Source organism: Neovison vison, chromosome 1 (assembly GCF_020171115.1).
Source record: "Neovison vison isolate M4711 chromosome 1, ASM_NN_V1, whole genome shotgun sequence".
NCBI classification, from domain to species: Eukaryota; Metazoa; Chordata; class Mammalia; order Carnivora; family Mustelidae; genus Neogale; species Neogale vison.
The window spans coordinates 241,207,547-242,360,979 of record NC_058091.1 but is presented as its reverse complement, the minus strand read 5'-3'; the positions used below and the strand labels follow the sequence as shown (position 1 = coordinate 242,360,979).

General features: G+C 44.1%; 3 protein-coding genes, 1 non-coding gene and 1 pseudogene across 7 annotated transcripts; all 5 read right to left on the bottom strand.

Annotated features, from left to right (window-relative positions):
* Nucleotides 1–58,885: 58,885 nt before the first annotated feature.
* Nucleotides 58,886–58,987, bottom strand: LOC122896823 (annotated as a pseudogene).
* Nucleotides 58,988–382,030: 323,043 nt separating this feature from the next.
* Nucleotides 382,031–879,171, bottom strand: SPOCK1 (SPARC (osteonectin), cwcv and kazal like domains proteoglycan 1). Its single transcript, XM_044227016.1, has 11 exons — nt 879,041–879,171; nt 878,220–878,405; nt 648,526–648,571; nt 531,113–531,227; nt 509,260–509,386; nt 463,405–463,519; nt 401,662–401,778; nt 397,997–398,218; nt 392,642–392,704; nt 386,219–386,356; nt 382,031–385,570 (listed from the first exon to the last, which is right to left on the bottom strand). Exons 2-11 carry the CDS (start codon nt 878,403–878,405, stop codon nt 385,380–385,382), a joined length of 1,320 nt encoding a protein of 439 aa, XP_044082951.1. The 5' UTR covers nt 879,041–879,171; the 3' UTR covers nt 382,031–385,379.
* Nucleotides 879,172–989,737: 110,566 nt separating this feature from the next.
* On the bottom strand, nt 989,738–989,879 carry LOC122897256. Its single transcript, XR_006382505.1, has one exon. It is a non-coding gene; the product is annotated as a U4 spliceosomal RNA (small nuclear RNA).
* Nucleotides 989,880–999,146: 9,267 nt separating this feature from the next.
* KLHL3 (kelch like family member 3) lies at nt 999,147–1,153,183 on the bottom strand. Of its 4 annotated transcripts, none has more exons than XM_044226963.1 (15): nt 1,153,076–1,153,183; nt 1,098,120–1,098,239; nt 1,083,660–1,083,766; nt 1,074,378–1,074,499; nt 1,064,908–1,065,070; nt 1,051,366–1,051,475; nt 1,037,251–1,037,367; nt 1,032,974–1,033,123; nt 1,019,345–1,019,462; nt 1,018,734–1,018,931; nt 1,016,938–1,017,039; nt 1,013,780–1,013,908; nt 1,010,095–1,010,235; nt 1,007,949–1,008,092; nt 999,147–1,003,843 (listed from the first exon to the last, which is right to left on the bottom strand). In XM_044226963.1, exons 2-15 carry the CDS (start codon nt 1,098,155–1,098,157, stop codon nt 1,003,815–1,003,817), a joined length of 1,668 nt encoding a protein of 555 aa, XP_044082898.1. In that variant the 5' UTR covers nt 1,098,158–1,098,239; nt 1,153,076–1,153,183; the 3' UTR covers nt 999,147–1,003,814. The 4 variants fall into 4 exon arrangements, with proteins under 4 accessions (XP_044082898.1, XP_044082871.1, XP_044082881.1 ...); XM_044226936.1 differs by lacking the exon at nt 1,153,076–1,153,183 and adding an exon at nt 1,112,821–1,113,247; XM_044226946.1 differs by lacking the exons at nt 1,013,780–1,013,908; nt 1,153,076–1,153,183 and adding an exon at nt 1,112,821–1,113,247.
* HNRNPA0 (heterogeneous nuclear ribonucleoprotein A0) lies at nt 1,136,369–1,139,219 on the bottom strand. The gene has a single exon (XM_044226993.1). The coding sequence runs from the start codon at nt 1,138,894–1,138,896 to the stop codon at nt 1,137,970–1,137,972; it is 927 nt and encodes a 308-aa protein (XP_044082928.1). The 5' UTR covers nt 1,138,897–1,139,219; the 3' UTR covers nt 1,136,369–1,137,969.
* Nucleotides 1,153,184–1,153,433: the final 250 nt, after the last annotated feature.

The window sequence follows — 1,153,433 nt, the reverse complement described above, 5'->3', positions numbered from 1 at the left end:
ATAAATCTTTGAGCCTGCGTACTTGTACTGTGCCATCCAGCCAACCCTCTGACCTTCTGCGGGGCTCTGCTGTCAATCCAGCTGGCGTTGCAGGTATTTCCCTTCATCCCAAAGCTGCTCCCCAGGTTTAAGTGAGCCGAAGCTGTGAAGGAGATACAGGGCTTCCTTCCCCTGGAACTGAATGCGTGCCTGACCTCTGCCACAGCCCCGCGGGGTCCGATCCAGTCACCCTCAACAGGGCCTGTAGGAGAAGCCGCTGGGAGGATGAGGCAGAGGCATTAACAGGGACCAGAACAGAAAAATTACCTTTCATCCAAGTTAACAGATTCAAAGGGAAATGCTCCCGTGAGAGTTATAGGGCTTTTAGGCATACAGCAGAGTTGCAGTGTAAAACCTACAGAATCAGAGACACAGCAGAGAGGGTCCGTCTTCCCCCACCATCTCCAGCCCTGGGGGTAGGTGGACACTGCCAGGAACCCCTCAGGATTCCCAGCTGGAAACAGTGGGGGCCCCAAAATGCCATTCTGAGTGCGGATGGCCTTTGCTGGCTTTTCCCTCCTCTCCTCATCTATTCCTGAAAGCACTGCAGTTTCTCCTGGGGGAATTACCTTACCACACAGTGTGCAGTCATGATGTGGTGTTAAACCCAGGGTAAGTGCTCTCCCATTTTTGTGGTTGAACACGCCCAGCCCAGCCCATCAGCCTTCACTTTGTTATCTCAGGCCACCCCTTAGCCTTTCAGGAAATTCTCTTTCAGCTGAAGTATTCCAGAGTACGTTTCTGTGGCTTTTTTTTTTTTTTCCCCATGGCTTTTTATAAAGAAAAAAGACTTTTAACCTTGGCCTTGCTACAAACACCACTTCCATTCCTTTTTGTCCTCCTCTCCCAGAAAGCTTCTGAGTATAAGGGAGAACTCCCCAGAAGTAGAAAGAAACCAAAAAACTCCCATGAACAAATGAGCCAGGGAGCCAGCTGCGGAAGCAAGTCCAGGCCTGCTCGAGCAGAAAGCCTTTCCTAACATTTACTGATACGTTTGAAATTTTCGCATCAAGGTATAATGCAATAGGTGGAAGGTGTACCCTCACCCACCATTTCTTGGCACACGTGGGGATTTGGAGCTTGTACTAATTCCTCTGCTACCCAGTGCCTATGCGATTTTTAGTATTCTCCCCACTCTCCAGCCCCTGCCCCCTCAGTTTTGGAGAATCACCTCTCATTTCTTTTCTTTTTTAAGATTTGTATTTATTTATTTGACAGAGATCACAAATAGGCAGAGAGACTAGCAGAGAGAGGAGGAAGCAGGCTCCCCACAGAGCAGAGAGCCCGACTTGGGGCTTGATCCCAGAACCCTGGGATCATGACCTGAGCTGAAGGCAGAGGCTTAACCCACTGAGCCGCCCAGGCGCCCCTCATCTCTCATTTCTAACCACAAAATGGGTGTCCGCACACTGGATTCATCCTCTCATCTTCTGTTGGCTTAGAAACCAGAAAATCAAGTTGATTAAAAGTAAGTGTCAAGCAAAAGGGAAGAGGGCTTTGGCTGTGAGCCAAGTCACACGTCTCTGGGAGGAGGAGGGGCAGCCTCAAAATGATGACGCTGATCCGTTATTTCTTCAGCTGCTGTTGTGTGCTTTCTGTAGTGTTTCATCTTACTCAGATGCCAAAGGGATCAGAGGGCAGGGTCTTTGAAAATCCACTGAGTTTTATCCCATATGGCACTTAGCAGCATATTGTCATTGGTGCTGCTTCTGAAGTTTTGCATTTTTATTATATGAGGCATTCTTACTTGCAGTCTCTTTCCTCATACACAGTGCTGTGGGAGAGCCAGGGCCTCTGAGGGACAGAGACTGAAGTTCAAAGGCTACTTAAGGTCATAAATCTGGGCCAGTCAGAGGTGAAGCTAAAAGCCTTCATGATGACTCCTTCCACCTATTTATTGTATTGCTGGCTTTTACATGTATATAATAGTTTATTGATTTTTTCCCTGAATATAAAATGGATGCTTATAACCAAAACTTATAACCAAAAGTCTAAACAAGAAAATAAAAATGATTTAAGGTCCCTCTACCCAGAAATGACCACTTTGTCCTTCTGCCATCACTTGGCTCTATTTTCTTTGTCTTTAATCTTGCTGGAATCATATATGTATATACGTTTTTGTCCTTGGTTTCTGGTCGTTTGGTTTATTTTGCTTAAACTTAGATCAGAAGATCATTTTTTCCATGCTGTTTTAAAATCTTTGGAAATAACAGTAAGATGCTGCAGTCACGTGCATATTCCATAAATTATTTAATCGATGCCCTGTTATTTGACATATGAATAATTGCTGATTTTACAATAGTAAATAGCAATGGGGTTTCAAAAGTTTATGTATAAATCTTCTCTTACATTTATGAGATTTTCCTTAGGACGTATTCCTATGGGGCTGCAGGGTCAAAGCCGTCACAATTGTTAAGGCACTTGACATTTCTTAAATATTAAATCTCTCCATTAAATTCGAGTGAAATTAAACTGTAAGAGAACAGCTCAGTACTAAGCAACAAGGTTCTTTCTATTGGAAATTCTCTTTTAGGAGAGACTGGAACACATTCAGTGGACAGTGACTTTGTCTTACCAGTTAGACCCTCCAGAGAGCTTGGTAGTAATTTCCTTAATGGGCTTTGCCATCTTCTGCTCTCTGTGTCTCTGTCCTCAGATTACACTGTCAATTCTACAAAATTCACCATGATGAGAGTGCAAAGGGGAGTGAGAAGAAACACCAAAGGGTGGAAAGCTGATGTACTTACCCAGCACCTCCCTTTCTTCTGCCTGACGTGGTCAGCACAGCCTTTGTTTCGATTCTCCAGGTTTCCCTTCAAATATCAGTTCAGTCTTGGCTTTCTCTGGGAAAAGGACTCTGTTCTCCTTCCCCCCAACCCTCGCTGTTATCGTGACTTTGGATTAGCTCTTGCTTAGTGGTGGTATTTATCACATTTGCACTTTATTCGACTTGGTTAGTGTGTGCCTCATCGACTGGATTGTGAAGCTCAGTCACGTCTGAGTTTTGCACATTGTTATATCTTCAGTGCTTGGCATATAGAGATTCAAGACATATCTGTTGAGTTATTAAATGAATGAGGGAAGGGATGGATGAAGACAGCACAGTGTAAGTACCAATGTGGATGAAGTCAGGGGTCAGGGAAACGTGGCAGGGACGCAGTGAGAGTGACTTTAAAAGAGCAGTGTGAAGGGTCCTTACGGGAATGGAAACATTCCCTAGCCGGACTGTATCCATGGTGATATCCTGTTTTGGCAAGATGTGGGTAGAGCGGGTAAACTGTGCACAGAACCCCCATGTACTATTTCTGAGAACTCATGTTAATCTACTATTAACTCAAAAATGAAGTTTAACTTAGAAAATGCAAGTAAAAATTTTTCAAATTTAAAAATTAAAAAAAGAAATAGTTCTTTTTTTCTGTTGGTGGGAATGCAAGTTGGTGCAGCCTCTTTGGAGAACAGTGTGGAGATTCCTCAAGAAATTAAAAATAGAGCTTCCCTACGACCCTGCAATTGCACTCCTGGGTATTTACCCCAAAGATACAGATGTCGTGAAAAGAAGGGCCATCTGTACCCCAATGTTTATAGCAGCAATGGCCACAGTCGCCAAACTATGGAAAGAAGCAAGATGCCCTTCAATGGATGAATGGATAAGGAAGATGTGGTCCATATACACTATGGAGTATTATGCCTCCATCAGAAAGGACGAATATCCAACTTTTGTAGCAACATGGACGGGACTGGAAGAGATTATGCTGAGTGAAATCAGTCAAGCAGAGAGAGTCAATTATCATATGGTTTCACTCATTTGTGGAGCATAACCAATAGCATGGAGGACAAGGGGCGTTAGAGAGTAGTAGGGAATTTGGGTAAATTGGAAGGGGAGGTGAACCATGAGAGACTATGGACTCTGAAAAACAGTCTGAGGGGTTTGAAGTGGCGGGGGGGTGGGAGGTTGGGGTACCAGGTGGTGGGTATTATAGAGGGCACAGCTTGCATGGAGCACTGGGTGTGGTGAAAAAATAATGAATACTGTTTTTCTGAAAATAAATAAATTGGGAGAAAAAAAAAAAAGAAATAGTTCAATCCAGTCACGTTGGCTTAAAACCTTGTTTGGTTCACAGACTCAAAGGATAAGGCAAAATGCAAACTAGTTTTTATGGCTGCTGGCAGCATTCTCTACTCCACGAGGAATTTAAGAAAAGTGAAATAGCTATGCATGTCTGCTTCTCCTCTAAATGCTGGACTGGAGAAAACCCACATGTGTGGTTTCTGAGACACATAGAGGGTATCAGATTTGAATGGAAGGTTTAAGTGCTGTATTTTGTGGAGAGTAATGGAGGGTTCTTGGAAGATGTGATGTCCTCTGTCATCGTGGTCTGCCTTTGCTGGCATTGTAAGATGGGAGCACACCATTCAGACCTACTTATAACTGTCCTGGAGGAAAATACCTTCTCGTGTTTTTTGCTTTTTTGGTGGTTTTTTTTTTCTCCCCCCAGCAGAAACTTACAAATTTATGATGGAAGTGACTATTAACTAGCCTCAGGTCAGAATGTTGTCTGGGACCTACAAAAGCCAGGGTATTTCTTAATGGTTTGTAAAGCTGAGAGAAAAGAACTTTCGAGACATCAGTGGTAGTTAGGTTCTCTTTCCTAGGGAGGGAAATAATTACTGCAAAAAATCCCTTATTTAGTAAGAAAGCTATTTGGAGATGAGGCTTTGTCAGTATTAGGGTCATTGCTAGAGATTGTCTTATGATCTTTCTTTAAAAGCATTGTATATTTTTTCTATTTATTTTAATATATTTAGTTTTTTACCTTTCTTTAACAACATAATGGGCTTTTCTTTCTCCTTGGGTTCTGATATATTAGTTGTAGGAGAATTCCTTTAAAATTTGGTCAGTGTCTAGTTAGTATAAATTGTGCATGTATTTTTCTTGAAGGACAAAGAAAATTTTGTTTTCAGTTCTTATAAACTACACTTTCGGGGAAAATTGGTTTGTGTGTTTCTTATATAGTTCTTTGAGTACTTTTTGATTTTTCTCCCAACTCATACCCTGCCTCCTCCTTTCTTTTATTTTCTCTGATTACTGTCCTCCCATAGAATTTGCAGAACAAAATAACTCTGCAATTATATGTTGTAACTGCTCAATAATTGCAAGCACAGTGCTGAGTGCTTCACACAATGGGATGGTAACAGAAACAGGACCCCTTCGGATCATCTCTGCTGAAGATATTTATTATCAGGCAGATGTGAATATAGTCATCTGGAAACTTTTTATAAATTAATTCAAAGGATGTTGGGTGAGAGTGGCCTATGTCGCATGGTCCATAAATCTGCTAGCAAATGAGAATAATAAAATACAAAACACACAGAAGCAGCGTTTGATTGATGCTGAAATGAAAGAAGGTTTGGGGGAAGGAGGCTAAAGTGCACAGCGTAAGGCCAACTCTTGTTTGGCAATCTGATTACTAAGAACTAAGAGGGAGTAAACAGCCTACTGAATTAAGGACTGGTGGGAACGAATCAGCTGCTCTCTGAGTACATTTGCTAAGACAGTCATAAAATGATCGGGATGTGCAGAGAGATGGACATGGATCTTTCTAGCAGGACAAACAACAAAGAAATAAAGACGAGAGTATCTTCCTGCAAACTTGTAGAAACTCTCTTCTTTGCAGCAAATGGACACTGTGTTAGTCTTGATAAAGCTGATGTCTAGGTAAATGTTGTTTTCCTTATACAGTGAGATGCCTTAAAAGATGTGGTGGAAGGGGCACCTGGGTGGCTCAGTGGGTTAAGCCTCTGCCTTCAGCTCAGGTCAGGATCTCTGGGTTCTGGGATCGAGCCCCACATCGGACTTTCTGCTCAGCGGGAAGGCTGCTTCCCTCCATCTCTCTGCCTGCTGCTCTGCCTACTTGTGATCGCTCTCTGTCATAAATAAATAAAATCTTTAAAAAGAAAAAAAAAAAAAGATGTGGCTGAAAAACAAAATGTCACCAAGAAAAGAACTTGAAAAACTTGAGGTGGGGAAGATTTCAGAGCTAAGTCATCTATGGTTTTTGAAAATCTGAATTAAGTAGTAATTATGATGAGGCCACAATATTGAATATTTACAATGATTGTAGGTCAACTAAATTATTCATTTCGGAGGAACAGAAAGAAAAAGGAATGAAGGAAAATAAACAAAGCCTGAGGAGAACTGTGGCAGAATCTATAAAAGAAAACACCATACCACCACAGGCTGTCTCCAAGAGCTACACTTCAGATTCATAAGTACAAATAGGTTGAAAGAAAAAGGATGGAAAAAAGATGTACCTTGAAGATTATAATAGAACTGGAATGGCTATACTAATATAAGGAAAAAATACATTGTCATTCAAAAATTCCTAGTAGAGACAAAGGAGGACACTTTACAATGACAAAAGAATCAATGCATCAAGAAGATGTAATCGTTATGAGCATATATGCACATGACAGCAGATCCCCATGAAGCAAAAGTGGACAGAATTGAAGGGAGAAATAGACAATTCTCCAATCATATTTGAAGACTTCAGTAGTTCACTTTCAAAAATAGAATAACTAGAAAGAAAGTCAACAAGGAAATGGACAACTTGAACAATGCTATAAACCAAGGTGACCTCACAGTTACCTGTAGAATGCTCTACCCAATGATAGCAGAAAGCACAATTGGATTGAGTGCCCCTGGTACCTTCTCGAGACTGGCCACATGTTAGGCCATAAAATAAGCCTTAACAAATTTAAAACAATTGAAATCACACAGCTTTTGTGCCAGTACCACAAAGGAAGTAAACCAGAAATCAATAAAGTAAGGAAATTTGGAGAAATCATAAACATTTGTAAATGAAGCTGCATAATCCTAAATAACCACTGGGTCAAAGAAGAAATGAAATTAGAAAAACTCTGAGATGAATGCAAAGGAAAACACAGCTCACAGTTAACATGACACAGTCATGATAACTAGAAGCAAAAAACTTACAGGATGCAGCTAAAGCAGTGTTTAGGGGGGAATTTGTAGCTGTCAATGTCTATGTTAAATAAATTTTTAAAAAAGAATAAAGATGTCAAATCGGTAACCTAACCTTTCATCTTGAGAAACTAGAAAACGAAGAGCAAATGACCCAAAGCAACAAGTATGACAGTAATGAAGATTGGGACTGATTAAATGGAAAATAGAAAAACATTAGAGGGAGTCACTCAGTATATATAGTGAAGTATCCCTATGTGCCAATCACTGTACTGGTTATAGCTTACAGCATGTCTGTCTCTTCTCCTTGACCCTGGGCTCCTTGTGGGAAGGAGTTTGGGTGAATCGCCTTTGTGGCCTCTATAGTGCTTTTAAGTATTACCCAGTGACATTTGTTGAACGTGGCCCTTGGAACTGAATGGTTAGTACTCTTTGCACACCATACTTCTATCAATAACATTCAGAGGTGCCTATGCTCAGTTATGGCAGTTTGGGTAGTATGACTTTCTAAGTGTCAGGTTCTACCAGATCACTGATGTCCCAAGTAATTCTGAAAAAAGTGGGACGCCTGGGTGGCGCAGTTAGTTGAACGACTGCCTCCGGCTCAGGGCGTGATCCTGGAGTCCCGGGATCGAGTCCCACATCAGGCTCCCAGCTCCATGGGGAGTCTGCTTCGCTCTCTGACCTTCTCCTCGCTCATTCTCTCTCTCACTGTCTCTCTCTCTCAAATAAATAAAATAAAAAATCTTTAAAAAAAAAAGTATGAGTTATCAGCCCTTTTTGTAAATGAGGAAAACGAATACTGAGATGTAGGGCACACACAGTAATATACATTACAGATGAGTTTTGCCTGCATTACTACTCCCACCACACCATGCATTAAAGTAAAGCCTCACTTGCTCTTGCAGAGAAGATTGTGTGAAAACAAGGTACTAAGGAATCCATGTCCTAATGTGCTCAACTAAACGACCTCTGAAAACAGCTGCCCAGGTAGGCACAGCTGTCAAAGAGGGTTGCCTGGGAACGTCCTTTTACAACAGCTGTTACCTTTCATGGACAGCGAGCTTTCAGATCTCAATGCCAAGAGCCATGTAAGGCCTTCCAAAATTGATTTTTGCCTCCTAGGATGACTCTTGTACCCTTAGAAACCCAGGCTTATTTTTTTGATTGAACTAGCCCCTAGTAATTTCCAGACTAAATGGATTTCCGAAGATCTGAAAGGCTGAATTATTTGAAAAATACGCAGCCTACATGTGGCCACTCAGGGAATCTTCCTCTTAAGCCAGCTGCACTCCAAATATTGAAATGTCATTTTCACAGCTAATACAGTTTTTCCAGATGGATTATTTTTCAGAATTGGTTGACATTAGCAGAAATATAAGTTCTTGTTATTACAAAGATTCATTGCTTTGGGTTTGAAATGAACAAGTTTTAGAAAGAATATTCTGTGAGTGGAGATGTGAATTAAGATGTCTCTGAGGTCGCTTCTCCCCAGTGCACTTTTCCCCAGGGATGTTTTCAGCAATGCACTAGGATTCTGTTGAGTAAGGAAAGGAGAAACCTTAAAATGCTTAGCATCTCCCCAGGGTTTCTTCCATAAGGGACAGTCAGTACATGGTGTTTAGCCATGGTGTATGATAGTCATCTGAAGTAAGCTCCCTTTCCACCTAGAAGACAAATTTGCAAGCTAAATTCTGGATCTTATCTTGGCAACCCATCATTTTGCGGTGGTATATCAAATTGTCAAGTGTCTATGTTGCAAAGTTCTGCTTTTAGCTTCTTTATAGAGGCATAGCATGCATGTAGTTAGATATATAAATCTTCAGTGGGTAACTCAATAAATACCTATATATGAATACATCTGTGCAGTCACCATTCACATCAATATGTAGATTTCCAGCACCCCAAAAACTTCCTTGTGCCCATTTTTAGCCACTAACCTCCTCCTCAGAGGTCACCATATTCTAACTTCTGTCACTAGATACTTGTTTTGCATGTACTTGAACTTTGTAACCACAGAATCAGGCAGTGCATACTCTTTTAAAAAAGTTTCTGGTTTCTTTTGCTCCACATTTATTTCTATGAGATTCATCCTTGTTGCATGAAGTAGTTCATTCTTTTCTGTTCTGTGTACTATTCTATCCAACCATGTTTCCTTTTAAGAATCATAACTAGGGGTGTCTGGGTGGCTCGGTTGGTTAAGTGTCTGACTCTTGATTTTGGCTCAGCTCGTGATCCTAGGGCATGGACTTGGTGTGGAGCCTGCTTAAGGTTCTCTCTCTCCTTAGCCCTCTGCCCCTCCCCCACTCTCTCCTTCTCTTAAAAAAAAATTACAAACAAGATGACAACCATAAATTCACTTAATGTGGCATGCAAAGAACTTATCTATCACTGCCAGAGGAAGATTAAGATTAAAGGACAAATATCCTATGATCTAATCTCTTCCCTGCATAGAGGAAGAGAGAAAGGCAGGCCAATGGCTGTCCAGAAAATGTTCATCTCACGAAAGCAGACATTCAGCCCTTTGTTGGGTTCAGGCAGTTTCACTCACAAACAGCTGCCTCTGCCGTGGTTTGCAACCTTCAGGTGATCCTAACAAGAGGTGGCATTGTTGATGAACATGGAAGAAAATACTACCTGTTTGATTCAAAATCAGTAAGTCCTGTTTAGTCATTTAAACATTGCTGACAGTTTGAAGAGGAGGCAGGTTCTAGGGGCAGTACACTTGGGACAAGCCTTGGTGGGGCGGAAGCCTGGGTCACGGTGACACTCAGCACAGAGAGCTACATGGAGTGCATACGGACTGGGAAGAGGGGGCCTCTAGCAGGTAGTGCTCACTGCAGACATGAAAGAATGGAACGAAGTGAGATGGGCCAGGAGATGAAGTGGACTAAAACCTGAGACTAAGGGTGATGCTACGTAAAAATACAGAAGCTAACTATGCGGCTAACACACATCACAGGGTGGGGATGAATAGAGAAACGGGAGCGTAGATCACCTCCTAGCATTCGAGGCTGCTTCATGATCTTGCAGGGGCTGCTGCCACATTCTGGGGCCAGTGCCGCATAAAGTGAATGGAAGTCCAGACCTCAGTGCATTGTCTTGGTTTGAGCCAACCATCTAAATAGTCATGATAACTAGAAGCCGAAGGGCATTTGATGTAACGGTAAAAAAGGAGAACATTAAAGGGTTGATATATCATGAAAGGAAGAGCTTAAGGAGATAGTGTGATTTTTAAACCATTTCAAGTCTTCCACTCCTATTTTATCAAGAAGATAAATGTTTAGTGTGTCTACATTTCATTCATTCATTCATTCATTCATTCATTCAGCTAACTTTTGTTGCACTCCTACCATGTGCCAGGTAGCATTGCCCACTGTCAGTAGCAACACCTGAATCAGCATCTGGCTATTTTCCAAGGACATTTTCTCAAGGACATTCACAGCTGTTCGGCTACCTATACGTTCAAGTCTGTGACTATATTTATAGTTTTCTTTTTGCCTTTGACATTTGCACTTCTTGACTCGATGCTTCGGTAACTCTCTGTGCCCTTTACATATTCCACAGCTAATAACTATGCTGCTTGCTTAAGAAAAAAAAGTGAATCTAGAATTGAGAACTCTTTGAGAACTTTGAATTGAAAGCTCCTATATCTTGACTGCATTTTCTGAGCATGGTTTATAAAGGAGCAGCAGAGGGGTCTGCTTAAGTACCTCAGGGAAGAGAAAAGAAAGCACCTGCCAAAACTTTGGGGGCTCTTTCATGAAGCCCCTTCACTACCAGAAACACCGTATTACAAGAGGGGAATTTGGTTTTCTTTGTTCTTTACCTCCAGACAGCCTAAGAAACTTTTACCTCTTCTATGGGATGTCTGGTGCCCATTAAGAGGCCTAATTCTGGGGCTGAATTAGGTTCGTGATGCTTAAGGAAGAATGTCTGAGGAAGAGAGGAATGGAGAAAATAGACCAAGTGAGCACATCTGGAAGGAGAGTATTGACCGGAGTTGGGGTTACAGTATTACGTCGGGGCTCCTGTTTGTGGAGCACTCATATCAGACCTGTGCTCCTCAGAAGCATGCACTGGGTTAAGCTCCCTGACCCGCCCACAGGGCAGATACTGTTACTTTGTCATGTTCAAGAAGAGGGGACTGCAGATCAGATATTCTCCAGATCATGGAGCCGGTAAGCAGCAGGTCTGGAATTTGAACTCTGACCGCAGGGACCCTAGTAGCCATGGTTTCAACCTAGTGGCATGGCTGTCCCCCACCTCTGTCTCCGGGCGGAGACAAGGGATAAGGTAAAAGAGTGATTTTCATGGAGAGGTCAAGATGGTGAGAGGCAGAAATATGTCCAGAGATGGAGAAATACAGGCAACGTTCTTCAGCTTGTATAAAGACCAGGTTCTCCGCAAACCTCAGAATGCTCCAGTGCATGGAGTAGCTCTGAACTTGGGGCATATGGCTGCCAAGCAGACCCGGGTATGTCCTTCCAGGGAACCCTGATTTTCTTGTGTTTATTTGCCAACCACTCTGAAGCTAAACAAGGACCTCCACAAGAAGAGCTCGTGAACCTTCCAAGAGCTCTTTCTGGAGATGTCTGGTCTGCGTCTCATCATACTGCTGTGAAGTATGGAGTGGACATAACTACTCCCTTTTCACAGACAAGGAGCCTGAGCCACAGGACACTACATGGAGTCTGCACTGGCTGCCTCCCTGGTCCTTCCCTTCCCTCCAGGCTGGTCCAGCTGTTTGTGCTTCAGTTTGTTTAACCCTAGACCAAAGACCAGGGCCAATTCTTGTCTGAATTTAAATCAGATTCCAAAGGGTTCACAGGATTTCTTTGTTCTTTCCTATTCTTGGTTTCTTTCTCTCCTTCCCTGCCTCCTCCTCCTCCTTTCTTGTAAGGACAAAAGTGTGGATATTCAGTCATCAGAGTCCTTCCTAGAGCCAGCTCCATAGATGTTTCTGGGAAATGAGTGAGCAGCAGCTCACCCATTCCTGCCAAAGCCTCTGGGTGGGCACAGCAGTGAAGAGCCCCCTTAGTGATTCTAGAACCATTAAGAAGAACTGCACAGCCTTCACGACTGGCTCTACCTAGGCACATTGGGCCATGACCATGCCCTGCCTCCTCAAAAGCACCAAGTCATTATTAAGCAGGCATGATGCTGTGTACCAGGGATTTCTAGTGAAAGTCTGCTCTTACCTTCAAGGAGATCACAGCTTAGGTGAGTGAGGTGTGTGTGAGGGAGAAACATGTTAACGAGCCCCTCTCCACCGCAATTAAGCATAAAACCAACTGCAGGAATAAGGTGCTGCAGGATTAATGAGGAAGCTAGACTCAGTTGTGCTTTGGGTAAGGAGAAAGAGCGAGGAGGCTGTCTGAGGTGGGCTTTGGGACCTGAGGAGAGTTTTCTAGCAGGCAAACTAAGCAAAAGTGAGAAAACATAGGGATAGTTTGAAAGCAATAACTCCAAAGAGGGTTCTGTGATTTTAATTACTTCTTGAAAGCCTTACTCATTTACTTGTGGGCTGGGTTGATAGCTGGGCCAGATCCTGGCTGGGCTCTGAGGGTGCAGCAGGGAGCAGCACCGGCCGTCTTCCTGCGCTGTGGAAGAGGAAATTCTCACGGAGGGAGACAAAAGCCAGCCAGTTACTGACACAGTGATTTATTTGGTAAAAATCATGATAAACAGAAGTAAGAGGGGGCCTCAAAAGGGGCCTGAACTTGTCTCTGGAGAGCAAGAGCCAGTTAGGATGGGCTGTTTTCAGGAAGTGATATTTCAGCTGGGTTGCAGAAGATGACTAAGATTTAGTTAAGTGAATGGGAAAAACAGCCCTGATACAGAGAGTTGTTATGGACTGAACTGTGTACCCGTCAGATTCAGATTGAGGCCCTAAACCCCCAGGACCTCAGAGTGACTGGGTTTGGACATAGGGCCTTTATAGGAGTGATTAGGTTAAAATGAGGTGGTTAGAGTGAGCGCTGATTTCTTCCAACTGGCATCGTTATTTATTAAGAGAGGAAATTAGGATGCACAGAAAGATAGCAGGCAGGCAGGTGCGCAGAGGAAAGGCCATGTGGGAGCATGGCTGGAAGACGGCTGCCTATGAGCCAAGGAGAGAGGCCTAAAAGGAAATCACTTCTTCTGACACCTTGATCTTTGACTTCTAGCCTCCAGAACTGTGAGACCACCCACTCCTGTGGCTACCCAGCTTGTGGCAGATCTAGAAACTGATATAGGGGTGGAGTGTACTGAGACCCTCGGGTGTGCAAGACTGAGACATACACGGTCTGTTGAGTTCTGTGTGTATCTTACATTCCATCTGCAAACTGGGGGCCACAGCATCACATCCCATATGGAAACCTCTGATTTCCAAATGTCTAGCAGTGGAGTATATTTCATTATGGCTAGCCCCAAGGAATAGTGGGGCTCCTTCTCTGATCCTGTTCTTTCAAAATTGTCAGTTGGGGTCTCTTGAGATAAATTTAGAAAGGGCCTTGGGCCCAGAGTCAGAGCTCTGTGTCTACAGGGCATAGTGGGAGCTGAGGGAAGGCTTCACGGGGCAGGGTGCATCCTGATCCAGCCCTTGAGAATGATTCAGAGTTCAGTGTGCAGGGCACCCATGGGAAAGGTAGACCTGGGGGCTAAGACCCTCCAGGTGGGGGTAAAGGAGTGGGAAAGCACAGTCTGGGGAACAACTTCCAGGGGGAATGTATGTGGGTGTTCGGGAGGACTAGGGAGCAGTCAGCTCTAGGAAAGGAGACCAGGAGATGCAGCCTGGAGAGAGGGATGGGACTGGGCTGTGGGAGGCTGGATGCAAATGATGCCGACATATGGGACTAGAGCTAAACACACAGGAAACTGTAATTCTTATAGTATTAGAATTAGTAAGAACTGCCTGGGGAAATGATGCAGATGATGGCCTTGAAACTAAATTTAGGGCTGCAATTTTCAGCAAGAAATGTGTCCCAAGGCTTGGTGCAGCAGCAGAACAGTACACATGAAACCATGCTCTCCAGGAAAAGAATGAGTTCCCGGGATAGAGGCAGCCAGGTTTTGTTGTCGAACCTGCTGAGAATAAGGAGGAGAGAGGTAGTGAGTGGGCAGAATAAGAAGATACTCGTTCCTTAAAGAGAGACCTGTGGAAGCAGAGAAAATCTGCTTCCTCCTGGCAGTGTCCCCAGGAAAGAAAGGCCGAGGTGGGTGCTGGGAGAGGGGGTCCGGGGAGAGGTGGAGGTGCAAGTGCCGAGCTCAGTTCCTTGATGGCTGCGTGCCCTGTCCGGGCTCAGAGGCAAAGCCAGCTTGCACTTCTGCTCTGTGTCTTCAGCTCAATGAATTCCTTCCCTTTTCCCTAAAGCGCTTCTCACTGAACCACTGTTGGAAATGATGGGCTGTGCTCTCTTCCCTCCTGATCTGAGAGCTGCCAGGCAGCCTATGGGCAATGCTTTGACACCCTTCCCACAAGAGGGCAAGGAACCCCAGACAATGGGAAAGAGACCTAATTACTGGAAAATAGAGCAAAAAAAGCACTCCAGATGTGATCCCTTTTTGCCCACAAGTGTTTTGAAGGAGGAAATAGGAAAGAAATCTTGCAGAATTGTCTTCTTTGGGAAAGTCAGTTTCATCCCTCCAGGACAGCAAGAGAAACCTGCAGAGTAGGGCTCACGCTGACAGATTGCAAACCTACGCTGGAGAATTGTTTGTCCCAATGCAACCAGATGTAGACTGTCTGTTGCGCAGTCAGTTTCAGGTCTTAGAAATCAAGGCACATTCCTTGACGGGATTATTTTTTTCTCTCTGCCATTTTTACTGTTCACGTTCCTATTAACAGCTCTTTGCATGTGACATGGGTATGAATTTAGAAAAGGTGTTCTTCAGGGAGTAGATGGAGCCCTCGGTTACCCTTGCAGGCTGAGAGAAATTTCCCCTTAGGCTAGCACATAATTAGCTTTCTCAGGCTGGGTGTATAAGGGCAGTGTGATGTAAATTTCCATGGACAAAGGTCTAAGGGCACAATTAGGGATCAGAGACTTCCTTTGCTACTGTGGCTGAACAGTCAGCCTCAGCAAGGCCCGCACAAGGTGGTCAGTGAGGTAAGTCAGGGGCGTGAGGCCACCCTTTGAGTAGGCAATCACTCATGGGTGTCACCGACGTGCAAGGTCAACCTTGAGAGCCTCCCTTAAATTCTTACTCCCCAAGTGCTAACTCCCCAAGTCTAATCCCTGCCCCTGCCTTAACGTTCTATTCACAAACACTCAGTGTTCCATTCGCAAACACTCAGATACTTTCTGCCTTGACATTTTATGCAACTGGGTCAACATCTATCCAGTAGATATTTTTGTAAATACTATTCACAAATATTGACAAGCTTCATCTGTTTCTTAGGATCTTCCACTGTACATGACCCCAACCACGTTAACCCCCTATTTTCCTTGTTGCTTCACACAGAAAAACTAGAAACACTACAGGAAGTTGACATTAAATGAATCGATAAAAGAAAAATAATCTTGGGGTGTTAACGATCACCTCTCAAACTTACCTGTTTCATAAGTTTGTTTTCTTGCTTTGGTTTTCAGCAAGTTGAGACCACCTGTGGTAAATTTGGATTCCTCTAATTCACTGTCACACAGACCAACACAAGAAACTAAATAAAGTTAAGAGTGACTGTCACTTGTCTTTATTGCCTACCCATTCTGCATACACTCTAGGTCAAGGCTATATACTGTGTTACAGTGTGTCATAATACCCAACCGATCCTGGATTCTTAGGGTTGAATTAATTGGGGACCTATTAACTACCTGGAGAAATGGATTCTTTCATTCTCTAGTTCTTGAGCTAGCACCTTGCCAAACCAGGGCATCTCCATCAATCTGGGTGATAAGATTCAAATCCTTTGGTTTTAACCTTTTGGTGTAAATCAGGAGCTCGATCTTGGCCATTTCAAGGATTAGTCTAAGTTCTAAGACTATAGCCAAGAGAGGACATCTTCAGGTCACTTCCTTCTGAGTATCAGAAAAGTTCTGCTCTCTTTGTGAGTCCTTGCTGATTGCTGTGGTGATTAGATAACTGGATATCTAGGAGGGACCTTACATTTCACATGGGTAGCTCCATCTTACTTTCCTTTGTGACTGTTTCCAGTGTTTTTATGTTTAAAAGGTCCTTCCCCGTTTACTCTTAAAGAGCAAAACTCATCTGAGTAATTTTATATATTTTATTGGCTTTATTCGGTGATTCATGTATCAGGCGGCATCTGATACAGCAGATACAAGGGCGCTCCAAAGAACTGTACAAAATGGAAAACTTTTAGAGGCAGAAAGGAGCAGGAACGAGGCAGTTATGCTAGGCGGGAAGGCAGGGTGGCTATTGTGAGGTTACTTTACTTTAGGGGAAGGCAGGTACCTAGCAGGCGTTTCCTGAACAATTCTGTTTCCGGGAGAGCCAAAATTGTGATAAAGTTAAGTCTCAGTTTGGTGAGGTGAGGCTTAGCATGAGCAACTCCACCTGGGGCCCATTGTCATGTTTTTAAGAACTCCCTGTTTTTGACTAGACTCTCAGCCTAACTAAGAGATGTGATTAAAAAATAATAATAATAACAATAAATAAGGCAGTAGCTTGCCAACTCCTCCCAGTTACTGCTCTGGAGTTCTCACACTTTCTGCTGAATCTCTCTGAGCTATTCATAGGTCATAGTGTTGGGTTCACCTTCTGGAAGTCAGTTCTTCTTCTTCATTTTCTGTCTTGGGGAGATCATTTGCTTGGCAGTTCCTGTATTGTAATTTAGAACTATTTATCTTTGGAATGTTTTTCTTTCCCTCTGGGTACATAGTTTCATTTAGCTCAGGGAAGAAGGCCTAAGGTTAGGCTTTGAATATCTACTTCCAATTTGTGCAATTTCTGGACACAGAGCTACCTAAAAAAGAAAAAAAAAATCTTTTCAGATATCTTGCCAGCTTTCAGTCAGGACAAACAGTAAATATTCTTGGCAGCATAGAACAAACCCTTAGACACAAGAGGTGTCCCCAAAGAGGGTGCAAAAGATGCTACCCTCGAAGATTCAGTGCCATTCCCGGAAATAGCCCAAAGAAAGGAAGACTTAGCTTATCTGAGAACAGGCAACAGTTGGTAGGATCCTCACTGCAGATGGAATACAGCCCATGTTTCTGTCCAGCCTTATTTTGGGGCCGCCACCCTGATGACTGAGCCATCTGCATACACTCAAACTGGCAACCTGCATGACCCAGCCAGGCAGAAGGCCAGGCCAGGCTCTCGGAACACAAAATGAGGCAAACAAGGACATAATTGTCTCTGAGAGAGAAAGGATCAGCAACGATCAGGTACCCCCAAAACGAAATTCATCAGAGTCTGGATTTGCAACAGAAGGGGGCAACCTGAAATTTTACCTCTACTGGACAGTACAGAGATCCAGGAGAGCCAACTCTGGTAAGAATTCTCACCTTTTGCTGGCTCCTACCACTTTCCCCAGAAGCCCTTCTGCAGGCTCTGGAGTGAGTGAGGTTTAAAATACGGTGTAGAGTCCTGGTATCTACCAGAATTTAGCAAGGTTTACCATTAATTTTAGTTTTAGTTTCTTCTTGGCTGTGTGAGGGAATAACTCATAGCTGTTTACTGGAGCATTCCTCAAAGTCCTCTCAGCCATGGGACAGGTGGTACAGGGACTACTAACTTGGTGGACTGACGTTTATGGTCTTAGAGCCTCTTGAGGAGGACACACAATTCAGACAGAGGAATAGTAGACTGACTACTCAGGTGAAGGAGGGTGGAGGGGAGCAGTGGAAGTCCCATCAGCCTCATAGTCTTGCTCTAGGTTCCTCTTGTATCATTAATGAAAATTAATGACTTTTGGAATCTTGAAGCCTCTCGGAGTCCCCTGCATTCCAATTAAAATAGGTATCCTATTCTATTCAAGTTCATTTGACTTGGGAGCCCTTGCTTTCAAGCACATTCCTTACATGAACAATCTTACCTAGTGGGAATGTTCTCCATAATGATCGTTATAATTCTAGGTTGTCCTTGTAAGATTCTGCCACTTTTCTTGTAGATATGTACAGTTTCCAAGACCATGATTCCTATATAAATATAAGTGGGTGTGCTGGGAGACAGCACATTCATTTCTTTGAAACTTCTAAGCCTGGGATCTCTCAGAGCCAAACTAATACTTAAGAGATATCAAATCCAAGCAGATAGGGACAAAAAAGTGACCACAGGATCTCCATAGTATTGACATTTTTTGTGGCAGAAGAGTGGAACCACAGGGTGACATTTAGAGCTGAGACTAGGAGAACCCCCCATAGTCAATAGGTATTCACTGGAAAGCACAACAGCAGCAGAAATGAGGAGGGGGTCCTTCTCTCCGATACTGGATGAGTGTAAGGAGGCCACACTAAAAAGTTTTGAGGGATAGAAGAGGTTATGGCCTATGTTCTCCTCTAGGATTCTGATGGATTCCTGTCTCACGTTGAGGTCTTTTATCCATTTTGTGTTTATCTTTGTGTACGGTGTAAGAGAATGGTAAGTTTCATTCTTCTACATATAGCTGTCCAGTTTTCCCAGCACCATTTATTGAAGAGACTGTCTTTTTTCCACTGTGTATTTTTTCCTGTTTTATTTGCCCATAGAGTTGAGGGTCCATATCTGGGCTCTCTACTCTGTTCCACTGGTCTATGTGTCTGTTTTTATGCCAATACCATGCTGTCTTGGTGATCACGGCTTTGTAGTAAAGCTTGAAATCAGGTAACGTGATGCCCCAATTTTATTTTTGTTTTTCAACATTTCCTTAGCGATTCGGGGTCTCTTCTGATTCCATACAAATTTTTGGATTATTTGCTCCAGCTCTTTGAAAAATACTGGTGGAATTTTGATCGGAATGACATTAAAAGTATAGATTGCTCTAGGCAGTATAGACATTTTAACAATGTTTATTCTTCCGATCCAAGAGCATGGAATGGTCTTCCATCTTTTTGTGTCTTCTTCAATTTCTTTCATGAGTGTTCTGTAGTTCCTTGAGTACAGATCCTTTACCTCTTTGAAGGGGCGGGGGTGGGAGGTTGGGGGAACCAGCTGGTGGGTATTAGAGAGGGCATGGATTGCATGGAGCACTGGGTGTGGTGCAAAAACAATGAATACTGTTACGCTGAAAATAAATTAAAAAAAAAAAAGTTTTGAGGTATCACCAATAGTCCAGCCCCTGTGAATTCTCTACGCAGACCAGATGAGCTCCGGGCAGGGCAGGGGCCAGCTCTGAGGCCTAACTGCTGGGAGAAGCAAACTGAGCAGAACAGAGACAGAGGGACAAAGACAAAAGGGGGAGGGGAAGAGCCAGGAAAGCCGGGAGCAGGCGGCTCTATTATTGAACATTGTAAAACAACAGTAAGAGGAGCTTTGAGGAGTTATAAAAACTATCTTGAACCATGCCTCCTTTGAAAAGTTCAGGAAACCAGTTTTACACAAAAATCAGCCACAGGGAAGTATGCAAGTCAGATCCATACCAAGTTACTGTCAGCAAAAGAGAACAAGGAGCAGAAGAGCATCCCTGCAGACAATGAAAGCGTGCCAGAAAGATATGCTCTCAAAATAGATTAAAACTGTAACCTATTTCAAAAAAAAAAAAAAACACAACCCAAACAAACCAAAAACTTGAAGAGATTAAGAAAAGGAGATAAGACCTTAAAGGATGTTAAAAAATCAGAATGAGAAAAAAGTGAGAAATAAGGTAGCAACACTTGAAAAAGGATGTAAGAATCTGTGGTGCTCAGAGATTTTTGTTTTGTTTTGTTTTGTTTCCCACCCAATGACTAGAGTGACATAGATGTAGGAGGACCCACAAGTATTAGCTATATAGGTCCTCCTAAAACTCAAACTCAGTGAGAGCTAAGGATACGTTGTAGTTTATCATCACTTGATATCATGGCAGCATAGATACAGGAGAACTGCAGTAAATGGAGGGGGATGGGCAGAGCATGTGCCTAAACAATTTTCACATTGTCAGCAATCATACTGTCACCACTATCACTCCTAATATCAGTGTGGTTACTATGATACTGTCATGGATATAATACATGAATAACCAAATGAGTAATTATGGAATATTCTTAGTCTGTCACTCCTGCCATCCTTGAGAGCCAAGATTCTCCATGTGAAAGAAAGGGGGCACATATATAATAGAGAAAAGTTTAAGTAAACATCCTTCAGGCTTAAATTTGAATTATAAGAACAAAATGAACTCATGAGGTCCTCTTGTGCACGCGCGCGTGTGTGTGTGGGTGGGTGTGTATTTCTTAGCTCTGAGTACCACTGAAAATGCCTAGAGATAATGAACAGCATAGTAGCAATGAGTTAGTACCCAGATTGTGGTCTTGAAATAAACTTTGTCATGGAGAGAAACCTGGGCGTCTTAAGAAATAGCTTATTTCAGGTCTGGGGCAGAAAAGCCACAATAAGCATGAATCATCTTGTCTCACACCTAGAGAGGATTGCTGGGAGACTACCAGATCCTACTTGGGTCAAGACAGAAGGACTCCAGAGGCGACTTAAAGAGTCTCCCAGTAGCAGAAGTTGGGACAATTGCATTTTAATAATGTTAATAATTATGATAGGTTGAAACTGATCAACTATGTTTAAATCCATGAGTTTATAGCATTAAAAAATTAATCACCTTCAGAAAAATGATGGGAAATTACTTTATTGCTTTAAAAACAGTGAGTAAATGAAAAGGGCCAAGAAGTTTCCTATGAACTGTACCACAGGTAATCCAAGAGTGGAAGCGGACAAGTGTCTCTTTATCAACTATTCCAACAGATAAACTCATAAAATGTCTCACTCCATGTTCTGATCTTTGACTGCCGCAAGCATTTAAGCTGCATTCTCCCTCTTTTTGCCTTTTGGCCCATATCAGGGCAACCCAGGAGAGCCTGGTGCTCTCTCCCTTGGCACCTGGAAGTGGTTCAGACCATCCCAGCTCTATCTGTGCCCGGAAACCTCAGCCCCACTGTCTACTTGCCATAAAAACCATATGCCAGTCTCCTTTCCCTGCTTTCTCAACTCATTTTTGGACCCCCTGAGAAAGCTAGCCATGCTCTTCCAAAAGCCCCCATCATATAAATAATAAACCCTTTCATTCCCTCTTCATGTGTGTATGGTATTTGTCAGTCTTGTCATCCAAACCGATTTTGGATGAGATCCATCCTGTCTTTCAGAATGATCTCACCATAAACAAAAATGAAAAGATAGGCATAGAATACAGCCATTTATAACCCCCAATTTAAAAAGTGTATCTAGGCATTGAACATAAAAGACTGCTAACATCATAAAATGAGAGATACTTCAGGCATTGTGTAACTCTGTATGTGTGTGTGGGGGTTCAGAATAAGTGAAGGCAGGACAGATCTGGTACTCAGGCACTGCTAATGGAAATACGGTACAAAAATAGTCCATGTCAGTACTGTTTCCCTGGAAGGAGATTTGGCAATAAAGTCTTAAGAAGCTTAAAAGCTGTAGAGTTCTTTGTCATATATCTTGTAGATATCAGATCTAAGAAATAATTAGTGACATGATAGAAGATTATATACAAAGATTTATAGCGTGGTAACATAGTATCATAGGAAGTAGTTAGAAAAGGAGGGCATATAATTGCGAAACATAAAGGAAGAAGCGGAACAGTATGCTATAAATTCAAAGATGCCTTTGGAAAAAAATGTAATAAGCATCAATGCTTGAAATATAAGCAGAGTTGGTTTTTGTTCGTTTGTTTTTTGTTTGTTTGCTTTGTTTTTTAAAGCAAGAAACAATTTAGTGTTCAAAATGGGAAGAGCGAGACCCTGGGGAGCAAGTACTGCAGTACAAACTGGTACAAATCAGTACAAACCAGTGTCGAAGCGCAGTTCTCCCATCAGCCTGTGAGAAGGGCAGCCCTGAGGCCAAGTCAGCAGGCGGCACTCAGCACCCTGAGGTTTTGAGTTCACTCTGGACAGTGTCTATAAAACTCAGTCCTTGGTCCACTTACTCCAGCAAGAATCTGAACACTCCTTAAAAGGAGCGATCATGGGGAATGCCCCTACTTTTTCAAATAAAAAATGCAAATCTTTGTTGCCATCATCATCATCATCATCTTTGGCATCACGGTTTCTGTGCTTGTCAGGAATGCCCCGGGGTCCCTCAAGGCCACTTTCCACATCAAACTGTAGCATGCTCATGAGAATATCAGCCTTCCTGGTAAGACTGTGAGTTCCAAGGAACCACCGAGTATGTGTCTGCCCTGTTCCCTGCCGGAACCCTGGCTCCCAGCCCGGAGCCTGGCTTGGAGAGAATACCTGATTAATATTTGTCAAACGAAAGAACAAATGTTCCTGTGACAGATGTGCTCCTGGGGAACCAATTCTCCAGTGTTTAAGCCTTCTTTCTCTAATGGGAGTTGGACTGAAATTATTTATGGGAAAGAATGCTGCATGGCCTACAGCAATATAATGGATTGCTATTAAATGGGGGAGTCATATACTTTGGTGTTACCCCTATCTACCTTTTATTGTGTCCTAGAAAGTATAGACATTGTGCTGAGGGGTTCATATTCATTATATCTAATACCTAACCCACCTTATCTCTCTGAAATTAGGACTCAGATAGCTGGTGTGGCAAGGCCAAGACCAAAGACTGGGAGATGCCAAACCAAAGCGACTGTTTCAGTAGCTCATATGCGGTATTAAGGATCAAATCAAGAAATGAAAGAAAATGGGAGGTAACTCTAGATGTCTCCAGAGAAGGGAAAAAAAGAGGAATGTCATCAGTAGGCAGTGAGCCTAAGTTGCTGGGAAACTCAGAAAGCTCTCAGATATTTCATCTGGTTTTCTCAGCTTTATCTGAAAAGGAAATAAGGAAGAACAGGGTTCTTCAGCTAGATACTTTAATCCTTCAGGGAAGGCAAAACATGGTGTTAAAGATGAGAGCAGCTTTCTTTTTTCTTTCTTTCTTTCTTTTTTTTAACCCTGTGAAAAACTCTTGAAAAGTTGAAACAAAAAGGTTGCTGAGGGAAATGAGGGCTTGAATCAGGTAGAAAGTTTTTTTCAAGTTTTTGATAAAACTTTCACTGTATGGAGATTCACTGTTGAAAGGTGAAGACGAGTGAGCAATTAAAGTACTAATGGGACAAAGGTTTGCAGAAACGAAACAAATATCTAACTGATGATCAATTTGACAGTTTCATCTAGGAATATATACCCATGGAACTTTAATTTGACACTTGACACTAAAAATGGAAATTCAAGGGTGATTTCTGACCTTAACATTTATCACTTAGGAGGAACGGTTAATAATGGAGAATTGAAAGGCTTTCATAAACGGGATTTAAAACTAACAGTGAAAGGAAAACATTAAGATTTTTAAAAACAATGAAAAACTGGTTGCTACCTAGTATTCAACCAGTGACTGATGATTAAAAAAAAAAAAACTCAAGGATTTCTTCATGCTGACATTTTTAGAAGAATTTTCAAGTCCTTAGTTTAGTAAGAAAATGCATTTTACTACCCTGAGACAGAAAATGTCCTAGGTAACTTAGGTCACATTAAATAAGATACAAACTGATAAGATTCTTACTGTCTTTTGCAGACCATTGTTTCTCAATACTTCCTACATATTAGAATCCCCTGGACAGCTGAAAAAAAAAATCATTCTGGGTCTCTACTCCAGACTAATTAAACCAGAACCTCTGGGAATGAAAATCGGTAATTTTAAAAAGCTTCCCTGGTAATTGTATTTTGCTGCCAGATTGAGGATCCCTAATTTAGTGAAGAGTAAGATTATAAACAGAATGAGAGTAAGAACCATGCAAGATTTTTTTTGAAACATTGCCTGAAACATGGTAGATAGCCAATAGAGACTTACTGAATGAATTGAGTAATTTAGTGATCCTATAATCTATAATTAGGAGAGCCTTCCAGTGCTTCCCATCACATTTTAAAATTTCGTGTGCTGAATGATTACTTACTTTCAGTTCTCCTTGAGCATGTGTTCAACTAATAGTATTTTCTAGTTCCCAGGGTCCTGGGATGGAGCACCACATCGGGTTCCCTGCTCTGTGGGGAGCCTGCTTCTCCCTCTCTTTCTGCCTGCCGCTCCCCCACTCGTGCTCGCTCGCTCTCTCTGTCAAATAAATAAATAAAATCTTAAACAAACAAAAACAAAACAAAAAAACCAGAGTCCTTGAATGGCTCCATATTTCACCATGGGAGAAAACAGCAGCTCCTCAGCCTGTCCTGCAAATTCCTGCCTGGTCTGGACCCTGCTTACATGACCTCAAGATTCTGCCCCCACTCAGTACCTGCCACCTACACTGTCTTCAACTGGAACATACTTCCACTGCTGCAGGGCCTTTGCAAATGCTGTCCTCTCTGCTTACAGTGCTCCACTTGCCCCCTCTTCACACGTTAGAGCACAGCTCAAGTATTTATGGTACCGCTGGGCATCTTCATAACTCTTCAAATTGCAATCAATGATTAATTATATAATTAACTTATTAATATTACCTGCATATACATTCCCCATTAGAAGAGAAATTCCCTGAGGACAGGTACTGTGTCTACTACATTGACAGTTCTATTTCTACTGTTCGCATTCAAGAAATGATCACTGACAAAGTGAATGAATGAGTTCTCCTCTATCAGCACCAGGAACTTGGGTTATAAATCTCTAAGCACAGCCAGTCTTTGAACTGAAACTTAGGAGTCACTGGGCTCCATGAGTGCTAGCTGACCCATACTTACATAGCATCTGTGTTGTGTTTTGTGTGTGGCTGGAAGGATAGCAGTTGATCTCTGTTCTCACCCTTTGTTCTCTCTCCTGGGATTGCATTGGTGTTCTTAAGTTCCCTGCTATGTGGCCCTTTGTCTCTTCACTTCCACCATCTGGGCCTATTACCAGTTATTTCTCCTTTACTCAATTCCTTCCCAAGTGCCAGGAACTTCCCAAGATTTGGCAGCTTCCTTGGCCTTCATCATACCTTGCTCCCAGGCTCCTGATTTGATGGCTGTCTTACTTCCAAAGTCTGCCTGCTTCTCTGCCAAGATACTTAGGAATTGTTACTCCCAGAAAAATATTGAGAAGATAGATTTTCCCCTCTCTCTTTGAGTTCATGCGGTTACTTGGCTTTAGGGCCATGAACTTCAAGGTAAAGATGATTAGTTTTTTTTTAACCCTGGGATGAGCCGCAAAGGCCCACAGCTCATTTCCTAATGAATATGTCATGGATCTCCTTAGCAGTCGCTTGAAAAACAAAAATGACATAGCTAGTTCTTCAAGAGGGTAAAAACTGTCTGACTAGGACTTCAGAAATGAAAGCTGTTTAGGAAAAAAATTGAAAATTACATGTAATATTATTGGGCCTGGAAACTGTTATACTCGGTATTTATTCATTCATGAGTTCATCAATGTAATGAGCATTTACTGAATGTCTGGTACGAACCAGGCCCTGTGTTTATATGTAGTTGGTGATACAATGGTGTACAGGGCAGACGGGAGTTCTGCCTGTGTGAGCCCTACACTCAGGTCACAAGAAACACAGAGTAAACAATCAAACATACATGTTACGGCAAGTGTAACCAATCAGGATATCCGGAGTGAGTTAGAAGCACTGAAAATCTCCATTTGCTTTCATAGCGAGAATGGCAGTGCTGTTATGCCTCGGCCGTGCTATGCACTGCCATTACTACAGCGCTTCTCAAGGCGCGACTGCAGGTCCCCTAGCTGGTCCTGAAATTCAACTTTTGAACATTTTTAATTAATAAAATAGAGCAGGAAATATCAGGGGTTATCTCACATAGTAAAAGTAGGTATTGATTATTGTTTTAGGTTTAAATGTGTGGATACATTGGTTCTGATGTCTCACTGTAGGACCCTCATCAAAAATGCGTAAAAGCATGACATTTGAAAAAAAAATAGTTACTTATTTGACAGAGCTGTCAAAGCAGGCTCCCCACTGAGCAGAGAGCCCGATGTGGGGCTCCATCCCAGGACCCAAGATCATGACTCCAGCAGAAGGCGGATGCTTCACTGACGGAGCCACCCAGACGCTCCATTTGAGGGTTTTGGACAGTGTTCAGCGGGGTGCCAGTGGGGAGAGGTTGGGGGAAGACTTCGTATGAGCGCACCTGTCTCTGGTCGATTCTGGGGGCACGCGTTGCAGCAGGCTCATGGGCAGTTGTCTGGAGCCTCTCATTCTAATTCTAGCTGATGTGGTTCCGCTAGACAGAAGTGCTGTAGTTCTGTTCCTGAATCAGCTTTCAGCATATCCCTGAGTCTGTCCAATTTACTGTGCAGAGAAGTTCCCCAAGCTTAAACCATTTCTCATTAGAGAATGATTTAAAAAGAAAAAGTCTTTGCCTACCTATTACTACTGAAGAAAACGTTCTGGGGAGAGAGAGACGTCCCTTAATCTGGGACCTGTAACTCATGCACTCTGATAATGATTTGCAATAAATCCGCCTAAATCCCCATCGTGTCACCCTTTTAATCCTCGGCTCCTTCTCTACATATCAAGCTTGGGAGAGCGCAAATCCCCTTATTTATGAAGAAAAACCCGTAGCACCATAACCTGAGAACGTAGTTCCATCTGCACAGGACTGCGGCCAAATGCATCTTTGTGAAATTTTGATGAAAATGGAATTTTGCTTGCCAGATGAGGAAAGTGAGAACCAGAGGCCCTGGGACTCCAAGGAGCTCTGTCTAGACAGCTAAGATGCATTTTTCCAGGTTTTCTTATACTGCTTTTAAGATTAGACCAGATTCAACCTGACAATAAATGATCATTTCTAAAAAACCTATTCTTGAAAAAATTCAGATATGAAAAATCTGAATCTAGATTGGAGCATTTGCGTTTAGTCACCATATCCAATGCTGAGGGAAAATTGAGAATATTCTTTTAAATATTTAGTAAGGGTTGTGTGCCAGGCAGTGTACTGAAGCCTTAGAAACACTGTCTCATTTTACCCTCATAACTATTCTCTGAAGTAGATGCTGTTAACATCCCCATTTTGCAGGTGAGGAAAATGAAGCTAAAAAAAATGCTTTCCCCCAGGCACCTGGGTGACTCAGTGGGTTGAGCATCTGACTCTTGATTTCGGCTGAGGTCATGATCTCATGGTCGTGGGATCGAGCCCGTCATCAGGTCTGCTTGTGCAGTCTACTTGAGATTCTCTCTCTCCTTTTACCCTTCCCCCAGTGCATGCTCTCTCTCTTTCTCTCTCTCTCTCTCTCAAATAAATAAATCTTAAAAAAAAATAAGAAAGTTCATTCACTGCCTGAGACTGTGATGGAGCTAGGTTCTGAACCCTGTCTATACAACTCAAGCATGTACTCTTTTTAATGCCAATACAACACAATAAGATTAATTCCCTAAAACATAGAAGCCCCAGGGCAGGGTTTGTCAGGTTCCCAGTATTGTCCAGTACTGTGAAGTTAATAGCTCAGGCTGGCATCTAGGAAAGATGCTGACTTAAGGTTTAGAAATCGAACTCTTCCCTCTCTTTCCATAATTTGACCAAAAAGACCAAAAGAATCCAAAAATGGAGAGAAGAAAACCTGCCTCAGTACAGGAAGGCATAATGGCATCATGCCCATGTCAGAAACTTACAGGAATTTCCACTGGTGGTATAGAGAATGGAATGGGTTTAAGGGAACTAAATCCTTGGAAGCAAGGGGTAGGGCAAGCTGCAGGACAGAGGGGTTTCCCTCTGGGTTCCTCCTACACTGGGGATCATTCAACAGCAGAGTCAGCCAGCAGGCAGACGTTCCATCAGAGGAAAAGCCCTGGGGAGGTGGACTGCATATCGAGAGGCAATTCAAGAACAGCTGGATAGATTTATTTTTTCTGTTTCTCTATAAATGCCAAGAAGGTAACAAAACATTACCAGCAGCAAACATTTAAATCAGAACATACAATTCATCCAAAATACAAACTGTTCCTAAGTAAGAGCCTGTTGCAAGGAATGGAGTATATGTTTGTTTCTTAGCCTCAGGATGACACAAGGAAGAGTCTGTTGGACTATGTGGTACAGAGAGAAAGATGGTGCACTATTTGCTGGTGGAAATTTTGCTCTTACGATTTCCTCTTTTTGTACGTCTGAGCCCCACCTCCTGCCCATCATATAAGACCCAGCACAAAAACCCACTCTTTCATAAAGCCAATCCTGAACCCCTCTGATTCTCATCCCCCCGAGGCAGTGGTAATTGCTACATCTTTTTCTGGGTGTTTGCTGATCATTGTTTACTCTAATTTTATTAATTTTTTAAAAAGATTTTATTTATTTGACAGAGAGAGAGAAATCACAAGTAGGTAGAGAGGCAGGCAAAGAGAGAGAGAGAGAGAGAAAGAAAGAGGGAGGAGGAAGCAGGCTCCCCACAGAGCAGAGAGCCCGATGTGGGACTCAATCCCAGCACCCTGGGACCATGACCCAAGCCAAAGGCAGAGGCTTTAACCCACTGAGCCACCCAGGCGCCCCTGTTTACTCTAATTTTAAAAAATATAGTACTCCCTAAGTATTTTGGGAGGCGTACAGTGAAATACATTTCCCCATGACCCAAGCCTCAGTTTTCCTCTTTTTAGCTTCTTGAATGTCTCCAAAGACAGTTGTCTATACCAGCAAATAGAAGTTCCTCTGCACATTGTTTTTCCCCCTTCCTCCTTTATCTTGGCATATATATTTTTCAAAAAGTTTTATTTATTTGAGAGATCAAGAGGTGGTGGAAGGGCAGAGGGAGAGAGAGAATCTCAAGGAGACTCCCCACAGAGTGCAGAGCCTGACATGGAGCTCAATGCCAGGACCTCAAGATCATTACCTGAGCCAAAACCAAGTCAGATACTTAACTGACCAAGCCACCCAGACGCTCTTCATCTTAGCATCTATCTTTGGAGATTATTCTACAACAGACGTACAGATCCCCTCACTTATTTTCATGGGTAGCTAGCATTACCCTTAGGTCTCCCTCTTTTGAATCTCAGTGGGGTTCCTGCATTGCCACTGTTAAGCTTGAATCTCTTGTGTTCGAGATCTAGTGTCCACATGCAAGCTCTCTTCTCTGCTGGATTTTAACTCATTGATAGCAAAAATTATCCATCATTTTTTGTCACATTCCCTTTGGGCTTATTAATAACTAAAGGTAGAAGTATGATATAATTTAACTGTAAAGCTCTATCAAGCTATTCTCTGACCATTTTGTCATAGAACAGCGATTTTTTAAATTGAGATATAATTTTTAAACAATTATATGTACTGATTGTAAGTGTTTGGTTTGATAAGTTTTGAGAGTCGTAATGGCCAGTCAGATCATATTGTGGCATATTTCCATCATTCTGGAAAACTGTCTCATGCAGCCTTCCAGTTTTTACCCCGCACCCCTGCCCCACCATACACACATCAGAGGCAACGATTTTCTGATTTCTGTGACCATATATCAATCTTCTATATTCTTTTTTTAAAAGATTTTATTTATTTATTTAAGAGAGAGTGAGAGAGCATAAGCACGGGGAGGCGAAGAGGAAGAGGGAAAAGCAGACTCCCCGTTGAACAGGGAACCCGATGCCGGACCAAGTCCCTGGACTCTGAGATCATGTGAACTGAAGGCAGACACTTAACGGACCAGGCCACCCAAGCACCCCTCAACCTTCTATATTCTTTTACATAATTAAATGGAATAACACTGTACTTATGCCATGAATAGTCCTTTTCATTGCTGAGTATTATTTTATTCTATGAAATGTGTTCATTTGTTCTCTGGCTAATGGATTTTCATCCCCTCTCCAGTTTTACCTATTCTGAATAAGGTTGCTATGATCAACCTGGTACTAGTCCTTTTGTGGGCCCGTATGTTCACTTCTCTTGGGTACATACCTAGGAGTGCAAACCCTGGGTCATGAGGCATGTAAGTGTTTGACTTTAACAGAAACTGCTAAATGCTTCTCTGGGATTATTGTATCATGTTAAACTCCACCAGCAATGTAGGAAGGTCTCCACGCTCATTTTTGCCCACTTCTGATATTGCTGTCTTTATTTTGGCAATTCGTGTGTATGTGTGAAATGGCATCTCAGAGTGGTTTTCATTTGCATTTCATGATGACCAGTGACGTTAAGAAGCTTACTGACCGTGTGTTTATCTTCTTACGTGAAGAATCACTTGCAGTCTTTTGTCCTTTCTTCTTCTTCTTTTTTTTTTTTTATAAAGTTGCTTTTTACTTCTGGATATGAATCATGTATCAAATATATGTTTAAGAAATATTCTCTCCTAGTCTCTGGCTTGCCTACTTAGGTACTGAATGAGGTCTTTTGATGAACAGAAAATTTAAATTTGATAAAGTCACATTTACCTTTTGTTTCCCCCTTTGTCACGACTGTTTTTTGCATTCTGTGTAAGAAAACTTCTGCCTTCAAGTCATGAAGATACTCTTTCCTGTGTTTATTTCAAGAAGCTTTATTCCCCCTAAGCTTTCTGTTTAGATATATGATCTAACTTGAATCAGTTTTTGTAAGAAACGAAGTTTTTATTCCACATGAACCTCCAGTTATTCCAGCTCCATTTGTTAAATCACGTTCCTACCTGCATTGTCTTTGTGCCTTGAAATTCAGTTGTCCATGGATGTGTGGGCCTGTATCTGGATTCCCCGTTCTTTCCCACTGACCCACTGATCTATCCTCTACCCATACCAGCCTGTCTTGATCACTATAACTTGATTTTGAAATCAGAGAATATAAGTTCTCCAATTTAGTTTTTTGTTCCGGATTGTTTTTCTTATTATAGACCCTTGGAATTTCCATATAGGAAAATTAGTCTGCCATTTCCTTCCACAGTCCTGCTGGGATTTTGCTTAGGACTATATTAAATCCACAGATCATTTTGGGGACCTTCACAGTTTTGAGGCTTCTGATCCATGACAATTATATACCTCTTCATTTATTTAGATTTTATTTAATTTCTTGGAAGATATCTTGTAATTTTCAGTACAGAAGGCTTGCATATATTCCATTAGGTTTATTCTAATATGCTTAATATTTCAGCTACTACTATAAGTTTAATTATACTTTCCAACTGTTTATTATCAAAATTGTACAAATACAGTTGATCTATGCCATGTATTATAATGCTTGTGTTTTGTCCATGACTTACCCTTTTTATCATTATGAAATGTCCTTATTTTCCCTCTGGTAGTTTTCCATGTTCTGAAGTCTAGTTCATCTGACAGAATATGGCTTCCTTATGCTCTGTGTATGCTTGGTATACCTTTTCCAGTTATTTTACCTTCAACCTGCCTGTGTCTTTATGTTTAAAGTATGTTTCTTATTAACAGTCTTGCATTTTCATCTTTTCTGACAGTGCCTGCATTTTACATGTAGCACCAAGTATTTATATGGTTGGGTTTTTTTTTTAAGATTTTATTTATTTACTTGACAGAGAGGTCAGAAGTAGGCAGAGAGAGAGAGGGGAAGGGAAGCAGGCTCCCCACTGAGCAGAGAGCCCGATGTGTGGCTCAATCCTGGGGCCCTAGGATCATGACCTGAGCTGAAGGCAGAGGCTTTAACCCACTGAGCCACCCAGGTGCCCTGATACAGTTGGATTTTATGTTTGGCTTCTTAACATTTGTTTTTTTTTTTATGTCTAATATTAGTTTACTGGGCCTGCCATAACAAAATACCAGAAGCTGGATAAAGAACAGAAGTCCATTTTTTCATAGCTCTGTAGGCTGGACATCTGAGATTAAGGGGTCAGAGGATTGGTCCATTCTGAGAATGGGAAGGGAGGGAGGAAGTTGTCCTGGGCCTTTCTTCTTGGCTTGAAGATGGCCATCTTCTCTGTGTGTCTTTACAACCACTGTCCCCTTTTGCTTGTCTGTGTCCAAATTTCCTCTTCCTATAAGGACCCAGCCATAATGGCTTAGGGCCTACCCTCAATGACCTCATTTTATTTATTTATTTATTTTTTAAAAAAATTTTATTTATTTTCAGCATAACAGTATTCATTGTTTTTGCACCACACCCAGTGCTCCATGCAATCCATGCCCTCTCTAATACCCACCACCTGATTCCCCCAACCTCCCACCCCTCGCCGCTTCAAACCCCTCAGATTGTTTTTCAGAGTCCATTTTAACCTAATTACCTCTTTAAAGACTCTCTCTCCCCATACACTCAAGTTCTGAGATCATTTGGGCTTCAAAGTTCGATATAGGAATTTTGAAGGACGCTTCAGCCAATAACAATGTCCTGTCACTTCTGAGTTCCTTTGTTCCTCCTTCCCTGCTTTCTTTTAGATAAATCAGGTATATTTCTGGGACTCCATTTTTTTAAAAAAATATTTTATTGATTTATTTAACAGAGAGAGACAGAGAGATCACAAGTAGACAGAGAGGAAGGCAGGCGGGGGTGGGCAGGAAACGGGCTCCCCGCTGAGCCCCCTATGTGGGGCTCGATCCCAGGACCCTGAGATCATGATCTGAGCTGAAGGCAGAGGTTTAACCCACTGAGCCACCCAGGTGCCCCGGGACTCCATTTTTTTACTTTCGCATTGACTTTTGAGCTATACCTCTTTGTGTTGCTTTTTAGTTGGTTGCTCTAGAGATCACGATCTGCAACTTCAGCTTCTTACAACCAACTTCAGGGTTGTGACATGGCCCTTCTGTTGAGCTCCCCCTGACCTTTGTGCTCTTATTCTTTTATACTTACTTTCACATCTGTTATGAACCCCACAATATGTTGTCCTTAATTTTACCATGAACATAAACATATCTTTGAAAGAAAGGTGCAAATGAGAAAAAGTTACTAGTCCTTCAGCAGTTATGTAGATAGAAAGTAATGAAAAGTTGTATGCTACTCTAAAGAAATATAAAAATACATAAACATATTTACATACAGTATTATTAATTATCATTAATTAATAAGGATGTATGTGACCTTTTGTTTTCATGCAGCAGGTTAAACATGCTATTCTGTTGGCTCTGGCCTCCATGAAAACAGCAGTTTCTTTGCTGTCCTAGCCAGAGAGATGAATGCTAGGCACAAAGGCAAAGTCCTGAAGAAGGAACAGACTGTCTTCCGTGTAGCACTCCCACCCAGATGTAGGAGTGCAGACCCAGGAATGCTGCAGTCAGAGCATCCTTCTCTTCCATAGCCCCAGGAAGCTCTTTGTCAAGGCCCAGCAGGGCTTCAGCACATGAACAGAGCTATACTGCCTGAACTATAGCACCATTGAGTCTGTATGAGAAATCACTGATGGACTCTTTGTACCCCATCAGTTACCCTTTGCAAAGATGATGGGGAAGAACAGAGGCAAAGAGAGAAGAGGTACCTTCTTAAGGTAGGAGTGATGTGGTTTCTGGGAGTGACTCTCTTCTGGTGACAGTACTGGGACTTGGAGAGGTTGAGAAGGTTTTGATGTGTAGTTGTGGAGCTACCAGTGAGGATGGAGTGGTTGCCATGGTCCTCTCCATCCTCCAACCAGCCCTTCATTCTTTGCATCACATAGCCTTAGGGCCTTAATGGCAGAGATGAGAATCATAATGGATTGTGCCAAGCCAGGGTGCTGCTATGTGAGCACGTCCCCTCTCCTTGCTTCCCATACCCCTGGCTGTCACCCTGGCAGTAGCTACTCACATTCCAAACTGAGATTCTCATTTGAAGAGACCCTAAAGGCTCTAATATCAGGCAGGGCCCAACTGCTGGAATGAAAAGCAAGTCACTAAATTCAAAAGGAGACTGAGGTGGTAAGTGCTTCACCTAAATTATTTCATGTACGTAGTGTTTTAAAATTCATAACAGGTAAATGTTCTATCAACCCGTGATATTCCATATGTAATTATCTTAACTGATGAACTTGAATTTTGAATATAAAACCTCATTAGAATATGCCATTATGCAGTAATCGTTATGATCTGATAGAGTTGACAGATAGTCATATATCATATTTCCAAATATAGGCAACTGCAAATATCCATAGTGAATTCTGCTTTGAAAATGTTGCTAGGTATTTGTTTTGCACCGACAGTTAATACTTGGAGTGAACATTCTCATACAGTAAATTGAACCAAATTAAATAATCTCAGAGCCTGCTTGTCTGTCATTACTTGTTAGGCCTATCTTGTTTGTGAAAGAGAAAAAAGAACTCAACTGAAATTAGGCAGAAAATGGGAATGGGGAGGGTAGTTCTTGGCTCACAGATCTGAAAACTTAGAAATAATTCTGCGTTCAGGCATCGCTTGATCCAGTAACGCCTGTGTTGTAACCAGAGCCTGGTTTTCTGTTTTGCTCTGCCCTGAAGGGTCAGCTTCATCTTCAGACTTCACACATTACACCTGTCCACGTTCTGAGCTCTTTGTTCTTTTTCACAAATGGCTGCTGCTAACTGCAAGCTCATGGATGTCCTTGAACTATCTTGTCAAAATTAAATATTGTATGTTTCATTTTGAGACATACACTTAGGTCTTTTATTCCTGGGTACTCCAGCAAGGGAGTGTGTATCTGCACTGCAGAATTGCATGAATTACCATTATCATCATCGTCATCATCATCATGATGTTCATGCCAGAATATCGTACTAGGAACACTGCATTCTGCTCTTTTCCATTCCTGGAAGTCATTCCTAGTTAAATTCCATACACATTTCAAGACCTGGCTTTAGGTCTTCCTCATCCAGGGGGCCTTCTGCAGTCCCTCTCAGGAATATCTGCCTTGGATGGTATTTTTTGTTTACATTCTTTGTCCTACTCTGGTTTGATCAGTCTTCCTAGCTGGGTGGTTAGCTGCTCCAAGGCAGGGGCCTTGGCTTCTCCTTTCTGTATCCTTAGTCTAATGAAGTCATCTGGAACATCAGGAGTTCAGTAAATATTGATTATCACTGGAGTCTGTGAAGCTCTTACTCCTTAGAGGACATCAGGAGACCTTCGTGCCACGTGGGAAAGCTGTTTATTTAGGCCACATCCCAGGACATCTTCTTTGTCTGAGTGCTTACAGTTTTATTCTGCAAAATTACATTACTCTGAAAACTTCTCACCCTAAGAAGACTGAAGAGTTAGGATCAGAAGTGTTTCCCTTATTGGTTCTGTTTTCAGCCTCCTTGCTGGTAATGGCCCTGGGATAAGCATTTGTAGTGTCTGACCTTGGGAGTGTTAGATCAGTTGGCATGAAGCGGAAAGATCACAGACCTTGGAGCCACCTATATGTGGGTTTAAATTCTAGGTCTGCTGCTTAGTATCTCTATTACCTGCTGTTTCCCCTGTAAAACTGCAAATATAATTTCTACCTCCAAAATTTGGATGCTTTCTTGCCTCTGACCCAGCAGGATCCACTATGCTACACTTGAATTCTGCCATTAACCAGCACTATACTCCACAAGTTTGAGTGTGTGGTCTGTAACAAGTCTGCCCTTCGGACATGAGCCATTGTGTGTCCCTGTGCCCCTAACACAAGAGACCACAGGCTACCAACCCATAAAGTTGCTATGATGTCCCTCAGGTTTGATAATTGTCTAGAACTCTTCATGGAACTCAGAAAAACAGTGCTTATGATCACAGTTTTAATATTAAGCATGCCCATAGGACAAGGTCTGGGGAGAAACACAGAGCTCCTCTGCCTTCTGCCTGGGGAGTCAGGGGTGTCACCCTCCCAGCATATCAATGTGTTTACTGGCAACCAGATTGCACTGAGCTTTGGTGTCCAGAGATTTTACCGAAGTTCCATTATGTAGCCGTGTTCATGACATGAATGGCCTTGTGCTGGAACTCAGTCTCCAGCTTCCTCCTGTCCCAGAGGTTGGGCTGGTCCATGTCACCCCTCTCTAACTGCATGGTAGATCTTTCTTGTGACCAGCCCAGCTGGCACAATGGAAGCTATCTACGGTTTCCACCATGAGTCCCCTTAATAGCATAACAGACACCCCATCGCTCAGGGAATTTCAGGGGTTTTAGAAACTGTATTAGGAACTAGAAACAAAGACCAGACAAATTCCTTATTATACTAAAGGGAGTGATAACACACCTTTATTTTGAGAAAAAGTCTACATGGAACTAATTAAAGCACTGAGTTTAAAGACTGAGTTTTATGGTTATACTGTTAGCACTATTGTCCCTCCCTCCCTTTTACTGTGCTCTCCAGAACTCTTCGAAGATTCCAGCCCATGTAGTGGGTGGTGTCATCATGGCATAACTCAGCATGAAATGGGATCATCTGTAATCCATCTTTCAATGTAATTAATGAAGTCTAGGACAACTTCTGAAAAAAGAAACTATTTTGGCTGTTCTTCATAAATGTTTCCCTTACAAGAAGAACAGAGAGAAAGCTGGGTGACCTCCCAGCTATATAATATTAGGAAGGAGGAGTGACAATGGCAGCAAAGTCAGATCTTGTCAAGTTACAGATATAATGAGCACAACCTGCCAAATACTTAGATGGGCCAGAGTAAGAGCTGTGGTCTTTACATTCTGCCGTACTATTTTGGAGCTGCATCCCTGGACGAACTCTCTTTGAGCTTCCACTAGGTCTTCATGTCACCAGTGGCCTTGAAAGCAGGCAAAAAAAATCCTCTGAGAAAGCATTTGAGTGGGATTACTACAGTGAACCATTGTCAGCCACCCATCACTTCCCAATCACGGCATGTTATATGTAGACTGGTATTCATAGGATTATGCTCAGTGAAAAAACACAAGTTACAAAATTAAGCATGAATATGACCCGAGTTCTGTCCTTATACGAATATACAGGTGGGCCTTAAAAATACTAGGGGAACATATCAAAATATTAATACTTTAAAATTGCGACTCATGGCATTTTTATTTATTTATTTATCTGTTTTTATTTAAATTCAGTTAGCCAACATATAGTACCATTTATTTTTCATTCTCTTCTTTATTCTCTTCAAAATGCTTACATTGTTTATGCGTTAGTTTTATCATAATAAAAATGCTTTAAGACAGGTTGTATACAGTGCCTGCCTGTGTGTGCCCTGCCCTGTAATTATTACTTTCATTTTATTCCCTGTGTGCCTGAATGATACTTGTTTCTCACCAGGTGGAATTAAGCTTGGGGTGTACAGGCACAAAGCCTCCAATTTTGTGTGCATGGTTACCTTTATCTTAGTTCTCACTGTTGATCAGTTTCTGAGTGGACACGTTTGCTGCCCAGACTTGCTTTCTTTGAGCTGCTGGAGGAAATAAAATTCTAGAGGCCAAAACTTGGGATTAATATGGAAAGGTGCTCAAAATATTAGTAGCCTAAATTCATCTTAAAACTGAACAGTCTTCTCTAACTCCCTTTCTGAGTGAAGCCCGTGCAAGATTTTAGAAGGCTGGGGATGCCTGGGTGGCTCAGTAGGTTAAGCCTCTGCCTTCAGCTCAGGTCATGATTCCGGGGTCCTGGAGTCTGGCCTTGCATTGGGCTTCCTGCTCAGTGATTTGTCTGTTCTCCCCAACCTGCTGCTCCCCCCCTCAAATAAATAAATAAAATCTTAAAAAAAAATAAGATTTTAGAAGGCCATCCTTTCCTAAGAGTCCCCTGCTAACTCTGTACACAGAACATTACTTCCCTTAAAGTAAGGCTGAGGATTCCCAAGATGCCCTTCAACGGATGAATGGATAAGGAAGATGTGGTCCATACACACTATGGAGTATTATGCCTCCATCAGAAAGGATGAATACCCAACTTTTGTAGCAACATGGATGGGACTGAAGGATATGATGCTGAGTGAAATAAGTCAAGCAGAGAGTCAATTATCATATGGTTTCACTTATTTGTGGAGCATAACAAATAGCATGGAGGACAAGGGGAGATGGAGAGAAGGGAGTTGAGGGAAATTGGATGGGGAGGTGAACCATGAGAGACTATGGGCTCTGAAAAACAATCTGAGGGGTTTGAAGAGGCGGGGGGTGGGAGGTTGGGGGAACCAGGTGGTGGGTGCCCAGGTGGAGGACACGGATTGCATGGAGCACTAGGTGTGGTGCAAAAACAATGAATACTGTTACGCTGAAAAGAAATTTAAAAAAAAAAAAGTAAGGCTGAGGATTCAAACAAGAGGCCTGAGAAATATAGGATTGGTAGGAAATATTAAAGAATGAGCACTATTTTATCCTAGAATATGACCAAGGAAAACTATTCATTGATTAAAAAAAAAAAAAACCTATCCTATAAGAGCTTGTAGAATACTATGGTGAGCAGAACAGCTACTTTGCATGGGTCTAACCCCTATGATGTAGCTGGAAGTCCTCTCAGCGAATCTGTAACTCAGTTTCGTGATGCCCCAGTGTCAGCAGGTGCTGGCTAGAGAAATAGCCACCTTTGAGCTCGAAGGCACCTCCCTTTCTATCTTGCTGCCTCATTTCACTCACTCGTTCACTTACTCATACAAAGAGAATTCAAAAATTAAACATGGGCACCTTTGGTGATAAGGCTTTGCTAGGCCTTGTGGGAGTATACGGGGTACAATATTTGGTTTGATTTCTTTCTAAAGAATATCATCACCCAATAAACCTTATGCTTCTGCTCAGTGATGTATATTATCTGGGTTTCAGAGTTTTCTACCCTTTAGAGCCCTCAACTTAAGATGACTAAATCCGTTTTTCCCCTTTCCCCCTGCAGTCTGTTAAGTATAAATTTGGACATAATTTAGAACACATGCATCTTCAGTATACCAAATTTTACACTGTAGGACTCTTTCCCATCTCCAGATTATCTGAGAAAAATGAAACAAGACTCCTCTCTGTCTATTAAACTTTCAACTAAAGTAACGAAGACCCCATTTTTGACCCATTGGGACTGGCTGTGGTGGCCCTCACTGGCCTTCTTAGGTAGTGCCCCTGCCAGCATCATGATTAAGTCTTGGCAATAGAAATTTCACCAGACAGAATGAATTAAAGAATTCAAAAAAGTTAAGAGATTTTAAGAGGGCCAAAGGGGAAATGCACACATTATTAGGTGAAGAAATAAGTTTCCTGGAGGAATGGTTTAGAAATATGCTTTTGAGGGGGAGCTCTAGAAGCTTTCTCTCCCTTTGTGGTACTAAAAAAGAAACTGGATTCTGTCAGAAGGTCTTACATCATTTTTCCTACCAAGATGAATTTTAAGTTGGGCATTTTCTAGTAAATGTCCTTGTTTGCAAGAATTGCTTCCCTGATACTATGATACACTGCTGTTCCCTTTCATCTAAGTCATGTGTGTTTCCCTATCTGACCATTCAAGCTATTGCAACCAGAGACACAAAAAAGAAATTACTTTGGCTGGTTTCCTGAGATGTTGGGATAGGTGCTGTTGTTTATAGCCACTGGTTAGGCAAAATCTTATGAAGGGGCAAGGGAATCCATCTGTGAAACTTTATTTGTTTCACTGCAGCGTGATGGAATATGAACACCATTCCATTCATGTTTCCATCCACTGACTGAATAGGTCTTTACTCCGGAGTGGTAATGACAGTGCAAATAATCAATGACTTACTAACAAGAGGAATAGGGATTTACAATCAGTCATCTTATATCAAGACCCAAATGCAGTTTGAAACTGGGGGGAAAAAAAAAAAATCTCAAGCGAAATTGAAATTCCCCATGCTACTCCTGGGCCCATCACTCAGAGCTTTCTGTCTCATTAATAAGTAGCTCTTTTTTTCTGTACAAGACAAGCAGCTGGCTCATATCCCAAGGCCCTGACTTCATGGAGTTTGTGCCTTACCCCAGGCATGGCCTCAGGAATTTTCCTTTCTTGCCAGGCATAATTTGTCTAGGAACTAATTCAGTGTTTCAATAGATTTACTCTGTTGGTAGGTGTGTGCTAAACAACTAAGTGATTTGCCTTAAAAGTCATATACCAGGTCAGTTTAGCAAAGAGATCTCTTAGGGCTGATGTCTGGTCAGCATTTATTTAAATTTTACATGATCAAAGAGGGATACTTCATTCATTTCTAAATATTTATCAAGGGCTTAGTTTACACTAGGTGATGTTCTAGGCCCTGGAATTTTGGCAGGAAAAAAGACAGATAAACTTTCTTCTGTCACAATGTGTATGAGTATGTTGGAGAAGAACCTCAATAAGTGAATTAGCAAAAAGAAAGAGGGAAGGGGGTAGAGAGAGAGAGAGAGGGCAAAGGCAACAAAGAGAGGAAGGAAGAAAAAAGAGCACGGAAGGTGAGAGGGAGGGAGGGAGTTAGGGAGGGAAGGAGGGAAGGAAGGAAGGAAGGAAGGAGGGAGGGAAGAAAAGAAGGAAGGAGGGAAGGGGCAGTAAGAACTCTGAAGGAAACATGGGATAGAATATATGTATATAAACCATGGCGTTTGTATGCTCACAGCTCTCGTTCAGAGGAACATATAAATTAGAGCCATGTGATTTTAAAGGTCAGAGACCTTGATAACCGAGCAGGTCAGGGAGATTTCACTGCTGGATCATGGCCTTGTTGCTCTCTGCAGTGTTCCTAAAAGACTGTGTGACATGGAGACAACTCTCTACTCCTCACTCCCACAATAGAAAGAGCATCAAGTTTCAATTATACTCCCCTTTGTGGAGAGTCATACTTGATATTACCATATGAAAGTTTCTGGAAAGTCCTACAATACCTGTTTTACTAATAATTTACCAAACTTATTTTGGTATGGAATTCTACCCCCTCCTCCTCCTTAGGAACCTGGCACCTTACTTGTGTTCCAGTGGTTATCACATGGGTAGGATAGCCAGTGGAAGGGGATCATTAAACAGATAGCATTATCAGTGAAACACTCAGCCTTACTAGAGAGTGGCCAAAAGACAGTCAAAAAGCAACATCCATAATCTAGGAACTCACAATATGAATATGAGTCAGTTCAGTTTACTTGCACCCATTCTGTAACAGTCCGGGCAGGGAGAGATGAGTAAGCCGCAGGAAGATACATATAATGGGGAAAGTATTTATATGTAAATTAAAATTTATAATTCAGTATTATCAGTATTATTTGATGTAGTGGGGGGGGGAGCACAGAATACCAGGGAAGCACAGGGCTCACTTGGTTAAGGATGATGGAGATATAAGGGCTATCATGGAGGACTTCTAAGAGGAAGTGATAGGAATGGTTCATATGACATTACAGGGGATTGATCCAAAACAGTAAAGGAATTACATGTGTAAATCACCTGGAGAATAATTCATGATAGTACATAATCAAGAAGTGGATCATGTAGTTCAGATGTTATATCCTCTATGAATTCAGGAACTGGAAGAAAGGTCACAGACACTTGGTGGGATATGGATTTTCATTAAAATAGTAGAACATGAGTGGGATCTTGAGAGAAGAAGGATCAATAATTATTTATAATTATCTATAATTAATAATATTTTTAGCTATCATTAATTGATTCTAGGGACCTGCTCTGTATCATACAACTTTTGCAGAGACTACCCACAACACTTATCCACTTCACCCAGTAGCCCCTTGAGGAAGGTGGCCCTATTGTATTCTTCTAAGGATAGGAAAGGACCTTCAGAATTCAAAGGACTTTTTGAAGGTTACCTAAAGGTCAGGGCAAGGGTTGTGATTCCAGCCATCCCTAATCCCAACATCTGTGATCTTCACCTTGATGTTGATTACATTATCTGAACCCAGTGCACAGTGGCAGGGTGGCTGATGTTTAAGAGCATATTTTGAGTTATAAGAAAGAGAGGTTAAGAAATAATCGAGACAGGATGCCTGGGTGTCTCAGTCGTTTAAGCCTTTGGCTCAGGTTATAATCCCAGGGTCCTGGGATAGATTCCCACATTGGGCTCCCTGCTCAGTGGGGAGCCTGCATTTCCCTCTGCCTGCCTCTCCCCCTGCTTGTGCATGCTCTCTTTTTCTCTCTCTGACAAATAAATGAAATCTTAAAAAAAGAAGAAGAAGAAGAAATACTGAGAATAGTTTTGGATGTAACACATTTACTAGACCATGTTTTCTCCAGATTCCCGATACACAGGGGCTTGATGATAAACATTTACAAAATATTTATGACCTATGTGTGAATTATAAAGTCTGTTTAGGTCTGTGTGACATAATGATATCAAGGAAGTTTTATGCTCTGCCGATATTTATATCACACTTGTAAAAGTGTGTACTTTTACACTTGCAAAAGCTCCCCTTCTCAATGCTGCTTTGTTTCTGAAAAATGAACATTAAATACAGAGCTCAGGATTGTGTCCCCTTAAAGAAGAGGACATATGAGAACAAAAGGAAAGTGGCATCTCAGCTTTAAAAGAAAGTCTTTAGTTACAATCAAAGTGGTTGCATTATTGGCCTTACAGATATTTGTAAGTCTCCCTGCTATTAGAGAAACAGAATTTAAAGGTAGACTCTCAGTGTCTTGGTCCTTGGGAATTTTCTCCTTCTGTCACCAAGTTTGCTTGGTAAAGAAGAGGTCTGCTGGGGCGCCTGGGTGGCTCAGTGGGTTAAGCCGCTGCCTTCGGCTCAGGTCATGATCTCAGGGTCCTGGGATTGAGTCCCGCATCAGGCTCTCTGCTCAGCAGGGAGCCTGCTTCCTCCTCTCTCTCTCTGCCTGCCTCTCTGCCTACTTGTAATCTCTCTCTGTCAAATAAATAAATAAAATCTTTAAAAAAAAAAAAAAAAAGAAGAGGTCTGCTTCATCTCGTGTTCCTACTTGAAAGAAAAACCTGGTGGGGGGTCTACTTTGTTTTCATGTTGCTAAGAAATCATATTTTTATTTAGACGTTCTATATTTCACTGTTACTGCAAAAATATGTTTTAAACAAAGTTTATACTTATCACAGAGATTCAAGAATGTCAAATATATTTCCCCCAAAATCCAAATTTCTTATGAGATTATTTTTTGCATTTAGTGCTGCATGTGCTTAATGCTGGTTTGTCTTTTGACTAGAAGATACGGGACATGCATGGTTGTGATATTCTGTACACATACAGGGTAATGTGGCATGTGCTTTGCCTCTGGATGCTCTGTATAGAGATAGTAAATGAACAGTATTTGAAAGAAAATCCTACAGGAATGGGTTTTAACCCTTATGTCTAGAGCCTCAATTTTCTCATCTGTAACAGTGGGTAAAGTAAGTAGAGAAAGTGGATAAACAAAACCTTTCCCCCTTTTTAAACTCCCTTTTCTCAGGACCTGGTTTTCCAGCAGCTGTGTGGAGAGCTCATTAGTTCTCTCTCTCTCTACCCAGCACTTCAGGGTCAGCCGGTGGAGTGTGTGACCCTTCTTGCTTCCCACTGTCTCTTCTGAGCCATTTCCTCCCATCCAACTAGCAAAGGGGCATCAGACAAAAACCGTCTTTTCTTCTTAGGCCCGGTGCCCTCCAGACTCCCTCCTTCTTGCTTGTCAGATGCCTTCCTGTCACTGTCACCCTCTCTCAGGTATCAGAAGGAGGGTTCCCCATCTTACCATCTTTCTCTCTGCTCCCAACTCAGCTATTGTGTTGGAGGATTTTAGTGGCAACGTGGACAACCCGTCCAGCCACCTGGCCTCTCAGCTCCCTGACCTCCTTATCTTTCCTGCCATGGCCACTCTACCCAAGACTCCCAGTCTGATCCTTATCATCAATGGAAATAGCCAGTTTTTAAGAATTATAAGTTCAGGCATCCCTGTCCGTGGCTCCATGGCATCCCTGCCATCTTCTCTGTCCCTCAGCTGCCACCCTGTGTCTTCTTCAGCCACCCTGAAACATCCTTTTCTTCCTTGACATTTCTCTCCGCCCAGCTAACATTCCAACAATTCCCTTCATGCTTTCTCAAACACCTCTGTGCCTCTTCTCAAAATAGCCATCTAGGAGGACCCTTGATTTGGAAGGTACTACAGTATGTCTTTTCTCCTTGCCTGCACTGGGTAATTGCGTAGGGTCAGGCAAAGTCACCTGGTAGGACAGGGTGTTGCACTAAAAACGAGGAATCCTAAAATGAGGTAGACTTTCAAGATTCTCACAGACCTGCTATGCGTAGTTGCCGACTAACAGCTCCGTTATTTCAGACCTCCTCTCAGCCTTCTCCATCATCGGACCTCCGCCATCCCATCTTTGTTCCCTCGCTCTCTCAGTAGCTGATCCCAGCTCTTGCTTCATAAGGAAAACTGAAGCCATTGTATAGGAAATGCTTTCATCTTCCCAGCTGGAACTCTAGACCTAATTCCACCTGGTCTCACCCTCTCTTCTTATTTCCACTCTGCTCTTCTCAGGGACTTATAAGGACTACAGAGTCTTTCTCTTTCCCCTTCTTTCCCCTTCTTCTTGAAACCAGGTCCTTCCCATCAGCATCTACACATGCTCAAGTCCCTCTATAATAAAAACAAATAAACAAAACCAATCCTGCCTGAGAAAAACTTCCTGATACCATACCCCCCCTTCACTTACTTTCCCTTTATACCCTACTGTTCTGTGAGAATTGCCTTTACTCCGTCTTTAGTTCCTTACCTCTTAACTCTCAACCCACTTCCAAATGACTTCTGATCACATCGAGTCAGCAGTATAGTGCTTGCTAAGATAAGCAGCAGCCACATTTCTAAGTCCAATGACCATTGTCCAGCTCTCCATTATTTAACCTCTTTGTAGCATTTCTTGGTGATAACTGACTTCTCCGTCCCCATCCCTCCTTGAACCACACTCTTATTTTGGCTTCTGTGACATGACATCTGCTTGATGTACCCCTAGCATCTCCATTCAATCTGTCTTTAGGTCATTTTTCTATTAGAACCAGTCAAGTCTTAATCATAGCCCCCCTGTACATTTCGCTCTGTACTTTTGACTCTATACTTTCTGCCTAGGTTGTCCCACTGATGTTCACGGATTCAGTTGTCACTGCTGTACAATGACCCATTAATTTAAATATTTAGCCTAGTTTCCAACACATACATCTGACTGACTATGTGACATCTATACTTGGATGCTTCTAAGTACCTTGATCTCAGCATATCCAGAATATTGAGTTTAGTTCCTCTCTAATGAACTGTCTCAGTGAATAGATCTGAATCCATCCAGTATCATAAGCCAGACTTGTAGGAGCCAAACTTGACCTCCTTCTCCCTCATCTCTGCACATCTAATCTATCAACAAGCTCTCTCAACTTCTACAGATTCAGAAGCATGTCTCTTGCCACTGCCAGGGTCTTAGTCAAAGTGGTCATTTTTCATTCATCTTCACTATGCGGTTAGCCAACTATTTTCAGAATGCACACTGACCAGGCCTCGTGCTTACTCTTAGCTTGACGATCATAATATTTAACATGGTCTTCAAGGCTCTTCTTTTTTTATTCACGTGTGGCTTGATTCATTCTTTTAAGAAATACAGCATACCTTGAAGATACTGTGGGTTCCATTCCAGATCACCACAAGAAAGTAAGTATTGCCCAGAAAAGCAAGTTAAAAAAATATTGGTTGCCCAGTGCATGTAAAAATTGTTCACACTATACTGTAGTCTATTAAGTATGCAATAACATTTTGTCTTTAAAAAAAACACAGTGTATGCATTTTAATTTAAAAATGGTTTATTGCTAAAAATATGTTAAGCATCATCTGAGGTTTCAGCAAGTTACCAGCTTTTTGCTGGTGGAGACTCTTGCCTTAAAGTTGATGGCTCCTGACTGATTAAGGTGATGGTTGCTAAGCCTGGGGAGGAGACTGTGGCACTTTCTTAAAACCAGACAACAGTGAACTTTGCAGCAGCAACTGATCAATCTTCACCACGTCTTCACCAGGAGTAGATTCAATCTTAAGAAACCACTTTTTTTGTTCATCCAGAAGCAGCAGCTCCTTACCCATTGAAGTGTTGTCAGGAGATCGCAGCTCAGCCCCACCTTCAGGCTCCACCTCTGATCCTACTTCCCTTGCTGTTTCCATCACAGCTGTAGCGGCTTCCTCCCCTGAAGTCTTAAACCCCTCACAGTCACCCAGGAGGGTCAGAATCAGCTTCTCCTGAACTCCCATGCATGTTGATGGTTTGACTTCTCCCTGTGAATCACCAGTGTTCTTAATGGCATGTGGAATAGGGAATCCTTTCTAGAAAGTTTTCTATTTACGTCACCCAGACCCATCAGAGGTCTCACTCTCCACAGCGGCTATAGCCTTATGAAGTGTATTTCTTAAAGAATAAGACTCAAGAGTAGAAATGACTCCTTCATCCATGCACTGCAGAATGGATGTTGTGTTAGCAGGCATGAGAATGACATTAATCTCGTTGTACTTCTCCCTTGGAGCTCTTGGGTGCCTGGGTGCATTGTCAATCAACAGTAATGCTTTGAAAGGAATCTTTTTTTTTTTTTTTTTTTTTTTTTTTGAGCAGTAGGTCTCAACAGGGGGTTTACAATATTCATTGAACCCTGATGGAGACAGAGATGCTGTCATCCAGGCTTTGTTGTCCCATTTACAGAGCACGGGCAGAGTGTATTTAGCATCACTCTTAAGGGCCCTGGGGTTTTCTAAATGGCAAATGAACACTTACTTCCATTTAAAATCACTGGCTGCATTAGCCCCCCAAAGAGAGTCAGCCTGTCCTTTGAGGCTTTGAAGACAAACATTGAATTCTCCTCTGTAGCTATGAAAGTCCAGGATGGCATCTTCTCTGACAGAAACCTGTCTGTCTGCACTGAGGATCTCTTGTTCAGTGTAACCACCTTCATGGATTATTGTAGTGAGATCCCCTGGGTGATTTGTTGTGGTTTCTCTGTCAGCATGTGCTGCCTCACTTGCACTTTTATATTAGAGATATGGCTTTTGTCCTTAAACTTCATGAACAGCCTCTCCTACTTTCAGTCTTTCTTCTGCACCTTCTACACCTCCCTCAGCCTCCACAGAACTGAAGAGAGTGAGGGCCTTTCCCTGGAGTAGGCTTTGGCTTAGGGAATGTTGGGGATGGTTTGTTCTTCCATTCAGACCACTCAAACTCTCTCCATATCAGCAAGAAGACCGACTTTCTTATCATTCATGTATTCACTGAAGTAGCACTTGGCTTTCCTTCAAGGACTCTTTCTTTGCATTCACTGGCTAACTGGCACAGAAGCCCAGCTTTCTGCCTCTCTGAGCTCTTACCTTGCCTTCCTGAGCTTAATCATTTCTAGCTTTTGATTTAAAGTGAGAGATGTGTGACCCTTCTTTCACTTGAACACTTTGAAACCGTGCTAGGGTTATTAATTGGCCTAATTTAAGCACTGTCGTGTCTTACGAAATAGGTAGGAGGAGAGGTAGAAAGAGGGAAGGGGGCTGGTCAGTAGAGCAGTCAGAACACACTTGACATTTGTTTTGTTTACCATCTCATATGGGTACCGTTCCAGGTGCCCTGAAACAGGTACAGAAGTGACATTGAAGATCACGGATCACAGATCATCATAACAAATATGATAATGAAGAAAAAAAATTTTCAAATCTGATAACTGCAAGAATTACCAAAACTTGACAGGGAGACCCCAAGTAAGAAAAGGCTGTTGGAAAATGGCACCCATGTACTTGCTGAAGGCAGGGTTACCACAAATCTTGATTTTGTAAAGACACAGCATCTGTGAAGTTCAGTAAAGCAAAGTACAAGAAAACCTGGTATGTCTATATATTTTGAATGCACACTCTGTTCAGAGCACCATGGAAACAGTAGTCAACAAAACAAATAATTCCTGCCCTTGTTGAGCTGTGGAAGAAATATACTCTTGGGGGAGATCAACAATTTAAAAGTATAAAAAATAGAAATATCTTTTTAGGGGATGATTAGTACTATGAAGAAACACTTAGTATAAGAATTTAGGGAGTAACCAGCTAGGAGTAATTTTAGAAAGGAGGTGGAAGAAGCCTCTGTAAAGAGCAGAACATGAAAGAAGGTGAGGGCATACTTGGGGCTCTCACTGCCTGCTCTCCCTTGGTCTCCCGCTCTACACTAGCCAATTGTAGTTTTGTTTTTGTTCTGTTTTGTTTTGTTTCTTGTTTTTTGCTTTTTAAATTTCCTAATGTCTAAGGCTGCCTCAGGGCCTTTACACATGCCCCCAGTTCTTCTTCCTTTTCCTCCTCCTCCTCCTCTTTTTTCCCGTTTCTTCTTCTTTGCATTCTTCTCCTCATTTAATACTTGGAATGTTCTTCTCCTTTCCCTTTACTGGACCTACTTGTTTATTAATCTTCAGCTCTAGGCTAACTTCACTTCCTTAAGGAAAACCTTTCTGTCCCTCTAGACCAAATAAAACTCTGTTATTACGTATTCTTATTGACTGTGTTCTTGTCTTCATGCTGTCTATTTTTGTGTTGTATGTGTGTGGACTTTACACATTCAAGGAAATGTTTACAATTTACTTATTTTTAATTAATACTAAATGACTACAATTGAAATTTTTTGAAAACTAGGTTTCCTTAAGCTTTAATCTGAATGGTGAATTGTGTTTTTTTAATTTATGACTCTAGTTAATTTCTGTATAAAACAAATGTTTAATTTAATATTTGATTAATGTCACTTGATTAATAGGGATGTTAATTATAAATTTAACAGATTAAGTTTTCTATAAAGTTTAATTGGTCTTACTTAATTAAGCAAAGCTCCCTAGATGCTTTAGATTGCAATCACAAATATTATAGATCTGATCCTTCCAGAGCACATCTGTAGGCAGACCTACAAGTCAAACACAACTTTCTTAGGCACTCAAACATTGTTTTTGAAATTAATAAATCTCAACTTTTAGATGTAATGGATCAGATTATCAAAAAATATCATTTACAAATATAATCAGTCAAATTATTATAAACATCAAAATAAAATTGCAAGTCTATTACCCATTAACCATTTAAAATCAAAACAGCAAGTCCAGTGGGTTTGTGAACTTTTTCATTTCATATAACTTAAACCGGCATTTATCCATCAGACTGCCCAGTGTGGCTCAATAATCAATGCCCTCAATCCATGGGCAGGCAGGTGAGACTTGAGGTGGCCAGAGTCCATGGTCAGACTGCATCCTGTCCAGAGCAGCCTCATAGAGAATTCCAAATCCCATCAGTTAGCAATCCCTGTATTCCTTTGAAATATTGTTTATGACATGGTAAAGGTTGGGAAGCACTTCCATAAGTAACAAATAAACACACACAAGTTATTATAAACCCTTCAAAGACAATACAAATGTTTTAATTCTATGGGTGTGTTTTGCCTGTTTCATCCACTGTAGGCTTATTTCCAGACTTCCCAGGGTGGAAAGACACTTCCCCAAATAAGGAGAGCAGATGTGCCATCTCTGGCCAGCTGAGGTCACTGGCTTAAGATGTGGGATACTGATGGATTTGGCTGCACGTGTAGAATAAATCTACCAGAGCCTCAGGTTGAGAAATTGAGCCTTATTTTATAGTCAGGCCCTGCTTCCCCTCCGAGTTCTCAGAAAACTGTAACCTTGTTCACAATTACACTGCCTGATTTGAGGGTTTGTTTTTTTTTAAAGATTTTATTTATTTATTTGACAGACAGAGATCACAAGGAGGCAGAGAGACAGGCAGAGAAAGAGGAGGAAGCAGGCTCCCTGCTGAGCAGAGAGCCCGATGCGGGGCTTGATCCCAGGACCCTGGGATCATGACCTGAGCCGAAGGCAGAGGCTTTAACCCACTGAGCCACCCTGATTTGAGGGGTTTTCACTTGTTCTGCCTAAACTGAAACTCACCCCTTTCAATAACATGGCAGCTTTCTACCCTCCTTGTATCTTTGCTTCTCCTCTCTTCCTTGCCATCTTTATTCCAGTCTCTTATTTATAGATGATGTTAGCATGGTTGTAGTCTCACAGTGAGGTCCTTGACCACGTGATTATCGTCTGTCTCTCTCACTGTGAACCCCTTTAGGGACACAACTCTGTCTTTTTTGCTCAACACCTTATCTCTATGGGACAGGACACCCAGATAGTAAACTTACCAAGCAAGTGGAGAAACAATGAATAATTGTCCAGAGAAGGCTACTACATGTCACTGGTCCTCAAATCTGGGAGAATCTTTCCTACCATATTCAAAACTTATCATATAGGTAATACATAGGTATTACACCAAGGGATATTTTCCCTGGATGAAAATTTGGTCATAACAAATACTTAACTGCTCTCTGAGAAATGAGGAAAGCACCAAAATATAATAATTCAAGGTATATAGACACAAAGTCAAAGATAGAACGCACTCCAGGCCAGCAATATTTGTTTGATTTTTCAATGAGAGGCTGCTAGTCAGTATGATATTCACCAAGGGAGACCCTGACATTAGACTTCTCAGCAATGTCCAGAGAAGAGGTGCCCCAGGACACCTAGTATGGACTTTGAGAAAATAATACCAACTTCAAACATCACTGCAGAGAAAAAGGTGTATAGCTTATGAGCCACAAGAACTAAGAACCACAGGATATACTTTCCTACTTTCCCGTCCCTCCCACCCCTCCCCAGCCCCTCCTCATTTGCTGCCTGTCATCATCATTCTTTAGGTGTTAGGTTCAGGAGCATCACCTCCAAGCTTTCCCAACCATGCTCCATGCCGATCAATCCCTCATTCTGGGATCGATGCCTCTGCCTGAGGTCCCCAGAGTGTCATACACCTCCCATGCCTCATTATACATGTTCCACATCATTTCAGGGTTACTTAGGCACCTGTGTGTATCCTTTAGTAAGTTGTCAATTACATGCTGGCAAGAGTGAGGTACTATCTGTTTCATGATGCCTAGTACCTCTCACAGAGCCCCCCTCAGAGCTGCTGTTTAAGAAACGGTTGTTGTATAAGTTCATTGTTGTGATCCCTTGTTTATTAGGTGACCACTTTCTGATGATCATTGGCCTTCATGTGAAGAGAATGGGCCCAGGGAGAAGGCTGTGGGTTGAAAGTGCGATCCCCTCGGAATTTCCCATTTTCCCTGGAAAGTAGTCCATTGGTATTCTGACCTATATACATCAGTCTCTGGGCACTTAGTTAATGTGAGTCCATTTCTGAGAGAGAGGTGTGTTTGGCCAGGTTCTACCCAGTGGCATCAGCAGCCTGCCCCATGCAAACACCTTCTCCATCTGCGTCTTGTTCTGACCCCACACTTTGCATTAGAAACGTTCTTACAGGGAGGAAAAGCGATTCAAGACTCAACCTGAAGCCAGTTCTACCTTGAAAGAAATAAGCAAGCAAATGATAAAAAGCAGCCTGCACAAAGACTGTATTCATCAGAGGTGCTACGATGTTAGATTTTTATTCATTTTAGTTAGCTGTATAGCTATTTAGCTCTTGAATGTTATGATCTAAATTTATTCTACATTGAATCTGCGAAGTATTTAATCTATAATGGAAAAACAGCTTTTTGTACTAGTTTCATCCCAGGAAACCATTTTCCCCTAAGGTGAAATATTATACAGGGCTCTCTTTTTTTCCTCCTTTTCCCAAAAACTTGGGGTTTCATGACAGTGACACTTGAAGCAGAGGAGAGGAAGAGCGGAGGGGCTCTGGCTGCAGTCCAGAGAGGCCATGCCCCAGTGTGGGGCGGCAGAGTTTCCCCTCGGGGCCAAGCTTGTCTCTGCATTATTCTGTGCTCTGCTCAGCTTCTGTGATGGACAACAAGAAAGGAATAAATGTGCCGGGTCATTGAAGGCCGTTTGCAACACTTCATCCTGCTTTTACTGCAAGAGTGAACCTTGGCTATAGTTGCTTTCATTTGTAATTATAAGTTGGATATTACCATTATTGCAAGCTGTCAGTAGTTCTGACCTTTTGCTATAAATCCTTGCCAGGCATTTATCCCATTTAATCCTTCCAGTGACCCTCTAAGTCCCACAACCATGCTGTCACTTTCTAAGGCTTGGAGAAGTTAAATGACTCGTTCATAGTCACAGGAAAGAGATTGCCAGTGCTGAGACTTCTACCCATTTCTGTCTGGTGGAGAAGACTCCCTTTTAACCCCCGTGATAGTTTCCACAAAAAGCAGATTAAATAAGATTTAGGAAACACCAGCAGTTCTGATGCAGGTGGCTGCTACCACCAGCCTGTCCCAGACCGTAGTCCGCTGTGCTTTCTGTGGCTCTTTGGGGCCACAACCTGCAGACTTGCCAGGGCTCATCCATCACGATGGCAGTGCCTTCAGGACAGTGCGGACTGAAGGGAAGAACTATGTTTCAAGAATGCTTGCCAGGTACATCGGAGACATGAACCAAAGGAGAAACACGGTCTTTGGTTTAAGCACTTTAAAGGGATATAGAGATACGTGTGAGAAAGTGTGTCAGGTTCAGTGTGAAATAGAGTAGTGAATCCTCAGATGAGGCCAATCATGTGTTCATGCAGCTAAAACGGCATTTGGTAAAGAGAAACTTGGTCACATCACATCAGTATGTGCAATTTTGGCATTTAGTCAAGAAATCTTTACTGAGTATTTAGTTTACTCTGTGGAAGGCTCTGTGCCAGATGCTGGAGATTCTTTCCCCCTCTATTTAAGCTTCTCTCATGGTTCTCAGATCATAATGTAATTAAGGACAACAAGTGTTGACCAAAAGATGACATGGGATCTAAATCTGCTTTCCCTGGAGCCAGGTACAAACCTTCCTCTTCACAGTAGGGGTCCTGTGGGGGCACTGATACTATGAACCAGCGACGCTCTTCTTCACGAATGTGTACGTACAGAGGAGCCCCTTCTGTGGCAGGTAAGGGGTGTTGCTAAATCATTGCCAGGACACAATTCTACCCTCTGAATAAGGATTTGGGAAAAGGAAAAATAATGGTTATTGAAATAGCACTCGGCTTTTTATTGAGCATTATCCCAGGATGCTTTTCATCTTTTCCTGTGTCTCGAAGAAAGCACCTTGGATCCAAGGAGAGATCATACTCTGAATATGCATTTTTGGGGGGTTCTTCTAAAACTGTACTTTATAGATAAGTTCAGTTGAGGTTCAGTGTTTCTTTCTCTCAGGTCTGAGTGTCTTTAAGATTTACAAATCCTCTCTCCACACCAGCAGACTTTGTGGCCCGTTCCTTCCTTCCCAACTTCCTAAAGGATTTATCCACCATAAAATATGTGACATAATGATATGCCTGGATGGCTTAGTCTGTTAAGCATCTGCCTTTAGCTCAGATCATGATCCTAGGGTCCTGGGATCGAGTCCCACATCCAGCTCCCTACTCAGTGAGGGGCCTGCTTCTCCCTCTCCCTCTGTCCCCCTGCTTGTGCACTTTCTCACTTACTTGCTCTCTTTTTTTTTTTTGAAAGATTTTATTTATTTATTTGACAGAGAAAGAGATCACAAGTAGGCAGAAAGGCAGGCAGAGAGAGAGAGAGAGAGAGAGAGAAGCAGGCACCCGGCTGAGCAGAGAACCTGATGTGGGGCTCGATTCCAGGACCCTGAGATCATGACCTGAGCCGAAGGCAGCGGCTTTAACCCACTGAGCCACCCAGGCGCCCCTGCTCTCTCTATCTAAAATAATAATTAACATCTTAAAAAAAATAAAATTTCTTCTCCCATTCTGCAGGTTGCCTTTTATTTTTATTTTTTTAACTTTTTAAAAAAGATTTTATTTATTTGACACAGAGAGAGAGATCACAATTAGGCAGAGAGGCAGGCAGAGAGAGAGGGGGAAGCAGGCTCCCCCATGAGCAGAGAGCCCAATGCGGGGCTCGATCCTAGGACCCTAAGATCATGACCTGAGCCAAAGGCAGAGGCTTAACCCACTGAGCCACCCAGGTGCCCCTGTGGGTTGCCTTTTAGTTTTGTGAAATAAGTCAATGAGAGAAAGACGATTATCATATTGTCTCACTTATATATGGAATATAAGAAATAGCACAAAGGATCATAGGGGAAGGGAGGGAAAACTGAATGGAAAGAAATCAGAGAGGGAGCCAAACTATGAAAGACTCTTGACTCCAGGGAAAAAAACTGAGGCTTGTGAAGAGGGAGGTGGGTGGGAGATGGGGTGACTGGGTGACGGGCATTAAGGAGGGCATGTGTAGTGATGAGCACTGGGTGTTGTATCCAGCTGATGAGTTGTTGAACAAACACTACCCCAAAAACTAGTGATGTACTTACTATATGTTGGCTGATGGAATTTAAATAAAAAAAATTTAAAAAAAGAAAGATGTCAGTTGGGAAAAAATAAAATAATAAGAAATAAAATATATGACATAATAGTTAACATAATAGTTGCTGAGGACTTACTATATGCCAAACTCTGTACCGAGCAGTATTACAAAAGCCATGTCAGACCAGTTTTCTTCTTATGCCCATTGGATAGATGAGGGAAGCTGAGGGTTAGCGGGTTTAGGTAATTTGCCGAAGTAAGCTGCAGAGCTGGGGTCAGATACACATTTCAGTAGCCCTGACCTTCAGCGAATCAGTACACTCACCATTCAGCCAGCAGTTACCGAGAGCCTGCTGTGAGCCAGGTGCTCTGGACCCTGGGGATATGGAGGAGGAACACAAAGTTCCCGCCTGTAGAGACTTCTTTTGGGACCAGGGGAACAATAAACAATTAAATAAACATGAACTATAGTATCAGGGAATGAGACTTGAGTGGGCCATGTGATCTAGACCCCTAACTACTATGGATAAGTGCTTGTTACCAATGTGCCGAGGAAGAAAACTAGAAAGACGGGTATACCCACAAGGGTGGTTATCTTTGGTCCTCAGATTTTTATTTTCTCCTTTACGTTTTTTTAAAATTGTTCAAATACTTTGCAGTGGCAGAATATTTCTGATCTAATCAGATGAAACCCGTAAATATTATTAAAAACAGAATTTAATCTTAGAAAATCCTGATAATCGGCCGGTGGTTTAGGCTCTGTCCTCTTCCCTCTTGTGTTTCAGTTCTTTATATTATCAAAGAAGCCTGCTTTGGTTTTTATTTTCCTTCTGCGCCAATGTCTGAAACATTTATTACTCCCCCAGGAATGGTGCCGGCTCCCTGTGCCCCAGGCTTTTCTGAGTTTGTGCATATCAGGCCCATCCTCAGCTGCCTCGTTCCTGTTACGCTCTGTTTCATCGGCTCTGGGATAGCCGGGGAGGGATAGCCGGGGAGCAGGACGGGGAGGGAATGGGCCTGAGCAGGTGGCCAGAACCAGGCAGAAGCAGGGCCAATCCCGCACCCTCCAGCACCTGGCTGCAGCTCTCACTGCCCCCTCCTGACCTACTTACCCAGGGCCTGAAGCATGATGGCCTCAGGCCTGGAGGACAGCAGAAATTATTAACAAAGCCAAATACTGTGCAGATGGGGAGCAGAGGACACACTCCAGCCACACTAGAATTCTCACCGTTCCGGAACACAGCACTCCCTGTCACAGCTTTGGGCCTTAGGCCTGTGCTGCCCTCTCAGACTGAAATGTCCCCTGATGCCAACTCTCTCATCCCCTGAGGAGCCGAGTTCCGCTTTTCCTTAGAGGCTAAGATTTGTGTGAGTTCCTCCCTGACCCTCTGCTCCCCAGGTAGGACCACTTTCTCCACCTGCAGGAATTTGTTTCCATCATTAAGACAGCCTGGAGAGGCATCTGCCTCCCTAACCAGCTGGGGAGGCCCTCGAGGGCAGAGTTCATCCTCATTCATCACAGTGTCCTCATGCCCCACACAACTGACTGTCAAGTCGAAGGACTTAGGCCTTGAAGTTGGACAGAACCCACACAGCCTTTGGCTACTTACCTCCACAGCTTAGAAATACAGAATCCCAGGTCCTACCCTAGGCCAGAATCTGCAGCTAGTAAGATTCTTCAAGTGATTCCAATGCACACTAAAGTCTGAGAAACATCATTAGTTTCATTCCTTAATATCTTCAGCTGTGAAATGGACAGAGGGCTGATTTAAGGGGCTGTTGGGAGGCGTGAATAAGGAAACATAAGGCGTCTCCGGCAGGATGAAGCCATTGTTATTTGCTTTTTTCTCTTATAAAATTTTCATTTACTTATTTTATTTTCAGTGTTCCAGAATTCATTGTTTATGCACCACACCCAGTGGTCCATGCAATACATGCCCTCCATAATACCCACCACCAGGCTCACCCAACCTCCCACTCCTGTCCCCTCAAAAACCCCCAGTTTCTTTCTTAAAGTCCACAGTCTCCCATGGTTTGTTTCCCCCTCCAGTTTCCCCCAACTCCCTTCTCCTCTCCATCTCCCCATGTCCTCCATGTTATTCTTTATGCTTCACAAGCAAGTAAAACCATATGATAACTGACTCTCTCTGCTTAACTTATTTCACTCAGCATAATCTCTTCCAGCCCCATCCATGTTGATACAAAAGTTGGGTATTCATCCTGTCTGATGGAGGCATAATGCTCCAAAGTATATATGGACCATATCTTCTTTATCCATTCATCTGTTGAAGGACATCTTGGTTCTTTCCACAGTTTGGTGACCCTGGACATTGCTGCTATGAACGTTGAGGTACAGATGGCCTGTCTTTTCACTACATCTGTATCTTTAGGGTAAATACCCAGCAGTGTAATTGCAGGGTCATAGGGTAGCTCTATATTTAATTTCTTAAGGAATTTCCACACTGTTTTCCAAAGTGGCTGCACCAACTTGCATTCCCACCCACAGTGTAAGAGGTTTCCCCTTTCTCCACATCCTCTCCAACACATGTTGTTTACTATTTTATTAATTTGGCCATTATAACTGGCGTAAGGTGGTATCTCAATGTGGTTTTGATTTGAATCTCCCTGATGGCTAATGATGATGAACATTTTTTCATGTCTGTTAGCCATTTGTATGTCTTCCTTGGAGAAGTGTCTGTTCATGTCTTCTACCCATTTTTTATATGATTATCTGTTTTGTGTGTGTTGAGTTTGAGGAGTTCTTTATAGATATTGGATATCAGCCCTTTGTACTGTCATTTGTGAATATCTTCTCCCATTCCGTGGGTTGCCTCTTTGTTTTGTTGACAGTTTCCTTTGCTGTGCAGAAGCTTTTGATTTTGATGAAGTCCCAAAAGTTCACTTTTACTTTTGTTTCCTTTGCCTTTGGAAACATATCTTGAAAGAAGTGGCTGTGGCTGATGTCAAAAGAGGTTACTGCCTATGTTCTTCTCTAGGATTCTGATGGATTCCTGCCTCATGCTGAGGTCTTTTGTCCATTTCGAGTTTATCTTTGTGTATGGTGTAAGAGAATGGTCAAGTTTCATTCTTCTACACATAGCTGTCCAATTTTCCCAGCACCGTTTATTGAAGAGACTATCTTTTTTCCCCACTGTATGTTTTTTCCTGCTTTGTTGAAGATTATTTGACCATAAAGTTGAGGGTCCATATCTGGGCTCTCTACTCTGTTCCACTGGTCTATGTGTCTTTTTTTGTTCCAGTACCATGCTGTCTTGGTGATCACAGCTTTGTAGTAAAGTTTGAAATCAGGCAATATGATGCCCCCAGTTTTGTGTTTCTTTTTTAACATTTCCTTAGCATTTGGGGTCTCTCCTGGTTCCATACAAATTTTAGGATTATTTGCTCCAGATCTTTGAAAAATGCCAGTGGAATTTTGATTGGAATGGTATTGAAAGTATAGATTACTCTAGGCAGTATAGACATTTTTTTATTAAATTGATTTATTTATTTTCAGAAAAACAGTATTCATTATTTTTTTCACCACACCCAGTGCTCCATGCAATCCATGCCCTCTATAATACCCACCACCTGGTACCCCAACCTCCCACCCCCCCGCCACTTCAAACCCCTCAGATTGTTTTTCAGAGTCCATAGTCTCTCATGATTCACCTCCCCTTCCAATTTACCCCCCTTACACCAGTTAGAATGGCCAAAATTAACAAAACAGGAAACAACATGTGTTGGAGAGAATGTGGAGAAAGGGGAACCTTCTTACAGTGTTGGTGGGAATGCAAGTTGGTGCACCCTCTTTGGAGAACAGTGTGGAGATTCCTCAAGAAATTAAAAATAGAACTTCCCTATGACCCTGCAATTGCACTCCTGGGTATTTAACCCAAAGATACAGATGTCATGAAAAGAAGGGCCATCGGTACCCCAATGTTTATAGCAGTATAGGCATTTTAACAATGTTTATTCTTCTGATCAATGAGCATGCAATGGTCTTCCATAGTTTTATGTCTTCTTCAGTTTCTTTCATGAGTGTTCTGTAGTTCCTCAAGTACAGATCCTTTACTTATTTGGTTAGGTTGATTCCCAGGTATCTTATGGCTCTTGGTGTTATAGTAAATGGAATTGATTCTCTAATTTCCCTTTCTATATTTTCATTGTTAGTGTATAAGAAAGCAACTGATTTCTGTACATTGATTTTGTATCCTGCCACATTCCTGAATTGCTGTATGAGTTCTAGTAGTTTCGGGGTGGAATCTTTTGGATTTTCCATATAAAGTATCATGTCATCTTTGAAGAGAGAGTTTGACTTCTTCATTGCCAGTTTGCATACCTTTTATTTCTCTTTGTTGTCTGATTGCTGTTGCTAGGACTTCTAATACTATGTTGAATAAGAATGGTGAGAGTGGGAATTCTTTTTTTTTTTTAAGATTTTTATTTATTTATTTGACAGACAGAGATCACTAGTAGGCAGAGAGGCAGGCAGAGAGAGAGAGGGGGAAGCAGGCTCCCTGCTGAGCAGAGAGCCTGATGTGGGGCTTGATCCCAGGACTTGAGCTGAAGGCAGAGACTTAACCCACTGAACCACCTAGGTGCCCCGAGAGTGGGAATTCTTGTGTTCTTGATCTCAAAGGGAAGGCTGTCAGCTTTTCCCCATTGAGGATGATATTTGCTATGGGTTTTTCATAGACAGATTTTATGAAGCTGAGGAATGTTCCCTCTATCCCTATACTTTGAATAGTTTTAATCAGGAACGGATGCTATATCTTGTCAAATGCTTTTTCTGCATCATTTGAGAGGACCATGTGGTTCTTCTCTCTTCTCTTACTGATTTGCTCTATCTCATTGATTGATTTGCTAGTGTTGAGCCACCCTTGCATCCCATGGATAAATCCTACCTGGTCATGGTGGATCATCTTTTTAATGTACTGTTGGATCCTATTAGCTAGGATCTTGTTGAGAATCTTAGCATTCATTAAACTGCTAAGAATAGATACTACACTTGATCTTAGCCAAAAGGCCAAGAAGCAATAAAACTTAGCATTTATATTCATCAGGGATATTGGTCTGAAATTCTCCCTTTTTGGTGGGGTCTTTGCCTGGTTTGGGGATCAGGGTAATGCTGGCTTCATAAAAAGAGTCTGGAAGTTTTCCTTCTGGAACTCACCCACAAGAAAAAGTTTGGAAGGAATTCAGACACCTGGAAGCTAAAGACCACCTTGCTTAAGAATGCTTGGATCAACCAGGAAATCAAAGAAGAGCTTAAACAATTCATGGAAACCAATGAGAATGAAGACACTTCCATCCAAAACCTATGGGATAGAGCAAGGGCGGTCCTAAGGGGGAAATACATAGCCATCCAAGCTTCCTTCAAAAAAGCTGAAAAATCCAGAATATACTAGCTCTCTTTATACCTTAAAGAACTGGAGAATGAACAACAAATTAAGCCAACCTCACACACAAGAAGGGAAATAATCAAGATTAGAGCAGAGATCAATGAGATAGAAACTAGAGATACAGTAGAATGCATCAACAAAACTAGAAGCTGTTTTTTTGAAAGAATCAATAAGATTGATAAACCATTGCCCAAACTAATCCAAAAGAAGAGAGAGGACCCAAATTAATAAAATTATGAATGACTATAGCAGCAATGTCCACAATAGCCAAACTATGGAAAGAACCTAGATGTCCATCAACAGATGAATGGATCAAGAAGATGTGGTATATATACACAATGGAATACTATGCAGCCATCAAAAGAAACGAAATCTTGCCATTTGCGACAACATGGATGGAACTAGAGCGTATCATGCTTAGCGAAATAAGTCAAGCGGAGAAAGACAACTATCATATGATCTCCCTGATATGAGGAAGTGGTGATGCAACATGGGGGCTTAAGTGGGTAGGAGAAGAATCCATGAAACAAGATGGGATAGGGAGGGAGACAAACCATAAGTGACTCTTAATCTCACGAAACAAACTGTGGGTTGCTAGGGGGAGGGGGGTTGGGAGAAGGGGGGTAGGGTTATGGACATTGGGGAGGGTATGTGCTTTTGGGTAAATTGGAAGGGGAGGTGAACCATGAGAGACTATGGACTCTGAAAAACAATCTGAGGGGTTTGCAGTGGCGGGGGGGTGGGAGGTTGGGGTACCAGGTGGTGGGTATTATAGAGGGCACAGCTTTCATGGAGCACTGGGTGTGGTGAAAAAATAATGAATACTGTTTTTCTGAAAATAAATTGAAAAAAAAATAAAATTATGAATGAAAAGGGAGAGATTACAACTAACACCAAGGAAATAGAAACAATCATCAGAAATTATTATCAACAGTTATATGCCAATAAGTTAAGCAACCTAGATAAAATTGATGCCTTCCTGGAAAACTATAAACTTCCAAAACTGAATCAGGAAGAAATTGATAACCTGAATAGACCAATATCTAGTAACGAGTGGAAGCAGTGATCAAAAACCTCCCAAAAAACAAGAGCCCAGGACCTGGATTTCCTGGGGGAATTCTACCAAACTTTCAAAGAAGAAATAATACCTGTTCTCCTGAAGCTGTTTCAAAAAATCGAAGCAGAAGGAAAACTTCCAGACTCTTTTTATGTTATTCGCTTCTGCTCTGAGAGATGACAGGCATCTACAGTAGCCCAAGGTAAGGGGTCTGGATTCTACCCCAGTGAGTTCTGGAGGGAGCTGGAGTGGGCTTAGCAGCCCTCCAGTGAGGAGAGGGCGAACAGGGAAGGCAGTGTGTTACCATGGCCTGGGTTTGAGTAGGGCCTGCCATCTCTGCTCTCCTTCTACTACTACTACTACTACTTCTTCTTCTTCTTCTTCTTCTTCTTCTTCTTCAAAGATTTTATTTATTTATTTGACACACAGAGATCACAAGTAGGCAGAGAGGCAGGCAAGGAGAGAGGGGGAAGCAGGGTCCCTGCTGAAAAGAGAGCTCCATGTGGCAGGCTTGATCCCAAGACCCTGGGATCATGACCTTAGCCAAAGGCAGAGGCTTTAGCCCACTGAGCCACCCAGGTGCCCCTCTGCTCTGCTTCTTAAGGGACCTTCATTCCTGCCAAGAGCCAGAGTGTGTTGATTCATAGTGTTGGGCTCTTCTGAGTCAGGCTCCCAGGAAGCCCACCCAGATCTCTCTTACTTGGTCAAGTCCCTTATCCAGACTGGGTGAAATTGTCTTTAGGATCTCAGAGAGATCTGAGAGCACCAACACCTCATCCATTAGCAGGCTGCAGAACGGGAAGCTGTGGCTGTTTGGATTGGGTATTTTTAAAAATTAATTAGACCTTCATATGGATTCATAATTCCATCCAACATGGGGACGGCACCACATCATTTCACATTTTTTGCATCTACCATTCTATTTTATATGGATTTATTTAATATTGAGAATATTGATGAAACCCATACAGAGATCAGTTTTGGGGGAAAATTATTAGTGTTTCAAAAGATATCTGGGGCAATGCTGTTCTCACATAGTATATTGTCCCCTTGGAATTCCCTGACTTGGTTGCTGCTGGAGAGAGAGCTCCCATATCTGCTGGGCCCACAGGCAGCCTTTCTCTGGGGCAGCGACAGCACTGAGACATTTCTCTGCTTATCTATGCTCTGCTCTCATCAGATCCTGCCGGCCCATCAGGGCAGATAACAGAGGGGAATGATTGATTCAGTGACAACAGCTTCAATTTTTAACCTTTAGACCTTCCCCCAGGGACAACAGGGACAAATTAGATCAAGGTTTACTCTCAACCTGTTCTCCGTGACATGGTGGAAAAGCCTTACCCAGAGAGCTAACAGAAGCTGCTAGAGAGATGCAAATACATCCTGGCAAGAGAGAGTGTGTCCTTCAGTGACATGGCCTGAGGTGGGCTCTGGCCAGGAGTGAAAATTTGAGACTCTGGGCAGCTGGCAGGTACTTTTTGGTAGGGCTAGAACCAGTTGCCAAATGGGGCCAACGTGGTTTCTAATTACAACAGCATAGACTTGGGACATACTTAATTCACATTGAAGTGGCCAGTGAGGTGGCAAACCAGGGAGCAGAAAGTCAGCAGGCGTAAGCCCAGGGGCATCTAAGAACCTCCCAAGACCCTATAATCTAACAGGAGACCTTAGACTCCCAGCTACAAAGAGTTCAGGTAAATGCAGTTGTTGCCGGACTGAGTCAGCAGGTGTTCAGCCTGCAGTCTCATATCAGAGCTCAGAGTAGTAGAGAGTGACTGGAACCAGAAGGCGAATTGCTGAGCTCATTTCTCCCCAGCATCGACAGGCAATGGGTGCATGATAAACTGCACATGGTTTAAATGTGCAGTTGATATGTTTTATCATCTGTGTATACCTGTGCAATCAACACTACAAACAAGATAATGATCATGTCCATCACCGCCAGAAGTTTCCTTGCTCCCCTCTGTAAATTCTCCCTTCCATCCCTCCCTGCTAGCTCTGTCCCCAGGCAACCACTGGTCAGCTTTCTGACACTGTTGTGTATTAGTTTACATTTCCTACAATATTACCTATTGGAATCAAACAGTATAAGCTCTTGTCAGACTTCTTTCATTTAGCCTAATTATTTTGAGATTCATTCATGTTGCATGAACCAGCAGCTCATTCCTTTTTTTTCCTTTTTTAAAAAAATTTTTATTAACATGTAATGTATTATTTTCCCCAGGGGTTTCAGGTTTGGAAATCGTCAGGCTTATACACTTCATAGCACTCCCCATAGCACATACCCTCCCCAACGTCCATAACCCAACCACCCTTAGCCCCCATATCCCAGAAACCCTCAGTTTGTTTTGTGAGATTAAGAATCTCTTACGGTTTGTCTCCCCTCCGATCCCATCTTGTTTCATATTTTCCCTCCCTACCCCCTAAGCTGCCCACTCTGCCTCTCAAATTCCTCATATCAGAGAGATCATATGATAATTGTCTTTCTCCGACTGACTTATTTCACTTAGCATAATAACCTCTAGTTCCATCCACGTCATTGCAAATGGCAAGGTTTCATTTCTTTTGATGGCTGCAATATGCATAGTATATTCCATTGTGTGTGTGTGTGTGTGTGTGTGTGTGTGTACCACCTCTTCTTTATCCATTCATCTGTTGATGGACATCTAGGTTCTTTCCATAGTTTGGCTATTGTGGACATTGCTGCTAGAAACATTCAGGTGCTTGTGCCCCTTCAGATCACTACATTTGTAATTTTGGGGTAAATACCCAGTAGTGTGATTGTTAGGTCATAGGGTAGCTCTATTTTCAACTTTATGAGGAACCTCCATGCTGTTTTCCGGAGTGGTTGTACCAGCTTGCATTCCCACCAACAGTATAAGAGGGTTCCCCTTTCTCTGCATCCTCTCCAACATCTGTCATTTCCCGACTGGTTAATTTCAGCCATTCTGACTGGTGTGAGGTGGTATTTAATTGTGGTTTTGATTTGTATTTCCCTGATGCTGAGTGATGTTGAGCACTTTTTCATGTGTCTGTTGGCCATCTGGATGTCTTCTTTGCAGCTCATTCCTTTTTTTGATGAGTAATAGTCCATTGTATACTGTAGTCTGTTTATTCATTCACCTGATGATGGACATTTGAGTTGGTTTGTGGTTTTGGCAATTAAAAATAAAGCTGCTCTAAACATTTGTATATATGTCTTTATATAGACATATCTTTCATTTATCTTGGTAAATACATAGGAATAAGGAATGCATCATTCACTGCATCTATTTAAACTTTGTAAGGAACTGCCAGACTGTTTTCCAAAGTGATTCTATGCATACAATATATGGAACATACTTATACTAAAAAAAAAATTGTTTATCTGATGTTTAAATTTTACTTGATGCCCTTTATTTTATCTGACAACACTATCGCCAGAAAGAGCCCAAGATCAGACCATTCTCTCCCACCTTGGTTGTTGGCAAACTTTCTCTGTAAAGGCCCAGATAGTAATTTTTCTAGGCTTTTTGGGCCATAGTTGGCAATTACTCAACTATTCATTATATTGTGATGACAACTATAGAGAATATATAAATAAATGAGCATGGCTGTGTTCTAATAAAATTTTATTTACAAAAACAGGAGGCAAGCTAGAGCTAGCCCACAGGTCAAAGAGTTGCTGACTCCTGTCTTACATCAGATTTTCAAGGTACAATTCCAAGATCCACAGTGTATGACTTGGGAAGTTGGTAGAAAAGCAAATTTTTAGGCTCTACCCCAGAATTGCTGAACCAAAAGCTCTAGGGAGGGGACTCAGCCACTTCGTCCCCAGGGAATTCTGATGTGCACTATAGTTCGAAAGATTCTGATTCAAGATTCCCATTCCCCAACACCTATGACCAGGAGAATCACCTGGGGCTCAGACACAGACCCCAGAGCCGAGCAGATCTTCTGACCAAAAATGCAGTGTGCAAGTTGGGAGTGAGCATGGGAAAGCTGAATGTGTATGTTTTAGAAGGTTTTACAGTTTCAAACATTTCTAATGAGTGGTCACTGATTATTAGGTGCAGGACCTGCTTATATTTGAAGATTTCAAAACATGGACATAAAAACTGTTAATCTCCCCACATTAATGGACCTTTCATATCCTGAGTTATCCTATAATAAAGATATGCACAAAGGTGGAATTAGGTTCAGATTAGGAAGATAAAAACAATAATGTCCTTTATTCAGACTTTTTTTTTTTTGCCCAGAAACTAAAAATGCATTTAATAAATCCCATTAACTACATTCCCATGATGCCATCCCCCTAGGCAGTGTTGGTTAGATTAATGCTCACCCCTCCTTCTTTCTCACTGGGTAGGAAAACTAACATAACTTACACAGGCTAATATACTGCAGTTCTTTTCCTGCACAGGCTATCATTCTGCCTAAAGAGAAGTAATTAAGTGAGCCAGCCTTGTTTCCTTTTGGCTAATTCCTCCTCCCTAACCTCCCAAATACCTTCCCCTGGCAAACTACAAATATGTCAAAATGTTATTAAGCATAGGAAAGGAAAACATGAAAATTCATTCAATGTCTCTTTTCTCACAAAACAGCCTCAATTAATGTCTTAGACGCTGCTATCTCGAACTTACAGTTATTGACTTGTTTTATATCATTAAGAACAAGTGATCAAAATGCTTTGGCCAGAGGCCTTTGGTCTTCCTCAGAAAGAGGATTATTAATTAGTTGGCAAAGTGAGAAGTCCTTTCATAGTAGGAGATAGCTAATTAGGGTTTCAGGAAGAAGTTTTTGGGTGTGCAGCAAAAGAAGGAAAAAGCAAATAAGGTTCTTGGACTGTGGGGAAAATAGCACCTTCCCTCGTTTTCTTCTTAAATTTTACTTTGGACACTCCATAAATTTGAACAAGCAACTTAAAAAAACAGTCATTTGTCTCTCTCTCTCTCTCAAATAAATCAATAAATCTTTACAAAAAAAGGGGATGTGGGGGCACCTAGGTGGCATAGTTGATTAAGCATCTGACTCTTGATTTTGGCTCAGATCATGATCTCAGGGCTGTGAGATGGAGCCCCGAGCTGGGCTCTGCCCTCAGTGTGTAGTTTGCTTGAGATTCTCTCTCTCCCTCTGCTCATCCCCCTGCTGTCTCTCTTTCCACACCCCCCTTAAAATAAATAAATAGATAAATCTTAAAACAAAAACAAAAAACAGTCATTTGGGCCCACGTTAATTAAGCAGCTATGAATAGGAGCTCTCTGTCTGGGAAGAACAAGACCAAAAAATTGGAAAATCAGCTTGGCAATATCTTAGCAAGGGTAAAGTGCTTTATGAATTTGAGATCAAAAAGAGAAAAGGATGAGGAATTCCTCCAAACAGCTGCAAATCTGTTCTCCAAGTATCCTTTTGAAAATATCTTGTAAGGATTTTTTTTTCTCTTGAATATTCAGTGAGTAAGAAGGGATGGGAAATTTGAAATATGTGTGTATGAAGAAAATTAATAAATAGCAATAGATATAAATATTTAGAAAACTGAATAGATAAATATGAGAAGGAAAATAAATGTAGCCATCCATGGAGAGATGGTGCTCACTTTTGCAGTGCCGGTGGTATCTGTAAATCTCTCCCAGCAGAGTATTTCTGAGAACTCTTTCCTCTGGTGGAGATGTTCCCAGTCTGTAATAGTTACCAGTTGACAGGCCGGATTTAGTGCAGCTGTCTGTGAACGGCTGATCTACTGAAGAGGAAACCTGGCAGGGGGCGAAGTCCCCATACATTGGATGCAGTAAATATTTGTGAATAAATAATCAAAATGTTGACCACAGTTTCATTCCTGGAGTCTACCGTATGTCATGTATACTTGCTGCGGAGAGTTTTACATACTTTAAATGACTCCTTTCCCGCAAGACCCCTTTGAGGGAGATAAGATTTTCTTTGGTTAACAGAAAAGCAAATTTAAGAATAGAAAAATAGGTCATTTGCCTTAAGGTGACACCACTGACTAGTAAAATAGGAGAGATTTGAACTCAGGTTCATTTAGGTTTTTGTTGTTGTTGTTTTTAAGATTTTATTTATTTATTTGAGAGCGAGTGCGAGAGAGAGCATGAGCAGGATGTAGGCAGAGAGAGAGGAAGAAGAAGGCTCCCTGCCAAGCAGGCAGTCCGATGTGGGGCTCATTCCCAGGACCCTAGGATCATGACCTGAGCTGAAGGCGGATGCTTAACGACTGAGCCACCCAGGCTCCCCACGGTTGATTCAGTTTTAAATTCTTGTCCACCACACCTAGTTTCCTCTGTTCCATTTCTGTGCACCTAGGCAGATAACAACTGAGTAGCTGTTAATAAGAATACACAATAAAACTAATAATTTTTAATTAAAACCTTATTAGCTTTTGTTTGTCCCAGTTCATTTTCTTTGTAACTCCACAAAATCCAATCATTGTGTACAACCTCTAAAATGTGAAATAGGCATACAATTTAACAAAACCAAAAGAATCAACAGTAAGGCCATGTGTACTTGAGTGCCAGTATTTCTTTTTATGTTATTATTTTACTGGGGAAATGCAAAATTTCTTCTACCCCAGTATCTTGGAGTCTAGAAACTGAATAGTGGTCAAGAGCATGGATTCTCAGATGAGACAAATCCAGGCTCAGCCACTTGCAAAGTACATAATTTGGGGGATATTCTCAATCTCCCCTTTTGTCAAGTGGGAATAGCAATGGTGTCTATTATGGGGTTGTTGGAGGAATAATAACATGAAAACCATTGGCTTATTCCTGGCACATAATAGGCGTTTATCAAATTTTATTTTCCCTTTCTACTCTTCTTCTGATCTTGTTTGTTAAACATGGCAGGAAAATACATTCTGTTTGCAGATAAAGTGGAAGCACTGTCCCGCTAGTCATACATATGCATGTGTGTATAAATAAAAATTTTTCTTAGAATTGTGGCATTTTAAAAAAATGTTATCTAAATCCTTTCTGTGATTTCTCTTTGTGAGCAGATATCTCTCTCCAAAATTTCCTTTTCTTTTCTTTCAGTCAGCGAGACAAATAGACTAAGCAGACACAGGAAAAAAAAACAACAACAAAACAAAATAACAAAACAAAACCACCAGGGAAAATGGTTCCCATCAGTCACAAATAGAAGGAAGGAACTTGCCCATCTGAGAACCCCTAAGATCTCTTTGAAGAGTCTTTCAGAAGAGGGGAAAAAAAGCAAACTTTTAAAAAATTTTTTATTTTTTAAAATTATTTTTATTAACATATAATGAATTATTTGCCCCAGGGGTACAGGTCTGTGAATCATTAGAAAAGTACCTTTTTAATCAAGAATTCAAGAGCACCTCCTGTGTCCCTATCAGCGTCTCAGCCACCTGCGGAACCAGCCCATACCCCACAGGCATCGTGAAGAGAACAGAGGGAGCAGAAAGGACCCAGTGAGCCAGGTGGGAAGGTTCTCATGCTTTGGGATGCTCTCTGCCAGCTCCCTGGCTCCACTGCCCGCTGGAACCTGGCAGATCACAGAAACATGGAGGAGCTCAGCTTCTCTTAGGAGCAGCTTCAAGGTCCAATCAGGCATGTTGAAAGACCTGGCCTGTGTTCAGGGCTTCTCCAGGGCTTTCCCCATTAGAGTGACATCACTATCCTCTGCGGAGAGTGTCCCCAGGTGTTCCAGGTGTCCCTGCCCCCCCCCTTTTTTTTTAAAGATTTTATTTATTTATTTGAGAGAGAGAGACAGTGAGAGAGAGCACGAGCGAGGAGAAGGTCAGAGAGCGAAGCAGACTCCCCATGGAGCTGGGAGCCTGATGCGGGACTCGATCCCGGGACTCCAGGATCACGCCCTGAGCCGAAGGCAGTCGTCCAACCAACTGAGCCACCCAGGCGTCCCCCTTTTTTTTAATAGTAGAAAGCCAAAAAGAGAATTTGAAATTGCAGTAATAGGATTTTTTTTTTTTTTTGGAGTTAGGGTGAGATGACAGCAATGAATAGCCTTCTCCTTGAGTCATTAATCTTCCTATCTTCACCTATGACTGCTACTGTGTATTGGTCATTGACAGATGGGACTTTTTCTACATGGTCAGATTAGACCTTGATAGCAACCCTACAAGTTAGCTATTATTTTCATGTCCATCCTGCAGATGAATAAACAGAGCCTGAGAGGGGTTAGGTTACTTTTCCTCAGGACATAGACTCAGCAATCCATGGTGCAGCCTGGGTTTCCTCCCAGGCCTTGGCTTGCTTGCTTGTTTTCAAAGGATAGACACTAAGTCTTGAAGGGGGAAGCATCTGTGGCTACTCAGGGGTCCTCTGTGCATGTGACTCATGGTGTGTTCATAAAGTCTTCCTGGCTTGACACTTCAGAGAAGAGTCTTCATGTAGGCTGATTTGGGCACTGGGATGGCAGAGAAGATGGTGCCATGCCACCCTCATTTCTGAGTATAACGTGCGTTGTGCGGACCCATGTGACAACTGTCATAAACCCTCATGTGGGTGCCACGTGGGGTGCACACAGAAGCTTTGATCCCGTTGAGAAATGCCTACTGGCACGTGCAGGTCCACTTAATCAATCATAAAGGCCAAACATTTGGATGAAAGTGAAAATGGGGTGGTGGGGCTTCTTCCCTGAGACTGTAAGAGAGAGAGTAAAAGCAAATCCAAAGGGAAAAGGGGCCTCTACCAGGGAGGGGTTACTTTTGAGGAAATCTCTCTCATTTCTGGTCATTGTGGAACCACCTCAACATGAAATTTTTCATCCAGGAAAAAAACAGAAATGAAAGTTAGGGAAAGGGCAGCATCTCCAAGAATAGGGAGTGTTGAGACAGGCAAAGCAACCAGAGGAAAGGGTTTTGCCATCATCCTCATATGAGGCTCAGGACCCCTCAAGAGGCTGCAGGTACCTGTTGAGCAGGTTGGTCAAGCCTCCCCCAAATTATGTGTCCCTGGCAAAGGTGGCCTCTGGCAGCAGGGAGCATGGACCAGGAGAGGTGCCTGGCAGATATCCCTTAATGTTCAATGAAAAACCAAAACAAGTGCATGTTTTTCTTTGATATCTGAGAACCATTTGACACTGTTCAGAGAGTCTCCACAGGTGATTCTGGGATCCAGTTATACACCCAGTGTAATGGTGCCAGAAGAACAGGTCTGATTCCCTGCCTCTTTCCTAAATTCTGCACCTCCCACACCTTCCACGCTCCATCAGTAGGTTAGGAGACCCTCAGTGTGATAGCACTGTCTTGTAGCTTGCCATCCCCACTGCCTAGCACGGGGGCTCCCTGCATGTTGGTTGTTGAACTGAATTGAATCAATCAAGCCCATTGGGCCTTTCTTGTTATGGGACTCCCCATCTAGCCCAGTTTTCCAGAACTAATAAATCATTAACATCAAGAAGCCCTCCTCACTATGCTTGTTCACTACTGATTTCTCAGGTTTATATGGTAGGGATAGGGGGATCTGCTCCTTGCACCCTGCCTGTATAGCCTTGAGCCTTGAGCCTGTACAGCCATGACCATTCCCTTCCCAGCCTCTTCTGAAGTTCCCTTGACGCAGTCCCTCTGCGCTTGGATTCTATCAACTGTTAGGTGTCTGTGGTCCCCTGCTGATGTCCCATACTAGGGCAGAGAGGTCTGGCTGAGGGAGGAGGGGCAGTTAACATTAACCAAACATGGGATTCTACTCTAGCTTGTGACATGGTTCCTCAGTGGGCTCTCTGAAAACCTGGAGCTACAAGATATTTCTTGACAACAGTTGTTCAGATGAGCACATGTCCCTGGAGAGTAGAGGTGCTGACATGGTGGCAGACCCCAGACCCCTCCAGTCACTGACCGTCCTCCCCAGGTGTCCACCTGTGTGTGTGGCTTCTTTGGAAGAGGCTGGCAGGGAATGGGAAGGTATCCTTATTAGTGGGGCCACACGGAAGCTTTGCCTGTTACCCATGCCCTCCTGAGTTTGGGAACCTAAAATGGAGAAGCTCAGTATGCACTCCTTCCTCTTTCAGCCTTTGCCATGGCCATTTACCGCTTTGGAGCTATGTGACCATGGAGACCTCAGCTCCCCCAAAGGCACAGAAGAAGGTGGAAGATGACAAACAGCACAAAAGGACACTGAGTTTGGAAGTCATAAATAGATATTTGTTTGAAAACATCGCGTTAAGCTGTTTACTGCCATAGCACGTAGGTGCTGAGGATGTTGGTCATCGAAGACTGCAGGCGCATGTGCAGAACATGCTTGTGACGTCGTCATCCTCTGATGCATTCATCAGATGCGCCATCCTCACTGTGCACCTGCCACGTCCAAGCTCGGGAGCTGACAGGTAAGTATGGATTCAGAGTCACTGATGTGTGTGTCGAGTAAGTGGAAAGAGCAGAGTCACCGCCAAGAGTCTCTGGTGTGGGAAGTGAGACTAGATTTGCGGCTTGAAGGATGGAAGCTCAGAGCATGTAAAGAAGTGCAGGATGGGACAGGCAGGGGTACAGGCACTGGGCATCAGGAGGACAGGCTGAAATGAGGTAAGGGCTGTGCACTGACCTGCCTCTCCAGTGGGCCCTGGTCTCAGCCCCCTGGGTACTGTCTTGGTTCCTTCTCTAGAATCCCAGAAATTGATCTTGAAGGGGCCAGATTATAGTACCATCCCTCCACCCTGGGAACAGAGGCTGAGTTTACAGGACTTGAGATCTCAGTCTCCATGTTGGCTCCTGCCCAGCCACCTATAGGGTCTGGAAGTGAGCATTCACTTGCTCTTGATGGGCCTCCTTTCCTTTCTGTAAAAGGAGGGGAATTATTGACTCTGCCTCAGAGTATAATTGTGAGCAACCCGTAAGGTGACCCATGGAAGGTATTCCATGCTGTGCTTGACAGTGGCTTAATAAGTTGTTATTCTAACTATTTCTCTTAACTTGCTGATAGGGCAATGGATGCTTTAAGAAGTTAAATAATTTATCAGGGTTACAAAAAATAGAGGCTGTATTAGGACTAGAAACCTCAACTCCTGACAGCCAGCCAGATGCTTCACCTTTGGGGAGAAATGGAATTTTTGGTAAGGAAGAGGAGTTGTATAATGTCTCCGAGGCAGGCTTTGGCTACCCCTCAGGAACGCCAAGACATTCCTTGGACAAGAGCTCCGAATCTCTCCGGCCCTAGGTGCAGCATTTGTGTGAAAAACAGGTCTTGAGTGTTACTACTTGACAGAAGGTTGCTTTATAGCATAATTGGGGACAGAGCCCACAGAAGTGTCAAACCTAAATGAGCTGATTGGGTTTCCCCCTGGGGAGAGCCAAGTAAACACCTCTGCCTAAGATAGCAGAGCATTCCTGAAGAAGGACTCTGAATGCTGCCACTCAGCCCCACCAGACAGAGCTTACCTGTACACCAGAGCCGTTGAGATTTGCACAGCAAAGCAGGAACCCCTGCTCCATGCTGCCCTGGGCATCTGCGGTGAAACTCCATCCCCTCCTACCTTTTCTTTTTTGCTCATACTGAGGAAGAAGCCCAGTCAGTTCAACAGCATTTACTGAGCACATTCCGGGTGCTACACTTAACTGCTACATCCCTGCACCCCCAGCTGAAGGCAGGAGCCATAGCCTCCTCAGGGTCACCAGCCTAGATCATGAGGGTTTTTTTTTTTAATTTAAATTCTATTAATTAGATACAGAGCACTTAACCTCTATAACCTTCTGCTCACGACACAAGGGAGACTTTTAGAAATGGCTTTTTCTTGCCATTCCTATCAAAATTTAAGGAAATGTAGTTTTTTTCTGTATAAATTAGACAATAGTCCTCCAACCTAGTTTACATCGTGCTGACCAGAGACCGATGCCAGTTTATGTCCAAAGACCTCATGCATTTTTACTAGGAGCAGCTACATTGATAATTGACTGTCAGTATTAATGGTAAGAATACCCACATACGAGAGAGTTTTCATCTCATGGCCCTTGAAAATCACAAAATTAAGCAACACTGCCCAGGCCAGTACTTCTTTTAGTGGAGCTCCTGCTTAGGACCACTGACTGAGCGAGTGTTCAGACAGGCTTCAGGGATCAAAGGGTAGCTGTCTGGTATGGGAACAATCGAGGTCACTTGCTTCCACACACATACCATTTCACTATCGAACAGATTCTCCCATAACAGGGAGCAAGCAGGGGGTGAAGGAGGGCACAAACTTTAACTTGATCAACATTGTTAGTTGTTGGGAGTTCTGCCTGATGATTTTAATAGAAAAACAAAACCACTGAGGCTTAGAAATTTGTTATGTAAAAAGTAACACTTGTACACTTTGTGACTTCTCAGCAGAAGTTACACAATCCTGTTCAGAGTAATGGCAGACATTCTCATTTTTCATAAGGTAAATATTAGATTATTAGGTTGAAATTACTATTTAAGGGGAACCTGGGTGGCTCAGTGGGTTAAAGCCTCTGCCTTTGGCTCAGGTCATGATCCCAGGGTCTTGGGATCCAGCCCTGCATCCGGCTCTCTGCTCGGCAGGGAGCCCGCTTCCCCCTCTCTCTCAACATATGTAGAAAGGAAGGAAAGGAAGGAATTTTAATCCCTTTGGAATTAGTTTTTAGTATCATATTTACTATGAAAGTTAACTTTTTAATTTTAGGATCTTCCCAAATAATACAACAACTGCCCATTTTTCTTTTGGTTTCATACATGATTTTTACAAAATAACAAGTATGGCTCTGATATAATCCAGTAGAAATGGCTTAATCTCCAAGATCTGTGTAAGGCAGAATGGCACTCCTACCCTCAATTTATAGAAACCAAGAAATCCTCAAGTCCCCCGTTCTTCATTATGTAAAATATAGCGCTATTCTTGACAACCACTGTGGCATTATCCTCAAAGTCCATGCCATAGGACTCTGTCATAGGAGCTGAAATGTATTCTAATCAGATCTAGGTGTGGTGATAAATCCCTCCCCTTGCAAGTGTAGCAGGATTCTGCTCAGTTACGCTGACTAGGGCAGGTCCACCGTGTGTGTTCATCTACTGATGACCGACCACCTACCACATTCTAGGCCAGAAAGGAAAGCATCCTCGAGGAAGGCTTTAACTAGTTTAAAGGTGACTGACACACCTAGATCTAGGGCAGAAGTTAGAGGACACAGTAAGCATCAGTGAAGACAGCCTAAAAAAAAAAAAAAAATCATGGGGCACCTGGGTGGCTCAGTGGGTTAAAGCCTCTGCCTTCGGCTTGGGTCGTGATCTCAGGGTCTTGGGATTGAGCCCCCGCACTGGGCTCTGCTCGGCAGGGAGCCTGCTTCCCCCTCTCTCTCTTCCTGCCTCTCTGCCTACTTGTGAACTGTCTGTCAAATAAATAAATATAATTAAAAAAATACTATTTAACACCAATTATGTATCAGTTCAAAGGAAAGTCAGATCTCCCTCATTTTATAAACTATGGGGAGCAGTGTGTTTTAAAGATACAAAAGTGTGATCACCACTCTGCAGTAAACATACCTTTGTTTTTTCCTTATTTGAGAATATATTCAAGTTGTACAGAATTTATTAAAAATGGAGCAAGGGGCACCTGGGTGGCTCAGTGGGTTAAAGCCTCTGCCTTTGGTTCAGGTCACGATCCCAGGGTCCTGGGATCGAGCCCCACATAGGGCTCTCTGCTCAGCGGGGTGCCTCCCCCACCCCCGTCTACTTGTGATCTCTGTCTGTCAAATAAATAAATAAAATATTTTTTAAAAATGAAAAAAAATTATTAATTAGTGTATACGATATTATTAGTTTCAGAGATAGAGTTTAGTGACTCATCAGTCTCATATAATACATCACATGCCCTCCTTAGTACCCATCACCTGTTACCCCATCCCCTCCTCCTCTCCTCTCCAGCAACCCTCCTTTGTTTCCTATGGATCACAAGGGCTTATGAACTAATTTATTAATAATAACTACTTAATAAGTATGTAAAGTGTCCCAGGCAACAAGCTAAAGTACTTGACTTAAAAATGTTATTTCAATTAATCATCCCAGCAATCTAGTGAAGTAGGACCTATTACTGTGTATGATGCTCAAAGATGTCAAGGGCTTAAAGGCCACAGTTAGGAGGTGGTAGAATTGAGTGCCAGTTCAGGCTCTAGAGTCCACATGATTTACCAGGTCAGAAAGGTGAGGTAAGCCAGGTAACCATGTGAGAGTCAGGAGTGGTCTTTATCTGTCCCTTGGTCAGAATCTGGGCTGAGGTATCAGTGCTTCCTGTCTTTGTTGAATGGGGTCATGACCCACCACAGAAGACAGAGGAATCTAGGAATGACAGCTTTTGTCCTGAAAAGTCCCTTCAGGCCTCCAATCTCTTTCAGGCTCTAGCTGAGCCACCTCCCCTGCATGGCTCTACCCAAACCAGGGGTTTGGGAATTAGACAAACCTCTATCCTGCAGCTTCCTGGCCCAGTGACCTTGAATAGGTTCCTTAGCTTCTCTGAGCCTCGGTTTGGTTGTCTGTGGAAGGAGACGATGCTACCTGATCCATGAAGTGCAGCGTGGAAGATAAAATGAGTAAACGTGGTGTGAAACTGGGTCTGCCACATAGTGCTGGCTCCGTGAGAACCTACTAGACCATCCCCTCTTAATTCAAAGGACCTGGCTGAGACAGAACTTACTGTAATCTTTCACTTTTGCCCCTCTCCTGGGATTGGACAAAAACCTGATACATTCATTTAATATAATAATGCAGGCTCTGGTACCAGAATGCCCGAGTTCAAATCCTGTCTCCATCACTTACAGCCAATGTGATCTTGGATGAGTTACTTGAATTCTCTGAGCCTTGATCTCCTTCCTTATTTGTACAAAGGGAACAATAATGCTACCTACACTCCAGGGTTATTCTGAAAACTAAATGAGATAATTCATGACAAACATGTAAAAGACACTCAATGATGTTAAGCATAAAAAGAAAAAAAAAGTATAAATTAATGTTTATGTAGCATCTTCTGTGTGTCGAGCTAGCCCTAGCTGCTGGGGATACTGTTGTAAATGAAACCGATCTGGTCCCAGACCACATGGAGACTGCAGAGTACAGTGAAGAGGACCCACAAGCCAGGAAACCAAGAAATAAATCTAACATCACAAATTGTAATACAGTCTGGGGACTAAATGAACGTGGTTTAGTGGTAGTAACACGTGAGACCTACTTTGAGAAGGTCAAGGAAGGTTGTGAAGTGTAGCGAATTCTGCATACTCTAGTTCCCCTCTTGGAAATTCATCATGTTCATTAACATATTAAAGACTGAGAAATCTTCAGTAAAGAAGGAAAGAAGTCCATTCAATTTTGTTTATCCTAGGTTTTGCCAGATCATTTTGACTGCATACCATTTTTCTCTGCAGAAGAACTTTTAATCATCTTTTTAAAATTAGTGTTCTACCAAACACATTTCAGAGACCTGAACTAAGCTAATATTTCTGTGTAATTAGCTCTTTTTGGCAGCCCGAGGCGGGAATCTTTCATGGGGTTATTCTTTAGACTATAATGACAATACCGCTGGTGAAAAATGTCTTACCAGGTGTCACATTCATCCTGTTTTTCTTCAGCGCTATTGATTTCTTCTCTCTCTTTGGACTTCTTTCTTGGTACATTTGTTCACGTCTCTTTGTTAGCAAACTAGTCTTCACTCTGTTCTTTTTGCAGTGGGGTGAAAAAGATGCTTTTCAAGGGGCCGTGAACTCAGGTGAGTTATGTAGCAAGCAACACAGCGTGGAGCCCTGACAGCATTTTCCTAGAGCCAGCCTGAGGCATCTGGACCTGTGTGGGAAGAGCAGACGTCCTGTTTAGAATTTAGAAGTGACAGTGAGGCCAGGCCAGCTGGCAAAGAGGACTGGGCATTCCCTGATCAGCACCAGCAGGCAAGAAGAGTGAGAAAAGCAGCGCAGTGTGCAAACCTCAGTGTCCAAGATAAATGGGCTCATCCATTGCCACTAACTACCCAGCAGAGCATGGACCAGGAAAAGGATGACCTTAGGGCACACGAATATGATCTTGTGCACAGAATGTTTCACACCTCAAGCTTAAGGGGAAGCCATAAACTCTACCATTTTGTCTACCCCTGGAAGTGCTTAATAAAATGCAAATTTTTGCTGAAATGAAATTGAAAATATTTCATGAACTTAGGAATCAAATGGACTTGGATTTGTAGACTGACTGTGGCACCACACTAGCTCTGTGACCTTATTTACTCTTTTCAAGCCTCAGTTTCCTTATCCATAAAGTGGGGATATTGCCAGAAACTTCCTGTGAGGATTACGGGGGAAGGTAGTAATAGTACAGATGTAGGAACTTAGGGGAGTATTTTAAAATGCCATTTTGCCTCCCCTGCTCTTGTGGGCCACAGTCTATTAACACCATAGGATGAGTAACTCACTAGATTAGTCCTGTTAGATTAGGAATGGGGACAATGGTGGGGAATAGAAAAAAAGGATTGGAAATTTGCTGGAATATTCAGAAATATGTAGAGCGTGGGGGTCGCAGGCTCACGGCACGACACTGGCTGTAAGTAACCAAGTGTGGAGCCCCAAGTCATGTGAGAAAATAAAGAAGTGCAGAGAAGAGTATGGAAATACTCCAGAGAAAACTTCAGCTTCCTGATACTATGGCTCAGAGCAAGATGTGGACATGGGCCTGCCAGGCACAGTAAGCCCCAGTGGCCAGTTGTGTGACTGGCAGTGATGATCTGTTCTGTGCCCCTGGTGCCCACGTGGTTGGCAGGAATTCTCCATCTTTTTCCTCCGCATGATGCCAGAGATATTGGCAGAGAGAAATGTATGGGACAGGGCTTAGAAAGATCATCTCATTCTCTGACCACGTTCCCCCCAGGAGGGAAACTGAGATACTGGAGAAAGACTGGCTTCCTCAGTGGGTTTACATGGTCTAAGAAACCACATTCTTTTTTTTTTTAAAAGATTTTATTTATTTATTTGACAGAGAGAGATCACAAGTAGGCAGAGAGGCAGGCAGAGAAGGGTTGGGGGAAGCAGGCTCCCCGTTGAGCAGAGAGCCCAATGCGGGGCTCGATCCCAGGACCCTGGGATCATGACCTGAGCCGAAGGCAGAGGCTTTAACTTACTGAGCCACCCAGGCACCCCAAGAAACCGTATTCTTAACTCTGTGTTTCTGTTCTTCACTGGACTTAATTACACATGCCAGGAGAAATGTCTTGAATGAGGAAACTTCCTTAGTAAGCTTTTGCTTTGGGGACTAGTAGCATCCCCCGACCTGGCGTAACGCCAGGTGATATGTGATATATTTGAATGTGATATGTGATATGTGGTATATTTGAATCCAAATATTAAGAAGACATCTAAGAGACATCTATTTTTCTTCCCCTTTGCCCCTTCCTCTTTTTGTCTTTTCTTAATGCAGTGATGGTGTAGCAACCATTTTGCAACCATGAGGATACCCCGAGGATGGGGCCAAGCCCCAAGGAGACGGGACAGAAAAGTGGAAGGATGCTGGACCATCAGAGGCATCAAAGAGCCATCAAAGCTATCTGGACTATCAACTCTGGGCCGCTTTGACCTGAGAAAAAGTCTCCGTTTTACAGTTTGTGTGGGTGTTCACATGTGTTCATATGTGTTCATACACGAGACAAGCTTGGCTTCAAATCCCAGCGCTATATGAGTTTCAACAACTTAATTCATTTTTCTTTGAACATTCTGTTTCTTTGTAGTCACATAAGTAATAATTGCCATTAACTACTCTGTGCCAGCAGTTGTGCCCTGTACTTTATATACATCATAGACTAGATGTCCTTTCCATTATACAGACATGAAAACCAAGGCTGATGTTAGCAAGTAGGAGTTCAGACCGAGGGTGATCTGACTTTGGACACCTGTTTCTTGAAATGTGGGTTTCCACACAAGATGGATGAAATTCTATCTACCTCATCGATTTGTGAGGGTTATGTAACATCGGTTACCATGACATCTGGGAGGCACTTATTAAATGGTAGCTACTATGATGTTGCCTAGATTAAGTGCTGTTTCTTAGTTTTCACTTTATATTTTGTTTTTGTTTGTATGATTTATGAGACCTAGGGGGGGAAATCTGTGGACAAAAGGAGAGCAATCCCAAGAAGTAAAGAAAAACCGTGAGAATGGGAGGGCATTTTTCCCCCCTCCTAGCAGTGGTCAATTATTTATAGATAATTGGAAGCTAGTATTTTCTACTGTATCTTGAGGCCATTCACAATGGGCCCTGGACTTCAAAGAGCTGGAAATGTTTTCTAGTCCAGATTTTAGTAACTCATAGCATGATCCAAGGTGAATCCCTTCCATTTTCTGGATCCTAGGACTCAGCTCTATAAAAGGAAATGATCGGATTTGGTTCTGTCAAGGGACCCATGGTGGTGGTTCACTGATAATTTCAAGCTCACACAGAATGACCACCCCACCTCACCGCAAAAGAATCTTATTCCAATGAAGCCTTCACTCAGTCTTTTCTAGAAACTACATATTTATATTCAATACATATATTAATTTTAAGACTGCTACTCATGACCTATATTAATTTTAGCATCACCAAACCATTTTCCTGTAAGACATGTACTACAGTTACTACTAAAACTTCCTTGGAAGACATGAGAAGTAAGAAAAACTTAGAGATGAAATCCAAGTACCAAAAATCCTGAAATCTTTCTTTCCAAATTATATTTTGTTCAGGTTGCTATTGAAAATGAGTCCATATTTCCTGTGTGACAGCAACAAAAGGTGCTTACAGGATTTCAGGATTAAGAGAAAACAGCCCAAATTTTATATGCATTCTTTGACATGGTGTGAATTACTTTAGCGACCCTGGCAGCTGTTCTAATAAAGGCTGCATTCTACGCTCACTCTGGGCCATTTTACACCATGAGACTCCATGGCTTGTAAGCTGTCAGCTTTGGAAATAACTGAGATTCGGAGACAGCCTGCAGGAAGGCACCCGTCCAGGAGCTTGCAGGGAATTGGCGCTCTCTTCTCAGCACCCAGCCCTAAGTGCCCATCCATACCCAGAGGGGACAGCAGGAGCCCTTAGCGAAGAACTTCCTAATGATGAGCCATATACAGGCTGTGACCTTCTTGTCCTTGTTAGAAGGCAAGTTGAGGTCAGGTGACCTCTTAGTCATGATGTAGAGGGGATCAACCCAGGTGAGGGGTTCACCTTGATGAAGGGCATCCTCCCTTTTTCAAGACTCCTGATTGGCAGTGCCAGCTTTGATTGCATTACTGTCCAGTAAATTCTAGACTATTTGAATTTCATTAGTTTTTCCATTAATATCCTCTCTCTGTTACAGGATCGAATCCAGGGAACCACATCCTCCTGAGTCTCCTGAGGTCTGTAGTCGTTTCTTAGTCTTTCCTTTCTTGTGACCTTGATAGTCTTGACATGACACTCAAAGTCTGTGTAATAAGGCAAAAAATACCTAAATGTGGGAGGACTGGAGAGGAAGAATTAAAATATCATTTTTCACCACAGATGTAATTTTATGCATAGAAATATCAGGTTAATCCATAGAAAGTTCACTACAAATTGTAAGTGAAATAGTAAAGTCGGGTATTCTGTAGAAGTCCCCAGACTGAGTTTTTCTCACATGTTTTGCCTTATTAGACTGAGGTTCTGGGGTTTTTGAAGGAATACAGAGAGGCAAAGTGTCATCACGTCATGGGACACATGACATCTACATGACAATACTGGTGACATTAGGCTTCATCACTTGGTTGCAGTGGTATTTGCCAGGGCTCTCTAATGTTTTCCCTGTTTCTATCCTCTATTCTTTAGATATGAGTCACTAAGTTAGCCCACCTTCAGGGATGGCTGAGGCAGAAATTAAGAAATTAAGCTCCATAAATGCTATCTTTTAAAACTGTATGTTTGAGCTGTTTTTGCTGGTATTTAAAAATACAGTTGATTTTTGTCAAAAGTGAATTTACATCTAATGTACTATTTCACTTTTTTTTTTCAGGATTTTATTTGAGAAAGCAGGTGAGTGAGAGAGCACGCGCAGGGGATCAGCATGCAGAGGGAGAAGCAGGCTCCCCGCTGAGCAGGGAACCCATGTGGGACTCGATCCCAGGACCCCAGGATCATAACCTGAGCCAAAGGCAGATGCTTAATGAACTGAGCCACCCAGGTGCCCTGAGACCTTACTATTTTACTTATTAATCATAGTAAACTTATATGGATTATTTTGAAATTTATATGCACAAAATCATATCTATTGTGAAAAATGACATGTTAATTCTTCCTCTCTAGTCCTTACACATTTATGTATTATTCTGCCTTACTCCACAGACTTTCACTGTAATATGAAGTAGATGTTGCTACAGTCCATACCATTTTCTCATTTTAATCTTAGAGAAAAAGTTTTCAACAATTTACCACTAAGTATATAAATACTCTGTGTGATATTTATAAAGTTCCCTTCTATCTCTATTTTTAAGAGTTTCTGTTATGAGTAGATGTTGGATTTTAGTATATCTTCTACCTCATCCCTAAAAATGATGATATGGTTTTTATCTCATTTTGTGAAGGTCGTAAAATATACTGATCAATTCCAGGGTTAAATCACCCTTGCCTTCCTGGAGTAAGTGTAATCAGGATGTATTTTCCTTTTTGTGTATTGCTTATATTTGAGCTCCCACTATTTTGTTTAGAACTTTTACAGCTGTATTCATTAATCAAGGTGGGAAGGGTTTTCTTTTTTTTTTTTTTTAATCATCAAGATGAAAATTGTTTTCTTCTCTCTTTAAATGTTTCGTAGAATTTACCTCAGGAGCTACCTGAGTCTACATTTTGGTGGCAGGGTGAGGTGGGGGCAAGTTTTTAATTAAGAATTACGTTTCATTAATAGTTACAGGAGCATTTATATTTCTGTTTCTACTGTCAGTTTTGAAATTGTTTTTATACAAATTTGACTATTTCATCTAAACTTTCAAATGTATTTGCATGTATTTGTTTATACTGTCCTTATCTTGTGGTATTCCTTTTTTCATTCCTGATGTTTGCTACTTGTGTTAGCTTTCTTATTTTTTAAAGATTAATCAATTAATTAATAATTAATTTGAGAGGGAGCATGAGAGAGTGCACATGTGAGTTGGGCAGAGGGAGAGGGGGAGAACCTTCAAGCAGATTCTCCACTGAGCATGGAGAGCCTGACTTGGGGCTTGATCTCATGACCCTGAGGTCAGGACCCAAGCCGAAACCAAGAGTCAGATTGCAACTTACTGAGCCACCCAGGCAGCCATCTCCTATTTTTTTTTTTTAACCTGATCTGTCTTGTCATGGTTTATCTAATTTATTAGTCTTTTTCTAAAACCATCTCTTTCTCTTTCATTGATTTCTGATCATATTTTTATTGTTTGTTTCCTTTTACTAATGGATTCAATTTACTTTTTTTTTTCCTTTTTTAAGGATTTTATTTTTTTTTCTAGTTTTTTTGAGAATGCCTTTTTTAAATTCTTAAGTCACTGATTTTATACCTTTTTTTAAAAAAATGTGTATTTCATATCATAAATGTCTCTCCAAGCACATCTTTAGCTTCATGTTACAAGTCCAATGTTCACCTTTTTATTATTTGTTTCAAATATTTTCAGATTTCTATTGTCTGTATAAAGCTGTGTCTCTTAATTTTGAAACATGATATTCTAGGATACTAGAAGAATATGTATGTGCATACACACACATACACACACACATTTTCTGGTTGTTCTCAGTGATGCTTTGTCTAAAATATTTAATCCCCCATTATCAGAAGCAGACCTTCTCTTCCTCTTTATTTTTGAATATCAAATAAAGACTTACTTCTCCCTAAAACTTTCCCTCATTATCCCATTCGATTCCCATCCCTCAGCATATCCTCTCTGTTGCCACATAGCTCAGTTGGCTCCTGCATTTTTAACAATAGGAGTTATGCCCCTGCTTCTTTCCTGTTTGCTCCCTCCCTCCTCTGCTGCACCAAGGGATGTAATTCATCTGTTCCTCACCTCAACACCTCTCCTGGAGGGGGAAGTGCCAGAGATATGTTCCAGCACCGCTGACAGGTTAGCCTGCTGCTGGTCACATCTCTTGAGTAAGCACCAACCACTGTCGGCTGGTACCGATGATGGACAGTGACTGACTTTAATAACTAGTTACCCCACCAAACACACAGTCGGTCACTCTCATAAGAACAGGGATGCTTGTTTTGCCACCTGGCCACTCTCCGTGTCTATCAATCCAGTGCTCTGGCTCTGTCGTCTGAGGTCAGGAGTAGTAACTACTGCAGGATCAAGATGGGTCTGAATCAAGTCTGGGTCCTTCTGGAGCTCAGATGAGGCGCCCTGTGGAGACTCTTTCAGCTCAGACTCTTATCACGATTGTTTGGAGGAAAAAAATGAGGGTATTTGGAAGTGATTTAATTATATGGATTGCAATGACTTGCTCTGTTATTGATTTTATATATTCAAGGAGTCTTTAAAGTGCTTATTCTTGGAATGGGCAAACACCACCACATTGATTTCTGTGAAGTTGATGGTATCTGGAGAGGAGCCAATCCCACTGGGAGGAATGCATTTGGGAGTGAAGTGACAGCCCATTTCTAATGAGGTTCTGAGAGGAGAACATTGAATATGGAGGAGCGAGCAGATTGCTTTAAACACAGCCAGCATTGTCCACTTGGGCTCTCCTCTTTCCTTCATGTGCCAGTCCAGTCCTGGCCTTGGGACTGGTCATTCAGTTTCCCTGCATCTGCCCTAATCCTGGGGATTCTGGAGGCTGAGAGAGAGGGGCACCAGAACATTTTAATACAAAAAGTAATCATTTAGGGACACCAGGGTGGTGTAGTGAGTTAAGCGTTGAACTCTTGATTTTGGCTGAGGTCCTGATCTCAGGGTCCTGAGATCAAGCCCCACCTTGGGCTCCGCACCAGATGGGGAGTTTGCTTGAGATTCTCTCTCCATCTCCCTCTGTCCCTCTCCCAGCTCGCATGTGCTCATGCTTTTTCTCAAATAAGTCTTAAAAAAGCTAAATAAAAGATGATCACTTAGGCATAGTACCATTTATATTTTAATTTATATTTACATATGAAAAGAAATATGTGTATGCATAAAAAAAGCAAACACAGCCAGGGGTGATTATTTTCTGGTAGAGAAGAGCATGGATCATTATATTTTTCCACCATTACTTTTATATTCTGAAATATATTTGTATGACCAAAAGTAGATTTCAAAAAAGGACTATAGCCTCTGACTTAGTGTTCCACTTCTAGCAATATATACTAGGTTCATAATTTAAAACATATAAAATATATTTCTGTATAAGCGATGATATATAACAAACTAATAACTTGTAAACAAACTATACTTTTTTAAATAGTGTAAATGTGCGGTAAATAAGGATATGTAGGAGTAAATGTTGATACACTTGTAGTATAGAATACAGTGTAAAATATAACATTTTTTAAAAGGTTTTAAGCTTTTATATTTTTAGGTTGAAGTATAATTAATGTATGGTGTTACATTAGTTTCATGTATACAACGTGTTGATGCAATAATTCTATACATCATTGTGTCACCATGATATGTATGGTCAGTGTCCATCACCATACAACATTATTACAGTATTATTGACTATATTCCCTATGCTGCACTTTTCATCTCTGTGACTTACTTATCTTAACTGGAAGCTTGTACCTCCTAGTCTTCTTCATCTGTTTTACCTGTTCCCCCATCCACCTTCTCTCTGGCAACCACCAGTTTGTTCTCTGTATTTGAGAGTCCGTTTGTTTTTTTTTTTTTAATTTTGTTTTGCTTATTTAGTTTTTTAGATTCTACATGTGAGTGAAGTAATTCTTTCTCTGACTGACTTATTTCATTTAGCATAATACCTTCCAGCTCCATCCATGTTGTCGCAAATGGCAAGACCTTGTTCTTTTTTATGGCTGAGTAGTATTCCATGGATATTAAAAATGATTTTTAATGATTTTGAGGAAAGCACAGTAAAATAAAATGAAAATTACAAATTTTATTTATATTATAATACTTTTGAATATAATTTGAATTCTGTAAAATATACAGAACAATCTTTAGTAGGTAGTTTTGGGTGGTAGAATCCCAAGGGATTCTGGGACTTTTCTTTCCCATGTTTTTTCTTTCCTATTTTGTGTAACTTTTCATTAGTGAACATGGATTATATACACACACATACTTACTGAGAAAGTAATTAACAGAAAGAACTTTAAACCCTTAGAGTTAGAGTTTTGCTTGCTTAAATAGGAGAATAATTGAGGCTTAAGTGAATGTATGTTTTTTTAAGATTTTTAAGATTTTATTCATTTATTTGACAGAGAGAGCCAACAAGAGAGGGAACACAAGCAGGGAGAGTGGGAGGAGAAGCAGGATTCCTGCTGAGCAGAGAACCTGATGTGGGGCTCGATCCCAGGACCCAGGATCATGACCTGAGTTGAAGGCAGATACCTAATGACTGAGCCACCCAAACACCCTGAATGTAAGTTTTTATATTCATTTGGTTTTTCTCCTAAATTCAAGCTTGAACTTTTATGCTATTATTGAACCAAAACCCATAATAATTTTACCAGTTATTTGGAAATCATGTTAATTATGAGTGCAGGGCACACGACTGAAACGAACTATTTTCAGAAGATATTCCAAGTATGTGCATTCATCAGCCCCTGTCTTCTTCTAAAGAAATGCTTACTCTACTCAGAGACCATGTCCTAATTTGATCTATTTATATTTGAGGCTGTTAGCATTTACAATTCACTATGGGTTTTGGATTGCTGCTACATTTCTCACATTGCTGCTAAACTGTATCACTGTGAGAAGCAGCGTTCTGTGCACAGCCCAACCTGGAGTCCTCAGTGCAAGACATCTCAGGGAATCGTTCTGCAGAAAGCATATTTTATGTAGCGTTCTGGTGGGCAGTGCTCCCTGGAGTAGAGGGGCCCTGAGTTTTACCCAAATTCCTGTTGTGCTTGCCTCCTCACTTCTCTCCTCCTATCAAACTTCATTATTTAGTTGGGTTCAGTTGTTAATATTAGCTAGAATGTGAGCATGAACTAACAGGAGGAAGAAAAGGTGGTCAAAAACATAGGGAAGTTGGGACAAACTTTGTGAAATCAGATTCTGTAATCTTTAAAATAAACATTTTAAACCTTATGTGGAGTCTACAATTATGGAAAATGGTGATCAAATCAATACTGTCTATTACTAATATTATACTGTGATGTGCCAAGTCTGAATGGGAACAGGAGGTTTAAAGCAAGGTCATTAGCCTGATTGGCAGAATTGTTTAGGTGGTTGCCCATTATGATGATGGTATGTATGAAGACTTAAACAAAACTAAGCCTCCTGCAAAAAGAAACAAAGGATAAAAGTGGTCTAGTTTTGTTTTAAGTATAAATGATGACTCCTCTAATCCATGTTGCATTAAAATAGATATCCCAAGTCTTAGGCTTACAACAACCAAGTTTTGTCCCCCTCTTACATCTGATGTGCATCGGGGATGTTCCTGAGTGACTCTTCTCCAGGCAGTGACTCAGGGGCCCAGGCATCTTCTGTCCTGCCATTCTATCATCCTGGAATCTTTTGTTTCTGACTCTTTGGAGAGATGGTGGAGAGAGGAACCAAAGAGAAGGTATTCCCATTCTTAATGACCCAGAGGGCTAGAAGCAACAAACAGATCCAATAGATTCAAGAATTACTCAGATAACCCACTAAAAGGTGCTTAGTTACTGAATGTTTGGAGAGGACTGACACCTGTGCCACAAACAGGAAGTGAACTGTTGTATTCTAGTTTAAAGAGTTTATTCCCATGAGAGAGCTCATGCACTTCCTGTGGCAGCTTGGTGCCTGGGGTCACCCATGTGAGTGCTGCAAGGGGAATGGGTCTGTCTACAGTGCCAATGAGTTCCTGACATCAAACTCAACTAGCTTTTTTTTTTTCTTTTCAGTTTTTTCTTCTTTTATTTGCTTAGTTTTTTGAATATTTACCACTAAGTCAACCACAAATTGTCAGTTGTCAAAATATCCTTTCAAAATTTTGTTCACATCAGAAACTCAGCTACTCTTTCAACCACAGCCTCCTTTGGCCACATTTTCTTTGAACTAACACATGCATTCATACATTATTCCAAAACATGTGTGTATTATGATTCTGCTGCTTGCTTGGGAATTGAGCCATCTACTTCTGGACTTTCAGTCACCTGTACCTTTCTCCTATAATCACTCCTCTCTCTTAACTCCAAACCCCACTCGAAAGTCTTCGTTTCTTCAGACACATTGTGAATGAATATGAGTGTGAAGGCAGATTGCTCTGCTTCCATTATGAAGCCATCTTTGAGCCTGCCAGCTACATAGTCATTGGTTTAGCCAGTATTTAAGGAGCATCTCTCAAGTGACAAGCAGTGTCTTAGTCCCTGAAGAGGTAAATAGATAAATCCCCTCATCTCGTGGAGTTTAGCTTCCAGTTGAAGGAGATGGTAGTAAAGACAAAAGTGTTTTTAATCACCAAATCTGATAATGGCTACGAGGACAATAAAGCAGAACATTGTAACATAGGAAGGTGGTCTGCTTCCATTTGGGCAAGGCCTTTTTGAGGTGCATGTGGGCTGACACCTGATCTCTTGAACCTGTGCTCTTTCCTCCTGGGGCGAACTGCACGGTGTTTCTACGATTTATAAAATCGTTCTTATAACTACATGGTATTTATTTTGCCTCCATTCCCTATGCTAATCTGTGAGATTATGAGATTTTTGAGGGCAAGAACTATGTTTTATTTATCCCTCATTTTGGGATAACTTTACGTTTTAACTTTCATTTAATTAAGTAGTTCATGCCTGACATGATGCCCACACTTAGTAGGTGCTCAGTGAATGGAAACTCTCAGCTTAGTGATCACGCACACACAGTCTAAGTGTCTTCAGACATGACTGATGGATTTGAAGAGAATTGTACTGACTCGACACCATCAGAAGTAACTCCACAGTGTTAAAGCTGGTTTATTCGTGTCTAGCTGGACAGTGAGTCACTTTCCCTGCGGCATCTCTCAAGTCACACAGCATACTGATAGTCATATCTGCTTCTTCCATATGTCACTCTGAACACATAGCTAACTGAAACGGTTTTCTTAGCATCCAAGCACATTTTCTCATGTAATTTACTGGCTAGGGGCCATGCTTAGAAAAATAGGATGAAGTATATTCTCCTACAGACCCTGACATCTGTCTTGTCAATGACAGAATTGGGAGCAGGCTAGATGGCTCTAGCTATTAATCAGTACAAGTCCTGGCCTGTTTCTGGGGCACTGAGTGGAGAGGCCATGTTGGATTGAATGCCCTTGCTATTACAAAGCAAATTGTATAATGCTGTTGTTGTTGTTTTGTGCCTGAACAAAGACCTTGACATGTTATTTTGTGCCTACACAAGGCCCTCTTATTTCATGTAATCCTCCCCCAACCTTTGAGATTGATTCTGTTACTGCCTTCATTTTCCATACAGAAAACTGAAGCTTCTCGAAGTTAAGAAATCTATCAAGGTTCCTGAGCTGGGAAGGGACAGAGCCGTATTCAGAAGGAGACGTCTGGCTCCAGAGCTCACATGTGACATCACGACTCTAAGATAGATGTTTTTCTCTTCACTTACCACTGCTTCTCCTGTCTAAGGTCAGGAACATTTCCCAGGTCTCCTTTCCCCTTATGGCTCTGGTTAGAGCCAGAGGAGGACCTGGTGTGAGATCTGGGAAGTGGAGGTGAAGCTCAGGCATCCTCACATTGGCTGAGCAGGTGAGATGATGAGGGTGACAAGGTGCATGGAGGGCCTCGGCCAGCCTTTGCACTCTTCCTGTTGCTTGTGCACTTGTTCTTCTTCTGGCAACCAACAGCAGCCTTGGGCTCCCCACCACATGCTTAGCTGCAGACTGCAGGTGGTGAATTTCAAAGGGGTGACTGGTTGGTTCTACAGAGACCAGAGTTCCCTAGTCCTCTCGGAGAACCCCCACCTTTGTGGTCCTATGTTAACAGCCAGGAGCACACAGCTTCTCCTCTTTCCTTGTGAGCTCTGGCTCCTCCCCCCACCCCCATCAGAACATCAGAACATCAGAACAACACCCACCCTAAGATGTTCACTTTCCCATTCACCATTGATACAAACAAGTCTTCTGTTAAATCCTGTTTTCTCATAGTACTCATAGAGGCTCTGTTGGCCTAACAGACACACATATGAAATGGAAATGATACACAATTAATGATAGCAAGACCACCACTCCCTGCTTCTTATGTTCCAGCCTCATGCTGAGGGATCTAGATGCACTATGTGGTGATGATGCAGATTGACTCTTACCTGAAGCCCTTTCAGCACAGAAGAGGGCTAGTTTTGTCAAAAGTAATATATGACGGAAAGCACCAGCAAGGTAGCTTTGCCAAACACATAGTACTTTGGTGCTGGTATCCCTGCCTATGTAATTTACCTCCCTAGGACTTCAGTCCCTTGAAGGATTCTTTTCATGAGCCCTTAGTGACTTAACTTCTTAACATGGTGACACATACCCCTTATTTGCTGGCACTGAAAGGTGTTCATCAGAACCTTTATGAGATGACTCCCCAGATGTATTCTTTTTTTTTTTTTAAGATTTTATTTATTTATTTGACAGAGATCACAAGTAGGCAGAGAGGCAGGCAGAGAGAGAGAGGGGGGTAAGCAGGCACTCAGCTGAGCAGAGAGCCCGATGCAGGGCTCGATCCCAGGATCCTGAGATCATGATCTGAGCCGAAAGCAGAGGCATTAACCCACTGATCCACCCAGGTGCCCCCCAAGGTGTATTCAAGGTTTGCTGCTTCATCTGACCACATGTGAAAATGAATGGAAAGGTCAAATTTCCCTTCCCATCTTTACAAATCTCTCTTCCCTTCAATAATAACTATAGCTCCAGTTCCACAAATTGTGTGATGAGTGTTTTCATGCAAAAAAAAAAAAAAAGTTTTGTAGAGGACAAACATTGTCCTTGTTACTTGAAGATGTCCACAAACGTTTCATTCAAGGATGATGAAATTATTGATGTCTTCATTATCAGTTAGTTGGGACTGACTTATTGGCTATGTTAGGCCATGTCCTTCTCACACCAACACCCTCCATCCATCTATCTCAAGAACTCTCTGTGTATGGGGCTGTACATCACCACACATCCAGAGGCAGGAAACTCTATGCGACTCTTGTTTATTTGACCATTCCGATTAGTCACATTGTGTGAACCCACAGGCCTTCAAAACCTGGGCTGCCAAAAAACTGTCGATTTCCAGTATTTGGATACCATACCCACCTATGCCTTCTGTTTGAGAAATTAAAAAGTCCACCTTTCAAGAACAACTAATCCTCACTTGACCTCGTAGAATGGAGGGATGTGGGATCCAGACCCCAGATATTCAGAAGGAGCTGCGTGTGGTTATGGGCAGAAGAGGGAGCAATGATTTTGAAAGTGGGCACCCCATAAACCCCTCATAAGGCAGTAGCATAATGAAGTGTCCCCTGCTCCACCAAATGAACCCTTGACACTATTCCTTGATCCTTGTAAGGCCATAGGTCCAATAACTAGGTCTTTACCTCCCATAAGGAAAAAAAAAAAATATATATATATATATATATATATATATATAGTAAGTAAGTAAGTGGTAGATGAATGAATGGCAGATAAAAAAACTTTTGTGAGATTTCACGTGTAAGAGGACCAAGTGTTTTCTCAAAAAGAAGTATAATAGATCACTGTGTAGAAATAGGCAGAGTTTCAGGGGGTTTGGATGCCTATGGAATTGTGTCCTCCAGGGTAACCTTTTTATTACCCATTTCTACCTAGTGGAAATACGTCATTTCAGACTTCCTTCATCTAGAGATAGAGACAGATGGGTAGCTAGAGTGCCCAACTCAGTCATTCATCTGACTTGCCAATACGGTCCACACAGTACTTGCAAGAGAGACATGTTTTGAGGCGCAGGGATAAAAATTTGACAGGCAGACGATGAATTTACCCAGACCTTCGTCTGACTGGAGGTATGTGTTTCTGAAATACCTCCCTGAGGCTGGACTGCAGTACGTGGTGATCAGATCCACTAGTCCACTTGGGAAGAAGCAGGCTCTTGCCTCACTGTCCCAATCTTGTAGCCAAGAAAGTTCCTATAGGACACCATTCCCTTTACTCAGTAAGAACATTTTGTTCCAGTGCCAAGTGACAGTGGCAGCTGTGATGATCATGTTGATGATGGTGAGCACTTAAGAGTTGCTTCCTATGGCCGAGGACCCCCTTTTTAAATGTAATTGCCATGCAGTAACAGTTGTTATTCTCACTTTATAGATTTAAAAAACCCTGGGTCTTAGAGAGATGAAACATCTTGCTAAGGTTAATTAGAGCCTAATGTGCTTACTTGTTTGATTCTTTGCATTCTGAGGAGAGCACCCTTATTTTCTTCTATTCTGACTAATTAAAAATCAATTCCTTCTATCAAAGTCTTGCGAAATACTTATTTTGGATCTATCTCCTTCAACATCCATAAGAAACATACATCGATTGTCAAATTCCTTCCCAGTTTTTCTCAGTATGATTTTAGATTGCTTCCCTGGGCCATACTGATCAATAGCATAATGGAGTAAAGATGTTTTTAAAGCCACAAAGGTTCGCACGTCATTACTTATAAAACTAGCCATAGAAATATACATATCTTAGGGTGTTTAAAGCACTCATCATATTTCTAAAATCTCAGTTACCCAAAAAGCATCATTAAGGAGGAAAATGAAATGCATAAAATCAAAGTGAGCTTTGGAATGAATGCCACATATGGATTTTGTGACAAGCTGTGGGCTATGTCAGGAAAGGGTCATTTCTGGATCTTTTATAAATGGTGCTATTTGGGAATTCTTCCCAGGGTTGTTGCAGGGCACCAGTTCTTAGTGAGCTTCTCTCTGCCAACCCTGTGATCAGCTGGTTCCATGTGCTCCCAGTAGAAAATGGATTTGGGCAGGAGCTTGAAAATTCTGTTCTGTCATCTCATATGCTTTTCATCTTTGGCTGATCAGGATGGCGACAAAAATGCCAGACCTTAGAGGCATGAGGTAGTAGTATAAAATGACAACGTAAAGAAAGGGGTGAGTGGCTCATGGCAATACAAAGCCAAAGGGGTTTTCCAAGGTGGGGGTTCCCCAGAGAATTTGGCCAGCAATTTGATTCGCAGCCCAGCTCCCACCTCCACGCCCTCATCTGACCCAGACTCTGGGATGTACAGGGAAGTAGGAGGATTCAGGGCCTTCGTGGCTCTGGACTGGCTGTTCTGGTACAAGTACAACATAACTCAGCCTCGGGAGAGAGAGCAATTTAGGGGCAGATGCTGGAGGATAGGAAGACCACTTCTCATGTTATTGCAGATGAGGTCCTGGGGCAGGACTGAATTTTGTGAATGCCAAAGCGCCAGCCTTAAGAATGATGAGCATTCCAGTCTCTCCTTCTGGCCTTGAGAAGCTATTTCTAGGTCTGGTGTGTTCACTACTTCCTCCTGGTGTTGTGCATTGGCTTTGGAGGCAGCCCTCCCAGATTCCTGTTTGCCCCTACCTGGTTAAATAACATCCTGCCACAAGCGAAGCTTCTGGCCCCAGGGGACCCCCCACCAGATTACTGGACAATATGGCTCTTCTCAGTTTCTCTGTTTGTCCTGAGTCATCTCAAAGATATTTACTCTCAGATTTATTTCACTGTGCCATCTTTATTTCAGCCGGATTTTGTGAGTTAAGCTTTGTATTTAGGAAGCAAATGGTTTTCATGCTAATTTCTCCCCTAAGGCTCTTTAGGCAACGTGTAAACCAATATTTGCTTTGCTCTGAGGTACAAGAATAATGATATTTATGCAAAACACATTAGCTTCATTGGGCCTTTTCCTATTTCCAAGATGTATGTTCTTATAAACATACCTAAAGAATTTGGGGCAAACATATTCCTTTTCTTCTTGGTTCACTAGGTATCTATCAGATTATCTATAATAAAGTACTCAGTTGACTTTCAGTCAGCCAGAAGAAGAAATAGAGGAAGCTGGTATGCTTTGGGTCCATGATGGAATTGAAAGACTTCTGAGGCCATTGCCCTGAAGATTCCTGGCGCAGTGACAGAGGGCCTGCAGGTGGGCGGCTGTGTTACAGGCATTATGTCTAAAGGTATAGAGCCACACAGAGCTGGTTTTCAATTCCTGATCTTGTGTTGACTGGCTCCATGACCTGGGCAGGCCTCCTAATGTCTCCCAAGCTTGGGGTTTTCAACATTAAAGGGATTGATTTTACCTAGATCCTAGGGTTAGTGAAAGGATTATATGAATTTATACCAGAAGTTACTTAGCCCTGAGCTCAGCGCATATTAAGTATTCATGACAAGGTTGCTTTTATTAATACAAAGGACTTTAGTGAGGGGGCTGGCCAGTCTCATAGACTTTTATTGACTGAGACCCTAACATCAAGATTTGGGTGAACCCGTATTTGGATTGACATTTGCAAGAAATTAAATATCAGCTTTCTATAAGGCACTGGCTGAATCACTGAGGTCACAGCACAATTGGTTATTTTCACACAGAAACTGTGCCCACAAGGTAATATTTTTTTTGTTATATCTTTCCTTACCCAATTCTTTTTTTAAAAAAAAAGATCTTATTTATTTATTTGACAGAGATCACAAGTAGGCAGAGAGGCAGGCAGAGAGAGAGGAGGAAGCAGGCTCCCCGCTGAGCAGAGAGCCTGATGCGGGTTTGATCTCAGGACCCTGAGATCATGACCTGAGCCAAAAGCAGAGGCATTAACCCACTGAGCCACCCAGCCGCCCCTTAAAACATTTATGTGTGTACTTGATTGCTATTATGTTCTTACAAAAACTAGTAGATGTTGAAATGTGGGGTCCTAGATGATGCATGCTTTTTTGGAGCTTTTGTTGCATCTTGCTAGATTTGCCATCAGAAATTCTAAAGCAATGTATATTCTGCCAGGTGAATTCCAGTTCCCCTCACCATTGCCAGCTAGGGTGCAGTCGTTTAAAAACGCTCGCCAGCTCGAAAAATGACATTGGTATTTCAATCCTATTTTGCTTTATGTGTCTTTGAACATTTCCACACATGTATTGGCTTTTGCTTTTTAGTGACCTGCTTTTTCTAAACTTTCCTTCTATTAAAGAATCGATGAGCTGTGGAATGAAGATGGGAATATCATTCCTTTTAAAATATGTTGATGGCTTTCAGCACCGAGAAGAAAACAAAATGTGACAGAAGTGGGAGACAGTTCACAGCAGAAGCTGTGTCTCATAGAACCCTGCAGGCCCTGGAGATACCAGCTGTGTTGTGGACAGTGGATAAGGCTGAGGACGAAGCCTCCCGGTAATAACAAGTGGTAGAAATTAAGCATGTGGGCTCTAAGTAGCCCTCATGAGACAATGAATGAAAACCCTTCCATCCTAAAATACAAAGATTTATGATAGCCCACCAAGGAATGCTACCTGTACCAGTTTTCAGAATGTTCCTGAGAATCTGGAAAACACTCTGTAAGTCAGACTTACAGAGCCTTAAGTTAATAGTCATATAATGAAACTTGCAAGTTGACAGGTATCTAAAAATGTCATATATATTATATGCATAATATTTGAGGGGTATGTGTATATATATATGTGTGTGTGTGTGTGTGTGTATGTATACGTATATGAGAAGGCCAATCTTACATCATTTCTGTGTCAGTTTTACAGGTGTAGTCAACAAAATCTGTTGCATGAACGGTGGCCACGGTGACTTCCATGCCTACCTTGACCCGAGACTTCGCATCAAAAATGGAAACCTCAGAAGGAAGCCTCTGCCAAAGGTGATCAGACAGAGCTCACCCACGTCCACATCTCATCAGACCCTATTCATTCACCCCTCCTGGACCCAAGTGGTTTAAGTGACAGATCTGCTGTGTGAGTCTGTGTGAATGTGTTCGAGTGTTTATACGGGCAAGTCCATGGTGACAAGGTGACTGCCCCATAACTTTAGGAAGCGAGGGTCAAGGGTTGCAAACCTGGGTGCCTTAAAGGAGAAGAGTGGGCCACAGAATTTGAAAAATGCAGCTGCATTTGAATTTGCTTTCTCTCTAATATCCAGTGCCAAGTGAGACACTTGTGTGCTTCACCCAAGTGACACACGCCCAGTGCTCTTACACAAACACACTAACATACACTCACATGAATACATCCCCTTCTGAAAGCTCTGTCTTTCACAGCCAACTGTCATGCGCGCTTTGCTGGGAGGTACAGAGAACATTGATATTGTACCTTTCCTGGCTCTGCCCTTTAGCCACACATCATGATGCTTATACCCCTTTGCTCCAGACTTAAGGGCAACACAGTAAAGAAGAGGGCAGCTTGTACTTCAGGACCTAACAGATAAGGACACACTCTGGCTTCTGCTCCTTCTTAGCCCTGTGACCTTTAAAAGTAACTTTTAAAAACGTTAAAAAATATTTAAGAGTTTCCTTTTCAGTGAAAAGAGCATTAAAAATAGCATCACCTTCCCAAGGTAGTCATGTGGATTAAATGTGATAAAATGTGCAAAGAATTTAGCAAGGAGGCCCAGATGCTATAATTTAAGTTCTCATTATGATCGTTCCCGGGAAACTCTTCCAAAAGGCTCTGCGGTTGAGAGGAATACTGGTCCCAAGCCCTGCACAGAAAGGAGGGTGACAGGAAGGGTGGGCATTTGTACTAACAGTAACACGAAATTGCTAGACAGCTGTATAGATTCTTTCCTGCAGCTTCTTTCCGTTGCCCCAGCTGCTTCTTAATGCAAACATAAACACCTGCTTAAATTTCTACTTAAAAAGAACGCAAAGCCACTTTCCTATTTCATTTGAAGAACTGAAGGAAGGAGAGACATTTGCGGAGGTAACGATGGGGCTCCCAGGCTCAGAGGAGCCGGGCCTTCATGCTCTTGCACATGTGTGCTCTGCTGGACGTCTGTCCATCTGCAGAGTCCTGGCACCAGGCACCAGGCAGCACACCTCGGAACCAGTGTCTTCCTCATTGATGCCAACATCCAGACCAAGGTACTTGTCAGTGCCTTCATCTAGACTATGAAAGGGAAGAAAAAATAGAATTGAATATTTTTCCTTTTTAAATATTTTCTCTATCTTAATTACAAAATAACTTTTATATAAAAAAGGTTGGAAAATGCCCCCAAAATAGAACAAAAAAAGTTAATTTGCAGTAATCACACCACTCCTAGATTATTAAGATATTGGTATATATCTTTCCAGACTTTTACATATATATATATATTTTTTTTAAAGATATTATTTATTTATTTGACAGAGATCACAAGTAGGCAGAGAGGAAGGCAGAGAGAGAGGAGGAAGCATGCCCCTGCTCAGCACAGACCCCGACGCGGGGCTCATTCCCAGGACCCGGGGACCATGACCCAAGCTGAAGGTAGAGGCTTTAACCCACTGAACCACCCAGGCGCCCCTGCATATATTTTTAAAAGATGATATATTTTAAGCCTTATTTCTCCACTCAATAGAACATGAATATATGTGCATAGAAATCGTTGTATATAAAACATAATTTTGTTGGTTCCATAGTATTCTCCCTTAGAACCATAGCCTTATTTAACTAACCTCTTATTTTTGCACACATGGCCTATTTCTGATTTTTCAATTCGTATAAAGAAATAAGTGAACAGCCTTTTATGAACCCATCCAATAGTATTTCTTTAGGAAGAACTAGAATTGTGGGTTAATGGGTCTATGGAGTTCAAAAACTTCTGATCTGTTTTACCTAGGAAGTTTTCATCAACTTACACTCCACTGGCAGCATATATGGCTTAATCCACACAGAGTGTAAATGTTAGCCAGTCTACGCCAGCGGCGGTAACTCAGTATCCCTTCCCAGTGACTCAGTTGGTCATGGGTACATGACCTGATTCTGACCATTTGAACCTGCAGGGACTCCTTGAAGGCTCCTAGGAAGTGGATCACTCTTTGATTCTAAAAAACACAGAGGGAAACACAGTCCATTCTTCCAGTTCTTACAGTGGAAAGAGAGTTCTTGGAATGATAGGTGCTGTATCCAGAACATGACCACAGGGGGACACCTGGAGGATGAGAGGAAGTGCGCAGACGATGACAGAACTGGAGAAAGTTTGTCCCAGACAGCATGGTGAGTCACTAAGTTAATAAGCAGGGACCAACTTGAGACCAGCTTCTTCTGTGTGAGATAATAACATGCTGGGTTTCTGAGCCGCCTTTTCGTCAGGTTTTGTGTAATTACAATGAAAAACATCCCACCTGGGTAATAAGCAAAACTGATATATAATGGTTTTAGTTTTCATTTTCTTGATTACAGTGAACTTGAACTCTTTTTTTTTTTTTTTTTAAACTTGGTCACTTACTCTTTTTCTTTTCTGGATTGCCTCTATGTCTGTTTTCATTTTTCTGTGGGGGGTATTGCCTTCATGGTGATTTATAAAAAATATCTTTTTATTTAAAATATTCACCCTATGTTGTAAATGCTACAGATATTTTTCCTATTTACAAACTTTTCAACATGTTGAAGCTTAAAACTTTTCTCTATTTAACATAGGAATATTTTTTCTGATTTTATTTGCTTTTATGCTTAGTATGTATTCTGAAACACAGAGAACATATATTCATCTGTATTTTGCTCTAGCTTTTTCATGGTCTTGGTTTTTACCATAATTGTTTAATACACATTCTGGTGAATAATATGAAATCAAGATCCAGTTTTTTTAAAAGGGTAGGCAAATTCTAACACTATTTTGAAAGGACAAAACATCCCCCGTTGGTTTGTAGGATTCTTACAAATCCTGTGGAATTTTCTCTTCTTGTTCGTGGATACCTATCTGTTCTCTTATACAGTGTCATCCTGCTTTAGTGACTAACTCTTCATATAGTTAATTTTTAGACAATATAAACCCAGCTGCAATTTTGTAAATTCTTTTTGGTTTGTCTCACTGACTTCTTATGTGTATGTGTGTTTAAGTGTCCCCCAAAATTCTACAAACCTTTTTAATTACATTAAAATAATAATGTGAAGAGAAGTAACATGTTTATAATAGAGTGACTTATTCTTCACGACCACATTTCGTTTGCCAAATCTTTTCAGTCTTACTTTTTTTCGCCAGTGTTTCATTTTAATTTCCAGCATGTAGTTCCTATACATCACTTTTTTCCCCCCTAAATGATCAGATGTTTTCAAAAGTGTTACATTTGGCTCCATGGTTATCAGAGAAAAAAAAATCATTGTTTTTTAAAAATTGTATGATACAGATGTCAGTAGCAACTCCTCAGTACTAAATATAGCCAATTAATTTGTAGTTTTCAATCTTTCAGAAAATATTAATGCATATTAGACAGAAGCAGTATCAAAGTAGACACTTAGCTATCATTGGTGTCCTCACTGGTATGAACTTTCTGCTAATGCCAAGGTGGTAAACGATCTTCTTTGAGAAGGAAAGAAAGATGCTGTCATCCAATAAACCTGAACTCTCTCAGGGGTTAGAAAGGTTATGATGATCACACCAATTACAAGCTTTTTGCAGCATCTCCCTTTAACATACTGAACCTCAAATCAATACATTGTGAATACTACCATTTTTACTATGTTGCTTTAAAATATTATGGCAAGTGTAAGTCAATCTACTTGGCATTATTTACATAAAAATAAGACTTTTTCAGACCACAAGACAAAAGACTAGTATTTGAAGGAAATTTGAAAATACTATGCCCTTTAGAATCCTGATTTCTTTTCTTTTTTTTTTAAGATTTTATTTATTTATTTGACAGACAGAGACCACAAGCAAGCAGAGAGGCAGGCAGAGAGATTGGAGGAGGCAGGCTCCCTTGCTCAGCAGAGAGTCTGATGTGGGGCTCGATCCCAGGACCCTGGGACCATGACCCGAGCCGAAGGCAGAGGCTTTAACGCACTGAGCCAACCAGGCGCCCCTAGAATCCTGATTTCTTACAAGAAACTCAGACACATTCAGAAGAGACCCTTCCTCCTCTCTAAACAAATTCCTTAAAACTTTAAGTGATTTCTTACCACTTTTCAACTTTTCAGGTCTTTCCACTCCCACATTAAAAATTAAAAATGTTGGGGCACCTGGGTGGCTCAGTTGGTTGAGCAACTGCCTTCTGCTCAGGTCATGATCCCGGACTTCCAGGATCGAGTCCCGCATTGGGCTCCCAGCTCCTTGGGGAGTCTGCTTCTCCCTCTGACCATCTCCTCTCTCATGCTCTCTCTCACTCATTCTCCCTCAAATAAATAAATAAAATCTTAAAAAAAATAATAAAAATGTCATTTTGATTCCTTTAATGTTCTTTTCCTTGCATTTTTAAGTTATCTTTTTAGCGGCTGCTCTAGGATTTACCATCTGCACTTAGAGGAGAGTCTGTTTTAAACATGCATTAGCTTAATTACAGTGTTATATAGAAATGTCATTCCTGGGGTGCCTGGGTGGCTCCATTGGTTGAGCATCTGACTCTGGGTTTTCGGCTCAGATCATGATCTCATGGGTTGTGGGATCAAGCCCTGCATCAGGCTTGCAGTCAACGTGGAGTCTGGGGGAGATTCTCTTCCTCTGCCCCTCCCACTACTTGCAGGCTCTCTCTCTCTTTCTCTCTCGTAAAGAAATAAATCTTGAAAGAAAGAAAGAGAAAGAAAGAAAGAAGTTATTCCTATAAAACTGTATTCCCTTTACCTCTTTTTTTGTGGTATAGTGTTATATACAGTGTATCTACTAATGTTACAAACCAAAGAAATACTGTATTATGGTTGTTGCTTTACCATCTGTAGTAATTTCCTTAGCCCAATGCAGTTTTGCTTTCATCTACCTCCCTTGCGCTATTTATTGGCAAGTGTATTGCACATATATTACATTTTGGTATAAGTCCAACATCACATTATGTACATAGCATTTTATACAGTTGCTTTTTAAATCAGTTATCAGAAGGAGAAAAATATGCAGATATATACTGTTTTTTATAATTATCTTTACCAGTGCTTTTTAGCGTTTGGATTATCTTTACCAGTGCGTTTGGATTCAGATTACTGGCTGAGCTTATTTCCTTTCACCTTGAGGAATGTTCTTCAGTACTTCTTATAAGGCAAGCCTGTTAGCAATAATTACTTTCAGTTTTGTTATTTTGGAAAGTCTTTATTTCATCTCCATTTTTTTTTTTTACCAAGTTTGACTTAATAGACATATATACAAAACAATACGGGGCACTGAGTGGCTTAGTTGGTTAAGCATCCAACTCCTGATCTCATCTCAGATCATGATCTTGTGGTTATGAGTTCAAGCCTTAGGTTGGGTTCTGCGCTGAGCCTTGAGCCTGCATAGAGCCTGCTTAAAATTCCTCTGCCTTCCTCTCTTCTCTCTCTTCCTCAGCTCCTCTCCCCTCTCCTCACGAGCTCTCTCTCTTAAAAAAAAAAATTTACATCCAATGTCATCTAAAATACAAACTTTTAAAATTCCATTATAACAACATACAGTATTATATTAGTTTCAGATGTACAATGTAATGATTCAACAATTCTATTCATTACTCAGTACTCATTGCTTCCACTTTTGAAATGGAACTTGGCTGGGTATAGGGTTCTTGGTTGATGGTTTTTTAATTGAGAGTTTTGGATGCTATCCCACAGTCTTGGCCTCCATTGGTTCTACAGGTAAGTCATCCATTTCTCTTATTGGGACTCCTTTATAAGTGATACCATTTATTTCTTGCTGTTTTCAGGATTTTCTCCTTGTCTTAGATTTTTAGAATTTTTACTGAAATATGTCTATTTGTGGATCTCTTCATTTTAATCACACCTGGAGTTGATGGAGCATCCTAGATGTGTAGGTTGTTTTTCAATAAATTTGGTAAGTTTTCTGCCATTAATTTTTGGAATATTTCATCTACTCCTCTCTCTCCTTTTCTCTGGTACTCTCTTTCCATGTAATTGATGCCTTTAATGGTGTCCCACATTTCTCTGAGTCTCTGTCCACTTTTCTTCTTACTTTTCACAGAGTTCTTTGTCTTTCATAAGCTCTACTGATGTGTCTTCGAGCTCTCCAATTCTTTCTTCTGCCAGTTAAGATTTCCTGTTGCACCCTCTAATGATTTTTTATATTTCAGTTCTTGTACTTTTCAGCTCCAGAATTTTCACTTGGTTCTCTTTTTTTTAAAATTCCTGACTCTTTGTTGATATTCTTTATTTGATGTGACTCTGATATAACATCTTCCTTTACTTCAATTATCCTCTAGTTCCATGAACACATTCAGAATAGCTATCATCAAGTCTTTTTCTGCTACATCTGATGTCTTATCTTTCACAGGTGGTTTGTGTTGCCTGTTTTTCTCTTTTACTCAGTGTAGGGACTCTGGACACTAGTCTCCTCCTCTGGAGACTGTTGTTACTGGCTTGTTTATATTTTAGTGACTGGCCAGGATAATTGTACTAGAATTTATCCCCCCCCACACACACACAAATAGTGTTAGTTAAGCTTCTGCTGTTGCTCCTCAGGAAGGCACAGCTTTGGTGTGTCCATGGTCGCCTGGGGGTGACAGTGATATTGGGGGGCTGCCTATTTCTCTTTTCCTGATCACTTCCAGGTGTACATTCCATTGAATGCTCTATTGGTTTAAACAATGCCCTGGACATAAATTGCTTTACAAACCAAACCTGTCAAATCGTGGGGAGGTTTCTGAGGTTGGTACCATAGTCCACCCACCCCTTACCCACAGGAAATACATTCCAAGACCCCCAGTGGACATGTGAATCTGCATCGTACCCAACCCCATATATACTATGTTTTTTTCCTATATACATACCTATGAAAAAGTTTAACTTATAAATTGGGCACAGTAACAGGTTAGCAACAATAACTAATACTAAAAGAGAAAAATTAACAATATACTGTAATAAACATTATGTGAATCTGGTTTCTCTCAATAACTTACATAGTGTTCACCCTTCTTCTTTTGATGATGTGAGACGATAGAGACCTGCCTTTGTGTGTGATGAGATAAAGGAGGCGAATGTAGCAGACATTGTGACATAGCAGTAGGCTAGTCTGATCTTCTGTGGATACCTCAGAAGGAGGGTCACTGCTCCCTGACTGCGGTTGGCCGCAGGTAACGGAAGCTGTGGATAAGGGGAGACGCCTGTGTTTGATCCTTGTTCTGGCTCTGGGAAGTCTCCTCCCAGCTATTTTATTCCATGGGTCTCTACCACAAACCAGCCAGCCTGAAGTACCAGCTGTATCTTCACTGAATCCACCCATGTCTTCTTCTTTTTTTTTTTTTTTTCGTTTTTTTTCCAATTTATTTATTTTCAGAAAAACATTATTCATTATTTTTTCACCACACCCAGTGCTCCATGCAAGCCCTCTATAATACCCACCACCTGGTACCCCAACCTCCCACCCCCCCACCACTTCAAACCCCTCAGATTGTCTTCTAATCACCTCTTACTACAACCTACTCTGTTCTTCGGAGCACCTCTGAACTTCTCAGCTCTCCGTTGCAAATGAAGTCAGTTCCTTTGCAAAGTGATTATGAGCTCTCTGTTTTATGGTCTCCTTCCCACTTCAGGCAAAAATCTCTCAGCCAGGGCTCCAGAGCTGGTGGGGGGTGGGGCGGAGATGATGGTAAGCTGCTCTCTAAGTGACACTCTTGCTCTGGGAGCTGAGTACTCACTGTGGAGGCGGTGGTAAGGGCTGTTAGCAGGCAGTGGTCTTCTTAGCTTGCCTGTGGCATGGAAGCACTGCCTCACAGGCAGATTAAGAGTGATGAGGGGATCAGTATTCTTTATGTTCAAGGTGGAGCCTCCTTTCCACAAGTGGGGCTTGGGTGGAAGAAAGGAGCTCCCTTTCCTTACCTGCATTCAGCTGGGACATAGCCTTTGCAACAGGTACCTGCAGCCTTGACTTAATAGACATATATACAAAACAATACGGGGCACTGAGTGGCTTAGTTGGTTAAGCATCCAACTCCTGATCTCATCTCAGATCATGATCTGAGCAACCCCCTGACTGGTTGCTGGGGGAGAGAGAGCCCTGTGTTCTTGAGGGTAGCAGTCAGAAGTGGATTCTCTGCTTTGGTGAGATGGGAGATGGGAGGGAAGGAAGGAATGTTTCTGGTTCAAATAATTCATGCAGACTCTAGAATTTGGGCTCAGCATATATGCAGTAAAAAGAACAATTCAGACAGATAGGGAGGGAAGGGCATATTATATGTGCCAAGCTTTTTTGTATATATAACGGTCACAAATAAGATGCATTTCAAAATCCTATTTTGAAATCCCATTTTCTAGCTTTACTACTTTGTTTTGTCTCGTCCTCCCTGCATTTAAATGCAGGTAATAGTTCTATTCCTATCAGATCATTAATTCAGCCATAAGACCCCATGTCTCTGGCTTCTCATATACTTCCTGTGAGAATACTTGGACTCCTCATCTGTGTGCCCTAATTTTTGCCCTCATGCACTTGGGCCTGTTAGAGTTCTTTACCCTCCGGGAATGCAGCTCTTCCCAGCACCTGACCTTCCTCCGTGCATGAGGTGGGCAGCTGTAGGCACTCTTGTGGGCTGCACTTCTGCTTTGAAACTAGACAGAAATAGAGCACAAAGGGTTTAAGCAAGTTGCCAAAGGTCACACAGCTGGTAAGTAGTCAAACCAGGATTTGATGTTAAGAAGTCTAGTTAGCATCAGTGCTCTTAGCTACTACCTTGCTCGTGCCTCTCCTAGTAAGTGTTCACCCAGCATCAGTTCCCCTTTTTTCCCATTATACAATGAACTCTGTCTGCCCTGGCAGTGAGGACTTGATTTATGTTTGGGGTCATGAAGTACTGGACTAGTTCAGGCCATTTCTCTCAATGGATTGGGATTCTCAAACTTGGCTTCCCATGGCAATCACTCTGGGAGCTGTAAAAAATAGTAATATCTGGGTCTTTTCCCAAAGATTCTGAGGGTATTGTTATGGGCATTCGGGTTCCTGCAAGCTCCTCGGGTAATTCTAATGAGAACCCCTGCTTTGATAAGCCTGAGCACCAGCATCAGCTGATTCGACTGGCAAGGACAGTTTCCCTCCATCCAACCTGATTTGCAGGTGTTGATGACACAAGCCAACACACACGAAATGTATCGGCTTAGACACACAACTGAAGGGGAGGGTCAAGTGCATACCGGTTCCCTAGCACAGCATCACACATGTGCCAGGAGTTGTTGGATCCCTATTTTTGTACATCCTTTAGCACTAGGCCCTGGAAGGGCTTGTGTTTGGGTTTAATAGTGTGGGGCTGTGTCTCAGACTATTTATACTAATCCTACAGCTGTTGAAGCTGTCACTTTGTAAATGCCATTGTAATATGACGGGCTTTTCCAAAAATAGTGTTTTTATCTTCTGAACTCTGTGCCAACTAGAACTGTGGAATACACACCGCCCCGGTGCAACTGTAGTAAAGATTTTTTTTTTTTAAATGCTTACTTATCTCTGTTTTACACCTGCTGGTGCTCCTGGGAAGCCGTTCCCACCTAACAGGGCCAGGAAAGCGTTTGGCACATGTGGTTTTCACACTGGCAGGTGAAATCTCAGTAGGTCAGTGAGCATAAGGGCTTGTGAGAAGTCTCAGCCACACCCAGGAAAGTGACCATCTGCACCCTCCAGGGAGGCTAACCCCCTTTCCAGAAAAGAGTCTGAAATGCAGGTGGGTTCCAGTAAGCCATGTGTCCGGGGCTGCCGCAGCTGGAGAGGGGGCCATGGAAAGCCAGACTTAGGATTCCCTTACCCAGCTGGTCTGCTAACATGTTCACTCTATTGAGCACCTGCCTCAGCCTCTACAAGGCCCTGGGACCAGCAGTGAACAAGGCAGGCATGGCCTCTGCCTCTTCTGGGGTCCACAGGCTAATGAAGATGGACATTTAGTGATTGAAATCAAATAAATATAGAACTACAAATTGTGATAAATGCTGGGAAAGGGGAGGAAAGGTGTTATGAGAGAGAATAATGGAGGGTGTGTTGTTGAGATTGGGTGGTGGGTGAGGCAGCTACTGCAGGCCAGGGCGTGAGTGGAACATGGCGGGGGAAGTAGGAGAAGAATAGTCCAGAAAGGGGGCATTATGGGGGAATTGTTAGTGTTTTCCTGGAGGAATGCACATGACTAGAGGCAGTGAGCAAGGACAAGAAGGATACTAAGAGAAATAGAAGAGTGAGGTCAAGGCCAGATCACTCAGGGCCTTGCAAAACAGGAGGGAGTATTTGGAATTTTATCCTGAGACCCACTGGAAACATCCAAGCAGTCCTAGTGAGGCTCTGATGCTGGGGGTGGGGGGGCAGGACAAGTTGCATGAGCATCGTCTGTCTGCTAGGAGGAGGAGGGATTGAAGAAGTGCATACAGGTGTGAGGTCACCAGAGGGATGGTGCCTGGATCCCAGGGGTGAGGGAGCTGTAAGTATGCCCGCTGCATATCAGCGCTTGTGTTTTCCATGCCAGGAGGTGTGAGGCGGCTAGGGTAGAGGCTGCCTGTGCCTCTGCATTGCCCATTGTCATCCCTGCTGGCTTCTGGGACACAGCAGAGGGGCAGGTCTGTCTTTCCATGCTGACCTGCAGGACTCTTGTCCTTGAGAACACGCCGCCTGTCTGTGCCCTTCAGAGGTGAACAAACACCGCGGTATGTTCACCCTCCTCGTCTCTCCTGTCTGTCTCCTTTTTCAAGCCTCTGCTGACATCTCAGTCCAGGCCCTGACCTCCCCTGACCTGGTTTGCTGCAGGAGATTTTTAACCACCTTGGCACAGGCTTTCAAACCTCCCTGACCTCCTGCTAATCAGGCCTCCCTTGAAATCTGACGTTATCTTCCCAAAGCATGGCCTTCGGGACACCACTTCGCTGATTTTTAGTGGCTCATCATCGCAGAACGACGAACTGAAGTTCTTAACCTTTGCATTCAAGTTTCCAGAGTGCCTCTGCCTTTTCATCTCCTCCCCACCCCCACCTCCCATGACTGACCACATAGGACCGCTCTCTGTTCTGGAACCACAGCCTTTGCTGTCCTGTCGCCTGTCCTTGGAACTGACCCTGCCTGTCAGAACTGAGTGATGTTTCCCACCCGTGAAGGACAAGGGCACATTTCCCCTGGTGTTTATGCCCAGCCTCAAAATTGATCTTTGCCACCCACACTATCTTGCGTGTTCCACGAGGGACGTACCAGAGCTCATCCCTCCCTGCTGCTGCCTGTCTTAGTCCTGTGGTCAGGAAATGCGGAGCACATTCGGCCACGTGCACTTGCCATTTTCTCCCCCTTTGGCCCCTTCCTCCTGGAGCGCTGCCTGTTCAGCAGCGGGGTGGCACCGAGAGACGCCCCCATTCTGTACAGCTAGATGCCTGCTTCCTTTTTCATCCTGCTTTGTCTCTTGAAGCACCAGTCACGCCAGCCAGTGTTTTCTTTTAACAGAATGTAAGGCTCCGGGGACTCTTTCTTCTGCCAGTGTATTTGCAATGTCCCCTCCACACTGTCAGCTGCTCAGCTCCCACCGTCGCTTCCTCAGGGATGAGAAGGCAGAGAAGGACCTATTCCATTTTCACCTGTTTTATTGTTAATGGCCACACATGGGTAGCGCGAGCTGGATTTTTGTTGATTCAGTCCCACTGAAGGGAGCGAAGAGGCTATGTACGTGAACCCTGAAGGTTCACAGGCTCCCAAGTATGCGGACCAGTGTTCAGTGGACACATCAGGAGGCCCTAGCACAGCGTTAGTTCAAGAAGAATGTGCCCCTAACAGCGTCAGAAGGCATATTTGGGGCGTCTGACTGGCCTGGCTTCCAACCCTGCAGCTCTGGTCACGGGTTTCTCCAGGAGCTTTGCCAGGTTCAGGACAGCACGATTCTCAAATGTCAAAGGAAAGGAGGTCAGTGTCACCCTGGACTGAACCCAGAAAATGTCTGATGACAATGGACAAGCTCAGGGCAGTGTTCCACAAAACCACCACGTGCTCCCCGGAGTCCTGCCTTCCTGCATACGTACCTTGACAGTTTCCAAACTTAGCGCCAGGCCAAATTATGAAAAGAGTGACCATACCAAACATCCATGAGGATTCGGAGCAACAGGGGTGCTTGTACATTATCAGTGGAAACCTAACATTGTACAATCACCACTTAAAAAAAAAAAAGAGGTTTTCTGTTTCCTGTCTCCTACCCTATGATCTTGGGTCTTTATGCAAAAGAAATGAGAATATGTCTGTAGAAAGACTTCTGCTTAAAGGTACACAGCAGCCTAAGTGTCCTCGAGCAGAAGTATGCGTGAATAGACTGAATATTCATATAAGCTGTAACCATATGGGGGAATACGACTGTGTGGCAGTAGAAGGAACACACAGCCAGCACATGGATGAACCCAGAAAACAGGCTGAGTGAACGAGGGTATATGATCTGATTGCATGAGATTCCTATGAAAATTCGAGGCCAAACTGACTTGCTATAGAAGACATCTGAAGGGTGGTTTCCTCTAAGGGAGCTGAGGGCAGGCATCGCCTGGGAAAGGTAGAGACAGAACTTTCTGGAACAAGGGTGATGTTCTATAGCTTGATAGGTGCTTTGGTGACTCAGGTGAATGCATCTGTCAAAACCTGGAATGTCCACTTAAAATGTGTGCATACAATTGTCTGCAAGTTCTCACCAAAGGGGGAAAGAAAACTATGCAGATATTAGACTCGATGATTTTCATGCTGACATATTTAGAAGGAAGCACACTGTTGTTTGCAATTTACTTTGAAACATAAAATGTAAGATGAATCAGTGGAAAGAGGGAGAATCTGTGATAAAACAAACAGAGCGTGAGTGCTAGAATTTCGTGAGGGTTGTACAGGTGTTCACTCTAAAATTTTTCCAGCTTTGTTGTGTGGTATAAAGCTCAGAAGTCAAGCTCGTTGTTAGGTGCTGCTCGACATCTAATTGAATGAAGAGGGCCTGCGATGGCCTTTGGCAGCTTCCCTCCTCTCCCACATAATACGGTCCCCTGGCCAACTAAGCCTCCTTCTACTGGACCAGACACAGTCCCTGCTTTCCCTGAGTAGAGGGTTTGAGTTCTTTGCCGTCCACAGAATCATTCAACCAATTCCATCACATCCTTCCGTGAGGCCAAGGGGTACCCCATCTTGATGCCACAGAGCCTGCTCCCACAGAGCCCCTGCTTGTCACCTGAGTGCAGCCCCCATGTGACCCTGCGTGTCCTGTTGTGCCCTCCTCCCCAGGTGGTATGTGTGACTAGGAAATCTTAGTCTGTCCAGGGTCAGGTGTTCTGGAATGGGCCATCCCTATAACCCTAAGGCAGGAATCCCTCCCTCGCTGATGGAATGAATAGGAGGCAATTAAAATATGCTGTGTGTTTGCAATTTTCATAAAATATTGGAAAAAAAAACAAAACAAAACCTTTCATGCCCAGCAGTGAATGACATGACCAAAGAGAAAACATTGTTGCCAACTTTACTGAACTTACAGCTTGTTTAGGGAAATTTGAAATAGTAATAAGTCATGCATTGGTCACTTAAATGTACCCCACACTGTTATCTGTTCTCTGTCATCTAATCCTGACTTACCCGGGCTCTCGTGAGTGGAAGGAACACCGTGAGAACCCACACATCAGATGCCGGGCCCTGATGCCCTTCAGGGTAGAAAGCCCTCACAACTTACTACCTGTCTTACCTTCAGTCAAATCATTTCCCCTCTCTGGTCCTCTGTGCTTTGTTTATAAAAATGAGCAGTCCCACAATTCGCCCTTCCAGCCCTCTCAGTCTAAAATCAGTAATTTTCCAATTAACATAAATTCCTGCACCTACAATTACCTATGACAGGAAAAAGGAAAGGGGCATCTTCTCTCTGTGTCCCTGATCCTTGCGCTGTGGCTGTTACGAGAAATAATTTATTCTAATCCAACATGCCTCTAGTATCCACCTAAACATGAGCCAGCAAAGAGCAGGAATTTAACTGGCTGCCTGACTTAATTGCCTGGTTTTGAGACTTTGCGATTTAGCTGGGGTAAACAGAATTCATTGTTGACGTTGTTACATACATACTTCCCATTGTGAATCCCACAGTCAAATAATTCAACCCAGCGTCCTTCTGGACAACCTTTCAGAGGTGAGCCACGGTTTTCTCTAACTCACAGAGAGGTTAGTAGGAGCATTTCCTACCAGAGCAGGCCACATCTGTGCGCTGAAGCTGAGTGTGTGACTAAGCAATCTGAAGGTGTGGATAAAATTGTCACACAAGGCCAGGACAGATTCGCTGCAGGCCTGCGGAGATAACAGCTTTTTCCTTTTATTCTTCTCAGGCTTCAGCTCTCTGAAGATTAGTGGAAGATGATGGCTGATCTGGGGCCTCAGTATTCACTGAGGACAAAACGAGACAGATTATGCTTTGGAGACTTCTTCCTGGAGGTACATTAAAATCTCTCTGCGAGCTTGTGGGGGGAGGACAGTTAATTCTTCATTCTGTGAGACTGTCCTGAGCATTGTAGAGTGTTTAGCACCATCCCTGGTCCCTTACCAGTGGGTGACAGTAGCAGCAATCTAGTCGTGGATCAGACATGCCTCCAGACATGGGCAGTCTCTGCATTTGAAGAGCCCTGCTCTAGAGATGGCCGGTGAGAAACGGTGTGGGTAGGGTGAGGGAAGGAGCTGATGGCCCACCCCACTGACCTCAGATGACACTGAAAAAAGCTTTGTTTCTAAACGCTGCCCTCAAATTGGCACACTTTTTTTTTTAATTGTGCTAAAATACTCAAAACATAGAATTTACCATTTTTAAGTTGACAGTTCAGTATTGTTAGATCTATTCACATTGTTGTACAGCCAGCTCCCAGAACTCTTTCCTCTTCCTAGACTGAAACTGTACACCCTCCCCAGATCCCCCTCCACCCAGCCCCTGGCCACCATCATTCTACATTCTATCCTTAGAAACTTGACTGCTCTAGGTACCTCAATAGTTACAATCGTACCATGTTTGTCTCTTTGTGACTTATTTCACTGAGCATAGTTCCCTCAAGGTTTATCCATAACGTAGTCTGTACCATAATTTCCTTCCTTCTTCTTCCTCCTCCTTAAGGCTGAGTAATATTCCACTCTGTGTGTATGTGCGTGTATATGTATCACATTTTGTTTATATATTTATTCATCAATGGACACTTGGGTTGCTTCCTCCTTTTGGTGATTTGAATAGTGCTGCTATGAACATGGGTGTACAGATACATCTTCAGTTCCCTGCTTTCAATTCTTTGGGGGTATATACCCAGGAGTGGGAATGCTGGATCCTATGGTAATTCTGTTTTTAATTTGCTAAGCAAGTGTTATACCGCTTTCCATAGTGACTGTACCCATTTACACTCACAACAACAGTGCCTGAGAATTCCAGTGTCTTCCATGTCCTCACCAACATTTGCTATCTTGTTTTGTTTTTGTTTATAGTATCCATCGTAATAGGGGTCTGGTGAGATCTCATTTGGTTTCGATCTCCATTTCCCAGATTATCAGTAATGTTGAGCATCTTTGCATATGCCGGTTGGCCTGTGTTTCTTTTCTCTAACTCACAGTGAGGTTAGTAGGAGCATTTGAATTTTTGAATCCTATTTGAATCCTTTGCCCTTTTAAAAACTGAGTCATTTTTTTGTTGCTGCTAAGCTGTAGGAATTCTTTATATAGTCTAGATTCTAGCCCCTTATTATTAGCTATATGATTTGCAAACATTTTCTTTCATTCCATAGGTTGCCTTTTCACTCCATTAACTGTATTTTTTTAATTTTTCAAATTTATTTTCAGCATAACAGTATTCATTATTTTTTTCACCACACCCAGTGCTCCATGCAAGCCGTGCCCTCTATAATACCCACAACCTGGTACCCCAACCTCCCACCCCCCCGCCACTTCAAACCCCTCAGATTGTTTTTCAGAGTCCATAGTCTCTCATGGTTCACCTCCCCTTCCAATTTCCCCCAACTCCCTTCTCCTCTCTAACTCCCCATGTCCTCCATGCTATTTGTTATGCTCGACAAATAAGTGAAACCATATGATAATTGACTCTCTCTGCTTGACTTATTTCACTCAACATAATCTCTTTCAGTCCTGTCCATGTTGCTACAGAAGTTGGGTATTCATCCTTTCTGATGGAGGCATAATACTCCATAGTGTATATGGACCACATCTTCCTTATCCATTCATCCGTTGAAGGGCATCTTGCTTCTTTCCATAGTTTGGCGACTGTGGCCATTGCTGCTATAAACATTGGGGTATAGATAGCCCTTCTTTTCATGACATCTGTATCCTTGGGGTAAATACCCAGGAGTGCAATTGCAGGGTCATAGGGAAGTTCTATTTTTAATTTCTTGAGGAATCTCCACACTGTTCTCCTAAGAGGCTGCACCAACTTGCATTCCCACCAACAGTGGAAGAGGGTTCCCCTTTCTCCACATCCCCTCCAACACATGTTTTTTCCTGTCTTGCTAATTTTGGCCATTCTAACTGGTGTAAGGTGATATCTCAATGTGGTTTTAATTTGAATCTCCCTGAGGGCTAGTGATGATGAACATTTTTTCATGTGTCTGATAGCCATTTGTATGTCTTCATTGGAGAAGTATCTGTTAATATCTTCTACCCATTTTTTGATATGATTGTCTGTTTTGTGTGTGTTGAGTTTGAGGAGTTTTTTATAGATCCTGGATATCAACCTTTTGTCTGTACTGTCATTTGCAAATATCTTCTCCCATTCCGTGGGTTGCCTCTTTGTTTTTTTGACTGTTTCCTTTGCTGTGCAGCAGCTTTTGATTTTGATGAAGTCCCAAAAGTTTATTTTTGCTTTTGTTTCCTTTGCCTTTGGAGACATATCTTGAAAGAAGTTGCTGTGGCTGATATCGAAGAGATTACTGCCTATGTTCTCCTCTAGGATTCTGATGGATGCATAGAAGTTTTAAATTTTGATCTAGTCCTTCTCACTTTTATTTTTATTGCCTATGCTTTTGGCTTCATATCCAAGAAATCATTGCCAAATCCAATGCCTTGACATTTTCTTTTCTGCTTTCTCTTAAGAATTTTATAGTTTCATATCTTACATTTAGGTCTTCGATATATTTTGTGGCACCCACTTTTATAATTACTACTGTTCTGTGCTGTGGCCTGAAGTCTGAGAGGCAGGCCTCACCTGATTGCCCATGTCTGGAATTATGGTTACGGTAAAAAGCTAACTTTCACAGGTTCTTCCTTCCTTTGCTGCACCTTTCTGTAAAGTCCCTGCACTATTTCCGGATGTACCAGGGGGCCTCACATTTACATTCAGGCAAGTTCACTCAGTCACTGTAGTTAACTCACACGAACCGTCATCAGTTTTGACAGGGTGCCAACAGACCAGGGAATGCTACTGCCTTGTTCGAACTTCTCCGCCATCTCCTGCCAGGTTTGCCTCTACATTTCCATGAAACACTGCTATTTCCCATAATCTGCAGCTCTCACTTCCACTTACTTGCATGGGTCCATCAGCACCAGCCTCAAGAGGTGCCAGAGCTATGTGGTGGTCTGGGTTGAGGGGAGGAACACGTCTTCACTGCTTTATGGTGGCCCACTGTCTTAAAGGGGTTACCCACTTTGGGTTTTGTTTTGCTTTATTTTAGCAATATAATGCTTTCATTATTTGCTGACAGTGTCCTCTCTCCTTAAAACCCAGGCATGAGTGCATGGGGGCAAGGCTAAGCTCAGGACATCAGGGGGCCGGGCAGCACGCCACTCTATTAACTGAGCTTGGTATCTTGGTGAAGCTCATGGGGCCTAGCTCTGCTTTCCCTCTCGGTGAGTGTTTTCCTATGAGGATCTTCAATTTCTCATGCAAATGGACTTTTACCCTCCTGCCTCTCAGTACCCCAGCTTAGTGTTCCACTAAGACTGCACCCAAATTACGTCAGAGCAATGTGAACTTTAGGAGAGCAGCCTCATGGCCATGTGAGGATTTGCTATGAGTTAGTCATGACACCCCGTAAAGCTCCAGTGGGGGTGTTCCCCAGTGGGCATGTAAATCCCATCTATTTGGCACTTATGAAGAATCTTCATTTACAAATGATATTTATCATGTACCTTCCAATATTTATGAGTTAATCTAAATCCCATGATGAAACAAAATGCAACACCTAACCGGAAACACCAGTAATCCTTCTGTGATATATCACTATTGACATACTTGTTAATTTCCCTCTCATTGCAATCCTACCTACCCCTGAAACATTGGCATCTGTGTGGCAGTAATTCAAAGTACCCCAGCTTGAGGGGGACAGGAAAATAGCACCAAATAAGCTGGCAGTAGAGCCAGGAAAAAAGAAAAAAGGAACTAGAAATTGCAGCATCTGGTTGCCAGCATCTGGCTAGGCAAGCTGAAGGGCCAAGTGGCACCAACAGCCTCTAGAACGTTCCCCTGGTTGGACAGGAAAAATGATTTTCCTTTGTGCCTAAAGCTCTCATCAAACTTGTGGATAGGTTTCCTAAAGTTATTTATGTAATAACAACTGTACTAATAGTTGGAGAAGTGTACTGAGGATTAGTGAGATGGGGCAAGGAAAATAGGCAGCACAGTCCCCGGTATTGAGCTCAGAAAACAGTGGTTTTAAAAAAAAAAACTTTCTATTTCATTTTACAGTGTAGGTGAGGGCACAGTGCACTTTGGGAGAAAGAAAACAGGCTTTGGAGTCCTATGGTTGTGACCTGGTGGCACTATCTAATAGTTATTCTTTGGCTACCTGGGGAGCCTTGTCTGCCTCATCTGTAAAATAGAGACACCACCACCTTCAAAGAGCTGTTGTGAAGATTGAATGACCTAGTACCTAGCAGAGTACCTCGTTTATCACCATTATCATGTGGTGGTAATGCCACTTGGTGTTTATGGATCACCAACTGTATACCCGACACTTGGCTTAACAGTCTAAGGAGAGACTTTTATTTTATCTGTTTGACGGATGAGGAGCTGAAATTCTGGCAGGCTAAGTGACTCACCTAAAATCACATAATTCATAAACACTCATTTTTGAATTAAAGCTGTCATCAGTTTGATGCTCAGGATCATGAATTAACCAGTCTGCCATATCAACCCATCCCTTTGTTTTGGGACTTTGTCCAGTGATCCAGTGACCTTCAGTGGCTTGGGACTAGAGAATTCTGCAGGGAGGCTGATGAGGGCAGGGAGTGGTGCAGCAGAAAGATGGGAGAGGCAGAAGCTTATAGGCCCGAGTTGCTCTGTGATGTGACTGTCTATGGAATGCTTATGGACGAGGTTGGGGATGCATGTGGGGGACAGGCAGGAAGCGGTGTTAGAAGACAAACATGGAGCCAAACAACAGTAATGGATTGAGGAAACTGAGTCAAATAATTAGAAGTTAAGGGAAAGTCCCTAGCCATCTATCCAGGAGGTGTCTTCTGCAGGAAACTGTGGATCCACTGGTTCCTAAAGGCTCTTTTCTTTTTTTTTTTTAAAGATTTTATTTATTTATTGACTGAGAGACAGCGAGAGAGGGAACACAAGCAATGGGAGAGGGAGAAGCAGGCTCCCCGCTAATCAGGGAGCCAGATGTGGGGCTCCATCCCAGGACCCTGGGATCATGACCTGAGCCAAAGGCAGACACTTCACAACTGAGCCACCCCGGTGCCCCCCCAAAGGCTCTTAAGAGAGAAGTAGAAGCACACCTTGTGTTGTGATGACCGGATTCAAGCAGTCTGATACTTGTGGGAATGAACCCACACCAGGAGGTAGAAAGCCACGTAATCTAGCATCACTCACACTAAAGAAACACTTCTCGAAAACGTTCATGATTGGAAAAAAAAAAAAAGGCGTGGTTGAGAATCTTAAAACCATTGTAAAAACAGTTAAGAGGACCAAGGTCACAGAAAACTCTGTGAACACCTTATAAAACTTTCACATTTGTCAATGCAAAATTAATCCAACCCAACCCAAGAGAAAGAATACCAACTGTATTTAATATACTTTAAATTAACAGTAATCAGTATGATACAATTCATTTAAGTGTCAGGGGAAAAAAAGTTTCATATGATCCTTCCTTGGAGCTTCAGAAGAATGTGTAGAAATTCATAATGCTTTGTCACACCTTTCATATCATTTTTTTCCTACTTGATCATTAATCCAAGTATTTGATTCCTGGAAGAGATGACTCAGACTTGTTGAGTCCTGACTTCCTGGTCTTGTTGTAGTGCCAGGGATTGAGCCTGAAGCACAGCATACATCAGTATGCTCTCAGGGATTTGTTCTCGGCCCTGTCTCCCCAGCAGACATTGGTGCATGGGTCTGTGCTGCGGTTGGCTTCCTTCAAGTTTTCTTCCTTCCTCCCAAGACTTCTCCAAACATCTCCATTCTACTTCTCTCCTTTCTGTCCCCAAACCTAATCTCTCTTTTCCATGATAACAGCTAATAGGAGTGGCTTAAATGCTATAGTCAAAGTTCTTATGGATGTATAGAAGTTGACACAAACAGAGCTCTGTGCGCTAGTATTTTACGCATGGGGTGTGCTTGTAGTTTACAAAGGATCATAATCTGGAGTTTTAAAGTCAGAGTCAGAACTGTTTTCATATTTTTCCTTGGTAAAAATTTTCTCTCCAAATACAGCTTTATTTTTTTAATTTATTTTTTATATTAGTCACCATACAGTACATAATTAGTTTTTGATGTAGTGTTCCATGATTCATTGTTTGCATATAACACCCAGTACTCCCTGGAATAAATGCCCTCCTTAATACCCATCACCAGGATTACCCATCCCCCCACTCCCATGACCTCCAAAACCCTCAGTTTATTTCCCAGAGTCCATAGTCTCTCATGGTTCATGCTCTCCTCTGATTTCCCCCCTTTCATTTCTCCTAATGTTCTCTATGTTACTCCTTATGCTCCACAAATAAGTGAAACCATGTGATAATTGAATTTCTCTGCTTGACTTGTTTCACTTAGCATAATCCAAATACAGCTTTAGGGATGTCCCTCAGATAAAGCTGTGAAGGTCAGCTCCATCTGGCTGTCTCACTGTGGAGCCTCCCAGAGACTACCGCCCCTTCATTAGAACTGTATATGGCATTGATTACCATGATCCTATTAATACAGAACATGGAAAGAAGAGTCAGAATGTCATCTGGTGCCAATAGAAACAAGGAGAATGAGTGGTTGCCTACAAATTAATTAAAAGTATTTCCCAATGACCAGTTTTGATGACAGTGTCTTTTTTTTTTTTTTTTTTTTTTAACAGAGAGAGATCACAAGTAGTCAGAGAGGCAGGCAGAGAGAGAGGGGGAAGCAGGCTCCCCGGTGAGCAGAGAGCCCAATACAGGGCTTGATCCCAGGACCCTGAGATCATGACCTGAGCTGAAGGCAGAGTCTTAATGCACTGAGCCACCCAGGTGCCCCAACTGACGAGAATGTCTTAACACATGCACTGATAATCCGCCAGTGAAGTTGTAAGTTGGTACCACCCTCCTGGAAGGAGACTGGGCAAGATGTTTCAAGAGCAAAATCATTTTGTATATATAAACAGCTTGATTTTGTATATACAAATAACTTCTAACTTAAATTTGGATTCTTCTGTTCCTCTGTGGGTGGGGGTAAGCGCTGGCACAGCATAAGGAGAGTGATACTTTTTATTGGAAATTTAACTGTTGACCCTATGAGTGTTCTTCAGGGTGAAAGAGCTGAAATGATAGGAGTGTGTTGCCAAGAGGCAGTTCTCCTGCTTAAAATCAGGATTTTGAACTTGTAAGACTGTAGGCCAGCCCCTGGACTGTGGTTTACTCTGAGGAAAGTGAGTGTGCTGTGGGCAAGCCTCTTGACAGCAACGCACTTGACAATCCTGTGTTAAGACCTTGACCAACTGCTCCCAGTTCATTCAAACTGCAACAGAAAGCATAGATGCAGTTTACTCTTTGAGAAGAACTAGGAGAATGGTGTGTTTCCATGCTAGAATGGGAAGAGAGGCCCAAGAGGGCCAAACAGAAGTAAGAGCAAAAGTGAAAGGCAGCAGTGGGTTTTACATCCATTTTGATGTAATTGAGGCCTACCTAAGATGTTTTAGGGCCTAGATAAGAACTTAGTGCATAGATGATGGTAAAAGTGACTCAAGGGTCCTAAGGTAGTCAAACTGTTGGAACAGAGGTGATTTTAGGAAAACAAGTATAACTGAGCTTGGGACTGTGCTAAGATTGGGAAGGTTCTACCGTGGCTTTCTATTTATCTGCAATGCCATTTTCATAAGCAAGAGTGTATTCGTATCTTACTCAAGTAGTTGAGAAAGCAAACATTTGAAGCAAATCTCAATATGTGAGAAGTTAATATAACACGGACAATGGCCTTTTTCTTCTTTTTGCTTTTCTGCATCTTTGAAATTCTCAAGATACATGTTCTGTTCCTCTTTTCTATTCTGCTACAATAATTCTTATATCATTTATTGAGTGTTACTTATGTCTTGGAGATTCTACTAGCACATGCATCATTTCATTTAATTCTAATAATAATCCTGTTTGGTACAGACTGCTTTCGTCTGTTTTCAGATAAAGAAACTGAGGTTTGGAGGATTTATGTACTTGCCCGTAGTCATTCATTAAAAAATGCCTAAGCTGAGATTCAAGTTTCTGTCTGTACCTCCAGAACCTACAGCTGTAATCACTGTGCTGTAGAACGTCCACCTCTTATGAAATACAAATCTCTCTTTCTGGAGTCTATGTTAGGAAAATAGAAATCCAGGAAAAGATTCATGCTCGTGTATACGCATTACAATATTTATTTATAATAAGTAAAGTTTGGAGTGCCTTCTTAGCGCGGTAGGCAGCGCGTCAGTCTCATAATAAGTAAAGTTTGGGGCTATGGTTTAATAAATACATGCTTAGGGCAAATCCTTATGCAGCTCTGAAAAATGTTTTCAGATTAAGAATATTTAATATCATATAGGATAAAGATTTACCAAGATATTAATCATAAAAAGCAGAGTATAAAAGTGCATGTAGGGAAGAAGCCAACTTTATGATCCTATAGGATATAAATGAGGAACTAGAAAGAAAACAGGCTTGCCTGAGTTTTCTAGCTTTGCCTCATGTAGAAAGAAGGATTACTTCCCTGCTTCTTTACATGGATGCTTTTGGAATCATTTCTTGTCAGTTACTGAGGCGGGGTCAGGGAGTACAAAAGAAGATAAGAATAGATGTTACTGAAAAAGTAAGAAACCTCAAGGAGACCTAAGGTAGAGCCTCTTGGCTGTCAGGAGGTATAAACCTAGAATTGGATGCTGTTGAGAAAGGGATTTCTGACCCTGACATTTCAAAGAGGAAACTGATACTACCTTTGCAGGCTAGCTTAGCGAGTCAGGGGCCTGGATTTCGCAGTCCTCGAGGAATCTGATCCAAGTCTTAAAGGCTCAAGGGTGATTACTGGGAAAGTGATAATTTGCTTTCATGCCCCCTTCACATCACCTCCATGGCCAGCCTAGTCTTCAGCTCCCCATTTCTGTCCCACATCATCTGGAAGCACAGTAACTGTGCAGAATTTAGCTACTTGCATTTTACAGAAACAATTCAAGGGAAATCCATCCTTAGATTCCTGGTGAATTGCTTAACTCTCTCATACAAGCCAGTCTTACGTTTAGGCTCGTTACAGAAACAATAATGAAGCCTCCTTTCTGCAGATTTTTAATAAAACAGTTAAAAATGGAGTTGCTAGGTTTTTTTTTTCCAATTTATTTATTTTCAGAAAAACATTATTCATTATTTTTTCACCACACCCAGTGCTCCATGCAAGCCGTGCCCTCTATAATACCCACCACCTGGTACCCCAACCTCCCACCCCCCCCCCGCCACTTCAAACCCCTCAGACTGTTTTTCAGAGTCTATAGTCTCTCATGGTTCACCTCCCCTTCCAATTTACCCAAATTCCCTACTCCTCTCTAACGCCCCTTGTCCTCCATGCTATTGGTTATGCTCCACAAATAAGTGAAACCATATGATAATTGACTCTCTCTGCTTGACTTATTTCACTCAGCATAATCTCCTCCAGTCCCGTCCATGTTGCTACAAAAGTTGGGTATTCATCCTTTCTGATGGAGGCATAATACTCCATAGTGTATATGGACCACATCTTCCTTATCCATTCATCCGTTGAAGGGCATCTTGGTTCTTTCCATAGTTTGGCGACTGTGGCCATTGCTGCTATAAACATTGGGGTACAGATGGCCCTTCTTTTCACGACATCTGTGTCTTTGGGGTAAATACCCAGGAGTGCAATTGCAGGGTCATAGGAAGCTCTATTTCTAATTTCTTGAGGAATCTCCACACTGTTCTCCAAAGAGGCTGCACCAACTTGCATTCCCACCAACAGTGTAAGAGGGTTCTTCTTTCTCCACATCCTCTCCAACACATGTTGTTTCCTGTTTTGTTAATTTTGGCCATTCTAACTGGTGTAAGGTGATATCTCAATGTGGTTTTAATTTGAATCTCCCTGAGGGCTAATGATGATGAGCATTTTTTCATGTGTCTGATAGCCATTTGTATGTCTTGATTGGAGAGGTGTCTGTTCATATCTTCTGCCCATTTTTTGATATGTTTGCCTATTTCGTGTGTGTTGAGTTTGAGGAGTTCATTATAGATCCTGGATATCAACCTTTTGTCTGTACTGTCATTTGCAAATATCTTCTCCCATTCCGTGGGTTGCCTCTTTGTTTTTTTTACTGTTTCCTTTGCTGTGCAGAAGCTTTTGATTTTGATGAAGTCCCAGAAGTTTATTTTCACTTTTGTTTCCTTTGCCTTTGGAGACGATTCATGGAAACCAATGAGAATGAAGACACTTTGGTCCAAAACCTATGGGATACAGCAAAGGCTGTCCTAAGGGGAAAATATATAGCCATCCAAGCCTCGCTCAAAAAAATTGAAAAATCCAGAACACACCAGCTGTCTCTATACCTTAAAGAATTGGAGGATCAACAACAAATCAAACCAACTCCACACATAAGAAGGGAAATAATCAAGATTAGAGCTGAGATCAATGAGGGAGAAACCAGAGATACAGTAGAACGTATCAATGAAACTAGAAGCTGGTTTTTTGAAAGAATCAATAAGATCGATAAGCCACTGGCTACACTAATCCAAAAGAAAAGAGAGAAAGCCCAAATTCATAAAATTATGAATGAAAAGGGAGAGATCACAACTAACACCAAGGAAGTAGAAACAATCATCAGAAGTTATTACGAACAGTTATATGCCAATAAGCTTAGCAACGTAGATGAAATGGATGCATTCCTGGAAAAATATAAACTACCAAAATTGAACCAGGAAGAAATCGACAACCTGAATAGACCGATATCTAATAACGAGATTGAATCAGTGATCAAAAACCTCCCAAAAAACAAGAGCCCAGGACCTGAAGGATTCCCCGGGGAATTCTACCAAACCTTCAAAGAAGAAATAACACCTATTCTCCTGAAGCTGTTTCAAAAAATTGAAGCAGAAGGAAAACTTCCAGACTCTTTCTATGAAGCCAGCATTACCCTGATCCCCAAACCAGGCAAGGACCCTACCAAAAAGGAGAATTTCAGACCAATATCACTGATGAATATGGATGCTAAGATTCTCAAGTTGCTAGGTTTTTTTGTTTGTTTGTTTTCAGAAAGCAAATAAGTAGTTTCCATTCAAGTAGGTGGTTTTTTTTTCCAATTTATTTATTTTCAGAAAAACAGTATTCATTATTTTTTCACCACACCCAGTGCTCCATGCAAGCTGTGCCCTCTATAATACCCACCACCTGGTACCCCAACCTCCCACCCCCCCGCCACTTCAAACCCCTCAGATTGTACCATTCAAGTAGGTTTTAAAGTGCGTAGCCGTTTAGGGGCTAACCTGAGCCTGGGTGGCTCAGCCGGTGAAACGTCATAGTCTTGATCTCAGCCCAGGTCTTGATCTCAGGGTGGTGAATGAAAGCCCCACATTGGACTGAAGCCTGGGCATGGAGCCTACTTTAAAAAAAAATGTGTAGCCGTTTAATTAACTACTAAGAACTATGAAAGATTAACAACTGGCATTTTACGGGGCACCTGGATGGCTCAGTCACCTAAGTGTCTGCCTTTGGCTCCAGATCATGATCTCAGTGGCCTAGGATCCAACCCTCCCCGCTGAGCAGGCAGCCTGCTTCGTTCTCTCCCTCTGTCCACTACCCCCACACCACTCATGCTTGCTCACTCTCTCTCTCTATCTCAAATAAATAACTACAATCTTGAAAAAAGAAACCTGACAACTGGCATATTACTTATTCAGAGATGAAAAGGATGGCATGTGCAACAAACTGTGAACACTACACCAAGTAGTATCGAGTTGGAGAAAAATGCATGTACTTTCAATGCCACGAGGTATAAAAGCACCTTATCAGCACAAATGGTATAGCAGTGAAATAAATGTATTATGTGAATATTGTAAAATTCCTGAATGATACAGTTTGACAAAAACAGGCTGACAAGAACCTTGATCCATTGAATCTAAACCACACACTATATTGGTTAAGGTAGTTTTGAATGCAAGAAATATTAACTCCAACTGACTTTTAAAGTAAGGAAAATACTTATCTTGCATAACAATGCCAGGAGGTAAGGCAGGATTCAGTGTTGTTGAAGTTGGAGTTCAACCATTTTGTAGTGGAGCCATGTTTTTTCATCCATCCAAGTCATCCTAAGGCTGGTCTGTCTCATGGTTTTGTGATAGTTGCCAGCTATAACTGGAGAAACAAGCTTCCATGTTCATATCCACTGAATTATGGAATCCTAGTCCTTTTCCTTCTCTTCAATGGATGAAGTCCACTCATGTGCCTCCATCCTGAACTTCCTGAGCTATAACACTTGCCAAGGATATGCCATCTACTTCTTCCTTGACTAATCATCATTTACCCCCCAGTTCATAAGATGGAGTGAGTTAATTAACTGAGCGCTATGGGGCAAGGGTGGATAACTGAACAAAACTGGGCTTGTGTTAGGAAGGAAAGGGGAGGAAATGGCTGCTGAGTGAAAAGGCAGTAGTGTTCACCACAATCATCATTGTGGTTCCCAATATATAAACCTTACCTGTCTTCCCAAGGATGTACTTCAGCAAGCCAGACTCATGCAGGAAAAACTCACTCACGTGCCTCAGTCTCATCCAGCTGATCAGTCCAGAGCCAGCTCCAGGATTTCTGGATCACAGGCAGCCTTTCCCTTCCAATCTGAATGATCTGGTGAGAGAAGATTAGGGAGAGATTTGGGTTTTGTGGGCTGAGCTTTTGCTATTTGGGAGTCCTTATTTAAGGAAAATACTGAATTATAAATATAAAACTAGGCACACAAATGCACTGTTTGCTTAGAAAAAGAAAACAAATCACAAGAAACTATAAAATTTACAAGGTTGCCATATACCCCAAATATTAAAAAAAAACCTAGAAAAAGTAATATCCTATTGTATAATGAACATATTTGCTAATTAACTGCCTGACTCATTATGTTCCGACATTTTGTCTCTTTCTTTCATTACCTCTTCATAGGACAACGATTTCATGATTCAAATGATTACAGAAGTAATGGAAAGATAATGCCACCTGTAATTTTTTTTATTTGAAAGTTCAGAAAATTTATTTCACGCTTACAACTTCTTTTCTTTGTTGTAATATGACAGTTGGAGCACTCTTCACTTTTCCTTGTTCAGGTAGATCTTTCTGCTTGGAGGTGAACTGCAGGAGAATTCCAGCCCTTGGTCTCACAGGACACAGGTCACGTGGCAGCTTCCATGGCTGCCGATTCTGCCTGGTCCTTGGCATCTCCAGTCCTCCCAGCCCCACCACACTCAGCTGAGGCAAAGGGGATGGCCAGGTAATGAGGAATCTTGGGTTGTATTGGTGTCCATGCAAGGAGCAGAGTAGCCTCTTGATGGGATATTTCTTTTTTTTTTTAATTTTTTCAATTTATTTATGTTCATAAAAACAGTATTCATTATTTTTTCACCACACCCAGTGCTCCATGCAATCCGTGCCCTCTATAATACCCACCACCTGGTACCCCAACCTCCCACACCACCGCCACTTCAAACCCCTCAGATTGTTTTTCAGAGTCCACAGTCTCTCATGATTCACCTCCCCTTCCAGTTTCCCCCAACTCCCTCTCCTCTCTAACACCCCTTGTCCTCCATGATATTTGTTATGCTCCACAAATAAGTGAAACCATATGATAATTGACTCTCTCTGCTTGACTTATTTCACTCAGCATAATCTCTTCCAGTCCCGTCCATGTTGCTACAAAAGTTGGGTATTCATCTTTTCTGATGGAGGCATAATACTCCATAGTGTATATGGACCACATCTTCCTTATCCATTCATCCGTTGAAGGGCATCTTGGTTCTTTCCATAGTTTGGCGACCGTGGCCATTGTTGCTATAAACATTGGGGTACAGATGGCCCTTCTTTTCATGACATCTGTATCTTTGGGGGTAAATACCCAGGAGTGCATTGCAGGGTCATAGGGAAGTTCTATTTTTAATTTCTGGAGGAATCTCCACACTGTTCTCCTAAGAAGCTGCACCAACTTGCATTCCCACCAACAGTGTAAGAGGGTTCTTCTTTCTCCACATCCTCTCCAACACATGTTGTTTCCTGTTTTGTTAATTTTGGCCATTCTAACTGGTGTAAGGTGATATCTCAATGTGGTTTTAATTTGAATCTCCCTGAGGGCTAATGATGATGAGCATTTTTTCATGTGTCTGATAGCCATGTGTATGTCTTGATTGGAGAGGTGTCTGTTCATATCTTCTGCCCATTTTTTGATATGTTTGCCTATTTCGTGTGTGTTGAGTTTGAGGAGTTCATTATAAATCCTGGATATCAACCTTTTGTCTGTACTGTCATTTGCAAATATCTTCTCCCATTCCGTGGGTTGCCCCTTTGTTTTTTTGACTGTTTCCTTTGCTGTGCAGAAGCTTTTGATTTTGATGAAGTCCCAAAAGTTTATTTTCTCTTTTGTTTCCTTTGCCTTTGGAGACATATCTTGAAAGAAGTTGCTGTGGCTAATATCAAAGAGATTACTGCCTATGTTCTCCTCTAGGATTCTGATGGATTCCTGTCTCACATTGAGGTCTTTTATCCATTTTGAGTTTATCTTTGTGTACGGTGTAAGAGAATGGTCGAGTTTCATTCTTCTACTTATAGCTGTCCAGTTTTCCCAGCACCATTTATTGAAGAGACTGTCTTTTTTTCCACTGTATATTTTTTCCTGTTTTGTCAAAGATTATTTGACCATAGAGTTGAGGGTCCATATCTGAGCTCTCTACTCTGTTCCACTGGTCTGTGCGTCTGTTTTTATGCCAGTACCATGCTGTCTTGGTGATCACAGCTTTATAATAAAGCTTGAAATCAGGTAACGTGATGCCCCCAGCTTTATTTTTGTTTTTCAACATTTCCTTAGCAATTTGGGGTCTCTTCTGATTCCATACAAATTTTAGGATTATTTGCTCCAGCTCTTTGAAGAATACCAGTGGAATTTTGATCGGAATGGCATTAAAAGTATATATTGCTCTAGGCAGTGTAGACATTTTAACAATGTTTATTCTTCCGATCCAAGAACATGGAATGGTCTTCCATCTTTTTGTGTCTTCTTCAATTTCATGAGTGTTCTGTAGTTCCTCAAGTACAGATCCTTTACCTCTTTGGTTAGGTTTATTCCCAGGTATCTTATGGTTCTTGGTGCTATAGTAAATGGAATCGATTCTCTAATTTCCCTTTCTGTATTTTCATTGTTAGTGTATAAGAAAGCCACTGATTTCTGCACATTGACTTTGTATCCTGCCACGTTGCTGAATTGCTGTATGAGTTCTAGTAGTTTGGGGGTGGAGTCTTTTGGGTTTTCCATATAAAGAATCATGTCATCTGTAAAGAGAGAGAGATTGACTTCTTCATTACCTATTTGGATACCTTTTATTTCTCTTTGTTGTCTGATTGCTGTTGCTAGGACTTCTTCTTTTTTTTTTTTCAATTTATTTATTTTCAGAAAAACATTATTCATTATGGAGCACCACACCCAGTGCTCCATGCAAGCCGTGCCCTCTATAATACCCCCACCTGGTACCCCAACCTCCCACACCCCCCCGCCACTTCAAACCCCTCAGATTGTTTTTCAGAGTCCATAATCTCTCATGGTTCACCTCCCCTTCCAATTTACCCAAATTCCCTACTCCTCTCTAACACCCCTTGTCCTCCATGCTATTTGTTATGCTCCACAAATAAGTGAAACCATATGATAATTGACTCTCTCTGCTTGACTTATCAAGAGTGGTGAAAGTGGGAATCCTTGTCTTGTTCCTGATCTCAACGGGAAGGCTGCAAGCTTTTTCCCATTGAGGATGATATTTGCTGTGGGTCTTTCATAGATAGATTTGATGAGGTTCAAGAATGTTCCCTCTATCCCTGTACTTTGAAGCGTTTTAATCAGGAACGGATGCTGGATTTTGTCAAATGCTTTTTCTGCATCAATTGAGAGGACCATGTGGTTCTTCTCTCTTCTCATATTAATTTGTTGTATCACATTGATTGATTTGCAAATGTTGAACCATCCTTGTAGCCCAGGGATGAATCCCACCTGATCATGGTGGATAATCTTTTTGATATGCTGTTGGATCCTGTTGGCTAGGATCTTGTTGAGAATCTTAGCATCCATATTCATCAGTGACATTGGTCTGAAATTCTCCTTTTGGTAGGGTCTTTGCCTGGTTTGGGGATCAGGGTAATGCTGGCTTCATAGCAGGAGTCTGGAAGTTTTCCTTCTGCTTCAATTTTTTGAAACAGCTTCAGGAGAATAGGTGTTATTTCTTCTTTGAAGGTTTGGTAGAATTCCCCAGGGAATCCTTCAGGTCCTGGGCTCTTGTTTTTTGGGAGGTTTTTGATCACTGCTTCAATCTTGTTATTAGATATCGGTCTATTCAGGTTGTCGATTTCTTCCTGGTTCAATTTTGGTAGTTTATATTTTTTCAGGAATGCATCCATTTCTTCTAGGTTGCTAAGCTTATTAGCATATAACTGTTGATAATAACTTCTGATGATTGTTTCTACTTCCTTGGTGTTAGTTGTGATCTCTCCCTTTTCATTCATAATTTTATGAATTTGGGCTTTCTCTCTTTTCTTTTGGATTAGTGTGGCCAATGGTTTATCGATCTTATTGATTCTTTCAAAAAACCAGCTTCTAGTTTCATTGATATGTTTTACTGTATCTCTGGTTTCTCCCTCATTGATCTCAGCTCTAATCTTGATTATTTCCCTTCTTATGTGTGGAGTTGGTTTGATTTGTTGTTGATTCTGCAATTCTTTAAGGTGTAGAGACAGCTGGTGTATTCTGGATTTTTCAATTTTTTTGAGGGAGGCTTGGATGGCTATGTATTTCCCCCTTAGGACAGCCTTTGCTGTATCCCATAGGTTTTGGACCGTAGTGTCTTCATTCTCATTGGTTTCCATGAATTGTTTCAGTTCTTCTTTGATCTCCTGGTTGATCCAAGCATTCTTAAGCAAGGTGGTCTTTAGCTTCCAGGTGTTTGAGTTCCTTCTGAACTTTTCCTTGTGATTGAGCTCCAGTTTCAAAGCATTGTGATCTGAGAATATGCAGGGAATAATCTCAGTCTTTTGGTATTGGTTGAATCCTGATTTGTGACCCAGTATGTGGTCTATTCTGGAGAAGGTTCCATGTGCACTTGAGAAGAATGAATATTCTGTTGTTTTAGGGTGGAATGTTCTGTATATATCTATGAGGTCCATCTGGTCCAATGTGTCATTCAATGCTCTTGTTTCTTTATTGATTTTCTGCTTCGATGATCTGTCTATTTCTGAGAGGCATGTTAAGATCTCCTACGATTAGTGTATTCATATCAATATGACTCTTGATCTTGATTAACAGTTTTCTTAAGTAATTGGCTGCTCCCATTTTGGGAGCATAGATATTTACAATTGTTAGATCATCTTGGTGGATAGTCCCTTTAAGGATTATGTAGTGTCCTTCTGTATCTCTGACTACAGTCTTTAGTTTGAAGTCTAATTTATCTGATATGAGAATCGCTACCCCAGCCTTCTTTTGAGGCCCATTGGCATGAAAGATGCTTCTCCATCCCTTCACTTTCAGTCTGGGTGTATCTTTAGGTTCAAAATGGGTCTCTTGTAGACAACATATGGATGGGTCCTGTCGTTTTATCCAACCTGCAACCCTGTGCCATTTTATGGGTGCATTTAGGCCATTCACATTGAGAGTGATTATTGATAGATACGTTTTTATTGACATCGAGTTACCTTTTAAGTCTTTCTTTCTGTAGACTGTCTCTATATTTCTGTTCAATGCTATTCTTGGGATTTTTCCTCTTTTATAGAACCCCCCTTAATATTTCCTGCAGTGTCGGCTTGGTGGTTGCATAGTCTTTTAAACCTTGCCGGTCTTGGAAACTCTTTATCTCTCCATCCATTTTGAATGTCAGTCTTGCTGGATAAAGTATTCTTGGCTGCATGTTCTTCTCATTTAGTGCCCTGAATATATCGTGCCAGCCTCTTCTGGCTTGCCAGGTCTCTGTGGACAGGTCTGACATTATTCTGATGGGCTTCCCTCTGTAAGTAAGTAGCCTCTTTGCCCTGGTGGCTTTCAAGAGATTATACCTGCAATTATAATTCCTCAATTTGACTATCAGGTGTCGTGATTTTTTTTTTGGAATGTATAATCTTGGGTGAAGACTGTTCAGCCTCTAGTACATGAACGCTGGTTCCAGTCGCGAGATTGGGAAAATTTTAATGAAGGACTTGTTCCACTATATCTTCTAGACTTCTTTCTTTCTCCTCCTCTTCAGGGATTCCAATAATTCTGACGTTGGAACGCTTCATGGCATCATTTATTTCCCTGATTCTGTTTTTGTGGTTTCTAAGCTGTTTGTTCCAGGCTTCCTCCTGATCCTTTCTCTCTCTGTTTGTCTTCCAGATCACTAATTCTATCTTCTATCTCAGTTACCCTAACTTTGAGAGAGTTTAGATTAGATTGGAACTCATTGAGAGCATTGTGAACCTCCTCCCTGGTAGCTTTAAGCTCCGCCCTAACATTGTGAACATCCTGTGTGGTCGCTTTCAGTTCGGCCCTAATCAATTCTGTTTGGTCATCCATGGCTTTCTCCAACCTAGCTATTGCCTGGATAATCGTTAGCCTGAATTCTCTTTCCGACATATTGTCTATGTTGATAGCCGTTAGCTCTGTTGCAGAAGGTCCATCCTCTGTAATTTTCTTCTGTTGGGCATTCCTCCTACTACTCATTTTGGGGGGAGATGACTGAACAGATGTAGCTGGATGTATCAACTGTGGTGCAGTCAAGGTGCACCCTGGAACACTTCTGAGCAATCAGGATTCCCCACCCAAATGAGAGACCAAAGAAAAGAAAAAGAAAAAAAAGAAGAAGAAGAAAAAAAGAGAGAGAGAGAGAGAGACAGGAAAGAAAGGGAATATGAAAAAGAAGATTCAGCCCAGATGGGCCCCAAGGTAAGATTTATGAAGTAGACAAACAAAAAGAGATAAAAAGACTGATACAAGTATATGACAAGAGAAAAAAAAATATATATGCAAATAAAGAAAGAACCTCGTCAAAAAGAACCCCAAGTGTAAAATTTATATGCTATCAGGACAAACACAAAAAACACAGAAACACTGGTGGAAGAAGATGGAAGAGTTCTTATAAATTCTCAGTGTGTGCGAGGAAGGTTGTTTTGATTCTTCCTGGTTGTATCTTGATATCTTTGTTAAAGTCACAACTTTCCTAAGATAAAGGGGATTAAAAATTGGTTTACCTATAGGGGTAGTATTGACTGGGGAAAGGGGATTACTTTGATGTTTAACTCTATATGAATATTAGAGGGTAAAAATAAAAAGGAATAAACTAGACTAAACTAAACTAAAATTTTAAAAAAAGGAATTAAAAAAATAAAAATGCAAAAGAAAAACATAGGTGTATGTATCAAAAAGTTCAGGTTAGAAAGATATTATGGAATTTGATGTATTGTACAGCTCGCTGTGATGGTAAATAGGTTAAAAAAATTACCTATGTGTAAAAAAAAAAAAATGGAATAGTGGGAACGAGTGAACAATACAAGTTTTTCTATGAAGTAGTGGTTGTTCTCTTGTAGTCCTTTTTTTTTTTTTCTCTTTTTTTTTTTTTTTCTTTCTTGGTTTGTTTTCTGGGGGAGGGGCCTGCCACGTGGGTTGTCAGTCAATGATGTTTCCTGAGTTAAGTCTTCCCGCCCCCCTCAAGGGGGTGGGCTCTGAGGAAACTGGTTTTTTTCAGGCTTTTGTTCTCTGGCGGGTTTTTTTTTTTTTTTCCCAATTTATTTATTTTCAGAAAAACAGTATTCATTATTTTTTCACCACACCCAGTGCTCCATGCAAGCTGTGCCCTCTATAATACCCACCACCTGGTACCCCAACCTCCCACACCCCCCGCCACTTCAAACCCCTCAGACTGTTTTTCAGAGTCCATAGTCTCTCATGGTTCACCTCCCCTTCCAATTTACCCAAATTCCCTACTCCTCTCTAACGCCCCTTGTCCTCCATGCTATTGGTTATGCTCCACAAATGAGTGAAACCATATGATAATTGACTCTCTCTGCTTGACTGATTTCACTCAGCATAATCTCTTCCAGTCCCGTCCATGTTGCTACAAAAGTTGGATATTCGTCCTTTCTGATGGAGGCATAATACTCCATAGTGTATATGGACCACATCTTCCTTATCCATTCATCCGTTGAAGGGCATCTTGGTTCTTTCCATAGTTTGGCGACTGTGGCCATTGCTGCTATAAACATTGGGGTACAGATGGCCCTTCTTTTCACGACATCTGTATCTTTGGGGTAAATACCCAGGAGTGCAATTGCAGGGTCGTAGGGAAGCTCTATTTTTAATTTCTTGAGGAATCTCCACACTGTTCTCCATAGAGGCTGCACCAACTTGCATTCCCACCAACAGTGGAAGAGGGTTCCCCTTTCTCCACATCCTCTCCAACACATGTTGTTTCCTGTTTTGTTAATTTTGGCCATTCTAACTGGTGTAAGGTAATATCTCAATGTGGTTTTAATTTGAATCTCCCTGAGGGCTAATGATGATGAGCATTTTTTCATGTGTCTGATAGCCATTTGTATTTCTTGATTTGTATGGAATCAGAAGAGACCCCGAATCGCTAAGGAAATGTTGAAAAACAAAAATAAAGCTGGCGGCATCACCTTACCTGATTTCAAGCTTTATTACAAAGCTGTGATCACCAAGACAGCATGGTACTGGCATAAAAACAGACACATAGACCAGTGGAACAGAGTAGAGAGCCCTGATATGGCCCCTCAACTCTATGGTCAATTAATCTTCGACAAAACAGGAAAAAATATACAGTGGAAAAAAGACAGTCTCTTCAATAAATGGTGCTGGGAAAACTGGACAGCTATATGTAGAAGAATGAAACTCGACCATTCTCTTACACCGTACACAAAGATCAACTCAAAATGGATAAAAGACCTCAACGTGAGACAGGAATCTATCAGACTTTTAGAGGAGAACATAGGCAGTAATCTCTTTGATATCAGCCACAGCAACTTCTTTCAAGATATGTCTCCAAAGGCAAAGGAAACAAAAGCGAAAATAAACTTCTGGGACTTCATCAAAATCAAAAGCTTCTGCACAGCAAAGGAAACAGTCAAAAAAACAAAGAGGCAACCCACGGAATGGGAGAAGATATTTGCAAATGACAGTACAGACAAAAGGTTGATATCCAGGATCTATAATGAACTCCTCAAACTCAACCCACACGAAACAGACAAACACATCAAAAAATGGGCAGAAGATATGAACAGACACTTCTCTGGCGGTTTTTATGCTTGTTCACTTTTTTTTCTCTCACCTTGACCGCCTTTGATGGTTTTTGTAGTTTTAGAGGAAAACAAACCGCACCCTGATCTCCCCCTCAGAGAGAAGCCTCAGTCTGGGTGCAGAGCCTAAATAAGTTCCCCCTTGGCCACTGGCAGAGCAGGTTTTAAGTTGCAGACCCTGGGGGCGCAGGATCTTTTGCTCGTCCCCAAAGCCAAGGCAGTGGCGGCTGTCTGGGAGCTCCCGACCGCCAGAGAGGTTCCAAGCAGCGATCGCACACTGAGATTTTGCCGCCGGCCCGGGCTGGGAGTGCCCGGCTTGCGCGCACCTCTTTCAGAGGCGGCTATGGGTCGGGCGCGCGTCTGGGGCACTGAGAACGGGGCGCTGGTCCGTAAGCCCCAGGCTGGGCTTTTGTGCACCTCTGTCAGGGGAGAGTTTGGGGCGCTCCACTTAGGCTTTGAAACAATGGCGCGGGTCAAAGAGCGCCGGCCGTGCCTTTGTAACTCCAGGGAGCATGAGGGACGTGCGCGCGTATCTGGAGCTTTGTGGTAGGGCTAGCGCGCTTTCTGCAGACCGGCGGGGCCCATCCCCTCACAGGAGTCGGAACCCACGCATTCTCGGGCGGGCTGGCGGCTTAGGGACCAAGAGCTGGTTTCTCCGCTGCACTCTCTCTGCCTCAGTGCCGGGGAGGCTGTCCTGGGACTGGGGACTTAAGCCCCTGTTCCTAGCCTCCCCGATTCCCACCATTTCCCCCCGCGATCCTTTGCTCTTTTGGAGTGCTTTCAACCAGTCTCCAAGTTAATGCTGGTCCCCAGACGCAGGGCACTCTCGCTCGTATTGGGGTATTACTTTCTAACTGGTTGCCTCTGGTGGCTCCCTCCCCCTTTTGTTTATCTTCCGATATCAGTCTCTGTTCCCACTCCACTTTACCCGCCCATGGCATCTTCTGCCCCTGTAGAGATCCAGATGTGTATAATTCTGATCTCAGGCTGATTTCATGGGTGATCGGAGTTCTTTGGTAGGTAATCAGCTCACTTTGGGGTACCGGCTGAAAAGGCGCCTCCTCCTACTCCCCCACCATCTTGTTCCCCCTGCCTTGATGGGATATTTCTGCTTTGTATTAAAGATAACCTCTTGTCTTATCCAATTCTCTATAGAGAAACAGAAACTATAGCATGTGTGTATATACATGAAGGGAGGGAAGTTTGTTTTAAGTGAGTTGTCCTCCACAATGGTAGAGGCTGGCATGTCCCAAATCAGCAGGGCAGGCGGGCCAGCTAGAGACCCAGAGAAGAGTTGATGTTGGAGTGTGGAGTCTGAGGAAGTCTGGAGGAATTCCTTTTTCCTTGGGGGACCGCCATCTTTTTTCTCTTAAGACTTTCAAATGATGCGGTGAGGCTCACTCACGATGTGCAGAATAATTTGCTTTACTCCAAGTCTACTGATTTAAATAGTGATCTCACCAAAAAATACCTTCAGAGCAACATTTAGACTGATGTTTGACCAATATCTGGGTACTGTGGCTTCACCAAGTCGCCACATAAAATTAACCAGCATAGCTTCAGATGCTAAAAAGTGTTCCAGAGTTGAAGAGCTTTTCCTGGCAGCTGGGCACATACAGAAGCAGAGCTGATAGCCCACTGACCCTGCTGCGTCCTCTCTCTCCCACGACACCAAGAACAGTCTTGGAAGTGAGGGTAGCTGGCACCAAAACTCCATTACCTTCACAGGAAGTATCTGTGCCTATGGCGGACAGTTATTTTTAGAATTTCCAAACCAACCACTATTCAGTAGTGAATAAAGAATGGGCTAGTAATCAATCCTAACACTTTCTATTTAGAAAGGAAAGAAAGGAAACAATACACAGTGGCTGTTAATCCTAGTCTATCCTGGTGCTGGGCAGACATGGTAAGAACCTTCTGCCCAGGCAATGGAATGAATCTTTGGCCAGCCAATTGGGCATTTATTGATTCTCCTGTCTGGGAAAATGTCCTCTTCCAGTTTCCTCCATGGTCACCCCTGACAGGTGCACTGGGGGTTGGTCGGTGTTCCTTTTGGGAATGCACTGCTTTTGTAGTCTGTTTCCTGAAGTAATGAATTCCAAGGTCAAGGGATTGCTTAGGAGGTAGGCATGAAAGTTATTGTCAGCCAGCCCAGGGCTTTCTTTGACAACAGAGGTCCCTTGTAAACTTAGTAGTTTCATCTCTTTGCTTCTAGGAAATTCAGTGGCCACTCAGATTCTCAGAGCTCGGTGTCTTCTCTGCCACTGTGCCATGTTCTTCCCGTGGCATCAAGTTTAACCTTACCTTGAATCATTTCAAACTGATGGCTTCATTTGCAAAAGCAGCAACAATAATCCTCTCTTTGACCCCAAGCTTCCTTCTAGAAATAACTTCCCAGTTAGTGCATAGGGAATACTCACAAGAAGGTGGTGCAAAGAAGCCTGTCACAATAGGCTTATCTTTTCCCCCACTGATATCTCTTTGTACATCTTCGGCATCTTCCTTGGCTAACTTTAGCTTGGGGTGGAGAATCCAGCTTTTCTGACCTTGACCGTCTCCAAATTATTGGTTCTCCATTCTGCTTGGATTTTAGGACATGAGCAAAAAAGACCTCCTTTTAATAAAGCTGCATTTTCTTCTCTCTCTGCTTTTAGGGTTCTAAAGTTATCTCTTGTGTGACCTTGCTGAGGGCTGAAAGAAATAGCTAAAAACATTCCAGCATCCTGCAGTTTCCTGCCTCTTTCCTTCCTGAACTAGCATCTTCTGGCACATCATCTCTGCCCTCCAGTACAGTAAGCAACACTGTAGCATAGCATTTCCCTGCTGCAGCACTGGGGTAACCTGTTTGCTGAACAGGAGTAACAGATCCTCCAAACTGGTGGATACAGGACTGGGCCCTGCTGGGAGTGACTTTGGTCTAATAGACGAATCTGTGCTGGGTACTTCTATCTGTTAGGTTGACCTTGACTGTGAGTAACTACAACAAGAACAATGAACAGAGCAAGGAGGCTTAAATCTAGAAGGACGTTTGGTTTTTTAACAACAGATCCAAGTCTGGAGACAACTGATCCCAGGGTGGATTCTGAAGATGAGCAATGACAGGGCTATGTGTCTACACATGGCAACGCTCTTGGTCTTTCTCTAGGAGTGACAAGATGATTATGGAAACTGTAAGCAACACATTCTTTTTTTTTTAATATTTTATTTATTTATTTGACAGAGATCACAAGTAGGCAGAAAGGCAGGCAGAGAGGAGGAAGCAGGCTCCCCACCAAGCAGAGAGCCCAATGTGGGACTCCATCCCAGGACCCCAAGATCACAACCCAAGCTGAAGGCAGAGGCTTAACCCGCTGAGCCACCCAGGCACCCTAAGCAACACATTCTTAAGTGGTCCCATCCTTGGCAGACAATAAGGTCTACATAGAAGGTGGCAAAGGGGTCATTACTCCTGCAATATTCTTTCTTTCATTATGAAAGAGAAGATCCCTCAGCAGATGTCCCCTTAGTCTCATTGGCCACACTGGGTTGCATACCCATGTCCAGCAGAATCACCAGTGGAGATGACTAGGGTCACCAGACCAGCTTGAATCCTTCCCCTCAGGATGTGAAAATACCAGTCTTCTCTGTGCCTGATGCTGCTCAGCTGCGGCCCAACACAATACAGCTCTGTTGGCAAGGAAGATGGAGAGGCAGCCAAGGCGAGGGCGTCTGCTGCAGAGATCCAGAAGGAGAAATACCTGAAGAGTGGAGAAGGTGGTGCCTGGCAAAAGTCAGATCTCTGTGCAATCCTTTTGGAGGCATACGAAGTAAGGCTTGAAAATCTCTATCAAATTTCTGATCCACTGGTTGAGGGGTCTTATGGTGAGGTATAGGTAGCAGAAGAGAAAAACATCTCTGCGAAAGGAGGGGAAAGTGGAGAACAAAGGAATGGGACATTAAGGAATCAAAATAGAAAAAGGAAAGGGGAAATCAGAGCAAATTGGGAGGACGGAGTGAGATTTTTTTTTTTTATGACTGTTATATTTATAGGGACAGAGTTATGGAGAGGCTCAGCAATGTCTTTTGGGGAAGGGGCGGGGGCTTTGGGAGTGAGGGAACCTGAAGGAAGACAGTCTGTGGCCAGGGGACGGTCTATCCAGGTCTTCGGGAATCTGAACCTTGTCTAGTCTGAAGGTAATTCTGTAAGAAAAAGGGGGGGGAAAGGTGCAAAATGCATAAAATTGGGTTTGAAAGTAAATACTTATTTAGAAGGCAGAAAGAAATCCATATAAGTTACAAACTTTAGGAAAATGACAAAAATTCAGAACAAGACATTGTTTTTATTAACTGGCTGGCACACATCCTGAATCATTCTTCCTTCAGTTTTTGCCTATATACTCAATCCCTCTTCATATTAATTACAATGTACTGATTTTCATAGGGAGCATAGAGGATAATTCAGTCATTGAGCAGAGTTGGTTCACAAAGGTTATATTTTTGTACCAAAGGATATTATTTTTTATGTTTCTTTATTTTTTTAATTAACATATACTGTATATTTGTTTCAATACTGTATTATTTGTTTCAGGGGTACAAGGATATTCTTGATTATTATTGGAATGCATGAAACATTTCACAATCACACATCCTCTCTGCTTGTTGTTTTATTTCAGAGTTGAGTCTACAAACACGGGCATTCTGTTGCGTTCCATTTCACACAATTCCAGTCAGCAAAGGAAGAAACATGCATGGCATAATTATAATTCCACTTGGGGTCTATTTCTGACAGGAGGCAACTCCCATTTTTGACAAGGCGTCACTGAGAATGAAGTCCTCCACTTAGAATCTTACACACCCAATGAAGAAGTTTTCCCGGATTGGCTTCTGGCTCTACCTCTTAAACCTTGCTTCCCCTCCATGGGTCACATACTTCCAAAGCCAGGCTCCTCTGCCTCTGCTGCCGTGAGACCAGGTAAGTTGGCCAGGCACAGCCGTGGTAAGCCTGGATACTGTTCAGACACCAGATGGCTAGCAATACGATGCACAGAGAGGATGGCACAGTCTGTAAACATATCCCACTAGACCCAGACTGTGTTCAGAAATCAACTTCTCCTGAGCCAGATCCAAAAAATGTTCTCACAGCTACTCTAACAGTGCCCAATACAAGAGGAAAAGGGAGCAGAGGGAAGTTGCCGAAGAAAGAGACCATGGTCTCAACCCTTTGTAGTTCACCTATATGACTTTTGTTTTTTTCAAATTTCACTCAAACATCTGACAATGTGAAGACATTGCTAGGCCCTTTAGACCTAAATCATAAGCTTCCTTTGCTTCTGGTTAAACTTTTTCTGGCAGGAACAGAGGGAATGGATGGGATGATGAGGATGATTAATAATTTCCTCTTTTTCATGTTTATTCCATGGCCCAGTCCCAACTCAACTGCCTCTGGGGGACCAAGGCAAGACACCAAGCTATTGACCTTTGCTATCACCTCAGCCTAAACTGTGTTTCTTCCTTGTGCATGTCATGGACTGACCCTTCAGTGTTCTGTGAGTCCATCTCCTTGAAGTGTTCTCTGATTCCCAGAGCTCAGCTGACTTCCTTCTCCTTCCTTTGATTCTTCAGCATACCCCTTCCAGCCCTCCTAAAGCCTCTGGAAACACTCCCTTAGACTCTCAAATCACTGGAGGAGGGACAAAAGCTGAAACCTGTTTTTCTCCCTGCACGTACCCCATCACCTCAGATGAGAGGAGAAGAACATGGTATAGAGAGAGGAGAGAAGGAATTTGTTACAGGTCTGGGTCAGGAGTGAACTCTCCACTCTCCATCCAGTGGAGTTTGATCTGTGACCAGCTAACCTCCCTTCTGGGTGTTTGCTCTTTTTCTTAGGATGTAAAACCCTTTAGGAGATAATCTCAGTGAGTTCAAATGATTTAGACAAGCTATCTTGAGTCACCATGATTGAGAAGTGAGTTTCTTCTGTAAAGATCTACATTCCACATTTCCTCTAATGATCTTTCTATCTTAGAATTTGTCTAAATATACATTATTCCTAGTAGATATAACTATATAAATATAGCACATTATAATTAGAATCCTTGTTCTTCTTTTCTCTTCCAAAGAAAATAATCTATTTTATCAAGTTGATGGTCATTCAGATTCAGCCAGTCACATTAGATTCATCAGTGGTAGAGACTAATGTATCATGAGTGTTGAAAACTGAAGTTGGAAGGCAGAGTATGATGCTCAGAATACTGATTTACATCAGAAAAACGTAAAATTCATTTGGGCCAGAATGGAATGAAAAACACCTAACCAGAGGTGTAATAAATGCCTCACTGAAGCCGCAAGTTGTCTGTCAGTAGAAATGAGCCGGCAGTGACTGGACTGGTCTCTCGCGCCCTGGTGACAGCCTGTGACTCCCTGAGACCTCTAAGCCTGGCCTCCTTCAAGTTCCCTGAGTAACTCCCTGAGGCCCTGCTCGGGCCCTGCTCACAGACCATCCCGTGAACCCTCGGCTTCCCTCACAGTTCTCATCTTTGTTCTCAGGCTCCGGCAATTTATCTTTTATTATCACCAAGCTCTTATCTCACAGTTTTCTTGGTCTTTGGTCTTCTCAACCCAAGACCATTTCAATTCCTTCATCTACCTTCCATCACATCCAAAAGGGCCAATTGAGAGATGACTTACATTCCAAGAAGGGAGGTTAGCAATCACGATAACTAGATGAAAGGCTCCTAGATGGGGAGTAGACACGTGGGTCCTTGACCTAGGCCTACAGTGAATTCCTTTGGTAACCATGACCAAGTCTCCTTGCTTTTCCCTTAAAATTACCAAGATAAACATTCTTTCGGAGTCTTCAGAACTCAGCACATTAGCAAACAGAGAGCCAGTTAAGTGTGTCTTTAGAAATCCACACTCTTGGGGTGCCTGGGTAGCTCAGTGAGTTAAGCATCAGCCTTCAGCTTAAGTCATGATCTTGGGGTCCTGGGATTGATCCCAGCATTGGTCTTCCTGTCCAGCAGGGAGCTTGCTTCTCCCGTTCCTCTGCTCCTGCCTCAACTTGTGCTTTCTCTCACCCTCTGTCAAATGGATAAACAAAATCTTTTAAAGAAAGAAAGAAATCCACACTCTTTATGTGAAGTCCACATGTTGCTTCTAGATCAAAATGTCCCTCCAGCTTCAGCTTTGTGCTTCCCACTTTTGAGTCCTATCTAGTCCTTTCTTCTGCCAAATCCTAATACTTCCAACCCATCTTCTCTAAACCTTGACTCTTCCTGGTTCCTGTCCCTGGGTACTCATCTCTTACTTCTGCCTAATAATAGTGTTGAATTCAATGGGTCCTTTAGTTCACTCTGTTGTAGCCCACTTTTGGAGGTCCTGAAAATCCAAAGCATGAGACTCTGAGACTGGTCTTGGCCATAAAGCAGGTGTGAACAAGTGTTGGGTGAGCTGAACTGAATGAGTGGTAGGATTTATGCTATCTTTCAAGTCAGACTTTGGTCACTACACCATTCTGTTGCAGATGGAAAAATAAGATCATGGACAAGAAGCAGAGGGGACTAAGACAACACCTTAGGAAGGCAGCAAGCCCCTCCCTCGATCTGATGTCTAGAATATGTGGAAGAGCCAACATACTAAGCACCTCCTGCTTTCCATATTTAGGCTGACTGCACTCAGCTTTCTAAAACAACAGCCCAGCCTTCCCCAGTGATACTGCAGGCACACAGGTATAAGATGCGACTTTGACCTTGTCCGTAGTCTTGGATATTTCACAACTTCATCTACTTCTCTCCCTCCTCCCTGTGCCACCAGAGTTTATTTATCCATTCACCTAATGAAGGACATTTTGGTTGTTTCCAGTTTTTGATGGTTATGAATAAAGCTTCCATAAAGATTCATATGCAGGTTTTTGTGTGAAGGTAAGTCTTGAACCCAATTGAGTAAATAACTTGGAGTAAGATTGCTGGATATTTGTTTAGCTTTGTAAGACGTTGCCAAACTGTCCTCCAAAGTGCCTGGACCATCTGTGTTCCCATCAGCAATGAAGGCATTCTTGTTGCTCCTGGATAGTATTTGGTATCATCAGTTTTTTTATGTTTGCCATGCCAGTAGAGGTCTAATAGTACCTCATTTTTTTCATCTACAATTCCCTGGCAACATAAAATGTTGAACATTTTTCCCATGCCTATTTGCATCTTCTTTGGGAAGGTGTCTTTTCAGAACTTTTGCCCATTTTTAAAATGGGTTGTTTATGTTCTTACCATTTTAAGAGTTCTTTGTATTTTTTGGATAAATCCTTTGTCAGATAGGTTTTGCAAATATTTTCTACCAGCCTTTGGCTTTTCTGTATGATTCTCATGTGATTTTAACTACATGCTTCCCGGAGAAGTCAAAACTATAGAAATGGTGAACAGATCAGTGGTTGCCAAGGTTTGTGATAGGAGAGAAGGATGAGGAATTTATGCACAGGAGATTTTTATGGTGGTGAAATTATTCTATATGATACTTAATGTTGATTAATTTTCTATGTCAAATTTACTAGGCCATGGAACACCAGATATTTTGTCAAACATTATTCTGAATATGTCTGTGAGAATGTTGTGAATGGGATTAACATTTGGATCGGGTAGACTGAATAAAGCGATTGTCCTCCATAACATGGGTGGGCCTCGTCTGATCACTTGAAGGTCGGAATACAACAAAAAGGCCAACTCCTTCCTGAGTAAGAAAGGATTTCCTCCTACCTGACTGTCTTGAGTTGGGACACCAGTATTTTTCTGCCTTTGGACTTAAACTGAAACATGCGCTCTTTCTGGGTCTTAAACCTGCAGACCTTTGGACTCGGACTCAAACTATCCCATCAGTTGTTTTGGGTGTCAAGTTTGCTGACTGAGGATATTGAGACATGTCAGCCTCTATAATTTCATTAATTAATTCTTTACTGGTTCTGTTGAACCTTATCTATATATGTTCAGTATGTGTATGTGTGTATATATCTGTTGAACCTTTATGTCTATATTTCCTATTGGTTCTGTTAACCTTAACCAATATATTTCTAATGGTGGATCCATGACTTTATACATTTGTCAAAATCCATAGAACTATACAACACAAAGAGCAAATGAAGATACAAACTGGTTCACAATTAATGTGTCCATATTCATCATTAATTGTGACAAATGTAGCACACGAAGCTAAGATGATAATAGGGGAAAGCATGTGTGGGAAGAGGGGGGATATGGGAACTCTCTACTATCTGCTCGACTTTTTTGTGAATCTAAATCTGTTGTAAAAAGGCAAGTCTGTTAACTGAAAAGAAATGTGGAGTATACAGATCTTGGTGTGTTGATGGCATTTGAGGGAAAAAGGCTACTGTGCATTGGGTGAATGATTGCTGCTATGAGGTGCCAGAAGCAAATTTAGGATTAATTCAAAGAAAGTTAAGTAGTGGTGGCCAGGCACAACACAGTGCTTCCCTGGGATTGTCACATGATTTGGTGGTGATGATGATGGCTGTAAGGTAGTTGTGAGTTTCATAGTATACTAGGGTTGGAATCGGAACCATCTTTAAGTATATTAAGAGATCAGGTGACTTAAAAGGTGTGTGACCCCTCCATTCTGTCTTCATGTCCTGAAATGGCTGGCAGGCAGCCCTTCCCCCAGAAGAGGGTAGAGGAAACACAAGGAATTCAGATGGTGGTACAGACTATTTCTTAACTTCTCCCCTGAGGCACTTACAGTATAAACCAAGTCTGCTTTGGAGGGATGCCCAGGAGACTCCTCCTCCTCCTCATGTTCCCCACTCACTGTGAGCTTCAGTCTTTCTTTTCCATCCCCCCAACCAATGTGAGTCTTATCCTCCCAGTCCTCGGGCAAAGGGGTTCCTCAGGTGCTCTGTGCCCATTTTGCATCTCCTCCTAGCTGCCCTCAGTGGGTCTAGAGACTGCGGGGTGGGAGCCCACCATCTCTTTACACTGTCTTAAGTGTAGATACCCTCTTCCCCAAGGAAAAGTGGGAAGGGAAGAAGACCTGTGGAATGAAAGGAAGCACTGCCTTGCCATGCTAGCTGTTATTATTGTCACTGTTATTGTTACTGCTGGCATCCAGAACGATCTGCTGCTTGACTGCTTTTCTGTTGCTTCTCCAGGCCCTGCGTATCCCAACAAGAAACACGTTTCCCCTTTGAAGTAACCAGATGAGCCTCTTGCCAGAACACCAGCTGATGTCCAACCCCCACCCCCACCCCCGGCCCCAATCTCCTTCCCTCAGTGGGGGAAGGGACAGCTTATGCTGCAGGAGGAGAGGAAGCACCATCCAGGCACAGCTGTTTCCACAGGAGGCAGAGAAATGCAGAGTTTGACCCCTGCCATCTCTGATGACTTCTATATTAATGACAAATGCATGAGGAAGAAGGCAGCTTTGATGGGTGTCTGCTGGGAAGGAGCCAGCTGAAAAGCATGCGGTCAAGTTCTTGGGAACACACACAGAACTGAGTCAGCAGCTCTCCCCTTGCCATATCTCCAAGGCCAGCTCCCCCTGCTCCTAGCCTTTCTGCTCCATCCCAGGGCTGAAGGTAAGCCCTCCTGACTGGAGCCAGCCTGCCCTTCCAGCAGCCCATTTAGACACACCAACCTTGCACATCAAAGGAGGGTGAGCAACTTCCCTTTGTGCCCTGAAGGCCAAAATAAACAGACATCATAACGCTAGCCTTTAGGGAAAAGAGGGGTGCAGAATCAGAGCCCTTTTATCCAGTTCCTCCATATTAGCATTTCAAATCTAGAGGGCCAGATGCCTTTGTTCATAAAAGGTCACAAGAAGAGCACGTTGAATCCAATAAGCATTCTTAAACAGTCTCATGGGTCAGGCCATTCCAGAAGGATTGGCCTTTGCAGAGCCACACCACAGAATGACAAGGAACACAGAAGGGGCAAAGAGTTGGCACAGTTCAAAATTCTTTGTCTAATTACCCAGAGTCCACTGTTCACCAGACTGAGTTTCGAGCTGTGGTCTTGTTTCTGCCACTCACCTGGCAGGTGACTCCCCTGGTGGGGCCTTAGCTTCCTCCTGCTGCAGAGTGAGAGGCCGGGCTCGCTGGAGCAGTTCCTCCAACCCCAGCTCCACTTGGGTATTACCTGGCAAGCTTTTCATTTTTAACTTAATGAATGCAGATTTCTGGACCCCATGCCGGCCTTGGTAAGTTGGGGTCACTCGGGCTGTGGCCTGGGTCTGTGCCTATATTTAGTGGGCTTCACTGGAGATACTGAAGTACCCAGCTGGGCTCTTATCAAAACCCCCTTTAGGAGCCACTGAACCAAATGACCTTTGAGGACCCTTTCTCATAGAACTCTTTTTAAAATACTTAATTGTGTTGCGACACCATAAAATATAGACCTTATTTTATTTTGTTTATTCATCAGAGAGACAGCACAAGCAGGGGGAGCATCAGGCAGAGGGAGAAGCAGGCTCTCCACTGAGCAGGGAGCCCAATGCGGGGCTCAGTCCCAGGACCCTGGGATCATGACCTGAGCCAAAGGCAGATGCTTAACCGACTGAGCCACCCAGGTGCCCCAAAATATAGGTATTTTTAAGAAAAATAAGAAAAGTGGACATAATAGAAATTTTCTATGATAATTACTCTACCAGCCAGAGAGATCTCTATGCTGTCATTCGTCTTTACATATAGGTTTCTAGGATTTTTGCTTTTGTTTGCATAATTATATCCACATTATAAATATAAATGTATATCTTGGTCCTTCCCTTAACATTATCTTCTGAAGATGTTCCCGTGTTTTATCTGATATTTTCAAAAGTAAATGACATAATCTGAGGGCACGGTTCCTGGTTAACGTGTCATTCCCTTTTATCAGGTGTAATATTTAGCTGCAAGAAATGAACACCTGATTTGTTGCCGAGGGAGGTGAGAGCAGAGGGGGGGCTGTCTACCCATGTTTCCTGCCTCATGTGCAACCTTCACAACTCGTATGTGCCCACAGACTGCACTACTTCAGCATCTGTTCCTGGTGAGGACTGATTCACTGAGGGAGACACTGGTGTGTGATGAAGGCAGCCCTGCCTCCTCTCCATTGCTCCCTGGCTCCTCTCCCCAAAACCTTAAATTATCACTGCTGATGGAGCAGATTAACTGAGAGACTGACAGTTGTGACCTAGAAAACTCCTGATCATTCCCCAATAGTTTTCATTTGCTGTGGCTGGTTTGGCCCTTTAAAGGCTGAGATGAGCTTCGGTATTAATTGGTGAAATCTCAGGTCTGGGAAGCTCCTTCATCAACCCAATCACGAGCTCTCTCAGTCTAAACAACAAGCAGAAAGATTAGGATTGGGTTTGAGGCAGAGAAGTTGCTCAGGGTCCCGTGGATCCGGGCAGTACTGCTCTCTCTAAACTTCTCATTGATTGCAGAAGCCAGAGAGTCCAGCTTAACCACACATTTTTAAATAAATAAGTAAATAAATAATCCAACCAACCAACCATGCATTTTTCAAGGAGGAAGCTGATGCTTTCCTCAGAGGAAAGGACTCATCTAGCATCTTGCAGTGAGTGTGTGGCAGAGCCTGTTGGCTAGGACTAGCCGCCTGCCTGATTTTAGCCTGAAATGTTGATTCAGGCTGTCTGTAACTGCTCCTTCTTCAGGATGTTCCAAGAGTTTGGGATAGCCTATCACTCCTCCATATTCCCCACTCAACTTCTTTGCCTCAAAGACCACATCATTCCAATGTCCTTTCCTTTCTCCTTTCTTCTTTCCTCCCTTTCTCCCTCCTTCTTTCCCTCCCTCCCTCCCTCCCCCGGCTTCCACAAAATTTTCTGAATATTAAGCCAGTGGCAGGTAGGTTACTAGAGATTCACAGCTTCACCTCCTGGTGGCAGTGACAGGCCAGTCCCCAAGTTGTTTCTCCCCCAGTGTGGTAAAGATGTGATGGCTGAGGGAACCAGGGGTGGGCAGCAGTCGCAGAGTTGCAGAGTAGAGGGGCTTCCTCAAGCAGGTGGCCTCTAAATCAAATCCTGAGGACCAAGGAGGAAATAACCAGGTGAAGCCTGAGGAGGAGGAGGAGAGCCTTCTGTCTTGGCAGAGAGAACAGTTTGTGCAAAGGACTGTGGGTAAGAAAGCACATGGCGCACCTGAGGGACTGCAGGCCGTTCTGTATGTGGGATCCAGAGAGTACATGAGGGCGTGCTTGAGTGTGAGAGTGACAATCACGGCAAGACCAGAAGTAGACAAAATGGAAAGGCTACAGGTTCTAAATGGCATTAACCAAGCCTAGCAATCAACTTTAGCCTGAGAGAGGCAGGGAGGGGGCACAATTAAGGTATACCCTGGATGTGTTTGCAGCCACAGAGGAAAGCATGGAATGGCAGACGGAATTTAAGTGAGAAATGGTGGCCAGAGCTAGGGCTGGGCTGTGGGGAAGGTATGGCATCCAGAAAGTTCTCTGGTAGAGCCTGCAGAGTTCTAGGTGAGTGGCACTCACTGCTTCTAGACTGCACTCAAAGTCCCCAAAGCAGACAGTGAAACTACACAGCTCAAATGACTAAGCCTTAGCCCTCTCCTGCCATCAGCCAGAGCCCTCGATTCCCCTTCTGTGTTACAGATGCTCTAGGTCTTCCAGCTGGCAGAACCTGCCGCTGGTCTGCTCAGCCCCTGAGGTGCAGGTCGCTGACCACTGCTGGGATGGAACGTACACACCTTTGATGGGGGTTAATTGAATTTTTGTGTCTCTAAACTCATTATTAAAGACTGCCCCAAAAGGGAAGAATATCTGTATTTTAATTCTCTTTGTTATCTAAATATAACAGATGTTTGTAAAATACGAGTTTTAGAGGATAATGCCCAATTATTCTTGCACCTAAAAACCCACTGGTACAGAATGGTTTTGTACCAAGTCCTACTTAAAAACTGCTTTTAACTGGTAATTATTTGTAGTCCTCTGACCTGGAGATGCCATCTTGTCTCCTAGGGGTGAATGAAGAACAGCGGCCCTTTGGAAAATGCATATGCTAAGGTCACATCTCGGGTGAGGGCTGGAGTCATGGAACTTGTCCTTGTGGAGGAGTGGCATGTCCCGGACCCCTGACAGACCTATGGCAGCAATAGTCTCCGCTCTAGCAGAGAGCAATGACCTGGTGTGTTCCGGGAAGTGTGGAACTCTGCTTTGGATAGAGAAGGAAATCTACTTCAGTTGAGTAACGCTTGAAGACCCCCGTAAAGCATAGATATAACCGGGAAAGAGCTATCATATTTAGCCATTCTCACTGACTGATGTCTCTGTTGTTCCTGTACCTAATTAGGCAGGTGCCCAGATGGCTATCAAAGGGATAGAACACAGGACTGTTAAGTTTTGTGGGGAAGAATCAGACAATGTCTGGAGAAGGAGTTGCCTAGGTGGGACAGCACTATCATGGCCCCCAGGCTGTAGGGCTGGGAGTCAGCACCATAATGCCAGCAGCAAGGAGTGACTGAGAAGGAGAGCAATAGAGGACTGACTTGGCCTGATCCCATGTTGGCTGGATCCTGAAAGCCAGTAGCATCCTTGTTTCTGCACTCAGAGCTTCTAGTATATTAATACCCAGTGCCATGGGTTTTCTTTTTTGAGCATCTAATTTATTAAAACTCGAGTGCCATGAACAAGTGTTTTTTGTTTAATCAAGATAAACAATGGTCTAAGTAATGTAATTGGAGAGCTCAGACTTCAGTCTTTATGAAATTAGCATAACTTGGGTCCTGGGCTAATCCTGGGTGATCTCAGCTATTACTGCCTTCCAACCGATCGCTGGACATTATCGGTTTTTTGTTTTGTTTTTTTAGATCTGCATTCATTACTAAGGATGTCAGAGTCGTTTGCTGGGCATCCAGTCCAGCTAGTGTCTGATCCCTAGATACAGTGATGAGGCAGCTGGCCAGAAATAATAGGAAGACACCTGTGGCCACTGAGTGACTCTTTCACATTTTTTCTTTCATCTTCACCAAGAGTCTGGGAGGTAGGTTTATTTTTCCCTGTTTTTCTTCCAAGAAAACTGACCTTGCAAAGGAGTAATGTAGCCCGAGAAGGCAGGTGGGCAGAACTCCAAGGTGACTGCCCATGATCCTTGTTCTTACATAAGTCCTTTGCTTTGAGTGTGGGCAGAACCAGTGAGGTGATGAAACAGTGCTCTCATAATTAGGTTTTGTTACATGGAGAAAGGGTCGTGCAGATGGTATGAAGGTCATGATCATTTGACTCTGTGTTAATCGAAAGGGAAACTATCCAGGTGACCCGGCTAATCATATGACTCCTTAAATCTAGACAGAGAAGGCAGAGACAGAAGTAGTAAGGATGTCAGAGGAATGAGGTCAACTGGACATGAGGGAGACCCTCCCTTGCTGGCTTTGAAGTTGGAGAAGGCCACATGGAAGCATTCCCAGCCACAAGCCAGCCACAGAAGGGGACCACCATCTTACAACCTTAAGGAACTCAGTTCTGCCAGCAGTCACATGTGTTTGAAAGCCCCAGAAAGGAACTCAACCTGGCCAGTACCTGTGATGCAGTCTTGGGAAACTCTGAGCGTGGAACCCTAATCAGATGTTCCTGGGCTTCCAGCCTGCAGGCGCCAGGAGCTGGCCAGCAGGTGTGCTGTAAGGGCTTCATTGTTGTTAACTGGTTACCCAGCAATACGTGATGAATCCCAAAGGCGGAGAACAGGAATTTAAACTGGAGGCTGTTTAGACCTAAGGCTGTGCTTCCCCCACCCCGCAGCAGCGGCCTGTACTCAGGGGTGAAGGGGAAAAGTGAGAAGGGCTCCCCGGACCCCTACCTTCTACAAGTGTTTGTTGAGAGACTTGATGTACAAAGCCCTGGATTAGGCAGTCGGTTTACAAGATGATTAAGACTCAACAGCATCCCTTGAGGGCTCAGCATCTAGCAGGCAAGACAAACAAGAGGCAGGTGGTGGAAAGCGTGCACAAGAGTCTGTGGCAGACATGCAGTCTGTACGTGGCTGGGGTCGAGAAGGCTCCAAAGGGAAGGAGACTGAGCTTGGACGTGAAGACCAAGTAGGAGGCCACAGCAGACGAAGTGGGAAGTGCCTGTGTGAAAGGTGCCAAAACCTGACTGCACACCGAGTAAAGCGAAGCAGAAGGAGTTTATTTTGAGGGTTTCCACCTATATGTTGGGAAACTCAAGGCTGAGGGAAGAAGCAGTTCTGTGCTGCTCACAGACCACAGGATTTTATGGGGTAAGTGCGGGAGTGTTTGACTATTTCAGCTGGTTGGTTACCTAGTCGTCGTCTTTGATGTTTGGATCGGGGAGCCGAGTCAGGAACGAGCAAGCGCAGGGGCAGCATGAGCAGACTTGGTGTCTGGGGATTGGCTGGCATCCTTTGCTGATCCCAGAGGAGAGCTGTAACATTCTGCCACTTAGGTAAGGTGGTTTTGTTTTCTTTAATGCGCTTGCATGGGCCGACTCTGGTTTGTTCCTAACATATGTGACTCCATTTTAGTTTGGTTCTCCAAAGGACAACAACATGGGCAAAAGCAGCAGCAGAACACACAAAATGTAGAGTTCTATGAAGCTGTCTGGGGAGATTGGGATGATTAGTTACATAGAGCGCAGTGGGAGAAGGGGAGCAGATGCGGATTAGACCGGGCAGAGAGGGGCTTTTCACGCTGTGACAAAACAGGCCAGTTCTCTAGGCAGTGAGAATAATTTCTCTGTTCTGCTGGCCCTGCCCCCCAACCCTACCCAGAGATCTCAAAAAAAATCGAAAGGCTTCACTAGACAACATTCTAGGCTGGCTTCACAAATTACAACTCAAGCTCTGTGACTTCAAATGGCTGCCAGGTTTTTGGTCAAATCTTTTCACCTCATTCCACAAACCCCTTCTGCACAGCAGCTCTTGCTGGACAGTGTTTGGGGCCCAGGCGCCCAGCAGGGAGCCACGGGAGACTGGTCCCCTCAGGGAGCTGACAGGGTTTGGAGGCTGCATTGATCCTTCCTGGAATGGGGGTTGGGAGAGGAGTGACAAGGAATAGGAAACCATTCCTAGAGGGAGGAAAAGGGAATTTGGCTCCTGGGAAATGAGGAAGACACCAGAGAGGATATCTCTTTTCCAAAACATTCTGGAATCCTCTCTGCTCAGAGAACCTGCTGCCTCTGGGGAGTAACTGTGAAGTTTCCGCAGGAGATTTTATGCAGGTTACCAGAACCAGTTGAGATCTGGCGACTGTGCCAAACTTAATTGGATACTTGGGGCTGAATTACCATGAATTCTTTGCCTTAATTGCATAATGGCTTCCTTTCTTCATTAAAACTTGGCATGATGACATCATAGGCGACAAAACATGTCAAGAGGCATTTGGGGAAGGATTGTGTATTTTCCTATAGCAGACGTCTGTTTGCGAGTTTCAAGGTTAGAGGTTTTCAGTCTCTTATAAAAAGGAGTTAAAAAGAAAATGAGTGGTGGAGTTGTTCTGTATCTTGACTATTTTCATGGGTGTATGGGTCCTCTCAGGCTCCTGTAACAAACTGCCATAGACCCGGGAGCTTACACACCAGAAGTTCCTGTCTCACAGTGCTGGAGGCTGGAAGTCCAAGATAGAGGTGCTAGCAAATTCGAGTTCTTATGAGAGCCCTCTGCTTGGGTTAGATACCGCCACCTTCGCACTGTGTGCTCACAAGGCAGTAGAGGGAGGGAGGCACTGAGAGAGAAAGAGAAAGACAGAAGCAGGGGAGGACCGAAGGGCACACGGTAAAGGAGCAAGGGAGCTCAGGTGTCTCTTCCTCTTCTTAGAAGAACTCTAATCTATCTTACTGGGACCCCACCCTGTGACATTACCTAACCCGGATTCTGTCCTTGGCTCTTCGTCCAAGTGCAATCACACTGGCAGGTTAGAGCTTCAACATAGAAATTTTGGTGCACACCATTCAGTCTGTAACAATGGGTGTACAGATCTATCTGTTGGAGCTCACCAGCCCCGGCAGAGAGCTGTACAGCGGACGAAGGAGCTCAGGTGCCAACTTGATCACCCTGTGCCACCCCTGACTACAACCGCATGCCATGCCCTCCCCCCCACAGGCTGTTCCCTTCCCAAGGGGCTTCACAGTTCAGTGTTTCCTACGCCGTTCTGTGTCTGTTCGTGACATGTGATCTCTGCCTTTGGCTCCGCAGACTCAGTATTCAGATCAGGGAGACAGTAATGGCTTACATGATGCAGGGTTACTTCTGCAGGTTAACGAAACATTCCAGAGACGATGTCTGAGTCCCAAGGAACCTTGATGCTTTCAATCTAACCCTCTCTGAACTCTAGCCTGTGTGCTTCAACCATGCCAGGGGAATTTTCCTAAAACCCAGAATGGGTCATATTGCTTGGTTGGTTATAGTCCTCTCTTACCTGTTCCTATATGCATTCAGAAATTATACATCCAGTTTCTGCTGCTCAGGAATGAATGAGACAGAGTTCCTACCCTGTGGAAAACCATTGTGTAACAGAAGCAGATAGACTTTTAAGTAGATAAATGTCACAAAGGGCTCTAGGTGTTTTAATGAAAGTGATTATGGAATTTAACAGAGCCCAAAGGAAGGAGATGGCATTTTTTCCCAGGGAAGAAGAGGATGTCAAGGAACGATTCAAAGAAAAACAGACCCTGAGCAAGGTTTTGAAATAAGAGTCAAGGCTTTACTAGAAGAGGAAGCAACACTGAGCAAAGACATGAAGCCGTTTAGACGTGCTTATCCCATTTTACTTATGAGAAAGATGAGGCGTGACCATCCTGCCCACATTGCTGGAAAGAAGGGCTCTTGATGAGATTTTCTGGTAGGAGCCGGGAGTACAGCAGGAAACACGGAAGTGCACGGGCCTCTCCACTCTTCGACGCTGCAACTGATCTTTCCAAATTAAGTACTCAATCAAACGTACCTACTGTGCACGAGATGTGGGGGAATACACAAGTGCATTATATAATGCCCTCAAGATGCATTTGTTACCTGGGAAAGGAGACAGTGCACAGGCACAAAGAGTTAAGCCATCCCTTCACCTTCGTATTGCTGGCTTGAAAAAGAAAATGGTCATTGTTTTGTGTCGTTCTGTTTTATTTTTGTGATGACAAAGTGCAAACATTATAACAAAACCAGTCTTATTGGCTTGGTACTTAGCACTTGATGAAGGTTTTGATTTGTATGTTCTTTTCAACAGTATGAAATGAGCTCTGACCCAAAGGCAGTGGGTGGTGTTCTATTTGTACTCACACTTCACCGGTACTACAAGAGTTGTCATTCTGAGAAAGGTCAGTCTTTGCAGTTAAGCGATGGGGTCTATCATGTAGATTCCTTATTTTGTTTCTGAAGGGGGATCCCTGTAACCATAAATGAGAATCAATAAATCTACTTTTATGCCAAGAAGTTTTTCCCATAGATGCCTGAACATCTGTCTCCGGCCGTCAGAGGGAAAAAGCAATCACTGGATCCAGACAGATAATGTCGACATCCCCCACATGACACTTGTGGGTTAAGCGAAGGTGAATCAAGTCATCTCATCTCAAATCCTTACATTTCCCTAGGCCCTCCTGAGCTGGCCCCATGGCATTCAGGATCGATGGTATTCTGGACCGTAGGACGAGGAACTGGAGCATCATCACGTCTCGTGGATGGGAGGGAGGGCAAGAGCCCAGAAACAATCCTTGCTCACCGATGTCTACCCAGAGGTCCGGTCTCCAGCCCGCTCCCCAAGTAATCAACAAGACCTCTGGAAGCTTTACTCGGCCCTACAAGGGAAAATTTTAAGTCCCAGGTTCCAAAAATATCTGCATATAAAATTTGGGGGATCAAGAGTAGATTTTATTGGATTTTTTGGGTGCCAAGGGATCCAGGAACACCACCTGCTGATAATACATCACTCTCATATAAATCTCCATGAGAAATAATGTACAGGACAAAGATAAACCATTCATCTTAGTGTTAGCCTGGCCTTTGGCCCTAAACTACAATACAGAAAAAGCCAGTACACTGGACCGGGCAATAGATAGCACTCTTGTCGTCCACATTAGTAGAACACACTCTCCAATCCTGGGCAAGGGACAGACGTCACTAGTCCACCGCAGTACTCTACTGTTGATCTCAGATCTAAACTTGTGTACAGAATGTTGAGTATAGAATGTAAAGAAGCAGCTCCTAATTCATAACATTAGTCCATAAATTAAGCCTGTCTGCCATCTTTGGCCTAGAGGATGAGTGAAACTTGCATTGTACTCTCCTTGTCTCACTGCTTCTCCTGGGATTTTCCTGCTCTTCTAAGCTGGACTGGGTACCCATGGGTTTCATGCTATGAAGGAAGATGTCCTATACTTGGACTTGGGTTACTGGAGCTCTGCCAAGTATCCCCTTCAAGGGAAGAGTGAGCATTGCATTCTCTTGGTCTTCCGTTTGTGTTATCCCTCCCCCTGATTTGAGTTATGTCCTTCTGCTTGGGTTATCTTTTGTTTATTCCCCCCCTGATCAGCTCATATTTGCTAATGGTTTTCATAAAAATCAAATCTCCAAAAGGTTACGCAGAGAATAATTTAAACCTCCTCTCTCACTAATAATAACCCGCAGAGGCTTATGTGCCGGACACACTCCTACCTCTGATTCTGGAGTCTCTTAATTTATAACTGAAAATGCTCTCAGCCACTGTTGCAGGGACACTTTATGTCCCACTATCTCATGACGTCTCTGAGGCACTTGTTAAATAATATTCCTTTCCATGGAGCCCCAAACCTCTTTGCCTTCTGTAGAAAACTTGGTTTTTGCTTGACCACATCTCCCCTTGGGTTTCCAGGTTAGGCCTGAATCTCCATTTATTGCCCTTTGGAAGGAAGTCAGAGGAAGATGCCAGTGACTGGGTTCTGAGAAATGGACTCATTTCTGCTTCCTTTAGAAGATGGAATTCAAATCAGGATTTCCCTCTGACTCCATTGATTGCCCTCAGAGGGGGGTATTAATCTGATGGGTCAGCTTTCAGGGACTTCCTTTCCAGTAGGTGACAAGCCTGAAGACTATCAAGAAGTGCCGGTGGACAGGCAGGGTCTCTCTTTGCTTCTATCCACCCTGCAGCTGATAGACATCTTTCTTACATAATAAGAAGAAGATTCAAGATTTGGGCGCTAGGGAAGTAGACGGTAGGGAATTGGCAGACTGCTGTGTGTCATCTTTTGTCTAAAATTACTTAGGCTCCTCTAAGTAGTTGCAAATGTTCTGGGACAACGGGTGTCCTGAATGTCCCTTACCAGGACTTTTTTTTTCTTTTTTTTCTTTTTTAAGATTTTATTTATTTATTTGACAGAGAGAGATCACAAGTAGGCACAGAGGCAGGCAGAGAGAGAGGGGAAGCAGGCTCCCCGCTGAGCAGAGAGCCCAATGCAGGGCTTGATCCCAGAACCCTGAGATCATGACCTGTGCCGAGGTCAGAGGCTTAACCTACTGAGCCACCCAGGTGCCCTCCTTATCAGGACCCTTACATTAATTCTTCACAAGCCTCTATTTCTCCAGCCTTGCCTACTTCTGATCCATCTTGTACCCTGAGACCATAGTGATTTTAAGAAATGCACATGTGCTCCTATTTCTGCTTTGGAAAGCGAAACACATAGAGAGCTGTGAGAAAGAGAGGGCTCAGAGAAGTGGTTCTACTTAAGGGACAGTGACCCTTGCGTACCCATAATCCGTGACTTATTGGAGAATTCACATTCTGGTAAAGAGTCCCATGTACTTCAGCCTTCCCAGCAGGGAGGTGATAGATGGCTGGGGGGAGGGGAAGTAGGATGGTGAGAAAAAAAATTTAAAAAAGGAACTAGAACAGTTTTTTAAAGTAAAAATGTGGAGGTTTGGCAAAATCAGTCAACCCTTATAAGAGGACATATTCTGTATTGTTTAGTAAGTGCATATGTGGTTGCCTTCTGAACAGAGAAGTCTAGGTCCGCTTGTGGACGGGATCATGGGGCTTTGTGCCCCAGCAGGGAAGACTGGTTTGTTCTCCTTTGTGGGGGAATCCAAGAGCATGGCTTGGAGGGTACAGGCTGTTCAGTGTCCCATTCCAGGAGTCTGGGGGTGATGAAGAAGCAGCTCAGAGCTAGCCATGTGGGAAGGAGCTTCTTTCCCTTAGCAGTTCAGCTAGGGAACTGCTAAGCTGCTGCCAGCACCTAAGCAGGAGAGGCCCAGGGCCAGGGAATGGAAGGCAGGTGCAGGCGAGGCAGGGTGGGACCTAATGTCAGGCGTGGGAGTGTGAAATGAGGCCAGTCTGGGGCAGGGAGGGTGGAGGGGTCTGGAGGCTGAGGCTAGGTCAGCTCCAAAAGAGACATCTAATCTGAGCACTGTGAGAAAATTGGAATTTGGGGTCAGATTCAAGGGCAAACAGTGCTTGTTGGGAAGTCAGGGCCAGCTTTCAGGATAGATCCTTTGCCAGCTAGGAGAACAATCACTTCTAGGGGATGGAAGGCTAGAGGCCAAAGCCATCTTCTATCTCCCTCTTCTGATAATTTCCTCTGCTCTTAAAGTCACAGACATCTAAAACTAGTGTCTGCTGGAGGCTGAGGTGTTGGCTCCATTCAGCATTGTGTAGGCAACCCGGGAGGGTCCTATATCTGAGAGGAGGGAATAGCACATTCGTGGTGGGACAGGGTCACACTGAGCTTCACTGCCCTTCTTTAGGTTGAAAGGATATGCAGTAGCAAGGGCCGTTTACTTCACGGAGATTTTAAATGGTCTGTCATGAATTTGGAAGGAGTCGTTTATCCTGAGGCATCGTCAGACTAAATTTGAAAACCACAGGCATGACCAGTGTTCAGGTAGCTTCGGAGAGAAAAAGAAGGTGCCGTGTGCCGCCTTTTGCCTTCCTCCTGTCTTCTACCCGTATCTCCTGAGCACCTCTCTGCGCCCGCCTGATTTTCCCCCGTGGAGCAGACAGTCTCAGGCTTCCCAAACACTCTAGCATGCTCCCACCAGTCTCCCACTCTCTAAAGCCCGGTAGGGTTGACTGACCTTTTTTTTTTTTTTTTTTTTTTTAACTCATTTTGAAGTTGAGGGGGAAAAAAACCCATAAAATGAGATTTTCAAGGGTCAAAATAGCCAGCAAAAAGGCAAGATACCTCATCACAAAGGAATGCCAGATAAACATGTTTATGTTATGCTTTTTTTCTCTCTTCATGACATCTCTTTGCTCCTAGAGAAGAACTTCCATACAATTCTCCTGTATTAAGTGATAAGTGTTTGGACAGGAAAGAGAGATGGCCAGTCTCCCATACCCCTGAGGCCATCTGATCCATTCTCTTCATTTTAATGGCCCCAGTTTGCAATGCCTGTATTAGACCTTGAACATCAGTGAAGGGATTCTCTGATCAGTGGGTGCTTGCAGCCTAATCTGGGAACCATTGGACAGCTAAAAGGAATCCTCCATCTCTGATGCTGGAACTAGCTAGAGTATTTGTTAAGGAGTAACTCTCTCTTCAGGTTGCACAAGCATTTCCTCTCCCTGAAATATCAGTTCCTAGCCCCGGGCCATTGTCAGCTGCAAGGAGCACCGTGGGGGTGAGGCCCCGGGTGACACCCAGCCTCACTCTCCTCTACAATGTCCTTGCAGGGCCCTCTTATATCCAGGACAGCTGGTATACTGGGAGGAACATGGTCTTTGGCAATAGAATCACATTCTTCTACCAGCATGTGGGCTTTAGGCACAAGACCCTGATCACTGAACCCACTGCTTTGTTGGAAAGATGAAGTGAGGTGATGAAAAGAGAATGCCTCTATTGTAAAACTGAATTTGAAGACCATAAGTGTGCATAAGAGTAGCTTTGAGGATAAAATTAATCAGATGGGGTCATGTGCGCCCTCTTTTCTTTCTCCTGTTCTCCATAAGCTTCCCGAGCACCTCTCTGGGCCAAAAGCAGAGCTAAATCCTAGAAGCGCAGCAATCAATAAGGAAAACATGCTCCTTACCCCACAGAGCTCAGACTTGGAGCCAGCTTCTCAGAGTACACTGTGCCCTGCACATGGTAGGTGGGCCAACATGGGCGGTTATTGTTGATTTAATTATTCAATGCCCTGAAGACCTATTGCGTTCTTTCACCTTTGTGTAAATTCACACTTTTCAATACATTTCACTTAACCCTCGTTTGGACGTCTACAGCCAAGGAGAGCGTAAGAACCACTGTGCTTTCCCCTATAATAAGTACAGCATGCCCAGGAGAAGTTCAATAAAGAACAGTTATTGAACTACTCCTGGCAAAACTCAGTTTCCAGGTGAGATTTCTCCAAACAGTATCCAGTGGCAAGAGTAGTGTATTGAAAATTGTCTTTTAAACTTGGAGCTCTGGGTACAGAGAGAAAAGAGAAAAAGAGAAAAATTAAAGTCCTTGCCCTTCTACTGACAGCTGGGTCGGAAGCGAGGGAGAAGTCCAGCAGGACGATCCAGACAAAGTCCCAGGGTCACTGCCAGCAGCGAAGGAACATAGCAGCGTAGATGCAAAGAGAAATGTCGCTCTGCGGTCTCTCACTGACACCTTCTGTTTACCCTTCCCGTTTGTCTACTGTGAGAAACAACCAGAGGCGGGAATGTAGGGGAAAGAAGCCAATGAGCCCACAAAATGCATGGGTTACTTGGTGTGGTAGAATGGAGGTGATTTTAACAGCAGGTAGAAATAAGCTCTCCTACAGTAAATGAATTTCATTGTAGTGACAACGCCTTGTGAAGTCAGGCTGCCAATGGCCAGCCCTCAGTTCCTGGCAACGGTGCTGAAACCCAACTTGATGTAATTAAAATAGGAGAAACTCCTTCCTGGGAGAATGTGCCAGGAAAACCAAATAAAATAGCAGGTTCTCAAAATGGATTTTCTTTTCCTTCCTAGTGCTAGACAACACCGATCAAATGAGCAGGACCCACTAATTGTGTTTCTAAAATATGAAAGTAGTGTGTCTAATGGTAAGGTGAGGCCCTAGACTCCTCCTGTTGAATGGAAGCTCTTCTATCTTTCAGGTCACAGGATCCAACCAAGCCCCTCCTCACCTTAAATAAGGGCAGCCAACCTATGCCAACTTCGTAGCTGTGTTCCCTCAGAAATGTGATTACTACGAAAAATCTGGAAACGTAGGAAAAACCCCAGGTGGTTTCTAGCTTGGCTTCATCTTTGTTGTTTATAAACCTCACCCTCACGGGTAGGCACATCACACAACCTAATTCAATTGTGTCGTAAGTGATCGATGACCCAGGTGGCAGATGTCTCCATGGCTCAGGGCTGGAGGTGAGGCCTTTCCTCAGGGGTGGCACGCCTCCAACACCTGGTCCTCACTGGCCTTCCTAGCCTCATCCTGCTTGTTTTGAATTGATCTGGTTCAGCTTTCTCCTAGCCCCATGCTCTGTTCCAGCTCTTCTCTCCACTAGAACGTCTTTTCTTTCTTCTTCTCCTTGGTGCAGGGGAGCAGTCCGCACACTTCCCCCAGATCTAGCTGCCCAGATGGTCTTCCCCTTCCAGGCAGCTGGCCTGACCAGGCTCCCTCCACAGCGCCACCCTCCCCACGCCCAGCTTGGCTTTCCTTCTGCAGGCGCTGCCTTAGTTCGAGGGTTTGTTTTTAGTTTGTTTAGCCGCCCAGCACTACTTTTGAACTTGGAGCTGCTCCAGGGTAGGGCTATGTTATCATTCGTTGGATTCTCCCACACCCAGAAGTTGTCTGCACTGCTGTAAGGCCACAACTGCCAGTGGGAGGGAAAGAGCAGAGATGGAGGGAGCACCTGGCTTGCCTGGAGCCGTTACCTGAGAAGACTTGGGGTGCAGGAGGAAGGGCGCCATCTTGTACATTGTAGGTACCGCTGCTGCTGTTAAGAGGCCAGCACGGACATGTGTGGAGAATGGAGAGGAAGTGGTGAAGCAACACAGGGAAGAAGGGGATCCTGAGATCAGGCAGATAGGTGGTTCCAAAGGGCCTTGCGTAGGTCTTCGCTCTGGAGGAACTTGGACCCCCATGCACAGAAGCCATGTATAAAAAGGCCCAGCTTTGTGTATTAGTCAGGGCTCTAGAAAGAAACAGAACCAGTAGGATGCATGTATGTATGGAGAGAGTTTAGTTAGAAGGAATTGCCCTCACAACTGTGGAGGCTGCCAAGACCCAAGACCTGGTAGTGTGGGCTGGCAGGCCAGAGACCCAGGAGACCCCCGTGCTGTGGGTCCAGCCCAAAGATGAACAGGTTTGAGACTGAGGGACAGGAGATATTTCAGTCCGAGTCTGAGGGCAGCAAAAAGCAGATGTCCCCATTCAAAGGCAATCAGGGAAGGGGAATTCTCTCTTATTTAAGGGAGAGTAAGTCTGCCTAGTTGTTTTCCTCAGGCTTTCAACTGATCAGATGAGGCCCACCTCGTTGGGGAGGCCATTTGCCTTCATTCTACTGGTTTTCATGTTCCTTTCATCCCCAAACACCCACATTAGCATTCAGAATAATGCTTGATCCAATACCTGGGCACCAATATCTGGGCACCCCATGGCCAAGTCAACTTGACATATAAAATTAACCATTACAGTTTATAATTACAAAAAATTTCAGAATAACTTAAATAACTTTCAAAAGGGAGATGATCAATAAATTGTGGTATATTCATACACTGGGATACATGCATGAACCCGAGCTAAATATATCAACACAGGTAGACCTAGAAAACATAATGTCCAGTGCGAAAAGAAAGTTGCAAAAGATGAAACTATATTTATGAATTTTTAAAGGACAAAACAAGGTCATGCATGGATATATAGCAGTGTAGTCATAAAAACAAGGATAAAATAATAAACATCCATTTCAGATTTGCCTTTAAAAAAGACAAATTAGAAGTCAACATGACAAGAGGCTGACTTGAAAATTAAATACCGGATGGTGGGTACTTTGTGTGCAAACTGATTTTGTGAGATGTTTCTGCAAGGGAAGGAAACAATGGCTTGTGCTGGTTTGAAGGCTCAATACATGTCCAGATGACTAGTTGGACTCTGCAAAGCAGATTCTCTTGAGAATACACAGCTGCTGTTAGGTTTGGGGGAATTTTCTCTGTGTACTTGGGCGTGTAGAAAACTACCCATATGTTTCTTTAGGCAGCAAGAGGATCTGGGGCCCCTCAGGGAGGGTTCTATCTCAGGGGACCCTGATGGTCAGAGTGGAAGAAAGTCACTCTTTAGGAAACCCTCTCTGTATAGAACCTGAACCCCGGGAATAATGGGAATGGGCGCATAAATAGGACCTATAAATGGTGTCTTCAAAGACAGAGAGGAGTCATCCTCCTAAGTATAGCCAGACAAACCAGGTTCTGGTCTGGCTTCTCCATGTGCAAGTTTCGTGATCTGGGACAAGTTTGTAACCCTAGGTTGCCGTTTCCTCGTCTCTGCTGTAGAACCTCGGGAAAATGAGGTTAATACAGCCCGGCAGAGCTGCCTGGCCCCACTAAGGCAGCAAATGTCTCTTTTTTGGCGTCCTTCCCGCCTCGGAAGGGCAAATTCCAATAGAACATCCCAGTACTTGCTTCTATGGCCGTGGAATTTTTGCTGCACAAATGATTGTTATCGAAGGATCCAGAAAGAGGGAGGACACATTCCAAGGCTTTCTTTGAAAATGGATGACTTTGTGCAAATCTTTATTCCAGACATGGACATGGAGGTAGAGTCAGGAGAACTACCACAAGTTCCACGTGTGACCCTGGGAACCTTGCGCCACATCTCCGGGCCTCCGTTTCTCCATGGCTAGAAGGAAGCATGCCTAAAGTCTTTATACCATAAGATAATATGATTTTAAGAACATAACAATGTAGGGGCACCTGGGTGGCTCAGTGGGTTAAAGCCTCTGCCTTCAGCTCAGGTCATGATCTCAGGGTCCTGGGATCGAGCCCGGCATTGGGCTCTCTGCTCAGTGGGGAGCCTGCTTCCTCCTCTCTCTCTGCCTGCCTCTCTGCCTACTTGTGATCTCTGTCAAATAAATAAATAAAATCTTTAAAAAAAAAAAAAGAACAGAGTAATGTACAATAAACAGGGAGAAGCCATGATAACAATAAGAGAAAGCTTTTATCATTACTCAATATATACTGTCATAAAATGGATATATGACCTAAAACTTCCTGACGTCCTCATGAAGTAAAAGTGTGGGGAGCAAAGTGAGCATGGTGCTTGTTTGATGAGTCTAGTCCAAAGACAAGGCACGAAGTGAACCCTGTTATTTTTGCCGTGTTCTGACAGACCTATCGGGGCCTCCTCCCGAAGTGTGGGTGGCAAAGTGGCAGAGGTGAAAGTGTACTCACTTCCCAGGTTCCCTTCGCTGGTGGCAGGAACACTGCGTCTGGTACATTCAGTAAGCAGTTTGTACTGTGATTTGAATTCTGAAATTGAAAGACTGTTAAGGGGAGAAAGTACCTGACAACAGGTTCTCAGAATTTATTCAGGTCACCATGATTGAGCTTCAGGTTATTGGAAATTGTCGTTCCCTTCCCCACTTGGGAATAATAATTGTCCTTTTGAACAGTGTTAAGGCAAGGTCGTGTGCCTGCTTTTTGAAATGCTGCTTATTAAGGCCAGAAAGCCAGCTGGTATGGGTTAGGAGAATATTCAGCCCCATAGGTTGATGTAAAAAGCCTATCTGGCTGAAAGAGAGTTAACCAGAAAATTCAGTTCAGAAAATACTCTGTCTACCCATATTGCTGCTGACTTGACATTTTGTTATCTTTTGCATTAAAATGAGAGACGAATCATTCACTGTTTGATGGAATGCTGCCTGGTGGAATAGTGTGGGCTGGAAACAGAGCAACCTGGCTTTGTTTACGACCTACCGCGAACTAGTGTGGTGTTTCCGGAAAACCGCTTAACCTCTCTGAAGCTCAGAATACTGGATGTGGAAATTAGAGACCATCTGGAACCCTGCAGTTCTGGATGCTTCCCATGTACAGAATCACCTGCCAGGTACGGCACCTGTAGCGGAAGAGAGAAGCCTTGAGTTACCTGCAAGGAGCTTAACGGGATCATCTCAATCCCCAGCCCAGAACTGTCAGCGTTTCCCAGGGCCTACTGAAGAAAGTTCTGGAAATAACCTTGAAAGCTTCCCATCTGTCCAGATAAAGGAAAAGAAGACGGAAAGGGACTCTCTCTGCCCCCAGGATCTGCAGATAAGAAAGTCACTTTCACCCTTGAACTTATCTAACATAGCAATTGCTGCTGAGCTAGCAGGTCGACTTAGTGAAATGAGGTTTCCAACAGACACGACCTCAAGTCCTCTTCTAGGGACCTCAACAGTGAGTGTCCGTGAAGACTGATTGGACTCTGGGATTCTGAGTTCTAAGAGCTGTGGCAGGGACTTGGTAGTGACTTAACAAGACCATTTCTTCTATTAGGAACACGGGTGTGGGGGGACTATATCCCAGTCCCTCTTACAGGTCACTGTGACTCTGTCACTGAATTCTGTCCAATGGAATATGGGTGGAAGATACCATTTCCAGCCAGACCCATGGAAACCTCTCACCCAGATCCCTCTCCAGCAGCCAACAATTGAATACCAGTGTCCAGGGCAATTTGGAAGAAGTCTCACATTTAAGACAGCAGAGAATCTCTAGCCTAAGTGTCTGAATGAATGTCTCCATCACGGACCGGATTTTGCAAGAGTAAGAAATAAACATGTGCATTCACTTGCGGAAATTGACTATTTATTATAGCAGCTAGCTAGAAAATACCTGCCTTCATACAAAAAAAAAAAAATTTTTTTTCATTATCAATTACTCCATGACATATAGTCAGTTTTAGGATAGCTTTTAAGACTTCACTTAATTATATCAATAAACCATCCACTGGGCTTCTAATGCCAGATTCTGGGGTCTTAATGAGTGAATGCATACCAAATAAATCACTGGATAACAGTAGGTAAATAAATTAGTCATTGGATAAAGAAATAAATAAAATACAGCCCTGTCAGGAGTGGATAAAATGGCAAAAATGTCTCCTTCCCTGTGCCTTCCTCGCTGTGTCTGGAATAGCTTAGAGCAAGCCCTGGTTTACTTGGCTGGAGTGAGACCTAAATTATCATGCAGGCCTAGGACCCTGTGAGGCAGTTAACAAGAAGCTCTGGAAGAGACTGACCACAGTGGCTGCCCAGCTCCTGAGGAGGGAGGAAGGCAATGGAAGAGGATGGGGAAGTGCCATTCAGTCCGAAGCCAGGGTGACGACACTTCCTGGAACCTGGTGGGGGAAAAAAGAGGCTGTTTCCACCCCATTCTCCATCCTATGAGGTCATGGGTGTCCAGTCATAATTTTCAAACAATTAAAAGCATGACTCTAATATAGAATGAATATCTGTCAAAGATTTTTAATTAAATAATGAGGGAATCAGCACAATGATAAAGGTAGTTCAAGGAGCATTTTGGAAAACAGGGATGATCTCATCTATTAGACATAGCCTTCTGAAATAAATTTGCTGAGCTAGACATAAAACTGGAATATCCTATAGAGCAGGGAAGCCTAACGTGTAGGGTGATCTTTTTTATATTAGACAAATCTACATGGCCCATGTGACTTCACTGCATCTAATGCCATAATAGCAGAGCCCAATACAGGTCTGTTTCCCTGGATAATTAATTAAGTAATCCTCAAGCTTGGGAAACCATTCTCCTGTGTAACGTTGAAGAGACATGGTGCCCTCTCTGCTTTTTTCCCAAGTTTTAGAAGGTTTGCCTGAACCATCCTCCTGGTTTGATCAGAAATAATATCCAGAGACTATTCTTGACCACCAAGAAGGCTGGTCTCCTTACGTTTTAGCTTGGTTCTTTACAAAGGGGAAGTAAGATACTAAAGCCATACTAAGGCCAGAGAATTAGCTTCTGTCTAGAAATTTTATTAAAGAATCTCAGACTGGGCTTTTTAAAAGGCTTGGTTATTTTTGTCTAAATTTAAGGCTAGAAACCAAGGCCCAAGAAACTCCACTAGATCTCACATGTAGTACTAATAGATTTTGCTGAATTTCTTTTCAAGATCATATATATTTTATGAAGACACCAGCATGCCAGGAAGTGACTCCCATCCCTTCTATGAGCCTGCAAGCCTGAGAGCCACAGGACACATCTCAGGCTGGGTTTCCTGGGACGGCTTTGTAAACATTGGTGCCACAGGTTAAATACACGTTTGTAAAGGGGAGCGAGGTTAATTTTCAACATGACACTCCAGATATGGCCTTAGGTGCACAGCTGATTTGTCAAATTATATCTTAGTGAAAAGGAGACCAAATCCTCACTGAACCTACGCAAATAACTATATTGCTGTTCAAAGTAAAGAAACTCAATAAATGCATCAGTTTCTGAGTTCAGAGGTGTTAGTAAGAATCAGATTATCATTAAAAGTGTTCTATTTCAGTTTGCTAAAGCACAGTGTACTAGTGAGGTAGATTAAACAGGAAGAAAAAAAGATTTCCTCTTACACATATCAGAATAGGATATTTAAAAAAGAACAGTATTCCAAAGTAAATTACTATAATTTAAGTCTGTTTTTCTCTCATCAGTTAATTTAGTCCTATGAAACTAAATTTATTCCCCCTGGATGTCGGGCCAGCAGCTCCTTTCATAAAATTGTGGACTTCTGAACTAAAAGGAATTCTGGACGTTCTCTCCAGTTCCCTGATACGGTCTGTTGGTTGTCTAGATAATGTCAGCTTTATACTTTGGAACATGTACCCATAAGTCTTGTCTTTGTATGTTAATAGGTATTGGTATCCAGTATCGTTCTTTCCTCAAGACTGAGTTTTTCTTTGTTGAAGATACAGATTCTAGATTGCAGGCCTTCAGGTAGATGTCAGAGGAAACTGAAAACCACCTGTAGAAGTGTCTATGTATCTGTGGTTCATTTTGTGCAGGAAATAATATCAAAATGGAAGGGGATTAAATTATCTCTACGCCCTGAACACATAACTGTTCTCCTGAGAGTTCAGTTAATGTTCCCTCTTGGGCAGGAACATGTAATGGACAATGAGAGCCCTAATAGATCCCTGGAACCTACCATTCTGTTCTATAACATGGACACTTGGTAAAACATTCATCTCATTTTACCTATACAAAACTCTACTTTGATTTGAAAGATCATTTGTTCTTGTTTAGCTTTTACAGTGGTGTTGAGCTAATTAAGAGACCTGCAAAACAATCCTTATTATTTCTAGCATCCTTTTTAAAATAAGATTGTAGAATAAATTTTTGTGAGTTCCCATGCGACTTTGGGACCTCACAAAGATGTTTTGCTGTAAAAATAATATATATCCATCTTTTCCTTAAGTTATAGTCCCAGTTTGGGGATGGCAACATCAAGACTTATAATTTGGCAGTTTGATTAAATTAGAAACAATAGCTTGATTCTCTATCAATCAAAGCAGCAATGGAGTATTTTAAGTAAATATAGAAGAAGGAGACACAGTTTCTTGAAACCTTAGATCCTTAAGAATCCAAGGAATGATAAAGTAAGCACACAGCACAGAAAATTATGCTGGTGGGAATCAGAAGTCTTGCTATCGAGACAGAGAACACAGAAGGTAGTGAATAACTTTGTCCTTTCACTTGTAAAAGCAGGCTGCAAGCTCTAAGATCAATTTATCATTTTAACAGAGAAAATCAAATTCTAGTTTTAAATTAATATAAGATCTGACAGGAAGGATTCTGCATCTCCCCCACACTCCTTTTGTTACACTTAAGAATAAGTGTAACAGCTTGGAGCAAACTTTTTCAAAATTTTAGCACACTCCTTTGACTATTTCAGACTCATTATTTGTAGGTGTTCTAAGCCAAGGTGAAGAAAATCTAACTCATATAAGCCTTCTACCACTTCCTATATTCAAGTTTTGTCTTTCATTATTTTTGTCCACGTCCAGTAACATCCAGACCATTTCGAGTCAAACCTACCCCTTCTTTCCCTTAAGAGACACACCCTGTTGCCTTCCATGCAGCAGCTGTCAGTACTCCCGGCATACAGTCTTAATTGTTTATGTTGATTAAGACCTCTAACCAAAGCAACTAAATTTTATCGTAGAGAAATGAGAGCTAGATAGGTAATTGAGACCTACCCAATATAATCAAACACTTACACTGACCAGAACGCATGTAGTGTGAGCCCCTAGACTACCCCCATCGATCTTAAATCTTCTCAAAGTGAACAAAGGAACACATCCATTAACAGGACCCAAAGATATCACTACTCTATACCATGAAAATAGAAGCAAAAATAGATATATATTAAGACTCTACTAAGTAACCAAGACTTCTGTATTCTATTTTATTTAGAAATTACCTAGATATCCAAAAAATTCATTAATTTACTCAATTTAATATTAGTCTATGATTTCAAATTTAACTAAGGGTGTTGGAAATTATACTCACACTGACACACTATCATCATGGTTGCTGTTGATATCAAAGATTTCTTAGAATTACCATTCAGTATAGTTAGAATTTTTTACATTTTCACAACTCTCAATTTTATGTAGGAGTAATATTAGCTTATCTAATGAGTCAATTAGTTTAAAAAGTTTAGGAAATTTAGATTAGCTAGTTTCTTCATGAAAAACATACTGAAACCTTGATTTTGAAGATGCTTATACCTCATTACTGATAAAACCAGAGAAAGTATGTTTAACATTTTTTAAACCAAAATGATTAAATCAATATAATTAAAGATTCACCTTGATTGCTTGAATTTTGATTCTTAGAAAAATGCCTCTTAGCTAGTACTTTCTTTAAGAAAGGATTTTTGTAAGCCAGCCCATTTACAGAATTGGAAGTTCATTTTCTTTATTTTGGGGGTGATTCTGGGAATATATGTAACTTATATAAGTGCTAAAAATCTCTACAAAGCAATTAATTTCATTTATGAGATATTATAATCTAACTAATACCCTTCAGGAAAAGGAACATATTCACACTCAAAGAAAAGTAAAGACTTTTCTTAATTGCACACAAACTTCAGAGAGCTTGTAGCTTCATTTCTAGAAATGCCATTACTGGTCATGAATAGACAGAAATATAAAAACTCAGTGGTCTAGACCTCAAAGAGCTGTTCCTCATTCCAGGAAGAACAAAATATTTTCTTAATTGATTTGAGATCACAAATGGCCAAATAGACAAACTGAAGAGACTAAGAAACTTGTTTCTCACCCGACAGAGAATAGATACCATCGTTCCAGTAAAAATCACCAAACGATCAGCCCATAAAACCAGGGCTCTGGTCATCGTAGCTATCGATGGCAAATGAGATACTGACCATGCACAGATCAGAACCAGAACTAAAATTGGTCAAGGACCCAGAAATTAAAAGAAAAACACAGACTTAGATCAAAGAGAGAGAGTCAGGGATGATAAAGTTTTATTATCACTTGTGCTCCATCTCAGGGGCCAATGTAGCATGTTTGGCTGACCAGCCCGTGAAATCCACTTCCTGTGTATCACAGTTGAGTGGGCACTGACAGGTGAGTCCACTTAGTAGTCTGAATGAAGCCTCTAGAACAAGCATAATTCCTACAGTTTTCCAAAAGTTTAAAACATACAAATATAGAATAAACATGTTAAAGATTTACTGACTCATCAATAAGGGAACCAGTAAGATTGGTGAAGGTAGTTAAAATTGCCTTTTGAGGAACAGTATCACATAGTTTACCAAAAAAGGGGGGGTGTTCTGAAATAATGGTAGTCATTATAATGTTGTAGGCTAAACATGGTTCCCCAGAGATGTTAACACTTTGATCCTCACAACATGTATTCATGTGATTTTATCTGGCAAAAGAGATTTTGAAGATGTGATTTAAGTTAAGGATCTTGAGATGGGGAGATAATCCCAGATTACCTGGACAGTCAGAATTTAACTCCAAGTCTTAAAAAATGAAAGTGGAAGGCAGAAATGTAGGTCAGAATGGAGGAGGACCTGCTCTTGTTGACTTTGTAGATGGAGGGAGAGGGCCATGTGCCAAGAAACAGAGGTGTCTGCCAGCTGTGAATGGCCCTTGATTTACAGTTAGCAAGAGCACAGGGACCTCTGCTTTCTAACTCTAAGGGACTGAATTTTTTCAAGAGCCAGAAGGAACAGGAAAAACATTCTCCCGTTGAGCCTCTAGAAGGGAAGGCAGTCCATGTCCATCTTGATTTTTGGCCGGTGAGACCTTCTTTGAACTTTAGATCTTCAAATATGTAAAATAATAAATTTGTGTTGTCCTAAGCCACCGAGTTGGTGGTAATTTGCTATGGCAACAACAGAAAACAAACACAGAGGCAGATACAATCTGTTAACAAGCTATCGGCCAGTAAGACTATAACCTTTGAGTTCCAGTTTCTACCTGATGGATGCCTACATAGTGCATCTGGCTTTGTAAGAGAGATTTCATAACTACTGGCAAATAGCAAAAAAAAAAAAAAAAAAGTCAAAGTTAGAGACAGGCAGGACTCTAGACACTTAAATCATCTTCACGTCAGTCTGCTCTACAATGCCCAGTCGATATAGAAAGAACATGCTACTCACCTTTTGCCTTCTTTCCAAGTTTAACTTTTTTAACAGGTGAGCTAAGGAAGTATCACTTCATTTTTTAGACAGTAAGCTCCAGGAGGGAATCACCTTAATTGTATGGATTTATGTTCTCTTAGCATAATGCCTGACCCACAGCAGATGCTAAATGAACGTTTGCTCAGCAGATGAATAAACCTCCCCGACCTCATCTCTGAATGTTTCCTGCTGGGAAATCTAGGATTCAGCCACACTGAATTCCTTCTCTTCTTTAAAGATAAGGAAGCCACTCTCTCTCCCTCTCTCGCCATAAGACTTTTCCATCTACTTTCCCCTGGCCTGGAGTCCACGTGTCCATCCAGATGGTTTAGCAAGCAGCCCTACTTCGACCTGAGTTTCGACATCATCTCCTCTGGAAGTAATGTCTGGTCACCTCACTTCTCATAGGTGATTTCCTCTGTTCTTACCTCTGGCCTTAATGTCACAGCACTTAACACATTACATTCCCCTTGAAGGTCTAATGCAGCAAACCGTCATAGTTTAAGCATCAAGTCTAGAGTCAGACTGCCTGGGTTCAAATCCTGACTCTGCAGCTGACTAGCTGTGTTCTTTTAAGCAAGTTAACTGATCTTTCTGTGACTGTTTTCTCATCAGTAAAAAGGGATAAGGTGAATGCATCTACTACTTATCCCTGTGGTAAAGGTCAAATATCAAGGGCTTAGGACAGAGCTTGGGATATGGTTAGCAGGTGGGAGGCTATTATTTTGTAAATTCCTTGAAATGAGAGCTTCCATCTTGATCACCGCTGTCCTTGGTGTCTGATAAATAATGCCTTTCCTAGAGTAAGTGTTCAGTATCATCTGGTGACTTGAACAGAACTTGAGCCAATGAGGACCATCCCTTTAGTGGGACCAGAAGTAGAGATAAAAGAGCAAGGTCTTGATAGTGAGATAAGCTACCCAGAGAGGCTTACCTTCCAGAGGCCTTCCTCCAAAACATCTAGAAATCAAAGAACTAAGCAACCCTGCTTCTCCCAGGAAGGGGTTGATGAATTCTGGGACAGACGTCTCAAGCAACCAATTCCAAAAGGCATATGGATTCTAGCAATGGCAGGCCCTTCTATCCCTACCTTCCTAGGGTGTGACTGTGCATACACACACACACACACACACACCACCACCACCACCACACATCTCCCTCTATTTCACCCTTATGCTTCCTAGATCAGCAAATTCTCCAGCAGCCTCAAGACCCATTACATTGAACTTAGGTTCTGCCTTTGAATTCCTCAGGTTTCCCATAGATCCAGGGTGTCCCTGGAGGAATCCTAAAGTATTGGTCTGGCTAAGGAAGGGAGTGCCAGTCTTTCCTTTTGTCACGGGCGGCTGCTCCCTGAGCCATCACACCCTTTTTGAGGCCGACTGAGAACTAGCCACCTTGAGCCCTTCTGCCCCCGTGGGATCAGGAAGCACCGCCAGCCCGGCCACGAAGAGCATAGAGCACCTCCCTGCCTCACACAGAGCCTGCAATGCCTTCATCAGACTCACACTCCTGCAGGCATCTCCATTCAGCCCCCACAGAGTGAAAAGAGGACATAAATTATGGGAAAGGCATAGTCATTTTGTAGAAATTACCCTGAGCCAGCATGGAATCTGTACATGGACAGCAACTGAGATTTAGTATGAATTTTTAAAGGCCTGGTCTTATTACAGGCTGAACTGGTGCGGGCTGCCTCCAAATGAGCAATGAGGAAGCCTTGCCCCAGGATGGTCTACAGCCTCCCAGTTGCCATTTGTTACTGAATGAGGTTTTAGAATCATTACCTTTGCAATTCTCATTTTAATGCTCTTATTCCCCTAACAGGAGGAGCTCGAAAATACTACATAAACACAAGCTTTAAAAATTGAAATAAAACTAAGTGGCACCCACTTGAATTATTATTACCTTGCCTTTGAGGAAAAAAAAAAAATGAGCCAAGAAAGTTACATGGAATGTCATGGGTCATACATCATTACAGCCACAGAGACCAGACCCCTGGGTTCCAGATTTCTAGAAACACTGCCTCATCCAGTCCTCATTCTGTGAGTTTGGTGCTACTGTTCCACCATTACACAGCTAAGGAAGCACTCCCTGGAGTGGGGTGAGACTGAATACAGTATCTAATAGAGTAGATATTTGATGGAAAAAATACAGTTGCATTTTGCACACCTGGGTGACTAAGAACATTCTTACTGTGAATAAGGGCACTCACAAAGCTTAACAGTATTGGTTAAGGTGTTCCACATACCATGCCCAGACTGACTTTCTTCCTCCCTTCCCCCTAAGGAGAGTAGCTTATTGACATTTGAAGAGTCATTGTCCCAAAAGGCAGCCTGCTCAAGCCCACAACACTGCCAGAAATCACAAGACTGAGCTAAAAAGACAAAAAGGCACTCCGTCTCTGGACCCAGCCATCTCTGGCTTGAATAAAAGATAGCATTTTAGTGTCACTACACTGCGATTTCAAAAAATAGGCTGGCATCATCCCTTTGAGAACATCACCCTGTGTCCATCTTAGAAAAGGACAGAAGGTAGACTTTCGTCAAGCCTCATCCCCTCCTGTTACTTCCATCCTCTGCAGCTCTCCCAGGCAAATGGCTAGATGGGTAATCACTGATGTTGCAAGTGGGTCGAGGCCCTGCCTTGGTAAATGAGAAAAACATACAGTTGATCCTCGAACAACATGGGTTTGAGTTGCATGGGTCCACTTAGATGCAGATTTTTTACAGTACAGTACTGGAAGTGTGTTTTTTCTTATGAGCTTAACATTTTCTTTTCTCCACCTCTCTTTATCACAAGAATACAGCATATAATACATATAACATAGGAATATATGTTGATCGATTGTTTATGTTATCATCAGGTTTCTGGTCAGCAGTAGGCTATCGGTAGTTATGTTTGGGGGTGTCAGAAATTGCATGGGGATTTTCAACTGTGTGGGGTTGGCACCCCAACCTTCCACATTGTTCAAGGGTCCTCTGTAATTTGCCAGAGGCCTCCTTTCCCAGGCTCTAGCATGAAGTTTTTCCCCTTTCATTTCTGCCAGACCGAGACCCTGTCTGTTAGACCTCTGCCATCTTTGCTGCCTCCCTCCCAACCTTCAGTCCTGGAACACCCCCTCTGGCTTCTGAACCCGCAGAACCTTGAAGCAGCTTGCAGGTGAGTTTGTGGGCGCCTCTCCCTACAACTGCCAGTACCTGGTGTTGGTCAGTGTCTTCTTCCTACCAGGTAAGAGAGTCCCCTTTTAATGGACTTCTTGAGACAACATTCTTTGTCTTTAAAAAAAAAAAAAAACTAAGTACATTTACCACTTTGGTTAAGAGAGAAATTCTAGAAAAGAAGAAAATCATGGGGGTTCTTAGGATAATATACATTCATTTTCCCTTCTGTAGATCAAATGATTGCATTTCTAAAACCATTCCTGTTGAATCGTCGTTTTTCAGTTTTTATTCTTTCATGGGACTGAGTCTCCCTGCGTATTCCTTGAGAAAGGATCTAACTAAAATGCTTCCTTCCCAACAGGAGCCTCAAATACATATGGTCTGTTACATGCTTGCACATTCTCAATTTTTAAAATCTCCTTTTGACATCTTTCTTGGTATTTACAACTAATGTCTAATTTATTTATTATTATTGTTTCTTAGATCATGAAATCCCTACTTATTTTTAACTGAGGTGTAATTGATATACAACATGATATTAGTTTCAGGGGGGCAACATAATTATTCTTCTGTTGTGAAGTGATCTCCACAGTAAGTTTAGTTAGCATCTGTCATCTATGTGTGTGTGTGTGTGTGTGTGTGTGTGTGAGATGAGAACTTTTAGAATCCACTGTCTTAGCAACTTTCAGCAACTTTCAAATGGACAGAACATTATTATTAACTGCAATGACCGTGCCATACATTCCGTCCCCATGACACACTTATTTAATAACTGGAAGTTTATGCCTATTGGCCACATTCACCTATTTGGCCCCCTTCCACCCTCACCAATCTGTTCTCTGGATCTATGACCTATGGCTTTGCTTTCTGTTTTTAGTTGCTTAGATTCTCTATATAAGTGAAATCATATGGTATTTGTCTTTCTCTGTCCAACTTGTCTCACTTAGCATAATGCACTCTAGGTCCATCCATTTTGCTTCAAATGGCAATGTTTCATTCCTTTTTAGGGCTGAGTGATGTGTGTGTGTGTGTGTGTGTGTGTGTGTGTCTACATCACATCTTTTTCATCCATTTATCCATTGGTGAATACCTAGGTTGGTCGTTTCCATGTTATGGCTATTATAAATAATGCCACAGTGAACACAGGGTTACATATGTCTTTTTATGCTAGTGTTTTTATTTTCTGCAGATAATTATCCAGATGTAGAATTGCTGGGTCATAGGGTAGTTCGGTTTTTAATATTTTGAGGAACCTCCATACTGTTTTCCGTAGTCACTGCATCAATGTACATTCCCACCAACAGAACACAAGGAGAAATTCCATTTCTCCACACCCTCACCAACACTTGTTATTTCTTAACTTTTTGACAATAACCATTCTGGCAGGTGCAATGTGGTACCTCACTGTGGCTTTGATTTCCATTTCCCTGATGGTGAGAGATGTTGAGATCTTTTCATGTGTGTGTTGCTCATCTGGATGTCTTCTTTGGGAAAATGTCTACTCAGATTCTCTTCCCATCATTTCCTTGAATTATTGTTTTGTTATTGAGTTGTATGAGTTCTTTATATATTTTAGATATTAACCCATTATGAAGTACATGATCTGCAGATACTTTCTCCTAATCCACAGGTTGCCTTTTCATTTTCTTGATGGTTACCTTTGCTGTGCAGGAGCTTTTTTATTTATTTATTTATTTATTTATTTTCAATGTATTTATTTTCAGAAAAACAGTATTCATTATTTTTTCACCACACCCAGTGCTCCATGCAAGCCATGCAAACCCCTCAGATTGTTTTTCAGAGTCCATAGTCTCTCATGGTTCACCTCCCCTTCCAATTTACCCAAAAGCACATACCCTCCCCAATGTCCATAACCCTACCCCCCTTCTCCCAACCCCCCTCCCCCCAGCAACCCACAGTTTGTTTCGTGAGATTAAGAGTCACTTATGGTTTGTCTCCCTCCCTATCCCATCTTGTTTCATGGATTCTTCTCCTACCCACTTAAGCCCCCATGTTGCATCACCACTTCCTCATATCAGGGAGATCATATGATAGTTGTCTTTCTCCGCTTGACTTATTTCGCTAAGCATGAGACGCTCTAGTTCCATCCATGTTGTCGCAAATGGCAAGATTTCGTTTCTTTTGATGGCTGCATAGTATTCCATTGTGTATATATACCACATCTTCTTGATCCATTCATCTGTTGATGGACATCTAGGTTCCTTCCATAGTTTGGCTATTGTGGACATTGCTGCTATAAACATTCGGGTGCACGTGCCCCTTTGGATCACTACGTTTGTATCTTTAGGGTAAATACCCAGTAGTGCAATTGCTGGGTCATAGGGCAATTCTATTTTCAACATTCTGAGGAACCTCCATGCTGTTTTCCAGAGTGGTTGCACCAGCTTGCATTCCCACCAACAGTGTAGGAGGGTTCCCCTTTCTCCGCATCCTCGCCAGCATCTGTCATTTCCTGACTTGTTGATTTTAGCCATTCTGACTGGTGTGAGGTGATATCTCATTGTGGTTTTGATTTGTATTTCCCTGATGCCGAGTGATATGGAGCACTTTTTCATGTGTCTGTTGGCCATCTGGATGTCTTCTTTGCAGAAACATCGGTTCATGTCCTCTGCCCATTTCTTGATTGGATTATTTGTTCTTTGGGTGTTGAGTTTGTTAAGTTCTTTATAGATTTTGGACACTAGTCCTTTATCTGATATGTCGTTTGCAAATATCTTCTCCCATTCTGTCAGTTGTCTTTTGATTTTGTTAACTGTTTCCTTTGCTGTGCAAAAGCTTTTGATCTTGATGAAATCCCAAAAGTTCATTTTTGCCTTTGCTTCCCTTGCCTTTGGCGATGTTCCTAGGAAGATGTTGCTGCGGCTGAGGTTGAAGAGGTTGCTGCCTGTGTTCTCCTCAAGGATTTTGATGGATTCCTTTCTCACATAGAGGTCCTTAATCCATTTTGAATCTATTTTTGTGTGTGGTGTAAGGAAATGGTCCAATTTCATTTTTCTGCACGTGGCTGTCCAATTTTCCCAACACCATTTATTAAAGAGGCTGTCTTTTTTCCATTGGACATTCTTTCCTGCTTTGTCAAAGATTAGTTGACCATAGAGTTGAGGGTCTATTTCTGGGCTCTCTATTCTGTTCCATTGATCTATGTGTCTGTTTTTGTGCCAGTACCATGCTGTCTTGATGATGACAGCTTTGTAATAGAGCTTGAAGTCTGGAATTGTGATGCCACCAACTTTGGCTTTCTTTTTCAATATCCCTTTGGCTATTCGAGGTCTTTTCTAGTTCCATATAAATTTTAAAATTATTTGTTCCATTTCTTTGAAAAAGATGGATGGTACTTTGATAGGAATTGCATTAAATGTGTAGATTGCTTTAGGTAGCATAGACATTTTCACAATATTTATTCTTCCAATCCAGGAGCATGGAACATTTTTCCATTTCTTTGTGTCTTCCTCAGTTTCTTTCATGAGTACTTTATAGTTTTCTGAGTATAGATTCTGTGCCTCTTTGGTTAGGTTTATTCCTAGGTATCTTATGGTTTGGGGTGCAATTGTAAATGGGATTGACTCCTTAATTTCTCTTTCTTCTGTCTTGTTGTTGGTGTAGAGAAATGCAACTGATTTCTGTGCATTGATCTTATATCCTGACACTTTACTGAATTCCTGTACAAGTTCTAGCAGTTTTGGAGTGGAGTCTTTTGGGTTTTCCACATAGAGTATCATATCATCTGCGAAGAGTGATAATTTGACTTCTTCTTTGCCGATTTGGATGCCTTTAATTTCCTTTTGTTGTCTGATTGCTGAGGCTAGGACTTCTAGTACTATGTTGAATAGCAGTGGTGATAATGGACATCCCAGCCGTGTTCCTGACCTTAGTGGAAAAGCTTTCAGTTTTTCTCCATTGAGAATGATATTTGCGGTGGGTTTTTCATAGATGGCTTTGATGATATTGAGGTATGTGCCCTCTATCCCTACACTTTGAAGAGTTTTGATCAGGAAGGGATGCTGTACTTTGTCAAATGCTTTTTCAGCATCTATTGAGAGTATCATATGGTTCTTGTTCTTTCTTTTATTGATGTGTTGTATCACATTGACTGATTTGCGGATGTTGAGTCAACCTTGTGCAGGAGCTTTTTAGTGTGATGGAGTCCCACTTGTTTACTTTTGATGGTTGTTGTCTTTGCTTTTGGTGCCAACTCCAAAAAGTCCCCACAAAAACTGCTATCAAGGAGCTTATCATCCATGCTTTCTTTTAGGAGTTTTGTGGTCTTAGGTCTTCCATTTAAATCTTTAATTCATTTTAGAGTTCAGTTTTGTGTGTGGTATAAAGTAGTGGCCCAGTTTCATTCTTTGGCACATGGCTATCCAGCTTTCCCAGCACCACTTATTGAAAAGGCTGTCCTTTCCCCATTGTATGTTCTTTGTTCCTTTGCCACAGATATATTTGCCGTATATGTGTGAGTTTACTTTTGGACTCTCTGTTCTATTCCACCGATCAATGTGTCTGTTGTTACGTTAGTACCAAACTGTCTTTGTCTATAGCTTTGTAACAGAGTCTGAAGTCAGAGAGTGTGATACTTTCAGCTTTGCTCCTCTTGCTCAGGGCTGCTGTGGCTATCCAGAGTCTTTTGTGGTTCCATACAAATTTTATGATGTTTTTTCTCCTCCTATGAAAAATGCCATTGGAATTGTTAAAAAGGGTTTTATTTATTTACTTGAGAGAGAGAAAGAGAGAGAGAACACGAGCATGGTGGGGGGAGGGTGGAAGGAGAGGGAGAGGCAGACTCCCCGAAGAGTAGGGAACCTGACACAGGACTTGATCCCCAGACCCAGAGATCATGACCTGAGCCGAAGGCAGACACTTAATCAACTGAACCACCCAGGCGTCCCAGCCTTGGAATTTTGATAGGGGTTGTCCTGAATCTCTAGATTGCTTTGGGTGGTATGGACATTTCAACAATATTAATTCTTCCAATCCAAGAGCATGGATTGTACCTTTCCATTTTATCTTTCCCCCATTTGTGTCCTCTTCAGTTTCTTTCATCAGTGTCTTAGAACTTGCAGTATACTGGTCTTTCATCTCCTTGGTTAAACATATTCCTATGTATTTAATTCTTTTTGATCCATTTTAAATGGGATTGTTTTCTTAATTCCTCTATCTGATAGTTCATTCTTGATGTATGGGAACACGACAGATTTCTGTTTATTGACGCTGCATCCTACAACTTCACTGAATTCATTTATCATTTCTCAGAGTTTTTTGATAGTCTTTGGAGACGTTCAGTCATTGATGACCCAGGGAACTACAGTAGGGGCTTCACTTCTCAACCACGTGACTGTCCAGCTGGGGGTGGCATCCTGCCTGCCTTGCAAATGAGATTCCAGAAGGATGGGCGGCCATCAGGGTAAATTTGGGACTCATTCCCAGAGGATGTCATAAGCTGAGCTCTGGAGTGCTGTCTAGGTCTCATACTGTTCTCGCAAACACCAGGTTTGGGTGGGACTCTTGGCTGGGTGTTTGCATCTGGCCATGAACACGACAGTGCCACCTAGGTTGTGAGGGAGCGGTCGGGTGGATGAGCCTCGTGTGGTAGGAGATCTGCTGAAGGAGAGATGCTCCCACTCACACCTGTGCAAGTGTGAAGAGGAGCCCCTTGGCCCCCAGCGCTGACAGCTGCTATGGCCTGCACCAGACAGACAAGGTGTAACACTCATCTAAGTGACACTCGTTCATTCCATGGACACCTATAGGCCAATGAGGAGGCGAGGCTGGTAAGGCAGAGCCTTTCATCTCGAGTGCCTGTTTTGGGAGCATCATTCCACACATTTTACTAAAGAGGAAACACACTCCCTACAGGCTTATTAATTGCTCAGTGTGGCAGGGTAGGTGCGTGGCAGATGCAGGACTGGAAGCCTGGAGCGTCTGACTGTGACACCTGTGTCTTTCCATGATGCGACAGATGCTGCAATAACTCTGAAATGGTTCACCAAGTGAATTTCAGATTATTCTCCTCTGTCTGTAAGCCTGTCTGTAAGAGTGAAGACATGCTTTGATACAAGGCCTGTGGCTTGTTCATGAGCTCAATCAGGTCAGTTGGCTGAGAAGTCTTCAAAGAGCCACGCTGCTACAGAAACTTCCTGAGAGCCAGTTCACACAACTGAAGGAGGGACTATGGGTCCTGGCTGAGCAGCCTGTGCTTAGATACTGGTAGACCTGGAGATTCACCGGCCAGAAACTTCAAGGGAGGACTTGCAGTCCAGCATCTGTGTCTCCTGCTCTCAGCTCAGCTGCAGAGTGCATCTCATCTGGGGCTACACCCTTCCCAGACAGCCCAGATGCAGTGGTGCCAGGCCTGGCCATATAGGCCCCATATGGAGTGGGTGATGATTCTGGTCCCCAGACTCCCTACCAGGTTGGCCAAGGCTTTGTGGGGCTTACATCCTAATGAACTTCTCCCACTGTTCACTGCTGCTTCCTCCCTTTCCTTGACTGGTGTTGACCCCAGCAAGTATCTAGCACTCCTGTCTGTCTCAGCATCTGCTCTCAGAGACACCAATGTGCAATAGTACCGAACGCCTTCAGGGATACACCTGTATGAGCAGTGGGCCGGCAGAGAGAGACACAAAGGAACAGCACCACCTTTGCCATGAAGATGCTCATGGTCATGCACAAGGGGAGAAGTGTGGGTGGCTCGGCTCCAACTCCCACCTGCAGAAGATGAGCTCAGAGTAGAAACTTCTTCCCTCCGCCAAGACCCAGCTTGGTGGGGCTGTCGTTGGTGCTCAGGCTGCTGATGGTGAATTGCACAGGATTCAAACCACACTAGGAGAACTTCTGGCCCTGGACACTAGCCTCTTCCCAGCTGATCTGCCAGTAACTTGGCTTGTAGCCTTCTCTTCTCTGATACCATCCTGGTCCAAGCCACTGTCATCTTTGTGGCCTTTCCCACCAGTTCCATCTCTGACTCCTATTTCCAGTCATTCTCCATACCACATCCACAGTAAATGCAAACTTCACAGCAGATCACTGCATCCACTCTTGAATTTCCAGTGGCTTCTTACTGCTTTTAGAATAAAATCCATACCATTAACATGGTCTAGGGTGTTCTCCGTGGTCTGGCCCCGCCTATGTGTCGGACTTCAGCAAATCATTTTTCGAATGGCTGCCACACACCAAGCAATGTGTTATATGCTGGAGATAGAGCAGTGAAGAAAACAAAGTTCTTTCCTCCAATGAACCTCCATCGTAGTGGGGAGAGACAGAGGACAAGCAAGCAAATAACAAATGTGTCAGATCAGATCGTGGTAAGGGTCATGGAGGAAAAAAAGGGAGATTCCAGGGCTGGATTGGGGGGTAGCAGGGAAAAGGAGGAGACAGAGTGTCTACAATAAATTGACATTTCAGCAGAGACATAAAGGGCTTTAAGAGAGGGTGCCATGTGGATATCTGGTGTGGGGAGTGGGGGCAGAAAGTCCTCTAGCGGAGGAAGGAGTAAGCGCAAAGGCCCTGAGGTGGGAGTGCACTCGGCTTGTTTTAGGAAAGCAAGGTGGCTGCGGGAGCATAGTGGGTGAGAAGGAATGGAGGAAGAGTGAGAAAAACAGAGGGTCTCATGGGGAATTACACCCCTGTGTAATGCACAGGTGTTACCTACATTACAGTCTGAATGAGATGGGAGCTCTGAGAAGGTTTGTGCAATCAGGTGCCATATCTGTTTTTGGGGTGGGGGTGGAAGGGGAAGCCCAAGACCTGGTAGGTATTCTCCTATGGGGCTAGGCTGGGGTGGCCGCAGTGGAGGTGGGAACATGTGGCCCGAGCCTAGTCCCCTGGAGCTGCCTGGACTTGCTGGTAGTTTTGGCTCTAGGGTGTGGGAGAGACTCAGCAGTCACCCCGAGATTTGGGACTGGGGCAGCGTAAGAGTAGCTTTTCTCCTTACTGAGATGAGGAAGGCAGTGTGACTGGCAGGTTTGGTAGGGGAATCCAGAGCTCCTCTTGGACCCGCCGGGCTCACTGCTGCATTTCTTACCGTTACCCCCCAGTCACTGTGCTCCCCCCCCTCCAGTTGTCCCTCAGTTTCTAGCAAATCACTTTATCAGAGGGCCCTGTGCTTGTGGTGCCGTGTGCCACCTTCCCCAATGGTGTGCGTGGATGGTGGCAGCAGCCAGCTGACAGAAAGACAGGGCTCTGACCCTCAGGCACTTTCTTCCTTCAGGGGCTCCCTGGGACTGTCACTTCCTGTCCCTGTGCTGAAAGTAGTTCCCATGCCCTTACATTCACATAAGCTGTACTCTCACTGGGTACTGTTTATCACTCTCTGTCACCTTTTTATTTGTTTGTTTGCTGTTTATTTGCTAGCCTGTTGGCAGTGCTAGAGTCAGGACCACGGCTCTCCTGCCTCCTGAGCACTTAGCTCAGTGCCGGGCACGTGATGCTTGATCAATAAACATTTGTCAAATGAATTTAATAAGAAGGAACGATGACCCTATACTGCAGGGGCTCGCAGCCTGGGAGAGGAGGTGTCCCCGGATAGTCATCACATGTGACAAAGAGCGAGCGCAGCCGGGGCCAAAGGAGCACAGGCAGGCAGAGGGGCAGAGATAGGGTGTGGTGGCGTGGGCAGAGGGGGTGGGGTTCGCAGGACTGGCTGGAGTGGGAGCCTGGGAGCTAGAGGAGGCACGGCACCCCCAGACGGCAGGAGGAATGAGTCCTGGAAGGCCAGGTGCAAGTGCAGCTGGGCCAAGCTCCCCTGGAGGAGGCAGAGGCGGGCAGGACAGGCTGGCTGGCCTTTCCCCCCCACCCAGCATGCAGAGGAAGGGTGCGCAGCACTCCACCAGGACAGGGAGCACCAAGAACGGAACTACCAGCATCGGCTGCCAGAAAGCCATTCCAAAAGCTCCTACCCCAGGAGGCAGAGGGAGGCACAGCAGTCATAAATCAGCATTAACTGCGGCTGTCAGGCAAAGGGTGGTTCCCCAGCCCATCCTTTCTGACACTGAGGGAAAGAAACCCCACTGGGCTGAGCCACCGGGGCCAGCCAGTCCACTGTGTGGTCTCACCCCACCCCCTGCTGGACCCTGCAACTGCACTCAGAGTTTCTCTGCTGGTACGTTCTGACCTTGGAAACCCTTGCCTTGAGCACGGTGGGAAAGTAGCTCTCCCGCCAAGGTCAAGGCCTTAAGCCGAAGCAGCTACTGGAGGATGTGGAAACACTCTCTGTGTTTCAATCCCAGCCACACAGTGTATGCCCAGCAACCCCCACCCCATAGGCAGAGGTCTCTCTGAGGTGGGGCCTCATCTCTAGCTGAAGGACTCTGTCGGTGTCCGCTGGGAGCAAGGAGCGGGCATCTGTAGTAGTACAGGACAGCCACACCGGCAATGCAACCAGGGATAAAGGCAGTCTGGCACATTTCCCAGGAACTCTTGGCACTGGTTGCCTCTAACAGCGGCTTTCAGAGCAAGCTTGGTGGAGCCCATGGAGTCCTATGCTCCCGGGTGTTTTTCTTGGCTTTCTGAAGGTTTAGGCAGTACGGTCTCTCCTCTCAATGACTCTGGCTGGGTTCTGTGCCAGGGTTAAGCCGGCTGCGCTGAAGGACAGGACCCTACTGTATCAGCACTGTGTCTGGAACCAAGGGGTCATGCTCGATTGGAAGAAACGCCATTCCCCACACCTGATTTCTGGGCACCCCGGAATCACCCTCCAGGTACCTCAAGGGTGATGTGGCATAGGTACAAGTGTGGGGAAATTGGAAGGGCCTGGCTGTGGGCCATTCTTCTCCCCCGTTTAGCGCTCCTCCAGACCTTGTGGGAGAACCTGTCCGAGGGTCGTCCTGCCTAGCTGTGCTGTGAGAGGTTGCTGCTACCTGGATTCCCACCTAGGTTACCTTCCAGAGGCCACAGTTACGGTCACAATTTGGTCCTCCACTGCCCCCCAGTGGTTTTCTTGGCTCACTGCACCCTGACCGCTGAGCATGCTATTTATTTATTTTCCTTAATTCCCTCAAACATGATAGAAATCCCATTCCTTCCATATGCCTAACCCTCTCCCTAGGGCTGTAAGGGACGTAGCACCTTCCCTAAAAAGATTATATTCTCTCCAGGAGGTGAAGGCATACCAGCATGGGAACAGTGATGCCAAATAGAGTAGCATCTATTTTCAGGGAAAGTGATGCTATGATTTGTAAGACATATAGATTTGGTCTTGGTCCACTGTTCCTGGCATAGAGCTCCTACAGCCCTTGGAATTTCCTGAGTAAGGAGCGTGATCATGGTGTCTTTTGCTAGGTTAATGAGGTGACTTTTGGAATGCCCCTGTGATTAGGAGCTGCTTGCCAGGGGAACCAACCTGTGACTGGAGATTCGGAACTCTCAACCCCACCCCCAGATCTCTGGGAAAAAGAGAAGGACTGGAGGTGGAAGTAGTCACTAGTGGTGACTGACTTAATCAATCAGGCCTGTGTAATGAAACTGCCATAAAAACCAGAAAAAGAGGACAGGGATCGGAGGGCTTTGGGATGGTGAATCCATGGAGATTTGGGGAGGGTGGTGCATTCAGAGAGAGCATGGGAGCTCCCTGCTTTCCCCACAACTTGCCCTGTGCCTTCCCTTCTTGTAGCTATTCCTGAGTTACTCCCTTTTAAAACAAACCAGTGTTCTAGTAAGTCAAGTGTTTCTATGAGTTCTATGGGCCGCTGTAGCAAATTAATCAAACCCAAGGAGACAGTCAGTGGAACCATCTGTGGCCAGGTCACCTTGGGCCTGGGGCTGGCATCTGAAGTCTCCTAGGACTGAGCCCTTAGTCTGTGGGATCGATGCCATCTCAGGGTGGATATGTGAACGCGTTGTTGAGTTGTAGAATGCCCAGCTGGTGTCCAAGGACTGCTTGATGGTAGGGTGGAGTCCTGACCCCCACTCTCCTCACACACTGGAATTAGATCTTAGGTCTAAGATCTACTTGGGTCGCATGTGATTTGCTAGAACAGCCCTGGGTCATAGAAACGTGAATGGAGGGTGCTGGAGAACCTGTGATTTCTCGGTGTCCACGTGGTCCCCTGTGCTCCAGAGCATGAGCTGTGCTGTACTCGGTTACTGGAGGTCAAAGTTATCTGTGGAATAGAGAAGGACCCAGCTCCAGAAGAGGTGAACTACTAGAGGTATAAGGAAACTCAGAATAACAGGAAACAAGCTAAACATACAGTCCTCTGGTGACTGCTCTCTGTTCTAGCTAAAGCAAAAGTCAGAGGAAACACTGGGCTGGGCCTTGATGCTACACCAAGCTCACATCTGGGCCCATGTGAGTTTTGGCCACTAGCTGCCAAACTGTCTAGAAAAGGGGAAAGTAGGCAGGAGCAACAGAAAATGCCTCTGAGACCCCTGGTCACCACAAAAGTTGTCACTGTAGCAGGGGAAAACCAAGACACTAATGAAAGCAGGGGTACAGTGTGAGGGAACAGTCTCATTCTGTGGGTCTGTGTCATTCACTGCCAGAGGAACCTTGGCTGAAGTGGGCTGTGAGTCTCACTGAGTGCAGTGTCCTGGGTTTTGAAGGCTGCTATGGGGAAGAGCTGGTTTGGGTTGATCCAGGACCCACAGCTCACGAGGAAACCACCACGGATGCCTGCCTGTGACCCAGACCCAGCATGGGCTCCTCTTGAGGGAACACTGTGTGGCTTGAAGAGGTCAGGTGTAAGGTCACAGCTGGTAAATGACCAAGTAACACTTCTATTCCCCTGAGATTCCTCAGTGGGCTGTCCCTGCCTCTGTGCTCACGGTCTGCCTGGTGCTCTCTCCCCTTACTTATTTAATCCTCATGCAAACCCCACAGAGCTGGAGGTATTCTTTCTATTTTATGGAGAAGAAAAGAAAATCTCAAGGAAATCATGTGCCTTCATTGCTCAGACGTTGTCTGGTGGGTAGCTGGGCTCAGATTCAAAATTCACACACAGCTGTGCTGGTCACCCAGGGCCCTCCATGACATCACAAGGTTCTAGCTTGTCCCCACTTGCCACTGAAGTCTGGGGACTGAGGTTTTCCTGGAAAAGCTGTTCTGCCACCTCCTAGCGCAAGCTTGGTGTCGCCTAAGATCTGTCCCCAACCCTAAGCCTCTGTCCTCTCATGGGAAGTCTACGGCACATGCCCTCCAAGCAGAGTCCCCCCTGCATCAGCATGCATGGCCAGTACTACTGTGGGTTTTGTTACTGCTCCCTTGGGCATTTCACCCCCTGGGTTCTGGGCTGGGGTTCCGTTCAGAACCAGTGTCCCTGTGACCACAGGCAGAGCCCCAGGTATATCTTATCGGAAATGTCCCCTGATGTTTCCCCTGAGAACCCTTCCCTTGGAGCTAAAAACCAGAGGGCATTCTTCTCTCCATTTAGAGGGCTTGCCCATGAGAAATATCTTGAAGCAACAGGAACAGCGTGCCGGGCTAAGACGTGCATCCAGAGACAGGGCTGCAGTGATGGCCATCCCGAGTGTGGTTTTCAGGGTGACTACAGGACAGGAACCCAAGAGGCAGCACAAAGCCACCATTCAAGTGATACGGGATCAAAGCCAGGGCTCATGCTTATCGGAATTTTACCTGCTAAGCACTGGACATCCTTACTCCATCTAAACCTCAGAACAAGTCAGTGAGGGTAGAATTTCCATATTCCCGCTGTATAGGTGAGAAGAGAGAAGTTCGGGAAGCTTAGGGCATTTGTGAAGGGTCCATAAGCCAGTCAGTTTGGTTCCCTCCTCTTTCTTCCGACCCGTAGGGAAATAGTGCCCCGAAGCAGAGGCTGTCAGAATCCGCAGTCCACAGAGTTCTCCGATTTGACAGGTCTGGGTGGGGCCTGAGAATATGCGTTTTTAGCAGGTTCCCAGGTGACCTGGAAACTTTGAGAACCACTGCTTTAGGGGTGGGATGGCTAATGAATAGTTTGCTCAAAACCAAATCCAGGGATGCCTGGGTGGCTCAGTGGGTTAAAGCCTCTGCTTTCAGCTCAGGTCATGATCCCAGGGTCCTGGGATGGAGCCCCGCGTCGGGCTCTCTGCTCAGCAGGGAACCTGATTCCTCCCTTCTCTCTCTCTGCCTGCCTCTCTGCCTACTTGTGATCTGTCTGTCAAATAAATTAATAAAATCTTAAAAAAAAAATCCAAGGACATGGTGAAAGAGATTTTTTTCCTTTAATGTGTATCATCTTGCATCTGGGGTGACGTGGGCTGGTGGTGCCAATGGGCTTCTTGAGCTGTAGCAGTAGCTGTCAGTGAACCTGATCCTGGCCCTCAGGGCTGGTTCCCGTGGAGAAGGCAGAGAGGGGGTGCTCTACACTACTGAGCCTTAAAAGAGCCCAAACAGGGGATTCCAGTGGGTTGATCCCTCAGGTGTGAACAAGGCCAGAGTGATAGGCTTCATGGGCCTTAATACACGGGGAGGGCCAGAGACCAAGCCAGGGGGACATGGCCAGCCATGATCTTGACCAAGGGCAAACAAATGCTATGCCTCATTTTGTCCAAACCACAAAAATCTGAACTGTGCATCCCTGGAGACTTGGTCTCACTTGTCAGGATCAAGCAGTGGGCACAGGTGCCCTGTCTAGTGGCCAGAGGGCGTGTGGCCACCTCTGCCCCCGAGGCTGCACACAGCCAGACAAGAGAGGATGACACTCGGCAAGAGCGAGAAAAGGAAGGAGGAGGAGGCAGCAGCCAGGGGTGGTCCATGTGGGAGCTGAGAAGACCTCACCCCTTCTCATCCTAGGCACTGCGCCTGTCTGTTGAGGACTGGCTAAGGTCAAGTTGGAGGTGGTGGCAAGAGGTTTAAATTCACTGTAACCGCTGTTTCATGTGCGGCCGCTTCTCTTTGTTCTGCTTCAGGCCAGCCTGATCCTAGGCTCGTCACGTGGACAGACAATCCCAAAGCACATGTACTGTGTGTGCAAGCAAGGCAGGCAAATGTGCTTTCTAACAATTCCACACTTTAGACCTTCATTAACAGAGCAGTGCAGAATCACAGGGCAGGGAGTTTGTGGGAGCTCTGTCTAAAGGCCTGTGTGGACCATTAATGGATCTCTAGCTGCCACAGGTTAGTTCCGGACTTGCCCAGATGTCCAGTGTAAGCACGGCCACTGGAGCCATGGTGGGTCACATGGCGGCATCCAACCACAAGGCATACGTGGTTTTCCAAAAGCGGTTTTAGGGGTGCCTGAGTAGCTCAGTCATTTAAACATCTTGACTCTTGATGTCAGTTCAGGTCATGATCTTGGGGTCATGGGATCGGGCCCCCTGTTGGGCTCTGCACTCAGCAGGGAGTCTGCTTGGGATTCTCTCTCCCCCTCCTTCTGTCCCTCCCACTTACACTCTCTCTCTTTCAGTAAATGAATATATTAATTAATTACCTAACAAACAAAATCTTAAAAAAGAAAAAAGAAAAAAAGAAAGCTTTTAGTATACAAAACATGCCCTTACACAAAGCCAGTTATATAGGTTGGGAAGCAAAAGCCACCGTTCTATTTGTTGTTTTTCTTTTTTTTTTTTTTTTTTTGTCTGAGGCTCACAAAGTTGTTAAATCAAGGGATACACAAAGCAAAACAAAACGAAGCAGAAGGAAAAGCAGAAGGAGGAGGAAATCTACATGTACAATGGTGGAGTTGCTCCCCCAGCTGCTCAGATCATGCAGAATGTTTGATATCCCAGATGAAGGGGAAACACCGGTGAACAAAGACAAAGACCCAGTTTTAAATCTCAGAAAGTAAAAGTGCGGTCAGGGCCCAGCAGAGAGAGACATCGCCATTCACAGCAAGTCTTCCTGTCTGGCCCTGCCTGGGCCTAGGGAAGGGTCCAGATTTCAGCTTTCCAGGTCTCTGAAGAGGCTGCAGAAGGGCAAGAAGATGCTATGAGGGCACCGCCCTAATTAGCTTCTTACATCAGTGCCTCTGGGTCTTGGCTGAGGATCAGAATTCTCTGGGGCTCACTTACAAGTCTTAACCGCAGACCAATTAAATTTAGGTTGCGGAGAACCGTGCATCAAAAATGTTTGAAAACTCCGTAAGTGAATCAGTGGGCAGCCAAGGGTGGGAATCCCTGAATCCCTGGTCTAGAATACTCTTAATGGCAATTTCCTAGATTCTTGGCGGAATTTCATAATCTGCTTTATGGCCACCACCCATGGAGTCAGTGAAGACCTGTCCCCAAATCCTCCGAACGGCCTGCTTCTTTTGCTCCATATTTTATTTCATTGAATTGATTTCTCAAAATGAGCATCAACTGGAGTCAAGTAATTAATTTACACTTGAAACATGAATAAGTAGAATTGCACAAGTATTTCCCACTTCTCCCAGTGCATAACGTCTTCTAAAAACCCAGTAATGTCGTCTCCAACTTCTTTAACCACAGGTGCCTTTGCAAAATAAACTTCAACCCTACAATACACCCAGCAAGCCAAATGTTTCTTCTGCTATTTTCAATCAGTTTCTTGATTTTTATCTCTGGTCTCAAAAAAGAAAGAAAAAAAGGAAAAGAAACCTTTTTGGAAGAACTGCCACCTCTTCAAATAACGTTGTTTTTTTTTTTTCTTCTTCTTTCTCTTGGTACGTGTGATAATGTGGCAATTCTTATTTTTTTCCTAAGAGAAAAATTATACCAGACAGACAGGTCTTAGATAATTTTTCCCACTTCACCACCAATCTCTTGTCCTATTTCTTTTTTAAGTTCTTTTAGAAGTGCCTCTTCCAATCAAAGGAAGGCCATTTATTTCACCATCTATAAATAGCTGTGGGTCTTTAAGATTCTACCAGCACATTGTACTCTCTGCTCTCTGCTGTGTTCATTTTCTTCCCAGCTTCCCTATTCCTACACAGCCTAAAAAATATTTCCCTGTGGGGAAAGCGGGGACAAATGCACTAGAATAAAAAGGACCAGCCAGGTGCCCAGATAGTGCTTGATTCCCTAAAGAATGAGTGGGAAATAGCCCGGTGTCTTCCCAGTCCTGGTATAGCTTTCAGTGCTGTGAATTGCCACACGTTCCCAGAAAATATACATGTCACAGTTTTGGAAAAATACCTGGAGAAAACACTGCTATTAGAAACTTTGCCAGTGGCCATGGCCGTAAGCCAAAAGACAGACAATCTAGTCTCTGCCTTCATCTCTGCTCTGAATCTCTAATGCATCTTGGGGAAAACCTGATTCGGAACCTAAGGAAAAGGACTGAGATTATTTGGTGACTTAGTGAGTTTGTTTATTGCCAGTGGACAGAGTTAAACTGTTTTTTTTTTTAATCTCAGTTGATTCATTTTATTTTTAGTATTAGGATTTTAATCGTGATGCTACCTTTTAAATTGTGTGTGCTTCTGTATGACATGTGTAGCCATGCTTTCAAGCTGTCAGCCACCTAAACTTTAGGAGTGGTATTGACTGGGCAAAATGTTTTGCTTTTAGGGTTGAAATAGAAGAGTAATTTAGTAATATGTCTAAAAAAAATTATCCTCCAGGAATCATTCTCAGATCTCTAGCTGGCCCATCTTTTCTTCCCAAGTCTAGGGTTCAATGGTCCCATAAGAAAGCTCTAGATTGGGGAGGAAGACTTGTGTTTTGGTCTATTCCGTGCTCTTCTTAATGGTGTATTACATTTCAAGGAAGAGTAAAAGTTCATTGCTGGGATATTTTGTTCTCATTTTGGGCAATAGGGTGGGACATGTTATTTATCTCATCATATTCATTGTTAAACTGCCCCATGATGACCAGCCAGTCTTAACAATAGAGAGAACTCAGATATCAAAAATCTCAGCCAGACTGTTCAACACACCAGCCCACTTTGAACCCTGTGTCTCTCCACTGGAATTCCTTCACTTCATTTCTCAGGGAATTTGCAGTTTTCTGAATCCCTATTGCTGAGAAAAAAAAATGGATGCAGAAGTCAGGAAAACGGGAAACAAGTATTACAAATCTCTTTTGAGATTTAAAACTTAAAAAATCATAGAGATATTACTGGTTGGAAGGAATCATCTGCTGACTTCAAGTTTAAAGCAAGACCAGAAACTGACAAGGAGAAAGGTTAAGGAGGACATTTCTGGGAACCTGGATGATTACAACCTACTCTATTCCTCTCGTCACTGTTGCCACGGTTGTTAAGTGGTGTCCCTGGCTTTGTCTGCTGCTAATGGTGAGTCATCCCTGAAAATAAAATGAATGTTAATAGGCTTATACCCATATAATGTTTTATACGAAACCAGTGAGGGGTATTCCAAGAAATAACGAGTTTTGCAAACAAATTAAGTTCTTCAATTGGCAATTTTGACATGTGATTCTGTGTAGTGGCTTTCTTTAATCTTGCTAAGAGATCTGATTATTACGTTATTGGGATACTATCCTAAAACATTTGCTGGCATTTTTCCAGTGTGTGAATGTTGCTATAAGCTACAGTTCTTTGTGAAGACATTAAAGTGAAAATTTCTTATTCTTATCTATTCTTACATACCAAACAGATTTTTCAGAAAATTATAATAGGGATTAAGAAATATAAACAATGTTAGAGGTATTTTAAGAAAAACCTGTGATTTCAAAACAAAAAAAAAAAAAAAGGAAAATCCATGATTTCAGAAATTCCAGAGAATTCCCATGATTCTGATTTCTTCTTTTCAAATCTTAAAGATCTTCAGGAATTTGGAAATACTGCTCTCAGTTTTGTCTCCTAAATTTCTCTGAGAAGCTGGTGCTGCATGTCTGCCCCTGACCTGAGCTGCCCGCCAGCCTCTTGGCGGGTTCCTGCAGCCTGAGAGACCTTAACAGATACACGGGTCTGTTCATTTCATCCCCTCACATAAGGCATTTTAGTGGATTCCCATGTGAAGGGGTGTTCAACCTCATTAGCAGCCTGGGGAAAACCACAATCAGAGATCAGTACACACTCCTCAGATTGTCACAAAGTATAAAGTCCCAGCCCACAGAGGCAGGGATTGGCAAAACCATATCTGGTTTTGCTTCCCATTTCCTTTATAAGCTTAGCACAATGCCAGACAATTAGTAGGTGCTCAGTGCCCATTTGCAGAAGGATAAAAGAGTGAACAAATGCATGGGAATGAGATACCCAAGAGCCTCCATGCTATTAACTACATGCAGTGTCACATACCTGGCAAAATAGAGGGGCCTTTGGGCGTTGTCCTGAGTGGTTTTTCTTCCCTGAGGATGGCAGTCAAGATCCCCTCTCCACTTTTCTATTTTTTCAACAAATGCCTTTGCTCCTACTAAAGCAGTGAAATTAATGCTCACGAGCCCAATATTTCCATCTTGCACATGGTGGGGCACTACAGCAGGCCTGGCCTCTCCTTCCTTCCTACTTTTTAAAAAGATTTTATTTATTTATTTTAGAGAGAGAATGTGAGAGAGAGAGAGAGAGAGAATGCATGGAGGGGGGAGGGTCAGAGGGAGAAGCAGACTCCCCACTGAGCAGGGAGCCCCCATACAAGACTCTATCCTAGGAATCCAGGATCATGACCTGAGCTGAAGGCAGTTGCCAGGTGCCCTTTTCCTTCCTTCTAAAAAATTATCAAACTCTATCAAATTATATAAATATCTATTCAAACATAGCCTAGCATTAGCAGTATCATTTCCTCCTGTTTTGCAGAATTGCAGTGAGAAACAAGATAATACACATTAATGGTGCTTCAGAAAGCATGAAGCATCATGCGACATGAGTGTGTAGCATTATTACATTGGTATGCCTCTACGGTACACACACATTCCCTGTCCACCTAAGTTTATATTGCAGGATCTCAGCTCAGCCTCAGCCAACCTGAAGAGATCCTCTTCCTATCTGGGGACCCCTTCCTTCCTGGGTCTCTCTGCCCAGATTTGGGTACCCCATTATTCTGGTACCTATTAGGTAATCAAGGCTCTTGTTATATTTGGACAAAAATGTATTTTATGGGGTGCCTAGGTAGCTCAGTCATTAAGCATCTGCCTTCAGCTCAGGTCATGATCCCAGGGTCCTAGGATCAAGCCCTGCATCGGACTCCCTGCTCAGCAGGAAGCCTGCTTCTCCCTCTCCCACTCCACCAGCTTGTGTCCCTCTCTTTCACTGTGTCTCTCTCTGTCAAATAAATAAATAAATAAAATCTTTAAAAAGTGTATTTTAGAATAAGACCCACCATGAATTTTGGTTTTGCAGCTTACGATTTCCTTGGCCCCTTGACCAGTTTCTTAACACTTCTGTACCTCAGTTTCTGCAGCTGTAAAATTGGAATGAAAATCCTCCCCTTACAGGGGTGTTTTTGAGAGCTGAATATAGCCGTAGGCTCAAAGTAGCATTCTTACTATCTAGTTCATACTGATTATACGATATACAATAGTTCCCCTTCCCTCTGTGTGATCTCAACTAATTAACAAGCTCATCTTCACTAATAGAAGAGGGCAAAAAGCAGATTAACTTGGGCAAGATGGAAGGTGGGAATATGAGGTTGGATGAAATAGTTATTGGTCCTTTAAAAAATCAAAGGGTTAGACGTGTGTCACAGAAGCCCATCAGCCTCTCCCAATGACCTCTGAACCTTTTAGGCAATGGAAGGACTGGGATACCCCCCAAAAAGGAGATGACCAATGGAGCAGACACTCTCATCTGAAAGTATTTTCTAGGAGCAGGATGGTCTTCCAAGTCTTAGAATCATGCTCAACTAGAACGTGCCCATCCCAGCTCTGGGTGGACCACCTCAGCACATTCTGGGAAGCATGCCAACAATAATTGGGTACCACTTGGTCACCCCCAAATTACTTATTTCTTTCAACCTGGGCTTTGAATCATCATTTTGGACCAAGACTTACAATAATAGGGCAATGTTGTGAGACCACCCCTCCCTGGGCCCCCATGTGCCCTTCTATACACTGAGCGGCTTGGGCCTGCACAGTTAAAGGCCCACCCTTCTCTTACTTCCTGTTGATCGATAACATAATCAGGCTCGGCCCATGGCAGCTTATATCTCAGAATCACAGAATATTTACCTTGGTTTTAAATCAACATCATTCTTGCTGTCTTTAAAGTCTGTCCCTGTACTTCCTGATTTTTAACTGAGAAGGAAAGCTTTTCACTCTTCCCAGTGTCCAGATACATCCTCCTTCTGGTTTTTTATTTCTTGCTGCTCGCTCACACTGAGGTTCCCAATCTCGACTCTGTGGCTCCCCAACAGATGTAGGGGATCCCCTGGGTGCTTTTATTCTGTGCCCTGTCTCCATCACTTTCACACAGACAAGTATGAGGTGCACAATATGCCAGTTTGCTTTTTTCCACTCTGATTCAGTGAATAAGTGGAACTAGAAGGGGCCCATCACCAGACACAAGAGGCTCTTAGCTATGACATCCTCAGGTTGGCGATTTCCCAAAAGAGTCCTGATTTCAAATAAGACATTTTGTCTCCTAGTCAGGAATTCTGAATGTCCATCATGAAAATAGTCATGTATAGTAGTGATGGTGGAGAGCAAGAAAATAGCTGCATAATTAACCCATGTCAGAGATAAAAGTGCTAAGAAAAATCCATGCCTGGTGCTCATGTATATATATATATACATATTTTATGAGTGTGGTTTTCCTGCCCTCTAGTGTCTCAGAGTGTTAAGAACTTGTCAAACCTAAAAATGCCTTCTCACTCACAACTGGCCATAGATTTTATAGGGTCCCAGAACACAAAATATTAGAACTCAATGGAAAAACCACTAGAAATAATCTAGTGAACATCATCACCCTTTGGGATGGGCGAGAAACTGAAGACCAGAGAGGAAAGAACGTGCTCGGCCTGCCAAAATTAGAGACAGCACAGGGAGGATTAATCATTCATTCAGTGATTGCCTATGTTCATCTTATTGTATAATATGGGTAAAAATTTTGCCCCTTAAATTAGGTCATTTTCTCTGAGGTCTCCAAGGCCATAAGGTTACATCTTTCTGAGTCCAGAGCCAGAGTTCTTAATTTAAACTTGGCCCCCAAGCTCCTTTATATCCCTTGGGAGAGAGGAAAGACCAGGTCCTTGTCACCCACTACACCATTCCAAGCACTTTGCGGAGTTTGGCCCATATTGGGTATTAAATCAGTATTTATTGAATTAACAAATGAATGAGTGGCAGAATAGTTTGTTGAAATACTAATTGTGTCTTTTGTTGTTGTTCTCACTGCTATAGGTATATGAGCATTTTATTGAAAGAGCAGACTTTAACAGGATATGATCATAAAAAAGCTTTCTCCCAATAACTGCCTTTTCAAACCTGCTTGGTGGGTCGCTGTTTGTCCCCCTACACATTGGTTAAATCTAGGGTAGGTTTCATGACTTCCATGGTTACTTTCAGATACACAGATGACCTGTGATCACTTTTAAACACAGTGATTAAATTTTCCAGTCATCTGAAGGTGGACTCTGCTGTTCTAGTGGTAATCTTGGACATGGGATAGGATCGTGATGGGGTATTACTTAACCTGTCAATTTGGGAAAGAGAAAGCATAGAGTAGTGAATTTCTGCATCTGGAAATATCGAAGTATGTTATTTGAGATAGATCCTTTTCCCACAGTTAGAAAGACTGGAAAAAGAAAATACTTGAAGAATAATGTTTCTGAAGGTGTTAGAGAGTTGGAGAAAGAATTGAAACTCGCAGATGCAAGATTTCTTAGAGATGGGTAGCCCAGAGAGGGGAGCCAGGCATTTGCAAAACTCCCCAGCCCAACTTGAAGCAATTGGAGGTTGGAAATCTGTGGCAGAGACAGAAAGATGAGCAGAAAGCAACAAATGAGAAGGTTCTTATCTGAGCTGAGATATTTTTCTGTCTTATGCAATGGAGGGAAAACTGGACTACAGATCTTGCCAGGGGTTTGGGAGGCGGCTGGTAAGTATCCCAGAGTTGCAGTTATAACCCCCTTCCACCAAGGTTTCACACGGCATTAGGCATCCCTTCATAAAGGAGGAAGTTCAATCCATGGTGCATTATGGTAGGCTTGCTACCTATCAGAAGCAACACAGGATCTTCTGTGGGGGAGGGTAACATCTTCTAGAGCCTTGAATGATCTTTACAGTTGTTGAAATACCAGCCTCATACTCAAAATTAACCACACGTAAAAGAATGTAAAATATGACCCCCTCCACTACCCCCGCAAAAAAAAATCAACCAGACAATAGGAACAAACCAGTGGGAGATCCAAATATGGGAGTTAATCAGATGAGGACTTGCAAGGGCCATGATTCAGCATTCAAAAATAAACACAGAGGGGCGCCTGGGTGGCTCAGTGGGTTAAGCCTCTACCTTCCGCTCAGGTCATGATCTCAGGGTCCTGGGATTGAGCCCTGCATCGGGCTCTCTGCTCAGCAGGGAACCTGCTTCCCCCTCTCTCTCTCTCTCTCTGCCTGCCTCTCTGCCTACTTGTGATCTCTCTCTGTCAAATAAATAAATAAAATCTTTAAAAAATAATAAAATAAACACAGAGACTTGGACTAAATAACTATAAAACATAAAAAGGAGATGTTAGAAATCCTGGAATTGAAAAATAACTGAAATAAGGATTTGATAAAGTTAGAGAGTTAATAAACCATAATATAGATGAAAAGAACATATTAAGACTGAAGCAGAGACAGACAGTAATAGAAAACAGGACAGGAAACAGCCATATAATTTGAGTCCTGGAAATGGAAATGGGAAAGAATGGATCAGAGGCAGTACTGGAAAAGTCAATAGCTGAGAATTATCCAAAACTGATGGAAGACACCAGACTATATATCCCACCCAGAACCGCTACAAACAGAATAGGATAAATACAAAGAAAATCACAACTAAGTACATCATCATGAAATTCATTTAAAAAATCTGAGGCAATAGCTCTGGGGACAGAGTAAAAAAAAAAAGGCATGGACAGGGGCGCCTGGGTGGCTCAGTGGGTTAGGCCGCTGCCTTCAGCTCAGGTCATGGTCCCAGGGTCCTGGGATCGAGTCCCGCATCGGGCTCTCTGCTCAGCGGAGAGCCTGTTTCCTTCTCTCTCTCTGCGTGCCTCTCTGCCTACTTGTGGTCTCTCTCTCTCAAATAAATAAATAAATAAGGCATGGACAAATAAATTGTGATATGTTCACACAATGGAATATTACAGCAGTGAGGATAAACAATTTAGAATTACTTGGAAGAACATTTTTTAATCTCTATGCATAATGTGACTTTTTGAGTAAAAGAAGCCAGGCGCCAAAATGCCAAAAAGAAAGCATATGTTTTAAGTCCATAAAAATCATGAAGTAAATGAAATGAAATAGTTTAGATTTATAGTGAACGAAATCAGAGTATGCTTAACTGTAGGGAAGATAATAGTCACTGGAAAATGAAAGATAATGTAGTAAATCTAAAAAAGTTTGTATTAAACAATAATAATTCTGTTTTGTGAGACATAAATATATCTGAGCATGCACACACATATATCTATATATTATTAAGATAAAATATTTTTATATATATTATAGGAAAACATAAAATTATAACATATATATTTAAGTAATCAGTAACAATATCCAGTAGACAGGACAGAGTTAAAATGTTGCAGTTAAAATGTCCTAATACGGGACGCCTGGGTGGCTCAGTTGGTTGGACGACTGCCTTCGGCTCAGGGCGTGATCCTGGAGTCCCGGGATCGAGTCCCACATCAGGCTCCCAGCTCCATGGGGAGTCTGCTTCGCTCTCTGACCTTCTCCTCGCTCATGCTCTCTCTCACTGTCTCTCTCTCTCAAATAAATAAATAAAATCTTTAAAAAAAATGTCCTAATACTTGGTAGTGTCCAAGAAAAATAAAAAATTATACTTTATATTAGGAAATACTATACTATATTTGTATATTATCAGTAAAAGATCAGTAAAAGAATAGCTAAAGAATCTGTAACTAACAAAAAATATAGGAGAAAAGTAAGAAAAATAAGTATCTCAGAAAGAAGTTAAGATTAAAAACGAAGATTACAGAATGCATGGGATAAATAGAAACTCATAGAAAGATAGTGGATTTAAACCCGATTGTATCAGCAGTCACATTAAACATGAGTAAACTTAATACCCCAGTGAAACGACAAAGATTGTCAGACCAGGTGAAAAATTTCTCAAAAACTATTTACCGCCCACAAAAGATATACTTTAATATTTAAGGATAAAGAGAGATTCAAAGTAAAATGATGAGAAAAGATAGACTGTGTAAAATGACTGCTCTGATCTGAAGGTTGGTGTCCCCGCGAAATTGATCTATGAAAACTCTAACACCCAGAGATGATGGGATTAGGCCGTGGGACGACTGGGAGGTGACAGGTGCAGCCCTCGTGAATGCGATGAGCGCCCTTATGAATAAGGCTCCAGAGAGCGTCTCCCATGTGAGGACACAGCAAGACGTCTGTGACCTGGGAAGAGGGCCCTTGCCCAGCCACCCTGACTGCTCAGCGGTCTGGCTCAGACTCGCAGCCTCAGCCCCGTGAACACTAACATTCTGCTGTCTGTAAGGTGCACGCTGTATGGAAACAGCACAAATGGTCACGTAACTTGCTCAAAGGCTCACACTGACTTATGATCAGGGTCACGTCCAGACACATACTTCTTCCAACACCAAACTCACTTTCTCTTCCCTTTGGCTCATCTCCTCTTTTCAACATCTTAATAATGCAGTATGGTCTATTCTGTATCAATAAAGGAAGGTTTTGTGGACGGAGAGGCTGGACTTGATGAGCCCAGGGAAGGTTGGAGGGGGCACCTGTCCTACAGCAAACTGCCCTGTCTGGCCTGCCTGCCCCACTGGTGCCCTGTAGCTCTCTCTGCAAAGTGCATATCTGATGCCTTCAGGGCACTATCACTCTCCAAGCAACAGATCTTCATGCTCCTAATTGTCACCCATTATCTCGCTGTCACTTTCTCTGTGCAACTCAGATCCTTTTCCTGGAAGGGCAAAGAAAGTTCAGCTGCCTGACAGCGTATCCCCAACTTCTTAACTGGGTTAGTTGGCTCTTTAAAATTTGCAGCCGGGGCTCCAAACTGATGTTCATTATCAGGTGTGTGGGGGAGGATGTCAGAGTACACAGTAACCTCTGCTTTTGATGTTTAAATTTTATTTTTTTCCTTAATGCCTAAAAAAATTGTATTTTATTATATTATTTTTCTTTTTAAAATTTTTTACGGTTTTATTAGTTTATTTGACACAGAGAAAGAGAGAGAGCACAAGCAAGGGGAGTGGCAGGCAGAAGGAGAGGGAGAAGCAGACTCCCTGCTGAGTGGATGCTGTGCTCAATTCACGACCTTGAGGATCATGGCCTGAGCTGAAGGTAGAGGCTTAACCAACTGAGCCACCCAGGTGCCCCTTTATTCTTTAAATGTGTTTTCATTTTTAAATGAAACTGCTGAACAGTACATCTTTAAGGGCAGGACAATAGCTTTCTAGCCTCTGTGTGCCTGGCACAGTACCTGACACATTGCAGGAGTCATTAACTACTTAGCCAATAAAACTGACCTATCTGAACCATTCCCTTTTCCAAGCCCTTTTGAACCTTCTGCTTCTAAATCTAGGAGGTGTCCCTCAAGCTCCTTGGAATTGGAGTAAAACGTATTTAGAATGACAGAAGTAGAAATTTGATGTCCCATTTTACAGGCCAGGAGCCTGAGATACTGAAATGCGGAAACCAGGAGCTATGCAGCTGAGACAAAGCTCGTGAGCGATGAGCAAACACCTTCCCTCTGCGAACTCCTGCCCGGACCCCTTCCTGGACCTTTTGGGTTGGTTCACTCCTCTTTTTCCTCTGATCTCAGCATCGTGGAAGTTCCACCTGTCCGAAGCCTGTCCTGAGGTTCCTGGCAGCCCTGAGCTCAGAGCCCTTCTTCATCGGAGCCAGTGCAGGGACCCAAGTCAAGCATTGTGAATTCCCTCTCATCTGAGTTCCGAAGTAGCATCTGAGACCCGTGGGTCAAAGAGACTGGCTAGTATGTTTGTTTCTTGGCCTGTTTATCACCTCCCACACTGAAGGCTGAAGGCTCCCAGAAAGACAGTGAGCCATCCCAGAGAGAGTTCAGACCCCGAAGTCACAACCCACCTCTGGGTCTTGGGCTATGCTCTCTCATTCAGCAAACATTTGGGGTCCTTGTGGTAATAAGACAAGCATGGTTGCTGCCCTCATGAAGCCTTCAAAGTTCCATCTAGAAGAGAGGCATTTGATGAATGAATAAAAAGCAGAGCTAATGTTTACAAGTGCTCACCATGTTCTGGTAAGCGCTGTGCTAAATGCTCTTCCTGCCTTTATTTGAAGACCAGCCAGTAGGTGGCAGAGCCAGAAATTCAAACCGCATCCGCATTAGTCTCACTCTGAAGCCCCAAGGCATGAAAACAAGAAAAGACAGAAAATACCAAACAACACGTCTGGCTCTTAGTTGGCAGGACAGTCAAGTGCAACGAATCTGGATTTGAGTCCGAAACAGGCTGGAGTCCTGCCTCTTCTCCCTCTGTGATGCTCACACAGGGGTGAGGGCACACTGAGCTCGGTGGGGCAGGGTCAAGTCAGGCAGCTTCACTGCTTTCCCTATAGCGTCTGGCAGGAAAAAGATGCCAGAATTCAATTACATGGACTTGACGTTCAGCACCCTGGGATGCTCCAGCATGGACGAACCTTGAAGATACAATACTCAAACACAACGGGACAACTCTTGTGTTACCCCATTTATATGAGGGATCTGGGGGGGTTCAGATGTAGAAAAAGGAAGTAGAAGAGAGATGGCTGGGGGCTGGGGGAGGGGAAAATGAGGGCTATCCTTTCACTGCTAGAGTTCCTGTGCCGGCAGATGAAAACATTCTGGAAATCGATCATGGTGATGGTTGCACTGCGTTGTGAATGGACTTAATGGCCCCAAGTCCTTTCCTTCAAAAATGGTTTAAAGTGGTAAATTTTATGTATATTTACCATAAAAAATAACTTTATTAATTAAAAAACATCCTTGGAAGCCGAGCTCTGTTACAGAAGCTTAGAACGTGGTCTAAGGGGACCTAAGTCCAAGAATCAAATGAGGAAGTCATTTTGCGATGACATGCTGTGGCTGATTAATTATTGACACTGCTCTCACCACGAATAGTAACATCTTCCCGGGTACTGAGGCACTGCTGTGTGTGCTTTGCTCCCACGAGGATGGAAGCCGTCATGTCCATTTTACACGGAAGAGAGTTTTGGTGCTTTTCTCTCGGGTCTACAACCAGTGGGTGGGAGGGGCTGCACTTGAATTTAGGTCCCGGATGTGACCATCTCAGCAGGTCATGCTTCCAGAGTCTCCTCCTTGGGGAAGCACCCTCAATCTGGGCAGATCGTGACTTGCTCAGTCTGGAAGGATGCCCAGTTAAGATAACAGGAAAGTTCTGGTCGAATCCAAGTGCCTTGGGGGCCAACTGGGTCTTCTGCTAAAGGGGAACTCTATGTAAATGATGGTGCCCACGAAATGGGCATCCTCAGGCAGAAGAAGAATAGTTTCCATCAAATGGTCTTATCTCCAGTGGTCTCTGCCCCTGTCCCTGAGGGGCAGGTGGCTGCAGGAAGCTAGGCTCTGTCTTGGGTGGCCGCCATTCCTTCTAAGGCCCCTAGTACTCCAAGGAGAGTGAGCAGCCACATCTGTGTGTTGCCCTCACACGGGGCTTCTCCAGAAACTGCCATTTGCTCCCTGAGGGGGCATGCCGATGCTCACATCGCCCCTGGTTGAGAACCAGTGCCCTAAGGGAAGACCTCTGCAGGAAGAGGTTCGTGAGGTCAGGTACTTAGCATCCCTCTGTGGTTACTCTTTCTCCTTCTCTGCCAGCCTGGGGTGCTGCTGATGCTGGAACGTGGTTAGGAATGACCCACACTGGATTGAAGAAGGGAGCGATTCCTACCCGAGACTCACCCTATTTCTTGTCTTACAACATGTGGAAGGCCCCGCGGGCCCTCCAGACATTTTCAGTGCATTACTCAGTGACACAGACGAATGAAAAAATGAGGTACCAGTGGGTGGTGAGTGCTCTGGCCCCGGCCAGGCAGGTAAAGGGGATTCTTGTGGCTGCAGTGCTAGGAAAATCTACCAGTGGTGTCCTGAGGACTGCCTCTGTGCCGCGTGTCTGCCTTGGCCACAGGAGATGGCATCCAAGGACTCCCACACCAGGGACGCTGCTGTGTGTCTCTGTGGGGCGGGGTGCATGAGAGTCAGCTCATGAGTCAGGAAGCTCCCTGCCTCCCTGAGAGAGAAAACAGTGGCGCTGTTCGCCGTGGGTCACAGGAAGGTCACACGCAGCAGGGAAGAGAGAGTGCTTAGCCTGTCACAAGCATTCAGTAAATGCGAGTCTTGATTTTTCTTTTGGATGTTGTCAAGGAGGCAGGGTGTTCTCTGCCAGATAAGAAAGGACCTCTTCCCTGTTAGTCATCGTTTCATCAACAAAGATCCCCAAATTCTGAATCAGTTCCATTTTAGAGTAACCTTTATTTGTTTACCGGTTTTGTTCATCAAGTCCTTTTACTTATAAAATGAGTTATGAAGGCAACGTTTGTTATAGAGAAAGTATCTACCGAGAAGGGTAACAGCTCAGAAAATAGCTCACAAATAATCCTACCACCAGAGAAGGTGCCGTAAGTAATTCCACCATTTTCATCATAATTCTGCCCAGGTTTTTCCTCTTCTGGAACGTTTATTTATTTTTAATGTTATAAGCAACATACCGTATTGCGATCCTGGCAAAAAGAAAAAAAAAAAAAAGCAAATGATACACTGAGTAAGTTGAAGAGAATTTTGTAAAGTTACTGTTTGTAAGGGAGTGGGCAGGCTGTAGGACACCCGAAGCTGGGGGCAGGGGTGTGTGTCCAGGACCAAGGGGCTGCCATTCCCATCCACTACCTAAAGGGGAGAGGGGAGAAGGGAATAAAACAATGAACGGTCAGACCCAAGACAATGAGCTGGAGAACCGCCTGGGGAAGACCCCATGGGACCCCGTGGGAAAAGAATACATACCTTGTTTGGATATTTGCCCTCCCTGCCAGTGGCCCCCTGGAAACCAGGGAGTATGGTCGCCCATCAGTGCAGTCGGCCTTGCCAAACATGGGACAGGTGGACAAGGATAGAGGGACAATATGGAGGGGTGAACAGAAGACTGCCAGCCCCAATAGGAGCACGTTCCTGAGGTCTAATATTCAAACGTGACAGATAAAGCTACCCCTCCCTGAAGAGGTGACCATTTGTTTAAGTTTGGTACAGATCCTTCCAGACCTTTTTCTATGTAGTCACCTGTATAATACATGCCCTCATAAAACGTGCAATTTCCTTCTGCCCATATGGGTGTGGGTGTTTTATAAATAGGATGATACAGCGTGCATTTTTAAGCAGCTTGCTTTTGTACTCAGCCCTATGTCTTAGACGCTTTGTATGTCTGTTCGTGTAACCCAGCACAAGGTTTTAACCCCTGCAAGGTATTCCACAGCATGGTCTGTGGGAGGGTCGTTTCCCTATATTAGTTGTGCTATTTCCTGGGGATGTGCCAGCATTGTAGTTCCCCACTCATTGTAGTTCCACACTCAGGTGTGCCCATGTAATTTCCTTTGAGCAAGGACATTTAAACCAAATTCACACATGTCACTTCCAAGCAAAAATTTTAAGAGCCAAGGAGAGCTTCACCATCTCTCTTCCTTGGCCAGGGGGACTAGGGATATTTTAGACCAGCTCTGTCCAATAAAAATATAGTAAAATCTGGTCTGTAATTTTAAATGTTCCAGAAGCCACTTTTTTTTTAATTTAAAAAACAAGTAAAATTAACTTGATCATAAATTTTACTTACCCAGTATGTCCACACTGTTCTCATTTCAACCTGCAATCAAGATGGTAATTAACTGAGATATTTTACATTTTTAATACTAAGCCTTTTGCAATCCTATGTGTAACATACACTTAACAGTGCGTATCCGTTCCAAATAGCCACATTACCAGCCCTCAGGAGCCACATATGGTGGCTACCACATGATTTACCTGGATCCCAAGATGCCACAGAGCTGAATCCATGGCACGCGGTGTGAGTGAGAAAGAAGCCTTGTTGAGATTCTTAAGGCATCAAGATTTGAATGTTGTTTGCTGGTCTGTCCAGACAGACACATGTATCATAATTCTCTTGATCATTTCCCCATGGATGGGCATGCAAATAATTTTCAGTTTTTCACTGTTATAAAAAACGTGTTGATATGGGCACATGGGTTGCTCAGTTGTTAAGTGTCTGCCTTCGGTTCAGGTCATGATCCCAGGCTCCTGGGATCAAACCCCGCGTGAGGCTCCCTGCTCAGCGGGGAGTCTGTGTCTCCTTCCTCTGCCCCCATCCTTGACTCCTATGCTTTCTCTGTCTCTCTCTTTCTCAAATAAATGCATAAATATTTTAAAAAACATGTTAATAAATATCCTAATGTGCATGTCTTATGTTCAGATGCAAGTTTTTTGTGTGGGGTAATCACTCCAGAATAAAATTGTGTGTATACTTTTTACATAACAAATATATCTAATGACTGTCCGGATTGACTTTACAAATTTTCATTTCTATCAGCAGTATATGAAAGGACCTATTTTCTCCATCTTTGTACTAATACTTGATATAGTCAAATATTTTCATTTCAAACATTTTTCTATTTTTCACACTTACATCTCTGATTTTATATTTAACATGATATGTAACCTATTCTTTATAACATCATAAATATTTTAATTTAATGAAAGGGGTTATTTTTTAAGATTTTATTTGTTTATTTCACAGAGAGACACAGCAAGAGAGGGAACACAAGCTGGGGGATTGAGAGAGGGAGAAGAAAGCTCCCCGCTGAGCAGAGAGCCCAATGCGGGGCTTGATCCTAGAACCCTGAGATCATGACCTGAGCCGAAGGCAGATGCTTAATGACTGAGTCACCCAGCTCCCCCTAATGAAAGTTGTTTTGTTTTGTTTTGTTTTTAAGCCTTGATTTTCAGTGGTAGCATGAACACATGGTAAGGATATACTGAGTTAATGAAACCATTTCCTTAGTTTTCTGGACATTTGGATTTCTGACTTGAATTATATGTAACACCATAATGAACATCTTTGTATGTTGAGCTTTTTCCACACTTCAATTATTTTTCCTTGGGATAAATTCTAAAAATGTAATTTTTGGGTCAAGATTTGTAAAGGTCCTTGATATTTGCCAGCAGATTCTTTTTTTTCCCCCAGACAAATTGTATCAATGATACTCCTTCAGGGAAGTTTCAGATTTTAGTATGACATATTTGGGGCAGTTACCATCTGCAGATCCCTTCAGATGCATCGAGTGCTCACAGGGGTCCTGTGAGTTGAACAAAGGGGAAATGACTTGTCCAGAGTCACATGGTACATAGGGAGCAGTGCTGACACTTGAATGCAGCTTTGGGCCACAAATGTCAGCATTTTCTTTGTTTTGTCTGACACTTCGCCTGTCTCTTTCACTCTACCCACAGAAGAGTGGCCTTCACCTTCATCCCTATCTCAGCCACAACTCTTGGCCCTAAATAGTTTATTCATTTAGGTCTATCAGTGGAATTAGTGTTAACGATGGCTTCCTACTATGGCAAAGAGATTTCCTTAGTGCCCCCAAGGGAATATCACGCTATAAACCCATGATGCCAGGAGAGGGCACTGTTGGCCCATAGTCTGCTTCAGAAACGAACAGAAAAGCTCTGGAGAGGAGGCTGACAGTTTTGAAATGGTTTCCCTAGGAGAGTGAGAGACCTTTTACTGAAGGAATATTAAGCTGGTGTTTGGCATACAGAGCAGTTTCCCAATGAGCCTCATTGGGGTTCTCTCTTGAGGTGATTTATGCACACAAACGAATTACCTTGTTTCGAAATGAAAGTGGAGCCCATGATGAGACATTGAACTGTTTTAAGTGGAAACCTTCGTGTGGATTTCTTAGCATAGTTCTTACAATGGCAGACAACAGTGAAATGCAAATGGGGAAATAAGGCCACATGCGAAATTTCCTTTTAATGTTTAATAGTGTTGAGTATGTCAGAAACGATCAGAAACCATCTCTCCACATTGCCACGTGTTGTTCCTGGGACCTTGTTGATGTCCTGTAAATGTTAGCTGAGAGCAGAAGGTTTGTTTCTGCTCCCTGAGGAGGCACACAGCTCTCCCCTGCTGGGATCTGAGTTCCGTTCATGCCTGGACCGCGGCCATAGTTTCCTGATTGTTTTTTCTCCCTTCTCCCCCAGACCCTCGTTGCCACATCTCCATGCCCCTATCCCCTCCTCTGCTTCCCCACCCCTACTCCTTAGCCTGACTGAACTCTCTGTAAGATTCAGTCTCATCACTACCCTCCTGAAAGCCCCTAGTAGTTCCCCACCACGTGTAAGGTAAAAGGCTTCTCATGTCGTACTCTACAATCAAAACCCGGCCTCCCCCGGCTTTCCCAGCCTCTTTTTATGCCTCTTCCCACACGCTCTCCTGCTTCCGTGTTCCAGCCACACCGAGCTCACGTCCCCCAGACATGCTTTGCTCTTTGACCTTGCCATAGCCTTGCACCTGCTCTTCCCTCTGCCTGGCAAGTTCTCCATCATTTTATTCAACCTGCCCTTCACATTTTGCCCATTCTTCAGAACATAGGCAACAAGTCACCTCTCCCTGCCATCTTCTCTAAATATAAAGATAGTCACTCTTCTGTTGGTACTCCTGTGGGTGATCGCACGTTGGTGCCATGTTATTTCTTGTTCTGGTTGATCATCAGTACTTCTGGACAGAGTGTTTCTACAGGAATGAGACCATATATCATTCTTCATTTTATTTCCAAATCCAAGTTTATGCCTGGCATGTAATAGACTCTCAGTAAACTACTGTTATTATTATCATTATTAATTACCTTTCGGATAGAGAGGCACTGTATGAACTTCAGCAATCTGGCAACATGCCCTAAATACCATTCTAAAACTGTTTGAAGTTCTAAGCTGTCATTATTTATAATTTCACAATTTACACTTAAGATGATGATGTTTGTGTATGCTTACTTTCATTCCTTTCTTCTTCTTGATGATTTTATTTGGAAAGAGGATACCTGACACCAAATTTGAACCAAGGCCAGTGTAAGTTTCTTAAAAGAGATGGACTTTCCATGAAAGGAGAGATTTTCTAATGGGTAAGAAGAGAAACAGGCTCCAAGCATTTGGCAGAAGAATGCAGCAAGGTAGTGTGGAGAAAGAAACAATGATCCTTGAGAGCAGATGTGCCAAACTGTAGGCCAGGAGAGCCGGGGGAGGACAGGAGCGAATTAGGCAGGAGAGAAAGGCATGGATTTGAGCATTTACTCTTCCTCCTTCAGCTTCCATTGCTGCTCTTCATGGCAGGACTTCATGTTGTGAAAGACAATGGCCAACTTTCTACAACTCCCCATTTTCTTCCAGAGGAGTTCTGAATGATCATCGCATCTCAGAATGTAGAAAGTCACTAAAGGAAAACTTCTCCCCTCAGAGATCTATAGAGCTTGTCCCTTCACCAACAGGTGGTCCTGTTTTCTCACAGAGAGTCATGATCAGCAGCCTCTACAACCACAAGGGAACACACAAATGCACATGCACAAATGTGCATCCACCATCACGCATCCACCATCCCATGTGGGGGATGGCTCCATTTTCCTGCTGATGGATGGACCTCTTGGGTTGACAGGAACCATCTGTCTCCCAACTAGCATTTCTAGAGCTTCAATCACATCTCCAATAATCACTTCCCCTAAACACATTAGTGGGAAATGATGTAAAAAATAATTAAGCGTAACTATCCACTGCATTAGGAATTGATGACATCTATGTTTTGTAAATTAGAGACATGTAGGAGAAAATGATTACTCTCACAACTCATTGCTATGGGACGATCTCTCCATTGTTGCATAGAATTCATCCTAGTTAGAGAAATCTGGGAGAATTTGGTGTTTCAAAGGAAAGAATCACAGAACACGATAGACTCCAGTGGAAACCAGGTGTCCCAACCATGTGTCTAATGAGCTCAGCCCCTATCCCCAGGAAGAGATTCTGTGGAATATTTTTGTAGGAGGGGACTTGTCAAGCAGAGCACTTGGAGCCTGACAGAATTGGCTTTCAAATATGAATCAATGACTTAAAAGCTAGATAATTTTAGGTAAGTCAATTAACCTTTCTGAATCTATATCCTAATAGAAGTGTTCCAAGACTTTAATTAGATGACACATAAGGAGTGCCTGACACATTGCCTGGCGTGTGGACCCTGATTATAGCTATTGATTCTCTTCAACCTTCACAGAGTCTTCAACATCCACCCCGATGATCTGTTGGACACCCTGACCTCATGATCCGAAATGGGGCACTCTCTGTGCTCTGTTGTCAGACTTAAGAAATGCCTTTCTTCTGTGCCGTGTCGCATTCCACATGCCCTCTTGTAGTCCCCTTTCTAAAAGAGCACTGAATGCTACGGTTCCTCTAAGCAAGGGTTCTACATAGCCTGCTGCTTATTTGCAAATTTACCTCTGATCCACCCTAATGTCTTTGCCTCTCAGAGGGTCACTGGTAGCTCCCATGGGGACCTCAAGGAAGGCTGGCTGAACTGCATATGGAAATAACTCCCGTATCTCCTGGCATCCATATGGACATTCCTGCTTTACTCAGTCTCTTGGACTAAGTTGTACAAGGCCCAGTACTGACATCTTTGTTCAACACATTGGACAAGCCTTATAGGAAAGGAGGAAGGTTGGGTTGGGGCCATATCAGGCACTCTACCCATCTTCTCACTTACTGGCAAGACCATTATGGTCTCAACAATCTTCTGCCCACCCTGCCCTTCCTTCTGCAACATTCTTACAACCCTTTCCTTTGTAGTTCCTCAGATTGTAACCATCCCTTAGACTTTACTTGTAGTCCGGCCTCCTCTGGAAGTATCTGTCACTGTCCCCCACCCCAGCACAAAGTAAATTTACTGCCCTTACTCTATTGTGTTTGAGAATTAAGCCTCTGGAATCAGACAGAATGAATCTGGATCTTGGCTCCTCCTCTCATTAGCTGTGTGATCTTTGGAAAGTGGCTAATCCTTTCTAAGAAAGAGTTTCCTCTTTTGTAAAAGGGACACCGTTAATACATATCTCGTAGGAGTGCTATGAAGTTGAAATAAGATAATCTATAAAGAACGCAGGAAAGTGCCTTAAACAAAGTTAAGTGTTTAATAAACATTGTCTAAGTCATTTACATTTTTCATTGTACATTCCTGTGGGACCAGATTGATCATGTAGTCATCTGTTCTTCCCTCCATGCCAACACTTGGGATCCAGAGATAAACAAGACCCTGTCTGTGCCCTCAAGGACCTGGCAGTCTTAGCAGGGAAGCAGAAATGCATACAAGGTCATTAGGATGTGATGGGTCCGAAAGGCTTATGGCATGCCAACTTGGAACCTGTCACTCTTCCCTGTTGATGTGAGAGTTAGGACAGCACTTTCTCATTTGGCAGCAACACGCTGTCCCTTCATTGCTCCGGGCTGCTCATCAAAGCCTCTTGGTCCCAGAGAGAGAGAGAACTCAGGCTGTGGCTGCAAAGAGATCGGGAGGGACCTGTGCTATATTCTGATTTCAATGCCACCATAACCTCCTCTTCCGCTGCATGGGAAATGGAAGAACAATTTTTAGCTCAGACTGCTAGAGCTTCTCAGAAATTTTCCAGGATTTTAATCCATCCAAACCAATTATTCCGAGCCGACGGTCAGTGAACCACCTCAGGATTTGAGCCAGACAGCAAAGGTTACAGATCACATGAAGACCTCTCAACCCCTTCCACCTAACAGCTCTGTCTTAACCATCCCAGACAAGGAATAAAAGAAGTCCTGTCCATTGGGGAGGGTATGTGCTTTGGTGAGTGCTGTGAAGTGTGTAAACCTGGCGATTCACAGACCTGTACCCCTGGGGATAAAAATATATGTTTATAAAAAATTAAAAAAAAAAAAGAAGTCCTGTCTTTGGAAGATTTTCAGGGGAATCAGTTCCACTGGTGGGGAGAGTGACTTGTGATATAAGATTAATCGTAAAACCTCTGAATCATCATACAAAGCTGTGGGAGCACAGGAAGAGAGGACTAGTATCCAATTAGCTCGGGGGATTACAATAGCCTGCAAGCACGGCCTTAGCCGGGGCTGGTTGTTATATAAGCCAGCTGGTCTCTGAGGCTTGCAGACCTGATGCCGATTGGACAACATGTGGTCTTCGGGCCCCAGCAGAGAGCGTGGGCGGCTCTGCACGGCCTCTGCGACCAACAATCAAAGGCTACATCCTGAATTATCTCTGTGCCTTTGTAGATAATGTGCTATCCAACTGGCACCTTTGCCCACCTGACAGACCTGCTCTTCTGGAGAAACTGTACTTGTATGTCCTGTCTTTTGTGAAGTTTTGCCTAATACGCCATCAGTCACTTGATGCTTCCAGTTCCATTCAATAAACATTTATGAGGCTCTCTTTTTACTTTTGTGTGCGGATGCCACTGCATTTTATGATTTGTGTACATGTCTCTATTAGACTTGAGCTTCCCAAAGGCAAGGACGTGTCTGCTTCCCTATTCAGATGCCAGCCCAAAGTTGGAGTTATAAGAAATGACTCAATGGGAACAGGGGGATACATGTGAGACCATAATTTCAGGCACACTAGTGGGGAAGTCATAGCTAGGAGGGGTGGAGGAGCTTCTCCTGATGTCCCTGGTGAGTGGAGGCACAATGGACTCCTCCTGAGCTGACGTAAAAGATCCCAGCCCAAGCCCTTCTTGGCTGTTGGCCCCGCAGAGCTTCATAACGCTTTGGTCTCCTGGCCATCTGGAAAAAGGCCATTGCCTTTTTCCTAATTGTTTTGCTACACTTTACTCTTCTCTAAGGTTTCAAGGTTATTTACATCTACTGTGTCTACAAGGTGAAAATACTATACATCATCCCTATACAACAGATGTAAAAAACCTTAAAAGCATAGCTAATAAAACACAGCCAAGTAAGCAGAATGTGCTAAGTTTTGAGTACATATTACCTTTGCTTTTAATATAATTTATTTAATCATATATGTGTGTGTGTGTATATATACATATATATATGTATATATATATGAATGATTTAATTTTTAATGTGGCTCTGTTTAACAACCAGCTTGGAAAACTCCTCGAACGGGAACAATCAGTGCTTATAAGCCCGCGTGGGCCAGATCCAGCTACAGCACTGTTAGGGTGACAGACCCTGATCACTGCCCCGGGACCATGGCTGGAGGACTCGCCCACCACAGAGCATCCACACGCCAGGATGGCAGGCTTGGGCCTCAAACTTGCTCCGGTTCCGGTGTCCACGAAAATGGAGGGAGTCTGGCCCGCCGGAGGATCTTCCTCTCTCCCATCAGACTGGAGGCTGCGGAGGCTCCCGGACAGGTTTGTCCCTGTCCTTTCCCTGTTTGTGGTTAAGTTGCGTTTGCCCCCACGTGTGTGGGTGGGTGGGACGGCGCTGGGCACAGGGAGGTTCCAAAATAGAGATCTGTGTTTATTAGGGAGGATCCCTGAGAGGAGCTTCTGGAATTTCTCTTTCCCGGTGATTGGATATGAGCTATCCCTGGAGAGAAGCTGCAACACTGGACTTGCAGCCACCTCCACACAAGGCGGTGCTTAGGGAGATGCCCTCAAACAGTCTGTCCGTGTGGCAGCAGGGCTGGGACGCAGGGTCCTGGGTTCTGCAGGAGGCCTGACTTTGCAGAGAGCAGTCCCGAACCAGGTCAGCTAGGAGCCTTGTAGATATGCACATTTTTTAGGCCGTAGCACAGACCTACCACATTAGACACTCATTCTGTTGTAACATGCTCCCCAGGTGACTGGGATATGGGCTGGAGTCTGAGAATCCCTGTCCCCAGCCACAGGTCTCAAACCCTGATTTTGGAAAACTTGCCTAGAACCCCACCGAGCTTCTGTTTATGTGGGTAATATCTACCTGTATTTACCCACATTAGACATCAAAGCTAAGAGATTTTAAATTTGGTCTGTCAGTGGATATGAAATAACAAAAAGAAGCCCATAGTTTTCATGGAAAATACCTAGCTTTTCAAAATTAGAAAAAAGTTAGGAAAGTGGTATTGTTTCATTGTTTTGCAAAATAGCAAACCTCTTCAGTGTTTGGTTTTATGAGAAGATAGCTGGATTTGCACTGGGATTTTTATATTCAGTATGTCTTGACATCACATGTCCTAAAGCTTCTGGAAAACTCCACTGTACATACCTAAGAGAATGAGAAAGAAAAAGGCAAATAGCATCTTAGCGTCATTATAGAAATAGTTTTGACCTCATGTCCCTGGAAGGGTCCCAAGGACCTTCATTTTGAGAAGTGCACCTCACCATCTGACCTAGAGGAGGAGGTATGGTCCTCAAGGTCAGGTAATGGTAGTTTTTTCACATACAGAGTAGTTTTGAACTGTGTCTTGGGCCTTGTGAATGTCAGTTTAGGAGACTCAGGTTTATGTTATCTTCTAAGAAGAGAGTTTTGTTGTTTTGATTTCCCAGCAGACCGTGTATCTGCTTGGGCTCAAACAGCAAGTTCTGTCTCTTGGGCAAAAGCCTAAAGCATTTCTGGAGTCTGTTGTGTATGTGCAGGGCTCAGGGGGAGAGAGACTAGGATAGAGTTTACTCACAGAACGTGGGGCTCGCCCCCTCCCACCCTTTCCTTTCTGAGATCTCCCTGAACCCTGCAGCTGAGGTTGCCCCAAACTCAGTCCTCTGGTTTTTCGTACCAGGAAGATTACTTGGTTTCTTCTGACATTTTCGCTTCCCCACAGATTGCAGTTTTCAGTCTGTCCTTGGGCCCAAACCCCCTAAAAATCTCACCCTCACATGATACCATCATGTCGTTGAGTGTCCACCTGATCTTGTGTACTCCCTCGCCTCAGATGCCTGTGTACATTTTTGGGTTTTTTTTTTGTTGTTTGTTTGTTTGTTTTGTTTTTTTTGGTGTTGTGTTCTGTCTAGTTCTTACCTGCAGGAGGGTTAGATGGTTCTAGAGCAGAGGATAGGCACGGGACTTAGGGCAGAGGGATCTTCTCAAGCCCGCATGTTCCCTCCTCCTCAGTCCCCTCTCGGGTCCTACCAAGAAGGAAGAATACTAATGTAGAGTCTATGAATTAAATTGTTGGTACATGGGTGCCCTTCTCTTTTTAGCTTCTTCCCTTCCTATGGCAGGAGGGGTGAGCAGACCCAGGCCAGCTCCTTTAGCTGACTTGGGCAATATCTGTTTCTTTCCAATTGCTCTTCGGTTTCTGGCTGGGCATCTGGCATGGGATGTCTGCCCCCATTGAGGCCCAGGATTGCTCAGCACTAAGTACTGGGACCCCAAACCCTTTCTTGTGCTACCCCTTCTCTCTGGTTACATTCCTCTTGGTGGGGGGTTTGTACTGGATCAACTTTTGCCCCCCCCCACCCCCTTGAGGCCTTATTAGCTGAGGGAAAAGGCTATCAGCTTCTTGGAGTTCTCTGTTTTGGAGTTGGAGGACAAAACAACAGCTCATAGTTTTACTGTGATGCCATAGTATCTATCAGTAGCCCAGTGTCACCATCAATGTCAAGTGGAGTCCCCGGTGAAACTTGGCAGGGGTGGGCCTTCTCACGGGCCATGCCCCAAAACCACAGGACCTGAATGGCTGAGGCACAGAGTACAGAGTCTCTTCCCAGGCCGTCCATGCATATCTCTCCACATATGGGAGAGAAGGTCCCAGGTTGAGAAGGGGCCACATGCCTTTCAGGCACCTTCTGGGTGATGGGCGTAGCATAAAGCTGGCCTTACTGGGCTGCTCAGGCTTCCTGTCACACCTGTCTCCTCTGCTGGGCTGGTGGGCCCTCAGCTTCTAGGAGCTCTTTTTCTGAGCATAAAGCTCACTAGAGTCTTGGTGCCTAGTGTCCTTTTTACTTTTTTTTTTTTTAATATTTTATTTATTTGGCAGAGAGAGATCACAAGTAGGCAGAAAGGCAATGAGAGAGAGAGAGAGAGGAGGAAGCAGGCTCCCCGCCAAGCAGAGAGCCCGATGTGGGACTCGATCCCAGGACCCTGAGATCGTGATCCGAGCTGAAGGCAGAGGCTTAACCCACTGAGCCACCCAGGTGCCCCGGTGCCTAGTGTCCTATTTCCTTTCTCAGACTTAACATGCTCAGAAGAAAGTCAGAAAGGTTAGTTCTGCTTCAGATCCTTGCACATCACCTGAAAAGGGTTTGCAACAACTTTCAGCATGACCCCAGTTCTGGTCTAAATGACCCCCTCCCCATAGGACCTCTCCCCACATTCTCTACCAGACACCTTGGCCCCCTCTCTCAGGGATGATCACATGCCTGCTTCATTGATGACCTGACCTCATCTCCATCTAAAACTTGCTGTGTTCACTGTACCAGTCAGGGGTCCCCCACAGGGGACCATGGCATACACAGCCTGGACCATTTAAGGAAAATTTGATAAAGGAACTTTTAGAAAGGGTTGGTTTAGGGTTTAAAGACGAATCGACAGAGAACTGTGACTGGGAACAGAAGTGAATATTAACTGGAATCTGGAGTGGGAACTCAATGGAGGCAGCCACTTGGTCAGAACTCTGGCCTGTGGTCTGGGGGCGCAGCCAACACGTGGGCCACCAGCAGAGAGAAAGGCAGGGAAAGACTCTCCACCAACACTCTCCCCATGTCTTCTGACCTCCTGCAGTCAACTGCCACTGGCTTACCTCAACAGAAGCCAACAGGCAAAGCCACTCATTGAAGCAATACACAGAGGCCAAACTTCTGGCCACAGGGTGGGGTGATGAAGGGAGATGGGTACAGGTATGGAGGAGCAAAGAAAATGTTGTCCAAGGCATTCTCCATCTTGTCCTACCTTCTTTCTTTACTGACTCAGGGAAGAGGAACAGGGTGACTGTTTTGTTCCAAGGGAAGCAGCATAGTATAACGAACACACATTTATGGTTTTATATTACTTACCTGCTGGGTGATCCTAAGCGAACAATGTAATCTATATGCATGTCAGTTTTCACATCTGCAAAGTAGTGTATATTTTATAGGGCTTTTATGAGGCTGTTGTGGTGGGTATAAAGCCCATAGGGTGAGGCCTATCTCATGGGAAACCTCAATAAATGGCTCATATCCTTAAGAGGCCCATCTTTCCCTGTGTGCTCGTCATTGTATCTGTATTTTCTCTTGCTTTTGCAGCTTCCCTCTCTCTGAGGGAAACATGTGCAGTCACTCCTCTTCCTAATTCCACTTTTGTTCCATTCACAAAAGTAAGTCAGGTGATGGACATTTTCCTAGAGCTGACATTCCTAGAGGACCCGAGGTCAGTGTGGTGTGTAGCCTTGGACCAGCAGCAGGTCCTTCCCCCTGAACTCCCCCAAGGGGCTACAACCAGCACCTTGCCTCAACTGTCTGGTTGGCTCAGGCTGCAGGAGCCTAGTTGAAGGATGATGTTAATCGGCAAAGGCATCACCAAGATTGAGTGGCCATTCCAAATAGGTCTGGTACTGTTGAGTTTTCCCTTAGAGGAGGGTAAAAGACAGATCTGGAAAATACTGTCTGTCTCTGGGTGTAATTAATTATGAAGCATGCGTGTGTATGGTTTATTGGCCTTTTCCAGTTCTGTCCTAGGTGGAAATGACGGTCAGGCCCTAGGAGCCAGAAGAGGTCTCTTACTGGTGATGTAGTAAGAAAGTCACAGCTCATAGGTGGACTTCTGACCACCACCAGGGGTGGCAGCAGGCAGATACTACTAAGTGTCAACCCCCAGGTGCCCTTTGTAGTAGTTACCTAGGGCTACCATGACACTATGCAACAGACTGGGGGGCTCAAACAGCAGAAATAGTTTGTCTTATACATCTGGAACTTGAAGTCCAAAATCAGTTGTTAGCAGGGTTGGTTCTGAGGACTGTGAGGGAGGGACTTGGTCCAGGCCTCTCTTGTTGATTTGTAGATGGCCATTTCCTCCCCCGATCTCTTCACATTGTCTTTCCTAGATGCATGTCTTTGTGTCCAAATTTCCCCTTTTTTTATGAGAACATCACTCATCCTGGATTGGAGCTTACCCTAATGACCTCATTTACCTCTTTCAAGATCCTATCTCCAGATAAAGTCACATTCTCGGGTACTAGGGGTTGGGCCTTCAACATATATGAATCTGGGTGGCAGAGGGTAACTGTTCAACTGTAATAAGCTATCATGGTTCTTGAGTCAATGGAGGCTCATAAAAATAATTTTATCTAGAAGATTCTCAAGTTGGCCACATCTCCATAGTTAATATTCTAAACCATTTTCTTGTCAAGGGCAAACTCCTTTTCCATGCTCCCTTGTGATTTTTTTTTTTTTCTTGCTAGTGTCTCTAGATGCCAAATGGATTAAAGAATTTACATGCCATACAGGGATGTTGGCCACGCTGGTCTCTTCCCTTTGCACCAGTCAGAGCAAGTCCTTGGGCATCTTCAAATGAACTCACTGTTAGAGAACTCAGGGTTTCAGCCTGGACCTGTCTGCTTCTGAATCTGCTTCTGTCACATCCTTGGGTAATACTGTCTGAGAGCCCTTATTTGTCTTGTCAACACAGACCAGGGAAAGAACGTTAAACTTCAGCTCTCTCAACCCTGTCTTTTCCATCTCTTGTCCTATACCTCATGTCCAGAATCTCAGGGTATGGCTGGTACCTACCCCAGGGTGACATGAAGAAAATACTTTTTCTTTTCAGCACTTCAACATGTTCGGATTGATTCTCTAGTCCCAGGCTATTGAATCCACAGCTGTTCTGTGGCAGAAAGCTAATATTTGTCCAGGGCTCAGAGGTGAGAGGGCCTCAAAAGCAGTAGGGAGAGGATGGGCATTCAGCTCCCACAACCAGCCTCTGGAGAGAACTGTGTGCTAGAAGCTGAGCAAGGCGCTTGAGAGAGAGGAGCTCTCTGCCCTCAAGGGACCCATAGTTGTTGTGAGAGACTTTTGTTGACCAGGGGGAGATTCAAGCTGAGAGGCCTGGAAAGGCACTGAGCTGGATGTATGGGCCTGCCTGGACTAAACCGTTTGTTTCTTGTCTAAGAGACAGATCTCATGGATTCTTGAGACTAAATAACCCAGACTCTGGAATGTATTGATGCTGGTCTCTTGTATGATTTTCTATTTATTAGGCCCTTACGGTCAGACTGGTGATGGAGTTCCTCCTGAAGAGATTGAAAACACATACCACCCATCATCCAGGGCAAGACATGATTTAGAAGGTAGGCTGTAGACTGGGGGGAAGGCAAAGCTTTCCTTCCTTACAGCATCCACTGGACCCTGGCTCAGAGCCGTGGAGGGATCCTGACTTAGATGTGGATGGGGCAGTGGGGACCTCAACCAGCCAAAAGGAACCTGCTCAGTTACGAGTAAAAGAGGCAACGGGATGAGAGACCCAAGGATGGGGGTGACTGTACCGTGATTGACTTCTGTTCCTCTATATTACACTTTCCTCTCATTGCTCCTGATACTTCGGTAAAATCTCAAAGTCGTAGTTTGGCTCCTGTACTATTGCAGGTAGTAAGAGGAAGGGTGGGTCCCCCATCATGGAGAAATCAACAGATGAGGGAAGAGGGTTGTCTGAAGCCAAGGAGTGATGCAAGCAGGGGTTAGAGGCACCAGAGGCTCTGTGTGCTCGGATACCAGCCTGTGATGGGGCCCCTGAGCCATCAGCCAGGGGCAGATGGAAGGGGCTATTTCCTGACGGAAGAGCTGGTAGAACACTTTTCACTGTGGTTCCAGTTCCACACGTGAGCCATCAGTTCAGCCTGAGACACCCATGCAACAGGTCCACACAGATGTGAGGACAATGCAGATGCATTGGGGATGGTGGTTCAGAGCCTAGGAGTTTGACCACCAAGAGTGCCTCAGAGCTTTGGGTGTGGAATCAAACAGCTTGCCTAGAGGGCCACTGGCACTATTTGCTGGCTGTGAGATCATGGGTAAGTTAATTTTGCTAAGGCTTGTTTTCTTTATATAACATAGCGATGGTGATAGTACCTTGTAGGATTCTTGGGGCACCTAGGTGGCTCAGTCGGTTGGGGGCCCAACTCTTAGTTTCAGCTCAGGACATGATCTCAGGGTCGTGGGATTGAGCCCTTTGTTGGACTCCATCTTCAGACAGGAGTCTGCTAAGAATTCTGTCTCTCCCTCTGCCCTTCCTCCTGCCACTTTCTCTCTCTCTCAAACAAACAAACAAATAAATAAATAAAATCTTAAAAAAAGAAAAGAAAAAGAAAAACCACGCTCCCTTCCCCACCACTGCTGAGTTTCTATCCATGTAGTGTTTAGAGTATAGTAAGCCCTCAAATGAGATCACAATATGATCTCTCTTACATGTGAAATTTAAAATATATATACATACAGGGATGCCTGGGTGGCTCAGTCGGTTAAGCGGCTGCCTTCAGCTCGGGTCATGATCCCCGTGTCCTGGGATTGAGTCCCACATCGGGCTCCCTGCATGGCAGGGAGCCTGCTTCTCTCTCTGCCTCTCTGCCTGCCTGTGTGCTCTCTCTCTGACAAATAAATAAAAATAAAATCTTTAAAAAAATAAATAAAGGGGTGCCTGGGTGGGTTAGAGCCTCTGCCTTCGGCTCAGGTCATGATCCCAGGGTCCTGGGATTGAGCCCCACATCAGGCTCTCTGCTCAGCAGGGAGCCTGCTTCCTCCTCTCTCTCTGCCTGCCTCTCTGCCTACTTGTGATCTCTGTCAAATAAGTAAATAAAATATTTAAATAAATAAATAAATAAAAATATATACATACATACCTGAGCTCATAGATACAGAAAACCCATTGATGGTTGCCAGAGGCAGGGCTTGCAAGCAATGAGCAGAAGGTGCAAGAAGTGGGTAAGCTGTGTTGTTGTTGTTGTTTTTTTTTAGTTCAAATAAATAGAATAAAAATAAATAGATAAATATGAGTAAACCAAGCTAATATGCTACTAAATAAGATACCTATTTTCTTACCTTCCAAGTATACTTTCATAGAAAAAGAAAGAGTCTTACAAATGTCTTTATATCCCATACTAGGGTATACATTGTTTAGCAATACATTGAAATACTATTTGTTAACTATGTTGTAGTATTAAAAATTTCACTTTAGCATCCTGTGATTTTTAAAAATTCTTAGTCATCAGAAAACAATAGGAAAAATCTAAGATCAAAGTAAATTGGGAAAATAGGAAGGCAGGGGAGGGGCACTGATAACCGTTTAAATATTATTGGCTTGTTCCTAACCAGACACAGGTAAAGATAGTGAATGGCTGTGGGACAGACTGTAGAAAATGGGTATTTCCGTGAAAAACAAAACCCAACCAGAAGTCTGCTATCAGAGAAGCAAAGTGGTTCTGAATAAAATGGTAAAGGAGAAGGAAATTTTGCAAGTCGGGCAAATAAGATCAAAGCGTCCAATTTTCTGATAGTTACGGAGAAATATATTCAATTATTCAACAATCTGAAGGTATCCCTTGTGAGTAAAATGCTAACGGAATAAACATTTGTTCCTTACAGTTTTGATTCTGCACCACAGGGAAAAGATGGGGCTATTGGAGGGTGTTTGAGTGGTGTGTCCAGCTGTGAACCAGGACCAGACCCTAGAGATGCCAATTGTACAGGCTGATCACCCACTCAGTTTTTTTTCACGCTCTTCCACTCACTGCTTGTCTTTCCTTCTCCTTTGTTAGCAAAAGGGGCGACAAATGGCTTTGGAAATGAAATTGGTCGATTTTGTGTAAAATGCTAACCTGAATTTTACGTATATATAGTTGGGGATTAAGAAAATCTCTTAATTTAAATAGAGATTGGGTATTCCTTGAAGGTTTCACTTATTCATGTATTTTACGCCTGAACAAACTACTTTCCATCTGTTTGTGTATTTATCCCTTGCAATAAGATGTTGGCAAATAGTACCAGAAATACACTGGAAAAAAACATTTTCTTTTCAGGAAACATGAGAGTATGCGATGACGAGCAAATGATTTTAATGATACTTTACACATTAAATTCTTGATTATTTCTATCGCTAGATGATAAACTCAGGTATTCCTGATTCAAAGCAGCAAATTGTGGCCTGATAATAGACATGGGTTTGTTTTGTTTTCCTCAAAGATATTTATTTTGTGTAATTCATGCCAGAGCTGCCTCATTTTCCTTCTCTGTATTTCACTATGGACTGGTTAGTACTATCTGAACAGGGATTAAAATGTTCTCCCTGACTGGCTTCATAATTTTCCAGTTTATGGTGTGGGTAAAATTTTGTTTTATTAAAATATATTTATATTGATGATAAGAGTTTGATAGTCTTCCCAGCAATAAAAGATAACTTTGAAGGGCGCCTGGGTGACTTAGTCAGTTAAGCGCCCAACTCTTGATCTTGGCTCAGGTCCTGATCTCATGGTCATGAGTTCAAGCCCCATGTTGGACTCCATGCTGGCTGTGGAGTGGAGCCTACTTTAAAAAAAAAAAAAAAGTTTGAAAGTAATGGGGACAAAAGAGATAACAAGGCTTATTATTCCTTGGGTGGCATTTGGGGAGGAAAGCAAAGGGCAAATGAGGGCATGTATGAGAAGACAGGGAAGGGCATCTGTGTGGGGTCTTCAGTACAGGCATACTTGGAGGGGACATAAGGCACACACATTGGGATTCGAATGGCCATCAGTGGTCTCTTCATGATTCTCTGGCAACTTGGCCGACTTCCCCTGAGGTGGAGAGCATCTCACCTACTTTGTCACCCAGACATGCCACTTTGGAGCCAGGAGATGTTGTCACTTACCTGAGTGTCCTTTTAGACAAGCCCCCACCAGCCATCTGGATGAGCTGGAGTGGATTCTGCATTGGAAAAATCTTGCCTTGCTTTTCAAATTCCAGTAGCACAACCTTGCCATTATTCTACAGGTCAGAATGGGAAGAGCAATTAGGGAGTGAGAGAATGAGGCAGGGCTGTAGCCTGAGAGAGCAGAGAAATTAGCAATTCATTATTGGATGGAAACTGTGACAAGGAGATTTTGAGAGTGGCAGTACCCTCAGCGAGACAGCCAGGCTCTAGAAGATTCTGGCAAGGCTTTAATGAGCCATTTCCTAATTCAGCCCAACTAAAGGCTCCTACTGCCTTAGGAAATGGTCTGGTGCTCTTTCCCTGTCATCTCAGAGCCCCTGCCATCCGGAGCCCGCCGGTGTGGATGTGATGTTTGCAAGGCCCCATCTGCAGAGACTCTCTGTTTGCTTCCCGCGTAATCAGTTCCCCCGAGTGCCCTCAGCCAAGCGGCGCTGGGGGTCTGTGAGTGGGTCCTCCATGACGTCTACTCTGCAGGAGCACTGAACGGGCTCCTCACACCTGCCTGGATCACAGGAGAGCCTGGCAGAAAAGCCTGTCGTGGGATGCCTGCATTGGCCCAGTCACATTCTGGGAGCCCATGCAGAAGTGATCATTATGGAAAAAGAATTTAAAAAAAAAAGAATAGCTAACATTAATTGTGGAGTGGCAACTGCTGACCTGACTGGACTTCCTGCTACAGCTGAGGGACTCTTCTAGGCATTCTACATGTTAGTACGTTACTTAGTCTTCATGGAATTTCTGCATGATAGGTAGACCTATTAATTCCATTTTGCAGATGAGGAAACTGAGGCCAGGGGAGGGTCTTTTTAAATTATTAGTTAATTTATTTGTCAGAATGAGAGAGAGAACATAAGCAGAGGGAGCAGCCTGCAGAGGGAGAAGCAGGCTCTCGGATGAGCAGCGAGCCTGATGCAGGACTTAATCCCAAGATACTGGGATCGTGACCTGAGTTGAGGGCAGACGCTTAATTGACTGAGCCACCCAGGTGTCCCCAGACCATGGGAGTTTAAGTAACTTGCCTGATGTCACTCAGCTGATAGAGGGGTAGAGCCAGGGTTTGAACTCAGGCAGAACATCTCAGGGTCCTTGCTCCTTGCTACTACATTGAACTTCATCTAGTTTTCCCTTGGGTGAGTACAACAGGTAACTGTCTGGTTCCACTAGAACCAGACAGTTCTGGTTGCTTTAGTCTAAGTTCTGTACAGAATCTGACTCCGACTCGATTTTAGGGGGCTTCAATGGAAAGCTGTGTCTTTCTCTGTGAAGCCTGATTCCTTACCCTGATATGCAATTCAATTACCCACTCCTTAAAATATAATTGGAATGGTCTGGAGATCACTCACACTCACTGTTCAGTTGTTTAAACCAAATTAACTTTTTATCTGGAGTCTGCATAGATTTTTAAGGAATCAATGCAACCACTTGAGGAATCTGGGTGGGAATATTGTCCAAGAGACCATGATCCCTTTCCCTCTGGCTATGGTGATTTTATCTTCTTTATTTTACCCATAGGTGAATAGTGATGACTAATATTGTTGTAACTGTTGAACTAGGCAGCACTGCCTTGTTATAGAAAAATTATAAAGCTCTGTTTCTTAGTTATATTATTCTCCATATTCTTCTGAAATTTAGACATTGAAAAATTATATATATATATATATATATATATATATATATATATAAAACACACACAGGTTCTATTAGAGCATTACGTTGATATGGACAGAGGTAGGGGCTACATATATCCCAAAGTTGAAGATCTGAGAAGATAGTAGGATGATGAAAGAAATTATATGAACCCCTCAGACAGTTCCAGAAAACAGATTATGGGAAAAGGACAAGTTCTCACAAATTCCGTGTATCACTTCTGAAAGGATGGTTGGATGGACGGATAGATGGATGGATGGCCAGGCAAGCAGATAGACAAACTAGGACAAGAATAAGTTAGCAAATAGGGAAGGGAGTGCATTTCAGGTATGTATCAATAAGATAATGCTCTTCTTTGTGACTCTGTGAAGTTATGGTCACCCTCACAAGTTCTTGGATAGGGACAGATTTAAGTCCAATGTCCCCACAGTCCCTTTGCCTTGGACAAGGTCCAGAGGTCTACATAAACTGCCATGACATCTTGGCTTCAGTCTGGTAAGGTAGCTCTTTTCGTTCTCTTTCTGAGGCAAGGAATGGGAGATGATTTCTATCAAACCAGGAGAAGTTTATCTTCCAGTGCTCCAGACAGCCGAAGGATGCTGAGCCCTTGGGGACAAGGCAGTCACTTGAGGTGCAGACACAGCATATTCCTCTTAGAGAACCAGCACTGTTTCTTTCTCAGAGATTAAGAGCCAAAACAAAGATACACAGTGTCCCCAGATGACAAGAGCCAGTGTTGTAAAGATGTCAACACTCCCTAATTTTTCTAAAAGTTCAGTGAATTCCAAGTCAAAAACCCCACAGGATATTTCATAGAAGACATCACACTGACTACAGAGTTTATATGGAAGAGAAACTGTTTTTAAAAAAGAAAGAATTATTCAAAAAGAACAGAAGTACACTTGACTTAACATGTATCAAAATATACAACAAATATAGAGTAATTAAAAGAGAAGAAATTAATGAATGGGTTATTGGGATAAAACAGAGGAAACAAATGTATGTGCAAGAGTTTAGCTTATGGGAAAGATGGAATTTCACATAGATAGTCAAAGGATGGCTATGTTCCCCTCAAATGGGGAGCTAGTTGTCCCAACACCATTGATTTAATACAGTTAGACCTGCCCCAGCTCCCCATCCCAGCACCCAAATATTACTGAGAGGTACTAGAGGGCAGTTAAGATAATGATGGTCTTTGATGAAAATGACTGAAAATATTTCTTCAAGATTTTATTTATTTATTTATTTATTTAAGAGAGAGAGCGAGTATGTGAGCAGGAGGAGGGGCAGAGAGAAAGAGAAAATCTCAAGCAGACTCTGGGCTGAGCGTGAGCCCAATACAGGACTAAGTCCCACAACCCTGAGATCGTAACCGGAGCCAAAATCGAGATTCCGGTGCTTAACTAACTGAGCCACCCAGGTGCCCCATGACTGAAAATATTTTGACAAACCTTAGAGTAAGTTAGGTCTTCTAGGTAGGAAATCAGGGCCAAAAGTTAAAAAACAAACAAACAAACAAACAAACAAAACTATTAATGCATGTGTAAAATGAATTTAAACTCTGGATGCAAAAGGCATTTGAAGGGAAGTTTAAAAAATAAGCAACATGCTTTCAACTTGCTGAATGTTGAACATTTTCAGAATAAAATTTGGAAACAATAAACAACAGACCAGAAGAAAACGAGGTAACTTATAGGCAGGATTAATACTCAGAATATATAAAAAGCACCTGTAAATGTCAAACATTGAAAAACTCACAAAGAATAAGGAGAAGCAGTTAAAAAGAAAGGCCAACAGAGTATAAACATATGAAAAGTTGTTCCATTTGACTAGTAATCAGGGAAATGAAAATTAAATCAACAATTAGCTAACATTTCTTAGCCATTAGATTGGAAATAATTAAACATATTGATCATATTCTGTTTTGTTAAGGAAACAGATCCTGTCACTCACTCTTCTGTGCAGGGTTCATTAGGAAGCCTCTGGGAGGGCAGTTTGACAGTACCACGAACATCTTAAATGTACACACTCATTAATCCAGAAATTTTGTGTCTCTGTTGTATTCCAAAGAAAGACATGTTTTCTTCAAGATTCTTGTCAAGACAGTGGGAAAAACGCCCATCTTTATAGGAATAAATAAACTGTTGATATATACAAACTGTGGTCATTAATAAGAATGTGGAGAGATATATGTACCGACCCAGTGTTTCCAAGGCATTTTTATCTGTCTGTAAGAAAGGAGAGTCAGAGAACCACTCTTAGAACACGATTCCCATTTTATGAAGGGAAAACAAAAATACTTGCTTTGCATAGAAACATGATTGGAAGGATGGCCATCAGAGCATCTCATTTCTCTCTGTCTCTTCCCCTCCCCTTCCCCCAAACCTAGTAGTTCAGCCACCTCTCCCTGACCCCTTTACACACGCACACCCAATGCACTCACACACACACACACACACGCACGCACGCATGCCACTTACAGAATTATGTCCTAATTCCATCCTAAACTCTCTTCCCGACTCTGCCTGCTCATAGCACCCTGTGCCTCATCTCCATCCCAGCTGTACATTCAGACCATTTTCCTACACTGGTCTACAGAAGACAGGGACAATGTGTTAACATGCTGTGCTCTGTATATGGGACTGGCCCCAAAGCCCAGCACTGTGCTCAGCACACAACAGGCACTCAATCAATGTGCATTGAATGACAACTCCCATGTAAAAGGCAACATTGAAATACATTAGTACACATTAGTACGTTGCTAGTTAATACATAAACATATTAACATCCATGTATCAAATGACTAACTGGAGGAAAATAAGAAACTTGCACATGACCAAGTGGTGGGCTGTTTCCTGGGCAGCCCTCCTCCGAGAAAGTGTGTGCATTGTTGTGCTTTCTTCAGTGTGCCATGAGGAGAAGTCAGCTGCTTGCCCTTGCTTCACGTGGACACGACTTTGGTCTTCAGCTACTGGGCTTTGCGCGCCTCTGATAAGTGGAATCACAAATGGGAACAGACGGGGCTGGAGGGAGAAGTTCTCTTTTATGGTTTATCGAGCTGAATACTGGCACCTCCATTTTTATTTTAAAAAAGAAAAAAAAATGCAAGCAAAGATAATGTGGAGTTTGGGTTCCAAAACACAGATAAACGGTGGAAGTTGTGCAGCTATCCTGTAAACACAGATAATGTGGTGTGACCAGAGAAACCCTGAATCTCAGGGGTGGAATGAATCCAAGAGGTTATCCATTCCAGTGAAATTACATTTGTTATAACGTAGAAGGCACGTGATCACTTATCAGTGTGGGTGAGTTTTCAGAGAGGGATAAAGCGACGTGTGGGTACTGGGAGCAAGTTGGGACTGGTAGAACTTGGGGGATGAACTCTGGAAAACGAGCCGCCTTGGCTTGGTCTTGATCTTCACACCTGCCTTTTGTCATGTCTGCATGTGTTTCCAGCAGGTGTTTTGCCAGCCCTGAGAGCGTCCCCACTGCCCCCTGGCAGGAATGAGGCCAGGCCACCACACATGGTCACTGCTTGTGCTGGGACTGCCCGAATCCGGCTTGTCGCCCCGATCCCTGGAAATCTGTGAGTTGCCTCGTTCTCCCATGCAAGGCCAGGCCGGGATGTAGTAAACAATCAGAGAAAGTATATTGAATTGATAATATTAGATGGGTTTTTTTTTTTTAAGATTTTATTTATTTATTTGACAGACAGAGATCACGAGTAGGCAGAGAAGCCAGCAGAGAGAGGGGAGGAGGAAGCAGGCTCCCTGCTGAGCAGAGAGCCTGATGCAGGGCTCGATCCCAGGACCCTGGGATCATGACCTGAGCCGAAGGCAGAGGCTTTAAGCCGCTGAGCCACCCAGGCGCCCCTGGATGCTTTTTTAAAACCTCACTTAGAAATAAGAAGATGGTTCTTTATTTGAAAATGGTAAGAGGGTTTGGAAGATGGGGAGAAAGACAGAAAGTGTGAATATCTCTTTTAGCTCTGAATTACTCTTCAGGATTTGGTGTATGATTTTTTACCCTGCTTGGTAAATAAGACTGGAGACCTAGGGGCTCCATGGAAAGCGAGTCTTAAGTTCACTGTTACTCTACTCTTAGGGGATTATTGTATGTCAGTAGCTTCCCTCTGGGAGGGAATGGGTAGACCAGAAGGCAGGGAAGCAAAAAAGTGACTCCATGTTTTTCTGTTATGCATCCTGTATTTTTGCTCGATAAACTTTCTTCAGTTTTGTGGTTCTTCCCCACAATCTTATTCTCTGGGACTTCCCTCCATCCATGAAGAGCCCGTTGAAAGGGCAGGACTGGCCAGTGAGTAGTGACAGCCAGGCTATTGGGAGAGGAGCTGGACAGGAGTCCCTGGAGGTGAAGAACAAGGAGGAAAGAGCCCAAAAATTCAAACACAGACCGCATGGTTGTATGCAGTGACTTGCCAAGGGCCACCTGTGAAATCGCCTCCCTGTGATGAATGCCATTGAAGGGGTCCTCATTTCATTGGACGTCTTTTCTTCACTATCCGTCATCTCTGACTAGGACAGTTTTTGTCTCATGAAAGTCGGCCGTTTTGGAGTGGGGTGTGTGCGCGCGCACTCCCATCTTCTGCCCCCGGAAGTTCAGCGGCCGATCTGTTCAGGCTTCTGTGGGTTCTCTTCCAGAAAAGACACATGCCCCTGACTAGATTGGATCATTTTTGGTGTTCTATAAAAGCAAGGCTCCCCAGGGATATGTGAAGCAGAGCTTGTGGAGGCCCACATTTTGAGGGATGTTCTATCTAAAACAAGGTCACTTAGAATACAAATCCTATTCTTATCTGTCCTCTTCTGGCCAGGTGTATTTAGCCTTTTCCCAGTAGCATATTTATACTCTAAGGGACTTCGACTGTTCGGTCCAGTCCTCTCCTTGATCCAGGAAGAAACCAAGGCCCAAGAAGGTCAAGCGATGTACTTTCCCAGGGCTTCAGAGGGATCTAGGACACAGGTAGAGTGGACCTCAGCTGTCCAGAAGTGTGAAGCCCCACAACACCCCACCTTCCTCAGGCAGTCTCCATATCTTGCTAACACTCAGTCATCCCCAGGCTGCGACAGGCCCCACTTGCCCAACTGAATCTAAATGAGACCTACTTGCTTTCATTGCCAGTGAAGTTTTTCCATATGGTCCTTTATATAATTGGTCCTCGGCTAGAAGAGAAAATGTATGCTGGTGTCAGGGGGTAAACCCTCTGACTGTTCCAAAGTTAGCTTTCTGCCCACTGCATTTTCCAGCTGCAGAGCCAAGTAAATCTAGGACAAATGCTCTCATGAATCACTGATGGGGTTTGTAAAGAAGGATGTTTCCAGGACCTCAGAGGCCTGGCTTAAGAAATGCAAGTCGTTTTAGAAAAAGAGAAAGACTGCTGCTTTTCAAACCAATGCTTTGTCCACCCTCTGAGTCGCTGACCCACAAGCACAATATTAGCTCGAACAAACACGATCCACTCAGCTTCACCTAGCTTGCCATCGCAAATCCCTGACCAGCGGCGTGTCATATTTGAGGAGCAAAACTGTCTGGAGGCAGAAGGCCAGACGACAAAAGAATAGGAATAATAAGCTGAAGAGAAGCCAGCAAGGCAGGGGAGAGAGACAGACGCTCTGTAATGGCCAGGAGTGCTGGAGCCACGAGCAAGAAGTTCAAATACATCACTAAATCCCATCTCCCTGCCATGTTCCTCCCCACAGCGCAGGTGTGTGTTGCTGTGAGAGTGTGGGCTGAAAAGGCCAAAAGGAAGGAACTGAATTCCCTGAACTCAGCTTGTAAATCCCTGGGATGAAGAAAGCAAGGCTTTGGAAATGGAAGATAATCAGCCATGCAAGAAACATGGGAACTGCGTTGAATCCTGTGCTTGGAGCCTCTGCTGCGTCCTTCTGAAGGAAGCAGGTACTACCTGTGGTGGTGGGGGCCAGGGGTCGTCCTAAACCCTCCCAGTTCTGCGGCACGCTGCTCTGTACAGGTAGTGACGACATTGTGGGCTCAGTGCCTTGCCTGGTGTTGGACTGGGTGCTCTTTCTATGCGTGAGGCATTCATTGGTTCTTCTCCAGAAGCCTCGGAGGAAGGTTATTATCCCTGTCTTCTAAATGAAGATGTGGAATAGTACAGAGTTAAAAATCATTCCCAGTGCACACGTGTATAAAGTAGAGAAGCCTAGATTCAAACTAAGGTCTCTCTGGCCCTGGAACCCACAGTCTAAATCATTGGTCTGCTTATCTCTTCATTATGTTTGCTCTATAAGAACTTGCCAACCCTTTTGGCAGTCTTGCTTGGGTGCTGCCCGAGGAATTGAGAGGGCCCAGGCCTTCTGGCCACCTTGACAGGCAGGTATGATGCTCTGGGGTGAGCTATTTCTTCTTTCCTTCCTTTCTCATCTCTCCTTCCCTTTGTCTTCTTTACTTTCTTCTTTCCATTCCTTATTTTTCTGTCCTCTACACCTGTTGACCCTCCCCCTTGACCCAAGCAGTAATATTGAAAGGAGTATTTTCTTCCTTGTGTCAAGAGGTTTCCTATTTTGGGACAAAGATCGTACTCTCTCTTCCTGTAATTTGACACTCTTTGCTTATCAGAACTTTCTTTTGAGGATCTAATGTTTACAGGGAAGTGTAAATGGTTGATGAGTCTCATAATGGGGGTTCCAAGAATTACCAATAACCTGGATGGCTCAGTTGGTTAAACATCTACCTTTGGCTCAGGTCATAGTCCCAGGGTCCTGGAATCAAGTCCTAAATCAGACTCTCTGCTCAATGGAGAGCCTGCTTCTCCCTCTGCCCCTGCCTACTTGTGTACTCACTCTCTCTCTGTCAAAGGAATAAATCAAATATTAAAAAATTATATCCCCCAAAGGCCAAGACCACAGAAGAAATCAGATCATAGCAGAGGTTAAATCACGAAGGAAAGGAGCCAGTCACCAAGAAGAACTGAGGTGTCATTGCAGTGGGGAAGGGTGTGTGGGGAGAAGAGGTGAGTGGTAGACTGAGTACAGGAGACTCTGCAGTTGACTTTGAAACCACCAGCTAGCAATAATCTTCCTTCTCCCAAGGCGGTCTGCGGCAGCCCAGCCCGGGAAATGGCCACATTGTCTTCTTTCTGTGCCCTTCCTGCCATCTTTAGCTGATCTGGATTCCTGCTTCGTGTCCTGCCTCACCTGCCATGACTGATTTATCCAGACCCTGGATGAGGAGTTCTGTGGACACATACCTCTCTCCTCCTCCTTCATCACCACGAGAAAGTGTACAGGGGAATCACACCTAGAAAAGGACACTCCCAGAGGTAGTCTCCGAATGTGTAGCTTCTTGTTCCCAGGGTGAGCAGAGAGGCTCAGGAAACAGCCATCACAACCCATATGCAATTACAAAACAGGCAGAGCCACTGAGGACCGCCTTCCCCATGCCTGTGTTTCTTTAGCTCAGCTCCAAATGCCTTAACTAGAACAGACAAAGGCTCATTAAAATATCATGTTGGATGGGATGTAACTCTCAGAATAACGTTAACATCAAACAAGCAATGGGGAGGCAGTGTTGCTCTGGTCTTGCAAGTGAGGAGGTATTTTGCAAGGTAAGCACTCTTCTTACCAATGGGGTTTGGATGCCCGCTGGAGAGAAATGATTATGGATGAAGAGGCCATTTCTGTGAGGATCAGAGCTCCGTGTTGACTCAATCCAGGCTTCTCTAGACATCCCTATTCTCAGAGTTTCTGGCTTCTCAAAGCCTTTTTCCTTTTTAAACCTAAATCTGCTAAACGCATCTTCTCTAAATTGACCATTCAACCATTCTTCCAAATAAACAACCAATCACTTTTAAGAGAAGCTGCCAAATTAGCTTTAGAGTCTGACAGAGTCCTCTTCCCCAGAGAGAGGACCTGTCGGTGGTGAAGAAATGGGAGAAACATCACGAAGGCAGGGAATTCCAGAGACAGCTCATTCGGTGTGGTATAAAGAACATGGCCTCACGTTAGAGCTAACTCTAGGTCCTAGCTCAGTGACCCTACTGGGTTAAACAGTGCACCCCCCAAAATTTGTGTCTGCATAGAACCTCAAAGTGGACTTTATTTGGAAATACGGTTTTTGCAGATAGAGTTGGAATGAGGTCATACTGGATGTGGGTGGGCCATAGTGAGGACTTAGAAGAAGAGGAGAGGCCCACAGAGACACAGAGAAGGAAGAAGGGCCTTGTGAAGAAAGAGGCAGAGACTGAGATGAAACACTTCAAACAAGGCAGGCTGAGGATTGCCAGGAGCCACCAGAAGACAGCAAGAGGCAAGGAAGTCTTCTTCCTTTGAGCCTTCAGAGTCAGCATGGCCCTACCCACACTCGGTTTTGGATTTAGCATCAAGTACCATGAGAGAACAAACCTCTGTTGTGTTAAGCCGCTAAGTTGGTGGTAATTTGTTGTGGCAGCCCGAGACCCCTGACAGAGTCACTCTTCAGCTGAGGAAATGTGAATTCGTTCTTTAGCCTCTCTAGGCCTCGGTTTCTTTATCTAGGCCAGAGTTTAGGCCTATCTATTTGCTAAGATTTATAGTTCACTCTATTTCCTCATATTTAAATGGGAATAATATAAATTACTTTTTTGAAGAGAGAATTAGCATCTGCATGTGTGGAACCCTTAGTACATCACAAGCTTTTACAAGCATCTCTCTAAATATTTGATACCTATTTTCATATCTTGCCTTGATCTGAAAAGAAATTGAGAGGGCATAACAAATTCTTGCCATAAAGCATGACAGCCTTGCACAGAACTTGAGGCTAAGCTTCCTGTTATCCAATGCAAAAAGGGAAACATGACATTTTTGTGTACCTAACAGAACCACAAGGCAAATAATCCCACTTTTACCCTGGCAAACTTGGGGAAGGTATTACCAGGCCAGCTTATACACTCCCATAGGCTCAGAGTTTCCCTTTATGTGGTCCCAGATTTGACTTAGCCTTGTATGTTATTAAATATCTTGTGCTGCATACAAGGCTGACCATAGCAGAGATAAGAAAAGACCCCATTTCTGCCCAGGAAGAACGTCTAGCACGTTAGTAGGATAGTGAATGGAGGGCATTCATAAAAGCCTATAAGAAACTGACATAAAGCAGAATAGGATTGTGTCCTCAGCCCTTTGAAGGTTAAAAGGATGATGGATAAATCAGTAACATTCCGAAACAACATAAGCCCATGTCTTAACTTGCAGCCAGGGGACACATTTCTCACCAAGCAGTGGCTACTCCAGTCGTCTTACCTCCTGCCCTAACACAGTGTCATTCGAAGGATAAGGGGCTTCACTTTTCTGAAAAATCTACTGTGAGAGTTACCATTTCCAAGATGATCAAAGTCTGGGAATTGAAGCAGGAAACAGTCTGATGAGTGGTCAGAACACTGGTGGATAAAAACAGACAAGATCCTTGCTCTGATGGAAGTTATACTGTAACAAGAGACAGACACCAGTGGTTCATCAACAAATGGAAGGGTGAACATGGTCTGTACTATGAAAGCAAATAATACAGAGAACTTTTCAATTGGGAGGTCCAGGGAGGTTGCCATGAAGAAGTGATGATTGAGCAGAGATCCAAAGAGTGAATGAAATTTATCCAGGAAAGTAGGGGAGAAAAGAACGTTCCAGATAGAGTGTACAGCATGTACAAAAGCCCTGAAATGGGCAGAGCTTGACTAGTAGGAGGGCCTGACTAGAACCCAATGCCAGTGCTTTGGAATGACCAAGACAAGTCTTGGAGCGAGGATGAGGCTGCTGAGTTAGAGGCCAACAAAACCATGAAGACCTTCTCAACCATGTGAAGGTTTGCATGTATCCCCACAGCAACAAGAAGCCATGAGTGGGCTCAGAAGTTTACTACACAGCGATATGGTCTACAGACCAGCAGCATGGGCATCCCTAAGGAACATGTTAGAAAAAAAAAATCTCAGGTCCACGCCCCCATCCCTGAAACAAAATCTGTTTCCCGGGTGATTGGTATGCATATTAAAGTTTGAGAAGCACTGGCTTAGAACATTTTCAGGTAGGGTAGGAATTGTCAAGTGTGGAACATCAGCTCAAAACACTTACGTTATCGAGTATGTGTGCATGTGTGCGAGTATCAGGGAGGGATGATAGTAAATCCCATCCGCGAAATCCGGTTAATGGCAGCACATGTCATTATGTCATTCTGTGAACACTTTCCTTGAGAGCAATCACTGCATTTTTTACTACATTGGGACTCCTGCATGCCCCTGAGACAGTGCTCAGTATTTTTGGTCCACTCCGTAGTCAGTGCATGGCTTAACGAAGTCTCTTTCCTTGGGGGCACGTCTGAAACACTCAGACACAGTGCCTGGGTGGGGCCAGCTCCTGCTTGTGCAGGATGTCTCTGATTAGTCAGGCTCCTTTCTACACTGAGTTGAGACGTGGCCTGAGACTCCCCACACAGTCCTCCAGTGTATACCAATTGATCTGATTAGACACACAGCATTAAATCAACTTGCCACCCCTCATTTCTTTGAGCAAGGCATAAAGACAATTTCAGTAACAATCAATATTTCTTTTTTTTTTAAGTTTTTATTTATTTATTTGACACAAACACAGAGAGAGAGAGAGAGTATAAGCAGGGGGAGATGGAGAAGCAGAAAGCCTGCTGTGGGCTCTATCCTAGGACCTGGGATTGTGATCTGAGCTGAAGGCAGACACTTAACTGACTGAGCCACCCAGGGGCCACAACAATCAACATTTCTGAAGGTTCAGATGTATTTGCCCAGGATTGCCAGCCTGACTGCTGAGAATACTTTTCCAGGAGCAGAGAGAATCACACCCCCATGGAATTTGGCCACAAGAGGCAGTGATGGTCACACAGCAGGCTCCCCAATCAAAAGAGGGAAAATAGAGACCAGCTCGGAAGGCTTGCTTTTCACCGAAGCGCCAGGGGCCCGGGGAAGGAACAGCAGAGACTTCTCTGAGAAATTATTTGTTCCGTTGAATCCTCAGAGCTGCCTCCGGGTCTGCAGAGAAGGATGACTGGAAGCGGTTCAGAAAGACAATTTTAGCAGCTGGACAAGTTCAGCTACCACTGGCTTGGACAGAGATGGATAAGCCGTCAAACACCACGGAATTAATCCTGACTGTCTGAGCCAAGCAAGGTTCCCAGGCTCACGAGTAGCCAGTTTCGGTTTTCCTTCAGTTGTTTCTAAAAGAGCGGATGAGTCTTTCCCTTCTCCAACACGTGTATAGAGGTGAATGACAAAACTGTGCTTGCCACCGTCTGTGCCAGATCCTATACCTGGTCATTCCTTTCAAGAGCAAGCATTTTCTCTGGAATCTCAGATACTTGACTATAATCAAATGAAATTGCTTACATGTTTGAATGAATCAGCCTCATTATCTTAGAATTATAGAGACTTGTCCTAAGTTAGCATTAGATGTACCCAATTGGTAGATTCAAAAAGACCACTGGACACTTTTGTATTTGAGTTTCCTTTAAGAGAGAGGGACAAGCAAGAAACTCAGTCCTACACACAGCTCCAGTCCTAAACACGCTTGCCACATAATGAAGGGACATTTTATTTCTCCATATGACATCAGCAGATGCATATCCATGGAAGACTCTTAATACACAGAGATAGGGAATGACATCCAACAGCCAAACAAAAGGGTTTGGGATGGGAGGAAGAACAAACAAGACATAGTGAACAATCCAGAACATAACCAAGTTTAGCAGTAAGTGCAATATTGCTTACGGAGGCTGCAGGCTCACAGGAAGAGGGAGATTTGAGATGAATGCTTAGAATGGAAAAGAAAAAAAAATAAGTTGAACAGTTGAGCAAGTCATCCAGTAGATACCTATGTAGCGTCATTGCATGTGTATGGAGAGTCTTAGCTAACACTGTGCACCCTGCATCTAGATCAGTCTTTTCAAGGAGACAGTTGAAAGTGGGTTGGATTGACACATCTTGAAAGAAACACTTCTTCTTCCCAAACACTAGAATTCGCAAGTAACTTCTTTTTCCGCCATGTTCAGGTAAACACTTCTTCTTCCCAAACACTAGAATTCGCAAGTAACTTCTTTCTCTGCCATGTTCAGAAAGGTTTACTCTGGTACCAGGTGGTGGGTACTCTGGAACACGAAAAGGTAGCAACTCATTCCAGGTTTCATATCTGAGCACTATAACTTCTGTATTCCCCTGGGAGTTATTTTACTGTAGTGTTATTTTATTACTTGGTTCAATTTTATGCATGACATGAAAACCTAACTTTGAGCCACCAAATTCCATGATGCTGATTTGGTGTATTTTATACATCAGTTAACTCCTCTGGGGAAAGTACTATTGAGATATATTTCCGTGGGAGAGAGCTGTGATTTTGTTAATATACACAAAGCCCACTGCTGAATAAAATTCATGTATCTGATTATGTTTATTATATATCCTTGGCATGAGAGTAAGTCTCTTTACCCAATGAGGAACATGTGAATCTATTTGTTTGCTTGTTTCTTTGTTTACTGAAATAGTGACTTCCTTATGGTATTTCTATTTTTAGTTTTTTAAGGAATCTTCATACTGTTTTCCATAGTAGCTGTACCAATTTGCATTCCCACCAACAGTACACAAGGGTTCCTTTTTCTCTACATCCTCTCCAAAGCTTGTTATTTCTTAATCATTTTAATTCTAGTCATTCTGACAGGTGTAAGGTGATACCTCATGATTTGTATTTACATTTCCTGATGACTGGTGTTGTTGAACATCTTTTCATGTGTCTTTTGGCCCTGTGTATTTTTTCTTTGTGAAAATATCTATTTAGGTCCTCTGCCCATTCTTAAATTTGATTGTTTGTTATTTTGGTGTTGAGGTGTGTAAGTCATTTATATATTTTGTGTATTAACTGCTTATCAGATCTATCCTTTGCAAATATCTTCTCCCATTCACTAGGTTGCCTTTTCATTTGGTTGACTGTTTCCTTTCCTATGCAAAAGCTTTCTTTTTTTTTTTTTTAAAGATTTTTTATTTTATTTATTTGAGAGAGAGAGACAGTGAGAGAGAGAATGAGCGAGGAGAGGTCAGAGAGCGAAGCAGACTCCCCATGGAGCTGGGAGCCTGATGTGGGACTCGATCCCGGGACTCCAGGATCACGCCCTGAGCCGGAGGCAGTCGTTCAACCAACTGCGCCACCCAGGCGTCCCTGTGCAAAAGCTTTCTATTTTGATGTAGTCCCAATCATTTATTTTTGCTTTTGTTTCCTTTGCCAGAGGAGACATATCTAGAAAAATGTTGCTGTGGCCAATATCAGGGAAATTGCTGCCTGGGCTCTATTCTAGGATCCTTATGGTTTCAGGTCTCACCTTCAGGTCTTTAATGCATTTTGAATTTGTCTTTCTGTATGATGTGAGAAAGTAGTCCAGTTTCATTCTTTTGCATGTAGCTAGACAGTTTTCCCAGCACCATTTATTGCAGAGACTGTCTTTTCCCCCCATACAATCCTAGGTATGTACCCAAAGAATATGAAAACTAACTCAAGGGGCGCCTGGGTGGCTCAGTGGTTTGGGCCGCTGACTTCGGCTCAGGTCATGATCTCAGGGTCCTCGGATCGAGTCCCGCATTGGGCTCTCTGCTCAGCAGGGAGCCTGCTTCCTCCTCTCTCTCTCTCTCTCTGCCTGCCTCTATGCCTACTTGTGATCTCTCTCTGTCAAATAAATAAGTAAAATCTTTTAAAAAAATTCTCTGAAAACTAACTCAAAAAGATATGTGCACCCCTATGGTTATTGCAACTTTGTTTATAATAGCCAAGATATGGAAGCAACCTAAGTGTCCACTGATAGATGGAATGGATAAGAAAGATGTAAGATACACATTTGCACACGTGCACGCACACACACCAGAATATTATGCAGCCTTGAAAAGGATGAGATCTTGCCATTTGTAAGAGCATGGATAGACCTACGGGGTATTATGCTAGGTGAAATAAGTCAGACTGAGAAAGACAAATACTGTATGATTTCATTCATATGTGGAATCTAAAAAACAAAGGAATAAACACACAAAAAGCAGAATCAGACTTTACATACAGAGAACAGATTCACGGTTGCTAGAGGAAAGAAGAAGGGGCCAAATGAGTAAAGGAGAGTGGGAGGTACAGGCTTCCAGGTATGGAATGATTCAGTCACAAGAATAAAGGCACAGCATAGGGAATATAGTCAATGATACTATAATAGCATCGTTTGGTGATAGATGATAGCTGTGTTTATAACTAGCATAGCATGATGTATGGATAAGTTGCATCACTACATTGTACACCTAAAAATAATGTAATGTTGTCTGGCAATTAAACAACAAGAAAAGAAAAATTAGCAACTTTCCATTTTTTCTAGATTTATTAAGATATTATTGACATATAACATTGTGTGACTTTAAGGTGTACAATGTGTCGATTTGATAGACTAATGTATTGTGAAGTGATTATCACAGTAGGGCTAGATAATCTCCATCACCTTATATAATTACCAGTTGGTTTTTGTATTGGGCAAGAGAACAGGGGGCCTTTGGCTGTGTCTTGCACGGGTGGGGAAGTAGGGTGCTCACTCACGTGATCTCTTTTTCTCCCACAAGGGAAATCATAGTCTGAGAAAATCTCTCTTGACCCTGAGCTGTGCTGCTCTGGGGAAGGAGTGATGTGGGAAAAGTCTCTAATGTGTCCAAAGTCATATATATATTTTTTTGCTCCAGTGGAGTTTTGAACTTCTCCACTAGAAACATGGACTTTTCTAGTGGCTTTCTTCTCTGTGAGTGATTGCCTAAGACAGTGTTTTCCAGGGGCTCCTGGACCATGCCCGAGCAGGGCTGGGGCTAGTTCATGAGCCATTGGGGGGTTCACTCTCAGACTGAGGTTCATGTGTATATTACCTGATGCCTCGGTGGACAAGTGTGTCCTCCTGGGACACTTGATGTATGGTTGATACCACACCTCTCACAATGACACTTTTGTCTGTGGATGGATTCCAGTTTGTTGTTGTTGAGTGAGGGCTATGGCAAGAGATGTCTTATTCAGTCATGCAGACATAACCTGTCAGCTTATTTAGAAAATTGGTCAAACAAGTTGTAATTTCCAACAGTGGCATCTGGATGAGGTATGGAATTTAAATGAATTGTGTGAAATTTATCAATGCAATGGTTTTAATGAGGGAGAGGATGTATAAAGGAGCCTTCATTTTATTCAGGTCACTCTCTTGAAATGGAGATCTAAAACCAGAGTGACATGTTGTATATTTTAAGCAGTGGATATAATCCATGAAGTAATATTCTGCTCAATTCTGATCAGAATAGAATAGAAAAAATGCATTTAGATCTGGTATCCTCTTCTTAACAAAAGTAAATATTCATGGGAAAGTGACCAGGGTGGCAAAATATTTGGAAACTGCATCATGTGAAGAAAAACAAAGGGTCATTAGCCTAATTTTAACCCTGGGAGAAAGACTTCACAATAGTGTCTTTGAAGGACTAGAAAATTATTTTGTGGAAGCAAATTCATTCTATGGTGTTTTAGGAGGGCAGAAGCCATAAAGAAGTAAGCACAATGGTAGGATTTTCCAGTTATTAAGACTGCCCAGTGTTTGAATTAAGAGTGGCAGAAGGAGAACAAGATGAGACATCTTGTTCAGCAAGACAGTAGCAAGAACCATCTGAGACAAAAAAGAAAAAAGGGAACTGGGTCAAAGAGAGAGATACTGAGTTCTTTCTCAAGTTTCAAAATCTCTAGGTCGAAGGAATCAGAACCTGGAAATCTTACTTTTAAAATAATAATAATAATAGACTTTATTTTTAAGAATATGTTTAATTGAACCCAAGAGTTGAAAAGATGGTACAGGGTTCCCATATACCCCATACCCAGTTTCCCCTATTATACTGTACAATATTATAGGTAATATATATTGTTATGATAATATATGTTGTTAAAAAATAATATGTGTTGTTAATAACATAATTTATATATGACATAAAAATATATACTATATAAAAATACATATATTTTAATATGAAATATATTTTATATATTACATATATAAAAATATATACATACATGATATTATTGTAGCTTACATGGTATTTTGGTTGCAATTAATGAACCAATATTGGTATGACATTATTAACTAATTGGAAGTCCATACTTTTTCAGAATTCCTTAGCTTTACTTAATGCCTTTCCAGGATCCCATCTAGGAAACCACACTACTTTATGTAGCTCCTCTTGGCTGTGGAAGTTTCTCATGTTTTCCTTGTTTCAGATGACCTTGACTATTTTGAACAATAGTGGTCAAGTATTTTGTAGAATTCCCCTCAAATAAGATTTATCTGATGTTTTTATTATACTTAGACTAAGATTATCAGTTTGAGAGAGATAAAGTTCCACTTTCTTTTTTTAAGGTTTTATTTATTCACTTGAGAGAGAGAGAGAGAGCATGAGTGGAAGGGGAAAACAGGGAGAGGGAGAAACAGGTGCCCCATCGAAGAGAAAGTCCAACATAGGACTCAGTCCCAAGACCCTGAGATCATGACCCGAGCCACAGGGAGATGCTTAGCCATCTGAGTCACCCAGGCACCCCTAAAGTTCCACTTTCAATGCACCCTATCATTGAACACTGCATCAAAAACTGATGATACTGTCTTTTTCCACTGTATATTTTTTCCTGTTTTGTCGAAGATTATTTGCCCATAGAGTTGAGGGTCCATCTCTGGGCTCTCTACTCTGTTCCACTGGTCTATGTGTCTGTTTTTATGCCAGTACCATGCTGTCTTGGTGATCACAGCTTTGTATTAAAGCTTGAAATCAGGTAATGTGATGCCCCCAGTTTTATTTTTGTTTTTCAACATTTCCTTAGCAATTTGGGGTCTCTTCTGATTCCATGCAAATTTTTTGGATTATTTGCTCCAGCTCTTTGAAAAATACTGGTGGAATTTTGATCGGAATGGCATTAAAAGTATAGATTGCTCTAGGCAGTATAGACATTTTAACAATGTTTATTCTTTTGATCCAAGAGCATGGAATGGTCTTCCATCTATTTGTGTCTTCTTCAGTTTCTTTCATGAGTGTTCTGTAGTTCCTCAAGTACAGTTCCCTTACCTCTTTGGTTAGATTTATTCCCAGGTATCTTATGGTTCTTGGTGCTATAGTAAATGGAATCGATTCTCTAATTTCCCTTTCTGTATTTTCATTGTTAGTGTGTAAGAAAGCCACTAATTTCAGTACATTGACTTTGTATCCTGCCACGTTGCTGAATTACTGTATGAGTTCTAGTAGTTTGGGGGTGGAGTCTTGGGTTTTCCATATAAAGAATCGTGTCATCTGCGAAGAGAGAGTTTGACTTCTTCATTGCCAATTTGAATACATTTTATTTCTCTTTGCTGTCTGATTGCTATTGCTAGGACTTCTAATACTATGTTGAACAAGAATGGTGAGAGTGGGCATCCTTGTCATGTTCCTGATCTCAACGGGAAGACTGCAAGCCTTTCCCCATTGAGGATGATATTTTCTGTGGGTCTTCCATAGATAGATTTTATGAAGTTCAGGAAGGTTCCCTCTATCCCTATACTTTGAAGCGTTTTAATCAGGAATGGATGCTGGATTTTGTCAAATGCTTTTTCTGCATCAATTGAGAGAACCATGTGGTTCTTCTCTCTTCTCTTATTAATTTGTTCTATCACATTGATTGATTTGCGAATGTTGAACCATCCTTGTAGACCAGGGATGAATCCCACCTGGTCATGGTGGATAATCTTTTTAATGTGCTGTTGGATCCTGTTTGCTAGGATCTTGTTGAGAATCTTATATTCATCAGTGACATTGGTCTGAAATTCTCCCTTTTGGAGGGTTCTTTGCCTGGTTTGGGGATCAGGGTAATGCTGGCTTCATAGAAAGAGTCTGGAAGTTTTCCTTCTGCTTCAATTTTTTGAAACAGCTTCAGGAGAATAGGTGTTATTTCTTCTTTGAAAGTTTGGTAGAATTCCCCAGGGAATCCATCAGGTCCTAGGCTCTTGTTTTTTGATCACTGCTTCAATCTTGTTACCAGATATTGGTCTATTCAGGTTGTCAATTTCTTCCTGGTTCAATTTTGGGAGTTTATAGTTTTCCAGGAATGCATCCATTTCATCTAGGTTGCTTAGCTTATGGGCATATAATTGTTGATAATAACTTCTGATGATTGTTTCTACGTCCTTGGTATTCGTTGTGATCTCTCCCTTTTCATTCATAATTTTATGAATTTGGGCTTTCTCTCTTTTCTTTTGGATTAGTGTGGCCAATAGTTTATCGATATCATTGATTCTTTCAAAAAACCAGCTTCTGGTTTCATTGATATTTTCTACTGTATCTCTGGTTTCTGCCTCATTGATCTCTGCTCTGATCTTGATTATTTCCCTCCTTATGTGTGGAGTTGGTTTGATTTGTCATTGATTCTCCAGTTCTTTAAGGTGTCGAGACAGCTGGTGTATTCTGGATTTTTCAATTTTTTTGAGGGAGGCTTTGATGGCTATGTATTTCCCCCTTAGGACTGCCTTTGCTGTATCCCATAGGTTTTGGACTGAAGTGTCTTCATTCTCATTGGTTTCCATGAATTGTTTCAGTTCTTCTTTGATCTCCTGGTTGATCCAAGCATTCTTAAGCAAGGTGGTCTTTAGCTTCCAGGTGTTTGAGTTCCTTCCAAACTTTTCCTTGTGATTGAGCTCCAGTTTCATAGCATTGTGATCTGAGAATATGCAGGGAATAATCTCAGTCTTTTGGTATCAGTTGAGTTTTGATTTGTTGCCCAGTATGTGGTCTATTCTTGAGAAGGTTCAAGACAGGAAACAACATGTGTTGGAGAGGATGTGGAGAAAGGGAAAACCTCTTACACTGTTGGTGGAAATGCAAGTTGGTGGACCCTGCCATTGCACTACTGGGTATTTACCCCAAAGATACAGATGTAGTGAAAAGAAGGGCCATCTGTACCCCAATGTTTATAGCAGCAATGGCCATGGCCACCATACTGTGGAAAGAACCAAGGTGCCATTCAAGGGATGGATGGATAAGGAAGAGGTGGTCCATATACACTATGGAGTATTATGCCTCCATCAGAAAGGACGAATACCCAACTTTTGTAGCAATATGGACGGGACTGGAAGAGATTATGCTGAGTGAAATAAGTTAAGCAGAGAGAGTCAATTATCATATGGTTTCACTTATTTGTGGAGCTAACAAATAGCATGGAGGACAAGGGGAGATGGAGAGGAGAAAGGAGTTGAGGGAAATTGGAAGGGGAGGTGAACCATGAGAGACTATGGACTCTGAAAAACAGTCTGAGGGTTTTGAAGGGGCAGGGGGTGGGAGGTTGGGGGAACCAGGTGGTGGGTATTAGGGAGGGCACAGATTGCATGGAGCACTGAGTGTGGTGCAAAAACAATGAATACTGTTACTCTGAAAAGAAATAAAAAATTAAAAAAAAGACTAATGATACACTGTTTGTTGGCTAACTGAACAAATTTTTTAAAAAATGGGTATATATAATCAACATAGTTTATCAATTGTAGATGTTTATCTCAATCACTTGACTGAAATACTGTTTGTCAGGTTTTCCTCTGTAAAGTTACTCTCTTCTCCCTTTTCCTTGACATACACTTTGGGGGGAACGTCACTATATGAAGCCCACACTTAAGGAGTGGGAATTTATGTTCTCCCCTCTTGAGAGCAGAGTGTCTACATCAAGCAAGGGAAATTTGCTCCTTTCCATCAATTATTTATTTACTCAGTCATTTATTTATATTAACAGGTATTTATGGGTATTTATTTATGGATATAAACTTTGGATTATAATCCTGTACTATTCTATTTATTTTGTTGCTCAAATTGTTCTGTTTTGGACCACCAGGAGCTCTTTAAGTTGGTTCCTGTGTTCTTCTGACAATACCCCCATCATTGTAATGTTTTGTTCTGTTTGGTTTTTAATTTTTTAAAAAAGATTTTATTTATTTATTTGACAGAGAGAGAGATTACAAGTAGTCAGAGATGCAGGCAGAGAGAGAGGAGGAAGCAGGCTCCCCGCTAAGCAGAGAGCCTGATGCGGGGATCGATCCCAGGACCCTGAGATCATGACCTGAGCCAAAAGCAGAGCCACTCAAGTACCCCTGTTTTTTAAGTTTTTGACCACTTTCTTATTTTCATAGCAAGATACTCCAGGGACACCTTGTGAATTTACTTCCCAAATAGTAGAATCAGCCATTTCTCCAAAGAGTCTGATCTCTTTTCATGGAGAATGGTATTGCAGACCAAAATCTGGGTGTTGTCACTTCTTGGCCATCTCAGCCAACAGAGCAAGGAAATATATGGGGGTGTACTAAACCATGTGTATACATTTATCTATAAATATTTATATAGCCATCTGGATGTGTATTAATACTCCGTACATTCTGATGTCTTCTGTTCTGATGACCATAAGGATGAGTCCAGCCTCCCTGCCCATTGCTTATTTGTAATCATCATTGAACAGTGTGAAACCTGGTAACCACTGTCCACCATCCATTTAGTTAACTTTTCATTTCTAGTACTTGAATTGTTCTTAGGCACCCCATAAGAGCCATTTTCTCTGCTGGTGTGTGGTGTTTATGTGTATTCCATTTGCCCTCAGTCTTACAGATTCTGGTTACAGACTCCAAAGTTACATACTTTTCCCTCTCTCCCCCTTCAAGGAAGTAGTTTCATATTCTTTTGATCCAGTTAGATTCTCTTGTTGCAATCTGAATTTTTTTTAAAGGTTTTATTTATTTATTTGACAGAGAGAAATCACAAGTAGATGGAGAGGCAGGCAGAGAGAGAGAAGGAAGCAGGCTCCCTGCTGAGCAGAGAGCCCGATGCGGGACTTGATCCCACAATCTGAATTTTTTTCCTGGGATCCCTTGCCTTCTTAATTCAAAAATATGCCTATGTGAAGATTTATCCTTTATACTGTAAAGTTCTTTGGGCTTTGAAACTAAAGTCAGATACCCACTATTACAGTATCTTCAAGAATACTTCCCCTGCCTTGAAGACTTGCTGTGTTTCACCTGTTTGACCCTCTATCCCTCCCACCAAAACTCGGCCACCATATTTATAGTTTGTCTTTTTTTTTAAGATATATTTATTTATTTTAGAAATGAAACAGAGAGAGAAGAGTGCAAGCAAGTATGAGTGAGGGGAGGGCTAGAGAGAGAGACTGATTCAGTAGATTGCCACCAAGTGGGGTGTCCCATGCAGAGCTTGATCCCAAGACCCTGAGATCATGACCTGGGTGGAAATCAAGAATCAGGCAGACTCTACCAACTCAGCCACCCAGACACCCTTGGTTATTGTTTGTCTCATATAGATTGTCTATGATTCGAGCCATATAGCATGTAGCTTTTTCAGGCTGGCTTCTTTGACCTAGTGGTATCCATTTAAAGATCATCCATATCTCTTTGTGGCTCGATAGTTCCTCTCTTTTTCTCAGTGAATAATATTCCACTGTGGACACAACATACTTCTCTATCCATTCATCTATTGAATGACATCTAGGTGGCTTCCAACTTGTGTCGATCATGAGTAAACCTTCGATAAACATTGACTTGAAGGTTCTGTAGACTAAGTTTTCCAGTAAATCAAGTAGATACCTAGGAACATGATTCCTGGATTGTACACTAAGAGTATGTCTAGTTTGGGGTGCCTGGGTGGCTCAGTTGGTTAAGCATTCAACTCTTGATTTTGGCTCAAGTCTTGATCTCAGGGTCCTGGGAGCAAGCCCAGTGTAGAGTCCACTTGAGAGTCTCTCTCTCCCTCTGCCCCTCCCCCAACTTGCATAATAGATAAATGAATGAATGAATGAATGAATGAATGAATGAATAAAATATTTTTTAAAAGAATATGTTTAGCTTTTTTTTAAACCTGCCAAACTGTTTTCCAAAGTGACAGTACTACTTTTCATTTCTACCTGCATGAATTAAAGTTCTTTCTCCTTTGCTTCTTTGCCAACATTTACTATTATCGTGTTTGTTTTGTTTTGTTTTCAGCCATTTTAAAAAAGATTTTATTTATTTATTTGACAGAGATCACAATTAGGCAGAGAGGCAGGCAGAGAGAAAGGGAGGAGGAAGCAGGCTCCCTGCTGAGCAGAGAGCCCTATGCGGGGCTTGATCCCAGGACCCATGATCCCAGGATCATGACCTGAGCCAAAGGCAGAAGCTTTAATCCACTGAGCCACCCAGGTGCCCCATGTTTTCAGCTATTTTAGTTAGGATTTGGTAGTATCTCATTACTGTTTTAATTTGACATTCCTTAATGACAGTGTTGAGAGTCTTGTCATGTGGTCATTTTCCATCTGTTTATCTTTTTTGATGAGGTGTATGTTTACATCTTCTGCCTGTTTTTTAATTGCATTCTTTATTTTTCTGTTGTTGAGCTTTAAAAAATATTTGCCTTTTAGATACAAGCTTTTTATCAGATACATGTTTTGCAAATGTCTCCCAGTGCATGGCTATCTTTTTATTTTAATAGTGTTTTTCACAGAACAGTATGCTTTAATTTTAATGTTCAGTTTATCAATTTTTCTTTCATGAATCATGATTTTTGTGTTGCATTTAAAAACTCATCAGCAAATCCAAAGTCACTTAGATTTTCTACTATATATCTTCTAGAATTTTTATAGTTTCCCATTTTACAATAAAACCTACAATCCATTTTGAGTTAATTTTTGTAAATAGTACAAGGTTGTTCCAGAATCTTTCTCTTTGTCCTCATTTGGACACCCAGTTGTCCAGCCTCATGTACTGGAAAGACTATCTTTTCTCCATTAAATTGCCTTTGATCCATAGATCAGTTGACTACCTTTGAGTGAATCTGTTTCTGTGCTCTATTCTGTTTGTTGACCTATGTGATTTTTATTTTTTTCACCAATACCATACCATCATGATTATGGTAGCTTTAAATATGTGTACTTTTAAATACTTTTTGTAGTAATCAACTGTCAGTCCTCTAAGTTTGTTCTTCTTCAGCATTATATGGGCTGTCCTGGGACTTTCCCCTTTCCATGTAAGCTTTAGAATAAGCTTGTCAATATCTGTCAAATAGTTTGCTTGGCTTTTTATTGATATTTCACTGACTCTTCAGAAGAGATCTTGGGAAGAACTGACATTTAAAAATATTGAGTCTTTCCCAGAAAAATATGGCTAAGGTCAATGTAAAGGACTTACTCTTTAAAAATAAAAAAAAAAGAGTTTCATGGCTTCATGTCTCACATTTAGATCTTTAGTACATTTCAAGTTTACTGTTCTATTTAGTGTAAAAAAGTGGTCATTTTTACACCATCTTTCATTTTTCTTGCATATAGCTGTCCAGTTTTCCTAACACCATTTATTGAACAAACTATCTTTTCCCCATTGTCTATTCCTGTCTCCTTTTTTATAGATTAATTGGCCATTTGCATGTGGGTTTATTTCTGAGCTTTCTATTCTGTTCCATTAAACGATATGTGTAGTTTTGTGCCAGTACCACACTGTTTTGATTACTATAGCTTTGTAGTGTATTTTGGAATATCACTAATCATCAGAGAAGTCCCAATAAAAAATGAAGTGAAAGGATGGGAGGCATAAAGTACTTCCAGTAAAAAGAGAACATAACCACTGAGTTTTACAATTAAACAGAATAAGAATATTAGGTATGAAGGCATGTCCAGTGAAGTGAGACATTTCTTTTTTGTCTTTAAAATGGGACATATTGGACTCTGTTTCCATACTGATGAGAAAAACCTAGACCAATTTATTTTTTGCAGTAGGACCCTGCAACAGTAATTCATGAGACATACATTTTCATAGCATCCCCTGTTCCTCTGGGTATTCACATGGAAAAAAATTATCTAAAAATGAAAACTATATGAAGGAACTTTGCTTTGAAATGATTTCATTACTAGGGGAGATAAATATATTTGTGGATTAGTTTTTCTGTAGAGTGCATTGTCTCTACCATGTTGTTGCATTTGTACAATGAAGTCAGGGTGGTTTATTCATGCTTTTGATTGCATTCTTTCAAACAAGGAATCAGAAGAGGGGTTTCTATTTGTTTTACCAACTCTGTTGTTTGCATTGTGTTCTAGTGTGTATGTATTGACATATATGTGGGGAATTGTGTTATTAGTAGTATGGGCTAAGATCTGTCACTCAGTATATGGTATTCTCTATATTGCTTTTTTAATATTATCCATCCTGAAATATTGAGCTGTCACTAATATTTTTTACTTGGCAGTCCTTGCAATAAACAAAAATGAAATATATGATATTTTGTACATTGAGTACTAATAAATCACCTCTATATGTAAAACAAAAACAAAAACAAAAACAAAACCCAAAACAAACAAACAAAAAAACCGCAGTGAGGTATTACCTCACACTAGTCAGAATGGCTAAATCAAAAAGACAAGAAATAAGATACGGATAAAAGGGAGCCCTCATGCCCTGTTAGTGGAAATATAAATTGGTTCATCCACTGTTGAAATCAGTATGGGGTTTCCTCAAAAAAATTTAAAATGGAAATACCATATACTTAAGTAATTGCACTCACTCAAGAAAACAAAACACTAATTAAAAAAGATATATTCATGCCTAAAAAGAAATACTGAGTCTTTCAATCTGTGAATACAGAATGTTTCTCCATTTATTTTGATCTTATTTTTTTCTTTTTCCAGTGTTTTGTAGTTTTCTGCATATAGATCTTGTACATATTTTGTTAAATTTACAACTGGATATTTCATTCTTGTACTATTGTAAATGGTATTGTGCTTTTAAATGTTAAAATTCCAATTCTTCATAGAAATTGAAGATTGCATTGGTGTGTGTGTGAGAAAGAGTGAAAGAGAGAAAGAGAGAGAGGGAGAGAGGGAGAGAGGGAAAGAGGGAGAGAGGGAGAAGTGAGACTTTAAGGAATTGGCTCACAGAACTGAGGGGCTGGCAAATCCAAAGTCTGTAAGGCAAGCTGGTAGGCTAGAAATTCAGGTAAGAGTTAACATTGCAATCTTGAGTCCAACATTTTCAAAGCAAAGCAGGCAAGCTGGAAACTTGGGCAGAATGTCTGTGTTGCAGTCTCAAGGCTAAAGTCCTTCTTTGGGAAATCTAGCATGTGCTCTTTTGGCCTTCACCTGATTGCATAAACTCCACCCACATTATGGAGGGTAATCTGCTTTACTTGAAGTCTCCTGATGTTAATGTTAATCATATTTAAAATACATAACCTTCATAGCAACATCATATCTAGTGTTTAACCAAATAAGAGGCCATTGTAGCCTACCTCAGGTGACACATACCACTAACCATCACTTTGGTGTGCCTTTTGATTCTGTTTTCTGGAAGAGATTGTAGAGAATTGATATCACCTCACTCTTAAATGTTTGATAAAATTTGCCAGTGGAATCATATGGACCTGGTGCTTTTATTTTTATGACATTATTTGTTATTGATTGGATTTTACTAATAGACACAGGCCTTTTCAGATTATCTCCTTCTCCATGAGGAGAAATAGTTTAATAGTTTGTGTCTGTCAAGGAGTTGGTCCATTTCATGTAAGTTCTCATATTTGTAGGCATAGGGATGTTCATAGTATTCTTATATTTTTCTTTTTGTCTTTGAGATCCATAATGATGACCTGTCTTTCATGTCTGATATTAGTAATTTGTTTATTTATTTTCGCTTGGTTAGCCAAGTTATCCATTTTTTTCCCTTTGCACAATTTCATTGACTTGTGCTCTAATTTGTATTATTTCTTTTCTTCTTCTTGCTTTATTTCTTATATTTTCTCTGTTTTCTTAGAGTGGACCTTGAGATAGATTATTGATTTTGCATCTTTTTGCTTTTTTAGTATGTACATTTTGGTACTATACCTTATCCTCCAAACACTGCTTTTGCTGTATCTCATGAATTTTGATGTTGATTTTAATTTCAAGTTAGTTTAAAATATTTTTAAATTTCTCTTGAGACTTCACTTTGACCCATTTATTAGTTAGAAATGTGTTGTTTAATCTCCAGATATTTGATGATTATCCAGCTATCATTTTATTATTGCTTTCTAGTTTAATCTCATTGTGGTCTGAAAATATACTTTGTATGATTTTAGGACTTTAAAATTTGTTAAGTTTCATGACCCAGAATGTGGGCTGTCTTGGTGAAGGTTTCATGTGAACTTGGTAAGAATATGTATTCGGCTCGTGTTGGATGAAGTATTCTATAAATATCATTTCCTAGTTGATTGATGGTGCTGTTTATTCCAACTCTATTCCTGCTTATTTTTGCTTAGTAGATCAGTAGATTACTGATAGAGGGTTATTGAATTTCTGATTAAGATAGATTTATTTCTCCTTGTAATTGTATTATTTTTTGCCTTATGTATTTTGATCCTCTGTTCTCAGATGTGTATATATTAGAGGTTATGACTTTTTAGAGAATTGAGCCCTTTATTATTATATAATAACCTTCTTTATCTCTGTAATTTTCCTTCTTCTAAAGTAGGCTTTGTCTGAAATTAATATAGCTAATTTACATTCTTTTAAATATTAGAATTAGTATGATACAGCTTTCTCCAGTCCCTTACTTTTTTTTTATTATGTTCAGTTAGCCAACATACAGTATATCATTGGTTTTTAATGTAGTGTCCAGCAATTCATTAGTTGCATATAACACCCAGTGCTCATCCCATCATGTGCCCTCCTTAATACCCATTACCTGGTTACCCCATCCCTCCACTACCTTCCCTTCTGTAACCAGCAGTTTGTTTCCAGGAGTCCAGAGTCTCTCATGATTTGTCTCCCTCTCTGATTTCTTCCACTCCCTTACTTTTAACCTGACTATATTTTTATGCTTGAAATGTGTTTCTTGTAGATAACATGCAATTTGGTGTTGGATTTTAATCTGCTATGACAATTTTTGCCTTTTAATTGGTGTAATTAGACTATTCATGTTTAAGGTAACTTGATCTACTTGGATAATAATTACTATGGTGTTAAACTGTTTTCATTACGTTTCTCTGTTTCTTTTCTTATCTTCCTTTTTTCTTGTCTTTTCTGGTTTAAAATGACCACCTTATATACTTCCATATCCCTGTCATTTCTTACCATATTAATTATATTTCTTTTTCGAACAATTTTGGTGGTTCCCCTAGAGTCATAGTCCACTTTCAAATAAAACTGTACTGCCTCTCAGATGGTACAAATATGTGATAACACAGTATTCCCAGTTCTGCCTTCTTATCCTTATAAAAGTGCTATCATTTGTTTTACTTATCCTCATGATATAATCATGCAATATGTGGTTATTATCATTTTGGACAGTTACCTATGAAATCAATTTAGAATAAGAAAAATTTTATTTTCCTTCATTTATTCATTTTCTAATGTTTTGCCTTCTTTATGTAGGTCCTACTATCTGAGCTATATCATTTTACTCATCCCTTGAAGAACTTAAACTTTTAACAGTTCTCACAGGGCTGGTTTGCTGCTGATGAATTACCTTAGGTATTATTTGTTTGAGAGTTTTATTTTCCTCACTTTTGAAGGTAGATTTTACTGAATATAGAATTCTAGGGCAGCAAATTTTTTTCTTGCAACATTTAAAATATTTCATTCTACTCTCTTCCTTATATGGTTTCTTATGAGAAATCCAAAGTTGTGTTTTGTTTTTTGTTTTGTTTTTCCTTTTCCCTCTAAAAATAAGTTGTTTTTTGCTCTGGCTTCTTTTAACATTTTTGCTTCGATTTTGGTTTTCTGAAATTTGAGTGTGATATACCCTGGTGTAGAATTTTTCTATTAATTTTGTTTCATGTTCTCTCAGCTTTCTGGATCTATGGTTTTGTGTCTGTCATTAACTTTACAAAGTTCTCAGCCATTACTACTTCTGTATTTATTCTGTGTTGTTTAGTCTTCTGCTCCTTCTGGTATTCTAATTAAGTGTATGTTAAACCTTTAAAAATAATCCCAGTTATCAGATATTATTTATTTATTTATTTATTATTTACATTCTTTTTTCTTGTATTTCAGTATAGAAAGCTAATAATGGCTTATCTTTAGATTCACTGATGTTTTCCTCTGCTGTGTAATCCACTAGACACTACAGCATTAGTCAAGGGCATTTTATTTCTGTTACCATGGTTTTTATTTACAGCATTTCTTTTTGATTCTTTCTTAAAGTTCCCATTTCTCCACTTCCATTACCCATCTGTTCTTGCATGTTGCCTACCTTCACCATTAGAGTATTTAACAGATTAATCAGTTATTTTGTATATCTAGTCTGATAATTCCAAAATCTGTGTCATATTTGAGTCTGATTCTGATGCTTATTTTTTCTCTTCAGACTTTGTTTTTTCTTGCCTCTAAGCATGACTTGTAGTTTTGTTTTTTTTTTGAAAGCCAAACATGATATATTACATAATAAAAACAGGTAAATAGGCCTTAAATTTGAGGTTTTATATTAACCTGACTAGAGTTGGAGTATGTTTAAAATACAGTGTAACAGTGGGTGTCAGGAGCTTCAAATTACTCTAGTATCTTTGCTTCCCCCCACCCCATCCTCCTATGTTTTCAGGTTTTCCTAAAAATTCCTGAAATAGAGTCATACGTTACAACTAGAGCACTGTTGTTGTGGTGGTAAGGAGGAGGGGAGAGAAGATGACCTATAATTTCATAATTAGCTCTCTGCTTTTTAGTGGGTCCCTGGGCTGTGACCCTCACAAGTGTATCTTAGCTCCACCCCCCCACATCTTTAAGTGAGTCAGAAAGGCAAAAGGTGTCTGGAGTTGGGTATTTGCCCTTCTACTTTCTGCCTCAGTGAGATAAGTTACTGATAAAGTCTTTCTCACTAGCCAGTAGGTTGTTGTTATAGAGAAGGCTTCAAGTGCATTTCAAAGTGTATACTTTTCCCATCCTAAAAGACCCAGGAGCTGATTTCTTTTTTTCTCTTCATGATGAGAACTTTGTGGGTACCTGAAGTTAAAACCCACAGAAGTATAACCTGCCCAAGAATGCAGCCCCCAGGGTCTTCTCACTCTCAAAGAATCCCACATTCAGCTTCATCATCAAAGTAACTGTTGAGACTGTCTTTTTTCCACTGTATATTTTTTCCTGTTTTGTCGAAGATTATTTGCCCATAGAGTTGAGGGTCCATATCTGGGCCCTCTACACTGTTCCACTCTTTTCCACTGTTTTTATGCCAGTACCATGCTGTCTTGGTGATCACAGCTTTGTAGTAAAGCTTGAAATCAGGTAACATGATGCCCCCAGTTTTATTTTTGTTTTTCAATATTTCCTTAGCGATTCGGGGTCTCTCCTGATTCCATATAAATTTTTGGATTATTTGCTCCAGCTCTTTGAAAAATACCAGTGGAATTTTGATCAGAATGGCATTAAAAGTATAGATTGCTCTAGGCAGTATAGACATTTTAACAATGTTTATTCTTTTGATCCAAGAGCATGGAATGGTCTTCCATCTTTTTGTGTCTTCTTCAATTTCTTTTATGAGTGTTCTGTAGTTCCTCAAGTACAGATCCTTTACCTCTTTGGTTAGGTTTATTCCCAGGTATCTTATGGTTCTTGGTGCTATAGTAAATGGAATCGATTCTCTAATTTCCCTTTCTGTATTTTCATTGTTAGTGTATAAGAAAGCCACTGATTTCTGTACATTTACTTTGTATCCTGCCACATTACTGAATTGCTGTATGAGTTCTAGTAGTTTGGGGGTGGATTCTTTTGGGTTTTCTATATAAAGAATTATGTCATCTGCGAAGAGAGAGAGTTTGACTTCTTCATTGCCAATTTGGATACATTTTATTTTTCTTTGTTGTCTGATTGATGTTGCTAGGACTTCTAATACTATGTTGAACAAGAGTGGTGAGAGTGGCCATCCTTGTTGTGTTCCTGATCTCAACGGGAAGACTGCAAGCTTTTCCCCATTGAGGATGATATTTTCTGTGGGTCTTCCATAGATAGATTTTATGAAGTTCAGAATGTTCCCTCTATCCCTATACTTTGAAGCATTTTAATCAGGAATGGATGCTGGATTTTGACAAATGCTTTTTCTGCATCAATTGAGAGGACCATGTGGTTCTTCTCTCTTCTCTTATTAATTTGTTCTATCACATTGATTGATTTGCGAATGTTGAACCATCCTTGTACAGCAAAGGAAACAGTCAACAAAACAAAGAGGCAACCCACGGAATGGGAGAAAATATTTGCAAATGACAGTACAGACAAAAGGTTGATATCCAGGATCTCTAAAGAACTCCTCAAACTCAACACTCAAAAAACAGATAATCATATCAAAAAATGGGCAGACGATATGAACAGATACTTCTCCAATGAAGACATACAAATGGCTATCAGACACATGAAAAAATGTTCATCATCACTAGCCATCAGGTAGATTCAAATTAAAACCACACGGAGACACCACCTTACGCCAGTTAGAATGGCCAAAATCAGCAGGACAGGAAACAACATGTGTTGGAGAGGATATGGAGAAAGGGGAACCCTCTTACACTGTTGGTGGGAATGCAAGTTGGTGCAGCCACTTTGGAGAACAGTGTGGAGATTCCTCAAGAAATTGAAAATATAACTTCCCTATGACCCTGCCATTGCACTACTGGGTATTTACCCCAAAGATACAGATGTAGTGAAAAGAAGGGCCATCTGTACCCTAATGTTTATAGCAGCAATGGCCATGGTCGCCAAACTGTGGAAAGAACCAAGATGTCCTTCAACGGATGAATGGATAAGGAAGATGTGGTCCATATACACTATGGAGTATTATGTCTCCATCAGAAAGGATGAATACCCAACTTTTGTAACAACATGGACGGGACTGGAAGAGATTATGCTGAGTGAAATAAGTTAAGCAGAGAGAGTCAATTATCATATGGTTTCACTTATTTGTGGAACATAACAAATAGCATGGAGGACAAGGGGAGATGGAGAGGAGAAAGGAGTTGAGGGAAATTGGAAGGGGAGGTGAACCATGAGAGACTATGGACTCTGAAAAACAATCTGAGGGTTTTGAAGGGGCAGGGCGTGGGAGGCTGGGGGAACCAGGTGATGGGTATTAGGGAGGGCATGGATTTCATGGAGCACTGGGTGTGGTGCAAAAAACAATGAATACTGTTACGCTGAAAATAAAATTTAAAAAAATTTTAAAAATTATTGTTGAAATATTCCTACCACATTATGGCTCCAGAGATTTCAGTGCTTGGGAAGTAGAATGCCCTGGATTCCTGCACAATCCTAGCTGTGTTTGCCTGTATTGGGGGATGATGATTTGCCTTGCAACTTTAGTTCTCTGATGAGTCCGAGAAAAGTCATTGATTTTCAGTTTGTTCAGCTTTTGAGGTTGTTGTAAGGATGAGAGTGATGACTTCAAAGTATGTACATGTTGGCACTGAAACCGGAAGGCCTTGGGGGAACGAGACAAGGAAGTGAGTCACAAGGGGGATGCAGATTCTCAATTTTGATTGTTAGCCTCAGAAAGAATTTTCAGCTGTGTCCCACTTTTCTCCGATTGAATGAAGTAGGCTATGAACATAAGATGTTGATGCTTAGTCGCAGAGATAGATGTTGAGACATCTTTTCACCCAGTTTGAGGCCACTAAACATCAGAGAAGGCAGATTTTGTAGGCTTTCCTTGGATGTGGCATAGAGGGAGAGAGCGGACTGCTCGTAATATCTGTGTCCTATTACATGCTCTAGCAGATGGCACAGAGCTGGAAAACAGACTGTTGTCATTTGCAAGCATTGTTTTTTCTTTTATTGAGCCAAAGTAATTTTATTTATTACTTGTTAATGTTTGCATCATTTTTTTATCTTTATATATAAACAGGTGCTTTTTTTCTGAACCATTTGAGTGTTAGTTGCAGATATCTTATTGCTACTCTATATATTGCCTGAAAATAGGAATTTTCCTGATTAACTATAATATAGTAATTGCACTCAGAAGATTTAATTTAGAATTAATATGATTATGTAGTATTCAGTTCATTTCAAATCCCCCCGCTTATCCCACGAAGGCCATTTACTGTAATGTTTTGATCCATTATTCAATCACAGAGAGTGACTTTCATCTAGGTACTTTTCTAGTTTACTAAACTTTTCATCTAGTTTCATGTCTTTAATTTTCTTCAATCTAGAATAGCTGTCCCAACTTTTTAGAGATTTTTTAAATGATATTAATATTTTCCAAGAGTCCAGGATATTTTTCTATTCAGAGTGTCCCTAAGTTTGGGTTTCTGTGATTGTTTTCTGATTATTCAGTTAAGGTTAAGCATCTCAAGCAGAAATACTGTATTAGTTATGTTGTGTCATTTTAAGGAATTACTTCAGGGGACACAGGATGTCTGTTTTTCCCTCCATTGGTGACATTTAATCACCTTGTTTAAGGTGGTATATACCAATGTTTTTTGATAAATAAATATTTTTTTCTATAATCATATTTTTATTTTTCTATTTTTTAAATTTTTATTTTTTAAAATGTTAAATGTTGGCTGAATATCCAATAGCTTGATTACTAGATCATAGGGTAGTTCTGTTTTTAACTTTTTGAGAATCTTCCATACTGTCTTCCACAGTGGCTGTACAAGTTTACATTACCACCAACAGTGGAAGAAGGTTCCTTTTTCTCCACATTCTCGCCAGCACTTATTGTTTCTTGTGTTTTTTATTTTAGCCATTCCAAGAGGTGCGAGGTGATACCTCATTGTGGTTTTGATTTGCATTTCCCTGATGATAAGTGATGTTAAACATCTTTCTGTGTATCTGTTGGCCATCTGATGTCTTCCTTGGAGAAATATCTGTTAACATCTTTTACCTATTTCTTAATTGGGTTCATTGTTTTTTGGGTGTTGTATCGGTTCATTATGTATTTTGGATACTAACCTTTTATTAGATAGACCATTTGTAAATATCTGTCCTCATTCGGGAGGCTGCCTTCTAGTTTTCTAGATTATTTCCTTCACTGTGCAGAAGCTTCTTATTTTGATGTAGTCCTGTTACCTCATTTTTGCTTTTGTTTCCCTTGCCTCAGGACACATATCTAAAAAAATATTGCTAAGGCCAATGTCAGAGACATTACTGCCTGTTTTCTCTTCTAGACTTTTTATTTTTATTTTTTTTAAAGATTTTATTTATTTATTTGAGAGAGAGAGACAGTGAGAGAGAGCACGAGCGAGGAGAAGGTCAGAGAGCGAAGCAGACTCCACATGGAGCTGGGAGCCTGATGCGGGACTCGATCCCGGGACTCCAGGATCACGCCCTGAGCCGAAGGCAGTCGTCCAACCAACTGAGCCACCCAGGCGTCCCACTTCTAGACTTTTTAATGTCTTCAGGTATCACATTTAAGTCTTTAATCCACCTGAGTTTACTTTTGTGTAATGTGTAAGAAAGTGGCCCAGTTTCATTCTTTTGCACGTTGCTGACCAGTTTTCCCAACACTATTTGTTGAGAAATAACATAATTTCCCCAAAACATAATCCTTCTTCCTTTGTCAGAGATTAATTGATTATATAATCATGGGTTTACTTCTGGGTTTTCTGTTCTGTTCTATCTATCCATGTGTCTATTTTTGTGCCAGTACCGTACTGTTTTTTTTTTAAAGATCTTATTTATTTATTTGACAGAGATCACAAGTAGGCAGAGAGGCAGGCAAAGAGAGAGAGAGGGGAGAAAGCAGGCTCCCTGTGGAGCAGAGAGCCCAATGTGGGGCTCGATCCCAGGACTCTGGAATCATGACTGAACTGAAGGGCAGAGGCTTTAACCCACTGAGCCACCCAGACGGCCCCCCCATACTGTTTTGATTATTATAGCTTTGTAATATAATTTGAAGTCTGGAATTGTGATTTCCCAAGTTTTGTTATTCTTTTCCAGTTTGATTTGGTTATTCTGGGTCTTTTGTGGTTCCATATAAATTTTTTTAATTGAATTTAATCTTTGTGTGTGTGTTCCAAAATTCATTGTTTATGCACCACACCCAGTGCTCCATACAATATGTGCCCTTCTTAATCACCACCAGGCTCACCTAACCCTCCACCCCCCTCTCCTCCAAAACCCTCCGTTTATTTCTTAGAGTCTATAGTCTCTCATGGTTTGTCTCCTCCTTCAATTTCCCCCAACTCCCTTCTCCTCTCCATCTCTCAATGTCCTCCATGTTATTCTTTATGCTCCACAAGTAAGTGAAACGATATGATAATTGACTCTCTCTGCTTGGCTTATTTCACTCAACATAATCTCCTCCAGTCCCATCCTACAAAAGTTGTGTATTCATCCTTTCTGATAGAGGCATAATACTCCTATTATATATGTGGACCATATCTTCTTTATCCATTCATCTGTTGAAGGACATCTTGGTTCTTTCCAGTTTGGCGACTGTGGACATTGCTTCTGTGAACACTGGGGTACAGGTGGCCTTTCTTTTCACTACATCTGTATCTTTGGGGTAAATACTCAGTAATGCAATTGCAGGGTCACAGGGAAGCTCAATTTTTAATTTCTTAAGGAATCTCCACACTGTTTTCCAAAGTGGCTGCACCAACTTGCATTCCCACCAACAGTGTAAGAGGGTTCCCCTTTCTCCACATCCCGTCCAAAACTAGTTTACTGTCTTGTTGATTTTGGCCATTCTAACTGGTGTTAGGTGGTATCTCAGTGTAGTTTTGATTTGATTCTCCCTGATGGCTAATGATGATGAACATTTTTTCAAGGACCCTTTGTATGTCTTCATTGGAGAAGTGTCTGTTCATGTCTTCTGCCCATTTTTTGATGTGATTATCTGTTTTGTGTGTGTTGAGTTTGAGGAGTTTCTTATAGATCTTGGATATCAGCCCTTTATATTGTCATCTACGAATATCTTTTCCAGTTCTGTGGGTTGTCACTTTGTTTTGTTGACTGTTCCTTTGCTGTGCAGAAGCTTTTAATTTTAATGAAGTCCCCAAAGTTCATTTTTACTTTTGTTTCCTTTGCCTTTGGGGACATGTCTTGAAAGAAGTTGCTGTGGCTGATGTTGAAGAGGTTACTGCCTATGTTCTTCTGTATGGTTTTTATAGATTCCTGCCTCACCTTGAGGTCTTTTATCTATTTTGAGTTTATCTTTGTGTGTGATGTAAGAGAATGGTCGAGTTTCATTCTTGTATACATCGCTGTCCAATTTTCCCAGCACCATTTATTGAAGAGACTATCTTTTTTCCACTGTATATTCTTTCCTGCTTTGTCAAAGATTGTTTGACCATAGAGCTGAGGGTCCACATCTGGGCTCTCTGTTCTGTTCCTCTCGTCTATGTGTCTGTTTTTGTGCCAGTTCCGTGCTGTCTTGTTGATCACAGCTTTGTAGTAAAGCTTGAAATAAGGCAACATGATGACCCCAGTTTTGTTTTTCTTTTTCAACATTTCCTTAACAATTTGGGGTCTCTCCTGGTTCTATATAAATTTTAGAATTGTTTGTTTCAGCTCTTTGAAAAATACTGGTAGAATTGGGATGCCATTGAAAATATAGATTTCTCTAGGCAGTATAGACATTTTAACAATGTTTATTCTTCCAATCCATGAGCATGGAATGGTCTTCCATCTTTTTGTATCTTCTTCAGTTTCTTTCATGAGTGTTCTGTAGTTCCTTGAGTACAGATCCTTTACCTCTTTCGTTAGATTTATTGCCAGGTATCTTACGGTTCTTGGTGCTTTAGTAAATGGAATCGATCCTCTAATTTCCCTTTCTATATTTTCATTGTTAGCATATAAGAAAGTAACTGATTTCTGTACATTGATTTTGTATCTGGCCACATTACTTAATTGCTGTATGAATTCTAGTAGTTTCTGGGTGGTTGTCCTTTCATTCTTTTGGCTGGCTTTCTGGGAGAGGGGCCTGCCACGTTGTTTTCCAGTCAGTCTTGCTTGTGTTGAGTCCTCCTGCTCCCTATCAAGGGGCTAGACTCTGTGGAAACTGGTTTTTTGGGCTTTTGTTCTCTGGAGGTGTTTGTTCTTTGGCAGCTTTTTGCAGCTTTTAGGAGGTTTAGTGGAAAGCAAACTGCACCCAGACCTCCATCTCAGAGAGAAGCCTCAGTCTGCTCCCCTCTGAGTGGTCCAGAACACACAGACTCACCCTCTGCAAACTCCACTGAGCCATGCAACCTCCCACAGGCAGTGCATGTCCCTAGCCACTCTCTCATGGGTCGCCTGAAGGACCCGCTTGTCTCTGCACCCCCGTACCACAAAAACCACGAACGATATTGGTCCAGCGAGTCTGCTTCCAGTGGCTGCCTTTGCCAGGACTGCTATCTGGGTTCCAGACCTCAGGGTTTCAAAGGTTGCTGCCTGCCTGAGAGATCCCAACCAGAGATAACACACTGAGATTTTCAAGCCCCAGCTGCGACTGTTCAGACTCTTGGCTGGTGCTAGAGACCCTTGGCTAGTGCCCATAGAGACCAGACCTCTCGCAGGCAAGGGTGGGGAGTGTGGTTCAGATCCCAGTCATGCAGTGTGTGTGCAGATCGCAAAGGCTGTCGTTCTAGAGAGCACCCACCAGGCTCCCTCATGCAGGGGTGGGAGTGTGCCCTGGCAGGAGTGGTGATGCAAGGCTTGCAACCCAGGGGGCTCCAAGACCAGAACTGGAGGCTCTGCCACTGCACTCTCTGGTGTGGGTGGTCGCCCATGGTGGCCGTCCTGGGTCCATGGGTGTAGGCCCATGCCATGACCTCCCAATTCCACCCTTTGCTCCTTAAGACCTTTTGCTCTTTCTGAGTGCTTTTAACCAGACTCCAAGTTAATACTAGTCCCCAGTCACAGGGTACTTTTCATTGGGTATTACTTTCCAGTGGGTAGGTTCTGGTGGCTCCCTCCCCCTTCTATTATCCTCTGATATCTGTCCAATCATTCCCACTTGGCTTTACCTCTCCATTGGTATCTTCTGTCCCTGTAGAGATCCAGCAGTGTATAATCCTTCATCTCAGGCTGGTTTCATGGGTGTTCAGAGTGTTCTGGTAGATAATTAGCTCATTATAGGGGACAGGTTGAAACAGGGTCTTCTACTTCTCCACCATCTTGCCCCTCTTCTCCCTTCCATATAAATTTTAAGATTGTTTTTTCTAGCCCTATGAAAAATGCTTTTGCTAATTTGATAGGGATTGCATTAAATCTGTGTATTACTTTGGGTAGTATAGACATTTTAACAATATTTGTTCTTCCAGTCCTTGAACATGGAAGCATGGAATGTCTTTCTAGTTCTATGTGTCATCTTCTTTTTTTTTTTTCCCCCATCAGTGTTTTATAGTTTTCAGAGTACAGGACTTGCCCCTCTTTTGGTTAATTTATTCCTAGGTATTTTATTATTTTGGGTGCAGTTATACATGGGGTTGTTTTCTTAATTACTCTTCCTGCTATTTCATTTTTAGTCTACAGAAATACAACTGATTTCTTTACATTGATTTCGTATCCTCTGACTTTATTGAATTGATTCATCAGTTCTAGTAGTTCGTTGGTGACATCCTTAGTGTTTTCTGCATACAGCACTGTGTCATCTGCATGTAGTGAAAGTTCTTCCTTAACAATCTGGATGCCTTTTATTTCTTTTTGTTGTCTGATTGCTGTGGCTAGGACTTCTACTACTATGTTAAATAAAAGTGGTGAGGATGAATATCCTTGTCTTGTTCCTGGCTTTAAAGGAAAAGCTCTTGGGTTATCTGCATTGAGTATGATGTTCACTGTGGATTTTTCACAGATGGCCTTATTATGTTGAGGTACCTTCTCTCTAAACCTACTTTGTTGAGGGTTTTTATCATGAATCGGTGTTGTACTTTGTCAAATGCTTTTTCTATAACTATTGACTTAATCTTATGATCTTATCCTTCCTCTTATTGATGTGATGTATCACATTGATTTGCAAATATTAAATGAACTTGCATCCCAGGAATAAATCTCACTTGATTGTGGTGAATGATTTTTTTAATATATTATTGAATTCAGCCTGCTAGTATTTTGTTTAAGATCTTTGCATCTATGTTTATTGGACATATTAGCCCATAGTTTTCTTTTTTTGTGGTGTCTTTATTTGGTTTTGGTATCAGGATAATGCTGGCCTCCTAGAATGAATTTGAAAGCTTTCCTCCCTCTTCCATTTTTTGGAATAGTTTGAGAAAAATAGATATTAACTGTTCTTTAAATATTTCTTGGAAATCTGCCTGTGAGGCCATCTGGTCCTGGACTTTTTATTTTGGGAGTTTTTTGATAACTAATTTGATTTCATTTCTGGTAATCAGTCTGTTCAAATTTTCTATTTCTTCCTGCTTCAGTTGTGGTAGGTTACATGTTTCTAGGAATTTACACATTTCTTCTAGGTGTCAAATTTTTTGGTAGATAATTTTTCATAATACTCTCTTACAATTGTTTGTATTTCTGTGGTGTTGGTTGTTATTTTTTTTTATTAGTTTTTCATTGTTGTTTGTTTGTTTGTTTTAGTTCTTTCGCTCTATGATGAGTCTGGCTAGGGGTTTTCAATTTTGTTGATCTTTTCAAAGAACTAGCTCCTGGTTTTATTGATGTGTTCTGTTGTTGATGTTGTTGTTGTTGTTTTAGTTTCTCTATCATTTATTTCTGCTGTAAACTTTATTATTTCCCTCTTTCTGCTGGTTTGGGGCTTTGTTTGTTCTTCCTTTTCTAGTTCCTTTAAATGTAAGGTAATGCTGTTTATTTGAGATTTTTCTTGCTTCTTGAGATAGGTTTGTATTGCTATAAACTTCCCTCTTAGAACTGGTTTTGCTGCATTCCAAAGAACTTGGACTGTTATATTTTCTTTTCTTATCTTTTAAAAAATATTTTATTTATTTATTTGACAGAGAGAGAGAGATCACAAGTAGGTAGAGAGGCAGGCAGAAAGAGAGGGGGAAGCAGGCTCCCTGCTGAGCAGAAAGCCCAATGCAGGGCTCAATCCCAGGACCCTGAGACCATGACTGGAACCGAAGGCAGAGGCCCAAACCATTGAGCCACCCAGGTGCCACTGGACTGCTGTATTTTTATTTTTGTTTGTTTCCATGTAATTTTTTATTCTTTCTTTGATTTCTTAGTTGACCCATTCATTGTACAGTAACATGTTATTTAACCACCATGTATTTGCACTCTTTCCAGATTTTTTTCTCATAGTTGATTTCTAGTTTCATAGTGTTGTATCAGAAAAGATCCAGATATGGACTCCCAATGCTATGGTCAATTAATCTTCGAAAAACAGGAAAAAATATACAGTGGAAAAAAGACAGTGTCTTCAATAAATGGTGCTGGGAAAACTGGACAACTATATGTAGAAGAATGAAACTCGAACATTCTCTTACACCGTACAAAAAGATAAACTCAAAATGGATAAAAGACCTCAACGTGAGACAGGAATCCATCAGAATCCTAGAGGAGAACATAGGCAGTAATCTCTTCGATATCAGCCACAGCAACTTCTTTCAAGATACGTCTCCAAAGGCAAAGGAAACAAAAGCGAAAATAAACTGGGACTTCATCAAAGTCAAAAGCTTCTGCACAGCAAAGGAAACAGTCAAAAAAACGAAGAGGCAACCCACGGAATGGGAGAAGATATTTGCAAATGACAGTACAGACAAAAGGTTGATATCCAGGATCTATAATGAACTCCTCAAACTCAACCCACATGAAACAGACAAACACATCAAAAAATGGGCAGAAGATATGAACAGACACTTCTCCAATCAAGAAATACAAATGGCTATCAGACACATGAAAAAATGCTCATCATCATTAGCCCTCAGGGAGATTCAAATTAAAACCACATTGAGATATCACCTTACACCAGTTAGAATGGCCAAAATTAACAAAACAGGAAACAACATGTGTTGGAGAGGATGTGGAGAAAGGGGAACCCTCTTACACTGTTGGTGGGAATGCAAGTTGGTGCAGCCTCTTTGGAGAACAGTGTGGAGATTCCTCAAGAAATTAAAAATAGAGCTTCCCTATGACCCTGCAATTGCACTCCTGGGTATTTACCCCAAAGACACAGATGTCATGAAAAGAAGGGCCATCTGTACCCCAATGTTTATAGCAGCAATGGCCACGGTCGCCAAACTATGGAAAGAACCAAGATGCCCTTCAACGGATGAATGGATAAGGAAGATGTGGTCCATATACGCTATGGAGTATTATGCCTCCATCAGGAAGGATGAATACCCAACTTTTGTAGCAACATGGACAGGACTGGAAGAGATTATGCTGAGTGAAATAAGTCAAGCAAAGAGAGTCAATTATCATATGGTTTCACTTATTTGTGGAGCATAACAAATAGCATGGAGGACAAGGGGTGTTAGAGAGGAGTAGGGAATTTGGGTAAATTGGAAGGGGAGGTGAACCATGAGAGACTATGGACTCTGAAAAACAATCTGAGGGGTTTGAAGTGGCGGGGGGGTGGGTGGTTGGGGTACCAGGTGGTGGGTATTATAGAGGGCACGGCTTGCATGGAGCACTGGGTGTGGTGAAAAAAAAATGAATACTGTTATGCTGAAAATAAATAAATTGAAAAAAAAAAAACAAAAACCACATGGAGATATCACCTTACACCAGTTAGAATGGCCAAAATTAACAAGACAGGAAACAACATGTGTTGGAGGGGATGTGGAGAAAGGGGAACCCTCTTACACTGTTGGTGGGAATGCAAGTTGGTGCAGCCACTTTGGAGAACAGTGTGGAGATTCCTCAAGAAATTAAAAATATAACTTCCCTATGACCCTGCCATTGCACTACTGGGTATTTACCCCAAAGATACAGATGTAGTGAAAAGAAGGGCCATCTGTACCCTAATGTTTATAGCAGCAATGGCCATGGTCGCCAAACTGTGGAAAGAACCAAGATGTCCTTCAATGGACAAATGGATAAGGAAGATGTGGTCCATATACACTATGGAGTATTATGCCTCTATCAGAAAGGATGAATACCTGACTTTTGTAGCAACATGGATGGGACTCAAAGAGATTATGCTGAGTGAAATAAGTTAAGCAGAGAGAGTCAATTATCATATGGTTTCACTTATTTGCAGCGCATAACAAATAGCATGGAGGACATGGGGAGTTAGAGAGGAGAAGGGAGTTGGGGGAAATTGGAAGGAGTGGTGAACCATGAGAGACTATGGACTCTGAAAAACAATCTGAGGGGTTTGAAGTGGCGGGGGGGGCGGGTGGTTGGGGTACCAGGTAGTGGGTTTTATAGAGGGCACAGATTGCATGGAGCACTGGGTGTGGTGAAAAAATAATGAATACTGTTATGCTGAAAATAAATAAAAAATAAATTTTAAAAAAAAGATCCATGGTATAACTTGGATTGTTTTGAATTTGTTAAGACTTGTTTTATGTCTTAATATGTAACCCATTTTGGAGAATGTTATATATATACTTGAGAAGAGTGTGTATTCTGCTGTTTTAGGATGGAATGTTCTGAATATATCTGTTAAATCCATCTCATCCATTGTGTTATTAAAAATCACTGTTTTCTTGTTGGATTTTCTGTTTGGATGATCTTTCCATTAATGTAAGTGGATTGTCAAAGTCCCCCTACTATTACTGTATTACTATTGTTTAATTCCTTTATGTTTGTTATTAACTGTTTCATGTAGTTGGGTGGTCCCATGTTGGGTACATAAATAATTACAATGGTTAAATCTTCTTGTTGGATTGTCCCCTTTATGATTATATAATGTTCTTCTTTTTCTCTTGTTACTGTCTTTGTTTTAAAATCTAGTTGGTCCAGTGTTAAGTATTGCTATCTTGGCTTTCTTTTGACATCGAGCCCTCACTTTCAATTGGCAAGTGTCTTTAGGTCTAAAATGAGTCTTTTGTAGACAGCATATAGATGGGTCTTATCTTTTATCTACTCAATCACCCTATGTCTTTTGATTGGAGCATTTAGTCCATTTGCATTCAAAGTAATTATTGATAGATTTGTATTTATTTCCATTCTGTTACTTGTTTTGTGGTTGTTTTATAGTTTTTCTCTGATCCTTTCTTTTCTTGCTCTTTTTCATAGTTTGTTGCTTTTCTTTATATTTGAATTCCTTTCTTTAATTCTTTACATATCTATTTCTGGGTTTTGATTTGTGGTTATCATTAGGTTTATAACATCTTCCACGTATGGTCCTCTATATTAAGTTGATGGTTGCTTAAGTTTGAGCCTATTCTTTACTCCTCTCCCCACCATGTTTTAGATTTGTGGCATCATATTTTACGTCCTTTTATTTTGTGAATTACTTGACTGATATACTTATTTTTACTGCTTTTGTGATTCCTACTTTTCATATTTTCACTTACGGTCTTTCCTTTTCACTCAAAGAATACACTTACTATTTCTTGTAGGACTGCTTTAGTGTCCATGAATTCCTTTATTATTTTAATTTTATTATTGTTATTATTATTATTTTTATTTATTTATTTTTTGTCTGAGAAACTCTATCTCTCCTATTAAGAGTGATAGCCTTGCTGGATAGAGTATTCTTGGCCGCAGATTTTTCCCTTTCATTACCTTGAATATATCATGCCATTCTCTTCTAGCCTGGGAAGTTTCTGCTAAAAAATCCACTGATAGGGCGCCTGGATGGCTCAGTGAGTTAAAGCCTCTGCCTTTGGCTCAGGTCATGATCCCAGGGTCCTGGGATCGGGCTCTCTGCTCAACAGGGAGCCTGCTTCCCCCTCTCTCTCTGCCTGCCTCTCTGCCTACTTGTGATCTCTGTCTGTCAAATAAATAAATAAAATCTTTTTAAAAAATCTACTGATAGCTTAATGGGGTTTCCCTTGTATTTAACTCTTCTTTTCTCTTGCTGCTTTAAAAATCGTTACTTTCACTATTTTTGCTATTTTAATTACTATAGGTCTTGGTGTGAACCTCTTTTATTTGATTTGTTGGAGGATCTCTGTGCTTCCTGGATCTGGATCTCTGTTTCTTTCTCCATATTAGGGAATTTTGCAGCAATTATTTTTTTCAAATAAATTTCAGCCCTTTTTCTTTCTTTTTTTCTTCTGGGATCCCTAGAGTGCAAATATTACACTTGATGCAGTCACTGAGTCCCCTAAGACTGTTCTAATTTGCATATATTTTCTCTCACTTTATCAGCTTGATTACTCTTCATTACTCTGTCTTCCAGGTCATTAATTAGTTTCTCTGCTTCCTCCAGGCTTCTATTTATTCCACCAAGTGTATTTTTAATTTCATTTGTTGTGTTCTTCATCTTTGATCTGTTCTTTTTTTATGTCTTTGATAGGGTCTCAGTGATGTCCTCCACTCTTTTCTCAAGTCCAGTGAGTATCTTTATGATCATTACTTTCAGTTATCCATCAGGCAATGTACTTATCTCCATTTCATTTAGGTCTCTTGCTGTGGTTTTGTCCTGTTCTCTCATTTGAGGCATACTCCTCTGTCTTCTCATTTTGTCTACCTCTCTGTACCTGCTTCTGTGTGTAACAAAAGACATCTCTTTCTCCTGCTCTTGAAGGATGGCCTTGTGAAGAAGAGGCTTATAATGACACACAGTGTAATGTCCCTGGTTCCCTAGGACCTGGCACTTCAAGGAATATCTCTTTTGTGCATTGCATGTGCCCTGCTGTTGAGTCCTGGCTGCTTTTTCCTTCAGTCCTGTTATCTGCAGAGGCTCTCTTTGCCTCTTGTGGGGAGTGCCTAGTCCCCTGCTGGGGGGGCATTTTTTTAACAAGGTGTGCCCTGGTCTTCTTACAAAATGAGACCTGCTGGTGCTGCTATGGGAACAGAGGCCCCGCCACATGCATAGGTCAGAGACATGGAGTTGGTAGGGTTTCCTCGGGTCTCCTGGGGGGAGGGGGCCTACAACAGAGGAACTGAGAAAAGCATGACTGGGAAGGGCAGAGCCTCTGAATTATAGTGGGGCAGAGCTTGGTGCAAACCAGTTAGGTAGTGAGTGTCGGCACTACACTGGTTCCTGAAGGTGGCTGTAGGTTTATATCAGGGTGTCGGGGGACCGGTGGGGAGGTGGGAGAGGGAAATGGTATCTGCCAGCTCCTTTGCTGCTGGAGGGCTGTCCCTGTGATCCTATGTCTCTGGCACATTCTCTGAGATGAGTAAAGTAAATAACTCTCCCTCCATATGCCCCTGGGTGTTTTTTAAACTGCTGCCTCCATGCTGTATCTCTGTGGGCTGTTTGTCTTACTTTCTTGTTACCAGCAGGGACTTACCTTCCTAACACCTTCCAGGCTCTCCCATAGCCAAGCCCTCTGATTTTTAAAATCTCAAGCTTTAAGTCCTACCAGTTGTAAAGACTCACAAAATTTGGCCCCTCTTGCCTTCAAAGCCAGATGTTACAGGGATTTGTCTTCTCTGTGTGGGCTCCCTGGTGTGACAATCTGTTTCTTGTCTTGCTCCATGCCACCAGCTCTCTTCTGACAGCAGACAGCCAGGATCTCATCTCCGTTACACTCCCAAACTGCATCTCTGCCCTTCCAACCTTCTTTGCGATATGGCCTCTTCTGTTCCTTTAGGTATCAATTTTGTTCTGCTAGCCTTCAGGTCATTTTCTGAATTGTTTATGCTGATATCAGTGTTATCTGGTTGGATGCATGGATTGAAGTGAGCTTAAAGTCCTCCTGCTTCACCATCTTTCCAGCCTGCCCTCCTCATTTATATATTTTAATATAAATAAATATGCATGTGTGTGTGTGTGTGTGCATGTGTGTGTGTGTATGTGTGTGTGTGTATACACACTTTACATTAGAGAATTTTGAAGCTGCTGGCGCCTGCAGCTACAGACATTATCAGCATGGGTTCATGGACCTCTTTTTATTAAATTACCAAAATCCATTCTTATGATTTTTTATTTTTATACTCAAATATACTCTAGTTTCACCAGTGAGTACCCCTGAAATCTGGTTGTGGAATCCTTCCGACATGCTGCTTTTAATCTTTGAACACACTCTTGTTTTCCATCACAACAGGATGTTCTGCATTTTCTTTGTCCTTTCTATGTAGAAGACCTAGTGTCAGCCATTTCTCAAAGAGTCCGGGTTCCTTTTAGTGGGAAATGGTATTTAGAAATCAAGATCTGGGTACTCCATGTGTTCATTGCTACTGGAGTGTCATTGCTCCTAGCTCCTTTCTGTGGACAAAGTTAAAACATATTTTGAATTATGAGTTCACACTAATGTCCCTGTTAGTCCAACACTGCAGAATTCTTCCTCTTTGTCCTACACCCCGCATATGTATTTCTCCGCATTTGTATTTCTCTTCCCCCCTGGTGAGGACCAGTACTGTATGAATAGGGGCCTGTATGTATGAGTGAGGGCCAGTACTGTATGAATAGGCACAGTGAGAACTCCGGTTCCCAGCATCAATATAGTTACTCATTTGCCCAGATCTATAATACACATAGTAGGAATTTCAGAGTTGCTACACCAATACCAATACCAACAACAAATCTCCTAAACAAAGTTTAAGATATCTTTGTTCTTCTTTTTGCCTTTAGAATAAATCTCAATGAGGGTATTTAGAGCAAAGAATTCAAATTTGAACAAATCAAATCACTTTTTTCTTTTGTGTGATGTCAATATCTATTTGATATTTAGATCAGTTGTCTGCGTTTAATGTTTTTTTCATCTTTGCTAATTTATTTGGATTGTTTGATCATGTAAATATTAACATAGAATCAAAGCCAAAACTATATAAAAAGATATAGTCAGAGCTGTCCCAATAGACAGCTGCACCTCGATCCTGCACCCTATTCCTACCCTTCACCTCTGGGTTATTAATTAACTAATTTCATTCACTTCTGATTTCTTTTATCTTTCTCATATTTCTTTTTGCAAAAGTAATAGATGCACACATTTTCTAATTTCATGTTTTTTATTTTTACGTAAAAGCTAAAAATAATCTTTTGTACTTTGCTTCTTTTCATGTACTGACACATATCCTGACAATCATTCTGCATCAGATCACAGGTATCTTCATCTGTTTTTACAGATGCCCATTATTTCACTGTGTGGATGCATTCATAACACGTATTCCAAATTCTAAGGTAGACATATTAGCTTATTTTCAAGTATTTTGCTGTAATAAATAATGCCTCAGTGAATTATGTTGCTCACTTAGGTGTTTGGTTTTGATGTTGGTGGGGATAAATATTCATGGTAAATTCCTAGATGAGATTGCTGGGTCTAAAGGCTTTCCAGGTTGGGGCGCCTGGGTGGCTCAATGGGTTAAGCATCTGCCTTCAGCTCAGGTCATGATCCCAGAGTCCTGGGATTGAGCTCCCACATCAGGCTCTCTGCTCAGACAGCCTGCTCCCCCCGCCCCCTGCCTACTTGTGATCTCTGTCAAATAAATAAATAAATAAAATCTTTAAAGGCTTTCCAGGTTTTATTGTGTTGTCGTTGTTGTTATTTTTTCACTTGACGTGAACTCTTAGGTTCAGTTTTGAAGGCAGTTTTTTTTTCCTTCTTTTTTTTTCTTTCCTTTTTTTGGGTAGAGGCTTGTAGAGGGATGGGGAGGAAGATGTAAATATTTTGGTTTTGCGAAATTGTCAAAGCTGGGGCAAACTCTTAAATGAAATAATATATAAGTTTAACTTCTCTGGTGTAGAACTTTCAGTCAGGATGCAGGCCTAAACCTGGGAGTAATGAGAAAACTAGCTTTATCCTCCCTCCAGACCTCAAAGAGCTGGGGATGACCCAGTAGGGTGGCCATACTGGGGACTCCAAGGGAGCTATTCATACGGAATAAAATTTTAAATAGTGGCCCTCAGGAGTTAAAGTATATGGCATGCCTGGGAACTTGGACTCCAGAGAGGGAGAGAGCTATTCAGATGATTGACATCTGTAGACAAAAGGGAAGGTTGGTACTAAGATTTGAAGAAACAAGGAACCTCCAGATGGTATCACCAACAAAAGTCTGTGTGGGAGTGATGGGATAGATGCAGTGCCATTCAACTCACCTACATTTGGCACACCCTGAAGACAAAGTTCTGTGTGACAGAGGGAAAGCAAACAGTGAGTACCTACTGTATACCATAGACTGTAATGTTCATTTTATTGTTTCAGCTACCATTAGCAAGTGTGTAGTGAGGTGATATTAGTATCCCCATTGTATACACAGGGAAGCTGAGACTCAGGGGGTTTCATGCATATCGAATCAACATGCTTTCAGATTGTGATCTCAGTTCCTTACTGCAGTATAATCTTGGGTAAGTCAAGTAACCTGAGACACAGTCTTCTCATCCATCAAAAGGGGAGGCTGATGGGATAATTGGCAATTTAATCTACCGCAGCCTTGTACCACCAGCAGCAGCTGTGTCATCTGGGAACTTCTTAGAAACTAGCTTTCTCTGTCTCATCTCAGAACTAGAACCACAGAGAGGGGTGGTTTAGTAATTTGTGTTTAATGACCCTCCCAGGTGATTCTGAAGCATTCTGGAGGTGGAGAGCCAGTGGTGGAGAGGTTTAAGCACATGGATTCTGGAGCATGACTGTGTTTGAATCCTGGTAAGACTCTTCTTTTTAGCTGTATGATCTCGCTTACCTAATCTCAGCTCAATCTGAGTTCACTCAGTTGTAAAATGCGGATTTTAAAAACAGTACCTACCTCATTGAGATTGTCGTGAGGATGTAATGTACATAAGATACCACCATGAGTATTTTATAGCTATTTCTTAAACAGGATGCCTAAAAATCAGGATTGCTGGAAGAAGGGGAGGATTTAGATAATGTGTGTAAAGTGTGCTTGGTGCATATATATATATATATATATATATGTATATATATATATATATATATATACAGTGCTCAATGAACAGTAACAGTCATAACAGTCAGTAGCAATAATGTCATAATAGTTTGTTCTAAACTCCCAGAGCCAGCAAGGGACATCACTAGGACTGGAGTGAGCTCTGTTTGTTTCTAATGTTCATACTCTCACTGTACATTACACTGTACCCCTTGTGAACACAGTCTCTGCTTTCAAAAGAAGATAAATCTAAAACAGCCACTCAAAGAGGTGGGCATCCTGGGGGAGAAAAACATAGGACCTGTGAAAAGCTGCAAAAAACGAAGAAATCCTATGTTGGCCTCAGAGGAAGGAGGCCACCAACACCGGGGAAGTGGCGGAGGAAAGAAGTTGATGACCCGCTGTGTCAGAATTGAAAGGGACATATCATTTCAGCTGGAAACACTCAAAACATCATTATTTCGAAATTGCCAGGCAAATTCAATGGTTGGCATTGCTGTGCTAATGTGTTAATAATAATTCTGCAGTTAGAGACAAGCCTGGGCTGTTAGCATTCAAGGCCACTTAAATTTTAAAGAGTCATTTTATGGAAAGTTTTAATTAGCTCTGGATTGTAACTAACATTCTCTTTAAAAGTGTTGTGGGCGTTTGATTAGGTCTGGGCTCCTGTGGATTGGAAATTAGAGCTGGATTGTAGGCATTGCTTTGCCTGTGGGTCTAAGGCTGTTCATCTTTCTGGGCCTTGGCTTGAGCTCTGCATAGCCAGGTACGGTCCGTGACAGCAGATTCTGGCTGGGGCATCTTGGTGTGTTCTGTGCGAAAGGAGAAGGGTGAAGGGTGAAAGGTGAAGGTTGGTGTGATCCCCGCCTGCAGCCCCTGCCTCTCTCCTCCTGGGGAAAGCTGCACATTCCAGCTTCACACTGCCCTTCACCCCTTCTGGAACCCCATCTAGATGTGCAGTGTCAACTTTGTCCATGGCACTTTTCTTGTAGCATGGTACAGTGGCTCAATGTGAACATGGTCCCAGTGGGCCCAGGCTTGAAAAATGGCTTTTCTGCATATAAACTGTTTCCTGAGGTTTATTCATCTCTCAGACTCTGTTTTCTCCTCTATAAAACGGGGATAAAATGCCAAACACTATTACTGTGGGAACTGAACTAATCCAGTTGGCACATAGTAGATACTCAAGAAATAATCATTATTATCATTCCCCAGTCACTTCCAACCATGCAAACATTTCGTTCTGTTCGGCCTGTGCCCATCTCAAACTGTTTTATGCTCTCTTCCTTTCCACCCCTGAGGCCAAGGACCTGGCTGACTCCTTTGGACTTCCACTTACTGCTCCCTCTACCCAGTTTCCTCCATGATAATCAAATTTTCATGTTGACAGGAAGATCCACGACACAGGGGCACCGGTGGAATTAAGATTATCGCAAGTTCCCCCAGACTAATGACTGAGGAATACAAAATGGCTCCAGTGGTGTAGCACTTGAGCAGAAAGAAAAATGAGCAGGTTTGAGGTCTGGAGCTTTAGGAACCAGGTGGCCTCTGTTGGTGTTGGAAGTCCAGGCACGAGGGCTGATGGGTACCGATCTGCAGCTGTTACTGGAGGCTGTGAGCAGCTTGCAGGAAGTCAAGAGATTCAGAAGGGTGAAGGGAATCTCAGGCACCCTTGTGCCTGGGCAGCAGGGTACAGAGAGCCAAACAAAGGCATAAGAACGTGGATATCACCCATCAAGGAATGATGTGGCTTCTGGCTGATGTCCTGAGTGATCCTGTGGCTTTGGCTGGCCAAATAGTAGGAAAACCAAATGGGACCAGAGGGCAGGCAATGAGCATCCATTGGTCTCTTCCCGATGGTGGACCATCCCATACCTCGTGACCATCTCTCTGCCTCTTTCTGCCCATGTGTCTGTCTGTTCTAAATGTTGTTGTGGATTCATTAAGACCCAGAGCTCTGAGTTTTGAGATGAGGAAACCTGAGTCCTTACCTGTGCCTGACCACAGTAGGGAGGCCTAGTGGAAATAGGGGGAAAATATGGCCTTTGGAATCATCTGGACCTGAGTTTAAATTCAGCCCCAACATCTACCAACCTCGTTATGCTGGACAATTCACTTCATGTCTTTGCCTCAACTTCTCATCTATAAAGTGAGCAAAGTAAAGCTTATCCTTCTACTGTGAGGTTTCTCTGTTAAGGCACACACAGCACATTGCCTGTTTCAACGAATGATAGCTATTTGGTGTTCAGTCACATTGGTGGCCCTGATAAGGTCGTGGTCTAGAAGGTTTGGTGAATTGTTCAAAGGATGACAAACAAATCCCCAATGATTAAGGCTCTCCTTTTTTTCTTCAGTTAATTTAGTCCAACCGTCTTTAGCTAATTCAATCATATCTCATTCACCAGTGGATAAATTGTCCTCATCAGAAGCTTAACCATGCAGCTAATATGTTTTTAAGATAGATTGATTAACAAAGTCCTAATTGAGGCTCAATAAATGAGATAAATCCAGAAGCCTGTAAGATCAACCAGTAGGTCAGAAAGGACCATTGGCAATATTCAGTTACCCAATTCATTTAGCAGTATTTCAGCAAATATTATGTATCTACTTCATGTATGCCAGAGCTAGGACTATGTTCTATGTCCAAGTTGGGTATTAAAGGAATGTCAACTCAGCCATGATCAGTCTGAGTAGAATACAGTTAGGACAGATGAGCCCTGTGGGGAGCTAGAGCAGAAATTTTAAAGCTAGTCTGAAGTTGAAGACAAGGTGACAAGGGACCAGAAGACAATGCCAAGAAGCCATAGGGAGCTCACCCAAAGGTCCAGAGGTAGTCATCATCTGCCAGAAGTAGGGGACAGAAATGGGAGAAACAGAGAGCCCAGAGTGATCTTGCCCATACCGACCTCTGTGCAACTGGTGGGTAGGTCACGGTGGGACTGGAAAGGTAGAAGAGTGAGCACACAGACTTCTACAGCCTGGCTGGGGAAATGCATATTTGCATATGTGTGGGTGAGTAATGTGATTGATAGGACCAACCAGACTGCAGAATCAGTGTGAACTCTGGCCTTCTTGAGGCAAAAATAAACTGTGGCTTTCGAGCTGTGGGCCTGTATATCCTTCCCACTGAGAGTAAGTAACTGCACCAATGAGCAAGTGTATGTTGATTTTCTTTGATTCTCATTTTGATCTTAGCCCTGAGCCCATCTTCCAAATGTACTGCACACCGCATTTTCTGGCCAGGGACATCACATGTTTGCTCAGCTTCTCAAAGTTGGAGTCACTGGTGCTGGGTATATGTCTTGGCGCAAAACCACGATAGAGGCTATTGAAAGTCTTCAGTCAGTGTCCACTTTATTTGTCTAATACAAGCTTCTAACCTTTTCCTAATACAATTATTGATCAGTCTTCATCCAAATCCTGGTTACCACTATGCCCTCTGGCAGCCGTGGCTAATAATAGAATGGAGCAAGTGTCTGCTGAACTTCCTCAGAAGGTTTTAAACAGATCCTTGAATACCTGTTTACCAGACACAGCTCAGGCAATGCTTGTTTGAACCTCCATGTGTTTTTTCTTTCTTGTGGAATCAGTTGGCACTTTCCTGTTTCAGCCCTTGGGTGGATTTGCTCCAAGCATTAGCTGACAGAGCCTCTTTCATCAACCTGGAACTTTGTTTCCTAGGTTCTTTGTTCTGCTTCAGAGGGCACTCTGCTTTTTAAAGGAAGTAGTCTATTGTGTGACACCAAATTGCTCTCTGCCTATATTTGTGGACATGAGGATTCCAGAAAAGCTGTCAGTTTAGGGAACTTCCAGTAAGTTTCAGGGGAAACTAGAGGTGTTCTCCAGCAATACGTTCCTGATCTAGTTGACTCTTTAAAATGGCCTAAATTTCTTCTGATGTCTGAGTTGTTAATAGCTGGTTTTGAATGTGGTGGATCAGGGATTCTATCCCACTGTGAAAATGCTGACTGCACTCAGGAAGCTGGTGGAACCCTAGAGAAGATTTAGATGACTGGGGCCCTCTACTCCTTTGTCCTCTTTTAGAGCTCGTCATTCATATATGTAAAAGAGAGATGGCCTTCTTTCTTTTTTTTTTTTTTTAAGATTTTATTTATTCATTTAACAGAGAGAGAAATCACAAGTAGGCAGAGAGGCAGAGAGAGAGAGAAGGGGGGAAGCAGGCTCCCCACTGAGCAGAGAGCCCGATGTGGGACTCAATCCCAGGACCCTGAGATCACGACCGGAGCCGAAGGCAGAGGCTTAACCCACTGAGCCACCCAGGCACCCCTTGAGATGGCCTTATTTCTTGAGTCCCATTTGAGAAAAACAGCCTATATAAGAAAGCTGATCAGTCTTCCAACTAATCATGTTTCCATCCGAACCAAAGTGAAGATCAGTGTCAAAAGAGAGATCATTGATCTGAAGGAAAATCAATGTCTCCTCATCTAGCTTCTACTGCAAGAGTTACACAAACCTGGGAGAAGCTTCCATTCAGGAATATCTGTATGCTCCTGTCGCAGATCTTAGAGGTCAGTCCTGGAGCCATGAATGCCACCTGTTTCGTGTCTCTAAATGAGAAGGAACTTGCTTTTCCACGTCATCTGTCACGGAGAGCTCAAGCAATAGAAGAACTTGCCTTAAGATGTTTTTCTTGCGGTTCTGACTAGTAGGTGGCATTTGGAATTCTTTGGCACGCTCCTTAACCTCTCTGCTTTGAGTCAGGCAGTCATTCCTTGAACAAAGCATTTGTTGATTTCTTTTGTTAGCTAATTATTTAAGTTGGCCCTATGACTGTTGGCTCTCAAAGGCCAAAAACCACTCTAAAAATCCCGTTTCTCAGCTCATCTACTTCTAATCTAAATTCTTAGAATGTATTTTTAGAACAAGTATGCTTAGAAGTAGGTTTTTGACATTTTCAGTTATTGAAATTTGGAGCATTTTTTTCTGTATCAAATGCACAATGGCACAATGTAGCCTTAATTTCAAGAAGAGTCATTAAAAACTTCCATCTTGATACATAATTAAGCAGAGTCAAAGTGGTCATGATTAGTCAAGCCTCACAATTAAAATCCTCTGTTTGATGAACTTTTGAAATAAAATGCCATTATCATCTAAAACCTCAATCATCTATGATAATGATGCTCTCAATTAATTCTTTTGTTCTTCACAAAAAGATTAATAATGCTAGTTCATATTTTTTTTTAAGTATCAACATCTGCAAGAGGCATACCATAGAAACCATATGTAACTAATCTCTTCCAAAGGGAGCAAGAAACAGATTTAGGCATATGTTTTATGGACAGCTAATATTTCCCTATAATAATTGTTCGTGCTAATTACCTTTCTTGAATTGATTATGTTTGCAGTAAATTATTATCTTTATGATTATTGCTAGTTTCAGGAAAATGTTTGAGAAATAAATGGTGGTTAGTCTAAATGACCTTGCACAGAGTTAGTGTTTCAGATTAATGCCACATTAAGTGGATAATTGCTCTGATCTGATCTTCACCCTTAATAGCTCCTTCTGGTCCAGCTGCTGTTTGAAAAATCTTGAATGCCAAAGCTGCGTCCCACCAGTGTTAGGACTACATCAGAACCTACTGGATAAATCCTTAAGTTAATGTGGAATATTGTCCTGCACATGATTACAACTTAAGTGTCTACTTGTCACCATAGCGATGGTCTTTCCTTGTTCTAAGATAATGATTCATCATGGGAGCCAAGGACAGATTGGTACTTCCTTTGCCTATAGGACCCATGGCTAAAAATGTGTTAGCTTAAGGCAATGTTTGATCCTCTCTCTCTCTACAAATTATAATATTCACAGTCCTCACAATCAAGATCTTCCTTTATAATTTAAATGTATTTTTCAACATCTTTATTCTTAGTTGCAAAAATGACTAAGAACTAGGTGCTCAAACTCTATGAAGCACTGGTGGACCACTGAGAGAAAGTAACAATTTACAGAGAAGTAAGTTTCACATAACTAACTATGTATGTATCACATAAAGTGTAAGTTTCACATAACTAACTATGTATGTATCACATAACTAACTATGTATGTATTGATGGCCTATTGCATCAATAGTAAGTTTCACATAACTAACTATGTATGTATCACATAACTAACTATGTATGTATTGATGGCCTATTGCATGCAGGTGCCTGTAGGAGGCTCTTCTTACGTTCTTGTTGAGGAAACAGGTCATGAGGTCAGAATGCACAAACTGGGTATATGCTAAACGTCTACCGTCAGCACATCGAGCATAGGATCCAAATATTGCTCAGATCTTACTTTTTGTCCTAATGTACCACCACCAAGACATCATTCAAGAAATATGTGAGCCATTAGTTATGCCATTAGTTATGCTAAACCCTGCAGGACACAGTTCTGAATAAGACATCTGTTTCCCCTGAGCAGACTTCTGAGGGAAATCAAATAGATAATGACAAAAAAAAAAAAAAGAAAGAAAAAGTAATGACAACACAGGGTTATGGTACCAGAGGTCAATGGCACTGCAGAATCACAGAGAAGTGCTGCTAGCCTAGCAGCAGGGAGAGAAGACTGCCTGGAAGAAGTGACATCAGATCACATTTGAAACAATATGCAGGCATTATGAGAATTGGGCTTGAGCTGGGTAAGGGTTGGGAAGTCACATGCAGAATCTTGTTAAAAACACAAAGTTCAACTGAGTAAATCTGAAGATCAAATTGGCTTTATTAATGCATAAATTATACAGCACCCCATCTAGCAAGTAGCAGGAGCTTTGCAGAGCCAAACAAAAGAAGTTTTTTAAAGGCAATGGCCATGGGGTGGGGGCATTTAAAAAAAAAACAAAAACAAACAACTAAGACAGGAACCTATTAGCAAGAAGTACATTATTTAGGCCAGGTCACCCTCCTGATGAGAGCGGGAGGGGTCTATTAGTAAATTTCTTAGCATTACCCAGGAAATTCTGTGTTCTGGTTAGTTACATTCCTGAATGATTGAAACTGCAGCTAGATTAGATACTAAGTCTTGGTTTGTGGGCTTGGCCTAAGTGGCACCATCTGGGGACTGTGGTTTTCTTTTTAACAACTGTTCTAGGTTCTAGACAGCGGGAGCACATTATATATAATAGTTCTGAAGGCCAGGAAGATCACAGAATAACTTTAGAACAGCCATGGAAATTAATTTACTCTGGCTGAGACATAAAGTGCACATTATAGCTGAGTCCACAGAGATAGATGTTTACCTTTCACACTGAAGATGATGGAGAACCAATACAGAGTGTTGGGAGGGGAGTGACATGATCAGATATGCGTCTAAGAAAACATGCTCTGATAGGGCTACAATTGAAGGAGGGCAGGGGACCCATATAGAGGCTGGAAATGCGATCTGGGACTGAGAATGGAACCCACTCCAAACAGTCTGCATTTCCACATCCCCTACAAGTAAAAGCCACTTTGGGAACCAAGTCAACAAGTCAAGGCTGTTTTCACTTTTTCTGGAGCAATACTGTAATCTGCTTCATAAGAGAAAAATGCTATTTGCCATTGCTGAAAAATGCTCAATTGGTAGTTCTCTGGGAGAAACTATTCAGTTTGCTAAAATTTAAATACCCACAGCGTAAAAACAAAGGCAGCTAATAAGAAATGTGTCATTGAAATTGAACAGAAGCTAGAGAAGTCCCATTTCTTGTTCCTTTTATCTTTTCAAAAGCATGGCTCCCCAGCAATTTACCCGTGTTATCATTCATCCCTTGTATCATTAGCATTTGGGAAAATGCCTGAAACTGTCACCATGAGACAAGCCACATGTAGAAACTAAAAATGCAGTTTGGGGAAATGAGAAAATAAAACTCTGAAGGAGGAGGATTGAACGTTTCATTAAACATAAAGATGTTTCTAAAAATAAAATCCTTCCTAATTCAGGAGTTGTTGGCTACTGAAATGTCATCATCAATTAGTCCTCTTTTTTGCATGCTCTGTGGTGCAAAACCAATTACTCTCTGACAGTCCCTGTCCTCTGGACACAGAGACCACAGATGTGGAAGACAAAACAAGGGCCAGTTTTGAGCCAAACATATATTAAAGCAGGAAACAGTTTTAAAAACAAAGTCATTGGCAATCATTCATTCATTTGCTCATTCAAGCCAGTCCACACCATTCACAAGGCAGGGGAGCATGGGGGAAGCGCCAGGAGAACTGGATGTGGGCCACGTCCATCGTAGGCTTGTTAGGATCTAGGGCAAGTGTTAAGTCATCGCCTTCAATGGCAAAAACAAAGGAAAGTAGTGTCAGTAGAGACTGGGCTTTCAGTAAAAGTGGGAGAGGATCAGGTGGGGGGTAGTGACTAAAAGGAGGAAGAAAAGAATAGAGCAGGCACTGCATTTTGTGTATATCTATATTTCTTATCTTAAAAATAGTTCTCATGTGGTAGGAACCATAATTACTTTTAACATGCGGGGACTAAGACCTAGAATAATTTAATGGTTCGCTGGCCCTGGGATCTTGGTTACTGTTGGTACCTGTTGGACTTCAGGGTACACCATTTTATTTCTAGTCTACCCTAGAGTTGATGTCTCAGAGGTAAAAAGAAATTATAAGTTTGACTTTGGGATTTTGCAAACTTCACTAGGTTAAGGAACCACATATAGTCTCCAAATAGCAAGACAGTACAAGAAGCACGGACAGGGCTAAGGAGTTACGGGGTCTCTTTTGGTGTGGCGTCAGGATAATCAGTCGAAGTAATGGGGCTCTGGGAGTCCACGATTTCAACACACCAAGGAAGGCTTCCAGGAAGAGGTAGGAGCACAGCTGGACCTTTGAGAGTAGGACCTGAGCAAAAGGGAGAACCAGGGAATCCTCAGAAGTGAAGAGCACTGAGGAAATAAGAACAATTCTACATTTCCCAGGAGGGTGATGTCCATTTCGGTTCAGATAACTGAGCAGAGATTTCTTTATATCAGCGCCTAACTCAAGGGGAGGAGACCAAGAAGTAACCCCACGAAGGTTGTGTACCAGAGATGATCTGGGCTGTGGGGGTTGGAGGAGATGTATTTTAGAGAAGCAGTCAATGGTAGACAAGGAAAGGCTGAGCGGCTCCCTTCATCCCCACTTGCCTCTCTGCAGTTTTGGATATGCACCATGGACATTTTCTTAGCTTTGACAAATGCAGTTATAACCTTTCCCCTTGCCCCACCTGACTTCCAATCACACTGCTTTTCTGAGCCTCTCTTAGAGCCAATACTATAGAGAAGGGTAAGTTAGGAGAAAAGGGTTGGAGATACTAGAGTATATCACTGATTCTCTGACTGTCACTGTCTCCTCCTATGTTTTAGATATATCTCCTAGTTTGTAGGTGTCCTTCTGTCCCTGACTGAACATACTAACAGACACTTTCAGAGTTGAAGAGCTCTTTCTGTCCAAACGGGGTGTCCTCCAGTGAAGGTTAGGGCAGTGGGAGAGACGGTCAACTGTTGCAGGTTAAAATGCAGAATGTAGAGACTCTGGATGCATTCTGGACACTGAGTTCAATCATAGCTTAGAAATAGGAACAAGTTAATTTTTATGAGAAGGGGGGCATGGAATTACTCTGGCTCTTCATCTTATTTACAAGAAAGCCAGTTGAAGGCAGGGCTGTGACAGATGTCCTACACAAATCAGAGGTGTGTGAACAGAAGGGAGAGGGAACCATTGGTATCTCTCAATAGCCTTCTGCTCCTCCACTGGAAGTTTAGCTCTGTTATACATGGCTTAGATGTCATGAGCAGGTAGATGACTGATAAACAGACAGAATTCTAAGGAGCTCAGCTCTGTCTGGAACAGTAGTAACTTAGTTGAAATGGCCCTGTTGTTTGTCGGTGGAGTAAACTATTGAGATGGAATACCATGGACACATTACATGAAAGGGAATCCATGCAATAGAAGCAGACACAAAGTCCCCAAGGTGCCTTTTGAAAGACCTTGGGGCAGCAGGACATTTCTTGAGTCCATCACTTTGATTCTAGCATGGTGAGGAGAGTGAATTTCTCTTAGGAAGGTAGGAATCTATGCTTTCTGGCACTATGACCTTTTGACATCTTAGATGTCTTCTTGGTCAGTAAAGTATCTTTCTGAGTTACTCTTCGTCTCTTAGACATCTTTGTTCCAGCCTTGCTGTCATTCATTCCACCACGTTCCCACGCAAGAGCAGTCGGACTCCATTTGGGATAACAGGAGGTACTGTCTGGATAAATCTTCCTTAAGAAGGATCTCAGATGAGCCTGTGCACAGTATATAGCAAGTGTGAAATAATTCTCGTTTGGCTCAACAGAATATTGCCCCAAGTGGCAATGACAAAAAAGCAAGATCTCTACTATCAAATACTTGGTGGGAGGCAGGGAGCCATGCTTTCCTTTCCAAAAATTATAAAATATGTACATCGTGTGAAATAACCCAGTGGCACAGCTCTGTTCTCGAGGAGTTAATCATCTCTACAAAAGTTCACAGTAGGCTATATTTTGAGGTGTTAGGGGGAAAAAAATCAACCCTATTAGTGAAAATGGCCAAGCGAGCTTTGCTGTTTTAGCTTTTATGTTATTCTTTCTTTAGTTTCCTTGATCAAGTCAGTGGAGGCTTCAGACAGAGGTAGAGATGTAAAGGTTATTAGAAGAGAAGAGAAGGAAAATGAAGAGCTACATGTAGGGGTTCAGTGGAAATTACTAACTAGATTTGTAGGAAAGATTAATTAGTGCTATCCTATTTAATGTGATTACTCCTCCATACCACTGTGAACTAAGAAATCAAATAAAATGTAAGTGAATAAAATGTAATCAAATATGTTTCCTTGAAATGTACTTTAGATAGGATTAGCACAAATTCTTAAACCATCTCAAAGTGGAAAAGGATCCACATATTCAGTAATTGCCTTGATACAACTGGATAACTGTTATATTTTTCTAAGTTAATTCTCTCCTTTATATTATCTTATTAAAATAATTTCCAGAAGAGCTGAAAGCACTTAAAGAAAACATAATTAGCATATTATAAACTGAGGAGAGAAGTGGCCTTTCCAAATGTGATTCTGAAGAATGAACTCACCACAGAAATGGGGAGGGAGGGGACAGGACTGACTCCAATAAATTAGTACTAAATCTTCTCCACACAAAAGGTACTGTAAATAAAACTAAAAGGAAAATTGTAAAAGCTGGAAAAACATTTGTGATCTATGACAAAAGACAAATACGGCAGAAATAAGTTTTTTAAAAAATTCAAATAAATGCGCACAAAGTGTTCACCTCCCCTGGTGGTAATGCCAAAGATGTAGCATAACAGAAAAGAGTTAAAGAGGAACAATGCTAAGAGAAATAGACTCTTAAAGTCACTGGTGCTGGGAAACAGTCTTTGTGGATAATAATTTAGAAGCACATTTCAAATTTGGGTGGAGCTTTTGACCTAGAATTCCTATACTTAGGAATTTATCATATGTGGGGTGCCTGGGTGGCTCAGTCAGTTAAGCGTCTGCCTTCGGCTTGGGTCATGATCCTGGCGTCCTGGGATTAATCCCTGCATCTTACCCTCTGCTAGCGGAGAGCCTGACTCTCACCCTGCTCATGCTCACTCTCTACCTCTCTTTCTCTCAAATAAATAAATAAAATCCTTTAAAAAAGAAGTGGGGGGGGGATTTATTGTATGGAATAATAAAAAAATTAGGTTACAGGTAATGCCTACTGCATATTTACTGTGTTTGTGACCCTGTTCCATGCAATTTACCTACTTTATCCCATTTAATCTTCCCAACAACCCTGAGACTAGGGCTATGTCCTATGCTTTGTTTGAGGAAAGAAGAATCATCCAACTAGTAGATAGTTAACAAATGAAATACTTGCTTCCCATTAGTATTACTGTAAGTATGAAAAAAATGGAAACAGCTAGAATTCTAAGAGAGAGATTATGTTAAATGATGTAATGATCGTGTAATGAATTCAGCCATGTTGACCCAGAAAATGGTGGTGTGGAGTATTTTTGACGTTAGAGATGACTAATAAGTATTAAGTGTGAGAAATAGATTATAAGATAGTATATACAATATGATCTCATTTTTTTGATTAAAAATAGATGTCTGCATATTTTCCTGTATATACAAACACATTTTTATAATTCTCAAAATATTAATAGAATTTATGTCCAGAGGGTGGGACTGTGTATGGAATTTGTTTTCTTGTTGTTGTTGATCACTTTTTCTTTTTTTTTGCACATTAAACACGTTTTTTACTTGTTTAATGTGTAATGTTGTTCCCCACCCTAAAGTCTTGAAAAAAAAATTAAAAACAGAATTAAGTGACTTAATAGTTGTTAATTTTTATCTCAAGTGGAAAATTGAAGACTCAAGAGCAATGTACTCAGGAGACAATAAAACAAAATAGACCCAAGAGAAATAGGTTTCAGTTTGACTTTCTAAAGATTTTCTTGACTAGCAGTGAGTAAAAATTGAATTACACAGCAGAGGTAGATTGTAGAGCTACGTGGCTTCATAAAGAGCAAAAAAGAAGGCTCTCTGAAGCTGAATTGCTCATTTACTCAAGTGCTTCCATCTAGAACAGAGATTCTAAACTTAGGGCACAGCAGGTCCCTGAATGCAATTAAAGGAGACCATGAACTTGAGCAGAAGGAAACTGCATCTTAATTTTCATTAATGTCTAACTACAAATTAGAATTTCTTCCGTTGTAAATGTAGGCGACAAATCACCTATGACTTTAGCAGCACCTATGACTTTGGCCCCAAGAGAAAGCCCATATATTTTCATGTCATATTACAGATGTTTGTATTATTATTCATGTTCTTATTACTTGGAAGTTATGACAATTACCAGATTTGTTCCTTAGTCCTATTAGTGAATGCAGTAATAAAGAAGCTTATATACAGCCATATCATATGTTGCTTTTTTAAAAATACTTTGCTAACCATGGTTCAATATCATGGTTTCCTTGGGAATCCTGTGTTACCCTAATTTTATGTGTTTAACAACATGATTCCGAAAAGGGCTCAATAGATTTCACCAAAATGCCAAAAGAACCCATGGCACGGGTTAAGTTAAATGCCCCTGATGCAAAAGCTGTGGATCAGACAGACAGATCCAGTCAGGCAGAAGACCCTGCTGGTGCTCTCAGATGCTCCCTGAGGCGTCTTGCCTAGAGCCGGAAAGATGGGTCACAGAGCTTCCGGTTGCAAGAGGGAAAGCACAGTGACTGTGTGCAGTAGATGATTTAATAGAGGTCTCTTAACTTCTTGATTCCCTTTCCCTCTCTTCCTCCTTGAGAAGTCAGTGACTATCCCACTTGTAAGACCGTTAAATTAGTCATAATTGGCTAATTTTTTTAATGGCCACCTAACTGTACTCGCTAAGCCTTTTTTCAGTTGACATAGGTCTACACAGATTATCCATTCAAACACCCACTAACCATGCACCAATACCAGACCCACAGTGTGCTCTTTGGAGGCACTAACTGTTGACCCCTGTCCTCAAAGAGACCCTGCCTGCCAGGCAAGATGGCTGCATGCAAACCATTTTCACAGAAGCAGACAGTGGGCAGAGCATTTGAACTTGATTTAGCGCTTTATACACTTACTTCTGGATCTCTGTGCTTACCTACTTTTTTCTTTATGCAAGTGTTCTTGGGGAGGAAGCGACATCAACAAAAACTGCCTAACCACCCCTTCTCTTCTCCTGTTGGAGCTGTTTTTTTCTGCTCCTCTCACTGATAACGTTCTCATGCTTGCCCCTGAGCAGCAGAGAACAGGGGAGTACCTGCTGTTTGCGGAAGGAAGAAGGTAGGATGCTTTCTGCTTTACAAAGTGCTTTTGCATCCATTGATTTATACTGGTGTTTCTCAGAGAGTCATCCAAGAAACAGAGATTGTTAAGAGTAAATCCCTGGGGCTGGCCCCAGTCCACTGAATCAGAAAACTTGAGATTGGGTCCCAGAAACCTGAGTTTTAAACAAGCACTCTCTCTTCCCTCTTTGGTCTACTTCCCCAGTGATTCTTATGGACATGAAAACTGGAGAATGACTACCTTACGTGATCTTCACAAAATCCTGTAAAGCAGGTGGGTCAAACACCACCCTGCCTTTTTAGAATTTGGGACACCAGACATAGAAGAGGTTGTATCTGAAGATGCATTTGTACCGTGGCAGCTGGTTAGGATATTATTCATTGAGGTGGAACTGGTAGGGAGAGGGAAATGTAAAGAGAATTCCTGTTGCCCAGAAGCATCAGGCACACAAGACGGAAAGCATAGTGTGGGCATAGCACCATAGAGGTCCAGACAGAAACATCTCAGTAGTGCTAGTGCAGGTCATCAGATAAGAGGAACCAAGGGCCTCAGCAAAGGCAAAGTTATGGGGTTTGAGAAGGGCAAAATAATTCTCATCATTGGCAGATTCCATGTTTACAAGTTCACCTGCTTCACCTGCTTGCTAAAGTGTATTTATGGGGTACCTAGGTGCCTGGGTAGCTCAGTCAGTTAAGCGTCTGCCTTTGGCTCGGGTCATGATCCCAGGGTCCTGGGATCGAGCCCCACATCCAGCTCCTTGCCCAGGGGGAAGCCTGTTTTTTCCTCTCCCTCTGCTGTTGCCCCTGCTTGTTCTCTCTCACTTCCTCTCTCTCTGTCAAATAAATAAATAAAATCTTTAAAAAAAAAAAAAAGAGGCATTTTCTAAGCCCCAAATCAATACTGAAGGTGCACTTGCTGGGGAGTTCTGCTGATTTTCAGAGCTGTGCGCAGAGCAGTGACAAATTTTGGTCCACCTTACCTCCCCCCGAACTCCCCTATATTCCCCCCGCCCCTGCACTCCCAGCTGAGGTAGAGCAAGGCGGTGCCCAGTCTTACTGTTTCAGCTCTAGGATGGAAGCGCAGGTCCTTTGTGCAGATTACTTAGTAGTGCTACATTTTTGTGAACTTTTTTTCCTTTTCTTGGTGATTTTGCAACTTAAGATGGCCCCCAAGTGTAGCACCGAAGTGCTTTCTGGTGTTCATAAGTGCAAGAAGGGTGTGGCATGCCTAATGGGAAAAAAGTGTTCAAATAAGCTCGGTTCAGGCATGAGTCATGGTGCTATTGGTTGGGAATTCAATGTTAATGAATCAACAGTGATTCCTAAATAAGGTGTTTTATGGTAGAAGCAGACATAACACAAGGTTATATATTGATCAGTTGATGAGAATGTGATTAAGGGCTCATAGGAACCTAATCCTGTATTTCCCAGGGAGCAATGGCTCAGTGTCTATGAATTCATTGTTCTTGGGGTCTTCGTGGAATGTCAATACCAGGAAGAACAAGAATCAGCTGTGACTACTATAGGAAGAGCTGGGGGTGACTCCTGTGGCCTAGGGTCTCTGTGCTTTGGCGTGAGTGCTTTAACCCTTGTAGTACCTGCAGTGTGTTTGCCATCATCCACATGGCAAGGATTCAGAGACAAGCTCAGAATGGAGTTGATCTGTGATCACTTAGTGAGGAAATGACAAATGTTACTTTGCCACAGACATTTCAGAGTCACAACCCAACAGGGTTTTACTTACCATCTGGGTGGGTGGGCATACCACTTCCCGACCAGGAAAGTGGTGGTATTGCCAGAAAGAACAGGCTAGCATTTTCGGTGGAAATGCGGGACTTGATTTTGGGTGTGGCTTTAGAAGTCGTCCACAAAGATGCATTTTTTTTAAGGTTTATTTATTTATTTGAGAGAGACAGAGTGGGGGCAGTGAGGGGCAGAGGGAGAGGGAGAGAATCTCAAGCAGACTCTGTGCTGAGCGCGGAACCTGATGTGAGATGCGATCCCACGACCCTGATATCACCACCGGAGTCGAAATCAAGATTCAGATGTTTAACCGACTGAACCACACAAGTACTCTCACCCCACCACCCTGACAAAGATGCATTTATATGGGAGAGAGTGAGACACAACCCCCAACACCCAGAAGAAAGAGAATCTGAAGAACTTTTCTATATATAGGAATAAGGGGAAGAAAGAGGAGCAAAGAAGCCCAGAGGATAAAAACAACAACCAGAAGTAGAAACAGAATAGGAGACATGAAGTACAAATGATTTTCCAAAAAGGCAGACAGGAGATGGCCCGTGGTGTGAGACACTCAGAAAGGTCAAGCAGGATGAAGACTGAGAAAAGGTCACTGCGCTTGCTGATAGAATGTCACTGGTGACCTTTGGGAGAGCAGCCGACGGTGGGGACAGAAGACAAGGAGGTGGTGAGGAGGTCTGAGACCGCCTAGGCAGCCGAGCTGCTCAGCTCTCTCCGGTGTGCACATTTCCAGAGGAGATGCAGTGAGAACTTTGAGAGGAGACAGGAACAACCTTGGAGACAAGGAAACGGAGTCCAGGAGCCACAGCTAGGCGAGGCAAAGTGTCATTTTGAAAACACAGAAGGGGATCGAAAGGGGAAGTAAGCAGGCTTGTCTTTTCTGAGGCAGCAAGCAGCTTGCACCTGCTGGGGCCCGTGGAGACGGAAATCGCAAGTTTTCAGGCTCACATCTCCAGAAATGAATAAATGGCGAGACAGATTGGGGCACCTGCTGCGGTCGGGTTTCCGGTCTCAGGGATGCTATGTGGAGACATCGTCAGTTCTGATTGGAGACCGTCTAGTCATTTCAGGAGGCACCATTGCTGGAGACAGAGAGACAATACTTTAAAGCAGCTATAGTTACTTGGCTACTTCTAAAAAGTGATGACCTAGAAATCTTGCTGAATCTGCTTTTGCCATTAATAACCACCTTTGGGCGTTGGCATTTCCAGACAGACACCTTGTGTCAGTTCTTTGCAAGTGAAACAAAAACTCACTTAAATCCCTCAAGTAGCTGAAACGTTTCCCGTTCTCTCTTGTGTGTTTTCCTTATTCATCAAGAAACCCGGCAAATCTTTTAAGTTACAGATGTTGCAGTGGCAGACTTCAGTGAGGGTTATGTTAAACTGTCGCAAAACCCCAAATTAATAAGATCTGACTCCCTAATGCCCTTCATCGGCTGGACCTGAATGCCCTTAATTGCCCTGCTCGGAGGACTAGGAAAGCAGGTGAGGCAGTTTTCCCACATCTTGGTGAAGTCCTCTCAATGATAAAATGCTTCCAGACATAGAATGTTCCAAGCCACCCGTTCGCTGGGAAATGCAGTGTAGAAGCTGATGGATAATAGCAGCTTGCTCAGCCGAACCCAGCCATGAGAATTGAGATATTAAAGTTTGATATGCTGATATGCTGGGGAAGCACTTTTACCCCTGGGTCTAGCTGACAGCCGCCACCTTCCCTACCCTGCTCCTGGGCACAGAAAGAAATTGCTCGCTTGTCACCTGATCAGCCCTGTCCAGCAGCCTGTGGCCTGACGTCTTCCCTCCAGCTCACCTTTGCTCCAGGGCTTCTGTGATAAGCCAGAGTTGGAAGCAAAAAACAGCGGTCTGCCTTCCCCTTGCAATAGTACGACTTAGCATTTCTGAGCCTGCAGAACAGGAGCACGGGGTCATTGTGAGATGCCCATGAGCGTCTGAAACACTTAGCAGTGGCTGCTAAGAGTCCGCATTTGCTGTGACCATGAAGGACTCTATGTCATCCCAGATGCCAAGTAGTTTGCTATTTTTTACCCTTTTTATTGCTCTTTCCATCTCAGATTCTGCTAATGTGTGCTCATCATGACAAGTCACACAATACAGCTGTAGAGGCCAAGAAAAACAAGGCTGGGGGCGCCTGGGTGGCTCAGTGGGTTAAAGCCTCTGCCTTCGGCTCAGGTCATGATCCCAGGGTCCTGGGATCGAGCCCCGCGTCGGGCTCTCTGCTCCGCAGGGAACCTGCTTTCTCCTCTCTCTCTGCCTGCCTCTCTGCCTACTTGTGATTTCTCTCTGTCAAATAAATAAAATCTTTAAAAAAAAAAAAAAAAAAGAAAAAGCAAGGCTGTACCCACCTCGAGTCTAGCCCTAACGTTGCCCTCCCCTCCATAAAACTGAAGGAGACTGAGGCGAGGTGGAAGAAAATGGAAACAAAGTTAAACCTAAATCTCACTAACAAGAACACTTGATAGGAGAAATGTGACATTGCACCAGGAAACTCCCAATTGTCATCATGTTAGTGCCTCAGCAGAGGGAGAAACGGCCTTGATTTGATAATAACCAGGCCTCCAATATCCTGACAGTCTTTTTTACCCTGATAGCCCTTCTAAACATCCCCTTGGTCCTCACCTACTGCTGAGCCAGCAGTCATGGCCCCATTATCTACCGCCAAGTCCACCCCCACTCTGCCTTTAAAAACTCTGACTATAATCCAAATTGGGGTCCAAGTCCCTACTCCGCTGTGTTGGGTATACTTGGGCCCAAGCTTAAGCTTGTCAAATAAACCCTCGTGTGATTGCATTGGTGTTGGCTCCTTGGTCGTCTCTCAGACACAAAAACTTGGGCATAACACAGCATTGTGCAAAGGCAACCTTACTATTTCCCCCTCCTTCCCTTCTTCCAGCACCTCATCCTCCCTTCCAGAAGTAACCGTTGCTAAGTTTTGCGGATGATCTCTCACCTTCCTCTCTGCTCTAAACACATACATAAATGTCAGGGACTTTATTTCTCCCTGAGTATATGTGTGTGAGTGTTGTTTTTGATACTGCTTTACAAAAATGGCAACATACATACTCTTTCTGCTTTCATAACTGTCTCTTTAGGCCCATATTACCCACAAACTTTTTCTTTTGAAGAGCCACGTGCTATCTTAAACAGCCTGTTCATAATGTAATCAGTGCAGAATATAATGCCACTATAATTGTTTCAACCAGCTTCCTACTGATGGAGAGTCAGGCTATGTATAGTTTTGTCTCTCCAGGATAAATAATGTCATTATCGCTATTGTTCCGTTATAGGCGTAAAACTGGTCGCAATTTGAATGGGAAAACCGGATTCCATAAATATGGCACACCGTCTACATTGTTTCGTCTTCTCTTTGACCCCTATTCACCTTCTCTTCTCCTCTCTTCCTTCTTCCCCCTTCAGCCCTTTCCATGTCTTCTCCCTCCTGCAAACCACCCTCATGCCTCTAGGCCCTGATACACCCAGAAACAGGGGGACACTGAAGGTTTGTTGCCATTCCTGCATTTTGTTGGATCTGGCCTACAGGGAGCCTGTTGTCATTTCATGAAAGGAGTTTGCCGTCCAAAGCAAAGGTTGCATGTAGGCTAATTCCCAGGCTGTGCTCTACCTGCTTGGCTGGCACCCTGATAGGGTCCTTTTGTTCCACTGGGCTCAGGAAAATCAGAAATTGGAGATTCCCTTAAGCAGAGGAGAGCTCTTACTGCGTTCCAGAGTATCCATGGTAGTGGATCCTTTTTTCTTTTCTTTCTTTTTTCTTTCTTTTTTTTTTAAAGATTTTATTCATTTACTTGACAGAGAGAGAGTCCAGAAGTAGGCAGAGAAAGAGGGGAAGCAGGCTCTCTGCTGAGCAGAGAACCCTATGCAGGGCCCAATCCCAGGACCCTGAGATCATGACCCCGGCCGAAGGCAGAGGCCTAACGCACTGAGCCACCCGGGCGCCCTTTTGGTAGGGATTTTCAACAAATTCTGTTACCAGCAGTGTTTTGGGATCTGAAGGTTTTGGTGCATCAACTCCTTCTCAGAATTTAGCTCATTCACTTTTTCCCATACCTTCTGCCTCTGTCACCTGTAGACACGGAGCTGATCTTGAAGAAGAGACCCAAAGTCTTGGCCCGTCTTGCTATAATGGTGGGGCCCGCTGGTGACCAACACTGGACACACACAGGACAAGGCTGACAGAGAGGGAGGGACTGGTCTCCAGTGGGGGACAAATCCTCACCCCTGGGCTAGGAAAGGACTGGCTCAGACAAGCTCTCATACTTCTGTGTGGCCAAGAGTAAATGAAATTTTGCCTGATGCCCTACAAGCAACCTGTAGCATCTTAGTCAGGCGTAAAAATCTTGTCCAGGCATTGAGTTACAGTTACATTTTGCCATTATTTAGGTACCATTCCCAATTCACAGCTCCCCCCACCCCCAGGTGTTAACACACCCACCTTCAGGCACACATGTATGCTTATTGATCCCAAGTTTCTTGACATCTCACACCAAACAGAGCAGAAAGGCAGAGGGGGAGTCTTGTTGTGGATGTCCCTCTGGGGACTCCTTCCCCACTTTTCTAGAACTGGAGACGTGGAAGGTGCCAGGAGTCTTTGTGGTTTTGTTGTTGTTATTGTCTTATTTGACAGAGTGACAGCGAGAGAAGGAACACAAGCAGGGGAAGTGGGAGAGGGAGAAGCAGGCTTCCCGCTAAGCAGGAAGCCCGATGTGGGGCTTGATCCCAGGACCCTGGATCATGACCTAAGCCAAGGCAGATGGTTAGCGACTGAGCCACCCAGGTGCCTTTGTTATACTCTCTGTCTTGGCCTTTGCCCTCCTGAGCATCCTTGGTGCTTCCTGGCACACTGACCCGTGTTCCGGTTACCTGCCTGCTTGCTGCAGGCCCACAGGAATCGGTTACACTAGCTCTGGCTTGCAGGAGGCTGGGGACAAGCTTTGCCATATTTCTCACCTGTGCCACCTGGCCACCCCTGCTGCTTTGCTCCTTCCCCCACAGAACTGTTGCTTACGAAGTACCTGTTGAAAAGCAGGAACCAGACCCCTGTTCACAGTCACCCCCTGGACTATTATGAACATTCTTTGCGGGTCATCCAGAGAGGTAAAAACATTCAGGAGATGCAATTCTCCTGCCTGCTTGACTTTCCCCCAAAGTGCCTCTTCTCTTTTTCCCCATCCTTTTTTACCATCTGTCTTGGTGGCAAAACCCACAAAACCAGTCGTGCTTCGTTTTCTGCTCAGTGCCGATTGGGAGTCTGGTCACAGAAAGCACATCTCCATGTGTGTAGAAGACGAAGGGTTTAACCTCTCTGGTTATCAGCTGTGAGCTTGCGTGTCCATAACTGGGCACTGGGGGGAGGACCACACTGACTAGTGGATAACCAGACAGAGTTAGCAGGGAAGGCATCTTTTGGTGATAATTCGTATCACCTGGTCCCAGAATTCCACAACTGACTGTGTGATCAGTCGCTTTATAGTCTGCTGTCTGTCCGGGTAGGTGGTATGTTCACAGCATATGCTGCTCGCTGTTAGATCCCTGACACTCTGCACCAGACCTGCCGTGTCACTGGTGCTCAGTTCCTATCTGCTGAGTGAATCACCCACCTGGTGCCCAAAGTCACAGCCTGCCTGTCCACAGTGGTGAGTTTTGCCAGCCGCTGCAGGGCTGACCGGTGCTCCTTCATGTTTTTACTCGAGGGCTGGAATTGGGGACCAGAAGCCAGGGCAGCCCAGATGACCAGTTGGGAGAAGAGGGGTATAGTATGGATTTGGGGAAGGAGTTACCTGCTAAGTAGGAGTCTCCTGGTCTGAGATGTCACATGCAGAGGCCAAGATTCTGTACCTGCCAGCGCAAGTTCCAACTGTCTTCAACAGCCATTGCCTACACCTTGACTTGGGGTACAATGTGTTAGGGGAAGGGGAGACAGGAATCAGCCTCCCCCCCCCATTTCGCTCTTTCACTTGGAAGGGCTTTGTCTGTGCCTGGGCATGAGTGACTAATGTTCTCCAGCTTGGTGCTTCCTCTTCCTTACTGTAGCATGTATCATTCTCGACTTGATGTGGGAGGCGGCACGACACAGTGTTTAAATGAATTCGGAATCCAAATTCTGCTACTCATTAGCTGTATGACCTGTTACTAAACTCTCTTAGCCACAATTTTCTTATTGGCAAAACAAAGGAATGTGATGAATATTGAATATATGTTAGCATCTGTAATGGGAAAAGAAAATACCTTTCGCCCATTTACTTCCAGTTGCCAGTTAGTTTCATAAACATTATGCCAAACAAATTTCATGCACATCTTTATAAACTCATTCCTTCGAAAGATCTTTCTTGTGCCAACTGCAGGGTAGCTGCTAAGACCTCAAACTTTGGAGTTCCGGGGTCTAGGTTTAAACCCTTTACTGGCTGGGTCACCTTGAGCAAGTTGCTTAGTTTCTCTATTCCCCAAACTCTCATTTGCAAAGTGAGTGTATCGATTGCATTTATTTCATAGGTGATTGTGAGCCTTAATCAAGTTAATGCATTAAGAAGGTGGAAAATACCCAGTAGATGTGAGCCCAGCGTACCCAGTATGAGCCACTATTACACTTATGAGGCAGACACTGGGCTAGAGCCTAGGATATGGCCACGAGTAAAAACAGATGTAATCGCACAACTAACAGACACTGGAATCCAGCGTGAAAGAGGGCTTGCCAACAAATACACAACAATTCTTATAGCTGTCAGTAAGGATGAAGGAGGTGACATGAAGGCTGTGGGCCAGTGGGGCAGAGACTTCATCTGGAATGTGTGGAGAAAGGGTGTGTGGAAAACCTCCAAGCAAAGGGACCGTCAGGCCTACTCCTGAGGACCGGGGACATTCAGCCAGGCAAAAGTCATAATTCTACGTAATGAGAAAAATCAGGGAGAAAAGCAAGTTAGAAAAAAAAAAGAGGGCACCGGTGTTGTGGCTAGGAGACAGCGTGATTGGCTGGGCATCGGGTTGGCAGTCTTTGGAGTCAAAACTAAGGGTTTTAGGCTTGATCCCAAGAGCGTCAAACATGAGGGATTTTAAGCAGGCAGCGATGTGACAACTCTCCCCCAGGCTTGTTCTATCTGTGGTGCTGTAAGGGGTGATTAGGACAGGGCCTTTTGGCCTCTGGGTCATCCAAATGCTCTCCTTCAGCCCATGGCTGTTAGCTAATCAGTCCCAGCAGTCTCAGTACCAGGGACAAATGTGAGAAAACTCATGGGGCTCAACATTCAAATCCTCAAGCATTGCTGTCTGGCATCTGCCACAAGGGGACACACTTCAGGACTATAACAGTGACACATACTTTTTCTTCTCTAGTCACATCCCCAGAGCCCAACACGGTGTATGGAAGGCGTGTTATAACTGGACCCGTGGATAAATGGCGGATGTTGGGAACCAGCACTGTGCTGACGTCACCAGGAGTTCACCCCTCCACACCCAGCCCGGCTTTTCACCCTGTTCTTTATGCCTGGGGCAGAGGGCTTGCCCGGCGGGCTTCTTTCCCCAAAGCCCTGGCACAGCATGAGTCAAAGTTATTTCTGACGTCGGGAAACTGTGAGGTTCACAGAGACAAAATGCTGTGACACTGCTTAGTTTTATTTCTATATTTTGCTTTCAGCAGCCATTTGTTCCTTCCTCTTGTACCTCTTTGAAAAGCTCTTGATTCCTGGAGAAGGACTGAACCATTTGCATTACAATACGTTGTGTTCCCAGCCAAGGTGTCTGGGCTGGTGAAACCTTCCCTTGATCACCACCTCAGCTACCGTGTAGCGTTTGGAACACTGTGACACTTTCTTTGCTGTGCCCGAGGAGTGTATTTCAAGAAGAAAACATTGCATTCTCTGCGTAATAAATCATACCTGTCAGGTAGGCTGCCCATCTCTGGGAGCATTAAGCAAGGGGCCAAACTCTGCCATCTTCCCTGGACTGTGCTGATTTCTCAAGCGCTGATTAAACGGCGAATGCATGGTCTGTACAGGCAAATATAGGTCATCCTCCCCTTTGATGGCTGAATTGCTATCGGGCAGCCAGAGATCCTGCATGTCAGATCCCTAACGGGTTTTGTTTTACATTCCAAACACAACAGGCTCATGGAACCTTCTGCCACCCACGTAGGCTCCCACTTGTCAGCGCCTCCTGCACAAACGAGCCCCTCCCCTCCTTCCACAATCCAGGGACTTGAACCAAATGAAATAGCGGTACAATTCAATTCAGATTCAGTTTAGGGAATATTTTGATTTTCTGGTTGAATAATTCTAGAAAAGATACAGGCTTAGTCCCAGGTCCAACTGGCTTATTGGATTTATGTATTTAAAAACAACTTCGATTTGCTTCATAGCTCACTTTCAAATAACCTGGGCTCAATCTGATTCTGGCAATGAGTGTGACCTAGCCCCATTTTTTGCTCGGTGCTCACTTCAGGACCCTGCACCCAGCACATGAAGCTAAATGAAGCTCAGTTCTGAAAAGCAAAGATATCACTGTCCTCGTCCAATTGTGCTTGGGATCCAAGAAGAGTCAAAATGGCCCAAGAAACCCATTTTAACCAAAGAGTTGGCCTGCAGATGGATTTAACAGAAGCATATTTACTTTGCTGCAGTGACCATACGACCAGCCTTCCACAGTGCAAGAGAAGCTCGTGGGTAGAGCAGCTGCCCTGGAAAATTAACAGCTGATCTAAGTTCTTCCATGAACTAGACAACCGACTGTGGCCCAGTTCAGATTGTAATGGGCCAAATGCTTCTCTCTGATCTCCTGGTGCGGGTCTCACCTGTTCTTGATCCCCCACAGTCCTGAAGTTCAGTATTGCTCATGCTGTCCCCCAAACCACGCACATGGCCTATTAGGTAATCAGTGTTTGCTGTGTGAGAGTTGAATTAAAATTCAGACTTATCCTGTAGAAGTTAGGAGTAGATTTGACTGCAAGGAACAGAAATGCCTTAACAGGTGACTTAACAAGATTGAGGTTGGTTTCTTTGTAGCCTACAAGGAGTTCAGCGGTGAGCTCTCCAGGGCTGACGTCACATCTCCAGGATGCTGAGGGGCCCCATTTTTTAACCATCATCCGTGCTACATAGTCCTCCTCCTGCAACACACACCCACACCCTTCAACACGTTATCATGAAACAAACAAACACATAATCAATATCCAGCTCAAGAAATAGAACATTGCCAGCACCTCAGAAGCTTTCTTTTAGTTTCCCACTTAGTTTAAATACCACCTCTTTCCTCCCCCCAAAAAACTACCAGCCTGGCTTTCATAGTTGTCAGTTCATTACTTTCCTTAGAGTTTTATAAATTAAGTTTATCCTAATATACTATAGTTCAGTATTGTCTGTCCTAAAGTTTTTCTTTTAATATTTTGTTTATTTATTTGACAGAGATCACAAGTAGGCAGAGAGGCAGGCAGAGAGAGAGGGGGAAGCAGGCTCCCTGCTGAGCAGAGAGCCTGATGTGTGGCTCGATCCCAGGACCATGGGATCATGACTGGAGCTGAAGGCAGAGGCTTTAACGCACTGAGCCACCCAGGTGCCCCTGTCCTAAAGTTTTTTTTTTTTTAATTAATGGATTTGTACAGTATGTGTCGTTATACATCTCATTTCTTCTCTCAACATTACATGTTTGACATCAACCCGTTTTGTTGTACAGAGAAATTGTTTTCATTGTTGTATAGCATTCTGGTGAGTGAACAGTGGTACCTCGTTGTGCTAGTAATTGGCATTTTCCCCAGTTGTTAATATAGTTAAACACCTTTTCATATGGATTTTAGCTACTAGGGTAACATCTTTTGTGAATTACCTGCTCAAACCTTTCATTTTTAAATTTGTACAATCTGTTTTACTTATTTGCAAGAAGTCTTTGTGTCTTCTGAGTGCAGTTTTTCAGTTGCTACTGTATTACAACTACCTCCTCAGACTCCATGGCAATGCCATTTCATTCCTGTCCAAGTGTCTTATGATGGTAGACATTCTTATTTTTAATTTAGTCACAACTACCAATCTTTTTCATTATGGTTCGTCTTTTTGCTGTCTGGTTGAGAAGTCTTTCTGGACCTTGAGGTCCTAAAAAACTTCTCCTACTTTATTTTCTAGAAGCTCTGTCATGTTGCCTTTCTTGTGTAGATCTCTGATCTTCCTAGGATTCATTTTTATGTGTGTGATGTAAGCTCAAGTGTTCCCCACCCTCTGCCACTGGATATCCTGTAGTTGCAGTACCTGTAACTAACAAGCCCATCATTTCCCTCAATGCTCTGCAGTGCTCCCCACACCATTAATCCACTGTCGGTGTACAGCTGGATTTGTTTTTGAGCTCTCCATTTCATTCCACTGGTGTGCCTCTTTTTGATTGTGTGTCTGTAGCTTTATAGTCCATTTTGATATGAAGCAGAGCCTTGGTTCTTCAAGTGCGTCTTGGCTTTTCTTGGCCCCTTTTATCTCTATACAAATTTCATAATGAATTTATCGAATTACACATGCAAGAATTTTATTAAATTTATAGATCAAATTTGAGGGAAACTGACATCTATCTATACAATACTGAGTTTTCCAATCTGTGAACATGGCACATTCTACCTTCTAGCTAGGTCTGCTTTAATTTATCTCAATAATATTTTATAGATTTTTGTTGAAGCTCTTAAATCCTAGATATTCCAATATATCTGGTAACTTGAACGTTATTGTTTTTTTTTTTTTTCCATTTTAATCAATTTTTTTTCCAATTTATTTATTTTCAGAAAAACAGTATTCATTATTTTTTTCACCACACCCAGTGCTCCATGCAAGCTGTGCCCTCTATAATACCCACCACCTGGTACCCCAACCTCCCACCCCCCCACCACTTCAAACCCCTCAGATTGTTTTTCAGAGTCCATAGTCTCTCATGGTTCATCTCCTCTTCCAATTTACCCCAAAGCACATACCCTCCCCAATGTCCATAACCCTACCCCCCTTCTCCCAACCTCCCTCCCCCCAGCAACCCACAGTTTGTTTCGTGAGATTAAGAGTCACTTATGGTTTGTCTCCCTCCCTATCCCATCTTGTTTCATGGATTCTTCTCCTACCCACTTAAGCCCCCATGTTGCATCACCACTCCCTCATATTAGGGAGATCATATGATAGTTGTCTTTCTCCGCTTGACTTATTTCGCTAAGCATGATACGCTCTAGTTCCATCCATGTTGTCGCAAATGGCAAGATTTCGTTTCTTTTGATGGCTGCATAGTATTCCATTGTGTATATATACCACATCTTCTTGATCCATTCATCTGTTGATGGACATCTAGGTTCTTTCCATAGTTTGGCTATTGTGGACATTGCTGCTATAAACATTCGGGTGCACGTGCCCCTTTGGATCACTACGTTTGTATCTTTAGGGTAAATTCCCAGTAGTGCAATTGCTGGGTCATAGGGCAGTTCTATTTTCAACATTTTGAGGAACCTCCATGCTGTTTTCCAGAGGGGTTGCACCAGCTTGCATTCCCACCAACAGTGTAGGAGGGTTCCCCTTTCTCCGCATCCTCGCCAGCATCTGTCATTTCCTGACTTGTTGATTTTAGCCATTCTGACTGGTGTGAGGTGATATCTCATTGTGGTTTTGATTTGTATTTCCCTGATGCCGAGTGATATGGAGCACTTTTTCATGTGTCTGTTGGCCATCTGGATGTCTTCTTTGCAGAAATGTCTGTTCATGTCCTCTGCCCATTTCTTGATTGGATTATTTGTTCTTTGTGTGTTGAGTTTGTTAAGTTCTTTATAGATTTTGGACACTAGTCCTTTATCTGATATGTCATTTGCAAATATCTTCTCCCATTCTGTCAGTTGTCTTTTGGTTTTGTTAACTGTTTCCTTTGCTGTGCAAAAGCTTTTGATTTTGATTTGAACGTTATTGTAATTGTGCCTTTTAAAATTCCACTTACTAACTGGTATATAGAAATGCAATTAATGTTTATATTCTGATCTTGTAAGCAATGATTTTTCTAAACTCAATTATTCCAATTTTCATTTCTTTGCGGATTAAGCCATATATATATATATATATATAATCATTATCTATGAATTTCCTTAGGTACTATAGGTCTAAATTTCCTATTTCTTCTTGAGTATATAAAGACAATTACTCTTATCTTTATCTCAGTCTGCTTACTTTATGTTTAATTTGTTCTTTTTGTAGTTTCTTAAAAGTTTAAAGAAACTTTTTTAATTAAAAAATTTTGAATTAAAAAATATGCAAGTTTATTTTTTTTAGTTGTATTTATTTGAGAGAGAGAGAGAGAGAATGAGCAGGAGGGGCAGAGGGAGAGAGAATCTCAAGCAGACTCTGCGTTGAGTGTGGAGTTGGCCACGGGGCCTGATCCCTCCGCTCTATGAGACCATGACCTGAGCTGAAATCAAGAGTCTGATGCTCAAACAAGTGAACCACCCAGGCACCCCCAACATGTAAATATAGATCATCAATTTGAGTCCTTTCTTTACTAATATAGCCTTTTAAACTTATAACATCCCTGTAGGCATTGCTTTACTACAGCCTAAGAGTTTCGATATATTCGTATTTTTGTTACCCAGTTTAAATATATTTTGACTTCTCATGTAATTTCTTTTTTGAACAAAGGATTATTTCAATTGTGTTATTTAATTTATGAATACTGGAGATTTTCTTGGTTACTTAATCATTATTGGTTACTTCACATTTTTTTTGAACTTGACTCTCCCTTATTCTATGTCAACAGATGTTTGTATGGTTACTATTTGATATCATCTAACATATTCATAAGGTTCTGATCGTGTCTTTTTCAATCTTCCCTTTCTTCTTCATCTTGTACAGCCTCTATTAATCTGTCTTCAGGTTCACTTATTCTTTCCTCTGTCATGTCCACTGGCCTATTTAAGTCCATCCCATGACTTTTTCGTTTAATTTTAGAAATATATTATGGAGGACACTTGGGTGGCTCAGTTGATTAAGCGACTCCCTCAGCTCAAGTCATGATCCTGGAGTTCCAGAATCAAATCCTGCACCAAGCTTCCTGTTCAGTGGGGAGTCTACTTCTCCCTCTGACCCTGCCCCATCTCATGCTCTCTCTCTCTCTCATTTTCTCTCCCTCAAATTAAAAAGAAAAAGAAAGAAAGAAAGAAAGAAAGAAAGAAAAATAAATGATATATTTTGGTTTGGAATTTTTCCATTTCTTTCTTTTTTACTCTTTCTGTTTTTTTGGTGAGAAGTTCTTTTGTGGAAATGTGTTTTGTTTAATATAAACAGAATAGTTATGACAGTGCTTTAAGATCCTTCTATGCTAGTTTCAACATTTAGTTCATTGTATGGTTGGACTCAGTTGGCTGTTTTCTCTTGAGAATATGCTCCATTTTCTCAGTTCTTTGAAAGTCAGGTAATTTCAGATTATATCCTGAACATTATGCATGTTAAATTAGGAGAGTTTTGGAATTTGTTATTTTTACGCAGTTGTTGTTGCTTAGTTTGTTCCAGCGGGTAATTTCCTTGGCTGGGCTTGAGTTGAAAATTTTATTTTTGGAGAGCGGCATTGGTCTTAATGCAGATCTTTTGTCTTTATCTTAGCGTTTCTAAATCTGGTCCATGCTTGAGTCACTCAGGGATTTTAGAGAGATCTGAGTAAGCAAGAGTTTGAAGATGCTCTATCTGGCTCTCTTCCCTTTTGAGAGTCCTTTATTCTCTTCAGCGCCCATGATTGCTTGGTTTCACTTGTCTGGTTCCCAGGGCCAGAAAAAGTACAAGGTTTTTCTCATGCCACCTTGCCTACCTCTGCGCAGGCAGCTTAGCCCCAGGCTAAAAGCCTTGGATGTGTACATTTATCATTAGAGCCCTCTGGCTCCCTCTTGCAAGCTAGCAACCAGCCGGTCTGTTTCTGTGTACTTTGCGGTGTGGTCAGGCAGTTGGGTTTCCTACTATGTCAAGGATTAGTATTTGTTTTCCGCAGGGGAATGGGGCTGTCTTAGCCTATAATAACCAGAAGTGGAAGAGTCTTTCTCAGAATACCATTAGGAGAGGAGAAATTCAGTGGCAGTGAGTCAGGCTTCAACCTTGCCTACTGCACCACAAATACTTCAGCAGTAGATTTCCTTGTTTCTGATGCTAGAATATGGGCCACAGAATCAGACTACTTCTCCTCCTATCCAAAATGCTCAGATACCTCAACCTCTGAGCATGCAGTCTCAAAGTAGACCCAAGACACTCATCCACACCGATGAACTGTCCAAATACATCCACACTGTATTTGGACAGTTCTTGGGCTTCAGACATAATCAGTAGAACATGAGTTAAGTCCAGTGAGGACCACTTCCTGACCTTTGTTGCCAGTGTTCCCCAGTAAGCAAATGGTATCCTAGAAATCAGAGACAGAAGAATTAATCAGTAGAGGCTGGAAGTTGGAGGAAGAAAGGAAAGGCCCACCATGAAATTCACACTGGGAAATAGAAACACAGAAGGCACTAGGGTTTATTTAGTATTGTCTTACTGAGCCATCTGGGAAATAAAGTCAGGAGCGAATTACAGGCAGGCAAGGGGCTACTCAGTGGGTCTATTTGGGGCTTGCACTCCACAGGGAGATGATAACTAGATATTGAATCCCCACCATGCTGTGGAGCTGCTCTGGCCCCCTTACTGTCCCTCTTTGACAGAAAAGAAATTGAACCTCGGACCATTATTATCACCTGCCCGATATTTCACAGCCAAGGAGTGGCAGAGTCCCAGTAAGAATCATAACCTGCTGGGCCTCAGAACAGGCAGGACATCAAGGCTGGGGAGACAAGTGGAACAATTCTCTGCATCAGAGGTTCTCTGTCTTTACTATGGTGTAAATAAGGCAGATAGTGTATCTTTTATCATTTAATCAAGAAAGCAAATTGAAAGGCAAATGAGCAAGACTGCCATTGTTAAAAATTAGCCTTGAATCTCAATTTGTTTAAGAACAGAAAGAAAAAGCGACTTGATCATTATTCGTAACAGGTTAGTTGGGCTACCAGGTAGCATAGCCCCACACTTCAAGGGGCAAGTACTCAAAAAGTGTTAATCCGTGGGAAAAGGGCCCCTATTTGGACACAGGGACTCAGCAGGAAGGAAGCTGAATCAGTTTCCTGTGCCCTGGGAGCAGAGCAGCAAGAGACTGGCTTCTCCCAGCCGCTCCCAGCCCCTCTCCATGCCTGGGCCCACCCCTGCCTGCAATCAATCTGGCCTCTTAGAGCTATTGACCCGTCGGCCTGAAAATCATTGCCTGGATTCCATCTCCTCTAAAATCCATTTTCCCCGCCTCACAGAGAGCCAATTGGATTTCTCAATTATCAAATTGTACAGTCGTGAGCCTGTATACTTCTAAGAGGTAATATGGTGTAAGTTTCTTTTCCGTGGAAATGTCATATTGGCTCCTCCAGGGAGTGAATGGAATATTTAAAATACTCTTCCAGTCTCCATGGCCCGTTAAGAGGGATGCGGGGGTGAAATGGAACTTGGCTGAGGCTGGAATAAAGACAGGCGTTCTCTGAGAAGCTCAGAGGCAGTTTGCTCCGCTGATGCATCACTGCCTAGACTTTTATCTGTGTCTCTTTCTACTTTTCTACATGGATTACAAAGTCCATAAATGGGTGAATGAAATTTCTCTGCTGACACGCGTCTTTGACACACATAAACTAATTTTTTGGCAATATATTTTGAAACTTTAGGGCTAATCAAATCAGCAATGGTTGTTTACTTTTTGAAATGAAAAATGCGGCTACATTCGTTGGGAGTATACTTCGTGGCGTGCAATACTTAGGCACTTTACAAATACTATATAATTTTTAAATTAGTTTTTGGCTGTAAAAAGTATAGATAAACACAGTCCTCTTATAAGAATTCAAACAAGTAACACTGGAGTCCAGTTTGATCTCCATCCTTGTCCTCACCTGGGAGTTTGCTATCCTAACAAAAAGTAACTGCTTTTTCACATTTTTGTGTCCTTCCAGAGTTGTCTACCTACTTGCATATGTTGCTATAGAAGGGATATGTATGGAGTTTGTTTTATAAATAGAATCATCACTATTTTTCATGCTGCAGTTTGCCTTTCTCATTCACAAGTACATCTAGGTTATCCTTATGTTGACAGGAGAGTTCTGACTCCCTTTTTTAAAATTCTTGTTTCATTATCCAAACAAGATAACACCAAACTTTGTTTAGCTGTTCCCTGTTAAAACAGAATTGGATTGTCCCCACCCCCCAACTTTTTTCCTCTTGCTATTACACACAAGGGTAAATTTCTATAATCTTTAGTGTTTTTTTAGCATCCTTGTTACCAGCAAGAGGGTGCTGGTATTCAGACTGAGCCTAGTGTACATGGCAAATAGATTTTAAAAGCTCAGTTCTAGTACTAGATTATAGACAGGGTGATCTGCATTTTATTTCAAATATGGTGAGGGAAGGGAGGAAAGGAGGGAAAAAAGCTGAAAATGCAAAGCATAGCTATTGGGCTGTCACCTCTGGGATCAATTATATATTCATCAGACGAATGAAAAGGATAACCGATCCATAGGAAACATGTAATTGTTGTTTTCGTTTTGGTTTTGTGTGTTTTTGGTTAGAAACCATCAGAAAGCTCCAGTGGTGATGAGAACAAATTCTTACTTAAGAAGAGCATGGGGAACCCTCTTCCACTGTTGGTGGGAATGCAAGTTGGTGCAGCCTCTTTGGAGAACAGTGTGGAGATTCCTCAAGAAATTAAAAATAGAGCTTCCCTACGACCCTGCAATTGCACTCCTGGGTATTTACCCCAAAGATACAGATGTCGTGAAAAGAAGGGCCATCTGTACCCCAATGTTTATAGCAGCAATGGCCACAGTCGCCAAACTATGGAAAGAACCAAGATGCCCTTCAACGGATGAATGGATAAGGAAGATGCGGTCCATATACACTATGGAGTATTATGCCTCCATCAGAAAGGACGAATATCCAACTTTTGTAGCAACATGGACGGGACTGGAAGAGATTATGCTGAGTGAAATCAGTCAAGCAGAGAGAGTCAATTATCATATGGTTTCACTCATTTGTGGAGCATAACCAATAGCATGGAGGACAAGGGGCGTTAGAGAGGAGTAGGGAATTTGTGTAAATTGGAAGGGGAGGTGAACCATGAGAGACTATGGACTCTGAAAAACAGTCTGAGGGGTTTGAAGTGGCGGGGGGCGGTGGGAGGTTGGGGTACCAGGTGGTGGGTATTATAGAGGGCACAGCTTGCATGGAGCACTGGGTGTGGTGAAAAAATAATGAATACTGTTTTTCTGAAAATAAATAAATTGGGAAAAACAAAAACAAAAAAAACAAAACAAAACAAAAAAAAAAAAAAAAGAAGAGCATGCTAGGTATGTGGATGCCCTGTTTCTTTGCAGACATTCCAGGTCCAGGCTGCTTCCCATAGCCCCACCACCCACCCTGCCCCTCCCCTGCCCCTGCCCTCCCCCACAGTGCCTGTGGAAGGCTGTGACCAGTGCTGTCCTTTCAAGTGGCTTTCCTTTCGTCCTGCAGGCTCCAGGAGGACAAAGCACAAACATTTGCATTTATTTGTCTTTTCAAATTAGTCATATTTAGGAGGTCTTATATAAATCTGACTTGTTCTCATATGAGATATTCAAGCAGTATGGGGTTGTTTAAAGGAAGTAAGAAAACATCTCCCCCACTTTCTCTATCCCAATATTAACATTCGGTAAACATCTTCCAAACAGAGCAACTTCTCTCTCTTTCTCTAAGAAAAATAATTTTCTATAAATGGGATTAGAGCAGCCATGCAATTTTTGAAATTTATTTTAGAGAGGGGGAGAGGACAAGTGGGGAGGGGCAGAGGGAGAGAGAGAATCTCAAGCAGACTCCCTGCTGAGCATGCAGGCTAGCGTGGGGCTCTATCTCTTGATCTAAGAGATCATGACCTGAGCCAAAGTCAGCAGTCAGGTCCTTAAAACACTGAACTACCCAGTCCTGCCTAGCCAGCCGTGCATTTTCAGAGCTAACTTTTTTTCACTTGGCAACGGGTTTTGTCTCTTTCTTTAGCAATGTTAATAGGTATAACCTGCACTTGATATTGAGTAAATTGTTATCAGTCACTCTATTCCGTCATCCATCTAACTCCAAAATCTTCATTTGTCACGTGTCCTGCTAAGCACTGGGTGCACAGTGTGGAGCAAGAAAGGCATAGTCTGAAGCCCTTAGGAATTGGGGACTAGTAGGGAAAGCACATGAGCAGTAGCCACCTGTGCTATATCTTGCAGGACCTAGTTCAGGAGGTATGGGAGGCAGAGTGGGAGTCAGCAGAGGGGGACAGCATCATGTGCAAAGACCCAGAAATGAGAGAGAGAGAGAGAGAGTGACAGATAGATAGATAGATAGATAGATCGATCGATCGATCCTGGCCGTTCTGTGGAAATGAATACTTTCCATCTAGCTGGGGCACATATTCTGGGGATCTAGAAAGAGCAGATACACTAACATTTGGGCAGTTACATTAGCCTTGCTCAGTGGCCCTCTACAATCAGCAGTTAGTTTTCCCAGCATAAATGTATTCCGTAAATCACCTGGTTAAGCTCAGACCTGGGTGTGACTCAGATAGGTTGGAGGAGCAAGTATGTTTCACTTGCTCTTTGGACACATTGGTGGAAAATGGCTAATATGGACCAGAGGCATCCATAATAGTGTTCAGAATGAGTGAGAGAACATGGATTGGCTCTTTTTCCAAGGCAGGGGACTATTGAGTGAGACTGTCAAAAAAATTGAGTACGCATGGGACTAGTGGCCCAGATGCCTATGTGTCTGTTGTCCAGATCTACCTGTGTTTATGAATGGGTGGGTTGCACATAAAGTAAACCCTATGAAGAATATTCAAGTATTAATATTATAGACACACTTGACAGCCTTTCAGCAATCATGGACACAGCGAGGCGAAGAAGCAGGAGCCACCGGGCCATGCTGGCTAGAGCAGGGTGAGACCAGGAGGTCCCTGGTAACCCACAGGTGGATCCCTTCTGCTTCAGAGGCATGTTCATGTCTGGAATAAAGTGAGTCTGGTGAGTGATCAACAGGGAAGACCAGGGATGTGTGAACCTGCATGAAGGAGAGAAGACACTACCTGAGAAAAGAGAACATGGAAGCCCAGCAGCCAGGTGTAGAGCATGTCCCCCCAGGAAGCCCCCAGGAGGAACCCCCCAGGAGGCAGGCCAAGCACTGGAAGTGGGCTGAACAGATCAGTGCATCAGTAGGAGGCAGAGAAGGGCCGGAAATGGGCTTTTGGTTCTAGCCTCCCTGCGTAGGTCTAACTACAGGGTTATTAGAGGTCTACTGCTCAAGCTCATGTCCTTTGAGTCCTTAGCCTGCAGTCAAGAGTCAAAAAACACCAGTCCTACAGCAGGCAAGCCAGGCTTCTAACCTTGGCTGGGTCCCCTGCCTGTGCTGTGTCCTTGGGTACCTAGCCATTCTAAGGCTGTTTCTTCCTCTTTGAAATGGGCTATTGACAGCACTCAGCTGAATTCAGTGATCTGTACGGCTGTGGTGGTAGAAACCTACCCCAACATTTCTCTCTGGCGTTGGTATTTGGCTGGAAAGGGGAGGTGTAAGTAGAATCAAGGGTGCTTTGCCAGAGCACAAGGCTCCTTGCCGGTCAACTTGCCTTCAGCAGGGAGAAGATAAGAAGCCCCAGAGAAGGGGCTTTTGCTAGACCCCCACCGCTCTTCTTGAGCAGAGCTCCAGTGGACTCCCATCAGGTCCCCTAGGGATGAGATTGAACCTGCTAGGGAGCTAGGAGCCTACTGAACATGCCACAGTGTCAGAGTCACTGGCTTTGAAAGACTAAGGGCCAATTAATAAGATTCTGACCTCAATGATGGGGATAGTGGGACTAACACAGGGAATCTGGAACTAAACAATAATTTGTAATGTGGGCATGTGAAAGGAGCCTAAGTTCTCAAGTGTGGCTTTAAATGGACACTTTTCTGTCCCTGCTTCCCCCATCCCCTGCCCCACCAAGGGAAGTTCTGGTAAATGAAGGTAGAGCCAGGGTTCTCCTTTCTTTCTAAATTCTATGATTCCCTGAGCTTTCTGGTGAAAATATCCATTTTTTCCTCTATGTAGAATAAAAATTGAGTGCCTACCAGGACCCTGGTAAGTCAGACACTGTCCAAATATCAAAGGAAAAACTATCTTTGATCACATCTGGACCCCAGTAGTTAGGTTGGAAGCACATCATTCCAGGACAGTGAGAAAGGATTTGCAAATGAATGAAGTCTCAGTGACTGATACTACAGGTAGCTGGCACATCAGAGGGAAATGTTTATTGGTTATATATTACACTGAGAAATAGAACAGATAAATATTTACGCTTCCACTGAGACACATTTGAAATTCCCAAATACCCATTGTATAATCTGCTAAGCAATTTGCCTAACTGTTTTGCATTCTTTCCTAAACAGGTGATTATAATATTTATTCTAGTCCGTGTGGATGTGTTATTGGTGGTTATTGGTAGTTGTTATTTATCTGTTGTTGCATTTTTTTTTTCTTTTTGAAGGGGTGGTAACAACCTCAGAGAAACTGTTTACAAGGTTATTATAGTAAGTCTCTTGATTTTTAAAATCAGAATCAATTTGGTTTCTCCATTAACAAAAGCTACAAATCCATAATCTTGAAAATTATTTGTGCGGGACAAAAATTTTTATTAGGCAGTTAGTATAAACTCTGCTTGCAGAGTCAAAGAACTAGCTTTCCTCATTCATCAAATACACTGGTTAATAAAGAATGAGCACACATAGAACCAGAGCACAATAAAGTATATATTTCCAGATGAAGATCACACAGATATTTATCTTTGATGTTAAGGAAGCACCTCAGGACCTTAGAATGCCTCAAGGGGTTTCCATTCATCATTTCTGACTACGTAGAATACCCACAGAAATAAAACACAGTGGAAATTGTAACACACACAGGAGATTCCACAGTGATGCTAGGTTTTCCTGTGTGTGTTACAATCTCATTGGCCACCTGTGCGTGGCCAGGCCCAACCGCATGGCCTTTGCCCTTAAAAGGTAGCCTGTGAAACAGAGGAGGGTTGCCCTCTCTTGTAAGAGGTGCGGCCCCGAACATTCGGTTAGATTCTTGATTCTTGGCGCGAAATAAAGCTTTGGTTGACCTTCAAAACAAAACAAAACAAAACAAAACCACAGTGGAGAGCTCTGATTTCTAAATGCTGAATAGCACAGCTCACTGTGCATTTTGCTCATCTCCTGTTTCCCTATTCAGAGACTGTTTGTTCAGAAGTCTACATGAATGAAATGCAGGAATATTTGCCTTGCAAGCGTACATACAATAGACAGGATTCATAAGAAATGGGAGTGGGAAAGAACTGGTGAGTTGGAAGGGTCCAGAATGCATGCAGGCAGGAAGTGAAGAGGATCTTGACAAGGATGAGGACAGTAGAGCTTTTAAGAGGAAAGGAAGATAGTTGGCCAAGAAAGGAGCTGGAGAGTAGAGGAAAGGAACCAAAGGTGTTCCAGTGTTAAGGCAGCAGCAATATTTGGGTTTGTGAAATAAATTTGCTTTATTACTTGAGGGTTTAGTTGATTGTAGAACTTTCCCTCTATATTGTAACTGCCTTGCACTTTTCTCTTTCCCCAAACCATCAGCTCTTTGGTGGCAGGATCTTTGTCTTTCATCCTCACCTTCCCAAAGCACTCAGCACCATTCCCAGGCTCATGATAAATACTTGCTGAATGTTTGGAGAAGGAAGGGTGTGGTGAAGAAATCAAAGGAAGCGAGAGATTATGTGGGAAAGGGCATTTGTCTTAAAATTTCGGAACCAAGAGGAGCAAATTCTAGAGCAACATCCTTATGTTTACAGAATGTTAAACTGAGACTCACAGAAGCAACTTGTCCAACCAAGGTCAAGCAGTTATGGAGGCATAGGTAGAGTCAGAAACTAGATTTGGGCTGTGTGCCCATCTCATGAAGTCTCCTGCCTCCCCCAAGAACACAGTGTCTGCCCAAGTTCTGTCAGGGAACAAAGTTGGGAACACAAAGAAGCAACTACACGAAAAATGTCTTTTTGTAAACAGAGAGTGGGCCATGATGACTCTAAACAGGGGTAGGTTCAAGCCCACAAGACTGACCACAGAACACATGGCTAGATTCTAGAATATTGAACTTCACAGATTATTACGTGATTTTTTTGCTATTTTTAAATTTTTAAAAATTTTTTTATAAACATATAATGTATTATTAGCCTCAGGGGTACAGGTCTGTGAATCACCAGGTTTACACATTTCACAGCACTTACCATAGCACATACCCTCCCAAATGTCCATGACCCAACCAGCCTCTCCCTAACCTGTCCCCACGCTGGCATCCCTCAGTTTGTTTTGTGATATTAAGGGTATCTTGTGGTTTGTCTTCCTCCCGATCCCATCTTGTTTCATTTATTCTTTTCCTACCCTCCAAGCCCCTCACATTGCATCTCTACTTCCTCATATCAGGGAGATCATATGATAGTTGTCTTTCTCCAATTGACTTATTTTGCTAAGCATGATACTCTCGGTTCCATCCACGTCGTCACAAATGGCAAGATACCATTTCTTTTCATGGCTGCATAGTATTCCATTGTATATATATACCACCTCTTCTTTATCCATCCATCTGTTGATGGACATCTAGGTTCTTTCCATAGTTTGGCTATTGTGGACATTGTTGCTATAAACATTCGGGTGCACATGCCCCTTCGGATCACTACGTTTGTATCTTTAGGGTAAATACCCAGTAGTGCAATTGCTGGGTCATAGGATAGTTCTATTTTCAACTTTTTGAGGAATCTCAAAAAGTTTCCCAGAGTGGTTGCACCAGCTTGCATTCCCACCAATAGTGTAGGAGGGTTCTCCTTTCTCCACATCCTCGCCAGCATCTGTCATTTCTTGACTTGTTAATTTTAGCCATTCTGACTGGTGTGAGGTGGTATCTCATTGTGGTTTTGATTTGTATTTCTCTGAAGCCGAGTGATGTGGAGCACTTTTTCATGAGTCTGTTGGCCATCTGGATATCTTCTTTGTAGAAATGTCTGTTCATGTCCTTTGCCCATTTCTTGATTGGATTATTTGTTCTTTGGGTGTTGAGTTTGATAAGCTCTTCATAGATTTTTGGATACTAGCTCTTTATCTGATATGTCATTTTCAAATACCTTCTCCCATTCTGTCAGTTGTCTTTTGGTTTTGTTGACTGTTACCTTTGCTGTGCAAAAGCTTTTGATCTTAATGAAGTCCCAATAGTTCATTTATGCCCTTGCTTCCCTTGCCTTTGGCTATGTTCCTAGGAAGAAGTTGCTGCAGCTGAGGTCAAAGAGGTTGCTGCCTTTATTCTCCTCAAGGATTTTGATGGATTCTTTTCTCACATTGAGGTCCTTCATCCATTTTGAGTCTATTTTCGTGTGTGGTATAAGGAAATGGTCCAGTTTTATTTTTCTGCATGTGGCTGTCCAATTTTCCCAACCCCATTTGTTGAAGAGGCTGTCTTTTTTCCATTGGACATTCTTTACTGCTTTGTTGAAGATTAGTTGTCCATAGAGTTGAGGGTCTATTTCTGGGCTCTCTATTCTGTTCCATTGATCTATGTGTCTGTTTTTGTGCCAGTACCATACTGTCTTGATGATGACAGCTTTGTAATAGAGCTTGAAGTCTGGAATTGTGATGTCAGGAAGTTTGGCTTTCTTTTTCAATATTCCTTTGACTATTCGAGGTCTTTTCTGGTTACATACAAATTTTAGGATTATTTGTTCCATTTCTTTGAAAAAAAAATGGATGGGATTGTGATAGGGATTGCATTAAATGTACGTGATTATTTCTTGATTTGAAACCTTAAAAGAATAAAGAGGTATAAACAAATATAAGTAGTGGAAGTCTCTGCCCTGCCCTGTACCCCAACAGGCCAGTTACTACCTACCATGTAGGTACATGCATTTTTAGTTTCTTATGTGTCTTCTGGAGTCTCTTTGTGGCTATTCTATGTGAATAAATATTCTTGTGTACCTCCCATTTATTACACAAAATGTAGCATACTACAGATACTGAGCAACGCCTTTTTTTTAAAATGCAAAATATATCTTGGAGAATTCTGGTATCAATATAGAAAGAGCTACTTTTCCTCTTAGCTACAAGGTATTCTATTGGATGGCTGCAACACAGTTTAATTAAATGGTCCCTTACTGATGGACTTTTGGGCTATTTCTAATCTTTTGATGTTAGGGGGAAAATCCTTTAATGGCTAGCATGGTACATACACAAAGGGTTTGTGTATTTGTAATTTTGACATATTGCCAATTACCTTCCTAGCGGCTGTGCCGACTGATATTCGCGGCAGCCGTCAGAGAGCACGTGGTTCCTCACAGCTCCCACAGCAGAGCGTGTTCTCAGGCTTCCTTCCATGAGCCAATCTTGGGGGGAGAAGTGCCGCATCAGGGTAGTTTGATTTGCATTTTTCTGTGGAGTGAGGTTGAGCGTATTTAAGATGGAAGGCCATGGAAGTACACAGAGAGACTACAACAGGATCTCCTCCTCTTGCCAAGATCAGTAACCAGCACCCTGGGGCAGAGGCCTCTGCCTCCCCTGAGGGGCACTTAGGGTACAGCATCCCTCAGTGGATGGTCTTGCTCACATTCACAAACCCTCCAAGGGTGGGCACTGTGATCTCCGGCGTAGAGATGAGGGGACTGGAAAGAGGGTCACCTGCCCACGATCTGGGAAGTGGCACCGCAGGGCCTGAGACTCAGGCGTGGAGTGTCCCAGGACCCCGGTCCACTGCCACCCTGCACTGTTGAGGATGCTGTCTTTATGAGAGTTTGAATTAGGTCATTTGTATGCTGTTCTGCTCCCAGTGGATTTATACCCTTCTCCCTGGCCTTGCCGTCCCCCAGCCCCACGCCTGCTTTGGAAGGACATATTTTCTCTTGAATGTCGCTACAGTTCATCGCTTTTCCCTGTAGGATTTTGAGATGCAGAAAGTTTGCTCCTGGGAGGTCTCTCCCTCTGCACTTTCCCCTTTTCTGCTGGCGTCTTGATAAAAGCCACCGTGTTCATAGCAAATTATAAATATTGATCTGTTTTCTCTCTCACCTTTACATAAAGACAGGAGTTGGGGCACTGGGCTGTGTAACCATAATAAATGAAGCAAGTGGAGAAAATTTAGTATTTTCTTAACTCTATATGAGGGATGAACTCAGTGGAATCATGGGACAACAAAAAGTAACATAAGGCCCGTTGACTTCTAAGCTCACCACAGTTGGACTTCACCCAGATTACCTGGGGAAGACGATTTCTCCCGTGATAGAACAATTGCTTGGAAAGGGCTGGAAAATTAAAAGTAGTCAGCGTGAACTACTAGCCTTCTACTAAAGTGGTCCTCACCTGTGAGGCCTAGACAGGAAGCCCTGTTAGCTGAGATTCTGTCTAGGAAGGCTCTCCACTGTGCTATCGAGTAACGAGGGAGTGCTGGCCTCTCTCTGCCCCGGGTCTGCTTGCAGACGCTTCCTGCTTCCTCTAACTTCATCCTTGCATCCAGGCATCTGCCCCTGGTCCCACTAGCCATACTTGGAAGTCTCTGTGGCCACCCAGGGCAGCACTTCTAGAAACTGCTTCTGCCTTCCCAGTCTGGCCCTCTTGGTTCTTCCTTTCCTAAGGCCTCAGCCTGCCTGCTGAAGGAGGACAAGATGGTGAAAGCCAGGCACCATCCCCATGAAACCTGCCTCACCACCACCCAAGGCTCACTCTTGGCTCGTACATATTCCAGAAACCAAGGAGGAGGTTGAGGCTATTTCTAATCCCAGTCACCTAGGCAAATCATATCACTTGGAAATTGCCATGAATGTACACTTTTCAGATGTCTGACATACAGTTCAGTTGAGGGTTGAAGGAATTTAAAGAAGTGCTATCCCATGTACAGCCCCTGACCTCATCCCAGGGCTTCCCTCAAGGCTGTTGCTTTCTGTCCTCAGTTGTCAGGAAGAAGGGCTTGGCAGGAAGACAGTGAAGAAAGACCAAGACCCACATCCTTCTATTTTTCTTCCCTCCGTTTGCACTGTGAACAACCACCTTCTACTTGAAATGGTGTGTCTCTCGCTTGGTTGCACATTGGAATTACCTGGAGAGGTTTTAAAGGTGCTGATAGCTAGGTTCCATTACCAGAGATTTGGATTTGGATAGTGTAGATGTGACCTGGACCTTGCATTGTGGTGAAACTCCCTGGTGGTGCATCCAAGGTCATGGCAGACTGGAAGCACCACAGGGGTCTAGCCAGGGTCCAGCCAGGGTCCAGACTGGATGAACAAATGAGGCACATCCAGACAAAGGAATGGTGTTTATCCTAAAAAATGAAGGACATTTTGACCCATGAGACAACAGGAGTGAACCTTGAGGACATTATGCTATGAGAAATAAGTCAGATATGAAAAGTCAGACATTGTATGATGCCACTTTTATGAGCAGTCATGGACTTTTATCCTCCCTCATGAGCATCTGTGGTACCCACATGCCAGTCTCCAGATAAGCTCAATGAGAGCCTCCCAGGTTCTCTAGTTTCCTTCCTAAAATTACAGAACCAGAATGTCAATAGTCAGAGCCTGGGGTTAAGAGTTTAAATGATTTCCTAAGTAATTCTGATGGACTGCAAGAGTCCTAAAACCCAGACTCCTTGATCTTACCTGAGGGTCTTGGGCAGTCTGGCTCCTGGAGGCCTTTTCAGCTTTACTTACTGCCTTTCTTGTGTGGCCCAGATGGGGCTAGTTAGCCTCATAACACCTTGTGTGTACATGATACCTCGATACCTAGTTAGGGGTTAGCTTCCTGCCTGAAATGCCTTTACTCGTTTGCCTCTTATAGTCCTCCTCAACCTTTAAGGTTTGGACTGATTTTTCCAACTCTTCCATAGACCTTTCTGGATTCCTTTCTCATTCTCATTCCCTTTCCTTCCCTCCTTCTGACCACTGGGTCCAATTTAGTTTCAAGCTTTAGGGCCCCTTCTATGGTAACCATGTATCTCTCACTCAATGTCTCCAGAATATGGTCTCGTGTTTGAGACTGATTCTCCCTGGAAGACAATGTCTTAGCAGATATGGGGTTGGTGTTCCTACAATGGGAGTAAGTGTTCAAGTATTTATTACACTCAATCCAATTTAACATTCCAGACCCAAACTTCCTTCTAAGCTCCAGATAGATACATCCGGTGACCCATATGGTGGCTTAGTCATTTCAGTTAAAACACAGTCAAAACAAGGTCTTGATTTAACCCAGCAGATTTCCCCTTCCTGCAGTCTTCTTCTGTCTCAGCAGTGGCATCTCTGGGCGCTCACTTGACTGCTCAGCTCAGAATGCTGAACCTCATCAGAGGCTGTGTCTCCACATCACTCACTCACTTCCTACATCCTGGCTGACATGAGGACCTGACAGTTCTGTCTCTAAGATGAATCTCAAACCTTCCCTTTTCTCTTCATTGATTCCGTCAGCTACCAGGTACCTGGTCTCTCTCTACAGGGAAGCTCCAGCTGGTCTCAGACACCCACCTTGCCTCTTCCACTTGGTTTTTTTTCCTGTGATCCAACTGAAGGGGACAGTGTGTCTGACTGTATCCTTTCACAAGCTCCAAGCTTGTCACTGGCTATTCAGTGCTCCTGCTTGCCACAGTTTTTAATATCTGGAAGGTTCTGCCTATGCCTTCTGCCACTCCCCTTGTTTTTACTTCCCACTCTAGCAACATCAGCCCCATCTCTGCTCTCTGTACTTTGACCTATGTCTTTTCTTCCTCAGAGAATTTGTCTATAATGTTCTTTCTGCCTAGAATGCTGTGACTGTAGGTGACAGTAATATTGGCCACATGCTACTCTTATTTTAGCTTTACTCTCAATGTCACTGCCTTGGGGGCAACCATCCTCAGCCCCAGTATAATAGGTCCCTACTTTCCTTCCCAGAGCACCCTTGATTTTTCCATCATAGAATATAACCGAGGGTATTTATATTAAAAAAAAATGGATATTCCTACTCCATTGGGTTTCTTCTCAAATTGTATCCCTGATTTCAAGTATCTATAATTGCTCTGTAAATATTTATTGCATGAATCAGCTCCAGACAACCCACCTGTCTGTACAGACCATCCTCATTCTCTTGGCCCTCCTCTTTTCCACCCCAGAATAGAGAAAATTGTCATTATGTCGGTCATAGAATTGCTCCTCTGTTGAGCTGGCCCAAGTGAATCACTAATGCACAAAACCAGGAGGGTTGGCTTAGGAGGGAAAAATAACCTACCACAACCAAATGGTTTTATTCCCAGATTCCTCCCCTTCTAACTAGCAAGCCCTCCCTCCCATCTCCTCTGTGTTCCCGTGGTGTCTGGGAACACACTTCTGCAGCCTCTGGTCCCCCACCTGCTAGACTCCCTACTAGGGTAGGAGGCTGGGAGGGAGGAAGACTCCATCCCTCTCTGTGCACAATACTGAAAAAGGAGGCAGAAGAAGGAATAGTTTTTCCTGATGAATGCTGCATTTAAAAAAAAAAGTTCCTTCAGCATTTAAATGACCCTATTTATTCTACATGCAATAATAGTTTCATTATATGTACTGTAAATTTTTCTAAATGTCAAATGTAACATGGGTCTGAGAAATTTATATTTGGAATGAACAAGCTATAGCCTCATGATAGTGAAAACTTACTGAGCCCAGTTTTCTCTCTGCTTTAACTTGTTTTGGGGAGAAAGCACTTTCTTATAGTTGTCAAGATTACAGCCTTACACTTTCTTATAGCTGTTAAGAATACAGACTTCGGAAAAACCTGGGTTCAAATTCTAGCTTTACAAACTGGGCAGCTTGAAGACAATTATTTATGGTTAGTGAGCCTACTTTATAGGATTTTTGAAAAGATCACATAAGAGAACACATATCAAATGATGAGCATAGTGTGCTTTTATAGTATATAGCATATCATTATAACACATAGTATACAGCCAACATTCAGTAAATGGTAATTATTAATAATTATTAGTATTATAAATTTCTTATCATCTAGTTCAGCAATAAAGCTTACCTGGGGTAAAATTGAAATGTGCCTAATATCTATCTTTCATTGAGTAAGTATTTCTAGAATCGCTAAGATGCTTCAGGCAGTGTTCTAGGTACTAGATTACATTGTGGTGAATGAAACAGGCTTGGTTTTGTCCACATAGAGGTTACAATTCAGTGGGATATGGAAAAACAAATAAGCAAAACAATTAATATTTAGCTATAAAAGAGAATAAGCATCTTAGGGAAATAAGCCAAATGCTTTGGGGAGAAATGATGGAGAGAGGTCTCCATGGATAGAGTAGGCAGAGAGGTCTCCATGGATAGAGTAGGCAGAGAGGTCTCCATGGATAGAGTAGGCAGAGAGGTGGCAAATGGACAGGAGCTAACTGGCTAAGTCCATTGGCTTATTCCTGTTCCCAGCCCCACAACATGGTATCAGAAGAGGCTTGGCCAAACACCTTGTTAATCTGTTCTGGTCCTTACCAAATTTCCTGATACATTTTTATAAAATTAGCTGAAGTCAGATCCTCTAAACTGACCAAGAATAGTGAACGTAGATCACACAGCCAACCTACAGGTCAGTAGATATAAATTTAAAAAAATAAAATCTTAGATGAAATGCTAGCAAATGAAATCCAGCAGCATTGGAATAGGATAACCTACCACAACCAAATGGTTTTATTCCCAGATTCCAGAGGTGGCTTGGCCCAAAGAAGTCAGCTAAAATAATTTATTCTATCAGCTGGTCAAAGGAGAAAGACTATATCTGCATCATCTATAAGTAGAAAAATCCTACCTTTGTGTTTAACATTCAGAATAAGGCTTTTCTTTATTATTCCTGGCTGTGGTTGGTTTGCTGGAAGTTATAAGGCTTTTGGTATGAAGATTAAAATAAGCAAACCTTAAAGGTTACTAAAAAAAAGGGGGGGTATGTGTGTGTGTAGAGGGAAATGTAAACTGGCTATCTCCCCCAGGCTAGTTTTAGACTGTATCACTTTCCATAAGACTTGCAACCGACATAGGCACCCTTTCTGCCCAATCCCTTGCCCAACAGCTTTGACAGAAATAAGAGAAATAACACCCCCAAGGCTGTGGCTGCTCACTAGTGACATGGTTTATGCCAGCATGTAACTGACTGACAGCCTCCATTTCTGAAATTAATTACTTTTCTTTTGGAGTTAAATTTGCTGATGATGCTTCTCACAAAAATATGAGGCTGTTACATAGCAAATGCTCTAATTAAATAAGAATAAAGGCAGAAAACTTCCAGACCTAAATGAGATACATTTATTCCATGCATGTGTTTGAATCTTTAATAATTGGAAATGTAACAGTCTCTTCCCTCCTGGGATAGTGATAATATCTTGTGCTTTCCTGTATTTGAATCCATCTCCCCTCTAATGTTTATTTATGACTGTGGTGAAGAGGAGAGATGCATTCACTTCTGTCCTTCCCTACCACCCCATGCCCAGTCTCCCGGTCCCCAGCGCTGTGGTTTGAATGGTGTCCCCACAAAATTCTTATGTTTAAGCCCTAACCCCTCAGTGTGACTGTATTTGGAGGTTACAGCTCTTTTAAGGACATTAAGGTTAAAGGAGAGCCATAGGCATGACATCTTAATCCAATAGCACTGGAGGCCTTCTAAGAGGAGGAAGAGATCCTTGTCTGTCTCTTGATCCTTCAATGTACACACCCTGAGGAAAGGGCCTGTGAAGAGGTCACAGTGAGAAGGTGGCCATCTACCAGCCAGGAAGAGGACCCTCTCCAGAATCCGACCATGCTGGTAAGATGACTTGTAAGTTCCAGTCTCCAGAACTGTGAGGAAATATAATTCTATTGTTTAAGCCACCCAGGCCACGGTATTTTGATATGATAGCCTGAGTAGACTAAGACACTCAGTGAGGAGAGAAAAGGATAGCTTAGATTATGAGGAAAAAAAAAAATCTAGGGGCACCAGGGTGACTCCTTCGGCTAAACCTCTGACTCTTCGTTTCACCCAGGTCATGACCTCAGGGTCATGAAATAGAGCCCAGCATTGGGCTCCATGTTCAGTGCAGAGTCTGCTTGTTCCTGCCCATCCCCACAGCACACTCATTTGTGCTTTCCCTCTCTCTCTCAAATAAATAAATAAAATCTTTTAAAAAATATTCCAGTTTTGCCTCCTGTCCCCCGTCTAAACAGTCTTTTCTGCTTTCGACACATAGCCCACTCAGGGAAGAAGGCTGTGTCCCTTGAACTCACTTCTAGGGACCCAAGGGCATAGGGACATCAGTGTTCTTGGAGAACCAACATCTCTTTTCTTCATCCCTCCTTCTCTCCTTCACTCTCGTCATGTGAAGGTGCGCAGAAGGGTCAGTGAGGATGTCCGTGTGCTACGTACTGAGTCCTACCACAGCCTGAGATCTGCCCCTTCGGTCCTCATATCCACGATAGTGGCAGAAGCACAGCAAAGGAGCCCTATGCCATATCTCCCTGAAGTAGCAGAATTTAGTGTGTGTGGCTTTAAAGCTAGTGTTCTTAGCACAGTTCTCTGCCTGTATCATGCTTCTCTCAAGAGCCACTTATCACAGGTGCTTCTGTTGGCCAAGAACGGGTATAATAATTCAGGGACCAAGTTGATGTCCCAGTCGTCAGGATACTACCAAATATTATTCTCCCCTTCCTCCCCGCTCCTCTCACCCCAGACTGGATCCATTAGATAAAAGAAATAGAGAAATTCCAGGTGCTCCAAGCCCTCAGCTCTCCCAAAAGTTGCTCTTTGGTGTATTGGATAGGGGGAAGCAAAAGAAAAAGATATTAAGTAAGAATCTTTGAGTCACCAGGTACCTTGGGTAGGGGAGAGGAAGGATTTAATGAATGAAGACTGGTATGTTACAGAAATCAAGGGCAGAAAAGTGGCTGGGCCTTGGGAAGAGAGCTGGCAGAACTGGGAACTTGAAGCTGGTCTGGATGCCTCCCATTCTCTTGTTTGGAAGGGAACACTCTCTTAATGGCTTAATGGCTTCATCCTCCTCTCTTTCTATATATACTTGCTTTGTCTGTCTAGTCTACAGGCTGGAATATGGGGGCCCCACAGAGTTTAAGTTACTTGTTCATGTCTCAGCTGTCCAGAGACTTTTCTGGGCTATTTTTAATTCCATTTGTCCATCCCTAGGACATAGGACCTGTTTGGCCCAGCACGGGTGAGCCTTCCACTCTTGGTCTAGGCTGCTGTGATCCAGATAGGCAGGACCAGAGTAAATAAGGGGTGGGCTGGAAACAAAAAGACCTCCCCTCAAAAAAGTATATACCACAGAAAAAAAGAGACGAAGAAAGACAGAGGAGGAAGGCATCTGGTTGACTTTCGTTGAGTTCCTACTAGGTGTGTGTTTCTGTGATCTAGATGCTCTGATGAACATAGGGAATAAAGTGTGATCCTCTAAGGGGATATCTGGATTGACCAGACAGACCTAGAAGAGACAATTTCTGAGCATTACAAAACAATGTTTATGCAAGGCCTAAATTATGTGGCCCATGTGCAGTCTCCAGAAGTTCAGAGGATGATTAGGGCCTGTGGCAGTGAGAAGGAAAATGAAGTTTACTGTGGCAAGCATCATCTAGATGTGTTCACATATTCTGATTCCAGCCTCTCCATAGCCCTGTAAGATAAATGCTACCCAAGAAAACTTCCTGGAGGGAAAGGACATTCTGGTGGCTCTAACAATATGAACAAAGGCTTGGCAGTGGGAAAGACCATGGCTTGTGCAGGGGACATTCAAGTGATTGGTCTAAATGAGGCAGAAACACTTTGGGAGTAGAGGATTTTGTAGGAAAGAAGTGTAGTAGGAACACACACTAATAAAATCATCACTATCCTTCTATTCCATTTATATCTTGACCCCTATGATGATATGCCAACCTTCAGAACGTGGCATTGGGGGCAAAGAGATGAATGAGGTGTAGCTCAGACTGTGAGAAGCCCACAGTCTAGCGGACGGAAGAACAGATGGTGGGTGCAACAGGCATAATCTTCACTTTTTTCGGAGGTTAAAACGTCTCCTGTGGCTTCTGGTTTCTCGGTCTCTGAGCCATGTTTCACCATGGCAGTAGGGAGGGCAGAGGATGAAGCCCAGGACATCACAATTGTAGGTCTCAATGTGTCTTTATTATTTTCAAGGACATCTAAAGAGATTTTAAAAAGAGACCCAGTAATCTAATGGCGCAGACTTTGGGGGGCTTGGGTGATCCAGCACCCAAAACAAGACACTCATAGGAAGTACCAACTATGCATTATACCCCCCAAAAAGTGGCTGCCATACCATTGGGCAACTACTTTGCAATGCTGTTCATACAGAATAAATCTCATTTTTAATAAAAATGTATCTTTAAGATATACACAACGATTACCCTAGAAATAGATTGAACTCTCTATTATATTGATATATACACAATCTCAGAAATTTGTCTCTAGTGCCTAGTTTACTATACACCAACAGAATTTAGAGCTCCATAAAAATATTTTATAGCATTCAGGCAGCAATGTTCCTATTTCTTATGCGGATACATTGGAAATGTGGTTAGGGCTGTCATTCATCCCTGGCACTTAAATGTTTTTCACAAATAGTTGCTGCCTTAAGAAAGCATCACCAAATAAAATGATTTTATTTGGTTCTTTGATGATATGTCAATAGACATTAAAATAAAAACGCCCTTGTACTCAGGGGCCATAGCCCCTTTCAGAATATTTGCACAGGAAGCTGGAGGGTCTCTGAAGACTCTTCAGTGGGAAGGAGGAGGTGGAGTTGGGGGGAGGGTGTTATTACCTCTTCAAAGGATGGCTTAGGTTGTTGGCCAATTCACCTTTACTGGGAAGGTAGGAGCATAATAGAATTTTATTGAGATATACCCTTACCTGTCCAGATAAGGATTGTCATATCCCTGTGTCTCCTCTCTCCGCCAGTGTTGAGAGGGAGTACCTTTAGGGCACAGGTGTCTCTACTCTCCAGACACCAACAGTATGTAGGTGTCCCTATCTTTAAGCAAACTCAGTCCATAACTATATCTTTGCCCGCTGGATGGGGTTAAGAAGGAGGATGATATAAAGACTTTACAAAATGATTCATGTATCATCTATTTAAAGAAGGAGGCCTGGGGCACCTGGGTGCTGCCTTTGGCTCAGATCATGATCTCAGGGTCCTGGGATGGAGCCCCACATTAGGCTCTGCTCAGCAGGGAGCCTGCTTCCCCTTCTCTCTCTGCCTGCCTCTGCCTACTTGTGATCTCTCTCTCTCTGTCAAATAAATAAATAAAATCTTAAAAAAAAAAAAAGAAGGAGGCCTGATAGGACATTGAAAAGAGACTTTTGCATCCATAAATTAGATTGGCCTTCCCAATTATATTGCTTGGAACAGTTCACAAAAATATAATAATAATAATAATAAATAATAGTCCCTTAAGTCCCCTTCCTTGCTTTCTTTTCTTCCCTAACACTTACCACGGTATTCATTTTTTTTTTTTTACTTGTTTACTGTTCATTTTCCTCCACTAGAATGGAAGCCTTATGCAGACAAAGGATTTTGTCTTTTATTCCTTTCTTCCACTCCACTCTACCTATATCCTCAGTGGAATATGTCCAACTCAAGTCATGGGCTCATTGAATATTTTTGAACACATGGAAATGCTAACCTTTAATAAGTCTTGGTTGTTTCTTTTACCTCATTAGTACAATACTATGAGTAATACAATGTATTCTTCCCACATTTTTAACTTCAGAAAATAAATGAATCTATTTTGCATATGAAGAGTTTCAATAGCAGTGGAGCCCAGATTATGATTTTAAACACCATTTGCTGGTAAAACAAACAAAGGCTTCCTAGAGAAGTGGCTGATGCCAGATCTGGAGTGGGAGGATAAGACTGGAGTGTTTTATTAAACAGAAAGCAATGAAGCAATCAAAGACTAATTGAGTTGTATCCAGAGGTTTAAAAGGTCACCTTGAAGGGATGCCCACTGGCCAAAGATGGAGCCTTTTATGTGCAAAAAGATTAACTAAAATTGGTTGAAAGCCTTTAAGTCTTAAAATCCATCCATTCATAAGAGTAGTTTTTAAAATATTTGTATTGGTCACCTGAAAGTGGCAACTAAGAGAAAAGAATCAAGACTTCCTGTTCAGCTCAGAGATGGAAAGCTGGAAAAAGAGCAGCATTGTTCCCCCACAGCAGGAAAAACAAGAGAGGGAGAATAAAGCTAGGTGGAGAAACTAGAGATAAATGCGTTTGCTTGAATTTTCCGAATGAGGTCACAGGGTATATCGCCAAGCTGAAATCCGGTGTCAGAGACACAATGCAGCAGACAATTAAGGAGATAATTTTATTCAGACTATAGCAAGAGGGACGTCACCCCAGATTCAAAGATCAGCGTGTCTATTTCAGCAGGATGTCTTTGCCTTAGACTTTATAGGGAGTAGAAGGCAGGTTACAAGTGGGAGATATATAGGTGGGAATGTTTTGTAATCTTAAGTCACAGGAGCTGTATTAGAAACAGCTATTTCTGCCTCTAGCTGATTTGGGGGAGGGGCGGGATAAACAATTCTAACTTTAGCTATTCACTCATAATACAGAAAAACAGGCAATTGACTGGACTGAAAGTGGAAAGGTCTATGACTGGCCTTGTCGGCAGGTTCAGGGGGCAAGGGGAAAGGTGTGTGTTTGGCCCCCTCACAAGTAAACGCAGTCATTTAGAGTTTTATGCTAGTCATGACAGAGAGTAGACAGAAATGTTTATCTGAGTCAGAGGGGGAAGGGGGGTTCTTTGTGCTAAATCACTTTCTGGAACACAAAATGGTGGGGGGATTTATCAAGTGTTGCCGTGTGAAGGAAACACAGGACCAGGTAAAATGCAGCCTCTCCCTGTCTCCCTGGAGAGACAGGCGTCTACAAGTATCTAACAGTCTGCAGCTGGTCACCTAGGGCAGACCACCAGGTGCCACAGAAGTCCATAGATACAGGCAGAAAGAAGCTTTTAAGGAATTCCTAAAGGTTGGTGTGGGCTACATGATGTGTGAATCCCAGACACAGGAGAGGCTTGCAAACTCTTAGGCTGTTTCTCTCAGGAACCCACCCACCCAGGTGCTCAGCTCAGTGCTGGCTTGTGGAGGCCGATGGAAGACCCTGTTGAAACTCCACTGAGCTTTATCTCCCCTGTGAAGCAAAAGCCTTTTTCTTTCTGAGGAAGAGCAACAAAAATGGTAACAGTGGTGGGTTGGAGACAATCCATTGCAGCTGTGTAAGGGGGAAGGGCAAAGGGAAGGGCAGGCATAGGGCATGTCCCAGCACTAGGATTGGCGCAGGACCAAGACCATTGGTGAAGCCACAACCCCGCTCAGGTGCACGGTGAACGGGCACGCCCGAGGCTCAGACCTCTCCCTCCCAGCGTCTCCCACAGCCACACTGCCCAGTGCGAAAAGAACATCACACGGGATAGCACAAGAGAGATTTTCTCTGAGAAGCTGGGTGAAGAGGAGACCTAATGCCAAGCAGGGAGCAGACACCTAGTGAAACCCTCCACAGCAAGGTAGGCCTACTCATAATGGAGATAAGCTTGGTGGGTTCCTGGCTGGTGTCTTTAACGGTATAAAAGTGTTTCTATTTTGTCTTTTTGCCTTTTGTTCTCCTTCATCGCGCGTTAGTAATTAACTTTCCTGTTATGACTTGCCACATATTTTTATCCCATTATTTTCAACCTTCCCGTATCAGTTTGTGTCAGATGCGCTGCTTATGCAAGCTGGTGACGGTGACTGTGTTGGTATTTGCCCCGCTGATATTTTACAAATGGCCTCTCTGAATCCCTCTGAAAATGGATCCTTTGAGGGTTGAGGTAGGAGCATAACCTTGGTAAAGCAGCGTGTTGGGCATAATCCTCTGTTAGAGCATTTCCTTTAGCTTTTATATTTTCTCTTAACATGGGCGAGACCTTCGTAATAGCTATCTCTCTACATGAAACGGCTTCTTGTAGTTAGGAGTGCTCCGGGAAGCCGACTGTTGACGAACCTCCTCCAGATGAGAGTCAGCAGGTTCTTGTCTGGGCTTTCTGAGCAGAGAGGCTCTCACCGAGGATTTAGCCAATTCGTAAAGAGGTGCTGTAATCACAGAAAAGTATAGCACTCATTGCAATATCCAGTTAAAATCAGAGTCCTCTCCGTTGTCATTTGTGAGGAGTCTAAGATATGTTTCCATAGCCTTTGGTCTATCAGGAAAGAGTACTTTTCCTTCTTTAAGTAGGTCATCCCCTAAATAACAAATTATTGAACAGACTTGAAATACAGCTTTTAAAACTTGAGGCCTGTTTTCTCCTAAGTCTGAGAGCAAGTAAATGGCATCCTGTTCCATAGATTTCCTGGTCCTCTGCACAAAGTAGTAAGTCATCTACATGTTGAGTCAGAACTGAATCACAAGGGGGAATTGGGGTCTTTGAGTCTCTATTGAGGACCTGGAACATGAAGGAAGGGGTTCAGTGAACCCCGAGTGCATAACTGTCTAGATACCATATTGCCCTCCCCAGGGGAAGGCAAAAGGGCATTGAACATCTCGGTCTAGAGGCACCCTGGGGAGACGACAGAGCTAAGATCTGCTTCAGTGAAGCAAGTGGCTTCAGGAAGAATTGATGACAGCATGCTATTTGGGTTGGGTACTTCTAGGAGATGAGGGATGATAATTTCCTTGGTGGTCCCGAGTTGTTGACAAATGGATATCCCCATTCATTGGTTTCTTTCCTGGAAGGATGGAAATGTTACAAGGAGTAGGGTAGGCTATGAGAAAACCACCTTTGGATATAAGCCTTCCAAACAGATTTGATCCTTCTTTGCTTCTGGATTTAAGGAATATTGCAGAAGGTTAGGTAATGGTGGTGTGGTAGGGTCTGTCTGAACTTTTATATTTTCTCTTCCAGTCATTTTGTCTTTTATATGTAAAATGTTTAGCCCATAGAATGTCAGGCCCAGTCACAAGATCCCTATTTGGCATGTGTATTAAACATAATGGAGGAGCACCGGGGTGGCTTAGTGGGTGAAACACTTGACTCTGGGTTTTGGCTCAGGTCATGGTCTCAGGGTAGTGAGATCGAGTCCCACATGGGGCTCTGCAATCACTGGGGGTCTGCTTGAAATTCTTTACCTCTGTTCCTCCCTCTGCATGCACACATGCACTTTCTCTCTCTCTCTCTCTCTCTCAAATAAATAAATAAATCTTTAGGAAAAAAAAAATAATGGGGGAAGCAAAGGTGTATCTAGAGCAGACACAATTTGATTATGGATCAAAAAGTGCCCTAGATCCTGAAACAGTAAGTCCCTCTGGTGTGTGATTTTACAATTCAGTTTGCTAAGTAAGTCTCCTATTAAATTTTCACAGATAGTATCTCAGAGCAGGAAGAAAAGTTTTTCAGTCAAGGACCCAAGACTTAGGTAGAGGGCATGGAGATAGGGAAGACCTGTTACTGGATAGTTACTTGAAATACGCACCGCCTGTATGTCATCTTTACTTGGAGGGAGAGGTTGAATGAGGGTGGCAGGCTTTAATGCGCAAAGAGCAGCACCGTATTGCTTTTAATGTGATTAACACTAAGAGTTGATGAGGATGACTCCCTATTGATAGTTAATCCTCTTTGTTTAAGGGTGTGTGTTGCGAGTTTAGCTACACTGCTCCAGAGTGTAGCTGCCCTGGCATCTATTTTGTGTGGCCAGTTGGCCTTGTACAGAAACTGATGTTTAGTTTTCTGCAATTCCAACTTCTAGAAAGCAGCCTAGTTTCCTTGGCTTAGTAACCTCCTCCAGAGCTTTAAAGTGTTACTTGAAACTGACTCACATAGGCAGAGGGCAGGGTGAGACTAAGGAAAGGGACAGGTCCTCCTGCTTGTTAGGTGGCTGTTGTAGTAAACAAAGGGAACCTGTCTATAAGGTTTGTCCTGGGTGGCATCAAGCACTCTTGTGCCTGCCCACCAAATCTTAGGAATTCATGGAGAGGCCTTAACTGGGTTCAGTCATGTATCCCATGGAGGTGTTCTCAGCATCACTTCCTTATCTCGAGGCTCTGTCTTTGGAGCAGCCTTTAAAAGGGGGAAAGGCAAGAAGAACCCAAATTCTAAGGACAGAGTCGGGGTGAGGAGCCTCCAGTCTCATGAGTCCAACTCATAGGTCAGCTGGCAGTTGTGTCCTCTCAGTGCTCCTTACCAGTGGGCTTCCTAGGACGGGTAGTGGAGACGATGGTGTAGATAGTGTTGGTAATCACTAACTGGGCTGGTCACTGCAGGCTGTGGGTTAGAGTTCTGTTTTTACGTGTAGTCTGGTTGTGTGTATGCTCAGTCTTTCATGTCATTCTGATGTTATCCCATGTGTAGGTATTCAAAGTTGCCTATCAGATTTTAGGACCTGACATGTGTTCTTTATCTTGCTAGACACTCAGTGGTCTATTTCAAACTCAGGACTCATCAGTATCCATCTTCATTTCTTGACTCTTTATTTCTTGGTGTATTGCTCTCTCTCCATTATCAATCCCCACCCTCTACAGAACCTCCATTAGAAGCTTACTGGTTTCTGGATCTATCTTTCCTATTTTCTGACTTTATTCCTTTTCCTCTTATTATCCTTCTGGCTGCAGCTGAAAAAGTGCCTTAACTCAGTCTTCCAGGTTACTCTTTCTTTCTCTTAATGCATTTATTTGGCTTTTTTAGTTTATCTGTTGAGAATTTTACCTCCGTTAATTATATTTTTCACTCTAAGAAGTTAATGATTGATGTGTTTTGTGTAAAAGGTTCTCTCTCAATGCGTTATCTTTTTTTTTTTTTTTAAAGCCTTCTGAGTGCTGTATGAACTCTTTGTCCTCAGATAAAAATTTTGCCATTGGTCATGTTTGTTGTTCTTTCGATATTGGATGATTTTCCTGAATTTCCTCCAATATTGGATGATTTTTGATTGCATGTTTATCTCAGCAATTGAAATTTACTGTTAAATTATCCTTGGTCTCTAGCTTTGGGACCTTAGCAGGTGTTACTATTTTGAATGAAATGTGTATGGTGAGAATTGCCGAGGGTGGATGAATGGTTGGGTGAACACCTGGCATTCTGTGCATGAGCACCCATTTGTCTTGGCACTGGACATGCTGTCTAGCCTCTTTGATCTTAGCTTCCATCTGCAAACAGATACCCCTTACTGCTGCCTCCCTGGTCCCAGAGGAAGAGCAGGAATGAGGCACAAGATTTTATTTGCCTGGAGTGCCTCAACTTAGCTAGCACTCGATTCATTGCTTCTGGGTTACATTCAGCTTTTGACTTTTCATTATCTCAATGCAAGGGGCAGTTGTAATGCCATTTCCAATTTTTTATACTAGAATATTCCTTCACAGAGTCTTCTATATCCTGCCATGCACACACACCTAGTTTTTTAAGCACAGCCATAAAAATGTAAAATGAAATGAAAAGTTATTTCAAATAGTTGGGAAAACAGAAGGTTGCTCTATGTGTTTATTTGGAAAACATGAAACTGGAAAATTTTAGCCTAGTTGTGATTTTTTAAATTTGACTTTTTATTGCAATATTTGCTTTATTGTGATGGTCTGAAACCAAATCTATAATATCTTCAAGGAATGTATTATATTACAAAAGCTTTTAAAATACATGTTGATGAGGGTATATCCCAATATAATTGATTTCGCTCAAAATCTTACACATTTTACTTCAGGCAGTTACACATGTTTTTTTTCTGAAAGGGCACTACGTGAATGCCAAAGGGCCCATCACACAAATGTTGATGGACTTGGTGAGCCATAATCCTGAACCTTGGCTCACTTGGGTCTTTCTAGAATGGGACTTTTTATACTAGAGAGGACTCCTGGACCCTTATCTCCACCTGAAATGGGGCAGTACTCTTCTGTTCCCATGACATCCTATCTCATCCCTACTTCTTCACCTAAAACAAAATCTTCAACCTTGTCTTTCATGTCAGGAGAAGAGACCACCTTGTTTGTTCACCTTGTTTATCTTAAATGTTATAGGCGAGGTATTTTCATGGTAGTTACAAATCCACTTTATTTGTCTTAAATGTTATAGTTTAGATATTTCCATGAAAATTACAAATTGGCCATTGAAAGTGACCAAACTTCAAAGGAGAAATAAGCATGGTGCTACCAGTGGTGACTTCAAGAAGATTTAAGTTCCCTGGTCAGTTTCCTATAAAACACTGACCATGAGAGTCCTCAGTAGCAACCCATTCAAGACCATGTAGTCTAATTGCTCTTAAAGTATGGTCCAAGAATCCCTGGGGTTCCATGAGACCTTTTCAAGGATTCACAGAGTCTTTCCTTTTTCAACTTTGTATTTGTGCAAAGTAGATTCTCTTCATATACTTCAACCAAAACAACATATTGCAACAGATTGAATGCTAAGCCGATGTGATAATTCAGCTGTTTTCTATTAAATCAGATATTAAAGAGGTTTGCATAAATATTGAGCAGTGCTGTTCTTCTCATTAATTTGTTCTTGTTTCATAATATATATATATTAGTTTTCAAGGTCATTTTTATTTATTTATTTTTTTTCATTTATTTGTTTTCAGCATAACAGTATCATTATTTTTTCACTACACCCAGTGTTCCATGCAATTCGTGCCCTCTATAATACCCACCACCTGGTACCCCGACTTCCCACCCCCCCACTTCAAATCCCTCAGATTGTTTTTCAGAGTCCATAGTCTCTCATGATTCACCTCCCCTTCCAATTTACCCCAACCCCCTTCTCTCTAACTCCCCATGTCCTCCATGCTTTTTGTTATGCTCCACAAATAAGTGAAACCATATGATAATTGACTCTCTCTGCTTAACTTATTTCACTCAGCATAATCTCTTCCAGTCCTGTCCATGTTGCTACAAAAGTTGGGTATTTGTCCTTTCTGATGGAGGCATAATACTCCATAGTGTATATGGACCACATCTTCCTTATCCATTCGTCCGTTGAAGGGCATCTTGGCTCTTTCCATAGTTTGGCGACCGTGGCCATTGCTGCTATAAACATTGGGGCACAGATGGCCCTTCTTTTCACGACATCTGTATCTTTGGGGTAAATACCCAGGAGTACAATGGCAGGGTCATAGAGAAGTTCTATTTTTAATTTCTTGAGGAATCTCCACACTGTTCTCCAAAGAGGCTGCACCAACTTGCGTTCCCACCAACAGTGTAAGAGGGTTCCCCTTTCTCCACATTCCCTCCAACACATGTTGTTTCCTGTCTTGCTAATTTTGGCCATTCTAACTGGTGTAAGGTGATATCTCAATGTAGTTTTAATTTGAATCTCCCTGATGGCTAATGATGATGAACATTTTTTCATGTGTCTGATAGCCATTTGTATGTCTTTATTGGAGAAGTTCTGTCCATATCTTCTGCCCATTTTTTGATATGATTGTCTGTTTGTGTGTGTTGAGTTTGAGGAGTTCTTTAGAGATCCTGGATATCAACCTTTTGTCTTTACTGTCATTTGCAAATATCTTCTCCCATTCCATGGGCCCCATCATCTTTCTCAATCGCACAAGGACGTTTTTAACTAGTGACTCTGCTTTATCCTTACCCAGTTCCCGCTGCTTCCAAGGAGTTGATTCTCAATGAAAATCTGATCATGCCACTGCCCTACTTAATTTTTAAAGTTTCCCCTCACTTTCAAGACCCAATATAAACTACTGAACTTGGCAAACAAGCTACTTTGTAATTGATTCTTTTGTGCTTCTTTGTCCCCTTGCATTCCTCACTTCTCAAATTATAATTTTTTTCCTAAGCCCTTCCACGCTTCTCAAGCTTCAGCCTGTTTTCTTGACGGCTCCTTTACCTGAGATGCCTAAGGAACTCAGCTCAATTATTCTCTGGGAACCCTTCTCAGTTTCTCCCAGCAGAACCAGGTATTCCTCTTCTCCTTTGGCACCCTATGTACCTCCAATATAGTGCCTTGTGTCATATCCAATTCTCTCACAAGGAGAGCAATAGATGGAACCCTCTTCCGCTGTTGGTGGGAATGCAAGCTGGTGCAGCCATCATGGAGAACAGTATGGAGATTCCTCAAGTAGTTAAAAATAGAGCTTCCCCATGCCCCAGCAACTAAACTACAAGGTATTTATCAAAAGCATATGAAAATGGTGATTTGAAGAGGCACCTGCACCCCAATGTTTAGAGCAGCAATGTCCACAATAGCCAGAATGTGTAAAGAGCCCAGGTGTCCATAGATAGATGAATGGACAAAGAAGATGTGATATATATAATGGAATATTAGTCATAAAAAGGAATGAAATCTTGCCATTTGCAAAACGTGGATGGAACTAGATGGCATTATGCTAAGTGAAATAAGGCAGTCAAAGAAAGCCAAATAGCACATGATTTCACTCAAATGTGTAATTTAAGAAGTAAAATAAAAAGATGATGCTAGGAGAGGGAAGGAAAAATTGAAAAAGATAAAAACAGGGAGGCAAACCATAAGAGACTCTCAAGTGCAGGGAACAAACTGAAGGTTACTGGAAGGGAGGTGGGTGGGATGATGGGGTAATGGTACGATGGGCATTAGGAGCATGCTTGATGTAACGAGTACTGGGTGTTACATGCAAATGACGAATCACTAAATTCTACCCCTGAAACTAATAATTTTAAAAAAGCAAGAGATGGAGCAAAATGGCAGACAAAGGAGCTCCAAGGCTTCATTCCCCCACACAGATATATTTAAAAACACCCAAAACTAAGATAAAGTTGTAATGTCTCTATAAAAAGTTAGAAGTCTGCGGCAACCAAGTGAACATCCAATCAACAAAAAGCCACATTCAAAATGGTAGGACATTTCATGGTGTTTTTGCTTGTCCAAGACCACTATCTTCCCAGTGCAGCATTGTCTTTTTTTTTTCCCAATTTATTTATTTTCAGAAAAACAGTATTCATTATTTTTTCACCACACCCAGTGCTCCATGCAAGCCGTGCCCTCTATAATACCCACCACCTGGTACCCCAACCTCCCACCCCCCCGCCACTTCAAACCCCTCAGACTGTTTTTCAGAGTCCATAGTCTCTCATGGTTCACCTCCCCTTCCAATTTACCCAAATTCCCTACTCCTCTCTAACGCCCCTTGTCCTCCATGCTATTGGTTATGCTCCACAAATGAGTGAAACCATATGATAATTGACTCTCTCTGCTTGACTGATTTCACTCAGCATAATCTCTTCCAGTCCCGTCCATGTTGCTACAAAAGTTGGGTATTCATCCTTTCTGATGGAGGCATAATACTCCATAGTGTATATGGACCACATCTTCCTTATCCATTCATCCGTTGAAGGGCATCTTGGTTCTTTCCATAGTTTGGTGACTGTGGCCATTGCTGCTATAAACATTGGGGTACAGATGGCCCTTCTTTTCACGACATCTGTATCTTTGGGGTAAATACCCAGGAGTGCAATTGCAGGGTCGTAGGGAAGCTCTATTTTTAATTTCTTGAGGAATCTCCACACTGTTCTCCAAAGAGGCTGCACCAACTTGCATTCCCACCAACAGTGTAAGAGGGTTCCCCTTTCTCCACATCCTCTCCAACACATGTTGTTTCCTGTTTTGTTAATTTTGGCCATTCTAACTGGTGTAAGGTGATATCTCAATGTGGTTTTAATTTGAATCTCCCTGAGGGCTAATGATGATGAGCATTTTTTCATGTGTCTGATAGCCATTTGTATTTCTTGATTGGAGAAGTGTCTGTTCATATCTTCTGCCCATTTTTTGATGTGTTTGTCTGTTTCATGTGGGTTGAGTTTGAGGAGTTCATTATAGATCCTGGATATCAACCTTTTGTCTGTACTGTCATTTGCAAGTATCTTCTCCCATTCCGTGGGTTGCCTCTTTGTTTTTTTGACTATTTCCTTTGCTGTGCAGAAGCTTTTGATTTTGATGAAGTCCCAGAAGTTTATTTTCGCTTTTGTTTCCTTTGCCTTTGGAGACGTATCTTGAAAGAAGTTGCTGTGGCTGATATCGAAGAGATTACTGCCTATGTTCTCCTCTAAGATTCTGATAGATTCCTGTCTCACGTTGAGGTCTTTTATCCATTTTGAGTTGATCTTTGTGTACGGTGTAAGAGAATGGTCGAGTTTCATTCTTCTACATATAGCTGTCCAGTTTTCCCAGCACCATTTATTGAAGAGACTGTCTTTTTTCCACTGTATATTTTTTCCTGTTTTGTCGAAGATTAATTGACCATAGAGTTGAGGGGCCATATCAGGGCTCTCTACTCTGTTCCACTGGTCTATGTGTCTGTTTTTATGCCAGTACCATGCTGTCTTGGTGATCACAGCTTTGTAATAAAGCTTGAAATCAGGTAAGGTGATGCCGCCAGCTTTATTTTTGTTTTTCAACATTTCCTTAGAGATTCGGGGTCTCTTCTGATTCCATACAAATTTTAGGATTATTTGCTCCAGCTCTTTGAAGAATGCCGGTGGAATTTTGATCGGAATGGCATTAAAAGTATAGATTGCTCTAGGCAGTATAGACATTTTAACAATGTTTATTCTTCCGATCCAAGAGCATGGAATGGTCTTCCATCTTTTTGTGTCTTCTTCAATTTCTTTCATGAGTGTTCTATAGTTCCTCAAGGATAGATCCTTTACCTCTTTAGTTAGGTTTATTCCCAGGTATCTTATGGTTCTTGGTGCTATAGTAAATGGAATCGATTCTCTAATTTCCCTTTCTGTATTTTCATTGTTAGTGTATAAGAAAGCCACTGATTTCTGCACATTGACATTGTATCCTGCCACGCTGCTGAATTGCTGTATGAGTTCTAGTAGTTTGGGGGTAGAGTCTTTTGGGTTTTCCATATAAAGAATCATGTCATCTGCGAAGAGAGAGAGTTTGACTTCTTCATTACCAATTTGGATACCTTTTATTTCTCTCTGTTGTCTGATTGCTGTTGCTAGGACTTCTAATACTATGTTGAATAAGAGTGGTGAAAGTGGGCATCCTTGTCTTGTTCCTGATCTCAATGGGAAGGCTGCAAGCTTTTTCCCATTGAGGATGATATTTGCTGTGGGTCTTTCATAGATAGATTTGATGAGGTTCAGGAATGTTCCCTCTATCCCTATACTCTGAAGCGTTTTAATCAGGAACGGATGTTGGATTTTGTCAAATGCTTTTTCTGCATCAATTGAGAGGACCATGTGGTTCTTCTCTCTTCTCATATTAATTTGTTGTATCACATTGATTGATTTACGAATGTTGAACCATCCTTGTAGCCCAGGGATGAATCCCACCTGATCATGGTGGATAATCTTTTTAATGTGCTGTTGGATCCTGTTGGCTAGGATCTTGTTGAGAATCTTAGCATCCATATTCATCAGTGATATTGTTCTGAAATTCTCCTTTTTGTTATGGTCCTTGCCTGGTTTGGGGATCAGGGTAATGCTGGCTTCATAGAAAGAGTCTGGAAGTTTTCCTTCTGCTTCAATTTTTTGAAACAGCTTCAGGAGAATAGGTGTTATTTCTTCTTGGAAGGTTTGGTAGAATTCCCCAGGGAATCCGTCAGGTCCTGGGCTCTTGTTTTTTGGGAGATTTTTGATCACTGCTTCAATCTCGTTATTAGATATCGGTCTATTCAGGTTGTCGATTTCTTCCTGGTTCAATTTTGGTAGTTTATATTTTTCCAGGAATGCATCCATTTCATCTAGGTTGCTAAGCTTATTGGCATATAACTGTTCGTAATAACTTCTGATGATTGTTTCTACTTCCTTGGCGTTAGTTGTGATCTCTCCCTTTTCATTCATAATTTTATGAATTTGGGATTTCTCTCTTTTCTTTCAGATTAGTGTAGCCAGTGGCTTATCGATCTTATTGATTCTTTCAAAAAACCAGCTTCTAGTTTCATTGATACGTTCTACTGTATCTCTGGTTTCTCCCTCATTGATCTCAGCTCTAATCTTGATGATTTCCCTTCTTATGTGTGGAGTTGGTTTGATTTGTTGTTGATCCTCCAGTTCTTTAAGGTGTAGAGACAGCTGGTATGTTCTGGATTTTTCAATTTTTTTGAGCAAGGCTTGGATGGCTATATATTTTCCCCTTAGGACCGCCTTTGCTGTATCCCATAGGTTTTGGACCGAAGTGTCTTCATTCTCATTGGTTTCCATGAATTGTTTCAGTTCTTCTTTGATCTCCTGGTTGATCCAAGCATTCTTAAGCAAGGTGGTCTTTAGCTTCCAGGTGTTTGAGTTCCTTCGGAACTTTTCCTTGTGATTGAGCTCCAGTTTCAAAGCATTGTGATCTGAGAATATGCAGGGAATAATCTCAGTCTTTTGGTATCGGCTGAGTCCTGATTTGTGACCCAGTATGTGGTCTATTCTGGAGAAGGTTCCGTGTGCACTTGAGAAGAATGAGTATTCTGCTGTTTTAGGGTGGAATGTTCTGTATATATCTATGAGGTCCATCTGGTCCAATGTGTCATTCAATGCTCTTGTTTCTTTATTGATTTTCTGCTTCGATGATCTGTCTAATTCTGAAAGAGGCGTGTTAAGATCACCTACGATTAGTGTATTCATATCAATATGACTCTTTATCTTGATTAACAGTTTTCTTAAGTAATTGGCTGCTCCCATATGGGAGCATAGATATTTACAATTGTTAGATCATCTTGGTGGATAGTCCCTTTAAGGATTATGTAGTGTCCTTCTGTATCTCTGACTACAGTCTTTAGTTTGAAGTCTAATTTATCTGATATGAGATCGCTACCCCAGCCTTCTTTTGAGTCCCATTGGCATGAAAGGTGCTTCTCCACTCCTTCACTTTTAGTCTGCGTGTATCTTTAGGTTCAAAATGGGTCTCTTGTAGACAGCATATGGATGGGTCCTGTCGTTTTATCCAATCTGCAACCCTGTGCCGTTTTATGGGTGCATTTAGGCCATTCACATTGAGAGTGATTATTGATAGATACGTTTTTATTGACATCGAGTTACCTTTGAAGTCTTTCTTTCTGTAGACTGTCTCTATATTTCTGTTCAATGCTATTCTTTGGATTTTTCCTCTTTTATAGCACCCCCCCTTAATATTTCCTGCAGTATCGGCTTGGTGGTTGCATAGTCTTTTAAGCCTTGCCGGTCTTGGAAACTCTTTATCTCTCCATCCATTTTGAATGTCAGTCTTGCTGGATAAAGTATTCTTGGCTGCATGTTTTTCTCATTTAGTGCCCTGAATATATCTTGCCAGCCTCTTCTGGCTTGCCAGGTCTCTGTGGACAGGTCTGACGTTATTCTGATGGGCTTCCCTCTGTAAGTAAGGAGCCTCTTTGCCCTGGCAGCTTTCAAGAGATTATACCTACAATTATAATTTCTCAATTTGACTATCAGGTGTCGCGATGTTTTTTTGGAGTGTATAATCTTGGGTGGAGACCGTTCAGCCTCTAGTACATGAACGCTGGTTTCATTCGTGAGATTCGGAAAGTTTTCATGAAGGACTTGTTCCACGACATCTTCTAGACTTCTCTCTTTCTCCTCCCCTTCAGGAATTCCAATAATTCTGACGTTGGAACGCTTCATGGCATCACTTATTTCCCTAATTCTGCTTTCGTGGGATCTAAACTGTTTGTTCCAGGCTTCCTCCTGATTCTTTCTCTCTATCTGTTTGTCTTCCAGGTCACTAATTCTATCTTCTGTCTCAGTTACCCTAGCTTTGAGAGAGTTTAGATTGGATTGGAACTCATTGAGAGCATTGTGGACCTCCTCCCTGGTAGCTTTAAGCTCCGCCCTAACATTGTGAACATCCTGTCTGGTCGCTTTCAGTTCGGCCCTAATCAATTCTGTTTGGTCATCCATGGCTTTCTCCAACCTAGCTATTGCCTGGATAATTGTTAGCCTGAATTCTCTTTCCGACATATTGTCTATGTTGATAGCCGTTAGCTCTATTGCAGAAGGTCCATCCTCTGTATTTTTCTTCTGTTGGGCATTCCTCCTCCTAGTCATTTTGGTGGGAGAAGACTGAACAGATGTAGCTGGATGTATCAACTCTGGTGCAGTCAAGGTGCACCCTGGAACGCTTCCTGATCTCCGTCTCAGAGAGAAGCCTCAGTCTGGGTGCAGAAGCTGAATAAATTCCCCCTTGGACGCTGGCAGTGCAGGTTCCAAGTTAAAGACCCTGGGGGCGCAGGATCTTTTGCTCGTCCCCAAAGCCAAGGCAGTGGCGGCTGTCTGGGAGCTCCTGACCGCCAGAGAGGTTCCAAGCAGCGATCGCACACTGAGATTTTGCCACCGGCCGGGGCTGGGAGTGCCCGGCTTGCGTGCACCTCTTTTCAGAGGCGGCTATGGGTCGGGCGCGCGTCTGGGGCACTGAGAACGGGGCGCTGGTCCGTAAGCCGCAGGCTGGGCTTTTGCGCGCCTCTGTCCGGGGAAGAGTTTCGCGGGTACGCGGCTTAGACTTTGAAACAATGGCCCGGGTCAAGAAGCGCCCCCGGGCCTTAGAAACCCAGCAGAGCTGGAGGGACGTGCACGCGCATCTCAAGATTTGTGGTAGGGCTAGTGCGCGTTCTGCAGACCGGCGCAGCTCCCATCCCCTCACAGGAGCTGGAACCCCCGCTCTCTTGGGCGTGCTGGTGGCTTAGGGACCAGGAGCAGGTTTCTCCGCCGCACTCTCTCTGCCTCCGTGCTGGGGAGGCCGTCTGGGACCGGGGACTTAAGCCCCTGTCCCTAGCCGCCCCGATTCCCACAATTTGCCCCCGCGATCCTTTGCTCTTTTGGAGTGCTTTCAACCAGTCTCCAAGTTAATGCTGGTCCCCAGACGCAGGGCACTCTCGCTCCTATCGGGGTATTACTTTTGCACCGGTCGCCTCTGGTGGCTCCCTCCCCCTTTTGTTTATCTTCCGATATCAGTCCGCTGTTCCCATTCCGCTTTACCTGCTCACTGGCGTCTTCTGCCCCTGTAGAGATCCAGACGTGTATAATTCTGATCTCAGGCTGATTTCATGGGTGATCGGAGTTCTTTGGTAGGTAATCAGCTCACTTTGGGGTACCAGCTGAAAAGACGCCTCTTCCTAGTACCCCGCCATCTTGTCCCAGCATTGTCTTAATTTAGAGCAGATGGCAGCACAATTTCCAATTCCATAAAGCACAAAGGAAGAAAAAACTTTTTTTTTTTTTTTTCAATATTCTACCTGTCTGGAGACAGCCCAAAGGCCTGGTCTCTGGCTTACCTAACTCAAATTCCATACAGAGATAAAGGACAGGCATAACTCATGAAAAATGCAGAGGGATTACAGACTCGCAGATGCCTAGGACAAGAGATCATGGGTAAAGGCAGACAATAAACCATCTAAGACTCTGAAGAAAAGCTGAAAGGAGACTCTTTGGGAAATTAAGACAGTCAAAACCAGTTATGTACGTGGGAGAGGGGGAGTCACACACAGGCCCAGTAAAGATGTAGTGAGGCCAAGATGCAGGAGGAAACCACATTTCCACCTTGGGCTGATCTCAAACCTCAGACTAGCCCAGTTAATTAGTGAAGGACTGCACTGGCACAGAACTAGTCTACAAAGACTGAGAGATATGGTTGTTTTTCTCAAATGCCCTAATGAAAAACAAAAACAAAAAATCACAATGTACATAAGCCATCAAGACCCATTCAAAGGAAAAAAACAAAGTGGCAGAAATTGTTCCAGGAGAGGCAAAGCCAATGGACTTAGAGGACAGAGGATTTAAAGGAACTTCATAAATACGTTTGGATAGCTAAAAGAAAACATGAACAAAAGACTATGAAAATCAGGCAAATGATCAATGAAAAAGGAGAAGATATTAAAAAAAACCCAATTAGAAACAATGGAGCTGAAAAATACAGGAACTAAATATAAAAATATCACTGGAAGAATTTTAATAGCAGATCTGGGCAGGCAAGAAAAAAAAATCATTGAACTTGAAGATAAGACTTGTGAAATTATCAAGTCTGATGAAAAGAAAGAAGAAAAATGAAGAAAAGCCAACAGAGCCCAAGGGATTTCTGAAACTCCATGAAGTTGACAATATACATATTACAGTAATGGCAGAAGGAGAAGAGAGAAAAATGTAGAGAGATTATTTGAAGAAATAATGGCTGAAAATGTCTGAATTTGAGGAAAGCATGGATTTATATATCCAAGAAGCTCAGTGAATGAGAAGTGTAATAAATTTAAAAAGAGAAACGCAGCAAGATACATCATAATCAAAGTTTTGAAGTCAAAGCGAAAGAGTATTTTAAAGCAACAAGAGAAAAGGGACTCATCACATACAAGGGATCCTTTATAAGACTATCAGCAAATTTTCTAGGAGGAACTTTGGATACCAGAAAGCAGTGTCATAAAATTATATATTAAAAGAAAGAAAATAAAATCTTATCACCCAAGAATTCCTTAACTGGTAAAAATGTCCTTTAGAAATGAGGAAGAAATTAAGATACTCTCAGATGAAAACTAAGGGGGTTCATTACCACTAGACATGTCCTACAGGAAATGTTGAAAGGAGTCCCTCAGGTTGACATGAAAGAATGCTAGACAGTACCCCAAAACAATATGAAGATACAGGATTCTCTGGCAAAGGTAAATACCTGGGCAATTATTTTTTAAAAGTATTATTGTAATTCTGGTTTGTAACATTTTTTATTTTCTAAAGGAGTTAAAAAACAAATGCACAATGGAATACTATGCAGCCATCAAAAGAAATGAAATCTTGCCATTTGCGACAACATGGATGGAACTAGAGTGTATCATGCTTAGCAGAATAAGTCAAGCAGAGAAAGACAACTATCATATGATCTCCTTGATATGAGGAAGTGGTGATGCAACATGGGGGCTTAAGTGGGTAGGAGAAGAATAAATGAAACAAGATGGGATAGGGAGGGAGACAAACCATAAGTGACTCTTAATCTCAGAAAACAAACTGAGGGTTGCTGGGGGGAGGGGGGTTGGGAGAAGGGGGGTGGGGTTATGGACATTGGGGAGGGTATGTGCTTTGGTGAGTGCTGTGAAGTGTGTAAACCTGGTGATTCACAGACCTGTACCCCTGGGGATAAAAATATATGTTTATAAAAAAAAATTAAAAAATATATATATCTTAAATGATTTTCATGTTAATAAATATAGATTTATTTCATAAAAAATGCAGAAGAAGTCATTATAAAGCTATGATAATGGGTATATAATATATAAAGATATAATTTGTGACATTAATAACATAAAACATAGATTACTAGCAGAATGGATTAAGAAACAGTAATGACAAAACATGATCCAACTATTTGATAGCTACAAAAGACTGACTGGAGATATGGAAAAAATAGTTTGAAATTGAAAAAATGGAAAAAGATAATCCATAAAAGTGGTAACTAAAAGAGAACAATGTGGCTACACAGATATAAGAGAAAAAGAATATCATCAGAGAATGATGAATTCGGGTTAATTCGCCAAAACATCCAACAATTATAGACCTACAGATACCAAAAATCACAGCACCAACATAAATGAAAAATACTGGCATAGTTTAAAGGAGAAATAAATAACTCTATAATAAATGGAGACTTCAGTAGCTCACTTTGAATAGTGAATAAAATCAGACAGAGTATGGGTTAGAAAGAACTTGTACAACACCATCAGCCAATGGACCTAAAAGACACATACAGAACACTTTACACAACAGCAGCAAAATATACATTTTCCTTACATGTAAAATATTCAGGATAGACCACATGTGAAGATGCAAAACAAGTTTTATTGTCTTAAGATTTTAAATTGGATAAATTTTAAAAGATTGAAATCATACTAAGTATCTTTTCTGATCACATACACTGAAAACAGAAATCAGTAACAAAAAGAAAACCAGAAAATTTAAAAATATGTGAAATTAAAGAACACACTCCAAAACAATCAATGAATCAAATAAAAAACTACAAAGGAAATTAGAAAATATCTTGACACAAAAGGCAATGAAAATGAAAACATACCAAAATTTACAGGATGCAGTGACAGCAGGGGTAAGAGTACAAATTATGGCTCCAATTGCTTATGTTATTTACCCAAAGATCTTGACTCAACAACCTAACTTTACACCTTCAGAAACTAGAAGAAAAAGTAAACCCAGAGCTAGCAGTTGATAGGAAATAGATTAGATTAGAGCACATAAATAAAATAAAGAATAAAAAATACAGACTATCAACAAAAACAAAAGCTCTTCAAAAAGATTAACACAACTATGAAAATTTAGTTAAACTGGCTAGGAAAAAAGAGAAAAGATTCAAATTACTAAAATTAGAAATTGAAGTGGGGAAAATTGCTACTGATTTTATAGAAATAAGAAGTATTATAAGAGAGTTGTGAACAATTGCATGCCAACAAATGAATAGCTTAGCTGAAATGGACAATTCCTAGAAACACAGAACCTCCCAAGACCGAATTATCAAGAAACATAAAATCTGAATATACTTTTAATAAGTAAGGGTACTGAATCAGAAATCGAAAATCTCCCAAAAGAGAAAAACTCTGGATCACACTGGTGCACTGGTGAATGTCACCAAACATTTAAGGAAAAGTTACTATCAGTCCTCAAATTCTTTCCAAAACACTGAAGAGGAGGCAACACTTCTTAACTTTGTCTAAGAGGCAAACATTACTGTGATACCAAAGCCAGACAAAGACACTAAAGAAAACTATAGACCAAAATGCCTTATAGCTATTCATGTAAAAATCCTCAAAAGAATATTAGCAAACCAAATTCAGAAACTTATTAAAGATTTATAAGCCATGACCAAACTATTTATCCCTTAAATCCAAGATGTTTCACCATATAAAAATCAATCAACATAATGTATCACATTAACAGAATGAAGGAAAACAATCACATGATCATTTCAAATGATGCAGGAAATATTTTTATGAAATTTAACACTTTTTTTTAGATAAACAGTCTATAAACTAAGAACAGAAGGAAACTACCTCAACATAATCATATCCACAGATGAAAATCCCACAGCTAACATCAGACTCAATGACGAAAGACAAAGCTTTTAGCTTATGATCACAAGACAGACAAGGATGTCCACTTTTACCACTCCTATTCAACACAGTATTGGAAGTACTAACCACAGCAATTAAGCAAGGAAAATTAACTAAAGACAACTAACTAGGAAATAAAGAAGCAAATTTCTGTTTGCTGATGACATGATCTTAAACGCAGAAAACCTTAAAATATCCACAGGAAGAATTTAGGATAAAATATTTGAAGGAAACGGTAGAATACAAAATCAACCCACAAAAATCAGCTGTGTTTTTGTACACTAACAATGAACAATTTGAAAAGAAAATTAATAATTTCCTCTACAATAGCATCAAAAATAATAAAATACTTAGAGGAGTAAACTTATCCAAAGAACAAAAACTTGCACACTGAAAGCTACAAAACGTTGCCAAAAGGCAATAAAGAAGACACAAGAAAAGGGGAAAATATTTAGTGTTATTGGTTAGAAGGCTTAATAAAATTAAGATGTCACTATTACCAAAAGTGACCTAGAGATTTCAAAACAATCCATGCCAACATCCCAAAGATGGTGGGGATGTATTTTCTTTTTCAGAAACAGAGAAATCTATCCAAAAATTTACACAGACTCTCAGAAGACTCTGAATTGCCTCAACAATTGAAAAAGAAACAAGCTGAATTTACACTTCCCCATTTAAAAATGTATTACAATGTCATGGTAATCAAAATAATGTGACATACATATATATATATATATGGAATTGGATAAAAAGCCCAGAAATAAACCCTTGCATATATGACTAAATGATATTCTCTGAGGACACCAATAATATTCACTGGATAAAGAAAAATACTGAATGGATGAGGAACAGTCTTTTAAACAAATGTTGATGGGAAAATTGGATATCCACTTGCAAAAGAATAAAGTTGGGTCTTTTCCTTATACCATATACAAATATTGTCTCAGAACAGATCAAAACCTAAATATAAGAGCTAAACCCATGAAACTCTTAAGAGAAAACAGAAGAGGAAAGTTTCTTGGCGTTAGATTTGGCAATGATTTCTTAGATATGCCAAAAGGCACAGAAAACAAGAGAAAAAAAAGATAAAAGGAACTTCATCAAAGCTCAACACTTGTGTGTACCAAGTGATACTATCAATGCAGTGAAAAGGCAACTCGTGGAATGGGAAAAATATTCACAATCATATAACTGATAAGGGATTAATATCCAAAAGATATGAAGAACACCTACAGTTCAACAACAAAATAACAAAGAACCCAAGCATAAAATGGGCAAAGGACTTGAACAGGCATCTTCCCAAAAAATATATACAAATGACCCATAAGCATGTGCAAACAGGTTCAACATCATGAATCATTAGGGATATACAAGTCAAAGCCACAATGATATATCACTTCAAACCATTAAGGATGGCCATTATTAATATAATAATACATGTTGGCCAAAAATTGAAGAAACTGGAAGGTGGGGATGTAAAATGTTGCAGGCACTGTGGAAGACGGTGTAATAGTTCCCCAAAACAGTGAACCATAGCATTACCACACACTCCGGCAATTTTACCTCTAGGTATATGCCCCCAAAATGGCAACCAGAGATCTGAACAGATCATTGTACAACAACACTCACAGGGGCATTAGTCACAAAATGAATGAACTCATCCAATGGATGAATGGATAAAGAAAACGTGAACATTCTGATACATGCCCCAATTTGGATGGAGCTTGAAAATGTTATGCTACATGAAATAAACCAAACACAAAAGCACAAATATTATATGATTCGACTTATATCAGGTATGTACCTGGAATAGTCAAATTCATAGAGAAAGTAGACTAGAGGTTACCAGGGACTGGGGCAGTGGATGTAAAGTGAGTACAAAATGGAGGTAGATTTTGTGCTTTGGATGATAAAAAATTTCAGGAGATGGAGGGTACTGATGGTTGCAAAACAATGTCAATATACTTAATTCCACTGAACTGTACACTTAAAATGGTCACAACACTGAACTTTATGTTCTGTATATTTTTTACTACAGTAATAAAATAAAGCAGGAGATGTCCTATCCTCTCATTCTTCAGTGCCCAACACAGAGTTACCACTTACTGTCTGTTAGATGAATACTGAATACAAGCAAATGGTAATGGGAACCAAAAAAAGACTGATGAGTTAATTCTGCCTGGAAAGGTTTTAAATAAAAAAAATGAAAAACAGAAAAGATCTCATATAAAGGATGACATTTGATCAATACCTTCATGCAGGTTGAATTTCCCCATCAATTCATAGTTTGATTTTTTAACAGCTTTATTGAGGTATAATTTACTTAGCATAAAATTTATCCATTTTAAGTGTGTCTTTCATGAAATTTATAGAGCTGTCAACCCCATCATAGCTAATTTCAGGAGATTAACAGGAAAGTACATGCCCAGCCATAGTCCCTTCTCCTTTCCCATCCTGAGCCCATGCAATCACCACTCTGCTCTCTGTCTCTACAAATCTACTTGTCTCTTCTGAACATTTCATATGAATGGAATCCTGTAACATGTGGGTTTGTATAGGACCACTGATCCCCAATCCATCATGTCACTGGGTTCTACGGCTCACGGATTTGAGGACTAGAAATTCAGATGGCAAATTCAATACCAAATAATGATTTGCTAATTTTCTCAACCAAGGGTCTGGAGACTCTCAATAGCCATTAACCGATGCTCTCCCAAATCAGAAGACTATCCTCTTTTCCTGACGTTGCTGTTGGTTTTACTATTCTATTCACCCCTTCCTTGCTTTTTAAAAAAGACTTAGGTACCCCCACGATTATATAAAAGTGTTTTCTGCCTGCTGTTTTTCACAAATTTGAACGCCAGTCATATAAAACTAAGCTTCATTTTTAAAACCTCTAGCACTAATCACATTCTGGCAAAAGAAACAATGAACCTAATTAAAACCTAAGACAGTTCTTCCGGAAGTTCTGGTCGTTTCTTAGAATAGAGACCTGACCAACACTGTTTCTGTGGCTTTTGGAGAGGGGCTTTCTGCAGCTTTTCCTTAGCCCCTGGCCATCTGGGCTTGTTTTCAAAACCCAACTTAATAGGCTATCAACCCAAGTCTCCTCTGTGGTTCAGGTTCTTTTCCCATGGAGACAAACCCCAACTGGAATCATCCTGATGCGTGAGGACGAGCCGTACTGCTCCAACCAGAGCTGGGCATATGCTGTGTCTCCGACGGTTCCAGATAGACCTCTGCATGTTTCAGCTCGTCCCAGGGTGACTGGTCCAGGAGCTGCTTACCTACCTCTACCTTGTCTCAGACAAGCCTCACAACAGTCCTGCAGGGAGATACGATGAGTATTCCTATTGCACAGAGAGGTTAAGCAGCTTGTCTCAGGCGACACAGCCAGCAAATGACAGAGCGAAGATCTGCACTCGGGATGGGGTCTCTCCAAAGCTCAAGTTCACAACCCTTGTGCTGTTGGACAGTGTGCTCACAGAAATGAAATGAAGATAGGTAAATAAAGCAAAAGGGCACCACACACCCACACACAAAACGGACGCTCCGGACCCTGGGAGAAGTTCTGACAATACACCAGTTGGCAACATGTGACAGCCAGCAGAGACAAAGCACTGTCTGATGATGAAATCACACCCTGTTCCCCAAGTCATGGTTTCCATGTAAGAACAGCAGACAGACAGAGGGAGGCGCAGCCCTGGTGCAGCATGGAGGGAACAGGCCAGGCTCATCTGAGTGCAGGCCATTATCAACGGAGACTTTTACTGGCTCTCCGTGATTTCTTAGGCGAGTCTCTTCGTTTCTGGGCCTCAGCTTTTGCACCTGGGGAACGAATGGGCTGGGCGGACAGGTCTCTGCGGCCACGTGATTCTGTCAACACTGGCAGCTTCTGGGGTACACCATTTCCACACATCAAATCCTCACCCTGGGGGTTTCTGATTTCTGTGGCTTTGAGGACCACAGAGCCTCACCTGTTCTTTAAACGCCCAGTTGTACTGTGTGGCACAGCTTTCTCTTTTAAATTGGGTACATGAAGATGAATTCTGCTTGGGATTGCTTCACACTTTAATCACACACTGCCCTCCCCTCGCTCACTTGATCTTAGCCTCCCTGTGGTTTCTTCGAGCCCAGATCTCAACCTCACAGCACGCGGGGACTCATTCGCCACAACTGCCATATTTCACTTGTGGCTGAGTGGAGAATTCATTTCATTTCACTGTTCAGTCTCAATAGCGCAAATATATATTCAGGGCTGACATATTTTCATTATGGAAAAGCCAGGCGCTCAAACAGAGACCCTGCCCATAGGGATTAATGAGGGGAATGGTTATTTATTCTGCCTCTTGACATTTTGTGCAGAATAATTCCCGAGTTGTTTTCTACTCTAACAAATAGTTCCCCAACAAAGGATCTTAGCACTTTGGATGAGCACCAAGCCAGGATTTAGGATCTGACTAATGTTAACCAACAGCAATGAGGCCACTTCCCAGAATCACATTTAGTGTAATGATAATACACAATATCACAGCCAGCTGGCCAAGGGAGACAGCCAGCGACTGCTGACACAAGACAGTCCCTCCTCACATCAACCAACTGAACCAACTGTACCAGTCAACTCTGAGGAGAATGCTAAGGACAACCGGAAATCCTCCTACCCCAAAATAAAATATCTGGCCTGCCTATGGGTTCAGTCAACCACCTCTGTTAAAAAGAAAATATTCTGGACCATTTTTGGTCAAAAGCTTGTGGTTCCCATTTGCTACATAAATAATACTCAACCTTCCCAACTTCCCTTCAAGTTCCCAGCACCATCAGCCCTGATCTGCTTTTCCATACTCATTCTTTTGCCCTTAACCTACTGTACTTTTTCGCTAGAGTAGTTTTTTCTATTTCTGGAATTCTCTCACTTCTTCCCAACTCTACATTTGAATATTCTTTGCATCTTTCAGGTGACAGTCTACCCATCTCTTATGGTTCCTTTAGATCATCAGAAGGGGTCATTTCTCCACTGTCTCCCAAAAGCACAGCCCTGAGCCTTTTGGCTGGAGCATGCTTGGAAAATGAGCTAAATACACTTCGAAGAGCAAGAACCAAGTCTATTTTTATGCAACTTACCCAGCACATAGTACCGGAAAGATGCCCAATAAAAACTCACCTTGAAAGAACCATAAAGCAGAGTAATAAGATGGGGCCAGTCATGGACTGGAACCTCCCCTTAAGGTCCTAAAGTTCAAGGAAATCATTGTGAACTCATGCATTTAAAAAAACATTTTTGAAAGTCCCATGCTACATGAAAAAAAATTAAATAGATAAAAATAAAAATTAAAAAAACATAAGCATTTTGTACTTATTAGTTGGGTTCTCCCCTGCTGCCAAGCAGAGGGAATTTCCAAACTACAGGACCACCTCTGTGGGTATTAAAATTTCTAGTTCTAGACCCAATAATTGTTGCCCCCACTCCACCATTTCTGACCTGCAGCCTATCTTGTGTGTGGTTCTGTGACACATTTGGGCCTGCCCCTTCTGGGCTGAGATAGAAGGGACAATGTGGGGGCATGGACCCCAGAAGCCCACATCCTACAATTTGGCTACCAGGTTATCTTAGGCTAGGATCCTCTGGGGAAACCAGGGTTAGGACTGGGCTCTTTTGAACAAAACTCCTACAGGTTACCCAAGGCATCTGAACCTGCCTATCACCCCACCTCATTAAGCCGATGAGCAAATGAATTCTCCAAACTATCCACTGAGTACTGAGACCAGCAAGGTCACTAAATATACCATACTCAATGAGGAACATGGATCGTGATAAGAGGAACTAGAAAAAGCAATTCAAGTGATCTTAATGTTTGGAGAAAGGGCCAACAAGGCACCCAGAGAAAACACTCTTAGTATAGTATTTCCCAAAGTACTGAGTAAAATTAATTTACTTTCCTGACAACTCAGCCATCAAGCCATCACTGATTAATTCCTTAATTGGCAGAAAAGAAAAAAAAAAAAGCAAAAACTCACAGGTTAAGCGCATACTAGAGCTAGATTTTGCCAGTCTTTTGATGGTCTCTAGCTGTGTTTTAACAGTCTTTAATTTTTTTTATGTAATTTTTTTTCAGTGTTCCAAGATGCATTGTTATCAGCAACAGTCTTTTAACAGGAGATAAAAAACAAAGACTAGGCCTCACCAAGATGAAATTAAGCTCACCAACCCCAGGAAAGCCAAGACCCTCCAAAGGCAATCACCTCAGGGGATGAGTTTGTTAAACACACACACACACACACACACACACACACGGGAAATTGGGGGGTGTAGGATACACATACAAGTGTTGGCCTTGCTTCATTATGAAGCAGAATGACAAAGGAGGAGGACAGCGAGGAGCAGGGTGAATGTGGGTGGTGGGGGAGAGAGTAGAAAGATGAAACACTCCCACGAGAATTTCTAACACAAACTGAATTCATATGGGTTTGAGGGCAGAGTTCATGTTACCTATGTGATCCAAAAATCCAAGATGTAAATCCCACTTAATGCGCCTCTATCAGAAACAAATACCTATGATCTTTGGGAAGCACCTGAAGAAATGACCTCAGATACAATGAAGATAACAAAGGTATGTAAGATGGAAAACAGTTAAAACATGGGGCATAAAGTAGAAGATACAACAGAAGTCTAATTAAAGTTCCAGAAGAACATATGAGAGGAAAAAGAGAATAAGCTGTATTTATTTATTTTATTTTCTTTCTTTTTAGTGTTCCAGCATTCATTGTTTATGCACCACACCCAGTGATCCATGCAATATGTGCCTTCCACAATACCCACCACCAGGTTGTATTTAAAGAGATAATGGGTTATAATTTTGCAAGACTAATGGAACTACAAACTCTTAAATTCAGAATGCCCAGAAAATCTTAATCAAAATAGATAAAAATAAATTGATTCCTGGACTCATCATAATCTACAGGATACCAAAGGTAAAGAAGAAAAACCTTCAAAATAACCATAAATATAAGATGGACACCTTAACCCATCAAAAGAGTAACAATTAGATCAATGGCTCTCAAAATTTATTATGCATCAGAATCATGTGTGGGACTTTTCAGGACACCTATTCCTGAGATACAGCTGCAGAGTTTGGACTCAGTAGGTCTGGAATAAGGTTGAAGAAATACATTTCTGCTAATCTCCGAAGTGTTATAGATGCTGTTGATCTAGGGGCCACCCTTTGAAAACCACTGAATTAGACTGACAGTTGCATTATAAAGAGCGACAGTTTAAGAGAAAAGAAAATTGAATGATATCTATAAAGCACCAAGAGAAAAATAATAGTCAACCTGGAATTGAAACCCAGGAAAACTATCATTCAAGAACAAATGCACAATACAGATATTGTTGGATGAACAAAAACGGAGAGTCTGTTACTCAAAGAGTTCCACTGAAATAACTTCTAAAATATGTGCTTCAGCAAGAAAAAAAATTAACCCATAAGGAAGGTCTGAGATGGTAAAAGAAAAGTGCAAGCAAAAAAAATGGTAAACATGGATAACCTTAGCTCAACATTAATTGTGCAAAAGGAAAACATTACTCTCTTATCTGCAGGACTATAGAAGTTAGTTTAGAATTAATATTCTAGAATGCAAAAGAATACAGGTCAAGATTGGAATGATCAGATTTAAAACACTCTAAGTTTCTTGTTTTATATGGTAAGAAGAATACATATTTATTAAATTTACACTTATTAAGTAAATATTTAAAATTCCTGCACATTCACTATGTGAACAGAACCAGAGTATGTAACAACCAAATTAGTTGAAGAGAAAGTATGGAATGAGACTAAAAAGAAAAAAATACAATCCAAAAAAATTTAGAAAAAGAAAAAAATAAGGTGGCAGAAAAGAATCCAAATATATCAGTAATCATTGTTAGTACACATGAACTAAACTCTGTAGTTAAAATACCACTTGACAGATGTTAAAAATTATGATTCAGGCACCTGATATATAAGATATATCTAAAACAGAAGGGTTTAGAAAAAAGGGTTAAAAAATTCTATCAAGCAAATACAGAACAGGATGTTATAGCTATGTTATTTTTAGCCCAAATACACTTTTATAGAATCACTAAATTTATTGATCAAAAATTCAATTTATTCATACAAGTATTTTTTTACAGTCTATGTGCTAGCCCCTACTTTAGACACTACAGATACAGCAGTGAACACAAAAAATTTCAAGAGGTAAATTTAATACTTTTGAGTTTATGTATACCTAATATCATACTTCAGACCCTAAAGAGCAAAAAAATGAATTGAACTACACGATGAAATTGACAAATCCACCACAATAATAGGAGATTTTTAAAAACACACCCCTCTGGTAAATCAAATGGGGATTTAAAAAAAATTTAAAAAAAGTAAGGCTTATGTCCAAATGGCAGTGTAGGAAGATCTTAAACTCCCATGGACACATGGACTCTGCGCCTACATATACAGCAGTTTCTCCTAACAAACACTTAGGGCTAATTGAACAGCTTGTGTCAAACAACATGACATACCATATTATCAAAAAAATGACAAAAATCATATGATCATGTCAATAATTCAGAAAATTAATTAAGAAAATAATTCAGAACATGAATTCAATGAAATTCAACATCCATTTATTAAAAAACAAAAAACAAAGCCTCTCGACAAAGTAGGTAAAGAAGAAATGTACCTCAACATAATATAGGCCATATATGATAAGTCAGCTAATACCATACTCAATGCTGAAAAGCTGTTAAGTTTTTTCTCTAATATCAGGAACAAGACAAAGATGCCCACTCTCACTTCTGGAAGACCTAGACATGTCAACCAGCAAAGAAAAAGGAATAAAAGACCTCCAAGTTGGAAAGGAAGAAACTTGACTGTCATCGTTTGAGATGACATGATGTTATATATAGGAAATCCTAAAGACACCACCAAAAACTATTAGAATTAACAAACCAGTAACGTTACAAAACATAAGAATATGTCAGTTGCATTTTAGTACACTAATAAGGAGTTACAAGAAAGAGAAATTAAGCTAGCAGTCCCATTTATAATTGCATTAAGAGAAATAAAATATGTAGAGGTAAGTTTAACCAAAAAGGTAAAAGACCTATACTCTGAAAACTAAGACATTAATGAAGAATTTGAAGATGACACAAATAAATGGAAACATATACCATGCTCATGGATTAGATGAATTAATATGGCAAAAATGTCCACACTACACAAAGCTATCTACCGATGCAGTATAATTCTCACCAAAATACCAATGCCGCTTTTCACAGAACTAGAATAAAGAATCCTGAAATTTTTACCACACCACGACAGACCTTAAAGAGTCAAAGAAATCTTGAGGAAAAAAAAGAACAAAGTTGGAAGCATCATGCTCCCTGATTTCAACCTCTATTACAAAGCTGTAGTAATCCAAACACTAAGGTTTTCACTTGAAACTGTTTTCAAGTCATGTAGAGCAAGTGAATAAAATAAGAAACATAGAAGTAAACCTATGCATATATGATCAGTTAATGATAAAGGAGACAAGAATACACAGTGGAGGAAAAAACAGAGTTTCTCCAATAAATAGTGTTGAGAAATCTGGATAGTTACATGCAAAGGAATGAAACTGGGTTTAACTCTCTTACATCATATACAAAAATAAACTCAAAATGGATTAAACACTTGAATATAAGACCAGAAACCATAAAAATCCTAGAAGGAAAACCAACATAGTAAACTCTGCGACATCACTCTCAGCTATATTTTTTGGACCAGTCTCCTAAGACAAGGCAATAAAAGCTAAAATAAACAAATGGGATTACATCAAACTAAAAAGCTATAGCACAGTGAGGAAAGCAAACAAAAGAAAAAGATGATGTGATAATTTGGAAAATATATTTCTTTTTTTTTTCTCCCAATTTATTTATTTTCAGAAAAACAGTATTCATTATTTTTTCACCACACCCAGTGCTCCATGCAAGCCGTGCCCTCTATAATACCCACCACCTGGTACCCCAACCTCCCACCCCCCCGCCACTTCAAACCCCTCAGACTGTTTTTCAGAGTCCATAGTCTCTCATGGTTCACCTCCCCTTCCAATTTACCCAAATTCCCTACTCCTCTCTAACGCCCCTTGTCCTCCATGCTATTGGTTATGCTCCACAAATGAGTGAAACCATATGATAATTGACTCTCTCTGCTTGACTGATTTCACTCAGCATAATCTCTTCCAGTCCCGTCCATGTTGCTACAAAAGTTGGGTATTCATCCTTTCTGATGGAGGCATAATACTCCATAGTGTATATGGACCACATCTTCCTTATCCATTCATCCGTTGAAGGGCATCTTGGTTCTTTCCATAGTTTGGTGACTGTGGCCATTGCTGCTATAAACATTGGGGTACAGATGGCCCTTCTTTTCACGACATCTGTATCTTTGGGGTAAATACCCAGGAGTGCAATTGCAGGGTCGTAGGGAAGCTCTATTTTTAATTTCTTGAGGAATCTCCACACTGTTCTCCAAAGAGGCTGCACCAACTTGCATTCCCACCAACAGTGTAAGAGGGTTCCCCTTTCTCCACATCCTCTCCAACACATGTTGTTTCCTGTTTTGTTAATTTTGGCCATTCTAACTGGTGTAAGGTGATATCTCAATGTGGTTTTAATTTGAATCTCCCTGAGGGCTAATGATGATGAGCATTTTTTCATGTGTCTGATAGCCATTTGTATTTCTTGATTGGAGAAGTGTCTGTTCATATCTTCTGCCCATTTTTTGATGTGTTTGTCTGTTTCATGTGGGTTGAGTTTGAGGAGTTCATTATAGATCCTGGATATCAACCTTTTGTCTGTACTGTCATTTGCAAGTATCTTCTCCCATTCCGTGGGTTGCCTCTTTGTTTTTTTGACTATTTCCTTTGCTGTGCAGAAGCTTTTGATTTTGATGAAGTCCCAGAAGTTTATTTTCGCTTTTGTTTCCTTTGCCTTTGGAGACGTATCTTGAAAGAAGTTGCTGTGGCTGATATCGAAGAGATTACTGCCTATGTTCTCCTCTAAGATTCTGATAGATTCCTGTCTCACGTTGAGGTCTTTTATCCATTTTGAGTTGATCTTTGTGTACGGTGTAAGAGAATGGTCGAGTTTCATTCTTCTACATATAGCTGTCCAGTTTTCCCAGCACCATTTATTGAAGAGACTGTCTTTTTTCCACTGTATATTTTTTCCTGTTTTGTCGAAGATTAATTGACCATAGAGTTGAGGGGCCATATCAGGGCTCTCTACTCTGTTCCACTGGTCTATGTGTCTGTTTTTATGCCAGTACCATGCTGTCTTGGTGATCACAGCTTTGTAATAAAGCTTGAAATCAGGTAAGGTGATGCCGCCAGCTTTATTTTTGTTTTTCAACATTTCCTTAGAGATTCGGGGTCTCTTCTGATTCCATACAAATTTTAGGATTATTTGCTCCAGCTCTTTGAAGAATGCCGGTGGAATTTTGATCGGAATGGCATTAAAAGTATAGATTGCTCTAGGCAGTATAGACATTTTAACAATGTTTATTCTTCCGATCCAAGAGCATGGAATGGTCTTCCATCTTTTTGTGTCTTCTTCAATTTCTTTCATGAGTGTTCTATAGTTCCTCAAGGATAGATCCTTTACCTCTTTAGTTAGGTTTATTCCCAGGTATCTTATGGTTCTTGGTGCTATAGTAAATGGAATCGATTCTCTAATTTCCCTTTCTGTATTTTCATTGTTAGTGTATAAGAAAGCCACTGATTTCTGCACATTGACATTGTATCCTGCCACGCTGCTGAATTGCTGTATGAGTTCTAGTAGTTTGGGGGTAGAGTCTTTTGGGTTTTCCATATAAAGAATCATGTCATCTGCGAAGAGAGAGAGTTTGACTTCTTCATTACCAATTTGGATACCTTTTATTTCTCTCTGTTGTCTGATTGCTGTTGCTAGGACTTCTAATACTATGTTGAATAAGAGTGGTGAAAGTGGGCATCCTTGTCTTGTTCCTGATCTCAATGGGAAGGCTGCAAGCTTTTTCCCATTGAGGATGATATTTGCTGTGGGTCTTTCATAGATAGATTTGATGAGGTTCAGGAATGTTCCCTCTATCCCTATACTCTGAAGCGTTTTAATCAGGAACGGATGTTGGATTTTGTCAAATGCTTTTTCTGCATCAATTGAGAGGACCATGTGGTTCTTCTCTCTTCTCATATTAATTTGTTGTATCACATTGATTGATTTACGAATGTTGAACCATCCTTGTAGCCCAGGGATGAATCCCACCTGATCATGGTGGATAATCTTTTTAATGTGCTGTTGGATCCTGTTGGCTAGGATCTTGTTGAGAATCTTAGCATCCATATTCATCAGTGATATTGTTCTGAAATTCTCCTTTTTGTTATGGTCCTTGCCTGGTTTGGGGATCAGGGTAATGCTGGCTTCATAGAAAGAGTCTGGAAGTTTTCCTTCTGCTTCAATTTTTTGAAACAGCTTCAGGAGAATAGGTGTTATTTCTTCTTGGAAGGTTTGGTAGAATTCCCCAGGGAATCCGTCAGGTCCTGGGCTCTTGTTTTTTGGGAGATTTTTGATCACTGCTTCAATCTCGTTATTAGATATCGGTCTATTCAGGTTGTCGATTTCTTCCTGGTTCAATTTTGGTAGTTTATATTTTTCCAGGAATGCATCCATTTCATCTAGGTTGCTAAGCTTATTGGCATATAACTGTTCGTAATAACTTCTGATGATTGTTTCTACTTCCTTGGCGTTAGTTGTGATCTCTCCCTTTTCATTCATAATTTTATGAATTTGGGATTTCTCTCTTTTCTTTCAGATTAGTGTAGCCAGTGGCTTATCGATCTTATTGATTCTTTCAAAAAACCAGCTTCTAGTTTCATTGATACGTTCTACTGTATCTCTGGTTTCTCCCTCATTGATCTCAGCTCTAATCTTGATGATTTCCCTTCTTATGTGTGGAGTTGGTTTGATTTGTTGTTGATCCTCCAGTTCTTTAAGGTGTAGAGACAGCTGGTATGTTCTGGATTTTTCAATTTTTTTGAGCAAGGCTTGGATGGCTATATATTTTCCCCTTAGGACCGCCTTTGCTGTATCCCATAGGTTTTGGACCGAAGTGTCTTCATTCTCATTGGTTTCCATGAATTGTTTCAGTTCTTCTTTGATCTCCTGGTTGATCCAAGCATTCTTAAGCAAGGTGGTCTTTAGCTTCCAGGTGTTTGAGTTCCTTCGGAACTTTTCCTTGTGATTGAGCTCCAGTTTCAAAGCATTGTGATCTGAGAATATGCAGGGAATAATCTCAGTCTTTTGGTATCGGCTGAGTCCTGATTTGTGACCCAGTATGTGGTCTATTCTGGAGAAGGTTCCGTGTGCACTTGAGAAGAATGAGTATTCTGCTGTTTTAGGGTGGAATGTTCTGTATATATCTATGAGGTCCATCTGGTCCAATGTGTCATTCAATGCTCTTGTTTCTTTATTGATTTTCTGCTTCGATGATCTGTCTAATTCTGAAAGAGGCGTGTTAAGATCACCTACGATTAGTGTATTCATATCAATATGACTCTTTATCTTGATTAACAGTTTTCTTAAGTAATTGGCTGCTCCCATATGGGAGCATAGATATTTACAATTGTTAGATCATCTTGGTGGATAGTCCCTTTAAGGATTATGTAGTGTCCTTCTGTATCTCTGACTACAGTCTTTAGTTTGAAGTCTAATTTATCTGATATGAGATCGCTACCCCAGCCTTCTTTTGAGTCCCATTGGCATGAAAGGTGCTTCTCCACTCCTTCACTTTTAGTCTGCGTGTATCTTTAGGTTCAAAATGGGTCTCTTGTAGACAGCATATGGATGGGTCCTGTCGTTTTATCCAATCTGCAACCCTGTGCCGTTTTATGGGTGCATTTAGGCCATTCACATTGAGAGTGATTATTGATAGATACGTTTTTATTGACATCGAGTTACCTTTGAAGTCTTTCTTTCTGTAGACTGTCTCTATATTTCTGTTCAATGCTATTCTTTGGATTTTTCCTCTTTTATAGCACCCCCCCTTAATATTTCCTGCAGTATCGGCTTGGTGGTTGCATAGTCTTTTAAGCCTTGCCGGTCTTGGAAACTCTTTATCTCTCCATCCATTTTGAATGTCAGTCTTGCTGGATAAAGTATTCTTGGCTGCATGTTTTTCTCATTTAGTGCCCTGAATATATCTTGCCAGCCTCTTCTGGCTTGCCAGGTCTCTGTGGACAGGTCTGACGTTATTCTGATGGGCTTCCCTCTGTAAGTAAGGAGCCTCTTTGCCCTGGCAGCTTTCAAGAGATTATACCTACAATTATAATTTCTCAATTTGACTATCAGGTGTCGCGATGTTTTTTTGGAGTGTATAATCTTGGGTGGAGACCGTTCAGCCTCTAGTACATGAACGCTGGTTTCATTCGTGAGATTCGGAAAGTTTTCATGAAGGACTTGTTCCACGACATCTTCTAGACTTCTCTCTTTCTCCTCCCCTTCAGGAATTCCAATAATTCTGACGTTGGAACGCTTCATGGCATCACTTATTTCCCTAATTCTGCTTTCGTGGGATCTAAACTGTTTGTTCCAGGCTTCCTCCTGATTCTTTCTCTCTATCTGTTTGTCTTCCAGGTCACTAATTCTATCTTCTGTCTCAGTTACCCTAGCTTTGAGAGAGTTTAGATTGGATTGGAACTCATTGAGAGCATTGTGGACCTCCTCCCTGGTAGCTTTAAGCTCCGCCCTAACATTGTGAACATCCTGTCTGGTCGCTTTCAGTTCGGCCCTAATCAATTCTGTTTGGTCATCCATGGCTTTCTCCAACCTAGCTATTGCCTGGATAATTGTTAGCCTGAATTCTCTTTCCGACATATTGTCTATGTTGATAGCCGTTAGCTCTATTGCAGAAGGTCCATCCTCTGTATTTTTCTTCTGTTGGGCATTCCTCCTCCTAGTCATTTTGGTGGGAGAAGACTGAACAGATGTAGCTGGATGTATCAACTCTGGTGCAGTCAAGGTGCACCCTGGAACGCTTCCTGATCTCCGTCTCAGAGAGAAGCCTCAGTCTGGGTGCAGAAGCTGAATAAATTCCCCCTTGGACGCTGGCAGTGCAGGTTCCAAGTTAAAGACCCTGGGGGCGCAGGATCTTTTGCTCGTCCCCAAAGCCAAGGCAGTGGCGGCTGTCTGGGAGCTCCTGACCGCCAGAGAGGTTCCAAGCAGCGATCGCACACTGAGATTTTGCCACCGGCCGGGGCTGGGAGTGCCCGGCTTGCGTGCACCTCTTTTCAGAGGCGGCTATGGGTCGGGCGCGCGTCTGGGGCACTGAGAACGGGGCGCTGGTCCGTAAGCCGCAGGCTGGGCTTTTGCGCGCCTCTGTCCGGGGAAGAGTTTCGCGGGTACGCGGCTTAGACTTTGAAACAATGGCCCGGGTCAAGAAGCGCCCCCGGGCCTTAGAAACCCAGCAGAGCTGGAGGGACGTGCACGCGCATCTCAAGATTTGTGGTAGGGCTAGTGCGCGTTCTGCAGACCGGCGCAGCTCCCATCCCCTCACAGGAGCTGGAACCCCCGCTCTCTTGGGCGTGCTGGTGGCTTAGGGACCAGGAGCAGGTTTCTCCGCCGCACTCTCTCTGCCTCCGTGCTGGGGAGGCCGTCTGGGACCGGGGACTTAAGCCCCTGTCCCTAGCCGCCCCGATTCCCACAATTTGCCCCCGCGATCCTTTGCTCTTTTGGAGTGCTTTCAACCAGTCTCCAAGTTAATGCTGGTCCCCAGACGCAGGGCACTCTCGCTCCTATCGGGGTATTACTTTTGCACCGGTCGCCTCTGGTGGCTCCCTCCCCCTTTTGTTTATCTTCCGATATCAGTCCGCTGTTCCCATTCCGCTTTACCTGCTCACTGGCGTCTTCTGCCCCTGTAGAGATCCAGACGTGTATAATTCTGATCTCAGGCTGATTTCATGGGTGATCGGAGTTCTTTGGTAGGTAATCAGCTCACTTTGGGGTACCAGCTGAAAAGACGCCTCTTCCTAGTACCCCGCCATCTTGTCCCAGCATTGTCTTAATTTAGAGCAGATGGCAGCACAATTTCCAATTCCATAAAGCACAAAGGAAGAAAAAACTTTTTTTTTTTTTTTTCAATATTCTACCTGTCTGGAGACAGCCCAAAGGCCTGGTCTCTGGCTTACCTAACTCAAATTCCATACAGAGATAAAGGACAGGCATAACTCATGAAAAATGCAGAGGGATTACAGACTCGCAGATGCCTAGGACAAGAGATCATGGGTAAAGGCAGACAATAAACCATCTAAGACTCTGAAGAAAAGCTGAAAGGAGACTCTTTGGGAAATTAAGACAGTCAAAACCAGTTATGTACGTGGGAGAGGGGGAGTCACACACAGGCCCAGTAAAGATGTAGTGAGGCCAAGATGCAGGAGGAAACCACATTTCCACCTTGGGCTGATCTCAAACCTCAGACTAGCCCAGTTAATTAGTGAAGGACTGCACTGGCACAGAACTAGTCTACAAAGACTGAGAGATATGGTTGTTTTTCTCAAATGCCCTAATGAAAAACAAAAACAAAAAATCACAATGTACATAAGCCATCAAGACCCATTCAAAGGAAAAAAACAAAGTGGCAGAAATTGTTCCAGGAGAGGCAAAGCCAATGGACTTAGAGGACAGAGGATTTAAAGGAACTTCATAAATACGTTTGGATAGCTAAAAGAAAACATGAACAAAAGACTATGAAAATCAGGCAAATGATCAATGAAAAAGGAGAAGATATTAAAAAAAACCCAATTAGAAACAATGGAGCTGAAAAATACAGGAACTAAATATAAAAATATCACTGGAAGAATTTTAATAGCAGATCTGGGCAGGCAAGAAAAAAAAATCATTGAACTTGAAGATAAGACTTGTGAAATTATCAAGTCTGATGAAAAGAAAGAAGAAAAATGAAGAAAAGCCAACAGAGCCCAAGGGATTTCTGAAACTCCATGAAGTTGACAATATACATATTACAGTAATGGCAGAAGGAGAAGAGAGAAAAATGTAGAGAGATTATTTGAAGAAATAATGGCTGAAAATGTCTGAATTTGAGGAAAGCATGGATTTATATATCCAAGAAGCTCAGTGAATGAGAAGTGTAATAAATTTAAAAAGAGAAACGCAGCAAGATACATCATAATCAAAGTTTTGAAGTCAAAGCGAAAGAGTATTTTAAAGCAACAAGAGAAAAGGGACTCATCACATACAAGGGATCCTTTATAAGACTATCAGCAAATTTTCTAGGAGGAACTTTGGATACCAGAAAGCAGTGTCATAAAATTATATATTAAAAGAAAGAAAATAAAATCTTATCACCCAAGAATTCCTTAACTGGTAAAAATGTCCTTTAGAAATGAGGAAGAAATTAAGATACTCTCAGATGAAAACTAAGGGGGTTCATTACCACTAGACATGTCCTACAGGAAATGTTGAAAGGAGTCCCTCAGGTTGACATGAAAGAATGCTAGACAGTACCCCAAAACAATATGAAGATACAGGATTCTCTGGCAAAGGTAAATACCTGGGCAATTATTTTTTAAAAGTATTATTGTAATTCTGGTTTGTAACATTTTTTATTTTCTAAAGGAGTTAAAAAACAAATGCACAATGGAATACTATGCAGCCATCAAAAGAAATGAAATCTTGCCATTTGCGACAACATGGATGGAACTAGAGTGTATCATGCTTAGCAGAATAAGTCAAGCAGAGAAAGACAACTATCATATGATCTCCTTGATATGAGGAAGTGGTGATGCAACATGGGGGCTTAAGTGGGTAGGAGAAGAATAAATGAAACAAGATGGGATAGGGAGGGAGACAAACCATAAGTGACTCTTAATCTCAGAAAACAAACTGAGGGTTGCTGGGGGGAGGGGGGTTGGGAGAAGGGGGGTGGGGTTATGGACATTGGGGAGGGTATGTGCTTTGGTGAGTGCTGTGAAGTGTGTAAACCTGGTGATTCACAGACCTGTACCCCTGGGGATAAAAATATATGTTTATAAAAAAAAATTAAAAAATATATATATCTTAAATGATTTTCATGTTAATAAATATAGATTTATTTCATAAAAAATGCAGAAGAAGTCATTATAAAGCTATGATAATGGGTATATAATATATAAAGATATAATTTGTGACATTAATAACATAAAACATAGATTACTAGCAGAATGGATTAAGAAACAGTAATGACAAAACATGATCCAACTATTTGATAGCTACAAAAGACTGACTGGAGATATGGAAAAAATAGTTTGAAATTGAAAAAATGGAAAAAGATAATCCATAAAAGTGGTAACTAAAAGAGAACAATGTGGCTACACAGATATAAGAGAAAAAGAATATCATCAGAGAATGATGAATTCGGGTTAATTCGCCAAAACATCCAACAATTATAGACCTACAGATACCAAAAATCACAGCACCAACATAAATGAAAAATACTGGCATAGTTTAAAGGAGAAATAAATAACTCTATAATAAATGGAGACTTCAGTAGCTCACTTTGAATAGTGAATAAAATCAGACAGAGTATGGGTTAGAAAGAACTTGTACAACACCATCAGCCAATGGACCTAAAAGACACATACAGAACACTTTACACAACAGCAGCAAAATATACATTTTCCTTACATGTAAAATATTCAGGATAGACCACATGTGAAGATGCAAAACAAGTTTTATTGTCTTAAGATTTTAAATTGGATAAATTTTAAAAGATTGAAATCATACTAAGTATCTTTTCTGATCACATACACTGAAAACAGAAATCAGTAACAAAAAGAAAACCAGAAAATTTAAAAATATGTGAAATTAAAGAACACACTCCAAAACAATCAATGAATCAAATAAAAAACTACAAAGGAAATTAGAAAATATCTTGACACAAAAGGCAATGAAAATGAAAACATACCAAAATTTACAGGATGCAGTGACAGCAGGGGTAAGAGTACAAATTATGGCTCCAATTGCTTATGTTATTTACCCAAAGATCTTGACTCAACAACCTAACTTTACACCTTCAGAAACTAGAAGAAAAAGTAAACCCAGAGCTAGCAGTTGATAGGAAATAGATTAGATTAGAGCACATAAATAAAATAAAGAATAAAAAATACAGACTATCAACAAAAACAAAAGCTCTTCAAAAAGATTAACACAACTATGAAAATTTAGTTAAACTGGCTAGGAAAAAAGAGAAAAGATTCAAATTACTAAAATTAGAAATTGAAGTGGGGAAAATTGCTACTGATTTTATAGAAATAAGAAGTATTATAAGAGAGTTGTGAACAATTGCATGCCAACAAATGAATAGCTTAGCTGAAATGGACAATTCCTAGAAACACAGAACCTCCCAAGACCGAATTATCAAGAAACATAAAATCTGAATATACTTTTAATAAGTAAGGGTACTGAATCAGAAATCGAAAATCTCCCAAAAGAGAAAAACTCTGGATCACACTGGTGCACTGGTGAATGTCACCAAACATTTAAGGAAAAGTTACTATCAGTCCTCAAATTCTTTCCAAAACACTGAAGAGGAGGCAACACTTCTTAACTTTGTCTAAGAGGCAAACATTACTGTGATACCAAAGCCAGACAAAGACACTAAAGAAAACTATAGACCAAAATGCCTTATAGCTATTCATGTAAAAATCCTCAAAAGAATATTAGCAAACCAAATTCAGAAACTTATTAAAGATTTATAAGCCATGACCAAACTATTTATCCCTTAAATCCAAGATGTTTCACCATATAAAAATCAATCAACATAATGTATCACATTAACAGAATGAAGGAAAACAATCACATGATCATTTCAAATGATGCAGGAAATATTTTTATGAAATTTAACACTTTTTTTTAGATAAACAGTCTATAAACTAAGAACAGAAGGAAACTACCTCAACATAATCATATCCACAGATGAAAATCCCACAGCTAACATCAGACTCAATGACGAAAGACAAAGCTTTTAGCTTATGATCACAAGACAGACAAGGATGTCCACTTTTACCACTCCTATTCAACACAGTATTGGAAGTACTAACCACAGCAATTAAGCAAGGAAAATTAACTAAAGACAACTAACTAGGAAATAAAGAAGCAAATTTCTGTTTGCTGATGACATGATCTTAAACGCAGAAAACCTTAAAATATCCACAGGAAGAATTTAGGATAAAATATTTGAAGGAAACGGTAGAATACAAAATCAACCCACAAAAATCAGCTGTGTTTTTGTACACTAACAATGAACAATTTGAAAAGAAAATTAATAATTTCCTCTACAATAGCATCAAAAATAATAAAATACTTAGAGGAGTAAACTTATCCAAAGAACAAAAACTTGCACACTGAAAGCTACAAAACGTTGCCAAAAGGCAATAAAGAAGACACAAGAAAAGGGGAAAATATTTAGTGTTATTGGTTAGAAGGCTTAATAAAATTAAGATGTCACTATTACCAAAAGTGACCTAGAGATTTCAAAACAATCCATGCCAACATCCCAAAGATGGTGGGGATGTATTTTCTTTTTCAGAAACAGAGAAATCTATCCAAAAATTTACACAGACTCTCAGAAGACTCTGAATTGCCTCAACAATTGAAAAAGAAACAAGCTGAATTTACACTTCCCCATTTAAAAATGTATTACAATGTCATGGTAATCAAAATAATGTGACATACATATATATATATATATGGAATTGGATAAAAAGCCCAGAAATAAACCCTTGCATATATGACTAAATGATATTCTCTGAGGACACCAATAATATTCACTGGATAAAGAAAAATACTGAATGGATGAGGAACAGTCTTTTAAACAAATGTTGATGGGAAAATTGGATATCCACTTGCAAAAGAATAAAGTTGGGTCTTTTCCTTATACCATATACAAATATTGTCTCAGAACAGATCAAAACCTAAATATAAGAGCTAAACCCATGAAACTCTTAAGAGAAAACAGAAGAGGAAAGTTTCTTGGCGTTAGATTTGGCAATGATTTCTTAGATATGCCAAAAGGCACAGAAAACAAGAGAAAAAAAAGATAAAAGGAACTTCATCAAAGCTCAACACTTGTGTGTACCAAGTGATACTATCAATGCAGTGAAAAGGCAACTCGTGGAATGGGAAAAATATTCACAATCATATAACTGATAAGGGATTAATATCCAAAAGATATGAAGAACACCTACAGTTCAACAACAAAATAACAAAGAACCCAAGCATAAAATGGGCAAAGGACTTGAACAGGCATCTTCCCAAAAAATATATACAAATGACCCATAAGCATGTGCAAACAGGTTCAACATCATGAATCATTAGGGATATACAAGTCAAAGCCACAATGATATATCACTTCAAACCATTAAGGATGGCCATTATTAATATAATAATACATGTTGGCCAAAAATTGAAGAAACTGGAAGGTGGGGATGTAAAATGTTGCAGGCACTGTGGAAGACGGTGTAATAGTTCCCCAAAACAGTGAACCATAGCATTACCACACACTCCGGCAATTTTACCTCTAGGTATATGCCCCCAAAATGGCAACCAGAGATCTGAACAGATCATTGTACAACAACACTCACAGGGGCATTAGTCACAAAATGAATGAACTCATCCAATGGATGAATGGATAAAGAAAACGTGAACATTCTGATACATGCCCCAATTTGGATGGAGCTTGAAAATGTTATGCTACATGAAATAAACCAAACACAAAAGCACAAATATTATATGATTCGACTTATATCAGGTATGTACCTGGAATAGTCAAATTCATAGAGAAAGTAGACTAGAGGTTACCAGGGACTGGGGCAGTGGATGTAAAGTGAGTACAAAATGGAGGTAGATTTTGTGCTTTGGATGATAAAAAATTTCAGGAGATGGAGGGTACTGATGGTTGCAAAACAATGTCAATATACTTAATTCCACTGAACTGTACACTTAAAATGGTCACAACACTGAACTTTATGTTCTGTATATTTTTTACTACAGTAATAAAATAAAGCAGGAGATGTCCTATCCTCTCATTCTTCAGTGCCCAACACAGAGTTACCACTTACTGTCTGTTAGATGAATACTGAATACAAGCAAATGGTAATGGGAACCAAAAAAAGACTGATGAGTTAATTCTGCCTGGAAAGGTTTTAAATAAAAAAAATGAAAAACAGAAAAGATCTCATATAAAGGATGACATTTGATCAATACCTTCATGCAGGTTGAATTTCCCCATCAATTCATAGTTTGATTTTTTAACAGCTTTATTGAGGTATAATTTACTTAGCATAAAATTTATCCATTTTAAGTGTGTCTTTCATGAAATTTATAGAGCTGTCAACCCCATCATAGCTAATTTCAGGAGATTAACAGGAAAGTACATGCCCAGCCATAGTCCCTTCTCCTTTCCCATCCTGAGCCCATGCAATCACCACTCTGCTCTCTGTCTCTACAAATCTACTTGTCTCTTCTGAACATTTCATATGAATGGAATCCTGTAACATGTGGGTTTGTATAGGACCACTGATCCCCAATCCATCATGTCACTGGGTTCTACGGCTCACGGATTTGAGGACTAGAAATTCAGATGGCAAATTCAATACCAAATAATGATTTGCTAATTTTCTCAACCAAGGGTCTGGAGACTCTCAATAGCCATTAACCGATGCTCTCCCAAATCAGAAGACTATCCTCTTTTCCTGACGTTGCTGTTGGTTTTACTATTCTATTCACCCCTTCCTTGCTTTTTAAAAAAGACTTAGGTACCCCCACGATTATATAAAAGTGTTTTCTGCCTGCTGTTTTTCACAAATTTGAACGCCAGTCATATAAAACTAAGCTTCATTTTTAAAACCTCTAGCACTAATCACATTCTGGCAAAAGAAACAATGAACCTAATTAAAACCTAAGACAGTTCTTCCGGAAGTTCTGGTCGTTTCTTAGAATAGAGACCTGACCAACACTGTTTCTGTGGCTTTTGGAGAGGGGCTTTCTGCAGCTTTTCCTTAGCCCCTGGCCATCTGGGCTTGTTTTCAAAACCCAACTTAATAGGCTATCAACCCAAGTCTCCTCTGTGGTTCAGGTTCTTTTCCCATGGAGACAAACCCCAACTGGAATCATCCTGATGCGTGAGGACGAGCCGTACTGCTCCAACCAGAGCTGGGCATATGCTGTGTCTCCGACGGTTCCAGATAGACCTCTGCATGTTTCAGCTCGTCCCAGGGTGACTGGTCCAGGAGCTGCTTACCTACCTCTACCTTGTCTCAGACAAGCCTCACAACAGTCCTGCAGGGAGATACGATGAGTATTCCTATTGCACAGAGAGGTTAAGCAGCTTGTCTCAGGCGACACAGCCAGCAAATGACAGAGCGAAGATCTGCACTCGGGATGGGGTCTCTCCAAAGCTCAAGTTCACAACCCTTGTGCTGTTGGACAGTGTGCTCACAGAAATGAAATGAAGATAGGTAAATAAAGCAAAAGGGCACCACACACCCACACACAAAACGGACGCTCCGGACCCTGGGAGAAGTTCTGACAATACACCAGTTGGCAACATGTGACAGCCAGCAGAGACAAAGCACTGTCTGATGATGAAATCACACCCTGTTCCCCAAGTCATGGTTTCCATGTAAGAACAGCAGACAGACAGAGGGAGGCGCAGCCCTGGTGCAGCATGGAGGGAACAGGCCAGGCTCATCTGAGTGCAGGCCATTATCAACGGAGACTTTTACTGGCTCTCCGTGATTTCTTAGGCGAGTCTCTTCGTTTCTGGGCCTCAGCTTTTGCACCTGGGGAACGAATGGGCTGGGCGGACAGGTCTCTGCGGCCACGTGATTCTGTCAACACTGGCAGCTTCTGGGGTACACCATTTCCACACATCAAATCCTCACCCTGGGGGTTTCTGATTTCTGTGGCTTTGAGGACCACAGAGCCTCACCTGTTCTTTAAACGCCCAGTTGTACTGTGTGGCACAGCTTTCTCTTTTAAATTGGGTACATGAAGATGAATTCTGCTTGGGATTGCTTCACACTTTAATCACACACTGCCCTCCCCTCGCTCACTTGATCTTAGCCTCCCTGTGGTTTCTTCGAGCCCAGATCTCAACCTCACAGCACGCGGGGACTCATTCGCCACAACTGCCATATTTCACTTGTGGCTGAGTGGAGAATTCATTTCATTTCACTGTTCAGTCTCAATAGCGCAAATATATATTCAGGGCTGACATATTTTCATTATGGAAAAGCCAGGCGCTCAAACAGAGACCCTGCCCATAGGGATTAATGAGGGGAATGGTTATTTATTCTGCCTCTTGACATTTTGTGCAGAATAATTCCCGAGTTGTTTTCTACTCTAACAAATAGTTCCCCAACAAAGGATCTTAGCACTTTGGATGAGCACCAAGCCAGGATTTAGGATCTGACTAATGTTAACCAACAGCAATGAGGCCACTTCCCAGAATCACATTTAGTGTAATGATAATACACAATATCACAGCCAGCTGGCCAAGGGAGACAGCCAGCGACTGCTGACACAAGACAGTCCCTCCTCACATCAACCAACTGAACCAACTGTACCAGTCAACTCTGAGGAGAATGCTAAGGACAACCGGAAATCCTCCTACCCCAAAATAAAATATCTGGCCTGCCTATGGGTTCAGTCAACCACCTCTGTTAAAAAGAAAATATTCTGGACCATTTTTGGTCAAAAGCTTGTGGTTCCCATTTGCTACATAAATAATACTCAACCTTCCCAACTTCCCTTCAAGTTCCCAGCACCATCAGCCCTGATCTGCTTTTCCATACTCATTCTTTTGCCCTTAACCTACTGTACTTTTTCGCTAGAGTAGTTTTTTCTATTTCTGGAATTCTCTCACTTCTTCCCAACTCTACATTTGAATATTCTTTGCATCTTTCAGGTGACAGTCTACCCATCTCTTATGGTTCCTTTAGATCATCAGAAGGGGTCATTTCTCCACTGTCTCCCAAAAGCACAGCCCTGAGCCTTTTGGCTGGAGCATGCTTGGAAAATGAGCTAAATACACTTCGAAGAGCAAGAACCAAGTCTATTTTTATGCAACTTACCCAGCACATAGTACCGGAAAGATGCCCAATAAAAACTCACCTTGAAAGAACCATAAAGCAGAGTAATAAGATGGGGCCAGTCATGGACTGGAACCTCCCCTTAAGGTCCTAAAGTTCAAGGAAATCATTGTGAACTCATGCATTTAAAAAAACATTTTTGAAAGTCCCATGCTACATGAAAAAAAATTAAATAGATAAAAATAAAAATTAAAAAAACATAAGCATTTTGTACTTATTAGTTGGGTTCTCCCCTGCTGCCAAGCAGAGGGAATTTCCAAACTACAGGACCACCTCTGTGGGTATTAAAATTTCTAGTTCTAGACCCAATAATTGTTGCCCCCACTCCACCATTTCTGACCTGCAGCCTATCTTGTGTGTGGTTCTGTGACACATTTGGGCCTGCCCCTTCTGGGCTGAGATAGAAGGGACAATGTGGGGGCATGGACCCCAGAAGCCCACATCCTACAATTTGGCTACCAGGTTATCTTAGGCTAGGATCCTCTGGGGAAACCAGGGTTAGGACTGGGCTCTTTTGAACAAAACTCCTACAGGTTACCCAAGGCATCTGAACCTGCCTATCACCCCACCTCATTAAGCCGATGAGCAAATGAATTCTCCAAACTATCCACTGAGTACTGAGACCAGCAAGGTCACTAAATATACCATACTCAATGAGGAACATGGATCGTGATAAGAGGAACTAGAAAAAGCAATTCAAGTGATCTTAATGTTTGGAGAAAGGGCCAACAAGGCACCCAGAGAAAACACTCTTAGTATAGTATTTCCCAAAGTACTGAGTAAAATTAATTTACTTTCCTGACAACTCAGCCATCAAGCCATCACTGATTAATTCCTTAATTGGCAGAAAAGAAAAAAAAAAAAGCAAAAACTCACAGGTTAAGCGCATACTAGAGCTAGATTTTGCCAGTCTTTTGATGGTCTCTAGCTGTGTTTTAACAGTCTTTAATTTTTTTTATGTAATTTTTTTTCAGTGTTCCAAGATGCATTGTTATCAGCAACAGTCTTTTAACAGGAGATAAAAAACAAAGACTAGGCCTCACCAAGATGAAATTAAGCTCACCAACCCCAGGAAAGCCAAGACCCTCCAAAGGCAATCACCTCAGGGGATGAGTTTGTTAAACACACACACACACACACACACACACACACGGGAAATTGGGGGGTGTAGGATACACATACAAGTGTTGGCCTTGCTTCATTATGAAGCAGAATGACAAAGGAGGAGGACAGCGAGGAGCAGGGTGAATGTGGGTGGTGGGGGAGAGAGTAGAAAGATGAAACACTCCCACGAGAATTTCTAACACAAACTGAATTCATATGGGTTTGAGGGCAGAGTTCATGTTACCTATGTGATCCAAAAATCCAAGATGTAAATCCCACTTAATGCGCCTCTATCAGAAACAAATACCTATGATCTTTGGGAAGCACCTGAAGAAATGACCTCAGATACAATGAAGATAACAAAGGTATGTAAGATGGAAAACAGTTAAAACATGGGGCATAAAGTAGAAGATACAACAGAAGTCTAATTAAAGTTCCAGAAGAACATATGAGAGGAAAAAGAGAATAAGCTGTATTTATTTATTTTATTTTCTTTCTTTTTAGTGTTCCAGCATTCATTGTTTATGCACCACACCCAGTGATCCATGCAATATGTGCCTTCCACAATACCCACCACCAGGTTGTATTTAAAGAGATAATGGGTTATAATTTTGCAAGACTAATGGAACTACAAACTCTTAAATTCAGAATGCCCAGAAAATCTTAATCAAAATAGATAAAAATAAATTGATTCCTGGACTCATCATAATCTACAGGATACCAAAGGTAAAGAAGAAAAACCTTCAAAATAACCATAAATATAAGATGGACACCTTAACCCATCAAAAGAGTAACAATTAGATCAATGGCTCTCAAAATTTATTATGCATCAGAATCATGTGTGGGACTTTTCAGGACACCTATTCCTGAGATACAGCTGCAGAGTTTGGACTCAGTAGGTCTGGAATAAGGTTGAAGAAATACATTTCTGCTAATCTCCGAAGTGTTATAGATGCTGTTGATCTAGGGGCCACCCTTTGAAAACCACTGAATTAGACTGACAGTTGCATTATAAAGAGCGACAGTTTAAGAGAAAAGAAAATTGAATGATATCTATAAAGCACCAAGAGAAAAATAATAGTCAACCTGGAATTGAAACCCAGGAAAACTATCATTCAAGAACAAATGCACAATACAGATATTGTTGGATGAACAAAAACGGAGAGTCTGTTACTCAAAGAGTTCCACTGAAATAACTTCTAAAATATGTGCTTCAGCAAGAAAAAAAATTAACCCATAAGGAAGGTCTGAGATGGTAAAAGAAAAGTGCAAGCAAAAAAAATGGTAAACATGGATAACCTTAGCTCAACATTAATTGTGCAAAAGGAAAACATTACTCTCTTATCTGCAGGACTATAGAAGTTAGTTTAGAATTAATATTCTAGAATGCAAAAGAATACAGGTCAAGATTGGAATGATCAGATTTAAAACACTCTAAGTTTCTTGTTTTATATGGTAAGAAGAATACATATTTATTAAATTTACACTTATTAAGTAAATATTTAAAATTCCTGCACATTCACTATGTGAACAGAACCAGAGTATGTAACAACCAAATTAGTTGAAGAGAAAGTATGGAATGAGACTAAAAAGAAAAAAATACAATCCAAAAAAATTTAGAAAAAGAAAAAAATAAGGTGGCAGAAAAGAATCCAAATATATCAGTAATCATTGTTAGTACACATGAACTAAACTCTGTAGTTAAAATACCACTTGACAGATGTTAAAAATTATGATTCAGGCACCTGATATATAAGATATATCTAAAACAGAAGGGTTTAGAAAAAAGGGTTAAAAAATTCTATCAAGCAAATACAGAACAGGATGTTATAGCTATGTTATTTTTAGCCCAAATACACTTTTATAGAATCACTAAATTTATTGATCAAAAATTCAATTTATTCATACAAGTATTTTTTTACAGTCTATGTGCTAGCCCCTACTTTAGACACTACAGATACAGCAGTGAACACAAAAAATTTCAAGAGGTAAATTTAATACTTTTGAGTTTATGTATACCTAATATCATACTTCAGACCCTAAAGAGCAAAAAAATGAATTGAACTACACGATGAAATTGACAAATCCACCACAATAATAGGAGATTTTTAAAAACACACCCCTCTGGTAAATCAAATGGGGATTTAAAAAAAATTTAAAAAAAGTAAGGCTTATGTCCAAATGGCAGTGTAGGAAGATCTTAAACTCCCATGGACACATGGACTCTGCGCCTACATATACAGCAGTTTCTCCTAACAAACACTTAGGGCTAATTGAACAGCTTGTGTCAAACAACATGACATACCATATTATCAAAAAAATGACAAAAATCATATGATCATGTCAATAATTCAGAAAATTAATTAAGAAAATAATTCAGAACATGAATTCAATGAAATTCAACATCCATTTATTAAAAAACAAAAAACAAAGCCTCTCGACAAAGTAGGTAAAGAAGAAATGTACCTCAACATAATATAGGCCATATATGATAAGTCAGCTAATACCATACTCAATGCTGAAAAGCTGTTAAGTTTTTTCTCTAATATCAGGAACAAGACAAAGATGCCCACTCTCACTTCTGGAAGACCTAGACATGTCAACCAGCAAAGAAAAAGGAATAAAAGACCTCCAAGTTGGAAAGGAAGAAACTTGACTGTCATCGTTTGAGATGACATGATGTTATATATAGGAAATCCTAAAGACACCACCAAAAACTATTAGAATTAACAAACCAGTAACGTTACAAAACATAAGAATATGTCAGTTGCATTTTAGTACACTAATAAGGAGTTACAAGAAAGAGAAATTAAGCTAGCAGTCCCATTTATAATTGCATTAAGAGAAATAAAATATGTAGAGGTAAGTTTAACCAAAAAGGTAAAAGACCTATACTCTGAAAACTAAGACATTAATGAAGAATTTGAAGATGACACAAATAAATGGAAACATATACCATGCTCATGGATTAGATGAATTAATATGGCAAAAATGTCCACACTACACAAAGCTATCTACCGATGCAGTATAATTCTCACCAAAATACCAATGCCGCTTTTCACAGAACTAGAATAAAGAATCCTGAAATTTTTACCACACCACGACAGACCTTAAAGAGTCAAAGAAATCTTGAGGAAAAAAAAGAACAAAGTTGGAAGCATCATGCTCCCTGATTTCAACCTCTATTACAAAGCTGTAGTAATCCAAACACTAAGGTTTTCACTTGAAACTGTTTTCAAGTCATGTAGAGCAAGTGAATAAAATAAGAAACATAGAAGTAAACCTATGCATATATGATCAGTTAATGATAAAGGAGACAAGAATACACAGTGGAGGAAAAAACAGAGTTTCTCCAATAAATAGTGTTGAGAAATCTGGATAGTTACATGCAAAGGAATGAAACTGGGTTTAACTCTCTTACATCATATACAAAAATAAACTCAAAATGGATTAAACACTTGAATATAAGACCAGAAACCATAAAAATCCTAGAAGGAAAACCAACATAGTAAACTCTGCGACATCACTCTCAGCTATATTTTTTGGACCAGTCTCCTAAGACAAGGCAATAAAAGCTAAAATAAACAAATGGGATTACATCAAACTAAAAAGCTATAGCACAGTGAGGAAAGCAAACAAAAGAAAAAGATGATGTGATAATTTGGAAAATATATTTCTTTTTTTTTTCTCCCAATTTATTTATTTTCAGAAAAACAGTATTCATTATTTTTTCACCACACCCAGTGCTCCATGCAAGCCGTGCCCTCTATAATACCCACCACCTGGTACCCCAACCTCCCACCCCCCCGCCACTTCAAACCCCTCAGACTGTTTTTCAGAGTCCATAGTCTCTCATGGTTCACCTCCCCTTCCAATTTACCCAAATTCCCTACTCCTCTCTAACGCCCCTTGTCCTCCATGCTATTGGTTATGCTCCACAAATGAGTGAAACCATATGATAATTGACTCTCTCTGCTTGACTGATTTCACTCAGCATAATCTCTTCCAGTCCCGTCCATGTTGCTACAAAAGTTGGGTATTCATCCTTTCTGATGGAGGCATAATACTCCATAGTGTATATGGACCACATCTTCCTTATCCATTCATCCGTTGAAGGGCATCTTGGTTCTTTCCATAGTTTGGTGACTGTGGCCATTGCTGCTATAAACATTGGGGTACAGATGGCCCTTCTTTTCACGACATCTGTATCTTTGGGGTAAATACCCAGGAGTGCAATTGCAGGGTCGTAGGGAAGCTCTATTTTTAATTTCTTGAGGAATCTCCACACTGTTCTCCAAAGAGGCTGCACCAACTTGCATTCCCACCAACAGTGTAAGAGGGTTCCCCTTTCTCCACATCCTCTCCAACACATGTTGTTTCCTGTTTTGTTAATTTTGGCCATTCTAACTGGTGTAAGGTGATATCTCAATGTGGTTTTAATTTGAATCTCCCTGAGGGCTAATGATGATGAGCATTTTTTCATGTGTCTGATAGCCATTTGTATTTCTTGATTGGAGAAGTGTCTGTTCATATCTTCTGCCCATTTTTTGATGTGTTTGTCTGTTTCATGTGGGTTGAGTTTGAGGAGTTCATTATAGATCCTGGATATCAACCTTTTGTCTGTACTGTCATTTGCAAGTATCTTCTCCCATTCCGTGGGTTGCCTCTTTGTTTTTTTGACTATTTCCTTTGCTGTGCAGAAGCTTTTGATTTTGATGAAGTCCCAGAAGTTTATTTTCGCTTTTGTTTCCTTTGCCTTTGGAGACGTATCTTGAAAGAAGTTGCTGTGGCTGATATCGAAGAGATTACTGCCTATGTTCTCCTCTAAGATTCTGATAGATTCCTGTCTCACGTTGAGGTCTTTTATCCATTTTGAGTTGATCTTTGTGTACGGTGTAAGAGAATGGTCGAGTTTCATTCTTCTACATATAGCTGTCCAGTTTTCCCAGCACCATTTATTGAAGAGACTGTCTTTTTTCCACTGTATATTTTTTCCTGTTTTGTCGAAGATTAATTGACCATAGAGTTGAGGGGCCATATCAGGGCTCTCTACTCTGTTCCACTGGTCTATGTGTCTGTTTTTATGCCAGTACCATGCTGTCTTGGTGATCACAGCTTTGTAATAAAGCTTGAAATCAGGTAAGGTGATGCCGCCAGCTTTATTTTTGTTTTTCAACATTTCCTTAGAGATTCGGGGTCTCTTCTGATTCCATACAAATTTTAGGATTATTTGCTCCAGCTCTTTGAAGAATGCCGGTGGAATTTTGATCGGAATGGCATTAAAAGTATAGATTGCTCTAGGCAGTATAGACATTTTAACAATGTTTATTCTTCCGATCCAAGAGCATGGAATGGTCTTCCATCTTTTTGTGTCTTCTTCAATTTCTTTCATGAGTGTTCTATAGTTCCTCAAGGATAGATCCTTTACCTCTTTAGTTAGGTTTATTCCCAGGTATCTTATGGTTCTTGGTGCTATAGTAAATGGAATCGATTCTCTAATTTCCCTTTCTGTATTTTCATTGTTAGTGTATAAGAAAGCCACTGATTTCTGCACATTGACATTGTATCCTGCCACGCTGCTGAATTGCTGTATGAGTTCTAGTAGTTTGGGGGTAGAGTCTTTTGGGTTTTCCATATAAAGAATCATGTCATCTGCGAAGAGAGAGAGTTTGACTTCTTCATTACCAATTTGGATACCTTTTATTTCTCTCTGTTGTCTGATTGCTGTTGCTAGGACTTCTAATACTATGTTGAATAAGAGTGGTGAAAGTGGGCATCCTTGTCTTGTTCCTGATCTCAATGGGAAGGCTGCAAGCTTTTTCCCATTGAGGATGATATTTGCTGTGGGTCTTTCATAGATAGATTTGATGAGGTTCAGGAATGTTCCCTCTATCCCTATACTCTGAAGCGTTTTAATCAGGAACGGATGTTGGATTTTGTCAAATGCTTTTTCTGCATCAATTGAGAGGACCATGTGGTTCTTCTCTCTTCTCATATTAATTTGTTGTATCACATTGATTGATTTACGAATGTTGAACCATCCTTGTAGCCCAGGGATGAATCCCACCTGATCATGGTGGATAATCTTTTTAATGTGCTGTTGGATCCTGTTGGCTAGGATCTTGTTGAGAATCTTAGCATCCATATTCATCAGTGATATTGTTCTGAAATTCTCCTTTTTGTTATGGTCCTTGCCTGGTTTGGGGATCAGGGTAATGCTGGCTTCATAGAAAGAGTCTGGAAGTTTTCCTTCTGCTTCAATTTTTTGAAACAGCTTCAGGAGAATAGGTGTTATTTCTTCTTGGAAGGTTTGGTAGAATTCCCCAGGGAATCCGTCAGGTCCTGGGCTCTTGTTTTTTGGGAGATTTTTGATCACTGCTTCAATCTCGTTATTAGATATCGGTCTATTCAGGTTGTCGATTTCTTCCTGGTTCAATTTTGGTAGTTTATATTTTTCCAGGAATGCATCCATTTCATCTAGGTTGCTAAGCTTATTGGCATATAACTGTTCGTAATAACTTCTGATGATTGTTTCTACTTCCTTGGCGTTAGTTGTGATCTCTCCCTTTTCATTCATAATTTTATGAATTTGGGATTTCTCTCTTTTCTTTCAGATTAGTGTAGCCAGTGGCTTATCGATCTTATTGATTCTTTCAAAAAACCAGCTTCTAGTTTCATTGATACGTTCTACTGTATCTCTGGTTTCTCCCTCATTGATCTCAGCTCTAATCTTGATGATTTCCCTTCTTATGTGTGGAGTTGGTTTGATTTGTTGTTGATCCTCCAGTTCTTTAAGGTGTAGAGACAGCTGGTATGTTCTGGATTTTTCAATTTTTTTGAGCAAGGCTTGGATGGCTATATATTTTCCCCTTAGGACCGCCTTTGCTGTATCCCATAGGTTTTGGACCGAAGTGTCTTCATTCTCATTGGTTTCCATGAATTGTTTCAGTTCTTCTTTGATCTCCTGGTTGATCCAAGCATTCTTAAGCAAGGTGGTCTTTAGCTTCCAGGTGTTTGAGTTCCTTCGGAACTTTTCCTTGTGATTGAGCTCCAGTTTCAAAGCATTGTGATCTGAGAATATGCAGGGAATAATCTCAGTCTTTTGGTATCGGCTGAGTCCTGATTTGTGACCCAGTATGTGGTCTATTCTGGAGAAGGTTCCGTGTGCACTTGAGAAGAATGAGTATTCTGCTGTTTTAGGGTGGAATGTTCTGTATATATCTATGAGGTCCATCTGGTCCAATGTGTCATTCAATGCTCTTGTTTCTTTATTGATTTTCTGCTTCGATGATCTGTCTAATTCTGAAAGAGGCGTGTTAAGATCACCTACGATTAGTGTATTCATATCAATATGACTCTTTATCTTGATTAACAGTTTTCTTAAGTAATTGGCTGCTCCCATATGGGAGCATAGATATTTACAATTGTTAGATCATCTTGGTGGATAGTCCCTTTAAGGATTATGTAGTGTCCTTCTGTATCTCTGACTACAGTCTTTAGTTTGAAGTCTAATTTATCTGATATGAGATCGCTACCCCAGCCTTCTTTTGAGTCCCATTGGCATGAAAGGTGCTTCTCCACTCCTTCACTTTTAGTCTGCGTGTATCTTTAGGTTCAAAATGGGTCTCTTGTAGACAGCATATGGATGGGTCCTGTCGTTTTATCCAATCTGCAACCCTGTGCCGTTTTATGGGTGCATTTAGGCCATTCACATTGAGAGTGATTATTGATAGATACGTTTTTATTGACATCGAGTTACCTTTGAAGTCTTTCTTTCTGTAGACTGTCTCTATATTTCTGTTCAATGCTATTCTTTGGATTTTTCCTCTTTTATAGCACCCCCCCTTAATATTTCCTGCAGTATCGGCTTGGTGGTTGCATAGTCTTTTAAGCCTTGCCGGTCTTGGAAACTCTTTATCTCTCCATCCATTTTGAATGTCAGTCTTGCTGGATAAAGTATTCTTGGCTGCATGTTTTTCTCATTTAGTGCCCTGAATATATCTTGCCAGCCTCTTCTGGCTTGCCAGGTCTCTGTGGACAGGTCTGACGTTATTCTGATGGGCTTCCCTCTGTAAGTAAGGAGCCTCTTTGCCCTGGCAGCTTTCAAGAGATTATACCTACAATTATAATTTCTCAATTTGACTATCAGGTGTCGCGATGTTTTTTTGGAGTGTATAATCTTGGGTGGAGACCGTTCAGCCTCTAGTACATGAACGCTGGTTTCATTCGTGAGATTCGGAAAGTTTTCATGAAGGACTTGTTCCACGACATCTTCTAGACTTCTCTCTTTCTCCTCCCCTTCAGGAATTCCAATAATTCTGACGTTGGAACGCTTCATGGCATCACTTATTTCCCTAATTCTGCTTTCGTGGGATCTAAACTGTTTGTTCCAGGCTTCCTCCTGATTCTTTCTCTCTATCTGTTTGTCTTCCAGGTCACTAATTCTATCTTCTGTCTCAGTTACCCTAGCTTTGAGAGAGTTTAGATTGGATTGGAACTCATTGAGAGCATTGTGGACCTCCTCCCTGGTAGCTTTAAGCTCCGCCCTAACATTGTGAACATCCTGTCTGGTCGCTTTCAGTTCGGCCCTAATCAATTCTGTTTGGTCATCCATGGCTTTCTCCAACCTAGCTATTGCCTGGATAATTGTTAGCCTGAATTCTCTTTCCGACATATTGTCTATGTTGATAGCCGTTAGCTCTATTGCAGAAGGTCCATCCTCTGTATTTTTCTTCTGTTGGGCATTCCTCCTCCTAGTCATTTTGGTGGGAGAAGACTGAACAGATGTAGCTGGATGTATCAACTCTGGTGCAGTCAAGGTGCACCCTGGAACGCTTCCTGATCTCCGTCTCAGAGAGAAGCCTCAGTCTGGGTGCAGAAGCTGAATAAATTCCCCCTTGGACGCTGGCAGTGCAGGTTCCAAGTTAAAGACCCTGGGGGCGCAGGATCTTTTGCTCGTCCCCAAAGCCAAGGCAGTGGCGGCTGTCTGGGAGCTCCTGACCGCCAGAGAGGTTCCAAGCAGCGATCGCACACTGAGATTTTGCCACCGGCCGGGGCTGGGAGTGCCCGGCTTGCGTGCACCTCTTTTCAGAGGCGGCTATGGGTCGGGCGCGCGTCTGGGGCACTGAGAACGGGGCGCTGGTCCGTAAGCCGCAGGCTGGGCTTTTGCGCGCCTCTGTCCGGGGAAGAGTTTCGCGGGTACGCGGCTTAGACTTTGAAACAATGGCCCGGGTCAAGAAGCGCCCCCGGGCCTTAGAAACCCAGCAGAGCTGGAGGGACGTGCACGCGCATCTCAAGATTTGTGGTAGGGCTAGTGCGCGTTCTGCAGACCGGCGCAGCTCCCATCCCCTCACAGGAGCTGGAACCCCCGCTCTCTTGGGCGTGCTGGTGGCTTAGGGACCAGGAGCAGGTTTCTCCGCCGCACTCTCTCTGCCTCCGTGCTGGGGAGGCCGTCTGGGACCGGGGACTTAAGCCCCTGTCCCTAGCCGCCCCGATTCCCACAATTTGCCCCCGCGATCCTTTGCTCTTTTGGAGTGCTTTCAACCAGTCTCCAAGTTAATGCTGGTCCCCAGACGCAGGGCACTCTCGCTCCTATCGGGGTATTACTTTTGCACCGGTCGCCTCTGGTGGCTCCCTCCCCCTTTTGTTTATCTTCCGATATCAGTCCGCTGTTCCCATTCCGCTTTACCTGCTCACTGGCGTCTTCTGCCCCTGTAGAGATCCAGACGTGTATAATTCTGATCTCAGGCTGATTTCATGGGTGATCGGAGTTCTTTGGTAGGTAATCAGCTCACTTTGGGGTACCAGCTGAAAAGACGCCTCTTCCTAGTACCCCGCCATCTTGTCCCCCCCGGTAAATATATTTCCAAATCCTACATCTGATAAGGAATTTATATCCAAAATATACAAAAAATGTATATAAAAAAACACTGATGGAAAAAATAGGCAAAAGAGGGACACCTGGGAGGCTCAGTCAGTTAAGAAACTGACTCTTGGTTTTGGATCAGATCATGATTTCAGGGTCCTGGGATCAAGCCCCAGGTCAGTGTCCACACTCAACAAGGAACTGGCTGGAGGATTCTCTCTCCTTCCCTCTCCCACTGCCCCTCCCACCATGAGTGTTCTCTCTCTCTCTCTCTCTCTCAAATAAATAAATAAAACTTTAAATAGGCAAGGGGCACCTGGGTGGCTCAACTGGTTGGGTATTTGACTCTTGATTTTGGCTCAAGTCATGATCTCAGGGTCCTGGGTCTAGTCCCATGTTGGACTTGGGCTCAGTGGAGGCTATGCTAGTCTCCTTCTCCTTCTGCCCCTCCCCCGCTCATGCTCTCTCTTTCAAGTAAATCTTTAAAAAAATAAAAAATTAAAATTAAAAAATGGGCAAAAGACTTCAATACATATTTTTCAGAGAAGACATACCAATAAACAATAGGCACATGAAAAGATTCTCATCACTCATCATCAGGAAAATGTAAATCACAACTACAATGATGTATCACCTCATACCTGTAAAAGTGAATATTATCCAAAATATTAAAAAAAAAAGAAGTCTTAGTGGGGATGTCCAGAAAAGGGAACCCTCATACACTGTTTATGGGAATGTAAATTGGTACAGTCATTGTATAAAATAATACAGAGGGTCCTCAAAAAATAAAAAAACAAACTACCATAAGATCCAACAATTCTACTTCTGGTATTTATCTGAAGAAATGGAAACAACTCAAACATATGTACTCCTATATTCGTTGTGCCATTATTTACATAGCCTAAATATGGAAACAACTGAAATGTCCATCCATGGATGTATGGATGAAGATGTGGTATGTTTATACAATGGAACATTACTCAGCCATCAAGAAGAATGAAATCTTGCTATTTGGAACCTTATGGATGGACCTAGAATGTATTATGTGAAGTGAAATAAATCAGACAGAGAAAAATACTGAGCATATAATTTCACTTACAGGTGGAATCTAAAAAATGAAACAATCAAACAAAACAAAACAGAATAGAATCACAGGTAAAGGAGACAAACTACTGGTTCCTAGACTAAGAAAGGCCTGGGGAACGAGGGAAAGAGGAAAATGGATTAATAGGTACAACTTCCAGTTATAAAGGAGTCATGTAGATGCAGTGAACAACACAGGGAATAGAGTCAATAATATCTGAATAACTTTGTATGGTGACAGATGGCAGCTACACTTATCATGGAGATCATTTCATAATGTATAAAAATATCAAATCATATGATATACACCTGAAAGTAACAAGATATTGAATGTCAATTATACTTCAATAAAACAGACTAAGGCTTAGAAGAACGGAAGCCATCATTAACAGCTGATTTAATAGACAGGTATAGAACTAATGCTACATAAGAAAACAAATGAATATATTAGGCCATATAAAAGAGAGCTCAATAAATTTCAAGCAATATATATCACATAGACCTTTCTAAGTTCGATGTTAGAAATCAATAACTAAAAAAGTAAATAGAAAAACATCCATATGTTTGGAATTTAGGAATAACTAATAGAAAAAAGATACAGCAAGAAAAGCAAAACTCAATCAAGTTCAATTAATATTGATTATTTTATTTTTTTAAAAGATTTTATGTATTTATTTGACAGATCACAATTAGGCAGAGAGGCAGGCAGAGAGAGGGGAGGAAGCAGGCTCCCTGCTGAGCAGAGACCCTGATGAAGGGCTTGATCCCAGGACCCTGAGATCATGACCTGAGCGGAAGCAGAGGCTTAACCCACTGAGCCACCCAGGTGCCCCAATACTGATTATTTTAAAAGATGTAAAATTCACAAATTATCCAGCAAGAACAAAGAAAGAAGAAAAACAAATATATAATATTAGAAATGAAAATGGGACATAAACACAAATGGATCAGAGATTTAAAAGCAGTAAGAATAATTGTGAACTTTAACCCAGTGAATTTCAGAACATAAATGGAAGACTTCCTGAAAAAAAATATGAACTGTGACAGTTGACTCAAAAAATTAAAACTATTAAAAATAAAATAACTAATTTTATTTATTTATTTTTTTAGTTTTTTAATTTTTTTTCCAATTTATTTATTTTCAGAAAAACATTATTCATTGTTTTTAATTTTAAAACAACTTTCACTCAAGCACGCCTGGGCTCAGATGATTTTAGAGAAGCATTCTACAAAACAATGAACAAACTGAGTATAATGTTACACAAACTTTTTCAAGAACAGAAAACAAATAATTCTTTCAAAATCTTTTTATGAAGTTAACATAGCCAAAGCCAGAAAAGGATATTATATGAAATTAAAAAATTATAGACTAATCTTACTCATGACCATAGATATGAAAATCATTTTTTTTAAAAAAAGGCTACCAAACCAGATAGTTCAACATAAGAGAATAATGTAACACCAAATATTAAAGGTCAGGTTTTCCCCAAGTAAACCAAGGCGGGACCATGTCAAGTTTACACCAGGAATGTGAAATCAGTTTAATATTAAAAACCATTAATCCATCTCACCAAACTAATTAATTGGATATGGAAAAATCCGTATGATCTTATCAGTAGATACAGATAAAATATCACAAATAATTTAATACCCTGTTATTTTTTATTAGCAAATAAGTAAAAAGAAACTTTTTTAAAATGAGAAAATCTCCCTTCATAAAAAACACATGTACATGTGTACACACACACATAAGAGAAATATTACAAGTCTTACTTTAAAATCTGTAGCAAGAATACCACTATCACCGATGTCACTAATTCTATCCACTGTTTCATGAAGGGAAATAACCTGAGCAACTGGACAAAAACAAACAAACAAACAAAAACCAAGAAATTAAACTGTACTATATTCATATGATATGATTGACCTGCACAAAATGACCACCCCAATTTCTATCATGATTATCAGCATTATTAAGAACTCATCCATTCATTCAAATACTATTTACCAAACACCTAACATAAACTGAACACTATTCTCAACACTAAAGATATAGTAAGAAAGAGACAAAATTCCCACCCTCATGTAACTGACATTCTAGTGAAGGAAAACATGCAAAAACCAAAATAAGTAAGAAAGTTACATGGTATGTTGGAAAGTGCTAAGTACAGAGAGAGACGAATTAAGAAAAAGGATAAGGACCGGGGCCAATGTAGAAAGACAGTAGTTGAGCAACATAACTGCACTTACATATACTAGCAAATTCTTAGAAAATATAATAAAGACATCACTTAAAATAGTAACCAAATGTATGTCACCTATACTAAAGCAACTATAGATGTGAAAGACTTTTGGACTACTATATTAGCAAACTCTACTGAACAACATTTCTAGAAGATCTAATAAAAGAAATGATACAATATTCATGGGCTGTAAGCCTATAATTATGTATTTCTCTTTATATAGTTTTTTTTAAAGATTTTATTTATTTATTTGACAGACAGAGATTACAAGTAGACAGAGAGGCAGGCAGAGAGAGAGGAAGGGAAGCAGGCTCCCTGCTGAGCAGAAAGCCTGATGCGGGGCTCGATCCCAGGACCCCGGGATCATGACCTGAGCCAAAGGCAGAGGCTTTCACCCACTGAGCCACCCAGGGGTCCCCCTCTTTATATAGTTTTAATTCAATTCCAATCATTTGAAACTTTTATGAAATTTGAGAAGACATGTCAAAATTTTTACATAGATTAGGCCAAGAATAGACAGACACTCCAGGGAAAGAAAAACCAGGCTGGAATGAGAGTAGACTGACTCACTGAGACATGCAGATTCGTTATACAGTTGGAATAATGGAGGCACTGGATGATTAGCATGTTGACAGATAACAGAACAAAGAAAAAAAAAAAAAACAGAACAAAGAGCCCTGAAAGGGAGCCTCGCTTAAATGGACACTTGACATGTGACAAAACAGACACTGCAAATCATTGGGAACAGAATATGGAATGCAATAAGGCATTCGAGAAAAAATGGGTATCCATTTGGAGTGACTACGGTTTCCCTGTTCACATCATGCTTTAGAATAAATTCCAAGTGAATTAAGTAGAGAAGATAAGCCCACAAAAATTCTGGATTACAAGAGAAGAGACTTCTGAACATTAACCATAAAAGAAAGCATCAATACATTCAACTTTTTATTCCTAAAAAGATTTCATAGAGGCAAGAAAAAAAACAACTACAAATAGGAGATGTTTACAATGTTTATATCTGACAAAATTATAATAATCTGGCTGTGGAATCACAAGGCAGAGGACGAGCAACCCAAAGGAAACATGGACAAGAGAGTTGGGCAAGACATAGCTGAAAAAGAAAACTAAGTGGTGATTATTTATATGATAAATGTTTATTTAGGAAAGTGGGAATTAATCCCATGAGACATCATTCTAGACTTCCCCCCAATGGAGGAAATGAGAATGTCAAACATTACCAGGGAGTAAACAGAGCTCTTATGTACTGAGCAACACACTGTTGTATGCATAAATGACTTGCATTTTGAGATAAAGTTAAAGATGTGTAGACTCTACAGCCCAGCAAATCTACTCCTGGGGGTACACATAGGAGGTACTCTTGAGTGTCTACACCAAAAGGACATATAAAAATGTTCACAAATGTGAATGGAAAATGGAAAAAAAAGTTTAGCAGTTTCCTACACAACTAAATGTGTGCTTACCATGCAACCTGGCCATCTCACTCTTGGGCATTTATCCCAGAGAATTAAAAACGCATCTATACAAAAACCTGCAAAAAATGTTCACAGCAGCTTCATGAACTATGCCCAGACTGGCAGCAACCCAAATGTCCTTCACAGGTGAATAAATTGGGCACAGTTATTCCATGGAATACTACTCAACAAAAAAAGAACCAACTATTGGTGCATGCCATAACTTGGATAGATCTCAAGGGAATAATGATGAGTGGGGAAAAGCCATCTCAAAAGGCTACACAGTATGTGATTCCACTTATAGAGGAGGTTTGAAATGACAAAATTATAGGGATGGAGAAGAGAGCACCAAGGGTCAGAGAAGGAGAAAGGGGGAAGGTGGCTGTCATATAAAAAAATCACATAAGGGATTACTGTGATGGACATTTTCTGTACCTTGACTGTGTGATAAACTAAACACACACACACACACACACACACATACACACACACAAGTGCCTGAATACTGGTGATATCTGAATAAGGTAAGCGGATTTTATCAAGTCAGTTTCCTGGCTGTAATACTGCTTTGCTTAGGCAAGATGTTGCCACTGAGACATACTGGGAGAAGAGCATAGAGATCTACTTGTATTAGTTATTACAACAGCCTGTGGACATGCAATCATCTCCAAATAAAAAGTTTAACAGAGAAAAACTGTTTTTATGTAAGATCTGGATGTTCTTTTGATAGGAAACAGGACCAGTAAACTATGATCTATTTATGCACTTGAAGACTATGCAGGAGGAAAATGAAAAATGTATACTTCACATACCAAAATAAGTTAATCTTGAGAAGAAGAAAGAGGTAGAGGAGGAGGAGGAGGAGAAAAAAGAGTGGGAAAAAGAAATTTGCATAGGCCACACATAACAGTTCTATATACAGTCATTTACATGTAAGACATAAGGAAATATTTTGGTTAGGAAGTCTACATATGTGGCAAAATTATAAAGAGAGCAAGAAAATGATAAGTACTATATTCGGGAAAGTAGTTATCTCAGGATGGTAGGAGTGGACATGGGGGGAGAGAATAGACTTAGAGCACTGATACTTTCTGATGTTTGTATATCTATCACCCAGTTTTCTTTTGTATGCATTCAGCCCTTAATTTAAAAAAAAAAACATAGAACAACTTATTAGGATAAAAAGGTTCTGGGGAAAAACAGAGGGGATGTGAAAGACTATGGAGTCTAGGAACTTAAGAAATTAATCCAATTCCAAAGCCAATGATTGGAATTTAACTCCAAAGTCCAAAGTCTCATATAAGAAAGGCATTAATAACATAGCAATCATTTATTTTTAATAATTTTTGTTATGTTAATCAACATACAGTACCTCATTTGTTTTTAATATAATGTTCCATGATTCAGTTTTTTACCTGTAACACCCAGTGCTCCATGCAATCTGTGCCTTCCTTAATACCCCTCACTGGGCTCACCCATCACCTACCTTCTTCCCCTCTAAAAGCCTCAGTTTGATTCCCAGAGTCCATAGTCTCTCATGGTTCCTCTCCTCTTCTTATTTCCCTCCCTTCATTTTCCCCTTCCTTCTCCTGATCTCTTCCATGGTATTCCCTATGTTCCACAAATAACTGAAACCATATGATAATCGTCTTTCTCTGCTTGACTTATTTCACTCAGCATAATCTCCTCCAGTCCCATCCACGTTGATTCAAAAGTTGGGTATTCATCCTTTCTGATGGCTAATACTCCAATGCATATATGGATCACATCTTCTTTATCCATTCATCTGTTGAAGGGCATATCAGCTCCTTCCACAGTTTGGCTATTGTGGACATTGCTGCTATGAACATTGGGGTACAGATGGCCCTTTTCACTACATCTGTATCTTTGGGGGAAATACCCAGTAGTGCAATTGCCGGGTCATAGGGTAGCTCTATTTTTAACTTTTTGAGGAATCTCCACACTGTTTTCCAGAGGGGCTGTACAAACCTGCATTCCTACCAACAGTGTAAGAGGTACCCTTTTCTCCACAACCTCTCCAACATTTGTTATTTCTTGCTTTGTCACTTTTTGCCATTCTAACTGGTGTAAAGTGGTATCTCAATGTGGTTTTGATTTTATTTTCCCTGATGGCTAATGATGTTGAACATTTTTTTCACATGTCTGTTAGCCATTTGTATGTCTTCTTTGGAGAAATGTCTGTTCATGTCTTCTGCCCATTTTTTGACTTGACTTCTATTCCTTATAAGGGAGATAGAGAAATGTTTGTTGTGCATGAACACCCCATATATACATGCCATATTCCAGTATGATTACTACTTTGAGTTTCTCTGTAATACAGTTAGTAATAGAAAAAATACAGATGCAGATAAAAGATAGATGGCTACAATACAGAAAAATAATATGCATAGTGTTTTTGTACGTGGACTCTGCAGTCAAACAACATGGGTGTGCCTCTCACTGCCCCCATTCCCTAGCTCAAACCCTTGGGTGAGTCTCCCATGTAAAATGGGACTAACACTGCAGTTCTCAAACATTCTGGTTTTAAGATCCCTTTAACTCTTAAAAATTATTAAGGACCTTGGGCGCCTGGGTGGCTCAGTGGGTTAAGCCGCTGCCTTCGGCTCAGGTCATGATCTCAGGGTCCTGGGATCGAGTCCCGCATCGGGCTCTCTGCTCAGCGGGGAGCCTGCTTCCTCCTCTCTCTCTCTCTCTCTCTGCCTGCCTCTCTGCCTACTTGTGATCTCTCTCTGTCAAATAAATAAATAAAATCTTAAAAAAAATTATTAAGGACCTCAAAGAGCAACAGTTTATGGGGTTCATTATATCAGTCTATATTGATGTTTATTAATTCAAATAATGAAAAGAAGCCTATTTCACATTAATATAAATATGTCTTATGAAAAATATATGATTCCATTTACTATAGCACCAAGAACCATAAGATACCTGGGAATAAACCTAACCAAAGAGGTAAAGGATCTGTACTCAAGGAACTACAGAACACTCATGAAAGAAATTGAAGAAGACACAAAAAGATGGAAGATCATTCCATGCTCTTGGATCGGAAGAATAAATATTGTTAAAATATCTACACTGCCTAGAGCAATCTATACTTTTAATGCTATTACGATAAAAATTCCACCGGTATTCTTCAAAGAGCTGGAGCAAATAATACTAAAATTTGTATGGAATCAGAAGAGACCGCGAATTGCTAAGGAAATGTTGAAAAACAAAAATAAAACTGGGGGCATCACGTTACCTGATTTCAAGCTTTACTACAAAGCTATGATCACCAAGACAGCATGGTACTGGCATAAAAACAGACACATGGAACAGTGGAAAGAGTAGAGAGCCCAGATATGGACCCTCAACTCTATGGTCAAATAATCTTCGACAAAACAGGAAAAAATATACAGTGGAAAAAAAGACAGTCTCTTCAATAAATGGTGCTGGGAAAACTGGGCAGCTATATGTAGAAGAATGAAACTCGACCATTCTCTTACACCGCACACAAAGATAAACTCAAAATGGATAAAAGACCTCAACGTGAGACAGGAATCCATCAGAATCCTAGAGGAGAACATAGGCAGTAATCTCTTCGATATCAGCCACAGCAACTTCTTTCAAGATATGTCTCCGAAGGCAAAGGAAACAAAAGCGAAGATGAACTTTTGGGACTTCATCAAAATCAAAAGCTTCTGCACAGCAAAGGAAACAGTCAAGAAAACAAAGAGGCAACTGTCAGAATCATGACAGTGGCGGTGACAGAGAGAAGAAAAGATATTTAGAAGGATGAACAGACAGAATCTAAGGACATAATACAGGTTGGGGCAGAAGGTCAGAGGTGATGATGCCATTCCTGAAATCATGAGGGAGCCATTGCAAAGAGGAAGCTGATGAATTATTTTTAAATTACTAAGCTTTGAAATGACCTAAAACCTTCTAGTGTATTGGTTGTGTTTTGTTTTTTTTTTTTTTTAAATCATGAAACGTGGCAATGAGGCTGATGTCCCTCTTGGCTATAGACACAATCCCAGTCCTGCTCTTAGAAGTCACCCCTGCTACCAACTTAGTGGGTGTCCATTCAGGCCTTGTACTGTTCTCCATACTTTCGATATTTCCTTCTATATGTTACATACCCCCAAACTTTTTTCTTTGCACAACTGATATTGTAGAAGTTTTGCTAACTCTGTGCGTATGGAGTTACACCACTCTTTTTTGACTGTTGCATAATATTCCAGAGTAGAATTCCTTATGGATAGATGTTGAGTTTCGTTGCAGTTTGCCTGTTCTATCAGTGATGTTATAGTGGATATACATTCCCATGTCCTTTGTAAATCATGCACTGTTCCCCTGTCTAGTAGTATTTACCGAGAAGTGGAATTATGGAGTCCTACGGCTCATATTCTTATATCAATGGCTGTTGCCAAACTGCCCTCCCTGCGGGTTTTCTGACTATACAGGGTGCAGGTGTTCTTTATGCCACATTCTCGTCAACACTCAACATTTTTTTGAGTGAAAAATGATAGATCCTTGTTTTAATTTGTGTTTGTGTGATCATCAGTGAGGTTAGGAATGGTTTCCTTGCCATTTGTCCTTCTGCTGTGAGTTGCTTGTTTTTATCTTTTCCCATTAGTCTGTTGGGCTCTCTCTTATGAATTTAGGAGCTTAAAAAAATTATGTACTAATCCTTCATCTGTTTTATGTCACCAGTATCTTCTTGGGTATCTTGTTTATCTTTTCAGTTTGTTTATGATGTTATTAATTTTGATGGGAGGAAATGATTAGTCCTTGCCATTATGGTTCGTGTTTTTTAGAACAGCCCTGCTGACTCATGCTGCCTTAGGCACATTCATGCTGGGTTTCATTTTATCATTTTCATTGTTTAAGGTTTGGAATTGAGATATCATTGGGAAATTCGGGTAAAATTATGTAAATGGCAGGTGATGTTTCTGGATGGAGTGAGAGTCAAAATGCACACTCAAGCTATAGACTGGGGGCTTCTCAGAGGAGGGAGGATGGTTGAAACCAGTGGCATACATAGTACTGTCCAGAGAAATCAGGTAAAGTCAAAGAGCAGTGGGCCAGAGAAGTTCTCAAGGAGGTAACTTGACAGAGCAGCAACCACATTTTATTTACACCAGTGCTCCTAGAACTCAGTGTGGGGCCTGCCCACAGCGGCATGCGTCACTCCAACACATATTCACTTATAAATCTATAAAGGCTTGCAGAGTGAATACATTTTAAAATCTTCCTCTTTCCTTGAATCAATTTGCCCACATAAATCATACAAATGAGTGAGCCTTGTAAGAGAAGGGGCAATGACCTTCTTGCTTACCATGAATTACCAAAGCTGGAGCTCTGGCTCAGCTCTCCTTCATTTGGGCTTGACCTTTAAACGAACCCCCGTGGAATCTGTGAAGTCACAGCTGGAGGAGAAGTGTGATAGCTGACCTGCACAACGGTGCTGATTTGAGATGGATTTGGAGAGTATCCGCAAATGTCAACTTTCCCTTAATGGGTCCTGAAACTACCCTGGAGGGTTCATATTGGTCATTGTTCTGCTCACATTAGTTATTCTGTGGACCTGTGAAGCGCCTTTCCCTGAATTGTCAATCCACAGATTGTAAAATCTACTCCACGGGGTAAAGGAACAGAATTATTCATAAGACAGTGTCTACCTTAGCTTTTGGCAAAATTACTCACTAAGGGTATAATTAAGTCATAGGCACACTGGCCCGAATGTGAATAAAGCTAGAAAGGAAATAATTCCTGTTCCAATTTGGGTGCTTTCTGATGTTTGACAAGCCTCTGGTATGTTAATCCATGAACTGAAGAAAACTCAGAATCCCCTGTAAAGAAGAATTTCTTTCTTTCTCTTTTCTTTTCTTTTTCTTTTCTTTAGGAGAATTGGAGAATAACTAATGGGAGGGAAAGAATAGGCAGAACTGGAAAAGTTTAAGGTTGTTAACAGGATGACAACACTGAAATCTGATAGGTAAAAATGAAGTAACAAAGTGGAAAAGCTGCAAACATGGGTTAGGAGGTGTGGTTCGGGACTGTGTGGGCACAGGATGCACTGAGAGGGGCCAGGGCAGGGTGGACTGCCAACTGGTCTACCTCCCCCGTCTGCCTGTGCTGTTTGTCCTCCAGAGACTGAGCATGGCCACGGCTCGGTGAGAAGACATGCAAGCTGAGAAAATACACACACTCAGTTGTTGCAGACAAATCAAAATTTATTGAGACAGACAGAAATGCACCTACTCAGGACTACAGTTAAGCATTTACTATTAACCAAAGAGTCGTGTTCACATTCCAGAGAAGTCTACGTGGAAAAGCATTCAGAATTTACTAGATTTTTTCTACATCACTATTTCATCTACAATAGGGACAACAAAATGACACTCAGGATTTGGTGGGCTCTCATTACAATGCTACACATTGAACAGGGACAAACATCGGTGACTTTGAGAAAAAGGTATAAAAAGACCAAAACCACCCACTGTAGAAAGGGCTCTTAGATGTTAGATGTTACTGTACAATGTGGTCAAGGTGGAAAAAAAAAAAGTGTGAATGGCATTCTGGGAAAAGTAGAGGGGCAGACCTGGACAGACACTTAGTCATTCACTGCTGGGCATGGGGAAATGGGTATAAAGAAGGGAAAACTGGTAACAAAATCTCAGGTTGAGTACTAAGGTATTCCCATGCCTAGAATATCTGTGGAATTAAAAAGACATCAATATGGCAGACAATTAACCATGGTGGAAGAAAATTCTGGGATTTAGGGTCGATGCTGAGGCAACAGTATTAAGTAAAAGAACCACGTGTGGAATAAGAATAAAGCTGTTTAGTAGAGTGCACGCAGAAATGAGTAAGTGAGGATTCAGTTCAATACCTGTCTCAAAGAAAGGGACTGGATTATCACGGTATTATTTCTGTTTAATCAAGATTTTTATGTATACTTAGTCACTAGCAAAAGGACTCCTGCCCAAAAAGAGGAAATCACAAATTCTACCTCTAAGGATAAGGTAACTAGAAAATCGAATGTTTAGTTCTTGTGAAAAGCAGCAAAGCCCTTTAAAAATCTGTCACGCCAAAGTGAGGCATGCAAAGTGGTGTTAATGTTGCTCCATTGATTTGGGGTCCCAGTCTTAGGAGGGCTTTTTATTTACTATTTTAATGAATCAAAACATCTTCTTGGAATATCTTTGAAAACAAGCATCTCGTTACCTTACTGGGAACTGACTGCTGAGCCCACTCTTCTCCATCGTTAAGTTAATGCTAAGAATCTTTAAGTGTCATCTTAATTTGACACTTGTCATAAGATAATTAGGCAAATTAGAATCAGTGGTTCTCTGTTCCTGGAAGTTTTTCTAAGTGAAAGCAATTTGTCGCTTTTAATTTGTTCTCTTGTGCGTTTTTCCAAGCTCAGAGGAGACAGTAACGATGGTTTTCTTTAATGGCCTAAACTGAATTTTTTTAATATGTCTTGATTCTTGTATACAGGCTATTAGAATCTAGCTGCAATTAAGCACCTGTTTTCTGAATTACCACCTCAGTGTTTTGTTCAAGTGAGGGAAAACAATTGAAAGAGAGGTGATGGAGTTGCCATCCCAATACAGAGCTCGTCTCTGTTCTCGCTCTACGGAGGGTCCTGGTGGTACCCGTGTCTCCCAGGCCAAAGAGGTTGGTTGTATCACGTATGTTCATTTCCCTTCTGAGACTAAGTCTAGGAATGATGCCACTGTGGCCAATGCTAGGGTTAGAAAATGCTGGTTTGAAGGCAGCTTGGTAAAGTACAAAGAAATGGTCCATTTGAGGTGGGGGCGGGGGGTTGGTCAGCTACCGCCATGACCATGGTTCGGCTGAGTGTATTTTTTTGCCTGAGTTTACGTGGTTGTCTTGTGGATGGGCTGGAGCTCAGGAGGAAAGGAAGATAAACCAATGTGGGCTACAGAGCCTTGGCGGGGAAGTGTTGATGAGGGTCACCAGGTACTTGGAAACCAGGTGGGCAGGAGCTTAAGGGTCTGAGGTACTGAACTAAATGGGGCCACTTTGAAGACTAGTCTTTGGTACTTAGATCTGAGCCAGCTTGATAGGGGCAGAAATCCTTGAAACGATAGAGAGGCTGACCCTACCAAATTTGGAGACAGACTGTAATCATGAGCTGACTTAGGGAAAAGAAACGCTGGTGGACAGCTTGCTTCATCAGCCTCTTGACACTGGTGCAGGTGTGGGGATGGGGGAAGGAGTAGCTCTTAAAGATCCAACCCTAGCTTCCAGGTGCTATGATGAAGTTCTTTGTGGCCTCCCTTTGGGATTTCTTTTCAGTAACGATGAGTGGTATAAAATTTGTACAGCTTGTGTACCCTTGCTATGATCTGTGGATAGAAATGGGGCAAAAGCAAAAGATGAGGTTAAGAATCCTGAATTTTCTTCTGCTAAGGAACACTGTGGTATTGTCTTCTTGGGGAGCAGGGGACATGTATCCGTGCCTTGGGAAAAGCCCTTGCGTCGGTAGGGAAGGTAGGAACCCGTGGCAGACAGGATTGCTGCAGCCCCGGGGAGGAGGGGAAGGGAAGCTTTGAGCCGAAATGAAAAAGATGGCTTGTGAAGTTGCCCATGTGGGAGTCTCATGGCTTCTGCAAGGAAAGTGATTTAGGCGGACAGAGGCTTATCCAAATCAAAGGGCTTCCAGTAACTCTCCTAATGCATAGGGAAAGGAACCTCCTCAGCCTGCAGGCTACAAGTGCTAACTCTTAGTGCAAAAAAAGAACTTCTGATCTATATTTCTTATTCCAGAAATTGTGATCCAGGTCTGGACAAGCTGACAAATTTATAATTGTGTTTCAAATGAGTTTCAAGAAGATACTGAAGCGCTTTTTCTGAGTGGTGTGTGTGTGTGTGTGTGTCTTGTACACACAGTCTACTCTGTACATACAGACATCCTTAGGCATGTACAGAGAAGCATCCAGACACCCTTGTTCATAAGGAAAATCGATTCCCCAAAGGAACTCTTGACTGAATTAAGGCTGTTGTTTGTAGGAAGCCAGATAGAGTGATATGAAAAACGAATTTTTAATTATTACCACGAGGGGTGGTGGATAGGGCAGAAGAAAGTACAGTGTGGTGTGTTTTCCACGACATCTACAGGACACAAGAAAAGCACTTAGACACCGTAAGGCTGGGAACCATGCTGGAATGACCACTGGTGTGGGTAATCGAAAAGCATCTTGGACGTTTACAAGGTGGGGGCTCCCTGCACGGTCAGAATCCCACAACCTTCACATGCGTGTTGCACAACTCTCACGGGAGGGAAGGAGGCTCCAGCTCAGCCAGCCGCTCCCCTGTCTAAATAAAAACAGAACACAACACCCTTCTTCCCACACAACTGTATGCAAGACCAGAATGTTCGGGGGACAAGGAGCGGTCTTCCAAACCTCAGGTCGGGTACAGAGAGCAACAATGGAGAAGAGGCCTTGGTGCTGTGGGGTCTTAGATACAAATGCCGGAGTAGGAAGTGACTTGCCGGTCGGTGCAAACCTCGTGTCCTCTTCCTCGTGGGGACTACCAGATGTAGCCCACCTCGTCCTCTTTGTCGTCGTCCTCATCCTCGTCATCCTCTGTCACTGCCCGGGTGTGCACCCTCAGCTTCCCGGATCTGTCCTTTGGTCCCAGCTCCCGCTCGTCCTCCAGGTCATCCAGCAGGACCACAGCGCCGCCACTGCCAAAATCCCCCGAGGTCTCCTGCTCCTCTTCTGAAATGAGAAGATGAAAGGAGAGATGGGAGGTTAGTTGCTGTGGGTCCTTTTCATGCAACTTGAGCATAGGGAGAAACCGTGCAGTTTACTCTCTGAATATTGGATCATCTCTGTGTGGATGTGGTTAGTTGACATGGCATGGGCCACAAGCTTTGTGAGCCCCAGAGGTCCGGAGATGTTTCTGCCTTCTTGGGGAGAACCCTGGGGGTTTAGTGAAGTTGTGCGCTGTCAAAAAATGTGATCCAGTCCCCTGGTCACGGTGAGTCCCTGCCCCTCAGAAAGCTAGCTATGCCTAACCTCATGTGATTTCAGGGTTCTTGTGTCTGCACTGTAAAGTTGTTCCCTGTAGGGGTGCCTGGGTGGCTCAGTCATTAAGCCTCTGCCTTCAGCTCAGGTCATGATCCTGGGGTCCTGGGATCGAGCCCTGCATGAGGCTCCCTGCTCATCAAGGAGCCTACTTCTCCCTTTCCCACTCCCATTGCATCTCTCTCTTTCAAATAAATAAATAAAATCTTAAAACAAGACACAACTGTTCACTCTAGACCACAGATAGGTCTCGAGACTCCTCTGCCCAGATCTTCATACAGTCAAGACCTGCCAGTCAACAGAGGTCACTGTGGGGCTGACGCAGAAGGCCCTACTCACCACAGCTCACAGCGCCCTGTTTCCTGGAGCCTGCCAGCTCGTTGCCGTATTTATCCACACACCAGCACTGGCCCGTGCTGCCGTGGCACTGTGTGGCTTTGTAATAGCCCTCCTCGTTACACCGAGGGATGAACACTCCTGAGGGAAGACAAAGTCCAAACTGAATACACGTGCTCAGAAACTCAGGGTTAATGGCCCCCAAGAGAGAAAAGAGGGCTGAACACATCAGATGGGATTTCCAGCAGAGATGGTAGGGGGAATGGAGCGACTGGTTATTGTTTTGTCAAGATTTACAGGGTCCTGGATGGGCTCAAGGTGAGACAGGATCCCTTCATGGTTGAGTTTTTATTTTTTCCTTTAAAATGCTGGTAATTTTTTTTTTAAGTTTTCAGCATAACAATATTCATTGTTTTTGCACCACACCCAGTGCTCCATGCAATCTGTGCCCTCTCTAATACCCACCACCTTGTTCCCCCAACCTCTCTTTCTTAAGAGTTTCCCAGTCTTATGGAGACAGGATTGAGATGGAGCACTGTGGAGTGTCCAGTGTACAGCAACATTTGACTTACGTACTCTGTGAGGTGATTATTGCAGTCAAGGTAATTAACATCCATCCTTCCTGTATGATGAGAACTCTTAGGATTTGCTACTGACAACTTTAATATGTACCACAGCAGTGGTGACTATAGTCCTCACACCATACATTAAATTCCTAGTCCTAACTTGTAACTGGAGGTGTGTACCTTTTGACCACCTTCCTCCAATTCTCCCTACCTATGGTAACCACCAGTTTGGCATCCTTTCCTATGAGTTGTTTTAGGTTCCACATACAGGTGAGATCGTACGCTATTCGTCTGACTTACTTCACTTAGCATCTTGTCCTCCATCTCATTCCATGTTGTCACAACTGGCAGGACTTCCTTCTTTCTAGGTGTATAATATTCTATTGTGTACACATACACACACAATAGTTATTCAGTGATCCGTCAGTAGACCCCTAAGTTGTTGCCATTTCTTGGCTATTGTAAATAATGCTGCCATGAACATGGGAGTGCAGATATCTCTTTGATATGATGTTATTTCCTTGGGATATATTCTGAGTAGTGGAATTGCTCGGTTATAGGGTAGTTCTATTTTAAATGTTTTGATGACCCTCCATACTCCTTTCCACAGTGGCTGTAGCAGTTTGCATTTGCATCAACAGCACACTAGGCTTCCCTTTTCTCTGTGACCTCACCAATATTTGTTGTCTGTTGTTGCTTTGATGATAGCCACTGTGACAGTGAGGTTGTTATCTCATTGTGTTTTTGGTTTACATTTCCCCAGTAATTAATGACATAGAGCATCTTTTGTTGTACCTGTTGGCCATCTGCATGTTATCCATTCTGGGTGCTTGGGTGGTGGCTCAGTTGGTTGTCTGATTCTTGTTTTCCGCTCAGGTCATGATCTCATGGGTGGTGAAATCAAGTCCAAATCAGGCTCTGTGCTAAGTAGAGAGTCTGCTTAAAGGTTCTCTCCCTCTACCCCTCCTCCTACTCTCTTTCTCTCAAGTAAAATGAATCTTTAAAAAAATGTCTTTTCATCTTTAAATCAGATTTTTCTTTGCTCTTGAATTGTGTGAGTTCTTTAAGCCTTTGTCAGATACATGGTTTGCAAATATTCTTTTCTCATTCTGTAGGTTTTAATTTTAGTGATAATTCTGCGTTCAGAAGTTTCTGTAATTTTTTATTGTTTGTGCTTTTGGTGACCCATCCGAAAAATCATTGCCGAGGCCCATGTCCAGGAGCTTTTCCCCTGTTTACTTTTCAGAGTTTTATGGTTTCCATTCTTACATTTAAGTCTTTAGTCCATTTGGAGTTTATCTTCTACCACTCATAAAAATTGAGATATAGTTTCAATCTTTTATATACATTCAATTTTCCTAGCACCATTTATTTAAGAGATTGTCTTTTCTCCAGTGAATATTCTTGGCTCCTTTACTAAGTCTAAGTTGACCTTATATACGTGAATTTATTTGGGGACTCTTGATTTTGTTTCCTTGATCTTTCTGTTTTGATGCCACCATGGCATTTTGATAACTATACCTTGATAATTTGCTTGAAATCAGGAAATGTGATGTCTCCTACTTTGTTCTCCTTTCTCAGGACTGCTTTCCCTATTTGAGGTCTTTTGTGGTTCTGTATGGATTTTAGGATTGTTATTTCTACTTCTACAAAAAATTCCATTGGACTTTTGGTAGGTATAGCAATGAATTTGTAGACATCTTTGGGTAATACGGATATTTTAACAGTATTAACTCTTCCAATCCATGAACATGGGATTCCTTTTAGTTTATTTGTGTTTTCTTTGATTTATTTCATCAGTATCAGATAGTTTTCAGTGTATAGATCTTTCACTTCGTTGGTTAAAACACAGCAGCTACAAACAAAGAAAATCTTACTTTTTACTTTCTAACTTGGATGCCATTTGTTTCTTCTTCTTGCCTGACTGTACTGGCTAGGACTTGCAGTACTATGCTGAATAGGAGTGTTAAGAGTGGGTAGTATTGTCTTAGTCTTGATCTTAGAGGAAAAGCTTTTACCCCTTCACCATGGGTATGATGTTGGTTGTTGTATGTGGTGTTTACTATGTTGAGGTTTGTTCTTTTTATATGTAATTTGTGTTCAAAGTCAAAAATGGATGTTGAATTTTGTCAAATATATTTTCTGTGTCTGTTACGATACCTGATTCTATTACTATGATGTATTTTGAACCATCCTTGCATCTCAGGGTTAAATCCCATTTGATCATGGAAATTATCCTTTTAATGTACTTCTGAGTTTGGTTTACACCTGGAAACATCTTAGAAAAAAGCAAGTATGTGAGCCCCACCCCAGGTCTGCTGAATCAGATACTTTGAGAAAAGGACCTAGAAATAATATTATAATAATGTGTGTGCGTATACACACACACACACATATATATACATATATATAATATAAACAAAATACAATACATATTTGTATATATAAAAATATAATAAGCCCTCCAAGTGTTCTAATACATGCTGAAATTTGAAAGCCACAAGTTTTTAACAGCATCTTGTATCTGAAGTCACATTCTTATAAATTCAAAACAGTATTTGAGCCTTTCCAATTGCCAAAGAGTTGTCTATTTCATGGTTTTCTACATTAGTCTTGATTGTTTCACTTCATAATATTCCTATAAAGCTTTTCTAATTAGAACTTTTACTATTTTTTTTTAAATGCATTTGAAGGTAAGTTTCACTTTAGTTGCTTCCCTCTGATTTGGGTACACAAAATTTTCATTTTCTTTTACTTCTAATTGTTTTATTGTACTTTTTAAAAATTATATGCTCCCCCTGCCCCCTTCACGTGTGGGGTTTGGGGGATTGTTTAGTTTTCTTTGGTGGCGTAATCCAAAGCAAATACTCCATTGTGTTTGAAAAGACAATACATTTCATGATTATGTACAGGAATACATATATATGTATTCTAATGCTATATACGAATGCAAATTAATCAGGTTATTCATTTCTTCTGTCTACTTGAGCTAAGTTTCAAGAGGTATATGTCTGGTAACAATTGTAGGTATGATGATTCCTTCTTGTAATTCTCTTTTGTTTTAAAATTGCAAGCATACCATAATATGGTGAAAGAAAAAGGAACATTTCAGCACCTCTTTGTTTATAGAATTGTTTATTGAATTCAAGACAAAGCATTTGCTAGATCAGATTTTTATGAAAAGGAGTCTTTAGTATCTTTTAGTTTCAACTTTTAGTGTGATGGTTTTACCTTTACCTCTAAAAGTAAAAATTGGTCTCATAATGAGTTTTGGTCTATTTACATTTCTTGTGATTACAGATACACATGTTCTTCTTTTTCCCCATTTTGTTGAAATGATCAGGATTTTAAGTCCCATCTTTTTCTTCTATAGATTTAACAACTCTATAGTCTATTTCCAGTATTGTTATGCCTCTCTTTCTCTGTGGGAAACTCAACAGTAAGAGTTCAAGTTAATCTAGGTTTTCTTTTTTTCCAGAATAAACTAGAAGCTTACCACCTTTTATCCTCACTGCCCCCCAACAGTCTGAAATTTTCATTCTTGCTCTAGAACATTTCTATAGGTCAATAGCAGCACGTCTTATTTATTCTCCACAACTGGATCTAAATAATTCCTTCTGGAATTGTTTCATTTCTATAGAGTAAATCCTTTGGTGGTATTTCAGTAAGCCTGGGGTTAGTAAACTTAACTTACGGTTTGAGAATACCTCTGTCCTCACACTTGAATGCCCTTTTCTCAGTTTTGGTTTTTCTTAGAATGTATGTTTCATAATTGCATACTTCTCTTCTATGGGGAAAATACTCCTGAATGTGACCAGAGTAATAACACTGGTATGAAAGCAAAGTGTTTGCTTACCTCTCTGGCTTTCTGCTCCTTAATTTATTTCAAGTAATAGACTCCAGAAGGAAGTGTAGCATGGGAAGCAATGGGTTTACTATTTTGAACTGGATTTAACCTCAGATCCTGCTGATTGTGGCAACAACTCTTCAACGCCATGTCACCAGGCTATTCTAAGATGACCAGGCTCTCAGAGATCAAAAAGATAACCACAGAGAACCATCCTAAAGGATAAGTAAGTGTGCTGGTGCCCACACACTCAATCTCCGCCAGCGCACAGCAGGAGGACAGAAAAGGAAAAATAAAAACAACAGATGATTCCCATGACCAGAAGGCAGAGAGATTTGTGAACAGATTCTCAATCAAGGTCTGCAAAGGAGAAGACCTACTAGAAAGCTGGAGAAATGCTGACCCCTCTCCTTAGTGCTGCCGCTGGAAAACAATAGCACTTGATAGACAAAAAAGAAAACCGGATCCTGGGCTTAGGCTCCAGGCTGGTAAGAAGCAGGTGTTGCTCTAAATCAATGAGGTAATAGAATTACCATTCTTCCTAAGGAAGCAGTAACTATAACTGACAGGAGGTTGTTTTTTAAATTCAAATGCGCCTGAAAACACATGTATTATATTAGGAGATTTTCCTATGAAAAAAAATAAGGTACAAGAAGGTCAATGATATTTTTTAGGAGTCAGCCAGAATAATCTCTGTATGTGGGGAGATGTGATAAAGTAAGCTTAAGAACTAGGTGGGATTCATGATAGGACAAACATAGGCACTTTGTAGGGAAGACAGAAGATGAGACATTTTATCTCGGACTCTGTAACTTATAAATGTCTCATTATTAAATAACAAAGCACTCAGAGGATATCCATAGCTCATGAAAATAAAATTTTAAAAATAGATTTATATTATTCTATACCTGTGCACCTCAGGTACAAAACTCAAATCCCAAATACTCGCCAGCATGGAGATATCACGTAGGTGAGCACAAGGCCTTGTGCTGGAAATACCTACGGAAGGAGGGAGCCAGCCATTGGCCTTCACCCCAGAAAGATGCCTTTGTCTTTTTAGAGCCTGGGTCCACCCAGGTCAGAATTACAACTTCGGGGTGCTTTCCGAGTTGAACAGCAGGGATTATCAGAAGCGGGACATCTGAGGCAAGCCAGTGAATACCTTTCAAAAGAATGAAGGGGCAGCTAGGTATTCTGAGGTGACCCAAGAAGCAGTGGAGGAGAAGCTGCCAGAGTTCACAGGTGGCCTACTTCTGACAAGCTGCAGCAAACTTGCCCGTTTCCTTCCAGTAAATAGGTACACGTCAGAAACGGCAAGCTGCTTAGGCAAGGCACCTGCTTCTTACGGCCTAACAAGAATAATTCTGAATTCCTGTACTGCAGCTGTCAGTTCTCTTTTTAAAAAGCAAGTAAAGCAACACAGACTCCTTTTTCGGCCAACAAATGAGCCTTACCACTCTCTGCCAGGAGGCCCCTTGAGTGCTGGAGAAGGAGCACATGTGGCTGCAAGGGACACCTCGACAAGCTGGCCTATGTTACCTTTACCTCAGCCCCAGCTTGGCAGGTCCAGGAAAAAAACACGGTTAACATTCAGATAGGGAAATGTACACTGTCTGAACAGCCTTATGCTTTCCTCTACGGATTATTATGCGGGCGAAACCAAGAAATGCAAAGTCTTTGAACCAGAAGAGGGCCCAGCGCATCTTCCTCCTTGCACAGACAACTTAATCTGGGGAATAATTCCGGAATTTCCAGACCACGTCAGGGAGGAGTTGGAGGTAGCAATGGTGCTGGGGCTCCGCCCACTAGTCCCCTGCTAAGGGAGGAGGCCGCGTTTCTCAACCAGCTCCCTCGCCTCAACTTACCTCTGGCCAGCTGTCTGGGGATGAAGGGACGCGTTTCTTTCAGGAAACGCAGGTACCTAATTGAATAACCATTGCTGTGGCTCAATATTACAAGAGACATGGATGGTTTAATTAGTTGTTTAAACGAGTGACACAAAATTGTACTCACCCAGCAGGCTTTTCCCCTTGCTCAGCTTCTGAATCCTGTTCATTTCATTCTGGCAAGGGAGACCTAAAAAATAATTTATGAAAGTCAGTTTCCAGATGGTGTGGGACATAATCTCCAATGATTGGCTCCACTCTTGATGTGAAATGTACACAATGACACACCTGGGACTGGAATTACTCCATATGCTGTTATTATACAGCAAAACAAATTCAGGCCATTAGTGTTACTAATTAAAAAAGAAAAAAATCTTACACTGCAAGGTATTTAAATAGTATTTGGGGGCTACCTGCACTGTATACTAATTTTTCTGCCCACCTTCAACTGAAGCAAATGCCATGTGCCAACTAGGTGATCTGGCAATAGACATTTTAGTCAGCTGAGAACTAGGATCAAAGCTTCCTAGTGGTTAAATGTTCTGAACGCAACACAGGAGCCGCGGACCAGAGGGAAGGTGACAAATACTTGATGTACCCCAGGACTTGCTGAAGGATAGAAAGAGGATTAGAATGGCTACTTTAGATTTTCTGACTCAGTACCCCAGGATAGGACAACACAGGCCACAAGGGCCAACTCTGAAGCTATCTGAGATACGTAGAGAGGCAGCGAATAGAGAAAAGGGAGACCTTAATTCTCAACTCTGCCAACCTCACAGTGGAATGCTTTGGGTAAATCTCTCTCAGCCTCCAAGTCCTCAATTATGAAACACCTGTTGTGGTGAAGGACTGATACAGTGGGAACCACATGGCTAAGTAGAGCATATGGGAGTGCGCGGTTCTCCAGTCTGGAGAACTGACTCTGCTCTGAGCTTAAAGGAATACGGTTGCACCCATACTGAGTGACTTGGCCATGCACACCCTGTGGCTTGGCAAGGTTCTGCTCTGTGCTCAAGGACCCTACACTACTTCTGTCCAAGCAACTTTGGGACCTGTAGTAAGTACCAGAGTACCTCTTTACATCTATTAGCCTGTGCACTGCACACCACACCATCTTGCTGCTTGTTCCTTGAGAAAAGCTAATAAAATCTGGTTACTTCTGGGGTTAAGGTGCTTTCTGAGTATTGGAGAAAGATGCCAACTGAAAACAAGGAAAAGGGAAATAAATTCCATCTTTGAAGATGAAAGGTAGCATTTACTAGGACACGGGTACCAGAAAATGTTCTAGAATTTTGTCTTAATCTTTACAACAATCCCACAAAGTAGGTACCATTATTATTCCTATTTTGCCACTGGAAAGGGTCATCTCTGTGTGAAACCACAGGCATTTGGAAGACTATTCCGAGACAATACAAGTCACCTTCATTCACATAACACTGGGTCAGTTCCTCAAACTGTCCCACAGTAATTGTAAAAATTCTGCTTCTTTTTTAGCAAGGAAACATGAATCAGGCTGAGACATACAAGAAACTGCTGTGAGAAAAACAGTGAAGAGTTAGACCAAATTCCAGATAAAGAATTCTAACAGAAAAAATGTTGGCTGCTGAGCAGATGACAAGTTACCAAAGACTCCTCCAAGTAGGCAAGGATGCTTGTGAAAAAGACACTGTGAGACCAGAGCTCAATGCAGATACAAAGTCTCAAGGACAAAATTATACACGGAAAGGAATGAAGGTTGTATCTGAAGCAGCAGAACTCAGGCTCAAGATCCAGGTTACTGATGCTTCTTCAAGAAGACTAACCAAGGGCGCCTGGGTGGCTCAGTGGGTTAAGCCGCTGCCTTTGGCTCAGGTCATGATCTCAGGGTCCTGGGATCGAGTCCCACATCGGGCTCTCTGCTCAGCGGGGAGCCTGCTTCCTCCTCTCTCTCTCTGCCTGCCTCTCTGCCTACTTGTGATTTCTCTATGTCAAATAAATAAATAAAATCTTAAAAAAAAAAAAAAGAAGAAGACTAACCAAGGGGCACCTGGGTGGCTCAGTGGGTTAAAGCCTCAGCCTTCGGCTCAGGTCATGATCTCAGGGTGCTGGGATTGAACTCCGCATCGGGCTCTCCGCTCTGCAGGGAGCCTGCTTCCTCCTCTCTCTGCCTGCCTCTCTGACTACGTGTGACCTCTCTCTCTCTCTGTCAAATAAATAAAGAATATCTTTTTTTTAAAAAAAAAAAAGAGAGACTAATCAAATGGAACCAAAGTTTTAATCCCACAGCATAAAAATGCATGACATGTCCCCAGGAAAAGGGCTACATATAGACTGAGCCAAACTAAGACATGTCCTAGGAAATGGTTTCCATTATTGTACAGCTAAACCCAGTACTGGGAGAATCATGTTTAAAGATAGCAGTATAACAAACTCTTGCTCCAGGAAGTTCTATTTCGCACCTTTCTTTCTGTACTAAAAAAAAAAAAAAATTGTTTTTTTTTTTTTTTTTTTACAAATATTCAACTGTTATTTTAAGGGATATAATTCCAGTAAGAATTTTTGAAAAAAATTTCTAAAACCCAAACAGAACACTAAAAAACATCAAAGCCAGACAACAAATAATACTACCACATGGAGAATTATAAAGTATGCTCCCAAACTTTCTGGGGCCTGAGAGGGACTCAGAGCCTTAACTGTAGATTATCTACACATTTATCCTAACAAAAATACCACGTATGGAATACCTACAGTCTACAGCTAAAAGAGTGCCTTGGAGAGAATTTCAGCCTTGAATACATACATTAATCAATAGGAAATAATGAAGAAATGTGAGTTCTGGGTCAAGGAGGGAGGCAGTGGGAACCCAAACAAAAAAGAGAGGGAAATGCCACAATGAGAAACAAAAAAGGAACTACAATGAACAGACTTCAATTGTCCTTGATTCAGCTTCTCCTGTGTGCCCTGTGAAGGGGTTCTGGCCTCCTTCAGCCATTGCTCAAAGGCCGGCCCAGCCAGGGACATCCACCTGGCATGGTAACCACATCTGTCCCATGTTAAGGACAGCAACCATCCTCTCAAGATCCTGGCACTCATAGCTCTAAGGGAGATGCTAGTATGAGGCTTAGCTTACTTATTCTGGTTAAACCTGAACTCTGGCTACAGTCACATGAGGTTTTATGAACTCAAGCCCAAAGCCATCTTCGTACCAAGTACTGGATGACCCCAGGTATTTGTTAGGATAACAACATGGTTGTTAGTCAACACTGATTTGGAAGTTGCATCTTCCAGGAGGAGAAAAGAGAAAGGAGATAGAAAAAGAAAAAAAATGATCACTTTGCAGAGGATACGATGGCACACCTGAAAAAAATCAAAGGAAACCAACCAGAATAATTATTACCAACAAAAGGAAAATTTAGTAAGGTGGCTGTGAAGAAAATTAATCCTGAAACAACCCCCAGCAAGGAACTACAATAGAAAAAAAAAATCAATTTCGTTTACAAGGAAGATAAATACGAGGGAAGTATAGTATCTGGGAGAACAAAACTTAAAAATGTACCTCTGTTGGTTGGCAGATGCTGTCCTAGAGTCAAAGGATTCAATATTACCTAGCTAACAATTCTCCCTAGATTACTAAGACCCGTAACAATAAGCATAAGAATATCCAGGAAACCCTGAAGGATGAGTGGCAGGAGAGGGTAGCCCCACTAGATGTAGGAATAGATAATTATACATGAAGAAGTTTTATATACAATAGATGAAGCATTCAATTAGAGGAGGAAGATGGCTTAGTCACAAAATGACAGAAAGGTAACTGAACAACCCTCTCCAGGAGTCAGCCCCTACCTAACCACACACAGAAGAAATCTAAAGCAATACAGGATTTCAACAGACCAATCAACCAACCAAAAGGTACTGATGAAAACACAAACATAAGAGAAATGCTTTAGTATTTCATGGCACAAAATACCTTTCTAAGCCTATGGTAAGCCTCATGGCTTCTAGGAAACCATAAAGGATGGAAAAACGTAACATTATTAAATTGACAAATTTCTTCCTAGCAAAAAGGCACCAAGTCAAAGTTGGGGGATAAAAGTATTTCAAGACATGTGGCCAGAACAGTACTAATGTCCTCCATTCAGGGAGAATCCCTAAAAACACACCAAAAAGGACACACAGAGACCTAGGTATTTCTTTGTAAGAGTAATAATTAATATAACCATTTGGGGAGGGAAATGGGAAGTAATACTTAAGTTAAAAATGCTTGGGGCACCTGGGTGGCTCAGTGGGTTAAAGCCTCTGCCTTAGGCTCAGGACATGATCCCAGGGTCCTGGAATGGAGCCCCGCATTGGGCTCTCTGCTCAGTGGGGAGCCTGCTTCCTCCTCTCTCTCTCTCTCTGCCTGCCTCTCTGCCTACTTGTGATCTGTCTGTCAAATTTAAAAAAAAAAATCTTTAAAAAAATGCATAAGCCCTATGACCAATAATTCTGCTTTGAGGAAAGTATCTTGTAGTCCTATCAACAGATACATGTACTTGACACTGAGTGCCCTTTGCAATGATTCACATTTTCTGCTCTGTGTGTACAGTGACTCTGAATGCAGACAGGCATAGACATGCATAAAATTTTAAAATTATAATATTTATAGCCCTCTTCCGTTCCTGCGGGTGGGTTCCCACAGCCATGCTCAGAGTAGATTATCCATGATCCCTGACTCAAGCTGAGCCAGCTTGGGGACATAGGACTGGGATTCAGATATAAGCCACTCTCTGCTAGTCCAGCTAGCTGTGGATCACCACACCTGGGTGCACAAGCCCAGGAAGCTAAGCCAGACCATGCGGCACCTCCCAGAGACTCTGAGCTCCTGCCTCTGCATTCTTGATAGGCTGCAGGGGAACTCAGTCCTCTGACTTGCATGATGTGAGATACTCCTGCGTTCTTTCGCCATACTCCTCAAAGGTGGTCTCTTTTGTAAGTGAGTTGGAGTGTATAACCAAGAAATCCTTGTCTATGAGATTCAGGAGTAAGCTGTATTTACCCTAGAGAGGCTGACAAGAGCCTCTTCTCTGACAAGAGGAGACTTCGTGTGACCAAGGGCATTACAGTACTCTGCTATTTGTATAGTATTCCTCACAGAAAGGATCGCACAGGGACCTTGGGAATGATGTAGCAAAGGTTTCTATACCCCCTTTACAGAGGTAAACGCTGAGGTAAGAAATGGTTAAGAGATTTCCTCCAAGGAGATTTCGCTCCAGTGGGGAGTGAGGTAATAGGCCCTTTCATTATGCTCTTGGGTTTTCTAATATACAATGACAAAAATAAAATAAGTGAGAAGAAAAGAGCCTTTGGGTCTGGCATTCTGTCAGCTGACTGCTTACTCTCTAGCCATGTCCTTTGGCTTGACTACTTCCACCTGCCTCCCTAGTATGTGATACACAGGGCTTCGGTGCCAAGTGTGGCTGCCCTGAGCATCAGGAACTACTCCCACCCCCTTCCTCTGCCTCACCTCCAGGCTTCTGGAAGCAGTAGCACCACTCATTGTTGGAGAGCTTGCCATCCTTGAAGGAGTCACAGGAGTTGAAGAGAGGCTTGATGCAGGGCTCATATTTATCCAGGTAGATGGCATTGATCTCTGAGTGGTCAAGCAGGAGATCATAGTTCATGTCCAACTTGTTGAACATCCAGCCCAGGGAGTCCTTGCAGATGGGCAAGATGCTGGTGTCAAATCCTGCAGAGAGAAGGGTGCATCTCAGCGGCCATTAAGCCTGGTCTGGGCTGACACGAGGCGGCCCAGGACCGCCCCCACCCCCTCCTGAGGCACTTCCCCTCCAAGGGTGAATCTCAGGGGCACCCTACCAAAAGATACTAATGTTGGAGTAGGGGTTTAAATATTTTAAAATGCTCTTAAACAGAAGTCAGCATTTGAGGAAATTATGTCCCAAAGGGAACAAGTCCCCCACACTAATTTATCTGGGATGTAAATATGAGTTTTCATTTACCAGACTTGCTTAAAACAGGGTATGCCCAAAAGGAAAAATACAAACCTGGTGAGTAAAAGGAAAAACTTGTAATTCTGCAAACTACACTTTTATATTTAGGGGAAAATACCTGAATCACCAAAACAAAAGAAACTATTGTTAAAAAAAAAAAAAAGATGGCAGTGAAATGAAACTATATAGCACAATCCAGAAGCACTGATTATGTCCCAAAGGACTGTTAAATCCAAGCTGTCTGAACATTAATGGGAAAACTAGCCAGGTATCTGCCTCTGTTCCCCATTCTTCTTTTCTACCGTTCCCTCAAGAGATACATGATATGGAATCCAAATTGACTCAGACAATAATTTCTTTCTTATTTCCCTGGGGGAGGAGGGGTAGTTTTCTTAAAGAATTATTTGTTTCCAAAATGGGAACTGTACGCACTAGAATAATAACACTTTGCTTAACACTCAGGATATTGAGTCTACTGTAGACAACCCCCAGAGAAGGCATGCCCCAAATCTAAAATTGGTCTTGCTTTCAGAATCAAAAGCACTATGCACTTTCAAGTTGTTCCATAAGTTGGATTGGTAGAAATAGTTTTATTTTCCCAGGAAAATTACTATAAAAGTTCATTTTTCTGTTATTTAAGGTAGTCCTCTAAGCCCCTTATTTTTAATCATCTCACTGAATCCTTCCAAGAAGCCTCTAAAATACTGTATTCCTTCTACTTTACAGATGGGGGGGGGAAGCTCAAGGCTTAAGTGACTTGCTCAAGATCCTCTAATTGTGGAGCTGGGCTTCCCAGGCAGGAGGCCCAGGCCTGAGTCTACATTCTCAGTCCCTTTTCTCCTGGGGCTGCCTGTGCCTCCCATGATCCTCCTACCCTGAGGACATCCAGCTGGCATGGGGGCCATGCCTGAGGATGGGCAGTGCAGGGCGGGGTAGATACAGCAGCCATAGCTGAGGTCCTGATGGGCTTGACTGCCCACTCCCTGCTCAGCAGGTTTCTGTGTACACTGCCAACTGTTGAAAGCCTTGGTTTCCTAAAAAAGGGTCTTCACTGTCCAGAAACCAGTGAAATAAGTGTAGCACCTCCACCTCTGAGCTCTTCCAGAACCCTCTGCTTCCCCTTCCTTGTCAGTTCATGTTCCTCAGATGCTAAGCTCCTTGAGGGCAAACACCACATTGAGTAGCCTAGGCCCATGCAGCCATGTAGTAAGGACTTAGTAAAAGCATGAGTTGAAAGAAGTTCTCTAACTATTGCAGAGTTTGGCCCTTTAAACATAAAAATCAGTTTTTAAATTTATTCCCACTGACACCTTATAACATGTCCTAGAAAATTCCTTTCTCAAGGGAGACTACGGGACATCATGTGGCCTCTTCTTTGAAGTTCGTGATTGAACCATCTCTATGATGGGGATGTCCTTAGGGGCTGCTGAGCAAAGCAAGATCATTTACTCTGACACTAAAAGGCTCCACTATTTTAGATGGAATATTTTACGTAATATGCATCAATTTTATAGGACATTAACATTTTAATACATGACCAAGAGAAGCTCACTGCTCACTGACCAGCCAAGAGACGTGCCATGCTGGTCAGGCAGTAGTCTGAAGGTCAAGCCCCACCTCCCCAATACCCATTTGGAAAATTCTAAGGAAAAGGCACCTGCATCTGGTATCTAGAAGTGGAGGGCGGAACAGAACAGCCCTTCTAATTGCCCCCAAGCACGTGGGATTTCTAATGCCCCATGCTTTCCTCTTCACAACTCCTGAACTGATAAAAACATCTCTCCCTCCTATGGCCTTATGGGCTAACCAAGCCTTGCTCCTTTTTATTCCTTTCACTGCAGTTGCTTCAGGACATCAAACCTAAAAGCCTCTTTGGGGACTCAATTTGCTTCTGGCCAAGGGCAGGTCTTTTGCTAGCTCCCCAACTGTCTGCAGAAGGAGTCTCATGGGGCTGGAGGGTATAAGGAGCCACTCTCTGCACAGTCATCTGCTCTTCCTGGAAAGGTTGTTCAGAAAGCCCAAGGGCCTGGCTGCCCCAGGAGGATACCAGGAAAAGTTCCTCTAGACCATCTGTGAATTAATTGTCCACAAACTTCCAAGCCTTGGCAGGAATGGTAGGAGGAAGGCAAGAATGGAAGAAGAAACTATCTTCCTCCTCCTTTCCCATAGACTCAACCACCTGAAACCAACTCTGTGGATACTTAGATCCTGAGAAGCGGACACTATCTTTCCCTTAAACTGTAACATTCAGACTAGCAAAAGAATTGTCCCCTAGATCAGTATTCTCTCCCAGTATCTACAGCTACCAGCCACAAAGAATAACCTGTAATTAAGGTGATCATTCAGACTCTGGCCAAAGACCAGAGAGTGGTTGAGCTCTGGATCCCAACAGTTGCGAAAGTCCAGATATTTGAACAACTGTGTCATTGGGTAAGTCATTCTGAGCGACAGGGCCACAGCATGGAGAAGGTTACTGCTCATCGTTTTTGAGTTCAAGACAACAAGAGAGTCCCTCAAGGTACAAACATGCTGGCCCACTCTGAGATTTCTCTTTTAGGTTATGAAGAGGCTCTGAATACGGGCTCTGCCAATGCACTGATGGAGGAGGGGAGACATTATCGAAGATGTTCTGTACAGAGTTGCTTATAAGAGCTGAACATTAGGAACGACTTCAGTGCTCCAAAATCGAGGTCTAATTACATACATTCTGTCTGTAATTGAAATTCTCGGTGGCTATGACAAAGAGCAACACTACTCAACACAGGAGGCCAGAGTGTGCTGCTGAGTGACTGACAATAGTCAGACAGATGATGCGGTGAGTGCTGTATGCATGTACAAAGACACAGATTTTTTTCTCCTGTGTGGCAAGGAGAAAACTTCACGTATATGCCACAACATGCTTATGGTGGTTAAAGTGGTGAATTCTTAGATAGCTTTTTGTATTTTCCGAAGTCTCTATTCTAAACACATTAGAGTTTTGTGGCCAGACTTTTAAAAATTAAGTTGTTACATGGAGGAGGGGGAAATGCTTGGGAATCAAGAAAATATTTTAACTGGTGTGCATCTGACACAGTGTTTATTTGATTACACCAAAAGGCTACTGTTAAATCAACACTGTCTAGTAACTAAGGAAATGTGGTGCATAAAATGGAATAAATTAGTGAGAGCAGAGTGGTCTTACTGCCTTGGGCTGCATCAGAGCTGGTGGGCTTGATGACCCTGTTGGCGTCCTCATGAAGGGCTCCAAACCAGTCTTTCAGGCGGGATGCGAGGTTCCTCAACTCCTTATCTGTGCAGGCTGCAGAAAAGCAAAAGGAAGAAACAGTGAGTCCACCAACTTTCTTCTGTTGTTAGCTCTCAACATGCAATGCCGTCCGCAGAGCCGTGCTCAACACTAACCCCCCTCTCCAAGCACAGTGCAGCACTTTCCCCACGCTTGGAAAACCACCCAGAGATGCTGCAGTCACAGGGAAGGAGCACGACAGAAAGCCGGGACTCCACAGGGTAAGCAGCATTGCTCAGAACTGAATCTGGACTGTCTCCGAGCTGGTAAAACCAACGCTAACAGTCTCCTGGTTGTGCAACTGGCCTCCAAAGACCGTAACAGATCTCTCTTGCTAACCCAACAGAACTTGCTAGTACAGTTTGCTGGAGATCATATTTTTCCACTAAACTCATGCCAAGAGATCAACACTCAGGAAGAGCGGATGTCCTCAGCGAGAGGCTGCCTGGCACACCAAGAGTTCCCAGTAACAACAATCGATTTAGCGTTAGCCCAAGGTTGGGATTTGTGTGCGTGGCTTATGCTGCTGGCCTTATGGTAGGCTGACTTGACTTTCCCCTAGAGATAGATGCATGCCACCTTCATGCAAAAGTCCTTTCTATTGGCACACAGCCCATCTCTAACTATGAGGCTCACCTTTTAAGGTAGATGATAGGAACTGCAGCCAAGGAATACTGCTTCTGAGAACAAGAAGAAACCCCAATGGCATGTTTGGGTAGAGGGGTGCATACTCTGTGAAGGTCTCTGAGGGTGCGGAAGTGAGGCTTGAGGGGAAAAATCCCCAAAGGAGGAACAGTGGTGTTGGAAATGGGGCTAATAAATCCTCATTCCACATATTACCCTAATTCTGGGTATAAAGAATCCCGATGAGGGTCCAGACAGTGACCCACCTCTAAGAGGCAGACAAACCAGCCTTTAGCATCTGGAGGGTAAGAAATTAGAAACCCAAGGGACCAAAATCCCAATAAGAAGGGACAAAGACACAAACCCAGAACAGTTGCTTTTCCCAAATTCTGAATCCACAGGAGACAGCACAGAAACCAAGCAAAACACCATTATAAAGCAGAACCAAGTCCTGAATATCTTACAGAGCTGATGGGATGTAGATTAAGGCTGGACTCTACCGGTCTAGAGAGACTGCCAGCATCAGGCTCTCTACTGAAAGGCATGGGGGCAATGATGAATGAGTAGAGAGTCTTGCCAAAAGTCCAGTCCAACCTTCAGTCAATGCATACTCTCACTGAATTGAAGGCATCAGCCCCTGTATGTCTCCCAAAGAAAAGAATAGTATCATACAGATCTTCCCCTCATTTTAACATTTTGCATTTTTGCTTTTAAGAAAGCCCACCTTTAGCTAGCCTGGTGTTTGGAACTTGACCAACAACAGAGCCAAACTTCCCAGACCTCGGGTGTAAAGGTCTTCCTGACTCTCCATTGTGGGGGCTGGGGTTGGTAAGCAGACCCAGGCTGGATCTGTGGAGTGTTAATGCTCCCCTAACCACTCTCCCAACCACTCTCTCCTCATTCCAGTCAGGACCCAGATCTACACCCTGCCAGGCATGGAATGTATGCATTCTTTATATGCACACTATTAAGGACCTCAAGATACTTAGCCTTGCTTTTGACAACTGGGCCATGATTCATCTTAAGATACCAGCCAGGAAATGGTACCCAGAACTGTCTTCACTGGCCGCAGAGCATAAGAGCTACGGGCTCACAGCGCCTGGAATGACTCCCAGCTTTACCACTGCCTGGCGGGGTCACCCCACAAGTCTCAACTTCTCAGCACCTTGGTGTCCTCCTCCATAAACCCAGGATACCACTATGTGGCCATGAGTTAGACCAAGTATGTGAAGGACTTACAAAGCACATGGCACATAACAATTGTTCGGTGTGTGCCAGCTACAATTTAATGGAAGATTTGCAGGTAAGCTCAGAGCACTCATCACAGCACTCAGAAAACCAAGAAGGCAAATGCACGTCCACGAAACTGGCTTTGTCCGCATAAGAGATTGGGGAAAATGGATACTTGTACGATCTAGTCCAGTTGCCATTAGCCAGATGTGCCTATTTATATGAACAATAATTTAAGTAAGTAAAATAGTTAAAATGAGGTGTTCTGATCTCACCCACCCCCATCATGTGCCAAACAGTCACCTGTGGGTGGGGACACCATGGGGGACAGCACAGCTACAGAGGGTTTCCCAAGTGCCAGAAAATAGTGGATGACATCAGCTATCCCTTTGGGAACTCCAACTTTATGGAGGCTCATCATGATATCCTAATATCTGATACCTCTACTCCTTCCCTTTGGTGTTTTTCAATTGTGTTTGTGTGTTTTAGAGAGAGAGCGTGCGGGCACATATGTGCACGGGGGAGGGGGAGAGAGATCAAGATCTTATGACCCTGAGATCATGTGACCTGAGGTGGAACCAAGAGGCAGATGCTCAACTGCTCAACGGAATGCCTCCTCCAGCCCTCCCATCCCAACACCTTTGGTGTGTAAAGAGGGGCTGAGGAAGAACCCATGCCTGCTCAAGCCGGGAACCAGAATCTCCTGCTAAGCCATGCACACAGCCAGGAAGGGGTCAGGACTCATGGGCTCACCCAGGAGCAGATCCACACGGACACACTGACTGACAGCCCCAACTCAGAAGCTTGGGATAGAGCCCTCACTTTCATGACTCTTCAGATGCCAAGCAGCTCAAATCAAGAAAGGATGTGGTCTGTTTTCCTGATGGGAGTGGGATGTGGGCTCTAGAGTCAATCTCACATTTGAAAATGGAAAATTAATAGCATCTATTTCTTCTCAATTGCCATGCACACCATCTATTCTAAATGTTCTCTGAGCAGAGAAAATTGCCAAGTCAACTTGCAAAGGAAATGAATCCCCGTCTCACACTGCAGGATAAATTAGTCAGTCATGTTTAACTAAACCCTGACAGATGTGCAGGTAATCTATATCTTTAGAAGACTGCTGAATTTCCCACAGGCTTTCCAAAGTACACAGGCTCTGGATGGCTGATGGAATCAGGCACTGGAATCTCAAAAGAGCCAATGTGTCACTCAGGGAAAAGTGCACCAGCGAGACACCCCTGGCTTGGGTGGAGAGAGATCAGAAAGCCTGGACAGAGATAGGAGGCACTCAATTAGCGGGCCCTATTCACTTGCTGTGTCCTCCACTGAATGGTCCTCATGGGGACAAAGTCTGGCCCAGCTGGCCTGGAGCTAGACACATCCCAGAGAAAAAAATAAAGATGACAGCCTGCAGAGCACTGTTTGTTCAGATTGGGGATTCTAGCCACAAAAGACATGCTGGCAGTGAATGGGGGGGGGGGTTGGGGAGGGGGGAGGATGCCTGCCTTGTAAGGGGCCTATCAGAGCCCCTGATAAAGGGATGAACAGAGGATTGATGTTTTCAGAAATGGGGGACTCAAAGAGTACCTCCCACACACTCAATTCCTTCCTGGGGAAAAATAACTTTTGGGGAAAAAGAAAATCTTTATAAAACCAAATCCGCCATTTTCATTTGGTGTCCTAAGGTGGAGTCATCCTTGTGATTTCTCAAGGGAATCTGAGCTCTCCTCTCCTCCTGGTGACAGAAGCTGGTACTCGGGCCACCGGCCTCAGCATCCTCAGAAAAAGAGAGTGTTGTCCTGGGAGAGGACTCAGTTCACACAGGCTAGGACCTGATCCCCTGGGCCACGGGGTTACCTTCCAGAGTGAATGAAGCCAGCCTGTCCTCTTGCTCCCTACCTCTCCTTCTCTCCCCTCCTGCCCTCCACCCAGTGTCGCTGTCAGCCTCCTGTTCATCACGGACTGTGTGTTGTCTGTCTGTTCCCACAGGTTACTTTTTCACAGGATCTCAGTCTGTTCCAGCATGGCTGGAGTGTAGGCTGCATCCCCGCCTCCCCTGTGGTCGGCAAATGGCACTACTGGGCCCTCCTGTCTGTAGGGTATATACCAGGGAAGTGTCCCAGATCCCTACAGAAGGTTCCCCACTTTCTTGCTGGCTCCACTGTCTCCACTCCCATCATCCCCACCAGAACCTCCCACCAAGAAAACTGGATCGGGGTCCTAATTGATCTCCTGTCTTTTCCCCACTTCCGTCTTCTCAGAGGCTCCTCAACCCTCTGCCAGCAAATCCATACCCTTCATGTGGCCTGTGTATTGATCACGGTGCCCTGGGCCACCTCTGGTCTCCCTCCTCTCTTTCCTGGGCTCTGGACCGCATCCTCACCGTCCTTTCCAGATGCTGCTCCATCCTGAGCCCCCTACTCTCCTTGTCTCGTTAATGCCAATTTCCCCATCAGATCTTACGGGAGGATTTTCCCCTCTTAGGGACTTTCAGCGTCTCGGTCCTTGGGTGGCATTCATCATACCCGTACTTTCTCCTTCACGGCCCCTCTTCCTCTCTAGAGAGTAGCAGCATAAAACAGCCCTGAGTCAGGCTCAGCTCCTAAGGCCCGTCATCCTGGGCAGCCGGTACCCAGCTTGAGGAATGCTCTCGACGCATACTTACTAACTCTACATAACATGACCCTCTTGTTGCCTTTTGCAAACTTCAATTTATCCGTCTGCAAAATGGCATAAAAAGCTCAGCTCCTAGCACTGTCGCATGGAATATGGTTATATCCGCAAAAGAAAGCTCACAGCTCCTGGCGTATAGCAGGGACTTAACAAATTTATGTTCCTCTTCCCATATCCGAACTGTCTGCACAACGCGTTACCATTTTATCCTCGCGCACTTCTTTTCAAGCCTCAGGAGATGCTTGTGATACGGAAAATAATATCTCTCCTTTACTTATTTTGTAGGTGGGTCAGTACAAGTCCACAGGATTCAGCTTGTAACAGATGTCTGCCTTCTCCTGAAGAGAAAAGCTTCATGATGATTCCCTTTGCCTGTATTCTCAGCACTTACCAAGGGTGGATATATAGGTTTTCAAAATGTAGGTATTAAAAGGAAATGGGAATGCACAAACAGCCTGGTTCCAAGCTCCCTAAGTCACACAGTCATCTAGGGACAGTGACAGGATCTGGATCCAGGCTGTTACTTGCCGGGCCGCCCCTGGGTGCTAGACTGGCTCCCTGCATTGACTGGGCTGGTGGGGAACCAGTACTAACTGAGGCAACTAATTGACTGGGTCCATTTTCTGGGTTGGAAAAAATCAAAACATCAGGCCCTCCCATGTAAAGGGAGCTCTGCCAATGATGCACGTGAGGCAGCTGGCTGTGCATTACGGGGATGAATTCAGGCTCTGCCTTCATTAGCTTTGGCGGGAGAACAGCGGTCCTGTGGAAGGAGTGCGCAGCCTTCCTGTTATGCTCCCAGAAGTGTGGATCACATGTGCAGCCGCTGGGGCTTCATTAGAGAAAAGTAGAGTGCCACTGCACATTACTCCAAAATGTACAAAAAGACAGCTTTCTCCCCCAGGAAAGCACAGCACTTGGGCAGAGAAGGGCCCAGGTAATTTGGTGCTCTCCCAGTGGACTTCTCCTGTCTGTTTGGAAAATATGAATAAAATGCAATCAGCAAGTGTAAATAAGGCACACATGGCCTCTGTGGAAGGGAGATAGCCCAGGGAAGAAAACAGGATCGCTTTTCCACCAGGGCACCATCTCTCCACTCCACCCGAGGCCTGGAGCTTTAAGGCGCTTGGGGCTAGACTGGCTGGGAATGCAGACAGTGTTCAAACAAAACAGGAGGACAGAATGAGTGACCCAAGTGATGGGCTTGAAAAGGAGGCACTGGTGCCAATACAAGAGGGCCGAGAAGCTGTCCCAGGGTTTCTGCAACCCGGGTGAGGTCCTGAGGAAGGAAGAAAGGATGCTCTCATCTATTAGTATCTGCTTGTGGGGCAGTGAGCCTGGCCAGTAGGTCCTGCGGGAGAGGGAAGGCTGCTTCTCAAGCACCAGTGAGGAGTCAGCCTGCCCCGGCCACCATGGCGCCATCTTCCCTGTCTCCTTCAGACAAAGCCAAGGGCCAGCAAAAAGCTGGTGAGGAAGTTTCAAATGGGTAATAGTTCTAGAAGGGGGCAGGCAGGAGCCAGGAAATCCAAGCTTCTTTGAAAAGTGCTCCCAAAGGTGGGAACTGGTCTTTCAGGCTGCTCTTGGCTTACGAGGACTCGGAGGGATGAGAACTGTCTATAAAGGCCCCTGGAGGATTAGACAAAAAGCCAAAGGCAAGGAGACAACCAGAAGGATAAAACATACTTGGATGATAGAGAGTGCAGGTACGGACAGAAATTCTGTATTCACAGCTAGAGTGTTGGTATCTAGTAGAGTGAGCGTGTGTGTGTGTGTGTGTGTGTGTGTATGTTAAAATCCTACCTGGAGCCCCATTTGAACACCCAATTGGGGCTGTTTGGAAATGGCAAATCCAACAGGCAAGCATTGTAGGCCACCTGTAAACCTCTGCCAGGGCACCAATTATTGGCAGACGCTTGGCACTCATGAAATCCTTCAGCTAAAGAGCCAAACAAGGAAACACGCCACCTGTCACACGGACCCACTGCCTTCTGCCACCCAGGCCTCACCCAATGCTTAGCTCAGGGCCCCGGAAGCAGTTAATAGGAAAACAGCTAGAATTTAATTTAAACTTTAGTGCCTCTGAAAGTAATTAAGGAGTTGGGCCAGACCAGGGGGTCCCTCCGGAGCAGGCCGGGAGGCCTTCTCAGAAATGGAGACCTTTGAAAGTAATCTCCTTCAGCCCTCCTAGGTGCTGTCGTGCTTAATTACTTACTCAGAGCAACACTGCATCAGTGCGCTGTGAGTGTGCGCAGTTAGCACCTCCTGTAGGAAGTCCAGCTGAGCCCTCTGCAGGGCAGAGATTAGAGGTGAGCAGATCCAGGATGGCAGCGACCACAAGGACACCATGTCATCCTCAGGGACATGCAGGCTCCTCCTCCCGAGTGGGCCTGGGGTGGCACGCTGAGCACACAGCAAGTGGCTCAGGGCTGGAGATGTGTGTCGAAATGATAAGCAGCGGTGCTGCCCTTCTTTGGGAGCTTGAACGAGTGGGAAAGGGAGCAAGGCTCCATCCCCCGGGAACATACGCTCTAGTAAACTGGAACTCACAGAGGAGAGAGTTGATTCTAGCTAGGTGTGCTCAGCCGTGCCAGCTGCGAGCGGCCGAGTGACTGTTCCCATTTGCAGCTTCCTCATGGGCAGATGTAGCACGGGGAGCTCAGAGCATCATGGGAAGACTGCACTGGAAGAAGACACTTAGCACTCCGGAGCTCCTGGTTCTCATACGGTCGGTGTTTGCAGACACGGGGCAGCCCCGTGACCCACCAGAGGGCAAAGTACGGAAATCAAGATCACACGTGTGGCATTTTCTAATCAGATGTCTCCCTGAAGCTAGCCAGGAAGGTGTGATTTTTCCTCTGTTTTTTTTTTTTTTCTAGAGGTCGAGTGACACCTCCCAGGTCCTACAGATGGCAAATAGCAAATTGGAGATTCAAATCCAGGTCCCTGAATCTGAAGGTCACTTGATGGGCTCTCATTCCACAACCCCAGCTGCCTGCACCTGCTTGTGCTCCCATTCCCCGGCAGGCCTGGAGCCTCTTCCACCAGATAAAGATCATGAGGTGTGTGCCTGAGCCGGAGAAGACCGGCACTCCTTCCCGGGCATGCAGACAGGCTGGTGGTCCTGTGGCTTGAGGGTCTGACAGCCCTGGGTTGGAATCCCAGCTCTTAGTGCCTGAGCTGTTGTTCTCCACCTAAGTCTCTGCTCTTCTCCAGGCCTCTTATTTTATTTTATTATTTTTTTTTAAATAGGTAAGAGAGGGAGAGAGGGATCCTAAGACTATCAACCTCACCTAGTTGCGGTGAGGATTTGCTGGGAAGATTAAGCTTTCAGAAATCCAGCAGGCAGCCATGCCCACCTTCCCTTCTGAGGAACTCAGAGAGACTGAATGGGTAATCAACTCCCAGCCTAAGCTGATTTGGTGACCAGAAAGACAACTGAGGTTTCCCCAGGGGATTTCTACAGCTTACATGAGGTGAATCCCCATTTCTAACTGGAGATCATCTAACAGAGATCTGAGCCAGCTTACACCTGCTCAAATTAAATTGTGTTATTACATGTAAATCCAGTTTTTACTTTTCAGGGCCTAAAACACCAGCCTATGTACATGTTCTCTTGTCCTGGGAGAAATACCATTTTATGCAAAAACGGGGATGAGCAAAGGAATTAGGGCCTCCTAATTCAGAGGCTTGCTAATAAAGTCCTTCTTAAAAAGCAGTCTTTGCAAGAGCTTAAAATACTGACATGAAACTTGGAGGAAAATGAGTTAAACTAATTAATGGTAGAACCTACAAGCAAAGATGGATAAATTTCCCCATTAACCCCATTACAACTATCCTTAGTAACCTGATTTGAGGAGACTTTAATGTTTCCCCTGATTCAAATGATAATCCTTCATCTGGAAAAAGAAATACATTTAGAACTTACACAACATTTGTAAATGTGCATTAGCAGAGTAACACTTATTTTTCTCACTGAATAATCTAGAGCAGGGAGGTTAGCTGGATGAAATAAACTTTTAAAGCTTCAGATAAAATCCATAGCCCTTTCTATACTGCAGGGTATTAAAAAAAAAAAGGTGGAAGTGCAAACCATTGGTTGGAAATGCCAACCCTGCTTTTCACCCTGCATATATAAACCTAAATCTTCAAGAGGTTTTAGAGACAGAAACAACCCCCCTCTTTTTTTTGAGAGAGCAAAAGCAAGAGCAGGAACAAGGGGGAGGGGCAGAGAGAGGGGAGAATCTGAAGCAGGCTCCATGCCCAGTGCCAACCCCGACATGGGGCTTGATCTCATGATGCTCAGATTACGACCAGAGCTGAAATAAAGTGTCAGACGCTTAACCAACTAAGCAGAAAATGTTGTTTTAGGGCACAAAGAAGATGCATCTCCACACCTACTTCGTACTTTGTGTCCAGTTTAACCCACTCAAATTCAGCATTCAATATTGGGCATTATTGAATGTAATTTAAGTTTTAATGTTTTTCACCTCCTAAGGCATCAGTACGCACATGTATGTTTTTACTCTTAAACATGAAATACACTAATATTGTTATTTAATGGGCCAGGAAGCCACAAAAGATTTGTGGAGGACATGAACGCCAAGCTTGGGACTAGAGATCTGATCCTAATGGTCTAGGACGTGTGTGGAACCTGGGGCTGCCAGTGTACCTTTGTTCACAATTAGGTAGGGGACCAGGTAGATGGCCAAATACAGAGACACATGAGCTCTTCTTAGTTTATTTCCTCTCACCACTGCCCCCTCTTCTCAACCAGAGGGGATGGTGACATGGGTATATGGACTGATGGGATGTCACCCTTCTTGTGACAAAGGTCCAGTAGAGCCTCCAGGGCTGCCAGAGTCTCAAGTAAAAGGGTAGAGTTTGGAGCTGGGATTGAAAACTCCCATGTGGGACTGAGGCCAGAACAGAATGGTCCTAAGGATGCCTAGAGAAGACATGGCCTGGCATCTTCATTTTCATCCTTCTGGTAGACAAACTGACAGACAATCCAGAGAGATACAGCAGAATCTGAGGAGGAACTGCCTCCAGAAACCATAAAGGGTGTCTTAAGCTATCCTAAATCCTGCCAGGTTCAGTGTTTGACTCACTGGTCTTCTCACCCTTCACACTGTGTAACACACTCTAGCTTTACCTCCACTCTGGAAGCCTGAGGGCATGAACAGGTAGAGAGACTCAGCGAGAAAAGAACATGGTACCCCAGCCCCACAGGACATCCTGTGGGTTCCAAGAGGACCTTGTGCCGGGCACAGAGATGAAACAGTAGCCGCTATTATTTTTAGAGCTAGAAAGCCTGTCTTTGATCAAAATTGCCTGTTTAGAGACCTAGTATCTAACAAGGCAGCATGACAAAGCTAGCAATATCCCTCTTCCCCTCCTGAATATCATATAATCAACAATATAGACAGAATATAACCATCAACTACACTTTTACTGAAACTACAATTGAGACATAGAATCCCAAACTTCCAACAATATAGAAGAAGTCACCCAGACAGAAGTAAAATGTCCAGGGCCAATAAAACAAAAACAAAAACAAAACAAAACAAAGATGTGTTTCTGACAGGCAAAGGGCTCCTCCTAAAGTCACAGACCAATATTTCCTGCCCAGTAAGGACTAAGGGATCTAAAGGAAAGGATGGGGTACAGATCAAGCAGAAGCTGCACAGGAAGAAAAATCAATAAAAAGGCAGAAAAAGAACGAAGTGGCCTAGGGCAGCTGGTCTCAGAAAATGCCCACAAAATTGTTCTTTCTATAGGCAAGAGGCTAACTTCAAAGTTCAGCTTCAGTTTTAGCAAAAGAACTGGAGAAAGGATGGACAGAGCTGTTTCATAGAAAAAGATTAAAAAAAAAAAAAAAGGCACCAAAACCGCACAGAGCAGCCATTTTATCAGGAAGCCCTCTTTCACAGGTGACTCTGTGAAGCAGATGCTTTTGTACCTGGAATCTACAAAGACAGATTTGTTCCTCCTTTCCATCTATTGCACTCACTTTGAAACCTGTAGGCCGGCCAAGTCTAACTTATTCCAATAATAGTTTTTTGTTTTTTGTTTTTTTAAAGATGCTGACATGTTTATTTATATAATACATGAAGAAACTGGAAAAGAGCACCAAAACTTGGCACGGAACACTCAGCAGGGAAGTTGGAAAAGGTGAAAATGTGGACCAAGTATGATACCATGAATTAAAGTGAAACAATCATCTTTATGAAGAAAGAAGATTAAACAATATACAGGAACTCACAGAGGAGGAGGCACTAGAGGAAATACCATTTATCTGAGAGAGAGAATGAGCATGGATGATTAGGGGGAGGAGGAGAAGAGGGAGAGGGACAAGCAGACTCCGTACTGAGTATGGAGCTGGACGGAGGGCTTCATCTCACAACCCTGAGATCATGTTCTGAGCCAAAACCAAGAGTCAGACACTTAACCCACTGAGCCACCCAGGCACCCCCCAGTTGCTAGATAAGTTTTGACTCCAAAATACCCCTGTGGGACTTTACTCTGCAAGTATGCATAAATGTGCATTTGAAGTAACCTATATATGGCTATCCATTACATTACTTGAAATAGCAAAAGGCTGAAAATAACTGACATGTCTATGGTTAAATCAATTATAGTACATCCGCTCGATGAGAAACTCTTAACAGCTACATGTATGAGACCCAAGGATTTCTAAGATAACTTAAGTTAAAAAACTGAAGTGTATCATATGCTACTATCTGTGCTAAAAGGGAGAAACTGAGAAGCTAAACTTGTTACTTCAAGATACGTCAAGAACCCTTCAAGGATATACAATAAACTAGTAAGGATGGCCTGTTTTATGGAAAGGGGCAGCTGGACAGGCTGTAGCCAGAACGTGAGGGAGAATTCCTGTATTCCTTGAAATGCTCTTCCGTTGTGATGTCAGTCTGTACCTCCCTGGAAAATTAAAGTCTGCTCCTTGTCTGTCTCCCCCACAAAGCCCTCTGTCTCCTCAGCGCTGAGCTCAAGGCCCAAAACCACAGGTGTCCAGGTGAGTTTTGCTGACCGGGAGAACAAGTGAACAAAGCAAGGAATAGATGCAGGGGGAGGGCCCTGAGGTAGGAAAAGGCCTCAGTGCTGTGACCGCGGGAGTCCTGGGAGCCGTGCAATCAGGAGAGCGTGTGCCACCCCATCAGTTCCAACGCCACGTGCTAACGTTTCCTTTTTAACCCGAAGGGGAAAAGCAATCCTTAAACTCTGGATTTTTTAAATCAACACAAATCTATGTGCTAGTCTCTATCCTGCCCTGTGATCAATTCCAGCACTCCCTGAGTCAGACACTCCGGGGGATGCAGAGGTGATGAAGACACTGCCCCTGCCTGGTGCACAGCCTTCTCTCTCCTTATTTGTAAAAGGAGAGCGTGTTCCCTCTACTGAGTTGGTAGAATTTTAATGATGAAGACCCAAGCTGCTTTTTTTCCCCAAACGCTCTTTCCTGGAGAACCAAGGTTCAGTTCAATTATGTGTTCATCTGTAGCATCGTCCCAACACCCTCCAGGAGGACCTGACTGCCCCACTCTGGGGCATCCCCAGGGCCTCCAGCTTCCGGTGCCACTTTTCCATGCTACGCCACAACCTGTTTTGTTCCTTCTGGACCTTGAGAGCCGACGTGGCAAGGATTCTGCAGTCGTCCCGAGTGTCATTATCCCCAGTTCCTGGCAGAGTGTCTGGTTACCAGTAGGCAAGGACATATGTTTGCTGAGGCACCATGAAAATAACAGGAGTACCCGGAGCTCTGTGACCACAGTGCCCCCACCACCCTACAAACACCAAGAATAAGCACGATGAACAGGTCAAGTAACAAGGTGGCTGGTCGTGTGCCACTGAGGATGGGTGCAGGGGAGAGCCCTAACTACCACCGAGACAAGTAACTCCCAGCCAAAAGAAGACTGGACTGCGTTGGGGGAAGAGGCGGGAGACATGCACATGAGCCTGACTCAATTACATTGAGTGTATGTGGAGACACATACTGTGTCCATGAAGCCTCAGGATGCCTGGGAAGGTGATCCTATTCTCCACCTCACATTGGAGAATACCAAGACAGTCATGTGGGAGACCTCGCCCATTCTCAGCTCCAGTGCCCCCAACACACACACACACACACACACACACACACACACACACAAAGGCCAAGGCTGGCCTTTGAACCCTGGACCGAAAGACTCAAGCCAGGTTCTTCCTTCTACCCATGCTTACTTGCTTATGGGAAAGGATGGCCTGATTCTCCCGGCACAAATACCATGCATACTCCCTTGTCCCAAGCAAAGGAATTATAAGGAAGCCTGGCAGCTCTGAGTTCAAGGGTCCATAGTCTGAAATGAGGCCCATGGGCTTCCAGACTGGCACCAACTGGCACTAACCCAACTACAAACACAGCGGCCTACAGCCAGGCTGGCAGCAGCCAGCGGTCCCTGGCATCCCATTTTCCTGTTTCTTTGTATGTTGTGACTGAGGGATGCTCGAACGAGCCCACACACCTGGCTGGTTTCACCACTGGCTTCTCACTCCTGTCTGCATAGTTACCACTAAGTAATTTCGTTTATCTGTGTCTCCGCGAGCTTATTTGGAAACCATGGAACGCTGCTTACAGAAAATTAAGCTTCATTTTCTTTAAGCACCAGCCACTAGTGCAGGCAGGAGATGGTGATTTGGAGGTAACTGGCTTATGCATATGCAAACATGATGCATTTAGCAAATTATGTAGACTTCACACTTCAGAGCACTGAAGAAAACAAAAGTACCTCCGAAAGAAATTCTAGCACGACAGAGTCATTCTGAAAAGAATAGAGAGACATTGGTTTGTGAAAACTGTTGGGACTCAGATACGGATGGAAATAATGGTTTTTGATGTGCAGCATGTGGTGGCCACAAGCCCACTGTGAACAGGTCTCATTTTAAGCGGAGTTAAGGCATCTCGAAGGACTTCCAAGAATTATAGCCCGCGGCATGCCTTGAGATTGAATTCATGGTGTGATGAGGCTGCACATTTCCAACTCAATTCCACTGTGACTCTTCTGCCTCACACAATTTCCCAGCATACGTTTTTCTTCTTGGGCCTAGAGAGAGAATTCTAGGATGACCTCGAGCTCAAACAGCATCGCAAGCATTGAACCTGCCGTCCGGGCCACACCTATCCCATTCGGCTTCGGTCTCTTCCAAGATGTCACTGGCAACACATGGTGCTGGTGAGGTGATCACGAGTCTCCCTCCACTGAGGGTCACCTTACAAGCCAGCGTGGTGAACTTGAGGGCTGCTGGGTGGGATGGCAGAGAGTCCTGGGCCCGAGGGCTTCCAGTCTACACACCGTCTGTCTGCAGGCGTTGCCTCTCTAACTGATCTGTGGTGCTCTGCTGGCCAGCTGTCACCTGTGTGGAAAGGTGGCACCCGTGCAGCTCGGCTTGAGTCCCATTCATCCGCAGTAACAGCTGGAGTAATCATTTGTCCCAAGAACTGCCACGTATTAAACACCTGCTAGTGCTAACAACCACTTTGCCTCCACTGTTTTCATTTAATTCTGGGGATAACTTGTCAGAGTCATTATTATTTCTCTTACTGAGGTGGAAACTGAAGCAGAGAGAGGTTCAGTGACTTTTTTCTAGCTGTCACTGAGTGCTTATTCTATGACAGGTGCTATGAAGACAAGGAGGCTCTCACTGAATCATTATACCCATGAGGTAGAGAGGCAGAGACTTTCATTAATATCCACTGTCCAGCCTGTGAACCAGAAGAAGTTCTAGAGCTGGGAGTCACATTCAAGTCACAGCCACAGCCACATCTGTCCTGGTCTGGCCATGTCCCACATTATCACTGTTTGAAAGGAGCTCCCCATTGCCAGCAAATGAAGACAAGCCAGGGAAGGAGGCACTTGGGCATGTGGGAGTCATGTTGGTCTTTGGGACCCAATGCTTTCCTTTCTCTCTGGAACTTCCTTCCCATCAGAGGCGGGCATGCACACACGATTCCAAGTGGTAGGACATAATACCTTCCAGCTCTGAGGAGCCCACACTGGGAAGTGTTTGCCTGCAGCTCATTATTTATTTCTCTCTCCAATCTATGCGTAGTCCAAATGCCATCCTCTGTCTCCTAGGAATTTGCTTCTCTGACACCTGTGACACTAATGAAGTTTTTCCTCTCAGCAACTCCTGTAAATATTTTCAGAATTGAAGTAAAAGCAGAATAAACATTCTTCCTCCTTTTACACGGGGGACACCTGGAGCTGTGGACATCATTGCTGGTCAGCATCCTTGGTGATACACAGAACAGCATGTTTCTTCAGGGCTGTTGCTGCCAACACAAGTGTTATCACTGAGCAGTGTACTTTTTTTGAGAACTTGCTTGGCACCCTATCAGCAAGCCTGGATCCTTCTCAGAGAAGGTCAGCAGGTGGCTGAGACTGGTGGCTAATATGCCGGAACAGCAGGGAGTGGGGCAGTACGGATGGCTCTGGGGATATGTGTTCCTTGTTGAACCCAGTTTTACTGGGCTATGTGTTCCCCAGGGGTTGTGTAGCCTCCAGACATTCAAGTTTACACATATGTCCTTGCTAGTCCAGTGGTCTCAGAACATCAAGATTTGGGGTGTTTTTGGAAACAGGGTCCTGGACATCATTTATAAGCCACTTAATTAAGCCTGCAGTGTCCAGATTCTAAGCGTCTAGGACAGAAGGAGAGGAGAGAAACCCTCTTAGGTCCCTAAGCTCCATCTGGAAAGGGGACTTGCTGTGTCAATATGCCTGAGCTTATCACTCATAATGGAATATGTGCACAGCTAAAACTCATTAATCCAATGTTCTACATCAAGGGATATAAAAATCCTGACAGGAACAGATTCCCAAGAGGGTCACAACACAGCCTCTGAATTTAGTTTGATTTTCGTTTTTAATTCTGTGTAATGACGTGAAAGCCCCCACCAACTCCAGGAGAAACCACCCATTTTTCTGACAGGTGTATTCTGTGTACAGCAATGGTCTTGCCGGGAAAGCCTGCCACAGCAGACAGACAGCGGCCAAATTGGTCTGGAAGTGATTTCTCCAGGATGTATGAGTCCCTGTGAAAGTGGGTGGGGACGGATTTCAAAAGTGTCTTCAGACAACAGTGAATTCAGAAAGACTCATTTTTCCACATTTACCAAGAGAAGGGTTAAGTGGCTGTGGAGAAGGGTTTGTACTGTGGTTACCACATTCATCTTGGGAAAGAGAACTCCGCCTGCCTTTTCAAGGGCCGAGCAAGGATCCAGACGCTGGTGTTGGTGACACTCACGTTGCCATTCAGGGCACATTGTGACCCGAGAGTCTCCTCTCCACACAGAGGGCTGAAGGAGCTGGAAGCCCTGCTGGGAAGAACAGTCAGGGCTCGACAAGGTCCTGCTTCTGACACTGTAGCTCCCTTGTTGGATCTCCACAGGGAAGGTCAATAGGCCCCAATCACTGGATGTACACATATGCGAAGGTCATCAACTGCAGAGGGACAGGCCCTTATACTGCACTGGGACCGATGGACTCTGGGCTGTGTCTGTGCACCCCTGGAGGCGTGTGGGGAAAGGAAGACACATTATAGGACTGTTTCTTAATGTCATCAAGTCCGGATTGGGAGGACATGACACTGAGCCTGACAACACGTGGCTTTGAAAGGAATCCAGTCCGATAGGAGGGGAATGGAGGGAAGGAGGAGACAAAGCTTCCACGTCTTATATCTAAGACCTCGAGTGTTAAGGACTTTCTTATTGAAATGACGCGAGTTAGGCAGGCCGATGTTGCTGCTGTACGTAGGAGAAAACCCAAGGAAGATAGGGTTATGGAATTGTGACGCAGGTGCCTTTCTGGAACAAGGCCACCACATGCTGCAAAACCAGACCCTCGTGGGTTCATCCTGGGACCTTCACAAACATGACCTTCACTCACCACCTGTCGCGCTCTCCTTGGGAGCTGAGCGGGCGGTCCCGTGGAGACCCACCTCTCACTGCCATGAAGATACAGTGATGGGCGTGCAGTGCCTGAAACATGAGCACAGTACCCGGTGGGGGGGTGAGCAGGTGGGGTTTTTCTAGAATACTCACACTCTGCCTTGCTTACTTAAGACTCTTCACGAGTGAGGAGCCGAATCGTCAATGCATGTGCAAGTTCAAGCCCAAATGGTATTTCTAAAACAAGCAGACTTATAAATCTGTGGGAAACAGATTCATCTCAAGAAGCAGAAGCCAGAGTCTAAGGACGTGGAGAGATCAGACTGGTCAGCTTGCCACTAGCTACGGTCTACCAGCATCACAGGAAGGGGTTTCTTGGCTCTCCCATGGGCTTCTTTGCTTGCTTGTTTTTTTAAGACTTCATTTATTTGAGAGAGAGAGAAAGAGAGAGAATGCATGAGAGAGAGAGTGAACACACACATGGGTGGGGGAGTGGGGGCTCTAGGGGGGCAGGGGGTGAAGCCGACTCCCGCTGAGCAGGGAGCCCAACACAGGTGGTAGGAGACCAGAGGCCCGAGGAGAGGAGGAGCGTCTCATCCCTGACTCTGCCTGAGTCAGCTGCGAGCGCCGCTCTCAGGGCTGCGTGGGGCTCACGTGACTCAAGGCGGGGCCCTCAGCTCCCCGAGAATGGGGAGTGAAACAGAGTCACTATGGACCAGAGGAAGCAGAACATGTGGGTTTTGGTTTTCGGTCTGTCTTACTACCAGAGAACAAGACCTCAGCAGTCACACGCAGCACTGGGCTCCCATCTCTCTGACGGAGGTACGCGGGTGACGCAAGACTCAACACGGTAGGAGCTTAATACGCAGCTGCTACTGGTCGCCAACGAAGACGGACTGAGGCTGCCGCTGTGGCTGCTTCTCTGGGTCCGATTCCAAGGGGAATGTGGCAGTGGTCAAAAAAGTCACAAAAGAAAAAGAGGGTCAGGATTCTATTATTAGTCCCCCGACCTAGCTATGTGTGTGTGCCTACAAACCAGTATTACATAAAGAGCTTCTGCACTCTAATAATTTTTTTAAATGCATGATAATATTGCAGGAGTCACTCAATGGGACCAACAAACAGTATGTAGCCCTAGAGAAGAACTTAGCGTCTTAAGGAACATCACAATGAAACTATTCCACCAATGGCATCATTACATTTGCAGTTTTAAAAGAAAAGAAACAGCAGAAAGTTAAAGCCTCACCTGACGATGTACATCAATGAAAATCTCACGTGGATTAAAGGCTTAAGGTAAAAACAATTAACAGTACGAATTATTAGAAGATGAGTAAAGGAGGACTCTGCACAGATCCAAGCAACAAAAGAAACAACAAACTATTAGAACAAAAATGAAAGGTGAGTATTCATTAAAAGACTCATCAGAGCCCCACAGTGTAGAGGACAGACCCGCAGACAGCCAGCCACCGTCCCATCAAACTGCCAACAGAGCAAGTTGAGCCTGAAAGCTCTGTAAATTACAATTCAGCTTCAAGGCCCCGAAGCTCCAAAGGGAAGCCCCGGGTTCCCCTGCCCTGTGTCAGCTTTCACCTAGAACAGGGATTTGCAAAGTGAGGCCAGTTTGGCACCTGCCCCACCCCCCACTCCAGGGGACAGGTGGTATAGTCTGGAGACACTTTAGACTGTCATAGCAGCAATAGTATCACTAGTGGGAACGCTGAAGACCACCTCCAGTGCGGGGGACAGGTCCTGGAACAAAAAATGACCTGACCCAAAATATTCACAGAGCCAACATGAGGAAACTTGCCCTGGAGAAGAAACAGATACAGCTCCCTACCATGGGATGACCGGCAGGTCCATCCCACCAGGACCCTCAATTAAAGCTTTGTCTTGCGTAATCGGAGCTTGCCGCCACCTTTACTTTGTTGGCGCCCCTCGGCGCAGCTCACAGTGACTGTGAGTACCACACTCGTGGAAAGGTGTGCAGACAGCCTACTAATATACATACAGAATGGATGCATCTGTACATCCAGAGAGGGGCGACGGAGGAGACAAGTCACCCCAGGCTCCCATCAGCTAGAAGCTCTGAAGGAATACTTGGCCTCTTCTCCCTTTTTTTTTTTTTTTCTGCTACTTCTTTTAGAGGTCTATTTACTTTTCCTCTCCTTGGTATCCAAATGTATATTCAAATATTTTTTTAATGTGTATTTTACCTTTATTTGCAATTAAGCCTCTCCCCTTTTTCTCCCACAAGGTGTTTGTGAATTATTATTTTTTTTAAAGATTTTATTTATTCACTTGACAGACAGAGATCACAAGTAGGCAGAGAGGCAGGCAGAGAGAGAGAGAGAGGAGGAAGCAGGCCGCCCGCTGAGCAGAGAGCCCAATGTGGGACTCGATCCCAGGACCCTGAGATCATGACCTGAGCCGAAGGCAGCGGCTTAACCCACTGAGCCACCCAGGCGCCCGGTGAATTATTTTTAAAATGAAACGTGAGAAGCACCGGGGTGACTCAGACGGTTAAGCCTCTGCCTTTGGCTCAGGTCATGATCTTGGAGTCCTGGGATTGAGCCCCGTATCAGGCTCCCTGCTCAATGGTGTCTTCTTCTCCCTCACCCTCTGCCTCTTCCCTTGCTCATGCTTGCTCTCTCAAGTAAAGAGCATCTTTAATAAATAAATAAATAAATAAAATGAAATATTAAAAACAACCCAAGTTACTATAAACAATATTTAAAAAACAAGTTGGAAAACACTGTGAAAAAAGGCAGGCTCAATATTCTTAATATATAAAGAGTGCTTTCAAATCAACAGGGAAATCACGAGGAATGTAACTGAAAAACTGACAAAGGGTATGAACAAATGCTTTGGGGAAAGAAGACACAAATGGTCAATACACACACACACACACACACACACACGAAGCATTTCACTTCAATACTAATGAAAAAATGGAAATGGAAATAACAAATACTAGTGCATACTTATAAAATTGGCAAACATTAAAAATGTAACTGCTGCTCATAACACTGCTGGTGTGGAATGTAAGTGTGAATTATCCAACCTTCTTGAACATTATTTTGATTGTGAGTAATTTTAAAAATAAATAACTGGTTTCTAATTATAAATGCTGGGCTTGCTTTTGCAAAAAGTTTATAAAATACTGAAAAGCATAAAAATGAAAACCAGAATAGGCTAGCATGACAGCAACTGGGAAACAAATAATGTTAATTTTCTGCATATATTTTCCTGTCTTTTCTGAGGGTGTCCTTGTTGGTGGTCCACACTGTACATACAGTCTGCTATATTGCTTTTTCTCAGGATTGTGTGAGAGCATGATCTTGTGCCATCTTGTTATCTTTAAAAACATAATTTACGATTGTATCATAGGTCAGATGGATGCACTCGTCTGATAAGCCCCTCCCCTTCTACCAGACATGTAGGGTTTTTACTCTTTTGTTTCTGTATGTCATCAACAAGGCTATGCACACATCCCTGTGACTCAATATTTTCTGTGTCTTCAATAATTGCTTTTTACTGAGGTTATTCTTAGAATAAGAGGACAACAAATACATTGTGAGTCAGACAAAACCTGAGAGATTTTGCCACCCACAGACCCTCATGACAGCAATTTCCCAGGGATATACTTTAGACAGAAAGAAAGTGACTGGGGGCGCCTGGGTGGCTCAGTTGGTTAAGCATCTGCCTTCGGCTCAGGTCATGATCCCAGGGTCCTGAGACCGAGTCCTGCATTGGGCTCCTGGCTCAGTGGAGAGACTGCATCTCCTTCTGCCCCTCCAGCTGTTCATGCTCTCTCTCTCTCAAATAAATAAATAAAAATTTTTTTTTTAAAAAGTGACACCCCGACACAACTTATTAGGTACAGAAGGGATGATGGGCAGAGAGAGAGGCAAATATGTGAGTGACACTAACACTAAACAATGTTAACTGTATCAAACAAGAGGAAGAGCTTGGAAGTTACAAGAGTGTAGAACTCAAACACACCCAACAACAGCAGGTAGTTAGAGCGAAGGTGTTGTAAGGTTCGTCCCTGTACTGTGTGGAGGAGGGCACAGGTACTGGATAAGTAGATGTGCCCAAATTTCTGGATTTGTTGCTAATAAAATGGAAAAAGGAGTGACTATTTCAAAAGTGATGGATACACAAAGAAAGCTTAAGTTAGGAAAAAAAATCCAAAGAAAGAGAAAAAGGGAGAGAGGCAACATAGTAAGGCAAAACAAAAAGTAGAATGTATGAGTAAGACCGTGGCATTACCATAAATGTTTGGGCTGAATGCTTTAAAGATTGATTATAACCCAAAATGAAACACAAAAACAAGCTATTGCTGTTAAGAGACAACAAAGACTAAAGGACTGGGGGGCGGGGGAAGGTTGAAAGTATATTAGGTCCATACCAAGCAAGAGAGCTGAGGTGGCTGTATTATTGGAAGTATGGGAATTTTACTCTCAGGATTCTTAATTATCAAAATTTAAAGAAAATTAAAATTTAAATTATCAAAATTAAAGAATAAGGACTACTGAAAACAAAGGGTCAAAATACAACGACAAGAGGTTTCTATCACCAGGAAAAAAGTCTTCCTAAACATGTATGCACTTAGTAAGACAAAAGTCAATCAAAGAAGGGCCACATGGATCCCAATGTGCATAACAGCAATGTCCACAATAGCCAAACTGTGGAAGAAGCCGAGATGTCCTTCAACAGATGAATGAGTAAAGAAGTATAGTATAGTTCATATATACAATGCAATATTACTCAGCCATCAGAAAGCATGAATACCTACCATTTACATCGACATGGATGGAACTGAGGGGGATTACACTGAGTGAAGCAAGCCAATCAGAGAAAGACAATTATCATATGGTTTCACTCATATGTGGGATACAAGGAATAGCAGGATCATAGGGACAAGGACAGAAAACTCAATGGGAAGAAATCAGAGAGGGAGACAAACCATAAGAGACTGTGGACTGCAGGGAGAAAACTGAGGGTTGGGGGGGGGGTGGGTGAGCCCCGTGATGGGTATTAAGGAGGGCACAGATTGCATGGAACACTGGGTGTTCCATGCAAACAATGAATCATGGAACACTACATCAAAAACTAATAATGCACTGTATGGTGACTAACATAACAAAACTTATTTAAAAAGAAAACCTAATGGGGCACCTGGGTGGCTCAGTAGGTTAAGCCTCTGCCTTTGCCTCAGGTCATGATCCTGGGATCCTGGGATCGAGCCCCACATTGGGCTCCCTGCTCCAGGGGGAGCCTGCTTCTCCCTTTCCCACTCCCCCTGCTTGTGTTCCCTCTCTCCCTGTCTCTGTCTCTGTCAAATAAATCAATAAATAAAATCTTTTTAAAAAAGAAAACCTAGTACCCCAGGTGGTGGGTATTATAGAGGGCACGGCTTGCATGGAGCACTGGGTGTGGTGAAAAAATAATGAATACTGTTTTTCTGAAAATAAATAAATTGGGAAAAAAAAAAGAAAACCTAATGATGTGTTATACATTGACCAATTCAATTTAAATTAAAAAAAATCAATCTAGGCATACTGGGTATTTAAATACCAATGAAGACAGTATAAGTATTCAGAAGCAACTGTAATAGAATATACTTATGACCTCAAGGCAGGGAAGGAATTTTTAAGTAAGACCCCAAACTGCTGACAACACAGGAAGTTTGAAAAACTGGACAGTACTGAATGAATAACTTCTACAGATTAAAAGATACCACAAAGAGAGTAAAAAGCAGCAACCCACAAACTGGAAAGGATATTTGGAGCACATAACTGAAAAAAATTTAGTATCCAGAAGAGAAGAATAAGACTCCTATAAATAAGTAAGAAAAAGACACCTCAATACAAAACTGACAAAAGACTTGAACAGGAACTCAACAAATGAGACAGCCAGGATGACCAACACATTTAAGGAAAGGCGTTCCGAAACGCTGAAGAAGACCACAATAAGACACCATTTCATATGCACTGCGTTGGCGAAAGTTCTTTAGAAGCACACAGAAAAGAAGTGCTAGCAGGCAGGAATGTGAAGTAACCAGAATGTCTTTATACTGAGGGTAGAAAAAGAAACAGAACAATCACTGTGAAACACGACATGGCATTTCTAATAAAGTTGAAAGCAAGCATTTGTTATGTGTCAGCAATTTCATTCCTAGGTATATGCCCTGGGAAAACGTTTGTACATGTATTCCTGGAGACATATATAAGAATGTTAATATCAGCATTGTTTATGATGGGGAAAATGCAGAAAATAAATGTGCAAACAGTGGAATATGTTATTGTTTACAATGCTGAATACTATATTATAGAGAGTATGATTGAAATCCCGCTATCTGCAGGAGCATAGATAAATCTCAGGAATATAGCACTGAGTGAACAGACAGAGTATGGTGCCAATGACAAAGACATTCTAAAGCGAGCAAAACTCAACAAAATACCATCTAGGGATGCAAATAGATGCCAAACTATAAAGAAAATTAATGTAGCAGTAAACACAGAAGTCATAATAACAGTTACCTCAAAGTGGGGAGGGAAGGGGAGGACACAAGGGGACTTCAAAGTTAAGGCAATGATCTATTACCTAGTGTTGCCAATGGATACCCTGTGCTCTCTATATTGTTAGAATACTCGGTATTAGATTTGTATTGTTTATAGCTTTCATGTGTTCATTGATAAAAATGACTGGTCTACATTAATATAAATAATTCTAAAAATTAAAAAAATAGTAAGTATGCTAGTGAAGAATCTGCATTCGTAAGTGTAGCTCTCACCCAACCCTAGTCGCAGCATCATGGTAACCATGAGGGAGCATCGCTCTGTGAACTAGAAAATGCCAACAGGACACGTGGTTATATCACAAATGATTCTGGTTGTATTTCCCATCCCTGGGGTGAGTCTAAATTATTTATGTTTTGCTTGGGCTTGAAGTAGAAAATATTTTCAGTTGATTCATACTGCTTGAGACGTATACTGATTTTTTGGATACCCCAAATGTTTCTCCAAGAAAAGACCTGGTAACCATAAGGAGTTTAAAGAAAAGTATCTATGCCGACAGAAATTGTTGCTTGATGAAGAAGTCTGACTTGTAGAAGAAGGACAGAATATATTTTAGAAAAAGCTGTGTGGCAGCTGGTATTTTCCAAACAGGTCTACCACATATTCTTCCTTTCTAATGGGACCTGGACACAACTCACATAGGGAACTGGAGTCTCTCTTCCCTCTCCTTGAACTTGAAGCTTTCTGTCAAACAGAAGAGTATGGAAGGAGCGATGCTTTGGGACTTCTCAGTGTGGCTCATAAAATGTGATTGAGTTTCTCTCTTTCTGGACATTTGCTCTTGGCACCCAGCTGCTAAGCTTTGCAGAAGGCCAAGAGAGACCTCATGGGTGTTCCATCCAACAGCCCAGCTGAGGTACTAGCAGATAGCCAGTATCAGTGGCAACACATAAGAATGTGCTCAATATGACTCCAGTCCCAGTCACCATCCGACTTGAGCCACAGGAGAGACTCCGAGTGCTAACTAGCCAGCTGAGTCCAGGCAACCCCAGGAACCATGACAGATCATAAAAGTAAGTGATTTACTATTATTGCATGTCACCCAGATTGGGGTGGTTTGTTACAAAGCAATGGGTAACTGCAAGAAACTATGATGTTAAGCTCCATTCAAATGAAGGAAAGATGATCCAGAATATTAAAGGGATTCCAGAAACCCACAATGTAAGAGGCAACTTTGCCACTAACTAGCTGTATTAACTTCTATGAGCCTCAGTTTCCCTAGGTGAAAAACTGGGGATTCATATCAACTTATACCTCCCAAAGCTTTTCAAACAAGGAATCCAATATCACCATAGCATATACTGTGGAATCAATAAACGCCAGCTGATGATGTTACTGTGGTTGGGTCTGGCATCTGGCTGGCTCCCATTTTCTTCCAGACCTCCTCCATCCTTATGAGCCATGGAGTGAATTCTCCCCTGCTTATGGGCTGGGAAGGCATTGACTGTGTCTGTAACTCTCACATGAGGGACTATTTGGTCCAACTCTTGATCTCAACTCTGCTCTCCTAACTCCTGAACACTGGTCATGTCTCCTCAACAGTCAAGCCTAACAAGTAGGAGAGGCAGCATAGTGTAGTGCTAAGGGCCCAGACTCTGGAGTCTGGCTGCCTGAATTAAAATCCTAGCTCTAGCTCTCACTAGCTTTGTGACCTCGTATGTTCTCTGTGCCTCAATTTTTTTTTTCATCAGAAGAATGGAATTGATAATCTTAACTAGTGCAGAGCATTATTATGAGGATTAAGTAAGTTAACATGTATAGTGCTTAGAATCTTGACTGGCACCTAGCAAGTTCTTTTTTTTTTTTTAAGATTTTATTTATTTATTTGACAGACAGAGATCACAAGTAGGCAGAAAGGCAGGCAGAGAGAGAGGGAGAAGCAGGTTCTGTGCTGTGCAGAGGGCCCAATGTGGGCCTCGATCCCAGGATCCCGGGATCATGATCTGAGCCCAAGACAGAGGCTTTAACCCACTGAGCCACCCAGACACCCCACAGCAAGTTCTTCATAAGCATTGAGAGCACTCAGTCACTACCTTGGAGAAAAGTGACTTATTTTGGTGACTCAAAGAGTAGAACTCAATGGAAATAGAAGGACTGGCTTTCCTCTCAACCAGCCACCAGTGGAGACCAGGGACTGAGCTCTGGCCAGGGGCTTGTGGGCTTTGCAGTGCCATCTTGAAGATAAATGCCAGGAGCCATTGCTCGAAAGCTGCTAAAGACAGAGCTGAGGGCAAGATGGGATTCACTAAGAGTTGGCTACCTTAAAAGTCTGCAAGAGAAAACTTGTGCCCCGAAATAATTGACATGAAAAGTGTGACTCACATACCAGACAGTGTCTAGGAAAATAGTTTAGAAAATGAGAATCAAATTGGTCCACCGATGGCGAGAAGGCACCCTTTCATCTGCAGCGAGGTGCCCAGACGTGTTCAATACCCTAATTGTCACACACGAGGAAAAAACGCCGATCCTTTGTCAGCGTAAGTGAAGCTCAGACAGCATCCCTTCCCCTGTTCTGCTCTCAGAGAAATGACAAGAGAGCAGGGCTGATTTTGCTCCTCTAAAAGATGGCTTCCCCCCAACACACGGAGTATCGTTAGCAGGAAATGCTTCCATAGCACAATGCAAATAGAGGCAGTAAAACTCACATAACCATAGCAGGCTACATGTTGAAATTGGATCTAATTAGCAGTGTCAATATAGCACTCCTTGCTAACTTGAACACTTGCATCCTTGGCTATTTCAAGAAGTCCGCGGACGATTTCGTTAGACACGCAACCTAACAGCTTGTACTTCCTATTAAGTCGCTTTATATTAATAAGGTAGCTTCTCTCTGAAATTCAAGTGTCATGCGGAAAGTCAACTTTGGCTTTTGAACAGCAGAATCCAGCAGGGGAGGTACCGCTCCCGTGATAAGTTTACCCAGAAGGAGGAAGTGTGGCCGAGGGTGACAGCTGTAATTAAAATTATGTTCGGCTGCTGATCTGCCAGACGATAAATTCCATAAGCACTAAACTGCATCAGGTTACTGAAAAAAGTTACAATTGACTGCTCATTTCTTGTGCAATACAACACTGGGATCCTGGAACTTCACTGTCATTAATGAAATCTCACGAGGTCCTTGGAATAAAAGGTGCACCCATCTCGGATCCATAGAAAGGTACAAGGTAGTCACGCAGATCATGGGAGAAAATGTCCTGCTTCCTGCCATCTGCACCATCATCGCTCTATAATTTGGACACATCCATGATGAAAACTGATCTCTCACAAGAGTACCACGCAATTCCCAGGAAGGTGGCCACCCAGCATGTAAGAACAGTAGCAGAAACAGAGAGCTAGGGGGTTGGGAAGAAAAAGATTGAAGAGCCCCTGATACCACGATCTATTGATCTCTACTCTGCAGGTGCAGTAAAGTTGGGAGGCAGCACAGGTGAGACAGGCCTGGAAAGAAGACCTTACCACTAAGCCGGATGGGCAGCAGGAAAGAGACCTACACCCACAGGGTTTGCTGCACACCGATGCTCCTGCCTCTACCAACCTCTTTCGACTCGTTCATTCCACGTTGATTCCACAGACACTTCCTCAGCATCTATTATATCCTAAGGACTTTGTTCTATAGACAGGATGGTAAATAAAACATAGTTCTTGTCCTCCGAGACAACAAGGACAAAGAGATCCAGAGGGAATGCCAAAACTGAATAAAAAGGACTGGAGAGGTGGCCATCAAACAACTATCATCCCATTTTACAGATGAGGCGAATGAGGGCTGGAGGTCAGAGCTGACAGGTGGTGGGACCCAGGCTGCTACCCAAATATGTTGCAAGCGTCTACAAGAGGAACAAGCTAGTGAAGGCAAGACGGGGAGATGACCCCGCCCCACACTCAGGCTGATGTAGCCAAGGACAAGTGGGCTCAAGGAGTAACCTACAAAAATCGTGTGAAGAAGGAGACTTGATGAGTTTAAGTCATCACTAAGAAGAAGGAAGAAATGCAGAGAAACACATCTGCAGGAGATGCATTTCCCTATGCCTGAGTCGTGTAGCCTCCTCCCGGGACAGGAGAGGGAGCAGGACTGGTTGGGGAAAACCATGTAGTGGGAGGGCAACCGGGTGGCTCAGTTGGTTGAGTCTCCATCTCTAGACTGCAGCTCTGGTCATGTTCTCAGGATCATAAGATTGAGCCCCATGTCCGGATCCATGCTGAGCACAAAGCCCGCTTCAGATTCTCTCTCTCCACTCCCTCTACCCTTCTCCCAGCTCGAACACACCCTCCCTCTCTCTCAAAAAAACAAAAACAAAAACAAAAACACCAAAAAACCAAAAAACCAAAACCCAAACAAACCACATAGGGGAGGACATCCATGCTCACGGAGTAGGACAGGATCAGCATCCCAGTTCCAGTACACAGGTATACAACAAGACTCCCATAATGGTTAATCTTATGTGTCAACTTGACTTGGCCATGGCACCCAGGTGTTTGGTCAAACATGATTCTAGACATTTCTATGAAGGTGAAGGTAATTTTTTATTTTTTTTAGCTAAATTAACATTTAAATCAGTAGACTCGGAATAGAGCAGATTATGCTCTATAAGGTGGGTGAGCCACAGCCTATGAGTTGAAGACCTGACAAGATAAAAGACTGACTTCCCCCACCACACAAAAGAAAAGGAATTCTGCCAGTGAACTGTCTTTGGATTCAAAATGCAGCATCAGCTTTCCTTGGCCTTCTGTCCACCAGCTTATCTTACAGATTTTGGGGCACAAGCTAATTTCTTAAAATCAATCAATCTCTATCTATAATATATACATGTGCATATAGATAGATATCACACACATGCTTCCTATTGGTTCTCCTTATCTGGACACTTATCTAATACAACTACACTAAAGCACGGAACTAGGAGACCAGCTTATGTGGTCCTGGGAACCCTAGGACACCTAGAATGGGGTGAATCCAAAGATTGCTCCCACCCGGGGGTGTAAGTAGCTAGACCTACCACCTCCATGAGATTCGTGCAAGCAAAGCCAACAGACCGAATGGCTTAGTCAACTTTTTTTTTTTTTTGAAGGAGTAATTTATCCATTCAGTTGATAGACATGTACTGAATGCCTACTATGTCCCATGCCTTGTGTTCAGTACTGGAGAATCTGGCTGGGCTCTGCCTGGTACTTGAGGTGTGAATAAAATCTTCCACCAAAAAAATCTAAACTCACTTATTTTTAGGGTCATTGCATTTTTGGAAGAATTCCAAGTCAGGTGACTGTGTCTGAAAGTCAGGTTACCTGGAGGGCAAGGATCCATGCAGACTAGGGTACCAGCGGCGGGAATGCCTGATGAGAGACATGGGGTTCTGGGACCCCGCTCTACAAGCTAGAGATTTTCTCCTTAAGTTCTTTCTATCTTTTGAACTGGATTCTTCTATTAGTGGGAATGTGTGTGTGCCACAGAGCGTCTTCAGAGACAAACAGGCCCCAACTGACACAAATAATGGAGTCATCAAAAGCTTTAGGCCAGCTGTATATAAAATCAACACTTATAAAAATGTTCTAGTGTGAAAAGAACCCTAAGTTGAATTCTTTTTGTAGAGCCTATGAGTACTGCTTGGGATGGTGCCAACAGAACTTTCTGTGATCACAAAAATATCACAGTACCCAATATGGTAGCCACTAGCCAAGGGTGGCTATAGATCACTGGTAATGTGGCTATGATGACTGAGGATCTGAACTTTGGGTTTTAGTTAATTTCAGTTCATTTTAATAGCCATATGTGGCTAGCAGCTATATCGGAGAGCCCAGCTTCAGACTAACTGAATGGTGTAGGTAGAAGGGTATTTTAACAGACTCGGTCTGTCCAGCATGGGGTCCCTTCTTCCATCAACCCTATTACAGCCAGGTTGGTCCCCTGGGGTCTCTCCTCCTGTCCCTGTGTGCACTGCCCCTCTGTGTCGCTCCTTCTCCTTTGCACATGAGCAGGCAGGGAGCTAAACCTCAAGGAGACTTGTGACTGTCCTACTGAAAAGCCCACTGGCCAAGAAACCTATGAGGATAATGTGATGGACGATGGGGTGGATGACAAGCAGAGCTGGTGTCTATGAATTCCTATGACTGGAATAAACGTACTACCCTCCAGCTCCTGTCTCCTTCACACTGTAGGAGGCTAACTCTCCCTTCCTACCCCCACCACCCCGAAATGCTATAGCTGAGGGGGGGATTTTCTGCCTTAGGGTGCCTACACCTCCTTTACTCCTGTCTTCAAGTCAGGGTGAGTGTGCCACATTAGAAATTCCAGCCATCACAGGAGACGTGTCCCCAGGTCAGAGCTGTGAATCTCCTCGGTAAAAGGCAAGCTACGTTCCCAGGAACAGAGGTGACGGGCCGTTAGGAGTGCCAGAATGCATATTCTCCAGCTCTGTGAAAAAGAATAGAAAATATTTAACCATATTTTCACTGGGCAAAATGCTGTGTCCCAGATGAATCATAATTCATAGCACCATCATTTGCTGACTCTCAATGACAGAATACAAGACCTAGCAGAGAATGTTCGTAAATCCAGAATGGAAACATGGTGCTGGTGGCTTACGGTGTGTTCACCAACATGTTCGGTGATCCCTTTGAGCACCAGCGGGTTCCAGAGGGTTCCCACTGATCCCTGGAGACACTAAGAGATAACATGTATGTTGGAGAGGAGGTCATCCCTGGAGACACGTTTCATATCCCATACGTGTACGGAAGGTAGGAAGTCACAGATAGTCATGGGAGAGGGAGGAAAGTGAGGTATGTACTAGTCACCTACCCAACTCCTCAAAGGCTTGAGGACGTTTCATTTAGTTGTCTACCAACTGAATTTAACCTGCTGGGTGCTAAAATTAGCCTAGTAGAGGAAGCATTAAAAATATATATATATATATATACAATGACAACAATGCACACGCCCACTAAAACTGAAGTGAGCAAAGAAGTTCCTGATAGTTCATGAAATCATGTTCACCTTCCATGAGTCAAACGAATCCTCTTAAAGATGGACTTGTGTTGTGAAGGAATTCCTTTAAGGAATTACTGCATTCATTTACAGTGAATTGCATTGTTACAGTGTATTGTAAGTTTTCCTTTAGAGTGAAGTTCTTGGGAACAGGAACCAAAGCCTAATACACAGCCCAGTGCACTTAAAAGCCATATTGGGCAGAGTGATGGATGAATGGATGAACAGAGGAAGTGATGTCCTGCCACTCTTGGGGACAACAGCCATTAGCTCTTGACCCACAGCCACCCAAGTATGGTATTATGGTTCATTTAGCATTTATTCAGCAAACATTTATTGCTGGACAAGTGACTCATTTAAAGGTCTGATCCAAGATGACTCAACGCAGCCTAATGAACCACTCATGATGATGCTTCAGCAAATCGACCCGAGAGCCAAGATGTTCACTGTAGTCTTGAGATACAAAGGACAGAAACAGCAATTCACAGAAGAGCTAGATATAGTCAAACAAAAAAGGTGCTCTAGCTACTAGTCATCAAAATAACACAAACAAACCTAAACATTGACTGAGGGAGGAGAGGTTTAGCAACTGGGCAACATTAAAATAAGATTTCTTGGTGTCTTTTGAAACAAGACTCAATACTGGGAAGGATGCTGGCAAATGATGGGTAGGACAGAGTGTAGGTTGACACATGCTATTTCGGAAGGTCAGATGGCAGTATGGGTGAAAAGACCTGAAATTATCTCTATCTTTGACTTATTCATTTCATTATAACCATTCATCCTACCAAAGATGTGTTTAAAAACTTATGTACAAGGTTGTTCTTGAAAGAGGTATTTATAAGAGCGAAAAGAAAAAAAAAAAAAAACAACAACACAACAAACCCAAAGTAACAACTTAAACCAAGAGACTAGTAAAATGTATCATGTAACAGAACCTTATGCAGCTGTCAAACATTAATTTCTAAAAAAAAAAAAAAACAAAAAAATTATTCAGGAGAAGTCTGTACTATATTGCAAAGTCAAAAACAAAACAAAATAACAACAAGACAAAACCAAAATTTTGAAGCACTGCCCAGAAAACGACATTGTTTGCCACAGTCCACACATTCTGTATTTTGTGTGTATATTCTTTTCCTATGTTGAGGAATTCCCACACATTATTCTATCATTCTGTTAAGAAAATCGTGTCTCACAAACATAACTGACAATAACCCCCGACGCTCCCGTGGGATTTCAGACCATAGCCTCGCCCTCTCTCTCTCCACCCCGCAGTCCTGGTGGGACTGGAGGTGAAAGGGCGTGTCTGCAGCTTCCTCCTGGCTCAACTCCAGAGGCAGGGCTCACACCCAGTTCCCTGGCTTCACGAGAATTCTTTGCGTTACACCAAGGCTGGGTTTGCCACATGCACGAACCAGTGCCAATTTCCAAAATTCATCAGACCTCTCGGTGAACTTCTCAGAGTTCCTATTAACCCAACTGCCTTGCAAAGTGGCAAATACAATGATGCTATTTGTGTAGATGTAAATACTCTCCACGAACAGAACTGGGCACTACCATGTTTTTAATTCTAATTCTTCCCCGGGAAATTTTTTTTTTTTTTTATAATCTGTATAGTAATGAAGAGTTTTGTTTTGTAAGCGTTTTTTTCCCCAGAATCATGAAAGCATGTTCTTCCCGGTAAATTATACACAGTATAATTACAAGAACATGGGCCGTGCTTTGGGTTTCACTGCATGGTGATTTCATTTTAAAGCATTCTCTTTAATAAACTCAGAACACTCACAGCCTCCACTGCGGGGCTACAAGGAAGTTCTGTGAACAAAACCCACGTCCACATTAGTGAATTCTAATTTTAATGGGTAGGTCTTATCTGGGGGATCAATATCATATTCTCAAGGGCTAGCTTCATTCCAGAAAAATCTCTTCATGACCATTGTAAGATCAGGAATTAATGGGGTCATGAAAATGACAGTGTTAAGAACAACGTGCAACTGTCCTTAGTACGGGCCTAGCTTGTGGGGGAATCCTTCAGAAGGAGCTCAGAGTGTATCCGTGTGACTCGTTGCCCCAGGGAGGAAATCATTTCTCAAGCATCCTCTAGGTCTGTCCATGTCCTAAGACACACTAGACATTTCTGGAGGGCCTGATCTGTGGGAAGAGCCTGATAAATGTTCGCTGGGGAGCTCTGAACAGCAGTGAGAGAGACTCTCTCTCTTAGTCCCCAGGGCGGTTTTGTGAGCTGACACAGGGAGAGAATATTCTGAGGCTTGGGGCCCCCATATGCCAGAGTCAAAACAAGTCAGAATGAGGTGAGGGGAAAGTGAATTTATGAAGCTGATCATACCAAAAGAGACATACAGCTGTTCACCAAGTAATGGTTTTAGCAAGATTCACCTGGAGGTGAGGTTCGGGGGATGGAAAGGAGGAAAAAAGTAGCAGGAGACCCTGGAAGCAGGCTCTGTAGGGCAGCAGGTGGCGGTGACAAGGACTAGGATGTCAGTGGAAGAAGGGGAGGACAGGTCAGAAATGAATGAGCTGCGGGCTAGTCCCAGAGGGAAAGCGATGGTCCAGATGGGTGGGGGAAGCCAGGAAGGGAAGTCAGCACAGGTAGGTGGCAAAGCCCAGCGTTCTGCAGAGGCTAAGGGAGAAGCATTTTCAAAAGGAAGGTGGTGATCAACATCCCCAAATTCCAAAGAGAATTTGTGGAGGAAGAAGCCTCAACATACCCCAGGATTTGGGGCTCAGGACTGTGGCGGTGGGCCTGAAGACCAAAGGTCAGCATTCACAAGCGTGAACTGACAAGAAGGGGTGCTCTAAGTGTCTTCCACACAATGAGCCAAGAAGCTTGAGGCGTACAAGATGTCAAGACAGGGGCTAGGACCTCGCTGCGTACAAAGGACAGAGAAATAAGCAGAGAGGGAGGGGCAACAGGGAAGAAGAGGGAGAGTCCTCAGGAAGAAGGAACTCTCCTTGTTCCTGACAAGGAGGGATAAAGGAGCACCCAAGGGCGGTGAGTCCAACAGCCGAGCCCTATGACATCAGCGCAATCATGGCAGGAGGAAGGGCAGCGGCCAAATGGAGGGTGTCAGGCCTAGAGGCGGGACTCAGGCTGGGGTTGGCAGGAAAACAAAGGCCCTTCCCTCACCACTCCTCCTACACGTCCGTCTGTCAGTCCATTCTTCCTTCACTCCTGAGGACGCACCCCACAAGCTTAGAGCCTTCCAAACGCATTAAGGTGGCTCCCCAGGGAACCTTTTCCCCTTGGCCTCATTAATACCTACGCATCCTTCCAACTGCAGATCAGATGCTACTTCCTAATGGAAATACCACACCCAGCAAGGCTAGGTGCTGCCCCCTGTCTCTGTCCCAGCGCCTCGTACTTGTCCTCACTACTTCTCTCTCACGCTTTTCTCACTCCCAATCCTGTGATGTGCTTCAGAGCTGTGTCACGAGTGTCCTCTCACACTGGACCATAAGCTCCAAGAGGGCAAAGACTTTTGCTTTTTTACTGTGATACCTGGGCTCCCAGTACAGTGCCTGGCTCCCACAGCAGCACGGCCGGCTCTGTGGGGGAGACTGCCTCAGCCCCGCATGGTCCCTCGGGCCTGGCGCACAGTAGGTCCTCGCTGAGTACCTGCTGGCTGACGCGCTGCCTGGATGTGGTAGTTACCCTTGCTGGGGCCTCAGGTCCCAGTCTGCTAACAGGAGAGCCAGAGATCTTGAGCTCTCAGACCTTCGTGGCTAGAGGGACCTGTGAGAATGGAGTTCTTCGCCGGCTGAGTGCCTACTCCTGCATACCAGGCCCCAGCGTGGGACAGGGAGGTAGCGGAAACCAGACAGGTTCTGCCCTCCAGGAGGAAGACAGACAGAAACCAGGCTTTCCAGTACAGCGTGAAGAACACAGTGAGACTGTCTGGCACAGAGGGGAGCCTGCACCACTCACAGAGAACTTTCAGATTGATGGAAGTGCTTCTCCAAGATGGCCTCCTGTCATTCCTCGCAAGCCCGCTAGGTGAACCAGGGGGTTGTAAATCTGCACAGGCAGCCGCTGGAAACAATCCTGGGGGCAGGTGGCACGATAAGCGTTTACCAGGTTCCAGGCCATATGTGAACCTCACCTCAGGGTTTGGTCAGACCCCTGTGGGCTGCCCATTATCTTTCTACCCCAGCTAGGAGATGTGAGGTTGGCTCAGGGAGGTGAAGGAGACTCGCTCAGGCACTAAGCTTGGGCGTAACAGAACTAAGAAGGAAACCCAGGTCGGAAGGACCCAGAGCTAACTAGGAGACGATAGTGATGTCAACACACAGTCCTTAGGGGAACGCACGGTGATGATGGATTGATGGTCAAGAAAGGTCCCTGCGTGGTCTGGCGAGCCTGGCATGGACGAGGGGCATGCATGGTGGGCAGCTGTGTTCTCCATCTGACAAGGCTTGCGGAAAATCAGACAGCACCGAAGGGTAGAGCAGACGGTCCACAGGGTCTAGGGGCAGGCTGGCACAGACTGGGGTGGGGGGTGGGAAAGGGCAGCTTCTGCTGCTCAGGACTCACCATCAACTCAATCCTTTGGCAGACGGGCCTCCCTCCCTCTAAGGGAGACCGGAAGGAGCGTACAGACCCTGGGCCCCGCATGCAGAGGACTACACAAGGGAGCACCTCTATGGAAATCAGCCCAGACGAGCACGATGGGTCTTCTCACCTCCAGTGAGAAGCACAGGATAGTACTTCCAAGCAGATCCCTGTTTAGAAGGCACAGTGGCAGCTACCACCTTCTCCAGAAGGACGGGGAAGATGCGAAGAAGGAGGGCAAACCCGGAACAGGACGAATGTAAGTGGCTGGTGAGCCCCGACCAGGGAGACAGCTCACCTGGGCTTCAGCTCTTAGGAGCCTCTGGCTGCTCCCCTGCACAGCTGGCCTGACTTGTTCGCCACGCCCCTCCAGCCTCTGTCATTGCATGGGAGGAGAGCAGGGTCCTGAGGTCACCGTAGCCCATGCCCTCCCTTGTCTCATTCCTGAATCTTAGTCAAGCCTTGCTGGGACCATTATGAAGCCAAGCTGGGGCCGTGGGGAGGGGGGTCTGGGGGGCAGGCAATGTGTCTGCTGACCACTTGTCAGCCACGTGCCCAGGTGACCACCCCGCTCGCCTTCTCTCCTGGTGAAGCCCAACAGGGGTGGTGAGGAATATGGGACCAGAAAGACCAATCAGCAGGGTGGGAACAGTGTCGCATTTTCTCTCTCTTTGCAAGCCCTCAATGTGTCACGTTGGGGCTCCATGCTGAGTTCATCAGGGATCAAGACAGATGTGCAGCTGGGCCCCGGATGTTCCCTGTGAGGAGGAGAGCAAGGAGCAAGGCAAAAAGGCAGCTACAGTGAGAAAGCATGGGGGTGAGATGGGTGGGAGAGAAAGCTGGGTTCATAGCAGAAATCACCTGGTGCCCCTAGCCACAGAAAGGCTGAGGAGTTGTACACCTGTTTTCTGGAAGGGAAGGGACCTAATAACCCCCCAGGCACGAGCAGTGGCCTACATCGTTGCATTTTCTAGAAACTCTTTTTCAGTAGGTAACCCTGAACAGGGACTGATCAGCCGCTCCCAGGCATTTCTGCCCTGCCATGCCCCGACTGATGTGTTTAGCCACCATCAGGAGTTCTGGAGAAATAGTAAAGAGTCGCCAAAGGAAAGAAATGCAAAGACTCTCCCTTCACATATGGAAAGCCCTCTTGGACTCCCCTATCTCCGTGTATCTTCTGCCCCCAGGCTCTGTCTCTATGATCCCTCAGCACCGTCTGTCATCCCCATCGTGTGACACATCACACACTCTCATGACCTGCTCATCCATCTCCTGCCCAGCAGGGATGATGCCCAGCATGCAACATAGCTGCCAGGAAACTATTCCGAACTGACCACTGCCCTTCCTTGTTACCCTCCAAGCACGCCAATTCAAGCTGCCAGCTCCGAGGGATGAGGCGCCTCCTGAGAACAGACAAGAATGGGCTGGGAGTGGGAGCTTTTCCTGCTCCAGGCAGTTTGCCTGCCCCGAGTGCTGCCCTGGGCTGAGCCCTAGGGAAGCTGCTTCATAAACACTTACTTAGCAAGACATTTAAAATACTATTGATTTCTCTCCTCAAAAGGAGAGGGGAGACAGTGATAGACATGGTGAGCCATTAGCAACAATGAGCCCCTGCCACCCGTAACCAGAGAATTTATTTCCCTTTCAGATTACCAGGCTGGCAGCCCTGGGAGAGAGGAACATGCTAATGGAGGAAGCTGCTAGAACCAGCAGGTGCCCTGGCTCCAAGAACAGCAATTAGAAGCTTAAGCTCCCTTTTCTACGAGACAATGAGAAAAATAAACCCGATTTCAGACAGCGGACCTGTTTGCAAGGCATCTTTCTCTCCTATTTAGGAGGTCACATCTCTCCTAGAGCCAAGAGCCTCCGGTCAACGTCAAGGCACCATGCACAACAGTTTCAAGCACCTGCTAGACCCTGGGCAGGGGCATACATGCGGATGGACAGCAGGGGCATGACAGTGTGTAAAAATAGAGCCTGTGTCCTCTCGGGGGCAACATGCGCACTGGCAGGCTGAATGCGTCCCTGCGTTATGAGCTCCACGACAGCCAACTGGTCCTGCTAGTTTTTTGCTGTTGGGGTCTCTATAGGACTGACTGTGTGTGCCCACCCCACCCCCATTCACATGCCGAAGCCCTTCCCCCCAGTGGGATGGTATTAAGAAAAGGGGCTTCTGGAATGTCATTAGGGCAGAGCTTCTATAATGGAATTAGTGCCCTTACGAGAAGAGGAAGAGACCAGAGCCCAATCTTTCTGTACCTGCGACTTGAGGTTAGGGCAAAAAGGCCCGCACCAGTAGCAGAAACTGTTGGCCCATTTATCTTGGACTTCCCAGCCTAGAGAACTGTGAGAAGTACATATCTGTTGCTTAAGCCCTCAGTCTAGCATTGTTAAAGCAGCCCGAGTGAAGGCAGGGTCCTAGCACTTAGCACAATGCCTGTCTTATAACAGATGTTCAATCACCATTCTTTCAATTAATTTCTGTACTTGGACAGGGACATGGCAGTTACTGTAACAGACAATCCGTAGGACCTAAGTGGTTTCGTATACAGGAGCAGATGACCATTGACTGTCCCCTCCAACTAAGACAAGGGGCTTGCAAGATCATCACACATGTGTCTTAGCGTCATTTACAGATTTCTTTGAGGTGGGGTTTTCTCCTTAAACTCACAGGTCCCAACCACCCCCCCCACAAAAAAAACTCTTCTGATGTATAAATGTGCACTGGAAATAGTAAAACATACAAATGAAGTTTCAGAAACTCCAGTCCCCTAGATCATGGCACAGTTGATCAGGCAGAGGTGACCCTGAGAGACTAGTCTCACATTGGGGAAGTGCTGCCAATGGCTCCATTTATATATATTTTTTCTTTTTTTTTTAAGATTTTATTTATTTTTATTTGAGACAGAGAGAGAGAGAGATGAGAAGGTCCGAGGGAGAAGCAGACTCCCCATGGAGCTAGAAGCCCAATGTGGGACTCAATCCCGGGACTCTGGGATCATGACCTGAGCCGAAGGCAGTTGCTTAATGAACTGAGCCACCCAGGCAGCCATATATATATTTCTTTTTAAGATTTTATTTATTTATTTGACAGACTTAGATCACAAGCAGGCAGAGAGGCAGGCAGAGAGAGAGAGAGAAGGAAGCAGGCTCCCTGTAGAGCAGAGAGCCTGACTCGGGGCTTGATCCCAGGACCCTGGGATCATGACCCGAGCCAAAGACAGAGGCTTTAACCCACTGAGCCACCCAGCCGCCCCTATTTTTAAAAGATTTTATGGGGTGCCTGGGTGGCTCAGTGGGTTAAGCCTCTCTGCTCAGTGGGGAGCCTGCTTCCCTTCCTCTCTCTCTGCCTACTTGTGATCTCTGTCAAATAAATAAATAAAATCTTTAAAAACAAAGATTTTATTTATTTATTTGAGAGAGAGAGCATAAGCAGGGGGAGGGACAGAGGCAGAGGGAGAAGCAGGCTCCTCAGGAGCAGGGAGCCCAATGCCGGACTTGATCCTGAGACCCTGGGATCATGACCTGAGCTGATGGCAGATACTTAACCGAATGAGCCACACAGGCACCCCTTGATTTACATATTTTAATGATCACATGAATGGGATATGTGGCAGAGGCCAATTCAGGTTTCTGGCTGAACAGAAACATGCTTTTGGGAAAGTAGACATCAGGGACCAGCAGACATTTCTGCCAACCTGCAAGCTGAATCTGAGAGGTGGGCTCTTGCCTGGGCAGGGAGCCATCCCTCCTATGGGTGTGATTATTACAGCAAACACTAGGGGGAGCCCTCAGGACTGGGCTGAAGGAACAACAGCTACTGAATTAATTCTCTCCCCTTCTGAACAGAAGGCGAGACACTGAAGCAGCTACTCTAGAATCATTCTTCAGGTCACCTAACTCCATGCACACTTACTGGATGCCCGACTGCTCTGTCTCAGGGGAAATCTGCACTTCTGAGACCCTATGGAAACTCCGTGGATACAGAACGCAGGCATCCCAGCAGGGGAGAACCACATAGAGGACAGAGGGAGCTCACAGTAGATGTCATCAGCCCCTTGCCTTCTGCTCTTGCAGAAATCCGCTGCTGAGTGCCAAGGTTTTAAGGGACTGGAGGGTTTGAGAGTGAAGGAAGGACGAGTGGAAAAAGGGGAGATTCAAGAAGCAGAGAAGGAAGAAGGCAGGAGAGGAGAAAGGGAGTATCTACTTTATGCCACAACAAAAGAATAGTGAAGAGATTTGCCGAGGCTCTGATTTGGTTCCATCTCTCCTCTCTGGCTCTCCCCTGCCTTTCATGGAAATGCTATCTTTGTGACACAGATCAACGGTGATGGGAACCAAGGAAAGACCCTGTAGGTGAGGGTTGTTTGTAAACAGATAAATACCATTATTTTGGCTTTGCCAGCAATCAATAACCATATATGGCGTTGCTTATTTTTATCATTATTATTGACATCTAATAAATTTATGAGTTTTCACCCCTAGAAGGTATGAGTTTTATAAGAGCGGCAACTCTGTGTGTATAATCTATATTCTTGCCGACATCTGGAATCAAGGAGGGTTTTACGATTTAATGATTTAATGCAACACCCTTATGATAGAGAATGGGAAGGATATTTTTCCAGAAACTCTATCGTCAGTAACGCTGAAGATGATGATGATGATGATGACGACGACGACAACAGTGGTGGGAATGATGGTGTGTATTAGAGGTTATTATGGGGCACCTGGCTGGTTTAGTTGGTAGAGCATGTGGCTCTTGATCTCAGAGTCATGAGTTCAAGCCCCACCCACATTAAGAGTAGGATTTACTTACAGTTTTTTTTTTTTTTTTAGTATGAGGTTATTATACACCAGGCCCCATTCCAAGAACTTCCCAGTGATTATTTCCACTTAAACCTTAAAACAATCCATGAGGAGGTATCATTATTAGGATCCCATTCCTCCAAGGAAGACATGAATTCAAAGTGGTCCAAGTGTTTGCTGAAAGTCAACCGATGGAGTAGGTTTTGGAATTGAACACAGATCTGTCTGAAGATGGAAACCAGATATTCTAGTACTCTGCTTCTCTGCCTACCATGCCAAGTCTCCTGTAATAGGGACTCCGTGCTCCACCAGGAGCCCTGGCAGGACTGAGGTGTATATAGACAAAGAAATTATGAACCTTGCACCTCGAGGACCTCAGTGCCCACCCACGCTGATGATGACCGGTGGGGTGCTTGCATTTCACTGACAACTCTGTGTGTCACTCCACCTCACGCACTGACTTTGCCAAAGACCCAAGTTGGAAGATGGGAAATCAGATGGCAACTCCCATCCCCCATCCTTCTGGCTCCCCTCCAATCCTAGAGCAGGCCTGTACTGGGTGCCCTTGGCCCCACCAACAGGCCTCACACCTTGGGCAGGCGGGGCTTTGTCAACCACAGCCCTGAGGGAGATAGGGTCCCCGCCTCAGGGACCTGGGGATGATTGAGGCTATGTACCCTTTCCCACCTCTCCTGCAGGCCTGCCACTCTGGGCAGGCCTGCAGGAGAAGAAGAACAGCACATTCTGAGAGAGTCTGGGCTCCTGCCCCCAGCGCACCCAGGGCAACGCTATGCAGGTGGCAGGAGCATCACCAAAGCCACAGCCTACCTCCCATGCCAGCCTTCCTCTGGCTAGGGGAGGAGGACCAAAGGTCCCTGCGTGGAACCCACTCATTGCCTCGATGCCTTGAAGAGGAATCAACCCAGCTGCTAGCTTGGGTCTGCCAGGGCTGGCTTCTCTGAGAGCTTCTCTGAAGGTTAAATTGTCGCTGTCGTGCACAGCTAGATTTTCCCCTGGGTTTCTCTCGTTCCTCCTGCACTGGACTCCCGGCTCTGTCTCTGTGCAGCAGCAGCCCAAGGCCCGCCGGGCAGTGGTTTCAGCAGACCGGGCTCGGAGCCTGGAGCAAAAGGGCCGTCAGTACTGGCTGGCTTCCAGTGGAGGTGGGCCCGCCCAAGCATCCAAAGAGGCAGGAAGGGTGGTGTTAACAGCAGGCTAGCACTACATGAGGGCTTGGACAACTGTTCTAATGCATCCTGATGAGCTCCATCTGCTGCCAATCCACACTGGGCATATGTCTCCTCGCCCCGGCACCGCATTTTGGCTGGAAAATTCATCACTGAGCACGTAGATGCCTTGCAGAGAGGAGGCAAATGCTAGAGACGGCCTCCTATCTGCGAACAATGGAAGGCAAGTGGGAAAGAACGTTCTGCAACCGTGGACCCACAGAATGCCTAAGGGTTGGGCCCTTCCTGAGACAATCACCAAGTCCCAAATCAGTACCAGAGCATACATGTGACCCGTCTAAGTCTTCACACTGGCTGGAGCCTTAGCCGAACCGGTTTCCAGACGTGCCTTTCTGGCTTCTCCGGGCGGTGCTCAGTGTTCTCATTCTCACTCAATTCTGAGCTCCATTTTAGCTCAGATCTCGACTTTTTGGTGAAGTGCCATTGATTTCACAGACCGCTTCCTCTCTCTTCACGTGAAAGATCTCCACAAAGCATGAGTTTTCTTCTGGGAACCGCAAGTAAGAAATGCTGAAACACAAGTAGCCCCCCACCCCCAGAGGTGGCCATGCCTGACCATCTCCTGGCCTCCTGCACTGGCCTGGTTCCAGGAAATCAACAAGGGACAAATGAGGGTCCACCACGTGCTTGCCAATGCCGGACAACCCAGGCGAAGTATGAGTTCTGCGCCTGAAGTCTGGGGACCAAACCTATTTTGTTTTTAAAACATATTCTCTATTACAAAAATTTTAGTGAGTATTATAATCCTGAAGAAGAAAAACAAAGTAGGAGAGCTCCAACCACCACATTTCAAGATGGACTCTAAGGCTACGATCATTAAGACATTGTGGTGGTGGCAAGAAAGTCAACAAATACATCAATGAGCAGAAGAGAAGACTGAGATGCAGACCCATGCAAATGTAGTCAGCTGACTTTGCAATTCGGTTCAACGGAGGAAGGATAGTTTTTTCAGTGATTGTTGCTGGAGCAATGAGATGTCCCAATGCCAAAGAATGAGCCTATTCAGAGACGTTATACCTTAACACATTTAATTAAAGTGGATGATAAGCCAAAAAGTAAATTGCAAAACCATAAAACTTCCAGAAGAGAGGAGAAAATCTATGTGACCTTCAGTTTGGCAGTAAACTTTTAGAAATAATGCCAAAAGCCTGACCCATGAAAACAAAGAGGAGTTGGACTTTAACGTTAAAACTCCTGCTCTGTGAATGACAGTGTCACAAGAACCAAAACATAAGCCTGGGAGAAAATATTTGCAAACGTGTATCTGACAAAGAATGTGTATCCAAAAGGAAATACTCTTAAAACTCAACAAGAGGAAAACAAAGAGCCCAATTAAAAAAATACACAAAAGATCTTAAGAGCTACCTCACTGAGTAAGATGTAAAATAACCATATGAAAAGATTCTCAACATCAGCTCTCATTAGGGAAATGCAAATTAAAACAATGGCACACCACCACGGAACCTATTAGAATGTCTAAAAGTTAAACACACACACACACACACACACACATAAAAACTCTGACAATACCAACTGCTGGCAAAGATGCAAAGCAATACTCTCATTGCTGCTGGCAGGAATAAAATATAGCATCCCCATCTAGGAAAACAGTTTGGTCATTTCTTTTAAATCTAAACATCTTGGGGTGCCTGGGTGACTCAGTAGGTTGAGCGTCTGACTCTTGATTTCGACTCCAGTCATGATCTCAGGGTCCTGAGATCCAGCCCTGCACTGGGCTCAATGGGGAGTCTGATTGTCCTTCTCCCCCTGCTCCTCCCACTGCCCGTCCCCTGTTCACTCTCACTCTCTAAAATAAATAAGGAAAGAAAATTAAAAAAAAAAATCTAAACATCTTACCATGTGACCCCATGATAGCACTCCTAGGTATTTACCCACTTAATTTGAAATTTGATGGCAACAGCTCAAAAAAGCTGCACTCGACTATTTGTATCACCTCTCTACTCATCATTGCACAAACTGGAAACAGCGACGATGTCTTTCTTAGGTGAATAGATAAAGATATGAAATTTCACATAATGGAATACTCTTCAGTGATAAAAAAAGGAATGGTTATCAAGCCACTAAAATCCTTGAATCTTACATGAATACTGCTAAGGGAAAAACGCTCATAAAAAAGGCTATATAATGTATGGGTCCATTTATAGGACATTTGACAAAAGGCAAAACCATAGAGATACTAAACAGATCAGTGTTTCCCAGGGATGTGTGGTAGGAAGGTGGGAACAGCCGAAAAGTGAAGCACAAGGGATTTTTCAGAGTGGTGACCCCATTCTTTATTACACCATAAGGGCGGGTATACGACACTATAAATTTGTCATGACCCACAGAACATGGCAGCATAGAGAACCTTAATGTATGCAAATGTTTGAACATCATTTACAAGCCGGGAAACCCTGGTATGAGATGCAGAATGTGAAAAATCAATCTAACTGGATGACAGAGGTGCTGACCTGAGTAGCTTTGGAAATGAGTGGAGACTATAAGACTAAAAGCAAAAGAAGTAGGCATAAGCACTGTGCTCTAAATGATAAAGTCATTTCCTACAGAGGTAGGGGTTAGCAATTCTGATACCACTCTACAAGCATACTGGAAGAATTAAGGAAAGGGATGGCAGATGCTGGGAGCCAAGTTTCCCACTGTTGGAGTGGAAAGTTAAAGACAGACAAGGGAGGAGGCTAGAAGGAGCCAGTATTAATGGATTAGAATTGAAGATAAGAGTAAGAACTCCAGTAGAGCTTAATATAGATAAGGATGGATTTGAATAGAATTTACAGGTGTATGTGTGAGTTCATTAGTATACACACATCTATTTCCTTGCTCTACCAGATGAAAGGGCAGAGAAGCAACATACCAGTAGTAACAAGCACACCTAGTACCCAAATACCTGAATCTTGGCTTCTCATACCATTCTCTAGTAAAAGGAACCACAGCAACTTGGAGAAATGGCTGGGATTCCATGGCAGAGATAAAGAATATACAAGATGAGACCAAGGCACCAGGTAGGGCCAGAAAATAAAGAAGTACTTGAAAGTAAGTAAATGAAATAAACCCCAGTAAGATTATATCAAAGGGACATGGGAGTTAACAGAAAGAGCTTTCAATGTCCAAAGGAAAAATAATTTACATGACAAAATCTTAGGGTTGGACTAATTCAATAGTTAGTACTGAATTATAACCTCCAGTACAAAATAAACACTTATGAGGCCAGAGATAAATGACTGAATGAATGAGTCAGGAAGATGAAGCAAATCTCTGGTGCAGAAGAATTCCCAATGATTTATGAAGACACTCCATCCTCAAGGGGATGGAGCATTAACTCCCACTGTTTAAGTGTGGGCTGTACCAAGTGGCTTCCACCCCAAGAGGACAGTATGAAAAGGGAGGAAAAGAGTAGCACTGCAGTGGAGAAACCTGACAACAACTACCTCAGCCAGGTCATCAAGGTTCCCATAAAGAGCGTTAAGTCACGTTGATAACATGACCCTTGATATGATGGCATGCTGGCACTCTCTACCTCTATGGTCTTCCTCTCCAAAAACCCGTAACCCCAGTCTAATTATATGAGAAAAACATCCAACAAACCCCACCTGAGGACATTCCAGACAACTGACCAATAAACCAGCAAAATGCCAAGGTCATCAAAAACAAGAAAAGTCTAAGAAAATGGCACAACTAGGAGGAACCTCAGGAGATATAATGACTAATATATTGTAGTATCATGGGTGAAAGTATGGAACAGACAAAGGAAATTAGGAAAAACTAAGGGAATCTGAATATGGACTTCAATGGATTATAATGTATCAATATTGGTCCATTAATTATGACCAAAGTACCATACTAAAAAAAAAAAAAGTCAGTAAGAAGAAAATGGATTCTGGGTGTATGGGAACTCCATTATCTCTGCAATATTTCTGTGAACCTAAAACTTCCCTAAAATAAACAGTTTATGTAATGAAACAAGAGTATTAAAGTAATGACTTTGGAAAATAGAATTTTGTTGGATACCAACTGCTGATAATAAGAGGTACATAATGAGCTTTCCTATCTTAGCTATTATGAATAATGTCACAGTAAACATAGGAAGGCATTTATCTTTTTAAATTAGTGTCTTAATTTCTTTGGGTAAATACCCAGGAGTGGAATTAGTGGATAATATGGTATTTCTATTTTTAATTTTTTGAGGAACCTCCATATTGTCTTCCATCGTGGCTACACCAGTTTGCATTCCCACCGAAAGTATCCAAGGGTTCTGCAACCTGAGTGTCCACTGATGAACGAGTAAGGAAGATGTGGTAGATATATACATACACACAAGCACTCACATGCACATCCATGTACGTGTGCACACACACAGAGTAGAATATTAAAGAGCCATAAAAAGGGTGAAACCTTGCCATTTTGGACAGCATGGATGGACTTGGAGGGTATTATGCTAAGTGAAATCAGTGAGGCAGAGAAAGACAAATACCATATAATTTCACTCATATGTGGAATCTAATAGAGTCAAATAAACGAACAAAAAGCAGAACGAGACCAATGAATAAATGGAATGAACTGACGGGGAGCATGGGGTGGGAGTGGGACAGGCAAAATGGGTGAAGGGGAGTGGAAGATAGAAGCTACTGGTTACAGAATGAGTAAGTCATGGGAATAAAAGACACGGCAAAAGGAATATTCTCAGTGACATTTGAACAGTGTTGTATTGTGACAAATAGTAGCCACACTGGTGATGAGCCGAGCATGATGTATAAGCTTGTGAAATCACTACCATTGTACAAGAGAAAGGAAGAAAACACTGTGTGCCAACTCTACTCAAAATATTTTTTTAAAATTGTTAGGAGAGGTGAACCATGAGAGACTATGGACTCTGAAAAACAATCTGAGGGTTTTGAAGGGGCGGGAGGTGGGAGGTTGGGGGAACCAGGTGGTGGGTATTAGAGAGGGCACGGATTGCATGGAGCACTGAGTGTGGTGCAAAAACAATGAATACTGTTACACTGAAAAGAAATAAAGAAAAAAAAAACTAAAAAAAAAAAAGTGCATAATGACCAAATCCTGAAGAATGGCCAAAAATTAATGCACCCAAGGAACTGAGGAGAGGCCATTCCACAAGTGATGCATGAGGAATTCCCCAAACCAATCCTAGAGGGTCAAATGGGGCCAAAGGTCTTCACAACCCCTGATTCACCTTTGTGCATCAAAAAAATATGAAGTCACCATACTATGGGTTTCTTGGTAAAGGAATATAATTTATTCCATTCTGGTAGTTCCAGCCAAAGGAGTAAGTCACAAATAAAGTTAAGTTCAACACATTCTTTTACCCTACCACCCAACCCTGGGCTTTCAGAACGGCTAAATGGAAACATACGTATGATACACGGTGTCTAGCAAGAGTGAGTCATCAATAAATGGCAGCTCTTCTTAACATTTACATTGGGGAGAAGAAGATAAAATGTCCATTCTCTGTAGATGAGATCATCTTCTGTAGAAGATCCAAGATGATAAAATGAGGAACTATCAGAATCAAGACCTCCTATTTGAAAGAAATAATCATTTTGACAAAAACAGAAAACAGATTTCATTCACAAAAAGCAATCCCAAACATCAACATTTCCAGCTACAGATGTAATGAGAAATACAGGAGCCACTATCAGAGGAAACTGCAGACATTTCCCAAAGAAATTTGGATTGAGAGATGAGTGCCGTGCTTCCAGATGGAACAACTTAACTGTAAAGTTATCAGTTTGTCTCAAATTACTTTGAAATTCAATCTAAATCTCATCTCCTCAAAGTTTTCAAAATGATCTCTAATATTATCTAGGAGAATAGACAAGAAGAGCCATAAAAATTTTGGAAAAAAAAAAAAGGAGTGACTTGTTACACGAAAAGATGAATGACAGAGCAAAAATCATTACAAAAACTAGCTATTTAGAAAAAAAAAAAAAAAAAAAAAGAACCCATAGCTCGATTTCTCGTCATGTACCTCAGAATAAGCTTTAGATGGATTAAAACAGTATTTTTTCAACTCCCAGTCACAATCCATGAGTGGGTTACGAATATAGTTTTCTGAAATATGAAGGATAATGACAGAGAAGAGGAAATAGTGCCCATTACGCAGAGTCAGAGTGAGCTTCCATCAGACTGCTCACAGTACCAACTATTTCTTCCTGTTCCAATGCCACTGACCGAATGCTTCAAACATGAAAAATTCAAGCCATGAAAGAACAAAATGAAAACATAGGTGAACTTTTTATCTGGCCTCCAAGTTGGGGAGAGATTTCTAAACATACATCAAAGACAGAAACTCCAAAAGAAAAAGCATGATAGACCTGACTGGGTGAAAACATCAAAATCTGAGTCTATCACAAAGCACCATTAAAGGCAAATGACAAATCAGGGGAGAATGTGAAATACGTAGGATGGATTCCTATCCTTAATATGTAAAACAATCACATTGCAAATTATTGAGAAGAAGACTCATACCCTGAAAAGGAAAAAGCATAGGGTATAGCAGGCAATCCATAAAGAAGAATTACAAGTAGCCTCTATTTTTTTGGTTATATATATACAAAAAAATAAAAGTTAAATCTGGACTGTAGTCAGAGAAGTAAAAAAAAAAAAAAAAAATCAAACTCTGACAGAGTCAGGTAATTACCTCCCAGGACCCATTCTTCTGCTTTTCTTTGGTAACAAGAACTTTGATTTTAGGGGGCTTGTTGCCTTTGAGGCGAGAAGTCTACATTCTTCAGCATCTCAGTAGGGTCACATGACTAAACAGCTCAAGTGCAGACTGAGTTGGCCACAGAGAGGGAAGCAAGATTACATGTGGGTTCAGAGAGGTTTGCTAAACGTAAAGCAGCATGTTCTTTGCATTTCCCTTTTTCCTTTTGGCTGGATTACAGACAAGATGGCTGGAGCTCTAGCAGGCATGCTGGCCCTTGAGGTTATATGCCAATGTAGCCAAGGCAACAAGATACAAGGGTCTTTGACAGTTTAGATGCTCCACACCAGCCCTGACATCCTACTACTTGATTTATTTTATAGGAAAATCAGATAAACCCCCTTTTGCTTAAACTACTGTTATTTGACCACTGGAGTATTAATTATATACTGCTCAAATTCTAACTAAAGGAAGTTCCTTTTTTTCTTTATCCACACATAAAAAATTATTTTAAAAATCATAGTCTCTAAAGTTGGTAAGTGTCCTCTGAATAGGTATTCTCATACACTGCTCATGGTCTATGTTTTCTGGGAGAAATGTTGCTAGTATACAACCGAAGAGTTACAAATGGCATATCCCTGTACCCAGAAATTCTACTGCTTGGAATGTATCCTTTGAAAAAAAATGAGGATATGTGCAAAATTAATATACAATGATGTTCACAGAAGCAGTGTTTGTAATAATGAAAAATTAGAGAGAAGCTAAATGTTAATAATAGAGGACGAGTTATAAAAATTACAGTACATTTATAGAATCAGATACCACACAGTCATTAAAAATCAAGTTTTAAAAGAATAATTGATGATATGGGGACACTATTAAGTATTAAGCTAATAATGAATATTTTAAAGTAATATGTGATTCTACTCCGTTCAGGAGAATTTTAACACTTAGTTCGTGTATTTTTCAGAATTTCTCAAACAAAAACATGCATAACTCCTCTCAATTTTTTTAGTGTTACTAAATAATTTGCATGTGTCTACTGCCTTTGGCCACAGAGTTATCTGCTCCATCTGGGGGTTCCTTCTGCTCACCTCCATGGACAGTGTGTTCTGGTCCAACTTGCCTCACTGGTCTGCACCTTGGAACATGCTTTCTGTTCCCCTATGAGTAGTCTTCACAAGGGATAAGGAACATCTGATATGTGACCACAGTTCACTTACACATCAGATGTTCCCACTACAAACCAACCCAATCCCCTGCACCTAGTTCTGGGATCTACATGCTTTCGAGACCCTCGGAGTATCTCGTTGCACTCAGTGATACTCCTGAAGCCATCTCAGGTCTCCCTAGTCCCAGATACCAGGACGGCCCCTTCCCTGACTTCTTGGGAGCTCCTGGCTTCACATCAATACTGCCCGTCTTGAAGGAAATGGTCTTTAAAAGGAATGTGTTCTATGTTGATTAGAAAGTATGTTTAGCTGCAAGAACAGAAAGCTTGACTAACAGTGGCATACATTCATAGAGTTTTACTAGGTGACATAAGGAGTTGGCAGATAGTAGTGATGTCCTTGGTTCAGCAGAGATCCACACTCTTCCTGTTTTTGCTCAGTCATCCTCAATAGGGACACTTTCATCCATAGGCTTTTGGCCTTGTGGTTACAAAATGGTTGTTCGAGCTCCACACGCACACCTCTGCAGGGAGGAAGGACAGCGTCCATTGTGCATGAAAGCAAAAACTTTCTCAGAAAGCTCCAGAAGATTTGCCTGTGTTTTTGTTTTACTGGGTAGTACTGAGTCAAAGGGCCATTTCCTCAGCTGAAGAGAGACTGGAAAATTAGGATGTAGCTGGACATGTGTCCTTAAACAAAACCAGAACTGAGTATGGGAGAGACAGCGACATGTTGACAAGACTGACTATAGAACCCCGAGGTCTTTGGGAAGGCAGAGGTTGTCAAACTGCACAAAGAACAGATCAAGTTATTCATGTACTTTGCGTGTGTGTGAGTGCATGTGCATGCATTACCTAATGAAAGACGGAAAACTCATCTCCACTGAGCACCTATTAGAATCAGCTTCTTTTGTAATTATCTCCAAGAATTCACTTCACTCTCCCAACAACCTCCCCGAAGAACCCTTCTTCTCTGTGCTTTTGTAGATGAGGAAACAGAGAGTCCAAGAAACTGAGTTGTTTGCCCAAATCCACACAGCTCTGAAGTCCTGGGGTTGGGCTCCAGGCTCCCATCTGCCTGACTCCACAGCCCACACTTTCTCTCACACACAGGAACTATACACACCTTGTCTTTCAGCAAGTTCTAGCATAGGTACCTCTTCGGCAAATAATGCAGCACAGCAAGTCTGAGGAAGTTTGCATCCAAACATGAAGATACGTCATTCCAGATTCCCAGGAGGACTGACAGAGAGCAACCTTCTATGGGAAACAGAGGGCAGTTAGGTGTGCTAGCCACGATGACTGGGATCACTCCCGTAAGGGCCGCTCATGGACAAGGAGGCAGCACACTAGGACTCCAAAGGGCCAACTATTTGCCGAGGGTTATCACAGGAAAAGACCGGGGAAAACAACGCAGAGACTTCCAAAGCCAACCTCAATCAGAACTGGCAGAGTAAACCAAGAAGGAGGTCTATCTCTACCACAGGCAGAATGAACAGGAACACAGACAGGACATAGAAAGCCACCCGTTTTAACCTGGATATTTATTTCTTTAAATACTGCTCTAATTAAATGTGCAATAGATATGTTATAGACTTACAGTTACACTTAGTTGTGCTCGTTCATTGAACAGACCCTAGGCTGGGGATATAATGATAAATACATTAATCATAATCCCTACTTTCAAGGAGGTCACCATCTATAATGCCAATGTATCAAATGTTCCAAAATATAACAGTGTGCCCATATTTTTAAGTCCGTTTCCTTGTCTTAACTATGTGAGATGAAGTCTTGCCTCTCTGACCCCTGAGACTATGCTAGCAGTAGGTTAAAAGTCTAACAAAGTACTCAGAAGGCAATAAAAAAAGCCCTTGGAGCACTAGACTTACAAACCCAAATCCATAAAGAGATAGAAAACATCCTAGCTCTAGACAATTGTCACCTTGGGACATAAGTGATCTCCACATGAAGACACATGGACAACATGTTATTGATGTATCTGATGTTAAGAGTTCTTATCATCCCACTTAGGGGAGAGACAGAACAGGACCTGGGCACAGAATAGGCATTTAATAAATGCTGGATGGGTCACTCATGGATGGATGGAGAGATGAACGGACACACAGGTGGCTAGACAGATGGATGGAAAGACAGATGAACAGATGGTTGGATGATGGATGTAGACACATTATCACTACCTCCAAATTCAATAACCACCCTTGATTTTAGAAAACAAAACACACTAGATATCAGAGCAGCACCTTAAGCTTTAAATTTTATTTTAAAAATTTCTTAAAGATTTATTTATTTGAGAGAGACAGAGACAGAGAGCAAGCATGAGCAGGGGGATGGGCAGAGGGAGAGGGCGATACACAGACTCCCTGCAAAGCAGGGCACCCAACGGGGACTCCATCCCAGGACCCCAAGATCATGACTTGAGACAAAAGCAAGATGCTTAACCAGATGCTTAACCAACTGAGCTACTCAGGCATATGTAAATTTTCATTTCAAATAGGGCTTAGAGGACTCTACAGGCAAGGTACATGAAGTCACAGGTCAGCCTTATTTCAGTTCACTACGCCTTTCCCGAACCCGAACAGGCACTTCCTACTAGACACGGAGATGATCAGTATTTAATCCAACTATTTCACAACACAGAGATGTGTATGATTCTTGTACTAGACGCTCCCAATCCAAATGAGAACAAACTTTTGCTAGCTCTGGATATGCCCTCCTTTGCTTAGAAATGTTTTCTATGTTCTCAAGAGAGCCTGAGTCAACTCGGAACAGAACGTTCTGTTCCAAAGGACACTACACTTCTGTTGTCAAGGCAAATACACTGGCTTCCAGAGACACCTTGAGCCTTTTTCCTAAGCCAGGGAGGCAGGACACGGGAGAGAGAAGATCTGCCTGGGGCCGGTGTGGACGACGCCATCTGTTCCCGTTCCTGAGGACCCGGAAACACACACAGCAGTCAGGCTCTAGCCTGAGGCTACTGACCCAAGAAGGCCACAGACTGGCAGCTGGGACTCACTGAGTCTGCGTCTTCAAGCTGAGGACCTAATTCATGCATGATAGCCAACCTTTTCAAGTATGGAAAGGTGGTTTGAAAAATATACTAGTCTATATATTGTATCAATTAACTCATTCCACGATGACTGAAGATGGCCTCATTTGTGCCTTGTACCTGCCCATGCACTGTGCTGCGTGCAGGGCACACAGGAGTGAACAGTCTACAGGGAAAGCTGGGGCGGAAGTCCCAAGTGGAGAGGACACACTGTCAGATGCAGAGTCACAGACAGGAGCCTGCCAGGTGAAGGCACGCCACAGCGGCGACCCTTTAAGAGTTGGGGTGGGGGGTGGGTTGGGGCAGGGGGGGAAGGTTTGGGAGAACGGCAGATGCCAGGTCCTGGTGCTGGGGAGAGCCAGCAGTATCCCCACCCTGGAGGAAGTCAGTCAAGGGCGGGAATCCTGACACCAATCAGGCCAATGCGGCAGGGGGACCTGAAGCTGTGCCCCCCTCCAAAACCACCATCCTGGCACTCTGAACAATCCCTGGGTATTATCTTGCTTTAGGACAAAGTCTCCTAAATCCTAAAATCTGGAGAGATGTGGGGACAAGGGTCCAGACCTCTTCAGCCTCAGTCATGCCTCTCAGGGAACCAGTTCCGAAGGATTAACACCCTCATGAAAAGAAGGGCCTTTTTTTTTTTTTTTAACTTGGATCAAAGTAATTTTTTGCAAGTCATTTTTGGGGAATATTTCTTGTCCCTGTGCACATGATCGGAATTCTGATCAAATCCCCTGCCTGCACTAATTCTCTGGTCTTTGACATCCAACTTCTAAATCGGGTTCCACAACATCAGTATCCCCTGCCTAGAGGATTTGTGATGTCGGGGCTGTGCTCACATCTCTTGCTGGGGTGGGACCTTTAAAGACTCACTCAATTGCCAACCTTGCCTCACCTCCAGATGCGACCTGCTGGAAAGAGCCTTTTAAGAGACTCAAGCATAGAGAGAGCACAGCCAGGCCAAGGAGACCAAAATAAACTGAGGGTCCCGAAGCTGGCGTGGGAACACCAGGCCCACGTATAACTGCCTTCCTGGGATACCCATGCACATAGGGAAGAGGAGGGCCGAGCTGGGTTTTTATACCGATCCTTCTACACAACGGAAGTTAGTCAGCACAAGGGACATGCCCCCGCTACTGCACCTCTGGGAAACTGGAAAGCCAGAGTTCTCTCCACTATGATCCCCTGGTCATCCTCGCCACTGCTTCCGCCCCAGGATCATGGCGCCTGTATTTCCCAGAACTTCTCTTCCATGGTTCTGAGGTTCTCTCTCCCTGGAGCACGTCTGAGGTCTTGAAATAATGAGATTCCTCAGCAGAACCCCTGCTGTGTCAGTAGGTCTGCCTCCTCTGGCAGCAATGCTCCCTCTTGTCAAGTAGGAGGGGCCCTTGGGGCTAAGTCTTCTGGGGTTGGGAGAGGAAGACACGCTTTCAGCCGCCATGACACCATCATGATTTCCATCTGTCTCCTCCCTCGGTCTCCTCAGACTGAAGAGTGCTGCTTGGTTGTCTTGTGTCTGTTTTGGCTGCACTCCCGACCAATGGGAATGTCTAGGACCACACACGCAGCCAACTGCTTGTTCCGTGCTTTATCTGCCGTCGTTACTCATTCCTCACGTTAACTCATGAGAGCGACATTCCTGCTTCCTTCGTATCTAATTGCCACTTTCAGTTTTTAAACAGAGAATCAGCATCATCCTCACTAAGGTAATAATGATGATAATGACAAAACAGCTGTAGGTTCTGAACTCGATGTTTACACTTGGAACTGAGCTGCTCCGTTCTCACCACACCTGTGAGCGCGGGGTCCCACCTTCCCCGGCTGCCCACGTGGCGGCCAAGGCTCCCACGGAGTCTCTCGGATCTCGGAAGGGAGAGACCCTCCACCCTGTCACGAAGCAGCTGGCTCTGCGGGGTGGCAGTCCCTTGCTTTCTTCTGATTATAATTTTGATTTTTTTTTTTATTGTAATGTGGTCTTTTCTTTCCGACAGATAGCAGGGCCATGGAAGAAAAGTCGACTTCAGGACAGATTACAAATGAATTTTTATCTTCAAGGAGCTGGGTGGGAAACGTGGGGCTATCAAGGAAAGCCCGGGATGGGGGTGAGTCATGAGCCCGTGCCAGCGCTGAGATAAACCTCAGAGAGCGCAGTGTGCTTACAGAGAGGGACGGAGGAAAAGGAGCAAGGACGCTCGTTCCCTCCCCTTGCACAAAACCTGCCAGAGAGTGCTGGGCTCTCAGGGAAGGAGGGCAGGCTCCGAGAGTGGAAAGCACGCACTGCCCGCGCTGCCCAGTAAGGGGCACTTGAAACTGTGTGGCTGTACAGCCGTGGGTTTTTCTTTTTCCAAAGGAAAATGGACGTTCGATTTAGGTTAGCAACACAGTCTGATGTGAGCGTAGGAGAGGCAAGTTCCAGAAAGCCTTCAGATCCCTGCTCTGTTATTTATCAGCCGTGCGACCTCGGGCGAGGTACCCCACGCTCTGGATCTCGAATGTTCCCACCAGCAACAGAGAGGACATTCTCTGGTTCGAGGAAATATATGTACCCGTCACTTGCTTAGCCGGTACGCACAGTAAGCACCTTGTACTCTTGATCTCTTGTCCTGATTGTTTTGTTGCCATTCTAAACACTGTACACTATGGTACATCTACATAAAGGACAACTCTTATAATGAGGTAGTGTCCTTCAAGGCTTGACAAAGACTTGTTGAGAATCAGGACAAAACACCCTCCTACAACTTCCATTCGGGGTGGGCGAGATGAGACAGTGCAGATAAGAGGTCAATGCGGTGTACAAGAAGGGGATGTGTGGGACTGAGGAAGACAAAGGAGGGAAGGGGGATAGCAATTGCCTGGAGGGGCGGCGGTGCTCCCGAGAAGGTGACCTTTGTGTAGAGATTTGAAGAGGGGCTGACAGAGCACGCTATGTGGGTGTCTGGGAAGCTAGTCTGGCAGTGTGAACCCCAAGGCAGGAGCATGAAGGGCTCCCCTGAGGGCACCCACGGAAGCCCGTCTGACCAGAGCCGAGCAAGCAAAGCGTGCAGCTGCGGAAGATAGGTACAGGCAGGCAGCAGCCCATCCAATCCCACTGGGCCTGGCAGGTCACTGAAGGGATGTCAGCTCCTCCCCTTAACCAAGGTGAGAAGTCACTTGGAGGGTCTCAAACAGAGGATGGCACCCTTTGACTTACGTTGTACAGAACTGGTTTAATGTCTACATTCAAAAGAGAATGGATGGCCCCAGAGTTCAAGTAGGAAGCTACTAGAATAAAAGAGGAGGATCTCTTGGACCACTAGGGGAATGGCAAGGGAAGTGGATGGATTTGGAAATCTCTTTGGAGGCAGAGTCAACGTGATCGTGGCGTGTGAGTCAAAGAGGATTTCCTTTTCACTTCAGCAAATCAAAATACAGAGGTGCCATTTATCAAGACAGTGAGTACTGCAGGATGAGGAACAGTCTGGGGGCAAAGATCAGGGGTCTGATTTGGGAAATGAAGCCCGAGATGCTTCCGGGCATCAAATGGAAATGCTGAGCGGTCATTACATAAGTCTGGAGCTCAGGAGAGTGGTGTGGGCAGGCTGGCTAGAGGAAAGGATGAAGGGGGACAGACAGACCCCCTCAAACACATATCTGTGTGCCTAGATGAAAACACATCTATGACATACAGAAGTGGCAGGTACTAAAGATTACACAGAATATAATCCTGATTTAGGATAAGTAGAGTTTATAAACTATGTTAGTATATGTGTATTGAAAACACACACAGCGAAAAGCGAACAGAACTGAAATCTGAGAAAATTTTGCCAAGTCATTTAGATGTCAAAGAAGATGTATTAATTTATAAATTCTTAAAAAGTCAGGCCAAGGGAAGAGTGCCATTTAGGTGAACTTTCAAAGCCATTAATTGCTAGCACAGACCCTTCTCTCTGGTCTGGACTGTGGCCACCCTCTGCCCCAGTTTACCCTTCTCTCCCTTCGTATCTTTAACTCTCTCCCATCAGTTGCTGCCCCATGGGCTTCCACATGACCAGGAGAACCTCTACTTTGGCAGAGCTGAACTCACAGAAGAGGAAGAATCTGAGTTTAAAGCCAAAGTCAGCAGTTATTCTAAGCACCTGACTAGTTTTTTGCAGTTGCCAATTTAAGGTTCCCCCCCGCCCCAAGGTCATGACATTTAGAGTAACAAGGTGCTAAAAATTAAACGTTCCTTTACATGTTTACTTTCTGGCTGTGGTGTAGGACCAAGTAAGAAGCGAAGGAAGCTGAACGGATATGGGAAGGTTAAGACAAACCGCTTTTAAATTGCAAGTTTGCAAGCCTGAGGCCTTCTCTCTGTTACACAACAGGCATTAAAGAAAAATGTTCTTTCCTGGATACAAAGATAAACCTCCATTTTGCTAGAAGCTTCTGCAGCAGGATTCTGGTAGGATTTTTCCACTGAGACATTACAGCTAGGAAGAACTCCTGAGCCCGTCTCTTTGGCACCACCTCCTGTTCTCGGTTAAACACTTTTCCCCAACTCCACTTGTGATAAGTAATGGAATTAGACAACCGTCTGTCAACCCAGAACTTTTTTCCCCCAGAATCTAGCCCTCGGGTTGAAATCACCATTTGAGAAAAGAAAATCACTGTAAACTATTTTTCTACTGTTTCAAATAGCTCAGAGGCAGGGAAGCTGTTACTTACTCCTTCTTAGCACACCCCGCTGCACAGACCTGTCACCCCTTTTCCTCCCTGGCCTGAACCAGGTGTGCCCCCACCTTGCCCCTACCTCCCAGCCCCTGTCCAGCTGGGAGGGGATGACATCGTCCCAGCCTTCTCCAGCATTCCAGGTTGCCTGCTGACCCCTAGCACCTTCCATAACAGAAGCAAACAAGGAGCTGTAGTTGTTTGAGTAATGTTGTCTCCATTTCCTCCTACAAAGACAGAGGACGAGGGAAGGCAGAGAGGTTCTGTGGAACGCCTTCAAAACACGGCTGCTTGTAGAGAACACCAGGACATTCTCTGTTTGATGGCTGACACTCCAAGATTTGGACAAGTGAGGTCACCCCCAGAGGGTGTACGGGCAGTTGGACAAAGGCACTAGCCTGGGGGTCCAGAGGCTCTCCACTATGAGACCTCCGTCCCCACCCACTGTCTGACCTCAGGGAAGGTTTTCTCTCTCTCATTGGGCCGTTGAGCTCCTCTGCTGGTAAATGGGGCCAGTGCAAAGGTCCCTGGTGGTCAGTATAACCTGGTAAAGCATAAAACAGCATCACTCAAGGGGAAGACTGAGGTCCCACTCCCTGGTCCTCATGGGAAACAGGCATCTTCAGGAACACAAGGGTCCCCTCCACACAGTATGGAAAAAACAGAAGTGATGCTTTCCCTGATGTTATATCATACAACTGCAAAATTCTCATCTCTACAATGGGGGAGCCTCAACCCCACCTCAGGATGGAATAAGGCTGCCAAGCCCAGGTCAGGGATGGAGGGGGTTGTTTCTGTGAGAGAAGGGAGGACAGGCAGGAAGCAGCCCGGCTCAGGCTGGAAAGGAGGGAAATACTGGCTAGTTTAAAAATGCATCCTGACAACTCTAATGGGAAGAAAATTCTACTTTTCTCTTAGATTCTCAACCACTGTGAAGAAATCAAGAAACAAGTGCCTCACACTCCTCATATCCTTCACAGAGGATTGAAGAAAAAGCAGCGGAAATAAGCCCCGAGCTGAAGAGTTCATCAGATATAAGAACTGACTTTCTAACTGGGCTGGCTACTGAGGACTGGAAAATACCAAGAGAAATTCGTGGCAAATCTTTCCTGGAAAACTCTTAGAAAGAGCACAGAAATTCAGGCTTAACACAGGATTTCAGTCTCACTTCCCTCTTCCTAATACACACACACACACACACACACACACACACACACATATTTTTTTTTTAAGATTTTATTTATTTATTTGACAGAGAGATCACAGGTAGGGAGAGAGGCAGGCAGAGACAGAGCGAAAGAGAGGGAAGCAGGCTCCCTGCTGAGCAGAGAGCCCGATGTGGGGCTCCATCCCAGGACCCTGAGATCATGACCTGAGCCGAAGGCAGCAGCTTAACCCATTGAGCCACCCAGGTGCCCCCACACACACATTTTGAAACAATTGCTTTTCTACTTTCCAGAGCCTGGCATCACAGAGATGAGAGATTTTTAAAAAACTATTACATAACCCATCCGAGGTCATGAAGTCATTGAGAGGTGTGAGAGGAAATATTCCTAGATATTCAAGGATGACCCCACCCTCTATGAGGTCTTCAGGGACATCAAAGGAGATATGCCAGAGAAAAAATAAAAATCAAGAGAACAAATAATCAACCACTTGGCTTGGACTTCTTAGAAAAGCTCTTAAAACTTGAAGCTGAGGCAAGAGAGTTCTGATTTGCAAGAACTGGAGATGTAATGCAAAGACCAAAGGCTAGAAGAAGCAGAACGCTCTGAGACTCACAAGACCAGCTGTCAGACCGTGCCTCACATGCCTGCGACACTCACACCCAGCCCTGAGCCGGGCTGAGGCTACAGGAAGTACCCGTTCGGGAAGGAGGAGAACAGATGAAGGCAGGTGAGGCCCTGGGAAAGCTTCTGCTCATCCCTGTTCTCCAGCCCAACTCTGTTCTCCAGTCCCAGGCAGGGATGAGATGCTTGTGAAACCACAGGCAGCTGAACGGCTCTAGCAACAAAGAAGCCCTGGGCTCACCTACCATGTGGAAATCTAACTGGGGGCAAGCTTTGTGGAACTACCATCTGCATGAAATAGAAACGGCTGCCCAGCAGATCCAAGGACAGAGGGCTTGAGAGATCACCCTCACCAGTCTTTCTTGACACTAAAACATTATAGAATGACATGCCCAAGTCTTCTGTGGCCCTGAGGGGGGCCAGCAGGGTCTGTGTGAGGATGAGTAAACCCAGAAGAACAGGACCTAGAAGAGCGGGCACCGGGTCTGACCCAATGGTGGCAGTAAGCACAGCTCACGACGGGAGTCAGATGTCCTCCATCGGACACAGGGAGCGTGCACACGGCAGGCCAGCTCACTGGAGGCGGCGACAGCTCTCTGCAGATGGATAACAGGGACAGACAATGGCAGGAGCCACTGCCCTTCAGTTCCACAGTGCATAAGCCACCGCTGACTTCCGAGCATTTCGATACACCCTGGGATTAACAGAATCTTTCTAGAAGAGACTCCATGACTATTGTTACCACCACATGGAACCAAAGCTCGAAAGAGAAATCAGACTGAAAAGAAAATGTCATCAACGACAACTGTGACTGCTCCACTGTGTGACTTCTGTGTGACTTCACTGTGTGACTTCTGGCACACCTGCATTTGCCAGACCACGAAATGTCATTTCTGCAGCAGGCCCAGAAGCAGGACTGCCTCTGACAAAGCCCGGAGCCCCCCGACGTGTCTCAGGAAGGTGGAGGTCTCCGCTCCCACTGCCTGCAGCTTCTGTGATGTCACGGCCCCTCGTTTCACCTCTGACCTCTACTTCGCACCCTCTCCCTCCCCTTCATCCCCACTGCTTGTGACAGCCTCAGGGGAAGAACTGTCAAATCAAAGGAAAAGGCCGGCCTTCCCTCCACTCTGCCCAGGTAAAATGTTATTAAGCTCAATACTGCATTTCATCTAATGACCCCAGGGACTTATTGCTGCCTTCACAGCCCGTAGTGCATTCTTATCCCCCAAGTGAACATTGATCAAATCTGTATTAAATAGTTAAGCATTATACCCTGATAGGATGTTGTTGCCTATGTAATTGCATGTGTAATTAGTTAACGACAGCCATGCAGCCTTCTCGGCAGGTAATTTCTGCTTCCCCCACACACTGTATAAAAACTCTGCAGTAAGTCACAGCTCAGAAAGTGGGTCTTCAACCAACGAGGACAATCTCAGAGCCTCAGGCAAAGAACTGTACCAAGTTTGATCGATACTTCCAGTAACAGACTCATTGCAAGCTTCCAAGGTGATATTTCTCAGACAAGCGTCAGATGATGTGAGACACAATGTGGAGATAGAGAGCTCCTTTCCGGGCAAAGGCAGAGGACTTCACAAAAGCAAATCACTGGTCCGAGAGCCAGTGGAACAAAAAATAATTAGGTACGACTAAAAGAACTAATGAAGGACATGTAATTTTGATTATTTGTTTTGGAATACTGTTAGTATTCCTTTTTTATTGTTTTCATTCCTGAGAGGTATATGAAGTCTCTTCTCATTCTTCCTGATTTATCTCTTACAATTAACTTAGTAGTTCACCCTTTTTCAAGCATTTTCAAATGAAACACTTTTAAATAGCATTCTTGTTCTCACTGACCTTTCCGGATTCTCGAACACGCTCTTTTCTAAGTCTCTTTGCTATTAAAGGCAATGCAGTAACTTGCAAATGTTCAGCAAGAATTTGTTCTAATTTTTACCAGAACATAATTAAATAAATGCATGGTATAGGCAAGGCTGTACCTGGAGTGTCGTATTTGAGAGTTAATCTCATTTAATCATGTGTGACAAGCCCACCATTAAGAAATAGGCACTGGGGTGCCTTGCTGGCTCAGTCAAGAGAGCATGTAAGTCTTTATCCCTGAGTTGGGTGTTCAGGCCCCATGTTGGGACAGAGTTTACTTAAAAAAGAAAGGAAGAAACAGGCACTATACTTCATTTGAAGGCTTCCCAGAAGACCAGTCTGTTATCTCACCATGGCAAATCAGGAAGCCTGAGCAGATTTGGGGCCCCTGAGGAGAGGTGAAGCCACCACCTCATGGAGATACCACAGGCAAAATGGTGGAGGTGACTTTGCTGATTTGGTTTCTTCACCTCAGGTTAGAGGATTAAATAAGACCAGTAAACAATACACCTGGAATAACAGAGACTACTGAAACATCCTACAGTTATTAAGAAATCCTCAGACAGAAGTGAGTTTTCTGGGTTTTGCAGTTTCTTCACACCATAGGGCTTTAGGTTTTCAGACCCTATGCCAAAAGGGCACAAGTATACAAATGAACACTTCTTACTGCAGTTGTATAAATGAATCAGATCCAAACACAGGGAGATCAGCTTTTTGCTCATCAAGAGGAATTTCTGGAGATTAGTTATGACCCTAGAGCTTCCACATTCTGAGCAAAATCTTCCAAAGAGTATCTTAGCACAATATTCCTGTGATGGCACATTCCAGCATCTTCACATATGTGCCCTGGAAAAGTCAATGGGACCACGAACCAGGGAAGGCATAAACACACTCACCCAGATCACCCTCCCTCATTACCTACAGAAGATGCCTTAGAAGAGACATGCATGCCTATGCACACACATTTATTCACACTCAGAAATGTGCAACATTTTCCATGGACCAGCAGCGACGACGAAGAAAGCCCAGCTCCACAGAAGGAAGAGGCAAACTTCCAGCTTGGGTGTCATTAAGGAAGGCTCAGAAACAGGCCAAGTCCAGAGCGACAGCCTTCCTTTCTCCATCACTGAAACATCCAAATATGGCCAACCTTCCCTGCCCCCTCAGCCATGACAGAGAAACCACTGTCGCTAGAGAGTTTTTCTGCTTTCGTGTGTCACCTGGCTTTGTGCTACATTCTGAGCAGAATATACAAACGAAGAAATGCCTTTGGTGGCGTCACTGTTGTGACCTCTCTGTAGTGTCTGTTTTGAAACGTGTCCTTGAGAAGTTCAAAGGACTTAGAGATTCAAGGTCAAGGAAGGCCAAGACGTACCCCAGGGCAGGCTGTGGTCTGAGAGGTGAACAAACCCACGCTTCTCAGGTCACAGCCGACATGAGAGCCTCTGAAAGAACCTAGTGCATATCCTGGTCTCATGGAATTATTCTGCAAGACTCAGTTCTTCCTTTTCTTTTTAACGGTAGCTGAAGGCAGTTCAGATTCAAGTCCCTACACAAGCTGGGGTACTTGCCAAGCCCCTCTATTTCCCCCGTGTGGGCTCAAACAGCTCTGTTAACCTCCAACTTCCAGGCACAGGGGTTGTGGCGGGGAGGCAGAGCTTGGCCACATCGACCTCCCTCCAAGTGTCTCCTGTGATCCGCACTCACCATTCTTTTGTGTCTTGAGTTTTGGTGGCTCGGGCTCCGGAAGACATGGACAGGGCCCATCACAGAGGACGGTGAAGCTTTTGCCAGTAGAACAAGCATGGAACTCCAACTTGCACTGCAAAAGAGAGGCAGACGAGGCGTTAAGAAGGCAGCCAAGCAGACACCCCACGTGGTGTCCCCAGGAAGCAGCTAGTCTCTCTCCAACCAGGTGGGATCACAGGAGCAAAGACAGAGAAGGAAGGAGTACATCTCAGGTCAAGGTCCACATGGCAGAGTGCTGAAAAAGAAATGGCCTTTCATGTCTTTCCGAAGGCACGGGGTAACCTCTGAGACCACTGGAGAGCACTGCGGTGCTTACTTCACTCGGTGATAAATGCAGCTGTAACTGTTACAGAAGTACTCATTTGAAATGACATCTCAGAGTCCCAGGGGTCCATCAAGGCCAACCCCTTCCACAGAAGGCCGCCTCCCTCCGTTTCCTTACTCCTCACCTAGGGTGCCTCTGCCCCAGTACAGGGATCCTAGACTCTCTCAGCTGCTCATATATTCTCCCTGGGCACAGGGGCAGGGTAACTGGGTGATGTGTGTGAGGCCCAGCCCTGACCCACCCAGGACATGCAAAGAGTGACTGCTTTTGCTTTAACCATCCCAAACCTGAGTGCTATACAGTCCTTCCCCCTAGAGGATACCCATGGGTGTCTCTAGCACGGGACTGGGTGCAAGCACCCATCTAATTCTAAGATTCAGTGGTGAAGCCCAAAAGTCACCATCTCTTCATGTCAACCCTCGCCAGCCACACTGGTAGTGTTCTGGTCACTTCCTGCCCTTTTCACTACTTCAGCCACTTTTATCGTCAAGTCTCAACCGGTTCAGAACACAGGCTGGAAAGAATGTTGTTTACAGGTGCAAAAGAGCATAACAGTTAACAGAATTTTTAGGATCCTGACATCTAAGGGATAGGACACGGACTCAGAGCAGTTAAATAACCCACGAAATATCGTGATGCTCTTTTGGGGTAGATTCCAAGCCATGTCTGAGTGTGGGGCTCAGACCCTGGTCCCACAACGTTGCTCTTTCCACGTGGAGAGCACATATCCCATATGGTACCCCAGGTTGCTACTGGTCTCCATCTCAGTTGTCCGACAGTTTATTCTTTTTCCACTTGTACAGTTCTCAGGATCTAGGTCTGCATGTAACCAACCTTCTGCTAAGGCCCACAGGCTGAGAAACACATGTGTACCTGGTGGAGGTTCCAAAGAAGAGGAGGCAGGCAAAATTTACTGAGCACCCACTTTGTTATTCTTATCAGAGGCCATGGGGAATCTTTTACAAGGGAAAAAAGAAAAAGGGAAGTTACAGTCCTTGCCCTTGGAAAACACAAATGTGTACTTCTTCTTTTTTTTTTTTTTTTAAGATTTATTTTATTTATTTATTTGACAGACAGAGATCAGAAGTTGGCGAGAGGCAGGCAGAGAGAGAGGAGGAAGCAGGCTTCCCACAGAGCAGAGAGCCCGATGCGGGGCTCGATCCCAGAACCCCAGGATCATGACCCGAGCTGAAGGCAGCGGCTTAATCCACTGAGCCACCCAGGCGCCCCACAAATGTGTACTTCTGAAAAGCCCATAAGCATTTGCAAACCAGCACACCAGAGGACAGCTGAATACCGAGAAGGCCCGGCTATTCCATTCCCATCCCGATTACAAACCCAGGGCAAGAGTGCTTCAAACCTGGCTCTGAACCTATGGGAGTCACTCTGAGTAACTCCAAGTGTCACTCACACAGTGGCCAGCCTCACGAGAGAGAGCGCGACAGACAAGCCCCCGGGGTGATGACTTGCCCTTGAGGCAAATGCCTTTTGTACAGACTTGTTAGGCATCTAGTATGTGCGCAGTGCGGCTGGAGGGGTGGTGGGGACTGGATGAAAGGCAGCCATGGCTCAGCCTCCAAACTCAACAACTCCATGAAGAGGCAAAAAAGACCGACCTTCAAAAGACGTCCTTCTAAAGCCGTGCGGCCATGACTATGAGGCGGTCAGAAGTGGTGTGTATGGAGGGATGGGAACAAAGAAGCCCCATAGGAATGGGATGGCCTGCCACCAGCCAGAGGGACAGAACGTAGCCAAGAGGAAGACTGGAAGGGGGCAGGGGGGGTGTCCTTGTAAAAAGCTTCTTCTCAAATCCCACAGCCGGTGTGCGTGTGCCCAGGGCTGGAGAGAAGACCACCGTGGCCAGCCCCACCTCCTCCCTCCGCCCCCCTGCTCTGAAACAATCCTGCTTCAGTTCTCAAACTATTTGCTCAAGAGACTTTCCAAAGCTAATTTAGGGGCAACAGTATACTTGTGTATGAAAAATTATTTTGTGAAGTCAAAACTCAATATATTTATTTACTAAAAATCCTACTGTGACTAAATTGCTGGTTTGTATCCTTGATAGACTGTAAGACTCTTCCCAGACATTCCCTGGCCTTCCCGGAAAGCGGAATCTTGGCTTTGTTCACAGCCCACCTGGGAAAATGGGATCCCCTCCCCTCGGACCTCTGTCCTGGCCCCAAGACTCGCTCTCCCTGGGGACTGCGAGTAGGTGTGACCCGCCAGGGTTGAGCAGCTGTTTTAAGAACCACTGCTTACTCGTATCTCCTCTCTTGCTCTTCCCTCTACCATGAAAATGACACGAACCACACTAGGGCCGCTCCTGTGGCCTGGGGCACAGAGGGCGAGGGCAAGCACCAGAGCTGCAGTGAGACGGCAGCCAACATGAAACAGGAACAAGAAGTTACTGTCTGCTGGCTGCCACAAGCCACGGATGTTTGGGGATCCTTCCTGAGCACAGCATAACGTAGCCAAGGGTGGCAGCACTGACTTCCTACTAGCCCATGAGGTACTCGTCAGCTGGAAAGTCACGTCTTCTCCCAGGCACACAGTAGGTGTTCAGTAAACAGTTGCTAAAGGATATGGGTGGTGCTCCCCAGGCTCCTCGGGGCCTCCGCTCCGGTCCCCAGCTGCAACCACCTCACCTGCACAAGGAACACAGGTGCTGGAGCTCAGCCTTCGGGATGTTCCCGGCAAAGCATCCTTGACCCACACCTGCTGCCTGAGGCCTCTCCTCGAGCTCCCGTCCAGCATTCGGCCTTCTAGCCTCCCTGCTCACCCTCATCCATTCATGGACTCAGAATCTCGTCCATTTGCTTCCCAGATGCTCGGGAACACCCATTTCCCTGGGGGCCTGCCCTCGCCTGAGAGCCCCTGCAGACTGTGATTCTGGTAACTCCGTTTCCTCGGCTGGCCCCAGAACCCCCTCTCGTGGACAGCCGCTGTCACAATCTGCGGAGGCAGCTGGGCCTCCTCCCGGACCCTGGGGAGGTGCTACCAGAGAAAACAAGATTTATCTGCAACAGTGGAAACCCATGTTTCAAGGGCACAGGCCTGCTTTTTTATCTTCCAGATAGTATGTGTCATTTAAATGAAGCTCAAAGGACTAGAATTCCATTTAATATAAAGCTCAGCACGTGCTATTTAGAGATACCTACATATGTGTGAATATATATTGGGGGGGGGGCGGGTAGAGTGACAAATACCAAGACAGGGGCGGCCTCTGGGGCAGAGGCAGGACGACGGCCCCAGACAGGAGCCCAGAAAAACACCGTGAAGCCTGAGAATGGTTTATTCCCCAAAGCTCAATGATAGATTCTAAGGCTTTGGTCATTGGGCTTAGCAACTTACAGAAATAAGACATCTACATTTGTGTATCAAATATTTCATGAGGAAATATAAAACAAAGTTGACATGCCTCCATCAAAGTGATGGCCGAGCTAAGGGGAGTAAATGAGGGCACACGTGGGTACCCGTGGGTAAGGGGAGAGGGCACCTGGTTCTGAGCCTGGCCGGGACTGTCGCTGGGCAGGGGGCCTCCTCGGGGCACCTCACGCATGTCCCTGTCCCATAGCACTTCACTAAGGCCCAACCCCTCTGCCCCAGGCTCTCGCTAGGGAAGAACAATCACACAGGCCAAAAGGTGGTCACTGCACCAGCTTTCCTCACAGGGGCCAGGCCACTTCCAAAGTACAGTGCTTCCCGCTAGAGTGGGCTTCCCTGACGGAGGCCGTCACACCAAGCAAAGGGCTCCAACACCCTCTCCCAACCTGTAAGCCACAGATGCTCGAGAACGTCCTGTCCACTCACCTTCAGTCCCAAGTAGAGAAAATGCACAGAGCCTCTGGGCTCTGCAGAAGTGTGCCCTGTGCTGTGGGTAGAACAATTCTGAAAACTCTAGGCAGGTATGCTAGCCCTCACGTAGAGGGTTGCCAAGAGAATGGGGCCAAAAGAAAAAGAGGCAGCTCATGGTACTTTTTCCAGGCAGCCATCCCATGACTAGGCTCTGGACTTAGCAGACACTGGGCTCTGACCTATCAGGACAGGAGCAGCCTCCTTTGGAAAAGATGGAGTCAGAATGCAAATTCTCCCACAGAGATGTGACGAGGGAGACCCAGGTGTCTCCTGACACCATAGGGATGGCACTGGCTCCTTTCACACATGACAAGCCTCCAGAATGGCCATACCTTCTCTCCCATAGTGTGCTCAGAGCTGCAGGTACAAGGTGGCAAAATCATGGATGGCGATTTGTTGGCAGGAAGGACGTGCTCCGGTGGCACTTACTGGCTCCCTCCACACCAGCCCTGGAGGTACTAGGGATGCATGCCGTCTACCAGCACCTGCTGGCCTTTGTTGACCTGCATCAAAGCAGGGTCTGCAGGCTCCAACTTAAAGAGGGCAGACTGGGAGCCTACCCCTTAGAGTCTGGGCTTGGAGGTGGAAAAGCAAAAAAATGAAACAAAACAATCAAAAAGAAGTACAAAATGACACTCTTGGGAACAGATAAAGGAGCACCCATAATTTTTTTTTTTAAATAAAGAATTGTGGGGAGAGAAGAGGAGGAAAGAGGTATAAATGCATTTTGGGGATTTAGAGTGGAGAGCCAGTCATTTACTCAAAGCTCCCATAGGGCCAAGGCTAGAGGCAGGCCCAGGAGCTCCTTCCCTGGGGAAGGAGACACACTGAACAAACAGAGAGACCCCTCAAGGTGGTCACTGCCACCTTCAGGGGCCCTTCCAGCCCTGCACCCATATCAGAAGTGGGTCTAAGCAGAGAGCAGTCACCACTGCCTTGACCCCACTTCTTTCTAGAAGAGACAACTTTGCACATTGTGTTAGGTATTGAATTATATCCCTCCAACAAGACATTTGGAAGCCCTAACCCCCAGTATCTTCGAGGGTCTTTGTAGAGATCATCAACTTAAAATGAGCTCAACAGCGCCGGTCCTAATCCAAATATGGCTGCCACGCTTACAGGAAGGGGAGAGCTGGACACAGAGACAGACCCGCGTAGAGGGAAGATGGAGGAGTGAAGTGACACAGGGAGAAGACAGCCACCTGCAAAGAATGCCCGTGGCTGCGAGAAGCTAAGGAAAGGCAGGAGAGAGATTCTCAGTCACGGCCTCCGAAGGAATCAACCCTGCCCACACCTTGGCTTCTACTTCTATCTCCAGGGCTGTGAGACAGTAAATTCCTATTGTCCGAGGTACCCAGTGTGTGGTACTGTTGTTAGTGCAGCCCTAGCAGACTAGCACACCTTCCGCCCAGATGTTTAAAAACAGACAAGTCTCTATGGGATGGAAATGCTGCATATTATGTTCATAAAACATAGACCTTTGTGCCCAGATGACTCAGTTCTCCTGGAAAGCATGTTAAAAAAAAACAAAACAAAACAAAAAAACACCTGGAACAGCAGCCTTAGGATGTTGGGCAGGTAGACATACAGAACTTGGCCAAATACTATCAACCGTGACTCATGGGCAGAAATACGAAACATTCAAGATTTTATAATGATTTTATGATCAAGGAATGAAACAAATAATAAGCCCTAAGTATTTAAAAGATGAGAGCCTAGAAAGTGGAAAAGTAACAACTTTCAAATGACTTTTAAACTTCGTACTGGAACCCATATTCACAGAAACACAAAGAGAAACACAGACATAACATCCTGGAAGCTTCTATATCCCTTGACCTGCTGGGAGAGAAATGTCTTCCCCAGTCCTCACAGAAACGCAGAAGATGGAGGGAGCCAAAGACTTTGCAAATGGGCAGATATATTAAAAACGTTGACCTACTTAAAAATAAATGTGCTAGCAGATTTCCCAACCAATCTTTCCTTCCATTTTGCATAACACACCAACATGTCGGAATGAGGGAATGTTCCTGCAAATGGCCAGTAAATCTTTCTCTTCTGTGATTTGTAAAGCAAAACTAATAACCTCTCTCTGGTTCACTGCTCACACAGATCTCCACTGAGTACGTTTCTCTATTGCCCTGCATTCTTTGCTTTTGCCTTGCATGCTTTGGGTATTATTTTTAACATTTTATTTAAATTGTTTTCTCCACTCTATTTCATCAACCAATCATCTATTTTTAAACCAGACTGTTGACAGTTCACAGTTGACAATTTTGTTCACAGTTGATGAATTTTGATTTGTTTTTATTCCCCCAAAATCCTGTCAAAGAAGGGGAGGTGGGTAATCTTGTGGCTCTGCTGGCTTTAATGAGTGGGCAGGAACTGAGTGTGACTGCTGGCCCCCCATGTTATTCCTGACAGATGGAAGAACAGCTGTCTGTCTCTCTGGGGCTTGACTGTCCCTGGGGTCATGGGAAAGGAGGAGTGAAGAGAAACAACAGAAGGGTCTTTGGGCTCAATCAGAGGTTTACCAAACAGGCACTCATGTGTGTGTTCCTTCTCACATCGAACAAGTATTTACTGAGCACCTACTATGGGCCAGCACTGTACCAAGCTCCAAACAGACAAGACAAAAACACTGTTCCCATGAAGTTTATAGAGCAGGTGCTGATGAGGACCATAAAACAGCACAAAGGAGAATAAGAGACAGAGAATAACGGGGAGGGGAACGTATATGACATGGGGTGCTCTCAGGCAATGTGGCATGACATCTAGGTAAAGAATAAAGTGGTCCAGGCAGCCCTCTGGGGTCAGGGGATTCCAGGCAAAGGCCTAGTGGTGGAAGATGCCGACTGCACGTGAAAGTCATCAAGGAAGCCAGTGTACCTACAGAGAAGAGCGGAAGGGACCTTCTCAGCTGAGTGTGCAGTCCTGTGTGTGACACAGGGGTCAGGTTTGGGCTCACTCCCTGCCCTCCCCCCAAGCACACGCATGCACTCACACTGTTAAAGATTCCAAAGAAGGCAGAAACTTACCCCTTAAAACCAAGTTGCTAAAAATGTGAAAAAGGAAAAGCTCGTCTTTACAGAAGAATGCCAGCTAACTACGTTGAGAAGGAAGGCTGGAATTAGGAAATCACTTGGCAACTCCCCATGTAGTAACTGAGTTAGGAAACGATCATTTGATGGTTATTAGAAATCATGGGTAAAAGGAATTGGGGAATAGGGCATTCACAGGATCTCTAAGGGCTTCCCGCAGAACACACACCTCATTATTACACAAGGAAAATGTACATGACAGTCACACCTTAAAGCAGGGACCCTGGGGCCAATGTAGCACCTGCAGCAGGGGCCCCGCCTTCCTTCTGCACAAGGAAGTATTACACAACAGTGCCTCTGAGGGGCAGGGCCAAAAGCTCCTCACCTCAATCTAGTCATTAGAGAATGAGTCTAAAATTGAACATGTTTTATAAGATAAATGCCTGGACTTTCAAAAAATAAACCACCATGAAAACAAAACAAAAAAGCAAAAACAAACAAACAAACAAACAAAAAAACACGAACAAAAATAAAACCAAAAAACCAACCCTGGTGTGAGTGGGTCCCTCTTCTAGAGCAGAAGAAATTAAAAAGCCAGAACAAACGCAGGGGGTGAGGCTTGACTGGCTCTTAGAAAATCACAATTATACAAAGCTGTAAAAGACATTCTGGGAAAAAGTGCTGTGGTTTTAACAAGGACTGCGCATTATCTGACATAACTAGGTTATTGTTCTCATAGGTGTAAGAACACCTGTGAAAGTGGTCATAGAGGAGAATGCCTGTTTCCTTACCAGGGAAGTGTCTCTAATTTGCTTCTGAATGGTTCAAGGGGGAAAGCATGTAGGTTAAAGAGAGGGGAGGGCGTGACTCTCACAAAACGTTAGCAACTGCCAAAACTCAGTGATGGGTATGGAAGTACCCCTCACTCAGATTTTTAAATTCTTCCATACATTTAATAATTATTAAACCAATTTCTCCACATCCTCACCAACAATTATTATTTCTTTTCTTTTTGATTCTAGCTATTCCAGTGGGTGTGTGGTGAAAGATGACAGTGGTTTTGATTTGCATTTCCATCACAATGAGCGAAGCTGAGCACCTTCTCCTGTGTCTGTTGTCCATCTTCTTTGGAGAACTGTCTATTCAGGTCCTCTGTCCATTTTTTTAATCAGATTGGTTTTGGTGTTGAACTGTATGAGTTCTTTATATATTTTGGATATTAACCCCTAACTGGATATATCACTTGCCAATATCTTCTCCCATTTAGTAGACTGACATGTTGTTTTGTTGATGGTTTCCCTTGCTGTGCAAAAGCATTCTATTTTAGTGTAGTCCCAATAGTTTAATTTTGCTTTCATTTTCCTTGCCCGAGGAGACCTATTCAGATGATGGTGGGAATGCAGATTAGTGTAGCCACTGTGGGAAACGGTGTGGAGTTTTCTCAAAAAAATTTAATGATAGAGTTACCATGGGATGCTGTATATCCACTATTGGGAATTCACCCAAAGAAAGGGAAAACACTAATTTGAAAAGATATATGCATCTCTATGTTTTTTGCAGTGTTATTTACAATAACCAAAATAAGGAACTAACCCAAATGTCCATCGATAGATGAATGGGTAAAGAAGATGAGCGCGCACGTGCACACACACACACACACACACACACACTGGAATATTATTCAGCCACAAAAAGAATGAGATCCTGCCATTTTCAACATGGGTAGACATAGAGGGTCTAATGCTAAGTGAAATAAGTCGGCAGAGAAAGGGAAATACCATATAATTTCACTCATATATAGAATCTAAAAACCAAAATGAACAAATGATGAAAAAAAGAGACAAAAGACAAAAACCCCTTAAATATAGAGAACAAACTGGTGGTTACCAGGGGGAGGTCCTCAGGGGCTAGGTGAAATAGGTGAAGGGGATTAAGAGTACACTTACCATGATAAGCCCTGAGTAACGTATGGAATTACTGAATCATATTATATACTTGAAACCTAATATAACACTATGTTAGCTATACTTCAATTAAAAAAATTATTAAAGCAAAAGCTGGATAAAAATAAGCATAACCTGCTTTGCCCAGTGGTGCTGGGATAATGTTTCCAGAAACCATGCCAACCATGCCTATGTGCTCCCCTGAACACTTCCCCATATGGAGCGAGGGCACACTGCAACGATATGTCCTGCTGTGTTTCCCCACCAGGGGGCAAGCTCTTGGAGGGCAATGAGGACCCTGTAGACCGCAGTCTGCAGGAGGAGAGGGCCTTTCGTGAGAACTTGCTCCACCAATGACTGAGATTTTTCTGGAGCACAGATTCTCTTACACAACAGAAGCAAGCAAGGCCACGATGCGAAGGGTAAACGCAGGTGCAGTGAACGGCAGCATTTTGGTTCTTGCAAAGACCCTCTCTGGTGCGCATACAGCAGACGTATCACCATGAGGTCATTCTCCTAAGAAACTCCCATACCTTCTTCTGACCTTCTTCAGTTTGTCAACCATCTAGCAAACCTCTCTTCAGCAAATGAGGACACAAATTTCAGCCCAGTTTGGGTGCAAGTTGTCACACATTTGCGTTTGGAAGCAAAGCTACAACCATTTTCCTCTAACTTGTCCAATAAGACCCATGCAAAAACTCCTGCTCATGAAACTGCCAAAGGAAAGGGCAAGGCCCCATGTGAGGGAGCCTAAGGAAAAGTCGAGAGCTCCCCAGGGGCAGGAGCTCAAGGGACATGTTACAACTCAGAACCAGCCCGCCCCTGTAGCCTCTGATTGGCAGCACCCTTTGTGCCTTGCGTCCAGCAGTGACCCCACTCTGGTGAGCACAGCCAAACCATGGGGTGGCTGCCTGAGCCCGCAGGGTCCCCAGGCTCATCGCCACTACTCCCCTGTCCCTGGTCCATGTTCTATGTGCCCCAACCTCACCTGCCTTGGGCTCCCACACATCACCTCCACTGCTTCTCCCTTCTGGGATTTTGCCTGGTATCTGCTGTGCCTGGGATCCTCAGAAGGCTGGATCATGTCCTGAAATTTCCCAATTCTGTGGGATTTTTCTGTCTATCTAGGATTTGGGGGAGATGGCACAGATGCAGAAGGACACACAATTCCCAGGCCCTGCTTCCTATCAGCTTGTTGGGGAGACCATAGCGCCCATGGAGAGAGAACGGCCAGATCTGCATCAGGAAACATGGGACCCCACACAGCCTGTCCACACGTGGCCAGGAAGTAGACAGCCCCACATCCAAAGCAGCCCTGGACACAGGGACAGATCATTGTCCCTCCCCAGGAACCCCCTCGTATAATTCAGACCTTTGCTCAGATGTCACCTTCTCGACAAAGCCTTCTCTCGGCACCCTTGTGTGATCATAATAGGCACTCCTGACTCTCCCACACTGTTCTCCTGTGTACACACACACACACACACACACACACACATCATGTTCTAATACACTATGAATTTCTTGTTTTAGTTACTGTTTTCTGTCTCTCCCCCTTGCTGGAATATAAGATCCACGAGGACAGGGATCTTTGTTCTGTTCACTGTTGTTATGTGAGGTGCCCAGTCCAGCACCTGGTCCATAGTAGTTGCTCAGCAGAAATATGTGGGGTAAAGGAATGAATGAACAAAAACCATGGCCCATGTGCACAGGTGAGTGACTAAGTAAGAATTCCAACAAGCGACAGGACCCCAGGACAGAGGCAAATCTCATTAAATGAGTTCCAGTTTCCTTCCAGGCCTCTAGGAAAAGGGCTCCAAGTAGAAATGAAACAGATTCCCTTAGAATTTGAAGAGGCATGCAAACACTCGAATGTGACAACAGATTCAGACTTTCCCCTCTTCCTGGCCTAGCTCTGTTTCCCCTCCAGACAGGCCTCCAGGGGGGGCCTCTGTGCCCCAGAGCCGTTCTTGCTCACTGCGTTCCTATACTGCACATACTAATCTGTCTACATAGCTGCCTTTGAAGAAAACATGCATCTTTTCTTCTTTAAAGATTTTATTTATTTATTTGACACACAGAGAGACAGAGACAGTGAGAGAGAGAACACAAGCAGGGGGAGTGGGAGAGGGAGAAACAGGCTCTCCACTGAGCAGACAGCCCAATGAGGGACTCGATCCAGGACCCAAGATCATGATCCGAGCCGAAGGCAGATGCTCAACTGACTGAGCCCTCCAGGTGCCCCGAAAACATGCATCTTTGTCTGGACCCTAGCACACAGCAAGTGCTTCACATGCTGGCTTACTTACGAAATATACTTTGTATAACACTACATGAGAGCAGATGTGGGTGGCTTCATTTTGCAGATGAAGAAAGTAAAACCTCAGGAAAGTAAATGACTGTCAAGGTCACAAAGTCAGTAATCCAGATCATTCTACTTCTCCCTAGTCCACTGCTGTGTGCATTGCCTAAGAATCTTCTGGACACCGAGGGGTCTGGCAAAGTCTTTCTAGGTATCCCAGGATGGCTGAATGAAGAAGGAGAGGATATTGAGGGGAAGGAATGACTGCAGGGCAGGACAACTGGAGAAAGGGAGGGACGCCGCCACGAGGCTGAGCTACTGAAAGGGAAGGAAGGCAGCCGACCGCTCCCCACTAACTCAGGCCAAATGAAACCCTTATTCGTCAACTGCACTGGTGCTGGTAATGTTATCCAAAGTCACTTTAAACAGCTCCAATCAGCTAAGATCACTTGCAGAACTCAAGCAGATTAGCCCACAGAACTGAGTAAGGCAGGCGCCTTCCCTTTGTGGTCAGGAAGCTGATGGCGCCCGGCTTACCTGCTCAGGAGGCACGAGGGCCTGCAGCAATTCTGGGCTAACAGAGTAACCACCAAACATTATACTGGGGTGCTCCTAGGCACTGTGCTTTCTGGAGGTTGCAGTCCAGAGTGGCCCAGCTGGGGAGGGCTCCAAGATCAGGCCTCTGAACCTGACTCCCACCAGGTGGAAAGGGGGCGGAAAGGGCTTGCTGAAATTCATCGTCTCACCCACAACTCTAGGAGCTTAGGGAGTACCAAACCGTTCTGCAGAGGAGGGTGGGCGGGGGGGGGGAGGGGGATGAAAGGAGAAGAGAGGAAGAAAAGCAAGCAGCAGAGGAAGCAAGGCAGAAGGAGAGAGCAGAGGGGATCCTGCAAGCAGAGGCAGAAGCCGCAGCCCTCCAGGAGAGACTCCAGGCGGTGCAGGAGGAGCAGAGCACGCAGGGGCTCGTTTACAGTCTCTCGCCCAGCCTGGCTGTGTGGGCTCAGGCAGCTCCAGGAGAAAAGAAGAGAATGTTCCTAGCTGGCACCTGCTTAAAATATAGATCTTTACTGCTATAAATGCCCCCAGGATGCCTGTTTCTCAGGCTGTCCAGGCTTCTTCCTCGGAGGGACCCCGTCCACGTGAAGCCACCTCTCCGGGCCACCTGTCCCCCTCCCCGGACACCGCCAGGACTGACTGCCCTTCACAGGCAGGATTCACAGGAGGTGGCACCCTGCGAGAGGGGCACCTACTTTCCATCAGGACTCTCACCTCTCTAGCTGTGATGATGGGGGAGGAGAGGCTTTCTGCCCAGGTTCTGCCTGCCTCTGTCCCCACAGGCCTGAAAGAGGAGGTGATACTCAGAGAGGCAGACATCCACTGCCTTCTGGAGAGGAGAGTCTAACTAATTCACACAACCTGCCCAAGCCTTCCTTTCCTTAGCACTAGATAAAGCCACCCCTCCCCCCGCAGCTGACAGGACAGAATGGGTGATGGGGGATCCCCAGGGTTGGGCAAACCCTGACACATGACAGACAATAAATCTCAGTTCATGCCTCCAGTCCTGCCAACCCTGCCTTTGTTCTGCCATTCCTCCAGTAGCTCTTCTGCACGTGGAGGATCTCTCCAGTGCCAGTGCCTGTGCTTCTCTGTCCCAGTTCATGCCCATGCCTCGCCCCTGTCATCCTCAGAGGAACGTGAAGATGTGAGCCCAGAAGAGGACCCCCATGATCCAAGCCCAGGTATCCCTCGAACCTTGTCCCTTTGCGTCTCTTTCCAACACATGTTCGCTCTGCTGTGACACACGCGCTCTGCTGTGACATGCTGCCGCCTAAACGGACCCTCCACACTCCCCCTGGACACCGTCCACTTTGATGCCTGGCTTTGTCCCAGGGCAAATTTCCCCGAGGGTGCCCACCTTCCCAGCACACCGTCCTGCATTGCAGTGACTGCTTTCTTGCCTGTCTCCCTTAGGAGTTCCACAAAGATGATATTGTAGTTCACTGGTTTAGCCTCAGTGCCTCAGAAAAGATTTGAAAAAGAACAGGTAGTTAAAAAACAAAAACAAAAACAAAACCCACTGACGGACGAATAGACACTTGGGCACATGACCAGATGTCTCACTACCTCCTAAGCAGACACACACGGCTTGGGGGCCACAAGCTGCAGTGGAGTTGCCCAAATGGCGGCCGTGATCTCTCACCAAGAACTCAAGGTTTTGACGCTCCTTGGCCCTGTGGATGGCACCCAGGTTCTCACAGCCCACCAGATGCAAAACCTGCCCGGTCCCTCCTCCCTAGTGTGATCCTCTCTGCTTACTGGGGAGTCAGGCCACAGATCCCCAAAGGCAGACATCTCCACATGCCCAGACTGAATTCAAGTTCTTGTTGCTGAGGCACATTCCCTCTGGTCCTGACCCTGGCGCTCCAACAACCCTGCTCTAGTCCTCCCACAGCGGCCCCCAGCTCCCCTCCCAGGCCTTGCTCCACTCTGATGCCCCTCTCACATGGCAGCCTCTCCTCCTACCCAAAGACTCCCCATCTGGCCAATGTTCCTCCCAGATGCCCTTGGCCCCAGGCACATTTCCAACCCATGCCACTGCCCCTCCACAGCCCATGCCCGCTCCTCATAGCTCCTAGCATTTCTTCCCCATTTATGACTGAGCTGCTGGGCTGTCCAGCTTCTGTGAGTACACGTGCCTATCCCTTGGAGTCAAGCTACAAACATGAAGTCCATCTCGAGCCTCTGTGGTGCCGGTAGAAATTCCTCCAAAGTCATCATAATGTACATAAAGGTTCACTGCAATTAGTCATGGAAAAGGTATTGTGCTAAAGCCTTTCCCAACACCTTTCTCCCTTTATTTTCTCTTTTTTTTTTTTTTAGATTTTATTTATTTATTTGAGAGAGAGAGACAGTGAGAGAGAGCATGAGCGAGGAGAAGGTCAGAGAGCAAAGCAGACTCCCCATGGAGCTGGGAGCCTGATGTGGGACTCGATCCCGGGACTCCAGGATCACGCCCTGAGCCGGAGGCAGTCTCCCTTTATTTTCACTCCAGCTTTTGTACAACAAGAACTCCACTAGCAGCCAACTTACCTGTGAAGAAATTGGGGCTCAGAAACTTTTCCGCAGTGAAGGTCAGTTCTAAGCTGCAGAGGTAGAATTCAAACCCAGGCCGTCCGACCCTACAGCTTGTCCTCTGAAGGGGTTAATTACACAGTCCCTTGTCAAGACGTTTAGCAAGCTAAGGGCTGCACTGACAGTGGCCCTCCGGTCAGCCTACGTGCCTGCAGGAGCTCCTCTCTTGCCGGGAAAGCTCAGTCTCATGTGTGTGTGGAGTTCTCCCTGGACTGGTTACTGAGGTAGCATGCACTGAGTTCACCGCTCTGCACGCAGAAGAGCAGGGAGGAGGTGCCTCTCCCATGTGTCTCTGGAGGGCTCTTGTCATGGTCTCCCTGGAACATGGACCTCACAGGAGCGGGGAGCTTGGTCTTGGCATTCACAGCTGCATCTCAGGCACCTCCAACAGTGCCCAGAATACAGCAGGTGCCCATAGGCGCTCAAGGAAAGAAAGAACGAATGAGATAGGAAACAATCTCCCGGAGGTCGACCAGAACTACCAGCAAATTAAAAATTAGTTTCTTGGAGAAATGAAAGAACAACCACAGATGTTCTGTTCTGTTCTTTTCCTTTCTTCCTCCCTCACTCCCTCCCTTTCTTTCCTTCCTTCCTTCCTTTCTCTCTCTCTCTCTCTCTTTTTTTTCTTAAGGAGATTCCACACCCATCACAATGTGGGGCTTGAACTCACAACGCTGAGATCAAAATCTGAGGTGAGATCAAGAGTTGGATACTTAACTGATGGAGCTACCCAGGCGCCCCAACCTCGACATTCTAAATGGCTCTATGGGACAGAGCACTTCACAGCCGCCCAAAGGTACGGGTGGGATGACCATGTCACTCATGGAAAAGCAGCTCAGAGTGAAAAGAGGTCCGCATCAAATCCATAACCTCCATAAAGCCACACAAGCAAGGCCTCTTCTGTGGCGTCAAGCCAATCTTGTCCTGGTTCTCAACTCCTCAGAATGCAGGCTCCAAGTAATACATCTGTGGAGCAGAGACAATGAACACCTCTCTGCTCTGATCCTCCTCCAGAGGCCTTGCTGCCTCCTATCCCAAAGCACCCCCATGGATCTGCCTTCTGAGGGGCGGTTCCGGGCCACCTTCCCCATGTTGTCCACCGTCTCCGTCATCACCACCACAGAGTACAGGCAGACTCTGGTGACTCGTGGTTTCTCGAGTGAGGACCCCTCTTAGAGCCTCTGCATCAAATCCGTCTCTCCTCACCGATAAGGAAAAAGAAACGGAGACAGAGAAAGAGCCGCAGATTTCCAGTGTGATGAAGGGTCCGTGTCGTACCCCCAGCAGCCCCTGACATTCAGCAGGATGAGAAAACAGCTGCCAGCTAAGCAAATCCACCAATTCTTTCCAAAGCTAACACTGCCCAATGTCAGAGAAAGCCATTAACATCCCCTGCAGCCTGACAGGAGATAAACATCACCAGCCAGGCAACCTTGCTTTGTGTCTGCTCTAGACAATCTCTTCCTCTCTCCGCCTTTACTTGCTCTGGAAGAATCGACCCCAGATACCTTTCTGAAGAAAGCCTGCATTTGCTCCTAAGAGCCAACAGAAATGAAGCCATGGGTAAAGGTGACCAAAAATGCCAAAGCAGACTTGGGACCAGATGCAACAAGATGAAGGTGGTATTTTTTCAATGAAACAGTAACTTAAACTTTGAATTACTGCCTCATTTTACTGCTTCGAGAAGAAAGACACTGTAGCGCTGAATGGAAAGGTAATATAACTCAAAGCGGATTTTCTTTGCTTGGCATCGCCTCTGTGAAAAATACATTTAAGTAATAAAATGCCCTTGTGAGAGTTCATTCTGTGATGACAGAGCTGAGTTGTGGAACTGGCAAGGACTGGACAGTCATTTTTCCTCTTTGGATTACAGGGATTCCCCCCTAAACAGATCTCATCTCATTTCTCCTAGAACGTGATGGAAGGTGAGCCAGATGGACCAGTTGTCCCAGGAAGATGACCCTCGTGGCCATTCTGCCCCCAGGAGGTGAGTGTGAGCTGCAGATTCCTACTGCTCATCCCATGGCCAGAAATGTCTAAGTCCCATCATTCACGGGGAGCCCCTTCTCCTTTTGTGCTTTCTACTGAGGCCCATAGTGTAGTCCCAATGACCCTGAGGTTGTCGTGGCTTGATACTGAGATGATCAGGCTGATGACATACAGACATCTGAGGCTGGAAGGCAGGTACCTGATTAATTTCTGGGGATGTATGAGAAGATCTAAATCTGAACCCAGGAGGTCAGCCATGGGGAGAGAGGGGGCAGAGACAAGTCCAGTACATACAAAAAGTCAACTCTTGTGCTGAGATGCCATGACCCCAACCAGGTGGGTGGGGATGTTTAGGTAAGCAACTGGCAAGGGTCCACACAGGAGGGCAGGAAGAGAGACCCAGCTACAAAGAGACAAGCATTTGGGGACAAGGCACTTGAAGTCCCTGTGAAGACTTCAAGGGTAGGTTTAGATGACAATGCATGACACCCATCCAGGTACCAAGGGAATGAGAACCAAGAGAAGCTGGTGCATCTTCGAAGGGTTAATCAGCCTTAGTTTTTCACCTTGACCATGTGTCCTAGGGTTGGGAATGGGGCCAGGAAGACCACAGAGTGTGGGCTGAGCAAAGCAACATCGCTTCCAAGATCCAGGAGCCCACCAGGCACAGTCCCTAGCCACAGGCTTCACACAGGCCTTCCCTTTCCTGTGATTTCAACGTCAGCAAGTTCAAACAGGTCTCCTCCCACCACTACCAAGTTGCTACTTGCCTATTTTGATGTCAATCCAGAACCTGTGTTAATCAGGCCAAAATTCAGTAAGGAAGGCCAACTGTGTTCTCCAGGAAGCTAGCTGCTCTCCATTGAACATAATTTGTGTTTCATACAGCCGAGTGATTTTTCAAACACTCTAACACCAAGCTCGGGGAGAGGGAACCCCTACGGACGAAATGGAAGAGCTCCTGTCTCGCAGTGTCTGTCGCAATGTGCATGCTCCCTCCCATGTGGGGGGTTCCTGCTCCACGAAATAATAACAAGCACTCACATCGTGTCACCCTCATCATGTCGCTGCCACAGATAATTAAGCTCATCAATTATCTCCTTCCCTCTACTGCTTGGGGAGGATGCCACTTGTGAAGTTCACAGGAAAGCCAGTACATCAGTCACTTACACCCTCTACAAGTGGACTGTTGACTTCCCAGGAGCGCACTGGCTAGAGCGGAGGCTCTGGAAGGAGCTACCCTGAGTTCCAATCCTCTCTGGCTCTAGACTTCTGAGCTATGGAAAAGTAAGCTAACCCTCCTGCTCCTGACTTTCCTGATTTCTAAAAGGGAGGAATTCACACTGCCAGTCTCAGTGGCCTGCTACAGTCCATATGTTCAAGCGACATTTTTGTTGAGCACCTACTATGTGCCAGGCAATGTTGTAGTTGCAAGGGACACAGCAGTATACACAACAAGCAAGTCTGAGGTCCTTGAATGGGTTGCATTCTAAAAAAAAGGAAGCCAGATACTAGGAAAAAATCAACACGAAATGAAATGATGTGAATAAACTGGTCGGCACGAGGCCAGACACAGAGCACAGGCTTGGAGAGAGACGGAAAACATGGGAAACACTTATACTATCTGTCACTCCTACCATGCCTGTCCACGGAAGGAACGGACGTTCCTTCAGCCTTTCCCTTGGGCAACATCATAAGAATTCTGCAGGAGTCCCAAGTGAGGCATTTGGAGACAGAGAGACCCAGGATCAAATATCAACGCTCACTTGCTCACTCGTTGACCCAGAGCAAGTCACTTAACTCCATGATGTTCCGTTTCCATGTACGTAGAACGGGGACAATTACGGCACCCACCTGCCAAAAATGGGAGCATCAGCCAGGATGATGGTTAGGGCTCAGCTGGGCACTTGACACAGGGGAGTGCTCGTTCCCCTCTGCCAAACACACCCTCACCCCCACAAAGGCTCAGTGGCTGCAGCTGCTGTGTGCCTCCATTCTACTTTGGAGATGGTGCCCAGAATGCCTGAATCATTTTACTTGTCATCCAGGGAGATGTCGTGAATCCCCTCCCGACAAAGAGGCTTCACCACTTCTGCTTGACCATGGTAGCGCTGGCCAGCAGGACACATTCCAGAAGCTGCGCCCCAGTCCAGGGACTGCCCAAGACTTCATGTCACTTTGGAGCCACAGTGAGGCAACCAATGTCTCTCCCATCCAGACTGTAAGATCCTGGCAGACACAGGCTCACCTCCCCTCCTCTGAGTCTTCCTCTCAGTACATTTGGTATGTTTCTGGGACACAGAATAACATGAGAGGGACAAAATGAGTTGAAGCAACCAGTCCAGGGGGATACTAAGAAGCCACTGAGAGAGAGGAACTCGTCACTTTGATCCCCCAACACAAAGGCCCCTGTAAGAGGTATTAGTGAAAAGTGAACATTCTGCTGAAGACACTGTAAGACCACAGGGGAGGTTCTATCAAAAACGAAACCTCAGATTGTTCAATCTCTTCCAAAAATTCTCTTCAGCTGTCCACTGACCCAGTGCCTCCCTCAGGCACCAGCCCTACCTTCCCCAGCTCTGAATGTTTTCCTTTTGGATCTACAAGCTCATCCTTCCAGGGAAGTAAAGGGCCCTTATCAGGGGTCCATCATCGGCAGAAGGCAAGGGATTCATGCACAGCCCATGACGTTCCACAATTAGACAAATATTCTGCATTTATTGCAGTTTTCATCAGAAAAAATCAATGAAACTTTAAAAAAAAATCATCAAGTGTCTACGTTTCTAGAAGACAACAAAACATGCAATCCTAACAGAAGGGAATCTCAGCCTCCAATGTGACAAACCATAAAAGAAGGTCACAGATCTGAGGGTTCCCTGAGCAGCACCTGAGATCATCCAGAACTGCCCCTACCTGAGCCTACCGCATCCACACACACACACACACACATACACAGAGCAGGTAACCAAGGACAGCAATGTGGGACATGGACCGAATGGGGGAGCTGTCAGAAAGGACCCGCACAAGTGACTAGAAAGGAAAAACCAAGGTTTAAATTTAGGGCCATGACAAACCACAGCTCAGAGGCACTTGAGAGGCAAGAGCAGGAAAGTGACATTTCCCCAAACAGCTCAGCTCCAGGGAAGTGAACCCACTCGCCATCTGTACCGGGTGTAAAGCTGTTGGCCGGCCTCCCTGCTGGCTTTCTGACACCAGGAGGAGCGTGGGGCTACCAACAGAGAGAGCTGGGAGGAGATGGTTTACAGAAAGAGACCTGCATCCTGGCCACCACTAAGAACACTTTCACTCTGGGCACCAGAGAGGAAGGACCTTGTCTTTCCTAAGGGAGTGAAGAAAATGACAGCTGGGTGCATGCCCACGTCAAAGAAAATGGCCAAGCCCACTCCCGGTTCCATCTCTACAGATGTGGATGACAATGACAGAAATGACAGGGCCAATACCTACTTAAAGTAGAGTTGGGTTCTGATTGGCTTTGATCCTCATTTGCACAGCTGCTGGCAATGGGATGGAAAACGGCATCAGACCACACTGTTGCACCAGCACAAAAACCCTCCCCCACCCTGCTCCCACAGGGCGGCGCTGTTCAGGGCTGGGGTCCATGTGCTTCCCAGGCTGATGGACCTCAGCTTGATCCCAGTGTCACCACATACTAACTGAGTCTGCTTCACCCATCTGGAGACTGAAAATAACAACAACACTCCCTTAGAGCATGGTTATATTTAAGCAAGTGAAATGAAAAATGCTCTGGAAGTGTTGAGCTCCGGGACTCCCCATCTGGTCCTCCTTCCTTTTCCTACAAGGGCTCCGCATCTTCCTGTCCCACTCCCTGGGTTAACCTGCTGCCTGACAGCTGAGGACACCTGAGCTCCACGAAGGATGGAATGAACTGTTTCCTGAACTCTGACTCCTTCTTTCTGCTCCTTTCCATCGTCTCTCCCCATGACTCCCACTGGGCCCCAGCCAGAAGCTTTCTTGGTCGGGGGCACCATGAGCCACCCCAAAGGTTATAAGATGTCAGGGCTCACCATCCCCAGCCAGCCACTACCTCGGTGTGGAAACTGAGCGAGGACAGCCACGTTGCCTCTGTCATCATTAGCTTTGCATGATGGATGAAGAAAGGGAGATGAAGAGAAATCATACAATTTGTCCAAGGTTACCAGGACAACACAGAGGAAAGCTGAAACTTGACTAATGTCTTCTGAGTCCTGATCAAATGCTCCTATTAGGTAACAAACTGTCATTCCCCCAGAGGCTGGGGAAGTCCTTGTAGATATTTGTGGAAATGAATTAAATCAATACAATAAGGCTACATCAGGCAAACTTCCCAAGGAGGAGGGTGATGGGAACAGCACACAGCCTTGCTTTCCTTCCCTTCCAACAGAGTCAATGCAGCAGGACCAGAGGACAAAAAGAGTCAGAGTGACCTCCCTTCTCCCCTAGAGGTGACAGCCACATCCGCAGGCTGCACCTGAAGGGAGTGCTGGCTGGAGGTCTCCACCCCTCAGACCCCTGTTCTTCCCAAGAGGCCCTGACAAGGTCTGGGTCCTGATGCATGGATCAGACAAGTCACCTCAGCTCTCTGAGCTTCTCACATCTTCCTTTGGAAAACAGCAGCACTGACATTTGGGGCTATGTTCTAAGTCAGAGAACAGAGGTAACACTTGTGCCATGGTGTGCCATCGATCGAGATGAGCTCTTTGCTCTTTATCGTTACGCTAATATTACTGCTATTGACATTGTTGTTCACATCACCAGCTTTGCCTAAAAGAGGTAGTTCCCCAAGAACTCTCGCCCTCAAAACTCCTACACCCTTGGGGCTCTGCCCAGCAGGGAGGGTGCAAGATTTCGCTTCTTTCTGAAGCAGTGGCTGGAAACATCTGTCCTGGGAAACAGCGCAGCATGGCTGGCAGGGCAGGGGACCCGGGGAGCCCTGGGACATGACACGCAGGCAGGATGAGAGTCAGAAGCACAGCACCAGCTGGGTCTTTCAGGGGCCCAGACATGGCTCCCTCACCTCAAGGGAGATAGAACAGAAAAGACCTCAGAGAGTGGTCAGGTAGTAGGCAGTAAAAAGACGGGGGTGGGGAAAAGAACCAACATAAGCATGTGAACCAGGGAAAAAGCATGGGGAGCTCCATTTAACTGGAACTTTCCATCCAGCATTTCTACACACGTGGCTGCTGACACTATGTGTTTTCTCTGAGCTTCCTGGTGCTGACAGGCATCTGTCACCCTCTGAGGAAAAGCTCCTGAGTGGAAGTCAGGAGGCTCAGGTTCTGCTCTCTGTTTAGACAATAAGCTGACTTCCCCCAGTCTTAGTCTTCACATCTGTTAATACGGGTGGAAGTCAGGGAGTGAGGACCAGGGGAGGCTGGACTAGTTAGGCTCCAAGCTTTCCTCCAACTCAAACACACTGTGCCTTCATTTACCAAAAGAATATTCCACCTCAAAATGGATGTGGTCTCCTGTCCAGGGAGGGCTTATGTCTTCTCTTCGCACAAAGCCACCCACAGATGTGACTAAAGTCTCAGAGCCACGTCACGAATGTGAAGTCACATGCTCGCCTCCTGCGTACTCATTAGGTAAATTTAACTTCCTACCACCACTGGTTTTAATCTACATGAGCTGGCTGTGCATTCCTTGTTTGCTCAGCGATCTCGCACAGAGGTGAAAGACAAGCAGTTTCCATCTCCCAAATGGGCTTGCTTCTACTTCTGGGTACAAATCACCTGACCGGCTTGCTCCAAGGCATTTACAAAGAAAGATAAAAAGAGCGATATCAGGATGTCAAGTGCATCAACCTTGTAGGGCAAGTTTGCTAATCCTCCCTTCCGCTCATCTTATCCAACCTTCCCCTCAACCCCCAGCGATGTCCTTAGCTTTTCGTGCCTTTGTCCTGGCAGAAACTGTACGTTGAGAGAGTCCCAATGGAGGAGCAAGGACATCAAAGAGTTTTCAAGTAGACTAACAAACAGGTCCACTAGTATGTGCTACCAGATTGGCCACAATGACATGGCAGAGCATGGCCAGTGACCCCAGCACCGGGGGAACTGAAGGATGGCAAGCCCACATGGGGCATGTCTTCTTGGTGGCCAAGGAACTTGGTGCAAGGTTCTGAAGACATGGAAAGAGCAAGGCATGGGGAAGACCAGGAGCAAAGACGGAGATCAGGAAAGAGGCTTAGAACGCAAGCTAAAGCCCATTTTTGTCACAAGGAGCCAAGAGAAGCCACAGGCTCAACCAGAAGAGAAACGCAGGCTATGCACCTGGAAAGGATAACAGGAAAAACACCCTGACCTTGGCCAGCAGCTGCACCACCAAACCACGTGGGACAGAAATGAGGAGCTAGCACAAAAACGCAGGAACAGAGAGATGATGAGTGTGTCTGCTCCTGAAAGAGCCAGCCCATCACCACCCCTCCGTGTCTCCCATCTCCCTGTTCGTCCCTGCTCATGAGCATCAAAGCCTTGACACTCGCTCTCAATCAAACTGGAAGAACATAAAACCAAAAACCTTCAAAGTCGCTCTACCTCAACAGCTGCTTCTAATTTTGTTAGCTCTGCTGGGGAAGGCAAGTAGAAATGCCTTTAGGCTTCCAGAGTCAAAACTGTAGTGACAGCCCATGCTTCCTACTGGATACACTAACCCTAGTGGTCAACAGCTTAATTCCCAGGATGTGACCAACATCCTCATTCTCCCACACCTGCTACAATGTGATAGCAGACAGACCTTGGTGTCAGTGACCTGTGGGCAGTGTGCCACCACCAAGGTCTCCTTCATACCCAGGGCCTGGAGATCTAGGCTACTGCTTCTCAGGGCTTCCTAAGTGACCTCGTTGGCCCACCTGCTTGTGACTGCATTCAACAAGATCCCCAGGGGCTGACCTCTAGAAACCATGAAGCAGAGGAGGCTTTTATCAAGAGACATTCTCCACTGAACTCGGATGTCCACTCAACTCCAAAGTCCCATAAGATGCATCATCTCACCCTGAGACAAAAATATCCAAACCTACACTAATTTTTAGAGGGAAAATAGGTTCAGAAATTGAGAATAAGCTTTTAAAAACTCATTTCTGAAGACACTTGGTCAAGTCCTGGGCTAGAGAGCTCAGTAGCCACAAAAGATTGCTCTACGGTTTGAGCTGCAATAAGGAAAAGAAGGACATCTTCTGAAATACACTCAGGTGGTGACAAAGGAATGTGACAGAGGCTAGGAGCAGGCTAGGAGCATTCTACTCCCCAGATAACGGGCTGGGAGCTAAGCCCTGTGTCTAACACTGGGTGCTAGCCATTGTTCACTCACTGACTTGGTTGGGAATCCATGGAGAAATGGAATCAACTTGGAAATGGTCCCTCACTTAGAACAACAGAAATGGAAGTGATACTTTCTCTAACAAAATGTGCAAATCCCACGTGAGACAAGCTGCCAGTTTTAAGATTCTATTTCAATGAAAAAGGGTTGAGCTTGCCTCAAGAACACAACAGTTTTTTTTGGTTTTTTTTTGTTTTTTTTTTTTCAGAACAGCAATTTGAAGTTCATCCTTTTGTCAACAAAATTGCTGTGTAATTTCCAAACTTCTCCCAGAGAAGCAATTAGCCAACAAACACATCCATGGAGCCACGACACAACGTCCCAGCTCTCTTCTCCACCTCAGAGCACCTCTGCTGTCCTGGTCTGCAAGAAAGAATCTGAACCACTGGCCCCTGACTCTGGCCATTTCCAGGCCTTCCTCCCTGTGTGTATGGCAGGCTTCTAGCATACATATAGACTGCTTGGGGATATGTGGTCTAAGTAAGTGGCAGCTGAAAGTGCCAACTCCTAGAGGGCAGGCACCATGTCCACCCTGTCTCCACACTCTCCAAGGCACAGCCAGGCACAGGGATCAAAGAACACAGCACATATTTTTGCTGCTGAAAGTTAATGGAAGAGCGGAATCAGTGAAGCTCAGATGCTATGCAGAGTTTCATCTTGAAAGCATGAAACACCTCTCAAATGCTCTCATAGTCCCCAAGTTGGAAGAGGAAAAAGGGTCATGGCACAAACAGAATAGGCGGATTTTGTAAAAGGAAAATCCCTTTGTTCCCCTGGGCTTTCAAGCAAGGGGCTTTGACAAGAAGCGACTTGATTCTCCGGAGACGTTCAGGCACCTGTCACCATGAAGCGGTTACTCGTTCTTGCGGTACTCTCGGGCTCAGTTTCAGATCCCTGTCTACCTCTCCCTTCAGCGCCTTACATACATGCTTATGCAGCCATGGAACCGAGCCAAGTCACGGGGAAAAGGCAACACAAGAACAATGGAAATGGGGCCACACATTCCCTTCCCACCCTTCTGTGGTCTGGGGCCAAGAGGCAAAAAGTAGCAGGGACACAGGGACAGGGATGGTAGAGTTGCCATACAGGGTGCACGGAGGAATCCTCATCATGTTCGAGGACTCCACCTGTGAACTGGGGAGACGGTAAGTCATTTCCTCTCTCTCTTTAAGGATGGTGGCTTCTCAACTCCACCCCCTCTTGCCACCACCATTTACTGAGCACCTACTAGCTGTAGGCACTGCAGAAGGTGCTAGGAACATGAAGTAAGGGAGCTAGCAAAACAGCGCCAAGCCAGCACAAGACGATACTCCCAAGGGTTCTACTAAATGGAAATAAAAAAACCCTCGCTGTAGGTGAGACTCAGAAACATTTCCTTCATAAAAAGCATCAATACCAGGCAGCCACATGCCCTAGGCTGTACTTGGAAAGGGCCTGTTCGCATCTCCACTGAGACATGGGCCCACTGGCATCCGCTAGGTTTATGTCTTGGTTTCCAGGTAGGAGCAAATAAAAATATCAGTTCTTTGGACGGCCACGTTTACACTCATTTCTGGGTCCCGCTGGCTCCTGGGCCTTCTGAGCCTTCCTCTGTATCTGCAGCTCTCTGCTGGAGCATCCCAGATGGACCCTGCCCTCCAAATGCAGATCCCCACCAGGGAGGGGCCCTGAACTGTTCATCTCTGTCATTCCCAGGGCTGGACACGAAGGCTGGCGTGAAGGCACAGGTATAGTAAATGGTGAACTGAAGTCTTTCCTCCAGGACGGAGAGTTCCAGAAACAGGAGTTCTTTTGTCCTTGGAGATTTTTTTACATTCGATGGCATTTGCTCACAAAGCCATTCCATCCAGGATGACAAAAAAAAGAGTCCCCAGAGTACTCAATCATATCCGTCCTTAGAGAACAATGAACTCGCATTTCCATTATTCTCCTGTCAAGTCCATCAGGAGGCCATGTGGACACCTTCACAATGTGCCCTGCTCATCTCTCTGGGCTCCTCTTTCCCGCTTCCCCACCCACCTATGTTCACTACACGAGTGTCTACTGAGTCACTCCCCCGTATAAGGCATCGTGTAAGCTGCTGGGATGAACCAGTGAGCCAAAAATAAGCGCAGTGCCCAATCCAAGTTACTCATAGTTTACTGGGAGACAGAGTTATTAATGAAGGAAACTTACAAATACAAAATTAGACCTTAACTGCGGTGACTGCCAAGCATAAAATGCAACTGGTCCTGCTGAGATGTTTGACAAGAGACCTGACCATGTAGAGGGCATCGGAGAAGGCATTCATGAGGGCGTGACCTAAAGCTGGGATCTGGAGGGTGAGGAGGAGTTTGCTGGGTTATGTGAAAGGAGGGGGGCCCTTGAAGGGCTCACTCCAACCTCTGACAACATCCCTCACATTTCTCATTTGCAGTTCAGCTCTCACATGCTCAGGAGACCCTCCCTCACTTTCTGGGTGAGGTATAAAGCCCTCCTGTGTGCCCACCTGTTGCTCTGCACAGGCCCATCTTTATGAAACCACTGAACAACACAGGACTTCAACACATCTCCCCTTCTGAGATGGCAAGTCTATGAGGGCAGGGACTTCGCCTAATGTATTTTTCCATCGGCAGTGCCCAGAGAGGAACAAGCACCCAGTTCATTCCTGATGAATGGGAGGAGAGACAGAGGAACAGATGGATGGATGCAGTATTGGTCACTTGCATCCAGCTCTCCTATCTCTTTCAAACATGCACATCTGTCACTGCACTGACATCTGACATGCACACATGTCAGTGTCTGGGCAGTCAATGGCATTTCTGTGTTTAGCATCATGATTCTGTGCTCTACCTGTCTCCCCAGGCTCCCAGAGGTCCATTTGGAGAAGCTGTCATCTTCATCAATGGGCAGAAGGGCAGAATCATCCCCCAGCCCCAAGAGCTTCTGGACTGGAAGAAGCGTGGGGCTGCACTCTGAAGCCACTCCAGCACATTTTAAGAACTCTATACTCAATCTATCATCAAATTTTTCATTCACAGGTATTTACTAAGCCCCTCCCATACGTTACACATTATTCTAGAAACCGGGCAGGAAACAAGACAGACATGGACCCTGCCTTCACAGAGCATACAGCTTGAAGGAACAAGTGAAATAAGATGATCACAGACACAGGTAATTGGTCTGAAGAAAGAAGAGCAATGGATTAGAAAGTAAGTGATGGTGAAGCTGGCTCTGTGGTGTGGGAGTCAGAGAGGGCTTCTCAGAGGAGGGGACCTTCCAGCTAAGATCTGAGTGATGAGAGAATAGCAGTCATGTGATGTACTGGGGGAAGAGCATTCAGGTAGAGGGAACGGCATGTACAAAATCCCTGATGTGGGACAAGTTTGGCATGCCAGGGGGAGAAATGCACATCAAGGTGGCCAGACAGAGATGGAGAGAGAGACAAGGTAAAATGTGGTTTGACAGAGGCCAGATTATGGCAGACCTGGGGGGCAGGGTAAGGATTTTAGACATCATTCTACAGGTGATGGGAAGCACACAGGTGTTTCAAATGTTTTCTCAGCTGCTCTGTGAGGAACCAACCCACCCCAGGGAATAGTACCGTAAACAGAGACACCAGTGAGAAGGCTGAGCAGTGGCCCAGGTACAAGACAACGGGGTCAAGAGTGTCATGGGAGTATCATTGATGATCATGCAACAGTCTGCAGATGAAGAGGACAAGGCTTGCTAACAGAGTGGCTGAAGAGGATGGGAGAAAATGACAAGCCCAAGAGGACTCTGAGGTTTGCGGTGTGAGTCCCCGGGTGGAGATTGGAGTCACAGCAGCTTGAGAGAGACCGTGGGCAATGAAGACAATCATCTGTTTGGGCCACACTGAATGGGACACACCAATCACATACCTGGGGGAACATCCTAGCAAGCCATTCTGTCAACACACCACACTGTTCATGTTCATGGCCATTAAACCAGCATATCTGAATACTTCACAGACTTTGAGGAGTGAAAAACCCTAGAACTGTAGGGGTTCTGCTCCATCTAGGTTCAGATCCAACTCCGATACTGATGGCTGTAGGGTCTTAGGTAAGGAAACAACCCATTTGGGATGCTTAGTTCTTCTGAGACCAAAACTGACTGACCCCGGGGTGGCAAGGCCCCGAGAGGACGGGGAGCAGCAAGCGCCCAGGGCAGCAGCAGGAGCATGGCCAACGCTAGGCTCGGGCTGGCTGGCGCCATTCCTGACAGCCAGGCCTGCCCACCGGCGAGAGCTGCGGTTCCCCCATTCTTATCATTAGCTATTATTCTCCCCAGGTTGATGAAAACTTCATGAAGGAAAAGAGCCCGAGAAATTCCGACGCATTACAGTCATACTGTTTTGAGTGACTGAAATAGCAGGTCAAGAAAAAATGACAGCTACAGGGATAAAAATGTGGATCTACAAAACATGCAATCAAGAAAACCTGTGAGCTGTGAAAACCAAGTAACCTCAGGAACCCTTACTCCCTCCCCCACAGTACCAGCTCCTGGCACTACCCAAGGACCTGGCAGGGTGAGGGGTCGTTGGGAGGGAGGAGGCACATTCTCACTGAGAAGAGGAGAACCCCTCCCCTCAGAGATTGGGACTGGGGAGGCTGTTAGCACTGAGGTATGTGACAGAAGCTCTTTGTTTATGTGGCACAATAATGGGGAAGTGTGGAGAGGGTGGGCCCAGGGGTACCCCCACAACCCACCTCATCCTCAGCCTCTATTTGCGGCAGCCCCCGAAACTGGGCAGTCGCAAGCTATGCTCCTTTTCTCTGGGTGGGCACTCCACTCTTCCCACGTGCCTATAATAAAATAACAGCCCATCGCCAAGACCAAACAAAAACATGTTTCCATGACGACCACTTCAGAGAGGGGCGAGAACATCACACAGAGGCAGTGTCAGTGGGGTCACCTGTCATCCATGGAGACCGAGCTCTCCGCGGCAGGCCACCAACACCCACACACCCTGGTCAGGTCTCCAAGCTGGGACTGGGTCATCCAATCACAGTCCAGGAATGAAAGGGTCTGCAGAAGTGGGGGAGGGCGGGGTATGAATGCAGACGCCACTGTGAGAGAACAGTTCAATTCCTCAGGAAAAGGGGCCACTCAGGACACTTGGAAACCAAATCATTGATGGCAGCACAGTTGGGCTGAAGAAATCCATGCTGGCCCAGGCCATTATTTACATTTAACTGCCAACACAGGATTCACGGATCCTCGGACTAGAGCCATAGTATTTTCTCCAAGTTACGAAAAAAGAAACTTCTTTAATTAAGATCTGGTTTTGGGAGGACTAATTGAATTCTGCCCCAGATTACTCTGAGCCAGTCAGTTCTATTTGACTAACTCCAGTGGTGTTGCCATTAGGACCGTCTGGACTTCCTAAGTCATCGCAATGACTCTCTGGTGAAGCCTGGCTTCTCCGCTTCGGAGCTGAGGGACCACAGCAGGGTAAACAGCTGAGACTCTCTCCCTTCCTTTTTCCAAGCAGGGGTTGAGTTACTAGTGTCCACCTGAGAGGGCCGGTGTGAGAACGAAGTGTGATCTCGTCACTTCAGGGGGCGTGTAGCCTGGCGAGCGGCACATGGTTGACACACGGTGTGGGATGGGCATGGCTACTGGTGTAAGTCACGTGTAAAAGGTCAGCTGTGCCAAGGGGGGCCTGGAATATAACGCTCAGGTCAGGAGACATAAAGGTGGTCCCAGGAGAGGGACTCTGGAGCAGGCCATGTGTCTCTGGCCATGTGACTGGAGAGGTTGCTTTTGCTGAGATCCTTAGAGTGAGGAGCCTTCCAGGAAGGAGCAGACTGTTGAATGCTCCCCTCGCCTATGTGGCAGGTGGGGCTAGGGTCACATTTCCGTCCACTCCCTCCATCCCAGGAATGGTCAGGCCATGGCCAAAGCTGCCGTCACTCAGTCCTCCAACAGCATCCTGCCTCAGAGATATAGGAACCTTGGTTTACCAAACCTGGCAGAGCTACTCCCAAACCCTAGAAAGGGCAGCCAGCTCTGTCCACCTGCATTGGCAATCTGCACACATACGGAGTGTCTCAGAGGGGCTCAGCAAGCCTTTGATGAATGAACCAACAGTGGCGAGGGGATGAGATGATGAAAGGGTGAGTGGAGCGCAGCAGGGAGCATGCAGAGAACATTCCCACCTGCAAGGCTGCAGGGTCTTTGCCCACTTGCCACCACCTCCTCACCATCCCGCCGGCTCAGTAAGATGGTCTCAGCTCAGGCCCACCATGAACGGGCTGCAGCTTGGTGTTCACTGCCCATCAGTGGGATGAGGGAGAATGGACCCAAGAGCCATTTCATGCCAATAGGCCAAGCATCTACCATGCTGGGCGCTGCCAAGAGATCAACAGTGAGCAGGAAAATCCTTGCACCAGCTGCTGCTTGATACAGAGGATGCCCTCCCCTAAAGAAGCCTGCTACTGTTCTCACCATGACTGCCTCCATCAGAACGTGGAGCCATCCCTCCTGCTCAAGACCACAGGAAGATGGCGTCAAGTATGATGTAAAAGCTAGAGGTCTTTTCTACTGGGGTGCAGAAGATCATGGTCAGATGGAGGACAGGTTTTCTAGAAAAAGTCCCCCAACTTCCTTTGGGAAGAGGCACATAATATTTATAGACAGCTTTTCTACGTGTCAGATACCATTCTAAGAATTTACTAAGCAATCACTGACTGAACCTTTGCAAAAACTCTTTGAAGTAGGTGTCCTCGTTTCCATTTTGTGCCCAGGGCACCAAGAGGCTCCAGAATTTGTTCAAGGTCGCAGCTTACAAGCTAACCTGGGATTTGAGCTTATGCTGTCCAGCCCCACCAGACGAGCGCTTAACCGAGACACTGATGCATGAATCTTCCCTCCATCCTCAGACATGGCACCTCGCCCTGCCCTTGCCCCCTCACACTCCTCCCTTGGCTGACCTAGGAAACCCTCACTGTTTACCATCTATCTTCCCCCAAATCAGGAAAGAGCCTGGGGACAGCACCCACATATGGTGGGGTTCTGGTACACAGCGGTATGTCCGACAAGTGGAGGAGCCCCCCCCAGAAGAGGGTCCAAGGCTGTCCCAGAAAACTCTGTGGGCTCTCCACCTCTGCACACTTGGGGGTCTGAGATAGGAATCGGTGAATGGAGCTGAACAGTTGCAGAGACAGAAGACTGAGGGTGCCCCTCTCCTAAGCACACAGCCCCCAGAGGCACCACCTCCCTTGTTTCCCTGTCACCTACTGGACTGATGGCAGTGTTGTATCAGTCATGGCGGCCAGGTCACCTGTCATCTTTCCCCTCACCTGCACTGACCGCTAGTTCTCCTCTCTTAGGCATTTATGCACTTGGCGTGGTTTCTTTTGGCCACACAGTGAACCCTAATCATCCCTCTGACCCAAGCAGACTTTCCCTAAAAGGCCACTCAGTCTGCAGGCTCCAGGGGCCACCCCAGGACACCTGCCTTCCACCATCCCAGCCGCTCCCAGAGTTGCGCTTCTGGCTACTGCTCAGAGTTTCCCGAGACCTCTGCATCTCGATTAGGGGCAGAAAGGCAATGCAGCAAATGAGCCCCGGGCTCTATATCCCAGGGATGTGACCGTCCAGGGCACACTTCAAGTACAGAGAATTCTCTAGGAAAGGAGAATCCAAAGTGACAGAGTGTTAGAGTAACTCGTGTCTTTTTATCTTTCAATGCTTCACTGGCAAACCTCTGGACAGAGCCAACTCTCTTTTCTGACATTATCACTCAGCCTAGATGAGGCTACCAAGTGCGGGGTGGGGGGGTGGGGGAGGACCAGCACCAGTCAAGACAAACACGCAGACCCCCTGTGGCAAAGAGGATGAATGTGCGAGACCGCAGACTTACTCCACACGTCCGGTCGTCTTCTTAAGAACTTTCTTGATGGAGCACGTGAGAGGCTCAGCGGGTTAAGCCTCTGCCTTTGGCTTGGGTCATGATCCCAGAGTCCTGGGATCGAGCCCCACATTGGGCTTTCTGCTCAGCAGGGAGCCTCCTTCCTCCTCTCTCTCTCTGCCTGCCTCTCTGCCTACTTGTGATCTCTGTCAAATAAATAAATAAAATCTTTAAAAAAAAAAAAGAACTTTCTGGACAACTGTTGTTCAGGCCCAGCTGGCACACAGTCAACCATACATATTTAAGGTATCCAATCTGATGAGTTTTGATAAATATAAATGCATACGCACACAGAAAACCTTCACTGGAATCAGGATCATCAACATATCCATCCATCATCCCCAGAAGGTTCTTCTGCCCCTCTGTAATTCTGCCTCCCGCCAACAGAAAGATCTGCTTTCTGTCAATACAAATTAGCTTACATTTTCGGAGGTTCCTATTAATGTCCTCAAATAGTAAGCACTGTTTTGGGACTGGCTTTCACTTGGCCCAATTATTTTATTATTTATTCATGTTGTTCCATGTATCAGGAGTTTACTCCTTTTTGTCTCTGCCTAGTATGCAATTGTATCCATGCACCCCATTTGCTCACGTAGACCCCCGACAGGTGTTGGGGTTATTTGTGGTTTCTGGCTGTTAAAAATAAAGGTTTTATGAGCATGTGTGAACAACTACTTCTGGGCACACACACTTGCCCTCTCTGGGGTGGAGACCTACAATTAAAACAGCCAGATCATCCCTATGATACTTAAAGAAACTTCCCACAGGTTTTCCAGACCAACGTGCAGATGGTTTTCCACACCATCATGCATTCCCACCAGCAACACAGGAGAGTACCGGTTCCTCCACTTCTGTGCCGGCACATGAACTGATCAATCTTTTTAATTTCAGACCCTCCAGGGTTGTGGTAGCTCGCTGTGGTTGTAATTTGCATTTCCTCGATGACAACAGTGTTGAACATCTTTTATGGGCTTGTGTACCATCTACCTATCTTCTCTGATGAAATGCCTGCTCAGACCTTCTCCCCATTTTTATTAGGTGCTTTGATTACTTATTATTGAATTTAGCTCTTTATATATGCTGGACGCAAGTCCTACCCCAGACACACGATGTGCGAGTGTTTAGTACTAGGCTGTGGTTGCATTTTTTTCATTCCCTTAACAGTGTCTTTTGAAGGCAGAAATGAAAAATATTTATCCTTTTTATATTTTAGGCAACACTCCTCTGGTGTTGTATGTGAGAAATATTTTCCTAATCCAAGGCCATAAAGATTCTTCTATTGTTTCCTAGAAAAAAAAACTAGAAGTTTTATAGTTTTAAGGTTTGTATTTAAGTCTAGGGAGGTATGTATTTTTATAGTTTTGCAAATTTATCACTTCGGTTTTTCCTAACACTGTTCTGCACCCTTAGCTTCCTTCCTCTTGCTAATATTATGTGTTCAGCATTGGCGATAAGATTAACAGGAGATCATTTCTCCCCTCAAAGATTGCATTTTTTTAACTTAAGAAAAATTTTCAATATAGGCCAAAGTAGGGAAATTAGCGCAATGGGTCTCCATAATCTCAGCTAAATAGTTTTTAAGACTTGGCAACACTGCCTTAATCTTATCTCTTCTTTTCTTCCTCCTTACCCCCTTTCTCGCTAAATTATCTTATGGCAAACCCTCCAGGTTCCTCAGAGTCTATCTCTTTTAAAACTGGGTTTTGGGGGCGCCTGGGTGGCTCAGTGGGTTAAAGCCTCTGCCTTCGTTCAGGTCATGATCCCAGGATCCTGGGATCGAGTTCTCCATTGGCTCCTTGCTCAGCAGGGAGCCTGCTTCTCTCTCTTCCTCTCCCTGCCACTCTGCCTGCTTGTGTACTCTCTCTCTCTCTGATTGATAAATCAAATCTTAAAAAACAAACAAACTGTGGGTTTTTCTCACTCAACAGCAATGCTACTATCCTATCCCATTCCCCCTTCCTAATCCGTTTTCCTAAGAGTCCCCCAAACACCCTTCCCCTTTACTATTTTGCTGGCCTGTTTCTCTTTGGGTTCAACCAGCGTGGACGAACATTTGGCAACTATGTGTCCCACTCCTCCTTTTTCTCAGGAACTAAGCGAATCCATTTTCTGGCTCCCCGAACACCTCAGGTTCTGAATACATCTGACTGACTCTGCAGGGCCTCCTTTTACTCATTCCTTCATCTAGCACATCCTGTAAACAGAGGGTAGCCCTGGAGACTTCACTAGACGTAAGATTAACTTCTTTCGGCAAAAATACTCCATAGACCTGGGAGGCCCCCATCCAACCAGAAGATGTCACAAGACAAACAAAGCCAGTTGCCAGTTTCGGGGATTCTGTGATCCCTCTGAAGGTTCAGGAGTTAATAGCCTGAAGTTCATTACCTACTGGTTGTTCAATGGTGTCACCCACACCTGATCATCACCAACATCAGCTGTGCCACTGGAGGCTGAAAAATGGTGATTTTCTAGTTCTGTAATTCCTCCTGCTTTTACTACCTGCACATCTTCTGTAAAGAATTTTCCCCTATTGAGCAAAGCTTTAGGCTTACTCTGAAATATGATTTCTACAGAAATAGTATCTCTCCAATTGCTTGTTTTTAATCGCAAAATTTAGAATAAGGAGCCGAAGCCTTGGTTTCTTTCCCATGGTAAAGGGGTTTTCATGTGTTTCCTTCATTAAAATATATTTTTAATCATTCTGTTTCTCCCTTTTGGAGTGGATATTTTCTGGTAGCAGAGAATTCAGTGCTTATGTTTTAAACTGTCCTATTTTTATTTGAACATTCTGAACATGTGTATTGATTTTACATGCAAATCCACCTCTCAAGTTCCTGGGGGTCGAATTCTACAGTTTACTGTCTGAGCGACCCCTTGTTCCTGGTGGCTTACTTCACTCTAGGTTTAAAGAATTATGAGTCCTGTCTGGCAGGATTTTGAGGGACTCCTGTGAAGCCAGAGCTGATGGCCCAGCCCCCCAGAGACCATTTACTCCTGCAGGAACCTCAGTGAATTCCCACACAAGACTGCTTTAAGTCAATTAACTAGCTTTGGGTTGTCGATCCCATACCAGGTATGTAAATGGCAAGCCCCTCCTCAGGTCACCATCTACCCAGTACACCACAGGACTTGGACTGATGTATGTCTGTGTCTTAGATTTGTCATGAAATGTTTGGTGTGCCAGCATTCTTTCTTTCAAGGGTTCTTTCTTTCAAGGTTTTACGGGAGATCTTTTCTTTCTGAAACAGGAATCTGGGCTGAAATTGACATGTGTTCTTGCTATTTGAATTTATCAATAGGTAGATTTTTTTTTTCTTTTTAAATCAAGCCCACCCTTCAATTCAGGGTAAGCTTTTAGATTTATGTGTGTGGGGGGGGTCTCACCTCCAATTTCCCACCTTGTAAGAACTTATGGCACTGTTTCCCGTCTGCAGGTAAGCTGTGACCCCTAAAAACTCTTGATGCAACCAGCTACCATCCAATGCCCCAGAGGTCCCAAGGCAGTGGTCAGGATCCACTGAGGACATCCTAGGGATCTCTCTTACATCTTATAAATTCAGCTGTTTAAAAGGATATTCTATCAAGGGGCTCTGTGTCAGTTTTCAGGCTTTCCAGCTCATCAAGGGGCTAGACATACACTTACCTATGAATGATGCCAAGACAGTATAACAAATATGCCCGCAGGAGTGTAGACCCAGTGCTGCTGGAGCACAGAAGAAAGAAATGGCTGGACATAGCATGAAAGGCTCACAGAAGCTTCACTGAGGAGATGTTTAGGCTGAGCCTCACAGCTAAACTCTCAAGAATATGGTTATTCCCTTCCTGGCGGGGGTAGAGGTGGGTAGAAGGGGGCCGAATCCCTTCTATCTTCTCATGTACGTTAAAAAGCAAAAAAGAAAAACAAAAACAAAAACACAACACAACACAAACCAAGCAACCAAACCAGCAAACAAAAACAAAGGAGGCATCCTCTCTATTCCACCTCTATCTTGCTTGTTAGGTGCCAGGGAATTGGGTGGGATGTTGGTATGCTCACCAGAGGGTTTAGGCAGCTGGTCTAGAGAGCTGCCAGCAGGAAATATGGATCATAACATGACAGATGCAGGAGACCTGGCTCGGTACCAACTTTGGGGCATCCCACCATGCTGATGCACAGTAGTATCTTCTGATCTCCCTACTAGGAGAGGAGAAAGCAAATAAACCCTTATCATGTGCTCCATCTGACCTATCTGGTCCAGGTCTCCAGGTTCCTGCAGCCCCTAGTCTCTCTTCTGGACACAGCCAGCCTTTGCAGAGAAGTGGGTCTCAAAGCAGTCCTCAGTAGCTTTGGATAAGAACTTAGGAAAGTTGCTCTTTTGGACATAGGATTTTCCCTGATGTTGAAGTCTGGTGTTCTGAGCACAGTACTGGACAAAAGCCAGCATCTCAAGAAAGATCTTTGACAAGAGGATGAGGCATTTCTGTTCCATACAATTGTATGTAAACGTGGAGAACTGCTCCATTTGGTTCAGAAAGGGGAAAACCCCAACAACTTGCTTTGGTGAAAGCAAGAGCATCACTAAAGCCATTTCCCTTGACATGCGGCTATGCCATCGCTTCATGCTAAACTCTAACCTACCTCACTCCCTCACGTGACATACCAGCTAGCCTGAGATGGTACTAGCCTAAGACTCAGACAATGAGAGCAGTTTCTAGGAGACTTACCTCTGGCTCCACTGTTCTCTTGGAACATGTGGTATAGAAGCCCGACTGACAGCACACCAACAGGGAATATTTTGTTTGTTTCTTTTAAGGAAGGAGAAAAGCAGTATGATTGTGAAGTTAATTAAAGTTGTTTTGTAATGATTTAATTAGATTTATAGCACTGTGCAGATTCACACTGGCCAGGGACCTCCCTGTCTTCTAAGGGAAGGGTTGGCAGAGACCTCATGAGCTTTGCAATTTTACCTAATCCTTAATTTCATCTCCTGATGGGGTGAGGATGAACATAATTGTGTTCAGGTAATTGCTTTATCAAATGGTTTAATTGTGCATTCAAGAGAACCGACAACAAGAAGGTTATTCTTCCTAATGTGTTTTTAACAAAAGCGTTAACTAATTACATGGCATCCTGTTCAGGGCATTTGAGAAGCAGAAATGAATACCTATTCTTCCCATCTTGGTTAAATGCATGTTTGCATATAGAACATAGAAATAAGTAGTAAAATAATTAGCTGAATTGCTTCCTTCTGCTGTAACTTCATAACTAATCTGCATGTGGAAGTAGTCTGTGTAAATTCTGTGGATGCGTTTTCACCACGGATGGTGTTTGAACATCTGTGCTTCCTGAAAATGTCACAATAACCATTTTGCCTGAAAGTTTATCCTCCAGAGCCAAAAAGCCTGTGTTATCTTGGCATGTTCCAAGAAGAAATAAATGCTTAATATAACTGAGGACAGATGTGCCACAGGATCAGAAGGAAAGATTACAACATTAGGCCAAATGGTTGAAAAGAATCCGGAGTTATAATCATGCTGAATCGACTCTATTTTGTATGAACTTTCTCTTTAACTGGATAACTAACATGTCTGGTATGGACTTGACTTAGACACCCATCTACGCCTGTCATTCATAGAAACCTAGAATGCCTTAATAAATTCTTACGGGCTCAAGCTATGTCATTTAGCCAAAGCCTTTAATGAGGTTCTATTTGACATTTTAGGAGATGATTATGTAGTACACTGCTTTTTAAATTTCCCTTGATCCAGGAAATAATCTTGCCCTCCCTCTCCTCTGGAAAAAAAAATACTACACTTGATCCTAGTGAACGGGAGGGAGGAAGACTGTCACGTGACCCGGCATTTGATTAAAGGATGGACATAGGACTCGTAAAGAGCCAAGGTGGAATCCTTCCCTGGGGTTGAAGCAGAGACACTGGCAAATGCCTTTCGAGTTTCGAGGCGGAGAGGAAATGAATCCGGGGCTGTCAAAATTCCCCTATATTCTGCCAAGGGGAGAAAGCCTCTTTGCGAATGAAGCCAAGCAGAGATAGACAAAGAGAGACAGAAGGAAATGCAATGTTGTCAACACCGAATTTCCTCTTCTTTCTCTGAGGTCTGCCTACCCCAGTATGCTTCCAGCCTTATATGGCAGCAAATTTTCATCTGGGGATTAGGCAGAGTGTGAGTTATGTTTCTGTCACTCGAAATCAAAAGGGTCCTGATGATACAGCTGCTACTTTACATTACTTTTCAGACGGCTTCCCACTCATCGAAGTAAAGACTGCCTCAAGAGTTAGACCCGTGTTCAAGGATCTGCCTGCTGCTTAAGAGCTATGCCACCCTTGGAAAAGTTTTCCAGCTTTAATGATTGGATCTTTAATTTGGGATTAATAAAAGTACGACCTCATAGGTCTGTTGTGGAAACCAGGTGGAGTAACAGAAGAAGTACAATACTATGGCTCTTAGTACAAGGTCATGGTACCTGATACCTATTTAGTAATTCAGTGCTATTGTCTTGTTGTTCTTGTCATGATTAGGATTATTCAAAATATCACCAGGATAGAGACTGATCGGTAACCCACTACCCACGCTATCCTTCCTTTGATTATTTAATGTTCAAATTTTAGCTAGGCATAGAGCTGCTTGGAATAAAAACTACATTCCCCAGACCTCTTTGCACCCTCATGGAACCTCGCGATGAAGTTGCATCCAACAGCACACTGGTGACTTCTGAATTGTGCCCCCATTCTTTCCTCCTCCTTTTGGGATGGGGCACAGCAGCCACCTTGGACCCAGATGCAGACCCTCAACAATTCCATTTGCTGAGAAAGAGCAACAAGCTGAAAGGATCCTGGTCGGCGACCCGCCCAGGGCTGCTCAGCTTTGGAATGTTTGTGCCTGAGAGAAATAAGACTTCATCCTGTTTAAGTCTCTGTTTCATGAGGGTTTTGTTGCAGCAGTCAGACCCTATCTCCTAACTAGACACAATCATTAGTTTACGTATTATTCGTACTTGCTTCTTCCAAAACCCTGTGAAGGACAAGAGGGGAAGATAACAAAACTAAAGCAAGAATTCTACCGAAACTGAGAGTTGAGGGGTTTTGTACCCTGAATTCCAGCTCTCATTCTAAATGATACTTCACTGCTCCTGCCCGAGGAAAGGAGGGTGAGAATGAATGAGGCCTGAGTGGAAAAGGCAAAATTGGGGGCACCTGCCCTGGGAGACGTGTCCCCGAATCTTAAACTGTTTAACATGTAAAACACAACCCCTGAGAGTTGGTTAGACCCATGGACTCTTTGTCCAAAGTCATAAAATCTGTTTTTCTGGCTTTCTCTGAGCAACAGAAAATCAAAACAACAGAAAACCTACCACCAAAATCCCTCCGCAGACCTCTGGCATCCACGTAGTCCACGGACACACCACTGCGTTCTCCCCCTGCTGCTACCTGACAGCACATGGGGATGGGACTGGGATTTTTAACCATTCTTATCCCTCCACAGGGCCACCAATTGGGCACATCCAATGGCTCCCCTAATTGATACTGTCCTCTTTTCTTTGGGCCAATACTACCGTCACTGTGTTCCAGTTCCTCAAGGCACAGAATAGGTAAAAACAAGCCCGCCATCTTTCGTTGCCCCTCATCTGACTCTCTGCTCAGCCAGAACCAAGGCCCTCACCAACAAGCTATTAGCAAGGGAAGACAGTCCTCATCCAGCAGGTTCTGTGGAGGCAGGGCTATCAAAAACACCCCCGAAATACTCACACTCTCCACTCTGCTGCAAAGCAAAGAAGAGTCGTTGTACCTAAAAAGGTCCCATGCCTGTCCTGGTTACAGGGCCCCAGGAGCCTACGCTCAACACTATCATTCAGAGTCTTACAGTGCACATTCTGGAATGCTCTAACCCTCCAAACAGCCTGTGCACGGGAAATGCCGGCCAACAGAGACTCCATTTGCCAAGAACTTCAAACATGACCTTTACTTGGTAGCAATTGTTGGAAACTATTAAGATGACTCTGAAAATAATATAATCTGCAGCGACAATATGTTGAAAGAAATGGCAAGCCTGTAAAGCAAGCTCCCTCCCTCATATGTGCACACTCAGAACAGAGGAGAAACATTTTTCTCCACAGCGGTTCTTAACTCTGCCTCTCTCTTCTGCGGCTAGACATAAATGAGCCATTTGCTAATTGTTTAACAGTGATTAAGGAAGTAAACGTTCTGGGGTGGGGTGGGGGGAGACAGCAGAAGGATGTCTGCTTCTTTTCCAATTACCAACAGCCAGGCTGAGGTGGAAGGATGGAGCTGGCACTCAGGGGCTCCCAGTTCCATTTGGGGAGGCCTCTCCTCGAGGTCAGCTTCTCCCTGGGAAGTGAGCAGTCCCAGCCCTGACATCTGAGCTTTGGCCAATTGAGTCCAGACGGAGAGGGGACTCAATCAAGTCCTGCTAAAAGAGGCCTTTCTTCCACAAACTGGATATGGAGCATCTGGGCCCTTCTCCCTTCCTAGCTGCCAGGGACCCCAGGGCCACCCCAGTTTCCAAAACAGCTCTCCCATCCAAAGGGAAGAAAGCTAAGCTTGTCCACTTGAAGTCCAGGCTGCTGGACTGGGTCGGCCATGCCTGTGCAACCCCTCTGCACACAGACAGGATGAAGAGCTGGCAGCCAGGACCCCAATAAGCTTCAATCCTCCTATGTGGATGGCGAGGAGAGGAAGCACAGGGGTTCCCAGCGGGCCCAGGCTGAGGCCATGAAGGTGTTGGCAGGAGGGTTTGCAAGTCCCACCAGGACTAGGATGGCAAAGAAGACCTTTTGCAGAGTTGAGAGCTGAAATGACTTTCTGCGTTCAAAATCCACACCATCCCCAAGACAAGCTGGGACTAGGGAGTCTAGGACTAGAATGTCTCTATAGATGGTTTTCTGCCCATTTCTGCAATGATGACACACATCCAAGCCTCACACCCATCAGCAGGCCCCTCACAGCCACCATGCTTCCAGTCCTAGCCCTAAGCATTCCCACCCTTCAGCCAGCATAAGCGAATCTGAAACCAGAAACCCTCAACAGGATCCCCAGGGCCAACAGGGAAAACTCCAGCCCCCTCACATGGCCTTCAAGGCCCTGAAGAAATGGCCGCTGATTACTTTCCAGCCTCATTTCTGTAGCTAAGCCCCTGTCCCTGGTCCACTTGTGATCAGTCATACTGACACTGTCACCAGCTCCCCAAAGGGCCATGCTGTCCTTCATCTCTCTCTTCCACCCCTACTCCCGTCCCATGGATGAGCTGTCCCCCACTCCACTCTTATTCTAGCTGAATACTTCCAGCCTTAAGCTCTCAGTGGGACCATCACTTCCACTATGAAGACCCATTCACACCTTCAAACTAGCGGAGGTGGCCCCACTCTGTGGCCTGACGCAGGCAGGATGTCCCTCAGCTGACCATCTCTGCTAACACAAGGAGACTGCTTTCCCATTCGCCTACCTTCAAGTTCCATGAAAACTTTGTCTGCTTTGTCCTTTGCCATAACACGGCAAGTAGGACAATGCTTGACACGGCATGAAAGAAAATAAATGGTGACTGAGTTTCCACAATACTTCAGTTTTCCTGGCAGGGAGAATGTGACATCAAGGGCTGTGAAATGACTAGGGTGATATGGTCTCAAACCCATGTCAAGGGACACGGTCTGTATCAGATGCTCAGATGAGCTGCAGGGCTGGCCTTCAATGTGTCTGTCCTCCCTAGTGGTTTTCTGTTCCTTCTCTTTTAGGGGTACAGAGTCTGAATAAACATTTATTGCCAGAAACATCTCATATCCCTTCATCTAGGCTTTGTGCATTCTTTTTCACTTTATCTTTGATACCGGAGGGCAGCATCAATCTCTGAGTGGTGTCCCCAACGCTGGGACACAGGAAGCTCTGCCACAGATGGGGGCTGCTCCTAAGTTCTATGCCTCTCTGACCGTTATGGGTATAGGAGCAGAAGGAAAGCTCACGCGACGTCACCTGAAGACAGACACCCAGCAGCCATAGCAGAGCTGACGTGCGGGCTCCTCCTTCCTCCTGACAGTGCGTCCCATAGTCTTCAGATCCATGCAGGAGAGAGCAAACACTCCCCATGGAGTACTGTGATCATTTACTAGGGGGTGTGGGTTTCCCTAATGATGATGGGGACCAAAGCAGCAATATATTTTGCCAACATTAATTTCTGTGAATTTGACCTAAGATATCAAATCCCTCCTGTTAAACATGTTTCATGGTCTCATCTGTCCTTTGTTTCCTGACCCCAGTGACCTCAGAAAAGGCCATAATTCTAGGGGATGGAGTTCATTAATGCACATTCACTCTTATTAAATGACCATCTACTCATGGTCCTCCAACAGCTTTGTCTATAAGACTGAAATGTCCTCCTAAATCTCCGTTAAAAGGTGGCCATACATTGGGAGCGATAATTCAAATACTTTGAGTAGTAAACCAGACCAGACTGGAACATGCCCCTTGGAAGGAAGCCTTGCTGAATGCCACTGGAGTTTAGAACCATTGTCCGGGTCAGAGATCTTAAAGCAGTCAACACGCGGCTATTGACGGAGTACTGTTCAATTTGTTTCTTCAGGACAAGGAAAATGCCAATGCTACTGAAGTTCAAATAAGGTAGAAAACTATTGGTCTAATGCCAAAGACCAATTCCCACACCACTTTCCACCGCAGTGCTACCCCTCCCTGACTCCTTCCCTTTGTTTTAACTTCAGATAGAGGCAGCTGATTACAGACATGGAGGCAGGAAACCTTGGGTTTCGAACTCCGCTGCTGTCCATGGCTTTGCAGGCCTCAGTATACCCCATACAGAGAATGGGGAGAATGAAACTACAGCTCCTAGTAAGAATGCTTTAGGTCTCTTCATTTGCTTCCGGAAAAAACAGCTGAGCAGCTCTGAGAAACTGAGGACTCTCTTTCAGCTGGTGCTGGAATTTAAGGACATCAGTGCCACAGCGGGCTGAGGCCAATGAAGGCTTTGAGGGCCCAGCAGTATCTGGAAGTCACACTTCTTCTGAGGAATCTTCCAAACCCCGATCCTGCCTTGCAGACAAGCTATTTATCAGTACCTGTGAGGAAGCAACCTTCTCTATCAAAAAGCCAACTCTCCGGCCCAGACTGCAGGGGGCTGTGACCAGCGAGCATTTCCAGAGACATTCCCTGAGCTACTGACAGCACTTCAAGCCACAGCTGACAGGTTAACTACCGCTCCTTGTAGCTTGGGGGTCACAGGGGGCCGGCACTTGAAGCTCCTTTCGCGAATGAGAGACAGAGGTGAGCGGGCAGGTTTTGGCTGGTTTTGATGTGCAGCACGCCCCTTGTCCCAACAGCCCCGGTCACCCACTGACAGTTCAGGGCCTGCCTCCAATCTCGGGCTCGAGGATCAGACCGTTTGCTCCAGAGCTGGAGGGAATAATCTGGAACAGTGCAAACTGGATCTTCAAAAAGAGAGAAGCACTCAAGGAGCCTGTGACGCTCTGCTGGAGCCCTGGGCTGGCTGTTGAGCTACGCGACTTGGCCTAGGGAGGGGACAGCTTATTCTTCTCCATCACTAAGCTCTCGGCAATCCATTCACTCCCGAGCCCAGATGGGTTACACAGACCGGGTTGTCGCCATTCTGTCTCAGCCCGAGTCCTTGGAGGCTCCCCTCTCGTCCATGATACTCACTGAGCACCCACCATGCACAGCGTCCTGTGTCTGGTGGAGGTGGGGACAGGCACTGTTTCTGTCTCTGCAGCCTCACATTCTTGAGTCAGACACAGAGAAGGCAGCCGCTACAGTAACAAGTGTCCCCCAAGCCAGGCACTGCCGGATGGCACCATCACTTTCCAGCCTCGGCTACAGATCTCCTCTTAGACTGTTCTCTCGCCTTCCCTCTCCCCCGGTCCCCCAGTGTGACAGCCAGGCAGGCATTCTCTTCCTTCTTCACACACATCATCCTGCCTTAGAGCCTTGGCCCAGGCTATTTTCTGTCTAGATCATTCTACCCTTCACTCTTAATTAAAGGACACCTCCTGAGAAAGGCCTTCCTTCACCATCCCCTACAAAGCATCCCCCCCCCTCATTCAGCCCCATTGTAACACTTGCCAAATTTCAAAGAACAGATTTATCTGTTTGGTTACTTACTTATTTCTGTCTGCCCAACCAGACTGCAACCTGCAAGTGGGCAGGGACGGTGCCTGCCCTGTGCTCCACTGCCATGTTCTGCACAGGGCCTAGAATAGCTAGAAGCATTCACAAGCTACGTGCTGAACCAGTGAAGGAAGGAGATTTCTGTAAGGAGCGATAACGGAGTAGGAAGGCAGCTAACTCTGGAAGGCTCTGTTAGTAATGACAACAGCTCTGGGCTTAGTTTCAGCAGGAAGAGGAAAGATACCCAAGCATTTTAAGGGGGGAGACACACAGACAGACCTGTATTACAGAATCCTCCCCACCTCTTCCATCATGCAGAAAGAGCCTTTGGAGGCAGGGGAAGGGCAGATGGGAGGTAATGAGATCTATCAGGAGGGGTCTCTAAAAACCAAAGTCCTCACTGCCTAGTGTGGTCCAACCACCGGCAGCATGAACACCACCTGGGAACTTGTGAGAAATGCAGAAACTCAGTCCCCACACAAGACCGGCTATATCACAAGGGGCATTTCAGCAGAATCTCCAGGTGACCGTTCACATCCCGGGAAGCTGGGCTTTAGGTGGAAGACAATGCTGGCTTCATCTGCCTTTGTGGAATAGGGGACAGAACAAAGTCATGACCCCCTCCCCCAAACCCACAATTCCAGACGTATGCAGGGTACCAGCAGCAAGCCCTCCTACTACAAATATCTCAAACAGATTTCATCAGGGGAAGGGAAATAAAGGGAAGGGGCAAGGGTGGGTATACAGAGCCGACCTGGGCTCTTTCACCAGGATTTACTGACTATGACCCTGGGCAGAGAAGCTCTAATTCCCAGAGCAGGTCTGAGTTGGAGATGCAGGAATTCCTGACTCTGGCTATGAAGATGAGTGAACTTTTTAAATATCCACTCTAAGTTTCCGCAGTACCTGGAACAGAGTTTGGCACATAAGAACGTGGGCTCAGGGGATATGTGTTGAAAGAAGAAACGAACACTCAAAGAGTGATTATAATATTGAGGTCCTAAAAGCAGATTACAGGGGCCTGAGTACAAGCTAGACATACCTTCTGGCTTCCTGTTTTGTTAAACATATCCCTTTTAGTTAGAAAAATGTGAAAATCTGAGAGGATACAATTCTGCTTTCAGTGAGCAAAAATATATCATCTGTGTAACAGAGAATCAGCAGGAAAGCATGGCACAGCATTGAAATAACCCAAAGAAGCCTCTGAGGACAGCAAGCAGTAAGCCGCCCTCCCCCGCAGCCCTGGGGGATCTCCATGGTATAAAAGTTAGGACGGTGAGGGGCTCATAGGAACAGATGCTGTCACCTGTGTGTGCAGAGGGTGAAGGACCAAGATGGGACCCACCCCAACAACCACATGGTAGTGTGGCCACAGGCGGCTAGGGTGCTGCTAATGGCCACTGTCTTCAGCCCCAGAATCTATGCGCAAGTGAGCCTCATGGAGACAACAGGAGGAGAGAGAGAAGCACTGCAGCTTGTGCTGTGGGAAACGGGTGGCCACGTCTTACAGCAAACTCCAAAGACACCCATTGGCTCAGCTATAGGACTCAAACCTTTGGGACCGCTTCCTACCTCACCTTCTCCAGGAAGCCTGCCAGGATTGACTTCAGGATCACATGCCACCCTCAGAACCCTCCCTTCCCCACAGCCCTGGATCACTGCAGTTCCACAGGGCGTAACATTTGTCTCTTTGACTAGAGAACTTCCCCATGCAGCAGCCTCTCGAGGCAAGGCCCAAAGCTCACCGAGAGTCACGGGCCCTCATGCTGGCACAGAGACTAAGGAGAACACACAGCCCCAGGATACTCTTGATGACAAGAAAAAAGAACTGGGATGACTGACCTTGGAAGTGTAGGTGTGGCCATCGGAGCCGCAGACCATGGCTGACTGTGCAGCGGGGCACGGCTTGCACTTCACCAGATTCGAGGGTCCGACCCAGTGTTTGTGAGCCACGCTCCCCTTCTTTTGCCTAAAAAGGAGAAGAGAGGAAGTGAGTTCACCGAAGCTCTGGTCCCCACGAGTCTCACCTGCAAGTTGGCTGGAGAAAAACCCTCCACCAACAACAGGGCTGGTCAAACAGCCAGGCGCATTCCGGAGGCCTTCGCAAGTGTTCCTGTTTGTGCCTAGGGGCTGACAGGGACAAGAGGGTCTGCTCCAAAAGCCCCAGATCTACCCACCAGACGCACCAAGGACAACCACGCGACCATGAGAAAAAACGGGAAACATGACTCGGTGACACGGAAAGACATTTACAGCGCACTCAAAGAAACACCGAGGAAGCGGCCACCCTAGCACCCCAGAGCCACCACTCTCCACCCTGGTCCAGGGTGCGGCACGTCTGGGCACCCAGGCACAGCACCCCGGAGCTGACAGGCAGCCTCCTTCCCAGCGGGCTGACATACACACAACCCAGACAGCGGTTTAGACAGAAGCTCATCTCCCCAAACAACCAAACGACTTTATCACAGCTGTAGCAAACGATCCCTGGATACATTTGGAAGCAATTTTGGTCCAGCTTCCAATTTGCCATTCTATAGAGGCTCTGATGTGATGTCACTTTCAACTGCTAAAATAATCAGAATTCTACTCTTCCATTCCAGCTCCAGTTTCCCCCAACCTAACCTGTGTCATAATGACAAATGGTGCTATTAGGGTGGCTTATGTCCACAGAAGGCACCCCACCCCTGAATCGTGAGCCACTGAAATAAAGGCCTGCAGTGACTACGCCCTTCTTCTTGTCGCCCAGCTGCTTCCCCCACGAAGTGCAGGGAGTGACTCTCACGGCTGTGGCGTGAGCTCCAGCGGAAGGAGGAGCGTGTCTAGACAGTCCATCCAACAGGTGATTGTGGTGACCTGCCAGTGTTTCTCCCTTGGCAGTGCTGCCTGGTGGTTAACCTTTGGGCTCTGGAGTCACAAAGCATCAAGTACAAATCTCAGCTCTGCCACTTACTCACTGTGTGATCTTGGCAGGGTATGTCACCCTGGACTTATAAGTGAGCCTCAGTTTCCTCATCTGTAAAATGGGGTGAAGCAGAATCTACTTCAAGCCAGTGGCATGAGGAGTAAATGAGCTGATACATGAAGTCAGTAAAATGCCTAGATACCAGAAGGCCACAAAAATATGAGTTGTCTAGGCATTATACTGAATACATGCATCAGCTCATTTTTTTTTAAGATTTTTTTAAATTTATTTATTTGACACACAGAGATCACAAGTAGGCAGAAAGGCAGGCAGAGAGAGAGAGGAGGAATCAGGCTCCCTGCAAAGCAGAGAGTCCAAAGCAGGGCTCAATCCCAGGACCCTGGGATCATGACCTGAGCCGAAGGCAAAGGCTTTAACCCACTGAGCCACCCAGGCGCCCCAGCATCAGCTCATTTAATGTAATTGGTGTTTGCCCCAATAACAGATGGGGGTATAGAGGATGAAACTACCACTACCAGAGAAAGGTGACTTCATTTCAAGGCCCAAGACTTGGAATGGCATTTAAGTCTCTGGAAGAATTCATGGGGCCACAGAAGGAAAGCTTTTCTACTAGCTGAAGAACAAGTTTCCAGCTCCATATGGATCTGGATTTGGAGTCTGAGGTAACCCCCCCTCTTCCAAATGAAAGAAAAGCGATCTAGGAAGAGTATCGCCCCCCCCCCCAACCTGGTTTTTACCCTACCTCCAACCTTCCCTAGACACTCTGGAGGAGGCAGTCCAAGGAGGAAGGTCTGTTTGGGAAACTACCTTTGAGGTTGACTATGAATCCACACCATAACCTTTGGGGCCATGAGGGGGATCCCAGGCTGGCAAGGCCAGAGGGCTGGGCCTGTCTGGCCAAGGAACTGAAAAAGGAGGTCCCACAAGGACACCATGAGATCACCTCCCTAGTTCAGCTTGCTCAGTCTACGAATGGTGAGAAGTGAAGCCCAAGTTGGGTAAGAGCCTTGGCCAAAGTCATGAAGACAACTGGTGGCCAGGCCTATGATTATCATGATACTGACGCAGCTGCACAGGGACCAAGGATGGATCTCTCTTCTGTGGCCCCTGTCAGCCCCACCTAGATTACTAACTTGAAACTTCCTAGGGGGCACCCATGTGTTCGTTGGGGGTGGCCCTCTCTCTAATGCTTCTCTGCTTCCGTAGGAGCTGCCTACCTTGTCCTGGTCTGTCTGGAATAAAAACGTCTGCATTCTTAAATCACCTGGACATGAGGTCTCCTAGGATCCTTTTCCAAACATACTTGACTGCTTCAAGGTCTGTTCCGGACTAGAGAAGACGGGAGCATGGGTGATGGGACTCCACGCAGCGGCAGAGCGGGCTGTTGGCATGGGGTGAATCCGAGAGTCCAGGATTCCCTCAGCAGAACACTGCACATTCATCATCATTCACGCGGCAGACTGTCTGACATTGATAATGAATCCACAAATACAGGGAGCACCTCTGGCATCTGGCGACCCCTCTCCTGGGTCAGTCCCCAGTACACATGGCCAGTGCTGAAGCAATTCTTGTTATGAGTTCCCAGAAAGAGGCTATCAAGCCCAAAGAGTGGGAAGCTTTGTGCAGACATAACCATGTACAAGGATGCCCCAGAGGAAAAGAGGAGCTGAACCAAAGAGAGAGGAGGGAGAAGTGAACACCAAGCCAATGGCTTTGAGGAAGAAATGGAATCACCTATTAACGACTGGTTAATGACACGGCCATCCCTACTCCTGGACCTGAACTTCACTATTAAACTAAGTTCAGGGGCTCCTGGGTGGCTCAGTGGGTTCAAGCCTCTGCCTTCAGTTCAGGTCATGATCCCAGGGTCCTGGGATTGAGCCCCGCATCGGGCTCTCTGCTCAGCAGGGATCCTACTTCCTCCTTTCCCTCTGCCTGCCTCTCTGCCTATTTGTGATCTCTGTCTGTCAAATAAATAAAATCTTTAAAAAAAAAAAAAACTGAGTTCATCACAGGGACACAAAGAGATGAGGCTGGCTGGTGCTTGCTAGTGGGCCGGGTGCACCATGGAGATTCCCTAGACCACTGTGGGGTGAGTGGGTGGGTCTCTATGGACTGACCACTGCAGCAGTCGCTCAGAAGTTCATCATAAAACCACAGACAGTCAGAATAAGAAAATGCCTTAAAACAAATCTAGTCCAACAACTCTATTTTTATAAATGCGGAATGAGGCACAGACGGGAAGTGACTTGGCCAGTGTCACACAGAAATACAGCAAAGCTACCTCATATGCATTTGTCAGAATGAAGTTATCCTGGAAATGGTGACATGGCTTGGGGACCATTTTAATTCCTATTTTGGCATTTGTATTTTCATCACCAGGGCTCAATTTTTTAAGTAAGTCTCCTCTGAAACACTGCCTTTGGCTCCACACCTACAAAGGAACAAGGTGAGCATACCCAACGTTGGGTGGTTGTGGAGCCACCATGTCTGACCTCTCTCTTGGAGGGTGCCTGGGGAACTAGAGGTAAGAAGGCTAACCCAATCTAAACGTTCATGTTTTCAATGAAACAAGACAACCTGTCTTATCAGAGAAAACTCAGATGCCCCTTACCTTAATAGGACTCTACTGGGCACAGCCCCCAAAACTACAGTCTTCGTCCGGGTACAAATTATATAAAGTTATGGACAAGTTTGTGCGACCTCAAGGAGGCAGAACTTCCCTGGCTACTGTGTGTATATTTTAATCCCTACAATCCAGTCCAAACCCTTAAACTTAACCAACCCAGTCAAGTAAGGGCCTAAGTGTTTGGACTATAAGGTATTTCACTTCTTAAGTCAAAGAATGAAATCCTATGAAGGTGTCTTGATGGAAATTCTATACCCAACGTCACAGGCATTCATCACCTGGCATGACACGAGCAATTTAATTGGGAAGCAGGTCCTGCCAACCTTTCAGCTAGCCACTAAGCCCTAATTCCACCCTGACCTGCCCGGTGTTAGGGACAACCATACCTGCCACCCTACTGACAAACCCCGCAAAGAAAACCCTAGCCCACAAGGACCCCAGCAAGGAGAGCACACAGACAACTGGCAGGTCACAGGCATTTCTTTATCTCTTATTCTTAATCTTTTTTTTTTTTTAAGATTACCAAAATTCCCAGCATTAATGTTTCCAAAGCAGAGTGATGATTCTTAAGTATAGATCTGATGACATGACTCCCATAATTAAAACCTCCCTCCTTCTTTTTCCCCGCCTTCCTGGGGCACAGGCCGAACTCCTAGTTTTGGTATTACATTGACTGAGCCTACCTTTACAGGGTGTCTGCTTCCCACCCCCACCCCCACCCCCTACACACATACACCACACACATGCACATGGACCACCACCACCGTTTTTGCTCCAGCCACCACCTGTGGCTCCCCAGAGCACACCAGCTATCTCTGTGCTCCTGTACCACCGTGTGATTTTCCTTCTATCTGACACATCTTCTTTCCTACCCACACTCCCCCCCTCCATCTCTCTCTGCCTCCCAAGGCAAAATTCTACAAGCTCCAGTTCAATATGCCCCTCCCCCCAGGAAGTTTCCTGAGGCCCCTCCACAGGTAGTCTAGCCACAGGCCTATGCCCCACCCCCAGGGTCCTGCCATCACTTCCGGTCAGGCTGCCAACTGGTTCCCCAGTGAGAACCTTGCTTTGACCTGACCAAAAGTTAAGTGACTATGATTACTCTGATAGGATGTGGGGGCAGACTCAAGACTAAAAGCCTGAGAACCCATCCTGGACGCCTCCAGTTTCTGCCCTCACCACTTTCTCTCACCCCTCAGTCCTACTGACCCAACCCCAGCCAGCCCTATGAGCCTCCTCCATATTCCTCATATGAGCCATGCCAACACCAAGCCTACATGACTGCACACTTTCTGCCTGCCTGGAAGATGTCCGACCCTCATTCCAGCTTCAAGTCAACTGCCTTTCATGATGTCTCTCCTGAACCTGTGAGCCTGACCTTAAGGAGAAGTCATGGTGACATCATTTGTTCCAGTAATGTTCCATTACTACCCCTGGTTCCAACGCAGCTGTGACATCCACTCAGTGTAAAGCAGTCCTTTTTGAGTCTACCATCCTCAGTGCACTGTGCACAGCTCAAGGGTAGTCCCTGGGTCTTACCATTTTCGTGCTCCTAGGGCTTAGAAACACGGTCAACCCTTAACACGTGAGTTTGTTCACTGAAAAAGGTAAATTTATTCATCTGAACCTCTAGAACTTCTTCCTTTTATTTCTGGAAATTATCAGCACTAACAAGAAGACAAACCTATCGTGTGGTTTTAAGCACCAAGAATTCAACAGACTCAGAAATCCTAAGTCAAATTTGATTAAAAAAAAAAAAAAAAAGATTAGCAAAGCATAAGGAATAACATGGAGGACATTGGGTGAAGGAGAGGAGGAGTGAGTTGGGGGAAATCAGAGAAGGAGATGAACCATAAGAGAATGTGGACTCTGAGAAACAAACTGAGGATTTTGGAGGGGTGGGGGTGGAGGGTTGGGAGGGCTTGGTGGTGGGTATTAAGTAGGGCATGGATTGCATGGAGCACTGGGTGTGGTGCATAAACAATGAATCTTGGAACACTGAAAAAATAAAATAAATTTTTAAAAAAAGATGTAGACCGCATTCTCTCTTAAAAAAAATTTTTTTTTTTTTTTCCCTAAAGACAACTGAGAAGTGGGTGGAGGGAACTCTTGCTCTGCTCCTCAGGGCTGAAAGTTCCTCCTAGTCCAGAGGTCAGACTGCCTCCCAAGCTGGATAAGGACCTCAGATGTGGTGGTTCCAAATTCCCAGCAGATATCAATTTTTAGGATTTAGGAATAAGAAATCAGAATTCTCAGAATCCTCAAGAATTGCTAAAATAGTAAGGTTTTCTACATTCTTCACAGCACTCACATGCTTTTTTTAAATACAGGAAATATTAAGTTTAGTATTAATTACAAAGAAATATACCCTGAAGTGAAAATTCAAACAACGGAAATTATCAGCAAACACAATTGGGTCGTACTCAAATGATAGGACCTTTGGATCTTCTGGCAAGGGAACAGCACAGCACAGAATTGCACGTCGACAGTCTCAATTTCAAGATTTACTTTGTTCTGAAATGATTCTTTGGAACACCATTCAGAGGATTTCTCCTCAGCATAGTATGTAAAGAAACATATCCTAGGTGTATTATTTACAAGAGCAACTTACACTCTTCCAAGAGGGCAGCAGTGACAACCAAGACTGACCAGACTGTGACCACTCTTTGCAACACATTTCAGTCCTAGTTCCCAGGCTGTCAACCTTACCCTTCAAGTCCACACACCAGGAATGACTCGCTCCTGCTACCCATGGGGCCCTGCCACTCCTCACTCAGTTATCCCGACCCTCACCCCTCAGGACAAGTCCTCTCTCCTGCCAGTTCCCCACGGTTGACACCAACGAGGTCATTGATGACATCAGTTGTGGTCCAGCATTTCACTTGGCCATGGCCAAAGAAGGACCAGAGCCAAGCCCTAAGGCAAAACTGGTGCAGGACAGACACTTACGGAAGAATATTTTTTGGTGAGAGATGGGCAGGTATACATTTCCTGACATCCACCCACACGATGAAATTCAACAATGTTCAAAAACTTTTTAAGTGTCCAAAAACAATTTAAGGCTATACTGGAGGCGGGGGCTGCTAAGGGCCTATGTAGCCTTGTGAACTATTTTTCTTTTTGTTATTGAAGAAAGGCCCTTCACTGTCTAAAGCCCTGGTATTCTACCAGGCATGCATAACTTAAGACAAAACTGCTCTACTCTGTGTGAACTGTGTGTCAAAGAGTAAAGCAAGTCCAGAGAGTAAGTGACAGTAGCCAGCAAGCCTCAGTGGTTTTATGGGACAGCCACCTGCCTGTCTAAGGGCCCTGAACACATCTCCCTGACTCCTCCTCCCCCACGACCCTCTGACAGTGGTTACTGTCATTACCCCATTTTACAGAAGGGAGAGACTGAGACTTATGGAAAAGCCGGTCACCATCCCAGGACCTTTTCTTCCGTCCTGTGTCTATTTCTCTCATCAGCTTTCTAAAGGAGACCTGTGAGCTCAGAGCCATGAAGGACCCACCCAAGAAGGGCCACTTTCCAGCAATCCTGGTGTTTGGCTGCTGGCAGCCAGCATCACAAGCCTTGTACTCCCTTGTTAACATCAAACTGCCCATCCAAAAACAACACTGAATTTGTTGGCAAAATCCGAACTAATTGCTTCTAAAACAAGGATGGAAGATACTCAGAGAGCTAACGTGGTGGCTATTTTGAACCAGGGACAAAATAATGAATGTTAATTGAAATGAAAAACATGTTAACCACTGAAATAATCTGTCATGTAAAATGGTGCTATAATTCCTCCGTTGTTAGGGTTATTCAAGTCATTATACAAAGTCATAAAATTACACAGGGAGAGCATAATGGCCTGTGTCATTTACAAAAGCTGCTTTGATGACAGAGACAAGCTCTCATGTCAGACACTCTCCATCGTGGTATCTGTGGGCTCAATAGTCTCCATCCTCGTCCAAAGGGAGAAGATTACAGATGGAAGATCCTGTCCCAAGAGCGCCCCGTCTTCCTAATGAACAGATGTCCATTAGAGGAAAAGAGGAAGAGGTCTCAGTAGGCCCGGAGTCACCAGGGTGTGCCTAGGGGTGTCCTGAGTGCTACTGGGCACTCACGTGATACAAAGACGTGCTGTGTACAGATGTTTGAAATTTAAAAGGGCAAACGCACAGTAACAGGAGCCAGGCATTTAGGGAGGACTTACTCTTATCCTGATGCTATTATTATTACTACCACCAAGAGGAACTAACATGTTTTAACTCTCTAGTTCCATGCATTGTCTTCAGCCCTTTACACAGTAATGTGTCTCATTTACTCCTCCCAACATCCCCGAGAGGGAGAAGAGGCATGGTGGAACATGGCTGTGTTGGGGAGTGAGGTGGGGAGACTTTAGGACCAGAATAGACCTGTGAAGATGGGAAGGACCACGCTCCCAGGATGGGTCCCATTTGCCCCCTGATTCACTGATTCAAGCTGGCCTGTGCACCCCAGGAAAGCTAGCACCTCTCTGTGGCTTCCGCCCATCGGAGTTGACCCAAGTAAGGTCAGTGAAGCTCGGGACATATTCCAAGTCACAGCGCAAACACCTCAGAAGAGATACGCAACCCACAGAAATAAGGAGAGAGCCATTAGTTCACAGGCATGATTCCAGGGCATCATTGACAGGGCTTGTAAAGCGCTTTCAATCCCACGGGAAAAGTGTGATATTTTTTTTACAGTTTTAGAGTAGAATCAGGGCCACCAAAAAATTATGTGACTGGTACACAAGCAATTCCAAAAGCAAGAACATCTTTCTAAGGTGTGAGTGAAGGTTACCCTGAAGCTCCATGACCTGCCTGTCCCCTGAGCTGTGTTCTAGTCGAGGGGGGTGGGGATGCCTCTACTCCTCCTAGTTGAGCAGGGTCAAAAGCCAGGTGAGAGTTTCCAAAAACACTCCGTGACCATGTAAATCAACTCAAGGTCATAAAGAAGGCAAGGGAGGCCTGAGGGTCTGAGAAAGGGAACCTCTGCCTGGTGACTCTACATGGCTATTGCCTAACTCTCTGACAACCCTGTGCTTCCGGTCTCGTTTGTTCCAACTCTTAAAAAAAAAAAAAAAAAAGGAATGATTTTCACAATTTTTTAAAGAACTACAGGTTGCTAAATCCACACCTGACTGCCAGTCCCCCATGCCTCCAGCCAGGTTTTAAGAAGCTGGGGTGGTTTAAGGGTGCCTGGGGCGCTCAGTCAAACATCTACCTTCGGCTCAGCTCATGATCCTAGGGTCCTGGGATCGAGTCCCACATTCGGCTCCCTGCTCAGCAGGGAGCCTACATCCCCCTCTGCCTGCCAGAGCCCGCTGCTTGTGCTCTTCTGTCTCTCTCTGCTGGGGAAAAAAGGGACTTAGTTCACCTAGATAAACGTGACCAGGACTCAAAGGTTTCAGGGGAGCCTCAGGGGTCAGATCACGGTATCCAAACAAAATTTTCAAGTTATATTGAGCATTCGTTTAAGGAAAGCTATCAAAACTGAAGGTATAAATCTTCTAAACGCAGCTACGATTCTAAACACAATCTGTACTTTTTCAATAAACAGTAAGTACCTGCTACGTGCCAGAAATTGGGCAAAGAACTCAAAGATGATGCTAGCATCATAACTGACAGACTTCTCTAATACATATCACATGTCACCCCTCTTACTAAAGGGTAAGGATCACATTTAATCACTCTGAACATCGACACAGATGTGAGGTAGTGTTACCTTAACTCTTGAGACGTTGAAGATTCTCACAGACTGCTACCTTATCCAAGAACATCCCTACCAGAAGCAACGTGCTGTCCACTTCAGAACCGCCCCCCCCACACCCAGCTGTTCCTGGTTTCCAAGCGTCAGAAGCCATGTGTGTGGCCGAAAGCGCACAAAAAGCAGGAAGACAAAGAACCTGCCAGATGACACAGATCTCTCGTCTATCTCACATTTCTAGACATTACTTGATATCAACATTTCCTTGTACTTGAAAGCGAATATCTATGTCCAGGATCCTCATCAAACCTACTTTTAGCAAGACCCCGTTCTCTCTTGGTGTTTCAGGATCAGATCAGGGAGATTAGCAGGCTGATGTGATTATGTAAATTCCATGGAGGGGCTGGAGACTCCAATATGTAACTCCCATTAAGTGACAGAGCTGGGCCAGAGGCGCCAAGGGGCTCCGAGAGGCAGAGGCAGAGTTCAGCTCTGTGCAGGAACCTGGCCGTGGGGACTTACACACGTCCACCGTCCGCATGCGTGGACGACACATGTACCCACACAGGGCCCAACTAAGATTCTGCTTATTGAAGGAAAACGCCAAGCCAGCAGTGTCATGGCAAGCTATTAGGGAAATACAAGTGAGCAGCTGAGCTTTCTTTACTCCCGCAGGACAGTGGAGAGCGGAGTACTCAGTTTTAAAAATCTTTTTCTTCCTAAAAGGGGGCAGCAAAGAAATTGTGACTATTACCCACTGACCTTCGGCATTCCTGTCTGGCTTTACTACTCTTCTTTATGAGCTGGCCCAGTAAAGACAGGTCCCTTTCCAGCTCTGAGATCTTAATGGAAATCGTTAGCAATGGAAACGCTAATTGGGGGAAAAAAAACCAAATGATAAGCAAGCAAGCCCAAGGCCGAGAATTTTATATGGCTTCCCACCTTGAGCATTCATGATCTTGACTGTTTGCAGGAGGGGCCCTAACAATGAAAGGCTCTGCTAACAGGGCTTCCAGCTTACTGTCTGTAAGCTCAGGTGTGCAGGCCAGGGTGCAGGCAAGACCACCATCGGTTCTACTCTCATCTTAGAGAACACAAGCTGGCATTCCTGGGAGGACAACTCATGACTGTGGGTGTGTGTATGAGAGAAAGGATGCCCACTCTTGTTTCCTAGTCACCAGCAACAAAACACCATGTCTTGAGGTAGCCGGTATGATCGACCTTGGGAAGAACAAGCAAGCGAAATGAAGCAGAAGTGGGGAGAGAGTATGAGGTCGGGGACACTGCGGTTTGGAGGACAGGGCCGGAGACAGGAAGCTGACAGGCACCCGGCACTGGAGGAGCTGAGCATCATCATCCACACGCCGTCCACAGCCAGCCATGCCCCAAAAGCGCTGCAGGAGGCAGAAAGAGCCCCATCAGCACCATCACTTTGCCCCTGATCTGGAAGCTTTCTTCACAGTGTCACGGGAAAGAAGCTAGAACCTTGCCAAAACTCTGTAGCCTTCACTGGTAGGGAATGTTCTAGATACGTGGCATGGGTCTTCTCGAACACTTATCTTCCGCTGCCATGATTCCCCCCCACCCCGTCCTTGTGCAAGCAGCCACTCACATGCCACCTCCCCCTGAGGCTACCTCAGACACCGCGTCCCCTTCTTCTGAGCACATCTGTCCCCTGTTCCAAGTCCCTTGGATGTGCCCTGCAGCTCTTCACAACCAGTCACTCTGAGCTATCCTCAGTCAGGTTCTCAGCCCTTTCTATGGACAGATGGGATGCTCCAGAATGCACTCGCACAGCGAACAATAAATCCATGGGTCCCAGTGCTATTCCATAGCAGAACCTGGACCAACACACAGACGTTACCAACGGGAAAGCCATTCAAGTCACTGTAAGGAAGACACCTCACACAGTGAGACAGGGTATCTGCCTGAGAGGGCTGGGAAAGGAGGCGCCCAATACCACAAGAGTTCAGGCAGAGGTACCCTAGAGGAAGGGGATTTTCCAGAAAGCATACGTAGGCTCTATAAGGGGAAAAGGGATACACCCTGCCCTCCTATGAACAGCCCTGACGTGACCTGGAGCACCACTTTGTGACTCACTCACTGACCTCTCAGAACTTCTAATTAAAGACACCAGCCTGACTATGCACCTCCAGCCTCTTTCTAGACTTAAGTGACGCATTCATTCGTTCAATACGTCCCGAACATGTACCCAGACCAGAGCCTATGCCCCAGAGGGAGTGTGGGTGGTGCAGGTAGGAGAACGAGCTAATGAGGAGCAAGTGCGCTCTGTCAGTAAGGAACTCACCAATCATGACAACTGATACCATTCGGAACGTTACAAATAATAGGGCCTTTGCATGTGTGACCTCGCATAGGCCCGAGTGACTCTGCAAGGTCTGCAAGGTTTATTGTTCCACTTAGATGTTCACTGAGGAACTAGAGACTCAGATGGGAGACTCACCTTTGTTGAGCACCTACTATGTGCCAGCACTACGCCTACTGCTATCTTATCACGATGCCCCAGGCTAGGGTGCAATCAGCACTTAATAAGGAAATGGAGATTTTGTGTAGGCAAGTGTCTTGAGGGCAGAGTGGCTCTTGGATAGTAGATGGGCTTCGGGGCCACCTTGCCCTGCCCCCCTGCCCTCCCATCACTGCTATTCAAGTCCCAATGTGCGTGAGACACACTGCGCTCATGTGCTCTTATACCACTAGAGATACTAGGGAACGCTGCCCCTTCTCTACCTCCCACCCTTGTCCCAATATAACTGCAGCTAGAAATGGTTGCCCGCATCTTGGACATTCCATGTTTTGTTTTGTTTTTTAATTTTCTAGCTTTCATTATATACAATCTTTGTCTCCCGTCTCCTCACCTAGGCCACAAGCTTCAATGAGATGTGCAGGAGCATCACGTGAACACACTCCGAACACTTGTCCCTACTCTTTGCCCAGCTGGCACCTTTCACCTTTCACCTCCCCAGCATGCCCGCGTTCAACCAACTAAAGGGATTCTGTTAGGACACCCTGCCCATACCCTACCTAGTGCTTATGACAGTTTATTAGATACTTAATTTCCTTTTTATCTCCTTTTTCCTATAGACTTTGTTCTCCATAAGGCGAGATCATGCCCCTTCATCACAGAATTCCAAACACGCAGTGGGGTCTGGCAAATAGAAGGCACCATGAATATTTGCTAAATCAAGAAATTATCACAGACTCCAACTTAGTGGGTTCTGAATTAAGGACCTTTCACCCACCATCACCGGTGTACGTGAGCTGTTTCCCGAGGCTCGTCCTGCCAAAATGATGACAGGAGAGATTCGAGTCCTCAAGACCTTTATCAGCATCACTGTATTCCTGGATGGTCTTCCCTGGCATCTGCAGACAAAGGCTCAAATTCCAGGCTGGACCTGAGCCCTGCTATCTTGCCCTCTACCTGGGAATTACTGATTGCCAGGGGAGGTTGGAGGCGGGGCTTCCTCTTTCCCACTATGTGATGGAAAGCAACACTCCCAGTTCAGTGGAAAGCAGGACACACCAGCACGTCCAGCTGTGGCGAGATCACGGACAGGCAGGCAGGCTGGAAGGAGGGCCTTTCCCAGCTCTGTTACAGACCTGCATCCATTTCAGTGTGAGCCCATTAAAAACAACATTTAAGAATGCCTTGGAAAGGAGGCAAAGTCCCCCAACTAATTAACTTTCATCTCTCCTGTCCCTCTGTGCATGGAGGGCCTCGCCCTCTGCCTACCCTCTCCATGAGGAACATTAAAGATAGGACATTAGCCTGAGAACATTGTATTTAAAACAAAAGTACTTCTAAAGATAGCCTCGGATACCCATCTAAATCATCCTGAGTCCATTTCCTGGACCCATAACCTGCACGATCAGTGCCCCCAGATGGGCCCTACTGGGGTGCCTGATACCCATTAAGAATGTCTTTCATGGTTCATGGGTTGAATTAATTTGATATAAAATGTCTAAACTGAAAACCTACAAGTTGGGATCATGAGTTTTGGCAGAAAAGCAAGCAGGCCACAGCAGATTTATTTATAACAGAGGCAAAGGAAATTAAAGCAGAAAATTAAAGCAGAAGTTAGTCTAAGTGGGAAAATTCAGTCTGACCCCTTCTGTAAAAGAAGATGATGTGTTCTGTGAGGGGTCACAGAGGCTTTGCCCCCCAACCCTCTCCCCACCCTGGGATACCTGGATACTCCTCTTTCTAGATACCATAAAGGGCCCCCAGAATGCGTGGGCAATGGAACATCTCCAGTGAGTCGCGGGGTTGAGGGGGCTGGAGCTTGTCTGTTTCCTAGTATTTAGGGATGAACGTGCCAATGTAATGCTTCACACCTGTGTGCTTCCCAACACGCCCTGAGCCCCTGTGGAAATCACATCTAGTGATTACCTCTTCAAAACCCGCACACCCACCTCAACCTCCGCTTTCTAAATCCACTTAAATCTGATGCATGAAACATGCCTCTCTGTCCATTTCTTAACAGGCAAGAACAGCAATCAACACAGCAACCGCAGCCCGTCATCCCGGGGAGGACCGCAGAGTAGCCTAGTGCACGCGGGATCTCTGAGAGACACAGAGGAAGGAGTCGAGAGGGCGGCGTGAATGTCCGTGCCTGGCCCAGCTCCACACACGCTTCGTTTCCTAGCTTTCCAGCAACTTTGTATCTGGGCACATGCACGTTTTGGGAATTCAACGATAAAACCTTTCCAATCTCCTATAGAGAAAATATGGCTCAAAAAAGAGAGAAAGAGAGAGAGAGAGAGACAACAATCCAATGTATTGGGGTCAATGGGAAACACAAACTAGCCTCTTTGGAAGATCTTGAGCAGTACAACTTGGGAGGGAGAAATGAGCATGTGGCCGTGGGTGGCAGGGGCCAGAAAGGGCTCAGGTAGAGCAGAGGCTCCTGTCCTTAAAAGTCACACTCAGAAACAACTGTCCAGCCGGCAAGATGCCATCAGACTCTGCTGGGAGCACTCACTCAGTAATTGCCCTCATTTGCCCTCCGTCTTTGAGTATAACCTGTGGGGCACTGGCAATAAAGTTAAAAAAAAAAAAAGTTGGGTGGGGGGAACAAGGCAGGGGCAAATTTGGGTTTGGGAAAATGTACTGACAGTCATAATTTTAATGTGTTCCTAAAACTCACCGAGTGAATCCACCTCAAAAAGTAATTTCTGCCTCTCACTCTGTCCCCTTTGTTCCAAGGGACTAAAAATTCTACGCAATTACTCATATCTCCATTATGAATTGCTTTTTACTCTCTGCTGCTCTTGTCAAGCTCGTGTAATCAATACTCTCAATTTCAGAGAGAAAAACAAAGGAACAGAGAAGATAACTGGCTTGCTTGAGTTATGAAATCTTGCTCACTGAAGTCCCCAGGAGCAGCTAGGTTTTTCCAGGCAGAGGCATACAATACTTCCATTGGTGGTGGGGGAGAAGGAAAAGGAAAAAAAGGCTGCAGTTCAAAGTAAATAAGTATCTCTTATGTTTTAGTGACGTGGTTTCAATGACGACCTTCAGTGAGGGGAAAAATGAACCCAGGATGACCATTGTGGGCATAGAAAAGGCAGAAATGGGTGTCTGCCATGTCCCCACTGATGGCTCTGTTGGTGACACAAGTTAGGTCAGAAGGGCACCAGCTCAAGCATAGGACCCCTAGGGCCTGGAGTAGGTCAGCAGGTTGGCTGGGTGACAGGTGGGCTTCAGCTCTGATGGAAAAGGCAAACTAGAGAGCGAGAGCTCATACCTGTGACTCATGCAGCAGAGGAGGCCCTGTGGTATTCCTCCATTCTGGTTCAAAACCATCCCTTGCAGGCCCTTGGCCAGGAAAGGAGTTACTGACAGGATGTCAATAATCCCATCCATACAACAGGGATCATAATGCAGACCTATCCGACTACCGTGAGAAGTCAGTAAGATCTGTTCCGCCAAGTGTGCCTATCATGGTAGGTGGTCGAGAAATGGCATCTCTTGAATCAACCACTCTCCCTTCGTTTGCCTCAGTGACCACAAGTCAAGAGATCCCAGTGACGGTTTTTCTGTTTAATAAGTTGGCTGATTAGAAGTGGGCTCAAACCCAAAACTCAGCTCCATAATTTCCACCAACAGCCTATAAACAGTGCCAAGCTCTCATCAGCACTCTACCTGGGCCCAGAGCAGGGAAAGGTAAGATCCCATGAGGTTAAAACAGAACACAAGGCAACGCTTGGGCCCCTGGGAGAAGAAACGTGAGCGTTATCAAGATGGAAACGTAAGCAAGGAATGCAAACACGATCACACTTCAGTCACGGGCAAGGCCTGGAGTTGGAGAAAGTACGAGATCGCCATGCAGACGCCGAGGAATCACCCACTTTTACGTGGCCGTGTGTCTTCCAAACCGAGCCAAAGATGTGTATGTATAATCAACCCGTTCAAAGCCCCTGTAGCAGGAGGCAGTGCTTTGTTGTAAAACAAAACTGAGATGAAATAACCATCATCCTTTCAAATATCCTCTGAGAGTTTGGTATTTGAGGCACATTCTGTCATGTACTTCTCTCTGACCTCAAACACTTTGATTCTTTTTTTCCAAGTTCACATAAAAGACAGAAAGCTCTCAGATTGGTCTACAGCACCACGAGCCTGGACTCAATCTGAATTCTTCGCCGGTGCAGAGAATTCGTTGTTATGCCAGATAATTAGGAAGCGGAGATAAAGGGCCATTACGTTAGAAAGGCCTAGCCCCACTGGGAAGACTGGCCGCCGGCTCCTTATTTAAAAACAGATTAGTTCCCACTGCTCCCAGAAGGCTTCCAAGGGTACGCTCAGATGTTCTAAGTCCCATCCTGACACCCTTTCCTCCCGCTCACAATGCACTTGCAGAATTTGAGAATGTTGCTTGTCTGCAAGGCTTAAAACAAATGCTTCAATTTTCCATTCTCCAAATGAAAATCAATGGCAACAGAGAGGTAAAATCAATGTTCATTGCTCTGTAGGGAGAATCCCACCCTTAGCTCCCGCCCACCCAGAGCAATAAATCAGAACCAGCCATTTTGATGGGCTGAGAATCCTTATGAGCAGAACCCTCTGTGGGTTGTATGGCTTTCTGTCCACCCCTGTTTCCTGAGAGGGCATTTTCTTTAAGAAAGCCTAAAACAGTATTTCCAAAATCTAAGTCAGGGAGAATGATACATTGTTGCCTTAAAAACTCTTCTTCCCCCAAAGAGTTCTTTTGCCGGTGGCATTTTTGGCATTGAAACCCAGAGTGTGACTATTTCCCGACAGATCCATTCTGCATTATCTACCTTTAAAGACTGCTCGGACACCCCACCGACCCGTTCTCCCAGACAACAAATGCTCTGCATTCTGCTACCACAGATTAGCCTGCGTTCTCTAGGATTTCAGGTAAATAGAACTCAGAGCATATATACTCTTTTCTGGACGATGTCCTTTCACTCAGCAGAGTTATTAGCAAACTTATCCATGCTACTGAATGCATCAATACCCTATCTCTTTTTATTGCTGAGTAGTAATCCATTGTATGGATGTACCACAATTTGTTTAACCCTTCACCTGCTGTTGGACATTTGAGGTTGCTTCTAGCTCTTGGCTATTACGAGTAAAACTGCTATGAATATTCGTGAGTGAGTGTCTGTAGGGACAGATGTTTTCATTGCATAATCCAGATACAAACCTTTTTTCAGACCTGTGTTTCATAAATATCTTCCCTTAGTATGGCTTATCCTTTTCTTACTATATGTTCTGAAGATCAGTTTTAATGAAATCCAATTTGTTTTTATTTTTTATTATTATTATCTCTTCCTTTTATAGTTCATGATGTTTCTGTGCCCTAATTAAGAAATCTCTGTCAAACCCAAGGTTACTACTCCTGCTTTCTATCAGAAGTTTTATATTCTTAACTCATATTTAGGTCTATGATCCATTTCAAGTTAATCTTCTGTATACTACATTATGACAGTCTATAAAATTTGTATCTACAAAGAGTTACAGTATCACAAAGATACTTATTTATAAAAATTATATGAAGAGAACCCAATACAAATCTTTATTTATAAGATAGGCATCACTCGATGATCAAGTTTTACCAGAAACAAACTAATGGATAAAACCCATTGACTAGAAAAAAGAATGGGAGGAATGTGTAATTACTGTTTTTCGCTTGTGCAACCACTGCCTATTTCCCATTACTTTTTACTTTTCTGTATCTTTAGTGTTTGCTGTAATAAGCATCAAAGATTGCTATACCAAAAATCAATTAAGATGTTTTTAAAAAGTCATCTCAGAGAAGGCTTTCCAGCTCTGGGCAGCCTTCACAGGGCTCTGAAATGCATAAATGGCCCCTTTGTAGAACCTAAAAGGTGAACACGCTACCAAGAATTCACCTTCTCCCTAGACTGCTCATGTGGCTCAACAGCAGGAAGAGACAAAACAAAGATTTTCCAAGGAGAATTCTCCAAAGAGAACATGGGAGTAGCTGAAGCCTCTGGATGAGACCAGATGCAAATCTGAATCCAAACACCACTCTAAAGAGGCGAACTCCAGCCAAGGGAGGCCGGTTGGGTCACTTGGCCGCCCCACCAAAATGGCGGCCTGTCCTCCGAGACACTTGGTGCTCACAGACGTGAATGTCAAACAGCTTCTCCATTCACTCCCTCTCCACGGGCAAGGAAAGCTAATGAAATTTTCTCGCTGACGTGCTCACTGTCCTCTGCCTCAATACACTTGACAAGACTGCTGAAGTCTGGAGCCTCACTCGTAATCAGCCCATGGCTGGCCCAGCCGCCTCTCCATGTGTGTGTGCTGCTGCCGATCTGGCACTCAGGGTTTGCCTCTTGAGCTGCTGCAGAGGCCAGACTGGCTGATGGGATTGTCTACAGATGTTTCACGGAGGGAAAGATTACTTCCCTGATGGACGAATAAATAGAGTTGTCAACACTGTCTCCCTGGTCAGAGGGGACCCCTGAAGTAGAATGTGGCAGGACAGATGTTTCATCTGGGAAGGTGTCCAAGACCCGAGGGAAAGGTGTGTGCTCGGCTGATATGGCGGGCCGAGCAATTCAGCCTCCGAGAGGGAGCGGGGGAGGACGGGTCCACAGCCGGAGCCAACACCACTGCCAACCTTCCCCGGCTCAGACCACCTCCCAAATCCTGCTAAGGGAGTAGGCATGCTGTCTCAATCACAGCCTCCTCTTGGGGCTGTTTTTCCAATGAACAAAAGGTCCCTATCATGAGAAATGCAGTCATCTTCTTAGTCCTTACCTGCTGTGAATCACAAAGAGGGCAGCAGAAATGACACTGTCATCCTCAGGCTGAACCTCACAGCTTCCTCCAAAAGGAAGGAGAAGCAGGCACAGTCAGGCTGGGAAGGAGGGAGGGGGCTACCTTCTTCTCAGGAGCATGCTACTGTGGGCTTTCCTGGCTGACCTTCCAGAATGAACGAGACACTAGCAATAACGATGATCATAATTGTTTAAGCAACTGGAAGATGAGCCGTCACGATGTGAGTCTACACTGTGTTCCTGATGCACGTGCATCCCACTGAACTCTCACACAAGGACGTGCGTGCACAAAATACCCCGTGCAGGGACTAGCGACACTTATTACCTGGAAACTCTCTCTTGAAGAGTCCCTAGAGGATGTATCCCAAGGAAAAGGAAAGAGGGGTGGGTGAGTGCTTTCATTAAATCCACTTTGCAGATGAAAATGCACAAATTCAGAAAGGTACAGTGACTTGCCAAGGTCACAGAGCAAGAAAGCAGCCAGCTTGGGAACAGAGCCCAGATTGGGTTCATTCCCAAAGCCTTGCTCTTTGTCACTGTAACTCTGTGGCCATCAGGAGAGGTGGGAGATGAGGGTTACACTTGGAACCCAAGCAAACAAGTGGTGGTGTTTCCCACGCAGGCACAAACCACTCACCCCTAGACATGCCCGGTTTCTGCCTCCCCCTTGCACAGACTGGAGCATAATGCTGACAATTACGTGGCACTCCCAGAGGGGCTACATTCCAGGAGGAAACAGGCAAGAGACTATTCCTGTTGTACGTCCATACACACACATATACAACCCGACGGCTTAAATCTGGAGCACTATCCCAAAAAGGGCATGTGGGTATTTGTGGCAAAAGAGTCTTCATCTTACCACTGGCAGAGAAGGAAGAAATCACGCGCAGCTGGAGAATCTAGTCTAGTTTTCTCAGAGTTTGTATGCTTTAAGAACATTTTCTAGTAATAACAACAATCAACTTTTTGTACATCCCACTCCACAGTGAACTTGATTTTCCTCAAGGGTAGCATAGCGCGTAGCTTCAGTGGGTAATGCGAGCCTGGCACATGGTAGGTACTCGATACCTTTTGCTTAAATGACAGAAAATGAACAAATAGACGAGGACAGGAAAAACGGAGAGGCCAACGTATTGCAGTCATGGAAACATCAGCTTTGGGGTTGGATGGTCCTGGGTTTGAATCATGACTGCCACTTTCTGGGTACCTAAGCCAATTGCTACTGCCTCGCCCTGTCTCACTTCTCTGTCTTCAGAGCGGAGACAACAAATACCAACTTGACAAAATCGCTAGAAGAACTCAAAGCGTGGCACAGGATAGGAGTCTGGGGATGAGATCTGCCTGTACTTCCAGGGAGAATGCTCCAGTCTGCCGGGAAGAGCAGAACCCATTATACCTCGCATCACAATCTTACAGAGACAAAGGATGACTGTTTTTAGGTGATCATGGAGGCGGAGTCAGGAGCTGCGGGGATGAGCTCTGCAGAGACAGAAAGGGTGAAGGCTCAGCTCCTGGCGGTCTCTGTGCTGGACCGTGATGGAGCTTCCTGGGCAGTTCAGAGAAAGCCACTTAGAGAACTGAAGGAAGGAAATTAGAACATGTCCCAAGAGGAGCAGCCAAAGGGACCAGCATTGCTTAGACATCAAGAAGTGCAGGAAGGGACAGGACAGCCTACATGGTCCCAGGGGAAAAGTGGAATTAACGAGCAAAAGCCACAAGAGGTGCATTTCAGTGGGAATCAAGTCCCAGGAAGGCTGTGTTCTCCACCTGAGGTCATGGCAGAGCACACAGTCATATCCAAAACCGGTGGGAAGACTCCGAGGCCCACGGCTATACTTCTCCACCGTACAGCAGTATAGGAAGAAGGGAGATGAGGCACTGAAATCACCTTTCTCCCACCTCCACCCACCCAACCCCACTGGGAAAGGAAGCCTTTCATGCGTGTGTGTGTGTGTGTGTGTGTATGTATGTGTGCGCACATGCATGTGCTGGTTCTTGCTTCAAATATTTCTGTAGAACTGAATGCACAAGTAGGCCACATTCAAAGGTTCTCTCTGTCATCTACAAAAGCCTAAGCCCACTAGACGGACGGATGGGAGATGGACAAAGCTGGGAGAAGGCAAGAGGCAAAGGCTTTAAGGATCCTAAAGGAGAGTGAGGAGACCTACCTCCCCAAGGCTGGGGAAGAAGGGAGACCGGGTGCGACAGACTGAGAAAATAGTAAGACGTGTTCTCAGGAGGAATGGTGGTGCAGTGGGCCTGAGGAGGAAAGACCCCAAACCCCAGCCTGACAAAGACGCCCACAACCTATGTGGGCGTGAAAGCCAACAGCCCGCAGACCTCAAGAAACCTCAAAGGGTTACCACAGTAAGCAGGTCAGTGGTAACCAAAAGATAAAAGGCTCAGACCCTGTTCCCTTGGCTATAAGTTTCTGGATCTCTGGGGTCATTCTGGAAGGAGGAATGGTTCTCACAATGACCAAGAAGGGATTTTCTGTTCATCTGCTCAGATGTGGGCTCAGAGACATATAAAGTTGATTTAAAGCAACTACAGATATTGAAATTCTTTGCAAATCTGTGTTTGAGAATTGAGATTCATACCCAGCAGGACGGCAGGCACCATGCACCATATCAAAGGATGACAAGGGGGGTAGCTGGGTGGCTCAGTGGGTTAAGCCTCTGCCTTCAGCTCGGGTCGTGATCTCAAGGTCCTGGGATCGAGCCCTCTGCTCAGTGGGGAGCCTGCTTCCTTCTTTCTCTCTCTCTCTGCCTGCCTCTCTGCCTACTTGTGATCTATCTCTCTCTGTCAAATAAATAAATAAAATCTTCAAAAAAAAAATCAAAGGATCACAAGGGACACCCATGTGGCTCAGTTGGCTAAGTGTCTGCCTTCGGCTCAGGTCATGATCCTGGGGTCCTGGGATCAAGCCCGGCCTCGGGCTCCCTGCTCCCTTGGAAATCTGCTTCTCCCTCTCCCTCTGCCCCCAACTTGTGCTCTCTCTCTCTCTCATAAATAAACAAAATCTTTTTAAAAACAGAAACATGCTCTCTCCCGCCCCCCACTGTCTCCCAGTCAGACAGTGGGTACCCCCAGATCTGTCAGCTGGAGTGGGCCTCCCAGCCCCCTGCCTTACCTGGGGAACAGGTGCTTGCGGCTGACACACAGGGCCGTCTGGTAGTCCTGGGTCACGCATACTTTGTGAGGGCTGCATTTCACCTTCAGGCAGGGGTCTTTGGATGGATCCAGGGCTAAGGCAAAAAGAATAAGAAGAGGCGGGGGTTAGGACCTCCAGGGAAGTTTAATTTCTCTTTCTACTCAAATAAACAAGTGGGAAATAAACAGACCATGTGTTTGCACTCCATGCCATTTTCTTCGGCTGATGGAGATTGGAATGAACCCCTAAACCAGGGGGACTTCTGTATCTGTGCACGTGCACTTCTTCAACATCAGGATAGTGATTCCTTTGTGCTTTGGGGAGTTTCAGCATCTCCATCTTAGGCAGGAATTACTTTAAAAATCCTAGAAGCTTACATGCTCCAAGGACCAAGAGCTACTTTTCCCTCTCTCGTTATTTGTCTGCAATTGCTTTTTAAGACTTCACCCACGCCTACCTTTACTTATTCCCTGCAACTACAAAAGTCCTTGAGGACAGAGTTTTTTGGCCCCGGTTCCATGGACTGTGTGCATTCATGAGCTTATTTTAAATTTGGGGAGAACTTGAGGATGTGCAAGACCGTTCTGTGCCACACAGAGTTCCGGTATAATAAGGAGGGGGACAAGCCGACACATAAATATTTATCGTGCAAGGCGGGAGGAGATAAGGGCCCTGCCGGGCATATAAAATGATAACAGAACTCGAGAGAAAAATAGAGATCAATTTCTGGGACACGGATTAATGAAGCATTAATATGTGAACTGGATATTGATGGAGGAGCAGAGTGGGGCGGCAGTCGAGGCATGAAGACTCGCCGGCACAGGGAGGCACATGTGGGCCACCGGCAAGGCACTCCCCCCTCCCCCGAAGAGCAAGTGTGGCCTGCACGTGGGGATGACAAGGGGAAGGGAGGGGATGTCGATTCAACCCAGGCAGTGGAGAGAGGGAGGGAGGGTCTCCCACAGCAGCAGTTCCTCGACCGCAATGTCTCCCAGAACCGGCTGAGCAGCCGGCCCCAGGCTCATCCGTGCTCAGCAAGCTGAGGAACCCACGTTCCTCAGATGCTCAGAGCAGAGAAGAGGCCGTAGGGAATTCTCCGCAAAACAAAAGCAATCGTACCATCTCCCAGCTCCAGGCCGAAAGCCTATTTAGGCAGTAAATCTTTCATAACTTCTCTCCGCAGACAGAGGAGGGGACGTTGCCCCATGTCCTCCCCACAGAGATAGGCAGTTACACCAATGGACATCCCAAGCAGGGACAGAACACCTGCCCGGAGAAATGCCATTGTCCCCGCCACAGGCTGGGTCCCTCGGTGACCATGAAACCCTTGCGCTTAGAGAAGTCCTGTTTCCTCTCAGCCCACACGGACCCCAAGTCTCAAGAGCACCTCCCTCCAAAGGCCGCGACTGCGGGGTATGTCTCAGGGGATGGGAACCCACAAGACTCAGAGGACTTTGTGCTGCGTGAACAGCTCGGGAGGCTCGCTCCGCTGCAGCAGCCTCGGCTGCCGTCCACACCAGCAGGGTACATTGGTTTGGCCAGTCAAGTCAGCAACTAGACCCAGGTGCTGGTCCCCAGGGAGTCATCGGCACAGCCTACTCCCCAAGGGACTGTCTGTCTGCCTGAAGCTTAGCAGAGGGAAATGAGCTGCAGGACGAAAAAAGAGGCTAATTCAAGCCCCAGGGACAGAGTGTTCACTTTGAACTCTTCAGCTAAGGGCTGCATCCGGCAGGCAAACGACGGGGCAGGGGCGGGTGGGGGAAGCCCGTGTCCGCTCACAGAGTCCCCCGAAGCTGGGCCTTCTGGAAGCTCACAGCAATGTCTTCCCAGTCCTAGGTGGAATGCTCCTCGTCCTCAGGATGTCCACCAGAGAAGCCAGGAGCCTGCCGCGGCCTCAGGCCACAGGCCTCCTCCTTGGGCAATGTCTCCCACTCCTACCCCTAGAGTGGCCGCCCCACCAACTCTGACCTGCTTTCCAAGACTCATGCAAAATTAAGCCTACCTGCAGAATGACTGCAGGACAAGCACTGATGACCACCGTGCCAATCCTTTGCGGGGCCCTCCTCACCGCAGGAGAAAGTCAGACATTAGGGAGCTCCAGGAACTCAGGGACTGGACCACAGGCAGCCCCCGCCAAGGTACCAGCTTCAGCATTTCCCTGACAGGGGCTCAGTGCTTCAGAACCCCGGGGACTTTCACTGGAGTGTGAGGCCAAGGTGGAAACTGACAGGGCGATGCATAGCAAAACCTGGTGTACTGTAGGACCCGCTTCAGGGCCAAACCTGGGGTTCTCTTTCTCTCTGCAGGCAACTCCACAAACATCCACATCCACAGTGAGGCCCAGATGACCTCCATGGACGGTGCCATCTCAGAGCGACTGGGTGAGCTGCTGGGTGACAAAGTATGGAAGAGCAGGCTCCAGGCCCAGTATTTCCGAGTCTGAATGCCAGCTCTGCGGCTCCCCCATGCCTCAGTTTCTCCTTCTACGTGGGGTGTACAATGCCATCTGCTGTTGTTTGGGTTGTCAGGAGGAGTCCATGAGTTCATATTTGCGAGTACGTAACAGACCTCGTCTAGGTTACACCATTTGTAGGTGTTTGCTCCTTTTTTGAGCACTGTGTCCCCAGAATGAATAAGACGACTTCGTACTAACAAGGATAGCTTGACACTTACCCATGGCTTCAGACATGCGGGTCATGAACCAAGCCCTCTAACTGGATTACCATATATAGTTCTCAAAACCACCCAAAGAGGCAGCTGCTGGTAATGTGCCCATTTTACAAACGAAAGTCTTAAAGAGGAGTCACTGATGAGCAGTGCAGAGGGAATGTCACACCCGACCACCTGACTCCAGAACACAAACTTCGCACCTTCAGAGGCCAGCAGGGTGAGAATCACCTAGGATCTCCGGTGAGGACTTAACCGTGGGGCCACACCTCACACCAAGTAGAGAGCCCAAGGGCACCAGGTTCTTGGGAGGCCCTCGGGGCAGAAAGAGGCTCAGGGTCTAACTCAGGACAGCTAGGGAATCTGGTGGGCCCAGGCCGGAACCATGGCCTGACAGCCCCAGGGCTTCCCGGGAAGGTGAGGAGTCCGGCCCTGGGCAACCAAACCCTCTGTCTGCCGCCTCTGAAGGCGGCAACCGTCCAGCTAACAACACAGACCACTGATTTGGTCAGTTTTCTTTCTGCAGCCGTGGCACATGGTGAACAACTATTAATCACCACTGCTCTAATTCACGAAGCCAGCATTTCTTCGAAACAAACAAACACCCCAAAATCCAACCATAAAGACTACTAAATGAAAACCAGTCCCTTAACTCCATACACATACTTAACAATTTGCATACAGAAATAAAGTCTGCTAAAAATTAATTACCAGGGTCTGAATACTTCAAACATGTATGCGAATTATTTTGAGTAAATGAACTTTGCAGAACAACAAAACAGTAATAAATCAAGCTGTCGGTGTTCATTTTAATCACCACGGTGCATTTTGTGTCTGAAAAACAGCAACGCTGAGATTAAGAGGGGATGAGGATGATGAAGGGAGTGTGTCATCTGCCTTTAAATGCGGCCTCCCAGCTGTGCTTTTCTGAGGAACCCCAGCGCCCACGGTGACACCGGAGAGCAGCCGACAGCCGCAGTGGACAGGGCTATGTGGCTCCACTTTGTAAAGGGAATGATAACAGATCAGAATAGTAAGTGGCATTTGAGAGGCCCTTTAATAAGGGGCAGGGAAATTGCTCAGGGAAAGAAGTAGGGAGAGAGAGCTGAGTGTTAGTGATAACTGGGAGCAGGCCTAGAAGCTTCCTTGTCAAGGGACTAATGATTTCAGGAGCCTGTGTTCCAAGTTTCTCCCTCTCCCACCACAGGCTTGACAACGGGACGTAGCACTGCCCACGGGATGGCAGAGTCCTGGATCGCCTGCCCCGGTGCCGCTCCCCTCAGGACTTCTGAGGCCCACAGGACTTCTGTGGACTACACGAGGCCAGAGTCCCTGACCCAGAGCGCTCCCCCACGAGTGCTCCATGTCCTCTCTCCTGCCCATTCCCCAACACCAATCAAAGGTCAGCTGGCACAGAACACATGCCCAATTAATTTGTTTCATAATTTTTAAAGAAATTGTTTTCCAAGAAGAAAAGAGGAACAAATTAATTTCAAGAGAGATGTAGTAAGCTGGAAAACACTGAATTTGAAAGCAAGTTCATTATAGGCTTCGTGTCTTTTTTTTTTTTTTTAATTCATTTTCATTTTTAAGCTCAGGGCTTGGTCTCAATTAAGGTTGTGATATTTTAATTATCTTAATTGTTTCTAAACTTGTTTTCCAGTTCGAGTTACTTTTTAATTAGCTACATTGATTTGAAAATCCAGAACCAAGCCTTTTTGCTGTCTGAGAGTATATCCCGTAAGCTCACGGACAGAGGCCCAAAACCCCCGTGAGAGTGGAGCGGGAGACCCCCTCAGAGCTTCTGAGAGGAGAGCATGTTCCATTTTGTTCATTGGCCACAGAATCCCTGAGAGGTACCTGGGGCACTGACACACATGTGGATCTATTCTATTAACACCCGCAGAGTCTCTGCTCTGTGCGGGCTGGAGGCTGGCACCTCCAGAGGGAGCAGGACCACGTTCCTGCCCCCAGGGCTTCGCAGCTCTCAAGGAGGCCAGGCAACAGGAGGCGAAGTTCAGTGTGGTAGAGGAGAGGTGCAGGACCTCGCCTGGATCTTCGGCGAGTGAGACTTCCTTGACAGACAGCCATCTATGGAAAATGGGTTCAAGCCCGGTGACAGGATGAAAAAACATTCTAGGGACGCCTGGGTGGCTCAGTTGGCTGGGCAGCTGCCTTCGGCTCGGGTTGTGATCCCGGCGCCCTGGGATCGAGTCCCACATCGGGCTCGTTGCTCGGCGGGGAGCCTGCTTCTCCCTCTGCCTCTGCCTGCCTCTCTACCTGCCTCTCTGTCTGCCTGTGCTCGCTTTCTCTCCCTCTCTCTCTGACAAATAAATAAATAAAATCTTTAAAAAAAAAAAAAAAACATTCTAGGTAGGAGGCGCCTTTCTTCGCCAGAGAGATCAAGGCGAGTCTGGGGAATGGAAATGTTTCATTTGGCTCCTGATGGGCTGGAGTAGGGCTGGTAGATGACACAACAGGAGAGGGCGGCAGCGTCACCATGAAGGGCCTTGAGAGCACATGGAGGACTCCAGAGGACCGCGGCCCTGCAAGTGCTGCAGGGAGATGCACACAGCAGAACCCAGCCTCCCACACTGACGTGAGTGGAGAGGGCATTCACCCGTTTCAGCCCAAGTAGCACTTTGTCAAGAAGAGACAAGCTGCATACTTTGGGCCTCCAAAGAAGAAGGGGTTTCAGGGTAGAGGTCTCTGTGGCCGTCTCTCAGAGCCCTCTTTCCTCCTATGAGGAACCTCCGGGGACTTGAAGCCACACAGGATCCTGGGAGGCAACAAGCCTACCCGCTGAGTCAAACGAGCCAAGACATCATCTCAAACAGCCACATGAACTTGTGGTCCATGCCAGTAACTCCTGGAAACTTCCACAGACAAGAGGCCACTCGATTTACAAAAAGTTGACAAATTAATGAATGTTTGTTGTCTCCTCATTGCTTTTAAGGCTGCTCTCTGCCTGAATCACGCTCAACCGCGGTTCATCTGAAGAGCAGACGCTCCCAGTGATTCATTAGGAGTGACTTAATGGATGGATGACAAAGAAATGACTCCAAACTGCGAAAATCTCGTCAAGCTAAGATGCCAAACATTTATTACAGCTTGTCTGTCCCCATGGTAACCTGTGCCTGCGTCTCGCTTCCCCTCTCCTCTACGGAGGGGCTTGTTCACGGGCTGACGGCAGAGCCTCACAGAATACAAAAGAGAAGATTCTGTCCACAGAACTGTGCCGGAACCAGACAAGAATGGCCATAGGGAAGACCTCTGTCACCGGTTTCAGTTTTCCCTGCAAGGTACCGGCCATGTTCATCAGAGGCCGAACCAAGGGGCCCACGGGCTATGCGGCTAAGTCAGCCAGGCAGCTGAGTGGTAGAGACGGGTGACCCTGTGTGCCCAAGATGGCCGAATGGCAGTGGGTGGGGACAGGGACAGATTAGGACAAAGGGGTAGAAGATAAAAAGCTGCATCTGACCAAAAGCACCCCTCCTGAGAAGAGAGATTTTCTTTCCCTGCCAAACCGAGAAGCCGAGAACACTCTTCTTTGTGTTAAAACTAAAAACATCCTCTCTCTTACACTGTGTGTGTGTGTGTGTGTGTGTGTGTGTGTGTGTCTGGTGGGTGCTAGGGGCTAGGGTGGTATAAGCTGGTAACAGCCTTTTTTGGAGGGATTGGCAATTAATCTGCCACGTCCCTAAATGCTAACAATTATTATATACAGGTGGATGGGCATATAGGAGTTCAGGATATTACCCCCTCAACCTTTTAGTGCATATGAAAATTCTAGAATTTAAAGGAAAGGAGAGAGAAAAAGAAATATCCTATGAGCCAGCAAGTCAGCACGTTAGGCAAACATGTACATCTTAATGGTCTACGGTAAGGGAAAGTCATCAACAACTTGAATGTCCATCTCCTTTACCCGGGTTGGGTGCCTTAACAAAATAACACAGCCTGGGTGACTTGGACAACAGACTTTGATTTCTCACAGTTCTGGGGGCAGGGGAATCTAAGATCAAGCTGCCATCAGGGCCAGGCTCTTGTGAGAGCTTTCTTCCTGTCTTGCGGATAGATGGGCACCTTCTCATTCTGTCTTGATGGCCTTTTCTCAGGGCACACAAAGAGCAAGTCAAAGACACCTATGCTAGAGGACTTGGGCCCTACCCTGATGATATTACTTAATCTTCATTAGGTCTTTAGAGGATCCTCCCCTCCAAATATAGCCGCAGGAGGGTTAAGGCTTCAACATACAAAACATTCAGTCCATATCACCATGTATAGGGAAACAGCTACCTCAATTACAAGACATGCCTTCATGAAATCTTGCCCAGCTATTATAAAAGAGGAAGTAGATCAGTACATACTAACACAGGTAGATGTTCATAACAAATTAAGTGAAAAAGCATGTTAAAATATTTGAAATGGCAGAGTAATTTCCCAACACTGTATGGCTAATAAATAGCAAAGCCAGTACTCAAAAACCAGGTCTGTATGCTTCTAAGGGAGGTCTCTTTCCCTCTGCTCTCCTGCCTAAGAAGTCTCTCTGACCACAAAGTCCTAGCCTCCACCCACTCACAGAACAGGACTCTCCATTTCTCCACTGGCCTCCCCCTCCTAGGGCTATCCCTGTAATAATCTGCAAATGAATTCAGACTCCCTATGCCCCGGGGCCAACACCACTGCTATAGCCTGTCACTGATGGGTTTATAAACACCACCTGCAAAAAAAGCAGTCTCCTGCTTCTCGGAGAATTGTGCTGGCAGCGAAGCAACAATGAAGTCAGGACCATCGCTGGGAGCAAGAACAAGTGTCCAGTCCTATGAGAATTTGCAATTTGCCTCCCAGGTGTAAAAGTTAAGTATTCCCCACGCTGGCTAGAAAGGGCTTTCTCCACCTTTGAGGTCATGTGCAAGACGAGACATTAAAAGCAACCACTGATAAGTGCGACAGGGCTGTTTTACAAGTTCTGATCACGAGAAAAGAATGCATTAAGGAAAGTCTACTAGAGCAGCAGTGGAAATAGGCTCCAGAGATCACAAGCCACAGAATTCTAGGAGCCTGGCCAGCCAATCCCCCCTTCTCAAAGCTATCATCCTATACCTTCCTCTGCTCCCCAGCTGCTCTGGGATGGTAAAGACAAGGACCCTCACTCTGTTTCTGCCAAAAAACTGACCTCCCTATGAAAGTGGGATAGGGAAAAGGAGGATAAAGGGGAGAAGATGGGAGAACTAAGTGGAAAGAAAGGGAAAGAGAGAGCATTTTATGACATAATGCAGCATCCATTTAGGGGACTGACAATGGTGACAGCGACATCTACCAACTTGTAGAATAATGTACTATTATTCTACATAACCAATGAAGACGTGGAGGCAGAGATTAGTTCATATCTCTTTACCAACGAGGAAACTGACAACAGATGGTAAGTAACCTGTCTCTGGTCACACAGCTGGTTACATCTGGGCTTGAAACTACAGGAGTCTCACACCAAGGCCAATGTCCAGAGCCACTAGGCCACTCATGTGACAGGGATAAAGGTGACAACTATAGTACCAAGCAGCAGTATATTGAATCCCTCTGTCCCCCTCGCCCAAAAATCATTTGTCCCTGGGATCTCCCACTACGAATTTCTTACTATGAAGAAAACACTGTACTATCAGAAGGCAAAGCCAGACAGTTGGACATTTGAGTAAGCTGACAGCACTTTGACAATGAATATGAGAGTCAAAGTTTCTTTTCAAGGTGATGCTCATGCCCAGAGAACTTAACAGTCTTTCTGGCTTAAAAAACAATACGGACCAGGTGAGCCTTGTGCTTCCTTCTGTGAGGTATGCTTTGAAGCCAATCTATGGCCCACATCACTGATGAGGAGATGCACGACCCCTTGAGCAACATGGTTTCGGATGACCAGCTCAAGCAACAGGACCTGCACACGACCTCAGGTCTCTGTGGAGGGACAAGACACCATCTACAGAGAAGGCTTAACCTTCCCATCCATCAGAATGGCCAGAATGCATTAACATGTTGTAACGGTAAAGGTCCTCGGGTATTACTTCATGGTAATCGGCAGAAATTGTTCAGAGAACATTTATGAAGAAAGGAGAGAGAATTATTGAAAACATCCAAGACCAGTTCTATAACCTAGGAAAACAAGAAGACAGAAAAAGCACAATAAAAGGTATTACCAAGAAAAGGGTATACTTAAAAGAGTCTTGTAGCTCATTAAGTCTATGTTTTTTTTTTAAGATTTTATTTATTTATTTGACAGAGATCACAAGTAGGCAGAGAGGCAGGCAAAGAGAGAGGAGGAAGCAGGCTCCCTGATGAGCAGAGAGCCCGATGTGGGGCTTGATCCCAGGACCCTGGGATCATGACCTGAGCTGAAGGTAGAGGCTTTAACCCACTGAGCCACCCAGGTGCCTCTACTTTTTAATACCATTAAAATTCCTATAATACATGAAGGTTTTCACAAAGAATGAACTCCTTTGTGCTGGTAACGTGGCTCTGTCATGATTCAGCAGTCCTAACAGTTGACCATGTAAGAATAGGGAAATTCAGAAACTCCACAAATTAAAAAAAAAAAAAAAAAATATATATATATATATATTTTTTTTTTGGATCAAAGAGGTGAGGGGTTTAAGAGGAGAGGCACAACTATGCCACTTCCTGCCTATGTGGTCCAAATGGGTCACTCTTTAGGATTCAAATGCAGATGAAGCGATCTACTTCACTTGGGTATTGTGAGGATCTGATGCCTGAAGGTTGCCCAGCACAAGGCCCACCACATAGCGCGTGTTCAGTTACCCTCACCACTCTTTCAGCTCGCTCTTCAAATACAGAAAGTGGATATACATGGAGAGCAAGGAACCCTACACACTTCAGAGACACAAGATACCAGGGCAGTCAAAAAATGGGCAGAAGACATAAAGAGATATTTCTCCAAAGAAGACATCCAGATGGCCAACAGACACATGAAAAATGCTCAACATCACTCGGCATCAGGGAAATGCAAATCAAAACCACAGTGAGATACCAACTCACACCTGTGAGATGGCTAAAATAAAAAACACAAGAGAAAAATGCTGGTGAGGATGTGGAGAAAAATGAACCTTCTTGCACTGTCGGTGGGAATGCAAGCTGGTACAGCAACTCTGGAAAACAGTATGGAGATTCCTCAAAAAATTAAAAATAGAACTACCCTATCATTCAGTAAGCGCACTATTAGATATTTATCCCCAAAATACAAAAACACTAATTCAAAGGTATACATCCAGCCCTGTGTTTATTGCAGCATTATTTACAATAGCCAAACCACGGAAGCGGCCCAAGTGTCCACTGAGAGATGAATGGATAAAGATGTGGTAGGCACATACAATGAAATATTATTCAGCCATAGGAAATAATAAAGAGTTGCCATTTGCAGAAACATGGATGGAGCTGGAGAAGAGACAGTAGAGGTCAGAGAAAGACAAATACCATACGATCTCATCCACACGTGGAATTCAAGAGACAAAACAAAGAAACAAAGAAAAAATAAAAGAGAGTGAAACTAAGAAATAAGAGTCTTAACTATAGAGAACAGATGGATGTTTACCAGAGGGGAAGTGGGAGGCAGGATGGGTAAAATGGGTGATGAGGATTAAAGAGTACACTTATCGTGATGAAAAATAAATTAAGCTAAATTTAATTAAATTTAATTTAATTTTAAAAAGATCCTGGAGCTACAGTTCTTTTCAGTCCTTCCAATTTCAAATGGAAGACCTCCGTGTACAAAGAGAAACTTCAACATTTCTCACTGATCATCAGGCTCAGGGTCTCCTTTATCCAGAAAACGTGTGCTGAGGAACCAGACCCATACCACTGCTAGACCCACCATATGACAATGAAGGAGTTCATGCATCTCTAGCAGAGCTGTGCTCTGCCGTGTCTCATCTCAGAGATGATTAGGTCTGGGAGTGAAGAATGAAAACCTTTTTTTTTTTTTTTTGCTCAAAATTACATGAACTAAGTACAAACAAAGCCTTGTCAACAAACCTACATGGTCACAGTCTTTGTTCTGTTTGTTTTGAGAGAAGGGATTTTGGGCTTTGAAAAGTCTCGATTGGAAAGTCATGGAGTTTGAGTCTTAAGGTATTCTGAGGCCTACATTCAGGCACCACCAATTAAATGTTGGCAGGGGGCACAACAACTAAGGATAAAGAATCTGGCAAACACTGTTGATCCAAGCAGACAAGGACATGAGTGTAGAGAACATAAGGTGTGCTGGGTACAAATGGGCAGCAGGGTTTAGCAGGGAAGGCTTTGTGCCCAAGTTTTGTGCCTTCCGATCCTTAGCCAGAGGCTATCCATCTGACTGCTTCTGCCCTGTCTTATAAAGCTTGTCATGGACAGATGTTAACTGAAACCAGAACAATAAAGTCTGCAGGGAAATACTGCCCCAAATTAGACACGGGGACGTTCAAAGGACCTCTAAGAGCCTGAGATGAGGCAGTCACTTCTGTAATGTGGCATCGTGAGAAGCAGAACCTCAGCCCAGAGCTCTAGTGAGGTAGTGTGATGCTCGCTCACCAGCCACCTCCCTTCCAAGTCCAAAAATCAGTACGAGAAGGCAAAACAGTCCCGCACCCTATGTGTCTACTACAGCCCTGTCTCCTTTTCCTGTTTTCCAAAATCTAACCTAGTTCTTGCTTCTCAGATTGGAGCAAGCCAAGGAGAATGAAAATCTATAGTGAATATCCCTGTAGCATCTATTTTCCTAGGGGGGTAAGCAATTTAAAACTTTTTTTTTTTTTTAGATTTTTATTTATTTATTTGACACACAGAGAGAGCAGGCAGAGAGAGAGGAGGAAGAAGGCTCCCCGCTGAGCAGAGAGCCTGATGTGGGGCTCAATCCCAGGACCCTGAGATCATGACCTGAGCCAAATGCAGAGGCTGAACCCACTGAGCCACCCAGGTGCCCCTAAAACTTTTTTTAAAGTATTAAGGCAATCACCAGTCTACTAGAGAACACAATACAAACTTCATTTAAATTTGTATAAAGAGACTCCAGAATTGTATGTGCTCTCAGTAGGTTCTGTCCCCTGAACCTCATGATAGATGCTTGTTCTAGCCTGTCCTCAGAGGCTCTCTGGTAGAAAAGTTTCAGAAGTGTTGAAAGTGTTCACCAAGTTTAAAAGGTCCTAAGAATGAAGCGGAGATCTCTCCAGGGTACTGATACCTACTTTGGAAAAATCAATAGCAAGAAAAGTACATTCAAAGAATTTCATAAGTAAATTCTTCATTCTTGCAGGACCAGCTGAAGCTAGTGAATCAAAACTGTATCCCACCCTGGAACAGACTCCCCAGGCATCTGTTCCCAGGGATCTCAGTCCCACCAGTGAAAGGCCCCAGAATTTTTCAGAGAACCGATCCTGCATAATCCAAAGCTTTTCTGAGAGCCTTCAATGTGCCAAGCACTGGGTGAGGTTTACAAAAGAGTTACAAAGCATTTGTGGCTCCCTAGGTATGAATATCAAAATTAAAGCTTTTACGACTTTCATCCCTCCCACTGTTAATTTTTTAGAAACACTTGGCTCGGGCTTTATAAATGGGTAATCAGAGACTACACATTTCCAAGTCCTTTCTTTCTTCAATTAGGGCAGATTCATTTCTGCTTCCGTGGGATGGTTCCCAAGGCTATTAAATTCCATTCCTTAACTGATAACATTGAAGCAGTCATGACAAAGTTAGTGCTGATTGGAACAGGGATTTCTTTGGGCACCTTCCAAGCTATTAGAGAGCACTTCAAACTGAGAAGAATGGCTGTATCTCCCAATGCAGGATTCAGTAAATCTGTATCATTTAAGTCTTGCGTATTCTTGTTCCTTTGTTTTTGTGTCCCACCTTATTCAGTCATTGCTAAAATACTTTCCATGCGCATCCAAATCAGCTAAGCAAGTTAGTTTCAACCTGGCCTATAACCAGCTCTCTTGTCTGCCTTTCTCTTTACCAGTGTGTCCCTCAATGGCCAATTACCTCCCTTCCATTACTCTAAGATAAAGACTATACTGTTAATATAAAACATAAATCAGGTCTTAACTGCACATGGAAGACGGATTCAACAATAAATAATGAAAAAGCACCTATGAGGTTTCCTAAGACAAACATGGAATAAACACAAGGAGTAAAATCTTTCATTTTCATTCTTTAGCAATAAATGCTGAGTACCCAGCAGGTAAAACAGAGCAGAGAGATAATCATCTTTGGATACTAGAATGGCTGCAACGTTTCTTTCACTAAAGGAGTGAGAATAATGTCCTCGTTTTCATGAAATTTATGGGTTGTAAATTTCATATATATTTTTAAGAAGAGTTTTATCTCCCATTCAGTAGGCTGCCTGAATGGGAGATGAGACCGTTAAAGGAAACCTACTGATTGGGGGAAGATAGTTGCAAATGATACATCCAATAAGGGGTTGATATCCTAAATACATGAAGAACTCATAAAACTCAATAACAACAACAACAACAAGAAAACTCAAACAACTCAATTAAAAAACAAAAACAGGCAGAGGACATGAAAAGACATTTTTCTGAAGATGACATACAGATGGCCAACAGGTACATGCAAAGAGGTTCAGGGAAATACGACGCAAAACCACAATGAGGTATAACCTTACACTTGTCATAATGGCTATTATCAAAGCAAACAAAGAGAAACAAGTGTTGGCAAGTATGTGAAGAAAAGGAAACCCCATGTACTGTTGGTGGGAATGCAAACTGGTGCATCCGCTGTGGAAAACAGTATGGAGGCTCCCCCCTAAAAATTAAAAACAGAACTATTATATGAATCAGCAATTCCATGCCTGGATAATTAGCTAAAGAAAATAAAAAAGTAATTTTAAAGACATATGCAACCTCATGTTCACTGCAGCATTATCTCCAAGAGCCAAAATATGGAAACAGTTTAAGTGGTCATCTATGGATGAATGGATAAAGATGGTGTACACACACAGACACACACACACAGACACACAGACACACACACACACACACACAGAGGAATATTACCCAACCATATAAAGGAAGTAAATCTTGCCAGTTGTATCAACACAGACCCAGACAGTATACTCTAAGTGAATTAAGTCAGAGAAAGAAAACTACCATGTGAATTTACTTACATGTGAAATATAAAAAGCAAAACAAATTTAAAAAAAAACAAAAACAAAAACAGAAAAAGACTCATAAATATAGAGGACAGACTGGTGGTTGCCAGAGGGGAGGTAGGTGAGGGGACAGGACAAACAGGTAAAGAGGATTAAGAGTACAAACCTCCACTTATTAAATAAGTCATGAGGATGAAAATTACAGCACAGGGAATATAGTCAATAATGTATAACTTTGTGTAGTGATAAATGTTAACTAGATCTATGAGGTATTTCATAATGTATAAAAATATTGAATTATATTATATACCTGAAACTAACATAATATTGCATGTCAGTTATAACTCAATTTAAAAAAGAGCTTCATGACTCAGTCTTCCATAGTTGGGCCTTAGCCTTCCTTTCCAGAATTTGGCTCATATTCTGTCTGTCTCCTCCTCATCCTCCAAGTTTACCCTACCTTCAGTTACACTGGATGACTCACAAACTCTCAAAGTCTTCATTTGCTTTCATGCCTCTAGAGCCTAGACTGCTGTGTCCAATACAATGAACCATCCCATTCTTTTATTTTTTTTTTTAAGATTTTATGTATTTGAGAGAGAGCAATCACAAGAAGGGGGAAGGGGCAGAAGGAGAGGGAGAAGCAGACTCCCCGCTGAGCAGGGAGCCTGACTCTGGGCTGGATCACAGTCGAGGTCATGACCTGAGTCAAAGGCAGACACTTAATTGACTGAGCCACCCAGGTGCCCCATGAACCACCCCATTCTTACAAATGCCTTATGAGACCAATAATCTCCACTTGAGAGATAAGAAAAAAATTTAGAACTAGCCAAAGATCAGGTAACTAATATGTGACAAAGATGTGTTGTGACTTTAAGTCTGTTGTAATCCAATTATAAATTTCAGGGGTCTGTCCTCACTACTGCAAGCCCATCACCTAAGCAGCCTCTAGACTATTACAAGGCTCAGGAAAAGACGTTGAATTAGTGCCTGCATGAATGGCCCCCAGCTAACGGACCTACTCACTATATCTTCTCTTGCTCTGTGAAGGTAGGAATCAAGTCTGGCTCATCATTTCTGAACCCCAAGTTCCCTGGCTAAACTCTCTATGCAAATACTATCTCCAGATGAATCTTATAAGCTGGGAATTTTTAGGTCACAAAGATTCAGAACTAGAAGAGTCCCTGAAGCACTTGCCTCCAGACCAACAAGTTCATGTTTAATAAAGGGAAGACTTTAACCCAACAGCTGAGCAATCGTTTATGAAACTACATTTATGTGCCAAGCTGGGCATTCAGAGACAGGTAAGACACAAGTCCTTAAAGGAACTGACATTCTGGTAGAGGGATAACAAGAAGGGAAGGGGAGGGGAAGGGAGGGGAGGGGAAAGGAAGGGCAAGAAAAGGGAAGGGAAGGGAAGGGGAAGGAAGGGAAGGGGAAGGAAGGGAAGGGGAGGGAAAGGGGGAGGGGAAGGAAGGGCAAGAGGAAATGAAGAAGGAAGGGAGGTGAGGAGGAAGTGATAGATAATAATAAGAGCTAAGCAGGTAATTTAAAAAAAGTGTTGGGGCGCCTGGGTGGCTCGGTGGGTCAAAGCTTCTGCCTCTGGCTCAGGTCATGATCCCAGGGTCCTGGGATCAAGCCCCACATCTGACTCTCTGCTCAGCAGGGAGCCTGCTTCCTCCTCTGTCTGACTGCCTCTCTGCCTACTTGTAATCTCTGTCTGTCAAATAAATAAATAAATCTTAAAGGAAAAAAAAAAAAAAGAGCGATGGAGTAGAGAGCTCCTGAGTAGCCACTCCGGATGAAGTAGTCAGGCAAGAAACACCGCAGAAGAAGGCCTGCCAAGGCCCCAAGGTAGGAAGAGATCCTGGAGAGTTGGATAAAGAGACAGGTCTTGAGAGGTCACATGGGCTTTTCAAGGACACACGGCTAGGACGGGACCAGTACGTGACTTAAGAAAGGCCAAGTCTTAGCTGTGTGTCCTTAGAGAAGTCCCGAGACACCAGAGACCTGTGGAGATCTAACGGAGCAGCAGGGGAAGCAGCCACTGGCCTGGTGAGACCCACCAGTCCAAACCGAACCTCTCTTCTTCTGCAGAGTTCTCTGCCAGGTCAGCTCTATGCCAAAATGCGGCCTGGAGACCGCCTTGCTGCTAATGCCTATTTCCCTGGAGACCCCGGTGAGCCCCCTCCATTGCCAGCTTGGCCCTGCGCTCTGCTGTAGGCCCTCCAGGGAGTTGGCTGGCAGCTCCCCTGCCCAGGATGCTCTCCTCATCCCCATCCCCTTCTGTGAGGTTGAGTTGCAAACTAATATACCCAGTGCCCTGGAAATGCACACCACAGGGTAGAAGGAGGAGAAAACAATGAACTAAAGTAAGGTCCCTCTTCTGCCAATACTCCTTCCCGATGCAAATGTGTAACTTAGATTCTTGGTCCCAGATCACCCCACGGGCTGGGATGGGAGAGGCTATCAGGCCTTCTGTGATCCTGAAATAGCTAATGAGGGGATGTGTTTCCATGTAATCCAAAGAGTATCCATTTCCTGCCCAATCGTTTTTTAAAAGGGCAACAAATCTCCCTGGTGTGTTCCTTCCTCTGATAAACAGAAACTGTCTGGTCTCCTTGTGGGACTGTCCAATCAACAAGGAAGAGAGGCCTCTGAGGCTAAGAGCCACAAACCACCAGCATGAAGGCAGACCCGTGGGGCATCTCCCTCCCTCCTGAACACTTCCTGCACTGGATGCCATGCCCAAACCCAGGACTGTGAGTACAGACTGATGAAGCAGCCCCCTGATTTTTAACTTGTTTCTAAATTGGAAGTTACCAACATTTCAGATGAAGTTCACTATGGCTTCTGGCAATGGCCTGAATGGACAGTGACAAAGTTTCAAAGAGAGGGTAGAAATTCCCAGGACTCTACAAAGTAGGGGACATCAGGAGAGCATTCAGGAGTGCGGCAGAAGTACCCCTGTGTCAAACAAACTGAGGGTTGCTGGGGGAGAGGAGGTTTGGGAGAGGGGGGTGGAGTTATGGACATTGGGGAGGGTATGTGCTATGGTGAGTGCTGTGAAGTGTGTAAACCTGGTGGTTCACAGACCACATAATACATTATATGTTTATAAAAAATTAAAAAATAATAATAATAAAAAAAATCAAGAGTTGGACTAAATGACTGAGCTACCCAGATGCTCCTCCTCCCTTCTAATATATGCACTGAGTGCTATAAATTTTGCTATCCATTGATTTAGCTGTGTTCCACAAATTTTAATATGTTGTATTTTCATTTTCCTTCAGTTCAATGCATTGAGATTTTTTCTTTTATCTTGGATAATCTAGAATGTTACTTTCTAAGTATTTGGACATTTGTTATTTTTCTCCTTTTGATATCCTATTTGAGTTTTAAATTTTTTTTTAATTTTTAAAATTTTAATTCCAATAATTGATATATAGCATTGTAAAAAAAAAAAGAAGTACCCCTGTGTCTGTCCTGATATGTGGGGAGGGGCCATGGCAGAACAATGGCCAAGTGTGGCTACAAAAATGAAACGACGGTTGGCTGTGGTCCGAGGTGCATAGACGGCATCTGTTACTCTGCACTTCCAAGGCCGTGAATACTATCTCAGCCCACCCCCATCCCCGACAAGAGTGGCCCAGTCATCTCCTAGGGCACAAGTCCTTAAGAGAACACACCTCCTTTGCAACCAACCCCCTCCCCTGTGGATTTCAAAATGGAATCAATAGGTTATGGAGATGAAAAGGGATAAGTCACAGAGATCAAAGTCCAGCACAGGGAAGATAATAATAATTCAGTGACACTGCACAGTGACAGAGGGTGACTACACTTGCATGGTGAGCACTGAGTAACATAAAGAATTGTTGATTCACTCTGTTGTACACCTGAAACTAATATAACATTGCATGTCAACTATTCCTCAATAATAATAATAAAAGGAATCAATAGGAGAATAGGGTTGACTCTACAGCAGTCAAAGATTCAGTAATTCATTTATTCATGAAGCACAGACCCTCATTGAGTCCTACTCAGTGGCAGGCATCATTCTGGGTGCTAACTCAAATAGGCCAACCCCTATGCTTGTGGCAGTGACGGACCCTTGAGAGTCAGAAAGTAACTGCCCCATCTGATCTCATGGAATCCAGAAACAACCCTACATGACTGGTGTTTCCATCATGTTCCTTTTATGGTCAGGATAACCTGATGACCCTACAGGTGGGCTCTGACCAGTCCATATGGTTGCAACTTGCTAGCAGCAAAAAATGAGAAAATATTACATAAAATCCAGTATACATTCCTGGATTATTTTTAAATGGAAGATTGGCCACACAGGCTTGTATTCACACCTGACTGGCTGCCTGCTTTTACCCCAGCCATCTCCCATGTCCCCATCCCCCCTCCTCCCCTTGCCCCCTCCCCCTGCACTGTGTTTTGCCTCCCTCTCTCCCTCTCTCTTTCTCTTCTGTGTTCACTGCCTGTGGGGCCTGAAGGCACTGGCATTCTTACCACCCACAGAGTTCCTAAGAATTTATCTTTTTCACAAAATAAACAGCTGCACCATTCACATTCCATATTTCTTTCACTTAGCAAAGACTCCCAAGACAATTGGGATAGGATGTTCCAGAAGGGTTAGTTTTCTGGAGTGTAAAAGCAGTTCCCAAGTCCACAGTATTTCAGTGTTTGGCAAACAACATGATAACTTTTTTTTTTTTTTTTTTTTAGCTTTAACAGCCTGTCTAATTATTCTTCCTTTGAATTTTCACATCTGCATAATTAATTTAGCAATCCTCTGCCCTGGAGAATTTCCCCCTCTTAACAGGCTTTATTCTGCCTTTTTTTTTTTTTTTTTAAAGAGTCTTGACTGCGCTGAACATCAGTCTTAGTGTGGTCAGATCTCAGAGGTGACTCTGGTAGGGGCAGATGGAGGGACAACAAGGGGACCTCTTTCCCTAGTAGTCCCCAGGGCTGCACTGTCCCCTTCATGTATGCCAAAGTGGCAGAGAAAGATGTCTCCTACATGGTTTCCTGATCTTCAGAGGTTTCTGCTAATCACTTGATCTGCAACTAACATCTTCTCAACATCCCAGCCCATAGATATTCCATTCCCTGGGCACTCATATTAGAAATGATAGGAATGAACAAATTCCTTTGGATGAAAGGTTGTTAACCAGGGGTCTGTGGAGATGCTTCAGAAGGTCTAAAACCTGAATCCAAATTTTTATGTGCGTTTTTGTGATGTCAAGGACCCAGAATGAGTGTTTACCTTGAATCCTTCAGTCCCCCTTCCTAGCAGCATCCCATTTCCCTATAAAGAATCTGTGCAAAGGCTAGGCAGGCCAGTGGTTCAGAATGTCCCTTCCCACTAAAAAGACATGGGAGTTGGGTACCCAGTGATCCTTCCTCTTCCTGCCCTTGTTAGTCAGAGGGCATTGTTAGTCTGTGTGTGCTGTTGCCTAGCTGCCTGGTGCTCCCTTCATCCCAGCTCCAAACCAGGTCTTCTACTCCAGCTTCCAAAGCTTCTATGAGCCTAGAATACCCTGCCCATGGTATGTGAGAGTCAGGCTCTATTGCCAGAGAACTCTTGAGCAAGGTCACAGCATCTAGAAAATGTCACTGTAGTCTGTGGCTGGAAACCACACTTTCAAAGCAGTGAACAGTCCCGAATTAAGCCAGTGAACACTGAGCCGTCAGTGCTCTGAAGGCTCAGAGTAACGGGGGCCAATCGACTCTCCTCAACCTCACAGCCTGTACGTAGAAAGCTGCTCCCTCGACATAACACTGTGCCTACCCTGGAATGTGGTACTGAGATTTACATAGAACACTGCTGTGAAGGTCAGTGGAGAGGGGACATCGGCTGTGCCACAGGGCAGGAGTCTTGAGGGCACTGTGACAAGGGAGGGCCAATGGAAAAAGGACATGAGAAGACCCCCAGGCAAACTTCATCCTTCTCAGGATGGCTGTGTGTGGGATAATCTGGTCCAGGGATTGGACCAGATCACCACCTTATCATGGTGATGGGGGCTTGCTGGGGGCAAGATGGCTATATCATCTCCCAGATTAACAGGCGCAGTTCCAGGCACATGAAGAGTCTGGTGTGCCTCTTGGTCCTAGGATCAAATTCTCCTCCCAGAATCAGATCTGACTAGAATCAGGTGTCCACCTGGACCCAATCAACTATGGCCTGAGGTAAAGTTTCCAGTCTCAGAAAGCAAGTGTGGCCACCAGGAGCCTACCCATGGGACTTTCTTCTCCTTTTTTTTTTTTTGGATGGAAATAAATATTTCTAGAGAATGGATACTTCTGAGTTGGGAAGATACCTCCAAAAATATCGACCTCAGGAATTACATGTGGAGGGAGAAAAAAAAAAAAAAAAGCCTTCAAACATGGGATCACCTCTGTTTTGAAGAGCTCAAGCCACTGGAATAAATACCATAGAAGCGACACTTGATGTCAAGAGTATGCTACTCACCAAATTCTAAATACAGCAAATCAGAATCCTAAACGACTTCCAGGTGCCTCAGACAAAACACATCAGAGTATCCCATGTTCCTCCAGAGCTTCAAAACCCTCTCCCCAAGGACAGCTGACTTCCTGTCCTGTTACTCTGAGCTCACACTTCTAGTTCTTTGGGTTCCGACTGCCAATCACTTCTTAGGCTGTAAAAGCATTACTGCTTTCATCCACAAATTTAGTCATGATTTATCTTTCTACCGATTGTTCCTTGTCGCCCACCAGACTGTGAGCCGTGTCTTACAAATATTTTCTACCTCCCTCGGAGCATCCAGTATCCTACTTCTGTTGACAAAACATTACCAACAAGTTTATAATAAACACATTGTTTATAACATCCTGGCACCACTGAGATTTTTTTCCCCCTCCAAACTGCTTTCATATTCAAAAATCCCTAGGATTTTTCTCATCTAAGAGGAGAACAAGGTGGAAGATTTTAAAAACTATCTTTTTTTCATCAAGTATCCACAGCCACCTCTACCCATTTTCCATGATGTCAGGAAAAGACCCAACAGCCCTCACAGTCTGAGTAAGATCAAAGCATTGTCATTGCCTATTTGCATCTTCGGGGGTACCAGATACATGGAATTATCGCAGCGTGACTCCAGGACCCCTGCACACTATTTGGGCTAGTTTTGTGTCTTTAGTTTCAAGCTGATAAGGTAGTGGTTTTCCTTTTCTTTACCCCATCCCTAGGGAAAAAGAAGCTTTTGATCGATATACTATTCCCATTTGCTTTAGTCTCCCAAGAAAACTTTCTGTCTCTTTACAAAGTCATCTGAAGTAATGCTACAGAACAATTTGTGTTTAGATTGGAGATTATCTGCACATACATACACGTACACACACACCTTTTCAGGAGACACGTGGCAATGTCTGGAGGCAACGTGCTTGTTACAACTGGTGGGGGGCGGCAGGCAACAATACCATTGGCATTTAGTAGGCAGGGGTCAGATGCAGTGCTAAACATTTTACAGTCCACAGGACTGCCCCTCACAACAATCAATTATCTTGCCCCCAAATGTCAATAGTTCCAAGGTGCAGATGCCCAAGCTTAGGTGTACAAGGTGTGCTAGTAACAGCTACTGTTTAAAACAGTCTTCAGGGCCACGTTCATTTATACAAGAGGGATAAAAAGTAAGTGAGCCTACATGGAAATAGGGGCCGAAGATAAAGAGAGGGCAGGGGTTTTGTCCCTAGAGAACCTCCAGAGAACACATCTATCCCATGTCAGCATTGGAAGGGCCTCCAGAAACCACATAAACCAATGTCCTCATGATACTACAGAGGAACTGAAGTCCCTACTTATCCAAGACTCCCAGGCAAGCTAGCTGCAGAGCTGACATGAGAACCTGGGTCTTGTGCCTCCAGCCCAGAGTTCTATCTGCTCCATCATACGAATCCCCAGGAGAGGAGAAAAGTGGAGACATCTCGAAAACCACCATCAGCCTTTAAATTCATTAAGAGAGATCAGAAGTAAGAAGAGACCCTTCTAGGGGCACCTGGATGGCTCAGTCATTAAGCATCTGCCTTTGGCTCGGGTCATGATCCTGGCGTCCTGGGATGGAGATCTGTATCGCGTCCTGGCGTCCTGGGATGGAGATCTGCATCGGTTCCCTGCTCAGCAGGGAGCCAGATTCTCCCTTTCCCTTGCCCCTGCTCTCTTTCACTCTCTCTCTTAATCTCTCTCAAATAAATAAAATCTTAAAAAAAAAAGGGGGGGGAAGTGGGGGAGAGAGACTTTCCTGATCCAGGATGGAATCAATTGTACATTCTAGAGACTAGAAGGCAAGGGATTTATTTGGCAACAGATAAGCATTTAGGACCTACTATATGCCAGGCACTGGTTTAGATGACAGGAATACAAAAGTGAATGGGAGAGACATAGTGCCTACTGTCATGTGACTTCACCTCTGGTAATACTTGGCAAGAGCGGCCGTCATGGCCACTAGGGAAAGGGAGAAAAGCTAAGACCAACACTAGACCCAAATGTAATAAGCCTAGTACCCTAATATCCCCTCCAGGGCTCCAAGAGCTACAAAAAGGCCAACTCCCTAAGTACCTCTAAAAAGGATGATGCAACACTTTGCTTCAGGCTCTAAACCTTTCATAGATCACTGCGCATCACATTACCTCATTACCTAGTAATGCATTCCTAGGTAATACCACAGTAGTGCTAATCATCACAGCCAATATTTCCCCGACACGGGTCTGTATGTTGGCTACCACAGCATGCACTCACACAAACCATCTCATTAAATCCTCCTAACAACCCTGGGATGTCAGTATCATTACCCCAATTTACAGATGCAGAAACTAGGGTTCAATGATGCAAAATAATTAGTCCAAGGTCACGGAACTAGAGCAACTCACACACAGGTCTGTATGCCACCAAGATGTAAGCTCTTAACAACTAGGCTGGAGGGCATTGAGACTCCCTAAGCTTTTCGCACTTAGACCTGCCAGTCAGCATGGCCGATGTGGGACTCTCAACTTCCTGTTCCTCTTCCACAGCCATAATGGCAGGCCCATAGTCTGCCCATAAGGTCACAGAGCAAACACACAACTACTTTCATTAACACATATTGTATTTCTTTCCATTGAATGTGACTTCTCAGAAAATTCCGACTGTCATCAGAGCATCTATTTCAAATTCATGTAGCTCACACAGACCATAAAAAGCCAGCGTGGCCTGAGGACCACCCTGTCTGAAATAGAAATGTTCGTACGCTATTTAACTCTGAAAAGCAGGGAGGTTATATGAAGTCTTCATGTGCACTTTTCAACACCATCAGGCAAAACAGATTGGTTGCTGCTCCATAAATTTTCGCCACTAGATTAAATTTTGTTAATGGGACTAAGAACATCCAAAATAACCCATTTTTCTATGTGAATATTAGATCCAAGTCATTACTTCTCTACCAGATTAAGTTTTTTAAAAATCTTATCAAGAACGTCATCTTGATGCGATGGCTCATCCGACGGCTCTAGGCCCAGCCACTTAACCACTGTGGTCAGGAGGTCCATATACACAGCAGCAAAGTCAGGGCAACATGGGACTTAAGACCATAAGCAGACCAAGTCTGCCGGGCCTGTGAACACTTCATGGATAAATGCACAAGAATCTCATTCAGCCACCATTTAGGCAACACCCACTGTATATCTAAAAGCATGGGAGCTGTCACCCAAGTTATCTTATTTAAACCTCGCCAGACGTCTAGGAAATAAGAGTCATTTCTCCCATCTCACTAAGCCCAAAAAAGTAAGTCTCCAAAAGGTTCAGCCGCCACCCCAGGACATGCAGTTAGGACATGGGCAGGCCAAGATGCAAACCTATTACTCCAAATCCAAGTTCTTTATCTTTCTCTCCTTTGGCTGGTGTCCCCATTATACTGATCACATAAGAGAGGCAGCCACAAAGGCAATACAGTCCTTTCCAGTTGAGAGGCACTCATACAACTCCAGAAGTTCCCATTTCCAGAATACTTATCACATGCCAGGCACTGGACTAAACTCTCTGCAAACATCAGCCAACAGCAACCAAGTAAAGGAGGTGCTTCTGTGGACTGGTTTGTGTTCCCCTCCAAAGTCACACGGGCTGAAGCCCTAATGTGCACACAGTATGACTGTGTTTGGAGATCAGCCCTTGGGGAGGTAGCGTTACAGGAGGCTTTGAGAGTGGGGTGGGGAACTCATGATGAGATTCATGCCCTTTAAGAAAGGGTACTTGCTTGCTTGTTCTCTGTGTGCAAGGAGGCAAGACCAGGTGAGTGCAGAGGTATAAGCAGGTGCCTGCAAGGCATGAAGACAGCCAACCATGCTGGTCTGGTCTCTGATTTTTGGACTCCAGAACTGTGACGAAAGCAGATTCTGTCATCCAAGCCTCCCAGGGCAGGGCAGTTTATTAGGAAGTGGGCAGACTACCACGGGCGCTCCTACCATTAGCATTGGAAGCTATGACATCTGAAGTTCAGAGAGCCTGTGATGGTCCCCTAAGTGCACAGAGAAGGCAGCTGTGATTGGGGCCCTCTTGCAGGTGGCCCCAAAGCCCAGACTACTCCCCGCAGCCTCTCCCACCCCCACGTGTGCAGAGAACCAGCACACGTGCTCTGCTTCTCCCCTGGACTGTCCCATCTCTGAATTCACTCTGGTCTCTGCGCAGCACCCCCGGGGGCTCACACTCAATCCCACGAGCCTGGCAAGTCACATGGCCACTTACTAACCATTCTGGTTTGTCCTTCTCCTTGACCGTGAGCTCCTCCAGGGCAGAGAATGACTCTTACCTGTCTTTGTGCCCCCCTTGGCTGCCACTGTACCTGCTCCAGAAATGCTTTGCTGAACTGAACTGGGAGGAAAGTTTCTTGCGACCACACAGAAGGTGAGCCACACGGTAGTGCTGCGAGACGGGAAGGGGCAGACTCTGGCCTTCGAAGGGTGCTCTGCAAACATGGGCTGAATAAAGGACACTGTCCTCATTGGTTCTAAGCCATGGACGGAGACCTGGGTTCCCATTAAGACAGCGTCGACTTACTCTTGGCTCCAAATGGCCATCATAAAAACTTAAAAATGACACAAGGAAAGCAAACGAAGACAAGAGAGGGAAATCCCAGGCTGGCACACAGGAGGCATTCATGACCGCTCCCTGACCCACAAAACTCATTGGGGACCAATTCCTATGAAGAGACACTCGTGCTAGGGTTTGGGGTGCCATTCATGTGTGAGAGGACACCATGACCAGCACCGTACCTTTCTAGTAAAAATATGTTATCTCTTTGCCTCCAATTAGAAAGGTTATCGTGGCTTAAAACTCCATTAGGAGGAGCAGGGGAGCTGTTCTGGGGCCCTGCATGTGTCTCATTTATTAACCCACCACAGACAATCTGGCTCCCTGGCCAGCAAGTGGTCTGAGCATCTGGCCTTCGAACTGCAAGATCTCTATTTTACTTCTCAAAACAAACAAAACAAAACAGAAAAAGGGCTTTCCCAAGGAATTCAGTGGTGAAGGCACTCAAACCCTTTCCACCGCAGGGTGCAGCCCCAGCCTTCAACAGGAACCCGCAGCGTTCCTCAGTTTTTCAGATGGGTAAGAAAAACAGAACAATCCACCAATTTCTAAAAAGATGGTCAGACTGGCCCTCCAGCATAGCCCAGAGAGAGTGACCAATCCTGCAAAGCTGATTTATGTGACTTGCACCGTTACTCCGCGGCGCCCTCCATTCGTTGTGAGGCCTCGTGATGGCAGGATAATGAGGATTTGGAAAACAAGACTCCATTAATAGATAGGGCGTGATACGGCGAGGGGAATGGTAACAGTACTGCCAAGCAATTCAAGTTGCTGGGTAGAAAAACCAATTATCCAGAGGCCCTTCTCCCCTGCAGGAGGACAAGCCCTCTGTGCATCAATATTTCATGCACTGTCATCTGTGCATTATTTAATAAAGCAATTGAGGGATGAGTTTATTTTATTTTTCAACCTCTCCACCAGAGACCCAGGCTCCAGTACACAAGGCTGGAACTCAGCTGGCAAACAGAGAGATGTATTTGCCGATTTTTTTTTTTTTTTTGAGGCCAGGGGGCTGTTTCTAGTCTTGACTGCATACTCCTGGTGTCTAATACACGCTCCCTACCCCAGGGACACCCAATCACTGTCTGTTCCTGCTGATGGAGGGGAACACACCTCAGAATCCAATCAACAGTGATGCAGTCAGTCACCAGATCACCAGACGTTTAGTGAGTGTCACGCTGGGGAATACAAAGCTTAGGAATCTGGATCCCTGTCCTCGTGGAACCTCAAGGGTTTTCGTAGAGACAATGGGAAATATAGGACAGGTAAACAATGGAGCCTGCAAACCAGCTGAGCACATGACTATCCCACTGGTGGCCCACAGAGTCCGGCATGCCAAAGGCACGGTGCAGATCTGCGTCCTTCTTCCAATGCCATCTTTAACTTCCCTCCCTCTGGCACCAGACTTCCCTCTGTGTGTAGTGCTCATGGGAATGAAGTTACCATTGACTCCTGCCTTTCACCCTGTGGGGGCAGGGGACAGAAATGTGTTCTTCCTGAGACCTGGCACAGAGGGGCATCAGGTACATGGTCTAAGCCCAGCCCCAGACGTCCTTAGGGGTCTTTAAGGAGTGACTCGGGGGAAATCCAAAAACCCAGCTCACCACAGTGCAGGTGAACCCACTTGGATCTGACCATTTTCAACATCTGGACTTCAGTAGGGCCCTCCATTTCTACCCAGAGTCCGAGCCCCTGACTCCCAGTGGGTCTTTGAGCTCCTGCCATCCTTCTAGTCAATCCCCTGCTTCTTAGGCTTTCTCAAACCAAGAGAGCTAGCTTCTGCTTTTTGCAACCAAGAAGCTGCCTCTTCAAAAACTGTTTCTTGGGTGGCGGGGGAGACAGCAGGAAATGAAGAGGGAGAGAAGGGAAGGTGGAGAAGGGGAGGGGGGAGATGGGTATTCATCCTTTGTGATGGCTGAATAATACTCCGTGGTATACATGGACCACATCTTCTTTATCCATTCGTCTGTTGAAGGGCATCTTGGCTCTTCCACAGTTTGGCTATTGTAGACATTGCTGCTATGATCATTGTGGTGCATGTGCCTCTTCTTTAAAAAAAAAAAGAAAAAGACTGATATTTCAAAAGCAAGAGCTTAAATACCACCAAGCTGTGGACTAGAATCATGGGAGACAGAATTGTATGCGTCTGCCTTGCCTGTATTTTGGAGTGTAGCATTGTTTATATTTTGAATTGCCTGTGGGGGTCAGAGCTCAGGAATCTGAAAAATTCTAGCCTGTCTCTCTGCTCAGTGAACACTTATCTCTGCATTTATCTCGTCTCCTTAACCAGGGTACTGACTCCTATAGTGTAAAGGCAGGACATTTCTGGTCCTAAATGTCTAAAGACCATGTATGCAGCACCCTCTGTGTGTTAGGTAGTTACTAAATCCCATACACGTCTGGTACCACTTAATCCCAACAACAATGCCACAAAGTGTACCATACCCTTAAGAGCATTTCATGGTGAAAAACATAGAGGCCAGAGAAGCCAGGGAACTGGCCCTGATTTACCTATCTTGGTAAAAGGTGGAGCCGACACCAAAACCTACTCTAAGGGGATTCAAGAGCTTCTGGATCTAACCTAATAACCAAGTCATGCCCCTTAATGATTACTCTCAGGCACATATTCTGGTATCTTCCACAGCAAAATCCAATGACCAAGTCCTGGGGGCTAAAAGAAACTTGAGCTTCCCTAAGCCAGCCTCCAGTTTCTGCCTAAGCTTTCCCTCTGGAAAGGGGACACCTTCTCCTCCTCTGATGGGAGCACTCTGTGGCAGCTTGTGCTGGCCAGTAACAGTCCCACAGTTAGCAAAAACCCTTCCTCTTCAAGTTCAAACATACATCTCTCCTCTCCACGGGGAGGAGACAAGCTGACCTAACTCGGTGGCATAATTGGCTTTCATATGCTTCAAGACAATTACGAGGTCTCCCTGCAGGCTTCTTTTCCTGAGGCTACAATTCCTAATTATTTTTCATACATGCCCTCATTTCTAACTCCACAATCAAATCTGTTGCTCTCCTTTGAACCATGTCCTAGCTGTCCTCTGCAGTTAGCAGTCCTGACATGTGGGCATCAAGGCGCTGCTTCCCAGTCTCATCTGTCCGCTTAGGCTTGACTCAGGTTCCTCCATTACAGAGGGAGAGGTAAAAAGGCCCATTCCAGAAGGTGGCTGATGGCCCCCACTCTAAAAGAGAACTTTTGCCTTGATTCTGCTCCCCAGCTGGTTCCTTGGCAGGTCCAAGCACCCAGAAGTTGCCAGAAGAAAGGGAAGAAAGACCATCCTGACTTGGCATCAGGAACTTCCTGGCCCATCACCAGCCCTGGCTATCCTCTAAGGAATGACAGAGAAAGCCAGAAAAGAGGGGTTTAAGCACATATCCACAGAAAGGAGTGAAGGGAAAGGGATATGACGTGCCCCAAGGAGAAAGCATCACCTAAGGAATGGTGCACCACCAGGGAAAAGGCAGCCACCACCTTTTATCGTACTGTGTGGGTGTGTACACACACACACACACACACACACACACAGCCATGCAGATCTAATTCCTATTCCTTCTACAGATACCTATGACTCATTTAGTCCTTGCCATCTAAGACCTTACAAGATTATTAAAAAAAAAAAAAGGCAACAGGTGTCATGAGGCAAAAATGACAAATTACTATGGGAATGAATGTGATGAAGAGAGAAAAATCACTACCTGTGGGCATGAAGGGGGCTTATAGAAATAGGCACAAAGGACATGGGGACGATGGGAGTGGGCACTGGACAGTCGGTGCTAGTACAAGACACAGGGAAACCATGGGTAGGGAAACCATATGACCAGGGGTGACAGTAAAAGCCCCAGTGGTTTGGCTGGGTAGGGGGAAACTGAGGCCTTTGAGTAAAATCCTGATATGACCGGAGCTGTACATGATTGACAAGTAAACTGAAAATACCATCTTTACAAGCAAACATGCAAACGTTCAATCTCTCTAAGGCCCACTGAAGCTGGTCGGTGGCAGAGTACAGCTGGGCCAGGAAATGTAGAGGAAGAGATTGGGTTGGGAACAGGTGGATTGTTCCCTCAAGTGTTACTGTCAGTCAACAGAGCACAGTTCCAGGAGCTCCAGGTTCTAATCACAGGCTTACCACTGACTAGCTGTATCATCTTGGAGAAGTTGCTGAACTTTCCTTTACCTCAATTTCTTGCTTTTGAAAAGGAAAAAAACAGCTATACCTATGTCATAGGGCTGTCAAATAATAAAGTAGTCAATTCTTATAAAGTGCTTGGCAGAGTACCTGGCATACAGAATGTGTTCCCCAGAGCTCCTAAACCATCCCTTCCAGTCATCCCAGTACCTACCCCCATGACATCCATGGAGATGAGCATGATTTAGATCTGTGTACATGGATATACTTCAACACACACGTGTGCATACACACTTGTTTATGATAAACACTAAGCAATGACTCTTTCGGGGAAAAATGTGTAATTGGTCAAAGCTCACAATTAAATTAAAATGCATCTACAGGGTGCCTGGGTGGCTCAGTGGGTTAAAGCCTCTGCCTTTGGCTCAGGTATGATCCCAAAGTCCTGGGATCGAGCCCCACATAGGGCTCTCTGCTCAGCAGGGAGCCTGCTTCCTTCTCTCTCTCTGCCTGCCTCTCTGCCTACTTGTGATCTCTGTCTGTCCAATAAATAAAATACTTTAAAAATAAATAAATAAAATGCATCTACAACAAAAGTTAAAGGGGATGGGGTGGCCTGGGTGACTCAGTCGGTTGAGCATCCAACTCTTTTTTTTTTTTTAAGATTTTATTTATTTGTTTGACAGAGAGAGAGACAGTGAGAGAGGGAACACAAGCAGGGAGAGTGGGAGAGGGAGAAGCAGACTCTCTGCTGAGCAGGGGGTCAATCCCAGGACTCTGGGATCATGACCTGAGCTGAAGGCAGTTGCTTAACCAACTGAGCCACCCAGGTGTCCATGGGCATCCAGTTCTTGATCTCAGCTTGGGTCTCGAGCTCAGATCATGAGCTCAAGCCCCATGTGGAGCCTACTTAAAAAAGAAAAAAGAAAAAGAGAGAGAAAAAAAGTCAAGGCAGGAGGCTGACATTGCCCAGGTCTATTTTCTGTGTCCATTGATGCTAACTTTAATGCTACAGAAAGAGGCTTCTAGACCAGGCTATCAACCCCAGAGGAATGCCAATAGCACTAAATTTTTACCCAATCTTCCTAATGACTGAATTAATCTTAGGCAACAACCATTAAAACCACCAGCCCATCTTGCTTTATAAGCTCCTAAAATGAGAAGCACCGCGCAAATCCCTAAACAATGTTCTACTTATCTTCAAGGGAGGAAGATCCTGTCCCTTAATCACATAAATGGCCAAGATGCCTTCGATTCTCTTCCATGTTTGCCATCAAGGTCATCTTGAACTGGCTCAGGGGAAGGGCTCTCCCGAGGCCCTAAACTACTTCCTAGAGGAAAGAACCCACTTCTTCCTTGGCAGTGGGCACAGCAACAAGCCGGGCACTGACCTGATCTCGCACATGCCCTAGAAGCTGGAAGATCCTTCAGTGTCACCGGGGACATTCAGATGTGGGTAAAGTGAACTTCAAATGCTGTCATTGAAAGGTTCAAAATCCCAAGGTTTCCCAGCGATGACAAACATCTCCCTCACCACAATGCACTGTGTTTGCGTACGTGTGTGTGTGCATGCATGTATAAATACTCGTTTCATCAATAATTAAACTTGACTCTAAAAACCCATTAGGGGAGCCTGGGTGGCTCAGTCGTTAAGTGTCTGCCTCCAGCTCAGGTCATGATCTCAGGGTCCTGGCATCCAGCCCCACGCCAGACTCCCTGCCTGGCAAGAAGCCTGCTTCTCCCTCTTCACTTCCCCTGCTTGTGGTTCCTCTCTTGCTGTCTCCCTGTCAAATAAATAAATAAAATCTTAAAAAAAAAAAAAAAAAGAACTCATCACCTGTTAAGTCCTCAGGAAGATGATTACTCCATCAGAAAAGGCAATAACCCAAAATGATGTTCTCATCAATACAAATCAGCCATAGGAGCAGGGCAGGCTAAAGGCTGGTGAGGACAGAAAAGAAACATGATGCTAATAACCTGCACATGGAGCTAATAAACAGAGTATGGTTCACCAGCTGCAACGACAGCTGATGCAATGCCAACAAAATCCTAAGGACCCTGTGTCCCCTTCTCGAGACACTCTCCGAACAGGCATTCCCAGTGGTGGAGTCGGTGGGGGGGTGATCAGGCATGCCAACCTAATGGCCTAACCCCAATTCCCTTTGCTTTCCTTTTCTGCACATTCAGATCATGTCCTCTGCCAGATATTATTCAGTAGCACCTAAAACCTGGAAGGACAACTTTCAGAAAGGAGTAAAACACCAGAGACAAGAAGAATTAATCTATTACCATTACTGTAAGGCTAGATACAGTGTGCTCGGAGAAAGGAGGTGAATGAAAGGCCTCGCAGAGCAGCATCTATCCCCTGACAACTGAATGTGGGGTGTGCATTATTTCTGGTATCTGCAGAAATTCCTCCCAGAGAAAACCCACCATATGGAGTTAAAGACAACATTTGCTTTCTTTGAAATCAGGGCAACTTCAGCCAGTAGGCGAAGCAGGTGTCCTATGGCACAGGTGTGCCACGGGCCATCCACATTATCAAAGGCATCTTCAAAGGAATCCCAGGGCAGGATAAATAATGCACAGAGAGAGTCCAGAGGCTGCTTCGCTGGGAAACAGCCCCCGGCAGCAGCTGGGTTAAAGAGCTCAGGGCACCCAGCGTGGGGAGAAAATAAAGTGAAGAGAGAACCAGGGAGGAATGCACAAGGGTAAGAGTTGGGAGTCCAGAGGGAGTGACAAAGAAGAGAGGGGAGAAACAGATAAGGGAAAAGCAGACAAAGGTACTCCAGGAAAAGAGGCTTAAGGAGGTCAGGCAGGGGAGAGATGTAGGGGCTCAGGAAGGAGGGGAATGAAAATGGAGAGCTTGTAAGATAACAAAGTTTAAAACTCCCTGTCACATTAACGCACATAAAAAAAAAAATAACTTCCACAAAAATGCTGTCGGACTCAAAGATAAGAGGAAGGGGAGCCCCAAGCATTCACTTTGAAGAGTCTTTTTAAGAACTGTCTTTGGTGTCAGCCAGTTGAGAGAAATGAGGAGTGGGAGGGAATGGAGTTCTCTGACTTCACGTGTGAGGGAGGAACGGGGTGATGGTGGAGAGGAGTCAGCCCAAAGCCTTCAAAACGAGGGTTGAAAGAAGAAAAACAGGTGAGCCCCCTGGACTCCTCTCCAACCTGGAGTCAGTAGTGAGGGAAGTGGCCTTCCCTCACTACTGACTGGGAAATGGAAGGACCTCAAAGACCCCCAGAAGAGAGGGCAACACACCTCGGGCTCTCCCTTCGGGAAATCACCTCCACACCCCAGGCAGGTGAGCAGAGAGGGCGGCAGCTCTGGAGAGGTGAATCTCTGAGTCCACCTCATCCCCAGCCCCTGAAACAGCCCATCTCACTGCCCAAGAAGTCTCAGACCGTCCAACTGTTTCACACAGAACTGTCCAGAAATCAACTTATCCGTGTTTATTTACCACAGATTCCCCTCCTGGAACATGAGTTTCACAGAAGAGGGACTTGTCCATTTACGTCTCAATCCCCCGTGCTTAGCACACTGGTAAGCACAGCACTTAGTGGAATGGGCGAGAAAATCTCTTCAATCTTCCTGTGAGTCCTAGGAGTACTGCCGTGGGCACTGCCATCTTGGAGAGTGGCGGGGTGTGGGGCGCATGGTGGCTGCCCAAGGCACCTGGCACCTGCTCACGAGTCAGCCCTTCAGAACATCCTCAAGGAACGCATCGCTGTGCATGTGTGACTTTTAAGGAGACCAAGGCTCAGGGAGGTCAAGGGACTGGACTGTCTGCATAATTGAATAGCAGAGTGGGCATCAAATTCAGAAACCCAATGTCCCTTCTCTGCAGAGATTGGGGAATAACAGAGTCTAGTAGTGCAGCAGCCCAACCAGCTCACTTCCCCTGAGAGCGCAAAGCTAGAGCCACCCCACTATGGGCCCCTGACCTCAAGGTGACAAGAGGGAAGAAATAAGTAGCGTAATGTGTTCAGACCCAGACTAGCAGTGACGCACTCTGGGCTGGCCTGACACTGACCCACGTCTCTGCCTCTGGATTCCCACCCCCGGTGGAGGCAGGGATCAGTTCTGAGAAGACAGCAAGTGTCACAGGACAAGCCTGTAAAAGGGGCAGCATTTTAGAGCTAGCTTGGTTAGAGGAAGGAAAGAAGGCGCCCTGAGTTTCTTGAGTGACCTGGGCTCCTTCACGGAAGTAGCACCCGATATCCACATCTGTAGGCCTCACCTCCGCTCAGTCTCCCCCAACCCCTGGTGACTGCCGACGCGACCTCGCTTGTCCAGCAGGAAGCTCACACATTACGTTCCAAAACAACGCTCTTTATTCTAGAACACCTGTTGTTCCTCCCATCTTTTCCATCTCAGGGAATGATATACCACCCTTTAGGCCCTGAAGCTGAAGACACATTGATCACTCTCTCCCTGTCACCACCTACCACCCATGGGTCTCTCTGGTCCTCTTCACCTGGTCGCTTCTCTCCAACCTCCCTGCCTCACCAGCGTCCTCTAGCAGCCTCCCAGCTGGACTCCCGTTCCTCCTCCTGGGCCCTCCCATCTCCCCACTGTGGACAGCCAGAGTCATCGATTAGAAATGGGAAGCCAGAAAGGATGCTGTATTTTGTCAAATGCTTTTTCTGCTTCAGTTGAGAGGACCATGTGGTTCTTCTCTCTTCTTATTTATGTATTCTATCACACTGATTGATTTGCAAATGTTGAACCACCCTTGCATTCCAGGGATAATCCCACCTGGTGGAGGGAGATAATCTTTTTATTTATTTATTTATTTGACACAGAGAGAGAGAGATCACAAGTAGGCAGAGAGGCAGGCCCGGGGGTGGGAGAGGGGAAGCAGGCTCCCTGCCGAGCAGAGAGCATAATGCAGGGCTCAATCCCAGGACCCTGAGATCATGACCTGAGCCAAAGGTAGAGGCTTAACCCACTGAGCCACCCAGGCACTCCGGCAGATAATCCATTTAATGCACTGTTGGATCCTATTAGCTAGGATCTCGTTAACAATTTTGGCATCAGTATTCATCAGGGATGTTGGTCTGAAATTCTCCTTTTTGATGGGGTCTTTGCCTGGTTTGGGGATCAAGGTAATGCTGCCCTCATAAAAAGAGTCTGGAAGTTTTCTTTCTGTTTCTATTTTTTGAAACAGCTTCAGGAGAATAAGTATTATTTCTTCTTTGAATGTTTGGTAGAATTCCCCAGGGAATCCGTCAGGTCCCAGACTTCTCTAAAGAAGACATACAAATGGCTATCAGACACATAAAAAATACGTTCATCATCGTAAGCCATCAGGGAAATCCAAATCAAAACCACATTGAGATACCACCTTACACCAGTTAGAACAGCAAAAATTAACAAGTCAGGAAACAACAAGTGTTGGAGAGGCTGTGGAGAAAGGGGAACCCTCTTACACTGTCGGTGGGAATGCAAGCAGGTACAGCCACTCTGGAAAGCAGTGTGGAGGTTCCTCAAAAAATTAAAAATAGAGCTACCCTAAGAGTCAACAATTGTACTACTGGGTATTTACCCCAAAGATACAGATGTAGTGAAAAGAAGGGTCATATGCACCCCAAAGTTCATAGCAGCAATGTCCACAGTAACCAACTGTGGAAAGAGCTGAGATGCCCTTCAGCAGACGAATGGATAAAGAAGATGTGGTCCACATACACAACAGAATATTACTCAGCCAACAGAAAGGATGAATACCCAACTTTCGCATTAACATGGACCGGACTGGAGGAGATTATGCTGAGTGAAATAAGTCAAGCAGAGAAAGTCAATCATCATGTGGTTTCACTTACCTGTGGAACATAAGGAAGAGCATGGAAGACATCAGGAGAAGGAAGGAAAAAAATTAAGAGGGGGAATCGAGTGGGAGACGAACCATGAGAGACTATGGACTCTGGGAAACAAACAGAGGGTTTTAGAGGGGAGGGGGGTAGAGGACAGGTGAGCCTGATGATGGGTAGTGAGGAGGGCATGGATTACATGGAGCCCTGGGTGTTATACGCAAACAATGAATCATGGAACACTACCTCAAAAACTAATCACGTACTGCATGGTGACTAACATAATTTTAAAAAATAAATAAAAACGTGAATCCTTTCTGGCTTGAAATCTCTCCAGTTACTTGCAAAGCTTCTCCCATGGCCCACAAAACCCTGCACAATTTGCACCCTGCCCTCATCTCTGGCCCTCCCCTCACCCTCTGGTGTAGCCACCATAAGCCTGCCTGCCTTCTGACCCTTTGCAAGAAAGCTGGTTCTAGCTGGAGAGCCTTTGCTGCACCTAGAATTCTCCTCCTGAGACCTCCGCAAGGCCCCTTGTCACTCACATTCAGCCTGCCTCTGAAGGGCCCTCCTAGGCCACCCTTTCTAAAGCTGCCTCCCTTGTATCATCCTGGCTTTTCTCGGTCACATTTTAGCACGACTTCAAGTTTTCCAGCAGTTCTCCCGCAGGAAAGAGCGGTGATCTTCTATGTTGTGTGAACCACTGTAGCCCCTGGGCCGAGGAAAGAGCCTGGAACATGGCAAGAGCTCGGCACAAACTCAGCAAAGAGCTCAGTGCCCCTTAGCGTCCCCAGGGACTGGCACAGCAGCTACTCCGAAAGAGAAGGTACACTGGAAACTCACGACATGATGGGTCGTGACCAATGGCTTCTACTCCGCGCTGGCTTGTGGAGCACTTCTAAGGTCACTCAGGCTATTTAAACTCTGGTATTATTTTTTCTCTGACACGGAAAGCAGGTTTTGATGACATAAACAGGACTTTGCAGGAAAGGCAGAATCCATCCCCATTCCACTCAGAACCACACCCACATGGGTTAGGGGGGAAAAAAAAAGAAAGAAAGAAAGAAAATTAAAGGGACCAGTTTTCTAGCCATGCCCAGTGAAAAAATAAGCTCTCTGTCCTTCTTTTTCCCCATTTGATCTAAAAATAAAGGCCCAGCTCTGAGTTCCTGTGAGAGGAACTCAGAGGAACATCTGATCTAAGATCTGCTTCTGTCTCAGAAAAGGCACAGCCATTTGCTTCCCCTTAATAGGACACGATGCCACCAATTAGTTAACTTACAGGTTGAAGTTGTCACACGGGTTAGATTACAGCCTCCCAGGGCTGGCAGACCAACAGGGCTCGTGCTGTTCCCTCTGTGCCTTCCTGGGGGATCCTGGAGGCCTCGGAAGCATTCCTGTCTTTAAGAGAAGGACTCCTTCTCGGGACACCTATTTTTCTAACCAGTTCTATAGCCAAACATTCCTCCGACAGTGGTCTAAGCACTGCAGAGCACTAACACATTGTCTGCCCTGTTCTGTTCTTTCCACAGCAGAGACGGAATGAGGTTCTCTCCTCAAGCCGGGCAGAAAGGGGGCAAGGCACCAGACCCACTCCAAGCCCCAGCTCAGCCTTCTGCCAGCAGTGAGATTTAGGGAATGCCGCTGGTTTTGTTGAGAGGGACAGATGTACCGGACAGCTCCGTCTACTTCAGTGACCTTCTATGAGGACGGAAGCTAAAAGAAGCCATCCCTCCCCGCCTTGGGCCATGCACGTCTTGAGGCCTAAGGCCCAGCTTCCCTCCTACAGGGTCCCTCACTGACATCCACTGTGTCTTCACTAGATGCCGGGCACCAGAGCTTGACAAGAGCTCACAACAATCCTCCTCAGAATGCCACTGAATGAAAACCTGAGTCATGATTTTAAAGGAAGAAATCGAGCAACAGAAAGGTTGTATCACTTGCCCAAGATCACATTGCAACCGAGCTTTACCGCCTGTCCCCCTGCCCCACAGTGGGCCCAGAAACCCGTCACCCATGAGCACTGACCGGGTCACCGATCACCTACTTTGTCAAGCTAGCAAGCACGACTTGACGATAAGCTATTAATTGACATTAGCTTTTGTAATGATAATGTTTGTAAGCCTGGCCTGAGCCAGTTTTAAATAAGGAGGTGAAGTGGGAAAGGAGAAGGGAGAGCTGACTCTCGGAAGCACCGGGCGTCTTACCTAAATTATCATATCTTATTCCTCAAACACACTGGGCTAGATGTTATGATCATTTTATAGAAAAGAAAATCAAACTCAAAGAAACCTCTAGCTTCCGAAGCCTGAAGCTAGTGGGTTTTCTTTCCCAGAGACCCTGCTGTAAGACTCTCAGGGGTGAGTCGCCGCTCTGAGGATTGGCCCGAGTCCCGGGCACCACTCCCTCGGCCACTCAATGGACACCCCAACTGTGGTCAAGACACCCCCCCACACTGATTCCCTTGCGCTGAAAGAAACCCAGGAGAGCCAGGGGTTCCAGAATATTCAAGTCAGGGCTGTAAGGGCTCATTTCCCCACTCCAGCTTGCCTCCTTCCCACACACTGATGAGCACAGACTCAGAACAGAAAGCCCTTGAGTTCAGACATTGGGAGAATGGAAAAACACAAAAGGCATGACTAAGCTACTCACTACCCTTGTTCTCAAAAACAAAACAAAACAAAACAAAAAACGGAAATACTATGTGTTCAAGTAGATGGTTTGGAATAGAATCCAGAATCCAAGCCTATACGCATTTGAGATCTTGGGCTGAGCCCTGGAGGAAGAGATGAAGAATAAAGGTCATCTCCAGATCCCATGCTCAAGGATCTTCCACCTTAGAGTGCCCAAGATTCAAGCCAAGTCCAGAAATGTTGAATAGAACACAGAGACAACCACTGAGCACCAATGGAAAGGCTCTGTGGAGCAAATAGTATTATGTTGGGCAAAGAAGAATACATACCGTTTCCAGCAGGTGGAAATGAGGTATTCTGGGTAGAAGCAGCCCAGAGAGCAAACACAGAAAGAAGAAATTGAAGACGTGATGCAGAAAGCTCTAGTCTGCATGTATGTGAGAGCACAAGCTCTGGTTCAAATGTTATTCCATAGTCAGTGAAAGCCGCTCTCAGTTTCTGGGGAGGGGACTGACACACAGGGATCTGCTTTAGGATCCTTCGTTCCCTTAGCCATGAGGGCTGGAGTGGACTAGAAGCACCGGTCAACCAGGGACTATGGCTCTGCTCACAAAATGGTGCTCTCTCAAATTTCAGCCTTAGAAATGAAAACTCCAGGCTGGATTCATAGAATGAGAGGGATGGTCAAAAGGCAAACCTTGGAGGGACCTGGCTGCTGGCTTCCCAATTCTAGAAGCTTGCCATCAGCTTTGTACCTCTCTTTTGCTGCATTTGAATCAAACATAAAACAGAGCTCGAACTGTGGTCCCCGTTGAGGCTGCAAACTTTGAAGCATTAGCTCTCAAACAGGCTTGCTGCTGTGCAAACTCCCAGGGCCAATGCCAAGTGGGAGCTAATCTTGCCACCATCACCCGTGCTTTGGGCTAAGGACAATGGATGATCACCTAAATCAGGCTGGGCAGATGTCTGCCTAGGAAATCAGATTAGGATTTGCTTGACGATCACTTGTCATCCTCCGGGACCATGCAGGACATGGCAGACCAGACCCAGTCAGGAAGCTGACATGCTCCCAGTGCTCCAATACCTATGGCACTCATCTGCCGACCTTCCACTGTTGGCTAAAAGGGACATGAGGACAATCTCGTGCCAAGAATGTTTTAGCGGTGGGTCATGGGAAGAGACTCACAGATTTAAAGCGTTCAGAGTCTTTCTCTGTATAAAGACCATATGGAGGGGTGCCTGGGTGGCTCAGTTGGTTAAAGCCTCTGTCTTCTGCTCAGGTCACGATCTCAGGGTCCTGGGATGGAGCCCCACATCGGACTCTCTGCTCAGCAGGGAGCCTGCTTCCTCCTCTCTCTCTGCCTGCCTCTCTGCCTACTTGTGATCTCTGTCTGTCGAATAAATAAATAAAATCTTAAAAAAAAAAAAAAAGACCATATGGAAAGCAGCAGCTCGATTGTGCCACTTGTGGGCTTACCATCTTCTGATAGTTACCATCAATTCTGAAACAATGTTTAAAATGCTCCGGAAGGCACACCTCTCCAGCCTTCACCCTCCATGGCTCCCTACCACCTAAAAGCTCATGTCTCGGTAATAATAATGAGCTGTCAGAAACTTCCCTCATATACCACATACCCCTCCACACCTTTGCATACAGTTTTCTCCCCCCAAGTCCCCCTTTTCCACTGGCTAAATCCTACTTTTGTTCCAAACACCACTCAAATATCAATGGGAAGCTTTTCTTGAACAGTGTCTTGGCCCTCAATTATGTGACAAATACTTGACAGTGTTTACTATATGCATAGGACAGCACTATTATGACCCCTACTTAGCAAGGAGGGATTCCAGAGAGGTTAAGATGCCAGAGGGCACAGAGACACAGCCCAGATTCACCCCACACTCCAGCCCTGGTTTCAGAGCCCTTGTCTGAATGACCTCCCTGTTCATACTGAAACTCTAGGTCAGCGTTTCTCTGGATCCGTCTTTCCTACCAGACCACCTAGTCCCTGAGGGCAGAGACGGTGCAAACCCTTCCCTTGGGTATCCTGAGTGGGGATACTGGCCTGCTCCAAGGGCTGTCGAGAGTTCCAGAGGTGAAGGTCTCAGCCACAGGCCTGTGCAGCTCATGTCTTCAACATGCATGGAGACGTAGTGAAGGAATGAGAATATCTTAGCAGAGAGCCACTCCCACGACTGGGCAACAGCTTCTCGTGCATTTGGGAGGTACAAGCCCATGTGTTCTTGGTATGAATGACCTGGGAACCCCAGTGCATGCACCCCTGCCAGTCTCTACCAGGCACGAACAGGGAGCCCTCTATGTAAACACATGCATTGACACATTTTGTGTCAATACATCCTTTCAAATGTCCCTTAATGCCAACGATCTCTATGGAGGACTAGCTATGGCATAGGGACTGTGGATCAACATGAGAAAGACGCAGTATCTGCCCTCGTGAGCACCTGGCCAAGGGGGTGAACACGCATCAAAGTCTACACAGGGTGAAACGACAACCTTCATGGGGTTACCAAAGGAGGAAGCCAGTTCTCCAAAGATCGAAGTCAGGAAAAGGGCCCCGGAAGACATCTCGGCCTGCAAACCCTTATTCGCAGTGTAAGGTCCATGTTCTCAAACTCCACAGCACAGCAAAATACAGATTCTTCTATCTCACTTCCTGAAACCAGAATCTGGGTAGCAAGGCCCAAAGTGCCGTGCTTTTAAGCGGACTCTTCTGCCTTCTGTTTGGCCCTGGTCTAGGCTCGACATGTGGTAGCAACAGCTCTCAGACTGGAAGAGAACACCAAGGAGCACGAGGGAAGGCCGGAAGAGCCCCAGAGTGAGCCAAAAGACTCGCACTGAAGTCCAGTCTCCTGTTCTTGCTGGCTGTGTAGACAAGGACAAGTCACTGAGCTTCTTACACCTTTTCATTTCCAGCGGCCATGAGGCACAACGGCTGAGGTCAGACTGCCCAGATAAAAATCCCAGCTCTGCTACTAAGCTGGGTGACTCTGAGCAAATCGCCCATCCCATCTCTGCACATGACCTTTCCTTCCTTCTACCACGGAGCTGTGAGTACCATCTACCTCGGAGGAGACAATCCATCTAGCACCCTTAGCACAGCAGCCGACACCTGACACTCCCTGGACGCTGACCAACGATCATGATCATCATCGTCACCATGGGAGGGCAGTGTGGCCTTAAGATGGAGTCCAGGGGCCACCAATCAATCCCCAGGATTGGAACCAACCTTATTCAAGGTTTAAAACAGAGCTTTGCTTTCTTGAATGACTATGTAAAGTACCTATTCTCCAGTAAGCACTGGGGGTTTTGCTTTCTCCCAAGGGTACATAGCTGTGTTTAGGAGACCAGCAAAGTAAGCTCATGAATAGATTTAATTCAGAGATCTGGAGTCAAAGAAAGCCATGGAAGCAGGCACAAGCTGGGTGCAAAACATTCAAGCCACTCTCCTCGACCGGCTCTAGCACCCAGCCACAGGAAGCCCTTCTCGTTCCCACCCTAGACATGTGACTTCTGCCCTCTTCCCTGCCCCAGGATGCCCATTAGGTCCCGGCACCTGCCGCCCAACATGGCTCACACCCCTGTCAAGTCTGGGAGAAGGTCAAGAACTCCCTGCCTAAGCTTCTGGTTGCAGCTCTGCCAGGCTTCAAACAAAATCAACAATCCCATCCAGAAGCTGAAAAAAATCAAATAGGAGGCCATTGCCCAGGGGAGGGAGTGTTTGGGCAGCAACACCAAAACCCAGCTCCCAGCTTGAGAGAGGAGTACAGAGAGCAAACAACACTGAGACAAGGGACTCCCCTCCGGAGAATCTTCATCTCTCATCTCCTCCCCTGCCCCTCTCCTCCCTCCTTGCCTTCACCCTCCCTGCCTTGGAGTTCTGAGAGGATCTCCAGATCTGTGCTGCTCAGAGGACTTGGCCCCACTGCATCCTCTTACAGCTCAGTCCCTGGAAACTGCCCCACGTTGGCCTCTGCCTCACTCTCCAGGCCTCTTCTGAAATATGTCCAGCTCAGAGAGCCCACCCCTGACCACCTTTCCCTTCGCTTCTCTGTCACTGGAACCTGTGCACCTCCTTCACGGAACCAAAGCCGTGGTGCAGATCCCCTCTGTTCTCTCGTCTGCCGTGCCGACCGCTGGATGCCCGGCGTCCACAGAGCAGGCGGCGCAGAGGGCAGGGCGGGGAAGGACAAACAAAGGGAAGGGGCAGGGGTGAAGCCGAGGCACAGAGAAGAGGAAACAGACGGGTTCAGTTGGGAGAGGGAGAGGAGACAGAGAGAGGCTGGAACAAAACCGGACAGAACAGAAGAGAGACTTTCTTCTACCCTGGGTGGTCAGGGATATTTTTATCTCTTGTTCTTGATGCCTCGGAGGCCACAAAGGCACTACACAGCTTCCACGGCTCGAATGGACCTGCTCCAGGGCTGAGGCCACCTTCCCTGAAGCTGTTACCCCAAGACGTCGGCCCCCATCCCACAGCGCCTGGGCCGTGGCAGGACCCCGGAATCACTCCAGGCCATGGCACTGGCTCTGGCACTGGGGGTGTCTTGGCAACTATTTTAATTTGTTGACTTTTTTCACCGGCAGCATCCTAGAAGGACTCAGTTCCACACCAGGAAAACACCTCCAAAGCCTTGCACTGGGCTTCACACTGGCGACAACAAGAAAGGGACAGAACCTGGGGCAGGTGTTGAGGGGGTGGGTGGAGGTAGACGGGATTAGGACACAACAGTTACTGCAAGTTCACGGAGTCTCACTGTTCGTGTCAGGCTTAAACAAGGGCACGTCTGACACAGGCAGGGCCCACAATATCCCCAGTCGTGATCCACATGTCTCCACACAGCTGTCCATCTCCAAGTCCTTAGCATTGGCTGGGGAAGGGACAAGGTCACCTCCGATGTGGCTGCATCCTCCATCATTTGGCTCCACAGAAACTGTCCTGACCAAGAGGTCCACAACCTCCAGGTCACTCCAAAGGCCACATCCCAGTCCTCCCCTGGCTTGGCTCTCAGCTTCCCTGGCCCTGCCTGACCACGGCCTTCTTCCTTCACCATGTGTCTCATGCCTCACCCCAGTCAACTTCTGGCCTCTCTGGAAACTTCTCGACCTGTGAACGCTCTTCCCCCTCTTTATCTCTTCCCTGCCACTGCTCCTTGGGGTACCCTCCTAACTCTCTCTCAGTCTGCTCTCCCAGAAAGGGCACAGCCACCCTCCGCCCCGCTCCATGGCTTCAAACAGCTTTCACAGGGACGGCTCCCAGACATTTCTGCGGCCCACCTGTCCAGACGCCTGTTGCTCCTCGTCCGGAGGATAATCCGCAGGCAGTAGGACAGCCCCCAGGGCCCTAGCTGACCTCAGCCTTCCTCTCCCCAAGCCACCTCTTCCTTCTGGCCTCCTGTCAAGGCATCCTAACGAGGAAGATAGTCACCTGTAAGATAGTCACCTGTAACCCCTTCCCTTCGCCAGCCTCACACCCTTCACTCCAGCCTCCCGTTAGTACCCCAGGCCCTCCCCACCAGCCTGTCACCATTTCCCATCCGATCTACAGATGTCCTTATCAAGATCTCCCCATAATCTACCTTCCACCCGGCATCCTTATCTGGCTAGAGCCCGTGTATGCACCGAGCACCCACAGTGCACTGGGCAATATGGACAAAAAGCACCTCTCACTCTGGGCATGTTCCCAGTGGCTCTGAATTCCAAACAAGACATAAGCAAGCTGTTCAGATTCAGTGTGTTAAAAATGAAGATCTGTAAGGATTTCCACAGGAGCCTGAGAGAGATGGAGAAAGCCATTCAAGTCACTTAGCAACAACCTCAGGGTCTCCTCCCTAGGGGATGCCATCAACACAGCCACCGGTGGTGCTACCATGATACCCAGGAGGGTGTGATCCCTTAGGAGGGATCCCAAGTAATTAGGAAGTGTAAAGCAGTGAAAGGAGTAATGGCCCAAGAACATTTGTTTTCAGATCATTACCTTGCCATACATTAGAGCAGACACCAGGCCATGGGGTAGTAATAGCCCTCTCACTTCTTTGCAGCCTGAAGGGTATGAGTCACTACCCTACACCGTGAGCACGGGTCCAGGAGAGTCTACAAGACATCCTGGGTCAGCGAGTCACCACAGAACAGAGGGTGGAAGCTACTGGCCTTTCAGACACTCTCATTATAGCGGCTAAGGCTCTTTTAATACAGTTTACTGCATCTCATACCTGTCTCCAGTGTGCACCTTGCTTGAGCCACACCTGACCACCACTTTCTGATTATACTCCCGAGACCTGGGGATCTTTCTCAAGCTGTCATCCCCAGCCTGGAATGCTTTTTCCACACTATGTACCATCCTTCAAGCCACATGTTACAGTCCAGGAAAGCTCGGCCAACCTCTTCCCTTCTCCGAACTTTCATGCTGTGATGTGTGTGTGGTCTTCTCCCCCAGCTCCTCCACAAGATCCAGGACAGGGCTGGGCAGGGCGGCTGTCTGATCCTGCCCTCTCTACCAAAGCTTATTTCAGCCCCTGGCAATGCACACAGCTCCATATCCATTCCCTGAGCCAATCAAGAACGCACTGTAGGGTCCACATCCTGCAGAGCCTTGAAAAACAAGCCTTCCCAGGACAAGAGGAGGGAGCTTTGAATGAGCTTCCTATCTCTCTTCTACCCTTTTCATCTGAGGATAGAATGTTCTAGGCTGGGGTTTTTTTCCCCTCCTCTCTCTTGGTTCTTCTGTCTTCTCTTTCCACACAGAGTCTGCAGGGGGCCAGGAGCTAACAGACACAGAAGAAAAACTCCAACTCTTCCTGCCTACGTGAGCTTGAGCCGGTTACTGAAGCTTTCGGGCTTTCTGAGGGTTTCTGCTTCTTTAAATCAGAAACACAAAACATCCCACATGTGGGTTTTATGAAAAATAATTTAACACGGGATTTACAGAGGACACAGTAAGTCCTCAGTTAACGTCCTATTCCCTTCCCTCCACCCCTCACTGTGGCAAGTCTCACTAAGCAGAGCACCTCACACCCGTCTGTGTCCGAAGGAGGCCTGCTCTGTGCTGGGAGCCTGCTAGTGGACTCCACAGCTTCGCATGTATTCGGGGGCTAAGCTGGGAAGTTCAAAGTCCTCAGGTTTCGAACAGAGAAGCCTTTGTTTAAAATAAGCGAGGTTTCATCAAATGGTTCAAAACCTTTGCATCAATCACAATTTTCCTTTTTGAGGACTGTAGAACCTGACCTGTAGTATGAATATGTCACTCATACCCTTCCAGTAACCACAGAGTGGGCTCTCGGACAGAGTTGCTTTGAGCTGCTTCTTTCTCATGGAAAATGAGTTTGCCCAGAGCCAGCCACTCCACTGACGGGGTCTCCCTGCCTTTAGACAAGGTCAGTGGAGACACTGAGGGGTGGATACATTCGCAGGGGCGTCGGTCCCTAAAGTCCATGGGTCTTAAAGGGGAAGTGCTTATCTCCAGAATGTTCCCAGTATCTGCATTATAACTAACTTACCATCTGCCCTTATGGAAGAGATACGGAAAGGGAGTGATGGAAAAGAGAGTGATATGCAAAACCAGCTCAGAGAGACTCCTTCCCAGGACTGAGAGGGAAGGAGTCCTGCAGCAGAGCCCAGCGTACGTGACAACCTGGCAATGGTGCATAAAACCACCTCTACAGGCGTGAAGCCCACAGCAACGGAGCCCAAGGTTACTTGTTAGTGATCCAGCAGCCACTTGAGTTGGAATAAAGACAACCGTAGGACTAGTCTAAGTGGGACTAGTGGGAGAAATCCTCACTCCTTAGGCTACTGCCCTCCTGGTGTCTGCCAGTGTTGGGCTGGGCAGTCACCAGCAGGGGCACAGCCAAACGAGGCCATACGGACTGGGACCGTCTCCCCTATACGCGCTGAAGCGCTATAAGCAAGGGAGAAACACAATCTGAGCTACACTTTAAAAAGTTGACTGAGTTATCCATCAATACAAGGATGGACAGAGGAATCATGCACGCAAAAGACCACCAGCCATTTAAGTAAATGAGCTGGAACTACATCAGCCAAGATGAGTAAACCTTCAAGATACTTGAGATTTAAAGAAACAACAACAAAAACAACCCATCTGTATGAGGGTTAGAACATGTAAAACCTAGCACACGTTCTTTACTTAGATACACACAGAGTGAAAACACTCAGGACTCGAGTACCTCTGGGGAGGGAAGAAGGGAATGAGATCCAGGCAGGACACACTGGGGTCCTCATTGACCGATCTATGTTGTTTTGTTTCTTGAAGTCAATGATCCATAGCCAAGAAGGCTATGTTAAAACTGGTGGGCAGCTACAGAGGTGTATTTAGACATATATCACTTATGAAGAAGGACGCATCACTGGGGTGGCTGTGGGGCAAGTGGATGGGAGGGGGCCCAATGGGAGGCCGGTGGACTGATGGTGGAGGTGACAGTGATAGTTCAGTTAAGAGACAGGAGGAGAGAGAGGATGGCACTAGAGATAATGAGATGAGGACAGAGTCCTCGTGTGTCTTGGAGAAGACCCAGCAGGCCTGAGGTACTGATGGGATGTTCAGGGCAGGTGGGAGTAGATGGATGGAGAGGAGGCACTTTGATGGCCTGTCTCCTGGTCACAGTGACTTGGGGGGGGGGCAGGGGAAGCACCAAAGTAGGCTGAAGGCAGTGGACGAGAGCCAACGGGTCAACCCAGAGACACCCAGAAGCCACCCCCCTCGGCACCACTCTCTAGCGAATGAAGTGGGACACAGACATCTCCCCAGACCCATCATGGGCTGTCACCACAGATTATCAGGATTCCCTTTATGGGTCACACCTGGTGCCTGCCTTTGATAAAATAACCCAATTAAGAAAGGGAAGGAAAGGACAGAGCTGAAGGCCCGGAGTAGGAAGGCAGCCCACACTTAATTCTGCCCGCAAACCTTTGGGTACAACCAGCAGAGAAAAATGGGCGGTCGAGATGGTGCCCATGAATAGTTGATGGCTCGATATGGCTTTGGGGACCCAGACGACCGTGAAATGTGAGCAGCACCTGGCAGCCCCTGAGAAGCCACATCAGCGGTAATAATGGTGGGCTGCAGGTACAGAGTGCTGCTGATTTATTTCCCCTTCAAGGATACGCTGAGAAAGGCAGATTGAATAGCGTGGAAATGAGGCTGGGGGAGACAGAACAGCACCACCGTGCAGCTAACGAGTCAGGCTCTCCCGGCCCCCAAACGGCCCTGGGCCTGCACTCCATCCTCTCCCAGACCCAGCGTGGAGGCTGCTTCTCCCACACAAGTGCCGAGACACGCAGGTTGGGGCGAGTGCACAACTGCTTCTCTCATTCACGGGCTGCCCGGGGTCTTGGTTTTCAGGCTACCTGGTAATGGCAATGTGCCTGTTCCAGACAGAACACTCCCAGAAGGCAGGGGCAGTCTGGGCCCGCCACGCCACACAGTATCACTGACAGATGTGCAAAGAGATGGATGCTACAGAACTTCCTTTCCTTCACGCTTTCGAATCGATAACCCCTTTTCATCACCAAAGGGAGAGAAGCTGCAGGGGGACTCGTCATTCACATTCACTAACGAGGTGTTAAGTATTGACCATGACAGGCAGAAGCCTGGCTCTTGATGTGCCCACCATACAGAAGACAGACAGACAAGTGGACAGACACGAGAACTGTGGGAGAAGCTCTGCGGCTCTGGGGGGTGGGGAAGACAGGTGATGTCTAGGGTAGACCACTTCACAGCTGGCAATTCTTCCCAGGGCAAGGTGAGACCTGAAGGGCGAGAGGGCATTAGCCAGGCTTGGGTGTGGAAGGGTGTGTCAGGCAGAGGGAACAGGAGGTGCAAAGACACAGGGGTAAGAGACCACATGGGCTGGCCCTGCATCCACAGCAATTCAGGTCTGCTGAAGCACAGAGTGGCAGATGGACTTTGCAGAGCTGAGGGCAGAAGGATCAACAAGGGCACCTGGGTCTCTTTCTCAGGACTCAGTCCTATGCCACCCCACCCTGGAAGATGGAGAGATGTGGATAGCCCTGCCATCTAGGAGCTCACAGACAGAGCCAAGTTCTTCCCACTTCATCCTCCACAGCCCCTACTTCCCTGACAGGCCCGCTCCTGATGCCAGACCCTGCTGGATTTCCCTCCAGGAAGGCAGCTCCTGCTGCTTTCTGAGAGCCCTTGCTGACAATGATCCTTCAGGGTCCGGAGGAAGGTCCTACCTGGTCCGTCCACAGAAGACTCCCCATTTCTGGTCAGAGCTTCCTGAAGATGCATACCGACAGAGCGTATGGCAGCACAAGAAACCCCAGCCCATGTGCACAGGGTCAACAAGCTTCACCAGAAGGACAACGAAATACCAAGAGCAGCCCCTCTCTCCCTAATGCAGTTCAGTCCCCATCCACGGTCAACACGTGAGCCAGAGAGACAGAAGGGCCCGGCCGCAGTCCATGATTAAACCCACCACACAGCAAAGGGCTCATCCATCACTGCTTGCCTTTTCTTTGCCCTCTAACAATGTAAAATGACCCTCTTAAAATCCCAAGTAAATAAGGTGATCTGGCCTCTCCCTTTAACTCCCCTCCGCAGTGAGTGGACCCACTGCCCATGCAAGGGTTCCAACACCCCTTCCTCTAGTTGTAACCATCAATCTTTCCAACTTTAATGATTCTCTGCCCGACTAAGTCCTTTGGATTCCAGGGAAAGCTCCATCATACAGGTACTACCCTGCTGGCTTGCCTGGACAGAAGTGAGCAGTGAGTGACCTGAATCTCACAGACATTTTAAAAGGTCAAGATCCCGTGCTCTGGTTTTGCCTAATGTGAACTTTTTATGGCAAAGACCTCTTAACAAACCAAATGGGTGGCCATGACCTTAGCTGGGATCCAGCCCAAACATCAGTATCCTCCCTACTAGGCAGGAGGCAGAAGATACAGGAGCCGGTACAGTGGTTGAAGGACAGGGCTGAGGAGGATGACTATAGCAGGTCAGCTTTGAGCTTGAACAGCTCCCAGTAGCATGGCATGATGTGGGGAGGGGCAGGGGTGACCCACAGTTCCAGATGTGTGAACTTTAGGTCAGTCCTCACCTGGACTGTCACCAAGTTCACTGCCCCCCAGAGTTGGAAATGAGAAGACAGTTATGACGGCATGCTCATCACACTGAACCGCCAGGGTGGACCTCCCTCCAGAGTCAGTTGGTATAGACTCCTTCCCCCATGGCAGGAACACAGATGTTAGCACTTTAGGTGGCAGTAAGGATGCCAAATAATGGGGACCCCTTTGAGATACTGTGACTTATAGTAGGAAATACCTATTTGGTCTTCAACCCTGTTCCTGACACAGAACACCTAAAACCCCTGAAATTTCCTAAGTGATGAGTGTGACAAAGGTGGCTTTTGTTACATTAATGAGAAAAGTTCCTTTGGGAAAGCACTTAAGGATGGGGCTGGTCCCCTTGAGAACCAACCACGTGAACAGACAGTTGGAACTTGCAGTCCCACACCCCGACCTCCAGGGAAGGGAGGACTAAAGAATGAGTTCAATCACCAATGGCCAACAATTGAATCAATTGTGCCTATGGAATGGAGCCTCCATAAAAATCCTAAAGGACTGGGTTTGGAGGGCTTCCCAGTTGGTGAACACACGGAGATTCAGAGAGAGTGGTGTGGTGGGAGAGAACATGGAAGCTTCGCACTTTCCCCACACCTTGCCCTGTGCATATCCTTGATCTCGCTCTTTCTGAGTTACACGTTGTTGTTTTTTTTTTTTTTAAGATTTTATTTATTTGACAGACAGAGATGACAAGTAGGCAGAGAGGCAGGCAGAGAGAGAAAGGGGGAAGCAGGCTCCCTGCTGAGCAGAGACTGCCCCCACCCCCATGCAGGGTTCGATCCCAGGAACTGAGATCATTACCTGAGCCAAAGGCAGAGGCTTAACCCAATGAGCCACCCAGGGACACCCGACAGTTTTTATAGAAGACCAGTAATTTCATCAGCACGATGTTTCTCTGAGTTGTCAGTCACTATAGCAAACTCATCATACCCAAGGGTAGGGGTTGTTGGAACCCCCTATCTAGAGACAGTCAATTGGCATCTGAAGTGGTGGGGGAAGGAGACTAAGGTAACAGATGCTTCACCCTGGGTACAAGAGGCTGGAAAAAGTTACTGAGGAAAGCGGTTACTCTTCTCGGCCACTCAAATGCCCCTTAGTCCATCAGATGAACATTTACTGTGTGCTCCGAACATAGCTAATGCCCTAAGAAATAGGAGCCTTGGAAACTCTCCTTTGATGCTCAGTATCTCATCAATCATCATCTCAGTTCCTCCTGTTCCCTCCCCCACACTGAGTCCATCTACCTGCTGACATCCCCAGCAGTATCTTCCAGTCCCACCCATGATGCATCTACAGCAACAGTATCTTCACTGCAGACCCCAAACCCAGCCCTCCCAATGCAGCCCATCCATCACGCAGCACCCAGTGGGAGCTTTTCAAAATGCAAATGTGTCATCGGAGCTTGCACACCCACCTGAGCCTTTCAGTGGTCTCCCACTGTTGCTGAGATGACGAGAATATTCCTTCAAGCGCTCTGCTCAGCCCGATGGTCTGGCCTCAGCCGATTCCTCTGCATTCTGGCCTTCTTTCAATCCCTCTTAATTACCCCCACTACTTTCCAGAAGAGGGCATTTCCACTTGTTACTCCCTCTGGCTGCAATGCTCTTCCTTCTCTGTATCCACTATTCAATTCCCTCCAATCTCAGCTGGAATTTCCCCCGGAAAGCCTTCCCAAATCATCTCTATGTCAAGTCTTCCTTTTATAACCATCTGGAACGCTGTGTGCCTACTCAGCACTTTATCACTGTCTAGAAGCTGTTTCTTTATGTAATCATTTGACTAATAGGTCTCCCCCCTAAACCTGTGAGCTCTAGGACAACAAGAGCTGGGCTGCTTTCTGTTGTCACGTGTGATCAACACTCCACAGGGTGCCCAGCACACACGTTGAACTCAGTGTATATTTGCTGAGTCAAGAATCTTGACCTCCAGGGGATTGCAAGAGATAGTCTAGTTCATGATGGTTCACATCTAGACATCCAGAAAGGGAAATAAAAGAGCTCCCCAAGGCAGCTAGAAGAATCCCTGGGTGATGAGGAGGACTCCACCTGCCCTGTGACCTAAGAGAATCTCCACAGCAGGATACCTGTTAGAAGATACCCACCACCTTCATCTTGACGGCACAGTTGGGATCCTGAGCCCTGTGGGCAACTGTGGGAAGCTCACGGAGTCCATAAAGCCTCGAGAATGCACTTAGACATGAGTCTACCCCCACTGCACAACCCACCCCCTACTTGGTACCCTGCCCATGCAGGAGCTCTGGGAGTGCGGGGCATCCAAAATGAGAGACTATCCTGAGCAAGCTGCTGGTGCCTGTTTGATGTTGCTCCACTAAAGCAGAGATGTCACTCCAGAAACTCCCAGAAAGATCATGATTCTCCAAGAAAAGAGGTAGAAGAGAACCTGCTTAGAATGAAAGCACAGTTCCTTCCGATCTCAGCTCTACTGGACACTAGGCTAGGTGACCACCACTAAGTCACTCTGCCACAGGTCCGTTTTGTCACGTCTCAAGTCAGGATAAGAATCATAGTCCCTACCTTCTGAAGTGGTTGCAAAGATAAGAGAAACAATATGGATCGCGCGCCTAGCACAGAGGCCGCTAATTCTGCTTTCCATTTTAAGAGAAAAATCCCAATTCTGCTTTTCTACAAAAATAGATAAGCTTAAAAATCAAATTGGGGGACACATTGTACTTCTTTTAAAAAAAATTAAGATTCTTCTTTCCTGATTATCACAGTAATACATTTTCACTGAGAGACAAGAGGGGGTAGGAGATAAGGACCCACTGAATGGATTCAAATCTGTACCACTTCCTAAGCTGCAGAGCCCAGGGGGAGCTAGTTCAGCCCGCAGCCTCCAGGGTCTGCATCCATAGAATGAAGATGCTAGCATTTCCCAGTTTATAGCCTCGCTGCAGAAATTAAATGAGATAATTCATGTCAGGTTCTTGATACAGCACACAACACCTTGCGAGGATTTGGTAAACATTATTTCAGTTGTCACCCTTCTCACTGTCACTCCCGGTGACATATTTTAAAGCCAGAAACATAGAAAATGAAATTCACAATGCTGCCACCAAAAAAAAAATTCCAGGATTTTTTTTTTCTAATAATCAATCAATACGTTTACAAAATTGAGGTCCTACACTGTAAACTTAGTCGTACCCTAGTATTTTCACTTTTTATGCCATCATTATTAAGAACATAATGTCAGACTTCCATAACGCTCCATTATATGGTTGTATTAAAATTAACTCAATATAATAATTTTTATCAGATGTTGACCTTATAAATAATGCTGCAATGAATGTATTTCTGCATATATCTTGGTCCTCACTTCTAATTATTTCTTTAAGACAAGACTTCTAAACAATGAACTACTGTATAACAGAGCACATGGATTTTCTTTTTCTTTCTTTTTTTTTTTATTCTTAACATATAACCAAGTGCTTTCCTCAATTTGTATGGTGCTCACCACAGTACTTGACATGCTGACGGAATCGATGAAGGATTGTCATAGGGAGAAAATAGAGTAAGCCCTGTCTTTAAAAAAAAACAAAATAAAACAAAACAGGCTTACTGAATAGAAGAAAGATTTTATCTTTTATATTTTTTTGAATGCCCATGGAGTTGAACATTTTTTCACGTTCATTATATTTATGTTCATTATTTTTTCATGTTAATTATTCTTTCATGCAATTTTGTACTCAAATTTCAGTAAAATTGCCTTTAGTAAAATTTCAGTACTTTTATTAATTTATAAATGCTTTTTATATATTAAAGCTATCACCTCCTTCACTTCCTTGTGACAGTACTTAATTTACTTTGTTTTACTTTTGACACAAATTATATTTTAATTTTAATAAAGTCAAATGGTCTGATTTTAGTTAAAAGATCTCCTATTCTCAGGGTTGGATGAAAATTCAACCATGACCTCATCTAACTTTTTTGTGTTCTCATTTTTCATACATAATTCTTCCTAAATAAATGTGTCTCACTGGTTGGCGGGAGACACCTACGTACCTTAAAGTATTTTGCAGAATTTCCCAGCACCATGTGAATAGAATAATTCTTTTGGTGCTGCTATAACCATGAGCCAAAGACCTACCACTGACTACCAGGATTTGTTTTTGACTCATGGATTCTAGCCCACTGTTACATCTGCTGAATTTTACATCAGCTCTTCGGGGAAAAACTCATCTTCCTCAGAGCGTGAGTCAGTGGATCCTGTCATACTGTGACCCCAAGGACATCAGTACTGGTGTCTTCCCTCAGATGACAGCCACCTGTGACAGCATCAGCCTGTGCCTTAACACCAAGACGCCACTGCAGGAGAAGAACACGGTGTCAGTGCAACATATGACTTTGGTGTTCTTCATACCATTCAGACCCAGAACCCTCACCTTATGAGTTCTCGTCCAAGCCATGGTTTCTGGCTGTTCCCTGTGTATATTGTCTGAAGTCTAGCCTGGTCAGAAAAGAGCCTGTAGGGATGCCTCAGTCACCACACAGCTAATTTTTTGAGCAAGAAGTTCAAGTGTCAAGGATAGTTCTCAGGTATCTGTGATTATTCCCTAAATCTCACTGACTCTCAGTCCTTACTTGACTTGCTCCTTCAGCCTCAAGTAAGCCCGCTGATGTCTCCATCCCCCTCCATACTTTCTTAACCTGGATCCAGGACAACACACTGTCCTGGATCTCCACCTTGCTTCTGGAAATTCCCTCCTAGCCTTTCAGTACTTCCTGCTCATTGCCCCAGCTTCTGCATGCTGGAGGTCTGAGGCATTAGTCCTAATTCTCAGACCTCTGTGCCCTTCTGCTTCTACTCCCTCCCACTGTGATCTCATCCAGTCTCAGGATTTTAAACACCAAGAACAGGCTGATACAGGTTGGTGTATCCAACAATCAAGAGCCAGACTTCAAACGTGTCCCAAAGTGAACTGACCTTCCCCAGCAAACCAGCTCCTCCCGTGGTCTTCCCCGTCAGAGCCCTTCAGCAATACCCCAAAATAGAGTTAGAATCTGACTCCATCTTTCTGCCCACACTATGACCATGCTGGAACAAGCCGTCACCCACCGTCTCCCAGTCTCCCTGGCTCCGCCCTGAGACCCTCTGCAGAGTCAAGTCAAAGTCCTCACTACGTCACTTCTCTGCTCTTATTTCCCGGCACTCTGTCCCCGTTCATGTTCCTCCTGATGCCCTTGAGAGTCCCCAGACAAGATGAGAACACCCCTCTCCTGGGCCTTCATACCTGCTGCCCACCCCCTTCTCCCCAGTGGTCATGGCGCGGGACCCCCGCTCCATCGCCTCTTTCCTCATCGTCACCTTCTCCAGGAGGCCCTCCCTGGTCCTAACGGGATGCCAATTCTCCCGAAATAAAACAACAACTCTCCACTTCATGCTCCCTTTTCCTGCCTTACTTGTTTCTTTCTGGCACTGACACTGAACAGACTCTACATTTTACTTACTTAGCTTGACTCTTGCCTTCTCCCCCCTCACCAGAAACTAAGCCGCACAGAGACAAGCATTTCTGTCTGTTCACTGCTATACCTACGGAACCAGAACAGTGTTTGGCACACAGTGGGGTCTTAGTTCCTCTGTGCACCCATGGACAAATACTTGGATGGATCAAGAAATCCCTCTTTGACGAGCAAGGAAGCAGAGTAGTCAGAAAGCCTCCCCGGCTTCGACCCAGAACTGACCGTGTCAGGGGGTCTCTGTTTACAACACTGGGAACAGGAAGTGAGGGGTTAAGTTGGTACGCTATGGATCAAAACGAGATCTATTTGCGAAGCCCGGCTCTGCTTTACAATGCAGCAGGCCCCCTTGTCTACTGGCATCCTTCGAATGTAGTTTTTCTGGGGGGAAAAAAAAAATTAAAGGGAGGACAATGTGAATCTCAAGGCAATTGTCTTCTTGAGTTGGCCCAGGAAGGGAAAAAGGCATCAGCAAGACAAAGCCCGGCACAGAGTGAGAAAGCCAGTGAGGGATCTGACTGACAGAGAGAAGAGGTATTAATTCATCAGAACAAAAGAGACCAGGAAGTCTGGGCCAGCAGAGAAACGGGGTGCTCTCGTAGGGGCCCCACGGACGAAACGGTGATTACAAAACAAAAGAGTCCTAATAAGATTACAGCCGATAATGAATCGGCTACAAAACTCTGGAACGATGTTAGGATTTTAATAAGCATCCCCCAAAGAGCACTCCGTCAATTTCACAAATGCCCATTCTCATCACTTAACTCTAAGGGGGGCGGAAAGCAGCCCCACCTAGCTGTTTCTAAATTAATAATGTGCTTCATTTCTGTTATGCCTCAGAAACAAAGCCACTGTAACATTTCAAGCTGTTTTGGGAGAATTTTAATATTCTCCCTGCTGATATAAACAGAACCTTATTAACTAAGTCCCAGAGATGCCACAGTTGGGATATAATCCAGGCCCTGGTGCCAAGCGCAATGTTAACATTTGAAAATACCTCCTGTGCACACTTCATTTGGACAAGTACAGCAACATTAGCTTTTCCTAGAAAAAGGGGAAAGGGAGAAAAAAGGTAGTTCTGTACTCCCTTGAGAAAGGCTGCTTAATCCCAGTTTGGATAAAGACTATGGTGGTAAATAGTACATACTATCTCATTCTCTCTCTCTTTCTTCTTCTCTCTCCTTTTTCTCATCTTTTTCTCTCAGCTCTAAAGGAGCTGTATTATAAATAAAGCCGAGCCCATTCCACAGATGGGAAAGCAGAGAAAACCTATGAGACTCTCATACAGATTGAAACTGTATCACAGGAGGGGCGCCTGGGTGGCTCAGTGGGTTAAGCATCTGACTCCTGATTTCAGCTCAGGTCATGATCTCAGGGTCATGAGATGGAGTCCTGGGGTCGGGCTCGGTGCTGGGCGTGGAGTTGGTATGAGATTCTCTCTCCCTCTGCCCCTCCCCCCTTCCTCTCTACCTAAAAAGAAAAAAAAAAAAAAAGTCACACTGCATCACTGGATGCAGACTTAACACAACTGAGGCCTCGGCCCATGGGTCCCAGACCTCAGCCCCACACCCGAGCTTCTTCATCACTGCCTGAACACCTCATCATCCCAGGGCGCTCAAGGCTTCCAGGCACAATATGCCATCAGTCACGTGAGCAGAACAAGGCTCATCAGATGCAAGCATTTCCAAATAATCCTGATCCCGTTCTTAGGACTCAGCCTCTAATGACAGCCCGGACCCTCAGGGCAGCAGCCAACCTGCAGGACTCCCCATCACAGCACAGGAAAAGCGAGTCACAGAAGAGTGAAGAGGACAAAGAGAAGTGAAGAAAGGAGCAGGGAAGGAAGATAGGGCTGTCCACTTGTGCGTTGACTGGACAAAGGAGCTATCAGGGAAGCAGACTGCTAACAGACGCCTCTGTTTCACTGCTGTCCTGGTGCTGGGAATCCCAGAGAAAACGAGAAGGCAGCACGCGGTGTGACAATGTGAGACAAACCGGAGAAGCCAGACTCAAATTCAGGACGAGCTGGCACTCGGCTCCACTCAAGACCTGATTTTATGCCTCCGGATACCGAGGCCGACAAGAGCATACACACACAAATGCACACGACGTATCAATCTCCTGGCGTGCCCGGCATATACGAATGTCTCCAGGAGAAGCCCTGAGTAACAACTGTGTTGAACAATGCTCAGAGGCTTGACCGGAGCTCAAAAAGATTCTCCTGCATTTGTAAATAAGTTAGACGCTCACAGGCTGAGACGTCGCCTTCGCGCGAGGAGCTCGGCCCCAGCCGAGGGAAAGAACAACAGAGCATTCTTTTCCCTGAATTAAAAAATCAGGTCACAGTAAACTCAAAAATAACTTTGTAAAGGCTAAGGAACAGAACGGTTGTTCTATAAATAATCACAAGCATCCATATTCATGGCGAGCCTTTGAAACTCGCTGGACACGTAGTTTCGGAAAAGCGAAGTCTGATCCTGCTTAAAGAACGTCATCCATATTCACGTCCTGAATGCGCCCTAATCAACAAATCAAAGTGCTCCACTAATTAAATGCTGATTGCTTGTTGCACAAGGGTGAAAGTCAACCATCTTAGCCAAGGTTTGAGTTATTCTAAGAAATGATGATAGTTAAGCTTTTCCGAGCCGTTTTATGCCTCATGAGTATATTACCCTTAATGAAACTCCACTGAGGCTAATGATTACCTTGGTTGAACCAATAACTAACGGATGACATCCTGGTATTTATTCCCCCAAGTTTGTAACGGACACTGTGGACACAACGGATAAACTCGGAACACTTTTCCGGTCTTGACCGCTGAGTGTCCAGGAATGACCCGGCAACCCCCCAGGTCACTGCTCAGCCTCGTGTAGGCTAATCTGGTGTGGGAAATGACAGCTTCACTATGCCTCCCCTGCGTCGGAGGGGAACACTTCCCAAAATCAAGGTGGCGAGGCAGGAGACTTACTCTTGAAGTAAAAAGAACGATGAGAGGATCCCGGGCCTGAGCATCTTCTGGTTCCCTCCCCGGGGAAGTCCCCAGGAGCTGCTTCTAATTACTGATGTTCAGCGTATGATTTCCTTATCATTACTGCTATTTACCCTTTTTTCCTTAGGATGGCATTACCATGTTTACCTGAAGGGTAATGCATGCTTTAGCTAAATGAGAAAATCATTCTCTCTGCTCTAATCCTTCAGAATTTTGCATACGATGCTGCTTAAATGAATTTAAAATATCTCACCAAGTCGTCAACAAAAATTACTTACTCTACCTGGCTCACAACTTTTTGATTTACAGGGTGCTTTCTAACGTTGCATGTGTAAACAAGAAACTATGCCTTTCTTTCTTGCTCATTCTTGCTCAACTGTCTTTCCTTCAGAAATTAATCAGGCTGACTGGAGGGACGTTATGGAAAATCTCCCCTAAGTAATGTGGATTACTGATGTGCCGCCCCTTCCCACGAGAGGGGAGATGTCGAATTCTTCCAAAACCTCAAACTCAGGCAACATGGGAAATAAGTCTGCCTATCAGGTAAGAGCCTAGGCTCTGGACCCTGACAAATCTGGATTGCAGTCCTGTAATACATGTTTTCTTGGTGGCCTCAGCTGCTTAATGAGCCAACTCAAGCCTTGGTTTGCTCCTCTCTGTAAAATGGGAATAATTACCCTCATCTCTTGGCTTCTGATGAGGCACCAATTAATGTGCCTACCAAGTCTATAGCACTGGCTTGATAAATGTTAGATGCTAATATTATTTTTTATTTTATCTGTAATACTATTAGTAATGTTATGTTAGTAATGTCCATAGGATGCTATGCCAGTAGCACAGCAGTCTTGAAAAGAGCAGAGATTTTTGTAAACCTGATCCAATAAGACCTACAGACCTTCATGCATCCCTACACTGTGTCTGGGAGAAATCCCTACCCTGCTTTTTCTCCCAGAGAAGCAAGGCAGCAGACTGACAAAACATACTGATGGGCTTCCAAGAGTCATCAATAAATGGCACCATCCCCCAAGTCACCGTCAAGGCAGAAATCTAGGAGCCACCCTTGATTTCACCGCTTTTCTCTCATCTCAGCCCATCGTGCTGTACCATGGATTTTATCTTTCAAACATATCCCACATTCTACCCCCTCTCCTCCTGCACACCCAGGGCTCCGCCCCAGGCCATCATCTGTCTCCGCACCAGCAAAACCAGTAGTGAACCCTGTAGCTGGCCTCCCACACCTCACCTTCTATCTCTACCCAGTCTCCCCAAAGCCAGTCTCCATCCTATAGCCAGAGGCGGCTTAACACCCTCTCACAGCTCCTCAGAAGAGAGAATCCAACACTCAGCAGAAGACAATCTCTTCCTCTCACAGCACCCCCACTTGTTTGGTGGTGGTGGTTTTTTTTACCACAGTTCTCCATTTTAACGCCGCTGTGGCTTTTTTTCCCCTGGGTCTCTTGCTCTGCTGCAGGCTTCCCAAGAACGACTGGGGTGTCCTCCTTCCTTCGCCACCAGTCTGCCTATACATAGCACCATACGCCGTACAAGCACTTACTGGCCGGATCTGAACTCTTCCAGGCTTGTGATGGGCTAGGGTGAGCTCTGGGCTTGATTCTGCATGGTGGCAGGGACAAAGGCAAACCCATGTGAGCCTGGGGGGCAGCCTATTCATCTCAGGGAGGGGAAGGTACCCTTGTCTCAGAGAGCTGCCTGCCTTGTGAGTGGTAAGGTCCCCAGCTCTGAAAGCATTCAAAAGCAGGGACTAGTCAACAGTTCACAGGAAACAAGTGACTAGGCTGCCCAAGCTGGCAGGGACTTTCATGTCTAGGACTCCATGACACAAAGGAGCTTAGCCCTTGGCCACGATGAACCCTCAGGGGCAGGACGGGGGAGGGAGGGGAGGAATGGGAGAAGGGCAGCTGGACATGCCCCCGGCGTCATGACCTCAGTTTTGGAGAAGACGCTTGTTCAGTCAGAGCCACCGCTGAAGGCCAACCATTATGCCTCACAGGCTTGCCAGACACACAGTGAGTACCATCTCTGTGCCCCGTTAGCCCAGCTTGTCTCTGGAAAGACACACAGTGAAGTCAGAGGAAGCAGGGCACCCATACGTAAGCTCTGCGGCGTGCTCATGTGTGTCCGGTGTGGGTCTTGCTCATCCGGGCCTCCCCAGCAGCCCCAGGACACCGGCACCATCAGAGCCATCACCAGGTGGCTTGCACAGCACCCAAGGTCAAATATTGTACAAGTGAAGGCGGGATGAGGCCCCAGGCAGGCAGTCAGAAAACACACACCCAACCCTACCACTATCTGCAGCACAGCAACGGGACAGAAAATTCAGTATGTACCATCTTTCTCAGTTCCTCTAGGGGAAACTACAGGCGGTGTTCAAAAACCCACTGGACATCCTTGTTAAGGATGCCAGATGCCAACATATTCCAAGGAGCGAATTAATAACCCTAAGTCAGAGCAGTGAGGGTGAGGTTCAAGGAGGGGGTTCCTGAGAAGGCAAACACAAAGTCCCAGAAGACTCTGAGAAACCTGGTCCAGCCCCCAGAGCTTCTCGCACAGGGGCTCTACCAGCTCGCCCCAGAAGGCCCACAGTGTATCCCCACAAGGCCTTCAAACTGCACAGGCCTGTCAAACACAGCAAAGCGCTTCCAAGAGTTCCTGCTACCTGGAAAAGCCCAACAGGGGGACATTATTTTAGGGATGCACACAGAGTCATCGGCAAAACCCAAGGAGCACTCGGTTGGATTCTGGGGCCCTACAGTTTCCCAGCCGGGACACATGAGGCAAGTGACTTGCCCTTCTGGGTCTCTGCTTACCTGTCTAACACAGCGACATCCTGAGCCATGGTGATATGTAAGTTAATAGACACGATCAGGAACTGCTGATATAATCCAGTAAATTATAATTGCTTTTACTACGTTACAAACAGTATAATTAATATAAGTAGGAGAAACTTCACATAAATACCATCCTAGCTGACATTTATTAAGCATTAACTATATGCCAGGCAACGTCTTATGAAATATACTTGGGTTGTTGTACTTCATTCTCCAATTCCCCCTTCAAGATAGGGCAACTAACCTCATTTCACAATCGAGGAAACTGAGAACAAGGAATTAAAGAACTTGGCCAAGGGACACAATGCCCAGTAAGTGTCAGAGCCCAGGTAGGAACCCAGCGAGGGGACAGCAGAGGCCACAGGCTGAGCCGTACCTTACCAGCCTGTCAGGAACAGGAGAATAGGGCACGGTGTCCCTCGACGTATGTATTTTCACAAGCAGAGTCCTTCGTCCTAAGTGACACGGATCTCCTCTAATTCAGTTTCCTCTCATCCAGGTTCTATGGTATCCAGCTTGGGAACGCGGAGGGGCCTCCTGGAGAGCCCCATCCATGCCTGTCACAGGCCAGCATGGTTGTCCTTCTGCCCAGGCTGCTGTCTTCCTACACTCCCCAGGAACGGCCCCTGCAGGCCGGGGGGCAGGCCTATGAGCACAGAACTCTTCTAATGGGGGCTATTCTGAAGTGGAACCCCAATACCAGCTCCAGCGTTCTCTTGATTTACAAGTATAAGGGATGGTAAGTAAATGATTTACAGGCACGCCTCGATTTCCTTCATAGTCTTTTCCATGGAATTTTTTTAACTGTCAGGGAAGAGGTCTAGGCTTTGGCTGCAGCACTCTGTTGCAGGCTGGCCCTGGGTTCTCCCGCACATCCCAACCAGTCACCTGAGTTCCTACTGGCCCCATATAAGACAGTCAGAGGAGGCCTCACCTGCGGGCTGGGTGACGGGCAGCCCACAGCAGGGTCAGGGAAGGGGAGGCAGCTGCTAACCTGGCTGTGACCCTGGGCAGGCAAAGGAACGGAGGGGGGGTGCGGGGGGCAGCCATCAATATCTACTGAGCACAAGAGCAGGGCTGGGCCCTGTGCTAGAGGCTTCCTGGGGCTGCCGGGAGATCCAACGAGATGACACCTGAAGGGCTCAGCCCCGGGCCTGCCCAGCACAGGCTCCAGAAACACTGACTTTGTGGTTGCTGTGATTTACTCCTGCAATTATTATTGTTAGCTGTTACCATACTCGATGAATCTGAAATCCTGCATGGTTCAAAATCGGAGCACGGCTCACTCATTTAACCTTAAGAAAGAAATTGCATCCTCAAATATCTCCAAAAGGCATTCGCAAGGATCTAAATATACAGTCCCTGCAACTTTGATCAAAACCCCTTCCTGTCCTACTGATTCCTGTTCCCAAAGACTGCCAGCCTCATTAGGTGCATGCCTTCCAAATCCCTCATTCACTCTCCATCTGAATGTCTCTATTTCTTTGCCCCTAATTGCTTTGAAGGGCTTAGCATCTCCTCCCACCAGGAAAACATCTCCTCCCTATTTACAAAGAAGGGGGCGTGGAGAAGAAATGGGGTCAGCAATTACAGTGTTCTCTCTGGTAGCTGGGAGAGCACGGAGCTCTACGGACATGGCCCTATTAATAATTTTGTCTTATCCTAGTGTCATTAATATGGACAACCACGTCATTTGGGGAGACTGTCCCCATTTTCACAAGATACAGACAGGAAGCTCAAGAGGGGTATAGACAACTTCCAGGACACACGCAAAAGTGGAAGAGACTCCGTTCAGCTTCCCAAACAGAACTATGCCATCCAGAATGCCTTTTCTCTATGTGAAATAAAGCCATGCAGAATTCCACTGGTGGAGGTAGTTCTGGCCCCGGCGAGAGGCCCAGCCTCCCTGACCCTCCCACCTCCACTCCCTCATTCATAATCCGGGGATGATAATATTGATTTCATAAGGTTGTTGTGAGAATCCAAAGAGTACAGCATTTCCTCCCTTTGCCCTGATGAGCCAATTTAAAAAAAAAAAAAAAATCTATATGTTGTCTCCCGAATGTGGAAGTAACAACTTTTTCTCCCATTCACTATCAAATCCCACACCATGGAAAGAATTACTCGAAAAGAGCGCTTACTAGTTCCTATTTCCAAAATATATTTTCCATTAGGTAATTCAAAGCTATTAAGGCTGCCGAGGCCCTAAATAACCAGACCACATCACAGCCGGCATTGCATGACCCACACACTCTAAATGAATTGCTTCTAAAAGTAAGTAGATGTGGAGGTACTTTGATTTTGCTCCCCTATGACTCAAACTGATAGAAACATTGTAAATATCCTCCCCAAAGTTGGAAGCAGACAACATTGCTGTCGGCGGCAAATGTGAAACCATTTTTATAATCATCTGGGGAGCCCAGAACTGCGGGAGTGGCTTGCGTGACCGCTGAGAAAGCACCCGGCTTGATTGAATCAGACAAACCACAGATTGCTGGACTGTGCTTTGCTTCCATGATGGGCCCCCTGAGAGTTCAAGCCAGTGTCGGTCATGAGAGATACAACAAGAAGTCAACCTTCCAGTCTGAGAATGTCCAGGGAAGTCCTATCAGAAGGTGAAAATTTGATCCGTGTGGCCAATGAGCACGCAATCAGTGGGACTGCATGTGGTACGCTTTGTACACAAATATGGAACTGCAAGCAATGCAGGGAGAGCTGAACTCTTCCAAATGCTAAATGCCATAAATCCATATTTTATGTTCTTGGGCATTAAGACCCAAGCATTTTTAGTGATTTCAAATGTTCCACTGTAGCCTTTTCAAACCTGTGTATTTGCCAACCCAACTAGATTTGATATTGATTTTTTGTTACAAAGCCAGAGACTGAAAAGAGCTGGGAACCCAATCTATGATCCGGGGGGGAGCCAGGTTTCCTCCACGTGTTTCCGATTCCATAGAATTGTCGGGTGACATTCCACCTTGTTATACATAGGACAATTAAGCAGAGTGATGGGAGATGCCAGGTGTATAATATCAGTTAAGTGAGTTCCAATTTCATTCCATGTTGTGTATAATTCCCCTCTTCTTTCACACACACACACACACACAGAGGCAAAAGCAACTGAGCCAAGTTTTCTGTGACTCCAACTCAAAGAAACACTGCAAATGGGATGAGCTAAACCAACAGTCCCCAGCTTTCCCATTACTTTCAAGGCTGAAGACATGAATTCACCGGAAGGACTGGAGCACTGGAGGACTGGAGGCTATCCCATCTTAATTTTTGCAGAATTGACACTGAGCCCTTTGTACTTCTTTCCGAAACACCTTCAAATGATCGGTTTTAAGAGTTGTGTCATTCTCTTCTTCGGAGCCTCCCAGCAGCCCTATTTAGTAACTCAGGGAGGTGGAAGAGAGAAGAACGGATCTAAGAGCACCCAGTCTGGGAGGAGGGGGCATCTGAGGAGGTAAAGCCAGAATTTAGCTGGCAAGTCCTCACTGGAAGTCCCAGAGCTTTGCTCTTTTTTTTTTTTTTTTTTAAAGAATTTATTTTTTTATTTGACAATTTATTTTTTTATTTGACAGATGGGGATCAGGAGCAGGCAGAGAAGCAGGCAGAGAGCGAGGAGGAAGCAGACTCCCTGCTGAGCAGAGAGCCCAATGCAGGGCTCAATCCCAGGACCCTGAGATCATGACCTGAGCCGAAGGCAGAGGCTTTAACCTACTGAGCCACCCAGGCGCCCTGAGCTTTGCTCTTCCGGATGAGTCAACCACCGGGTAAGGTGTGCAGAAGCAGCTGGGGGAGGAGGTGAGGGAGGGGTGCCAGGACTCGTGTTAGCGCTCTCATAGCCCTGTGGCCTTGTCTGTACTCCCCCAGTCCCATTTCAGCACTTAAGAAACAGAGATATCCAGATCCAGAAAGCCGATAAGCTTGGCACGCGTGGTTTGCCTGGAGAGGTGGGCTCATTCTACTTTCTATTTCCCTGAGGACTCTGTTCCCAAGCCCACTTGCTAGGATCCTCACCAGCGAGCCAAAGCTACATGGAGCGCAGCTGTCTCCCCACCAGAGAGCCTCAGCAGCAGCGATGTGAGCTCAGCCCTGTCCTGGACATCACAGAAGCCCAGAGGGAGAGCAGACCCAGGATGACAGCTCTGGAAGGGACCTCCTGAGCCCCAGCTCTCCACTACTTCTCCAAAGATGAGGGAAGCGAGGCCTAGAGACATAAGGGACTATCATCCCACACGTGAGCAAGGTCTTCCAAGTTAAATATATCTCTAATTTCCAGCTCAGGTACCCCTGAGCTGCGTGACCTCAGACAAGTCTCTCAGCACCTGAGACCGCGTCCCCCAAGTGTGGGTGAGGGGACGAATGTGGGGGTGCACTCTCCTCAGCAGGGGTATTGCTACAAAGCCATGAGAGCTCACAGGAAGTGTTCGGCACGGTACGCAGCAAGGAATGAGAATGCAGCAAACCGCAGCAAACATAGTGATGATGTCATTTCCTCGCAACCCACCAAACAGCAACGCTTTCAGAATTCATTTCCTTCCACACAACAACGATATGCTGAACAGACACTCAGGGCCGGGCCCTGGGCAGATTCAGCAAGGAGGCGACAGGACTGTGTGGTCAACCCTGGCCTGAATGGCTAGGCTGGCCCCTAGTGAACCATCGCCTCGTGCTCAGGCAAAGGTCCATGTGGTCACCTGTTTGGTCCATGACTGACACAGAAGCCCTGAGCCAGGGACAAGGAGTCTTAGCCCTTTAGGACTACACTGCTCCCAACCCCCCAACTCGTAATACATGTGTTGCTGGATTTTCTCTGCACAGCTGAGCTTCCCTGAGGTGGGCAAGGTCAGAGGCCCGGCATCTTGCACGTGGGTAATAGCTCCATGTGGTGGCTGGCCCAAGGACACGACACTGTCTACTGAAGGAGGAAAGCTCAGGGAGGATGGAGACCTCCACAGCCCCAGGCTCTGCCTTTGACCTTCCAGACTTTAGCTGTTGCCATCTGGGAGGCGTGCGCAGACCCTCCCCAGAATCAGGGGGAGGTCAGGCAATGAATCCTAGTTTCAAGGCCCCGCCGCGGCCTCCGCACCTCACGGAGGGTCTTGTCAGGGTCAGGCAGGAGCCAGCTAACGCAACAGTCAGAGAACATAAAAGGTGCTAGTCTGAGGCACACAGTCACGGGGTTCATTTCTGATGAGGGGAGAGAGGCGAAGTCCCAAATCATAAGGTGTCGCTGTCAGAGTCTTAACTAAGCTCCACGAGCACCTGCTACTTGGGACCATGTGCATTCACGATGACTGTCCCCATTTTCCTCAGGAGGACACGGAGGCTTAGCCAGGATGGGTAGCTAACCGGCGGGCACATAACAAGTTGCAGACACAGGCTTTACACTCAGGCGGCCCCCGACAGTCTCCGGACAACAGCCGTGACAACCATACTACCCACGGCTCCGTTGCAGAGTCTATGAGCCGAGCTCTGCACATCTCCATCACATTCTCTCGTTTCCTCCCCACCAAACCTGTCACGTGGGTCCTTATCTCTTATGCTACGGAACAGGAAACGGGCGCCCAAGTCATGCCATGCAGGTGCGTAGCAAGGCTAGCGTCTGCTTCTGAGTTCCCAGGGGCTGTGCTCAGGAGAGGACTCAATTAGGGACAGAGGAAACCCTGCTCCAGTCCCACCATCACCTCTCATTGACCTCACGCTATGTCGGTAACCTTGGTGGGGCCCCGGTTCCCCATGTGTGCAATAGGGCAACAGTGCCTGCTTCAGGGAGCAAGACCAAGTCTCATGGGGAAGGAGAAACACACCTGGTGGGGAGTGGTTTTTACTGTAATGATGATGACCTCTTTCGCATCTGGGATTATTTCTGGATGCAGCAAGGTCAGACCAAACCTCGTCCTGATGCCATCATTTTAACTCATCCTCATCTCAAAGCAGTAACAATGTCAACAGAACATTCTGGGGGAAGAAAGCCGTATGTGTAACATACATCTATGCATTCACATCAGCATCTGGTTTATACCAGCACCAGGCAACTCAGACCAAGAAAACTACTACCAAGCTCTTTCCTAAGAGCAAAAACCTTTGCCACCATAAGCACATACTCCCCAATACTTAGCAAATCACTCAGCGCAGAGCCTACCATATGTACTGGGAACACAAGTATTTCAAAATGATAGTAAATAGTTAACAAATTACTAGAATTCACTGCCATGAACCATGCACTGTGTTATCCTCATCTCTTCCAACTATGAAGAAAAGACCACGTTCATTCCTATTTTACAAGTGAAAAAAATGCAAGCTCAGTGAGGAGACGTTGGTCAAGGTCACAGAGCTGCTAAGTGTTGGAGCCAGGATTCCAACCTAGGCCCACGTGAAGGTCACCCAAGGCCCCTCCACAACACCAACACCCAAGTACAGTCAGAACTGCTCTGACACCAGAAACTTCTCTCACTTCCAGGGGTGGGAGTGTCCCCTCACAGGGGCATTGGTTTCGTCCTTCTTTCAGAAAGAAGAGATAATGTTTACCTGTAACACCATGATTCCCCTAGAGTCTGGCACACTTTCTGCACAATGGGCATGCAACAATAACAAGAAGTTCCACGACTGGGGCGCCTGAGTGGCTCAGTGGGTTAAAGCCTCTGCCTTCTGCTCAGGTCCTGAGATCGAGCCCTGCATCGAGCTCTCCACTCAGCGGAGAGCCTGCTTCCTCCTCTCTCCCTGCCTGCCTCTCTCTGACTACTTGTAATCTGTCTATCAAATAAATAAAATCTTAAAAAAAAAAAAAGAAGTTCCACGACTGATTGAGTAAGCATTTATTGATAGCTGGGATCTACGCCCTCACACTAATTAGGAGAGATAGTAATAAAAAGGCATAAAAAAGATCAATAAAAACAATATCTCACACACCAAGTGCCAGTTTCAGGATACCAATGATGAGGTCTAACTGGCATGGAAGGAGAGATTAGTGGGGCTTGAGGATGTCAGGAGACTGAACTCGAGCTGAATTTTTAAGGTAGTCAGGATCTGATTAAAAGATGATGGGAAGCAAAATTTACAGCACATTAAATCATGATCATTTTGTTTTAGAAATATTCCATTCCTATGCAAATATATATTTTAATTAGCAAGTCCTACTCCCCATTTAAAAAAGGAAACTCAATGTATCCATTTCAAAGGAAAAATAAATATTTACTCCACAATTAGATGCAGACCAAAAGCATACCATGTACTAAACATCAATAATCACTGACTCTCACAAATGAAAGACAAACCCTTGCCCAGAGAAAGTACTGGATAATTATGGGCTGGGAAGGATGGGTGGCAAGGTCTATAGTTTCAATGGGACAAAACATCTTTGACCATTGACTATGTGCCAAGAACCAAGCTTTTCATAGGCTTTCTCATCTAGGACCCATGAAGAACCTGTTTTTACCTCCACAGAGAACGAGTAAAATCTCTTTCAGCTTAATGGCAAGAGTCTGCCTTCCCTTGGATAAAGTCGCCAACTGTCTTCTCTAAGCAACCTCATCCTCCTCATCCTCCAGCAAGGTCTGTTCTCCTGGCCACTAGGAGGAACACCGTGCTCTGAAGATCCCCTGAGATCCAACTTCCCCCAATGACCTGCAGAGGACTCGCATCGACCAAGCACTCAGAGACGAGAGAGAAAGCTGGGGCACCTCCAGAGCTAGTGTGCAATGGAAACTAGAGCATTCCATCCTGGAGTGTGGATTGTAGTGGGTGGTCATTTCATGTATTTTTATACCAAGATACACACTGACAGATTAAAAAAAAGAATTCAAAATGTGTATGAATTTTTAAAGATGGAACATAAGACTTCAAAGGGATTTAAGGTTCGTGGAAGACTGCTTCAGGCCACACCCCCACACTGCCCAGCCATATGGTTCCTGTTTCTCCACCGTGGGGCGGTGTGGTAGGAAGTTCTCTAAGGCTCCAGTTAGTAAAACTTTGCAGATATGGAAGCTACAGAGAATCTCTGGGATGAGTGCACATTTCTTTTTTTTTTTTTTTTTTAAGATTTTGTTTTTATTTATTGAACAGAGAGAGAGATCATAAGCAGGCAGAGAGGCAGGCAGAGAGAGAGAAGGAAGCAGGCTCTCTGCCAAGCAGAGAGCCCGATGCAGGGCTCGATCCCAGCACCCCGGGATTACGACCCAAGCCGAAGGCAGAGGCTTAACCCGCTGAGCCACCCAGGCACCCCTGAGTGCACATTTCTGATCTGGCACATGAGAGTTCATTTGTAAATGAATTCCCAGACACTAGGCCAGTTACAAGTTCTTGGAAGCAAAAAACTGTTCTAGTGATTAAAAAAAAAGAAGAAGAAAGAAAGAAAATTGAGATTTAGAGTTCAGCATCTGGCCCAAGGTCAAAAAGTGGCAGAGCAGGGACGCCTGGGTGGCTCAGTTGGTTAAGCGGCTGCCTTCGGCTCAGGTCATGATCCCAGCGTCCTGGGATCGAGTCCCACATGGGGCTCCTTGCTCGGCAGGAAGCCTGCTTCTCCCTCTGCCTCTGCCTGCCATTCTGTCTGCCTGTGCTCGCTCTCTCTCCCTCTCTCTCTCTGACAAATAAATAAAATCTTAAAAAAAAAAAAAAGTGGCAGAGCAGAGGCCCAATCCAGGTTCAAATTCAAAATGCAGTCCTTCTGTTACAGGAGCAGAAGATCCAGGTGGCACATGGGAATGAATAATGAGACGATGTCTTGTCGCCAGACGCTCCTTAGTAAATGAGCTGTGGAGTAAGCGGTGATTGCGTGCGATCCTGGGCATGGCGGGGGATGGAGTACTGAGATGGTTAGATCCTCAAGGACAGATAGGACCCAGATAGGTGAGGACAACAGGTGGTGCCTCTGCGGAGCAAAGACCACCTTGAGCAAAGACTGGTTACCACTTGTGACTTTCATTCACCACAGCCTAAGAGGCAGGGGATGGGAAATCTCATACCCCATATTCAAATTCTGGCCCTATCAATGACTAGCCAGGCCTTGTGGACAACTTACCCTCTCTGGCCTCCATGTTCTCAGCTCTCAGGTGCAGACCCTAACTGACGTGATCTCACGAGTACCCCCAGAGAATCAGGTGTCGATGGCTGGCCCAGCACTCGCCATTATGGCTCCCTGCGGCATTCAGACATGGATTCAGTACCTGCTTCAGGAAGGTGCTACCCTACCGACAGGGAATACAGAGTTGCATAGTACAGCATTATCTCCTTCAGGGAGTGTGCAATACGCCAGTAAAAGAAACAAGGAAGGACAAGAGCAAGGAGTCCAAGAGACTAAAGCCTAGCCCAGTTCTGCCTGGAGGGGTCAAGGGTCAAGGGTCAAGGATGGGGAGGTCATGAAGCCCTCTCTGGGGAAGCCTTCAGAAGGACAACACGGGGACTGTATTTCCAGATAAACGGGACACCACAAGGAAAGGAAAAGGAAGGAAAGCTGCTCCAAGGGGAGAGGGGGCACGGGCCAAAGCTTGGGGAGTGCAGCTCAGGAGGGGCTGTATCGGGGCCTGTTGCAGGGGACTGAGGAGGCCGTGTGGGCCAAATTTTAATCAGAGGCATGCTGTGGTCAGAGGCATGTTTTGAGAACAGGGCATGAGGCAGGAGTCTGGAGGCTTGAGGGCAGGGAAAGGGAGTCCAGAGGGAGGGAGGCGAGATTCTGAGGGCCTCATTCTGCAGAAGTGGAGCAGAGATGAGGCTGGGAAGGGAAAAATGACAGGAAGCCTGTGGGAAGCCACAGGGAATCAAGATAAACCGACAAAGAAAATAAAACTCAGTTGACTGAAGCATTGCTTTCCGATACTAAAGGCTCTTCTCAAACATAATGAATAAATAAATATGCTTCCAGTGACTACAAAGCAGCACTTGGCTTCCCTTCAAATCGCTCCCCAGAGCCAGTCACTGTGAGCCTCGAGGGAGCACCCATCCCACTGGGCAGCCTCTCCTCTCCTGGTAGGAGCCCCCGAGCTGGGCAGCCATGAGCCCAGGGGAGAGAGACAGAGGTCAAGGACATGCTAGAGTTTTAGGACAGAACTCACCTAGCCCTCACCTCATTCGGTGACCTTAGACAACACCATTCCCTACCCAGGCCTAAGGTTTATAGATGTTCCCATCTGCAAAAACATGGCTTCTAGCTCACATGGTCCATGACTCTAAAAAAGGGATTTCCTTTCAGGCTTGGGCCATAACCTACCTCTGCATGGCTCCCAAGTCCTCATTCACAATCCTGAAGTGGGCAAATCTTCTGTGGGGCAGAAACAAGGGCTGTCTGGAGGTCAGCCACTACAACTGGAGAAAGTCTTGGCCGTAGTTCTTATATCAGTAAAAACAGCTCAACCACATTTTTATTTTATTATATTTTTTACATTTTTAAAAAAGATTTTATTTATTTATTTGACAGAGACACAGCGAGAGAGAGAACACAAGCAGGGGTAGTGGGAAAGGGAGAAGCAGGCTTCCTGCCAAGCAGGGAGCCCAATGTGGGGCCCAATCCCAGGACCCTGGGATCATGACCTGAGCTGAAGGCAGTTGCTTAAAAACTGAGCCACCCAGGGGCCCCAAACCAACCACATTTTTATTGATCACCTGCTATGCAAAGTCCTTTAAAACGCCTGACCCAATCCTCGTAACATTCCACTTAGGAAGGGACTATAGCATTTCTCTCTTGCTGATGAGGGAAGAACAGCTAAGAGAGGTTAAGTAAGTTGTCTAAGGTGTCAGAGCTTATCAGTGGTGGAGCTGGAACAGGGTCCAACCCCACTCCTGCTGTCTGTGTGGTCACATCGCACAGGTACTCTACCACGGCTTCCATGCCACTATACACGGGGAGAACATCACAGATGAAAGGGGCTCTGAGAGTGCCTTCCTGAGGGATGCCACCACTCACCCCTTCCTTACCTGTGCCAGAAATCACTCATCGATCACAGAATCCTTCCCCACTAACTTATGACCCCAGGTCCATTTCTAACTAGTCAGAGTTCAAGATGAAACCTGATCCCTTGCCTTCACCCTCATCTTTGCATGCAAAAACTGATACCTGTCAGAGGGATGTGATTGGTTTAAGGTAACACAGCTTGTTCATGAGAATGGGAACACAATTCTTGATCTCTCGACCAAGCAGGTGGCGTGATCTCTCTGCCAGTCAAGCAGCAGCAGCAAGCAGGAGGGGACATCTCCCTGCACAAAGGACAGGGCCCTTTCTAAAGGAACAGACATCAGCAGAAGAGGGAGATACAGAAGATGACCATGCCCTTAAGTTCCAGAAGGAGGAGGTCCCACGTGCAGCCCTAACACGTAGTTCTCTGATATTACAAGTCCGCCAGCTAATGGCCCACTCCACAACAGCATTTCTGCTTTGTTCTCACTTCAATGAGTAATTGGTAAAGCTGAGAAATTAGTGGGGTTATTTTTTTTCCAAGCTAACAAATATTTGAACTGGGAATCCCAGAAAATTCATGAATTAAACAAAAGAACAATAATACCACTCATTTAATTCCTTCTGGAGGGAATTTTCTTCAAGTCTTGCAGGGAAAACTGACAAGCTGTGTGACTCAGGCTGTGAGTCTCAATCCCAGGACAGAGCAGAAGTAAGCTCCCAGCAAGAAGTCCTGCAGAGGACAGCCAGACTCTTTCTCTACCTGTGACACACACAGGAGAGGTGGCCCCCGACAGGCCCAGGAAGTGCTCCTCATCTGACACTGGGTCAGAAGGAGGGATGGGGGAGCCCAGACAGCGCTGCCCAAAGTCAGGAAGAAGAGGGTAGAGGCAGGCATGGAAAGAGCAAAGATCATCATCAGTAAGAAAAAAAGTAGTGCCCAGGCCTCTTCCAAGCGGGTCACAAGTGGGGGGGGGGGTCAGAAAATGTAGGGTTGTCTCCAATGCACCCTGCTTTGCAATCCCTGGGTGGGGAGAATCTTAAAGAGGCACGCAAAAAGAAACCTGCTTGACTCTTCCCTCCTCTCTTCCCTCTCCTCCCTCCAAGCTCACCTGGGAACTCTTCAGATAGAGGACTACCAGCAAATTTGCACCCAAGAAATGCTATCATTGCCCCATCAATTTGTCCAGTGGTCTGTTTACATAAATACACTGTGTTCTTTGTGCAAACAAGAATAATGATGCTAAGATTATAAAAATCACTCATCCAAAATCATTTGCAGAGTGGTAAGCAAGCAGGATTCTGGCAGTGCAAGTCTCAAAGGTCCTTTCATTAAATATTAACTCTTCCTTGTGAGTGGCAGAGCTGACTGGGGGCAGAAGGACTGGAAAATGTGAGAGGATCCCCACATTTGACAGGGCCAGCCCCAGGGAGAGTCATACAGCTCCAGAGCTAGGCCAGGCCTAATGAGCCAGGAATTGGCATTTCTGCAAATATGTTTCTTTCTAAAAGGAGAACTCATTATTCTAGAAATTGCATTTCTGAATTCATGAAGGTAAAATTACACCAATTAAGAATCATGTCTTTTCTTCTCCAAATGAATAGAAGCTCAAAATACTGCCAAACAAAATCCCAGGTCAAATTCCATGAAAAAATATACCTTATGACCAGAAATGCACACAGATGTGGAAAAACACTAACTGGCACAGTGTCTTTACTTAACGTTCTACACCTCATTGTGATCTAACCATACATTCATTCACTCATCAAATGTTGGTCAAGCACAGGGCTCTGTATTGTTCACTTCGGAAGCCAGGGTCCCAACCCTGGATGAGCTCCCTGTCTGGTCACTGCAGATAACCTCATGTGTCATGGTTTAGGCAGAGAGAGGAAAAGGGGTACGAAGACAAGAGCAGCATCAGATGACTTCAGAATCATGCCCTTCATATCCCATGCCAACCAGTCCACATTCCCCAAAAGCACTATTTTGTCAAGTTCTGCAGAACAAGAAAATGCCCTTCCCGTCTCTTTCCTCTGGGCACACATGGAACTCTTTCCCTCAAGGTGCCCTGCCTGGTGGCATGTCCCCAGATACACTGTGAGTCATTCTCTGCGGCACATGATCCGGTAAATCCAGCATTTACTGGATGGATCATCTTTTTCTGGGAAGGACCAGATGCCAGGCACCATGCTCTGCATGGATTAGCATCACTTAATCCTCAAGGAACCCTAGGAAGTTGGTACTATTTTTAATCCTACTTTACAGGTAAACACACTGAGCCGCAAAGGACATATGTAAGTCATTTGGCCACGGTCATGCGGGGCTGATACCTAAATCTAGTCTCCTACCACCGTGATCCACTGCCTCCTGCTGTCATTAATACACTTAGTCACAGTCTCCACTTTCAACTGGGAGGACACTGAAAGCCAGGACTGAGTCAGGCTCTCTCCACCTCCCAAGCACCTTACAGAGGGACCGGCATACAGCAGGGACTCAGCAAATGGTTACTAAGAGGATAAGGGAGCAGGTAATGGAGTGAGCCAGTAAGTCAATGTTGCTGGTTCCCACGCTGAATCCTCAGCTATGTCACAAAGTAGAAAACAGTCATGTGCAAATGAAATTCATGTAAAAAGTCTCCCAATTTTAATAGATGTTCAATTTATCAGCCATGCTTCCAAAGCATTTTCTCAATTGTTCTTTTAAAATGACTCACTTAAATTAAAACCTTGTTACAGTGTAAACAGCCATAGGAACATGGACAACAAAATCACATCTGCTTAGATGGGTATCTCTTCCTTTAAGAAAAACCATGATATAGGGGGGCACCTGGGTGGCTCAGCTGGTTAAGCATCCAACTCTTGATTTCAGCTTGGTTCACAGTCTCAGGGTCATGAGATCCAGCCCCATGTCGGGCTCTGTGCTCAACATGGAGTCTACTTGGGATTCTCTCCCTCTCGCTCTCCCTCTCCCTTTGCCCTTCCCCTCGTTTGGAAGCTCACTCCCTTACTCTAGTAAATAAATAAATAAAATCTTTAAAAAAGAAAGAAAGAAAGAAAGAAAGGGAATAAAAATCCCACATATCTGTGTAGAATTATATACAGGGAGAGGCACTCAATTATAAAAAGGATTCACCATACATTTCCTACAAATAGCCTGTTGCCTTGGAAATTTTGGTTTTAAACGTCTAATTTTGACAGCTTCAAAAAACCCCATCTTTTTAACTTCTATCCATCAAAGGAAGAATGACCCCTCGGTCACAGTTACCAGGAAGCATACATGGCCTCAGGTTTTAAAAGTCCGGGCCAAGAGCAGACACTTACAGGTACATCTGGCAGTAGTAACCAAACTCCAGCAGATGGAACATCACTAACCCCACTAAAATGAGAATCGTTACAAGGCAGCCTTCTACAACACACTTAGGTCTAATTTCAGGGAATCAGAACAAAAAATTCAAAGGCTTTCTACTTTTAGTCAATGATGGAGACAAGAATAGATCCCAATTTGAGGAACTTAACTTGATTATTATTGCTATGAGGGTCAGACTATCAGAACCATTCATTATATTTTCTTAGACTATAATTAAATTCATTTTATTGACATGAATATTCATATTTCTGCATAATTGTTGGTATAAAAGCAAGCACGAATGTCAATCTTCTCTCCCAAGGAAATTAGCATCTGAAATATTTCTATGGAGAAACAAAGCTACCTAAAATGATGAATGAATGCTTCCCTTTCTGGGAATGCACACCACCGGTATTTCTCCTGAGGCACTGCAAGGAAAGCAACATCCACCCCTGCACGAGGCTTCGGGCACCGGGTCCGTGCGTGTCTGCTGGGAAAGTCACAGACTCTCGTCCATGAGGGTCTTCTTTTTCCCTGGCATCTTAAAGGACACACAACAATTGTCTGGCTTCCATTACTATTCCAATCACACAGGAGAGCATGAAGCCTCCAGTTTTCTTGTTTTATTTAATGCAGTAGAAACTGCTGGGTTTTATCATGCCCTAGGCATAGGCTATCAGGAAGGACGTGGGAGAGGTGGCAGATATTGAGTGATCTGAGAACACACAAGGGGCCTGGGTAAACCCAGGGCATACTGAGCAGATTAGCCAAACTGCCTCTGGTTGGCTCCCACCTCTGCTTCAGGAGTACTTGTGGAACACCTTACCTGGTGGTAAGGCCACCACCAGGATCCCAGGACCCCATGAAAGAATTCCAGGTGCTCTGTCACTAAACTGGTCGGTTTCAGTACCACAGTTTAAGTGGGAACAGAGCTCATGCCAGGAGCCAGTGAGAGCATTTAGGAAATGTGTGCACTGGCTTTTGGTTTATGCACATCATGATCATCAAGGAGAATCGTCTACGGGTTTAAATAAGACTGTCCATTAAAGTATTCCCTCCTTGAATGATTGCAGCCTCATAAAAGAAGAATGAAAACTCAATATAATTGTAGGAAGGACTTCCCTCCCATACCTATCAAGGGCCTAGGCAACATTTGTACTGCAACAACAACAAAAACAAAGAAACAAACGAAAACGAAAACGAAAAAAAGAGAGAAGGGTGAAATTTTAGGAAGAGATACTTGGAAACTGTTACTAAGCACCAGGTCTGCCCCAGGCACTCCTGTTGGCTTCGAGCTCGAGTGTGCATTCTTTTTTTTTTTTTTTTTCAATTTATTTATTTTCAGAAAAACAGTATTCATTATTTTTTCACCACACCCAGTGCTCCATGCAAGCTGTGCCCTCTATAATACCCACCACCTGGTACCCCAACCTCCCACCCCCCCGCCACATCAAACCCCTCAGATTGTTTTTCAGAGTCCATAGTCTCTCATGGTTCATCTCCCCTTCCAATTTACCCAAAAGCACATACCCTCCCCAATGTCCATAACCCTACCCTCCTTTTCCCAACCCCCCTCCCCCCAGCAACCCACAGTTTGTTTCGTGAGATTAAGAGTCACTTATGGTTTGTCTCCCTCCCTATCCCATCTTGTTTCATGGATTCTTCTCCTACCCACTTAAGCCCCCATGTTGTATCACCACTTCCTCATATCAGGGAGATCAAACGTAGTGATCCAAAGGGGCACGTGCACCCGAATGTTTATAGCAGCAATGTCCACAATAGCCAAACTATGGAAAGAACCTAGATGTCCATCAACAGATGAATGGATCAAGAAGATGTGGTATATATACACAATGGAATACTATGCAGCCATCAAAAGAATCGAGTGTGCATTCTTGAAAGGGGGAAGGGTTCTCTTCAAGAGATGAGACTGATTTCTGAGATACATGGTGTATTTGTGGTATCCAATAGGAAGAGGCAATATGGAGCAAAGAGTGCACTTAATCTCTCTAGGAGAGTGATAATAGGGGGAAAATGGTTAGAGACACTAGTACAGACTAAGGCACAGACAAAAAATTCTTAGCTTCATGGAGCTAATATTCTACTTGCAGCAGCAAGGTGGCAAATAATATGTATAATGGATAGTTAATTAAGCCTAAGTGTTATGGGAAGAAATGAAGCAGGGAGAGGAAATCAAGTCTGGCCAGGAAGGGACAGAGGATGGAAACCAGGGGAAATGACCATCTCCACTGATTAACTTCTCAATTTTCTTCCCAATCATGACTGCTAATGAGATTTATGACTTCAGCATGAGAAAAAAATGACATTCTGATGACCAAATAAAAGGGCAGCCTCCATAACCAAAGGCAGCTCACTAAGTACTACATAATGTGCTATACCATGGAAAGGAAAAATGAAAAGCATGATGGTCAAACAACAGATTTCCATGTTGTAGGGATGGCGGGAGGACTTATTCCTGAAGAATGAAAAGCAACATGAAATTCTTAATGACATCATTTTTAAACACCATGTTTGATGACATATTTGCAGAGGCTCATACATGCCCTTTAATTTCCTTTTCCCTCACAACTGAATACCCACTTGACTGTCTTAATTCCAATGTCTGCCCGTTTGAGACAAATGATTTGCCATTTGGGGCATGCTTCATAATTCCTGGTGGTACCTCCACAATCCTGACATCTAAACTTCAATATCATTATTCTCATTTTATCACATGTGTTTATGAAATAACAAGTGGTGAAAAAACGCACTACAACCTCAAAGAATTGCTCTAACACTCAAGTTGTAAAAGCAAAGGTGATGATCTAAAAACATGAATTCTAAACTAGCCAGCCCTCCCTGCCAGAGTTCAGAATGTCAGTCTGCCAGGGGACATCTGAACAGTGATCTAAAACCCATGAACGTAAGGACATCCATGGTCATCAATTCAAAATGTACTGACTCAGTTTATGCAAAAGTTGGATCTCAAAAGTCTGAACTACCTTCCTGTACTCATCTACTGGATAGTACGTCGCAAGAGTCACTTCCAGGAGTTTACCTCAAAGGTGTTCTCCCCCTAATAATGCTACAAAGTTTCCAACTTCCTGTAACACTCCAGCATCTTTCCAGATGCTAAACAAAGTTATTCTCCAAGGGAGCAACTCATGATTTGAAAGGAAGAACAGTACAGCTCAGCAATGTTTGTAGGCTAAGTTCAGCCTCCCTATAGCTTTGCCACATCTTTTCTATGGGGAAATTAACAAGAAAAGCTCTCGGCTTAATATATTATTGGAACTTGGCTACAAGCTAATTGGGGAAGAGAAATCACAGGGAAATGTAGCCCACTGCCGGATGCCTCCAATACAAATCTGGAAAATGGTGAGACACTTCGTGGACAGAGGACCATGTACAATATAGGCAGGATATATGAGTATATGTGACTTACCATGTACTTAGCTACATTTTTTTCTTGGAATAAGTGACACGCTTTCAAAGTGCAGACTGCAAAATTTTGGTCATAAGGAGGAAATAGCCAAATAGAAATCTTTAAGGAATTCAAGCTGGGAAAAGAAGCTGGTATAAAAACCACGGGGCCAGTTCATATCTGAGTCCCAAGGTACCCATCTACCCACCGATTTGAGAGCCAGCAAAAACTTGAAAAGGCATCACCAATCACCCTGGAAGCAGCAAGCTGAGGTTCGGAAATTGTCTCTGCTAAGCCTAATAGAACAGTTATCTCACACATATGCCTTCATGGAGTCTTCTAAATCTCAGCCCAGGTTTTCTTCTTTTTTTTCTGCTACCCTTAAATATAATAAAATCGTTACTGCTGCCTATTTAAAATGAGAGGAAAGCCCACAGAGAAATGTGCAGGCAGCATGAGACCCCTGTCCTCTCCCACAGTGCTGCACCAGCCCGGGAAGACAATTAACCAGCTCACCCCCTGCAGGTTTTAATGGCCCCAATCATGGGAGACCAGGAGCGCAGACCCAGCCCAATTTAACAGGCACTCGCTCACACATGGTGCATTTCAAGTGTAAAACAGTTCACTTCATTTCCTTGGTTCCTGTTTGTGCTTCTAAAGGTATTCTTGGAGAGATTAAGCACAATTCTCTTCCAAGAGCATGAAAGCCCTTCATGCTCAAACCCTCCACAGGACTCTATACGGAAACAGCTCAGCCAAGCCAGCTCAAGAGCCATACACAGGAAAAGACAGGGGTTGCTAAATGTGGCCAGCCTCCCCACACTGCCCTGAAATGCTGGCATGCCAAGAGTGGGAGGAGGTGCAGACAGAAGCCATCAAGAACACAGACTTCGGACACGGCAGAGACCTGGGCTCGGGGATTCCCTCTGAGCTACTTTCTAGCTGGGTGACCTTGACCGAGTTACTATAATAAGGGGATAGGAAAAGTACCTGATGGAGGAAACCGTGGGAATGAGGTCACATGCACAGGGCTGGGCAGAAGGACCGTGCACCGCATCTGCTCAACCACTGTTAGCTCTCACCATCAACATCACGAGTAGGTACAGCAGATACTGAAGAACCTTCAGGATTCACTCAGCCCTTACCCCAGGCCCCGCTGTGCTTACTTCCCCGCATAGAACCTTCTCTGAATGGTTCAGATGTGTGCACCCAGGCTCACACACAAACTTAGTTCTCCCACATGCTAAGGCATGGGGTACACAAGCACACAGCACATACATGAGCTGAAGCAGAGCTTTCTGGCTTGGGTGTGCAGCAGAGTCACCTGGAAGGCTGGTTAAGCGGGTTTCTGAGCCTCATCCTCAGAGCTGTGCATGCAGGATGTCGGAGCTGAGACACGAGAATTTGCAGGTCTGGTGCACTAGCCCACGGACCACATTTTGAGAAGCACTATGCTGCAGGAACAAGATATGAGCTAAGCTCAAGAATGGAAAGAGGGGTAGAGGGAAACAAAACCAGTTTTGGAAAGGTCAGAACCAAAGGAAGTTGAGCCCTTGACAAATCTAGGGGCTGGCTCCCAGGGGAGCAACAAAAATGTCTGCCGGCCGGCTTCCTCCTACCGTGCAAGCAGCCACCCAGAGCTGACCCAAGGCCACAGCCCGACGGGGACATCCAGACTGCAGCCGGGCCCCAAGGACGGGTGGGTGTCTGGAAAAGAGACTACCCATGGGCCATCCACCATCCTGCTCACTCCTTCCCTCCTCCCCATGTTAACACAACGTTGGAGCCTCAAGTTTGCTCCCAGGGAGACTGATGGGCACACTTCATTCTAATCCTTCTGGAGTTGGGAAGCTTTTATTTTCCTCATGTCAAGAGGAAAATGATGGCAGACATTTCCAGTAGAAATGCCGCTGCATTCTTTATAATGTCATTCAGCTGCTGCCAGAATTAAACTATTGACCAAATTAATCTGTTTACCACACCAAATGTGGCTTGATCTTCTTGCCCTGAGGGCTGGAGTGCCAGGCTGCCGAGGCATCTGCATTTATTCTAGGTGATGCCAGACCGTGAAGCACCACGTATACAGGAGGGGGCTTTAATGAAATGGAAGGAAGCAGCACTGAGGGTCGGCTCCTCCTCAGGTGTGCCTTCCCTTCTGCGGGATTCCCCACCTCCTCGGGGTTATATCCCAATCCTCATGCTAGATGTATGAACCCTATACGGCCAGACTCGTTACGTCCACATCTTCAGACTCATTATGTCCACAGTCCTCAGCTCTCATTTCCTGAGCACTAGGCACCTGTACCCAAGGGTGTAAGACTCTGCCATCTCTGGGCTTTTGGATGGGCTGTTCCCTCTGCCTAGAAGACTGTCCTCTCCCACCTCCTTTGTATGTTCAACTCCTATTCATCTTTCTACTCTCAGATTAAGCATCAACACTGTGTACCCTAATAGGACCTGCTGTGGATTGAAATGTGTCCCCATCCTGGGACACACACACACATACCAACCTCCTAAGCTGAAGTTCTAACTTCCAATATGGGGACATTTGGAGGTGGGGCCCTTGGGTATTAATTAGGCTCAGATAAGGGTGCCCCCCCAAAGGGATCAGTGCCCTTTTAAAAAGGGGAAGAGCCACCAGAACTTTCTCTATCTCTGCCATGTGAGGACACAGCAAGAAGGGGGCCACCTGCCAGCCAGAAAGAGAGCTCTCACCAGGAATCCAGTCTGTGGACTCCCTGAGCTCAAACATCCAGCTTCTGTAACTGTGAAAAAGAAGTGTCGGCCGTTTAAGTCACTCAGTCTCCAGTGTCCTGTTAGAGCAGCCTGAGCTGGCCAGTGCAGAGCCCCTGTAGTATTTGGGGCTCTGAGAGTTGTATGGATCCGGGCTGTAAGCCCTGGGAGGCCAAGAGACACTTACCGACCAGGGTATCTCCACAACATAGTCAAGCTTTAAAATAGGTATAAGGGTTCAGCAACTATTTATAAATGGGTCATAAATGAATGAATGAATGAATGAATGAACAGCTAATGGAGAGCAACCCTCTGCCTCTGTCAGGGCGCCCCATCTGCAAAATGAGGCATCTTGACTGAGGACTTGTAGCAAGATCTGCCGTCAGGGAACATAGCAGCGACATCAGAACAGCTGCAAAAAATGAAGCTCAGGGACGCCTGGGTGGCTCAGTTGGTTGGACGACTGCCTTCGGCTCAGGGCGTGATCCTGGAGTCCCGGGATCGAGTCCCGCATCGGGCTCCCAGCTCCGTGGGGAGTCTGCTTCGCTCTCTGACCTTCTCCTCCCTCGTGCTCTCTCTCACTGTCTCTCTCTCTCAAATAAATTAAAAAAAAAAAAAAATGAAGCTCAGAGCACGTGAGGAATCCGAAGATCCTGTTCCAGGCCACTTCTGGACTCTGGGAGCTACTGAGCTTTGCAGGCAGTGCAGTAGGACTCTTAAAGCAGCAGCCTCAAAGCAGAGAGCCCACATCCCTGGGCCTCCAAGAAGGAGCTTCAGGATCTCTTGTGGAAGACAAGGGCTAGGGTATCCTTAGAAATTCTGCCCTCGGGGCGCCTGGGTGGCTCAGTGGGTTAAGCCTCTGCCTTCGGCTCAGGTCATGATCCCAGGGTCCTAGGATCAAGTCCTGCATTGGGCTCTCTGCTCGGCAGGGAGTCTGCTTCCCCCTCTCTCTCTGCCTGCCTCTCTGCCTACTTGTGATCTCTCTCGGTCAAAGAAATAAATAAATTCTTAAAAAAAAAAAGAAAGAAAGAAAGAAAGAAATTCCACCCTCATCAGTTGTATGTACTAGGTTCTAAGTGAAATTTCATTTGCCAGAGAAACAGATTGCACTGCTTGCCAAAAAGAGAAAATGAAATCTTAAAGTCGTGGTTGCTTTCTAAAGATTCAGCCCCATTCAGTCCCACTGGCCTTGGAGAAGAACTTCCTAAGGATAGCAAGTGGAATTATTTGCTATATGATGCTTTACGTCAGATCATTTCATAGGGTCCTGAAAGCCTAGTGACCCTCTGGTTTTGGTATGATCAGAATAAAATAAGAGGCTTTGGGAACTTGTCATCTGTTGCCCAACTTGGTGCCAGGTGCTGGGACATGCACAGGAGGCGGAGGGCCTGCCACTGTGGTTGAAGGAACAAACCAACCTGCATGGCAGTGTCTTTAGGGTGAGAGAACATAGGCCATGACCCTAACCCAGTGACTCTCTTAGAAAAGAAAAGGTCCATGTCCATAGGGCAGACCTGTGGACTTTGCCAACAGACATAAGAGCAAGCTGCCATATGGCTCATAGGGACAAAGCTACAGCCATTATGACCACGAACTCCAGACTACAGACCACTACAGCAGATTCGTGATGAAGGATCACACATCTCAGACCCTGCCATCCTCTGGGTCTTTGCTGTCCTCCTCCCCGGGAGCTTCCATGATGAACATCGGCCGCTGGGTGGCGGATACACCTCTGAACAGAAACCACACAGCCCTGCCATCTGGGCCTCTCCCTACCTACATGTAACACAGACCAAGAATAAATCCCATTCCCTTAATAAGGCTGATGAAACCCGACTGCAAGGAAGAACAAAGCTGGCCTGGCTTCATCTTCTCTCTCTCCCTCCTCAGTTACCCGCAGAGAGGAATGGCACCATTGCCCTCGAGGACCCGGGAAGCCATGAAGGAAAAAGCGTGGGGACTCCCGAGGGGCACATGGCTGGTTCGAGCACTGAGAGGGCTCTGGTCAATATCCGTGACCAAGAGGCGGCAGCAGCAGCGCCCTTTCTGGAGACACAGTTCCCAAAAGATCCCACAACACCTCTGAGCAGACACCCCACAGGACCTCCAGGCAAGACCCCACCCAATCCATGACAGAAACCCCAGTCACCTTCCCAAAAGCACTTGCATGTTGCTCAAGTGGAAATGTGGTACAAAAGTGCAAAGACTAGAGGTAAAAGCTCACCTCTAGCAGCATTTTAAGTATGTTTTGCCAGGGGGCAGAAAGCATATACAAATATCATATTTTCAGTTTAATTACTACACAGCGCTTCTTGCCCAGATAATGGATTTACCTCGGAGCAATGTCAGGATTCAGGAACAATCTAAATATACCTCTGTGATCGCCCAGAGGTCTTGATGCGTGAATTCTCTAAGGCTTAGCCTGGGTGACGACATCCATCTCTCCAACAACAAGATGAGCTCACACGCTGCGAACAGAGGCCACGCTGCACCAGACTTTGTGCATTCTGGTTGTGGGGGAATTCTTGATGCGGCTGGAGCTGTTCCTAGAGAAGAACCTGATCCTCCCTAGACACAAAGGGGATCTTGAACTGATCTGGTCTAGGACACAGCGAGATACTGGAAAAAAAAAAAAAAAGAAAAAAAAAAAAAGAAAACAAACAAACAAAAAAACAAAAAAAGAAGGATGCACTTATTTCAGCCTCTCCTTCTGCGGTTAAGAACAGTAAGCTACAGGAGAGAATAAAGGAAGAAAATCAAGGCTATCAATCTTAGGCAGAGTGTGAATCAGGATGCCCAAATGCACATGAAGGAAACCCGACAAGCCTAGGAACACGTCTTACTAGCTCATGTAAACAAAGATCTCCAAGGGTGCCTAGTGTTGGGGAGGACGGGTCTCAGGAGCTGGTCATGAAAGCTCCCAGGCCCCCAATGCCACCAGACTGAAGAAACACAGGGCCCAGGAAGAGGACCTTCTTTCTCACCTGAATCACAAGGTTACAGAAGAAAAGAAGCACAACTCCTAGAAAGGTGGATGGCTATTGTTTGGGCAGACAAAATAAGAGACCCAGCAGAGAGAGCTCAGATAGAGACAAAGCAAGCCAAGAACAGAACCGTCACTGCTGTAGGGCGGCAGACAACAAAGACCGCCTCTGGCGGAAAGCAGTCTGGCACTCCCTAGGGCTCCACTCCGGCAGAAGCACAGGCAAGGACAGGACTGGATACTCTGGACCCTGAGCTCTCCCCATCTTTCTTTATATGCAAATATCTATTGACATCCTTCCAGTTATCACCCAACAGCAGCTCCAAGCAGCTGAAGGCACACAGGAAGCGAGTCTGGTTATGTCTCATGAGCAGCTAGCTAGCTTCTGAAATACACAAGAGCCTTCTCTCAAACCACCAGCATCTGGGAAGGAAGGCCCAGGCAGAGAAAGACCTTCACACCCAAAGATGTGGGGGTTCTCCTTGGAAAGAAAAGGTGGTCCCAACCGCCAGCTGCAAAATGAACCACAGGAGGAAACAGTGAGAGAAAAAGCAAAAACAAAACAAAAACAAAAAACAAAACATGGAGCACTGGGTGTGGTGAAAAAATAATGACACTGTTAAGCTGAAAATAAATAAATGAAAAAAAAACCAAAACAACAACAACAAAACCCATTGCAATCTTAACCATCTACAGAAATGCAAACACACAGGTAATGGTTATTTTATTCTCTGGGCTTATTTGGAAATTCCAACTATGACGAACCTTCAGCACTTTCCAAGGAGAAAAATAAAAGATGCTTCACTTTTTAAATTATTTTTATAATATCATTATCTAATCATTAGATCAGAACAAAATGCATATGTATATATTGATGTCTAGTAAGCTCTCCACTTTGGGACAGGACTTTCAGATGGTCTATTGCACCGTCCTTTTCGGCGTACTTCTCTGAATGTTTCACGGTAGGGCCTGTTTAATCATTTTTCATACTTTCAAAATACATTAAACCTGATTCCATATTACGTACCTCTTCACATGGAAGTTTCTATGGAAATCATTGTAGATTTACACACAGTAGTAAGAAATAGTCCACAGTGATCCCACATACCCTTATCCAACCTCCCCTAATGCTAACATCTTGCAAAACTGCAATACAATATCACAACCAGATCTTCACTCATCCCATCTGGATTTCACTAATGGCACTTGTGTGTGTGTGTGTTAGTTCTATATATTTTCATCACGTGTAGCTTTGCGCTCTACCAAATACACAGCCAAAATACAAAAGAGTTCCATCGCCACGAGGACCCCCGATATCAACAATTGATAATCACACCTCCTCCCTCCTGACCCTCCTCAGTCCCCTACCACAGCTAACCACTGGCAAAAAAAACTCCTCTTTCACTTATTTCTAACACTTTGACATTTTTAAAATGTTCTATAAGTGGAACTGTAGACAGCATGTGATCTTTGAGGACCGGCTTTTTCACGCGACAAAGCCCTGGAGACTTCATCCTGATCCTTCCATCAGTGGGGCATTCCTATTTTATTCCACAGTATGGATATGCCACACTTTAACCAGATCTAACCCCTGAAGGGATTCTGGCCCAATTCCAATTTTTAGCTCTGACAAATAGAGCTGTTATCAACGTTCGCACGCACACCTTAAATTTGCACAGTGTGTTACGTGTCAATTCTATCTCAATAAACCTGGGAGAAAAAGAAAAAAGAATACAAGAAAGGTTTGACAGAACTCATGTGGCCCTTTGGAAATGGATTTTTTTCTGTGAGCTGTACAGTATATTTGATTATGCTCATCAGGTCAGTGGTTACAAAGTTCATTTAACTTGATTATCGCCTATGCATTTCAGTCTTGGTCATTCACATAAAACGATCTCCTGTATTAAGAAGTTTGTGTATAGGTTTCTCATATGAACGTCCATTTCCGTTTTTCTGAGATAAATGCCCAGGAAGGCGTTTGCTGGGCTGCACAGTCCCTGCATCCCAGAGGACCTAGACCATTTCACACTGCCACAAGTGACTCTTCCTTCCACAAGGGACTTGCTTTCTCCATATGCTCCCCAGCTCCTTTTCGATTCTGCCATTCAGACAGGTGTGACAGGTGTGTCATAATACCCCACTGTCCCTTTAATTTGCATTTTCTCGATAGCTAAAGATGGCCACCCTCATTTTATGTGGGTATTTACCATCTGTGTGTCTTCCTTGGTGAAACGACTCTCCATGCCTTTTGCGCACTATATCATAGCCTTGCTTTCTTACTCTTGAGCTCTGAGAGATCCTCTTATATTCCAGACACTGGTCTGGTGTCAGAAACGTGGTCTGTAAGTATTTCTAGTCTAGAGCCTCTTTGTCCATCTTCTTAGCATGGTTGCTCACAGACTGCAGGTTTCCAACATTTTGATGAAGTCCAATTTACCCATTTTGCTCCTATGGATCATGCTTTTGTTGACAAGTCCATGAATTCTTTATCTAACCCTGGATCCTGAAGATTTTGTTTTTTTCCTACAAGTTTTACAGTTTTAGATTGAAGCCCATATTCCTTTTTGAGGGAACTTTTATATAAGGTATGAGGTTTAAGGCAATGTCTTTTTTTTTTCCCCTCCCCCGTGGACATCCAACTGCTCCAGCATCGTTTCTTGAAAAGGCTAGCTTTCTTCCGTGGAGATGCTTTTGCACCTTTGTCAAAAATCAGTTGAGCTTATTTCTCTGGTTCTATTTCTAGGCTCTCTATTCTGTACCATTGATCCATGTGTCTGTCCCTCTGCCAATATCACACTGTCTTGATTACTGGAGCCATCCAGTAAGCCTTAATACAAGGTAGACTTATTCCTGCTGTTTTATCTTTGTCAAGATTCTTTTAGCTATTTGAGGGCCTGTGCCTTTCGACATAAATTTCAGAATAACGTTATTTATGCCTATAAAAAACCTTTCTGGAATTTTGATAGGAATTGCTTTCAAACTGTGTTATCAATCTGGGATATCTTTACACCATGTTGAGTCTTCCAGTCAATGAGTAAGATATATCTTTCTATTCATTTAGGTCTTTTTTTATTTCTTTCATCAGTTTTGTAATATTCAAAAAAGCAGATCCTATATAGGATTTAAGTTACACCTAAGTGTTTTATTTTCTTTGCAGTGATTATAAATGATGCCTTTAATTTCAGATTTCACATGTTCATTGTAGTATACAGAAGTATGGTTGATTTCTCTGTGTTTATCTTGCAAATTGTGTCCTTACTGAACTAACTTACTGATTCGAAGAGACTTTTTCCCTTCTTTTTTAATTCCTAGGGGGTTTCTACATAGACAACTATGTCATCTACCAATGGGTACAGTGAAATGTGGCATTCCTTGCCAATGACTTATCTTTTCTCACCTTACTGCAGCGACTAGAACTTCGGTCGACCACCAGTGGTGAGTGAAGACTTCTTTGCCACATTCCTCAAGACAAGAGCCTTCCTCACTTCAGGCCAACTGGTGTCTGCTGGTTGAGAAGGAAGTCAGATGCATGGCATTGAAGAGATGTCCCTGAGTGTCAGATGGGCCTTTCCCAGCTGCCAGGGGTCTCTGGGTGGGTGAGGGGAGTCTCAGGCTCCCAGGGACAAAGAAGTCTCCCAGGCTGGACCCTTTACTGTGGATGGGCCTCTTTTGGGGGTGACCCCGGGCCCTAGCCACCCTGGTATCTCAGACATCTCGGGCCAGCAGGGAATAGAAACATGTGCCTTGGCTGCCGCCCTCAGTGAAGTTGAGGTGCTGGGGTCAGTGGTGTTATTGAGAATTCCTAGTGAATCAAGGGAGGGATGAGCCCAGGCTGCTTTCTGAGGCTAAGGTGTAAGTCAAAGAACACCATGCCTAGGCCACCCTCAGTCAGGTTTGTGGGGAGGAACTCAGATGCCTGGCCACTGTACGGTTCTTCCACTGCTGGGACGCCAAAAGGAATCACTTTTTGCTTCCCACCTTCCAGAGTTTTCCTGTGGTCACCTCTTGCGCTACTTCCAGTGTTTACTGTTACACGTAGCCAGGAGGGGCAGGGCAAAGCAACTCTATGCCATCTCGTCCAGACAGGAAGTTGTACCAGGCCCCTTTTCATCTGTCTAAAGGTGAGAGTGCGTGAAATCTTTCTTTCAGTAGAATTCCAAGTAATTCCGGGGCTACTGCTCCCTCCAGGAGGTGGAGATTAATGCCTGGCTTTCCCCCTAAAGGTGGGCTAGATGCAGCAACTTGCATTCAAAAAAGCGAGCAGGGGAAAGGTAAATTAGCACCCTTACGGAGGACAGGAGTGGAAAAGACTACTTCCGTCAAGCGATGCAAGTCTAGACTTTCTTAACAGTGGTTTATCGATGCCAGGCTCGGTTCTGACAAATGGACGATAGTGAGGCAAGATCCTACAAATGGGTCCAGCCGGATGACAGCCACGCAGAGCCCTCTGCATGTGTGTCTGTGCAGCTGTGCCATAAATCTGAGAGGGTTCCAAAATAAACACTCATTTTTTAAAAATTCATTGAAAAATAAACCTACTACTAAATATGAAACCTATCTGCCACAAAAACTTCTGCTCACAAACACAGCTTATACTTTAGGGTGGACAAGGCACCGGCACTGAAGGGCTTTAGCGCGAGGCGCCTGGGTGCCTCAGTGGATTAAAGCCCCTGCCTTTGGCTCAGGTCATGATCCCAGGGTGCTGGGATCAAGCCCTGCATTGGACTCTGTGCTCAGTAGGGAGCCTGTTTCCCTTCCTCTCTCTCTGCCTGCCTCTCTGCCTACTTGTGATCTGTCAAATAAATAAATAAAAATCTTAAAAAAAATTAAATAAAGGGCTTTAGGGCAAACACAGCTCACCTGGGAATCTTCCACAAAGCACCTAGCATTCCATTCCTTAATGTAAAGAGTGAGTTACTGCACCTGCCTTCAAGGGGGCAGTCATCTGGAGACTGGACATATCGGGCTGAATCACTGGCTAAGTGGGAGGTGAAGCCCTTGGAAAGATCCCGGGGCACTCAGTCCTCCCTGTATCAAGGGAGATAGGCTATGGAATGCTACTCGGAATCCTGAAATGTCCAGACAAGGCAGCCATGGCTAAGCAACATGCCCCTGCTGGACGACATGTGTCAGCCTTCAGCGGGACCATGTCACCCGTGCAACACCGTGGAGACCGCGGCGTTTGGGTCCAGACTACCTCACAGACATCAGTAACTCCCACGTGAGCAGCTGTCACTATCCACTAATGAGCCAAAGGTGGACCTGCAATGACATCAGGGCATCTGGAACCCTAAGGCCTCACTGAAGTGGCTGATGTCACCGAGCCCTGAGGACGACAGTGGTGACAACACCTGGTCAGAGGGACATCCCAGGTGAACAAAGCATGGCTGCGTGGTACAGGCACACAGACAGAAGATGCCTCGGTTTGGAGGCACGTGGACACACCAGAAATAGCTGGGTGTGTCCACGTGTGTAAGACTGCTAGATACTCATGTCTGTGATGAGACACTAGTGTGTGTAAAACTTTAGGATGAGGGTATGGGTGCCGCAGAATGGCAGGCAGGTGACAACATCTGTGAGTTTCTACCTAAGAGTAGTGCAATGTGTCACCATGAGCATGAGTGTGCAGGGGTGGGGGGGGCATGCAAGCACCCTATGAACTCTCACGGGTGGTCAGTGCATGATCATCAGGAAGGCTAATGGCTGTGGGCTTAGGTACCTGAGTACAGAAACGTATGCCAAAGGCTTCTCCTTTGACTAAGGTGCTGGGAAAATGTCAGTCTACTGATAGTTCACAAGGCCAGTACCATCCTAGTACCACCCATCGAGGGGTTCCTTACCCTTGCCCTAGTGGCGTGGGGCTTCTGTGGGGCTGAGGAGACACGCCTATCCACAGCCCATGCTTCCCCTTTCTACACCGTGTCCTGGGTCCGTAAAACCAACGTTTCCTGCCCAATGGGCTTCGGCCAACTTCCAGGCCTGTCTGAGCCTTTTCTCCACATCCGTCCTTTCAAGGTGGCCTGAGCTTCCAGTGAGGGCCCCCCTGTGCCTAAGGAGAGGCTCTAGGACAGCAGTCAGCAGGGAGGAGATGGTTTTAGGATCAGGATCCAGACAAGGAGGCTGATATCTGCAGGCAGGCATGCAAGGCCCCTCACAGAGCAGGATGAAGTGAGTAGGAAGAAAAGGGGTGCTCCCGCCGCATCTGCCACATCCCAAGTCTTGACAGAGGTTCACTTGTCAAGGCAGGGGGATAGACCACACGTGACCATCCACAGCATGTTCATGTGGTTCTGCTGCAACTCAATACGCACTTAGCCTATCAATTCTAACCTACCACACACACACACACACACACACAAACACACCACACGCACACACACGCACACACGCACACCAGGAAAGCGGCTACTAACTACAGGAATATGTCAGTCTGGAAACCCCTAGACCTGGGCAAGGTACACGAATATAATTCGGAGCTAGTCTCAGCAAACTACACCAGGTCACTGGTAAACCCCCAGCATCCTCGCAGCCCCCCACCGATGCCGCTCAGGTCTAATTACTCTGGGGGTGACAACCGGTGCAAGGACATGAGGCACATTATCGAAAACCACTTTAGCACTGCTCCAGCTCACAGCCACGCTGCCCTCAATAATGACTTTACCCAATTAGCTTGCAAGCGCTCTGCCTTTTGTAAATCAGTGATGCCAGGGAAATGAATTCTGCGCCTGGAAGGGAACGGCCAGCAACTGGCAACTGCATGGAAATCGTTAATTGGCTTGAGCCTTTTTAGGTTAAGTGAATTATCATTATTTCCTCGGTTTGGTGGCATTGTGCGACGGTGAGGTCAAGTGGGCTGCCCACCATGGCTATCACCTCCCTCCTGGCATTCGTTCATTCCAGGAAATGGCACGGAGCCCTGGGGTGCCTGTCTGGGAGGCAGAGCAGAGTTTGCGTGGTCCCTGCTCTTTCCGCACCCCCTTCTAGTGAGTCCTGGGAAGGCGCACCACGCATGGAGGGCCTCCGGAGAAAACAGGCAAATCTGTGAGCCAATCACACTTGGAAGCTAAGTCTAATTCGTTTGCTTAAGGCCTTTGCCTGGGCTGAGAGGGCATTTCATGACCATGCTTAATCGTCCCAAGTTCACAGGGAGCTGGACTCAGCAAATATGCACTTTTGTGAACAGGCTGTAAGGTGTGAAACAAAGGATTAGCCCTTATTTCTGCAGATAAATGGAGAAAGTAAAGACTATCTACCCTTACTCATATTTGACAAGTTAACAACTCCTAATATGCAGACTGCGAGGGAAAAACAGTCTGTCCTTCTAGGGTGGTGGTTCTAGAACTTTAGCATATGTACATCAGGATCCCCTGCAGGCCTTATTAAATAAAACAGAGCTACACCTCATCCCTGGAGCCTCTGCTTCAAGAGTTCTGGCAGAGGCTTGAGACTCTCCATTTCTAACAGGGGAGACACATGCTGCTGTTCTGGGGACCACACTGGGAGGCTACTGCTTAAGGAAACCCTGGCCTTACTTCTAATTACCTATAACAACTCAAATTTGTTTAAAAAAATAATATAGGGACCCCTAGGTAGCTCAGTGGATTAAAGCCTCTGCCTTTGGCTTCAGTCATGGTGTCAGGGTCCTGGGATCGAGCCCCACATCAGGCTCTCTGCTCAGCGGGGAGCCTGTTTCCCCCTCTCTCTCTGCCGGCCTCTCTTCCTACTTGTGATCTCTGTCAAATAAATAAACAAAACCTTAAAAAAATACATATATAGAGAGAGATAGATAGATAGGTAGATAGATATAGAGAGAGATAGATAGCATGGGTGAGATTATGGATGGCGGGGTCAAAGAGATCAAGGTTTCCAGGGTGATTTCACCCCTGCCTAGCTGCGGGACCCTGGCGGGGTCAAGTTCACTTCTTCAAAGTCAGTTTTCCCTTCTGTACCTTAAAAGCAACTCCTCCCAGGGCCATACGAGGAACGAAATGAACTGCAAATGTAAATCCAACCTACTGCATATTCAGCTAGCTAACTAATCTAGTTAACAATTGATTATTCTTGTTCGTTCTTATTAATACTAACAAAATATTTGTAAATTATTTCCCAAACTATCTCCCCAAAGAGACCTTAAGAGTTTAAATTTGCACCCACAGACATGAATACACTCCTAAGCAGTTCTTGAAACTACATATTCCTTTAAGCTAGACATGCTTCCTAAAACTGAGTTCGCAATATGAAATTATTTTAAAATACCCCCTTCACATACAGAATCTTGTCATCAAAGTGCAAAACCTCATAACAATTACACATCAGAGAAAGCTCAAGACTACTCTCATTCATGAATATCATGCAAAAAATAGCACAAAGAATCGAGAAGCACAATAAAAGGTTATTACACCACAACCAAATGGAATTTATACACATATTGCAAAGATTGTTCAATATTAGTAAATCCATCATACCAGTTTATCTTAAAGAACTCAAGAGAAAAATCATGTAACTACCCCCAGAGACATTGAAAAAATACTGGATAAAATTCAACAACCATTCGGGATGCCTGGGTGGCTCAGTCAGTTAAGCAGCTGCCTTCAGCTCAGGTTATGATCCCAGGGTCCTGGGATCGAGTCCCGTATCAGGCTTCTTGCTCAGCGGGAATTCTGCTTCTCCCTCTGCCTGCCTCTTCCCCTGCTTGTGCTTTCTGTCTCTGCCAAATAAATACATAAAATCCTTTGAAAAAATTCAACAACCATTCTTAATAGCAACAACAAAAATCACTGAAACAGAAATAAACATATATTTCTTTGACATGATAAAAGACATTTATCTCAATCCCGATGTGGCATCGTACTTAATGACGCAACACTAGAACACAAGCCAACAAGAATCAGGATGAAAACAAGGGTGCTGACTATCATCCTGATTATTTTACATCACATGAGTGGGAACCAGGGAAAGCCTGAAGAACTGTAAAAACTGGAAAGGAGTCACATAAAACTAGGAATATTTAAAGACAAGTTGATCACATTCTAGGAAAGACAAAATTTTTTTTAAAAGTCAACTAAAACTATAAAAGGACAATTCCAAAAGCTAATAAGGTACAAAATTAACATGTAGGTATCCACAGCCTCCTTGTATACAAACCTCCACTGATCAGAAGATGTACTTCAAAAAAACTGCATTATATAAAATATAAAATGCTGTAATATAATAAAATACCACAATAAATTAAATAGAATACTGAGGAATTAACTGAATAATAAATATGCAAACCTTTAAGAAGAAAACTTTAAAACGCTTTTAAAGGATATCAAAGAAGACTTGCGTAATTAGAAAGACATACAACGTTCCTAGATAGTAAAACAAACTCACAAATACATCCATTTTTTCTTATGATAATTTATAAATGTAATGCTCTCCTAAATAAAATATCATTTTTAGTTTAGGAATTACACAAGTTTATTCTTCGGCATATTAAGAAAAATATATATGACTATCAAGAAAAGAGAAAAAAAAAACCTCTGAAAAAGAGAAGTAACAAAAAGGGCAGCCCTATCAGAGAGTCTAACGTATTACAAAGGCTTAATATTAAAATAGCATTGCTGACACTGGATTTGACTATGAACACAGACAAATGGATCAAAACACAAAGTCCAAAAATCAATCCAAATTCAGTACACAGTTAGAGGTGAGCATCTCTACCAGTGGGGAGAAAAATGGATTTTCAACTAACAATGTAAACACAAATGAATAGCATCTAAAGAAAAATATTGCTTCTCTATCTTACAACACACACCAAAATAAACTCTCAATGTTTAAATATGGTGGGAGGAGGGAAAAAAGGGGGAAAATTATTTATTAACCTTGAAGCAGAAAAGGCCTTTTGAGTCATGCCTAAAAAATCCACCAATTTTCAATCCAAGAAGCCATGAAAGTCAACACCAATAAATATAAACACATAAAAATAAAACGTTTACTGAGCAATATATCATAAGCAAAGTTAAAAAGTAAACACCACCACTGGAAATCTTCTATTTGTTTTCAAACTATAGGCAAAGGTATAATCTCTCTAATATATAAAGAGCTTCTAGAAATTAACAAGTGAAACACTTGGGACATACTAGAAAATGGGCAAAGGATTAGAACAGATATATTTTAGGCAAAGCTGTTTGGAAACAGTTATTCTCAAATGCCTACCATTATCGAGGGGCAAGGAATAATTTGACAGTAGTCCTCAGAATTATAAATGCACGTTATCTTCCAATCCAGTAATTGCTCTTCTGAAAGTTTACCATCCGAAGGAAGTACACATGATATGTGAAATGCCACATGCAGAGGGCTATTTGTTGTTGCACTGCTTACAGCAGTAAAACACTGGAAACTTAAATGTCCATCAATAGAAACGGATTAAATAAGTCATCTGTACCCTGCAGTACGACACAGCTCTACAAGAAGAAAAAAGAGGGAACAATGATCGCACCGATATGGAAGGAGCTCCAAAATATACTGACAGTTGCAAAAAGCAGAGTACAGAACATTGCCTATAATAAGCTATCTGTTATGTTTTAACAAAAGAAGAAGAATACACATACAAACGCTAAGTAATAAATGCTTAAAGATATTTCTGGAAGGATACACAGGAGACTAATAACAGTGGTTACTGGGTGAGAAAATTGGGCACACGGAGACTTTTTACTGTATTCCTTGCTATTTATTTTCATTTCTGAACCATGTGAATGTATCCCACTACTTAAAAACTACATTTAGAAAACAAAGAAAATAAGAAGAAATGGGATCTCCTGGGAGAAGATTTTTTTAGAAATTTTTCTCCAGACATGCCTGGCAGCTTCGTCACCCCACTTAGATCTGAACCCCTTGAAGCTCCCCTGGGTCTTCTCTTTTCCCCAACAGCCAGCATCTGGGGGAAAGTATGTGGAGGTCGCAGTCTCCCTTGCCATTGGGAGCTATTTTAGAGGTCTCCAAATTACAGTGAAACCTACCAGAAAGTCAAAGGCAGGCTAGGGTTGTGTACTTTAAATTCAGCACCTGAGCCTCTGATTTCTTCTGTTTTCAGTCTCATTTTCCTGGGACCAAAGACATCATTAAGAAGGTGATTTTGCACAATCGATAGAAAAAGAGGTCCGTATCCAACCACAGACTGCCACATGCGTACATGGGGACCAGTCAGCAACAAGTTGGTTTGAAGGGTCTGAGATACTGGAAAACGCCACAGCTTCCTGGCTTATCAAAAGACCCCTCCCCCTTAAAGAACCTGCCTAAGATAATGGTTCTGTTCAAATCCATGATGACATTTTTACAGGAATTCTGCAGGTAATGCATTGATGGGGCTGTTGATTCAATTTTCTGTTTGCATAAATATCTGCTAAATCCCTTATTATGAATGAGTGGGGCTGGCCTCAGGGACAAGACCTCTGGTCCTAATCACTGCAGCCACCAGAACTAATGACCCTAATGACTCGAAACTGATAAACCAGCCGCTGGCAGGCCTCCCCTACCACCCTGAGCTGTGGGCTTGCATTAGCAGCACCGGCAAGGGGAGACAGCCTCCCCGGCTACCAACAAGGATTAAAGGATTATCTCCGGAGATGAAAGCGATGAGGATGAAGCCATTTCTAATAGGGTGGCAACAGTACTCTTTCCAAGGAGTGGCAACAACCTCAGTAAATATTCTGGGGAAGGCTGTTGCAGCTTATGCTATTATTGATGAAAGATAGAACTCTAATAAAAATTCAGGGAGTATAAAAAGTGTCAGAGATGGTTTCATTTCATGTGTAATAAAGTAAGGCACATAAAAATAACATGTTGGCTATAAAGACACAATATTGCCTTCGAGACAGGTATGAAAGCCAGGCACTTAGAGAGGCTGCTGGTGGCACAGGGATCCGCAGAAAATGAACCCCCGAAGTTCAAGAGGCACAAAATTCAGATTTAGGCTGCGGCGAGGAGAGACGGCGCCACTGAACACGTGTCCTTCGGGTAATTACCAGCCTGTTGCTTCCTCTACAGGATTTACAAAAGGAAAGACATTAACAAGAAAGACACGCTGAAGAATTTGGAAGAAGAAAAAAGAACCAGGTATTGAAAATGTATCAGCGTGAATTGGAGCCCATTTCTAGGCTTCTTCCCAACACCATGGCAGCAAAATGGGAAAACTGCTTCCTGACATCTGAAAAATGGGGTGGGCAATCTCAAGTTTAAAATCACAAGAACAGGGGCACCTGGGTGGTTCAGTCAATTAAGGGACTGCCTTTGGCTCAGGTCATGATCTCAGGGTCCTGGGATAGAGTTGTCCTGCATTGGGCTCCCTGCTTAGCAGGGAGTCTGCTTCTCCCACTGCCTGCTGTTCCCCATGTTTGTGCTCACGCTCTCTTTCTCTCAAATAAATAAATAAAATTTAAATAAATGAGATAAAAATAAGATAAAATCACAAGAACATCAAGTCTCTGGGTCTCCATGTAGGAGTGTCCTGCCAGAAGACTGAATCCCAAGTGACAGTGGTCGACAGGATTTTGTTCCAATCTCAACCGAGAGTGCACACACGTGAAGAAAGAAATCCAGACTGGTGGACCTCTATTTACGAGGGCAAATGAGTCCACTGGGCAAGGCTCCGGGTGAGCACGGGCAATCCAGGCCGGCCTGGCCTCACCAGATGCTCCACCCACCTGTCACCTTGGCCCACTGTCTTCCCACAGGGGAACTGAAGTCAAACCCCAAAGGGGCAGGGAAGTCAGATTCTTTCAGACCAATATGATTTGACAAATTGTGTCTTAAAGGCTAATTTTACAACCGAGCAATATCCAGGACGAAGTTTATCTTCATCTAATACAAGAAAACAGCTCCCCAAAATGAGTAAAAGTGAGCAAGACAAAAGAATCCTCCAAGAATTTCAATGAAAATGATCATCGTTCTCTCTCCCCCACCCCGGCAAAAGTTGAGGAGGTATTCGTGAACGTGACCACCTGTCCCACTCAAACCCGAAAATTAACACTCTGGGCATTAAGCAGCCAGGTGAGAGCTACCATAATTAATTGTAAACACATCATGTTTCATTAGGATTCTCCTTGATGCTAGTATAAAAAAAAAATCAATGATCTTTTCAACTTAATAGCCAATCTGAAAAGCAATTTTAGAAAAATAATTGGTTTCAGAAATGGAAAAAAACACGTGGACGCAAGTATACCTTGCCATTACTTTCTGGAGCTTTACAAGGCCATTCCCAGGACTCATATAACATTTATAAGAAATAATTATACTCCAAATGATTATTATACCAACTGTTGGTTCTAATCAATAGTTAAGGACATAAGCAGAGGAGGGAATTAATTACACATTCAATACCGCTCCTAAAAAATAAAAGCAAAATTGAAAGCAATATAAGCATCCAGAAGTGGCGGGAGTGAAAAAGTTCCAGTTCTGCGTGCAGTTTCCCAGGCACCAGGGGCTCTTGCTTTTTGCAAAGGCACCCAGGAGGCTAGGACTCGAAATTATGGGGACACAAACCACCTTGCAGGGGAACTGTGGTCACATGGCCCAATCACAAATTCTCTGAAGCACGAATTCTCGCACAGCTTCCTTGGTTAAAAAATGTCTTCTAAGGAGCTTGAATAACCTGAGATAGTCTTCAAGAATGGGATCTATGATAAGGAAAGAAAAAAAAGATTCTAAATAAGAAGACTAACAAGGAAGGGCAGTTGGAAAAATGAAGAGGCATGAGCCAGGTCAATGAAGAAACCGTGGAGGGAAGCGGGGACCGAAGCAGGCGGTGGCTGAGCACAGCCCAGGCTAAGAACAAGGCCAGGAGAGGAGGCTGGGTGGCACAGTGGAAAGGGTGGGGCAGGGAGCAGTGAGGGCAAGAGAGATGGTGGGGGAGGGAGGGCGTGGCCCAAGACCTGGCATGTAGCCAGCTCGGTTTCCACACTGAGGCCAGGAGCAGCCTTGGATACCCCATATCCCCTGCATAGCCTACTGGCAACCTCACCTGCGCTAGACTTGCCCTGGGTCCAGGTGCCATCGGCCAGATAGACATTTTGGGTTCTGCCCTGGCGAGGACCCACAGCATCCTAGGTTGTAGAATGAATGGAAATATCTTATTTCTGCAGCAATCTTCCTTCTGCTTGCTTCTCAGTAACGATCCAGAGCACAGAAAACCTTACCGATACATCTCTTCTGGACCCCAGCTACGCAATTACGCATTACCATGTAAGTTTACAAGGAACTTTAAAAAAAGAAAGGATGCTTCTTTCTTGGGGGAAAAAAAAAAAAAGGCCGTGTGTTAACTCTTTTCTATCTTCCCACACATTATTTGGAGGCCAAGAATTGGCTACAAAGCTAAGTTGAAATATAAGAAAATTTACTCTTTGGGTTTCATTTCTAAGAAAGGAAACACAGACAAGTATACGTTTTCTCAGCCCTTGTCCCCTTTTAAATCCTATAGCATCTTTAGCTATATATACTGATACTTAGCCCCTAATAACAACAAAATGAAGCCTTTAATTGTTCTCTAAGTATTTTCCCTCTAATTGTATACTTTATTCATTCATTCACTCAACATCTTCCAAGCACCCTCTGTGCCATGGTCACAGGTCTGTGTGACATACCATGCTGTCCTTGGAACTCACAGTCTAGAATAAAAGCCTGTTTCCATCATCATCTGTGAAGCAGAAAGCAGAAGCAATACCTGCCTCTATGGGCTCACAGATACCCACGGACACCCATCTCTATCACAAAGTAGAGGATACTTACAAAAGCTTAAGACAACTAATATGAATAAACAGTATGATTGGCGGCCATGAATGGAGTTTTGGAGTCAAAGCTGGGTTCAAAGTCTGGCTGTAGCCCTAACTTGCTCTGTGACTCTGGGCCTCTGCAAACCTGTTTCCAGCCTTCTTATGTGATGGTAAACATTTGAGGAGAGAGTTCCTATGAATGGCTTAGTACAGAAGCTGGAAAAGAGTCAGTACTCAGAACCACCAGGTGTCAAATGATGTCTGTCAGCTATTAACGATCATGCCTTAGGCTTTGAGAAAAATTCACAGAGACTGATGATAGTTTTCACCTACCACTGTTGTCTCCCAGTCAGAGAATCCTGGCTAGGCAGGCCCACAGCACATTTCTTGGGTTCTTCAAGAAAAGGAAACTATTCTTTACATCAAAGTCAAAGATCATGTTGAGATCCAGAGCCCAAAACCCCTCTGTCACCATTCTCTACATACTAATTCTCTACCAACTACTACAGATGAAACACGATCTATTTCCTCACCAAACAAAACACAATGGATGAGTGCAAACGTTACAGGAGTCAATTTCCGCCCCACCCCCACCCCTGTAGACACTGTTGGCTCAGGCATATAACCTGTTAATATGCTACAGAAATATTTATAAAAGCATGACAGATTTACTTGCAGCAATAGTCAATGAACCCAATGTGGTAATAATTAGAAAAAAAAAAAAAACTGGAAATAACGCAAACCCCAAGAATGGGAGCATGGTTAAACACAGAGCAGTGCTTTAGGAGTACGTACACAGAATTCTATGCATCCACTGAAAATGGATGAAATGACAAAGGAGAGCTAAGAGCTGCTGAGAACATGGAAGGATGCAGACCGAAGTCAACGTGCACACACACACACACACACACACACACACCAGTCTAGTCCTGGGGACAATTTCAAGAAATGTGGACAGAGAAGCTATTCGGAGTGGTTACCTATGGGAAGAATAATTACGGAATAAAAGGAAACAAGGGAGTTAAAGCCCTTTACTTTTTATTTTATATACTTTTTTTGAAGATTTTAAAATTTTATTTATTTGGGGCACCTGGGTGGCTCAGTGGGTTAAAGCCTCTGCCTTCGGCTCAGGTCATGATCCCAGGGTCCTGGGATCGAGCCCCATGTCGGGCTCTCTGCTCAGCAGGGAGCCTGCTTCCCCCTCCTCTCTCTCTGCCTGCCTCTCTGCCTACTTGTGATCTCTGTCTGTCAAATAAAATAAATAAAATCTTAAAAAAAAAAAATTAAAAATAAATAAATAAATAAATAAATAAAATTTTATTTATTTGACAGAGATCACAAGTAGGCAGAGAGCCAGGCAGAAGCGGGGATGGGAGGGAAGCAGGCTCCCCACTGAGCAGACAGCCTCATGTGAGGCTCAATCCCAGGACCCTGAGATCACTACACAAGCTGAAGGCAGAGGCTTAACCCACTGAGCCACCCAGGCGCCCCTATTTTATATACTTTTGAAGTGAAATTTTTACACCATGTGTCTGTTTGTTTCACTTAAAAAAGAGACTTTACATTTTCAAGCTGTCAGCTCAAAAGCCAAAATGCCTCCCCAAATTATAATTAACAGTGAGCTACAAAGACACAAGTTCAGAGGAAATTAAAATTAGACCTTCCTTGAAAAACTTGACAAACTTCATAATTAAGGCAAATAGTACTTTTAGCACAGCTTTTTTTTAAAGTTTTTCATTTTTTTGACAAAAAAAACAGGTCAACAGCTACCTCTCCTTACCCATGGTATAATGCAGATTAAAATCTGGTTGTAGAGACACATCAGGGTTCGGACCTGGACTTGAACTAGATATGAACTTTAGGAGACTCTAAACCAAGAACAAAAACCTATGGCCCAGGGGCCATATCCGGGGCCAAATCTGGCCTGCCACCACTTTTCTTGTGGCCCACAAGTTAAGAATAACTTGCCCATATTTGAACGGTAGAAAAATTAAAAGATTTTATGACATGTGACATTTTTATGACATTCAATGGTCAGTGTCCATAAATAAAGTTTTACTGGAACACAATCAGGTCCACTCATTTGCATACTATCTACAGATGATTACACACTACAGGCAAAATTGAGTTGTAGCAAAAGAGATCATACAGGGCCCCAATCCTAGAGTATTTACTATCTGTCCCTTTATGGAAAAGGGCTGCTGGCCTCTGCCCGATACAACTAACTTAACTCAGTTTCCTTCACTATACACAATAATACCAGTAATAGCCCCAATTTCACAGGGCAGTTGTGAAGACTGAGTGTAGTCATGTGGGGAAAATATTCATGTGAAAACAATATAATCATGTGGGGAAAAAACTTTTTTTAAATGTTGTTTTTCACATTTCAATATTAAAATCACACTTCTCTTTTTTTTTTTTTTTTAAATAACCAATGGCGTTATCATTTTTTTTTGTGGTACCCAAACAAACATATCTTTGCACTGATGGCATCAGAGATCAGGTGAAAGAGGGCAGAGACTATCACAGGCATGTTACCACTTTGGGCTATAAATGTGAGGACCATTACCTTCAGGGGTACGTGTCCACACTCCCTGGTCCTACACCTGCCCCTTATCATCATGATTCTCGTTCCCAGAACCAGTGTTCCTGGGTCTTTCGCAGGGGCCGTTCACAGAGCCTAGATCAGTGCTACAGCGCAGCCAGGCCCCTCCCTGAGCCAGACCGTCCCCATTTTCCCTGAAGCTGCCTGGGCTTCTGAGCACAGCTTTGGGCAGCTGAATCTCAGGGAGCTGGTCAGGAAGACACATGGAATGTCCTCAACACATAGGAATAGGCTGTATTACTCTACAGCCCAAGAAGAACAAGAGCAGGCTCCAAGGCACATCATGAGAAACAGGGACAGTGTCTACCAGTCCAAGAGAATGGGAGCAAATGCCCCAAGCTTGATTATCTGGGTAACGCTGTGCAAATCACACTCTCCTGCCTCTCTGTGGATCCTTCCAACACCTCTGCAGGTTGGGTAGCACCATCCCCATTCTACAGTGAAACTGAGGCCCACTGAGGTCACATGATAGAGCTAAGGTCCCTACTCATGGAATGGAGACCCCAGAAAGAGTAGTCTGTCTTCTATCCTTTCCCACAGCGGCTCTCAAATGAGCACATCAGAATCCCCCTGATTGCTGGGTCCCAAACTTCAAAGCCTCCCACATTCCACATTCCTCCATTCTGAGGCAAGGCTGGATAATTTGTATTTCTAACAAGTTCTCAAGTGAGACCAGCCTGCTGGTCTGAGGGCCACACTTTGCGAACCAGTACTGAGTCACTGTAACAGTAAGACCCTCACTCCCTCATCAGCCTTCCCACCTCCTGCTCCTGGAACCAAATCCTACCCAACTGCACCTACATACGGAGAATACATCCTTGTCTGTTTGCCTCTCTGCCTTTAAGAAAATCACTCTTTTCTTCCCATTGCTGTCTTAGGGCTGACTACAAGACCACCAGTCCTGACTGGCCAGTCATTAGTTCTTAGCAAATGATTTCCCTTCTCTGGGCTCAGTTTCCCCCCTGTGAAGGGCAAAAGGCAATGGATGATTCTCAAGAGCCCTCCCAGCAGAGCAACAAACTGGAGGCCCTGATTGGGCAGAGCAGCCTCCCTCCCCTCCCCTCTGTGCTCACTGTAAATCCAGGCAGCGTGAACCCCGGCCCCCCAAAGGGTCCCCCCAGTGCTGAATGATCTGCTAGGGACAGACAGAAACAGAATCACACAGGCACTAGAAGGATGCCCCCAGTCAGCTTCCAATGCCTGCATGACACTTGGTTTCAGGTAGTAAATAAACTTGTGTATCAACCGGGGAGATGATGGGGAAAATCCAGACATCCTCACCCATCCTAAAAGAATGCTTATTTCTCTCTCAGTTTGCAGTAAGACACTAGGATGCTCCTTCCCAGTCTTATATCTCCTCAGAACCTTTCTTTGACTAAAGGCCTCATCTCTGCCTCTAAAAAGCTTTAAACCCTAGAAGACTCTAAACCAGGAACAGAAACCTGTGGCCCAGGGGCCAAATCCAGGGCAGAACTGGCCTGGCACCAGTTTTTGTGTTAAATCATCTAAAATGATTTAATGTTTGCTATTTCCACTGGGCACTGAAAGGATGTGATGTCAGAGCAGGCTCTGTGCCCAGGGCTTAGGCTAAAGCCAGGCATGCCACAGACATGGGGCTGATGGTCCAGTGGGGCTGACTGGGGCGCTGACGCACCAGGGCCTACTCAGAGCCAGCTGCTACTGGAGAGCAGAGTGGCCCGGCCTTGACACTCCTGACATGTTAGGCTGGGGCACCATGGGAGGCCTCCAGCCCAGTCAGTGGGATGTTAGCACCCTTCCCTGCCCCCAGCTGAAAAAAACAAAACCGTGTACAGAAATTGCCAAATACCCCCAGCATGGAAGGGGCGGGAGGTACTTCCCAGTCAAAACTACTGCTGTAGACACACAATGGGTGTCAGGAAGAAAACCCAGGCTTCAGAGCCAGAAGCCAGGCTGGGGTTCAAAGCCCCCATCAGCCACCACACCACCTTGGAGACCTTGGGGAAGTGCTTTTCTTTCCTATGCTTTTTATTTATAAAGAGGGACTCACAGTAACCTCTTAAATGAAAGTATGTGAAATATTATCAAGTAAGAACTAAAATTCCTCTTGTTCCTTCCCGCCCATTCCTCAGAGATCAAAGGTTACAGTTTGGTGTTCAGGTATCTGACCTGCAAACACAAGCCCCCTTAGTTACAGACATACACCAACATTCCATTTTAGTGACTCAAGTCTTATTAGATACACTGCTGTGCTTTTTTATAAGGCTATCACCAATATCAGGGATGTTTTTCCAGGCGATGGTGTATACCTTGTTCCTGAACCTTGTTTAAAAGAAGCTGCTTGAGTATTTCACTCTCAGGATATAAACCTGTTTTTAAAAGTTCCCCAGTTTTAAAATGGGAGCAACCATGTTTTCCTTATCCAGGTATCAGTGGAAAGAAGACAGTGCATGTGTACACGCTTTTTTCTTCAAGAAGAGAAGACAGTATTTGCATACTCTCGATAAATGGGAATTACTCTTCTTCTGGACAACTACTAAACTAGGCAGTTACTTTGTGCCTAGTCCTGCACTGGGCCCCAGGAGATATGCAAATACATAAGACACAGTCAGGGGATCAAATAGTAAATAATTCTAGAAAAATTATTAAATCACAACTATGTAATGATATAAGGTATAGGCTATTAGGAGAGAGTGAGCCAACTGCATCTAGGGCCAATGAGAGTAGATTTCCAGGGTGCCTGGGTGGCTCAGTCATTAAGCCTCTGCCTTCGGCTCAGGTCATGATCTCAGGGTCCTGGGATCGAGCCCCGCATTGGGCTCCCTGCTCAACGGGAAGCCTGCTTCTCCCTCAGCTGCTCCCCCTGCTTGTGTTCCCTCTTTCACTGTGTCTCTGTCAAATAAATAAATAAATAAATAAGAAAGAGCTGGACACATCACGTAGTGTGGGTGAGGGCAGGAATATTCTAAGCATGGAGAATGGGAATGTGTGCAGGCTCCAGCGCAAGGTATTTGCTAATTACTGCAGTAGTACAGTGAATTCTTAAAGAAGCAGTCACCCAACTCAATGATGAAATAATTGCAATTCACTCTCAATTACAATTCTAACTCCCTCTGTGCTATCTGAAAATTCTACCACCCAGATCAACTTCCATTGTGCACACTGAAACAATCAAAGAGACCAGAAATCAAGGTTCTAAGAAAAGTGAAAACATCCAGAGCGAAGAAGAAAAATGTGAATAATGGTCACAAAGACAGGCTACTCTACAGAAAATCTCCTGCCGCACAGTTTGCCCAATGGCCTCACAGGATCACCTCGAAGGAAGACCCCACACCTCCTTGCTCTGACGCTTCAGCCTAAATGTCCCTGGAGATAGAGACAGCCCCTCCCCTTTCTCTTTCAGGGCAGACCCCCTCGAGGACCCGATGTAAACACAAGGCACAAACTTCCCAACTACATAATAATCCCTCTTTATCTGAGTTTCATGATCTCGTCTTTGCTGTCGAGGATAGCGGGAGGTTCTAAACACGGAGGGAGGCATAGTTGATATGCTAACATAACCTCACTGAATCCTGCTTGTGCTTCAGATCTCTCCAACAACACAAGCTGTCGGACAGGAATTCGTGCAAGCGTGCCCTCTGGAGGCTGGGCAGGGGAATCTGTCCATGTGGCTTTGGCTTTCGAAAATAGACAAGACACACTGAGGACCAGGCTTTCCCTGCTGGTGGAGACCAGCCTCATCTACACCTTCCAGCCCTCGGGGACTTTTCTATAAAGACGATGACTTCCCAGTTCCTTCATGCACTGCCCTTACCCTTGAGCATCTGAACGGAGAACAAACCCCTTTCTTTCTCCATGGAGGACAGTCTTACACTGAGCAACTTCCATGCATTTGGAAATTTATGACGGTGTCTGCAGATCTAGCAAGATAAAACATGGCACCAAGGCTGGAGATTCCCCTGCCATTCTTGCAAAAAACTCCAGAATCCATTCATGGAAGTAGGATTGTTTCCAAAGGATGGAAGTGAAGATCTAAACTGGACTGGATAGATCACTTTCCTTTATAAGGAACACCAAATAATCCTGCTATTTTTCTCATGCAAGTCCCTTGTATTTGACGCTTCAATTGTATACAACCGAACCCATTTACTTTTCAAGTGTTCTTTTAAAGCTGCATAGACCGCACTTGGTTAAAATGATTCTACCTCGAGGTACCAGTTAAGCAAACTGTTTGAAGAAATCCTGCAGGGAGTAACTGCTATTATAAAATAAATTATCAACTCTCAACAGACCTGCCTTATCATAGAACGATGTAAATTAAAAGTCAAAAGGAAGGTCCATGGTAAGTACCCCATCCTCCAACAGCAAACCAGCAGAGTGGCTGCCCAGTCTTAGGTACGAACATTCCAGCAATGGTGACTCATCCCTCCCAGCAGATACCCTTTCCCTTTATAGCTTGAGCTATGAAAAGCCTGTACTTAGAGTGAGATGAGGGGTGCCTGGATGGCTCAGTGGGTTAAAGCCTCTGCCTTCAGCTCAGGTCATGATCCCAGGGTCCTGAGATTGAGCCCCATGTCAGGCTCTCTGCTCTGCAAGAGCCTGCTTCCTCCTCTCTCTCTCTCTCTGCCTACTTGTGATCTCTGTCAAATAAATAAATAAAATCTAAAAAAAAAAATTGTTTAGGGGTGCTTGGGTGGCTCAGTGGGTTAAACCACTGCCTTCGACTCAGGTCAGGATCTCAGGGTCCTGGGAATGAGTCCCGCATCGAGCTCTCTGCTCAGCGGGGAGCCTGCTTCCCTCTCTCTCTCTCTCTCTCTCTCTCTGCCTGCCTCTCTGCCTACTTGTGATATCTCTCTGTCAAATAAATAAATAAAATCTTTTTAAAAAATTGTTTAGAGTGAGATGAAATCTATCACTAACTCCCATTCACTTTTTCTGGAACTATCCTTGGGTGCCAAACAATCTTCTGCTTCTTCTCTACAAGAACCCAACCAACATCTGAGTATAGCTTTTATATCCAAAGGAGTTCAAAATTCCACCCACTAAGCTGGCTTATATGGAGGCTTGTCCCCGCCCAAGGGCTTAGACCACCTCACCCCCTACTTTTAAAACTACATATGAAGCCCTTGAAACCATTTCCGAATGAATAAATCTGTCCCTTGGTTAGAGTGTTCACCCCTACACCGACAGCGTAACTTCTCCTCCTGCCTAACCACTGACGGAAAAGACAACTCAGGATCAAGCTGTAAACTTGTGTAAACTGCATCCTTCGTTCTCCTCCCCCCCAAAAAATTAGCCATCATGCTCAGAATTCTGTGGGCAGCTCAGAATTTGCTACAACATGTAACATGAATTTGGCAATATCTTCAGATAAAATGTGCATTTCATTAAACATATCAGCATCTGGACACATCTGAGAAGCCGGGATGAATGTGTACATGTGTGCACATGGGAAGTGTTTCCACCCATGTGAAGCTCCCATGTGATACCTTTGCAACCCCTGGGCTTGCAGTGGGGTGCAGGAAAGAAAGCTGACATTCATCATCACCCACTTGCCTGTGGGTTTGAATTGATCTACAGTCTCAGCGTAGAGGACGGTGACTATATTCAGGCATCAAAATTCCAGCTTGGATTCTCAATTTCTGACCAAGGACACTGGCTCTACCTGCCACCTGGCTGATAAGAAGAGATCCATTTGCTTCTGCTAATTGGCACCAAGATCTTCTGAACTTCTTGTCCCTGCCAGGAAAAGCCCAGAACTCTCACTTCCAATGCTAATCAGTTACCAGAAACAACATAATCAGAGTATTCCCTGATGGAGACACAGGGCATCCATTCTTCCTGATGTTGTCAATTTTATCCGTGTTTCAAGCCAGGCCTTACGAAGTCTGTGTACTCTGTATTATTCTGGCTTATCATTGAATTAACTTACAGAATTGCACTTTGGCTGTCAGCCATCGTGTAACGAAGAAACAGAGGAGGAAGCAGTTATAACTAGTGGGTGTGGTATTTACTGTCAGCCACAATGAAGAGCACAGCCCTGGACAGCCCCATTAGAGAACTCAGGTGGAGGAAGGCAACTCTAGCCTCAGTACCAGGAACCCCTCAAATCTCTCTGGTCTTACTTTCACTGCAAGGGCATATATGATGGTGTGTTTCCTTCCTTCCTTTGGTTGTTAGGAAGCTCTAGGGCCAGCTCTAGAAGTGCAAGGAAATGGACATGTTTTGAGTAGTTCCCCTTGCTGCAGCTTTAATTTACTTCTGTTTCCTTATATCCAAATAGTGTCCATCTATTCATCTTTTACCTGATACTTATATATTCCCAAATGTTCCATTTTCAAGAATGGTAGAGAGAAAATTATTAAAAAAAAAAAAAAGTCAGGCTGTCATACATTTGGTTACAGATCTGAGGGTCACTAAGTGACATTTCAAGACAATTTCTGCAAAGAAAGTGACCATTCGTGGACCTGAAATGAACGTAGTGGGAAAAGAGGTGTTTTTCTCTCCCGATCTTGACATTAGCAGGTGAAGAAGAGGCTGGAGTAAATGTGAGTTAGGGTTCGCTGGATGGCACTGGCCCGGGGCCAAACCAGACAGGGCTGGAATGTCACACTGGCTCCCATGGGCTCAGAAGAACCATCTGTCCCCTTACTGGGGTCTTCTCCCCTTGGCAGTGAACGCCTCTCATGATGTCTACTTTCTCTATCCCTTTCTGTCATTCTTCTTGGCCAAAAAAAGAGCAGGAACAACGCAGGGCCAGATGCTGAAAGTGACACCCATCCCCTGCCGACCGCTCCTCCAGGCCAGGCTGTGGTGCCCCCGGCATGGCCCAAACACCCCCCACCCCAGAGCAAGGAGACTCAGCACCTGACTAAATGCCTCCTGATTCACGTGCCTTCACTGGGGCTCTTCAGGGTGTGGCTTGTGCTTCCGAATCCCCGAGGCACCTATGTCGTGAACTGTGTGAGCTTGAGTGTGCTTGCGTGCGGGCAGGGGTGTGTGTCCCTCTTCTCAAGATTAAAACAATCCATCTCAAGGTGGTGTGGGAGGCCACAGAGACACAGCAGTAATAACCCAGCACTCTGCCTGGGGCTCGGGTTTCCATCAGGCTCCCTGCTCCTGACATTTCGCGTCGGGCCTCACAGTGTCCGAGGGCAGTCTATGCACAGATGACTTGCACTCAAGCAGTGTGTCCCCAGCTTTGCTAGACACTGCCTCTAGGTCCGGAGAGGGGGAACCCCAAGGACTCACCAGCCTCCAGAGCATACACACCGCAAGCCAAAGACAAGGTCTGACAACGAGGTCTCTGGCTTCCTCTCTGAGAGAAGCCACAGACTAGAAGTCCAAAGACACACCTACCCATTCACAGGCTTGTTGTTGTTGTTGTTTTTAACAACTAACTCACAAACACTGAAGAAACTGGGTTCCACACACATGTCAAAACTTCTTCATCTCCTGCTCCCTTTGAAGAATGAGAAATTCTGTCACCCCTGGGTCCCAGACCCACACGACCAGCCTCAGCTGGGGCTGTGTCATGGTCACTCTCTGGAGACAGAGTTGGTGCTGTCTTGTCCCGAACACCATCCTCCCCCTGTTGCTGCACAGGGGACCTCACTATTCACCGTCTCTGCTCTGGGGGTATTTCCAGGCGCCCACCAGAGAGACCTTGAGAGACAAATGGAGAAAGAGTGAAACAGCCTGAGAAAGCAATGGCTTACACTTTCCTCATCTCTCTTAATAAATGTGTTTTTCAAAAGAAGCAATCCTATCAAACTCCGCTTGGGAGCAACTGAAGGCTCAGCTCTCAGGAAACATTACTTCCCATCCACTGCTGCCCACCTCCCCCTGGCTTATCTCCAGATAGCTACTCAGCCTTGAGAGGCCCCCATGACACCTCCTGGAATCCCTTTTCCGAGCCTCACCCAGCAGCTGCTGACCGGCCTGGAGCGTCCAGAGTGCCTCAAACACACCCTCGGGCAGATCCCATTGCCCACAGGTCCCGCTTTTCACGACACAGGTGCCGAATGCGCTGAGGAAGGCCTCCGAGACATTCCTCCTCACACATGGAACCACCGAGCCCCTACCAGGTCATCAGTCAAGCACGTGATTCGACAATTCCCTGATCAGTTAGCTCGTGCGCTGGATCAGGTAAGCGGGCATGGTGAAAACTTCAAAGAGCCTTCCAACTCTGGGAATCCAGAACAAAACACTGTCCCTTCATCTTTTACCAAAGCTTTGTCGCCTTTATTGTGATCCTTTTTGTTAAGACTGGGTCAGGCCTTACATCAGCAGTTTGACAGGTTGTAGGTGCAAGCAATGTACATTTCTATTTTTGTAGAGGAGGAGGAAACAGGCTCAGAGAAGCTATGCACTTCTCTCAGTACACACAGCTTCCTGAAGGCCAGAGCTGGGGATCGAACCCCAGCACTGAGCCTGAGAACCGAGGACCTTTCTGATATACCACACTGCCTCTCATCCTGTGTGGCATTTACGGCCGAATGGACATCAGACAGGCCTCCAGCAGTGAACTCAGCCATGTAACACAACTGAGGGCCTCTACAAAAAGCAAAGTCTCCATCTCGGGCATAGGACCTGTGGGGACACAGGTGATGCTGGTGGCCTCCCTCCCAGCAGCCGCCTCCCGGCTGTGAAAATGCTCTAATCCACTCTACAGTCTCCGATGAGGAAAATTTAAACAGCATTATTGATTGATTTTAAAATTCAGCTGACATTTTTTCCCTGTTGAGAATTTCCCCAAACCAGGGCTGTTTCATTAAGGGCTCCACAAATACCATATAATTAATTCAGAGGCTGTTATTCTAGCAGGCGGAATACAGCAGAATGGATTCACCTCCCCCCCCCTTTTTATAAAACTAACACTACATTTTATGAGTTTGGGAAAAGGTAATAAACACGTCTTTAAAATGGATTTGTCCGTGCTGAAGGAACCTCTTAAACACAGTAAGAAAAGCCACAGAGCCTCATAATTGCAAGGGGGATTTTACTACCCCTCATGATTCTCTATCATTCCGCCCAAAGGGTAGAACGCAACCCAGAACAGCTTGGTTCTGGAGGCACAGGGGAGTGGGAGCTCCTAGCGAAGCCTGGGGGAGGCCGGTGCACAACACTGACAGAGCCATTGGCACCCCCACGAGGAAGCGGGGCCCACAGTCATAGCTGAGGGTACTTGGCTGGCAACAAAGTGAGGTTAAGTGGGCACGAGCCATACACTGACTCGTGGCCCTCTGCAGCGCGACGTCATTGAGTCTCCACGAATGCCCCACGAGACAGGGGTCGCTAGCCGCAGAGGAGAACGCAGAGCAAGTTACTCCGCAGGGTGCAGCAAGCTAATGGCGGACTAAGACGGCAGCCGGAGCCCTTGAGACCCTGCTCTCCCTCCGCCCCCAGCGGGGCCCGCAGGTCCGTGAGAAGACCAAGTACCTCCTACTTTGGCCTTTCCTGCTTTTTATTCTGAGCCTCCCTTCCCACCCCTGATGGTTTAAAGGCCCGTTTAATTCCACTGGTTTTACTGCAGCTATATTCATACCTCATTGGCTAAACTGTAACCTTTGAAACTCGAGCATCGGGCTCAGATTCTTCATTTTTCCTTCCTTTACGAGGAAAACATACAGATTCTGTGCTGTCTGAAACCACGAGAGCTTAACTATCGTGGATGGAAAGGACCTCGGGAAGCCCCTTTTTACTTCAGAAATAGGCTAAGTGAAGTCCAGAAAGGCCATGTGATTTGCCTGAATTTACCACATTGAAATAGTGGCAGAGTCAAGACCCACCTCAGTCCCTTCCTGGGATACCAGGCTCTCCAGGCCAAGTGACTTCAGGTCAGAATCAGCTGGAGTGGGTTAGAGATGCTAAGGAAAAGCAGTCTGGATAACAGAACAGCATCAGCATAACTGTCTGCCAATGGGGGAATAGTGGCTAAATGGTAGCACATTAATATAATGCAACAGAACACTAGAAAGGCATTAACTAGATCTACAACCACCACACCAAAGACCCTCGGAAACAATTTTTCAATGAAATGAACAGGTTAGAGAAGGAAACATTTATTTCTAGGGGTCAACATGTAATGTAACATCTTGCTTGCAGACATGGCCCTATGACCTAAAAGTATAAGAACATGGAGGGAAAAGTGCTTTAATGAGGTGGCCCTTTAGGGAAAAGGAGCAAGAAGGGGCACCCGTCGGATTTCAATCTTTCATGTGATTTTTCTTTCTTTAAAATAAGCAAACAGGCCAAGGCAGCCAGAGATGAAAGTTGTGACTTTGAACTCGCTCTAACTTCAAAGCAGATAGGCTGTGTAAAAAACGGGAGCAGACCAAGATGTGAATTACCAGTGTTCTGTTTCTTCCCTGGCAGAATTGACTTCGAAAAGTTAAAAATCAATACTTGAAAAATTAAAAAAAAAAACAAAGCAGTAACTATTTTACTGCCATAATCAGGAAAGAGAAGAAGGGACAACAAAAGGAGAGAAGCTAATGGGGCTGGGGTGGAACGGGAAGGTATGGGATGGGAAACGGGTTCACGGGAGGTGAGAGGGGCGGTCACTTAGGGGAAAGAGTCACGGTGACGTCACGTGAAAGGCAAATAGGGAGAAACCAAGCTGACCAGACATGAAAGGACCAGGGGGAAATTATTAAGATGCTTTCCACAAACCAGACCGGATGCCTCTGAAAAGCAGCAGCTCCAGCGATCCGATAAGGTGAACAGATACTTAAACACTGAGAAATGTTCAAGGCAGTATGAATGCAAATCAGAGGCTCTTTTTGGGGGTGAGGTTAAATTCCACATCAAGAGGAAAGCTGTGAGGACTGAAGGTTTCTTTTAAGCCGAACATGTAAAATTTCAGATTAATCTAGAGGAGGGAAAAAAAATCCTCTTCTGAACAATCATTTTACAAATAAGTAATCTTGCCCCCTGGGTTCCCCTTTAGAACTGGGACAAAACATGGATGCCGCCCTAATCCACGGGGCTCTGGTTCCAGAAACACAGCTGGAACGTGGAAAGGACTCTCTCCTTTTGAGTCTTAGAATTTCTGCTTCAAAACAGTTCAAGGCTTTGGTCAGAATTTGAGCTTGTTGGGATCTTGGGAAAATAGATGGAAAGTCAAAGGGCAAGGGTTTTCTTCTTTTCCTCAATTCAAGTGAACAGCGTGAGTGAAAAGGACCCCTGACTTTCTGAGCTTTATTTTATCTGGAGATCAATTCCTACAAGTTCATATTCTGCTCTGAACATCACCAGCATCATTGGAGATTCAGTCACAGCCTGGCCGCTCGGGAAGAACGATTAGTATTCACTACAGAAGAAAAAACATTATCCTTAAAACCAACAGCTATACACTCCATCTAAAACATTCATTTATTCCACATTAAAGGAACTCACTTGTTTCAAAAAGTTCCCTGATAAATCTCCCTTCAGCCATTTGTCCTCAAAAGGCTTGTCTCATCGAGTGGAACTTCATACCCACACAAATCGGCAGGCTCTTTCCTGAGTGAACCATGGCTACAGGAGAGAATCTCAATTAATTAATGTCCCATCACTTGAGGACTCCTTCAAGTAATCAGAATTCCATTCTAAAAATAAGGTCTTCGTTACACACATAAATGACCTTCCCAACCTCCCAATACAAACAAAAACAAAAACAAAAACAAACAAAAACAACCTTTGATTCAGCAAAAACTTTGGTGATGAAAGCTTCAATTTTTTTTTTTTTTCAAAAAAGACTGGCCAAGAAACTTTGAAATGACTTTTTAGAACTCACTTTGTTTCTCGTTCATTCTCTATTCTATGACAGAAAGCAACACCTTTTATTCTTTTAACACAACACCGTGGTCTGGTAAATCGTCTCTGCCTTTCTGCTCCAAGCCCCACTTCCTCAGCCACCCCACTCTAAGGAAAAAGAGAACCTTTGGGACAGCACCCTTATTACCACACTGAAGGTGGCTGTTACTAGGGAAGGTTGGTAGTTACAGCACAGGCAGCCTGATCCACAGGCACAGGCTGAGTGAGGCCAAGTTGTAACAGAAAATGCCCCCTCAACTCACACTGACCTATGTCAGTCATATTAACACTTGACATCTTGCAGATTTCTCAGTTTCTGAGACCAACATTCCTCGCCCGACCCACCCCCGCCAGCCCCAGCTCTTGCTGCCAGCCCCCAGCAGCCCCCTTCCCAGTATATATGCGCTCTCTGAGCTTAAGACCTTAGATGGATGGCTTCTGACTGACTGATAATTGGGAACATCCCACAGAGAGCCCTTTCTTACTGGGGTCCCTATTATCCAGCACAGCACGGTGAAATGTGGAGCATTTGACAACCGTTTATGGGTAGATGCGAGGAAGGAAGAAAGGAGCATATTAAGAACCTGAACCTCTTCAGCCCCCAACATGAAGATCTGGGGTGCACCACTGTGGTGACCCATCCGCCCGGTGTGAAAGAGGCCAGCTCCGCCTGACCCCGGGAGCTCCAGAGCATCACAACTCTTAAGGCCCCCCAGAAGGGAAGAAAGGAAGATGCCTTCGAATGTGGTAAAGGAAGGAAGCAACAGGGGGAGATAAAGGTTAACAGGAGGAAGAGGGAATGAAAAAGATTAATTGCTGAAGGAGCACTCATGGAGCACTTACTGTATGCCAGACATTAACTCATTTCATCCTCCAATGCTTTTCCTGGAGCTGTTACCACATTCGAAAGCATCAATGCAGAGAAGTGAAGCAATTTGCCAGAATCACTCAGCTAAGAGCTGGTGGGGTCAAGTTCCAAACGTGGAGAGTCTGAATGCAAACCCCAAGTCCCCCCCACCAACACCACACTTACCAAAGCGCATCCCACAGAACACGCTACTTTCTCTGGGTACCTGATAGGCGTGGAGCGAAAAAATAAAAATGAAAGCATGCGGTCAAAGGCAGATTGAGAAAAATGGGAAGTTAAATGGGATTTTTTACCAAAAGACTTCTCTGAGCTTTTCAATCACGAATGAGGTGAATCTCCAGGAGAAGCACAGAGTTTATGTGCGTCCCGAACTTACTGCACCAAGGACTGTTTTCTTAGAGAAGCACTTTGTTGGACCAGACACCACTTCCGGAAACAGAAACCTCATACCTGCTCCTCACCCACTATGTGTGCCAAGATTTGCTAGGAGCCAGGTGATGGAATATGCTCAAAGGGTAGAGCAAGAGAGGCCACCCAAGTCTCTGGGAACGTGTCCGAACTCTAGAGCCTCAACCCCCTGCAAAGGTCCACCCTGGGACCTCCACTCCTGCCCACACAAGACAAGAATCACGCACAACAGCCCGTGGTGCCCTCTCCAACCCAGCAGCCTGCCCTGCTCTCCCCGCAGGGCGACTGGCATTGTGGACTTCACAAAGGCAATGTCTCATCTGAGTGTTCCCCTCAGTTCTGAACTCCTCTCTGTCCCTTCTGTGAGGAGACCTGGCATTAAATCATTATCATACCCAAAAGGGTGTATACTACTTATCCAAATCTCACAAAGAATTCTCCGAAAGGCCTGAAGTTGATGGCTCCTATATTCCACAGACAGAAACATTCAGGATTCACTTTAGGATAACAAGTTAAAGACGTTTTCAGCCTCTTGGAAGGAGACCACCAAGTGATTTCCTTCTGAGTCAATTACATTGTAAGGGCCCTCTACAAAGTCCTGTTGTTCCAAGGTCAGTAAATATCCTGAAGCAGAGAGTACAGTTACAAGTAACTGCTTCATCAACACTACGAGTGTCCTAACCACTCGCACCAACACCTACGAGAAGCCGGAGCTCTGGGGGCATTTCAGAGATCAGGCTCCAGGGTTGGATGCTGTGTCTGACCACCTGCGACAGCCAGAGCCCAAAGCTCCAAGGCGATGCAAGGGGCAAGGGACAAGTCACGCAGGAGTCCGTGGGAGGGACGTCATCTAGCAGCTGCGCCTTGGGCTCCTCATCACAGCTGCTGAGTCACCAAACTCAGTCCTCTAAAATACTGCCTTCACCGCGTCATTCCTCTGCTGAAAACCTTTCTCTGGTTCCCCACTGCCAAGAAAACAAAGGGCAAACTTCACAGATTGGTAGCAAGGATCCGTCAAAACCTGCCTCAGACCCACCGTTCTGGCTCTTCTCCACCACGATCCCTCATGACCCACTCCCCTCTTCTCCCCTGCATTTTCAGCTCACCTTGCCCCCAAGGCCATCGGGAAGCCATGCCCACTGCCATGGCCTTGCGTAATTTTCACGTGAAACCCTGCGATGTCTTTCAACGAGTGCCCTTGCTACCAGCTCCAAGTTTTCCCCAACCCCAAAACCACTCCAAACATGTTTGATTTCTTTTCAGCTTAGGCAGGGAAATGACTTCTCGCTGCAGCTGACAACTTTCACTGGAGTTCAGCAATTCTCCTATTATCTGGAAGATGAAATGCTCTACATCTTCCATGCCTACGGTTTATATTTCACCAAGTGGTGTCAACACTGATATAGTAACCTCCCATTTTTATTGAGCAGCACACAATGTAATTGATGACATCTGCTGGGGCTGATATTTTAAGTGAAGGCTATTCTCAGCTCTGCCTGCTCTCCCCATGGCTCTGTATATAAATAGCCAACAGCAGCTACACCTGAGCTACAAAGTGGGGCTTCTCGGCTAAGGTCCTCAATTATACCCCATAAAGTCATGAGGTTTTATTGAAGGAAGATTTATCTAAGCAGATCCAGTTTTCATGCCTGCAGAGCTAGAAAAAGAGGGAGCAGGGGTGGGAATCTGCTGGATATGCCTGCCATCATTCCTAGGAGACAAAAATCCTTCTTTGGACTTTTCGGTTCAGCAGATTTAAGTCTCATGCTCTTTTTGATGTTCAAAGTTTTTGTGCTAACCCCCCAATCAAGGCAAGTGATCATATACATCCCCAAGTGGCAAATGAAACCCACCTTCAAGTATTTATCTTTTCCAGTGTATACTAGTGAAAATGAAAATGTCTTCCCCTGGTGAAGTTTAAGTATTTGTGTGCAAGTCTTGGGGCAGAGTCAATCTGGTAATTAGACAACACTTGATCCTCAAAGGACAAGAACCCATTTCTGCTTCAGGGCTGGAAACAATCAGTCCGCTGCCACTCTCCGTCCAGAGGCCTCTGAAAGCAAAATCCTAGAGGGCATGTTTACGGGAGGGCGCATCTGTAAGGCCCAGAGAGAGAGAGAGTGTGTTGTATATCAGAGCTGTTCCAAAATGAAGGTACATCCTTTCAAAAGTAATGTTGAGAAATTTCAACCATTTTCAATGGGAAATTTATAAATTGCATTAGAAATATCTTCGTATGCTTTAATGTGGCTTATTGTGACAACTCAGTCATTGGTAAATTTACAAAGGAGAGAGGTTCGTGGAGGCTGCTAAGATACTGGAAGTCCGGACTGATCTCTAAAGGAAAGCCTTTCCCGGGACCTGCTCCCCAAGAAGCGTGCAACAAACAGTAGAGTACCCACCTATAGCTTCACCACTTGCCCTGCCCATACCTACCTTAAGGGCCTTGAACACATCCCACGGAAACTGCTGACCGGGTTACCTCCCCACACCCTGCTCTCAGCATCCCCCAGCATGGGCACCACAGCTTTTGTTTTGTTCCCAGAACCAGGCTTGGTGCTTGTGTACACAGTGGGTATTCAACTTTGAGAATGAATGAATGAATGTATGTATGAATGAATGAATGAGTGAATGAATACAATGTTGCCCAACTTGGAGGCATGAACTAAAATGCACATGAAGAAATCCTAACACCAACTTTGTTTAAAAAACAAAAAATAACAAAACAAACAAACAAAAAACAGAGTCCAGGGACAGAGGGACCCATTAGAATGACAAAGGAGAGAGAAGGGGGTGCCTTCTAACACACTCATTACTTGGCAATTCCCTCCTCGATTTCTTTTTTGTCGATGATGCGACCATCAGGATCACATCAAACAGTCAAGCCACAGAACTAAACTTCATCCTCAGAAGTGTGAACCTTTGATGCGTGGGCAGTAATCTTTTTCCTCCAGGTTTCGGTATTACCTGCATATACATACTTCAAGTACAACCTAGCATCATTTTTAGCCGCCGGTTCTGTGGCTACCGCAGCCACACATGGAACAACAGGAACAGGGAAGTGATTCACAGCAGGTCGTCAGTCTGTCTTAAGTAACTCACAGGAGCACCATGGGAGTGACTTACAATGGCCATCGGTAGACGGGCTTCATGCTTGCTGGCATGAGTGCCAAGTGCCCTCTGAGGACCAAGGTTACACCTAAGTGGTCAGTGAGCAGACTCAGAAACAAGCTTCTATTTAGAAGTCATGAAGAAGTTATTTAACAAATAAAATATTAGTGCCCTTGAAAGCCTCCTGAGATGAACCCGTTTCTACAAAGGAAGGTTCATTTTTATAGCTCATGTCAATTGCACATTCCCAGGCCAGCCATTCCACAGAAGAAATCACTGGATTCTACCCAACTCACCAGGTTACTTTGATAAGCATTTTACTCTTAGTAGTGGTGGTGTTTAAATAAATAAATAAATAAACCTCCAATGATTGTAGTCAATTCAATACATGTTGAAGAATATGTCTCAGGTGATCTCAGACAAATAACAAAACGGACAAGATAGTTTCTATCACCATACTCACTTCAGACCCCCAAGTCAGTCAAGTAAGACAGCTCTCTGGCATTCTTAGGAACAGTAACTCAGCATGTAAAAAAGGAAAAATGAGACTGCATTTCCCATGGAATATACAACAAGAAATAATGCATCCTTTACCTTGGTCAAAGGGCTTGTTGGGATTCCAGTTTCTGAAATAATCATCCTATATAAGGAAAAAAAAATAGAAAATGAAGGTCAGATTTCAGAAAGCTTCTCACATCACTGCATAAAAACCAGCCTTTCTCCCCACCTCCCAAAACACAAAGGAAAACACACACAGCTTAGAAACCTTTCCCCAAACAGACATGCATGTAAAATAAAAAATATCAAGTTACTTTTCAAATTCTTGTTTTTTCAAACTGTATGGATTAAACACGAGGAATAGTAAAAACATTTCAGGCTAATATGGCAACAATGCTGCTTCTCTTGGCTTGACAGATAAACCACAACACCTTCCAAGTGCAAGGTGTATTTGCTATCAATTATCCCACAGGTGATGCCTTGCTGCCCTCACTTATGATTAAGCCTCTGTGTTTGTAACAGCTGATAATTTCAACTGTCAACATTCCTTTCATGTGGAGACATGGAATTCGTGGTGTGCAGTTCCAGTTTTCCAACATTCACTAAGGTTAAAAACAGACCGGCCCCTCCAATGTTAGAATGAGCCATGGGCATGCACTGAGCTTCCCCACCATTCCTTCTAGGTGTGTAACAATAAAGTAACAGAGGCTGGCCAAGCTGACCAATTCAAAACCATGTCCTTCTTGCCTGCTGCTTGTATCAATTTATGCTCTAAGGCTAGACACTTCATTACTTTGAAATTCCCAGGGTCTAGGCCACTCATTTATTCACAGTTACAGGAACTACTTCACTTTTAATAACCTCTCCTTGTTAAAGGCTGCCTGTTCTCTTTATCTTCTGCCCCCCACACCAGCTGAGCATTCAGCCACCGGCATTAGCACACCCACTGTCCCCGCAATCAGACTGCCAGGTGAAGAGGCTTCTTCACCTGTGTTTATCATCCCCGTATCATTTTAAGGGCTGTGCACTTGTTCAGTTAATTTCCTCCTCCATGTAGCTGATAACATTTGCTGCATGTGTTTCAGGCAAGTACTCTACATGCCGCAGTTTCAGAGAGCTGCCTACAATGAGGCCTCAATTTCTCTTCTTGAGAAGTTAATTTACATCAAAGTGCACAATTAGTTTAAATTATTGTCCACACTGCCTCCTGCTGCAGTTTATCTCCGACATGATCTCCCGTGAATTTTATCGGCCTCTGTGTTGTTCAATTACCTGGCCTTATTATATCCTTGTTGAGTTCACCTAAGCCCTTAAACAGATTTTAGGAAACTGGATTTGGAGTAAAATCATAACATATTGCTTCTTGGGCAGTGATTCCATTTTCCAGAGCATGAATAAACATGAACCGTTTCCTCTGGATCCTGGGGATTCAGCATTAAATTATTTTTAACTCCATGGAATTGGCCCACTTTGCTCTGGCTTTAATGCTATGGCATAAATGACCTCCTCACGCATCTGGTTAGGAAATCTCCAAGGGCCACACCATGAAATGTCATGGAGAACGTTACAAACAAGCCCTCTGCCATATCTCTGTCCCCCTATGATTTTAAATACAATCCTAATCTTTCGAACTGCGTGGCCTGAGACTCAACAGCTAATATTAAATAAGTTAAGGACTGGACAGTAGGTGGGAAAAATTTAGCACCCAATTTCTTAGTTGGATGGCCGATGGGCTCTCAGCCCTAGACACAACTGTGTTATTCACACATTCTGATCACGAGGACATGGGAAGAATTAATCCAGGAAGAACCCATCCTCACCAATGGAGAAAAAAACAACATCAACATCAACCTTCCAGCTATGGTCCGTCAATATCCCCTCCGCATACAGAGGCCAGCTTCCTATCCAATGGCAATGTGGAATCTTGTGAATATTTTCTACTTGAACATGCTGTTCTGAAACATGGAAGTCCTCAGAAGCTTAAGATGTGTGTCTGTCAGGGAAGGACTGGAACCAAAGACAAGTCCTTTTACTTTAATTTCCCATGCCACATTTCCTTTGATGTCAAGGAAAGGTTTGAGCAAGTCTCAAGAGGTGAATATTCACTAATGATTTCCACCAAGTTTGGAACTGGCTGGCATGTGAAGCACGCTTCTGGGCCCCCAGTCACTTTTCCAGGTTAACTACAACGGCCAATTTTACAAATTTCTTGGGGGAAAAAAAAAAACCAATTTCAAACACAAAGCCTTTCAGTCATAAAAGCAGATATCTGCATTAGAATATTTTAAGCTGATTGCAAAGGTAATAATACCACCTAATTGCTGCCAAGATGTGAAAGTGCACCTTGAGTGAATGCTCATTATGCAAAGTGAGTCCTTCAAGCAGCCCCTGGCCCAGCAAGGCCAAGTCCGCGAGGAGAACAATTCCTTGCATCTGACTGCTTTTTGCTCAGCTTTAGCAAAGTGGATGGCCTAAGCAAAAACCAATGAGCCAGGAGCAGGTAAAACCTTGAGTGACACTCTTTGGCTAGAGCTAAGGGAAACCCTTACCAGAGGCCAAGATCATGAACATGTGGGAAGCATGCTAGAACCAGAGCCCACCTAGGGGATGGTCAGGGAGCCCTGGGGAGGGGGCAGAGCTGCAGCCAAGTGGAGGCTGAGATGTCCAGGCACAAAGAGCACCCTGTGACACTGTACCCACTGGGTCTGACTAGCCTGCACACAGGGCAACTCCAAGCAGGTAGGGGCTGGCTCCCTCCATCACCTCCATGTATGCGGGAATGCCCAGGGAAGCAGCATCTCCACTCAAGTGGAAAAAGCCACAGATAGAAGACTGCCACTTCTAGACCTGCATTTCCTGACCATGGGCTCATATCAGAAGTCCCCATATTCGGATGCTCAGGGCACATTAGGACAACTGTCTGGGGGTACTGAACCAACACTCCATCAATATCAGGGCTGATCATTTCTCCAGGTCCCAAGACTGGAGGTGGGGACAAGGAGGAGAGCTACCTCCCCAACTCATTTCTTATTTTCTATCTAAATCGATAGAGCTACATTCTCAATATATTGTCCTAAAACAGACCCAGGCCTCCTGTGCTGTGGACAGCGGTGCCAGTTTCCTTGAGCTACAACTCCCACGCTGGCAAGTACTGTCCTTATCCCCACACCACCCCAATTCTGCACTGCACCCAAGTGTGCTCCTGCTGCACGGACCCCAGAATCCCTTCCGGATACTCTCATAATGCAGGACTTGAAGGCCCCTGACCTCTCATCTTCCTTCTGGCCCAAAAATGTGGTGACCTGCTGGCATTCAGCCTGTGGGGGAAGAAACACCAGATAAGTCCCACAAACATGCCAGGAGATGTGTATGCAATGGAGATGGCCTCTTCACAGGTCCTTTTATCATCTAGTGATGAGGCTTTTAAAAATGACTTACAAGGACCACAGCAAGGGTTAATTTTTAAAACATAAACCTCAGTAGAAAGACACCTATCTAAATATAGTCGTTTATTAAATTCAGTAACTCAGTGCATTATACAGGCTAAAGAATGAAAGATGGCAGTGTTACTATGGGTGTATATTTCATGGAGCCCACTGCGTAAAAGAATGTCAGGCCTCTACCGGATAGGCCTGAGAACAGTCTTCCTCCAAAGCTGAACACCAGAGGAAAGGCTGATTCCATTTTACTACCCCACTTCATACATGAAAATTACCCAACTCCTCAGGGACTGTGAAAATCTGTAAGAACCTAGAAACTGAAGCAGTCTCAAACTTGAGCCCATTGACTTATGTCCAAAATCATGAAATATTTCAAGGCAGGATAAAGCCTTTGTAAGAAAGCATGAAAAGTCCGCATAAAAAATTATAGTAAGAAAGTGACACATCATGACCCATGTAGAATGAGAAAGAGGAGGTGTGGTCCTGGTGGTAGAGACAGAGTCAGAGCCTGGGAAAGATTATAGCCCCAATTATTTAATCCTCTGCAGCTGATCAAGACAGAAAATGACATATTTCTCCATTGATTTCACTAGTTAAATATCCTACTAACCCCCCAAAAAGAAAAAGTCTTTTAAAGTACTCTCAGCCAGTGACTAGTGCTGAGAAATTTAACTCTGGGTTTTTGGGCCAGAAGGAAGATGAAAGGTCAGGAAGATGAGAGGTCACTCCAGAGTGGTCTGTTTTGATAAACAGTCATGGGAAAGGAAGTCCATTCAAAATACATATATAGATGACTCTTAATCTCACAAAACAAACTGTGGGTTGCTGGGGGGAGGGGGGTTGGGAGAAGGGGGATGGGGTTATGGACATTGGGGAGGGTAATGTGCTTTGGTGAGTGCTGTGAAGTGTGTAAACCTGGCGATTCACAGACCTGTACCCCTGGGGATAAAAATATATGTTTTTTTTTTTCAATTAAAAAAAATACATATATAGAACACTATCGTATATTATTACACAATTAGTATACAATTATTCTCTTCTGTAATTCATCTTCCAATAAAGTCTTTAAGCCTCCCTAACATGAAATGATGGAGATAGATATAGATATATATTTCTGATATAATTTGAGTGATGATGTCTGTTCATCATGGACGATCATAACCAATTGGAACAACCTCTGGTTTCATCCCATTTAAATGGGCACCTGAATTTTTCTCACATTGCCCCAGAGCCCCAAAATGGCAGATGCAATTTAGTTCAAATATTCCCCAGGGATTTGCTTTTCCAGAGGTGCTAATTTCAGCCCCACAGAACGTCAAAACAGACTCTGAGGAGGCGACAGGAAGGCAGAACAAAATGGAGACTGATTTTGAAACCTAACTGCCTTACTTTCACCTCCCAACATGATGATATCATTCATTAGCTACCTTACGGCTCCAGATATTATAGATCAAAGACCCTTAGCTCTCACGGAACAGATCACTTCTGCTTCATACATATTTCAGGGAAGCTGAATGTGAAGCTGCAGTTCCATCTGGAGATTACCTGAGACTCCCAGCCTGGAAAATAAATGGGAGCCTCACTTGTCTCAAGAAGGAGTGGGCCACAGGGATACCCACAGAAGGAAGGAAGGTGAGGCAAAGGCAGACAGCCCCCACTGGGTCATCTGTGGCCTTCACCAGGTGAATGCCAAGCCCTTCATGGTCAGGTAGTCAAGTCCAGTTTGCAGATCCTGGGTAGGGGGCATCCCCCTTTACAGAACCCAAAATCTTTACAAAGCGATCCATTAAGGGACTGTAAGCAAACCACTCTCAGAAGGATTCAGTGCAAAGTAGTTGGGTTAATTTTCACACTACTTGACTGGGGAGAATAGAAAGAAGGGCTGGTTGGCAGGTGGAAAGAGCGTCTCTAAAATGTAACAGAAGTCACAGGAAAAGTGAGGTTTCCAAGATGACGTTATTTAAGTGCATCGGCTGTGTAATTCAACATTTGACTGGAATTTTAACTGGTGTGCCATGGAAATGTGTACTAATCCTGCCACTGGGAGGTACCAAACATTCTGTTTACTTACTGGGAAAGGAGCTGGCTTCCTGCTCAAGAACCTTATCACTGAGCTGTTTCTGGTTCTATCTTCGGACCGGCACTGCGCTCCCGGTCTCCTCTCCACCCATCCCAGGCGAAAACCCCCACCCAGTGGGAATCCAGTCCTTCTGAAGGAAGCAGCTCACACAAGTGGCCCAGCTTGGGCAGTGACTCAAGGTCCTACCAGGCCTCCCTCCACAGACCCCACTCTTGAGAACTGTGTACACCATGGACTGGGAGCTGTGTGCATGAATCCAATTCCATGTTAATACATCACTCCCACACACCTGAGCCTCGGCTACCTCTGAGCAGGGAAGGAAGATCTTACTCACCTGCATATTCCCCAAGGCATCACTCAGAAGCACCCAATAAATCCTACCCAAATTGTATAAAATAGAAGTAAGGTGTTTCAGCTTTAACATCTTTGTATTCCTGCAAAATTCCCCCAACTGTTACCAGTAAGCGTGTAAATACAGGTGGGTCTATGTGTATAGAGACACTCTAAATCACTTTCTTCCTGAATAGAGCGAGTCTTTGATAAATTGGTCTGACATTTGGTGTAAAGTCCTGCAGGCCCTAGACAAAATGATTTAGAAAATAACCATGTCAGTTGCTCTGCTCCTTCAATAAATAACACACCAGTAAAACACAGATAATAACTGACAATCATACTTGTACTATAACTAATGAGAAAAGATAAAGCAGCAAATGGACTGTTTATATGCGTTTGATGAATTGCATCTCCTGGATAAACCAATGAGAAATAAATGTGTGCTGTGCCGGTTCACTGAAGTAAAACAAATATTTACCACTGAGATTTAGGATTAAGAGTGAAATTTACATTTTATTTGGCAACTATGGGGAGGCTATGTCTACACACAGTTGAAAAGTCAGAAACCTACCTCAACTTCCTGAGTACGAAAGCATTATAAATGAGAAAAAAAATAAAAGAATCACATCAAACAATCAGAAGGAATGTAAACATTTTCGATAATTACATCAAATTTTCATATCATCATAACATTAGAAAGGTCATAGGCACGTATCTTCTGTCAAGTCACAGACCATCATACCCTTGAAAAAGTTCCATTGTTCATTAAATTCATGGGAAAAAAAACATGAGGTTATCGAATAGAATAACACAAGCGGGGAGGGATCTGACTGTGCACTAGTGACTCATGTCCTTATGGTAGAACAGCTAGCAAAATCATGATTAGAGCTCAACACCCCATCGTGATGACTATCTATGAGAATTTTAAGTGAATAATTTCCTGTGACATCGGACACATTCCTGTGCAAAGGATGAAACTCAGTAAAATTTCAGAGAGGATATCAGAGACCACGAGTATCAGACCTTCTACGTTTCTGCAAAGAAACTGTTTTGCCTTGTAGCTCCAAAATAGCTTGAAGGGGTCTAAAACCTGAGAAAGACTTGAATGTGGGTCTTAGAAATAAGTAAAATGAGTAAGAGCATCATGGCGTCTTCCGCCAATCAAAGGATTACCACCACCGCAGAGTTCTTCAAGACTTTGCATGTCTCCTTATCCGTCCATCCAAGCTGAGGTCAGGGCAAGTGCCCTGCTGACTTGTTCTTTTCTCAGAGAGATTCCTCCCCAAAAATATGATCTACACATGGTTATTGTTCTGGGAATAGGAATGGGTGTGTGAGGCCCCAAGTGTACTCTGACCAAGACCAGGGGTGTCTCCCCTCATTTAAAGCCATCCATCTCCCTGACCTTATTAGCCTTATTACCAAAATGCCTCTGCTAACCAAGAGCCTCGATCCCTTGATCCAAATAGCCCGGAGAAGAGATACAGCAGGGACTATGGAGGGCAAAGGCCTGGGAGACATGATAGGCAGGATTCTTCAGGCCCCAAAGCAGATAGAGGTTTAAATTCGGCCTCCAGCACTCACTGGCCTTGTACCAGCCCCTCAGCTTCCCTTATCTTCCTCTTATCTCGCTACAGAACAAGACACCGCACCCACCTCAAAGGACAGGTCATGGGCAGGTGTTAACGTGGCCAAGTGCCTGCGATATTGTCAGACACAGACAATTACTCAATAAATAAAAGATGTACACTTTGGTGTCCACCGCCAGCGATCTGGAGTACTGAGACGTCCCAGGAACATGGAGAAAAATGGATTTTTGTGGAAATACAGTCAACCCTTGAACAACTCTGGGGGTGAGGGGAGCCAAACCCCGATGCAGTTGAAAATCCAACTCCTCAAAATATAATTGCTAATAGCCTACTATTGATCAGAAGCCTTACTGAATTCATGAACAGTTAACACATATTCTGTATGTTACCATGTATGAGAAACAATGTTCTTACAATGAAGTAAGCTCGAGAAAAAAAATGGGAAGATTATCTTGAGAAGATATATTTATAGGAGCGTACTTTATAAAAAAAAAAATCCACGCACAAGTGGACTCACACAGTTCAAGCCCATGTTGTTCAAGAATTAACTGTAATATGCGTAAGGTTTCCATAATGTGACTTCTTATGCATTTGAATCTTACCAATGAGTGCGGGGAGATGAAGCATACCCAGGAACAATAATTATGAAATATTTTAAATGCATGTGATTTTATTACTGTCACATATGAACAGTGGCTGAGAAAAAGACAAATTTAGTGAAATGTGAAAACCTGACTTCCAGGCACGTCTCTGTTTAAAGGTCAGGCTTAGATTCTCTAAGATCCAGTGACCCTGTCTTTAAAAAAAAAAAAAAACAAGAAACGATACACCAGAAAGCTGTTTTGTGTATCCAGTGAGTTTTGAACCATTGTTAAGTATTACATATAACATGTAAATTAAAGTTCCAATCATGAATAACTATATCCTGAGAGAGGAATTGGACATGCTGTGAACAGGCAAAATTTTGGTGGCATAACTACATGGAGAAAACGGATGCAGACACCCAGAAAGTATCTGTCTCATTGACACACCAACCAAGGCCCCTATAACCTTGTAGCATGTGAACCTTTACTTCAAAAAACATCCCAGTTACACTGGTATGAGGCCCAGCCTTGCCCGAGTGGCACAGATTCCAAGTTAAATAGATTTTGCCCTGTTTCTGCAAAGGCCACTCCTGCCACACCCCAGGCCGGCAATCTCCATCAATATCCAGACACTACCTTTTAGAGTGTAATATGCAGCTCTTAACTACCATGGGCTCCTTCCTCCCCATCCAACCTGCATGGGCAGTGCTCTCAGAGGGACCTGGGCAAAGCAGAGGTTGTCACCCTCGGCTGATTGCTGGGGTCACCGGAGGGCTTTCCAAACACGAATGCCTCAGGCAGGACAAGCTCCTTCCTTCACTGGTCTGGGCTGTGGCCTCCACAGTGTTCTGGGTTTTTTGTTTGTTTCTTTTATTGCTTGTTTTTTTTTTAAGTTCCCCAGATGATCCTAATATTTAGCCCTCATTGGCTAAAGGAAGTCACAGATCAACTCAATCGCAGGAAATGAAGGGTGACCCAGGAATGGCCAGACCCATCAAGGGTAGCAAACCAGGGGCACCCTACCAAAAGCTTCCAGAGCTTTCCAGAGCTGTCTCTTCCATTCTCAGGCTAGCCCCTCACGGCTTCCCCAGTTCCACTCACAGCCCTTCTGTCTGCCAATTGCCCAAGCAAGAACCCAGGCTTCAGGATGGACTCCTCCCCTCTCCCCTCCTTTAGCAGTGATTTCAAGGGCAAGGGGACAAGGAGGGGAAGGGCATGGAAATGGAAACCTGGGTCTAGTGGGGTGATGCAAAAAGGTCTTAGAAGGGTTGACCAAGCTATACAGGAGACCTGCAGGTGAAGCTCTGTCCAGCACCCTCACCCCACATCTACTCATGACTGAGTCACCCCAAGGAACCACTAGCCTTCATGACTCAGCTCACCACAGCTGTGCCGGAAGTCAGGCCCCACAGCAAATTAAAGTTCACATGAGATGGTGGAAATCAAACCCAAGAAATCCAAGTCTTAATAATAATCATGCACTAAAAATAGTAGGTACCATGTGTGAATGGCCACAATGTCCCAGGGACCGTGCTAAGCCCTTTGTTTTACTCCGACGAACCCAACAGCCCACTGAGACAGGCACCATCAGGACCGCTGAGATATAGCTGGGGAGATGGAAGCTCAGAAAGGGCAAATGACTACATAAGATCATGCAGCTAGTAAGAAGCAGAAGAGGACTAGAACACTTTTGCCTGACTCTGAAAATCATGCTCTAACCATCACTTGATGCCACCTCAATGGCCCCATATGAAGGGGCCTATGCAGGTTGGAGACCCTGGAGAGAGGAAATGGGGCTGGGAAGACGCCATCAAGAGAAACCAACAGACGGGAGAGGAGCACGTAGACCACTGGCCTCCTAAAAGGTTTCTCTATTGCTGCCATGACCCATGTGTGTCTGAAGCCTCAGCTCTCCCATCTGTGAAATGGGGGAGTGTAAAGACCTGCCTCACAGGGTCTTTGTGAGATCAGAGTTCAAGTCCACCTGTCATGCACCTGGATCCAAGAAAGCAGGGAAGACGCCCTCAGTCCCTGATCCATCCCTACCCAAGATGGCAGCCAGGGTTTCAGAACCATGGCCATCAGCCCTGACAAAGCAGCCTCAGAAGTCCTGTCTTTGTGTGCTCTGGATGGAGCACTCACACCTGCCTGCCGCCAGCACTCCCTGGGGCCCAGTTCAAAGGGAAGTATCCATCACAACATCAAGGCACAGCATGGCGGAAGTGGTGGCTTTGGCACCAGCCATCTCTCTGGGAAGCTATGGGTACAGACTTTGCATGAAATTTTCATTAGCTGCACAGTTAGGCCTGCTACAGTTCCTCCCAGCCCTGCCATTCAGCCTCTTCTCTTCAAGGGAACATCTGGGAGGTGTAGCAATAAACACTCCGTTCACAGTGTCCCCAAGTGTCCCAGCAGCGGCCCTGCCCACCCTCTTCTGCGTCCCAGGGCTCTGGCCCTTGGACCACTTACACAACCACCCCCAGCAAAAAAAAAAAAAAAAAGCCCTAGAAATATACTGGTCAATGTTTTTTGTCCACTTCAAGCCAATGCTGTCAGCATTGGGATCTGTGAGCGCTCGTGTGATAGTCACAACTTCTGAAGTGACATCCCCCCATGGTAAGTGGTAATCAGAGCAGTCAAGCCTGCCAAAACCTGATCCACGCTCCTGAGCAACAGTTTACCTCACCGATGGCCAACAAGGCTTCCCATGGAGAAGGGGGAGTGGGGGGCCTTGCTGAGGTTACAGCCATTGCTAAAACCAGAACAACCCTCTGAAAGCGAGGACTCCCACAGCACCCATGCTGCTGCTGGGCTCAATGAACACCGTTATGGAGAAGGTACCTTTCTTCTCACTCAACCAGCACTTCCGCAGCTCTATGGTGGGTGGAACACGGGCTCTCCCCACCACCGCCCCACCCCGCACTACCAAAAAGATGCCTGGTAGAGCGGGAGACTCAGAGGACCACACCAAGCACCGCAGCCAGGCTCCCCTCTTGGGAAGCTGCTCACTGGACCTCTGGGTCCCAGAGATGATGTACTGATGGCAGGGGACAGGATGGAGGACCCAGAGCAGCCACAAGACAGCTGTCCTCGTACCAAGGGCAACATGCACTGAGTCCCCTAACAGGGGTCCAGCCCCCTCTTTTGTGGGACCCACGTGGAGTCCTATTCCTTGAATATGGGTTGGTCCCGTTCCTCTCCAGGGAAACTGCTACCATCTGGCCACGCTCTAGCTTAGTGCCTGGAGCACCCACAGAGACAGACTGAAGCAGAAGCTGCAAAAGAAGTTGGGGCCAGAGGCTGAAGGGCCTCAAGGCCTGAGGAGAGAGGCCGAATTCAAGGCATTGAGGAACCACTAGACGGTGCTCTTAGAGTGAGGAACCCCATCAAACTGGTGTTTGATGAGGCAAGCTGACATCACTGGGGGGTGGGGGTGGGGGAACAAATGAGAGGGAGTCCACGTGAAACCAAGGACACCAGTGAAGAAGTCTATTCTGCATGTTCACTGTCATCATTCACACAACGTTTACTACCTACCTGCCCTTGTGCTTAGAAAACAAGGAGGAGCAACAGCCAGCCCTTGCCCTCAGGACGCCCACAGCCCGACCAGGGGAGAGAGATGCAGCAACACAAGCAGATGAAGCCAAGTATTACCTGGTAGTGTGGTGATTTTGATAATAATTATTATAATCATGAAAGCTGCAGGAATACAGAAGAGGAAGCCACTCATTATTCCCGAAAACCTGAACAGACTCTCCTGAGGCAGTGCGTCTCAAGCTGGGTTTGGACAGGCGAGTCAGGTTCTAGGCAAAGAACACACCCCGGGATGGAAGGGGCACTGCAGCCAAGGGAACCACCAGGTGCGGCGCCAAGGAGCACGAGTCTTCGCGGCAACAGCCATCGGCTCAGGCAAAAGGCAGTAACCATGAACCCACGTAAAGCCACAGAGACAAGACACCAGAGACATAAGCCGGCTTGGCTCAGGATCTCCCCAGACTGCCATCACCGCACTGCTCTGCTCGTCCCTTCGTCTGGGACTAGGAAGCTCTGCAGCTACTGTGGCTGGCCACCGGCACCACGGCAGCCTGTCTACTCTAGCTGGAAGGCTGAGCAATGACACCAGGTCTAGGGGAGCCATGCTGGCCTGTGGGCATGCCACCCCAGGGCCAAGAGCCAGCTCACACCCAGGCTCTCTCAACCTCATCAACCGAGAGCCACCAGCCACCTGCCAAGGACATGGCAGTCATCACAGACCCCAACGGAAACCAGCTGGTCTGCCTGCTTGCCCTTCTCTCCAACCTACAGAGACTTACTGCCAGCTCACATCTTTTACCTTTGGAGGTGAGCTTCCTGAGAACACAGGCCATGCCGCGTGACTGTGCTCTGGGAACTGGATGCCCCCTCCTAACCCTCAGTCAGTGATATGAGTTAAGGCTCTCCCTCAACTTTCAAAATGTTTCACTCTAGTTTGCAGGGGACAGGGATAGGGAGAGAGGTGAACCATCAGTTCTTCTACCTATTCTTTAAAGTCAGAACCCTCCAGATCAAAATTATCAAGTGGGATCAGTTAGGAGCGCCTGGGTGGCTCAATCAGTTAAGTATCTGCCTTCGGCTCAGGTCATGATCCCAGGGGCCTGGGATGGAGTCCTGTGTTGGGCTCCTGGCTCAGTGGGGAGCCTGCTTCTCCCTCTCCTTCTGCCCCTCCCCCCACCACTCGAGTTTTCTCTTTCTCTCTCTTTCAAATAAATTGATTAAAAACATCTTTTTAAAAAGTGAGCTCACTTACATGGTAACAAACAACACATTCAACACACTTTATTTCTGGTGGAGGAACACTTAGCTGGCAGAAACCATCTTAGCACCTTAATTTTTACACTCTTTTCTACATTTATTATTTGGGGGAATAACAAGAATGATGATAATAATGCAAGTCTCCTCCAGCCACAAAATTTAGTGATTCTACATATGCCCAATAATCAGTTCTGCCTGAAAGCTCTATATGAATAAGGTGGCAGCAATTTCCACAGAGTAGCAAGGACTACAGTGTACTAGAGGTATCCAAGAGGGAGCAAAGGAGTAAGCTGCTTTTCCTGCTTTTGCGGTGATTTTTATTCTTGCTTCCAAATGGAAGGACCTAATACGAACACAAACAGTAATTATGTCCTAGGTCTTTAAAAATCTTTCTACAAAATAACTAACAAGCATTCAAGAAAGAGTCCAGTTGGATTTTTCTTTTCTACATGATGCCCAGAGGTACTGAGATGGCATCTCTGGGGAAAAAATTTCCAAGATCCAATTCTCTGGCTCAGTTACCTTCTTGTGAGAGGGGGCGAGATGCCCAGACGAAATCACATACGATGGCTTGGGGAGAATACAGAAAACCAAGAAGCAGTCAAGAAGGCCAAAGAAGCAAGGGTAGTTACTTCATCCACATTATAAGTATGCCATCTTGGGGCCCAGAGCCCTCCTCCTCAGAGGCCTAGGCAAGAAGAAGGGGCAGCCATGGCACCGACAAGCCAGTGACAGGACAATGGCTACATCGGAGCGGTGCTGGATCCTGTTCATTATATTTGTTTTCTCATCCAGTCAGCTGCATGGCCGCATTTTCTAGTATCCCAACATCCTCAACTAGTGTCCACAACCCAGAGTAAGCAGGAAAAAAACCAAAAAACAAAAACACAGAAAAGGATTATAGAAAAATCAGAATGGTTATCAGTGGTTCGGGGAATTCAAAGCTGTTTCTAATTTATTATTTTCCCATTGAAAAAATATGACAGGAAGGACTTCATGTGTTTGTGTGTTGTCTACTCACTGGTCTGTTCACACATTCATTCATTCTGAGTTCTATGGGATGGGGAAAACGGGGCCAGCATCGCTGTAACATTACGGATGGAGAAACTCTAGGGTACAGAGGTACAATCATCTGGACATGAATTCACATAGCATTGAAATCTGCAGCATGGAGACCATGCGTTTAGGCTGAAAAATGGACCCATGTCCCAGACAGAGGAAGGACCAATGAAGAGCTTCCTGGGCTGCCATGACCAAGGACAATGACTTGGAGCACTGCCAGGCAGCTGAATGGAGCCACAAACCCTTATAATGAGCCTGTTTGTAGGCTGGCACATAGGGTCGCCATCCCCTTGTTCCTTTGTCCTGGAATTGGGGCTGCCCTATTAGGGAATGAAAGACCTAGGATTAACAGGGGGTGACCCTCAGCTCACTCACCAGTGCATGGCCCACAGCCCTGGTGCAGAAACATGCTGAAGGGCCCAGGGCTCACAGCAGAAATCACACATTTACTCACGAGGCGGTGACAGCTCCAGCAACTCACCCAAATTGCATCTCGATTTCATAAAGCATCCGAGGTTCAGACCCCTCATCTGACTGACCAGCAGGACACACAAACTCCCGCTAGAATCAGAAGACCCTTGTCAGGGCCGCCCACTGGAATTATTTGGGAACAATACCGCATATGGGTTATTTTGGGGTTGCCCATCAAAGCCTCATGGCTCCTTTCCCACATCTCTCTTTTCACGGAATTCAGCTCTTAGCCCAGCTTGGAGCTGAGATCAATGGCTCTGCTTCCCGATCAGAAACATACAAGAGCACAAAAGCCTATGGCACGCTCTTCAGTGGTAACTTCTCTTGATATTTCCGCTGCCACTGCCTAAGCGATTCTGGGCAAGTGATTCAACCTCTGCAAACTGGGTTCCTCACCTGTACAATGAGGGCCAGGGTGCCTCCTCCATTGGGATGACTGCAAGGGTTACCTGAGACACCTATGCAAAATGCCTGGCACGTGGCACACACCCGAACCTGGTAAACTCTATTTTTTAATTGACCTCTGTGCATCCTGAGCTCTGAGCCAGTGATAAGAGTTTTAAAATCAAACTGCCAGCGCCCTCTGGATCCATCTATTTCTGATCCTGCCATCCTGACTCTGAGGAGGTGTTTTAAGAAATGAAATCTGGGTATGGTGGCTTTGGAAAAGCAGCAGCCGCCACTCTGCGCAGAAGTGTAAATAAAATGCCACTTAAGTAATCACATTACTCACAGCTTAATGCACGTGATCCAGAGCACCAAGCCAGCCCACGTGTGTGACGGATTTCTTGTTATCTGTCGGCTGCCGCTGCAGTCCGTCCAACCGTCCGCAGGCATCCTGCCTGGGAACGTCTGCATTACCTCCTGATGGGACCCGCACTCCCGCTATCAGTAGGACCAGACTTGGCAGGGAGGAGGCAATGCCTTCCTAATGAGGTGATAATACACACAGACCTGTTTGCTTGGGGGAGAGCCGTCAGGGTCTAAGTCAGCTGCTAAAGGTGCCATCCTCAGCTCACAGGGGCTCCCAACATAGTTTGGGCCACAAGAAATCTCTAGCTCAATCCTCCCGGTCAGCCGGCATAAGGTAGGGATGGAGCCTCCTTGGGGGCCATGATGTAGTCCACTTTCCACTTAGCAGTGTCAAGGGCCAGACCAAGCACTGAAGGAGGGATCCAGGCAATGCTGTGCTAAATCTCCCTCCTGTATGATGAGGGTCTCTGAAATTCCAGAGTTTTCCATGTGACTAGACCTGCCCTGAAAACCGCCAGGAAGTGACTGGGAAGTGTTAAGTCCTTATATCATTTGTGCTCTGGATACATGCAGAGCCTCCAGAAAAGCTATTTCGGAATCCACCTGAAACATGAAAGCTAGGTTCACCATGGAACCAGCCACCTCTCCTCTGGGATGGAGTTCCCTAAACATGGGTGGCTTTGATCGAAGCAAGGCTTCTCCTCAGAACCTCTGCCCTTCCCACTTCCACCTCCTACCAGGGCTTCTGTGCCCTGGTGGTCTTCTTCCCTGTGCTCATTCATCAAAACTTACTCCTGGGGGCACCTGGGTGGCTCAGTGAGCTAAGCCACTGCCTTCGGCTCAGGTCGTGATCCAAGGGTCCTGGGATCGAGTCCCACATCGGGCTCTCTGCTCAGTGAGGAGCCTGCTTCCTCCTCTCTCTCTCTGCCTGCCTCTCTGCCTACTTGTGATCTCTCTCTGTCAAATAAATAAATAAATTCTTAAACAAAAACAAAAACAAAAACAAAAAAACTTAGTCCTGGACCCGCCTTCACAGCCAGGTCAAGAGGACCATGACAGCTCGCAGGCCATTCAGAGTCAATGACGGATCCAAGCCTAAGGTGGCAATACTCTGCCAAAGCAGCTGCCAAAACAAAGGAGAGGGATATTCGGGCAGAGGGCCTTGGCTGCCCCCTGAATTTATGGTGTATCTGGTCAGCCTGGTCCAAGGAAGGATGAGGAGGATGGGGAATGAGCCGGGAGAGGGGAAGAGAATGAAAGAATCTGCGAAGAGTCATGAAGGGAAAAGATACAGTGACCAGAAGAGTGACCCCAGCAATGTGAGAATATTTTCCGCTATAGATCCACGGGGTGGTAGAACAAGGACCCAGGGCCTAGTGAGGTGCTGGTGTCCTGCCATTTTCTAAGGGGTTGTGTGTGGGGGGGGGGCAGTTTCAAGAAAACAGCAACTCATGCCTGTGTTCTCACACGGACTTTGCAAGGATAGAGAGGTCACTACCTTTCCCAGTTAAGGCTCAAAGGTTAACTTGTTTGAGGTCACACAGCAGGGTTCCAAATCCAGCTCTGTCCGACCACAGAGCCTGCACTCTTTCTAAACACCATGAACAGCCAGCGCCCAGGACGGTGGGGTGTCTCCCTGAGTCCTGGCCCATCGGATCCCCAAGGGTAGACTCTGCTGGCCCCAGCTCAAACCTCAGCAACTATCTGGGACTCTGGTTCAATGAGAGCTGCGATGGGAAAAACGATGGCTTCTTCTGGTTCTTTGGCAAGCAAAGGCCTACCCTTAGCCAAGCCCAGGGAAGCTGAGCCTCTAGGGCTAGGATCTGGATGAGGCCAGAGGGTGAGAAAAGGGAGAACTGAAATCTGGGGAGACACCTTGGACTGGGGTGGGCGGGGGGTGGAGACATGCTATTACACTGAACCGCTTCGTGGTTGCTGGGTGCAGCTGGAGGACAGAAGAACAAGCAGGAGTCTGGTCGACGAGACGCACAGCCTGGACCAGGTGCAGGCAGGGGCCGTTCACGTTAGGAGGGAGACCACTTGGCTCAGTGTAGGAGTCTTCAGTGTGATCCACAAACCATCCCCGACCACTGAGCCCCTTTCCCTGCCCCCCGGCTACAGCGTAACCTTGGACCTGACCCACAGGCCAGCAGGCCCCAGGGGGCCCCCAAGCAATCACTGTGTGAACACACACACACACACACACACACACACACCTGAACCAACGGAGGTGGGGGGCCACCTTACTAAAAACCAGATGCAGATTTGGTAGGGGTCCTTGCTTGCCTTCGGGCTCATCCTTGCATTCTTCCGCACAACAATTATGCCCGAATGGTAGAACCGGAGAAAATCTCTAATAAATTATGACCGCATACTCAACCACAGCAACCCAGACCTTTTGGGCTTATTAACACTGTCTCTGTGCTCTTTAGAGAACCCCATTATTCTTAAGTCTTTTGCAACTTAAAGGTACCTGGGAACATAAATCTCCCCATTCCCCCGCCCCCGGTAACGTGAACGAGTCCCATAACAACAGCGGCAGTTCATTACCATGCCATTCTGGGTTCTATTTCTCCAAGAAAATAAATAACCAGTTTAAAAACTGTCAGAAAAATGTTTCACTAATCCTCAGCTTAAACGTGATTATTTATTAGGAAGTGCTGAAAGCAACACACACCTGTGGTAACCCTAAGCACATGTGGTCCTCAGCAAGTTTTTATTTAAAGGTGGGGAAAATACCTACCACATAAAACGGCTACACATTTCCATGCTGAACAGATCTTTATTTTAGGCCAGCTCTGGCCTCTGGGGCTGATCTTGGTGATGGAAGACCACTGCACCAAATGCCTAGGCAGGGGAGAACCTGGGGAGAGACCATGCAAGAGATGGGGGAGAGGAAAACAGGAGGTGTAGGGCTGCTACCTCGTGCCCGGCAGGGCCCACCCTCCCAGCAAGGGTCCTGCAAACCTGTTCTTTAAAGAGCCAGAAGGCAAATACTGTTTGCTTTTGTGGGCTCTGTCACAAAAGGTTAAAAACGAGGTATTTTAAAGGAAGATTTACACAAATTCTACCCGGTTCAACAGACATCTGTGGACTCTCTTGGTGATTACGATCTCAGGGTGTAATAGAGGAAGCCAGGAGCAGCTGGAGAATTTCCCTACCATCTTGAGGTTTATACGGTCTAGGTTCCATCCTTAACAAAAACAGGCTCTCTAACCTGAAAGCAAAATGGAGGAGACTCTTTCTGATGACTTTTCAGGTGCTCCTGTGAGCTCCTCGGCCACGGTTCTCCTGACCGCTCCCCCGCCCATAGATAAGGCAGACCTACAAAGGCCCCAGACAGCTGTCCTGCCATCCACGGTTTCTGCCCGGAGTTCCTTGCAAAAGACAGCCGGGGCCCAGCCCTCAGACCACCCGTGTGAGCAGAGCCACACACTCTACTTCCCGGGCTCAGACTTTTTGGTCCATACTTGTCTCAAGCGGAGATAAATCCGGCCCCACAGAGGCCTGCTCCTGACTGAGCACTTGGGAGACACTTCCATGAAGGGATAGCACTGGGGAAGGGTCCTTAAGGACCCACAAGACTTCTTTTCTCCCAGATCCTACGCAACTGGGAAAGGCGCGCGCACGCGCACACACACTCATGACTGTCCTCTTGAGACCTCTCTGGGCGAAAAACCTAGATAAATTGTCAGGAATGAGTTAACCAGGGAAACAAACTGCATTGCCTTTTCCCTTTTTTGTCTCCAACTCCAAGGACAAGATTTCTCAGATGCCCCTAAAAGTTTCTGCAATTGTCTCTAGACAGACACTAGTGAGGAGAGAAAGCAAATTGCTCTCCGCAATTACTAAGCTTTGAAGTCCCTAAACAGCCAATCTTCATGCTGCCATTGTAGTTGTGTCTACGGACGGCTGGTTCAGACGAGGGCAATCATTCCCAGAGCCCTCCGCTACGGCTAAATGTTCGAAAGGCACTATGGAAAATTACCCAGAAAACAGCTGCTTATGCTTTAGGCAGTTCCTACGTGGGGAGAGAAGCAATGGGTGGGGGGGGGGGGTAGGCAGAAGCCATAAAATTGAGAAAATACTATTTTCAAGCTAAATGTGAAGAGAAGTCCCTTTGCAAGAGGTAATCAATAGTCAGGTGGAAGCACAAAAAGACAAGACCCTCTGGTTACAGAGAGAAGGCAAGCAGCAAGAGTCACCCCCAAATGAAGTCAGTGAGCTACAACAGTCCCAGAGAGAGTGAAGGCACCCCTGTTATGGTCCCCAGGGCGTTCAAGGTGCCTCACCCAGCAAAGGGAGCCAGGCCCGCCCCAAGCTTCTCTCTGATTTTCTCCCTCCATGCACAAAACTCTACAACACAGAGTTAGCTTCTCAATCAAAAGAGTAAATTGTCAAGGCAGAGCTACTGACATTTTAAAAGGCCAGGTAATGGCAGCTGTTCTACCCCTCCAGCCATAAGCCAAGAATCTTAGAGACTTGGGAACCCTTGGATACACCCAACACTGACTTTCCACCAAGTCTCGCCAATAAGCTGCCCACAACCTAGAGGGCCCAGCACAATATCCGCACTCCTACTCATTGCTTCCCTTTGAAGGGTCCTCTCCCCCCAACCAGGGCCAATTCCCACCATCATAGTTGTGAGGACTTGACCAGGAGGCTGGAAACTCAGGTTCCAGCAGTGACTAGAGCGAGGATCTGGAAACAGCCAGAGATTGTCAACACCGGTTTCTTCCAGGTTTCTGAGACCAGGCCATCATTAGACGTTGTGCTTGGATAGCAGGTTACATTTAAAAGGGAAATCTAGACTCACAATGACTTTCACATCCACGATTCTAGACCAGGTTGTTGCTAAGTATTGACGCCGGGCAAATTTTATCCCAAACTTTAAGGTCCTCCTGATCACACGAGGAGAATAAGACGCGGCGCCTTCCAGAATGAGGAGGAAGAGAAGAGCTTGAAAAGGCCCGGAGGAGACAATCAGCTTCAGTGATTTATTTCTTAGAGAAAGAACTGGGGAAGGAGAAGCTGCCCAATTTTTTACATCAGGACTGAACTATTCCTAGAAGGAGGCCTGGAAGGTGGTTCTGCTGGCTTGATCCAAATTGCCAAGAGCAAGGCTGCCTATTCACCCCCAGGACAGCAGGGAAGACGACGGAGCTCTGGAGCCCAGCAGAGCCCACTCTGAACCTGCCTCCAGCATGTACTAACTGTGTGCCTTTGGAAAGGTACTGAACCCTCGCTATTCCAGGCTAGAAAGTGAGGTTATTAATGAGGCCAACTTCTTAGACTTTACCGAGTCCAAATGAGGGAGTCCATGTAGCGTGCTTGCGCAGAGGATGGATGAATGATCAGAAACAGTAGCCACTGTAAGTAGAATTGTTGTTTAATAGATGATCCCCCATTTACATGCATCTTAACCCTGGAGTCCTTTCCTTTTCAAAGACTTCCCCTTGTTACCTCTTTAGGAAAAAACAATTTTAAGGGAATGCTTGATTGGCCTGTCGCTTTTTCTTTTAACACATCACATTCTCTGACTTCATCATCTGAAAACAGGTGCAAAGAGTCAGTGACTTAGAGTCTTTAAAAAAGAAGGAGAAAGCAAAAACCCTCCCTAACATGTAAGCCAGAGGCAAAGGTGAGGAAAGGTGGATCTGCTTTAAAATAGAGAAAAAGCAGTTCTTGTGGAGGACAGACCACAAGTCTCCCAGCTGGAGGTGTGTCGGTTGCAGCTAGAACAAAACTGCAGAGAGCGGCCCACTATTCCCAACAAGAGGAGAAATGCACATTTTCCTGTAGACGCGGCTTCAAAATATACAAGGGAGCGGCACCTGGGTGGCTCCGTCAGTGAAGCATCTGCCTTTGGCTCAGGACATGATCTCAGGGTCTTGGCATAGAGCCCTGTGTCAGGCTCCCTGCTTCTGCCCAACCCCCAACTTGTGCTCCCTCTCAAATAAAATATTTAATTAATAAATAATTAGTATAATATATAAGGGAAATGGCACACAAAGAAGAAAACTCATAAAGCATCTTCTTCATCAAGAAACACCAGGAGAATGAATGAAACAGGCCAGAGTGGGAGAAGATAGTTAGTTGCATCATTTGAAACCAACAAATGGCTTGCCTCCAAAACATAAAGACTACACAAATCCACAAGAAATAGAAAGATGACCTTATTGAAAAAATACCCTCAAGAGATTTGCACAGGTACTCACAATACGGGCTACTCCTAGGCCAAAATCTAGCAGACAGGCTAAAACATTTGACTACGACCACACACAGAAAAAGACATCGGACAACCAGAACGCTCATGCTTGCCAGCAGGAGTGTGGTCCTGACATGCTGTCAGAAAACCGTTGGATGGGACGAACTGAAGATGGTCACAGGTCCCCGCTCTGATCCAGAGACTACATTCCAAGGAAGATATGCAACAGAAATGAGCACAGATATACAAAAAGGCTGATAAAAGAGTGTTCATCAGCAGCAACACTCCCAGTAGGCTCAATGGAACAACTCAAATATCCACCAATAGCCAATGGATACGCCGTGGTGTGTTCGCACACAGGAAAACCAGGCAGCAGCGCCAACAAGTGAACTTATGTGTTGCAGCACGGATGGCCCTACAGGCATTGTACCCACTGGGAAAAGACCAGACACGGAAGAATGTGAACTACACAACTTCATCCACATCAGGTTCAAAAGGGCAAAACTAAGGGATGATGGAAAGTCAGAAGAGCAGTACCCTCTGGGAAGAAGTGAGGGGGAAGAAGTCAGGAGGGGGTAAGGATAGAGAGGACAAGTCAGACATACAGGTGCACATCTCTTCCCCTAGGTGCGGGTTCCATTGGTCCCTTGGTGGGAAGTCTATTCCTTTTGGCACTTGGTACACAAATGTGTTAGAGTCTAATTAAAAAGGTATCCTGAGTGACTAAAGGAAAGAAAGAGTCTTTTCCACTGTAGGTATGTGATCTAGGCGGGTCTCTGCTTGGTTGGAAATCAAGGCATATTAGGAATCAAAAAAGAAATTTCTGGGAAACATTCACATGTCAGAATGGGTGTAGGGTTTTTTTTTTTAATTTTTATTTTTTTAATTTCTTTTCAGTGTTCCAGAATTCATTGTTTATGCACACACAATGCTCCATGCAATGTGTGCCCTCCATAATACCTACCACCAGGCTCACCCAACCTCCCACCCCTCGCCCCTGCAAAACCCTCTGATTGTTTTTCAGAGTCCACAGTCTCTCATGGTTCATCTCCCCCTCCAGTTTCCCCCAACTCCCTTCTCCTCTCCATCTCCCCATGTCCTCCATGCTATTCCTTATGCTCCACAAATAAGTGGAACCGTATGATAATCAACTCTTTCTGCTTGACTTCACTCAGCATAATCTCTTCCAGTCCCGTCCGTCCATGTTGATACAAAAGTTGGGTATTGGGACGCCTGGGTGGCTCAGTTGGTTGGACGACTGCCTTCGGCTCAGGGCGTGATCCTGGAGTCCCGGGATCGAGTCCCACATCAGGCTCCCAGCTCCATGGGGAGTCTGCTTCGCTCTCTGACCTTCTCCTCGCTCATGCTCTCTCTCACTGTCTCTCTCTCTCAAATAAATAAATAAAATCTTTAAAAAAAAAAGTTAGGTATTCATCCTTTCTGATAGAGGCATCATACTCCATAGTATACACGGACCATATCTTCTTTATCCATTCATTCATTGAAGGGCATCTTGGCTATTTCCACAGTTTGGTGACCGTGGCCATTGCTGCTATGAACACTGGGGTACAGATGGGCCTTCTTTTCACTACATTTCTATCTTTGGGTAAATACCCAGTAGTGCAATTGCAGTGTCATAGGGAAGCTCTATTTTTAATTTCTTAAGGAATCTCCACACCATTTTCCAAAGTGGCTGCACCAACTTGCATTCCCACCAACAGTGTAAGAAGGTTCCCCTTTCTCCACATCCTCTCCAACACATGTTGTTTATGGTCTTGTTAATTTTGGCCATTCTAACTAGTGTAAGGTGGTATCTCAACGTGGTTTTGATTTGAATCTCCCTGATGGCTAATGATAATGAACATTTTTTCATGTGTCTTCCTTGGAGAAGTGTCTGTTCATGTCTTCTACCCATTTTTTGCCATGATTATCTGTTTTGTGTATGAATTGCTGGACAGGCACACCCCCAGAGACAGGGGGCCACCATCCTCGTCTAGGAACCCAGAAAAGCACAAGGGAGACCTAGGACCAGCACAACTAATAATCAATGCATTAATTGTTCCCTAAGCACCAGAATTGTTTTAAACACTTAAAATGGATTAACTCATGTAGTTGTCAATTCCTCCCTTTCAAATAAGCACAGAGGAATTAAGTGGCTGACACAAGGTCACACAATTAGCAAGGGACAGAGCATGGATTCATTCATTTCGGGTGGTCTTGCTCCAGAATTCACATGCTTAGGGCTGTGCTGTGTCAATACCTGAAACCACCTCTTCATCTAAGGTTACAGAGCACCTACCCCGTGCCAGGCAATGGGGTAAGGACTGTCCCCAAACCAAATTTGGTTTTCACAAGAGCATTATCAAGCAGCTACTATAAGCATCCCCACTGGAGAGAAACAGTGAGGCTGGAAAAATGTAGTAAGTTCCCACAGCCAGTGAAGGGCACAGGCAGGACGTGAACGCCCAACTCCCCTAACTTGAAAGGTCAGTGAAGTCTACAAGCCAGGATAGGCCCTGGCATCACTGTGTTTCCATGGCAACTCCAGGGAAGCCACCATCACTGAAGTGGGGTTTCGGAGGGAGAGTTCATACCTCCAGTTGCTTTCTAGAATGGAGCCCTCCTGCTTTGGTTGGGGGAGGGGGGCTGACATGTAAGGATCCCTGCACAACCAACAGCTGGAGTGAGACACAAAGATGTCCCATCTGGAGTGGTGGAGTGGACATCTGTACCACAGGGTCCCCCTCTTCTTACAGGAGAACCTCTACCTATGATTCTGGCCTGGATTGGCATACCCACCAGCTACACTCAGGGCCCCATGACTCAGAGTTGGCCAAGTTTGCCCTCCTGGCCATACCACAGTGATTCACCCAGGAATCAGTACATGACCCTACAGATCACTCAGAGTCCTCCCTGAGTTTGCATAGGGATGCCAGAGAGAGACGGTTCTCTCCACATGCTTCTATTAGGAAGAGTTGGCTTGGAACTTCTCCAGAACATATTTCCAGTCACAAGTGAAAAGCATGCCTAAGAATAAAGCTAGTGTGTCAAAGGAGATGCACTAGAGAAACAAAGACAAAGTTAGGTCAAGCTCTGGATACAGCTGGGCCTGAAGTCCAACACTGGACTTCCAAATTATGTGGAATATAACCCTTAAGCTAGGCTAACCTGGGTTTCAGTGCCATGCAACCATAAGAGATCTAACACGGCACAGGTATGATTTAGGGACATTTTTCAAAATAAGTCATGGCAGCTTGAATAGGGAAAATGGAGCAGTCTGAATGACTCTAAGGAAGGTTCTATAAGGAAACTTTCTTTTTTTTTTTCCAATTTATTTATTTTCAGAAAAACATTATTCATTATTTTTTCACCATGCCCAGTGCTCCATGCAAGCTGTGCCCTCTATAATACCCACCACCTGGTACCCCAACCTCCCACCCCCCCACCACTTCAAACCCCTCAGACTGTTTTTCAGAGTCCATAGTCTCTCTTAAACTGAACCCCTAAAACCTTTGCTCAGTTTCATAGGAAAGGATTCATGAGAAAACTCTGGTGTCTCCACTCACTCGTGTAGTTGGGATTGGAAGGGAGTGGATAAAAGAAAGCAAAACAAACCAGGAAGGGAAAAAAAAAAGTAGAGGGGAGACAGATCAAAATGCTGGGGCAGCTACCTGGGTGAGTCACCCATCATCTTTCTGAGCAGACGGCTATCAGAAAGAAGCCCCCCTCCACAGCAGAACCCAACACAGCCAGGCTTGGCTCCTACAAAGGACTCTGTACGGGGTAATGAATCGACCCATCTTTAACAAGATTCTCCTGCAATTTTAATTCTATACAAGAGCCAGGTGGCAAGAAAAAACAAAATGGTATTTTACTACCTGTAGATACACACCTTAACTTCTAAATTCCTACCTTCAGATAGGAAGGGGGTCAGCAGTAAGGGGAAATTAAATCCATAAATCCACTGATTTATCTCTGCACACACACAGAACTGGCACCACGACCATGAACTCTCTTCATGGGTTGTATTTCCCCCAGAGTCGTTGCTGCAAACACAGTGGAAAATCCTGATTTGGAAGGAGAAATAATTCCATTTTCATCTTGTTTATCTTCTTGGTCTAGTAATCCCCTGTGGCCACCGCCCATCTGGCACGTTCCTGTAAGACAACTGTGGCCACTGTTGCTTAATTCAATTCTGTGGTTGGTTGGTGGAATGCAGTTTTCAATGTATACTGTATGGGCCATTGGGTATTGGGCTTATTTTTCTTAAATAAATCTAATAAACCAACACCGAGCACCATTTATTTCAGGAATATGTTGAAAGTACAAATAACATGTAGGCAGCTTTTATGAGAGCACATGAAATTCTATCTGCAGGGGAGTTAACAGAGCCCAACAAATTAGTCTAATCTCAAGTGGACGAGGAGGAAGCCAACAGACGCACCAAAGCAAAATGCAATTAGTAACAATATTCTGCAACTCTGTCGCCCGCAGGAGCATCTGAGGCTATGCAACATGCCTTAATTAATTCTGACCATGCCCTCTGGAGCCCCAGACTGCACACTTTAGCTTACACCACAGTCATGGAGGAAATGGTTAAGAGACATCTGTCTTGCCCTCAGAAATTCGCAATCCGGTAATCTATTGTGGGTCTTAGAAATCCTACCCCAGCTGTTCCCCAAAGAGAACAAGATCATGGAGGTCCAGAAACAAGAGTTATGAAATGCCACAACAGTATTATCACTCACTGCACACATGAACAAGAGGTCAGGACAAGTAGGGGTTTGCCACATGCTGGAGAGTGGCAACATCCAAGAGAACTTCCAGTGATGGTGGGAACATTCTGTGCTCTGCACTACCCAATCCAGCAGCCATGTGGGTGATGAGCTCTTGAAACAGAACTAGTAGGACTGAGGCATGGAATGCTACGTTTTACTTCATTTCACTTTAACTTAAATAGGCACAGTGTCTATTGGCTTATTTATGGAATTATGTAGCTCTAGATGGAAGAGCAGTATTTAGGAATAGGAAATTAACTGGATGAGAACATACATAGCCTTTTCCATCTTTGACAAATTTTCAGCAATTTCTTTGTCTTATCCACATACATAAACAAAATGGCATGGTCAAAAACTCCAACAGGTACATATTATAGATAAGGAAACTTAGGCCCAGAGAGGCTACAGATGTGGTCACAGGGCTGGGATATGACAGAGTCCAAGCGTCCTGAACACAAATCCTGCGATTCCAACATCATGCTGTTTCCACTATGACATGCTGCCTCCGCACACGTGAGCTCAACTCAAAATGCAAAGAGGTCATGGAATTGTCACCTTTCTTATCCTCAGCTCCTGACATTTTTCATTGTTTCCCATGTATCAGTTAGTATTCTTACGTAGGGCTCTCTAAGTAAACACAGTATCACACAGAAAAAGGAGAAGCTCCCAGGGGCCAACCACATACTGCAGAATTTGGCCCTCAGTGCCCACCCCCCAACCTTCCTCTCTGCCCTCTGCTTACTCTGCTCCACTTAAAATGGCCTTCTGCTGGAGCAACAGAACAGGCACACTCCTGCCTCAGGACCTTTGCACCAGCTTACTTCTCACCTAAAATGCTCCTTCTTCAGATACCCACATGACATACTCTTTCTTGAGATCCCTGCTCCTTTGTCCTTTCCTTTTTTTTTAAATATTTTATTTATTTGAGAGACAGAAGGAGAGAACACAGAGAGAGCAGGAGAAGCAGGCTCCCTGCCAAGCAGGGAGCCAGATGTAGGGCTCAATCCCAGGACCCCGGGATCATGACCTGAACCGGGGGCAGATGCTTAACTGAGCCACACAGGCACCCCTCAATTGTCCTTTATACATGAGTTCTGTCCCTATTACTGAAGTCCCCTTTCTACTCCAGAAGCCAGTGCTCCTGGCACTGACTCCCGTATTCTTCCCATAGTGGTGCCCACTTGGTTATTATTGGTCTTTTCTGCTCTCACTGGGAACTAAGGTGCATGAGAACAGGAATTCTGTCTTGTTCTCTGATGTCTCCCAGCACCTGTCCCCTAAAAGGCACTCAGTTACTACTCTGAATAAGGACATAGATATACAATGAGAGTTGACCTGCATGGTTATTTTTTCTCCACACTTTTTTAGGTTTCCCCAATATTCTACAATAAACATCCATGTCCCTGCAGTCATTAAATCAATAAATGTTCATCACATAATCCTACTAGGTTGTCACTGTGTGGCCCTAAAGTCACCACCTCCATCAAGTCTTATACCTGCCCCTACTCTCCAGCCTTTCTGCTCTGAGCTCTACTAGTAGAGGGGAAGAGGCAATGTCCCCAGAGATGGTCAAGTCTGTATTTCATCAAACCTGCTAGATACAAGAATTTCAACTACAAAGGTGTGCCAGTGAGTCCTACTTATGTCCTTTTGCTTAAAAACTTTTAAATGTTTAAAAAGATTTCCAACAAGTCCACCATTGTATATTGGGCTAAGAATTCAAGGTCCCAGTACCTGCTGAAGTAGCTATGCATTTTCCCCCAAATAAAGGCCAAGTGTAAACACTGTTGACAACGCTGGTATCATGCAGCTGGGATATGCTCAACTTCACTGACCAGGCATGCTTAAATAATGCTTTTTTTATGGGGTACTGTTGGATGTGGGTTCTGATTTATACCATCAACTATCAGTGAACTTAAATCATATATAAAATAATAAATTCATATGGTAATCACTTCATTTTACAAAGGTCTTTCATGAATCATCTTATCGAATCTTGTAAGCAACTCAGTAAGCTAGCTTTTATTATGATTCCTGGTAAGAAGCAGAGGAAACTGAAGCACAGAGAGGAAAGAGAGCTTCTCAAATGTCACAAGCCATGTCAATAAACAGAGGTGAATCCGTAATTCAAATTCAGAGCCTGTGCTTAGTTAAAGGACATAATCTCTATTTATGAAAGTCGGGAGTCAAGCAGTAAGATGTCCAGACAACAGAGAAGTTGTGATGGGCAGGCACAAAACGTGGCATGGGTGGGTGAATATGAACTAAGGGAGCACTGAGGCTGTGAAATTGTGCTCCTGGCTTTGCGCATGAACATTATTGTTTGACAAGTGCTGCCCAGTGAATTGGTAGATGGAAAGGCTTTTCCACTGGCCTGAAACTAATGCAGCCCTCATAAGTAAACAGCATTCATCTGTGACAAGCAGAGACAAATCCCAGTTTAGGGCTTTCCTCTGCAAGGTCTTGTGGAGGTATCCTAATGCCCCACTACTATAATTCATCACCCCAGACAGAGGGTTAGAAGGTGCACTCAGCACCGGGCAAAACCTTGACACAGGCTCAGGCAGCAGAGCCCAGGAACCAGGGATTTGAGGAAGCACACAGAGTGACGAGGACAGACCTCCGTGGCAGGATGCCTGACATGAGGCCACCTGAGGCCTCCAGCACATGGGTGAATGGCAATAGCTAACCCCAATGAATCTTAATAATTTGCTTAAAGAAGTTCAGCTTGAGTGAACCTCAAGAAAAGGCAAAAAAAATTAAGAGACAAGAATGTGTGCGAGTATGTATACATATATATAATTCAATTATATATTATCTGTACGACATATCTATGTTCATATACATATGTACATATTTATGTGTGACATACATATAATACACATGTATACATACATGTGTGCATATATACATAGAAATCTGTGTTCGATTATATCTAAGAAGGTCAGGAGGTGACTTCAACTGAGGATACTGAAGAAAGATTCCTATGCACACTTCATTTTAATAAAAATGGAAAAAGCATATAATTTGGAAAAAACATAGCTATAACCTGTAAGGACAGACAACAGACAAACTTTCATCAGGGAAGACCCTAGTTTCAAAATCTCATCAGGGAAGGAAATGCAACATACATATATGATTAAGAGACCATACTGTAATGCAGTCCACAGAAGGATGGCTGGGGCCAGACTGACCTGAGCCCAACCCCATTTCTCCTACTCACAAGCTAGGAAACTTGGGGAAAGTCGATTAAGTGTTGGCTCTCCAACAAAGAGAGCTGTTTTGGTGGTGTACAAAAGACTCAGTGTATATAAGATACCCTTTCACAGTGTTGTGTGTATCATGAGACTTGGTCAATGTCACTGCCTTCTCCTCTCACTGTGGTGGGCTAATCACAGCCCATTCTCAGTGAAGGCCGCCTTTCTGCTTCAGACATGAGAATGGGGCTCCCCCTGAGCTCCTGTGCAGACTGCAGACATAGCATGATTCAATACACATTTACTTGGACTTTTCTTGCTAATTCAATTCCCAGTGTGATCAAAGACTTCAGTCCTCTGAAATTTAACTCTTACGTTATGATACATGATGGTCTTTCTTGGCAAACATTCCATGTGCACTTGAAAAATAAGAATATTCCTCTGCTGGGTATAGTGTTCTATAAAAACCAGCTCGGTCAAGATGGCCATGTTCTCATTTCTTATTTGACTGTTCTGTCAATGACAGAGAGCAGTGGGGAGATTTCCAGCTACAATGAAGAATCTGTCCATTTCTCCCTTCAGTTGTCTGTTTTTGTTCAACTATGTTGAAGCTATGTTATGAGGCACACACACATTCATGACTGTTAGATCTTCTGAGTAAACGGATCCTTTTTTTTTTTAAATTATGAGATGTCCCTCTTTATCTCACATAATGCTCCTTTTACTGGAGGTCCACTCTTTCTGATATTCATACTGTCACTCTGGTTTTCTTATGCTTATTTTTTGCATGGTACCTGTTTCTTCATGCTTTCACTTTCAACCTATCTGTCCCTCAGTACTTCAAGTACGGCTCTCACACATAGGACTTAGTTGCCTTCCTTTCTACCTGACAGTCTCTGCTTCTTTCTAGAAATGTTTAATTGATTTAGATTTAATGTTACCACTGATATAGGTGGGATTCAGGTCTGGCATGGTCTTATTTGTGTTCTATTCTACCTGTTCTTTAGTATTCTCATTCTCCTTTCCTTCTCTCTTTGGAGTTAAATCAAATTTTTAGTGTACCATTTTAATTCTTCTGGCTATTTTGGCTTTATCTTTTGCTTTATTTTTATTAGTGACTGATACCGTGGTTACAATATGTACCCTTAATTTATAACAGTCTATTTCATACTATATAATTAATATAAGAAACAAAATAATTCAGGGTGCCTGGGTGACTTAATCGATTAAGCAACTGCGTTTGGCTCAGGCCATGATCTCGGGGTCCTGGGAGGGAGCCCTACATTGGGCTTCTTGATCAGCAGGGAGTCTGCTTCTCTCTCTCTCCCTCTGAGCCTCTCCACCGCTCATTCTCCCTCACTCTCTCTCAAATAAATACATTTTAAAAATTAAAAATTTTACACATTTAAGAAAAGAAACAAGATAATTCCATTTACTCCCTCCCCTCATTCTGTTCCTATGGGCCTTTGTTGAAGTTCATATACATGAAAATATGGATACACTATACTGAATATAGTATACATGTAAATATGTTCTATATATTATAGTCTACACACATTATAAATCAAATACAGTAGTTTACCTTTTGTTTCAAATAGCCATATGCCTTTTAAATAAATCAAGAGAAAAAACATATATAAACAGTCCTATAAAATATACCATTCACTGCTATAGATCTGTGTTGTCATCTGCCCTCAGGATAAAGAACTTTCTTTAGCACATCCTGTTCATCAGTACTGCTGATGACAAGTTTTCTGCTTTTACTCAACCGAAAACACATATTTTACTTTCCATGGCATACTTTTGCTGGATATAGATTTAAGAGATGATAGATCTTTCTAAAGTTTGTGTGTGTGTGTGTGTGTGTATGTGTGTGTTTAGTATTTTAGATGTTGCTCCATTGTCAACTGGTCTCCATTATTTCCAGTTTTTTAGTTTCATTTTTAGGATCATTATTCTCACTCTATGTAATGTCTCTTTTCCTCTACCCCAGCTGCTTTCAAGATTTCTCTTTGGTTTTTAATACTTTGACTGTAATGTGCCTAAGGGCAGCTTTCTTTGTATTTATCCTGCTTTGTGTTTGAGAAGTTGGCTATACCCCTAAGTTGATTTTTTTCACCAATTTTAGGAAATGTTAGACCATTATTTCCTCAAATATTTTTTCTGCCCATTTCTCCCTCTCCTCTCTCCTTCTGCAATTCTAATTACATATCTATTAAACCACTTTATAGTATCCTACTGGTCTCTGATGCTCTGTTAATTTTTTTAAGTGAGTTACTTTATTTTATTTATTTATTTATTTATTTATTTTTAAAGATTTTATTTATTTGTCAGAGAGAGAGAGAGAGAGAGCACAGGCAGACAGAGAGGCAGTAGAGGCAGAGGGAGAAGCAGGCTCCCTGCGGAGCAAGGAGCCCGATGTGGGACTCGATCCCAGGACACTGGGATCATGACCTGAGCCGAAGGCAGCTGCTCAACCAACTGAGCCACCCAGGCGTCCCTTATTTTATTGATCCAACTTCAGATTCATCGGACATTTCCTCTGCCATTTCAAATCTGCTGCTAACACAATCAAATCAACTTTTCAATTCAGATATATTTCAACGTTAGAATCTGGACTTTTAAAAGAGCTTCACTTCTCTGCCTAGGTTCTTTGATCTGTTTATGCATTAAGATCACCTTGTCCTTTAAGTCTTGGAATTACTTACACACACACGCGCGCGCGCGCGCGCACACTTGCTTTAAATTAACTGTCCTAATTCCAATATCTGAATCATCTCAGATCAGTTTTGTTTAATTGCTTTGTCTCCTAACCATGGCTCACATATTCCTGTTTCTTATATTAATTTTTATTGTATTGATATTATATAGGATAAAATATAGACGATTTCATTTCTTCTATTTTTTTTGGAAAATATTTTATGTTCTAGCAGGCAATTAATTTGGGTACACTCAAACTCCCCTCCAAAGGCTAGCAGCTAAAACATGTCAATTCCTTTAGCCTTTCATCAGTTGCTTTTTGCCAGGAACCTTGGAGTCTCTCCCATTCATGTAAGCTCAGAAGTCAACCAATGGTTCGGACAAAATTAAAAATAATCTTCATAGTCCCCATTCTGTGCTTCCCGCCTTTCTGAAATTTCCTCCCTCCCTTTTCCAGTGTTCTGGCCCCCAACTTCCCAACTCATTATTAGCACAGTCTTTTACTTGATTTCTAACCACCCCAAGTTCCAATAACTAAAGAGTACCTCAAGTAAAAAGCCATATAAATACAACTTTTATCAAGTGCAATTCTCTTCTTTCAAGAACCAATTTCCTTGTCATTTCTTCTGATAAACCTAAACCAATGGGTTTGTTCCTCAGAGAGAAGAGACTTCTTTGATAGTTTAAGACTAGAAGGTCTTGATAAAGGAAAATGCTCATTATTAGCAGAACAGGAAGAAAGAGACCCACCCTTAAGAAATTTCCAGTCCCTTAACTGACCTCTTGTTCTCGTAACCACACCATCTCTGGCCTCTTGGCCTTGGAACCCCCACCTCTGGGATGTCCAGAGCCTTCCCAAGGGAATTAATCTCCCTCTGCAACACAGTATGATAGCTCCTCTCTGCTCATGCTCTCAGGCTCTGCCCCTGGATGCTTAATGAAAGAACAGCTCTCTAAAGCTGCTCATGGCGGCCCATGACCCATTAGGGACTGTTGTCGCTCAAAGCAATTTATCAACCAAGAGGCATCCATGACAATCTTACACCAGTGGTAAATTGCTTCAGAGACAGAAGTGACTCCAGGTGAATGTCCCTTCTACCTCCACCATCAGCCCCCCAGTCTATTCTGGAACAACAGTAAATACTAAAAGCAATAGCTCATGTCCTTTTTCTTGGGTCTGAGCTCCTGTTGAGGCCATTAGGAACTCTATCAGCAAACACACTCATTAAGCAACTCATCATTATCGGCCTCAGTTGGTTCTCATTTGGGCAAGCACTACTCAGGCCACAAAAGGAAGAAGACTCACCCAGTTTCGTGAACTTCATTTGGCAAGATAATTCTTTGCCTTACATGGTGTCCTGTAAGAAGAGACCATCTAGAGAATAAAAGACATGAGTCTCCCTGGCCTATGTTTTGATAAGTCCACATTCATGAAGTTTCCCCAAACAGCACAGTTCCAGACCTACAAGTGAATAATGTAAATGCTAAGATGCAAAGGACTCTAAACATGCCAACTGACATCCAGGAGCACACTGTAGGTGGCCCACAATGCTGAGGGTCAGGGCATTTCTAGAATGATATGCTTCCAACCATTATAAAATATAACTGGCTCTTGAGGAATCTTATAAATGGCCTAAACTTACTGGTGCATAGTATTGCAGGACCCATAAACAGACTACCAGAAATTCAGGCTGGCCCTGCTTCATGAGGAAATGGGACTTGCTAGAATCAGAATGTCAATGCAGAGAAGAAAAATCAAGTTTGATTTCAGTAGTTCTGAACCAGTAAATTATGGGAGGGAGGGCGCACATCATAGAAGACCCCCTTCATCCTACAAAGGGAGTTAACCTTGAGACTCCTTGAAATCCATTTTAGATCCCACTGAGATTCTAAGTGAACTCTATGTTCTCTCCTAAGGGAAAAAAAGCACATATCCACACACATGCATTACAAATGAGAAACTTCCTCTAAAGTGTCCAAGAGCTCTCACATTCATCAGAAGTTCATGACTCAAGGTTAACGAACTCCATAATGCATCTCTGGTTTCCCACCCTATCACCCCAACCTGGTGCATAACAATGGGGGACTCATAAGGCTAGGATTGTTCCAGCCACTTTCACCACTCTGTTTTTGGAATCATTAACAGGTACAGAGCTGAGACAAGCTAGGTGCTCAATAAAGACAAGTGGTTGAAAATAGTATTATCATATCAGAAAACAGAAATTTCAAACAAGGAGAGCAAAACTTAAAACACTAGAAGTCTTTACCTACTAATAAGAGCAAAGATAGCATTGCTGATAAAAAAAAAAATTACTGAAGTATTTTTATCCATGGGAAACTAGGTTTTGGTGATCAAAAGCTTGAATCCACACCCAACACTGAAGGTAGGAAAGACCTATGTTCTGTTTGTCTCTCTACCTCCCCCAGGCCCTGGCACACAGCAGGTTTGCCTGTAAACCCTTGTTAGCAATAGTGCACAAGGCCTGGTCCAGGCCTCTCAGCACTCCAGCTTCCACAGCCTTCCAGGAGCTCTCAAAGGGAAGACACACACTCTGCCCAGTCTAACAGTCCTACGTACCCCCAGGGAGATGTAAGTCTAGTTGTGCAGGGCTGGGGCACAGGACCTGTGGAAGGTGCCAGACAGGCAGAAAGAGAATTTCTGGAGTGGCAGAAAATCAGGTACGTTATGTATGCGTGCCACTAGGAACCAGCAGGCTGAGCCTCGGGTGGGTGAGCAGGCACCGGGTCCGGGTCCTCTGAGGAGTGGGTCCCCACACTGCTGCCAGCTAGTGATTTATTCACGGCGTCCTTACCACCAAGATCACCTCCTTCCTGAGAAGAGATGGGGTAAGGCTGACCAGGCCCTGCTGTGGCTGGATGTGCAACTTCAACAACTTGAATTTTCTGGGCCTCCTCTCCCCATCTGCCCGTGGGGGCCAGGATTTCATTTACCTCACACGGTTGTCGGGGGCCTGTTAGCTTCCCAGGGCTGCTGTCACACACTACCACAAATCAGGCAGCTTCAAACCAGAGGAACTTACTGTCTCACAGATTCAGAGGCTAGATGTCCAAGACCATGGCGCTGTCAGGGTGGTGTTCCCCCTGAAACATGTCGAGAATCCTTCTCTGCCTCTCCTGGTAGTTGCCAGAAACACGTGGTATGCTTTGGCTCACAGCCGTAGTCTTTCCATCTGTATTTCCATCAGCATTCTCCCTCAGGTGCCCACGTCTTTGTGTCTCTTATAAGGACCTAAGTCCACTCTAACGACCTCATGTTACTTGGAGTCCACGTGCAGAAACACGATTTCTGAATCAGGCCACGCTCACACATAGCAGGGGTTCTGACTTCAACACAGCTTCTGGAAGCCCCAGTTCAACACCTAACAGTTCAGTGAGATAAAGCTGGCTGTCTTTCACACAGTACCTGGTCACAGGACGTGCTCCTGGAATTAGCAGTTCTGTGGACTTCTATCAGCAACACGGACAGGTTTCGGAATGACCGCCCCCATCATCAACAGGACTCCAGAGTCCCTTGGACTCAAGGCAGGCATTCGATGAGGGTTGTAAACCTCAAGGCCCCTCCTCACACATGTTCCTCCCACAGGCCTAGGATGGGCCTGGCAATATGCTGGCTAAGAAGATTCTCAAGTGAAGTAAGCCTTGCCAAGAGATCATTCAAAAGAATGTGGGGAGGATACTGAAAATCACAGCCTATGCACATCTCCTGCCTCAATTCTAAACCCCATGGCCTTCTTTCTTTCAACTGCCACTTCCTGAGTGCACCTCTACCCTCTCCTGGAACATTCCTTCTACTTTGGACTGGAAGAGGGATAAGAGAACATCCGTTAGCTAAATAGCCAATCGTGTATTAGTTGACTTAACTCTGTTGGCACCAATCATCCTTCCCACAAAGCGGGACCTGTGACCTTGTGGTTTGGGCCTTTAAAATCTTGCCCTTCCTGCTTGCAATCTGGAGTATGCTTAGCAGATTTTGGTGGACTGTCTCCTGCACTGCAAGCCCTAAGATGCAAAAAAGCCACCCAGAGGATGCTCTGCACCCTCTTCTTGGTCGATATGATTCATAGGATCCCCATCAGCATCCAAGGTGCAAAAGGAAGATCTTTTACCCACACTCAGTTATGAGCTCCATCCCTTCCATGCTCCGTCCCCCTGTCCCATTCCGCCTTGTTCCAGCTACCCATGGAGGCCAGGTAAGAGGAACCAGGTGGAAACACACGGAGGCAGGAGGACGATGGCGTATGTGGGTCCAGCCTATGGGCAGGGAAATTATTGCTGGCTCTCGCAGTCTGGGAATGGCTTTCATGACTATTCCCATTCACCTGCTATCATAGTAACACAGAGCAGGGCAGGAGTCAAGTCAAGATAGGAAGAGGTTTTACAGTACCCAGCACCAGAGGCATTCAAGTAAAGAGGAACCAAGGTCTGAAACCTCCAGAGACAGATTCTGGGCTGTGGAACCACCCTCCAGCAAGCAGACATGTAAAACACTGCTTTTCCTTTCCTAATCAAAAGTTCTCTCCCAGGGCACCTAATCAAAAGTTCTCTCTCTCAACCCACTGAGCCACTGCCTTCGGCTTGGGTCATGATCTCAGGGTCCTGGGATCGAGTCCCACGTCGGGCTCTCTGCTCAGCGGGGAGCCTCAGCAGGGAGCCTGCTTCCCTCTCACTCTCTCTGCCTGCCTCTCTGCCTACTTGTGATCTCTGTCAAATAAATAAAATCTTTAAAAAAAAAAAGTTCTCTCCCAATAGGAGAACACTGGATAATGCAGCATACACAATTATAAATGCCCAAGCTTCACCCCTTTATTTCATGGGTGGAGTCACATGATGCAGAATTAACTAGAATCCCCATGCTCAAGGGGTACATCACAGTGAGGACATCTGTGTGAGAAGTACTATGCTGTGTGCCTGCCATCATCAAAAATTAAAAAAACAGGTTTCATCAGCCATGCTAGAGGAAAGACTGACTTATCTTTCTAATCTCTCTGTAGAAAATATTACAAAACTAACGTCATAGAAAGAGATGGTGAAAAAGCAGGTAACAAAAAACAAACAAGGGAAAATTTATTATAGGAGTGTGTCAGGCAGTTAATTTACAATCTGTTGTTTCCTGGACTGGGGCATGGCTGTAAGAGGCGTCAGGTCTGTGCAACGTGTAATTTTTTGATGGTTTATTTTTTTCAGCCTGAACTACAGATAATTTTACTGCTAATTTGGCCTAGGTCATTTTGTGGTGTTTGCCATTAAGGAGAAGCCCCTACACTGTGTAAGCTTCTGGCCCCACAAAACCTGGATCCACCTACGCTGGTGCTAAGATAAGTCTCTGAGCTGACAGTCTCTGGAAAACTGAGTAGTCTTAGAACAGACTGTGCACATACACAGTATCCCCAGGCAAGACCCCTCAGGCACCAAGACAGATCCCCTATGTATCTAACTCCCTTGGTTTAACTCTTCGAGCCTCAATTTTCTGGGCTGTAAAATGGGGAGAGTTTATATGGCAGTAGACCTTTAGTCCCAAGTAAATCGCTTTTCCAAGTTTCCAAGTACTGTGCTAGGAACCAGAGATATGTTCATGAGCAAACACAGACATAAGGGCCTTATTGTCATGAGGCAAAGAGACGGAGGGGAACTGGGCCTTTGTTAATGGGAGGGGCCTCTCCACTTAACCACTGCCTCTGAAATCTTTTCCTCACAACCCAAACCAGACATTCCCACAAGCCACTACGGTAGTTTCAATACGCACCTTCTCCTCTCCAGTTGCTGCTTGTGTTCCCAGCCAGGGAGAACCCACATACTGTGGAGCTGACCCTGTCTGCCGGAGGAGGGGAGGGGCTCTCCCACACAGTCTTAGGCCGACTGAACCCTGCACCATGCGTTTACTCTGGGGCCTCCTCCTCCAAAGCGTGTGTTTTGGTCAATGGTTTTTTTTCCTTAGGGTGGTTAATACCCGTCATGGTTGCCGAAAAGGGTGAGGCAAAGCAAGAATCGGGCCTAGGAAGAGAAAATCTGCGTTTCACATATAAAAACTTCCAGGACACAGAGAACACAGGCAAGCAGACCCTGCAGGATTCATGACCACTTGGAAGACTTCGGGAGGACACTGTGATGACGACCACAGTCTGGATGGACGGGCCTGCAGCCAAGGGGAACAGGAGTGCAGGAAGCCTAGAGGCCTGGGGGAGCTCCCGGGCTTGCCCTGAGGGGGACACACCCCCTCTGAAGCCTACCCCAGCGCAGGAGGGGCTCAGGGAGCGCCACCTTGCAGAGGGCTGATTCAGGAAGTCCTTTCGTCTCCAGGAACACATCCTGGCACTGAACGAGGAGGGTGCATTTATAAAAGGACACAATGAGACAAGTGTTCAGAAGAAACGGAATGCGGTACGGTAAGCCCTGAGGCATAAATGACAATCCACAGAAGTGCTGAGCCCCCATGCCTGTGGTTAGTAAACGCTCAACGAGCAGCGGCTCTTAGCTTTCTTCTTCTTTTTTTTTTTTTTCCCAAGTGCCCTTTTTATTTTTTTTTCCAATTTATTTATTTTCAGAAAAACAGTATTCATTATTTTTTCACCACACCCAGTGCTCCATGCAAGCCGTGCCCTCTATAATACCCACCACCTGGTACCCCAACCTTTCTTCTTATCCCCACAGCCCAACGGGACGGCAGAGCGGGGGCAACGGCCTCTGGCTCTCTGCACCACTAGTGGTCCTGGTACCAGCGCAGGGCATCCTACCATGCAGGAGAGACAGCACCTGATTAATTCTACCCAGCCTTGCCCAAAACACGGAAAGAGTACTACTTGGGGGGCGCCTGGGGGTCTCAGTCTGTGAAGCGTCTGCCTTCAGCTCAGGTCATGATCCCGAGGTCCAGGGATTGAGCCCTGTGTCGGGCTCCCTGCTCGGTGGAGAGCCTGCTTTTCCCTCTCCCTCTGCCACTCCTGCCACACACTCTTTCTCACTTGCTCACTTGCTCTCTCAAAGAAAAGAATAAAATCTTAAAAAAACAACTTGGGATGAAGGTGCCCAATTCCCATCTTGCCAGACACTTCCCGTTTGATGTCAGAGCAATTCCTTGCTCTTCCTCTGCTCTGTACCAGAGGGAAAGATGTTTCTTGACTTCTTCGACCTCTGGCTGCAAGCAAGGTCATCCTGTCCAATAGAAGGCACAGGTAGAGTGATGAAGAGCAGGGTGTTCCACGCCACTTCCCAAGCCTCCAGGGACATCTCGGCAGTAACCGTGTCTCTTTCGTGGCCCAGCTCCTGTGGAGATTCATGCTTGGGCAACACAGCCCTCGCCATGGTCTAGGCTCCTGCCAGAGGGTCCCGGCTCCTGACCCCTGCACTCCCCCTCCTCCCATGTGACCCTGCAGCTTGAGTGAAAGTTTTCTCTTTGTCTCAGCTCTTCCCTCCCCTGTGCAAACAATGCTCCCTATTCACTCTTCTCCGGTGAAAACACCTAAAGTGGTTTCTGTTTTCCTAACTGAACCTTGACCGATATATATGTAAAAAAGAATTTTTACACCACCACTCAATGGGGCACTCAGTAGCCATTAGGAATGATGATACGTACTTCAGTGTACTGACAGAGAGAGGAGACTGAGGGCTGGGGTAAGACAGTATGAGGACTGTGGAACAGCATTATCCTCAGAAAAAAGACATTAAAAGATACATTCATATATGCACTTACAAAATGACTATAGAAATATACACACAATTTTGATTTGGGTTCTCTCCAGGTGGTGAGATTATGGAATTTTTTTAAAATTCTCTGTGCTTTTAAAAGTGTGATTCTTTTGTCTTTGGTAGAAATTATTCTTCTATTACAATGCTAAAAATGCTAATTCCATTTTGCGGGAAAGCACAGGAAAAATAAAGGAGAGAGATCTTCAGAAAGAAGGGAAGGGTCACATATTTAATTGGCATCACTCTGTGACCTCTGCACAGCTCAGGGACTCCTGATGGAGGAGGCCTTCCAAACCCACCCCTGGCAAGGTGACAGCGGTGGCAGGGATGACCCAGGAAGACAGCAAGGGTGAGGACAAGGAAGGACACCAGAGTTGCAAGAATCCCTGCTTGGGTAACCAGCACCGGTACTCGCTCTGAGTGGCCCTCCTGGTCACTCCAGACTGGTCCTGAGGACTCTGTCCGTAGCCACAGCTTCTCCACCGTTCCTCCAGCTCCCTGGTGGGAACACAATCAAACCCCTCCTCCAGAAGCCTTCTTGCTCTTCTCAGCCAGCTTCTCCTTTACCCAAGGTGCCTGCTCCTTTACTTTTTCTTCTCAGCACAAGTAGACAGTATCTAAGCGTCTGCTAAGTACGCTGATCCCTGCCCTGGGTGGAGTGTGCTATGGTGTGATTCCCACTGACTGCCATCATTTGTTTATGAAAAGCTCCAAAGGAGTCCAAATCCTGGTTTTGCCATTTAAAGTCTCCAAGTCCTCCAGCAGATGACTTCTCTTCACTGAGCTCTGAGTAAAGGTCATGGACACTATCACACAGGATTAAAACTCTGGTGAACTATGTAGCATGCCAAGTAGTGGGGTCTCAGAGAGTGGGACCCCCCCCCCCACCGTTCACAGGTCCAGCCTCCACTCGAGGGGCTCGCACAGCAAAGGCATTCCGGGAAGAGCTGTTGTTCAAGGACACTTTTTTACACACAGATGTCACTCTTTCAGTCATCAGAGAACACTCCTGCGAAAATGCCTACTCCTTTGCACAAGAACCCCAGACACGCAGAAACTTAGAAGCCGCCTGGACTCTGGAGCCAGTGTCCTGTGTTTTGAAATCAGGTTGTACCCTCAGGAGCTGTGTGCCTCAGGCAAGTTACTGAACCTCTCTGAGCCATTCCTGTACAACGGAGATGATACCGCCTTCCTTAAAAGGATTGTTCTAAGGATTAAGAGAGAAAAATGCATATGAAGTACTTAACCCAGATCTCAGTGGAGCGGACTCTGAGGATTCACCTCTGTGGCTCCCACGGACACAAACGCTACCAAGTCTTTCCTCGGCTCATGAAAAAAGCAAGGAAACCTCGCTGCAGGTCTAAGCAGCACAGCATAATGGCACCCAGGTGGGACCACACGAGTGTCACCATCATTTAGGAATTTTATATCGTGGGCTGGCTTATTAACCATCTGAAGCAATTCCCGGGGGGTGGGGGTGTGGAGAGTAGAGTTGAAATAATTGTTTTGAAGAAAACAGGGTAGGTCAACACACTAGAATCAGTAATCATCAAAACCGTAATCCGCAGGGGATAAGCGGGCCTCCACAGAGCTCGCCTTCGGTGACGAAAGGAGAATTTGCCCACGAGTTGACAGCTGTGTCGTGCAACAATTCGTCGGCCTTTCCCCCGTCTCTGGCCTGCCTCCCTCCACAGCAGTGGGAATGTGTGCCTCCCTCATGAGTCCCCGTAGAGCCGCCCGAGTTTAATGGGCTTATTAGCAAATTAAAAATTTAGAGAACATTTACTGGTTAGTTTCTACTGAGTGATGTCCGTGAAGTACTGCAAAAGCAACCCAGCAAATGAGAGGCAGGGAGGCTAGACGGGAGGAGAGGCTGCCTCCCCCGATGCAGGTAAGGCAGATGCTTTAAAATCAATTTGGCATATATTAGAAGGTAACAGGATTGCTCTGTTCCCAAACACAGACACTCCTCAAAAGAGGACAGGCCTCGGGGAACCCTCCGCTTATTGAAGAGTCAGCTTCCCACAGGCTGGTCTAGAAATCTATGCCGTTTTCATCTTTAAAAGCACACACCTCAAAGTGCGTACTAATCTCTCAGGCCACAAGACAGAGCCTCGGGTGTTGGTTTAATAAACAGAACTAACCCAAGAGGGACAAATTCAAAGTCACTTCTTTCTTCCATTAGCTTCAGAACGTCATGGTTTTCTCTTGAGCAGAGGGAAAAGATTGCAGAGAAAAATGGCAGAAAATTCTCTAAGCACTTACTATGGGTTAAGCACCGCCCTGGATTCTTAATTCTTCTTTGTTGGGGGGAGGGGAGTTGAGGCGAGAAGGGTGACTCCAAATTGAGGTCTATTCCTGCCAATGGCTGGTTTTCAGAACTGACTGTACATGAAAGCCACCTGGAGAGTATTAAAAATACGAATGCCTTCGATTCCTTACAAAGGATGTCTTCCTTTGACAATTACAACAAGCTGGAAGAACAGACAGGGCCCCTCCCGCTCCGCAGCATCTCGGTTTCGTCATCATCTGTAAGCACAGATCATTCGTCCAACATACTTTGAGATAAGTTCAAAGCATCCATTCCTTTCTTGAGTCTCATCTTTATACACACACACTTTAAATGCCCCTTCCCCCATTATCTGAGCAACATCACAGGTACACAAAAGACAACAAAATACAAAAAAAAAAAAAAAAAAAGAAACACAGTAATCCTGGGTACAGCGACCTCCAGGAAGAGCCACTCTACCATTTCGACGTCCGCCTCATCAGTCTTTTCCTTGACGTATTTTACATTACCACAAAATGGGATAACTCTGTACCCAGTCTTTTGTAACCTGCTTTTTACACTTCATCAAGTATGACCCTACCCCCATGTCCTTAAATATTCTACAGAATCATTTCAGCATGGCAGCATATGCCTGTGCCCCAATTTATTTAGCTCGTCTGAATTAGATGCTGCTATCTGACAGAAGTTATCTTTTGATACCCAAACCAGAAAGAGCAGGCACTCAGGTATTTGAAAATGTGAGTGGCAAGTACCTGGCATTAATATGCCAATTCTTTAGGGTACTTCTTCTTCAAAGGGATCCTAGACACTTCTTATTTCAAAAAAAAAAAAAAAAATGCCTGGAAAGATCCTAGGATATGGCTCAATATCCTGACTCAGCTCCCTTAAATCCCCAGCAGCAGCACTGGGCTGAGAGTTCCCGGCGCCCGGCTCAGGGCAGCTTCGAGCACAGGATGGGAGTGGGCTCAGAGGGTGCCTTGCACACTGCAAAGACCAGGCTCTGGCCCAGACTCATGCCCTCAGAGAGTCACATGTCCAATGAGGAAGGAGCGAGATGTTTTGTTTTCTTTCTCATACTCCAAAGGACACTACATTATAAAATCAAAATCCACAATACCACCCCAGATGGATCCTGCGCTGCCCACCCCCCAGGCTCCGGGCAAAAAGCAGACCTCCAGCCTGTCTCTCAGAGAGGGGTCTGGCCCCTGGATCACCTCAATTCATTCTGGCCTCAGGCTCTGAGCCTGACCTCTCAAGGCTTCCCTGCCCTGCGGCTTGATTATTTCCATCCTAGTTCTGCTATTCTCCCACAAACCCTGCCAAAAGGAAGCCTCTAAGGGCCCCTCTGGTGCCCAAAGCCTCTACAGACAAGTAAGTGGTCACCACCTCATTTCCCTCTGCTTGGCTGGAATCATTGCACAAGGTTCTCAAGCCTGTCACTGCTTCCCGGCAAATAAGAGCAAGGAAACGGAGCTCCCACACAGGATAATGGGATAATCCCCACTCCCCTGATACAGTTCAGAGAACTCAAAAACCCAGCCTACCAACACACCCACCTTTGCATGACAGTCCCCAGGTTCTCTTGGCTTGATTTAGAATGAACGCAAGGTCCCAGAGAAAGAAGACAGGACGTCAGAACTTGGCACGGGGGGAAAAGTGTGTTCAAATCTCTGCTCTGCTCTTCACCAGCTTTCTGAGCCCCATTTTCCCCATGTGAACAACAGAGATAACATTTTTAAAAAATGCTTGGGGGAGGGGCACCTGGGTGGCTCAGTGGGTTAAGGCCTCTGCCTTCAGCCTGGGCCATGATTCCAGGGTCCTAGGATCAAGCCCTGTTTCAGGCTCTCTGCTCAGCAGGGAGCCTGCTTCCTCCTCCCTCTCTCTCTTTCTCTCTCTCTCTTCCTGCCTCTCTGTCTACTTGTGATCTGTATCTGTCAAATAAATAAATAAAATCTTTAAAAGAATGCTTGGGGATTAAACAAAATAATTAGAAATGCCATATATGAATTACTGAGCACAATGCCTTGTTCTCCTTGAAAGGGAGTACTAGCATCTGTCACCTGTCTGTTGTTTCTCTCCAGCTAGAATTTTATATATAGTCTGGCTCTATTTCAAAGGTATATGTTGGGGGGCACCTGGGTGGCTCAGTCAGTTAAGTGTCTGCCTTCAGCTCAGGTCATGATCTCCGGGTTCTGGGATCAAGCCCTGCACTGGGCTCCCTGCTCAGCAGGAAGCCTGCTTCTCTGTCCCTCTTTCTCCCTCTGCTCCTCCCCACCACTCATTCTCTGTCTCTCTCAAATAAATAAGGAAAATCTTTTAAAAAAGAAAAACATATGCGACCCTGCCGTATTTAATGTTCTTAGAGTGCATGGACCATGTTTTTCCTCCTGACTCCCCTAAGCCCATCTTCTCCTGAGCTGGCCAAGAGCTGTCTGTCCATCCATATGCACTGGCTGGGTCTCAACACCCAGAAAAAAGAGGCATCTTTTGGGAATGTGTGGGAAATCTGTGGGACGCGCCAAACCTTGCTTCCTGAGAAATTCTGCCGCATCTCAAAAAGCAGAGCCTTCATCTGTGTGCTTACTCCTGTCAGTCCTCTCAGGTCCCCCGTATCCTCTGTGGGAGTTTATCAATGACCACAGGCAGCTCTGAGCGGGCCAAACTCTCACATCAGCTAGAGCCAGGACTATGCCAAGAAGCGCCACAGCATCTTTGCTGTAAATCCATCTCTCTCCATTAGGAAGCCTTCCAGGATTCACCCTGGACAGAATGTGATGCTCATCACCAGGGCCACTGTCCAATTCATGTTCCAGTGGGTTAAATTCCGTTCATCCTGTCGTCCCCCTGAGGCTGTGAGCTGTGAGCGGTCTTCAGTGTCATGCAAGGACAGTCTGGGGTAGAGACGCTCTGCAAATGTCGAGTGAATTATTTTAGCCCTGTGAAGTAGACATGGCTCTGCGCCCCTCATTTTCTACCTGAGAAAACAGAAGCCGAGAGAGGCTGAGCACTCCCACGTGGGACTCCTCTCTTAAAACTCTCATGAACACGTCTATGAGATCAGTTTCTCTCATTTTACGATTATTTGCTACCCTTTCTTCTAGTCGGTGAAGTCCCTCAGGCCAGAGTCTGACCCCTCTCACTGGGTCCAGCACTAACCTGGCAGCTAAGGTGTATCCCCGTAAAGATTCAGGGCAAGAATGGGGAGAGCTCACCTGTCCCCACAGCACCTCTCAGAGGTCACTGTGCCTCCCAGTTCCCAGCGCATCTGGTAAAAACCAGACTTTGATTCAGGAAGCCTGGGGTGGACAGTGAGAGTCAGTATCTCTAGGAAGCCGCCAGGTGATGTCAAGGCTGCTGGAAAGAAGGCCGCATTTTGAGCAGTAAGGCAAGGGGTTGGAGTCTCCGCCAGCTGGAGCCAATCCTCTTTTCAAAATGAACAACTTTTGGTTTTCCTTCCCGGATGCCCGGCGTTGTCCTTTCTCTCAGCTGTGACAGAAGACCTCCCTTCCTGGCGCTTGGTCTCCTGATTCTCAAAATTCAGAGCAGAGCTTCTATCCTGCAAAGCGAAGGGCTGGACAGTCCTGCAGCTCTGATCCCCCGAGTGCCGGCTCCCAGGCCAACAACCAGGCCCAGGGCTCAGTTCCTCACTAACAACTAACAACTATAACAACTATAAGCACAGACTCAGGAGCAGATGCCTCTCCCTTTAAATCCTTAGAATTCAGAACAGCATCTGCCAAACCGCATTCTAACTACGATTTTTTTTTTCCTGCAGGTTTCATCCCCAGCTCCTCTGCCCTCTGAGTATTTCACTCACGCCCAGGACAGACTCTTAAATTGCAGGACACTCAAATTCTGCAGATCAATTAGCCTAATGAATAACATGCTCTTTTGCTTGTTTAACAGTGAGAATGACATGGTTTCTGTGTTCATCACGAGCCTGCTGTGCGCACCTGGAGAACATATCTACCTGTCTTTAGAGGAGATCTGTTGAAGAGCCAGAGCCCCCACGGTGCTGTGTCATCTAAAAGGGGTGACGCTTTGATCCTTCTAAGGTTTATCCATTTTTCCAAGTTGGGAAGGCCTTTGAATGGTCACTGGGCCAGGAAGAACAAACAGCCCACCTTCTTCAGAGGGCTCTAGGTATAACCCAAGTGTTTCCTCACTGGACTGCCTGGCTGAGTCAGAGGGTCATCTCTGTTGGTGGCGTGCAGAGCTGATGTCCCACGGACAGAGTCCCTGGTCACCAACGGTCCTCCTCCCCAGATTCCGCTACGGCTACATAAACATAGAGGGCTGGAGGAGGGGGGACATGTTAAAGTGGGAAACAGAAAAGTTCTTTGTTCCTAGTCCCTACCGTGCAGCTGCTGGAACCCCTTACCTCCTCACCCCTCCTAGCTCATAGCCACGGAATGAGAGCAGAGAGAATCCATCGTCTTTAACCTTCGGGGCCTCCACAAATTTGTCTCTTACCTAAACTGCTGCTGCTCTGGTGCCGTGCGGGGTACTGGAGAGAATGAGGGCTCCAATGTATCAGGAAGAGATGAATTTCAAAAAATGGATGAAAGGTGTTCTCATGAAAGTCAGGTGCGGCTGTTAAAGACTGTTTCCTAACCAGGTGAGTCTGCAGAGTCAAACTGTCTTTGTGGGGAAAGAGCATCTCCGAAACATTCCATTTCCGCAAGTAGAAAGCTCAGCTCGGCCGGTATTTTTCCTCACCAGGTCTAGCAAAGTAACCCTGTAAGTCATCAGGTTGGAGAAAAGTCTGACCCCCACAGAAATACATGTTATTGCAAATTTTTCCACCAGAGTGTGATACATTTATAAGAAAAGAGGTAATTCACCAGAATGTTATACATTTATAAGAAAAGAGGTAATTCACCAGAGTGTGATACATTTATAAAAAAGGACATAATTCACCAACCACCTACACAGGAAACCAAGTTGCAATAGATCCGTTTTCCTTCCACCCCTCAAATGAACCTAGCTTCCAAGATCTACATAGTTCTTTTTTTTTTTTTTAAGATTTTACTTATTTATTTGACAGACAGAGATCACAAGTAGGCAGAGTGGCAGGCAGAGAGTGGGAGTTGGTGGGGAAGCAGGCTCCCTGCTGAGTAGAGAGACTGACACAGGGCTCAATCCCAGGACCCTGGGATCATGACCTGAGCTGAAGGCAGATGCTTAACCCACTGAGCCACCCAGTGTCCCTAAAGATCAACATAGTTCTAATTCCCATCACTACCCCCAGGTATATTTGTCTTTTTCTTGGCAGACTTTTTTTTTTAATACTAAGTTTTGTTTTGATGGCTCACCAGAACCTAGGGTAACGAGTCCTTTTAATTTGGTTATTTTAAATGTCTCATTAATTTTTCAAGCCACACAACACACAGAGGCACAGACGTCTTCACCAGACATTCGCAACCAGTGAAGGTGAATAGTCATTTAATGTAACTGCATATGGTACAAGCAATCTTCCTGTCCCACTGCATTTTCAAAGACCACATAAATATGTAATCTCTTCCTCTCTTTTTCTATCATAACATTCCACTGGGGTGATTCTGATGAGCCGTCCCCCTCCTTGCCTCCGCGGTAAAGTGCTGCGTGATGCCTGATGGAAAGATATTGGGTTTGAGGGAGGAGGGTTTCTGCAGCCATCCATAAACTGAGCTCATTTAAATTACTAGCTGTCCACTACCTACGAGAGAAAAGGCTGTCTTTAAATAATAAAAAAAAGTATGGCTCTATCACTTAGAATGTCAAGCAGAATTCCTATTTCCAGGCAGCAACAGTGAGAGACCCCACCTGCTTCTTGTGAACCAACTGCTTTCAGTACCTTGTGAAGACGTTGGAGTACTCAAGGCAATTCTCTCTGTAACGAAGTTTCTGGTGAGTACTGAAACCCATCACTGCTTAGCTGGACAAGTGGATCTTAAGTGGGTACACGAAGAGATAGAGGACGCTACTAAGAAAACCAGCCCCTCGTAAAAAGGGAATTCTTGTTGAATTTGTCCTCAGTTACATGTAAGGGGCTGAGGGCAAGAGCTGGGACTCTAAGAACCACAGCACGCAAAGGAAAGCATACAGTCGGCCCCCTTTTGGACGTTTCACCTGGTAGAAAGAAAATTTTTCCTAACCCTGAGATACACTGCTGAGGGCAGAGAGGTTCAATATTGTGGATTTGCTGACTGATTCATCTGCTTTACTGAAGGAAATAAAACATCATTCGTTTATAGACTTGTTGGATCACAGAGGAGGCTGTGTGGATACCACTCTGCTCAGGACTTACAATTCACATCTGAGCCCCTAACATTTGCCAACCAACGCTGCTGTAAGCTAACAAGCAGAAGAAGTCACCTTCCCCACCTCAGCAGTTCAAGTCTGTCCAATCTCTGCCTCAGAGAAAAGAGAAGGTGCACGCAAATTCCAAGGCCATACATCACAACGATTATGGAGCCTGTTTGAGACGTCATGAAAACTACCCAGCTGAATTTTAAGCTGCCTCTACCCCCAGAGAATTGAGGATTCATGGATTCCCAGGCAAAGTGCATCTGGAGGAAGAAATCTCTGTGTAAGTAAAAACCCACAGTGAGTTCAACGGCTGACCTTTCCTTTGGCCTTTAATTGATTTGCAAGCAAGAGTCTGTGGCTAGTATTGGATGAAATACTTATTAATTGAAAGCAATTCATTATCCCTTTCTTTCATCCAGTACATTTTCCCAATATGTTTATTGCTCATTATAAGTAATAGATTGACATCCCTTGAAGAGAATGTCTTAATACTTACGAAATGGTTTATTGAAAGGCATCAATTATCAAACTAGCTATTGTTACCACCACAGTAATACTGGGTTCCAGTATTAGGAAGTGCTATAAAACTATACTTTGTATCCAAAGGAGTCCGCAAGATGGTCAAAACAGGAAGCCCTGGATTTCATTTCCCCACAGAAACACTAACAATAGCCCACATTCCAAAAATCCTTTGTAGGAACTCCAGAAATCAATTAAGAAGTCATAGTACTCCAGGCAAGTTCACGGCCATGAGTAACTGCACTGAAACAAGTAACAAAACCCATTTCCTATCAACCATGTCCAACGTTCCCTCAACCTGGCACTGCTAACAATTGGAAAGAAAGGCCCAACTTGTGGCTTCAACCTTGGGAGGGAAAGAACGAAATATACATCAATGCTGTGGCTTTTCAAGGGGCTGCCCAAGGCAGCGGTTTCTATCTCATGTGACTCGGAGCACTGATGAAGAAATAGCATACCTCGGATGCCTGGGGGCTGCAAAGAGCAAAACAGAGCTCAGCAGCTTGTGACAGCACCAGAGACCTTGTAATACTGCAAAAGGAAACTGACACAGCTCACTGCAATTGGGAACAAGGGCCCAGCTTGTGGCTTCTCCCTTATTAGAAAAGAGAATGGTGAAACATGCATCACACAATCCGGCTTTTCAGAAGGCTGCCTGGGGGAATGGCTTCTGTCTCACAGGACTCAGAATGCTGATGGAACTGGCATTTATTAGATACCTGGAGGCCAGAGAGAATAAGAGAGAGCTCAGTGGCTCTCTTAGAACCTCGAGTACCCCAGACACCAGAGGGATTAAGAGACAACAATCTCCTGGAAAACAAACAAACAGAAAAATGTAATCTAACTGGGAAATTACATACATTTGTCCAGAGATTACACATCCCCAGAAAGATCTGAGGGGCCTCCAGAATTTTAGCCTGGCTGATGGGTGAAGTTTTGCCATTCGATCCAAACCTATAAGCACTGCGAGAAATGGCTGTTTTGTTGTTGTTGTTGTTGTTTTCAAATGGCATATTCCAACATGAAGATTACAAACCAAAGAAACCAAAGAAACATGGCCCAATCAAATGCACAAAATAGATCTCCAGGTAAATGACTCACCTGACAAAGAATTCACTATAACCATCAAGAAGATACTCAACAAACTTGGGAAAATGATGCATGAGCAAAATGTGAGTATCAACTTAGAGACAGAATATTTTAAGAACCCCTTACTGCACTGAAATTTTCAGCAGAAGGGCTCAACAACGGACTTGATCAAACAGAGGAAAGAATCCAAGAACTCAAAGACAAGTCATTTGAAATTATCCAGGCAGAAGAGCAAGAATAAAAAGGAATGACAGAGTAAAGAGAGCCTAGAGGACTTAGAGAAGTTCATTAATAAGACCTAAATTCATTAATAATACACACTATAGGATTCCTAGGAAAAAGAAGAGAGAAAAGAGCACGAAAGCTTTCTTAAGGAAATAATGTGTGAAAACTTCCTACATCTAGGACAGGAAATGAACATCCAGATTTAATAAGCCAAACAGAGTACAGCTAAGATGAATCAAAAAAAAAAAAAATCAAGACACATTATAATCTAATTCCCAAAAGTCAGACAAAGAATTTTGAAAGCAAGAAGAAAAGCAATTCATCACAAACAAAAGAAAACCCCAGGAAACTATGAGTGGGTTTACCAGTAGAAAGCTTACAGTCTAGAAAGCAGTGGGATGATACATTCAAATACACCAAGGGGAAAAAAAAATACCAACCAAGAATGCTATATCCACCAAAACTGTCCTTCAAAAATGAAAGAAAATTAAGACCTTCCCAGACCAACAAAAAACAAAAGGAGTTTAAAAACCATGAGACCTGCCCTACAAGAACTGCTTAAGGGAATACTTCTAGTTGAAATGACAGGATCCTAGACAGCAGCACGAAAGCATCTCTAAGTATAAAACCCAATGGTAAAAATACATGCACAAATACCATAATGGTAGTATGTAAATAACTTTTAGTTATCATATAGGACTTAGAAGACAAAATTATAAAAAAAAACTTAAAAATAAGTAAATTGATACACAGTGGGGGAAAAAAGGTTTTGTTTGTAGCATCAATAATAATCAAAACAAAGTTTATGGGGAGAAGTGAAAAAGTAGAGTGTGATTGAAGCCAAGTTATTAGGTTAGAATGTTGTACTTAAGTCCCATAGTAATCACAAAGGAAATATCTAGAGAAGATCCACAAAATTAAAATTAAGAATCAAAGCAGGCCTCAAGGAAGGAAGGAAAAAAGGGGGGGAAAGCACAATAAGAACAAAATAATCCCATTCGCAATATCATCCAAAAGAATAAAGTACTTAGCAGTAACCTGAGGAGCTTAAAGACTTCTACACAAAAGACTACAAAGTGTGTTCAAAGAAATTAAAGGACACAAATAAGAAACATTTGCACTCCCTTGTTCATTGCAGCATTATTCCCAACAGGCCAGAGGTAGAACAATGTAAGTGTCCATCTATGGATGAGGAAGATGAGAAGTGTGTGTATATACACACAGTGGATTATGATTCAGCCTTTAAAAGGAAGGCAATCCTGGGGTACCTGGGTGGCTCCGTGGGTTAAGCCTCTACCTTCGGCTCAGGTCATGAGCTCAGGATCCTGGATCGAGCCCCACATCAGGCTCTCTGCTCAACAGGGAACCTGCTTCCTCCTCTCTCTCTGCCTGCCTCTCTGCCTACTTGTGATTTCTCTGTCAAATAAATAAATAAAATCTTAAAAAAAAAAAAAAGGAAGGCAATCCTGTCATATGCCAAACATGGATAAACTTTAAGGACACTGCACTAAATGAAATAAGGCAGTCACAGAAGGACAACTACAGCATGGTTCCACTTATATGAGGTATCTAAAATAATCAAAGCTCAGAGGCATGAAGAACAGTGGTCACCGAGGGAGAGGATGGGGCAAGAGTGGGGGAGACGGTGGGAAACAAGGAGTTGCGGTTCAATGGATATGCCATGTCCACTGTGCAAGGTGAAAAAGTTTGAGAGATCTTCTGTGACAACAAAGTGCAGATAGTTAATACCACACTGTACACTTAAAAATTTAAGAAGTTAGGTTTCATATTGTATATATTAGCAGAGAGAAAAACCAAAAACTGTACTTGTCTAGGTTGGAAGTATCAGAAGAATCTGGATGCAAACCATTTCAAAAGCAGTTTCCCCCCACCCCAAAATTTCACTTTCAAAGAAAAAGAGAGCAAAGCACCGCTATCACGGACCCTGTAGATAAGGTTCATGGCTCAACCCTGAAAACAACCTGAGAAGTCGGTGCTCATCGAGGAAGATGAACGCTCTTCAGCCCACCTGCAGCCCTTGAGTGAGCAGTCTGTGTGTGGGAACCCTCCCAAGTGCATCTGTAAATACATACGGCAAACTGTTAACAGAACTGATATTCTTGTGGGGCAGAGAAAGAACACTGGGGGAGGTGGGTAAGAGGTGGTCAGGACACTTTAGCCTTAGGAGTCATATTGGAATCTCTTAAAAGAAGTTGATTTAATTGTGAAATTTAAAATTATGAAAATAAAATTTCTTGGTTAAAAAAATGACAGGTGACCCTTGAACATCACAGGTTTCAACTGCATAGGTCCACTTCTATGTGAATTTTGTATAAATACCATACATTATTATAAATGTATTTTCTGTCCCTTATCATTTTCTTAACATTTATTTTCTCTAGCTTACTTTATTATAAGAATATAATATATAATACATCTAACATACAAAATTGAATGAATTCACTGCTCATGGTTTCAGTAAGGCTTCTCCACAACAGCAGGTTGTAAAGAGTGAAGTTTTGGGGAGACAAAATTTATATATGCATTGTTGACTGCACAGGGTTTGGGGCCCCTGACCTCCCATGTTGCTCAAGGGTTAATTCTATCTACCTGTTAGCTAAGGTATTATCAATACGTGTCATTGATATATAAAATGACACAAGCCCTCCCTTGCATGGTATTCCTCAAGTCAGGGATATTTTACCCTTCTGTCCCCGACCAGGCATTCAGTTTCTGGCCATTCAGCTCACTGTCCTTTGTTCTTTGAGACCAGCACAAATGAGCCCAGACTCTTGTCATCAAGGGAGCCAGATCTCACGTACTTTTTATTTTTTTTAAAGCACCTATACCTTTGCTCAAACCCGTAGCATGTGTGTGGTTCCTGGGAGCTAATAGCCCAACTCTATGAAGTATTTATCCAAGAGCTTAAAGCCAAGAGCTTAAAGGCAGTAAGTTGTCATTAGAGTATTCAACAATCATGAGTAAGTACCCACGCTGCCAGACAGTACTGCTCTCAGTGCTAGGCATACGGCACGGAACAAAGACCCTGCCTTCTTAGAAATCAAGCGTTAGAGAGACAGACATACAAACTCATGCGTGGTAAGTAAAAATGTCAGGGAGTGTTAAAAGCTAGGGAAAAAAAAGAAAGCAGGGTAAATAATACATAGATCGAAGAGTAGAGCTAGTTTACATGGAATGGTTAGCTACAACCTCTCTGATAAAGTCACATTTGAGCCAAGGGATGAAATACAGAGTGAGCCAGCCATGCAAACAAGTCTGTGTAAAGCATTCCAGGAAGTGGAAACAGCAAGTGCAAAGGCCCTGAGGTCTTTTATCTTGATAGATATCAACAAGTTGACCTCTGTAAGAGCTGTACCAATTCATATTCATCAGCAGCACCTGAGAATGCCTACTGCCCTACCATTTTCACTAGCACTTCATTTATACATATCTACTTTATTTTCTCCAAAAGGTTTGGATCGATAGACTTAAAGAATGGATGATGGGAGTAGAGGAAATGAAAGAAGGTGGCATCCATTCTGTGCTTCCTATAACATGTACAATGCTCCTTACTTTATAGATGTTTCCATTCATATGCACAACTTTTTGAGAGACATTAATTACCCTCTTCTGCTTACAAAAAACAAAAACAAAAACAAAACCTGAAGCCTACAGACTTCAAGAATTTTTTAAATTTAATTTTATTTTTTCAGTGTTCCAAGATTCATTGTTTATGCACCACACCCAGTGAACATAGGTATGCAATCCTTAAGCTATCACTAGAATTGACTTCCAGTGGGCCTCACTCCAGAGCCTGGACTCCGTGGTGATGGGTTAATTCCCAGTGCAGGGGCACAGAACAGTTCCCTTTCTGCAGCCCCATTCAAGCCATGTGGAGACCTACTCACTCCAAGCTCCTGCTTGAGTGGTTGGCCTGGGTAATCTCTTGCATATGCATTTAATTTTCCTTTCACTGTATTTTTTCAACAGTAGAAGCCAATATTTCCCAATGCACCAGGAATTTATCTAGAGCTGAAGTAAGTTACTGTCGGGAAGATGTGGATATGAATAATTAAGCCCCTATTAAACTTGCACACATCTTGTAATAAATCTCAAATTAGAATGTGCCAAGATCTTGTTAAACCTGCCAACACAAATTCTTAAATAAGGTGGGAATATAATTTGGAGCTTATCCGGAGATCCAACCTTTCCCAAAAGATGCTCTTTGACTGTTCAGAATTTTAATCTGAAGATTACCTGAATTCATCTCATCTATCATTCCACTGTGTTTATGCCCACTGTAAAAATCAACCACATAGTTTCTCTCAGGATATTCTCAAATGGGGTGCGTTTTAACACATACCGCATTAAACCTCATTATTTTGGATGAAATATGGGCCCAAAGAGCCTCAATCTGAGTACACTTCACCAAAATTCTGAAAAATCATCATTTGCAGTCATCATTGACTTTAATGGAACTTTTCATCACACTTGGTGTTAAACGCAACTGATGAATTACTGAGCTCTACATCCGAAACTAATAATGGACTGTATGTTGGCGAACTGAATTTAAATTAAAACAAATTTCATGGAAATTTTCAAAAAACCCAAATGCAATGCTTTCTGTTGTGGAAAAGGATGGAGAACTTTGGTTACCAGCGCAAAATCCTGCATCGGAATCATTTCCTGCCCCGGCTCCAGCTTCTTCCCTACTGCACAATGGGAAACAAAAATGTTCACCACATTGTGGAGGGGAGGGCGCTAAAGATTCCGTGAGTTAATCACCTATGAAGCCACCTGCCTGCCCCACCGTAAGTGTGGCGTGTCAGCCGTAATCCATATTCTTTGGTGTATCCCAATAATGCAAACGGATATTAGCAAAAACATGCTACTAAAAAATTTTAAAACCCCTCATTTTTCTCAAGTCTTAGTGATATGGTTTTATTTTCCTAATCTTATTAACAACCCACAAGAATAAATAGAAAATAAATCTTAAATACCCCTGTGACACTGACAAAAGCCCACACGGTGATCCCCATTTGCCGAAAGCAAAACGAGGACACCAGTGGTTGAGAAAACTGTTATCCCAGAAAAGACGAATGGAACACAGAGGAACATGCTCAGCTTGCCACAGCTCTACAAATGGTGTCTGGGAGGGGGGCGCTTTCTGTCCCAAAAAGCCAGTCCGTTATTTAAATATAAGCCTTGATTCTGCACATAAGCTGTGAAACCTTAGGCAAAGCAAATAACTAGTCTGTGCATCATCTTTCTCAAGTGTAAGGTAAGGAACACAAAAAATACACCTGCTCCTGGGGTTACCCAAATACAATGCCTAGTATGTCAGGTAAATCTTGCCCCCCCCACACACACGCACAGCATTTGCCAACACGAGCTGCTGGGGTGTACATCCACCTGCCTTTTCCAGAGTAGGCTGAATAATTCAGGAAGGAGTCCAGATTCTCAAGCTGAACGCACAGAAGGAAAATGTCTTGGCAAGAAAAAACAACATGAATATATCATTCCCACAGAGACCCCTCAGATTTAAGACCTTGGAATTAACCACCCATTGCCCATGCCTACCTGTAATGCTGTTTAAAATGTAAACAACAGGAGCTCATCACAGAGCTTTCTGCTGCCTGATATCCAACTGACAGCTGAGCTCCTCCTTGCTGGTCACTGGAGAACTACCTGTGGACCACGATTGACCTGACCAACGAGCACATACCAGGAGCACACCTGAAAGGCAACCTGGCAATTTGACATAATGTATAAACTAAACCCAGTTGGATGGCAAAATATGCTCAAGGTCCCTAGACCATGTCACCATCAGGGCCTGGCTGCCGTCCTCTAGTCCCCCATCCTCCAGTGCCTTCTGGGGACAGTCACAAGATTCTGAGGATGGGCCTGGGAAAGGGGGCAGTTGGCCAAGACCATCCCAAGGATGACCTATCTCCTCCAAAGAACTAAGTGTCCTTGCATTTAAATGACAGAAGAAAAATTCCAGAAAAGAAAACAATCCATGTGGTGGGCAGGGGAGGGAACAGACTGAGTAGTGAGACCTGACCCTACTTCCGGGGTGGGCGGTCCACCAGGGAGTCTCCGTAGAGAAAGCCTCTAACTCGGTTCTGGGCACGCCACATCCCCATCATGCACAGTGACTCTAGGCATTCCCTTCCCGCTCAGAGCAGACCACTGCTAGGACAACAGTACCTATGTTCTGCCACAGTCCAAGGAGCTATTCTAAGCACTTTACCTGTATTATTTTATTTTCTCCTCATAACAACACTAAGAACCAGGTGCTGTTGTCATGGGCACTTTCCAGCTGAGAAAACTGAAGTTTAGACGAGGAGACCTGCCAGGATCACACAGCCAGTACACGGCAAAGCTGTAACACCCACCGGAGCCTTTCACATCACTAGCTCCCAACTCTACCACCTCCATGGACCAGGGATTTTTTTTTTTTAAGTCTTTTGGGGACTGGAAATGATACATGAAGACATAAATGGCCCCTCAGCTGTCAGATTTCCCCCATACCAGCTTCGGGATATGGTGATGGTTATGATACTGGTCAACTGGACTGGACCGTGAAGTGCCCAGACCTACCGCCAAACAGTATCCTGAGTGTGTCAGGGGTGGGGGGGGTATTTCTGGATGAAATTAACACTGAAAGGTAGACTCAGTAAAGCAGACTGCCCTCCCCAAGGTGGGGGGAGGGGCTCCTCCAATCAACTGACAGTCTAAGTAAAACAAAAACCTTAATAGGAAAGAATTCCTTCTGCTTAAGTAATAGGGCTGGGTCATCGGCCTTTTTCACTTTTGTACTTTAGTGGAAAAAAATCAGCTCTTCTTGGACCTCAAGCCTGCTGGATTTTGGACCAGAACTTCCAACATTAGTTCTCAGGCCTTCAGACTCAGACTGGAATCACACCTCGAGCTCTCTTGGGGGCCCAGCTTGCCAACAGCAGATACTGGGACATCTCAGCCTCTCCAACTGCCTGAGTCAATGCCTTATTTTATGTACGTTTATCTTTGTCCTATTGGTCCTGTTTCTCTGGAGAACCTGGCCTAATACAGACGCCAAGCATCACACAAGTCCGACTAAATTTAGTTGGACTTTGTTAACAACGGAGCTTTTTTATGGGTTGTTGACACATTAAGCATCCAATGGCCCATTTTTACAACTAAATTTTAGATAAATGTCTGACCCAAAGAAATGTTGCTTGGAAAATAAAATGGGTAGGGATCTGAAGTAGGGGATTGAGGGGGAAAGGAAGGGAGGAAGGAGGTGGGCTCCTCTGGCGCTGCTGTGCCTTTGCACACCACTGCTGTTCTGGGGCTCCTCTAACACAGGACATCCCTCTGAGCACAAATGCTATCCCATACACAAGCTTGAGAATCCCTCCCTCCCTCCCTAAGGCTCACCCCACTGATCGCTCACGTGTCTTCAAGCTTCCCGGATTCGACAGCCGTATCTGGAAATATCTGAGCCTATGGTGGAAGAGCAAGTCATTTTCAGGTCAGAACCTTCTTTGCAGTCCCTGCCTCTTCCTTCTCTTCACAAGGCACAATCCCCTGGCCCTCATACCAGGCTCCATGGGGATCAGTCCATCACTGAGCCAGAGCCAGACCAGCAATTATCACATGCAGCTTGGAGAACAGAGCTGAGACCTCACCTCTGCCCTGCCCGGCCTCCCTGCGGGCCCGCTGCTCCTCAAAATTAGCTTTCATCATGACGAGCTGCCCAAACTACTGGAGCTAAGAGATGACCTGTGGGCGCGATTCATGATATGTATGTTCCTGCCACTTCCCTGCCTTCTATCTCCACTCGGTACCTTTGGCTGGCTGCATCCGAGATCGCCAGACATTGCAGGGATGGAAATTATAACTGCAACTCCCAATTATGGGTGACTTTTAGGGTGAGGGTTGCACATCTGCCAGGCTCTTCCGTTTCCCAGCTCCCTCCATCAGCTTCACCCAAAATGCCAGCTGACGCTGCCTCTGTAGTCAGATTAGGAAAAAGCCAGCTGAACTCATTCCTTGAACACATCAGCACTTATTTTAAAGCCACCTATCTCTCAAGACATGAACTTGCTCCAAATCTATCATCGGATACACTGTGAAAATTCACATGGAAAGCTAGAAAAAAAAAAAAAAAGAGTGTCAATGCAGGGCTGATACTCGGTTATGGAACTTGTGAGTTCTTGAGAGTAAAATTATGCATCCACGTAACATTTCAACAAATACATGCAGAGGAGTCAGTGTGTGCCAGGCACGGGCCAGGGGGACACAGAGATGGGGCCTAGAAGAGCTCGCTCTCCACCAAAGCATGCCACCGGAGCCCGTTCAGGTGCCAAAAAAGGGTTCAGGTTGACTCTGCAGAGCCCCGCCCAGCCCCATATTCGCCATGGCAATCACGGCTTTCACCTACGGGAGCCAGGGGCCAGGCGATACTCAGCCGCACGCACTGTCATCTGTTCATTTCTTGAGCACCTGCTACTTCCGGCCCCATGACACGTATGGGGCCTGTGATACCATTTAGTCCACCCGATGTCTCAGCAAGCTCAGTGTGAGGACTATGACCTTACACCTGAGAGCCGAAGAGATGACACGACTGGCCCCAAGTTCTCTCACCAGCAAACGGTGGTGGAGCCCTCATCTGTGCAGTGGCAAAGCTCTGATGGCCCCCTAGGTGTGCACACAGGGATGCCCCAGGGGTTCCAAAGAGGCCTGCTCCTTGCTCGGCGATCACAGTATCCTCGTCCCTGGCATCTGAGGCCCCGGGACTGTTTATTCCTGAGAAAAAAAGGACTAGCCACGTGAGCAGCAGGGCTGTAGCTGCGGTGCCCAGGCAGGCTGCCTTCCCTCTCTGGAGCCTATCTTGTCATCTAGGGAATGTGCAAGGTCAATAAAGTGACCCCCCGGGTGTCTTCCACCCTCAGGGTCTTCTAAATCCCTGCCATTGGAGGAGCTTGCAGAACGCAGACAAGAGGTCCTGGCTCGGCGCGCCCGGGCAGCTCAGTCGGTTAAGCGTCCCCCTTCAGCTCAGGTCATGATCCCAGACACCCGGATCAAGTCTCACATTGAGCTCCCTGCTGAGCGGGGAGCCTGCTTCTCCCTCTACCCCTCACCCTGCTTATGCTCTCCCTTTCCCCATCTCTCTTAAATAAATAAAAACTTTTAAAAGATTAAAAAAAAAAAAAAAAGGTTCTAGCTCATTCCCAGGACAGGGAGTATCACAGCAAGGCCTTAACAAGCAGCTGCACAGGGGCATCTGGGTGGTTCAGTGGGTTAAAGCTTCTGCCTTCAGCGCAGGTCGTAATCCTGGGGTCCTGGGATCGAGCCCCGCATCCGGCTCTCGGCTCAGCAGTGAGCCTGCTTCCCCTCCCCGCCTCTGCCTGTCTCTCTGCCTGCTTGTGATCTCTGTCAAATAAATAAAATTAAAAAAAAAAAAAATAACAAGTAGCTCCATAGAGATGAGTGGGTTCCAGCCTAGGGGCTTCAGCTAGGGTGCCGTCAGACAGAATCCCTGCACCAAACACCTCACGGCTCCTCACACTCCTCTCCCAGTCGCATCTCCTTTGCTGAGTCAACACGGTGCCTTATGTAGTCAAGTTTTATACAACTCCGAGCACATCACCCCCATCTCTGCCCTACCCCCTGCATCAAAGTTCACCCCCCACCCCACCCCGTTGCTGGTTATGACAACCCCTCAGGGCAGCCTATGCTCCCTCTCTGGCCTCACCCAGGCCTGGCTCACTCTCCACTCCGACCTCAGTCTTCCCCTCCTCAGCCCTTGTCCTTCCCTGTGTGCAGCCCTTTCCCCTCCAACCCCGTCACAGGACCATCACCCTGCCCTTCAGACCTGGCCCCCAGGTCTTCACTTCTGAGAGAAGCCTTCCCACTGCGCAGTCATGATTCTGGCCCGTCTGGTCCCTTGGAGCAGATATCATCATTGGTCATCCTTCTGCTTCAGTTCCTGGCTCATCTCCCCACCCTGAGGCTCGGCTTCCGCCACCATCTGCACCCAGGAGGGTGCCCAGCCCAAAAGCAGTCCTCAGTGAGGACTCGCCAAACATGGTAAAGAACAGCACCACCTATTTCGATAAGCCACGTCCTGGGTCTGCCCCAGCCAGTGCAGGCTGGACAGGTAAGGGACTGACAGGATCCTGTGGCCCTTGCAGAAAGCAAGGTCTCTGCTCTGTAGCAGCCTGGGGACATGTGCAAAAGCATTTCCAAACTCAAAAGGGCCATGCAAATATAAGGTCGTTTTTGTAGAGGCATATATAGCTGGTGTGAAAATACATCTATGACACATTCAAGTCATGGTCCAAGGCAGAAAGTGCTAAGCGCAAAATCCATGTAACAGAGAAGAAGCAGGACCAAAACAAGGGAGAATGAGTGCAGGGCGGGGAGCAGGCAAGCCGTCCCAGGGAAGCCAGCCCCTACAAACAGCACAGACTTGGAGATGCCCACAGCCGGAGAAGTTCAGGGGTGGCCCCTCCCCACCAACATCAATGACCCCCCCAGATGCCAGCTAAAAGCACAGATCCCTGGGCCTCACCCGACCCACTTGCTGGAGCTCTGGGAGACTAGACAATTCATCACATCCCCTGTCATCACCCAGCGAAACAGAAGTACACCAGGTCAAAGGGCCTGACAGCTCCCCATTGTGCCTTATAGGCTAGTCATGCAGGAGACCCTAAAATAAAGGGAATAAAAAGTCAGAAATACAGGTCAGGGATGGACAGAGAAAGACTCTGTGTGTCAGGTTCAAGAGCTGGGTCCAGAGTCCCTAGGTACAAGACTTTGGAGAAAAGGAGTGACCGGGTAAATCCATTATTCCAGAAAGCGAGGCAAAGAGGTCAGGAGGGAGGAAGAAAACAACTAAGTGAGAGCAGAGGGAGACTCAGGAAGGCACAGAAGACTCCAGCAGACACCAGGCCAGCAGAGCCCTCCCCATTCTCCCAGTGGCCGCTGCTAGGACCGTGCACAGACATCAAGAAGAAGACACCACCGCCTCCTTCACAGGCACCTGCTCTGGCCATCCTGGAAAACCCAGGCCTGAGGATGCTCTGACAAAAGGAAACACCCAGGGGGGCACCTGCGCGGCTCAGTGGGTTAAGCCTCTGCCTTTGGCTCAGGTCATGATCTCAGGGTCCTGGGATCGAACCCCACATCGGGCTCTCTGCTCAGCAGGGAGCCTGCTTCCCAACCCCCACCTCTCTGCCTGCCTCTCTGCCTACTTGTGATCTCTCTCTCTCTGTCAAATAAATAAATAAAATCTTAAAAAAAAAAAAAGGGAAACACCCAGGATCTCAAGGCACGAGTGAGAAAACCTTATTTGTGGGCCAAGAGAGTAAGCAATCCTTCAGAATTCAAGTGCTCCAACACTGGCATTGCCAGAGATGTGCAGTGTGCCAGGCGCCCAATTCCTGGAAACAAATAAATAGTAACTGTAATCCGGTCAAAGCCGAGAACCTGCTTTTGGGGGGAAAGCTGGCACACGCACGTTGCATCCATAAATACACAGAGATTTCTGTGAATGCTGAGTGTAAGTGTGATATTTTCTAAACAAGTCGTGTCTGCTGGTTGCAAGATGAATCTCAATGGCCTCTATGATTCAAGAAACAAAGAAAGAAACCAGGAGTGGGAGGATATATAAACATCACAGGCAAACCATCACTATTAAAAATGCAGGGGGCAGGTTCTCTCCTGATTGGGGAGATGAAAAGCGGCCCTCCATGGGAGCCCAGCAGAATGCCGGCCTCCAGGGATGTCTGGCAAGGGAGCGATCCTGCCTCCTCCCCGTCCCCACGTCTATGTGGGTCTCCTATTTTGAGTTATGCCAAATTCACAGCCTTCACACGGGGACACAGACTCTGTGAGACAGACTTGTCTCAGAACAACGCAGTTGCACAACTTGGACCCCAAATGATCAAGTATGTGAGCACCCCAACAACTTCCTTTTCTGCTGAGATAAATAGAATAGCAGTGACTTTTAAAAAGCTTTGCTCTTTGAAATGCAATAAGCAGGCCCCAGCCAAAAAAAAACTACATCATCTCTCCTAGTCTGGAGGTAGACAGGCTGGAAATATTCCAGAAAGATTTGGGGGGTGTCCTTGAACCTCCCCGTAAGAAAAGAAATGGTTTGAGAAAGGTCTCTCCAGTGAGCAGACTGCAAAGAGAGAGCGAAACATGTTTGAATTCCAAGCTCAGGGGAGAACTCTGTCACGGAACCAGGTCCCCGTGCTTCTGGCCCTGTCGCCCCACATTGTCTCCAAAGCAGACAATGCTTTCCTGGCCCTTCTGGTTTCAAAGATAACCTTCATGGTGAAAATCAATAGCAATAACTCAGTCCTTGGTTCAGAATAAAGCAGGAGCCCTGGCCCTAAGATGAGGTCCCCTGTTGAGGTCAACGGGACACTGACACAGAAACCTCATTTTCTCCTCACAATCATGTTAACATTTGTAATCGCTGCCCTCTCCGCACTTAGGCAGGAATCCAACCCAGTGCTGAAGACAGATATGGGTGCAGTCCTGTCTTTCTCTGGAGAGCAGGGTGCCCCCACTCCGAGAGGAGACAGGCACTCCAGTGTTGTCTCCGACAAAGCCCCCTCAGCGGCGGGGCCACCACCATGATCCTGGGGCAAAGAAGTCCAATGAGGAAGAGCACATGTGGTAGGACTGTGTTTCTGAGCCCTGTTTCTAAAAGGCACACTTACAGAGACAGATTTCAGGGGTAGAAGTGGGGACTCAGAGACCTGGGAGGGAGAGACAGCAACGTTCTCAAACTGGACGGAGGCAATGGTCACACAATTCCAAAATTGTACTCCAATATATACTGAACTGCACACTTAAAATGGGCTGATGTTATGATATGAGACCTCGGGAAGACTATAAAAAGCACGTGCATTCATTAACGATAGGAGAAACAAGTTAAAAAAAGAGAATATCAGATATGAAATAATAGGCTCCTAATTTACTTTACATATACTTGCTAGCCATAAGAGCAGTAAAAGAAACATACCAGACAATTTATAGTCATTATTTTCTATATAATGAAATTATGGGTGATATTGTCACTTCATACTTTCTATGTGTTCCAAATTTTGATCACCAACATGCATCGCTTTTGTGACTAAGAAATGAAACCGCTGGGGCACCTGGGTGGCCCAGTCAACTGGACCACCAACCCTAAGTTTTGGCGCAGGTCATGGTCTTGGGGTCACGGGATGGAGCCCTGCGACGGGCTCCGTGCCCAGGGTGGAGTCTGCCTGAGAGTCTCCCCCTCTCCCCCAGCCCGCGCTCATGCGTGCACTCTCTCTAAAGTAAAATAAGCAAAGCTGTTACCCAGGAATCTGCCTGTGAAGTAATTACACATAATGGCACAAGTTCATAGCCGTGTTTGAGAAGACTCCACTCTCAGCCATAGACACAGAGCTGATTCCTAACTCCCGGCTGTTGCTGAAATTTAAGGACCTGAAAGTGTTAAGGCCTCTCTTGTCAACTGAGCACATCCTCTCCTCAGTGGGTCTTCTGTGGGTGTTCCCAGAAGGGGGTCAGCACAGGGGAAAGCAAACATTAATTGTCACGCATTGCACATGCATTCACGAGCTCCCTGTTAACACACTGGAACAAATTTCAACGTGTTCAATTCAATTAAATATGGACGAGAGTAGCTGGAACGACATTAGCAAGCAGAAGCCCCGAGGTGCCCATCACCAACCCAGAACAGAGCCTATTTGTACGAACGCCTTTTTTCCCCCCACAAGAAGGGCTCTTTATTTTCTTGGAATATACAGTATTACTGGAACAGAGGATTTACTAGCCTCAACTAATGATTTCCTATCCTTCAGAATTAATATCACACACTGGATCTCCAGGTACTTTGCTGATACAGAATTTTCTAAAAACAATAAATACTTGGTACCATGCTAACACAGGCGTTTCTCCACCGCAGGTGGTAAGCTTGAGGGCAAGGTCAGCTGAGGCCATTCCTACAGTATGCCAGTCTGAATTATCCTGAACTGAGGCTAACGGTATGTTTCCTTGACACGGCCCAATAGGAAATCTGGATGGTGGAATCCTCAACCTGCCAGCATTTTTCCAAGAACCACTCCTCTGCCTGTCATAGGGATGAGCCCCGCAGCTTCGTCTGCACTACAGAACCCACTTCCCCCTCTCAGATCCCAGCTTCTGGGGCTATAGGCAGACCTCTGATCCAAGGCAGACCTCTGATCCAAGTATCCTCTCTCCTGACATGAGAACTGCGATTAGCCATACAATTGCTCTCTCCTGGTCCCTGGAAATATGGATCTATGTGTTCTGGGGCTCTGGGGCAGCCTTTTCCCACCCATGCACCTGGCGATGCTGGCAAGCCAGGTTGGGAGAGAGCAGGGTGGAAGAGAGCACAGAGACAACAGATGGAAGAGACTGACAGTGGAATTCTGGATCCCCAACTGTCCACCAATCCCTGTGAGGGCAGCTCTCGGGATATGTACACCACCTTGTGCCTGTCCTGATGACTCCTACTTTTGGCTTGAACTGAGCTTGAGTTTTCGTGAGTCACATCCAAGGGAACCTTAGCAGAGCTACAAAATATGTGCCTCTCTGAGAATAGCAAACACTTCTCAGGACTCTCCATTCAGAGGCATTAGCAAAGGTATGGCCAGAGGAACACAATGCTTTCCTTCCCCGGAAAGAGGTCCAGAGACTTCAAGTCCAAGTTCCTAAGGAAAGGGCTCCCGTGGCAGGTGTCTAGGCTGGAAGCCCAGTGGAGCCTCCAGAGGGATCGAGTTACTCAGTGGATCAAAAAAAAAAAAAAAAAAAAAAAAAAACAACTCCCCATGAGTAGGGACCATGGACAGTACCTGCCTTGCTCTCCACTCTATCCCACACACCTAGTACATGTCTCGTGCTTAGCAGGGGCTCAACTTGTCCCCACTGAATTAACTAGTGGATGCCTCAATACTTACCATCAACTTTTTGCTAAAGTCCTTTTCAAGCACAGGTTTAATAAGTTCCATATACCAATATGGAAGTAGGAAAGTACAGGGTCTGTTCAAGGACAGGGGAAAGCCCCATTTGGTGCCAACACCAAGCATACTTGCAGAGCCACAGATTGTAACAACAAGAGAGAGAGCCTTGAGTATCAAGCTAAAGAAAGAGGCTTACAGAAGTCCTGTCTTCAGGTCAGCCCAGACCACAGTTAACATTGTTACGGACCAAACCACATTCCCTGTGTGCTTCCTGAATCCCCCACTTGTACTCTGTCATGTCACTTTACCTTCTCAATGTTCCTACTTACCCCTAAGACTTGGTAGCACCCTCCTTCCATACCAGTATCATGAATATCCCCAATCTGTAACCCTGCATTCTCAGACTCCCTAGCCTCCTCCACCTCTGGACAGGCTGGCCACAGGCACCATCTGACCGATCAAGAGACACCAAAGCAGCTTCAACAAACACCCCACTGAAGGCCAAGTATCAATTCACATGAAGACCAACCACTCAATTCTTTCCATTTTCCCAACAGTTCATAGATACCCAAATGTATACACATGTACATATGTGCTCATGCATGCACACCCAAACTCAGTCGAAAAGTGCACTGAATTCTGGCCCTCTTGAAATGCAGACACTTCTGCTGCTTTGGTCTAGCAAGAAACATTCCTAAACGTCCAGTTATCTTTCAGATAAGTAGGTCTATAGGCGAGAATATGAGATTTGTTGACAGGAGGAGTTGCCAGTAGACCAAAATAATTCCTCACCATTGCATCCCCCCGCCCAACACCTAAAGTAACCATGTGACCCTGCAGGGCACTCCATCTCCCAGAGTCTGTTTCTCCATCGTAAACTGGGACTAACAATACTCTCTTCAAGTGTAATTTCAAAGACTAATTCAGAGAACACTCATCGAAGTGTTTAGCAGTGGCTACCCAACAGTAAGACCTCAACAAATGGAAGTCGCGATCCCTTCTTCTGGTGTTATGAAGTGAACGTTGTTAGGTCAGTGCAAGCACATGACCAGGCCACAAGTACATACCTACTTCTGGAATCTGATCAGAAATGGAGCCCCTTCCTCTAGCAATGCCAGAGCCTAGTCAGCAACCCGGGGGCCAAGGAGAGCTAACAGAACAGGAAGCGAATAGGGTTCACATCATGCCGCAAGCATTCATCTCCCCTTTTATGTGTGCCTTTGGGGAATGGGCTCTCCCCCACATTTAGTTCTTAGCTTTGAATCAAACTCCACCCCAGCTCCAGGAGATGGAGCATTTGATCCAGACCCAAGCGCATCAATGTACTCCATTTTCCTGGCCACGGTGACTGGTTCATGGATGGACGCCATGTTGAAATCAGAGCCAATGCAATGCAATGAGGCATTTGCCAGGATGGCTGGAAGACATTTTCTACTCAATGTACATGTGTGAGGCTGGAAGCTGGAAGCTGCTGCCACCACACGCCCCCACTCCCTCCACAGGGATACCCCCCGCCTGAGAAAAGAGCGGGTACACAGACAATATGTCAGAGATGGGAAGTGGGAATCCAGGGTGTAATGACCTCTACAAGCCCCTACATCCAGCTCAATCTCAAGTCAGAAATACCTCTGGAATTCTTGGTTGTGTCTTAGAGATCTTTTCTTCCCCTCCTACCAATCTGAAATCAGAACGGTGTCTCGAGCCACTGGGACAGTCCTAAGTAATACACGTAGTCAGAGTGTTTGGGACTGATTAGAGGTAGCAATTGGGCACAGGAGTCCGGATTATGCTTGCTAAGCTCAGATTCACTCTGGACTGTGGAAAAGATGTCCTCAAGAAATGGGCACACTGGGAAAACGGCAAATCCAAAAGCCACGGGATGCATGCTGCTTGGCTGAAAGGGCACGCCAGCCTGAGCACCTGAGGTCTGCCCGTGGGGTCAGCCCAGGCCCAGCAGAGCCTCTGACCTCCCGTCTGCCCCATCCCTCCATGTGGCAGGAACTATGGCATGGACAAGGGTCATGCTCCCTGGAGCACACAGTGTCAAAGCCCCTCATAAATTCTACTTTACTAAGGCAACAAAACAAAACGACTCTTGGTTAAGACACACATAAGAGAAGCTGAACAGCCAAGGGAATCTCAATCTCCAGCTCTCTTCCCTGAATGAGATCCTGATCCTGGACTGTCGCAAGGACTTTGGGGACACTTGGGATGGCAGGTGTGCCTCCACCACACGCTGGTCACAGGTCTATTCAGACATCACAGCCACTTGAATTCTTGATGATCTCTGCCAGCCAGCACCCACAGTCACCCCAGATCCTTATTGAAGCCTGGGGAAGGATCCTCACCGAGAGGCAATGCAGGGAACGGTCAGTGCCACACCATGGAGGCAAACCAGCACCGCACCCCTGACTTGGCTATCTCCTAATGAGGACCTACCACAAGTCACTCCAGCTCTTTGAGCCTTGACAGTGGTAGCTGTAAATGGAGGCTAATAATCTGACTCTCTCACCAGGCAGTCCTGAGGCTGGAACGAGGAGGAACTCAGTGGCTGCGTGGGTAGGAGGTCTTCACTCAGTTCTGTGTGTAAGACAGAGGCCGGAGCGGCTGAGTGACTTGTGCCAGGTCCCAGAGACCCTAACTGTGGGGTGTGTGGCTTACATCCAGGTCTGACCTCAGAGCCCTGGTCACCCTTCTCTGTACCTGCAAGGCTGGCCCTGTGACTGATAGTCAGTGCGCTGGAGCACGTGTGTGTCAACCCCTTTTCCGAACGTCCCTGCTGACTCAGGTGCCCTGTCAGTAAGCCTGTGTTCCCCTCGAGCGGGGCAACTTCAAGTATTACGTTCTGCACAGACTTTGCAGAAACTTAATGCTCTGGGAGGTAGGATCTCAGAGATGAGAAGCAAGTCCTGTCTTTCTCTAATGTGTGTGTCTGCTTGGGGTGCCTGGCAGGCCCCTTATAAATGGAGCTGTGTTTTCAGGTCAGCTCAGAATAAACAAACCTGTTCCCACAGCCTTTTCTCAAGATGCCCCAGTAATCAAATAGGTGTGTCACCAGACAAAGGACATTAGGATGCTGCCAGGAAGGTGGCTTAGGCATGAGGGATGCGATCATCATGTCTCAGGGTGGCGAAAACAAAACAAAACAAACAAACAAAGAAACCATTGCAAAAGAGAAAAATGAAACACAGCCCTCTCTGGATTTCGAGGTTGTATCTACGAGCACAGAAGACATTCCTGCAAACCACTTGAGGTTCACAGGACTATCCGATTGTTAAAACAAACCTTCTTGGGGCACCTGGGTGGCTCAGTGGGTTAAAGCCTCTGCCTTCGGCTCAGGTCATGATCTCAGGGTCCTGGGATCAAGCCCACATCGGGCTCTCTGTTCAGCGGTGAGCCTGCTTCCCTCTCTCTCTGTCTGCCTCTCAGCCTACTTGAGATCTCTGTCAAATGAACAAATGAAATCTTAAAAAAAAAAAAAAAAAGATTTAGTCATTGGTTCCATACATTTTCATTGAGCTGCTGTGTGCCAGGCCCAGTGGCAGACCATCCCAATCTCAGCCCCCAAAGAGCCAGGCTTGGGGCCTCGAGCTGGCAGTGCAACCGGTGCCTCTCAGGGGCCTGGATCCCCTGCCCAGGGTACAACAAAGGTTTGCCAACACTTCATTCTTACAGTGATGTAGTAACAACTCGTCCCGGGAGAAAATCATTTCAGGGAGCCACATCTCTAAGAACGTGTTCCTTCTAATAAGGTGTCAAGGGAAGAAAACAAAAAGCGTTTGGGGCCCAATTAGTGGAGAATGCCTGTTTCTAAAACTGGACCCCAGCTTCTCCAGTACAGGCTTTCTCCCATCCTTCACCTTGCAAAGGTGCTTAGCCAGACACTCCAGGAGAGCCAAGGCCACAGCATGAGGGCACATGGAGCTGGTCCAACCCCAGGAGGTGAGTGCAAGTTTGTCAGAATGTGTGCGATCAGCTCTTTCCTGTAGAAGATTCTGGGGGACCCGTGTCCCACTGAAAGCTCTTCAGAGACACTATAATCAAGGACGGCAGGAAAATCCAGCATGACCATGTCCTTTCCTCACCTCATATCCCATGTTCCCAACAGGCCCGTAATTGACTCCTATGTTTCTCTCAGAACAAGCATTTCTTTCCACAGAATAAAATACAATTTAGAATCTGAAAGCCACTGTGTTCCTTCCATCGCTAAGAACTGTCGTGTCCTGGGCACTTCTTTCAGCTGGCCCCACAGAGCTGACCCCCGTGAATAAATTAAAGTGTAAGTCAGAAATTCAGGGAGTGGTCCAGCCAATCTCTACTACGGCATCTGCTGAGGGCGGTCCTAACCGTCCCCTCAAGAGGCCTTTTCAGGACCTCCTTCCCACCCATCCAGGATCAGATAAAGTGAACTTTCGGTGAAGCCGGGCTGGCAGAAGGGTTGACGCCCAGTGTTGGAGGACAGAGAGGTAGGGTCTCAGGGCAGGAAGCAGAACCTCACCGATTACGGGCAGCAATGAAAAATGCTTGGTTCAGACCAGCAAGAGCAGGAGGAAATGGAAGTCACTGGGTTATGCACAGACAAGGATATGTGGCCGAGGAAGCCGCCAGAGGACCTGCCCCCTTGGCAACACCGGGCAGTAGAAGTCTTTTTTATCAGCTCTTGTCTCCAAGTTGTATGCTGTTTTCATTCTTCCTGGGTTTCTGTTCCATTCTTTGCTCTTACCGGCCCTCTGGGGAGGGCAGTATCTATATTCCCCTTTCCCAGCAAACTCTCATCTCTGAAAATGAGCTGAAATTCATTCACACCAAAACATAATGACTAGCACTAGATGAATGATTTCATGCTGGATCAAGCACTGAAGCAAAAGAACAGCATTCCTGAAACAGGCTTTTAGCCATCTTGGAGCTGGTGGGGGAGTCTCTGAACGGAAGGCCTTTGGTTAAAGTCCAAGACCATCCAACCTGTCTCCCCAACATCCCCCCGCCCCCGAAGATGCGAAGATGCGGCAGGAGCACAGGCACCGAGGTGGGAGGTGGGCTGGGGGCGGGGGAGGGGGGAGGGCTGGCCACACCTCCTCCAGGTCAAACTTCAGTGTGCAGGCTGATGCGGAGATTGGCCGTATCCACAGTCCTTCAGGAGGGGGGATGATGAGTTGACACAGGGAAGCAGAATGAGATCAGAAAGTCCACGGCATTTCCTTCTCCCTCCCCCCACCCCTGCTCAGGACCCTCTTGTCCAGGCTAGAGGTGCAGAAGCCATGTCCCTTCTCTGCACAAGAGTCACACAACGTAGCAGCTTTAAGTGCCTTGGAGAAGTCCAAGCTCAGCACTCCCATTCAACAGTGGAAAAAACGAGGCCCAGAGGGCAGGGGCTTCCCTAGGGTCCCTCAGAGGACTGGTGGGAGAGCCTTAAAGAAATAGCTTGTTGCTTCCAACCCAGTCGCCTGCCTCTATACAAATCCCTTATCACAACCTGGGAGGCTTGTGGCTCTCAAGGCCTGGTGGGTGACACAGTACACAGACTCACACAGACCCTCTTTAGGGCCAATCCCATCCCAACCCTCTGTTTTTAGAGAAGAGTAAGTCAAGGCCTTCTGCAATATTCATGCATTCATCCTGTCACAGGTTCTCTGGTGTCTTGCTGACTAGACCCTCCGTCCCAGTGTGAAGAGACCAGTAGCCTTGCCTATCAGTGCTATCAGGACAAGGGAGGTGCTCTCCCCAGTTAACTCATTCTCACTGGAGGTGTTAAGTCCAAGTGTTCCCCTCCAGACTTCCCAGGTGCCCACCCGAGATAAATTCAGCTCTATCCCACAGAACAAGCAACATCCATTTAACCAAAATGTGCCCCACACGGATGCCCATTGCATTCTCTTCCCCATTCCCAGTCTTGTTTGTCCTACTTTTGAAAGAGGTGTTTACTATACAGAATTCGATTTCACACAATAAACATCCCTTTTACCCAACTGGAAAAGCTGACAGAACCTAGTTACTTTAAAGAATCTCGAAGAAATGATGCTTGCCCCATCCCCGTCTCTGGGGCTCCTATGCACCAGCAGAATGAAGTGGACACGGTATGTGGGGGGCCTCCATGGGGGCAATCAGATGCCCCAGTTCAAGTGCTGGGAGTCCCGAACGGCACCCATACTTCACGATTCTCCCCTAGGACTATGTAAAAATCAAAACCCAGGTCATAGGGCTAGCTGTATTTTCTACCACCAGTCAGAAGTCACTGCACGTTTGCATTAGTGACCTCACATCATGACAGCTGACACATCTTAGCTTTTAGTGACCCTGCGCTCTGTGCTGTCACTGAAATGGGCTGGATGTTCACGACACACTTCAGATCAGTGGTGCTTAAGTGGGGGCAATTCTGCCCACCAGGGGACACTGGCAGTGTCTGGGGACAATTTGGACTGTCACCAATGGAAGGGGAGGCGCTACTGACATTTAGTGGGTAGAGGCCAAGGATGCAGCTAAACATCTGCCCCTGCACAGGAGAGCTCCTCACACATGGTATCTCCCCACAGGGACCAAACAGTCTATCGTGCCGAGGTTCAGAAACCCTGACGCAGACCAGTTGGCAAATGACACTGGGCATAAGGTTTACACGAAGGATTTACTATAAATACAGGTTTCTGTATCCCAATCCCAGAGACTCTATTTCAGCTGAAGTGGGAGTTTGATTTTCTACCACCCCCTACACAAAGACCTCTCTGCCTACCCAACAGCTGGTTTCCGTATTATTTCCTCAAAACCACAGCCCTGCAATTCCAGGATCTGCCACCAGGGAGCACTGCTGTTAGCTTGGGTAACATACCTACCAAATTCCCAGGCAGTTTCCCGCAACCACCGCAGCTCTATTTCCCCACAAAAACATAACCACGGTGAAGTGCCAACACAGACTGAATTCAGAAACAGAATAAATCCACATAATATAGTGCAACATTTTAAAGAAATGCAAATACCATACATTGGGGACACCCTGCTAACATATAATCACCTCTGCCTAATTTAACTTCCACTCAATCTTCTAGAACCCAGTGACTTCAGAGCTGGTAAGACCAAAGGCATCCAGTACTCGAGTCCCGGTTTAACTAACCAGGCCACAGAGCTGGTTTCTAGAGTTCGTTACCTGCCAGATGGTGCCCAGTGGCACGTCAGGGAACAGAACTCCTTCCCACTTATGGTCTTTACTTGTCTGCCTCTAAATATGCCCACAAAGGTGGGCATTACCTGGATCCCAGAGCCCAGAGCCCAGGCTTATGCACCCTTGGCTTTGTCCTAAGAATCACATGGGGCTTGGTGGGAACATAGATCCTATCCCTGAAGAACCCTTGTGGTAGGTCTGGAGCAGGACTGAGAATCTACTTGAGCGAACACTAGGCTAGGTGGTTCTTCAGCTGTGGGTCCCTTCCAAACTCTTCCAAAATGTGGTCCCTGTGAGACTCAAATGGGCACCATTCTAGATCGGACCATTCTAGATGCCCACTGCAGTGGGAATGTGCATTTTAACAACCTCCTGAACCATTCTTTTGCATATTAACGTTGAGAACCCTTGCACCTGAGATCACTCCCTGTCTTATGGAAGCATCGTCTTCCTCTCTAACAAGGATGAGGGGTTGCTGGATAAATACAAAGCTATTAGCATTGTTGCAAGCACTCCACCAGACGCTGGGGGCATCTGGCTTGTTAGCATTCATCTCGGCCTCATCTAGTTCTCACAAACCTGTGTGAAAGGGATTGTCACCGCCATTTTATCACTTTTTTTTTTTTTTTTTTTAAAGGAAACAGACCTGGAGAAGCTAAGTAGCTACCCAAGGCCTTGGGGCTAGAGTGTGACAGAGTCAGGATTCAAACTTAAGTCTGTTCCATGAAAAGTCCCTTTCTTCATTTAGACAGGCAAGGAGCAATATTAGTAAGGCCTGGATTTTCCATCTTCCACCAAATTCTTTCAGGCTTCCTCTTCTAGGAGCATAGCAGAATAGACCCCCAAGAGTAAGAAGCACAGGAAGGCTGGGAGCCTGCATTCCCCCCATGGTCTCTTTTAGCCCAGGGATCCAGGGACCTGTAAGCCTGAGCCGAAGAGTGAGCAGAAACCCTCTCCCCTCCTCACTCAGCCTCTCCCTCCACAGTCCTTCTCCCAAATGGCTAATTTGAATGGACAAGATTTATCTGACTTAACTGCATTGTTTGACCCCAACCTGCTTCCAGCTTCAACTCCCAAGTCAAAAGGCAGGAAGCCGGACCAGGGAGAAGGAAAGACTGAGATAATCAGCCCTTGATTAACGCTGAGCTGCGAACACACCACCCCTGCCAAAGCCACACGGAGGGCTGTGGGGAGGAATGCAGATGAGACAGTGTCTGTGAACACTCCGCGGCCCGGTGAAGCACCATACAGACAGGACTTATCACTCACATCACAGACACATAAACAGGGAAACACAGCTTTTCCCAGCCAGTTCTCTTCTGAGAGTCACGTTCTGCCGCTGAAGAGGGGCAAGCTCTCGCACGAACTGGGTCCCAGCTCGGCAAGAGGACCCCAGGTAGCCCTGAGTGCCGGGCTCTGTGCAGGAACTATAATGAAAACAAAACAAAACAAAAGTACAAGGCAGGGCCCCGTGCTCAAAAGGCTGATGATCTGGGAGAGAGGGGAAAAGAGAAATACCCCAGCCCCGAGTGCATGTGCCTAGTGGGACAGTCTACAGGAGGGGAGAGTGAGAAGCGGCACCCAGACCTTCCACTGGGCCCCCAGCATGCGGCACCTGCTGCAACTGCTCTCCTGACTCTTCCCTCCCCACATTCCAGTTCCACCCTCCATTCTGTCTCAAAGGCTTCCACTCTTGCCCTCCCACTGCCCCACCCCAGTGCCAGCACCCTCAGTGGCTGCATGGGGGTGCTCAGCCCTGCCCCAGGGTCGTAGTTAAAGAGATTTTACAACTACCCAGCCTGTTTTTAAATCCAATCCTATTTAAATACCTCAAGGGCTCCTTGTAACTCTCTGGGGAAAGGTCAAAGTCCTTGTTTGTGGGCCTGGAGCCCTCCTTTGGCTCACAGCTGATCTCTGGCCCTCCTGTAGTGCTCTGAGCTCCCACCACAAAGCTGGTCAGTCCTCCGACAGGCCCTAATCCCTCCCTGCAGGGGTTTAGCACAGGTGGCTCTCTGGGGCCTGAAAACACCAGCACTCCCCCCGTGCTGTGCTCTTTTAGGATTTCTGCTGAAACCAGCTCTTCCTTCCCCAGGCACCACCTCCTGACATTCTAGCAGGGGCACAACCTGCTCCACCCCCCAAGAATGCGCTCCAGGTGAGCATTATGACCACCTGCTCCACAGGTATTTCACAGAAATCAGCATCACCCAGTGATCTGGTGAAAACTGACTCAGTCTGGAGTGGGGAGCTTGATGCCATCCCTCTAACCAGCTCCCAACCGGGACCAATGCTTCCCAGCTGCAGACCTGGGCGGGTGTACCCTGGGCCAGGCAGGGCCAGGCTCATCGCGGTCACCAACCACCCCTGCCACCAAGCCCAAACCTAGCACATATGAGCATTCAATAAACTTCTACAGAATGAATACAGGAGGAGGGCAGAGGGGAAGAATGGAGACACTCAGGAAACTCACAGTTCAGATAACAGTTCCATTAGGGCCTCAGGAGATAAGAACACTGACCAGGTCCACAAAATTCAGTGTCCCCTACAGATCAGACCTCCCAGATGAACATGTAAGTATCTGTTTATAAAGCTGGCAATTTGTGTGAATTCAATCCAGAAAGCAAGTGCAAGACCAACACAGAACATCTGAACTTGGGTGACTGTGTGCCCTTTACCAAAGCTACACAAATTGCTCCTTGCCACAGTCTCAGACAGGGGGCACCGGGCCTGGGTCTAACTGTGAATTATTAATGTGAAAGATTTGCATGTGCTTTTTATGATTAGGGCCGACTTTGATGTCTCTGTGCCCTGCTTAGGGCTTCTACACACAACCGTAATTTCTTTACCAAGGGGAGGAGAAAAAAAAGAAAGAAACAATTTGCATAGGCCAAGTATAGGAAATGTGTTGAAGTACTTTCAGTATAAAATGAAATTGCAACAATTACATTGCTCCTCGGTTGCCAAGGATAATGTGGATGCTTGGAAAGGACAGAGCACGGGGACTTGTTTAAATCACCGTCGCGAGTAAAGGAGCACAACATCTCTTTGGAAGCTTGACTCTTAATTCTGCAGACCAGTGATTTCAATATCACTGAATGGGGAAAAAACGGAGGCAAAGCATTTGGAGGAACGTCAATAACCCGCTGCAAATCAATGCCACACTCTAACACAGCCCTCCCCGTCCTGAGCCTTCCAAAGCAGCGGGTCCGACTTGCAAGATTCCTTACAAAGATCACACTGTGCGACTCAACACACGGATGCGAATTGGACACAATGAAGAAAAGCTGGCTGAAAAGAGAACTTTTAGGTAAGCCTCCCAAGTCAAAAATCGATATTTCTCTGAAGAATAGGGCGGCAGGCAGGCATGCTGCTTAGATCTTATTTACATACACGTGGCTCTCAGTCCAGGCCTGCCCCTTGGCTGAAAGAAGGCATCAATAGCTTCTCTTGGGAAACCTGCAGTACACAGGGACTGGCTGGAGATAAAAGATATTTGGGGTTTGTAGCTCTAATTCCAGTTCTGCATATCTTCAGGGTAATCTCTACTATTGCCAGTATTTGAGGGCATCTCTTTAAAGAGTCTATGGTACTGAGTACCTGGATCCAGCCAGCCCAGTTTTGGAGACCAAGAAGTCAGGTTTCTGGCTTGGACAAGTGGAGAGATGGGGGGGCCATTCACGGAGACCAAGACTCTCCGTGGGAGGAAGAATAAGAATCATCGGTGAGAATGGTAAGGGAGAGTGTTGGGGTCCTCCGGCTGCTGCAAACACGACCACAAGCCCAGGCGGCTGAAACAACAGAAATGGATCTCCTCACAGTTCCAGAGCTAGAAATCTGAATGAAGGCATGGCAGTGTTGGTCCCTTCCCAGGGCTGTGAGGGGAAAATCCGTCCTGGGCCTCTCTCCTAGAGTCCCATGGTTTTAACAGCAATCTTGGCATTCCTTGGCTTGAAGAGTGACAGCCCCAATCCTGACCTTCACCTTCACATGACCCTGTGTGTCTTCATATCGTCTCCCATCTGTGCATATATACTTCTCTGGCCCAGTTTACTCTTTTCCTAAGGACACCAGTCATATTAGTTTAGCCTCCCACTACCAATGATCTCACTTTAACTTGATTACCTCTAGAAAGACCCTATTTGCAAATAAGCACCCATTCTTCAGTAGGAGGTGTTAGGACTTCAATGCATCTTTTGGGAGGGACGTGTTGCATCCTTGAACAAAGAAGCCCAACTCTCAGCTTGATGAGGGTGAGCTAGCTGTGCATGCATGGACCCTGAGATCAGAAGGCAAATTTGTACTTGGGACAGAGAGTTGAGAGATGTTAAGTTTATACCTTTGTAACCCATTTATCTGCTCAAACAGGAATAGGTATTGAAAGGTCGGGCACTGAGTGAGAATGGCATGGCTGAAGCCACAGATAGGGGAGTGCCCCCAAGAGAAGTTCTAGTGCTTTGTAAAGAAGGGCTGCTAAGAAGAGAACCTCGAAACATCAGGGCCGCAGAGGCAGACGAGAGAAGAGGGGCTCACGGAAGAGTCTGAGAAGGCTGCCAACAAGGGGGAAAGACCCAGAAGGGCAACATCGCTGACACAAGGGAAATGGTCAGGAGGCAGGTCACCGCTTCCGTGAAGGGCTCCAAGGTGTCTGTCACTCTACCACAAACTACCCAAAACTTAGCGGCTTAAAACACCTGCCATTGGTCCTCTCTCACGGTTCCGTGGGTCAGGAATGCAGGTGGGGTTTTGCTGAGCAACGCTTCTGCACCACAAGGTGTCAACCCCCCACATTTGCTGGTATTCATGTCAGGGAGGGATGGTCTGGAGGGATTCCAATACTGCTTCCTTCACAGGTCTGGAATCCCAGGGGCAGGAGGGAGGAGATGGCTGGATTCAGCTGCCACTGTGAGGCAGGGCACCCACTCGGGCCACTCAGACACAAGATCTCAGGGGCAGAGTGGAGGGGCAGGCTCTTCCCGGTCCATACTCTTCTACCCTCCCGGTCTCAGCAGAAGAAATCTTCAGCTGCAAAATAGACAGTGTAGAACTTCTTCTAGAAAAAGCTTTAAAAAGTGTCATCGAATGTAGAAAAGGAAGTGTTCTTACCATAATAATAATAAAAAAAAGAAAATTTAATGAAATAATCCAAGGAAAACACTCAGCCCAGAGTCTGGCAAGTGCTAATCATCCATTATATGGGCGCTATGACTTAATCAGTTCTACAAGGCTTGTTATGAAAAGCAATATACACATTCATCTCCCTCTCCCTGGAGGCATGGCGGCAGCTATTTTTATAAACTAGCATTATCTTACGTCAGGGATGGGTTGTGCATAAAGAGATTAAGTCTGATCAAATTCAAAAATGAAAAAGCTTTGAAAGTGGTTAAGACTAGATAGATAGATGGATAGATAGGACGCTAACCCTTAAAGAAAATCTGCAATTCAAAGTTAATGAGAAGATGCAACACTCTCCCTGAAAAGGGTTTTACTGAGAAATTACTGTGCTACTGGGTGCACTGGAGGTAAGACATGAAGTTACTTAGGCATGCCTGGTATTCGCAGCATCCCTATCACTCAAACATGTATTAAACGTATTGGTTTAAAATGTTATTCAAGGGGCGCCTGGGTGGCTCAGTCAGTTAAGTGTCTGCCTTCAGCTCAGGTCATAATCCTGGGATCCTGGGATCAAGCCCTGCATCGGGCTCCCTGCTCAGTGAGGAACCTGCTTCTCCCTCTCCCACTACCCTGCTTCTGTTTCCTCTTGCTGTGTCCCTCTCAGTCAAATAAATAAAATCTTTCAAAAAATAAAATAAAATGTTACTCAACTCAGTTGCATGTTTTACGTTTAAATATAGTTGACCCTACTTTACATGGCTAAAGGTCAAATATTTTCAAAAATCAGGAGAAATGATATATAGAACGTGGCATCCAATGGGCATGAGAGTACCACTGCCCTAAGAGCATTCAGTGGGATCAGCTGGCAGGCCATCTGGCTGGGACATGTGTCAAGAGGCACACTCCCTAATGACTTGCCCACGAAGAACTGGTTTCATTGTAGGTCAGGACAAGCCAGTTCCATCAGGATCCAGTTAAGTGCAGGCGGTCACATTCTCCAACCAGGACTCAGTAGCAGGGTCAGCAGGTGAACGTTAGGTGTCCCAGGAAACAGGCTGAAGCACAACCCTGACCCATCAAGGTCCACAACACTTGAGAGGACCCCAGAGTGGAAAGTGTCTGGAAGAAGACGAGAGTATCCGAGAAGCAGGATGCTGGGACATAGCAGGATGGCCAGGAAAGGGAGGAAATCTGGGATGGAGTCCCACCTGCCAGCAGAGCAGACAGGCTGCAGAAAGAGCTGAGTCTGCTCACCGACACTGTCGCTCATGGGCCCGGGGCTGCGGCAAGTCGCTCAGCCTCTTAGTCTCCTCACTGATCAAATGCACTCCCCACGCATCCGTCTCATGAGATTGCACCAGCAGGCTGGTCTCTGGGCGCCACCCTCTGTGGGAGGGATTCTCATGGTCACGGGCTTTGTGTTTGATTCCAGTGGTCCTCCTTAAAACCTGACAGGAGAATCCCAAACTGGGATTGGGACTGAACCAGACTGGGCCAGAACCCAGCTTGAGAAGGATCATGTCCTCCATTCCCGGAAAGGAAGAAACGCCTGCATCTTGCCCTCCATACCTTCTCAGTCCTGCATCACTACCACTAGCCCCTTGCAAAAAGGCCAGACACCCAGGGCTGTGAATGCAGAGCCCATTTCAAGTGCAGATCCCAGTGGATGGCAGGAAATTCACATATACTGCCACAATCCTATGGAGATAAAATGTGTCACCAGCATGTGTTGGCTCCCTTTTTTTTTTTTTTCCCCCTTAAGATTTATTTTGAGAGAGAGAGTAAGAGCATGAGAAGGGAGAGTGGCAGAGAGGGGGGAGAGACAAAATCTCAAGCAGACTCCACACTGAGCACAGAGCCCAACACAAGGCTGATCTCGGGACCCTGAGGTCATGACCTGAGCTGAAACTAAGAGCCAGACACTTATCGAACTGAGCCACCGGGATGCCCCGTCACGTACCCTTTAAAAGCAACACATATGAAACACTAAAAAGGACACACGATTTTATCATGTGGGGCAGAATAGCCACACACACTGATCTAAGTGGGGCCCAGTGAAACCAAAATTATATGACAGCTATGGAACAACATTAATCTTAACGCAGCCTCTCAACAGCCTTAACTTTCGAAGGCATAGCTGAGAACCTGAGTGAGAATCTTGTTTGAGGCTCTAAGAGCTGGAGACCAGATAATAGCAAGGCCAGGCAGGGAGACAGGACGGGCTCAGGCTCTGGAATCAGAAGGACTTACTGGCTGCATGACCTCCAATGAATCTCTCAACTTCTCTGTGCCTTCTCTTTTCCTCATGAGTCAAATCCAGACTTGCCAGGTTGTTGAAAAGGTTTGAGAGAAAGTGGGAGAAATAATCAGGAAGACGAGCTGACGGAATGAAGAGCCCCAATGAATGTCAACTACTGTTACTGTTATCATGGTACCAGTAAGTATTTTAATAGACTTCAAGGCACAGAACCCAATTCCATCTAAAAAGACATCTGTTAATCACTCATTAAATCTGCAATGAGCCTCAGATGTAGTCAAACACTGGGGGAGAAAGACAACTCAGAGGTGTGCCATCTTACCTCAAGGTCGCTATGACATCAGGCATGACTGCTACACGTGCTCCATTCTTGGACCCGTGAGGTGGAAAGAATTTTCTAGGTGTTTCACCAACCTGTAAATCATCTTTTTATGTCCGTGACTGGCTTCCCTACAGGGAAAGCCCCTGGAAGGACTGGACCATGTCTGTACAGGGCTAGGTGAGTGCCCAGGACAGTACACACAGAAGGTCAGCAAGCAGTGGGGCAGGGAAGAGACAGGGATGGGTGAGGGGGGAGACAAGCAAGTCAGAGATCCCCTGGAGAAGCAGCCATGTCCCGTGCTGAGAGACACTGACAGGCTGGAGCCAAGAACAACTCCTCGGCGTTTGAAAAGGCAAATAAAATAACTTTCCTAGTTCAACATGAGGACAGAGAAAGGCAGAATGGGGGATTTTCCACTTGTGGGTGTCATGGGGCAGCATCCCCACAGCTTCGCCACTCTTCACACCCACACACACACCTGCGACTCTGTATTTGTGAATCCCCTACAAAAGCCCTCTGGGAGGCTGTTTTCCAGCACGTATGCGGCCAACAGCATTGCAGTTCTGAAGCTATCAAACACCACTGCCGTTGTGGTCAAGTCACAGAAGACAGGCTGATGGAGGACAAACAGGAAATACAGAGCATTCTTCCAGAAGTGACACGGGATGAGAAGCGGATGCATCAGCTTCTGCCCAGCAAACCAGGGGGCAGCCCAATCACCAGGGGTTTCGCTGGCCTCACCACCGCCATCCAACAATGCAGCAGATGGCCTCTCTTTACACCTGAAAAACCAGTGTCTCTAATCAGATATGGCGGCCCTTTGACAGACACCAATTATTCAACCCAGTAGAATCCTGCATGCACGGATCAGTCCTTCCAGGGAGGTACCTGATGATCCGAGCAACAGAGACTGGAGCAAGGCACAAATCAAAGGTCCCCAGAACACAGCACACTCAGCAAGCTCAAGTTCATGCCCTAAAACTCTCTCCCACAGGGGAAGCCCAGCAGGGGGCAGCAGAGGCATCCCCCTCCTCAGTGGTCTGTCCCCGGGCACTCTCCCTGGCAGCTCACCTTCTTCCCGGTGGCTGACCGCTGCTGGCCTCTCGGGCACCAAGTGGCAAAGCTGAATGCCACGGCTCCCTGCCAACCCGTATGGCCTGCTTGACTTCTCGGCATCTGTTACAGGTGCCTTGGGGAGTCCACTCTGAGGATCCCCCAAATCACGTACACACTTTAAAAAGCCTCAATGATGCTACCTCCAAGAAGCTTCTGTTTCAACCCTCATCTGCACGCCACCGTCTTCGCCCAAGTTCGGACCTAGAATAAGAGCACTAAAATCGTATCTCCCTGACTCCAGCATCCTCTGCCTCCTAACGGCTCCCCAGGTTCAGGCTGAGGTGGGCTTCTGAAGCACTGTGGCGGGAAATCCAGGGCTTGGTTCCCCACTCGTCATCCCACTAAGCACAGATCCCTGGTCCTGGTCAGCACCTGTCTGGTCCCACACTTTCCTACCTACCCCCTCCACTCCAGCCAAAACCCCCATGCCCCTGCCAGGGCCCGCCCTCACCAGAGCTCCCCCTGATCCGCAAGAGCTAGCTGGAGGAGAGCTTCCCTTGTGCTGCCCAGCTGTGTGCTCTGCTTCCCTCCCTTGCCACCCCCAAATCTGAGCTCCCCAGAAGGAGGGCTAACTCTTCCTCACCCCCAAGGATGCCTCTCATGGTGCACTTGTACACACCATACACTTTTGGTCAGGATTTGAACATACTGTCTAATCAATCAATAGAACATAATGCTTACAAGGAGGGCCTGGGCAGCAACCACAAATAGCAGGTACCTTGGCTGTTGACGGCTTTATTTCATACCTCCCCAAGCAGTCCCTAACCTTCGGAGAACAGAGGCCTCTCTGCCTGGTCCCTGGTGGACCCCAGCATGCAGGACAGGACCTGGCCCCTACAAGGTCCCTGGGAATATTTTGTGAATTGAATGATCTGCTTTCAACTCTCAGCTCTGCCACTTAACTGTGTTACTGTGAGTAAATGACTCACTCTACATCCTCATCCTCACCATTGTAAAATGGGAGAACAGGACAGGGTCATCTCAGAGCGCTGTCATAGGGCGTCAGTGAAGCAGTTCCGGACAAGGGCTTATCGTGCAGTTGGACAAGGTGGATGTCCACAATGACCATGCAGGAGATGGGCTGGCATCACCCATGTCCCCACCACACCTCTTCCACCTTCCAGTTTGCTTTAAAAATCTGGTCCATTCAGTGTACCTTTCAGTGCTTGGAACTGTGTCCCAAGCGGCCTCTGCACCCCTCCCTGGAAGCATCCCTGGTCCGTCCCCCTGTTTCCACTCCTTCCCTCAGTTCTGGACACACTCCACCCCCAGATGGGGTTCCATACACCTCCCTCGTGGAGGATCCACAACACCATGGGCTCCAAGGACCCCAGGCCAGGTTCTGGGACCTCGCGCTCCTTGAGTACATCCTGCCAGGGCATCTCCCCTCTGGGAAAGCTGAGAGCCTGGAGGGAAGTTCTGTTCCCCCACCGTGACTCCTTCCACCGCTCTTCCTGGGAGGGAAGTTGCGGCAAGACCACGACTGGGGAGCCTGGGCCCATGTGGCCTCAGGTCAGCCAAGTCAAAGAGCCCCAGGCTCTGGAACCTCCTTCCACCTGCTCTACCTCCCCGGTGCATGGGGGCAAGGCCACCCACCCTGTTCCTAACACAGCCCCCATTTAACTTCTCAAGCCCACCACCACAAAGCCCCCATTTAACTTCTCAAGCCCACCACCTCAAGCCCATCACCACCACAAAGTCCACGGATTAACCGAGGTAAGCTGCCAACTAAGATCCATTTATAATTTAAATCTGCACTGCATAATGCATAAGCTATCTTGTTATAAATTATTCACCCACAAATTGCCATCTGGACATTTAGGGAACTTGGGGGCACATTTAAAAGAGAAACGGGCATTTGCCCAGCGTCATGTCAGAATGCAGAGTGCTGGCTGGGTTGTTGTTGCTGCTGTTTTATTTGCCAGGAACCTGAGCAGATGCACTCCGTTCCCCCTCTTACTAAGACCGCTGGAGAGCATGCCTGGGGCTGGGGGTGGCGTGACTCAGCCCAACCCCTCCCTGCCCAACCCCACCCCCACCATGTTGCACTGTCACAACAGCTGGAGGGCACGGTTATCACATCAGTGGGTTTTGTCTCCCGAGATCACAAAGGGAAACCTCACCTAACTCCTGACCTGGGAATTAGCAGCATCTTTCCTCTCCGCAAGTTGATACAAAGAACTGACTTTCTGCTCACCCACAGCTCTACCTTCCTGATACAGATGCTCCCAGAAAAGGGAATAGGTGCTTACACTGCAAACCATTCATCGATAGTGACATCCAACACTGATACACACACCCTTCTCTGAGGCCACCGAACTGAAGCCATCCATTGGACTCATCATCATTGAACGTCTATGGCTGTATCCAAGTACTGCACTATTTGCTGAGGAGACGGAGATGAAAAGACAACACTCTCTGCTATTAGGAAGTTCACAGACCAGAGGGAAGGTACTCGTGCCCGCAAAGCACTACGTAACAAATTAGCCCTGACGCCCACTTTGTGACGCCCACTTGACACCCACTCTAAGCACAGGCTGAGGGGATGTGAACTGTATGTAACAATTCCAGGTTCAAGGTCAGTGGGGACGTCCAAGTGTCTGTGATCAGTTCTGCTTGTGGAAGAAGAGGGTCAAGGAAAGCTGCCCAGAGAAAGACGCCTGAGCTGGGTCTGGAGGGAGGAGTGGGGGTTTGCTAGGCATGCAAGGAGAAAGGGCATTTTCAGAAGAAGGACCAATATGGGCAAAAGCTCCCAGTCACGTAAGTGCAGGCACATATGGGGGGGACCGCAAACGGATCAGCATATAGGAATGCTGGAAGGGGCACAGAGCACCCCTGCTGCTGCTTGACAGGCTAGCTATGCCCTATTCTGCCTCATCTGGGACTAATGATTCTTACAGAATCTTTGTGAAGCTGGAAGGAAATGGGATTTGTTCCATTCTTTCCTAACAGAATAATACAAACCCTTGCAACCCCCTGTCCTCATCCTCTGTTAATAATTCACTGCCCAGCAGAGTCAACTATTATGCCCATAAGATACCATTCTGTTTAAAAGATTCTTCCTGGGAGCCAAGAAATCACTGCCAGACCCACCTCATCCTGATACACAAATGAAAAACAAAAACAAACAAACACAAAAAAACAACAGAAACCTCATCTTCAGCCAAGGGCTTCTGGAGCCCTGTTCCCTTCCTGGGAACTGTACCAGTCGCTGCAAACCCTGAAGGTTTTTCTATGCACATGTCAGACAGCAGCAAGTAAGCAAATGAGGTCAGCTCAGTGGAAAAGGGTAGGGTACAGGGGTGTGGCTGTGGCTGTGTGTCCCTAAGAGACAACATGGAGCAAAGACTAAGACCCGTCACGTTCCCAAGGCAAGCATTTCTTTACCTACCTTCATACCTACCACATGCACTGGCACAGGCAGCTGCGTCCAGGCAAAATTGAGCCAAGACCACCGCCCACATGACAGAAGGGACACAGTGCTCCCCTAGGGCATGATTCTTCTGCCCTCCATCTATATAACACATTTAGCTCTGCTCACTTCCACATAATAAATTAGACAGACAGATACATAGACAGGGAGACAGGTAGGAGGTAGGTGGGTGGATATACTGCTTCCTCTACCAATAATATCTCCCCAGACAGCCCTAATGTTCCACCAGCCACGATAAAAAAAAAAAAAAAAAAAAAAAGGCAATCTGTCCAGCAGTTCTGCAGCGGTTTCCTCCAAAACTTAAATGCTCCAGGTGGTTGTGTACTTAAGAGAAACTTTCTGTTGGTTTTTGATAAACTGTTTATAGAAGAGTTTGATATTCTTGGGCTAAACCCTTTCTGAAATCGTGTTCAAACAGATTAAACACTCCAAACTGTGAAGGGTTTTTCTATGCCTCCTGGACAAAATTTCAAGACTTAACACGATCAAATCAAGGACCTAGATATCCTGGACTCCAATTTAATAGGTGCTTTCGGATGGTACCAGAAGAATGAGCTCACCGCAAGGCCCACAGGATGGGAGAACGGAAGAGAGCGTGTCAAGGCATCATTCCTGGGATGAAGGCTAAAAATTGTCTACCACAGCCTGTTAGCCTCCCAAGAAGCCTCAGCAAACGAAGCCCACTCAAGAGCCAGAGGTCTGAGACCTACATTAGAAGCGACCTTTTAAGTCTCCCACCCTTAGGAAATACAAATTCTCCCTCTAAGTGGGAACCCAAGGCCCTCTTGAGACTCCAGGTTTCTTTAATGGGAATATTACTGTATCTTAGAAAGCAATCTGGGGATTGCACTGGAAATTTACATTTGGATAATACGCTCATTTAATTATAAAATACTTCTCTGACATTTCATCATCAGGACAAAAGCCGCCCCCAGGAAGGTGAACAACGCACAGGCATGCATTTCCGCAGACAACTCTGTCTCTGATTAAAGACCAAGGTAAGTGATCCCGAGCATGCAAAATGGGTTAAGAGAGTGACTATACGGAATTTTGAACTCTGAATTATATCAATAGAAATTACAAATTCCATGTATTGAGTACCTACTGTGCACCAGGCAACAGGTCAAAGACTTGCTCTCGCTAATGCAATCCTAACAGCAAACCCTATAGGGTAGCGGCGCAACTCCCACATTGTAAGGACGAAGGTGAGGAAATGCAAATTTTGTTACTTTCAGTCTTGCTTGCAGGCCTTCATTAATGAAAACTCTTTTTTTTTTTTTTCTTTAATAAAACAATGCCTTCCACACTAAGGAGCAAATATGGTCAGCATTTTTGTATGGTTGCCCAACATAGATAAAAAGCCAAAAGGAAACACAGAGATGCAGTTCCTGAGTTGGACTTTTTTCCCCTCTGTGCTGGGCATCCCGGAGCACCAAGCTCTCCCCACACCATGCACACATCTCTGTGGCCACCCTGTCCCCTACTGGGAGGCACCTGCAACCCACAGGATCAGCCCGCGACCACAGCAGAGAACCTTGTGGGGACAAACCCAAAGCTGCGCACCCATAAGGCTGTCCCTGAGCATCCGAGGAATAAGGAGGGCCACGTCCATTTCACTCACTCTGAGACCAGGGAAGAAAAACAGCCTCAGGGCCACACACCCCCTCCCGTTGCTGCACGTGCCCGGCTCTCAGGCCCAGCTCAGCTGCCAAACAGAAATGTGCCAGACTCAAACTGCAATCAGTTTGTCACAACAGCCATCTCTCCCACTGTCGCTCCTCGGGGGAAACATGTAAAAACAAACACACTCACACTGCAAGCAAGACAAAAGGCAAAGGTGGGCACGAAGGGCAGAAGCTGACCATTTCTGAGCTCAGAACCTGTGGAAAGGCCTGGGTCTGAGCTTTGCCCTTGCGAATGGTGTGCCCGGTCACCTCTGAGCAGGCGTGCAGCCTTGCTGCTAGTCCTGCAACGGCCACTGGGACCCACGTGGGTCTTGATCATCTTCCAAGTCACCAGGAAGCAGAGTGGAGCCGTGATTTCTTAGCAGTGCTGGTAAACCTTGAAAACCAAGAGCATCGCCCGGGACCACCCATCCCAGGATATTGTCCTTCAGTCTTGGGAAGCAATTCTATGTGGACCACTGCCTCCGACTTCAGAAATGAGTGCAATGTTTCCGAATAAGCCTGCCGGCTTTTATCCCTACAGTACCTCCCGTGATTTCGGAAGGGCCCCATGCTAAGAAAACAGTCTTTTTTTTTTTTTTTTAAAGACAGTCTTGGTAATACCATAGCACAACAATATTTGCTGTATATATCACTCATTGTAACACTAATTTCCTTTCCTTCCATCTCATTCACGTGCACATTTCTCAGAAGAATGTCTACTTTTCCAAAAGAACTTGGAGGTCAGGATTCCCAGAGTTTCCTCCAAAAAGTTGACCAAAGAAACCGGGATTAGTTTCCTTTGAAAAGACTTCTGACACCATTTCAGGGACGGGACCCATCGCTGTATGTTCCTACATATCCCTTTCCCACATTAAAGCATTATCATATGATGTTTGTCATGGATTGAACATGTGTATTGCCTCAGACTTCCTACATTGAAGCCCTAAACCCCCATGCGGTGGTGTTAGGAGAGAGGACCTCTGGGAAGTCAACTGGTTTAGAAGAAGTCATGAGGGTGGAGTGCAGCCAATGACATTAGTGCCTTTTTTTTTTAAAAAAGATTCCTTGATTTATTTATTTGAAAAAGAGTGCAACCTGGGGGAGTGGGGAGCAGAGGGGGCAGGGAGAAGGACCAGGAGAGCATGGAGCCCAAGGTAGGGCTCCATCTCAGCACCCTGAGATCATGACCTGAGCGGAAACCAAGAGTCAGACACTTTATTGACTGAGCCACAAGGGCTGCCTGAGTTGAGCTCCGTTGAAGAAGAGGAAGAGACACAAGACCTCCTTCACTCCGCTGTGTGAGGATCAAGAGGGAAAGCGACCGCACACAAATCAGGAAGAGAACCCTCACCAGAACTCGACCATGCTGCGCCCTGATCTCAGACGTCCAGCCTCCAGAGCTGTGAGAAACAAACAGCTATGATTTAAGCCCCCCAGGCTACAGGGGCTTATTGCCACAGCCTAAAGGAAGACGATGTGATGATGACTTTTTCTCCTCCTCCTCTCTCGTAAACCAGGAGCTCTGATTGGGGAAGGAGAGAATCTACTGGTGCTCACTCTGGCACCTAGCACACAGGAAAGACATGTTAGGTGGAGGGCTGCATCCCCGCACACATGGTGGTGGGGGATGGGTGAGGGAATGCACGTATGTGTGCAGAGAGGAAAATCATGGTTTTGAAAAACATTCATTGCTGGAGGAAATGGTTATGACATAATAAGTAAAAATGCAGGAAATAAAATTATATAAACAATGTGATTTCAATTATGTAAACATTTACACATGATTAGGAATCTGGAAGGAAATATGCTAAAAATGCTAATAATGATTATCTCTGGGTGGTAAGATTAGGATTGATTGTTGGAGTTTTCATTCCCCATGTTTCCATAAATTGCATGTATTACATTTATGATCCAAAATAAGATTACGTTTTTAAAAAGGAAATTACCAAGAAGGAAAAAAAAAAAAACAACACAACAAACAACCTCTGTGTTTTAGGGGATTTTCTCCTCTAAAAGCAAGGCAGAGAGACTCAGGGTGGCCAAGTCAAGACATGGGTGAATTCACAGCCCAGAGTTCAGGAGTTTACAAGTCTCTGGGTTTCCCAGGAGCACAGAGGATCCTCAGTCCCCCCTTTTGCTCAGATGCCTTTTCAGCAGGCATTCCCTGGCCTCAGCCATTTCGAAGCAAGGGCTACGCAGAGGTGCAGGTGGTCTGGGGACAAACCAAAAACTACAAGGGGTCCTCAGACCAGGAGAAAAAGGCAAGGAACGAAACTTGACCCAGATCTTGAGAGCCATAAAGACCAAAACCAAGGGAATCCCAAAGGCATCTGCAAAGCAACTGAAGAGTTTCTCCCCCAGCTCCAAGTACAGAAGAAGGTTCTAGCTCAACAGGTACTTGCTTAAGAAGGAGAAGGGCCCACATTATAGGTAATGACACCAATTGTAACAACAGCAGCAACCATCTGTTGGGGGCCTGAGACGGGGTGGGTGAACTTTGACGACACAGGCCAGGTGACAACTACCGTCAGCTTTGCAGGCCTTGTCGTCCCTGTCCCTCAGTCCAGCCACTGCAGTGCAAACGCAGCCACAAACAATACAGACAAAAATGAACACAGCTGTGTTCGATTAAAACTCTACCTAAGGAAGAGCAGCCAGGTGTGGCAGGAGCCTGTGTTTGCAGACAACTGACCTAACACAGCAGGCACTGCTGAATCACTAACTTAACTCCTACAGTCCTCAGATGGGGAAACGGAGGCCCACAGAGATTACATCACTTCCCCAGGCTGTGCTTTCAAAAAGTGGCATGACTTGTCTCAACCCCACATCCAGCTGACTCCAAAGAACCTACTCTTTACCATCCTTGTGGCCAGCAGCTGATGGCGGGGACCACGGATGAACAAGGTCCAGACCTCTCACCATCCCAACCAAGTTCCTGAGGATGGACATCTGCTCCCAACGTACCTACCCAGCACCCCCTCCCAGCAGAAAAGAGGTGTCCAGAACTCTCCCATCCACAGCAGAGACATACTACAGGTTGACTGAATTCCTTTACAAAAGGGTTTCACCCCCCACACAAGGACACTGCTAGAAAATGAGCTCAATGGGGCTTTAGATTATTGGTTTACACATCTCTGAGTCCTGAGTGCAGAGGCCAACAGGAAAGATGCAGCATGAGGAACCGCTACCTGAGAGTTACTGTACTGGGTCCCAGTTCAGCTTCCTGGTTAAGACTCTGCCCCCTGAGAGGCGCCTCGGGGGCTCAGTCGGTTAAGCATCTGACTTCGGCTCAGGTCATGATCTCAGCGTGCTGGGACAGAGCCCCACGTGGGGCTCTCTGTTCAGCAGGAAATCTGCTTCTCTCTCTCCCTCTGCCACTCCCCCTGCTCAAACCCATTCTCTCACTCTCTCAAATAAATAAATAAATTTTTTTTAAAAAGAAAGAAAGAGTATATGACCCAAGGTTAGATGGACCAGGATGGCAATCCCAGCTCTGTGTGATCTAAATGCAAATGACCTAAGACTCCAGCTAGCTCCCCTATAAATGGAAGTTTGGAATCCCTCAGTGTCTTGGGGCTGCTAGGAATCAACATGAGGGGCAGAGGCTGCGTGTGTTTTGTTCAGTGTCCTACCTGCAGTAGCGGGCACACACAGTAGGTTCAAAATCAAGGGCAGAAAAATAAATTATCTCTGAAAACTTGCATTGTAAGTCAGCAGGAAAATAAGACTTACGTTGTGAACAGCTTCCCGATAAAGAAGTGTAGCCGCGGAAGCACAGCCAGCTCTCCTAGAACTCGAGCCTCAGACACCAGCAACCACCCCTGAGCTGCACAAACCTACCCTCCCTCAGAGCCGGAGGCCGGGAACGGCAGCTCAAGTGAGCAGGGAGGGAACGGCAAAACTTCCAAGGACACCCTGCTCCCACCTCCAGCCTGGTGGCTCCTGCCTTTCCCTAAGCTGCCACCTTCTGCTTCAGACCCTAGAATGAACTCTGACCTTATTAACTTCCAGCAAACAGGAGAGGAAACACACCCCTTCCACAGGCCTCTCTGGGGGGCAGCCTAATTGGAGGAGGATAAGGGTTAAACATGAATTTGCAATCTTCCCTAATGCAGAACCACCACCTGCACACCTGTGGCTCCTTCATCAGCTGCAAGGCTAGAGACTTGTGGGGGAGGAGGGAGTAGTAATATTTTTTGCACCTGCAGCGTTCCATGGGCCCCAGAGCTACACAGTCAAATGATGCCATTTTATCCCTACGGCAACCCTGAGAGGTGGGTGTTTTCCTTCACATTTTTAAAGAGGGAGCCGCAGCTCAGAGAGGTTATAGCAAAAGTCCAACCTCACATAGCTAGTAGGGGACAAATCAGGTCCAAGGACTAGATATGAGTTCAAGGGCTCACCACTTTCACCCAACAGCCAAGGCACCGGGCGGTCCTGCTCCGCCTCACCGAGACCATCTGGTCCATGTCCCCATTGCCCACTACACGCCAGCCACGGTGGCCTCCTTTCTGTTCCAGGAACCTGGTGTTCCCCTTCCCTGGAATGTTCTCACCCCTTCTCTTTATCTGACTATCCAGCCTGTGGCTCTCAGCTCAGTAGCTTTAACTTCCTAAACAAGATCCCCACCGCCCACCCCTCCCCGCTGCCCACCACCCAGGACAAGAGCCTAGGTTAACCCTCTACCCTCATCACTGTCTCCTTTACTGTGGCCCCCGGGGTCTTTCCCTCCTAGCACTGTAATCCAATGGTAAGGCGGACAAGACTGCTTTACGGCTTGTTTCCCAGCCAGGATAGTGGGTTCTAGGAAAGGCAGTAACAATGTCTGTCCTTTACTAAACCCAAGCACTTCCCACAGTGGACGACACAGGTATTCAACTGTATCTGATGAAGGAATGAATGAATGAATGAACGAGCTAACAAATGAACAAAGGACCACCCACACACACACCCCAGACATTCTGGGAGGCCCTAACATCATCATCTTCCTTGAGTTTAGCGTAAGCATTAATGACTCACCCACATGCATACACAATTTACCACCCATGCTAACTTCTGGAAAACCAAGATTACAAACCACCCGCCACTCCAGATGATAACAGAGCCCTACCCTGCAATTTCCATGCTGAACCTTGCTCATGTCATTTCTAGACACTACTCTGCCACTTTGGCTTTTTCGCCATTGCCATTCAAGTGGCCTGATGAAAGAAGGCACACACAACTGGGCAAAATGGACTAATTTTTTTTTTTTTTTAAATAAAGCACTGGGTGAGAGGCTGATACACACCAGGCTGCAGAATTTAACTAGCTATCATACAAAGGTCCCACAGCTCTGACAATGCCTGACAGACAAGGGGGTAAATTCACCCTCTTACTCAGGGACGATACATAATCAGGGCAAAACGTTGGACCGTCCTTACACAGGGCCTATACTATTAGGAGTGTGCGCATCACTTTTATACCTCTAGGATCAGGCAGGATTTGAGGGCCAAGGCTTGAAGGTGGAGTTAGGCAAAGCTGGGCTGAACACATGGCTCCATCACCTGCCACCATCTGTGTGGGCTTATGTCTCCTCCTCTGTAAGACAGGACTAGTCCTAATGCCCCCTTCCAAGAGGTGCTGTTGGGCTGATATGAACACAGGCCATCTGCTCGTTTGAGCTTGCTGCATGGCGATGGTCACCCCCAACCTCTGCCCCTGATGAAATGGGAGCTCCCCGTGGGCAGGAATCACGAGAGGTTCCACTTAATGTCTAAGTAGCTGGCACAGATCCTGGCACACAGGAGGGCCTCAGGTCATGCTTTCAATGAGGACGCTTACTCAAGCTTGTAGGCGGCATCTGCACAATACCCAGTCCGCCCCGGCCATTGTCCGGCTCTGTCGCCATCTCTCCTCTGGCTACAATTCTCAGCCCAGGGATCTTGCTGCGACCCTCCTGAGGACAGTGCTGAGGCTGCTGAGAAAATTTAAGAAAGCCTCCACCTTGTCCTTCACAAGAGTCACCACACGAGAATCTCTGGCCAACTGCAAGTAATCTTGGATTCCTCCTAGTCTTCTGCACAAAGCCTGGATTTAAAGGCTCACCCTTCAAGACTGAGCTCTGACCTTCTCAAACCTCACTTAGAGTCAAGTTTGGAAGAAATTCTAGAATCTATTCAGGAATGGACAGAAGTAATTCCTCTACCCCAAAAGCAAGTTTTCCCTCTTTAAGGGACTCTCGGACATCTCCTTCAGAGGGAACACCAATATTCGGGCAAACCTTGTTTTTTGAGGGTCTTCCACCGTAGGCTAAAATCTTCCTTTAAAAATGCCAATTGCTAAAGCAATCTGCCTCCTAACCCATTCATAACTCAGCCATTCAAGTCTCAGAATAATTTTCCCATAATTCATGTTAATCACTCTACTCTCATAACATGAATCATCTGTTTAATGGAAACTTTCACCAAGATGGGCAAGAGCCACTGGATCTTGCTTTAAAAATTTCTCCAGAGCTCAGAAGGTTTTCTATTATTGACAGAAAAGTTACTGTATTTTTAGCAAGCACTTTAAATATTACTCATGCAATCAAAGCTGTTTCCCCAATTCAACTTCTACAGTTTTCAAACATGTAATGTAGTTGACCTTATTAAATATTCCGTAATACCGCTTACACATAACAACATGTAAAAGTACAGTCCTAAAGCTTCTGGCAGCACTAGGAAAAAGGGAATCTGCATGAAATGTCCCAGAAGGAGCAGCAAAGGCACAGCCAGCCAACCGATACCATGGGAGGCAAACACAAGGTTGGGCCCTCAGAAGAGCTCTTTGCACAGAAGTTCAGTAGGTGGGCAAACAGACTGAGATCTGGGTTCTCTGCACTTTAACCTAGAACTCCATTGAATCCTCTAAGAATCCTCTCCAAGTGCTCCAAGGATGAGATAGCATCTTTCAATCCTACTAAAAGTCAGGATGTCACATGGGTAATAGGACAATTATGATGTTTCAAAATAGAGAACTTGAAATTGTCTCATCGCCATCTATAAGCTAGATAATAAGGCCACAAATAGTTCCTGTATACCGAACGCTCACTAGCAGGTATTGTGCTAAATGCCATAGAGATTTAAAATCTTCAATCCTCCAGACAATCCTACGAGATAAGCACTATCACCTTCATTTCTCAGATAAGAAAAGAAAGACAGATGTTAACAGACTTGCCTACGGCCACTCCACCAAAAAAAAGTGGCAGAGCCAGGCTGGGAGCTGGGACCTTTTGGATACCAACACACAGGCCCTAACTACTTATACCAACCTGGCCTAGACGGTCAAGGCTCAAGACCCTCCCACCTCCGCCTTAGTGTGCAACATTTACTACCGTCAACTGTCAGAGTAGTTCTGCTCTTCAAATAGACGGATTGCTGAGTTATGCAGAGACATCAATGATTAAGCAGGAATGTAATTAGAAGCAGCAGAAGCAGGGGAGTTCATCATTGCTTTCACAGGGAAAATCCAGAGACCTTCCATCATCGCTTCTGCGGGGAAAGAGCATGGATCTAAGAAAATGTTGGGGGTTGGAGGTTGGGGGAGGGGAGAATGGGAGACAGATGCTCCAGCTAAGTAAGGTCCAACTGTGTGCAAAACAAGAAATCAGACCAAGTATGGGGGTGTTGCTGGCTCAGGCTATAGAGCATGGCACTCTTAATCTCAGGGTTCAAGCCCCATGTTGGGTGTGGAGCCTACTTAAAATAAATAAATAAATAAAAATAAATCATCCCAAGTAAATGAGACTGGGGGTGCAGTTTTTTTAAACACCAGACCTTAGACTGCTACCATTCCTGAGCCAGAGACAGAAGAGAGACAGAGACAGAGTGCAAACGTAGTGACACGCAACGGTCTGCCAGGCTTCCTTGCGGGGAGCGCTCTCGGTTGGTTTTGTTTGTTCATCTGTCCCTATCTTTTCAAGTAGATGAAGCGAGATAACCTGGGTTACACTGACTTTGTATCATCCCTGCTCTATCATCCCTGGAGGGGGCTTGGCTTGCACAAGTGGTTTGCTTCCGTTAGACCTTCCCTGCTCTAGTTAATGCCCTTCCCCTGTGTTCCAGAGCGAACCACACCCATCCCACATGAAAACCACTGCTAGGAAATTATGGTGTGCAGGGGGGAGCCCTAGCCTCTCCTGCGTCCTGTCAAGCCCTCCACATCCCTTTAGTCAACCGTCAGTAAGAAACAGCACTGCCACGGAGCACTGGGAGGGGGGAGCACCGTAAGGTAGAGGGTTTGGGTTTTTTTTTAAGTTTTTCTTTAAATTCCAGTTAGTTGGCATACAGTGTGATATTAGTTTCAGAAGTACAATATAGTGATTCAACACTTCCATACATTACCCCATGCTCATCACAACTGTACTCCTTCATCCCCATCATCTATCCAACTCTTCCCCCCAGCCACCTCCCCTGTGGTAACCATCAGTTTGTTCTCTATCACTAAGAGTCTCTTTCTTAGTTTGTCTCTCACTACCCCCGTCCCCCGCTTTATTCATGTTGTTTTGTTTCTTTAATCCCACATGTAAGTGAAATCATACGGTGTCTTTCTCGGACTCTGCTTGGCATTATACTCTCTAGCTCCACCCATGTCATTGCAAATGGCAACATCTCGTTCTTCTTTATGGCCAAGTAATATTCCACTGTACACAAATACCGCATCTTCCTTACAGCAGAAGTTTAAACCAAAGCAAGTCTCCGGGTATGGCTAGGGCAGCCCCGTGAGATCATGGCCCAGATTTGGCACGTGGAAGACACTTGGGCTTAAGAAGAACTTCATGGAAGAAATATAAGTAACTCCAGTAGACAGAGGTCTGCAAGCATTAAAAGAGACAAGAGGCACACAGCAAGGGGAACGCAGGAAGGGACGGGATCCAACAGCACCATTACCATCCCATGCTCAGCTCCGTCAGCCTCCCCTTCTTTTTTTCTGCCCACAGTCTTTCATGCTGACCTGTATAAACCAGACAGCCCAACAAAGTTTCTCAGCACACAAAGTCTAGAAATCTCCTACACACACTGTTGAGACCTACACCTATTAGGTACCTGCTAGTAACTGTGCCAAGGTCTCGGGTCGCTCAGAGAGACAGCACAGCTCTGCCCTCAATGTCCAGGGCAGGAGACAGAGATTCTATTGCTATGTCTGCAGAAGACGTACGGTGACTAAGATGCCTGCCACCCCAGGCTCCCCCGCACTGCCTAGCCTATCCAGCCAGCCCCAATAGGCAGCGTCACCATCTCATGACTCTCTCCTCAGAATGCCATTTGAACTGGAGTGCAACCCTGATCCTAGAAGACACACTCAGGAGCTCGAACTCATTGGGTGAAATTTTCCCTCAAATGCCTTTCGGCACCTCATAGTCACCAGACCGGGGGCAGCTAACGACAGGCTTCTGACCCAGAAGGTGCTGTGGAGCTCAGGCTGGGAGAACAGTTTTCAAGCACAAACATACTAATCAACAAGCAGACAAATTCAGTTTCTGCAAATTACTACCCTAGTGAAGTAGGAGAACAAACCAGGCAAGCAAAGCAGGGTGAGGAAGGGAGACGACATGACACTTGAAGCTAAAATTACATGAGAGACGATGGACTCCAGGAAACAAATGGAGGGTTTCAGAGGGGAAGGGGGTGGAAGGGATGGGCTGACCCGGTGATGGGTATGAAGGAGGGCGCATATTGCATGGAGCACTGGGTAAAGTTTGTTAAACGCAAACAATGAATCCTGGGACAGTACATCAAAAACTGATGATGGACTGTATGGTGACATAATAAAAAAAATTTTTTTAAAGATGTCATTCCATTAAAAAATAATAAAAATAAAATAAAATTACAATTGGAGAAAGTACCATAAGGAGGGGAACTTGGGGCCCCAAGGGTGGAGCATGGCCCCTGTGAGCCAGCCTGGGGGTCTGGGAAGGCTTCCACAGGAAAGGAGACCCGAAGGAGGAGGGGAAGCTGCCCAGGCAGAGACGTGAGAGGATGATCCAGGCTGGGAGAACACCACATGCAAAGGCCCCATGCAACCCCAGCAGAGCCGGCCAGGCCTGGGAGCACTCCACACAGCTCCAGGGAGGCCCTACACCACCACAAACCCAGGCTGGACCCAGGTATGGGACTGCTGCAGTAAGCAAAACATCCCCCATAGATGCTCTGTGGGCTGATGCCCCCGGTGCCTCCCTCTCCTGCCCCCCAAAACCCTGTCGCTATGGCTTCAGCTTCTCCCCTTGGGCACCCCCCAACAACTGTGCACAGAATAGCATGTTCTGTAGAAGCATGAAGCATGCGGTCTGTTTCCTTATTAATCTTGTTGTATCTTATTTAAATGGCCTGGTGCCTGCCTGGTGTTCCACACAGAGCAGCGGGGTTTATGCAGCAATCGGCAGCTAGGCGAGCTGTATTTCATTTCTTTTGTGTTGGAGAAATGACCTAGATGCTGCTCTGTACAACAGATTCCCACTTGCAGGCTTTAACCCCCTCTTTTCCATCCAGCCCGGTGTGCAGGTAGAGAACGGAGGTAGGGGCAGACAGGGTGCACTCTGCTGAGCTGACAAGTGGGGAGAATGCCTGGGGACTGTTCCAGATGGCCAGGACAGTGGTGCCCCTCCTTATGGGAGAGTATCTCTGAGGAGGCCAGCTGCAGCAGAGACTTCTCTGGGGACCTGTGTTCATGGAGACTCGGATGTAAGTCATGAGTGAAGGGAGAAGATGAATGACGTGCTCCCTCCAGCCACCTCTTTCCTTAGGGGTCTCATCTCACACCTTTGCCACGATCACTCCTCCCATGCATTTATTCCCGCCTCTACCCACCAGTTCTTCCGCACAGGCTCTGTGACAGACCCAGAGATAAAGGACAGCCTGGAAGAGATCCGCCCTGGGAGAATACAAAGGCATAAACCCCCACAGGTGCTACCCCCACAGAGCCAGAGAGGAGTCCGGGAGACTGGGCTGCAGGTCGAGGTCCCAGACTCCCCTGTGAGCGGCTGACTGGGGAACTCAGCCAAACATCTTACATCGGTAAAACAGCACGAAGATCCACGAGGACCACGGTCTTGGTCAGCTCAGACTGCCACAACTAACCCCCACAGATGGGGCAGCTGAGGCAACAGGAATGGGTTTCTGACAGTCCTGGAGGCTGGAAGCCCAAGGACTAGGGCCAGCTCATTCGTTTTCCTGGGGAGGACCTTCTTCCTGGCTTCTGGCTGGCCAGCTTCTCACCAGGTCCTCACACATCAGAGAGGGAGATGCAACAAGCTCCCTGCTGTTTCTTCTTAGAGATCACCAATCCCACTGGGAGGGCCTCCCCCTGATGACTTCATCTCAACCTGATTACTTCCCAAAGGCCCCCCCCCTCAATACCATCATGTGGCAGGGCTTCCACGCAGAAATTCTGAAGAGACACAGTTCATTCTGTAGCAACTACCAACCACAGAGGACCAGCACGGCGACTGAGATCCAACAGGCAGACAAGACAGCCCAGGGACTAGCCCTTGCCAACGCCCTGTGAGAATGGGTCTGCTATGACAGCAGGCCACTGCTACCTTGCATCCGCCTGCTGCGACTGACACAGGGAAGGTGCCTTGTGCAAATGGCAGGTGGAATCTGTCATCCAGGCCCCAGCCTTCCTTGCATGGCACTCAGGATTCTGCACCCCTCCTTCTGGCGCCGACCTCCCCCTGCCAAGCCAGAGCGTGACTTGGAATTGAACTTTTTCCCTCCAGGGGTATGAAAGGAAACTGAAAACACAAGAGATGTGATTAAATGCTGAGCTGGTCATCCTGCCACAGGCTGACAGTCGCACGCGGACCCAGTCCGGTGATTTTCCACCTCTTAATCAGGTCCCTGCCGGATAGAAAATGCTACGAACATCAATGAGAACAAATGCTAATAAGGTTCTAACAGGCACTAGATGTCAAGAGGTGAGGACTAAGCCTTGCATATTTTGACTGAAAGGGGGTCAAAGAGGAAATAATCGGGATACTAAATAGAAATCTTTTATTCAAGAGGAACGGCTTCCCTGAAAGGCAGCTGCTCCAATCACTGACACTCATTCATTAAAGAATGTGCTGCTCAGTGTCCCGCGGCAACAGAAACGCCCAGCTCCGTCACACGTATCCTTCCTGGCATTTAGCTAACGTGGTAAAATCACCAGCAAATTTACATCAGGCCTAAGTGAAAGATAAGGTCCTTTCCTGACACAGGCAGTCATTAGAGTTCTAGCTGTCGTGAAATTTCTCCCAGAAAACACTGTGGCCTTGGAAACATTCTATCGAATGCCTTCTTGAAGCAGCCCTGCCAAAGTTAATGTATTTGTCAAGTGTCTGGGGCGGCATTTTTCTCTACCTCTCCAGGGGCTTGGTGAAGAAAACCCTTCTGGTGAATGGACTTTGGGTCCACAGAAGAACCGTATGAAACCTTGCTCACTGAGATGAAGGGACGGCCTGGGCCAAGGGCCATAGTGCCCTCCTGGCTCACCCAACCACCTGACCCCAGCACATGGCCAGCCAACCTGCACTTGACTCTGCTTCCACAATCAGCCTTGGTCAGAGGATTCTCAATGAGTTCCTGGGCTTTCTGTGCCTTGAGACAGATGGTCTCTCTGATTTCTCAGACACCTGGTAGTACCCAGTCCGCTGGTGCCCTGGGTTTCCTGTTGAAGAGAAACTTGCTTTGAGTGCTAATGAGATGGAATAAATCGTGTCATTTCAGCATCAGAAAGACATGGATTCAAGGCCCAGCTCCCTCATGTGATGTAAAACTTGGGGTTCTCCCTTAGGGCAAATTCTGGCTTTACTCCACTGTAAATGGGGCACGTCAATACCGTGAAAAGCACTTAGCATAGAGCTAGGCATATGGGAAGCACTTTGCAAAGGTTAGCTATTATATAAGAGGTTTCATTAAAAAATGGATTTTCCACACCAATACAACAGTCAAAGTAGCTGGGTAAATAAAGAAGCCGCAGGGGATTCTACGATTGGGTTGCAATGAGCAGTCATCCCTTTAGGTAAGAGGCTTACCATGAATTGTACAAACAACCTTCCATTATAAACACAAATGGGCAGTCAAGAGGAGTGGGAATCTCAGGAACACTTGTGAACCCTAAATCATACATAACCTCTTAGAAGGAAGGAGATGAGTTTACCTGGAACTCTCTGGAACTCAGACATCTCCAATTACGAATGCTCTCCTCCTAGCTTAGATATCCAACCTGATGATGACATGATGCAGACAGTGAGAGCCCCTTCGATGCCGTGAGCACTTACCACGTGCCAAGTATCAAACTAACACCCCATCCATTTGCCTGTCCTCACGACACCACTTCAGTCCCACTGTCCCAGTGCTGTCCCAGAGAAATGTCACGTGGGGCAAAATTGTGAATCAATCATGTATGTCGCTTTCATTTTCTAGCAGACACATTAAAAAGTGAAAAAAAAACAGGCGAAATTAATTTTCTATTTCATTTAATCCAACATATCCAAAATATTATCACATAGCCGTATCATCAGTATCTTAAAATGTTAATGATCTATTTTACTTCTTTTCTTTCACCACTAAGGCTTTGACATCCAGTGTGTGTCTCATATGCAGAGCATACCTCAATTCAGACCAGCCTTATTTTAAGTACTCAGCAGGCACATGGAGTTGGTGGTCACTACCCTGGACTGTGGAGGTCTCAAGAACGAGCAAAAGTCTTGAGAAACCTTGGACAGGGTCCCTCAAGGGCAGTTGGTCCAGAGCCAACGTCGTAGCTGCTACACTGTCCTGCCTCTCACCTGCTAAGGCCATTAAGTCCCACATTCTGCAGCCCACCACTTGCCCCCAACAAATAGTAGCTTCATGCTAAGGAGCAGAAGCCAATCCCTTCGTGAATGCTGAGGGAAAACGCAAGAGACATCCACAAACGTGTGTTTAAAGATAAGATCCTGATAAGGCACCATCCCTGAAACCTGCTAAAAATGACCCCAGACTGAGAAACAGCTAAAGAGGAGACAAGCACTCTTTTAAAAACAGCACCCAGCTGACGTCCAAAGTTGGTTCAAAGCTGTTCCAAAAAAAAAAAAAAAAAAGTCCAACTCTATGTCAGAAATTCCCAGGAAGGGAAGGGAAGAGAGAATGAGTGTTGCGGAGATTAGCTATGATTTGGTAAGGATTCCAAAGTAAAATGCCAGAAAACGACAATGCTAAAAATTGGGGGGGGGGATGTAGTAACAGAGGAGGTAGCATATACTTGAACAGGAAATAGACAAATGCACATTTCACCTGAGACAGAGCAGGGCATGGCCACACAGCAGGGGAAGGGACCTACAGGTCAGCAGCCCCACTCCTGCCCATGTCTCAGCTCAGGGTCCTGTTGTTGCCTGAAAGACGCAGAAATTATTCGAGACAGAAGCTCTTTGCAGCTATAATTTGTAGTGTAATGGCATAATGGTAATGACTTGCTGCCAACTGTACTGTGACAAAAAGTGCATCCAAAAACCAAGATGGCTTGGAAGGCCTCCATGAGGTCTCTATCCCACTCCAAACCTGAAACTCTCTCCCTCTGGGAAGGGTCTCCAACTCCTGTCCAGGGAGACGGTCACCAGCAGGCGCTTGGCCTCAAACAGTCCTGACTCTGCCTCTTAGCAGCGTGACTCTGGCTGAGTTAATGGCTCTAGGCCTCAATTTCTTCTTCTGTAAGAATAAATAAATCCATTTATTTAACAAGTATCTCTTAAGCCCGTGCTATTCTAGCTTCTGGGGATACAACAGTGAAGAAAAGGAGAAAAAAAAATCTCTCCCCACGACCCTTAATTCTAGTTAGAGGAGGTGGCGCCCAGTGGGCAGATGAGCGGGTACAAACACACAGACTAATGGTACCTACACTTCACAGGGGTGTTGTGGGAACTCAATTCAACAGCACATCTAATGCAGACTCTACGCCCTAAATAAATGTCAGCTGTCGTTATTAGGAAGAGTAGTAATAGTTACATCTAATCCTTCTAGCTCCACCTGGGCCTCAGTCTGGCTCCAAAACTCCAATTTGGCCAGAAGCCAGGGAAGGATAAAAGCCAAAAAGGCACTCCATTCTTCCCATCCTAATGTCTTTCTGGATTTGGGCCACAAGGACGTCCCGCCATAAGGATGGAGTACCACACGGTCTTCGTTGAGCAGATTTAACTGTCCCATGAAGCCCAGGTGTACAGCAAAGTTGGGTGCGAGAAAGAGGGCTCTGGGGGGCACCGTTCTACCGACCAGTGGAGCACAGTTTTCTACCAGCTGTGGTAGCTTCTTCTACCACAGTGCAGGGAACATGCTTTCTACCAGCTTCTTCTACCAGAAGTGACATGCCCTTCTCCAAAATGATTGCAAACTGGTAGGGAGAAGTGCCTCGGAGATGCGCTAGCACACTGTGGACCAACACACTGTGGGTTATCACATCCTCCCAGGGCTGAAGGGATAGTAAGGGCTGCGATCCTGCCACTGGCATGCATCTGTGACTTTGCAGTGGTGCCCCAGGGAGTACCAGGGCTCTGCAAGATGGGAATGACGATGCCCGGAAAGACAGTAGGGTTCCCCACACCACTCATGAAGCCCATGCTAAGTGTCCATGCTGTGTGTGGTGCTTGCCTTGCATGGTCTTACGTACTGTGGCCAATAACCCTATGACAGCAGTGTTCATTTTTTTAATGTCCACGTTGTAGATATTGAAACTGAGGTTAAGTAATTTGTCCAAAGATGCATGAGCAAGTGGAAAGCAGGGAGACAGTCCAACTCCAGCAGATAAGCCAATAAGCTAATGGGACTCCCCAGGGGCCAGAGGAAGCAAAGCGGCTGAGGACTCAAAGCCATCAGCCCCCAGTGAAGGTGCACCATTTCATATTCTGTCTATTTCTTACCAAGAGAATCCAGATGACATTTGATTTGGGGGGGGGGAGCATCACTGCTAATTTTTTTTTTAATCCCTGGCATAAATGATGGCCAATATCAAAAGATGGCTTATCCATCCAACTTTAAAAAACATCACAACCAAATGCCCATCGACAGAACAGATAAATAGCATTTACACATTTGTATAATGGAATACAGCAGAGAGATGGGGAACTACTTACAGATACGACACAATAATCTCACAGACATGAGAAGTGAAAGACGACAGGTGAGGAAAAATATATACTGGATGAATCCATTTTATATCAAGATCAAAAACGGGCAAAACTAATCAATGGTGATAAAAGTCAGAAAAGCAGGTACCTTTGCTAAGGCAGCAGTGGCTGGGAAGGGCATAAGGGAGCATGTGGGGTTCTGGAAAGGTTCTTGGATCTTAATTAGATAAGATTACAGAAGAGTACTGAGGGTAAACCTTACTGACCTGTGCACTTACGATCTGGATGTTTTCCCATATTATATCTCAATAAAAATATTTTTAAAAAATAAATAAAAATAGAATACCTTTCATCAAAAAACAAAAGATGACAAGTATTGTGGAGAAAAGGGAACCCTTGCACATGTTAGTGATGTAAACTGTTATAGCCATAATGCAAAACAATATGGAGATTCCTCAAAAAGTAGAAAATAGAACTACCCTACGATCCAGCAATACCGCCTTTAGATATGTATCAAAAGGAATTAGGATCTGAGAGAGAAGGCTGCACTCCAATGTTCACTGTAGTATTGTTTACAACAGCAAAGACATGGAAATAACCCAAATGTTCATCAGTGGATGAGTGGATAAAGAAAATGTGATATATACATACAGTGGAATACTGTTCAGCCTTAAAAAAGAGAAAGACATCCTCCCATTTGCAACAATGTGGATGGACCTGGAGGACATTATGTTTTGTGAGATAAGCCAGACACAAAAGGACAAATATTATATGACACCACTTATATGAGGACCCTAAAACAGTCAAACTCAGAGGAGCAGAGAATAAAATGGCAACGTCAGAGCCTGGGTGGGGAGAGGAAAACACAGACGTATTAGGTACAAAGCTCTAGTGACATGAGGTAAGTTCTAGAGCTTTACTGTACAGCATAGCACTTGGGGTTAACAATACTGTGTTGTAGTCTTAAAAATTTGCAAGAGAGTAGATCATGTGCTGTGTTCTTATCTCACACAATAAATAAATAGTAATAATAATTACAGTGGGAGAAAATTTTTAGAGGTGATGCATATGTTTATGGCATAGACTGTAGTGATGGTTTCATGGATATATACTTACCTACGCATTCATTCAGTGTATACATGAAATACATACAGCTTTTCATGTCAATCATACCTCCATAAAGTGATTTTTTAAAAATTCAGAAATATCTCCATAAATTATTCAATCCACCATCCTGACTTTAGGTAAAAATGAACCCAGACTCCTTTAAGAAAGAAGGCAATGGCTTCTCCTGCTTGTTGAAACAATAACTAAAATAAGGTTGTTGTTTAAAAAAAAAAAAAAAAAATTCCGTCCCAACACCAAAGCTCGTGAGCAGTGGAAATGAGCGAGCAGAAGCCCCAGGCTCCAGGTCCACTCAGGTGATAGTGACCTCCAGCTGCCCCCAGCCCTGTCCGCTGGGGAGATCCACAGTTGGAATCTCCAAAGACATGTCTGTAGAGAACAAAGCCCATGCCGCCCAGCCACTTCAAAGGATCTTAGAAGAATATGCCTTTTCTCTGCGCCCAGGAGCATCAGGCCTTTTCAGAAGGCACCACCAGAAACTCAAAAGCAATCTCAAAAGCACTGAATGCAATAAAACTCTTGCTGGTCATCTCAGCAGCCGGGTAGGTGAAGTAAAATGGGCACGCCCAACAAAAGGGAAGCAGCAGCCGCCAGCCATTCACACAGAGAAGCCCACTCCAGGCACACCTGCCTCTAATTATTTCCAGGTCTGGGAACAAACAGAGCTTAGAATAAATACCAGGGACCCCACCCAGTTACAGCCCCAGAAAACAACCCAGGCCCCAGGTATTCTGGTCACAGGAAGAGAGCAGCACAGGCTCTGTGGGCCACCAGTAGGCACTTCTCCCACCCACGCTCCCCCCACTTATTAAAAGTGAAGCCAGGGGCATCTGAGTGGCTCAGTCGTTAAGCCTCTGCCTTTGGCTCAGGTCATGATCTCAGGGTCCTGGGATCAAGCCCCACATCATGCTCCCCGCTCATGGGAAGCCTGCTTCTCCATTTCCCACTCCCCCCGCTTGTGTTCCCTCTCTCGCTGTTTTTCTCTCTGTGTATGTCAAATAAATATATAAAATATTTTTTAAAAAATTTTTACAAAAATAAAATAAAAGTGAAGCTGGCCTGCCTGTTATCAGGAGCCCAGAACGCTGGCTTTGCTGCTGTCCATGAGAGTGGTTTTGATGCAGGAAGCAAAGGAATAATGAAAGTCACTGGGTTGGACCACAATCACACTCGCATTTGAATTGCACTTTAGCAATTACAAGGTCCTTGGCCAGCAGAGCTCCCCCTGGGATCTAGCAGGAGGTGGGCTTTTCATAAGGAAATGAGATGCATCCTACCAACAGGTTTCCCTCCCAAAGCTGCCAGGTGATGAAGAGTGCTCCCCACCGCTACCTCCCCACCACACCAGCATGGGGCATTGGAGGGAAGCCAGTGTGCCTTTTGGAAAAGTAGCTCCTAGATTCCTTTGATTGCCATGCCCTGGTTTCCCTTCCCGATCTCTGTCTATTCTTTCAGTACTGCCCTACCTCAGCTCTCCATGCCCTGCCTTCCCAGGACACCTCCTTACATGCGCCCCGCCCCCCACCCGGGAGAGAGAAGACTGGAAGGTCAGCAACAAGATGTTAGCAGCGTCAAGCGTGGCTAACAGAAACAGGGGCAGCTTACGCTTTCTTCTTTTCACGCCCACGTACATCCAAACAGTACATTATTCAGAAGTTTATTGCTGTCTTTTTGCTCCTGTTTGTTTTGCTGCGGCAGCTCACAGACAGGGGCCCGGCTTCGCTGACACACGAAGGAGATGACCAGCCTGACAGTTCTCCAGGGCTGGGTTCTCCCTGCTCCACAGGAGAGTAAATATTATTTCTGCGCTTTCGATCTCCTGACCCGTCTCCACCAGGCAAGCGATGCAGGCCCGAGCTTCAAGCTGGAAACCAGAGAACGGCCTCGCACAGGGTATGGGATGGGGCAGGGAGGAGCACACAAAGGCCTCCACGGCCAGGAGCCTGACTGCTGGTGTGGGGCAGGCCACGGGGGTCCCCATGAGACCTCATGAGACACGGGGGTCTCTTCTGTAGGGCGTCCCCCGCCTCCGGCCTTCCCAAGGGAAGGAGCCCTGAGGCAAGCGTGACACCATGCCCCTTGTCTATCTCTGGCAAGTTGTGCTGAAAGTTGATGAACTGTAATGTGTGCTGTCTTGCTCTCCAAGTATCAAGGAACAATTTGTTCCTGTTCCTGTTTCTTTCTTTCTTTCTTTTTTTTTTTTAAATTTTGTACAAGGAACATGTATTACTTGTGGAATAATAAATTAAGTTTTTGGCACAGGCAAGACACAAGCAATTAAATAAGCTGCCAGCTACATCGTGAGAGGAGGGCTACTTCTTTTGCGTCCGCGTGACCACCAGCTGCAGCGGCACTCAGCCTTCTCTTCCAGTGGGTTGAGAGCAAACTCTGGTGTTTTCTCCAAGGGACACATTCCAGTCAGCAAATTAATCAAATCGGTCCTAAAAGTAAGTCCTTGTCCTGAAGAGCCATCAGACCAGTCCGAAAGAAATCCAGCAAGACCGTATGAGAATCAAGAGACAAAGTTGGCAGAAATGCAACACGATCACCTCGCCCCTTCCTCGTCTCAGCTTCGCTCTGCACAGGAATTGCTGCCTGAGGGACAGTCAGGGCAGTGGCTGGGTTAGCACAGCTCTGCAGTTGCGGGAGGAAGCGAGAGGGTAAGGGTGGCAGAGGTGAGAGGGGCAGTGGTATGGGAGTCCAGGTGGAACTGGCCCAACCCCTGCAGCTCCGTAAGATGAGGATAAGCCAGTTGACCAACAGAACCAAAGCCGAAGGCTGAGCTAATGAGCTGCCCTATGTCTCAGGCATGGGCGGCTACAGGTTCTGAGCTGGAAACACAAGTGGCCAAGGGCTCTTCGTGCAAATGAGATCACAGTCCCCACCTGAGCCAGCGAGGAGATGGAAGATGCTACCAACGGCTACATGCTGATGGCCCCCTTTCCAGGAAAAGTGTCCAGATGGGGTTTCAAGACCACAGGCGAGTGTGTTTTCTATCAGGCAGCCTTTCTCCCTCACCTCAGGTGGCCAGACCAGAGCCCAGTGGCCAGCCTCAGGGCTGTCCTCCACAGTCTAGCCAGCAGCCCCGGATCACCACTACTAACTCAGTTCCCTCCTGGGGAGCGAGGACATGAGACCTGAGGGAAGTCAGCAACTGGGAAGAGAGAAGCAGCAGAGGCATGGAAAGGCACCAGGAGGGCAGTCTGTTACACTCCGAGGTGTCCAAGAACTCAGACCCATGAGATCGATGGTTCCTGCACCCCAGACACCTCACAGTTCTCCACAGACTTATCTTTCCCAAGACTGGGACTTCCTGGGCCTCCTCCCCTACCCCCTGCTCTGGCCATGCAGTATACCCTGCTTTCCCACAGGAAGCAGAGAAAGCCTAAAAGGGACCAGAACATCCTCTGGTCTAACCTCAACGGCAGGCGGCCGGGTCTGGGGGTGCTGGGTGCACACAGCGGTAGGCCAGGACTGTCAGCCCACCACCCACTTCCCAGGACCATAAAAGTCAGGATCATGTTTTCAAGCCACTAGAATGAAAACTCATTCTGGCTTTCTATCACAACAAAGAGAGATTAGCCATCTGAAAAGAGTTTCATCATAATGAATTTGTTTTAATTTCCTTCAGACTTGAGAGATCAAACATACACAGATTTATCTTTACTGCAAAGAAAAAAAAAATTCTGGGTAATACGCGAGTGTGTTTCTGTGCCATCCTGTGGCTTGAAGTAACAAAAAAGGAGAGTTTCATGTTCAAAAAAACACTGTTCAAATGACAAGGTCTCTTAATACTTTTTCTGTTTCCCAAGCAAGCTGCAAATTCTCCCGAGTGGCATCTCTCGCCCACTGGACGGTATTGATGTCACTCAAACCTCACACAAGATAAGCCAATGACTTTAAAGTCCTTGCTCCTTTCTTTGGCTTAATAGCCATATATCATACATTAAGTCAGCATCTGATTTGAATGTGAAATTTTCCTTCAAGAAGCCAAGACATGTCTGGCGGTACCATCAGCCAAGTCACCAGCCAGGACTCGACAAGACAGCAGAAGCTGTGGGATGAGCGAGGCTGAAGCCTGTCTTCTCTTTCCCGAGTCCAAATAAACTCACCTCTCGGGTAATTCAGACCTCAGTGGTGGATCAGTTCATAAGCCCCAATGCTGAGCGCACTAAAACCAATTCCCCTGCACAGACTGAGTCATCAGACTAAATATTGCCACTTTAACACTTAGTGAGTAAGAATTAGAATGTCAGGGAAGAGCTTTCCAAGCATTCATCATTCTCCTTTGCTTCTTCTAAGATATTCATATAACAACTCCCTGAGACCCACACCGAATAGACTCAGCAGACCGACAGCTTGGTGGGTAAATGCCGTGCGCATGAATCACAGCTCATCTGGGCTCTAATACATCCACCGTCCACTCTAAGGAACTCAGTAAAGGCAGAGAGGTGGGAATGGGGGGTCTGGGGGGAGAGTTGGGGAAGGGGGAGTGTGAGGGAGGTAATGGGGCAGGTTAGGTATACCCGAAGCTAGAAATGGCTGTAACCACAGAAAATTCATTAATGGATTTGCTTTACTGGTGAAATCATGACAATAGCTTCTGGGTACGTTTCCCTAAGCAGGTCATGGAACAGCTCCTGTATATCCAGTATGTGAGCATGAGCTCCTTAAAGACACCGTGTATGAGGAACAGGAAGCCAGGGAGGTGGGGGAAAAGACAGGGCAGCACGGCCCAGATGAACCAAGCAGCCTATCCACACTCACCTTAAAATAAAGGCACGTGACGTGGCACTCCGAAGTCTGATCAGGTGCTGGGTCGGGACTAGTTCAAACTGTGAAGCACAACCCCAAGAGGGTCCCCTGGTTTTCTATCCCTCTTCCACAGTCCCCACATAGAGCGCCCCCCCATACTGAGCAGCCCACCTCGCATTCCCCTCCCTGAGAGCACCTCCTGCTCCAGAAGCAGCTGTTAAGAACATGACCTGGAGGTCAGAAAGACCCTGGGTTCAAATGTCAGCATGAGCACTTTCTGTGACTCCTTGGCTCAGTCACCTTAAGGCCTCAGACCTCTTTTTCCCATCTGTAAAATGAGGCTATGAGAACATCACAAAGAGCTGCTGTGATTGTTAACAACATAAAAAACGAGCAAACACAAGAACAAAACGTCTTAGCGCACCCCCTAGCACGTGGTGGGCTCCAACCGTGTCTCTTCTATGGCTGATCTGAGAAACTGATTTTTCGGGCAGTACAAGCAGCTACTTGGTGGGCTGATCTTTAACTACTTGCCTTCCCCCAAGAAGAGGGGCTGGAAAGGGAGACGGGGGGGCAGGGAGCTGGCAGCAGCTCCCCCGAATGAATGCAGCCTTTCCCATAGGGTGATCTCGTCAGGGTGACTTCACGCCCTCCCCTCTGCTTGCTGAAGAACGCAACCTCAGACAGAAGAGGGCCACCAGCCCTTCTCACAAGCAGATGCCCTGAAGCTGCATCAGCACTGACTGGAGGGAAAGGACTCAATGTAACTGAGGGACTCAGGGCCAAACCTAACACCTGAAGGCCTGGTGGCCAGGCACCGGCTTCACTCTGCCCCACTCTGCCCCAGGAAGCCCCTACACCCTATTTCCAAGCTGGGCCCCCTCCACAGGTACCAGGGGGTACTGTGGGATTTAAGCACCGGAACTTATCTTTTGCGGGGACACAATTCACGCCTGCAGTGCCCATCATGTGCGGTTCTTCAGATTAAAAGAAACAATGCCTGGAGCATGCTCTGAATGGTACCAGTCCCATGGTACACAGGAACATTCCATGCTACTACGCTGACCGCTGCCATCTTTATCTTCTCTGGGACGTCTCCTTGACTGCCTGGTACCCTTCTCCAGAAAGCATCTGAGATGACTCAGGCTTCCCCTCTGGACTACAAACCCCTTAAGATCAGGGGTCAGGCTTGTGGGCACCCGCTCACTAAGCACTGCATGAGCCGAGGGGAAGGGTCTCAGCCATGAGATCATGGCCTCCGCTGTCAGACAGAGCCAGGCTTGGAATGCGGCTCTGGTATTCTCGTGACATGATGTTGGACATGCAAAGTCATGTCTGGGCCTCACATTATCATCTGAGGAGCAGGAACGTTGCAGCCGTGCAGAGAGGTTATGAGGAATACGTCAGACAACACGTACGCAGCGCCAGGGGGCCAACAAGTTGTATGTGCACCGTGACCCTGTCACCTCCCTGGTGCTTGCCAACTGTCTGGCTTGATAAATACCTGATAAATCAGTGAATGGGTAGCGTCAGCCACTCCTCTTCCAAGAGAGGCACCAGGTCACACTTAGCTATGACACCTCTGGGGAGGCTTCTGGGCCTCAGTCCAGAGACTGAGTCCACAACCTCTCCTCCTCCACAGCCCCTCGGAATGGACACCCCACTGCAGAATGACGAACCACTCCGTTCATCCATCTCTCAGGTATTCACCACGTGCCCAGCACCTCCTGGTGCTCCTGAAGAGGGGTCAGCCAACATTCTTCTATAAAGGGCCAGACAGTAAACAACTTGGGTCGGGGGAGGCTCTCTGGGCCCTTTGGATCCTGTCACAACCGCTCAACTCGGTGTTACAGCATGAGTGCTGCCACAAACAACCTGTCCACCAGTGAGCGTGGCCGTGTTCCAACACCACTTGCTTTACAAAAACAGGTGCTGGGCGATAGTTTGGGGCCCCACCTTCTGAGGACATATGAATGAGGGAGACTCAGGAGCCACACAGTGATGGACAAAACTCCTACAGAGAAGAAGGGACAAGCCGAGAACAGAACATTCTCATTCCCACCTCGGGCTGAATGAGGTCCTACCTTGTCCACCAAGGATCAATTAAAATTGCACTTAAAGCCAAGGAGAAACAGGAGAAGTGGAGCCAAAACTCACAGCATAGAGGAGATATTTCTAATATGAAGTCCAATCAGCAAACAGGAAGAGTCTGTTCATAACATAGTCAATGAGAATTTATTTGGCGCCTGCTGTGTGCCAGGGCTCTGCTGGGTGGTAGAGATGTGAGCACAGCCGACCCAGTCCCTCACAGGGCCCACATCGAACAGAGAAGGGTTCCACTCCCTGGATGAAAGCGTGGAGCTAGTGCTAACTGAAAGAACCACAGACCATCCAAACCCACAGAATACAAAGAAACCCATGAAACACATTGGCATCCCTTCCAAACGTTGAGACAGGTTCTATCTATGTCCTTTGATGTGATCTCTGTGGGTACAGGGCACAGAGGGAACTGTGGGTGATCTCACTAGAAACTACAGAGCAAAAGCAAAGTCACCCAATTATATTCTTAGAAAATGACTTTTTCTTGACAGGTAGCCAACTGTCCAGGGTTGGAAAGTCCATGAGAACTCGGGCCATCTTGTGCCCTTGAAGCCCATGCGGTGTCCTGGCATTTAAGGCTCCAACCTCAAGGGTTCCTCTCCAGGTCTGCTCGAAGGTACGTTGGCCACTCACCCCTTCCAGCTCTGCATGGACATGGACCCAGTTTCCCTCTCTGAAGGGAGGCACTCACACAGCATTCCAAGTCAGACACCTTTGGCTCTGCCCAGGCTGCCGATTCTGCTCTGCAAAACCCTCTGAGTGCTCAGCTACTTCTTCAAAACAGTCAAAATTAATTTTAGACAAACATTGAAGAGGAAAGGAAAATCTATCTGGAGGACTTGCCAATGCTCACAGCTGTGACAGTGACAAGAAAAGGGCGGCAGAAGACAGAATTCGCTGCAGACCATTCACTTGTCATCACGTACCATCCTCTGCACAAATTGGCATAATTTAGGCAAGAAAATAGGGCAGCTACAGCAAAATACCTAAGGCTCATTCCAAAGACCAATCAAGACAGGATGTGAGAAGGACAAATAAAGCACATTGCCACATACTTCCTGGGAGATGGGTTTTATCACAGGCTTAAAATGATAATCCAAGGATCTCAGCCCTCTTTAAAATAGTAAAGAAGCACCTCCAGCTCCTCCCATGCTCTACGGTCACCCAGGATGAGCCAAGAGCTTTCTAGAGTGCCAAGAACACTTTGCCCAGGTCCTGCCTGCCCCCGACCCTGGAAGCTTACTGGCTTCTCTGCTAGGCATTGCCTGCCTCTGTGGGTCCCACATGTTTTCATCCCTGTGTCCTAACACTGCTTTCACTTCTCTGTGCTATAGCCCATGTTTTATGTCCTGATGGCACCGTGAATGACTGGAGCAGCGTTCATCAGGGTTCGAGGTGTCACTGCTGAGAAAAAACAGAAGCAGGAAGAACCCTGGCTTGGTGGATGTCACAGGCATGGCCCCAACTCCGGACCAGCCAGCCCAAGGCTGGGGGCGCTGGGAAGAGGCACTACGGAGGACCACTGCTGTGAGCCCAGCACGCACAGAGGGCCACACGGCAGCATCCCCACTTCTCAGATGGGGACCCCCAAAGCTGCAAGAGGCAGGGCTGGCACTTGGATCCAGGTCTCTTAGACGGTGCAAGTGCTGCTAAGGAATGGACTAGACACAAGTCCGACGGGGCTGGGGTGCAGAAGAGAAACTACCACACCACCCCAGGTGGGCCGCTTTGCCCAGGTTCCACACAGCTTAGCTGTGCTACGCAAATGACCAAGAGAAGATAAACTCTCCTTAAGGTTCAGATGGGGACACGCAAGTTCCAGGCATGAATGATGCATTTCATGGGAGATACTCGAAGCTCTAAGTGGTACCAACAAATTCGGGGATGTGAGAATGTCAAGGGACCACATCCTCCTCCGTGGCCCCATCCCCCTCCGTGCTCTGGCATCCCGCCCACCCCGACGCATGCACATGGGCCGGCGCGCGTGCCCACACCCCCTCGGCTCCACGCTGGACTCTACTTTCTTCCTTGCTCTTGCATAAAATCCCATGTCTTTGTCTCATGTTCCCTATTAGCCAGAGGAGAACCTTTCTCCTGTTCTCTCTACAAGGGACTCTGCAATCCAGGGGTACTTAGGGATTTTTCTATTTAATAAAAAGGGCAAAATATAAGACAAGTTGGCAGACAGAAATCCCCCGTGGTCTGAAACAAGGTCACGGAGAAGTCAATGTGAGGAAATGATGCTTGCCTGGAAGCTCTATGTATCTCTAAGCAAATAAAGGACATTTGTTCCCGTGACTGCTAACGCGATGACCCTGGGGACCCAAATAGCCTCCCGGCCTGACTCGGTATATATTTTTAATGAAAAATTGCAAATTAGATTAGCTTAATTTGACCACATCTGCCTTTTTAAACAAAGGAAATTACCATTTTAATGGAATGCCAGCTATTTGTCTAAAGGAAAGAGGTCCTTGTGAGGTCTGCTTTGCCTGTTCTATTTCCATTTTTAAAAAGAAAAGAGAAAAAGAGGACTGCAGGGCAGAGGGCGGCTGGTCAGGCTTGAAAAACACACAGGAGTTGTGGCGAGCCTCACAAAGGGCCTTAAAAGCACCAGGGAAAACCCTACCTGCAAAGAGGTTCTCAGCCACCAGAAACAGCACGGACTCCTCGTGTGTCAACGCCGCCCATGTCCGTTTCCTTCAGGAAGGTTCTGCTGAGCCCCTGTTGTGTGCCAGCCATGGTGTTGGATGCTAGGGATTCAGCAGAGATCAAGGCGCTTTCCAGAGAAGAGATGCAGGGAAGCAGCCAGAGGTCAACCATCTGAACGGAGGCCCGGAGTTAGAAGGGAGCAGGTATAGGTACAGGGAGTCAAGCACTCCAGGCAAAAGGAACAGAGGGGCTGGAAGTGTAGGGGGGTGGGGCTGGATGGGGCTCAAAAGCTGGCAGGAACCCCGTCACAAAAGGCGACCAGCATGGAAGCCACCTTAAGGAGAGCAGGCTTTATGCTGAGGCAAAAGCGAATGTCAATGGTATTCTTTTCAAAAGTTCCTCTAGCTGCTGTGCAGTAAGTGGGGGACTGTGAGAAAAATGAAGCCAAGGGAAAATGCAGCAATAAAGATTCCATCCTACCTCTGGACACCCTTTCCTCCTAGTCACACCTAACCTCACCTGTGCTCACTGCCTTCTGGATGGTTCTACTCAGCCCTCCCTACCTCCTCCCTGCCTGTCCCTGAACCCTACCTGTCATGCACCCTCCTGCGTGGGCTCTTTGATGGGCCCTCCTCTCTCAGACAACCCCAGTCATCCCCGACTGTCACCTCTTGACCCACGCTCAGACAACCCATGCCCCCACATCCTCAGTGGCCCTGGCCTTGGCTTCCAGGCACCCTAAGCACAGGCTTGAAAGCTGACCCTCAGTCCTGTCCTCCTCACTCGTTCAGTTCAGGCGGCAATGCGACCTGCCTTCTGCTTCCACAGCTTCTCCAAAACCGTTCTGCCAGGCAGTGCCCCCGACCTCCCTACTGCCAAATCCTCAGCTCTCCTCCTCCTGGTGGCATTTTCCACCCCTGACCGTAGGCCATCCATCCGCTGTAAAACTCCCCTCCTTCAGTCTGGATGGAAAACTCAATTTAGGCAGTTTCCACCCACCTTTCAGCTCACTCCTTCGCTGGCTCTCCTTTCTCTTCCTAATTCTGGGACGAAAACCCGCCCCAAAGCTCTACTCTCAGCGTCCTCTGCTCTTCCTAGTTTCCTTCCGCCGGGCGATGCCACAGGTCCAGCCGTGAGCACTGCTTCCACACACTGTCCAGAGATGGGCCACGCCCTCTCAACTCCAGCAACTCCCAAACCCCAACCCCAGGACACAGACGGACTCACACGCCGCCTTTCTGCTCGGCCAAAAGCACCACTCCTGCAGCTAGAAAGCTCATGTCCACAGCCTCCACCTTTTCCTCTTTTCTTCCATAAACCATTACCAAGTCTCATCACAGGTCTCTCGACAGGATCCTCTACCCGCAAGAGCGACCCCGGAAGGGAAAGCGGGAGGTACAGCCTCTAGAGACACACTGCACACGTTCACAACTCGGGGCTGCCACGAAGCAGCTGTGGCACCGTGCCTGGCCGCTTCATTGTTGTGTCTCAGTTTCCCCGTCTATAAAGGGGCGATGATATTGAGTACTTGGTTCACAGGACAGGCGTGAGGATTACAGATAACAGCGCAAAGCATCTGGCACAGTACCTGTTGACACACAGTAAGAATTCAATTAATGAAAGTCGAAATGATTATTTCCACGGTCTTGGTTCAGCTCCTCCCACTTCCGTCTACCTCTTAGCCCACCCTTGGATTATTCAATAAATACCGACTTGTCCCAGCCAAGACCATTCTAGATCAGCCGACAGCGAGAGGACCCACAGACATGCCAGCAAGACCAGCCAAGAAAAGTCTACCCCCCCATCCCCAGACATGAAGATTTACTGTTGTACGTCAGTGATGCTCTGTGGTTGTCTAACAGGCAACAGTAACCGACGCATGCACTGACCAACATGGAGAAAAGCTTATAGTGCATGATGGGGTAACTGACCCAAAGCAAAGCAGTAACACAGAACATACACTGTTCCAGGTGAGAGTGAGTGTATGGGTGCATACGTGTGTGTGTGCATGCTTACGTTCATAGAAAGTGGCAAATGCAAATATTTATTTATGTAACTGTCTTCCAGCCTGAAGGAATATGTCCTTAAGGAACCACACCTGCTTTGTTTACCATTTTAAACTTAAGTGCCTAACGGAAAGCCAGGAATGCTTGTAGACATTGAATAAATACTGTTAGATGAATAAATAAGTGGATTTCCCTGGTGTGCATGCATCCAAAGGTCTAGAGATTTTATAACAAATTATCAGAAGCAGTCATTCCCAGCTGCTTCGATGACCAATGACATAGGTTTTAGTTTTTTTTTTTTTAATAAACAGTATTTTCTATTTTTCCACAATTAACATGATGAGTTATATAATAAAGCAATAAATTCTTCAAGGTGAAGTTCCCTGGATTCAGGGCACAGGCTTTCCCCATCAGGAGAACCTGGAGTAATACCTTCTTTCTCTATACTTTCAGTGTGTACTCCCAACCCTTCTTACACTTGTGTTTGCTTATTTGTTGGCAGAGATCTTTTTACCATGAGTAGATGGCTAAACTCTTAAAAATGAATACAGAAGGGGCTCCTGGGTGGCTCAGTCCATTAAGCATCTGCCTTTGGCTCAGGTCATGATCTCAGGGTCTTGGGATTGAGCCCCACATTGGGCTGCCTGCTCAGTGGGGAGTCTGCTTCTCCTTCTCCCTCTGTCCTTCTCCCTGCTTGTGCTCTCCCCCCCTCTTTCTCTCGCAAATAAATAAAATCTTTAAACAGATGAACACGGGGGCGCCTGGATGGCTCAGTGGGTTGAGGCCTCTGCCTTCATCTCAGGTCATGATCCTAGGGTCCTGGGATCGAGTCCTGCATCTGGCTCTCTGCTCAGCGGGGAGCCTGCTTCCTCCTCTCTCCCTCTCTGCCTGCCTTTCTGCCTACTTGTGATCTCTCTCTGTCAAATAAATAAAATCTTTAAAAAAAAATAAATGAACAGATGAACACAGGAGTACATCTACTCCTCTCAATTCTGAAAAATAATTCAGAAAAGCAGAATGTCCTAGGATGGGGAGGTACAAACCTCCAGCTGTGAAATAAGTCAGTCACGGGGAGGTAACATGCAGCACAGAGTCCACAGTTAAAAACACTGTATGGCAAATATGAAAAGTGCTAAGGAAGTCAATCTTAAAAGCTTCCAAAAAAATTTTTTCTAACTCTGTACGAAGACAGATGGTAACCAGACTTCTTAGGGAGATCGTTTCGTTGTGTGTAGAGATGTCAGATCACGGAAACATAATGTTTCATGTCACCATGCGAGAATAAAAAAACCAAGTCCTAGAGTCCTTGACCTTACTCTACATATGAAGAAACTAAGGTACAGGGGACTGTCTGGGATGACAAAAGGCAGAATGAGAACTCACCACTAGGCGAGAATCAGACTGAAATTCAGCCTCCTCCTCTGGTGCTGGTGCCAGCGCCGTCCCTGGCCATCACCGGCAAGGACACCTTGCCCTTGTGAATGGCCGCCCTTCAGAGACGGTCTATGTGCCTCACTCATCTTTGTACCCACTCATCTGGCCCGCTTGTCTCCCATCCAAAACGGGCTCAATTCATGTCCACTGCACTGAACCAGGTGACAGAGCCTGTCTCACTGATGAGCTTCAAGAGAGGCTCCGAGTGTGGGCATTGTGTGAAAAATGCTTTCTGGCTGTGTTCCTGTTTTCTAAGGAGAGGGCAACGCTTGTATCAGATATTCGAGTAGAGTCAATAACCCAGCTAAGCTGAGCTCCAGCAAGATGACATGACTTCTACCCAGTGGCAAATGGTGGTCAGCGGGCAGACCTGGGGCCAGAGCTCAGACCTCCTCATTTCTAGCCTGAGTCTTCTCTTCTTATAGACTGTCCACCTTGCTGCATACTACTGTCCATGACAAGGTCCCAGAATGCTGCATTTCTGCAGCTCAGAAAGATGGCCAGACAGCTTTATAGCTTTATTGAATTTTGTTTTCCGCAGACCACAATTTTTTATAATGGTCAAATATTTTTGACGTGCCTGGGATTCATTCCTTTAATTCATAAGCAATCCATACAAATGTCAGGCATGCCAAAGTAATTTTCTTTGAAATGATTTATCAGCCGTATGAACACAAGTCATCCCATCTGATCTCTGGAATTAAAACCACATTTCTCTCTTCACAAGAGAAGGAGAGCGCAGTCACGACAAACAGGACGCATTTTCATTGGTCTGGGATGAGCGAGTCGCAATCAGTAAGCAAAGTGGTAAACAGGAGGATACCCGGTCCAGACCTGCGCATCTCTCTCCTCCCTCCAACATGAGATCTGCGCCCGGCAACTCCTTCCCAACCGACGGCATTTAATACCTACGATAATCACCCATCTACAGCCAAATTACAGGCAGCTGCTACACTGTGTGTGCACAGTGAAAACAGGCTGTGATGAGAGGAGGTGGTTGACGGAGCAGAAATCACATTCCTGCAGTGCAGCTTGGAAGAGGCTCAAGTTCAGCCCCTGCAAGGCCTTCAGACCGCACTGCTTAGAGGTTAATAGAGGATATCAGGATGCCGATCCCAAGGATGCTGCTAGCCAGGGCGCAATTCTTTTTTTTTTTTTAAGATTTTACTTATTTATTTGACAGAGACAGCAAGAGAGGGAGCACAAGCAGGGGGAGTGGGAGAGGGAGAAGCAGGCTTCCCATTGAGCAGGGAACTCCATGTGGGGTTTGATACCAGGACTCTGGGATCAAGACCTGAGCCAAAGGCAGACGCTTAATGACTCAGCCACCCAGGCACCCCGCCAGGGTGCAATTCTATCCTGGGTGTGCACTGCCCGCAAAGAGCCTGAGTCAGAATGCCAAGCTAAGGTTACTCCCTTAGTTTGCTCCCAGAAAGATCCAGGCCCCCCAGCACCAGCCTGAAGCCTGTGATTTCATGCCAGTGGCACCCAATCAGAGCTTTGAAAGTCTCTCAACCCACGTTACATTTCTGCGCAGTCTATAATACTCTGCTTTTGTCGAGGACCACCTTGCCTCAAACCTCTGGATCTCGCTATCTGCAGAGATGGGCTTTCAAACCTCAGGACCCAAATAACACCAAACTGGATCTCAATTCAGCCAGTTTGATTCCTCACACTGCACTCAGATAAAAATGTGCCCAGCAATCAAGCCCGTTCTACACCTCAGAGTTCCTCACATAAAAATGTTCCCTTCACCAAACCACCTCCAGAATGCCTCCAGTATTTCTCGAGAAATATCAGAGAAAACACTTGCAGCAAGCATGAAGGGATCTCAGAAACATCTGATGAGCACATCGTTTCTCAAAGTGTGGTATGTACACCACAGGGGATTTGGGAAGCACACAAAATTTTTTCATTAAGTCATTTATGTTCTGTGTATCAAACCTGTCATTTCAGATTCATCATTATTTAAGACGAAATTGGAGAGAAAGGGAAAATGATTTAAAGAAAAAAAATTTTAATAAATTCAGGGGTTGAAGAAGGTGGCTGAAACCAGGAAGAGAGGCACCCACAAGTCTGGGAGACATGGGACGTGGCAGCGGCACCAGCAGCTACCTGTGAGCATAAGCACAACTACGTTGGATGGCAGGGGGTCGGGGCGGGAGGTGGGGGTGGGGGATGGTGGGTCACGGGCTGGGGGAGGAGCGCTTCTGACATTCTCCAGGCACCAAGGCTGCTTCCAGAGCCTTTCATGCGTCATCACATTTTCCATAGTGATCCTGCAAAGGACAGCTTGGTCTCCTTACTTTATCGACAAGAGAGAGACAGGTTCAACACTCCTCCAACATAACACACTTATCCATCCCAGGCATATGAAGTGTCTCATCTGGCCTCATAATGCAGCTGCATGGATTCACCCAAGACAAGGCATCTCAGTGGTGAGTTACCTCCCTTTTACCCAGCAGAACGAGAAAATAGAACAGTAAGAACATACTCCTCAAAGAACATGAACTTTTATACTTTAAAATTCCAAAATGCTTTCACAACCATCAACATCTCCTTACCTTGAGGTATTGCTTTCATTTGACCCATAAAGAGACAGGCCCACAACTGTTGAGCAAGGGGCCCAAGGTCACCCAGTAAGTGAGCAATAGAGGCAGGATGAGAATGGAGGTTTTTAGTCTGTTGATCCAGAAGCTCAAAATCCTGCTCCATGCTCTTTCCAGGATGCCAGGTCAAAGAACTCCCTCAGAGAGAGGGTGAAGGAAACTCCATGGATGTCTTGTGATCTCTAGAATTACAGTGGCATCCCACCCAGCAATTGTTGGTCCAAGAGTCCATGAGAGCAATGCCCATTGATGCCAGTGGTTAAGGGTGGCTCACACCGTTATCCCCAGGAGATCAACATCTGGCTGTACATGTGGCCATGGTTACTATTACTATCAACTAGAGTTTTCTCGGCCTTTACTAGTTGAATCATTTACTCCTTCAGGAAGGGGATCAAGACACTCTTTCTCCACACCCCAACTTCCTTCCCTTCACAAAACCAGCCCTGAAGGAGGTGAGATGTATTCAACACCCTCTCAGTCTTCACTAATGCCTTCTTCTTTCCTTTGTTAATGATGGGTCAGATGGTGGGTTCTGCCTGCCTGTCTACTGCTGAGTTCCAGTGACTCAGAGTGGGGGCTCTGGAGAGACTTCCTAAATTCACAAACCAGTTCTTGATCTTGGGCAAATTACTTACCCTCTCTGAGGGTCAGCTCTTCCTCCATCAAAGAGGAATGCCATTAATGTCCACTACTCGGGGTCTGAGGGGCCCAACTGAGTTAATCTGTGTGAATCCCTTCCCTTGGCTCCCTTATCCATTCTTCAAGACTCAGTTTAGAAACAATCTCCTCCACGAAGCCTTCCTGGACACGCCTACCCTCCCATGCATGGTGGCTAGTTCCACATCCACCACATAGCAAATGTTCAATAAATATTTATCAAGTGAATGTTTAAAGGGCATTTCCTAAACAAAGGAGAATCATCAGAGCCCAGAAGAAGAAAGATTAATTATTGGGATGCCAATGGTAGGGCTCCTCTCCAGTGGCCTAGGGAGACTGCGTAGGACACCAGAGTCCCCCCCCCCCACCAGTGCACACTATATTGATGACTGCCTCTATCACCCACATACAGGATTGTTCTGCAAGCTGACAAGACTTACAATGAGGCTGGCCTGCCTGCCAGCCCTTTCCAGGTACATGCATACCTCAGTGAGGCAGCCTTGTTAGCTGATGGGTTGGGACAAAGTAGCAGGATGACAATAATTTGTGCCTTTGAAATAACTGGTGCCCAGAGACTATGCTCAGTCCAAGAGAAAGTGTCAAGAGGCAGGTCCCCATCACCCCGGGACCAGGCCAGAGAAACCTGAACTGCCATCAGTCCGTGCCTCCCCGCCCCCACCCAAGGAAAAGCAGAACATAGCCCGGCTGTGCCTGCCATTAAGCAATGTATCTGGCCTTGGATCATTAACTTGTACGGCTGACAAAAATACAGTAACAAATCTGAAATATCTGCTGAATTTATCTCTCTGCCCCTAGCCCTTCTAGCAGCTTCTGATAGGATATGCAGAACACATTCTTCTCTCAGGAAGACAGAAACAAATCTTTGGGGAAATTATGAGAGTAAATAAAGCAGGAGTCACCAGGAAACCACAGCTAAACAAATACTCAACAAATCTAATTGATTCGCTAATTTGGGAATTTGGCAGATTAACAGGGTTTTACTGCAATTTTATGGATAATATTTCCATAATTTCTTCCTAGTTAAGTGATCGATAAAATCTAACACTATAGCACCTGTTTATTCCTGAAAATGAATAAGCAGCGAGAAAAAAACTGTGACCGTACCACCAGCCTGCCGTACCTGGCGTCCCTAGACAGGGCAGAGAGACCTACCCAGGAGTTATACTGTGGACAAAGCCATTTGATTTCCCAACAGTCCGACACAGCAGATATCTGGAAGACCCCAAGATAGCCAGGGGTCTTAGCCAAAGGAATTGGGTAGAGTAGGGCCATCTGTGTATCAATGACATGATCCTGAAGAACGCACAATGGAAGGCAAGACTATGTATTTCCCTTCGGAGATGGGTACTTACCATTTATATTTAAGTAAGCTTCTTATTTTTCCTGAAAGTTCTCTTTTTCTAAGTCACAGAAGCCCACACAGGATGGTGACAATAATGCCAGAAAATGTTTGAAATGTGCCACGAGTCAGGACATCACGGAAAGACTCTATAGTGTAACCATGATAGCTAATACTTACTGAGAGCTGGGCAATATGTGAAGCAAATTTTCACAAGCAAGAGCTCATTTAATTCCAGCAGACCTACCAGGGAGAATTCAGAGCCGCAGTTCTTCACTGCGGGGTTACGGAAAAAAAAAAAAAATCTGTGGCTGTTTCCATTATTAAAAAATACTTCCCGCCTGCAGAGGTCCACACCACAACAGCTCACAGCCAAACGGGGTCTTGGGGGCAGACCAGACAGACCATCTGCACCGAGTCCTCACCAACTGTAGACAGAAGGTTCACACAGGGACGAGTCAGCCTTTATATATTTAATTTATATATTTATATACTTAAAATTTCTATATATATATATTTATAAAATATATTTCATAAATTAATGAATTTTATGTTTATTTTCAAGAGCAAGATTTTTTCTCCATAAAGAATAAGAAACCACAAGGCTTGCACACTCCAGGAGAGTTTAACTTCTTTGCTGGACTCGCCCTCTCAGAGGTCAACAGTCCCTGAAAATAACATAATTAGTCTTCAGGCTCTCACAACTGTCCTGAAGCAAGTTTCATCCACTCAGCTTGCATAAGGCAACTCATCGTCAAAGGCCTGGGTTCTACTCAGAGACTTTAAGATGACTGAAATTTTCTTGCCCTCACCGTGGCATTCCAAAGCTGCGACCAGGGACCCTGAAGCCACTGGACAGTGGGATAATCACCAGGTCATAGGGAAGAAGACAACAGTGTGCTAAGTGCAGCTCCAGTAAGGAACCATTCTTACTGCCTGTCCCCACAGCCAGAGGCTGCACCTAGCCGCCACCATAACGCCCACCAGCCCCTGCAAACCCGGTGACATGTGTGAATGACTCCAGGAGAGACTCTCATTACTCCTGGAGCCTCCAGTGGGAAGAGGGTCAAGCCAGCTTGGGACAGGAAGATTCACAAACGGACAAGGAGACCAGTGAGTCCTACAAGGAAGCTAGGCAGAGTCCTGACCACCCACCAGTGCCCAAGAGATGCCTGTTCTCTGCTCGTCCACACTCTCTATCTACCCAGAAGAGCAAATCTGCAACATACACTGCATTTTCTAGAAAGGGGGGCCTTGGAATTAGAATATCTTACTCCTATTTGGAGGGATCAAGAGGAAGAGGTTTTAACGTAACTCGTCTTTGGGGTCACACAGAGAGTATGGCAGGGTGACACCATGGTGGTCATCCAGAGGCTCCTTACCAGGCCCTTGGCACAGCCCTTGGGACTTAAGATGGCTCTCGAGAAGGCAAGCACTGCTCCCAGCCAAGGAGCTGGGTGCTACATGGGCACACACCCAAACACGAATGGTGCCAAGAACAGCTGGCAAGGAGGAAAGAAAAGGGCGGATCAAAGAGAAGAAAGTCCACTGCCCAACGGAACGTTCTTCCACTGCCACTCATACACTTACCAGCAGAGCACCCACTGGAAATCCCTCCCCAGCCCACCCATGAACGACCTACTTAGCTGGAACCAGAGTCAATAGATAGGTATTGGGGCAGAGCAAAGAGAGAGCCTGTCTCCAACTGAGGCTGCCAGGCATCCTTGCACCAAACCCAACATAGAATGAGAGGCCAAGAACCAGGGGCCATCCCTGAGGGTTCCAGCGAACTAGAACATCAGGGGAGGTGTGTACCAAGTCCCACTCAGAGAAACACTGTAACCAGAGGAAAAGCAATCATGCATCAGTGCCTCTTTGCACTGTTCCAACAAGCATAAGGAACAGATGCATGCTGGGGGATTGGGGAAACTTGGCAAAATGATAGCTAATTTAAAAAATGATAGCCAATAAAGGCTAAGATTTATTACGTGCTAGCCATGTGCTGGCTTTACCTACATCGCCAGACTGAGTCCTAACACTGATGCTTTGCAGGAGGCACTACTCGCATTCTCATCAGAAGCTGGGAAATGGAGGCTTCCAGAGGCGATGTAACTTACCCCAGCTGACACAGCGAACTCCAAGAAAAGCCTGCTTGCCATAGCCCCTGTGTGTATAGGTGTGCACACTCTCCATGCCCCTCTCCCCACACAGTGCATGCACAGTCCCCTGCCACCCTGTGAATCCCAGGATCTCAGCACCTCCTTCTTATTTTTTTTTTTACAATTTTATTTATTTATTTGACAGAGAGAGAGAGAGAGAGATCATAAGTAGGCAGAAAGGCAGGGGGAGAAAGAGGAGGAAGCCGGCTCCCTGCTGAGCAGAGAGCCCTACATGGGCTCGATCCCAAGACCCTGGGATCATGACCTGAGCCAAAGTGGGCTCGATCCCAAGATCCTGGGATCATGACCTGAGCCTTAACCCACTGATCCACCCAGGTGCCCTCCAGCACCTCTTTCTTTTAGAAGAAAGCTAAAGGAGTCTTTAGTCCAGAAAGGCTTGCATTCCATCTGAGATCGCAAGACTCGGGCCTCAGGTTTCTCTGGGGAAAAGGGGGTCCTTTATTACTGCTCTCTTAGAGGAATTTCTCTGTCCCTCCCAAGGAGCTGCAAAGAGTCCCACCTGTTCCTGAAGATTCCACCTTGAAGTCAACACCAGAAAGCCAGGGAAAAGGGGTTACAAGTCCAACACTGTATATCTGGGAGAAGACAGGCCTGTTTATTCTACTTCCCCCCACTCAGAGGTGGGTCTTCATTTGTTTCAGTAGAAGCTGTTAGGTTTCTCTCTAAAAAGCTTTTAGGAAAATGTACGACTATTGCAGATAATCTAGTTCTTGTGAGATTAATATGCTTATAGACATAATAACAAAAGATTTGTGCATCTCCCCTAAAATGAACTATAGAAGGAAGCATTTCATAGATTTGAATTTAGTCAGCGTTTTTAAATGTCACTTTTTATTGACAACCATCTGGAGTGAAGATAAGGTGTATTTCATGCCACTTGGCCGAGGTGATGTTTGGCCTGTGTTACTTCCTATTTCACTATAATTAATCATCTCTTACTGAGTAGGAAGGGAGATGAAAATGTGATCGACAACATTAGACACCACAGTGCAGATATGGGGGCTCCCCAAAAGCAGCCCCAGGAAGTCAGAATTTCAGTTGGTTCTCCCAGCAACATGAAATCTGGGGCTGCATAAGGGGGGACTCCAAAAGCATGCTGTTCTTCACTGAGTGAAGGGGGGAAAGGAGCCCAAAAAGTGATTTCTAATATATAAAATAATAAGAAAAATACGAAAAATAAGAGAAGTCTATTTTTTTTATAGCTGCAGTCCTGATTTTGGAAATAGTTCTGAGCCTTATAGTACAAGTTGAGAGGCACAAGCAAGTTCGCTGAGATGTTCCCCTAAACGTGGACTCCCGTGGTGCGGCTTGAGCCCTCCTTAGAAGTATCAGTCCGCAGCATGGACAAGCGGTGCCCGCCCTCAGGGCAGATCAGAAACAACGGGCTCACTCTGTACGTGCTCACGTGGAAGGTCAGCGCCGCACCTGGGGTCACACAGCAAGGTCACTTCAGAACAACAGCCACTACACGTGCTCCTTCTTCTTCTTACCTCTTCCCCATTTCTTCTCGGCTCCATGTGACATAAAACAGGCTGCCACTATATCCTCAGTGACAGAGGAAAAGAGAAAGGAGCAAGAGGGCCACGCAGGGATCAAGCTCCAGGGAAAGTTCTGGAACCTCGGCCCTCACATGGCAGGCTAGACAGCATCCACACTGCCGGTTCCTCTGGGGAGCTTACCTTCTGGGCAGTGTAGACAGGGGTATGAAAACTGCTCCCCATTTCCATCCTCTTTAAGTTCAATCACCTTGACGTTTAAAAAAAAAAAAAAAAAACCACTCTGTGATTTCCCAACTATATCCAACAGCAGACATTTACGGATGTCTATGAAGTGCCAGCCACTGTTCTAGATGCCTGGGATAAAATGGTGAACAAAACAAAGATCTCTGTCACTGTCAAATTCACATTCCAGCAGAGAGAAGAGGCAAACAATGCATGTGATAAAGAGAGCACTGAAGGTGTTGGAAGGGAATAAGTACTACACAAAAATGAAAACGTAGAGCCAGGTGGGTGGGGATGAAAAACACACGAAGTGTGGTGGAAATGGGTTAGAGTAATAAATCAGATGGTGTGGGGAGGCCTCACTGTTATGGTGGGACTTGACCCAAGACCTGCAGGAAGTGAGGGAGTGAGCCGAGCAGTTATCAAGGGGCAGAGCTCCCAGGGAGACTGGGCAAAGGCCCTGAGGTCCAGTGTGTTCAGGGAACAGCAAGGAGGCCAGTGTGGCTGGAGCAGAGCGAGCAAGGGAGAGAGGAGGAGATCACTCAGAGAAGCTGCAGGAAGCCGGATCATGATGAGAGTGCAGGACATAGAGTGCTCTGGATTTTCCTCCAAGACACATGGGGAACCTTAGCCAGGATTTGAGCAGAGGAGTGAAACGTTCTGGTGTGTTGTACAAGGACACGACTGCAGAGCAGGGAGGTTGCCACTGGAGACGCAGGCAGAGCAGGTGGAAGGCATGTGTGCTCTTCAGAAGAGAGATGTTAACGATGGCCAGGATGGGTGCCGCGGAGGTGAGAAGTCAGTCAGCGAGCAGACCAGTGCTCACGCCCCTGCTCCTGCAGCCACACACTCAAATGCCAGCTGGAGTCAAACTGATGAACTGAATCGACAAGGTCGACCAGGTTCACGTGGAGGCCAACTAGATAGTGCATGAGTGCCCAGTGAGAAGGGGTGGCCGCTGACCAGCCACCTGTCTCCACAGGGCACTGGGAGCCAAATGGCTATGTCTGAGGATTTTCCACAATAGGAGAACCAAATCTGTGGGGTTTGGGGGGACATCTCATATATTTTTTCTTTTTGTTGAAAGGATTTTATTTTTTTTATTTGAGAGAGAGAGACAGCACAAACAGAGGGGAGAGGGAGAAGCAGGCTTCCTGATGAGCAGGGAGTCCGACCCAGGGTTCCATCCCAAGACCCTGGGATCATGACCTGAGCCGAAGGTAAAATCCACCTTGTGGATTTGACAAACACCTGGGTTTGTCACAGCTGATGCACGCGCACTGATAGTTTAATCTTTGAAAAGCGAGCCAACACACATATGATGAGCTATACTACGTCAGGATCCACAAAGTTTGTTTCCTAGAGGCTTACGGTTTTTTTTTATCCTTAAGAACATACCGCTGCTCACTCCGAACCCGTCTCTGAATGCAGCAAGCCTTTACAACAGGAGCTGGCAGGATGAACTCCTTCCAGGTGAACGCTCTTAATAATTAATAATTAGGAAAATAAAGATGACACAAGCTCGTCAAAGATGCGGGGAGCCTTTGTCACTCATGGTGCAGGAAAACTCCATCGTCAGAAACCCCACACAAGACAGAGCTTGTTACAAAGTAATGGAGGCAGAGCAGAAGCTATCCCAAGCTGAAAGAAGCTAATGTCTAAATTCATCACTGTTTAGGTCAAGAATGCAAAATCCACCTGAAATGATTTTGCAAGCATCCAAGGGAAGGAACAGGGAAATCTCCTCATCAATTCACATAATTACTGACACCTCGCATAATGAGCTTATCTTAGCCTCATAAATCAGCTGAACCACAAGTTATTAAGTGTCTGAAAGGGGAGAGAAGCTGGAGGTGTGCTTTGTGGGAGAAGGGCCTGGGCAGGAGGCAGAAGGCACAAATGGCAACTGCTGCCCCATGGCCTCTCCTCCAGGCAGAAACCAAGGTCCTCTCCAAGCCACAGAGGGACAAGTTCCACCAGACACCCCACTCGCCATGAACAAGCCTACAGGCTGTCCTGACCCATTGGGTCAAAAGGGGGTGCTGCTGCTTCTCTGAGGCTCCACACTGCCCCCCAACTCCTGCCGGCTACCCAACCAGAAGGACCAAGGGGGACCAGTCTGCTGTAAGACGCAGACTGCAGAGCCCAAAGAAAAGGGCAGGTTTGGCTAATTCCTTTCCCAGTCACGCCGAATGCATTTTAAGTCCTAATTTGATAGGACCTGTCTCTTCTGAGGCTTAGAAAACCAAGCAAAAACCAAACCTGAGCAGAGAGAAGACACAGAAGCCTTCAGGACCAGGCAAGCCTGACTCCATCATCCTCAACTCAGCATTCCGGGTGGGCCGCTGTTCTCGGGCGCCCATCCTGGTCCCACTGACAGGAGAAGGTCCATAGTTCCAGGGAGGTAAAATAAGAGGTCGTGGGCTCCTCGCTGAAGGAGCCCAGCATCCTACAGAGGGGACTCGATGCTGACAAAACCCCATAGCCCAGGAGCCAGGCATCTACAAAGGCAGAGGCTTGCTAGACAGTCGCACACAAAAGCAGCATCAATCCCCGGCACTCCATGCGGACGCCAGCCCCCGTGGGTATTAAAAGACATCTGGAAGAAGGTATTAATTCTGAGGATGAGGTGTGAGTCGGTGAGAGAGGACTCCCCCAAGAGCAGGAAGGCCAGGCAGGTGTGGACACCTGCCCACAATCCTGAAGGCAGCCCATGTGACCGAGGGGCATGGCAGAACACAGTTTCCTGACAACTCGACCTTGTCAACGCCTACCCGCTCAGCCTGCAATCCATCTTGAGCACTGGGTGCCAAGGGGCTGTCACCATGAGCAGAAAGCCCATTTGGATTCAAAGCTTCTATCTTTCTACTTAGAAGGCCTCCAAGAGGACAACTCTTCAGAATTACAGGCAGACAGATGGGAAGGGCACCAACTACGCGTCTGGCACTATGATAAGGACAACACATGCATTTTCCGCTGAAGTCTCTAGGGGGAGCCACAAGGAGCTTGCCTAGGTGCTCAGAGCACAGACTCTGGCTCTCTATCCCAGCTCTTCTACTTTCCAGCAGAGTGACTGTGGGCCAACAACTGAACTGTACCTCAATGTTTGCCTCTGCAAAATGGAAATAAAGCAGTCACTGTCAATAGTAATCCCCAAGTAGGGCTCTTAAGAGGATTAAATGAATTACTTAAGTCAGTGCTTCAGAAGCCTAAGTGTGCATATTAGGTACTATTAATTCAGTTATCCTATCAATTTTATATTGAGAACAAGGAAGTGTGTGGGAAAAAGTAATTTGCCGAAGGCCAAAGAGCTAGGAAGTAGCAGAGCTGGGTCTCGGACTACAGTCTCACCCTTCCACACTGTGAGACATGAAGAGCATCCTGGGATCCTGCCTAAAATGGTTAAAACAAACTCAGAGAGAATTAACAGCTTAATTATATCCATGAGATATGTACTGGAACAGGACATAATTTCATGGTCTGGAAAAAAGAGATATAAGATCTATACTTCAAGTCCATAGCTGTCACTGTAGACCAACTCCTGTCCGAGGAGAATGGGCAATTTTAAAGGAACTGATCTTTTTTTTTCCCCTCTGGGGAAAGGTGACAACACTATGCTTTACTTTAAGCCATACTTCACAACTGCAGAGACACTTGAGAAGAGACAGGAGACAGGGAAAGGGCAGCACTGACAGGCTGAACCCAAGGGCAGGATGTCACCTGGGACACCTGGGACCTAGGACCCCCAGGTTCTTGTAGTCATTAACTGGCTGGGTGTACCCGAAAGGGGAAGTGGTGATTATATTAGGGAAGTATTCAGTGAGCCCATTAGATGGTGACCCTGTGGTGCTTTTCTTCTTCTTCTTCTTCTTCTTATTATTATTATTATTATTATTATTATTATTTTGGAAAGAGTGAGTAAGCAGGAGAAAGAGCAGAGAAAGAGAGACAAGCAGACTGTGTTGCTTTTGGAGCCTGACACGGGGCTCAATCTCACGAGTCTGAGTTCATGACCTGAGCCAAAACCATGGGTCAGGCGTTCAACTGACTGAGCCACCCAGGTGCCCCAGACCCAGGGGTGCTTCAATCCTGCCTGGGCCCATCTTCCTCTCTTCCTCAAGATCCTTGAGGAGATGACCAGAAAAGCACAGAGCACTACTTCTGTGAATCAAGACCCTAATATAAAAAAACACTGATTCTGGCTAGACCACACATAGAATTCCTATCACCAGGCTAACACAAAGATCTTCATTCTCCTAACACAAAACCGGATCCCAAGTCCTTCTGCTCTGAGAAAAAACAGTCCATTGTACACCCACCAGCTTTGAGTAAAATGGAGCAAGGAATGTAAGAATATTTGGAAACATACATCAGGTTGCATCACTCCCTAAGTTAAAACCCATTCGTGTTTTCCCCCATGCAGAGAATGGCATCCAAAAGGCCATTGCCAAGCCACAAGGTTCTGTAGGGTCTGTGCCTGCTTGGCCCTTCTCCCCCTTGTCTCTCACTCATTTTGTTCCTTGCTGCTCCCCTCCAGAGGCCCAACTCTCACCATCTTGGAGCCTTTGCAAATACTGTTTCATCTCCCTGAAAGGTTGTTTCACTGTATCCTGATTTATTGCCTTCCTAGCACTTACTATCATCTGAAAACACATGATTTATTTATTTATTTGACCTCTTAGATGGTAGGTCCCATAAGGACCAAAGCCTGTCTCTGTCATTCACTGCCATGTTCCCAGCACTCAGCAAAGGGTCCAGGCCTCCCCAAGTCCACTGTGATAGAATGGTCTGACCAACCAGATGGAAGAGAGTGGAGATGAGGAACGAAGAGGGGGACACAGTCCCAGACTCAGGGATGACTCTCTGGTCTTGTTCTCAAAAGACCCCACCACGATCCTCACCCCACTGATGTCAAAGACAAAAAAGACAAGAAAAACCACACGACTTTGCTGTGACATTAACATTTTGTGAGCTCCACCTCTGGAATATGTTACCTCCTAAGGATTCCTGACTGTGAAGCCCATCAGTCCTTGCCCACCTTCTCGAGGATAAAGAACTGGTCTTTAATTCCAATCTGTCCTTGAGGAAAAGTATAGGAAAGCGAGAGAAACATCTTAAGCCACCAGATGTGGCCACCACATAGAGAAGACATCGTCTCTGGACTCCCATTAACGTTCTTTTTTAAGACTGCAGGACTTCTAAGGTCATTTGCAGTGCAGTGAGTCTCCAGTTTTATGTTGTGGAAGAGGACACAAGCCTCCCCCAAGGACTGATTCCCTGGGAAAGTGAAATGGTATATCAAGGAAAGAACATGTATTCCAGTAGGAAACAGACTGGGGGACGACCCAGCTCTACTACTTACTGTGCAGTTTTGACAGTGGTTCTTAGCCTCTCTGAGGCTCAGCTTCCTTGACTGTAAAATGGGAGGGTAACTCCACCTATCTCCCTGGGTGGGTGGGAGGACAGGCCCCGTGCTGTGTCTGATGCTGATGCCCAGGGGGCACTGTGTCAAGGTCAGTCCCATCTGCTTCTCAACCCCTTCCCCAGATATAGAACTGTGAATACAGCCCTCTAGGCCCTGAGTGGGAACTTCTAAGTCTGAGGGAACCCCAGGTCATCACACTTTCTCCTGATCATGTCCTGATCGCCCACTGTCAACAGCATCCAAGAACTGCCAGATGTGGTCCCCAAATTCCCCCATCCTCCAAGATGATTTTTCCTTTCTTCATTCACAGCCTGGAAGGACACTGTAATGCTGATGCAACAAATGGGTATGTTTGAGCCCTGTTATGCCCTTCACAGGTGGCACACGGGCCCTGAAATCCAAAAGAGAACTGAACAGAATCCATGAGTTCAGGGAAACCCTAAATCCAGGAACAGAGCACAGGTGGAGAGGGAGGGTGCACCCAGACACTGGCATGGGGCTCCCAAACCAATATGGGACTGGGCGGCAGGCCAGAGGAAAAGGCAGTGTAGCCAAGGGATTCTGCGCAGGGCCCAGGTCAAATCTCAGATCCGCTCATGTCCTATGTGTACAAGACTCTGCCTCCCCTTCTATAAAATGGCTTAATCACAGTACTCCGCTCCTCAAGTTCTTACGAGGGTTGAGAGGAGGCACAGACACACTCAGCACAGTAAGTATTACATGGGTAAGAGATATACAGCAGGTGCTCATGGACTAGCTGTTGTAGCAGCAGTTACTGGGTTGGCAAAGTCAGTTCTGTCTTGCTTTTTGAGGTTCTTCTGTTAGATTGGAAGACTACACATTCAAACACTGCAATGACTCAGTCCTTCAGCATCTACTAAATACTAGATGTCTGGCCCTCGGGGAGCCTGTGGGCCAGTGAACATTCAGTTTGGCTCAGTTCAGCACTGGGCAGGCACCCCATGCGTTTTGGGCCCCAGGCTAAGCACTGGGGGAGGAGGAAGGATGCTAAAGTGAAGCCAGCGTGGACAGCAGGGCAGCGGACAGCAGGGCAACGGACAACTGGAAGCAGCCCACTCGGGCCATCACATGACCAGCTTTCCCCCACCCTGAGAATGTCTTCCATTGGCTTTACCACATCTTCCATCTCTACACCAAGACCTTATTACCTCTCCACGCTTCCCATTTTATACCCTTATTATCATGCTCCTGATACTGTGTGTTCACAGACACTTAATCAAGGTGTTCGCCTGGTTTATTACAACACCTTCCAGCAGATCTATTTCCCCTTATCTGGCAGCTCCACCATGGCACCCGCTGGTGTTTGAGAAGATCTTCCCGGGGTATCATTTCACTTGTTCGTGATGATAATTAATTTTAAGCACTGATCAAGATGTTCAGGGGAACCAGACTTTGGGAATTGATGGCCAGGGAGGTTTATCGGGACAACCGGGCCTTTGTAAGATGTTACAAGCAGGCTGGCTGCAGGAAGCAGGGAAAAGTCTGCATTTTGATAACCATCTCAGTGGCTGCACGGATCACTGCTGTCAAAATCTGTTATTAGTTTCATTATTCCCAACAAGTTCCGTTTCGTGCCCATTGGATAATTGGCCAAGGAAACATCACCGCATTTTAACAGAGCCAGCAAGTATTACATAGAGACGAAGGCCCACGCAATCTGGGGCACGATGCAAAGAACAGGCGAGCGGGAGGGGTGCTGACTCTGGTGTTCACAGCCCTGAGCAGAGCTCGAGGCAGGAGGGGAGTGTGCCACTCCAAGCTCCCGAGCGGGCACCAGCCAGGTATCAGTCAGAGCTATCCCACGCACACGGGACAGTGGCATTCTCTTCTTATAGGTCTGTGTGGAGTGGGAGGCTGCAATGAGCTGAAGGACTAGAGGTGGGAAGGACAGGTGCACATAGCGGGAAAGGCAGAAATGCTACCTTGAGAAGAACAAGCTTCACCGAGGAGCATACCAAGTCTGGGGACCACAGGAAAGGATGTTTCCTAGCATCTGGCTTTCGATAAAACCCAGGGTCAAGCCACAAATTCCCATGCTTGCCAATACCAGTGGCAGCATGGATTCCAGCAGGAAGGACTTTACCCAGCATGCTCCAATGGACCAGGCACAGTTCTGGGCCCTACTTGAGGACCCCGTGTGTTCCATGTCCTCAAAGTCCAGTGGGGGACACAAGCCACAAGAGACAGGTGGCATGTGAGCAGCTGGAAGAGCTAGTTAACCCAGACAGGGATTTTAGCTAAGACTTCCCATGGGGGCCTGTGGGCTGGGGCCTGCAGGGTCAGTCACGAGGACCACGTACCAGGTTCTGCGGGCCTGACACAGGCATGGCACGGATCTAGTCATGTAAATGAGGACACCCCAAACTGCAACAGATAGTGACAATTCCCCAGAACACCAAAGTCTCACTTCATCCCACGGCTTTAATCCTCTCCGGGGGGGGGGGGGGGGGAAGCGCTATTTAGATCTTTAAAAAAAAAAAAGAAAGAAAGAAAAGAAAACAAGTATTGAATATGAATTTCCCCTGTTGTCTCCAGTCCTCACCCCCACAGTAAAGAAGTTGAGTGCCTGACATAGCCACCACGGAGAAAGAGGAATGTGGATGAGAGGCACCCCGGGACTCTGAGGCAGAGCCCTCAGACTCCAGATGACCCCCAAGATAAACAATCCTCCCCAGCAACAAAAGGTTGAGGGAAGTAAACCACATGTCATGAAGACAGAGTGCGGGAGCCCAATGCAACAGTGACCCCATTGTCCAGGACCGCAGCCCCACTCAGCTCAGAAGATACTACTAATTCGTCAGAGCGCAGGGGTGCACCTGAAGGCCATGAAGCCTCGGGACCTCACAACAAGTGTCTGGGCTCCAGATGGTGCTGTCATCCGGTCTCTGCCCACTGGTTGCCGGGCTCCAAACTGAACGTCCAGTGGCCACAGAGAAGTTGGGCCAGAGTGAAAAATGAGCTGGGGTTCCAGCCTGTAGCCGACAGGCCTGATAAAAGGTGACTCGGGGCCTATAGGTATGTGTGGGGAGAGCTTTTGGAATGAAAATGTGCCACTTTTGACATTAAGAGATGAACCAGCTGCATGGCTGTCCACTTTGTTTTAACCAGGAGCACGGGAGAAAGCTCAGGTCTCTGCCTGGAGAAGAAAAGTCGCAGGCCCACAGGAGGAAACCCTGCTAGCTCAGTGAGAGCCTCTGAGCACAGAAAGAGGACAGAATGACTCCAAATCCTCAGGGGAAGCCTGGGAACATTGGTGGAGTGTCCATCAGGGTCTGTGACCCAAGGCAGGGAGAGCGTGCGGTCTTCTGACAGGCCTCAAGTAAGAGATGGAGAGGTCCTCCTAGGGAAGAGCGTGGTGAGTAGGTTGACATACATATACAAGAATGTCCTCCAGGGTCCTGTAGGTGTGGGGGGAATAGGTGGGCAGGGCAACTCGATTTCATTCAACAGAAAATTTGGAAAAGAGAGTCCAAGTAAACTCTGATCAAGTGTCTGGGTCTGCATGTTCTAACACACAAAGCTGTCCAAAATGTAATGGCAAGTGGTAAGGAGTTACTTTTGAATACAATGTGTATCGTGGGATTCTATTTTTATGAAATCTTAAGAGTTCACTTTGGTGGGGGGGAGTTGCTGTACCAAGAAATTACAGTCGTCATCTCACTGAACCCTTTGATGGACAGATGACTACTATTATGTCATCTCATAATTGAGGACATTAACTGAAAGCTCTTCCCAGGCAATCCTGCTGAATACAGACTACAATGCTTCCCAGGGGCCAGCATAAAGCACTCCTACTGTATCCTCAGTTTTTCCCCAGGATTCCACTTCATCTGATCATGAACTGTCAAAAAAAATAAAATAAAAATGCACAGGAAAACAGTAATTCTCTTTCATTTGTGACAAGTGGGGGAAAAAAATCACAAGCAAAAACCAAACATACACTATAATCCCTAACTTCTATTTCAAAAGGGACTTTGATACTGAACATCTTAAGAAGTTGATAAATAATGGGTGAGTGGATAGATGGAGGGGATTGAAATTCACTTACCTGGGTAGCTCCAGCTGCCTTCCTAATCCCCAGCTCCAGGAATGAGCTCCAATCCCAGCTCCAGGAATGAGCTCCAATCCCCCCCAGCACAAATCACAGACCCTCACCCCCACCAAGACCTGAGCTACAGCTGTGGCTTCTCTGTAACTACCACCTTTGGCGGGAGCTGTACCACACCCAGATCTTACAGTCTATATGGAAATCTTCTGCCTCTCAACAGACTTCAGTCCCAAATACGTGAATAAACATTTACCCTTGACAAACCTGAAACACCAAACAACTCACACTGAGCCCCTACCTGTTCCACCAACCACCAGCTTCCTGGTCACCAGGGTCCATCAGTGTATTGTCATCCATACAATACACTGTATTCAATCAACACAGCACTCGTCTTTTGTTGAGAGCACCCCTGCTCCACTCCCATCTTCTCCTGCCTCCAATCTGCCTTAAACCAAAATGAGAGCACTTGTATAGGTCAATAGCCCATCCCCAACTAATGGACAGTTCAAGAAAAGATCATCATACACAAATTATGAGAAATGATTCCAAATGGAGAGAAAATCTTTTCTCCAACTCATAATGATATAAACACATTTAGTATAGAAGAGGGGAAAATCCATTCTAAGGGGTCAGGCAGATGTGACTTCTTTCCTATCCCCTGTCTGCCCTTCCCAACAGTGTCTGCAACATTGGAACCTCCTGCTCCCAGCAAGCCCACTGGCTGGGTGAGAGGGGCATGCAGGCCAGTGTCTCTGAGAGGTATGAGACAGTGACCAAACATGCCTGTCCTCTGTCACTAACCACCTTTCTCGTTTCCCCTTCTGCCAAGCCATCTGTAGGAAAATGTCAACATGTGCTGCAGGGAGAAAATGTATTTGCTAATTTATGTGCTGGGTAAATTCCCTTATTCAGTAGAATAATAAAAATGTGACTGCTCACCACCCTTTCCTTCGAGAGTAAAGACATCTTTATTAATGATTTTAAAACCCAAAGAAACGGCAATGCTTTGCTCTCTTTACATTTCCCTATATTAAATGCAAGACATTCTCTTGCTGGTGGCAAAACACTGAAAATACCCTTCTGGTCATGATTTATTGCTGGAGGAATTTTATTAAATTGGGATGTGACCATGTGTCTAGCTATCAATTACATCACTGGGAAAAGAAAACAACAGAGATTTACATTTTCAGTAATTCCTGAAATAAGCACTCTGTGTTCCTGGAGGTGTTAGAAAATATTTCCAAGACTTCATATTTTAACCCCCTAAGGCCCAGAATGTCAAATGCTGCATATTCTGTTGTTAAATAGAGTCATAGATGATCCTAGTCTTTCTCCCCCTTGCACTAACTGGAGGATTTTACAACCTATCCCCCATGTGCTGTAGTTTTGCTGATCAAAGCCTGTTCTACCACAGACCTACTTGATTCTGAATTTGGCCTGAATCCACAAATGAACATTCAATTAGGACCAGAAAAAGCATTCAGATTTGGACTAGCACAGTTATAAGTAAACCAGAAGAAGAGATAGAGGATGACATTTTTAAGCCCTAATTAGAGGATCTGAGCCATTGTGGGGAGGGGGGGTTAGGTCAAATTTCAAGTAGGTAAAGAAAAAAGGTATTTCAGGATAAGTATGTAAATAGAGATTTATGAATAATTCTTGGACTAGGAAAGAAGGTGACATAGATAGAGAAGGTCCCCAGTGTTTGAGATTCCTATGATAAAGGGCAGTCCCTTCCTATAACAAACACATAGGCAGTTCCGAGTTGAATCAGTGCTACCAATAACTCCCTGGGATGGCTTTTAAAATGGATTTCTGAAAGAGCATGAGGTTTCCACCCCATGTGTTTACATGGCTACTGAATGTTACTAGCAGAAGGAAAAACTATTAAGTTCACAGATTCAGGGGGAATGACATGCACCAAAGGTAGAAGAAAGGTCCCCTTAGGATGCAATCAGGTGGCAGCTAGGTCCTACCTTCTCCCTCCATTGTAAAGAAAAGTGGACATTGTATGGATTCCCCTATGGGGTAAAGAGGAATTCTCTGGTCCAGACAAGCCATTCATCACATCCCAGAAGCTCTACTCAATAAGCACTGAGCCAGAAAGTCACAATTGGGAAATCCTTAACTGGCTAACTGGTCAAGTGCCCAAATGAATCAAAATTAAAGGCCCTTATTTTCATAACCCAGAGTCTGGAAGCAAATTCACTTATTTCCAGAAAAAAAGAAAAACTTCTGCTAAGCCACATCCACTAATTCAAATGAATGAAAAACTCATTAGCTAGCCCACTTCAGTGTTACCTTGGTAACCCTGATAAATCACATACTTCCAAACACTATAAAATCTCAGGTCACCTTGTTCACTCTTAAAAACCTATGCAGATAAGAACTGTAAAACCACAGATCCAAGAACCTGCATCAACTTCAAGCACAAGTAACAGGAAGAAAACAAAAAACACGTCATAATCAATTGCACAAAACCAATGGTAAATAGAAGATCTCAAAAGTAGCCATAGGAAAAGAGGATGTCTTCTGCTATAGAAGAACAAGGGAAAAGCAAAAAATAAATTTCTTCAGGGAAACAACACAAACAAAAAGATAAAGGAGCAACATCTTTAAAGTAATGAAAGAAAAAAAAACTATCAACCTAGACTTCTATACCTGACAAAAATGACTTTCAGAAATGAAGCTGAAATAAAGAATTTTTCAGACAAACAAAAGCTATAAGAATTCCTCACCAGCAGCCGTGGAGTACAAGAAATGTTAAAAGCAATATTTCAGGCAGAAGGAAGGCTACACCAAATGGAAAGATAGACCTATACAAAGACACACACAAAAAGCTCTGGAAATAGTAACTACATGGGCTGTCAGAATCCACCCTGTTTAATATATATATTTTTTTAATTAATTGCTTTCCTTATAGTAATTATCTTGTTGAAAATATGTTTTAACTTTTTAGCTCATGCCTGTATGGTATTGCCTTCTCTGATATTGTTGTGAGTTAAGCAGAAGAGCAAAATAGCAGCTTTGTATAACACTGTTCAAAGATAACAAAACTCAGGACTCCAGAAAATCTATTATTCTCCCTCAAGAACTATGAAACTGGTGTAAATAAAATATACAGTGGAAGAAGCAACCTATAACTCACTGAAAAAAATTAAAAGGTTATCAAAAATAACATGAGTAAGAAACTGCCAAATATTTTCCCAAAGTCATTATACCATTTTACACCACTGACAGCACTCCATCAGTGTTTTGGTATTTCATACCTTCACCAACACCAGGCACTGTCAGTCTTTTAAATGTTATCCCATGTAATGAACATGAAACAGTGTATTATTATGCCTTTATTGTACATTTCCATGATGTCTAATGGTTTTGATCTTTTCATATGCTCACTGCCTATCTGTTGGCCTCCTTTTATGAAATTTTGTTCAAATATTTTGTCCACTTCCTAACTGGGTTTTCTTCTCATTATAAATTTATTATTATTATTTTATTTTTTTAAAGATTTTATTTATTTGACAGAGATCACAAGTAGGCAGAGAGGCAGGCAGAGCAGGAGGTGGGGGAGAGGCAGGCTTCCTGCCCAGCAGAGAGACTGATGTGGGGCTTGATCCCAGGACCCTGGGATCATGACCTGAGACAAAGGCAGAGGCTTTAACCCACTGAGCCACCCAAGTGCCCCTAAATTTATTATATTTAAAGTTATATTTCTTTATATATTCCATATCCAAGTCTTCTGTCATAAACATATATATGTATGCACACACACACACATATATGCACATACATAGATATGAATATAGATATAAATGATATAGTTATAGCTATAGATATATAGATAGAAATATATTCTCCCAGCCTCTGACTTGTTTCTTCATTTGCCTCATAAGCTGTTTCAAAGAGCCTAAGTCCCAAGCTGGGAACAAACCAAATGTCCATCAACAGGTGAATGGATGAACAAATAATGTTATACACACACAATGGAATACTAATACTAATTGTCAATAAAAAATAATGAATTATTATATGCAAAATAATGTGATCAAATCTTAAAAAGATGATACTAGGAAGCCAGACATCAAAGATTATGTACTGTATGATTTCATTTATATGGTGAAACTCATGCACAGTGACAAAGTAGATCAGATCTCCTTGGGCTAGGGAACTGATTGCAAAGGGACCAGAAGAAACTTAAAGTAATAGAAATGTTCTAAATCTTAATTGTGGTGGTATTTACATAGGTGTATACATTTGTTAAAAGTGAAACTGTACATTTAAAATTGGTGAATCATACTGCATGAAAATTATTACTCAATAAAATTGATTTTTAAAAGGCAGTCTTCCCTGTTATCAGTATGGACTTACTATTCTAAAAGTCTACCAAAGGGTCTGTTTACATTCATAAGTATGAAAGATCACACTTACAGATATAAAGATGCTGGCTGCCCCTTATTTCTATTGACTATTTCTAGAATGCTTTCACAAGGCTAATATTTTAAACCAACACTTAAGATTGGGCTTAGCACAATGGATGGCCTTACCAAGTGAAGACACATTTATTACTAATGTACTTATTGATCTGCCTTGGTTGTTTATTTTCCAGAGTCCCATAAAGCCATTGGTATGGCAAAAGACTATGATGCCAAAGACACAGAAGAAACACTCAACACAAATATATCCCACTGCATAAAATTTCCTGGTCCCATGTGTATCTTCCCATCTGTGTCACTGTGCAAACAACCTTTCCAACCTGCTCTGCAAAAGAGAATGACCTGGTATTCTGCTGCCAAATTCATCTCCAAAACCAGAAATATGGTTTGCATTTCTGGAAGCAAACAGCAGTTCTCATAATGTTGATGAATCACAGTACAATACGGCCCTGAGCGGTACCAAGGCTTGCCCAGGCAGCCATGTTCACATCCCAGTTCTTGAAGGCTGATAACACATTTGTAACTTCTATATTACCCAACCAAGTGTTGAAGCTTCTCAAGCCCTAGCAGTGTCCTGCATCTTACCAAGGAGCACGGCAAGCCATGAAATAACATAGTGTACATTTTCTGGAGCATCAATTGATTCTACATGGAAATACAACATGGATAAAATGCTTCTATGGTAAAAAATAGTCATGTGATATTATAGAAGAGAAAGCAATATTCATATGCCTGGTTAAGATTTTGGAAAGACACTTTCAAGACATTTCCTACTAGCTATAGCTGCTTCAGATTAAACTCCAAAAATCCTCAAACCCCTTTTAGGGTACATATTCCGTTTTCTATATTGTTGAGGGTACACTCTAGAATGACAACAAAAAGGCTGCCAAAAGAACCAGAATATGCTCAAAAATCATTAAACTGATGAGGATCAGAAAACTCCACTCCTGTCATTTTCCTAGATTCCCACCAACTCATTCTAACCCAGGGGTTCTGCAGAAGTCACATGTTAGACCCAGCAGCCACATCTTTAACCCTGACTTAGCCACATCTTTGATACCACTTCAGAACTGCCCAAGTTTTCACATCCATAAAACAGAGATGACAACAATAGCTAGTTTATAAAGTACTGTGCACTTAAATTACCTGGCCAGTATGAGTACTCAGTGAATGCTAGCTGCCTATCATCATTGCTGTTGTTTTATTATTGTTTTTAATCTCTATATACCATAGCATAACCTTTTTATTTACCAACTGCGATCCATTCAGTAATAGATTATTGACTATTCACTCTCAAATGCAGAGGAGGTAATGAGAATTCTGGACACGGGGCCTGCCATGCACAGCCTTTCAGGAATCCTTACTGAGACATGGTATTCTCCCTGGGTATCAACTCACAGTTACAAAAGAAATAACAGCTTTTTCTGGCTGAGCTTCAAAAAGTGACCCAAAGCAAACTCTGGTCTTCAGTTATGCCATGCAGATGAGCTTAAGTAGTAACTCAATGCTTCTGAACAAACATAAGACCAATTGAGAACTTCAAGTGTCCAGCTATGTATTTATATACAACAGGAATAGCCATGATCAAGAGTCTGCCATCCACACAAGGAGGTCTCTTCTCCCTGAGAAGGAACTCCCAGAAGACCACTACCAATCAGAAGTTTGCCTTGCAAGTACGGAATGACAGCCAAGACAGAGGCATGTTTTCAAGGAATGTTTCTAACAGTGACAACCCTCCTATAGTCTAAGGATATTTCTACTCAAATAACTTAAATAATTGTTCACCTTTCTTACATAAGAAGTTTTGTTAAGCAGCTGCCAAGACTGTGGACTTCATTCTCCAGCCCGCTTTGCATCTAGGTAGGACCACATTACTAATCCTAACTAATGAAGTAGAAGTAATATACATCCTTTCCAGATTGAATGGCTAAAAGAAGTGGGTATGTGGTCTCCATGCTGTCTCTTTCCCTATTTGTCAGCAGACACAGGTTAAAACTAGTAAATCTGCTGATAGCCGGGGTCCCTGGATGACTCTGGGTAGCAGAGACTGGGTAATTTGTCTCTAACAGTAGCTACAATCACCATAATCACCACGGTGTGTTCACTGCTGAAGTATGGAAGGCCCTGGGATTCTGCAGCCCCAAAGCAGTGTGGACTGTGCTCACAAGTCTTGCCAAGGCCCCCAGGAAAACAGGTTGTTTCTTTGGTTTACTCTAAGATAAGAAATAAGGAGTGCCAGTGTTAGGAACAAACCAAAGATACAGGTAAGAGCCACGCTCTCCTTTTCTCCCTTGTTTTCTCACGAAGGTCTGGCCAGAGTTTGATGGTCATGGACCCCCAATGAAGTAAGATGCCCACCAGAACAAGGCTACTCTAAACTGTGGTCTCACTGCCACCTCCAACCACCTCAGAACCCAGAAAAACTTAAACCACCATAAAAGGCAATCCCTGGACTATTGAGCAAGTCACATCACCCTGGACACATTCCAGGTTCCAGGCTCTAAATGATGGCTGTGCCAGGAGCAACCTCCCTAGCTTGTGTCCAAACTGAGGAGCACAGAAGTTTTCCATTTCTGTCAAAGGGATGGACATGCCCAGTCATGATCTGCCACCACCTGCTCCCTGCGACCACGACCACACATACTGAGCCCTTTCCTATCTTGGGCAGATTCGCCTTACAAATGGGTTTGCATCCGCAGCTGAAAGAGAAAGTGGAGAGGCAGTGACAGAAGTGACGAGTGAGATGGGAGGCTTCATCCTTGAGATAACAGAGAGTCTTCAGAGGGGTGAGGCAAGAGGAATCTAAGACACAATCACATCTGTGACTCAGGAGCAAAGTGAGGTGGGGAAAATATAAAGGCAGGGAGCCTGTCACAGCCAGCCATGAACAATGGCCTCATGATCTCCTGTCCCCACACCATCCTTCCTTGCAACTGCCTCAACTCCTCCAGCACGTACCTCTGGTTTGCGGGGATGCATGGGATCTAGGATCACTTTGCTCTGGCTGTATCATCTGTTCTCATTCTGTATTCTTCCTTGAAAAATGTGGAGGCTCTGTCCACTTACTAAATGGGAGTTCTGTGCCTTTGTTTGTTCAAATGCACTTTAAGAGAGGATTAATCCAGTGTGGAGATTCCTTAAAAAATTAAAAATAGAGCTACCCTATGACCCTGCAATTGCACTACTGGGTATTTACTCTAAAGACACAGTCGTAGTAAAAAGAAGGGTTGTCTGTACCCCAATGTTCATAGCAGCAATGGCCACAGTCACCAAACTTCGGAAAGAGCCAAGATGCCCTTCAACAGATGAATGGATAAAGAAGATATGGTCCATATCTACAATGGAGTATTATGCCTCCATCAGAAAGGATGAATACCCAACTTTTGTATCAACATGGATGGGACTGGAGGCGATTATGCTGAGTGAAAGACATTATCATATGGTTTTGCTTACTTGTGGAGCATAAGGAACAACACGGAAGACATTGGGAGATGGAGAGAAGTGAGTTAGGGGAAATCAGAGGGGGAGATGAACCATGAGAGACTGTGGACTCTGAGAAACAAACTGAGGATTTTAGAGGGGAATGGGATAGGGGGTGGGTGAACCTGGTAGTGGTGGGGGGTGAACCTGGTGGTGGGTATAAAGGAGGGCACATATTGCATGGAGCACTGGGTGTGGTGCATAAACAATGAATCTTGGAACTTTGAAAAAATAAAACTAAATTTTAAAAAAAGAGAAAGAGAGAGGAGTAATCCCCTCCTGTTCAATAGGGTCATCCCCTCAGTGTCCTGCTTCCAGCCTTCTGATTCTCCTTCTGACTTTCATCACTGGTCCCTAACCTACCACCACCCATCCCCAATCAGTGACCAATCAGAACTGTAGGAGCCATCCACAACTTTTCTCCCCGATTCCCCCACCTTGGGCTAAAACATCAAATCCTATAGATTCTACTTCCTGAGTATGTCTCAAGGCCTTCAACTCCCATCCTTCTACAACAATGCCACATAATCCAAGCCAGCGGCAACCTTCTCAGAAGGACTACACAAATCCCCTCCCATCCTGGAGGTACCAATCTATTCCTGTTCCCTCCAATCTACTTTCCACACTGCACCAAAAAGGACCATTAGATGTGATCATGGCTCTCTCTCCTTAAAACCTGGAGTGATTTGCTTTTATTCTTAAGATAAATACAAATCTACATGGGATATTCACAATACAATAATGATCTCTGGTCCCTGCCTACATTTCCGGGGGTCTTTTTGCTTTTCTCCTTCTATTTCCAGATTCTATCTCCTCCTTTCATTCCCTGAAATGTCACAGGATTCTATCTCTCTCAGGGCATTCTGTCTCTGGGAGCCCATTGGTGAGCATGTCACCACATTTCCTGTCCTTGCTCCTATGTATCCTTCATCTCTGCTTAAGGCACAGTTTGCTCAGTGAAGCCCTTCGAGCCCCCCCCAGCCCCATGCCATTACACTGGATCTCTCATTACATACCATACACATTATATTGTGCTTTGGATCCGAAATAATGACTGTAACTAGATTATATAATGTAAATAACTAGATGAATGTGAAATGCCTATAATCCCATTATATTGTACTTTTCCTAAGCAGCACTCACATGACTATAATTAAATATGTATTTGGGTAACTGTTTCATAGCTGTCTCCTCCCCTGGACCATAAACTCCAGAAAGGCAGGAATGTGCTCTGCTGTTCAGTGCCACATACTCAGGGCCCACGACACCCCTGGTGCCCAGCCAGCCCTTGTGAAGTCTCAGATGACACCATAAATTCAGTCTTCCTGTGTAAGAGATGAAGAGACAGAGGCCCAGAGATGGGAAGGGGCCTTCCCAAAGTCCTGCAATCTTTGTCAGAGCCACGGTTTAAACCCTAGACTTCTAATCTTCAGTTGAATCCCTGGCCCACACCGACGCCTACATTATTCCAGCCCCAAGAGATCAATCCACTCAGTTATCCAAAGGACAGCATAAAACCCAAAGATCTGTGTTCAACTCCTGGATCTGCCACTTAAAGCTCACAGGGCAGTGGCAGAAATTAGACTAGGCAATGTCCTGCTGTGGTGGGCACAGGCTCTGGCACATACGAGCTCTCCAGGGATGGAGCTCTTCGGAGAACAGCTTGTGAAGGCTGTCCACTTCCTGTGTGTCAGCCCTCAGCAGGCCAGAATGGTCCTGTCCTTAGAAGGTAGGAAAGCATTCTGTGATGAGCAGTTACTGTGGGCTCCCGCCTCCCACCATGCAGCAACAAACAGGGATCAATGATGATTAACACATGACACTGCTCTTACCACACCATCACGGCTGTTCAACATTGGGCACATAGAGCCACGTGACAGGTGATCCAGCTTAACAACATTGCAGTGCTGGCTTCCAGTATCCTGCCAGCGCTGGCTTCCGGTTTTCTGGCTTCCGGTTTTCATAGCCAGGTGTTTATGAGGAATTTAAATTTTCATTTCAATGTACTGAAAGCATTATTATTGAATATACCAACGGCTCTATTCTGACATGGGTGAAAGAGCCAAACCCGCAGCCTAGCTCATACTCGGTCCATGTCTGGACAGCCTCAGCCTCATGCAGGAAAGCTGTGTCCTGGAAGCTTGCTACCACTGGCATATTACAGTGATGGTACAGCCAATCCTGTAATCACCTACTTTCCCCCCCTCAACCCTCAGCCCTGTGTGAGGTGCTGGGGACTCAGCAATGATGAGACACAGCCTCTACTCTGGGAAGCTCACAGTCCCGTGAACTATACTTGTAAAGCACTTTACAATCTACTAAGTGATTTCAATGAAACCTTTAGCCCATTGTTCCCGGCACTTTTATTAGCATTGTATATGCCTTTCTTGGTCTGAGAAGAATTTAACAAAATTTGTTACCAGTTAAAATTAGGCTGAATTGCATAATTACCTACATTTTAGCTTTAGGATTCTAAGTGGGTGGAACAAATCCTGAATTTCTCTAGCAAAGAGTGTGGCAGACTGCTTAGCAGCTGCCCAAGAGCCATTGCAAAGCCCCCTTTTCCATACGGCCTCTCACAAAGTCACTTGCCAGCCTCCCTTCTAGTGAGGGGTCATCATCCAACCTAGTTCCAGCCCTATCATGTCTCTAAGAATCTGGGACAGCTTTTGCTCTGATTTCAAGGAAAGATGCTTCCAGCTGCCTTGGCCCTTGTTCCTTCCCACCATCTTCACATCACAGAGTTGTAATGTTTGGAGCTGTAGCAGCAATCTTGCCAACAGGAGGCAATGAGGAAGTCCAAAGGGAAAGAACCAGAGGCACTCTCATTTCTAGTGCAGAGCCACTGAGAACAGAGCCAATGAGAACAGCTATATCCCTTCAAGGCCATTCATTAACTAGGAAAGACCAAGGCCTGGGTGTTGACAACACTGTAGGAGAGCCTGTTACCTGCAGCCACACAGGCCTAGAATGCATAGCTTGGGGCATGACTTAGCACATGCCTTTGAATGAGGCACACTTGGGCTTAGGTACCAGTGCAGTCCCTTCCTCACTACACAAGTCTGGACAAGTTACTTAATTCCTCAGTGTTCAGTTTTTTTCCATCTTCTTCTTTTTTTGTAAGACTTTATTTATTTATTTGACAGAGAGAGAGATCACAAGTAGGCAGAGGGGCAGATGGTGGGGGGAGGAAGCAGGCTCCCTGCTGAGAAGAGAGCCCATTGCGGTGCTTGATCCCAGGACCCTGTGATCATGACCTGAACCAAAGGCAGAGGCTTAACTCACTGAGCCACCCAGGTACCCCCAGTATTTTCCATCTTTTTAAAAAAGATTTTATTTATTTATTTGAGAGAGAGAGAGATCACAAGTAGGCAGAGAGGCAGAGAGAGAGAGGGAAGTAGGCTCCCCACTGAGCAGAGAGCCCGATGTGGCACTCGATCCCAGGACCCTGAGATCATGACCCAAGCTGAAGGCAGAGGCTTAACCCACTCAGCCACCCAGATGCCCCCAGTTTTTTCCATCTTCTATAAAATGAGAACTTTACAACTGCTGGTGAGAATGTAGAAGGGTATAGCACTATGGAAAACAATGGGGCAGCTCCTCAAAAAATGAGGTACAAGGTTACCTTATGATGCAGCAATCACTTCTGGGTACGTAACCAAAAGAAATGAAAGCAGGGACTTGAAAGGGTACTTGCCCACCCATGCTGATGGCAGCATTATTCACAAGAGCCAGATATAGAAGCAACCCAAGTGTCCATCAACAGATAACTGGATAAGCATAATGTGATGTGTGTACAATGGAATATGATTCAGCCTTAAAAAGGAAAGAAATACTGACGCCTGCTACAGTATGGATCAAACCTGAAGACATTATACTCAGTGCAATGAGCCCATCACAAAAGGACAAACACTACATGATTCTTTCTATATAAGGTACATTGTCAAATTCATTGAGACAGAAAGTAGAATGATAACTGTCGGGGGCAGGGAGGAGAGAGAAACAGTATCTCCATTTTACGAGATGAACAAAAAGCTCTAGAGATGGATGGTGGGATGGCTTCTCTTAATGTGGGTATAGTTAACATCACTGAACTACATACTTACAAACAGTTAAAATGGTAATTTTATGTTGTGTATATTTTACCACAATTTTTAAAAAACAATTTTAACTAATAAAAGATCATTTTTTTAATTATTTAGAAATTAAATAGAATGAAAAGAGGTGTTAGTGAATTAATCGCTTGTCAGACTACACCACCCCCATAGCCTGTCAGGCTGACCACCATCCCTGTAGTCCTTGCCCCCATGTGGATTTGTCCCAGATCAATATATCCACAGAATACTTCATCTGTGGAACCAACACGCACAATCACTTGTCTCTCTAGGAAACCAAACATGAGTCCATTGGTTTCCTGCCCTGAGGAAGGCAAAAAGATTTCAAGCAAGAGCCACAACCCAGGGTAGAATGTAACACTTGTTCCAGAGAGTGAGAGAAAAAAATGCAGCATCTTCAGAGATCAGAGCCGCTGCTCATGGCTTTGGAATCTGAGAAATGTTTCAAATGAGAGATGGCATGGGAGCTGGACTTGAGGAATGAGCCCATGTATTATAGAAACAAGGGGTTTTAAAACCATTTCCAGCTAGCAATAACAGTAACATAAGCCAAGATGGCAGACCATCCCATGCAGTTGGAGAGAACTGGGCACTAGGATGAGCAGGGAAGATGAAAGCCAGATGAAGAAGCCCCAAATGCCAGGCAAGAAAGTCATACCTCTGCTTCACAGAGGAGGGCAGGAGATTAAGTTGTGTGTCTGTAGTCACAGCACTGAAGACTATTCTAAGCATACCCCAAGTTCTCAATAATTGCTAACTCACTCAGTGACCAGCAGCATCTGCAGGGATCCTCCAAACGACTAGCAAAGGTTTCCTGAGGTCCCACTCAGCTGCCACAACCCCCTTCTGTATTGCCTGATCTACTTCTACTGCCTGGTCTACTTCTAAAGAGAATGAGGAGCCACAACAAACACTCGAAAAGGACTTCAGTTACTGATGGACACCAAAGGCCAGTGCTGGCCCCCAGAAACCCTTATTATGCATGCTCCCAGATGAGATCCCACCAGACAGAACAGGTTACCACCCTGAAGGAACACCAGCCCCACCTTCCTCCCAGCCCAACTCCAAATCTGGTCATCCGGCTTCTTGAGAGCATCTGCCCGTGTCCTTCTCTACATTCAAAGCAAGTAAGCGAGCCCAAATAATTGAGGAATAAAAGCAGAAAAATGGATAAGGAGATCCAATGCAAAAAAAATTATTCAATTGGGTCCAATTTTAAGAAGTTATTTCAAAGTTCTGATCGCTATAAGTGATGAAACAATTCATGACAGAAATTGCAATTACCAAAAAAATGATCTGTTCTGCAACAGGAATTTTAGTGACATTTATAACACACAAGAAATCATGAAGCTTAATTATCTGAATTTACTGGGGCTACAGATGCCGTGTTGAAATCTAATTAAATAGATCCACCGAAACTGGCCAGCTAAAGAAATGGCAAAGTTGCTGAACCATGCACTGGTTTTTAAAAGCAGTTCGTGAACAGCCTCCAAATAGGCAGTGAGTAATGATCTATCTTTCTCCCTCAACTGTCACTTGAAAAAAAAAAAAGAGAGAGACATTTCTATATTGATCTTCAGTCCTTCACAATAGAATTTACTTCGACTCCTAAAACACATCCCCCATTCCAATGATCTTCAATAGCTCTCCAGGATAAACGGAAACTCCCCCACCATTTACCTTTCATGTCTTACATCCAAACTCAATCAGGACTCAAGGAAACAGGTAGAAATCCTCAAATGACAGAAAGAGAAGTCCTTCCTCCATTTTTTAAGAATGTTAACAATCAAATATTAACAGCATTGAGAAGTTCTACAAGTCTTGAAATACCAACGAACTGCCTGTTTAAATACTAAGTGTTCCTTGTGGACAAGCTTGTGATTATTAAAAAACTAAGAACTGCTCAAAGAAAAAAGAGAGAACACCCAAAGGTACCAAAAAAAATTAAAGCTGCCAACAATCTCGCCAACCACATATAAAACTTTGGCCCCTTTCTTTCCGAAGTATTTTCCAAGCACATCTATTTTTTATCACAACATGACCATGTTGTATTTATAATCTTTACATCTCGTTCTATTGTTATTCTCTCAAGCACTTTTAACATGATTTCTTTAAATAATCTGTTCTTTCTGGATTTCCAGCTTCTTCCCACATTTAGGCTTTTATCAATAAACAGACTTACATCCACATGTGTAAACCTGTATATACATCTTTTATTCCTGAGGAGGGATTCTCATAAACTCACTTCTAGAACCCTGTACACTCACTTTTCAAGGTTCCTGATAAGACCAGCCAAATTGTTTTAACTAAAAGTTATATATCAATCCACATTTCTACCAACAGAGTTGATGAATAGCTTTTTTCTTTCCAAATGCATTATTTGACTTTCAGTGCATGCCTGACCAGTTTTCTTTCATACATTTCTCCTTGTTTTACTATTTCTGCTATTTTGTCCCATTTCCATTAACATTACAATTAACATTAGGGTCTTTAAAGTTTCTTTTAAAACATGATTCTCTTATTGAACACACAAAGACCATTATATCTAATGTTTTTTTTTTCAGATTTAAGTGCACACACACGCGCGCGTGCACACACACACACACACACACACAAACACACACAAGTTTTGCAGGGGACAGAGGGAGAAGCAGACTCCCAGCTGAGCAGGGAGCTGACATGGGGCTCGATCCCAGGACCTGGGGATCATGACCTAAGCTGAAGGCAACTGCCACCTAGGTGCCTTTCAAATGTATTTCTTTAAAGGGAGAGGTGTTGAACAGCTGACAAGTATTTCAGGTTTACTAGCTGTTGGCGCTTCCTTTTCTGTTAACTGCCAGTTTATACCCTTTATCAATTTTCCCAGGAGGGCTTTAGTATTATTCTTATGCATTTGTACATTGACAAAATCCTCTGGAAAAAATATTTTTCCAGGATATTTTATCAGCATTTTTTTTCCCTTGGGCAAGCTTTTTAACTTCTAGAAATGTTCATTTTATGTATAGTCATCAGTCATTTTCCTCCTTTGAAATCTCACTTCTGTTGACTGGTATTAAGAGACTCACAATTTTTCCTAGCTTTATTTTTATGATGGCAACTTTTGTATTTAACCCTTTAAGAGAACTAAAATTTGTTTTGGGTTTTGTGTGAGGAAAGGCTGGATTCTATTTTCTTTCCAAGTGGTTACTTTAGAATTCATCAAATAATTCATCTCTCACCTTCATCACGCGCTAAAACCCTCTTTGGTTAACAGGCTCCGTGTCTAGACTCTTCTGTTCCATCCAACACTAGATTCCTACACTAATAACCACATGGTCTTCATGAGCGTAGTTTGGGTACATTCTAAATCTGGAAATGCAAATCTTCTCCGATTATACATCGTTTTCTAAACTTTCTGGCAATTCCAGCCAGCTTCTTCTTTAAGAATTTGAGAATAATTTGACACATTCCCAAAAAAAGAAAGAAAGAAGTCCCCAGCTGAGACAGTGATTGGAATGGGGTGAAATGACACATTATTTTGGAAAGAACTGACATCTTTATCACACTGAAAGAAACTGGCAGCACATACTTTCATTTATTCGAGTCTTTTTTTCTGTCAGTCAATAAATTTTTGTGATTTTCTTCATATGGATTCTGCAGCATTTCTTGTCATGTTATTCCTATGTGTCTTATGTATTTTTACTCCTAAGTAAACCGCACCGAGCAAGGGAAGTCTGAAATGACATGCCGAAATTTCAACACAGCCTGTGAAAGATCTGCTTGTCTCTCCAGGGCCTGACAGAGAGGCTCAACAGTTCAGGAATAAATGAAGAGAATGAAGAAATGAATGAATGAGCGAATGAATGGATGGTAACAAATGGCTCCAGAGGCCCTGGTGGTAGAGAAGACCTGGGTGAGCGAGGCCCGTAGCAGACTCCCGATGCTTCTCTCATGCTCAGTGCCCACTTGAGATTCTCAAAGAATAAGAAATTGTCTTCAAATATTGATCTACCTAGCTCTGGTAGTAGTTCTGTCCCTTAAACTACATTCTCCCACACTCCTGCTCTTGCTGGCATCCCCGGGGGTGGGCACAACCATGCCAAGGTCTTTCTTGTGAACTTCAGCTTTGAACAGAATGGCACTGGCCTTTGGAACGGAGTCAGGCTGTTGTCAGCCCTGAGGGATATTACAAAGGTGATGTGAGGTAAGAGAGAGAACAGTTTTACTGTGATACCAGCCACAGGCCAGAAAGGTGATCCATTTCAAGGGCACAATGCTATGGTGTGTAGAACCAAGAGGTTTGCAACCATCACCATCCCCCCGCCAACCAAAAACAAAAATAAAACAAACAAACAAACAAAAAAACCCTGTAGTCATTCAAAGCTGTTTGAAAACTATGGTAAAATACATCTAACATAAAATTTATCATCTTAACTATTTTTAGGTGTACTGTATATAGTGTTACTTAGATTCACACTGCTTGGCAACCAACACCTGGAACCTTTTCATCTGGCAGAACTGAAACTCTGTACCCATTAAATAACACTGCCCTATTCTCCTCCCCTCTGAGCCCCTGGCAACCACCATTCTACTTTCCATTTCTGTGACTTTGACTGCTCTGGATACCTCATCGCAGTGGAATCACGTAGCATTTGAATCTTGGGGGCTGGCTTATTTCACTTAGCAAAATGTCCTCAAGGTTTATCCATGTTGTAGCATGTGTCAGGATTTCCTGCCTTTATAAGGCTGAAAACATTATAAGTTGTTTTTTTTTTTTTTTTTAAGAGCAAAAGGAGAGAAGGAGAGGTTAGGAGAGAAACAGACAAGAAGGACAGAGACCAGCAGCTGGGAGGCTCCTGCACTGGTCCCAGCAGGAGACAATGATGGCCTGCCCTAGAGCAGCGATAGGGAAAAGAGTAGACAAATTCAAGACACACTCTGAATTAATAAAATACACTAAATTCATGTTATTAAGGTCCTCCCGAGACAGGGGATCAGAGTCTAAAGTAAGAAGGATTCACTGAAGTTCTAATCAAGAAACAATCAGATAAAAGCTTTTGCACAGCAAAGGAAACAGTCAACAAAACAAAGAGGCAACCCATGGAATGGAAAAAGATATTCACAAATGACAATACAGACACCACCCTGAACGCGCCCGATCTCGTCTGATATCCAGGATCTATAAAGAACTCCTCAAACTCAACACACACAAAACAGATAATCATGTCAAAAAGTGGGCAGAAGACATGAACAGACACTTCTCCAAGGAAGACATACAAATGGCTAACAGACACATGAAAAAATGTTCATCATCACTAGCCATCAGGGAGATTCAAATCCAAACCACATAGAGATACCACCTTACACCAGTTAAAATGGCCAAAATTAATAAGACAGTAAACAACGTGTGTTGGAGAGGATGTGGAGAAAGGGGGACCCTCGTACACTGCTGGTGGGAATACAAGTTGGTGCAGCCACTTTGGAGAACAATGTGGAGATTCCTTAAGAAATTAAAAATAGAGCTTCCCTATGACCCTGCAATTGCACTCCTGGGTATTTACCCCAAAGATAGAGATGTAGTGAAAAGAAGGGGCACATGCACCCCAAAGTTCATAGCAGGAATGTCCATAATAGCCTAACTGTGGAAAGGGCTGAGATGCCCTTCAACAGATGAATGGATAAAGAAGATGTAGTCCATACATATAATGGAATATTACTCAGCCATCCGAAAGGATGAATATCCAACTTTTGCATCAACATGGAATGGACTGGTGGAGATTATGTTGAGTAAAATAAGTCAAGCAGAGAAAGTCAATTATCATATGGTTTCACTTACTTGTGGAACATAAGGAATAGCATGGAGGACATGCTTCCTTAGAAGAAGGAAGGGGTAAATGAAGGGGGGATATTGGAGTAGGAGACAAACCACAAGAGACTATGTATTCCAGGAATCAAACTGAGGATTTTAGAGGGGAGGGGGTAGGGGGATGGGTGACCCCTGTGATGGGTATTAAGGAGGGCATGCATTTCAGGGAGCACTGGGTGTTATATGCAAACAATGAATCATGGAACACTACATCAAAAACTAATGATGTACTGTACAGTGACTAATATAACATTAAAAAAAAAAAAAGCAATCAGGCCCCCAAATGCTATCTGCCACTCTACAGAGCTAAGCTCTGTGCCTTCTCTCCCCAGGCAAAACACAGGAGATTTATTCATAGGACAGGGGATAAGAGAAGATCTCTTCATCAAAGGACCCCAGGCACAGGTCAAAGGCTAGTGTGCCTCACATAAAATAAGGGAGATAAGCAAACAAAGGGGGATACTGAGATAACCCCCCAACACACACCCAGCCCTCTCATCTCCACTGGCTTCAAGAAGCACTGGCAGTCCCATCTTCACCTTCTAGGCAGGAAAGGCTATGAGTCTTCTCTGGACAGCACAAGGAACCCAAGAGGGAAGACCTGAAGATACGAATATTAATTCTTTTTTCTTTTTTTTTTTAAGATTTTATTTCCTTTTTTTGACAGAGAAAGAGAGACAGCAAGAGAAGGAATACAAGCAGGGGGAGTGGGAGAGGGAGAAGCAGACTTCACACCAAGCAGGGAGGCCGATGTGGGGCTCGATCCCAGGACCCTTGGACCTTGACCTGAGTCAAAGGCAGACGCTTAATGACTAAGCCACCCAGGTGCCCACCAATATTAATTCTTAATCAAACAGCTCGGCAGATCACCCTACAGAAAGACTCAATGTCAACGAGCCACACCCACACACCACGGGCTCCAGCTTTGTAGTCCCTCTTATAGGCGAACCAACTACTGAGTGAAACACTGGAGGAAAACCTTGAACACCAAAGACAAAGACCATAATGGCAGGGGGAGAAAGTGATGAACTTGGAAGAAAATTGACTCCACAAGGAGGGGAAAACAACTTGAAAATAATTACCATTAATATCCTCAGAAAGATAGGTAAGGAAACTCTCACCCTGAAATGAACAGCATGGTACAACAAAAGACTACCTGGAAAATAAAAAATAAAAAAATAAAAAATAAAAAATAAAAATAATAAAAAAAAGGTCTTAGAAAGTTAAGTTCAGGGGCACCTGGATGGCTCAGTCAGTTAAGCCTCTGCCTTCAGTTCAGGTCATGATCTCAGGGTCCTGGGATCGAGCCCCATATTGGGCTCCCTGCTCAGTGGGGAGCCTGATTCCCCCTCTCCGCTGCCCCTGCTCATGCTTTCTTTGGCTGTCTCTCACTCTATCAAATAAATAAATAAAAACTTAAAAAAAAGAAAGAAAGTTAAGTTTATGTGTATTCATTCGCAAAAAAAAAAAAAAAAAAAAGTCAACAGATAATTGGACAATGAACTTGAGAAAATGTCCTGGAAACCAGAGCAAAAAGACAGAAAATAGAAGATAGAAGGTGACTTAATTAGAAATATAAGTTTGAATATTAAGAATTGCATAATAAAGGGAAAATGAAAATCATTCAAAACAATTTTAGAAAAGAATTCAAAATATTTCCCAGAGTAGAAAAACAGGAATTTCCAGATTTAAAGGGCCCTCTACCCAGATAAAAAACAAAAATCAGCACAGATTAATGCACAGCAAAATGAAATTTTAACATACTTAGGGGTGGGGCACCTGGGTGGCTCACTGGTGAAAGCCCCTGCCTTTGGCTCCGGTCATGATCCCAGGTTCTAGGATCCAGTTCTGCATGGGGCTCTCTGCTCAGTGGGGAGCCTGCTTCCCACCCCCCTCTACCCACCTCTCTGCCTACTTGTGATCTCTGGCTGTCAAATAAAAAGATAAAATCTTAATAAATAAATAAATTAAATACTTAGGGGTAAGTTAAGTCCAACAAATATAGAAAGAGGGAAAAGGAAATGAGCACCATACAAAGTAGCAGGAATCAGGCCTTGACTTCTCAGGAGCAACCAAAGACAGTCGAGACTTGTCTTCAAAATTGTGGAAGTATTTCCAACTTAGAACTGTGTATCTAGCCACGCTACCACGAATGCATGAGGGGACATCTGTCCTCCTTCAAGACCTCACTGCCTTTCTCAGGCAACTACTGGAAGGTGTTCTCACTGGCCAGGGAGGTCAATGCAAACAATGCCAGGACCTAACGCAGGAACTAAGAAGACAGGAATGGGAGACAAATGCAGTGAATCCCCAGGCAACGGCACCCAAGGTCAGGAAGAAAGGTCTGCGCCAGGACCCAGAGAAGAGCCGTCCGGAGTGACCACGGACCCCGGGCCCCAGGAGAGAGCGGCCAGAAAAAGGGAACTGACGGAAATCCAGATGCCCCTGAATATCTTCAGAGGAGATCTGCCCCTTGGAATGGTCCAGAGGTTAAATCAGTGATAAATATATATAAAAGCAATTACAAAAGGAAATACAATCCTTAGGACCAGAGAAAATAGTTATGAAGGAAAGAAAAGTAAACATGGTTTGCTACATGGTTCGATTATAGTATATTCCTAAGATGGGACACTAGGCAACCATAAAAAAGAATGATGATATTCTCCACGTGTTGATATGGAAATCTAAGATACATTGAGAAGTTAAAAAAAAGAAAGAAAGAAAGAAAAGAAAAGAAAAGAAAAGAAAGCTAGACAAAATAGTATAACAACCTATCTTTTTTTTTTTTTAAAGATAAGATATAAACAAATTTTTGCTTTTCCTTCTTTAGCTTGGGAACCCTTGAAGGATGGGTACCCACACAGGTATGCACAAACTAATAAAAATAGGGACCTGGGAAGCCAAGAGAGGAACTGGACAGATGGGGGAGAGGGAGAAAAGAAAATTCTTCACATAGACCTTGTTGAATAATGTGAATGTATTATCCACTTTTTAATGGTGCCAAATTACCACGTGACCCCTCCCCGCATGTGAATGAGCTCCGTCCTGGCTTACACAGATTTTCCTGAGCCACCTGGCAAGCTGGCCACGCCCTCCAACATTAGTTCCAGGACAGATGCTGTCAAGGCTGCCTAACCAACCACCTATAAGCAAACAAAGGAAACTAATACACATTAAGTTCAAGCTGCTGCCATGAAATAAGATGGAAAGGAGGAAAAAGAAACAGAGGGAGGACAAAGGATTAGTCAGCTCAGGCTGCCACGAAGAAGGACAATAGCCTGGGGACATGTGGATGCTCAGTTGGGAGAGCCTGAAACTCCTGATCTCAGAGTTGTGAGTCTGAACCCCACACTGGGGGAAACCATTTTTCAAACTGGGAGGTTGGGGGAGTCTGGTGGTGGGTACTGCGGAGGGCATGTATTCCATGGAGCACAGGGTGTGGTACAGAAACAATGAATTCTGTTACACTGAAATTAAATAAAAAAAAAAAAAACTGGGGGACATTTGGGTGGCTCAGTTGGTTGAGTGTCTGACTCCTTTTTTTTTTTTTTTTAAAGATTTTATTTATTTATTTGACAGAGAGAAATCACAAGTAGGCAGAGAGGCAGGCAGAGAGAGAGAGGGGGAAGCAGGCTCCCTGCTGAGCAGAGAGCCTGATGCGGGACTCGATCCCAGGACCCTGAGATCATGACCTGAGCCGAAGGCAGCAGCTTAACCCACTGAGCCACCCAGGCGCCCGAGTGTCTGACTCTTGATCTCAGCTCAGGTCTTGATGTCAGGGTCATGGGTTTGAGCCGCACCTTGAGCTCCAGGCTGGGTTTGAAGCCTCCTTAAAAAATCTCTTTGAATATTTTAAAAATTAAGTATATTTTAAAGATCTTATTTCTTTATTTGATGAGAGAGAGAGAGTGAGAGCACAAGCAAGGGGAGGAGCAGAGGAAGCGGGAAAAGCAGGCTCCCCGCTGAGCAGGGAGCCCCATGCAGGACTCGATCCCAGACCCTGGGATCATGACCTGAGCCAAAGGCAGATGCTTAACTGACTGAGCCACCCAGGCACCCCAAAATTAAATATTTTTTTAAAAGACCTTTAAATAGCCTGAGTGCCTTTAGCAATAGAAATTTATTTGCTCATGGTTCTGGAGGCCCGGAAGTCGAATCTGAGGGTGCCAGCAGGGGTGGGTTTTGGTGAGACCATTTTCCTGGGTTGCAAATGGCTGCCTTCTCACTCTGTGCTCATGTGGCAGAAAGAAACAGAGAGATTTCTCTTCCTCTTTTTCTAAGGTAACCAGTGCTACTGAATTAGTATCCCACCCTTACGGCCTCATATAACTGCAATCACTTTCTAAAGCCCTATCTCCAAATATAGTCACACTGGAAGGTAGGGCTTCAACATCAAAATTTGGGGTGGGGGGAGACAATTCAGTTCATACAGAAAGAGTGAGTTTACATGGCTTGAGGATGTAACGATATGGAAGAATATGTACACCTAGCTTTGGAATAGTATTCATCAAAAAGCCAAATCCAGATCATTAGGAAGGGTCGGGTAACGGGGCTCAGATACATGGAATTGTCTGATTATGTTAGATGTTAACCTCTACCACTGGCTGTTCACCATCTTTCTCAAATGCCCGCTCCAGCCTCCCTGAGTACCATCCAGAAGGCCTAACTGTACCTTTCCTTATGAGCAATCATCTTACAAGACTCAGAATTCAATTCTGAATCTAAACCTCATCACAGTGAAGTGCTGATATAAATGGAAATCGTACATGCTTCGGTTTCCTGGAAGTTACATTTTACATTTCATACCTAAATTTGATTCCAGCTTTATTCTTACAATCTGCCGGTTTTACTTTTTCCCAAATGCCCATTGCCCCAAAAGCAAATTCCAGGAAAAAAAAAAAAAAAAAAAAAATATATATATATATATATATATATATATATATGCATGCCTGTCTAATGTGGAAAAAGAAAGATAAATGACTTATGAAAATGATGTCTATTGACCCAGATCCCACTGAGCGAGCAAGCGAATCCTTGGGTGCAAATGAGGCACTTATTACTGCTCTCCGAGCCTTGGGAGGCTTCATTTATTACATGCCTGTCGGGGGGCACTAATAGTTCTTTAATAACCTGAAGAGCAAGGGAGTTTTCTAACATGACAACTGATCTTCGTGCACAGGGCCGCAAGTGGGGGAGCCCTCATCAAAACTATCCCTGCAAATCTGGAAAGAAGTAGGGGAGAAAATCAAATGTTCAACATCAGCATCTGAGAAGGAGCCCACCCAATGTCCACTGAAGACTCAGGAGGTTTCACCACTCTCTTCCTAATCTCCTTTTCCAATTTCATCGGGCAACAGGACCAGCCTTAGAAATGTATGTCAATGAGATATTTGAAGGGCCCAGCCCCAAAACTAGGGGTATGTGGTAAAGGGCTGTCTTGGCTCTTGGTCTCAAGACATTGCCACAGAAATTACCTCCTTTCTCTAGCCTTTGTGTTTTCGCTGCAAGTTAAAGGGATTGGACCAAGGTTCTTTTCGGCTCCCAAAGTCTGTGATCCCAACTTTGATCAAATCACACTACTTAGGAAGATAAATCCAATCAGCAGTCTTAGCTGCCTGCCAGGCTTAAACCACTGCTCACCACAGGCCAGTGAGCAAAGGCCTATTTGCAGGACTACCCGCGTACAGGAAGGAAATGGGAAAATGGCTAATGGTATAGCTTTGTAATCACCTCGGAGGCTCTGACCTCGGTTCCGGTCACACAGGGCGGGCAGCTGTGTCTTACACTGCAGAGATGGCAAACACCAATCCACTGTGCATGGGTCATTGACTCCTGGATAATTCATTAGCAAGAGAGCACAGAACTGCCCCGGTGACAACAGAAAATCCATAAGCAAGAGGCCTCAAACAAAGAAAATGTCTCCAGGGGTTAAGACGTTGGCTTTTAGTAGGACACTCTCTCCAGGTCTCTGGGGATGAGCAGTTACCTATTCATAACTAGGCAGGTGCAGAGCTCCCAGCAGGGCCAGAAAGCAGACCCCTCCCTCAACCCAGAACTGCTCCTACAGGCCACGGGGTACTTAAATGGCATCATAATTCCCTGAGTCTCAGAAATAAGCTCGCTCCTCCTCTAAAGAAGCAAACCAACAAAGCCCCGATATGGCGCGCTTGCCCACAGATGATGTTCTTGCAGAGTGTGACCAGCTACTCCTCAGCTATGGCTACTCCTGCCAGTGTGACCTGCTACTCCTTGGCTGTAGCTACTCCCACCAGTGTGACTCACTTCTCCTCAGCTGTGGCTACTCCCACCAGTCTTCTCCTCAGCTGTGGCTACTCCCACCAGTGTGACCCACTACTCCTCAGCTGCAGCTACTCCTGCCAGAGTCAGGCCTCTGCACAGACTGCTGTAATTCTTTTGGGCCATTCAATCAGTTACTTCTGCAACAGCCGTGCTAGTGCTCTGGGGTCCTCAAGGAGCATCATAGTTTACCGTCAAAAAAAGCCAAGGAGGCTCTGACTGACGGAGATGCCAGCCCACAACAAATGAGACAAGAGGTACAGAGTAACTGGGAAAGGTCAGCACGAACTGGGTTCAAATCCCCAGTCTGCCACTTCCTAGCCATGGGATCCTGGACAACCTGTTCTCTCCCTCAGGACCACTTTTCCACCAGAACAACAAAGATGGTAATATGACCTAATGCACAGGGTTGTGCTAAGAGGTAAATAAAAAGACATGCACGACACTCAAGTCCATTACCTTGCAGGCCATAGGTGCTCACTGAATGTCAGACATGGCCGTGCACCCACACACATGCAAACTGAGGACCAGCACAAACAATTTATAAAAACAGGAGACAATTCTAACACCAGGACCTTAGATAAAAGCTGATCCATCATGTACACTCAAGGAAGAAAAAATAAATAAAGAGGCACTTGCCAACAAGGAAAAAAAAAAAAACAGAACTAATTATAGTAGGTCCTCTGTGTCTTGTGCCCAACAGAAAATGAGTTTGTTGCTAGGCTCCTCTTCTGGCCACAATTCATGATGCAATTAAATCACTGGCATTGTTTCCCCTGTTCCATTTTCAACAGCCTCCTTGCCCAGGTCTCCTTGTTGGGGCCTGCAGAGTGGGGTCAGGGGAGGAAGGAGGCAGTGGCCCCCTGCAGACGTGCACCTGCAACAGTCAAGTTCCCTGCACCCATCTGACATCTGCCCAAGTCACTAAGGTCACCTGAAGGAGGAGGGTTTTCTGGACTCTGGTGTCTCCATCCCTGCCACAACCACGAGTTCATTTCCAGGGTGGAAAAGAACCCTGGCTTTGAAAACAGACAAGTCTGCCAAGAGGTCTGTTGGTGCAGGTGTAGAGAGTGAGATACAAGAAGATTTCAGCGTGGTGCCTCGATCATACGAGACCCCAATTAAAGTAACGGCTCCTCTGGCCAAGCCCTTGGATTTCCTCCTACCTCTGCTGCTAGTCCTTCTTAGTGCTCTTTGTAGACTCAGGGTCCCCCCCGCCATCCTTCTCCTTAAAGGTGTCATCTTTGACTTCCTTTCCTTCTTCAACACTCTCTCTTCCAGGACAATCACCCACAGCCTAATGACTCTCACATGGCTGCCTGTAGCCCAGTCCTCTCTTCCAGACCCCAGCCCGTTTTTTCCAGCTCCTCACTCAACTTCTTCTCTGGCTTCCCCAGGGCTCTCAAACCACCTGTCCAAAAACACCCCGCTAAGCCTGCTCTTACTCAGTGACCTTTAAGAGTCCCCTCAATAGACAGCCACAGGTTCATCTAATGCCACAGTCTGTACATTCTGACGGCTTCTGCCCTGAGTGCTCTCCTGGGCAACTCCATTACCACTGCCTTCTGCAGGCCTTCACCACCGCTCTGGCCCTGCCAACCTCTCCACCACCTCCTGAATCATCCACCTGACTTGAAATCTCACCCTGTCTCTCTGAAGTTGAAAATCCTACAGTGGGTCCCAACAACTATGAGTAAGATAAATGTATCAACACATCAACTTATTATCAACCCTGGCCCACTGCTCATAATCGTATGGTTTAAGAGGAATGAACTGGGACCATTCCAGGAAATTGAGGGCGGTCACCCTTGGCCAGGCCTAAAAGGCTCTTCGTGATCCATGATCCATGTCCTGCCTATGCTAACAACCTTGCCTCCCGTGGCCTCTCAAACACCACTACTCTGACTTTATGGACATTCCCAACCTCTTCCCAAGGGCCATCATCTGTCTGATCTGGTGTGCCCTATTACCTCTGTCCCCAGTGTCTGTGACACAAGTTCCTGCACTGCCCCTCCCATGACATTTCCTCTATGATATGCTCCCTGCTCCCCCTCACCAATACACTAAGGCCTTCCCACCCTCTCTCCCCTCCAAGGCCTGACACACAGCTCTTGCAGAGCCCTTGTCACATGGGCTCCACCTGTGTGCTCCTGCTGGATTCCAGCCGCATCTGACAGTGATGTCTGGTACAGAAACATGCAGATTCACCCAACAAGTATGTAAGCATCCAAACCATGAGCCCCTATCTTGGTGCTGAGTCCAGATGAGATGCGGGCACTGAGTCACAGCAGAGGTGACAAGTTGACCCAGGCACATTGGGACCAACCACTGAGCAGGTCTCCAAGGAGCTCAAACCCAGACCTCCCCAACAACCTTGTGAGATGGAACCAGAACTCTAGCTCTTCTCCCTCTATTCCTTAACACCTTTTTAGGTCCAAATAACCGAGCCAGCCTCAGTTGAGCTCAGAGGTGAGCTCGGGAGAAAAGGAGTGTCTACAATGTAAGCACAGGAACGATGCAGGCACACAAGGCTGCAGCCAGGCCTGAGGACAGGGCTGGGTCTCAGCGAGTGGAAAGTCACCCTACTCATTCTCACAGATTTTCTCTCCCTCTGCTAATGATCCTCCTCTGCCTTCTCTGACATCCAGACAGGTAACAGCCTTCCAGCTGCCATGACACAGATCCAGTGATGCAAATTCCCTTCCCAGCTCCCAGTCCACAGCCCAGGATAGTGACTCCGAGTGGCCCAGCCTGGGTTCAAGGCCCATCTCCAGCTCAGTTCACGACAGATACCATGGAGCAGGCTTCACAACAGAGTAGCCCCTGAGGGTCTCACTTGTATAAATGGTGGGAAGTGAGGGAGAAATGACAGAGCTCACTCTGAGTTCCGGAAATATTCCACAAAGAAAGTCTGCTTCCTACCTCCACCCTGGCCAGTTTGCTTTTCCCTTTCCTCTCTCCGTATTCCCTTCCCCCTAAGTAAGCTGTTTTTTCCTCTGCTAGAGTCGTCTTCCTCAATTTTCTGCCCGTTTTTCAGAACTAAGACCAAATCTCACCTCCTCCAGGAAGCCCTACAGGGTTCAATTTCTCTAGTTACAAAACACTATTCACATCACTTAAGGTGGCTGTGTTTTATCTGTAGTCACACCTTTTCCTCAACTCTGCCAACCATCTACTTGAATTCTGTACGACCAGACTTAAAGGGCCCCTCCTGCACGCTGGGCCTGGGCTAGAGGCTTCCTCTGAGTCTCAGGAAGTGTTATCAACTCTTAAGAAGAAACTCACGAGGTCTGCGAAGAACGTTCTGTGTGTCAGAGTAAGTAAAGGTAAGAGGGAGTCAAGGGTGAATGCAAACATTATTTCTTGAGAAAGGTTAATTCGAGGGTGAATTTTTTCATGTTCTGCAAGTTTTCCATTTTCAAAACGATTTAATTCAGCCATCCTCTAAGAGCTGGCCCTTTGGAAGCATTAAGTTCAAATGCTGACTTTCGCACACAGCATCAGAAGCACCTCTCTTGGGAAGAAGGAAGGCGTCCCACACAGGACTTGAAGCACGGTAATGACCACTTCTCGCCACTGACAGACTCAGCACACAATCACTTCGAGCTAATAGAAATATGCTCTGAAATGAATGGCCTTCAGACACCTGGCACTAAATAGAGTTTTTTAAATTCCAAGAGGGTGCCTCAAGGAAGAGAAGGAGCTGACAAGACAATCTGGGACCGAGACCTAGTTCTGGCTCCACCATTACCACTTCCCTAATAAGGACCCCAAATTCCTCCTTTATCAAATGAGAAAGCTGCAATACAAAGTCTCAGAGATCCCAGCCAGCACTAAAATTCTATGTTCTGCATTAAATTATGTAGACACAGTCTCCACAATATCCCTATGGACTTAAATATCACACGAAAAACCAGTGCCAGGCATTTATTAGCAGTTTAAAAAAAAAAAAACTCAAATGATGCAGGGGAAAAAAAAAAAACATTCTATCTGTTGGGGACAAGGAAGTACCAAAGACTTTCTTCCTGATATACTTTTTATAAATTTGTTAACAGCAGAGCAACTGCAATTAAACCAAAACAATGACATAACTCATCAGTGCAGCTGCAGAAAACAACACACTATTTGGCTCTCCAGAGGACAGCTGGACCAGGAAGAAACAGATCACAGATACCCAGAGATGAAGAGCAGCAACCACCACAGGAGGGACCCCAAAGGGAAGGCAGCATCCCCTTTGGTCTCTGTAGGGTGCCACGGTTAGCGATCCCAAAGTCAGTCTAATCTGGATTCTGAGGAACTCCTACAGGAGGAAGGTATGTGAGATGCACAGGTAAGAGAAAATTGGGAACGTGTCAACACGGGGGCCAAGAAGAAAGGCCCACATAAGTCAACATGGCTTAGAGACACAAAAGGTGATGGTATTTTTTAAAATTGTGGTTAAGAAAAAAAAAAACCAAAAAAGCAAAACAAAAATCATGGAACATAAAATCTGCCATCTTAACCCTTTTTTTTTTTTAAGATTTTTTATTTATTTGTCAGTGAGAGAGCAAGAGTGAGCGAGCACAAGCAGAGGGAGAAGCAGGCTCCCGCTGAGCAGGGAGCCTGATGCAGGACTCCAGCCCAGGACTCCAGGATCATAATTTGGGCTGAAGGCAGACACTTAGCCGAGAGAGCCACCCAGACAGTCCCATCTTAACCATTCTTAAGTGTAAGGTTCAGTACTATGAAGTCTACTCACACTGTTTGGGTAACAATCTCTGGAACCTTTTCATTGCAAAGCTGAAACCCTATACCCATTCAACAACTAGTCCCCGTGTGCCCTGCCCCCAGTTCCTGAGAACCGCCACTCTACTACCTGTCTCTACGAATGCGTCTCCTCTGGGTACTTCACTTGAGCAGAATCATACAGCACTTGTCTTTTTTGTGACTGGGATTTTTTTTTTTTTTTGCTTAGAAAATGTCCTCACGGTGCTGTGAAGTGTGTAAACCTGACCTGTACCCCTGGGGATAAAAATATATGTTTATAAAAAATTAAAAATTAAAAAAAAAAAAAAGAAAGAAAGAAAGAAAATGTCCTCACAGTCCCTCCAGGTTGCAGCCTGGGCCAGAATTTCCTTCCTTTTTAAGGTTGATTAATATTCCATTATATGGATATGCCACATTTTTTAATCTATTCATCGATCGGTAAACACCAGGGTGACTCCACCTCCTGGTTACTGTGAATAATGCTGCCATGAACACGGGTGTGTAAAGTGTGGCCATGATTCCTCTAAGCAGAATCTCATCAACTGTTCCAAACTAAAAGGTCAATTGAAAAATTCACTTACTATTTTCTCATATGAACTACCATTCCTTCTTATCTACCATGGAGAAAAGGAGGGCAACAACTGAGAAAGATCTTCCATCAGCTAGAAGACTATCTGCACGCTGGGGAGGTCACAGTGATACCAGAAACATGCCGTCCACCGGCCAGCCCATGACCTAGTGGCAGGGACCATAGCCTTTCCCTCAACCAGCAGTCCCCCACCTGGTGTCTGTTTGTATAAGGAGACTCCTTCCAACAAGGACAACAACAAAAAATCTAAAAAAAAAAAAAGTAGGGTGACAAGCCACTAGTAATTCAGAGTTGTTTAAAATAAATTGGTATTTCATTACGTCAGATGCATCTTCTAATATAGAGAGATAATATAAGCAAAGCTTGGCAAGCACATGCAGTTACAGAAATCACCCCCCAGAGGACACATACCCCTCCACCCCAGCTATATGCAGGATCCAAGATCCAGGGGCGGGACCGGCTCACTATGCGAACCCTACTTGTCCATTCAGGCCGACGGCCCACACCTGAGTGGCATGACAAGCACTGGAAGAAATGACGAGAATTCAATCTATGCCTGCAAGAAAAGTCCTAAATAAACTCCACACACCTCTGTAAGGCCAGCCAGCAACATTAATAACTCCAAGGGATAGAATATAATCTGGCTAGGCTCAAGAGCCCAGTAGCCTGATGCCTGGTTTTCCCAAATGTTCACATTCAGTCTTTAATATCAAGTAAACCTTAAGCACAGGTATTAAAAAAATAAGCCCAAGTTTACGAGCACCTGAAAAAGAACTACCCCTGACCTCACACTAGTGCCAGACAGAGGTGGTCACCCTTGAGAGCAGGCAGCATCCAGCCCCTTCTCTCTAAAATTATCTGATTAGAAACCTGGCAGTTGAAGCAGATCCCCCAAGGGGAGGTAATTAGGACGGAAGAAATCCACTACAACGTGTAAACCGTGAGATTCCCCAGCACTGACAGAGACCAGCTGAGCCACAGTGTGCCTGGGCTCAGGAGCACAGGGATGAGAAGTCCCCTTCCCACCAGGCATAGCCACCAAGCATGGTTGGAATACAGCTGAGTTCACGTGTGAGTGGAAAAAAAAAAAAAAAGACCTGTTTTGAAATTTGACAACTAAGAGTTCCTTGAACTTTCAGTTTTTAAACAGCAATATCCTTATGGGCGTGTTTTTCCTGTCAGTCAGTTTGAACCACTAATTTAGAATTAATTCAGTGATGGATTTCGGATTCCAAAACAAGCAGGTTCTCTGTTGTTGTGACATCGTGAGCTTAGCAGACCTTGTACAAACACAGCCTGCACTCCTCAGCTGTTTGACTTTCCAGCCCCTCCTTGCGCTCCTCCTCCAGATCAAAGAGAGCCTCTTTTCAGAAAAGCCATGGCCTTGTGGGGTGGGGGGGTGGGGGGTAGGGGGAGGAGGAAGTTTGACCTGACGTGCAGCTGGAATGTGGACTGAGACTATTTCCACCGACTTGCCAGCTGGGTGCCAGGGGAGAGGAGACAGCCCTTTCCACTCAGGGGCCCACACTCCTTCCAGAACCTCCCCATCACCTCCCTCCCTCAGGCCCTGCATTGGAACGGCTAAGAAGCCAGGAAGAAGAGGCTTGGCTTTGGTCCCCAGGACATCTGGATGACCTATTGCCGCTCCCCATCCCATCAACTGGCTCATCATGAACACACAGAAGAAAACGATTTCTCCTCAACCAACCCAAAGGCTCAAAATTTGTGCCTAGTCAGACAAAAAAAAGAACCCGTGTCCTCCAGCAGAACACTGCCCCTCCCCCACAACTGGGCCGCCTGACTGTGTTTCCAACTCCACGAAGTTCTCAGCTTCTCCTCTTGGCCCTGCAACCAAAAACCAGCCAGTTCCCTCAGAAGATGCTTTTCACATGAGTTTCGGCACAACTTTTATTTTTTTAACGACTTTATTTATTTGTTAGAGAGAGAGAGAGCACAAGCAGAGGGAGATGGAGAAGCAGACTGCCCACTGAGAGGGAGCCCAATGCAGGACTTGATCCCAGGACCTGAGCCGAAGGCAGACGTGTATCTGACTGAGCCACCCAGGCATTTCCTGCCACAACTTTTAAACAAATCTTGAGCAGCCTGTGTTTTTTTCATGATTAACAAAAAAGGACAGCACCACAGGGAGAGAAGGGCTCTGCCGGCCACTAGCTATCGGGTTTTAGTAGATTGCCTCTCTATACCTCAGTTTTCCTGACTGTAGAATAGGGTAATATGCTCATATCAAAGGATTCAATAAGGCAGTATTCATGAATAGGCTCTAGAAGGAAGGAGTGGGTCTAATAGAAGCATAGTAGGCATTAAAAAACAAAAACAAAACCAACGTTAGTATCTGCTTCCCAGGAGGCCTCAAGCCATCCACCTGGGGAGTGCAAGATTCATGGAGAGAGCAAAGACGCTGGGCGCCTTCTAAAAAGCCTCCACTTCTAGAGTTTTCATTTAAATTTCAACTGAGGCAAATATGGTAGGATCGTGGACTCCTAACCTATTCTGAGGAATTGATCACATTGGATAATGAGCCTATCACCAACAAGTGGGACAGAAAGGGTTCAGTTCCACTCCTAGACTGCTGTGGTTCTCGCCCCTCGGCCGCGGTCCTGACCCTGAGGCACCCTGCAGCACTGCAGGCAAGTCCGCCCTGGTCCTTTGCTCAAGCTTTCCCAGGCACTGGGGCAGGTACTCAGGAAGGGTGTGGGGAGCACAGGCACTCTGGCACCCCCAATTCAACCAAGGCTGCCCTCATGGCTAGTGACCAGTGCATTCATACAGGGTCCCAGGCTTGGAAGAAACATACTCTGCTGCCACCATTTTTAAATTCTTCTTAATTCTTGAAGAGGCTGCAAGTTTCAATGTTTCACCAGCCACTGCAAATCACATACACAGTCCTGAGCTCCCTGTTTCACGACTTTCAGCTTTTCTCCCAAACCAGCTCTTCCTATTCCTGATAATGGCCCTGCTATCTTCCCCATGACCTGGGTCTGGAATCGGACACCCTCTTGCTCATGAGCCATCACACGGAAACCTGCCAGGCACTTTTAGTTCTATTTTATCGTGTGTCCGTATCCCCCTCTCCATCCCCACTGTGGCTGCCCCACCTCTCTCTCCCACACCTAGCCTCACAAAATACCCCTCCCTGAAAGCTAGTCTCCCCTCCTCTATGCCCTTCTATCACTCATCTACTCTGCCTGCCTGTGGCAGATTAATGCCACCAAAGCAAGTATAATCAGAGCGCCCTCCTGCTCAAAGCCCCTCCAAGAACCTCACTCTCTCCCAAGGCAGCAGCTCTGTTGTTCTGAAGCTGCTGATAAGCCTCACCCTGGACCCGTCTAGGAAGAGACTCACCCTGCCCAGGATTGTTAAATCTTTTAGGAAAGCCACACACCAGAAGCCAGGTCCCCTCTCTCTCCTTGATTCTTCTTCTACAACAGAATGCTGCCCTCTTCCTGATTTACATACCATCCTTATGATACTGCCTGCTCCCTGCAGTCAGAATCCATGCCTGATCCATTCCAGCTCTGCCTACCCCCAGCACTCCAGTACAAGGAAGAATTTCTTTTTTTAAGTGATTTCTCACAACGCACATTTGCAGTGTTGCCCCAAGCTCCTGTTAGAGCCTTTGCAGGGTGAACTCCCTGCCATCATGATACTTTTTACAACGTACTCAATTTTGCAGGACATCTGTCACCTCCTTTTCTCCTTCTTTTTTTAGTGACAATAAACACAGAGGAATTTCATTAGGCATAAACAGACTCTTGAAATCTACCTCAGTGTAATATGAAAAATCTTTACTAATCCAGCTAATGTGCTTTCCCTCCAACACCCACTGAGATCTGGTTCTCATTTGAATATTTAACAAGCATCATCTTGGTAAACCTCTCTCCCTTGATATGTAGAAATAAAAAAGTGAATTTAGCTCATTCAGACTGTGTCTGGCCTTGCACATACATTTTATGACTCCATTTAAAGTCTTAATCCTATCACAGAACATTAATTCTGGTTTGTACAAAATGGTACCAGCAGAATCCAGTTTCTTGCTTCATCCATTTATATGAGTTTCCTTCAGTGAGCCCTGTAATGGTTTAGCTCAGTAAATATGCATGTATGTTTTCTACTTCTACAGATTAGGGTAATTTCAAATATAATAATAATTGCCCATTTTTGTCCATGAACCAACAGAGAATCTTAAAAATGTGTTTTGTAAAATAAACCGAAATCTAATGATCGACATTTTTAGTATGTGTTACCACCATGTGCTGTGTGTTTTTTCACAATAGTATTGTGATTAGAAGAGCTTTTTGCCAAGAAAATATATTTTTGTACCAATTCTGAGGGCTTACTGTTGCAAAGAGGAAAATAAATAAAAATAGTGTGCTTTGCCAAGTTATTATGAAACCGTCAGTTTGAAAGGGTGGGACTCATTGAATCCCAAATGATTTAGTTATGCTTCCTCCCATTTGAGTTGGATATTGTGTACCGCCATTTGGAAAACAGTAAAAGTAGATTTGAGTTGAGGTTTGTAACACAGTAACTTTGGAAGAACTCCCCTTTTTAATTTGGATGTATCTAGCAGACATCCTAATAATCGAGACTGTAATGTGCATGGCTAACATGCCCCATTCAATACACATATAGTAGTTCTTTGTGGAAAAATAGCAACAACAAATTCCCTGGGCATACTTCTGACAGTGGTATTTGTATTGTTATGACTAGTATTTCAGATGAAAACACAAAGTTTCATTATCTGGTTATATGGCCATTATTTATCCTATGTCTGTTTTCTCTACTGCACTGTTAGCTCTATGAAGGTCCAGATATAAGATATAGATAGATAGATAGATTATAGATATAGATATAGATGATTATTATATAATAGGTATATACTCAGTTATATGTGTGTATATATATACTCAACTATATGTTCCACTTTCGATCATGGTACTGCTATCAAAGTACTACAGGAATGTGTGAGGAAAAGAAACTTTCCCTTGTTTCCTGACAATCTTCTAGGACACTAGTAGCCTATGAATCCAGGATACCTTCAAGCCTATGAATCTGAGTTTAAGGAAAAGAGAAGATGGATATTATTTGACTTTTTAAATCCCTTCCCACCTTACTGTGTTCTTCACCTTCTTTCAAACCAAAGACAAATATCAGCAGGCTTCTGTTTGCCTCAAATGTCATAAGTAGTTGTTTTGCTAAGCAAAATAAGGCATGCTTCTGAAATAAAACTCAAAACCAGAGCATATTTGGTCCTGCCAGAAAGTGATTATGGAATTCACTGTCAATGCAAACAGCCCCAGAAACACATCCCCAACCCCCCCGATTCCACTAAAAAGCAGTGCAGGGAATTCAGAATGAGAAACTGCTTCACATACACCTCTCATTAAAAATAATTGTCAATTCCCTGTGTGCTCTCTGTGATCCTCTGGGGTAGCTACAAGAAAGAAAAAATGAAAACATGAGCTGTATCTACCAAAAACAGCCCACAAGTGAGGAACTCTCCTAATACCTAAGAATAAGAGGCCCAAAATATCAATGTACTGTAAGCTAAAACCATTATTTTGACTCAAACCAGTACAATAACTATCTTGGATTCTCTACTTGTTTCAGTATGACAAAACCTAGCCATGAGGGGTGCCTGGGTGGCTCGGTTGGTTAAGCAACTGCCTTCAGCTCAGGTCATGATCCCAGAGTCCTGGGATCAAGTCCCATATCAATCTCCCAGTTCCATGGGGAGGCTCCTTCTCCCTCTAACTTTCTCCCCTCTCACGCTCTCTCTCACTCTCTCTCTTTCAAATGAATAAATAAAATCTTAAACAAACAAACCTAGCCATGAGAATCTAAAGCTTTATGCTCTAGAAGCAAAAGGTTTCATTTCATCTGAAGCTATGTTCTTGCTCATTGGTTTACAGTAAGTTTATCAGCACCGTGGACAGTTCCAAGAAGACACACAGTCAGGAATCTCTATATCACACCAATGATGTAATTAAGGAGAGACAAGGAATGGAGATGTCATTGTGTGTTTCATTTTTCCCTGTCTTGTTGGGAGACAACATGGGGTAAGGGGTGGGGAGACAACATAAAGTGAAAAAAAAAAGAAAGAAAGAAATATATCAAGATCTTTGATGTATTGTGACTGCGGTGGCATCCTCTTACCCTCAGGGTTTCACTTCTCTAAACTAAATTTAGCTGTGTGTGCATGAATTAACACAAACATATACCATGCTACCCAACAGTAAATATTATGATGCATGAAGATGTCACAAGCAAGCAGAGAAGAGCATTAACCAAGATCAGGGGGAAAAAAATGTAAGAAACACAAAACCTCTGAGGCCATCCACTATAGTCAAGGAAAGAGTAGGTGAGAAGAGTGAAGATAAATCCTCACAGAACGAAAATAACATCATTTTGTCTCTATCAATGTGGCCCAGTCTGCACAACTTGAGACCAGCTTATCTGACAAGCAAAACCTTGGCCTGGATGAGTGTTTGGTAACCGACAGAAAGCCAGGTCTAAGAGGGCAGCTGTTTCTATCCCAGCTCTGGCACCAGCAGGGTAGACTCTGAGTTGACTACAAAGACCCTCCAAAATACCCAGGAGAGTGGAAAACACATTCAGAGGATCAGGCAGCTGTTGCTTAGATGTGGTTCAGTAACAATCACATGAAAGGGCACTGAAAATCTCTTTTATATGACCAAGGCACCTGGATGGCTCAGTCAGTAGAGCATATGACTCTTAATCTCAAGATCATGAGTTCAAGCCCCACATTGGGCATGGAGCCTAGTTAAGAAATTTTTTTTTAATATCTTTTAAATTACCAATAGACTCTGAAGAAAATGTCACAACTCCATAAATCCACACAAGCATCTCAACAGCCTGCTGATGGGGGGTAGTGGGGAGGAGATTTAACTTTCTGGGGTAATGAAGGGAGTCCACTAAAGAAATTCAAAATGATTTCACTCAGCAATGTTTGAGAGGGGTTCACAGTGATTAGTACTTTCAATGAAAAGTAGATATTGATTCCTCCATGGAAGCATTAATAAACATGAAAGTTACATGATTTGCATGATGAGAATGTTGTTTTCCCTTAATTTTGTTTTGGCAAAGTACAATGAAGGCCCTTGAACAATTAATCACAACTGCTGAATTACAGCAATAAATGACAAATCTTCTCAATTCCAGGCCAAGGATGCTGTCAAATCATATATATGCAAAGAGTGGTTTTTTTTTTTTTTTGCCTTTAGATACCAGCTTTTTGAAAAGCTGTCACATGTAATTTGGAACACTTGAAGATAAAGCAGAAATCTATCTGTTCCTCTTTTTTAACCCAGAGAAAATAATATATAAGAAAATGTACTCTTTTTTCCAAATTAAATGTAACACCAACCAGACATACATGGTCTTAAAAGGGCTTCTTCAGATGCATGTTCAGTTCCCAAATCCTTGTACAGTAAGTTCATTCAACTAGGAACTAAGAAGAAATGAAGGCAAGTTGTGAAGAATTAACAACAGACTTTGTGCCTTACACAAGGGAACGTACCCATTTTTCATCACCATAACACTGCTTCACTATCATCTTCCAGAGCATCTTTGCTTGAGAGATCTGGGTCTACTGACAGATTTCACTTTATTTTAAGGACAATAAAGAAGTTATTTTCTTCAAATGAGAGGGCTATGATACTAGAAGAGGTGAAGGGACTTGTCCCACAGTAACTCAACAAGAAAGAAGGATCCTGCTTTACAGATGGTTTTGTTTCCAGGGCAGCACTACAGACACCAAATATTCCTGAATCAAACCAAGTTAGCTGCTCTCAGAATATCCAACATGTCTCCTAGGACACAGGGGCCATGCTGGCCTAACAGGGTATATGGGAAGAAGAGCTGCTTTATGGAGTCTAAATATAGATAATACTGGAGAAATGGCAGCCAATGTCATAGTCCTGAGAAGTTCTGAATGGTAGAAACCATTTGTTCATGGATGTGTGTGTCCATGTGGTCCACAATAGGTTGCTCCTCATCTTTAAGACCTGCAGACCCAAAGTCTGAGAAGCTTCAGGATCTGTACTTAAAACAGCACCACTCCTGGGGTGCCTAGGTAGCTCAGTCGGCTAAGCCTCCAACTTGGGATTTAGGCTCAGGGTCATGAAATCAAGCCCCATATCAGGCTCCACATTGGGTGTGGATTCTCTCCACACCTCATGCTTAGGATTCTCTCTCCCCTCTTCCTCTTCTCTGTGGTGCTTCTCTCTCCAATCCTGCTGCTTAGGATTCTCTGTCCCCTCTTCCTCTGCCCCATCCTGCGTACCCCCTCTAAAATGAATGAATGAATTAATTACTAAATAAAATGGGATCACTTTTTTCTGCCAACCACCAACTATGTTCACAGCTTGGAATTCAGGTATTAATTTATTTTCCCAGTCTAATTTAATATACCATATCAGTCACATGGGCTGAGCATGAGAAACCCTGGTAACTATGCATGGTCCTTTATCATGACTGCTCCCTGGTGCTTAGCTCCTTCCCCTAATCTTCAGATACTCCTTACCACTTATCAGGAGACAAGACTGACATCAGGTAAGACTGCCCAATGCAATGTTCTTAGCTCTCGTTTTGACAAGAGGGAAAAATATGTTATAGTACTATAAAACTAACATAACCAATAATTCATGCATCACAATTTATGTAGCCACTTGTATATCTTTTAATATTTGCTGATAGAATGAGTTCTTCCCCCCTTCTGGTAAACTGAGATGCAATGCACCCCTTATACCTTCCTTCTGAGTCTCCAGCTGTATGAATGCAAAAAGAGGGGTGCCTGGGTGGCTCAGTGGGTTAAGCCTCTGCCTTCAGCTCAGGTCATGATCCCAGGGTCCTGGGATAGAGCCCCACATGGGGCTCTCTGTCAGTGGTGAGCCTGCTTCCCTTCCTCTCTCTCTGCCTGCCTCTTGCCTACTTGTGACCTCTGTCTGTGAAATAAATAAATAAAATCTTAAAAAAAAAAGTATCTCAGTAACACCTCAACCCAAATACTATCTTCATATCCAATCACTCATCTTCTGACCAGCTTAAGACTTTTGCTGAATTTATTCAATCAACAAACTTTCAATGAGCAGAAATTATGTTCTGGCATAATTATCATCCCTGGGAATGATATGAAAAGAGACTTCTCTTGTCCTCAAGGAGCTAATAATGAATGATGGTGGCAAAAATTCATAACCAGTAAAATGATGATCTATAGGAACTAAAACAGAAGTCTGTAAAGGATACCATGGAGTGTAAAATATAACTGGCCACTTACATACAGTGGGAAATTTGTACAAATTTTATCTGAGACTATAATAATGATACCAGTATGTTACTTCAATATAATATAGCTTAACATCTATGGAAGAAATTCATTGTTAACACACACCACCAGCTACTGCACATCTGCTAGTGGGTATATTAACCTTTGTTTCAAGAGACTATTCAATAAATATGAAACAAGGCTGCAAGTAGTTCGGTCACAGTGTCTTCCAGTGCTCATCCCACTTAATGGTCTAGGGCTTCTCAGTTTAGTTTGATATCCAGGAGAGAGGAAATTGAAATTGGAGAGCAACTCACTGACGGGGAAATCACTAGGTAAGATGAGGCTTCACTATCAAGGAAGAGTTTCACATATGGTTGATTCTGAGCAAAACCCCACACATGACCAGATACCTGCAGAGGTCCCCATGAATTTTTCAGAGGAAGATCAAAGAGAAAATAGACATGAATGGGTTGGAGCAGAATGATATGAAGTGGAAACTGTGCTGGCATGGATTGGAATTTAGATAAAGTCTAACCATGCAGGATGAGCTTGAGCAGAATACAATGTTCCTAGGCTCAGGAGACAAATGTTTCATGTCAGTGTTGGGACAGCGGGAGAGTATGAGCAGTTCCTGGTGTTCAACTCAATACCACTCGGAGACTATTAAAACCATACCAAGAATCAAAAAGCTACTCAAACCTCATACCCTGGAATGACTATTCCCTCTAGACAAAGTTGCTGAAGTCATCATGCAGTGATGAAAGCCCTGTATCAAGGAAATTAACCAATAAGTTTTGTGTGAGCACTTAATTCAGCAAATCTAATTAGCCAAGTCTTGGGTGTGAGTACCTACTATGTGCTAAAAAGTGTGGAAGACATTAGAGATGCACAGATTAAAAAGGACACACTCAGTACTACCATATCCCTGTCATTTCAACAGAAATATGCTGGCTTTTCTAATGATCTCAGAGAAACCAAAAGAGGAATTTGTTCCTCAAACAACATAAATCTCCTTCAGTTCTAAACCAAGTGGGAGCTGCATGTGGGGGATAAACCAAAGGACACAAGATGAGATAACCCACAGGAACAACTCATTCCTGTTCAGTGGTTACTGAAAATGAAGAAGAATACAGTGGTAATCTGTACACTGCCAAAAATATAGGCAGGTACTCAGAGAAATGCTGACCTGGGTTCTAAGGAGACATGGTTTCTTTGGGAACTAAGCATCATCATTCCAGTGATGCCTCATTCTAGACTGGGCTCAACCCTCACTGACAGCTCAGGGCAGTACATTTCAGAAAGAACAGGCTATGGGTGAACTGGTACCTGGCAAAGCATCTATGTCAATGGACACACTTTACTGGAGATTTGAGACATATGCACTGGGCCAGCAAAACATTCCACAAGAAGCCACAAGGTCATCATTTCCAAAAATGGCTTCCAGATCACAGTCTCCTCATCAGCATGGAAGAGACTCAGGGGATTAAAAGGCCAAAAAAAAAAAAAAAAGGAGTTGGGTATGCTTCCTAGATTTCCCACAGCAAATATATATTACTTTGTAACAAGAGAAAACATTAAAAAAAAAAAAACACAGAAAAAATTAAGTATTGCTTGGGGCAAAATCTTTGGGCCCTGGATGCCTTAACTTTGCAAAATAAGCCATTCTGGAAAAAGTCCGTGAACCTGGCCTTCCATCAAGTTTCCATGATAGGAGTTTATGCCATGAAATTGAGGAAATATTTCTGTTCTTCAAATATCTGATTTTCTTCCACCGAAATTTCTCCTGGGGTAAGAGCTCACTTTCTTGATTCTCAGCTTTTCCCAGTAAAAATGGGAAAGCATCTAGCATTCTTTTTTTTAAACGATTTTATTTATTTATTTGACAGAGAGAGACCGCAAGTAAGCAGAGCAGTAAGCAGAGGGAGAGAGAGAAGCAGGCTCTCCACCGAGCAGGAAGCCCGATGCAGGGCTCGATCCCAGGACCCGGAATCAAGACCCGAGCCGAAGGCAGCCACTTAACCAACTGAACGACCCAGGTGCCCCAGCATCTAGCATTCTTGAGTACATCATATTGTCCCTTGGAGGAAACTCATGTGACCTGTGGACAGAAGGGAAGCACTTGACCATCAAACAAAAATACACCAATCAGTCCCCCTGCTACAGGAACACGTTCCAAAATGAGGAGGAGAGGAAGCTGATTTGGACAGCTTTACCACCTTCTGAATCCCTAAGTGTAGACCACCAGCTTGGTCATGCTTATTTGAAATGATGTCAACCCACAGGGAAAGAGAAAACACACAAAGTGGCAAGAGTGTGTATCCCTCATGGTTTTCTTGGGGGAGCCTGACACACAGTTAGGAGTGAGTGAGCAGCTCGGAGAAGGCAGCCCCGGGTTAAAAGCCCTGGGTTGAATGAGCAGGCTGGGGACCACCTGCTGAACAAGCAGGGCCCTCCTCCAACTCAAGGCAAGCGGGTGTGGATGTTTAAGTCATGTGGCTTCCTAGGAACTAACACAAGACTCATTACCAAATTCAAGGGCAGGGGAAGCTCTTTGAAGTCTGAGACAACAACATTTTTCAAATAAATGCCGGAAGCAACAAGACTGTCCCTGGGACCAGGCCCCACCAACCCTAGACCTGATTGACTTTCCTTCTCAGATGAAAATGGGCGCCTCCAACTCCAAAGCCCAGGGGGGTGGGGGGTGGGGTTCCTCATTGGTGAAGAGGTGGTCCCAAGAACAAGATGTCCTTGTACTCTACACAGAGACAGAAGCTAATTCAAAGCTATAGGGAAAATAAAACATCATTCCTCACAGCCAGAGTTCTGAGGAGACATGTCAGCAAGGGATTCCTTTTGCAAACTCTTTACAGAGCTAACCAAGTCTGCCTGCAAATTTAAATGATGCTGCCCCCTCTTTGGGGACTGTTTCATCTGGAACATACTTCCACCCAGACCTGAAGATGTGTGTGGTTTCCAGCTCATTCACAGATTCTTATCATCCCTGAGGTTTTTATCAACATCAACACTAAGGCCCCTGCTCCCTTCAGGAGCTGATGGTATACTGGGAGAAACACAGAGGAAAAATAACCACCTGGTGAGTTATTGCAGGGGAAAACTGTAAGCACTTGCACCACTCATAGGTATACAAAATATCTTTGAGAATTAAAGCAAATATAAAGCAAAATATCTTTGAGAACAGCTTCCTGGAAGAGTAGGTTTGGAAGTGGAAGTTCATAGTCCACCTGGGGTGTTAGGACAAGGGAAAGATATGCTGCAAGGGGGGCTTGGCAAGCAGGAGTGCAGGAGGACAGAAAGCACAAGCAGTATTTAGAGACTGCACATAAATCTGGTAGAGGAGAGAATCTGCAGGAGCATGAGAAGGATGAATCAGTAGGATTAGATTATAAAGGGTCTTGAAGGTCAGGCTAAGAAGTGTGGATTTAATTCATCAGGGGTGGGCAGTCTTTGAAAGCACCTGAGCAGGTACATTTAAAGACAATATAGAAGATAAATATGGAGCAGCCTGGCAGATGGTGTGGAGTAGGGGAAGCCTATACTGGAGAATGGGTGAAGTTTCCAGAAGTCCAAGATGCCTGACTCCTGTATAGACAGGACTGAGAAGGTTATGGACTATGATTCTTCTGAACCTCCTGCCCTGTCTGCTTATCCATGCTCCTGGAAGAGTCATCAGCCTCTTGGAGGCAAGTGCCTAAAGAGACTCTTCCAGGTCAAGGACAAGTCAAGAATCTACCTGTCTAGTGGACTCACAAGGGACAGACAGGAACAAAAGAATAGAGCTCAGCAGCTACTCCCTACCCCTCCCCATGTGCCCCATTCAATTTGTTCATTCAGCCACTGGACTAAGGGTCTAGGCAGATCCTGCAGACACAGGGAGGACAATAATGACTGCGTCCCACACAGAGGCTCGTAACACAGGGTCATAAAGACTGTCCAGGCAAGTTTACTCTGTGGGTTTCTACCTGTTGCACTTGAACTTGAGGAGAAAGTCATCTTTAATTTCAAATAAAATTCAATTCCTTATACCAGCCAAGGGGTTCTGCATGATCTGCAAAGCCTTGCCTGGCAATCTCACCACACATCTGCCCACTTGATATACTCCAAATATTCTTCTTTTCATTCCTCAACTGTGCCACATCCATTCCCACCTCTGGGCCACCACACTCACTACTCCTCCACCTAAGCATGTCTTTCCCCACATCTTAACTCAGCTGCCTCCGCTCAGCTTTCCTCCCTTTTTATAAGAGCTTCCTGATCACTCCAAGCTTTCCGCCCACACAAGAGGTACATCTCACCTGCCCACCAACCACATCACCTCACCACACCATTTTTTAAAAATTGCTATTACTGAAGTAGAGTTTCCAATGTTCTGTTAGTCTCAGGGCCACAACACACAGTGACTTGACATTAATATACATCATGAAATGCTCACCATGGGAAGCAGAGTTGCCCTCTGTCACCCATATGCCGTTATTCCAGTATTATTGACGACATCCCCTATGCTGTACTTCTCCTCCCCATAACTCACTTTCCCTTGCACCTCCTCGATCCCTTCACCTCTTTCATTTCCCTGCCACCCTCCATGGCCCCATCTTCTTATTTGCACTTAGATCTATCAGAAATCTAACTGAGCTAAGTGTTTTCTTTGTAGTCCATTCCTATTACAAGGCAAAATCTGGAGGAGCAGGGACCTTCTTCCATCTCGTTCACTTCTGTCTCTCCCGTGTCTATAAAGGTGCCTGGCCTGTTGGTGGTCCAAAAATATCTGTCAAATAAGTGAAATAATTAAGGAACCAATCCATGCCTTGAAGATCCACGAAATCCCATCCCTCTGAGTAGAAAATCTGTTAAAGGCTGTGAGGCACATCTTCAAGAGACTAGAGCCTTAGAGCTTCTAGTTTGTGTGTGTGTGTGTGTGTTTTTAACCATCTGCATCTAAAATGTTGGCAGCTGGGCATTGTGTGTGTTCACATCAAATGGGGGAAAGCAGTAGGGAACTTGTTCAATATACCGTCACTGAGAAAAGAAACTTCCAGAAATGCCTTCATTAACGAAGTGGCTTTTAGGGGAGAGTCCCTTGAAACATCATATCCCTGGCAATAAAACTCCCCTCACTGTGGAATGAAAGACAGGCAAGAGAGGGGTAAGATCTCAGGCATCCACCTGCGACAGAAGTGAGAGAGCCTGGAAGACCCAGGCTGAAGTCACGCAAGTTACGGCAACGAGCTCTCTGGTGGCGTCTTTGTTCTGTCCCCATGTCTGGGCTCTAATGAGGCTTTAGGAAAAGCAGAGCTGCCTTTTAAGAAAATTTCATCCTAACCTAGCAAGAGCGAAACAGAGCCAAGCCTCACTTAGTGGGACTAACAAGGCGGAAAGACAATAAATGAAACCTTCAGATAATTCAGACACCTCTTCCGGCAAACCTGTCTGTGATCTAATAATAACAACTATGACCATGTCTGTGGCATTTGATCACACACAAAGCACCCTCATATCTCACTGTCTCCCAGAATCCTCAAACTCCCTGCGAGGCCAGGGCTGGCATCATCAGCATTTTGCAGATGAAGGAACAGAGGCTCAGAGAGATGGGGGCAGAATGGGAAGCAAGACCCTTGGCCCACTGAGGCAAGGAACCCTCACCAGGGGATGCTCTTCGGCCTTTGAGGCAGATGTGAAAGGTGTGGGAAGGTCCTACAGGGCCCCATGCTCTGCCCCCTGCACTCACGTCTGTGCTAGCCCTGGGCACTCACTTTAGTTTCTCTTATTTTGTGCTGATGGAATTTGTTGTTTTAAAACTTCTTCTGGGGCAGAGGTGCCTGGGTGGCTCAGTCGGTTACACATCTGCTTTCAGCTCAGGTCATGATCTCGGGTCCTGGGATGGAGCCCTGCAACCGGATCCCTGCTCAGCAGAGAAGTCTGCTTCTCTCTCTTTCTCTGACCCTCCCTGCTTGTGCTCTCTGTCTCAAATAAATAAATAAAATCTTTAAGACAAAAAAACAAAAAACTTCCCTCTTTGGGTGGTTACTCCCTCCACTGGCTCGTTTCTCCTCAGCCACAAGGATGCAGAAAGGCCCAGAAGACAGCAGCCATGCCCGCTGGGCCTCTTCTTGCTCTGGTGGCATCCAGAGGCTGGCACCTCCAGCCAGTGAAGTTGTTGGGGCCTCTGCAGCTGGACAAAGACAAGGCTGCTGGTCACACACTTAGGTGACAGAGGGCCCCTCAGGTTGGAAGCTCTCCCGTAAGCCAAGGCACTGGGACCCTGGAGGATTCAAAGGGCAGATTTGCAGTCCAAATGCCTGGCTCAGAACCCCAGCTCAGCAGCTTCCCAGCTGTAATGACCCAGGGCAAGTGACTTAGGTTGAGACTCAGTTTCCTCATCTGAAAAGTAAGGATTGCAGGGATGTCGACCCCGTGAGACTCCTGTTTTAAACGTGCGAACACCTGGAGAGGACTTAGAATAACGTCTACCATCGTACATGCTGGCTGCGGCCCTTAATTGCTCTCATTTCAGATACGGTATTCTTGAAAGTTTAAGAGAGTTTGCAAAGGAGCAGGGATGGGAAGGAGCATGCCTACCTCTAAGTCACAATGCAATGTGCTTCATAAAATTTCGGAGAGATGAACCAAGAAGATTAATAGCCAAATAGGAAACCAAAAACTCACCGAAGAAAGGCAAATCTGTTTCAGCTTCAAGGACTTTGCATTTGCTGTTCCTTTGGCTTGGCAAGGTCTATGCCCGCATCCCCCCATGGCTGGCTCCAATGTCCTTTTCTCAAAGGGCTTCCCTGACCACCCCCGCCCATCAAATAAGACTTCCCCCATCAGTAGTCATCACCCTCAGAAATGATCTGCTGTGTTCAATTGCTTACTGCTTACTCCTTCATCAGAATAGTAGCTATACGTAGCCAAGAACGTGAACTGTTTCGTTCACTATTGCTTCCCTGGGGCCTCCAACAGGGCCTAACACCAATTAGATGAACAACATTGGCAGAATCTATTACTGGACACTGAAATGATCCACGAAGAATGGATGGGAGTTTTCCAGGTTGAGAAAAGATTTTCCCATGAGGGCAAAAGTGTCTCTGGCCTGAAGTTTGATAATTTCCCATGATAAGAGCCTTCACAGTGTGGTAAAACCCTACTTACACTCTGAACCTCCACTCGATCTTTCCAGAGGTTAGCACTCCAACAGTTCAGTCAGGTAACTAACAACTCTCTTACCCTACACTCCCATCAAAGCAGTTCAAAGCAGGAGACAGGGGCTCTCTCCGGCACCCAATAGAAAAATGCCACGTGACATGGAAAAACCTTTATGGGGGAAAATTCACTGATAATTGAAGGGATGACATCAAAACATTGCAGTGGAAAAAAAACTGTTTGAAAATTAAAAATCCAATCAGCAGATATTTTTGTTATTATATAAGTTTAAATTACATTAACAATTATATATTAACAGTAATAGCTAACACTTATGAAGCTCCTGCTTAATAGAGCTAGCCTCTTGTTGATTTTTACATCAATGAAGAGCTGAATTTATAACATAAAAATATATGCAAATGGAATCATTCATTCATTTACACAGCAAACACTCATTAGGTGCTTAACTTATGTTAGGCACTGCAATGTAGCAATGAACAAGTTCCAGATCGTTTCCTCAAGGTGCTCACAGTCTAGGTGTGACATAGGAAGGAGTGGTCAACTGTGCTTCGGTGGTAGGTCAAAAATAACAAAAAATTTACAGCGATCACATAATAATGATGACGATGATATCAGCAAGGAACATTTACTGAGCAATTACTATGTCCCATGCTGTTCTAACATACACTTCACTCCCTTAATCTTCACAACATACATATGAGATAGACATATTATTACTTGCATTTTACAGATGAAAAATCGAGACACAGAGAACTTAAGTCGCTTATCCAAGGTCGCGGAGCTGGTCAAAGTCTTAAGAGGTTGACTGTGCTTGACCTGGGACAAAGTAAAAAGTTCACCAAGTGGCTTGGTCATATTTCTCCATGTCAATACTCTTGACATTTTGGGCCAGTTAATTCATCATTGTGGGGCTGCCCTATGCTTTGTAGGAAGTTGAGCAGCATCCCTGCCCTCCACCCACTAGATGCTGGTAGCAACTGCCTCCTGTTGTGATAACCAAAAATGTCTTCAGACACTGACAAATGTCTCCTGGGGGGAAGATGCTGAAAACTACTAGCTAAAAGGAAGAGCATGGTCAAGGCACCCTGGCAAGAAATGGCACATCAGGTCTGGGAAACTATGAGTAAACTGATGTGGGGTCTGATTCGGGAATCACAAAAGACGACATTACAGGGGTGAGCAAGAACCAAATCACAGAGAAGCCTTGTGGCCAACAGGAAGAATCTGGGCTTGATCTTGAGGACAACGGGGAGCCACTGAGGCATTTTAAGCAGGGACGGGACAGGACCAGATTTAGGTTTCAGAAATACGGAGCTGGAAGCCAGAGAGAAGGTGGCTCGAAAATGATGTAGAAAGAAATTAGGGAGTGGGGGGCTGAATTATGACACTGACAGGAAGCCAGGGAAGAAAAGATGCCTTTAGAGCACTGGAGGTACGAGGGGCAGGCTCAGGTATGGGGTGGGAAAGAATACAACCAGGAATAATAGAACCAGCCCACAGACTTGAGTGGCTGGATAAACAGCAATACCACTTACGACAAGAAGAAGAAGAAGAAAAGAAACCCCACTTTACACAGACTTGAGTGTGAACTGTATCAGAGAGAGGCCCTCCAAGTAGAGACATCACTGCACCACTGGATCAGCCATGTCTTGAACCTCCATCCTGAGGCTGGAGACAGATACTCGGAGTGTGAGGTATATGTGGTTGTGAAGACTTCCCTGCTGAATGAAATTATGCAGGGGAGACTGACAAAGAAAGAACCAGCCTGAGGACAGAATGCTGAGGCATCACCAATATGAAAGTCTGGGAGGAAGCGCAGGGCCTAGACAAAAAGAGTCAGAGAGAACCAGGGAGGCCATGTCAAAAAACCATGAGAGAACAGTGTTCTGGAAGCCCATGGAAAAAAGGGACATAGCAGGTAATACCAAAACCTAGGATTCATGTCTGAAAGAGAAGGTATAAGTAATAAGCACCCAGGCCATCAATTGGATTACATTCATAAAATACTTCCATGAGGAAAATGTAAGCTACTAATATAAGTAAACATAATTCTCCAAATTTAGAGAGTTGAAGAGACTACCCAATTAAACATACTTACTTAATTCACTTGTGATCTCATTGAGAATGGAAAGTAATCCCAACATCAAAAGGCTGCCAAATTCATGACAGCTGAAGAGAGATTCAAATCATGACAGCTGAACATTGTGGGCAATGTAGAGCTTGGAATATAACATCCCAGTTCCATCCAAATTCCTTTTCATAACAACATGAAGACCAATGTACAAGCTTATACTTTTGATAAATTGTAAAATGATCTTTTCATAAGAGCCCCAGCTTGATTCTTGTTTATCTGGAAAAGTTCTGTTGAACTGTCAGAGGATTTTACTAAAAGAGACATGGTATGTTTCCAGAATATAAGGTCTTATCTGAAGCAACACTTCATATAGTAACATGCCTAGTATACGTTTTATAACCAACAATTATTTGCAGTCTGTACATGCTTGGTTATTTGTCCATCACTCGAAGCGAATCTCTTTTAATTAGCAATTATGATGCAATTCCACAGTACTCAAGAAGTTGGCAAAAATCAATCCTGAGGCAGGAGATACACAGGCACACCAGAGGACCAAAAACAAACAAACAAACAAACAAACCTGGTCTTCAAATATCTTGGGAAGAACACGAACTCCAGAATTCAGGGCTTAGAAACATTCTGCACCAAAAATTAGTTCCCAGGAAAAGGTCCTGGAACTTCAGAATCTAAATCCATGGTGATCTTACACAACACTAACCTTTTCTCTTAGACATCTTGCATTCTGTTCTGTTGCATTTTTAGATCTATAGATAAATACAATAGAACATAAGCTTAAAAGACTTTATTACTGGTTAAAATATTCACAATGCCACTATCTGCCACAGACAGAGTCATGTGGTTATACGGGCAAACAATTACTCAATTTAATTTCATCTTGCATAAGTTGAAAAACAAGCTGTAATCACGGTGGTCGCTGTTCATTTTATTCCAAAAGCCACCATCTTTTCTGTTCCTGATTGGATTTTATTCTTAGATACAAGAGAAGTGGGCTTCCACATTAAGCACGCTAATTCACAGAGCATTAAGAGGGCATGTGTAAATAAAATGACAGCTGGATCTCTCCTAAAAAGGCTTGAATCCAGTTCCTTAAAGAGACAGAGTCCAAGATGAGCCACCGCCCAAGTCCTCATACTGAACAGTCTCACACCCCACTGCACTGAGTCCCAGAAACCCACACAGCCAGGACTCCTAGTCTTTAGGTGAGGAAGGAGCCCAAAGTCACTACAGGTTATATTCTACCTGTGGCAAAGGTTCCAGGATTACACAGACTACCAGCACTCTCCCAAGACCTTGAACAAGTTACTCAGTATCTCTTAGCCTCACTTGTCTCATCTGGTAACAGGAGATAATAGTAGAACCTCCAGCACAGAGTTAATGTGAGGAGCAGATAAAAGTGTACATACTAAGTGTTTATTTAGCACAAGACCTGACGTGTATTAAGTTCCCATTATTATCATGAATATTAGCTAATAAACTAATAGAAATTCATGCAATCATTAGCGATGGCTGTATAACAAATCACCCCAAGACTCAGTGTCTTAAAAAACAAGCATGTAGATCTCACAGCTTCTGTGAGTCAGGAACCCAAGTGCTCTTGGGTTCAGTGCCTCTGCCTCCAGATTTCTCCAAGGCTGCAGTCAGGCTATTGGCTGACATCTCATCTGAAGGCTCAAATGAGGGAGGATCCCCTCTCCAGTTCACTCACATGGTAGTTGTCAGGATCCAGTTCCTCAAGGGCAAATGGACTGAGGGACTTAGTTTTTTCCTAGGTGGCAATGAGAGGCCTCCCTCAGTTCCTCACCACATGGCCTAGGCCTCCCACTGGGCAGCTTACAACAGGGCTTCCACCAGAGCAAGCAATCAGGGTAAGAGAGAGCACACAAGACAGAAGCTACATTCTCTTTGTAACCAAATTTCAGAAGTGGCATCCTATACCTTTGCAATATTCCATTTGTCAGAAATTAGTCTCTAGGTCCAGCCTACACTCGGGGGGGGGGGGTGGATTACACAAGGGCATGAATACCAGGAGGTGGGGATTATTAAAGGTCATCTTCAGGCTCTAGTTCAAGGTGAAAAAGACAAAATCTTCACAATGAGTTTGTAACTCTTTTTTTCCTTCCTTCAACAAATATTTGAATATTTATTCCATATCAAGTACCCTGACACTATAATATAGAACAGAGACATGCCTTTGCTCTCACGAAGCTGATACTCTGGTGGGGGAAACAGACATTAAAGAAATAAACTATGATTGAATTAAAGTTGACAAGGTCCATGAGGAGGAAGATATTGTTTAAAACTCTAGGAAGAATGGGATCCGCTCAGAACTCATGAGGGCTTCCCTGAGGAAGAGAGCCAAGCTGAGACATAAAGGATAAGATAGATTTCACCAGGCAAAAGGCAGGGCCAGGCAAGAGAAGAGACATCCAAACACAAAGGAATGGACCACAGGAAGGCTGTGAGGCCAGACATACCCTGCACATGCTGGGCTCAATAAACAGAGTGGTGGAGGCAGAATGGTGTCCAAGCAGGACTAAACAGGGAAGTTTCTGACTGACTCCTATTCTCAGCTACATTAAATCAGAAAACACGATTCAGATATGTTGGTTCTTCACGGTTTGAGTTAGATCTACAAACCACCACATAAACAGTGAATAAAACCCATGATGGTCTCAATCTTCCAGACCTTCAAACCTGCAGTGTCTTGGGGGCTTAGGGTTGTTTTAATGGTTTGTCCATGAAGACAGGCATCCAAACTAAGACACACTACCCTTAACCAAAATCAGATCTCATTCCAAAAGATTACTGCTAACCGAAAAGCACTCAGAACGATGAAGACGCTTCCTCATTCCATTTCATTAAATTCAATCAATTTTTCCATAAATAATGCTGCTAAATGACTCCTGGAGTTAAAGAGAACACAGAAATGCTGATCCATGGAGGAGGTAGACCGAAACACTCAAAAATAAAGATGCCTTTCTGTTGATTCCCAAGGTTAGAAAACAGACCCAGAAACAGCTGCAGCCCAGTGGGGAGTTAAATAAAGAACTTTCCTCCAGGGCATTCAAATTCTGTTCAATGCCCTCTCTTGCTTACTAGCAAGCTGCAAGTTCAAGTGTCAAACAGCCACAGAAAGACACATTTCAATAAGTCCAAAATCCAATACATTTGTATCAGAGAAGAAATTAGTAGATCTTCATTATTTTCATGCTAACCCGAGCTGAGCTACTTATGATAAAGAACCGACATTGTAATCCTATTGACAAAAGGCCATCTTTCCCTATCGATGCTATGAAAACCCATATTACACTGTCATAGTCAATCCATACATAAGAATATAATTAAGCTTTGGGAGTAGGTGACACATGTTTATTGCACTCAAAAGTTGAACGCCAACTGTTAGCTAGCCCTGGTAACAGCATGCTTCCAGCTGCACTCCCCATAGACTTAACATCAGGATAGAATTGCCAAAGTAAAGCTTACAGGCAGAACAAAGCAGAGGGAATCCAAATTGCATGTTCTTCTGGAGCAATGAGGTATAGTGGGATAAAACTGAGAGAGAAGGGACACACACACACACATACACACACACACAAAATCTCCAGCTGGTCGTCTGGTCAACCACGTGATCATCACAGCTTCCTCCATGATAATGTGGAGAAAGGGAGTCAAGAAGGATAGACCAGGAGAAAATAGCATAATGAAAGAGTTGAGTAAGCTTTAAGGTAGCTATGGGAAACAGCAGGAGACTGGAGACCCTACATTAGAGTTTTTTGGCTAGCAAAATGAGCCTCTGGCTAGAAGTTAAAAGTACTGGATTCCAGCCTCAAGTAATTAACTCTTTGGCATTTAGCAAACATCTTCAATCAAGTAATTAGCAAGTAATTATTGAGTAGCTACTATGTGGTCAGTGCTCAACAAGCTGTGGGGTTGACCCAAAGGAGGTTAAGGCTCCAATGCTGCCCTCAAGGAACTTCACATTTTAACTTGAGACTAGAAACAAATATATACTAAAACTTCAGCTTTCTAGCACCTGCCAGGACTGACTCCTTGTTACCAAGGCCTTGCAGAGCTGGGAGCTAAAATTTTAAGCAGAAGAGCTTTTCACATCTAAGTGCTTTTAAGATGGAAATATTTCAGAAATATATGATCTTAGCATTTCCAAAGATTTTCAAAGAAAACCCCGCAGAAATGGTTCTGCTGGATATTAATAAGAATTATGCCCAAAAAGAAAAATGTTAGAAGGTCTCATGGTCAATAAGTTTGCGAAATAATGGGTTGAAAAATTAAATAGGCTTCTTTACTATAGGACTTCTTACAGCCTTAAAAAACTAATGTGAATTGTGAGCATCTAAAAGGAGGATATGATTTACTTCTCTAGGGAATCATTTCTCTCATTGATTAAGGTTCTGTGCCATGTACTTTGGAAAGACTATGCTATACAGTTCCCTTTCTCCTTAAGTAAATGCTCTTGCTGGCTCAGGATTGTCTTATCAGGAGGCTGAGTCACGGCCATGGGCCGAAGATGAGGGAGAAGTGGACAGAAAACGCTTTCCCTCCACCGGCCACCCTTGGCACAATGAGCTGTGTCATGGCGGCAGTACTGCCCACCAACCAATCACACTGCACAACCACCTGTGTCATGGGAGGGATGGGGGAGAAAGGCCTTCAGAGCAGCACAATCTGGACACTCTACCTGGAGCCCAGATGTTAGCCATGAAGCCACAGAATGTTCCACCCCCATATGCTGCTCCACTGCAACTTATCCCACACGCTTGAAAGTCTCACTTCCTTTAAGAAGATTCCAGACCACATTGACCCTTTCCTGCCCCACTCAAAAGCACAAATGGCCTGCAAGATGTTCTTGGCACCCACCTGGGCACTGTCATATGACCCTTCCCGTGGTTCCTTTTGGGACTCCTGTCCCATATGACCATTTCTTTGTGGAAGGATTTGTGGGCATACCTTCAGCTAAACAATGCATTCCACAAGGGCAGAGATACCCTCTCTCCCTGGGACAGCAAGGACATAGGCTTTCAATTTTTTGCTGATGGACTGAGGAAAATTTAGAGAAAAATGCAGGGGGGTACTATGATCACAAGAAGTCAACCAAGCTGGGCCAGCCAGCCCCACACTGGCCCATCTGAGAGAAGTGCAACGCCGTTTGATTCACGGGAACGGTGTGGGTGGCACAGTTGTCCCCCTGCTGTGACGGTGCCCTGGGGAAGAAGGCCAAACTTTTCGAAGCATGGCTGCTGAGAGTGGTGCCCCCGAGGCTCCAGCAGGCCCTGACAGGAGTCTGGTAGCTCTTTCCACCCATGGCGTCAGCACCATTTGGGGGTGGCCCCAGTTAAGAGACTCACCAGAGGCGGAAAAGAAATCGGCCTCGGGCACCTGGGTGGCTCAGTTGGCTAAGCCTCTGCCTTTGGCTCAGGTCATGATCCCGGGGTCCTGGGATCGAGCCCCACATGGGGCTCTCTGCTCAGCAGGGAGCCTGCTTCCCTTCCTCTCTCTCTGCCTGCCTCTCCACCTACTTGTGTCCTCCCTCTGTCAAATAAATAAATTAAAATCTTTAAAAAAAAAAAAAAAAAGAAATCGCCTTATAAAAGCCGCTGGTCCAGTCCATCACCAACATGAATGGCCACAGATCGTGGCTTCCCTCCCTTTAATACCTGAAGAGAGGATGTGCCTGGAGGAAGCTACCTTGAGGCCTGGTGGCATGTCTCCAGTGATGCAGCAGGACAGTGAAGAGCACATGTGTCTGGAAAGGGACAACCCAGGTCTCAATCACCACACTGCAGGGGAACTGCTGTCTGTCCTTGCGCAGCTCAGTTAATATTCTGAGCCTCAGTCTCCTCACATTTGTAAATTGGTGTGAAATCGTTCCTTCTCCATTAGAATGCTGTGGGCATGCGTGAGATAAGCACACACAGGGCTCTGCCCAACACTGGACACAGAATAAATGCTCAGTGCACACTGGCCGTGGTTACCAACCACTGCTTCCCCTAACCACACTGGACTTCGTGCCAGGCTCAGCTCTGCCCAAATCTCCAGCCCAGGCTGAGGTCTCCACAAGCCCACAGGGCGATCTTACACCAACCTCTTCACATAATATATGCTCAAGAAATCCAAAATATTTTTCACATAGTTACAATTGGAGATTTTGCTTGTTCCCCACCAAATCAGAATATTTCCCAAAGTCAAATTATGTGTGTTCTTTCTTGCTTCTTCACCTAATAGCTGTGAGGGCTTGGGCAGCCTCCTCGTCTCTAAAAAGGCAAATGTTCATAGCACCTACTTGGTTCAGTCACTGAAAAGCTAAAGATCAGCAGATCAGACAACAGGACAGAGGGGGAGGGGGTGAGGCAGAGTTGGCAGCAGTAAGGGAAGGGGCTTCTCCTCAGAAAGGGAGGGAGTTCAGCACTCCTTCCACCTCTGAAGAGACACAGGGCCAGCTGGGCACAAGGGGCTCCGGGAAACTCTGCTGCTTGGCCATCAGCACAGAGGGAATCACCTGTCTGCATGCCCTGAGGGTATGGAAAACAATGGGGCCAAGTGACTTAGCCCAGATAGGTTGTGCTGGAGAAGGGGAGCCTGAAGCTGACTAGGATGAGCAGAGAGGAGTGATCAAAACATCCCCCCACTTGCCAGGGGCAGTCCTAGAGTCAGGCTCTCTCTCCACCAAGGAATTCTGCTGGAGAGCAGCAGACCAAGGACTCAGGTTCATGAATTCATGGGAGGACATGACATCAGGGCGCTGACCTCAAGCACTGCTAACAGACCATATGCGTGTTTGGAGGGGACCTTAGGAAGGGGGATACTTCCGGAATGGCTCTCTCTGGGGTTGCAATTTCCCAGAGGCAGAATTCCTGGTTGAGCAGGTGATGGTAACCCAGTCATGCAATCTTTCCTTTCAACATCCTTATTACCATCTGCCAGGAAAAAACAAAACAAAACAAAAATAACAACGGGGTCGGGGGGGGGTTAAAAGAATGCTGTACCATAATGTAGACAAAGAAAAACAAGTATCTCAAGTATAAGAGAAACGCTCAGTGCAAATTAACACTTCACTGAGATTTCATGTTTCCCTATCAGGACAAAAATTAGAAAGGCACCAACCCAGAAGGCTCACCAGCTGGGAGGAAAGAGGCACTCACATATGCTGCTGCTGGGGGTGTTAAGTAGGGCCACCCATTACAAGGGCACAAAATTTGGCAATACCTATTCACCTCCCTAGCACATAAACCCTTTGACCAAGCCAATCTACTTCTGAGATTGAACATGCAGACGGAGCTGCATGTGAGTAAAGCATTCCTAACATCATTCATTGCAGCACTGTCATTAACAGCAAAACATAAAAACAACTCCAGTTTCCACCAACCAGGAGGCTAGGTAAATAAAGTATATGCAGAGAGTGAAATACTATGCAACTTAAAAAATAATGAGGACCCAAGAGAAAAATGGGCAAAATTCATAAGAAGTCCACAAAAAGAGACACACAAAATATACAGAAAGATGCCCAACTTCACCTGCTGTAAGAAAAATGCAAATTAAAACGACACCATAATACCATTTCTTACCTGGCATGGTTGTAAAAATTCAAAAGCTTCATCCCATAGTCTGTCAGCCAGGCTGACATGTCACTGGTTGGAATGCAAAATGCTTTAAGCCCATGGAGGGGGGATTTAATAATACCTAATACAAATGCAAACGCTTTCACTCTTACCCAGCAATCCCACTTCTAGGAATCTACCCCAGTGATGTAACCCCACCAGCATGAAACTACGGACACAAAAAGTTATTCGCTTGCATCGTGCATATGCAAAAAAAATGTTGAAACAATCTAAGTGCCCCTCCCCAGGAAGCTGGCTGAAAAAACTGCTATAAAACCATACAATGGGACAAACTCTGCACCCTTATTAAAGAATAAGAAAGATCCTTATGAACCACTGCGGACTCCTTCCAACATATATTATTAAATGCCAAAAGCAAAGTGAAAAAGTACATATGATACACACACACACACAAGAAAAAAGAAGATATACAAACATACACTTATTTCTCTAATGAAAAAGGTTACCTATAGAACGTACATGCGACAGAGAGGAAAGTATGGCAATAGGAAGTAAGATTACTAAGTAGATATTCTTATATAGTCTTGATTTTAAACATGTAAATATTTTATATTTTCAATAAATAAATTTTAAAATGACACAAGATGGAAGACTAAAGTTCAGTATGAACAGTAATAAACCTAAATGCATGTTAAAACGGTAACAAAATGTGGTGCGTGGGTGGCTCAGTGGGTAAAGTGTCTGCTTTTGGCTCAGGTCATGATCTCAGGGTCCTGGGATCCAGCCCCACAACAGGACCCCTGCTCAGGAGGGAGTGTGCTTCTCCCTCTTCCTCCCCGCCCTCCCTACCAGTGTTCTCTTGCTCTCTCTGTCAAATAAACAAATAAAGTCTTTAAAAAAATAAAAATAAAATGGTACCAAAATCAATTAGAAAATAAAAATCCGTTCAAGTAATTTTGCATACATGACTCTGACTATAAACTCTTGGAGGGACATGGTCTAAGGTTTACAAAAGAAAAACTGCAAAGTAATACTCAACTTTACTTAGAAAACTTGTGAGTACTAGCACTGGTGCTATAATTCCTAGATTCTTTTGTGTATACAAGAGGATAAAATAAATGAGTTGTATTGATAAGAACCAGGGGTCTCATTCTGGAAATAATAGAGATTTATGGTATCTAGCAGCATGTTGTGAGATTTACAACAAAAGTATCAGTATTAGCTAATAATTTACTCCATTCCTAAACTGCATGCACTTAAAGGGTATAAAAGTAATGACAAGACCCAGTACCAATAAGCACACCCAACACCCAAATTCAGGTTTCTAAATACCAGTTCTCATAAGAAGGAACCAGAACTCTTTGAATAAATGTCTGATTCCAGGAGTAGAAAGGGAGAAATACAAGATATCCCCGGGACATCTCATTATGCCAGAAAGCAAGGGAGTGTCCAAAAAAACATAAAAGCAGACATTTAAATGTTTCACACAGTCAAACCTGTGACAATTTAAGAATCAAAAGAAATAGGGGTACCTGGGTGACTCAGTGGGTTAAGGCCTCAGCCTTCAGCTCCGGTCATGATCCCAGGGTTCTGAGATCGAGCCCCGCATCGGACTCTCTGCTCAGCAGGGAGCCTGCTTCCCCCCACCCTCTCTCTACCTGCCTCTCTGCCTACTTGTGATCTCTATCTGTCAAATAAGTAAATAAAATCTTTAAAAAAAAAAATCAAGAAGAATAATGATGACAACACACTAACTGATACTTTACGGATTTTGTTAAAAATCCACATGTCCAGAGTGTCAGGGTACTAAAAAGGTTGAAGAGTGATGAAGCTCTTTTTTTACTGGAAAATACTAGCTAAAAAAAAAAATGAAGAAAGAATACTTAATGGAAAATGATTACTTTGCTATCACCAATGTAGTAATAATACAGACAAGGACCATCAGTGGATGCTAAAACCATTAAGTAAAATGTTTTTAAGAACAAGATATTCACGGGCGCCTGGGTGGCTCAGTGGGTTAAACCTCTGCCTTCAGTTCAGATCATGATCTTAGGGTTCTGGGATCGAGCCCCACATCGGGCTCTCTGCTCAGCAGGGAGCCTGCTTCCCCCTCTCTCTCTGCCTGCCTCTCTGCCTACTTGTGATCTCTCTTTCTCTCCATGTCAAATAAATAAATAAATAAAATCTTGAAAAAGAAAAAACAGGATATTCACAAGATCTCAAAATTAACCCCACAGATTATTAAATACAAAGGACAGAGGGTGCTTTTGCAATAAGGGATCTGGTAGACACCACCTTAAACCATCAAAGTAATCACCCCTAAATTGGCATTGGGAGCCTTACATGATACAATGGGAAGTACAGAACATCACACATGAGGTCTCAGGGCCAAAATGTCTAATCTGAATGGAATCACGAAGAAGCTATTAGACAAAAACAGACTGCGGGACCTTAAGCTGAACAATGGCCTCAATTCTTCAAATACATCAGTGTCCTGAAAGGAACCCCCCTTTGAAAAAAAGGTGGCGGTACTCTTTTCTAGACAAAAGAAACATTACAACCAAAATCAATACTCAGTATCTGCCTAGATTCTGGAGTAAAAAAAAGTTACATATGATATGTATCATATGATACATATGATATAACATTTTTGTATTAATGGCAAATAATTTTATTATTTCAAATGTGGGGTATCATTTCACTTGTAGGAAATACATAAGCTAAAGTTGTCTTGAAAGTAAAGAAGGAAGAGAGCACCTGGGTGGCGCAGTGGGTTAAGTGCCTGACTCTTGATCTCAGCTCAGGTCATCATCTCAAGGTTGTAAGATCGAGCCTCACGTTAGGTACCATAGTGGGCATGGAGCCTGCTTAAGATTCTCTTTCCCCCACACTCTGCCCCTACCCACTCCCTCTTAAAAAAAAAAAAAAAAAAAGTAAAGAAGGGAGAAGTTCTCTGTTCTAATATGTCCAAAGACCCTCCTGAATATTTCACATCAAATAAGTCCAGATAGAGAAAAACGTATACAGAATCCTACCTTGGTTTCAAGAATGGGTGAAATAGGATAAACTATACAACTTTATTAACTTGTATATACACATGGAATTTGGGGAATGATATACAAGAAATTATTAACAGCAGTTACCTGGGGCAGGTAGCAAAGGGGAACAGGAAACAAAACAGGGCACATAAGGGACAGAGTTGGAAGCAAAGGTATTCAATGGGTATTCTTCAAATATCTGGGCGGGGGGGATGCCCAGGTGGCTCAGTGGTTCACCTCTTGGTTTCAGGTCTGGTCATCATCTCCTGAGTCCTGGAATTGAGTCCCACCTTAGCTTTGCACTCAGCAGGGAGTCTGCTTGAGGTTCTCTGCCTTTGCCCCCCCCCCATTATGCATGCATGGTCTCTCTCCCTCTCATTCTGAAATATATAAATATTTTTTAAAATATTTGGAACCGTAACTATGTATTATCTATACCAAAAAGTGAATACTGTTTTTAGAAAAGAAAACCAGAAACTAGAAAGTAGAAGGAATAGGTTAATGAAGGAAACTGGGAACTGTTTGAGAGAGGCCCTCATCTCTTTCTAGAAGTATCAGTGACATCCTGGGATGACAAAAGATGGTCATCTTGGCAGAATGGGGAGAGAAGTGTGTAGTCCAAAAGAACATGTCAAGAGTCTTAAAATTTTCCACATTCTTGTTTCCTAGCAGTTCAGCAATTCTTTTTCTAAAATTTATGCTGAGGGAATAATTGTAAAGATAAACAAATATTTAATCACCAAAAATGTTCATCATAACACTGTTACACTAGGGAAAAATGGAAAATAGCCCAAACGTGAAAGCAAACAACAAAAGCTTATTTAAATAAATTATGGAATATCCATCCAAAGGGATATTAGGAAAATACAAAGTATACGCCAAGAGAAAGAAAGATGTTTATCAGCATTTTTAAATGAAAAGGGCACATCTATGACGTGATTTCATTTAAAATTATAAACATGTAGGTATAAAAAGGCATAAACCAACATAGCTTCTATGAAATTACATGTACTTTATTTTTTCTTCCTTCTATTTATTTGCTTTAACTTCTACAAAAATATGAGCTTTATTTTATGGCTATAATTTTTTTTAAGTAGTAAGCTCATTTTTGTAAATAGGGGTGGAAAAGCTCTGTGTGGAAAGCTTCCGGAAAGATATAATCCAGACACCTTTCCTATCAACGTCAAGGCTAGGCAGAGACTTGCAGGATACTTGTGGAACATTTCTCAGTATAACTTGTGGGGGCTGGGGGCTGGGAACCAGCTCACTGGCTAGGATTTCAAAAACAAACCTGTCAGCCTGCCAGCAACCCCTATGAGCCGCTCTACACCAGAGTAGGTCAACATCCACTGGACCGTGACGATGCTTTCCCCACTCACTCCCCAAGGAATGATCACACTTGAGGGGGGAAACATGGCTTCATCTCCACAGAGCACCCCTGGCTCAACTCCACGTGTCAGCTCAGGCGGCACCTGAAGCTAAAGACTGCTGTAAGGAGCTGACAGAAGCAGCACACACCTATCAGCACGTCCTCGTGACTCTGGGAAGAAGGACGCGGTCTTCAAGGAACACCGCTGAAAATCCCACTTTCTGTCAGCTTGCTGGCTGCCAAGCCAGCAGACAGAATGAGATTTATTTCCAACAGATGCCCAGCACGCTCAGGAATGAAGGGTTGGAGTCCAATCCAGATGTGAAGCTCTCTCCGGCTTTCCATTAGCTCTCCTGCATGGCAAGTCTGTTACTCAGTCCGAGCCCCAGGCTCCTCAGGGATCTATCTCTAGGAGAGTACTAAAGATGAAATGAGCTATGTGTAGAGAGCTCGGTACAACAGCTTGAGTATATGTGTGGGTATACACATACACAGAAGGGGGACAGATAAAGCAAAATGGTAACGAGGCTGCCACAGAACAGCACCTAGCACACACTGTCTCACTAGACACTAGCGATGATTATTACTGCGAGAGCAAAGATGACTGAGCTAGAGTCATCCACCAACAGAGCAGATAAACCAAACAGAAGGGTCTGAAACCCAACCCCGTGTGGCTACACCCAAAGTCTCCAAGGATATGACTGGCATCAATATCCCAAAGAGGGAAGAAATCACTGCATTAAAGAAAAAAATCACATCCAAGTCTCACACAGATCAAGGATGCTCAGATTTGAAATAATCACTGGTTTCACTTTAAATGGAACATAAACTGAATGACTCGATAAAATCTTTTTTTTTAATTAAACTCTCTCTCAAGCCCCTCGTTAATTTGAACAACAACAAAAAAAGAAATTTGTATTCAGCAGAGGTCTCAGGGTTAACCAAGACAAGCAGCAAGCCTAGAGGATTTTTAAATTAGTATATATTAGTTCAATCTCCTATTTACCAAAGAACCACTATGTTGCCAAGCAAAGGATTAGGCCCCTTGTATCTAAAGTATTTGTTTCAGTGGGACTTACATTGCTCTCCAGGAAATTTGACTAAGACCCAATGTGGGAATCAAATTCCTATATATTCTAGAAAAAAAAAAAAAAAACGGGGTTTGGGGTGGTAATAAGCTTCCAGATGTTCAAAAACAACACCTACCTAGAGAGGGTTTTAGAAGTGGGCAGAGCTGATGCTACCAATACCTTGTATAGGCCCTCACCTTCTCCTTAGGACATATGAGAAGAACGGAGTGGGAGACGGTGGTCATCAATCTTCTGGAAAATACAATGTTCAACAGGTTCCCCCCAGGCATGTGTACGCCCCCGTTCAGGTATAAATTTTAGGGGTGTTATAGGAAAACAGCTTAAAAACTGGGGTACCTACAAGAGGAGAATATTTGTTTCCCCAAATGAAAATTTCCCCAGGCGGTAGGTTTGCTAGTCTCTCCTAGGACTAACTTAACAGGGAGAAGAAAACTCAAGAGGACTGGCCAAACCTAAAGAAGCTGTAGCATTAGGGAAGCATCTGTCCCCAGTGTTTAGGAAAGCAAAGTGATGAGAGTGTAGAGAACGAACAACACGGAAGGCAGCTCTAGCACCATGGTGTATGTATCTCTCCATGGAGACACCCTACAAAGTAAATAGTCTTATTAGCATAAGGATATGATACAGATGTTTAGGAGAACATGCTCCTGGAATATTATTGATGACCAAATATAGGACTTCTCCTTCCAAGTACATGGTATGATTACCCTCAAACGCTCGCTGGAAGTGGAGTTTGGCCAGGCAACTTCCTTGCTCAAGAAAAAAAGAACGGTGGCTCATCTAAAAAGATGCAGTGACTTGCTAATGCAGGCTCTGCAGCACAATGACTCTGAAAGCATGGAGATGGAGTCCTCATCAGCCCGTTGTCCTCAGGACAACAAAGATCAGAGCCCCTACCAACCCACAAGAGATGTATAGCATAAGGGAAAAATAAGCCTTCCTTGTTTTAAGACAGAAGAATGATTTTTAGGTTGTTACCACAGTATAATCTAACTCATCCTCACTGATAAAAAGGGGAGAAAAAAAATGCTGATCTGGGTGAAGCCACCACATGGGGGGAAATTATGTAATAGGCAGGTCCCCTGCCTGGCCCTCCAAAAAGTCCCACCTTGACACCCAGCCTGGGAGGAAGAGGACTAAATCAGCAAAGCTGCAAGTCTGTACTGCGCAGGAGAAGAGGAAAAGATTCTTCAAATCTGATAGGAGATAGAAGTTTTCATGTCCATGGGATGTAGTTTTAAAGCCCCAAATGATGGGAGACTATGGAATCTCCTCCAAGATGTTATTCAGAGAAAGCAGAAATTAAAAATAAACAAAGTTGCCTCATGTTTATTTCCCAAACTGAAATTCCTCAATAAGCTGGTTGCTCATACGTGTTTGATAAACAAGGACATGTGTTTATGACTGGTCTCAGAAAACTGCAGCTGTTCACATTTGCTCTCCTTAAAACACACACACACACACACACACACACACACATACACACATTACTAAAATAATTCACAAAAGACAATCAATACTGCCCCAAAATAATCAGCTCTAATCAGCCCTACCAACCATAGCACGTTAATCCTATTATGTGGGCTTCCTGCTTCTCTTTGAGATGAAGTTGTTTTCTCTGCACAAAGAAGGTACACCCTACAGGGAGAGTGAAAAGATTAAGATATCTGAAAATTATGTATCTGAGGGAAGTAGATTAGAACTCAACTATTACCATGAGCAGGGTGTGCAGTGAAAAGCCAAAACGTGGACCACAGGCGCAAAGAGGCGATCTGTGAACGGGTAAAGGTTCTCCAACTTCCCACTCTGTTTGATCCACCACCTACCCTCTACAGAACAATTTTGTCTTTTCTCAGCCTAGGCGTCATGGGGAGTAGGAAAACAACCTAAGAAGCCGGAGGATGCTGCAGAGCTCTTAGCTGGGAAAGACTAGGTCTAACTAACTATAAAACAAATTACTGGGAGAAGAGGCAGGAAAAGGAGAGGTTTCTGGTAGGTACTGTCATATAAAAGACTCCTGAGTAACACAGGGACCCAAAGAATGAGAAAGACGAAAATACAGCTTTTGAGAACTGTAGCTGTGTGTTCTAATTAGGTCTTGTTTAACATGTGCTGAAGGATAGAAGGGAAAACTGGAATTCGTTTTGAAATCCTCTGCAGGCTGGGAAGGACTGTGCACCTGTGAATGGAACTGTAAACAAAGCTGTGGCCGCATGGAACCCAAGCATTTATCTGAGCCACAGACAATGCCACAGAGACCCCTATGTATTGTTTATCCAAGTAGAGCACCAGCTCCTTAGGGCCAAGATGTAGTCCTGAGTTTCCACCTTCCTGAGTCTGGCACCATGCCTAGCACAAAGGCATTCAATAATTAAGATGATATAATCGCTCTCAAATTCAACAATTTACTTGATCAACATAACAGGAGAAAAGTGATTCTTAACCTGCTCCCCTTATCCACTGAACAACCGAGTTTCCCGCCTATGTATCTCAACAGTCGTCATCTCTGCAAAGGTTCAGCTACTCTGCAGGCCGGTTCTGTGGGCTATGAAAACAGCTCACATAAATACTAACTCTGTGTAGAGGAGAGAAAAGTACCTGGAAAAGCCACTGTAGAAAATAAGTTTGGGTATGAAGGCCCCATGTTAGAGAACTACGAACAGAGTGGCCAAGTTAGCTACAGGTCTATATAAACACCACAAAGTTGTCTTCCAGAGCTGTGGGAAGGAGAGCAGAGATGTAACAATAGAGGTCTTCTTCTCTTTCCTTCCTCCCTCCTAAAGTATGGCCCAGAATTCAGTGGAACTTTTGACCTCAAGGCTAGAAAGGAGAAAGAGCTTAGCAGCTTGGTTTAGCATCACACAGGAGTTATGCTGACAGGAAGTTAATCTTCCAAGTGGAAAGGGTCTTTGAGACTCTCACAAAAACAAGAGCTTTTCTCCATACTTCTACGCATGCCTGATTTCTCATTCCTAGGAATGAGACCAAACAGAGCTGAGATAGCAACCCATGCTAGATGTTAGGGGCAGTAAGTGGTGAGGATTGAAGACAGATGCAGAGTAAAGGAAAAAATAGAAGACTGGTCTTTACGGGGGGCGGGGGACAGAGTAAAAATGCCCAAGGGCATTTCCATGGGACAGGACACATGGTACACCCCATAATCCTAAACTACATCTTCACATACATGAACAGAAGCTACAGAAATAGCCAAACAGACACAGTACATTACTGTCCCCATCTCCACAACAATATGAACTCAGTGTGGACTCAAACCCACTGAAATCCGAAGTAAAGGCTTCACAGGATATCCACTGGGAAGCTGACAACTCAACCACCTTCTTGTGGGCTGTGTCCCCTTTCCCCTTGCAAGGAAGAGTGCTACAATTACACTGCATAAAAGAAAAGGCCCCCAGTACAACCTTAAATATATACTGTACATCCAGCAGCCTCGGAGAGACGAGAATTCATCAGCCTAGGTCCTGGAAGGCAGGAGCTCACAATCCAGGTGTGTCTCCAACAGACAGAACAAGAACTCAACCTGAGGAATGCATAAGCCAGGAGAGAGCCACGTGGCACTGGCCATCAGTGCTATGGAATAGAGGAGTAGGTCATTAAAATCTGCTGTAGAGGATGTGAAAAAGAAGTGAGCTGTGAACAGAGATCATCTTGTTGAAAATAATGGCTACTCCCCAGGATGTGTGGTGAAACAAGATCCAAGGGAAAGTAACCTGGCCATCCATCTGGAGACTGTCACTTCTTTTAGGGAACAGAAATATTTTTATACTGAATTTTCCCACTCCTCAGGGAAACAAAATCAAACAGCCCCTCTGATTCACAGTGCAGCCAATTTATGGTGACTCACAGGTAAATACACGTCTCACACAAAAATTCCCCATGGCTGTTTATCCTGGCAAAAATAATAAAAATTGTAGGATCTCTATTATACGTGATTGGCTACAATAATGCATCACATTTCCTGAGGATATAAAATATAATGTATTTATTTGATTGATCCCCTCTTCTCTTGGCTCTGGAAAAGTCAAATCTAACTAGAACAAGAGGAGTTTATGCCTTAGAACATACAGTCTATGAGGACATAAAATTTTGTATATTTCATTTATGACTATACCCCAGAGCCTACGACAGTTCCTGGTAGATTTATTTCTTAAATGAGCAATGGAGAGAAAGGATCATCATATGCCCCTCATGCTCAACTTCATCTAGCTATACTACATATTACATTAAAAAACAATCATCAGGGAGTGATGTCACCAAGATAGCAAAACAAGTCATTCCTGTCTTTGCTCCCCTTCATGAAAACAACTAACAACTACTCAAGAATAAGACACCACCAAGAGAATCCCAGAATATGAGGAGGAAACTGAAGCATGCCCTACACCAAGAGACCAAGACCATTAGAAGGTAAGAGAAGAGAAGAGATACACATTGAACACATTGCCCCTCTCCAGGCCAGAGCAACACCAAGAAAAGAGGTCTCCTCTGAGCCTCCAGTTCCTCCAAAGGGAAAAAGGAGCCCACAGGGGATACCAGAACCCACTTGTAGCGCTGGGGTCACTTTGTGAGAGCTCCCATTCTGATCTCACCCCACATATATTGTAGGGGAACCTGCAAGGTTCGATGACTGGGAACCTGACTCTAATGGAGAAGGAGGGAGAGACCTGCAAACATCAGTACATTGATCCTGGAAGACCAAATTCATACCTTCAGTGTCCAAGTAGTCCCAATCAGCAGTTTTGCTCATCGGTACAACCACACTAGGGGTGCACTCTGACCAGGAAATATGGTGGGGTGCAGATATACCTGATTCAGACTCTCAAATGAGAAATTTTGCAGCCCTAGACCTGGTTTTCCCATGCTCAGGCAAGGAATGGAATTATGACCCTGCCCACTGTGGATAGCAACTTCTAGTTACATCTGATCAGAAGGACTGGAGACAACTCCAGGAAATTATGTGGCCCAGGACCACTTGAGCCAAGAGGTGGGAAGCAGAGCTGGTTGCCCTCAGATACAAACCAGTTCCAGGCATAGAATATTACTGTGCTGTGCACAGGGATGGGGATTAATTCACTGCCAAACCAATCCCTCCCAACCAGAGAGCCTATTCAGGAACCTGAGAGTAGCCACAAGTGGCCTGTCCCCCTTCCTAGCATGGATGCTGATACAAAACTGCAACCACTTTGAAGAGTGTCTTTTGGCCCCATCTGACCATAGGGAAGGTAACAACTCCTGCAGGTTGTGAGGACCAGCAGTGCTTGATCTTGATAGGGGCAGGCAGTGGCCCTGTTCAGCTATCAAACTTGGAGTATGGGTCAGCTTGAGTTAAGACAACAAAGAGTTTTACTGGTTTTAGAGTAGCTTCTCCTGCTGCATCCAGGCAGGGAATCTAATTCATAACCCTGCTCATTACTGAATATAGTTTTTAGCCTGTCCCACCAAAGAACCTAAGCCAGAGCACAGAGGAAGCCATGTAGCCTATTTAATAGCTCTACATAGAGCAGCCCTTGAAGAAAAACCATAGCAAGTGGCTTTCCCCACCTACAGAGCAAAACTAATGGCCTCACTTGACCAGGAAATTCAGTGCACACTCTGGTTTGATTTGCGCCTCCCAACAACAAGCTATACAGGCATTGGTCCCACCCTGCTGACTTGTACCAAGACCCAACCGTCAACTAAGACTGACCAGAGAATCCATGCAACAACAGAGCCACCATACAGCCTTACAGTGTTCCTACCCACTGTCAGCAGTTCTAGTCAGCAGTTCTAGCAAATTTTTCATAGGGGCATACCCTCCCAACCCTCTCCTCAGAGCTTAAACAGTTGTCTTGCCCCAAACTAGATCATAATAGCAAGCCCCACCTGCCAAAGCAGAAACACTTATAAACCCACAGTGAGCTGATCGGTGAAGAAGGGTCTACAACGTCTGGAAGAGGAACTCACTCAAATGCACAGATACCAATATAAGGAATCAGGGATCACAAAAAAATCAGGTAAATATGACACTACCTAAGGAAACTAATAAAACTCTAATAAGTGACTCTAAGGAAATGGAGATCTATTAACTGTCAGACAAAGAATTCAGAATAATATTCTTAGGGAAGTTTAGGCAACTACAGGAAAACACATGCAGACAATTAAACAAAATGATGAAAATAATACATGAATAAAGTGAGAAGTTCAACAAGGAAATAGCAACCTTCAAAAGAGACCAAATAGAATCCTATAGTTGAACAATAAATAACTGAAGTAAAGAATTCAACACAAAGTTTCAAAAGTAGACTCGAACATGCAGAAGAGGGAATTAGTGATACAAAAAATAAAAATATTAAAACTTACCTAGTCAGAGGAGCAAAATTTTGAAATGAATGACAAAGAGTGAAGAATTCCTGCAGGGATTATGAGACATAATGAAAAGAAACAATATTTGCATTATGGGAATTCCAGAAAGGTAAGAGAGAAAGGGATAAAATGTCTATTAAAGCAAAAAGGCTGAAAACTTCCCAAACCTGGAAAGAAATGGACATCCAAATCCAAAAGGCCAAAAGGATCCCAAATAATGACTCTGATTAAGCCAACACCAAGGTACATTACAACTGAATTGTCAAGTGTCAAAAACAAAGAATTTTAAGACTAGGCAAAGAGAAAAGTTACAAACAAAGGAATCCCCATAAGACTTTCAATGGATTTCTCAACAGTAACTGTTCAAGTCAAGAGAGAATGGAGAGACATTTCAAAATACTGAAATAAAGTAACTGTAAAAGACAGTAATCATATGGTTTCACTCATATGTGGAATATAAGAAACAGCATAGATGACCATGGGGAAAAGAGGGAAAATTGAATGGGGAGTCATCAGAGAGGAAGAAAAACCATGACTCTTAACTACAGGAAACAACTGAGGGTTGCTGGAAGGGAGGTGGGTGGGGAATGGGGTATCTGGGTGATGGACATTAGGGAGGGCACATGATGTGACAAGCACTGGGTGTTACACACAAATGATAAATTACTGAACACTACATCTGAAATTAATGATTACTATATGTAGGCCAACTGAATTTAAATTTTTTTAAAAAGTAATTGTAAAGCAAGAATTCCATACCTAGCAAAACTCTCCTTCAGAAATGAAGGAGGTAAAAGACTTCCAGAACAAATAAAAGCTGAGGGAATTAACTGCCACTAAACCTGCCTTACATGAGATATATAGAGAGTTCTTTGAGTGGAAGTCAAAGAGCACTAACATAAAAAACAGGAGAAGGTAGCTTAAATCTCACTGGTAAGGCCACATATACAGCCTTTGTTAGACTCTACAGTTTGGTAATAGGGGTGCATATTCACTTACAATTCTAGTTTAAAAATTTTTTAGAAGGAGCAAAAATAACCCTAACTAGAATACTCTGTTATTAGTAACACAATATAAAAAAACATGTAAATTCTAACAGCAATAACCTAAAAGGTGATGGGAAGAAGAAATAACAGTGTTATTAAATGTAAGTTGTTACCAGTTTAAAATAGAGTGTGGGGCGCCCGGGTGGCTCAGTAGGTTAAGTGTCTGCCTTCAGCTCAGGTCATGATCCCAGGGTCCTGGAATCAAGCCCCACACTGGGGTCCCTGCTCAGCACAGAGTTCTCTCCCTCTAGACTACTTCCCACTTGTGCAATCACACATGCTCTCTGTTTCTCCCTCATATAAATAAATAAAATCTTTGAAAATAAAATAGAATAGGGTGTGATATGTTTCAGGTATTTTAGGTAAGCCTCGTGGTAACCACAAAGGAAAATCTTTTAGTAAATACACAAAAGAATTTAAAAAAAAAAGAAAAGGAAGTCAAAGCATAATGATACCAAAACACATTAGAACACAAGACAAAAGAATAAGAAACAAGTAATAACAAATGTACGTAACAATCAGAAAATAAAGAATAAAATGACAATAGTAGCTCTTTACCTATCTAGAACTACTTTAAATGTAAACAAATAACATTCTCCAATTAAAGATAGAATGGTGGCATGGATTAAAAAACAAAACAAAACAAGGCTCAACAATATGCTGCCCACAAGAAACTCACTTTAGCATTAAAGACATATATAGACTGAGAGCAAAGGTATGAAAAAAGATATTTCAAGCAAGTGGTAACTAAAAAAAAGCAAGGGTACCCATACTTGTATTAGACAAAATAGAATTTAAGCTAAAAATGATAGAGACAAAGATAGTCATTATATGATAAAGGAGTTAATACATCAAGAAGATATAAGAATTGTAAATATTTATATGTCCATCAGAGCACCTAAATACATCAACCAAAAGCTAACAGAGCTAAAATAAGAAATAAAAAATAATGCAATAATAGTGGGGAATTTTAATACCCTACTCTCAACAACAGATAGACCATTTAGACAAAACATCAATAAGTTAACAGCAGATTTGAACATTATAGATGAAATGGACCTAACAGACATATACAGAACATCTTATCCAACGACAGAAGAATACACAGTCTTCTCAAATGTACATGAACTTTTTCTATGATAGACCATATACTAAGTCACAAAACAAATCTTAGCAAATTCAAGACTAAAGTCATACAAAGTACCTTCTTTGACCCAACAGCTTTAAACTAGAGTTCAACAAGAAAACTGGGAAATTCAAAAAAAACCATGGAAATTACACAATATTCTTGTAAACAATCAATAGATCAAAATATAAAGGAGAAATAAAATTTTGAGGAAAACAAAAATGTCAACACAACATACCAGAACCTATAGAATGCAGCAAAAACAATTCTAAGAGAGAAGTTCATAGCAAACATGCCTACATTAAGATACAAGACCCACCCCACCCCCCCAAAAAAATAACTCTGTACTTTAAGTAAAAAAAGAACTAAGCCCAAAGCAGAGGAGAGAAAATAATAAAAATCAGAGCAGAAATGAAAAGAGAACAGAAAATCAACAGAGAAGATTAAAGAAATGAAAAGTTGAATCATTCAAAAGATAAACAAAATTGTCAAACCCTTACCTAGAATAGCCAAGGGAAAAAGAGAAAGGATCCAAATCAACAAAATTACAAGCAAAATATAAGAAATTAAAACTGATACCACAGAAGTTCAAAGAACCGTAATAGGCTACTGTGAAAAACCACATGCCAACAAACTAGACAATCTAGAAGAAATGGAAAAATTCTTGATGGGGTGCCTCAGTGGCTCAGTAGGTTAAGCGTCTGTCTTCAGCTCAGGTCATAATCAAGCCCCATATAGGCTCCCCACTTAGAGGGAAGTCTACTTCTCCCTTCCTCTTTGCCCCTCTCTCCCTCTCTCAAATAAATAAAATCTTAAAAAAAAATTCTTAGACATACAACTTATAACAGAGAAAATCTGAATAGATCAATTACTAGTAAGGAGACTGAATCAGTAAGCAAAATCTCCCCTCAACCAAGAAAGCCCCAGGGCTGGATGCTTCAGCTGTGAATTTTACTAAGTATTTAAGTAGAATTAATGCCAATCCTTCTCAAACTCTTCAAAAAATTGAAAAAGAAGGAACACTCCTGCTTCCCCCTCCCCCTCTGCCTGCCTCTCTACCTACTCGTGATCTCTCTGTCTCTCTCTGTGAAGTAAATAAATAAAATCTTTTAAAAAAAAAAAGAATTGTCCTATGATCCAATAATTTCAGTTCTGGGAATACAAGCCAAGGAAACAAAACCACTAACTTGGAAAGCTATCTGCATCTCCATGTTCATTGCAGCATTATTGACAATAGCCAAGACACGAGACAGCCCACGTGCCCACTGATGGATAATTGGGTAAAGAAGTTGTGTTATCTATCTAAACAATGTAATATTACTCAGCCTTTAAAAAACAACAATAAATTCTACCACCTGAGACAACATGGGTGGACCGTGAAGGCATTATACTAAGTGAAATATGTCAGGCAGAGAAAAATAAACACTGTATGATCCTGCTTATTTTGGAATCCTAAACAAAACCAGAGGAAAAAGAAAAATCAGATCTGTAGTTACAGTAAGCTGGGGCAGGGGGAGTAATGGAAGAAGGTGGTCCAAAAGCACAAACTTCCAGCTGTATAAGATCAGTAAGTCCTAGGGATATAACTATGACATAGGTCACTACAGTTAACAGGGCTGTGTGGGATACAGGAAAGTTGTTAAGGGAGTAAATCATAAGAGCTCTCATCACAGGACTTTTTTTCCCTTTTTTCCTTTCTTCTCTTCTTTTCATTTTATATGTATGAAAAGATGCGTATTAACTGAACCTACCACGGTCATCACATCACAAAATCTGTAAATCAGACCATCAGGCTGTAGGTCTTAAACTTACTCAGTAACATTTGGTATGTCAATTGTTTCTTGACAAAACTGGTGGGAAAAAGGCATCACAAAAGGAGCAACCATGGGGCGCTGGGGAAGTGCAGTCGGTTATGTGTCCAACTTTTGATTTCAGCTCAGGTCGTGATCTTGGGGTTATGAGACTGAGGCCCGTGTCGGGTTCTGTGCTCATCATGGAGTCTGCTTAAGTTTCTCTCCCCTTCTCCCCCTACCCTATGCTTTTTCTCTCTCTCTCAAATAAATAAATCTTTAAAAAAAAAAAAGGAGCAACCACATCTCTAGGCCAGCATTTCTCAACCGTGGCACTGTAGACATTTCAAGCGAGAGGGGCTGTCCTCTACATGGTGGGATGTCTGGCAGCTTCCCTTGCCTCTACACACAAGATGCCAATAGCATCTCCCCCCACCCTCCCTAGCTATGGCAACCAGAAATATCTCTAGACCTTGCCAAATGTCCCCTGTGGGCAAAACCCTCCCTGCATGAAAATCACTTGTCTACGCCTGGAGAGAGCTCCCCAGTTGCTGACAGATCCAGAGAACTGTTGTGTTTTCATCTTATTCATGATGCTGAGACAGCAGCCAGGGGAACTCCTCTCCCTGCCTACTCTGAGCTGAGTGCACCAGACAGGCCCGTGGTGAGAGCAGTGGGAGGAAATATTGGCTAATGAAAATCAGGCAGATGTCTTGAACACAAATGAAGATGGAGATGTGGGCTCAGGCCTTGTCTGTATTCGACAGGAGAAACCACTTTACCACCGTGGTGGGGATGGACTTGGTTTTTAATGATCTCTTCTCACCCTCCTCCACCACAAGCACATTAAAGTATCTATACATCGTACCAGCAGCAGGGGATCCAAAAGCAGCAATTTGACTTGAAATCTGGCTTGGAGCATCTGCTTCTGTTCCTAATTACGAACGAGGCTAGGATTCATTAATAGCTCCACAATGAAGGGCTCTTCAGAGAATGGGCTCTGTACAGCATTTACAAGGCCAGGTACAAATGTGAAAAAGGGCAACAGCTTTATGTTCCCCAATTCTGGGTGAGCTGCTGGGCTCTCACATCTGTTTCCCTGACACAGTCAAGAGGGTATCAGAGAAACATTCCTCCCAGTCAGGACTCCTGGTAAGCATCAACTTCCCAGCACTAATTCAGTAACTGCACCTACCTTGGCATGGCACATTTCTATCATATCCTTCTTCTTTACCCCAAAACTCACTAATAGCCAATGCTGGCAAGGGTGCAGTAAAACATACATTCTGTTGTTCTGGGGGTAGAACCACTACAACATGGTAACATCCATCAGTGGCCTTTGAAATGCACATGCCACTAATACCACATATTTCTACTTCTGGGACTAAATCACAAGGAAATAAATTCTAACTCTAGAAAGGCTCACAAGCCCAAAATATTCATCATGTGATCACAGACAATAAGGAAAAATAGAAACCACCAATCGTCTATTGTCAGGTACTGTAGTTTGTCATATCGTAGTGTTCACCAGACTAATATATACCATTAAAATGCCATTTACAAAGAATACCATCACATGATACTAAAATGTTTATGCCATGTCATTAAATGAAAACAGAGAGAGAGAACACCAAATCATATCAACAGCATGACATTAACCATGAAAATAAACATTTTGGCATTAAAAAGTCTTCTGAAAAAAAAAAAGCAAACAGATCCTCCCCCCACAAAAAAATGTTAACAATGATTGCATATGGGAAGGAAGTGATTTATTTCTCTTTTTGTGTATCTTCTAAATTCTCTTTTTAAATCATCTATTTCTTTACAATGGGGTAAGAACAATTTAAAGTCAAAAGAATAATCGTAAACTGGGATACCTGAGTGGCTCAGATGGTTAAGCCATCTGCCTTTGCCTCAGGTCATGATCTCAGGGTTTGGGATCGAGTCCCATATCTGGCTCCCTCCTCAGCAGGAAGTCTGCTTCTCCTTCTCCCTCTGCTCCTTCTCGCTCCTCTCTCAAATAAATAAATAAAATCTTAAAAAATAATAAAAGTCAAAAGAATAATGGTACCCATATATGTATGTATGTATGTATGTATGTATGTGTGTATGTGTGTATTCTCTTTGTCCATTCATCTGTCAAAGGACATTTTGTCAGTTTCCCTGTCTTGGTTACTATGAACAATACTGCAGTGAACGTGGGAGCACAGATATCTCTTCAGGACAGTAATCATTTCCTTAGGATATATACCCAGAAATAACATTCCTAGATCATATGGTAGTTGGATTTTCAATTTGAGGGGGACCCTCCATAGTGGCTGCACCAATTTACATTTCTACCAATAGTGTACAAGGGTTCCCTTTTTTCTACATCCTTGCCAACACATGTTATCCCTTATTTCGTTTACAATAGCCATTCTAACAAACATGAGATGAAATATCACTGAGATTTTGTCTCAGATTTCCCTGATGATTATGATGTTGAGCATTTCATATACCTGTTGTCCACTTGTGTATCTTCTTTGGAAAAATGTATGTCCAGGTCTTTTGCCCATTTTGAAATCATTTTGTATTTTGCTATTGAGTTGTATGAGCTCTTTACATATTCTGTATAATAACCCTTATAAGATATATAGTTTGCTAATATTTCCTCCCATTTTGTAAATGGCCTTTTCATTTTGTTGATTGTTTCTTTTGCTGTGAAGGGGTTTTTTAAAGTGTGATGTAATCTCACTTGTTTATTTTTTATGTTGTTGCTTGTATTTTTGGTCTATATACAAACAAATCATTGGCAAGACCAATGTCAAGGAGTTTTTTCCATATGTTTTCTTCTAAGAGTTTTATGGTTTCAAGTCTCACATTTACACCCTTAGGGGCTCCTGGCTGGTTCAATCAGTAGAGCATGCAACTCTTGATCTCAGGGTTGTGAGTTCAAGCCCCATGACAGGTGTAGAGATTATTTAAAAATTAAATCTTTTTTAAAAAATAGACCTTTAATCTGCTTTAAGTTAATTTTTGTGAGTGGTATAATATATGTGTCCAATTTCATTCTTCTTCATATAAATATCCAGTTTTCCCAATACTACTTATTAAAGAGACTATCCTTTCCCCCATTAAGTTACCCTCTTATTTTGTCTGTAGCACTTACAAAGTTGTGCTGTTGTGTCTTATTCTCAGCATTCTTTCTATCTCCATCTAGAATACGGGCTCCATAAGGGTAGACAAGTACCTAAAAATATAATAGATGCTCAATGCAGTTTGTTGAATTAAACGTACAAGTTAGATAGTTGAGTGAGTTTGTTTTTTAATTTCTCTGTCAATAAAGCAAAAATGTTGTATTGGTAAAAGAGTAGAAGAGAATAGTTGGAATAACTACTTAGGAAAACTTGAAAGTACAATGCTCACCTGTCTTATTATGACCAATGGATTCTACACATCAGTATGTACCTGTAAAAAAGGCACACATAGATTCACCAAAAGACATTCCCAAAAAGGTGCTTTATATAAGAACCAAAACATGGAAATTACTGAAAGGTCCTTCAATAATAGAACCGGCAGAAACTTCTGGGAAAGATGGTGGAGTAGGAGGATCATAACATCACCTCATCCTATGGATTTAACTAGATCATACAAGTATCAGTGTAAATAACCCAGAAAACCACCCAAAGACTGGCAGAATAAACTCTCCACAGCTAAATGTAAACGAGAGGCCACACTGAAGAGGGAGGAAGAGCAGAGACATAGCTAGGAACTAAATGAACATGCAGGACTGCCTGGGGAGGGAGGATCACTGCGGTTGAGTGGACCGAAAAACAGACACCCCAGCCACTCCAGGCATGGAGAATCCCCATTATATTTGGCTTTGAAAACCAAAGGGGCTGCATTCCGCAGGCTTTTATAGTAAGCTGTGCTTAATCCATGGAACTTTAAAAATCAGGTTTGCTCTGGGAGAGCTGGGAGGGTGACAGGAGACTGAGCCCCCACCTGTAAAGAGAGCACAACGGAGTGTTTGGCTGGCTCAGCCAGAAGAGCATGCAACTTTTAACCTCAGGGTCATGAGTCCCAGCCCCACATCGAATATGAAGCCTACCCGAAAGAAAGAAAGAAAGAAAGAAAGAAAGAAAGAAAGAAAGAAAGAAAGAAAGAAAGAAAGAAAAGACAAGAAACAGCCCCCACAGAGATACAGCATAGAAGAGCAGTTTTCAAAATGCCTGGTTGGGCGCCTGGGTGGCTCAGTGGGTTAAGCCTCTGCCTTCGGCTCAGATCATGATCTCAGGATCATGGGATCGAGTCCCCCATTGGGCTCTCTGCTTGACAGGGAGCCTGCTTCCTCCTCTCTCTCTCTCTGCCTGCCTGTCTGCCTACTTGTGATCTCTGTCAAATAAATAAGTAAAATCTTTAAAAAAAATAAAAATAAAAAAAGGGTGCCTGGGTGGCTCAGTGGGTTAAGCCTCTGCCTTCGGCTCAGGTCATGGTCTCAGGATTCTGGGATTGAGCCCCGCATTGGGCTCTCTGCTTAGCAGGGAACCTGCTTCCCCCTCTCTCTCTGCCTCTCTGCCTACTTGTGGTCTCTGTCAAATAAATAAATAAAATCTTTAAAAATAATAAAAATAAAATAAAATTAAATGAAAATTAAAATGCTTGGTTTATACAGGAGAAATACAGGAAGATTTACTAATCTCAGAGTGAGGGCCATTTCTCTTCCTGACCCCCTCCCCCCATGTTCCCGGGCCTAGACATCTGTGAGAATTAGCACAGTGACATCTAACATCTACATTTAACATGACCAGCTTCTACAGATCTGCCTCCTCCAACCAGCCTGCTTCTCTTCCCTGCCACTGCAGGTCCCCTCCCACAGCCAATACATTGAGTCCTTGTAACCACAGTGCACCATGCCCCTGCATTCTTTTCCGTACATGACCCTCTAACTATGCCTCAGTTCCAGGTCCCCTCCCACAGCAGACTTGTGCAAACTCTGCTAATAGAGGGTGCCCCACCCCCATGTTCTCCTGCAGACCTGCCCCCTCTAAAATGTCCCTGGCTGTAGCCCATCCAAAGATAGCTGCACACACCAGTCCAACTGCAGCCCCAGCAGTGGACTGGGAGCAGACATCTGGTCTTGACTGCAGGCTCCACCCACCAACAAAGGCATCTCAGGGCACTGCAGTCTGGTGTTACTACAGCTCTGTCATACATCTGTTCTGACTCAACTCAAACTCAAGGTGGCTCCAGAGTGGCCCACTAACAACAGAGGAACCAAACCCTGCCCACAACAGGCAAAGAGAGCCATGGCCCACAAGTGAAGGCAAAAGCGGCTCAACCACAACAGTAGGGCATATGCAACACACAAAGGAAACATTCCTTAAGTGCCAGATTCTGGTAAACAGGGAACATTGTGCTACAAGATACTACTGGACCTGTTCTTTATAAGGTCATTATTTTCAAGGGCAGGAGATATAGCTGAATTTCCTAACTTTCTTAAAACAGAGATCTGGACAAATGAGGAGACAGAGGAATATGTTCCAAATGAAAGAACAGGATAAGATCACAGCAAGGGACCTAATAAGTAATATGCCTGATAGGGGATTTAACATGGTGGTCATAAAGATACTCACTAGACTTGTGAAAAGAGTGGAAGGCCTCAGTAAGAACCCTTAACAAAAAGAGTGAAAACTCAAAAAAGAACCTATCAGAGATTAAGAACTTAATTGAAATTGAAAACACATCAGAGAGAACAGTAGACTAGAGGAAGCAAAAGAATGAATCAGTGACCTGGACGAGAGTAATATAAAGCAATCAAGTTGAGTAGTAGAGAGAATAAAAATAATAATAAAAAAATGAAAAGAGATTTAGGGAAACCAGCAACACCAACAACTGTAATAGCATGTGCATTACAGGGAACCCAGGAGAAGAGAGACTAAAGGGGGCAGATGATTTATCTGAAGATGTAATAACTGTGAACTTTCTGAATCTGGGGAAGGAAACAGAAATCCAGGTCCAGGAGTCACAGAGGGTCCCCAATAAAATCAACCCATGGAGATCCACACCAAGACACATAGTAATTAAAAATGGCAAAAAGGAGAGGATTTTAAAAGCAGCAAGAGAGGGGTGCCTCCCTGGATGGCTCAGTGGGTTAAGTCTCTGTCTTCAGCTCAGGTCATGATCTCGGGGTCCTGGGATCAAGCCCTGCATCAGCTCTTTGTTCAGCAGGGAGCCTGCTTCCCCTCTCTCTCTGTCTGCCTCTCTGCCTACTTGTGATCTCTCTCTCTCTACCAAATAAATAAATAAAATCTTTTAAAAAAAATAAAAAATAAAATAAAAGCAGCAAGAGAAAAGAAAACAGTTACCTACATGGGAAACTCCTTAAGGCCATGAGCAGATTTTTCAGCAAAAACTTTGCAGGTCAGAAGGGAGTGGCAGGATATATTCAAAATACTGTAAGAAAACAGCCTGATGCAAAAAATACTCTATCCAGCAAGGCTATTATTCAGAATAGAAGGAGAAATAAAGAGTTTCTCAGATAAACAAAAGTTAAAGGAATTCATGATCACTACACTAGCCTTATAAGAAATATTAAGAGGACTCTTTGAATGGAAAAGAAAGACCTTAAGTAGGAGTAACAAAAGTAGAAATCAAGTGTATCTATGGAAATGAGTCAAGGGATTCACAAAACATTAATAAAACAATGTAAAGGATGACACCATATAGCTAAAATGTGGGTTGCGGACAGTAGTAAAGAATAGGTTTAAACTTAAGCAACCATCAACTTAAAATAGGCTGCTATATACATAAGATGTTACACCAAACCTAATGGTAACCACAAACCAAAAACCAGTAACACTTATGCAAAAAATTAAGAGAAAGGAACAAAGGGGTTAAAGAGAAACCAAAAAATACACTTTTACCTACTGAGCACTGATGGGTACCAGTGGGGAGGTGGGTGAAGGAACGAGTGCAATAGGTTAAGGGAAGTAAGAGTATACTCTTCCTGATGAGTACTGAGTAATACATGGAATCAGTGAATCACTATACTGTAGACCTAAGACTAATTTAACACTGTATGTTATCTATATTGGAATTAAAGTTTTAAAAAAAGATAAAGGAATCCAAGTATATCACTAAAGAAAGCCAGCAAACCATGAGACAACAAAGCAGGAGAAGAAAGGAACAGAGAAGAACCACAGAGACAACCATAAAGAAAACAAAATGGCAGTAAGTACATACCTATCAGTAAGTACTTTGAATATAATACCTATCAATATTAATCAAAAGAAATAGGTTATAGAATGGATGAAAAAGCAAGACTGCCTACAAGAGACTCATTTCAGACCTAAAGACACGCAGCTGGAAAATGAAGGGAAGGTAAAGCACTTATCATGCAAATGGAAGGTCAAAGAAAGCTGGGGTAGCAGTACTGATATTGGGGGATAAAAGACCTTAAGACAAAAACTATAAGAAGGACACCATATAAAGGGAACAATCCAACAAGATCTAATAATTGTAAATATTTATGCACCCAACATGAGAGCACCAAAATACATAAAGCAGCTAATAACAAACAAAGGATGTAATCAGTAGTAATACAATTAACAGTAGAGGACTTTAATAGCCCACTTGCATCAATGGACAGATCATCTAAACAGAAAATCACTAAGCAAACAGTGGCTTTCAGTGACACACTGGACCAGATGGATCTAACAGATTACTCTGAACATTTCATCCTAAAACAGGAGGATACACATTTTTTTCAAGTGCATGTGACATATGCTCATATTAGGCCACAAAACAACCCCCAACAAATTAAAAAAGGCTGAAGTCATATCATGCACCTTTCGTGACCACAACACTCTGAAACTAGAAATCAGCCACAAAAAAAAAAAAAAAAAAAAAAAAAAAAAAAAAAAAATCTGGAATGAGCACAAATACCATGCTACTAAACAATGAAGGGGTCAACCAAGACATCAAAGAGGAAATCAAAAAATACACAGAGACAAAAGAAAATGAAAACACAACAATCCAAAATCCTTGGGCTGTGGCAAAAGCTGTTGTTAAGAGGGAAGTTTATAGCAATAAAGGCCTACCTTAAGAAGCAAGAAAAATCTCAAATAAACTACTTAAATTTACACCTAAAGGAGCTAGAAAAACAAAAAAACAAACCACAAAGCCAGCAGAAGGAAGGAAATAATGAAGATGACAGCAGAAGTAAATGAAACAAAAAATTTAAAAAAAAAAGAATTTATCCATGAAACCAGGAACTGGTACTTACTATAAGAAGATCAACAAAACTGATAAACCTTTTGCTGACTCATAAAAAAAGAAGTCTCAAACAAGATGAAAAATGAAACAGGAGAAATAACAACTCATACCACAGAAATAAAGGATTAGAAGAGAATATTGTGAAAAATTATATGCCAAGAAACTGGAAAACCTACAAGAAATGGATAAATCCCCCAGAAACCTAAAACCTCCCAAAACTGAAGCAGAAAGAAACAAAAAATTTAAACACAAAAAATACCAGCAATGATAGAATCAGTAATCAAAAAACTCCCAACAAATAAAAGTCTACGATGAGACGGCTTTACAGATAAATTCTATCCAACATTTAAAGAAGACTTAAGACTCATTCTTCTTGAATTATTGAAAAAAAAAATAGAAGAGGAGGGAAATCTTCTGAATTCATTCTAGGATGCCAGCATTATCCTGAGACCAAAACCAGATAAAACTACAGGCCAATGTCCCTGACGAAGATGGAAGCAGAAATCCTCAGCAAAATATTATCAAACTGAATTCAACAATACATTTTAAAAAATCATTCACCATGATCATGTGGGATTTATTCCTGGTTTGCAAGGATGGTTCAATATTCTCAAATCAATCAACATGATACATCACAAGAGAAAGGATAAAAAAAAACCATATGATCATTTCAACAGATGCTGAAAAAGCATGTGACAAAGTAAAACACCCACTCAAGATAAAAACCTTCAACAAAGTAAGTCTAGAAGGAACATAACAAAACATAATAAAGGCCATATATGAAAAACCCACAACTAACATCAGAGTCACTGGGGAAAAACTGAAGAGTTTTCCCCCTACGGTCAGGAACAAGAGAGGGATGTCCATTCTTACTACATTTATTCAACACAGTATTGGAAGTCCTGACCACAACCATCAGATAAGAAAAATAAATAAAACACATCCAAACTGGTAAGGAAGGGCTAAAATTTTCACAATTTGCAGAGGACAGGATGCTTAAAGACTCTACCAAAAAGCAACTAGAATTTATAAACGAACTCATTAAGGTCAGAGGATACAAAATCAATGCATTTCTCTATACTAATAATGAAGTACCAGAAAGATTAAGAATACAATGTCATTTAAAATTGTACCAAAAAATAATAAAATATCTAGAAATAAACTTAACCACAAGGTTAAAGACCTATACTCTGAAAACTGCAAGACACTGATAAAAGACATTAAACATGACACACACAAATAGAAAGATATTTAGTGTCTTTATTATTTTATTATTTCTCCCAATTTGGGAGAACAAAAAGTCTTAAAATATCTACACTACCCAAACCAATCTACAGATTTAACCCAATCTATACCAAAATACTAACACCGTTTTTCACATAACTAGAAAAAAACCACCCCAAAATTTGTACAAAACCACAAAAAGACCCAAAATAGCCAAAGCAATCTTGAAAAAGAAAAACAAAGCTGGAGGTATCATAATACCAGATTTCAAGATACACTACAAAGCTATACCCATCAAAACAGTATGGTACTGGCACAAAAACAGACACATAGGTCTACAGAACAAAACAGAGAACCCAAAAATAAGCCCATGATTATATGGCCAATTAATTTTCGACAAAGGAGGCAAGAATATACGATAGGGAAAAGACCATCCCTTCAACAAATGATGATGGGAAAACTGCACAGCAACGTGCAAAAGAATGAAACTGAACCACTTTCTTACACCACACACAAAATAAACTCAAAATGGATTCAGAACTCAGATATTAGACTTGAAACCATAAAAATTCTCAAAAGAGCACAGACAGTAATTTCTCTGACATTGGTTATAGCACATTTTTCTAGATATGTCTCCTGAGGCAAGGGAAATAAAAGCAAATAAGCTATTGGGATGTCATCAAAATAGAAAGCTTCTACACAGCAAAGAAACCAACAAAACTACAAGGCAATCAAATGAAAGGAGAAGATATTTGCAAATGAAATATCAGATAAACAGTATCTAAAATATATTAAGAATTTATACAACTCAACACAAACACAAATAATCCAATTTTTTAAAATGGGCAGAAGACACAGACACCACTCCAAAGAAGATATATATATATATATATGGTCAACAGACTCATGAAAAGATAGTCAATATCACTTACCATCAGGGAAATGCAAATCAAAACCATAATGAGATATCACCTCATAACTGCCAGAATGGCAAAAATCAGAAACACAAGAAACAAGTGTTGGTGAGGATATGGAAAAAAAGCAATCCTCATGCACAATGGGTGGTAATTCAAACTGATGAAGCCACTGTGAAAAACATTACAGAAGTTCCTCAAAAAATTAAAAATTGGATGCCTAGGTGGTTCAATCAGTTAAGCTTCTGTGTTCGGCTTAGGTTGTGATCTTGGGGTCTTAGGATCAAGCCCTGCATTGGTGCTTCTCCCTATGCCTCTGCCTCCCTCTCCTCTCTCTGTCACTCATGAATAAATAAAATCTAAAAAAAAAAAAAGACTAAAAAATTAAAAATAGAATTACCATATGATCCAGTAATTCCACTACTATTTACCCAATTAATACAAAAACATGAATTCCAAAAAGATATATGCACATCTATGTTCACTGCAGGATTATTGACAATAGCCAAATTATGGAAGCAAACCAAGTGTCCATTAATAGATGAATGAATAAAGAATATGTGGTGTACACACACACACACACACACACACACACTGGATTGAATATTAGCCATGAAAAAGAAAGGTATCTTGTCATTTGCAACAAGAATACATAGGAATGGCATAATGCTAAATGAAATAAGTCAGTCAGAGAAAGACAAATACAATACAATTTTCCTCCATATAGGGAATTAAAGAAACAGAGAAAAAAACAGACAAAGCAACAGACTCTCAATTATAGAGAACAATCTGATGGTTGCCAGAGGAGAGATGGGAGGGGGAATGGGTGAAATAGGTGAAGGGGATGAAGAGTCCACTTACCTTAATAAGTACCGAGTAAAATGCAAAGAATTGTTGAATCACTATATTGTACACCTAAAACTAATATAACACTGTATGTTAACTATATTGGAATTAAAATTAAATAAAGACCAAAAAAATAGAACAGGGGAATAAATTGTGGACTACTCACACAACAATGAGAATGAACAAAGTACAGCAACACACAACAATCTATCATAAATCTGATGTTCAGCAAAAGAAGCCAGAACTAGAAAGACATCCTTACAATTTCATTATAAACAAAACTAATCTGCAGTGTTAGAAGTCAGGACAGTTCCTGCTTGGGACAGGGACAGGCAGCGACAGCAAGGGACACAAAACGGACTTCTAAGATGCTGAGGAGATTCTGTCTCTTGATCGGGTTGAAGTTTGTACAGGTGTGTTCACTTGATGAAAGTACATCCAGCGGTAGTACCTTCATGACTGGCACCCTTTGCTCTATGTATGTTATACTCCAGTAAAACATACTCTTTACCAATCCAGACCTTGACCTAGAGGACAGACAAGGCTCAACACCGAACTTCAGCGTTCATACACATCAAGTCCTCTCTCATCTACATGTTTCACCTTGACCAAGCCGACCAACACCCTTCTATTGGCAGCAGGTGGGTCCCTAAACTTGTGCAGAACATCAGAGGCACCCCATAAGTGTAAGAGTTGAGGTGAACCCAAGTGGCCTGACCGCCAGATAGATTGAGAGATGAAGGCTGGTGCGACTTTCCCACAGAATCATGGCTCCCGTCACAATGCCCCTGAATGTCCAGCAGGCCAGGACTGCTCTGGTTCCTTTGTGGATCATAGCTCTTCCTTTGTGGAATAACCCCCAACAGGTTGACAAGCACCCCTTATTCTTCACTTGATCTCAGACAAAGCAGTCTAAAGATTTCAGAGGATAGGAATCACCTTTGTTTGGCTCCCTGCTACATCCTAAATCGCCAGCACGGTTTCTGGTACAGAGCAGCCTGGCTAATAAGCATCTGTGCTAGGAATGTAGGAATGTGTGAATAAAGAGAACTACTGAATCTGAGTACCAGCATCTGGTCACTAGAAAGGCAAGATCTAGGTCAAGGATGACAATGGAAAGAAACAAAACAATAAAAACCTATGCAAAGCTCTTTCTGAGATAGGAGAAATTTTTAAACCATCAACCTTGTCATATAAAGAAAAATCACACAATTTATTTCACACTAGTAAAAACAGCAGTATTTTATCTCTACTATGGATAACACTTTTATGCTCTCCTTCACTGAAAATCACACAGGTCTTGATTCAAGTAGGCTGGTCAAAGGTTGAAGATGAGATCCAGAGTCACGCTAAGACCAGCTGGTCCAGATGTTGGAAGTGATGCCTCAGCCTAATGAAAGTTCTGGACACTAATCTGCCGGTCATGCCCACTGAAGCCACAAAGGAATCAGCATATTAAGGACCATAAAAAGACATGGAAACTACCCAACCACCCCTTAACAATGGGGTTATGGAAAGACCCCAAACAGCCACACAAATCTGTTCAGTTATTATCTGTTAACTATTTTCTCCCTCCTGGCAATGGTTTTATCAATTTTAGGTACCAGTAATTGTAGGAAATTCAGCAACATGGGGTAAAGCAAAGTTTGAGATTTGGTTCAGTGGGCAACGGAATGGCTTCAGAACAAGAAGTACCACCTGGGCGCCTGGGTGGCTCAGTGGGTTAAGCCGCTGCCTTTGGCTCAGGTCATGATCTCAGGGTCCTGGGATCGAGGCCCGCATCGGGCTCTCTGCTCAGCGGGGAGCCTGCTTCCTCCTCTCTCTCTGCCTGCTTGTGATCTCTCTCTGTCAAATAAATAAAATCTTTAAAAAAAAAAAAAAAAAGAAGAAGAAGAAGTACCACCATGCCTTGATGATCCTCAAAATTCCTTGTTCATTACATACTCTCGGCACACACCACTTAAGCTTCGATACCCATTTCTCTGTAAACTAAAGCCAGGGTCAGAGTCAAGTTACCTCAGGTCATCTGTGCATAAAACACATGCAAAGTTAGCCCAGAGTTGGCTGGGTTCAGGCCCTTCCAGAGATAGGAAGATTTGCTGAGATGACATCCAGAAGAGTTTCTCTTGTAAAAGGCGCCCACATCAATTTCACCATGTTCATGTACACAAGTGTCCCTAGTAGCCAGTCAAGAGTCAAATGTTATTCTTCTCCAGGAACACCTCCTAACAATGCCTGCTGCTGAGAACACACAGACACACACTCTGGAAAGCAAGACCTTTCTTTCTATTGGTATTAAAGGTAGCTCTGTTGGCCAAAGGGAAAAACACTGCACCCATAATAATTTCCTACTACACAAAATGCTCATTTTGTTTAAAATGTTACTATTCATTGGATCTTATCATGTCAGCTATTTAGGATGAATAATAATTCTCCAGGATTTTTCTGGAAATACAGTCTGAAAATTACCTGCATCAGAATTATCCCGACTGCTTATTTAAAATGCAGCTTCCTGGGTGTCACCTTCGACCTACTGAAGACTAGGCTCTGGACACAGAGGCTGAAATCTACAGGGCTTTTGTTTTGTTTTGTTGTGTTTTGTAAGAGTTTATTTATTCATTTGAGAGAGCACAAGCAGAGGGAGCGGTAGAGGGAGAAGAAAGCTCCCCACTGAGCAGGGAGCCCAATGCAGGGCTTGATCCCAAGACCCTGGGATCATGACCTGAGCAGAAGGTGGCCGCTTAACCGGCTGAGCTACTCAGGTGCCCAGAGAGCTACAGTTGAAAGAAGAGCATTAGTGATGTTTCAAGATTACAGAGCCATGAGTATAAAAACCACCACTCCAGCCCCTCACTCTGGGCATTTTCTCTTTTTGCCTTGGCCTGGAGATTTTTAGAACAGAGAGTGAGGCCATGTCAACAGTGGGACAGAAAGAACTACAATAGAAGAGTGGAGGCTCATACTCGCTGCATGTTTGTTTTCTGTCTGTTTCATCTGTGCAAAGATGGCCTGGAATGCCTGCACTAAGTTCTGTTTCCTCGCTCCAACCACAGGCACTGATGGGCTTTGCATAAATGCCTGCTCTCCCGGCACATAATTACACTGGGGAATGCTGACGGTGCCCTCCACGGTGGGCCATGCTGCAGATCACGCCGGAAGAGTTTGCAAATTCTTACAAATAGTGGTATAATATGTCTTTCCTTCCCTTCCCTAGTACGCCAAATATAAAAACAAGCTGGTTTAAAGGATCAAGAAAGAGAGTCTCCTGAGGGACATATTTGTATAGCATCATAAGAAAAGCAGCCCAATCAAGTTCCTGTGGACTTTAGCAGTACCCTTCCAGAAGAATCTCCAATAACGCACATCACTGGTTTGTCAATGCCTCTTTCCTCCTTCCCAAAAAGAAACCGTTACCCTCATCTCTGTTGGAGGGACACTGAGAGGACCCAGAGGGGCTATGAAACGCACCGACTCTATTCAGCCCTTGACGTGGTGCTAAAGGAACTGTGTGTTTTTCCATCTCCCCTGCTAAAGTGTGACTCTTGAGGGTGGTAATCTTGGTTCTCATCTTTAGTCTCCAGGCCTGGTACCCAGTTGGTTCTCAGCAGTGATGGCAGGAGGAAGGAATGGGGGAGGGCATTCTCATTTCTGAAATAAATACTTCATAAATCCTTACTCCATCCAGAAACTCCATGGCACCTTTATTTTTAAACAGCAGTGGAAACTGGAGGAGCTCTATAGCCCAGGACACTGGACCACAGAGGGACGGAGAAGTTCATGGGTTGCAGACGCTAGAGGAGGAAGGCCTTTCTGAAAGGGGGAGGTAAAGCAGGGGGATGGATACTTTCCCACCAGAGAAGGCTGCTGAAGCTGGCAGAGAGGGGGAAGAAAAGAATAGGCCATCCTTCCGCGTACTTGGTCCATCTGCATACCTCATTTGTCCCAGGTGACTCATGCCCCTGCCCCCAAAATAGGAGCTGAGGTGAAAATGGGCAAAGTGAGTTTTTTAAATAAACTAGGAGAGAGCTTGCTGCTTAACAGAATCCCAGAGCAAACACATCTAATGGAGACACATCAGGGTCCTTCCCACTTCAAGACCTTGGGACTTGCTCTTCCCACTTGCTGCCTGGAACACAAGCACCTTTTCTCACCTGGCTCGTTCCTGTCATCTGCCACCTGTTAGCTCCAGTGGTTTTCCCAGGGAGGGCTTCTCTGACCAAACGTGTTCATTAGTGCCTTTCCCTCCCCTTCACCTAGTCTCCAAGCATCTATACCTCTACCTTGTAGCACTTCTGTCTATTGTACCTACGTGATTATCTTTTTTATTTTATTTACCTATTTGACAGACAGAGATCACAAGCAGGCAGAGAGGCAGGCAGAAAGAGAGGAAGGGAAGCAGGCTCCCTGCCAAGCAGAGAGCCCGATTCAGGGCTCCATCCCAGGATGCCGGGATCATGACCTGAGACGAAAGCAGAGGCTTTAACCTACTGAGCTACCCAGGTGTCCCTATACCTACGTGATTATCTTTTAACTGTTTATCTGTTTGCTAGATAGTAAACCCCTGGAGGGCACAAACCCCCTCTGTCTTCTTCACTAAGCACCCAGCAAAGGCCTAGTACAGAGCTGGCATTTGGAGAACAATTTTGCACCAACAAACCATCATGGCCCACAGTAGTGATTTTTGACTGCTTGGGTTTTCCTAAACCGCAGCCAACCTGCTCTGCCTTTAGTGAATTATAGCTCTTCTAAGAGCCTGTCGTGATCTCTGTCTAATTGAGATCAGAGAGAGAGGCCTGAGTAGAGAAGGAAGAAAGGCCTGGCCAACCATACCAGTATATTCCTGTTGGTTTTGAGGCCAAACCAGGAGCTTGGGGACTCCCGAACTCCAACAAGCAACATTTGCCAAACCCTGGAGGAACTTCCTCAAGGACAGTAATGCAGAACCCCACCCACCCTAAAGCCAGCCTGGATCTATCTGTCTGTAGGACAAGATGAGTTTTATACCTTTTGAGATGGGCTGGAGGCCACAGGATCAGAGCTTAACATTCAAAGTGATTCTGATTAGGGCTGAGCTGGCAAAACAGGGCTCCCTGGGGAGCCCTTCACATAACTCAGATTTCAGGCACAGCTGGGCAAAAAACCCTCTCATACCCATCATGATGAGTTGCCAGTTTCAGGAGGTCCAGTGATGATGGGAAATACATGGCAAAGTCTCCTGTGCCAGAAGCTGCAACTGGAAATTAGCAGAGAACAGATCATATGGAACCTCTCACAGCCTTCCAGACTAGCAAGGAATGCAGACAGGCTAAATGATAATGGGGAAAATCTCCCCAACATTTCTTGAAGACATGAGACAGTAAACAACACCTGGAGCTGGGTGCCAACATTTCCCTCACAGGGCAGAAGACAAGTGACCCTCAGAAAGCAAATCAGAAGGGCCAGTATACCAGCCACCCAAAGATCATGAGTGTCTTATTTTGCTCTTTGTGTCACCATCTCAGCCTCCCCCAAACCCAACAAGGAGATATGATCCCTCGATTTTATATAGATGAGGAAAGTGACGCTCTGGCCAAAGACCCAAGCTTATACTTGGCAAGACCGCAAGGTGAACTCAGGTCAAAGAGGGGGCTCTTCCCTACAACAGGACTCAGTTTCAAAGAGCTGTGTCCCACTCGTGCAGGGGTTGTGTTTCTTCTTCAGTTCCCCTTGACTCTCAACAGCACTCCCATCTGTTGGTACCCATAATCACTACCAGCTACTAAAAGAATGAGACACATGTCCAAAGCTAGCATGACTTACTGGGGCCAGCCCTCTAAAAAAAACAAATTGTCCCCATCCTGGAGATGTGAAAGTCCTGATCCCGAATCACTCATTCACTCATTCACTCATTCATTCATTCATTCACTGAGCAGCTTTCTGTGCTGAGCTTAACGGTAAAGGTCTGGGAATACCAAATTCTATACCACAGGGTATCCTGAAAAGGGTTATAAAGTTGTAAGGTCCAAGCTTAAAGATAGAGATTAGAAACCCCCCAAAATGTTTTGCAGTATCTGTGTATGATGTAGAATCATGCCTACCTACCCAAAACTACCAAAACTAAAAGCACACGTCTGCAATTCTCCTGTAAGCTTTCTTTCCCAGGGATACAGCAAGAGGTGTGCTTAGGAAAAAACGCAAGTCAACACAATGCTTACTGACCACCTACAACAGAATGCTTACTGACCACCTACTACACTTATTGTGCCAAGCACAATAAGACTCGGGCTCTGACCTCTGGAGGCATCCAGTGATTTTAAAAAGCTAAAATATAAATATATACAACTAAAATTGAGGAATAATACATTAAGTGTTATAGGAGCTATTGTTAACATAAAAAAAAAAATAGCCTCCACCTTTTTCAGCCTTTATTAACCATACACTTTGCTAAGAGCTTCCCAGGCATTAGCCAGTTGATTCTCCATAGCAGCCCTGTGAGGCTGGTTAACATACTGGATAACCCTGTCCCCTTAAGGAGCTACCACTCCACCCTCCTTTGCCCCATGGGATTCAATGAAGCCCCTACCACCACTTTAGCCCCACATTCCAGGCCTGGACAATTAGCATATTCTACCCAACTGTCCAGAACTGTTGACTGGGGATGGGTATATAAAACGGCTAAATCTGACAAGTCTCAATTCTGGGAATTTTGTTGGCACTGCTGAGATATAAAAACTTTATGATGATATAAATTTGTACTTGCCATGAGCTACCACATAGAATTAATGAGCCTGAGAATAAAACCAACATAGGGGAAAGAGAGCCCAAAGACTGGGGCGTGTGGGAGAGGAGAACAATGAGCACAGACACCCAAGTCCTAAGGGTAAGCTGAGTGTCTGGATCCAACCTTACCTAAAGGCATAGCTTATCAGTAGGATCTTCAGTTACAAAGGAGGTTTTCTTCTCCCTTGAAGCCAGCCTGAACTGGATTTCAGTTACTTGAAATCTAGAGTTCTCACCAATAAGAGGGTTACTATCCCCACTTAACAAATGGAAGCCAAGGATTCAGAAAGGACAAGTAATCTGACTACCTTGGGTTTAATTAACCAAGGTTTGGGAGGCCACATGATAGGAAGCCTTGAGACAGCCTGCTCAAATGACCGGGGCGTTATTTTTTCCCTCCACGAGGGCCAAGGTGGAGACAGGCAAGTCACCTCCCTATGCTCCTTTTTCTGCATGGCGAGTTCATTTCTTGTTTACCTTTACAGTGAGTGGGCAGTCCTCTGAGGACCCAGGTTTACCCAAGGGTCTATTAAATTCTTCATTCTGGGCACTGTCTTCTTTCTTAGAAGTACACAAAAACGGTGCATTTTAAAAGTAATGGCATCTTATATTAGATGAAATAGGGTAAGAAGATACTTGTTACCTTGGGCAAACTGTTTAATCCCTTAGGGAAATTTATTTTGTTTGTAGTTATCTCATCTGGGGAGAGGAGATCCATCCACGGTGTGCCTGGGTCTGAGGAATTTCCTGAGGAACATCTATAGTCACCTCACCAGAAAAAAAGTAAAAAGAGTCATCCTCAAAGTGTTCAAGTTGAGATACTGAGTGCATTTGGTCTGAAACACACTATATTAGGTAAATAAGATATGATCAATTATAAAATATTTTATTACTAACATTACTGTCTCTCTCCAAGCAAGATAAAAGAGTTGAGCTCATAATTACGTCCTACTCCTCTAGGGGAATAGCATGCCCCATGATCCATTTGGGACACTTCTTGCTTTGGGAAATAATTTCATCAGTCTACAGGAAAGGAGTATCTTCTCAGCAATCCAGTTCAGCAGAAGCAGTACAGGGCAGCACTGGGGGAGGACCGGGAGAGGCAGGGAACTCAGCCCAGGAAGGTCGACTGAGGCAAGAAGCTCTCCCACCCTCGCCAGGCAAGAACTAGGTTTTCTCTGGCAAGGGCAAACTGAAGGTAAAGACAGAAAACACGAGAATGGTCTCAGGCCTGCAGACTCCCAAACGGTCTCTTTACAATAATTCCTTTGAAATAATTATTTCTACCAGTGGTCATTTAGTACAGGGGATTTAAGACAGCAGGTTCATTAAAGAGAATCAGGATCACAAACTCATTTAAGTCTCCTTGAACCTGTTTAATCAAAATGATTTTCTGCTACTCTCTGTTACAAGCCGAGTTTCTGTGGTGACAGATTAATGACTGATCCACTAAGCCATACCCCCTCTCTTGTCACCAACTCTACTGACAGAGCCAGCCACTATGCTATCAATAAGCCCCATTTGCCCTTGAAACTCATGACAGCTGAGATGTTAAGATCAAAGGAGCAGATCAGACACTCACGGACTCCCCAGTTCTGCTACAAAGACCACCAAATCCCCCAGAGTATACACCAAGAGGAGAAAGAATGCAGGCTGGTCCTTATGGTCTCATTAGAATTACAAACTCAGGTCACTCCAGACTAAGATAAATGCCAGCCAAGACAACATTTCTGATTCTTCAGGCCTGCTCAAGGTAATTATCCTGGAGTTAAATGTCAAGTCTAGTTTCATGTGTGCATAAGAAAGAAAATGTCATGTTTGGTGTAAGCAACAATATTATTTTAATCACATCAGAAGCTCATTATTAGCAGAAGATAAGCCCTGATGTGACCCCTACAGTAAGCCGTATCTACCTGGCTTCTGTTCCGGTTTGCCTCAAACTAAGGTTCTTCACTGATGGCCCTCAGACACGAAGTATGAAAGACTTATAACATGATAACAAAGAAGCCTCACACCCTAAATCCACTCCACTCTTGACTGACTGCAAAACACAGCAAGAATCTGGAATCAGACTGCCTAGGTCCAGTCCAGGCTCTTCCACAGCCCAGCTCTGTAACTTGGGGCAACAGCCTCAACCTCCCAGTTGAAGTCGATAATTGTCGATAATAGTACTCCTCCCCTAGGATGGCTATGAATTTTAAATGAGATAATATATGTAAAGGGCCTTAAACAATGTGGTTGGTTAACATCAGGTATTACCTACTTCTGCAATATTTTCATTTTTTAATTTCAACCAGAATGTATGACTGTTATAAGAAAAAACTTCTCAAAAAAAAAAAAAGTAAGATAGAAATGCATGAAAACCTTAAAGTATTTCCTCCAGTAGGCAAGAGGTTACTGAGAAAAGAAATCACATTATTTATCTTGTGCATGCTTACAGCCCACGCTACCTAGCACATACTAGACAATCAGATAGGTGTGGGAATGAATGTAAAAATGAACAGAGGAAAATTTCCTTAGAGGAATGACTATGAAAAGCAAAATCACACTGAGGAAAAATCTAGAGAATGACTATAGCCTCTTGACCCCTCTATCTCAAACCACAGAGAAGTTAAATGTATAACCGTAGAAAACTGGAAATTATTGTACAACTTAATACAAACACCTGCCTTCTTCATCTTCTCCTGTGCAATACTGTATTTGTGCAAAAATCCCAGTCTCTATCTGACCAAAACATCGCAACAGCTCATCTTGATAAAAGAATGATGACCAAACAGACCACCAATTACATTTAGGAGCAAACATCTCCCAACATCTCATCATTGTTCTGTTTCTCCTGGATCCCTCATTCCAGCAACAAGCCATGGAGTAGTTCTGAAAGTTTTGGTTCTGTCAAGGAGACAGTGATTAAGTGTATACCTAGAGCAACAGGATCACCTCAAAGTGCTAAGTAGTGGCTCTCAGGTCATCGCTGGCAATGCCACAGGACACTCAATGCAGGAGAGCAGGGAGCACACAGCCGACCCATCATTTCCATTTCCAAGTAAGCCCAATAACCATCACCAAAGCATATGATCAACATTCTAAAAGGAGACTTTAGGACCTCATTTTCAGTTTCACAAGACCAAAAATCACTTCCCGATCTTTCTTCCCCAAGTGCCTGGGTGGTTCATTTGGTTGAGCAGCCAACTGTTGGTTTCAACTCAGGTAATAATCTTGAGGTCGTGAGATCAAGCCTTGCATCGGGCTCGGTGCTCAGTGGGAGTCTGCTTGGGATTCTCTCTCTCCCTCTGCCTTTCCTCTCTCTCTTTCCTTCTCTCTCTCTCTCTCTCAGAAAAACAAATAAACCTTTAAAAGAGAAAAATTTAACAAATTTAAAACAAATCTCTCTCCCCAGAGGCAACAAGCTTTTTTTCACAATGACTTTCAAATATTGACAAGCATCATAACAGTAATCTCAGGACACACTCTCTGTAAGTTATCAGAGGCCTCAACAAAACAACTAAAACACTAGCAGAGAAGCAAGCTCTGTCAGCCTTAAGTAAGAACTGGCTTAGCGCAAACAATCAGGCTGGCTGGGCAACTGCCCCATTAGCTGGGTCTTCGTCCACTGTCTACTGAACATCCAGTCTGTAGAGCAACCAACCTTTGTGGCCTGGTCCCAGAGAACAGAGGCTTTGTGGTTACTCCGAGTAAATGACCCAATGAAGATGCTTTAAGGTAGAGCCAAGGAGTGTCTAGTTTGAGTTTCACAACTTTGAAGAGGTTACTAGCCACAGCTGGTATCACAAGACCCCATGAAGCATATAAAATGGTTGATGATAAAACCTGTCTGGGACTTTCTCAACATTTTGAGATGTTTTTAAATGGTATGCTGGATAAAATGATCATTTTAAAAGAATATACACTCATAAAAATCTTAACATCTAAAATTCTCCAGAAACAAAAAAAAATTCTCCAGAAACAAAAAAGATTTCAAGAATGCTTTGAACACAGAAGCATTTCTCTTATTAAGCTTCAGACATTTCTACAACAGTTAAGGCAGTCTTTCCTAAATATCGTAAGAATTGCCTAGAATGTTCGTTTAAAAGAGAGTTTTCCAGCAGTCATTCTGGAAGTATGGATTCAGGCTTTCCAGGGGAGGAGTCCGTGTGCTAGAATTTAACAAACACCCCAGGTGAGCTTCATGATCCATCAGGTTCGGGACAACACTGACCCAAGGATTAAAAAAATGTCACCATTTGCAAGCAAGATGAGAAATAGAGAAAGCTCAACTTATAAAAATTTAAAGCTTAATGGGAAATAAGAATAATGTCGTGCTTATGATGCACCAAGAGTAGAAACTTTTGAGCAGACACAAAAGCACAGTAAACCTTTCCACACCCTGAAGGCCAACAAGCACAGGTGTTTTCAATCTGACCCAGGTGCCAATCTAACCAAGGCATTGACAAAGGTGTGCCTTCTCCTCTACATCCGGCCCAATTCTTCCGCCTCTAGCTGAAGTAAGCAACTGCCTTGTCCCGCCACTCTATCCAAAATGGAATGATAAAATACATTTTAAAATGTAAAATTATTTCTACCCTATTGAGTCCATGAATGAAGCCTTCTTTGGGGGGGCGCCTTTGGGGCAGTTCAGCATCTTTTTCAGCCTAAGGCAAATAGAGTCATCACAGGACTCTTCCGAAAGGAACAGAAAGGGGATGCAAGATGGTTAACGGAGCAGGTCAGGAACAGTGGGAGGTGTGTCAGGCATCTCGTGGTTGGGGAAAGCAAAGAGGAAGTCTGCTGCCTAAGCCAAGCTCAAAATTATTGTGAAAGTTCATTGAAAGTGTTTGGAAGCATGTTTCAAAGAGAAGCAGCCCATAGTCAACTAAAGAGAGGAGGAAGAGGAACAGAGAGAGGAGGGAGAAGCCCTCACTGGAATCTGTGGGCATACCTGCTCCTCAGGGATGGGACCTGGAGAGATGCTCTTTACAAGTGCAAGCAAATATCTGGATTCACTGGACTTCCTCAGACTTTTCCCCTGCAAAGGTGTGAGGCTACCAGAAATAGGGCTAGACAAATCCAGGAAAGGGAGGGAGATCCCCGCACATCTCTCACCTAAAAGAGGCTGGTGACAAGAACAGGGACTCTTGGGGGCAGATCTGTCTGAAGGGCAGGAAACCCTCATATTAAGTGTCATACAAGTTCTCTCTCAGTCCCCTCCAAGCGCGTGGCCCCAGCTACCTGGGAGAGCCTCTAGAAGAGCTGTCAGCAGCCCCATAGCACCTGGGGCAGGGGCAAGGAGGTTGCCATCGGCTGGAAACACTGCCAGGTGTTTCTTGTCCTGCATCCTCTGGGACATACCTGTGGAGCAGCAGCCAGCCTTGGGGACAGAAACAGGCAGCAGATGTGCCTGCCGGGGTTCCCCCAGAGGGCAGGAGACCAACCCCATGAGCAGTCGATCTACTCCCTTTCCCCTAAGACACCGAGGGTCAAAACCACCACACCTCCCCCACACTAGTACTGTCAACATTGGATGAGGCCCATGGCCACGACCCTCCAAAGCTCCTAGAACACCTGTCTCTAACACATCAGCTGAGCTCAGCCCCAAGCCTAACATCTGTAGCATGGAATCTTCTGGCATAGCCTAGAGACTGTCTAAATCACTGCTGCCCCAGGAAGGTTCTCTAGGCCCCTCAGTAAAGTCAACCATGAACATGAGAGGCACTGAGAGCCTGAGGAAGCCTCTTTCCGTTCAAATTCTGTTAGTCTCTTCCCCGAGTCCTATGATAACACACACCTGGACCACAGGTCGCAGGCAAAGAGCATCAAGCCTTCGAAGTTGTCTTTAAAGTTCGTCTCCCGAAAGAGGCAGCCTCGGAACCCCGACCAAGGAACTGCGGTGAGCAGGTCTGCACCAATGCCCGCTCCACCCCGCCCCAGAGGCCCCCGGTCTCTGAGAAGCTCCCCGGCCCCCGCTGGGCCCGGCAGCAGCTGCGGTACTCACGTCTCGAAAGCGGTTCCAGTACTTGTCCCGGTCGTACTGGGAGACGGTGCTCAGCCACTGGTCATTGTCTAGGAAATTGCCGTTGTTGGGGCCCGCGCCGCCCGCCAGCGCGTCCAGGTGCCGGCTCTCCACCTGGAGGAAGCACCACGCCGCGGCCGCCGCCGCCAGCACGGCGATCGCTGGCATCTGCGGGCAGGGGGCACGCCGGGGCGTGAGGCGGGAGAGCAGGGCCAGGCGAGCCCCTCGCGCTGCACCCGGCTCTCGGCGCCTCGGCGACCCGCCCGGGCTGTAGGGACTGGGGCTCTCACCGCGGGGGAAACGGTCATGCCCCGCACACCCGGGGCGCCTGTCGCGGATCTGGAGACCCGGGGTCCCCTCTCACGAATGGGGGGCTTAGTTTCATATGAAGAGGCTGCGTCACAAATTAGGGGCTGCTACCAAACTACAGAGGACCCCTGTCGCCTATTCTCCGGGTGCCCCACAGACCGCTACTCTCAGATCAGGGTTTTCAGCACCCCTCCCTAAAAACCAGGAGCCCGGGATCCGCAAGCCGCACTCCCACAGACGGTGCCCGGAGCTCCGGGGTAGGGAGCGGGGAGAACCGGGCTCGGAGCAGCAGCCCAGGCTCCGGCTGAACCGGGCGCGGGGTGCGGGGAGGATGTACTCGCGGCGGGGGTGGGGGTCCCCCTCGCCCGCCCTGCCGCCTCGGCACGAGGGGCGCGCGGAGATACCCCCAGGCCCCGACCCTGCCAACCTCCCGGTGGTCGCGGGGAGGTCCCAACTACCCCAAGTTGGGGCGCGGGGTTCCGCGGGGCACGTACCGTGGGGGCCGGCCCGGGTGCCCGCGTCCGAGTTGCTCGAGCTCGCGTGGCGCGGTCGCGGAGGAGGCTGATCTGCCGGCTCGCTCTCCTACGCTCCTGCCACCCGCCGCCGCGCGTCCGGCCGCTTTGTGAGCCCGCAGCGCTCTGGCTCCCCTCGCTCTCCGGCTCGCTCGGGCGCGGCGACCGCGGGCGGAGGAGCCCGAGCGCACGAGCCGAGGCCTCTGGCGACCCCTGGCGGCCGCGCGCTGCCGTGCCGCCCGCCCGCCCGACAGCCGCGCCGCCCCCGGGGCCGGGAGCCTGGGACATGGTTATCCACAGCTCAGACCAGGCTGAAACCAGTTTTCAGGCTCAAGCTAAAGACGGCGGGCGGAGACGAGTGAGGATACAAGGCCGAGACGCCAGCCAGCGTTTAGACATTCTCAGAAGGAAGGTCGTCCCGGCCACCCAGCCCAAACTCACCTATGTCGGGGTGAGGAGAGGCCCTCTTAAAAATGCAGATTCCTCCAGACCTGCTGAATCAGCATTCCTTAGGAGGGCACCCCGTCCCCTCCCCCCTCCTCCCAGGTGAGTGAATTTCTGCCCTGGCCTTTCCTGGTCCTGTGCCCATCTGCTTCTCTACACTTCCATGCCCCATGACTCTGCCCACGTCTGTCAGTGCCTTAAAACAGTCCGTCTGACCTCCATTTCTATAATGTCTATGCCCTTTCCCCACGGTGGACCTGTGCGTATCTTTCCGTGTTCTTCTGCAGAAAAACCTATGTCTGCTTCTGTTCCCATCCCTTGAGAACTGGCCCCGGCACCAGCCTGTTGGATTTTCCTCAAGGACAGGAAAGAGAAAGAGGAAAACTAGATCAGGCTTGGAGGGGAGGAAGGAGTGGGGCTGAACCTGACCTCCCCCTCCCCGACCATCTGGTTTCCAGGGCCTGGTCAAATAGGGCTGGAAAGGAATTAATGCAGTGTCCTGTGTGCATACAGGTGACACTCACCTGCTACCTTTCTCTTGTACAACCACACCCCATTCCTCAGACATCTGAGTGATACCTTCTCCCCTCTTCTGTCAACACAAACACACTTAAAACCATTTGTGGTGCTTTCCTGATGAAAACCAAACTCTGAGTGAAGCCCCCAGACCCTGCACATCTGTCCCGGCTCTGGCTGCCTCTGGTGCCACACTTTCCTCCTTCCCTGACTTGGATAGGTTGGTCTTGGTACAGACCCTAGTGGGAATAGGCTCCCCCTGCTGCACGGGGTGCTCACTCCTGCCTGGGCCACTGTCCACACTCAGGCCAACATTGGCTTCATTAATTCACCTCTGTAGCCTATATATCCTGACATCTTCTGAGTAATGCTTGCTAAGACTCTTAGCCAAGACTTGCTAAGTGAGGCCCTCCTTGAGAACACAGTTGTCCAGTTGTCAGCTCACTGCCCTTGAAATCCCTTATCCACGTCTGTTCTCCCCACTTGGCTGTAGCAAGGGGAGGACAGAGGCCATGTTTGGCTCATTCTTCTCTGCCCCCACGCCCCAGAGCCATGCTCCTGACACCCAGCAAGTACTCAGAAAATAAGTGATGAAGGAGTGAATGAATGAATGAATGAATGGCACCCAGCTGTGGTCAGGGACCACACTTGGCCAACATTCCCCAACCTGCGTGGTGTGGTCAATTATAGGTCGTGCCGCAACAAATTTGATTCCATGTCATTTCAAGTGTGGAAATTGGATTGTGATGCTTCCTAAAAAGTAGCAGATGCTTATCCCAACATTGCTCTGACTGATTTACATTCCTAGAAGCATTCATCAGAGGGAGAAAAAGGAGTGGAGGCACAGCTATGTATTGGGGGCCCCATGTCATCCGCGGTTTATTTTATTATGGAAGGATGTTCGGTATTTCAGGATCCTGTCCTGGCTGCATCAGAGTCGGAGAGAGGTTTAGAAATGATGGAGAGAGCGATTCTTAGTTCTCATAGAAACCCAACCAAGCAGCCACTTTGCCATTTCTCTGCCCAATTTGACAGCAAAACTTCTCCAAAGAGTTGTCCCCAAATGTCATTCTGCCTCCTCAGCTCCAGTTCTTACTTTTTTTCCGCCCACTCTCATGTGCTTTTCATCCTCACTGACTAACTGAAGTGACTTGTCACCATCCGCAACCTCCTCCAAGTCATCACACTGAGTGGGAAACCTCAGTCCTCCCCTTCTTGGCCTCGGAGAGGTTCCTAGAGGCTCCTGTGGCATCAGCCCAGCTGGCTCTCCCACTCCCTGCTGGGCACACCCACCGGTCATTTTCAGGGCTCAGGCCTGGGCCCTCTACTCTGTCTACACTGTGTCCCTGGGTGTCCCCATCCAGTCCTGCCCTGAGATTCGGCAGTTGCATTTCCAGCCCCAAAGTGTCTGGTGACTTCCAGCTGTACATCCAATTTTGTACTTGACATCTCTTCCAATGCCCTATGAGTATGTCAGACTGGACTGGATGAAACCAGGAGTCTAGATTTCCCTCTGTGAACCTGTGCTCTGAGCGCTCCCTACTACAGTAAATATAATCCCATATACATGACTGTGAAGGCCAGAAACCTGGGAGAAATCTTCTGTCCCCTATTTGTCCTTGCTCCTCACCTCCTATCAAGTGAGCTGACCTGTTCTACTGCCCACCACCCCTCCAGCCCATCCACTTTGCTCCACCCACATGGCACCCCAGGGGTCCGCAGCCACTGCTGCTTACCTGGAGGACCACACTGGCTTCTCCCTTAGTCTTCCCTGATTCTCTCCTTTCCCCTCCAATCCATTATCCATGCAGGATAATCGCTTCCTAACAGAAATCATTCCCTTGGAAAAACTATTCAATGGCTCATCGTGACATGAAAACAAAACCCCAAACTCTTTCCCATGACTGAGGAAGGCCTGTACCACCTGACCCCTCTCCTCCCTCCCAGTCCCTGGATTCTCGCAGTACTCCTTGCCATGGTCTTGCACACAATGCTAGCATGCTCCCACCCCAGGTACTCAGCACTGGCCAGGCGCTGGACCTGGGATGCACTCTCCCCGCACTTCCCAGCTCAACTCGGTGTCACTCTCCCTCAGGGAGGGCTTCCCTGACCACCGCATCTAAAAACAGGCCCTCCCCAGCCCAGCGCATCACCACTCTCTAGGCTTTGCACCTGGTTGTCCCGTAAAATTGTTTGGTTCCTTTGCTCTTTTCCAGTCCAAAGGTTAATTCCAGGAGGACATACATAGCATCATTTTTACTCCTGTATCCCCCAGGCTTATCTCAGAGCCTGGCAGTCAATGTACACTCAATAAATACTTATCCATGAATGAATGAATGAATGAAGCACATTCCATCGCCCTTCATGCATTCCAAAGTTTGGAAACTGTCTAGAGGCATTTCCTTTGGTAGCCCTTAAATCCTTCGTTCTGCCAATCCAAGCTCTGCCCTTCTGGCAGGGCCTGTCCCCCATTTAATCAGAGGGCATCTGCTCTTGGCCCGTCTCCAAGTGCACAACTGGAACCTTCCCGGGAACCACCCACTGGGGTGGGCAGGGCAGCCAGAGCTCCACGGGCAGGTGTGGGGGCGCTGAATCTGGCCGGAGCCGAGAAAGGACGTAACCTTGGAACAGGGGCAAGGAGGCTGGAAGCTGGAGACCTGCCATGAACACAGCCAGCTCTTGAGGGCAGAAATGTCAGATTTATTCGGCTGCGGGAAGTACCCGGGACCAAAATCAATACTGAGCCTTGGGGCTGTATTTCTGCTTTTCATTGGCTGACGCACGACTATAATAACTCCTTGTTTTAACATAGTTCTTCTTTCCAAAGTGCTCCACGTGTTTTATTTTCAGTTTAATGGAGCCTCAGACACGTGCTCCTGGAGAGTCTGAAGCAGACATAATCATCACCATTCTCTGCTGAGGAGAGGGGAGCAGAGAAAGGTTAGATGAATTGCTGAAGGTCGCAGAAGGAGGAAGGCAGGTCTCAGAGCGGGAAGTTTTAAGTGTAGCCCCCACTCCAGGGTGCTCGGCTGGCTGCAATGAGAACCACCCATTGAGCTCCGTGGGATAAAAGAGGCATCTGCGATACTCACCTTGTCATCAACCCAGATTAATGTTTAGCTGCAGCCTCCTATCTCGCTCCTACGTGGCAGCGCCATTGGGTCATTTCGCCGCCACTTTGAATTCGGCGTGTCCAAATTGGAATGCCTCAGCCTGGCCTCCTCACTAAACCCGCTCTCCACCCGTGTGCCCACCTCAGGAAAACCAGCACCACCCCAAACGCCAGTGTCACTCCGACCCCCTCCTGAGCCCCCACTTTCAGCAAATCACCAATATGCCAAGTCCCCCTTGGCGGTATTTCTGGTTACACCCACTCTGCCCACTGCTACACCTCTAGAATCCACTCCCCCACCGCCTTTCATCTGCACCGCATGGAGCCCCCAACAAGGGTCTTCGTCTCTCCGCTAGACATGTGTGATTCACTCTCTCCACGGGCACCAGAACAGCCCTCTCTCAGTGGAAACGGGACCACATCTCTCTCCTTTACTGACCTGCCCATGCTGTCAGGATGAGGATCAAGCCCCTAACTGAGACTCCCTCTGCACCCTGCTAAGCCTGGACTCTGCCAGCCTCCTTGGTCCCACATAGCCCATTTCTCCTTTCCCTCTGATTTTCTGCCCCCCAACCCCCTCCACTTCAGGGCCTACAGCCTAGATGCTCCCCTTACTCCCTGCCCTTCTCCTAGCCAGCCCCTGCTCACCCTTCTGATTAATTATGGCTTCACACAAAGTCCTCAGAAAAGGCTCTCCTGACCCTAGCCTCCTCACTGCACTCTTTGCAGCTGGTCAAATGTCCATCCCCCACCAGACCTTCAGGGCACAAGGGTCTGGCATATCTGTCTTGTTTGCTGTTGACCCCACTGTGCTTAAAAAAAAGCATCTGGTACCCAGGAGGTACACAATAAATACTGAGTCAATCAGTGAATGCTTATGGCTCAATGGATTTATTTCCTTCCCTTCTCAAAAGCAAAGGAGCTCCCAGGTTTCTGTCGGTGTCTTCACCCCCAAACCCTCCATCGATGGAAGCTGGGATCAATGAGGGATGACATGACCACTCCATTCCCAGGCTGGCTGCTGCTTTGAGGGTGAACAGATCATGGCGCCAAAAAGAGGAAAAATGAAATAGGCACATTTCTTGGCACCACTGAAAAGAGTTCACCCAGCAGGACCTATAACTTTCATGAAGATGTCCATTTCTCCTATTGATTATATGTATCCAGCCGAGCCAGGGTCATTCCATCTCCCTGCAGCCCGCATGGCCATTCCCACCCCACACACATACTGTCTTGCTCTCTTTCCCACCATGCAGAGCCATTCCTCCCAGCCTGGGAGAAATTGATTTTAAGCAAATGAATACCTCACAAAGAAATGAAAATAGCCCTTAGAAAAGACTAATAGCCAAGCAACTACCTGGGGACAAAGCAGAAGGAGCCAAAGTCCTGCCCACAGAGAAAAAAAAAATACTAGAAACATTTGCTGATGTACACCGGACATATCACAGATCCTACAATCCCATGTGTTATATAATGTTCACAACAACGTCCTATAAAGTATGCCCCATTTCCCAGATGGACACACTGAGTCCCAGAGTTGTGTCACCACTCATCCAGGATCCCTCAGTGAGTAAACAGAAGAGCCAGGATTTGAACCAGGCACTACGTGATGTCAAAGGTTCCTTCTGACCCACCAGAGCACTCAGCCTCACCACCACCATTTCCCTCTCTGCCCTCTGCATTTCCCTCATCTCCTACATGAAAGCTCACACAAGTAAAAAGTCACCTTTTCATGTAAATGGGCTGTTCCTAATTCACTTATACACAATATCTGTTGTTCTCATAAAGTTTAGCGCCCATTCCCTGAAGCATCTAGTCTAGTCAGCAAGATGTTAAAATGGGAAATCATGCTCATTATTTATGACTTGACTGTCTGCACTTCAAGAAGCACTGACAATGGGGGCTCCTTGAACATGGTGCCAAAGGGCTCAACATGACTCGGGATCCACAATGAGGATATAAGCTCACCAGCATGGAGTGTAAACTAGCATTTGGGCGCCAGGGTCCCATGTGTGGTCCTTGTCCACATCTATACATCAGAAAATGATGGCTGCTTGTTTACAGCATGCCTGGTGAAACAGAGTGAGGAGCTGTCTTAACCCAGCTCTGTGGTCCTGCAGGGAGAATCGCATCAGGTGTCCAACAATTGCAGGTCAAAGACTTCCAAGGATGGATGCATCTGTGAAAAGTCACTGGGGATGGAGAGGCCACCTCAGAATCCTCATTTCATCATTAAACAATCAGCTATGGAGCAGAACCTTAGCGCCAGGCTAGAGGACCCTTGGGACACAACAGTTGAATGGGACAGTTACAGGCCTTGCCCTCATGGAGCTTATTCTCACAGGGAAGACCTCAATGCTGGTTTGCAGCATTGGAGGCATGCTTTCTTGGGCCAGCTGGAGAGAATTCATCTCTGTTTGATTCCTCTATGCTCTTACAGGTCCCCCCAAATCTGACACCCTTCTGCCTAGAATATTTTCCCAACTCTTCAGTAGCTAAAACAATCCTTGGGGGTTGTAAGACCCCATCAGCTGTCAGATGCATCCCATTTCAGAGAAGTTAGAACAGCATTCATCAATAAAACAATGCAGTGCCCACATCAGAGGGTTATCAAGAGGACCTGCAGAGGTTAAATAACTTGCTCAGGTTTATAAGAGATCTGATCCCAGGCACTGTGGCTAAGTCTCTCTCTACACTTAGAGATGGGACAATCTCACTCATTTCCCCTTACACTATGCTCTGAGATGGGAAATAGGAAGATACCTCATCTCTGGACTGAATAACAAGCCCTTAGAGACTTGAAGATAATTATCTTTTCTCCTCCCAGAAAAGCCATCTAAGCTCTCTTTTTTTCTCATTAGCTTTGTGTTCATTTAAAGATGAGAAAAGCACCCACATGTTGGCCTCAGCCTTAACACACAATACAAAGATTCATGGTGGGCTGACAGGGACTTTCCTCTACATCAGAATTCTGCCTTTAGAAGTGCTTTTGCTTGGGGATCCTGCAGGTTCACCCCTTGCAGAGGTGGAGGCCGGGGCGTACGAAGTCAACAGAGAGCTTGGTGGTCCACCAGAGAAAAAGGGCTGGGGAAAGGGGCCCCAGCTCAGCAAGGATCTCAAGACTGAGCACAAAAATGCAGTTCTTCATGGAGGGAGCTCTCCAAGAATCTTTCAAGCTGAAATGGAGATGAGAGAGCAAACGTGGAGCTGGAGAAGCCACGCAGAGCCAAGTGGGCCTTAGAAACATAAAGAAATGAACCAGACTAGTGTGCTGAGTCCCCAGAGGAGTCTGAGCATTAACTGTCTTAATGGAACATGAACTAACTGGCAAAGATTTCTAAGACCATTCAGCAACTGGCTTGAACTAAAACCAAACTTCCCATAAATATTTCCTACCCAAACTCCCCAGATGGAATACAGATGGGTCAGCAAAGACCAACCCTCTAAACTGAACGGGCTCAAGCCCCCAGGAATGAAAAATGCTATGAAGGCATCATCTCAAGGCGAGACAGTGCCAGAAGGCCTTAGTGCATCAGTGGGAAGACACAGACCTCCATCACTGTCTTAACTATACACAGCCTGGAGGCTCTAATGAACCCTGGTTCAAATATCATCTCAGCCTCCTACGAGCTCTGGACTCAAAGACTAACTGATTAATCCCTCTGGCCCCATTTGTTTGCCTGTAAAATGAAGAAAATAATGGTTTACCTTCTTTATAGGGCTGTGAGGAGGGTTAAGAGGGATGTAAAACTTGCCTAATGTCTACGCATGGGAAACACTATAAATATGATATGTCAGTGTCAGTGCTGTTCCTATAAGATGCTTTACAGCTTATCGTGTGATTTCTTATTAAAGTCTCACATATGCGGCTCACACAAGCAGGTGCATTCACCCCTTTAGAAACTGAGAAACACAGACTCAGAGTAAAAATTTTAATCACTTACACACTCTTCTCCAGTAGATTTTTCTTTAAAGTCAAAGTGTTGGGAAGAATTTGCCTGACTACACATAGATTCGCCTATAATTTACAGTTGCCTACAACTATGAAAGACATCCTCAGGCAATTTGCAAGTTAAATTTGTATCATTTTACTCAAGGCATGAAGTGAAAATGGAGTTATCAAGCCAAGGAGAACTGTAGGGGAGACAGCAGGGGTCCTGAGAAGCTCTCCCAAGATTTAGAAAGTTAGCGAGTGCCCAACAAAGGAATATTACACAGGTCATTAAAAAGATGGCTATGAAACCTATGAAACAATATGGAGACACATAGCGTAATAAAAGCAAAAATCAAGTTGTAGAATTGGATGTCCAGAAGGATTTCAGCAGGAAAGAAGGTAGAAAAAACAAGTAAACACCCAGGCTAGCAGTGGCTATGTTAAGGCAGAACTGTGGGCAGTGTTCTTTCCCTTCTTCCAAAGATATCTCAGTGTGGAAGTGTAGCATAAATAGTATATCCTGTAAGAGGAACATATACCCTAGACTTAGACCTGAGTTTGGATCTCAGCTCTGTCCCTTAACGCCTCTATGATTGCCACAAGTTTTTCACTTCCTCTCTGCTTCTATTTCCTTATTTGGGATATGTAGGTAATGATAGCACATACCTACAAGGATCTGGGGATGATAATATAGGCAAACAGTGCTTTGAACCACACATGCTCAATTAACTTTAAATGCGTGTTCATAAGCAAAAGGAGAACCTCACTCCTCACCCCTCTCTCCTCTTTAACATCAGGGTTTGGCCAAGAGTTTTGCTATGGTGTTGACTCCTGTCAGCCCTCGTGTTCTAATGAAGGTAGTGGAAAGAGAATTAGATTGGTTGTGTGGTCCAATTTTTTAAAAATTTTTTAAATTTATTTATTTTTGACAGAGAGAGATCACAAGTAGGCAGAGAGGCAGGCACAGAGAGAGAAAGAGAGAGAGAGAGAGAGAGGAGGAAGCAGGCTCCCCGCTGAGCAGAGAGCCTGATGTGGGGCCCAATCCCAGGACCCTGAGACCATGACCTGAGCTGAAGGCAGGGGCTTTAACCCACTGAGCCACCCAGGCACACAATGTGGTCCAATTTTTTTTAAAGATTTATTTATTTATTTATTTATTTATTTGAGAGAGAGAGCCCGAGGAGGAGAAGGAACAGAAGGGGAGGGAAAAGAAGGGGAAATAACCTCAAGCACTCTTGGTGCTGAGCATGGAGCCCAACATGGGGCTCTATCTCATGACCCATGACCTGAGCCAAAACCAAGAGCTGGAGGCTTAACTGTTTACATCACCCAAGTGTTCCATGAGGCCCAATTAATGCCTATTTTCCTGCATGTCCCCAGGACTCCATTTCTGCTCTCCTGAAGTGAGGGAAGAGGGCTACAGTGCCTCTACTCCAGCATTCAACTCTGAGGAGGTGTGAGGTACCATTGACATTAACAATAGAAGTTTCCATATACTTTGAATCCATTAAAAAGAGACTTAAACAAATCAGTGAAGCAAAGAATAAATCAATGGGAAAATGGGCAAAGGCTTCGAACCAACAATTCACCAAAGATATAGAAATGGCCAAATTGTATGAGTCAACTGCATAGTAACCAAAATAATGCACATTAAAAAAAGAACAACCTATCAAATTTGCAAAGATGTCTTTATTCATTATTTTCTGGTTGACAGATATGGGGAAAAGTCTTCTTTCCAAACTGTCTGTGGGCTCATAAACTATGAGGCACACCCTCCAGGGCACAATGCTCCTGGAGGCCGAGGTCCTGACAGGTATTTTAAGAGTCATAAAGTGTTTGTGACCTTTGACCTTTCAATTTGACCCACAGTGTTTGTGACCTTTGACCTTTCAACTTGACCCACAGTGTTTGTGACCTTTGACCTTTCAACTTGACCCACAGGAATTTAACCTAGTAAGATAACTAAGAGAACCTACAAAGATTTGTCAACAACTCATACATGAAATTCAAGAAACAAAACAGATGAACATAGAGGAAGGGAATGAAAGATAAAATAAGATGAAAACAGAAAGGGAGGCAAACCATAGAGATTCTTAACTACAGTAAACAAACTGAGGGTCACTGGAAGGAAGGTGGAGGGGAATGGGGTAACTGGGTGATGGGCATTAAGGAGGGCATGTGATGGAGTGAGCATTGGGTGTCATATGCAACTGATGAATCATTAAATTCTACCCCTGAAGCTAATAACACACTATATGTTAAATAAATTGAATTTAAATAAAAATTTTTAAAAAATAATATGTGGCCATTAAATTAGGTTATTTGGAAATGTCAAACTGCCAGGAACATATGACATTAACCAAATAAAAATAATCTGTCAGTGTTATCTGAGGTCGGTTCCACAGAAGCAGTCTGAGGCAAGGATTCCTGAGAAAGTGATTATTGAGAGAGTGCTGTGAAGATAAGGGGAGCAAATCTGGAGAAGAATTTTAGCCTGGATCCATGGGAGCTTTGCAACAGGGTTGCACCCTCATGCTGGTGTCCCATGAGGGCCTGGTCTTTCATTTCCCCATGGCACTGACTGCTAACTAGCAGAGGTGTGAGGGATGAGGGTGTATAACCAATCCAGACATCCCTGCCAAGGGTAAGTCTCCTGAAATGCAGATGAATGAAACTGGAACACTTTCTTACACCATACACAAAAATAAATTTGAAATGGATGAACGACCTAGATGTAAGAGAGTGCATGAAGAGAAAGCAGGCAGCAACCTCTTTGACCTCGGCCACAGCAACATCTTATGAGACACGTCTGCAGAGGCAAAGGAAACAAAAGCAAAAATGAACTACTGGGACCTCAACAAGATAAAAATCTTCTGCACAAGAAAGGAAACAATCAACAAAACTAAAAGGCAACCAGTGGAATGAGAGAAGATATTCGCAAATGACATAGTAGATAAAAGGTTAGTATCCAAAATCTATAAAGAACTAATCAAATTCAATACCCAAAAAAACAAATAATCCAGTTAAGTAATGGGCAGAAGGCACAAATACACAATTTTCCAAAGAAGATATCCAGATAACTAACAGACACATAAAAAGATGCTCACCATCACTCATATCAGTGAAACACAAATCAAAACCATGAGATACCACCTCACACTGAGCAGAATGGCTAAAGTCAACAAATCAGGATACAACAGATGTTGGCGAGGATGCAGAGAAAGGGGGACACTCTTACACTGTTGGTGGGAATGCAAGCTGGTGCAACCACTCTGGAAAACAGTATGGAGTTTCCTCAAAAAGTTAAAAATAGAACTACCCTATGACCCAGCAACTACACTACTAGGTATTTATCCAAAGGATATATAATGCTGATTAGAAGGGGTGCATGCACCCCAATGTTTATAGCAGCACTATCAACAATAATCAAATTATGGAAAATGTCCATTGATGAATGGATAAAGATGACAATGTTGTATATATTCAATACATACATTTTATATGTGTGTATATATATACATATATATTTATATTTATATACTATATATATGGCTCAATTGGCTAAGTATCCAACACTTGATTTCAGCTCAGGTTATGATCTCAGAGTCATGAGATCAATTCCCCCATCAGGCTCCACACTGGGAGTGGAGCCTGCTTAAGATTCTCCCTCCCCATCTCCTTCTGACCCTCTCCCTGCAGGGCTCTCTCTCTGGGCGCCTGGGTGGCTCAGTGGGTTAAGCCGCTGCCTTCGGCTCAGGTCATGATCTCAGGGTCCTGGGATCGAGTCCCACATCGGGCTCTCTGCTCAGCAGGGAGCCTGCTTCCTCCTCTCTCTCTCTGCCTGCCTCTCTGCCTACTTGTGATCTCTCTCTGTCAAATAAATAAATAAAATCTTTAAAAAAAAAAAAAGATAAAAACAGAGAGGAAGTCAAACCATAAGAGACTCCTAAATATAGAGAACAAACTGAGGGTTGCTGGAGGGGAGGTGGGTGTGGGGATGGGCAAAACAGATGATGGGCATTGAAAAGGGCACTTGTTGGGATGAGCACTGGGTATTATATGTTATGATGAATCACTAATTTCTACCCCTGAGACCAATACTACACTGTGTGTTGACTAAGTTGAATTTATTTTTTTTGAATGACTGGGAAAAAAAAGGTAAGTTTTTTTCCTTATACATTTATTAATTGGAATTCTACTATAAGGAAGAGCTATCCATGCTCACCATTAATTAATTAACTAATTAATTAATTCTAGCAGTATGGACTCCTGGACATACTGCTGTCCACTTGCTCCTCATGTTAAATTTGCCCCATTCACCCAACTTCTCCAGGATTCTTACAGGTTATAGTCTCTGGGAAATCACACAAGGGAAAGGTTACTTAGTTTTTGCTGCACTTGGTCTTGAAGTTATGACTGATGATTGTCCTTCCCCTCCCTTTGGCTAGTCCTTCTGCTAACCTAGGTGACTCGCCTATTGTGGCAACCCAGACCCTCATCCATGAACAGTCTGAGCCCCAGATCACTGTACCTTTACCAGGCTGTAACTGCTAGCCTTGCCCATTTAAAGCTATGATTTAAATGTGCCATGGAAGTGCCAAGGGACCATAGGGGATCATGTGATGCAAAATGGGTATCTCCTTACCACCACCATGTACCAAAATCCCACCTCCTCATGATGGTGAAGATCAATTGTTCCATTTTGTGTTGGTCTTCTGGTGTGAGGTGGGGAGCCCAAAGTGACAAGGGAGCGCCCATACTTTAGTGGAACACCTACCATGTACTGAAGTGGAAGCATCCCCATCTGGAACGTAGGATCTCGACTTAAAGATAGGAAGTATACAAATTCTCCAGATGGGTCAATGAGAGTGATGATGAACAAAGATGCTCCTTCTTACCATCCTTGATTCTCAGACCTGTGTGTCCTCTCTGCTAGGGACATGACACCATAGAATGGCATTTGGTTGAAGATGTATACTCAATCTAAAGACTGTTACCCCATCCTTGCCCATGTCACCTCTAAATTAATATTTCAGCCACACCTTTAAGAGATTGTTCCGATCCTTAATCAGGCCAGCAGCTTCAGGACGGTGTGGTATCCAAAACGATCAGAGGATCCCATGGTTATGTACTCATTGCCATACCACCTTTGCTATAAAATAGTTTCCTGATCCAAGGCAGTACTATGTGTTATTCCCTGTAAGTATATCAAACACTGATTTGATCCTTACATCTGCTAGTGGTGCTGGCTGAGCCAAGGCATGCTGGAAAGGCAAATCTGAAGGCAGATTATCTGTCAGTCCCAGTCAGAATGAAATGTTGCCCATTCCAAGTCGGAAGAGATCTGAAATACAAGGTTTGGCAATCGTTGCCTCTGGTAGGTCAACATTCAGCCCTCAGAGTAGCTAAGCTGACTTAGCAGCAGCTAAACTTCCCTTAGGGAAAGGGAACCCATGTTATTGGAACTATGTATAGCCTTCACCTCTGTGACCAAGGCCACTACATTCATCCGCCTGTTGTGCAAGAACTATAGATGTATGCACATGCATATATTAGCACACACACACACACACACACACACACACATTCCTAGCCCCAGCTACTACAAGAGTCTAGAACAACTATATCCTACAAGTAATGAGCATACCTAGTGCCAATGTCTTGGTTTCTAAATACTATTCTTTAATAAAAGTAACCAGGGCCTCTTGAGAAATTATTGATTACTGGGCTACAGCAGGAAAAATAAGATGAGCTTGGCATATTTTGCAGTGCCAGAAAGTAAGTGTTCAAAAAGATGTGAGCTTATCAAAAGAACAGGATCCAAACTGGAGGAGCTCCTAATAATGGCCAAAGCTGGAAAAATTTTGGAAACAGAATAAATAATTGCTGTATTGGATTTAAACCATAAAATAATAATACAGATGTCCAGGAGTCCATACTGCTAGAATTAATTAATTAGTTAATTAATTAATGGTGAGCATGGATAGCTCTTCCTTATAGTAGAATTCCAATTAATAAATGTATAAGGAAAGAGGGAAGTAGAAAATCAGTATCAGTCCAACACCGCGGTAATCATTGTTGCAGACAAGATCTACTGATGGATGGTAAAATGAATAGGTTGAAATTTGAAGGGAAAATAATTAGTCTCTAAGCATCTCCCTCAAGATATTTATTACAAAAGGAAAACAGGAACTTTACAGTGGAAACACCCAGTGGAAACCATTTAAGCAAGCAAAGAAAGACAACATCATCAGTAATGGACAATATATCAACACCATAATCTATGACCTCTTGATATGATGCACGAGAAGAACATAACTAATTCCTTTGGTATTCTTTCAAATAAAAATGCATAACCCCATTCCAAAGATGAGAACACATTAGTCAAACCCAAATTGAGGGACATTCTACAAAATAATTCATCGGTATTCTTCAGAAGTGTAAGATCATGAAAAATAAGAAAAACTGAGGAACCGTTCAAAATTATAGGAGACTAAAGACAAATAACGAGCAAATGTGGGATTCTGGAGTAGGAAGAAGACAATGGTGGAAAGCTGGTGAAATTCAAATTAAGTCTATAGTTGATTCATAGTATTTTACCAATGTTAGTTTCCTGGTTTTGTACTATGGTTCTGTATGATGTCATCATTAAGGTAGTAAGCTAGATAACAGATATAAGAAAGCTCTCTGTACTATTTTTGCAACCCTCCTATAAGTCTAAAATTAGTTAAAATTGAAAAATTAAAAAATAAACATCCAAAAAATAAAATGCAGTTCAAGTTTTATAAACCAAGGGAAAAAAGTATAGACCAAGATAATGCAAACTCTTTCTAGTGTTACCTAAGTCCAAGCAAAACAAGTAACTCAGGTAGAAAAATTTTAAAAATCATGTCTACTCCTTAAGCCAAAAGGAAACTCTATTTAGAGTTTCCACATGCTGTGTTCTTCCATTAACATGGATAATTGGAAATTGACTGCCTTTTGAAATGATGACCAGTTTCTCTCTCTGAGTACAACACAAGATAAATTCCCAGGGCAATGGCCTATGTTATTGAGTCCAGCGGTAATTAAGTTAATGTATCCTATCTTGTGTATAGAGGTGTAATTCAGGTGGTACAAATCCTTTATTGAACTCAAATTCAATAGTCATGTACAATTCCACTATTTGTGGTGTGCATAAAGGCTGTAGGAAAATTATAAAAGGTGATACATTATAATTATATTCCTATGAAGGTTGGGTGTTTCATCCGACACAAGCCATTCATGGAGCACCCTTTCATTTGCACAGAGTAAATGTTCAAGTGAGTAAAATCAGCACATAATAAATGGAGCAGAACCCTGTAGCCTGCCCAGGATTCTTTTCCCTTTCCTCTGTAAATATGCCCTGATTTTCCTTGAGACAGCACCTCCTAACTACTCTTGACCAGTATGATCCCAGAGGGCAGGCACCACAGCCTAGGAGGCCATACGACCCCAGCTTGTCCCAGTAGCATGTAATTCCCCTGGCCACAGTTTTGGAAGGTTCGGGAAGGGCACTGACCCCAGCCTGGCCAACAAGGCTCTATTCTAGGGCTTCTGTTTGAACTACTAAGAAAGAGAAGGGCTCATTCTTTCATAGATGACACTAAAGATGACTTAAGGTAAGCCCAGAGTTAGTGGTGCCAACCTTCCTGTTATCTTGGAAGAGATCCTAAATGAGCCAAAAGGCAGAAAAGCAGAGCTAAGAGAGGAAAGACTGAGAAACCAGGTATCTTTGTCCACACCTACCTACCTTCCTCCCTTCCTTCCTCCCTTACTTCTCTCCTTCCTTCCTTCCTTCCTAAATCCTGCTGTAATTGGGCTTCTAGTATTTACTAATATAACAAGAAATTTAAAATAAAGATTTCCCAGCCACCAAAAAAATCTTTCATTTGAAATTTCAGCACCCAGATCTGTCTCTAAACTCAGTTACTATTATGCCATTATGAATAATCCTGTCTTTGTAATTTTTCTAATTACCCTCTCTCTCACTTTCCTGGCCTTCCCTCTCATCTTGCATCTCGATAACATGTACAAATCTCACCTCTTCCCAGAGCAATCAGGTGTGCCACCTACCCTTTTCCCCAAGTGTCACACATTTGAAACCTCTAAAACTCAAACTTTGAATTTTCTCTAAGCTCTAAAACAAATGAAAAAAGGGATAGCAAGCTGGGGAGACAAAGCCTTGCATGGTCATTATGGGGTTAAATTGGGAAGTTCATTCTAACAGGAGAAGCAGCTGGGTTGCCACGACCTGTGTTTTCATGCCAGTCACAATGAGCTCGGCAGTCTTGGGAAAGGAACCTAAAGACACAGTCTCTAGCTCTTGGGCCACATAAGGAAGGGTTATGCTAAAAGAGAAAGGGAGGGCTTTGAGGAAACCAGGTGGTGGGTATTAGAGAGGGCACAGATTGCATGGAGCACTGGGTGTGGTGCAAAACCAATGAATACTGTTATGCTGAAAAAAAATAAATAAAATTTTTTTAAAAGAGAGAGAGAGAAAGGGAGGGTTTTTTTTTCTGCCATAGAACTTTAATCAAGTCAAGTTACAATGTAATCATTCAATCTTAACATTTTACCCACCTTCTTCCATGAGCCAACCTCCTATGAGATAGAGACCACCTGCCTGCAAACCAGGAACAATAGCAACATTGCCAGCAAACTTCTGTGTAGCTCCTCTATGCCAGTACTAGACATACTTCTGCTTGCCCAGTCCCCACAGCAGTGCTCTGAGGTCCATGATTTTAGTCTCCTTGGTGCAACAAGGAAACCAAAAGATTAGACTATTTGGCTGAGACCCTACAGCTAGGATTATTGGCACCATAATTCTAACCCAGGTCTGGCTAGGCAAAAAGTCCCTCCCTTTCCAATGTGTCATGTTCCTCCACAGAAACTCTTATCCTTCATCACCTTCCAGTTTAACCAGAAGGGGCCCAAGTGGAAACACCTGTGTTGAGCTTGTATGACTAGAGAGGTGCTGAGGGCCTTGTGTCTGCAATGACCACTACTACATCTTTCACCCATGAATCCAAGTAAAAGACTATCTCCCAAGGAGTAATGATAAATAAAAAGTATGGATTTCCAACATATATTAAAGGGGCTCACCACAACACTATTTATAATGAAGGGAAAAGCCTAGAAACATCCACCTGGGGAATGGCCAAGCCAAGTGCTCTAGATCACTAGGAGGGAGATTGTGTAGTCCCAAAAATTTATATTCATTATTTTGTACATGAAACAAGATCAAGCAAAAAAAAAAGGGGGGGGGACAAAAGAATAACATCAGTTACAACAAAATAACTTTGATCATTTACTATGAATAGCATATTACATGAATTATATCATTGAATCCTAAACTACAATTCCATAAAATAGGTATTATTATTTCATCCCCACTTTTCAGATGAGGAAACTGAGGCTCAGGTTAAGTCAAGTGCCCAAAGTAATTAAAATAGAACTCATTTTAGAAATAGGGAAATCTGGGCACTTAGGTGGCTCAGTCGTTAAGCGTCTGTCTGCCTTCAGCTCAGGTCATGATCCCAGGGTCCTAGGATGGAGTCCCTTACCAGGCTGCTTGCTCAGCGGAGAGCCTGCTTCTCCCTCTGGCCCTTGCCCACACCTGCTCATGCTCTCTCTCTCAAAAATAAAAAATAATAATAGGGGCACCTGGGTGGCTCAGTGGGTTAAGCCTCTGCCTTCAGCTCAGGTCTTGATCTCAGGGTCCTGGGATCGAGCCCCATATCGGCTCTCTGCTCGGCAGGGGTCTGCTTCCCCCTCTCTCTCTCTGCCTGCTGCTCTGCCTACTTGTGATCTCTCTCTTTCTCTGTGTCAAATAAATAGATAAAAATCTTAAAAATAATAATAATAATAATAAATAAATAAATAAATAAAATCTTTTTTAAAATAGGGAAATTTGACTTCATAGCCTTATCTTTCAAAAATTTATCACTACTATGTGAAAACGCAGATACAAGCATGCATCGAAGAACAGCTATAAAGGAATACCTATATATGCGAGGCCCTTTGTAGGGTTCTGTGATATAGAATTGACCAAACAGACAAGGTTATATTACTCATAGAGCTTATATTCCAGTAGAAGAAGACAGACAAATGTGACAGTGGAAATAAAGACTAAGAAGAAAATCAAGTAAGAGAACAGGGGGAGAAGAGAAGGCAATGTTTTAAATGCTTAAGTAGGGTCATCCAGAAAGCCCTTTTTGAGAAGGTGACGTGAGCAGAGTAAGAAAAGGAGAAACAAGCCTTAGAGCTGCTGTCAAATAGGTGATGGAAGTGGGGTTGCTCCAAGGAGAAGATTCCTTTAGTGCTAATCATGGAGGAATGGTACACCTGTGTGTTCAAAGAACAGTAGGAAGATGCGTGTGGCTGTGGGAAGAGCTAAGGGAGAGAAGGACGTGAGTTCAGAAGGACAGGCAGGATCCGGAGAACTTTGAGAGGCGTGTGGATTTAATGAAATAGGAAAAGCCTTAGAAGAGTTTCAAATGAGTGACATGATCTGATTAAGTTTTAGAAGGACTGCTCTGGCTGCTGTGGGGAGAATACACTGGCAAAGAGAGTACAGTGGTAAGAAGTAGATTAGAATTCTGGATATGTTTTGAAGACAAAGATGACGCTGTTTCTTCATGATTTGGATGTTGGATATGGAAGCAAAAGACAAGTCAGAGATAACTCCAAAAGAAGATCTGACAAGGATAAAAAAAAGAAAGTTACAAAGAATATTTTAAGGTAAAGGAAACTTTTCTATAAAATTTTTGAATATAGAATGAATCACATATTACTAAATTGAAATGATAAAAATAATTATATATAAATTCAGTAAAATGGTGCAGCCACTATGAAAAATAGTATGGTGTCTCCCCCCAACATTAAAAATACAAGTATCATATGACGTAGCAAATCCACTTCTGAATAAATAAAAAATTGAAAGCAGGGGCTCAAACAGATCCTTGTACTTCCACGTACAGAGTGACATTATTCACAATAGCCATAAGATGGAAGCAATCCAAGTGTCCATTGACAGATGAATTAATAAACAAAATGGGGTATAGACATACCATGGAATATTATTCAGCCTTTAAAAGGATGGAAATTCTGATACACGCGACATCATGGATGAAATTTGGGGACACTGTGTTAAGTGAAATGAACCAGTCACAAAAAGACAAATATGATCCCACTTATATGAGGTATCTAGAACAGTCAAAATTATAGTGAAGCTGGTATCCACCTTGTCAGTTCAGATGGAATAATAAAGACTATAAGTCATATCACCCCTAGACTCAACCAGACCAGCCAAGGACCACGTAGGCCTAGACCCAAAGGATACGAATTCTGTGTCTCATTCAAAGGAACCTGTAGGAGAAGTAGTTAATCAACACTGCCCTAGAGATATCATCACCAGATGTAACTAATGAAATCTCTAACATGACAAATAAAAATAGTTTTGAGATTCCAAGTATCTTGAGATGGAACAGAGACATCCAGGGGACTAGACAAAGCCGGAATCCAGAAAGGATCAAGTGACATCTAACATGACCTCATAGGTCCCCAGCAAATGGTATCTACCTTCTCAGGAGGCCCCCGCCCCAAATTTTGCCCCTAAAAACCCTCACTTGGAAGCCACCAGGGAGTTCAGGACTTTTGAGCACTGACTCTTTGTTCTCCTATGTGGCACCATACCAATCAGTAGCCCCTCTTTCCCCTTTGCAAAAGGTCAGTATCATTTTTTACTGGCTTACTGTGCATCAGGTGAATGAACTCCTGTTTGGTTCAGTTACGGTAGCAACAGAAAGTAGAATGATGGCAGCCAGGGGCTGGAGGGAAATGGAATGGGGAGTTATGATGCAATGTGTATAGAGTTTCAGATTTATAAGATGTAAAGTGTTCTGGAGATGGATGGTCATTATGGCTGCACAATGGGAGTGTATTTAATACCAATAAACTATATACTTAAAAATTGTTATATGTTAAATATTATGTTATATGCATTTTATCTCAATAAAAAAAAATTTAAGTCATTACCACAACACACCCCTTCCAAAAAAGGGGAAGGGAATGGAGAAGTTACAAATCTCCTGAGGCAGAGCTACTGCTCTGTGGCAGAGGGGTGAGTCTTCTCACACATACTGTAAACAGTCCCAGAAATCTTCAGGGTATTTGAGTGGGAAAAGGCTAAAACAGAGCTTGGAATCCTTGATCTCTCTCTGACTATTTAGGTGTCTCAAAGAGAAACTGTAACAAAAAGTCTTAATAGATGGTGTGTTGTTAAGCATCTATTAGAAGATCAAATGATGGATTCTGTTCCAATTTAATGAGGCAGAGATCATCAAACACATATTGCAAGCTATGAAACACCCCTTCTCATTGCAGACTCCCTAGGGGAGGTTGCAAAATAGTGGGAGTTAATATCTGAAGATTAAATAACACGATAGCAGATTCTACTATGTTTGACCTACTTTTTGAGAAATGAACAAAGAATTTTTTCACTCATCACCTTTAATAAACAACTTAATAGGTCAGTGTTAAACCCCCGATAATGATGATGGTAGCAAAGGGAGACATAAAGTATGGATACCTATTTATTACAAGGACCAGATAAAATGTGTGGTCACCAAAAAGACAAACACTCCAAATTAGGCTAGCAGGACCTCAGCAAGGAACTTAGAGCATTCTGTGATTTTCCGTTCAGGCCCACAGAAGAAATGGCCTCCCATTTTACCATCACCCCTGGAGAAGACAACTCACAAAGTAAGCCAGACGGTCCCTTTTAGACATCCTGCTTCTGACAGGCCTGAACGGGGCACATAAATACAAACTTCAAACTTAAAATATTTGAAGTTTATGAGGTCTCTTAAAGGTAATTTCTTCATCTACAGTTGGGAAACTGGTCCCAAAGATGGCTGACCCAAGGTCAAATAGCCAACATGTAGGAAAAAGCCAGTTCCTTTAATTATCTCTATGACCTTGAACAAAGGAAAGAAATGAGCAAAGGAAAAGAGATCTCAATGTTTAAAATCAAAATGAATAAGAAAATATATCAGTCCTGAGGCACAAGGACACTGAGGGCTTCAGAATATGTGTTCTTACGTGTGAAGTGGAAATGACAGTTACTTCACAAAGTTTCTTTTAAGAAAATAAGACATGTACACTTATCTAGGTGGGGTAATGGATATTTGACCACACTACATTGTGGCTGCCCAACTGAGAAACCTCAGCCGGTTCCCAGGTATCTATATAGGACAGAATGGAAATGATCATCATTAAGATCTCATCTTAAATTATCACTATTTAGCTAACCAACCCATCCTTGCCCATTCTCTCTCAAGTTGTATTGGCCTCTAAGCAACTCTACACGTGTCCCGGTTTCATTTTCTTTATGGTACATATCCCTGATTTTTTTTTTATTTATTCACCTGTTTATTTTTTCACACTGCTATACCCCAAGTACTTGAAACCACACCTATTATATAAATGTTGTCCTCCATGGTTGTTGACTGAATTGGCTTGAAATTAAAGACCTTCTACAATAACCTCTTGAGAATGAAATGATTCCCAAAGGACACTGTGACACTGACCCTTTTCTGTCAGAATGGCTTGAATACAGTTCTGCCAATGGACAGAGAGTTGAAGCAAGAGATCTCTTAATGCTCTTTCTACTTTCTACTTTCTGGAATTGTTTAACCTTGCCCTATGTCTATTTGCCACCAGAAAATCCGTCATTTGCAAAAAGAAACAATGAGTTAGCAGCACCTTCCATTTCTCTACAAAGCCTTAAACTCATGTAAAATTGTACAATCTGGTCACGCAATTGAAACTCAACTCTTGGAAGGGAAGGAGGGAGAGAGCTTTTTAGATTCAAGAGCTAAGACTAAAATATGTAAAGAAAAATAACAACCCTGGTAGTAAGTATTGGCAGCTTCTCTGACAGCAAAATTCAATTTTAAAATAAATCAGGCAATTCTTCAAACTAGAGCTAGACTTCAGGAAATTAAGGTTTGTGTTCAAGTGGGCACATTACAATTTCATAAAAACTGTCTTAGCTATTTCTATGCTGAGGACTTTGGAAGATGATGATGTGCTTAATGTTTCTGATTATGTTGCCGGGCAAATCAAGGACCATGGAATAACTGGAGAAGTAGGGACTGAAAGTATTTGAAAAGAAAGAAACCAGGGCTGTCCTGTAAGAATGGTGTCCTAGGCTCAGAGACTGGGCCAGGCCTTCACCGCACGCCTCCACCTCACTCCTACTTCAACTCTGGACACTTTGAGGCAAATTCAACCAAAAGGGAGAGAAGAGTCTAAGTCCATCCTTAACAAGGACCAAATGTTCTGTTTTCAAATAGATGGTGCCAAAGGGAGAAAACTCCCTGCTGTGTGACAAACATCATAATGGGTGAAAGCAGCAGGGAAGGCCTTTTTTAAAAACTGACGCGTTACTGTGTCTTCCAAACCAAGATTAGCCTGAGTCCAAAAAAAAAAAAAAAAAAAAAAAGAGAGAGAGTTAGCAAGAGAATTTTGGTTTCATCTCCCAGCAAGGAGACTCCATTAGTTTAAGTCTAGAAATGCCTTGCCTTAAGAACATCCAGCATAAAGAAATTAGATTGTGTGAAATGAAAAAGGAACTGGAAATAAGTCCACATTGCACCTTCTCTCATTCTGCATAAGAGGAAACTGAGGCTCCAAACCACTGAACATCATGTCCAAGGGGATTCACCACAACCAGAACAAGATCTCAGATCTCTTGACTCCCAAGTCGGCTGACCATCCGTCCTTATTTGCCCAGAACGGTAATCACTTTAGTATTAGAAGGCCCTCATCTAACATCCCCCTGCTGGTCTGGCATGTAAGGGGTTGGAATTTGTCCCTCTGGCCTAACAGTAAGTAAAAAGCAGAATGAACTGAAAAATCACCAAATTTTCTTAAATCCCTCAGAAAAGTGAGGGCACAGAAAACTACTACCCTCAGCATCAGAGAGACAGCCAGGCTGATACAGAAAATCACAACCTACTGAACGAGAAACCTATAAGAAGAAAGCTCTGTAGGAGCCAGGGCAGGGATAAGAAAACCTGAACTGTAGTTGATGGGTTACGGATGATTCAGCTTAGACGGATCTGAGGGTTAAAAACTGCGGGGGCCCCAGTCACAGGAGGTCCTCACGTGCTTGTGAGTTTCATTTCCTGGAGACCAACCAGGTTCTCACAGTGAAGATGGAAAAAAAATTCCCCCAAGCTTCTAGCAAGAGAATAAGAAAAAATAAAATAAAATTGAAATACACCAGAACATTCCGTTCTTTTCAACAAGGCCTGCCCACAAGAGAAATGAGTTCACTAGAACTTAGTAGTTTACTAGAATCTAAACTAGTGGGGTTTTATCAGAGCCCAACAGGACTGGGGGAGGGAAATACCTAGAAACCGTCTACTCCAGACTTCCACAGGGAGAAAGGTAAATACATTACTCAGTCATCTCTAGCCAGTCTGCCCCATGGAAAAGGGCCAGGGGGCGGAATTCTACAAAACACTATAAAGTACACAGCTCCAGGATATAAGCTCACTAAAAGACTAGGACCTAGACATGGATAGGATGGTAGGACTCCCCCTATACCTTACCGCTGAACCACTAGACGGGTATTTATCATAGATCCTTTGACCCAGTATGTCATGTCTGGCTATCAGGGAAAAAAATGATAAGGCGTAAAAATGCAGAAAACATAGTTTGAAGAGACTGAACAAGTATTAGAACCAGAGTCAGATAGGCAGAAATGTTGGAATTATCACATCAGGAATTTTTTTTTTTAACTATGATTATATGCTAAGGGCTCTAATGGAAAAAGACATGCAAGAACAGATGGGTAATGTAAGCAGAGAAATGGAAATTCTAAGAAAGAATCAAAACGAAATGCTAGAGATCAAAAACACTGTACCAGAAATAAAAAATCCCTTTTAAGGACTTGTTACTAGACTGGATATGGCTAAGGAAAGAATCTCTGAGCTTGGGGATATGTCAATGGAAACTTCCAAAACTAAAAAAGCAAAGACAAAAAAAGACTGGGGGAAAAAAAATGGAATAGAATAGCCAAGAACTATAGGACAACTCCAAAAAGTAGAACATACATGTAATGGGGAATACCAAAAGGAAAAGAGAGAACAGAACAGTTGGAGTATGTGTAGCAATTATGACTGAGAATTTGCCTCAAACTCAGGAATCTCGGAAACCACCAACCATGGAAAATGCCCCCAAAAACTATACCTAGGTATGCCATCTTCAAACTGAAGAATACCAAGGATAAAGAAAAAATTCTGAAAGAAGACAGAAGAACTAAAACACCTTATCTGGAGAAGAACCAAGATAAGAATTAAATCTGACCTCTCCTCAGAAACCATTTGAACAGGAAGAGAATGGAGTGAAATATTTAGTATTGAGAGAAAAAAACAACCTCAAATTCTATTTTGTACAAAATTATCCTTCAAACGTGAAGGAAAAATAAAAACTTGCTTAGAGAAACAAAAACTGAGAGAACTAACCACTAATAGACCTTCCTTGTTAGAAATGTTAAAAGAAACTCTTCAGAAAGAGGAAAAACCTTATAGGCCAGAAGCTTGGATCTACTTCTTTTTTAAAAAAAATTTTTATTTATTTAGGGAGAAGCAGACTCCCCACTGAGCAGGGAGCAGGGAGCCCGATGCAGGGCTCAATCCCAGAACCTGGGGATCATGACCTGAGCTGAAGGGAGATGCTTAACCAACTGAGCCACCCAGGTGCCCTGAAACTTGGATCTTACTTAAAGAGAGGAAAAGCATTAGAGAAATAAAAAATGAAAGTAAAATTAAAAACTTTTATTTTTCTTATTCTTTATTGATCTAACAGATAACAGCTTATTCAAAATAATAATTGTCAATGATTATGTTGAATATTATTCAAGGATTGTAACTTTATGTATAAGTGAAATGAGTGACAACAGTGATGCATGGGATGGAAAGGGAGATAGAGAAGTATTTTGTTACACAAAGTACTCACACTACTCACGAGACAGTATAATATTATTGGAAAGTGAACTTAGATTAGTTATACACATATATTACGAACACTAGGAACAACCACTAAAAAACAGTAAAAAAGAGAAGTATAATGAATAGGCTAAAAAGAACAGTAAATGGAATCATATAAAATGCTCAGTTAAAACCACAGACAGAAAAAAAAAAAGAGGGGTAGGCAAAAACAGAAATAAAGAACAAAAGCCACAAACAGAAAACAAATATTGTAGATATTAATCCAACTATATCAAGAATCATCTTACACATCATTTGGTGAAAGATCCATCTGACAAAGGACTGTTGTCCAAAATATAAAAAGAACTCTCCAAACTCAACAGTACAAGAACAAACAGTTTAAAAGTTTAGGCAAAGGAAGTTGAGAGGCAATGTGGGAGGTTTGAGGGGTAGGAAAAGAATAAATGAAACACGATGGGATTGGGAGGGAGACAAACAATAAGAGACTCTAATTCCACAAAACAAAACAGGATGGTTGCCAGGGGGAGGGAGGTAGGGAGAGGGTGGTTGGGTTATGGACATTGGGGAAGGTGTATGCTATGGTGAGTGCTATGGAGTGTGTAAACCTGGCAATTCACACAATGTACCCATGGGGCTAATAATACATTATATGTTAATAAAAAAATAAAAAATTTTAAAACAAGTTCAGGCAAAGTCCTGAACAGATACCACACTGTCCATTCAGGACTTTGCCTGAGATCTATAGATATATAAAGATATAAAGACAGGGGGGAGGAGTCAAGATGGCGGAGAAGTAGCAGGCTGAGACTACTTCAGCTAGCAGGAGATCAGCTAGAGAGCTTATCTAAAGATCGCAAACACCTGCAAATCCATCGGCAGATCGAAGAGAAGAAGAACAGCAATTCTAGAAACAGAAAAACAACCACTTTCTGAAAGGTAGGACTGGCGGAGAAGTGAATCCAAAGCGACGGGAAGATAGACTCCGGGGGGAGGGGCCGGCTCCCGGCAAGCGGCGGAGCAACGGAGCACAAAATCGGGACTTTTAAAAGTCTGTTCCGCTGAGGGACATCGCTCCGGAGGCTAAACCGGGGCGAAGCCCACACAGGGTCGGCGTGACCTCAGGTCCCGCGGGGTCACAGAAGGATCGGGGGTGTCTGAGTGTCGCAGAGCTTGCGGATATTGGAACGGGAAAGCCGGCTGCAGAGACAGAGCCGACAGTAAGCTCGCAGCTCGGAGTTGCCTTGAACCGGTCGCAAGCTCAGTGAGCTCGGAGCGCGGCCGGAGGTTAGGCAGACGCGAGTTACTAGGAGCTGTTCGCTGAGGGCGCACAGGGGAGCGGGGCCCCGGGCTCTCGGCTCCTCCGGGCCGGAGACCAGGAGGCCGCCATTTGTATTCCCGTCCTCCGGAACTCTACGGAAAGCGCTCAGGGAACAAAAGCTCCTGAAAGCAAAGCCGAGCAGATCACTCAGCCCGGCCCCTGGTAAGGGCGGTGTAATTCCGCCTGGGGCAAAGACACTTGAGAATCACTACACCAGGCCCCTCCCCCAGAAGATCAACAAGAAATCCAGGCAAGACCAAGTTCACCTACCAAGGAGTGCAGTTTCAATACCAAGGAGAGAGCAGCAGAATTCCAGAGGAGGAGAAAACAAACCACGGAACTCATGGCTTTCTGCCTGTGATTTTTTAGTCTTGCAGTTAATTTATTTTTTTTTCTTTTTCATTTTTTTTTCTCTTCTTCTGCTAAAATTTTTTATAAATTTTACCCTTTTCTTTTTTAACGTTTTTTAACTAGATTATCTAATATATATATATTTTGCTTTTTTATAATTTTCTTTATTCATTTTCTTTTTTTTTAATTCTTTTTTTTTCTTTTTTTTTCATTCTTTCTTTTTGAACCTCTTTTTATCCCCAAATCAGAAGAGATCCTAATCTCTTCAATATTTTTTTTTCTTAATTCTTTTTTAAATTCTTGATTGAATTTTTAATTCAATCTCTCTTTTTTTAATTCTTTTTTTCTTTTTTTTCTTTCTTTCTTTTTGAACCTCTTTTTATCCCCAAATCAGAAGAGATCCCAATCAGAAGAGATTGGGAGATCCCAATCAAAGGAGATCCCAATCAGAGGAGATCCCTCACTCAATCGTGAGGGGGGAGAAATCCCCACTCATGATTTGGGATCTCTTCTGATTTGGTTAAAGCATATTTTCCTGGGATTGTTGCCACCCTTTTAGTATTTTACTTGCTCCTTCATATACTCTTAGCTGGACAAAATGACAAGGCGGAAAAATTCACAACAAAAAAAAGAACAAGAGGCAGTACCGAAGGCTAGGGACCTAATCAATACAGACATTGGTAATATGTCAGATCTAGAGTTCAAAATGACAATTCTCAAGGTTATAGCTGGGCTTGAAAAAGGCATGGAAGATATTAGAGAAACCCTCTCCAGAGATATAAAAGCCCTTTCTGGAGAAATAAAAGAACTAAAATCTAACCAAGTTGAAATCAAAAAAGCTATTAATGAAGTTCAATCAAAAATGGAGGCTCTCACTGCTAGGATAAATGAGGCAGAAGAAAGAATTAGCGATATAGAAGACCAAATGACAGAGAATAAAGAAGCTGAGCAAAAGAGGGACAAACAGCTACTGTACCATGAGGGGAGAATTCGAGAGATAAGTGACAGCATAAGATGACAAAACATTAGAATAATTGGGATTCCAGAAGAAGATGAAAGAGAGAGGGGAGCAGAAGGTATACTGGAGAGAATCATTGGGGAGAATTTCCCCAATATGGCAAAGGGAACAAGCATCAAAATTCAGGAGGTTCAGAGAACGCCCCTCAAAATCAATAAGAATAGGCCCACACCCCGTCACCTAATAGTAAAATTTACAAGCCTTAGTGACAAAGAGAAAATCCTGAAAGCAGCCCGGGAAAAGAAGTCTGTAACATACAATGGTAAAAGTATTAGATTGGCAGCTGACTTATCCACAGAGACCTGGCAGGCCAGAAAGAGCTGGCATGACATTTTCAGAGCACTAAACGAGAAAAACATGCAGCCAAGAATACTATATCCAGCTAGGCTATCATTGAAAATAGAAGGAGAGATTAAAAGCTTCCAGGACAAACAAAAACTGAAAGAATTTGTAAACACCAAACCAGCTCTACAAGAAATACTGAAAGGGGTCCTCTAAGCAAAGAGAGAGCCTATAAGTGGTAGATCAGAAAGGAACAGAGACAATATACAGTAACAGTCACCTTACAGGCAATACAATGGCACTAAAATCATATCTCTCAATAGTTACCCTGAATGTTAATGGGCTAAATGCCCCAATCAAAAGACACAGGGTATCAGAATGGATAAAAAAACAAAACCCATCTATATGTTGCCTCCAAGAAACTCATTTTAAACCCGAAGACACCTCCAGACTTAAAGTGAGGGGGTGGAAAAGAATTTACCATGCTAATGGACATCAGAAAAAAGCAGGAGTGGCAATCCTTATATCAGATCAATTAGATTTTAAGCCAAAGACTATAATAAGAGATGAGGAAGGACACTATATCATACTCAAAGGGTCTGTCCAACAAGAAGATCTAACAATTTTAAATATCTATGCCCCCAACGTGGGCGCAGCCAACTATATAAACCAATTAATAACAAAATCAAAGAAACACATCAACAATAATACAATAATAGTAGGGGACTTTAACACTCCCCTCACTGAAATGGACAGATCATCCAAGCAAAAGATCAACAGGGAAATAAAGGCTTTAAATGATACACTGGATGAGATGGACATCACAGATATATTCAGAACATTTCATCCCAAAGCAACAGAATACACATTCTTCTCTAGTGCACATGGAACATTCTCCAGAATAGATCACATCCTCGGTCCTAAATCAGGACTCAACCGGTATCAAAAGATTGGGATCATTCCCTGCATATTTTCAGACCACAATGCTCTGAAGCTAGAACTCAACCACAAGAGGAAGTTTGGAAAGAACACAAATACATGGAGACTAAACAGCATCCTTCTAAAGAATGAATGGGTCAACCGGGAAATTAAAGAAGAATTGAAAAAAATCATGGAAACAAATGATAATGAAAATACAACGGTTCAAAATCTGTGGGACACAACAAAGGCAGTCCTGAGAGGAAAATATATAGCGGTACAAGCTTTTCTCAAGAAACAAGAAAGGTCTCAGGTACACAACCTAACCCTACACCTAAAGGAGCTGGAGAAAGAACAAGAAAGAAACCCTAAGCCCAGCAGGAGAAGAGAAATCATAAAGATCAGAGCAGAAATCAATGAAATAGAAACCAAAAAAACAATAGAACAAATCAACCAAACTAGGAGCTGGTTCTTTGAAAGAATTAATAAAATTGATAAACCCTTGGCCAGACTTATCAAAAAGAAAAGAGAAAGGACCCAAATAAATAAAATCATGAATGAAAGAGGAGAGATCACAACTAACACCAAAGAAATACAAACTATTATAAGAACATACTATGAGCAACTCTACGCCAACAAATTTGACAATCTGGAAGAAATGGATGCATTCCTAGAAACATATAAACTACCAAAATTGAACCAGGAAGAAATAGAAAGCCTGAACAGACCCATAACCAGTAAGGAGATTGAAACAGTCATTAAAAATCTCCAAACAAACAAAAGCCCAGGGCCAGACGGCTTCCCGGGGGAATTCTACCAAACATTTAAAGGAGAACTAATTCCTGTTCTCCTGAAACTGTTCCAAAAAATAGAAATGGAAGGAAAACTCCCAAACTCATTTTATGAGGCCAGCATCACCTTGATCCCAAAACCAGACAAGGATCCCATCAAAAAAGAGAGCTATAGACCAATATCCTTGATGAACACAGATGCAAAAATTCTCACCAAAATACTAGCCAATAGGATTCAACAGTACATTAAAAGGATTATTCACCACGACCAAGTGGGATTTATCCCAGGGCTGCAAGGTTGGTTCAACATCCGCAAATCAGTCAATGTGATACAACACATCAATAAAAGAAAGAACAAGAACCATATGATACTCTCAATAGATGCTGAAAAAGCATTTGACAAAGTACAGCATCCCTTCCTGATCAAAACCCTTCAAAGTGTAGGGATAGAGGGCACATACCTCAATATCATCAAAGCCATCTATGAAAAACCCACTGCAAATATCGTTCTCAATGGAGAAAAACTGAAAGCTTTTCCACTAAGGTCAGGAACACGGCAGGGATGTCCATTATCACCACTGCTATTAAACACAGTACTAGAAGTCCTAGCCTCAGCAATCAGACAACAAAAGGAAATTAAAGGCATCCAAATCGACAAAGAAGAAGTCAAATTATCACTCTTCGCAGATGATATGATACTCTATGTGGAAAACCCAAAAGACTCCACTCCAAAACTGCTAGAACTTATACAGGAATTCAGTAAAGTGTCAGGATATAAGATCAATGCACAGAAATCAGTTGCATTTCTCTACACCAACAACAAGACAGAAGAAAGAGAAATTAAGGAGTCAATCCCATTTACAATTGCACCCCAAACCATAAGATACCTAGGAATAAACCTAACCAAAGAGGCTAAGAATCTATACTCAGAAAACTATAAAGTACTCATGAAAGAAATTGAGGAAGACACAAAGAAATGGAAAAATGTTCCATGCTCCTGGATTGGAAGAATAAATATTGTGAAAATGTCTATGCTACCTAAAGCAATCTACACATTTAATGCAATTCCTATCAAAGTACCATCCATCTTTTTCAAAGAAATGGAACAAATAATTTTAAAATTTATATGGAACCAGAAAAGACCTCGAATAGCCAAAGGGATATTGAAAAACAAAGCCAAAGTTGGTGGCATCACAATTCCGGACTTCAAGCTTTATTACAAAGCTGTCATCATCAAGACAGCATGGTACTGGCACAAAAACAGACACATAGACCAATGGAACAGAATAGAGAGCCCAGAAATAGACCCTCAACTCTATGGTCAACTAATCTTCAACAAAGCAGGAAAGAATGTCCAATGGAAAAAAGACAGCCTCTTCAATAAATGGTGTTGGGAAAATTGGACAGCCACGTGCAGAAAAATGAAATTGGACCATTTCCTTACACCACACACAAAAATAGATTCAAAATGGATTAAGGACCTCAATATGAGAAAGGAATCCATCAAAATCCTTGAGGAGAACACAGGCAGCAACCTCTTCGACCTTAGCCGCAGCAACATCTTCCTAGGAACATCGCCAAAGGCAAGGGAAGCAAGGACAAAAATGAACTTTTGGGATTTCATCAAAATCAAAAGCTTTTGCACAGCAAAGGAAACAGTTAACAAAACCAAAAGACAACTGACAGAATGGGAGAAGATATTTGCAAACGACATATCAGATAAAGGACTAGTGTCCAAAATCTATAAAGAACTTAACAAACTCAACACCCAAAGAACAAATAATCCAATCAAGAAATGGGCAGAGGACATGAACAGACGTTTCTGCCAAGAAGACATCCAGATGGCCAACAGACACATGAAAAAGTGCTCCATATCACTCGGCATCAGGGAAATACAAATCAAAACCACAATGAGATATCACCTCACACTAGTCAGAATGGCTAAAATCAACAAGTCAGGAAATGACAGATGCTGGCGAGGATGCGGAGAAAGGGGAACCCTCCTACACTGTTGGTGGGAATGCAAGCTGGTGCAACCACTCTGGAAAACAGCATGGAGGTTCCTCAAAATGTTGAAAATAGAACTGCCCTATGACCCAGCAATTGCACTACTGGGAATTTACCCTAAAGATACAAACGTAGTGATCCAAAGGGGCACGTGCACCCGAATGTTTATAGCAGCAATGTCCACAATAGCCAAACTATGGAAAGAACCTAGATGTCCATCAACAGATGAATGGATCAAGAAGATGTGGTATATATACACAATGGAATACTATGCAGCCATCAAAAGAAACGAAATCTTGCCATTTGCGACAACATGGATGGAACTAGAGCGTATCATGCTTAGCGAAATAAGTCAAGCGGAGAAAGACAACTATCATATGATCTCCCTGATATGAGGGAGTGGTGATGCAACATGGGGGCTTAAGTGGGTAGGAGAAGAATCCATGAAACAAGATGGGATAGGGAGGGAGACAAAACATAAGTGACTCTTAATCTCACGAAACAAACTGTGGGTTGCTGGGGGGAGGGGGGTTGGGAGAAGGGGGGTAGGGTTATGGACATTGGGGAGGGTATGTGCTTTTGGGTAAATTGGAAGGGGAGATGAACCATGAGAGACTATGGACTCTGAAAAACAATCTGAGGGGTTTGAAGGGGCGGGGGGGGTGGGAGGTTGGGGTACCAGGTGGTGGGTATTATAGAGGGCACAGCTTGCATGGAGCACTGGGTGTGGTGAAAAAATAATGAATACTGTTTTTCTGAAAATAAATAAATTGAAAAAAAAAAAAGATATAAAGACAGCAAGTCAACCTATGAAAAGATGTTCCCCATCATGTGTCATTAGGAATTATGTTAATTCAGTGAAATACCACTACACACCTATTAGAATGTCCAAAACCTGGAACACTGTTAACACCAAATGCTGGCACGGATATGGAGTACCAGGAATGCTCATTCACTGCTGGTGGGGATGCGAAATGGTAGTCACTCTGAAAGTCAGGACGGCAGTTTCTCACAAAATAAAGATACTCTTCACATGCGATCCAGCAGTCACACTCTTTGGGATTTACTCAAAAGAGCTGAAAACTTCATCCCCATGAAGCCTGCACAAGGACGGTGAAGGAAGATTTATTCATCGTGGCCAAATGGGGAAGCAACCATGATGTCCTTCCATAGATGAAAGGAAAAATAATGTGTGGTCCATCCAGATTGCAGAATGTGATTCAGCACTAAAAAGAACTGAGCTATCAGGCCACGAAAAGGCATAGAAGAACCTTAAGTGCACATTACTAAGTGAAAGAAGCCAGTATGAAAAGGCTACACAGTGTGTGATTCCAACTCTAAGACATTCTGGAAAAGGCAAGGCTAGGAAGACAGTAAAAATATCAGTGTTGCCAGGGTTGCGGGGCGGGGCGGGGGGGATGACAAGATGGCGCACAAAGGACGTGCTGAGGGCACTAAAGCTATTCTGTGTGATACTATAACTTTGGATCCATGTCATACTTGCCCAAACCCGTAGAACATATAACACCAGAGTGAGCACTGATAGAAACCACCATCTCTGGTCATGATAATGATTTGTCTGTGGAGGTTCATCAGTGGTAATGAATGCACCACTCTGGGGAGGGTTGCTGAAAGTGCGGGAGGCTGTGGATGTGTGGGGGCAGGAAGTGTATTGGAACTCTCTGTACTTTCTGCTGAATTATGCTGTCGGTGAAATTAAAGCTGCTCTAAAAAATAAAATCTATTTTAAAAAAAAGGGCGGGCCCTCATCTTGAGAAATCCCTCAGTCATGGGCAAACTGGGACAGGTGGTCCCCTTACTCCCATGCTAGGATGAGTTCTGTTTGTGCCTCACTGAGCAAAGAGGGCAAAGTCTCTCTGAAATGATCACAAAGGTGAGTGGGGGAAATACAGCCTGATTTCTACAAGTTATAGTTAAGGACAAGTCTTCTGAAATGCATCTACTACATAAAACAAGACATATCTATTTTTAAAACCTTCATAAATCAAATATTGGAAAGTGGATTTCTTAAATCATGGGTTCAAGTGAATTATTTCAGCACCTCTGTCCTCAGGCTGTGAGCCAGCTTCTCCCAAGAGAGCATTTGAAATAAGTCCATTCACACACATAAGATTTACCCATTATTCTGGCATACACCTCATTGATCGGGGCTGGGGGTGGTTGTAGCCGTGGTGGGGGGAGGTAAATTTGCTTTCTAAAACACATGTTTTAAGAGTTTTTGAGAAATCACATTTTATCTATTAAGTAAATTACTCTGCTCACCTGAAGGATCCCCAGATCTTTAAGGGCTGAGAAGAAGCACTAGTATAAGGAAGCCTTACTGTGAACGGAATGGAATCAAGGAGGTAGGTGAATAAGCAGGATCACTTCTCACCTCACAGGTCTGTCCTCACACACCTGCTTTCCTCTGAAGCTGATGCAACCTGTAGGACCGATGGTGAGGAGGCTGGGGGCAGGGGGACGGATCCTTTTCAAAATGTAACAATGAAGACACTCGAATGTCCCTAGAACAAAAGTTTGGCCCTTGCTTCTGGAGTGTTTCCTGATTTTTTTGTTTTACCCCAGTAGGTATGCTAAGTGAGTGTTCCCAGAAAACCTAAATTAAACCCATGCCAGAAACACCTCAAGTGAGGTCAGTTATTACACCAATGAGACCAGCACATCTCAGACTTCATGTGAGTTCAAATCACCTGGAATCTTTTAAAAATGCAGATTCTGATTCAATGGTTCAGGGTGAGGTGTGAGAGTCCACATTTCTACCACGTTCCCAGACAATGCCAGTGCTGCTGGTCCAGCAGTAATAAGACATACGTGTCTCATCCCATGGACTATCAAATCGTCCTCCACAGACAGATTTGATTCCACGCAATTTCCCCCATACTTGGATCCTTATTCCTTGAGGTGAAGAAACTTCACCTCGTGGTTTTAGATGTCTTCCTTACACCAACAGTTCCCAAACTCATATCCCCCATCTGGATGTCTCCCTTCATTGCCAGACCTATAAATACCACTGCCTGCTTCATACCTCCACATGAATGTCCAACACACTTGAAACTTACATGCTAAAAACTCAACTCTGGATCTGCACCCCCCACTAAAATTAAAACAGCTAACCAACCAACCAGCTACAACAAGAGAAAAAACACCTGCTCTATCACCAGCCTTTGCCAACCCCGTGGAAGGTGACTCCATTCTTTCAAATTTGCAAACATGAGAAACCTGAAATCATCCTGACTCTTCTCCAGGCTGATGTCCCATGTATCATCTGACCTTTCTGGCTTTTCGCCATTTCCTCTGGTACCACCCTGGCTAAACCATTAGCATCCCCTGCATCGATTGCTGCAAAAGCCTCTTACCCAGTCTCCCTGCTTCTGCCCTTGCCCCCTGCAGATGTATTGGATGTTCCCACAAAAGACATGTCATAATCCCCAGAAGCTGTGAATGAGTCCTTACGTAGAAAAGGTGTCTTTGCAGATGAGTTAAAGATCTCTACATGAGGTCATCCTGGATTTATGTAGGTAGGGCCTAAATCCAATGGCAGGTGTCTTTATAAAATTAAGGGAGAGGGAGATTTGGGAGATAGCGGAGAGAAGAGAAGGTAAAGCCATGTGAAAAGAACTCCAGGAGACCGGGGTTATGCAGCCACAAGCCAAGGAATGCTTGGAGCCACCAGGAGCTGGAAGCAGCAAAAACAGATACTGTCCTAGAATGTAGAGGGGAACGCAACCCACCAACACCTTGACTCCAGAACTGTCAGAGGATGCATTCTTTTTTTTTTTTAAAGATTTTATTTATTTATTTGACAGAGAGAAATCACAAGTAGATGGAGAGGCAGGCAGAGAGAGAGAGAGGGAAGCAGGCTCCCCGCTGAGCAGAGAGCCCAATGCGGGACTCGATCCCAGGACCCTGAGATCATGACCTGAGCTGAAGGCAGCGGCTTAACCCACTGAGCCACCCAGGTGCCCCCGGAGGATGCATTCTTGATTTAAGATACCCAGTGTGTGGCCATATGCTGGGGCAGCCACAGAAAACTAATACAAGTCTCTGTGGTCCAGTCTCAAATGGCAGCCAGAGGATCCTTTTAAATCAAAAGTCAGTTCTGGACACTCCTTTGTTCAAGAGATAAGTTCCTGCAATGGCTTCCCATGTCCCTACAAGTAAAGCCAAAATCTTTCCAAAGGTCCTGGATGATCTGCTTCCTACCTTCTTTCCCACCCCATTTCTTCCCTGATTTCATCCCTCTGCTTTCCCTCCTGCCCCTCCACTGAGGCCTCCTCACTCTTCCCTCAGCACACCATGGACACTCCCACCATACGAACTTGAGCCTCTCTGGAGATCTGGGTGGTGATTCTTTCACCTCCTTCTAGCTTCCATTAAATTACACTTTCTCAACGAGGCCTGTCCCGACCAAGACTGCAAGCCCCAGCTCCCCAATACCCTTACCCTTCTCTGCTTTTTCTCCTGGCAGACCACCTATCACCTTCTAACATATGGTATTATTTCCAATTTATCTTGTTTATTATTTATTACCTGTCTCCTCCGAAAGACTCTCCATGCCACACTGGCAGAAATTTTTACTCCTTTGTTCAATGATACATTGAGAGTGCCTTAAGTAGTGCCTGGCCCAAATCAGGTACTCAATACACATTCAGAGGAAGGAAGGGAGGGAGGGAGAGAGGGAGGAAGGAAGGAAAGCTGAAAGGAAGGAAAGGAGGGAGGGAGGGAAAGAGGGAGAGAAGGAAGAAAGGAGGGAGGGAGGAAGGAAGGCAGGAAGGAAACTTTTCTAAAACTGTAGTAGAAATGATAGTCAAACCCAAGTTTGTCTGGCTCCAAGGCCTTTACTATTTCTAGTCCATGCCACATTTCAAGATTTTTGTTATAATACTGCCTTTGCAATGCCTGCCTTTAGACATCCTCGTAGGTGAAACTCTTCTAAGAGGAAGCCCTCTTGGAACTTTCATTATAAACACACTTGGAGAGAGTTTAGGGAAGACTTACCTTAGATATACCAGGAGCGAGAGAGCAGAATGTGGGTCCTGCTCACAAGGAGAGTGAACAGTGTAAGGAAGGGTAAAGGTGAGACATATTTGAAATGTGTCAGAAAATGAACCTACAGTAATTTAAGTCATGTCACAAGCCAGTAAAGCAGACACTTCCAAAACTGGAAAGGGGTCAAGAGCCACTCAAGTCCCAACACCTACTAACATTTAATCACCTGTAAATCAATACCACCAAGAAAGTAACTCAATTCTTACCTTCAACTAATACCTTCAATTTCTTCCTTTCATTGTATAAAAATAGCCTTCTCACAGAGTTCACCATCAAATCTTCCAAACAAGCCCCTATTCCCATGCAGAGGTCAGCACCCTTTTTTTTTTTTCAAAGGACCAGATAGTAAATAGGTTTTGCAGACCACACAGTTTCTTTGGGAACAATTTAACCCTGCTATTGGAGCACAAAAGGAACCATAGACAATATATGGAATGGCTATGGCTGTTTCCAGTAAAATTTTATTTATAAAAGCAGGCAACAGACCTTGGTTTGCCATCCCCTGCATTAGACTACCCAGAACAAGGTCAAATCTCTCCTTCACTGGGCAGTCCCACAAAGCCTGTAAGAATACAAGAACCCTTCTATTTCTTAGATCAAAAAAAGTCTGATTTCTTTTCTTCTCAGTGATATGACCTCCAGTTCCTCCACTAGGGCCCTCTTCTCACACATACCATCTGTCTGTGAAGTTGTCAGTGGGGGTCCAGACCTGAGTAGGATGCTCCAGGGTGACCAGACCACAACAGAGAGAACCTATCAGCTCCCTCACTGTAGCCATCATGCCTCTAAGAACACTGCCCAAGATCACAGGCTTTCCTGAACCCCACATCCCACTGTTGACTCAGAATGTATTCACAGTTGGCTAAAACCCCAGGTTATAGCCCCACTGACCAAGTCCTTCCTTTTGCCATGCTGTGTCTGTGCCCTTGGTATTTTAGACCTTACCTTTACTCCCTTAGCACTTGCTTCATTGTATTTCAGACTTGGCCTCCATCCAGTCAAGATCTCTCTGATTTCTAAATCTGTCACTCAACATATTGGTCATTCTTCCTATCTTTCTCATCTATGAGTTGATGAGCAGACCCTCTCTATCTCCATCCAGGTCCTTGATAAGAAATCTCTAGGATGACTTGGCCACTTACCCCACATTCCCCAGCATGTCTTCTCTCCCGAGCAGTCCCCTCTGTGGTGTAGAATGACAGTCAGAGTCATGATGCCCCTGAATGCTTTCTTTCACCTTCAGATGCTGCATCACAGGGGGTATGAATATCAGACAGGAGAGGAGAGAAGAGTGTGTAATTCAGTGGAGGGAGGGAGAAGGGGAAAGGGGCCTTTCCTGGATTCTAGACCAAAGGACACAGCAGTTCAACGCCAGCGCATTTGAAATCCAAAGACAAGCTCGTGCCCACATTTTTGGGAAATAACATGACTGCAGTAATTTCACATGATTATCTCTGATGTGATATTGGATGCAGAAAGTCGGCTACCAGTGGCTTTTCTCTCACTAAGTCATTGAAAATGGAAACTTTTTCCAGTTTCTATGCTAGCAGGGATTTTGATTGGGAATTGGTTTTATTTTTCTTCTTTTTGAAGTATTTTAAGTGAAAAACAAATTGTTTTTCAATAGGTGCTGAGCTGTTTTTACTAGCTATACTTGGACCCCAAAGTGGTCAAGGGTTTTTCTCACACCAACCAATTCTCCAAACTCCCCAGATACCAACTGGGTATCCTGTAACTCAATTCAGTTCTGACACTCACTATCAGGAGTTAGCATCATATCCTGCAAGTTAAAGGGCTCAGTCACAAATCCCAGACCACCCACACTTCCAACCAAGAAGCTATAAACTAGAGATTCCCACGACCCCCTCCTCAGGTTCAATAATTCACTAGAATGATTCACAGAACTCAGGAAAGTCCTTTACTTACCATTACCAGAGTACTATAAAGACTACAATTCAGGAACAGCCAAATGTAAGAGATGCATAGGAGAAGGTATGGAGGGAAGGATATGGACCTTCTATGCCCTCTTTGGGCAAAGCAAAGGACACAGCAGTTCTATAGCATACACCTTATTCTATAGACTATATCCTGATGCATTCACCAACCCAGAAGCTCTCTGAATCCTTTATTTCAGGAGTTTTTATAGAGATTTCATTAAGTAGGCATGACTGATTAAATCACTGAACCTCCAGCCCCTCTTCTCTACCTAAGGATCAGGGAGGGTACTCAGAGTTCTAACCCTCTAACTGTATGGCTGCTTCCTCTGGCTACCAGTCCCCATCCTGAAGCTATCTAGGGTCCCAGAAGTCACCTCACTAGCACAAACACACATGTGGCTACAAGGAGCTAATTATGAATAATGCAAGACTTGTGTAAGGTGGTATCTCAATGTGGTTTTGATTTAAATTTCCATGATGGCTAGTGATGATGAACACTTTCATGTGTTTGTTAGCCATTTGTATGTCTTCCTTTGAGAAGTGTCTGTTCATGTCTTCTGCCCATTTTTTGACATGATTATCTGTTTTGTGTGTGTTGAGTTTGAGGAGTTCTTTATAGATCCTGGATATCAACCCTTTGTCTGTAGTGTCATTTGCGAATATCTTCTCCCATTCCATGGGTTGTCTGTTTGTTTTGCTCACTGTTTCCTTTGTTGTGCAGAACCTTAACAATGAATATTGGAAGACTGCATCAAAAACTAATGATGTATTTTATGGTGACTAACATAACACAATAAAAATAAATAAAATAAAATGTAAAAAAAAAAAATGAATAACACAAGACACTGTCCCGCAGGCAATTTCAAGGGTTTTCAGAGCTGTGTGTCAAAACCAGGGACAAAGATCAAATGTATTTTTTATTACATCACAGGTACAAATCATTGATCCCCCCCCCTTTTTTTTAAGTTTCAAGAAACACATCTGCTTGAGTCCCCAGTGAAAAGTAACCCAGAAGAAATGCTAGTCTCTCTCTTGTCGGTATCAAACTAGAATCATCTAGAGTTTTGTGCTGCAACAGGGAAAGAGACTTTCTAAATCAGAGAGAGTGGAAAGAGACAAAAATACAAAGTTTTTTGGTTTTTTTTTGTTTTGTTTTTTTTATTGTAGCCCTCAGTGATGACCCAAGTTGAGACTGCAGTGGCTTTTCTCTTCTACTTGCACAGACCCAGGCAGGGCTCACAGTATGTATGTGTGAGTGTGTGTGCTTCCAGCCAGTTACCCAAATAGAATTTGGTATTCATGAGTTTTATATTTGTCTGTTTAAGGATGCTCAGACATAAATGGATCTTTAATTACACGGGTCTAAATATAACCCCATCTCCCTGCACACGAATCCCACCTTTCAATTGCAAATACATTCATTTACTCCTACTAACATTAGCTCCCTCTGAGCTCTCAGAGAAAAGACTAGGGCGAGTCAGGGAAAGAGCTTCTTCTGTGCAGAGGGAAGACCCCTCCCCAAAGGAAGCCCTCCCTCTTTCCTGTGAGTCTTTCCCTTTCTAAGAAAAGGGAGTATGAGGAGCCAGCAGCCGCCTGCTAGCAGCCTGGCCTGCCCATCTGCTATTATTGGAGGCTGAGCAGCTTTACCTTAATGGGAGCCTGTTACTGAGGGCAAAAAGGAGAGGAGAAGGGAGTTGGAGGAAATTGGAGCGGGGAGAGAAACCATGAGAGACTGTGGACTTTGAGAAACTAACTGAGGGTTTTGGTGGGGAGTGGGGTGGGCGGTTGGGTGAACCTGGTGGTGGGTATTATGGAGGGCACGTGTTATTTGGAGCAAAGGGTGTGGTGCATAAACAATGAATTCTGGAACACTGAAAAGAAATTTTAAAAATAAATTAAAATTTAAAAAAAAAAAAAAAAAAGGCTCCACTCCCCTGCGCTGCATGGAGGTGTCAACGCCCAGGTTGCAGGGGTATGACCCTGAGTCTCTGTTGCCAGCAGAGTCTCTTGGCCTCTAGTTTCCCAAAATCCTGCCCAGTGCACTTAAGTCTGTCTCTTTCCTTCAGTGCTGAAGTCCACCAGCTCCCTATGTGAATGTTGAATTGATTTTGGGTCGGTGGGGAGGCAGTAAATGGAATGGTAGGATGGGAGCTAGGTTTTAGGCAGAAGAACCTGGCTTTGTATGCCCATTAGATTTGCTGTCACTGAGCCTCTTCGTGGAGAGGCCCCAAGGCTTTTCTTCCTCCTCCCTCTTCCACTCTCTGAGCCTGCAGGAGCACACAGCCATAAGCCAGCTTTCAACCACACACCTCTACATGCCTCAGCCAGGCCTTTGAACCCTTTCTTCAAAAGGGTTCTCTCTTTTCTTCCTTTTCTTCTCCCAATGAGCTCAGATCACCCAAGGGAGTGAGAGGAGGCAAGATTCCAATTTATTTCCTTGAGCTTCAGACCTGAGACTTGTTCATCCCTGGAATCGAAAGCTCTGATAGCTAGCGTGCCATTACAACAGCCCCATGCTGCAGCAGAAGCAATTTGCGTTTCAAAAGTAATAGAGAGTAAATTGCGGAGGAAATATTTTATGCAAATTAACCAAGCTTAACATTTTGATAAAAGGCTTTTTAAAAAATGAACCAAGGAATCCAATACTCCATTGCAAGTTTAACACAAAAGAAAATTTCAAAAAAGCCTGAATTTTTTAAGTACGTGACAGCAAGAGACATTAACCACCAATATGATGGAGCACAGAAGCCCAAGAGCATAAAACTATTAGTTCAAAACAATATTTATGTGAGCTTACGGATTAAGGTGTTTCAATAATTTAAGTAATTCTCTCCCTTCTTTTGAGTGGACTCATCGCTAAGCCAAAACATATTTGCTGTGGGATCAAGGCTACATTTGCAAGTGAGCTTGGAACCTGCTATCAGAGCTGGAAGAAGGAGAATAAAGATCCGAAGACCATGAACTGTAGGCCAGGCCCTGTGCTAGGTGCTTCATGTACGTTATCACATTTAAGCAGGCGCGCTCTGAGTTCCCCAAGAGGAAACGACAAAGGGACCCGGAGAAGCCATTTGCTGATTATTACGGGCAAAGACACATCCATGTGGAAAGAAAATGGCTGAGGGAGTACCATTAATGTCTTTTTCACGCACTCCCACTTGAATAACATACTCCTTCAAAATCAAGAAAGATGGATTGAAGACAACATATCTTAAAAGCCTGGTAATATTTCCACTAACCCCAAATTCAGGCTTCCCAAAATCCCCAAGTCCACATTCTCACAATTCCCACGTAAAGAAACTGTAGAGGGAGGCACAGGTTTCAACACAAACAAAAGACCTAGTAAGATGTGGATCTCACTTGGGATTTTCAAATCAGGGAGATCTTAAAATTATTACAGGGAATGGAGCCTCCACAAGCACACCAAACTTTGTAGACCGAATACATGCTTCCCACATATGCGCACTATTTCTCTAATGTATGTAAGTACTCAGTGATTAATACAATACAAATTCATATTAAAAAGTAACTGAATTTATGGCTTTTGGTCATTATATGATCTCCTTGAACAGACCTTAAAAGTATAATCACTATCACATGGAGGTCTACAGTGATTTTTACCTTAGAGAGAGTTCTTCAACACAATAAACTTGGGAAGCAATGATCTCAATGGGCTGAAACACTTGTCACCAGACTCGCACACAGTGCTGTGTAGACAAATATCACAGACCCACCCTACGGGCTCATCCACTCTTGTTTAATAAGATATCTTAAGAAGCTTGATTACCAACTTTTCCAGAATTAAAAGTTGTACATTGGGAAAATGGGAAAACATAAAGCAAATGCCAAATTGATTTCACCATAGAACTTTCAAAACTTCCTGCATGTCAAAAATGTCCTGGAGACATTATGGAAGGGTTCAATGTGGTGATGTAGGAAAATCCTGAACTCGCCTCCAAATCAATAGCTACACACGGAACAATTCCTTCTGAAAAAGACCTGAAAATAAGCTAAAGAGTTACATAACTACAAAGAACCAAAGAGCCACATTGAGATAGGAAGAGATGTAGTCTTGCCAACCAGCCCAACCCCAGAGCAGCCACTCATAATTGGGAGGTCACTCACAAACACAGGGCTTGTCCTTGAGGAGTGAGGGGTTCGTACCCCACATCAGGCACCCTAACCCTTAGGGCCAACACTGGAGAGAAGATCCCTCAAAACATCCGGTTCTGGAAACCAAGAGGACTTATGTCCAGGAGACCAACAGGCTGTGGAGAACTGCCAAGTCCGTTCTTAAAGGGCATGTACCCGAGCTTACTCACCCCAGAACCCAGCAGAAAAGCAGCAGCTTGGAAAGCGCCTACATCATATGTGAGAGAGATTTATTTGCAAATCTTCAAGCATCTGTCAGAGACACAGGAGTCTGAGAGGGCTTTCTCTGTGGAGGGAGGCCCAGTTGGGTGTCATTTTTGCACACTCTCTACCTTGTTAGAGGTACCTGCTAGCTAGGAGCTGGCAGGCTTGTCCCTCCCCCATGCTCTCCCATAGTCCCCCTGAAGAAGGCAGGCTTGCCATGCTCCTGAGGCTCCACAGCAGCCAGTAAATGGCAGCCATCCCAACCCCAGGCTCCCACATGGCTCTGCTAAAACCAGAAGGCATACACAGTCCACAGTGGCAATGCCCTTTGAATGCCTGGCTCTGTGGCCTGTGATGCTGGACCTCATGGGACTGAAACAATTGGAGAGACATTTCATGGCAGACCACCATCACTAGAATGTGGCCCAGAAAGTTGACTGAAACCCAGCCCTAGTCTTCCTGTGAAAAAGGCCTATTTACTTGTCCTAGAGCTTCAGCCTGAGGGACAGGATTCAGATTGGCCACACAACCAGAGGCCAAGCAGAAGCTCTCAGGGAATGTCAGCCAGGAGAACACCAGCTTTGTGCTCTGCTTGGCCTCACTACAGCTCACCAGTACATCCCAGAGGGAGCTCCTACACTTGTCTGGAGCCCCAGTTTGGCAAACTTCACCAAGGAGATACCTCCAAATCACCTGGTCTAGAATCCAGCAGGGATTATAACTGTGGCCCCATAAGACTATATAAACTTACATACTTTGAAAGCTGCTGCCTGAGGGTCTAGCTCCAAATCATCCTGAAAGTAGGTGCTGTGTGAGATCCTTCCCTTTGGAACAGACAAGGCTTGGTACAACCTCAACAACTGGTACCTATCAGGAATAAATCAGGCTGCTGAGACAATCACAAAGGTCTAAGAGACAATCAAGAATGAGAGGAAGGTTGAAAGATAAATTCATTGCCCATATAAGGCCGTTCTTTCTAAACTGACATTGTTATATCACCGAATGAGAGACAGAGAGAGAGAGAGATGAAGAGAAGTAAGATGAAGAAATAGAGAAATATGTTCCAAATGAAAGGACAAGATCAAACCCCAGAAATAAACCCAAATGAAGTGGAGGTAAGTAACGTACCTGATAAAGAGTTTAAACTAATGGTCACAGTGATGCTCACTGAACTCAGGAGGGTAATAGATGAACACAATGAGAACTTCAACAGAGACAGAAAATATAACTGAGAAGTCACAAACAGAAGTCACATAACTGAAGAATACAACAACTGAACAGAAAAATAAAACAGAAATGTTCAACAGCCGACCCCACAAAACCTTGGGTTAAGAAACTCAAGGACTTTGCTTCAAAAAGATCAGAATTTCATCCGATCAGTGTCACAAATACTTCCTTATGGCACCAATATTTAAACTCATGACACCAGGGGCGCCTGGGTGGCTCAGTGGGTTAAGCCGCTGCCTTCGGCTCAGGTCATGATCCCAGGGTCCTGGGATCGAGTCCTGCATCGGGCTCTCTGCTGAACGGAGAGCTTGCTTTCCTCTCTCTCTCTCTCTCTCTCTCTCTCTCTCTCTGCCTGCCTCTCTGCCTACTTGTGATCTCTGTCTGTCAAATAAATAAATAAAAAATCTTTAAAAATAAACTCATGACACCAAAAAACAGCCATTCCCTAACAATCCCTGAGACTGTCATCTGTGGCTAGCGTGGAGGACCTACCACATCTCTCCTCTGCCTTATCAATGTCCTCCCCTCATGTTACAACAAGAAAGCTTCACCCCTGTTGATGACAGCACCCATCACGAACACATGGATCCATGCCAACATCCATGCCCAAAGCACTCTCCATGCCCAAAGCACTCTCTCCTGATGTCCCCAGTGTTTTTAAAGCTACCACCTTCCATACCCACATGGAGAATGTCCTCTGCCTGACCTACATCACTCTGTCACGTGGGCACCAGAGCATCCCCCAGCACTTCCATGGCTCATGGGGTCCTTTGCAAAAACAACAAATTCAGCCTCCATCCCTAAGATCACCAAAAAGTTTAGGGATGGGCTGGGATCAGACACTAGAGCATCCTCTCCACCTCCCTGTATTCCCCTTCTCACACTGCTCCAGGAGCTCTGGCCACAAGAAGTCAGCTCCTTTCTTTTAGCCAAATTCTCCAAAGCCCCATCAATTTTAATTCATGCAAATAAAGAGTTAAGAGGGTCCAAAGTGATTACATCTCCAAGATCTATATTTCCTGCTATCTTATGTCCATTCATACGGCCCTTCTAGCCTCACGCTCGGTGATAGGTAAACTAACCCTTCCTGTAAATCTGGTCTCTGCCCCACAACTACCCAATATCTATGTCTGTTAGCAAAATTGTTCTTCTCAGAGGGAACCAGACCCTCAGAGAACTCCTGACTCCTGTCTCAACTTTATTCCCAGTCACCAAGCCCTAATGGGCATTTCCTGCTTTGCTTTTCTCTTCTTTCAGCCCCAGCACTGCCTGGCTCACACCCAGTGAGACAGCCCCTAACGGGTCTTTGAGCCCTCCTCCCCCTCTCTCTGGTCTGTGGGACTACGACCTCACAAGAGCAAGGCAGCTATTGCACACCTATGTTCATGGCCCATTCCATGTCCACACAGCAATGTTGGGATGGACAGTCACCCATGATAAGAAAAATTACTCTGAGAACACCAGTAATAGTAGCCATTTGCTATATACCTGTGCCAGGTACTTTAATTATCTTACTTTGCCAGTCTTTACACAACTCTGAGGTAGAAGCTATTGCTCCCTATTACAGAGGAAGAAAGGGAGGTTCATGTACTTAAAGGTTCCAAACCTATTTGAGGTCTTGAAATCCTGCGAGAATCTGACAAGAGCTATGAACCCCATGTCCAGAAAAATACATGTGCTTAAAAATTATAATGGAAATATAAAATATATGCATATATATAAATATGCATACATGTATACATATAATGTATATTTTATATATATATGTATGTATGTATGTATGTATCATACATATGCATATAATGCAAAGTCCTGGATACTATTCTGAAGGATTAGCAGACACAGTGAAGAAATCCTTACGTCTCTTAGTGGTGCACCCTGGGTTAAAAACTCCACATTAACATCTTTCACTCTCCCCAGAAGAAGGTATCTAGAATTTAAAATTTTTTTTTTCAGTTAATGACCTTGAAGGGGGTTTTATTTTATCCTTATTTTTTTTAGCACATTTTATCCCCCTGGAATGTGGCTAAGGCATCCAGCTCATAACTGAAAGGAAAGACAAGAGGAGTGGGGGGAACCATTAAGCTTGACACTGTCCCCCCCAGGTCCCCCAAAAAAGCTGACTGCCATTTCCCTAAATGCATAAGAGACATCTCCCCTGTGCAGCCAGTGTGGCTCTGGAAGAGAAGAGCAGAAAAGAGGCTCTAACTGCATGCAGAGTAACCCACAGTGTTGAGAAACCCAAGGACTTTGCTTCAAAAAGATCAGAATTTAATCTGATCAGTGTCAGAAATACTTCCTTGCTGCACCAGGATTTAAACTCATGACACCAAAAGAACAGTCAACACCGAGCACTATAATCACGAAAATGCCCTCACCAGCCGTAGGTTAATAGGTTGTCATTCTGAACATGGGTTGAGCCTGAAACAAGCCACAGCAACGACAAAACAACACCTCTTCTCCTCACTCACCCACCCATCCATCTAAAAATTTTTGGACACCTATTGGATACATGTGGATTCAGAAATGTCCCTGCTTTCAACAAGCTCACAGTCTACAGGGAGGGACAGGTGATTAAATGGGTAATTATAGTGCCATCTGAAAGTGGATAAATGTACATCATAAGGGACAGGTTAAATTAATCATGAAACAGCCATACAACAGAGCGCTATATAGCCATTAAAAATAATAATGTGGCACCACATTCATTGACATGGAAAGATCTCCACAATAGTCACTGGAGGGAAACTAGCAGGTTGCAAAACAGTAGTTACAGTATTTTACTCTGTAAAATTATACTGTACACACACACAAATGTTGAAAGTATATTCACCAAATGATTTACCAGTTAGCTCTAGGTGGTACATTTTCAAGTGATTTTACTTTAGCCTTCAAGCTTCTCTGTTTTGTTTGTACAATTTAATTTTTTCCAAAGGAAAGAGCTTTCTCTGGTAAAAATGAGAGGCACTCACTGGAGAAAATTCAATGTGCTAAGTTCAGTAATGAAGATACTTACCCCCACCGACAGACACACACACACACACAGGTACACACACAAACATGCACACACACCCTACTCACACGGAACACGGGATTCTCTAAGGATCCCCTCAAAGGTGAATGGCTATGTCTAGAGTTTTCTTCCATCCTGTTTAGCTACCTATTATGGACTAGAGCGTTAGAAATGAAAGATTTTGGAAAATAAGGAAACAATACCAAATGACCCACAGTATCCACTACCTTCCATGACAACGATTTCTGCATTCTGCAAAAGTGAGTTTCCCTTGAGTAAGGGAAGCCACTTCCTTTTCATCCTGCTGGAGTGGGAAACTCTCCTGAAGGGAAGGTGGGTGGGGGGAAAGGGATAACTGGGTGATAGGCATTAAGGAGGGCACGTGATGTAATGAGCACTGGGTGTTCTTTGCAACTGATGAATCACTGAGTTCTACCCCTGAAACTACAATACCCTATAGGTTAATTAAATTGAATTTAAATTTTAAAAAATTTTCAAAAACACCCTCCTACACTCCAACCCTCCAGACTATGTCTACAAAACACACAGCAGATGCATTCAGCCCCGACCCCCAGCCTCATACCCACCTTTTCTTCTCACACCCAAGCAAGGCCTTAAACCCCAAGGTTTAAGATCCTTTATTCACTTAACAAACATTGACTGAGTTTCCCCCCTCCAACCCCCAAGGACTTAGCTTCCATTAGCAGCTAACCTGTGGAGATGAACAAGACAGGCACTGTCTCCTTTTGGAACTCAGGTTCTGGTGGAAGAAAGGGTGACAAAAAGGTGGTTCCAGAGATTCACTCCCTGAGTTCAAGTCCTGGCATCCCATGGACTATCTGGGTGCCATGACTATGCTGGTTGACCTTTCTGAACATTGGCTTACCTTTCTGTGAAAGGGGCACAATAAACCTCATTAAGTTGTTAGGGGTTTAAATGAAATGATGTATGTGGAATGTTCAGCACAGGGCCCGGCACACAGCGGCCCAAGACAAAGGTTAATTGATATTGTCATAAGTATTTATACTCGTAAGGAGTTGCAGTGAAAGACCCAAGTGTAGAGCTCAGAGGAAAGCACTTGCATCTGGGAAGGACGGAGCCTGCCCCAGGGTCACTGTCCACCTTCCAGATAACACGTCTAATAAGAGGAAGGAAGACTGTGATCGGACTTGGCACATGACTCTCTCTAATTAAAATCATGGCCATCAGGGATCCGCAGCACTGAAGCAATTTCCTGACCACATGGTTCAAGTTGGGCCGTACTGGCAGCAACACAGAGGCAGAATGTTAATACCTCCCATTCTGGGAAAATATATAGTAGGAGCCCCACCACGCTGACCTTTTCCACACAGAGTGTTTTGATTAACTGGCATCCTATTCCTCCCCTGCAGCTCTAGAAGGCTATAAACAGAGAGAGGTGAACAGTCATCCAATCACGCTTTGGTTTCCCTCGAAAAGGTTAGGAGAGGGCAGTGAGCACGGTGACTGGAGGAGGTGAGGAACCACACCTGCAGGTGCTAGAGGGGAAGTGAGAAGGCGGAGATGCCCCACCTTGGCTTCTGGTCCTGAGCCAGCCTCGGCCCTGCTGCTGGCCAATTAATTCCAGGCACCAACATCTGTCCTGAATTCGTCAAGGTAATTAGCACCACATGTTATCAACAGGAAGCTGGTACCCACGGGCACTTGAGATAATTGTTTCCACACTGGCATATCTCTGCCTACCGTAAAAGGTCACTGCAGCCGATGTATTCCCACTACCTCCATTCCTCTTGTTAAATGAAAAAAGCTATCCCTTGCCATGGCAATTCTATCATTTCACTGGCACAGGGCTCAGGGCATCCAGGCAGAGGCTTCTTAGGAGGACGTGTGCTCAGAGAGTTTGCAGTGATTACTTCCTGCACCTTCCGCCATCTCAGGTGTCACCCCCTCTCCTCTAAGCGGTAGCTGAGACACACTCAGCTTGGTCTGGTGTGCCTGGGAACTGGTGTGCTCTGAGCAAAAAATACAAATGCACTGATGACCAAGGTTGCTCAGGAACCCCCCCGCAACAAACTCTACGGAAGCCTCTCCAGGGGAGCCAGGAAAAGTGGAGATTGTACAAGTTATCCTTGCCAGCCCCACACCCATTCTCCAGCCCCATGATTGAGCCATGCCCCTGAACAGTGACCATTCTCTTCTCTCATCCTGGGCAGATGCTCCATACTTAAAAGGCTTATCGGTCTTGTTCAGCTGCCTGTCCCCCATCCCTGCCCACCACCCTGCCTAAAGGACAGCCCGATGGGAGCAGGGGGTCTTGGCTGCCTCGTTTGTCCCTCTACCTTCATAACCCTCAATAAACATTTATTGTGTGAATTGTGAATATGCGTAGGCAGTGAGGCTGTGCTGGATGGGCGTACATTCCAAGGAGCATGAAACTGGGAAGAGCCTTAGCCACCAGGGAAGCACAATCAACAAATTATTGATTCCAGCGCAAACAGGAACAAGGAGAACCTTACTGTGCACTGAGCCACCCACTGGGGTCCCAGCATGAGTTTGCCAGCAGGCAACAGCCTCCTTCCGGGGGACACAAGATGTCTGCATGGCAAGCTGACAGCAGCCACAGGTCAAGGACCAGACACAGCAGCTAGAAATGAAGTACTTGCCTGGGGCACATATGCCCCCAGTCATGCCAGGCCATAGCCATAGCCATAGCCATAGCAAGCCCTGGCTGAAGGAGGCCCTTGTGCTTCCCCCACCCTCACCTCCATCAGACCCCCCCATGAGCCCTCACCCCCAGATCTATGGTCACACTGGTTGCTCTCTGCATCTGGGAAGTGTCCACAGCCGTGGCTCAGGGCCCATCCAGCCGCTTAGTGCCTCTGGATACTTCACAGCTCCCTCAAGCCTTCCTCCCTCCCTCCAGGTCATTCCAGAGAGGGGCGCACCCCCAACAGCAACACACATCTCTCCTGTGACAACTTTATACCACGTGCATGCTTACTTGATTAACGTCGGTGTCCCCCACGAGATGGTCAACATCACGAGGGCAGGGCCAAAACTAGATTGGCTTTGCTTCACCATTCCATCTCCTGTGTCTTGCACTACTCAGGTAACATACCAAAAACTCAAGTGGAGTGAAGGAAGGATCTGCCGACCTAGGTCAGCATTTCCCAAACTGTGTCTTAAGGAACTGTTAACCGGTGCTCAGTAAACACAGATTTGAGAAACACTGTACACTCACCTCACAATATGCACTGGCGTATTATTTTTAACTTGGAGGAGTCTGCAAGAAAGAAACATCTAACTTTAATCCCATGTTTCCCTTTCCCTGAGTCTGAGATCCTCTCCTCATTCCTTTCAACGTCCTAGAGAGAATGGGGTGGGTGCCTGGGAGCACCAGTTTGGGAAACATGATACGAATACCACTTCTGTTTTTAAATATTCTATTTCAACAAACCAGTAAACCCCAATTTTTCATAACTGCTCTGAGCCATTATGTGAAGGGGGTCTGCTGTGCCCAGGCTTTGCTTCCCACCTGCCTCAATGCTGCCCTTCCTCCATGGTCTATGGAAATCACGCCAATCAGTTGTGCACAGAAAGCCCCCAAGGCTCCCTGACCTTAGGCTTATGCCAGAATAAAAACCAGTCTGGAACCTAGGCAGGTGTGGAGCAGAATGTCCTCTTCAAGTTCATGTTTTCTTCACCACCACCACCCCATCCCTATGCTGGTCACATGAAGTAAGAGCACCCATCAGCATTTACACTGTTCAAATCATGAATGCTCATGCTATCCTTTTTGTCTCATGAGAAACCCAGTGGGTGGTCCTGATACAGTTGTCCTCATTTCAAAGAATAGAGAAAGTGAGACCCATGGTTTCTTAAGGTCACCCAGCCCCAGAAGTTGCAGTATGCAAAGAGAGTTTCTGGTCCCATGCATCTCCAGCCAAGGCTCTTCCCCCTTGTGGATCAGGTTACTCTTTGACTCGAAAACTATCACTGGAAGAGACAGCCGAAGGCCCAGCAGGTCTGCAACCAGAGAGAACCCCCTCACACAGGGAGGGAAGCCTAGCCTATGTTGGGCCAGGAGAACCTGACCTTCAACAGCCTCTGGGCAGGATCTGGCATGTTGGTTTAACTCAATCCACACAACTGGGTTGTTTTTTCGCTGTCTACATTTAAGAGTCAAGAAATTTCATCTTAAAATCTGGAATCCAGATTCTCTTGAAAACTCAGGGGACGTGGCCACCTTGGGTCTTCATTTCTGGGAAAACCATGAACTGGCACAGCTGTCTATCTCTCCAAATGCACACATCCTCTTCAGTTCACCCCAGGCCTCTTGACTCCCTCCCCCTCACTGATTTACCTGCTGGGCCCTGTGGGCCCTGGAGTGTGACCCCCACTGCTTTGTAGATGCTGGTCTTGTTTCCACACCACCAGACAGGGAGGTAGGCACAGAGCTGATGGACACAGGGACTGCCAAAGAGGGTGGGGGAAAGCACCATGAAACACATTTTCTGAAGCCTAGAATAACAACTTCCATGGAAAATAAAAACACGTTCCTGCAACAAAGAGAAAATGCGGACATAAATTCCCCTTAACCAGCAGCCAAACGTTTTAATATTTATGCCTGGATTTTCCCAGGCAATTTTAATTCACATTTGCGCTTTTGCTATAGAAAATAAAAGGGAAGACAGGGGTACGGAACATGCAAAATACTCAAAAACACCATCATTTAAATGGAATTGAATCCTTTTCAAAATGCTGCGTCCAGTGAAGTTGTTGCCTTGAGAGGTGGGTTTTTTTGTTTTGTTTTGTTTTGGTGGGTTTTTTTTTTTTTTTTGGTGTTTTTGTCAATTCTGTGCACCACTCAAAACCCGCTGAAAGCTATAAAAAACACCCGCACCCAATGGACTCCAGATTCACTTGCTCTGGGGCTGGATTCCTATGTGGCCCCTTTGCAGCAGGAGGAGAGCTAGGGGTGACACCTGAGGAGCTGCTGGGGCCTGTAGCAGATGAACCTGTTATATTCCATTTCCAAGCCCCACACCATTAGATAAAGAGGCAATTTCAGCCGGGCGCTTGCCGCAGTCCGAATACAACTTTGCCAATCCTGGCTGGCAGCGGCAGGAAGAATGCTGCTGCAGAAACAGTGTATTTTCTCAAGTCCTTCAGAGTTCAAGAGTTCACGGTGGCTCTTTCTTCCAGCAAATCCAGCTGCTATGGGCCATGGCATTGGCCAGCCAAGCATTGTACTGGGATGGAGATAAATTTCTCCCCAAAACGAACTCTCAAATCAGCCCACTTTCCAGATGCTGGTGCACCATCACTTCCTCCAGGGAGCCCTCCACCCTCTCTCCAGCCATCCCACTGTTGCCTCCCAAGAGCAGGAATCCTTGGTGAATGTTACTCTTAACCTGCAGCCTCAAATTATTGCTTATCCTTTTTACATGGGGACCCGAGTGACTGGAAGCTAAACAAGCTGGTCCCTCAAGGTGGGACAAAGTCTCCTACTTCTCTTCGTAAGCACACATGTGGTAGGCCCTCTGCTGGAAAAGCCACCCTTATGCAGTAGTCTGGACATCAGCCTCAAGCTCTAAGCACAGCAAAGAAACAGCAAGAACGTGGACCTGGGGAACCATGTGGCTGGGGGATGGGCCAATGCACAGTGCGTTTCCAAACCCTTGGCACTGCCTGAGCCTTGGACCCCTGACACTCTCCAGAGGAGAGGAGCACCCAGCAGTGACTGAGACTCAGTTTCCACCAGACCAGTAGGACAGAGGCTCCAATTTACGGAATGTAAGACACTTACCCACCTGAGTTTGTGCAAAGAAATTTCCCCTGGCCTCAAATCTAGCTCAATAAATGACAGGGGGAAAAAGAAACAGAGTGTGGGCTCTCACCCTCAGTGCAGAGGAGGGAGGCATTGAGAACATGTGGGTGGAGGTTGCAAAACAGGCTCTAGGAGCAGAGAATGGAAGGTGTGTGTGTCCCAGATCTGGGACTGGTGAAAGAGGTTTGCTGATGGAACCGCAGTGGTTCTTTGGATATGACTTCCCTATTGGTCTCAGTAGATATGTGGAGACTTGCTGTCAGTTTCCCAGGACAAACCACCAAAAGGCCACCTAGAAGCCCCCAAAGAAGCCCCCACTGACAGAGTTCTGGCCCCAGTAAGAAGGCCATGCTATGTCACAATGCAGGTGGTGGTCCCCCACAAGAGCCCCAGGACTCGAAGCAAGTTTCACAAACCCCCTTCATCAGCAAGAAATAAGCCTGGGACATGGTTGAATGAAGAATGAAGAAGTCTGTCCATCAGGGGCCGTAGCTCAGCAGGTTAAGCGTCTGCCTTTGGCTCAGGTCATGATCCTGGGGTCCTGGGATAGAGCCCTGCATCAGGCTCCCTGCAGCAGGGAGCCTGCTTCTCCCTCTGCCTGCTGCTCCCCTTGCTTGTACTCTCTTGTGCTTTCTCTCTCATTTTCTGTCAAATAAATAAGTAAAAAATCTTTGGGAAAAAGTGAGAGCCACTCTACTGTTCATTCACTGAAGAAGTGTTCGCGAGGCCCCAGCTGCCATGTACCACACAGCCTGCAAGGGCTCTAGCACAAAAGATACAGCAGGGAGCTAGGGAGCCATGGACAGACACGGCCCCTGCCTTCGTGGAGCCTGCCCTCTAGTTAGGGGAGAAAACCAACCAAAAACTGATGAATGAATCATTTCAGGTAGGGATTGATGCAGCTAAATAGAAGTAAAGCAAGAGGAGAGAATGAAAACGTGTTGGAAGAAAAGTTATCTAGATGGTCACCTGCAGAAAGGGTGACATTTGAGCAGAGACACTTGGGAAGATCGGAGGGGGAGGGTTCCTAGCAGTGAAAGAACAGGCACAAAGGGCTTAAGGCCAGAGAATGGCCAGGTCAAGGGGGAAGGCCAGGGTGGCTGAGGTAAAAGGCAGGGCACGGTAGGAGGGGCTTCCCTGCCAAGCCTCCAGCACTCATCTTCCTCCCCATCCCACCCACGTCCTGGCCCCAGTGGGACATGTGGGAGAAAGGCTCACTCTGGTGGCTCCCACCCCTAACCTGAGCCTCCAGCACCAGTAAGACCCAGTTAGACCCTACCCCTAAGAGGAACCCCATGGAGTACCCAGCCTTCACGGAGATAAAATGGAGTATTTTCCAAACCACAACTTTCTGAACATCCCCTTCAGGCCCAACATCTATGTTTGATATCAGCTCAAAGGAAATTTTCTCTCAAAGCATTAGTTTTGTACGTCCTCGTATTTTTGCACGCAGAGGAACAGGAAAGCCAAACAGTGCCTCAGTTCAAGGAAGATGGCAAGGCCTCCCTCTCCCCTGCTTGAATCACTGAAGCGAAGTTGAGCTCCCCAGATGGAAACAAGAGAGGCAAACACTACTGAGGTCCCGAATTAAGCTCTGTGACTGGGCCTGAGGGGACAATCTGCACCCTGACTAGAGACCCAGGGACCTGCCCTGGAAGAAGCAAGTAAAAAAGGTGAGGTCAGAGGTCAAGGCTCAGCAGTGCGGCCTGGTGTCCCCCAGGCTGCCGACCACCTCTCTCAGGGACCCACAGGGGCAGCCTCAGCTCCTCTGGCATACAGCCCATACTGCAGAGGAAGGGTCATTCAAATGCCCTCCCAATGCCCCACACTGCCCTAGAGACAAAGTCTGAGTGCCCTATAGTCCCGCCATCTCGGCCCACTCACAACACTTAACCCATCTGAACCAGTGTTGCTCAGAAGCCTGTGCCCACGACAAAGAGCACGTTTTGCAGGAGCCCCAGCGCACACACCCACACAGGTTTCTGAAACACAAGTTTCAAGAAACCATGATCCTTAATATGTACCATGAGCCCTGATGTTTCCAATCCCATCTTATTCTGTTTCTTTTTATTCTGACATGCTAAGTTGGTTTCATGCTCCACTAGCAAATCATGAACTACAGTTTGTGTAACAATACACTAAACCGCTTTCTGCGGTCTGTCCAAATTGCCTTCTCCTTCCGTCCCTCTGAGATTTCTCACGTGCCTTTCTTTCTGCTTGGATTTCCCTTCTCTTCCCTATTCCCCCCTTTCTTTTGCTGATTCAGTTGTTTTCAACCTTGGCTGTACATTAGAATCAGACGGGATGCCTTAAAAAATATACCAATGCCTGAGCATCTGCTCACACCGGTCCTCCCACTTGATTTCATTGGTCATGGTGGAGCCCTGCTCATAGTACCTAAGAGGCAGAAGTAAATATTTGTTATATGAACTGATGAGGAATGTTCTAGTATTATCCCATTTTACAGATAAGGAAACTGAACCTTCAGAAGGTTCAGTCAATTAGCCAGTGTCAAGAGCTGTAAGTGGAAAAGGAGGGATCAGGACTCCTACCTGCCCAGTTCCAGAGTCAGAGCCTCCTAACCAGCCCAGGTGCTTCCTCTCACAGCCCAAGAGATAAGAGATGCAACTCACAGCTTTGCCAGACATTCAGGATAAAGATCTAAGGAAAGCCATTAGGTATCACAGTAGGACCGCTTTTCTTCTGGCTCTTTTCCAGCTCTGGGTTCACAGAGCATCCCTGTAACTGACATGGTTCCCAATACCCTTCTATGGCCACTCTGCTCTCTCACCCAGCTTCCCTATTCCCCTTGCCAGCTGGACACTTCCAAAAGGACATTCTCTCAAGTAAAAGGACTCACCCCAAACTCATTCTCTCCTTCCTCTCACCCCCAACATCCCCACTCCCCTGCTTAATGCTTCCACTTATCTAAGTTCAAGATATCCCATCCTCAACATCACTGACCAGTCCCTCCCTCCCTCCACACTCCCCCGAACCATGATGCTGGGCACCCAGTCTCCTGTGTTGCCACTCCCCACACTCTACCTCATGACCCCACCACTTCCTTGGCTCCCTGTCAGTTTGCCGCTGTCGCGTTCCCCTGGGCTGCAGCAGTGGTCTCCACACATCTTTCTGTTTCCATGTTCTCCTCACCTATCAACCCCCACAAATAGGATGCTTGACCGAAGCCCAACTCTGGCCAGGTTTCTTCTTAGAATCCTCCAGTGAGCCCATCCTAGCCCACACTGGGAGATAAAACTTAAGTGTCAGAGTCCACTGTTGTGAGCTGGTAGGAAGGGACATTTCCAGCCATATTTTACCATAGCTCAACCTACATCCCCAACTAACAGATCTGCTAGGTGTACCATTCCTCAGATACACCTCCCTACGGCCACCCTGACCCAGGCATCAGTATTACCCAGTTGTTGAAGGAGGACTCAAGAGGAAATAACACCATCAGGAGGACCAGCCCATTAAGCTAAATGTTCCAGACACCACTCACTGCTTTCAATGCTAGGGCCATGGCAACAAGTTGCAGCTCAGGTTCATTGATGAACAAATAATAGGACCATGGGGTTACGGAAGTAATTTTAACTGTGAAAAATGGTAGGGACTGTAAAGGTTTCTACCAGGGCCATGGGTAAAATGGGTATTTGTGAGGCAGCACAAAATTATGGCAATGGGGAGCCCTATCAACCTAGAAATTACACCAGGTCATGGGGCTTCAGGCGGCTATAGGGGAAGGGAATACAGGCCCCTGCTCTGCCTTCAGATGAGATACATTTTCATATGAGGAAGAAGTTTTTTTTCAGGGTGTTGGTCTGCTTTAAAGTAGATAAGATTCAGAAGTCTTCAGGGACACATTGTTGAGAAACATCTTCCCCTGTACAGAGCTTTCTTTACTCCCAGATCCAGGGAAGGTTGGAATCAAAGCCTAGGTGCCCATCCCTTGCCCAGATCTCTTCAATTGGATGATCAGAGCCCCAAAGTCAACTCCTCCCCACCCTGTATCTTGTCCCTGCCTCAGGCCCTGTGCTCCCTTGCCTGGGTTGAGTTGATTGGGGTCCCTACTTTGGCATGCCAAATGCCTAATTGGGAATAATTATAACTCTTAATTATACTTCACGCATTACATACCAACACTACAGCTGCTTTTAAGTTTTATTTTTCATTAAAGCAATGTTTTCAAGAGCTTGTTTAAAAAGGAGGGGGAAAAACTACTGAATAATCATTTATAATTTAAAAGTAAATAAGAACCAATTATGATCATGTTTGTGAAACAAAATGCTCTCTCCAATCCAGTTACTTATTAACCTAGAAATCTCTTTGAGTCACCTGGAGCTTCAGACTCATGCACGGAATTTAGTGACTCCGAATCTAAGATTTCAGGATTGGTTTCCAGTAATCAAAGACCAAAAGTTTTTTGGGTTAAAAAACCCAAAACCTATGGAGTGTCCCATCTTAGAATGTACATTCAGATGTATTTGTACTTAGCTCCAAACCTCATGTTCTTGGTGGTTCTTAAACTTTTAAAGGTATAGCACTGAAAACTCTTCTCCAGAGGTGTATCTGGGTGGCTCAGTCAGTTAAGCATCTGACTCTTGATTTTGGCTCAGGTCATGATCTCAGTGGTCTTGAGATCAAGCCCTGCAACAGATTCTGAGCCCAACACAGAGTCTGCTCCTCTCCCTCTCTCCCTGCCCCTCCCCCCACTTGCACTCTCAATCTCTAAATAAATAAATAAATCTTTTTTTAAAAAACAAAGAAAACTTTTCCCCCAGAAAAATGTACACATACACAAAACATGCCCAAGATTTTGCATATAATTTTAAGAGATTCATAAGGCTATCCACAAATTCTTTAAGACTGATGCTTTTCAAGATACCCGATGTTCATTTGTTTGTTTTTAGTACAGGGCAAAAACATGGAGGAACTTGCAAATTATACGCATTATGAAATTTTTAGACATGATTATTTACAATTCATTCTACAAAACACTAAGTGCCTACTATGTTCCAGGCACCAGGCTAGTTGCCAGAAGCGAGGAAGGCTGTGTTGATGAATCAAATAGGATCCTTGAAGGGGATCAGTGGGAGAGGCAAGGGGAGGATGCATGTTATACCGAGGGGGAAGGAGGACGAAATGCTGGAAGAATTTTGAGGCATGTGAGGCTGCCAAGCTTTGACCTTGCTGCCCTGTGAAAGCTGCAGGTGGGGTGGGAGGACAGAGAAGAACCTCAGCACAGAACAGGCAATGATGGCATTAATGTGAAGGCCTGAGTCCCAGACTAGCAACATTAGCCTTCTGAGAGCAAGCTCTTAAGCCTGACCCCCTAGCCATGGAACATGACCAGTGCACTCATTAATTACAAAGTATATACTGTCTTCTAAGGACACTACATGAGCAGTTCAGGAATAGAAACTCATGACAGAGCCATGAGCTTTAAGAAAGGCAAAAGCTAGGGGTACCTGGGTGGCTGAGTCATTAAGCATCTGCCTTCGGCTCAGGTCATGATCCCAGGGTCCTGGGATGGAACCTCGCATTGGGCTCCCTGCTCAGTGGGAAGCCTGCCTCTCCCTCTCCCACTGCCCCTGCCTGTGTTCCCTCTCTTGCTGTGTCTCTCTGTCAAATAAATAAATAAAATCTTTAAGAAAGAGAGAAAGAAAGAAAGAAAGGCAGGCAAAACATAAGTGGAGAGGATATGACTAAGTACACTGATGATTTATTGGAACCATTTCTCCTGTGTATCACAACAGTCTCCTAATTTGGAGCTCAGCTTCTGGTGCTTCCAACCTGTTATTTTGCCAAGTACACATCTATTTGACCACCATCTACTATCATAATCATTTTGTAAAAGAAAACCATTTCACTGTTATTTAATAAGAATAAAGGATATCCTTACCAAGAAAAAAGAACTGAAACTTCACACCATGTATATACTCAACAATGCACAGACACACATAGGGTTATATGTCTTTCCTTTTCTAATTTTTCTAGACTGGTGAAATTTTGTCACAGCTCAGCACCAGTTCATAGAAGAGCATTTAGAAACCACCACAAGAGGTTTTAGAAAGAAAGTAAGGGCCAAGTATGTAAGGAGAAATTGGCCCTGCCCAGGATAAAGAAGGAAGGTCTCCCAGCAGAAGGATGAAAACGGCTTCAGCTAGTGGGGATGCTGGAATTATACAGATATAGTGGGAGCGAAGGCAGGTAGTGAGAAAGAAGCTCAAGGTCAACCTCATTTTTGAACTCCTGTTATCACTTCAAGAGTCCTCAATGTCCATATATGTGACTTTTGTACCTTATGCATTGTTAACTCTAAACTGCCCTTGTACTCCCAATTTGGACTGTCTTAACTGATGGGAAACACTTCAAGCTATCACTGGATAGTCTTGTTCCCTAAACAACAGTTATGTTTGGTAAGGTTTCCTACATTTGTACGTGCGTCCTTATTTTTTAAATACTCAAATATAGGGACACCTGAGTGACTCAATGGATTGGACCTCTGTCTTTGGCTCAGGTCAAGCCCTGCATTGGGCTCTCTGCTCAATGGGGAGCCTGCTTCCCCCACCCCCTGCCTTTCTGCCTACTTGTGATCAAATAAATACTTGTGTCAAATAAATAAAGAAAATCTTTTTAAAAAATACTCAAATATTAGATTACAAGTGGGAAACCAAAAGGCTATTGTTAGAGAAAAAATACAAATAAATTCTGTATAATTAAAAAAAAGGTGAGAGTTATTTGGTGGACTAAAATCAGTACTTCTTTATTCCCAACAATACTCAGTGGATGTAAGCCAACCATTATGTATTTAATTTTTAAAAAGAAGAAAAACATATAAGACTTTAAGTTAAGTATGACCAAATGAACACAAGGATTTATGTTTTATCCCTCTGAAAACTCACTAAAATAATAGTGATTTTTTTTAAGTATAACTATCCAAAGGAAAAAAGAATGCTAAAGGAATAATTAGTAAATGAAAAATTTCCACAAATTTTGAGAAGACAGAAAATGGATGGAGGATTGGTGACTTGCACAATAGGGCCAAGAAAGCTACTACCAATATGCCCACAAAATGGAGATATCTATGACACATAAACTAATCCCTTTCTCTCTCACCTCAACACAGAACCCCAGAACAGCTTCAGGTCCCAAGGTTCTAAATACCACAAAAGACAAAAAGTAGAGAGCATGGAGGCATGAAGCAGAAAATGGGAGATTTATTGGAAGTCAAAATATTGAAGTATTTTGCTGCAAAATGTGAAACAACCAGTTGACTAACTCTATCCACCCTAAGGAAATCAAAGTTTTATTTTCTGAAGAAGTTAATCTAGTTAGGCTCTGGATTCAGGGACATCATGCATATTAGACATAAAGGTAAGTTAACTTCAGGAGGAGGAGTCAAGATGGCAGAGAAGTAGCAGACTGAGATGACTTCAGGTCACAGGAGTTCAGCTAGATAGTTATCAAACCATTCTGAACACCTACAAACCCAACAGGAGATTGAAGAGAAGAAGAGCAGCAATTCTAGAAACAGAAAATCGACCACTTTCTGAAAGGTAGGACATGTGGAGAAGTGAATCTGAAGCGACAGGAAGATAAACTGCGGGGTGAGATGCTGGCTCCCAGCAAGCAGTGGAACAACGGAGCACAAAATTCAAACTTTTAAAAGTCTGCTCCACTGAGGGACATTGCTCCAGAGTATAAGTGGGGGTGGAGTCCTCATGGGTGCAGTGTGGTCTCAGGTCCTGTGGGATCACAGAAGGATCAGGGGTGTCTGAGTTTAGCAGAGCTCGTAGGTATCAGAGCAGGGAAGCCAACTACAGAGACGGAGCTGAGGAGTGAGCTCTCAGCTCAGGATTACCTTAAACTATGATCTGTGGCACAATCAGGCCACTGCTTTTTGAGTAGGGATCCCACAGGTGGCATATCCGGGGAGATAGACCTTCATCCACCAAAGAGCAGAGCAGCAGGGATCTGCTGGGTTTGGAGACTCCAAACAGGGCATGTGCCAGGGACAGAAACACTCAGTCACAGGCTGAGTGAGCTCGGACCTTGGTCAGAGACCAGGAAGATAGGAGTGATTGAGCGCTTATCTCCAAGGGCGCACTGAGGAGTGGGGTCCCAAGCTCTCGGCTCCTCAGAGTGGAAGACTGGGAGGCTGCCATCTTCATTCCCGTCCTCCAGAGCTCTACCAGAAAGTGGAAAGTGTTCAGGAAACAAAAGCTCCCCAGAGTGAACCTGAGCAGATTCCTTAGCCCTGACCCTGGCAAGGGTGGTGTAATTCCGCCTCAGGCAAAAGCATTTGAGAATCACTGCAATACGCCCCTCCCACAAAAGATCCGCAAGAGCATTCATCCAAGACCAAGCTCACTGATCAAGGAGAACAGCAGAATTCCAGAGAAGGGGAAAGCAAAGCATGGAATTCATGGCTTTCCCCCATGATTCTTTAGTCTTACAAAATTAATTAATTTTTTTTAAATTTTATTTATTTATTTGACAGACAGATTACAAGTAGGCAGAGAGGCAGGCAGAGAGAGAGAGGGGAAAGCACGCTCCCCGCTGAGCAGAGAGTCCCATACGGGGCTCGAACCCAGGACCCTGAGACCATGACCTGAGCTGAAGGCAGAGGCTTAACCCACTGAGCCATCCAGGTGCCCCTAATTAAATTTTTTTAATTTTATTTTTTTCTTATCCTAATTTGTTTAACTTTTCCTCTTTTAATGTTTTTTAACTAGTTTATCTTAACAATACCTTTCAAAAAAATCTTTTTAAACATTCATCATTATAATAATATTTTATCCTTCATTGTATCTAACTTTAATTTTTGTATACATATAGGGTTTTTTCTTCTAAAAACTTTTTGGGATATAATTTCTTCTAATAGATCAAAATATACCCTAAATCTAGCACAGGGTTTGTTCTAGTCTCCAGCCTGAGCAAATTCTCTCCACTTTCTTTCTCCAACCCACTTATCTTACCAATTCCGTTTTTAGAATTTTTTTTAAATTTTCATCCTTACAGTCATATTCCATCCCTCCATTGTGTTAACCTTTATTTTTGTATATATATATAAGTTTTTCTCTCTTTAAAATTTTGGGTGGTACTTTCTTCTAAGAGATCAAAATACACCCAAAATCAAGTGGATGGCTCTGTTCTATTCACCAGTCATATATACATATATATATTTCTTTTTAATTTTTAAAAGTACTTTTTACCCCCTTTCTTCTGCCCCTTATTTGGGGTCTCAACTGATTTGGTTAACGAACATTTTTCTGGGGTCTTTGCCACCCTTATAGTATTTTATTCTCTCATTCATATGTTCTTATCTGGATAAAATGACAAGATGGAAAAACTCACTACAGAAAAAGAACAAGAGGCAGTACTGAAGGCTAGGGACCTAATTTATAGGGACTTGGTAACATGTCAGATTTAGAGTTCAGAATGAAAATTCTCAAGATGCTAGCTGTGCTCGAAAAAGGCATGGAAGATATTAGAGAAACCCTGTCTGGAGAAATAAAAGAACTAAAATCTGACCAAGCTGAAATTTAAAAAGCTATTAATGAGGTGCAATCAAAAATGGAGGCTCTTACTGCTAGAATAAATGAGGCAGAAAAGAAAATTAGTGATATAGAAGACCAAATGATGGAGAATAAAGAAGCCAAGCAAAAGAGAGACAAACAACTACTGGACCACAAAGGGAGAATTTGAGAGATAAGTGATACCATAAGACAAAACAATATTATAATAATTCTGATTCCAGAAGAAGAAAGAGAGAGGAAGGCAGAAGCTATATTAGAGTGAATTATTGTAGAGGATTTCCCTAATATGACAAAGAAGCATCAAATTCCAGGAAGAACAGAGAACCCCCCTCAAAATCAATAAAAATAGGTCCACACCCCATCATCTAATAGTAAAATTTACAAGTCTTAGTGACAAAGAAAATCCTGAAAGCAGCCCGGGACAAGAAGTCTATAACATACAATGGTAAAAATATTACATTGGCAGAAGACTTATCCACAGGGACCTGATAGGCCAGAAAGAACTGGCATGGTATATTAGAGCACTAAATGAGAAAAGTATGCATCCAAGAATACTATATCCCGCTAGGCTATCATTGAAAATAGAAGGAGAGATAAAAAGCTTCCACGACAAACAAAAATTAAAAGAATTTGTATATAAAAAATTTAAAAATTATTAAAAAAAAAAGAATTTGTAAACACCAAACCAGCTCTACAGGAAATATCAAAAGGGGTCCTCTAAGCAAAGAGAGAGCCTAAAAGAAGTAGACAAGAAAGGAACAGAGACAATATACAGTAACAGCCACCTTAGAGGCAATACAATGGCACTAAATTCCTATCTTTCAATAGTTACCCTGAATGTAAATATGCTAAATGCTCCAATCAAAAGACACAGGGTATCAGAATGGGAAAAAAATCAATATGCTGTCTACAAAAAACTCATTTTAGACACAAACACACCTCCAGATTTAAAGTGAGGGGATGGAAACAATTTACCATACTAATAGACATCAAAAGAAAGCTGGCAATCCTTATATCAGATAAATTAGATTTTAAGACAAAGACTATAATAAGAGATGAGGAAGGATGCTTTATCATACACAAAGGGTCTGTCCAACAAGAAGATCTAACAAGTTTAAATATCTATGCCCCTAACATGGGAGCAGTCAACTATATAAACCAATTAATATCAAAATCAAAGAAAAATATCAACAATAATACAATAATTTTAGGGGACTTTAACACCCCCCTCATTGAAATGGACAGATCATCCAAGCAAAAGATCAACAAAGAAATAAAGGTCTTAAATGACACGCTGGACCAAAAGGACATCACAGATATATTCAGAACATTCCATCCCAAAGCAACAGAATACACATTCTTCTCTAGTGCACATGGAACATTCTCCAGAATAGATCACACCCTGGGTCACAAATCAGGTCTCAACTAGTACCAAAAGACTGAGATCATTCCCTGAATATTTTCAGACCACAGTGCTCTGAAGCTAGGACTCAATCAATCACAAGAGGAAATTTGGAAAGTACCCAAATACATGGATTCTAAAGAGCATCCTACTAAAGAATGAATGGCTCAATGAGGAAATTAAAGAAGAATTGAAAAAATTCATGGCAACAAATGATAATGAAAACACTGTTCAAAATAATGAAATGATAATGAAAACAACTGTTCAAAATCTGTGGGACACAGCAAATGCAGTCCTGAGAGGTAAATGTACAGCAATACAAGACTTTCTCAAGAAACAAGAAAGTCTCAAATATACAACCTAACCCTACACCTAAAGAAGCTGGAGAAAGAACAGCAAAGAAAGCCTGAACCCAGCAGGAGAAGAGAAATAACAAAGATCAGAGCAGAAATCAATGAAATAGAAACAAACAAACAAACAAAAAAACAATAGAGCAAATCAACAAAACTAGGAACTGGTTTTTTGAAAGAATAAGATTGATGAACTCTTGGCCAGACTTTTCAAAAAGAAAAAATAAAGGATCCAAACAAATGAAATCATGAATGAAAGAGAAGAGATCATAACCAACACCAAAGAAATACAAACAATTACAAGAACACATTATGAGTAACTATACACCAGCAAATTTGACAATCCCTGGAAGAAATGGATGCATTCCTAGAGACATAGAAACTATCAAAACTGAACCAGGGAAATATCGAAAACTTGAACAGACCCATAACCAGTAAGGAGATTAAAACAGTCATCAAAACCCTCCCAACAAACAAGAGCCCAGGGCCAGACAACTTCCCAGGGGAATTCTACCAAACATTTAAAGAAGAATTATTACCTATTCTCCTGAAACTGTTCCAAAAAATAGAAATGGAAGGAAAACTTCCAAACTCATTTTATGAGGCCAGCATTACCTTGATCCCAAAATAAGACAAAGACCTAATCAAAAAGGAGAATCATAAACCAATATTCTTGATGAACACAGAGGCAAAAATTCTCACCAAAATACTAGCCAATAGGATCTAACAGTACATTAAAAGGATTATTCACCACGACTAAGTGGGATATATTCCAGGGCTGCAAGGTTGGTTCAACATCTGCAAATCAATCAGTGTGATACAATACATTAATAAAAAAAGAACAAGAACCATATGATACTCTCAGTATATGCTGGAAAAGCATTTGACAAAGTACAGTATCCATTCTTAATCAAAACTCTTCAAAGTTTAGGGAGAGAAGGTACATACCTCAATATCATCAAAGCCATCTATGAAAAACCCACAGCAAATATCATTCTCAATGGAGAAAAAGTGAGAGCTTTTCCCCTAAGGTCAGGAACATGGCAGGGATGTCCATTATCACCACTGCTATTCAGCATAGTACTAGAAGTCCTAGCCTCAGCAATCAAACAACAACAACAACAACAAAAATTAAAGGCATGAAAATCATCAATAAAGAAGTCAAACCATCACTTTTTGCAGATGATATAATACTTTATGTGGAATACCCAAAATACTCCACTCCAAAACTGCTAGAACTCATACAGGAATTCAGTAAAGTGCCATGGTATAAAATTAATGCACAGAAATCAGCTGCATTTCTATACACTAACAGCAAGATGAAAGAAAGAGAAATTAAGGAGTCGATCCCATTTACGATTACACCCAAAACCATAAGATACCTGGGAATAAACCTAACCAAAGAGGCAAAGAATCTGTACTCAGAAAACTAGAAAGTAGTCATGAACGAAATTGAGGAAGACACAAAGAATGGAAAAATTTTCCATGCTCATGGATTGGAAGAACGAATATTGTGAAAATGTCTATGCTACCTAAAGCAATCTACACATTTAATGCAATCCCTGTCAAAATACCATCCATTTTTTTCAAAGAAATGGAACAAATAATCCTAAAATTTATATGGAACCAGAAAAGACCCCGAACAGCCAGAGGAATGTTGAAAAAGAAAGCCAGAGTTGGTGGCATCACAATTCCAGACTGCAAGCTCTAGCTCTTGTCATCATCAAGACAGTATGGTATTGGCACAAAAACAGACATATAGATCAATGGAACAGAATAGAGAACCCAGAAATAGACCCTCAACTCCATGGTCAACTAATCTTCGACAAAGCAGGACAGAATGTCCAATGGAAAAAAGACAGTCTCTTCAACAAACGGTGTTGGAAAAAGTGGACAGCCACATGCAGAAGAATGAAACTGGATCATTTCCTTACACCACACACAAAAAGAGAATCAAAACGGATGAAAAACCTCAATGTGAGACAGGAATCCATCAAAATCCTTGAGGAGAAGACAGAGCTTCAACCTCAGCTGCAGCAACTTCTTCCTAGAAACATCACCAAAGGCAAGGGAAGCAAGAGCAAAAATGAATTATTGGGACATCATCAAGATTAAAAGCTTTTGTGCAGCAAAGAAAACAGTCAACAAAACCAAAAGACAACTGACAGAATGGGAGAAGATATTTGCAAATGACATATCAGATAAAGGGCTAGTATCCAAAATCTATAAAGAACTTATCAAACTCAACACCCAGAGAACAAATAATCCAATCAAGAAATGGGCAGAGGACAGGAACAGACATTTCTGAAAAGAAGACATGCAGATGACCAACGGACACATGAAAAAGTGCTCACCATCACTTGGCATCAGGAAAATGCAAATCAAAACCACAGTGAGATACCAGCTCATACCAGCCAGAATGGCTAAGTCAGGAAATGACTGATGCTGGTGAGGATGCGGAGAAAGGGGAACCCTCCTATGCTGTTGGTGGGAATGCAAGCTGGTGCAGCCACTCTGGAAAACAGTATGGAGCTTCCTCAAACAGTTGAAAATAGAACTACTCTATGACCCAGCAATCACACTACTGGGTATTTACCCTAAAAATACAAGTGTAGTGATCCAAAGGAGCATGTGAACCAGAATGTTTATAACAGCAATGTCCACAATAGCCAAACTATGGAAAGAACCTAGATGTCCATCAACAGATGAATGGATAAAGAAGAGGTGATACACATACACACACACACACACACACACACACACAATGGAATACTATGCAGCCATCAAAAGAAATGAAATCTTGCCATTTGCAATGACATGGATGAAACTAGAGGGTATTATCCTGGGCAAAATAAGTCAAGTGAGAAAGACAATTATCATATGATCTCCCTGATATGAGGAATTTGAGAGGTAAAGTGGCAGGTTTGGGGCATAGGGAAGGAAAAAATGAAATAAGATGGGATCAGGAGGGAGACAAACCATAAGAGACTCTTTTTTTTTTTTAAAGGGGGGCTACTAGTATTCTCTACCTTGTAAGGTTGCTGGGATGATTTTTTTTAAAGATTTTATTTATTTATTTGACAGAGAGAGATCACAGTAGACAGAGAGGCAGGCAGAGAGAGAGAGAGAGAAGCAGGCTCCCTGCCAAGCAGGGAGCCCGATGAGGGACTCGATCCCAGGACCCTGAGATCATGACCTGAGCCGAAGGCAGCGGCTTAACCCACTGAGCCACCCAGGTGCCCCCCATAAGAGACTCTTAATCTCACAAAACAAATTGATGGTTGCCTGGGGTAGGGGGGTAGGAGGGTAGGGAGAGGGTGGTTGGGTTATGGATATTGGGGAGGGTATATGCTATGGTGAGTGCTGTGAAATGTGTAAGCCTGATGATTCACAGACCTGTATCCCTGTTGCTAATAATACAGTATATGTTTAAAAAAAAAAAAAAAGGTAGGTTAACTTCAGTTCCCATTTCTTCACCTTATTCCCAGAAATTCCAGTTAGGCCCCATTAATCTGTGAAGCCCCTGGGGCTGGGGATCTGAATATTCATGACACCTGGACCCTTCTTCCCAGCAATGCCAAAGGCCCTCCTTCAGTACAGATGTGGATGCCAGCTGGTATGAGACAAGCCTGCTGCTGCATAGATTATCAAGTGGACTGGCTTGACTTGGCCAGTCTCAGCCCAAATCCAATCATGTCCTAATCAGGTTTAATTGAGATTAATAACCTCTCACAACTGGCTCTAGGTATTTCATCAACAGACATCCTGCTAAGAAAACTGCTCTGTGGGCCTCCATTCTGGCCAAACAATTTCCACTTTCCTCCCTCCCCACCCTGGCTCCTAGCCCATCAGACGACCCAACCCTACAGGAACAAAAGAAAATACCAAGGACATTTTCAGGACCCAAAGAGGATGGGAAGAGCAAAAGCAGGAAGACTACTGAGTCAGAAATATCAAAGCTCTGGCATGAGCCTCTTTGCCTTACTCTGATTGCCCCTATAGAATAGATGCAGGAAAGTTCTAGAAGCATTGTGACCATCGCTGTTAGGCTATCTGCATTGCAGCTAATGCTTCCTGGCTCTGCTCAAATGGGCTGCTAACTGGACTAAAAGGAAAAATCAGTCATTTATTTCCTTAAAAAATAATTGTTAAGCACCTCCTCTGTGCCAGGGCACATGGAAGACTGGGAGAAGCAGTTAGTCCAGCTGACACAGCCAGCCAAAATGGACAGCAGAACAAGATGAGCCCAGAGAACCACAAAGGCTGGATTATGCCATACCAGATAGGCCACAGAAAGAGGGCTGAATTTCCTCCTGAGCGCAGTAGAGAGTTACTTATGAATGCAGGACACCACCTTCTATGGTCTGAGGAAGATGCCTGGGCATAAACTTTACAGCATAGTCCCTTCTTTTTACTTTGGAGGAACACTTCCCTAGAATAAAATAAGTTTATTTATTCATCCATCAGTTATATACCACAATAATAAAACTTAACTCTCCCACAACACCAGTGAGATCAGGCTCATGTGGTCAATAGGAAAGCTTGTCCTAAAGAACTGCTGTGGTCTTCAGTCTGCCTAGGGACATCTTCATATCCCAGCTCCATTTACCTGGGGAAAAAAACATAGCTTCTGCCCTCAGAAGGCTGGAGAGAAAAGGCAGGTCAACCTGTGATTCCACAAACAGGAAAAGCCCCTATCAGACTCCAATTCTAAGGAACTCAGGACTTCAGAAGGAAACAAATGACGTGAAAGGAAATGAACTTCACACTGGAATGAGAATCATGAAAATGTACCACACAATACTTTTCCCGTATTTTTAACTCCTTCAGAGGAATTCCCTGCTAAAACAGTGACCCAGAAGTCAGGGCAGTCAGAGTGAAAAGAAGGAGGGATGGATCTCTCTGCTTTTTCAGACCAAAAAGCAAGAAAATCCCCCATCTAGTTTACCTCATCCGCATTAACTCAGACTCTGCATGGGCTTTTCACAGAAGCACTTTTCAGAGAATCCTAGCTAAACACTTCAAAAAACTTGAACACTGGAGATGCTTTTTTGACAGGGCAGAGAAGGTAATAGCTTTGGTCTCAAGAGTCTGCATTGGCACCAACAACCCATTCTGAGCCTGTAAGTTGACCCAACCCCTGGGAAGAGCTTTTCAGAAAAACTGGAAATGGGACCCTGCCTTACCCATTGAGGCATGAATACTCTGCCCATTACCAAAAGTGCCAGGTATGAAGAAGAGAACATGGGATGGTAGTCACAGTGAAAACTGCAATTACCACCAGCTCCAGCTCATCTCTGTGCTCCCCTATCCCCACTGACTTTCTATCAGGTGTTTTTTTTGTTTTGTTTTTTGTTTTTTCCCAAACCCACTGCAACTCAAGTGCTGAGCTGGGTTGGTGTGTGTTGCCAGAGCTCTCTTACCAAAGCCTCTTGGGGAAGCCAGAGGCCCCAGTTCATGCCCTATATCACACCTCTTGTTTGAGGACATTGGGTGGAGAGTCCCAAGACTTGCCAAAGTTTCCTGTGAAAAGGTGGGTCCCAAAAACCACTTTCTGGACAGCAAGGTGTTAGAACAGGCAAAGAGGCCTTTGAACTTTAAACAAGAGGTCTTTGGCTTAAAGGGAAGCAAGGGTTAGGTGAAGCTTGTGATTCCAGAGCTCTCCAAAGCTTACAAATTTAAACATCAGCAAACAAAGCAATCAGACACAAACTCAATTTGTTCCATCTTCTCACTTCCCATGGCCTTCGCCAAACATAGGGACTGGCCATCTGTGTTCTGGACTATCAGAGCAGTGGCCACCTCAAGGCTTGCCCCTCCTACCCAGCTCCCAGACTGGGACTACACATCCATTAGAGTGGCTCTTCTCAAACTCAGCTGTGGCCATGTCTCTCCCGGAGTGAACACTCTTCAACAACCAACCACTGCCTGTTAAAGGAAGTCCAACAAGCTACCTAAAGTAACATGCATGGCTTTTTGTGATCTGTCACTCATGACCCCCGACCCGTCCCAGTTTCCCCTCCGCCCTATTCTTGTCTTCCCCCACAATGCCCCTCCTTCCCATTTGACAGAAACATACAACCAGTGACAACTCCCAGTATGTGCCACAGGGCTTTCATGCCTATACCTTTGTGTATGCTATTCTCCCTGCCTGGAATGCTTTCTTCCGCTGCCACATCCATTCATAAAACTTCTCTCAAAATAGTCACCTAAATATTATGTCCCTCTGGGGTGCCTGGGTGCCTCATTTAGTTGAGTGTCCAACTCTTGATTTCAGCTCAGGTCACGACACCAGGGTCGTGAAATCAAGATTCATGTCAGTCTCCATGCTCAGTGGAGAGTCTGCTGGAGATTTTCTCCTTCTCCCTCTGCCCCCCCCCACCACTCTGTCTCTCCCTCACATACCAATAAATAAATCTTTTTTAAAAAATGTTCTTTCTGAAGTCTTCTCTGATCTTCTCTGATAACTGATCCCCTCTTCTGTTGACCAGCAGGACATGTAACACCAAATGACAAGTGTTGGTCTACTCCACTAGTCACTTAGAACATAGGCTAAAATTTCATCCTTCGCCAGTCCTCTCTCCAATCTGTAGAATGAAAGGATCTTTGCATTGTCCAGAATTAGGGTTAAATCATTCCTGTTTATAGTTGAAAAAACTGAGGTCTAAAGAGATAAGATTCACAATGCCACTTGACAGTAGACTTGGATCTAGACATCAGTTTCAATTTACTCAACTTCTAATCCAGAGTATTTTCTTTTTTTTTTTTTAAGTTTTTAAAAATTTCTTTTCAGTGTTCCAGAATTCATTGTTTATGCACCACACCCAGTGCTCCATGCAATACATGCCCTCCATAATACCCACCACCAGGCTCACCCAACCTCTCAACCCTCCACCCCTCCAAAACCCTCAGATTGTTTTTCAGAGTCCACAGTCTCTCATGGTTCACCTCCCCCTCCAATTTCCCCCAACTCCCTTCTCCTCTCCATCTCCCCATGTCCTCCGTGTAATTTCTTATGCTCCACAAATAAGTGAAACCATATGATAATTGACTCTCTGCTTGACTTAGTTCACTCAGCATAATCTCTTCCAGTCCTGTCCACGTTGATACAAAAAGTTGGGTATTCATCCTTTCTGATGGAGGCATAATACTCCATATTGTATATGGACCACATCTTCCTTATCCATTTGTCCATTGAAGGGCATCTTGGTTCTTTCCACAGTTTGGTGACTATGGCCATTGCTACTATGAACACTGGGGTACAGATGGCCCTTCTTTTCACTACATCTCTATCTTTGGGGTAAATACCCAGTAGTGCAATTGCAGGATCATAGGGAAGACCTATTTTTAATTTCTTAAGGAATCTCCACAATGTTTTCCAAAGTGGCTGCACCAACTTGCATTCCCAACAACAGTGTAAGAGGGTGGTTCCCCCTTCTCCACATCCTCTCCAACACACGTTGTTTACTGTCTTGTTAATTTTGGCCATTCTAAGTGGTGTAAGGTGGTGTCTCAATGTGGTTTTGATTTGAATCTCCCTGATGGTTAGTGATGATGAACATTTTTTTCATCTTTCTGGGAGCCATTTGTATGTCGTCCTTGGAGAAGTGTCTGTTAATGTCTTCTGCCCATTTTTTGACATGATTATCTGTTTTGTGTGTGTTGAGTTTGAGGAGTTCTTTATAGATCCTGGATATCAGCCGTTTGTCTGTATTGTCATTTGTATATATCTTCTCCCATTCTGTGGGTTGCCTCTTTGTTTGTTCACTGTTTCCTTTGCTGTGCAGAAGCTTTTGATCTTGATGAAAATCCAAAAATTCATTTTTGCTTTTGTTTCCTTTGCCTTTGGAGACATATCTTGAAAGAAGTTTCTGTGGCTGATGTCAAAGATCCAGAGTATTTTCTACCAGGACTCCCTGTCCACAAGGGGCTGGGCCTGGCCATCTCCATAGAAGGTGACATCTTCAATCTTAAATCCCATTTAGCCAGAGTAACATGATACAGAGGTCTCTGGAATCTGGGCCTCTTCTGGGAACTGCCATGTTCCCTTGGAGCCTTCTCCCATTTCCAGGGAGCTCAGAAGACTCCCAGACAGCAGCTTACCTCGGGATGCCTATACTCACCCAAGTTCCTGAGGTCCCTGGAAGACCTCCCTCAAAGCACTGTTTTCCAAGGAGTAGAAAGATGACTGAGTTGCATGACCTTGGGCAGACGGTCAAGGGAGAGATATGGTATAGGGGCTGAGAGCACCTGTATTCTCCACATTGTCTTAACCTCCTAGAGTCATACGCATAGAGAAGGCCATCAAAAAGGAGCTTTTAATTACCTGCAGGTGTCCCAATTAAGCAGTATTGCCTTCCCAATTAGCAGTCCCTTCCATTGGAAATCATTAGGCTTAATTCCATTTCCTGGGAAACATCTTAATCAAGCAAGCTCTGTCCCCAACTCCTGAAGCAGGCAGACTGCTGCTGTTGTCAGCCTGGCCTTGTCTGGTCTGGATGATGCTGCTAAAATGGGCTTTGGGTCAATTTCCCAATTAAACATATCCCTTTAATTGCCCTGTTTTCTACTGTTTATGGCCAAACCAAGGATCTGTTTCTTTCATTACTTGCTAATGGTAGATCATGTTCAAAGAAAGCCCTTCCTTAAAGAAGGAAATAAATTTGTAAGTGTACTCAATGAAATCATCTCTTATAAAAAATAAATCTAAAACACTATGGGATGAGAGCTACAAAGCTCAGTCTGTTTTCAAGATGTAACTTGAAATCTACAAGTGCCTTCACTCCCAAAGTCAAGATAGCCCCCAGTTACTGTCCTCTTTTTTTTCTTCACTATTCCCCAGAATCATTATATTGAGGGTGACAATCTTAGGAGAAAGGGGATTGTTCCAGGTGCATATGTCCATAGAGGACTCTCCAAGCTCTCAGTCTTTGAATCTTAAATATTTGAATCAGAAGGTGACAGAGAGATATAGGAAAAAGCGAAGGATTTGGAGGTGTCCCAGCCCAGACGACTGTCAGGGGAATTACAGCCCATTACATGTCAGCACTGAATCCAACTGCTAACCACCAGCTTTCTAATTTTTCTACAGATCCTCCTCCTCGCTCTTTGATCCAATTCTCTTGTCCCAAATTCAGAGCCCCAATCTCATGTTGATAAAGAACTCACTGCCAACAGAGGAGTTCATTTTTCATCTACATGAGCCTGAAATTCTTCACGCTGCAATGCTGGCAACGCAGTTTTCTTCCCCATCCCCAGTATAGCATCCTCCTTGCACTCTGCTGGTTTATCTCTCTCCTCCTTTTGCTCCATTCTCAACAGACATAAGCCCCCAGGAAAGGGGAAAGGGAGGGAGGCAAAGTACAAGATAGAATTGGTTCAATCACAATTTAGAATCCCTTGAAACGTATCCCTGAAAACCTTACAAAAACATCTTAATTTTCACTCTGAAATAGACTGAAGTTCAAATCAAATTCTCTTTCCTTTAACTTTTTTTATATCTATGTTAATCACATTCTTATGAAATTGAAGAGAGAGAAGTGTCCCTCTTCTTGGTAATAAATTTAATATGGAGATGATTAGAAGTGCATTTGTCATTGTTGCCTGGAGAGCCTCATGCATTAGCCCTCCAGAAATTAGATCAACACCTAACCATTCCTGCCACTCCCCGGGTCCTCACCACAGTGTCAGTGCAACAATCACCTGCTACTGATTTTTTTTCTCAAATTATTTATTTTTTTAAATTTCAAAATTAGCTCACCTTAACTCATTACTATTCAATACTTAGAGACAAACTCCCAAACCCTAGAGGGTTAAAAAAATTATGTAGATACATATAACCTAATAGGTTAAAAAATTATGTAGATACATATAAATATATATATACATACACACACACATATACACACACTGAAGACTATCCATATATATATACACACATACATACATACATACATGTATATACTATACATATATATGGATAGACTGACACATGTATATATATGTGTGTGTCTATGTGTGTTTGTATATATATGTGTGTGCATATATATAATCTGAAGCATATATATCTGTGCATATATATGTGTTTGTGAGTGTGTATGTATATATATACACTACATATATATATATAGTGTGTGTGGGTGTGTATGTGTATATATGTATGTATACATATACACATATATATATAAAACCTGAAGTCAGTTGCTTTCTCTTGACTTTTACCATTTCTTCCCTCTCTTTGCAGTAGACAAAACTATTCAGATCTGATAAAGCACCTGGCCTGTTAGATGAGCTTCCTTTTCTCCCCTGTAGAAATCCTGATTGAAAATGTCGCTACTCCAATAGTGGTCTAGAGATATTTCCTGGGCACAAGTCACAATTTGTCACTGAGTTCGCTTTCAAAGCCTCCTGGTTGGAAAATGGGACTCTTCAAATTTTCCTTAACAAAGTCTCAAGTCAGCCCTGAGAATTCAGATAACCTATGTCCCGTACCTTGGGTCCCATGCTGCTCAGGCCTCTGTGCTAGGTCCAAGGATTAAGCCATGTAAAAATCTTATGACAATAGCAGTCAAAATACTAACACTACTACTAATTATAGTTAACATGTGAGTCCTCACTACGTTCCAGAAACAACTGAAAGACTTCTCCCTGTATTATTTCATTTATATGATAGATAGTTCTCCTATATTATTTCATTTGTATGATAGAAATAGATAAATTTCATTTATAAGATAGATGTGATAGATAGAATGAAATAATAGATATTTCATTATATAATATAGATAGACAGATATTACTATTACCCTCATTGTATGGAAAGGGAAACTGAAGTTCAGAAAAGTCAAGTAATTTCTTCCAGAACATATAGCTAGTAAGTGTGCCCAGGACTCACAATCAGGTTTTTCTATTGCCAAGATGCTTGAAACCTCAGAGGAGACAAGGAAGGAAATTAACACTGAGCTGGGATTAGCATCTATTTTATGTACTGAATTCTATACCTGTTCTGCCTCTATGAATGCAAATTGATTCATTATATTTGATTGGAACCTGGACTCAGGTTCTGACTTCAAGTGAATCACTTTCCCTCTGAGCCTTAGTTCTCATCTATGTAATGAGACTATTGGACTTAGTGATCCCATGGGAAACTTCTAGCTCTTACAATCTGGGAGTCTAAGTAGATAAGAAATAGATGGTACTATGGAGAGCCCTGAGTCCTTTAAAGTTGGAGAAGACTTGGAGTTTATCTAATCTAGTCATTCCAAGTGCACTGCATATAAGCCACCACTTTCCTATACTGTGCCCATGGCAGACATCACCAATGGATCACCATCTTTCTTACTGATTCCAGTTGTAGATTCAGAATCCTTTACAACTCTATGCTAAGAAAGCAATGCAGTGAAACAACAGCACATTGGATAAACCTACTTGCCATCCCAATGTTTACCAAATGTTCCAATTTACAAGTGGGGAAACTGAGGTCCACAGAAGTAAGGGATTCAATAAACATCTGTTGAGCAATTAATATGTCACAGGACTTGTGTTAGATCCCAAAGATAAAAAGATGAAAAGGACACAGTCTTGTTCTCTAATGACTCAGAATACTCTGTAATGAGTATTATTTGACCATGTGGGAAGCCAACTAACTTAGACTAACAGATTCATGGAAGGCCTCTGGCAGGAAGCAGCACTTAAGCTAAGACTTGAAGGGAAATAACAGTTTGTCAGATGAAGAAGGGGCAGGAAGGCCATTCTAAGCATAGAAGACTCTAACAACGGAAGAAAGCCCAGCCTACTCAAAGAGTTATAAGTTGCTAAGGATAGCTGAAACCTTGGAGCAAAAAATGCAGTGAGTTAGGAAATGATGAGCAGAGAGGAGGCCAGCAGTACCCAGCCATGAAGACCCACACAAGCCATACTACAGAAGCTGTCCTCAGAAGACATGCTGCATTCCTCCCACTGAAAAGCAGAGTCTTTGTCCCCTGCCCTTGAAAGATGGCAGGCCTGTAACTGCCATTGTAGTACTATGGAAAGGATGCCATATGACTTCTGAGCCTAAGCCATGAAACAGCATGCAGCTTCCACCTTGTTCATTGGAACTCTCATGCTTCAAGCCATGAGCCACCATGTAAGAATATCAAATTCCTAAAACCACCACACTGGAGGGGTTACATGTAGGTGTTCCTCCTGACAGCCCCAGCTAAGCCCAGCCTGCTGGCCCTCCCAACCAAAGTGCCACATATGTGAGTGAAACCGTCTTGGACTTTAGACCAACCTACTACCAGCTGAACACCACCAAGTGACCTCTGATGACTCCCTCAGCTCACCCCTGCCTGAATTCCTGACAATTTATGAGATATAATAAAATGGCTGTTATTTTATGCCACTAAATTTTGGAGTAGGATTTTTATGCAGCAGTAGGATACCAGGACAGCAAAGGAACATTGAGAGGTTTGGGGAAGGGAAGTAACATGATTAGGTTTGCTCTGGAAGGAGCTCTCAGGTTGCTGCGTGGGGAATGATTGACAGGTAGAGAGAATGGAGCAGAATAACCATGGGGCTGCTGCAGTTGTTCAGGTAAGTGGCAACCAAGACAGTGGCAGGGAGGTAAAAAGACATACCAAGCTGATCTGAGATATGCGTAGAACGTAGAGTCAACAGAATGCAATGAATGACGGGAGGAAGGATCAAAAAGAGTCTCACTCTTCTGGCTTAGGTGACTGGGTGGATGATGGTACCCCATGCTGAGATGGGGAACACCAGAAGGGAAGCATGTTGGGGAAGCTTGGGGAAAGGAGCGAGTCTCTTTTGTGTGTTTTTTTTAAAGATTTTATTTATTTATTTGACAGAGAGAGAGAGAGATCACAAGTAGGCAGAGAGGCAGGCAGAGTGAGAGAGGGAAGCAGGCTCCCTGCCTAGCAGAGAACGCGATGCGGGGCTTGATCCAAGGACCTTGAGATCATGACCTGAGCCGAAGGCAGAGGCTTAACCCACTGAGCCACCCAGGTACCCCGAGAGTCCCTTGTAGATGTGGTAGTTGAGACAGTGCAGCATGGAGCAGGGGGAAGCTAGAGCATTCAGGAAATGTGCATGTGCTAGAGTCTTGCATGTGCAAGCCATCCTCTAAGGGGTAGCAATGAAAGTCTTGAGAGCAATGGAAGGACCAGATGTCTCACTGCAAGGAATGAGAAGAGGGAAACTGGGGGCAGAACCACAGGGAGTAGCAGAGCAGAGACTGAGCCTGGGCACAGTACAGCCTAGCCACCTGAAATTGTTCTTCCTGGGTGATTCCCCCCAAAAGTTGCTTACCACCCCGTTTCTCTTGTCTCCTCTCTCCTCTCCCCTAGTCACTCCATGCCTTGAACATGACAGACACTGAGGCTAAGGAAACATGAGGCTAATCTCTCTTCCTCCTGCTCATCAGAATTACATATGCTATCCCATCCCAATTTCTTTAATTTTTCAAATGCTCTGTTCTCCTCTCTTCTAACCATTCCCTCTAGCCTGATTGTCTTCTTTTAAATGCTCCTCATTTCTTTCCCATTTCATTTTCTTTCATCTGCAACCTGCTATTAAGGTTGATTCCCCACCCCCAGCTATTTTGACACCAAAGCAGCTTAATCTGTTCTCCTAATTCACTTGTGATACATCCACAGGGTCCAACATTTCCTGCATAATAGTATTCTCTCCATGATCTCCCCTGCTCCCCCACAGAATGGAGTTTTCCTCCTTCCCACATTCCTCATTCTTCCCTCCTGTTCCCATGTCTCCTCCAGCCAGATCTTTCTGTCCACATTTGGGAGACCATGGACCTGGACTCCAGGCCTGCCAAGTGACTCCAGTAGCCATCTTTAGAGTCATTCCATGGAGTAAGACATTGTCTCCATAAAGCACCTATTAGAACACACTAAGTAGCCACTATTCACTATTTTTTTAAATTTATTTTTTATTTTCAGCATAACAGTATTCATTATTTTTGCACCACACCCAGTGCTCCATGCAATCCATGCCCTCTATAATACCCACCACCTGGTACCCCGACCTCCCACCCCCCACCCCTTCAAAACCCTCAGATTGTTTTTCAGAGTCCATAATCTCTCATGGTTCACCTCCCCTTCCAATTTCCCCCAACTATTCACTATTAATGGTTTGTCAGATAATCTTTCTTCAAGAAAAGTACAGCATATGGAATATAGTCAATAATATTGCAATACACTTATAATGGTGAGCATTTCATAGTACGTATAACTGTTGAATCACAATGTTGTACACCTAAAGCTAATCTAATACTAGATCAACTATACTTCAATTAAAAATTTAAAAATACTCTTTGCTGCATCTTGTGCAAGAACGAAGACCATTCTTAGCCATCAACTGGTTGCCATTCCAGAAAATGCCAACATCCCTCTAAAGGGATGCACTGTTATGGTGAAGGGCCCCAAAGGAACCTACAGAAGGCCTTCAGTCATGTCAATGGAGAACTCAGTCTCCTGGAAAAGAAATACAAAAGGACTGAGTAAACAAATGGTAGGGAAATGGAAAGGAATTGGGAGTCACATATAGAACATGATCAAGAGCATTTCAAGGGCTTCCCTTACAAGAGGAGAACTGTGTGTATGCTCACTTTCTCAGCAATGTTGTTTGTTACTCAGGATGATGTTTCTCTTGATGAAATCTGAAATTTCTTGGATGAAAAATACATTTGAAGAGTCCAGATGAGCCCAGGCATTGTTTCTGCAGTATCTCAAGTCCAGAAAGATGAGGGTTGTGTTTTTTGTTTTTTTTTTTAAGATTTATTTGTTTATTTGAGGGAGAGAGAAAGAGAAAGTGGAGAAGAGGGAAGGAGCAGAGGGAGAAGGAAACAGAGTCTGAAACATTCTGCACTGAGCACAGAGCCTGATGGGAGTTGATCTCATGACCCTGAGATCATGACCTGAGCTGAAACCAGAAATCAGATCGTCAACTGACTGTACTGCCCAGGTGCATCAAAATGAGTTAATTCTTTTTTTTTTTTTTTCCCAATTTATTTATTTTCAGAAAAACAGTATTCATTATTTTTTCACCACACCCAGTGCTCCATGCAAGCTGTGCCCTCTATAATACCCACCACCTGGTACCCCAACCTCCCACCCCCCCGCCACTTCAAACCCCTCAGACTGTTTTTCAGAGTCCATAGTCTCTCATGGTTCACCTCCCCTTCCAATTTACCCAAATTCCCTACTACTCTCTAACGCCCCTTGTCCTCCATGCTATTGGTTATGCTCCACAAATGAGTGAAACCATATGATAATTGACTCTCTCTGCTTGACTGATTTCACTCAGCATAATCTCTTCCAGTCCCGTCCATGTTGCTACAAAAGTTGGATATTCGTCCTTTCTGATGGAGGCATAATACTCCATAGTGTATATGGACCACATCTTCCTTATCCATTCATCCGTTGAAGGGCATCTTGGTTCTTTCCATAGTTTGGCGACTGTGGCCATTGCAAAGAAAATGACAACAAACTTGTATCAAACTCAGCAGCTTTGACTGAGTAAGCCACAACAGTTAAAAATAAGGATATTTTAAAATTTGGGGATGGTATAGAAGTTTCTGAAAAAGGAATACTTCATCAGGCTGATGAGTAAGATTTAAGTTGTCCAGTAATAAAGTAACTTTATTACTTTAAAGTTGTAATAAAAGCTGTGTATTGATTTGAGGGGATTAAAAATTAAAATAAATAAAAGCAAATGAACAAATGTTTTTTAAAGAGTTAACAAATTCCAGTGGACTAAGGAAACTCATTCCTAGGGGAAACTCAATTAAGACACTGAATGGAGGAACAAAATTCAAATTCAAATTAAAGAAAGGTAGAGATGAGCCTGGAGAGTGAACAGCTAAGTCTGGGGTGTGTGGTGGGACGTTGTGAAGGTAAGTAGCTCAGAATTGAGACAGAGCTCCCCTTGTTGTAGGGTGCCTATGCCATGTAGAGGCAGTAAAGTAGTCTCAGAGAATCTCAAGGACCTTGAGAATCTCAAGGCCTTCTAAACAAGTATGTACACACACACATCCTGTATCATGTTGCCTGATAAAGTTAATGAGCCTGAGTTGGTCAGGCTAGCCTTGGAACTTGCATGACCAGCAGAGCACAGCCCCAGCACAAGACACAAGAGTAACAATCTGAATTGGAAACCAAAATATCATGCCTCTCTTCACAAAACTCATTTTGTTAAACCTGCTGACAACGGACTTAATAGACTACATAAACTCATTTTTGCCTCACGACAATTCTGAGCATTTTCCTTGCCTTAAAGAGGTTTAGAGGCAATGGCAAGAAAGCTAGACAATGTTCTAACTTTCCTAATATTCCCAGGGTTCCCTTCTAGTCTCAGATGCTGAGGACCACCCCCATGAAGCAGATGTTATCACAGGATGACATATGTGGAGGGATTTACACCAGCTGTAAGATGATAGGTCTCTCATGAATGGCTCCTCTAACTTTGGATGCCACGACTTTCCACAGTGCTTCCCACTGTGCTGCACACCAAGGAGTCTCTGAGTGCCATCCATGACATCATCAAGAGGTGGCACATACTGTCCCTTGACATAATCCAGGGAGGTTGCAATATTGCCCATGATGTAATCCAGCCAGAAACTACACCAGGGCTTCTTCTGAAAATACCTGTTTTCTTAGTCCCTAGAACAGTCTCTGTGGTCTGAGTTCCTATCCCCAACTGCCCCTAAAATGAAACATCAGCCCCCAAAAGGAAGAATCCATTATTATCTGAACTGCAAACAATGTCTGAAAACCCTCTGAAAAACCTACAACCACCTGTGGCCTGCCTCTCTTTTTATGAAGCCCACACCCTTCTGTCTAGCCCCCTAGTTCTCTACAAGAGAATAACAGGAAACTCACCATCACACTTTATTACACACCTCCCTGCTCCCTGTTGTAGCTTGGGCTATTCCAAATTCTCTTCCCAATATGTATTAGGCACCTTTCAATAAAGTGTATGGAAACTGGAGTCCCAAAATTATTAAAGAAAATACATTTCCTAGGCAAGAATGTATTTATTCTTAAAAGTAATCTTCTCTATCTTCCCTGTCCTCTGCACTGCTAATAACTTCCCTAATTGAGTTATGATGATATCGTAGGTTAAATCACAGCTAATACAGTTAGAAGAGAGTCTAGGCCTGCATAACCCTATCAGAGCTGTGGTTAAACACACACCTGCTTTTGGAATGTCCCAAACCTCATTTCCAAAAGCAGAAAAGTAGAGAAACTGGAGAGACGTGTTCTTGCCCTAAGAGGTAAAATATTTGTTACAGGTGGTTGATCTGGGGGAAATACAATGTGGCCAAGAACTTGGCTTCTAGACTCTAGTAGACTAAAATTAAAATTTACTGGCTCAGCCACTTAACAGCCACATGGCCCTAGGCAAGTTATCAACTTTTTTGAGCACCTGGTTTATTATATGTAAAATGGAGAAGACAACAGTGCTTACTTCGGGGGATTATAAGAAAGAACATTATAAAGTTCCCAGCACTGAGCATGGCACAAGGGAAACACTCAATAAACAGTAGTTATTAATAATACATTATGCTGCAGATGACTCTTATTAACTTTGAGCTTTGAGATTTGGTGCAGAGGCTGTTCTTGGGATGAGAGAACTAAGTGCCTAACAAAACTTTGCTGGTTAGCAACCATGATTCAGCTGTGGTCTCAGGAACCTTATTCATTGCCTGGCAATGTGTTTTGGTGCCACCAACGTTCAGTCATCCTTCCACCCTTGGACTGCTAATAACTGTCAGTGTCATTCACATGGACCATTGGTCCATTTGGGGCTTCAACATTTCCATTTTTTATGCTATTTCAGAGATGATTGAACAAAAAAATGGGATTAAGCAACCATCTTGTCAAAAACCAAAACCCCACACATGGGGAAACTCATCATTCAATTCAATAAACTCCCACACCTACCTCATATCCCAGATCACTTCTTCCAAGTCACTCCTAGTTACCCTTCATTAATTGGATCTGAAATTATTTAATGAGCACCTACTTTATTCCAGGAAGCACATCAGGCAATGGAGGCAATAAGAATGAATAAAATGGGCAAAAATATCTAACTCGATGGAAGTTATGTTCTAGTTGGGGAAGATAGACAATAAACAAATAAATAACTAAGTGGTATAGAGAAAAACAAAGCAGGCTCAGGTGGAGAGGGAACAGGGAAAATGGAGTCTCCCAGCTTATGTACAGTAGTCAGAGAAAGCCTTACTATCAAGAGCTTTGAGCAGAGCCCTGAAGAGAGTGAGGGAGTGAAACCTGGGAAGAGCATTCCAGGAAGAGGAAACCACAAATTCAAAGACCCTAAGTGAAAGCATCATGATTTTGATGTGTTAGGAGACCTATGGGATGATCAGAGTGTGTATAACTGTGTTATAGGAGTGAAGGGAGGAGAAGAGATCAGAAAGACAGTAGAGAGCCAGATCAGGTAGAAACTTGTGTACCATGGCAGCAACTTGGGTTTTAACTCTGGAAAGATGGGCAGTCAGTGTGGTCTATGAGTAGAAGAGAATAGAAGGGAGATATAAGGAACACTCTGGGCATTCTATTAAGAATGGACTGCCTGTGCAGCAAAGTAGGAACAGACAGGTCATTTGGTAACCTACATTATTCTAAGAGATAGGTGATGGTAATATGGACCCAGAGATGACAGTAGAAGTGGTGAGAAAGCTCAGACCTCACCTGTTACAGGAAACATCATCCTCTCCCCTCCCCTGTGCTTACACCACTATAGGACTTTCACCCTGTATTTTAATCATCTCTACTTCCATTGACTCCGAATTCCTTGAGGTAAAGGACCATATATCATGTATTCCTATAATCTCAGCATCAAATCTAACACCTAGTACAGGGTACAGAATCCTAAGGAAATAAACAAACGTTTTTTCCCTCCCACTACATGCCAGGTACTACAAGGATGAACACTACTAATCTATGGCCCTAGGGAATCGGATGGTTATGTTATTCCAGTTATTCCAGAGTGACCCTTGAATTTAAGAGTGATCCTGAAAGTCTCATAATTTGTTGTTTTGCTGAGGCTGAAAACTGAATTTTTTCTTGTAGACTGGTATATAAGAAAAAGGCATTTCCCAAACCCCACTGATTATCCAGAATATACATTTTAATTCAACTTAGTTTTTCTCTCCTTTTTTCTCAGGGGCATTTTGAAGGGAGGGGATTCATGTATTTCAGAATCTACAAAGATCTCCTATAAAGTCAAGAATCTATTATACTATGCAGTCTCAACCTTCATCAGGCTCATATTCTGGGGGGGGAGACACAAATTACAATAAAGTATAAGTGCCATAATAATATGAGAAAGAGACAAAGAAGATATTCAATATTTTAAAATCAATTGTTATACTACACCAATAGGAAACAAACAAACAAACAAAAAAACCAAAACATAAGAGCCACAAGATGATTCTGTAGATGCAGAAAAACATTTGATAAAATCCAACACTTTTCATGATAAAAACCTTAATAAACTAGGAACAGAATGAAATCTCTTCAACAAGACAAAAGACATTTACAAAAACCCAGACCTAACATCATACTAGATGATACAAAAACTAGATGTTTTCCCCCTAAGATCAAAAACAACAGAAGTGGAGAGGAGCAAGACGTGGGAGGAGTAGCAGACTGAAATATCATCAGGTCCCAGGAATTCAGCTAGATAGTTATCAAACCATTCTGAACAGCTACAAACTCAACAGGACATAGAAGAGAAGAAGAGCAGCAGTTCTAGGAACAGAAAATCAACCACTTTCTGGAAGGTACGATGTGTGGAGAAGTGAATCTGAAGTGACAGGACGAGGGACCTTGGGAAGAGGGGAGGCTCCCAGCAAGCAATGGAGCAGTGGAGCACAAAATCGGAACTTTTAGAAGTCTGCTCCACTGAGGGACATCACTCCAGAGGTTAAGGGTTGAGGGGGAGCCCTAGTGGGGACAATGTGGTCTCAGGATCCATGGTATCGCAGAAAGACCAGGGGTGTCTAAGTATGACAGAGCTCCCATGTATCAGAGTGGGGAAGCCAGCTACAGAGACGGAGCCAAGGAAGAGGTCTCACCTTGGGGCTACCTTAAACCATGATCCAAGGCACAATCAGACCACTGCTCTTCAGGCAGGGACTCCAAAAGCAGCAGATCCACGAGACCTCCTCCTTCCTCCACCAGAGGAGCAGCACAGCAGGAATCTGCTGGGTTTGGAGACCCTAAACGGGACTGTGTACCAGAGACAGAAACGCTTGGTCACAGGCTGGGTGAGCTCAGAGCGCGACCGGAGACGAGGGAGGCAGGAGTGACTGAGCGCTTTTCTCCGAAGAAACACTGAAGAGTGGGGCCCCGAGCTCTCAACTCCTCCGGGCCAGAGATTGGGAGACTGCCATTTTCATTCCCGTCCTCCAGAGCTCTACTCTAAAGGGCTAGTATCTAAAATCTATAAAGAACTTATCAAACTCAACACTGAAAGAACAAATAATCCAATCAAGAAATGGACAGAGACATGAACAGACATTTTGGCAAAGAAGACATCCCAAATGGCCAAAAGACACATGAAAAAGTGCTTAACATCACTCAGCATCAGGGAAATACAAATCAAAACCACAATGAGATACCACCTTACACCAGTCAGAATGGCTAAAATTAATAAGTCAGGAAATGACAGATGTTGGCGAGGATGTGGAAAAAAAGGAACCCTCCTATGCTGTTGGTAGGAATGCAAGCTGGTGCAGCCACTCTGGAAAACAGTATGGAGCTTCCTCAAAAAGTTGAAAATAGAGCTACCCTATGATTACCCAGTAATCACACTACTGGGCATTTACCCTAAGCATACAAATGTAGTGATCCAAAGGGACACATGCATCCCAATGTTTATAGCAGCAATGTCCACAATAGCCAAACTATGGAAAGAACCTAGATGTCCATCAACAGATGAATGGATAAAGAAGTGTGATGGATAAAGAAGTGTGATGGGGGGAGAAGTCAAGATGGCGGAGAAGTAGCAGGCTGAGATGACATCAGGTAGCAGGAGATCAGCTAGATAGCTTATCTAACCATTGCAAACACCTACAAATCCAATGGGAAATCAAAGAGAAGAAGAGCAACAATTCTAGAAACAGAAAATTGATCACTTTCTGAAAGGTAGGACCTGCGGAGAAGTGAATCCAAAGCGACAGGAAGATAGACTGTGGCGGAAGGGGTCAGCTCCCGGCAAGCGGCGGAGCAACGGAGCACAAAATCAGGACTTTTAAAAGTCTGTTCCACTGAGGGACATCACTCCAGAGGCTAAACCGAGGGGAAGCCCATGCGGGGTCAGTGTAACCCAGGTCCCGTGGGGTCACAGAAGGACCGGGGGTGTCTGAGTGTTGCAGAGCTCACAGGTATTAGAGCAGGGAAGCCAGCTACAGCAAAAAAGCCGAGGAGTGAGCTCTCAGCTCAGGGTTACCTTGAACCAGGGACAGGTTGGGTGAGCTTGGAGCGTGGCCGGAGGCCAGGGAGACAGAAGTGACTGAGCACTTTTCTCCAAGCACAACCAGAGGCCAGGGAGATGGGAGTGATTGGGCGCTTTTCTCTGAGGATGCACTGAGGAGCGGGACCCCAAGCTCTCAGCTCCTCCGGGCCGGAGATTGGGAGGCAGTCGTTATCATTCCCATGCTCCAGAATTCTACAGAAAGCATTCAGGGAACAAAAGCTCCTGAAAGCAAATCCGAGTGGATTACTTAGCCCGGCCCCTGATGAGGGTGGGGCAATTCCACCTCTGGCAAAGACACTTGAGAATCACTACAACAGACCCCTCCCCAAGAAGATCAACAAGAAACACAGCCAAGACTAACTTCACTTACCAAGGAGAACAGCGGAATTCCAGAGGAGGAGAAAGCAAATCTTATCTGGACAAAATGATAAGGTGGAAAAACTCACCACAAAAAAAAAAAGAACAAGAGGCAGTACAGAAGGCTGGGGACCTAATCAATAAAGACATTGATAATATGAAAGATCTAGAGTTCAGAATATCGATTCTCAAGATTCTTGCCATGCTCGAAAAAGGCATAGAAAATATTAGAGAAACCCTCTCCGGAGAGATGAAAGCCCTTTCTGGAGAAATAAAAGAACTAAAAACTAATCAAGTTGAAATAAAAAAAGCTATTAATGAGGTGCAATCAAAAATGGAAGCTCTTACTGCTAGGATAAATGAGGCAGAAGAAAGAATTAGTGACATACAAGACCAAATGACAGAGAATAAAGAAGCTGAGCAAAAGGAGACAAACAAATACTGGACCACGAGGAGAGAATTCGAGAGATAAGTGACAGCATAAGATGACAAAACATTAGAATAATTGGGATTCCAGAAGAAGATGAAAGAGAGAGGGGAGCAGAAGGTATATTGGAGAGAATTACTGTAGAGGATTTCCCTAATATGGCAAAGGGAACAAACATCAAAATCCAGGAGATGCAAAGAATGCCCCTCAAAATCAATAAAAATAGGTCCACATCCTGTCACATGATAGTAAAATCTACTAAGTCTTAGCGACAAATAGAAAATCCTGAAAGCAGCCCGGGAAAAGAAGTCTGTAACATACAAGGGTAAAAACATTAGATGGCAGCGGACTTATCCACAGAGACCTGGCAGGCCAGAAAGAACTGGCATGATATATTCAGAGCACTAAACGAGAAAAACACGCAGCCAAGAATACTATATCCAGCTAGGCTATCATTGAAAATAGAAGGAGAGATAAAAAGCTTCCAGGACAAACAAAAACTGAAAGAATTTGCAAACACCAAACCAGCTCTACAGGAAATATTGAAAGGGGTCCTCTAAACAAAGAGAGAGCCTAAAAGTAGTAGATCAGAAAGAAACAGAGACAATATACAGTAACAGTCACCTTACAGGCAATACAATGGCACTAAATTCATATCTCTCGATAGTTACCCTGAATGTTAATGGGCTAAATGCCCCAATCAAAAGACACAGGGTATCAGAATGGATAAAAAAACAAAACCCATCAATATGCTGCCTACAATAAACTCATTTTAGACCCGAAGACACCTCCAGATTTAAAGTGATGGGGTGGAAAACAGTGTACCATGCTAATGGACATCAGAAGAAAGCTGGGGTGGCAATCCTTATATCAGATCAATTCGATTTTAAGCCAAAGACTATAATAAGAGATGAGGAAGGACACTATATCATACTCAAAGGGTCTGTCCAACAAGAAGACCTAACAATTTTAAATATCTATGGCCCTAACATGGGAGCAGCCAACTATATAAACCAATTAATAACAAAATCAAAGAAACATATCAACAATAATACAATAATTGTAGGGGACTTTAACAACCCCCTCATTGAAATGGACTGATCATCCAAGCAAAAGATTAAAAAGGAAATAAAGACCTTAAACGACATACTGGACCAGATGGACATCACAAATATATTCAGAACATTTCATCCCAAAATAACAGAATACACATTCTTCTCTAGTGCACATGGAACATTCTCCAGAATAGACCACATCCTGGGTCATAAAACAGGTCTCAACTGGTATCAAAAGATTGGGATCATTCCCTGCATATTTTCAAACCACAATGCTATGAAGCTAGAACTCCATCACAAGAGGAAATTTGGAAAGAATCCAAATACATGGAGACTAACCAGCATCCTTCTAAAAACTGAATGGGTCAACCAGGAAATTAAAGAAGAATTGAAAAAATTCATGGCAACAAATGATAATGAAAACACAACGGTTCAAAATCTGTGGGACACAACAAAGGCAGTCCTGGGAGGAAAATATATAGCGGGACAAGCCTTTCTCAAGAAACAAGAAAGGTCTCAAATATACAACCTAACCCCACACCTAAAGGAGCTAGAGAAAGAACAACAAAGAAAGCCTAAACCCAGTAGGAGAAGAGAAATCATAAAGATCAGAGAAGAAATCAATGAAATAGAAACCAAAAAAAAAAAAAAAAACAATAGAACAAATCAACAAAACCAGGAGTTGGTTCTTTGAAGGAATTAATAAGATTGACAAACTCCTGGCCAGACACATCAAAAAGAACAGAGAAAGGACCCAAATAAATAAAATCATGAATGAAAGAGGAGAGATCACAACCAAGACCAAAGAAATACAAACAATTATAAGAACATACTATGAGCAACTCTACGCCAACAAATTCGACAATCTGGAAGAAATAGATACATTTCTAGAGACATATAAACTACCACAACTGAACCAGGAAGAAATTGAAAACCCAAACAGACCCATAACCAGTAAGGAGATTGAAACAGTCATCAAAAATCTCCAAACTGGGGTGCCTGGGTGGCTCAGTGGGTTAAAGCCTCTCTCTTCGGCTCAGGTCATGATTCCAGGGTCCTGGGATCCAGCTCCACATCGAGCTCTCTGCTCAGCAGGGAGCCTGCTTCCTCCTCTCTCTCTCTCTCTCTCTCTCTCTCTCTCTCTGCCTGCCTCTCTGCCTACTTATGATCTGTCAAATAAATAAATAAAATCTTTAAAAAAAAAATCTCCAAAATAACAGAAGTCCAGGGCCAGATGGCTTCCCAGGGGAATTCTACCAAACATTTAAAGAATTATTATATTCTCCTGAAACTGTTCCAAAAGATAGAAATGGAAGGAAAAGTTCCAAACTCATTTTATGAGGCCAGCATCACCTTGATCCCAAAACCAGACAAGGATCCCATCAAAAAAGAGAATTACAGACCAATATCCTTGATGAACACAAATGCGAAAATTCTCACCAAAATACTGGCCAATAGGATCCAAGAGTACATTAAAAGGATTATTCACCACGACCAAGTGGGAGTTATTCCAGGACTGCAAGGTTGGTTCAATATCCACAAATCAATCAATGTCATACAATACATTAATAAAAGAAGGAACAAGAACCATATGGTACTCTCAATAGATGCTGAAAAAGCATTTGACAAAGTGCAGCATCCCTTCTTGATTAAAACTCTTCGAAGTGTAGGGATAGAGGGCACATACCTCAATATTATCAAAGCCATCTATGAAAAACCCACTGCAAATATCATTCTCAATGGAGAAAAACTGAAATCTTTTCCGCTAAGGTCGGGAACACAGCAGGGATGTCCATTATCACCACTGCAATTCAACATAGTACTAGAAGTCCTAGCCTCAGCAATCAAACAACATAAAGAAATTAAAGGCATCCAAATTGGCAAAGAAGAAGTCAAACTATCACTCTTTGCAGATGATATGATACTATATGTAGAAAACCCAAACAGTCCACTCCAAAACTGCTAGAACTTGTACAGGAATTAAGAAAAGTGTCAGGATATAAAATCAATGCACAGAAATCAGATGAATTTCTATACACCAACAGCAAGATGAAAGAAAGAGAAATTAAGGAGTCAATCCCATTTACGATTACACCCAAAACCATAAGATACCTGGGAATAAACCCAACCAAAGAGGTAGAGAATCTGTGCTCAGAAAACTAAGAAGTACTCACAAAAGAAATTGATGAATACACAAAGAAATGGAAAAATGTTCCATGCTCATGGATTGGAAAAACAAATACTGTGAAAATGTCTATTCTACCTAAAGCAATCTACACATTTAATGCAATCCCTATCAAAATCCCATCCATTTTTTTCAAAGAAATGGAAAAAATAATCCTAAAATTTATATGGAATGAGAAAAGACCTCAAATAGCCAAAGGAATGTTGAAAAAGAAAGCCAAAGTTGGTGGCATCACAATTCCAGACTTCAAGCTCTAGTTCAAAGCTGTCATCATCAAGACAGTACAGTACTGGCACAAAAACAGACACATAGATCAATGGAACAGAATAGAGAGCCCAGAAATAGACCCTCAACTCTATGGTCAACTAATCTTCGACAAAGCTGGAAGGAATGTCCAATGGAAAAAAAGACAGCCTCTTCAACAAATGGTGCTGGGAAAATTGGACAGCCACATGCAGAAAAATGAAACTGGACCATTTCCTTACACCACACATGAAAATAGATTCAACATGGATGAAGGACCTCAATGTGAGACAGGAATCCACCAAAATCCTCAAGGAGAACACAGGCAGCAACCTCTTTGACCTCAACCACAGCAACTTCTTCCTAGGAACATCGCCAAAGGCAAGGGAAGCAAAAGCAAAAATGAACTATTGGGATTTCATCAAGATCAAAAGCTTTTGCACAGCAAAGGAAACAGTTAACAAAACCAAAAGACAACTGACAGAATGGGAGAAGATATTTGCAAACAACATATCAGATAAAGGGCTAGTATCCAAAATCTATAAAGAGCTTAGCAAACTCAACACCCAAAGAACAAATAATCCAATCAAGAAATGGGCAGAGGACATGAACAGACATTTCTGCAAAGAAGACATCCAGTTGGCCAATAGACACATGAAAAAGTGCTCCACATCACTCGGCATCAGGGAAATACAAATCAAAACCACAATAAGATACCACCTCACACCAGTCAGAATGGCTAAAATTAACAAGTCAAGAAATGACAGATGCTGGCGAGGATGCAGAGAGAGGGGAACTCTGCTTCACTGTTGGTGGGAATGCAAACTGGTGTAACCATTCTGGAAAACAGTGTGGAGGTTCCTCAAAAAACTGAAAATAGAGCTACACATATAACCCAGCAATTGCACTACTAGGTATATATCCTAAAGATACAAACGTGGTGCTCCGAAGGGGCACATGCACCCAAATGTTTATAGCAGCAATGTTCATAATAGTCAAACTATGGAAAGAACCTAGATGTCCATCAACAGATGAATGGATAAAGAAGAAGTGGTGTATATATACAATGGAATACTATGCAGCCATCAAAAGAAATGAAATCTTGCCATTTGCGACAACATGGATGGAACTAGAGGGTATTGTGCTGAGCGAAACAAGTCAATCGGAGAAAGACAACTATCATATGATCTCCCTGATATGAGGAAGTAGAGATGCAGTGTGGGGAGGTTTGGGGGGTAGGAAAAGAAAAAATGAAAGAAGATGGGATCGGGAGGGAGACAAACCATAAAAGACTCAATCTCAAAAAGCAGACTGAAGGTTGCTGGGGGGAGGGGACGGGAGAGGGTGGTGGGAATATGGACATTGGGGAGGGTATGTGCTATGATGAGTGCTGTGAAATGTGTAAACCTGGTGATTCACAGACCTGTCCCCCTGGGGATAAAAATACATTATATGTTTATTTTTTTAAAAAGGTGTGATAAATATATATACAATGGAATCCTATGCAGCCATCAAAAGAAACAAACTCTTGCCATCTGCAATGATATTAATGGAACTAGAGGGTATCATGCTAAGTGAAATATGTCAATCAGAGAAAGACAATTATCATATGATCTCTCTGATATGAGGAGTTTGAGAGGCAGGGCATGGGGTCATGGGGGACAGGGAGGGGAAAAAAGGAAACAAGATGGGGTCAGAAGGAAACAAACCATAAGAGTCTTTAATCTCATGAAACAAACTGAGTGTTGCTGGGGCTTGGGAGGTAGAGATAGGGTGGCTGGGTTATGGACACTGGGGAGGGTATGTCCTATGGTGAGTGCTGTAAAATGTGTAAGTCTGATGATTCACAGACCTGTACCCTTGGGGCAAATAATACATTATGTTAATAAAACAGCAACAAGTTAGCATTACAAAAACAACAACAACAACCAGAAGGATGTCCACCCTACCACTTTTACAGAGCATTGTACCAAATGTTCTAGCTATCGCAATTTGGCAAGAAAATGATATAAATAGAAGACACCTATGTTGGAAAGGCAGAAGTTAAACTATCTCTATTCACAGATGATATGATCTTGTATATAGAAAATCCTAAGGAATCCACTAAAAAACTACTAGAACTAGTAAATAAGTTCAATAAGATTGCAGAGTTCAAGATAAATATACAGAAAACTAATTGTATTTTTACATACTAAAAATAAACAATCTGAAAATGAAATTGAGAACATAATTTCACTTATAACAACATCAAAAATAGTAGAATACTTAGGAATAAGAGTAATAAAACTTAGTACAAATCTTTAGTAATCAAGTCCATGTAGTACTGGCTTATGGATGGACATATAGATTAATGGGTTAGAACTGAGAAAAGTAAATCCATACATTCATGGTCAATTGATTTTCAACAAGTATCTAATAATACTCTTTCCAACAAATGCTACTGGGACAACTGGATAGCCAAAGGAAAAGAATGGAGTTGATCTCTTATCTCAGACCACATACAAAAATGAACTCAAAATGGAAAAAAGACCTAAATGTAAAAGCAAAAACTATAAAACACTTCGATGAAAATGCAATAATAAATCTCGATGACCCTGGATTTGATGATGGATTCTTAGGTATGGCACAAAGAGCATAAACAAAAAAAAGAAAAAAATAGATAAATTGAACCCTTCCTCAAAATTAAAAACTCTTTTGCTTCAAAAGACACTGCCCAGAAAGTGAAAGACAATCCACAGAATGGTAGAAAATATCTGCAAATCATATCTTATTAAGACTTGCATCTAAACTATATAAACATAATTACACTCAATAATAAAAATAGAGATAACCTAATAAAAATAGAGATAACATTGGGGTAGGTATGTGCTATGGTGACTGCTGTGAAGTGTGTAAACCTGGTGATTCACAGACCTGTACCCCTGGGGCTAATAATACATTATATGTTAATAAAAAAAATTTTTTAATTTTTTTAAATACAGATAACCTAATTTTAAAATGATCCAAAAATCTGAAGAGACATTTCTCCAAGAAAGATAAAGAAATGGCCAGTAAGCACATTAAAAGGATGTTTAACATCATTTGTGTCAAGGAAATGCAAATTGAAACCACTTCACATCCACTAGAATGGCTGTAATAAAAAAGTCAAATAATAAGTAGTGTTGGTAAGGATATGAAGAAACTGGAAATCTCATACACTGTTGGTGGGAATAAAAAATGGCACAGCTGCTTTGGAAAACAGTCTAGAAGTTTCTCAAAGAAGTTATACCTAGATTTAATATTTGACCCAGGAATTCCACTCCTAGGTGTATACCCAAGAGAAATTAAAATACTTTTCTACCCAAAAATTTGTATGAATATTTATAGCAGGATTACTCATAACAGCCAAAAGGTGGAAGTCTACATGTCCATCCTCTCATGAATGTGTATGCAAAATGTTGTATACCTAAACAGTGGAATATTATTCAGCCATAAAAAAGAATGAGGTACAACATGTGTTACAACATGAATGGATCTTGAAGACATTAGGCAAAGTGAAAAAAAAAAACCTTACTACATATCATTGATCATATGACTTTATTTACATGAAATGGCAGAACAGATAAATACAGAGACAGAAAGTAGATTAGTGGATTGCTTAGAGTTTGTTGATGTCTTCAGCTGTCAAGGTTGCCATAACAAAGTACCATAGACTGGGTGGCTTACAAACCACAGAAATTTATTTCTCACAGTTCTGAAGGCTGGAAATCTGAGATCAGGTGCTAGCATTGCCATGTTCTGGTGAAGGCTCTTTTCCAGGATTTAGGCTGTTAACTTCTCACTGTATCCTCATACAGCTGAAAAAGACTGAGCTAGCTCTCTGGCCTCTTATTATAAGGGTACTCTTCCCAGTCATGAGGGCTCCACTCTATGACCTAATTATCTGTCAAAGACCCCCCTCCAATACCATCACATTGAGGATTAGATTTCAACATATGGATTTGGGGGAGGCACATTTGGTCCATAACTGATAGGACAGGGAATTGGGAGATAATAGCTAAAGGACAAGGACTTTCTCTTTGTAGTGGTTAAAAGTTCTAAAATGTGTTTACTGATGGTTTTACAATTCTGTGAATATATGAAGAAATCATTGAATTATATACTTTAAATTGATAAATTGTATGGAATGTGAACTACATTTCAATACAGGAGTTATAAAAACGAAGAGGCAAGGAGGATAGGATGAAAGGACCTAACAAATTTAATCAGTAGAAGAGAAGAGAAAATGAGTCAGAGGGAAAATTTGCAGAAAATTTTCCAGAATATATAAAAGATACCAATCCACGGATTCAAAAAGCCCAACAAACCCCAGGAAGGATAAGTAAAAAAAGAAGGCAGGAAGGCAGGAAGAAAGAGAGGGAGGGAGGGAAGAAAGAAGAGGGTGGGAGGAAGGGAGGGAGAAAGGAAGGAAAAGGGAGGGAGGGAGAGAGGGAAGGAAGGAGAGAAGTTATCTGATATGTTCTATTGTGAAACCACAGAACAGCAAAGAGAGCAAAAAACCTCTAAAGGCACACAGAGTAAAGTGTCAGAGGAATGAGTTAGATTGACAGCTGACTTATCAGTAGCAACAATGGAAGTCTGAAGGTGAGGAATTATATGTAAAACATACCAGAAGAAAAGGACAATCAATCTAGATTTACATAAAATAAAGACAAATAGAAAACAGAGAGATTTCAACTCTATAAGAATAAGCTGAGAGGAAACTTTCTAGCGAATATCTGGCATAATTTTCACGTGTATTAGAAGAAGAGCTTTAGCACTGAAACCACAAGACCTAAATGTGATTCAAAGTCCTCTATTACGAGGGAAATAAAACTTGTACAAGTCACAGAATCCCATGATAACTCAGTTTCCTCAACTGTATCACAGGAATGTCTTCCCATTTACCTCACAGAACTGATACAAAGCTTGAATACAATCACACCTCCTAAAGATCCACGAAATCTATAAAGAATGAGGCAACTTGATGTATACTGATACGGAACTACCTCTAAGACAGTTTCTTAACTAAAAAAAAAGCAAGATACATTATAGTGTGTACAGTAAGCTAACTTCTGTTTAAAGAAAGATATTGTATGTTAGACCTATCCTTCTATATGCATAGAATATCTCATGAAAGATTCATAAGAAGTTGATAACAGTAAAGTGCCTCTGGGTAGAAGTGGATGGCTGGGAGACAGGAAAAACAGAGAGATACGCCTAAAAATTTTCAAAATAACATTTAAAAAATCAAATCATTAAACTGCTTCACAAAATACATAGCAATATGTATTTTTATCATTTTAAAGTCAAAGGCTTTTTAAAATATGACACAAAATCCAGATGGCATAAAGGAACAGATTGACAAATTCAAATATCCAAAAGTTAAATAATCCTGCATGACAATAAAAACATCACAACTTCTGCATGTCCTGCTTATTCAAAAAATACATAATATAATTAATATTTAAATGTTTTTGAGTCTCCGATAAAACATGGTCCTCATAACATTCCTATCCCTCAGTCTACCTTACCACCCATTCTAGGACCAGTTCCTCTGGGCAGTAAGGCATCTCAGCTTTAGCCTCCTCAACAGAGGGCCTTCCCAAGTCTTGACTACTGGGGAAAGGTTGTTTACCTTAATCAGATTCTCCCTTAATTCTGGGTAATGTTTTTGATAATTACATTATTATTCTCCTAGCTCTGTGGCATTCTGCAAACTGCATGAGCTAACAGCAGCAAAATAACAATAGCCGATTTGCATGTCATTTGATGCCCTATGCCTATGAGAATAAAATGTACACCAGTTTCTCACCCATGATGCCTATAAATGCCCATGAGACAAAGATCCCTAGACAAACCACTCACTGTTCTCCACTTAGGAATACACAGCCAAACTCCAGACCCACCACCTCTGATCAGTCAATTCAGGTTTCTTCTTCTTTTTCAATCTCAGCAAGAGTCATGTCCAACTTCCTTACACAAAACTAACCACAGTTAACTTTCTGCCACAAATTCTGGCTGAGGCGGTCAGAATGCTAGAAATAAAACATTTTCTTTCCTAGAGCAATAGAGGAGGTCATAGTCCACTTTCAGCTCTGTAGCTTCTAAATAAATACATATTTTTTATACAAATTTCAATCATGCCCAAAGATGATACTGTTTAATCATTTTAATTAAAAAGAGTAACGGGGGCCCTGGGTGGCTCAGTTGGTTAAGTGACTGCCTTTGGCTCAGGTCATGGTCCCAGGGTCCTGGGATCGAGCCCTACATCCCCTGCTCAGTGGGGAGCCTGCTTCTCTCTCTCCCTCTGCTGCTCTGCCTCCTCGTGCTCTCTTTTTCTCTCTCTCTTTCTCTGTCAAATCAATAAATAAAAAACGTTGCTGTTTTCAAAAAGCAATTAAATAAAATAAAAGAATAATGAATTTGGAGATGACTGCACATAATGGTGATGCTGTCCATGGTTCTGATCTTGCTTGCTAAAAATGCAGTTTTTTCCAACCTGGGATAGTGGTGATCACTGATCAACCTCTTCCAAGGATCCTTTAAAAATATAGGGAAAAACAGTGGTGAGGGAGAAGGGAAGGGAGGAAAAATGAGAAGAGGGACATAGAGAGGGGAAAAAAACAATTGCAAAAGCAGACACCACTGAAATATTAGCCAAGGAAAAAAGAAGAATGTTATTCTATCTTTTGCAGTTACCAAGAAGACATAACCAACAATAACTAAAATGTGAATTACAAAGCTACTGAGGGAAAGTAGGAAATGTTTCAACGGTACCAAGGGATGCTGACATTTGCTGGTGTTGACACAGGTAAATAAGTTCTTGGGGCTGGATGAGAATAGCAGGTAGTAGGGATGGTATGATTGAGTTATGTTATACCAAAATTTCCATGGTTTTTCCTTGTTTTTCATTTCTATCTTGATGTAAACTGAGACCCATATGTTGTAATATACATAGCTTCCTTCAAGTTCTTGTAAAAATCCTATCACATCTCCAATAGCTTAATTCTTTTTCTCCCTGAGAGCATGAGGGGCATTCCCCTCCCCCTCATCTTTCTCCTTTGCCCACACCTCTCTGAGACCAACACTGACAGCACAAACCACATAGAGTACACTCAGATGCTCAGCCACTGAAAGTTGACAAATTACCAGTTCTTTCAGCAGATAGCAATTCTTCATAGCTTATTTTCAAAGCACTTGAACTCTATAATGTATGCTCATTCAGCTACAAGGAATTACAGAAAACTGATACACTTCTCAATACCAAGAAGCAGAATTATTGTTCTTGGTCTGGGTGTTTACATGTCATCTGGGCTTCAGGGCACATGGAGAGAAACTGCAAAATTGAGGGCAATATTCAAGGGGCTTGGAGTGTAGAGATGGCTGAGAATGGCTCAGAGCCTGGTAAGGACTTCTCCACAGAGTAATCATGGGTACCAGCACAGAGGGGTCACAACTAGAAATCAGGGCCAGCTGGAGTGTTCTGCATGGGAGATAATTCTATTCGGTCCAATTTGGTGGCCCTTTTTATACTCCATATAATTTCTCGGCATTCCAGAATGTCAGACATAGAAAGGGCTTAAATAAAGTCCGTGTTTTCCATCGTTTTCATTTACAAGCAGACAATAAAACTCTGAAACCCAGAGAGGTTGGATGACTTCCAAGGTCACAGAATTAATGAGATAATCAAGGCTGAAATCCAAGGCTCCTCTTCCCATCCAGTGCCTATTCTATTATGCTATGGTCACTCTGGCTTTACCACTCACTATCTATGTGTCCATGGATGAGATAATCACTTTCTCTGTGCTCTAATTTCTTATCTGTTGAAAGGGCACATAATATGAACCTTTCTCTTTGGGTTCATATGAGGATTGAATGAGATAATTCAAGTGAAGAGCTTAGCATAGTGTCTGGCTCACAGTAAATATTCAGTAAATGACAACTCTCATTATTATTACTAGTGTCATTAGCATTTCCATCTTAAATGTGAAGAAACAAAGTATTAGAGTCCCAAAAAGCCTTGATAAAAGAACAATATTTTAAAATAAATGCTTTTCAACTGTAAAACCTAATGTGCTATGGACCCCGAGACGATTACTCTTAGGAACACGCCTCTTAGGACAAATGTGTTTTGAACCAGCAAGATTGCACCTTTCCTACCCATAATGCCTCAGGGGCTCAGCTGAAAGCTCCAAAACCCAGGAAGAAAACTGAACTCAAATTGCCCTTCACTTTCGGCTTCCTTATCCATGAAATCCAGGCTGGTCAATGAAGCCATCAGCCTACTAAAATTCTTTACTTTGGCATCTGACCTGCCTGTATCTTTAATTGCTCAAAATCCCAATTTTTGTTAATCCTCTAACCTGATTAATGAAGCACAATAAATGTTTCAGGATTAATGAACATGTTAATAAGAGAGAAGAGAGGAATTTACCAAGGATGCCTCGAAGATAAAAGAATGAAAGCCATTAGAGGGAAAATATTAAAAGACGTGATGAAGTGTACATGAGAAAGATGGAATTAACATTGCTGTTTTCAGAAAGAACCTCATCACATGCATCAGATTAAACTGCCCCTTTTTCCTACAAATAAACTATAGACTTGTCTCCTCTTTAATGGAATTCAACCTTTGGCTCTTATGAATCAGGATCAGATTGTAACATTCTTGCCTGATAAGACTGGAATTACTTCTATCCAATTCAGAAGTTGTTCACACTTGGTTATAAAGATCACTACCAAAATTAAAATATTGGAAAGAAGGCCCAGCTTTCACACAAATCAGGGGAGTGGAAAGAGAAAGGGGTAGAAAACCTACAGGTTTCAATTAGACCAGCCCATGGCCTTTGCTTACTCTTAAGGTTCATTCAAAGGACCAGATCAAACTCCCACTCATATTTCCACTTTTCATTCATTCCCTAAGAACCCATTCCTCTAGCAGAAAAATCCACTACACAGATAAGAGGGAGAAATGGTGCCTGCCACTTACTGTACATTTTATACATTTTGAAGCCCTTTTGTGTGCATGCCTCTTCTCAAGCTTTGTACCAGCGCTGTGAGTTCAGCAGGCAGACATGTCCATGTTACAGATGAGGAAGCTTAGTTTCTAGTAAGTTCCATGACTTGGCCCAAGTTTGGGTTATGGGTTGTGGTTTTTTTCTCCCAATAGTAACCGGGTGAAGATTCAAATTCAGGTTTTAGTGGTTCTAGTACTAAAGCTCTTCTTCACACATACACATATATACACAATTTAAAATACCCCCCAGAAAATCCCCTATTACCTCAATTCAGTAAGAGAAATCTAACAGAGCATGGGAGTAGCATACACACAGGAAGGAATTTAAATTTTCTAAATACCTACTAGGAGTTAACCACTCTGCTGGACTGGTCGCATTCCTTTTAGCTCTGCAAGAGAAGTGTTACTGTCCTCATTTTACAAGTGAGGAAACTGGGTCACAGGAAAGTAAAACGACTTGCTAGGGATTCAGTTTCCTCATCTATGAAATTGAAGGATTGAACTCGATGATCTCTAGGGCCTCTAAGAACTTATGAGTCCAAGAAAAGCAAAGACACTGATCTACCATGCAGTGGAGGGAAACACTTGGGTCTTTCTTTCACACTTACCAGCTCTTTCCCTGGTGTACAGAGGCCAACACACACTCTCTGAAACCATCTCAGGCCAAAGAGGAAGAGCTGTCCTCTGAGAAGCAAGAAACCCAATGGAATTTTCCTTTGTCCGTCTCCAGGTAAAAGATGCCTATGGGTCTTGGTGCACAAGTCAGATGCACTAGTCTGAGGATTCCCTAGGAAATGTAGCTTCTGGCCAGGCAGCCTCATATGCTGAGTGGGAGGCCCCCATACACACAACCAGAACAAACATCCTGAAAGCCCCACAGAGCCACCACCAGCCTTCTGTGCACCTCTCCACAGCCCACCTGTCTTGGCCCTCCATCCTTCAAGCAGGAACCTACAGCCCAGAGACCAAGCCACACTGGGGAGGGGATTATTCTGAGTGTCCATCTCAACCAAGGCTGACTTCCCTTTCCTGGTATTAATAATAGCAGCAGCTGCGGCCATCTGTGCACCCTTACCACATGCCAAGTGTGGCCCCCAGTTCTTTCCACAGTGTGCAGCATTCAGTCCTTTCCACAACTCTGTGCTATGGGCACTGATGTTACTCCTGTTTTACAGGTGAGGAAACTGCGGGTCAGAGGTTAAGTAATTGGCCGACAGTCACCACTAGGAAGGGAAGGACTCAGAGTCAAATATAGGTCTTCTGACTTGACAGCTTGCACTCTTAGCTGCCTCCCCCCCAGGGCCTGGCACCGTGCCTGGTGCTCGCCAAGTGCGTGTGGAAAAGCAAGCATGTCCATATGGTAAAAGGACAGGGAGCCCTTCAAGGGAAGAGTGCCTGAGCTCTAGGAGGAAACTCACACATGCCTACAAACACGCTACTAAAAAAGCAGAGCCGCGAGCCGCAGGGACACTGTGCACACAGCTCGGGGTGGGGGTGAGGGTGTGGAGGGTATGGGGGGGTGAGGAAGATGAGGGGGAGTAGCCACACTCTTCCCCAAAGGCCCAAAGTGAATACAAATGTAGGGTGGGTGGTACCTGGTGTTTACACTTACGTGAGCTACTTTTTTCTTGAGGGTTGATTCATTGCACAGTCAAAAATCACAGGATTCAGAAAAGAAAGTGGAATCATCTCCAGAGAAGGTCTTGATGGGGAAAGGGATGCAGAAGACCCCACACAGAGACAAGGGAGAAACTTGATTCATTCATTCAGCAAACATACGGGGCTCCAGTCTCTGTCCTCACAGAGACCACAGGGGACAGACCTGAATAAAGCAACTTGAAAAGACATGGCACTAACCACGGTGATAGAGTCAAGAAGGAAAAGTCAATTATGAGAGGATTTATGAGGGTGATTTGATTTAGTTTGATGGGGTCATGGCAGGCCTAGGTGAAGACGTTTAAGCAGAAGCATAAAAGATGCACAGGCATTCATCAAGGCAAAGGAGGATGGCAGTGGGAAAAGCATTATAGTATGAGGAAACAGCATATGTGAAGTCCTGCTGGGTGCTGAAGGAGGGCTGGTGTAGAAGACAGATGGGCCTGGAAGGCTCTAGGGCAGTGCTTAGGGTGTTCCATTACATTGCAAGCACCATGGGAAGTTACTAAGTTGTTGTGCAGAGAATGGGTGGGGGCTTAGGAACGCTGGAAGCGGAGAGAGTAGTTATTATGCTTTCATCCAGGTTAACACAAAGGATGGTCTGGGGATGGGGGTAGATGGAGGTGGTGAGACATGCGCTGAGCTAGGTGACATTTGTGGCAGGGATGAGGACGGGGGCATTAAAATACAACTGGGAAGAGCTTAAGCCCAATTGATATCTTCCACCCAGACTTTGCAACAGTTCCAGGAGAGATGACTACCCAGATGAGCACCAGAAATGGGGGTCCTAAGGTCTCTAAGGTCTCAACCTTTTCAAACACCCCTCTTCCCATTTGGAGAAATCCAAGGGCAGCTCTGGGTGCCTGTTTGCCCAGCTTTCTCCTTCATGTGGGTTCCCTCCCCACTGAATACTATGTGGTCTTCCCCAACCAGTGCTCCCTGGGGGAGAGACAACAGTCCTGAGAAGAAAACAAACAAAAATCAAACTTCCTTCTTTTGCAGAGGGGAAGTATGTGGCCAATATGGCCTGCAAAAGGGAGAAACAATATAGCAAGAGGCAGGGAGGGGCACCTGGGTGGCTCAGAAAGTTCAGATTCTGACTCTTGGTTTTGGCTCAGGTCATGATCTCAGGGTTGTGGGATCAAGCCCCGAGTCAGGCTCCATGCTCTGCACAGTCTGCTTGTCCCTCTCCTTCTGTTCCTTTCCCTGCTCACTCTCTCTCAAGAAATAATAAAATAGAGTCAAGGAAACTCAACTCAACCCAGCTCAAACTCCAAATAAATTCTTCCTAATTAAAGACAAATTCCAAAACCATGAGAAATGTACACCATCGTTTCTAAATGCCGTCCTTTATCTTACCTCAAACCAACTTTTCTAGGCAGTTTCAGTAGACATATTGGCTCTAATCAAATGGATGAATCCAGAAAACAGAGATGGATGATGACTCCACCCAGACAAGGCACCATGCCTGGCACAGCCAACAGCCAGGGGCCAGGATGCTTTCCACTTTCCACTTTCTGACCAGCCCTTCACGGCAGCCCTGAGCCCTCCACAAGCCCACCCCCCTAACATTCCACAGACCAGCCCCCTGTTCCCTTGCCACCCCAACCCACACTCACCCCAGGGCTGCTAGTTCCATCATAAACCTACTAATGTTGACAACAGCTACAATTTACGAATGTCTCGTGGGAGCCAGACCAGCCATGCAGATAAGTAGGGTCATCCCCATTAGATTGATGATGAATTGTCCAGTCAGAAAGGTCAAGCAACCCTAAGCAGCTTAACTAGGACTCAAACCCCAGACCTGACATCTGAGCCACCCTTCACCACTTTGCTAAACCTCCCCCTGGGCCTCCTTGGCCATTCCTAGAAGTACTTCGCCCAAGTCAGCTGTAGCCAGGGGAGTGGAGAATGCGCTGGCAGTACCCTGTCCTGCAGGGAGAGTGATAATGACAGTCCTTATCCTGCCCCCCATCTGATTGCCAGCCCCTGTTGTCCCTGGGCTGAAATGAGGAGTGACACAACAGAACTTTAAGTCAAGAGCCTGGGCACTTGGGCAGGCTGAGGCCCCTGGAGCACAGCTCTCAGAAAGGGATGACCTGACACCCTAAATCCAAGGCTGGGGATGATGCCCCCCAAAACACACCTGTCTCCAGAGCTGACAGCATTATCTCCCTGGGCCTTGGGTAGGGAAGTCTGACCTGGCTATCCCCCTGCTTGCCATTTCCTCTAAGGTCCCCAGAACCAGTTGAGGTCCTGGAGGCAGATCACTAGGATTCCAACCTTGGGAAGCTTGGGAAAATCACTTCCACTTTCTGAGCCAGAATTTCCCCCATCTGCAAAATGGGGATGGCAATAGTAACACTCACCAGGAGGGGCTGTTGCAAGAACACATGAGAGTCTGTGTTGACTGTCACCACCCCTTCTACCCTGGAAAAAGGTCCCTGCATCCGGCAAGCACAGCACGGACCCTGAGGGCCCTGCTGAGACTTTCTGGATATGGGTGGGCTCACATCTGCCTGCAGGCGAAGCACCAGCCCTCACAGTCAGGAACCCGTGGGAGCCTCACCAGACACGTCTGCAATCACCTTCTCTGCCCCACTGATGGGGAAACAGAGACTCATGGGCAAAGTGACTTAGCTGAGGCTACACAGCCAAGGAAGGGCCACCCTGAGAAGCAGTGAGCCCCTTTCCCATGCATGCTCCATTATTTCATACCCTCCCATTGTGCCTTCCTGTCTAAGGCATGCCAGGAAGTATTTTACCATTTATTTATTGAGACCATATTCTGGGCCAGAAACTGTGCTAGGCTATGGACATGCCGGTGTAAACAGATGATTCCAGTTCCAGGGGAGGGTGCCCAAAGCGCCCGCCAAGTTCTCCCAGGGACACAAAAGAGGTCGTCATCAACCCAGCCTGAGAGAGGAGAGCAGACAGCCCAGCCAGGCAGACAGGAAGGACTGGGGAAGAGATCTGGACCCAGGCACCTGAGAGGTATTGCAAGGGCCTGGGGTGGGAGGTGGGGGGCACTGACACTTGTTTTCCTCTCTGCGTGGTGCTTTAGTCCACTCTCCCAGCATTCCCCCTGATTGATTCCGCAGCAGCTGCCCCAGCTCTTTCCTCAGGCCACTTAAGACTTAACCAAACCCTAGGCATGATATTCCCCAAGTGCCGTCCTCCAGGAGGTCACAGTATCCTGGGCATGTACTTGGCTCCTGACCCTGGCTGGAGAAGCCAATGACCCCCAGGCAGCCTCAGCTATAGGTGCTCAGGGAAATCCTCACCTGTACCTTCCTCCAGGGCTGCTTCTGGTAAGGTCAGGCTGAGTCAGAGCCTGTTCCTCCTCCCAGCCCCATGGTCCTCCCCACCCCTTGCTTCACCGAGCCTGCTTATTCAGCTGCTTCATTATTGTCCGAAACAGCTATTTTCTTAATGCTTACTCTATTTCATGCCAAAGAATTTTTTTTTTTTACTAAAAGGAGTATTCTGCCCAGGATCTACAATTCATGGTAACACATGCTACCCCAAGAAAGATACCTGAATCTATCTCTTCCAGAACCTTCCTTGACAGGAACCTTCAGCTCTTCACTGCTAATATTTTCCTTTGGAGTAATAAAAAGAACCTGAGGTCTTCTACTCTGGAAAGCACAGATATTTTAGCTTTATTTCAGGGACCAGTGTCTCTGTGATAACAAGATCCTGTCTCCCCCTCCAAATGTGGGCCTGTGCAAATGATTAAAATGAGAGGCCCACTATTTTCCAGGAATCTATAAAGACTGCAGCAATATACCCCAAAGTATCCCCAGAGATAGAAGAGTAAGATTAAATAATTTGAAGATAATTTCTTCCATGAAAAGAATAATGTTGCCATCAAAATGAAAACCCTTGTAATAAAACCAAATTATGCTGAAACCTTGGGAGCACTCCGCTTCTCTCTTACCATTTCGGAACAGCACTCCTGCAAAAACCGGTGCTGGAATCATCAGCCCAGGGCTCATACCAGAGGCAGAGGCCGAGGGCCTGCAGGTGCCTACGCCATCTGGCCATGCCATCAGTTTTCTCCAAGGGACAATGGAAACCGGGTCTAATCTTAAGTATCAAGCCACTGAGCATTCAACAGGAGAACAGAGAGAGCACTGCTAGCACCAAGAAGTCTAAAGCAAGCTCTGTCAGGTCTCAAGGAAATCAGAACAACCAGCATCAGAACAATGAGTCACTGCTTTCATCTCTTGGGTTGGGTCCAGCTGGGTGGGCTGAGGCTTCCCCATTTTGTTTCGGGGCTAAGCTGGGAGTGGGCTCAGAGCCAAATCTGTATAGGACAGGACCCCAGGGGCTAGGAGCAGTCGAAGGTGGGAGGTGTGGTTTGCAGGGAGAAGGGAGAGGCAGCCCACTGGGTGCCTCTGGAATGGAGTTCTGCCAGGCCAGGGATTCAAGCAAACCATGTTCAAGGCCCCTCCAAAGGGCAGGATGAAAGGAACTGGGCAGAGAGCATCTCTAAGTATCTACAGAGAGAAAGGTAATTTTTAGGGGTGTTGTAGCACAGCACCCCTAAAAGACTGAAGGCATTTTTCCTTCTCTTTCAGAGTACGTTTGAGGTGGTCTGACCTAAAACACAGGGACACACATGAGCCATTTTGGAAGCACCGAAAAGCGGAACGCTTTCCTCCCAACCAGCTGGGAAATGATGGGCAATGATTCACATCCCAGGACCAGCCTCTCTCAGGTAAAATATTTAGACGCTACAGACAGAGAAAAAAAGGCAAGTGTTTGGTGGGCCTCTTAACCCTGAAACCCCCAAAACTGATGCCCGGCCTGCAGAATCAGGTTTGTGAGAGAGCAGCTTCCTCCCCAGGCAGTGAGGAGCTCCAAGAAGGACTTAGTTCATGAGGTTTAATGATGTCAAGACCTTGTGTCAAGAGGTGTATTGGTCTTCACAACCAGCCCGAGAGCAGAAAGGAAAACTGCAGAGTACGGTCTGAAGCTCTGGGATGACGATGGAGTATTATGTGGCCATCAAAAAAAAATACCCCAAATCTCGCCATTTGCAACCGTGTTAATGGAACTGGAGGGCATTATGCTAAGTGAAATAAGTCAAAGAAAGATGATCATTATACGATCTCACTGATATGAGGCATTTGAGGGGCAGCGTGGGGGATTGTGGGGGGAAGGGAAGAAAAAATGAAACAAGATAGGATCAGGAGACACACCATAAGAGACTCTTAATCTCAGGAAATAAACTGAGGGTTGCTGGGGGTTGTCGGGGGAGGGATAGGGTGGCTGACTTATGGACATTGGGGAGGTATGTGTTATGGTGAGTGCTGTGAAATGTGTAAGCCTGATGATTCACAGACCTGTACCCCTGGGGCAAATAATACATTATATGTTAATTTTTAAAAGAAAGAAAGAAAATGCCCAACTATAACTTTTTCTTCAATTTGTCTGTAGGCCTAGGAATTGTTCCCTTAATATTGTATACATATTCTGTGCTATACATAGCAGAAGTGTATAATATTATTTGGTGCATTATTTGTAGCTTTCACACAGACTTTTAAGTTACATAATAAAGAACTTGGTCTTATTTCAAATAAGTAAATGAATAAATCAGAAATCTATGAAACTTTATAGTATAATTAAAAAAAAGAAAGAAAAGAAAACCAACCACCTGAAGCTCTAGGCTGACCAGGGCTGAGAGGAGCCAGTTCCGAAGAGAGGGTCTTTCCTTCCCACCCTCTCTCCACCCTTCCTCCCCTGAAAGCACCTCTCCAGGGGCAGCAAGCCCACAGGTGCACCTGTCCTGCTCCCTACTCTTGACTTCCCACGGGTACGGTTTAGTTCTTCAAGGATGACCAGAGTCCGGCACAGAGCTTAGCCTATGATGGGTGCTCAGGGGACGGTTTGGGAAGAGGATTAACAAAGAAGACCTCTGGAGGGCTAAGGCCCACGGTCTATGAGGTTAAGAGCAACTTGACTTAGCAGCTCTACCTCCTGCCCTCCCGTACTTCCTCTCCTCTCCTGAGCTTCCTCCCGCCTCCCTCAATCCTGCTCTCCCAATGGGACCTGACAGGACCTGCTTCCTTAGGTCTCAGGTGATTTTCTCTGTCCAGGGATTCCTGCATTTTAAGCAGATTCCCTGGGATGCAAGGTGTTCCTATTTGAGGAATGTCCAAGCCTCCCCAGACTAACAGGAGGGAGGGAGGAGAGGAAGGGGAGAGAGAGAGAGACTGAAAACTGACTTAGTGCAAGCTGAAGAAGGTAAGGGAAAGCAAGAAAAAAGGCAGAGAGGTCTGTGAGACCCCCAAAAGCAAGAGCTCTCTGACTCCTGAGAGAGAGGCGAGGAAGAATATTACTTAAGGCTTTGATGCCACACAGACCTGGATTCGAATTCTAACCTGGCCACTTGCTGGCTGTGCAATTTTGGATGACTTCTTGACGTCTTGGGGCCATTTCATCGTCAGGAGAATGAAGCTGCCAGGACTAGGCTCCCAGGACTGTGTTGAGGAATAAAGGAGCTGAGGCAGACACATCATTTAGGGGAGTGCCCGGCGCACAGAAGAAATTCAAGAGCTGATTGCTGGTACACTATTTGTATTTCTAAATCAAAGAGGGGCCTCTGGTGTGCAAATAAGGTATTTTCTGAAGTCCTATGACAGCACTGGCTTGTCGAATCGATGGACCCTCTTCATCCACAAGGGGAAACGCTTCTAGGTTCCCTGGAAATATGGGCAGAAGACAGTTCTTTAAGAGAAAAATGCTTGAAAAGAGCACAGACAGCCTGAGGTTAAGTCTCCCCACACAGCAACAGCTTATGGTATTTTAAAAAATTTTTATGATTTGAAAAACACCGTAAATCTTACATCTTACGGGCGGGGGTGGGGGCGCGGATGTCATGCCTTGTTTCACTATTTTATGTAGTCATTTTCCTGCACTTCGGACAATGATAGCATATTTCTAAGATATGTGCTTCTCCTTCCCTTCCCGCCCATACCCAGAGCATCAGAACAACTTATTAGGGTTACAGTGGGCAAAGGGACACGAGGGCAAGTACTTAAAATTGAGATGACGAATCAGGTTCATCTCTGGTGCCCACTCCATTTGATTGGCAGGGGCTGCCTGTGCCTTGCCTTCCAGAGGTCAGTGAGACAGCATCATGACTGATTAGTGATGCCCACGCTTGGGCTCCAAATAGGGTACAGAGGACTCTCAGGACAGGTTTTTGATCTCAACAGATTCTATGCTAATCTTCCAGCTACTGAGGAAGACCAGTGAGAAGGACCACATGTAGTTCCACAGTAGCTAAAGCAGGGAGGGATTGCCTGACGAGAGGCTCCACTGGCAGGCGGGAAATGGTCCTGGGCTTAGTGTCTGATGAAAGTGCACCATTTTGGAGGACATGGAAGAACTGAACTTGGACAAGTGAGACATGAGAGGAATCTGCAATGGTTGATTTTATGTGCCAACTTGACTGGGCTAAGGGATGCCCAGAGCGCTGGGGGAACATTATTTCTGGCGGTGTCTGGGAGGGTGTCTCTGAAAGTAATTAGCATTTGAATTGGTGAAATGAGGAAAGAAGATTACATTCACAGATGTGGGTAGGTGGTCTCCAAAGAGAACAAAAAAGGAGAATTTGCTCTCTTTGCTTAAACCTAGACATCTGTCCTCTGCACTTGGACTTTGGTGCTCTTGGTTTTCAGGCTTTCAGGTTCAGACCAGGGCTTAAGCCATTGGCCCCCAGGCTCACACCTTCAAATTAAAACTGAAAACCATTACTTTTCCTGGCTCTCCAGCTTGCAGATGGCAAATTGTGGGACCATTTGGCCTCCATAAACACATGAGCCAATTCCTATTGGAATATTATATATTCCAAGAATATATATTATATATTCTTTTGGTTCTGTTTCTCTGGAAAATCCTAATACACCTTTTAACAAATTGTCATTTGACTCCAGTAGTAATCCTTAGAACATTTGGGGGTAAAAATGAGCAAACAGGGCAACAGGCTGTGCCCAAGAGAATTAAGAATCATTAGCTGAAAAATATCCCAAATCTTTGCCATTCTTGTGAAAACAATTAGGACTAGAAAGGGATGAAGAAAAGTAAAGACAGATTCCTGTCTGTCTCCTCCAAACACGATAAGTACTGTGGTTTAATTTCTACATATTTGGGGGGGTCTCCCCTGATATCCTATTTTTACTGATTTCCAGTTTAATTTTATTGTGTCCAGAAAATGAACTTGGTATGATTTCAATCCTTTTAAATTTACTGAGACTTGTTTTATGGCTGCCATATGGTCTGTCTTGGTGTACATGTACATTGTGACAGGTGGCAAAAATGGCCATAAGATTCTACTCCTACGAACAGAAGGTGGAGTCTATTTCTCCATCCATTGATTCAGCGTTGGCCGTGGGGCTTATTTTGGTCAATGGGACATTAGTGGATGTGCCATAAGTGAAGACTGGAGAGCTCTTGCCCCTTGTGGCTTGATCTCTTGTAGAGTCTAAAACTTTCAAACTACCTAGTGAACAGCCCTGGGCCAGCCTGCTGGAAAATGAGACCCCCTCCGGGAACCTACCAATCACCAGCTGGTGGAGTGAGGCCATTCTAAATCATCCAGCCACTAGATGACCTGTAACCCCAGCAAAGATCAGCTAAACCATATCAGATCACAACTTCTTAGCCAGGCCACAGAATGTTTACACATAAATGGGGATGGTCTCAAGCCAATAAGTGGAGAAGTGTCTTGTTGTGCAGTAAAACACTGAAGTATATTTACATGCATGTTAAGTACATACAATATATACACATATACATGTGTATAAGCACACAGACCCCAATTATCCCTTTCTTCACCTTTTCTCTTCTTTTATAGGCTCTAGTATATATATCATGATTGTTCAGTATCTATTGAAGCTTCAGGTTATATGATATAAAAGCAGAATCATCACCCACCTAGAAGAGGAATAATGTCACCTACAGATGCAGTGACTGATGAAATTTGCGCTGTCCTTTTGAGGGGATAAAGGTAAACACATTTAATTTTTGCAGAGGATAGTAATGTTAGGTTATAAAGGAACAATCTGTGGAGCACCTGGTTGACTCAGTCTGTGAAGCATGTGACTCTTGATCTCAGGGTTGTGAGTTCAAGCTCTACATTGGGCATGGAGCATACTTCAAAAAAGAAAAGGAGGGGGGAGCAACTTTGTTGGCACAGTTGTTTAGACATTGGGGGAAAGGACATGTATGGATGTGAAGCAGCCGGATGGAAGGAATGTAGCCGTTAACGAGGACTGAGAGCAGGAAAGGCATTCCAACCCCCCTGATATAGTGCAGAGGCTGGGAAGCCACAAACTACATTTCCCAGACTGACATGCGGCTAGGGTTTCTGGATGTGATTTAGGTTCTGCTAGTAAGATGCACTGAAGCAAAACAGAGATCGGGCTCTAAGGATGTGAGGAGAGAAGTGGGGCACCCATGTTCCTGGTGTGGGCTGGGGTCCAGGCAGCATGCATCCAGCCAGGAGCTGTGGTGGCTCTTCCTGATTCTATGGCTTCCCACCTGGGTCAGAGGCAGCACTGCCCTGACAGCCCTGCTCTGCAGGGTCCCGTGGAGAGAGCCACAGTAGCCTTGAGTTTGTGTCTGTACCTCTTCCAACAATTTCACAAGCCATTAAATATCCTGCGGTATGTTCCTCACTTGCAACTGAACCCTGACCAGACCAGAAGCAATTCTCCTCCACTAGCACAAGGACCTAACCCTTCACGTTCATGGACACCAGTGGAGGTCAAAGAAAAGGGAAGCAGACACCCGTGAGATGGGGAGAACTACTATAGGGACAGTCCATATTTTTTCAATTAGCAATAATCGCGCCTCGGATAAACCTCATTGGCTACGATACTGCCACTGCGCAAAGCTTTTTTAATAAGACTAAATTTACCAGATTAGATTAAAATGGAAGGGTTTTCCTTCCACCCTAACCAGCAGGTAGAAGACTTGTGAGGAAAATCAGAGCACTGTGAGAGAAAAGGACCGTACATTCTCCCTGTTCCTGTGACTGTATTTCCACTTATGTCTGCCATACATGTTCTATCTCACTTTATCCCTCCAAGCACCCTAGCTGTTGAGGACTATTATTACCCTGATTCAAAAATGAGGTAACAACCTAGAAAGAGTGTATAATAGTACAGCCAGGAGGTCGAGTGACACAGCAGGTCCCAGGAGCCTCGCTTTTCACCCCTATGTTATTCTACCCCCAGTTTTTCCCTCCCAGCCCTCTTGGCCCCCACGCTGGTCCCCAGAGCACTTTGTTTCCTCCCCTTGCAAGTTTGCTTAGACTTTCACGCCAAGATAGGAACAACTGTTGATGCTGTCAGCCTTGACAGACAGGGATGTTATCACTTTAATAGCATTGAGGCCCTCGTTGAGTCCTAAAGATGAAACTTCACACGAAAGCAAAGTGACATGTGTGGTCCTTCCTGGGTTCTAGAGAATCATCCCACAGTCAGCAAGTCTGAAAAGTGCCTTTGCAGGTACTGTCTCCCAGGTAAGCAACCCCCACCCGCGCACCTCCTCCCAGTCTCCCCCACAGGGAGAAAAATCTACCAAAGGTAACCCAGATGCATCCCATCCCTAGCCAGGATGCATCCAAGAGACAGCAGCTTGGGGCCTTGGAAATAGCAGGTTTGACAGGGGGAGTAGTTGGGATATACATTGAGGATAAAGTCCTTGATCCTCCATGAGCCACAAAAAGCAGCTTCACGGGAAAGCCTAGGGGAAAACAGCAGTCAAATTGCACCTCCGTCAGCCCTGACTTCAATTTATTGAAATCCATAACTCTGCTCATGTCTTCAAGAAATGTGTTTAGGTGTGGGAGCCTTTGACGGGAAACTGAAATATTGATGAAGAGAAGTCTACACATTTTTTGATAAATAAGATGCCTTCTGATATTAGATTTCAGTACAAACAAGCAAGTATTTGCATCCCTCTCCAAAAAAATGGATTAAAAATGAGGAGAATCTGATCATTCTGTTAATTTTTTCCTGCAACTTAGAGAAAATGACCTTTGCTGAGTATTAGCAGTGGTGCGGTGTCTGCAGTCATTGGGAAGGGAGCTCCTTCAGCTTGATGCACATTTTCATACTCTGTGGTGGGTGCTGAAGATGTACTCAGACACGGTCCCTTTCATTAACTGGCTTTCAAGCTAATTAATTTTTCAGGGGCAACCAATCTGTGAATGACTGAGCACAGAATAGCATAGAATAATCATGAAGAGCCTAACTTTTGACCCCAGGTGGACACAAGTTCACCCTCCTGTTCAAATTTCCACTAGCTATGGAGATCCCGTCTAAGTTGTTTGAACTTTCTTTTATTTTTAAGATTGATTGATTGATTGATTTCACAGAGAGAGAGAGAGAGAGAGAGGGAACACAAGCAGGGGGAGTGAGAGAAGGAGAAGCAGGCACCCCACTGAGCAGGGTGCCGATGCAGGGCCTGATCCCAGGACCGCAGGATCATGACCTGAGCCAAAGGCAGGTGCTTAACCCACTGAGCCACCCGGTTAGCCCATTGCTTAACCTTTTTGAGCTTCAGTTTGCTCATCTAAAAGAGGGAGAATAACACCTCCCTCTTAGAGTTGTCATGAAGTTTGTGTGCTAAAGGAAAACACAGACTCCACCACTCCACCCAGAAGCCTTCTGTACTGGATGCTACAGGAGGTAACTCAGATCCAGAGTTCCCTTGGCCTCTCTGTGGGACCTGCTAACTGCTCACAGCTGAGCCCCTCCCCAGATAAGGATACATGACCTGGAGGAGGTTGGGGGTATGCATTCAAAATGACCATTTTTATGGAGTTCTAATTCACACACCCTAAAAATTCAGCCTTGTAAAGTACAATTCGGTGGATTTAGTACTTTCACAAAATTATAAAACTACCACCAGTATCTGATAACAGAACATTTCATCACACACCCTCCAAAATACCTCAGATACCCAGTGCCATGAGCAGTCACTCCCTTTCCCCCTCCCCTCATACCTTTGCAACTGTTCATCTACCTTCCATCTCTGCTGATCTTGCCAAGTCTGCATATTTCATGTAAGTGGAACCATACAATAGACGGCCTTAGTCTCTGGCTTCTTGCACTTAACACAATGCCTTCAAGGTTCTCCCTGTCCTGAGCAAGCATCAGTTGATGACTATGTAGGTTCTACATTTTGGCTATTAAGAATAATGCTACAATGAACATTTACATACAACTTTTTGTGTAGACATATGTGTGTATGCTTAACCCACTAGGTCATACGGTAAACCTGTGTTAACTCCTTGAGAAACTGCCAGACTGTTTTCCAAAGAGGCTGCACCACTTTACATTCCCCATTCTCTCCGCTTGCCCCCTGCCACCCCACGAGGCATGAGTTCCAATTTCTCTACCTCTTCCACAGTATTTGTTATTGTCTTTTTTATTGTATCCATCCTAGTGAGAATGAAGGGGTATCTCATTGTGGTTTCTGATCTACTTTTCCCTGATGGCTAATGCTGTTAAGCATCCTTTCATGTACTTACTAGCCATATGCATATCTTTTGGAAGGACTGTCTATTCAACTCCCTTGCCCATTTTTTTTAATTGGGTTATCTTCTTATTCTTGAGTTGTAAGAACTCTCTATATATTCTGCATCCTAAATCCTTATCAGATACAGCATTTACAAATACTCTCTTCCATCTGTGGATTGTCTTTTTACTTTCTCAGTAATATCATTTGAAGTGCAGAAGTTTTGAATTTTGATGAAGTCCAATTTACCTATTATTTGGTCAACAACTGATTTTTGCAGAGATTCAAAAGTTCATCCCCCTTGGGTCACCTCAGGACAACACTGAGAGGCCATCCCAGCTCCAGAGTTTCCAGAGACTGGCAGAGGCCTCTGTTACAGTGCGTGATAGTCTACCTTCCCCCTCCCCCCACTTCATTCTGTATCCCACTCTCCTTCACAGGTGCTCCGGCAAGGAACGCTCACTGGGAAAGATTCAGCATACTTATCTCAGAGCCCCCTCTTCCTTGGGAACCAAACTTGAGGCCCTTGTGATGTTTTCCCAATGATCTCAAGAAAAAGAATTACCTCCACTCCATGGTTTCAAGTCCTGTGACATGGCTCCCACCCAGTACTCCAGCCTCATCCCTCTCTATGCCCCCCTTATGCTCTAGGATCGAGCCACACTGAAGGACTGGAGTTTTCTCCAGAAGGCCACGTTTCTAGCCTCTGGGCCTCTGTACTTGCTGTCCCTTCTTCCTCTCTCCCCAACATCTCCAACTATCCTTTCCCCAGGCCAACACCCACCATCCATCCAAAGTAAGGTCTTAGCTTACCACCATTTCCACCAGCACACTTTTCCTGACCCTACTATATGTGTCCAAAGACCTCTTTACTTACCATGGTGTATGGCGGTTCCTTCTTTACTACTTTGTCTGCACACCTCTACAGGAACCCTCCCAGGAGAGGGACCCTCTCATGTGCACCATGTCTGTAGAGCTGGCTTGGAGCCCGACATCCAAGGAGAGCTGGACACATACATAATGAATGAGTTAATATGTATGAAATACACACAAAGTACCGAAGCAGTCAGAGAAGGCAGTAGCTAACTAGAGACTGCCGCAGAAAGGGGTGCACACAGGCCCCCAGGCCGACAGTGGGGGGGCTTCAGCGAGGCAGCCCCGGGGTCTGTAGTCAACACCATGGCAAAGCCCGGCTCTGATACTCTCCCAGCTGGGTCCACCTGGGCCTTCTTGAATCCCCCCGGCCCTCCTGCCCTCACAGGATCCTGGAATCTAGCAGCCTCCCAAATCTAGGCAGAAGGTTTGTGTTTGAAGCTGCTAAAAAACAAAACACCCTTTCTGGGACATACATAAATTCTCCTCTGGTGCCCAAAGATGATTTTATGGCTTTCCTTATCAGGGCTGTGCAGAAATCGCAGGCGCAGAGGCAGACCGTTCCTTAGTTAATCATTGAAATAGGAGGCCAGGTTACATTAAAATGATGGATCTGGGGCTGAAAAAATACATTCGGATGCCCTCTGTAGCCTCAGCCTTTCCTGCCTTGATCCCCTCACCTCAGATCCAGGCTGCTGTTTAAAGGCGGAGGTGAGGTCCGGATCCAGAGGAAGGCCCTGGAGGAGGCTGTTAGCTCCCCCAAAGTCTGGGCTCCCTCAGGGCTGGAGTGTGACGCCTGTGCTGACCTGTCTATCCTCAGAGGCTCTGGAGGAGGGCCTGGTCATGGATGGACAGGGGTTTAAATGCATGCTAACCAGGGGGTTAAATGCTTTGAAATCAGGTTCAGAGTTCTTAACCAGCACACTATGTGGTCGAATGATCCTTTGAGACAAGGTCTCCGGGCTCTCCCTCCACCTTCTCCATGCCACCCAGAGCCTCCTGGCCACGTGCAGGGAGGGCCCAGGCTCTGCAGCTCAGACAGCACCTCCTCCTGCTCTGTGGTCAGGGCTTGGGTGGCAGCCGTCCCCAGCAGGGACAGACCTAGGACAGCCGCATGGCAGCCAGACTGGACGCATCATTTTCCTGACCTCCTGTGGCTCCGCCAAGCCCTGGACACCACCCAGGCAGCCACCATTAAAAGTGAGGACATCCTGGAGAACAAGAGGACAAGGGAGCTGGGGAAATTGCCTCTAAGAGACCAACATCGAATCTCACCCAGCCCTGCCTCCCAGTTTGTGGCTGAGAAAGATTTATGGCGCTGCCTGCATGGGTCACTCTTGAGATAAAGGTCATAGATCTTGCAGCTGACAGGCCTCCTCAATCAGCGCTTCAGGGAAACCTCCACAGCTGATAAATGAGCTGTCTCTTAAGCCTCAGTGACAGGCTCCTAAAGGTCTGCGTCGCTTAGGACTTCTCACTCATCCTTCAGGAGAGCCATCTGCCCCTGATGCCAATATAGCAAGGGAGAGAGCTGAGGAAGTCTCCAAGAAGAGCCTTCCCAGCCCAGCTCTGCCCCAGGACCCCCACTCAAGCTCCTCAGCAGGTGCCCCGAGCAGAAGGAGCACCATTGGCCCTGGAGGGTAAGGAGCCCTGCATAAGGTTAGTGCTCAGCCAAGGTAATTTCAGGGGCAGAAGTGGGAGGATGGTCAAACTGACTGGTGGAGAGGGAACTGCATGGCATTTGGAGAGAGAGGGCTAATAGCTTTGAAACCAAAGTTGCTCACTGCCTACCCAGTATCCACGGGCCCCTTCCTTCTCCCAGGTACAACTCCTGAGTTCATTTGGAACAGCAATGAGTCCAGTTAAAAGCCTTCACCTCCTCTGACTCCCCTGCAGCTGAGGGCCCTGCAGAAAACCTAAGTGGTATTCTACTAGGGATTTCTAGAAAGGGTTCTCTTTCCCATTACAGGCACTGTCCCTTGTACTGTTCTCTTCCCTCTTTTTCGTGCCTTTGTACAGATGCGGCAATAGCTACTACAGAGCATCTCTCTTGCAACCCTTAAGGGATGGAAGATTAGAAAGATAGGGGGACCTCGGATCGCAGTGACAGCATGGATCTGCTGTACCAATCCTAGATTGTTTACCTGGGGACTCACGGCCCTGTGAGCACCATAACCCATTCTCTGGGTAAGCCATGGGTGTCGTTCTGTGGTCTTGTGGAGCCAAACAATCTTGGGTGATGGAGTCCAAGCTCTGATTCTGGGAATCTGAGCAAGTTGCTTAACCTCTGTCTAGCTTGTTTCCCCATCTGTATAATGGGAATGATGAGAGTAAGAACCACCTTACTCTCTGTTGTTTTTATTAAACAAGAATACCTCACCCACGGAGTGTTCCACACGCACCGGCCCACACTAAGAAAGTGCCCATGGTATACCCCAGGTAGAGGCATACTGCTCAAAGTAACACCTGTCTTGGCTACCTCACTGGGCTTTTTTGAGAAACAAAAAATTCCATGAAATTCCTTAGTAATATAGTAAAATGGTTACACCTGTTACTAATTCCCCATTCCCGGGACTTCACGGGGTCAAAGCTAGGAAGATTCTGTACTCCTGCAGCAGAAAGTCAACTCAGGAGACGTGGCCCCATCCCACCCGGAGGGAAGGAGGAAACAAAGAAGCCCATTAATGGCTCCTTCTGCATCGCTGCACCTCATGGCCTCCTTCAGAAATTAAAATTAATAAAATAATAAATATAAATAATAAATAATAAGTAATATAAATAAAATAAAATTAATAAAATTAATAAACCCCAGGTATCCCTGTGCCCAGACGGGAAACAAGGACAGAGACCACGTCTCTCTCCTTGGGTCTTCATTGCCTCCGCCCACACTTCTGGCTCATGGAGGCCTGTGTGCAGTCAGGATTCTCCCAGCGCTGTCACTGCAGGAGACTGGGGCTCTTATTTAAGAATCTCCTCTGTCCAGCCCAGCCTCCCCAGGGTCGAGAGGGTCTGCCTTCCATATTATAGGGCCTCCTCAAGGAATCTTCTCCACAAACTCACAAAAGTGGTGTTAGCATCCATATTTTACAGGTGGAGACAAGGACGCCAAGGGTTCGAGCCTGACTCAAAGCCATGGCATCAGCTTACCTGAGGTCAGGTGAAGACTCGTGTCTCCTGATGAATGCTTCTGGTCTGAGCCACTGGGCTGACCTGTCTTCTGTCACTTTAAGAAGCAATGGCCTCTCTCTCCACCTCTCTCTGGGTCTCTGCATCTGTTTTTCTGTAGGAGTGGTCTCTTGTCTGGCTGTGTGTATCTGTATGTGAGCACGTGTGTGCATCTTTCTCATTTTGTTTGTCTCCCTCTGTTTCTGTCTCATTCCCTGTCTCTGGGTCTCTTGCCTAGTGAAAAACCCACACTTCTTTCCCCAGGTCTCTGGAATCTGTCCCCCACTCTCTGGATGCACATGTGTCTCTCCCCTCTCAAACCCCAGCCCCCACTAACACCCCAGACCAAACCAGCTGGTTTCCACCACTTGAACCCTCCTCACATGTCTTTCTTCTTTTCCTGTAAATACTTAGCACCAACCGAGTGCTAGGCACAGGGCATACAGACAGAGTCAAGCAGGCTGTGTCCCCTGGGATCTCAAAATACACTTTTCCAAATGTGGGGAAGGATGTGGCCAAGAGGCTCCCACTTGTCCCTTGGGTCTCTCTAGCCTGGAGAGGAGCCTGACCTCTCTGAGCTGTCTGCCTGTCACCTGGAACAGGACAGAACCAATGACATCCTCAAGGATCCTGGGACAGTACAGTTTGTTCTCCAGAGGGGAACCCCTATCCCTGAGCATATGGATTTGAGAATTGCCGCTGAGCCAAGTCCCAGTAGGAGGCTCTCACCCTGCCATATGGTGAAGCCCAGCTGAACTGGTCATTTGACTCTTGGGATCAGACTCCTGGTGACCACAGTTACTCAAGAGGAGGAGCCAGGAAAGGGGCAAGGCAGAGCAGCCAATAGGAAACATCCAGCCTCCAAAAAAAACCGTAATGCCACCTCCCACAGAGGTTGTTGCAGGGAGGAAAGATCAAGTTCTAAAGCACTTAGCAGGGTGTGTGGTAGAAAACAAGTACCTATTCAAATGTGTCTCCTGCTGCTATCACCACAGCAACAAATAGGATTATTGACCACTGATAAGAAGGTGGGGACAGCATTGGTCCAAATGGCTTGGCAAATTGGGCTTCCGTACTTTTCCTGAGCCATTCTTGCACTTCCCAGGGACTCCTAGGTGCTTCTTAGCACCCCCTCCTCCCCCTCGTGATCTCCTCAAGGATGCAGCAACAGATGACTAAAGACAGGACTCCAGAGTGTAGCCAATACCCTGGCTCCATCCCTTGGCAGCTCTACTACCTTAGACAAGTTATTTAACCTCTGTGCATTTCACATTTTCGTCTATAAAAGATAACAGTAACTCAGAAGCCCATGATGAGTATTAAAGGCATTGACAGAGGTAGAGCACTTCAAAAAGTGCTTGGCACGTGGCACATACTCAGTAAATGTTACCTAGCATTATTTCACATATGTTGCTGTTTTATAAACAGACATTTAAAAGTTGTACATATTTAACAAAATAAAAACTAACATTTGTATAGGTAATAATAAAAACAACATCTGTAAAACCAATAGGTCTTATAAAAAAAAAACTTCTAAAAATTATTTATTTTTTATTTACAGACAGATCTCGGTTTCCTCTGCTCTGTGTGTGAGACCAGCACACCCACCTGGCAATCACTGGACAGACGCCCACACTACCAAACACCTACTGGAGGGACGGGCCTCTCTGGGCCTCACTGATCGTCTTGGGGGGTCTGACACTGTGCTGAGGCCAGGGAACAGAGACCTTGGGATACAGACCCTGTCCAGCGAATCTTAAAGAAAAAAGAAAGTTTATTTCATTTTTTTTTTTAGATGTTGGTTATTTTATTATGAAAATAAGATGGTCATCCTCTGAGAAATCCTCTGGCTATCCGACTGAGAACATCACTACTGATTGTCACTTCTGATTCATCTAAGTAGGATAACCATTCTCTTCTCTCCCACTGTTTTTTTTTTTTTAATTGTATTTTTTCAGTATTCCAGGATTCATTGTTTATGTACCACACCCATGCCCCATGAAATATGTGCCCTCCTTAATACCCACCACCAGGTTCACCCATCTCCCACCCCCTCCCCTCTAAAATCCTCAGTTTTTTTCTTGGAGTCCACAGTCTCTCATGGTTCATCTTCCCCTCCAATTTCCCCCACTTTACTTTTCCTTTCCTTCTTCTAATGTCCTCCATGTTATTCCTTATGCTCCACAAGTAAGTGAAACCATATGATAATTGACCTTCTCTGCTTGACTTACTTCTCTCAACATAATCTCCTCCAATCCCATCCATGTTGATACAAAACTTGGGTATTCATCCTTTCTGATGGAGGCATAATACTCCATTGTACATATGGACCACATCTTCTTTATCCTTTCATCTGTTGAAGGGCATCTCAGCTCTTTCTATGGTTTTGCCATAGTGGCCATTGCTGCTATGAACATTGGGGTACATATGGCCCTTCTTTTCACTACATCTGTATCTTTGGGGTAAACACCCAGTAGTGCAACTGCAGGGCCATAGGGTAGCTTTATTTTTAAGAAAAAAGAAATTTTAATCTGAAGATAATGTGGGAATAAGACAAAGTAGAGAACCTGGACTATGGAAATAAAAGACTGAGAAAGGTTTTCACAGTTCAGCTTTTATTAACATTAAGTATGGGAAACTTGAACTTGATTCCTATTGAAATCATCCATTTGAGGAACGGTTTCTTCGGCTATCGCTGTAACTGATGGAGCCTGGGACAAGTGTTTGTTTGCTGGATAGATGGGCTCTAACATCCAAGCAGAAAATAGGAGATCAAGGACCTGACCGAAGCAGTGTGTTCACAGGGCATCAGTGATCAAGTCAGGTCGCCTATGGACAACCACATGGACAGAGCACCCATACAGACATCCACATTCAGTGTCTTGAGTCTTCTTTCAAAGTATTTTATACATCATATACAAATTAAACAAAAAAATCCAACAAGTGTCCTTTATTGCCACTGAAAAACAGGGGAGAATGGTTTTCAATCTCATAGCCGTGGGCAAGAACATAGTACTAGGGCAGTTTGTTTCTCCAGATGCCACCGTCACATGCCTTCCTGCCTTGGCTAAGGCCATACCCATGAGACACTCAGCCCCATGACAAAGGCTGTGCAGGGGCTATGAGGCGGTGGTTATCCACTAGAGAAGTCTCTTCCCTTCCCAAATGTCGAAAATGCTGCTGGCTCACCTGCTCGGTCACACGGCACACACAGCACAGCTAAACACGAGGGGCTTAGGACTCTAAACAGTGCAAACACTTTAAAAAAAAAAAAAAAATTCTAACCTCTTTGCTTCTCCACGCAAACAAAGCCTTAAAAACTCCAGCTAACTGGAATATGAGTTTGGTCAACCTCCCAACCTGATCCAACAAGGTGCAAATGGGGAGCATGGAGGCAATTGAAATGGCACCTGTCCCAATAATAATAAAAATAAAAGAACTGTTTAATGAGGCTAATGGCAGATAAATACCTAAAATAAAGCCTGGAGTGCAGACACAGCTCAGGAAGAAAGTTTTAGGTATACTGTGAGCATCTATAAAGCACAAGCTTAACACATTCTTAATGATCATGAGGAGTAAGCCCTCTTCTAAAGTTCATAGAGGAGACGCTTCCAAAAGGGATATCCTCCAGCAACAAAGGCCTTTAGCTGGTGGAGGTTTTGGAAGAATGAGGGGCAGAAGAGAATGAGAACTGGTTTGCCAGATCTAGGAAACTCCTGGGAGTGGGCACTGCAGGGCAGCCCTTTCTCGAGCGCCTCCATGCCACTGCAGGCCAGGCTCAGCACCAGGCAGGGAGAGCCACCAGGAGAGGGGCCAACCAGCCTCCCCTCTGCAAAGAGCCGACTCCAAAAACAAAGTGGCCAGACAACACAGTTGGGGAATTGCTGAGTCAGGCTAAACATTAGTCCCTAAGCAATTCCAGAAACACCAGGGATTGTGTTTTCCAGCAATCTCCCTTGAATATGGCATCAGAAAGAAGACTCAAAGTCAGAAAGATTCACCTATCTGGAAGTACTAAAAAAAAAAAAAAAAAAAAAAATCAGTTTTGGAGGGTGACAGGCAGACAGAAAATAGCTACAGGCATGAACTAGGAGATGGAATGACTTACGGAACACAACACTTCATTATCATGGATAATAAAAATCAATTCAGATATCCTAAAAAATGATCTTATAAAAATATCTACATTAAAAGTTTAGCCTGAATGCTATAGCTTCAGTTTTATAAAAAGGCAATCTTTGAAAGGCTCTGGCTCAGGAATATACAAATATTACACAACAGATATCAAAGTAACACCGCTCAAAAGCATGTTAGGGGATATTGCAACTGGTTTGTCGTGAAACAGAATTAAGTATTCTTATTGCATAGAAGAAAATGAGGTCAGTTTCATTTGCATAATACTGCAACTTTTTAGAAGGAGAGAGCCATTAGATACTGAGGAGAAGGAACTTTGGAATTCAGAGTCTGACTTCTGTGATGTCCAAATCAGTATCCAAGCGGCATCTAAGCAGCTTCTAACCTTGGGCCGCAATTCCATTTCATCACCGTGATCAGCTTTCAGATACACCTCCCCGCAAAGCTGCATGCACAAGCAGCTGCGGCCACCAAACTGGGGGGGGGGGATGGTGAGGGGTTCACCTACCACGTGACCAGCACAGACCTGAAATCAAGTGGGCTGTGTTCACTGTGGAGAGAGAATCGTACCTAGTGATAGAGAGATAGTAGGTTTTAAATGGCATCTGTGGGCAGCAAGAGCCGAATGGCTTTTTGGTGGTGACGTACCAGTGCTGGAGTCCCTGTGAGAAAGGACATGTGAGGATGAGGTGACCATGGCCTCAGCAATACTACCAGCAGGGGGCTGTGCTTCCCGGCAGGTGGAACCAATAGCAAACACCCCAAGAGAAGAAACCATGGCCAGCATGCTCTCAGGGAAGGGACTCGCTCTGGGCAGATTAAAAACAAGAACCTCACCCACATGTGCATCCAAGTCTAGCTCCTAGGTGTTGGGAAAGGGGGTGGGAAGTTCACCTTTCATCTGAAATCAGGAGCTGAGTGAACAGCACACAAGGGACCCCCATCCCCCAGCCTCATCCCCACCAGGAACCAAAACCGAGTCCCAAATCCTCCTCAGGCCAGGAAGAAAAACGTTTGCAACAAAAAGCTCATTTTATCAGCCTCGGAGCCCAGGCAGAGCTCTGAAGCCACAGTCATCTCCAGTGCCAAGTGAGGGCACAGCACCCAAATGAAGGCATGCCTTGATTCCTTTGGAGACATTTCCTCCAGGCCCAACAAAGCTGGATATTCCAACCTCTTCCGGATTCCTTGATGCTAAGAATTCCGGATGCCTTGGTGCTGCCCTCCAAATGTCTCACTGATATAACATCTGCTCAACAACAGAAGTCGTTTCTTCTTCAAGAGAGTTGAGTGTTTAGTGCACAAAAAATACACACTAAATACACAGAGAGGCCAGCTAGCTAGGGAGGCTACTGGCTTTCTAACTGCAGCCGGGAGCTGGAGGGGATGCCAGGCTCCTGCAGGATCTGCTTGGAAGTAGCCCAGTTAGATCAGAAGTCCCACATCAGGTTTCATAAAGCCCCTTGACTCCTGTAAGTGGACCCCAAAATCAGGGAGCATTAAAGCCCAGCCCTGATGATGTCAGAGTACTCTCAAGACACAAGACCTTCCCTCCTTATGCCACAAATTCCAACATAAGTGACTTGCGAGGTGAGGAACAGATTCACCTTTCTTCCTTCCTTCCTTCCTTCCTCCTTCCTTTCTTTCCTGACTGCCTTCCTCTTTCTTTCTTTAATGAAAATCATTCCTCAAATACCCACCACCCCCTCCAGATGTTTGACGTTCTATCATTAATAATTTCTACCAGTGAATTAGCAAAGCTCTCACCAAGCTCCTCTTTTAAAATGCAAGTATCCCTGAGAGAGATCACACATCCTGGGCATTTACCACTGTCTCCTCCCTCTCAGGAGAAACAAGGAGGAAAAGAGTGTTCTGAGGGTACAGGCCCTGGAACAGGGGGAGAGCACAAGGAAAGGAAGACGAGGACCTCAGACAGACTTGACCATCGCCATCTAGTGCTGAGGCCCAGCCCCAGCTGGTATGCTCCCTTGAGGTCATCCACAGCCATCTAGATCATATAGGACCCCTAAGGCAGGGGCAAAACTATCTCTGGGTTTGGAGGTAGGGTGAGCTTTTATTTATTCTCCAAACCAAGACACTTCTGAGAGTAAAATGGGCTGCTAGGAAGAATTAAGCATGGATAATAAGTATAGATGGGGACTGTCCCATCCCAGGAAAACTCAGAAGTAGGATCCTCTCTGAGACCATTATTGGCAGGAACTGCCTTACCACTTTGGTTTGTTGTTTTGTTTTAGTTGTTCGTGTATATATATGTGAGTGTATATTTTTTTTTTCTCCAGTGTGATACTCAAGACTTCTCCAAAGAGCTAGTTTTCCCAATTGAAGAGACACAAAATCTCCCAAGCCTGGAATCCACAACCTCAAAGACCAGTGGTCCAAGGACCAGATAGTTCTCATCTGCTTCCTGAAGGAAAGCCCAAGGAAGAGCACCCAGTGGAGGGGCTGGGGACCCCATCTGTTCCCAGTTCTCGCACACAGAAGACACACCGCAGATTCAAGAATGCCCAGCTCTTCTGCAGACCATGCCAGGAGTCAAAGTCAGTCTGTGGGCATGGTCAAAGCAACACCCCCATCACCAGTCATTTTCTGGACATTCCTGGCCTGTCCACCCAGACCTCCAGAGGTCAGCAGCTTTAGGAATCTCGGGGTTCCCACAGGGCAAATCCAGAAGAGAGGTTTCTGTGATTTGATTTTTAGCACAGAAGGATCAGTAGTAAAGAAATCCAGTAGATTGTCACACATCCCCCAACTTCGTGAAACAGCATGTTCCATACACACACGCATGCGTGCGCGCACACACACACACACACACACACACACACATTGTCCCCAGGTTCTTGGGTGTTCATGTAGAAACACACAAAAAAGCCCCCAGGTGCTGCCTGGAGCTTTAGGAACCCACTGCTCAGGGGGGAGTCCCGAACACTTCAGGGGAGCAGGAGGCAATCACCAGTCTCCACGCCGGACGCCACTCGGCCACTTTGGAGGAGGGCATGTCTTGCTCCACTGAGGACTCCGGCGGCGAGTGGCACCAACAGTCACGGCGGCGCTGTTCTGAACCACAGGCAGCACCCTTCCCCTGCCTCTACCTCCTGGCCGTGGGCCTGTGGGTCACAAGGGCTTGTGAATCACAGCAACACCTATGATGAAAGGGAAAGAAAGTGAGCACCTCCACTTCTTCAAAGATATTCAGAGAACCAAGGGGTTCATGGGTCTGAGCCATCCTAAAGCTCCAGTTAAGGGGAAGGAGCATGTCTGTATCCAAGCCCCGGAGAACCTGAGGACTCAGGCTGCCCACAGTGGGCTCTTTCCCACTCTTATGGCCAAGGCCCGGCAAGACACCTGAACCTGCACGCACAGGCCTTCAGCACCACAGCTAGTGGGCTCCCCTAGCATCATCACATGAACATGGTTCCTATCTCAAGGAGTTCTTTTCCAAGACCAGAACTCAACCTCACGACACTCCACACTGTCACAGGGGACCCAGAGGCAGCTCCTTGGTTCTACCTCTCCATCACTGTAAGACAAGTGACAAGGATTCATGCCTACTTTTACAAGATACTGAAATGAACTAGAAAGAACAGGGAACTGACTTCAAGCAAGTAAGAAAAACTGCATGCCGGTCCTAGCTTGGCCACCAGTCCAGCTGCAGGGAGAACTTAGGCAAGACCACTGACCTCTTGAGGCTCAGCTCCCATGCTGTGTGATGTCACCTGATGGAAAGACCCTTCCCATGCTAAATACTGTGCTCGGAACAACAGTCCAGACAATGTCTGTCTCCACAATGACTTTAGCCAAAGTGAACTCTACTCCATGGTTAACTTATGAATCCACAGATGATCCTAGAATGCCTCCATGGCAAATACCATAGGTGGATTCAGCCAACCTCCCCTCTACTTGCTGTTCACGACGGCAGAGACAGCATATGACTGACTCAGCTTCCCAGACTGCCTGGCAGCTGGCAGGGCCACGTGCCCCAGGCCTGGCCAAAACCGCTGCAAACACACGTTTGCCCAGGTTGCAGCTTTGGCTCTGTCCAGTGCCCCACCCGAAAGGTGGCTTACACACAGCCCATGGTGGTGGTGGCTACTGGTAAAGCCAGCAAAACGGAAAAGGGAGAACAAGCCTGGTTCTTCAATGATAGCCTGAGCCCTAGGCCAGCCCTGGACTTCTGGTCTTCCTTCTGCCTGAGATAGGTACACTCCCTCCTTGCTTAAGCAAGTACATGTCTGCTCTTCTGGTGTCTTCAACTGAACAAAATCCTAATTTACAGGTAAGGTCTGTTGGTCTGGGGTAACTGACAGTTACTTTAACAAGGTCCCATGACTATAAAATCTTCTGGCTACAGAGGAGATTGAGAGAACACTCCTGAGAGAAATGCCAGGATATCCCAGGAGAGAGATTCTAAGACACTGCATCTGAATTCGGGATAAAGGTGCAGATAGAAAAGCTCAGAGGTGGGCAACACTGCAGTCCACAGACCCAGATGTGTTGCCTGACCTTGACACCATCTCACCTGCACCTCAGAATTCTTTCGTAAGGTAGCACTAAAAAAGAAAAGAAAAGCCAGGTCCTATATTGTTGTTGTTGTTGTTGTTTTATATTAACCTCCTCTTTGGAGGTACCTTAGTAGCTCAGTCAGTTAAGCGTGTGCCTTCAGCTCAGGTCATGATCCCCACATCAGGCTCCTTGCTCGGCAGAGAGCCTGCTTCTCCCTCTCCCTCTGCCTGCCACTCTCCCTGCCTGTGCTCTCTCTCTCTCTCTCAAATAAATATATAAAATCTATAAAATTTAAAAAATAAACCTCCTCTTTTGATTATAAAAGTAAAATATTTTTGATGCACCTGGGTGGCTCAGTCAGTTAAGCCTCCAGCTCCTCATTTTGGCTCAGGTCATGATCTCAGGATCCTGAGATCCAGGCACAGGTTGGGCTCCACCCTCAGTGGGGTGCTTGAGATTCTCTCTCTCTCCCTCTGTCTGTGCCCCTCCCCCCAACTCACACACACTGTCTCTCTCAAAATAAATAAAATCTTCCAAAAAAAAAAAAAAAGGTAAAATATTCTCATTTCAGGAAATCTGGAAAACACAGAAGCAAACAAGTAAAGAAAGTTTTTTTAAAACCCTACACACAAAGAGCATCACCATTGTCTTCTTGGACTATTTCCTGGCTTTTAAAAATAACTGTGATCATCTACACGCCAGGGAGACACTGTGCTAAGCGTGCCACTCTTATTGCACAACAACTGTGAGGAACTTGCTATGATTTCATTCTCATTTTACAAATGAGAAAACAAGAAGTTCAGTCAGACCGAACACCCTGCCCAGAGCCCCAGTCCACGGCACAGAACTGGAACCCACGAGATCTGACTCCGATGCCCCCTTCTTTAAGCAGTTGCTACTCAAACGTCCGGGATGCAGGACTGCGTGACTGAGCTTGCGGGGCACATCCCTTGGGGCGTCCTCCCTTTTAAACCCACAGCCTGTCATGAACATGTTCTCGTAACATTAAAAACACTTGCACTGTACAAATATTTCACAGTTTGACTATTTCTCAGATCTCAGATATTAAGTAGTTCTCAGTTCTTTGCTATCATAAATAAAACTCCAAATCCATCTACCTCTGCATTGCAGGCAATTTCTTGAGATTCTTAAAAAAAAAAAAAAAAAAGAAGAAGAAGAAAAAGAAGGATACACTCAGTCAATGGAGTTGAAGACAAATTGCGCTTTTTCTTGTCTGTTTCGCAGCTACTTCTAGAGCAGACAGACAATGAAGAGGTAGACATGAAATATTCAGCCCATATGTGAAATTCTAACCACATACACCTAAATCTTCCCCTCTCCTTAAGATCCACTAGGAGCTGAGGGAGGACCCCTCACTGGCCTCACTGTCTCGTACTCGAAGCTGTCTGTACTTGAGCTCTTCCCACAACCGTATTGAAAAGAAAATGAAAGTTCTCGTTTTAATAATTAATCGTGAGGAAAGAATCACTGAAAGACCAACATGCCTTTAAAAACTTTTCTATTTGGTTGAGAAAAGTCCTAAACAAGGAAAAAAAGTAAAATCGGTTCACTACAACTGACGGCCTGTGTTGACAATCTAGGATATGAGCCCCTTCAAGCCTGCACAGCACAGCCCTTCTTTGCACTGAAATCCAAACAAGACTGATTGACCTTCTACCACAAAAAGGGAATCAGAACACCATGGGAGTTATGATGCACACTGAAGGAGATCATGGGTGTCAAATACTTGGGTTCATGCCTGGGATGTTGTTATGTGCTCTGTAAATCACTGTTAGCTCTAAATATTCCTGATTCTGGAAGACAAGGTGCAGGTTGCTGAACTACATCATGGGTATGGGAGTTTGCTTGTCTCCCTACAGAGCCCTGTCGTCAGCAGCTCCGACCTCCCAGACCTCACCGAGCCCATCACACACGCTCGCCAAGAATAAGCCTCCACAGCAGCGTGGTGCTTACTGCTGCCTCCACCTCTTGCCTGGAGTGCTTTCTCCACCTCCGCTGGGATAGTACAGAGGGCATGGGCTCAGCAGTCAGACCTGAGTCTGAATTCTGACTTTGCCATTTTTAGCCATGTGGTCTTGGGCAGGTGACTTAGACTCCCCAAACCTCAGTTTCATCACATGTAAAATGGAAGGATACGGTCCCATTCACCCAGGGCGTTCTTGAAAGGATGGCTGTGAATAGGTACAGTGTGCCTAACACACCACCTCTGGCACAGGGAGTCCCTGGCAAAGGGCAGCTCTCACCTTCAGAGGTGATCCAACCTTGTTTCCTCCGGGAAGTTCTCACCTGTCTTAAAATACAGACCGCATAGTACATTCTATTGAGAAGTCATGGGTACACTGCCTTCCATGTGCTACTTCATATAGACAGATCTTATCTTTCCAATTAAATTTCTACAAGGCAAGAACTATATCTTATTCTGTGTAGGAGCCCAGAGATGGCAATGAAATTCTAAACCCACCATCTTAGGACAAATCAGAGCAGTTGGAAGTGGCCCCTGCAAACATGGGTGTTAAAAAGAATTCTGGGCCTATATTCCGGTTTGCTGGGGAAACCCAGGCTCAGCAGGGGTATCTGTTGTGAGCACAGAATGACAGAGTGGTGGCATGTGACAATTATCTACTATCGCTGCAGGAGGCACGAAGTCCCAAGTTAAGCAAACTCAGCTCCATGGGTGCAGGGGTGGGGCAGGGGTGAAGGTAGAACTGGGGGCAGGACACTGACCTGCATAGCTCCGCCCCGTACTCATGTTGGTCGGCAGCAGCGTCCATTTGTCAGTGATGGGATTGTAGTATTCCACCGAAGCCAGGTTGCAGGATCCGTCATCCCCTCCAACCACATACAGGAGCCCATTCACTGCGCAGACTCCTGGGAAGCAGAGGCCATAGGAGACATCATAGCAGGAGCCACGAGGGGATCAGAATGGATGGGAAACAAGCATGGCGAGCCCGGGAGGCACTCCTCCTCCCCTTCCAGGTGACCCAGTGAACCGGCTCATAGGTCTGATTTTGCTCAATGGGAGACCATGTCAACAATAACCACTGGGCCCTGAGGATCCCCCATTTCTAAGAAGGTCTCTTCTCTGACTGGGAGCTCTCACTGCTTCATGCTCCCAGGGACATTCCTGGCCCCTGACCCTATAAATACTTAATTCATTATGGGTATAGGCCCCTCTCTACTGGAGCATGTGGACTTCCCACACGCAGACCAAGCTATGCTCAGGGAATCTCATACACACTACTCCCGCTCTGCTTGTAGGTTTGCTCTGATAAACACTGGGATAGCTATCCTTTTGTGCCTAGTGGTTATATCTGGGATGCCTCCACATTACTTAGATCTAAACCCATGCACAGCCCCCAGGGACAAGGCATTCCTCCCACCCTGATCTCACAGAGAGCTGGTGTGAGGGCAAAGTCTCATGCTGCAGGGGCCAAGAGTAGGAAAACATTATTTTGCTCATCAAGAGTTTACAAGGCCTTGGTCTAATACGCTGTGTCTTCTTTCAAAATCACATGAGGGGGTTGATGATATTCAAGAGGCAATAATTGTCAGTACTGATGAAGATCATCTCAGATCCTGATGAGAGGATAAAATGTACTGCTTTCCTGGATAGTACTGGAAGCAAAGACGCTCCCTCTGGCTTAAGAATTTCACTCCTGGACTTAAATTCTAAAGAAATAATTTGAGATGTGTGCACTGATTAGCCATAAGACCATTTATAATAACAAAAGCATTATTGGTAGAAAAATGGAAATAATCTAAAAGCCCAATAGTAGATGAGATATTTAAATTGTGATACAGCCATTTAAAATATCACGTAAGTCTACTTCACATTATAAAAAGACAGTTGTGAAAGATTGTAAAGTGAATTAGAAAAGCCGGTTGTAGAACAGCACTGAGTAGGATTCCACTTTTGCTATAAAAAATAGAAATATCTCTATGTGAACATATACATATATAGTCATTTACATCAAAACTTAATTCTTGGATTTTTGATACCCTAGCTGTCTTGGGCGTTCTGTAATCCCTCGCTCACAGGGCTTAAGGCCAAATGCCAAGTTTTATCATAGCAGGCTCAGGCAGTGGGCAAATTAATAAACTCCCTTCTGTTTACACTTTCAACATGTGACCTACCAATGAGTTTAGCAAACAGGTAATTTGAGTATAAAGGAAAAAAATCTGCCTGAAAGTTACCTGTTTGCCTTTCCAGTCTGGGAAGCTAAGCTAAGCCAACACTTTCCTAGAGTAAAGAGGCATAAAATAAGATATACCAACATAGGACACGATCCACAAGATAAAGCTGTTAAAGCAAAGAGTTTAATAGGGAGGTCAGGCTCCCAGAACAAAAACTAAACACTCTAAGATAGACCATTCCCACAGGAAGGCAAACAGGGAGGAGACAGAGAGACAGGAGGTACAGAGCAAGGAATATGGGAAGTGCTCCCACTGGACAATGAATTAGGGCCCTGGCAACCCGTAGGAAGAAGGAGATGGGTTTCAGGTGGGAAGTGAGAGGTTCTCAGAACCAGGTACAGGCCAAGAACATAGAACCAAGTGTCACTGACCGGCCATGCCCACACAGCCCCTTGCCTAGCTACCCAACAGAGCCTGCGGGCCAGGGGCTTTGATGGAGTCTGTGTCCTAGCATGTACAGCGAAAGTCATCAGCCCCTTGCATCTAAGCAGGCAGACCCTGTGGCTAGCGGATGTGTTCCCCAGCTCTCCCCTCTGCTAGCCCAGCACTGATCTGGCGAATGGATACTCCTGTTTGAGGTACAAGCTTGGGCCAGGTTCTGTCCCTCCGCCGGTGTCTAACAGCTACTGTTTGCACCCACACCCCCAAGGGCAGAAGGAGAGAGCAGTCTCATTACCTGCATTACGCCGGCACATATTCATATCTGCCACCTGCTTCCAGGTGTTTGTTCCAGGATCATAAACTTCAACGCTCTTCCTCACCAGGGGCCCGTCATGCCCGCCGGTGGCATACAGCTGGCCACTGAGCACCCCGACCCCTGAAAAGCAGAGCATAGCGTCCCAGCCTCTGGCTGGCAACCACGACTAGAAACCAGGAGGCCTGGCGTCCGGTCCTGGGCAGCTATCATCAGCAGGGTGGCCTGGGGGAGTGCTGCTTTGTTCCCCCAGACCTCAGTGCCCTCATCTGTAAAACACACAGAATGACGGACGCCCTGGCTGCCTAAACCTGTCAACCTGAGAATCCCCAACAATAAAGCAAAAATCCCTCCGTGGCTAATTTTAAGAAATGTAAATATACATACATACATGACATATATGTGTGTATGTATGTGGTATAAAATGGGGAGGGGAGAGTGCCCATGCAAAGAAAAATAGAAAAAAGGCAAAAAAAAAAAAAAAAAGACTGAAAGACACCCTCCAAAACTTCAGGAGTAGTTATTTCCAGAGGGTCAAAGTTGGCCTCCCTTTGGGCTATCTGTGTGGCCACGTTTTCCTACAATGCTGTTTCACTCGGATTCCGCAGCCTTCTATTAGACTGGCTGCGGAGAAAGACTGCAACTCGGGAACGAGCTGCGCAGCAGCTGCGGTGACATCATTACCACGCAGACTGCCCCGCGGGGAAGCAGGACCCATTCTTTCTGCCGCATGCTCTCCTCTGAGCTTGCAGAGAGGAGAGCAGCATTCCACACGCCCCATGCTGAGAAGCCAGAGCTGACTCCCAGAGTGGCATCACGGACAGGCTTTAGAATAACCATTTAAAGAGCATGTGGGTGGGTCAGTTGTTGGGCGCCTGCCTTCGGCTCGGGTCATGATCCTGGAGTCCTGGGATTGAGCCCCGCACTGGGATCCCTGCTCCTCAGGAAGCCTGCTTCTCCCTCTCCCACTCCCCCACCTGTGTTCCTGCTCTCGCTATCTCTCTCTGTCAAATAAATAAATAAAATCTTTTAAAAAAAAAAAAAAAGACAAAAAAAGAATAACCTTTTAAAATCCTTCCATGCAAGTCATGGGAATAAAAGCCAGCAGGCAGGAGGGTGGCAAAGGATCCCCAAAAGAGCAACTGACCTGGAGGCCAGGACTCGTGGGGTCTGGACCGGAGTCTCTAACTTGCCCTTTCTAGGCCTCAGTTCTCCCACCTGCAAAGCGAGGAAGCTGGACTGCACAGGGAGCTCCAGGGGCCCACAGACCACCCTGCCCCACAACAGGTTGCATCTCAATCGGGTGAGGAGATGTTGAAAAGAGCGATTCTGGGGCCTCCCTCCTAGAGACCCTGGCTGGGAATCAGAACAAGGACACCGGGTGACTGGGATGTGCAGCCAAGCGTGAGACCCGAGGCCTTGATTTCTAGGATGTAAGCTTCCCAGGGACAAGGACCTTATCTGTCTTACCACATCTGTTTCCCTGTGCCTGGGGGTACTGGGTTTATTGTTTGAATGACGCAATACATAAAATCCCACCTAGCAATGACGCGGCTGGGCTAGCAGTTCCTCACAGTTGCCCAAAACTAACAGCAGATGGTGGTGTTGCATCAACAACGGCTAGCTAACAGACCCCCGGGTCTCTAACAGACCCAGGTTTAAGACTGTTCAGTGTGCTCCAAAGCAGCCTCATATGCCCCTCTTCCGTGCTTAGCAGGACCTAGCTCAGCCTGACTCCCAGAGATGAACTCTTTACCCCCCAACCATCTGCTAGCACGGCTCATGCTCTACTTGAAGAAGCAAGCATTGTTCCAGGCCCTGAGGTTCCCTCCTGCCCTTGCACAAATGTTCACACAGAGGTCTCCCAGAACCTGAGCCACAGCAGCTCCTGGCCCTTCAAAGGCCCAGAGGCAGCCAGAGGCCTCAGTCTCTGAGTCTTCGGCCACCAAAGAACACCCACCATCACAAGTATGTGGGTTCTCCACTCCAGAGGTGCAGCTTTCCCAAATCTTTAGGGACACAAAGCACAAAACGAAAGCTGATTCGGGAGCCTGATGCCAGGGCTCTGACAGGCTTTAGAATAACCATTTAAAGAGCATGTGGGTGGGTCAGTTGTTGGGCGCCTCTAGGTGAGTAGAGTCCACCTCTAGGAGAAAGAGCGTCCCCTAAACTGAGTTCGCCCAGGGACACAGGCAGGAGAGATGCCACTATCGAGGGCCGCTAGCCCAGGTAAAAGTGCAGAGCAACTCAAGAAAGTTCCACACAGCAATAACCCTAGAGCAGCCTGGAGAGATAGAGAGGTCCGCCTCCAGAAGCAGATCTAAGGCAGATGAGGGAGGTTGGGGGCTCCACATGGGGCTGCCCCTCCATGCTTTCTCCTTGATATGTTCCTAGAAGCAGCCCCCTATCTCGGGGCTGCCCCACTCCTCCTGAGCTGTCCCTACATCCTTGAGCTTTGAACTTGATCTCACACCTAAAGTCACAGAGGATTCCTAGGAGGTACCAAGACAACTCTACCAAGCCTCTATACACCACAATTACCAAAAGAGCTCTATGAAGGGAGGGGAGACAAGAGATGTGTGAATTGCACTGGCCCCAAAGGAATGTCTACTCCAACCTACTCGTTTCACATCTGAGGAAATGGAGGCCAGAAAGGGGGAAGGGACATGCCCAAGGTCACAAGGCAAGTTCGAGCAGACCCAGCACTGAAGCACAGGTGTCCTTTCAGGCATTTGCTTCACGTTCTGCTCAGGAAGGGCCAACTGGTCAGAATCAGCAGAAACAAGCCCACTAAAAATAGCATTCCAAACACAAATGCTTCTTAAATGGAACCATACACCTTTTTTTCTTCTCTAACCAGTAAGCACACAAAGATTTTTGAATATTAAAATGGCATAATTTCTAAGGACTGCTGAGGAAGTGGTCACATGTTTGGTACTATAAAGTGAGATCACAACTTGATCTTCAAAAATACAAAAGAGAAAAAAGTATATAAAAAAGAAAGGCCTTGGGGCGCCTGGGTGGCTCAGTGGGTTAAGCCTCTGCCTTCAGCTCAGGTCATGATCTCAGGGTCCTGGGATTGAGACCTGCATCTGGCTTTCTGCTCAATGGAGAGCCTGCTTCCCCCTCCCCCTCTGCCTTTCTCTCTGCCTACTTGTGATCTCTCTCTCATCAAACAAATAAATAAAATCTTTTTAAAAAAAAAGAAAGAAAGAAAAGAGGGACGTCTGGGTAGCTCAGTGGGTTAAAGCCACTGCCTTCGGCTCAGGTCATGATCCCAGGGTCCTGGGATTGAGCCCTGCATCGGGCTCTCTGCTCAGTGGCGAGCCTGCTTCCCCCTCTCTCTCCCTGCCTGCCTCTCTGCCTGCTTGTGATCTCTGTCAAATAAATAAAATCTTAAAAAAAAAAAAAAAAGAAAGAAAGAAAAGAAAAAGAAAGACCTCGAACACATTATACTCAGTGAAGTAAGTCCAACAAAGAAAATATTGTATGATCTTCATTTATGAGTGGTCTCAAAAAAACAAACAACAAAGCTCACAGTCTAGAGAACAGACTGGGAAGGGAATGTAAGATAAGGTAGACTGTGCACCTGCTGGGGTCCAGGCCCATGTGAGAGTGGACCAGACAAAGCCCGCACCCTGACCCTCCCCAGCCCACCCCTCCGTACCTGCGCCACTGCGGCGCGTGCTCATGTCCGCCACATACGTCCACTCATTGGTTGCCGGGTTGTACTGCTCCACGGTACTCAGGCACTGGCGGGAAGCCCCATCGTAACCCCCAACAGCATACAGCTTCCCTAGAACAGAGGCAGTGGCTGAAACTCCATCTTTAACCCAAGGGGGCCCCTCTACCTCCATCAGAGTGCAGGGCCCCTTTCCTCCGGACAGACCACAAACCAGACTAAGCCTGCTTCACATCTCTGCCTTTTACTTCCTTGTGAGCTGTGAGGTTCCCTGAACCAGTACTGAGCATCTTTCTAAATAAGCACCCTAAATAACCCCTGCAAAGCTATGCCCTGGCTCCAAAGGGACTTGGCCTACTCTTGCTAGCACGATACATGAGTTACATTACTTCTCCAAAGTAAGGGGATAAAGACACAGAAAGCTTGAGGGTCCCAGCTCCAGGCAGGCAGCTTGACTTTTTGGCTGAAGGCTCACAACAACAGACAAAACAAAGATGGGAAAATATTCTTCAGTGAGAACTCAAAGCCTGTCTTCACCATCAGTTGTGTGTTCTGTCCACAACACCGCAAATGGACCATGTGGGTGGACTGCTCTGTGTGCACTCCAGGCTGGGATGGCTGGAATTCATCTACTTCCTCCCTTGTGATCTTGGAGCCATGCACAAGATCCCTGAAGCACCACTACCCACTTTTAAAATAAACATACCATAAGCTGCTACCCAAAAGCATCATTTCTGCCTGGGGCTGGGCGTGAGGCTAGACAAGGGGCAGGAAATTGGCATTAGAGTTCTCCCAGAGCAGAAATATGGTAGGTCTCCTATCTCTCCGTCCCTCTCTCTCCCTCTCCATGTGTTGGGGTGGGGGCAGGGGAGGTCCTACCACACCTGTGGGTACAGACTGATGGGGAATGAGAGAGTGATGACAAAGATCTTAAACCTTAGCTGTAGACTAAATAACCACCACCCAATGCAAATGCACTTAATAGTTACTAATTAAAAGAGGGTTTTTTGGTCACTATGTGCTTTACTAAGGGAGAGATAACAAAAGTACAACTATTATTTTCAAGTCTGAAATTTTTTTAAGTTAGAAAGAGGCTCAAAACTGTGCTGTACATCATGACTATTTCTGTATCATACATAAAATTATTTCTTCCTCTATCATTGAAGCTGGTTTTGTTTTCTGCCCCTTTCCAGTGGACCTTCTAAAAGAAAGGGATACCTCCTCCCCAGTTCTGCCCTCACCTGAGCTAGAAGAAAAATGCCTGATCCAGAAGCTCTCCCAGGGTCCAGGCTGTTTCTGTAACATATGCAGGCCAGGACACTACCACGGCCCACCGAGCTGCCCACCACTCACCAAAGCCCAAGTCACTCGGGGCCAGGGGGAGGAAGGCCTGGGGTATAGAGGAGATGAGAAGCTCCCAAGGACAACCCCAGAGTCCCTGAGACCGGGCAACCATGGCAGGAGACAGGGAGAGGGAGGAGAGTACTGTGACAACATGGACAGCTGTATCTACCAGGCCACAGGCAAGCAGAGGCCCCGTGAAACGCTCCTCATCAGAGCTGTGAGGACGACCCTCTGCTGCCCCAGGTAAACCCTTGCTAAAGAGCTTCAGAGTCAGGGTAGACGAGATCAACACGTTGCCAGGCTACCCTCTGTGTCAACAGGCCCACAACAAAACAGTACTCCCTCCACATACACAACATGCTCTGAGGAGCCCTTGTCAAGGGGAGTATTTCAAAGCACCATCATGGAAGAAATTCTCAAACCCTCACCAACCACCTCAACCTTGCGTCAGCTAAAAAAATACCCACTCAAAGTTTCTCCTTGAGTCTATTAACAGGGACTTGCTATTTTTAACCCCGACTCTATTGTTTGATATTCCTGGCTAAGGAACAAGGGGGGAAATGGGAAGGTGGCTAGACAAAGCACTTACATTTGGCAGACAAATCAATTTCTGTTCCACCAGGAGGATGGATGAGATTGCAAAAAAAAAACAATTTATCTTGAGAGGAGGACAAAATCCTTGTGCTCCCCAAGATGACTTATTTAGTATGTTAGGGTACTTTTAAGTGGAAACTTATGTAATACTGGTACAAACCAAGATACGCAGTTAGAGAAAAGAATATTCCTGCTAATGTCTAATCACTGCACATTACGCTCTCCCCAAAGCAAGTACGTTGCTCCTGGGGGCGAACATGAGGGAGAGAGACAGAGAGAGACAGAGAGAGAATGTCTGCATGCAAGTCTAAATGCACAGATATTCCAGCTAAATTCCCTCTTCCAGGACAAGCTAACGAATCAGTGTTGTCCTACAAAGGATAACATTTTAGTTCAAATCATACGCTATGCTTGAATACACTAAATTCACATGTATTTATAAAACTCCCTATTAGCATTGGCTAACGGTCTGAAAGACTGTAGCATAATGGAAAAAGCATTGAGTTGGGAGTCAGAAGACCCGGGCTCAAGGACTGGCTGTGCTCTCGACTAATGGTCCCATTACGTGCCCCGCTCTGACACTCCATTACCCTATGTGGAGAATGGAGAACATCTAAGCTCTGCCTACCTCCTTCAAAAGGATTTGGGGAACAAAATGTGCATACAAAAGAGCGCATTATAGACTACAGAGCCCTAACTGTGCCCCAGACCTCACCCTTCCCACCTGCCTCACCCACACAAGCTTCCTGATGATAGCAGGACTCCACCACCCACCTGACCTGCAGTGACAGTAATCAGACCTGGGAAGAAATGCCCACCCACTCAAAGCTCTGTTAATGTGTTAATGGTCAACAAAGGCAGAGGAGGACAAAATTAAACAAAATGAACTCTTACCCCCACCCCAGTATACTCCTAGGTTATATGCTGAATCTACATTCCTCAACCTATGACAGAACCGTAGACAAGCAGCCAAAGGGACAGCCCTGCGTTTCGCCTTAGGCTCCTCTTACTCTTCCCAGCACAGCTGGCCACCTGCCAGCCTTGAGCCCATAACTGCAGCTCTCTGCACCTCAACCTTCCCCACCTGTTCCATCAAGATGGTAGTACCTGCCTCAGAGCTCTGATGGGAGGAGCAGAGCCAGGGCACCGGGACCTGACCTGGGGGCTAGGGCATGGATGGGCCACCACCCTCTGCCATTCCTTACCCTCCACGACGCCCACACCCACGCTGCTCCGCCGCGTGTTCATTGGGGCCACAAAGAACCACTCGTTGGTCTTGTAACTGTAGGCTTCCACGGACGCTAGGCCTGGGAGACAAGAGACTCGTGAGATTTCTACAGTGTGAGTTATCACCCAGTGTGCCAAGGCGAGGCTAGGGAAAGGGTGAGAAACCCACATGTGTGGCTGAGCACCACGTCTCCCTCACGGTGCGGGCTGGGGCACCTCCCTGCAGCACATCTACATTGAGTCTACCTGAGATGTCCACTGAGGTCTGACTCAGGGCGGGTCAAGAAAGGAGAAAGGACACAGGGGTACAACACGACTGTCCTGTGAATGTAAACTGTTACACCTACAGAACAGAGGGAAAATCTGAGCTTGCCTCACTGAACACCTACTTTTGCCTTCTCTTCCTCTACATTAGAAGCTAGAAAGCTCAACACTTAACTTCCCAGAACCCCTAAAGGGATGACCCAGTCAATGAGGCCCAAGTAGAAGTCTCATGGGCATTTCTGAAATAGCCTTTGTTTTTCTGATACAGGTGCCAACACCAACCTGCTTTCTGCTACCCAGAATGCAAATGTAGCTGGACGGAGCTGTTAACGGACACCTTCTGATCCGGAGGGTACAGCCAAGGGACGCTCAAAGAGCTTGGCCCCAATATTCTTGAGCAAGCGGATGAAGTGAGCAACTGCCAACTTCCCGACTCCCTGTCCCATGGGTAAAACAGTATCTCTCAATTGTTTCAGCCACAGTTTAGTGAGGTTTCCTACTTGCGGCTGAGAGCAATTTCCAAAAGAAACAATCCACTCCCTTTTTTTCTCTTTATTACTCAGGTCCTACCCACCAGAGGCAGCCTCTGGAGGGCCTGCACACCCTGGAATTTTATGAGTGAGGGAAAGACTGTACCAAGTGGTAAAGACACAAATGAAAATTCACAGAAGTCAAAAAATATTGTTTTCGGGGCGCCTGGGTGGCTTAGTGGGTTAAAGCTTCTGCCTTCAGCTCAGGTCATGATCTCAGGGTCCTATTATCGAGCCCCGCATCGGGCTCTCTGCTCGGCACGGAGCCTGCTTCCCCCTCTCTCTCTCTGCCTGCCTCTCTGCCTACTTGTGATCTCTGTCAAATAAATAAAATCTTTAAAACAAACAAAAAAAATTGTTTTCCACATCCCTGGGCGGGGGGATTTCAGTGTAACAGAGTTAGTGTCCACAGAGAATTTCACCTGGAGGTATAGGAGAGATGAGATAATCTCTCCAAGTCCATGTATATTTGTAGTTTCTGATTTGAACTCTAAAGTGACCTAGAAGCCAGGAGCAAGAGGACTTCCCTGTGTTGGCACAATCAGGCAAAGCTTTGCGGGGCAGTAAAAGGGCGATGGACAAAGATGGAAGGGCCTGAGCCAGGTCTCTCCCCTGGCTGAACCCCAGCTCCCTGGTGAGGCTTCAGACAGTCCTTAGATGCCCTGAAGCTGAGTATGTTCTCTTTCTAAGTCTTGTCTTGAAAAAATGGGTTCCCAAACAATAGAGAGGAGAAAAGGACCTCTTCTGAGTGCAGGATCCTTCCCAGAGTCCTAGAAATGATAGCATGTGGGCAGTTATGTATTCTGTGTGTAGGAAGGCCTGGCTCGGGCAAGCAAGGTAGATGAGGTAGAAGGAGTATGCTACTAAGGAAGGAGCTATGGATGGAGAGAAGGTTGGCCCAAGAACTGGCTGAGCAAACCAGGGTTGCACTGAGGGCTTGTCCCAGGCTGGGAGGAGTGGGGGCCACATCCCAGACCTACCAGTACTGCCATCAAAGCCCCCCACGGCGTAGAGCAGGTCATTGAGCACGGCCGCACCCAGAGTGCTCCGGCGCTCCTGCATGCTGGCAATGGACGTCCACTGATCCTTCACGCCATCATACACATCCACTGTCCGCACGCGCAGCGAGCCATTAAACCCGCCCACAGCATACACGTGACCAGCCATGAACACCACACCTGAGGCACAGGAAACCAAGAAAATGAGTTCATCTCAAGTGGCTGATCGCTCATGCAGTGACGCTGAATGACAATGGGGGAGCCAGACGGTCCCATGAATAAGTCACGACAGACAGTGATCTCTAACTTCACAGAACCGGAAGTCATCATGGGGCTCACTGGATTTCTATTCATATACGTTTTTCCAATGTTGTGTGATTCAAGCAAATACTTGACCTGGCGTGAAGTCCCTACACATGTAAGAACCGACTCCAGAAGGGGCAGCCAGAAATTGGGCAAGTGGAGAAGGAAGAAGAAGAGAGTCTGTAATGCACAGATGTTTGTGGAAACAAGAAGCAAGGGAGGATTTCCGGCAGTAAGCGGAGACAAGCTGGGGAAAGGCAGGCTGCGAGATGACAGATGGTGCCGCTCACCTGCTCTGCATCTCCTGGAGGGAAGTTCAGCGATCTGGTCCCACCGGTCCTCTTCGAAGTCATAGCATTCCACGCTGCGGATCGCCTTGGGGGCCTGGCCACCAACCACAATCATGACCTCCAGAAAGACAAACAGACATTAGCTGGGTCTCCCCAGCTAATGGAGATTTGTGTGATCAATCCCTGGTCCTTCACATGCCAACTGCCTGGGGTCCACGACCTGACATGCCACCTTACAGAGTTACATACATGGAGATGCTACCCCCCAAATCACCAGCAAACAGGACGATTCAAGAAAGTCGGCAAGGATATCTTGCCACAGAAACACCATCATGAGGTCTACATTTCCTACATACCTATTCTCTGGGATATGCTGGTGGTACGTGTAGATAGATACTCGGGGCATGATCTACAATCTTGCTGACCTCAAGGATTTGGGCTAGGGGGATGAAATTTTGTATCAGAACAAAATATTCCAAGTATATATCAAAACTTGAATCTTGGAATACAATACAGAATTTGGGTATGTTTTTAAAAGAAAATTACTTCAGAAGTATTTCTGAATACACAGACTACAGGGAGCACTTATTCGTTAAAGTTTGGGACAAAACTGTGAAAGACAGTTTTGGAGAAGTGACCCCAAAAATGTATGTAACTGCTGATTTTCTGAAAAATTGTACTAGCAATACTGTTCCCACAGGTATGACAGTAGCTAACACTGCCGGTCACCGTGTGAAGTGTTATCACTTACGTGTCACCATAACCCTGTGAGGGAGAGATTATCCAAACTGACAGACGAGGAAATTAAAGCTCAGAGAACACAAGTAAATTGCCCAAGGTCACACAGCAGAGAGCGGCAGAACAGAAACCAAAAACCAAGTCTACCCGACCTGGAGGTGAAGGAAGCCCCATCTGTCTCCTGCTCTAGAGACAGGGTCCCCACAAAGACAACTCACTCTACCCGTGTTTTTCAAACTGCAGGTCACAGTTCATGAGTGGGTCATGAAATGAATTTTATGCCTTGCAACCAGCAAACTTTTCATAGAGCAGCACAGAAAGCACGATAAGGGTGTTACTTCATGAAACATTTGTTGGGGTTATACACACATGTAGGTGTCTCCTGGATAACAATTTAAACATAATTCTTATTGTAGGGTATTGTCAGAAAAAGAAAGGATGAAAACCACTGCTGCACGTATATAAAAGAACAATAGCATTTAACTGTGGTATCCCTGTTGCTGTGACTTGTCTCACATTATTCACCTCAGGTGACTTTATTAATGAATTAATGAAGCCAAGTTGACAACAGTATACACATTTTAATAAACTTGTACAAATTCACGGTTGTCCCCATAAGGATGTCATGCTCACTGGCATTCCAAGATGCCTTCTTATGTGACAAGAAAGGAGTAGAAATCACAGGCAGCCCATCAGTAGGAGCCTCAGGACGTTCTCATTACCTGTAGCTTGTATTATTTACTCCAATGGTTCTCAGGCTTCAGTGTGCATCAGAATCACCTTGCGGGTGGTTAAGACACAAATTACCAGACCCCTGCCAGAAGTGCTGATTCAGCAGGTCTGGAGTGGCACAGAGAATGGGCATCCCTAACAAGTTCCTGGTTGAGGCTGATGTTGCTGTTCCAAGAGTCATACTTTGATAACCCTTGGACTGCAGGGATTTGCTGATGTTCCATTAATAATGAATGACCATGGTACTTTCACTTCTCCACAACAAATGTTTGGGGAGAGCAATATCTATGTGAGTTCACAGGAGTGCCTCAGGTGACCAGCATCTACCCCAGGAGGCAGAACCAGGGCCAACAACTACTGCTCATCCACCATTTATGCCCCAAGATTCAAGAACCAGGCTCACCCACTGCCCACATGAGTGGTCACAGCCATCTGTGGTCAAATGTGGGTATCCAATGTTCAAAAACTCAGAAGTCAGTTCTGACTTCTGGGACATTCCAAAGGACCCCAGGACAACCAGTCCAAGCTTAAAGCTACTGCAACTGTTTCTGGAAATAAACATTCTACTTTTGGCTCCCCGTGGCACAGCTCAGAGGGTCTGCTGTCCTGTGCCAGGAGTGGCCTTTTCAGAGAAAAAGCTGAATTCGACACTACTTCCTTTCTGTAATTCTTTGCTTAGACAAGCATCCATGAACAGTTTGAGGGGGATGTTAATAGACACAGCCCCTTGGCAAACTCAGACAATGCACACCTTACTCCTCTGGGGCCCAGGGACTTGCCGCACATTCCTAAACATGCCTCAAATGTGCACTGTCCTGGTTTTGAGCTGGTAAGGCTAAAATGAAGGCACAATACTGTAAAAATTTTCTATGGTATCTGGTTTTGGGGACTCAGTAAGAACAAAACCAGGTTCTAGTTTTTTCTGCAATGACCTCAGGTACTCCACAGCCTCTGTACCCTCTCCATGAAACATCCTTCCCCCTGTCTGGATCCCTCTGTTCTAACACACGCTTGTTTTTCAGGTCTTAGTTGATTGACCAAGTATCACCTCTTCCAAGCGGACCTCTCTGCTCTCATATCTGAGTTACTGTCCCTTCTCTGAGATCACACATACCCTGGGTTCTCTCATTAAAACTGCCCCACACTGTGTTGTAACTGCATGGCTACCTTGTCTCCCTGGCAAGATGGTGAACCTTGCCAGGACAGAAAGTGTATCTGCCTCAGTCACCAAGATAACCTTAGGGCCTAACAGTGCCAGGTAAAAGGAGGACTCAGATATTTGAAATAAGGAACAAATGAATGGTTAGTAGCATATGCAAAAAGCCAAACAAAAAAATTCAGAGTTAAATGGAAGAAAATACACAGTCCAGAATGTCACTTTCTGGGGTTAGGATATGTTGGGCACCAGATTACAATTCTACAATTTGAGAGGAAAAAAATACATAAAATGAGAAAAAGACTTTTCCCATCTTTTCATTCAACCACCAGAAGAAAAATTGCTTATTCTTTGTACAAGTTAAGAGGCTTCTTCTGTAAGTAAAATTTTAAAAAATAGAGTTTTAAAAAATAAAATGAAAGGAAATTAAATACAATAAACAAAGCTTTCAAGGAACCTCACCATGCCCCAGAAACCATCTTATGATAGGAGTAGGGAGGTATAGTCATACCGGAGAAAATCCAGTACTCATCTCTGAGAATTTTCAGCCACACAGAAACAAATGCAAACACTTCAATGGTAAGGTAAAACCTGAGTAGAAAGACAAGAGTAATACAGAACAAGGTTTCGAAAGTAAACTTGCTTTGGGGCTCATAAAGGCACTGTTGAGACACGGCTTTTAATGTTCAAAACGTGCACAATGATCTGGGATTTTGGATCAGATTTTGTGGGGGTAGGACCACTGGTTTCTGAGGATGTGGAGGTAGCTCAAGGCAGGGGGAGGAGAAGGTGTATTTTCTGCTTCTTTCACAGGCCTAAGAAATCCAATTTCTATGACAGGCCTTGCAAGAAGCCATCACACAAGGAACACTATACTCGTTGCATAATTGGGCAGAGTAAAAGAAACAAATTTCCTATCTTGAATACTAACGGATGGCTGTTTCCATAGATACCTGATCTTAGCAACCAATTAGACAAAAAGGAGTACTCCCTCATGCAGAGATGCATGACACCTCTGAAATTATAAACCTCTAGCTACTTCGGAAGACCATAAGATGTCAGGGCATGAAGACACTTAGACACATTCTCTCCTGCAAGCCCTCATTTTACATTTCCAGAAAAACTCAGGCCCAGGATGTTTCACAGGCATATTTCTTTCTTTCCCCCACACCCTTAAGTCCCAATTTACTAAAAACTTATAATGCCAATAATGGAAATTACTGAATCCAATCAGTTTAATGATTGCCACTTTTAACAGGTGTCCCTTAAGGTAACTCTGAGTAAGAACTACCAGGTGTCATACTGGCATCACAATAAAGAACTGGTTCTGGGCTAACAGTTATGTTACACCAAACATAATTTACTCCTGTTCAAGAACTGCAGCGTACTTGGCAGTCTGGCGGCCCACCACAGGGTCCTAAGCCCAAGTCTCAAGACCTATGGTGTTGAAAGTTGCAGAAGTTCTGGTGGATGGAGAACTCCAGTTGACAGATCACAGGTGAGCCAGACTCAACTATGGGTGGCAAGGCTGTTGGACAAGCCCCAAGGGAAACTCTCTCATTCTGGAAAGTCAAATGGCCACTTATTGTAGGGAGCTTTAGTGAGACCATGGAAAGACTACCTGATTCCTTAGGAAGGAAATTTCACTCCCAGCCTAACAAGGTGGTTTTAAAATAAATATATAAGTCTATCTCCCTCCATGGAGGATTTAGACTCCAGCATTGCACCTAGGGAAGCAAAGGCATGGGAGTCACAGTACAATGACTGCTCTGTGTGAGAGCCATGAGGTCCGCGGTACCCGAGACCAGTCAGGGACAGATGCAATAGGGGAACAAAGCAGAGCTTTCTGGCTCACCTGTCAGTCATGACCCTCACCTCTGAGTCATTAGACTCTTCACTATGGTGAGAGGAATGACCTGGGCTCTGTAAACTTTTTTTCATCAGGCAAGAGTGGAGGGTGTGTCCAAACTCTCTTCCATGACCGGTGAGCTGGGCGGAAGGCAGGCCCAGCCAGTCGGTCCCTCGGGCCAGGGCAGGAAGCGAGAGTCTCTCTTACCCTGGTGCGTGGGGCCGCAGGGCTAACACCAATTCATCCGAAGGAGCATGTCGAGGTCGAGGCAGAAGACTTGTCCCAGCAGGTTCCTGAGCAACAGGTGCTCGAGGCAAGAACTGACAGCCAAAGTGCAGAGACAGTGGGAGGTGGAAAACCAGCAATGTGAAAGCCAGACCCAGGGAAGGAAGGAGGAGTGGGAATATGGACTTGGGAGTCAGACACATCTGGGCTCAGCTATCAGCCTAGTCACCACACAGCTGTATGACCGTGGCCAAGACATTTAATCTTGCCAAACCCACTTTCATTACCTGTATTATCAGGATAATAGCATGTTTCTCTCACGGGTGTCAGGAGTCTTCAAGGACACCAAGCACGTAGCACAGAGCTCACACTAAATGTTAGCTTCTATTATTCAGTAGTCACCAGCATCATGACTATTGTTTAAAGCAGTTGTTAAAATACAGACTCCCCATAAGTGAAAGAAAAAGACACTTTTGACCTGTAACCAGCTGAGTGAGTACCACTAATTCCAGGGTGATCATGGGGCTTTTTCAGGACCCCAGGGTGTTTTCCTGGTGTGCTCTGGATCCATCTGAAGGATCACAATGGAAGAGGAGCAGTGCCCACCCAGGGGCCTGCCCAACTAAGAAGTCACCCTACCCAGCCTGACAGGAGCCTTGTTTCCAATGCCATCTATTGAAAGCAGGACAGCCCAGCTCAGGAGGAAGTCGCCTACCTCTGGCCCAAATCGCTTTTCAGTGTCATTTTTAAAGAGCTGAATAGAGATGTCACTTGAACTGAAATGACAGTGAAAAGTGCCAGGCTCAGTACATCTCCAAAGGTTCATTTGCATCTTGCTGGGACCTCATTTCTCTGCTGCCATCTGTGGAAGAGGGTAACGTAGGAGTGTTTTGAGAGACTGGGAGACAGCCTCTGGTTGTCCATGGCAACCCAGAATCAGGAAAGTGCTGGGTGGTGAATGTGTGGGAGCCCAGATGATGCTATTAGCTGTTCCGGCTTGAATGTGTCAGTATGATCTGTGCATATATGGCTCAGGAAAAAACACTCTCATTAGCCCCTACAGCTATCTCCAGGCAGAGTCTTAATTTCTTTCAGGGAGCGGGCTTGGCTGGCGAACAGGTTCGCTGCTGAGAATTGCTGAAGACAGTTCAACTCTCTTGCCACTGCTGTGTTTCTCAAAGTGTGCTCTGTCAGAAAACCCTATCTGGATTGAATTCATGAAAGCCCCAAATACTAGCCTGCCCTTCCAATTCCTGTCACTGTTCCTTCAACTAGTCCAATTATCTCCCTACTTCTCTTCCTCTACTTATTTGGAGATATACATATTTATATTTATATTTATATTTATATTTATATATTTTTTATAGTAAGCTCCACACCCAGCATGGAGCTTGAACTCATGGGACTTGAACTCATGCCCTGAGATCAAGACCTGACCTGAGATCAAAAGACCTGGATTTGCAGACCTGGATCCAAGTCCTCACAGGGACACTTAGTTGTGGAGCCCTGGGCAAGTCATTCCATCCCACTGAATCTCCAACATGGAGTTTCTTCCAACATTAGAACTTCCAGAGTTGTTACGAGGATAAAATAATGTACGTAAAGTGCTTTGTCTAAAACATAAGAAAATCCTATTTAAATGATCCTAAAATTATCCTTGGGTGATAAGGACAGTAACCCAAGGAAGGAACAGAGTACCAAGTACAACTTACTCTATAAGTGGTCACCCAAGGTGGTGAGCTAGCCCTCCTCTCCTGCAGTCATGTAAACCAGTTACTGGATGTTCACTCTCAAAGACATCCCTTTGACTTTGGAGATTGCTCAGGTGTCAGCTCTGGCAGAAAGCTTTCTCTAAGCCTTTACCCCTCTCCATGCTCCCTGAGTGTCCTGTCCGTACCTCCACTGTGGCACTTACTTGGTCCACTCTAATTGTCCTCTCACATCTCCCTTCCCGAGTCTGGAGCACTGTGGGGAAGGGACCAGTTCTCATGAGGTTCTGTGGCTCTAGCACCAAGCCCAGCGCCTGGCAATCAGTGACTTCTCAATAGAAGTATGGTGAATGAGTGAATTAATAAATTAATAAGTTAATGCATACATGATGGTTTATTACTTTACTGAGGGTGTTATTTTTTTTTTTCATCTAAATTCTTCACCACCTAACTCCCCAGGAAGAACAACCAGATTCATTCGATAGTGGACCTGTGGGCTGAGCCAAACATCCTAGGGTCAATCTACATTAGTGATCAAAGGAGAATATGTAGTAGGGGATAAATCCTCACTACATCCATGCAAAAACAAGTATAAATACTGACAGGATTAGAAAACAACTAGGGGTGATAGAAAAGGTCGGTAATAAATCTCTATGAGGTTATTTCTTCTTTAGAATTACATCTCTTGGGGTACCTGGTGGCTCAGTTGGTTAAACATCTAACTCTTGGTTTGGTCTCAGGTCATGATCTCAGGGTCATGGGATCAAGCCCTGAGTTGGGCTCTCTACTCAGCATGGAGTCTGCTTGAGATTCTTTCCCTCTCCCTCTGCCGCCCCCCCAGTCATTCTCTCTCTCTCTCAAATAAATAAACAAAATCTTAAAATAAAAAGAAAAAAATAAATTAAAAATTTTAAATATCCTTTTCAGGGCTCCTGGCTAGATCAGCTGGTAGGGCATGCAACTTTTCATCTCAGGGTTGTAAGTCTGAGCTCCACATTGGGTGTAGAGTTTACTTCAAAATAAAATCTTTTTTAAAAAAGTTGTCATGCATGAAGGATATATACATGTGTGTGTGTGTGTGTGTGTGTGTGTGTGTGTATATATATATATATATATATATATATATATATATATTTCATTTATGAAAACTTTAACTAATGCCCAACCTGTGCCAGACTCCAGGCTATGTACAAAGGAGAGAGATGAGTAACATCTGCCATCATGGAACATATAGTTTAGTGAAGGAGGTAACACCCTAGAAGAGAACCCTGAATCCCTCTCTGAAGTGTCAGCTCAGGGCATATGGTCACCCTCTGGAACTACTGCCCCTGCTTTTCAGAAAACAATGAAGCCATCACCAACCTGACCTCCCCTCCATTAAATGTCTTTCTCATCAACTGTATTTCTACATAGTAGCACTAAACTATTAGAAACTAGACTTTGAAAGAAAACTTTTATAAGAGCCTCAAAAACTGTGAAATACTTAGGAATAAATCTAACAAAAGACCTGCAAGATCCATATACTGAGGACTAAAAATGTTGCTAAGAGAAATTAAAGACGACAAAAATAAATAGAGCTATACACTGTGATTGCAGATCAGAAGATTAGTACAGAAGATCCCCCCAACTTATCCACGGCTTTGCTTTGTACCATTTCAGTTACCCATGAACAACCTTGATCCAGAGCAGATGATCCTCCTTCAGACACATGATCAGAAGGTCAATAGCAGCCTATGTCATTCACCTCACTTCATCTCACCTAATAGGTATTTTATCATCTCTCATCATCACAAGAAAAAGGGTAAGTCAGTACAATAAGATATTTTCAAAGAAAGAAACCATGTATATATGTAACTTTTATTACAGTATATTGTTATGATTGCTCTATTTTATCCCTAATTATTGCTACTAATCTCTTACTGTGCTCAATAAATAAAGTTTATCTGAAGTATTCATGTATAGGAAGAAAATAATATGTATAGGGTTCAGTATTATCCATGGCTTCAGCCATCCAGTGGGTGTCTTGGAATATATCCTCCCAGGACAAGAGGGGACTACTGTATTGTTAATATGTGAATTCCCCCCTAATTGATCCTAAAAATTTAACACAATCCCTATCCAAGCCTTTTTTATAAAAATAGGCAAGTTGATTCTAAAAGATAAATGAACATGCAAAGTACCTAGAATAGGAAAAACAATTCTGAAGAATAAAACTGGAGGACTCATACTATCTGATTTCAAGACTTACTATAGAGCTGGTAATCAAAGCAACATGGTATTGCTATAAAGACAGGCAAATAGAAAAAAGGAACAGAAGAGTATCCGGATATAGACCAACACATATGCAGTCAATTATTTACAACAAAGATACCAAATCCACTCAATGGAAAAAGGAGAAACTTTCTAGTAAATGCTGTGGAAAAAACTGGACATTCAAATACAAAACCTTGACCCTTACATTACACACCATATTACAAAGAAATCTCAAAATAGATCATAGACCCAAATGTAAAACTTAAAACTTTAAAAAGTATAGTAGAAAAACCTTGGTGATCTTAGATTATGCCAAGATTTTCTTTAGATAAAACACAAATATATACATCATAACAGAAAAAAATTTGACAAAATTTAAAACTTCTGCTCTCCCAAAGATACTTTTAAGAAAATAAAAAGACAAGATACAGGTTGGGAAAAAATATTCGCAAAATACAATTTTGCTAACAGACTTACATCCACAATATACAAAGGACTCTTAGAAATCAGTAAGAATAAAATAACCCAATTTTTTTAAAGGGAAGAAAATTTGAACAGACTTCACCAGAGAAGATACAGAGACAGTAAATAAGCACATGAAAAGATGTCCAAGATCATTAGTTATTAGAGAAATGTAAATTAAAACCACACTGAGATACCACCACATCCCTACTACAGTGGCAATTTTTTTTTTAAATCAGTAATACAAGTAGTGGTAAGGCTGTGGAACTTTTATACATTGCTAATGGGAATACATAAAGGTACAGCTGTCTTGAAAAACAGTTCAGCAATTTCTTATAAAGTTAAACATATACTTACCATAAAACCCAGCAATCCTATTCCTAGGTATTTACCCAAGAGAAATTAAAACATAAGTCCACACAAGGATCTGTAAGTGAATGTTCAAACAGCTTTATTTTTAATAGCCAAAAATGGACACCCAAATGTCCATCAACAGGTGAAATGGATAAACAAAATATGGTGCGTCCATACAATGGAATATTACTCAGCAATGAAAAGGAATGAACTCTTTATACATGCAACAACACAGATGAATCGCAACAGCATTATGCTAAAAGAAAGAAGGCAAGCTCAAAAGGCTACATATGGCATTATTTCATTTATATAACAACCTAGCAAAGACAAAGCTGTAAAGACAGAAATCAGATCAGTAGTTGCCAAGACTTAGGGGTAGAAGAAGGGGCTTGACTATAGAGCAGCACAAGGGAATTTTTTGTGCAGTACTTAAAATATTCTGTATTTTGATTAGGATGGTAATTAAATAATGATATACATTTGCCAAAATCTATTATATTGTATCCCTAAAAAGAGTGAATTTTATTGTGTATAAATAAAACTGAAATTACAAGAAAATAATCTGGGATATTGATAATGGGGAAAACTGTACATGTGTAGGGGCAGAAGGTATATGGGAAATCTCTCGACCCGGCCCTCAATTTTGGTATGAACCTAAAACTGCTCTAAAAATATAAAGTGTTACTTTGAAAATAAAAGGGAGTAGTATTAGAAATGCATCTCTTCATGAGATGAATGGGATGTTACAGAGTTCAGTTAAAGGAGATTTTGATATTAAAAAAAATAAAAGGATCTTTTTCAACTGCCACCAAAACCTGAAAACCTGTCCCTGGGAGGCAATCTGGTCTAAGAGAAAAAGCACAGACTTTGGAGTGGAACAGATCTTGGCTTAAACCCCAGCTCTGCACTTACTAGCTATGTAACTGGGCAAGTCACTTAACCTGTCTGAGTAAATTTAGTAAAGTAGGGATATGAAGAGTAATGTCCTAATATTATAATGATTTAATGAGATAATGTACCACCTGATAATACTCAAAGTGATAATTTCCCTCAGCATACCCCACTCCTCAAACCCACATTGGGGATCCTCTCATAATTTAAGTGCCCCAACAATGGTGACAGAGTCGAGTTTGAGAAGGAGGTTGGACAACAAAACCCTAAACCATTCAAGGATTAAAGTTGGGGGGACAATGAGGCAAAGAGCAGTGATGTCTTTTTTTAAAATCCCTTCAACAGATTCATTCACAAGAAGTCTTGGTTCTGGTTGCCTGCAGATGTCTATGTGTCCTAGAACCTAAACACTTTCATTCTGATAAGAGTGGTTCCTAAGGAGTAGAGATGACAGAGGGACAACTGTGGCATCCTGAAAGAGGGGTGGGTGTTTCGCGACCACGGATTCATGACCTGGAAAGGGAGGGGTGGTCTCACTAGGCTGAGTGGGGACTCAGGCACAAACTTGGCTTTGATTTTTAAAACAGTCTTCTTATAATTATGTGTGGTAAAAGCTAGATGTGGAATCTAGAAAAGGAAAGGTCACTAGGTATGGTCTCCACACAGAGAAACCGGACCAGCTCTGCACCATTTCCTTAGCTTCAGAACCCACTCCCTAGGAAAAGATGTCAGTAACCTGATAGAAGAGAAGAACCTCCTTTTCCAAAGAAAAATGTCACAAAGACAGGCAACAATGCCAGCCGAGAACCTGGCACAGAAGAAGCCTCCTCCACAAAGAATAACACTGAACCTCAGAATCAGTGTTCTCAAGATGTCAATATTCAAGCTTGTGGAAATTTAGGTCCTAATAAAGGTGTATTCAGACTAATGGGGGCGGGGGAGGGAGATTAGTCAATAAAATAACTTTGGGGCAAATGGCTCATCATTTGTCATACAAATAAAGCCGGATTCTTGCCATCATTCCTTACACTAAAATAAATTCTAAGTGCATCAAACATTTGAATGTAAAACAGAAATCATTAAAGTACTTGTAGAAAACATGGGAGTCTTTTTTTTTTTTTTAATATCTCAGAGCAGAGAAAACATTTCTAAGCAGACTGTAAAACCTAAGCTCTAAAGAAAAACACCAATTTGACTACTTAAAATTCTTTTTGGGAATTCAAAAAAAATCTTTTAAGTAAGTTTAGAGGCAAAATACAAACTAAGAAAAAAATGCTGGAAATACATACCAAAGGCCTAACCTCTTCAAAATAAAAAGAGCCCTTATAGACCATTCATAAAAAATATAGAGTCCAATAGAAAAACAGGCAAAGGACATCATGAAAATTCCCCCAAAGAGAAATACAGGGGCCATAATCATAGGAAGCCTAGATCAGTCTCACTCACAATGAAAGAAATGTAAACTAAAACAAGATGCCATCTTTTAAGGGATATTTGACATAGAAATGTTTATAAGATAAAAAAAATGGAGATTTTTAGAAGGCCCATCCACAGAGGGCAGTTAAAAAAATTATGGCACATAAATATAATTAAATATCATGTACCTATTATAATTTAAATCTGATTTCACTCATACTGATAACAATAAAAGTCTGTTGAGTAGGTGATAAACAATGATTTCAATTTATGGAGCAAGATTCCATTTACCTAAAAGGGTACATTTCTATCCATTTATGAATAGGCTCACAGAGATACATCTGGAAGAAAACTCACTAAGGGAACAGCAGTGATTGCCCCTGGGTGGACAAGTTACAGGCGATTTTTACTGTACCTCAAAAATGCAGTACCTTTTTAATAGTCTACAATGAGCATATATTTCTATAATTAAAGTTATTTTCATTTGGAAAATATGGAGTAGTTTCAATGCAATACTTCAGTAAAATAAAACCAAAGTGTCAACATGCAATAAGGCAAATGGACAGCAGGACCCAGGCCCTTGCCCTGCGGCTTCCCCTTCTGACCTGCACGAGGCAGCGGGAAGCAGACAGGTAGGTATGTATGTAGGCTCAGGTTTACAAAGATGAAGCCAGGTGCAGGATGGTATGGGTTCACAGAACAGGTTTGGAGGGAGTAAAAGACCCAGTTCAAACCCGGGTTCTACTACAGTGGCTGTGTGGACCTGGGGCAAGTCACTTCACCATCTCTCTGACCTCCAGTCTCCTCTGTGTAGAGCTAGGATCCCTGCCTCCCCCAGGCAGGGCTGTTGGGAGGATTACAAAAGATACACGAGTGAGACCCTCAGCTTTCTGCCTGACACAGAAACAGCCCTCAGGAAAGGTCAGCAGCCTGCCTTCTTACCTGGGATATATATATCACCTTCGTTCACATCACACTCACTAAATTCTCCATGTCCCAGAGTCACAGAGCAGAGTGGAGAGAGGAATAACAGATCTCAGAGAATCCAAACATCTGGTCTTGGACAACATGCTCCTCTAGCACTTTGAAAACCTTTCTAGAAGCGGCCTGCAAGGAGTGCGCAGCCAGCCACAAAGGAGGAGGAGGACAAAGCAAAGGTCTAAACATTTCCCTGGGGCTGCCTGCTGTGCAGTCGATGAGTCGGCACAACTTACTCCAATCTGCTCCCTTTTCCTCCTGGGGTGGCTGGGACCTGTCCTAAGAGGTCAGGACGTTAGGCTCCTAGACAGCCTACTGGAATGCCAAACTGGGAAGGCCTTAGAAACCAGCTAGTGCAGGGGCTTTCATGCCGCAGATGAAGAAGAGGAGAACTACAGAGGGGAAGGGCCTTGCAAGGAACGGAAGCAGCCAGTACACATCCGTCGACCCTAAATGTTCAGGACTCAGCAGTGAAAGAAAAAAACCAGACTAGAACTACTCTGATGCAAATAACGGCCCAGAAAGAGGACTGGTAGGACCATCACTAGGAGCCACCCAGCCACTCCTCTGCTTCCAAAAGAAACAGAACCTAGATCAAAGAAAGAGGTGAGAGGAAGGAGCTCTAAGTTATTCTCAAAACTCCCTGGTGACTCTGGAGGTGACCTGGAAATTCTTAGGAAAGGAAGACCATGGAAAAGAAAGGTACCAGCAGATTCAAAAGGAACCAGCAGACTCCATCTCTTAAGTCATAAGTGCAACCAAGAAGCAGGGCAGCCATGGATGAGGAAAGACTTGGAGGCAGGAGCAGAAGGCCACTTGCTCAGAACACAGTCCCGGCAGCTGGCACTGGCTGGGCTGGGGCTTACCTTGGGAAGGCTGACTGGAGTCCTCGGCTTGGTCCTTGGGTTCTTAATCAAGAGCCTCTGATCCTGAGGGAGCAGATGGTATTTCATGGCCTCAATGAGGAAGTCCTTACAGGTGTTGTTATTCTTTATCAAAGCTTCTTCTTCAACCGTCTGGAGGTAACAACCCACAGGTAAGCCAGGAGCAGAGCCCAGCCTCATTCCCCAATCTGACCCCTCTCCCCTGGGTGAGTCATTCCTGTATTCCCACACTCTTTTATCCCCCTACCACCTTATCTCAGACCCCAGTAGGAAGAGCACAGACCTACAACTGAGTGCCTACCTCCTGTATTTCAAGAGCACAGTGGAGTAAGTGGTTAAGTTCTGGCATCAAACAGACAGGGATATAACCTCACTGGCTAGGTCTGTCTGGTATGTTAATTTGTAGGCTTAAATGGAATTATGCAAAACAAAGACAATTAGCTGTCCTGAAGGCTTCATCCCACATTCCTCCTGGCTTAAGTGCTCTACAATGTTTAGGGCAAACGGTTAGACATCTGAGAGGAGAGGGAGGGAAAGAGAAAGAGGGCAGGATCCCTCAGCCAACCTTTGGAGGCATGAAGTCAAACAAGGTGAGAGTCAAGAAGAACAGTTCATATCCATTTTCTTACAGTGAAGCCTAAGGGACAAAACTGGCCAACGAGGTGCTCACCACCACAGAGTGGTGATATCAGAGCAGAAAGAATGTCCTGCACAGAAGTCCCATCTACTGACTGCATCGTGGACCCTATCTACGCTGGACTATGGCTTCTTCACATACCACAGAGCTGTTGGCCTAAGCAGATGCTCAGCAAGTATAAGCCAAAATATCTCATGACCAAGACCAAGGGTCAACCGATGCTGGTGCTCTGACACTCAAACCTCTGTCCTTTGGCCTAGGTCAGATTGTCGTGTGGTGTATCTGTAAGGGGTAGTTTGGTCTTTGGAGGTCACCTCACAGTTTCTTTGCTGGAGTATTTAGGAGCTAACAGGAGAGATCAGTTTCATTTAAGAGCTAACAAAGATGGAATGTCTCCTGGTTGGACAGCCCAGTGCTACACTCTGGGAAAAAAAAAAAAAAAGATAAACAAGACAAGGGTTCTGACTTTGAGGCACTCAAGTCCAGTCAGAGAAGGAGAGGGGCCTCCCCACCTCAATCACTTCAGCCCTCAAGCTAGTCGTGCACCAGGCGTGACTAGCCTCACTGGTAACTAAGAACCAAAATATGGACCTGCCGGGCAGCACTGGAGCTGGCAGGAAAAGAAGGACTGGCATGATTTAGCCTCTGTCAGCACTGGGCACCTCTTTTGCCAGAAGTGATCCTCAGGAACACTCCATTTGGGGGGAATTTTTCCCACTCGCCCTACCCCCACTGAGGGTCTGACCCAGACTGAGACGAATTATAAGCTTTTAGGGTCAGTTAAAACAAATTTAAAAGGGTGATAGAGTATCTCTTTTCTTTTTAAGATTTTATTTATTCGAGAGAGAGGGAGAGAAAAAAAGAGAGAGAGCACGAACAAGTGGAAGACAGGGAGGGAAGGAGAGGGACGAGCAGACTCCCTACTCAGTGTGGAGCCTAACACAGGGCTCAGTCCCACAACCCTGAGATCATGACCTGAGCAGAAACCAAGAGTCAGAAACTCAACTGACTGAGCCACCCACGTGCCTCCGAGAGAAGATACCTTCCTAAGCTTGGATAGAAAGCGAAATGCATAAACAGTGGGGTGCCTGGGTGGGTCAGTGGGTTAAGCCTCTGCCTTTGGCTCAGGTCATGATCTCAGGGAACTGGAATTGAGCCCCACATTGGGCTCTCTGCTCAGCAGGGAGCCTGCTTCCCCCTCTCTCTCTGCCTGCTTCTCTGCCTACTTGTGATCTCTGTCTGTCAAATAAATAAATAAAATCTTAAAAAAAAAAAAAAAGAAAGAAATGCATAAACAGCTGCTTCTCTCAAAGAATGCATTCAGCTTGAATGAAAAGATTCTCCAAAAAGTTAATGCTTCACCATACAGAGTTTCAATCTGGGGTGACAAGAAAGTTTTAAGAATGGATATAGTGATGGTTGTACAGCATGACAAATACAATTAGTACACTGAATTTACACTTTAAAATGGTCAAAATGATGAAGTATATATATATATATATATCACAATTTTAAAAAGTTTTTAGATGTAACATGTTACACACTTCTACATATCTAAATATTTCAAAATATTTAGTAAAGCCTAATAAGTGTTAGTGGATAAAAACAAACAAACAAAAACACCTTCCCCAGAAATCAGTGTTGGTGCAGGTCTGCCCAGGGCTCTCCCTGTGTCCTCCCCGACCAAGACTGACCACCTGCAGCAGGTTATACTGGCCTGAAGTTTCAAGGTCAAATGAGTGTTAATGAAACATCCTTTTCCAGAGGTGTTCTAAAAGGAGTACTTTGGAAAGGTGGGGGGAGGGTCCCACACAACAGTGCTCATGCCCATTGCTTCTGACCCCCTTCTTCTCCAGATCTAAACCCTACTTTGCCATCTTAACCTAAGAACTATTTTCTAGTATCTTTAAGTTTCATTGGTGGACAGATGGAAGTCATGACCAAGGGTTTCTAAGGTCTCTTCAGTTTTCCCTGGGACTCAGGTCCACAGATAACCCTTCCTATGGGAGTGATGCTGTGCTGGAGGCCAGATGTCTACCTCCACCTTTGGTCAGTTTCTCACAAGACAGGAGGTTTGATTCTGACCCTGGGAGCTCAGGCCAGTTCAGTCCCTCTGCTTAGGGAACATTTCCTACAGGAAGGAGATGCTGCCACCAGGGGGCAGTGGTACCATCCAAAGTGTAAAACACAGGGTCCATAGAAGGACTGGGGCTAGTGTATGCCTCAGCACCTGAATTAGACAGAGGTTCAGAGATTCAGAGGACATCTCACTGACCCATTAGACCAACATTAATAATTAATAATGTTGACCCATTAGGTCAACAGCGTCCCAAGATGATGATTTTACAAGCATTTGTGAGGATACCCTACTCTCCCGCTACTCCCAACAGCATCTGTGGTCATCACGTTGATAGACATATTAGCTGGGATTCACTCACAGTGTTGCAGTCTTTATGTGGATTATCTCATTCTATCCCCAAACAATCCTATAAGGGCAGGTGCTATTTTTACCAGATGAGAAGACTGAGATTGAGAAAGGTTGAGCACTTGCCCAGTGTTAGATCCCTGGGAAGTGACAGAGCTAGGCCACTGGGTTGCTAAATTAGATCTCTCTTATCCTTGCTTCACACCTTCCATTCCTTCCAGAAACTTCCTGGAAACAGATGAGGGTTGGCCTACTGCCCTGGTGTTTTGTTTTGTTCATATATTTAAGTTTCACCCTCTGCCCACTTACAAGATTATCTAAAGCCAATAGATCAAAAGAACAGAGAGTATTAAAGGTGACAGCCCTCCTGTGAAAGGCAGGGGCTTCTGGGTCAACAGATGTGGATTTGAATCCTGACCCTACCTTCTTCTGCCAAATAATTCTCGGCCTCCATAAACCTCAAGGCCCAGACCTATAAAAAGAAGGTTATTTAACTTTGCCTCACAGGATTATTACAAGGATTAAATATGTGACACTGCAGGGCCCCCTCCATAATTCTTCATTTTTCTTTCCTCCTCAGAGGAAGTAGAAGCAATATGTATCCCATGCACCTGTGAGGAGCTGGTTTTTGCAGTTCCGAACTGGGCTCCAAGATGCCTACCGTGAAGGTAAAGAGAACACAGCAACATGGAAATGACCCTTCTTGCTTAGGTCCACTACAGTAAAAGTGGCTGACTTCCAGAGAATATTTCTTATGCCCAGCTCCATGCTAAACACCTGACTTGCATATTTATAACTCCTCTGGTCCTCACAACAGTCCTGCAGAGTTCTCGTATATTATCCCTTCTATCAAAGAAGAAACTAAGGCTTGAAGAGTTAAATAAAAACTCAAAGCTAACAAATAGTGGAGCAAGAACTAAACCCTAAGTGTCTTATTCTCAAACCTACACTCTTAAACCTCACTCTACCATCTGATAGAACATTGCATGTCAACTATACTTCAGTAATAAAAATTTAAAAAAAAAAAAAAAGACCCTTAGACTGCCATGATTCCCCTTAGGCCAGTGGGTTGGTGCTCTCAACCTGTACAAAAGACCCATAAAACTCCTCAACTGCCCCATACAACCAGGCTGCCCACTGCTATTCCAAGAAGCCTGGGGAAGCAGGAAAGCTCTTGGTTCTTCACACAGCACTCACCTGGACCAGGTAATCCCTTGGTAAGAGGGGAAGACGAACATGTTCCATCAGTTTTGCCATGTGTTCTAAACGGGTTTCTTTCTCATAATTGATCCATGAAATCACAGCTTCAAATACCTACAAAGAAAACCAACACAGGTAACTGTAACAGAGAGAACTTCCAAACAATTTCCTTATTCCGGGGGGATGGGGGGGAGTCCAATGTCCAAATCATCCACAAAGGTGGTTAACCTAAGGTTCAATGTTTACAATAAACAAAAAATGGAAAGAATTTGTCTTTTACCTGACATCAGAGTGATATCTCTCTCTCTCTCTCTCTCTCTCTCTCTCTCTCACACACACACACACACACACACACAGGTTATAATAAACCTGCGCCCCCAAACACAGAATCACCAAGGTTCACAGCAAAATAAATATCAGGTCTCATGGTTATTTAAAGATAGAAATACAAAGCAGGGACTCTGAACCAAATTTTATAAAGATTAAGCAGAAGACCAGAAGCCTTGGGAGCAAGCCTACCACGCCCCTCACCCCCCACATCCCTCACCTCCCCACATCCCTCTCCTCATTCATGTCCCAAGTACAGCTAATGCAGAATCAAGACAGTAAGAATATCATCTGCCCAAAAGCTGGCTGTGAAATGGTGAGTATGTCAGCAAATGACAGAGAATTTCTCTGTCAAAAACTTCACCTTGGCTTAACCTCTCCCTTGAGGAGAGATTTCTTTTCTCTACAAATGAAAATTGGGCTTGGAACCAAAAAGTAGGCTCTTGGGTTTGGATCTCCACCATGCTTAAGAAGAAGCCCACTGTCTGCCACCATATACACACAGACGGATAAAATTCAATGTTGATAAGGCTGCAGGGAAGCCGGCACTATTTCTGGAAAGTTAATTAACACAGCTTTTCAAGAGAGGAGGGAAGAATTTGGCAATATCAATCAAATATGTCAATGTGCACATTCTTTGACCTAGAAATACCACTTCTAGGATCTAGCCTACAAAAATACTCACAAAGGTGGTGCTCACAAAAGAATTTGCATGCCAGGATGTTTGCTACAGCATTTGTGTAAAAAATAGAAAGGGAAACAACCTAATACTGACTAGGGGAGAAATTATTTAACTACTGTGCATACTATGGGATATTTTCAGCTGGTGGAAAGACTAAAACAAAACAACTTCTTGTGCCAGAAACCAAGAAAGTACCCAAAGATTAAGATGGACCCAGAGCCAACAGGTGGGGCTTTTGTTGCCAATATCTGGGACAAAACATCAAAGAGAATAATGACAAAATCAGGTTAGTGCTTCTTGGTGAAGTGGGTTGGGGGAATGGGGAGGTGACAAAGGAAACTTTTGGGAGGAATGGATATGATCTAGATCTTGACAAGGTGGAAGTTACACGTACACATGCATTTGTGAAACTGATTAGTCTGTACACATATTATCTGTACGTTTCACGGTGCCCAACTCATAACTCAGTGTAAAACATTCTCAGAGGGGCGTCTGGCTGGCTCAGTTGGTAGAGCATGTGACTCTTGATCGCAGGATTGTGAGTTCCAGCCCCACACTGAACATGGAACCTACTTAAAAAATTAAATAAAATGAAACATTCTCAGAATGAAAGAAAAACACAGTAATGGATCATAACACGATGAACAAAAAAGAATCCATGAATCCAGAGGATACATTTTAAAATGTGCAAAGGGCTCTTCTTCACAGACAAATACCAGCCAATAAAGGTAGAGGGAATGATAGCAAAAAAATACCATTTTGCGACCATCAATACAATAACTCATTCATAAAAATTCATCAGGGGATGCTCAAATCACTGCATGAAAATTGGCTGGGGAACAGGATAGTTTTCAAAGTATCACGTCGTGGATAACTTACTAACTACATGGTGGCAGGGGCAGGGACAGCCACTAATGTGGAAATCTGACAGATACCACCTTGAGCAAGTGACCTAAGTTAGCACCACCAATAACAGGACAAACTAATCTTCCCGATCTTGACTTAATGGGAAAGGACACAGCATCCCCTAAAGTACTTTCTTCCTAAAATGTTTAACCCCGATCTTATACTAAGGAAATAATCAGATAACTCCATCTTTGGAACAATCTGCAATTCTGCAAGATTGCTGGCCTGAATTCTTCAAACCATTAATATTATAAGAGACCAAAAAAAAAAAAAAAAAAAAGAGCAGAGAGATAGTTCTAGATTAAGGGGATTTAGAGACATGGGAACTAAATGCAATGTATGATCCTTCACTGATCATGGGTTTAAAAGAAACAGCCATAAAGGACTGTTTTGACTGTTAGGAATTTTGAATGCTGACTATGTATTAGCTAAGATCATTTGTATTAGCATTAAGTTTCTTTGGTATGAGAATGGTTTTATGGCTTAAAAAAATAATTTCCTTGTTCTTAGGAGGTACATACTCAAATACTAGGGATGAAGTGTTATCACGTCTCCAATTTACTGTCAAATGGTTCAGCAAAATAAAACTTCAAATGTGTGGAGAGAAAAATAAGGCAAATGAAGCAAATGTTAACTGGTGAATCTAGGTTAAGAGTATATGAATGTGCATGCTTTCAAACTTTAATGTAGGCTTGAAATTTTTCAAAATGAAAACCAGAGAGAAGATGAAAAGAAATTCTAAGAAAAGGAAAATATGACAACAAAATTTACAATGTGGTGTCAAGTCGAAATGAAAGGTAACTCCCAGGGGTTGGGAAAAAAATCTCTACAATTTTTCTAACCTTAAAAATAGTTTTGTGTGTATTGATATGTTAATGATGCTTTGGCCCTATTTCCTAAACATGAACTTAATAAGTCAGGCTGGGTGTCCTCAAAATAGGAAAAGAATCAACCAGAAAGGGAAGAGAAAAGAATGGAATGGAACAGAAAGAAAGGAGCACTATCCCTGGACAGTTCGCTCTCAGTTCTGTAAAAAATAACCTCTATATGCACAGACATAAACATTCACATGCCATGGAAATCCTCACTGTCCGGTTTTGTTTTGTGGTTTTTTTTTTTAAATTATTCGCCCCCCTAGAGCTTTATCCCTCACCCTCACAGCCGCAGTTTGTGAATCATTACTGTTGCTTCCACCAGCCTTGCAGATCTGGGAGAACACGGACCTGGTCTTATTTAATGGCAAATAATACATACACAAAGATTCTTTTGATGAATGAATGGACACATGAGTTCAGAATAAGCACATAGGGAGGCAGTGGAAGCTGTCTGGGCTGGGGTAAAGGGGACTGGAATCAAAGCAGGAACCAAAGGAAGAGGGAGAAGTCAGACCATGCTGGATTAGGTGGTGGGCAACCAGAGTCCGGTTCTGCCTCGCAATCCAACTTTCTTCTGCTCGAACTTACTGGACTAGGAGCTCCTGCAAGCCACCTAGCACAATGCTGGACACAGAGCAGGCGGCCAGGTGACAAATCTCTGCTGAAGAATGAACTGCAAGTCCTCGAGGAGGTGAGATTTCCTGATGATGCCCTTCCCCATCAACCAGCTTCGTCTTCATCTTTGTTATAAAAGCTAAAAAGCAAGCTGAGTCTAATAAAGTCGATATTTAACCTTATCTTTATTTTTGGCCTGACTTGCCTAGCTGGTTCCGCTCAGTTGCACCGTCTACCCACTCAGCTGTGAAAGCCACAGTTCTCACCAACCACGGTGACCTTCTCAGCAGCTAGAGAAGGCCACATGTTTTCTTGAAGTTCCTTACTTAGAAAATAAACAAGTCAATAAACTTTCAACTAGCTCTAGCCTTTAGTGTGCCTAAAATGGTTCCCAAGAGTGCCTCCCGTGAAGGGACCGGCCAGTGCGATGGGGGCAGCGTGTAACAGCAGCAGGAGACGGTGTTTACTGCACGCCCAGCCCGGCGTCATGCTCTTCGCTCTTTGGGGACACTGGCAGCCTGGACTCCCGGGAGAACCCAGGGAAGAAATCCTCTGAACCCACATTAAATGACTCTCCCAAGCCCAGCGCCACAAATTAGCAGGGATGGGGTCCCCTCCAGACCCAATACCAGCCCTCATGCTCTTACCCACGGCTCTCGGCTGCCTGTCAGGGCTTACGGCAGTGGCTGGCCAACTACAGCCCACAGGCCACATTCAGCTGCCACTTGTTTTCATAAATAAAATTTTACTGGAACACAGCCACACTCACTCATTTACATATTGTCTGGGGCTGCTTTCATGTTCTAGCAGTGGCACTGATTCGAGACTCTCTGGCCTGCAAAGCCTAAAATGTTTACTCTCTGGTGCTTTAGAGGAAAAGGGTATCAACTCTGGGTCTATGAAATCCAAGCAGAAACCCTGTGGCTCTGATCACAGGGCAGGGTGATATCTACTCAGATGAAAACACCTTGTGTGGATCCCATGAGGAAATCAGCCCCCACGAGGCACGTTGAGGGTTTTACTTTTCAACAAAGAAAGAGCATTATTTCCTCACTGCTTTATATTCCAAAACCAATCTCTTGAGTACTACAAGGTTGATAGGTGCGTAAAGGGTGGGGAAAACTGAACTTTACAGCTCCTGGCTCCCCGCGCTTCTGCTTCTGATGTAAGCAGAAGCCTGGGCCAGGACCCCCAGATGAAGCTGAACCCCTCCACCCTTCCCACCTCCAGTGAGGTAGGTAGCCATGCCCCCATTGTACCTGCACCCAGGGAGGGGAGTGCAGAGCACTGGGGCACTTATATCTGCTTTCAAAACTGTTCAGAAAATCAAGAAGCAGGGTCATAGGTTAAAAATAGGCAGGGTGATGTCTTGGCAAGGGAAAAGGTCCAGTTGAGGGTGATTCACGGCAAAGCATAGGATGGAAGAAAAGAAGCCAGTTTTGACAAGATCAGGGGAAAAACTAGGTTCCTGCACATGGACTTAATTTGGTACTCGAGATCTAAGAAAGGCTAATTTTACCAAGAGATGCAATGCTATGCATTTTACAGGCATGATCTCCTTTAATCCACACAAAATTCTGTGACGTGGATTTCTGTGTTCACATTTTACAGATGAGGAAACAGCCCCAAAAGGTTAGTGTCCAAGGTCATGCTGTCAAGAAGTAGTGCATCTGAGATGTGAACTCACCCCTAACTCTGAAAACCCAAGTTCTAACATTATGCAATATTGTATCTCAGAGGCACTATTAGAAAAACTGCGCAGACCACTGAATTGGGGAACTATTTTCCTAAACCCGTAATCATAAGTATGCCCACCATGTGGTCTTAGGATACTCCCCCACCCAGATACTCTTTTGTTTCCCAGGGATTGAGCCAATAGCTTTTGCTTAATTCACTGACATGGTTTTCAATCAAGAAGACAGCACTACTAGGGCACCTGGGTTGCGCATCACTTAAGCGTCTGCCTTTCCGTTCAGGTCAAGATCCCAGGGTCCTGGGATCAAGTCCTGAATCAGGATCTCTGCTTAGCAGGAAGTCTGCTTCTCTCGCGCGCACGCTATTCCTCCCCCCTGCCCGTGCTCTCTCTCTCTCACACTCTTTCTCTTTCTCAAATAAATAAATAAAATCTTTTTTAAATAATAATAAAAAAAAGACAGCACTACTAGATACAAGAATGAGACTGTCAGATTTGTGTTGTTTCTTCAACTGAAGTTTAACAGGACTTCTATCACCAGACCCCCACCTTGCTGTCCCACACCACATGGCCACTGGGAGCAGCGGTATGCTGGAGCTGGAGCTCATCGTGCCATGTTTCTTCCCATCTTGGTGTTTAGTGACATTACACTGGTAGTTTGAAATCAGCTGTCGTGGAAATATTTACACCATGGAAATAAGCAAATGAACCAGCAAACAAATCAGGGCTTTCAGCATTTTTTTTGCAGAGCCTGTTGTTAAACATTTACCAGCATTAACACTGGTTAGACTTCCTGGGTTGAAGGCTCCCTAGACTCTAGAAAACCAACTCAGTTGCACTCATCTTTCTGACAGTCCCATCATCATAAGGTTTTATAGGGCACTTAGCAGTTCCTTCTTGTAGTTACTTCATCTCAGACCCACAAGGGCCCTGGGAACATCAAGAGTCACTCATGTACGAGAAAAGCGAGGTAGACAGTGGGGAAGTGGTCTGCCCAAACATTACCCAGCTAATTGGGAATGAAGAAGCAATGAGAAGCCCTAGCTTTCAATCCACACTTTGTCCATAGCACATTTCATAGCTTGTAGCTATATATTTATTTCTGTACATTTTTTATAAACTCTATCTCCCTCCATGGAGCACTGGGTGTGGTGCATAAACAATAAATACTGGAACACTGAAAAAATTAAAAATGATAATACTAAAAAACTAATTACATTAAAAAAAATCTATCTCCCTCATGTGATCTGAAGTTCCACAAAGGCAGGGGTCTTATGTTGATCTGTTTACCAATGTTTCTTGTGTGAATAACACACTATCTGCCACACAGACAGCACTCAATAAATATTTACTGAGAGAATGAATAAGTTAGTCAAAGTGGAAATGATTGGGTGTATGGTTCTCTTCCTACGACAGCATATTGCCAAATATGTGACTTCATATAAACAATAAAAATGATGACGAAAGTAAAAAGGGATATCGCCTTGCCTGGAAATTGTTCAGCTTCCCACTACTACCTACAGCCAGGATAAAGACATGCAGTCTGATTCTGCAAAGGAGAAGGACTGGAGCACAGTGGTTTGAGAGGAATGCCTACAAGCTGGAAGACAATTTCACGTGGTGCCAATCCTACAAAGGAATGGAGCATGACACAGGGATGGAAAATGCCTTGCAGTCAATATGGTGGGCGGAGCAGAGTTGGAAGGAATCGTCCCCTGGAGCTCCAAACACATGAAAGTGTGTCAGACATGAGACCTTCTCACACACATTGCAGTGTGACTGCTCACTGTGAGATACACACTGAGCTAGAGAAGAAAGTCCTCACCCCCTAACCTATTCTATTTCCAGCCCCATCTCCCACGACCCCCACCGAAGACCCTGGACTCTCATCACATCAGTTACCATTCCCCCAAGTAGAATAAGGTATTCCAAACATCCATGTCTGGATTCCTACGATCCCTTTCAACCTGAATGGTTTCCCAAAATCCTACTCTTAGTCTCCACATTTTAGCTCAAATATTCCCTTTCTTTGGAGGTCTTCCCCATCTAACAATTTGGAATAAAACACTCCAGGGCACTTTCCTTGACCTTTGACCATAAGCAACTACTTCTCTCAGCCACATAAGGTACATGTTTCGTATCCAGATTGCAAGTTCTAAGAGTGCTAAGTGTCACTCACCCCCATCTCCCTGTCAGAGTGGGCATGTGTTCATAGCAAGCAGAGGCCCAGTAGGCAGACATGTCAGCTTCAAATCATAAAGCTACTTATTGTCAACAGGCCTTAGTTTCCTCCTCTGCAGAATGGGGACAATAATCTCTGACTTGGGAGTCTGTGTGAGAAGTAGAAATGATGCGCTGGGCCAAAGAAGTCACACAGACGGTATATACACGTCAGCATTCCATTTACATAAAGTTCAAAAAACAGCAAAACTGATCCATGAGAAGTCAGAATGGTAATTATGCTTCTCAGGGTGGTTACCAGATCTGTGAGCTAGTTAGGTGGGTATTTCACTTTGTTCATGTCCCTGTGCACTGACTTCAATACAAATGTCACTTTGTGGGGAAAAAAAATGCTGTGTGAAATGCAGGTGGGGAATGGTGGGCCATCAAGGTTGATCTTTGGTCCTAGTGCTGTGGTGTTCTGCTCATAGGTGCCTATACTAAATCGTACTTTCCAAAGGCAAATGGTAAGAGGAGTAATGCTGTGCCCAGGGACCAGGCCAGATGGCTGTTTGCAAGCTGAGAAGCTGGCACCTCTAACTACTGACCTCACAGGAAGATGGGGCTTCCAACAGCTCAAGCGAGGCAGCAGGATGCACTGTTCAATCACTGGGTAATACCTGAGCCACAAGCACTCAAGTCTAGCCTAGTGGTCAAGGAGCTCCAGGCGGCACTCTCCACCCACTGTGGCCTGGAGAGGCCAGCGGGTCAGACAAGAGAGAGTGCAACACCAATGATCCTGGGAGACAAGGTCCCAATCCATTTCAGAAGACACTAGAATCTGGCTTCTGATTACAGGTGTAGGAGACAACAGCACATTAAATAGGTGATCTCACAGAGAGAAACTAAGTGTAGTTCTCAATATAACACATACCTGACTCTGATTTTTTAAAGGACCTAAACTATGTCTAAACTATGGGCCATTTCCCCGTTACCACTCACTCTGAAAACTTCAAGAGTGTCTCATAAGAAGGCAGAAAATTCCTGAAAAGTAGAGACATATATACTGGCTAATAAGGCAAAGATTCAGAACTTGCAATTCAGTGGCAAACCTGCACTAAAACTGGAGAGTCATCACTCTTCTCCTTAGAGTGGGTCTGCCCTGGAGGGCTGCTTACCTTGCCTGCACCTGGGTCCCAGAAGCTGTCCACGGTGAGGGACGAACTCTGGGTCTCAAAGGCAAATACAATAAACAGACTACCTGCCCACAGGCTGAGCTGTGAGCCCAGACACCGCCCTGTGGAAGGAACAGGTGACTGTGAAGGGCATATTCCATTGTACTTTTGCTCTGTACTGGGGGAGGGGAGGGGTAGGTAGGGCAGCAGCAGGGAGGGGTCCCACCCAAAGAAATCATGATTTTGTAACTCCTACCAGGTCCTTTGTCTTCCCTCAAATAACAGGAATTTTAAAACCAAAACTACATGAAGGAAAAACAGGAGAAAAAATGGCAGGGATCCATGCCTCCTCTGACCTCTAGTTCCCACATTTGTCCTTATTCTCTGGAAAAATGTGAAAATTATTCCCATAACCTCAGCTGGCTCTGGGCGGTGTCCAGCCCCAGCCTGCCCCTCACTACCTCAGGGCAGTTCTGCTTAGCAGCTCCACAGAGGTGGCCGGGGTCTCTATATCAGGCACTGCTATGACTCAAAGATGGCTGAGGCACCCTCAAAGCCCTCAAGGAGCTTGAAGCTACTGGAGGACAGAGGCATGGGTAACAGCAGTGATGCTGGAGGAAGAACAGTTTCGGAGCCCTGGGAGAAGCCCAGACAGGGCCAAGGGAGCTGGGAATGTTGGGGAGCAAGAGCTACTCCCACTGTCCATGCTAGGCACCAAGCCCCAGGTTGCACAACCACCTAGACTAACACGGGCTATGGGTAGAGCGTCCCCTTGAGAAATGCCCCCAGTCAACAGTGAGCAGGAAGAGGAGGAGGAGAAGGAGGGTAGTGGTAGTAATAACAGCAGCAGTAATCATGAAGCAAAAAGTAGTGAACACTTTCTTTGGGCTAAGAACTTTTCCCATTTTATCTGATTTCACCCTCAGAACAATTCTGTAAGATGGGTACTCTACTATCATTGCCCTCCTTTTACAGATAAGAAGACTGAAGATATAGAGAAATTCTCTTACTCATTCATTCAACAAATGGTGTTTGTTTTGTGTCTCTCGTGACCCTGACACCAGTAACACCCTGGCAGTGACCATGAGATGGAGAAATCCTTGACTGTATAAGGTGCATCCATTCTGGTGGGAGACAAACAACTTGCTCAAAGTCACTCCCCCTGTTAGAACAGTGGAGGTAGGATTGGAACTCTGCCACTTCAACCACAGAAACTCTACTTTTTCAAACTCCCGACCAGCAAACTGCCTGGGGCCTAGCCACAGCCACTTAGAATCCTCATTACTAAAATGCCACATTTCCTCTATTCAAAGATGCGTAGTTTTTTCACATTTTAATATCTGAAATCTGGCTGCAGAAATAAATCTGTGGGCTGTAGGCAAAGAAGTAAATCATAATATAGCTGACTGACTGTTCAAATATGGACTTAGCTCAATACAGGTTATTTGATTACCAGTGCAGTTGTTTTCTGCAACTGTTTTTGAAGCATTTTTTTTACTTTGTTTTTGTTTTGTTTTGTTTTTAGGGTAGTCTCCACTCTCAGCATGGAGCCTGAGGTGAGATTTGAATGGGGTCTGAGATCGAGACCTAAGCGGAGATCAGGAGTTGGACACTTACTGACTGAACCACGCGGGCATGCCCCAGCAAATGCTAACATCAAATGCAGCTGAATTTTAGCTTAAATTAAGATCCCTTACATTTCTTCAAACGCCATTGGGTTCACTACAATGCAATAGTGAAAGAAAAGGCTATTGTATATGCAAGAGATAACCTATTATGAAATGTAATTAAAGGAAGTAGAAATCATGAAATCTCCTGGAACACCTCAAAGAATTTTCAAAGCCTCAAGAGCCAGCATTCAAACAACAAACATCCAATTGTCAAAAGCTTCCAGCTATTTAACTTCTAGCAATATGTAATCAATTAAGGGGAAATAAAACTAGAAATAGAAAACATGGGCCAAACCCCACTGTTCTTTGATAAGCCTCCAAATTATACTGTCAACCTTAGAGGTGCCTGGCTGACTCCATCGGCAGAGCATGTGTCTCTTGATCTCAGGGTGGTGAGTTCAAGTGTGGGTACAGAGATCACTGAAAAATAAAACTCTTAAAATAAAAAAAGAACTATACTGCCAACCTTAAAGGTACCAAAGGGATCAAGATCATCAGTAATCTACTTTATGAAAAGTACCACATAAGTCTGAAGTTACAAATAAGTTCTGAGAACCAAATATACAACTTCATTGATGTGGAAAATACCTCTACTCTTGGGGCGCCTGGGTGGCTCAGTCGGTTAAGCGTCTGCCTTCAGCTCAGGTCAGGATCCCGGGATCCTGGGATCGAGCCCCGCACTGGGCTCTCTGCTCAGTGGGGTGCCTGCTTCTCCCTCTGCCTCCCCTCCCCACACCCCGCTCGTACTCTGTCTCTCTCAAATAAATAAATAAAATCTTAAACAAATGGAGGACAAGGGGCGTTAGAGAGGAGTAGGGAATTTGGGTAAATTGGAAGGGGAGGTGAACCATGAGAGACTATGGACTCTGAAAAACAGTCTGAGGGGTTTGAAGTGGCGGGGGGGTGGGAGGTTGGGGTACCAGGTGGTGGGTATTATAGAGGACACGGCTTGCATGGAGCACTGGGTGTGGTGAAAAAATAATGAATAATGTTTTTCTGAAAATAAATAAATTGGGGGAAAAAAAAGAAAAGAAAAAAGAAAAAACACTGAAAAGGAAAAAAAAATCTTAAACAAACATATCTCTACTCTAAACTCTAATTACACAGAACAAGCAACTCCTATGTAAGCATATGGACGAAAGAGAGCACTACAGACTATGTTCTAAACATGTAGATTCAATGCCATGCTTCTTGGTTTCTGGAAAGATGCAGTTAACTCCATGGCTTCTTTTACCATTATCAATGGCAACACTGATAACAACTGTCAATGGTGCCTCAAAACAGAGGACTATTGTAATTACAATGATAGCTGCCATTTATTAGCACCTGCTAAATACCATATCTAATTTTTTATACCCAGTATCTGTGATCCTCCTAACTCCATAAGGGAGGTACTCTTAGTAGTCCCACTTTATGTTTAAGAGAATTGAGGTTCAAAGAGACCACTGACTTCTGAAAATCAAGGAGCCAGTGGGCATCAAGTGGAGCATGGAAACAGGTCTTCCTGAGTCCAAAGCCCAAATGGTTTCCAGGCCACTAAAATGCCTGTCCCTCTTAACAATCTGTCTCCTCCACCACCCAACACAGCAAACCCAGATAAGCCCTCACCTGAGGAAAGCTTACTGTGATCTCACAGCAGGATGGGCCTGCAGGACTTAAAGGTAGCAAGGCCCCCCGACAAACCCAAATACCTCCAAGGTGATCCAAATCCTGTTGCTTATATGGTTGTTGACATTTTCTCAGACTACACCTGAAGGACACACTCAAGCAGGCCCCAAACTGGCCAAGTGCACCAACTACCACATGGTCGATCAAGTAACTAGTTCATTCCTTCAAGCTGTGCCCATTTAGTAGCACCATCCAGAGAAGACATTAAACAGGCTTGGCAAGAAGTGAGGAAGTCTTTGCTGCTGGGGCTGGGGCAGGAAGATGCCGTGGCCTGGCTAGAGGCATCCTTTATCCTGCAGGCAATATCTCACATCAGTTAATAGAAGTAGAAGCCTCACTGAGCCTAAGGGATAGTCCAGCTGGGTGTGCTAGCCACCTTCTGGAAATCTCTCTGAAGTCCTGGGGCAGCCCAGGATTCCAATCCACAGATGTTTTTCTTCTGGATCAAATTTTGCAGGACAACAGGTGGGGGCTTGTGATGCCACCCTATTCTCTGGACATGCGACTTTGGACACTCATTGGTAATGCAAGATCTCTTTTAAGAGCTTTTCCTTAAATTATTTCCTCAGAAAAGGACCTCAAGCTTGGACATAATGAGTGGACTAAGACAATCCACGACACATGTATTGAGCATCTCTGAGGATGCGGGGAAGAGTAAGCTGTGGTTGCTACCATCAGGGAACTCATGGTCGAGTGGAGGAGCTAAGATGGGCTCAGAACTAACTGCAGTAAAAAGCAGAACAAGGTGAGTAGGGGCACCTGGGTGGCACAGTGGGTTAAGCCGCTGCCTTTGGCTCAGGTCATGATCTCAGGGTCCTAGGGTCGAGTCCCGCATCAGGCTCTCTGCTCAGCAGGGAGCCTGCTTCCCTCTCTCTCTGCCTGCCTCTCCATCTACTTGTGATTTCTCTCTGTCAAATAAATAGATAAAATCTTTAAAAAAAAAAAAAAAAAGCAGAACAAGGTGAGTAGGGGCACCTGGGTGGCACAGTGGGTTAAAGCCTCTGCCTTCGGCATGATTCCAGGGTCCTGGGATCGAGCCCCACATCGGACTCTCTGCTCAGTGGGGAGTCTGCTTCCTCCTCTCTCTCTCTCTCTCTCTCCCTGCCTCTCTGACTACTTGTAGATCTCTGTCTGTCAAATAAATAAATAAAATCTTAAAAAAAAAAAGAACAAGGTGAGTATTATCCTGGAACACAGAGGAGAAAGGAATAAATTCCAGATGCATGGTCAATCATAAACTCAGCTACCATCAAATGAGCCCCTACCAAGTACGACCTACCAGGTACAACACCAGGCATTTGACGCACCTTATGCTATTTACCCCCATAACCACCCCACGAAGTATGTCCTATTACCCTTCTCACTTTATACATGAGAAGCTGATGAAGAAGCAGACTATCTCACCCAAGGTCACCAATTAATTTGTAAAGACTAGAGATAAGATTTGGACCCTACCGGCCAACACCAAAGTGTATATTACTTTCAATATAGAAAACTACATCTCCTAAAGTAAAGAAGTTCTTCCTGGTAGAAGTGGAACAGGAACTGGTTTGGAATTCAGCCAGATGACAGTGCAAGGGGAGAATGATCCAAGCAGAGGGTCAGTGAGAAGGAAGACCTAGAGGTAGGACAGATGAGCCCTCAAAGCAGTGAGCAGAAATCAAGCCTGCTACACCAAGGAAGTGGTGTGTGGTCAGTGAGTTAGGCCACTAGGTGTCAATAGACCCAAGTTCTAGTTTTGCCACGGTCACTCACGTTGGGACCTTCAACAGATCCTATCCTTTCTCTGGGCCTCAGTTTCCTCAACAGTAAAAGTTCCAATCCCCTATTACACTAGATGTGTCCCAAAGGTCAGCTCTGGCTTAAATGCCCAATGATGCTCCCAAGAGGCCATGTGGGGCCGTGGCTAAGACCAGGGGACAAGAAGACTGCAACTCTGCAGTGACCAGCTGAGTGACCACAGACAAGCTAATTGACTCCTCCAAGTTAGTCTTCCTCATCTGCAATGTGGAGACAAGACCAAGGCCTGCTTCACAGGGCTGTGGTGAAGGCTGACGGAACTAAAGAGAACAAGGCTCTTAGCAGAGCGCTTGGTAAACTATAAATGTCCGGTAAATGGAGGCAGCTTTGTCACCATAATAATCACCAGCGTTATTCCCTCCTCAAAGTGTCCAAACAGTAAATGTAGTGAACACGAGCCAGAAGGTCCTTTCCTAATTATTTTAAGGGCCAAAAAATAAGTTCCTTTTTTTTCCTGCTGAGAAAGAGAAAAGGTTTCACTGTCCCTCCCATGACCGCCTCATGCGTGAGGATCCTGGTTCACTGAGGGGTCGTGCCATACCTTCTCTTCTGAAGAAACGGTCAGCTTGTCACTGGATATCAAGCTGCACACCTGGTCCAGACTTAGGCTAAGAAATTCTTCCCCCAGCATCACCTCTGGAAAGTGCTGCTCTGTTCAAAAAAAAAAGCATAAGTTACAATATGCTCTTGCCCTTCCACAGCCCTGGCAGTCTGTGACGTTCAGAGTGGAGTCCTGGGCACTCTGGGGGTGGGCATGAGGGAAAGGGACAGACAGAGAGGCAGAGAAAAAGATAGCACATCCTGGCTGAAGGGAAACTAGCCTCTTAATTTGGCAGCAAAGGCATCCCTCTGTGTGATACTCCAGCCTGAACATCGACACAGATGAAAATGGGGCAGAGAGAAGTGAGGTTATATTTTTTTTTTCCATGCTCCATGTGATTATTCATGGTATTGCAGAAAAGCCTCACTGGGATCTGCCTACTTAATTGAGCTCATTTCCCCTCAAGGCGCAAGCTGGTAGATTTGCAGACGAAGCCCCCTGCAGCTCAGCTAAACAAAAGTGGGTCATAACTGCTGTGTGGCTGGAAGTCTCGGGGAGTTCTGGTACGGAGTCAACATTTCAAGGCTGGCAGAAGGCATCAACCTTTTGTGCCCAAAGTCAAGCCTATCATGGTCTCTGATTCACAAGGAGGCCCAACTAAGCCTCTGTCCAGACTGGCCAGACACAGCTGGCCCCACCACTGCAAGCAACAGTCCATGACAGGCAGGCTAGTGGGAACCATTAAAATGGAGGGGAATTTGGGGACACCTAAACCGAGACAAAACACAGAGGCCGGATGTCCATGCAAGGGAAATGCCAAGTGCAATTCCTACCCCAACATTAGCCCAGGCCACCATTCTGCTCCCACAGAGACAGTGAAATGTCAGTGAAGGAGTGTACTCTTCAGAAAGAAGGCCACTAGATTCAAGTTCTGGCTTTGCCATTTGCAAGATGTGTCCCTAAGCCAATGGCCTCTCCTTCATAGGTCCCACTATCTCTCTGTATAATGAGGCTATAAGGGCTCATCTTGCTTCACTCCAATGCTGTGATGGGAAAGGAAGGATGAAAGTAGTTTCACAAGCTATGCCGAGGTAAAGTGGCCCAAGAGCCAACAACTCCTGGTGCAGCAGGTTCTGGAGATCAAAGGGTCCTTTGTCATGTGCCCCAGAAAGGACTCCTTTCTCAGCACTCTCGCAGTTCTGCCCCGCCGCCCCCAGGAGCATCCATGCTCCTTGCCCTCCAGGCTCCAGGGCCCCCCTCTTCTTTCTTTGGTGGACCCTCTCTGGCCTTGTAATTCTAGCAGTGACACCTCCCAGTTCCCAGCAAGGGCTACCCCGACATGGGCTGGCCAGGCCCTCGGGGGAGACTGAGAGTCTCTCTGTGCCCAGGAAGCTGCATGGAAAGGGAAATCAGCAAGCTCAGCTCTGCTCTCACATTCATCGGCTTCTCAAAAGCCAAACAAAGAAGACTTAAATCATTTCTTATAAAACTGATTCTAAACTTTATGTTGAAATAATTTCAAAAGAATTCCCATATACCCTTCATCCAGAGCCTCCAAATGTCAGTATTTTACTCTCAGAGATCTGGTTATAAACAACTTCCTCCATCTTTCGATAGAAAGGGCTCCCCTCCTGCTCCCCAGTGGCCCACTGGTATCACTGAGCCCACAATTAAGCCCTGTCCATCATGAAGCTCAGGAATGTTTGTACATAACAAAAAACAAATTTAAAAGGCAGATCCTTTACAATGGGAAGCAAATGTCATAAAGTAAAAAGCTGGTCTTGTTTCTCCATATGTGAACAGGAAAATGTCTTTGGTTAAAGCTTGGATTTTCGGCTAGACATTCAAAAGACTTCCCTAACTAAGGGAATATTTAAGAGTAGATAATACTATTTTTTAAAGTATCCATTCCTAAAAAAATTTTTAAATAAAAGCAAGTGAACAATCTCCTTTGGGTAATGGGAATGCATTCTTGGCCTGAAGGCCTGAGAAAGCAACAGGATTCTCCCTCCATGCCCTTTCTGTTCCAAAAAAGTCTCTGGACCAGAGACCTCCATCTGTTGGCAACACCAAGAAATAGCGGAGGGAAAATTTGGTGTGTAGTCACCACTCCGAGACAAAATACAGGACACCAAGTCTCTGTGGACCTGCCAAGGCTGAGCTCAGCAGGAGAGTCAGCAAACCAGCTCCAACATCCCTGGGGCTCAGAGCCACATGGAGCTTTCCTGCCTTTTTTTTGGCTGACCAATAACCTGACATTTGGAGGGAAAAGAATGAAGAGAAAAGGAGGTAAGAAGTTAAAATCCAAGGTGTGAAAAGTTCTTCCACAAAGCTCATAAAGCCAGACGTAGATGGGTGTGGATTTTGCAAAGGAAGACAAAGTGTAGTGGTATGTATTCTAAGTGGCCTGGTGAACAAACCAGAAATTCTCAAAGACCAGTCAAAACAGTCAGCACCCACACTTCCCCATCTCTCAACCTCTGGGGCACTAAAGAATTTCCATCTAGGTCCCTTCTTTCTAAAGTCCCTCTTTCTAAAGGTCCCTTCTTTCTGCTGCTCTGCCCATCTGGGACCTCCCACTGAAATCCCTCCAGAAATCCTCCCAGGAAGCACCAGCTGTTAGGGAGAGGCAGCAGCTTCCCACCCAGGACAAGCACTCTGGGACCGAGGAGATTTGCAGGGCATGAGTAGGGAAACACAGAGAAAAGGAACAAAGAGGGAAACTCCTTCTTCCCCCTGCTGTCTGAACAGCTCAACCCCCCCAGAGTCCCCTTTCTATTAGCAACACTCAAGAAAAGCAGGAACAGGATGCTCTGGCCAACTTGATTTCCTGGGAGACACAAGTTCCCCAGAAGACTTTATATTCAAGTCAGCCCTCTCCCCAGCCGCTTCCCAGAAAGGAACACCTCTGCTCCCAGAAGACAGCTCCCTGAGAATCCGCTAGCTTTAACACTTGTTTGTTTGTGGGTTCTCTGTTTGCTTTGCTGCGTTAGAGGAGAATGGAGTCAAGACCCTTGGTTAAGAGTGAGAATGCCTGGGTTTGTGTCCTAACTCCACCTCTTAATAGTCCCTTCTTTCCAACCTTTGGCTTCATCATCCATAAAGTCGGACTGTAATAACTGACCTAGGTCTCAAGCTTGTTTTGAAGCTCAGAGATATATACTGAGTCCGTTATGTATACTGATGAGTTCATTTTGAGATCTTCAAGAAACTTTAGAAAGGAAGGATGAGTATTGTATCAGCCCATGCTCCTGCTTCACCAAGTCCAGTTCCATGGGCAGCACTGCTCTCCAACAGAGAAGCGTTTCCACTCCATCAGGGACATCCCTTGGGACTGCAGATCCTGTGGATAAGGCTGTGGACCTTATCTTAGAGACCCACTTTAATTCCATCAAGTTCAACAAACTGTCTAGGGATATGATATTCAATTTCCTAAGACTATAGTTTTCTCATCTGTTAAATGGGGCTAATACGAGTTCCTGTTTCATAAAGGTGTGTCGGCATTAAATAAGCAAATAGAAGTAACTCACATCTACTGAGATATGACTGCAAATGTTGGAGAACCATTAATGTATAATGTGCCAGATGCAGTGTTTCTTCAAAAATGAAGAAAGCAGAACTGATGCTTACAAGGAGCCTACTGGCTTATAAGAGGCATAAGACAAGGCACCAACAACTCCAACACCAAGTCCACAGGGCCACGACTGGGAGAGGCACTCTAGATATAAATGACACCATGGAAGCAGGAAAATGCAGAGCATTTCTAGAAAACAACAACAGCCCAGTCTAGCTACAGCCTAGGCTATTATCTTCATTCCTCTAACACACATTTACTGAAAAACTGTGCCAGGCTCCAGGAGATACAACGGAGAGGTAGGCAAGCTAGATTTTGGCAGTCCGGTGGGGTGTGCGGGGAGCAGAGTATCTTCCAACCATGGAGTAGCCCCTTGAAGGGGAGCTCTCCAATAATAAACTCTAACTCTTCTAGTCTTTTAGCTTCTTTTTTTCTCAAAGAGGAATGGGAACAGGGGCAAGAGGAAAAATCACTTAAGACTTCCTGTTAAGAGTCCTAATTAACCAACCTTTACTGTAAGCATCAAACACTAAGTTCCAAGTTTTGTATGCTTGTTCCTGTCCATTTGGATGAGAAATTATGGGGGCTGAGGGGGCCACCAGATAGCCTGACGTCCTTTCTGCACCAGGCAATACACACATACCTTCCCAAAGCTGCAAGAATGAGAACAGGCCTGCTCTGGGGGCACAGCGGGATCTTTTCAAGGATGCGGGCCTGGAGAAAGTGGATAGCATTTCCTAACAGTAGCTAACGCTGTGCTAGGCACTTATTTCTCCCCAAAGTCCTACCAAAGTATCAATAGCCCCACTGTACAAATCAAGAAATGGAAGCTCAGAAAGATATTCAGCCATGTGCTTAGGATCACATGAGCAGTTAAGTGGTATAGTCAGGTTTTGAAACCAAGACTGTATGATGACAACAAACATTCTTAGTCCCCAAGATGACAGTAATTTGTCCTAAGCAGGCCACTGTAGTTAAAATCCAATGTAGGTGTCAGAGCATCCTAAGAATCCCTCTTAGGGTTATGACTGCAGAGAGACAAAAAAAGGATGAGTCTAAAAACCTTTCTTTACAAACAAAACAAAAACATGAGGAAAGTAGTGTTCTAAACCCTTTGGCATCAGTCCAAGTTTCAGATCTTAGACCTAACCCCCCCCCATTGAGCTGTTTCCCTAATCCTCCTGCCCACCAGACTAGAGGAAGTGCTATTCACGTGTTTTCAAAGCACCCAAAACAAAAAAATAAAAATTATCACGGTCCCAATCAGGCTGTGTTATCATGTGAGTGAGGTCTTTCTTCCTACCGGGGGTGTGAACCTGTCTTGCTCAAAGCTGAACTCTCAGTGTCCACACATCTGCATGTCCTATGCCTCCCTGCCCATTCTCCAGGATGGGCTAGGGCTTGGGCAACCTCCCAAGTTAATCCCCAACCCATTCCTCCCTGATGGGATAAAATAAACTAGACTTTAATCAAGTTCATCTAAACTACAAGCCCAGAACAAATGGAACTAAACCCATCTACGACTTCTCTGACCCACACAGATGAAATAAACCCCATTATTCCAGAGCCAACAGCCCCAGGGAATAGGAATGAGTAGTTCTGACGTGAACTACTGGTCACTTCCCTCCCTTCAATCACCAAGGAAAGACAGGCTGACTTAGGTAGACACAAACAGAATCAAAACATTTTAGTAGGATAAAATGATAAAACAGAACCGCTTTAAATCTCTCTGTCCCCTACTGCCCTATTTTTGGAGGGCGGAAGTAAGTTTTCCTGAATCAGGATTTGGCTTTCAAGGCCCACCGTTTCCCTGTTCCAGGAAAAATTCTCATAGAAAGTAACAGAGCTCTTACCTTGACCATTTCCCACAAGGGTCAGGACCACCAGCCCTCAGACCCCAAATATTACCATCTCTCCATTCCCTGGGGATGGTGGGATATGAGCTCTCTTTCCCAGGTGACTGAATTCTCCCTTTCTAACATACATGCGTGCAGGTGCACACACACGCGCACACACACACACACACACACACACATACACACACACACTAAGCAGCTACATCAAAACTGCACAGTTCACAGCGTTATTGCTTTGACAGCAGGGTTCTCTGTTACCCAGGGAATAGAAGGATAAGGGAAGCTTCCTAAAAGAAACTTGCTCTCCAAAAACTAGCTATATCTTGCTTTCCTTCATTGGCCATCTTTGAGTCAGAAGCAGAAAATCAGGGGGAGGCAAGAATGAGGCAAGTGCCGCAGACAGAGAAGCTGTCCTGTCCTGTGCTCTGAGCTCTAGTATCACAGGCTCCTTGTGAAAGCCTGCACTGCCACTCACGAACGACATGATATTGGGCGAGTTACTCATGCTTCCTGGTGTTTCCGTTTATTCATCTATAAATTGGAGAAATAATAACCACATCTCACAGTCACGTGGCCAAAATGAAGTAATGCCCATGGGATGTGCAGCACCAGGCCTGGCACCTAGCAAGTGTTCAGAAAAGGGTAAAAAAAACTCCTACAATCATCATTACCCGTCATCGCCATCATTTCATGATGCCAAGCCGGAGGAAGCAATTTCACAAGACAACCCTCACTGAGTCAGAGGCTCATGTTTTTTAAATAATTTGTCAACGTTTTTTGTTGCCCTTAATTTAATCACTTCATTCCATGATCTCAAGTGACTCAGTCAAAAAAAGGCTATTTCTCTCCATGAGCACATGAAATCCGATGGCTTTTCCATCCCATGGCTGAAGGGTTTCAGCTCAGCTTTGGCAGACTGATGTAAACAACATGGCCAAAGAATTTTAATTGCCATTTCATTAATAGGGTCCCATTAACATCCCTCCCAACGAACTCTGCTGATGGCCCAGTACAGGGCTGCCCAATTATCAAGCAACAGAGTCCCCATAAACCTGGGCCCTGGCCGATGCAGTTAAAGATTAAGCAATCCTGGAAACAATAATGAGGTATAAGAAACGGGCTGCATAAAAGGCCAGGGTCCCTTTCCCAGCTGCTCTCGACCCATCAGCTGGTGGCAAGGGTCTAAGCAGTCAGCTTCTAAACATGGGACGACCTTCCCCCACCCCAGAATAAAATACCACAGCAAAAATATCTGGGGGCATAGCCTTGAGAGGGAAGGACCCAGAGGAAGCAAAGGGGACTGCCACAGCAGGAAGAGACGGGCCATTCCAAACCGGAAAGCAAACAGGCAGCGGGGTGGAGAGGCGATGCTCCAGTCCTCCCAGAGCTCTACTGTGTCGACCTCTAAGCACTTTTGCCAGAGCGCTGGTGACTTAACAGAAGGCAAGAGGTCACCTTAAGAATAGCTTCATTAAAAAAAAAAGAAAAGTTTCATTTTTTGGAGAACAATTGGCAAAATCATTTTTTTTTTAAATGCACACTCTCTTTGAGATGCTTTGTGCTACTACGCTAGTATTCTACAGATGCAATTGTACTACTACTTACACACTGGCAAGTGTTCTCCAAAATAGCACATATAACAATTCTCACTGAAGCATTTTCTATAAAGGAAAAAACTAGTAACATTGACGTCCATTAGTTGAGGACTAGTTAAGTAAACTATATAGTTCATCCATATGATGCAGCAGAGAAAAAAGAATGAGATATAGCCATGCACAAGGGCCTGGAAAAAGCTCCAAGATTTTGTATTAAGTCAAGAAAAAATACAATGAATACAGAATGCTTCTATTTAGGTATGTTAGAAAACTATATATCTAATATCGATATATATACATATTCCATAGGGCTACCCCAGGCCCTTCGGAGAGAAGGCCTGGGTGAAGATTAGTTTGCATTTTATTTTTTTTTAAAGATTTTATTTATTTATTTATTTGACAGACAGAGATCACAAATAGGCAGAGAGGCAGGCAGAGAGAGAGGAGGAAGCAGGCTCCCTGCTGAGCAGAGAGCCCGATGTGAGGCTCGATCCCAGGACCCTGGGATCATGACCCGAGCCAAAGGCAGAGGCTTTAACCCACTGAGCCACTCAGGTGCCCCTAGTTTGCATTTTATAACTCTGTGTACTGTTTGAATTTTTTTATTATGAGTAGACACTAAATTTTATTGAATAAATTTGTTTCAGTAATAACGGTATATAGCAATGTATCTGCTAACATGGAAGAGTGTTCCAATTATCTTGCAAGGTTTTTTTTAAGATTTATTTATTAATAAAGAGAGAGAGAGTGCACATGAGCTGGGGGTAGAGGAGGGGGAAAGGGAGAGAATCTCAAGCAGACCTCCCACTGAGCACTGAGCCCAACACAGAGCTCCTCTATCCCACAACCCTGAGATCATGACTTAAGCCAAAATCAAGTATTGGACACTTAACTGACTGAGCCACCCAGGCACCCCATGTGATGATTTTTGTTTAAACTGGAAAACATACACAGGCCATGATAAGGATGGGCATGGTTCTGTATCAAGGTGCTGACTGTGGTTCTCTCTGAGTAGGACTGTGGTGCTTTTCTCACTCTTTCTGCCTGTCTCCTTTTTTTTATAACCATCAGGGGTGATTTTTACTATGAAGATAGCAGTAACAAAAGCAATAACAAGAGCAAAAGAAAGTTTGTGTTAGAGAAGAAAAACATAATAGAATTCATAGGTAGAGCTCTGGGTCATGGAAAAGTGCAGGCAGAGGCCAGCTACCCAGAGGCCAGAGAGGGTCTGGAAATGGTCCTCTCCCCATAAGTAGCAGCAGTGGTGGTGTCCCAAGGAGCCTCATCTGTCCACCAGGATTGGATGGGAGGCCCTCTTTTTGTAGATCATGAGACCCGCAGGGAGGCTCTGGAACATAGCTGCTGGGGACATCTACATCTGCAGGTGGCCCTCCTCACCATCCTCCCATCCCCCAAGCCACCCCAGAAACACAGCATGATGCATACACTACCCTATCACAGAGAGGAAAAAAGGCCTGGGTCACTCGGCTTCAAGTATTGGCTGGTCTAATCCCTGGTTCTGAAGTGGAAGGTCTCCTTGTAGTTTCTTGGTTTAAAACACCTCCTAATGTGAGGCATGGTGCAGGGAAGCCTGTGACCACAAGGGCTGACACTGCCTGCCCCTTATATGTGACCCCTGTCAGTGCCTACATCCTCACACTTACAATGGGACTGAGACAAGCCATCAGCTCTGTCTCAAGAGGCAGTGATGGCAAGGAATGCCAGGTTCCATCTAAAGTCAGGAGGTACAAGACCAAAAAAAAAAAGAAACAAACAAACAAACAAACAAAGCCGACTCATATCCATGGGTAGGTATGAGGAATTAAGTGTGGGTAATCATTTTACATATCCTTCTCTAAACACTTCACAGTCTCACCTTCACCCTACTTCTCCTAAAATCTTTCTGTCAAGATCTTACCAACCTCTGCATTACAACTTCTCTGCTGTGCACGGCTGAGGGCTACAGAGAAAGCTCCACACAGGAGATGGTCATGGAATCCACAGAAGGCCTGCACCACAGGGAGGAGACTCTCAGTCTGCAATCACACTAGCCGTGCCAGGGACAGTGGGAGGACTCACATGTGCCATCAGAGGGCAGTCTGCCAACAGGGAAGGGAAGGCATCTACATCTCACTTCCCCACCCAAAGATGACTAAACACTCCAAGTCTAGCAGAGAAGCTGGTCATCTGTCTACATGGTCTGGCTGCTGGGATTTGGTGAGTACATAGTACGGTCTTCCAGGCTCACACTTCCAGTGAAAAATGTCAACTCTAGGCACCAACACTCATTGGTTACTAATCCATAGGGCCTCTTTATGTCCAAATGTTAGCCTCAAAGTCAGTGAATATAGTAGTTATCATACTGGAGTCACCATTACCTGGGTTTGAACCCTGTCTCTGTCTCTAACAGCTGTGTGACCCCAACTCTGTGCCTTAGTTTCCGTAGCTGCTGCATGCCTTAAATGAGATGATGTGTATACAATGTTTAGCCAGGGGTGACCCATAGTAATGGCTCTGTAAATGCCAATTAAAAATAATTTACCAGCATATCTGCATACATACTCACGTGCACACACACCCACAACGCTGACAGCACCAGGACCAGGGAGTACACAGCCCACAGTGTGTTCCAACTGCTTCTTCCCCACTCTCCCACTGGTGTCTGTCACCATCAGACAGTGAAGGCCAAAGGGAGAAAAGACAGATTGTAAAAGTTTGGGAAAGCCAGGCCAGAAGAAGGAGGGAGCCTTGTCAAAGTTGGGGTTTCAGGACACAGCCCAAATCTCAGAAAATTGCATCAGGCAACTACAAAACACAAAACCCTACATGCGTGCACATGCTAAACAGAAGGAAAAGGCTGGGGGTGGAACAGGGAAGAGAGAAAGAGAATTCCTGGCATGTAAGTACTCTCCCTTTGCCCCCGCACCAGCAGATGTTCACAAGCTGACCTGGGCCTTGGCCAAGCTCTTGGCCTCTGCTGAAGCAAAGCCTGAGCATGTCCCTCAAGAAAGTGACCTCTTCAAATGCTGAGCTAGGGAGCCCAAAGGGCTCCTTGAGGAAAAAGTGAGAGACAGGAACATGAAAGAAGGCAGAGAAGGGACAGCAGAGAATCAAGAGAATCAAGGTTCAAAGTCTGAGGAGTCATCAGAATTCAGAATTGGGCCAACTGGGGAATGTCCTTCACAAAAATCATCATCTTAACAACTGACCCCATTTGGATCCAAAACAGAAGTCAGGGCAAAATGAGAGTCTATGAGGGCTCCCGGGGTCTGGGGGTTGATAAAGGAACACAAGGATTCTAAGAAATAGACCACATGCTCAGTGCCTTGTGGACTAAGGGGCCAACATAGCACAGGGAGCTGGCAGGTGGACACCCAGCAGGTCTTCGGCTAATATCCAGACGTGGGCTGGACAGGAGACACAAAACAGAAGATTGACGGTCTTTGTATGGCCAGGGGGAAGAATGAGATGCTTTACTGGAAGGGAAGGAGGGAGTCAAGCCTGAACTTACTGTTTAAAATTACTTGAACCACTCATGGTCTTTCTTTGTCCTCAAGTCAAAATAAATATCAGTGAAGATTTCTGGGGTGCCTGGATGGCTCAGTTGGTTAAGCATCAGACTCTTGGTTTTGGCTCAGGTCCAATCTCAGAGGATCAAGACCTGATGTGGGATCAAGACCTGCATTGGGGGGCACCTGGGTGGCTCAGTGGGTTAAGCCACTGCCTTCAGGTCGGGTTGTGGTCTCAGGGTTCCGGGATTGAGCCCCATCTCGGGCTCTTTGCTCGGCGGGGAGCCTGCTTCTCTCTCTCTCTCTCTCTGCCTGCCTCTCTGCCTGCTTGTGATCTTTCTCTGCAAATATATAAATAAAATATTTTTTAAAAAATTTAAATAAAATTGGGGGGAGGGGGGTTGGGAGAAGGGGGGTAGGGTTATGGACATTGGGGAGGGTATGTGCTTTGGGGTAAATTGGAAGGGGAGATGAACCATGAGAGACTATGGACTCTGAAAAACAATCTGAGGGGTTTGAAGTGGTGGGGGGGTGGGAGGTTGGGGTACCAGGTGGTGGGTATTATAGAGGGCACAGCTTGCATGGAGCACTGGGTGTGGTGAAAAAATAATGAATACTGTTTTTCTGAAAATAAATAAATTGGAAAAAAAAATTTTAAATAAAATTAAAAAATAAAAAATAAAGACCCGCATTGGGCTCTGCACTCCATGTGGAGTCTACCAGAGATTCTCTTCCTCCCCACCCCAGCTCGTGCTGTAAAATAAATAAAATCTTTTCGAAAAATGAAGAATTCTTTTCAGCTAAACATGGTGGACTGAGCATTCATGTCCATCTCTACACTCCCTCCCAAAACCCCATTAAAACAAGAGGATGACATCAGGGAAATCCAAATCAAAACCACAATGAGATACCACCTTACACCTGTCAGAACAGCTAAAATTAACAACACAGGGAACAGCAAGTGTTGGCAAGGATGTGGAGAATGGGGAACCGTCTTACACTGTTGAATGGGAATGCAAGCTGGTGCAGCCACTCTGGAAAAGAGTATGGAGGGAGAGGGTGGTTGGGTTATGGACACTGGGGAAGGTATATGTTATGGTGAGTGCTGTGAAGTGTGTAAACCCGGTGATTCACACACCTGTACCCCTCGGGCTAATAATACATTATATGTTAATTAAAAAAAAAAAAGAAAGAAAGAAAGAAAAGAAAACAGTATGGAGGTTCCTCAGTAAGTTAAAAATAGAGCTTCCCTATGACCCAGTAATTGCACTAATGGGTATTTACCCTAAAGATACAGATGTAGTGCAAAGAAGGGAAACACTCACCCCAATGTTCATAGAAGCATAAACAGCTACAACAGTCAAACTATGGAAGGAACCAAGATGTCCTTTAACAGATGAATGGGTAAAGATGATGCATTCATTTATACAACAGAATATTACTCAGCCATCAGAAAGGATGAATACCCAACTTTTGTATCAACATGGATGGGACTGTAGGAGACTACACTGAGTGAAATAAGTCAAGCATAGAAAGACAATTATCATATGGTTTCTCTCGTATGTGGAACATAAGGAATAGTGCAGAGGACTGTAAGGGATGTGAGGGGAAACTGAATGGGAAGAAATCAGAGAGGGAGCCAACCCATGAGAGACTCTTGACTCAGGAAACAAACTGAGGGTTGCGGAGAAGGAGGTGGGTGGGGGATGGGGCAGCAGAGTGACAGGCATTAAGAAGGGCACACAATGTGATGAGCACTGGGTGTTATACACAACTAATGAATCATTGAACACTACACCAAAAACTAATGATGTATTTTATGTTGGCTAATTGAATTTAAACTTAAAAAAACAAGAGGATAACAAGCTTTAGCAGAGGAACAAACTGGAATCAGCAGATTATTGGAAGAGAACACTGTTCAATTCTTACAAACATCTGTCTTTTAAGAATTAGTGGTAGGAATGCTCCCTATAAAAAAGAAAAGGGCAATTTCTTTTTCATGAGAGCAGACACTTCTATTGTTTAGTTTTCCAAGATTTGTCCAGCACCTAAAAACAGTCTAGCAGTAAGCATTCAAGCCACTGTTGAATAAATGTACTCCCCAAATAAGGAGAACAATGCGATCTCATAGCCTATGCCTAGTACCAACTCTGCTACCCTTAATTTCCTATTAATCAGCACTCTTTAGATGTTCTCTAATGTCTGTGGGATTACAAATTGAATAAAATTCTGGACTGAATAAAATTCCAGCCTGGAAAAGGGCACTAATTACCTGCCTTTCTGATTTAAAAAAAAAAAAACCTAATTATAATCTATAACTCAGGTCAGCTGTAGAAATGGTACTATGAGAATAAAGTGGGGAAAAGCATGTATCCATGAGGGAAAGTCTGTGAAGGCTCAATCTTGTACTTCTGTGAAAAGTCAACAGATCTATTTCCAATGAATATATCCGAAGTAGTGATACAAACATTTTATTTAGATAAATAGAGGGAAAGAGTAGACAAAGGAGCTTTTTATGGAATCAGAACCTGCACTTTAATTCCTTCAGAACTGGAGGAGGGTGAGTAGACCTCCAGAAGAAGACCTGCTGTGGAAGCAGAGCCGGAGCCTCTGGCTTCCCTTTAGAAGGCATGCAGTAGTATTTGACTTCTAAAATCATACCCATAGAACATTTGGATCGAAAAAGAAATTTTCTTAAACAACAACAACAAAGATTTATTTCAAGACCTAGCTCAAATGACTCCTCCCTCCCCAACATCGTCTCAGATGTCTTTCCTCCTCTCCCATGAAAATGACTGTCTGTACCATCTGGCAATTAATCCCATTCCACTTGGCGAGGAGCACAATGCTTCTCTCTTCTATCCTTCCACATGTCTTGACTCCCTGACTCAGTTACAACTGCTTCCCAGGAGAGTGCACTTCTCACCACAACTAAGGAGTCCACTGCAGACCAGGCGCTTAAATCCACATATTGGTGGGGGGGAAGGGGGCACCCGGCTCGCCGTTACCTGCATAAGCGTTGGCCTGCTGCAGAAGGTCAGTGCAGGTGTGCACGTCTGCAAACGCGCGGATGCCCAAGCAGTTGGTGGGATGCAGCTGAGACTGCAGGAAGTCACAGCAGTTCTGCCGAACGTCCATGAGCTGCAGCAAGCTGGCCGCTGGGAGCAGCACCTGCAGGAGAAGGTGACATGCTGAGACACCAAATCCCCTCCAGCAGTCCCTCATCTCCCCAAAGCACTGTTCTGATCACAGCAGCCCTTCGCTCAAGGTCCTTGCATGGCCCTCCCCTGCCTGTCCAACGAAGTCCAAACCTCCTCCGGGGCAGCCAGCCTTTATTTCCCAAGAAATAAATATTTCCCAAGAAATATTTCCTTTATTTCTCCACTTCACAGCCCTAAGCAGCAGCAGAGTCTCTGTATCCCTGCATTCCACAGCAGCACCTCCCCATCACTCATGTATATATGAAATCTCTGGGGATCTTATTAAAAATTCTGATTCAAGACGTCTAGGGTGTGGCCTGGGAGCCTGCGTTTCTAACGAACAGCCAGGTGCTGCTTGCAGCTGCTGGCCCAAGAACCAAACTTTGAGTAACAAGCCCCTATGGATGGAATGTTTGTGCCCTCCTCCCCCAGGTGTGTATATTGAAACCTGAACCCCAACATGACTGCATCTGGAGATAGGACCTATGAAGAGGTGATAAAGGTTAAACGAGGTCATCAAGATGGGGTCCTCACAAGAAGAGAAAGAGACTCCAGAGCGCTCTCTTCTACAGTGTAAGGACCCAGGGAGACAGCAACCTTCTGAAAGCCAGGAGGAGTCTCACCAGCAACTGAATCAACTCGAACTCTGATCTCAGACTTCAAATGTTCAAAACCAGGAGAACAACAGATTTCTGTGGTTTAAGCCACCCATTCTGTTATGGCAGCCCAAGCCGACCAAGACTCTCCTACTTGGCTACACACTGGATCACCTGAGAATTTTTAAACTACGAGGGGCGCCAGGGTGGCTCAGTCGGTTCAGTGTCTGCCTTCACCTCAGGGCATGATCCCAGGGTCCTGGGATCGAGTCCTGCATCGGGCTCCCTGCTCTGCAGGGAATCTGCTTCTCCCTCTGCACCCCCACCCCACTCGTTCTCTCAAGATCTCTCTCTCTCTCACTTTCCCAAATAAATACATAAAATCTTTGAAATAAGATACTGATGCCTGGGTCTCAGACCCAAAGATTCATACTTCAGAGGTATGAGGCGCGGCCTGGCAGTGAGACGTTTCTAAAGCTCCCCAGGTGTTTTGAACGTACATCCAAGTTTGAGAAGCGCTTCCCTATAGACTTTAGCGTACTATTTTCCCTCGGGTGCTTAGTAAATTGCTCACTACTGCCTCCACCACTTAATTACTAAGCATTTGTATGCCAGGTACTGGTCTAGGCTCTGGGGTTGAGTGGTAAGTGCAGTAAGCCAGACCCCGGTTCTTATGGAGCTTACAATCTACTGGATAAAAAGAATGACCCTCAAATCCTTCGAGACTCACACAATCACACTGTATACTCCCATCCAACAGATACATGGTAAAGAATATCTCTGGGTACATTCTCACAGAAAGCAGAGAGAAGTTTCCTTTAAAAGGTCATAGAACACGTGGGTATTTACACTGTATCTTGGAAAACAGAAATAGTTCCTGCGCAGGTGTTTTTCCTAAAAGCCAGGGATGACTGGCTTGAGCAGGTCAGAGGGGTGCTCAGACCGCCAACTGCACTCTAGTTTCCTGAGGACTTTCCCACAGCTGCCAAAGCCTGCCCCTTGGATCAAAAATCCAGAAGAAATGGCACAGTCTACTAGACCTCCAGCTCTGCTTGCCATCACCCTTGCCCTAGGGAAAGGGTAGACAGACTGAGAGTGACTTTCCAAAAAGATTAAAAAAAAAAAAAAATCACTGAGCATTATAGTTTCATTTGTGGCTGCTTATCTCAGGGGCCCCAGCAGCCCTTTCACCCCAAAATAACACCCGCATCCCAGGCCTTTGCTCTCAGCTGCTCCCCTGGCTCTCAGAGAGAGTGTCTAAGCCAACTAGACTTCAGCTGTTCTCATCCACAAGGGCTTGCCCAGGAAGACATGGGCTAATGATGCATTTGTTTTCTTAATCCAGGGCACTATTCTTTTTTTTTTTTTAAAGCAGTTTAAATCCTAGACCCTGACTTTCTCCCAAAACATATTTGAATTCCTCCATGCAAAAAAAGCCAAAAACCCTGGCCCACTGCTGATTCTTGGGCCTTGTCCTTCAACTATGGTAGCAGCCAAGTTTTCTTGGGACCTAGGAGACAGGACTTTCACTGCTAAAACATGGGTAGCTGGTCACCTTTCCTCATCCCTGCCCACCTGCAGAAACCACCAAGAGCCTCCACCACCCATGGTCCTACTCCCGAGCTAAGTACCTACTCTCCACTAGGTGGAGAGTAGGTATGAGCTTAACTTCCTCCCTCACATAGCTGAGTTCCAGGAAGTTACTAGGTGGAGAGTAGGTATGAGCTTAACTTCCTCCCTCACATAGCTGAGTTCCAGGAAGTTAAAGAAGGCATGCTCCTCTCCCTTCACTCTCTTAAGTCCCCAACAGTAAATTAACATCATATCCTTAGTATTTTTTGAGCCACTGGTTCATTCCGGAGGAGAAAGATAAAAGCACCACTCTTGGGAGTTTTAGGCCATAAGGTAGCTCCACATCTGACCACCTGAGCTCCAACCCCACTAAGCAGCCATAAACTGGGAACCTCAATTAACCTGGGAGCTTGCTCAGCCTAGCCAAACAGATTCTACGACCAGATTAGTCTCGGCCTGCTAGTTAAGTAGACAACCATTAACCATACTTGCTGAACAAATAGCAGGAATGGAAAGCTATGCTTCAAATCCCCAAATGACCTCTACGATACCCCCGGGACCAGCACTAGCTACAAACTCTACAGTTGGGGCCACAGGTTGACCAATCATCCTGGTCTGCTGAAACTTTGCCAGTTTCAGCAATGAAAGTCCTCTGTCCCAGGAGACCCCACAGTTCTAGGCAAACTGGGGCAGCTGATCACACTCGGGGCCAGGAACTTCTAATCAGTTACCCTAGAAACCCCAGGTGGAGAGGAACAATCAAATACTGTCCAGCACACACCATACTCAGTGGTGGGACAAGCCCCAAAAGGGTCAGGATGAGAAGAAGCAGGAAGGGGACAGCAGCCCTTTGAGCCCCAAAGGGGAGGATTTCCGCAAGTCCAGTCCGCCCCCACATTGCATTCCCAGGCAAGCCATCATGACAGCCTGCCTGGGACACACACCTCTCCTCCCCGCCCCCAAAGGCAGTGGCAGGGTTTGGTGCTTAAATTCTCAAGCTCATGACAATCGTCCAAAGAAATTAAATAATAAATACTTCCTGAACATATTCCTCAGGTTATCCTTTCAGTTTTTAAAACCTCTGGATAGAGCTACCCACGTGGCTTTCCCCTACTGTTCACAAAACACACTAAGTGGGCAAAAATTATAAGGTTTTCCACCTTTCCACAACATCCCCCCCCCCCATCCTGTTTAGGTCCACTCCTGCCCAAAAGCATTCCCAAGATGACTTCCTCAAGTGAACGGGGGCTTGTGGTTTCTCTAATTGCGCCTTCCCTCTCTTTGATCTTACACTGTGATTAGCTATGACTCAAAGGGCCTTTTCTTCCCACTACTTGCTTCATACAGGAAGGCATGAAGAAAAGTAAAGTAAGTCAGAAAGCTGAGGGCAAGGTTTGGAGGCTGGAAGCTTTATCACTGCTCCAACTCTGCGTCTCAGGGATAAACCGGGGCCCCATCCGCTGGGGTTCTGGAGGCTGCACACGATGCCAACAGACACAAATCCCCAGAGGCTGTGAAAGAAAAGACAGCAAAACATCCATAAGGTGGCTGTCCTTGCTTCCCTCTCCCACATCAACAAGGGCTTTCAGAGGATTTCCTCTTCTCTTATCTCGCATGCACCTCCACTCCCTTGAGGGGCAGCAGCAACGGGCCATGAGCAAGAGGCCAAACTCAGGTCCTCAGCTTGGTGGGCTCACGGGGGTAGTACCGCTTGGTCCCTGGAAGGAGGGGCCAACACCGGAGGAGCTGCTAGCTGGAACCACCATGGAGACGCAAGAAGACTCGAGGTCCAAAAGGCTTCGGGTTGCCTCTTGCCACCCAGCATTTTAGCTCTGGGAAAACAGGCTCTAGAATGACCCTCAGCAGGAGCTGACAGGTTTCTCTCTAGCTTGCAAATGGCCTCCCCTCCATTTTCTACCAGCAGGCCGTTTTGTTTTTTTCTCTCCCTCGGATAACATGAAAACACAGCAAAGGATATCCCGTCACTGAGTTTGTTTCCTCTAACAAAAACAAAAGGAAATGCCCTGCCTCAGACTCCTGGAATTTCAGGGAGGCAGGGCCATGCCTAGAGGGAGGAAGACCACCTAGCTGAGGGCCAGGTGACAGGCCAAAGGTCTCAGCCACACAGTGGGTCCATTTCTGCCAATCTCAGGCATAAGGCCTGGCACAAAAACACTGTTAAATAAAAATATATATTTTTTAATGTTTAAAAAAAAGAGAGAGAAAGAAAGTGGGAGGGAAAAGAGAGAGAGACTGAGAGAGAGGAGGGAAGAAAGGAGGGAAGAAAGGAGGGAGGGGGAGAGTGGTCCACAGATGAGCAGGAAAGCTAGCAAACTAGCACTACTGGGGTAAAAAGTGTCCCTTGGAATCTTGACTTCTCCACTTACCAGCCATGTGACTAAAGGCAAATCAACCTCTCTGTGCTCTGCCTCCTCGACAGTAAAATAAAGACCCTAATGGTACTGCCTTTAAGGCTTGTTCCAAGAACAATTAAATTAATTAAATGAGATAATACATTGAAAGCAGGCAACAGAGTACCTGGTGCACAGGGAGGGCTCAGTGAAATCAGTGTTTATTATTATTGATTATCATGAGCTGGAGTCAAGATGCTGATCCTTCATTTCTCCAGAAACTCAAGGTCACCATGACAACAGAGCACAGTGAGGCAGAGAGAGCAGGGTTCAAACCCCAATGTCACTACCTATTTAACCACCCCAGAGCGGTAGCTTCTTCAGCTATCAAAGAAGGGCCGTTTTAGAGTACTTGTTTGGTGGTGATGAAATTGGGTGAAATAAAGCACATGAAGTGACCCGAGCAGGCTTGGCTTATGACCAGTTTCACTAAGCGCCAGTTCTGAGGGCAGTTACCTCCACCACGGAAAGGCAATGCAGTCTCTCCAGGGAAAGGGTGGGCTGGGAAGGAATGACGGGTGGAGCTCTACGAGCCATTTAACCAAGCCCCAAATCTCTGACCGTTGTTTCTCAGGCTTTCAGGGGAGCGCAGGTGGCCCCATGCCCACCTCCGTGGTGTAAATGCCTCGGCAGATACAGCACAGCATGAAGAAGCAGACACGATCTCATCCCAACTGGCCCCTCTCAACCTTTTAAGTTTTGTTCACAGCCAGCCCCTCAGGGACTCACTCACAACACCAAGGGCCGCACAGACATGGAAGCCGAGGAGGAAAGCCTGACCTCACGGTCTTCCTCCAAGATGGGGTCCACACAACACCTCCTCAGGGAGGCTGGTCCCCTGACGAGCCTCATCAAGGCAGTGAGGGCCATTCCCTGCATCCTGGGTACCTCCAAACTGGCACAGCAGGGAGGACCCAGGTGCTTAGCCATCTGTCTCCAGGCTTAGATCACGTGCTCCTTGGTGACAGAGTCTGTGTGCTCACAGTGTCCGTACCTCTGCTGGCACAGGGGAGCAATTTTCTAAGGCTTTTACCTTTATTAATGCATTTAATCCTCACACCAACCCTCTGAGATTGTGTGCTAATATTATGCCCATATTACAGATGAAGACACTGAAGCACAGAAAGGTTAAGTAACTTGCTTGGTGTCTCGCAGCTAGAAAATGCTGGAGCCAGGATTTGAAGGCAGTTGTGACCACCCCACAGAATGGGTACAATTAAGAAAACTGATCCTTGAGGCAAGCTATTGGTAAGGGTGTCAGAGAGGCTACGGTAAAAGGGAGGGAACACAACTCAGAGGCTGACACAGTAAGAGTCTTCCCTGGCCAGAGCTCATGGAAACCCATGGCCTCACTTTGCTGGGGAAACAACCTGCAGGGGGACAGGGCTAGAGTAAGAGCACTCTGCGCATCAGTAGGGAGGCTAAGGCGTGGGCTCAGGCTTCCATCTGCACTCAACTCCTGCCTCCCCACTACTTCTACTCCCTCCTTTGAACCTGCACATCTTCACACTGGCCGCCTGCCCTCCCCCTGTAAAGTAGCTTTACAGGAAGCAGTGGTGAAGCCAGGTTCTACACAGTCCTCTGGGGAGTCTATCTGCTGCTCCTGCCTTAAGAACCCAGAGTTGTATACACTACCACTGTGTTAGACCAAAGCTGCAAAGATCAACACCCAGCCAGGCAATGAGGATCCAGAGTGGAACATCTTCTAATTATTCAAGTTTGTAAACACTTTGCACTTTACGGGGGCAGGGCGGGGAGAGGTACTACTCAGCAAATAGGCAAATACATGCTAAAAAGAGAAGAAAAAGCTGGTTCCAGTCATAGAATCTACAACTTCACCTACAGCGTTGCGGGGTTTTTTTGCAGGGGAGGAGAGGGTGGATATTGGTTTTGTCTTAGTGGCTAAATTCACTTTCTGGCACTTCTGGAAGTCATAAGTCCCAAACAGGTCTCCCTGGACTGAAATAAAGACGTCAACAGGGCTGTGTTCCTTCTGAAGGCTCTAAGGGAGAATATGTTTCCTCACTTTTCTTGCTTCTAGAGTCCACCCACATTTCTTGGTTCATGGCTCCCCTGTCTTCAGAGATGGAAACATCAAATTGAGCCTGTGCTGGGTCACATCTCTCTGGTTCTCCTTATTCCCCTCCCCCTTCCACTTTAGCAAGCCACTGTGACTACACACACCACCCACCCCCAATAATCTGAGGTAATCTCCCCATCACACGTTCTGCTGATCAGCAACATTAATTCCATCTGCAAAATTAATTCCTCTTTGACAGTTAACCTAACATAGTCACAGGTTCCAGAAATTAAGACATGAACATTGGGAGGGGGGTTATTACTCTACCTACCACACTATAGGATTAATAGTTATTGATTAGGGGTGCCTGGGTGGTGCAGCTGGTTGAGCACCAGGCTCTTGGTTTTGGCTCAGGTTGTGATCTCAGGGTTGTGAGCTCAAGCCGCACATCGGGCTCTACTCAATGCAAAATCTGCTTAAAACACTCTCTCCCTCTGCCCTTCTCCCCTGCTCTCTAAAATAAATAAATCTCTGTTTAAAGTTATAGATTAGAACCTAATGTAAGATTTTTTTAAAGACTTAATTTATTTATTAGACAAAGATCACAAGTAGGCAGAGAGGCAGGCAGAGAGAGAGAGGGAGGCAGGCTCCCCGCCCATCAGAGAGCCTCATGCAGGGCTCGATCCCAGGACCTTGAGATCATGACCTGAGCCGAAGGCAGAGGCTTTAACCCACTGAGCCACTACTTTACAGGGGGAGGGCAGGCGGCCAGTGTGAAGATGTGCAGGTTCAAAGGAGGGAGTAGAAGTAGTGGGGAGGCAGGAGTTGAGTGCAGATGGAAGCCTGAGCCCACCCAGGTGCCTCCTAATGCAAGATTTTTTAAAATTATCTACCCCTGCATATTTTTAGGTTGACATATAGCATTTTTCATAATTGCAAAAGGTGTAATTTTTTTGGATCTTGTAAATTTCAATATTTACATCACTTTTTTAAAGTATCGAAGGGAACATGAATGTGACGGCGATGGTATAACCATCATCTATTTAACATGTTTCTTCAACACACATACTATACTCATTTCATACCAAATTACTCTGCACTTACTGTTAGTGCCCAAAAGTTATCCCACTGTTTCAATTCTGCTACTAGACCTGAGATGTGAGTGCTCTGCTGCCCACTCCATTCTGGATGAAAAAGACCAGAAACAAAAGGGGCAGGCTATGTGTTTTACAGTGTATAAAATATAACTCCATTTTTAAAAGAGCAAGAGATTATTAGATTAGATCACTGAATAATCCAAGTCCAGAGACCAGAGAAAAAAAGGCAGGCTCTATCGAGAGGCAGGCTCTGCAGGACGGAATGCAGAGCACCTCCCACCCCCTCACCTGCCTGCACCATGTACCCTTCACCTTCACGGTACTCTGCAGCCCACCAAGCTAACTCCCTCCACCTGTGCTGGTCACAGCTTAAATCCTATCTCCCAAAAGAGCCCTTTCCAGATCCTCTCATCCATCCAGACTGAGTCCCCTCGATATCAAATATCCTGTTTCCTTCCTTCTAAGGACTTAACGACAATTTGTGCACAGACACTTCCTGTGTGCTTATGTGATGAGCATGTGTCTTCACCCCTAGACCACAAACTGCATGACAGCAGGCGATGGAGTCGCCACAGCTCCTGTCACAATCACTGTGCCCCACAAAGTAGCCGGCATATAACTGGCACTCAAACACGGGTTGAATTGGATGAGTGAATGAATGAATGAGGACCAACTCAGCCACCCAAATACCTTATCCTGGTAAAGGAAGTGGTGTTCTCGAGAAGGGGAAGAGGTTGATCACTGGAGAGGTATGTGCCTCACAATAAATCAGGTGGAATTTTTAAAAGAAAAATCCTTTGTATCACCTGCAACTTCCAGCACTTCATTGAAATAGTAAGGCCCTAAATGACAAGAAATAGTCTGTCATGGGTCTGGGTCTAGCCCAGGTCTTTGGAGTCCTCCAGAGCGGGCCACACCGTCAACCATCTCCCCTACTGAAGCAGGTCCGTGCTGTGTCGTCATGTCCCCACGGTAAAGACGCACGCCTTTGGGTGAAGCCATGTCTTCCCTGGCTCCTCTTTTCAAGGCTCTAGATGGCCAAGGATGAGGGCAGGGCCGCAAATGGAGGAAAAGGCACACTCTTCACAGCCACACACCCCTGCTGAAGCTCAGACTTGGGGGCTTGACACCTCCACCACTGAGCCTGAGCACTCAGAGAAACTCAGCTGACTCATGTTGAAACAGGAAAAATGTTTAACAACCTCACCATCCAAACTGAAAATCCCTGCAATGAGATGATGACTGGGGAGAAGTGGGGTCACCCATGCTTTGAGTTCTTCCTTCACCCAGAGTTGGAACCAACATGATATAAAGACTTTGTGCTCGGGACCCAAGCTCCTTCACAGGTATCGTGGCTTTGCAGTTAAGGACATGGGTGCCACAGTCAGGCAGGTGTGACTCTGAGGGTCGGTCACCCACTCACATGCCATGTGACACAGGGCAAGTCACCTAACCTCTCTGGAGATTTAGCATCCTCTCCAGCTACCCAGTGAGTTGTTGTGAGGGTTCAGTGAAATGTGGCTATAAGACAGTGACCCTGAGTGCGTGATGAGTTATGAGCTGGGACTGAGTTTGAGTTTACCTGGACGTTCTCTTCAGTCACCTCAATTTCCGCCGTATAGATGTAGTCGATCAGCTTATTCAGTGTCCTCCCATCCACGTCCTTGATTTCTATCTTCTTGGCTTTACTCTCAGACATGTCACCTACAGTCCAAAACAAAACCAAACGGACACAAACTTGGTGCTTAACTTTCACAGAGAAAGTTGCCCTGTCTTAGCAACATTAAAGCACCAGGAGGCTGCAGAAGGGATTCGGGCATGGAAGAGTCTTCAAACAGCTGACATCTGGGTCACACCAACTTTGGGTCTATAATCATCTGCAAACCAGTCTGAAGCATTCCCCACTCGATCTGCCTCACATTTCCATTTGAAGCACATCTGTGTGCAGTAACTCAGCCAACATCTCCTGTAAGCTTATATACACAGGGCCAGGAAAAGTAAAATAAGAGATGTGCCTGTCCTCAAGGAGCACATGGTCTAGCAGTGCAGATACATAAAAATATATGAGATGATAGGAGCTTAATAGAGATATATACAAAGTACGAGTATAACAATACAAAGTAACATTTACTGAGTGCTGTGACTAAGCACTATGCTAAGCACTTGAAAGTGGTGCCTTTTTCAATCTTCATGACCACCACTTGTGAGGTTCATTAATATTATCTCCCATTGTATAGATGAAGAAACTGAGGCACAGGAGGGTATACATTTTGCCCACAGTCACACATCTAGGAGGGCGCCAGGCTGGGACTGAAACCAGGGAGTAGGACCCTAGAGCCCACACTCATTCTCACTACTGTCTACTAAATCCCACGAAGGCAGAAGATGGAGCAGCCAACCCTGGGAAGCCACCCTAATAGGTGGTCACAGTGGATCTGGGTATTTCCACAGGCAGCAAAGATGAGGGAGCATGAGCTGGAGGCAGGAACATTAGGTATAAAGGCAAGAAAATGCCAAAGGATAAAATTGGGGAACAGTGAGAGGGTGGTCCAGGGTGACAGTGAGAGGAAGCTGGAGAGGTAGCCAGGGGCCAGGCCTTGCAGATCCTGTAAGCCATGCAAATGAGGTTGGACTTTATCTTCAGTGTAGCACCACTGAAAGGTGATAAATAGGGGAAAGACATCAACAAAAGGGTATTTCTGAATGAAATTTTGGATATATGGTGTAAGTTGGATCAGAGGCAGGGAAAACAGTTGGGAGGCCCTGATAATAATCCAACAAAGGAAGGACACAGCCTGTAAACTGGGGCAGCCGTGGCACATGTGTAGTCCTGAGGGCCCTTAGCTCAGCCTGTGCTCTCTAGACAGCACATGGATTTATCTCTAGCCAGGTTCATTCAATAAACACTGCTGATTTGAGAAGGAAAAGACAGGCTCGACATGTGTCTTTGCAGACTGAAATAAAGGGCAACTTGACTGCAAGAAACTGGAATTCAGAAGCCCTTGTATGAGTATGAAAACAGAGCCTGGGTAGTTGTTTTCTCTCTGTGGAATTTGTGCAATGGAGCCAAGAAAATAAAGTACAGTACAGTGTGTGGGCTGCAGACGCCCACCTCCAAGCTGCACAGGCGGACCATGATTCTTCCACCAATCCATAATTCCCACCCTGACACAGTTAGAGATTTGAATGAGTCTGTAACAGGGAGGAAAGGGAGAAAAATCTACTCTGATTCCTGTTCACTCCCTCCACTGCCAGATCGGGTAGACCAGAAACCCTCCGCTCTTTTCTGTCTTATCTCTGATTGCTGGTAGAAGCCAGTGAAAAGGTCTCAGGACAAAGGGCCCTGAGGCAGCACAAAGAGGCTAAGAGGAAACAGGAAAGGACAGTGGATTTCTACTGCACCCATTAGACAGGAGCTCACAATCCCCCTCTTGAGTTTACTCCAAGACACAAGAATAAAAACACACACCCAAGGAAATCAGAAGTTCAACTCATCTCTCTAAACAGCTATTAAGAAGTTTATCCATAAGAATCCAGTTGACAATTTTAATGCAAGCGATAATTATAGTAAGTCAATTCTTTGGTTAAGAACTTGGGCCTTAGAAAAAACTGAAAAAAGAACCACCTGAACACGAGAACCAAGAGATTCAGAAGCTCTTATGTGAGTGTGAAAACGGAGCCCTGCTTGATTGTTTTCTCTCTGTGGATCTATACTTGGGATTATTAGTTAACTATATTAGTTAACTATATTAGTTAATTAATTAGTTAATTAATTTTGTGACTTTGGCATAAACAAGTGGAAACTCCTGAAATTATATGAAAATATTAGTATATATGGGCAAAAGTTTTATTTTTCTGGGGGATGAACAATCATTCCTATTAGTCAAATGTACAGCAAACATTAAGACACAGTCTTATAGAGGATGGAACTTTGAGGCATTTTTTTCCCTGCTTCTTTAACATGACTTTGAAGTTTCTAGACTTCTATAAGCAAGGGGGAAAATACATGTGAAAGAAAGACCATGGCCTCAAAAACAAAATCTATTTTAAGAAAGTTCCCTTATAGGAAAGTGGAAACCTGCTTAAGTCACACAGACTTGTCAAATCCAATCTTAAGTATCAATCTTAAGTATTAATCCAATCTTAAGTATTTCTTATAGATCAGCAGAAGTTACTGCCCCAAACTAAGGATTCAGCTTAAACAGACTCTGAAAATGGTAGCAGTAATAGCTACTACTACCGGGACCTCTGCAAAGGTTTTACACACATCATTTCACTTGATCCGTGTAACAACTCCAGGAGGTAGATATTATTTCCATCTTACAAATTAAAGAACTGGCATTTCAAAAGGTATTTGCATATAGCTTGTGAGAGAAAGGGCTGGGATTTGCATCTTGGCCTAACTATAGACCGCATTTCATTTCTCATAAATCCCTGTGTAATATAAACCTCACCCTAGCTAATGACCTTGATAAAAAGTATTCCCAAACAAGGCTTTGGTCCAAATTCTGAGGACAACTTAGTACATAAGGTCTAGGCAAGCAAGAACCAAGAGGGATGAGATCTTGTCAAGCTTATTTGCCAAAACATCCTCGACACCTAACAAAGTCCTTGGCGTATAACAAACACTTAAAAAATACTTGTTGGAGAAAAAAAAAGAAGGAAGAAAAGGGGCTTTCTCTTGATATTTCATAATTCCCCAGACTCCAGCAATTCCTGAGGGGCAGAAGTCAACAAAGTCTTGGTCATTCTTGTTTCTTTCCTCACTTCCACTATACTGATAAAATATTTCTAGAAAGCAAAACATGAATCCTCTAAGCCCTTCCATCTTCAAGGTCAATCCAAAAGCCCTCTTCCTGTCTTTCCCAGGAGGTCCCGCCCAGAAAGTTGTTTCTGAATTTTCAGAAAATGTCTGTTATTTGCACATCTTTTTAGCCCCCTTACGTTGGTTTGTCATCTGTACCTTGCAAGTACTGTTCTTCCAAAATGAGCATGATCGAGGGCAGATATTTGTTCATTCTTTTGTTTGTTCATTCTTTCATTCATGTACCCACTCATTCATTCATTTAACAAACATTTATCAAACAGTCCCTGTGTGCTAAGTACTGTGCTAGGCCAGAGGACAGCACGATGAGTAAGTTACAGCCCTACCTTCAGGGAGCTCAGTCCAGTGGAGAGAGAAAAATAAACCAACAATTACAAAGTATGTTAAATACTAGAAAAGAGGGCTCAGCTTAAAGGGTTCTTAAGCAGGGATTCCTGGACCTTGAACTACATGTAAAATGATGAGCACACAAGAGCCCATATTTGCTTTTGGGGCGGGGGCAGAGTCCATTGTTTTCATCAGATTGATTCATAATGTTTAAGAACCGCTGGTCTAAAATGAGATCTGGAGAAGGAGTCATAGCTATTCAAAAGAGAGGTATAAGTACAAGGGAAGAATACATATTCTGGGCAAAGAGAGGTAAGAAAGAACATGACCTGTTCTAGGCCCCTAGGAAGTTGAGTCTGGCAGAAGCACAGCATGCAAAGGGAGGAATGGGGAGACAAGGCTGGAGGTATAAGCAGGGTCTAGACCACTGGAGGGCCTTGTGAGCCATGTCAAGGAGTTCAGACTTCATGCCCAGAAAAAGCCCCTGACAGATTTGAAGAAGCTAAGGGATACATCAGTTGATATTTGGGATGTGATAGCTATAATGTAGAGAACAGGCTGGAGGTGAGGGAACAAAATAGGAGTCAGGACGACTAGTTCAAAGGCTGCGGGTAGGAAATTAGGTGAAAGATGATGGTGGACTGGACTTAAGGACTAGCTGTTAAACTTCTTTAAATCCTCAGGATGTACCTTCGGCCCTTGTACCTAGACATGTCTGAGAACCACAAAGAGCCCAGGACAGCAAACAATTCCATACTTCCATCAGGTCAAGTGATGATGGGCGCTCATACCCTGAACCCACGTATTCTTTAAAACTTGGCTCCTTTAACACTATAAGAAGGTGTTGTTTTTAATGTATTTGGACAACATGTAGGGACTCACATGGAGTAAAAAACACTCTAGTACACAGGACACATAGTAAAAGGCATAACAAAGAAGACCAAAACTGACTCAGCTATTTGGGTAAAATTAGCTTCCTGGAGATGGAGGTGCTCCATAGGGAGGAAGCAGGGGCATCTAAAGTATTCCATATTGACAGGACGAAGATGGGCAGAGCCCAGCATTGCTGGCCTCTCCAATGACTGTGCTGAAGGAGTGCTGGACCGTTTGAGTGACGGCCCACCCCAGATCTTCTCACAAGCCCTCTCCACACCCTCCTGTGAGCACTCAGACCTGTTTCACATTTAATCCAAGTTACCCTGGGCAGGACATGGTCAAGGAGTGGGGCTAATATCTGGAACACTTGAGCAATATGAACTGAGAGGACAAAAAAATAAAAACACGTTAAGCCTGAGTAAAAAGATCGTAATCACACCACTCAAGTCAGAAGAATGTCACGAGTATTTCCTTTTCATTTTGGCCTTAGACACACTGATAGAAATGGGTTTAACGAGAGTCAGCTGGCTTAATTGAACTTTTTCATGACTAAATTTATGGATTTTGAAGATGAACCTGATCATCAGAACAAAATTTTACAGTGTTACTTTTTTTCATACCTGTTTACCAAGGTTTAAGCAAAATCAAGGGGCCTGAAAAAATACACAAATCTCATATATGTCAATGGAAGTACAAGCTAGTACAACTCTTCTAAGAACTGGATTTCTGGCATGTGTTTCGCAAGTCTTCTAAATGTGTACACCCTTATTCTTGTGATCTATGCTAGGATATAAACATAAGGTAAATAAGATTAAGAAGCAAAGATACCCATTATCGTATCACTTAAAATAGCAAAATATGAGAAAGAATTATCTTTTCTAATCAAAGAGGAAATGGATTTTCAATTAGGATATATATGATGGAATCTTATGAAACCATTAAAATGATGATGTAGATGTAATTTCACTGACATGAAGCTGTATTGTTGGTTCAATTAAGCCAATTTCATTGAGCACCTACTACATGGAAGATCAAGCCAGGCAGTGAGGACACAGCACTGAGTTCAGGTACAGTTCTTAACTGACTGACCAGAGCAATCAGATATTGAGGAAGTAATGAGACAAGCGCTAATACTAAAGACAAGCATGAAGTACCATAAGAGTAAATAGCAAAAGAATTTAACCTAACCCAAGGGGATCATGGGAAAGCCAACCTGAGAAAGTGCTGCTTCAGTGGTAATGAAAAATGAATAGGAGTTAGACAGGCAAAGAGGTTGGGGTGGGGAGAACATTCCAGGGCAATGAACAGCAATTTTTTTTTAAGTATACACATTACATCAACTGTGTATATACAAGATGAATTTATATTAAAAATTTATTTTGGGGGCACCCAGGTAGCTCAGCTTGTTAGGTGTCTGCCTTCAGCTCAGGTCATGATCTCAGGGTTCTGGGATCCAGCCCCATGTCTGGCTCCCTGCTCAGTGGGGGTCCCGCTTCTCCCTCTCCCCACTGCTCGTGCTCTCTCTCTCACAACCTCTCTCTCTCTCAAAAAAATTTTAAAAAATTATTTTATATCTGTATATATTTACAAATATAAATTCTGAAAGGATATAAACTATAATATTATATATATGTTGTATTATATGTAACTTTTTATTTTTATTTTTTGGCTTGTCCACAGTTTTCTCTCTTTTTTTTTTTTTTCCTGCAATGAACATATGTGAGTAGTATTTAGATGGGTAGATAGATGGGTGGGTGGAGAGACAGGCAGATGGCTGGCTGGCTGGCTGGCTGGCTAGATATCTGGAAGGATTCAAGGATGGACAGGAACAAGTTTCAAGGAAGATGTGAGCTGGGAATCACATTAGACTGTTTTATTCTTTATTTTTTTCCTCCCTTTAATCACTAGAATCCAAGATCTGCTCCAGAAGCATCTTTTCTATCTATTGATAGAATGACCTTGTTTTTGGGTAGACACTTCCACTACCCCAGAGGCAAGTTTACTAACAACAAGTGGGGCCAATATTACAATTCCAAATAGATTTCCTCTCTCAACACTGGACCTTCCAAACCAGGAAGGCAAGAGAAAAAGGCCTGGCAGAGGTACTTAGTGAAGGTGCATCTAAATAACTATTGCAAACAAAATGAATTATTTTAATGACAGAGAGATGGATGAGGGAGAGGAGCAAACAAAGAAATAAAAACCTTACTATTAAGAGTATGAAACTACACCAAAGAGAATCTAGCTCAAAACTTCCAGGTAGGGGCACCTGGGTGGCTCAGTGGGTTAAGCCGCTGCCTTCGGCTCAGGTCATGATCTCGGGGTCCTGGGATCGAGCCCCGCATCGGGCTCTCTGCTCAGCGGGGAGCCTGCTTCCCCCTCTCTCTCTGCCTGCTTGTGATCTCTCTCTCTCTCTGTCAAATAAATTAATAAATAAAATCTTTAAAAAAAAAAAACTTCCAGGTAGTAAAATCAGCTCGTTTTCTAAACCACCTTTTTTGGGCTACTAATTCCCAGCCCAAGGCTCACCGTGAGGTAAGTGTCTTGGTCCACTTGGTAGAGGCACATCTTTACAAGATGAGCCAACAGGGAGCCCCAGGGGAAGAACTCTCAATACACAAGGGATAAGTCATTCCCAACTGGAACAATTCTTGCCCAGGAAAGGCCACAAACTATGTATTAGGAAGAGAGTAAGAGCCCATTCAGCAAAAATTGGGTGCCTGCCCTCACCCATTCTTAGCAAGATCACATTTTTCGAACTTTACTTATTTACTGTTTCCTAAACACCATGCCCTGTGTGGTTGGCTCTGAGGATTCGACTGTGACAAGACATGGTTCTCAGATGCTCAAAGCTCACCATCAACTGGTGGAGGCATTTTGTTCATTCACTTAAAAAACATCTGGCTCCTAAACTATGGAAAGAGCCTAGATGTCCATCAACAGATGAATGGATAAAGAAGATATGATATATATATATATATATATATATATATATATATATATATATATATAATGGAATATATATATATATTATAATGGAATATATATATATATAATGGAATATTATGAAGCCATCAAAAAAATCTTGCCATTTGCAACAACACAAATGGAACTAGAGGGTATTATGCTACGTGAAATAAGTCAGAGAAAGACAACTATCATATGATCTCTCTGATATGAGGAACTTGAGAAACAAGACAGAGGATCATAGGAGAAGGGAAGAAAAAATAAAACAAGATGAAACCAGAGAGGGAGACACACCATAAGAGACTCTTCATCTCAGAAAACAAACTGAAGGTTGCTGGGGGTAGAGGGGGAGGGATGGGGTGGCTGGGTGATGGACATTGGGGAGGGTATGTGCTATGGTGAGTGCTGTGAATTGTGTAAGACTGATGATTCACAGACCTATTCCCCTGGGGAAAATAATACGTTATAAGTTAATAAAAAAAAGTCTGGCTCCTACTGTGTACCAGATGTTTAGGATGTGGTAGTAAACAAATCCAACAACACCTCTGTCTTCATAGAGCTTACAGTCTAGTGAGGAGAGAAAGATAAAGAACACATCAATAACCAACAACAGGATTTTTAGAGAGGGATAAACGTTATGAAAAAATACATAGTGGGGAACTATGGTGAGAGTCATCAGAGGAGGCCTCTCAGAGGAGATACTGAGCTATAAACTGCAGGATGAGGAACGCCTGGGTGGCTCAGTCCATTAAGCCTCTGCCTTCACTTCAGGTCATGATCACAAGGTCCTGGGATCAAGTCCTGCATTGGACTCCCTGCTCCACAAGGAGTCTGCTTCTCCCTCTGCCCCTCCCCCTGCTTGTGTGTGCTTTCTCTTTCCATCTCTCTCTCTGACAAATAAATAAAATCTCTTAAAAATTTTAAATTTAAAAACAAAAAACCTGCAGCATGAGAAGCAGCTGATATACCAGACCCCAGAGCATGGGTACAGCAGACCCCAGGAAACAGACAAGAACACACAGAGGGATAGTGACCATGCTCAAAAGCAGCACTGGGTACTTGGCAAACGTGGAGAAGGGACACCTGACCCAGTCCGAGGGTCTCACCCAGCCCAGCTGGCCCTTGGACAGCAGTGATTTGTAGAGCAGGGGAGGTGCTGTGAGGTGCTACAGACAGGAAGCTCCACCCACGGGTTTCGAGGAATTCAATCTCACATGTGAACTAGTTGGACAGGGCTATTTGGCATGCACAAGAAGCATGGCTTCTCTAGAAAGTTGGCAAAGGTCCGAAACTGAACGCCAGATGGTGAAAATTCCTGTCTTATTCTCCCCTCCAAGCCCCACCATCACTTCTTCCAAATGTCTTCTACACTCCTGTAAAGGCTCAAGGAGGTTGGCAGACCTTGCCTGGGAGGAATGGCTAGGGAAGGACAAACTAGTCCAGCATGGGGCAAGATATCAAGAAGCCAAGTTCCACCCATATCCGGGGTGATCTGGGGCAAGTTCCTTCCCCTTTCTCAGCCTAGTGTTTCCCATCTGCAAAATGAAAGATCAGAAGCGTGGGGATGAGCCCAAGATCCTACATGTCTAAAAGCTCCCCTGCACGATTCTGATGCACGCTGAAGTCTGAGAACTAATAAGCTCCGATTCCACCTCTTCTTTCCTCAGAGCGGGCAAGGGGTTGCACACCAGGCTGGTTGCATCAAGTCCTCCGTGGTGCAAAACATAGTCTCTGACACACAGAAGCTCCTCCCAGTTCATGTCATGGCATCCTCCTTCCTCCCTCCCCTCATGCCACCCCCCCAAAAAGGTTCCCTCAGCGGGGCTGTGGGCCCATTAACTGTGGGTCATTGTTTGCCCCTCACCGTACCTGTGAACATCGCACAGAAGTAGGGGCTGCAGGCTGCCAGGACCACACGGTGGGCTTCTATCTCGACATCTTCTGCCACAATCATCACGTCACACAACAGCTGTTTACTGTAAGACACCAGCGAGGGGACAGCATGGGTCACAGCACCAGCACCCAACCCCAGCCACACAAGGGCATTTTTTTTCCTTCCACCCAGATTCCACACTGCCACCATACAAGGCTGTCAGGGACATTTGCCATACTGAGTTAGGCAGAGGGATAAGCTCATTGACTTTCCAAGTCCCTGATGAGCCTGGCGTTCATGCTTTCCTAAGGCATACAGAGAGATCCAGCTATCCAGGAGCTGCCACTCCAAGTCTCCTTCCTTTGTCTGCACATCTCTGCTTCTCAACTCTATCTGCTCTGAGACCCTGGGACAGCAGCTCAGAGAGCAACAGGGAAAGTCTGGGGCTATGAGTTGGGTGACTGGCTGAATGCCAAGGAGCATGAGCATGCCGCTGAGGTGTGCCACCAGTGAGAACATTATCAATCCCCCAAGGGATCCAATTCCTATGAAATACTCGTAAGAGGCCAGCCAGGTCTGGAGGCCTCAAGTATTCATCTTCCTACCCAGATTTAACATTATCGCCAAGAAGGTTACTCCTGAACAGCTTAAATACCCTGGAGTTACTCCTAAAACTCCAATCTCTGCAATTATTAAGGCTACCGTAACTATCTTTTTACTTGTCATCCCCACTACACTGCGTGCTCTGAAAGGGACTTGTTTACTGTTAGATCCTAGACACCTGGGTGCAAGCCCAGCATACAGAAAGCCCTAAATTTTTGGTAAATAAATGAATAAATGAATAAACTTTAAAAAGGGATCAATCCACACTCATAGACAGAATGGATATCAGACAACTTTGAAGGATTGAAAGGGTGCCACAAGACCGTTTCGACCCAAGAATTTTTCTTCCATCAGCCTTCCAAGAGTTAACATTAAGTTCTATGTGCTAGGCACTATTCTAAGCACTTTCTTATACCTAATATTTCATTTATGCCTCTCTAAAACCCCATGAGGTAGCGTTATTATTATGTTCCATATTTCAAAAAAGGAAACTGTGGCCCAGAGAAGTACTTTTCTCAAGGTCATACAAAAAGGGAGTAGTGGAAACGAGATTCAAATGCAGGTAGCTAAACCCCAGAGCCCATGTTCCTAACATCTATGGTAACCAGGTTACCACTAATCCTTCCTTCAGAGTGAGGCACTAAATGTGGGAGGAAAGACAGGACAAACACATGTCAGCTGCGATCTAGTGGCAATGGTTACCTAGGGTGCTACTGGACTCAGAAGTCTGAGTCATGGCCGGGTTCCATGTGACAGCGATGAAATGACTATAATGAGCCTGCCAGGACCAAATGATGGAAAAGAAGCTACCTATTTGTCATCTCTGTGTTGCATATTAAGCGTTTGCCAACTATTCAGACGTTAGCCCAAGATTGCTTATCATAGAATCATAAGGCTTGAAAAGGCTGTAAATGCCAGATGATCTATGAAGTTCAGAGAGGTGGCCCAAAGCCACAGAAGGCTGAGTTCTGCATCTAGTTCTGACTCTGGATATACTACCACAGTGACTCATGACGGGCTGATACTTTGAAAGAGAAAGATAATTATGCCCCATAGGGAAAGGTGAATAAATAAAGTCCCCAAGAGAGGGTTTCTGGGAAAGGTGAGCTCTCTGGGAAGCAAGAGGCAAAACCTGGGGATGAGACTTCACCCCACAGTGGACGGCAGACCCTACATACGAACTTTATCAGAATAAACCAGCTCAACTGGGAAGAGAACTGGCTCTGCCCCTAACCAGCTATGAGAACTTAGACAAACAATCTCACCACGGTATTCTCATCTTTCTTAAAGGGATATCCGCCATGGGTACCAAATAAATTGCAAATGCCACCTGTGAATAGGCTAGTTTTTAATCTGGCCTAAATTTTATTATAAAAATATATTCCCAACATTTGTACTTAACTTTCATTAAAGATTCTGGGGAGACAATGGAGTTCTCTCATCACTATTTAAAAGTACAAGTAACTTGTCAACTATAGTTCAATTAAAAAAAAAATGACTAACCCCCCCCCAAAAAAAAACACAACTTGTTGTTGTTGTTCTTGTAATCAGTATTTTAATTAGGAAAAGTAAAACAGATGGGTCAGAAATGCTGAGCAAAAGCTGAGCCAGGTGCTGAAAAGGGAAATGTCAGAGTGGCATGTCTTGCAAAAGCCAGAGGAGCTGATAGCTCATGAACACATGGGAAAGAGACAAGAAGGAATGAGGAATAAAGATGGAGACTCCAGTTAAGCAGATGAATGAGAACGGTTCTGTGTGACTGGAAGTGTATCTGAAGGCTAGAAAAACTGCAACCTAGAAAAGTGACCAAGACGAACTCACCAAAAACTCAATGTAGACTTTGCTTACGAATGGTAAAGCCCGTCTACACACTGAAGTGTAACCACTCTGTACGAAAAAGAAAAGCCACAGCTCCAAAGCAATGCATGGTGCAGAAGCATGTCTAATTCCGTGGACTGGAGACTCTATAGGACTTTTTTTTTTTTTTTTCTGAGCTGTCACACCCTACTCCAAAGGACAATCTCAAGAAACAAAAAGTAGGGCTATACACTTTGGGATAGCTGTAGGAAGCTCAGGCCCTGGAATCCAAGTGACCAGGGTTCATGTCCGCTGGGTATCAGAATTCATATGTGCTGTAAACAAGATAATGAATAGTGCTAATAGTAAACATTCAGTAAACATTAACATTTCTTTCTCTTTTTTTCCCACAAAACATTTCATTTAAGATTAAATTAGAGCTGCATATTAGACATCTAAGTGGGGTTTATCAAATAGGGAAATGGATACATGAGTCTTAATTTCAAAGGTGAGAGATGGTTAAGAGTTCAGAAGGAAGAGAAAGAACCAGCTAAAAAAATGAGAAAGTAACCACTGAGACAGGAGGGAAACCAAAAAGTTATGGTGTCCATTAAGTCAAGTGAAGAGACGGCTACAAAAAAGCAAGGAATAATCAACTATACCAAATACTGCCGATAAGTAAGAGAAGATTAGGGTGGCAAGCCAGGGCAATGACGCAACAAAACGAAATAGGACATGAAAATGAAAAACATATAAATTTAAAAGGAAGAAATAAAACTTATCTCTACTCATAGATGACATGATTTCATATATAGAAAATCATATAGGGAATCTACCAAAAAAATTAATACAAATGAGTTTAAGAAGGTTGCAAAATATAATATCAATATTCAAAATCAACTATACTTCTATACACATGCAATGAACAAGAAATGATATAAAGAAAAATTCCACTTATAACAGCATCAAATAGAATAAATACTTAAGAATAAACTTAAGGAGGGCAAAACCTATTGTCTAAAATTACTGAACACAGTTGAAAGAAATTAAAGAAGAGGCAACCCTCTCAGGTCCCCTCCCTCTCTGGGAGCTTTGTACTATCACTCAATAAACTTCACTTTGCTGCCCACCAAAACATTTTTTAAAAAGAAAGAGTGAAAGAAATTAAAGAAGACTCAGACCTCCAGTGTTCATGGATTGAAACACTTAAAATTGTTAAGATGGCAATACTCCCCCAAATTGTTCTACAGATTCAACACAATTTCTATCAAACACCCAGCTGGCTTCTTTGCAGAAATTGACAAGTTGACCCTAAAACTTATGTGGAAATGCAAGAGATCTGGAATGGCCAAACAATCTTGGAAAAGAACAGAGGTGAAAGACTCATGTTTCCCAATTTCAAAACTTACTACAAAGCTAAAGATAGTGTGTAATAATAGAAGGATAAAAATAAAGATCAATAGAATTGAGAATCCAGAAATAAACCCTCATATTACAATCAATTCATTTTTAAAATATTTTATCATTTATTTTTTAAATGTTTATTATTGATGTGTAACAGATATACAATGTCGTATTAGTCTCAGGAATACAACATAGTGATTCAACAATTCTACACATTATAAAAAAATTTTTTAAATAAATAAAAACTAAAAAGAATAAAAAAATAAATAAATTTTAAAAATTAAAAAAAAAAAACAATTCTACACATTACACAATGCTCGCCATGGTAACTGTAGCTACCATCTATCACCATACCACGTTATTATATTACTGACCTTATTCCCTATGCTGTACCTTCCATCTCCATGACTTCTGTACTTCAGAAATGGAAGTCTGTACCTCTTAATTCCCTTCACCTATTTTGTCCATTCCCCACTCCTCTCTTCTCTGGTAACCACCAGTTTATTCCCTGTATTTACAAGCCTGTGTCTGTTTGGTTGTTCTTTTTTTTTTTAATTCTTGTTTCTTTTAGATTCCACATATAAGTAAAATCATATGGTATGTGACTTTCTCTGTCTGACTCATTTCCCTTGGCGTAATACCTTCTAGTTTCATCCATGTTGTCACAAATGGCATCTCTTTTTTTATGGCTGAGTAATGTTCTAGTCTATATACATATACATAATGGGATGCACACACGCATGCACGCGCACACACACACACACACACACACAAGTCTTCTTCATCCATTCATCTATCAATCGACACTTAAGTTGTTTCTGTATCTTGGCTATTATAAATAATGCTGGAATAAACACAGGGGTGCATGTATCTTTTCAAATTAAGTGTTTTCATTTTCTATAGGTAAATACCCAGTAGTGGAATTCCTGGATTATATGGTATTTCTATTTTTAATGTTTTGAGAAAATTCCACACTGCTTTCCACAGTAGCTGCACTAATTTCTATTCTCACCATTGGTGCATGAGGGTTCCTTTTCTCTATATCCTCACCAACATTTGATATTTCTTCTCTTTTTGGTACTAGCCATTCTGAATGCCAGAAGGTTGTATCTCATTGTGGCTTTGATTTGAGCTTCCTGAAGATCAGTGATGTTGAGCACCTTTTCATGTGTCTGTTGGCCTTATGTATGTCTTCCTTGGAAAATATTTATTCAGATCTTCTGCCCCCTTTTAATCAGATCATTTGTTCTTCTGGTGTTGGTATTTTTTTAATTCTAATATTTTATTTATTTGTTAGGGAGAGAGCACAAGCAGAGGGAGTGGTAGGCAAAGCAGGCAGAGCAGGTAGAGGGAGAGGCAAGCTCCCCACTGAGCAAGGAACCCAGCACAGGACTTGATCCCAGGACCATCAGGACCTGAGCTGAAGGCAGATACTTAACTGAGTGAGTGACCCAGGCATCCTGTTCTTCTTGTGTTAAGCTGTAGAAGTTCTCTTTGTCTTTTGGATGCAAACCTCTTATCAGGTTTATCATGTACAAGTATCTTCTCCCACTCTAGGGTGGCTTTTCATTTTGTTGATGATTTCCATTGCTGCCCAAAACCATCAATGGATTTTTTTAAATTATTTATTTTTGAGAGAGAGCGCGAGTGAGCGAGACCGTGCAAGATCATAAACAGGGGAGGAGAAGGGGCAGAGGGAAAGGGAAAGTCAGACTCCCCACTGAGAGGGACCCCAACTCAGACTCAAGCCCTGGACCCTGAGATCATGACCCGAGCCAAAGGCAAACACTTAACTACCTGAGCCACCCAGGCGCCCCCCGTCAATGGATTTTTGACAAGGGTGCCAAGACTATTCAATTCAAGGGAAAAAAACAGTCTTTTCAAAAAATGGTCCTGGGAAAACTGGATATCATACACACAAAAATAGGACCCCTCCTTGACATGATATACAAATACTAACTCAGAATAGATCAAAGACCTAAATATAAGAGCTAAAACTATAAAACCCTTAGAAGAAAACAGGGGTAGAGCTTCATGACTTCTGATTAGACAATGGTTTTTTACACAGGACACCAAAACTACAAACAACAAAAGAAAAAAACAGACACCAAGCACTTGGTGCTTCCAAAGACACCATCAGGGTATCAAAAAAGTGAAAAGGCAACCCAAAGAATAAAAGAAAAACTTTGCATATCATATATCTGATAAGATGCTTATATCTGGACTGTCTAAAGACTTGAACCCTTTTAACTCGAAAATGGACATATAACCCAATTTAAAAATGGGCAAAGGATCTAAGTAGGCATTTCTCCACATAAAATATAGCAATGGCCAATGAACATACAAAAAGATGCTCAACACCATTAACGATCATAGAAAAATACATATCAAAACCACAATGAGATACTACCTCAGACACTAGGATGGCTATAATCAAAAACACAAAAAATAACAAGTGTTGGCAAGGATATGAAAAAACTGAAACCTTCATACACTGCTGGCAGAAATGTAAATTGGTGCAGTGCTTTGGGAAAATAGTCTGGCAGCTCCTCCAAAAGTTAAACATGTAGTTGTCATATGACACAGCCACCAAAAGGTATATAACCAAGAGAAATGAAAACAGGCATCCACACAAAAATGTATATGTGAATGTTCACAGCAGCATTATCCGTAACAGCCAGATGGCTGGCCTCAAATGTGATATACCCGTAGAGTGCAACATTATGCAGCAATAAAAAGAAATGAAATATTGAAACATGATAAAACATGGATAAGCCTTGAAAACATTCTCCTGAGAAGTAGGTCATAAAACTTTTTCACAGTGGATTTGCCACCAGAACACAGGTGTCATGAAAACCACCACTAAACCTAAACCAAAATGGGAAAGGCAAAGACTCCCACCAACATCATTGTCAATGGATACCAGTCAAGCTGACCTACCACTACTGGTCATCAGATGCACAGATGTGGTGGAACTGACAAAACAACTATCAAAACACTTGAGAAGGAGGCTGCAAGACAAGAATGGGCTCCTTCAAGTATGCCTGGGTCTTGGATAAATGGAAAGCTAAACATGAACATGGTATCACCAATGGTATCTCCCTGCAGAAATTAGAGACCACCAAGTATTACATGACCATCACTGATGCCCCAAGCCACCGAGACTTCATGAAAAACATGATTAGAGGTGTATTTCAGGCTGACTGCTGTCCTGATTGTTGCTACTGCTGGTGGTGAATCTGAAGAAGGTTTCTCCAAGAATGGGCAGACCCATGAGCATGCCCTTCTTCTGGCTTACACACTACGTGTAGAAGAACTAATTGCTGGTGTTAACAAAATGGATTCCATTGAGCCACCCTACCATCAGATGAGATACGAAGAAATCGTTAGTGAAGCCAGCGCCTACAGTAAGAAAACTGGCTACAACCCCAACACAGTAGTAGCATTTGTGCCAATTTCTGGTTGGCATGGTGACAATATGCTGGAGCCAAGAGCTAACCTGCCTTGGTTCAAAGGATGGAAAGTCACCAGGAAAGATGAGAATGCCAGTAGAACCACACTGCTTGAAGCTCTGGATTGCATTCTGCCACCAGCACATCCAACTGACAAGCCCTTGCTTCTGCCTCTCTAGGACATCTACAAAATTGGTGGTATTGGTACTATTCCTATGGACTGAGTGGAAACTGGTGTTCTTAAATCTGGCATGGTGGTCACCTTAGCTCCAGTCGATGTTACAAATGAAGTAACGTCTGTTGAAAAGCACCATGAGGCTCTGAGTGAGGCTCTTCCTGGGGACAATGTGGGTTTCAACATCAAGAACATATCTTTCAAAGACATTCATCATGGCAATATGGCTGGTGACAGCAAAAATGACCTACCCGTGGAAGCAGCTGGCCTCACAGCTCAGGTGATTATCCTGAACCATCCAGCCTAAATAAGTGTTGGATACATATCTGTGTGGGATTGTCACAAAGCTCACACTGCTCACAAGTTTGCTGAGCTGAAGAAATAGACCGTCGCTCTGGAAAAAAGCTGGAAGATGGTCCAAAGTACTTGAAATCTGGTGATGCTACCATCATTGATATGGTTCCTGGTGAGCCTATGTGTGTTGAGACCTTCTTTGACTATCCTCCTTTGGACTATCCTGCTGTTTGTGCATGGGATAATCATGCACATGATTATCCATGCATGGACAGGAAGTTGTTGTGGGTGTCATCAAGGCAGTGGACAAGAATGCAGCTAGAGCTGGCAAGGTCACCACATTTTCCCAGAAAGCTCAGAAGGCTAAGTAAATATTATCCCCAGGCCAGTCTCAATCAGTGGTGGGAGAACAGTCTCAGACTGTTGTGGTGTATCAACTGGACCTTTAAGTACTTGTGATAACAATGCATCATAAAACCTTCAGAAGGAAAGGAGAATATTCTGTGGCCCATTTATAGAGTGTGTGTGTGTGTGTGTGTGTGTGTGTGGCAGTTTTAAGTTATACACAACTAATGAATCATTCAACACTACAACAAAAACTTAGAATGTACCATATGCTGGCTAACTGAACATAATAAAAAAAATTAAGTTAATAGTTTTTAAATCAGTACTTTTTAATGGAAACAGCCGGACCAAGAACCTGTCACAGAATTTTGAGAACCATCAAAAAAAAGTTGAATGGGGAAAAAGAAGAAAAGAAAGATCACAAAAAACATATTACATCATTCTAAAATAAGCAAACTCGTAGAGACACAATGTAGATTAATGGTGGGGGAATAGAGAGAATAGTGGGATTACTGCTAAAATATATAGGATTTTTTTTGAGGGAATGATGAAAATATTCTAAAATCAACTGTGAATTGCACAATTCTGTAAATATACCAAAAGCCATTAAATTGATACTATAAATGGGTCATATTATATGGCATATGAATTACATATTAATAAAGCCATTACCAAAAAAAAGAAAAACAAAAAGCAATGTGCTAAGATGATTCATTACTAATAATACAGGTACAGCGGCAGACCATCTTTAAAAAAAAAAAAAAAAGGATGAGGGGAGAGAATTGTTTGTGATGGTTAAAATGTCAAAATGGGATAGAAGAGATTGTCTCCCCTTTTCAGGGTGTTATTCCAAAAAGAACCATATCCCCAGTTGCTGGCTGGATGGCAAATCAGGAACCAAAGTCCATTAGGACGCTGTTGCCCAGAGGCAGCTATTGGTCTAACGAGAGCGAAACGATAAAATGCAAAAGGAAGAGGAAGACTAGGTGGTTACCATGCCAACAGCCCATTATCTACCATGGCAGTAAAAAGAATAGGAAACTCGTGAATTGTGTGATTCATAAATCGCATAGAACATGTGTGCGTGAACTAAAATAGCTTAAAATTGCAGGAGGAAGATGTGAAAACAGTGCAAGAAATAACCCCCAGTCCCTGGAATATCATGGAACATTTCATTAGCTTAGTCCCTGGACAGCAAGATGCTTTACCAGGCCTTCACAAACAAAGTATGCCTCCCTCCAGGTCACATTAAGCTCACCCAGATCAATGAAGTATCTTTTCAGGCTCCCTTTCTCTCCCTCACCCACCCATTCCACTCTAGTTTTAAAAACTAGCCAGATCTTTAATACTTTAGAAATAAAAGAATTTAAAGCTATGAAGTACCTTAGAACTTCATAAAAATCTTTAAACACCACTAGAATGCAAGCTTCATGGAGAACAAAACTTTCACTCTCTAATCTACCACCACCTTCATGCAACTGAGCCCAGCGCTTAGTACGTCATCGTCATCAGAATAATAGCTAACAGTTACAGAACGTTCTCTACACACCAGGGCTTCGTGACAATGTCTAAGGAATTGGTATTACGATTACGAGACTACAGGTTGTTGAAATCAGCAGCACCTCTACTTCTAAGGAATTAATTCCATAGAAATAACTGTGAACATGCACCAGTATTTAACAACAGTAATATACGTGCCATCAGTGTTCTAAGCACTTGACTAATCCTCTTAACAAGCCAGCAACCCTGGAACTATTATTAGTTTCATTTTATAGTTGACAAAAGTGAGGTCAGGGACATTAATTAACTTGTACAGGGTCATAGAACTGGACTGCTGGAGCCAAGATCTGAAACCAGGCTGCCTGCCTCCAGGGTCTATGCTTTTGACTACTATGCTATATTGCTCCCGACATAATTCCTATAGGTGCTATTTACACGAGGGACTGGAATACCTAGACATCTACCAACAAGGAACTGTTTTTCAAAAATTAACCAAAAATATAGAAAATCATTCATCCACTTAAAATAACACTGTAGAATAGTAAGTGACATAAAAAACTTGTTCAATATCGGGGTGCCGCCTTGCTGGCTTAGTTGGTAGCACATGTGATTCTTGATCACAAGGTTGTGAGTTGGAGCCCCACATGTGGCAAAGAATTTACTGAAAATAAGTAAAAAGAAATTTAAGGAAGAAAAAAACTTGTTCAATATAGGGTTAAGAGAAAAAATTCTGGTCATCTGGTTTTAAAGGAAAAATACTCTTCCAAGTGTTAACAATGGTAACCACTGGGTATTAAAATTGTAGATGATTGTTTGTTTGCTCATCCATATTTTCTAATAAATTTTTTAAAGATTTAGTTATTTATTTATTTGACAGACAGAGGCCACAAGTAGGCAGAGGCAGGCAGAGAGAGAGGAGGAAGCAGGCTCCCCACCGAGCAAAGAGCCCGATGCGGGGTTCGATCCCAGGACCCTGGAATCATGACCGGAGCCGAAGGCAGAGGCCTTAACCTGCTGAGCCACCCAGGCGCCCCTCATCCGTATTTTCTAAATGTTCTAAAATACATTCCTTTTCCCAAAAAAAGAAAACAGAAAAATGGGAATTTTTTAAATTAAAAGAAAAATAAAAGGGAAATCTATGTCTAAACCTGTATTAGAGATTTCCTGGCAAAACATATACAGATTGTGCTCCATTTGCCCAAAAAAAAAAAAAGGAAAAAGGGAAGAACAAGATTATAATGGTTATTCTATCTGTCAAATAAACTGAGCTCAGGGATGCCCAAATCACTGGGAAAACACTACTTCTGTGGATTTTGTGATTTTTAACAAATGTTATCTCTCTAATTCTTTCGTGTACAAAATGGGATTTTCCTGTTTTCTTCTAAGAGTGGTACAGTCTTAGGTCTTACATTTAAGTCTTGAATCCACCTCAAGTTAACTTCGGTGAGCAGGGTAAGATACAGGTCCAAGTTTATTATTTTTCATGTGCATATCTAGTTTTTTTTAACACTACTGATTGAAAAGACTACCTTTCTCCACAAAGTATTCTAGCTTCTTGTCAAATCTTCATTGACATATATGTGCGGGTTTATTTCTGGGCTCTCAATTATGTTCCTGGATCGATGTTTGTACCATACTGTTTTGATTGCTACACTCCATGATAAAGTTTGAAATCAGAAAATGTGGTATCTCCAGCTTTGCTCTGCCTTCACAAGACTGCTTTGGCTATTCAGGGTCATCTCTGGTTCCATACAGTTTTAGAATTTTTTTCTATTTCTGGAAAAAAAATGGCATTTGAATTTTGATAGAGGTTGCATCTATATGATGACTTCGGGTATTATGAACTTTTTAACAATATTAATTCTTCCAATCCATAAAAGTGGAATATTATCCATTTCTTTTTGTCTTCTTCAATATCTTTCAACAATGTCTAATAGTTTTCAGTGTACAGATCTCTCACCTCCTCAGTTAAATTCCTGAATATGTTACTGTTTTTAATGCTACTGTAAGTGGAACAGTTTTCTTTCTTTTTCAGATTGTTCATTGTTCATATATAGAAATGCAGGTGATTTTTTATATGTTGATTTTGTATCCTACAGCTTTATCAAATTTGTTTATCAGTTCTAAGGGTTTTTTGGTGGCATCTTTAGGGTTCTTTATAAATAGGATCATGTTATCTGCAAACAGAGACAATCTTATTCTTCCTTTTGATATGAATGACTTTTCTTTCTTTTTCTTGCTCTGTGTAGGACTTCCAGCCCTTATTCAATAGAAATGATGAGAGTAAGCAACCTTGCCTTGTTCCTGACCTCCAAAGGAAAGTTTTCAACCTTTTATGAGTATGATGACAACTACAGCTTTGTCATACATGGCCTTTATTATGTTAAAGTATGTTCCTTCTCTATCCAATTTGTTGGAGATTTCATCATAAAAGCGTACTGAATTTTGTCAAACATTTCTGCATCTACTGAGAGGATCATATGATTTTTAGCTTTCACTCTATTAACATGGTATATCACATTGATTTGCATATGTTGAACCGTCCTTTTACCGTGAAGATATAACCTCCTCGACCACAGCATATGACCCTTTTAATGTCCTGTTGAATCCAGTACTTTGTTGAGAATTTTTACATCAACATCCATCAGGAATACTAAGCTGTAGTTTTCTCATCTTGTAGTGCCTTTTTTGAGTTTTGGTATCAGGGTAATGCTGGCCTTGTTAAAATGAATTTGAGAGTGTTCCCTTCTCTTCAGGTTTTTGGAAAAATTGGGAAGGACTAGCATTAATTATTCTTTGACTCTCTGATAGAATTCACCAGTGAAACCATCTGATCATGGGCTTTTTTTTTTTTTTTTAACTAGAAGATTTATATTACTGAGTCAATCTCCTTAATCATTACTGGTCTGTTCAGATTTTCTTATTTCTTAATCATTCAGTCTTGGCAGGCTGTACATGTCAAGGATATTATCCATTTCCTCTAGATTATCCAAACTGTTGATACATAATTACATACAATTACAATTGACATACAAATGGCATCTTATGATCATTTGTATTTCCATGGTATCAACTGTAATGTCTCCTCTTTCATTTTGAGTCTTCCCTGTTTTCCTTGGTTAGTCTAGCTAAAGTTATACTTAATTTTTCAAAAAACCAATTCTTACTTTCATTGATTTTGTTTCTATTGTCTTCCCAGTCTCATTTCATTTACCTCTGCTCTATTCTTCAATAGTTCCTTCCTTTTGATAACTTTGGACTTAAGTTGTTCTTCTTTTTCTAGTTCCTTGAAATGTCAATTTAGGTTGTTTATGTGGAGACCTGGAGTCTCAAATCAGGCAAAAGACACAAGCCATACTGAAGGAAACTAAATGAGGAATATCACTAGTATCTATTGAACACAACACAAATTCTTCAATGACCAGACAACTGTACCCATAAGCATGAACATAAGCATGGACACTGTCCACTGCTTCGGACAACTACAGATAGAGCTTCCAGGAAATCTGGCAGGAGGCCTAATAAAAACTGAGCAGTTTTTATTAAGACAAATTTAATTTAACTTGATTTTTAATGCCAAAGACTGGGCCCTGCAGAAAGGGGAAATGCGGAAACAAATATAGAACCAGATAGAATTTTTGTTTAAAAGTAGTTCAACCCCCTACTCAACAAACACATTTTTAGCTCTATGACCTTTTACTTATGCCATTTTCTCTGCCTGGAAGACTTCCCCCTAATCCAACCACTTGTCATTTCTTTAACTCTCACTTGTCTTTCATGATTTAGCTCAAACATCATCCCCTTAAGAAAGTGTTCTCCAAAGCTGCAGTGTGACATACTTGCTTTCACAGTAGTCTTTCAGAAACAAATAATTATTGCACATCTGTCATCTGACAGGCACCTAATGCATTTCCCCTTTATAACACCTATTTTGTACTATAAAAGGATTATTTTCATTGAACTATTTACATTTTTTACTCATATCCAGCCCAGAACCTCATCAGTGTTTACTCATATCCAGCCCAGAACCTCATCAGTGCCTCTGGGCATCCTTAGTAAATGCCTTGAGGCTCTCATGAAGTATCAGGTGCTAGAGATCAGAGTGATTCAGAAGTTGCCCCTGCCCTCAAGGGGCTCATAAACAAGAGAGAAAAGAGGAGATTTACAATTATAGCTCACAATAGGGTGAAGAATGCTGTAAATAATACCATGGGCAAAGGAAGCTTCTGGGTTCTCTGGTGAGGAGGAGATTGGGGTATACAGCCTTTGTACAGAAAAACTTGTTCAGTGTCCTGAATCTGCCTTGCAACAAGCTCACCAAATGTACTTACTGGCCTTATAAATAGCCTGCACACCACTCACCATTAGCTCATGGAGGATGAGTCCATTTGTATTACATTTCTTTCTCTGCAGAGTTAAACTGCATTGAAGAAGCTAGGTATTCATCCACTTACAGAGCTGTTGTAACAAGCTAAGTTCAGACCAAGGAATGAGAGAAGGAGGCCAAAAGAAAATGTGTAGCATCCGCAATCTTTCATCTGCAACTACCTATCAGTATTGCAATCATTCTATTATTGGCCTCTAAGCAGCTGGTTCGGTTGGAAACCAAGTTTATGCAGAGCTGCTACAACCATAAAAAAAAAAAAAATCCCCCTGTGATTAAGGAGTAAAATGAAAGGTGTTAAATAAATACAAAGAAAAGACAGCACTTTCTGAAAGCCATTCTGTCTTGCCTGGAGCGTAAAGCGGAAGCCAAGTGACTGAGAGTAGGTGGGGAAGAGTGAGAATTCACGAGGTGGTGGTGTCCTAACTTCTGCTCTCAGTCCCTGATGACGCTCACCCAACAAGCTCTTTCCAAAATGGCACAGGCAAAAGAGGAAAAGTACCTCCGCAGTTCATTCATAACCTTGAACGCCTTCCCCATGTGGGCAGAGTTGACAGTGATCGTCCTCTGGTTCTTCTCATCACCCCCGGCCTGAACCGGGGGCTGGGAGCTCAGCTTGATGCTGTGAACAGGAAGGGAGTGGGAGGGTGAAGAAAGGATCACATGTTGGTAAACCCATTCACCCAGCTGCCACAACTCAGTGCAACTGCCCACCCACCAGAAGCATCTTTGTCAGCTTGTTTTCTTCATCACAACTCAGCAGGGGAAGAAATGCCCTGGGTCAGCCATTTCTGCAGGATCTTCCAATGCCACGTAGGTTCCTCTGGTGGAAGCCAAGTCCTTAGTCAGCTTCTACCAGCACTTGTGTGACTTTATGGAAAGACCTTAACCTCCACCCACCACGCACTAAAGGAGTGGGGATATGTGAAGAAAGTAAGTGCTATACCACTCACTTCACAGGGAAATTTGTTCATTCAACATTTAAAGGAGACTACCATGTGCCAGGCACTGTATTTAAATTTAAGGGAAACCCAACAACAAACAAGATATAGACAACTGCTCTTGCAAAGCTTAGAGCTCAGTGTAGGAAGAAGCCTAGTAAATACCTAAACATTTTATATTGATTTTTTAAATTTAAATTCAATTAATTAACATATACTGTATTACTTGTTTCAGCGATACAGGTCTGTGATTCATCAGTCTTACATAACCTAAACATCCTATCTTAAGTATGATGATTGGACAAGAGGTAGAGAAGCACAGAGGACAGGTAACTACTCCAGGGCTAGCAGGATGAGGGGAAACTTGCCAGAAGCTAAGTGAGAGCAGAAATCTCAAGGAAGAGCAAAAATAAGATGGTTAAAAAGGAGGATGGAGAGCATCCTGGCAGAGGAAAGAGGAGATCACAGAGACCTGAAGAAAGAGAGTCAAGGGAGTTCAGTAAAACCAGGAGTATCTCAAAAGCAAAGGTTAGAAGATGGAGCAGTCCTATAAGTGTAATATTAGCAAAACTAAAGAGTTTGGATTTCTGAGCAGCTTCTGAATAAATGAGAAGCCATCAAAAGGAAAGAGAAGTGGGAGAGGAAGCAGGTGAACACATTTGTGCTTGAAAAAGACCATACACGGGCTGTGGTATGGAACATGAAAGCTTCTGGAAAACCATAATCCCATGGAATGACAAGGGACTGTCACTGTTATGAAAAGAAGGTTTAGCTGTGTGGGCGATGTGAGCAGGTGGGGACTAACGAGTCATTCATAACCTCAAAGTCCTCTGTACTGAAGACAAAACACTCAAATCCCTATGGGATGCCAACTAGATGCCCAACTATTCCTGAGCAATAAGTCTCAGCTTTATGGGAGGTGGGGTGGGGTGTAAAAAATTAGCTAAAAAAAGTACTTTTTTAAAAAAATTAGCACAAAAAAAGGACTTCTTTCCCCCTAAACAAATGAAACTTTTCAGCTCCAAGATCAAGTCCAGGACCTTAGAGATGTGTCTGTTCTGAGAGGAAAACAGAACCTTCTCCACTTCGTAGATTTAGGGACTCACAGTTCACTCGAACTCTAGTTTAAAGATACTTTGCTTTGCCTTTGCCTGGTGTGCCTCCTTCTAGGCGACCACCTAGACTTGCAAACTGGCTCAAGAAAGGGGCTTCTGTGGTTAAGAGAATGTTCCAGAGACCTGGTAATCTCTACATATCTTACAGTGAAATTTGTAACTATTAAAACATTCAAATACAACCAGCAGGGACGCCTGGGTGGCTCAGTCAGTTAAGTGTCTGCCTTTGGCACAAGTCATGATCCCAGGGTCCTGAGATCAAGTTCTGTATTGGGCTCCCTCCTCAGCAGACAGCCTGCTTCTCCCTCTGCCTGCTGCTCCCCCTGCTTATGCCCTTTCTCTCTCTCTCTCTCTCTCTGATCAAAAAAAAAAAAAAAAAAAAAATCTTTAACAACAACAACAAAAAAACAAAAATCAAATACCAGCATGCAAGACCTACAGTTTGTCTGACCATGACAGATTCCTCCTTTGGCTTCCTTCCCCCACTTAGTTCAGCATGCAAATGTAAGGCTACAGTCATCTGAACTTTGGGACTATTCAAATTCTGGAGGCAAGGAAGTTACCTGAGCACAGGAAGATAAATAGCAAGACATGCACAAAGGCAGATGATTAGAATCATATCCTTAAGGAGGCAAAAAAAAAAAAAAATTGATCTCAAAAACATTAGAAGATATGATCAAGGTGAAGGAGCACTCGGTAAGATAAAATATTTCATATGAGAAATTTTACAAGCATTATTTCTTTTACAGTCAGTGCCTTTCAAAACAAGGGAACATATGGGGAAGAGGAATAGAAAAAAACAAGAGAGAGGAAATCAAGTCATAGAAGACTCTTAGAGAACAAATTGAGGATTGACAGAGGGAGGTAGGTGGAGAATGGGCTAGATGGGAGATGGGCATTAAGAAGGGCACTTGTTGTGATGAGCACTGGGTGTTGTATGTAAGGGATGAACCACTGAATTCTACTCCTGAAACCAATATTGTACTACCCTTCTCTACCTAAAATCTAAATAAAAAAAAAAAAAAAAAAAAAAAAAGGCAGTGTCTTTCCTTATGTCAAGGCCAAAAAGATATTTCCTATTTTCTACTAAAAGTTTAACATTTTTGCTTTTGATTAATGGCTGTTATTTTATCTGATGTTGGATTTTTATGTCACGATGTGAAATACAGTTCTAATTCTTTCCCATACATTCCACTTATGGAATACTTACTTTTTTGTTTTGTTTTGTTTTTGTTTTGTTTTGTTTTCAATGTTTTTACTTAAAAAGGCCATCATTCTTCATGTTTCTTTTTTTTTTTTTTACTTTTTTTTTCCCAATTTATTTATTTTCAGAAAAACAGTATTCATTATTTTTTCACCACACCCAGTGCTCCTTGCAAGCTGTGCCCTCTATAATACCCACCACCTGGTACCCCAACCTCCCACCCCTCCACCACTTCAAACCCCTCAGATTGTTTTTCAGAGTCCATAGTCTCTCATGGTTCACCACCCCTTCCAATTTACCCAAAAGCACATACCCTCCCCAATGTCCATAACCCTACCCCCCTTCTCCCAACCCCCCTCCCCCCAGCAACCCACAGTTTGTTTCGTGAGATTAAGAGTCACTTATGGTTTGTCTCCCTCCCTATCCCATCTTGTTTCATGGATTCTTCTCCTACCCACTTAAGCCCCCATGTTGCATCACTACTTCCTCATATCAGGGAGATCATATGATAGTTGTCTTTCTCCGCTTGACTTATTTCGCTAAGCATGATACGCTCAAGTTCCAGCCATGTTGTCGCAAATGGCAAGATTTCGTTTCTTTTGATGGCTGCATAGTATTCCATTGTGTATATATACCACATCTTCTTGATCCATTCATCTGTTGATGGACATCTAGGTTCTTTCCATAGTTTGGCTATTGTGGACATTGCTGCTATAAACATTCGGGTGCACGTGCCCCTTTGGATTACTACGTTTGTATCTTTAGGGTAAATACCCAGTAGTGCAATTGCTGGGTCATAGGGCAGTTCTATTTTCAACATTTTGAGGAACCTCCATGCTGTTTTCCAGAGTGGTTACACCAGCTTGCATTCCCACCAACAGTGTAGGAGGGTTCCCCTGGAATACTTACTTTTCCCACTTACCTGTCATGCCACCTTAGGTCACATGTCAAAGTTCCAAATACAGGGATCTATTTCCAGACTCTCTAAGTTATATCATTTGGTCAATTTATCTGTCTACATTATTTCTGTAACTTCATTATAAGGCTTGATACCTGACAGGGCAAGTCCTCAATCCTATTATTATGCTTCAAATGTGTCCTCACTATTCCAGTTTCTTTACTCTTTCATCCAAATTTTAGTATCAGTTCGTTAAGTTCTATGAATGACTCATAGGATTTTGATGGAAACCACACCGAATTTATAGATCAATTAGGACAGAACTGATACTTTCTGATATTATGTCTTCCAATCCATGAACATGTAATATCTCTCTCCATTTATTTAATCTTCTTTAATGTCAAACCTTTATATTTTTCTATGACGACCTTATGCATTTTTGATTCAAGTTATTAAGTACTCTAAGATTTTTGTTGTTTTTTAACAATAGCAATGGTGCTTTTTTGAACTCTATTTTCTGACTGTTACAGTTTATAAAATGCAATTGATTTTTGCAAATTACTATCCAGCCGCCTTACCAAATGTTCTTAATTTCTTTATTTGTCTGAAGAGTCAATAAGGTGTTCTATGTAAGCAATCCTATTAACCTGCATATATAGAGGGGGGTTTTTCCCCTCCTTTCCAATGTTTAGGCCTCTATTTTTTTTTTTAAGGGGGCGCCTGGGTGGCTCAGTAGGTTAAAGCCTCTGCCTTCAGCTCAGGTCATGGTCCCGGGGTCCTGGGATCGAGCCCCACGTCGGGCTCTCTGCTCCGCAGGGAGCCTGCTTTCTCCCCTCTCTCTGCCTGCCTCTCTGCCTATTTGTGATTTCTCTCTCTCTGTCAAATAAATAAAATCTTTAAAAAAAAAAAAAAAAGAAATTTTGCGCTGCTAGGATGGCCACACAATGTTGAACAGAAAGTGTGCTAACAAATACTCTTATCATCTTCCTGATTTTAAAGATGATGTTTCTAATGTTTCCCCATTGTGCATGTTTGTTGTAGGATTTTTACAGATGACCTTAATCAAATTAAGAAAATTCCCTTGTATTTTATTGCTTTTTAATCATAAAGTTATACTGAATTTTATCAAATATTTCTGTGAATCTAATGACCTGATCACATGGATTTTTCCTTTTAATCTTTTTTTTTTAAGATTTTCCTTATTTGTCAGAGAGAGAGAGAGGACACGCTCAAGCAGGAGGAGCAACAGGCAGATGGAGAAGCAGGCTCCCCACTGAGCAAGGAACCCAATGTGGAACTCAATCCCAGGACCCTCGAATCATAACCTGAGCTGAAGACAAACACTTAACTGACTGGGCCATTCAGTCATCCTTTCCACTTTTAATCTTTTAATGGGGTAAATGATACTAATATATTTTCTAAAACTAAACCATACTTGCATTCCTGGGATAAATCTAGAAATTGCAAAAAGACTTCACAAGTAGTCATTATAAACGCTGTCTTCAAATTGTAAAGCAACTTAAAAGCCAACAGAAAAAATATGTAATTTGGTACTGATTAAAGAATGACTGAAGGTTTTTGACAAGGAACTAATTTGAGCTCCTAAAAGCCCAGTGGATAGACATTATTAGTTCTATTTCACATATATGGAATAGGGCCATCTTGGAAGCACTAACAAGCTCCAGCCTGACCAGTGAACAGGAAAGCTTGCTCTTCCTGTTGCATTGCTCTCTGCACTTTCTGGCCTGTCAAAATGGTCTAATAATGAAAACCCTGCACTTGTCCTTATAAGTGATGGACGGCAGAGCAGAGTGGAAGAACTTACCCCAACCAATGGCTCCAAGGCTAATGATTTTAAAAAGTACAAGTGGGGTTAGTTTTCAGAGTTAAACTATAAGTCAATACACATAAAATATTAATCACGGAAGGTATAAAAATATCTAATTTCTAAATGTTGGGTCCTCTCAGCACACCACTTCCTACAGTCTTTTCTCCAGCCCACCTTGTCCTCTACCATCCAGATCCACATATCCAACGTCTGCCTTAAATCCCTCACATTTTGCACAGTAACTCATACTCACCCTATCCAAAATGAGGCTCTCTACCCTCCCTACTCATCCTCAAGGCTACTCTTCTTTTTGTACTCAGAGGTAAAACAAACCACCCACTCACCTATTCAAGGCAGAAACTGGGATGTCATCCTTGATAACCTCTTCCCTCTCTCTCTCACACCCCTCACATACAGTCCCAAGTGCTCCTTTAATCTATCTCCAATCCATTACCTTCTCAGAGTCAGCCAGGCCATCATGACCCCTTGCCTGCCTCACTAAGATAACCTGCTCCCTGACTCCAGAGTGACCTCTACAGAATGTCAGTGTGAGCAAGGGATGTTCTATGTGAAACCTCCCACTGGTTCTTCACTGGGTTCAGAATAAATCTCAGAACTCTTAATCTCATAAAAGAAACTGAGGGTTGCTGGGGGTAGGGGGGTAGGGAGAGGGTGGTGGGGTTATGGACATTGGGGAGGCTACCTGTACCCCTGGGGCTAATAATACACTATATGTCTATTAAAAGAAAAAAAAAAGAATAAATCTCAGAGACCTAGCCTGGCCCTTCAGAACTCTATCATTGCCCTGAAGACTTCTTGCTACCATACTCCTAAAGTATTTGCACCTGTCTAAATATACCAGGCTCCTTTACCCTACCCTACTCATTCTTAGCCTCTTGCTGGAAGTCTTCCTTATCACCCTCCACTACCCACTAGATTAATTTCCCTTCTGTGTTCCCACAGTACTCAGTGCTTTCCTCCATGTAATACTGTAATCACCTCTTACTCTTCTGTCTCTCCCACATAGTGCGTTGCTGGGACATGTTTAACAGTTAGTTGCCAGGAAGAGAGCCCTGATTTGTAACATTTGCCAATTTCTATGGTGTCAATACTCCCACCGTGGCAGATTTCAAGCTATCAACATGATCTTACTGAACATGTGAAAAAGAGATGGGTAACACCACACCATTATACCACAATGCAGTATTTTTACCACAGAGACACAAGAGACATAATTTAAAAGGCATAGACCATAGTAAAATAACTAGGAAGAGATGAGTTTGGGGTATTCATTATACTTGTTTATAATTTATTTTTAAGTTATAGAATGTATTTTTAATAAAGGCTATACTTCTTAGAATGACTCACAAAATTCCTGACAATTTAATAAGCAGCCCTTATAAATGGTGAGTGCTGGCTCCAGCATACCACCGCCAACCCTAGACTTTGAGCTCCATGACAACCAGGATGGTGTCTTATTTTCCTCTGTATTCTGAGCCTCTGGCACATGGCAGGTGCTCAATAAACCATCACTGAGTAAATGATTGGATAGGTAAGTAAATAAGATGTAACTACCAACTATTCCAATCTTTCCTCACTTCACCTCATTAAAATAATTATGGCTTTGTCCCTCTCAATTTCCCCTCTTTGTACCCCCATAGAAGGGGGTGGGGTTCTTTCTTAGCTGGTCTAGTCCCCTGCATTAGTGATATGGAATAAAGAGGATGCAGGGAGGAAGGAAGAAGGAAGGAAGGAAGGGGAAGGGTGAGAGGGAGGGAGGGAAGGGGAGGGGAAGGAAGGTAGGTAGTTATAGTATCAGTTCTTAGGCTCTTCCTTTGCTGAGGAAAATTCATGCAAGGAATAGAAAAGAGAGGGCACTGCTACAGAAAGCATGGTAGCAGGGCAGGAGATGGAAAAGCCTCTAAGCCGCCGACTGTGCAGGGAATTTGGGGGATATGCCAAATGAGAAGCTCCAGAGGATCCAGGGTATGAGAGAGTGTGCGGGAAAGAGGAGACTGAGAAATGCTGCTGAGCTGAGCATTAGGAACTGCATTCCCTCTAAGTCTTCAAGAAACCCAAAGGAAGGTCAGAGGGTGTGGGCTGACACTGGGCCACATAAAAAGAGTCCAAGCACATTATGTTCAAGCTACAAAAGAGAGAATAAAGAGAGGCAACATCACCTAAAGAAGGCAGAACAGCTCTGAGTCAGAGTAAGACTATGTCAAAGTGCTAACCCCCAACAAAGAAAGTATCATTTAGAAAGGGAAACTGAAAAATAAGAACCAGATGGAGGAAACCCCCCATCCAGTTCATCACACACTATCTAGGAAAAAAAGGATTTAATAATCATCATGGTCTGACCTGGTTCAGCCTCGGGTCGGATGCATGTTTTAAAGCTTGAAGCCTGTAAACATTTGAATGCCATAACTCAGTCCCTAGCTCACTATGCAGCCTCTGATCAATTTGGTCCTCCTTCTTTCAGGAAGGAAGCAAGGAAGCAGTAGCAGGTGCTCAGGAACATCTTTACAATAGCCGTCTTCACTGCAAATTAATCAGGTGCCATTCTGACTGCTGTACTTTCAGTTCTCATGGAGAGTTCATCAGCATGACTCTGCGTCTCCAAGTCTGGGCAGCAGTGGGACAGTGACGAAATGGGGTTTCTGTACCAACAGGGCTCTGGGCCAACTACAGATCTAGCAGTTACCCCAGTCCTAAAGTTCAAGGCCAAAATGACCAAATCTGAATTTTCACCTCTGGGCTAGTAAAGGACCTGTCACTTGAAGACATCCAGGCAGCAGAATTCAGGACTCGATGGTACAGTCCTGTCATCAAGAACCACCACCTACACATGGGCCGCTATAAAGCCCTATTATTCTCCATACTCTTTCAGTGATGCTGCCTCTGTTCACAGCATCAGGCTGAGCCTCTGCAACAGCCCACACAGATGCACGAAAGATGTATATTGTAAGCTGTAGCTCCTGGCTAACAATTAATAACAGCTTTTACCAAAAGCGGATAATATGGTAAAGCACTTAGCCTCCATGTTCTCATTTTATCTTGGGGCGCTTGGGTGGCTCAGTTGGTTAAGTGTCTGCCTTTGCTCAGGCCAGGGTCCTGGGATCGACCCCCACACTGGGCTCCCTGCTCTGCAGGGAGCCTCAGGGAGCCTGCTTCTCCCTTTCCTCTGCTTGCTGTTCTTCCTGCTTGTGTTCCCTCTCTCTCAAATAAGTTAATACAATCTATTTAAAAAAAAAAAAAAAAAAGGGACGCCTGGGTGGCGCAGTTGGTTAAACGACTGCCTCCGGCTCAGGGCGTGATCCTGGAGTCCCGGGATCGAGTCCCACATCAGGCTCCCAGCTCCATGGGGAGTCTGCTTCGCTCTCTGACCTTCTCCTCGCTCATTCTCTCTCTCTCACTGTCTCTCTCTCTCAAATAAATAAAAAAAAAAAAAAAAAAAAAAAAAAAAAAAGTCCTATTATCTTCTTAAGCACTGAGATTAAACTTGTCTCAAAGTCCTGCATAATTACTAAGTGGAGAATTAACACTCAAACCCAGGTCTATGCAACTCCAAGGCCTATGTCCTTAATAGCAATGTTCATTGACTTGGGACAATGCCCACAGTCTATCTGGCTGAGCGAGCTCAATCTTTACTTACACCCCACTCTCTGAGGTTCTTCACTGTGCAGCCCAGCCAGGCCAAATGAAAAGGACTAAACCCTGCAGGACCTGTGACATGGCGCTACTTCCCTCCACTGACTGCAGGGAAACTGCAGTCTGTATTAGAGTTGGTATCATTAATGGTAGTGAACTTGGAATCCTCACATAAGTCCATCCTGATTCGACAAACTGGTGAGCAGCTGCTGCCCTTTCTACTATGTGGTCCTTGCTAAACCAGCTAAAGAATATCTATATGTTGCTAAATCACATTCCTAAGAGCCCAATTCATAGGCAGTTTCTTCAAAACCCAGGGCGAGGCTGGGGGCGGGGGGTGATGTCTCTCACATGGGCTGTGTAAAAATGCAAAACATAACAGAAACACTTCTCAGAATGGGATAAAGAGAGGGGAAGACTAAGAGAAAAACACCCCTTGTTCTGTGGCATTTTGGGAGCCAAGTTTCTACTCAAATTGAACAGGAGAGCTGAGCTCTTCCACTACATGTGGTTTTGACAGAGGCTATGACAGACTTTCGTAAGTTAAAAAGAAAAGTCCAGGGGAATTGTGCTAAGAGTTTGAAAATCCTCAAAGATAATAAAAAGTTACAGATTCCTAGCTTAAGAACAACTGAACTTATTTAACAGGAAAAAGCCAAAGAATAAAGTATGTTCAAGTTATTTTTCATTATCACTTATTAATGCTCTTTTCAGTCTAACCTAGTTTTAGGGTTCAAGCAGCACTGAAAAGAATTAGGTCACTTCTACAATGGCAAATTTCATCAAATAAAGCACTCACTTTAGAAAACTTACCCCAAAATGTTCTTGCCTGCCTCTGTCTGAACAATCTAAAACTTAGCAAGCAAAATCCTGAAAACCCAAATCTGGGTATGGGGAAATCAAGAGGCTTCACTGACTTTGTTTTTTGCAGTTAAAAACAAAAACAAATCTTACTTCACCAATAAATATTTCCAAAATGGGAAATTTGGTTTCAATTATCATGGCTGAAATGCACATCTGCTTCAGGCAGCAGTGCTGTCCAAAAATGTCTACAAAAGTTTCTAACCATGACTACTAGAGATGGGAGAGGACTTCAGGACATACCATGGAAGAGAGAAAGGCGAGAGGGCTTAATACTGGCTCTTCTCTGGGTCTTGCTAGCATTTTACCTGGAGTGCAAACCCCAGCATTTAGAGAGCATCAGCTAAGTCATGTCTCCTCAAGAAATATGATCTTTCACTTCATCAAGGGTGAAAAAAAATCTCTTCTGGCTCTGAAGCTCCTGAAGTCCAGAACAAGTTCTCCTTAGTAAGAATGAGCCATTCTCCTGAGAATTGCTCCCACCAAATCATGTGACAGTGCTGGACACACGGTGATCCTCTCAAGCAGGTGCACCCCATTGCTTCTGGTGAAGGAAACCATAATTTTAAGAAAAATGGACAACTAACTTCCCCTTTTTATGATGCTTCCTCCTAAAATTGTTGCTCTCCGCAAATCGTGCAGAGATGCCAGACACTGTGCCTGGAAAAAAAAAAACCTTTTTTTTAAGATTTTATTTTTAGGGGCGCCTGGGTGGCTCAGTCAATTAAGCATCTGCCTTCACCTCAGGTCATGATCCCAGGTCCTGGGATCAAGCCCCACTATGGGCTCCCTGCTCAGCAGGGAGTCTGCCTCTCCCTCCTCCGATCCTGTTCCCCCTGCTTGTGTTTCTTTCTGCCAAATAAATAAATAAAATCTTAAAAAAAAAAAAAAGATTTTATTTTTAAGTAATTTCTACATGCCACGTGGGGCTCAAACTCACAGCCCCAAGATCAAGAGCTGCATGCTCTACTGACTGAGCCAGCCAGGCGCCCCTAGAAAAAAATTTTTTTTAATTGTGGCAATATACTTGACATGACATTTTCCACGTTCGCCACTTTTGAGTGTGTGGTTCAGCAGCATTAAGTTCATTCATGCTGCTGTGCAACTAGAACCACCATCCATGTCTGGAGTATAAATAAGGCTACTTAGCCCACAAGGCTGATTTCCAGAACTGAAAATATAATCTTAATTGCAAGAGCAACTGCCATTTTCACTGTCTATCTGCTCTACAAACACACAGACCGATACACACACACACAATTTATCACTGGAGTGGCTGAGAGTCAGAGACCCTTCTTCTTCACAAAACAGAAAGCAGAGCCATCTTCCGCTGATTTTTCACAAAGGCTGATGGCAGTCTTAGCGTCAGCAGGTTCTTTAGAGAGCAGGACAGCTTGGGGGACACGGCAAAGGTGAGTGCAAATTCATAGGTTCTTCTTGACACTCTGGCTGAACAAAAGCGTATCCGGTTCGTGATTCTGAACCACCAAGGCATCCAGATGCCTCAGGATGTCTGTAAAAAGGAGGATTAAGGTAGGTGTCGGGGAACCCTGGCAGAGGAAATGCCAAGCCCTGTGTGGTATCTCACTATGAGGAGATGGATGGCTCAGGTAGAAGCAAGAGAATGGGCCTGACAAACCCTCCCCAATTCTCTCATGGGAAAAGTCCCACGTAGTCTGCTTCAGATGGTAAATATAGAAAGTCCTTAAAATAAGCCTCAGTTAGAATCCCAGCAGGAGTCATGGGGTACAACAGGGCAATAGATGAACCTGAGGGGTAACAAGTACCGTTTACCTAGAACTCAGTCTGTGCCACAAAAATTTTACTAGGTACTTTCTAGGCATTACCTCATTTGATCATGACACCAGTTCGGTGAGGTACAGACACTGTTACTACTCCCTTTATACCAGAGAGAAGAAAAAGGGACACACTCAAGGTCACACGGTTTACGAAGCAGATTCACGGCAACGTCTACGTTACTCTAAATCCCATGCTTTCGATTAAGAGCCATTTAAGGGAGAAGTCATTTTCATACCCTCGTGGCAAAGAAAGAAACTGTTCGTTAAAAATCCCTTGGCTGAAAAAATGTTAATGCTTAAAAACAGCCCCAATTAAGCTGCAGCAGGTTAAGCGTGGACCAAGCACAGATTCAGGATTCCTCCAGTCGCTGGAGGTTTGACATGTGATCCTAGGCCAGTCACTCGGCTTCTTGGGCCCTGGGTTTCCCAGGGAACTTGTAAAACAAGGCCGCTTCCCCTGTTCTCCGCCTACAAAGCATTCCACCAGGTCAATGACCCGTGCTGAGATAATAAGGCCAGTAGCCAAAGACGAACCTACTGGCCGAAGGTTTCAATCTCCTCTCTGACCAACTTTCTTCTTAGTTATCAGACTTTCCAGCAAAAGTTATCAGCTAATTGCCAAATAATTATGCAGCCCCTACTCCGCACGCAGCACACAGCAATGAGTGAGGAGTATGCAGAGGTACAGGCATGCTCCTTACCCTCCAGGACCCGTCTCTGAGTTTGGGGACTGGAAAGATATACAAAACAAAATCAGAAAAATGTCGGGGGTGGGGGGAGGGGGCATGATTCAGTATCCAACTATGGCTACAAACTGGAGAGACTAGAATTCAGAAGAACATCACCTCGAACTAGAAAAGCTGAGGTTTTCAATACAAAGTAGGGTTTCAAAACAGCCTTGTTAGATGGATAACTTTGAGAAAAGAAGAAGGGAAAGGCATTCCAGGTAAAAGGAACTCTGGGAATGAAGGATCTGGGACTGGATGGAGCAGTATACAGGACGGATGATTACAAAAGAGACCAAAAACATCGCCGGGGGGGCTTATGGGTGAGCAGAGGGAATGCAGACAGGGCCAGATTTCAGAAGACGTGAGTGTCTGACGTGGCAAGCTGGGAACAAAAGGTACTGAGATGGGCGAGGTGGTGAACCCTGGACGCTGCTCAGTTTGGATTTCTTGCCTATTCTCTGTCTCTGGCAGGGGAAAAACAAAATTCAGGGGTCATTAAGGCCAGGACATCAGCCATCCCAGCAGAAAGGCACCAGAGTGTCGAAGAACAAGATATCTCCTAGAGGGCAAAGGATCATTACGTTTCTGAAAAGAGGGCAGGAACACAGCAGATGCCCCAAAATGCTCAGGAAGCAGTACTTTGATCTGCTGCGGCTCAACTCACAAGGACCTTTCAGGCCTGACATGCCACCAGTCAAGCAAATCGGCCTGATCCAAAATTCCTAAAGCGCCATTCACATCACCCCTGCCCTTCTGCTAGGTATCAGACCAACAGAAGGTGAGGACACCACCCCCCTCTGCACCCAGCCGAGGAGATAGGCCCTCAGATGCTCTGCTGCCCAGTAGGCCCCATGGAGTCCAACATCTAAGCTCCTGTTGCAGACAGCACGGAAGCAGAAGCTGCATCAGCAGCACACTCACACTAAAAGTCCCAGACTCATCCTGTGGCAGTCATAGCAAGTAACGCAGTGTCTGGGGCCTCTTCAGACCGGAAGACACCCCACCACCACGCTAATTCTAACAGGGTCTAGAGATGTTAATGGCAACTCCCTGCCGCATGAGATGCAGACGTCAAGCCAGTATGGGCAAAGGAAAGTGTTTACTGAGGTCCTCTCCAGTGCTGAGTTAGGCACACCAGTTATCATTTCACCTGCCAGTTATCATCTGCATCAAACCGACAACTCAGAGCAGCAGCCCTCCCCTCAGTGGTGCAGGGCCACACCTCACCCCTCCCTGCCTAAGGCCTCCTGCCATCACCGCCCCCCCCTCGAGGAAAATGGCAAGCCTCAGGCTCTTCACCAGCCGCAGACCCACAGAAAGAAGAGGCTGACATGGCAGGAGGAGACGTTTTAGCACAGAGGAATGACCCGCCCCCTCACTGCATTGAGCACCTCTGAAATCAAAGAATCAGGTCCTCGGATAATAGTTGAAAACGTACATGCGTGTGCCTGCCAGAAAATAAACTCTTGCTAGTTAGATCCAGCTCAACAGAAGTACTTCAATTCCCTTCGGTGGATTTCCTATGTCATAAGCAATTCCTGATAGAAAGAGCAAGAGTTCCTCTAGAGCATACATTCCAGTATCATTCATAAACTTTTCAATGAAAATGAGAGTCAGTTCAGAGCAACTGTCATCTGAATGGGTTTCTCTCCTTCTTATTTGAACTTGTGTGTGTATACAGGCACACACACACACACACACACACACACACACATCCTTTTAGGATAGACAAGAGCATGGATCGCTTAAGATTTGAGCACTTTGGTGTGAAAATGAAAGCTGTCCCTGCCAGGCCAACCCTGCTGTGACATCAGAAACCCCTCACCAAAGAAAAACTACCCCCTGGAAAGTACCCAAGAAAGGGAAACGCCTCCTTGAAACAGTCTGAGAAAGGCAATCCTGATTCAGCCCATGCTAAAACTATCCCCAAACACCAGCCAGGAAGTCCCTTCTTTCAGGGGGCTCCACTGCCCAGCACACCCAGACCTGCCTTTGCAGAAGCCAGATCTCTGGAAAAAGGGGCTCCCTCCTGTGACTCTGCCGCCCACTGGGATCCATCAGTGTCCAGGTCTTCCAACCCTGCCTCGCCAATGCAGATCTAAAAGCTGGTAGCTGCACCACAAACACACGTTCACACGCGCGCACACATACCACAACACACACTTATTCCATACATACCTTTCCCCGTCCATTGTGCGAGGCCCAGCTGGGGTGGCAGCCGCTGAACTGTGCATGCACCCGGAGATCCTAGCTCTGTTCTCCGTTCTCCCCGCCAACCAACAGGAGATCTGATCAGCAACAGTGATTCAGCATGGCTGCAAACGAAGCCTCCTCCCTCTCGATCCTCCTTCCTCTGACTTACTCCCAGCAGCTTCTACCGCAGAAGCAGCAGCAGCAGCAGAAAATGTCTTACCCAGAGCTCCCTGCAGCCCTTTCAGCTGCTAAAAGCAGCAACCCACTTGCTCCCCCTCCCCCGCAGGCTTGCTGCTCCTCCGTCTCCTAGGAACGGCGCGGCTCCAGCGATCCAAGTGCAGTGCCACCTTTCCAGCTGCCTCCACATCTGCCCAGGCATCCCCAGCACATGCGACGAGCTCACCCCAGGGGCTCCCGCCTCCTGTGCCTGCACTGCGAAGGTTCAGGCAGTTCCTTAGCGGCCCAAGAAATACTGGCCCCCGCCCCCTCCCCAGCCCCCACAGGCTACAAGTCCGTCAGCCTGGCCAGATTACTGGAATGAGGAGGCCCCTCTGTGGCCTGTAGTGGAGTTTATCCACCTGGGGAAATTGGCTTGTAGGTCACAGCTCACGTTCCAATTCCTCCTCACAAAATCTACAGTAGCTCTGAGAGTCTGACAGATGGAGAGAAGTTAGGGGAGAAGAGCCTGATATAACTGAGAATGCTGAGAGAAATTTCATAAAGAGAACAGGAGACGAGGTGAAACTGAAACAAACCGTCTTTTGCCTCAAGGGGCCAAAGACGATTGCAGCAAAGCCATGACAATGAACACTGCACACAGTGATTTCCCTATGCCGTACTGAAAGATCACAAATTTCATAGCACGGCCTTAAAATCCCTTCCTAAAGCACTGAAATTTTAACTTCAGCTGTGGCTCCAACTAGTAAGTCTCCGAATGAACCCTCATCTCCAGCCAGAGATCTCTCATACCCTGTAATCTCCAGCTGCTGAGCCTCGATTTAGACTTACTTAACTCTAAAATACCATCTTGGGAAGGCACAAGGCCAGCCTGGGTCTCCTAACCATAGCCAAGAGGCTTAGAGGAAACTGAAGCCATCAGTCCCTGGTGGTCGATTGGTTAGCCATAGAAATGGGTTCAGAAGCTTGCTTAATGCCTCAAAAACCATACATGAGCATCTCAATTCTCAAACCATCCATGTCACACCTGGGATTTTCAGGATGTGTACTACTCCTGGCTAGCTGAGTGATTTGCAGCAAGTATTCCTCCTACCCAGAACCTCAGCCCTTCATCCCTAACACAGGATCGGTCCAGAGTTCCTTTCAGCTCCAAAAATCACATGATTCTGAAAATGAATAAATGCTCTGTTTTTCTTATTCATCTGTAGGAATGCTTATGAAGTAGTTTTTACTGGCCTCTAATATTTTGTAGGGGGCTTCAGGGAGGATAACATAATGTGAAAATAGGAGAGATGATCATGAAATCTATGATTTTTAGAATTTGAACCTGTTAAATTTCTTCACTGCTACAAAGCCTTGAAACAGTAGAACGAACTGGGGGGTGAGGGAACACTGAGGTGCCAGAAACTAAGAGTCACTGAATCTTTATAGCCTCCTGAACTCAAAACGGTAAGATGTTATGCTCAATGATCACCTCCTACAGACAACTCAGGGTCCTCTGAGATGGGGGCACTCCCCAAACGCTCAAACGAGAAGAGGTCTGGGTTATTTTATTTACACCCTCCAGCCCCAGATCACCACTTCTCCACAACAATACCCCTCGTATCTTTCTCCATCCGTCCCTTCCTCCTCTAATCAGCCTTGTGGCTCTGCTCCAGATATTTCCTCTTGAGGTGAATCACAGGGATCAGGAGAAGCTGAACACCACAAATAAGGAAACTGAATCCCAGAATCCGTGCCAGAGTGCAGGCATCCACCAGGAAGACGACTGATTTGTAAAAGAGACATGAGAATAGGATAAGTCTCTCTTTTATGACTTTACACCTTCATTCACCACTTCACCATACAGGAAAGGGGGGAAATGTCACATCTAACAAACCAGAGAGAAAAGAAAAAGGAGGTCAGAAAAGGAAATACTTGAGGCTGAGGATATACAGATTTTATTTGACAGCCAGTATAAAAATTTTATAGCATTTCCTTCTCAACCTACTTTTGCTGTGCTAACCGATGTCACTACAGGGTCTGTGCTGAAAACATACCACTACCACCTACACGTTTTATTAACCACTCACTCTATCCATGAAGGCACACAGAACAGAGAACACTTAGAAAAGGTCACCTACCAAAACCAGGGGCACAGTTGAGTCAAGAATCCAAGTCTGCAGATTCCTCAGACAAAGTTCCCACCCTCATCCACTCTAATTTCAGAGCCATATTTTACATTTTCTACTTTATTATCCAAATGTTCTCTGGGCCACAGTCTGAACTCATTTGCTTTGGGCTTATTTGTCTGACTGAACTTCAGATGAAGAGATGCTATTGGATTCTTGCGGCAGAAGAAAATCAACAGAAGCAAAGTGGGGTCTGAGAAGGAAGAGGCCCCATCCTTGGACTGACAGCAGTGGTGTCTAACCCCTACTTCCCAGCCCTCCATCCCACACCCAAGGCTTCTTCCACAGCTTACCAATAGTACCTAGTGGCCCCAACTCTCCATCCCAAAGCAATCAACCAGCCATGCACACCAAGCTGGTATAGAATTCTTCAGCTTTATGTGGCTCAGGAAGAAACCATGTTAGGAAAAGAAACTGGTTTTTGCTTTTGTTTTTGCTTTTAACTGGTCTACCCAGTTTGGTCTACCAAGTTCTATTCTTCACACTCCATCTCTCCCCAAGGAGCCAGAAGAGAATAGCTTATCTAGAGACAGTAAAGCCAACTTTTCCCTTTTTTTTTTTTTTTTAAATTTAAATTCAAGTAATTAACATATAATGTACTGGTTTTAGAGGTAGAGGTCATCGATTCATCAGCTGCAAGTAACACCCAATGCTCATTCCATCACTCAGTTTACTCCATCCCCCACTCCCCTCCCCTCCAGCAACCCTCAGTTTGTTTCCTAAGATCAAGAGTCTCTGGGGCACCTGGGTGACTCAGTGGGTTAAAGCCTCTCCTTTCGGCTCAGGTCATGGTCCCAGGGTCCTGGGATGGAGCCCCACGTTGGGCTCTCTGCTCAGCAGGGAGCCCGCTTCCCTCTCTCTCTGCCTGCCTCTCTGCCTACATGTGATCTCTGTCATATAAATAAAATCTTAAAAAAAAAAAAAAAGGAGTTTCTTAGGGTTTGTCTCCCTAATTTATCTTGTTTTATTTTTTCCAATCTTCCCCCATGATCCTCTGTTTTGTTTCTTAAATTCCACATATGAGTGAGAGCATATGACAGTTGTCTTTCTCTGACTGACTTATTTTGCTTAGCATAATACCCTCTAGTTCCATCCACATTGTTGCAAATGACAAGATTTCATTCTTTTTGATAAGCCAGCCATTCTTTTAAGTAAATTTTTTGTCACTTTCATCCTCTCTTTCAGGCATTCGGTTTCTCACATTTGCAGGCTCTATAACACAGTACAGTGGTCCCTACACCTCCCTGCACATCAGAACCATCTGCCTAGACATCTAAAACTGTACACGTCAGGAGGTCAAAAAGGGCAGTGAAACTTCTTAGAGTTGTGGAAATGTTTCACATCTTGACCGCAAGGATACTTAGATGACTGTACACAGCTACTGTTTCATCAAATCAGACACTTAAAATGGGTATATTTTATCTTACATCAATTATATCTCAATAAATCTGGGGAAACAAAAACACTACAGAAAACAAAACAAAACAAAAAACCCTCAAACCTATAGAATTGGGGCCCAAGAAGCAAGAATTTCAATGAACTTCACAGGTGACCCTTATGCACTTAGAACAATGAATAGAGCTCAAACCATCAGAACGAGAAAGACCAGGATCCAAATGTACTTACCAGAAACATGACTCTGGGCAAAACACTATTTAAGTCTCAATTTCCTCAAGTGCAAAAAGAAGACAATAATAGTACTGACCCTCAAGTATCCTGAGGTCTCAGTAAGAAAAGTACATAGAGGACTCAGCAGACAGCGCTGCCTGCAATGAAGGCCCAGGAACCATTGGCAGCAGTTCATTTCATGGCCTATGCTGATGTTACCAAACTACAGCTCCATGAGTCTTCAGCTCTCAGGTCAAGAAGAAAGTCTTCCAAGGTACCTTGTGCCAGAAACATGAACCCAGGCCTCCCCTGGAGCCATGTCCACATCGCCAATGAACCCCACTACCAAGAGGCCACCAAGAACTAAGCAAAACCAGAGCTAAATTAAGGCCCACCCACATCTGTATCACCAGAACCTCCCCTGAGATTCTGGACTACCTAACGAGTAGATTTCCCCCTCAAGCTGTTTGAGCTGCCCCAGGAAGCCAGGTGGAAACTGAAAAGGAACTTGGAAGCTCAGAGAAGTCAAAAGATAAACAGAACAGCACCTTATCCCAAGGAATACATGGCTTCCCTCAGGACTCCTCCTCTGAAGGCCAAAGAACGCATAGTGGGTTTTTTTTTGTTTTTGTTTTTTTTTAAAGATTTTATTTATTTATTTGGCAGAGAGAGATCACAAGTAGGCAGAGAGGCAGGCAGAGAGAGAGAGAGAGGGAAGCAGGCTCCCTGCTGAGCAGAGAGCCCGATGCGGGACTCGATCCCAGGACCCTGAGATCATGACCTGAGCCGAAGGCAGCGGCTTAACCCACTGAGCCACCCAGGCGCCCAGAATGCATAGTTTTAAGAGGATAATCATACATGGCACTTGCGTCTCACTTTAAAACTTACAATGTGTTTCATGTCCCTCATCACCTTTAACTTAAGAGTACATGCCTTGAAAAGTAATAGCAGCTTCCAACCCTGACTATTTACTTGGGACTAGACTCTGCACTCAAGGCTTTATAGATACCCTTCTCGTTTAATCATCACAGCAAACCTATGAGAATGAGCCATTATCCCTGTTTTAAATGTGAGGCCTACAGAAACACAAGAGATTTTTGTAGATGGATTTCATACCTTGCAATTTTACTGAATTTGTTTATTTTTTTTAAAGATTTTATTTATTTGAGAGAGAGGGCACAGAGGGAGAGTGAAAGGGAGAAGCAGACTCCCAGCTAAGCAGAGAGCCTGACGTGGGGCTCAATCCCAGGACCCCAAGATCATGACCTGAGCCACAGGTGGACACTTAACCAACTAAGTTGAAAGATCCCCCGGGGCTCCAAGCACCCCGGAATGGACCCCTTCTCAGGAGGAGACCCCCGGACCCAAAAACCAAGCCGAGTCCACTGATCAGATGCAAACAGCACGAGGTTTATTGAGTTGACACAGGTACCTGCGGGCGATCAAGTCTTAGGAAGACTCGCGCGCCAGCCCTTTGTTCAGGGCCTTTTTATGGGGTTTGGGGAAGCGAAAGCATACCTACAGAAGCAGAAACATAGTTACAAGGTTCTTATTGGCTGGTTTGAATGTAAGGCATACTCGGTGTTTGTAGATTGGCTTTGAAGGACCCCGGCGCGTGAAGAGAAAGGTGGGGAGGGGGAGTGAGGAGGGGGAGTTGGACCTTATTACTCAGCAGAGAAACATCCTGCCTACGTGACTAGGCCCACGTACCTAGGCGACCCCCTTGCCTATGTGACTATGCGCATAAGGTATCCTGTTGAAACAGGAGACCAGTATCACCCCCTAAAAGCCAAGTGGTTACAGAAAGGCAAGGGAGTGGTTAAACAATTAACTGGGGGAGGGGTCTAACAGGGGAAGGGCGAGCGATTACAGAAAAGCCAAGAAGCAGTTAGTTAATCAATGGCTGGGGGGGGGGGGTGTCTATATGCGGAGTCTTTCAAAGTAAGCCACCCAGGCACCCCTGAATTTGTTTACAGTTTGTCAAAAAACTGACAGGCTTTAGAGTTTTCTATATATAATTCCATCTCACCTGCAAATAGTGACAGTTTTACTTCTTCCTTTATAATTTCAATCCCTTTTATTTCTTTTTCTTGTCTGAGTGCTATGGCAAGGACTTCCAGTACTATACTGAATAAAAGTGGTGAGAGTGGACATCCTTGTCTTCTTCCTGATCTTAGAGGAAAAGTTTTCAGCTTTTCACCACGCATTATGATGTTAGTTGTGGGCTTGGCATTTATGGCCTCTATCATGTTTAGGTACATCTCTTCTATACATAATTCGTGGAGAGTTTTTATCATAAATGGACACTGAATTTTGGCAAATGTGTTTTCTGCATCTACTGAGATGATCATGTAATTTTTATCCTTCATTTGGTTGATGTGGGATTTAACAGTGACTGATTTGCAGATATTGATCTATGTTTGCAAACTGGAACAAATCCTATTTGATCACAATGTATGATCCTTTTAATGTATTGTTGACTTCAGTTTCCTAATATTTTGTTCAGTATTTTTGCATCTATGTTCATATATGTTCTAATTTTCTTGTGGTATCCCTGTCTGGTTTTAGTATCAGGGTAATTCTGCCCTCATAATATGCATTTGGAAGACTTCCTCTGTTATAACAAACAAATTCAGTAAAGTTGCAGATAGAAAATCAATATACAAAAATCTATTGCATTTCTATATACTAATAATGAACTATCAGAAAGAGAAATAAAAACAACTATTCCATTTACAACTGTATCCAAAAAGAAATACCTAGAAATAAATTAAACCAAGGAGGTGAAAGGCCTATATACTGAAAACCACAAGATATTAACAAAAGCAATTTAAAAAAAGACAACAAAATGGAAAAATATCTAGGCTCACGATTAGAAGAACTAATGTCATTAAAATGTCCATACTACCTGAAGTAATCTATAGATTCAATGCAATACCTGTGAAAATTCCAATAGCATTTTTCTAAAGATTTTATTTATTTATTTGACAGAGAGCATAAGTAGGGAGAGAAGCAGGCAGAGAGAGAGGAGGAAGCAGGCTCCCTGCTGAGCAGAGAGCCCCATGCGGGGCTCGATCCCAGGACCCTGAGATCATGACCTGAGCTGAAAGCAGAGGCTTTAACCCACTGAGCCACCCAGGCGCCCCCCAATAGCATTTTTCAAAGAAATATAACAAATGATCCTAAATTGTGTCTGGAACTATCCCAGATAGGCAAAGTAATCTTGAGACAGAACAAAGGTGGAAGCACCATGCTCCCTGATTTCAAACTATCTTATAAAAGCTATTAAATTAAAACAATATGGTATTGGCAAAAAAAACAAAAACAAAAACAAAAGAAACACACACATAAACCAACAGAACAGAACAGAGGGCCTAGAAATAAACTGAAGCATATATGGTCAATCAATTTAGAACAAAGAGTCAAGAATATAGAATGGGAAAAAGGACAGTCCCTTAGATAAATGGTGTAGAGAAAACTGGACAGCCACATGCAAAAGAATAAAACTGGACAAGTATCTGACACCATACACAAAAAATCAACTCAAAATGGATTAAAAACTTGAACATAACCCCTAAGATAATAAAACTCCTGGAAGACAACATAAGCAGTAAGATTCTTGATACAGGTGTTGACAATGATTTTTTTAAAATCTGACACCAGAGGCATCTGAATGGCTCAGTTGGATGTTCAACTCTTATTTTATTTATTTATTTATTTATTTGATAGACAGAGACCACAAGTGGGCAGAGAGGCAGGCAGAGACAGAGAGAGGGGGAAGCAGGCTCCCCGCTAAGCACAGAGCCCAATGCGGGGCTCGATCCCAGGACTCTGGGATCATGACCCAAGCCGAAGGCAGAGGCTTTAACCCACTGAGCCACCCAGGTGCCCCGAACATCCAACTCTTGATTTCGGCTCAGGTCATGACCTCAGGGTTATGGAATTGAGCCCTCCTCAAGCTCTGGACTCTGCGTGGAGTCTGCCTGAGATACTCTCTCTTCCTCTCTGCCCCTCCCCCTGCACACGCACATGTGCGCGCACGCTCTTTCTCTCTTTCTCTCTCTCTCTCTCTCTCTAATATATAAAACCTTAAAAAGAAATCTGACACCAATAGCAGAAATAAATGTGACTACACCATAATAAAATACTTCTGTACAGCAAAGGAAACAGTCAACAAAATAAAAAGGCAACCTACCGAATGGGAGAAAATATTTGTAAATCATCTTTTTAGCAAAATAAGGAGGCATTCATACAACTCAATGGCACAAAAACTAACAATCCAATTTGAGGATTCAGAGGATCTGAAAAGGATTTTTCTAAGGAAGGCATACAAAAGCCCAAAGGGTACATGAAAAGATGCTCAACATCACTCATCATCAGGGAAATGCAAATCAAAATCATAGTGAGATATCACCTCACACCTGTTAGGATGGTGAGTATCAAAAAGACAAGAAATAACAAAGGTTGGTGAAAGTGGAGATAAAGGAACCCTTATTCACTGTTGGTTGGAATGTAAATTGGTATAGACACTATGGCAAACAGTATGGATGTTCCTCAAAAAAATCAAAGGTGGAGCTACCATATGATCCACCAATTCTACTCCTGAAGAAAATAGAAACACTAACTCAAAAAGATATCTACATATCTGTAACCCCATGTTCAATGCACCATTATTCACAACAGCCAAGGTACAGAAAGTGTTGCTAAGTGTCCATCAATGGATGAATGCATAAAGAAATTCTGGTATACATACACATACACACAATGGAATATTATTCAGCCATAAAAAATGATATTTTGCCATTTGTGACAACATTGGTGGACTTCAAGGGCATTGTGACAAGTGAAATAAATCACATAAAGACAGATACCATATGATCTCTCCTACATGTGAATTAAAAAAAAAAAAAAAAAAACAAGCAAGCTCTTAAATACAGAGAACAGATTGGTCGTTGTCAGAACCAGGAGTTGGGGGAAGGAAAAATTGGTGAATGAGATCAACAGGTATATCTTATTTTAAAAAGTAATCAGATAGATATAAGTCCACCAGAACACACATACATATATATAAGTGAGGAAACAAAGGATCTGAGAGTAAAATGACTTGACCACGGCCCCATAGGTTCAAACTCAGGTCTGCCGGATCTCAAAACCCACTACTAACTACTGTGCACAGCAGGAACTACCTCCATTTTAGAGATAAGACAACTGAGGCTGAGAGAAAAAGAAGCAACTAGCTTAAGATCACCCAGGCAAGTAGGAAGCCAAGTGGGATGTGCAACCAGATTCTCAGATGCCTGCCCTAATGCCCCTTCCACTTCACCGGGAAAAGGGGAACAACAGCATTTGAACCTCCTAAAGATATTCATATAGGCTGGTATCCAAAGCTTCCAAACACTTACTGTTACAGAGTCTTTCACTCTAGACTCCTCTGGTCCTTTAGCTTAATCAGGCTTAACCAAACACTGGTCTTGAGGAAACCTAGAGGCACACCACTGGACACCAAAGTAGGGGTAAGTAGGTTTTCTTTGAAAAACCAGAACAACTATAGCAGCAAGCAGGGTGCTTCACACAGTAAGTACATGGCAAACACGCATCTTTCAGGATCTTTAAGAATTCCTTCCTCTCTCCAATCGTCAACCTGCAACTGGTGCCCTCTGCTGGTAAATACATGCATGTCTTCATAACAAAAGCTAGATCTAATTACTACACCGAATGGCTTAAAAAGGTCGGGGGGGGTGGGGGTGAAGAATATGCTCCTTCACTGAACTTTGTGTTCAAGAACGAGCATTAATTCCTACTTATATCTTTTTCATAGGTAGCTGTCCTCTAGCTGCTCTTACTGTTGCTCCTGTCTCCCCTCTCTGGTTCTTTCCTTTCTGGGTACAAAGAAAACTGGGCTTTTTTACATGAAAAGGTAAAATACAGATGTAACATAGTTGACAAAATCAAGAATAAAGTGATGTGTATGTGAATGAGGTCAGGTCTACACAACTAGCAGATACAGAGAACGGAAGCAGGCACAGGCTTAACATAATGTAAAACTCATGAGCGAGTATGTTCAAATATTGTGATCACTCTCTACAACTGCATTCCTACAATTCAGCCTCACTGACTATCTAACTCTGTCGATGCAATGGGTGTGCCAGGGAGCTACAACACAAATCCTACATGAACAGAAGGCCAAAGAGCTTACAAGCTGGTTTGGGGAAATTACACATGGAGACATATAAATAGCGGTTTAAAAAAAAAAGAAAAAGAAAAAGAGCGAGAAAGAGAGAGAGGTTCAAGAGAGGTAAAAAAGAGGAACTATGGGAACTCAGTGAAGGAGAACAAAACTTTCAGTTTGCGGGAGACAGGAGGAACAGAAATAAAGGTGGATGAGTAATTCTGTGGAACTTCAAAAAAAGTATTCATAAATGTAAATAGTTGCTACTAATTTGTTTCTCATGACCTCATTTAAAATTTTAAAAATAAAACATTGGTTTAATCCTGCCACTTTAATATACTGACATATTATGCCACATTAAATAATATATGTTATTACATATTTTTATAATAAGTTTTTATTGTGGTGGAATACACATAAAACTTACTATTTTAACCAATTATAAGCGCACAGTTCAGTGCATTTACATTCACAATGTTGTGCAACCATTACCACTAACCATCTACAGAACTTCTTCATCATTCCCAAAGGAATTCCTTTAAATGGTAACTCTCCATTCACTCCTCACCCAAGCCCTGGTTATCTCCATCCTTCTTTTTGTCTCCATCAATTTGCCTATTCTAGAGACCTCATAGAAGTATAATCATTCAGTTGTCCTTCTGTGTCTGGCTTATTTCATTTAGGATAATGTTTTCAAGTTTCACCCATATTGTAACATGTATTGGAATTTCATTCTTTTTTACGGCTAAGTAATATTCCACTGTACGCGTAAGCCACATTTTCTTTATCCATTCACCTGCTGATGGACATCAGATTTTAACATTTCACCTTTTCACAGAGCACTATTTAGTAAACATTCCCTAATGTTTAATATTTATAGTTTTCAATCTCTTGCTATAGACAATATCATAATAACCATCTTTGTGCAAAAACTGTTTTCCTTGCATTTTTTTCTTAGGTTAAATTCCTAGTACTAGAGCCCTAGAGCCAAAGGATATAATTTCATGGTTCTTACTAAATATATCCATATTTGCCTTCCTCATTCATCATCTTTCCTAGCCTATGGAGAAGTTACTGTTGTGCAATTTCAGCTGTCAAAGTACAAAACTGTGATTAAAGGCAATTGGAAGGTGACAAATAGTTTTGCCAATTGAAAATAAAAGCTTTAAAGTTCATAGCTATATGGATCCAGAGATTTAAAGGCAACCACTGTGACTCTGAAGTCAGAAAGAAAGTTGAGATTGAGAAGAGATATGTCACGTGGGCATTTTTGCCACAATCTCCCTTTTGTGACGCAAGTCTCATCTTCCCTGTATGAAAATCTTATTACATGATCAGGACAGAATAACTTCATGGTAACATGAAGTCACTAAATCAGACCAACTTGCTACACATTTCACTGCAGAGACTTTAAAAGCAAACAAAACGTGATCCTTCTAACATAGTGACATAACTGTATCTGTCATGGGATGCTACTGTTTATAATAGTTATACCTCTTTTATCCCTAAAGAATTATTTATGGTGCCTATGTCAAAAATTTCTTTCACTTAGATAATTTTAAAGACTGATAGAAGGCAGTTCTTATTATAAACTTGCTTACAAAGAATTTACATGATGGCAGGGAGTCTCCCCAGACTCAATAATGCCAGAAGCTACTCAAAAGTGCTAGAAGATGCAGTAATGAAAAGACCTAGAGCTTTTAGAGAAAAGAAATTAACAAAGTAGAAACTTCTCAGAAGAGCTGTCCACTTAACATAGGGCTGGCTGATCTTTGTGATGTTTTCCAAAATTGCACCTTCTACCCACAACCCAATGTTTTCCACTTAATTTGATTATACTTAAAAAAAAAAAAAAAAGTTGGCTGTGTCTGGTATTCCCAAGAACAACCCAACAATGAGAGACTAGCTAGAAGAAATCACAGAACTCAACACTAAGTGTTGTACTAAGAGCTAGAGTTTAAAAGTCACATGGTTAAGTATTCGTAGTTGGCTGTGTCTGGTATTCCCAAGACCAACCCAACATTGATAGACTAGCTAGAAGAAATCACGGAACTCAACACTAAGTGTTGTACTAAGAGCTAGAGTTTAAAAGTCACATGGTTAAAAAAATAAATAAATAAAAGTCACATGGTTAAGTATTCGTAGTCCAATCATACAGAAAAAAAGACACGGGCAGTCTGGAGGAATCCATGTATAAGCTTCTTTATGCCTCTCTCCCTACCATGCTCTGTCCTCTGTGATGTTTCTGCCCAAGGACTCAATACTCAATGTTTTAAAGATATCCACTACCTAGCACTTATCAAAATTCCAGACTCCCAGAAGGAAAAAAAGGTAGTTAGCATAAATCAGATTGCTACACAGTCTAGACACAGTGAACCACCATTCTCCATTAATTTAAGAACACTACCTAAATCTGGGTGTCCCAACGAAAGCCAATCTTGCAGGCAGCCCCTCTAAAGGCAGCCCAGCAGCAATTAAGATTCATTTCAGCCAAAAAGAATCAATCTGTCTCATATGTATATGTATGTAGGAGGTACACAAACACAGAGAATTAAAGAGATTGTAGGTCTTTTATACCTTCAGCCAAGTTGCTCTCATTGCTTTCCTCATTAACCCTCATTGAAAGCAACTATACCAAAGGAACAGGAATTCTGTTCTAAGAGATGGAAAGCCAGAGACTCTTTTATACTTCAAGGCAGACAATGACATTCTTCTGTTCAAAACCCTGAAAGGGTTCACCATTCATGTGGTCAAAGCCAAAATCCTACAACAGCTTGTAAGTGCCTACATGGTCTGGCCCGTCTGACCTCATCAGTCACTCCTTTCCTCCTCTTCCCCCATCTGCAGCCACCATGACCAACTTACTTTTCCTCAAAAACACCAGGCACAATCCCACCCCAGAGCTTCTGCTTTCCTAATCCTCTAACTGGAATGCTCTTCCCCTATGTATCTACACTGCTCACTCCCCCATTTTCTTCAAGTCTTTCCTCAAATGTCACTTTCTCTGAGAGACCCACCTAAACCACCCTATTTTAAAATGTGCTCTCTTCACAAGCATCCTTATAGCACTCCCTACTCCATTTTGTTTTTGAGATCTTATTTATCTATTGTCAGAGAGATAGAGGAGAGAGCGCGCATGCACAAGCAGAGGGAGCTGCAGGCAGAGAGGGAAGTAGACTCTCCACTGAGCAGGGAGCCCAAGGCGGGGCTTGATCCCAGGACCCCTGGGATCATGACCTGAGCCAAAGGCAGACGCTTAAAGACTGGGCCACCCAGGCATCCCAGCACCCCCTACTCAAGGTAATTTTTTCATACTGTTCACTCATCATCTGCCAACACACCATATAATTTATTATGTTTCATTGTCTCCACTAAAATATAAGCTCTACAGAGGGCAGGGATTTTGGGCTCTTGTTCACTGCTCTGTTTTCAGCTGAATCACTGAGGAAAATAATCATAAATCTAACCTAACATAGTAGGAAATAGGGAGACACTAAAATTCAAACAATGTGAGAAAACTCAGGACAGGACAATAACTCACAATAGCTGTATCTTCTCCAAGGGTGATGGTACCTGGGAGATCAAGTCATTAGAAAATAGGGAACGGACTTAAAATTTTTCACTGAAGAGATAAAGGCACACTCAGAGTTATTGAGGTATTCATGAAAGGAATTATTTACAAGGGTGTGGGTACAGGAAAATCAACAATGTTTGAGAAACATCTTGGGACCAGCAACAGCAAGCCTGAAGCAGCTATATGACTGAGTGTTTACCAGAACCAGAAAAGACCTAGAGCTGTAAGAGAGGACCATTGGAACAGAGTTGTGGCCACCGGAAACCTGTTTGCAGAGTATGTGTATTTGGGGAACAGAGGTACAAATATGTACACCTTGCCTTTCTCTCACTCTTAAGATCTGCTGGTTTCTCCCACTGCCTAAACCAAAAAAGGAGAAGCCAAAAAAGCACACAGTTCTTTAAGAAACAAGCTCCCAAGAACACAAGAAAAAGAAAGGTGGTGGGTGGGCCAAGAGGGGCAAAAAGAGAATACCCAGCACAGTAATCATTTTGTAAAGCTTCTGCAAAGAAACAATACATCACTGTACTTACCAGCATCTTCAGCTATGTTCCACACCTAAATCTAAATCTCTTCTCTCCATTCCCAAGCATTATCACCATCCTCCTAGTCACACAGTAATTCTGATGCAACTATTCTTCTTCCCACATACCCAGTCATTTGACAATTAAGACTTTCACAACTTCCCTCATATTCCCTATTTCCAGCACTACCTCTTTGTTCATGCTCTCATTTTCTTACCTGGTTAACATGAGCTCTCTTAAACAACCTTCTCAGCTGAAACATCACTAAACTGCCATCTATTCCACTCAGTGGAATTAACGGAGTTAATCTTTCTAAATTAACAGTCTCACTACAACTATTATTACTCAATAACCATTAGTGATTTCCACTGCCTGCCAGATAAGGTCCAAACTCCTTAGCATAGTATTCGAAGACCTTAGTAATGTGATTCCAACTTCTCTCAATTTATTTCCCAAAGATCTTCTCTACCCTTAGTACAAATTATCCACCTGTATTTGGAAGCAAATCAAGTTTAGTGTGAAGAGTATGATCATCGGAATCAGTCAGACTTGGATTCAACTCCCAGCTCAACCATTTCCCCAGCTAGAAACCTGGGCAAAGTTACAGAATCTTTCTGAGACGAGCTTCAGCCACCTCTAAAGCAAAGGGTTAGTGAACAGATCCAGTCAGAACATGTGTAAATGTATTTTGTACAATGTTTAGCACACAGGCTCCATGTCTCTACCTATTTGTCCCTCCACCTGAAATTATCTTTTTCTCCCCAATCTTATCTATGTGGCAATTTTTTTTTTAGGTCAAATGCTTTATCTTCCACAATGCTTTTCTTGATCTTTCTTCCAACATGGAAAACATTTCTCCTCAACATTCACATTATTTATACCTTCCTTATATCAACAAATACTTAAACACCTATGGATAGCTAACATGATTCATACCTCTCCCACTACAGATGAAGCAGCAGAAGTTTAGGAGGTTCCCATATCCAAGCTCATCCAACAAGGGCAAAGCCTAGTTTAAAACCAATCTCAGGGAATGCCTGGGTGGCCCAGTTGATTAAGTGTCTGCCTTCAGCTCAGGTTATGATTCCAGAGTTCTGGGGTCAAGTCCTGCACTGAGGCTCCCTGCTCAGTGAGGAGCCTGCCTCTTCCCTCTGCTGCTCCCCCTACTTGTGCTGACAAATAAATAAAACCGTTAAAAAATAACAAAACCAGGGGCGCCTGGGTGGCTCAGTGGGTTAAAGCCTCTGCCTTCAGTTCAGGTCATGGTTCCAGGGTCCTGGGATCAAGCCCTGCATCTGCTCGGTGGGGAGCCTGTTTCTTCCTCCTCCTCTCTCTTTCTGCCTGCCTCTCCACCCACTTGTGATCTCTGTCAAATGAATAAATAAAATCTTTAAAAAAAAAAAAAAAGCTTAGTACTGAGACTGAGCTACAGACTATATATGCCTATGTGATTACTTACTCTCTTCAAGATGGCTATTCATTCACCTCATTAACTGTGCAAATACCACGTGGTTGGGGGGAAATAAAGATACACCTTTTACTAGGCAGTCATGCCTCTTATCACAGGCCATAATTTTAACATTATTACATACCAGAGAATATAGTTAAAGTCCTTTAAAGGCATTCTTTCACTCAATCTGTTCAACAACCCTGAGACAGGTATTACTAATATTCTTTTTATTTATTTATTCAGCGTAACAGTATTCATTGTTTTTGTACCATACCCAGTGCTCCATGCAATCCATGCCCTCTCCAATACCCACCACCTAGTTCCCCCAACCTCCCACCCTCCGCCCCTTCAAAACGCTGATTGTTTTTAAGAGTCCATAGTCTCTCATGGTTCACCTCCCCTTCTAATTTCCCTCAACTCCCTTCTCCTCTCCATCTCCCCTTGTCCTCCATGCTATTTGTTATGCTCCACAAATAAGTGAAACCATATAATTGACTCTCTCTGCTTGACTTATTTCACTCAGCATAATCTCTTCCAGTCCTGTCCATGTTGCTAGAAAAGTTGGGTATTCATCCTTTCTGATGGTATTCTCTCCTTTTTAAAGACAAAGAAACTGAGGGTTTAGGCCAACTTGTTCAATGCCACAGAACTAGAAAGTGACAGGGTCAAGAATGAAATCTAGACTATTTGATGCCAAAATATATGTCCTTAAGGACTATGAAATATTAAATCAGATGCTTACTCTGAAGCAAATTGTATTTGCAACATAAACATCAGAGAAAAAAATGCGCCTTTCACATGGTATCTAATCTAGTAACCAGTGAACGTGTAAAGCTTTAATATAATCAGAGAATATTCATTCTCTAAATAACAATGACACTCCAAATTGTTTGTATGTTGTTAACAATCCAAGATGATGCTGTGATGCTTAAAAGGAAAGGATCCATCATTTCCAAAGAAACTGAATTTCAATCAGAATGCAGTTATTTGAAGACAGGAACCATGTTTTTCTTACTGCTACGTATCTCCAAATTCTAGATGTCTTTTGCACAAAGGTGATCAATACCTGATGAAAATGATGGCAATCACTGGGAAATAAGCATGTCATTTAAATGCTACACATCAGAGAATTTTAGTTCACATCAGAGAATTTTAAAGCAGATGATGACAGAAACCTATTTCAGGTAGTTTTGTTTATCTTGTATTTACTTATTTAAGCAAACCAAAGTGGTAAAATAATCATAGGAGCCTAAGAGAATCTGCCTGGGAAAAGGAGGCACACATACAAGGAAAAAATGCCTTCCAGGAAGGTATCTTTATGAATCCTTTTCCTCTGTGAATACTTAATTCATCTAGCTCCAAGTGCAAGCAAAAAAGTAGGTGGAAGAAGTAGAAGACTCAACTGCCCTTCCTACTTTCTGATTCTTTTTTTAAAAGCAGCTTTCAAATATCTCCTTTTTATGATAAATGTCTTATCTAGCAGCATTTAAATTCTCCTTTAGGGATAATGTGAAGTTCACCCAAAAGCAAGTTCCAATCTCAAAGACTAATGTTCTCAAACCAGTTCTGTGCCTCTTTGAAATGAGTAATATATTCTATTTCCCAACTAAAATAATGCCACACATTATAATTAGCAAAAGACTAAATTTAAACATCAAGAACATTCACGAAGTGGTAAAGTCAAATTCAATTTGAGGCTAATAATTCATGCCCACTTATTTTTCAAATACTGCCTCCCCCCAAATTATACAAATGTTAACTTTATTTTTAAGATGAAATGTAGAGAATATATAACCTTTCACTTACGGCAAATTCAGTTTCTTTTGTATCACAAACTGACTTAATTACTGTAAAAGTTTCTAACAAAATCGTATTTTAAAATCTACTAGTAAGTCAAAATATAAGATATTTGTAAGATGAAAATGCAAGAATGATGAGCATACTGCTAACTACAGCTTAATAAAAGGGGTCTCCCAAAGGTGAATTACACTCCTAATGGAAAAATCCACTAGTATATGGTGATTATCATTTCCTACTTAATATTTCCACAATTTTGTAAATCTATCACTGAATAAGTTTCACCTCTCTCAAGCTGATTTTGCTATCAATACTTAGCAAAAACCCTAATCTTAAAATAATGCAAAATAAATAAAAATGGATGATGTGCTTTTAGAGTCTACACTGCAGTCTAATAATACAAGAAAAAAAGGTAAAGAGCCTTTTATTTAGCAAGTTGCTTAATTCAACTTAAAAGCAATTTCTGCAGTGAGAAACCTCTAATCACACACACCTGAAATACAATAGTACAAGTTTCAGGTAGAATAAACTAGAGAAGAATAATAAACTGCCTATTTATTGTTATAAAATTTCCAGACTTCAAAGTATAGTCCCTTCAGAATATAAAGGCATGTTTTTTAATGTAGATACATTAAATATGATTTCATCAACTCTTTCTCATGAACTGAAACAAAAAGCTAGGAGGGGAAAATGACTATCAAAAAAATCCTTGCAGGACTCTAGCAGATTTCTCAGAGAACAATCCATACACTAATATGGCCCTGCGATTTGGTATAATCTGTGGAATGGAGTGGGGGCAGCGGGGGGGGGGGGTCCTGGGTGGCTCAGTCAGTTAAGCATCTGCCTTCAGCTCAGGTCATGATCCTGGGGTCCTGGGATGGAGACCCATGTCGGGGCTGAGCAGGGAGCCCGCTTCTCTCTCTCCCTCCAGCTTGCTTGTGCTCTCTCACGCTCTCTCAAATAAAAAACAAAATCTTTAAAAAAAAAAAAAAAAAAAAGCCATGGAATGGCCTTAGCCACCTCATCCACCTATTCTAAATGTCAATTCTCCGACGTTTCCCTTGATCCACACAGAAAGTCACCCCTACTGCTCATATACATGTCTGAGTAAAATGCCCATACTCTTATGTTGTTTATAAATTCCCACCACCCAAACTAAACAGTGGGTACCTCGTGAGCAAGGGCTCATCCTTATTTACTACATTTAGCTAAGTCACGCTCAATAAATTGTTTATAAAGAATTACAAAAATTAGTGCCAGGGTTTCCTCTGGAAGGCTGTTACTGAATTAATTACCAAATAGGGGGGCACCTGGGTGGCTCAGTGGGTTGAGCCGCTGCCTTTGGCTCGGGTCGTGATCCCGGGGTCCTGGGATCGAGTCCCGCATCGGGCTCTCTGCTCAGCGGGGAGCCTGCTTCCTCCTCTCTCTCTCTGCCTGCCTCTCTGCCTGCTTGTGATCTCTCTCTGTCAAATAAATAAATAAAAAATCTTTAAAAAAAAAAAAAATAATTACCAAATAGGACTAAGAACTAACAGTATCGAATCAGAAAGGATCGAAGCAATTAAAGTCTTTCATACCACAGGAAAAATTAGCCTAAGAAAAATAAGTTGACTTACCAAGGTTAAATAGTAAGATCTGAATCCATGTTTCAACTTGCAATTTAGATTTTGGGTATTGACCACCTCTGATCCAGAGTAAACCTCTCCCAGCATACCCTTTTCAGGTTATTTTCTTTGTTTTCTCAAGAGCTTCTTGAGGAAGTATTTAGCAATTCACATAATTCAACTTAAAAGCAATTTCCGCAGTGAAAAACCTCTATTCACACACACCTGAAATACGATGGTACCAGTTTTAGGTAGAATAAACTAGAAAATAATAATAAACTGCCTATTGTTATAAATTTCCAGAATTCAATGTATAGTCCCTTCAGAAGATAAAGGCACGTTTTTCATGTAGATATATTAAATATTCTTTAATCAACTCTTTCTCATTCAAGGAAAGTTGGGAGAGAAAAATGACTAAATATCAGAAAAATCCTTGTAGGACTCTAAGAGATTTCTTAGAGAACTATCCATACACTAATATAACCAATAGCTTCAGCCAGGCTCCTATACTTGACTTTTTTCCTCTTTATGTTGTAAATGGCAACACAAAGCCTGCAAAAGTCTTAAATTAAAAACAGAAAACTGGAAATATGCTAATCAATAAATCATGTGCATCTATGCTATAGTACACCATATAGTTATATAAGATATATGTATAAATATAGAATATCTTTGATGTTAAAATTCATATATATGTGTATGTATCTACCTATCCTACCAAAGAAAAAGATCTAGAAAACAAATTGTTGGGCGCCTGGGTGGCTCAGTGGGTTGGGCCGCTGCCTTCGGCTCGGGTCATGGTCTCAGGGTCCTGGGATCAAGTCCCGCATCAGGCTCTCTGCTCAGTGGGGAGCCTGCTTCCTTCTCTCTCTCTCTGCCTGCCTCTCTGCCTACTTGTGATCTTTCTCTCTGTCAAATAAATAAATAAATAAAAACAAAAAACAAATTGTTAACAAAGGTTATCTTTGGGCACTGCAAGAAAACAGAAATTTTTTTTTAACCTTTACAATTTTTTTAAAAAATAAGCAGAAGATTCCTATTTCTTGTTCTCAGCAGCTCCATGATCTTAGGCAAATTATTTACACTAGGTACGAGCCTGCAGCTAATACAGAATAGATCATAGGATCTCCTCATAAGTTACTGAGGACTAAAATAAATGATGCACAGAATACCTCGCACAATGCAATAGTGGAACCTTTATTTCAGACAGTAATGAAATGTCCTAAGTGATAGTGTGTAGCCATCTTATGGAAAAACTGTCAAATATTTCTGCAGGAAAAACCACTGGAGAAAACAGAAGGGGAGGACAGCAATATGTTCCTGAAATGATAAGGCCATTAACTGTTCTATCGTGTATAATCTAGCTTTGTTTTTTTTTTTTTTAAAGATTCTATTTATTTATTTGACAGACAGAGATGACAACTAGGCAGAGAGGCAGGCAGAGAGAAAGGAGGAAGCAGGCTCCCTGCTGAGCAGAGAGCCCGATGCGGGGCTCGATCCCAGGACCCTGGGATCATGACCTGAGCCGAAGGCAGAGGCATTAACCCACTGAGCCACCCAGGCGCCCCTATAATCTAGCTTTGAAAATTTTCTCTAAAATGTTTTCACTGAATTTACCCTAAGGCTTTAAAAAGCTGCAATTGAGTATGTACTTTCATCTGTGTGTATACAAAGAACTGAAAAATACTTCTGAAACCACAAAACTGCTGCATTCTACATTTAACTATGAGTTAACCATCTAATCAATTAAGTACATGAGATCCACAAGAACATATCTGCAAAGATAATTATCACATTACTCATCAATCAAGAGAAAAAAACTCATTCCATCAAAAAGAATATTTTAACTTATAGGACAACTAGACTATGAAACATTTACGGTTGGCCCTCAAACAATACAGGTTTGAACTACACAGGTCCACTTAGTGATCTTTTTCTATAAACGCAGTACAACACTATAAATATCATTTTCTCTTATTAGTTTAATAATTATCTTCTCTCTAGCTTACTTTATTAGAATACAATATGATACCTGTAACATACAAAATATGTGCTAACTGACTATGTTATAGCTAAAACATCCAGCTGACAGGATTAGTAGTTAAGTTTAAAGAGAGTCAAAACTTACACACAGATTTTGAACTGCATTGGGGGAAGGGGAGTCACTGCCCCAACCCCCACTGTGTTCAAGGGTCAACTACACAGACAACAGAAAGGTGTATTTGTATTTCTATGAGAATGTTATTGACATACATTAAAAATGCAAAACTATATAATCCTATTTTTTTAAAAATGAACTTAGGTGCATACCAAGAAGAGTTAGGAGAATATAAACTTATTAACGATTACCCTTGAGAAGAGGATTTGGTCATATTGGTAGAATATTTACTCACTTTTCATTTATTTTGATTTATAACCAGTTATTTAACACTAGTAAATTTATTTTTAAAATACACCAGCCCCAAGACTCAATAAGATTTTTGTATTTTCTATTTCCTAGTAGTAATAATGCCGTTTTCTGTGACAATCTAAATGATAAGCAACATAACAACTTTTTAAATAACATACTGTATTGCAGAAAATACGTTTCTTAGGCTTTACCTATTCTTTCAAGGGATTCTTTATTGAAAAAAAATCTTACAATGTATTTTCACTTTTAATAGAAAGCATGAAACAAAGGCACATCAAAATAACCTGCAAAGAGACATTAAGAAAAAAGCACTGCCCTACTCTGGTTTAGAGGCAATTTTTGTTGCCCTGTTTCAGATGGAAGTGAAATAAAGACCTTCTGAAACAGAATAGAATGCATTTTTCCCAGTAATCACAATCTTACACTCATTAAGTTGGTTAAAATAGGGGAAACTTACCAAATGTTATCTTTCTAGGTAAAATCCACTGTCTACTTGCAGTTTTACTCAAATCAATCCAACATCCAAAGGTCCACTTGCAGTCAGCAAAGATACAGGCATATAAAATTTAACAGAACGCAAATTCAAGAAAAGCAAACACTTAAAGCCTACAAAATAAGCAACACTGTCACTTCTGGTCTTGAGGGGAATAATCAATACTAAATTTTCAAGTATCCTCAAAACCTTTAACCTTGCTTAAATGCAAAAATTTATTGTGAGGCATATTTAAGAAATTATGTTCAAAAGCACTAAGTTATTGGAAGAAACATATCATTCTACAGTTATCCCTATAAACATTAACCATTTGCAAGCTTAAGATTTAAAACTACCATCAATCTTTAAATACCTTTCAAAACATGTTCAACTAATAATTACCACTGAATTTATACTAAAAATCCTGTAAATGTAAAAGCTCTTCATAAGAGCGAGACAAAAAAATGGTTTTTGATAATCTTTCAAATTCGATTCAAGCATGGCATAAAATTCTATTCAGTACTGACTAGGTTCTGTACCACACCCTCTCATGAATTCTTAAATTTTAAGTAATAATAGTCGGATAGTTCTCATAGGTGAAAGGACTTAAAAAATTCAACTGGTGGCCCCAAAAAGAAAAATAAAACCCTACATATCAAAAATGCTTCTATAAAAAATGACAAGCTCAATTCCAGAAAGACTAAATATCACTATGCTTTTGCCTTCACTAAATACCAGTCCAGATCACAGAAAATCTATAAAGATGAATGCACAACAATGAAGTGTTAATATAAATGAACAGCACCTTGAGTTGCTTTTCTAATTAACAGGTAATCCTTCTACATCATTCATTTTAAATTTTAGAAGTCACTATGTTAGGAATACAAAATACCAATAACCTTATCAGACTTTGGAAACCCTCCAAAAAGGGGACTATTCCAACTGACCCAGAAGAATTGGATCTTCCCACTAAAGCTGAATAAAAGGCAAGCAGAGTAATAATTATAATGAAAACTTGAAGCGTATCATTTTCTGTACCTTAGAGGCACTCAATAAATGGGACTAAACTACCAAATGAAGAAGTCCACATGTATTATGTTTCACTAAACTAAAAAATAAATTTAAAGAGCTGTAGAACCACTTAAGAGCAAGATTTGACATTTATTCAATGTGCAAAAAACATCTATCCCATCTGTCATAGAGGTATACTCAAATTATCTGTACCAAGCATCAGCTATTCTTTGTCAAAACGACTACTGAGCAGTCCTAATCTAGCCTCACAATCTTGACCTCTCTTCTTATCTCTTGAAATGAAAGCCCCAGCAATTAAGATAAAAAATTTGGCACAAATTAGATATTAAGAAATATACAGTAGCAAGAACTAAGACAAAGTCAATGCTAAAATAATCTTTTACTTTAAAGCCCATTAACCGCCCCTTCAGAAAGCTTAATATACATTTGGGCTTCTGAATGCAATATTCAAGTAAAAAGTTTTACCGTAACATTAAATCAAGTGTACTATATCATAAGTACTCTGAACACACCCACCAGGTTATACATACTCTCACTCAATCATGTAAAGAATTGAATTCTTTATTTGTGATATCCATAAACGTTGCTATTCTATATTTCTATCCAGGAAGGCAATTTTCTCCTATATCATTGTTTTGTTTTGTTTTTTATAAACAACAACTTGAATTCTATTGCATGAAAGGGCTACAAATATACATTTGTTAACCAAGCAGAATACACAAATATTTTGCTTTACAACTTGCACCTAAGACACCAGTACACGTAGCTGGTTCATTAGCTGTCATAGCAATTTGGGGCCATCGCCCAAGCTATGCATAGCAGTTTACATTTTCAAATCTCGTGTAGAAAGGGTAATTGTGATATGGACTGTTAACTACATTCCCATAAAGCCCATCTCAGTTACAAGTAAATGTGTAACCAAAGTCTGCACAGATTTGTGATGGCAAAACTTCTAAATCTGATGCAATTATCCTAAACAAGTTTTTTAAACAAATTGTTTCGCAGATATACTGCAATTCTGCCAGTAGATGGTGCTACAAAGGTTGGGAGAAGGATTTCCAAGAGGACAACAATTCAGCTATAGGAAAAAACGTTTAAACCTGCTCTGAAAATACAAAAATGCATTTAGTTTAAGGGTAAAATATAACCCTTATTTGTAACCATTCATTACAGACAAACCAGTAAGAGGGATGAAACTAGGCCATCTGAAAATTTTTAAACAGTTTATATGAATGAAAACACATGCTTAACACAAACTATTTCTTTTCAAACTACACAGTACATACTTTGAAGTAAATTCTCATAGAAAGAAGTGACCAACCATGTCAAGATGATAAGCAAATCGCTTGGTACAAGAGATGGATGCACAGAAACTTTAAAGATTTTAAAAAGCTACATCCACCACTGCAAAAGTTTTGCCTGTAAGGGATAAAATTTAACACGTCACTAGAAAGGCAACAGGAAGGAAAAAAAAAACAAAAAACCACCAAAGGACCTTTTGAAAGTTTCTCTAAGTACACATCAAGAATTAAGAATGAACACGAAAATTTTTAAACTAATATCCCTTAAAACGGTAAGGAATGGATCCTAGAAAAAAAATGTTAGACATATACGGTCAAACACAATGATTTATTAAAAATAAAACGTAAAAATGATTTTTGTACATATGCTTCCAAATTTCAGGCATGGAATCCAAGTAGATTTCATAGAAAACGCTGTAGCCAGGTATCAAGTCCTTACAACAAAGTAAACTACCCCCCACCCCAACCCCCGCCCAGGTTTTGCTACAGAATCAGCAAGTTCACTCCCTCCCCCCCAAAAAACACAAATTAAAACAAGACATTTTGCTAGTATAAAAACGACCAAGGTCCAAGTAATAATAAAAAAATAGAGTCCATCAATGACTGTAACACAAAAATGTGTATGTGAGGCCGAGTCCATCTTCGGAGGGAGAGACAAGAGAGGTGGCAGGCAAATAGGGCAACACCCCCAAGGATAGCAGCCTTAGAAGCGGCTCCCCCAAGGGCAAAATGGGGAAGGCGGTGGGAGAGGAAGGAACTTAGGAGTTGACCCTAGCTGGGCTGTTGAAAAGAGCTACCCCTATAGCCACTCCCAGGCATTTTGAGATTTTTTTTTTTTTTCTTTTTTAAAAGGAGCTGCCTCCATAACCACCCCCACCGCCATAGCCGCCTCTGTAAGGTCCACTGTTACTGCGACCGCCCCAGCTGCTGCCACCGCCACCGCCGCCGCCGCCTCCCTTCATGGGCCCATAGGAGGACTGGTGCTGGCTGTAGCTGCCGAAGCCACCGAAGCCGTTACCGTAGTCGCTTCCCCCGTAGGACGAACCGCCTCCGCCGCCTCCGTAGGCATTGTAGCCACCGCCTCCGCCGCCACCGCCTCCGCCGTAACCACCGTAGCTGTTGTAACCGCCACCGCCGCCTTTAGACAGGCCGTTCTGGTCTCGACCACCGCCGCGACCCCGGCCGCCCCGGCCGCCCCGGGAGGACCGGGACCCGCCTCCGCCCCCACCGGAGTGGATATCCTCCTTGGGGACCGCCTTCTTCACTTCCACGCGATGGCCCTGGATCGGATGGAACTTGACAACCGCGGCCTTGTCTGCCGCGTCGTGATTCTGAAAATACACGAAGCCGAAGCCACGCTTCTTGCCCGACTGCTTGTCGGCAATAATTTCGGCCTTTTCCACCGTGCCAAACTGCGAGAAATGCTCGATGAGGTCGCCCTCGGCCACGTCTCCCTTTAGGCCCCCGACAAAGAGCTTCTTAACCTTGGCGTGGGCACCGGGCCGCGCCGAATCCTCCCGGGACACCGCCCGCTTCAGCTCCACAGTGTTGCCGTCCACGGCATGGGGCGAGGCGGCCATGGCGGCATCGGCCTCCTCCACATTGGAGTAGGTCACGAAGCCGAAGCAACGGGAGCGTTTGGTCTGGGGGTTCACCACCACCACGCAGTCCGTCAGAGTCCCAAAGGCCTCAAAGTGGCCACGCAGGCCCGACTCACTCGTCTGCACATTGAGGCCGCCGATGAATAGCTTACACAACTGGGAATTCTCCATCTCCACGGCCCGGGCCTTCCCCCCGCCCTGTGAGCTCCGAGGTTTCGCCGTCGCCGTTATCGTTGGCTAAGGCCTCTTCACAGCTTGGGCCCAGCCGTTGCTGGAGCCGCCACCGCCGGTCACCGACGGGGAAGGGAAGAAGGGAAGGGGAGGGAAGGAGGAGAAAAGGAAGGGGAAGGGAAGGGGAGAGGTGCCGGAGAGAGGGCGAGCCGAGGCGACTGGAAGCCAACCAACACCACCGCTATCGCCACCGCCGCCTCCGCTCCCCTATCTGGGCACCACACAAAGAGGCCGCTGAACGCGCGCGCACCCTCCCCGAGGCGTGCGTCACCGCCGACGTACGGCAGCCCAGCGCAGCCTGCCAATCCCTGCGTCGCTCTCCCTAGTCCCGCCTACCGCTCCGCAGCGCCGCTCTCGGTCACGGGCTCCCCGCCCTCCGCGGTCGATTCAAGCCCTCGGCCTGCGCTGCTCCCGCCACCGCCTCTACAGTCCCGCTTTCACACCCTGGCTTCCCCGTGTTCGCTGACCAGGGACTCTCCTTGCTCTCCGAGCACCTCCGCAATTCATTTCTTCCCAGCCCCGCGGCTGTTCCCAGTGTGTTGCCCCCTCCCCTTGTCGTATCCCCTCGCCCAACTCCGCAGTGGCGTTCGCGCCAGCCCCTTGAGAGACATGTGGGTTCAGCCAATCACTGCGACCCGCTCGCGCCCACTTCCGTTTTCGGCCGCCGCTGGACGGGCGCGCTCCCCGGTGCGCGCTGGTTACGGTGGTCCCTGTGTGCAGAACCTGCCCGCTACCCAGATACCTTATCCACCTTCCTGGGTTTGGTGGAGGGCGGGGGTTGAGCGGGGACGCGCTGGGGGCCGTTCCCAACGGATGCGGCCTGGGGCCCCACGCGCGGGCTTTTTGAAAACTTGACTGTTGGGGTTAGGGGTCTGGGTTTACCCGCCGCGAATCAGCCGGGACGCTACACCTGGCATCCTCTCCGCGCCCCCGCGTCCGCACAAAGATGGAGGGTAGAGACCTGGTCGGGGAAAGGCGGTTACTAACCGTTTACTGGGGGCCCGACGCGCAGTTAAACTAAAACACTGGCACGTGGCCCTGAGCAAAAGCGAGCCCGAGGCCAGGTGAAGGGCGGCGGTGTGCCACAAGCGCTTCCGATTTCCGACCGAGGCGTGGCGCGAGAGCCCCCGCCACCCTGCGGCCATCCGTGAAGCCCTTCCCGACGCCCCTCAGCCTCCCCTCGCGCACTCCGACAGCTGGCATTTTCATTGAACTAAAGGGCACACATCGTTTTATAGGTTTACGTTACCTACGCGTTGCTTCCTTCCCAACAAGTCACCTTTCTTTAAAAGCATTTTGTAACAAACCGGGGACCGAAGGGGTTAAACACGAAGACATTATACATAAGTATCACGCAGTGCTGGTAAGTGCCTTACTGACCCTCACCCAGGTGCAAATGCAAGCAAGTTAGGTCGGCTTCCACTTACTGAACATTTGTGTGCCATGCAAGATTCAAGGAGCGGGACATGGTAAATACTGAAGATGAGGTGTTCCTCACTGCATCCTGGAGTATTCAGGATTGAATGGCGAAAGAGGCAGCACATGCCCTCAATCTCTGATTCAAAGGCTAGATAAAATTTCTAAAGGGACTTTACATGAGGAAAATAGGAAACAAAAACCACATAAGGTTCAAGGGACAGTAAGCAGACTAGTTTGGAGCAAGAGGTTTTTGATGGAAAATAATCGGTAATCCAGGTTTAGAGTCTTGGACATTAGGGAATGCCTTGAAATTTAGGTAGTAGTCAAAATTAGTTCAAAGGCATGTAGATTAAGCTTCATGGCTTGAGAACAAACTAGAGTCTGGTATTACCACCTACTAACTGTGATCATTGTGTGATCATTGTATGACTTTGAGCAAGTCACTTAACCTTTTTAAAAAACTTAGCCAGTTTTATTATGTGAAACTCAAAAAACTGAACACCTCCCAACTGTGGTAAAAATTAAATGCTACTACATACTAAATGCTCAATTCAACCAACAAATATACCAGTTGCTGGGAATATGGCAATAAAGAACAGACAGAACTTTCTGGGCTCATAGAGCTTACGTTCTAGAGGGGAGAAGCAGATAACAAGAATGATACACACAGCATGATAGTGGTCAGTGGGCTCCCAATTAAAGGAGGACAGTAGGACGCTATTACCTTTCTGTTACGAAAAAAAAAAAAAAACACCACAAAATTCAAGTATGTCAGAATTTGCTAAGGACTGATGATACAGAATGAGGAAAACAAAAGCATTCCAGTGTTTGAAATCTGGAACACTGAAATTGTAGCCTGAAAGAACTACAAAACTAAGGAAACTATTTTGGAGGGAGTTGGGCAAGATGATAAACATAGTTGTTTAAGGTGATATGGGATATTTATAGGGCACTATTTTTCACTGTGCCCAAGATTACACCTGACATGAGAGATTAGACATTAAGAAAAGTATTTTAATTTTAGGGGCACCTAGGTGGCACAGTTAAGCATGAGACCTCATTTAAGCTCAGGTCCTGATCTCAGGGTTGTGTGATTGAGCCCTAGCTAGGGCTCCACGCTGAGCATGCTTAAAATTTTCTCTCTCCCTCTCCCTCTGCCCTTCCCACCCCTCACTCTCAAAACAAACAAACAAACAAACAAAAAAAAAAAAAAAACAGAAAAAAGGCTATAACAGTAAAAGATGAACTTCTGAAGGAAAGTGATTAAACCATAACTTATTTTCTCATACAAACTATAAATTCCAAACTAACAGTTTTCTTCTATATTGTTTTTTAAAAATCATACCACTTAATTGGGAATCTATTATGGGTTTAATTTCTACAGACTAGGAAAGCATCACAGAGGCATATGTCTGATTAAAAACCTTACATATAGGGGCTCTGAACTATATTTAAAAAATGCCAGTTTCCTGGGGTACCTGGGTAGCTCAGTACAGGGGGAAAAAAAGCACCCAGAGTGTGCACATGCTCTCTTTCTCTCTCTTTCTAAAAAATCAATAAATATTTTTTTAAAAAGTGCTTACATATAAAAGGGGTTTAGGAGATGATGGGAGGTGACACAAGCATGTTTAAGAGACATTTAGGAAGCCAGGATAAATGCAAGATAATTGGGAGGTTAGATTCTCTTTGAAGATTAGATTGGTAAAGGTGGGCACAGTGAATACAGAGTATTATATAAACACTTAAATGAAGCAGTTTCCTACCTCTCAGATCATTCAAGAAGAAAAACTTTTTTTTCCTACTTTACCTTTCAGATCACTGCCTGAGTCTGGTCCTTGGTTTTACCTTGTTTACCAGTATCTCAGCCTTCCAAAACAAAACAAAAATTTAAAATATAACTGAAATTTAGACATTTGGTTTCCATCCCTCTTGCAAGCTTGATTACAGAAACCTAACTGCATGTGGTGGGTGCACAACTCTTACACCTTACACACTAACGAAGGTATATTTTACTGTACCTAAGTTATACCTAGAAAAAGAAAAAGAATGGGAAAGGAAAGGAAAAAGGACAAGCTGGGGAAGAAAGGGAAAACTATGATAACCTATATTTCCAGAAAGCAGCACCTCCAATTTTTTTTTAAATCAACCTATGACATCCAAGACTCTCTTTTTATAGTTAGGGTTTGGGTATGTATTTAATTGTGTCCCCTCCAGAAAGTTCATATGTTGAAACCTTACCCCTCAATACTTCTAAATATAACTGTAATTGATGCGAAGGTTGTTAAGAAGAGAGAGGCAAGATGGTGGAGGAGTAGCAGACTGAAACAATATCAGATCCCAAGACTTCAGCTAAATAGGTATCAAACCATTCTGAACACCTACAAACTCAACAGGAGATAGAAGAAAAGTAGCAATTCTAGGAACAGAAAACTGACCACTTTCTGAAAGGTAGGACGTGCTGAGAAGTGAATCCAAAGCAACGGGAAGATAAACCACGGTGGGAGGGGCCGTCTCCTGGCAAGCAGCACAGCAGTGGGGCACAAAATCAGAAATTTTAGAATTCTGCTCTGCTGAGGGACATTGCTCCAGAGGCTAAGCGGGGGTGGAGCCCTTGCAGAGAATGTGGTCTCAAGTCCCATGGGGTCACAGAAAGATCAGAGGTGTCTGAGTGGCAGCTGCCAGGTATTGGAGTGGGGAAGCTGGCTACAAAGACGGAGCTGAAGAGTGAGCTTTCAGATCGGGGTTACCTTAAACTGTGAGCCAAGGCATAGTCGAGCCACTGCTCTTCGAGCAGGGACCCCACAAGTGGCAGATCCAGAGAGACTCACCTTCCTGCTCCTGGAGAAGCAGTGCAGCAGGAATCCGCAGGGTTTGGAAACCAAACGGGGCAATGTGCCAGAGATAGAAATGCTCAGTCACAGGCCAGGTGAGCTTGGAGTGTGCCCAGAGACTAGAGAGAGGAGTGATTGAGCGCTTTTCTCTGAAGGAGCACTGAGGAGGGGGTCCCCGAGCTCTCAGCTCCTCCGGGCCAGAGATTGGGAGGCTGCCATTTTCATTCCCGTCCTCCAAAGCAGTATGGAAAATGTTCAGGGAACAAAATCTCCAAGAGCAAACCCAAGCAGGTTACTTAGCCCAGTCCCTAACAAGGACAGTGCAATTCCACCTTGGACAAAGACATTTGAGAATCACTGCAACAGGCCCCTCCCACAGAAGATCAGCAAGAACATCCAGCCAAGACCAAGCTTACTGATCAAGGAGAACAGCCAAACTCCAGAGCTAGAGGAAAGCAACACATAGAATTCATGGCTTTTTCCCCACAACCTTTTACTCTTGCAAAGTTAATATTTTTATAATTTTATTTTTTTCTTATTCTATTTTTTTTAACTTTTCCTCTTTTCTCTTTTAGCTTTTTGTTTTTTAACTAGTTTATCTTCACAATACCTTTCTTTTAAAAAAAAAAAATCTTTTTAGGGGTGCCTGGGTGGCTCAGTGGGTAAAAGCCTCTGCCTTTGGCTCAGATATGATCTCAGGATCCTGGGATCATGCCCCACATCAAGCTCTCTGCTCAGTGGGGAGCCTGCTTCCCCCTCTCTCTGTCTTTTCCTGCCTCTCTTCCTACTTGTGGTCTCTGTCAAATAAATAAATATAAATAAATAAATAAATAAATAAAATCTTTTTTAAAAAATCTTTTTAAACCTTCATTGTAATAGTCATATTTTATCACTTCATTGTATTTAACCTTATTTTTTGTAACGCATAGGTTTTTGTTTTTCCTAAAAAATTTTGGGATACAGTTTTTAATAGATCAAAATATACCCTAATCTAGCACATGGCTTTCTTCTACTCTCCAGCCAGAGCACAATCCCTCCTCCTTTTTTTTCTTTTCTTTTTCCAACCAACTTATCAATTCCTTTTTAAGAATTTTTTTTAAAGTTTTCATCTTTGAAGTCCTATTCCAACCCTTATTTGTGTGTGTGTGTATGTGTGTGTATTTTTTCTTTCCTTAAAATTTTCCTTAAAAATTTTTTCTTTTCCTTAAAATTTCTTCTAAGAGACCAAAATACACCCAAAATCAAGTGGGTGACTCTGTTCTATACACCACTCTATAAATAAATAAATAAATAAATAAATTTATTTATTTACTTATATAGAATTTTTGATTTTTTCCCCCTTTCTTCTCCACATAGTTTTGGATCTCTTCTGAGATTTTCCTGGGGTCTTTGCCACCCTCTTAGTATTTTATTCTCTCATTCATATATTCTTATCTGGATAAAATGACAAGGCATTAAAAACTCACCACGAAAGAAAGAAGAAGAGGCAGTACCAATGGCTAGGGACCTAATCAATATGGACATTAGTAATATGTCAGAACTAGAATTCAGAATGATGATTCCAAGGTGCTAGCTGGGCTCGAAAAAGGCATGGAAGATAGTAGAGAATCCCTTTCTGGAGAAATAAAATCCATTTCTGGAGAAATGAAAGAACTAAAATCTAACCAAATTGAAATTTTATTTTTTTTTATTTTTTTTTTAAGATTTTATTTACTTATTTGACAGAGAGAAATCACAAGTAGGCAGAGAGGCAGGCAGAGAGAGAGGAGGAAGCAGGCTCTCTGCTTAGCAGAGAGCCTGATGTGGGACTCGATCCCAGGACCCTGAGATCATGACTTGAGCCGAAGGCAGCGGCTTAACCCACTGAGCCACCCAGGTGCCCCCCAAATTGAAATTTTAAAAGCTATTAATGAGGCACATCAAAAAACGGAGGCTCTGACTGCTAGGATAAATAAAGCAGAAGAGAGAATTAGTGATATAGAAGACAAATGATGGAAAATAAAGAAGCTGAGCAAAAGAGACACAACTACTGGACCATGAAGGGAGAATTCAAGAGATAAATGATACCATAAGACATAACAGTATTAAAATAATTGGGATTCTAGAAGAAGAAGAAAGAAAGAGAGGGGCAGAAGGTATATTGGAGGTGAATTATAGTAGAGAATTTTCCTAATATGGCAAAGGGAACAAGCATCAAAATCCAGGAGGCACAGAGAACCCCCCCTCAAAATCAATAAAAATAGATCCAAACCCCATCATCTAATAGTAAAACTTACAAGTCTTAGTGACAAAGAGAAAATCCAGAAAGCAGCTCGGAATAAGAATCCTATAACATACAATGGTAGAAACATTAGATTGGCAGCAGACTTATCCACAGAGACCTGGCAGGCCAGAAAGAACGGGCATGATATATTCAGAGCACTAAATGAGAAAAGTATGCAGCCAAGAATACTATGTCCAGCAAGCCTATCACTGAAAATAGGAGAGATAAAAAGCTTCAGGACAAACAAAAATTAAAAGAATTTGCAAACACCAAACCAGCCCTACAGGAAATATTGAAAGGGGTCCTCTAAGCAAAGAGAGAGCTTAAAAATAGTAGACCTGAAAGCAAAAGAGACAATATACAGTAACAGTCACCTTACAGGCAATACAATGACACTAAATTTTTATCTTTCAATAGTTACCCAGAATGTAAATGGGCTAAATGCCCCAATCAAAAGACACAGGATATCAGAATGGATAAAAAAACAAAACCCATCGATATGCTATCTACAAGAAACTCATTTTAGAACCAAAGACGCCTCCAGATTTCAAGTGAGGGGGTAGAAAACAATTTACCGTGCTAATGGACATCAAAAGAAAGCTGGGGTGGCAATTCTTATATCAGATCAATTAGATTTTAAGTCAAAGACTGTAATGAGAAATGAGGAAGGACACTATATCACCATGGAGGTTCCTCAAAAAGTTGAAAACAGAGCTACCCTATGACTGAGCAATCACACTACTGGATATTTACCCTAAAGATACAAATGTAGGGATCCGAAGGGGCATGTGCACCCAAATATTTATAGCAGCAATGTCACAATAGCCAAACTATGGAAAAAGCCTAAATGGTCATCAACAGATGAATGGATAAAGAAGATGTGATATATATATATATATATATATATATATATATATATACATACATACACACACACACACACACACACACACACACCAGAATACTATGCAGCCATCAAAAGAAATGAAATCTTACCATTTGGAACAATGTGGATGGAACTAGAGGGTATTATGCTGAGCGAAATAAGACAATCGGAGAAAGACAATTATCATATGATCTCCCTGATATGAGGAATTTGAGAGGAGAGTGTGGCATTTGGGAGGTAGGGAAGGAAAAAATGAAACAAGATAGGATCGGGAGGGAGACAAACCATAAGAGACTCTTAATCTTACAAAACAGACTGAGGGTTGCTTGGGGGAGGGGGTCGTGGAGAGGGTGGTTGGGTTATGGACATTGGGGATGGTATGTGGTATGGTGAGTGCTGTGAAGTGTGGAGGCCTGACAATTCACAGACCTGTACCCCTGGGGCAAATAATACAGATGTTAGTAAAAATAATTTAAAAAAAGAAGTAAGTTAAAAAGGCTATTAGCATGGGGCTCTAATCCATATGACTGATGTCCTTATACAAAGAGAAAGCTATACCACAGGTACATGTACACAGAGGAATGACCATATGAAAAGGCAGCAAGAGGATGGCCATCTGTAAGCCACAGAGAGGTCTCAGAAGAGTGCAGCCCTGCTGGTACATCTTGGACCTCCAGACCCCAGAACTGCAAGAAGATTAATTTTGTTTTGTTTTTTATTTTCTGATGTTTAAGCCACCACCATTTTGTCATGGAAGCCCTAGCAAACATAAAACATAAAAATATGTTCCATTTTTATTTATTCAAGGTACCTTTCAAAAGGGCACTTTCTGTCATTTATGATGAGCTACAATCTTTCTATCTTTTTCAACTCAAATCAAAAGCCTTAAAATATGACCCATTCTTTCAAACCAGTTATTATGCTTGTGGACATTTATGCTAAGGAAATAAGTGAATATCTGTGTGAAAATTTAGCTACAAGGATTTCAATACTATTCATAGTAGAAAAAATTGCAAACTACCTAATTTCCCTCAAATGGTTAATTAAAAAATAAGGAAATAATTATTCTCTAGCTATCAGTATTATGAAGCACTCAAAGTAATATTTTAGAGAAAAAAAATGACTTGTGTTTGGGTATGAATCTTACACCATCATGATGATGTGTGAAAGGTCATTTATTTTACCAAATGAAGTCTGACTCTGAACCACACAGTTGACAGAAAGGCAAAATGTCATTATTGGGGCTCCTCTCACATTTTTCACTCAAAGGCACTTGCCTCTCTCCACTTCCCCTCTTGGGCTATCTAAGATTAATACTCTGAATAAAATGCTTTTTGTTTAAAAAATATCTTGGAAAAAAAAAAAAAGAACCTGATGTGTCAAAGAATCAAGTAGCCCATGCTAGTTCATATGCTAATTAATAAATAATATTATATTTAATAATAAAATAATAATACAATTTTATCATTATAATTATATTAACTATAATTATATTGTTATATACTTATATTGTTATATATTATGACATATATATTACATATATGTAATAAAATAACAATATTTATATATATAAATACATATGTATTTATTTATATATAAATAATACATATATATGTATTTATATATATATAGTCCCCATGAGGATTGCTTTAAAAGGGACTGTCCTGAGGCAAAAGAATACACAGGCCTATTTAATCTGTGGAGATACTAACTTTATCTTATATGACTGTTTGTGTATTCCTATTCCTTGGGTGTAAAATGTAGGCTTTCAGAAGGGAATTACATCAGTTTCCTTCACTGAGAGGAGATGTGAAAGGAGAAGGGCTTGGTGTAAAAAAATGACAGCTTCCCCCAAGTTTAGGAGGAGTGATCAGACAAAAGGTACAAGCTTCCAGTTACAAGGTAAGTCAGTCCTGGGAATATAATGAACCATATGGTGACTATAGTCAACAATCATGTTCTGTTTATGTGAAAGTTGCTAAGACAGTAGATCTTAAAAGTCCTCATCACAAGGAAAAAAACTAATTATATATGTTGAAGAATGCTAATTTAACTTGCGGTAAGCATTTTGCAATATATACATATACCAGGTCATTATGTTATATGTCTAAAACTAATACAATGTTATAGGTCAGTAACTCTCAATTTTTAAAATTAAAAATTTTTTTCAAAAAGAAGTAACCAGAGGGGCACCTGGGTGGCTCAGTGGGTTAAAGCCTCTGCCTTCGGCTCAGGTCGTGGTCACAGGGTCCTGGGATCGAGCCCCACTTCAGGCTCTCTGCTCAGTGGCGAGCCTGCTTCCCTCTCTCTCTCTCTCTCTCTCTCTCTCTGCCTGCCTCTCTGCCTACTTGTGATCTCTGTCAGATAAATAAATAAAATCTTAAAAAAAAAAAGAAGAAGAAGAAGAAGAAAAAGTAACCAGAAGCTTCTGGTTTTTTGTCCATTGGAGAAAACCATGGGCCAGCCAGTGTACAGCCCTACCATTCCACTCGACCCTACATACAAACACATACACACAGGAAATAGCCGAGGCTGGAAACTATCTTGGAAACAAGGAAAACTACCTTGGTTTTGGAACCAGATTCATGTTCCCGACCCCAATAAACCTGGAATTCTTACATGTAAAACTCTAGGAATAACATATTGAATTCACCTCCCAGATGCATGGAAGGTTGGGGTAGATTACCAAAATCAGAGAATAGTACAAACAATGTTTCATGTTCCCCAAAATTCGTATGTTGAAGCCTAATCCCCAGTGTTTTGGTATTTTGAGGGAGTGGTCCTTTGGAAGGTAATTAGGTCATGAGAGTGGATATCTTGTAAATGGGATTAGTACCCTTATAAAAAGAGACCCCCAAAATGCTTTCTAGTCTTTCTTCTATTATGAGGACACAATGAGAAAATGGCTAACTACAAACCAAGAACCAGGTACTTATCAGACACCAAATCTGCAGCCTCTAGAACTATGAGAAAGAAATCAATCTATCTTTCTTTCTTCCTCCTTTCTTTCTTTTCTAATGAGAGAGAGAGAGAGAGAGGATCTTAAGCAGGCTTCACACCCAGCGTGGAGCCCATGCAGGGCTCAATCTCACAACCCTGAGATCATGACCTAAGCCAGTATCAAGAGTCAGACACTTAACTAAGCCACCCAGGTGCCTGAGAAATAAATTTCTTTTGTTTATAACCTAGCCAGTGTCTGTATTTTTCTTATAGCAGCCTGAATAAACTAGGACAGAAGACTTAACAATTTGACATTTCTCAGAATATCTCTGCCCTTAACATACATACCCAAGTACAAACACATGCACAGACTCACACCAGAATATGAGCCTTCTAAAATAGAAGCATTCAGACCAGTCCATTTTTATTTATTCATCACATTGAATTCATTCATAGGCTAAGTACTGTGGATAAGTCTCTGGCCTTCAGAAGCTCAACAGTCTTGGAAGAAGTAGTAGTACAAGAGAGATGACAAATATAATGTGTTAGGAACAGAAATCCAATCTGTAAATTCTTCTGATAGAAGCTAACTTCAGAAGTAGGTGTAAGAGGCCTACAAAAAGGTAATGGCATTCCAAGTACAGGAAATCATACATATACCTACTGTGTTTGGAGTTTCACAAGCAAATTATCAAGGGTGTGATGGTGTATCAGCTTCCCATTGCTGCTGTAACAACTTACCACAAACTTAGTGGCTTAAAAACACAAATTCATTATCTTATAGTCTGTAGGTCACAAATCAAATATATCTTTCAGTAGACCAAAATCAAGGCGTTGGCAGGACTGTGTTCCATTCTCAAAGTCATGGAAGAGAATCTGATTGCTTGTCTTTTCCAGCTTCTTTAGGCCCCCCATATTTCTTAACTTTTGGCACTCTTCCACCTTCAAAGCCATCAACAGCCAGTTGAGTTTCACATGAGATCATTATGACACTGACTCTTCTATCTCCCAGATAATCCAGGAAAATCCTTTTACTTTAAGGTCCACTGATTAACAATCCTAAAGCCATCTGCAACCTTAATTCCCTCTAGTCATAAACATAATATATACATAGGTCACCGGGATTAAGAGTAGACATCTTTGATGTAACCATTATACTGCCTACCTCAGATGGAAATAAAAGAAAATGAGGCTAAAATAAGTAGGGGCTGGATGAGAAGGATTATGGATGTCTTTCAAAAATTTTCCAGGTTTTAGTTCTATAAAGAACATGGTGCCACTGACGAGTTTTAAAGACAAGGATAACAGAGATCTACATTTAGAAAGACTATCCCATAGATAACGTGTAGAAGAGAGATTAGAGTATGACTTAAGAGCCCATTTCGAATGCTAGTGTGGTACAGAATACTGGTTAGCATCTCCAAGGCAGAAGAAGTAAGGCACAGGCGGTAGGGATTGGGTGGAAAGGACAAATTATTTGAGGGATCATTAAGAGTTGGAATTGATCTAATTGGTGATCAACTGATCTTAGTGGGTTAAGTTTCTTATTTTATGATAAGGTGATCACGATTTCATTCACCAAGCTAACTAGTGAATTCTGAGGAGGAGACAGGTCAGAGAGATTTTCTGTTTTACAGCTGTTGTTGCTGCTGCTGCTGCTGTATCAGCCATCAACTGCCTATCATTAGGCTTTTTAGGTCAGAGATAAATAAATACCTATCTTTTTAAGCCTCTCTTATTTAAACTAATCCTAACTCATACAAGAGGATCCCAAGATCTCTGCTTTTGTCTTGCAAATATCCACCTGACCACCAATGTTATTCAATACCTGCTGCTAAGTGTTATACATGATCTTAATGAGTTCTCACAGGGATCTTTAGAGGTGTATTTTATTATTATACCAATCCTTCAGCTGAAAAAACGGAGGCTTTAGGACATTACACTGCCCATGGTCTGCCAACTATTTACTACCCAGCCTTACATCACACAAAAAAAGTTTGTGCCCAACATGTCAAGTAATATAAATGCAATGGACTAGAAACAGGAAAAATTAGGTATAAGAATAAGGAGGAGGAGAAGAAATACATTAATATCCTTCTGAATTCCTTTGCTTATATTTCTCAACTTAAAAATCAAAAATTCTTTAAAAATTCAAGAAAGATATTACCATTTTCACATCATTAATAGGTCTAGTTAACCTCAACTGAGCACAGATTGTTGTTGTAAATGACAATTTGAGCAGAGAACAGTGTTTAACTGAAATTTGAATCTTTAAGTGTGAAGAGCCACAAAGGAAAAACTAAAAGATGGAAGGCCAAAAGGTAGAGTCAGAAGGAAGAGGGATGACAGGGTGTCTGGGTGGCTCAGTCAGTTAAGCATTCAGCTTGTGATCTCAGCTCAGGTCTTGATCTCAGGGTTGTGAGTTCAAGCTCCATACTGAAAGAATGAAGAGGGATGAGATGAGCCCTCCACCACCAACACACACACACACACACACACACACACACACACACTACCAAAGAAGATAAAATCGGATGAGGAAAGCCTTAGAATGTTTATTCTTTATCCTGTGATTCAGGAACTACAGTTAGAAGGGTTTCATGAATATGCGAACTAAAACATGGCAAACTAAACACATTTTCTAAAAATGTGTTTCTTCCTAAAAATCCATTAAATGACAGTAAAAAAAAAAATTTTTTTTAAAGACATAAACCCTTGTTAGGGATTGGGCAACTCCCAGATTCATATGTTGAATCCCTAACCCAACAATGTGACTAGATTTAGAACGAGGAACTTTAGGGAGCTAAAGTTAAATAAAGTCATAAGAGTGGGGCCCTAATCCAGTATGAATGGTGTCCTTAGAAGAAGAGGAAAAAGGGGTACCTAGATGACTCAGTCAGTTAAGCATCAGACTCTTGATTTTGGCTCAGGTCATGATCGCAGTGTGGTAAGATCAAACCTCTCATTGGCTCCATGCTGGCTGTGGAGACTGCATAGGATTCTCTCATTCCCTCTGTCCCTCCCCCACCCGCCCTCCCAAACCCTACTCGTGCTCTCCCTTTCCCTCTGTCTCTCTCTCTCTCTTTCTTTCTTTTGAAGAAGAAGAACAAGAACAAGAACAAGAAGAGGAAGAAGCAGAAGAAGAAGAAGGAGAAGGAGAAGGAAGAGGAGGAGGAGGAGGAGGAAATGAAGAAGAAGAAGAAGGAGGAGGAGGAGGAATAATACCAGAGGCCTCTCTCTCCCCAGGTGTACAGAGCAAAGAGATCATGTTTGAACAGAGGGGAAAACTGCAGTCTGAAAGCCAGAGAGGTCTCACCAGAAATCAACCCCTATGGCATCGTGATCTCTGACTTCCAGCTTCCAGAGTTAAGAGAAAATAAGTCACCCAGTGCATGGTAGCATGTTACACAGCCACCTAGAAGTATCCATGTGTATAAGACCTCATTCATTTGTATCTACAATCTGCCTGTAGGTATCTTGCCTGAATTTCTGTAGGTAAAATTACATCAGATTTAGTGATTTACTAACGAATTCCAAATGGAAGTCAGAGAATCACATTCCTTAAAATTGCATAAATTATGTAACTTTTGGTTTTGAATTTTATGAGTTATATTTATATTACCCCAAAACTTACACTTTTAATATACTGTTTTTACTTAGTCCAATAAGAACTTCAATCTTTTAAAATATTTATTTCCTTCAGCAAATTTTATACTGAATACTTTTACTCTCCGGGAGGCATGTGTCAGACCATTGTGAAAAGCAAGCTTTTAATTTTACCTGTTAAGTCCATCTTCAGCTTCTAGTTTCAGCCTGTAGTATAGTTCAGAATGTGGACAACTTACAAAGCTTCTTTTCCTCACTAATACAGAAAACTTGTGCACTGAGATCAAATTTCCATCAACCTAAAGAGTGACAATACAGAGTGAGATTTAATTTGTAGAGTGTTCTATACTCAGACCCGCAAATGAAGTAACATTCATACACCATACACATTTTGAGTCCTCAGGAATCTGGTCCTGCCTCATTTCGAAATACATACTGAGCAGAGCAGAGAAGAGGTTGTCTACTCAGTAAACTGTGAGAGGGGTATTTAACTGCAATTGTTCAGTGAATTCAGATTATATGTAAACCCTTC

Coding starts and splice junctions, on each gene's coding strand:
- SPOCK1 (XM_044227016.1), bottom strand. CDS start 878,405: ATGCCAGCGATCGCCGTGCTGGCGGCGGCGGCCGCGGCGTGGTGCTTC. Junction 648,572..878,219: donor ACTGGAACCGCTTTCGAGAC/GTGAGTACCGCA, acceptor TTCCTTATATAG/GATGATTATTTCAGAAACTG. Junction 385,571..386,218: donor ACAGGGCGCTGTGAGCTGTG/GTGAGTAGGGCC, acceptor TTCTCATTTCAG/AAGAGGAGCAGGAGACCTCG.
- KLHL3 (XM_044226936.1), bottom strand. CDS start 1,112,876: ATGCACAGTTCAGCGGCTGCCACCCCAGCTGGGCCTCGCACAATGGAC. Junction 1,013,909..1,016,937: donor GGGTGTGGGCGTCGTGGAGG/GTAAGGAATGGC, acceptor CCTCTGTTCTAG/GGAAGCTGTATGCTGTTGGG. Junction 1,003,844..1,007,948: donor TACGGGGCGGAGCTATGCAG/GTCAGTGTCCTG, acceptor CTTTCATCATAG/GTGTTGCTGTGATTCACAAG.
- HNRNPA0 (XM_044226993.1), bottom strand. CDS start 1,138,896: ATGGAGAATTCCCAGTTGTGTAAGCTATTCATCGGCGGCCTCAATGTG.